Below are 931,695 nucleotides of genomic sequence, written 5' to 3' on the forward strand. Positions count from 1 at the left end.
GTACAGATAAAATATGTTTATTTTGCTCTTTTTTTCAGTATGTCACATATTCAAGTGATGTGCATCATGCACACTCTGTTCTCATTGGAGGCCAGAAGTAAAAATAAGAAATTGTATGTGTCACATCATAAACTCCTTAACCACATAAAAAGTGAGGTATGAGCTACTCTGTAGGTTGAGGTGTTAACTTTAGTCAGTTTCTTGCTCTTGCTCTTTGACAAATTCTGTTTAGCTCACACACGCACACACAAAAAAATCAATGCGTTTTCACATCAGTGACTTTATGAAGTTTGGGAATGTATTATCATATAGATTGACAGTTGCCCCACTGGTTCCACACCACAGCATGGACACTTACAAAGCCATCATTAATTTCTCACACTTGTACCCCGCAATGGCTTCCTCCATAATAAACACTCTGTCCTTCAGAACCAAATCAATAACCTTTTAGGTATGCCTCTCTGGAAGAGGAAGTAACGAGAATCTATACTTTGAGAAAGGAGGCCTCCAATTCCATTTTAGAGTTTAAGGATATGTAGCCACAGAAAGAATAGTTTCTTTGAATCCCATATATTTTGACTTCATTTTTTATGGTGAGATCTTGGGGGTCCAGAAATTTTTCACAGTGCTTATTTAAAATTGCCCTTAAAAAATTCCTATTGTGGTTTCGCTAAGCATAGGTAAAAAATCAAGACAGATCTCAAAAATTGGCACTGCTTTCTATAGCATAAAACATATATCCAGTCTTCAAACTCGTGTAATAAAAATCCCTGACTGCCAACAAGTCTTTGTACATGCTGCTGTGACAAAAATGACCTACTAGTAAGTAGTAACTTGAAAGTCCTGTCATACTGACCACATAGATGAATTTGTCTTTTTTTTCCCCCAGTGTAGATTCTTCAAGGTTCTCACTACTCACAGCTCTGCACCTTATACGTGCTGTACAGCCACCAAATTAATATTGTGTTGACTCAGATTTCTTTAAATAGATAAAACTCTTCAGTTCAGGTTATTTTATCGGGTTCTTTAACTTTCTCTTTAAGCTAAGGATGGCTTAGTTGGAGATGGCAGTGAGAGTTGCAAACAGCAAGCCTAACTTTTTGCAACTGTGAAATTTGATGACTTCTATAGAAAGGGCTTTCCCAGTGACTTTAAATTAGAATCATTCCTTTTTGGGGTAATAAATGTCCCACTTAAAATATGTCCTCTCTGAGGCCCTTTTTATCACCTGAGTTATGGAGAAAATGGGGCAGTCACTAATACACAAGAATAACTAATTGCCTTCTTTAAAATGCGGAATAGCACACACTGTAAAAAATCTGGTCTATGTGCTCCTGACTCCCTTAGGCAGTTTCTTCACCTTGGGGACTTAAAAATATCCTTGAGCTTTTTTTTTTTTTTTTTTTTCCTCCCAGCATAATTCTAGTTACAGTTATTTTATTGGAAATCCAGAAAGAAACAAATAAAAGACAAAACAAACAAACAAAAAACCCCACACTTTGCTATGGGATAGGGAGCCAGAAATTACAGAAAACTAAATCTGGCCTTGGGTGAAGCTTTGAGAAAAGTATCCTTCCCTTCCCCTGTTTGTTTCCACTCAAAGTAAATAAGACCAATGTTCATTTTTATCTGTTGTCAATTGGGAAATTTGTCATTCTCATAATGTACTTTGAGGTTGAACATATAAATGTTGGGTTAATTCCATTACATTTCACAAAATGCATTTATAAAGCAAGCTGACTCGTGGCACATAATGGATTTGTATAAAGTATATTTGTGGAACACAGATGCTATTAGATTGTGAGTCCTCTTGGAACAGGTCTGTAGTGTTCCTGTCTCCTCAGGAGAACTTGAGGACACCCAGGTATCTCTCCATGCTACTGGAGACGTGGGATGTGAACTCAGATGAGGTGATGGATTTTCCCTGGTACCAGGGACACATCCTTAGATCATTACCACCAGCCACATTGCATTCATTTGACCTAGGAGATGAGTTTCTTAAGTCTTCCTTCTTTCTCCTCAAAAAGCCACTCCTCAAAAATTCTGACATTAGAGTCCCCTATAAGTAAACACACCCAAGACTTGCCAGGGAGTTTCTGTTTCTTTCCCACTCTATTCCTCTGACGTAGTCTTAAATTTATTTTGTATTTAATAATTTACTCCTTTCTTCACCCCCACCCCACATGTAAAAATTAGAGAGAATTCGTGTAACATATAAAAACTTACTATAAGCACTAGGCAATGGGCGCTGAAAGCTCATAATTTCGCTCTTAACAAAAGCAAAAATGTTTAGAGTAAGAATGAAGAGGTAGCTACAAAAATTAAAGAGTAATATTTGCACTTTGGATGTTGCTATGCAGATGAATTCCTTTAGGCCAAACTTTATAGGAAAAAAACTTCCACAGAAGCTAAACAAAACGTCACCTCCAGTTCCTTCAAAACTAAACAACTACCAAACTTTCATCCATTTTGGATGACCGTTACTTCAAATTGTATTTCTAAACTTTATCTTTTTTCTTATACTTGCAAATTTGAAAGAGTAACATTTATAAAGAAGAATGTGAAATGTGTTATCATGGACAGAAAAAAGGTGAAGGACGTGAGAACAAAATGTCACAGGTGCTCAGTCTCTTTCTAAATGCAAGGATGATTTGATTTTAATAACACTGGTACAGGTCTCTAAAAGTCCACATACTAGAGGCTATAGGGACATCTTATCTTACAAAAAAATTATTCAGAGGACTCTTAAATGTATGATTATCACAATGTTAAAATATAGCTGATAATAATGTAATAGCAGAGGCAAAATTTAGGAATATCAGATTATCACATGACATGATACATAATGATGGAGTAAAAGGATTAGTATTTTGCAAATGCACCTCTACAGAATTTAGAGATTCAGGTGGTTGCAAATTAAGCAAAGCTTGTATAACTTAAAGTAGAACAGAGTACTTAAAGCCTTGTAAGAGTATGTACCTAATTTCCAAGACTGCACATTCCAGATTATAAACTTTAGTGGCATGGTTTTTCATTACTTACATATTTCTTTCTTTCCTATCTGTTAATGCTCAAGGACTATCAAGCAATGGCTCTATTCAATAAATATAATAAATAAAACAAATCATTAAGCTCTACTTTTGGCTAGGGCGGCCTGATTTTTGTATGTGTAATCTCCACATCTTTGGGGAGACATTAGGTTTGGTGGATAATAATTTGGTTTTAAAGTGCTGAATTTCTGTTGTCTATACTTTCACTTCAGTTAAAAGCAAAGGCAGTAACCGGGTCCAAAACACAATGTTTTTGTCAGTTCATGATTGGGAGCTTCTTTACTCAGAAGACTCTTAACTTGTTCACTTATTGTTTGGTCACTTTTTAGTTTTGTTGTTATTTGTCAAGGATCAGACTAAATTTAAAGTTGGAGGAGAGATGCAATAAGTATTAAGGGTATAAATAAAATGTGTTAAAGCTAAGGACGTTGATAATATGTATTTTATATAGACAACTGAATTAGGATGAATTGCTCAGAACCCAAAATCAAACTAAAAAGGATTTGAGAAATACATGTGAAAGATAATAAAACATTTCAATTCCCCATTCTGAAACTGGGACATGTGAGAGAACGGAGAAATTTTCAATTGATAAATAAAACAGAAACTTCAGATACATACCTGTTATGTCTATAGGCTTATACACAAAGGTAAAAATGTTACTGTTGCTTTAATGTTGAGCTTTATTCAATAGTCGCTGAAGGAACTGCCTGGAAAATTGTCCTTTCACCACACCATTTCCCTAAATTCAGTTTGAGGAACATTAAAGGAATCAAAGGTAGAAATAAGTGAGTCACATAATAGTCATGAACAGAGGTTAAGAACTGAAGTCCATGAGCCAAATCTAGCCCATGAGTTATTTTATTTGGTCAATGCAGTATTTACAACATTGTACATTACTCACCAACATTTTAATAATGGGAGATTTCATGTTAGACATTTTAATTTGGGGCTTCTCTTGCCAAATACAAGACCCAGTAAGCCTTGTGCGTGTTTCCCTCTGGAAACTATGGTTATGGCCATCACCGCAGTGTTCTGGATGAACCCGTGTCTCCTAGTTCACCTAGGCTCTCTGAAGGCTATTCTCACTTAAGGTCTACCTTAACCTCTGTAGGCACTTGAATTACCAACCTTGACCTCAGTACAAACTTCAGGGAAATCAGAGATCAAAAAATGGCAGAAAGAGAAGTTCCCATCATGGCACAGTGGTTAACGAATCTGACTAGGAACCATGAGTTTGCAGGTTCGATCACTGCCCTTGCTCCATGGGTTAAGGATCTGGCATTGCCATGAGCTGTGGTGTAGGTCGCAGACATGGCTTGGATCCCACGCTGCTGTGGCTCTGGCGTAGGCCGGCGGCTGCAGCTCCAATTAGACCTCTATCCTGGGAACCTCTGTATGCTGCGGGAGTGGCCATAGAAAAGGCAAAAAGACAAAAAAAAAGGCAGAAAGCTAGAAACTGGAAATTTTAGCTTAATTTTACATACATTGAGCAGAGTGATCTCCCTTCATTTTTGTAAGTTTGACTCATCTGTAAAATGGGTTTAATTTTGCTCTACCAAATTTCTAAATAGTTTCAAAGGGTTCTGATAAAATTAAATCAAGTGAAAATCAGTTTCATTTGAAAATTAATAAGGGAATTGTAGGAATTCCTGTCCTGGCTCTACAGAAACAAATCTGCTAGTATCCATGAGGACACAGGTTTGATCCCTGGCCTTGCTCAGTGGGTTGCGACTCCGGCTTTGCTGTGAGCTGTGGTATAGGTCACAGACTCAGCTTAGATCCGGCATTGTTATGGCTGTGGTGTAGGCTGGCAGCTACAGCTCTGATTTGACCCCTAACATAGGAACTGCTGTATCCCACTGGTGTGGCGCTAGTAATTGTATTTAGGGAATGGTAAGTAGGTAATATGCCATCTCTGTATTCTGAAGGAGATGCCCTAAAGTGTTGAACAAAGACATAATCTTTCATTTTAACAGATATATTTAAGCGATTTTAGTGTGAAACAATCTAGATGGACTTTTAGGAAACAAATGGAGGGAAAAACCTACTCTAAAAACTTTAGCTACTTCAGGAGTTCCTGCTATGGTGCAGCAGGTTAAGTTTCCAGCATTGTTTCTTTGGTGGCATGGGTTGATCCTCTGTCTGGCACAATAGCTTAAAGGATCCAGTGTGGCCACAGCTGTGGTGTTTGTTGCAGCTGTGGCTCTAATTTGATCCCTGGCCTGAGAACTTCCATGTGCTGCAGGTACAGCCAAACAAACAAACAAACAGACCCAAAACTTTAGCTACTTGAGGTGATTGAGGAAATCTCTGAGGAGGTTCAGTTTATATTAAGCCAGTGGTTTATGGAGTCTCTTACAACAAAGTGGAAGGCAAGAAAATAATGTTTAAAAGAGGAAAAGGCAGTGATATACGAGGACCTCTGCCACTCCAAGAGAGAAAGACTCGAAACCATGTTGAGTCATGTTGAATTGAGAACAAGTGAGTCAAATGATGCTCCACTGACCACAGAACGTTCCTCTACAAGTGGGTAAGCAGGATATACAAGTATTATTCAGGGATAGCTCTTAGTCACAATGCAATACACTCCCAGTTTTTTTTGTTTTGTTTTGTTTATATTCCAAGGATATACATGAAAGAAAGAGGATAATTGAAATATAAACATGTTTACTAATGAAAGGGACTGAAATATTTGAGCTGGTATTCTTTGGAACCTCCATTCATGGAGGCCTATACTGGCCTGGGGGGATAAAAAATATCGGCGCTACTGCAACATTATTATTGCTTTTGCATTAAATGTAAAAAGAGGGGGCAGGAATTTACATGGGCAGAGCTAGGCACAGAGGTTTGGAAATATTTCTTTATTCTTTTTCTTTATGCATTATCACACATTCGCGGATCCAAAGGGATCTTTGGATTTTTTTTTTAGAAAAAGAAAATTGGTATTTGGAAGTTAATGCACATTGGTTAAATACACATATTTAATACATGCACTTATATGATGCTGCTAAACTATATTGTGTTTTATTTAGTATTGACAAAAAGTAAGCTCAGTAATCACAGATGAGGAGACACTTAAACTGGGGAGTCCTTATTTTATTTCCTAGAAGATTAGTACACACATCATTATGCAATATAGTAACCCTTTTCAACCAATTTCTTTATCAGAACATTAACCCTTGCACCAGCACTGTGTGTATATGCGCTCACACACACACACACACACACACACACACACACACACACACTGCTCAGAAATTACTGAAGACTATCTTAACATTTTTACTATTTATTGATGAAAATGTTTTTTATTGTTTGAATACAAGTAAGGCTGAGCAGCTATCCATGGATTTATGGTCTATTTCTTATTTTATGACTTATGTCTCTTCTCCAGGTGAGAAGATGTTATTCTTCTCATTTTTTAGTTTGTATTAACTTTTTACTATGTCTTAAGTGATCCCAGAGTAAGTCCTATTGTACTTTGTTATTTGTACAGATGGTTTAAAATGTTCATTTACAGGTGTGAAAAATCATTTGGATACATTCTCAAAATCATGTGGCTTATTTTCTGTAGAACAGAAGTTAGAAATAAACACACACACACACACACACACACACATATAAAACACACACACATTTAACCCATCAGGCTTGAAAACTGGAAAACCATTTTAAATGGTTGCATTAACCAAAGAAGAAAAACTGGCTCTGAGTAGGGCAGGGGATTTTTTTCCGTATTGAATATTTCAACTGTTGTTCCGGATGCAGGACTTTATTTCAGATTGTTAATTTATAACAAACCAAGGATAGAATTGCATTCCACATGATGAAAGGAAATTCACATCTGCTAAGACAATCTGCAAGGCACCTTGAGGAGATAGAATCAAGTAAATGATGTATTAAATATTCTTAAAACTTCCTCCATCTATGCTGCCTTTGATTCAATGAGGATAGTAATCATAAACACAGTGGTATTCCAGCTATTGGTATTTTCACAAAATAGGTAGTTCTGCATGCAAGATAAATATCTCAGTACATAAAGAAATGTTCTGAAAATAATCATGGGGAAGCAATTACTGTTATAATAAGCATATGGCTCTGCTAATATAGAGTGTTCTTAATAATTGATGTTACAGGGGAAAAAATAGTAGAAAAAGGTCTATATTCTGGAGCATCCTGTTGTACATTCAGAATGGAAAAGACCCTAGTGAAATACAGAACAATTAGTCTGTCTTCCACTTCCGCCGATGCACATTTATGGCTACGAACAACAGGGCACGTTGGGAAGGCAGGAAGTGTACAAATCAACTTAATCTGTCCCTCTGTGGTATTTCAGGCCCTCCATAGTATAGTCCAATTTCATGTTTTTAGCCCTTGCTCCCATTTCTCCTCTAAATATATTTTCAGCTCCAACCCAACTGGACTACTTATTTTTTCCAGGCCAGACTCTTTCCTCCTGTGTCTTTTTGTCCTTCTCGCTTTGCTTTCACTGTTATCTCCAAACCTGCCCATGCATCATATTTCTGTCTGTGCATCATCAAAGAAATATTTAAGATGCTAAATCCTCTGTGAAACTATTTTGATCTCTTTAACTACATGCGATACACTCCTATTCCTTTGAATCCTTTAGCATTTCATGTATCTGTTTTGGAACTAAGGGGACATAGTGTAGATTTCATCAAGGTAGAGAATGAAATGATTTGAGATGCAATTTTATTTTCTTTTTTGGCCACCCCACAGCATATGGAGTTCCTGGGCAGGGGTCACATCTGAGCCACAGTTGTTACCTACCCGTGCAGGATCCTTAACCCGCTATGCCAGGCTGGGGATCAAACCCGTATCCCAGCACTCCAGAGACGTAACTGATACCATTGCACCACAGTGGGAACTCCGAGATGCATTTTGGAAATAGAATATATAGAACTTGATGCTAGTTTGAATGTAGGACTAATGGAAAAGAGCTATCAAGGGTTGCTGACTTTAGCCACTGAATGGATTCCTAGTTACAAAAATGGGGACTATTTAGAAAGGATAAGACTTAGGCACTGACCTAGAGTTATATTTTGGACATTGTTATGTAAAATAAGACATCCAAGTGGAAAGGTAATGTGGAGGGTTGTGTAATTATTAAGAATAAAACTTAGGAGTTCCCATTAAGGCTCAGTGGGTTATGAATATGACAGTGTCCATGAGGATAAGGGTTCGACTTCTGGCCTCACTCAGTGGGTTAAGGATCCAGCATTGCCAAAATCTGCGTCCTAGTTTTCAGATATGGCTCAGATCCGATGTTGCTGTCCCTGTGATGTAGGTCTCAGCTGCAGGTCCGATTCGACCCCTAGCCAGGGAATTTCCATATGCCACAAGTACGGCCTTAGAAAGGAAACACAAAAAACAAAACAAAACAAAACAAAAAAACACCACCAGAATGGAGACAATCATAGGGCTCACTCAGATGGCTGTGAATATTTACTTTACATAAAGTGTATATTTGTCCTCAATACATTATCTCTCTCTCTTTTTTGTAATTTTTTAGGGATACACCTGCAGCATATGAAATTTCCCAGGCTAGGGATCGAATTGGAGCTGCAGCTGCCAGCCTATGCCATAGCCACAGTAACATGGGATCCTAACCACTTCTGCAACCTACACCACAGCTCACGGCAATGCTGGATCCTTAACCCACTGAGCAAGGCCAGGGATTGAACCTGAATCCTCATGGATCCTATTTGGGTCCATTAACCACTGAGCCATGAAGGGAACTCCAATAAACATTATATCTTAAAAAAAAAATAAGGAAACTTAGAAGAGAGGTCTCAACCGAAAAACCTCAGTTCGAGAATCAACAGCATAACAGTGGTCTCTTGTGTGTATCGGTGAAAGAAGATGAACTCATACAAGGAGAAAGGCAGAGAGGAAAGAGTAAAGGGCCAGGAACAAACTGTGAGTAGCCCTGGTATGTTGGGTAGAGGAAAAGGAACACTCAGAAGAGACCAAAAACATACTGGCCTACAGATAGTGGTTCCACATTCATTCTTGTTTATGTGACTTTCATTAGGGCTTCTGATTGCTTCCCATTCTGATGTGGCTGCATAATCTCTCAATCTAAATGCTTTCTATTTATTTTCTCTCCATGATTCTGCTGTTTTTATCAAAGGAAGCAAAACTGGTTGAGTTATTCATTACATAGAAAGAGAAAAATATATTAGTTTGTATGTATTACTACAGTACTTAACTGTAAACTCTTACTACATTCAAAATATTTATCAGTCACCTATTATGTATTATTCTTACTTTGTATCAGTGAATAAGCTAGAAAAAGACACCTACCCTCTTGGAACTTAAATTATGCTTGGAGAGATGAACAATAAAAAATGAACATAGACAAAAAGGAAGGAAGGAAAGAAAGGGGAAGAAAGAAAAAATGAAAGAAAGAAAAGAAGGAAAGGGAAAGAAAGAAAGAAGGGCAGGAAGGAAGGGAAGGAGGGACAGAGGAAGGGAAGAAAAGTGGGGAAAGAGGGAAGAAAAATAGGAAGATAAAAGAAAGAAGGAAAGAGAAAACTGTGCCAGAAAGTGATAAATACTATGGAAAAAAAGAAAAGTAGGCAATAAAGGCAGTTGAGAGTATGTAGCTGTTGTTTTGCAGCATTAAATGGATGTGTGTCCAGGGTATGGGAGAAGGCTTCATTAAAAAGCTGACATTCTAAACAAACAAAACTTTAAAAAGGCAAGGAAATTAACTGTGAAAAGGAGTTGACCATGCAGATTTCTGGGGCTATGGCATCCTGGGCAGATGGAAGAGCAAATGCAAAGATTTTAATGCAGTGTTATTCCTGATGTATTCAAAGAAGTCAATGTGATTGCTGCAGAATGCAAATTGGGAATAAAAGGACATAAGGACAGAGAGGTAAAGGTGGAGCTAGATATTGTAGGGCATCATAGATAATTTAAAACTGTGGTCTTTATTCTGAGGGAGATGCATATCCACACAGAATTTCAAGCACAAAAGTGACATGATCTGACTTCCCATTTAAAAATTACACTTGGCCTATTATGTTTAGAGTAGAATGAAGGAGGCAATAGTTGGGAGAACAGCTAGAAGGCTATTGCAGGATCCAGGACAAGAGATGACAGTGTCCAGGGCCAATGAAGGTGGTGATACATGTCTGAATTTCAATATATTTTAAAGGTAGTGGTAGTAGTACTTCTATGTGTACTGGCCGAAAAGTGTGTGAAAAAAAGATGTCAAAGATGACTCCCAAATCCTTTTCCTAATTTCTAATCAGATTATGTGTACTTTGGCATTAAGTTGTAGGAGTTCTTTATGTGTTTTGAACATCACACCTTATCAGATATATGATTTACAAATATTATCTCTGATTCCATAGGTTGCCTTTTCATTCTGTGTTGATAGTTCCTTCGCTGTGCAGAGCTTTTTAGTTTGATGTAGTCCCATTGGTCAAGTTTTGCTTTGGTTGCCTGTGCTTTTGTTATCATATCCAAGAAATAATTGCTCAGAAAAATGTCATGATGTTCTCCCCCCCTACGTTTTTTATAGTTTTAGACATTATCTGTAAATATTTAATCCATTGGGGTGGGACTGAGTTTTATGTATGGTGCAAGATAAATGTTCAAATTCTTTTTTTTTTTTTTGGCATGTGAACATTCAGTTCACCTAACACTATTTGTTGAAGACACTATCCTTTCCTCGATGTGTATTTTTGTCAAACATCAGTTGATTGCATTTGCATGAGTTTATTTCTGGTCTCTCTGTTTTGTAGCATTGATCAATATGCTTGTCTTTATACAAGTACCATGTTCTTTTAATTGCTGTAGCTTTATAATATATTTTGAAATCAGGAAGTGTGATGCCTTTAGCTTTGCTCTAATTTTTTAAGAGTGCTCTATTTGATGCCCTTCCTGGTTCCACATGAATATTAGCATTTTTTCTCTATTTCTATAAAAAATTGTCATTAGGATTTTTGCATGGAATTGAATTGAATCTGTAGATTTCTTTGGGTAGTATAAACATTTTAACAATATTAGGTCGGTCCATGAACACAGACGTCTTGCCATTTATTTGTGTCTTGTTTTTCATTTTTTTATCAGAATTTTATAGTTTTCAGTAAACAAGTATTTTACCTCCTTGATTAAATTTATTCTTAGGAATTTTATTCTTTTTGATGCTATAAATCAGATTATTTTAATAATTTCCTTTTTAGATAGTTTGTTCTTAGTTTGTGGACATGCATCTGGTTTTTGTATGTTGATTTTGTGTCCTGCAACTTTAATGAATTCATTTTTTATTTTTAACTTTTTGGTAGAATTTTTAAGTTTTTTACATATAAGACCATGTTTTCTACAAAGAGATCATTTCACTTCTATCTTTTTGATATGGATACCTTTATTTCTTTTTCTTGCCTAATTGTTCTAGTTAGCACTTCCAGTACTAATAAGGAAGTGCAGATCAAAATCATGAGATATCATCTTGCCTCTGTTAAAATGACAATTATAAAAAAAAGATAAAAAGTGTTGGCATTGATGCAGAGAAACTGGGACTCTTGTGTACTGTCAGTGGGAATATAAACTGATGTAACCTCTATGGAAAATAGCATGAATTCTGCTCAAATAATTAAAAATGGTATTGCCATATGATATAGCAATCTTACTTTTGGCTATTTGTTCAAAACTTAAAGTTAGGTTTTCAAAAATAGGTATCTTGTGCATTATTCCCAACAGATTTACGTAGAAACAATCAAATGTCCATAAATGGATGAATGGGTAAAGAAATTATAGCATATACATACATGTAATATTATTCAGCCGTAAAAATTAAGGAAACCCTGCCATATGTGACCACATGAATAAATCTTGAGAACATAATATGTGAAATAAGCCATGCATAGAAGAACAAATACTTCATGATTTCACTTATATGAAGTATCTTAAGTAGTAAAACTCATGGAAGCAAAAAATAGAATGGTGGGAGTTCCTGTCCTGGCTCGGCAGTTAACGAACCCAACAAGCATCCATGAGGTCATGAGTTTGATCCCCGGCCTCACTCAGTGGTTTAAGGATCTGGTGTTGCCTTAAGCTGTGTAGGTAGCAGACATGGCTCAGGTTGTGCGTTGCTGTGGCTCTGGCATAGGCTGGTGGCCACAGCTCTGATTCGGGTCCCTAGCCTGGGAACCTAAAGAAACAAAAATCCAAAAAAAAAAAAAAGAATGGTGGTTGCCAAGAGCTGGGAGCATAGGGAAAATGAGGAGTTGCTGTTCAATGGGTATAAAATTTCATTTTCGCAAGATGACTAAGTTATTGTACTTAGCATCAACAGTAGTGTCCTGTATACTTAAAATTTTGTTAAGAAGGTATATCTCATGTTATCGAATATTACTACAATAAAAAAGAATGGAAAAGAAGAGAAAGGAAAAGTAAGAAGAAAAATATACCAAGACCTTTGTCTGAGCAACTGGAGGTATGACTTTTTTTCCCAACTGAATAGTAAATTCCATCAACTGAAACCAAAGTAGAACAAATTTTGGAATGGAAAATGGTGAAAGACTGAATGTGGTGGCCTTGATATAGGACAGGGTGAGGATGACTAAAGACACAAATAGAGCCAACAATTTCCATGAGCTTTGCCACAGCTCCAGGGAGGAGAGTCAAGAGAACTCTTTTTTTTAAATAAGAAGGAACTGTATATGTGTGCAATGGGTAAGAATGATCCAGTAAAGAGCAAAAGATCAATTGATGATGATAGATGGAAGAATAAGATCTCTTTCACAACCACAGAAGTATGGGAAGTTCATCTGTGATAAAGAGAAGGGGCAGATTATTGCAAGTGGGTAGATATGTGACAGAATTCTGTAGAGTTTCTCCACTGTTTCTGTTTTCTCAGTGATTGGGAACTTCTATCATCAACTGAGAGAGAGGATGGAGGGGGAGGTATTGTATTTTAAAGAGAGAAGAAAAGTGAGAAGTTACTAGTAGAAGGAAGACACTACCATTTACTATTTCATGGTCATGCGTGCACGTGTGTATGTGTTTGTCCACATTCTACCAATGTGTGCAGGCACAAGGTAGGTAGGTTTGATTTAACTAAGGCTGTGGTTCACCAAGCCGGTACTGAACACAATAAAGCAATAGAGGTGTAAGAGAGTACAACGAGTAATTGTAATAATTATAATGATTCACCATGAAAGTTAAGCTAAGTAAGCATAAGAATGAGAACATCATGGGGTTAGAGATGGTCATAAAATCAATTGATTGGAGGTGCAGATGGGTGTCAAAAGCCCTAATGGGGTCAGGTTCTGAAAGAGACTGACAGTGTCATGAAAGTAGGCATTGGTAATTAGAAAGTGGGTTGCATGAAACTGAGATTAAGGAAGCATTGTTGTTGTCAACAATGACAAGGTCTGACCATGGGCATGAGTAGCTGAAGCTGGAGAGAAGACAAGAATAGTGACAAGAGCAATTCAAATAAATGGAAGTGAAAGTGTTGGCAGGATCACCTATGTGTACACTGAAATAGCCACCACTGGAGAGAGGAGGAGCGCTGAGTGAGTGACAAAGAGCCAGGAGTTGAAATTATTTGTAAGGAGGAGGGACAATGGCAGGGGAGAGGTGTGATGTCAGTGAATGGGAGATAATGTCTTATAATCAGGTGGGACAATACTCAAAGCTGAATATTTTCAGAGCATAGACGGAGCATGGATTACCAGTGACAAGGAGCAAGGTGGCCCTCTTTCACATTTTCAGGCCCAATGACTTGAAGGCACAGGGAGGAAGTACTGCCACCACCACAATCCGGGAGAAGCAGAATCCTTAGGAAAAATAGGATTTCTATCAAAGCAAGAATGTGAAATGTGTGTTTGGAGATATGGTTGAGTTTTTTTCAGAGGTAAATTACACAATACAGATTTAAGATGGACAGTGAAGGCAAGCTTTGGGTATTCAGTGATAAGGAGGGATGGATCTCTGGAACCCTTGTGGAACTTAACTCCTGATGATGGTATTAGAATTAGTGGGGTGGGGGGTTAATTCCAGTGTGCAGGTTTGCTGTTGATCCTTGAAAAATGTCGTCAAACAATTTTTCTCATTTAAGGCAGTGATCAACTGGTGATACTGGAAAAGGCCTGGCATCATCCCTGAGTATAAAGCAATGATTGTTCTTGGATGTAGGGGCAGATCCTTTATAATATTTCCTATTCAGTATGACAAAGGAAGAACCATTTTCTAATGTGTGCTAAGGAATCTTGATGACTGAGACATCTTATTCATACATGTTTCTACATTGTCTAGCACATTGCCCCTCAGACTGAGTCACAAAACTGTGGTAGGAAGAATAGGAGAGAAGGCAAGAAAATGAAAGAAGGCAAGTGAAAGAAGTATAGAAAGGCAAACTCAACAGGATGCAAGATCAGAGTTTTTTGTTTTGTTTTGTTTTGTTTTGTTTTGTCTTTTCTCTTTTGTCTTTTGTCTGTTTAGGGCCGCACCCGTGACATATGGAAGTTCCCAGACTAGGGGTCTAATTGGAGCTATAGCTACCGGCCTATGTCACAGCCACAGCAACACCAGATCCGAGCTGCGTTAGCAACCTACACCACAGCTCATGGCAACACCGGATCCTTAACCCACTGAGCAAAGCCAGGGATCAAACCTGCAACTTCATGGTTCCTAGTTGGATTTGTTTCCACTGTGCCACAACGGGAACTCCAAGATCAGGGAATATTCAATGGGTAGAATTGCAATCCACTTTATAAAACAGAATATGGAACCCAGGAAAGATAGGCTTTTTTTGTTTAAGCATCTCACTTAGCTTCACTGTATGTGTGTCCATGGTTTACTGTGAAATGGGTGCTTCTCATTTTGAAAAGACAATAACTTAAAAAACCCAGAAGCTAGGACTACAGGACTTGGTATGAAGATGATTCCATTCCTTCTAAAAAATACATGTGTATTATATAATAGGGTGCAAAATAGTATTCTTGCTGAAATAGTAGTTTAAGGAAGAGGGATGACTGGATTTTGAAGGCACAGAAATGACAGCTTGATCTCAAATACTTTTTTTGCATTCCTGAAATGTGTGTCAAGAGGGGAAGTGCCAAAACACCAAGGATTCCTTAAGTGGACATAATTCTTTAAAAATATTGATGATTTCTGTCGCTATCTCCCTTAGGTAGACAATGCTGATATCCACGACTGTGACCTTAGTTCAGCCTTCCGTTTTGTTCTGTAAGAAGAAAATGTTGGCAGGATATATTAATGGCAGAGGCTAGAGCATTTAGAAGAAAAAGTCTGGAGGCTTGAATCCTTGCCCTAGCTTTGCCACTGTCTAGCCATTTGACTGAGGACAGCAGACCTGATTTCACTAGGTGTCAGTAAGTTGTTATATGAACACATTGGGGGCAGGGCAGCAGGACTGTTGAGTGCCTTGATCTTGGAGTCAAATAGATAGGGCTTTGAGTCCTCGCTCTGTCTCCTATCAGCCATAATTACCTCACCAATTTACCACTAGGTTCTCAAAACCCTTGTGTTTCCCTCTGTAAAATGGGGCTAATGCTTGTACCTCTCCTTTTTTCTTGTGACTATCAAATGAAATGAGGCATATCAAGCTGTTAGCTAAGTGTCTGGCACATGGTAAATACTCCATGCATAGTATTGATTATTTTTGCACTACTGTTTTAAAAATAATTTTCTTTGTTGCCATGTTTAATCAATTTAGACCGCTTTTAAAATGTATAGATTTATCGCACGCAAGTGATTCAACATTTCTGGTGCCACCTTCTGAACCCTTGGCTATCAGGTCTTTGGACAGAAGTGTAAATCCCCATTTTTCTATTGATCCTGCAGTAAAGGTGATGTGAATTAGATCATTTCCACTTAGAGTGGTCTGCCCTCCTTTCTGGGAACCTGTTCTAAGGGCGAGCTTTGCCTTCTATGTCAAAAAGGGATGTGAAAGATGATTTTTTTTTCTGTCTTAATTTTATTCTTCAAGGAAAGGGAGTTAAATATTAATTAAGGAGTTGAATCCAGTAAATACAGAGATGAACCCATCCCAGACTCACAGAGTTGGTGAAACAAGATGCTGGGAAGGGTTTGAAGCCAACACTGAGCCAGAATGAGCAGAGTGAGGAGCCGAGCAAGAGATGTGGAATGAGACCAAAATATGCAAAAGCAGCCCAATCACAGTCTGTAGTGTGGACGGCCTTCGAGTACAGAACACTGCAGGAGCACTCATTCTGAACACAAGCCATCCAACACTGAGTATCTCCTACATGCTAGGAACTGGAAACACGAAGATACATTTCACATCATCCTTGCCCTCAAGTAACACGTCCTAGAAGAGACCTAAATGGGGACTGGGGGTATAAGAGCACTGTAATTAAGCACTTTTCTTTGAAATGAGCTTGGCTGGATTTAAAGCTCAGTTCTGCCACTTCCTAGTCTGTGGGAGGCTCTCTCCGAGCCTGATTGTTTTCCATGGTAAAATGGAAGAACCCACCCATGGATTTGTTGTAAAGAGTAAATGAGTTGAATGTTGAAGTGGGCTAAATGCAATACTTGCTATCTAATATAGGCAGTAATACATATTACTATAGGCCGTCATATGTATTGTTACACAATGAGAAGTTTCACAGAGAAGGGACTATTTGAACTGGACTTTGAAGCTAGGAGAAGATTGCTCTAGGTAAATGACATCTGAAGAGCAGATGACATACGGGGCTGAGGATACAACAGAATCTAGAGCTGTGAACGCATTGTTGTAATTGGCTAATAAAAAATGATTTCATAATAGAGAAAAGAACAATCTCTCAGGAATGGAGGATAAACTGGAAGTGACCAAAGAGAAGACTGGAAAATTTACTCTGAGCCAACTTTTGGAAAGCTTAGAACTGCAAGGAAAATACTTGGTCTTTACCATATCCTCAAGTGGGGGCTGCTGGTTATTAACAAAGGGGTTCCTCAATTAGATTTGCATGTTAGAAAAATGGTTCTACATGTGGACCCTATATTGGGAGAAGGAGGGCATTGGCCAGAAAGAGAAATTAGATGGCTAAGAGTCCATAATGGTCCCATTTGAGGCAGTGGGAGTGATGGGAAGGAATGCAGAGGAAGGAGGTCTCAGAGATAACTTGAGATGCGTTCCAAGGAAAAGGAGGTTTTAGGAGTGATTCCAAGGACTATATCTAGGATGACTAGGTTAGAAGCAAGTCAGTGAATGAGATGGAAACAAGGAAGAGGGGAACATGTGGCACAGAAGCAAGTTCAGTGAAGCAAACATCAGATTCATTGCAGCAAAGAGCACAGCTTGTTCCTCAGTTGTTCATCACTGTTCTCATCATTCTTTGTGTTGCTGTTTCTCCAGAAACCTCAATAGGGTATACATAGGGGGAAAGAGAGCCAATTCTTTTTGTTTCATGGGTTCGGTACTTCCAGTTTGAAAAACATCCTCAGTCTACAGGTAGCCACCTTGTACCTATAATGGGTTTTCTTGGACTTATGAATAAAGATATTAAATAGGCACATGGAACTGTTTTAGTGAAAATAAGGCAGAGTGGGAACCTGGGGACAGAGGTTAGAAAACCGTCACCTGTAGGTTTTAAGCAGGGCTGCCTCTGGGGTAGGTTATCAGGGACGGGGGATGTATGGTGATAAAGAAGCTCAGGGTCCTAGAAATGCTGCTTTTTAGAGGAAAGGCCAAGAAAGAGGACTCAGCAAAGCTGATGGAGAAAGGATACTCAGAGAAAAGAGGGGTGAATCTGTCCTCCACCTGAAAGAAGAGATTGCCAAGGAGAGCAAGGTCAACAATGCCGAAGTGTTTAATTAGGATGAAGGATCAGGAGGAGCCTTTGGATTTGACATTGATAGCATTTGATGGAGCATTCTGAAGTGAGGCAGTTGCAGATGCTTGATTAAAATGGCTAATGGAGAGGAGGCTGGAAAGAAAATGAAAGCAGAGAGCAGGCATTGCATCCTGTACATCTGTAAAGACCTTGCATTTCCTATACTAATGTTTTATATACAGTAGATGATCTAACCGCACCTCTTGCTATATGTATTTTGCAGTGTTTGACTTAAAGGAGTGATGCTAACTGACAAGTTTCAGCATATTTTGTCCAAGATGACTTTGGTCTAAGGCAAAGATACTAAGAAAGAGAGGCAGATGCTTGAAATTACTCAAATTAGAACTCTAGGAAATATGTTTGGTAAGAATCATGGACAGTCAGTAGAGTCTCATAATTTATATAGCATTTGGAACATTATTATAAAACAAGAAGTCTTTAATTTTTTAAAAGGAGAAGGTATAAAATGTTCTGAATGAAAGGCTAAAATGCTTACATGAGAAATGCATCTTCTCTATAAGATTTATCAGTGAATTGTAATCAAAGCCACTGACCTATGTTCTGTAGTTATGTGGTTATTCAAATGTCGCACCAGTTTGGGGATGGTAAATAGGCTTCTGTGATCCATTCAAACTAAATCACATTTTTTTTTTTCTAAGAAGACCCTGACTTTCCAGCTTTCAGTGTGGGAGTGCACAGTGATATTTCAAATTTTGACCAATGGCATAACACCTACAGAGGACACAGTAGTTTTTGTTGTAGTTAGTAAAGTAGTTAATTTGTTTTAACTATTTTCAGTTGTAATGTTAGCTTCTTTTCATCGTTTCTCTAGTAATGGAAGAGAAACTGAGAGGTAGCAGAAAGAACTCTTTAGAGCCTCTCTTCCCCTTCCCTCTCCCACAAATGCAAAATTAATGGATCCTCCATCCTTTCTTTCTTTTTTTATTTCTTTCGCAGAATATGTCATTTTTAAAAGCTTTTTAGTAATCCCTTTAAAATAGCACAAGATTGGCAGCACAATTTTTTTTTTAAATAAAAGGAGTGGTTAAACTTAGGTTTTAGATTCAGATAGACCTGAGTAAGAACTCACCTCTCTCATTTGAAAGCTGGGTAGTTGGCCAATTTCTGAAGCTTTCTGAGACTCTCTTTTGTCATTGGTGAAATAACAAAAGAGAATATTCTAAAAGGTTGTTGTGGGGATTATATAAACTCATGCGTATTAGTGTTACAACTTCCTTAGTTCCATCCTCAAACAAGAGGTAAAATTTTAAACTTATATAAACACAGTCACCCCTGGAAAGTCCCTTAAACTGGCTCTGGAGTAGAGAATGCATGGTTTTTTGCTTGCAACCCTATACTGTGATAAGTTAGGTATAAAAGTTTAATGCTTATAGTAATACACAGAACATAACAGTGTGAATGTGTACCAAGCCTGGATATATTAAGTGCATGGAGGCATACATACTGTGTGTTAGGGGGAAAAGACATGCCTAATATATGAGCAGATTTATGTCTTTCTTGCTCTCACTGAAGCATGGATACTGCCTCTCTTTCTCTGACCCCTGCCATGAGGGAATTCTCCAGTGAACGTAAAGCCATACCACTGTAAGCCAAAGGGATGCCACAGTTCCCAGCACATAATAAACATTCACTAAATAGCCATTGCTAGTTTTAATGCCTTTTGTTCTCCTAATTGAAAGTAATTTTTTTTCAAAGAAAAGTTGGATTACAGAGTAAGAAGGGTCTAAAGAGCCGTCTTCTGAGCCAGCAATATCGAACCCTGAGACACACAGCTTTGCTGCCTAACCCACCCTTTGGTGACTGCACCCAGGTGATGCAATGATGTGATATGATTGGGCTCAATAAGATCTTTTGAGTTAATTATAGTCTCTCTCTGTAGTCCTCTGAGAGCCTGATAAAAGGAATATTTCCTTAAAGCTAATACATAGGAAAGTCTAAAACCTCCAAATTGTGCAGCTTTTGGTGGATTTGAGGTAAACCCTTTACAAGGGACAAGGGAGAATGGATTTAGTTATGGTTCTAGTTCCTTTACTCAAAGAAGATTTATCAGTTTAGACGTGTGTGTGTGTGCATGCACGCGTGGATATGTGGAGGATGTGTTTTTGTTTTGGTTAATAAACGAAATTACCTCAGAAGAAAATATCCCTAATAATGAGAGAAAAATACTACAATATTTTGTCACCACTCTTTCACAAAGATGCTTTTCGTGATGCTGATCTAAGCTGAAATGCCACCCTTGATTTTTGGTAGTAAAAATAAAGAAGAGTGTGAAGTAGCCTAAAGACATGAACATAAATCAGTGTTGTTCTTAGCTTACTTAGGCTGTGCTAATATAGTTGCCACGGGCAGGAAGTAATTCTACGCATGAAACTAGCTTTAAACTATTCATTTCTAGGTCGGAATCGCCCTTCTTGGGAGAAACGTAGAGTTTGTCTTTATGTTTTGAATGCATCATGGTAGATAGACACACACAAAATAAACTTTTATATATTTTTTTTTTTAATGCAACTGGAAGCTCCTCAAACTTTCCTTGAGTGCTCTGCTCTTGATTTCTCCAAGGAGTAAAATATACGTGGCAACTTCTTCAGAAAGATCATATTAAAGTTGAAGTATAAGGATTTTTAGATCAAAAGGATAATGATTTTTTAAAATCTTTACTATGTGATAAAGTATTCTGAAGGCATTATAAAGATGTACAAACTTCCACTAGGGAATTACCCAGAAAGTTGGTGGTGACTTTGAAATTAATCTAGACCTAATACAGACCTCCTCCCATCCTTGGCTAAGGTGGTTTCTAGGATGATACTGCTACTATTTTTTTAAGTCATTTTCTTATCATTGAAAGAGTTTTTTTTTTCTTTCTTTTTGTTTCAAGGGAAATGCACAAAAGCAACTGAACATATTAAAATGTGAAATGCAATGCCCTCACCAACAGTTTCCCTCTATGTAAAAATAATGGTTTCAGGGAGAATTGTGAAATTATTTGCCTCCTTTATTTACCTTTCATGAAGGAAGCGAGATCTAAATTTTAAACCAATTTAAATCTCAAAATATGCCATCTCTGCCTCTCCTCTTGTCTCTAGTCCAAGAGAAAGTCATTGAACTTGAAGATGCATGGAAGAGAGGGGTGGCAGAGAGAAGGGCATCACAGTTTTGGAGAGGCAGAAGGGGAGATGAAAGGCTTCTGGAGTGGGAGAATGTGCTGGTGCGTTTCCCAGGGAAAGTACTAATGATGGCGAGGTAGGATTATCCAAAATGACTGACTCTCCATCAGCATACGGGAAGATCACAAAGTCCTATCCTTAAGGGGAAATAGTATGATTGACTATCACTTGGGCCTCCAGTGAGGTGAGTTCAAGCTCTTGAAAATGATAAAGCTCTGGTATCACCCCTGCCAGACAGAGAAACTTTTGAAGGCAACCCTTTGAACCACTTTTGTCAGCAAAGCCCACAAGCAACTCCCTAGGAAGTCTGTTGCAATTGCTCTTGCAGGAAACTATATTTTTCTTCACCTTCTCCAGTGAGAGGGAAGCCAGTGCTACTGACCATTGAAATCTTGACCCACCCTCTCTATGGGTGCTGGTTCTCTCCATTCCCTTCTTGGTGCCCTCGAGAGATTGCTTATGCTTCTCCAAGTTTCTCCTGTGACTTATTTTTAGTAACAGCATTCTTGAGATATAATTCACAGAGCATACTTTCACCCATTTAAAGGATATGTGTTTTGATTGTGCTATGGTTCTGGTGTATTCTAGGAGTTGTGAAACCATTAGCACAATCAGTTTGAGAACATTGTATTCCCCAAAGAAACTCAGCAATTACTCCCATTCTCAGGTCCCATGAGCCACCAACCCTGTTGCACCAGCCCTGTGCAACCATCAGTCTGTCTTGTCCCTATAAATTTGCCTGTCCTGAACATTGTATCTAAATGGAATCATGAAATACCTAGTCTTTTTGATCAGCTAGTTTCACTTTGCGTCATGTTCTCAAAATTTGCTCGTGTTACAGAATGTATCAGTATACATTCCTTATTCTGTATAAATAATATTCCATTACATAGATACGCCCTATTCATTTATCCATTCATCAGTTGATCCACACTTGCCTTATTTCCACTTTGGGCTGCTCTCATGATTGCTGATCCTTGGCATCAAGTGTGATTTCTTTTTTATTTTTTTATTTTTTTTTATTTTTTGTATTTTTGCCATTTCTTGGACCGCTCCCGTGGCATATGGAGGTTCCCAGGCTAGGGGTCGAATCGGAGCTGTAGCTGCCAGCCTACGCCAGAGCCACAGAACGCGGGTTCCGAGCCATGTCTGTGACCTACACCACAGCTCACGGCAATGCCGGATCATTAACCCAGTGAGCAAGGGCAGGGATCGAACCCACAACCTCATGGTTCCTAGTCGGATTCGTTAACCACTGCGCCACGATGGGAACTCCCAATTGTAATTTCTGAACAGTGTGATGTAACAAGCACAGGCTTTGGGGTAACCTGCATTTAGGCTCAAACCCCAGTTCTGCTCTTGATTAGCTGTGGAACCATGATTGAGTTGTATAGCCTTGTATTCCTTTATTTCCTCCTTTGTACTATTAGGCATCCTATGTCATTCCTTTGGTTTGCTGTGAGGATTAAATAAGATAACCATTGAGTCATTTTCCATTTTGTGAATAGGTAGTCACCTAATATGATCCTTTCCATGGAGATCTTGAATATTTTATATAAAAGTAATCTGGGTAATGCCAGGCTATTACACTCTGTTTTAAATCAAGCAAGGGAAGACTTCAAAGACACTTCCTGGTACTGACGGCATGTTCTACAAAACACTCAGCCACCCTCCGTGTTCATCTTTTTCTAACTCAGCCTTACCCTGTAATTCCAGTAAGTAAACCCCACAAACCTTCATCTTTATCTATAGTACAATTAGCAAAAATCTAAATCAATGCTGACAGGAGTTCCCGTCGTGGCGCAGTGGTTAACGAATCTGACTAGGAACCATGAGGTTGTGGGTTCAATCCCTGGACTTGCTCAGTGGGTTAAGGATCCATTGATGCCGTGAGCTGTGGTGTAGGTTGCAGACATGGCTCGGATCCCGAGTTGCTGTGGCTTTGGCATAGGCCAGAGTCTACAGCTCCGATTGGATCCCTAGCCTGGGAACCTCCATATGCTGTGGGAAGCGGCCCTAGAAAAGGCAAAAAACTAACTAAATGAATAAATGCTGACAGCCTTCCCAAAAGGAGAACTAGCTGTAGTCTGTCTCACCATTTCATAGCCTTAACTGTTGAGGCACAAGTAATGTCATAGCTTCATTAAGTAATCCAGGATTTTAGAAACCCAGGAACTAAGTTTTTTTAAATCCTTAAACTTAAACTATTGCTGATCGTGTGCTGTTAAAACTTCCTCATTTGAGTTTCAGCCAGAAAAGAATTTGCAGGATACAAACAGGACCCTTTATAGAAGTCTGAGTTTCTTAAGTAATTGAGTCAAAGATAGTGGCTTACCAAGTCTTTAAGTAGAAACACCATACCGCAATAAAGGCGTCTAAATGAGGTTGCATAAAATGAATAGACTCGTTTAATTAAACTTACTTGTAGAGTTTGCTTAGAGTGTGTAGTAATTCACCTTGTCAGTTCTCATCCAGGGTGTTTAATGATGGGTTTGCTTTAGTTTCCGAATCAAAATCAGCTTCTCCCTCTTTACCGCCTGACATTAGGCAGCCCATGCAAATTGTATTATTCTCTGCATGAATATTCATAGAATTAAGTATTATCGATGGACTTAAAGAGCTCAATTATTTTTTGCAATTGCATGCTTAGTTGCATATGCTGAAGTAGAATTGATTGAATATTTCAGGGCCTGGTCAAATCCTTGAAATAGAAAATGTGAATGGGTAACAGCAGGAAACCACAATTCTTGCTTTATCAGTTGGATTTTTAAGACAATTACCATCAATATTATTCCTTGATTTATAGTTCACACAATGTCTTAGATTATAATGAGCACAATTTTTTCCTCACAGAACTCTGTGAACAAAAAGTATTTTACAGATGAAGAAACTGACTGTCATACAAGAAGAATGTCTTATCTAAGATCACATAGTAAATACTGAATCTAGACTCTTCTGACTTCGGGTTCTTTATTACATTTTCTGCATCCTATTCCCTTCCTGAAGAATGAATCCTTCCTATAGGTTTGAAAGTACCTACCTACTTTAAGTTTTTCTTTTAGCTCCTGTATATATCATGGTATTGTCAGTTTAATTGCCAGACTACTGAGCCACATTAGATACTTGGTAGTAGACAGAATGCAGCATTTCTTGATCCCAGGTAAATGTAATTCTTCATTAATCATTTAACAAAAAATTAAGGTGTTTGTTTACAATATTAATTCATCATTCAAGGAAAACACACACCAGCAATTCAGTTGATAAATACTGAATGCAAATAAGCAAGCAAAAGAAATGAGGGTAGGTTAATTCTATACGAATTTGAAATATACCATGCCCTTTTCCCTTGTTTCTAAGACATTCAGGGTCATCTTCTTTCCTAGGATTTTGTCGTTGTGTTGGAACACTACTTGCACAGCAGTGGTTGGTGGTAACTGGTTTGTGGAGATATAGGGTACTTGAAAGCAGTGGTCTCAAATTCAAAAGCCTATAGTCACCGGGTAGATAAAACAAATGAATGGGTGTATGGTGGCTAGAGATAGATGGGCATGTGTTTTGCAAGTGGTGGGAACTGCAAAGGGCCAGAAGATGTGTCAAGCTCAAAAAGAAATGTACCTTGCTTTGTTTGGTTGTTGTCACTTTGATATTAGCATCTAGTTTTTCCAAATCTTCTGGTTTTCCAAAAAAAAGATAGAAATCAATACTTTTTTTCAACATTGTGTAGGCAATGAAAATCATTTGTAGGACAAACAAAAACACAAGCTACAGATACTGGTCCACAGACCATTTATTTTCAACTTCCCCTGAAAGAGAACTTCCTCCTAGAAAAAAAGATTCATCCCCATTTAAAAATGAGATATTTAAAATGGAAAGAGGCATGAGTGTTTATATTGTGATCACTTCTGTATTCATAAATTCACACCAAAACTCATATTTTTGATGCATATTTTACCAAGCCTTCATATTTGTTTTCTAGAGAAACCCCTGCATCCTCTTAATTACATTGTGGCCTGTTGTGATGCGTTGTTGAACTTAAAGTCATCAAATCTACCAAATTTATCTTGAAAACTAATCTTACAGTTAAAAAAAAAAAGGAAACACAAAACACAATAGAGAAAATAAATTAGTCTTTACCAAAGTATAATATCTCAAGTTGTTTTAACTCTCAAAATCGTGGGAGATATTAGGAATTGGAGGTGTTAAGGAGTTGACCTGGAAAAAGAAATCCAATAAATATTGCTCTTTCTCAAGAATAAATCTCTATGTATATGTGTGACTTTTACTTTTTTTGTTTGGGTCTGAGTATGAACGAACTCAGAATCTTTTGACAAGGAGCTTTAGTAGAAGAGTATTCCTTACTTTGATTGTATTTCACGAGGAATGCCCCTACTTCTTGATAACATTTCTAAGGTGCCAGAGATTCAGGTGACAAATGACATTTTTATTCCTGACATGCTACTTTTTATTATATCATTGAGAATAAAGTTCAATAAATGACTTCTGATAATACTTTACTGCTGTCTTTATGAAAGATCGATTCCATTAAGTAGATACATTTCAGTTGCTATTACTTCAAGTGATGCCATAATGTACTTGAAATGCAGTCTTTAGTTAATAATAGCAAGCTTATTGAGTGTATTAGAGATGTGTGAAAGTACTTACTTTTGGGCCAGGTATCAGACAAGAAATAGTATTTTAGACTTGCATGCTTTCTGCTTTTTTTTCCCCCCAAATCTAATATATGTATAATGACAAACAAACATGTATGCAGTTGTTTTATAGGTAGTGCTGTCACTTAATGTAACGATGTAATCTCACTGACTGAATGAAACTTAGAAGACAACGTTTCTCCAAAGTCATTTGGGGAATATCTTAAGATATTAATTAATTATTGGTTATGCTATTCACAAAAATGAACTTAGGTCTACTTACATAGGAAAAACCATGTGAAAAGAATTAAGTAGTAAGAATAAATAATGAAACCCATTCTATTCTTTAAAAGATTTATTCTTATTTTAAGGGGTAATTAATGATTTTACATGGTGAAAAGAGACGTATACTAGTTAACACAGGAATTTGTTTCAGCTTTTAGTGCTCAAGAAAATGAGATAGAATGTTTAAATGGAACAAAGTGGAGAAACTTATAGAAAAGTTGCACAAGCAGAACGAGAAACTTCCATATCCTGAAGGGGCAATTTTAAAAGTAATTGTGAAATTTTAATAACATAGAAAAGTGTTCACCCATCTATTGTTAAGTTAATAAGCGGTCTAAAAATCGGCATGCACATTATAGAACCAATTAAGCTTAAAAAAAAAGATAAACTCACATAGAACGCAGAGGAGAAGCATATGCTCAAAAATATTAACAGTGGCATGCACACACAATAGGATTATGGATGGTTTTGTGTGTAACGTTGTTCTATTTTTCTGATTTGTTCAATAAGAAGAATATAATTCCTTTATACAGAGAAAACATTTTAAGTAAAGTTATATGCATATTGGTATATTAAATGTGCTTGTGCCATTTCTATTATTCAAGATTTTTTTTTAGCTTATTGATTATAAGGACATAGTGAGTTTATGAATGATCCTTGATGGAATTCCTAATACTTAATATTTCATGGCAGAATTTTCTTATAGTTTTGAAATCGCTCTGCTTTTCTTAGCTTTTTTAAGTTAGAAGATCAGGTCTCAGGGGAAGTATCAAAGAAGAACTTGAGTGAAGAGAAAGTAGAACCTGGTAATTAATATTAATTTTATTCCCCTATTTAAAAAGTTAAGTTCTCTGCTTTCATTATGATGTAACTAGATTATTTTAGCCTTATTTCTCTCTACCATCCAGAAAATAAAATTCCTACATTCTCGGCATGGAATGTGTGGAAATACTTGTGGACAGCATGAAATTCTTTCCATGGTGATACCAGCAACTATCTCCAAAATATAGTGTCAGATCTGGTTAATCAGTACAGTAAAATACACTAGAATTAGTCTTGATTAGGAAAATAGCAATCAAACCATTCAACTCTTTTCACTTGTTGGGACAGATGGCCTAACTTTATGAAGGCAAATATCCAAAAACAACAATCCACTGCCTTATCTTTCAAAATATGGTGCTCAGAATCATCTTGGAAAGGAGCTATTTAAGCCTAATAAGCCATATGCTCAATGAATTGATTTATTCCATTCACTAGAATAGACATAAAACTCTTCTTTGCGATGTCTTTGACATCTCTGCATTCTCGGCGACTCAATTAGAAAAACTAGCAAACCTTCCAAACAACAAGTAAGTTGTTACAGAGAATGCAGCTTTTGTATCGAAAAAGGCGGGGAGGGGGATTAATATTAATTAATGTAAGTGAACAGTCTGATTTGCCAAAGAGTCTCCCTATAGAGTTCACAGGGTGTTTGAAGATCAGATAAACTGACAGCTTCCTTAATATACATAATACAGGCCTAAAATTATTCCAGGAAGAAGCCCTGAGAGGAATGTAACTTTTCTGTCATTCTTATTTAAGTTAGAGGTTGACCATGGACTCAGAAGGAATTTATGATGTTTCTGAGTCCTTAAACAAGAGAGTTCATTAAATTTTTAATTTTATGTACTTTAAGGTACACTCAGTGCCTTGTATTTAGTGTTGTAAGGTATCTTCTCTTAAAGTAGGCAGCTCTATGTATGTATGCTTAAATGGAAACCGGACCTATAAACCTCCAGCCACATCTAAATGATTCAATATCTGAAACCCAATGTTGGAGAGGCATTCCTTCTTTTTAGGTATTGTGTTCCCCAGGAAAAAAAAAAAAAAAACGTTTAAAGTGTAAGTTCCATGAACAAAGGAACTTCTTTAGTCAATTCAGAGGAGCAGTGTTATGAGATGAAGGAGTATGAGCCTTGTAGCTGAGATGGATTCCAAACATGAGTCCATCATTTGCTACATGATGTTTGTTGGGCAAGTTCCTTAAACTCTGAACATAAGAGGGTAGAGGAGAGCATGATGATGCATGTAATCAAAACTAAAGTTTGGAAAATAAATTATACCTTATTTTTATATGTATAAATATATACCTACATAACTCTGGCTATTTTCTGATAACCTGGGAATTCGGTTTAAAATTGGTAGATCAATGATTAATTCCTTTGCCCTTAGAGTCACCCATTATTTGAGAAAATGTATCTTTGGCTCTTAATTGCATAACACAAGCAGAATTACTTATCTTTCTGGAGCATGTTGAGTCTTTAACTGAAAGAAATAGAGTATAGGTCTTGGAGACAAAACCAAGAACATGCCCTAAATTTTCAGTTTTTGAAAACAGTATTTGTTATCCCATTTGTGTGTGTGTGTGTGTGTGTGTGGTAATGAGAGGCAATCGGGTGACTTAGATTAAAATTTCTCCAAGGGATTCCAGGTGATTTGAAGTTTTTCAAAATTATAAAATAATCTAGAATTCATGAATGACTCTCAGTGTCTGCTAAATCATATTACCAAAACTCAGACTGTGTTGGAAAGTATAACCCTCAAAGCATCTGATACCATGAGGGTTAATTTTTTCATCTCTCAGTTATTAAGTGCTCTGTTTACTATATATATATATATATATATATATATATATATATATATATATAATATCATGTTGATGTCTAATTGCATCTGTTTTGACTAAATTACTGCTGACCAAACCACGTGTGTGTGTAGACAAGGACAAAACATAGAGACGTAAATGCCAGGAAAATATTTTCTACTTAAATGTGAGTATTTTCATTAAAACACCTTATCAGAGAGTTCCCACTATGGCACAGAGGGTTAAGAATCTAACAGCAGCAGCTTGCGTCACTGTGGAGGTATTGGTTTGCTCCCCAGCCTTGGTGCAGTGGTTTAAAGGATCTCGTGTAGGTCAAAGCTGCAGCTCAGATTCAATCCCAGGCCAGGGAACTTCCATATGCTGTGGGTGTGGCCATAAAAAAAAATTATAAGAAGGCTGATCATAATAGTTTTGTGGGTGCTTGGTTGGTACATAAATCTCTAGCCAACTTTGCAAATAAAATGTTCTTTTCTTCCTAAAAAAATACTTCACAGATTAATGAAAAGCAGCCCAATTTCTATCTTACAGTAATCTGTCAAGTATTTTTTTTTTTTTTTTTGCCCACAGATACATTTTCAGTAAGAGAAAGGAATTACTTAGTGACTTGTTATCAGCTATAATTGTGGGCGAGGTCTGACTTTTTTGTCCTGAGATTGTCTCTCATCATACTGGCAAGTAGTGACAGAAAATATGGAATACTTTGTAACTGTTTCTACCTGGAATCAGAAATCAGGGAAGTACTCTATCAGGGAAAATAGGAAGGTTGGGCAGTTTGTGCTTACCAATGGTTTGGAAAAAAATAGTGGCTGTTATATTTCTGCTAAATGCTGCTAAATCAAAATTGATATAACTTTTGGCCCAGCTTAGCATAATTCCCTTTGAAATGTTTTGTCACGTCTGTCAGTTTAGTCATAGTTTAAGATGTTGCATGTTTAACTTAGGAAGATGAGTGCAGAGTCTGAAAATATGTCATCAAAATGAAAAAAAAGTGACTTGAATTTGTGACAAAAATAGAGTAAAGGGACTAAATAGGCATTTCAGAGAACATGACTATTTGAGACCCTGCCAAGTGTTCATCTCTTGGAATAGAACTAAAGATTAAAAATTTATACTGGACTGATATATCTCTACTGTAACTGAGGAATATCATTTATGTAAAAGAAATTTTTATTATCATATCTAATTTTGTACAATTTGAGTATCTTTTTGAAAGAGGCTTTATCTGGGTTTTTAATTTTACTAGTTCTGATGATCATTATGAATTCAATTCTTTCAGTTTTCTACATAAATAAAAAGTTCTATTAGAATATTAATCTATTCTGGTATTACAACCCAATTTATTGTTTCAAGGAGGTAATGTTGGGCTCTAACATTATTTTTAATCTCTGAAGTAATATATAGGTCTCAGTCTGAGTAAAAGTATTTTTCAACTTTCTCTCTTTGTCTCAATGAGGCCACTCCTATTTAAAATTTGTTTTATTGAAGTATAGTTGATTTACATTATTATGTTAATTTCTGCTATATACCCAAATGATTCATTCATGTGTGTATGTGTGTGTGTGTGTGTGTGTGTGTGTGTGTGTGTATATATGAATGAAAGAATGAAATATATATTCTTTTCATGTTCTTTTCCATTGTGGTTTATTATAAGATATTGAATATATTTCCCTGTGCTGAAGAGTAGGACCTTGCTGTTTATTTTATGTGTGACAGTTTGCATCTGCTAATCTCAAACTCCCAGTTCATCCTGCCTCTACCCCGCTACCCCTTGGTAACTACAGATCTCTTCTCTATGTCTGTGAATCTATTTCTGTTTTATGAAGTTCCTTTGTGTCCTATATTAGATTCCACATGAAGTGACAGCATATGGTATTTGTCTTTCTCTGTCTACTTCATTTAGTATGATTATCTCTAGGTCCATCCATGTTGCTGCAAATTTCATTCTTTTTCCTGGTTGACTGATACTCCATTGTACATATGCACTATATCTTCTATATCCATTCATCTGCTGATGGATACTTAGGTTGCTTCCATTTCTTGGCTATTGTAAATAGTTCTGCTATGAGCATAGGGGTGCATGTATCTTTTCTAATTATAGTTTTGTCCAGACATAAGTGAAGCAACTCTGTTTTAGCCCAGGTGGAACCATGTTTGTCAGGGTCACTCATCACAGTGAGCACTATGAACTTGTAAGAGGTCAGGGCCCGTGACAGTGACTGTGCTCACATAAGAGACTGCCAGTTTGTAACACCTCACGGATGCATTATTATCCATGCCTGTGAGACTGGTTGCCATGAGTTGTCTCATTTGAATTTTCTGAACCGTGCCTTTAATGCTCACAGACCTCAGGTATTTATCTAAGCATATTGTAGGTTTACTTCCCTCAGATATCCAGTCATCCACCCGTTGCCTTCTGAGTAGAGCAGTAAAAACCCAGCCAGACCCTATGCCTTACATATGGAACCTGTGTGATTTACAGCCAGGCTGAGTATAAAATCATAAAACTTTCAGTACATGGTTAATATATAACCATCAAAATAACAGAGTGCAATTCTAAATTTATGAGGCTGAACTTAACACTGAATATCAAATAAGAATCACATTGATCTCTGTAGTGGATGACTTAAAAACACATTAGGTGGCATAACTGCAAGACAGTACATTGATTTAAGCATAAAATGCATAGCACTCAATACTTTACCACCTAACGTTTTCTCAATAATGAACAAAGCTGTTGTATATTGATGAAAGGAAAATTATTTGTTTTGTTATATTACAGTGCTCATGAAGATGCCTTGCATTTAGGCTAGGCAAACATGATTTGAATCACATTTAACAGAGGGTGACATTGGATGGACATTCTACTGAATTTACACTTGTTTCTCAAAATAGCTGTAAAGAAGCATGATCTTAATGACAGTTTTCTCACTTTTTTAACACAGAGGAAAGATTCAGACAATGTAGGTACTGACTTTGTAGAAACACATTTGGCTGTAAATTTTCTGATACTGATAAAAGCCATTCCACATGGAGTTTTAAGGTTGATATCTCTAAATGCATGAGTCTATCTTGTAAAATCATCATCTTCAGAAACTCTAAGAGAGTTTTTTAAAAGAGGAATAACTATATTATGATAAACATATGTTTTACAAAAACTTTTGGGAGTTCCCATTGTGAATCAGCAAGTTAAGAGCCCAACATAGGATCCATGAGAGTGCAAGGTCGATCCCCGGCCTTGCTCAGTGGGTTAAGGATCTATCTGGTGTTGTTGCAAGCTGCAGTGTAGGTTGCAGATGCAGCTCAGCTCAGATCTGGCCTTGCTGTGGCTGTGGTATAGGCCTGTAGCTGCAGTTCTGATTCGATCCCTAGCCTGAACTTCCATATGCTGCAGGTGTGGCCCTAAAAAGAAAGAAAGAAAAAAAACTTTTGCATTAGAAGACTCTTTAAAGATTTTGATCGTTTTAAGGAGAATGTGGAAATACTAATAGCTACAGGTGTCCAAGTAATGGATAAACTGGTTTTGTATGAGATGAAAAACAGTAAGTAACACTCAGCCAGAGATGTAAGGAGCCATTAGGATGGGCTAGGACCTGGATTAACTGGAGAATACATGCCACACTTCTCAGCTTCATCCAAATGTAATGTTTGGGTGGATAACTATGCTAGGTCTTGTGCTTTGCAAAAAAAGACAGAAGTACAGATTTGTACATGAAGTCTCTTAATTTTAAATCACTGAAAGTAAAATTAATTATAAAATAAGGGGTACAGGCAACAGTTAAGCCATCTTAAGTCAGTTTTCAGTACATAAACCACTGGTTGGTGGCCTCTTATTTTAGGGCTTTTGAAAACATCGCAACTTTCAGAGGAGCAAGAGTCATTCTTTCATTGGTGGGAGAAATCAATGGAAGGACCAGGTGTAGTCATAACTTACATGGGAAAGATCACCTTGATAAAACTTCAGTTAATACATAAACACTGTTGTATTATAAATTTTTATCAAGTGGTGGTAGCTTTGAGAAAAGTTTCCTTGCAGCCTGGTTCTCTTTCCTCATGAGTCTGTACCAGTAAAAATCATTGCCAAGACAAGTAGGTAGCGTTTATCTAATCCACATGTTAATTGTAAAGCAAATCTAGATGCAAAATTGGCTGGCAAACTTGCTACACTTGAACTTTTCTATGACTATTCCAAATCTAGGATAGATACGCAACTCCTTTCGGACAGCAAAGTGTGAAAAGGAGATTACGTTATTTTTTTTCCAAACAAGTGACCCCTCTAGCTTTTACTATACATTTGAATAAATTATATATGCACATTTGTGACATTTATTTTACCTTTGTATATCTTCTAATGTTATGTTTTCAGGCTATTTTTTTTCTTCATAATAAATTAACATTTTACTTACTCTTCATGACGTGCAAGACGGACTGTGATGTTAAAGAATAATGTTTTCTAATTATCATTGACATTTGCTGAGAAGATTAAAATTTAATAAAATTAATTGTCCATCCATGAATGGCTCACTTTGTAGTTAATCATAGAACTCTGATTTCTTCTACTCATAGGAAAACTTCTGTGTTCTTAGGTCTTAGTAATAACCAAAATGAACCCAGCACTTAGAAAGGTCCTTTTCCCCCCCTGTTGACATGGTTAATATATTTTAAGCAAAGAAAAAATGTATTGATTTTGAAGGAAAATTCTGTGGCCATAATTTTCCAACTGAAATATTGAGAGATAACCTCACCTCCCTTATTAGGTGACCTGGCTTCTGGAGGTTATGTTGGATGGCAAAGAATGCACCCTCCTCTCTAAGGTGCATCTCCAGTAATATAATTTGAAGTGCTAGGGCCCCTTGCATCCATTTCTGAATCTATTATTAGTTGATTAAATTAACTGGCTGGATCCGTACAGTGAGAAGAGACGCAGTAATGATATTATAGAATTAGTATGCTATGATGAATTGTCAGGAGAAGTAGCTGTGACAGCCCTGTGGCCATATGCACTTAGCCATGCAATTTATAGTCATTTGGAGAGCCAAGGACTTTTCAGTTTGGGTTAGGAAATTTGTTCCTCCTTTTGACATAGTTTGAGAGATATTTGTACAAGAATGGGGGAGGGGGGCGCTTAGTGGCAATCCAGGAAGGAATCAAGTTTCCGTTTTTAGACACTGGCATTTGGGTGATTTTCAGAGAATAAACCATAGTGGATGGATGCCTTTATTGTAACAGTGCCAATTCCTTTAAATAGATTTATATGATAGTGCAGTTTCTTTATAGGTGCAGAAGATATTGTTACTTTGGGTAAGATATGAGAACTGCAATCTGGTACCACAATTTCCCTGCTATGGAACATTGTAAATTCTCTTCTATGTATTTCATTTACAGTGAATCTGAAAACATTTCTTGATTGTTTTGATTTAAATACATTTGGGGGTCCTAATTGCAAGGAGTTTTTTAACAACTTAAAATGTAACATTATTTTTGTTTGTTTGTTTTGCAACTGTTTGCAAAATGACTGTCAGATGTCTCTAAAAGATATATCATGACAGTGTTGGCAATGCAGATACTTGCGCAACACTACCTTAGGCCAAGGTTATTGCAGGATTAGCACACTATTACAACTGTGAAGTTGCCTCAATACTATCCTTGTATGAGAATTATTTCCTGGCTGTGTTTGTTTTCCTTTTGTTTTAATGATTACTGAAAGCATATTCAGTAGATGGGTACTGACATTCTTATTCCAAACCAGATTCATGCAGAAAACTGCTGTCTTTTTCCTTTAGTTTATCATAGAAATTTGCCATGTGTAATTGATCCCTTTTATTTCCTAAGTGGGATTGTCAGCTGATAACCAAGTATGGATTTTTTTTTTTTTTGCTTTTCTTGATATAGTTATTGTTTCCATCAATTGCTAAATTGATTCGGCAATTTCAAAGCAAATCTAAAAGACAGTGTTGTCTCAGTATCTTACTGTATGTCACAACCCCTTCACCTTGTCCCTAATTTTTAATTACCCAGAATTACCAACATGGAAGAGCTGCTTGATGACTCTATCAGTTGGGTTATTTCACTTTGAAGGTAATAGGAGGGTACCTATTCATTCCTCCTTTGTGTCGCTGTCACCAGTGTTTTCCCAGCCCCATAAAGCCCTCATCTGGGAGCTATTTTCAACTTCTCACCCTCCACATCCAGTTTATCACCAACACTTGCTGATTCCTTCCCAGCGGAGCCTCTTAGTTCACCTCTTTTTTTCCATTTCTAGAGCCATCACAGTTTTCCCCTTTCATCATTCCATGCCTGGAGAACTGTGCCACTCTCCCACTTCATCTCCCTGCCACCTCTGCCCCCATGCCAGGAGAGCCTTATATATACACCACACTGCCAGATGGATCTCTTAAATATTGATTATATCCATTCATATTCCTCCCTGTGGCACTGGGCCTTTTTGCTTATTCTTATTTCAGTGTAAGGAACTTAGGCAATTTTTTTTTTCTTGCCTCTCTCTTCCCCTTTCCTTTGCACACGTAATTGGCTAATTGTATTTGTCATTTCTAATTTTTTTGAGCCAGGCACTGTGCTAAGTACTTCGTATATATTATCTAGTTTAAGCCTTACCCCATTCCCGTGAGATAAGTGGATGGTTCCCTTTTTTTATAATCAAGGAAACAGTGTCTCAGAAATGGGAAACAACTTGACCATCAATATGCAGCTATAAGAGGGAGAATCACAGTCCAAGGTGTGTCTGTCTGACTTTACAATGAGGCAGTCAGCCAGGGTGCAACACTGGCACCCTTGCTGGTGTGACTTGTGCTGTATCTTTGGGTGAATTTTCATTCCTTTTTTTAAAAAGATCTTTATATGGAGAGATTTCTAAAACACAGACACACAAGCGCACACACACACACACAGACACACACACACTAGATACCATATTTGTAAATATTGAGTCTCTTTTATTTCCTCCCTAATTCATGTTTTCTTTCAAAAGGCTTCCCCTCTTTGTTATGGCATGAAAGGTTGGGTTCTTGCTGGTTCTAGCAGGATTGAAAAAGCAAGGTTGTATGGACAAAGAGGAGTTGATACATTTCTAGAGTTTCCTTTTAACATATTAAAGGTAGACCTAGAGAACTTGTTCACAAAGAATCTCCTCTTCCATATTTGACATGAAACATGGCACTCGCTCTTCTATGATAGAAGCAGCAGGTGACATAAGGTAAATACAAGCCCATTTATGTTATTCCAAGGAATTGTAGAAAGACAATGGGGAACAAAGGAGGACAGGACAGCTGAGGGATTCTCAGCCTGAAACATTTGGGGCTTCCACTGGAGAAGAAAATGTGTTAAGTAGGTGTAGGGAAGTTCAAGGAAACAAGGTCTTCCATCAGGACTTGAGAGTAGAGGTCAGTTCTCAGAATGGTCTTCAGGTACTTCTCAGGTCTCATACAGCTTTAAGGTCCTCTGTAGCATGGATGGGACCCCAAAGTTCCAATATGTAATATTCTTTCTTTTTTTTTTTTGATAATTCGTATCCCTCTTTCCCTTTGAGCACAGACACTGACTCTGCTTTTCCTTTGATATTTCTGTATTTATTTTTACAGCATTAATTTTCATTGGATAATGTGTCACTTAATATTTGTACTTGTCCAGGTGCATCCTAGTCTCCCTCCCAATTAGATCACTCTGCTTTGTAAAGACATAGAGAGGCAAAACACTTTTCTTTCTTTCATACAAAAATTTGTACCCATAATCCCTAATGAAGGTGAACATCCAGCTCACTAATTGTGTCACTTTGTAAGGATGGATCTGTTGTTCTCTTTTATTTTAATGTTTCCATTTGCTAAGCCACAGATTTATTACGTTTTCTTCCCATTATGAGACTCGAGAGAAGGAACATTTCGCAAACAAACCTGTGACCATCCAGCCATATCTAGTATAATGAGCAGAGCATAAATACGGAAGAACCTGTGACCATTTGGAGGACACGGAGATTTGGCTACTTTCAGGATTTTATGTGATTAATGTTAGATTCAATCTATACTTTTTTATATTTTTTCTATTAAAATGTTAAGAGTGTATTTTCTGGAAGGAGGGAAATTTAATTATTCTTAGGGCTGGTCTTGTTTAGTTTTGAAAGATCAATAGTGGGGAAATAAAATTTGGTAAAAGCAATTGGTGATGAGGGTGATAAGTAAATCCTATAGTATCCTTTAGAATCAAGAATGAATGTAAATCAGAGTTCCCTGGTGGCCTAGTGTTGTCACTGATGTGGCTCGGGTCCCTGCTGTGGAGTGGATTCGATCCCTGGCTTGGGAATTTACACATGGCTCAGATGCAGCCAAAATAAAAATGAATGACTATAAATTAATGTCATATGTGTATTTATGAGTAAACAAACTTACATCTTTTTTTAAAGTTATGATTGCTTTAGGGTAGTTTAAAGTTTATCATTAAATAAAACAAAGCATTTGGGGGAAATTCAATATCTGAATAATGTAGATCACCATGTTAAACAAATCAAACTTAAAATCATATGTATATGTATATATACTTATGAGATATGTCTACATATGAAAGATTATATATGTATCTAGATACAAAAATAATCATTTAAATATGTTGATGGCTAGATATCTACAAAGATAAAATTTCATCAACATCACTTCTCATTTTGCTTAGTGCTCTGAAAAGCCCTGCTCAATCAGAATGCCTGAAACAAAGAGATGGCTTTGATTAAACTTACATCATATATTTCAGCACAGTCCCCTGCCTAATATCATGGAAACTGCATTCATTCAAAGGCCAGACAGACCAATGTTAGAATTCTTTATTTCCATATCACTTTCTCTGTTGGATGAATTATGTGACTTCTCCTTAGTAAACTTTGAATAAAAATTCCTGTTACAAGACTGGGAAGATCCAAGAAGGGAAAGCCTAAGTCTCACTGGGACTAAAATCAGGTTAAAAGACAAGTTGACGGTAAAGAGAGGAGATTCCTTCCAAGTTCCACCAACAGTGATTGTTCCAGGACTTTGCAGCAATAGATAATTTTTTTTTTAATGGAGAGAGTCAGAATTAAATTGAACTTTGAAGAAAAAAAATAGTATCAAAATGGTGGAAGAAAAGAGAGTAAAAGAAGAGGGTTTGTAAACAGTACAGGGTTTTACACTCTGCAAAGGGTGACCAGTCACCTAGCAAATAAAGGACACCAGAAGCAAGAGTATTTTGCAGCCTACAAAAACACATGTCTGTGAGACATAAACCATTAGTCATTGCTCTTTTGGAATGACATTTTGGGGTGTCAGATCCTCTGATTTGTCTAGAAAATCCAAGTTTTGAAAAACCTTCTGATTTTGGAATATGTTTGTTAAATTGTTAAAGCATATGGAACCAAATCAAAGAATTGTGTGGAGTCCTGGATGCTTATCTCTGCACTCTTCTGCAAGGCATGTCTCCCCTGTATTAAGTATGACACAAGCGTGGTAACTGTCTTTCTGCTCTTTTCAGCGGTGGAGCCCTAGAAGTTTTGTGACTTCACGTTCTATCAATCCTTCCTTCTTGCTCCTTCACAGCTGCGTAATCTTTGAACAAGCCAGGCCCACACCAACTTAGGAATTTTGCCCTGGCTGTTCTCCCTACCTCTAGTGGTCTTCTGCCAGATATTTTCCTGTCTAACCCTATCTCCTGCAATTTCAAACATCACCTTCTCAAAAGGCTATTAAGTATTATCGGCAGTCTCTTCCCACTTCTGCTTTAGATAGTCCTTGTCTTTATTTCCATAGACTGAAACCCTCCAAACTACTATATAATTTACTTACACATATCACTGATTTCACTTATTATCTGTCTCTCCCCCTGAAATGTTTCAGGGTGGAAGAAAAATTTTGTTTATTTGTTTACTGATAAACCTAGAGCTGAGCCTTTAGGTTGTATACACTCAAAACATTTGTTGCCAAACAAAATAAGTGAATGGGTCCATGAATTCATTAATGGTTTAAAGGCCATCATAGAAAGGGATAGAGGCATTCCTGCTGTGGCTCAGTTGGTTAAGAATCCAATTGCAGTGGCTCCGATTGCAGCAGAGGTCTAGATTTCATCCTGGGCCCAGCATAGTGGGTTAAAGGATCTGACGTTGCCGCAGCTGGGGCATAGGGCCCAGCTGCAGCTCAGATTCAATCTCTGGCCCTGGAGCATCCGTGTGCCTCAGGTGTGGCCATAAAAGCAAAAACAAAAACAAAGAGAAAAAGACAGATATACATTTTTTGAAGTTTTCAAGGTGAAACTAAATTTACCAGAGCAGAAAGGACCTTGATTCAAATTTAGGACTGACAAGCCCAGAGTAGTAAAAATTGGAAAAGGCTTGTGAAATTGTAAAAAGTATTTTGAGGACACAGTTAAACGGTAATAATGTTGATACTAAAACTTCAAGTATTCTGTAATTAACAAAAGTTGTATGGAAAAAAAAAAGTATTGTTGACATCTCAAAAGAAACAGTCTAATTTAAGCCACTGATCCATGCTATTCAGTGTTGTTTTTCTGACAATAGCAATAAAGATAATTATATTTGAGTGTTAATGATTGTTTTGCAAAATATTGTTCAGACAGAGTAGTCACTTAGACCAAAATTAGCATTTCTACTATATGCACATTAACCCTGCTCTCCGTCAGTCCGCTCACTGAAGTACCTATTTCAGCTCTGTCTAAGGAGAGGTCAGACTAGTCTTGGAGTGGCATCTTAGAGGGTGTCATCCTTGGGGTGTTTAAAGAGAGTCAACTCCATTCAACAGGTGGCTCCTCTTTGAACCTCTAGAAAGAGCTTCGTGGACACCTTAAGATAGTCAATGGGCAGTTTAATATGTTAATCCAGAGAACAGATTTTGGAGACCAAATGTCTGCATATAAAATGGCTCTTCCACCTTCAATCTCTCTGTAAACTTCTAGACAGTTCATTGCAAGATTGTTCCCTTATCCATAAGATAGATATAATAGGAAAATCTACCACTTGAGATTACTGTGAATAGTATGAGCTAATGCATATAAAATTCCTAAGCACACCTTCTCCAGCATCACAGGGTACTTTTGGTAGCATTCCTAGGAATATTATGTTTACCCTCCCCACTGATAGGATAGCCTTGTGGCTTTAATAATTAAACATCAAAAAGACAAAAAAAAAAAAAAAAAAAAGGAGTTCCTGTCGTGGCGCAGTGGTTAATGAATCCAACTAGGAACCATGAGGTTGCGGGTTCGGTCCGTGCCCTTGCTCAGTGGGTTAACCATCCGGCGTTGCCATGAGCTGTGGTGTAGGTTGCAGACGCGGCTCGGATCCCGCGTTGCTGTGGCTGTGGCGTAGGCCGGTGGCTACAGCTCCGATTCAACCCCTAGCCTGGGAACCTCCATATGCCGCGGGAGCGGCCCAAGAAATAGCAACAACAACAACAACAACAACAACAAAAAAAAAAAAAACCATCATATTTGTTTGCCATTTGTGAGAGTTGTGATGGTAGTTTGACAATTAGAACAGTTTTTCTTGTTCTGCTTGGAAGGAACCCAATATTCTAGCCCAAAGAAAAAATATATATGGCTAGCAATTTTACAATATTCGAAATAATTTAAACGTTCACAATATGCAATTCAAGACAGTAATTTCTCATTTTCCCCAATTAGCATCCCAGGAGGTCTATTTATTTAAGCAAATCAGCATATCCATGACTTTAGCTATGAGCCTTTAGGAATTTCAGGAGCCGAAAGCTAACAGGTAGAAAGATACCTATCTTCTCTTTCAAGGGGTTTTTCAGCTCTCTCCCCATCTCTCATATTGCAAAAGGGCTTTGCAGCAATATGTCATCATATGGCCTCTCTGTGTGTAGTGGAATGTTCTCTGTTGATTTTACATTTCCCTTCTCTGTAAGAAGACAACTCCAGATGAAGAGAAGAGGGAGTTACAAGGATGCTCACCACCACCGATAGCAATAGTCTATTCTGTGTCCATTTCTAGAAGAAAAAAATGTAGAGTGGAGTGACTAAAGGCCTTAATGTGAGATGCCCCCTTGAATCTTAATGCAGCCACGTGAATCCTGATGCCAGGAATGCAAGGAGCACACTGTCAGGGTACAGAAAATGAAGACCTCTCGGCTTTCAAGTTTAAATGCCTGCTCAGCAGGGAGTCTGGAGAGATTTGTTCAACTGAAATGAGCTTATAATCAGGCTTTCATCCAAAGATAAGGAAGGACAACACCCTGTAGTTTTATGATGCTCTCTTACCAGGAAAACACAAATAGATTTCTTTGTGTTGGTGCTGTCTTGATTCCTGCTCCTGTACAGAATATTTCAAACTGCAATTGTGAAAACTTTCCATTTTAGACCACTAAAAAGAAAAAGGCACATAGGGAACTACAGATATATATTTATATATGTGTATGTAGTTTACATAATATATATTATATATATATGTATATATATATACATATACACATATAGGTTTCTTGTGATTTGGAGAGTGTTCCTAACTTGAAGTCGTTTAACTAAAATGATTTTTTGCATGTTGGGGGGTCATGGAGACATTTGCTCATAGAAGTTAGCTAGCTTGAAAGACATAAATTAGCTGCTAATCAGTCCTTAATGAGAGCTTGATGGTGTGATATTTGAGTGCTTGTCTGTATGAACATACGATCAGACAAGCCACCTTTTGGACTTACCATTTGTAAGCTGGGATGATTTTGAGGTGGATATAATGCATGGCTAGATATTCTGATTCCGTCCACTGTGTGGTTAACAGGCTGTTGTTTATCACAAGGTTTTAGTGTTCTTAATGAACTGTTAACAAGCTGTCAATTATGATGTTTATGCAAATTAGGGAAAGAGACATTGAAGGATTGATGTACCTACAGCTAAGAATGCCTCCTTGAAATATCACAGTATTAATAATTCCTCTTTTAATAACTGTTCTTAAACATTTGCTCTCCACCACTGAACCCTTCCCAAGATGTACACAGTAGAAAAAGATAACCCACACCTCCTTTGGGGATGTGTAGGGAGAGCAGGGCAGATCTTTCTCTAGGAAGTATTTTGTTTCATGTAAGCAATCCCAGAATCATTTTTATTCATCCTTGGCCATGAGTGAAGTGCAGTTTTAAGTGTTCTGAAATTCATGAGTTACTATTTTATGCTTCTCCTGTGGGGCATATATTTCTCCCTTTCTTCTCACTGGAGACTATCCACGATGGCGAAAATATCACTTCCCCCACCCCTAATCCTGCACTAACATTAGCTGTCCCAAATCTTGTGTCTCTTTGTAGTAATCAAGATCGTCTCTTTAGAATAAATCACTTTTTTGGTTGTGAATTGTCAAACTAAAGATATCTCTTTCATAAATGTGCTTCTCTGCCTATATCCCAGAAGAAATGCATTGTGTTTGGCCAGTGGTAGTACACCCACTACTTCTGTCTCGCCTTTTTTTTTTTTTTTTTTTAATGCTCTGGAATTTGTGGACCTAAAACATGCCCATGCATCCTTCAAGGACCTATATAATTTTTATATTCCTCTCCAGTTTTTCTTGTCCCCTTTCCCAGGCAGAGGAAATCAGTCGAGTACCTTATACTACTGAAGTGTCTTCCACTTTCACCACCTCCCACCTACCCATCCCTCCCTCACACACAAAACGTGAGCTCCTCCGGAATCTGGCCTGCCTCATATTCATCTTCACGGATCACGTTTTTCAACATTGGAAAAGAGCCACCTCATGATGCTTTTGAAGAAATTCTGCTCAGACTTATGTTTTATAATAAAACCAGGTTATTAAATGGTTCCAATATTTATAAGTATAATAATTTTGCCGCAGCCTCATCACTTTTATTTTTAATTGTTATGATCAGAATTCTATCCAGATGGTTATTATGAGAGAGCAACCCTTTAAGAATACTTCACCTCACAGTACAATTAAACTAGACATCTTCTAAAAGCTCTTAATATTCCCCCCAGAAATGTGAAATTATATCTTGTTTTGTTTTGCGAAAGTCATGTTTTGATTATATGAAATTGGTATTTTATGTAAAAAAAAAAATCTTCTGTTCAGCTTTGAGCATAGAGACTTGTGCACTTGCTAGCATATCATTTATTCCAAAATTATTGAAAATATTATTCTTGAAGTTTTTTCTTTAACCTCATACACTCAGCCCTGGGAGTTATAATGTTTCATAAAGAAAGTATCATAATCTACAGAAAAAAAAAGAACATGCATTCCTATCTAGTTGAAATGATGGATTAAGCTGTTTTGTTATAAGTATATCAAAAATGCAATAAATATTTGCCAATGAAATGTAGTTATCATAAGGTTTTCTACAGTGCAATTTCATGTTAATGTCCAAAAGGAGTATGGATGGCTTTATATGTTTCATTATGGTACCTGCCCTGCAGTTTGAAAAATTTATTTTTAGTGTTGAAAATGTAAATTGGAGAGTCTCAAGTATCTATGAGTTATTTCTAAACACCACTTAACTCCTCCCAAGACAGATGAGGGCAGTATAAAACTGTAATTCTGATGACTGATAAAACAAGCTAGGTAATCAAAGGAAATAATCCAATCAACTGAAAGGAAAAAGTGAATCAATCTTTTGAGAACAAGGAGGGCCTGATGGAAGGAGCTGGGCTCTGGTGTCAATAAACATCTTGACCTGTTAGGGTCTTAGTATCTCCATCTATGCCTGGGGATGATGATGCTCAGGTCCTAGGATGACCTTGTAGATTAAATAGGTCAATGATAATAAGCAAGTAATACTCCCTCAGTGCTTACTCTGCCTGGCACTGAAGTAGGCACATGCATACTTCAATTTCTCTGTTTTCAGCTTTGCATAATGCATAGGTGGTTATGTTTTGATGTGTGTTCTTATTTTCTATACCTCTTAGGTATTTTTAGATTACCTCCCTGAGCATGAGTATACAATTTATATAGCAATAAGACAAAGTACATGGTATTCTCTCAGTCTTTTAATTCTATTACATAATAAGTATATGAACTTTCAGATATTAATTCAACTCTCTATGTCTTGGTTTCCTCAACTGAAAAATAGTGGCTGCTGCTACTGCAGATGATGACAAGTGCTTTGCAAGGCTGCTGTGAAGTTTAGCCAAGATCATCCCTGTGAAGTATGAGCACAGTGCCTGACCTTGTAGCAAGTGCCAGGTCACCTATCATTGTCAGGTGCACAGTCCCAACGTTATTATTACTGTTACTAATGTGATCTTAGAAACCCTGCTCTAGGGAAGAGGTCAGTAGAAGAAACTAGAATTTTTCATGACTAGTTATTTTTGCACATATCACATTCCTCATTTATTTTTCTTGCGTCAGAGGGGTTCTATGTCTTCGTTTTTTATGGAAGTATAGTTGATTTACAACATTGTGTTAATTTCAGGTGTACAGCAAAGTGATTCAGTTATACATACATACATATCTATTTTTTCAGGTTCCTTTCTCTTATAGGTTATTACAAAATGTTGAGTATAGTTCCCTGTGCTATTCAGTAGGTCCTTGTTAGTTATCTATTTTGTATACAGTATTGTGTATCTCTTAATCCCAAACTCCTAATTTATCCCCCCCTTCCCCTTTGGTAACCATAAGTTTATTTTCTATGTCCGTGAGTCTCTTTCTCTTTTGCAAATAAATTCATTTGTATCATTTTTTAGATTATACATAGAAGCACTATTATATGATATTTGTCTGCTTTACATCACTTAATATGATAATCTCTAGATCCATCCACGTTGCTACAAATGGCATTATATCATTCTTTTTTATGGCTGAGTAATATTCCATGGTATAAATATACCACATCTTCTTTACCCATTCATTTGTCAGTGGATATTTAGGTTGCTTCCATGTCTTGATTATTGTAAATACTGCTGCAGTGAACATTGGGGATACATGAATCTTTTAAAATTATAATTTTCTCTAGATATATGCCTAGGATTGGGATTGCTGGATCATATGGTAGCTCTAATTTAGTTTTTTAAGGAATCTCCATGCTGTTCTCCATAGTTGGCTACACCAATGTAGAAGGCTTCCCTTTTCTTCACATTCTCTGTAGCATTTATTATTTATTGATTTCTTTAATGATGGCCATTCTGACTGGTATGAAGTGATACATTGTTGCTTTGATTTTTATTTCTCTAATAATTAGCAATATTGAGCATCTTTTCATATGCCTTTTGTCCATCTTATGTCTGCTTTGGATCAATGTCTGTTTAGATCTTCTGCCTGTTTTTTGATTAGGTTGTTTGTTTTTTATTGAGTTGTATGAGCTGTTTGTATATTTTGAAGATTAATCCCTTGTGAGTTACATCATTTGCCAATATTTTCTCCTGTTGTATAGGTTTTTTTCATTTTGTTTATGGTTTCCTTTGCTGTGCAATTATTAGACACCCAATCTTGGAGCTCTACCATTCATGACAGGATAAGGAATATGGATGGCTTTACATGTTTTGTTTTGTTACCTGCTCTGCCATTTGAAAAATTTATTTTTAAGTGTTGAAAATGAAAATAGGAAAGTTCCAAGTATCTGTGAGTTATTTCTAAATGCAGAGGACAAATTCAGAGGACAAGGAAAATAGTCTAGAGTCACTAAGGGACAAGGCTGCCTCTTTCCCCCTTATCCCACTATCTTAAAACTTTAAAATGTTCTTTTAACCTGGGTGATAGTAGCTTTATCTTTGCTTCCTGCACCCTCACCAGTGCTATTTGGAATTAAAGGGCTTCAAAATAAGCTTAAGAACTAGAACTCCCTTTGTTCTAACCCTAGACACCAAGTCCCAGAGGAGTACACTGCAGTCAATCTCTCTTTGAAACACTAGTTAATCTACATTTGAAAAGTGTTTTTTAATCTACATCACTCAGATTTTCATGAGCTTCTACACTGTTATTCAATGTCGTATTTCCAACCACATGTTTGTAATGCCTCTTAACTATGCCCACATTCCCAAATCCTCCAGAAACCTCAGAGGTTCTAAATGCATCCTTCCCAGCTATCAATAGCATCATTTTTTCCTCTCTTGATCTCTTCCCACAAGTCAGACAAAGAAGTCATTTTTGCTTTCCTTGATGACTCATAATCAGCAATTCTGGCAGACAATTTATTAATCTAATTGTTGTTTATGGTAGCTACAAGATTTTCTCTCTTTTACACAGATGGGGAGAGGAGCCCATAGTTAACATTGTTTTAGGATGAACTTTAAACATTGTAGAATGACCATTATACGAGAAACATAACAGTCTTATGGAGGGAAAATGCAAATGTCCATCATGGGAAAATACCTACAAAACCAATTACCTGGTTTTTGGTACAGCCTAAGTTCCCACGATCCTCCACTTTCTTCATCTCCTTTGCCCAACATGTGTGTTTGACTACTCCGGCTACCAAATTTTAGGTTTTCATAATGAGCAATACCACAGTACAGCAATCCAGTCCTGTTCTTCTCTGTCCCTCTTAAGTTATCTCTCAAGTTGGCATTTTGTATCCGCATGAATGGAAGAGAACATCAGCCACTAATTTAAAAAAGCCATATTGCTGATGCCCTCTTTCCATTCTGTATACTTGTGGTCTGTCTGGCCAGCATAACTTTTTTGCAATGTGTTATTTTTGTCTGAAGAAGAACATATCGCATACAAACAAAATATTTTCCACAGGCTGTGATCTACAAAGAGATTACAGTGAATGTCCTATTCATGAACCCATTCTAGCCAAATATTACCTCTCTCTAGAATAAAGCTGATTTGGTTGCAAATCCACTTTGGCTGCTAACTTGCTTTGAGCGCACAACCTTGGGGAAATTATTTAAACCTCATCTAAATTCCTCATTTCTCCTAATCCTATAGTATTCGCTTCTGTATACATTGCCTGACTTCTAGTAAATGCTTAATAAATGTAGCTATTATTACCACTAGTCACAGTTATTGTTTAACTTGGTACTTTCCCAGAATTATTCAGGTAATAATGTAACTTTGAGATATATCTGCCTAGTTACTATGGCTATTAAAGGCTACAAGTCTGTCTATAAAATATATTTCTTCTAGAATCCTACTATTAGCCATGCTAATATTGGTACTCTCTAAGTGGTACTGTACCATTATGTTAAATAATGTGCCCTTCTATTCAAAATAAGATTACTTAAAAATAATCTTGTGGAGTTCCCATTGTGTCTCAGTGGGTTAAGAACCTGACTAGTATCCATGAAGATGAGGGTTCGATCCCTGGTCTCACTCAGTGTTGCTGCAAGGATCCAGTGTCGCTGCAAGCTGTGGTATAGGTTGCAGATGCGGCTCAGATCTGGTATGGCTGTGGCTGTGGTGTAGGCCAGCAGCTGCAGCTCCAATTTGACCCCTAGATTGCGAACTTCCATATGCCATAGGTGTGGCCCTAAAAAGAAAAAAAAATAATAATAATAATCTTGCAAATGCTTTATTAAATAATATCTAGATTTAAGCATTTTGATAATATTTTCATATCACAGCTACTTTTTTAACTTCTTTGGCATGCTTTGGATTCACTTTGTATTTTTTACTTTATTGGTTAACTGAATTGATTTGTCAGATCTATTAAAGCATGGGCAGTTCCAGACACACTTGGACTATGCTGACTTTTAGAGTTTGCTAGCCAATGTTCATTCAGGATTTAGGGACCTAGCAGCAAGTTGAATTCTAGGGGGGAAAAAGGGATTCTATAGACCTATTTTAATGCATAAATGATTATCTCAAAGGTCATCTTCACTACAAATATCTACATTGGTCTTATAAATGGCTTGTCTTTTTAACATCCTAGAATATAAGCCATAAGGTCAGACATGTTCATGTTGTAATTCCCCCACTGGAGCACTGTGAGAAACAGGAGAGTGGTGAGGGGACATCATTTGGTCAAGATGTGTTCGTGTGTCCAATTTTTATTTTCAAAAGTAAAAAGGAGTTCCCTGGTGGCTCAGTGGGTTAAGAACCTGGTATTGTCACTGCTGAGGCTCAGGTTACTGCTGTGGGGCAGGTTTGATCCCTGCCTGGGAATGTCTACATGCCACAGGCAAGGCCTTTTTTTTTATTTTAATATAAAATGAGAAGAAAATATAGAAAAAGATGAAAGGAAGAAGGGATGGAGGAAGGAGATAAAATAACACTCGGGTTTCAGTATCTGGTATTTGGCTCTATGTTTCTCTCCATATTCACTCATTGAGAATTTCTTCTGTGCTTTTTTTTCCCAGTTGCTATTAATTTTTACATGTCTTTTAATATCTTAATTTTTAGTAAATACTCTCTTCCTGCAGAAGACAAAATCATATAGAAATTGAGATAATGCTCTCTCCCTGAGATGATTTTTTAAAAAAGCAATTACTTCACTATTATGGTTACATGAGAACACTTAGTAGGAAATGGATCCCAGTTGTCTCTAAAGCAATAAGATGCCTTCGTTAACTCTCTGCTTGGTATAGGCACAACCAAATTTCAGTTCCCTATTTTTTTTTTTTTTTGCAAACGTTTGCAGGTTATTGAAATTCTTAAAGAATGTCATCGCCTCTATTTTTATAAATAACATTTTGGTTTTTAAATATGTTCATAATCAGTAGCACTCATTTGTTGAATACCTAAAATGTGCTGGGAGACCTGTGAGCCAGGGAGCAATTAAACTTCTTTTTTTATATCATCTGTGTTCACCCACAGTTGATTACTTAAAGAAGTTTCGAAATTGAGAAAATAGAATTTGAAATTTCGCATATGCCTTTGCAGAAGTGAAGAATGATTAATTTGCCTGGGCTACTTTTCCAGCGCTGTCATATGAAGGCTTGAATGATGTATATGAAGTATGTGATTTTATCTCAAATTGAGTAGCCTTGTTTTAATATAAAACCATGAACAATGGCAGGGGAAGCACTTTCTTTATCCCAGGTTACCCTTATAAATGATATCCACTGTGAATAATTGTTCAATCGAAGCTGAGATCAGTATGTAGAGACAAACACATTTCCTCTCTTTCTTAACAGTGATCTGAGCTTCAAACGAGGTAGTTCCATGATCTGTTCCTTTGGACTCTTGAATGCTCGTGGTAGTTCACTGATAATATGTTCCATCACTAATAAAAATAAAATTCCTATTCCTCAATAATGTCCTCTGGGTGTTAAACCCATCACTTTCTACATTCCCACAAAGTATTTATATACACATATAGTTTTTTCTCTCTTCTGGAAAATCTATAAATGGAATTTTTGAATGGAAATCCTATGATATAAATATCTTTGAAAGCTTTCTCATAGTTTTACCTGCTTTGCAATCAGCCGTTTTCTCCTTCAAAATCAATGCCTCTCATTAAGACTACTTCTGGCAGGGATAAGGGTCTAGCATCAGTTTGTAGAAAAATGGTCATGATTTTGCCTCTGGGTTTGTTTTAATTGTTCCTCTCCATGCAGTAAGCTTTGTGGCTTGAATAGCAGAGAATTCATTTGTAAGCTTGCCTCCTATGTTTCTCCAAAGATTGTCATGAGAACTAGATTAACCTGCCCATATTCCTTACTGAACAACTACTCTGTGCCAGGCCCCCCTAAAGGTAGGGCAGACATAGGTGTAAACAAGACAGCCCCGTGTTCCTGGAATTAATTCCAATGAGAAAAGCCTGACAGTGTATAACAACAAAAGTCACAAGTGAAAACTGCAGAATAGAAAATGCAATATGGTAATATGTGAGTTGAGCATCAGAGATCTTCCTTGGGGAGGTCATGGAAAACTTCTCAAAAGATACATTATTTGAGCCAAGAAGTGAATTATAAGGAGGAGGGCAGCTACGGGCAAACCTGGGGTAAAACCACATGCCCAAATATCTGGAGTGTTGGTGGAAGGAAAGGGAATCTTCCTAAAGCCTTATATGACTGAGCTGGGGGGGTATAAGATATGGGGGATGGGAGAAAAATCATGTAGGGCCATGATATATAAAGAATTTTGATTTTATTTTAAATGAAAGTGAAAGTATTAGAGGGCTTTTGGGGTGGGAGAGGCATGGTATAATTTACACATAAAAATAATAACAATGCATGCAGTAATCTACCAAGATTGAATCCTGGCTCTGTGACTTACCTCCCTAAGCCACAGTCTTGTTACCTATAAAATGGGCATCATTATGATCAGAGAGGAGCATTCTGTGTTCATCATCACTTCTACGGCAAAGATGAAAGAAAACAATCAACATCAACTGCTGTGTCCCCAGGAGGCATTTAGAGGATGGAGACACTCAAGAAAACACTCCAGTCTTTCTTATGGGTCCTCTTGGTTCTCCAGCCTGGGTTATTCATTAATTTATTTTGTGCTCTCTTCTTCTCTCTTAATATCTGAAATTTTTGACAATTTTCTCTGAGATTCCTGGCATTTGGACCTCTGGAGGTAGCAGGGGGTCTGGTTTACTGTCTGTTAATTTTAGCTGTTCTCTGCTGGAAGTGCCATCACAACTAGAATAACCAGGGAGAAGGGGAGGTGGTGCAGCCTCTTAAGTGGCCCCATGGGGCTGCCCTAGCAGTAAAAATCAAAACAAACAAACAGCATCCTAAAACAGGTTTGGGCTTTAGGAGATTTAAAAATGGACATTTCCCCATTAATAACATATCAGTTAAATGCTAATGTGACAGCTTTCAAAAAGTTTCTTTTAACAAAACTATTTTGAATCCTAAATCATTCATTTTGTATACACATGTCAGAGCCAAACACTAGCTGGTAATTCAGTCCACAATTTTCAAGGGTCCAGGTAAGAACAAATAGAAATAAGTATTATGCTGCTCTTTTGCATTTCCACTGTTTCTATACAAGCTAATTCATGGAACCCAAAAAGCTTAAGAATGGTCAATGATTCAAAATAGCTAGTTGAATGGCTAATTTAGAAACAGTCGCCAAGTAATTAAGAATATTTTGTCCTCTCTTTTACTTGATGAGTCCCAAACCTAGAACTCCACTCAAAGAAAGGAATTCAACATTTAAATAAAAAACAAATGAACCACAAATTTTTATTTTAGTCTAGCCATAATATTGCTATGAAATTTTCTTAGTAGGGGCATAACATTTAGACTGTAGGTCATTAAAACAATCACTGATTTCTTTTTACTGAACCATTATATACAGAAACAAATGATATACCCTATTTCATTGCTTTGTTAATATCACCCTGTGAAAAAGAAGGGTGTTTTCAGAAGAGAATTATGAAAGAGATAAGATTGGTTTCCCCATGTTTGACTTGATCGCAAAGAAGGCAGGAAAATGTTTTAGGAATGTTAAACCTGGAATGAAATTATATCTAACCGTTAGCAAAAATATGGATGGGGGAGGGGGGAAAAGTTAAAAACTTTTATGTAAAGAAAATGTACTTTACGAAATGAGATTATATCTACACCAAGTCAAGACTTTTGAGACAGCATTTAAAAGGAAGGAAATATAATTGTTTTGCATTCCATTATTGCATCTCTCTTCCCTCCTTGCCTCACTAGTGTTTTCGTCAAAACAGATTGCATTTAATCTTGAAATATATATATATAATATACATATATATATATATATATATCTACCTATACAGCTCTATGCCAGCACACAAACACACATTTATCAATTTACATGTTCACATACATGTGGATCATAACTTAGGAAGTATAAGATAAGCTTATTTTTCCTCCCATCTAGTATTTCTAAAGGAACATTCTCATGCAGAATGGCTGCAACTAATATTTTCACTACTACATCATAAGATTAAAAAGGAGTTTTAATTATGTATTTACAGTGAGAAGTGTTGCTGCTTTGCACTTCTTAATGCTTCTGGGTTATTTTATCATTGTCTGTTTCAATGCTTTCTGTAAACTGAAACTTTGAGTATATATCCATGAATATCTTCTGAAGAGATTTATCTTGAGAAGAGTAACAGCGAAGATAAAAGACAATATGTTAAATTCTAATGCAATAAAAACCTCCCCTGGAAATAAACTTTTACACCTGTTCAATTACCCACTTGCCACCATAGATTTTTATTATTTATTCCCAATTTGGAGAAGCACAGTGAGTGGTTTATACCCACAAAACAGCTCATCCAAAGCATGGACTTGCCATATTTACATCTGAATTACAAACATTTGAGTTTTGCAGCATGAAGCAACCAAAGATTGAAAAGCAGTGGTGTCTAATATTGCTCTAAATTATCATTTCCATAGATACAGCCTTTAACACTTCTTCTCTGTACTTAAAAAATAAAAACAAGTTAAGGTAATCCCACCGCATATTTTTCTTCTTCTTGTACACTTTGCTGTTACGGAGTGAATCAGTTTGGCTAAATGTATTCATTAGTGCCCAATTTGTTTCTCTTCATCTCTTTCAAGAAACCTTGCAAGCAGTTGGAACACTTATTTTATTTTGATTCCACAGTGGAAAATTGTATTCACATAAGTAAGCATATATCAAACAGCAATAAATCATTATTTCTTAGATGACCAATATCAGCAGGAATCTCATATACTTCTCTGCTGGAGTTTATTTCCAAATTCATTGAATAATTATTGGTGCTGCTTTTTATAAATGAAAAACATCTTTTCCTTTCTATTCTGGTTAACTTTTCAGTGCTACCTTTCCCCCTCATCTCCTCAACACTTCTGAGAAGTATTTGTAAAGGAGGAAGGAAAATGAAACTTTATATTCAGCAAGTGTCAAGGTGGTTAGATAGAATATAATCCTTGACAATCATTTGCTTACCCCTGAAATTTAAATTTGAAAAATTTTAATTTTTTATTAGAAGTCTTGGGACAAAGAGTGAATCTCGTGTCAGGCTGTCAATAAACAGAATAAATACAAATTAATGCCTTGATGTTTTAAGGCAAATCTGATAATTTAATAGACTGTTTAAAATATAGCACTTAGGTTATTAAATTTCTGTTTTCTTTTGCTCTGCCAAGAGAAAAACTACTTTGTTGTTTCACTTCTCAAAGGATTAATTGAAATTTGGTAATAAACACTGAGTAAATTTTAAACAATAGGCATAAGCATTTCGATATTTCTCCCTTCACAAAACTTATTAACAGCAAGTAACTCATATTCCTTGCCCCTAAAATGAATTTATAAGACATTGATTAGTTTCAAGTTAGTTTTACTACAGATTAAACTTTGTGACTGTGTGCCAGAAACTGTGTTAGTTACTTGGTTTAGAACTTAAATGAACATTTTAATGGCTACTGTGTGTAGTGTGTTATATTGGGCACTATTATAGGGCAAACAAGCAAAGTTTTAATTTCAGAATTTAGACTCAGGAAGGGTAATCGTGGCAGGTTGAGATTCTGACTAAATAATATTTATACTTTCTATTTCTATGTATGCTATTGCTCCTTCGAGAAATTTTTCTCTGTTTATGCTTTCAGTCGATGTGAATTTTTTGAGCTTCTAGTTAGAAGGTAAGTTGCAGCAATTTTAGCAATGATTTTGACTAAATTTATTTCATTCTTGAGTTAAGACATGAACTGTTTGTATTTTTCCAGCAATATATTTTCATGTATATTTTTAGTTATATCTAAAGTGAAAATATAATATGAACAGTAACATAATTCAAAAATAGTAAGATAAAGTCTAATAGTGTTATTGCCTTTTTATTGAAAAAATTTCTAATTTTTAAATTGATGTATTTGCAAAAAGTACAGTATAGTTCAAATGTATGAACCACCCAGAAATAACTCAAATACAGCTTCCTTAAAATTAAAACGAGGTCCACGTGACTAAAAAAAAAAAAACAATGTGATAACGTACTTTTGAATTATTCTGCTGTGGAATCCCTCTATTTCTTTGCCAAGGAAAAAGTTAATATGAATATGAGTTTTAATTAACACGATGGACAGTATACTTTTCAGATATTCTAAAATATCTTAATATAAACTGTTATTAAATAAAACATTTGAAATTATAATAATGCATTAAGATAATCAAATAGTTTAATAATACATGAAAACATTTTTAAACAAGGTATATTTTTCATTTATATTTTACTCTTAAGATACCAAAGCTAGGAGTTCTCATCATGGCCCAGCAGAAATGAATCTGACTAGTATCCATGAGGATGCAGGTTCAATCCCTGGCCTTGCTCAGTGAGTTAAGGATCTGGAGTTGTCATGAGCTGTGGTGTAGGTCACAGATGTGGATCGGATCCTGCATTGCTGTGGCTGTGGCATAGGCTGGCAGCTACAGCTCCAGTTTGACCCCTAGCCTGGGAACCTCTATATGCTGTGGGTGTGGCCCTACAAAGACAAAAAAAAAAAAAAGATACTCAAGTTAAATTTTTTCTACATAAGTATTTCATATTTAGATGTAATCTCAAATAATGAATTTATGTTCAATTATGGAACTTTTGAACCTCACACAACAATTTTTTAAAAAGATAAATCTGGAGTTTTTCTTTTGGCTCAGTGGGTTAAGCATGTGACATTGTCTCTGTGAGGATGTAAGTTCAAACCCTGGCCCAACTCAGTGGGTTAAGAATCCAGAGTTGCCTCAAGCTGCAGCATGATTTGCAGATGGGGCTCAGATCCAGTGTTGCTGTGGTCATGGGACAGGCCAGCAGCTGCAGCTCCAATTTGACCCCCATCCTGGGAACTTCCATATGCTGCAGGTGCAGTCATAAAAAGCAAAAGAAAAATTAAGAAACTTGCAACAAACATGAAATTTGCTACCCCTGATTTTTTTCTGTATGTAGTATAATAGTGACTATAGAAGTATTGATGGAACATTTAATTCATGATTTAATATTGATAAAAATCACTGAAATTTAGAATATGTTGCTATTTACTGGCAAAATCTACTCACACAAAGAGAATATTACATAGGTCAAATTCTGTGTCTTTCTGGGGAAAAAAAGAAAGTTATAGACAAGATTTAGATTAATTTGAGGATTGAACTGAATATGCTTCTTGACCCAACTACCTTCATGTCCCAAAATTAGCAAAGCAGCAGAAAGAACCACTTGGCTGGAAAGATCACATTTAGGAGTTGAATGTTAAGATGAGGGCCATGTGTATGAGTGTTGAGCCTAAATGAATCATCCATCTGTGTCTCACTTGTCTGTCATTTCAAACAATTTTCCATTAGGCAGTACTCATAGTATGTACTATGAGTTTATCATAGAGGGAAATAAAAGGATAGTATGATCAGAGAGGTTTGGAGAATGCTACATATTTAATATCTTTAATATATTAAAGTTCTCAGGGTTCTAACAGAGAAGATATCTGTTGATCACACTGTGTCCCCAAATACTATTTACCAATCATGACTTATTCATATTTTATGGACGAATATAGTGTATAAAATTCCTCCATATAAAATCGAGTCTAGGGAGTTCTTGTTCAGGGGTAATGAACCTGACTAGTATCCATGGGGATGCGGGTCTCATCCTTGGCCCTGCTCAGTGGGTTAAGGATCCAGCATTGCTGTGAGCTGCAGTGTAGGTCGCAGACACAGCTCTGATCTGGCATTGCTGTGGCTGTGGCATAGGCCAGCAGCTGAAGCTCTGATTCAGCTCCTAGCCTGGGAAGAACTTCTATATGCCATGGGTGCAGCCCTTCCAAAAAAAAAAAAAAAAGAGTTTACTGCTAACTACCTGATAATCTAGGCTACATTCAATGCTTTTACCCAACTTGAGTTTCATCAGGAAATCTGTACTCCAGCAGAATGAACTATGTTCTTTTCCCTCCATGCATCCCCAAGATGCAAACATTTTTAGTGATATCTGAGCATTGTGTATTATGCCAGATATTGTTAGGAGGAAGGCAACCAAATAAGGTTTTCTATATGTACCAGAGGTGCCAGCACTGAGTTTTTCAGAAAAAGCTGGGGGGATCAAGTTAGCTTTATGCAGATGGTAAGACATAAGTTATATCTCAATAAAATAACATACTTGATAACTTTTTAGAAAATGTGACCAGAAAGTCTAAAATCAAAGGAAGACTTAGAAAGGAGATGGTTTGCTTTATAGAAATACTCTGCCTGCTGTTGTGGCTGAGAAACAAGAATTTGTGTGGGTTGCTTTCTAAGACTCAATGATTCAACAACTCTTAAGGGCACTAAATCCAATGGTGCAAACATTTTGAAATGAATCCTGTCTCTGCTTATTGTGATTTTAGGAAACTTACTTAACCTTTCTAGGGCAGTTTCTTCCTCTGAAAACTGGAATAATAATATCAGTTTCCTAGAGTCCATGCATGAATGAATAATAAACTGTATATAAATATAGAAAAGATTGTCCTATGGTAAGTTCTCTATATGTGGAAATATTATTAAAAAATTACCCCCTCTTCATCCTTTTGCTATTCCTTCCTAGATTGTCACAAAGAACTCAATGCCATTTCATGAATATTCACCACTTTGAGAGCCATGAAGCATTCTTAACCACCTATATTTTTCTTCGAAAGAATAAGATTCTCAGTCATTACCAAGGCCACATTTTAAAGGATAGAATATTTTATCTATAATGTGTTATTGCCAATTCTAATTCAGTTATAGTATAAAGGTATTATTTAATTTAATTTATACCTTTGACCATCTCTTATGGCTGGAAAAATGTCGTTTTTTACATGGTAGTTCTAACCTTTTCCCAATTACCACAGTCTGATGTTTTCAGACATAATTTATTTGCAGTAAATAGATTTTATTTTTAAAATGTCTATCCAGCCCTTTCTATGTTATAGCCAGATCCTGTTTTAATGAGATCACTATAGATAACATGGTCATATTTTCATGTCTCTTAAATAATATATTGAGATCCTTCTACTTATAACAATTTAATGAAAACAAATGTTTTTTTGTTATTGAATAGAATTTCCATAATACAATGAGTTTCCTGAGATAAAAGCTTCAATGCTAAGTGAAATGTGGAATGAGGACAATGATCCTAATGGAGAGATGGCAGTGTTCATTTAGGGGGCCAACTGTAACTCACTGGAAATGGCTTCTGGATCCCTGAATGAAAAGGATGATTTGGGCTTAGGAACAAAGAGTACCATGGAGGCCATGAGTCTAGGAGCAGGATGTGGTGGATCTTGAGCATGTGTTCATTTTTCCTGTCCCAATCAAACAAAAATGTAATATCTAGAGTTACTGGGGAAATGTAAAAAGTGAAATACTAAGAATATTTTCCCTTCAGCACTGTAATGACTGTTCAAACCCCTGACAAGAAAAAAGTACTGTATGTAATATTAATCGTTGACAGACTTTCTCTCTTTTTCATCTTGTCTTCATTGTCTTTCCCGCTTCTCCCTTCTTCCCCTCCACCCCCACTTATTCTGCTTTTAGAGTCCCTTAACTTTCTTTTCTCCATCTCTTTCACTTTCCTTCCTTCTTTAAGCTTTATGAGCATCTACAATGCATATTATGGCAGGTGCCCAAGAGTCTGTGCCAGTTCTGACCAGTAGCATTATTTGGTTGTATCTAATTGGTCAATTATAATTAGTCCTAATCACATAGAGGATTTCAGGTAGCTTTTCCTGACTAGCCTATGGATGTTCCAAATTGCTGTTTGCTAATGCCCTCCCTCAACTGCCCAGCAAACTAATGACCCCAGATGCATCTACTTCCCACCCCACTCCTGAAGGCAATGGAGAGCTGGCTGCTTTGGAAATACTTGCATGCTCACCCAACCATATCACCTTTCCAGAACTGCTCTCCTTCATGGAGAGTTAATTGTCCTTTGGGTTTCCTAGGTATTAATCCAACATTTACTTGAATCTTAGCACTTTCCAAGCCCAGCCTAAAGGCAACTTTTGCCATAACGCTGACCATGTTCTAAAAAAGTAACATTTATAGTGAGGTTATTTTTTTGTTTGTTTGATGGTGGAGGGCAGGAGATAAGTAATGTTCTAAGAAAAGTTAGCATTAGCAACTGTTAAGTGTCCCTATAGTAGCCAAAACAATAATTGTCTGTTCTTTGCACTCAGTCAACTCTTCATTTTTCAAGTAAAATTGCTGTGTAGCTCTGTGGATATTTTTGAAACTCACTCATCAAAATAAGTATAAAATATATCATTGTATATCTTGTATACTATTTGCTTGCTCTTCCTTAAATATATTTTTTCAGCTATGTTTCTATCAACTGAACTCTATAAATACACTTTTATTAAATTCTAATGAGGAAAGCAAGTACAAATTGTTCCTCTAGGTCCATATATTTTGCTACATATGGCATTATTTTATTCTTTTTATGACTAAATAATACTCCATTGTGTGTGTGCGTGTGTGTGTATACATGTATATGTATGTCCTTTACTCATTCATCTATGGGTGGCTGTATATATTGCTTCCATGTCTTGACTATTGTAAATAGTGCTGCAGTGAACATTGGGGTACATGTGTTTTTTTGAATTATAGAGTCACCATATGCTTCTGCAATCCCATTTCTGGGCATATATCTGGTTATGTTTTTATTTAAATCTATACAATGAGTGAGTCAACTTTTCTAGTAAAAACAATAGTTAATTTCAATAGAACTTAAATATTTAGTGATTTGAGATCTTTGAGGCTTTTTTTAAAAATAGCATTATTTGCCTATGTTCTGGAATTATTAGTTGGGTAAAAAGAGAAATTACATAATATGGTCCAATTTCAGTGAGAGCACTCACCTCTAACCTTCTCAGTGCAAAGGGCCTGCTGTTTGTGTGAGCATCCCTGTTGAGTTTATATGGGCTGGCTATGAATACGTAGGAATCTAGCCGTAATTATTCCGATATCTTGATTTGGAATTGTGCAGCTTGCTTATATAGGAATGTGCTATGAAACATTACCCTTACGGAGCTAAAAATGAAGTTGCTGTGTATTCAGAACTTTGCAAATGCATAAAAGGTTCTACTGCTTGATGGCCTTTGAAAATTGGTCATTTGGGTCAAGAAGGAGATGATGATAAGATCTATAATTCTGTGAAAACTTTTCAAGTGACTAGACAGTTCAATAGCATGAGATTTTCTCCATTGATTCTATATTTTGAAATAATGAGACCCCAGAAATTGCACACCATGCAGCAAATGCTGGCTTCCACATAGACTTGGTGGTGCTGGTCTAGCAATGATCAGGATATCACCACCTGACTGTCAAATCTAGGCCTAAACTTCTTTTTGTAAATAAAGTTTTGTTGAGACAACTAAAAAAAAAGTCCACTTTTTAATGTGTTGTCTATGGCTGCTTACCCTAAAATGGCAGAGTGGAGAAGTTGCAACTGATGCAAAGCCTAAATTATTTTGCCACCTGGCCCTTTTCTAGAAAAGGCTTATTAACCTGGGGTCTACTAACCTGACGTCTGTATGTATAACCTGAAGTAGACTGTATTCTGAAAGCTTGAGAAATATTTTGTGAATAGATACAGGAATCCTGTGTTTTTATTATTTTGGAACATTTAAAGAAGTTCTAATAATTCTCTTCATGGATGGATTATAATGGTAGGAAATTTATAATGAAACTTTGTCACCAAATGCTTTTGTTTGTCCTAAAAACAGGTGAGGATTATAGTATAAGCACCTCTGAAAAACATCTTAACTGTTAGAAATACTAATTTAAATAATGTCTTTTGTTTCTGATTATTTTCTAATATATTACTGAAATAATATATTCTTTAACTTGAAAAAAGGGGCTTATTATACATAGTAACTCTCTAACTTTTAAAAGTTAAAAAAGACAGCTAAATTATGGTTTATGGATTTTTGTAGTGTTTAATTTAATGGTAAAAAAATCTGTCTTATGATTACTCAAAACATCTGTCATTTTATCCCAGCAAGCTAATTCATTAAGTTCAAAAAAGACTTACTTAAAATAGCATTCAATATTAGCATATTCTTTGGCAAATAAATGTTTAATAATTATATTTTATATTTCCTCAATTCATAGGAATTGGTATTATGGTGGTAGATAAATTAGATAGTCTCAGGAGATTTCACTAACGCAAAAAAAATACTGCCAGCCTCAGATTTTAAGAGCATAGTCATAAAGAAGAACCACAATCAAAGTCTTAAACATCTTATAAGATTAATTTTTTTTACATTTCCACACATCCAATGTCCAGTAGACTTATCTCAAAGTCACATGTATACACTCACACATGCACACACACACACACACCCACACACACTATTCTGAACTCTGTTACAGTAAAAAATTACATTAGTGACTTACACATGTAACAAATGAATAAGTTCTCAACCACGAAAAGTCAGACATTTGGGGACAATCAAGTTTCAATATAACACTAATGAAATGTCTGGAGAAAAATCAGAAACTACTGTTAGCAAATACCTAGAGTAAAAACAGAAGTTAGGGGAGTTCCCGTCGTGGCACAGTGGTTAACGAATCCGACTAGGAACCATGAGGTTGCGGGTTCGATCCCTGGCCTTGCTCAGTGGGTTAATGATCCAGCGTTGCCCTGAGCTGTGGTGTAGGTTGCAGACGCGGCTCGGATCCTGCGTTGCTGTGGCTCTGGCGTAGGCTGGCAGCTACAGCTCTGATTGGACCCCTAGCCTGGGAACCTCCATATGCCGCAGAAGCGGTCCAAGAAATGGCAAAAAGACAAAAAGCAAAAAAACCAAAACAAAACAAAAAACAGAAGTTATCACACCTCAAACAAATGCAAGTTAAAAGAGGAATCCCAGCTTGTACCACACATAGGGAAAGAACTCACCCAAAAGTAGGTTATTGGCCCTAGAAAAATGAAACCAGACTTCTCTTCCAGAAATTACAACCCTCCAATTTCCACCATGGCAGCAATTTTTTTTTAATAACGATTTTTATTTTTTCCATTATAGCTGATTTACAGTGTTCAGTCACACATACATGTATACATTCTCTTTTCTCACATTATCATGCTCCATCATAAGTGACCAGACATGTATAGCACTGTTGGCAGTAATTTTATTCAGAGAACACAGCAGTAAGAGTTTGTGCTGACCAGGAAATAGGAGAGGAACTCCATATCTTTTCTAATCTGTAGCCAAAATACCTGTGCTAGGTAAAATCTCAATGAATGTTTGCAAAAAATAAACATTTGCAAATAAATGTAATAACATTTATCTATTTATTTGTTTAGTCCTTTTAGGGCCTCACCTGCAGCATATGGAAGTTTCCAGGTTAGGGGTCGAATCAGAGCTGTAGCTGCCAGCCTACACCATAGCCATAGAAACTCCATATCCAAGCCCCATCTGCGACCTGCACCACAGCTCACAGCCATGCCAGATCCTTAACCCACTGTGTGAGTCCAGGGATCAAATCTGTATCCTCATGGATATTAGTTGGGTTCCTTACTGCTGAGCCACAATGAGAACTCCATAAGTGTAATGATATTTAAGCAAATGTTAAAATGCATTTTGACTGAAAATATCTTCCTAGAAAAGCAGCCACAAAAATAGTATTATATGGAGTTTTGTGTGGCACAGCAGTTAAGGATTTGGCGTTGTCACTGCAATGGCTTGGATCATGGCTGTAGCATGGGTTCAATCCCTGGCCCAGGTAATTTACACCTGCTCTGAGACTGGCCAAAAATTCAGTATTATCACACTCAGTGCATCCATCAAATTGTACATATTCCTCCTTATTGATATTCAAGTGATCACAGGCTCAATTTTTCTCCCGCTGTTTCCCCACTTTGAAAAAAATATGTATAATAAAATAATGACACCTACCTTATAGGGTTGGGTAGAGAATTAAGAGTTATTATACATAAAGCACTTAAAAAAATCCAAGTATGCAGTTCCGTCAACATTACCTGCTTATTTTAGTAGTAGTAGTAAGAGTAGAACTAATAATAGCAGTCAAAAGCATCTTTAGATGTCCCCACATTTCCCAGTTTAGAGTATAAATAATACCAATATTAACAAATGTACTGTCTAGAATCTTCATCATAAAAGACAGACATAAGCTGTTCATTTGTTTATTCATTCTAGAAACAGTAAGCAGGTTTGTCCTTCTTCTGGGAAGATATATTAGACATGAGCATATTGGCAAAGTTGTCTCTGCTCTCCATGAGTGTACATCCCAGGATGGGAAACAAATTAAAAGCAAATAATTTCAAAGCAATTCTACCCAAGACAGAGGTAAGACCTAGGACTAACTCAGTAGCAAATAGCTAAAAGCTGTTGTAAAGGGGAGTTTGTACCTCCACTCCATTTTATGCCCCCAGCAGCCCTGCAGGGTTGGTTTTATTCTCCCCATTTTGCACATAAAGACATTTGGGGAGAATGGTCACTAACCTAGAGTTGGACAGCCAGGGTGTGTTAAGGCGGAATTAACCATAGGTCTCCAGAGACCTGATTCCACGGTTTTCCAAAACCTCAGCCATGCTTCCCTGGATCAGGAGGCTGAGAGTATTGGCTGGGGCACTGCATACTCCGTGGTGTGGCTGCCCAAACCATCCCTCGTCTGGACACCACAAATGGAGCAGAAAGAAAAATGGAGAGAAGCCATTTCATTTTAGGACTCTTGACTGCAGTCTGTTCAGTCTGGCCTGGTTTCTTCTTGGTGCTTATGTCCATGCTAATCGCTGTGGCTAAATGGTGTCATCGTAAATAATGATGCTGCGGTGAAACGTTTAATCTTCCCTGGGGCTGGTGGACCTCTTCAGCTGTTGGTCTAGTGATAAGCTGAGCAAGGGGAGTGTAGCGTCTGGTTTTCGTGAAACCACTTGTGGACAATATTAATGAATGACTGATATTTAAATAAAAGTGATTTGAGTTGGAATGACAAAAAATGTAAACAATATGGATTCTGCTTTTCACCGAGTTATTTTTTTTTTCTCTTCCTCTTGGGCTTTAAAAATTGAGGGACCATCAAAAGGCCGTCTACTCCTTTTCTCATCTGTTGACTGAAAAAAATTCTGAATAGTCCTCATCAGCACTCCCTCCTGGTGCCCTACCTCTAAAGCCTGGAAGAGATCTGCAAACATAAATAGTGGCTCTTTGCCCCTATTCCTCTATTTGTTTGGCATCGATGAAACTGCTCTGTCTTCCAGTTTGGAAAGTTTATTATTTAAAACTCCATTCACACATCTCCTGGGCCAGAGTATGTTAATTTCTTATACGATTCTAAATAGATGACTTGGAACTGTTATTTCACTGTCTACCAGGAGTGTTTCATGAAGTCTGGAAACCTACTTTCACCTTCCTCTAATCACCTTTTGCCTAAATTATTACCCCTAACCATTTCTCAATGTTTTATTAGGACCATTTTCAAACATACAATAATGTAAAATGTATGCAGCAAATACCTAAACTTTTGGGGGTGTCGATACCCATTTAATGTCTAACTTTGGTAATCCAGCCAGCCTTTTAATTTTTTCACTCATCCCATCTCTCTCTCTCAGTCACACACACACACACACACACACACACACATACAGATACAGATGCTCACCAGAGAATTAACAAATGGACAAGAAAGGAGTTCCCATCGTGGATCAGTGGTTAGTGAACCTGACTAGTGTCCATGAGTACAGGGGTTCGATCCCTGGCCTCACTCAGTGGGTTAGGGATCTGGCATTGCAATGAGCTGTGGTGTAGGTCACTGATGCAGCTCGGATCCTGCATTGCTGTGGCTGTGGTAAAGGCTGGCAGCTATAGCTCCAGTTCAACCCCTAGTCTGGAAACCTCCATATGCCTCGGGTGCAGCCCCCAAAAAACAAAAAACAAAAAAAAAAAAAGAAGGACAAGAATCCATTGTTTAGGCTTTGAAACTTATTAGACCAGGTTTTAAAGCTTAACTACATTAGCCAAACCTCAAAACTTCTCTATTTCCTACTCTATGGAATGAGAAGGGCAAATTCTGTCCCAGCAATTATCATAGTTTAAATCAAGCAACCTGTTTGAAGAATTTGGCACAATCCCTGGCCCAGATACTTAATACATGGTAGGTGTTTTTAAATAATCACTACATGATTTGCACTTAGTTGTTAAAGTTGAAATTGCATTTCAACTACTGTTAAAGAGTGTTGAAACAGTTTGAACTTGAGTAACTATTTTTTTCTGGTTAATTTAACAAGCATCTCCCTTGAACATCGCTGAGCTACTGCTACATCCCAGATTTGAATGAGCATCTCTAACCCAGGGCTCAGCCAGTTAAGTTTTATTTCCAGTAAAGAGGACCAGGGAATACTTTTCAAACATGAGCAATAGTACCTGACCCTACCAGAATCAATGCAACTTCTTCCCTGTGGAAATTCTGGGCTTTCTCCCAAATGCTTCATTTGAAGGTGAATGCCTCATGCAAAATGCCACATATGCAACTCTCTCTCTACTAAACAGTTAATGCAGAAATACCAAAAGGATCCCCTGCCCATGCTGTCTTTCTTAATGAATTGTGACAAAGCACTAATTTCAGCACAATTGGCCCAGAGTCTCTCATTGTGACAGAGAAATCTCCACCAAGGAAAGCGGCAAGGGTACTCTGAGATTGTGGCGTGTCCAGGGCTGAGTTTGATTTATGAAATGAGACCTAGGAGCTTGGATTGAACAGATTGGCTTGCCAGAGACAGCTGTAGTGGAAGAGCTGCTGCCAGGTACGGGGAGTGGAAAGAGAGAAAAATGAACAGTGGGATAAAAATTCCTTTCCCAGTCCCCACTTATCAACATGAAACATCTGTTTCAGCTACTGTGGTTCCCAGTGGCAGTCAGAATTATTGATACGGCGAAATCGCTGCCTATATGCAGCACAATGGTAACCCTCGTCCCACAACCCCACCCCACCCCCAGCTGCATTGTAATAATTCATGACTTTACTAGTGCTACCAAGACACTGTGCACCACATGAGAGGGAAGAATGCCAGGGCAATTGTACAAATGGGGAGGGTGGGGGGGGATTTTCCCCAGGAGCAGTAAATTCCTGCCCACTCTTCTGTTTTATTGTGGATGAACACAGCGATTATACTGTTTGGAAAATAAGCAATAAGCTTCTGTCTGTCTCCAATTGTTTTTAATATTCTTTTTAATGGGAGAACATAGCTTTTATTTAAACTAAACATAATGAATGCACGTGAAGATTTGGATCGGTGTTTTTAAAAATCGTGCTCTCTCATATGTTGTGTAAGCACATGCTGCTATAAATAGGGAAACAAATATGCTTAGTTCAGCTTTTTGTGAGACAAAATTTGATTAGGGATGTGCAAAAGCGGATGCTGTCAGCCAACACATAGCACCAGGGAGCAATACCTACCATGTTAGAAGGAAAATTAAATGCATTGATTATCAAAGAAACTGATTTTGCAGAAACATAACAAGAAAGTTTACATGCCTGAATAAATAGAAACTAGAATGCCTTAATTTCAGCAATATCACTTTTTAATGCAATGTGGTAAACTTCCATGAGTTCCCATGGCAGCTGAAGAATAATTAGAAAATTTACTATGGAGAAGAGTAAGGAGGTAACTTAGAAAATTTACTAATCAAGTTCTTATGGTTCTTAGCCAGTTCTAAGTAACAGAAAAATGCAAAAAAGAAAACAAAAGCTAGAGCCTATCACTTGTGAAAATGTTTTACTTCCATGTATACTCTAATTGTCCTTAACCTGTAAAAGAATTTTATTTGTATTTTCTTATCTGATAAGGAATTTATGTTTTTTAAAGGTGATTTATGAAAAGAATGGGTGTGGGAAAATAACATTTTTTAAATTAATTTCCCAACTAAAATAGTAATGTGTCTAATTTGGATGCACAAGCTGAAGAATGTAGGCGGAGTGATGGCTCACTGCTTTTACTGGGGTACTTAGCACTGGTCCTTGGGATGAGGTAAAAATGGAGTTTAGAGTTGTAGACAACAATGGAGTGGTGCATTGGCAAATTAATAAGCAGATCCCGCCTGTCAGCCTGGGCACTGAGGAGGTTAACAGGCTCCAGGGCTGACAACTTGGTAATGAGGATTTATGGTGAGTGGGAGATGAAGGTGGGTGGATGTCCCAGGCTCCCACATGTGGTGGTTCAGGGCCCTCTGCAGACACAGTACCTCAGGAGGAGTGAAGGTTATCTGCTGGATTGTAGCATCAGCTAAGCTTGGCTACATTGTAGTGCACAGGACATTGAAGATAGGGGTGTGTGTGTGTGTGTGTGTGTGTGTGTGTGTGTGTGTGTGTGTGTTCTTTGATATTTCGGTCCTTTGTGATAGGTTGAACCATGTTTACATTAAGAAAAGAAATAAAATATTTCCTTTGTTTAGTGTAAGACATATTTGGATAGATAGATGGATGGATGGATGGATAGATAGATGGAGAGGAAAAACAGTTCATGTACCTTTCAGATGTCTTCATGTTCTGTCACCTGCCTACTTTCCTAATTTTAAATACTACACTTCCTTTCCTTCACTCTTTATAAAACTTGAATATATATAAAAGTTAATTTTACTTTCCTCAAAAATGCCTGCTCCCTTTTAGCTCAAGGTCCTTCACACTTGCTTTTCCCTATGACTGGAACACTGTTCCTGGCTTTTCACAAGGCTTTTTTTTATCACCATTAAGCAATCAACCCAAACATTACTTTCTCACCTTCCTCACCCCTCATCACAGGCAATCATATTTCTCTGCTTTTCTTCCTTTCCAGTTCATTATTTTCAAAATCTATCTTGTTTGCTTATCTGTTAATGACCTCTCCCCCTGCTAGAGTAAACATCCCAGGAGAGCAAAGATCTTTTCTCACTTTCTGTTATTTCTCTTGTGCCAGGAACTGTGCCTTTTATTTGGTGCACATGAATATTTCCTGAGTCTATGAGATGTGAAAGGAGGAAGTAAGGCTCTCAGAACCATAAGCTGTTCTTTGACTTCCTGTATGTTGTCCTTAGTTTCAGAGGTCTATGGATTGCTCTAAGTTGGTAATTCCTGTGAAGTAGTTAATGGTGGGATCTTTAGGAAAGAAAGGAAGTACTAGGAAGTACCAGTGGGGCAGCAAATGATACCAGCTCACAAGGGGAGCTTGGGTTAAAAATCAGAAAGTATGTTCTCTACTTTCCTCTCATTCACAGTCAGCATTAACTCAGTTTAGCTTTCACGACTTTCACTCTCTGCTAAATTAGATACCTTAATGGGTGGTATGACTTATTAGTCAAAAACTAAGGATGTTTCTCTGTGGGATATTACTATTAATATCACATCATATTTCACTGTTCTGACTCTTTAATGTGTTGATATCCGTTGTTAATGTAGTATTTTGCAAGAATATATGGTATTCAACTTCTTATTTTTAAAAATCACTATTTTAGAAAATTTTTATAACGACTGCCTTTTATATTACAAAATGAATTGTTAAAATGTTTCATAAAATGCATTTCCCTCTTCTATAGGAGATATCTATAAAATCATAAACAGGTACTTGGAGGCAAAAGTATTTATCACCACACACAAAATTCAGCCCAGTTGTGTTTTCCCTGAGGAGCCAAGTTCATGTCTCATTTCTCATATTTAAGGGATGGTATCTTAACCCCAAGCCTGCCAGAGGCCCCCCCGCAGGACTCAGCCATGAGGCCACTCTGGAGGAACCTGTAATGAGCCCCATGCACACACTACATGGTTTCAATTACAGCTTTATATCACTAGACAGCATGGTGCCAGGAAGGAACGATTGAAAACTAGGCAAAGGGTCTTTGTCTTTCTGATTCCGGTACCTGGGCCTCCTCTTGCAGGTTCTTCCTCTCCTTGTCATTATTAAGGTTTGTTTTATCTGTGCAAAGACCTGTATCTGAAGTTAGATAGGGATTCTGTGCTGAAATGAGAGAAATGGAAAAGAATAGCCCAGGTCCCTATACTAATCTTGTACTTTTTCCCTGTAATTTCCACACATGACTGAGGCTTGTAGGGTGATATTGTCTTTCTCAAGGGTGCTTTTGGGAGCAGTCACCAGCTAGCAAGTGTTTTTCCTAAGGCTGCAGTCATTGCAAGTTTCCTCAAAATATGGGGAGGGGAGGTGATGGCTTTTTCTATGACTTAAAAAGGATTATATCAGAGCATGAAGCATTAGCTACATAGTACTTAGAAGAGATGCAATAGTGACTTATGAAAAAAAAAATAAAGCTTGGGCTTAATAAACAATTGAATGGAATTGAAAACATTAGCTCAAGTCATTTGTATAGTTGCTTCTGGCTTCCAGGTAGGGAACACCTTCTTTTTTTTTTTTTTTTTCCAAAATGTCCTAAAGTGTTGACTCTATAAATATGCATTCATTGAAAGTTAGAGATTAACAAGGTCCTAGACTAGAAGGTTCTGTGGAAGGAAGGTGCTTTATGGCTCTCTTGTCTTTTCTCACTAGAGACTTATTCATGCCTAGGACATAGTAGGACTTCATGCTGTGTTTCTCAAATTTATGAGTAAATGAATGCTCAACCTAACCTCTTTGCTTATGGTTGTGGACAAAAACCCAGAGGAAAGATATAGGTAACCCAGGGGGACAGAGCCAGGTTGTGGCTAAAATGAAACCTGAACCCAGTTATGCTGTGGCTTTCCACTATATCAGGAACAACAGCCATGTGGTAAAAACGGACTCTTTGGGGATGGGAAAGGAGACTCAGGGATACACCTTATTCGCAATGGCTGCCCCCATCACGTTGAAGCCTGATGCATGGATCTATTAAGTTTAACATCCCTGTGCTGGTATGAAATCAAATTCACTATCAATAGCTTCAGACTCTTATTGTCAGAGACCAATATGGCTGCTGTGGAAATGCAAATGAATTTCTGTAGGTGAGGAAGAAACAGGCTTTCTGACAGCATGTCAGATTTCCAAGGAGGGAGGAAGAGAGATAGAGAGCCCAAGAAAAGTGGGGGGATAAATTGAAAACAGCCTAGAGAAGGCATTTCACAATATACTGTAACTGCTTTTGGAAACCAGTTCCTTATAGAACTGAGGAAAATAGAAGCTAGGAACAACAGGTTAAATCATTTTTTAAACAGAGTTTTAAAAGCTTTCCAGTTCATGTAGAGGCTCAAACATCCGCCTCTTAATGCATTTGTTTTCTTGAAATGGCCCACTCTTTATGTCTCAGAAAACCTATCTTCCACCTATAATTGAAGAAAGAAATGGTTAAGCATGCCTGGTCCCTCTTGTTGGGGGGGGAAAAAAAAAAGACACATCAATCTTTTTCCCTTGGTAAGGAAACATAGTATTCTGAATATCTCTGAATCTCATTATAAAAATAAAAGATCGGAAACTTCAGAATGGCTCTATCATTAACTGGTTGTGTGATTTTGGAATAATTTTATTGAACTTTCTGTACCTCAGTTTCTTCATTTCTAAGGGAAGTCATTAAATTAGAGGCCTACCAAGCTTCCTTTCATCTCTTTTATCCTCATGTAGTTCATAGGCCAGGGAAAGAACAAGCCCTAGAGTCCAAATCTACCATTAATTCAGGATCAAAGGAATGAATAATTGGGGGGGCCAGAGTCATGAACTGTAAATTGAGCCACAGCAAAAACATCAAACTCAGCTCAGGCATCCACTCGTGTCAGCCGTCAATTTTCCTTGCTGTTGAATTTGAAAGGGGCACGGATCTTTTGGTAGGAGCTCTGATTCATTTTGGAATATTCACTAGGTGAGTCATGCTCCAACCAATTTTTAACATATTTTCAGGTCGTTCTCCATCCCTGTCTGCAATGGCTTTAAGCTTTATAATTTGCCATTTCTTCACTGCTGAGGGACACAGGTAATCAATGAAAATGTGTATTTCAAGAATGCGCATGTCCCCCAGATGGTAGTTTATCAAAGTCACTTTGAATCGTTCCAATTGAATTTTCACTTCTTGTAAATCATCAATGTCTGTAATTGCATTACAGGGTCACAGGGGGTCACCAAAGAAGGTATATTAAAGGGATGGCAGAGGAGTAAGTGCAGTGCCCTTGAGTCATTCCTCAGTAATATGAGAACAGAAATTGTTCTTGGAAAACGGATGGGGGTGGAGACATTCTCTTTCCTTTCCAACAAGCATTCTACTCACTCTCAAACCTGAAGAGCTGTACTAGGCAGGATGTTTACTGTCTCAGAGGAGAGACACCGTAGGTCAAACCAGCATAAACATGAAAGGGAATTTGCTGGCTCATGTAATTAGGAAGATCATGGAGTGAATATGGATGGCTTCGAACATGACTAAATACCAGGGTTCAAAGAACAGTGACACTGGAAAACACACTCCCTCTCGTTCTCTCCTGCCACCGCACCTACCTGCTCCCCCAACAATGAATTCTTCTTTCTTCCGTGTTACCCTTGCTCTCAGGCCAGCTTGCCTTGGAATTTTGGCAGAGGTTAACATCAGATTTTACTCTTCCTTAGTTCCAGCAAAGGTCCTGGCCCTCTGTTTTGCCTGGTTTTGGGCCCTTGCATCCCTGAATTAGTATAATCATGATCATCCAAGTCGGGTGTCCATGTCCATGACAAAAATCAACAATGGAGCTCTCCCTCCCAAACGGTGTTGCCTAAAGTTGGAGAAAGGATGCTTCTTTAAAAAAAATAAGAATGCCATTACCAGGAACAAGACGGTGGGTAGAAGTATGCATACGTCAACTGCAGTTGTTTTCTCCTAGAAAATAGAAGTTGTTTTTGACCCACAGATGTGTGAGGTAAAACAATATATGATCATAAATTAACAGATCCCCTTCTAATCTTTCTAACTCACCTTTATCTATTCTTATATCTGTGTAATTTATCCAAGTGTGACATGGGTTCCTTAATGTTCAATTATTTCTTTTGAGAAACCAAAGAAATTCCCTGTTATACAGAGTTTCTTTTTCACTGTGTAAACACTGGAACAAAGGAATTTCTAAGTAGTCAAACTCAAAACATGCAATTCATCACTTGGGTTTTGTTCTGTGCTTTGAAATGAAAATATAGCTCTTCTTTGAAATAGGTATATAGTCTCAATCCAAACAAAATATCAAATTTCCTTAAAAAAAAGGCTGTATGTTGAAATATTTCATTTCTAGTGTCATAAACATGGCTTATCCTCTTGTTGCTGATATATGTGTGTATTTTTCAAATGTATCCCCTGGGAACATTAACATAAAACATTTCATTATCCATCTTCTTTTTATTTTTTTTCCAAGTGATGTCTCTGCCAGATATGGAATGCATGTAATTCACTGTTGCTTTTAATTTGTCAGTACATTAATTTTAGTTGATAAATAAGTTAACTGAATCTGCTGTCCTAGTTATCTTTGATAATTCAGGTTCATTTGGCTGTTGCTTTTAAAGACTGTGCTGTGCCTCCCCAAATCTCCTTGTGTTTATGTAGCTTTTAAGTTGTCATTGACCCAAGAGATTATTCAAGGGTGATTATAGTTTTCAAGCTTGTTTGTATGTGATCGCCGTGACCTTTTCTCAAAAGACATGATGCTACTCTTAGCTGCACCTTGACCTCTAACAGGCGCTTTTACAAATCAATTTCATAGATTCTTTATAAAATAATATAGAGTGTCTCTGGTAGCAAGATGATGAGAGGGCACCAATTTCTTGTCCTCGAGAGGTTAGAAAGAGCCACTGGATCATGAATTTTGAATTAATGTTGAGCAGTCTTATTAACTTTTTCTCACTGGCCATCCTTAAGAGGAACTACTGTGCCCTAAATTTTGGAGACAACTTCTTTAGTGTATGCCACATTGATCTCTAGGTGGGATGGAGCAGAGGAATTCATTCTTTGGTCGACCTCCCTGAAAAGTCAAGGGTGGCTGTATGGCATGTCTTTGGAGAGATGCCCCACAAGTCTGGTTACTTAGTTACAGTCTAGTCAAATGGGGACCTCAGACCCTTTGAGCATCCTGGAGAAAGAAAGGAGAGCTTAATTATTTGAATAGCTTACCAAATTTCACAGGTAGATAATGACCTTTGTGGTTTCTTCTATGCATTCACCACTATGGAATTTACGTATAGTAGGTGAATCAAATTAAATCTGACCTTTTTTTATTTTCCAATTCTATTATTTTTGGTAAGTGCATTTCATAGCGAATGTACTAATGAATACAAACACACACACATACACACAGAAGTACACACACAGAGATCTGTGTTTTTTATGTGTTATGCCTTTGTTCCAGAGGTCTTACTGTGTTGTTTAGTAAAAACATCATTTTTCAGACAAAATGTAGACTGGATAGAGGTAACGGGGCTTCAAAGTGTTTACGCGCTAGGATATTAATTTCCATTTCAGAGTATTCCTTTTTACACAAGATGGATGTTCTGCTTTCAATTTATTAGCTACATAAATGAGCTTATCTATTTCTAATTTTGACTTAATATAAAAAGCATCAAATTTTAGGTTTCATCCATCTAATTTTCATTTTGTATAATTATTTCTGGTAAGCTGATTTTAGTTTATGCCATCTGTTCATCAGGTTCAGGCAGATGATATTAAAGGTATATATTCACCAATATCTGGATATCTACCTTCATAAGTCATGCTGCATCTCTGTGAAACCTGGAGTAGATTCTGAGGCTGCTCTCTGAGCTAAACACAAGAGTGAGAATTCCTCTGCTGCTTCCAGTTGTATTTGGAAGCATATGGTTTCTTCTCACAGGCCTTTCTTACCTTAGGCCAAAATGTAAAAATTATTTTAATAACTACTTTCCTCCATAGCCTCAGAGCCATCTTGGAAAACTCTATCAGTTCGCTCCAAAGTGGTGGAGAAACAGAAAGCTTCAGTTACGTTATCAAGTGACTCTGCTACTAGCATACCAATCACTTTATATTTTTTTCTATTTTTAATATTTTATTGAAGTTTAGTGGATTTATAAGGTTGTGATAATTTCTGCTGTATACCAAAGTGGTTCAGTTATACATGTACACACATCTATTCATGTTCTCATTCTTTCCCACATAGATTATCACAGGATATTGGGTAGAATTCTCTGTGCAGGTTCTCAATGGCTAATTATTCCATATACCAGAGTTTGCATATGCCAGTCCCAAATCACCAGTCTGTCTCTCCCCACCACCTGTCTCCTTTGGTAACCAAAAGTTTTTCAAAGTCTGTAAATCTGTTTCTGTTCTGCAAATAAGTTCTGCAGAAAGTTCTGTTCTTCAAAAAAAAAAAGTTCTGTATTTTCTAGATTCCACGTGTAAGTGATACAATGTGATATTTGTCTTTCACTGTCTGACTAACTTCACTTAGTATGACTATTTGTAGGTCCATCTACGTTGCCACAAATATGCTACTGATTATTTTAAAAAGTAGGGGATGCTGCCACACAGGTGAAAACATGTGAGATTTAGATAATTCACGTTCATTTGCCTCCTATTTTAAAGGCTGTTCTTTGCCTCTCCAAACTTTACACACACTGGTTAAGTCCTTTTAGAAAGAACCCAGGCTTCATCAACTGGGTTAGGCAGATTGTAATTCTTTGTTTTTATAAGGTATCATCTTGCTGATTGTCTTAGACTTGGCAATAGCTCTATCTCTTCAGGTCACAGTGGTCAAAGTATCAGTCTTCTGCACTGATGCTTTGCTTTCCCAAGCTCTTAAATTATGATAAAATAAATATTATTTACTATGGTTAAAAAAAGCAAATAAGAAAATATTCTAACTTTCCTACTCATTTCAGAGTAATCAACCTTTTAGTTATAATTATGAGCAATTTCAAAATGTCAAGTTAAGAGAATTTCATTGCTTATCTCAAATATAATAAAGCTCACATCATATCTGAAAGAAGACATCACACCAGAGTTTTATTAGGGATAAAACAATAATAATAGTAAGAGGCACCACTTAATCATGTTTGTATTTGCCAGATACCTTCCTAAATATTGTGTTGTAGGCACACATGTAAGCTTCACAATGATTCTATGAACATGCTATTGTTATTATCCTCAATTTGCGGATGAGAAAAAGGAGTCAGGGAGTTTACATAACTGACCCAAAGTAGCACCCTGTGGATGGAAGGTGGAGCCAGAACTCAAAGGCAGACAATCTAGTTCCAGAATCTGTCCTCTGATCCACTATGAATTTCTGTCTCTCTAGCCATTAAAAATAAAGGATACCTTCAAGAAAATGAAAAGATAATCTACAGAATTGGACATATATTTTCAAATCATATATCTAATAATGATTTTTTAAATTCAAAAAGAATCAACTAACACGTTCAGTTTCAAATCATACTTTCATGTATTTATGTATTTATATATGCTTGTGTTTATTAATTATGGGGTACTCTATGCAACAATCTATCGCTCGTGTTACCTGTTTTTAATGTGCAGTTGAGTGTCATTAACATAGTCACCTGTTGTGCAGTCAGCATCCATCTTCAGAACTCTTTTCCTCTGTACCCACGGGGAAATTGTACCCATTCTACAATAACTCCCAATTCCCCTCTCTCCACAACCCCTGACAACTCTGGTTCTTCTTTCTCTTTCTATGAATTGACTAATTTAGGTGCCTCATATATTTGGAATTATACACTATTTTTCCTATTGGTGTATGGCTTAGTTCACCTAGCATAATTTCCTTGAAGTTCATCATGTTGTGGCACGTGCTAGAGTTCCCTTCCTTTTAACGTCTGAATAATATTCTATTGTATGTACGTACTCCATTTTGTTTATCTATTCCTCCTTTGATGGACACCTGGCTTTTTTCTACCTTCTTTCTGGCTATTGTACATAGTACTACTGTGAACATGGATATACAAATAACCAGTTTGAAACTCTGCTTTCAATTCTCCCTGACCCATACCTGCGACTGGAATTGCTGGATCAATTGGAAATCCTATTTTTAATTTTGTGAGGACACGCCATACCATTTTCCAGGTGGTTGCATCATTTTATTTTCCCACCAATAGTGAACAAGGGTCCTAATGTATCCACATGCTTTTCAACACTTGTTGTTTTCTGTTGTTGTTATTGTTGTTTTTAATAGTACCCATCCTAATGGCTACAAGTTAGCAAACTTTCTGCGTTGATCAGTCACATAAACTGGTGTACATGCATAACCAATGTCACTCAAAAGTGAATTTACTAAGTATTCTTACTTCTTGTTTGTGGTTTTCAAACTTCATAGGCCCCCACATCACTCTGCATATCTGTTTGTGAAGACATATTTATTCAAACATTATATGTACATATGTGCATATTATACTTGTTATATAAATATATAGATACATTAGACTTTATATGTATTAAACTTCGATATCTTTCTTGGAAAACAAGACAAACATATTTAAGCATAGAGCTTCTCTCCCATTTCTGAAGTGTGGAATTTTCAATTTGGAAGGAATCATTGTCTCTTGTCAAATTGAGGGAACTAAAGTCTAAAGAGGTTAAGTGACTGGTCCCAAGTTGCAAATTGAGTTAGAGTCTGATCCACCCTGGAATTCACATCTCAAAGCTCTCTCAATCCAGAACCAAATCCAACCTCTGTAAGATGTCATCCAAGGTCTGTCAGATAATATGTACACTATCTTACCATGATCAATGATATATAGTATCATGCATTATATTATAGATATTAATAAGATATTTTCAGTTTAAAATCATTTCTGTATCCCATATGGTGTTCAGATATAAGCCATCTTTCACCATTTTTGCAGATGTACCATTTCCTGTAGGTTTGCTTTTTTTTAAGATTTTTGAATTGAGATGCATATTCAATATTAAAACTCTGAAAGGTTCTTTTAAAATTTCATTTGCACTCAAGATGCTGAGTGTGAAAGACATAAGTTCATCTCTGTGTAACTCTCCATTGTTCTTAACCTAGAGATGATGACCCTGACATGTCACTGATATTTTTAGAACTAATGGTAAAGTGCCTTTTTTTCCTTCTGCTGAAGACACCACAGACAGCCACAGTTCATTGGGCTGGAGAGTTTCAACTGTATAACTAAAAATAAATGCCTCTGTAAAACACTAACAAAGACAATGTCAATTTCCCTAAACCACCAAAACCAAAACAAAACAAAACAAAAAACATGTTTTAAGAAAAATCTACTGAATTTTAGTTGGGTAAAATGTTTATTTTCCTCCTGACTGGGTTTTTAGGGGAATTCCTTTTATTTTAATACCTTTTGTTTTAAAATCCATCATTTCAGAATTGTGTGATTTGTGCAACTCAAGGTTTTGAGATAAAACTTTAGTTTATTATTCAGTGGTGATGAAATTGTAAACTCTGCTTTTGTTTCAACTCACAAATAAGCAAATTTAATAAGTTAGCACAATATGCCTTTTGGTAGGAAGAAAACCTAGACTAAGTGGAGTGTTTTGCCACTACCACCTGACCTTCCCTCCAGGCTCACAGCACTATTTTAAGCATTATTTTGTCCCTATTTCCTTTTCATTATTTTATTTTTGGTGGGGAGATTATAGAATTTTTTAGTTCATATTCAGATTTTTTTAAGCTATTAAGACTTTAGAAGTTCAGAATATCTTGTTTAATGTTCTTTTTTAGGGATGCTTGGAGTTTTTTTAAGGGATACCATTGTTCTTTTCCCATATTTGGAAGAGAATAAAAGAAATATGTGGACTCTTTCCTTTAGAGAAGCCGCATTTTAAGAAGCCTCCTTTCTTGAGGTCCATGCATTAAATAGCCTCAAGAAACAGTCTGCTTCTTGGGTATTCTTCTAGTATTTAACCCCCTAGCGCATTTAAGGAGTCACAGAAATGCCTACTGAAATGCACTTTCATCAGGGAGTGGTGCCATATCATGATACTGATGTATTGGTTACTTTCCAGCAAGCTCAGACTTTCTTATACATTTTATTTAATATTTATAACAGATATTATACTGCCCTGAACTCTGATTATTCAGCATCATATGTACCTAGATGGTCATTCAATATTTATTGAATAAATATTTTATAAAGATATGTGGTACTTCTATCACATGTGCCTTACTTATATCTCAAACACAGCTACCAAAATCAGAAGCCAAGGCTTTATACCACAGAAAGAAGTATTTGGTATGAAGCATAAGAAATGTAGCTCTACTCTAAGGTATAAATTAATTCTATTATTTCTGATAGTATGATTCTAATTTATGAATTGTATTTGGTTTACTTGTTTCAACTAGAAGTTAATATTCTTAGTAATTTCAGATACTTATTGCCTATTGATCGGATAGTGTTTTACAGTATACTCGAAATGAATTTAAGCTTAACAGATGTGAGTGATTAATGGCCTGTGAAAAGCATAATAGCTGTAAGTTAGAGATAGAAATAAGCTACAGAGCCCCAAAGCAGTGAATCCTCAACCAATAGATATGACAGTCAACATTCAGAGCCAATCGGTTGGTTGATTTCACACCCAGGAATATACACACATGCACAGATACATACACACATGTGCACCCCTTCCTTGGATTGTCTTCAGATGAGTGTGGTTCATAAGGTATTGAATAATGAGTGTAGTGAACTCCTTAATCCCCTTTGAACCAAATGTATAAAACCATAAGATCCTAGTTTTTCATGGAAACCAAGAAAGGGGCACAAGGAAAAGTATAAGAACAGTTCATATTTTCTAGTTTAGTTTCTACAGATCATGGATTCTAAGGCTCAGAACAATGATTTTATAGTTCTCTCCTTCTCAGTATTACTGTCACGACTGTAAGCATAACCATGCATGCATGCCTGCTGATGATAACAGCCAACACTCATTGATCATGTGCTGTGTGCCAGGCACCTTGATAAGCCCTTCACATGGGTAATCTTATTTAAGCATCCTATAAGTCATGTAAAATGCATCTCTTTTCTTTATCCCCATTTTATTCATGAGGAAAACCTTGCTCACAGAATAGGAGAAAGTAGCCCAATGTCATCAAAATGGCAAAGGGCAGAATCAGAATTCTGACCCAAAGTTATTATTTCAGTCTGGACCATCTTGGCCCACTGTTAATTGGCTAGTAGTTGCCCAGAGGACAGTGTTTTCTCCAGGGCAACTGTATTGAGCTTAAAGGCAAGTGAATATCTTTTTGGTAATATATGAATATTTTGGGATCTTAAAAAATATTTAGTTTTATATATGATATATTAGTCTCATTTCAGCTCCTTAGTTGTTTGGTTCCTTTCTCAATTATTAGAAGATCAAAGATCTGTGTTTCATATAAGGAAGCATTCAAAGGATGAATATGGAATGTTTACAGTTGTGGTAAGGAGATGGGTAGGCACGTGGAAGCTCTGACTTTGGATCTCACTGAAATTTCAAATAGAAAGGAAGAAGATGCCTGTGCACAAAATCCCAGGGAGTTGCCCCAACGCACTGTTGGATGAGGAGGGAGCAGAACTCCTCCTGGGTAACTTAAGGACAACCATTTACCTTCACTGTATGTGATTTCATTGCTGAGTCTGAGTAGTGTTTTTATCTGGGAAGACCTGCTGCTTATCAGGAAGGAGTGAAGAGTTTAAGCTATGAAGGGAAAAGTGTCTTAGCGGGCATATCATTTTCTTTTTTTCCCCTCTGATTAAGAGAATCCAGCAGAAACAGAAACAGACTCACAACGTGGAGAACAGACTTGTGGTTCCCAAGGGTCGGGGGGTAGAGAGGGGTAGACTGGAAATTTGGTTTAGGAGATGTAAACTATTATTACATACAGAATGGATAAACAATATGGTCCTACAGTATAGCACAGGGAACCATATTCGATATTCCTGAGATAAACCATAATGGAAAAGAACATAAAAAAGAATATAGACACATAGATATATAGATATATAGAGATATGAATCACTTTGCTGTACAGTAGAAATTAATACAACATTGTAAATTAATACATACAATCAATACAATCAATACATTGATCGTAAATCAGTACTTTAATACAATTTTTAAAAAGGGAGAGAATACTGCAGGGTTAAGCAGGTAAACTCTAATGCTCTCTACAACCTCGTTTTACTGAAGAGTTTATCTTTGACAAGTATGGAGCCTCTTTCTATATATGAGTAATAAAGAAGTTAACATCTGTTGCAATCTCATCATCTATCTGGATACACAGTTTTTATAGCAGTTAGAGGGAAAACCAAGTAAAACCCTTTAGTGATGAATTGTCAGTGTGAGCCTGTATCATGAATACCATATTAGGTATTTTTTTATGTTTCCTGTTATCCAGTATTATTGATAGAAGACTTTGAACTGAACTCATTTTCATTATAACGTTAGGGTGAAGAGTCATAAATATGCCTACCTTAGAGTAGGAGACCAAATCGTTTGTAAACTGGCTCCACAGAAATGGAAGACAGACCCTGTTCCTTCACAACAGCTCTGACTGTATTAACTTATAGGATATTATGGTCAATCACCCTTGTAGGAAAAGATTGGATACCATTTCAGCTTTCAAATCCCTTTTATTAGTATTAGCAAGAGACTCATTTCTTTCCAAGAAAATTCTCTGGAAAAAAAAGTGCATCAGTGTGCATTTACTGTAAATGTCCTGAACTATTCAAATTTAATTCAGATAACCAGCATGCATAGTACACATAGTTGAGTCTACCTTATGATCCATCACACCCATATCCACAAAGTGTCTCACATTTGCCATGTTATATTGATTTAGTTATCATAGGAAATACCCTAAAGCCCAGATCTCCCCAAATATTTCATAGCTCTCCTATTTGGATGTTTCCACATTACTAGAGGTGCTTAAGTTGCAGGCGATGTCCAGAGCAATTTCTTTCTGGTGGCAGTTGTCAGTGCAACAGATGTTAGACGCTAACTCATAGCCAGTACGCTGGCTTGGTAAATGGGTATATATCTTCCTCTTTAAGGATTCTAACATGGCCCTTTTCATGTAGTCAGGTGGCAGAAATAGTGTGAGAAGCTCTTCAAGGGGAATGTAACTCATTTTGTTCAATTAAAAGTTATCATCAGCTTATATTTTCTCTTGAAACATTTTCTGTCCTCTTGTTAGATGAGGAAGAGAGATGGTGGAAGGGAGAATCAGGAACAGAGCTCTTACTTTGCTCCAAACAGTTGCTCCACAATCTGCATGGTTTTACTTGAACTTCACAACCACCCTGTGAAGGTGTTACTATTCTGGTGAGGATCAGCATGGCTGAGGAACATGCCCAAGGTCACAGAGCTACTGAATGACAAAGCTGGGTTTTATCAGTATCTGCTTTAATCCAAAGCCTCTGTCTGTCCAGGGAACATGGCTAAATAAACATACTGAGTCTGAATGTAATTGACATAAATGTGATCATCCTTAAGAAAGAAAAGACCTCATGATGACTGATTTCACATCTAAACCATAGTCTGACGATATTTTCTCTTCTTTAGACTGTAAGACCATTAAATATCCCTGAGGAGGAGGTAAAACTGGGTTTTACCAACATGGTTCCCTCTTTCAATTGTCCTGAAAGGTCCCTAAAGATGGTTTGACATTTCCATGTTCAGAGACAGCTGAACTCCTCCTCCTATTCTTCTAACTCCCCTGTAGCCATTGTCCTGTGTGATCCAAGAACACTACTTTCAACCTCCTGTCATCACAAGACAGCCTCACGGCTCCAAGTTGAGTTGGCTTTTAGAGAGGCACAGAAAAACCAATCATCACACCCATATCTGGACTTACAGTTCCACAATATCTGATATCCATAGCAGAAAAGAATATATTGGATTAATGGAGCTCCCAAAACCTACCATGTCTCAATATATACAATGTAACACATTTTTCCTGTGCTTTTGTCTTGAGGATTCTCATTCAGGTGATGGTAATAGTCCTTGACATCTTGCATTGTGATAACATTTTTCAAGGAATCAGTCCACAAATGATGACTAAATATATCTTTACTCTTCCTGTTAGGTAAAAATAAATAAATGTTTCTGGAAGTTTTTATTTGCAAATGTTTTGTCTTCTGGTTTTCCAAAAGAAATATTGTTTTCAATGGAAAATATGAAAGCCTATCCTTGAACTTTCTCTTGCAGGATGGTAAAAATGACTTATTTGTGTTTTGGCCAAATTTTGACTTATTTGTCACTAATACGTTTTCTTTGAGCTGAGCCCCCCATCTACTTCGGTTGTGTGCCTGGAGGCCTCAGCTGAACAGGGATCCAAGTAAAGTATTTTGAACTTAGGCCTTTTGCTGATTATATTCATGTGGTTTGAATGCAATCACAGGATGAACCAGAGGTTGCCCAGCCAGTTCTGAGGAAATGAATCCTAATTTTGGGTTCAGCAACTTCATCTTTAAAGCACATGCTCACTCCAGGTAAAATAACATTTACAAAAAGAAAGGAACATAAGCCATTCTTATTCTTCTCTAAGGTGGGAGGAAAGAGTGCCCTTATACCTTTTCAGAGGAGTCTTCGGAGACTATTTTGAATATTCCTCCTTCTAAAGAGAACCCTTCCTAAGCATCATGGAACCTGGAGAAAGTATGTGTCCCTTTCATAGCTGTTACCATAAAAATAAAGCTGCAATTATGAGGAAGATAAGAAATTCTTTTATAAAATGCCGTGATAGTGAATCAGCTAAAATAAAATTTTATGTGGTAAGTTATTCTACTGGACTTGTGTGATTTATGTATATGCAGAAATTTTCATACAATATAGCATTCAGGTTGATTAAATATTTGGTAAAGTTTATATTTATGGGTACTTTGAAGTAATAAAGTTCATAAGAACTTTGATCAGAAATAGAACTGATCAGAATCTGGCATCTATTCTATTCAAATTTCATTACAGGAATTTTTCTGGAAGAATGGTTCACCAGGAGTATAAACAGGGCTTATAGGAGTTCTCAAATTTTCAGAAATAGTGATACTCTACTTTACAATATTAGAATATCTATGTGTGCTCTTCTCAGAAGTTTAGCATTGATTTCTAAAATATAAGAAATCAAGGAAAGGGAGAAAAATAAAATTCAATGTGCTCAGAAACTGTCCACTTTGAAAATCTACATGTAATAAGTAGGTTCTCTACAATCCATTTATATACATGCATTTTTAGTTTTATTTTATTAGAGTATAGTTGATTTACAATGTTGTAACAGTTTCACATGTACAGCAAAGTGTATCGGTCACACATATAAATATATCTATTCTATTTCCCCATGTAGGTTATTTCAAACCATTGAGTAGATTTTCCCGTGCTCTACAGTATGTTCTGGTTAATCATCTGTTTTATGCAGTGGTATGTATGTTAGTGCTACCCTCCCAATTCTTCTTTTCCCCCAAATAGTTTCACCTATAGTAATCATAAGATTGATTTTGAAATCTGTGAGTTTGGTAATATTTTTAAATAAGTTATTGTGTAACATTTTTATGAGATTCCACATATAATTTGATGCCATAAGAAATTTGACTTTCTTTGTCTGACTTACTTCACTCAGTCTGATAATCACTAGGTCCATCCCTGTTGCTGCAGATAGCATTATTTCATTCTTTTTATGGCTAATTAATATTCCATTCTGTATAGACACCACATCTTCTTTATCTATTCCTCCGTTGATGAACATTTAGGTTGCTTCCATGTCTTGGATATTGTAAATAGTGCTGCACTCAATGTAGGTGCATTTATCTTTTCAAATTAGAGTATTCTCTGGATATATGCCCTAGAGTGGAATTGCTGGATCATATGGTAGTTCTGAATTTAGATTTTTAAGGAACTTCCATACTGTCTTCCATAGTGACTGTGCTAATTTACATTCCCACCAACAGACCATGTATGTATATTTCTGGTAGCTAGAATAGTTTGCCTATGATGATATCATCATTATTATTATTACTTTTGTAAATCTTAGAAGTAGGAAGCCCAAGATCTACAGTGCTCAGAAAACAATCAAGCAAAGGTGTGTTCAATCCTATCCTCCTAAAATATGTAGCAACTCTTTGTGATGGAATCAAGCATCATATACAGATATTTACTGTTCTAATCACTTTTTCACTTAGGCAGTTTATTAAAATCTGTACAGTGAATCACTGATTGTTGAATAAAATGTGTGTTGTATGCATTCCTATCTTTCCTTTGAAGTATTCAAACAACTCAACTGTCTTAAAGTTTAATATGCACAGGAAGAGCAAGCAAATATTCTTTTTAAAATTGTGACACTTCTGTGATAGAAAACATTTCTATTATACTCAGTTGACTAGTCTACCTTTGCCATATTCAGAAATGATGCCGCTTGTAAACATCCCTGTCCTCCCAAATGAGACATAATTAAATATGCTTTAATTCTTTCTCTTTTCCTGTATTAAAATGAGAAGTGCCTTTAGATTTGCATAGAATCTTTAAACACTACCCTATCAAATTATTCCATCAGACATGACCAGAAGTGTTTAATCTTGACAGAAGATAAAAAGTAAAAGTTTGTATGTGTGTGTATTTAATCTAAAGTTAGGTTGATAGGAAGATCATCAAATCAGGGATTAGTCCTAGCACTGCATCAAAATGCACATTTTATGTCTGTGTAATTAGGTTTTAATAAACATGTTTGTTTGTTACTTAAAAACATATTTTTCAACGCAGAAATGGTATCTTGTAAACTACAGTAAAAAGATTCTTGCAAGACTATTTGTTTTTTAATTACAGTCTGATTATGATAAGCATTTGTTATTTTCCCAAGTAAAGATTAATGTTATAAATCAGTTTTCTAAATTTGAGCCTTAAATGCAATATGTTTGACATAACTCTGAATGTTTGTTATAGTAAAGTCTGGCTTTTCTGGCATTTTCTAAAGTATTTGCTGTTGTGTGTAACCTTTTAATTGGGGCCACCATTTTGAAAGGGCTTGCATGGTTTATGATGCTAGTGTTAAGCTTAATGAGTCATTAGTTATTAACAAATTACTTATGTGATTATTTTTCTGATTGCCAGTTATATTTTTATTTCATTCTTAGCCCTTTACATTTTTAACCATAATCAATTTTTTATTGGAAACTGAAAACTTAAACTATTTTAGCAAAAATACGTCATCAAGATTTTTTTTGTTTCTTAGCCATACATGTAATAAAAGAAACTATATAGAATAGAAACTCCATAAGGGAGCAGTTACAACTGGCATTTTATGTTTATTTTCCTAAACAAGAAATTCCTTATTTTTTATTTCAGAAAAACTACAAATGAGTTTTCTTTTATGATAATCTTAGAAATTTACCATATTTTCAATATTCATTATCTTCCTTTATCCTTCTGTGTACACACCTGTAATATTTTCCAAAAATGACTCAGTTTAAATGAATGATCTTTATAAGTTTAATAAAGTCCTGTTATACTCATGATAAAATGATCAATGAGTCCCAAATAGTCTACTATAAAAGCTTATTTGTGTAAATCATTTGTGAATACAAAGCTTTCTGCATGGACTGGAACCGAATGGGCATCCAAATTTTCTGCAATAGTGAAGCTTTAATAAGCCAGTTATAGAAGGTTTTGCTGTAATAGATGGTGACCTACACGGAAATCAAGTTAGCATACCTTAAGTCGAGAAATTATATTTATCTATATTGACAAATATAATTGCTTATTTTATGTGACCGTGGTGCAATTATAGATCAACATTGTTCTTACAAATATGTCAGTAGAGCCTTTGAAATTCCAGTAGAATTCTTATATGCCATGTTACGGGCATTCAAAAATTAAGAGCAATATTCACAGTGCTTATTTTCTGCTTGGGGTTGGGTTGGGATAGTTCTTTTCCTCAAAATCTATTTGCAGTTAATTTGGCCTTGTCTTTAGTTTTGCATTTCAGCTTAGCAAGATTCTTTTCCAATTGCAGGACTCAAAGTTAACATCGCATAATATTTTCTAATCTGATTAGGATGTGGGTCTAAGAATGATGGTACATTCCATGCAGAGGAAGTTAGAGGAATTGCCTTCATTCAGTAATCTTATAGGAACCAGTCCATGCCTTGGTATCTTATTATCGAGTATCACATGACCAATCATGGAGGCTCAATAAAGCAACACATGGTAATTATAACCATTTACAATCAGGTAGAAAGGAGTCCTGCAGTAAAATTCAGAAACTATTCATTCTTTTAAAATTACCGATAGAGACCCAGGGAAGGAGGTCTACCTTCTGGAAAGGGGTTAGCAGTTTGGTTGTAGAAATGTGATGGAAGGGCAACCAATGGATGGTCAAGGAATCTGTATTCTTTTCCTGCTGTATCATTAGAAATCTGAAGGATTCTGGGCTGGTCCTTTAGAATTTTTATACCTTATTTTTTTGAGAAAGATTTAAAAAAAATCTGAATCTAGACTATAGCAAGCACATGGTCTATATATGATGATTCTGCTATTGACATAGCCTTGTTTCCTAACTACAAATTGGTGATAGTTACATTGCTACATTATGCAGATTAAGGCAGACTGCCATACTTGTGAGTTAGACTTCTAAGTACAGTCAGAGTTTATTGTCACTTTGGGTGTTAGCCAGCATCCTTTCCCATTAAGTAGGGTTTTATGAATGCTTATAAAGAAGGAATGGATTTTTAGCTCTTTTTGAAATAGGTAGATAGATAGATTGATAACATGGTAGTGGAAACAAAGAAATTAATTACTATAGTAAAAAATCTCTAAGAATGAAAGTAACATAAGGTGCATTACTGTAAGAATTTGAGTTCAATCAGCTACACTGAAGCAGTAATCTCCAATTTAAAAAATTTAGGTTTGAAGTGTACAGAATATTAAATTTGATAAGATAATTACAATTTTATGATTTCAAAATGGTTGCCACCTCTTAGAAGTATCAAATAATTACCAAATACATTCAACAGAGCTCCATGAGTGCCTCCTATGACATTCCCACAGCTCTTGTTAGACAGGCAGGTGTGTGATGATAGACACACGAGTGTGGTACCTATAACAGTGAAAAAGTCAGGAGAGGTTTTATGTTAAAAATCTAGAGGAGGAAGAAAAGTAATCTCCAATTCACAGCCTGCAGTATAGTGGAAAAAGAACTAGATTAAGTGTCAAGAGGCTGTGGATTGAGTCTCAGCACTGTGATATAAGGAAAATCATTTTCTTTTTCTGAGCCTCAGTTTCAGAGAATCTTTTCCTCAACATGCAACTCCATCCCCAGTAAAGCAGACTGGAGACCCTGTTTGCTCACCTATCTTTTGCTCTTCAGACCTTATGTGGTTTCTGGAAGTTGATGGTAATCCTGCAAAATTAAGTGTTGAGGTCTTTTATTTCACTATTCTCCTTTTTTCTTTTTCTTTTTCTTTTTTTCTTTCTTTTTTTTTGTGGCTTATGGAAGTTCCAAGTCTAGGGGTTGTATTAGAGCTGCAGCTGCCAACCTACACTACAGCTCACAGCAACACCAAATCCTTAATCCACTGAGCGAGGCCAGGGATTGAACCCACATATTCATGGATACTAGTGAGGCTCATTATTGCTGAGCTACAACAGGAACCCCTATTCTCCCTTTAATGTTCAGAAGGCTTCCTGAATTTTCTTTTTTACTGAAGACAGCCACTGGAGAAATTCTTAATCCAATTCTCTGTGGCCCTCAGTTGGGCACATGGTCCTTTAAGGGGACAGTTGTAAAGGAGAGACTTAAAGGAAACATCTCAAAAGGTAAATCCCTATAGGGTTTTCACCAAGTTGACTCCCTTTTATACCTCAGATTGGAAATTATAGACAATGTTCTAAGTGCAAAGCAAAATACTCTGTGATGCCTCCTCTTACAAGCCTGTTATTTCTCATGCTGAAGTTGTTTAATCTTGTTTTGACAGTGGACAGAACACAAGAATTTGTTGGGCTTTTATTTCCAATTAGAAATTGTCTTGAATAAAAAATTTTCATTACTCTTCATCATGCCTAAAATGGACTGGTTTACTTGACTGAGGCTGTTATGTTATCAGCTTAAGAGCAGAAATGGTCTTGCCTTGGTTGCTCTAGAGTGATGGTCAATGAAGTTGGTGATGATGACGGGGAAGTGATGGCTTCCACCCTCCCTGTCATAACTGCGATGTTCCATTTATCTTTCTATAAAGGCATTATCTGAAGAAAAATTAAAAGTTAAAAAAAACCTCCATGCTAAAGAGACAGTTTAATTGGTTCTGCTATTTTTGGAAACTAGAAGATAAATGCTACATGTGAAGTTAATAAACTGTAATTGGAATTTTCTTAAGAGCATTCCTTCATTCCACATGGAACCATCCACTGTAGGAAGCAATAGGACCTGACTGGGATTCAGGAACATGTAAGCCCCCTTCCCAAGAACAACCAGGACTTTCTCCATGACCTTGAGGAATTTAATAATTTCACTGTGTTCCCACAGGACAATAAACAAATTGGGGTGGGAATTGAATAGCTAAAAACAAACACACTAATAATAACACTATCATAACACTATCATATAGTGTTATCATTTGCCATTTTCCCACCTCTGTGTAGTACTTTCTCTGAAAAAGTCACCCTTAATATCTTTATAATTTATATTGAGCTGTCTACCTACATAAACTTATTGTGACTGATAACTGCCCTTTAGATTTTGCATATCATTCACATTTGACTCTTCTCTCTCCCAGAGCTATTTGACAAATATGTATAATCATTCTCATTGTGCTATCGTTGAACAATATGGGTTTGAACTGTACAGGTCCACTTATATGTGGATCTTTTTCTCACCTTTTTATTTTTCTATAAATACCTATTCCTTATGATTTTCTCAATAGCATTTTCTTTTCTCTAGCTTACTTTATTGTTTTAATAATACAGTATATAATACATATAACATAAAAATATGTTCATTGAATACTGCAGTTATCATTAAGGCTTCTGGTCAACAGTAGACCATTAGTAGTTAAGGACCAGGGGGTTCAAACATGATAAGCAGATTTTCACCTCTCTCCCCCACATTGTTCTAGGGTCAAATTTAACCTCTAGGCTTAAGAGATTCATTCCTCTCCACATTCATCTATGTGGTACAGTCCTTGAGCCACAGGAAATATTTTATGAACAGCAGGATAGGGAAAGATAACGCACTTTGCCATGGACCTGGTTTCATTTCCAATACTCATACTTACTAACTTTGCAAACATGAGCAAGTCCTCACAGTCTTGATGCTCATATTCCCATGTGTAAGATTACTTTTTACTAATAGAGTTTGGAGGGGATTAGAAATCTCATCTAGCCTGAATATAAGGTGATCTCAAGGAAGAAACTGTCCCGTTAGCCAAATGATGAAATTTCAAAATTGCGAATGTTTTTGACCAAGTCAGTTATAAAAACTTTTAGGGGTAGGTTAAATAGTCATGTTTTGAATTTACTAATTTAGTTATACAAAATTTTAACTGTGTTGTATGTTTGTTCAAACTATAACACAATATCCAGGAGATAATTTTAATTTTACATTCATATTCAATATCTGTCTTTGTTAACTGATTCAGGTTTGGGAGCTTTTATCTTCATTTTATTCTGAAGGTTCTGGGACATAGCTGTTCACTAATTCATGCATGGAGTCACCTTTATCCCAAATCACAAGAATCTATTACAACTCTTAGTTTTTTCCTTCATTTCATAGGCAGATGTTCATCTCTATGGTAAATGGTGACTATATTGTTTTTAAAATTGATAGATCAAAGAGTGACACAACTGTATAAATCTACATTATTCTTTGTTTCTCTTTTTTCACTTATTCCAGTGTAGACTGTGGACTTCCAAAAGTTTCCAAGCCTAATATTTGAGATGGTTCCAGGGTAATGTAATCCTAAGCCTATTATGTTGTGAAAATAATGTAATTGGTAGATTATATCAAAAAATTTGGAGCACAAATATATGTACTCCCTACTTTCCGAGGGATATTTCTTTTGATAGTTACTTACCTTAAACAGGTAAATGTGCAAGTTGTTTAATGCAGGTAACATAACTTATCTTTAAACATATTAAGTAAATTACTAGACTGTTTAAAAATTAAATACATATAAGACTATTGCTTATACTTAGAATAACATTACTCAAAATTTTACACTTTTAAAAATTTTGACCCAAAGAGATTTTATGTACATTTTATCTGTCAATTTACTGTATTAAAAATCAAAACTGAGAAATGTTTAAAATTTATTATTTAATTTTAAAAATTGCACTAATAAATGAATCACATATTAACATAAAGATTATGTTTTATGAAAAATATTCCAAAAAATTTAGTAAGAATGTATTTATTCTTTCTAAATATCTTCCAGCCTGACATAGCTGGGTTCATTGTTTTGGTTGAAACATATGAAGTAAACCTGGCCTCTCGTTGATATTTAGATAGCAATTAAGGACTTTTTTTATTAACCTTTTCAGTTAATTATAGATATTTTTATTTAAGTCTATACAAATACGTAAGCAAGTCACTTCAACAAGACACAAGTCAACAAGTGACGGTGTCTTAAAGATTATTTACAGTGTGGAATTTCTTTGAAACCATAATAATAATTTCTGTACTCTATGAAGTTAAAATCCATTGGCCTTTGTTAACCTTGGAACAGACCTTTTTTTCTTATGCAATAACTTGTAACACCATGTTTTGGTCATTTGGAAAGTATTGGTTCACTGAAATATGCAGATCTTCCACATATTGGCATATTTCATTAGAAAATGTCAAAAAAAAATCACATTTGTAAATATCACCATCAATCTCATCAGGAAAGTCTTGAAGTATTAGAAAGCTGAGTATTAAAAATCTCATGGTGGTGGATTCATGTTTTGCACAAAATTAATTTTTGCTTGAAGTCTTGAATTTTATCATTGGCAACAGATACCATTATAGTTGATTTCCTTAAAGTGACTAAGTTACCTCATTCATTTTTTAGAAACCATCTGTTAAATATTCAAGTCTGATAACCATAGATTATCTCTCAGTAATTATGTAATAATGTCCAATAAAAAAGTTAATAGGGCAGCTCATAACTCAGTCACACAAATACTTTTCATAAGACAACTATTGAATATTGGTTTGCAACAGAAAATGCTTCATGGTAAACTTACCATCTCATCACATTGACTACTTTAAAATATACTCAAAGATCAATATTTAATAAAATTAATAATTTTTACTGCTTTATCTGGGGCATTGTTGAGTTAAGCTAGTATTTTTCCCCTGCAATAAATGGTGATAAAAAAATAGAGTAATTGCTACCACTACCACAGCATGGTGCCACTGCCTTGATTTATGCTAAGGGACCAGCAGTTTTATACTCTGTTGCGTTTGTGCTATCAGTGAGAAAGACAACAATGTGTAAATGTTATTATAAAAATAGTTTTGACCTTGGGGGCCTTTAGGGGTCTCATGCTGCCCTGGGAAAACCACTGACAAAGAAACTAAATAAATGGCATTTGTTTATAATAATATTAATAGCTGACATCTGTGGTTTACGTGCACTTTGACATCATTCCATTGTTAAATGTTGATATCTACAAAGTAATTTTGATGACCTAGTCATCTTCTTGTTCTCATTCTGTAATCCTGTTCAGCCACTAATTTTCTCAAAGTGGTTTCTATACTGGGCCTTCATGTCAAGAGCATTTATTTGTGAGGTTCTGTTAGGCTTACTGGTAAGATTTTTTTAAAAAATACCATCATGCTCCCCACCCCAAATGGATTAGATAGATAGATGGAGAGGAAGGGGAAGTTAAGGAAGGAAGAAAGAGAGGCAATAGGGAGAAAAGAAAGAAGGAAGGAACCCAGGCAGTAAGGAAGAAACAAAAGAAGGAAGATGCAGAAGAAGAACTGAGATGAGTGCCTGACTAGGTTGAAAGTGAAGTTTGGTCAGGGAAGGTCTTTGAATTCACTGCTCAATACACTAGCTACTTTATTTTTATAATGATTTTTATATTTTCCATTATCAGTAGCTACTTTTAATCGTTTTGATGGATTAAACCTGGGTGTCATGTATTATCCTATTAAATCTATTACTTTGTGCACCCCAAACTGGAAAACCAATATAAAGTTGCAACATAATGTTCATGGTATATTTTTGGAAGAACAAAGCAAAGAAACATCAACGGCTATTTTTAAAACACATATAGTATCATACTTTGGGGGAAAAAAATTCTAAATGAAAACATGGCTTGTAAGCACTGTCCCTGCTTCTTTGTCTTCTTTTGCATTCATTCATTTCTACATAGAAGAATGTAGCTCTGGTTAAATTCATTGTACTATCACCTGCCAACATCTGCATGTTTTAATGAGACCCAAAATGTAGGAAGCTGTATAGACTCTGGACACTGCTCATTCTGGGTTTTCCCCCATCCTTGTGGATTGCACATTGTTTCCATTCATTAGCATGTGATAACTGAAAATGGGTTTCCTATCACCCTCCACCAGCCCCAGATGGCTTGACATTTCCAGAGTTCAGATGAAATACTCATAACCTTTCTGTGTTTACTCTATATCATGCCTATTCTAATGATATCCATTCAATCAGTCAGAGAATGGCGTGGCTGCTACTTAAAAGAGCACAGAGCCAATCCTGCATCTAATTACAAAGAAGTAAAGCTATTCAAGATATTAGAAGTACACTTTAAAAAAAATTTACCTTCCTTTCTCACTTTTATGATATGAGTTCTCATTTTTATTTTTTGGTTCACTCTAATCTCAAACCTCTCACTCTCTCGCTGTCTGTCTTTCCCTCTTCCCTACCACCTGTGTTCATTGAGCACCTGCTATGAGTCAGATGCCATGCTAATTGCTTTGTTGTTATTATTTTATTTTATCTTCAAAGTATAGCAAAATAAGCATGATTACTGATAACTGCTTTGTGTGTGAGCATATATAGGTTAATTTGTATATGTATGTGTATGTAATAAGATGCACATACACTGGTACATGTGTATGTGTGTGTGTATCAAATGAACATGATACTGCCACGATCTGTATGTTGCTAAATCTCATGTAGTAGATATAAATTAAGACAAATTTAATGTGATGGAGTAAGCTGTCTGAGGACACACAGCTAGTAAATTACATCTTGTATCAAACCCAGGTTCATCTAGACCCCTGAGTTATCATGAGTTCTCTCTTAGACGAAAATATTTGGAAATAAGAACTGTTATGTTTCATTCTACTCAACCCCTATACTATTCAATTAAATCAGTTACCAAATAGGAAACAATTTTGTCATGTTGTATTTCTCTGGACAGAATTAAAATATAAAAGTATTAGATTTTTGATTCTTCTATCCTGAATTATATAATAACAAAATTGTATGAGAAACCATCTGAAACAGGAGTTCCCGTTGTGGCTCAGTCGGTTACAAACCCAACTAGTATCCATTAGGATGTGGGTTCAATCCCTGCCTCACTCTGTAGGTTAAGGATCCGGCATTTCCATGAGCTGTGGTGTAGGTCGCAGATGCGGCTCAGATCCTGTATTGATGTGGCTGTGGAGGTGGCTGTAGGCCATCAGCTGCAGCTCTGATTCAACCCCTAGTCTGGGAACTTCCATGTGCCACCGCTGTAGCCCTAGAAAGCCAAAAAATAAAAATAAAATAAGATTTGGCCTTTGAGAAAGAGTTAAAGGACTAACTCATTGGTTTCTAGATAATTTTGATGTAAATAGGTCATAGATTACTTTTTAGAAACAACATCAAAGATATGGTCAAAACAGGTAAATTTCAATCATGAAGAAATAAATTAGGGTTAAAAATATCATAACACAGGAAAAAATCTGAAAAGAAGCCGATTACAGTATCCTAAAGGCAAAATAGTCTCTTTACCTGAACATAATTTTTTTGTTTTCATTTTTCAGTGTTTCTTTAGCACTTTGGGTTTATTGATGTCATGAAATTTATCACTGCATTGTGGCAGCCGATTTATCTGCATTTCCTTTAGACTATGGATTTTTTTGAGGCTACCACTACAAGTTCAATTTTTAAAGTATCCCTTACCAGAATTAGATCCCTATAAAGTCTGTTGCAATGAATAAATTAAAGGACTATTAACAGCTCAAAAGGAAAAATGGAATCATGTGCCCAGGGAGTGGGTCAACACATTTTTAATTGGTATATAATTGTACATAACATTATATTGCTTTCAGGTGTACAACATAATGATTCAATATTTATGTGTATTGAAAGATAATCACCACAATAAGTCTAGTTAACATCTATCACCATTCATAGTTACAGAAGCTTTGTGAAGAGAACATGTAAGATCTGCTATCTTAGCAACTTTCAAATATGATTAACTATAGTCAGCATGCTGTACATTACACCCCATGACTTATTTATTTTACAACTGGAATTTTGGATCTTTTGACCCCTTCACCCATTTTTCCCATCCCTTGCTCCTTGCCTCTGGCAACCAATAATCTGATCTCTGTTTCTATGAATTAGGGAGTTGTTCTTTCTCTCTTTTTCATTTTTTTTTAAGATTTCATATGTACGTGGGATTAAATGGTATATGTCTGACTTATTTCACTCAACATAATGCCTTCAAAGTCCATCCATGTTGTCGGAAGTTTTTAAGACGTTATTCCTTCACTATGGCTAAATATTATCCCATTGTATACATATACTATATTTTCTTTATCCATTCGTCCATCAATTTTGACACCTTTTAATGCATACATGGTTGGGCAGGTGATTAAAATACAGATATATAGACATACTGTAGAGGTTGAATTGGTAGGTCTGGGATAGGTCTAGGAATCTGATTTTTTTTTTTTTAAGTACCTCAGACACATCAGACTACACTTCAAGGAACATGATTACCTTAAACAATTCAGAACTGATTGAGAAAGGTCCTGATTTGTGATTGACTCCCAAATTTCCTTTCTCTGCTTTGCACATTTAAATCTGAGCTCTGAATAGATAAGCTTCATATGGAATGCTTAATCCAATGGTCACTAGTCACTGTGCCTTCTTTTCCATCCAAACTTGAGGCTTTCCCTGGTTACCTTCCTTAACTAACTGCTCACATTACCTTTTCTCCAACTTTGAGTAAAAGACATTCCCATGACATGAGTTATACAAATAGCTGCCTGGAATAAGCATTGATTACTTTTTATGATGTTTTTATATAAGAATGTACACCTTGGTATATACAAACTATTGCGTTTGGAGTGGATAAGCAATGAAATCCTTCTGTAAAGCACAGGGAACTATATCCAGCCACTTGTGATAGAACATGATGGAGGATAATGTGAGAAAAAGAACGTGTGATATTTATATTGATATATATAAAACTGGGTCACTTTGCCGCACAGCAAAATTGACAGAACAATATAAATCAGCTATAATAAAAAAATGTTTTAAAGAATTACACCTTTTTACTAGGTGCAAAATTACTGCTCAAAGTATCATCCCTTTGTTGAAAAGAAAGTGTAGAGGATAAGTGAGTAGAAAAGGCAGATTATGTTATGTCAGTTATTAAAGAGGAAAATCTAAAAATGTTACGCTTTGTAGATGGAAACCATACAGTGTTTGCCTGGAACGACTTCTAAAGCTCTAATTTTCCAAATCTGGTCCTGTTAGAAACACCTAGGACTCAAGAGTCTGCAATTAACCGGGGGACCAGGAGTTCCCGCTGTGGCACAATGGAAATGAATCCGACTAGGAACCATGAGGTTGGGGGTTTGATCCCTGGGCTCGCTCAGTGGGTTAAGGATCTGGAGTTGCCCTGAGCTGTGGTGTAGGTCACAGACATGGCTTGTATCTGACATTGCTGAGGCTCTGGCGTAGATGGGCAGCTACAAGCTCTGGTTAGACCCCTAGCCTGGGAACCTCCATATGCCACAGGTGCGGCCCTAAAAGGACGAAAAGACAAAAAATGGGGGGGGGCAGATGATCCTGACTTAGATGTTTCATGAGGAACTTTGCACTAAAGGTATGGTAGAAGCAGATAGCTAATGGGTTTTAACACACTTTTCATCTCTAAGCCTCCATCAAATATTTTCCTGCTCGAAACTGAGACCAACCCTTCTGGGCATCTTTTGTATTCTGCTAAGGTATCAAGTAGCCAGTCAGAGAAGAAAGAGCATATGAATATTAAGATAGGGGTAAAGAACTTTAATAGACTTGCCAGCTTTATTTTTAAGATTCTAAGTATTTAATGCTATTTCATAAAAGGCTAAGATGATGGGTCTGTTGAGCATAGTTCCTGACAATGTAGAATTCCCATAAAAAACATCCAGAGGTCTGGAAGCTGTAACATTGAGTTTAGCTATCAGAACCTTGATTTTCTTTCTGATGATAATCATTTCCTTCAGAATGTGTCTTGAATGGTTGCTGCTATCTCGTTCTGTAGTTTTTTGCTCACAGGAGAATTAATTCATAGATATACTGGAGACATCATTTTACATAAAGGTATTTTAATTTTTTAGGAAGGATATATTATATTCAGTGCTCTCAAAGGCAGTTGTTGGATGTAGTGTATAAGACAGGCATGTCTACTTCCAGGGTAGCAATCGGTAACTATAACCCACAAACCCAATATGGCCTACTGCCTATGATTGCATGGTCCGTTAGCTAGAAGTAGGTGTATCTTCTTTTTTTGAACATTTTATTTTGAAGAAATCTTGCTTTTTAGTTTGTAACAGTTTAAAATTCAAAAGCAGCCTATTTGGTAACACCTGAAAATTATTTGAAATTCACACGTTAGGTGCGCTATAAAGCAAGTGTTATTGGCACACAGCTGAACTCATTTGTGTATGTATGTGGTTGTTTTCATACCACAAAAGGCACAGGTTCTGTACTTACAGCAGAGGCCATATGTGGCGCCCACTGCTTGACGTGCTGTAAATTGCAGTGAAGCAGTCACAACTCGACAGTGTTTCAAGTGCCCCATGTGTCACCTATCTGTGTGAAAAGCCATTTTCAAAGATAACATACAAACCCTTATTATAGCTAAGCATTAACCAATGAACATGTGCTGTAAATTTTGGTGACAGAGAATGCTAAATTTGAACCCCAGGTAAGAAAATAAGATCACACAGCCTTTTATTAGTATTATAAAAGTATGTATTCTATTAAAAGTAAGTATTCTATTTTGAATTTTGTCAAAAGATATGAAGACATCTGTTTTCTTTCTTGTTAGTTATCGGAGTAGTACTCTCAATTTTGCTGCTTGGTCTGCAGGTCTAAAATATGTACTATCTCATTCTTTACAGGAAAAGGCTACTGATCCCTGTTATTTGCCACTGAATGCTCAAAAATTGAGGTGTTTATTTCAGTTAAGGAAAATGTCTCATTGTGCCAGAATTATCGCTCAAAAATATGATTTTTCTAGATTATGTAAGCTGTATATGTTACTGATATAAAATTTGAAAAAGGCGATAAGGTATAAGTGAAACCCCCTCTTAGTTTTTACCATCTGGATATGAATTAATCCTGCCAACAGTTCAAAGTATTTCCCTTTATACATTTTTTCAAATACTTTTATATGTTTGAAAACTTGCTACAAAAGCTATACTTGGTATTACTTACAGATTTAAGAGGAGTAATTTCCCAAGCAAATCTTTGTAAATGCTATTTTTATGATTTCATATTATTCATTTATTTGGCAGGGCCATAATCTGAGCTCTCCTTTAGTAAGCTAATTAAGATTTTTTTTAATTTTGACATTTTTTCTATTTTTAATGCTATAATAACCTTATGGTGGATACTTTAGTTACTCAAACTTTAGATTTTTTTCAGAATTCTTTTAAAACTGAAATACAGTTTACTTACAATACAGTGTTAGTTTCAAGTATACTGCATAGGGGTTCAGTTTTTTTTCTGATTATATTCCATTATAGGTTACTATAAGATATTTAATATATTCCCTGTGCTGCACAGTAAATCTTCGTGCTTATATATATTTATGTACAGTAGTTTGTATTTGTTAATCCCATCCTCCTAATTTGTCCCTCCTCCCGAATCTCTCCCTTTTGGTAACCCACAAATGTGTTTCTATGTCTGAGTCTGTTTATGTTTTGTTTATAGATGCATTTTTATTATTTTTTAGCTTCTAATATCAGTGATATCATGTAGTATTTTTCTTTCTCAGTCTGACTTGTTTCCCTAAGCATAATATTCTCTAGATCCATCCATGTTGCTGCAAATGGCAATATTTCATGCTTTGTTATGACTGAATGATATTCTATTGTATATATACACCACATATTCTTTTCTTTTTCCCACTGTACAGCATGGGGACCAAGTTACACATCTATACATACTTTTTCCTCCCATTGTAGTGTTGCAGTGTAAGTATCTAGACATAGTTCTCAATGCTACACAGCAGAATCTCATTGTAAATCCATTCCAAGAGCAATAGATTGCATCCATTAACCCCAAGCTCCTGATCCCTCCCACTCCCTCCCTCTCTCCCTGGGCAGCCACAAGTATATTCTCCAAGTCCATGATTTTCTTTTCTGAGGAAACATTCATTTGTCCTGTATATTAGATTCCAATCATAAGTGATATCATATGGTATTTGTCTTTCTCTTTCCAACTTATTTCATTCAGCATGAGAGTCTCTAGTTCCATCCATGTTGCCACAAATGGCATTATGTTGTTCTTTTTATGGCTGAGTAGTATTCCATTGTGTATATATACCACATCTTCCTAATCCAGTCATCTATCGATGGACATTTGGGTTGTTTCCATGTCTTGGATATTGTGAATAGTGCAGCAATGAACATGCGGGTGCATGTGTCTTTTTTAAGGAAAGTTTTGTCTGGATATGTGCCCAAGAGTGGGGTTGCTGGGTCATATGGTAGTTCTATATATAGATTTCCAAGATACCCCTATACTGTTCTCCATAGTGGCTGTACCAGTTTACATTCCCACCAACAGTACAGGAGGGTTCCCTTTTCTCCACACCCCCTCCAGCACTTGTTATTTGTGGACTTATTAATGATGGCCATTCTTACTGGTGTGAGGTACACCACATATTCTTAAGCCAATCATCTGTTGATGGTCACTTGGGTTGTTTCCAAGTCTTGGCCGCTGTATGTGATACTGCCATGAATACTGAGTTTTGAAGTACATATATCTTTTCAAATTAGTTTTCCTTTTTTCTGGAGTGGGGTTGTTGGATCATATGGGAGCTCAGGTTTTATTTTTTTAAGTGACTCTCATACTGTTTTCTACAGTGGCAGCACCAATTTACATTCTCATCAATGGTGTAGGAGGGTTCCCTTTATTCCACATCCTTTCCAGCATTTGAAAGATTTTTTGATGATAGCCTTTCTGAGCACTGTCAGGTGATAACTTATTGTAATTTTAATTTGCGTTTCTCTACTAATTAGCAATGTTAAGCATCTTTTCATGTGTTGGTTTCCCATCTGTATGTCTTCTTTGGAAAATAATGTCTATTACCAGAATTTTAAAAAGTGATACACTAGCTTCATTTATTTTACATAAAATCCAACTGAAGCATTTAGATAACACACCCTAATTTTTATAAACACATCCTTAGGGTAAGTCAAGCTACCTGCTAGTGGCTTGATAAAACAAATTTTGCTTTATCCTGTTATACCTAAGAGTAAAATAATAGTTAAGATAAACAATAGTTAAGACAAATAATAGTTAATTGAGTTCCCATTGTGTCTCATTGGTTACAAACTCAACTAGTATCCATGAAGATATGGGTTTGATCTCTGGCCTTGTTCAGTGGGTTGAGGATCTGGTGTTGCCATGAGCTGTGGTGTAGTTCGCAAATGCGGTTCAGATCCAATGTTGCAGTGGCTGTGGCGTAAGCCAGCAGCAGCTACAGTTCGATTCAAGCCCCTAGCCTGGGGAGTGGCTCCTAAAAACCAAAAAAAATATAGGCTTTAGAGCTAGCCAGACACCTTTAAACCCCAACTAGGTGGCCTAAGTAAAGTAATCAAGCTCTGGAAATTGGAAATAAGAATATATTTATCCCATAGGTACTGTCTTCCTGGTTAAAGTAAAGAAGGCGATATACATGAAGTTCTTAGATCAGTGTCTGGCAACCAGTAGGAATGCAATACATGTGAGCTGCAATATAATAAGATATATCAGTCCTCTTCTCTCACTTAAATTGAGAGATACACATCTGACTTTAAGGAAAAAAAAAATCTTTCTTCTACTCTGTTAAATACAGCCTCTTCCCTTTTTTCACACTGTTAAGCTTTCAAAAGCTATAGTAATACCACTAACTGGCCAGTCACTCCACCTCTGTTGAATTCTCCTTTGCCTCACCCTCATGGATGGTTGAGAGGATTAAATTAGATAATACATGTGCAACACTTAGCCCAGGCCCCTATGCAGTGAGCCCACCCATGCTTTATCACATAGGCCAATCATAACACATTTGGAGTCTACAGTTAGACAAAAGATGCCTCCTTGCTGCCCAGGGGCCTTCCAGAAACTTTACTAATTCCTCTCGCTGGAGAGAGGAATCACAGGGTTTTACTAGAGTAATGGTAGCCTCTGCTACATAATCAGATGAGTGGGCTTTGCAGACATGCTGATTTCATTAAGTGTGTGTGAGTTTAAGGAAGTAAAAAATGAATATAAATGGGTCAAATGGAAGACATTTACATTTGAGGCCAACAGCTGTTTTGTGGCTCCTCTTGGCTTCTGACATCAGGTTCCTTCTAATAAAATATTAAATGTTAATAAAAGAAATGTTAAACAAAACCACTATTAGTTTTGGTTAAGTTCCTTTCACAATTCTGTGTAATTCAAACAAGCTGGTGGGCACATTCATTCCCCCCCCCGCCACCGCCCCGCTCAAATTGAAGTGGTTACAAACAAATAACCTCTCTCTCAATCTTTAATCTCTCTGAAATTTATTCTTCCAGAATATTAGCTCACCTTATTTTTATAAGCAAAAAATAAAGTTCATTATAATTTGTTAATCTAACCCTGCTGCCAAGCTGGCTGTTCTATTTAACAATAAATTGAATACAAAAGCTCCCCAAGGCAGGAAGATAGAGTACCAGGCTCTGAAAGTTTGGCAGTTTAATTGACGTTTCCTAGTAGCTTCAGGCGGAAGTTAATTTCAACACTGGTTATATACATGTACTTTTGTTGTTGTATTGGTTAGTGCATGTGTCCATACATATACAAATATCCGTCTTGAGGGTTACACTACAAATAATTTAAGTGTGATTTTGTTTGTTTATTTTATATATATTCTTGCCTGTATCATACAAAATTTCATGTTAGAAATGTGAAGGAAAAACTAATCTTTAATAATTTTTCACAATGGTAGTCTTTTGAGTGAAGACTGCTAGAAAACAGAGAAGTTTTACATCCTGTTTGGTTTGTATTGCGTGCCTTAAAATTCATAGGTCAAAGTCCTTACCCTCGTTATCTCAGAATGTGACCTTATTTGGAGGTACGCTCCTTAAAAAGTAAACAAGTTAAAACGAGGTTATTTGGATAGGGCTGAAGCCAAAATGACTGGTGTCCTTATAAAAAGAGGGGACTTGGACACAGAGGTATGTCAGAAGGAAGAAGATGCGAAGAGGTGCAGGGAGAGAATGACCAATTCTTAGCCAAGAAGGGAGGCCTGGAACAGACCCTTCCCTCAGCCCTCAGAACAAATGGACTCTGTCAGCATGTTGAATTTGGACTTCTAGCCTCCAGAACCATTAAATAATAAACCTCTGTTGTAGTGTGATGTGCTTTGTTACTATAGCCAGCAGATTAGTAACACCTTAAAGAAAGTACAATACCTTGTTACGATAATCTACGTGAAAACACACTAAAAGAAGTAAGACAAAAGAGTTTGATTGTTTACATGTATCAAGGAACATTGGTTAAAAAAAAAAAGTGTAATGCGCTTGAAATTTGTTTTCAATCATCTCATGACACAGAGGCTCAAGGATCCCAATCTATCATTAACTTCCATGAGAAAGTCTTATCCCTCGCAAAAATGTTTAAAGTGGGAGATGTGAAAGGTAACTATGCATGTGTTGAATGGACCACCTTTTCTTTAAAGAAAGAGCAAAACATCTCTCAGACACACTGAATCACATGGCATGCATTCCTTTGCTTATATTATAGTTTTTAAAAAACCCAAAACCTACTACCTGTGCTCTGTGTGAGTACAGTGATTCTGGAGGCTGGGATTCATAATTTTACTTTAGGCAGTTTAAGTCTCTTTCAAACTTCCCCCCCTCAGGGTTGAGGTCTTCATCCAGCTGGTGGCCCTATTAGGGAGTCAACTAGAGGATTATGAGGCTTTATAAGTCCTAATGCTGTTGGGGCTGGTAATTCATGAGTAGTCGATGCAGAAGCCACAGGGAAAAAGCTCAGAGCACCAGGAGAACTAAAGACAGGAAGGCAAGAGTCTCTTTGAGCCTCCAGATTAATCTTCCCAGGAAGAAGCAGAGACACTAATGCTTGAGAAACATAAAAACAGACTACAAAAAGCGGGAAGGGAAAAAACCACATTATAGCTTTTACTTATTTTGTTGGACTTTTATTTCCAAATCACACAATTGTCTGAGATGATTTAATGCACAATTACATAAAAAATGAAATTAACATGTTTTTAAAAGCATAAAAGCAACTGCTAAATAAAGCCATAACATTTTTCTCTGCACTACCAAGATAATGAAGCATATTTTTCATCTCTAACTGTGCTTCTGTGTCATGAGGATGGAATTTGGGGCAGGAGGGGGGCAGGGAAATAGACTTTCGTTACTGAGAGGCTGTCTTGCAGCTCCCTGGGAAGTGGCTTTTGTCACTTCCAGAGTGTAGTGGCTTGAAGAACAAAACAGTAAGACTTGTGAAGAATGGTGTCACTATGACACCAAAGGCCTCAATCCTGGAGCAACTTACGGGGGAAAAGCAGAGCAAACCCAGGGTTGGGGAGGGTACACATCATGTATCTTTCTACCTGTTGGGCTGTGAAATGCTAGCTCTTGATTTAAGATGCTGCTTTCCTTTTGATGTACGTAGAACCATCTTAAAAATCATATATACCTATGTACCTGTGCATATGTGAAGCTTGATGGAAGTCTTTCTCTCCATGTGTGTACACATATCAGTTTTATATACAATACCTACTTGTAAACACACAGTTACATTAAAACTGTCTCTAGTGTCCAGCTGAAGTGCCTCCCCCACCGCTATGCTTTGTAGGGTATGCTTGAGATTTCTGAGGGCAAAAATGAAAGTATATCTTATTTTCAAAATGCTTTTTATAGCAAATGTGGTATCATTTAATGATAAATGAAAAATAATGGTTAGACTCAAAGGCTGAGTAACATAACATGCAAGAGTATCTACCACCATCCAGAACTGTGCCTGTGTTCAGGATAGACGTGAACTCATAGGACTTTGCTTCTGCTCTCAAGGAGCCCACAATCTATCTGATACTTTTGTGTCTTTATTCCATCCCTTCAGTAATATCTAACACAGGTTGCTAGTGCATGGATATGCTTTCAGAGAGTACACCACTAAAGAGAGGAATATAATTTAATGCTTTTTCCCCCCTCTTTCACTCAATCTCTGGGTGGCATTTGTTTGAGGAGCTGGTACAAATTGGAGATGACAACACATCAGGCAAGATGAGCCTTAATCAAAGGGCCAAATCAATGCCTGGTGTACACTTTTTTATATTTTCCATGATTTAAAATAGAGGGGGAAAACAACCAAAGAGTCATTGTCCTTCACATCTATGAATAAATTAATGAAGTTTTTCATAAAAGTTCAGGAGAAATATGTAAATAGCAAGAGATGGTTTTACTGTCTCGATGGAGGAGCAGAATAATAGTAGTTGATTGGACTTCTGATGGAGTGATCCGAAGGCATCTCCTCTTACACAGAGTAATCAATGAAATTTTACATCTAGTGCAAACATTGACAACTTCAGGTTAACCATGAGAGCTATCAAACTCTGGGCCAAATGTCACAACATCTCTTCCAATAAAATAGGTTTCCTTGCTGGTGTTTCCTAGGCTATGATGGAGGCTTTATCCAAATGCAGTAGTTAGCATCAACTCGTGTACAATAATTTTCTTGGTATTTTCTAAATGGTGTGTGTTTATATTATAGTTGATTGTAGACACTGAAAAGAAGAGTGGGGAGGTTTTCAGGGACACCTTCTTTGATGATTCAGACAATAATCTAGTCCAGTTCCATTTACCTTTGGTTTGAGGTCTGGATATTTTTGTCAGTTAACAAGTTCTCTGTAAGAATCATGGTTCTTCAGACTAATATCTGGATATGTGCAAACCTGTGAGAAAAGAATGTACCAAAGGAAACCAAAGAACTTGACCCAGAACTAGGCAGACTTGTGTGTATCTGTGAGAGTGTGCGCATGTGTGTTTGTGCGTTTGTAGTCATGAGTGCATGTGCTTATGTGTGTATGTTTGCATATAAATGTGTATTGCATGCATGCATGTTATTGTGAGCCTCGTATGCATGCACATGACTGTGGGTGTTTGTACATGCGTTTTGCCTGCATGTGTGTGTGGTGTGTATGTGTGATTATGTCTGTGAGCTCTGTGTTGAGGAGTGTGCTTTGATGCTTTTTCAACTTTCATGAATTTTCTTTCATTTATTCTTCTGATTAACTGTCTTAGTCCTTTCAGGCTGCTATCACAAAATACCACAGGTGCCTTATGAGCAACAGAAATGTGTTGCATACAGTTCTGAAGTCTTGAAGTCTGAGATCAGAGTGGCAGCAGGATTGAATGAGGGCCTCCCCTGGATTATAGACTTGTGTCCTCAAACGGTGGAAGGGGCCAGGGAGCTTTTTGGAGCCTCTTTTATAGGCACTAATCCCCCTAAAGAGAGTTCTATCCTCATGACTTAAGCACCCACCAAAGACCCCACCCCCGAGTACCATCTCCTTTGAAGATTAGGATTTCAGCATGTGAATTTTAGAGGGACACAAACATTCAGATCATAGCATTAACTAATGGAAGTTTTACCCTTACAGAGCTATTCTAGACTTTCATCTAGTTAAGTACCAAATAAAGAACTATTGCTACGAAATGGTGGACAAAATTGTTTTTCTGGAAAACTCTGAGTGAAATAGCTCACCAGAGTCTGGGTTACTTATGCTGTGTTCTTAGCTATTTCCCTCTCCATCTATTGCAACAATATGCAAACTCTAAAGACATGTCCAATGCGTTCTCACAAATTATTAACGTAGGCTTTTCTGGTCTTAAAATTTATAATTTGTAAAATTACTCTGAAAACATTTTGGATTATTTGAGAAAATGGAGATTACATGAAACCTCACAGAATTCACAAACAGTTGAATAGATAAATAGAACTGCACCCATACCAACATGACTTGAGGGATAGATCCCGTCCTTTTTTCCTGCTCTACAATGTCACTTCAGAAATTTTTCTCTCTCTTCTTTCATTATAAATTATCTCGTTCTTGGATCTTAACTGTAAATATAAAATATTCCTTTACATAGCATGTTTTTTTTTTAAATTTATTCTTTTTTTGCTTTTTATGTCTGTACCCACTGCATATGGAAGTTCCCAGGCTAGCAGTCAAATTGGAGTTACAGCTGCCAGCCACAGCCACAGCCACAACAACATCAGATCAGAGCCACATCTGTGACCTATACCACAGCTCACAGCAACACCAGATCCTTAACCCACTGAGCAAGGCCAGGGATCGAACGCACATCCTCATGGATCCCAGTTGGGTTCATTAACTGCTGAGCCACAAAGGAACTCCCTCAAATCTATTCTTGATACCACTCCCTCTGCTCTAGCAATGGCCCTGATTCTTTCCATCTCTTAATAGGAAAATGCCTGGAAATCACTGTCTACACTCCTTATTCTTGCTTCACTCTCAAAACACATTAATGATCTTGCTAAATATAATTATCCTTTCTCAGTCTCATCACACTGGACCTGTAAGTATTATTTGACCAACCCCCCAAAAAAACCCTCTCCCTTCCCCTTAAAATATTCTGTTCCCTTGGCCTCCAGACTGGTTTTGCTCCAAATTCATTAACTGCTTTTTCTGAGTCTCCTTTGCTTTGCTTTTTCTCTAAAAAGAACAAGTGTTTGTTTTCTCTGACCTCTTAGTTTTGGAGTTTACCCTGACTCACTCACTGCTCACTGGAACTTTCTTTTCCCTATCTCCGCTGCTTTGATGACTTTAACCAGCCTTGTGTCTCTATTTTTATGAGATCCAACTTTACATGAGATTTTCCCTGAACTCCATGCTTAAATATTCCACTGCTTACATAATATTTGTACTTGAAAGTCTCATAAATATTCCACACTTGACATATTCAAAATTGAATTCCTGGTCTGACCTTCTGACTGGCCCTCTCTGCAGCCTTCGCCATCTCAGTCCGTGGTAACTTCATCCTACTACTTTCTCAGGTCACCATCATGAAAAGAGGTTTTGATTCATGTCACCCCCATCCCATATCCAATTCTCACAGTTATTGTAATTTAGAAATATCTCCAGACTCTAACCATTGCTAACCACTTCCACTGCCATTCATCACTCTGGCCTCAGCCACCATCATTACTCCTCTGGATTACTGCACCAGTCTGCTTTCACTCTCTTGCCTCCTTCAATCTCTGTTCTCAAAAATGGCAGCCACAATAGTCCCTTTAAAATATAAATCAAACCCTATCCTCCTTCATTTCAAATCCCTGCAGAGCCTCTTCATGTCACTCAATAGAAAGTCTACCTTCTTACAATCATGTATAATGCAGTCTACCTTCTGCTGAACTTTTACTGCTCTTTCCAGTTTTTTTATGTTCCAGTACACTGGACTCGTTATAGGTCCTAGAAATCTTTAGGTGTGCCCTTACTTCCAAGCCTGGGTACTTTTTAGTATCTCTTTCTCAATTTACTCCTCCCCTAGAAAGCCACAGATTTCTCTCCCTCACTGCCTTCAGGCCTTTGCTCAAATATCCCTTTATCAGACGTCTTTCCTGATCCACCAGTTGAAAATTCCAACACTGCCTTTCCGATTTCCCAAAATCCCTATTTCTCAATCTCCTTTGTTCTTCTCTAGAAGCTGACAACTTTCTAACATATTATTCCATAATACTTGCTTAGAGTTCTCATTGGACTCCAGATCCAATGTTCAATTTTTTTGTATTTGTTATACTTTTAAAAAATTATTATTGAGCATGGTTGACTGACAATGTTGTATTAGTTTCAGGTGTACAGAAAAGTGAGTCAGTTATACATATCTCCATTCTTTTTCCCATATAGGTTATTACAAATCTTTGAGTAGATTCCCCTTTGCCATTATATGCTCCAAGAAGGCAAGAATTTTTGTGCATTTTGTGCAGTATCTTCCATGCCAACTACAACACGTGCTTGTATTCTGAGAAGAATATGTTTTATTCTTCTCAGAAATTAATAATCAAACAATTGACATTATAATACATACCTGACATGTTGGCATACTTTTTCCACACACAATATACTCAAGAAAGCTCCCATTTTGCTAGGTATTTTTACCTACTACACTATGATTTGTTTCCTGTCCAATAATCTTCCCTTGTATTAATGATCCCTCACTTATTGGATTCCTATTGCTGGATATGTACATAGCTTAAATTTTTAACTAATATAAAGACTATTACCTACAAAATGTCCATCTCAATGATTATTTACACATCCTTCAGACTATTTCCTAAGAATTATTTTTCTGGGAAAGGTAATTTGGACCAAAGTGTATGCTGATTTTATGGATTTAGATAGATGTTACCAAATTAACCTCCAGAAAGTTGGCGTTCATTCACTCAGCTGTCATAGGTTATAAGGATACTCTTTTCCCAATACATCGAGCCACAATTTTTATACTGCTATTAAAAAAATCTTGCAAAATGTATATAAAATTTTAATTAACTTTTTATTTTGAAAGAATTTCATATTGATAAATGTTGCAAAGATAGTAGAGTCTTCCCTGATGTTGACATTTTACATAATCTTTGTACATTTGACAAAACTAAGAAATTAATGTCAGTATATTACTATTAACTCACCCCGCCTGTTAATGTTTTGACTCTTTTTGCCAGATTGAATTCCACCCTCCCCACTTGTCATTTGTGTGTCTTCTTTCACAAAATGTAATTGTATATCATTTGCCAGTTTTTTAAAACTGTATAGTATATTTTTGATGAAGTAACATTATCTGTTTTAGCTATGGTAGACTAAGCTCTATTGAAAGCAATAATAATTTGTACCCGCATGTCTCAAAATGTCTATCATACAATCAGTAATTTCTCCAAAATTGGTAGATGTTTTGTGACAAAAGATTTGTATCATCCTAAATATTGGGAAAACATTAACACATGATATAGTGCAAGCATGGCTTTTTAACCAAGGTTAATTAACTTAGAGCTATTTCTTGATTTATAAGTTAATGATTTATTAGCTAAATATCTGCTGCAAGTGACAAAAGCTCTAACTCAACTCACTTAAACACAAAGGTGATGAACTGTATGCTGTAATGAGAAGAACCGGGGTAAGGGAGCTAGATTTAGGAATCCCATGTCGTCAGTAGGAAATGGTATCTCTAAATTTTAAGTCCTGATTGACTTCATTTGTCCCGACCTGCAAGATGGTAAGAAGGATTCCAGCAAAAATTTCATGGATCACTCATTTATTCCTGAAACAATCACAGTGACACAAGCTGTGCTGAATGGCTTTTTCCAGGGCCAAGTGTCCACTCCTAGAAATAGTTAGAATCTCATGTACTGAGGTGGAAAGAAAGTATATCCTTGAATTAAAACTATGAGCTGTTTACTGGAGTGAATATGAATGCCATGGAGTTAAACAATAAATGTCTGCTATTATTAGATTTCACACACAATCATTAAGAAGTCCACTTTAATTTCAGATGAGACCGTACAGTATCCCAAAACTGTCATGAGCATTGTTTTCAATTACTTGTGAAATAAGTAGGATAAACCTTTAAAAAAAAAAAAAAAAAAAAAACCTCCATTTTACCTAAGGGGAAACTCAGCTCAATGATACATAGTTAGCAGTGCTAAAAGCCAGCTCTTATTCCTTATTCATGGATCATCCTTTCCATCTGTAACTGCATCACTTAGAACCATTACTCGCAACCACACTGAAAATTTAACACTCGACGTCAGTTTTTACGGTGGTCTGCCAGCAACTATGCCTGTTATTAATGGCTTTTGTTCAAATGTTCTAATGACCCTCTATCCATGCCACATGTCACAAACACATTTGAAAAATTTTGAGGCTTTCACCAAAAGGCTGTCAGCTGTTACCCCAATGATCTACTGCTTAGATCTCCCACTGTGAATCTCCTAGTCATTCTTTTGTTTTGCTGTATACCTACACTGTTGTCAAGGATACACAGCTCTCCACTCTCTTTCCTGAACAGTCCACACGGTGTTCTATTAAAAGTCCCAATTAAACTTGTACAGCCATTCACCTGTACATTCATCTCTTTACTCTCTTGCCCACCTACACTCAGCTAACTGCCTGATCTAAAAAATATCAAAGGGTCAGGAGTCATCTAGAGAGTGACCAAAATGCCTGGGATCTTTGAGCAGCATATAATAGCTATGGCAGTGTTATCTCAAGTAATTGCTGCCCTAACAAAGCAGAATAAAACCGTATTGAAAAGATGTAAATAAAGAGAGTGAGAGAGCAAGAGGATTATGGAAAATTTTTCAATTTGATGGCTATTGAATTATTAGTGTTTGAAAGACTGAAATTGTGTTTTCACTGTAAAACTATTGCTTGAGGTAGAGAAAGAGAGAAGTTGATAGCAGAGAACTCTTTAATTTATATCATCATATAACTCTAGAAAGCCTTAAAATTCAAACTGCACTATATATTTTGTACATGTCTATTTACATGCAGTTAATTTTTAGTTGATGAGGCAGTTTAGAGTAGTGGTTAAGAGCAGAGGTTTTAGAAAGAGAAAGTGGGAAATTATTATTATTATTATTATTATTAATGATTATTATCATCATCATTTCTACTTACTGCTTGAATGTCCTTGAAAAGTGCATAACCCTATTGAAGACTCAGTTTCATGATCTAGAAAATTAAATTACTAAAATTACTAAAAATAGCACCCACATCATGATGCCTTACAAGGATGCAACAAGATAATGCATGTAGTGCATTGACTGTAACCTTTCCACAGAGTAAGAGAGAATCAATGTATGTTAGCTTTCGTTCAATAATGCATGGCGTTATTAAGAAGGTTGTGAGCAAATTATTCATTTTATTTTACATTTAGGCTTTTTCAATTTTATAAAATTTATATGACTCTTTTTAATAATTTGTACCTAGCTTTACATATTTCCCAGTAAACTATGCCTGGTACCATGCAGAGGTAAAAAGCAGTCCAAAACTTGAAGATGCATAGTCTCTGGGAGAGAAGGCTCAGTGAGGACATGGTGCTGGCCATCATGAGGAAGAATTTACACTTATCCTATGTGGTCACAGGGGAAAGATATAGATGTATGAATGGAATGTTCAGGAAGTCAGCTTTTGGTTTATTGTAATGTAACTTTGACTCCCTCTAAAATTCAAAGTTAATCTGCAATGCTAAGGTCAGCTCCTTTTCTCAAGAGATTTCTGGCCAAAGGCTAGATAAAATCTTAGCCAGGAAATCAGAGAAAAGATGTCTTTGTGGAATAGGGAATCAGCATGGGTTAGGTGAGGTGATTAATGGGAGCCCCTCCTTCTGTGGAAGTCTACAATTCTGATTTTTAAATGAAAGTCGGATATTTTTGTTTTTGATAAATGCATATTCATTGAAACATTCATTAACGAAAACTTTATTGATAAAATAAGAACTGTCATGGAGCCTTGTTTATTAAAAATGTACTGTGTGGTATCTAAAATGCCTGCATTGAAGTTCCTATTGTGGCTCAGAAAAAACAAACCCAGCTGGGATCTATGAGGATGCAGGTTTCAATTCTCCTGGCTTAAGGATGCTGTGTTGCCATGAGCTGTAGCGTAGGTCACAGACACGGCTCAGATCTGGTGTTGTTGAGGCTGTGACATACATAAGACTGAAGCTGCAGTTCCAATTTAACCCTTAGTCCAGGAACTTCCATATGTCATGGGCACAGCCTTAAAAATCAAAAAAAAAAAAATTTAATTAAAAAAATAAAATACCTCTGTTAAATCCTGGCATTGATTCTGTTGGGCAAATGACTCGACTTCTCTGAAGCCTTTACTCATATGAAAATTTATATACTAATTTACTTGTATGACAATTGAAGTGGTACTAGTTTCTACCTAAAAGAATTCAAATAAAATAAAATATAGCAGGTAATAACCTTAGCACAATTCCTGGCACCTGTTGCATACTCAATAAATATTTTCTAGTATTATTATTAATATTGAATAAATTAGAAAAGACTTATGTATGCAGGATCAAAGATGAATTCCCTGCTATCTTAACTTTTGAGAATTTTGTCAGTGAGAAAGACTTGAACAAATATTTATTTATCTATTTATTTTTTTATTTTTTTAGAGTTAGCGTTTTATTTTTTTTATTTTATTAATTTTTTATTGTTGTTTCCCCAATACAAATTTTCTCTGCTGTACAGCGTCATGCCCCAATTACCACATACATTGTATGCATTCTTTTTTCTCCCATTACATGCTTCATCCTAAGTGACTAGACATAGAAATATTTAGAATCCAATGGAGTAAATAATATGTGGATATGTTTTTGTTGGAATTCACTCATTTATTCGGAGTGTATATGTCTGTTATCTGTTAGCAGGAAAGAAAAGGTCCCTGACATCATGTAGTTGGTGTGCTGTTATAGTAGAAGAAGAATGTTAAACAAACAGACCATGTAGAATAAGGAGATAGACATAGAGAATGACATAGGGATGGCAGGTGTGGTCAGGACCCACCTGCCTGAGGAGGCAACAGGTTCTGTTACTTGAGTGATGGAAAGGAGTTTAGAAGGAGGAAAAATGACTTCTAGATGGAATCATTAGGTAACCTTTATGGCGAAAAATGATGTTAGACTTCATTCTTAAAGGATGATTAGCATTTCATGATCTATTCATTAGTTGATTCACTCAACTAGTACTTCATGTGTATGTGAGACTCACTCTAATTGATACTGGAAATTCAAGAGAATATTCTCTCATGGGGCATAAGATGGAGAATAGGCAGCTGAAGAGAGCAACAGCAGTACCAAAGGTAAGAAAACACACCTCTTGCAGATAATGTAACAATTCTTGGTGGGAGAAGAGGCTAGAAAATAAACTAATCTAACGTTTTAAATGTTTATTTGTAATTGAAGTATAGTTGATTTACAAGGTTGTGTTCAAGTGTATAGCACGGTGATTCTGTTATACACACACACACATTATTTTCCATTTTAATTTATTACAAAATAGCGAGCATAGTTCCCTGTGCTATACAGTAGGTCCTTGTTGGTTATCTATTTTATATACAGTCATGTATATAAGTTAATACCAGCCTCCTCATTTATCCCTCCCCTCCACCTTTCCCCTTTAGTAACCATAGGTTTGTTTACTATGTCTCTAGGTCTATTTCTGTTCTGTAAATAAGTTCATGTGTATCATTTTTTTTTTTCAGATTTCACACATAAGCAGTATCATGTGATGTTTGTCTTTCTGGATGCAGAACTTGATTCTTTATATAATACCACGTATTTAAAGTCTTTTGAACAAGAAAATAATCTGATCAAATGTTTGAAAAACCAATTCAGGGACAGTTAGGAAACTAAAAATACTTACATGTGATATTATATGATTTCTTGCTCATTCACTCATTCAGCAAGTATTCACCCTATGTGCCTATTGAGAGCAAAAGGATTAATAGAAGTTTTCCCTACTAGGAGAATTATAGATACAAACAAGTATGAAACAGACATGTTTGAGGCCAGTACATGAAGAGGATATAATATCAAGTGAAGTGAAGGTTTAAAGAAATAACTATCAGGAGTTCCCGTTGTGGCTCAGTGGTTAACGAACCTGACTAGGAACCATGAGGTTGCGAGTTCCATCCCTGGCCTTGCTCAGTGGGTTAACGATCCGGCGTTGCCGTGAGCTGTGGTGTAGGTTGCAGACGCGGCTCGGATCCCGCGCGTTGCTGTGGCTCTGGAGTAGGCCGGTGGCTACAGCTCTGATTGGACCCCTAGCCTGGGAACCTCCATATGCCTTGGGAGTGACCCAAGAAATGGCAAAAAGACAAAAAAAAAAGAAAAGAAAAAAAAAGAAATAACTATCAATGTGTTTTATCTATTCTTTGTTGGAAAAAATAGAAGATTCTTTTAAAAATCCAATTATGCCTTTTTTCTAACTGTCTACCTTAGTCTGTTATGAGTCAGATTTAAAGTTGGACTGAACAGATGACCCTAGATAAAAAAGCTAGGATAAGAAAAACCTAATATATTCAACCAACTGCAATAATTCCTGTTTTTAAGATTTCATTTAGACTATTATGAATAATTTTAATATACAGTCTCTGAAATTTATGAACTGTAGTTAGATGACATTTTCAATCCACAAAGGCAAATGAATTTATTTAGATGGTATATAATCTTTCTAATAGTGGAACATTTTCATATGAAGTTTTTTTTATTTTAATAATTTAAAATGAATACCACACATTTGTTGAGAAGGCCTCGAGGTCAGATTTTCCAAACATCACCCTCAGTTTTGTAAGTTAATATAAACTTACGGTTAAATAAACTGGTAAGTAATCATGCTGCTTTCCTTTTAAAATCACACAGTAATGTAAAGTTTCCTCTATAAAAGTAAATTTTCGCATAATTGATAGTAGACATCCAGAATTGACATACATATGGAGACAAAGCCTGTGGAAGGAAAATGGGGATTGTGCAAGGATGCTTCCTCACTCTACAATAGCAACCTTCTTTTAAGGTAATCTCTGATTATAGAATCGCAAGGTCAGAACAAAAGTGACTAGGAGTGTTTTATGACCCAGCCTCCCTGGCCACAAATGAATAGAGCAGGAATGAGTACAACCCAAGCTGAGATTAGAGGATTCCAGCAGATTTTCTTCTGGAAATATGGATAATGGGAGGTGGGGGGAAAAAAAAGCATGTTAAGAAATGTCCCAGATAACTGTTGGCAATTCTCTGGAGCAGTGCCTTGGTTTCTGCCCTTCCTGGGCCTAATTGTTCATCTCTTATGTGGATACTTTCAGGTGTCCATCCAGCATTCTTGCAAAAAGTCCCTGTCTTGTTCAGGATAGCATAAATTCGTTGTTTTGTTTTGTTTTGTTTTGTTTTAATTAGTAACCTAAAAACAAAACAACAAAAGGACTTAATCTTTCCAGTTCTTTTACAATTTAAATCAAATAGTATTTTGAATTTTGAATGTTAGCCTAAGCAAAGATTTTAAAATGGGACTTTATCAAATTTAAAAGCTTTTGCACAGTAAAACAAACCATAAATAAAATAAAAAGACAACCTGCAGAATGAGAGAAACTATTTGCAAATGATGTAACTGACAAGGGGTTAATTTCCAAGCTATACAAAAGATCATACAACTTAATTTCAAAAACAAGCCAACCCAATCCAAAAATTGGCAGACTTTCTCCAAAGAAGACATACATATGCCCAAGAGGCACATGAAAATATGCTCAACATTGTTAATTATTACAGAAATGCAAATCAAAACCACAATGAGGGATCACCTCACACTAGTTGGAATGGCCATCATCAAAAGTCTACAAATAATAAATGCTAGAGAGGGTGTGAAGGAAAGGGAACCCTCCCATACTATTGGGAGGAATGTAAATTGATGCACCAACTCTGGAGAACAGTGTGGATGTTCCTTAATACACTAAAAATGGAGCCACTACATGATCCAGCAATCCCACTGCAGGGTATATATCCAGAAAAGATGAAAACTCTCATATTCCAAAAGATACATGCACTCCAGTGTTCATAGCAGCACTATTTGCAATAGCCAAGATACGGAAACAACCCAAGTGCCCATCAACAGACAAGTGACTTAAGATATAGTATATGTATACAATGGAATATCATTCATCCTTTTTTTTCCATTTTTATAATGATTTTTATTTTTTCCATTAAAGCTGATTTACAGTGTTCTGTCAATTTTCTACTGCACAGCAAGGTGACCTAGTTGCTCATACATGTATACATTCTTTTTTCTCACATTATCATGCTCCATCACAAGTAACCATAGTTCCCAGTGCTTATCCAGGATCCCATTGCTAATCCATTCCAAAGACAATAGTTTGCATCTATTAACCCCAAATTCCAAGTCCCTCCCACTCACTCCACCTCTGTAGTATATATGCATAATGGAATACTACTTAGCCATAAAAAAGAACAAAACAATGCTCTTTGTAGCAACATGGATGGAATTAGAGACTCTCATACTAAGTGAGGTAAGTCAGAAAGAGAAAGACAAATACCACATGATTTCACTTTTTTAATAAAATAATGAAATAATGGCATTTTCGACAAGTATGGACCTAAAGAATATGCTTAGTGAAGTAAGTCAGAGAAAGACAAATACTATGATATCACTAATATGTAGAATCTAAAAAATAATATAGTTAATGAAACTACATATAAAACAATCTTCATACAAAGGAATCTACATACAAAACAGAAACAGACTTATAGAGAAAACAAATTTCTGGTTACCAAAGGGGAGAGGAGGGGAGAGAGACAAATTTGAAGTATGAGGTTAACAAATAGAAACTGCTGTACATAAAATAGATAAGCAACAAAGATTTACTATATAGCACAGAGAATTATGTTTGATATCTGATATATAGTCTGCAAAAAAAAAAAAAATCAGTATGCCATGTACCTGAAAGTAACACAATATTTAAATCAACTGTATTTTAAATTGTAAATAGATAAAGCTAGCTAACATAGAGTTAGCATGAAGTGTTTTTCCAGTTCAAGAAATAATAAGCCAGTAATTGAAAACTGCTTCTTGGGACCTCAAGGCCAAGGTTCATTTTTCAATGGTTTTAAAATTTTACAAAGTATTATATAGGACCTCTCATACTTTCCCCTACCATGTGACAACCCAGAGTAAAGAGAATTCCTCGGGAACTTCAGCCTTGCCACAAACATAGATGCTCTTGAACTCTAAATCAGTTGGAATGGATTTTAAAACAGAGCTAGGACAGGTCCTTTTAGAAATTAAGTTAGGGCAGACAATAGTACTTCCAGGGTAACAGTGATGTGATTCATTTCAGCCTGTTGCTTGAAATATTCACAAATCTCCCCTTCCTCGTTTAGTTCTCTGAACTCTTCAAGGGTATGTTTATCAGCAGCAGAGAGAAATGCCTGGTAGCTTGAGAAGATTGCCCTGTCTCTTTGTATTACTTCTTTCAACTCTGATGTTTACTTCAATTTTTAAAATGACACTGAGGGGATCTGTAGGTTCAGATGGATTTGGGTAAGCCGAACCAATGTCACTGAGACCAAAACCCTTCCCAAAGGACAGTGATCAGTTACTAATCACTTCCTCTTTGTCCCTTATACGTCTTCCTTTTTCTATTGTTGTGGATCCTTTTCTTTAGTAATGCACATTAAGAATTAATGGCCACAACGTGACTTTAAAAGAGTTATCCACTTTTTATTTTGTGAGCAGGTATAATTCAAGAAGAGTGTCCTGCAGAAATGTCCATTACAATGCACCTTCCTGACAGAATTCAATTGAGAAATGCTATTACTGTTTATTAATTGCTTGGGCTGCACTGTCATGGTTTATGATGTTAGCACAGACCCTCGATTGAGTTACATTCTTGTATTCAATTAGAGACTGTGTGTTTTTGTACATGTTAACACTGTAGAACCACAGATGCTAGCCATCTGTAGGTTTGATTTTTTTTTTCTCTCAGTCCTCAAAAATGAAGCAATTTAAATCAGTCCTCCTAAAGAAGCTTACAAAGTAAAATAGGCACATAAGCACATCGGTTGCAGATTTAAAAACAAGGGCAGTGTAAAATTTAAATGTGAAAGACTCTATCAAAAGTATTTGCATAACTACCCAATGTTCTATGATAACCTATATGGGAGAAGAATCTGAAAAAGAATGGATGTGTATATATGTATAGCTGAATCACTTTGTTGCACAGCAGAAATTATCACAACATTGTCAATCAGCTATACTTCAATAAAACTTTAAAAAAAATGAAAAAAAAAGTATGGGAATAGTTAAAATCCTGCAGCAATTTAATCCATGCAACGGGTCATTTACAGCTGAAGAGGAGTAAAGGCTGGTTTCTTCTGTTAAAACTTTGTCCTCTGACTAAAGGGAGGACGAAGTCGTGCTATTATAAGATCAGTGACCAAGGAGGATGATACAATCAAAGGGGATAAAACTTTTCCAGATGAGGAGAGATGCATGAGTGACAAACCAGTCCTCCCAAGACATTTAGGACAGAAAGAATCTTCTTCTTTCTCTCCTGGTGCCTAATGAGCTATTGATACTTCCCTATATAGAATGATAGCTCCCATTAGAGACCACAGTGAACAGAAGTACAGGAAAGATACCTGGCTTGCAGCAGGGTCTAATTCCTCAGACTCTTTTTGTGAATTATTCCAAATAGCTATTCTCCTACAAAATAGACCCTTGCTAAGATACCTCAGCAACACATTATCTTAGCAGGACCATCATTTACCTTTGAAAATTCCACATATACCATGGTCAATTTTGTCACTTAATGTCAACATGGATTGAAGATTTCCTGCTTTTGCACAATCATGACCTCCTCTTTGAAAACATGAGGCGTGCACCCCATTGCTCTGGACAAATTCCAGGTTAGGTAATTACATTCTGTTACCTAAAGACCCCCCATCGTTTCAATTAGAAAAATCGTTTTGCCTTGCTCTTCTACCTGTGGTGTTGTATAAGAGTAGGTGCTGTACTGCTAAACAGCAAATTTGTCTCACCCTGAAATGAGCTGCTTTTTATCATGATCTTTAATTAATATTTATTGGGTACCCACAGGGTGAGTGGCTTGGGACAGGGTAACTTGGTAATTAAGTGTTCCCGAGTGCCCATTGTCTCCTTTGAGAATGAATATGGATGACCTGAGTTTGAATAGTCTATTCATTATCAGAGAAACAGCATCCATCCTTGTGATAGGGCGCTACCTTGCTCTCTTCTGGTATCTGTCCATCTGGTATACCTCTAATCAAAAATATCCTTCAGATCATTGGATCCTGATAGCCTCAGAATTAAGTCAAGAAGCTCTTTGTGAGGGTTGACCAGAGAGTGTGAGCTGGCCTTTCATATCTGACCAATTACAGATTACAAATCTCTTCTCTTCTAGGGGGCGGGGAAAGGGCGAGTTTGTTGTCCTAATGAGCAGCATGCTTTTCAAGCTGAACATGACCTCCGTGTGTCTAGGATTACATTGTCATCTGTACCATCTGCTATTCTTTTTTGTTGTTATCTAGCTCTGTTCACGGGATGCAGAGGCCCTTGAAACTCTTAGAAAGCACCAGGTTTGGTGCTTTTTTTCACTATTTCTCCAGACACTGTCTTGATTTGCAGCCTGATTTTAGGTCTGTCTATTGAGTAACTTTACTTCAGTGATCAAACTTTTGCCGTATTTTGACCACTTTGCTCACATTTTGGAGATTTCAGGTGTTGTAGCTTAACTTCTAAAGGGGCACAGCTTTGCCATCAGAAGTAAGAATTTCAGGGATTATATTTTTCAACTAAAGAGGGTTCATTCTTATACTTGAGACATCAACCCTCTGATCTAAACATTTTGTACTACACAGCTGCATGCTTGTTCACTCTGATGCAGGTGCTGGGGAGGAGTGGAGAGGAAGCAAAGGATGCTGACTGAAAGCTTCCAGTCTAGCACTAAGTAGACATCCTACAACAGAGGGCATCATAGAGATCCTGGGTGTTCTCTCAAGGATGATGGCAAAACATGAATTAAGAAAAACTACACTTCTTATGTCTTACTTCTTAAAGCTTTATTCCAAATCTGAAACTGTCCCATCATCTTCTCTCTTTAATTTTAGGAGAGGGTGACCTGTATGGGAGTGTCATTAATGAGACAAAGAAAATACTGTTTGGGGATTATTTTAAAATGTACAATCATTTATATTTTATTACAAAATCCAAGGTAGAGATCTTCAGGTCCAATGGTTGTAAAAAAAAAAAATAATAATTAAGCTTAAAAAAATAAAACTGGGCCTAATGCAAAAAAAAAAAAAAATCTGTAGTGTATTAAAATATACCGTAGCTACCAAAATACGACGACTTCGGTCTATGTACTTTCTCCCATAGTTCAGCCAGTCCTCTTTTCTTGCCTGCCTTCATCCTGTTGCCTCTTTCTGGCCACCTCTGCTGTGCCTCCTGGAACTTTTTCTAATGCAAACAATTGTCCTGTATCCTTAACATTGTTCTAGGGTTTCCCTTCACTGTCCCACCATCAGATGGTTTTCACCATAGGCCCTTTGCCAGGTATCAGCAAGTGACATAGGCAACTCTGGGAAAAGAAGCAAAAGAGAGATTTAGTGGGAGAGAGTGGGAGCTGGGAATTGCTGGGCAGGCTAAAGATCCATTGCTAGAAATGGATTGGGGGTGGGGGAAATGTTTGCAAAAAAAAGTCCTGTTGAGATGCATTCTGAAATATTTATAGATAACATAATGCACTTTCTAGAATCCACTTCAGATTTTTCCATTGTAGGGTGTGGGTAGACAGGGCTATCAAGGAAGCAAGAGTCATCCTGTGTTGATGAGTTTTGTAGCTGGATGATGAGTATGTGAGAGTTGATTTGCTGTTCTCTTTACTTCAGGGCCTGTTTGAAATTTCTGTGAAAAAAAAAATCAAAACTGAAAGGTCATATTTAAGGCTGTTGCTCTTGGGAGCTTCCCAATGACTTTGAACTAATGGAGATATGTATCGTGATTCTTGAACAGGTCTAAGACATCCTCTAAAGAAGGAACACTTAGTTTGTAGTATTTGCCCTGATTTGATCCAGTCGAGATGTGTGTGTGTGTGTGTGTGTGTGTATGAATGAATGCATGTTCTTTGAAATGAGTGTTTATGTGTGTCTGGGAGGTATATGTGTGTTTGTGTAAGTATGTAAGTGTGTTCTCTGAGGTGTATGTGTTGGGGAGGGTATGCAAGTGTGTGTATTCTATGAGATCTGTGTGTGTAGGTAGGTATATGAATGTCTGCATTCAGTGAGTTGTGTGTGTGTGTTCATATGTGTGTATTCTATAACTAAGGTGTGTGGGTGTGTGGGTGGTGGTGTGAAGTCTGGCAATATGTGAGGCCTAAGAAAAGAAGTGACAGAGCCAAAGTGCCTTGTCCTCTGTAGCAGGTCTGTCTCATATATTTAGTTGGCAACCATTATTTTAATAATCACTTCATACTTGAGGTTTCTGTCCAGTGAATAAAAACCCAAGATATAAGTGGCCTTTCCCCAATGGAGGATGTTTTATTATTATGAAGTTTGGGTTTACATGCTGTCAGTCAGGGCAATATAACATAAAAAAGTAATCTGAAATGTGGTTTGTTGTCAGTAAATTTTCTATATTATGTTTATTTATTTCATTTTATTTTTATTTTATTATTTATTTATTTTTTTTTTGCTCTTTAGGGCCACACCCACTGCATATGGAGTTTTCCAGGCTAAGGGTCCAATCAGAGCTACAGCTGCCAGCCTACACTACAGTCACAGCAACTCAGGATCCGAGCTATGTCTGCAACCTACATGAGAGCTCATGGCAACACAAGATCCTTAACCCACTGCACAAAGCCAGGGATCAAACCTGCAGCCTCATGATTCCTAGTCAGATTTGTTTCTGCTGCTCCATGATGGGAACTCCTGTTTATTTATTTATTTTTTTAATACTTTATTTTTATGTTTTTTACAGAATAAAATACATACATTTACATTCACACAGATTATTATACAGAATAAAATTATTATTATTACAGAATAAAATACATACAGTTACATTCACACAGATTATTATATCATGGATCTTAAGAAACAGATTAAGCAACTCCCTCTGGAGAGGTGGAATGGAAAATATGCTGAGACAAATAGGAAATTTATTCTATACTTTATCCCATTTTGTATGGCTTTCATCCTTATTATTTAGTATTATCTATTACATTTCAATTTTTCTTTAACAATTAGCATTATATTAAAATTGTTATATTATGCAACTAAAATTTATAAAGAAGAAAGATTATATACCATTAAATATTTTATATAGCATAATAAAAAGAATAACTTAACTGGTAAGAACAACAAAAATAATATACCCTCTGAAAATAAGTAAAATATAAAATGCATAAATTGGTTAAAAAACAGTGTAACTATATAAGTATGTCCTCACAATTTGTTACATCTTATTGATTCTTCAATATAGGCATTACACCATTCTAGGCGATGTGATAAACAAGACATTATAGACCTTACATTGTACCATGGAGAGAAATAGTTATTAATAATACAATTGTAGAACTGTATTATTTAATTGTACAGTAGCATTGTTTAATTATAATTATCATAAATTCTTTGATGGAGAGGAAATCAGAATCAGATGTAAGAAAACTTCAGCATTCCAAGAATGATGTCAAATGACCCCCTTCATGGTGGATTATGCACTTATTTGCTATGAGATATATTTCTTCTCCAAAGATTCCTTGTTTGTGTATCAATTATAGATTTTTGGTTTGCAGTTATTCTGAAGTTTTGATATGAGTCTACATGTATATGAGATTGTTTTAAGTTGCTGTCTTAATTGCAAGTTCACCTCCAGTGTCCTGCATTTGTACCCACCTCTTCTCATGATTTCTGATTTTGGTGGTACAATTGTGCATGGATGATTTTGTATCTTTACTGTATATATACCTTTACTGGTGAGCCTTGTCATTGGTGGAATTTTTGTTTCCTGTTGCTGTGTTTTGTTTTCTGCCTAGAGAAGTTCCTTTAGTATTTGTCATAAGGCTGGTTTAGTGTTGCTGAATTCTCTCAACTCTTGCTTATCTGTGAAGGTTTTGATTTCTCCTTCAAATATGAATGAGAGCCTTGCTGGGTAAAGTAATCTTGGTTGGAGATTTTTTCCTTTCATCACGTTAAGTATGTCATGCCACTCCCTTCTGGCCCGCAGAGTTTCTGCTGAAAAATCTGCCAATAACCTTATTGGGGTTCCCTTGTATGTTATTTGTTTCTTTTCCCTAGCTGCTTTCAAGATTTTCTTTGTCTTTAATTTTGGCCAGTTTGATTATTATGTGTCTCGCTGTATTCCTCCTTGGGTTTATTTTATATGGTACTCGCTGTGCTTCCTGGATTTGAGTGAGTGGTTCCTTCCCCATGTTAGGGAAGTTTTTGGCTATTATCTCTTGGAATATTTTTTATGTCTCCTTCTCTCTCTCTTCTCCTTCTGGCACCCCTATAATACGGATGTTGGTGCGTTTAATATTGTCCCAGTGTTCCCTGAGACTCTCTTCATTTGTTTTCAATCTTTTATCTCTTTTCTCTTCTGTATCTGTAATTTCCACTAATCTGTCCTCCACCTCGCTTATTTGTTCTTCTGCCTCCTGTATTCTGCTGTTAGCTGCTTCTAGTGAATATTTTATTTCAGTTATTTTATTTTGCATCTCTTCTTGTTTAAGTTTTATATCTTGTATCTCTTTGCTCAGTGTTTCCAGTAAGTTATCCATCTTTGCCTCCAGTTTATTTCCAATGTCTTGCATCATCTTCAGCATCAACAGTCTAAAGTCTTTTTCCTGGAGGCTGAGAATCTCCTCATGGCTTAGCTGATTCTCTGGGGTTTTGCCTTTCTCCTTCATCTGAGTTATAGTTCTCTATCTTTTCATTTTTATAGGTTTTTGGTGTGGTGACCTTTTTATAAATAGAATTGTAGCCTCTCTTACTTCTGGTGTCTGCCCCCTTGTGGCTGAAGTGAGTATGGGGGCTTGCTGTAGGCTTCCTGATGGGAGGGGCTGATGCCTGCCCACTAGTAGGTGGAGCTGATTCTAATCCCTCTGGTGGATGGGGCTTAGTCTCTGGATGGGATTAGAGGCAGCTGTGTGCCTGAGGGGTCTTTAGGTAACCTGTTTACTGAGGGGCGGGGCTGTGATCCCACTGGGCCTTCTCAGTTCTGACTGATGGGTGGGGCCAGATTTTCCCAAAATGGCCACTTCCAGAGAAAGACAGATGCTGAATATTCCTGAGAGCTTTGCCTTCAATGTCCTTCCCTCACAACAAGCCACGTTCACCCCTGTTTTCCCAGGATGTCCTCCAAGAACTGCAGTCAGGTTTGACCCAGATTCCTATGGAGACCTCGCTCTGCCCTGGGACCCAGTGCATGTGAAAGTCCATGTGTGCCTTTTAAGAATGGGGTCTCCATTTCCCCCAGTCCTGTGGAGCTCCTGCACACAAGCCCCACTGGCCTTCAAGGCCAGATGCTTCAGGGGCTCTTTCTCCCAGTGCCAGGTCCCCGCACATGAGGGTTTGATGTGGGGCTCAGAACTCTCACTCCTGTAGGTGAGTCTCTCTGAACCAGTTAGTTTTCAGTCTGTGGAGCTTCCCATCTGGGAGGTATGGGGTTGTTTATATGGCGAAATCGCCCCTCCTACCTCTTGATGTGGCCTCCTCTTTTTCTTCTGGTGTAGGATATCTTTTTTAAGGTTTCCAATCCATTTGGGTGGAGATTGCTCAGTCTTTAGTTGTAAATTTTGTTGTTTTTAGGAGAGAATTTGAGCTCCAGTCCTTCCACTCTGCCATCTTCTCCTGTTTATTTTTTTATATATATAAATAAGTAAAAAGAAAGGGTTAGGCATGAAGGTGACCTGGATGGCTAGGAAAGAGGAAAGAGAAAACCATGAGCAGTTAAGACTGCCTGATTAGGGAATTGCAGGTAAAATGATTGCTTATTTTTGTCTCCATCCCTGGGCTAAAGTCCCAATTCCAGGGAGGCAGTGTCTGTTAGAACTGGCTTGCTGTCTTTGTGAGAATGTGGGTTCAATCCCTGGCCTCATTCAGTGGGTTAAAGATCTGGCATTGCCTGAGCTGTGGTGTAGGTTGAAAATGTGGCTTGGATCCCATGTTGCTGTAACTGTGGTGTAGGCCAGCAGCTGTAGCTCACATTTGACCCCCAGCCTGGGAACATCCATACATCACAGGTGTAGCCATAAAAATATAATAAGAAAATAAAACAATATAAGATGAGTGGAAGATTCTAGGAGAAAATAGAATCCTCTAGGGGGAAGGGGCAAGGTGTGATGAAATGAAATGAATATTTGACTAACTAGTACCAACACCTTGGAGTCCAGGGGAAAGGGGCAGTTCCTCAAAAGGAAGGCAGAGAATTCTTTGACAGAAGGAAAAAAAAAATACTGGTTAGCCTCAAATAATAAATGTCCTCCTTAGTTTTTTCCATGACTCACAACTTATTCTTTTGTTCTACAGCTTTAAAATCTTCAGTAACTTGCTATTATACTCCTTTAGTATGATATCTGAGTGTGGACTTTTATAAACAGCCCCAGTCTACCTTTTATTTTTCTCTCTGGCCATCTTAGTCCACACCCAGGCTATAAATACTAGTCAGGCAAATCATATATCTTTTCAACATGCTATTTTGTATCATTTCCAGAAGACTTGAGTCAAACCTCTTAACCAACCATCTTTTTTCTCTTTGTATGACCAATTCTGATTCATCCCTCTTGATCCAAATTGCATGGCCTGTGTTCCATAGCTTAGTTGGGAGTCTCTACAGGCTGGACACTACAGCGTCTCCATCATGTGGATAGTCTCCCTTCTTCAGCCAGAGAGTCAGCTCCTTGAGGGCAGGGACAGTGTTCTTCACCTTTGCATATCTTCTGTACCTGGCTACTGGCACCAGGTGACCTATACCAAGTGATCACACGTCACGGATTTTCAGTGAGCACCTCATGCTCTGGCTACTGGTTCATGACAATCCTGGGCTTTGTATGAATGCATTCCCAGAGCTGTCCTAATCTATACCTTTTTAGTGGTCTATGGTTAAGCTTCAGTATATTCTCATATTTCATTTGACCCTCTTTACTGACTAGCCCATCCCCTTTCCCCCAGTCCTTCTTCCATCTCCTTTCTCTTCTCAGCCCTCCTCCAGTTTTCACATTAGCCACTCTAAAGTGTCCAACAAGCGTGGGAGCTCTTAAGTTGCCAAGAACTGGGTTGAATCAATATGAGGATTTATTAACTCAATTGCTCCCTCTTCTTTATTGAGAAAGGTTTGGGAATGTGTGCAGCTGGGTTCAACCACACTCCCTAACTGAGTTTGGTTTTGGGTGGCAGTCATTAGAAATAAATATTTCTTGAACTAATCAATTAATTATCACAGCAGAAATACTTGGGGGAAAGGAAGGGTAAGTGAAATAGAAACATGTCAAGAGAAAGCTTGGGTGGTGTTATTATTTGTGTAACTGTCACTTCTAAAAAGGAATTATTTTTCCCAACTTGACATTTGACCAAGATAGTGGGGTACTTGGAATCAAAAATAAAAAGTAAAAAAAAGTACTAGGTCATGTTGCTTGCTCTAGATATTTTTGGCATGGATAAGATGTACTAGGAATATTTCATTTTTGGCATGAACTCTGACCACTTTTCACTTGTAAATGACCAGCATGCATATATTTACTCAAGACAGGGTAGAGTTTGTGATAACAAATGGTATTGTGATACACTGTGGCCATATTAAGGATTCAATAGACTTATTTGACCTGAGTGTATCTACAGCCTCTGGTGGTAGAACTTGAGTGACCTATTTCTTCTTTTTTGTTTAAGAATCAGGACTATAATCAGTGAAATTATGAATCAGGAGCTAATAGGATGAATAGATGCAAGAAAACAGCATGCACCAATTTAATGAAAGAAAAATGTGTTATATGCTCAAGATACAAATAAAATGCGACTTTCAGATTACAGTTTTGCAATCTATTTATTTGCTTCATTTTCTTTAACTGCTGTTTCCCTCGCTACAACTTTTAATATTCATTGGACACACAATACAGAAAAGCTTGGCTGTTTTCAAATCTTTGTTGAGATTCTTTCACTGTATTTTCCTATTGCACTGTCTATAATGGAGTATTTACTTATTATAGGACATTACATTTTGCATAGTTAAGTTATTTCTCTTCTTTTCAAGATGTTTAAGAGTATCAGCCTAGAAAAGCATGCTGATTCAATGCTGATTGTAGTCAAAAATCACTGAATCCTTCCTGGGATCCGTTATTTTACAAAGGGTGGTTCTTGAGTAATTGCATTAGCTTCAGTTGGGGATTCGCACTAAAAATGCACATACCTGAGTCATTTCTAAGACTCAGTGCATCAAAATGTGTGTTATGAACCAAGATCCAGGTTTTTCAAAACCTTCTAGAAGAGTCTGTTCATACCAGATTTTGAAGACTGCTGGTTTAAGTAGCAAAGGTAGCACATAATTTACCTAAGAAGTAAGAAGTAGGGTTGTTTTTTTTTTGTTTCGTTTTTTTTTTTTTTTTTTTTTTGTCTTTTTGCCTTTTCTAGGGCCGCACCCGCGGCATATGGAGGTTCTCAGGCAAGGGGTCTAATTGGACCTATAGCTGCCTGCTTATGCCAGAGCCACAGCAACACAGGATCTGAGACAGGTCTGCAACCTATACCACAACTCAAGTCAACGCCGGATCCTTAACCCACTGAGCAAGGCCAGGGATCGTACCCTCAACCTCATCGTTCCTAGTCAGGTTCATTAACAACTGACCCACAATAGGAACTCCAAGAAGCAGGCTTTTAAAACCACTCGGCCTCCTAATATTTCTATATGAATTATATTTTTTTGTTTTGTTCATTATACTGCTCTGTAAACTCAAAAGCTTTTGCATAGCAAAGAAACCATAAAGAAAAGACAATTGATAGAATGGGATAAAATATTTGCAAATGATGAAGCCAACAAGGGCTTAATCTCCAAAATATACAAACAACTCATACAACTCAACAACAAATACAACAAAAAATAACCAAATCAAAAAATGGATGGAAGACCTAAATAGATATTTCTCCAATGAAGACATACAGATTCACAGAGAACAGACTTGTGGTTACAAGGTGGAGGAGGGAGGAAGTGGGATGGACTTGGAGATTGGGATTAGTAGAAACAAACTCTTACATTTAGAATGGATAGGCAATGAAGTCCTTCTCTACAGCGCAAAAAACTGTAGCCAGTCTCTTGGGATAGAACATGATGGAAGATAATATAAAAAAAGAAATGTATATATATATGTATGACTGGGTCATTTTCCTGTATGGCATAAATTGGCATAACATTATAAATCAACTGTAATAAAAAATCTTCACCTTTTAAAATTTTAAGTCAATCCAAGCAAGTGTTTCCTCTCTAATTTTGGAGGTTTTGTTTTAGACTCATGGTCAAAACCAGGTCTTATCATATAGTTGGTCCCCAAACCTGTTTAGTCCTCATTTGTTTCAGCTATGCTGTTTTGCTTTTCAAAGCTATTCTGTGTCTTCTATTTCCTGCACCAATCAAGTGTCCAGCTGTCTGATCACTGGGGAGTAGTGAGCAACCCACCAAGTCAATGTGTATCCTTTCCACTCCCTGAATCTTCCCTCACAAGTTGATTACTTATATTTTTTGTGTAAGATATTTAAGGCTCTGATCTTAATTTATTCTTCTAGGCAGGGACTGTAGCTAATTGCAGCTTAAAAATAAATTTGGATGTTTATATATTATTATCATTTACTAATCAAAGTAATACATTTTACTTGGGAAATTTGGCAATAAACTAAATGATCAAGCGCTAACTCAGTACCACACAATGTAAAACCATTACTATTATTATAGTTTTAAAACTATTGAAAGCTCATAATGTAAACCTATTAAGAGCATAATGGTTTTCACCTTCCTTTTTTCTTACTTAACAAATCCAATGCTTAACCTAGACAATGCTGTTGTGGACGTTCAGTCTTTATGGAGGAGGAAGGTAAAAAAATGGTGATGGGAGTACAGAAGGAGAGAGAGGAAAAGGAAAAGATGAGGGTGATGACAGCAATTTGAAAGGTAATCCAATTTGAAAGTTTTTCGGTGTTTGGAAATAAAGTAACTTGAATAACTCTATAAGAGATTATCTGAAGCACCAGAATGTCGCTGTCAAAAGCCAGGTATCTCTGAGGTATGACAACAACTTCACCTTAGAGTGAAGGATGGCTCATTGCCAGTGAGGTCAATTGCATGATTTTGTTTAATGATTGGGTTTATTTTGCTTTTCCTGCGCAAATTTAATTTGGGAACATCTTCACAGAACTTAACTTTTGCAAGCCTAATAGGGAGCAGATACAGTTTCAGTCAAATAGAGGCAATACTTGGGATCTTCTAATTAAAATTGTTAAAGTACAGACTATTCCTATTCTCTTATTAGGGTTATATTAGGCTACTGGTATTACTCATTATTTCTAAATAAAGTGAAATGTGGACCCCCATGCATGAAGATATTTATTACTTATTGATATTTAAAGGTTGTTAAATTAATCTTATTTAAATTACTCCTACTGCCAACCACTGTTACAATAATTTATTATATAATATTACTTGAGGGTTTTCTTTACTTTAATATAAAACTTGCGAAAGCAATATATTGCCTGTAGATTTTTCCTACAGTTCATTGTAACTGTGACTAATTCATCACAGCTGTTTAGACATGCAAAATCTATAATACTTCACAATGTTGATTTTCTGTTTCTGTTTTCTAAGACTAGAGCTTGATTTGAAACCATATAATGAAAAATTACATGCATCTCACTGGAAGAAATATTGCTTTAACCACTTGGAGGTAGGAAGACTAGAAAGAGCCCTGTGACTCTGTAAAGGAGGATTGTGTACACGGAAGTCTGATAATTTCACTAAACTTTGCTATGCCTCTCCAGAGTGTTGAGATTAGACTTGCCTTTAGTAGTTTAGTTTTGATCCAGAATTAATGTCTAATGCTACTGTGTTCTCTTTTCTATTATTGGCAAGCCTCTCTTAGGTGGCTCAGAATTTCTTCCAAAATATAATTCCTCATGGAATATCTACAGATCCATTGCTCTCTTTTTGAGTTATCATGCCTCCTCCTTCTCCTTTCCTTCCTTCCTCCTCTTTCCTTTTTCTTAAAGAACCCTATACCTACTTTTAGTTTAAAAACATTACACTGCTTTTAGTTACCCTCATTCACAGAAGCTGGGCAGAGGCAAAAATGGAAGGGGTGGTCTTTATCTTTCCACCCCTTAGCAGATCTTATAATGGGTAAAAGTGGAAAATAAATCAAGGGTAAATTGAGGCTTTGAATTTATTGGTGGGGATAAAGCATACATATCTATTAACATGGATGATTGAATGCTGCCTCATATCACTGTGTTTGATATTCAAACTGATGCTATCATTTTCTTAGTGATGATTGAAAGCTGCTTTGGTATTATTATGTTTGATATTCAAACTGATGTTATCATTTTCTTGGTTTGCATGTAGACAAGAATGATGAATTATTAGTTATATCAAATCTTTAACATGTGTAAATTAGTCAAATGCAAAATATGTTTGTAAAATCCATGGCTATGATTCTCCTGTTAGTATTATTTGTGAAACTTCACACAGAGCAGAAGAATATGTAACGGTCTTAACTGCTACTTTGTTATTCTGAGTTTAAATATATAAAGTATGGAGACCCTAGAAAAACGTGCTATGTATATGGATACCAGGAAAAGGATTGCTCTGTCAACCAAACTCTTTGTTTTTATATAAAAACTAAGGGAAATAGGAGGGGAGTTGGAAAATGCAGGTAAACTTATTCTTTAAAATTGTCAGTTTGTATAGAGTCTGGATATTTTATAAAGTATATAAGAAATAGCAGTGGTACAAACTAGATGGCCGTTCATTCATTCTTTCAAAAAAATACTAAGAAATATGGTAAAGCACTAATAGAAATAGGCTTTGTTTTCATAGAGTTAAGAGAGGCAGACGTGAGCTGAAAAACCATAGGAGATGTGTAATCACTACTTGTGATTGGTTCTATGAGAGGAAATTAAGGGGTGATGAGAAAATAGTAAGGGAAGTAGAATCTTTATGACCTTGGACAAGGGAAATCTGTTTTAAGGAATTGATATTTAAGCTCAGGATTAGAATGTTAGTAGGAATTGACTAAGGGACCAGTGCTAAGAAAAGCATTTCAGATAGAAATATCAGCATGGCAGTCATCTGCTGTGATGTGAGTGCCTTAAAAGAGTGCTCCCTCTGTATATGTATCACAGGCTCTATCGTTTCACATGGACCCCAGCAAAATTTTATAGAATCCGTGTAGTAATGAAATATTATAAAGAACAATGAGAGATATATGCAAGTAATTTCATGCAATTGCACTTATTCTTTCTACCTATTTACAAACCTCTACACGATTCTTCTAAGAAGGTTCTTTGAATAACTCAGAGAGAACCACATTAACTACAGCCAACTTTGTGAAAGTTAAAGTCCAGACTGGAATGAAAAATAAGAAACCACATGTCAGTACTCTTCAGAAGAGAAAAATAATTTGGTATCTTAATACTACAAATAAACTGATGTCTAAAGTTGTATTTAAAGTTGTTTTTAGTAAATAAGACTCAGCAATGGAGTCAGATTTGCTGGCATAGAGATCACTTGGTATAATGATACTTAAAGGTTGCTTGACTTCTGGTCCATTTCCTAACACCCAATCCCATTATTAGGGTAAGAGAGTGAAAAAAAGAAGGGAAGCTCTTTAAAAGTATCAGCTTATCAGTTTAACTTTATTGAATTCTTGCTCGATTGTTAGTTGCAGAACATGAGTGATCGTTTTTACTGTCATTCATAATTGGCACATAGAAGTATTTTGCTGGATAGTATTTGAAGATATTTCAAGGCATGAGTTTCCAGCTTTGAAAATTATCCATCTTCTTGAGTTTACTTTTTTTAGCTTACTTTTCAAATATGCCTAAATTAAATAAATCCAAATTATTTTGTTTGTGAAGGTTCTATCTTCACTCACATAATTAGCCATCAGACTTAAGCAACTTTTCTAGTGTAAAATGTCAGTTAATTATTAATACATATTATTAAAGCAAAACAAGTTGCTGGAAGCATTTTTTGAATTTGTAATTGGATTTCTGCTTGTTGTTCTTAAATATAAGAACTCAACTATCAGTTTATTTAATGGTAAACTAATTGTAATTGTGTTAAGTATGCTGTGCTTTCTTGATAAATAGAACAGCATCTATCAGGAAATTAAAAGAGAAAAATTAATTCAATCATTGTAAAACTATATTACTCCCAAGTAATTTTAGTTATTTAATTTTTCAGAGTAAGTTTCTCATTGGCTGTGGGATATAGTATCAACTTTCCTTGTCATCCCTCATTAAAAATAGGATCTCTCATTTTTTGATAGTACTTTTTCAATATCAAAGGTATAGTGTGTTTAATAGAACATTAAAAATTAAATATAGTCCAATAATGATACCTAAGAAATTTATGGCAAAGTATGCATCTTTTATATAGAATCCCCAATCTCTATTAAAAATTAGCACATAGATTACAACATTGATCTCAGAAATACGTGTCACCACCACATATCTTCAATTTCAGATAAATACAGGCATACCATCCCTAGTCTGGACCAAGTGACATCATGCAAATGGTGGCATTAGTGTCCGGAGGAATAATGGCTTCCCCTTCAACCCTGTCAAGGAATATCAGGTTGCTCGGTGCTAAATTTTGTTGCAGAGCCCATGAAAACTAAAAGAAAAATAAAACAAGTACGAGGTTGCTGTGGATGGTTAAGTAACGTGATTTCACCAATAAATAATAATTATCATAGGAGTGAGTATGAAATCCGATTTTTTTATGAAATCCATAAAGAAGGTTCTTTTCTCTGTGGATTTTGTTTTTCTTTCTATGATAAAATTAGAACTTGTCACTTCACTATGGAGATCTGACAGTTAAATAATAGTTTGCAAATGATTAGTGGAATGAGAAATTACTGCCCATAGAAAGAGCTCCGTGACTCAGCAGATAAGGATACGCAGCTCCGGTTTACCAAGGAAACCCCACCGAACACGCAGGAGAGTGATGGCTGAGGTGATGTTTTCTGTGGAGGTGTTCCTGCCAGTTTGTTAAACCTCCCTCAATTATCAGAATAATTTTCACTTGGAACTTAAAACCAGCTGGCCCAAACCTATTTCACTTGACGCATTTTCAGCTTTGAAGGGGGGAGAATTACATTAAGTGGCTCCTTGAACCCTTTCCCTCCTCCGATTCTGTATTTCCAGCTATTTTGCTAGGACAGCTCCAAGTACAAAGAAAGGACAGTAGGGGTGGTGATTTTAATTATCCGTGTAAATTAAACTATGTGCTACAGTCCTGTGATTGAAACTCATTACTCTAACTTTATTGTTTAGTTATGAGTGTAAACCTCAGCTCAAGTAAATTATAAACCAGAATCTGATGGCTCCACAAAGTCACAGAATTTGAAGGAAAAAAAAAAGCCCACCGTCAGGACAAGAGTTTGTCAGCTGTCTTTTATAGGTTATCTTGCCAAACATCCCGCAATGAGGCATGCCCTGAAGAACAGTTATCCTTTTTTTTTTTTAACCATATACTGTGCAATAGAAATATGTCGATGTGAGAAGCCATTTATTACAAATTAAAAAACAAAGTTATGGTAGATACTTCTTCATATTTGTTCAATTTTACCAAACGAAGTGTGGTTTCATAACTCTCGCTTTCAAAATTATGTATGTGTCAGAAGCTCAAACTCAGTTTTTCCCCTAATACCTGACATATCTTTTAATATTTTAGGGTGTGCTGTTCCTCATTGTGACAAAGAAAGGTCATTCTTCTTGTCCATATTTTTCTACCTCTGGGTGTTATTCGTATCTGTCAGATTGTGTCAACTCCGTTGACTGTAGACTAATTGTCCTTAAATTAAATATATTAAAATTTCTAATTGTGATGAGAAGCAATGCTGTATTTCCCCTTGAGCCATTGTTGAATCAGTTTCCTCACATGGGAGATTTATTTAGAGATAGTTTTACTTCACTTAGAATAATTGAGGACATTCAGAATGCCAAAGTTATTGGATTAACATGAAAAGTTGTATATCCTCTGCAGATTTATTTCAAGTACAAATTTTAAGGTAGATGTCTTTACTTGACACTTAATTAACATGTCTACTTTTGGTCAATTCCTGCTTTGATATTTCTTATCTCAATTGTGATATATTTTGATTTGTAACAGTTACCCACTATAGTATCTAACAATTTGGAATGTAATGGGTAATTAAAGTTCTTTGATTTTTCTGGAAGAAGTTATTACTCTTAGTGATACCCGTAATAAGAATGAAAGTTTATCGAGCACATAACATGTGCCAGGAACCATGAAAGTACCTCACAAACACTGCCTCACATACTTTTAACCATAACACTTATATGAAGATATTATTTATAATCATATTCTAGGCCTAGAGATGCTGAGTAACCCAACGTAGGTTAAAAGCTATAAAGGATTAGGTCCAGGATTGGACCCATGTCTGTTTGACTCCTAAGTCCATACGGCAGAGATAAAATAGAATGATGAAACAATGATCACACTTACACCTAAAATATAAATGAGAGTAACTAAAGAATGAAATTTTAACTCTCATATCTGTCTACCTTTCCACTGTCAACATATTTTTCACTAAATTATTTTTGTTTTTTTTTTCCCCCAGCTTTATTGAGATACAGTTGACACAGAACGCTATGTAAGTTTAAGGTGTCTTGATTTAAAACACATATATATGGGTATATATATTATATATATATGATGGAATACTACTCAGCCATAAAAAAGAATGACGTAATGCCATTTGCAGCAACATGGATGGAACTAGAGACTCTCATACTGAGTGAAATGAATCAGAAAGACAAAGACAAATACCATATGATATCACTTATAACTGGAACTAATATACAGCATAAATGAACATCTCCACAGAAAAGAAAATCATGGACTTGGAGAATAGACTTGTGGCTGCCTGACGGGAGAGGGAGGGAGTGGGAGAGATCGGGAGCTTGGGGTTATCAGATACAACTTAGAATAGATTTCCAAGGAGATCCTGCTGAGTAGGAACTATGTCTAGATACTCATATTGCAACAGAACAAAGGGTGGGGAAAAAAAATGTATAAATGTAAGAGTAACCTGATCCCCATGCTGTACAGTGGGAAAAAAAAAAGAATAATAATAAAAAAAAAACATATATTACAGAATGATCACCACTGGAGTATTAGCTAATGCCTGCCATATATCCCCTAATTAACGCTTGCTTTTTTGTGGTGAGAACATTTAATACTTTCTTAGGAAGCTTCAAGTATATGATACAGCATTGTTAACTCTAGTACCATGCTGTACATTAGATCCTTAGAATTTATGCATCTTATAACTGTACTTTTGTACTCTTTGACCAACATCTCCGTGTTTCCCTCACCTCCTAGCCCCTAGGAACCACCATTCTACTCTCTATTTCTATGAGTTCAGATTTTTTAGATTTCAGATAAAAGTGATATCGTATAGTATTTGTCTTTCTAAGTCTGACTCACTTCACTTAACAAAATGCCCTCAAGGAGGTCTACCCATGTTGCCACAAAGAGCTGGATGTACTTTTTTCTCATGAGTGATTAATATTCTAATATTCTATGTATATATCACACCACATCTTCATCCATTCAAAAGATGGTTAGTATGTCAAGTAAATATGTATCCAGAGCCTAGCACAGTATTCAGCATAAATATGCTCTATATTTAAGTATTTCTTTGATTTAACTTAACTGATATTTATTTTTTCAACTTTACTAAAGTATGAAATGCATTTTCTCAGTTTGGTATGTAGCTATATTAATACATAAATAATTTATCCTCAAGTTTTCAAGTTAATAGTGAATTTATTTTTCTTGTGTATTCTAAATGCAACAGTATACTTGCTAACATCTTCTCTAAAGCAATTTTCATGTGCCCACTAATGTGAATTTCCATAAATAATATCCATAACCAGGCCTGTGGCACCTTGTGATGCATATAGTGAATTTCTAAGTTATATCAAAGAAAACTATCGATAATTTGCAGTGTTCACCTTATTCCCTTTGAAAATACCATTGCTCTAGGAAGAGCTCCTTGTATGAAAAGAGAAACAGATATAAAGGATCAGCATTTCATGTTTCACATTATAAATATTTCTTAATAATCATTTTCCCAAACTGTAAGTATGGGAAAAAGTCAATGCCTGTTTATTTTTTAATTTTTAAAAAATTTTTTTGTCTTTTTAGAGCTGCACCTGCGGCGTATGGAGGTTCCCAGGCTAAGGGTCAAATCGGGGCTACAGCTGCTGGCCTACACCACAGCCACAGTAATGCAGGATCTGAGCAATGTCTGCAACCTACACCACAGCTCACAGCAATGTCAGATCCCCAACCCACTGAGCGAGGCCAGGGATCAAACCCCCAACCTCATGGTTACTAGTTGGGTTTGTTAACCACTGAGCCATAACGAGAACTCCCAATGCCTGTTTAAAAGAGAGGGGAGCAGGGGGAGAGAGAGAGAGAAAAAGAGAGGGAGAGAGATGAAAAGAAAAATTGTTTAAAAGTAAAAGAAAAAAATGTTGACAATTTGGTATAGTTTCGTTTTTTTGTTCTTGTTTCTTTTTGACTGGGGAACTCCACCTGTGATTATATCTACATTACTTGAATTGTAATTGCGATATGATCAGTGCATTTCACATACATATATAATCCCCTGTCTCATTATGTTTCTAAATACAGATATAAATCATTGTCTTTCTTCATTTCTCATTTTAAGGTGAAATGGATTCCAAGTAAAGTGCTCAGTGGGACAAAATTAAAAAGAGAGAGAGAGAGAATTCGAGTTGGGGAGCCAGGCAACATCGTGTTTGAACACGACATTAACCTCTTCTTTGCTGCCATTCCTACTTTCTTCTACATTTTGTTTTAGGCCATGCATTCCACAGATACTTACTGAATATCTTCTATGGATGACATGCTGTGATAAAGGATTAATATAAATTCCAAGATAAATAAAAATAACACTGTATCCTAAACTAATCCACAATCTCGTAGAGAAGAGATAAAACATACCCAAAGATAATGTTGACTGACCTCCAAGTTGGAGAGATAAAAGACTGTGGGCATTCAGAACAAAAAGAGATTGTCCTTGATTTTACAGAGGTCTAGAGGATAAGAAAAAATTTCAGTCGGAAAGTAAAATGTGAGCTGGCCTTGAGGAAAGATAGGATTCAACTACTGCTTAGAGTCAGACGGAGCTGCCAGGAAGAGTTGCACACTGGTTTTATCCTTCTCCTGCTCTAGAATAAAAATAGTGTCCTTCTAACCACCTTCAAGTACTGTTCAACTTCATGCTTCTTTGGTACCAATTCTCACAGTAGATATGGAATCTGCATGCCTTTGTCATAGAAGACTTGCCATAAAGGCAGTCTTAAGGATTTCGCCATTAACTAAGTTTGGAGCAGAGAGGAATTTACTTCTCTTTGTTAAATTTTCATTTCCTCTTCCGTGGATAAGAGAAATGGACTAGAACTGGGATTGCAAGTACCAACTCCAATCCATTGCTTGTGACTGCCTCCTATGTCCAGTAGGTTCTGTTGTGAACAGTAGCAGGCCAAGCCTGAACAAAGTTGAAAGAGTTTGGTAATCAATAAATTATGTCTTTCATTGGTTGAGAATGAAGGTGTGATGTTACACTTGCCGCATATTTCTAGCCACACGCTTAATCAGTGCAACCAAGGAGACATCCTACATTTGGGGGTTACTAAATACCAAGGCATGCCTTTATTTTCAACTTTATCCATGAAGAGTGGAATTTGAGGTAGGACTTCTCAATTTGTAGAGACACCCTTAGAAAGTCATGATCAGCCTTTATAGGCTGTGTACCTGGATTTTAAAGCAAAACTGAAAAACTGAGCATTTTAGTCATGTGATGTTCCATCTTAGAGGCTAAGCAGGCAGGCAACCTCAAAATTGCCCTGGAGGTGGACTGGGATGCTCTAGACTTGAAAGTAATTGACTCTTAATTACATTTGATCATAAATAAATTCAAAAGATATCTTGAAGATATCAAAAGACCTCTTAGGGCCTGGATTATCTAGATAACACGAGGAATGACACGAAGATATATGGAGAGAACTTGATGCATACAATTGTGTGTTTCAATGATAAGATATCTCTGATATAGATGGGGCTGTATTTGCTAGTTGCTAAAATAACTTGGCACAGCCTACACCACTATTTTGGTAATCCTGAACCTTCCGTAAATTATGAGTCTCAACATTGTTCATTTAAAACAGTTCATGTGAAATGAATGTCCTCACACTGAATGCTAAGGCACATGATGGTGCCTAATTAGCATGATCTTGATCTTATTTTATACAGATTACAATCCATACACTTCCAGGGATCCACTGGAATCATTGGCTGTAATGAGTTTATTTTTACTTCTTTTGTTTATTATTATTATCACTTTATTATTATTGCTTTTTAGGGCAAATGGAAGTTCCCTGCCTAGGGGTCAAATTGGAGCCACAGCAATGTGGGATCCAAGCTGTGTCTGCGGCCTACACCACAGCAATGCCAGCAATGCCAGATCCTTAACCACTGAGCAAGGGCCAGGGATCAAACCCGAATATTCATGGATACTTGTCAGGCTCATTATTGCTGAGCCACAATGGAAACTTTTGGCCTTATTGGATTTATAGCTGGGGCCTTTATCAGTTCCTATAAGTAAGCAGAAAGTAAGAGCACTTCTTGTATCTGTTTGTTTTCCTTTTGCTGATCTTTCCTTGGCAGTATATTTAGCCTCCTAAATATACCTCTTAGGTTTAGAAGAGGGCTGAGATTTATTGCAGAATTATTTTTTAAAATATAGTTTATCCATTGCCCTCCAGTGACACAAATGTCAGAATTACCTACAGAACTCCAGGAAAAGCAATTTAATGCTTCCTGTGTCTGAGTCTTTGCAGTGTCTATTTTTATGAAGTAGTTTTCTTGTGTTTTTTCCCCCTTTTATAATTTTAAAATGGATAAGTTGCAGTATCGTATCTTATGTTGAAGCAAGGATGATAAGAGCCATTGCAGAGCACTTCTAGTTGTCAGAGCCCTTAAATTATAATTGATTAGTACACGAATAAAGAAGTGATAGGGGATTGTATTTTGAAAGAAAATGGGAATAGGTGTAACTGGTTTGAAGATATGATTTTATTGTGGAAGAGTTGAAACACAAAGGTTTCCCCAAAGTCTCATTTTTCATAGACATGAGATAAAATCTGTAACTCTCATTCCACTGGGGTTTAAGCCATTTGATGGCTTTAATTTAATTGGCTAGAAAGCAAGGAATAATGGTTTACTTTGAGGTCTCTTTTATCTTCCTTAGTAACATGTCACTTATGTGACCCATGGACGCTGTGAGGGTTTTCAAAAGACCTCTTTTAGGTATGTCTGTACTTCTTTGGGCACTAAGATATGTTTTAGTTGGAGATGGGTAGGGACAATAAAATATAGAATATCATTTTAATAATAGAGTAAAACTCAGTGAAGGGAATATAAACAGAAAATATAAGCTGAAACTGTGGTGATGAGGGAAGCCTGCTTCCTGCAAGTGAAAATGCTCAGATTTAGAGCCGACAGAGGAATGCTGCCTGAGCCTGTCTGCTAAGAAACACTATTAACTATGTAGATCTTCTGTGAAACCTCATTGTAGTGATGCTGCTAAATGTTTGTTTTGGCATGTCCGGCTCTATCTTTGGTATCATATCATTCTCAAAATCCACCGGCATGGCCACTTTAGAGCAGGTGAACTTGACTGGAGGAACTGAACACACGTTTTTCATCTGCTCTAATGAAGTGTACTTATTCTTAGCCAGGGGGTAGTCAATCATGTTCTGTGATGCCTCCAGATCCATTCAGCAGAAGCTTTCCTGTTTCTCAAAATATCTCACCCTAGACTTTCAGGAGCCACTTCTGTGATAGGAAAAGCAGTTTAGCCTTCACTGACATCCTATTGTTAGTTCAGCTCTGGAGTTGGCCGACAGTCATCATCCTGCTGACTAAGGCTCTGTTCTCCTGGATCTCACTGTGGTCAAATTGATGCCTTAGCTCTCTGGGAAGGAAGAGTGAAATGGCATCTGAGTATTGTCTGCTCCTTAATCAACTGTTCTCTTAGCTGCTTCTTTAAATATACCTGTTCTTTAGGCTACAGTGCTACCTATTTAAGAGCGTGTCATGTTACCTATTTAAGAGCATGAAGATGGGGTACTTCAACTCAGTGGCCCTATTACCTTGCCTAGAACATTTCAGCTTACTGAATCTCAATATTCCAATGTATTCATTCCAAAAACTCTCACTTATTGTCAGTCCAAGTTTAGTATGTATTATTCAAAGTACTCAAGATATGTATCCATCATTAGATGAATGGATTAAGATGCAGTACATATATATACAATGGAATACTACTCAGCCATAAAAAAGAATGAAAGAATGTTGTTTGCAGCAACATGGATGCAACTAGAGCTTCTCATACTAAGTGAAGTAAGTCAGAAAGAGAAAGACAAATACCATATGATATCACTTACTTGTGGAATCTAAAATATGGCACAGATGAGCCTATCTGCAAAACAGAAACAGGCTCAGAGACATAGAGAACAGACTTGTGGTTGCCAAGGGGAAGAGGGTAGGGAGTGAGATGGTCTGGGAATTTGAGGCTGGTAGATGCAAACTATTACATTTATATTAGATAAGCAATGAGGTCCTATTGTATAGCACAGGGAACTATATCCTGTCTCTCAGGAGGGGCCATGATGGAAGATAATATAAGAAATGGAATGTATATATATGTACAACAGGGTCACTTTGCTGTACAGCATACATTGGCACAACACTGTAAATCAACTATACTTTAATAAAAAAAATAAAGTACTGATTGTACAAACATATCATCCCTACCTTACCCTCAAAGAAGCATCATCTATAGAGAAGATAGAACAGTGAGTAGTCTGTTAGGACCATGGTCCCATCAACTTCCTGCCAGAATTGTCAGGCAAATGAGGTGATAAATGGATCAGTGCTTCTTTTCCCCCAATTTTATTGAGAAATAATTGGCATACATCACTGTGTGAGTTGAAGGTGCATTATGGTTTTATTTACATATATTATGATTGCAGCAGTAGCTTTAGTTACAATCCATCATCTCAAATTTACAACAAAAGGAAAAGAAAAAATTTATCCTTGTAATGAGAACTCTTAATATCTAGTCTCTTAACTACTTTCCTCTAAATCATACAGCAGTGTTAACTATGATCAGTGCTTCTTAAGACATCTACTGCCTTGTGAATTTCAGAAAGTGGCCATGATGGTAGCAGAAGTAGAAGCTCTGCTCAGGAACCATGTTCTCACCCGAGAAACACGTAACAACGTCTTAAGGGTTTGATATTTGGTTAGAAATACTAGGATTTCCTTAAAATAACAAATAATGGGAATAGTCATAAAATAAGAAGTGGCAAATAATTGTCAAAAAATAAATACTGGAGATACCCAGAGGAACAAGAAATCTCGTTGGAAGGTAGAGGAAGGGCAGGGCCTGAATGACTGACAGGTAGAATCTATATAGATGAAAAACCAGGGAAAGTGTCTTCCCTACATAGGGTATAATGTGTGCAGAACTGGAAATGGAAGAAAGTCCTATGAGATGGTAAGGAAAACTCTCTGATCCAGTACTTCTTAAAGGTAAATATTGGCGTGAGAGTTGTAAAGTTCTATAAAGCTCTGGTTCACATGGCACATAGTTCCTTTTTCATCTGATAGACAAAAGGTCAATGGCAAAGTGTATTTAAAGCATGGCACTTAAACCAGTCATATTTACTTCAGACTTTGTGTACCTAAGTAGAGTTGGCAAAGTTACCATTTTTTTGACTGTCTGTAAATGTAGACTACAGGTAAATAGAAGTGTGAATCTCTGTAGCACAAATTGTAGGAAAGTATCATTCTGTATAACACAGCCTATCTCATAAGTTAAATTCAGCATTGTTTTATTCATAGATATTGTATGATTTTAAAATCAGGACATGTAGTTTAGAAACATTTGTAGATTGCCTTTTCAGGTAGCTTTAATATTTTCTCAGACCTCTATATCATACATAGATTTTGAGTTCTCTTATTCATGCACACAAAAGTTGAGGGAGTATTTCCATTGGCCATGAAGCCAGCTACCATGCTGAGTGCTGGGGATCCCGAGGGAGAAATCTGCAAAAGCTTGTCTTGAAAGATCCTAATGTCCTTTGAAGGAGACAGATAAGTAAAACATAGGACAATTTTTATTTACTCTATAAATATGTGGAACAAGCTTATTTCCAGTTTCCTTGTTAATTATGTTTATTTTGCCAAAGGAAATTTCATTCATGTGAAAGTTCTGTCCTTTGGATGAACTCTCTAATAATCTTTGTTCTGAAGTAGCTAAGATACTAGCTGAAGGACACAATTTTTTTTCAGAAATTTCTCTTGGTGATGATTACATCCGAGTGCCAGAAAATGTATTAAAATACTAATATTTATATCTAAACTATTGATATAAATTACATAAAACCATCTCTAAAATGGAAATGTGGGAGGGATATTTAAGAAAACCAAATATAATCTAGGAGATGAAACTAGATAAATACATAGTTATTAATTAAAGATATCATATAACTTAACAGTTAGTGTTTGCTTCCCACCATTTTAAGAGTATGAAGATATGAATTCTGGGTCCTTCTTCTAAAATTCCATCAAACCCCTAAAACTCCAAGTGCCCTAGACATTTTAATGAAAAACAAAAGAGAGAAAAGTTAGGTTTCACAAAAGATCTCTAAATAGAAACCTAATTAAAGAAAACAGTAATTATTGTTTGAGTCCATAATCATGAGCCTTTTCCATCTTCAGTGGCACCTCTGCATCTAGTAAGAGCTATGGCTTTCGCTTCCGGTGTTGACTCATAATGTGATGATTAAGATACTCTCTTGGTATATTTGTGGGTATACAGAGAAATGGATGTCCTTTCAAATTATACCCACCTTCCCCTTAGGCTAATGCTATATTAAATTTCATTGAAATGCTAAGGTCCCTCCCTATAATGATTTTCCTCATCCTGCTTACTTGTTGATTATTAATGAATTCTTCCTGAGTTGTGTTCTTGCTATTTTGTCTTTAAAACTACTTTCAGGGTTTTAGCATCATATCCAAGAGGCCAGTCAGAGTTCTGTGCTTGCAGCTTCATTAAAATTCTGTCCTACACATCATCTGACTCACACTTTATAATCTATCAGAACACCTGTTTTCTTTACAATGGCCACGAGGCAGCTCAAAACACTGTGGTATTTAGCATTTAATAATGAGCACAAGATATGTATTTTTGACACTTTAAATTTTCTTTAGAAAAGTGCATGGAAAAAAGCCAAGTTTGAATGAATTATCTAAACTTTTCCAATTTCATAACGTGAATTTTAACCAACTTAAAAAAAATGTATCAGAAAGTGCCTTCTCTCTTTGTCAGTGGGCATTACGTTGGCTAACCAGGAAAGGATGTAGAGGGAAATAACTTTAAAATGTCACTGCATAAACTAATAGTGATATAGAAAGTATTTTAAGAAGGGTCTGTGCATTATTACTTTCCCTATTTACATACCAGTCTCACAGACACTTCATTGTAATTCTCACTCTGAGAAGAATCTGAGAAGCTTAATGTCATTGTTAATATCTAGATATGTTTATAATTTGGTGACTCAAGTATGTGATGGGGTATGTCTGTGTCTGTATGCATATACATATATGCATATGCACACACATTTACATAAACATACATCACTTTTGAATATATATGTATATATACAAAAGAAAATATATAAAAGAATATACATGTATATGTACATTCTTCTAAGTTCAGGCATTTAGCATGTTATTGTTAAATGGTCCTCAGTATAATTGTACCTATTTAAAATCCTTCAAGGGAGGGGTAGGGAGATAATGGATGGTCTCAGAAGAGTGAAAGTCTGTCACTATATTATGTAAATGAAGAAATGTCTCCTAGTGCTTATGAACTGCTATAGTTTTAAGCACTAATAGAGGACATACTGCAAGTTGATTATTGTAATCCTACAGCGTTATCTCATCAGTGAGCGGATTAAGGGAGCTCTCTCTGCTGAGGGGTCTGAATAAGCATTTTCATTTACTCCCTGCTGAGTCATTGACAAATGGAGGTTTTTATCTAGGAACTTTTAAATGCATATACAGTAAACAAACCTATAGTTTCTTGCATAACTTGAGTTCCTTACTGGATCTCTGCTCTTTTGGAAAGGATGATGCCATATAACCTAGCATAGTAGTCAGCCGATTTCTGTCATGTCTCCCAAAGAAAATATCGCATACAGGTGTTGGTAGAGGGTAGGAGGGAGAGAGAGAGAGACAGAACTGGGTCTGCCCTATGAAAAAATATTCAATAGTCTAAGTTCATTTCTCCTCTCTCTCTATCCCTTGATTCAAATCCAGACACTCAGTAATGATACTTATTTTCTGTCCAATGACCCTGCTCTAGGGGCCAAGAAAGCTAACCTCCAAAACTTGGATATTCTTCCACCTTGACCAAAATCAAAACTTGTCTCTTATATCTCCTCCTCATGATCCTAAGCCACCATTAACTATTCAACTTGATTATAAGGTTGAAGAAAATACTTTAACTAAAAATAGGTTATGATTTAATGTTAGATTCAATCACACAAAATTGTCATTTTTGTAGAACAAAATAGTTGCATGTTGGTCATTTCCTATAGCTCGGTTTGAAATTTCCAGATAATGTATGTAGGTTAACCAGGGGTTTTAATGAGTAGGACAGGGATAAATAACATCTGACATTCATGTGAGTATTGAACACAATACTGCATATGTGTTCCCAGCACTTGTCATATTCTATCATTTAATCCTCTAATAATGTGATTACCATCATGAAAATTAAGACTCAGTCATCAATCCAGGGTCGCCTAGTGACAGACAGTAGAAGGACCAGATCAGAACTAAATGAAAATTTTAGGACTTTAAATCCCGTGTTCATTTTATGTTGTCTCCAAAATAATCCACATGATTGAATTGATTATTGATCCCCTGGTTCACATGGGACTAGTGGTGGAAACCACTGGGAAGGTGGGAAAAGAGGATTCTTACACCTTGAGAATCACAAGTTATTGTTATTGTTATTTTTATTGCGATGTCCAGGCTGTCTGTGTTTAGATTCAGATTTGGGGAAGAGAAGTCATATGACCTTTCATGATGGCTTATTTCTTATAAGGTTTATGCAACAGTGATTGGGTAAGGAATGTGGAAATATCCAAGCTTTACTTAGTACACACCCTTTCTTCTTTCAGTGCAGGGTTCAAATCCATAACGGTTTCCCCTTCACTGTAAGCCACTTGATTTTCCCTGCTCTGACAGGGAACAGCCATGTATTTAATTACATTGTGCCCTGTGTGGTTCTCCCAGGGCTTCTATGCTTTAATATTATCTCCTTATCCAGTTTAGAACTTTTTCCCAGGCAGAAACACTGCCTTAATTTTATTTCACATTTTCTACAGAGTTTGTCCCAGGACTGAGCATATAACAGGTCACTGAATACATGCTGACTCATTGATCAATTAAGGTCCTTGATTCTAAGTTTCACTCCCAGATCTACCACTGATCCCTTTATAAAGCAGAAATACCAAGGGTATTAAGCATTAACATCAGAAATTCTTTCTAAGACAGTCAGTCATTCAACCAGGAACACCATTGTCTATGCCAAAATAAAACCTTTTATTGAATAAGGATTATAGGAGGATAATACACGTTTATTACATGCTGGAGCCCACTGTTCAATAATTAAAATTGTTACATTACTTTCAAGAGAAGGGAAAAATTCAAGTTCAAACTTCACTGTTTTATCTCATCTATATTTAAATAAACATGGAATTATGGGTCACTAAGAAAAGACAGTGAAGATTCTAAAAACGTAACCAATTCATCTAGATGTCAAAACTGTTTGAATTTATTATGTCTTAGAAATGGATTTTTGACCTATAATTCAAAATCAAAGGCAATTGTCTTTTAAAACACATACACAATTATATACACACAATCGGTTTGGACTTAGGGACTCTAAGAAATAGGTCACATTAAATCTTAAGTTAATGTTAGTTTTAACTTTAATATGATAGTTACAAGATGCATCATTTAAGATGTGTTAAATGAGTACTTTAAGGCACCTAAAAGGACATAGAAAATATTATAAAACTGAATAATCACACTGCAAAATGCTGAACATTAGAACCTTGAATCACCATTTGTGAGCGTAGACTAAATGGAGCCTGAACATTTAATTGAAGTTAAAATTCGAGTTAATGATACAGATATTTAATCAACCAATGCCTTAAAATACACAGCAAGGAGTAGTTGGGGAAGTGCACATTTGAGCTTTGAAGTATTTCGGTAATCTCTATAGCCAGTATGCATGTGTGTTGGATTAGGTCTTATTGTGAAATGCATATCAAGATGCCTATACTTTAGATGCCCATATAACATCAAACAAAGTGGTTATGAAACAGCAGGATCTCTGCAGGGAGCAAAGAGATATCTCAAATAGTATATAATCAAACCTAGAAAATGGTATAACGTCATCAGATGAATGGTTAGGTTTACATAATGTTTTCAGTTCATCTTTCTCTTGCTTACCAGAAAAAGACTCGTTCATGTTCCTTCAGTAAGGCATGGGGAGGTGGGGTTTAGTATGAGAGTAAAAACATTGAAAGTTGGCCCATTATGTTTATGGAAGATGAAAAATGAGAGCTATTCTGGCCATGGGTTGAATTTTCTATTTGGATGGTTCTAGACACAAAAAGAGTTCAAGGACTTCTGCAGACAAGAGTTCATGGTTCACCATTTTAGGACTCTGTCCATGGTATTCGTGGATTAGCTTCTGAGTGTATATCTCCTCTACTCTGTGCTATGATCTACTATTTTTCTGTACATCATGGCATTGCTTACTGACTATTCCTGCTTCCACATACCTCTGCCTCCATAGGGCCTATTATGGCCTGTCTGATTTATCTCCCCATTTCAACTTTTACATCCAGCTCTAATTCTTACTTAATTCTTTCTTGGTATGAACTCAAACTCCTAAAAAAAAAAAAATCTCAGCTCAAGTTCTTTGTTTAATTTTTAGTGCTAGATCAGATTTGCCACAGCTGCCTACAAGTCAGGGCTCACCTCTAGTTAATTAGCCAAGATTGGTGAGATGGAAGTGATATAAAGGTCAAATGGCCAATAACACAGTGCTGTGGAGTTGCCCATTCTAGGGGCACTATGGTTGTGGTTGTTATTGCAGAGGATGTATATACATCATGTGTCATAATTGATAGGTCTCAGATATATATAGCATCCTGGCTATTTATAGCCGGAAACAAAGTTTGTCAAAAATAACTTCTAGTATCTCAGATTAAGCAAAATCCATCACTTGAGCCAAAGAAAAAATTAAGTATATTACTACTCAAATATACGATTTTTCTGGAGAAAGGATCAGTTGGGTTTATTTCTAACATTTTTGCTTGTTAGAAGAGAGATTATACATAAAGCTTAAATTTTAAATATCCATTAACTTGAATAAACAGGCTGTGGCATGGTTAGAATTAGACATGGTGGAAGCCACTGAATTTATTTAGGAATTCTGCAGAAGCATTCATCGTATATGGTTTAGATTGGGCATTAGTGAGTCAAGCTTATCACTGTGTATGGTAGATTCTTGGCACAACTATGTATTGACATGGCATTTTAATATGTCTCCTGACTGGTTGCAGAAATCCTTATTATTTCACAAATTAGTTCCAGCAATGCAGACTCCATGTGTTTTAGGGAGTTCTGGGATTGGCATTAAAGAAAATGTTGCCATTGTGTTGAAGTGTGAAATTTATGCAGAATAGAGTCCAAATGTGACTTGGCCACCTGAGGAATAGAAAGGTGTAAAAGTTGGGTAATGTAACACTGTATCAGTCAGTTCTTGCCTTATTGGGGCATCTGTGAGTGCTCTAAAAAATTACCTTTAGAAAAAATTTAATTAAAATATTCTACTCTCTTTTTTTGTGTATACCAAAAAAGAACATTGGTATAAGGTGTTAATTTATAGAATCCTTTGAGTGTTGAACTATCTATTTTAATGCTCAGTTTGTGTAGCAAAATCATGTCTTTCAGGTTTTCTTGAGACCTTTCAAATCTTTCTAATAAATTGATACATGACTTTTGCCCTTCTTTTTAGAAAGTTATCAGTTGAGTTGCTCCTGTACCATTTATTTTAACATCCCTATTCTTTAATGTATTAAATACTTCTTATATCATGACAAGACCTTTTTATGGTTAAACATGATGTGACTTAAACGTTCCGGATAAATTAGTTTGCTTAGAAAAAGTCCCATTTGGGCATGGCCTTAAAACATTTCCTTTGATAGACTGAGGGCATGTCTACACTTACTTCTGAACAAAAGTGGCATTCTATTAAGCTAAATGGATCTCATAGTCAACCTTTTATCAATGATCAAAAGCTAAGAGTTAGGACTTAAAAGAGCTAGGTCGTGAAAGGGGGCTGGGATGTGAAATGACCAATGAACCAAGAGTGAGGAGGTCTGAGCCAAACTCTGTCCTAATTATCTGTGCGACCTTGGGTATCTCACTTTCTCTCGGGGTCTAGTTTTCCCATTTGTAAAATGAGGCTTGTGGAGTACTCAGCCTCTAAGGATCATTTGCCTATATTATACATTTCATACCTAAAAGGAAATACATTCATCCTGGCATTTTGTAAAGTGAGAATATAAAATATATAAATCTATCTAAAAGCCGTAACGCTTATGTTAAGATAACAAGTGTCCAGGCAGAGAACAAAAATGAGTGACTCTCCACTAGATCAATTCAAAGGGATAATTCCTGGATTTGGAGAAATGCCATGCCCTGGGAAACAGGAGTTATAACTACTATGTCCTACTTGGTCTATTTTACCCCCTACTCCCCCCCCCAAAAAAAAAAATCTCTGTTCTAATAAAAATATCCTAAGATGCATGGGCACTATGTGCTAAGGCTCCTTAACAAAATGACAGCCCAGGTTGTATAAAACAACAGAAGTCAATTTCCTCACAGTTCTGAAGGCCAGAGGTCCAAACCAGGGTATCCACTGGGCTGCACTCTTCCTGAGTTTCTATTGCAGGATCTGTTCCTCACCCCTTTCAGCTGCTGGAGGCTGTCAGTATCCCTTGTCTTGCAGTTACATCCCCCTCTGCTCCCTCTTCACATCACCTTCTCGGGGTGTGTGTGTGTGTGTGTGTGTGTGTGTGTGTGTGTGTGTGTGTGTCTTATTCTCTCATATGAGGATACAGGTGAGGGCATTGAGGATCCAACCAAATAACCCAAGATTATTTCTTCTGTCAAGATCATGATTCATCACATCTTTGCCTATACAGCAGTATTCACTCTTTTACTGTGTAAGACAATGCTTATAGGTTCTGGGAATTAGGACACGAACATATAAATATGGGGGCCACCGTTAAGCCCACTCTAGGTTGGACCTCAGATCACTTGCGAGCGTGGGTCTCACTACTGTGAAGGCACCATGCAGTGCTGGATGATTGTCTTACAGAGGAGCACAGGCTCAGTGTTGCCAGAATTTCTAATTCAAAAGGGAAAACAAGAAACCTTGATTTGTGTCTCTGCATTTGTGAGGGAAATCCTCTGGTATTTGATGAGGGAGATAGAGAGAGATACCATGTTCCAAACAAAGCCCACGCATGGGCCACATTCATGGCAAGGGTTGCCAGAATAAAATTTCCTTCGAGAGAATGATTTGTATCCATATTCATTAACTCAACAAATATTTATTTAGCACCTAATAGAATAATATTTATTTTAGATTGACCAGGGGAGATCTTGCCGCTCTGAGAAAATAACTCCTCTCATGGCTTTTCTGAGGAAAACGATATAGCATTCACTCTATATTTCCTTTTTAGAGATGCTACCTATGCCTCTGTGGACTTCATTGAGATCAGCTGGGTTTCATGACCCTGGGATGACGTGAAGATCCAAATTCAAAATGTGAAATGCGATCTGATCCTTGAGTACCTGGGAGATCATAGTGCCTCTGCCTTGCCTAGTAGCTCACATTTACTAGGTAGTCATCTTGGCCATCTTGATTATGATTCTTTATTGAGAACAACAGCAAAGCCACTCACATTTCATACAGCTCCTCATCCCTACTTCATCAGCATTGCTGAATTAGGCCAACATGTAGAGTATCAAGTCCTTCAATTGCACTCATCATTGGCTCAACATATTTCAACCGCATATTTCTTTAAGAAAAAGGAGAAGGTTCTTGCAAGCATCTGAACCTCAGTAGTTCTGAGAGCTAGCCTGAGTTCATTAACCTCAGTTTTCTTATTTAGAAAATAGAGTAGATCTTACAGTTCTCTTTACAAAAAAAGAAAAAAATGTAATTTGTGAGGTGAGGGATGTTAACTAAACTTATTGTGGTAATCAATTCATTCACAATGGATACATATCAAATCATTGTGTTACACACCTTAAACTTATACAATACTATATGTCAGTTACATCTTAATAAAACTGGAAGAAAAAAAAGAAAATAGTAATACTTCCCTCCCTAGGTTGTTTTGGGAATTAAATAGGTTACTGTATGTGAAATATTTAGAAGAATACTTGGCATTTAGGGAACATGTAATAGACATTAGTTATGACTATTTTTTCAGTGTTATCTTTATTGTTACCAAATATTGGTAAATACCCTCACGTTATTATTCTCTCCCCCTTTTCCATTGCAGTGCTTCTGAAAATATGACATGTGTGTGATTCTCCTGGGGATCATGTTACAATGCAGATTCTGATTCAGTAGGTCTGAACAGGGTCTAATTCTGCTTTTTTAACAACCTTCTGTGTGAGGCTGGTGCTGCCTATCCAAAGATGGCCCTTTAAGTAGCCTCTGAAACTACCTCCACACTATAATAATCTGGAAAGTGTGAAGAAAATACCAACACACACACAGACCAATTAAATCAAAATCACAGGCGGAGAGTTCCCACTGTGGCGCAGTGGAAATGAGTGTGACTAGGAACCTTGAGGTTGTGGGTTTGATCCTTGGCCTCGCTCATTAGGGTAAAGATCCGGTGTTGCTATGAGCTGTGGTGTAGGTTGCAGATGCGGCTCAGATCTGGCATTGCTGTAGCTGTGGTGTAGTCTGGCAGCTACAGCTCCGATTGGACCCCTAGCCTGGGAACCTCCAGCCCTGATAAGACAAAAAGACACACACACACAAAAAAAATCACAGGCAGGAATGCAGACGATTAGTATTTTTAACAGCTCCCTGCATGTCTTAGTTTAGGATGCTTTAACAAAATACCATGAACAGAAATTTCTCAGAGTTCTAGAGACTGGAAATCTGAGGTCAGGGTGCCAGCATGGTCAGGTTCTGGTGAGAACTTTCCAGTAGTTGCAGACTGCTGACTTCTTATATTCTCACATGGGGAAAAAGGGTGAGCTAGTTCTTTGTCTTTTCAGGGCACTAATCCCATATACAAAGACTCCACCCACATGACCTAATTACATGCCTAATTCCCCATCTCCAAATATCATATTAGGATTAGGGTTTCAACATCTGAATTTTAGGACATGAGCATTCACTCCTCAAGGGACTCTAATATACAACCAGAGTCAAGAACTACTCTCTTACAATATAACAATGTCCATATGCTCCCAAATAATAGGGTAAAAAACAAACACACACACACAAAAAATCAGCCCTTTCTGTTATGAATTAAATCTTCACCCCACCTGGAAGAAGCTAGCAGCATTAACAATAACACATTTGAAGTGGTGCCCATGGCAAGTCTTGTAGGTATCTTGTGGGAAACACAATATTTGGTTATTTCCCAACCTGGTACTTTAACAAGAATCATCCCTTGTTTGTGTTTGTTAATCAGCTTGATGAGCAGTTTCCATGTTCATCTTCCCAAACTGTGTTGGCCAGTTTCCAAATCAAGTGCATAAATTACACACTGCCCTCTCTTCAAGCTGCTCACCACCCTTCAGCATATCAGGAAGGATTTCCTTTGAAGGTGCAAATCTGTGCAAGTGCATTGCTTAGACTCATACTTTGTGGGAGTTGGTGTCATGTGACACTGCAATGTGTCACAATATTATGATGCTGGGATGACATACCAAGGAGTAATATTTTGACCGATATCTAAATATCAGTCTATTTTTTTTTTGTAGGTCTGATTTTCCTTATATAAGGGTATTTCCTTGAGGAGTTATTTATAGGTCTTGAGCCTACAAAGTATCAACCTAAGCACTCTATTCCAAGAACCAAGGAATAACATATGGCTCAACTCTACTGGGATCTGTTATCAAAAAGAATACATGAGTGTGCTGGCATTTCCTTAACAAAAGACTCAGTAAAATGAGACTTCAAGAAGAGGGACATTTCTGTAGGGTTAACTCCTCTATGTAAATGACACCCTGAGTATCATTGAAGTTCCATCAACCTGGGACCTAAAGGACAGATTTTAAATTTTCTCCCATTTCTATGTGCAATCATGGCAGATTCTCCATGAGCATCTCTTTCTAGACTGAGATCCTTCTAAATTCTCAGGTCAGGAACTTTACTGTGCAAACCTTGAACCTAAAATTTCTAGTAAGTTGTAGTTCTTTTTAAGAAATGTCACCATGCTGTACAGTAGAAAATTGACAGAACACTGTAAACCAGCTATAATGGAAAAAAATAAAAGTCATTATATAAAAAAATAAAAAATAAAAAACATAGGCAATAAAAATAGCTGTTAAACCTAAGAAAAGTGTAAGGGAAAATAGAGAAGCACAGAGTGAAAACTGCTTAAGTTCCTAGCAAACGTTTTCAAGTAGTTATGTGACTTAATGAACACAATTTTAAAATATAGTTTGTATTATCTTTATTACTGGTATTATTATTGTATATTTCAAGGGATGTTTATTTATTATCTCCTAGTTATTAGGGCATGATATTGGGGAGTGACTGTATCTTTCTACGTATTCATTACTATTGATTTACTTGTAAATAGCCAACCCACCTAATTAAAGAAGAAAGACCTGTCCTAGGAAGGGAGAAATATATTCATGGCCCTCAAAACAAGAAGAAAACATCAACAGTATCTAATATTTGCACAGCAACTTCTTGTGCCTTCCTGAACCAAAAAAATTTGCAAGAATCCAGAGTTTCTAAAATTCCCAAGTAGATAGGTAAGGATGTATGTGTGTTTGGAACAAGGAGATAATAGAGCATAATCTCTGAAAAAAAAATCCAAGATATGACTGCATATAGTCAATTATCAGTGTCAGAAACGATCTATATATTGCCTCCATCTACATAAGAAGTATTACGCACACATATACACATATGCATCTAGAAAAGATGGATGGAATATTCTACAAGAGATTGCTATCAGTGGGATAGTGGCAATGCATGGTTCTGTATTTTTAAATTTTTCATAACAAGCCTATATTACTGCTTAGATAATCAGAAAACAATAATAATAACTGCTAAATGCTTTGAAAATGCAGTTTATGTTTTTCTTCTTTTGGCTTCTTTGCACTTTGTGATTTTTTCCTAGTCAACATTGATTGTTTAATAGTTTTGGTTTTTTATTTTTTATTTTTGTTTTTTTAGGGCCACACCCACGGCTCATGGAAGTTCCTGGACTAGAGATCTGATTGGAGCTGTAGCTGCCACCGTACTTACACCACAGCCACTGCAATGCCAGGTCTGAGCCACATATGTGACCTACACCACAGCTCACGGCAATGCTGGATCCTTAAGCTACTGAGCCAGGCCAGGGATCAAATTTGCATATTCATGGATCCTAGTTGGGTTTGTTACCCCTGAGCCAAAACCAGGAATTCCTATTTTAAAGTTCTTTTATTTAAAAAAAAAGTTATTTTATAAATACCAACATTTTTTAAAAACCCATAAATTTCTCTGGATCTCTAGCCCTCAGAAGTTAGGGCCCTTCTTTCTTTCTTTTCTTTTTTTTTTGTCTTTTTAGAGCCACACTGGCATATGGAGGTTCCCAGGCTAGGGGTCGAATCAGAGCTGTAGCCGCTGTGCTGGCCTACACCACAGCCACAGCAACACCGGATCCTTAATCCACTGAGAGAGTCCAGTAGGGACCGAACCTGCGACTTCATGGACGCTAGTCAGATTCGTTTCCACTTAGCCACGATGTCGGGAATTCCCTAGGGTCCTTCTTTCTTATACGTCTTCATTGACTAGTTGGTTGGTCTGTGCCCTCTACCATGGATAATGCCTTCTCTATAAGCATACATTTGGAGCCTTTGTTTTCTAGAATAAAATTGCAGTCAGTGTCTGTGGAAATCTGTTCCTGAAATTTTCTCAGATTTGTCAAGTAGAAACCATGGAATTTGCTAAAATAAGTATGCAAATACATCCGAGGACATATTCTCTACTCCTATACGACCCACTAGACCTCTGAAAAGCATTGTCTTGGGCCCTGTGGATTCAAGGGCAATCACTTCCCTGTACCCTGGCATTAAGAATGAGCTTTCAGGGAATTAAGGGCCTTTGATTGAGAGTTCCCCACTCTGCTCACCACACACCCTACTCATCCACCCCCAGTCCTCCTCCCCCATATCTTAGGTGGAAGGAGAAAATTGTTCTTTACAGAGAAAGACAGATCAAATTTTGGATTCCTAGATAGAAAAAAAAAATAATTCCTGATTTTAAATGTTTTTAAATTATACTTGATTTTAGAGTTCCTATTGTGGCTCGGTGGGTTAAGAACTCAACTAGTATCTGTGAGGATGCAAGTTTGATCCCTGGCCTTGCTCCGTGGCATAAGGATCCTGCATTGCCAAAAGCTGAGGCACAGATCGTGGATGTGGCTTGGATCAACCCCTAGCCTGGGAAATTCTGTATGACATGGGCATGGCCCTAAAAAGACAAACATAAATAGAGTCTAGTTGACTTACAATGTTGTACCAATTTCTGTCGGATATAATTCGCTATGCTATACAGTAGGACCTCATTGCCCATCTATTCTAAATAGAGTAGTTTACATCTCCTAACCCAAAACTTAAAGTCCATCCCACTCCCTCCTCCTCCCCCTTGGCAACCATAAGTCTGCTCTTTATGTCTGTGAGTCTGTTTCTGTTCTCTAAATAGGTTCATTTGTGCCATATTTTCGATTCCACATATGATATCATATGGTATTTGTCTTTTTATTTTTGACTTCTCCTAATATGAGAATCTCTAGTTGCATCCATGTTGCTACAAAGGGCACTATTTTGTTCTTTTTTTTATGGCTGAGTACTGATTTTAACTCTTTTGATGCAAAAGGGATATACCTGAAATAGTACATAGGTCTTCATGCACAGGTAAGCCCAAAGGATCATATTTAGTAGCCCCAAAAATGAAACAAAAAAACCCAGTGCTTCCTCCAAAAAAATTCAGCAGACCCTTATGATTATATGAACAGGATATCAGATATTTAGATAGCTGGAATTTCATGGTATAAGTGTTTTTCCTTTTTCATGTGGGTATATGGCCTCTTCTCAAATCCATCATTTTATTTTTCATGCTTTCTATTTCCTGATCTCCCTATATCTATGCCATTCCCTCTGTCTAAATTATTTTATCCCTTGTCCCACTCAGTGAACTAATGCAAATATCTCAAAAATAGGAGAAAATGGCCCCTTTTCTCTTGGAACCTTCTCTGACTGACTCCCAGGGTGGAAATCACTGGTAATAAAGGATTACCTGTGATCCTGTAATATGATCTGCATACTTCTTTTATACTTATTTTTCACTGAATTAATTATGTGTGCCTTGTGAATTACAGATTCAGTATTCTGTGAAAGCAAAACCATGAATCCATGTACTTCAACTCCAGCACACACTAGGCACTCAGTATGTGCTCACTGAATAAAAGTTTAGTAAGATAACATAGCATGAGGGGTTTCTTGCACTGATGAGAAAAAAATAAAATTTATCTTCAGTATGCAAAATGGATGATTTTGTGCTAGCGAAATGGTTGCATCATGACACCTCTTCTGAAACCTCCAGAGAAATCCCATCCTTTCTGGGAGGGAAACAAAAAAGAATGGAAAAGAGTTTGATCTCAAGTCCATTAAATACTTTTTAATAAGCCCATGCAAGGTATTCAGCATTTGCTTTGATAGCTATATAAAATCAGTCTTCTGACAAATTTCATATTGCCTCTTTTTTATTTAGATAAACTTCAATAATTAAAGTGTCCAGTGAAAGTCTGACAATTTGGAGGGCTGTGAATTAGGAAGCAATCTTGAATGATGCAATGTGACAGTGGTGTGCAATAATTGGAAATTCATCTCAGATAAGAAAGGGCATTGCTTTCCAATGCGCCCAGTTCATTTGGAAGTTAAAACGGACTAAAGATTTCTTGGACTAGACATGTGTGGTGTTTGGTTGAGTATCTTGCACCTTGCTGACAGTTAGAAGAGAGTGTTGAAGAAAAAGAATGATGTGGAGACTAAAGCATGGGTGCTCTATTCAGAATCCCAGTTCTGTACCTTATTTATTGTGTTAACTTAGCTAAATTTCTTACTCTGAGTCTCAATCATTTTTATCCTTAACATCAAGCTATAGTAATACCTCCTTTAGCAGTTTGTTGAAAGGATCCAATGAAACCATGCATGCAAAAGTTTTACCATAGTATCTGACACATACTATGTGACCTGGGACTCAAATCCCTATCTGTCTGTCTAGGTGTCAAAATGTAGAAATTTACTTAACTTTTCAGAATGTCATTTTTGAATCTATCATACCCTGTATGGTTCTTAGAAATGCCCAGCATTCGTGGCTGCTCAATTTCTCATGAATTAAAAGAATCTCTGTTGAGCCCATTGCAATGAATCGCTGTAAGTTCTTCACACCTGTGTCTCTCCCTCGTGTGTTTGTAGAAGCATCTTAGCCCAATTTGGCTGTCCTTTGCCACTAGCAACTGTCGTGAGGCTTTTCCAAACTCTGCACTGTACATTCCCATATGGTTTTTATTTCATTTTCGTATATAAGTATTATGGGAGTGGTTGATGTAGAAGGATTAAAATAGGGGAAATATTTCTCTCTCTAATAGTCTGCTTTAAATCTATTTCCAATAACAGTAAATAATCAGTAAGAAAATCTTGGCTTGACTTGCCTCATTTCATCCAGAGAACTTTCTTCTCTTCTTCACGTGAGATTATGTAGAGTAGATGTTGGTGAGTAAGTGAATAAATGAAGTACCCCCTTTTTTTTGAGGGCCATACCTGTGACATATGGGATTTCCCAGGCTAGGAGTTGAATTGGAGCTTCCAGCCTACTTACACCACAACCACAGCAACACAGGATCCAAGCCACATCTGTGACCTATATCACAGCTCACAGCAGTGCCAGATATTTAACCCACTGAGTGAGGCCGGGGATAGAACCCACATCCTTGTGGATACTAGTTGGCTCATTACCACTGAGCCATAACAGAAACTCTCATGAAGTATCCTTTTTTTTTTTTTTTTTTTTTCAGTTTTATGTCAGACTCAGGTGGTGGGAAATCCAATCAGTCAGCAATAGTTTCTGTTTAATCACTGTCCCTTTGCCTTCTGAGTCAGATTCTTGGTCCCGTTGCAGACCAATGACTCTTCAGTCCCTGTTCTAGTTTTCACCTTTCTAAATAGGGAAACTGAGACATGATCTACAGGGGTTTCTTTAAGCCTTTGAATAAGTTGTAGTCCTGTGATTTTAAGTAATGTTGCTGCAGGTAGAATCCATTCCCCCATTTCTTGGTTTGGGACCATCTTTTCTTCATTACATCTTAATGTGTTCCCTTCTGCACTTAGAGAACCTTCATGAGTACCCACCACATATTTGAGACCTGAAGCATCTGGACTAAGCACAGAGGCAGAGCTGGAATGAAGGGCAGTTTTGTTTGTATGTTTGTTTGTTTTTAGGGCTACACGCGCTGCATATGGAAGTTCCCAGGCTAGGAGTCAAATCAGAGCTGAAGCTGCTGGCCTCCACCACAGCCACAGCAATGCTGGATCTGAGACACATCTGTGACCTACACAGCAGCTTTCGGCAATGCTGGATCTTTAACCCACTGAGTGAGGCCAGGAATTGAACCCATATCCTCGTGGACCCTATGTGGGGTTCTTAACCCACTGAGGGAGGTTTTGAGAGGAAACACCTCTAAAACCTTGAACACAGTGAATTTACACATAAAATCATAGAAGGAATTGATTGGGTCCTGTCAATTAGTTGAGAAACAAGTGGCTTTCTGGGTTAGCTTGTAAAATCACAAAATAAGTCACTGATTTAAAGTTAAAATTTCCAAATTCTGTGATGTATTCTCTTAGCCTTTTTAAGTCCTCAATTGTCTGTTGTGATGAGAGAAAGTATAGGTGATAGAGGTTGCTGCCTTTCCAGGGCCCAGCATTCATGGTCCCCTGGACACTTCATGCCAACACATTTGAAGCTGACGAGTAGACTAGACAAGAAAGGAAAGGTTTCTCTTCCAACAGTAAGTGAATTGGGGATGCACTATTACGGCCAGTTTGGTATAGACCTTACCTATTACCAAGAATCATCTTTTATGCTCCTTGACCATTTTTGTGAGAATAGGCCTTGGTATTTAAGTTGAATATGTCTTAAAGCAGTGTCCCTTGAAATGTGATCTGCAGAACTCACAGCGAACTACAGACAAGATATATAGAGAAACTGAGACTAGGAGGATCTTTTAGAGCAATTTGACATCACCAGGATATCCATTCTTTTTATTATTATGTCATTGTTGTTGTTGTATGTCTCTGGAACAGATTGGAAACTTTTTAAAAAATCAGGTTTTAATTGGGAAACTTAAAAAAAAATCCCTTGTTACATGGAACAATTAAAAATGAGTAAAAGAATAACAAATAAAACTGAAAAGGGCTGCCCAAGAGTTTGCACGTGAAAATCGGTAGGTGTGAGCAGCACCCTTCATATAGTTCTGACTGTCCTGTTACTCCCTGAGCTTAAGACTTGACTTCCAAGATGCCTTTTAATCCTGAGGAGCCCTGCACAGTGGGTGCTCTTAAGGCCCTGCTTTTTGGCTCCAAGTAGATCCTCTCCCCAAATGGCAGTTATCAGAAGAAAGCCTTGATTTCAGTTTTCACTCTCCTTGCATCGATCGCGTTGTCAAAATGGGCTTGTGATCCGTGAACAGAGTTCCCTCCAAATCCTGCGAGCACAGAGCCATCCCTTGCCTCGCTCAAGTGTCCCATTCAGGTGGCAGCCAGCGCACCACGGTGCGGTTTAGGAAATTGACAAATTTATAGCCCTGTCGCCGGCTGGCTTTTCCGTGGGGAAGTGTGGCTTTTCTTCCAGCGATCGGACTTAGATGTCTGTTTGCTGTTTGTCTCAAATGTGAGCACTGCTGGTGATGCACGTCACAAATGGAAGTAATATCATTTGAAGTAGTCCCGCTAGAAGCCCAGGAGCAATCTAACTGCATTAACTCCTCCGTCTGAGTGGAGAAGGCTGAAGAGGGTGCATGGCTCTCGACTGAGCTGAAGGGAAGAAAACAGAGCCACGCTACACGGGTCCATGATGGCCAGGAGCATGGGAGCCTAAAGAGGTTTCACTTACTGCCTTCAAATAAATGACACCAGAGAAAGATAGGACATCTAATATTCTGTTTACAGATCTTGTTCAACATTGGAAATAGCCACGACAGTGGCTTCCTTTCTTTTTGAGGGGTTGCTAATGGTATGTTCCCCCTCCTGCCTCTTGGAGCTGTGAATGGCAGCTGCCTTATCCCCAAAAATCCCCTGTATGCATTTCACTGGTGATTTTAAAGCATGGGGCAAAAAAGTATAAGCTTCCTTTATATTATTTTCAAAGACCAGAATTTTTTTAATTAGAAGATAAACTAAGACTTAGAGCCCCCTTTTTTACTTTATTATAGTAAATAATGACCCAAAAGTTATCTTGTAATTAGCATTAGATTTCAACATTCTTCTCCCCATACTTGAACTTTAGAAAACCTTATCACCTAGCACTGCCTTTTCACATCTTCTTCGATGCTGTGAGTCAGGTGGCATTTCCTAGGTATAGTGGGGAGCAAAGTATCTCTCTCAACATCATGTGTTTCTTCAGCATGCCTTTGCTTATAATTTTCTTCCAACACAGTTATTAAGCTTCCTTGAGTGGTGAGCATGGTTTCGTTCAATCTCACAGACGCATTAGGAGATTAGGAGCTAATATTTTTCCCATTTGTAGGTGAGGAAACTGAATGTTTTAAAACATAAGTCACCATGATCATTGTTCTTTGTCACTGTCAGACATTTAAAGTTTTATTACTTAGGAAAGACACATGAAAAGTTTTGTTAAAAAAATAAAATTGAAATATATGTGTGTATATATTTCCCTAAAAAGTATGGTAAATAATCTAATCCACATGATACAATGAAGGTAAGATATGTGGACTATGGTCCCCAATTTTCACAAAATATTCATTCAGTGGGAAGATAAATATGTACCCAGTAAATGAATGTTTAAACTAGAATATGATATGAGATAAGCTCAGGGATCTTCCTCCTAAACTTCAAGTTCCATAGCTTCTGATTAGGATGATCAAGGAAAGCTTCCTGAAGGAGGTAGCATATCAGGAGAAACTTGAAAGATCTTTATTGTTCGAGATGGAAAAGTGGAAGCTTCCAGGAGAGAGAACAAGGAAGCAGAAAATTGGAAATATTCAGAGAAGATATGGCTTGGGTGAAAACTATCCTTGAAGGGACTTACACAAGTAAAGTGAAGTAGTGGATTGGGGTCAGAAAATGGACAACCTGAAAAACAAAGCAGTACACTTGAAAAGGTTCCTGACTTTACAGGTACCATGTTCATAGTGATTTTAAGAAGATTTTTCTCTGGCTTGAGTTCAGTGAATTGTGGTAGAAGCTTAGGAGAGATAGTGCAGGCAGAGAAACTGGCCAGGTAACCATGGCCTGTGTACATCATATAGGTGAAATGGCATGGAGTGGAATGCATTAGAGATGGAAGCACAATACATATGGGGTTAAAAATCACCAAAATTTGACAGCATAGCTTAGGAGTCATACATGTGATTCTTTTTTTTTTTTGTCTTTTTTTTTAGGGCCGCACCCATGGCCCAAAGAGATTCTTAGGCTAGGAGTTGAATCGGAGCTGTAGCCATCAGCCTACACCAGGGCCACAGCAACATGGGATCCCAGCTGTGTCTGTGATCTACACTACAGCACACAGTAAAGCCAGATCCTTAACCCACTGAGCAAAGCCAGGGATCGAACCTGCGTCCTCATGGATGCTAGTCAGGTTCATTAACCACTAAGCCATGACAGGAACTCCACACATGTTATTCTTAATGTTGCCAAAACTCAGCCTCTGTCTATTGGTACCAAATAGAAACATAGAGATAGAGTTTGGGTGAAGGAGGAAAGATAGTTTTTATTGCTTTGCCAGGCAAAAGAGGCCACAGCAGGCTAATGCCTCAATACTGTGCCCTCCATTGGGAAGAATCACAGGGAGTTTTATAGTAAAAAAGGAGAAAAACAGCTTTTCAGATAGGAATCAGGATTGGGGCAAACATGCATTCTTCTTTCTTTGGGGGAGTCTTAGCCTTCAAAGCTGAGATGTTGGCATAGTCATGGTGGCGGTCTTCTGGGTTATTGCCCAGAATAACAGTACTTGTGAAAAGGGCATATTGATCAGAGATTAGAACAAACTAGGAAAGTTCCTGAAAAACATCATTTAACCCACAGGCAATTGTGCTCAGGGCCCCTAATCTTTAGCTTACAGGTGAGGGTGCTTATGGTGCAATTAAGCTAGGGAGAAACACAAGCTGTTCAATTTTAAAGTATGCATTTCTAAAGGAAGCATAGGGAATATAACTTTTAGGTGTGTAAGATGCCTGCATCATTATGTGTATCCCTTGAGAGGGAACCAGGATCCTGCCCCAAGGCTATCCTATAGTTTCTTGACTGTTCCTCCCTTGATTTGCATTCCCTTCCTTCCCTGATCAGCAACTGTCTGAACCTGCCCCTTGGAACTCAGGGAAGGCCATGGTTCCTGAATGAGGCCCATTTCCTAAAAACAAGACGGGGAACACAGAAAGACTTTTGTGTCCAGGAGCCCCACAGGGCCCTGCTCTGTTGCATTAACTATGTTCAAAATCTGCTATGTCACTCGCCAGATTTGTGGTCTTAGACAAGCTACTGAACCTCTCAGAGGATCAGGGAGAAACTGGTTTGGTGTTTAAGCCAAATTGAGTCACTGAGTGTGTCCATAAGAAAGGACAGACACATCTGTATCATGACATAGTGTCAGACTAGCATAACAACTCAGAGCTTAAATAACCCAAGTTGCCACCCTACCAGTAGTATCACAATGTTTACAAAAACAATATAGTTGTTTACCAAAGCTCAAATGAGGATACCGTGGACATCACATAGATCTGATTTCTCAGGGCCTAAGAATACTCTTGGGGGACTATGGTGGAGGACTTCAGTGGATAAAGAAAGAAAAATAAAATAGGCATTCCAGGTGAGGGTGCAGGTGTGAGCAAGGCTTGGAGACAAGAATATAATGAACAAGAAAACCACTTTAAGGGAATGCAAGAAGATAAAGCTCCAGAGGGAAGTTGTGGACCAGATTAAAAATGCCTTTGAATTTGCAGATTTAGTAGATAAAAAAACAGGATGCCTGGTTCAATCTGAATTTCACATAAAAAACAAGTAATTCTTTTAGCATAGTATGATCCAAGCAAAATTGTTGTTTATGTGAAACTCAGTCGAACCAGGTATCCTGTATTTTATTTGGCAGCCCTAAGTTGAAAACCATGGAAAGGAAGTTGGACTTAATTTTCAGTAAAAACCGTTTGAAGGGTATTTGAGCAATGAAGTGACACAATGGGACATTTTTTAGATGATTAATTTGGTGTACAGGATAGAAGAGGGGAGACAGAATGAGGTGGATGACTGTGGACAGACTTGAAACAGCACAAAGGAGCTGCTGAGATTTCCTCTTCTGCCCATCATCTCTCAATCCGTGTTTCTATGCTGCCCTGTCACTACTAGCCTTTCTTATTCCTGATGTCATATATACATTTCCAGAAAACCTGAAGGCCTCAACAAGAATCCTTTGAACCCAGCATTTTCCACATCTTAAAGTTTCTCTTAATGTGATTCCTTTTGTCCTCATTTTGATCAATTTAGAAACATGTTGTTAACCGGTTGTTCCAGGTTAAGTGAAATCACTACTTCCCTGAGATGAAATAGTTGTGTATTTTCTTTTCTAGCAAAGACAAAGAGCTTTAAAAATCAAAGTTCAGGTAACATTCCCATCTCCCTTTTTGCTTGTACTAGTGCCTTCTGGGTGATCCTTTCAGAGGGTTCCACTGAAGGACCCAAAAGCACAACTGAAGTCATTGACCAATTGATCGTTTGGGGACTCCCTACTCATGTGACACTAGCCTTCTGGTGGCTCAAGCCAATGGGTAGAGTTCCTCAGGCTCCCCTTTTTGGCCCGCTTCTACATTCAACCTCCAGGAGTTGTTAGGAGTATCAGGAGCTAGGGGAATTGTGGTCTGAGAAACAAGTAGAAGCCTAGCAGAGGTGGCCATAGTAACCAATCTTAGAGGAAACCCAAACCTTTCTTGAAGAACAGCCAAAGTCATAAGTGAACAAAGAGCACCCAAAATGTACCAAAAAAGAGTGCTCACTGAAGATTAATATGAAAATTAAAGCTTAAGAATGAGAAGCAAGATATCAGAGAGGCTTATAAGCTCAACCTGCTTGTAGTTGTGCAGGAAGTTTGGCAAGAGGGGAAATGGGATAGAAATCTAGATCCTAATTCCCCTGCCAAGCAGTTTGCTCTGGCACAGTCTGCATCCGTCATGAGGTGACACCTTTTTCTTATTAGCATATAGGTGCCTTTGGGCTACTGATGGAACTTAACAGAATAAAGTTTGAATCCTGGTTAGTTGTCAGACCATGTGCTGTGATATTTGTACATCCTGAACCTAAATCTCTTTATCTGTAAAGTGGGATGATAATAGTGTTTACCTAGGCTCATTTTGAAGGTTAATAGGATTGATATTAAGCTAAAAAAATGCTTGTCACAATGACTAGAACATAGCTGCAAATAAATAAAAACGACTGTCACACACACACACAAACATAAACCAGCAATACAATTATCTCTACAAAGCTATTTAGGAGTCACATAAAAAGCCTTGAAGGCAGATTTAATTTTCCTTCTTAAAGATCACTCATGGCAAAAATTTTTCTAAGATGGGCAAATAATAAATATTTAAGGCTTGTGGGCCATAATGTCTCTGTCATATATGCTTCTACTTCTTTTTAAATGACTCCTTAAAAATGGAAAAACTGGAGTTCCCATCGTGGCACTCCCACTAGATACCATGAAGTTGTGGGTTTTGATTCCTAGCCTCACTCAGTGAGGCTGGCATTGCTGTGAGCTGTGGTATAGGTTGCAGACGTGGCTTGAATCCTGCATTGCTGTTGCTGTGGCTGTGGCATAGGCCGGCAGCTGTAGCTCCAATTCAACCCCTAGCCTGGGAACCCCTGTATGCCATGGGTGTAGCCCTAAAAAGAAAGAAAGAAATATATAGATAGATAAATAAATAGAAATGGAAAAACCATTCTTAACTTATGAGCCATACAAAAATAGGCTTCAGACTAGATTTGTCTCATGGGCTCTAATTTGATGACTCCTAGTAATAATGAATGCAAAAAGAACAGATGTCTATGAGTTTGGAAATTTGGGGTACCTATGATTTTAGCATGGAGTCAGACAATAGGTAGGTAGAATTCATCATTCATTGCCCTAAGATCTCAGCCAGCCTCTATAGTTGGTGAGAAGGTAGACTCTAGATTGTCTATTTGGCTCAAAACCAGATGCCCAGCCCCAACACAAAGGTCAACATACTGTATATGTTCAGTAAATACTTTTGCGGAAATGCAATGAAATGATTTAAAGGTCTTTTTGAGCTGGATTTCTACATGTATAAATTGCAAGAACACTGTTGTCAGGAACAAAGGAAACACTGTATAAAATGTGTGTATTAACAGTGCCAGTCACATAATGACGATAATCTCATTGTCATTATATTCCAGTGTCACCTTTGTCAACATGCACTTAGCTATCATTTCAAATTATTGAATCAGTAGGCAGTAGTTGATATGAAAGAAAAATTAAAAGTTCTAAGAAAGGATTGACTAAAAGTGGAGAAACACTGGCTTCCTCCAGAAGAGTATATTTATCTCAGAATGATGATAGTTTCTTTTTCTTGAAAAACCAAACAAAATAAGACCTTGAGAAGCAGCCACTGCTTTCTACCCTTGATGCTGAGTGTGAACACGTCTAAGCCTTTCCTAGCTGCCATACCTTTTTCCGTGTCCATCTTCCTAAGCATATTGTAAAGATTAAAGTCACAGGTGATCCTTGGGGAAAGGTGCTGTTACAAACCAGGTGGGTATCATTAGCATGGAATGAGGAAGAAGATTACAATTGATAGACTTTACTAAGGAATGAGGTACACATGGACATCACACATTTCACACTGTAATATACCTCTTTGATTTGCAGAGAAATAAGTGCCAATAAGCAAGCTCTGCTATCTGGGCTAAAACACAAGCAGTCAGAGGAAGGGAACTCTTCAAATGTTGCAAGATATAGGATACTGCAAAATTATGGGAAGTTCTCTTGAGGAGGCAGTACTTAAGTCCAAACCCATCAGTCTATATCTCAGTTGCCTCATCAGTAAATTGGGACAATTGGACCTACCTAGCTTGTGGCAGAGATTTTTTTGCAGATTACTTCCAGATGAATATCCATGAATCTGTGATGAGCCTTTAAGACACTGAAAAGCATAGGTCAATGAAAACCAAACTTCAGATCACATGTATAGTTGGGAAGGCGATTTTAAATAATTGAGACATTTATCTTCTATTTTTGAAATGAGGTTCAGAATTCTGCTGGAATTACAGTCTCATCAGGTACTTTGAACTTGCTACAATTTAAATAGGTGCAATTTGAGCAAAGTACAGAACACCGTTCATTTCCCAAGTTCAGCCAGTCTGCCTGCTGGATTGACTGGTGATGTCTTGATTGGGTATGATTCCCCTTGACTTATTTCTCTGTTGTTGGTAATTAAAAGCTGTCTGGTTTTATTCTCATTTAATGATAAGTGAAGGGGTAATGTGTGCCAGACTTTTCCCATCCGCTTGTTGTTTGCAACAGTGCAGAACCTTGGGATCATCATGAATTTTAAGCTGAAGATCCTGGTAACTGAGTGTCAGAGCAGCGTATATTGGTGTTTTGCATCTGGGAGCTGATAAACAATCTCAGAGCCAATTGGAAAACAATCCCCAGTGTAAATGGATAAATTGGCATGGATGACCTTATCCTCTCATCCCAGCTTTGAAAAACAGACCACTTCTGTGTGTAGATAGAAAATACCACCTATCAACTGCAGTTTCCACGGTTCTCTGGGACTAGTTCAAGTCACTTTACACGGGAGGACAAGTCATATTGAAGAAGCAGAAGACAAAATGATAGTTAGCCTCTTTCTGGTCTCAGTCTGTTTTGTTCTGGTTCTTGAAGCTTTCCCTTCATTATGGTTTTAATCATCTCGATCAGCATTATTATAATCACAAAATGTCAGCCTAAGAAAATGATAATCTCATCGTCATTATGTTTCAATGTCACCTTTGTCAACTTGTGCTTAGCTATCATTTCAAATTACTGTATCGATGCTGTAATTAGATATAATTTGTGATATGACCAGCATTCACAGGTGAGTGATTTTTCAAAAAATCCCACACCAATGGAAATAGTTTATTATTATATGTCTTTTCTTTCAGAAACAAATATGTTTAATGTGGACTCTCCCTTAAAAAATATTTCATATCAAACTGTAACATTTTATGAATACAAAATGAATTAATATTTATGATTTGAATATTATAGCCTGTGTGTGAGAGCTTGAAGTATTGCAACCTCTATCCCACTATTTATAGTTTTGTTTTTTTTTTAACTAAGGGACGGCATATTGGGGTGTTTTAAGACTGTCCTCATGCATACAATTAATGAAATTCAAATGTCTCTCTTTTACTAGTTGAATTTCTTATTGAAATTGGCCATTCTGTAATGATTTCTATTATTTCATTACAAAGAATCATAAGTTTAAGACCATTTCCATTCTATTAAGTTCTCTTTTAAACCAAGATAAGATTAATTTGTAAGAGAGAAAGAAAAGTGATAATTTGGAGAAAGGTTTTCTACCTCCCCTTATGGGAAGAAGTCTAGGCTTAAAAGTAGGACTGGTTGATCGAGCATAAAAGTGATTCATGAAATATGACATCTCTTTAACATTGAGGAAAAAAAAATGCTTTCCTTCATTGAGTGCTTTCTTCCATATGCAAAATATTGACACATCCCTATTATATCAAACAAAAGCCTTCGTTCAGAGAGATAATTTTATAGAGCAGCTGGTATCATGTGATCTTATTAATATTTATGAAATATGATAATAATATGGAAAAAGGGGGAACTGGAATACAGCCCTATCTTTCTAGACCCTATTCATTTCAGCTTCAAAATGTTTTTTCATTTCACACATCAGACGCTAATTAGCAAATATCTAATTAGTGTTAGAAGATTAATCGCTCTTGGGAGTTGTTGAGGCTTTGAGCTTTCATGCATGCAAAAACAGTGCCACTTTAGGTGCATTTGTTAAGGTACAGTAACTTTAAATGATACAACTTTTATTTTTCTTTGAAAAAAATAAGTTACAGCAGCAAAGTAAATTTAGGATCTAGTAAAAGGAGATCGAGGAATATACAATTGGAAACATAAAAATGACACCATTGAGATTCACATATTCAATCCAATCTCCAAATATTAGCTAGAAACTTTCTGTTTTAGGCACCATGTGGAGGCCCTTTGAAACTCAGAGAACAAAAAAATGATGCCTCGGACCTCTGGATGCTTAGTAAATTAAAGGAGGGTCTTGCAAACTGAGGCCCCAGAGCCAAATTCAGCCAGCGTTTTTGTATGACTCCAAACTGAGAATGGTTTTTACATTTTTAAATGGTTGGGGAAAAAAAGAACCAAGACTGATATTTCGTGACACATGAAAATTAAATGAAATTCAAATTTCACTGTCCATAATTTTTTTTTTTATTGGAACACAGCCATGCTTATTCGTTTATGTACTGTCTATGGCTGTTTTCGCCTACCATGGCAGAGTGGAGTAGTTGCAACAGAGACCATATGGCTCTCAGAGCCTAAAATATTTACTCTCTGGCCCTTTACAGGAAAAAAAAAAAAAAAAAAAAAAAAAACCTTTGCCCATCCCTGAATTAAAATTGAAGGATCTTGATATAGTAGAGCTGTTTGGGGAGTCAGTAGCCTGATATCACTTCCATAATGTGCTCGCTGTGTGACTTTGGGTAGGTGATTTAACATTTCTAGACCTCGGCTGATAATATAGGAATTATTAAATCTCTTCATAAATCTATGAAAACTGAGGCTTTTAAGAATGAAATATAACTGCTTACAGTACTCACTTGGTACTTGACACATGGAAGATAATGAGTAAATGTTATCCCCCTGGACTCCAACCCTTTCTAGATAAAAGAACAAAGTTTCTTCTCCTTCTTGCCTTCCTTAAAAAGTTTTCTAAGTGGAAGAGTGGATGCCCAGAACTGGGAGCAGTATTAATTCTTCATCCAGTTCATGAATTTAATGGAAAAAGGGACATATACTAAACTAAAATGATCTTACTAGAGATGTCTGCTGCTAATTTTATGGTACTTTGTCTTCATCTTGTCCCCAAGCGCCCTTAAATATCGATTCTTCTAATAATATCTGATATGGAGTCCCTGTTGTGGATCAGCAGGTTAAGAGTGTCCGTCAGGATGCAGGTTCGATCTCTGGCCTCAATGCTGGGTTAAGGATCCAGCATTGCCACAAGCTGTGGCACAGGTTGCAGATGTGGCTTGGATCCAGCATTGCTGTGGCTGTGGGGTAAGCTGGCAGCTGCAGCTCCGATTCCACCCCTAGCCTGCGAACTTCCATATCCCACAGGTGTGACCCTATGGAAAAAAAAAAAAAAAAAAACTGAAGGAAGTTGCCAAGAAAAATTTACTGTTGATATAAGTTCCAGTAATGTTGCTCTTATTTTTTTACTCATAAAAATCTCTGTTTATACCAAATTCCTGTTTACAATTCATAGCTGTCAGATCTTTCATTTAAGTACACACATATTAAATTTATTGACTGTATCCTGCAGAGTTAATGATGGGTAACTCATTAAATGCCACAGGGAGCCTGTCTTTTACAAGGAAACTTTGTGGGGTTTTTTCCCTTAGGGTGAGGTGGGGTTATTTTTTGAGGGGGAGGGGTAAACTGAAAAAATTTTTAATTATTCTTTAAGCTAAAAAATTCTGTGTTTCAAAGCAGCAGGAATTTTAATTGACGTATACATACTCACACACAGACAGCCATCAAATTCAGTGATATAAATAGTAAGATTGGCTTCTAGAGTCAATATATCTGCATTGAAATTTGGCTATAATTCAGATTGCTTTACATGTTATAAAGAAACAAGACTACAAACTACAGAAAGCATTTAAAATAAGGTTTAAACTGAGGATATAATGGCCTCCATTTTATCTCTCTGAGGGTTTTCCCTGAAACAAGTTGTATTAGGAAAATATTTTGAAATAATATTGATTTTAGGTGACTGACACAGAAGTCGATAATTTGAAGAATGGGATCACAATCGCATGTAGCTGTAATACAATCCAGTGCTGTGAAATACAAACAGGAAGTACTTTTATGGCTGCAGTAGTTGGAGGAGAACAGAAAGCTGGTGTCCTGGAATAGCTCCACTGTACTTATTGGTCGCTGTGTACTAGATGCACCCACTCAGTCTGGAAATACTCTGGGCAGTGGGCAAGCTGTAGTTAAGGGGGTGGCAGCAGGTGGGTGGAGGTGGGGTGAGATGACCTAGCTGCAAACAAGGAGAATCTGCTGCCAGTAGATGAGGTGAGGCAGAAGCCCTTGCAATAACCCACCGGGAGGATTTTTCCTAACATATTTAAAAAACCAAATTGAGAAGAAAAAAGGCAAGTGATTATAACTATAAGTAAAGAACCTTCACAAAAAAAGGTTCTTCATATTGAAGAGAAGATGTTCCGAACCAGGCAGGTGGTATAACACATGTTTCAAGAGCCTCTGTATATGTGAACCGTACCGAGATTTATAAACATTGTCTGGCCCCTGGGAGGGTACCATCATGTCTTTCCTTGGTGTCTTTGAATCTATAAACCACCTGAATAAGAACCACCAGGAATGAAATTAGTTATTAAAAAATACAGGTTACTAGGTCCTCTCCTAGTCTGCTTCCATCTGAATCTCCATGGGGCCAACAATGAATGTGTGAGCTTCTCAAGAGACTCTTAAGTACCTTAAAGTTTGAGGAAAATATCTCTAGGTGATTGTCAAATAGGAAAAAGGACTAGTTATTTGTTTTGCATATGTTTTGCATTCTCTTTACCTATCCTGACATCCATAAAACCATCTCTCATATAGAGTTTGTGTTTTTCCCTAAACAAGAACTTTGCTTTTGCCTACCATTCTCTGGTTTCTTCCTATAAACCGCAAATGGCTTTTGCAATGAAAATTTGAAAGAGTATACAAAGCTAATAATGAGTTAGAAGTCAGCCACACAAGAAGCCACAATAACATGGAGTCATAGTTTTTCTTACTATGTACCAAACCACCCTGAAACTCAGGAGCTTGTAGGTCACCTGAGTAAGTCTTCTGCTGGACTTACCCTGGGTCAATCATATGACCACAGCCATCTCAGGGTTTAACTGGAGGCTGATTCATCGGGGACAGTGATTCTCAAGGTGTGGTCCTTGGACCAGTACCATCAGCATCACTTGGGAAGTTCCCAGACACCATCCCAGAGCTACTGAACCAAAAACTAAGAGTGGGACCCAGCAATCTGTCTTAGTAAGTCCTCCAGGTGATTCCAATGCACACTTTAGAACTCTGGTTCAGGGAGCATTAGATGGGAGAGTTCATCTCTATTTCAAGCGGTTTCATCCTCCTATAGGCTAGCCTGGGCTTCCTCAGATGGTGACATCACCTTCCAGTAGGGTAAAGCCAGATGTTGAAAGGCCTCTTGTGGCCTCAGTCCAGAAGCTGTGCTTTGGTTAAACTGGTTAATTGTATCAGTTGAAGCAAATCACAAGGCCAGCACAAATTCAAGGGGAAGCAAAGTGTACTCCACTTTCTGTTGAGAGAAATGGCAAAGTCACATAGCAAAGAGGCACAGATATGAGTTCCCTGGTGGCTCAGCAGATTAAGGATCTGTCTTGTCACTGCTGTGGCTCTGGTTATTCTGGTTCAATCCTTGGTCCAGAAACTTCTGTATGCCATGGGCATGGCCAAAAAAAAGAAGAAGAAGAAGAAAAAATAAATAAAGAGTCACAGATGGAGAAATGGGAATAATTGTTTTGGCTATCTTTGCAAACAATCTACCACACTAAGTAATAAAATAATAGATCTAAATCCCTTTTTCTCACAAGATTCCCCCACATTATCCTCAAGAATTTTCCTCTTTTCCACAAAATACAGTGCTGATTCTATAAGTTTCACAGGGCAGCCGTCTTCCCTGGAACTTTTCAGGACATGTTTAAGTCTTGTGTAATAAGACTTTGGGCTTTAGAATATGCATACCTGTCTATCTATAGGTATGGTTATATGTAGCTATATCAGTGCATTCATTCATTTATTTGTTCATTCATCATGCATTCTTTCCTTCGACAAGTGTGTAGTGAGTGTCTACTGGGAGACTTGGGAACCAGAAATAGTCATTAATAATGCAACAGGTTTTTTGCCCTGACCTCATGGAGCTGATATTCAAGAGGGAGACATAAAATTTTTAAATAATAATAAACATATTGCATAAAATACAATTTCAGACATTAAAATGTGTTAGGAAGAAATATATGTACAGTTGGGGGAGGATTATTGTTTGTTAAAATAGCTCTAAGCATTTTTTGAAAATGTACTTTATAAAGGTTTGTTCATAATATAGCAACATCCAAAGATTTAGTCCACCATTACCAACAGTGATATAATCATTGCTCACTGACCCTTTTCCAGTTATTGGAAATATTCTCTAATTAATGCTACTCAATTTCAATAATAAAGTTTATTGCAACTGTTTTTATACCATGTGTATAAAGAACATGGGTTTTGGATTCTAAGAAACCTGGTTGAAACTGAGACTTGGCAGTACGGTTAGTTACTTTCTCTGAGTTGAGTAAATATCTTCATTAAATGAAGATAATGATGCCTAGTTCTTAGGCTCTCCTAAAGCTTATATGTGATGGCCTATGTAACACTGCCAGCCACATGTTTTGTGGCAGATAAATGCTTACTGTGTACTCTTACTTGTTTATTTTCTTTATAATTGCATTCAAGCAGGTTTGCTCTTTAACAGTCTTTTAAAATAGCCACTTGAAGGAGTTCACACTGTGGCACAGTGGATACAAACTTGACTAGAATCCACGAGGATGCAGGTTCGATCCCTGACCTCGCTTAGCAGTTTTTCCATGATCTGTGGTGTAGGTTGTAGACACGGCTCAGATCCCACATCAATGAGGCTGTGGCTGTGGCGTAGGCTGGCAACTGTAGCTCTGATTCAACCCCTAGCCTGGGAACTTCCATATGTCACAGGTGTGGCCCTAAAAATTTTAAATAAAATGGTTTCTTGAAAAAAAAATAGTCTTATGAGGACAGGTCAATCAAATATCTCCCTCTCTTAACGATTGCTCAAACATCTATGCACAATGGAAGTCTAACAGTGAAGGCACCATCTTGCTGGGTAGACATATATTTTAATTTAACCAGATAGAGAAAACAATCATAGTTAATTTTTACATCTTCAAAAATGTATGACTTCCCAATAGTGCATTATATGTATATTAAACACACTGAAAGAACAAAGATTCATGAACAGTAAAATCTTATTCATGCTTTCACATACTATTTATAGTTTTCTACTTCTATGGATGCATCCAAAGTGAATCATAAAAAAAAAACTTTTAAATAATACCTTGCCTTAGGATTGCATTTTATCGTCTTGATTTGGTCATAATGATCTTGATTATATCTGGTACCCAGACTGCAGGACAAGATGCTATTTTACACCCTCCAAGAGTAAACTAGAACAATGCTTATAGACCTGATGACAGCAATAACATTGGTAGGGAAAACCTTGCTTCTGTCATTTCGGATGTATCTCCAAGTGTAATATTTATTTTGCAAATGATAACATTATTAGGAAAAAGTTATATATTTACCACATATGAAGCAACCCACTCAATGTTCAGTGCAATCCCATGAGTTAGGAAATGTCAGCAGCACTTTACAGATAGGGAATATAAGACCCTGGGAAAGTAAATAACTTACCTAAATACATAGGTCAGAAAGTGGGGAAGCAGAGATCTGAATTCCATTGTTTTTACTCTAGCCTCTAGATGATTTATATCATGACATGTAGACTGCCTGATGGAGAATATATTGGGCTAAGTGTTTTGTGTCTTTTGTTGTAGAGCTAGATGTGGAAAATCCTCCTTTTTCTTAGGCTAAGGGTCTAATCAGAGCTACAGCTGCCGGTCTATGCCACAGCCACAGCAATGTCAGATGCAAGCCAAGTCTATGATCTACTCCACAGCTCACGGCAATGCCAGATCCTTAACCCACTGAGCGAGGCCAGGGATCAAACCCACAACCTCATGGTTCCTAGTCAGATTCATTTCCACCGTGCCACAATGGGAACTCCTTTTTTTTTTTTTTTTTTTTTTTCAGTATCAGCAGCTAGTGTCTGACTTGTAAAATATCTCCCCATTGAGTGAATCATTGCCTTCTGGAATTATCCCCTACCAATACCATGATCTGCCCAGAAAACTTTCAGTGTGAATGTCATACAGCTGAGGTTTCAATCCCTGACCTGAAAGAAAACCCTTATTCATAACATGGACCCTGGTGCTCTGATTGGTCAGACCTCCCCTCTGTACCTAAGCTGCTGAACTGGATATTGAAGTGACAGAAGGTAATTATCCTTGGAGATATAAGCCTAAATTAGGAAGGAACAGGCAGGGTTGATTGTGAATGTGGGTGCCTACATTTGAGAGACTCATGCTTTGGGTGTCCCTCAGAAGGATGTTGGCAGGGACTCTGGTTAAAAAGGGAAGGGACACTCACTCCTTAAGGCAGAAATAATGATAACTAAGCATCAGAGCTTCTGTGGTCCCTTGACTTTCTGCCACACTCAAAGACTGAACTAATCTCTCTGTCACCTTCACTGTGCTGATATACAGCTGAACACCCTTAGGCCGTATTTCTATCCCCTTCCCTATAAGTGACACCTCAATCATCATGCTGGCCTCCTCTCCTGGGTAATCTGGGTACGAAGGGCCCGCTTATCTTGCCTTCAAAGGGGCAGTTGCATTGACTGCACTTGATACATTCCTAACATGACAATTTAAAGTATTGGGTCTTTCTATTGGGACTTGAACTTGAGGTCCACTTATTTTGATAGACTAGCATCTATCTAGCAGTAGGTTTTAAATTGGGGTACTAGCTCTTCAGGATCCATTAGGAACAGTGGCACATGAAGGAAAAAAATGATTTTGACCATATAGATGCTTCTCGACCACATTTAGTTTTTGGAAATATTGTGTAATTTATATGTTAGATTTTTTCATCTTATTTTCATAATGATTCATGCCAAAATCCAGAAACTATGTTGGCTGTCAATGTGGAACCACCCAGTAAATAGTGGAGCTGCCAGGGACTTTAGAATTTATATAATGTAACCTTTTTACAGATGTGTAAAATGAGGCTTAGGTAGGTCACATGCCTAGCCCAAGGTCACATGTCTCCAAAATATTCTCTAAGACCCAGAGATATAGAAATATCCACTAAACTTGCTTGCTTTACATTCCTAATTACTTCTGTTTCTCCGTTTTATCATATTTTAACATATTCTTCAGTCCTTCTCAGTAAAGGGACAAGAGGAAAGGGGGGAACAAGGATGGGAGGAAGAATATATTGGCATATGTTAAGATAACTTGCACCAAATCCAAAACTCACACTTAATTCCTCAGGGTACTTTCCCAAAACCAATCCCAGAATTTCACCCTAAGTATTTATAAAACAGGTTCAAGGAATGAGGACTCCGGTCGTTCATGGATTCCAGATTTTCATTCCCAGACTTATCACTCCCTGGGATGAGAGGTTTGAGAGAATAACTACATTTGTAAAATGACTAGAATAATTTCAGCCACCTCAGGGATTCCGTGACTGTTTAATACCATAAAGGACTCAGATAGTCAGATGAAAGGTGCTTTAGAAGGCAGACATGATTACTGGATTAGAATTTCAGAGAGTAAGAAAGGAATCTTTTGTGTTGACAGGTTTTTTCTTATTCTTTTTTTACAGTGGTTAAAAAAATTTTTTTCCTTACCGATTTCTTCAATTTCAGATCATGTCCTTGACTTGGTACAGCTCTCATGAGGAGGAATGTGTGTTGGTAGAAACTGCCTAGCTCTCGTTTGGATTTTTTTTTTTTTCAAAGTGCATTTTAGCCTCTTTGAATTCACAGGACTAATTTTCCTCATTTCCCATGGTTGTGATGTTTATAAAGGAAAATAGAATTACCTGGGGACAGTGTTCTGTAACTCAATATTTATTACATGTCACAGAGGTGCGCATGCACACACACACACACACACACACTCACTCACACACACTCACACATCCCTGTATTGAATTGTTTGGAGACCAGACCAATTTTGTTTCATTCTCCAAAGGTTGCCATCATATCATTAATCTCTCTCAGCCCTTAAAGATGGCCCTTTGCCATATTCTGTCAGAAAACAAGACATAGACCATTTACTTTAAATACCTAAAAATAAAAATGCTGAATCAAATGGTTACACACACACACACACACACACAGGAGCTAATGTATTTTGCAACTATTGGAAATCTCTGTGCATTGTGGGTGGGGAGGAGCAATAGAATTTGCAGTTTATTGAGAGTGAAATGTTTTATTACATTAGTTGTAAAATGCTCTTTGCTATTAAAATAAGTAGTGCTAATTAATAATCCTGCAGAATTGTAAAACAGCCTTTGAATGGCAAGAATAGATTATTAATCCTTTGTAGCAGAAATTCTGCTTTTCCTTTCTCTCTCTCCCTTCTTTCCTACAGTCCTTCTTCCTTTCCAGAAATATCTATCATAAGGGGAATGGTTCTAGCGTCTGTGTTTATAGTGGTATTTCAATTCAGCCAATTATGATAATCCTATGGCTTCTTCCAAGGAATAAATATCAACATATCTTTATTGTGAAAAGATTAAAGATAACAACAATCCAAAATCTAGAAGCTTTGTGTTTTCTCACATAGAAGGACATTTCCTCATGAACCATGATATGAGTCATATCTAGTACAATTAAACGTTTCAAAGCTTATGAAAATATCTGTGTCCTGAAAAGAGAGTGCATAGGCACCAAAATGAAAATTACAAATCCAAATTGATCAAGTTTAATCAAATGTCTACCCAATACTGAGCCTACCATTGTGTCTGTCAACCAGCATACTACTACCCAAGTCAGTTTTTATGCAGTTATATATACATTAGATATTTATCTAAAAATAACTCAACTATTAGATTTCTGTATGGGCTTGATATGGAGGGGCGAGGCTTTTTGCAGAGAAACAATCTGGGAACCATATGGTCCTAAAGTGTCCCTTTGCAGATGACTTTCCAGACAACTTTATGATAATGCCAAATGAGATTTGATGTGTTTGTATGATGTATGAACTCGTTACCAGTTACACGATTGAGGTTATTGTATTGTACACGGTAACTTTGTGATGTGTTAGCTGTTTTTGCAGCCTGAATTCATTTCCTCCTGCTTCCTCTCTCAACTAAAAAGTTGCTGTGAGCTGACTTTTGTTCCATTCTACCTCGGTGCATTCATGGACTCCTCCTTCCAAACTATTGCCAGGTGTTAGCATCTTCCCTGAGTAATTTCAGGCATTTTCCTTTGAATGAAAATGGCTCACTTGGAAGGTTGTGAAAGGCATATCCATGTGGAATTGAGAGGATTTTGTGTTGCGATGTGGTGGGAAGGCTTGCCAGAAATTGCCCGTTTCAGGCTGATGATGCAAAACTAGACATCTGTTAAATTAACATCTACCTAACGTTTTGCCTTCAGTCAAATGCATTTTTTTAAAAAAATTAAATCTCTCCCACTCTCTCTCGCTTTCTTTTTTTTTTCCACTGTCAAAACAATCTGTCACAAGATATTTAATTTCTGTGTAATGGGTTACTTAAAGAAACCAGCATATGGTGCAGTGAAAGTACCTAGCTATGAGTTTCAGGCATCAGTGCATACTGCTGTTTTGCTCTCCTCCTGGACCAGATTGTGCCCAGCGTAGATTTTATTATGGTGTGGGATTCCCTTGGCTTCGATTTACATTATTGGCAGGGTCTCTCACAACTCTTGCCTTTTAGGATTGAAATATTATTATCAATGTTTTTGTTCCGCCACGGAGTCAGAAATGACTTTCTATTTTGGTTAAGAGGTGGTCAATTTCTGGCAGTTTCAGGGAAAGAGAAAGGGTAACCTCATTATACACAGTGCTTTACACACCCCTGCTTGTGTCCAAGCACCAAGCTGATCTGTAGCCTGGCATTGTGCTCTAGAGTGGCTGATCTTTGACACAGTGACAGCAATTGGAACACCATGCTGAACTAGTACATCCCTGATGGTCTGAGTAATTTCTGCACGATGATAAGCCCTAATCCAATGGAGCAGCCCTGTTTGGGGGGAAGAAGATTTTAAAGTCACTGCCACCATGGAGAGCAAACATTAAACAATTTACAGATTATCTAGATATAGCAAATCTTTCTTTGTGGAATTATAAATATAAACACTATCTAAATAAACATATAAAATAGAAATTTTAAGATTATTTGACACTTCTGTCTCTCCCCCACCCTTCTCATTTTTCTCTCTTACCAAGGACAAATCATCCATTTAAGTGCTTATATAAACCTGCTACATAGTGTACTTTCTTTGAGGGCCAGAATGATCATTGCTATGAAGTTTGAAAGGTCCCAACTTGCTCTTTATTTGGACAGATAACAGCCACCTGTGGGGTGAGTTTAAAAATGAGGGCTTTAGAGGAGGGGTTGACCTCTAGACCACTGATGATGGAATAGGAAGATGGGGTTTACATCCTTCAGGCAGAGACAGAAGGTACTAGCTCCTTGACAAATGCTCTCTAATTGTTTATTTATTGATCAACTATATTGGGAGTTTTCTGGGGGAGAAAATGTGTGATATAATACCTGCTATTTGGTCTATTACCTATTAATCAACATTTTCCAGAGACTACCCTAAAAAGTATCCTTGGGTCACCATCAGTGCAAAGCTATCATAAATGAATGTTCTAGGCAAGGTGGCAAAATCCTTGGTCTACTTGTATCAAATAGCTTGGGCTAGCTCTATTCTTAGTCAGAACTCACTGAAATTCTAAATTTCAGACAGCACATATATACCAAGGTCTGCATTAGACCGAATCAAGGGGATTCAGTGTTTCTTTTCAGTTCATCAGGAAATTTCAGTGGTCACCTTTAGCCTTATTTTTGGAAGTTCCAAGTCTTTTGCATGATTTTTATTTTCTCTGAGGCCTCTCATATCAGCCTCTGATTTTGAAGCACTAGTTAGACAACTGCCATATTTAGTGAAAGTGGAATGCCACTGAGATGAGTAACCAAAAAATGTGTCCTTATCCCTTTATACCCCACAAAATAAGGGGTCCATGGTAACATCATATAGAACCCATAGGCATCACAGCCTGTCATGCCCATTAGTATTGGAGGAGCTTGCTACTTAGGGCGTGCAAGAAGATTGGCACATTCCATAAATATTTGTTTCATATAAGACTGAGATTTCTTCCCTTGCTGTCTTCAGGGAGATCAAAAGTGATAGGAAAATAGGAGAATTACATCCTTTAACATCCTAACAGCACAGTTTCTTGTGGTATCAAGGTATTCATTCATTTGACAAACATTTAGTAAATACCTACTAATTGCCAAGCACTATGATAGGTGCTCATGTGCAATGGGAAGTGAATAATAAGTGAATAAATGAGTGAATGAATAAATAGAGAATTCCTGCTCCATGGAACAGAATTATAATTTAGTAGAGAAAGAAGACATTATTCAAATTGGCAACAAACAAACTATAATTACAAACTAAGGAAAAATACTTTGAAGGACAGAGATGTGATTTTAGAAAACATATATTAAGGCCAGTGGGCCACACTTGAAGGAATCAAAGATTTCGCTGAAGAAGTGTCATGAGTGAAACACTAAAGGATGGAGAGTGAGCTAGGTGACAAGCAGAGAAGGCCATTTCAGACACACAAAACAGTGTATGACTGGCCCAGTGATGGCTGGGAGCCCATGGTCCCCAAGATCTGACAGCAGGCTGCTGTGGCAGGAACTCAGGGCTTAGTATATGAACTAAGAGTAGTATGAACTGGTCTGGTGGGGCACCCAAGAACCAAAACATCAGATGCTATATCAGTAAATTGATCCTGATTTTTTCAAAAGCAAACTCTGAACAGAAACCTGCATGGAAAAGTATGAAAGCACTTTGAGGTCATTGACCCTCACGTAGCATCCCAGACCTATGACTAGTTGTGGGCTGAGCAATGAGAGAAGGAGATGTGAACTAGAGCCAGGGGTAAGGAAACCTTTAAGAAATGTCTCAGGAATCATGAACGTTATATAGAATGAAGAAAAGGTTGGGGATGGGGATTGGAATAGGCTTTCAGGATCAGCATGCCTTCTGCATAACTGAACAGTGCCTGACTAATTTCCCTTTCTAATGAGACCCAGCATAAAACCCATCCATTTAGGCTATTCAGCTCTTAGGTAAATGTACCAAGCTGTTGGGGTAGCAGGGAAAGAGGGGTTGACATTGATGGATGGAGTTAAATACCAGAGCCCCCCTGCTTCATGCAGACTTTTCTAAAGCAGCATTGTGACAGCAAGGCTTGGAAGATTCCAGGTGGGCAGGGCAGGCTGGACAGAGCCCATGTGTCTCCCTCAGAGGAGAAGGAGGGGGGCTAGGTGGGGGTCTCCTTCTGTCAGAATGGGAGGATCCTGTTCAGGTCTGGCAACAGCATGGCACACCGTGGGATGCATTCCCCAAATGGGGCTTAGCGGGACATATGGGCTTTCCTCTGACACAGTTTCTTTCCTTTTTTTTGTCCAGAATTACCACCAGAAGAATATCCATTTCTTCCTTTGCCTCTGTGGTTCAGCTCTCCAACCTTCTGGACAATAAATTGTTATTTATCTTGGTTCTAAAACAAGGATGACATTGCTCCTGACCTGCCTTTAAAAACGGTTAAATGGAAGTAAGGAAGGTCACCATGCCTTGACTCGATAGCTGGATGTATTATACTCTCAATATAAAAGATGTTAACCAAGCCAGACTCTTTGGAAGGACTTGAGCATATGTGTTTTTAAAAGAAGCGGTGATTATTTTCCATTAGTTTTCTGACAGTTGTTCTGGTCAGATGCTTAGATTCAGTGACCTCACTCTACAGTGTTCATCATTTAAATGAATCCAGTGGCAAAGGGGAGTGTGGGTTACAGTATGGTTACCAGGACAGACGTAGCATGGACAGGTACACTCAGAGCCATGGATACTTAGCTGGAGACAAAGGCCACTTAGAAGGCCTTTAATTCTTATAACAAGCCTAGGACATGTGTGCTGTTATATTTTCCATTTTACAGGTAAGAAAACCAAGGCACAGAAAGTAATCTGCCTAAGGTCACTAAGCTCATGAATATAGGGAGCTTGGGATTCAGATCCAGGGAGCCTGGTTCCAGAGCCTGTATTCCTAACCATTATCTATATCAGCAAGAAATGGACTGGTCTGAGAATGTGGCAGAGATGAGAAACTCAAGAACAGCTGTTTATTTTCAAAGGAACTTCTTTTTATCTGCTCCTCCTTCTCCTCTTCAACTTGTTCCAACTTTTCAGAGGCAACAGATGCTTGTGGAGGGGGGAGGCGGTGAGGAACAAAGCAAAGCAAATCTCTATAAATTATTGTTTTTTATTTTCAGGATTAAAACTACAAATTTCCCTTCACTCATCTTCCTGCAAACTATAGTGTAGCCACTAAATTAAACACTCCTCTTTCTTCCTTAGCATATATATACATAGGCATGCATTCACACACACACACACACACACACACACACACACACACACACACACACACCATCCTAGTGGAACTTGAAAAGGTTCTTAACTTTCTCAGATTCACATAATCTGGGGCTGGCTATGGCAGTCAAATATGTGAACAGCTCTCTGGAAGGTCCCCACAATTAGGCTTTAAAAATGGTTTTGACAATTGAATTTTTTTAAAAAAAAGCCACCTCAGAAATACCGATCAACAGAATCTTTGTGTTTAAAATTTGAAGCACGTTATTATTCCCAAATGTTCTCTTTCTCTCTCCCTTTTGCCTCTTTACAAATTGTATTTTTAAAATTCACTTTCAATATTATATTTAATTCAGACTTGGTTGGGTATCTGATGGCTGTCAAACTTGGAAAAACATCTTCCTTATAAGTTAGTGTCTTCTCTGCCCTGACTTGCTTTTGGAACAACATGTGGAGTCATTTTCCACTTCCTGCTTGGAGAGTCAGCCTTCCTCCCACAGGGAGATGGAAATTGCTAGCTTATATCACCTCTAGGGATAGAGGGGCAAAGAGTATTTTAAGTCAGTTGACATATTCTTTCCCAGCATCTCCAAGAGACAACTCCTCCATTTTGCTACTAAGAGGAATAAATCCATCCTTGACGTGTGTTTGGTCTCGGCAACTCTTGCCATCAGCAAGCACAGACCATTCCAATCTGACTGTTGGTTATAGCAACTAAATTTCAGGCCCGCTGGAGTGTACAAAGACACACAGCATCTTCTGAATAGGAGCATGGACCAGCCTTTTCAAATTCCTTAAGGGGAAAAAGAAACTTCAAGGGCATGTTTGCAAAAAAGAAGACAGAGGAGAAAGGAATCTTGCTATTCGCATTTTAACTTGCTGAATTAGTTCTGAAAGCCTATGTTTGGGGAACCCCTAATGGCTAAACTTACACAAGCAGAAGGAAAATAAAATGCCCTTATTAAATTTCCTAGGAACATGTCTCAAATGTTCCCTTTCTCCTGTCTCCAAGTCTCAGACTTTGAGTCATTTTGCCTTTCTCATCTGTTTCCAACTCAGTTGAGTTACAGCCAATCAGATATGAGGAAAATTAGATTTTAATGGAATATTTGATTTTCGTTGCTTAATTGATTTAATTGCAAGTTTCTATTTCAGACTGGTGGAAATGCAAAGATTTTCAGTCAAATGGAGAAAAGCTCCCATTTTTCTGTGTTCAACAATGACAAACTTAATAATTCAATGTTAGCCTGGATTCTAAACCTTTAGAGGCAGGAAATACTGGTATCTTTCTGAATTGTTATTCTTCATCCGTACTTCAGTTTCTCTTTCATGTAGACATAGCTCATATCAAGATCCCGTGTTTACCCTCGCTTGTTCTGTTTGTGTTGATGTTGATGTTTGTGTATGAATTTTTGTTTGTCAGGGGAATAATACATCTGTATCTATATACGCTTACCTCTGTATTGTTTACGAGGGACATTAAACGCCACAAAATATTTATTTTACTACTGGTAAGGAGAAGGACAGTCAAGAGCGTTAGCCCGTTCTCAACAGGCCATAGTGGGTCAATGGGCTTTTCTGGGTTCTTTTAGACCAACAATGACAAGTGAAGTCTAGTCTGTGTCAATGCCTATGATGTGTACTGGCTCCCTAGGGCACTGGGGTAAAGAAAAACGCTGGAAAAATTACAGGGGTCGATAACCAATGGCAGTGCAAAATGAGCCCCTCACCATGGTCCTCTCTGTTTGAGGCAGTCAGGTTGACCACAGCCTGCCTCCCTCAGTGCCTATCCACAGACTACCTCCCTGCCTCCCTCAGTGCCTAAGCACAGCACCGCACCACCACTCCTCAAGTCCCTAAACCCCTCATCATACCAATTCTAGCAGGATCCATATCGCTTTATTTGACAGGTTAAGTTTGTATCTTTTAAAAATCTCTTTTAGTTTTGGAAAAAGCTAAGATTTTTCTAAACATTTTGAGAAAAGGGTATGTGTATACATCACCCCCTGGTTTATGAATATCTAATTATGGATGATCCATATTTGAATTTCCTATCACATACCTTGTATACTTGTCAGTCGATTCAGAGTATTATTTTTCATAGGAACAAAATAGTAGCCTCTTGGATGCTATCTAATTTTTTCATCATCGTTATCATCATTATCACCACAGTGCCTGTTTTTGTGGAGACTTCCTTTTCTCTAGAGGGAAGAAAGCAGAAAGGCTAAGAGCAAGAACTTTAGTGAGAGATTACCTGTGTTCAAATTCTGGTTCTGCCACTTGCAGAATTTCTGGAATTTCAGGCAAGTGACTTCACCTCTCTGGCATTTATTTTTCTCATCTGGAAAATGGGAATAATAGGGGGGCCTGGCTCACCCTATTATTATATATGAATTCAGGGAGGTAATTGATTTAAACTGTGCGTAGATGTGCCAAGCATACAGTTAGTGCTTAATAAATGCTATGACCTTGTGTGTGCCAGATGCTAGATTCAGACATTTACATGGTTTATTTATTTAGTACACGTATATTCATCTGGGTGTGATTTCCCCTCCAGAGAACATTAGGCAATGGCTATGGGCACACTGGATTGCCAAGACCATCGTTGCTGAAGATGAGGCTTAGTTAAAACTTTGAAAAGTGAGATTATCTAAAGCAAACAGATTGAGTAACTATCAGATCCATCAATAGTTGACGGTGGAACACATATGACTCCTGAACGGGAAATACTTTGTCTCAGGTGATCCTTGAGGACAGAGGTGGCAGGGAGTTTCTCTCTGTATCCTGGGGGTGGCCCATAGCAGGGGCTGAGGACATCTGTGCTGAAAGAATGGACCTACCTTCTCAACCTCGCTCCATCAGTACAATGCAGCTTGAATGGCAGCATACCTGTAGCCTCAGAGGTACACAACCCCTTCCCATTTTGTAACAGAATAGAAGTCTACAGTAATTGGGTGATCCTGGTTCTCAGCCTTTAAGCCTTTGCTTTAACCCGGTCTGTCCTGACAACTTAGTGAATCCTTCCTCTACAGTGTTCCCGTGCACATGGATGGGGAATTAGCTGCAAGTGTTCCAAGAGTTCAGTGACTCGAAGGTCATCCCTTTTACGGTGACCTAGAGTCAAACCCATCTGTGGCCAAATAATCTGTGATTGGCAGCCATCACTGGGGTCCAGGAGAAGATGTCACAACCACTAGGTGAGATCACTTCCCAAGCCATTTCTTTGTGGGTGTTTTTTCCAGTCCATTTTGTCTCTCTGAACATACCCAAATAAATGGCAAGCTAGTTTGCAATTCCTTATAAACGTAATTTTAACTGTGACTTTCACTGAATTAAACCAAAAAAAAAAACAAAACTGTTTTTGACCTCCTACACAGATGAGTTTTCCATTGTTATATAAATTCGTGGCCAGTTGCAGTTCCGTAGTTATTCAAGTCCCATGGTCTGGTGGGGGGGGGGGGGGAATGACAATATTTCTCATGTAGCCGACAGCAGATTATGTTGAAGAGAGAAGCATTGGAAGTACAGAATCAGCCATAAGAATGTAATCTGTTTGCAGAAACAAGTTGTGTTCAATGGGTAGGTGTTTTCGTGCTTCAAATTACTATTTGTCCTTTGCAATAGCAGATGTTCAGCTGTGGATGTGGGCAGTCAGCATGAGTAGGCGCAGCACGGATGCTCCGAGTGAAGGGCTGAGAGACAAGCCTGGCTCTCAGGACCAAGGCAATCCCACCCCCTCCTCCTACCCCTTCCACCTAGTGCTGATGAATTCTTGGCATCTCAGATACACACTGTTGGGTCTCACTTTACAAATGCATGGAAGCTACATTCCCTAGCAATACAGAGCCTCCTGCAAAATTACCTCCAGACCAGCAGCAACACCACCCAGGAGCTGATTAGCAAAACAGAATCCCAGGCCCCAAGCTACACTTACTCAGGATCAGAACCTGCATTTGACTAAGTCCTCAGGTAATTCTTCTGCACATTGAGGCCTGAAAAGCACTGTTCCAGAGCACTCTGACCTCTGACCTCAGTGGTCCTAAGTAGATGTTTATTTTATTTATGTAGCATACTTTCTGTTTTGTGTATGTTACTTGAAGGCAAACATAGCCTTACTTTTTTAGATTTCTTTAGTTTGTAGGTGCATTTACTGAACATAGGGGTGCTTAATCAACTCCCAAATTTAATTTAGATATTCCGATCATAAGGTCAAGAAGAGGAGGCAAGCCAGAAAGGGAAAAGAGGTTTACTACACTGCACTTCCGGATTGAGGTATACCTAACTCTTCTACCAATGGGTCTTGGGCAAATAATTTAAACTCCTCTAAGCCTCAGTTTCCCTAACTGTAAAATTGCAGCTCACAATAACTACTTCATAAGTTTGTGTTAAGGATCAAATGAGATCAAACATGTAATTTGCATAGTGCTAACTGGTTCATCCTCGTGCATTCTCCTTAAATGTTAGCTACTATTATTTTAATTATCATTTAAACCAGTAAAGTCTATACCTATAATAAGCCCTAAAAGAAATCCCCCACACACTTTTTCAGTTAACCTCGTGGTTCTTAACTGGGGTTGATTTTGCTCTCCTGGGATGGATGGCAGTGTCTGAAGACATTTGATTGGCGTGAATGGGGGAAGGTGCGATTGACATCCAGTTGGGAGAGTTCAGGGGATGCTGCTAAATGTCCTGCCATGCACAAGACAGCCCCTCACAGCAAAGCATGATCAGGACCCCATGTTAACCGTGGCAATGCTGAGAAAGCCATCTGTTACCCATCGAGGGACTGAGGAAAGCAAAGCCAGCGTTTTTCTTGAGGATTTAGGTACCTCGGTCTATTTAGTCGCTCAGATATTAACGTTGAGCCCCCTTGTCAGAATTCATCCAGGAGGAGCCTCATCATTTCCTTTGGAACAGAACCACACACAGGAAAACCTGATGCAGCCTGATTAACCTATTAAAGCACATTTCATTCTTTAATATCGAAGAAAGCTCGGTTCTTTGAAATGTAAAACATAGTAAGTGAAAGAAAATCACACTCTCACTTCCCCCAGGAGCACAAGGTCATTGTATAAATAACACTGGTTCCCCTATTAATTTTATTCCATTTAGGAATATGCAGGAGTCCAAAGTTGTCAGGGAAAGAGAAGGGACAGAAGAAGGCTAGATTCCTGGTGTCCATGACTGAGCTCAGGCAAGAGAGCTGTGGTCCACAGTCCAAAGGAGATGCTGGAAACAGAGCAAAATGAATGTCCTTCCAGCTGGTAGAAGGATCAAGCTGGAAACTCTCCTCTCGTTTCCTTAAGGAATCAGAAATGCTGCAAGAGAATATACTAATTTCCCAGGTATCACTGCAAAAAATACGGGTGAGGAGGCGAGTGTGAGGTTTTATTCCTGCTGTGAACAGATTAAGCAGACACCAATTTACACCTCATTGTTAAAAGTAACTTTTTTTTTCCACAAGTGAGATCACATTTACATCTTTTGTAATTAAGCTAAAGGAATTTTTTTTTAAATGACATTTCCCCTGCCACCCATCATGAAGTAAATATTTTATGTTAAGTGGGATCAAATGCTGAAATAAATACAGGAGAACCTCTCTCTCTCTCTCTCTCTCTCTCTCTCTCTCTCTCTCTCACACACACACACACACACACACACACACACACACAATGGAAGAAAGTCCTAACACCACCTTCTGCCTCATCTACTGCTGGTGGGGTAAGAGCTCTCCCCGTTGGTGTTTTGGTTTTAGAAAAGGCCAGGAATGAGATGGCGGGTGGGCTGGAAGGGGGACTTGCTATTCCGTAGAGCTGTACAGTGCCAGCTTCCCAGAAAGCAGGAGGCATGGCAGTGACAAGAATATGCTCCCTGATATTTCAGGGGCCACTGTCCACCAGCAGAAACACAGGCTACAATAGCATCAACCACATATTTACTGACTCCCTTGCTTTTCAGCAATTTCCCCTTTTAGGAAAATTGAACCCAGAGAGCCCTATATTAAGAGCTCCAAAAGACCAACATCCTTTATTTCCTACATAGGAGAATCCAGTTGGGCAAAGAGACATTTTTCCCCCTAACAATAGAGTTTGCATGGCCATTATCAACAATACAATTCCTGAGCCAGATAATAAATAATTGCAGAGCAACAGGGAAAACGAGGTGTGCGCGAGGAGGAAAATTGATGGTTTCAGAGGAGATTTGCACAAAGATGGAGTCAGGGAGGTGAAATCAAGTCATCCCAGGTCTCGTCCATGCAGTACTAACTAAAGTGAATTATGGGGTTGCACACCTGTGCCACAAGTTGGAGGCCGCACAGCCAGCCCAGGCTATGCCTTTGGAAGATGGCCTTTTTCACAGTGTTCGAATGAAGTCTCTGACTGGTGCTCGGCCAACTTTCTGATTGGTCACATCAGGTGCTAGCTTTTGAAGGAAACGGTAGCAAGCCTGGTAATATATGTGCTTATGGAGTGTAAATGCCAACACACCATGCCCCTGAGCATGTGCCAAGGTCCTGGAGGTCCTGTAACAGGTGTTCTTTGGTGTGCATCCTCAACCCTGACAGTAAAGTGGAAAGGCAAAACTTGAGGTATCTTTCTCTTACATCTAGGCATCTAGGCTTTTCCTACCACAGATACAAGCACGTAACAAATTTGTCTTCAAAAAAAAAAAAAGACCCATTTTACCCTGTGGATGCATTCCTTTTTGGTTGTTCCAGTTGTTCCATTTAAGCAGAACTGAAGAGAGTCCTTTTCTTCCCTCCTTAGCCTTGCCAGGGTGGCTATTCCAGGGCCCAATTCTTTCTTTTGATTGCAGTTTTTACTACCTGCCTGCTGAAGAGACTTACTGATAAAATACTTCCTTCCCAAAGAGCCCTCTTGAGGAGTTCCCTTGTGGCATAGCAGATTAAGCAGCAGCTTAGGTTGCTGCTGTGGCTCCAGTTTGATCCCTTGCCTTGTCTCTTTTCCTTGACTGCAAGACTACTTCTGTGCTCTGTCAAGTGATGGTAATGGCCCAAAAATCTTTGTAAGTTGCATCAATTGTGTGCCCTTATAGACGTGGTCACTCTCGTCATTATCATTCAATGTAGAATCCAGTTGGGACACGTTTGGAAAACCCAGGAGGATTCATTTTGTAATTTAGCAGATAGTTATTAAATCTATCTCATAGACCGGGCATGTTTCCAGGTGTTAGGAATCAAACAGTAAGCCAAAAGACCACCTCCCCACACACACACACCCTCTAGGAGTTTACATTCTGGTAAAGCCATTAGACAGTGACCAAAATAAGCAGACTCCAGTGACTTAGATGTGGTTCCTGCATTGGAGAAAGAACAAAAAGAGAGGATGGAGAATTTAAGGTGAGAGAATGATGCATTTTTTATTAAGATCTGGTATCACGGCGGGGGGGGGATGCTGTTACAGGAAACTATTAAATGAGATGAGAAAGGAGTTAGCATTGTGGATCAGGGGAAATGAATATGACTAGTAACCTTGAGGACACAGGTTCAATTCCTGTCTTCACTCAGTGGGTTAAGGATCCAGCATTGCCATGAGCTGTGGTATAGGTCACATATGCAGCTTGGATCTGACAGAGCTGTGGCTGTGGCTGTGGCATAGGCCAGTGACTACAGCTCTGATTCAACCCCTAACCTGGGAACCTCCATATGCTGTGGGTGCAGCCCTAAAAAAAAAAAAAGAAAGAAAGAAAGAAATTAGGTGAGAAAGTAATCCTTGCTCAAAAAGAAGAACATTCTAGGCAGAGGTGTGTATAGCTGCCAGGAAGAGAAAGAAGGATCAATTAGTAGAATTGGAGATCTGATAAGCTTCGGGGAGGACAAAGCCTGTCCAGTGTTTAGAACATTGGATAGGCTTTGGTTTAACTCTGTAGGAGAAAAGGAGTTCTTGGAGGGTGTTGAGCATTGGAGTGAGAGTATCTGGCTTGTATTATGAAAAGGATAAGTCTGATTGAAGGATTGAGAATAATAAGGAGGAGCCTATATCAGTTACCTATAGCTAGATAACAAGCTACACCACAACTTGGTGGCTTGAAGTCAGAATTGATTTCTCACATTTCTGTGTGTTTGTTGGTCAGTTCTTCTGCTGGGCTTGCTCACACTTATTTACACAGTGCACCCAGCTGGTGGATCAAGGGGTAGGTGAATTCCAGGAAATGGTTGGGCCTCTCTCTCTCTCTTCATATGATCTTTCATCCTCCGGGGGCCCAGAGAAGGCTTTTGTCTATGGAAGTGGCACCCTTCCAACAGGCCAGCCACAAATCACATGACCTTATATTTGTATGCCGTTACTTACTAAGCCTTCACTTTTACGGTGCTTGCTTTTGTCCCATTGGCCAAAGCAGGGCATGAGACCAATCCCAGAGTCAGTGTGGGAGAGGACTCCATGAGAATATGTACACAGGAAGGTCAGATATATTGGAAGTCGTTATTGTTGCAGTCTGATGCAGGAGCCAAAAGTGGAAATGATGGAGAGAAATTAGGAGGCTCTGCAATAATCCAGAAAAAAAAAAAAAAAGATGGGTTGCACCAGAGTAATGACAATGGAAGTTTTAAGAAGTGCCTAGATTCTGAGTATAGGTTGAAGGGTGACCTTATTTTTACTCTCCTAAGTCCCTAGGGTAAGTCTATTAAAGTCCTTGGGATTGGTGATAGTCTTATTATGCATGAAATGATATCATAATAAAGTAAATGAGGTCAGTGAAAGGTTTCTCTGATTGCCAATAATTATTCAATGAGTTTACCGAACAATTGTAAACTTCATAATTCACTTAGTGCTGTGACTGTACATGGTACCCTGTCAATATCATCATCAGCTAATATTTATTAAGCATCCTCTGAGTACATGGTATTGCACTCACAGCAACAGAGGTGAGCTGCATTAATTCTTTCAGCCAATGCAGAATTATTGAGTGGTTGATTGCCTCACTCTATTAATTGGTGCCCCAGCAGCCTCAAGGAAAGCACTCAGCTTCTAGAATACAATTTCTTATTCCCTCGGAGTCGATTTGGCTTTGGTAAAATCTGACTGTATAGGAAAATAGACGGTTCTCTACCTTTATGAATACACTAATGTTTTTGTGTTCATCTTATTATCACAAACAGGGAGATGTTAGTCCCATTTAGTGGATGGAGAAGTGGAGGCAGATAGTGGTTAGGCAATCTGGCCAATGCCACATACGGAGATGATGGCAGATCTGAAATTGAAATACAGTAGCTTTTTCTATTGCACTACACTGCCTCTCAGTGGTACATGGGATTCCCATTTCTCTCTCACACTAATGCACAGTCATGAAAACTCCACCAAAAAGATTTAACTGGCTTCTCTGCTCTTCAAGGGAGTGTTTGACACATTGTTCTTTGACATCTGCACAGCCTAATCACTGGAAAAGTGGTTTGTTTGTTTATATTGTATTTTTTTTAAGCCCCTTATTACAGGGGATTTGTTAGCTGTTAAAATCACCACTTTTTTGTGTTAGTTAAATTCTCATCAGAAAGATTTGATTTCAGAGTGCATCGAGATATTTGTGAACCAGAACGTGAAATAAATGATTTAATTGAGATCCCTATTTTCATTTTGTTCTAGAAACAGTGATTCAGTGATGATGGTCTTGACTGATCATCCTTTTTGAGGGGGTTTCACCTTTTTTAAATGAGAGAATTAAACTTGGAGTTAAGACAGACTATGAGTGGAAGGGGGCAGTTTAAATGCAAAATTTATTTATAAATCTTGAAAGTAGCACCGTTAAATGCCATGCATCCTGATGCACTTGAGTGTGTACCCTCTAGAATGTCTGTTTGTTGTAATTCCATCACATTACATATTTTAGTGCATATCTCTTCGTAGCAGCTTCTAGAGCTTTTCAGATATTCAGCATCAGAAATTGCACTGTTTTATCCTGGATTTTACAAATAGCAACCAGATTACTGTAAAACAGAACTATCTGATAAGTAAGGTTGTGAATTGCTTTTGTGATTGTCATAGGTAAGAGTATTGAAGAAACTGGCAAACAGTGCAGTACACTGGTTACTGTAAAAAATAAAACCTGTCGCAATGAATGCATTTTTCTGATGAATACGTTCAAGACTGTGATCATTGTGCAACTTCTGGTTGGATGCTTTCAAATGTTCCGTATTGAAAAACATCAGTAACAAGCACCAAATAGTCCACCAAAGTCTGTATTCAACTCAATGGAGAGGAACGTAAATTCTTAAGAGTTTCACCGTGGCCAACTCTATTCAGTCCACCATGGGAAGCAGAGAATTGAGGTCCTCTCTTGATTTGCTTTCCATTTTTACTTTAGGATTAGGTGGCCCACTATTTTTGTTTTCACTTAAGGGGGTGTTCAAATCACTATGCAAAATAGAAACAGAAAAGAGGCAAGATTGGCTTCTCTGCAGCAGACAAAGATCAAAATGGCAGAACACGGTAATTAATGTAAGCAATTTTATAAGCAAAATAATTTGTTTTCATTGGCTAAATAAGATCTGATATAATTAGAATATTTGATAAACTAATTTCACAAAACTATTTATATCACCAACCTTTAATCGCCTTAAAGACTTATTGCAATATGGAAATGGACCTGAATGATCTCATCTTAACACTAAGAAGAATACATCAAGGTTTGGTTTTGTTTTTCCCTGAGACTTCAGAGGTTATATCCTTTTATAATTTCAGAGATTTTTTTTCTTATTGAAAACCAGTACTCTAAACCAGATAATTCCAATAGCTTGAATCTCTAGTGAATCCATACAGAACTGTGATGAGGATAAAAACCTTTCTTGAGAAATCTCCTTGTGTCCAAGGAGTAAGGCTTATAAGGTGAAGTATCTTCCACAATGTTCATTCCTGTCCTATCCCCCCTGATCCAGGAAAAACTAACCTCCTAAAATAAGTAAGTGGATAACTGGGCCTAAAATTACCCATAGACAAGACCCTATGGAACAGAGGAACCATTTCTCTAAAGATTAGTTGCCAACAGGTCAACATAATGTGACTTCCAACTAATGTATAAATGATTGGGGAAAAATAATCATCTTCCAGAAGGCAGTTTCTAATTATTCCTACCCCAAGAATCTCAATTTGTTAGGATGAGTTAATTTCAACACTAGCAGAAACACTGGCTGACTCTGAGCATATGCTCAAAAATATATAAACTTAGGTAAATAAAGGAGTGGTCTTTCATCCTACCAAGGGGTGGATAAGCTACCCTCAAATTCTGTGTACTTTTGCCACTAGGCTAGCAGTATTCTAACAACAGTGTGCTAAAGGCCAAGGGCTGTACTATAAGCTTTTACACATAATTTCTAAATATCAAATCAACATGTTATAAACACACACATATACATACACAGCTATATATTATACACATACACACATATACAAACTATTACAAGTTAGGACTCAAAGGAATAACAACATATGTTATACATAAAGAAGTAAGGGCACCTAGTTCCTACAACCTTCAGGAAACTTAAAATCTGTGTGATGAAGAAGCATAACACAGAGATACTAGAAGAATAACAGTCCACTAACAGTAAGAGATATCCAAAGTCAGGACCAGATTCATTTGGAAAATTATACGTAATAAAATGTTTCAGGTAATGGGTGCTTTGAAATTGGAGAGAGGAGCATTTACTGTGAGCTAATATAATCTGGAAAGGATTCTCTGAGGATGAGGAAATGCAGTGAACAAAGAGTAGCATACATGTAAGAAAGCAAACTCCATGGGAAATAACATGTGGAGGTGGCAGAGTACAAAATGTATTTGGACATATATAAACTAGTCATGTGAGGATAGGAAAAAAATCACTAGAAATAGGCAAAATAGGTTTAGGCAGAATTGAGAAATGACCCCATTTATGCATTCCCTTATACAATGTGTATGTACTGAAAAGCCACTGTAAGTTAAGCACTGCTCTAGGTACCAGGAATACAGCCGTGAATAACAACATGTCTTGACTTCAAGTTTATGCAAATATCAAAAGAATGATACACGGAGTTCCCGTTGCGGCTCAGCAGGTTACAAACCTGACTAGTATCCATGAGGGTGTGTGTTTGATCCCTGGCTTCTCTCAGCAGGTTAAGGATCTGGCGTTCCATTGAGCTGCAATGTAGGTTGTAGATGAGACTTAGATCCCGCATTGCTGTGCCTGTGGAATAGGCCAGCAGCTGCAGCTCTGACTCAACCCTTAACCTGTGAACTTACATATGCCCTAGATGAGGCCCTAAACAAAAAAATAATAATAATAATAACAGTACAAGACAAAAGGTTTTTGATAACATCATTTATCCTGTGTTGGGGGCACAGGGCAATTATCTTCTTAGTTCTATTGCTTTTCACTTGTGTACCAACAGGCAGAGACCATAGTCTATATATATTTGAAAGAAAAGTAATCATTCAACTTGTTGAAAATTCAATAGCATTGTTTATCACATATACATTAAAAAACATAATATTGGTGGCCTATTTAAAATCATTCCAGATTGTTTTAGTACCACATAGACTTATAGCCAGAAAAGAAATGAATGAGAATATAATTACTGCATTTATTTTAAAAGAAAGAATTGAAGGTGATGGAATGCCATGGGTATTTGAATGGTTATTTCTGCTTTCTGTGTAAACTTAAATGGATATGTTCAGCTAATAACCTCCACTTTTCCATGCATGGAATGGGTAGCCTGAGGGCCCTATCTTCAAGCAGAGTATAAATGCCGAGGATGAAGAACCAAATCAAATCGATAAGTATCACTTTCCTACAGCTTTTTTTTGCAGAGAATGTCATTCTTGTCTATCTCCTTGCCTCATTCATATGTACTGTTTCTCTTTTATATTATCATGTATAATTATGATGTTTTTCATAGGAAGGATGATGAAGCCATTTCCTCAAAAACCAGTGTCACTGATTTAAATACAGTTAAAAACTTGAATCCCCATAAGCACAGATGATCAAGCATTTGCCAAGTAGGCAGGCTACTTTGTTTAAAGATTGATGAAAGATACTAAAGCTGCAAAGACATTTTAAACATGAATATTGCTCTTGTTTAGCCTATAATGTAATAAGAAAAATAGGGCACAAACCTGAAAACCCAAACGATAATAGACCAGGATGATATATACTAAGGGGCAAATGATTGGCATGGATAAAGATAATTAGAAGATAGGAAGACAAGTGTTTATATTCTGGCTGTCATTTGTTCTTTGTGAAATGTTGGGTAAGTTCATTTTACTAAACCTCAGTCTCATCTTCTATAAAATTGTTCTAATAGCCATTTGGTGGGTTGTCCTGAGGGTTAGAAATTAAAGGCAATGATAATCCCTGTCATTTTAAAAGCACTCGTATTATGACTGACTACTCTTTATTGTGTAGGTGCTAGCTGTATACTAGCTATTGTGCTAATCACTTTATATTTAAGGCATAATGAATTCAAGTCATCACAATATTTCACAGCTGAAGAGAGTGAAGTTGAAAGAGGAAAGGGATTTGACCGATGTCCCTTCTTTAGAAAGCAAATTTCAGGTCAGGATTTAGACCTAGGAACAACTCCAAAGCCAAGCTCCTTATTAGTATACATTCCACCTTCCCTTCACCATTTGAGAAGCTACAAATGAGTGATTAAAATCATTTCATTGCTATAAACTTAAGGAAGATCCAGAAAGTCTTTGTGAAGGACAAGTAACTGGTGTTAGATAAAGAGACAGAAATTAAATGTGTCCTGATGAAGAAGACTAGCACATTCAAAAGAGAAGGAGGAACAGGGTCTGGAAGGGATGTGCCTGTTCAGGCGGGGAAAGGCGGGCAGGGAGCTCCAGTAAGGAGGTTACGAAATGAGGGTTTACATGGAAATGTTGGTGTCAAATGGTAGAAGTGATTGAGGAAAAAAAATTTGCCCATCAAAGTGATTTTTAGTAGTTCTCTAAAAAAAATTGTGAATCTTTGATGATTTTTTTCTTATAAAAACAAATATGTGTTTAGAATGAGAAAAGAAATCTCAATTACACATGTTAAAAGACTGATAATAATTGCAAATATAACAATTGCTAGGAAAGTAACATGATCTTTTTATGATCTGCTTGAAACCCCTTTCTTTTTCCTACATTTTTTTCTACATGCTCTGTTTCTTCAGATGATAATGTTTTTCCTATCATTTTTTTGAACTCTTGATGATTTTTCAAGCTGAAACATAAGGTAATGAAATAAAACAGATTTTCAATTGACCAATCAATAACTATTGGGGCTGGATGTCATTCACAGTGGCATTTAAGAAAGTTATTCTGGCTTGTGAAGGATGGATTGGAGAAGAAAAGAAAACCTCTTAAAATGGTTGTTTTCAACAGCTGTGTCATGACAGTTGGGCAATGTGACAACCACTAACAAGGCACTAATAGTAAAGTATTGGTTTGCCAAAGATTAGCTTCTTTATCCATTAGAGCAGATTCAAGGTCATTCCTCGAATCGTGTCACTCTCCTTCACTTCGATTCCAAGCGCTTTATTGAGAGGAGGAAAAGCAGTGGTGTTACGACAGACCCTAGGACTGTCCTTAGAGAAGTGGATGGGAAGTGGGTAGTGCATTTTGTGCCTCTTCCTGTGTTCCAGGACAGAAAAGCAAGGAGAGATGCTGCATTAGAGGACTACTGCAATAGTCCAGGCAAAAGTGTCCAGAATGGAGAAGGTAGTAGAAGTCTGGAAATGAAACAATAACTTGAAAAGATATGAGAGGTGGTATTGGGTAGTTATTGATAATGGATGAGGGAGAAAGGACTTAAGGAACCCTGTAGGCCTCCATGATTTGTACACTTTACACAGGTGAGGGAATTGGGAGAAACAGCCTGTTTCATTCGATTCATGAGTTCAGTTATAGAACTTTTTGAGTTCTATCCAGGTGGAAAGACCCAGAGGGCAGGTTGAATAACTAGAGCTTACAAGGAAGGTCAGAGTGGAAATAAGGCTTTGTGAGTCATCTATTTTGAATGGAGAAAATATTGTCTATTTTAGCTATTGAAAAAACCTCTTGGGTGAATTTCCTTATAGGAGTTAACATGTATGAAACACTTGCTATGTGCCAGGAACAGAACTTGTTATTTATTCCTAATGACAGCCTCACGAGGGAGGTAATGTTATTCTATCCATTTTGAGATGAAGAAAGAGCCACAGAGAGGCAAAATAACTTGGTCAGGATCACACAGCAAGCAGGTGGTGGAGCTGGGATTTCATCCCAGGCTGCCTGCTTCCAAAATCTGAGCACTTAACCACCATCTAGCTACTCCAAAGTATAAGCACGTGGGCAGAAAGCTCTCCTACAGAGAAAGAAGACTTGTAAGAGTCACATTCTAGAAAGAAATATTACCTTGATTTAGGCCATCTTGGGCACCCCAGTAGAGTCAGATGGTCCCCCTCAGAGTATCTTAAGAATAAGTCATGAAAGGAATCGTATATATATGTGTTATATATATATATGTACATATATACATATATATCTCCAACTGCAAACATTGCCCACTCAAACTCCCCACCTCCTCACTAAGGAAGTGGCAAAAATAAGCAACGATACTGATAGCCATTTATAACTTTAAAAACAAAATCTCTTTTTGTCGCCTTGATTTCTTTTTATCTTTCCTTGACTCTGTTTTGCTGATCCTGTTCCATAAGGTTCAGGCCCCTTCCCTGCTTTTACTGTGCTGAAACAATTATATTCTTATAACAGGGTCTTTATTTTTATTGGCAGAAAATTCTCAGTCTACTTACTCCCCGGTATAGTTAATTTTAATGATAGGACCGGTATCAATGATGCCATTTAAAGGAGGCAGTTCCAATATACTCTTTGAAATGTCTATAGAGAATTCCGGATTTACCAGGGCACCACTCCCCCAGCTACTCGCCAGCCCTGCAGGTCCCTTTCCCTTCTACATCTGAGCATACTCTGTTCTCTGGCCAGCTGCCTTCTGTTCAGCCTCTGTGTGTTCTCCATTCTCGGTTCTGCCTTAATGAGAAATAGGGCTTCATCTTGGTCACCTGGGGAAGGATGGAGGCAGGTTTTTACGTCTTTATTTGGGTCCAAGCTAAAAACATATCCTATTAGCTAACCATGAAGTCAATGGCCCTTCAAGTTTAACAAGACCAGGCAGTCCCTCTTTGGATACGGTGGAGGAAGAAGGTCTCACTCCTGGCCAGTTCTCCTTCTGTATCTGGTGGTTTACACAGTAAGTCCAAAATATCAGAGGCTTAGGGTCCAGGACTATATTGTTGGGATCCACTGTAGTTAAAGTGAAATGATTGAGATGATTTGTTTTATTTTTTTTTCCAAAAATAATAAACTTTTATAAGTAGGACACATGGGACTCATTTTCCATTATTAGTATTGCTGCATTTCAAAAAGATGGCCAGTCAAGAGCCTGAATATCTCCTCTTCCTGCTGGCTTATGACTGCCTTAGCTCAGGTTACCACAGAAAGCAGGTACTTATTTTCACCAATAACTTAACTTATACCAAATACTTGACCTTGGAATAAGCAATTTACATCCTTACAAAAGAGGTCGCTTGGGGGATTTAACTGTGTAATCTTAGCCCCCATGTGGCAGGAGATGAGTAGAAATAGAACAAAGCTGGTGAAACACCATTTGAAACCATTTGAATTAGGAAATCATTTCTTTTGGACTCTGTTTTAAAAATGGAACCTACTTTAAAATGGTACAGGAAGGCAGAAGGATGCTGTAAAATCCTGTAGAAATAGTGACTCCAAAACTCTGTTCCAGGACTCAAGAAAGCAAGCCTGTTGTCACATTTGGAGGGAAACCAGAAAGAATTGAGGTTTTCACTTTCCTAATAGCTCTTTTCCAACACCTTTCCTTCAAACATTTTGCCCTGCCTTTTATTTCATCTTTCTTAATAAAACTGATGGAGAGAAACCACCTTTCCAACTTTCACCAGGAAACATAGGTTTTGCAAGTGCTAATATTTTGGTGTAGTCTCTTCCTTTTGAAGACAATTATCAAGACGAAGCATTTGTTTCTTCTTTTGTTTACCCGTGGCAGTTTGTCAGCAGTTATGATAAGTAGAGTTCCATCTGCCAGTAAAACTACGTTGCAAATTGCCGTAGAAATTAGCAGCTTTCATTTTTGCCTACATAAATAAATATGCGAAATAAATTGCACATAAATGCATCCTAAAAAAAATCACAGGTACACGGCACAGTTAAATGCCAATCAGACAAAACCAGAGACACATGGCGATTATCTCAGTTTTCAAACCTGGAAGATACACGAATGTGTTTCTAAATGAGAGAGGCAGTGTATCATGCTTGCTGAGATAAAAACAGAAGCTGCCAGACACTGCACTGTGGCTTTATTCTCAGAATCCTTTGCCTGAAAACCGTTCTATCTTTTCCCCATGTTCTCTCTTCCCTCTCTCTCTCTCCATCTCTCTCTCCATCTCTCTCTCCCTCTCTCCCCGGCGCTCATTGTTCTCTCTCTCCTCTTGCCTTTGATGCACATACGTTGTCACATTCCATTGACTCTTCCCTCTTCTCTGTTCTTACACTCAAGCCTAGCGGTGCTTTCGCCAGGCAGCGGCAGCCTCTCCTGCGAGTTTTAGTCATGTGTGCAGCTCAGTTTGATCGAGCGTTCCTTTTCTGCCTTTTCACTCTTACAAAAGATTAAAAGGTGGCGTCACATTGCTCCCCTGTTCCTTCCCGCAGGAGGGACTTAAAAGGGACAACAAAAACTAATCACTTTCAATAAGCATTTTCTTGCTGGGGAAAAGAAAAGAAAAAAAGAAAGAAAGGAAAGAAAGAAAATAAAAGAAAGGGGGGAAAGAGGCGGGGGTGGATTTAGCGGTGTAATTTGAGACCGGTGGTGAGGATTGGGACGAGCTAGTGGAGATGCTGCACGCTGGTAACAAGGGAAGGAAGCCTTCAGCTGAGACAGGTAAGAGCGCCCATCGCAGGGTTTGACCGAGTGTCTTAGTTAAATCTCTGTTTTCACCGTTTTGTAATTGAGAAAGGCATCCGCAGCAGAAGCCGATTTTTCAGTCGGCTTCCTTTTGTTTAACATAGAAAGTACCTGTATTAATTTTGATGAATTAGAGCATGGTGGAAATTCAATTGAAAATAGATTTGTATAGTAAATGCATTTATACTGAATGATTTCTCCTCCGTTTTATTTCAGGGGAGAGAGAGGAGAAAGATGATTTTGATCAGAATAGCACTTTGCATTACGTGAAATTCTAAACAGCTAACGGGGGAAAAAATAATAATTCAATTGATCTCGTTTTTGAACTCCAGGACTTAAACCCTGGGAGAGAGCTGAGATTTGAAATTTTTCCTCTAACTGAACTTCTGATGCGTTATAATAATTTTTCAATGGAGGTTTCAGCAAGGGTAGAGTTTATTTAAGTCTAGCTGCTGGGCTGTGTTTGGCTTGAGTCTTGTGGGTGAAGCGCTGCTTCTATCTATCTCCTTAACCTGTGTCAGACTGATGTTTCATAAATAGAGATTAAGTGTTGTCCCAAATGAAATATGAAGTTAAAACATGAGGTTAAGACATGTGTTAGAAAAGGACCCAGTAAATAATTAGGATAACTGAATTATGACAGTTTGAAATGGGAGTTAACTCTGGAGGTGCTGTTTGAGCAGCCTTCCTGGATTTTAAGCGGCTCAATAATGAAGGGGACTAATTATCAACCTCAAGTATAAACTTTGCATTAGGACCCTAAATATAGAATGCATTGGGACTTCCACTGTAGGTGGCTTTGAGGAATCTGTCCCTTTTGTGCACTATGAATGAGAGTTGTGGGTTATATTTGATGATATTTCTCCTTTAAAGAGCTTTGGGATGGAGCTGAAAGGCTCCCACCTATTTTTACATTGAACCAACACAAAATGCAATACCCTGGAGTCTCCCACTCCAGATTTGTATTGCTGCTGCTGCTGTTTTAAAGTTTTGATAATTTGTTTTTAACCTCAGTCTTTGTTGATTTTATGTTCATTGCCTCTGCTGTTAAAATTTATTGCTGTCATGAATGAACTGAGATTTGAGAATGCAAAAAAAATCAAATTAGCCAGAGTTTTTATTTAAGGATAATGCCAAATCATATCCCAGTTTTTACCTAGGATGTTACCTAAAATATTTGAATTAACGTGTAGATAATTTTCTGAGCATTGGGAAAATCTGCATATTAAAAGTACAAAATTCTCTTCAAAGAATGCTTCTCTGGAATGAGACATAGAAAGGTGACTTCCACAAGGTTTGGTCCTAGAAGAATTACTCTCCTGTGGCATGGTTGAGTTTGGCAACCATGAATGAGAAGATGTTTTATATATTTATTTGGCGATAAGATTATTTTCTTCCCAAGTTTCCAAACAACTTGCCCCTCAGTTCCTTACTCAGCGTGTCTCCTGTTTGCCAGACCATCTAATGGCATCTTGTGGGTGCAGCCTGTGAATCCAATTTTATGAGGACATCAGGAGCTGCGCTGAATGTTGGGGAGTGGAGACCAAACAGACTCTGGGTCTCATCACACTTCATCTTCTAGAGATAATCTCCAACAGAAGTTCTCTGGGAAGCCCCTCATACAGGTGTGGGGAAACTTAATTTTTCCATCTTGCTTAAAAGAGTGGGGAAAAATGTGGCCAAGGGGAAAAAGAAACTGCCGTTGAATGTTTGATGTAATCTTGCCAGTGGTAGCATAGTGAGTTTTTAAAATCACATCGCATGTAGTTTTCTTTTTCTTCAACTTGGGAAACTTTGCAGAATCTCGCAATAGCTCCGCTCAAATGCAATCCATTGTCTCTTCATAGTTTTCTCCCATAAAACCTTTTCTTTGACACTCTCTTCGCCTAAACTATTGAGTGTTTTATGCTGCTGCTGCTAATGATTATTTCTTAAATAAGTGACATGTGTGGAGAAGATGAGCCAGGAGAAATATGTGGTATGCATTATAAATGCATTTTAATTTTATTTATGAAAATGACTTCTTCGTGGTGAGGAGATGATAAATTTGATGTTGTAGCTTGGCTGTTCGTATCACTGAACCACTGTCCTTCTCCTGGAGAACTAAGTGGAACTGAAGAAGGCAGAAATAAATCAGTTGTAGATGGGATGGTAGTTCAGGGTGCACTTTTTAAGCAGATGGTAACCAAAATGATTCTTACTCAAACTATCTGATTTATATAAATAGCATTGTTCTGACTTTTCCAGTAGATGTTGCTGGAGAGCAAAGAAAAGATCATTTTTTATAGGAAAAAAAGAAATGCAATAGACTTAGAAAATCCAACGAGCAAGATCCTTCTCCCCAAACTCCGCTGATAGCATTTTGCATAATTTGCTAATTAATGAATTATATTGAATCATTACCTTTTATGAGGTTCTATAGAAAGCTATTAAAAAAGTTGAGTTAGATTCTTAAATTATGAGATTGTTCTCTTTAGTCCCTATATATAATGTCTGTTTGCTGTTTTCCATTTTTAAAAAATCAAGTTAACTGCACATTACTATTCAGAACATTTCATCCCTGAACGCTAAAACCCTTTAACATGCAAATATGATGTCAGAGGAAGAACTGAAATAGAATACCCCGAGAAGAGTAATGATCAAACGCATTATAAAAATATGCACCGGTTGCCAACATGTAATGAAATATTAAGAAATTAAAAGCATGCAACCTCTAAAGTAATAGAATTTCATTGCTCTGAGACTGTTTTCCCACTGAATATTAAGTGCTTAATAGATCTCTCCGTGAAAAAACAATTGAAAACCTACATGGTTTGTCACTGAAGTTCTTTTAATATGTGATTTTGAAAAATTAGCCCAACAGAATTTTCCTCAGACTAGGAAATATAATCAACATTGGCTGTGAAGTGCCAGATTTCCAAAGCAAAAGCCACAAGGCTTGCTAGAGAACCTGGGAAGGCAGAGAGCAAACATCAGCACTAGGAGCTGAGGGGGCCCACGCTGAAACTACTCTGCTAGTAATCACTCTGATAAAATGACAGAGACATCCCAGAGGATGCTAGGACCCAGACACAAACTGATGCAATTACCGGCAACCAATTACTTCTATCTATGGGAATATTTATTTTTGTAAATGATCAATTAATCACTTTCAATTGTGAAAGAAAAGTATATATAATTTCTCCAATGCAGAGGGGGCCTCCGATATTACAAAACACATTCGGATAGGACAAGTGTACAACCTATGTGGTAGAACAGTGCTTCTTACCTTAAACTGTTCAAGCTCTTTTCTGGTGAATTTTTTCTTTTGCATTGAAACCCTTCTTTGTCAGTTTTCATTCCTGAGGTGTGAAATGCTCCATAGGATGTTTTGATTTAATACTCATTCATTTCTCTTTTCTGGGAGGAAAAAAGCTTATATTTACAAGACATGAGTGTCATCTACTCCTATTTTGTAATTAGCACTGTAAATCCGCTGGGGTAAGGTTGTTTCAAAAAAAAATTTATGCTTTGATTCAAATACGTATTTTGTGTTTGACCCTTAATGTTTTTTTTTTTTTCTTTCTGTGGTTAATAAGAAAAGCTATGATTTGGCAGGAGAATTTGGTTTCTTTTTCTGGTTGATTTGCTCTTTGCTTTTGGGGTTCTCTTTTTCATGAAAGCTGTCAAGCACTGACTATACTCAAAGACCTCTGAGTTAAATGTGCCAAATGGTTACCTCTTATAGCAAAAAAAAAAAAAGAGTCTGTCCTCTCAGTGAGAACCTTAGAAAGATGGAAGATGTCAACCAGACCTGGAGAATTACTTAGTGGGTTAACATGTGCTGGTTAGTCTGGACTCTTTCCTTGGGAGAGCAAAGAAGGAAAAGTCACTGCAGATTGAAGGGGATGCTAAGGATAGTAGCCTTTGAATTAGGAGTGAAATGTGAAAGCAGAATAATCCTGATGAAGAAAACCAGAGGAGTCATATGGAAAGTTATGCCAAAATAAATGACCAATGACAGTACAATTGAGAGGCTTAAATGGCAGATGTTCAATAGCCTCTGGAAAGGTGTGATCTGGCAGCTTTGATAGGTGTTTTCTTCGTATGGGAATGGGGAAGGAGAGAAAGGTCCATGCTATGCCCTCACCCATAGTGATGCTGAAATGCCTATATACAGTCCATGTGCTCTCCCATTAAATTGTGGCCTGAAGGAGCTATTGTCACCAGGGCATATTGCTTTACCTTTTAGGGATGTAATTGAAAAAAAAAATGAGAACCCTGGTTTTGAGGCTGGAAGCCAGTGAATAATCTGTTGCCTGAGCCTAGACCTAGGGAAGGAGAGTGACTAGAAGAAACACCTTCCTATTGTAATTATTGCAGTTTCTTATACATACTGTAGATGTCATGGCCTCATTAGGCAGGGATTTTGTGTATACACATTTGTTTTCCTAAGAAAAACCTTCACCATTCATCAGAGATGAGTTCTGTAGTTTAGAAGGGGTGGTATTCTCTGCATATTATTTGGATATCCCCATTTAGTATTAGGCTCATCTCCAGTTTTCTGGGATTGATTGGAATGGGGTTTTATGATCTTTAAGATTTCATCTCCCGGAAAAGGTATATACTTTGTTTGTTGGAATTAACTGGCTCCCTGAATTGTCTCAACTAACCTTGAACTCGGAGATGCCTAGAGTATTTGACAGGCAAGTCTGGTTGTGAATATTCTGCTAACCATTTAATGGGGGTTTATATGTTAACATATAATATGTTTTCTTGTATCCAATAGACTTTGTAATTAGAAGGAGCAAAAATAATTATTAGCACAATTAAGTAAGTAGATTGCTACCCTTTTCCTCAGAAATTGATTTAACCGGTCCATTCAGATGGGCAGGGTGACCAACATCACCTCGGAACCAAGCTGCAGATGAGTGTTTTGCCTTGTCTCCAACCACTTTAATCTAATTTGTTCCATTTACTTTTCTAAGCTTTTCATCTTCCCACCATTTTAATACCATCAGAGATGGGGGCTGTCCATGACATTCAAACTTGACATTATCAAACACAAAAGGCATCACTCATACACTTGACTGCATTACAAAGCAAGGGAAAAAAATAGATCCCAAAGGCTTAGAAATTATTGTTTCATACCCTGAATGTAGGAGGATATTTTTTTTTCTGTTTCCTTCAGTCTGCCTCATTTGACTATTTTGCTTCTGTGTGTTTTCAGAGAGTTCTGAAAACCCTGGAAAAAATGAGCATTCACAACTTCGTAACATATAAATCCTTAAGTTTATTGGAGGGATGTGTATTAATATGATGGAAATTTACAACTCTATTATTATCTGTTATTTGCTAGACACCAGCCACTTCCTGATGCAGTACCAAAATTGAACCTTGCACGGGAGCTGTCTTTTCCCTGTTGCTCTCAGCTCATCTAACTTTCAGACAGCTGTGGCCAAATTTTTTCCTGACTTACACATCTGTGGTCACTGCAGTAACTCCATTATGGCTGGGTAGAATAGAGAGCTATTGAATCCATAGCAGCCCTGTGTTTGTTTACCTATTAAATGTGTGTGTGTGTGTGTGTGTGTGTGTGTGTGTTGGGATGGGGGAAAGATTCTTAAAGCTAGTCTAAGTGTCTTTGTTCCTACCTTTCCTTACTATCCTGAACATTCTATTCAAAGACAATTTACCCCCCTATGTAAGACAACATTTGTGAGCTGAACAAATAGTGTTATCAGATTGTGGTGAATTGCTCTGGTAGTATTACACCATGCATAGAGATCGGGTGTGCTGTAAAGCTCTGTAAAACAACCAGCTACATGGTATCCTACAGGTTTAATATACTTCTGTAGCCTTGTACTTGGGAAGGATTTCTGTAATTGGAGACAATCTAGCAAGAACTTTTTAAGCTATTGGAGGCCGAAATACTTTTTTTTTTAAGAAATGTGACTTTACAGGCTTGAAACTGAGTGGATTACAAATTTCTTTTAACTGGGCAGAATCATAATTGCATATATAGTACAGTCCTGATTATCCAGGGTTTGAATTTCCGGCATAGGGATTATCCAGATTTCTTCTCTTACTCTCCTGTCTTCTCTCTAACTACCTGACATGAATCATTTCTTTAATCACTGGCACCTCTGCTAATGTACAGAAAGGCATATATGAGCAGCAAAATCCAAACCTGTGAGTTTTCCTTCAGAAGAGCTAATTAAGTAAAAAGTCTAAGTGGCAAGGTTTTTGAAACTATTTTTTAAAAACTGGCTAAATTTCCATTTGGGGGTGCTTCTCTTCCTATTTACAAATGATGCTTTACTATAGATGTTAATATGCCAGTATTTTATCCACACATTTAAGAGACAAAAAGTAATGATGCCAAGTAGTTAATTTCACTGTTCTAACTTCTATCATTCCCCTCCTCTATCTCCCCCTAACTTTGAATTAACTGGTTGCATATTGTGCCTGGTTGAAATTTTATGAGGCCACTTGGATCAAGCAAGGTCCTTGTCCAGGTTATCAGGGCTCTGATAAGCACATTCCTTGAGTATTCAGTACAAAGGTGGATTATTGGTGCCCAAACTGAACTTAATTTCCAAAACCAGTCCAATATTCATTTCATCAGCAGTGACTGCCAGTCAATCCTTGATAAATTATTTACATTTAAGATTTGACCCCCAGAGGTCGTCAAAGTCCTGAATGACTTCAGAGACTTTAAAAAAATCTTAGAGGATTTATGTTGAAATGGTGAAAAAGTTAGCCGTGGTAGCTGCTTTTCCAGTGAGGCTCTGATGACAGAATAGACCTGGATGTGGCCAGCCACCTTCCAGGCTTGTGGAACAAGGTACAGGATCCCATCTACTAGAAATTGCTGCAGAATCAGAATTTGATTTCTTCTCCTTTTCTTGCACATTAGTTGGGGCTTTGGACGTTTTCAAAATCTTGTGGCCGTATCTGCCACGTTGTAACAATGTCTCTTCAAATAATGCATTCTCATATGATCCTTGTTTGATAAACATGTCTATAAATAATTGGTTGCATTTGGAGGTGCTGAATCAAACTTCCTAAGATGTTTGTATTTCTAAATTTATTATGTAATGTAATATAACTGATGAGATATATCATATGTAGTATTGTTGACACATTTACTAAAGGGCAAAAACTATGACAAAATACTGAAAATGCTTTCTTATCACTAGATTAAAATTGAGTTTATTAGAAAGAAATTTACCTGAAGTTTTTAAATATTGAGGTGTAATTGATGGCATAGTATAATAACCAATAGTTTTCATTCCATACATACTCTAAATGAAAATTTAAACAGTAATATAGTACACAGAACTGAAAATGGAAAACTAGGTGACTATTAGAAAAACCATTGCCAAATCTAATCATGAGTTGTATATATGTAGGAAATGCCTCATCATTTATGTGTGTATATACATTTACATTCATGTATATACACATGCTTATATTATTATTATGCATATTACTCTAAATATGTATGTGCATGTTTCTATCTATATCTCTATCTTTGCATCTATATCTGTATTGATATCTGAATCTATATCATTATTCATAGGGAGAGAGAATGGGCACATTCCTAGTAAGGTAGAGGATGGCTATATTCCTGGTAAGATACTGTGTTTCCTTCCACCTGACATTGTTAATTTCTCATAACCTGACATGCAGTGTGCTAGGTACCAGTATGCCAAGATGAACCCGTCATAACTCTTAAGGAATTCATGATCTAGTCCCCAAATTAGAAATTATTTTATGCCGAATGTTTCCCTCAGGGTATATTTAACAGTTGAAAACACTGAGAAAAAATGCTCAAGGATTACAAAGCCGGTGGAGCCCTCAGTAGGTAGCTCTAAACTTGACAGGCTTTGCCTAGTTGGGAGGAAAATTGGAAAGAAACACGGTAAGCATGATTTCGAGGAAGATCCTCGTGTAAAGTGATCTGGTCTAACTAAAAATAAATCTGGCTTTATGGAAAAGCCAGGCCAGTGTGAATGAATTCTCTGTTACCTCTCACTGCTGGCAAGTCACAGACCAAAGATAGGATCCGTTTGTCTGGCATTCACTTTGCTATGCATTCCATGCAAGCGAAGAAAGCACCATTGGTATGTTTAGTCATGTGAGCTGTTAGTTGAAAATATATGTCAACAACGCGTGCCCATTTTTCTAAATTGAAATGGGCTTATGCAGTTAGGATTCTTTTCTTCTCAATCTATGTGGAGTTTACGAGGTATGTATTTCATGTGTTTCTAATCACATATCATATGTGATTTATATACACACGCATATAGTCTCTAGAGGTCAGTAGAATGTAAGAAATGGGCAAACATTCACATCTAGATGAGCCCTAGAGATTCTGGAGACCATTTTTCAAATGATAAAATGATGATAGTCGACTAATGACATTATGAACTAAAATCATTAATCAGTGTTAACAAAAAAGTCATGTCATTCTTGTTCCTGAAATGAATTTAATCTATTTATTTTAAGCAAATTTCAGATAGATGAACATGGCAAGAACCTTGACAGAAATCCAAGCTGTAATTACTTTATTATGGTTTATTATAAGACTGTGATTCTCCTGAATATTTTTTATTTTTTGAAGATATTTTTAATGTTAGCAGAACAAAATGGTAAATTGTTTTTAAACACTTGACTGTTACATCCAAAACACTATTTCTATTTTAGCTGCCAAGTCAGTTTCTTCAAATCTTAGAAATGAATGATTCGATGATTTATACATTGCAATTCTGTTTGTTCTCATGAATTAAATATTCCTGATGTTGGTAGATATATTAAAAAATTGTGATTTATTTTATATATAAAGCTAAGGGATTCCCACTGTGGCACAGCAGGTTAAGGATCCAGCATTGTCTCTGTAGGGGTGTGGATTTGATCCACAGCCACACCATGAGTTAAAGATCCAGTATTGCCGCAGCTGTGGTGTAGGTCACAACAGTGGCTCAGATTTGATCCCTAACCCAGGAACTTCCACACACCATTGACATGGCAAAAGAAAAAAAAATAGCTAAAATTGTTGACAGTTCAGCAAATTGCTCTTGAGTTTACCATGCTGATCAAGTTTTTCTCTAGAGAAGTCATACAAACAAGTATAGAAATTAATGGCATACATCTATGAACTATTTGACAGTGGAGTTGCCAGCACCTCTTACACACCATCCTATGCAAGAGAAAGCAGTGCAGCAGGGTCCGAAGTTTCATCTGAATTTGAGAAGGAGTGGTCATCATGTAATTTGAGGTTGCATGCCATGGCTTAGAACTTAATGTGTCTTGCACAGGTGAAGATCACTTATACATGGAGTTAAGTTATCAATAACCTCTCCCCATACATATCCCCTGACACCATAATGGATTGCATTCTTAGCTCAGTTCCATGATATACCCTAAACCATGGGCTACAAACACAAATGCTGAGAGGGGAGTGGTCAGAAATAAGACAATAGGAGGTGATGAGGGATAGTAAAGAGGCATTCCAATTTTACACACACACACATACCACACACATACACACACACTCACTCACATTCACACCAACTGTATTGCCTGAACAAAACAAAATGGAAACCTATAAGCATTTGCAGAGAAATATCACATGAAGTACATAATAGAGCTTTAGGCTTAGAGGGGTTTCAGTCGTTACTAAGATATTCCCAACAGATACTTGATAAATATTGATAGAGCACTTCCAGTAGATAATAGAGGGCTTACTTGGCTGCCAAAGTATTAAATGAGGATGATACAGTATATTTCCTATCCTCAAGGAGCTTACAGTGTAACTGGATGCAGGCATCATCTCCCTTGCTTGGTGCTCCACATCTGCTCCCTGGAGCTTCTGCAGCCTCTGTTCTATCTCTACAGAATTCCTTTCAGCCCTTCCAGCTTTTATAATTGTGCCTTTGCAAATGTTTATCCTTCTTGTCTTCTCCTAACCTGCCAGGTTTCCCCAGATTAACTCTTATTCATCTTTTAGGTCTCAATTTAAATGTTGATTCCTCCTAGAAATTTTCCTGGACTATGTCTCCCAAAGACTCAATTAGGAGCTCTGACTCTGTGACTATAACAAGGTATTTACCTTATTGTAACATTGTTCTCTATTTCTACATAATCTTTTAAGGCCAATGAAGGCAGGAATCATGTGGTCTAGCTTATCTACTGCTGTTTGGTGAAGCCTTCTCAAATATCTGGCAACATAAAGTGCAACGTAAAGTTTCTTTAACCAGTAACTCAAATAAATGTTTAAATATATAAATAATCACAATGCGTTGAAAAAAAGAAGTTACCACATCTTCAGGAAATTGGGAAGGAATGACATCCTTGTTTCGTTCACGTCTTATTCAGTGATGGTTTAAAGGACCCCAAGTGTTACCTTTCTTCTCCCTCTCCTTATCTAACTTGAAATAGATCTAGGTCTGTAAGTACCAGAACAGAACCAGTTGGAGGGGGGTGTACACTTTAGATCTGTGGTCTTCTCTAATCGTGTTACTTATCAGGGACAGAAGACTTTTTCCGGTGGAACTGTGCAAGCAGTGTCTCCCTCTCCTCATGCTAATGATTATATTGGTTTAAAATATGGAACCTTGGCTATTGGGACTACTTAAAAGGACCACAGACTCTGAGTAATGTCACTGTGAACATGGATTTGGTGCTTATTCAATGAGACACTTTACTAGTAACTGGAGATCAGAAATGATGATGCATAATAAATAAATACTGATTTATTTTTAGTTGAGTCTAGGGGCCTCACTTTATGTGAGGATTGTCTTCTGCCAGATCATTCTTCTTTGTCTGCTATCTTTTCCCACTCCTCTTAATTGTTTCCATAAGGTCTGTGAGTTCTGTCATTTGGTAAAATGGAGCACTCCTTGGTTTCTTGTAAATGAAAAGTCCTAACAGGTGCCGATCTTCCTTTTCACACCCAAGACTTATGTTTGCACCCCAAACAGTTGATTTCACAGATTTCCACTCTATCCTTCTCCATAGATGGACATATTTAAATGTCCGAGTAGTTTCTAGTGTCAGAGCACCCCCATTCACTTCTATTTGCTTTTAAATTGGTTAAAAAATAGTTAAGACTGGATTTGGGATTAAAGAGTAGACAACTTTAATCTTTCATGATTTTAGGTCAGCAGATTTCCAGGTATTACTACCTTTTAATTTGTAAATGCATGATGAGTGTGGTGAGATATATGAGGAATATGGTAGAAAGAGCACTCAGGTATTGTGTCTTCTTATTATGATTACTTTAAGCCTCCTTCTGCCTCTTTTATCTAGCCCTGTGCTCACTGTCATTTATTTTTATTGTTGTCTAAAGGAGGGAGTGAATATTTTCTAAAAAGTATAAAATGAGATTATCTCCATATATTTATATGATTAAGGCAGCTTTGGAACTATATTATTCTTCAGGAAGAATAATGGAAGTTTTAGGAAGAACTAAAGCATGTGTGATGCAGCATGGTGGTTGACGGGGGAGCTGGCTATTATTCTACAGTTCAGTAGTATTTGTTATCTATTTTCAGGGATTTATTTTTTAGTATTGTATCAGGGAAGTTAAAAAGAGGAGCATGTGGAGATTAATAATAAATCCTTTTCTTCATCTCTGCTGAAAATTTAAGAACTCATCAATCAAAACATTTTCCTAAAAGTGCACTGTCTTTCTATATTACGCAGAAGCATAAACAAACTTATAGCCATCCTAGAAGTTCTTTAGATAACAACTTAATATAAATGTTAAATGATAAAATAGTTATTTTAAATTATACTAATAAATAGTAAAAGGCTAGTCAGTTTACTGTGTCCCTGACAATATAAATATTAAATGATTTGAATTCACTACCGTAACTTCTGCTTTAGTTTTATACATTTACCGTCATACCTGAATTTTCACTTCCATAGGGATAACGTCAAGATGTCCATTTCTGCCTCACTTCCCATTTCTTCTCCAAAGTGTCCAATTAAATTCATTCAGAATATCTTTTGTAGAAACTCTTAATACCAAAAATTTATATTTTTCTAAAATAAGAAAAGACAAAAGACAAAAAAAAAAAAAAGCAGCGTTCCTATCGTGGCACAGCAGAAAGGAATCTGACTAGGAACCATGAGGTTGCAGGTTTGGTCCCTGGCCTCGCTCAGTGGGTTAAGGATGCCATGAGCTGTGGTGTAGGTTGCAGATGTGCCTTGAATCCAGCATTGCTGTGGCTCTGGTGTGGGCCGGCAGCAACAGCTCAGATTAGACCCCTAGCCTGGGAACCTCCATATGCCGTGGGTGCTGCACTAAAAAAACAGAAGACAAAAAAAAGAAAGAAAGAAAAAAAGAAAAGAACATTTTTAGAAAAAAAAAGTAATCTTTGAAACATGGAACTTACTTTACGTGAGAAAATATATTCCGTTTGTTAAGAATAATCCCTACCTCATAATAATCACAGTGCCCCTTATTTCCACAACATTCTGGAATGAGAAATAATCAATACTGGAGTAAAAAACATATGTATTTCCATTTAGTTAGATGATTTAACTTCACGAAAACGTATGCAGTTATAAAAAAAATAGACCTTTGACTTTTAACTTGGGTTTATTTTGCAATTTTGAAAGTGCTTGTGGATTTGTTAATGTTCAATTGGTAATTGTTGATCTCTGTGGAGGGTGCAGCTTCTTCAGTCTGAGCTTATTACAGTGTAAAATATGGATTGCCTTTACCCTAATGGCCTCTGAATCCTATTACCATCCCATTAGAGAGTGTGGGATTTTAGTAATTCTGTTGTTGTTTCCAGTGGGCAGTGCATATAATGGGGAAGGGCAGGGGTTAATGCAATTCATCTCTTTTAATACTTGTAACTCTGAGTCCCTTATCGCTCACTGTGGTTTCATTGGGGGCTTTTTCCCCCCTTTCTTTCTGTTATCTTTAAGGTCCAATATATTTCTATATGCCTTTCCGAACCAGAAGAATTTGGAGAAGGGAGTTTTTGGTGATTAGTAGGTTTGAATAGAATTGTAACTATTAGTTTTTTGTAACCTGAAGATAAATAAATAAGGTGGCGTGTCAGCTTGTGTGAAACAGGCTGCTGCTCAGAAAGGTTTTCAGTGACTGTCATTGTGCCAAGAATAGTATTGAAATGGCTCTTCAATCAAGATCATTTATAAGGCCTTTTGGAAGGAGAAGCATGAGACAAGCGGGTCGGATCAATGCCCGCTAGTGTTCTGGGTATAATGTTTCCATGTGTTGGTGGAGACAGCTGTGTCCTGGGTCCTAAGCAGTGCTAGAGAGGGGAATTGGGAAAGATTTCAAAGTGACAGAAATTAGCTTCCTCTAAAGAGAAGTTTGCAAGCAATGGTTAATTCCCCATATATCAGCCATGCTCAGTAGATGTACATGTCTGATTATGTACACCAGATTTTATTCATGAAATTTGTTTTTAGCTAATACAGGGTTTTTTTCGGAATAAATACGAACATCAGATTACTTCTCAGTATGTCAAAACAAATTAGTTTCCCACAGTGATGCCCTGAAAGGTATAACTATTTTTCCCTTTTTATATGTCAGAAAGCGTTACTGGGGCTGGGAAATTCCCACTTTTTCCCCCCCTTAGCCAGCAACCCTGGCAGTTTGCAAAGGTCTGGTTTAATGCAGAAGCATGGTCACCTAGAGCTTCAGCACCCCCCTCTGCTGCCATTAATGAGAATCGCATGCTGAGATCCAAAGAGGCATCTGAGCTCAGAAAAAGGCAGGGAATGGCAGGAGGTGATCAAACCATTTCAATCTGTTGAAAGTGAGTGATATTCCCAGGGCTTATTGTTCACCTTCTCAGAGAATTAAGTTTCCATATGTTTCATCATAAATGGAATGAGTGCCCAACATAATTGCAACATGACAATGTCTGCTGGATGATGCAGTAGAAAACTGGTGTTGGGAGGTTATTTCTTCTTGTCCTCATGTTCTAAATATCTTGGTTGCCTACCTGGTTAGAGCTAATTGCCTAAGCCTGGTGGTGATGTTTTGAAAGTGACGCCTCGGTATAGAGTAGTTTGAATATTGATGCATTGAATTGCATCTTAATCTGAGATATCACTTATATTTCTAGACAGATAGTATTATTTCTTTCCATCAATTGGGTGTGTTGAGTGAAATTTATTTTAGAAGGTAATTATGTAGCTACAGGTATAGTTTTCATTCCAATGAATTGATATGAATAAGCATTGTTAAAAGATATTATTTGCTTTTGATACTGAGTTATGGATTGACGCTTCAAAACACTTTTGTTCCCACAGTCACACAGGAGGCTCAAACAAACAAAAATGAAAATTTTTAAAAATCTACTGTGTCTTCCAATGTAATAGTTTTTTTTTTTAAAGCATATGTACCTGAGAGCATTTGCAGAAAATTATTAATCCCCTGGAAGAGACATACAGCACCTATGTAGAATTGCTTACATTTTTTGTAAAGTGTGGGGGATCCGGCTATCCAACAATTGGATTGTGGGTTTTTTTGTGTTTCATTTATGTCTGGATCCCATTTAATTCATCTCGTCTCTTTGTTCTTGAAACTTTCCTTCAGATCTGCTGATCTGCCGAGGAACATAAAAATCAGATGACACGAATGTTTCTCTCCATGAGAGAATGATGTATCATCTTTCCTATCTTCATAAAGCCACAAACTTTGCAGTTGTCTCTCTCAGTGGTCCCTTAATGCACAATATACACATTTTTTTAGCATTTGTTGAATATCAGCAAATCAGTAATGAAATTTGACTCTTTGTTAAGACTATGTAGTTTGATTCTTAAAAAACAAAAAAACTAGTATCAGGATTCAAAAATAAATGTGAATTATTGTGAGGAAGACACAGGAATTCACCTTTGACTTTTATACCATATTCCATCCTATGTTTTCTTGGGTACACACTACACACTCTCCAGCAACTTTATGATAGCAATAGAAATTAGCTTATTTATTCAAACAGATATTTTTTAACTATATAAAAAAAAGTAGAATGGTCCATGAATGAAATTCAGGAAACTCAGAAAAAACAAACATAATAAAAATTACCCACACTCGCACCCAAATCTAATTTTTAACCTGCTTAAACAAATGGATATTTTAAGAATCAGGATTTTGTTTTATATATTCATTGTTATACCACGGGACTTCTCTCATGTATTAAATAGCACTCAAAAATGTTTTGTTAATATTCTACCAAAGTATGCCTTAAAAATATCATGATTTTTAAAGTCACTTTTATTTATTTTGTGATTATAAAAGTCTAAGTTTGTGTTTATTATAAAATAATTTGGAAACATATACAAATGAAAGTAAAATCATTTTGAAGTGCCACTATAAAAAGATGAATACTGATAATAGTTTGGTATGTCGTTTTAATCATTTTGCATGTGTGATAATAATTATTTTAAAATTTGTTATTTATTTCTAAAGATTACACATTCATTTCTTAATTTATTCACTTCCATTGAATTTTCTGCTTGATTTCATTTTTCTTAAAACAAAGTCAAATTTCTTCCTTTATAACTATCTTTAATATTTTTTAGGGTATAGTAAACTGCTTGTCATAGTCATTGCTAATATTTTATCCCAGTATATTTTTGTTTGGTTTTTCTCACATGAAGATATTTAAAATCTTTCATGTAGTAAAGTTTTCTATTAACTATCTTGACTTTGTTCTCATCTTTACAAGAATTCCCATTATAAGGTCCATATGTACTATTTTCTCCTAGTAATTGAAAAAAAAATCATGATAATAACATTAAACTTTTTAATCCATTTAGAAGTTTATGTATATGTCAGATAAAGATATATTTCCACCTCAGAGTTAATCTGTTATTAGAATTTTCACCTGTAGCCTGTATTAATTTCTTGTGCAGTAGGGTCTATTTCAGGGCCTTCTGCTCTGTAAGATACAGACACATGTGTGGGTATGTGTGTATTTATATACTTTTAAAATATATAAGTATATTTATATATATTATATATATGTATAAGCACTGTTACTCTGTTTTGTTATACTAAATTTATAGTAGTGGAGAAAAGCTCTCTTCCTTGTTTTTTAATGTCTTTCTAATTATTATTTATTTTTTATAAATCAGATAGAATTATGATATTAAAATTTTAGCATACATTTATATACATTAAGTTCAGTTTGATTACATTTTCAACCTGATTAATTCAAGTGTATGCATGTATGTAACAGCAGGGAAATGTTAACTATTTACAACAATTTTTTTCTTTTTAATTTGAGGCTCTTATAAACGGTAGTTACTTTTTTCCCTTTTTTTCTCTGACAAAATGTTCCAGCCTTTTGAATTATATGGGTTTGGTGTTTTGACCTATTACCGTCTCATTTATCTTAATCAGGCAATTTGTTTTTCACAATTTTAATAAAAAATTCTTATGCATTTGCATACAATGATTCAAGAAATTTTCCCCCATATTACTTTCTATTCTTCTTAGAAAATAACATAACATCTGTAAAAAGTGTTCATTATATTAGTGCCAAATTACGTTTTCTGAACCATAACTGCACAAAATAAAATACTGATTTAACATAGTAGGTCTGTATCCATTTGTGTGCTAGCATTAAATGTATTAAGCAGTCTTACTCTTCTAGCTTCCCCAGGGTAGAATTTTCTAAGATACAATCCATAGAAAATCAGTCCAGTACCAAACCACAAAGAATGTGTTCCTTAGTGGAATAAGTTTGAGAAATAATTCATCTAATAGCCTTTTCTTGGCACTACATAGTAACTATTATCATATTAAAAGCTCTGACAAGTTCTATAATTATAACTCTAATTTGTTTGAATCCAGCCTCTCCCAGATGTAATCAACACCATAAACACTTGCTACTTTTTTGGAGGTCTGGGTGATTATTTGGTATGATGGTTTGTGCTTTGTTGTGGGATAAATGGAATACTTATCACTCAACCAGTAAACATATTGAGTATTCAAATTGTCCAAGCATTATTCCAATCAATTTCAGTTTCTAGTGAGTTTTGTTTTTTTTCAGATGTAGAATGAAAGATATTTCTACTTGGATCTTTAGAGGCTTTGGAGGCAGGTGTCAAAACATTTCACTCAGTGGCCATTTTCTTAATGATTAATAGTGTGGTTGCAGTAGGCAGTATTTTTATACCATCATCACCCATGGTGGCTCTATGCTCCTTTGCAAGTAAATTTTACTTTTTGCAGATCAATGTTTTTCCATAAAGTGGGGACAGTGTCATTGCAGGAGATTATGAGTAGCAGCGATGATGCATATAAAGTCCTTAATACAATTTCTATAGAGAGAAACTGTTAGTGCAAGTCAATGTGCCAGATGCACAGTGAAGCTGAACTGAGATGTTGGAGTTTGGAACAGAGAAATGTTTATTGCATGGCCATGCAAGGATACAGGTGGCTCATGCCCCCCAAATATTCCAAACTCCCCAAACCAAATTCCACAGCATTTTTAAAGGCAAGGTGAAGGAGGGGTGTGGTTGGTTGTTGCAGACTTCTTGGTGCAGAAATCTTTTGTTGTTGTAGCTGTCCAAAGATGTCAGGTCCTGATGTTGCAGTAAACCTCCAATTAGATATGTATTATCCTTCAGAGAGGGGCTAAAGCACAAGATATGGGAAAAGGGCCTGCCCTGGGAAGGCCCCATAGTGTCCTGCTCAGTTACAGAACCACTTATAAAATTATAATTGGCATTACTCTTAATAATCATTTATAAGAAATATTAATAGGACATAGTCCCTGCTCTCAAACACCCTAACAGTTGGTGCAATAAGAAGTAACAATTTCATAATGCTTTGCAATTGACATGTATTTTAATGGTACACTGTTGAGAGGGTGAGTATGCAAATAAATAAAGCAAAGGACAAGAAAATGCTGTGAGGGAGCTGAAATCAAGTGATAGAGGGGTCCTCAGGGATCAGTTCTTCCAGGCTACAGTCTATGCCAATCTAGAATGAGAAGAAGCACTCATGCCTCCTACAGGAAGATTTTACCCAGCTTGGATATCCAAGGCTGTCACACAGTTTGATGGAACTGAACCAAAATCCCATCACAGTTCGCTTCCTTATCTCCAAGTGCTGGCTGAGTTGGGCTCCTTCTCTGGTAACTGTTTTCTGGAATATGGTCCCAGAATTGCTAGTGCTCTTGTGTTGGGTTGACATTTCAATGGGTAAGCATCCTGCCATTTTTCCTGGAGCACCATTTTATCCTCCTGGAAGTGAAGCCCCAGCTCAGCAAGAACAAGGTGGAAATGTAGGTACACTCCTTTATTACTTTAAGTCTAGACTACTATAATTCTCCATTCGTGGATCTTCTAAACTGTGTTATTTATAGGATGCAACTTAAGAGTAGAAGGCGGCCCAGATCTTTCCTGGCATTTTGTCGCATCAGCACATTTAGAAACTATCAGTTCGGTCCTTATATCAGCTACCCATAAAATTTTATGTTGATTGTGAAGTTATTTTACTCACACAAATGGTGCCTCAGAGATGTGGTTTCATGCTGCCTGTCTCATGGATTTTCCTTTTATCAAACCCTGATTGCTTCTAAAGACTTAAACATTTGGAAGTTTTTGATATATTTTCCGGAGCTTGGGGTGAGTATATTCAAAATTACTTTGGCCAATTTCAGCTTTTATTGTATTTTTAAAGATAAATTCTTTATTACTTCAAAAAATATATATTGTTTGTAGATTTTTTTAAATTTACCTTTTTTGTGTTTTTTCTGTCATAATTATAATATTCAACATTATGGAGAAAATACAGGTATTTTTCTATACATCTGCTACAAAATGAGATCTATATTACATTATTTAGTAAGATACTTTTTAGATTGGTATTATTGTGGTATTTTATTTTTAAAACTATTTTAATAACCATAATTTTTCATCTTATAAAATGTGTGATCTCTTTCATTTAGAAATTATTCCTTGATAAATATTTATCATGTTCACTCTATGATCCTGCCCTAGTTTTTGAAGTAATACAGTAACAGATAAAACAGATATAGCCCATGTCTGTAGAAATAACCCTCTATTGATGGAGATTAGATCTTCTTTCATTTTAGAGCTATAAAAAAGATGATTTGGGGGGTTTAATTGAATCACTCAGGAATGTTTGATCTGTCCCTTTCTGTCCCTTCATGCAAGTGATTTTAAGAAGGGGTTAGCCTTGGAAAAGCTTTCCATGTTCTGCCATCTTTTGTAGAAATTCTTCTAGTCACAGACCCCCTAACTTGATCATCTTCTTATGGATGTAAATTCTGCCTTTCTGTTTGGGCTCTTAGAAATAAGATTTTTTTTGGAACCGTATTTGGGTTTATAAGCCCTAGGCTCTTTGCCAAATCCCATTTGGCCATAAGCCTTGCCCAAAACCGTGGGTCTCTGGTCAGTGTTCATTGCTTCAAGCTTCTGTCTATCTGAGAAGTTGAGAATTAAGAGTTAGATTAACATTGTAAATGCTTATCTCTCATCTTCACTCTAAGATTTGTGAATTTTCCTTTAGAGGATAACATGCACATTGTATTCCTTGAGTCTCTCCACTCAATTCAGAGGAATGCTCCTAAAATTGGAAAGAATGTCCCCAGTCACAGCTATTTCTTTTAACTTTTGGAAATAAACCACCATTGGACCTCTCTGCCTTACTGGTCCCTAGCATTTCTAGAAAGAGTCCTTGTATAGCAAGAATGCTTACTACTTTCTTTTCCTTCACCTCAGCAAAATATCCAGGTTCTCATATCATGTAGGTGGCACCAGGTGACAACCACATATAGATTTCAAGATGACCAGGGGATCTTTCATTGCTGAAATATGGCTTTAATTTTGTATATCTAGATTTTCATGTACACTCCTTAAGTCGCATATTCCCTGCCTGACAGAAAGGAATATTGCATAAAACAATTTTAAAATATGCAGTATTTAAGAAGAACTTAAATTCTTTAAATCTGCTGGTAGATTAGAAATCTGGCTTGGTGTATCCACTGCTAAAATTAAACTGTATTAAGATCGTATCATACAATGCCAGGTGCCAACTTTCTGTTTCCTCTGTCTTTAGCCAGCTAGTATAGAAGTTGTATTTCTCATTGATAGATAACATGAGACTCTGCAACTAAATGCAGCATGTGAAATGCGAATTTGAGAAAGCCCATGATTTTTTATTTTAATCTTTAAAATATATAATCTATAAAATTATAATGCTAAATCTAACTGACATGAGAGTATGGTAACTGAATATGGTTCTAGAAACCTGAGTTGTTATAAAATGTCTCTCTCTTCTAGATATTAGAAATCAGGAACTATCAAGATAATAATCAATTTAGAAATACCGTTTGCATCCAGCTATCCTTCTACACAGATATGTAGTTTGCATGTGTTGTCCTAATGTAAAAGACGATGTTTTCATTAATTAAAAATATCATTCTTAAAGCCTAGACAAGGCATCAAATGCTCTTCAAGAAATTGTGATTTTGTGGCATGCTTCAGTATTTATTTTTATAGAGTCAAAGACTCAGATAGTGGAGAGACAGAGAATTGTGTACTTGAGTCTGCTTTCACGTGGAAAGAACTAACAACTTCAAGCAGTGCTTGTCTGTCTTGGATCATATGTTGATAGATGACTAAAAAGAAGATCTGATCGGTTCCCTTATGTCACACTATTTTTGATACACCAAAGTCCTTGCCATTTTACTTACAAATACAGATTAGGAAGTGAAAGACTGATTGGCTCTGGCAGTTTGAAATGCATTATGTTTGTTCTGACCCCAGCTCAAATGAAAATAGAATGCTTCCAAACCGCGGAATGATCCTAAAACCGAAATTACTCATTTGAAACTGCCAGGACCGATCAGTGCAAAATCAAGAAGCTCTTTTTGAGTCCTTCATTTGGAGAACATCAATTTCAAGGATTTGAGATAATCATCTCACCTTATTATCAGATAAATCTTCCTTTACATGGGCTTCTACTGTCCCTAAGGGAGCCGACCACTTCTTCAAAAGAAGGGAAAACAAGGCAAGGTACCAGTAGACTAAGTGATCAAAAGAAAAATTAGTAAAATTAATCAAAAGACTTTAAGCAATAAAATTGTTTTGGTTCCTCACTTAGAATCGCAGAAACTCTAAGGCACCAAGAAATAGGTAGCCCAAAGCTGACTTTCGGAACATGGAGAAACTGAGGCCCTGAGAATGGAAATGACTCGGGCAGTAAATGAGGACTAGGGAGTTGATGAAAACTGACTCTGGCCTTTGTCCCTGATCAAGATTTAGGACATGAAATCCAACATCAACACCATTCACCGTAAATAGACCCATTCTGAAACAAAAGGTTAATTTTCAAACCAATTACTTTCTCAAAAAACACTAGCCCTCAAGCGGTCGTGAAATATTTCTTGTATGGCTGTTCTCATTAAGGAGAATAAACAGAGAACCGTTTGGATTTCTTCGGTTGTTTAGTATTCCTTTAGCAATTTCAGACTATCTGTGTCTGAGGAAGGAAGCCTCTTATATTGAAACATGACATATACACTAACTGCTGGTTTTGACATTGAACTTCAGAGCTAGGATTGGTAGGAGTGTTTGCACTTAATGTTTGTAATGTACAAATAGATCTTTGTTTAAATCCTCAGCAAGAACAGCCTTGTGTAAACCTTGATCTGCCATCTCTCCCCTCACTGCCCTCCCTCCAAAAAATAAAGGAGGAAAAACTCCATTGCAGTGACTAAGCATGGGGATTATCAGAAAGACGGAATGACTATTTGGTTTACGTGTAATTTCAGTGTGTAAATGTCTACATCTACCTAAGCCATTAACAGAAGGCAAAACCTTCTAACCCTATTGAGGTTTCCCTTTTTGATTTGAATTCTCCTTTGAATTCCCTTTGAATATTACCTGTCCAGTGACCCCTAGTTGTCCTCTAGTGCAATGGCAAGTTGTATGCCAGAGGGCTCAATAACTACTGAGGATGATGGATGAATAGCAGCACTACTTCAGTGCTAATTATATGCCAGATAGTCTTCTATCATCATTTCAATTAAACCTAAATGACAAAAATAAGTAGTATTCCTATTTTCTAGATGAGAAAACTGAGGCACCACAGCACAGGTCGTTTCTGTGGTGTCCCATAGCTAGGAAGCAGGAAGCTTGGCTTTGACTCTGCCATACCCCTGTTTGCCCCCTTGTACTGGGTGTCCTCCAAAGACACCCCTAGGGATCCTTGATTCCAAGAATTTCTTGGGCCGATTCATATTGATTTCATTATTCTGTCAGTGAATTTTGTGTGTTAATCATAGGCAAAACAAATATTCAGGAACATGGAGAAATCTGTCTTCTTCCATCAGCACTTCCATGTTGCATTTGAAGGAAAGGGACCAAGGTTTTCTCAACTTCAGAGAACATGAAACAGTGCTAGAACCAGTGCCCCCTAAATATATGAAGAGGCCAATTCAGATCACTGCTCTTCTAAATCTACCCTTTTAAGGGAAAAAGACATGGGCTTATTTTGTTCTCTACTTTTCAGCCACTGCCCTCTTGGAGTTATGATGGTTTCTTCTGTTCGAAGTAGTGAGACTGGGACAAGTGCTGCCAGGACATCAGATGCACATGTAAAATGTCCCTTGGAATGTCCTAGGAATGGTTCACTTAAACAGAACAGATACAACAGACATTTGATACTGTAGAGGAGGGGAAGCAGGTTGAGAGGACAGTGGAGACTGTTAGAAATAATAGTATTATATTACTACTAATGTGTACATACCATTATGTTATTACTTTAAAAATGCTGTGGTGTTACTTTTAAGATTATACATAGTAGTGTATTTTGGCATTTCTATATTATGTACAAATCTCTCCCACCTTACCACATTTTTTTCATAATTACACACACACACACACACACACACACACACACACATACACACACTGCTTCCACCCTGCTGTGTACTTAATACTCTGTACTCTCCACCCCTAGTTCTCCAGTGCCTGGCATATTCTAAGTAGATGGGAAATGTTGACTGAAAGAATGAATGAACAAACCTGTGAATGACAGGAGGCAACGAGATTACACCCACATTGCATGAGTTTAGATGCATTAACCCCCCTTGCAGTCAGAGAGACTATTTCATGAGAGATCAGTGAAGCATGAAGGAGTGAAGTAGAACTGGCACGTGGACATCATATGTGGGCTACTGTCTGTTAACTTTCCATTTTTACTTTACATACCAGGAGAGCAGATTGATATTGCATTTTAATTGTCTATATTAGAGGAAGGCATATGGTTACAACATTTTCCTATTTACCTTCTGTAACATGAAATTTGTCATTTTATTCCCAAAATAAAGGATTGAAGGGAGAGCGCCTGTTTTTTGCACCAGTTCAATTTTCTCCCATGTGAAAGTCTCCTGAGATGTGTAAGGAGTCAATGCCAAGATGATGCTGGCACCATATTCTTATTGCCATGGTGATCTCCAGCTCTCCTGAAATCTCAAGGGAGGCTATGGGATTTTAAAAGCAACTTGAATTTTGGTAATTAAAAAAGCTGGAAGGCATCATCTTTCTACATTTTGCCAGCTTGGGTAAATATGGATACAAATGATGTCTAGAGAGGAAAGAGATTATTTCACTTCATTAGGTGGGTAACCCCATGTTAGAAGATGAAAAGCATCATGGAAGGAATGTGCGGGGTATTAATGGCCATACAGAACCCTACGATGAATCTTGTCATGTTCTCGGCACAACCTTCCTATAAACGGCTCTTCTCTTTCTTAGAGTCGCGAGCATTTTAACATAGAGTCGAAGGTATGATTGTCAGAGTATTTTAAGGTTGGAGGCACTGTGTAATATATGTAAATGTTGGCAGTTATCAAAGTAAAGGGGGAAAAAGTGATTCTCTTAAACTGGAAATTAAGTTCGACAAGCATAATTCAGACTCTAGGTTAATCACACCCTCCCCCCATCAGGAAAGTTCTTACATTAGGAGTTCTTTTGAACTTCATTTGAGCAACTGCGCTCTCCTAGAAAAGCCTCAAAGATTAAAGGGTTTTGTTTCACTTCAGAAGACATTTGAAATTTTCTTAGGCATTCCTTTTGAGCTAGAAAATGAACACTTGGAATAATGAACACAGAAGCCAACATTAAAGGGCAAAACATATATAGGGGAGAAACTAGGGCTGGTGGAAGGAAAATGACTTCTTGTATCTTTGGGTATAACTTTGTGTTTAGCAAGAAGGGGAAAGTAATAGGTGGTTAAATGTAGGGCTTGGGGGTCTTTTTGTGTGTGTTATCCTATTAGTGCAGGGAATCCTCAAAGGCAAAGAAAGAGAAAGAGTGGGACAATGCTCTTTAATTAGGAACCTTACACAAATGCAGATTCCCATTTGCAGATGGGCATTTTAATGGATTTTTACAAAACCACCTATACCTAATGCTTCACTGTTAAAAATAAACCCTCTTAACTCTCAAGTGCTACCTCTTCCACATAATTAAAGTCTGATTATATCTGAACATTATCTATCTGCAACTTGAAATTAAGCATCTTCTATGGATCTGTTCGATTCCATTAGGGAAAATACTGGGAGCAAGATGTTTTTGTGGCCCCCATGGCAAAACTTAGAGACCCCCTTTCTTTGTCTGAAATCCCTCTGGGGAAGAGCAGTTACTGTTTCCTCCTCCTATACTTCTTGAAGGCCATTTTTAGCTGTTATGACCTGAAACAGAAATAGCCAGTTGGTTGTGTCAGGCTTTGTTTGTTTGTTGATTGCTTGTGTTTTGTGTTTTGCCAAGAGATTTGGTGATTTTTTTAAAATTGTTCTCTGTTTTTGGATTAGCGAAATGTCCTTATGATAGCTGACAGATGACTTGCTGAGCATAAAAGCTCAGTGAGGTGATTGAGAATAGCATTAAAAGCGTCATTATTTTGTTTTCATTTACAGATACATGGAATCCAGGCAAGAAAAGTCCTCCCAAGGCTATTATATTGCACAAATATGTTAATGTTCAGTCTGAGCTAATAACTTTTTCCTTCTATGGTATGTTCCTGTATTTAGTGTTTTAATCTATGCCTTTAACCAGATATGGAGTTTTTGGTAATAATATGTTCTTTCTCTCTAGTGATATGTTCTTGAACTTAAAGATGGAGATTGATTTGGGCAACAAGTTAGAAAGTTTTTTGTTGTTGCTAGAACAAGTATTAAATGTTGTGTGCTTGCCTTTTTTATGTAAGATTTTTTTCCCTTAATTTTTAAGCACTGTTCTAAAAAATGTCTATACGATTTAAAAGTGAATTTCAACATCCCCCACTGGGTTGTAGTTTTTCTTTTCCTGAAAATAGATCCACAAATGTCATAAATTAGTCTGCAGATTTTACCTTATTATGCTTCCTCCTTCAAAAAATATGCAGGAAAGTGATTATATGTGGTGCTCAACTCAAGGCTGATGAGTTGGTTGTAATTATCAAGGCAGACATAATGAGATGAAAACAACTCTTTCTCGAGGGCCTCCGAGGAGTTTTCAGTCACTATCATAACCCTGTCACGCTGGGTTAACTGTTTTCTGCCCAAGTAGATGTCAACACAATTAATTTCACAGTTTCCTCAGCTGATTTGGTTAGGGTTCATTTGCTCATCTAGGCAAGAAGATCCCCATATGTTTAGGGTGGAATTGATTTCTGAGTTCGTCCTAGGCAGATAATGACAAAATAGACACTTCTCTGTATTTTTATGTACATTTTCTCCCTTTTTTTGTCTTTAGACATATATTTGCTGTGATTATTTGCCATTGCCATTTGACATGTATTCCATCATTCAGTCACTCAACAAATATTTAATCAGGTGCCAGCTATGTGCAAGGCCTTTCACCAAGCTGTGAGGTTACAGGGAGAGCAAAGCAGAAAAGCCCTTGTGAAGCTGGCAGTCTGTCCGCAGAAAAGACATTATTTAAACAATTGTACTAATATATCTAATTAACAGAAAAATGTGAAAAACAGCTAAATAATTCACCTGGTCCTTGTAACACCTTCTTTACCCCTGATATAATAACGGTTTGCCGTGGAAGAATTTGTGAAATGATGGAAATATTCTACATCTGTGTTTTCCAGTACATAGGCACTAGCTGTATTTAACTTATTAAGAACTTGAAATGTGGATAGTGTGACTGAGGAATAGAATTTTTATCTTCTTTAATTTTAATTAATTTTCACTTAGATATAAACAGCCACGTGTCTACTGACTGCCATTTCAGACAATGCTCATCTAAATTGTACCCTATTATTCCATGCATCTACCTTTACACTTGAGAATGGCACTTGCTACAGCATAAAAACCAGACAAGGTGAGTAAGAATTTGATTCATCACTTACTCCATGAGTTATAAGCAACACTTAACAAAGACCAAGAGAATCCATGAGGGAATGACTCTGTTTTTGCATATTTGATAAGAAATGATGAAATCATGTCCTTGATCTTAGTGCATGAGTAGATTACAAATTCGTCTTTAATTTATGTCTTGAATCTTGTACCTGGTGAGGATATTTTCCCAAGTCCCAATTTTATTCGTTATTCTGACTCTATGAATCCCTGAGATTGTATATTAATTTAGTTGATTAATATGATTTATTATCATAAATCTTCCCCTTTAGCTTATGCTGCCACTTAGTTAAAAACTGCAAATGTATTTTCTGCCAGTGTTCTATTCAACATCGTTCCACGGCAACCAATTTCTTATGCTCATTTCCCAGGGTGTCTGTGTTTCTTAATGATGGGAATTGAGAGAAAAGGAACAGGGGCAGAGGCATGGAGAAGGATGCAAAGAGGAAGAGGGAAGAGAAAGAAAGGAATGGGGAAAGAAAGGGGTACCAAAGGATTAAAACAACCCAGGGAAGGTAGCCTTTGTTGCCAGGGAATGTGGGAATCCTTTGGCTGTGCATACAGCTATGATCATTAAAGTTGCCATCACACACTCCTTTCCTCTGGCATTTGTGTTACTCTCCAGATTCCTTGTCGCTGCAGTTTTGTAGTATTGAGAATAATCAACTGTCTTTGGACTCACATTCCTCAGCTGTGTCTTGTTTGTTTCTCATTCTATTTCTCGCCAAAGAAGGTAAAATGAGCCAAACAATTTTCTGCTCCTTCTTTCCAATTGATATCCAAGACCTTTTAACTCACCGCCTCATCTGAAACCCCCTGCTGGCCATCTGTAAGATGTGTGTGTGTGTCACCTCTCCACTTGCAGTTCATGCCTTCATATTGCCACACCATCTGTATTTTATTGATGAGGGAAAAGCAAAGAAAAAATATTTCTCTATCAATTTCTACTGAAGATTGAGTGTTCTGGGTCATGGTTTGGGTCAAGTAAGCTTGGGGGGTGGTGAGGAAGAGTATATGTTGTTTAGACTGTTTTAGACTATTTGCTCAAGTCCGTTGGAGAGGAAAATATACCTTATGAATACATTTATACGCCTATAAATTCATATATTCTTTCAGTTAATATGAATTGAATGCATACTTTGCACTTGTTTTCCTAGATTCTGATGCTACAAGGAAAGAAAGAACAAGACAGACAAGGAAACTTTGATAAATGGAACTTATATTGTGTCAGGTAGGGGGGCCAGGAAAGAGAAAGAAAGTAAATAACATAAACAAGGGACAAAAGAAAACTTAGCAATAAAGGCTGTAAAATGTATAAATGCAGAAAAAATATAATAGTAACTGGTCATGAAGAGGCTCCCTTAAGGAGGATGCTCATGGAAGTCCTCATAGAATCAGAGACATTCACAGAGTTCTTTGCTGGCACAGTGGGTTAAGGATTCGGTGTCATCACTGCTGTGGCTGGGGTCACCGCTCTGGGTGGGTTAGATACCTGGCCTAGAACTTCCACATGCCATGAGTGTGACTTAAAAACAACAACAACAAAAAAAATCTGGGACATTTGAATTGAGGCTTGGATGATAGAGGAAGTCTGCTGTGGAAATAGCTGTGGTAGGGCTTTCCACGGAACACCAAGGCCAAAGATCCTGAGATAGGAATGACTCAGATGTTTCAGATTCCCAGATGTAGAATGCAAAAATCCAGCAGGCTGAAGCTACACAAAGAAGAGGAAGAGGGTGTGAAGAGAAGGTTGTAGAAACTTGTGTCACTAGATGCTCAAGTACCTGGACTATAATTTTGCCTGTGTTATGGGTTAGTAATTAATTAAGAGATGATACAGTTTCTTAAATCCTTCAGATGGTATAAGTTAATATTCTTTCAGGTTTTGTGATTGAAAGTTAAACCGGAGGTATTCCCTTGACTTGTTTAATGTAGGGAGGACATTTCTGTTGGCTTTTAGATGTAACGGATCATTTCTCGGCAGTAAGAAAAAAAGCCTGGGTTAAGAAATACCTACAGGATACTTAAGAGTATTCTTTAAGACCATAGAATAGATTTGATAAATAGTAATGAAGGAGATGAGTTTATATAGTTGTCTCCTACTCATCAATGTGGGAAAGGTGGAAGGTTCTGTATCTTCAAGTCTTGCTGAAGACAGAGCACTTGCAAATAAGAGCTAGCAGCAGGAAGGGAGCATCGCAGGGAAACATGAACAAAAAATTATATAGAAGTGGTATATTTTCCATTAAGTACCTCCTTTCATTGATCTGCAGTTTTATGTCAAATGTATTTTTAAGTGTGTTTCAGGTGCAAGGTAAGAATCGCCCTATATTCATAACTCAGAGTCCTGATTAGGATGAAATCAAATAATACTAACCTTTTTTCCAGCGTTCTTAAAACAATGTATTTGGAAAGACTAAAAATTGTCAATGATAGTAAAGGAAAAAGACCAGGAGTTCCCATCGTGGCACAGTGCAGATGAATCCTACTAGGAACCAAGAGCTTGTGGGTTTGATCCCTGGCCTCGCTCAGTGGGTTAAGAATCCCACGTTGCCGTGAGCTGTGGTGTAGGTCGCAGATGTGGCTCGGATCTGGCATTGCTGTGGCTTTGGCGCAGGCTGGTCACTACAGCTCCGATTGGACCCCTAGCCTGGGAACCTCCAAATGCCACAGGTGCACCCCTAAAAAGACAAAAAAAGAAAGAAAGAAGGAAGGAAGGAAGGAAGGAAGGAAGGAAGGAAGGAAGGAAGGAAGGAAGGAAGGAAGGAAAGAAAGAAAGAAAGAAAGAAAGAAAGAAAGAAAGAAAGAAAGAAAGAAGGAAAGAAAGAAAGAAAGAAAGAAAGGGGAAACATGAGAGCAGGACCAGTCTATCCTGTGTATTATTAAAATAACATATGGAACGTAGTAGATGCTCAAGAAATATTTGTCTAGACGGTAGGATGTAGAGGTTGGAAATGAGTACCTCCCTGACAATGTAAACAACAGCAGGTAAAGTAGCTTAGGCCTTTTAACCTTGAAACTCAGATGGGATAGTAATTAGTGAATTAGCAGTTTATTGACAAAATAGGCCAGTGGGTGCTTTTGTTTTTGTTTTTTGTCTCCTCCTGTGTATTACAAATTGATATTGAAGATCAGTGTCATTTTCCATCACCATTAGGAGGCTTTGTTTTAAGTGGTTTAGTCATTGTTAAATCTTTTGGGGGTCACTTTCCTGTGATCTAGTATCTAACTGACCTAGCTAGGTCTAGCAAAAGTCTCCATGTCTGTATGTACATTCTTATGTTGGATTTGAGTTTCTATAAGGCTTATCACTCGAATATTCTCTATCATTTTTCCTGACTGCTGGGTATGTTCCTGAACCTGAGGCATCAGGACAAGATGCTTCACTGTCTTCAAACTGTTTTTGATGGGTGCTTACATGACCCAGATCCTTTGGCTGATGCCAAGGCTCATAACGACCTTAGAACCAAGCTTGTAGTAATTTGTAGATTTTTAGGGGAAAAAAAATGCACAACTTTGAAGAGGTGTGAAGTGATGAAGGGACAATGAATGAAGTCTGTAGCTGATGCAGAGAGAGAGGGAATAATTAATTCTCCTTGGACAGATTCAAAAAGATTTCATAGAGCTGAACCTTAAAAAGTACCAAGGAAGCAAATGTGAAGATGATATTCCAGGCAGAGGGAAGCGGTTTGATCAAAGACTTGGAGGCGTGCTATAAGGTGTGTTTCTTGACCTGCAATTAATGACAAGGTCATCCCTTGTCAGTTCAGTGAGAGATGAAATCAAAGACGTTGTCCAGGCCAGATTGTGCATATGTTCCTAAAGTTACTGAGCGCTTTCTATTTTATGCTGTAGTCCAGGGGGAAATCATTAAAGAATTTTTTAAATAGGAGAATGTAACGATTCTATGCTCATTTTTATTTTTTAAAGATCATTTTGTTAAATAGGCATGTAAAAACAGCAGTATTCAATTTTTAAGTTATCTTTTTAAAACTATTAATTCATTACTCAATATTGAGAATCTACTATGAATCAGCTTTTGTCTATATGATAGCTATATGAACAATGAATAAATATTCACAGTAGGTACCATGTGACTCTCAAAGGCAATGATTAAAATAAGTTACATTATCCAAAAAGGACTAGTGAATAAGTATTCCCCCCAAAGCGCTCCCTTTAAATATAGCCTCCTGTCTCCACTGAGAAGTCTTCCCCTGAGGTTACTGTCTCTGAGTATAATTAGGCCACCTGCATGTGTGCTTGAGGGTTATGTGTTGAACAAGTCTTTCTCTTCATTGGAAAGAATGGATATCACATGGTCAATGTCTGTATCAGCTCTAGCGGGAACTCAGTGTTGAACGTCTATATAAACTTTTGGTGTAACCATATCCTCTTCCTGTAAATGCACCTGTTCAGGCACAGGGCACACTGGCCATATTTTCCTCACATTTCTCATCGATTGTGAGCACTTTATTTCCGAGTTAAAAGTCCAAAGGTCCTTATCATCTCACATCTTGGTTCTTAACCAGGCCTGCACATCAGTATCAACAGAGGAACTTTTCAAAATTATGCATAGCTGAGTGCCAGCTAAGAGGTCAGACTCTCTCATCTCAGAATAGGGGCAGGACCCTGAAGAGTTTTTGGTGTTAAAAGCTCCCCCAATGGAGTCTTATGCATTCACCTACTTGAAAACCACCCATTCTAATCAGATACCCTAGGGCATAGATTGTTAGAATTAGAACTGGAAGTCTCATCCTCTGAGGCTTAGCCCAGAGCTCTTCCCATTATTACACCTCTTCCTGTGTCCATCCAGCTCTGAACGTTGAGCCAAGACACCTCTGTTTGCTTTGCTTTCCTCTCACTCTAAGTATGTAAGGCAGCTGGTGCTGCTGTAACAAAACACCATAGTCTGTGTAGTTTAAACAACAGATATTTCTGGAGGCTGGAGGTCTGAGATCAGGGCACCAGCACAGTCAGGTTCTAGTGAGGGCTCTCTTCCTTGGTTGACAGACAGCTACCTTCTCACTGTGTCCTCACCCCATGCAGGAGAAGGTGGAGGGAAGGAGAGGAAAAGAGAAGAGGAGACAGAGAGGAAGGAGAGAGAAAGCTCTCTGGTCTCTTCTTTCAAGGGCACCAATACCATCATGAAGACTGCACCCTCATGACCTCATCCAAACCTATTTACCTCCCAAAGGCCCCACTTACTAATATCATTACATTGGGGGTTATGGTTTTATCATATAAATTTTGCAGAAACACAAACATTCAGTCCATCCCACTAAAGAGAGTGGTTCTCAACCCTGGCTTCACATTTGAGTCATGAGGGGTCCTTTAAGAAAATCTTTGCACTCTGGTCCCAGCCCATGAGATTCAGATTTAGTACGTTTGCTAGGCCTCACTCTTCACCCTGCTGGTGATACAACCTTGGTTTTCTTATTCGAAAAATGGGAATGCTATGACTAGCTCTGCTGAAAATGACATGAGATTCCAGATATCAGAAGGGTTGGTTATCTCTAAAGTTTTGTAAAAATAATGTTAAGAATTAACTGTCAGTCTTCAAGGAAGGGCATCACATACAATCAGTATTTTATTTTATTTTATTTTATTTTATTTTATTTTATTTTATTTTATTATTTTTATTTTTTTGTCTTTTTGCCTTTTCTTGAGCTGCTCCCATGGCATATGGAGGTTCCAGGCTAGGGGTCTAATCGGAGCTGTAGCCACTACCCTACACCAGAGCCACAGCAGCACAGGATCCGAGCTGTGTCTGCAACCCATACCACAGCTCACGGCAATGCCAGATCCTTAACCCACTGAGCAAGGCCAGGGATTGAACCCGCAAACTCATGGTTCCTAGTCGGATTCGTTAACCACTGCACCACAATGGGAACTCCGACAATCAGTATTTTAAGTTTTGTACAGCAGAGCTTTGAAGGCCTAGAGTTTCTTCTAGCCCTGAACTCGAATGGCTGCTGTTCTGATGAGATCAGGAAAGCCATTCCACAAGAAGGCATAGCTCAGGGATCACCAGGTCCAATGCCCACTGGGCCAGGACAGATCATGTAAATGAAGAGGGAGCAAGAGCCAACAATGAAGAAATTCATCCAGGGCTCTGAGCCACTTTTGATAGAGAACTAATAGAGAGAAGTGTCTCCTTGCTATTAGAAAAGTAAACTGCAAACCCGGTGACCAAGGGCAGCTGGCATGTGAGTCTTAAGGCTAGAGAAGCTGAAGAGTGGATGCCATCTGAAGGGGGCAGCTGTTTGTACTCAGCCCAGCACTGCCAGATCATCCCGTTTCTTCCCCAGAGAATCCAAGTGTATGTTCTTAGGTAAAAGCTCCCACTGTTTATATGCTTGTGACTAATTAAACACAACACACCACAACACAGACACACACACACACACACACACACACACACACAGAGGAAGCATTTCACAGGCTAATGTTGCCTGGTATAAACTGTTTGCAATCTGAATTTTGCCTGTGTGCCTTATTTGGCCTGCATATCACCAGTTGATGACCATTCCTCTGGGTTTATGATACTCTATCCCTTCTATCTGCTAAATCACTGTTTTTTCCATATATTGTTCCGCCACAAACAAAATGCATCACTGTGTTGGCACCCAGTCGGCACTCTCTGGCATGGATCCCTGTTTCCTTTCACTCCATTTTCTGGCAGTCATTTCTATGGATTATATCCCTTCATGTTTTATTTACTGAGCTCGATGATACTGTGCTAGATGATGATGCTACAAAATTCAAGACATAATCCCTGCCCTCCGTTGCTTCCAGTCTGGTCTAGGACACATGCCCAGGGCAGTGACGGAGGCCTGAAAGAATATGACACGAATAGGAAACAAAGACATCCAATCCAGCCTCCCCTGGAGAATCTATTGTTTCTAGTTCTTTTTAGGAATAACAGAAAACATATTCCCTTTGCTTTTACCTATTTTTTCTTTCTCTTATTTTTGTTAAATTTGGCCAAAGCATTGAGCCCACTGTGTGAAGACCACATTGGACCTTTGCGAGTTTTGTTTTGTTTTGTTTTGTTTTGAGGCTAAGGAGACATGATGCTCAGAAGGTCAGGGTATAAAACTAGGAGTCATAGCACCCAATGTAACACTAAGAACTAAAACTGTCAACATTGTATTTGAAATGCAAGTGAGGCAATAACTGTATTCAGCCAGGGAAAAAGACATCTGAATGCTTTTGGTTTGCATGGGCTCCTGGCTTTTCTGTCTGCAACCTGGGCTGTTGCCCCTCAGCGATGGCAAGTGGCTCACCCGGGGGACCATCTCTTGTTGCAGACTTCCCCCCAGGGGAGTGTCTCCCCAACCCTGAGATGGCTATCTGTTAATAGAAGGAAAAACAAGTTGTGAAAGTAGGCCATGCGCATCACCAGTACACATGAACATTTCACTGGCGAGAGCCAGCCCTCCTTTCCCTGCCAAAGTGACCTTGGTTGGCGCAAAGATGACAGAGTGCTTCCCTGCCCGGCGCTGACAGCATTGCTATCACAGCACGTTTGACAAATCGTTCACATTAAATCGGGGGGCACTTTCGGCAGCGCCGACGTCCCCTCTCCATCACTCCTGATTACCACACAAACGTCAACCGTGGCACCAAGCACATTTGTCAGAGGGAGTAAAAAGCAGTTGTTAGTAAGAGCGCTACCTGTCATACTAATGGACTAGAGCTTGTTGCTTTGTGTCTTGCTGGGGCCTACAGATTTGCAAAAAAAAACAAAACATAATTTTTTTGGAGGGTTGTCCAGTGTTTCCTGAAAAGGCTTTTGTGCTTTGGTGGAGAGAGGTATTGAAAGCTTGTCGGATGGGACCCCCACATGTCCTCTCTTGGAAGAGAAATAGATTCTCCTTTTTTCTTTTAAGTGATGTTCCTCTTTAGTGACTGCTCTCATGGCTTTGTTTGTGGACAAATAGACAATAGCAAGTTTTTCAGTTGAGAAAATCTATACCCTATACACTTTAATTAGTAAAGCACAACATCAAAAAAATGAATGGAACTGTTCTTTGTTATTGAGTGAACGTCCCACCTGTGTCTTTAAATTTTAGGAAATCATTTGAAGGAGGTGGAGGATGAATTTGTTTCTTCCAATCATTTTGTCCTTAATTGTGCAGGTGCCATTCTTTGCAGAATGCCTCATGTGTGACTCATACACTTTTTTCCTAGTCCAGATGTAACGACCTTTCCAAGTTAGGCCAGCCGTGTACTATCTTATTTTATTTTACTCCCATTTTAGAGATGACCCAAAACTGAGGGTCAGAAATGTTTTTGCCCAAGATTACACAGGTAGGATATCATGTCCTGTTCATGCTTGTTGACTCTAGTTCACGATATCATTACTATTTGAATACCTGACAGGGAACATGCAATTTGTTGAAATGATTCTCTGTGTCACAATGACTGTATCATAATTTCATTTCCATGTCATTCTTCTCTTTTCCCCAAGTCTTCTTTTAGCAGTCAGTTTGAATTTTACTTCTGTTTTTCTTCCTTGTCTAAGGATGCAAAAAAAATGTATTTAGAATATCTTTTTTTAGAAAATTGGGGAAAGTGAACAGAAAGTAACAGACTGGGTTAGAAACTTTTATCTCACTGTACTTTATAAGATAGAATCAACTACTCTAAATTATAGTTTGAGAGAATGAACCGTTGTTGAAACAAATAAGAAACAAATAGATTGTTGTGTTAGTATCTGAGAACCAGTGCTATACTGTGCTATTCTATCCATCATAGGCCAATGAGTGGCTTTCTTTGGCTTCTTGTGGATTCTGTCTTCTAAGTGCTATAACAGACTGGAGTGATGAGCGTGAGACAGACGGGCTAAGTTGAATAAAATAGCACTTGTTAAGTGTTTGATTCCTTTCTTGTTTTATTCCCAAGTCTTAGATTAGTGTTTCTAGATGTTCCTGCTGGTTCCTTTCCTTTGGATAGCTTAGTTACTATCAATGTCCTTTTCATAGGAAAAGATGTGATTTTTTTTTATTACTCAATGAATTTATTACATTTATAGTTGTACAATGATCATCACAATCCAATTTTATGGGATTTCTATCCCACAATCCCAGCACATCTCCCCACCCCCCAAACTGTCTCCTTTGGAAACCATAAGTTGGAAAATATGTGATCTTTAATGAGCTCTTTTTTGAAACCTTCTCAGATCCCTGAACTGGGAAATCTCAATGTATTAAACACACTCTGGTTCATAAGACAATCCCTCATAAATCTGTTCAGTCAAATTCCATCACATATTTCCTATGTGCCTATCCCTGGACTAAGCTCTGGGAATATTGAAAGGAATATGGGTCTCCCACTGGTTTAATGTGAATTATATTATGAGAAGAAATGGTCGTCTGCTAACCTTCTGCTGGTCCCCAGGGCTTTGCATTACCTGGTCCCAATCATTCTCTCACTCTTGTTCTCAGTGGATTGTTATTACTATGTACCTCTCTCTTTTTAGATCATAGTGGCGGTTAGCACATCAAGATCAATCTTCCTCATTTGTCTTCATTAGCCAGTTTCCTTTCACACTGCAATATATAAAATAGGTCAAAAGGAGCATTCATGGTTGAAATAGGGGTATAGGGTCCCCTTTGTCTGGAATCCTGGAACATTAAGTCCTGCTGGCAGAAGATAGGGAAAGCCTTGGTCCTGGGCTGCATCAGGTGGTGCCATGGAAGAAGATTGCCTTCATCTCAGAGTACCACCCCGCCCCCCTTCTGCATGTGTCTAGCTGAGCAACAGTGTTGCATTGGGCTGTCCAGGCCAGGAGGGTTTTGTCAAGAAACTAGGTGGGGAAAGTCTAGTTTAATGATATTCAATATATACGATTGAATGATAACAATTTACATTTTATATCATGTTCCAGATGCCCTGAAGCAATTTCAGACACAATTACCTCAATGGATCAATTATAATTCCACCCAGTGAATTTGTCCCAGTGTTTATTGTATTTTTACAAATAAAGTATCAAGTCAGAGTGTCATGTCCAAGGTCAGAATCATCAAGTTATCACTGAAGCCAAACCTGGGCACAAGTTCTCAAAGAATTTAGCCTCTGTAGAATCCCACACACACAGCTCCCAGCAGCACCATGCCTTCCTAAACAGAGCTGTCTTCATCATCCACTGTTCTCCGCTGCTGCTGCTGCCTCCATCGCTAAGCCTGGACAGGAACATATGCACATTTCTACCTGTACCAGAGTTTTATCAATACACACATTTCCCTGGAAATGAATACCTATCCCCCCGAAAGATAGGTAGAAGATGGCATTTATTTAATTTTAATAAGATGCCTTGCCTTATTTCCTTTACATCTAGATATACTGTGCTTTTTTTTTTTTCCCTAAGCTAGGGAATATGGCCCTGTGTTAATTTCCATGGCTACACACCCAGTCATCCAACGCTGGTTTAGCGGCATATGATATATTCAATACATTTTAAACACTGCTGCATTTAAAAATAACTTTAAAAGGTTGTAAATGTCAAATTGAGATTTGAAATATGTCAGATAGCTGTCATTTTTACACCCTTCATTAATTTCAATTGGACTCAGTGAATTGTATTTGACAAACTGTTATCGTACATTGACGACAAGCATGCTACATTTATGTAGCACAGCCCTGACGTACGGAATGTTTTGAGGAGAACTTGAATATGTGACTTCTCTGTGACCTCCTATATGACATGAGACCATCAAATGACAAGTGTGGCAGCATTCAACTCTAAGGTTTTCCAAATGGTGGCATTTGGGAAAGCTTCAAGAGGTTTGTTCGGAATAGAAATATCCACTGGAGAGTTTCCAGTAACAAAAATAGACACATTGGCTCTAGGTACAAAATGACAAAATTTGGACTGCTGCTAAGGTAAAGGGGTCATGAATCAAAAACTCCATTGGGTAGATCTGAGCAGGTGGAGACATGCATGGAGGAGTCAGTTCTGATTATAAAAATAATGTCACGATTAAAATGAATAGCAACTATCAACAATTGAGTGCTACATAAAGAGTGTGATACAAAAAGCATAGTGCTTAAAATCCCAGGCTCTGGCATTCCCACTGTGGCTTAGTGAGTTAAGAACCAGACATAGTCTCCATGAGGATGCAGGTTCAATCCCTGGCCTCCATCAGTGGGTTAAAGATCCCACATTGATGCAAGCTGAGACATAGGTCACAGATGTGGCTCAGAATGGGTGTTGCTGTGGCTGTGGCATAGGCCTGCAACTACAGGTCCAATTCAACCCCTAGCCCAGCAACTTCCTCATACCACAGGTGAGGCCCTAAAAAGAAAAAAAAAAAATCCGTCTTTGATGTATCAGACTAAATGTTCAAAAGCTGGCTCTACAACTTACTGTGTGACTTTGGACAAGTCACTTGACATCTAGATGCCTAAATTTGCTAATTTGTAAAATCAGAATAATTATAGGACTAACCTCACAAAGTAACAGTGAGGATCATCTGAATTCAGTGAAGGCTGGCTATTGTTATGATACAGCAGGACTCTGTGAGGTACTTGGCAGTGGTCATTTAATTCAGATGTCGTGGGTATCACCGCTCATTTACAAATGAAGAAACAGACATCGGAGGAGCTTATGATGTAGCTCAGCTACAGCTCTAAATTTAACCCTTGGTTCAGAGTTACCTACCTGGGCAGGGGCAGAGACAGGGAGTCGGAAAACTGACAACATTTTCTTAGGTCAGTTTGTTCACCTGTAAAAGGTAGTAATTGAACTTGAAGGTCTCACCAGCATCAACCATTAGTGGACGCCATGACTCCAGGAGCCAACCCACTGTCACCCACTGAGAAAAATAAGCTCCATAACTCCAAGCACCTGGACACAGAAAACCAAGTTTACACCCCTCCAGGACTGGGCAGTTGGTGTTATAAATATATGCATCTTCAGATTTGCTCCCTTTCCTCTCTCAAAAAGAAAATAAGCTGGGCTTTTGTGGACCTGTGAGGGTTAGTGTCATATTTTTAACACAGCATTAAAGACAGTGTCAATAAGGAAATAACCTACTAAGTATGCTTTTGCAATGCAACTGTGGAAGAAATTTTACCTAGAAAGGGCTGATTTTCAACCGTGTATTTCTCTGAATAAAGAAAATTGTTATTTTTTATTATTTTCTTTTTCTTTATCCTAGCTTTAGCACAGAAAAAAAAAATTGAAAACCAACCAATCATATATTAGATTTTTAAAATTTTAGGAATCTTTTGAGATGGTTGAGTCCACAGTTCTCAGTTTCCCACTTCATCTGAATGTATTTGTGCTTATCTGGACAGGTAAATGACAGGATCGGAGTGGGCTGGGAGGCCATACTGCTGCTTTCAGCATATTAGCAATGTAATATCTGACTTTTATGAAAAAGTTCGTAGTTTTTGAATATCATTAACTAATTCAAAAAACGTGTAAACACAGAGCTCCCACTGTGACTTAGGAGGTTGAGAGCATGACATAGTGTCTGTGAAGATGTGGGTTTGATCCCTGGCCTTACTCAGGGGTCAAGGATGTGGCATTGCAGCAAGCTACAGCAAAAGTCATAGATGTGGCTCGGATCCAGTTGCTATAGCTGTAGCATAGGTCTCAGCTACGGCTCTAATTCAACCAATAGCCCTGGGAATTTCCATTTTGCCATAGGAGTGGCTCTTAAAAAAGAAAAAAAAAGTGTAAACACCATGGTGGGATAAAGAGTACCCGTCTGCAGGCCATTTTCACCCATAGTGAGCCATTGTATTACTTTGGATTTAATTTGATCCACACATTTTGCATATCCAGAAACCTTCACCAGAGAGAAGGTTAAGGTCTCCTTTTGACGTCTTTAAGATCATGCCGGGAAGTGGTAGAGATATAGGGCAGGAACCCAGGCCCCCACAGTTCTCAGCCTCGGTTAGTTTCAACACATTACTCCACCTCTTTTACTTGTCAGAAGGCAAGAGTGAAGTGGCGTGGTCTGTTAACTCACGCAAGGGAGGAAATGTTAGTTTGCATTTCTTTTTAGGACGTGGAAGACACATTGAGATTGGATTCATAGGATTCGTTTCGTAACGTTCATAGGATTCCCTTGCAGGTTGAATTCATAGGATTAGATTTGAGGATTCTGGAAAGGAAGAATTTCCAGCCTATGGTTTTCTGACTGCATGAGGAAGAGAGAAACATAGCAAAATCATCAAGGGCCTGTGCTCCAGTCTGAGAGATCTGATCAGTGGGAATGACCAAGGAGCATGGGGAAGGCTGGGAAAATTGACACAGGTCACTTGCAGGTTCATGCAAACCACATCCCACAAGTGGTCAGTTTCTTAAATCTTACCTGTCCCTCATCCTCCTTTCTCCTTTCATTTTCCCTTGGAATAAGCAGAAAGTCCTCAAAAGTATGTGAGAAGTCCATCTCGTTTGTCTGTGTGCTTCCTCATCACTGATGGCTCTGGCTGGAAGCAAATGCTGCCTTTATCTCGCTGTGGGGGTTCAGCATCCTTCATATTAGTTATTTTATGTAAACAAGGAAACTAAGAGTGAGAACTGCATGGCGCTTCCACCGATAGTCATAAACATTCTAAACAACTTTATCTTGTTTTGGAACAAAACAAACATTTTTGTCACCTAATAAGGATGTTTATTGTAACAATATTTCTATACTGGACTTCCCTGTTACTGTGAAAAATATGCATGGGGTGAATATTTTTTTGCCCTGTATGTTTAGACGTGTCTGTTCATTTCTAGGATTCTTCCTTAAGGATGAGAGGACAGTAAATAAGTATTGTCAGGTAACCAGACCCTTATCAAGTCTCACTGTTCGGGAAATTGACTGCTGGTACCTTTCAAGTTGAGGTGTTATTGTTGGTTAGCTGTTGTTTGCTTTGTTTTGTTTTGAACAAAGTCATAAGCAAGTTGTAGATCCTTGACCCTGGGATTGAGACCCCTTGACTCATTCGGTTTCTACTGTCAGTCACCATTTCTTGTCATTTTGCTCTACAGAACCAAACAAAAAGTGATAGTTCTTCGGTTGGGTTATAACTTCAGAATGTAGTAGATTTTCCAGTTGGCATTTTATAGATTTGGATGGTGGTGAGAAGAGGGACTCAGACTTGTGACATGGCAGATTTTTTTTTTTTTTAATCTTTAGTGTCACTGAGTAACAGTTAGGCTATCTTCATGATAATTAAGGGAGATAGCAAACAGTTCATTTTCTCCCAGAGTTGCTCATCACTTAAGAACAAAAAGAAAGGCAAGCAAAACTCCCCAATTAGACTAAACCTTCATCCCCTTCATAGTTCTTATGCAGGTGGTGGGAGTAGAGACCTTTCATTTTTTTTCTCCATTACTCCTTTTTCTACTTTCAATTAAAAAAAAAAAAAGAGAGAAAACAACTTTTTTTTTTTTTCCCTTGGAAGTATTTGAACAAAAGGCCATTAGAAAGAATCTTAGATTCTTTCCAGATTTAAAGGCTCATCTAAAGATAACCAGTGTAATCAGCTGAGCTTGCAAAGAATACACCATCATAAAATCATTTAATTAAATTCCATTAATGCTGTTTGTTTTGGTGCCCATTTGGATATTAATAACACCGTTGCTGTTTTCAATGCCAAAGGTTTACCACTTAATTATTATCTTTGCTTATTGGAGATGTTAGCATCAATTTGCCGGGTTCCATAATCACACACTGGGTGTTGCTTCATCAGCTATAACACACTTTCCAGAACTAGAAGTGCCACAGTCTGTGCCTGATCTGAAGATGAAGCCGTGGAAATCAAATGAAAACATTTGTTAACTTGTAAAAATGAAACACGAAAAAGAAGAACAGTTATTCCGACTGTGAGTAAATTTGATGGGGTGTGAACTGATCACTTTACTGCACTCTGTTTATAGCATCCTTGCCATTTTCTGAAATGGCAGCCCGATGCTTTTCATTGTCTTAATTAGATTAAGAATGGATTAGAGGAGCCAAATCTATTATTAAAAAGGCAATTCTGCTGTGTTCCTGAAAACCCCCTTTTGGTTTTTAATTTCTTAAATTCCACGGATGCAAAATAGCAAATGCCTTACTTGTAATTATGAGCATGTATGCAGTCATTTAAGAGGCTGGAAGGGTATTAGGAAAACCAGATCTTTGGGATTTTTTTGAAAGTATTTCTGAATGAATAAGAGAAGGAAGAAAGAAAGGAAGGGAGGGGGGGTGGGGGGGAGGGCTACTGTTATTCTCCCTATGATGGAAACATGGAGAAACCACACGTTGTTTCCTTCTTCTTTGGATGTGCTCAGACCCAGAAGGGACAATGCGTGACTCTGCAAGCTATAATTTCTCCAGGTATGTCTGTGTTTTCAGTTACTTCCACTCCTAAAATACTTGAGAAAGCAGGTTTCTCATGCCTCTAACTTACATTGAGCATTTCTTCTGTGGGAAACCTTCCGGGATGATTGTCTGGTTTCAAATCTTGTGTTATCTACCTCTCCTCCTTGTGTCTACCTAAATGCAACTTTCAATTTAAAATTTTCTATAGAATCTGTTATAAATATTACACAAGTATTGCTTTGAATTTCAGTTGGAACAGAGCTGCTGTGCTGGAAACTACAGTGTTTCATTTTGTTTTTTCAATAGGCACATTAGTTTTAATTTATTGTTGGGGTTCCTCCTCTAAACTGCGTCACCTTGGGATGCTATATTTTTACAAATTTTCTATTTTAAAATTATCGTGTAGTCATGTGATCAAATTTCATAGTCTCTCATGCACGCGTGCGCGCACACACACATGCACACACACAGGAATGAATGTAGAAGTGGTAAAATTTGAATATGATCAGTGATTTACTTAATGATACTGTGCCAGTGTCAGTTTTCTGGTTTTAATAATGTACTATGGTGATGTAAGATTTCACTGGAAATCAAGGTACTATAGTAAAATTTCATTGGAAAAAGCCAAGTGAAGCCTACACAGGAACTATTCTCAGTATTACTTTTGCAACTCCAGTGGGTCTTTATTTTAAAATAAAAGTTTTAAAAATGTGATGTATACCTTTAGTCCATTAACTACTGAACTGCTCCCAGCAAATATTGATTCCCACTTGGTCTGTATTAAATTAAGTTTATTCTCATAACCAGCACTGAGATACCACTAGCCTTATTCTACTTCTTGCTACATTGCCTGTATTCCTACCCACTAAACCCCCACACCCCTTAGAATAAGGGTCCATATCTGTATATTCTTTTTAGCCTCAGAGCCTAGCACTGGCCCTAGAGCTTTGGATATCCTGTTCTCGGAATTTTTTTTTTTTTTTTTGCTTTGCTTTTTAGAGTCACACCTGGAAGTTTCTGGGTTCCCAGGCTAGGGGTCAAATTGGAGCTGCAGCTTCTGGCCTACACCATAGCCACTTCAACACCAGATCTGAGCTGGGTCAGCAACCTACACCAGAGCTCACAGCAATGCCGGATCCTTAACCCACTGCATCCTTATGGATACTAGTTGGGTTCATTTCTGCTGAGCCACAATGGGAATTCCTGTTCTTGGGACATTCAATTGTTCTATATTCCTATATGAAGATAAGACATAAAAGGAGGAGTTCCCATAGTAGCTCAGCAGGTTAAAAACCTGACTAGTATCCATGAGGGATGGAGTTTAATCACTGGCCTCACTCAGTGGGTTAAGGATCTTGGTGTTGCTGTGAGCTGTGGTGTAGTTTGAAGACATGGCTTGGATCCTGAGTTGCTGTGGCTGTGGCATAGGCCTCAGCTGAAGCTCTGATTGAGTCCCCAGCCTGGGAACTTCCGTATAGCACAGGTGCTGCCCTAAAAATAAAAATAAAATGTATAAAAGAAGAATAACTCATAGAGGAATGTAAGTTAGAAAGAGAAATGCAAATACCATATGATATCATTTATATCTGGAATCTAATATACAGCACAAAGGAACCTTTCTCCAGAAAAGAAAATCATGGACTTGGAAAATAGACTTGTGGTTGCCAAGGGGGAGGGGGAGGGAGTGGGATGGACTGGGAGCTTGGGGTTATAGATGCAGACTATTGCCTTTGGAATGGATTAGCAATGAGATCCTGCTGTGTAGCACTGGGAACTATGTCTAGTCACTTATGATGGAACACGTAATGTGAGAAAATAGAATGTGTACATGTAAGTGTAACTGGCTCACCATGCTGTACAGTAGTAAAATAAATAAATAAAAGGGAGAAGAATGGTTAAATGAATAAAGAATATCTACATCTACACAACACCTGCCACACAGTACACATTCTGTACATATTCTCAATGAAGGAATTAATTAATTAATTATGTTCACATGTGAATTTTGTACCTTAGCAAGACAAGACTCAATTCCTGCCGAGCCATCTGTTCTTCTGAGTACTCTGTGACAGACTCAGATTCTGAGATCGCTCATTAATTGTCATTGCTTCAGTGAGGTGCTATATTTGGGACTGGAGGTCTTGACGTGATACCTAATCTAGGAGGACTTTTGACAAAATTCATCACTAATTATCTGTCTCTCAAATGGGAATCAGTGCCATCCGCAACATACGATGGTGATAATGGTTATCATTTATCGAGTGATTAATATTCTAAGCATTTTACATGCATTCTCTCACTTTAATTTCACTCCATTACTGGCTTAGAATTTAGTAAAATAACTTGTCCAGGGTCACCCATAATTGACTTGTGAGTGGCTGAACCGTGACTTGAACTCAGGAAATCTGCCTTCAGAGGAGCTTATACGGTCTCCCTTTCATAACCTGTGCCCTTGTGCTCTTAAATGGTGAGTGGTTACATATTTGAATCATCTGAGGACCTCTTCCTGGATCCGTTCCCAGATGCACTTATTTAATTTACCTCTGTGGGCATTTTGTTAAAGTTTCGTGGTGGTTCTAATGCACCACCATGGTGAGCATCACTTCTTTAGCTACACATCAGAACTTAATACCTGACAAGTGGAAACCACTTATTCTACACATAAGTTCGTTTTGTTGGGCGTAACTATTGAAAAGCAGGTAGGTCCAGCCACCTACCTTTGGAGAGATGAAGCTGGGAGTCTACCTTCTTGACAACAAATCTCCCACCTTTTGTTAGCAATCGGCTTTTCGTATTCTCAGCTATAGTATTTGCATTTCTACCACTGACCATCTGCCACTGATGTTCATTTTACATCATTTTCCAGTATCAAGGTGTCTATTCCCACCCCCCCCCCAACACACACACACAAAAAGGGAACAGAGATTCTATACCAGGAATCCTAAAAATTCACCTGTTTGGAGGAGCTGGGCAGATCAGGCAATTGAGTGAAGAAAGCAAGTCTTGGAGTAGTGAGTATCTCATTTTTAAAAAACAGAAGTGGTTATCACTGGGCAAACTGGGTAATATACATCCCATTTCTAGGGAGTACTTACTGCTTTCATCTTACAAGACAGCTTCACAGAAATCCTGCTCCGTGCTGTGGATCTCCCAGTTTCTTAGGAAACTCAGGAAATCTAATTTTTTTGTTTGTTTTGTTTTCTACTGCAAAGTTACTTGGCAACTAGTTCCATTTGGGTTTTTTGATTGTTTGCTTTGATGTTTTTGTCTTTTATTCTTTTTATTGACAATATTATATAGTTCCATTTGTTTGTTTCAACACTGTACAGGTCAATATTATGTCAGCGGTAAGAACGCCAAAGTACTTATGTGTAGCTCAAAGCAAGCAGCTGCCTTTTTCTGCTACCTTTTTGCATTTGGAAATCAATACTTTATTTTTCCTCACTAACCACCAAGTGCACTGAGTTTTAATCTTTGTCAGAAATTGGCATTCTGACTGTAAACAAGCCACAGAATTTTGTGGACCGTTTCTTCATCTATGAAACTGAACCTAGAGAAGGGCATGGTAGAATTATAGAGGGCATTCTAGGAACGGGCTCTGAAGAAAGGCTAACATAGGTGAGACCCTCTTGCTACTACTCACCAGCTCCATGATTTTAAATGAGTTGTTTACCCTTCAGGGTCTGCGTTTCCTCATCTGTAAAATGGCCGCATAAGATATTGTCTCTCAGGGTTGTCCTGAGAGCCAAATTAAATTCTGTGTATAAAGAGCTTGGCAGTTAATCATGAGCCCTAGTAATAATGAAAGATATAGTTAATGAGTATTAATGTTTTTAACAGCGAATTCAGGCAACCTATTGTCCAGGTCTCATTGCTCTGGGTGGCCTTGAGCATTGGGTAAAGCTTCTTGCCGCTCCATTGCCACCTCTTCCATTGACAATGCAGGGCCTTTCCCTATTATCCCTATTTTTCAAAAACTAGCAAGACTGATGACTTCATGGTGATGGACAGAAATGCAAATTTCCACACCCTTAACATGGACCCTACTGATCTGGAGATTATGCTTATAGAACCAGAGGAAATCTCTTTGGGAAGATTAGAAGCCACATGTGATTCATAATAAATATACGTATGTATTTTAAGAGCAGGGTTGTGTTAAATGTGAAGAGTCAATAAATGCCTGTTAACCTTCTCAGAGGTCAACGGTCGGCCGGGTGGCTGGTTATGCAGGATAGCCTGAGCAGCTGTAGCCTAATTCAGACCTGCTCTGAGATCTGATGATGGTTCGTGCAATTAGGAGATTGTCTCTGTAATAATGGTAATCAGTTTAAACCAAGCGGACAGGGCACAGCTGTGGGGAGCACTTGGAGAGAGAAATCGGAACAATTCATACATTCCTGAGGAGCATGTCTCAAGTTTTCCCTTTTCAGTAGAAGTCTGAGGTATCTTTCAAATCCCTCTTGATCATAATTTACTGAAAAAGCGTGTTTTAAATAAGTGTGTGACTCTTGGACCAAAGACTATTTATAGCCCATTTTTTAAAAAAAATTCATTGTGAAAAAGTTGGGATTGTGCATCTTCCTTCTTAATAATGCTGTTGTGACTTTAAATCTCTAGCTCAAACCATATGTGATACAGCTTTGTTGTTTTGGCTTTTATTTTTCTTTCTGAGTTCAAATTATACTTTAGAAAAGCTGTGTCTTTTGAGGACATATTATTTTAGCTTTGCCTCACTTGAAATGTTGATATTTGTAAATGAGAGAGCAACCACTCCAGACTTAGAATTCTCATCTCCTCTTCCAGTTCTTAAGAGAAGTAATCTTGAGAGAAGAAATGTTTGTATTCATCTTTGATTTTGAAAACTTGGAGCTCTGGTCTACCTCCATCTCCTTGGTTGTTTTCCTATCTTCCCCAACCCCCATTTTCCCTGACCTTTATGAAATAGAAAATAGTTCTTTGGCTTATCCTCATATAGAAGAATGTCTCAATTCACAACTGGCTCTGAATAATTAATAATAATAATAACGATGATGATAATAATGGTGTGAGAATATTTTGCACTCATGATTGCTTTTGATTTCCAGCTTCCTTAAACATCCTTTTTTTTTTCTTTTTCTTTTTTTTTTTTGCTAATCTTTGCATCAACACTCAAAAGTAAGAAGAGACAGGATGGAAAAAGACTTGGGACATTCGTTTGTTTTTTTCATTTACTCATTCATTCAGCAAATATTTAATATGTAACTCTATGTGCTAGACATTGTCCTAGGATTGAAGTCTACAATGTGGAAGAGAAAAACAAGGCCTAATGCACTTTTCTGGCAGGACCAGGCACTAACTACATAAATGAATGAATGATATCATTTCAGATAATAGTCCCTGCTGTGAAGAAAATAAAACAGAATGATGCCTTTGGAGGGTGTCAACTATTGTTGCTTTAGATTGGCTTGTCAGAGAAAGCTGTACAGGGTTGGTGACCTTTGAGTATGATACGTAACTTAGAGGATCAGTGGTGAAATCTGGGGAATGGATGTCAGATTCAAAGATCTTAAGGTGACAAAACCATAGAGTAGGGAGGAGGGTGGTAGAAATGGGAAAAAGTACATAGCGGTCAGGTCATTTTGGACCTTTTACACCATGGTGAGGGTAGTAATTCAGAACCATTGCTTCACTGCCTGCCATCTTTCTAAGGGAATAAGAACTTCCCCAGTGTTCTTCCCACGAAGGGTATAGAAATGTAGCAAGGTCATACAAACACAGGTAGAGTCGTATCATTGTCACTACTATGAGCTGTGAGATCATGGACTAAAGGCTGTACCTCATTCATTTTTATATGCCTGGACACCTAGCATAGCAAATATGTTCCATAAACTGAGATGGAGTATTGTCAAAGTGTGGTCATAACCTACCTGCATCAAAGTCATCTGGGATAGAGAGTGGGGAGGGAGGGTTATTTAAAATGAAGGTTCCAAGGCCTCACTGTAAACTTGTGACTTCAGACTTTCTGGAAGTAGAACTTCCACTCTGCATGTTCAAGCTCCTCGAACAATTCTTATGCATAGGAAATTGGATCTCTGACCTCCTTTTCATTTCTCTCAAGAAGTCCCTACTATAAGAGTCTCAAAGGCAAAAATATTTAAGCCAATATGTGTGTATATTCATGAAAGATTCCTGCTGATGCCTGCATGTGTTTACACTATTTTATGTACTGGATCTTAATAAGATTACATAAGTGTGTCAATTTTTAACATACTTAGGATTTATCTTTATTAATTCAAGCAAAGTGAGTGAAATCAGGAAATTAATTCTATTCTGACTTTTGTTCTATTCCATTTACTTGATTTTATTATCAAAAAGTAAACTCCAGCTTGGCAGAGGAGGACATATGCCAAGGAGCAAACCCTTTGGGCAGCACAGGCAAACAAACCTCTGAAATACAAGTGCTCAGTTCTGAAAACTCTGCAGAAACGCAGAGAGATACAAAAGACTGCCATGCGTTAAAAACACATATGGCCTTAATGAACTAGCGTTTAAAAGAAGAATTGGATAAAGTGATAAAACCATGACTTGAGATTCAGAATAAGCTTCCATGTTTGGCAAGTTCTACTCAAATATTGATGAAGATTTGGCTCCTCTCTTCCCCTACTCAGTGTTTTAACAAGATATCAAAGAAAAATATTCTGCATTAAGATTAAGCCCTACCACACCGTTCAAGTAGGTATTGTTCCTGCTCCAAGTACATTGTGTTTTTGAAAACCCCTCAAACCCCGCATATATGACAGTTGCTTAAAGTAGTATTTCAGAGGATGAAAGTGACAGATCTTCAGCTGGGAGGAGGGATATGGGTTTAAAGCTATTTTTGCTCTGTGTGTATTCTAATCCAAACCGTGAAAAAGGAGGCCAGAGGCTAAAAATTCTTTCATTTCATCTTTAGGTTTTTGTTTTGTTTGCCTCTTTATAATAGTCCCCTCTTTCATTGTCTTGTCAAACTGCATATGTTACCATCCATTTCCTCTGGTGGCTACCTGATTCCTAACAAAATATTCATTTGTTTGCACTGTGGCAGAGCAAACAAAAAGGCAGATTTTTTTGAAAAAAAAATATTTTAAAATCTTGTCCAAAAGTATTCTTAAAATAAGAAAAAATGACGCTATAAGACACTGCGTATGATGGCAGGAAGGTAAGATTTGCTTTAGGGCTTCTAGCCCAAGTTATAGGGCTGCTGTTTCTTGTTCTAGAGCCAACTGCTTTGAACACAGATTATTTGATAAAGTCCCTTCATTCTCCCCTCAAGAAATGGAGACCATATTTATTTTTATTTTACTTTCTAATATAGAGTTCGACTTATTTTTGTTGTCCTATTTTAGTCAATGACATAATTTCTACCAAAAATCACTAGGAAGAATTGAATCTCCTTTTCCCACCTTGTCTGGCTTTTCTTTATCATTTCAAAAAAACACAGGAGAATTTTTTAAATTTTTTATCTATTTTCCAGATTCCCTCCCAGCACCTCTAGCCAACTGAGCTAGTGCAATTTTAATTTCCCCTTTAACCCTACATTTGCCTCCAAACCTTACATTATTACAGTCTGGCAGTCCTCAGGCTACACCATAGCCAACAGGATATTGTTTGGCCAATGAAGTGATTTTTTTAACTGAATTTGAATGCCTTCTGATAAGAACACTCCCCACCACCCATAATTGCCACATATCTAGGTGCTACCCTCATTGGACTCAGAAGGAATCCTGGCAAGACAAGTTCTGGTGCTGATCTGTTACATTTTCCTACTTCTGTAACTGCTAAGTTTTCAGGTAATGTGTCGGTGTGTATGTGTTGGCTCTGCTAGTATGTGTTGATGGTGTGTGTATTGGTTGCTCATGTATGAAATGGGTATAGGTGCTACATGTCTGTTGCACTTGCTTTGGTTGTATGTGTTAGCGTATGTGTGTTTATGTGTATATTCCATTGGGTGGGGATATTAGCAGAGCAGCTGGTTATTTTATTTCTTTCTTATCCCACCCCCTTAGTAGCCAAATAAATTCTATCTCCTTTATTAATTATGTAAAAGTTAGGAGGTTTTCATATTTTATTTGCCAATATTTACCATACAGTTTATGCGCTACTTCTTATCCTCCCCAAAGACAAAATCCTGATATAAAAATTTACTCATCTGTTCCAAGCCTCAGATATTTGAGTGTGAGTTAAAAGTTCAGGATTCAGAAACTTCTTTTTAATGAGTTTATAGCATTTTTTAACCAAGGACCTCATAACAAGAATATTTATTAGGAATGACAAAATATATTCTGAAATCTCATTACCACACACTTAGCAGAAGTTTATATGCAAATACATAACATTATATAGAAAGCTATAAACAAGGTGCCTCCTGCATTAACACCCATCTTATTTCACCAAGGAACTGTTCACCCTCTTAACTATTTGCTGATTTTCAGCTTCCATTTCTTGTGGCCTCATTTAGCAAATAACTACCTCAAATCATGGCTGTTTTACCCAAAACAGAGAATTTACATTATCTTTTTTTTATATACATCTTTGTGTGTGTGTGTGTCTTTTTAGGGCCAAACCCATGGTGTATGGAAGTTCCCAGGCTAGGGGTCAAATCAGAGCTGTAGCTGCCAACCTATATACCATGGCCACAACAACAGCCAGATCCGAGATGTGTCAGTAACCCATACTGCAGCTCACAGCAACACTGGGTCCTTAACCTACTGAGTGAGGCCAGGTATTGAACCCTCATCATCATGGATACTAGTCAGGTTTGTTACCACTGAGCCACAAGGGAACTCCATCACAATTCCTTTTTGCAGTGGGTGCAGGTTCAGACCTTCGGCACTCATCCTCACTGCCTGTGTTCTCCTAGCACCACCACTCTTCCTAATTTGCTCATTGAAAAATGTTTGCAAAGCCATAGCTAAGATGATTTGGCCCAGTGACAACTGCAGTTGACTGTTACTACCAATAAGTTTAATTCCTTGTGCTATGATGTGGCTTTGTAAAATACAAGAATTATTTCCCAAATTTCAGGTTTATCTTTTGGTCCATGCTTACCCTAACTCTTTTAGTACTATGTACCACATCACTGAAACCATTCCCAATTGTACTATTTAACCATTACTTATCCAGTTTTTTTAGGAACTATACGTACAACAGAGCTTATGTATTACGAAATATTTACTGATGTGTGTGAGAATGGTCATTTGTATGTGTTTGTGTATTTCAGATAAGGAACAAATAAATGTAGAGGTAAAAAAAAAACAAAGGAAGTTATACAAGGAAAGTTATATAAGGAAAGTCTATTGCCGTATATAAGAAATTACCCCCAAAGTTAGTGGCTTAAAAGAATAATAAATGTTTAATAGTCACAGTTTTTGTGGATCAGAAATTTGAAAGTGAATTAATTAGGCATCTCTGCCTCATGATCTCTCATGGAGTTGCACTAAAGATGTGTGGCCCCAGCTACAGCATCTGAAGACTTTACTGGGGCTTTATCTGTTTCTTATGTTCACAAGGCTAGCACTTTGGCACTGGCTATGGATAGGAGGCCCAATTTCTCTTCTGCTGGGCTTCCTACCTGGGTTTCTTGAATGTCCTCATGACATGACAGCTTGCTTCCCCCAAAGCGGGAGATTCAAAAGGAAGGAAGAAGCAATCTCTTTTATGGCCCAGTCTTGGGATCCACTATTATATCTGCTATATTCTGTTCATGAGAAGAACATAAACCCTGGCCCACATTCAAGGGAGAGAGATTAGGCTCTATCTTTGGAAGGAAGAAGCATGAAAGAATTTATGAACTTATTTTAAAACTACCCCAGGATACTCCTATAATTTTTAAAGTTTACACTATCCTATATTCTACCAATTGGGGTAGATTATCAGTATTTTGCCAGTCATAAAATGTGATCAGAAAACCACTGTGGGCGACAAGGCTCTTCTAGGTACACAGAGTGTTTTCAGGTTGGACAATATTGTGGTGGTTTTTCCTGCTGTGTGTTTCTGTCATGGCTTCCCAGAGTGCTTGATATATTCAATAAAATTTAGACCACTTATTGACATCGTATATAAAACAATCCCAGACTTCCCTACTTATTTGGCTAAGTGGCTATTTTTTTTAATAGAAAACAGTAACATGACTAGGTCAGTGGTTTATAAACATAGGTTTTGCATCTGACTCACCCGAAGCTTTTTATAAATAAAGATTCCTGGCCACTAGCCCATATCTACTAATTAACAAACTATGGGGAGTGGAGCCCTGAGAGTTATTATTTTTAAAGCTCTAGGTGGTTCTGACCTAGCCAGTTAGAAGTGTTTGGGAACTACCATCATACTTAAGCAAATGTAAAATCACCAACTAAATCACCAAATCTAAAATCACCAACTAGAGTCACTTGAAAAGGACAGCATTCAAAAACATGGGAAATCACTGATACTCAGGACAACCTTATTTTGCTTTCAGAAAAGCCTCCCTCTGGGTTTCTATACACTTGCCACAAACCAGCCTTCTGACTGACTATAACTATCTGGTTCTGTAGCTGTGTCCCTCCAGGCAGAAACATGAGGGGGTCTTCCCAGCGGTAAGGGCACTGGCCCAGAAATGCATTGTTCATGCTTCCCAAGACAATGACTCTCTTTCTGATTAGAGTTGTCCTCCTTTTACCCAAAGGCTTTCCATGCAACCAAGGGAGCATAACAATGACATGAGGGCTTGGAAAGGAAATGTCTTCATTGATTTTTATTTCATGAATTGGTGCCTCCATAAAAATGGCACAAGCTTGTTTTACAGTGTCAATTTGTGGACTTGAGAGGAGGACTGTTAAAACCCATTCATTTTCCCAAAGTTTCAACCACTCTAATGAATTAATCCATAGATAATGGATTGAATTCAGTGCAATTACCCCAGTAAGTAAGGCTTGTTAAAAAGAGATAAGGTAACGCACTAAAGAAAACAACAATTTCAGCAATTAGGTGGACTTCATCTGGGCACTGATAATTCTGTATATGAGTTTCCTTTGAAAAAGAGACTGTTGGGCCCCATTATCAATGTAGAAACTAGATGCTTGAATTCACCTGTTGATATTTCACTGCAAAAAAAAAGGATACTTCTGACAACTACTTACCCAACAAACTTAAGATCCCCAAGATGAATGGTTGATGTATCCCAGAAAATCTTGATAAATATAAAGCTTTGATTCCTCAAGGCAGGAAGTTTCTAGTCTAGTTTTCCTTACATTTCTAACACTGGATTATTTTACCTTCCCTCGTGGTGCTATGCCTGGCATGCTCTTTCTTCTTGCTCATGATCTGGCATTTCTCCTCCTATGATGTGTTCTACTTCCTGAAAATATACTCGGGGTTCCAGTCAACACCTCCTTGTTTCTAAGACATTATTCTCTTCCTCATACACATTGATCCCCCAACCTCTGAGCTCCTATGACAGTGGGAAGCAGTGGAGCACAGGATAAGGTGGCATAGAGAATGTAGGCTTGAGAGTGAGATGGCCTGGGTTTCATTTCTGCATCTATCCCTCACTAATCAATTGTATGGCCTTAAACAAATAACCTCTCTGGCCTGAGTTTCATCTATAAACTGAGGTAATAAGGCCTGCTTTTTAGGAAAGTGATGGGGATTAATTAAAGAAAGCCTTTAGCACAGTGTTATTATTGCTAATATTCTATAATTGACCATATACTCTTTTCCCTTGTATTACTCATTGAATTTTTTGCCATGTGTTGCTTGTAATGTGTTCCAGCTATATTGTCAGCCACCTAAAGGAGTCTCTGGTTCTTGGATCTTCACAGTTGAATATAGCATAGAGCTCTGTATAAAGTACTTATGATGGGTAATTATCATAATTTATTAAACACTTACTGTAAGTGAAGTACTCTGCTATATTAGCCCTCAGACAATCTATGAAGTAAATCCTATTGTCATACCATTTTCTACATTAGAAAATTTGGGCTTAGAGATCCACAGTCATAGGGCATCAAAATGGTAGAACAAGATGTTGAATCAGATCAATGGTTTAATGTTAAAATTTTTCACTTCTAGGAAAATGAGACAGGAAGAGAGAAAAGAGAGACCTAGACTTAAATCCTGTTTACCACTTTCTAGATATATGACCTTGGAGGAATTTCATACTCTTTATTAGCTTCAATCTCTTCATCTGAAATATGGGAATGTTAAAGTATCTCCTAGGTTTCTTATAACAATTAAATGAAATAACACATGTTAAAGTTCCTGGAATGTTCTTCAGTATCTAAAAATATTAACTTTAATATTTAATCATTATACCCTTACAATCCATCCACTGAAATCTGATGCACATGCCATGTTGGTGTGCATTTTTCAATTGATTGCTATCACACCATAGCCTCTCTGGACCAAAATAGTTTCATCATAAAAAAACCCAAGACCGAGCAAGTACATGAACTGACTTCACACTAGAACATAAACCAGGATGGTGTTTTCAGACGCTGAGCAGTTTCAAGGCTTACTGATGGGGTGATAATAACATTCCATGCTCACCTTTGCAGTGTCCAGTAAACACACACGTCTGGTTTTCTCATTGTTATATAGAAAGTCAGTTACATTAAGGCAACAAAACTCTCTGGGATTTGGGGAAATTATTGCACTTCTGGTGCCTTATGACACCACCCAGGGAGTGTTATAATCACCCAGAAATGCATGGCTTGTTATATCTTGTTGTGATTCAGTTTCTATGTTAAAATTTTTAAAAGATGAAAAAGGAATGGAACCTTGCTATGGGAAATTCAAGTCCATTCCTCAGGGTGACTTATAGGGTCCAGGGGACATGTAGAGATTTCAGTGATCAGTGGTCTTGAAAAAGATCTCAGATTTAGGAGTTCCCATCATGGCTCAGTGGTTAACAAATCTGACTAGGAACCATGAGGTTGCAGGTTCCATCCCTGGCCTTGCTCAGTGGGTGAAGGATCTGGCATTGTGGTGAGCTGTGGTGTAGGTCACAGATGCGGCTCAGATCCCGTGTTCAACGCAACAGCAGCATTACTGTGGCTTTGGCATAGGCCGGCAGCTACAGCTACAGCTCTGTTTAGGCCTGGGAACCTCCATATGCCATGGAAGCGGCCCTAGAAAAGACAAAAAAAAATCGCAGATGTAAACCTCACACTTCCCCCAAACGTTTATTACTTAAAACATAGTCACCTTTTCTAGTCTATTGAAAGGCAAACGTGAATAATATTCTAGGAAATCTGTTCTAGGAGTGTCACTACTCAGAGGGGAAATTAGCAAGGCAAAAATACATGGAGCTGTCTCTGTGAGTAGCTTTTCTCTATTTTGAAAAGCCAAGCCGAGGGTAGGGAATTACATTCTGGTGCCAAATGAATGAAGAAGATAGATCTTTTTTATTTTTAGTTTTGATCCACCTAGGAGAGTGCTCCCAAGCATCCTTCTGTAATCCCAACAGGGTTTTGGTTCACTAGCAGAGATTACTCCTCTTTCATAGTGTTTGTTGTCTCTAATTAATCCATGTGCTCTTTTAATAGTTATCCATGGAATGCTTACCACGTGCCAGAAACAATTGCAGCTCTTTGGGCTATAACACAGAGGAGATCCCTGCCCTCTTGTTGACTGCCTTTTGGTTGGGATAGATGGTCAGCTGCCTTGGAAGGAAATTAACACAGTAACTTCAGCGAGTGCTTTGGGCCATGAAGGAAGTCCAGTGGAAGAGTAGGATGGCATGAAATAGGCTCCTTCTAGAGGGTGGTCAGGGCAGACCTCACTGAGAGTATGACATTTGTGCTAAGGCTTGAACAATGAGAAGTTACCAGCTATGGAAAGATTTTGTAGTGTCCCACACAGAGGAAACAGCTACAGCAAAAGTCCTAAGATAGAACCCAGCTGGGTGTGTCCAGAGATAGAAAGAAGAAGGATATGGCTGAAGTACAGCGAGCACAGGGGGTTGGGGATAGAAGATGTTATGGGTAGCAGCCAGACTCCGTATGGTCTTCTAAGTCCTGCCATGGAGTCTGACAGAATATAACCACTACCCCTCCAATGGGGAATCTTTGAAGGCAGAAATGAGCTAACTTTTATTGAGCATTTACCATTTTTCTACTATTGTTCCAAGCACTTAACTCTATTTAACTCTCAACAGCTAACTTGCGAAGTGTATATTCTACTGCCCGTTTTAAAATGGGACAAGTACAAGGCAGAAAGGTGAAATGATTGCCCAAGGCTAGTAATTAAGATCTAGAAACTGAACTCAAGTCTGTCTGACTCCCCAGCCCATGTAGTTCCACCCTGTTTCTGTGCCCTAGCTAATTGCTAGATCGATGGTACATCTATTTCTTCAAAAGACATGGGTACCAATTAGGTAACAGCTTGCATGAGGATTCACATTTTGAAAAAGAGGAAGCCAGTGTTGGGAGCAAAGAAAGACATTTCTAATGGCAAAGTTTAAAATAAAGATGGGAGAACTTTTTTTTTTTTTTTTTAATTCTACAAAAGACTAAAGGGCTTCCAGGCATGGCTTTTATTTTCTTTTCTATCATTTCTACATTGCACCTACCTTCAAGTTCTGATGAATTTACCTTATAAATATCTATCTCCTCTGCTCTTACTGGGCAGAACTGCTGCTCCATCTAAGTCACCATCAGCTCTTATCTGGATGCTCATTGGAGCACCTGTTGCTCTCCCTAAATCCACAGAGCCCTGCCAATTATTTCTCTACCTTGCAATCAGATCAATCATTTAAAAACAGAAATTAGATCTTTGTACTTGTAACTTCTTAAATCATTCAGGAGGACCTTCCAGTCATCACTAGAATAGAGACCAAATTTCTTAACGTGGACTAGAGAGCCTGGCCTCGCACTCCTCAAAAGACTCACCTTGGTTGCCCAGAGGACCTTCTTGCTTCTGGTTGTCATTTATGTTTTTCCAGATGAGGTCAGGATGCCTGTCATATACTCTTTGGTCTCCTGTTTCATAACCCATATGGTATATTATAAGTATACCACCCGATTATCATCTATCTGCTCCTCTTTTTAGATATGGGCACTTTGGGGTCATGAGGGGAATCAGTTTTGCTCATATCAGATCCTCAGGACACCTACCCTGATGCCTGGTATATAGAATACATTCAGCAAACACCTGTTGAGCCTGTTAGTATGTTCCCTGCTAGAGAAATGACTGTAAATGAGCCTGACCCTGCCATCTCACTTCTTCAGTGATAAAGTGGGGCTTTAAGCAGCACCTGTGGATGTTGCCTTACCTATCCTCTCAGCTGCCACGAGGGGGGCCCTCTCAAAAAAGCTCTAGAAGCTCCCTATCAAGGAGAGTGAAGTGAAATGAAATGTCTTTGCTCTGTACACACAATACCAGTCCCACTGATCATGACAGCATCTGTGAGACAGGGCATCCTGGATCCAAATATATCAGGTAACTCCACAAGAAAGAGGAAGCTCTTAGAGGAAATCATACCATATTCTTTGTGAATAAATTGGCCTATTATGAAATATGTGAATACATATCAATGGAATCAAATGCCAAAGTGACACTGAAGCAGAGAATCAATAAATCTACTCAACACTACATGTGGGAGCAGCTTTTTGATACATATTTGTAAGGCAGCCACCCAGCAGAGCCATATTTAAACCTACCCAGTTGAGAGAAATAAATCAATTATAAGTCCTGAAATGATGAAGCTTTTTGCCCTTTAAGACTTTACTATGGACTCAGCATAGGTACTGGTATCTACACACACGTGTGTGTAGGGTCAAATGTCCAGCATACTACCCAGCACAAAGTAGGCACTATAAAAATCTAACTATTTTTATTCTACATATTTAAAAAAATACTCCATGAAGGGAGATACCCTACTCTCGATCCCGTTGACAAAAAGTAAACACAAGTTAATATGGCTTGACAAACATCTTATTGCTTTTAAGCATGATTTCTCTCCCATTACCCTGTACCATTTTCTGACATTAAATTGACAGTTTATACATTGCAAGTAGAGAGTGAGTAGAAGGCAAAATTGAGGATGTCGGCAGGGTTTCTAGGTTGTGTAATAAAAGTTTTCAGTGAAAGAGCACCTCCAGGAGGAAGTCGAAGTTGAATTTTGGATATTTGAAATTTGAGGTTTTGGTGATACACATGTGAAGATGTCTCAGGCAGTGGCTTGAGTTAGATGTTTGAGATGGATCCAGTGGCATTTAGTAAACACTCAAAAATAAAAAAGATGATAATGCAGAAACTCAGTATGCTGTCTAAATCATTTGAGGGTATAGGTTTATCAGAGGTGTCCTCTCTTCTCAACGAGTTTACACACCTGGTAGGTTGACCAGATATATTTGTCAACACACATTCCAAAAGTTTAGAGGAGATCCCCTGATGGCCCAGCAGTTAAGAATTTGGTGTTGTCACTGCTGTGGCTCAGTTTTGATCCCAGGCCTGGGAAGTTCTGCATGCTAAAAGCACAGCCAAAAAAAAGTTTTGAGAAAGAAAAATGCTTAGGACTAGAACTGTTGGCAAAACCTTCCAGAAAAAAAAAAAAAAAAAAGTTAGGATTTGAATTGGCCCTTGAAAAATGAGTGGAGTTTGGAGAGGAAAGTTCTTAGAAGACATTCAGGGATAATTGGAGCAAATCAGTCAAAATACTCTTGAAAACACATGGCAAATGCTGGATCCAATCCAAGCACATTTACTGCACAACATCAGGTAGAGTTTCATTTGAAGCTCTCCAAGTGTTAGCTTAAGGGATCTTTTTAAAGCAGAACTGAATTGGTGGTGCCAATCAACCTAAACAGTGTGTGGTTTTGCTTGGCTCCTGGAAATATAATTTTTGCAAATTAGCTATACTCCTCCTCTCCCCCTCCTCCTCTTCTCCCTCCTCTGCTTCTTTCCTTCCCTCCATCTTTGCACAAATATTAATTAATAATCTTGTATGGCTCCTGTATTGTACCTATATCCTCCTATAGGTACAATCCTTCAACAGAGAGGTTTGATTAATCAATGGAAATCCATCCCTGGAAACATACTTCAAAGAACATAGTAGATCATTTTGTGGTCCTGATGTGAAAGGCAGTATTTTTTATTACCAACAACAATTTTGCTTTGGTTCATTGATTCAGTCCCAAGAGCGAAATTTCCTCCAGTTATAAGGAATGGTTAGGCTTTTCCTGAGCAACTGGTTTGTTTCTATATTATGAACACCATGGGTGCTGTAACTGTTTGGGCTTCCTCTTTGAGTTGGTTGCTCAAAAACTTGGGCTTAGAAACACATTTTGGCTCTCATGTCCTGAATCACTAATGCCAAGGTTGGGACTTGGGATTCAAAATGCTCAACAAGTAATTTCAACAATCCAAGAAGTTTGAAAAGCTTGGATTTTGTTTCTGTTCCATATAGCCGCAGGAAGCATATCCAGATTCCTGCTACAAGCACGGCATTCTGCCATTATTTGGCATAGACTTTGAAAATAACTTAAATGTCAAAATCCCACAAAGTTAGAGAAAATGTTTAGAAAGTTAGAAATTCTCTTTTTGGGGTCCTCTTTGGTGCATTATATTAGGGCTATTATTCATTTGATCATTTCTCATTTTACAACGGACAGAAGAAACTTCATAAATGTCTGAGGAATTTAGCTGATTTTTTTTTTAAAGGGAGACATGGAAAAGTTAAATAACTCGATCAAGGTCATCTGACTTCTTAGCCCCAGAATCGCCTCTCAAGCTAGCACCCAGATCTTTTGATTCATAGTCCAATGTTCACCCTGTAGGCTCAGCTTCATAAAGGAAATTGATGGCTCTGTAAATAAAGTACTTCCTCCATGCACTTAACTTTAAATAATCCCACCTGAATCCCCTCTGTTCCCCAGCTTACTCAGCCAGGGAGGAACTATTAAACAAACCTCCAGTATATTGAAAGCCTCCCCAAAGTGTTCATTTGTCCTTGAAAACGATTTTCTTCCTCTTTTTTTTTCCTTTTTTTTTTTTCTTGGCTGCAATCAAAGTGATGAGGACCAAGAAGAGATTTCTATGAAATTAGCTAAAGGATTTAGGCATTGATTTTAGACGATGGGTCCATGGTTAAGTTTTTGGCAAAGCGAATATTACAGGATAGTGACATGTTGAAGTCCCAGGTGGGAAATCCTGTCTTTTGAGATATTGTCATTGCCTTTATGTAGAGCAGTGTTTCTGGGGTGTGGTACAAGAAGGAGCTGTTGAAATTCTTTTCCTTTATTTCATATATCACATCCTCGAAAATGTGTGCATTTAATAATGCAAATACAGCTTATGTAGTAAAGTATATATGTGCATATATATATTTATATATGTGTATGTGTAATGTACATATATACTATATATGTATATTTATGGCCACACCTATAGCATATGGAAGTTCCCAGGCCACGGATTGAATCCCAGATGCAGCTGTGACCTGCACCTCAGCTGTGGCAATGCTGGATCCTTTAACCCACTGCACTGGACCCACTGGACCGGGGATGGAATCTGCATCTTCATAGTGACCAGAGCTGCTGCAGTTGGATTTTTAATCACTGTACATAGAGGGAACTCCAAGAAGTATATATTTTATAAATAAGTATATGTATAGTATTTAAACCTTTTTTTAAAAAATGATATGAACACATGAGTTTCTTATAATAGCTTTCAGACCAGTGACAGAGCTCTGAAAACTAATTTTTCTGGACTTTGCTTGTGGCACAGTGGGTTAAAGAGCTGATGCTGAAACTGCAGCACCTTAGGTCATTTCTATAGCATGGATTTGATCCCTCGCCCAGGAACTTCCACATGCTGTAAGGCTCAGCCAAAAAAAAAAAAAAAAGTACCATGAAAACTAATTTTTCTATTGTTTCTATCCAAGCCACTGAGAGAAACAAATCAACACACCCTTCCTCCCTGCCTTTCTTTCTCTTTCCTTCTTTCTGTGTTTCTTCCTTTTTGCTTTCCTTATCTACTTTTTCTTTTTCCCGTAAGAAAAAGAAAAATATATACCTGTATTCTCAGTAGAGCAAGTCACCATTCACACAGGATGCTCAAATAATTTTAGCCGTTCTCCAAAGTCAATAGTTCTGACAGCACTTTGTCACAAAAAGATTTTCTGAAATATCAGAGAATTTCCTTAGGTATAAGAATTCTGACTGTTATTAAATTATCAACGCAGCATTTTTGGAGGGTGATCACACACAACTTTAAATACATGGCAAGAAATATATGAGGAAGAAGTTTTAGTTTTTCTTTAAGCAATTATTTTAATGTATATATTTCAGCCTATATATTTTAAAAAACTTACTTATTAAAAAAATATTTAACTCACCTTCTCACAAGAAGATTTCCACATATTTAAAAGCCCCTTTTCTTTAAAGAAATAAATAAATCTTTTAGATGATTATGGAAAATTCTAAGTATACAATAATTAGATTTAAGAGGATTCTCTTGGAGACGCAATTTAAAAATTCTAAATGCATGATACACACTTCTGTGAAAAGCATAATAATCACCTATACAATTAGCTAAATGATTCTCTTGAGTTCAAGAATATAAATTGGTGAGTGGCTATCTGCATTAATCAGATAATTTCCATGTTTTACTTTGGTTTGTAGACTTTTAAAAATATTGCTTTGTGGATTTTATCTTAAATAATAACTCATTGAAATGGAAGGAAAAAGTTGATTTAATCCATGCTTCAGTGGCTTATTCTTTGTCTGATTTTTGAGGGATTTAGCACCATGCCTCAGGGAAACATGGAGCAGAGGGAAAAACCCACCCAGAAGCTTCTCAGATTAGTTTGTTCATTCATTTCATTCATTCACTTAATTGAATGTTTCTTCAGCATCACAGCCATGTGTGTTATGGACTCATGCATTAATGTGGTTGCTGATTTATAGAGCATCAACCTAAAATGATAGACTGACATTTGACGTAAGAGAAGAACAATAAGTATATCATTCCAGATTTGTTATTACTTGTAATTTATTTTTATAATATTTTATTGCATATGGTAAGAAGATCACCACTTCTTGAACTATGCTGATATACTATAGTGGACACTTTAGATTTATTCTAATGATTTCACCTGCCCTGCAAGGTTGGCATTATGGCACAGCATAGGAGTTGAAAGATTGAAATCTGAAGTCTCATTGACTAGGGCCCAAGTATGAGGCAGCTTTCTTTACATCTGAGTGATGTAGAATGAATTGAGTTCTCATTGCCTCTGTTTCTCATGTACAAAATGAAGAAAACAAAATGTCATTGAGCTATCATAAAGATTAAATTAGATAATACATATATAGAACTTAGAACAATATAAGTGTTAACTATCACTATGATTGTTGCTGTTTGTGTTTTAATCTATGAGAAATAATATATTAGTATTAAAAACAGACTTTATTTCCATACTGATTTTTGCCTGGGATAGAGTGAGGCAAGACTTTTCATGGGAAGAGAGGCTGACTTGGTCCTTGTAGGTTGTGTGGGATTTCAATTCACATTAGGAAGTGCATGCCAGGAAGAAGGAACGAAATGAATATGGGTATGGATGTATAATAGTCCAATGTAAGTCTGAAGAGAAATCAGTAGTTTGGGAGCCTGGGATGCAAGATATATTACAATAAGGATAAAAAGACCAGGTTATAGGTGATTTTTAATACAGTGATTTGGTCTATATTGGCAGAATGTGTGTGTGTGTGCAGGCCCATGCATGCACAAAGGAAAATTCATCGATTGTGAAAACACTTGGTTCTCAAGTTATTGTTTTCTTCTTAAATTGTCCTCATTAGATGATTTTAGCACTTACCAAAAGCTGATCTGAAAAGGAGGCCTGGAAAAAAAGAAAACCACTTAAATACAAAGAATCATTTTCTTTATGCTCAGTTGCACTCTAAGTCCAGACAGCAGCCATCAGTTAAATAGACCAAAAATTAGACTGAGACCAAAATTGTGAGCCCAGACACAGTATTAATTTTCTGATTGATGATGAGTAAGAAGAAGTCATTGGGTAAAACTTCAGCTGTATTTCAGGGACCCTGTACATTTCTTCTAATTTATAAAGTATAATAAATGAATCTGCAAGAAAGAAGGACTCGTTGTCAGCTACGAGACTGAGTGTGAAGGATGAAGCACTCCTGTCTTCACCTAATGTCAGTTGATCTATTAAATTAACAAGCATATATATAATTTAAAGATCAGTTTAGCCAAGAATTGCTTTCAGATGAATACATCAGGCATCAAACCTGTTTTTCTGAGATGGTTTGTAATTGGAATACATATTACATGCAACTTCTCATCACAGGGCTCGAGCAGTTTCAATCAGGAGGTTTTGCTCTTTCTGGGAAGTGTGTGAAAATCAAAAATGAGCAGGTCCACTTCATTATGTATAATAAGGAGATCGGTAGTTACTATGTAAGTAATCTCTGAAAAGAATTGCTAGAAAATACTCCTTGCTCGCATCACTGGCACTGGGCTAACACTTCCCTCCTAAAAATCTTTTCAGCATGAAAGTTTTGGAATTAAGTTCCTAATAAACTTCGAAAGTCCAACAGCTGTGAGTAATTATGATACAAGCATATCAATCCATGTGCAAACAGATTTATTCAGTAAGCTCCAATCCTCTTGCTAACCCTTCACTGAAATAATTAAGCACACTCTAATGAGTTTGTTAGCAATTTCCATATGATTTTCCCCCTAATTATTATTTGAGTTGCCCGTGTTTATAATACTTAGTAATATCCTTAAAGTATCAGTGGTGAAGGCACAATTTTGGCTGGTGTATTAATTTGTATGTTCTGATTCGTATGCTAACTAAACTAGGGGAAAACATTGATTTAAAGGTCAAAAAATTTTAAAGGATTTTTATATGTATGTATGCTCACTTTTATACATTTTATTCAATAATCATAGAACAGGTGAGTCATTTTAGCCTAAATTAGCTCATGCCTTGCTCTGCTAAAAGACCTCCAAGTTCTTATGGTGGCCTTTAATACTCAAAAAATAAAATAATAAATATAAAATAAAAGAATGTGTGGCATACAGAAAGGAAAAGAAGGTCAAAATTATACTTATTGCTCTTTGCTGTACAGCAGAAATCAGCATATCGTAAAGCAACTATACTTCAATAAAATAAATTTTTAAAAAGACAATTAGGTCTTTTAAATTAAAAACAAAAAAAGATATTTATTGGACCTAACTGGCCTAGATAGCATTTGATGACATCAAATAGAGTTGGACTGCAGCAGTTAGGTGCACCTCTTAGAAAATTAAAAGAGCTAGGTAAATGCTGGTGGTATTATTACCTTATAATACAAGAACATTTTATGATCATTTTACCTTGATGTTTTTAATGGAAACACCCCCCTAATGAAATTTTCAGTAAGTATCAGTCAGATGAAAAAAGGAAAAAAAAAAAAAAAGATTGTACATTGGTCTTAAATGATCCAGCTCTAGATACCCTTTCCAACTTCGTCTCTTACCATTTACTTACTTCCTGGCTCCAGAATACTGACCCTCTTCCTACTTCTCACAAAAGTCAAGCTAATTTGTATTTCAGGGTCTTTTGCATTTAGTACAGCCCTGCCTGGTATATGCTTTCCCTGTCACTTTATGTAGCTGGCTCCCTTTTTTTTCATCCAAAGGTCCACTAAGGTATAACTTCTTCGGGAAGGACCTTGACTCTTAGCTACAGTGGTGCTTTCATGAGACAGTCATTCTCTTCCACTTTATCCACGTTTATTTTATCTTTAAACATCAGCACTATTCTAAATGAGCTAGTTTGTGCATCGAGAATGTCTTTCACTCATCTATCTTAAGGGCCTAAAACAGTGCCTAGTGCCTGGTATATTATTAAAAAATACTTTTTCAATCATGGACTTGGAGAAGAGACTTGTGGCTGCCTGATGGGAGGGGGAGGGAGTGGGAGGGATCGGGAGCTTGGGCTTATCAGACACAACTTAGAATAGATTTACAAGGAGATCCTGCTGAATAGCATTGAGAACTTTGTCTAGATACTCATGTTGCAACAGAAGAAAGGCTGGGGGAAAAATGTAATTGTAATGTATACATGTAAGGATAACCTGACCCCCTTGCTGTACAGTGGGAAAATAAAAAAAAAAATACTTTTTCATTGAACAATTAGATGAATGAATGAGCTGACACAAGAAGGAACATCAGCTATCTGTTCTACCCCTCATTCCATAGATGAGTAAACTAAAGTCTGTTTGCATCCAAGATTTTACAACCTATCAGAGCAGACCTAGGAAATTAGGTATCAAGTTTCCTAATTGCTGGCCCAATGTACTGTTGTTTTGCCACTTGCTTTTCTTTTGATCTCTCTGGTTGTGTCTGTTGAAACATATATTCACACACATAATATGTATATTGGTAAAATTTAAGGATTTAAGATTTTGATCAAAATAACACCAATTTCAGTTCTTTACACCTGTATGGACAAGTCACTCAATTACCCAGGGCTAAGATTAGCTCAACTATAGTACAGTTATATATTAGCCATGCCCAATCAATAAAGTGATTATAAGAACCAAGTAATAAAAAATTGCAAAATTACTTGGTAAATGGAAAAATATAGTTTGAAATGCTAATAATCAAGACTTGGGTGCCATTTAGTGAAGTAGTATAAAGCAGAACTTAATTCTTGGTATGTCTACTTTGGAATAGGTTCGAATACTGAAATTCCATCAAAAAGATAAAATGTATTCTTCCCCTATAGAGGAAAACAAAAGAAATAAAAGAAATCATTTATCTAGATGCAGCTTTCTTCTCTCTTTTAAGTAAGTGGTTCTCAAAAATGGTTCCCCAAATAAGTGTATCAAGATTATTTGAAAACTTGTCCAAAATACTATAAAATTCCTGGCAGATACCATGGGAGTCAGCCAAACTATCTGTGTTCTAACAAGCTCTCCAGGGAATACTGGTGTACAGTTAATTTGAGAACTTTTGTTGTGATTTAATTCAGTAAATCTGATGATAAATTTCAGAATTATCAAGTCTTGACTATGTTAGTACATATGTTCACAGAAGTTTGTTGTGGGGACTTCTCTTGTGACGCAGTGGGTTAAGGATCTGGCACTGCCACTGCAGCGGATTGAGACACTCTTCTGGTGAGAGTTTGATCCCCAGTCCAGGAGGAACTACCACAATCACAAGTGCAACCAAAAAAAAAAAAAAAAAAAAAACCAAAAGGAAGAAGAGGAAGAAGCTGTTCATGTGAAACCTAAAAGTCAATCAGATTTGCATCAAAGCCTGTCACCTACTTATTTCTATTACAGCAGACTCACAGAACCAAATAAACTATGGAGGGTAGTTTCCCATAATGAGATAAGAGACCAATAAGTTATCACCTACATAACATGGCTGATGGCAGAAGGAGGTCATTATAATTACAGCAACACCCCTACCAATTAGGCAGTTCATTGAGAAGGTAAGGAATTCATCAGACTGATTCAGAAAATGTTTTGGGTTTTTTTTAAAGATGGTCCCTTTCTTTTCCTCCCAGAAATCTTGATATTTCTCTCAAACAGTGCCTTTGGAGTGGACAAGGGAGCAATAGACACCCATATAACAGTTTACTAAATATTAGGAAAATAGTAAAAGTTACCAAGCACCAGAGTCAATTTTAATCATGAAACAAATAGGCTATTAGAGTGAAATCTGTCTATTTCACTTAGTAACTTGGTGAACCTGGGCTAGTTCTCTAACTTTCTCTGAGCTTCAGCTTCCTTGTCAGTGAAAAAGGGAGGGTAGAATCAGCTTCAGAAAGTTGTTACAAGGACTCAATAAAATAATATAGAGAGAGGACGTCACCCACCAAGCCTGGCACAAAAGGAGCTCTTTTCATCACTGGCTGCCCTTCTGCCTGCTTTCTTTGGTAAAAAGCAACAAATGAGTCTTTTTCAGACTCCACACTTTTTTCTTTTTGTCTGCACCCTAGATTTCCAAAATGTCAGGTATTGAGGATATGCAGAGACAGTGATTGTGAGAAGAGAGACACAATCTCAAAATATAGCAGCTTAAGTGTCAGTATAGATGTTACTTTAAAAATGAGCTCCTTTCTGCTGAGGCAACTGTACACAGTTGACTGAAAGACTTAAGTAGCTTTCTCAGAGATGCATTAGACATGCCAAAAGACTCCTTTTTCATTCCCATTCTCCATGCTGTCTATACCCAAGCATATACAGATATGTCTTTCTATGCACACAAATTCTTGCACACCAAATTGAGTCTACTGTGAGTTTATTTTACCTATGGAATATAAAGCTCTTCTTTCTTATAATCCCTGTGAAGTTCATTACAAGGATCATAGTAGGGCTTCATGTCAAAAGATTGAGATGAAAATAAAAAATCACGATATATGACTACGAAAAGGATTGGACACACAGCATTGTTGAATGGAGGAGATGCAGTGCTTAGAAAAATTGGGGGAACTCAAAAAAGGATTCAAGGACTAATCTTCTTGATATCATCACTTAATATGATACATGATAAGTTTGTGTATATTAGGCATGTTATGGATGTAGTCTGGGAGAAAAAGGCAGAATGTGAAGGATAATGTCTTCTATGGAGTAGAAATGTTGAAACCTCCCTCTACAAATAAACCATGGCACTCTATGCCAGATCTGGCAATGCCGTGATGTCTGGTGCATAAGCTTAAGCCGTCAGGGTTCTCACAGAAGATGGCCCCATGTATCACTGCAAAGTGATATGTCACTCTTTGATGATACCAAGGTAAAAAGTTCATCAAACAACCTACCCTGCAGTTAGTTTCAAATAATCTGAGTTAACTACAGCTACCAGTTTTTTAATAGCTTCCTTGAGGTATATTTTATATATCATAAAATTTTTGTACTCAAATGTACAGTCCAATGATTTTTTTTTTTTGTAGTAACTTTTACCGAGATACCATCATCACAAATGAATTTTAGGATATTTTCGCTCCCACTCCTAGTAAGATCCCTCATACTCATTTACCCATTTAAAATTAATCCCCACTTTCATGCCCAGCCCCAGGTGACCACTCATCCACTTTTTATCTCTATATATTTGCCTTTTCTGTCAATAGAATCATACAATATACACTCTCTTTTTTGTGTCACTTGACATCATCTTTTTGAGGTTCATCCATGATCCAGCCTATGTTAGTAATTCATTCATTTCTATTGCTGGATAATATCCCAACCACTTCTGTTAAACCTTTTCGAAGGCTTGTCTTTATTTATTTATATGTATACAGAAGCTGGAGGGAAGATGCATTTCCGATAAAGAGCAAGGTAGATCCAGATTCAGAGTGGAGTTTTATTCTCTAGATCTCATGCAGTGTGGCTGATGATACTTTCTCATTTATTTGTTCATCTTGTAAAGAAAATACCATGTCAAGTATTGCACTTAAAAATAATTTCACAACAGACTATTCAAACCCAGAATGGCAAAAATATAACAGCAATTTCTGGCAAACCGTGTTTGAAAAAAAAAAAAGTGTCAGGCATTCATTCGGAGAATGCTGTGATGCAAATATGTGTTAAGTAATGTAATGGAGTTAAAAATTATCATAGTATTAAGATGAGTCATAGGAATCTGAGAATAAGTAGAGATTCACTACTTTTAATATTTGAAAGTAAATTAATTCCGTATCTCATAGTTTCGTTGATTTCATTTTCTTTCATATTCTAATGTCGTGTCAGAGAGATTGCTGCAATATTTACATATTGTCTTTGCTGCATGCAATATAGTTACCCTCTCAAATTATCCACCTGGATCCATTTAATTTCATAATGGGTTTCTTTGGAAGCTGAGTTGTGGTACGTCATAAATGTTCAGGGAAAGCATGCCACTGTGGACTCAGAAATTATATAAAAGAGCTTCCAGTACACATGCTAAATAAAAATGGGTCATATAAAGTTTATTAACCAAACAAATTAAACCAGCTTGGTAATGGGTGTTTCACATGAAATTCCTGGAGCAGCTTAAATGGGCTTTGCAACCTGAGGTTTGAGCTCATGTTTCTTTCTCACACCACATTTGGCTTTTCGACTTTTCCCAGTGTTTCTTCAAAGAGGGTCAAAGACTGTCTTCCTTTCTCTGGGGTGGGAGAGGGCTTTTACAGCATAGTGTGGATTTCAAGATTCAAGCAATTCCAGAAGCTTGTAAAAAGGGTCATTAGGTGGGTTTGTGGTACCCAAAAAATAACAAATAAAGGTTGAGTTATATGCTCAAGAAAGGGAAACTACTGTTTTGTATTTGTACTGTACATGTTGGAAAGAGTCAATAAGATAAATGCCTTATGATGTAGCTTCTATCATTATTTCATTTGGCAAATGAATAAACTGAGGCCCAAAGAGGTAAAGAAACTTGTTCAAATTCACTAAGCTAACAAGCATAATCACTTTATGCTAAACTGTTTCTCAAACTGGTAGTCAGAAGACTTGTCTCTCCCACCCCTGCTGAGTCCTCAACTACATTCACAAATCAAAGAACTTCTAAGGTCTCAGTTTATTAATCTAAAGAATGAAAAGTTCATTCTGCGCCAGCACGCTTTTCTTGAGCAGAATCATGTTTTCATTGTCCTCATCCCTTAAAATGACAGGCTCATGGCTGGCTTAAGGGAGGAGTCAGTGTAAATTGCTCTTTGGGATGGAAAGAGATACCAGCCGAGAGGAAAAAGCCATGTCTGAACATGGAGGAAGGAGGGAAGAAAGATGGTGCTGAGGAGAGCAATGCAAGGAACTAGGGCTACTGTAGTTGCCACAGGATGTCATAACCAGCACCAATTAAATGAAGCTGGTAAATCCTCCAGAAAAGTCCCCTCAATCTCGGAAGCTTCTGTGACCGTCTTCACAGGAAAAACTGGTGTGTTCTTTTTCTTTTGTCAGGGACATGTAATTTAGAAAGAGGAGATAATTTTTTAGGTAAACATGAACGATTAGGAGGAAATACACAATGGGGCTTTCAAACAACGCTTTCAGAAGCCCTTCAGTGGAGGTTATCCAGTAAATAAGTTTCACAGTATGTTATCAATGTTAGTTTAGAGAAATAAAGGTCAAAAAGTTAAACTTCAATAACTTTATCTTTTCACAAAGGTTATTCCTGAAGTAGCTATATGTAAAAAGAAAAACAAAACAAAACAAAAAGAATATATATTACTACAACCAAAAAATCCTTTCTTTTATTCATTCCAAGTGATGGGTTTCACTGTGTTGCTATTTTTTTCTGCAATAGGTTCATGTTATTATCCTTGGGTATTATTTTCTGATGGTGACAGCATAGTGGGTCATTATTGAAGAGTTGACTTATTTCTAGAAGATGTTATTAAATGTTGTGTTGTGTGTTTATTTCTGTTAAAGTGCCAAAAGAAAGAGAAAATGCGGAAATACCAGGGACAGTTTGAGAAAACCAAGCTGGACCTTAGAAAATAAGACAGTTTGGTATTAAAACTTTTAGCTGTGGCAACTTCTCTTTCTTTAAGGGTTACCCTGCTCCACTTCAGTTATACGAGAGATAGGAGACATAAACTAAAGTGTATACTGAAGTGAAACAGATGCTAGAAATGAATGAACCAGATTGATTGATGATAGAGACATGGGAGCATTGAAAACACTCACTATTTCCCCTCACGCTGTGATAAGACTATAATAGCTCAAGTGCAAATTTAAAAAGTAGCAGACATTCAACCCCAGTGTCAAGGCATATAATTGAGAGTGAAAAGACATTGGCAAGTAGATGACTTATGAAGGACCCTAACCTTAACCCTAACCCTAACCCTACGTGGAAGGTTAATTTAGCTGTAATTCAACTCAAGCCAAGTGCTCCTTCCATATTTTTTTTTGTCTTTTGTCCTTTTAGGGCCACACAGATGGCAGGCATATGGAGGTCCCCAGACTAGGGGTCTAATCAGAGCTGTAGCTGCTGGCCTATGCCAGAGCTAAAGCAATGCCAGATCTGAGCCGTGTCTGCAACCTACACCACAGCTCACGGCAATGCTGGATCCTTAACCCACTGAGCGAGGGCAGTGATCAAACCCACAACCGCATGATTCCTAGTCAGATTTGTTTCTGCTGCACCACAACGGGAACTCCTCCTTCCATATTTTTGAAAATTGCGGTCGAAATTCACAGAAAGATCAGGGTTGCCTGTAGCTGAGGTGAAAGAATGGAGTTATTGAAAAGCCCTTTAATTCTTGGATAGGATTTAGCTATATAAGAACATTTCTTAACTTTATTTAAGTCTTGTAAGGAATGTGGAGCTCTCAAAGGGTTCCAAGTGTTGGGGTGTGATAATATATATATATATATAAAAAGGGGGATGTTGGCAAATTAATCCAACAGTGTGATCTTCAATGGTTTGAAACAGGAAAACAATCTGAGATGTTACAATCTACAGAACAATCATGAGGACTGGGATGGACAAGTAGCATTGGAAACTACCAGACTGAAGGGAAACTGGTAAACCTGATGGATCTAGGATGAAGTTTAATGTCCAAACGGGTACAGTTGTTGACAGAGACTCTCAAGAAAGGTTTAGACTCTGCTGACAACACAGCACCATAAGGAAAGGAGCATGTTTGGAAGGGAAGATGCTGAGATGCTGAATTGTTTCACATGGGTAGGCATGTCTGAGGACAGAAGCAGAAAATAGAAATGCCCATCTGCCCCGAAGATGCCCCATGGTCTGATTCCCTTCTGTGGGAAGTACCAGTAGATTCCATTTTGGACCTTAGACCTAAAATACTTGTAGAAGCCTTCCCAATTTAGAAACTTGACCCCTCTCCTCACTTCTCTCATTTTTCTCTTATATTCCATCCTAAGGTACGTTTTGACCGCAAGTCACCATGAAGTTTTGTTTCAAAGAGTCCTGGGAGGCACAAAATATGTAAATTTCAGATGCCGTATGAAAATGCCTTAGTAAGTATGTTACAGAGAATGGCCCATTCTCACAGAGACCAGCCAGCTCTGGCAGGCTTGTGTCCAGCACCTAGCTTAGACCAAGTATTGAAAGCCAGTAGGAAATACTCTTTCCTTTCATATTATAAAAGTACACCTACACACCGTATTTAAACAAATGTAATAATTAGGAATTCTGCTATTTAATTCTGTGCAGAAAGAAAAGATGTAGCACTTGTTGATCATATATTGTGTCTTTACCATGGTGACCCTGTCTTGGGATCTGTCCCAGCGATGGAGACAATAAGACTGAATATTAGAAACCTAGACCATCCGAGAAAATCTGGACCATATGGCCACGTACCTGTATCTTCCTCGTTTTCTCCTAACAGAGCTTGAAAACTTCAGAAAGTTATCTGGAAGTCTGTTTGATGTTGGTCTCTAGTGAGAAGCAAGGCGACTGTTCACTTACTGCGATCGGATGGATATCTGTCTGGGAAGGAGAGTGAAGGGTGGAAGGGCTGCTGGGGGACCCCTCACCACAGGCTTTGATCTTCCTTGACTACTCCTGGGATCGCTCACCTTTTGATGTTGGGAATCAGTTAATTACTAGCCGAAAGTGGTTGGAGGGACTAGGAAACAGTTTGAAGGCTCTATCCTCAAACTGCCTGTACTTTGATCTGAGGAACTTTAGGGCAACTTTCCAGGGCATCTCAGGCAAATGAAAGGGCTCCGTCCGCAGCCCCTCCCTAGCAGTGGCCCCGATCTGTATCCTCTTGTTCTGCCACAGTATCATCCTGATTTAGCAGACTCTCCTCCTTCAGAGCCTTTGTGGTTTCACTGATAGGAAAACAATGACTTTTAGGAGCTGATTGTTAAGCATCTTTCATACTGCAGAGAGCATACAACTTGATAATTTCCTCCTGAGATCCTTTTTTTTATTAGAGTTGTGTTGTGTCAATTTCTGCTGCATAACATAGTGACCCCGTCATACACATATATACATTCTCTTTCTCATACTGTCTATCCTCCTTAGATTTTAATTTGAAACCCCCACCTCTATTTTTGTGTGTAACACTTGGTCAACATCACCTTGAGTCTCTCCCGAAACACAATCTCGATTTGTCAGACAGTATATTAAATTAATGGGTTTTAGAGTCAAATTTCCTGCCCTTTCCTTTGTTGATGCAAGTTAACATCCTCCAAGTTGACCTGAAAGGCTGAGAAATGCTCTGGGGTTTGACGGGCAGGTGGTGGCAGAGAAGGCAGCTTTCCTTTCTCTTCCAAACAAGGCAACACAAGCTGGCACCTTGCCTAGTAATCCAATTCTCCTAATGAACACGTCTCCCCAGTCTGAGGCCCTCGCATTGTGACCATGCCACGGGGCTGACAAAGAGATAATTTTCAGTGCTTAGGAAAAAAAAATGAGGAAACCTTCTGAGAGTGTGTTTTGTTCTTATGTCAGGGCCCATTATGGCATTTTCATTTTAATTGCATCCGAAACCCATTTAAAGAGGTGGACTGTTGCCTTGGAAAACACAGACAGGAGTGATCTGGATGTGTTTTAGAGGAGCCTGTTAGTTTCTCAGACTCTCATCCTCATACCTCAAGGGTGCTAACATTGTATTAAGTATCTAAGCATATGTAATATATTCGATCCTCTTGTATACAAATCCTTTGTCCTTACTTAAGTCATAGATTCATATCAAAGTATCTCAGGCAGCAGTATTCAAAGATAAAATATGCATTCCTATGGATGGGCATTTTCTAGTTTTTCAAATGGAAATTAAGCCACATAGATAAACCATGCATACATGGAAACTCTGGAATCACTCATTTAGAAGAATGTTTAAAGAATAGTATTTTTTTAATTTGTTTTTTCTTTATTCCCATCCCCATCATGAGAAATGGCCCATACTTCAAAGACTTTTAGGACTCCCTGACCTTCTGTGAGTAATAATGAAAGCCCCCAGGGCCAGAGAAATGAAGCCACAGGGTCTTTTTCCATAAAATAAATTGTGTTCCCTAGGTCAATATCTCTACCCTTCTGTTAGAAGCAGGTCTCCCAACTGACGGAATTTCCACATTGCTTTGACTTTCCCACTGTGGTCCCTTCTTCATTTAGCAGGCGTCGTCCCACATGCATAATTGGGAATTAATTTTCTAATTAGGTTCTTCACATTTATGAAGTTGTTTGATGGGGTGTCTGTTCTTATAACATGGCCTAAAGGCTAAAGTAGAGGTAATAATTCTTTTTTCTGGCTTTGCCCCTAATTTAGCTAAGGTTCCTAGGAAATATATTTAACTTTTATAGATCCCGGTAACACATCTTTAATGCTGATCTACCTTTGAAATGTTGTTAGGAGCAAGCTAACCGAGGCTGTAAGATTCATTACAATACAGTTGGTTTTATTTGTATTAACTGCTCAAACGAAATGAAGCTATTTCTGCAACGTGAAGGGTATTTAGAAAGCCAAGAGCAACAATTATAGAAAGTGAAACCAGATGATTCCGGGAGGCAAAATAGCACTGAATTGATACTTGGATCACATATGAATTCTCTGTGATTTTCAGCAATGGTTCCACAGGTAGAGAAATTGACAGTCTATGGTTAAACTGCTCTCTGACCCATGAAGGCAAGCGAGTATAAATAAAACCATCAAAATAGTATTTTTGCTTGCTAACCATTAGACTTGGAAATAAAAAAGAAATTCTGGTATTACAATTTTTTCATATAGCCAAGATCACATTACTTATTATTATGGGTACAACATAGCATGCTTATGAGAACAAGGGGCATCAACATTGTATACTGACAAAAGGGTAGCCCCATGTCATAGGAAATCAATGTCATTAACCCTGCTTGAATTTTGACTCAAAAAAAACCCAGATACTTTTCAGCATCCTCCAATTAAGAACCACCTCTTACATAATTACCTTTGTGTGGCATTATCTTCATTTGTGTTTGCACTTTCATTTATATGTCAGGGCCCACCAAAACAAAAGTGTAAGGATGGATATATGATGATAAATGATAAGTGAGACCAACATGAGAAAAAATATTTTTCTTACTCTGTGTCTCTTTCACTCTTTATCATCTGAGTTACCTTTGAGGTTCCTGTGTCTCCTGAACTCATGACCTTCTACTATACAAGTTCCTTCTTAACAGCTACATCCTGTAACTCTCAAGATCCAGTTAAGTTTCATCATGATAGAAAGAAACCACATGGGAATGGAAAAATTGCTCTACCCAATGGGACTCAGGAGGCCTGGTCACTGTGCCCACTTCTGATTCTTTGTGTCTGCTGTGATCTCAGACAAATTATCTAAGCAATTTGTTCCAATATAGGTCAAACAAACAAAACCTTTCTGTTCCAAATTTTCTTAACTTCCAAATTTTTATCGACCACATGTGTTACCCAAGAAATCTTGGTAGGTCCTACATTTTGCAGAATTTTCCTGAACGTACCAGGTGCAAGGATAGCATAGCGGTTAAGACTAGAGGATGCAGGCATTGCATTTGAGTGTCATCACTTCCTCTTCTCCCTAGCTACTCAATTATTTCAGCCTCAACTCTGCAGCTGCCACATGGACTAAAGATCCTATTTCCCTAATCTTTGCCTCTTCCCCTGCTGTCTCTTCCTTTTCCTTTCACTGCTAAAGGATAGAGTTTTGTTCTGATTTGTTTTGTTTTAAAGGTCTACAAAAAGGACTGGAAGGAGGATCTTGATCAGCTGGTCTAGATTCAGAGTGAGTAATCAAGGACTGTGGATCTATCTATCTTTGGGATTAGCGATTGCCTGTTATAATTCCACTCTCTATGTAACACCCAAAGTCTTCTTTATAAAATTTACACAAAAACCCATCTTCCCTTTGTTTAAATAATCACTGTATTTAGAATAAAATCCAAACTGTACCATATTTAATAATTTTTGACTTGGGACCCCTTCCTTCCTTTCTCTTCCTCTTCACTACTTATATCTTCTTCCACAACTTTAGCCTTCTCCTCCTCATCTTCCTCCTTCAGGAGATAGAGGTCTCTAGCCTCAGATTTGTGCTAAATTCATATTTGCATTTCTAGCAGCTCGTTGAATTTATCCGCCTAGAATGCTGGTCAGCATGTCTCAGTTGTCATTCATCATATCCTTTCCCAAACCACAGACGCTGTGGCTTCTGACTTCTTTAATGGCATCGCTGTTGTGACAGGCAACCAGATTCACAATCTCATTCCTTTTGATTTCCCTCCATCTCTCTTTCCCTTTAATTGCTTACCAATTTTTCTATTTATACTGTTATTTGTACTTCCCCTTTCCTATTGCCATCATTATCATTTAAAGAGGTCATTAGGAATACGGAAATAATATTTTGGGGCCTGAAATAGTGAAATAACCTCCCAACAGGTCATCCACATTCTTCCTTTTTTTCTTTTACTTCAGGTTATAAAACTATAAGATCATTTTTTGGAGTACAGCTCTGAGCATTTGATGTCTGTGCTCCCAAAGATTTTTGAGCCGTATAATCAAGTCTAAATTCTTTAGTCCACCCTTCAAAGTCCTATACAATATAACACTGATTACTTTTCTGGACTGGTTTTCTGCTTTTCATTCTTTATTCTACTCATTCATCCCTTAGTTTTTTCAACAAACATTGATTGACGACAAAAATATTCAAGATCCCAGAAAAACAGCAATACAAATGTGAAACTTTCAATCTAAAGGAAAACACACACATACATTCACAAAGTAGTATAACAGAAACAAGGAATATGATAAAAAATAAAATAACAGGGAAGTAACTCTATATATTTAAGTAACAAATATATCTTGCATTTGACATAATTTGAATAATTTACTAATTCTGAATACTGCCTAGTATTTTCTTTTTTTTCTTTGCTTTCGTTCCCTCTTCTCAAAATATTCTTGTCTCTTAATATCTGATCCCTATTTAAAGGCAGATTTACTGAAGCTTGATTTTTTTGCCTCCCCAATGTTACTTTCTCTGGTTCCGCCCCTTCTAAACCCTTAATCCAGCCCTTGTTCCAGAGGTGGGTCATGTGACATAGGGCTTAGCCAATCAGCTGAGTTACATTTCTCTGTTTATAGGGATTGGTTCTGAAGTATCATGTGGCTCAAGCTAGGCAAACAGCTAATCTGAGGGCTTTTGAAAAAAACCGCTGGGAAGCAGTCTTCATTTATTCCTGCTCTATTTGAAACTAAGATGGAAAGTCTAGTTACCAGAGTTATCTTGTTTATTGGAGGATGTAGTCAACCTGGAAGGAGATAGGGAAAAATAAACCAATTCTTGCTATGATCTTAAGAGCACCCCAAATCAAACAACACCACACCCTTGGAATTGCTAGTTACATAAACCAATCGTTTTCCCTCTTGCTTAAGTGAGAGTTGTATTTTCTAGGAGAGAAAACTGTGCTGTCAACCAGTCTCAAACACTCCTTCCACTGAACATACTGGTGTTCCCAATTCAATTCAATGTCTTTCTATCATCAATCATTTTGTATCTCAGCTATGGTACATAGTTTATTCAGCCTACTTTAGAGTCTTTTGTGAACTTATCTTATCCTCTACCAGATTCGAATGGAAGAGCTCTTGATTAGTCTGGCAAACAAGGCCTGAACTAAGTCCTGGCAAGTGAGATGCCTTGGGTACAACATATAAGGAAGCACTCACACTCAGGTGCTAACTCTGTACACCCCTGATGGGAGAGAGTAAGCGCCTCTTTAAATTTTGCTCCCTGTGCACCTCACATGCTTCATCGTAGTTCTGACTCTGCTAATAGAGTAAGTTTTAGGAAAATTCAAAGGAGTTCTACATTTTGCATGATATTGGGAATTATCCATCATCTTATTTCAGCATTATACTTACTTAACATGAATGATTGCCTGATCTATTTTTTTTAACATTTACCTCTTTATCTGAAGTAATTCATCAATATACAGTGTTTATGTTTGTTGGTGACATGACCTGAAAAACTTGAAATAATATTTCCCAAGCAAGGAGGTGAAGTGATACTCTACTAAGTGACACATTCAGAAGTAACATGGACTAGAGGATTGGATTTTCACTCATTTACTTATATTTTCATAGTTCAATGTCTGTTGTGGAGCCAGAATTACACAACTCATTATCTAGGTCAATCTAGTGAGCCATCTTGTCAGCACAGATGTGCTGCTTTTACACTAGAATTCTCAGTGGTAAAGTTGCTTCCAAGCTGGCACCTATTATTAATAAAGGTGCTAAATAAATAAGTTAGAGAAACAATTAAATCAATGAAGCCCATGCAATAACCACGAAAAGCTATGAACAGTTTCATTCTTATTTTATAAGAAATTTTATTAGGTTTTTTTTCAATGATAGGAGATCAATAGCCTCTTTGTGTTTGTGCCAGTGTTGCTTCAGTGGTGGTAAGCAACAGAAACTGACTCCAAACAAGGTAAATGTTTCAGAGAGGCAGCATGTCAGATCAAACAAAGAAACAGGTTCTAAAGAAAAGCATTGGAATGGCCTGGAAGCAAGATAGCTGCAGAGAACTCCATAATAAGAGCATATATCTATAGTCTCATCAAGACACAAATAGCATAAATCAATACCAACATTTTCCTCACATGATTCTACTGAATGTTTATCTTTGTATTATTTTACTCAGGACTGATCCTTAAGACAGTCAACTCATTTCCTGATTGTAAGTGTACATCTGCCCTTCAACCAAGAGAAAACAAGGTATTCTGAAAAGTTCTACCAATGATGTACACAAACAGCAGATGGCCATTACTTTGGTACCGTTAGAATCTGAAAACCCTCCCTGTCCTGCCTAACACATATTCTGGGCAAATTGCCAATCTGTGTTTAACATGAGCAAAATCACTTTATCGTGATATTTTACGGTAGCAGTCATATCACATTTTCTCAGATTTCAGAACACACAAAGCTGTATCCATAGGCACATGGGTGCACTTGGTACCAAAAAAAAAATTTGGTGTTGCCGTATTTTAGTTCAACTCTTTGTCTACTTAAAGCAGATGCTGTCATCTATTACCAAACAAATTGGACTAATCCATTTGTGAGCTGTGTTTGAAATGTTTTTGCCAATAGATATAGAGAGTGAGAATGTCCAAGACACAGCTTTCTTTTTAAACACCAAATTCTGTCCTGGACTAGCCCTTCTTCCCCCAGAGGACCCTTAGAAAATGTGTGCACAATCCGATGATGTGGGATGGAGCGTATAAAAGATTCTTTTGTGTGGGTTTATTAGGGCTAAGTAGCCTGGAACTAATACATGCTGAAAGTCTTGCTTTCCTACTTTTCTGGAATTACAAACCTGATCTTACTCACAAATTCAAGGCAAGGCCAATGCAGGTTTTGTCCTTCTCATAGGATAAGAAAGGCAAAGCCAAGAAAGCATAGGATTTGGTCCCAGTGTCTAGAGTTCAGCTGCCCCAGCCTATCCAATTTAAGCCTAGGCAGTGATCCAGAGCGTCCCCCAAGATAGCTGCAACTAGGTCCCACCTATAAAGAAGTCCCACCTGATTCTCAGGCTTGTGACCTGTGCCGTTGTCAGAAGAACGTCATACTCTTGTTTAACATAGGGCATTCCTTTCTTGAGGTTGTTAATAAGTTGAATAAAAGGTTTGTATTTTCATGTTGCACTGGGCCTTGCATGTAATGCAACTGAGACTGAGAAAAACAGAAACAAAGGAAGCCAGAATAGCTTACAAGTGGAAATACCTAGGGCACAAGGTGTGGCCACTTTTAGTCTCTGAACAAATGTCGTCTCTTGATGCTCTAGCCAGGTACAAAGTGCTAGAATTTGGGTAATCCATACTTCACACACTTTCTTCTTAGGAAGGGCAGCAAAGATAGGGGGCAGGTGAAAATGATGGAGAAGAACCATAGCCTGCCTACCACTAGAAGGCAGGGCTCACCCCACAATCTTTAGAACTAGACTTAGACATGTTGATTTATCCAAGACTTTTCTGAAACAGAAAATATTGTGATAGGTAGGGCGTGAGAGAAATGGATAAAGGGGGGGGTCAAAATATACAAACTTCCAGATATAAATAAATAATTACTGGGATATGATATATAACATAGCGACTCTTGCTAATAATGCTATAGTGTATATCTGAACATTGCTAAAAGAGTAGGTTTTTTTTGGTTTCGGTTTTGGGTTTTGTTTTTGTTTTTGTTTTGTTTTTTTGCCTTTTTAGGGCGGCACCAGTGGCATATGGAGGTTCCCAGGCTAGAGGTCTAATCAGAGCTACAGTTGCCAGCCTATGCCACAGCCACAGCAATGCTAGATCTGAGCTGCATCTGCAACCTACATCACAGCTCACAGCAACACCAGATCCTTGACCCACCGAGTGAGGTCAGGGATCAAACCCACAACCTCATGGTTCCTTGTAGGATTTGTTTCTGCTGTGCCATGATGGGAACTCCTAAAAGAGTAGATTTTAAAAGTCTTCATCAACAAGAAAAAATATTTGTAACTATGTGTGGTGATGGATATTAACTAGATTTATTGTAATACTCTTTTCCCAGTATACAAATATATTCAATCACATTGTACACCTGAAACTAATATATTGTTCCATGTCAATTATGTCTCAAATATATGTGTGTGTATTTGAAATTGGTTGTTCTCTAGGGGTGAGTATTAACTCCTTGGATGAATTGGCTTTGCTGTTTTTATAAAATATACTATACTTTGTTTTTAATTTATTCAACCTTTTGTTATAGGAAGCCTGCAGGGCACTTGGCTATGTTCAAGAGAAAATAGAGCATTCTATCAGTCATTGAAGGCTGACTTAGAATATAATTAAGTAGAGAATGCTGCATCTCAGAGTAGTGTTCTTTTAAAGTCGGATATTGGAATATGTTATTCATCTGCTTAAAATCCCACAATCATTTCTCATCATAGAAAGTTGAATAAAAATTAAATTCCCAAAGAAAGTCTACTCATATTTAAATCTCAGTATACATATCACTTGCTATGAGAGGCCTTCCTTGTCTTTCCAAATCAAATCAGGACTCTGCGTGCTCTCTCTTGGGGCATCTGTTATTTAACATGAGAGCATTTTTCATAATTTTTCATTGTAGATTTTGTGTACTTCGTTATCTGATGTTTCTCTCCTGTATTAAATTATAAGCTTCTCAAGGGAAACAACCATACTTCTCTTACTCTCCAGTATATGCCAGGTACTTAGCATAGTTCATAAGCACATAGCAAATGTCCCATAAATACAAATTAAATCTTTTTTAAAGCATCAAAGTACATACTCTGTTTTCAAGTCGCATCAAGTGCAGAGACCCTGAGACATGAACACATGAGGAACGTTCGAGGACCAGAAAGAAGGACTAGTATGCCTGGGATGCAGCGACCAAAGGCTTAGGGGAAAGAGGAGAGAAACAATATTTATGAGGGACCTAGGAACCATGTCTAGTAAGGGTCTTGTGGGCTAGAGTAGGAAATTAAATGTGATGGGAAATGTTGGAAAGTTTTAAGCTGTTGAGGTATGTACTGAAGATGACATATCTATTATAACACCACAGTATTGTGGGACGTCAGTTTAGTCTGAAGCACAAAACAATAAAATATCATCCAGAGGATGGATGGGCAAACATTCTTATAAAGAGCTAGATAGTAAATATTCTAAACCTCACAGACTATCCAATCTCTGTCACAACTACTCAACCATCTCACTGTAGTGTGAAAGGAGCCATAGACACTACTTTAAAAAATAAAAAAGAAAGAAGCGTGTTAATGGATTCCAGCCAATTTATTTAGAAAAATAAGCAGAAGTCAGACTTAGCCCATTGGCCTTAGTTTTCCAATCCCTGATCTAGCAGAACATGAGCACATATGCATGTCCATCCCGTGAGATGCATATTAAAAATGCAAATTCTTGTGCCTCCTCCAAACACATTGAACCAAAATGTCTAGGTTTGAAGTCTGAAAGTCTCCATCTAACAAGTTGTCCTAGAGAATTTTGTGCATGATTAAGAACCACTGGTCCAGAAACCCAGTCCATTCCCCATGGACCATTTCTAGAGTACTGAAACATGTCACTGATCGTCTTACACACAGTGCTTTCTAAGAGCAATACACACAGTGCTTTCTAAGAGTGGAAGGACTCACATTTGGGATGCTCTGCATTCAGTTTAGGGCAAGAGGCAGGTTGTGAGGACTGCCCAATACATCGGCATGGTGCATTTCAGGAGACTGCCTGGCAAGCTATACTGTTAGCAGCAAGGCAGAAAGCTCTGTGTAGATAAGGCTGAGATCAGCCCTCCCTTCCACATTCCCCAGTTTTAATTATTGATACTAAAAATACATCTCCCTTAATTGTTTTGTGAAAATAAGTTAAATAAAGAATAAAACTGTTCCATACATGCACAGGCAAACATTGCACTCTTTTCACATAAACACTGGGATGATTCCTCGGAGTGTTCCTTTTCAAATGTGGTTGCAAAATAACACCCACAGAATGTATTTCCAACCACGAAATACTGTGACAGTAAGCAGACAGAGCAAGAGAGCCTGTTATGCTTTATAGATTGCAACGATTATATTGTGGGAGCAGTTGATGCATTTGCTGGTGTTCATTCTATTTCACATTTGCATTTAAATTCCTGTGGAACAAAGATAAGATAAAGAGGGGAAACAAATGATGCTTATTTGTTGTTGTATTGAACTCCTATTATAAGTGTTGGTTTAAAAGAGGGTGAAGCTTTGCAAGGAAGCATTCCACGTGTATTTTACAAAACATCAGATACACATTCAATCATCAACTAGAAATATGCAGGAAAACATATCCCTGGGGCTTTAATAAAATCATAAATCAATAAGGAATAACCCAAAGTGTGGTTGACTACAAGGAGAAAATGAAATCCTCAGTACACTCTTCGACACATTTATCCGCATTTTATTGATACATAAGAAATGTAGAACTGCATTTGAGTTTTGAAACAGTATCCTTTTTATTTCAGACATGCTTTTAAAGCTTTGCTTAATATTCCTATTTCCTCTTTCAAATAATCTGTGCATCCACAGCATGATCCTTTGATGAATTTATGCAGATCAGTTCTACATCCAGGGTAAATCTTTCTGCTCTTTTAAGCTCCCTATTTTGTTGGGATCCAAGGGGGAAAAAAAGCTTTTTGTAGAGTTTAGTTGTACATTCCAGGAAGTGGATGTTGGCTTTCTCTATCTGTGCAAGAAACACACCTGCCTCCCCATATGATGTGTTTGCCATAATGAAACCTAGCAGAATGAGAAAATGCCACCTCTTTCTTCTAAGTCACCAAGTGACATACCAGTGCTCTGCTGATTTAAACTATTATTTTAAACATCACACTCATTTCTATAAATACACCTGGAATCAGATAACAATCAATAATTTGATGGAAACAGTTAATTTTATGGTACACCTGAACTGATGACAAAATTTTCTCTGGCTTTACTCTGCTTTGCAATGCATTTCTCAAAGCAAATGACATTACTCCAACTCTTTTCCGGATGTTGGCAGTGAGGGTCTGGAAGGGCTCCTCAAAAGTGGGGTCTGAAGTAAACTCTTAATGAGAAATAATCAACAAAAATTAATTTGTCAAGTAACAATTATGACTAAGAACCACTGCTTCGCTTAGCTCCCTTCTTGAATATTTAAAGGCATATTGGCATATTAAAGGCTCTGAGAAGGCCAGCAGGAAAGACATGTATGGAAGTCAGTTTGTCCCACACATTTTGCTCAGAGAAACCTTTTTTTTTTTCTTTAATCTGGCATTGGAACATGTATTCCTGGGAATGCACATACCAAAAACCTGGTCTAAGTAGTAATTATAATTAGCAGGAAATACATTCTCCTGGGTTTTTTTACACTTTTTAAAACCCCAATAAAGGCTTTTCATATAAACATAAATATATATGAATATATATGGCATATTTATCTATTTTTTACTCATTCAGCAAATAATTGAGGAATTTTGGGTTCCAGGAACTGTTAGGTGCTGGAAACACATCAGTTAAAAAGCACATTATATGGGGAAAGAATCTGAAAGAGAATGGTTGTGTGCACATGTGTAACTGAATCACTTTGTTGTACATCAGAAATTATCACAACTTTATAAATCAATTATATTTCAATAAAACTTTAAAAATAGAAAAAACTTTAATTTTGTTCTCAAAATATATAATTTAGTTTCTAATATAAATCACAAGTAATATTAAAATCTAGATATTGCAAGACATCAAATATGTACTATTTTAGAATCTTAATGCAAGCTGTCAAAAGAAGTGCAAAATAATAGGTATTTATTTCCTCACATATCATTAGGGTATCTTGAACTGAGCAGGTACCTTATTTAATGTTGTGACTCATCCTGAAACACTGGCAATGATGCATTTGAATAACTCACAGTTATGAGATTTAGAATCAGAAGCAAAGAAATTCAGAGGCATTAATTTCAGCCTCTTGTGTTAGCTGAATTTCTATTATCTAAATCAGTCCCTTCAAATATTTTGAAAATCAAATCATAAACACAATTTTATAAGCTGCCTTTCTTAGGATGTGAATTTAAAATAACACAAACTTGGCCCATTTTTTCAAATGGAAGGCAAGTTGGGTTAGAAAATCTATTTTTAGAAATAGTAAACTTTTTTTTTTTTGGCTTTTTGGCTTTTCTAGGGCTGCTCCTGTGGCATACAGAGGTTCCTAGGCTAGGGGTCTAATAAGAGCTATAGCCGCAGGCCTATGCCAGAGCCACAGCAACAGGGATCTGAGCTGCGTCTGCAACCTACACCACAGCTCACAGCAACGCCGGATCCTTAACCCACTGAGCAAGGCCAGGAATCAAACCCACAACCTCATGGTTCTTAGTTGGATTCGTTAACCACTGAGCCATGACAGGAACTCCAAAGAAATAGTAAACATATTTAAATTTTGTAGCACTTTCAAGCCATAGATTTAAATAATAGCTCATGGAAAAATGTAATTCAGATTCTCATTCTTGTGTAGCTGGTGTCACTTCAGCCATGTCACTGGAGCTGAAAGGACTGCCAAGTTAATTTGGTCAAGTGGTTTTCACAATCTATATATCTTATTAATGTTGATTTTCATTTGCTGGTAGGAGACCCAGTTCAAAGTTCCTTCAGTAAATAACAACAATGTTAATGAAATGAATAATTAAAGACCCCCAAATTGTCTAGGAGATGTCTCACTTCACCTCAGCATGTGCAAAGGTCTTAGTTGCTTCAGGCTTGATGTGGTTCAAGGATATAGACCATGTCACCGGGACCTTGTATGCGTTTTTCTCTTCTTCAGGTTTGGCATGGATCTCAAATGTGACTCTCTACCTGCTGGTTCCCAGCAGCTGCATGCTCACAAAATTCCTACAACTAGAAAACCCAAACATGGAGTTCTTGTTGTGGCACAACAGAAATGAATCCAACTTGTAACCATGAGGTTGCGTGTTTGATCCCTGGCCTTGCTCAGTGGGTCAGGGACCTGGCCCTGTGAGCTGTGGTGTAGGTCACAGACGTAGCTCAGATCCCGAATTGCTCTGGCTGCGGTGTAGGACAGCAGCTATAGCTCTGATTCAACTCCTAGCCTGGGAACTTCCATATGCCCCAGGAGTGGCCCTAAGAAAAAAGAAAAAAAAAAAAACATGAAGAGTAACCTCTTTCTTTATAATTCTCAGCATTGACTCTTTTTAGACTGTCCTGACTCATATACTTATGCTGCAACCAGAGGGATGAAAAGAATAGCATGAACTGCTTGACCATCTGTTGTTATCGGAGTGGACACAGACCAATAATGAACGATATATAGTGGGGGAAGTGAGGTTTTCCCAAAAGGAATTGAGGTATAGCTACCAAAACAAGGGGAAATGGATGCATTGCAGGCAAAATCAATAGGTGCCCATTATGTTGTATTCAAGTGTATAGAAACATGAGGTATAAAATAAACAAAAACAGGAAATTTCTCATTAGATGGTCCTGGGCAGTGGCGGGGCAGAGGGACCCAGGGACTTGCTCATTCAGCCACACCTCAGGGCTCTTGAGGAAAGCTAACCACCTCTCCTGATTTTTCTGGGATGATCCTTATGTATGTCTGTCATCCGTGGTAATTATTAATAGCACCACTTTTACTTTCAGAAGAGTTCTGGTTCACTTAATAAAATTTGGGTTGCTAGAACTTAGGGAATCTCTGAGATCTATTCTTGTCCATCATACACAATTATAAAGTTCTGGACCAAGGCATTCATTTCGATAAATATTTCCATGTTTCACCTGAATACTATGAAGATCTTGAAACATTTTATTGCTAATCATCCTCTCTCATTTTACTTCTTTCCCGTTCAAAATTCAACTTTACTGTTATCTTTTATACAACTGATGTTTGTATAGAGTTACTTATCTTTAACAAATTCTATGTTATTATTGCTTCTTGAATCTCAATCTTTCTTCTGAGATAAATTTTCATCTTCCTGAATTATTCCTTTGGAACCTTTCTACTCGAAGTGTGGTTCACAGACCAGCATGATCAACATCATGTGAGAGCTTGTTGGAAAATGCACAATCTAGATCCCACTGAAGCAGATTCTGTCGTTTAATAAGATCCCCAGGTAATGTGTATGTACATTAATGTTGGAGAAACCTTATTTTAAGACAAAGTTTGGGCTGGATGCATTAGAATCTCCTAAGTGGCTTAAAAGCCTAAGTATTTATATATGTAGCTAAAGATGGAGATATGTAGATGCCAGACTCTTCCTCAGACCAACTAAATTACTATCACTGGGCATAGGGTCACTACTCTAGAAGTTCATTTATTCAGAATCGATTGGTAACAAATTCTCGTTTCCTGTTCATGTGAAAAATATTTACTATTCCTATGGAATAATAGTTTAATCAGTTGTGCAATGCTAGGTGGACATTTATTTTCCCTCAGTGATTTAAAGATTAAAAAGATTTTCACTCTTTTCTGGCTTTAATTGTTGTTGCTGGAAAATTTGTTGAGAATAGTTTTTCCTTTGTAGGCAATCTGAATTTTTAACTTCTCATTTTCATCTTCGGTATTGTGCAGTTTTACTGCCTTATGGCTGGGTGTATATTACTTACTTATTATCACATTTAAAGTTGATTGTGTTTTCTTAATCTAAGGATTCAGGGTTTTTTTAATAACTTTTGAAAAATTCTTAGCCATATTATTATCCCACATTCTATTCATTCCTTTTTGTTTTCTGGAAAGTAAGTTAGACTCATGCAAAGCATTTTAGTTTTATCTTCCTATATGTTTCTTATTCTCTCATATTTTAATCTTCTTTTCACTCCCTCCAGCTTTCTGGATAATTTCTTTGTATCTTCCAATCTCATATGTGACTAATATACATTGGTTTTATTTCAAAACTTTAATTTTTTCACTGCTTTAATTTCTGTCTAGAATACTGCACGTCCGGTAGTTCTTTTTATAAGATAGTCTTTCTTCAATAGTGCTTTGCTCCTTGCTCATTATTTCAATTATTTTTTAAAAAATTAAACATTGTTGGAGTTCCCGTCGTGGCACAGTGGTTAACAAGTCCAACTGGAAACCACAGGTTTGTGGGTTCTATCCCTGGCCTCACTCAGTGGGTTGAGAATCTGGCGTTGCCCTGAACTGTGGTGTAGGTTGCAGACACGGCTCAGATCCTGCGTTGCTGTGGCTCTGGCATAGGCCAGTGGCTATGGCTCCGATTAGACCCCTAGCCTGGGAATCGCCATATGCCATGGGAGTGGCCCTAGAAAAGTCAAAAAGACAATAAAATAAAATAAAATAAAATAAAATAAAATAAAATAAAATAAAATAAAATAAAATAAAATAAAATAAAATAAAAAACATTGTTATGTTACAATATGCATCTCATAATTCCAGTATCTACAGGTTTTTTTTTTTCTGTTGTTTCTGCTGATGATTACTGCTCATGGATACCTGTTTTCTTGTTTGTTTTGCAATTTTATTTTTTTTAATTTTCTATTATACTTGATTCACAATGTTCTGACAATTTCTGCTGTTCAGCAAAGTGACCCAGTCATATACACACACACACACACACACACACATATATATATACGTATGTACATTCTCACATTCTTTTTTGTGTGCGTGTGTGCTTTTTAGGGCTACATGTGCAGCATATGGAAGCTAGGGGTTAAATCGGAGCTTCAGCTGCTGGCCTGCACCACAGCCACAGCAACATGGGATCTGAGATGCATATGCAACCTATAATGCACCTCAAAGCAATACGGGATCTCCAGCCCACAAAGTGAGGCCAGGGACACTAGTCGGATTCGTTTCCGCTGTGCCATGATGGGAACTCTTACACATTCTTTTTTTTACATTATCCTCCATCATGTTCCATCACAAGTGTCTAGATATATTCCCTGTGCTATACAGCAGGATCTCATTGTTTATCCTTTCGAAATGCAATAATTTGCATCTACTAACCCCAATCTTCCAGTCTATCCTACTCCCTCCCCCTCTGACTTGGTAACCACAAGTCTCTTCTCCAAGTCCATGTGTTTGTTTTTGTTTTGTTTTTTTCTGTAGATAGGTTCATTTGTGCCATATATTAGATTCCAGATATAAGTAATATATGGTATTTGTCTTTCTGACTTACTTCACTTAGTATGAGAGTCTCTAGTTCCATCTATGTTGCTGCAAATGGCATTCTTTTGTTCTTTTTTATAGCCAAGTATTATTCCATTTTGTATGTATACCATATCTTAATCCGTTCATCTGTTGATGGACATTTTGGTTGTTACCATGTCTTGGCTATTGTGAATAGTGCTGCAATGAACACAGGGGCGCATGTATCTTTTTCAATGAAAGTTTTGTTTGGATATATGCCCAGGAGTGGGATTGCTGAGTATACGGTTGTTCTAAATTTAGTTTTCAGAGGTACCTCCATATTGTTTTGGTTGTACCAATTTACATTCTCAGCAACAGTGAAGTGAAGGGGAGTTCCCTTTTCTTCACACCCTCTTCGGTATTTGTTATTTGTTGACTTGTTAATGATGACCGGTGTTAGGTGGTCTCTCTCGTAGTTTTGGTTTGCATTTCTCTAACAATTATTGGTGTTGAGCACTTTTTTCATGTGCCTGTTGGCCATCTATATATCTTCTTTGAAGAAATGTCTATTCAGGTCTTTTGCCCATTTTTCAATTGTGTTGTTGGGGTTTTTTGCTGTTGAGTTATATAAGTTGCTATATATTTTAGAGATTAAGCCCTTGGAAGTTGCATTGTTTACAAGTATTTTCTCCCATTCCATAGAATGTCTTTTTGTTTTTTTATGGTTTTCTTTGCTGTGCAAAAGCTTGTAAGTTTGATTAGATCCCATTGGTTTGTTTTTATTTCTGTTGCCTTGGGAGACTGACCTAAGAAAACGTTTGTATGGTTGATGTCAGGGAATGTTTTGCTTATGTTCTCTTTTAGGAGTTTTATGGTGTCTTGTCTTATGTTTAAGTCTTCAAGCCATTTTGAGTTTATTTTTGTGCATGGTGAGAGGGTGTGTTCTAGTTTCATTGATTTACGTGCAGCTGTTGTTTTGCAGTTTTAGGGAGTGAGATTCTGTTGTCTGGAATTTAACTGTGGATATTTTGTGATGCTTGAGTTGAGGGAGCATTCCATCTTTGTAGAGAAATATGTGTTGGCTTCTACCACGTTCTATAAAATATAACTAAGTCAAAACTACTTTGATTTCTTATCCTAGGGTTTCCTGATATATGCTGGTTATGTAAATTTTGAATTCCAAATTCGCTTGAGGGCAGGCCTGTGGTGATAAATTTTTCAGAAGGCACTTTTTTTTCCATCTAGAATTCAGCATTAGATAAACACATTCCCCAGTCTGTCTCTTTGTTGACTGATGAATTGGTGAATTTTTTTTTGTTCCATCCTTTCTTTGAGGGGAGTACCCCAGCTTCTAGTCATTCATGCTGTTAATAAGTAAAGTGAGGCTCAGTGTTTGACTGGCTCAGGGTCACACAGCCCCTGGGAGGTAGAGATGAAAAGAAGACCCAAAACTTCTCATAGACCAGTCGTTTTCTCTCCAACAAAACATGCTGCAAAAATAGTAATGCCTTCTTCTAATAAGAATGGCTTCACCTTTGCCTCCAGTTGGACAAGGAACAGTAAGATTCAGTTATTCCTCATGGTTAAGTTTGATGAATTGTAGAAATAGGTTACTTAGATATATTTTAAGCATCATCAGAACATAAAAGAGTCATAGAGGATAAGAATTATCATCCACACTCTTCAGTATTTTGTCTTTTATAGTAGCACCAAGGGACATTGATGTGCCGTGATGAGGGTCACCCTTCATGATATTGTCCTCAAAGGGGGCATCCCTAACTGAGAAGATCTATCATCCAAGAATTTCTCTAAACCCTTCTTGAACACCCACCATATTTTTGCTTTGTACAACCTTAAGGCATGGCTTTACATGGAATTGATCTGAGTCAGGACGTGGGCTAAATAACCTGGAGGTCCTTTGAAAATATGATTTTAAGTATCATAAATCTTGTTGTGTAAGTAGACTTTGCAAGTGGAAAGCATATAGTAGAGAGATGTGAAACAAGGGCTCTGAGGACAAACAGACTAGGTTCAAATACAGGCTTTATCCTTGTGCCCTAGCTATGTGTCCTTGGGCAAAATCTTTCACTCTTCTGAACCTCTGTTTCCTCTCCTGGAAATGGGCAATGATTTTACGATTATTATAAGGTTATTGTTAAAAAAAAAGAATGAGATAATGCATGTAAAATGACACAGCACAACACTTACAGTAAACAGTAGAATAAACTCTTTTTAGTAGGGCCATTGTTGATATTTTTATTCTGCTAGTGAAGGAATAGCTTCAGCATGGTTACCAGCATCACACAGTAAAGTGTACATGGCCCCATTTCACGTATTTTAAAACATTTGGATGGTGAGGGGCAGAACAGATTGTGAGAAGGATAAAGCTAACACTTATACCTTCATACTTTAGATTTGAATGATTTCCAGGGTTTACCAAATAAATCACTGACCTTTCAGAAAACAATCATTAAAATGTCTTTACACATGCTACTGTGGTGGTTCTGTATTTTGAAAAAGAGAGAGAGGTACTAACCAAGTAAATAAGGTCATTTGTGGTTCCATTCTGCTTTTTATCATAATATAAATGAACTCTGGTATTTGGTCGTTGGGTTCCCTCAATTATCTTATTTTATTTTTGCCAAAAAAACGCAACAAAAGTCTGTGACATGTAATAGTGCTAATGCTAATAAAATTGAATGGTTTTCCCTGGAAAGTGGCCTCTCCACTCTTTCTTAAATGTCTCGGTTTGCCCCGACATTTACTTTGCACTAGTAACAACACTCAATTTCCATTGACATTATCTTCCAAATACAATCAGATCAAAAATTGCCAACATCATTCTCATCCCTCTCCTGCAAGCAGATAATACAGGACAGGGTCTGGCTGATAACTTTCGCTTCAGTAACCTCTGATTCCACTACTTGAAATGCTCTGTGTGGTTTTTCCCTTCAACCAGAGTCAGAGGTATTCGTGTAAAACAGGTGATTCCCATCAGCAAGGATGCACAATGTGGCATTTGTCTTTAATTGGACTTCCCTCCTGCTGGGTGCAGAGACTCTGTGAATCAGTAGGTCCCTGAGGGTGACTTGTACCAACTGGAGCCTGCACCAGCAGGGACTTTCCCAGGAACATGTTCGTCATTCGCCCCAGGGGCTTGTGCTCAAATCTGTAGGTTGGAAGGAATGGCAGTGAAATTTCGAAGAAATGGTTGTGAGCATTTAGGATGTTCTAACTCAGTTCACAGAATTGTTGACTGTGTTTGTGACACTTTCAACTCCAAACTAAATCCACTCAGCATTGCTCACAGAAATCAGAAATTGTTCTTCAACTGAGTGGCCTTTAGCAGATGATATAAGCTCTCTGAGTCTCAGTCACCTCATCTGTAAAGTGGGAATAAATGTGAATGTTTTTAAACTAAAGCATAGTTGATTTACAATGTTTCTTCAATTTCTGTTGTGCAGCAAAGTGACCTAGTCACACAGAGTTCCCTGTACTGTACAGTACGGCCCCATTGTCCATCTATTCCAAATACAACAGTTTGCATCCCAAAAGCCCAAAGTGCCTATCCATCCCACTCCCTTCCCCCTCTCCTGTTAACCACAATTCTCCTCTCCCTGTCAGTGATCTGTTTTTGTTTTGTAGATAGTTATAAAGAATGATTTGAGAGTTCAATGTGATATTTCAAGTATAGCACTTGAAGGTCCTGCCAGATTTTATGTATATATATATATATATACACACACATAATATTTCTACTATTAGTGGTATATTAAGCTATGCTACTTTTTTTCATAAATGACCTGAGAGCTCCACTCCTCAGTTTTATCTGGAAAGCAGAGGGCACTTACAGATATCATTTTAAATTTAATTCAAATTCACCTTGTGCTTGATATGCCCAGATATTTGAGGGGGTAAAAAAAAAGCACATTGAATTATCTGGATAATTTCTCAACTGGAGTCAGAACGCATTTCATATGTTGAGTTTTCTTTTATATGCTTAGGTTAACCAACCATCCAGGTTTACCTAAGACTGAAGGAGTTTCTGGGATGCGACACTTAGAGTATAAAAACCAGGACAACCCTGAGCAAACTGGATGAGTCCTTCATCTTACACATTATAGCTCCTAGTAAACACAGTAAGGCACTCAAAGCTGATGAGCTTTTTTAACTGGTACATAGGTCTTGTGTAAATCTTAAAAACCCTCCAGTGGAGAAGGTGCTGAGGAAAGGGAAAAGGGAGATGTCCTTAGAGCTGCTTTTCAGCTTCAGAAACAAGTCAGTGCAAAACTAAAACTGTATTAAAATAAAAAGCCTTCGAGTGTGGAGGCAGATGGTTTCTGGATTGGTTTAGTAGTTCAACAGTGTCTTTGAGGACAGGAGGACTTTGGGACCGGCCTTGGCCATGTTAGCCCTTAGAGTCCCTTTTGGCTTCATCTTCAAGCATCTCACTCACCCTTTAAAGAAGGGGAAAAGTCTCTCCTTTTATTCTTATCAGAGAGTACAGTCATTCTCTGAACCTGACTCACACTCTTTTCCATCACGTTTCCTTACACGGAGCTGGGTTATCTCCCACCCGCCCGTCAAGCAAGGGTATGGAATTAACAGACAAATCGACAAAGCAGAGTTCTTCCTCTGGGCTGAGGGAGGGGTGAACCTTTGCTGAGCACCTCTTAGCATGAACAGAAATAGCATTTGGTTAGGAGAAAAGGAGGGAGATTGGAGAAACAACTAATGGCTAAGGAATAAGCAAACTACAGTATCAACAAGAGGCAGGGAAGAGGGGGCAGCGGTCTGCCTCTTTAAAACCATCTCCCGTTCTGTAGTCATTTATCCCACTATTGTGAGTGCTTCCAGCTGTTGATTTCCCAGGTACCTGAGTATAATCAGAGTACAGCAGATGGACCACCACCTATTGGTTGGTGTAGGTCCTAAAGTCCAGGGAATTCATATGAAACTTCCTCATATCTCAGTCTCTCTGTCTCCACCACTTAGGGTGTGGCCAGCAGCCTTCTAAACTGGAAGAGAATTCTAACCAAAGAAAATAGTGAGGAAATCTCCACTCTGAAGTTTATTTCTTGCCTGCAAATCAAATAAGGTATTGATCTTTCATCTCAAGAGAAAGTCTTTCATTGGAACTTTGATGCCCCAATTCTCATAACAAAGTCCCCAGCAAAGAAAATGTGATCCAGTTCTCTCACCTTTGAAAAATCTTTCTCAACTCCCTGAGTCCCTCCCTCGATGTGAGCTGAATGATTATATGTTTCCCTGCTTCCAGGGGCTGCTTTATTTATTTAAGGATGAGGGCTTAAGGTCATTGAAGCAAATCTTCCCCAGCTCTACCAAGGCCCAAGGGCTTTAGTGTCAGTGACCAAAGCTTTATTTATCAGAGACCCGCCTTGTGCTATCACGGTTTGTTAGCCCATTTATACCCCTTGTATCTCTTATGAGGGTGTTGTAAGTGTTCATTAGCCCAGAAGTGTGGCATTTATTTTATTTTAGAAATGATCCACAAATGTTACACGTTGTTCCTCCTTAGGTCATCCCCCACTTGCATTAATACTGCTTCTAGCATCATCTATGGGCTATAAAGGAGAAGAGGCTCTCTTGCACATATCTTAGGAAAAAAAAAGATGCCAGTGTAGAACGAGGTTTAAATTTTTTTTTTCTTTTTGCTTTTAGATGATTTTTTTCTGGCTTTTTTTTTTTTTTTTTTTTTTGGTCTTTGTCATTTTAGGGCCACCCCCACGGCATGTGGAGGTTCCCAGGCTAGGGGTCAAATTGGAGCTGTAGCCACCAGCCTACAGCACAGCCACAGCAACATCAGATCCAAGCGGCATCTGAGACCTACACCACAGCTCACGCAATGCCGGATCCTCAACCCACTGAGTGAGGCCAGGGAGTGAACCTGCATCATCATGGATACTAGTCAGGTTTGTTAACCACTGAGACATGGTGGTAAATCCTAGATGATTTTTTTTTAATTTACCTTTTAGATGATCCTTAAAACCTTTCTTAGAGACCATGAGTGAGAATAATCTGTAAAACTGATCATGAATGAGAATTATCTGGAAAACCAACTTCTAAAAGTAAAGGCCTAATGTATGTAATATTTGATAGGACTTAATAAATCAGCAGTAATATGGCCCTGCTTTTTAAGTGAGCATGCACTTACCATAGCCAAAGCCTGTTCCTTCCACTTGCAATTTCAAAACTCAATTTAATGGAAAAATAGTAAAAGTATATCAAGGAATGCACAGGAAATCCAATTTGATTTTGGTGGGATTCTACCTGCCGTGTTCCAGCATTTTTGGGAATGATATGGTGCATGGCTCTATACATCTGTAGCTGTTTTTGGTCTCTATTTATACTCAGATGCACAGTGGATGATCTGTTTAGATGTGGACAAAGAATTATCTACTGTAAAGTTATCTGTTTATATGTCCTGGGGAGAGTCCTGGATAAGATATAAGACATTAGGAGTTCCCATCATGGCTCAGCAGAAACAAATCTGAGTAGTATCCATGAGGACATGGGTTCGGTCCCTGGCCTCTCTCCATGGGTTAAGGATCTGGCTGTGGTGTAGGTCACAGACACGGTTCGTATCTGATGCTGCTGTGGCTGTGATGTAGGCCACCGGATAAACCTCCAAGTTGACCCCTAACCTGGGAACCTCCATATGCTGCAGGTGTGGCCCTGAAAAGACAAAAAAAAAAAGTAGGGAGACATTAGAAAACTTTCATTTAATTGTTATAGTGAATATAGCTCTCAGCCTAAAGAAATATGTGATCATCTCTTGCCTGAGACAAACAACACATAAAGAAGTGACACATCAGATGGATTGGTTCTATCCCCTGAAGACAGTAAGGTGGAGGAAGCCTAGAGAAAATGAAAGACACAAATTCCTATTAGATAGCACAAAGGATTGGTTTAAACAAAGCTTTGAATATCCCATTGTGAATATTCTATAGGGCAATTTTATTTTTTCTGATAAGCCACCTTCAGCTGCTCCATCTCATTCCTTTAAACCACAGTCATGCATCACACCTATTGAGCCTTTTCACCTCTGACTGCAAATTGGAGGAAAGTCAGCTTCATATGGGTTGTACCTTGTTGGGGATAGAGGGAAGGGTGGCAGATGGGGGAATGAGCACCTATAATTAAGCATAATGATTTAAAATATAGCTTTCAAAAGATGAACATTCTTAGACAAACCAGTGATTGTAGGTCATGGGCTGTGCTTTCCTTGCTAATAATTGTAAAATCCATTGCTGTCCCCTTTGAGTTTTTTTTTAATAAAAGACTATTAAAACTGAATAAAAGCTTAATAAGTAGATTAGTTAGAACAATAGTCCTCATGAGAATGTTTTGATTCTGAGTATAGCTGCTAAAGATAACCCTAAATGCAATCAGGTTTAGCTCCCTGCATGTATGAAAGGAAGGTATTACCCTCTGAGATTTTGCCAACAGATGACATTATTTTTAAGTGTCTCTTTCTACATTTAAATTAGTCTTTCCTCTGGGCACTGGCAACAAAACCTTTGTTAAGACTCACCAGAGAAACAGAGCTCTGAATAAATGCTCAGTGGAAAATTATTTTTGAGAATTTGGTTTCAGATGTTTCACATCAAAAAGATGGTTGGTGGTGCATCCAAGAGGGATTGCTTTGTGATCCTCCTCTGTCCTCTTTGTGATTTTAAGGATCAAAACTCCCAAGGTGGCCAGAGATAAGGACAAAGGGAGCAGTGCAATTTTACTAAACATATAGTCATTGTAAAGGGCAATGCGATCCAATGTCAACGGTCGTGTGTCCACATTCTGTTCTCTGTGTTTCATGTTATTAATTGCATTCCCTCTGGCCAGATGTGTTCATATTCCCCCCGCTTCCCAATTGTTCTCTTATACTAACAGTCCTATAAAACTCATTCATAGATTTGATCATTCAAATTGTCATGGCTGTTACTACTGAGGTAAGTTCATCGGTATTGATATTCTTTATTACCTCCTGTAACATGCACATTCCTAGGGAGACTGCCTACCAGTTTCCATCTCTACCCTTCCACTTCTTCCTTGCAAGGTCTTTCTATCATATTTTCCTATGTCAGACTCCTCGACACATGCTTTTTTCCATAGCTTTTTGGGCAACTCTATCATGTTCCTAAGAAGCCCTCAGGTGGTCCCTTTCGCCATCCTTCACTGCCCGGTTTCCTTTCCTGTTCTTCCCTACTTCTTTGTTGCCTTTCAAACCACTGCATTTACTCAGAACTTTAGTCTCTATCTAGATGGGAGATCCTGTAAAACCTAGCACTGTCTCAAGTTTATAAATTTATGAAATCTGTTACAAAACTAAATAATGGGACTCTTTCATCTGTCTGTTCACAGTCATTGGATGACAGTGTATGTGGAATCTTGTAAGAGTGTTACTTTTCTTCCACCTTCAAATTAACTCTTTAGCCTCACAGTTATCAAAGTATAGGGAGTATAAATGTGAGATGTCACCAATGTTGTCTCACGTACACATGCCCCACCCCACAACTGTGTGGTAGTGCCTAGTAGATATTTGCTTTGTAAAGACAATGCAAATTAAAATGAAATTTATTTTGAGACCATTTTATTATTTCATAATAACTTTGGAATAATTGGAGATGCATTTGAGAACCCACCAGCCAAAGAGTAAGCTCGTGTTTATTCAACATCATCATAAAACTGGTTAGGAACTGCTCATTCTATTATTTTACAAAGAAGGAATTTTTTTTTTTTTTGAAGAACCAACTTCTGGTTTTATTTTTTTTTTTTCCCACTGTACAGCAAGGGGGTCAGGTTATCCTTACATGTATACATTACAATTACATTTTTCCCCCAGCCTTTCTTCTGTTGCAACATGAGTATCTAGACAAAGTTCTCAATGCTACTCAGCAGGATCTCCTTGTAAATCTATTCTAAGTTGTGTCTGATAAGCCCAAGCTCCCGATCCCTCCCACTCCCTCCCCCTCCCATCAGGCAGCCACAAGTCTCTTCTCCAAGTCCATGATTTTCTTTTGTAAGGAGATGTTCATTTGTGCTGGATATTAGATTCCAGTTATGAGTGATATCATATGGTATTTGTCTTTGTCTTTCTGGCTCATTTCACTCAGTATGAGATTCTCTAGCTCCATCCATGTTGCTGCAAATGGCATTATGTCATTCTTTTTTATGGCTGAGTAGTATTCCATTGTGTATATATACCACCTCTGCTGAATCCAATCCTCTGTCGATGGACATTTGAGTTGTTTCCATGTCTTGGCTATTGTGAATAGTGCTGCAGTGAACATGCGGGTGCACGTGTCTCTTTTAAGTAGAGTTTTGTCCGGATGGATGCCCAAGAGTGGGATTGCGGGGTCATATGGAAGTTCTATGTATAGATTTCTAAGGTATCTCCAAACTGTTCTCCATAGTGGCTGTACCAGTTGACATTCCCACCAACAGTGCAGGAGGGTTCCCTTTTCTCCACACCCCCTCCAGCTCTTGTTATTTGTGGATTTATTAATGATGGCCATTCTGACTGGTGTGAGGTGATATCTCATGGTAGTTTTGATTTGCATTTCTCTTATAACCAGCGATGTTGAGCATTTTTTCATGTGTTTGTTGGCCATCTGTATATCTTCTTTGGAGAAATGTCTATTCAGGTCTTTTGCCCATTTTTCCATTGATTGATTGGCTTTTTTGCTGTTGGGTTATATAAGTTGTTTATATATTCTAGAGATTAAGCCCTTGTCGGTTGCATCATTTGAAACTATTTTCTCCCATTCTGAAAGTTGTCTTTTTGTTTTCTTTTGGGTTTCCTTTGCTGTGCAAAAGCTTTTCAGTTTGATGAGGTCCCATGGGTTTATTTTTGCTCTAATTTCAATTGCTTTGGGAGACTGACCTGAGAAAATATTCCTGATGTTGATGTCAGAGAGTGTTTTGCCTATGTTTTCTTCTAGGAGTTTGATGGTGTCCTGTCGTATATTTAAGTCTTTCAGCCATTTGGAGTTTATTTTTGTGCATGGTGTGAGGGTGTGTTCTCGTTTCATTGCTTTGCATGCAGCTGTCCAGGTTTCCCAGCAATGCTTGCTGAATAGACTTTCTTTTTCCCATTTGATGTTCTTGCCTCCCTTGTCAAAGATTAATTGACCATAGGTGTCAGGGTTTATTTCCGGGTTCTCTATTCTGTTCCATTGGTCTGTCTGTCTGTTTTGATACCAGTACCACACTGTTTTGATGACTGTGGCTTTGTAGTATTTCTTGAAGTCTGGGAGAGTTATGCCTCCTGCTTGGTTTTTGTTTCTCAGGATTGCTTTGGCGATTCTGGGTCTTTTGTGGTTCCATATAAATGTTTGGATTGTTTGTTCTAGTTCTGTGAAAAATGTCATGGGTAATTGGATAGGGATTGCATTGAGTCTGTAGATTGCTTTGGGTAGTATGGCCATTTTTACAATATTGATTTTCCCAATCCAGGAACATGGAATATCTTTCCATTTCTTTACATCTTCTTTGATTTCTTTGAAAGAAGGAATTTTTATAATCCAATTTCTTAACACTTTTTTCAAGTGCACTAAAGTCAGAATCATCTGGAGAACCTTACAGACTGGATCCCATCTCAAGCCTCCTCCTCAGCAGCTTGGGTGACATCCCAGCTGGAATATATTGCTTAAGTCTCACAAATAATTCTGACATTGAATTGGGTTTAAGAGCCATGGCTCTGTTCTATTTCCTGTTGAGATTTTATGTATTGTCTTCATGAATCCCATCCACATCTATTACATTTATAAATACCCATGCATCATCATATGTTAATTCCTTTAGAAAATCTATAATACACACACACACACACACACACACACACACACACACACATCATATCTATAGCTATAGATACACATACCAGGCAATGTCACAGACATAATGGCCACAAATACTTTCCAAAATAATTATTCACAATTCCTGAGCCATCCACTCTGCTTGTGGAGATTATGCACGCCTATCTCTGAGATATAAACATGGGTTAAGGGTCATGGTAGTTCTGCTTTATTGAGCTCACTCTGTGTGCAGTGTGCTGGGATCAGTGTTTCTCATGTATTATCTCATCAACCCTCCCAACAAGCCTGGGAAACTAGTGCTTGCATTTCTGTTCTCATGCAATATATACACTCTTGTTACATGAGAAATCATGCACTGGAAAAAATAAGGTGATTTACAGTAAATCTGATTGGGGAAGACTGTTTAAAGCCTATACAACTTGGTAACCAGAGCATCAACAAAACAATTATAACCCTAAAAAATAAAACACTAGCCAAATATTATTAAATTTCTAATGTGTGTGTGTAGGTGGGTATATATATTTGCCTTCAAGTAAAGGTAAAATAATTAAAGAGAATGAAAGCTTAAGACTGCTGAGCTCTGGAAATAAGAGCAAAATATACAAACATCAGGGAGAACCATATGATGTGCATCTAAGATAGAAGACAGCCAAACTGAGCAAAAATAAGAATGTGGAGGGAGTGGAAGTCATGGGGGGAGAGAGGGAGCACTACAGCATTAATGTCTGACTTGCTGCATTTGACCATGTCTTCATTCCTAGGAATACTGTCATTCCCAGCATAAAACCTGTTGGGGAAAAGCATGCATCAACCAGTGGAACTCTAAATTGCACTGGCATTATTTCCTTGTTTGCCAAGTCCCTATCAGCTTATGTATACCAACTGCTTATGTACACAAACTCCTGTTGTAAAAGAATATACTGTTCTGTAGTCAGCCACATCCTTCAGATGAGGACATTTTAATCTGTGGGCACAGGCGTTCTTGGAGAGTTGGAGTTTTCCCACATACCCTTCTCTTCCCTGCCCTGTATTTCTAGCACTGAGGACATGTAGAGGAAGCACTCATCTAAGTAGGGGTGTGGTCTTTAGCAAAAATTGGGATGTACAGGATTTGCTATCCACTAGGCAGTTAGGTAGTCATTGAAAGAGATGGCTTATTTTTAATAATGATTTTTATTTTTTCCATTATAGCTGATTTACAGTGTTCTGTCAATTTACTGCTGCACAACAAGGTGACCTACTCACACACACACACACACACACACGTACACACACACACACATATATATATATATACACACATATTCTTTTTTCTCACATTTAATACCATTATCATGTTATAAGAAGGTTCTTTCCCTTATTCTAAGAGAATAAGAATTCTTTCTCTTACCTCTACCGAGCCTTTTCAATTTTTCATGTATTGCCACATTGTTTACCTTATTTGATGTTCACTGTGGCTCAGTTTAAACTGTTAGGGGAGGTGTCACTAACTCCATGTTGAAAATGAAATGACCAAAGCTCAGAGAAGCATGCTATAAATTAGGAGGAGCCAAATCTATGCTTGGCTTTTTCCCCTCAACCCTGATTCCAACATCTTGTGGTACTCCACTGCTGAGAAACAGAGACAGACATTTTACATTCTAATTAATAAAGCCCATGGCACTCTTCCCACAGGAATAGTGTCGTGACTTAGTGTTGTTGCAATGACTTATTATTACTAGAGATCAAGATCATCAGCTTTACGGGGACTCTGTCCTTGGACCTACTCGGCTTCAGACAACATGGATTGGTGGTGTTTTGGAGTATGAGCTTTGACTTTAGGCTGATTTGGGTTCATATTCTACTCTCTTTCGTCTTTCTTCTTTTTTTTTTTTTTTTTTGCTTTTTATGACCACACCTAAGGCATGTGGAAGTTCCCAGGCTAGGGGTCAAATTGGAGCTGCCGCCACCGGCCTACCCCACAACACAGCAATGCAGGATCTGAGCTGAGTCTGCGACCTACACATCAGCTCATGGCAATGCTGAGTGAGGCCAGGGATCAAACCCACATCCTCATGGATACTAGTCTGTCTGATTTCCACTGAGCCACAAAGGGAACTCCTAATTCTACTTTCTTAATAATCTGGTTACTTAACTTTTTTGGCCTCTAGTTTCCTGATGTATAAAATTGGGACAATAACTTTGCCCAGAGAAGGATGTTATAAAGAACAAATATAATATTCATGTTAAATCTATAGCATAGAGGCAGAGTTAGTGTTCAATTAATAGCACCTATTATTGTTATTAGAATGTTCTTTTAGGAAAAGAGATTATAAAATCCAAATAGCACAATTACAAGAACTTAACATGAAAACCCACTCATAAGTTAGAAAACACCTTTATGTGTATATGTATAAGTTATCAAACCAAAATATCTGCCAAAATATGTAAAGTAAAATATTGGTTCTATACACTGCATTTTCCAGGAGTCAACTGTATGCATCTGTGAAAGTCACTTGCGTGTTTATATCATCTATCACTTATAAACTCTCTAGTAGAAAATAAAAGAATTAAGGAAGTAAAATCAGTGACAATAATATAACTACCAACATTCATTTTTCTGATTCACTTTGCATCAAACTATCTGAAGTAGCCACACTATAAAGTGTTTTCCTCAATGTTATAACCTAGAGAAAAGAAAAAACAATATGGTAAAAAATTGACTATGACTATATCAACCAGAAGGATCAACATAACTCCTATTGAACTTCAATGTTAGAATCTGAATTTCTCAGTATAAACATTAAGTTCATAGTACTTACATAGCTTTTTATTTGTTTGTTAAAATGGATTTAGGGGTTAGATTAAAACAGAGGTTACTCAAGAAGACACATGTTTTCCAGGTATTAAATTCCAAAATACATTTTTATGTCCAGTTTTTTTTTTTTTACTCAAAGATATGAATTGATGTCACAGGCAATGTTCTCAATGGCTCTTGTGGATAACCAAGACTCAGTGGGTTTTGCATCCACATCTTATAATATCCTTTGATAAAAGCCAAAGGCATACCAATAGAACCTCATCCAGCATACTTTCATTCCTGCTGACATAAAACTATGTCAGCCTTCTGGTGATCTGATTTCAAGTACTAGAGAGGTGAATAGATCATGTGTTCCACAAACAAGCTTTCTGACCCATCATTTCCCTTAGCCAGGCTTTCAGTGAAAGCTTGGAATCAGATTGTCAAGTAGCAGTGCTCTCTGAAAAAGGCTTGGCATGGTAACATTGTCCATTAGTTATTAAGAACAGATCTGCATGGTCTGAGGATCAAACCAGGAGCTAATATCTTTGATTCCTAAAGGCAAGGTTATCTTCAGAGATATGAAAACAGGTGTATACACAAGCATCTATTTCTTTCAGAAAAGAGCTTTGGACAAACCAGCGCCCCAAGTATACAAAAATAAGAATAGTGGTGTGACAAATAGTTTGGACAGAAATGCTTCACTGAGGAAAGTTCCTGAAAAATAAGCTAAACATTAAACAGAACAAAGAGAAAAATATGTGATAATTTGCCTATTATCATCTAATGAAAGGAGTCGTGCTGGTTTTTGAAGAGATACCAACGCCCCAACTCCCCAGCTCCAACACATAGAATTCTAAAGGATATTACACAATGTCTGTGAGACATAGTATAAAGAGCATTAAGCAGTTATGTCTGTTAGGACCTGTACCTGTGCTACCAATGTGTAGATGCCATTTATCATACAACTATTTCTGTATCTATACCCATGGGTAGGACTCAATAATAAATTTTACTTCATTGTTTAATATCTTATGTGTTTGGGGTGAGGAGAAACATCTACATTTTTTTTAATTTTATTAAAGTATAGTTGATTTACAGTGTTGTGTTAATTTCTGTTGTACAGCAAAGTGCTTCAGTTTTATATATATATTCTTTTTCATATCTTTTACAGTTTATCACCTGATATTGAATATAGTTCCCTGGGCTATGCAGTAGGACCTTGTTGTTTATTCATCCTATATATAATAGTTCTCCTCTGCTAATACCAATCTCCCAATCTTTCCCTCCACCACTCCTCCTACCCCTTGGCCACCACAAGTCTGTTTGCTATATCATTGAATCTGTTTCCATTTTGTTGTGTTTTTTTTTGTAGGTATGTTGATTTGTATCATATTTGTGTGATATACAACATATAAATGATATCATATGGTATTTGTCTTTTTTTTTTGTCTTTTTGCTTTTTCTAGGGCCACACCCATGGCATATGGAGGTTCCCAGGCTAGGAGTCGAATCAGAGCTGTAGCCGCCAGCCTACACCAGGGCTACAGCAATGCGGGATCCGAGCTGCGTCTGTGACCTACACCACAGCACACGACAACGCCGGATCCTCAACCCACTGAGCAAGGCCAGGGATCGAACCCAAAACCTCATGGTTCCTAGTCAGATTCGTTAACCAGTGAGCCACAACAGGAACTCCTGTCTTTCTCTTTCTGACTTACCTCACTTAGTATGATAATCTCTAGTTACATCTGTATTTCTAAATACCACATCTCTACTCATTCATCTTTCAGTGGACATTTAGGTTGTTTCCATGTCTTGGCTATTGTGAATAGTGCTGCTATGAACTTAAGAGGTGCATGAATCTTTTCAAATTAGTTTGTCTGGATATATACCCAGGAGTTGGATCGCTGGATCACTTGGAAACGATTTTTAGTTTTTTTGAGGAAACTCCATACTGTTTTCCATAATGGCTGCCCCAATGTATGAGAAATGTCTGCTTTTTATTTTTCAGTATTGTTTCTGTGCTTTGCAATGTGTGTATATTGCTTTCATAATGATAAAAATGAGGTTATTCTGATTTTAAATAAAATATTGTTCCCATTAGCAGTTTTATTTGGCTTCCATGCCAAGACAAATTTGTTTACTACTGTTTGAGGGGGATGGTAGGTCTCATGATTGCCATTGGGGAAGCTCTCTGAGACATAGCTTCTCTCTTCCAAGCCTCTGATATTTTTTCCTTCACCTAAGATGTATTGAACATCCACTACATACACTGTATTTCTGGTACTTCAGATTGGTAGGGAGAATGCGACAGGCGGGCTTCCATGTTTAGCATAAAGGATGCTTGGGGGAGGGTGCATTAGAAGATAATGTTAAATCATCAAAAAAAATTCCAAATCACAGTTCTAATACTGACCTCTAGGTTGGTGGCCTCAGAAAAGGGGTAAAGTTGAGAGACCCCAGTTGAATCTGCAGCTTCTATTAAAATCGAACCCTAAAGACACCTTCCTGCAAACACCTTATTTTTTTGTGAGTGTAGAACAATTCATATTATATACACCCTTCTACTGACCTGTCTCTTTGAACCCTGCAGGCACTTGACAACTGATGAATAAAATAATATTGTGTGCTCTTGGGGCTATTGCAGACCCTTTTGTGTCTATAAAAGCTCTCATTTTTTCCAACATATGGGAGAGGATACAACATGGAGAGAGGCTATGTAGTATAACTGAAAAAGCATGATCTAAACCCCAGGGGCACTAATGACATTGCATCCACAGAGCCAAGTTAGAATGTTCTGTAATGATGTCATTAGACTCCTGAAAAGCTAACTTATTGCTGACGAGAATTTCTCTATTACATTCTTTTTAAAAGAGGAATAAACTGCAGGGTGTGTGGCTCAGTGTGGGTATTGACATTGAATGTCTGTGCCTCCAGTCACTCCGCTAAAGCCATTTGACCTTCCTGCGTGCAGTTTAGTCAACTCAGCTGCCCTTTTGATGGAGACAAATGAATTTCCAGGATTATGCAGGTCAGGTCACCTGGGGTCAAAAAACTGATTATTCAGTCATGCCATCACCTTTGTTCTACCTTGGCATCTTTGAACATTTATTCTTTAGATCCTCACCTTTGATTTCATGTCCCCAAATGTTTATTCCTGTGAAAGTACATATGCAACTCAAATACAGAGATCCTCAGCTGATGTCTATAACATTTAAAACCATTCCCAGGGAGACAGGTACCCAAAATGGACAGTCCAAAATACTTATTTGAAAGGCAGAATTGCGATAGTGCAGAAAAAAAGAGAAGAGCAATTTGAGACCAAGTTTCTCCTGTTTATTAGCCATGTGCCAAAAAGAAAGTTTTGTCATCTCTGTATGTATCAATTTCCTGGCCTGGAAAGTGGGGGCATTAATAAAGTTTCCTTCTTGGGGTGGATCAAGTGAAATAAACATGTGAAACACCTAGTAAGTGCTCAAGAATGGTAGTAGCATTGGTGAATGTGGGTGTAGGAGTAACTGTACCTGAGATTTTACCAGAGGAGCATCAGATTAACAGTAATGGAATCTTCCCAAACCTAGAATTTAGATTGTGTTTGTGTACTAGCGGGTCACATTGTCGGCACTGAAGCTTTTATAAATGCCTCCCTATCAAAACACCACAATCTTTGTGTTGTTGGGCTCTGTTTAAGTTGGAGACCCAAACAGCTCCAAAGCTGCATTTCCCACATTTGCATTCTCTATCTCACTGGCTCACAAAAACAAATGCAAGAAAGTTAATCTTCAGCTTAGAACTCCCATTCTGTCAAACTGATATGCTGTCCAATGAATGGCGGGTGGGGGGAGAAACACATCACCCTGGCAATATGTAAGCACTCTGAAAATATCAAGTAAGCCCAATGCCAATATGATATAATGAGGTTTGTTTGTTTGTGTGTTTTTTTAATCTATGTTGTGGTATAACAAGATTGGCATGGTTTATTAATGGCCTGTGCTTCTTTTGAATTGGGAAGATAAAGTATCTTGCTTCCTGTTGTTTGGTGTGACACACAAAGACTTTTGCATACCTGCTGATATTTAAATAAATCTGAGGATGTAGAACTTGACAGTCAGTTGCTACATGAGGTTCACAAACAGAGAGACAGGAAGCTAATGTTCTGACCACCATGGTCCTATCTTTCCATTAACGAAATTTGGCTTTCTAAAATCATGTATGTTCCCAGTGCGTCTTTGTACCATGTGGTTGATCTGCTCCCTGGAGTGCCAGGCCTGAATGTTCCACCACATGCCATTGCTATGTCTAAGTGTCATCAGCATCGCCCAATTTTAATTGTGGCATTCCTGGAGTCATTGGAATTCATGTTTATAACATCTTAGGACATTTTCTTGATCACATAGTTTAAGAACTTTATGAGAGAGACCCTTGCCTTCCACAAACAGTTGTTAAGGAGTTAAGAATCCCAGTTCTGCCACTTAGAATTTGGTGATTTTGCTTCAGAGACCATATTTCTTCCAGTGTGATGGGGAAAATAGTAGTACCTAGTGCAAAGGGAGCAAATGAGATCTAGCACATGTTCAACATTTGATAAACAGTGGCAGTTGTTAAGTCAGAGAGTTGCATTCTCATAGCGTATAAGACAAATATTGTTATACCCAGATAATACTTTTACAGGAAACTTTTCGTCCTTCTGTATTTCCTGATCATCTCAGTAGTGGTACACTTCTTAGGTCACCGGGGTAATACAGAAATGTCATAGATAAGTCTGGCTTTCAAAACCTTTATAGTATTTACTGACCCATGGTATTTGACAACATGGAATAGGCAATATGAAGTCTCAACCACATTCAAGGAGCTAGTTTTGAAAAAAATCCTATCATTCAAGTCTTCTGTCTTTGCAACAACTCATGGCTATTTGCATATCACTTTTATTCTAGGTGTGATCAATTTTTCCATAATATGGACATTATAGGAATCATCTATTCTATGAATCTTTGCTTATACTTTTCTCATCTTTACTATCTTCAGTCCAAACTTCAGCCTTTTTCTTTTTAATCCAGATTTTTTTCTTTGAAATTAAGCATCTTTATCTAGACTCTGCTCTACCTATTCTCTTCTACCCAGTCTAAATAACTGCTCTATAAATCATCCATCAGATATTTAAAAAAAATAATCAGACATGGTTCCTGGTTTATTTTGGAATATGCACCCTAGGAAAAAAAAGAAAAACTCAGCACAGCTATACTTTATACTTATTTCTAGTGCCTGATACTCAAGGGTACCTTGAGAAATGAATAAATGAACTTGAGAATGTATACAGAGCAATATGACAAGTGTAAAATTATTCTCTCCTACACTGAGTACATAATTTGTGTCTGCCCAGAAGGAGAGTGCTCATGGTTGAGGGGTGTTAGTCAGGGAAGGCTTCCTGAAAAATGGTAAATTGTTCAGTCAGAAGCTAAAAAGGGAGTTTGGGGATGACCATTTTTATGCAGTGACTGCTACCTGAAGCTTTCTTCTGCATCCATATCCCATAATTATTTTCAATAATCCATTGCATCCTTTGTTAAAACAATGCTTCGTGGAACTAAACATATAAGTCCCTCTCTCCTGAAATGCCCTTGAGAAAGTTGAGATTATACTAGGCCTTTATTGTGAATCTAATGCTTTTTTGTCATCAAGAAAAAGTCAAACTAATTAAACTATGTGAGAACAGAGCACCTGAAAATGACCTCTTAGAGTCAGCTGATGTCTGCAGGTAATTCTCTCAACTAAATGTATGCATGTTGTACAGTGAGGGCGCTAGGCGGTCAGTGGCCTTTCCCTCTGCTCCCTATTCAGATTTTCCCATCTGCCTTTCACACGTGGAGGACAAAATAATGTCACCAAACCTCTTTTTCAGCTCCTGGAGTAACTATTCTAGAGAACTTTCAGCATTGTTTAACAATATTCCAGAGTGTTCCCAATGATGGCAAGAAAAAAAAGAACATGAAATGATTCCCTAAACAGTTTAATTGTATATAATAAGTACACTTTTATTTAAAATTTACAGTTTTACAAAAAAAAATGGCATTTACTTTGGCTATGTAATTGAGGCTTTCAACTCATTGTATCACATAGATCTTTATGAACATTTGCAAAATACCATTTCTTATGACTTAGCGCAGGAATAAGAAGAGAAACTGCTTTCTTTTTTGCGTTTATAAGACATTATTACTTGTGTGACTCATAGTATTTTTCTGTTTTTGGTGATTGGTAAGTAAATCATTCCTAGAATTTTACTCCTCTCCACCAAAATCTATAGATATTTGTGGAATATACTCTGGTTACTAGTCTTATCCCTCTTTTCTTAATGTTTTCCAGCTCTTATTCACCACCCACAATGTATCGATTTTTTTAAATTTCTCTTTTCAATACAAAACTCTATAGGAAAATTTGAATTTTTTTGGACCACATACTTATCAAACTATGGTTTAAAATATAATCATTTTTTAAATACAATAAACCTATTTATTGATAATATCAGAGATTTTTAAGATAAATTTAAATAGTATATGATTGAAATGATTAATCTCTCCTCCACAAAGCTACTGTATTGTTTATATGTGGAAGAAGTGGAAATTGTCTGCATGTTCATCAATAAGCAAATGATTGCATAAATTGATATGTTAATTCAATAAAATAATATGTGCCTATTAAAATAATGACATATAACAATATTTTTAAATATGGAATACATACTAAGTGAAATAAATCAGACGGAGAAAGATAAATACCATATGATCACCTATGTGTGGAATCTAAAATATGACACAAATGAACCTATCTACGAAACAGAAACAGACTGACAGATATAGAGAACAGACTTATGGTTGCCAAGAGAGGGGATATGGAAGAAGGATAGACTGAGAAGTTGGGGTTAGTAGATGCAGGCTCTTACATATGGAGGCAATAAACAACAAAGTCCTACTGCACAGCATAGGGAACCATACTCAATATCCTGAGAAAAGTCCTAATGGAAAAGAATATAAAAGAATGCATATATGTATAACTGAGTCACTTTGCTGTACAGAATTAACACAATTCTGTGTCATTATAAGTCAACTATACCTTGATTAAAAAAAATAAATAAAATATTGGAATAGTATTTGTGGTAAATTATAAAACAAAAATTGGCAGATTATGAGAGATCCCTAGTTGCTCAGCAGGTTAAGGATCTGACATTGTCGCTGCTGTGGCACAGGTTTGATCTCTAGGGCCCCAAAATATCTGCAAGCTGAAAGTGCTGCCAAAAAAAGAAAAAGGGTGGCAGGTTATAATGGAGTCTATCTAGGGCTGTTCTTATTAGGTAAAAGAATAGATTCTTAATATACATATGTAACACACATATTAAAGATTAGAAATATATTAAATAAAATTATGACTGTCCCCAAACAGTGACATTACAGCTGAGTTTTCTATTTCTTTGTCTTTTTTGTGTGTTTTCTAAGTGCCCTACAAAGAACGTGTGTTATATTTCTAATCAGGGAAAAGTATTTGCTTTAAAAAGCCAGATACAAACCAGGTATTATTATCATATACAGCAGGTAAGTCCTGTCTCTCAAAATAAGCCATAAGAAAGGATTCCTATGCACTCAATGCAAGGCCTTTTTCACCTCGATGGCAATGGTATAATGTCTAGAGATTGGTAAAACACATCTAAAAATCAGATTCTACCTGCAAAGTCATTCTTTCTTTCCTCTGAGTTCTCACAGCAGTCTGTGTTCCTGTTACAGCATTTACCACTTTGAAGTCCACTTCTCTGTTTATTAGTCTTCAGTTCCACACCCAAGTACCCATTAGTCTGCATCTCATTTGCAGAAAAAGATGTTTCATATTTTCAGGCATTCCATAAATGTGGAATGAGTGAGAGTGTGAGTGACAGAGTGGGAGAGAAAAAGAAACCCTTGCTGCCAATCAGATCAGAATAACAGCAGACAAGACACCTCTCACAGCCAATTTTCTTGGCTGATTTTGTCTGTAGAACTGCCTCACATCTGTATTTCCTTTACCTACCTAGCTTCTGCTTCAATGTTGAATATTGTATTTTCCCTCAAAGAGTGTCAATAAAGATTTTATTTTTTTTTCAATTACTGTTGCAGGGAATGTTTCCCTTTAGGAAAACTAAAATTTAATCACTTTTCTTCGGCAAAGTTGACGATTTCTTTATTCTCACCATGATGACTGTAGTCAATCAGTAGTAAGTTGGAAACCAAGCTAAACATAAAGTGGTTAAAAGGAACCCAAAACACAAATGCACCCTCTTGAACACCTAATCACATTATGAAGCTCTAAGCATGAGTTATGAGGTAGCTGTGGCTGGCTGGGTTTTGATGAGGTACCTATAATTTCATATCAGCTGCCACAGCACTATTTCCAATAGCCTTTCTGACTTCTAACTTTAAAATAAGATTTACCCTGTTATCATCTACTTATGCAGGCTTCAAGATCTACCTAGGAAAAAGTAGTATTAATAATATGTTAAACTGTGTTGCCATAAGATACTTATTTTTTCACATTGATACAGTGAAATTCAAGTGATAAAATAGGTAATTCATTAGATTTCAAAGCTCTGGTTGTTAAAAGCATTTCTCAATTCAGGAATCCTGGCATGAATTCATATGTTATCAGCAAGTGTTATAGATTGTACCTCTTTTGAAAATATAGGCATTATTTTTATCCAGTTTAGATTAGGAATAATTAGACTCATTTCAAGTAAAGGGTTTATATGACCATGATTAATTTCAATATATTATATTCATAATTCAACTTTTAACAAGTTTTCTATGTTGGTGCTGAATGCAAGTTTCTATTTCGGAAAGGGTAATTTAACAGGGAAACTTTAGAAATGAATTTCTTAGGCTGCTTTGCTAAAATGTGTTATTAGACATCAATACTCTCCGACATTATAAACAGTATAGATTTTTAATCAAGATCAATATTTTGCAGGGAGAATTTGATTACACTGATGAAGAATCTAAAGTGTAGTCTCTATCTCCACAAGCAGAAAAAGAAAAGCCAAACCTTTGGGCACTGGTCCCCTGGGATCGGCTGGGCTCTCTTCCGGAATGAATAGCATTTATGGCTTATGTTTCATCATGCTAACAGCTCTTTTTTAAGTCAACTCTTTTCATTGGCCAAGATACTCTTTATTTTGAAGGGAACACAGATTTTATAAACACCTGGTTCACTATCAGAAGTCTGTCTCTGCAATGCCTTTGTCTTTTCCTTGTCATTCTGCAAGACACAGGCTTTAAAGAAAGTACTCTCTTGGCCCTGGTGGACTCGCCTTCTCAGTGCTCCCATAGGCTTTACTGACTGATTACTTAAATAATCACTCCATTCCTTCAACCCATGCTGAACCCATTTTATGCTGGGTACAGTACTTGGCTCTGGGGATGGTGATAAAGAAAGAAATGATCCCTGCCTTAATATAGACTCAGAAAAAAAAAAAGCATGAATAGGGACTTTAAATATATTTTATATATTTTATTAAATATAATATATATTTAATGTGTATAATATATATATGACTCTGATAGGTCAAAAAGAAAGCTCCCTGGGAAAGTAATCTGAAGGATAAGTACAAATTCAGCAAAAGAGATGAGAGAGAGGTTTCCAGGCAGAGAGGGATTATAAAGCTTTGGGGCAAATGAGGAGTAGTAGTTGAAAGAACTAAGTCATGGGAAAGAGAGAGAAGGGTAAAAATGAAGTGGGGGTACTTAGAGGGTGAGATACTGGAAAGACCTCATTTCCAATTAGGTTGTTAAGGACAGAGACATATGCTGAGCATGTATTTATGCAGAGTGGCATGGGGAGATCTACCGTTTAAAAAGCCCAATGTGCGGAAAGCAGGAGGACAGGCAGAAGCTGGTTGGTGGCCCAGGCAGGTGGGAGAGAGTGGAGATTTTGCATCTGGACAGATGCTAGGAAAGCTTTGGAGCTGGACATGGCAGGACTTTGAGATCAAAGCATGTATCTAACATACGCCATCGTCATTCTGAATTACAAAAACTTATTTTGCTCTATACCCTGTAAAACTAGGAGTCTTTTACAATAATTTTTTTATAAATCTAAAACCTGATTCACTGCCTGACACATTTTAGGTGCCTGGTACATGTTCAGGAATAAAGATCACTTAATTCTATTTTGCAAACCGTGAATGAATCATACAGAGGTTAGGTATGTATAGGTATATACTTCAATACCCTACTGCTGTTGAAACACCTGGCATCTTTTCAATGTATTGGATGTTTGTTAGCATAGTTTCCTGTACAAATGGAATATAATAACAGCAATTATACATATTTATCTCATAGTAGTTATCATAATCAGTATTATATTTGGTTGACTATGTATTGACTGTATCCTCCAGTAGCTCTGTGATAGGCAGGAACATATCTATCTTCCTCACCACGCATCAGCCATTGCAAAGTCAGGAAAATAAACATAGCCTTGGCTGCCATTTTTATGTTACTTTGTCTTAGTTGCTCAAATGAAAGATGGTTCCTATGATATCCGACTTCCTGGTTGTGCAAATATCATTAACCTCTTAAAAAAACACTGTTCATGCAAAATAGAATAATGTCCATGATGTTTATCTTTAAAAACTACAGTGTGTTGTTAAAGAAACATATGGTTGACCATAATGGAGTCCCCAAAGCTGCCGATAATTGGGTTTATGTGAGGGAATAAACAGAGGCAGCATTAGAAATAACACTGGCATTTTCTCCATGTCCCAAATAGAACGGTTTCCTGAGATAGGGCAAACCATATTTGTCAGCCCTGAAATTGATGTTCCTATGAACGGGGCACATGACATTATAATGAAACTCTCAAAAGCATGTAAAGAGGTTTGGAAGGAGAAAAAAAATGTTCCAAAGTGTGAAAATAATTTATGGAATCATAATAATACTAATTTCAATAATCAATCTAAGAGTGACCTGCCAGCCTCACTCTCTACCACACTGTACTCTTATTTATGATGATTCTAATGTAACTGAAAGTATTTTCAAATTAAAAATGCATGTACTATTTGGATAAAAGAAATGCCTCTTGGTTGGCCTAGTGGCCATTGTGCGTTGCCTGTGGCTTCTCGAGCTTTTGAAAGGACAAAGCCCACACTCCATGTGGATGTGCCAATGAGACAAATCAGAAGGTCTACTCTAACAGTTGACAAGGGGACCACTAGTGCCAGCTCATCTTCGGCAGTCATAATTTAGTATCCTGACCAACATTCAGGTTTATTATAAGGAGATCAAGCATTAAATACACACCCAAACGTCTCGATAATAATCTCTATACCCAGTGGATTCTTCTCCATGAGACTGATGGCCTCAGTCTTGGCACCCTTTCCCAGTAGGTTGATGGTCTTTCCAAGTAATGCCGCCTAGCCCTTCATTCTCATGCAGGTCAGCATCAGAGTAGCTTTTGTCTAGGCAGTGGCACAGAGCAGGAGGTTTTGGCATTCAGGAAACTCTCAGTTCATTCCCTGTGCCTTCAGCATTAAAGATGCACCACTCTACATCTGCCTGGACAAGAACAAGGGCATGTGTGGATATTTCCTCCATGGCGCAAATAATTAAGGAAGTTGGGAGAATGAGCCTGCAGTAAATGAAGCGATCTTGTACCCTCAGACAGAGCTTGGGTAATACTTAAGGAAGGCTCTTGTCAAGGTAGAAAACAAGGGAAGAATTTAGTTAAAATATTTTATTGTAGGAATAAAGCATGCTATATGCCACTTGTTGTAAGTGCATTATTTCCTTCCATTGCTAAAAGTCCTTTTCCCATTAATAAGATTAGTAATAGTTGTAACCGTCTTTATTGAGTACCTATGATACTAAATCACCTCCACATACATTGTCTCAGTTAGTTCATGAAAGTTCTGTTAATAAATATCTAGGTTTCATTAACATCAGCAGAACATTATGGATAAGAGTAATGGTGACTTGTAGATAGAAAGCCATTAACCTAAGAATACATGGCTTGTAAGTGGAGCGGCCAAAATAGAACCCACACAGGAACTTATGAAATCTAAATCCTCAACTCTCAACTGGTCCTCAGTGCTGTCTGGGTGGTTCCCATTACAGGATCACATTTTAGAAACAAACTCTTAGAACTTCACGTGGAATTTTTAGTCATCAATCCTTAAGCCTTCCTTCATTACTGCCAAACTTTGCAGCTTCAGAAACCAACTTGAAAAGAGAATTGTGCAATGTCTGTAACATTGAATACAGAAAATTATATTTTTGAAAAGTGATTCAAATGTATAGTTTAATGAGGAAAAATGAAACCATCTGTGAAGATTAAAACTTATCTCTTCTTTTTATTGCCACATACCCTATCTCCACCATGCCATAGTGAAAGCTGTCACCTGCTTTCTTACTCTCTGTATATGTAATTCTGGGTTTTTAGGTTCCATCTTGAACCAATCAATCAATCAAGCAAGCAAGCAGTAGTCTCTCTCCCTCTCCCTTCTTTTCCCCTCTCTTTAGTTTATTCTCCTTAGGGAATCCCCGAGATGATCTTTATTGGGGGGAAATTCATCTTCAATATCTCAGTGGTTTCACTGCTGTACCAGTAATTCTTTTCCAGAGAATTCTCACTCTTTCCTTACACTTATGAGCTTCTACCTGGCTCCAGTGCTTACATGCTTTCAAGTACTGTGAAAACATCTAAGTCTTTTTAAGTTGAAATATTCATAATAGTTTAATTCTAAATACCATCAAGAGAATGATGTGGATAGGACAATTCATGATAGATAGGTAATCCATGATGATATACAGTCTGTGGTAGGTGATAAAAAGTTAAGCTGTGTCCCTGTTGCTAACTACAGGATGCATTTACGTTCCAAAAACGGTGCAAGTGTATAAAGGTGTTGGAACAATAAGGCTGGATAGGAGTGTCCATAAGATTTTTCAAGAGTGCTGTCATTGGCTACCAGCTTACAGAATCAGATAGGTATCCATTTGTGGAACGAGTTTACCTGAATTCAAATCTAGCACGGCCACCCGTAGAAGCATTACCTTGAGCAAGTCACATGCCATCTTCTAATTTCAACTTCCTAATATGGAAAATAAGAGTAATAAATGTATTTTTCTAATCTGGATGATTCAAAGATCAAATAAAACAATGTACTAAAGCACCTAGAAAAGTGCCTGACATATAATAAGACTTGGAATTTATTGATTGTTTAATATTAATTTGCCAAGGTCTATTTACTCATCCTGTAGCAAAGGAAATCTTTGTGAAGACTTTTTTTTTAATTGAAGTATAGTTGACTTACAATATTATATTAGTTTCAGGTATACAACATGGTGATTCTATATTTTTATGGATCACACACTATACAAATTTATGATAAAATTATTGGCTATACTCCCTGTGCTTAATATTAACATCCCTGGGACTAACTTACTTTATAACCGGTAGTTTGTACCTCTTAATCCCCTTCACGTTTTCACCTCTCCCTCTGACACCTGTCCCCTCTGGTGACCACTACTTTGTTCTATGTATCTGTGAGTTTGTTTCTGTTTTGTTACACTTGCTAATTTGTTTTTTAGTTTCTATATGTAAGGGAAAATATATAGTATTTGCCTTTCTCTGACTCATTTTACTTAGCATAATATTCTCTAAGTTCATCCATGTTGTCACAAATGGCAAAATTTCATCCTTTTTTATGGCTGAGTAATATCCCATTATCATACACACCACATCTCCTTTATCCATTCACCTACCAATGGACATAGATTTAAGTTGCTTCCATATCTTGACTATTGTAATAATGCTGCAATGAACATGAAGGTGTAGATATTTGAGTTAGTGTTTTCATTTTCTTTTAAATAAATACCCAGAAAAGAAATTTCTTGATCATATGGTAGTTCTATTTTAAGTTTTTTGAGGAAGCGCCATACTGTTTTCCATAGCAGCTGTACCAGTTCGCACTCCCACCAACAGTACATAGGGGTTCCCTTTTCTCCACATCCTTGCCAGCATTTGTGAGCTGTTTTCTTTTTGATAATAGCCATTCTAACAAGTGTAAGGTTATACCTCATTGTGGGTTTTGTTTGCTTTTCCCTGATGATTAGTGATGACACTGAGTACATGCATTTGAGAAGGATAAGAAGCCCAGCTCCCTCTTAAATGCTTAAGCAATACAGATTCATGCTTTAATGACCAAAAAGCTAGTTTTATGTAGAGCCTATGACTTTTCTTATGAGCCTATGACTTCTTCTTATGTTTTAGATTAAAGATGGAAAAGTCTGCTCTGTTGGGTGAATAATGATTCATATCTTTAACTTAAGTGTTTAAAGGAGATATAGCACACTTGTTAAGATTTATTTCCTCACAGACATCTATTCCACAGCCCAAAGGTTGTGTATGTGCATGGAGAGCCTATTTGCTCCAGGTAGTGTCTGCACAGCAGTCACTTTGATTGAGTGAGGGCTTTAAAAATGGAAACATGTTTACAGAGTAGAAAGTCAGGGAGGTCTCAGCATCAGTAGGGCCTGATGAGTTTCTATGGTAACCTCACTGAATATCACAAGGGCCAATCTCATGGAATGAGATGGCATTTAGAGATATGTTTTGGAATTTTCTTAATAGTCAACCTAACTATTGAGATTAAAAATAACAGTATATATACATCACTGTAGCTTTGCTGGGATGCTGAGGCCAATAAAGGAGCTGGTGCCTTAGATAATAAAGGGTACAAAATGTCTGGAAGTGAAGCTTCTGACCTCTTGGTACATGGTAGATCCCTCAGAGTAAAATCTCCACTTCTCCTAGTTCCCGTTATGGCTCCATGGGTTCAAAAACCAGTACAGTGTGCATGAGGATGCAGGTTCAATCCCTGGCCTTGCTCAATGGGTTAAGGACCTGGTGTTGCTACAAGATGTGGCCCAGATCCAGTATTGCTGTGGCGTCAGCTCCAGTTGGATTCCTAGCCCAGGAACTTCCACATGCTGCAGGTGCAGCTGTTGAAAGAAAAAAAAAGAAAAAAAGAAAGGAAGGAAGGAAGGAAGGAAGGAAGGAAGAAAGTGGGAAGGAAGGAAGAAAGAAATAAAGAAAGAAAGGAGAAAAGAAAAGAAAGAAAAAGAAAAATTCCACTTCCCAGTTGCCAAGCCCCTGTTGAAGTCCTGGGGCAAATATGCAAAGCCATAGTTCAGAGTAGTCCCAGTCTAATTGTCAGAATCCTACCTGTTGAAAATCTCCTGCCACATGTCTTAAGACACATTGCCAGACTATGTAGTTAGCAAAAAAAAAAAAAAAAAAAAAAAGATATCTAGGACAGGAGGGAAGTTATATCTTTTGCTTTAATTTTATCACATGGCATTTTGCTGTTAAACTTTAGTGATATGTTCTCTGATCATCTCAGAGAAAATTGACTCAGGTGTACTACATGTAAGGTACCAGGAAACAAAGTTTGATTTCTTTCAATCCATTATTTTGTATCAAAATGGCACCCATGTAACATTTTACTTTTTTTACAGATTTAGAGCATATAGGTATCTTTTTTCTATATATTTATTCAGTATAATTGTCAGAGCATTTTTTAGATTATGCATATGCAAAAAGATTACAGAGATCACTCTTTTCTGAAGAAAAATATGGCTCAATTATCATCACAAATGAGGGGAGGGTGAAATGGAAGAATTGGATAAGGGAGTACATTTATTCCCCAACTAAGGTATGAGAGAAAAACTCTCTGTGTCCATGGCATTTTTACTTTGTTCCCATCATCCCTGTGACTGATAATGTGATTTTGTTCATGTACCATTTAGAATGAGCGTTCACAGATGTTTTAGTTAAGGTATTTTAAAATAAATTCTAAATGATCAAGGTCCTTTGAGTTCAAGACTGAAAAAAAAAATTAAGCCACTTTATCCAGCTGATTATACACTATTTATAGAAACAGAATTTGGTAGGGCAGAAACACGCAAGAGTTCTTCTACCTCTCCCTCTCTCTCTCTTCCCTTCATTTTTTTTCAGACTGTACATTTTTGTATGTACGAGAAAAGATGAGGATAAACAAATAAGGCAAGAAAAAAGGCCACTTGAAAATCATTTACTATCTTAGCATTTAGCAAGAATCATTGTCAACATTGTGAGAAATAGACATCTAGGGCTTTCTCTATAGCTATATATAATAAAAAATTTAAACAAGAGTAGTAATATTTATATAGGATATCGTGCCAGGCATTTTTAAAATGATTTCCATTTAATCCTCCAAAGAGTCCCATGAACTAGGTATGCTGTTATCATCACCCCTGATGCATGGAGAAACTGGGGTAGGGACAGGACAAGTGATAGTGACATCAGCAAGGTTAGAAAGGTAGGGTTTGCTGTCAGCCAGCCTGGCTCAGGATGACCTTTTCCTAACCACTCTTGTCAGTTATGCATATTTTGAAGCAAAATGGCATTGTATTTTTTTATTGCTTTATAATTTTTTCACAACATATTGTAGACTTTCCCCAATATTGTGATGTATTCTTCTAGGGCACCTTTTTTTCCTGATTTTCCTTGTAAATCCTTCTAAAAGGGCAGGCAGGAATGCCTTTAAACTGACTGTCACACTGCAGAAGGTTGTTTAATTGAGGAAATTCTGTCTTCATCCTCAAAACCCTAGCGTTCCAACTAACTCATGTACCAACTTTATTTGAAAAACAAAACAGATTGCATGTTGCAAGACAGAGCTGCTGGCAAAATACTCCATCGTGTCAGATTTATACAAACCCATCTCCTGTGTATTGCACCATGTCCTAGAAAACTGAAAACCATGAAAACAAGTGCTCATATTTTAAGGAACTCAATGACAGCTGATAAAATATTGCATTTTCTGTAGCGGTTTTTACATAAAGCTTCCACCTTAAAGAAATGGATTTGATGGGACTAGGTGGTAATTTTTTAACACAAGCAGTGACAAAATAAACACCATCTGTTAGTATTGACTTATTCCACAGCATTCTCATGCTGGGTGATTTTATTTCACTTTTTTCAGAAATGGTTAATGGCACATCTGGTAGTCAGTGAAGGTACACTTTGGGTGATTAAATGTGGTCATAAGTTTACACAAAATGCTAACAGAATATTTTTTTTCTTTTCTGTTATAACCAGTGGGACATGTCTGTGTCCCCAGCTAGTTACTCATTTTAAACCATGTGCAAAATTATCTGTTTGGCACTAGTTGAGATGTTGGAACAATGTTGGGTTATTTTGGGGTACTCTGGGAAGCGTATACCAAGACAGGATTAGATATGCAAGAGATGTATTGGGGGAAAACACCTGGTGATTAAAGCAGAGGTACAGAGAAGATGGGGAGAGGTTTCAGCTGACAATGTGAGCCTGACACCAGTGACAGGAGAGTGGGAAGGAAAGATGATTGGGTAAAAGAACCTTAGGCTGCAGCTAGTTCTAAAAGGTGTCAGCCAGAACAATGGAGGGTCCAGGAACCAAATTTGTCTATCACAGTTTTCCAACCCTCTAGAAGCATGGGATTGAATTATTTGGTCCACCCTGCCTGGTCACTGGCTGAGAACATCCTATGGGAAGCCGACCTTGGCACAGATACATTGGTGACTGCAAAGGGGACAGCAGCCATGGCTCTCCACCAACTCTGTCCCCATACTGAGGGCTGCGTGTACATGGTCACAACAAACATCTACAAAGGCAATGACAGAGAGAGAGATAAGGTGACCACTGCTCTTGATTTACCTCTGTGTCTTTTTTAAAAGGAAAATAGAATATTTCAAATGATCTCTTCTCTCCTCATTTCTTCATTGATCTCCAGCAGAGGCTTAGGATAATTGGGAAAGTAGTCCTGTTTTGATTAAATTCTACCAGCTGAGGGGAAGGAAGAGTGCTTAACACAGTTCTTACCTCTTCATCTGCTCTTAAAAAGAAAAGAAAACAAAACAAAACAAAACTTTGAGGGGCTCTACTGTAGCTAGTAATTTTGCTTTTGGTGGAAAGTGTTCCTGGGGTTCACCATGTGAAGGACCCCTCCTCCTATTTGAAATGAAAAAATCTGGGACTGGGAGAGGTGGAATACAGGAAAGAACACATGTTTTCCAGCCATTGAAAGTGCAAAACACACTTTGAGGGGCCAAAGGAAAAAATGAATGACGCAATATATGACCATTGCCCCTGGGCCAGGCCTGTCTATTGTCTTCTTCCTTTATTTTTACAACCTTTCTTGGTAAGTAGGGTTATATTTTTGTTTGTATTGTCGAGTTTGTTTTTTGGGGGTTTTTTATTGGGTTTTTTTTTTGGGGGGGGAGGCGGCTGCACCCACAACATACAGAAGTTTCCAAGCCAGGGATTGAACCCACGCCACAGCAGTGACCCAAGCCACTGCAATGACAAAGCCAAACCCTTAAAGCATGAGTCACATGAAAATTCCTGTTTCTTTGTTTTTAACAGAAGAGGGAAATGCAGTGCAGAAAGATCTGGTCCCTTTTCATTAGCACGTGACTAGAAAGTACAGATAGGGGTTTAAACCTGCTCATTCTCTATTTTTCCTGAATTCGTGTACAAAATAGATTTGCCAAAGAGTGTCTCAATTCCACCAGTCACTTTACTTGTGTGCGAGGACTTCTAATATTTGTACAGATATCTTTCTTTACATTCTGAAAAGGGCACTGAACAGAAAGACCTGCATTCTATTACTGTTTCTGCTATGAAATAGTTGTGTGGCTGTGAATTAGTTAAGTTCTTTGGGCCCGAGTTTTTTCCTCCGTAGAGATAGGAGATTGGATTAGATAGAATTTACCAAACTTCAGCCATTTTCCATCACCAGGATTTTTGTCTCACCTGTAACACCACCTATGATTTATTTTCTTGATATCAATGAACTTATTTACACAACAGAAACAGACTCACAGACATAGAAAACAAACTAATGGTTACTGAAGGGGAAAAGGCAGGGATAAATTAGGACTTTAGGATTAACAGATACACACTACTACATATAAAATAGATGACCAACAAGGACTGAATGTATAGCAGAGGGAAATATACTCAATATCTTGTAATAACCTATAATGGAAAAAATCCGAAAAGGAATAAATATATACATATAACTGAATCACTGCCTCTGCCATACACCTGAAACTAACGCAATATTCTAAATCAACTCTACTTCAAATAAAAACAAAACAATCCCCACTTTTAACGTAAATGCATTTAAAATGAAAGCACTACATCATTGTTTACAATGGGACATCAGTATACGTAGAATTTTATATATGTGTATAATTTTTTATTGTATTTATTTTATGTACATCACATATACATACAAATATGTGTATATATTTGTATATAATGTAAAGGGTACGTAAGGAATGCAACCTGTTAAAGAAATGCTAGCAACCAACTGAAACTTTCTCCTTAATTGACGTAATCAGAAAGTTCGATAGAAATTTGAAAAAAAGGGAGTTCCCGTCGTGGCACAGTGGTTAACGAATCCCACTAGGAACCATAAGGTTGCGGGTTCGGTCCCTGCCCTTGCTCAGTGGGTTAATGATCCGGCATTGCCGTGAGCTGTGGTGTAGGTTGCAGACACGGCTGGGATCCCTCGTTGCTGTGGCTCTGGCGTAGGCTGGCGGCTACAGCTCCGATTAGACCCCTAGCCTGGAACCTCCATATGCCGAGGGAGCGGCCCAAGAAATAGCAAAAAGACAAAAAAAAAAATAAATTTGAAAAAAAGAAGCATTTCTACGGAGAATGTTTAGACATCCATTGCCCCACCTGATACCATTTTGTGGGTGGCCAGGGTCCCACACCTTAAGATGCACTGGAAAAAATGATTTGTAATAACCACTCAGTCTCACGGCCTTGGAATTTCCATTCCCCACCTTCATCTACCTTTGGCCTCGTTTCTCTTGATCTTTTCAATTGCAAAACTTGTGAGACTTATTCATACTCTGCAGTGATACTGTTTCTACATCTTGGCTCACAAGTGGGAAAATAAAAATGACTTAGGAAAAATAAGAGCAATTCCTTCTTGTTCTTCTGGAAAGGCTTAAGAGAAGGAGGTACACGGAGCTGGATAGGCAAGTTAAAGCATGAGGCAAGGCACACTGTGTCTTCCACCTGCTGCCATTTTACCCGGTGAAGGTTAGGCTAAAGTCAGTAGTGTGTGAATGGCCATGGAGCTGAGTACATGGACTGAGGGTTTTCTGTTACATCTCACATCTCCAATCCTATTGTGCTGCTGCAATTCCCAATCACCTCAACCAAAATTTAATCCTTTACTCCATTTTATTATATGATATTTTAGAAAGAGCCTGAGCATTACAATCAAAAGAACAGAGTTCAAACCCCAACTCTCCTCCACGTCAGGGTGTAGAGGCAATGGCTCCTAGAGAGTGGAAGAAATAGGGGCTCTCCAGGGGGAATATCTAGGGAGATGCTGCAGGAGGAGCCCCACAGGCAGAGGAAGGAGAGGCAGATAGCATCCCAGCCCTCGTATCCAATCGGAATCACCATCCTCTCCACAGATATGTGCTGGGCCATGAAGTATCTGTCCTGACTTGTGAACTGCAGTGGGGCTGAAATCCAAAACTATGTAGTTAATGTCTAAGCTACTCTTCTAGCATCATTTGGGAGAGGAAGATACCTCTTTCCTCATCCTCTGCTTTCCTACCCAACTATCCACCTCTCTGGGGTCCTATCTTCATCCCCATAATACCAGGACTTAACATTCTCTTGTTTATGCATAAGGTCTACTTCCTTACTGCTGTTCTCCCCTCAATCATTTACAAACTCCCTAGCACAGGTTTTTGTCTATCCTGTTCACAACTTGTTTTCAGAATCTAGAATTGTGCTCAGCACAGAGTTTTAGGTCAATAAATATTTACTGAAGAATTGAATGAATTGGCCTGAGCCAAATGCCCTTGCTCACTCTAACTTACTGACTTAGCTCCTGAATGTGGCTCTGCATTCCCATCACCTGGGGCTTTATTGGAAACACTGTTTCTAGATCATCACCCCTGGATGGTCTGATTCAGTTTGTCTTGGATGAAGCTTAGGAATCCGTATTTTTAAAAAAAAATTTGGCGTATAATTGTTTACAAGGTTGTATTAGTTTCAAGTATGCAGTAAAGTGAATAAGTTCTACATATATGCATATCCATTCTTTTTGTCCACATAGATTATTTTGGAACCTTAAGTAGACCTCCCTGTGATGCACTGTAGGTCCTTATTAGTTATCTATTTTATATACAGTAGTGTGAATGTGTTACTCCTCTCCTACCAACTTATCCCTTCCCACCCCATGATTTCCTCTTTGGTAACCATAAGTTTGATTTTGAAATCTGTGAGTTTGAAGGACTCTGTATTTTTAAGCAGCCTCTCGGGTGATGGGACACAGCTGGTGCCTGGACTGATAGGTGGGAATTACTCCTTTAAGGAATTTTACTGAAGACAGAACAGCATTTTCAGCACATGAAGGCACAGTTTCCTCTATTGAAAGAAATTGATGATGTATTTATGATTTGTAAAATGTATATATACCCCAAAGGATTATCTACTTTGTGTATATGCTCTGGCAGAACCAATTGTATTTATTCATACCCTCTTTGCAATATGGTAGGGAGACCAGCTGTCCAGTCAGGTGCCTCTTCCCCTAAAAAAAGATCTATTAGGTTAACAAATAACACGGTGGACTGCTGAGAAATGGTCCAAATGGCCTTCAGGCTTTCTTCTGGAATGACATCAATACACTGTAGCATTGTGGCAGATGGACTATAGTGTTGCATACACGTTTGTGCTGGGAATGAGGCCATTTCAAATTCTTCCATTGGTCCCCTGAAGGGCTGCCTGCTTGGCTTGCATGTATCCAGTTGGCAGAATGGAGTAGAAATTGAAAGCCCAAGCTTTAGAGTCCGACAGCCCTGGGTCTGAAGCACAGAATGGCCACTGATTAAACTGTGAGATGGGGCATTTTTACATAGCCTTTGTGAGCCTCGGATCTTTCATCTGTAATTAGGGATAATATTGTCCAACTCATAGGTTTGTGACAATGAGTCCAGTATGCTTGGCATTTTGTATATATGGTGCTTAATAAATGCAAATATCATAACCTCTGGGAAGATTAACTCAGGCCATTCCATTGCCAGAAATCGCCCTACCAGGTCTCCAAAGTCTAAGAAATCTTGTGCCCAGTGATCCAGAAAGGGACCAGCCCAAAGTGGTTTAACTGGGTGTGGAAGAAGTGATAATAATGGAACCATAACTGTTAAAGAAAAAAAAATCCCTCCTAAATTTCATTTGACACTTGCTATATGAATTTAGGACTTCAATAAATGGATTTTTAAATAGTTACATAATTTTCATCAAAGATGGATTAGGTTCCTGGAGCGGGGGGTTGTGGGGGAAGTCTGGCTTGATTCAATTTGGGCTTGATTCAGATAACTGAAAAATTAATTTCCTAAGGAATAGTCTCAATGGGTAAGCCAAAGAGTTGTTACTGGAAGACCAGGTAACTATTACATGGCAGCATCTGGTGCTGCTCCCCCTCACTATCATCCACCTTTTAAGAAATTTCTAGGCCAAAAAAAAAAAAGGTTGACTAATGCAAGAGTTATTAAGAATGAGTTGAAGGAGTTCTCAGTGTGGCACAGTGGAAATGAATCTGACTAGTATCCATGAGGATGTGGGTTTGATTGGGGACCTGGTGTTACTGTGAGCTATAGTGTGGGCTGCAGACACATCTCAAATCCCACATTACTGTGGCTGTGGCGTGAGCTGACAGCTGTAGCTCAGATTCGACCCCTAGCCTGGGAACTTCCATATGCCATGGGTGCAGCCCTAAAAAATGAATAAATAAATACATAAAAAGAATGAGTTGGAATGAAGGGACTTAGGGTTGATGATAGAAGAGGTATAGCTCAGGTGATTCTGTGCCCAGTAGCAAAACCAATATACAGATAGAATTTAATTATAAGTTGACTTATATCTCAGGGTTTCCTGATTAGCATGTCCAAGATGCTGCTGTGGTGCTTTCTTTGCCATATAGGAAGGCTAGTTATCTATTGGAATATCCCTTAAGGGAGTTCCAGTTCCCCAAAGATTTAGCTTAAGGGTGGAACTCAAGGAATCCAGCACAATCCTTCCTTTCAGTTTTTAAAAATGACTCCAGTCATGGAAACAGAACAGACTAATTGGTTGAATGAACTTTTTACAATTCCATTTATTTATGATTTTTAGATAGGCACCATAAACCTCAAGGTGTGATTTTAGCATTATCAAGAGATCCACAAAAATTATCAGCCTTGTAAAGGGATACCTCCCAAGTTTCCTGCATCACCCTACCTCCCATGCACTTGGCCAGTGCAATTTTTCATCTCAAATGAACCCACTTAACAATCTTGTGGGCATCTGGGCAGTGGGAGATCAGTGATTCTCAGCTGTGACTGCGTATTGGCATCACCTGTGTATTCTCACATACCTCCGATTCTAGTTAATTGGTTGAGGGCGTGGCCTGAGAACCAGGCTTTTAAAAGCCCCTCCCCCTTCACGTGATTCTCAAGCACAGTCCAGGTACAGAACCACGAAGAGAGAGGAGTTGGAGTGTCCCTTTCCCCAGGACTCAAGGTAACTCAGCTATATTTTCTATGACTGATTTTGACAAATTAGTGGCAAATTGTGCCCCTGGCTGCTTTTCCATGGCAATTAACACAGTCTTGTGTTCATGGGAGATGCCTTCATGAAGAACCTTTTCCCTGTGTCACTGCTTTACCTTAGTTCCTTAGCTTGCTGTGCTTCAAATGAACTGAGTGGTTGGGGTTTTGGTGCAAGTGGAACTTGCAGTCTTATCTTTCCATCCCCACACTTTTGAGAATTGGGTTCCTTCTCAATCTCCAGGTGTGTATGAATAGTTCTCTTTAGTTGTGATGAGTGCATTAAGTGAAACTAAGTATGACGCTCCTGGAAACCTGAGCACGTAATCCCCTTGTTTGTTGGAATGCATTTTAATGTTTACATGGACAAAAAAAATTATCATCATATGTAGACAAATTGCCCATTCTTTTCACGCAGGAGCAACAGTTAATTCTGTTGATTTTCCTAGTCAGGCTACATCTGAGAGCCAGAAATTTGGATATATTAGTATACATTATAAACATGTATATATATAAACAGTAAAATAATCCATCTACTGTTGCTTTTAAGATTATTATTTCCCAAAGAGAAACACACTTTTCTGAAGCTTTGTTGCTTTTTTGTGGGACTCAAAACCCCAGTTTTTAGCTGTGCTCATTCACAAACCAGAATTTTCCAGTGTGGGAGCTACTTAAGTCACAGGTGGTAACAAGATGATTTTATAGCACCTGATGAGGCATTAATCATTTTGCATCACATAGGAGAGGTAGACAAACTTTTATGTAAATAGCCAGAGAGTAGATATCTTAGGCTTTGCTGGCTCTAAGTTCCGTGGCTACAAATTAATTCAGCCATTTTGGCCAATAAACAGCTGTAGACAATCCATAAATGATAGGTGAGGCTCTAAATAAACCTTGTTTTATGGATGCTGAGATTTTAACATTGTATAATTTTACATGCCTTAAAATATTGTTCTTTTGATTCTTTTCCACCATTTAGAAATATAAAAAATCATTTTTAGCTTGGTGTTTATACAGAAATAATCACTGGGCACGTTTGCTAACTCCTGCCATAAGGGAAGCCTCTCTTTGATGATTGACTTTAATGTTTCTCTAAAATCTGTAAATTTCACTTTTTAACAGAGAAGTTTCACATCTTATCTCCTTTTCAGACAGGAACATTTTGCCTGAATTTAACCACATTGTGTTGAATCCCTTAAATTTTATTTTAAAAAATCCCTTCTATTCGTGTCTAGTTAAGTGGCTTTTCCGTTTAGAGCAGTGATTTTTAAAATGGCATAGAAAAATACGAAGTAAAGAGTCTGGGTGATATGTGGATTGGCAGTGATCACGAGACATGTATTGAAGGATTAGGACTTGGGAAAATGCTAGTAGGTTTGATGATCTGTCACTGTTTTCTTCTTCGAAGGAATACCTGTGTTTCTGAAAACAAACCAGAAAGCCTTATTATGTTTCACCATCGTTCATGATGTTAAAAAAAAAAGAAAAAAAAAAGAAAGTCCTGATGAAACAAAGACATCCAGCATCCACCTATTTATATCAGAGGCATCTGAGGGGTGAAAACCAAAGTAAAATAAGATTAAAGCTTGAGGTGGCTCTTGAAAAACTTGAACTATGTGGAGGAAGAGTCACCGGGTTGCCTCCCTGGAAATATCCATGGAGGAGTATGATACAGTCTCATGCAGTTCCTGACCACACCTGTTTAATGCTCTCCCTGTCCTTACTATACAACCAGGAGCCCACTGACTCATCTTCCTCCAAAATGATGATCCACTCTGCTTTGTGTGCAAGTACCCAGTATATGTTTCAACAGAAACAGGAAAAAGATGGCGATAGGATTAGGAGGTCCTCTTTCAAGAGAGGGCAGACCAAATTTTCTAAGCAGAAATGACCAATGGCTCTGTGATTCCAAATGTTTCCATTAATGCAAAGGCCCTGCTTATACCTGGTACTGCATTCTCTCAGTGCATCCGCTGCAAAGGGCCTATATTGCCTCCTTCTGCAGCAGCTCTGAGCTCTCCCCTTGCTTTCCACCTCCTTGCCTTCCCTTCTCACAGCAGCCAGTAAGATCTTAAGGAAATCAGCTGTGGCTGTTCTGCTTAAACCCCTTGGGAGGCTCATTACTGCACTGGAGACAACCACCATCTAAGGCAGCCTTCCAACCAGATCCAGCACCGTTCCATCCTTGCCATTCTGGGGCCTCAGTTCATATTCCCACCTCCATTCCCCCCACCACCCACCGCACCTGACCTTCCTTCAGTGCTTCGCCCTTGCTCTGTTCTTGCCTGCCTTGGGACCTGAGGCAGAGATGCCCATGTTTCTTCAGCCCTGGCACAGTTGACATTTGGGCCAGGCAGTGCTTGGTGAATGGGAGGCAACCCATGCATTGCAAGAGAGTTAGCAGCTCTCCCACTTAGATGCCAGGAGCATCATCTCCCCACAGTTGAACAAAGATGCCTCTGGCTGGCACCAAACGTCTCACTGCTAGAGAAACACTGCTCTAGTGGAGACAGTGTCCATGTCTCTTTTAGAGCTCAACCTGCATTTACTTCTACAGCCTCCTTCACCCCACTCGTAAAAACAGTTCCTCTGCTAGGGTTCAATCCCTGTCCCCCTCTCAGTGAGTTAAGGATCCAGTATTGCCATGAGCTGTGGTGTAGGTCACAGACGTGACTCGGATCTGGTGTTGCTGCAGCACATGCCAGCAACTGGAGCTCCAGAATGACCCCCTAGCTGGGAAATTCCATATGCCCTGGTTATGGCCCTTAAAACAACAAAGCAATCCAAAAAAAAAAAAAGTTTCCTCTGATTTGAACTTTCATTCTGTGCTTCACTTTTCCTTACTTGTGCCTGTAGTCATGGAATTATTACAGGTTTATTAGTTTAATGTCAGTTCACTGGAGTGTAAACTCCTTGAAGGCATGCTCATTTGTTTACTGCATTATTCCCAGCACTTACCACAGTACCTGGCACATTGTAGTATATTAACAAACTTTGAATGGATAAAACCCAAGTTTCCTCCCTTAATTCTCTGTGCCTAGCACTGTGTTCACATGAGCACCATCCCCAGCTACTATGGTTGGGGTGACTTAACACAGAAAAAAGGAAATTTTCAGGAGCTCGTAATAACCCAACAAAGTATCCCTTTAAATGATTAGATTGCTCTCATATTTAGGGTATAAACAAATGCTCTGGTATTTGCCTTTATTATTGACAAGAAAATACAGCTAACTCCAAGTGCCGTAGAAGGAAATTTCTCCTTTTTCTCATCGTATGAGCTGATCTGTGTCCAGATCGGATTAACCTGAAAAAGCAGCGTCTCCATGCAGTAATTTGAGCTGCATTAAAAAACCCTTCTTTTCCTTAATAGTCCTTTTACCAGTACCCCCCCCCAGACTTTTTTTTTTTTTTTGAAGTACAGTTAATTTAAAATACTGTGTTTAGTTCTGCTGTACAGCAAAGTGATTCTGTTACACACACATATATGATCTTCTTTATATTGTTTTCCATTATGATCTCAGGATATTGAACATAATTTTCTGTGCTATACAATAGGACCTTGTTTTTATTTTTTGTCTGTTCCGTATGTAATCATCTGCATCTACTAACCCCACTTTTCAGTCCACCCACCTCCCATCTCTCCCCCTTGGCAACCAGAATTCTGTTCTCTGTCTGTGAGTCTGTTTGTGTTTTGTGGATACGTTCATTTGGGTCCTATTTTCGATTCCACATAGAGGTGATATCATGTGGCATTTGCCTTCCTCTTTCTGATTTCACTTAGTATGAAAATCTCTAGTTGCATCTATGTTGCAACTGGCAAATGTCATTATTTTTAATGGCTGAATAGTATTTCATTGTATATATATTTAGTATATCTTTACACATTTGTCTGTGGATGAACATTTAGGTTGTTTGCATGTCTTGGCTATTGTGAATATTGCAGCTATGAACATTGGGGTGCATGTATCTTTTTGAAGTACAGTTTTGTTCGAAGAGATGCACAGGAGTGGGACTGCTGGATCATGTGGTAGTTCTATTTTTAGTTTTTTGAGGCACCTCCATACTGTTTTCTATAGTGGCTGGCCAACTTATATTCCCACCAACAGTGTAGGAGGTTTCCCTTTTCCCCACATTGGGGTTTTGTTGTTATTTTTGCTTTTACCTTTGGAGTTACCTCTCAAGTCATAGTACTACATTTTTTTTTCTGTAAGATAATGGCTTCTGGTTACCTCCTTGTTTATGTGTCTCCTGCCAAGCCCAGGTTGCCACACACTATGCTTTACTGTTCAGAGTAACTTGGCATTTCCCAACCAGACCATCTTATCTGTCTTTCCACCAGGCTTTGGCTACACTGTTTCCTATAAGAGAACATTCTGAACCTGTACTTTGTTCTCAAAACAATCCCTTAATTCCCAGGAGGTATCTGACATCTTTCCTACCTACCTATCCAGACCCCTATCTCAATGCCACTGCTATTAACACACCACACTGAAGCTGCCTGTCATTGCCTGCCTTACCCCCAACATTGCTTGGAAATGCATAGTGGGAGAAACAGAAAAGTGTTCCCGTAAATATGTTCTATAGGAGTTAATGAAGTATATTTTAAAACACGAACTCCCTGAAATTGGAAAACCAATTCCATTGTTAGCTAATTATAAAAGTCCATGTTTGGTTAGGGGTAATGAAAATAAATATATATGGCTATTAGCAAAGAGAGGCCTAAGTTTCAAAATAGAGATGGCAAATAAATCTAGTCCTTCCAATCAAAACTTTGAAGGCTTGAGAGGGTCAGCAGTCTGGAATGCTGTGCTGAGCAGAGTCCTGATGCTTCCTTCAAGAAGAATAAAAAGAATACTTTGACCCATCAGCCAAATGTTACGAACATTGAGTGGGGATGGCACATGTATAACATCCAAACTCTAAAGAGGTAAATCAAAAGTAAAAGTCTAACAAAAATTCTTCCTCTTTGACCTAGTGTTGAAATCAGAGGGTTTGGTACTTGAAGAGACCTCATTAGACATCCTCGAATCTAACCACCTTATTTTATAGATAAAGCAGCTAAGGTTCACAGAATCAGTATGTTGAGCAAGTCCCCACAATAGCAAAGATAGAACTAGAACAATGCCCTGCTGATTATCTTTCTAAGAATTCTGAGCCATGCTGAGTTCATGGGGCAACATTCCCTTGACATGGCTTGCAGTCGAAGAGGCTTCTGGATCTAATACCTCTTCCCCAGTGGCTGAGAGATGCAGACCAGCAGCTAGTAATAATGTAGCAATGATTTGTTGAGTATCTGGCTATGAACCAGGCTTTGGCTAAACACTTTGCTAGGCGGTATCTTCCTCACCCACCCCAGCAATGCTCTGTGATAGAAATTATCATTATCCCCAGTATGCAATGGAGAAAACTGAGATAGGAATGATTATTCACTAACTTGGAAAAATCACACAGCTAAAAATGGGGAGGGTTGTACTTTGATCCAGTCTCCTCCAAACTCACTTCTACCCATGTCTTAACACATCAGGGGTTGGGGGAAAATTTTTAATTGCACTTTTGAAAACACCTTGAGTTTTTCAGAGCTCTTCATAGGCATGACATATCATAGAAACAGAATGAAATTGGCAAAGACCAAAGATATAAAGAGTACTGGACTCAAGGAATTCTACCATATCTCATGTTCCCTTGATAGAGAAATCAGATGGAACATGGACTATACTATTTTCTCTTTTAAAAATGGGGATGTGGGAGTTCCTGTCACGGCCCAGTGGTTAATGAATCCGATTAGGAACCATGAGGTTGCGGGTTCGATCCCTGGGTTTGCTCAGTGGGTTAAGGATCTGGCGTTGCCGTGAGCTGTGATGTAGGTTTCAGATGTGGCTTGGATCCCGCGTTGATATGGCTCTGGTGTAGGCCAGCAGCTACAGCTCCGATTAGACCCATAGCCTGGGAACCTCATATGCCAAGGGAGCAGCCCTAGAAAAAGGAAAAAGACTATATATATATATATGGATGTGACACTAGGGCCAGAGATAATCTATGTTAAGATAAAAGTCATGAAAGGAGCTCTCATCCCCCAGGGACTGATGGCATGCTAGGGACTGGGCTAAGTGTGTTATATACAGAAATGACATGAATCCCCATGATGCTTGGAGCAGGCTGGCCTGTTCGGGATGTGCACTGCAACACTCCAGAAAGCATCCATTATTCATCAAAATTATGATACACCTGGTGACTTTGAGTGTCATCTCTGTCTCTGGGGTGGTTAATATTATCCCACTTGTTGAGAGGGCAGAGTTCTAGGGTTTGGTTCAGGCATTATGTGACTAAGACGGGGCTGAGCTGGAATTTGAACCTGGAGCATCCTTCAAAGCCCTTGCTCCTCCCTGTGCTTAATGCACCAATATGCCTGTAAGCATCCTCCCACAAGGCAGAGAAGGAAGCTGATGAAATCAGCATGGCCAAGCTTGCCTGGATCATATGAAATGGGAAGCACAAAGCCAGCCTTTAACGACTTGATACTATTAGCAGTAGATTGTGGATATCACAATTCAAACCATGTTTTCAAAGCAAAATAAACAGATGCTATTTGAATATGTATTGATTCTATATTCAGTACCATTATCCTGCTTTTTAGCATAGCATGCACTGGAAAAATAAAATCGCTGTTTAGAAATAATACTTGTTCAGCACCAGGACACACAGTCTCTACCTTAAGAAAAAAAAAGGTAGTAAGTTTTTGGGGAACTCCAGCGAAAACAATATGTGAATTAATTTCAGTTTCAAGAGAACAGCAGGAATTATTAAGGTAAAAATATTTATGTTACTGTGATGGAACTGCCACATTTTATCAGTGTGACCAGTAGCACTCTCTAAACAACAGCTGCTAAAGAAATGTACACGAGAAATGTGGCAGTTCTGTGGAAAATGGAATTTTTGTATTCTAGCTATTAGATTTTTTCTTCCCCAATCATTACCTTCTCCTGACTCTTGCAAGATGTGGGGTTTTTGGATAAGTTGTAAATTCATGGTTAAATGAGGCACCCTTTGACTGGGCGAAAGCTGTGTAAACATGAAGTTACGAATATTCTGCATTGGTTTGAAGGGTGGGACCATAAAACACCGGCATTATCATAATGATGGTATTTTTTTTGTAATAGCAGTTTCAAATGACTCTGCGTGAAATTAGCATAAGATCGAAATTACTCCACTCTGTGCAGTTTCTGTAGTTTCAGTAAGAGGGAAAAGTAACATGGATTCATTGCCATGTACACTATGCGAGATCTTTGGCTTTAGAGACAGGCTCAGTTGGATTTGGTCTTCACTAACTGTGTGAGATCTTGGGCAAGTCACTTCAGCGCTGGTTCTGTGTCCTCCTTTGGAAACCAGGAAAGCTAAGCGTTGACTATTCACGGCAAGAAGGGTTCACTGAATCAGTATGTGCATGCAGTGTTCAGCAAAGTGCCTGATTCCTAGTGGTAGCCTGAATGGTAGCTTTTCTTATGACACTATTATACTCTCAGCTCTGCACTGGGGAAGGATCTGCCTGCATTGCTGTATAAATATTTTCTTATTTAAATGGTAGTTGATAACTTGTCATTTGACCTTTCCTTACAGTTATTTATGTATGTGTTGTAATACACTTGAACTTTACTAAAAGTGAAATCTACTTCTTTCAAGGTTACTGCCTAGCAGTCCCTTTTAGAGCTGCTTTGCTTTGGCAGGTAATGATCTGTCCTTGCTCTCATCACACCACAGGGCTTATTCACTGTAAGGAAGCTGCACAACATTTTGAGCACTACAACAGTTACCGAAAGCTGTAAAGTGCGTTGTCTGTCTTTGAAGAGATCTGGGGGAGGATTATTGACATCTTTTATGCAGAAGAGGAATCATCCTGAAATACCGAGGAAAGGCTTAACATACATATGGTAACTGATAGGACATGCTGATTTAACTGTTTAATGAGTACTTCCTGTTAACTCTGCCCACCCATTCTTCCATTGCACAGTGAAATAGACAACATCTGAAATTCCGCATAAGGGTGACCAAATCCTATAAACAAGGAAATGAAGGAGAGGATCACTAGGGTTTCATTATAGTATCTTTCCTTGCCTCTCAGGTCCTTCCAAGTCAACTCCTGAACATCTGAGTCCATATCCACCTCGCCAACATACTTGTTTGTACATTGATGTTCTGGTTTGGATTTTGCGTCTCCCCATGGCGCCATGTCCTTCATTGAATTTCACTTTGCTTTAATCAAGAAAGGCCTGGTTTTGCCACAGTGTGAATCCTTTCAGTAGTAAATGTTTTATCAAGAACTGTTGTTTTTATTTTCTGAAAAAGTCTTTATTTGTATGCCCTTTCTCTCTCTCGCTCTTGCTCTTCGCTGTTGCACATATGCACAGCACAAATACAGGTGGACAAACCAGCACCCATACAAACCTCTTGGGCTTCCTTCCCATAGTGTCCTCCCATGCCTCACAATTGCCTGGGATACAATTATTCCAGAGACTTCCAATGCAAAGCCATGTATCATATATGCTAAGGAACCCCCTGCAGTTCCCCAGCATATAAATGGACACATTAAATGGATGCATTAAATCCTGATATAAGCAACAAATGCATTGGGTGTGATTCTTACCTGCTCAACAAAAAGGAATCATGCAATCACTCTATATCATTTAGAAACCATGTGTCACCTTGAGTTTGCAGAAACACCTGAGGAAGTCCCCCCCTTGCTGTCCCGATGGTCCTGTGCTTTCAGGGCATCAGAAGGTGAAAAGTGATTGAAGACTTAAACTTACTTTTTTTAATAGCAAATATTTAAAGGGAAAACTTTTCCCTGACCTAATGCTTTTAGCCAGTAGGGTTATCATGTTCCTATTACATATGAGTAGAACTTGGCTGAACTCATACTAGGTGAACATTTAACACCAATACAAAGCCAGCTAATAGACAAATCAATATTTCAATGAAACAGATTAATAAGATACTGACTTACTATGACCCAAAACTGTAGAATAATTGGTGGATATCTGGGTGCCCCCCCTTTTTTCCTTTTCCCCTCATTGGGTGTTCTGGATGGAATTTGGCATTAAATCCTTTATTTATGACTGCCTTTGGCTCTCTCTGTCTACCTCTACCATTTGTCTGTCTCTATAGTCATTTGCTTCTGAATTTAAGGCATGAAAGAGAATGAGGGGCAAGGCTTAGCATTTGCTGGCAGTGGTGGGGAAGGGAAGTGTGGATTTTGCTAATACTCAATTAGAATTAATTTATCCTGTTCAGGTTCACCAAGTGCATCCTCTGCTCTAATGCTTAACAATGACTTAGACTCATAATGCAAAGAAGTATTATTAAAAATACATCAAGGAGTTCCCCACTCTGGCACAATGGGTTAATGATTCAGCTTGTCTCTGTGGCATTGCTCTTCAGTCCCCAGCCCAGCTGTGGCTTAGGTCACAAGTGCAGCTCAGACTTGATCCCTGGCCCAGGAACTTCCATATACCATGGGGGTGGCCAAAAAAAGCAAAAACAAACAGAAATACTGAAATTAACAGCATGAATTGCACCTAAAAAAAAATTTCTATATGCAACCCAGTGCCTGCACCCTGCCTAGGGTCCTAGGCAGTCAAACTATTTCATTAGGCTTTGATGAGGTCTGAACCAGACTGAAGCTGTGTGTGAGCATCAGGAAACTATTTCTCCTCAGAAGACTCTATGCTCTTATAAAAGTCTTTAAATAGCTCTGATTAGTAGAGAACTCCTGTCAAGTAGGGAAATGACATTCAGAGACACATAGAAAGTCAAAATATTAGTTACAGTTTACCAAAGTGAAAAAGAATGGGTGATAGTGGTTTTCTGGTCCGTCTCTTTCTTTGCACAAAGAATATGACCAGAATTTTCTTTCTGTCCTGATGTATTTTTAACTCAAGGATGTTGAGATACAGTCTGGGGTTGGAAAGACAAATTTTATCTCAAATTCTGATTCCTGTTGATTCAGAATTTGTAGCTGCCTAAGGTGTTGATTTGAGAGGGTTGTGATGTCATGATATCTGGGTTCAGTTAAAAAATTTTTAGAAGTGTTGCCATAAATGAAGAGTACTTTCTGCCACAAGGTGGGGAGTTGGGCAGGGAGGATGGGAAGAAAGATATACTGTATGATAGAGATGTACTCGCTATATACAAATAACTGAATCTAAATAATATTGTGTGTACTTTTAAAGGTCATTGCAGGGGTGAAATTGTACATTATAGATGACAGATACTGGCTAATTGTTTATCAATCTTTTCCTCTCAAACAAAACTGAAGTTTCAGTCTCTGTTGAAGTTAGGTGTGTCCATATATGAGTTCTAGAGAAATAGAATATATGTGTAGAAATGGCATCGTTTCCAAACACAAAAGGTAAATCCTTGCACACAGGGTTTTCCATCCTATTTGTGTGCACTGGCAGAAGGAATGGAGAGAACTTGGGTCAGAAAACCTAGAAGGGTGTGTGGAAATGAGAAGGGGCCTGAATCCCTTAATGGCTGCGTGGATCAGAAGCCTCCCCCAGGCCCTGGCTTTTGCCTGCCAACCTTCATTGACCTACACTGGACAAGAAACACATGGATCACATCATCAAGGTTGGTTGCCTACACTGAATCATACTGTATTATGGCAAAACTTGTGATAAAACGTGAAGCACACCAGAAGTCTAGATTAGAACTATAAGAGGGAAAAGTACATGATTTCCCTTTCTAAGCACATTATATGTTTTCACATCTGCTGAGAAGACTTCTCAGAGAATTCTTTCTCTTCCATGAGATAGACAGGTTGAGTGCTTCCCTTCTTCATAAATCAGGCTTATGCTGTCAACTGTCTGTCTGGCTCAGTCCTCCTCGATGGTGACAGTGACATTTGAATCCGGGGCAGCCACCAAAACCACATAGGGGCTCAGGGTTGAGCACAAAGTGTGAGTTTTAATCTGAGCCTTGAAGAGAAGAGCAGCCATATAAAGAGCCCAGGACAGGGTCCCCCTCTCCCATCCCCACCCCCCAGCACATACCTGCTCAACGGAGTCACTTTCCTGCTTTGGAGTTCCCATCTCTGCCGCCTTGGGCTCACTGTGTGGCCTCCTCTAATCCCCAGGTGATTTGATCTTCTCCTCTCATTTTCTCCCCAGCACTTTCCTATTTAGGTTTTATAGAATTTATTTTTCCTTTCCTAAGTGTAATTTTCTGTATCTATCTTATTTGAATTTCATTTCATGTAATCCCTCCAGTGCATCCAGGCCATTTTGGATTCTAAACGTGTTGTTTCATTCCTGACAGCTGGGTATTCATTGTAGACTACAAATATATACTTAACTGTGATGTCCACACACTTATAAATAGAAAAGTAAAACCAGAGTGAAAGTTAGAAGAGGCAGTAACTGTCCACGAGCCTAGTCCAATGAGTACTAACTTGCTCTTGCAATAAGCAGCTAGAACAAAGGGAAAAATGACTTAGATTGCTTGCCTCTGGACCCACCCCCAATCTCTAAGGAGATCTTTGTTTCTGAATATCTTACTCACTTTCCTCTCTACAGACCCACTTCCCTTGCTCCATTGGTAGATCACAGGGCAGGACATGGCTGCCAACACTCCAAGGTCTTGTACCCTCCTCTGTTCAAGAAATTGGCTACCTTAGTAGTTCAGAATATTAAAGGATGAGAGAGTGAGAGAAATAAAGGGAGAGAGAGAGAGGCTCCTCTTGGTCCAACTTGGTCAGGCTTTCACATCTGATCCAATAAACTCTAGCAAAGAGAGTGAAGGGATGGAGTAAGAATAAGGTGATGGCATCCCAAACCTGTGGATAAATTAAGGAGAAACATTCTGTATCACGCACTATCCCCAAAAGATCTCCCTACAGTGGTCAAAGTGAATGGTAAAGGGACATAAAGAAATAAAAGAAAAATGAGAGAAATTTAACTTCTTTTGAAACTGAAATTCAAAAAAGCCTGTGGGGAATTCCCGTTGTGGCTCAGTGGGTTAGGAAACTGACTGGTATCCATGAGAATGTGGGTTCAATCCCTGGCCTCACTCAGTGGGTTAAGGATCTGGCATTCCTATGAGCTGTGGTGTAGGTCACTGACATGGCTTTGATCTGGTGTTGCTCTGGCTGTGGTATAGGCCAGCAGCTATAGTTCCAATTCGACCCCTAGTCTGGGAACTTTGACATGCTGCAGGGGCAGCCCTAAAACAGCCAAAAAAATTTTAAAAGGCTCTGTATATGCACGTATTTATATAATAAGTGACATGCAACACACTTAGTGAATACATAGTATTTACATGCACTATGCCAGGCACTGGAGTAGCCTGTGTTCCCAGGGAGGTTTCAGTCTCATGGGAAAAACAGACACAAATGAAGAAATGTTAAACTCCTATGTGTGACAGTCCTAGAGCCCAGGGGACAATGATTAATCCAGAAAAGAAGAATGTCAGGAAGTCTTTGTGGAGGAGGAGATGCCTAAGATGGCTCTGAAAGGTGGAATCAGAAGTGGACTGACGAAGGATGGGTGAGCAGGCCAGGATGGGTGAGCAGGCCAGCATGGGTGGAGGCCTGACCATGAGAAACAGTGCAGTGTGCTCTGGGAAGGGTAGCCCAGATTTACTAAAGCATGAGGAGGTAAAGAGAGAAAAGCAATAGAGAGGAAGCAAAGGGCAGGTTTTTAAGAGCCTTATTGGTCACATTAATAAATCCAGACATTAACCTAAGGACCCTGGGGAACCTTGGAAGTAAAAGAGCAGAGGCATGACACCACCAAATTTGGATCTCACACAGATCCCCTGGCAGATAAGTGGAAAATGGATTTGAGGGGAAGACAATCAGGGAGCCAGGGAGATTGGTTAAGTAACTATTTCAGTAACGTGGGGGAAAGATGGGGATGTCAGCCACAGCAGAGCAGCATGGATATTCATGAATTTGACAGAGAGCCATTAACATTTCTTTTGTGCATGTACTATACTAGATATCTTCTGTGGACCATCTTATTCAATCCCCAGAAACCTATGATACTGTCTGATACTATGATATTGCAGGTGAGAAAGTTGAGGCTCAGACTCCTGGCCAAAGGTCTCCTAGCCAATTAGTGGCAAAGGCAATATTTAAATCCAGGTCACTCTGACAACAACCTTTGGTCATTACCCACCATCCTAATGGTAATAGTGGTGAAAAGCAGGGCGACAGATCAGAAACCTGTAGGAGCTATTATTATTCTGATTAGGCGATTTCACAGGTTGGGGAATAAAGGGGAGCAACACACCCAGGATAACTATGATGTTTTGAGCCTGGACATCTGCAGTTCTGGGTGCAGGAGGACTGAATTTTATCCAAGTTCGAAAAGGGCCTTTGATGTTCATTTCAGTTGGACTGTTTCACCTGGAAACTAGTATTTTGTTAATATCACCCTCTCCAGACCCTGGCCCTTACATCTTCTGTGGCTTGTCAGCCTCACCATCCCTCCTGGCCTGGGCTCCTTGGCCAGTGTTTCCAGCTCTCTGCTTTACTATTCTTGCAGTCCCTTTGTCCCCTGACCTTGCACTATGCCTACCTCATTGGTTGCTTTCCCTGGATCACACTGACTGTCCATTTATGCTATACCACCTCTTGGAAAGCCATGCAGTGATACCTGCAAAACCCAGCTAGATCCAATGCTTTCACTCACCTCCATCCTTTCCCTTGCCCCCCTCAACCTTCCCCTTCTATTCTACACAAAGCCCCTCCTCTTAGACCCTATCCAGATGCCTGCTCTTGGGAATCAAGGTCATGCCAGTCAAGGTCAATCAGCTCAACTGTCGCACCTCCACGTGCCTTTCTGTCTTCACCCATTCCCCTCTCTCCACTCCTACCTCAGAGAAAGAGGAGGTTTCTCTCTTCTTGCCACCAGCAGAGCCCTGATCTATCAATTGTGTGTGCAAACCTTTTTTTTTTTTGGGGGGGGGGGTGGGGGTTAAGGCCATACTTGCGGCATATGGAGATTCCCAGGCCAGGGGTTCATTCAGAGCTGCAGCTGCCAGCCTACACCACAGCCACAGCAACGCGGGATCTGAGCCGCATCTGCAACCTACACCACAGCTCACGGCAACACCACATCCTTAACCCACAAAGCGAGGCCATGGATCAAACCGCAACCTCATGGTTCCTAGATGGATTCGTTTCCACTGCACCATGACGGGAACTCCACAAACCATTTTTAATACATTTTTGAAAATGAGTGCATGGTGCAAATTCAGGTAAAATTATTTTTTATTTTTTTTTTATGGCTGCATCTGGAGCATATGAAAGTTCCCAGGCTAGGGGTCAAGTCAGAGCTGCAGTTGAGTTTTACGCCACAGGAACACCAACACCAGATCCCAGCCTCATGTATGACCTACACTGCAGCTTGTGGCAACACCACATCCTTAACCCACTGAGCAAGGTCAGGGATCAAACTTGCATCCTCACAGAGAGGTTCTTAACTTGCTGAGCCAAAATGGGAACTCCTATTTTTAAATTTTTATCCTCTGAATTAAAAAAAAAATTGTCATTGTTAGCAGAGTTTTCATGATCCCGCAATAAACTATGAGAAGGTCTAAATTTCCCTTATCCTACCTTGGGTCAGGATGAAGTAGGTTAAGCTCTGATCAACTAGTTTTAATTAGCCCCCGAATGATGCTTCACTTTGATTACAAAGCTTCAGCCAGTGAATTACTGGGGGAAAAAAAATAAGTAGAACCAGTAAAGAAAGGCAAAAGTCATTAATACCTCAAAAACTAGGTCTTCTACTATAAGATGCCACCAATTGTAGCAGATTTAAAAAAAATGACTTGGGGGGAAGTTAAATGCACAAATGCAAATTGAATCCTGATTTCAGAAATGTGAATATGAAAATGGGAAGAAAAATGGATTTTAGAAATAAGACAAGACTGTAGGTTTTTTATTCAATCCTTGGAGCTAAGTCTAATTTGGGCAGTTAGGAAATTCTTAGGCCACAGTGCCCTCTGTGAAGAGTTTTGCCTTATTTTTTGTATTACAGGAAAGTAAAGTCTGAGGCCCAGAACAGCCACTTCCCTCTTAGGTTAGGAATGGTTTTTGTGATGCCTTGGCCAGATGATCTTCAAAACATAAACACAGCTTCAGAAAAGACTGAAGCACCACGAGGAAAGAAAAGCTCATAATTTAGGAGGCTTTTTTGAGTATGGAATAAAACATGAATCTAGACATAAGCAAATGAGAACACATTTTTCAGTTGTTCTACCCCAGTAGGAGTTTAGTGGAGAAAACAATTTATTTGCTCTAAAATGACAGAATATTTCTCAGCAAACACCCATATGTGTTAGCGTGTGCATGTTTCCCTTATTAAATGATAAAATCACTCCAGCTCTGGATTTTAGTGTCTTCCTGCTGGAAGCGTTTGCTTGCACAAATTAAGCCCCAGACTCAAACTGGACAAAACTATTTTGCTATCTGATAGGTTCATGGTTTGTGTTGCTCTGGGTCTGCGTGCGTGTGTGTGTGTGTGTGTGTGTGTATATTAAGAAAAGCATACAGCAGTGCTTGGCATGTTCCGTGGATGTGCTGCTCCTAATCTGTGTTTATTAGAATGTGTTGAATTCCCAGAGCCTCTGCCATGTTTTCTATCTCTCTATGGAGATGTTGTTTTTGCTCTCTTCTAAAATATAACACTGGCAAGAGGTGCCAAATCAACAACCTAGAAGTCAGGAAGCTCCTTTTTACTATGAAGCTGTAGTACTCCCTTTGGGTTTCTGTGCCAGAGCTGGCTGGGAGAGCTCTAGTTTCAGCTTCCTATTTAATTTGGCTTGTACTCTCTTCCTGGTGAATCATTGTACTAGTTTGCACATAGGGCGATCTCTTGGACCAAGCACATACAAACACGGGCACACACACGTGCACTCATGTGCCAATGCACATAAGCACACACTTGCACTCACATGCATGCATATCGTGCACTATGTTCGCATGCATGCGTGTGCATGCATGCAACATCTACCTATGCATGCACATCCATATGCACACATATGTCTGAGTGTAGTACACATGTATGCACACCCCTGATATGCATGAACATACATTCACACACAGATCACATGCGCTTTTCCTCTTAAACGCTCCCACTTGAACTTTTTCCTTTTTTTTCTTTTTTTTTCTTTTTACATTTCCCATTTTCCCCTCAACCTCCTCAATATTGAGTCTCTTTTGAAGATATCGGATAGTTCATCACTGTGAAGAATATGATATTTCTACTGACAAGGCCTGGATCTCTGTCTTTACCAGATCATTGAACAGTCCTGGGCACCAGGTAGGGAAGTATTCATAACCCACCTGAGTAGAAAAGACATGAAATCATTGCAGCTTAACCCTGAAGAAGCGTGGGTCACCTTGGCCTTGTCTTCTGACTCGGGCTGTCTGTGTTGTAATAATTGAGGGACATGGAATTGAGCTTCCGCCGCCTCCTTCTCTAGGCCCAGGGCATCCTCACACATAAAGCTTGACTTGTGTTTTCTACATTTTCTCCCAAATATTTCTTTATGAGGGATCTTGGTTTTCATGTTCCAGCATTTCCCCCAGGGCTCCAGAGTTTGTGTCAGACTGAAGAGAGAGGTTTTTAAAGTGTTCTCCTGCGGGGGCAGGAAGGGGCAGGGGTCAGGGATGGTTTCCTCACTCTCTGTAGATCTTTGCTCTGATCTTCTGCTTTTGTTTCATGCATTGAGAAAGGGCATGGCCAGGTCCAACCTCTACTAAGTCGCAGTGGAAAAGAATGGAAACAAGAGGAGGAGGAGGATTGTGTCTCTTAGTTGAACAGCCCAAGTTCATGGACTCCTACCTTTCTTGTTGTGGGTAGACTTGGGCTTCCCAGGCCTCTGCGCTCAGGATGGTGTGATGTGTCAGCTTTCAAGCTAGACCCCTGCCAGGGAGGCTCCCAAACCACAGACAAAATAAGAGGAACTGGTTTCATGACAAAACTGGACAAACAAAGTGAACAAACTGATTAGGGCTGTTTATCAGCCAAACAGAGGAAACTTCTACCAGCTCAAATCCTATGAGAGTCTTGCAATATTTTCCCATTCTTTTGCCTACCACCCTGAACCCAGATTCTGTCCCCAAAGTCATGTCACTGGGGCTATTTCTGCAGCTCAGCACTGTCGCTTTTGTCCCCAAAGTTAGTGGGATTTGAAACACGGCATAGTGGGGACTGCCAAGGTTAGCTTAGAAAGGTCCAAACTCTTGATATATGTATAACTACCTAAACACTTTGTACCCCTGTTGATGACTGCTAAGCAACATACCCTGTATTGTTAATAGAGCAGTGAGTGCCTACTTCATAATAATTTTTGTGTTAGGCTCTCAGGATGTGAAGGGAACAGAACATAGCCCCTGAACTTAGAGATCATGGTCTTGGAAGAGATGGGAAGTTTATATTATAGGGGATCTGTAGTGTATAATAAATGGGCAAGTGTTGAGGCTAGAGAAAAGGTATCAGGAAGGAAGGTGACTTAGCAGAGTGGGATCAAGAAGATACATTTGAAATTATATCTTAGAGAAAGAAGAGGGTTAGTCAAATGAATTTACCTGGAATGGCAGGTGCATGCAGAGGTGTGTGTGTGTGTGTGTGTGTGTGTGTATACTCTTTTATATATATATATACACTCTTATGTGTGTATATGTATATGTACATAATATATGTCATAATATGTATTTCTAATATATAATACATAATATATAACCAACTCTTTCTTCAGGGATCTTCTACAAAGTCTGCATCTGGAGGTGGGTAGTGTGTGCTACTTGCAGAAGCCCTGGTAGAGAGGGGGTGGCTAGAAAGGCCATGACTAACCCATTTTATCCAAAAGGAACCATTGAAGGATTTAAAGCACTAGAATTAAAATCGTTTCATTGCTTCAACTTCTAGGATGTTTTGGGCTTTATGGCTATGAACACACATTTTCGACAGAATCATCCCAAGACCGATGAATTTTTATTGAGAAAATATTTCCTAGGAGTAATGAGATTAAAGCAGCTTGATTTCCCAATCAATTTCATACACCTCTCCATACAGAACCCATCCATCCAGGGTGAATGATGGGGTCATATCTTCTTTGGAATCAAAATGACAGAGAAGAAAATTCAAAGCAGCAAAGGAAAAACAAGAGTGAGTTTAAAACCTGCCTCTTGAGGGGGGGGTGGTTTCATTGCGTAGAGTCTATGCGCACTATTGAATGCAAAATATTTTCTTGCCACATTTCAGTATTTGTTAGGAACACATGGAGTCCCCTTCAATCTAAGGATTCGTTACTTTAGACAGCTTCTACTCTTGGGGAATTGTTCTAGTTTTCTTATTCTCTCTAAAGCAACTGAAAATGTTTCAAATGGAACTTTGAAGAAGGGGGACCGTAGAAGTCTAGCAACTGGGCACCCTTTGCTTGTTGCCATCACAAACAAAGGAGGGGGAGCTCGAGGGGAAGGTAAGATCTCTCCGGCCATTACTCACATCAAGTGGCAGCTGCCAGAGTGTGCTGGGAGCCTGAGGCTCTGCCAGGCCATTGACGAACACGGTCCCCTGTTCATCCCACATCAGCCTAGACACAGGCACCTGGAGAGGTCTTTTGTTGTAGGAACAGTGACTGCTGTTGTGAAGGCTTGAAAACAAGTCCCTTGAGGGTTGATGATGACTAGTAAACTGTATTCTGAGGGATCCCGAGGTGTCTCTTTAACAGTCATGCCTTCTCCAGCAATCTGCTAGTCTGTCGAGTGCAGCTTTCATCTCCTCGGAACACCACCCAGTTCTCGTTGTCATGTCGTGTCTGTGAAATGTGCATCTGTCTCCGGTGCCTTTCATCTGTGCGTCGATTACCAGGATTCAAGTGTTCATCAGCAATGGGTTCATGTCAGTTGGAATTAACAGCAGTCTCACTCATTGGCTTTTATTGTTAATATTTACATAATTTCCAGATTGTGGCCTTTGGGTAAGGAGACCGCAGGAATGCGAAATGAGCCAAGGTTGAGAAGCTCAGAAAGTTGCTTCTTTCTTTAAAAAAAAAAAAAGTGTGGTATTTATGTTTTCAATAAATGAAATGAGTGGCTTCCAGGAAAATTGACAAAAATAAACTAGAAGGTTTGGCTTTAGGTAAGTCTTAGCAATCCACATCAATGCTAAGCAGTCGTGTTTGGGAACTAGGTCCACTCACCTTTTGGTGAAGCCATGCCTGTGCCTAAAATATAGAAATCAGAGGGACAAAAATCAGTTTTAAGTCTTTCTTTGTTACCTTTATTTTCAAGTTGGTCAAATTTACATAAAGCTATCTTTACTCAACCATTATATATTTTTCTAAAATGACCAAAACCCCACTCACATGCTTTCTTTGATTTTTATTTTCAACTCAGTATTTTGAGTGCCTTATCCTTGGCTGTAAAGTGATCCTTCCTACCTCCTCAGTTTTGAAGTCTCGAAGCAAGATGGTTTAGAAATAAATGGAACATATTCTCAGATATTCTAAAATTACCCAAGAGTTGTATTTGAATGACTTCGTTGGCACACTCTTGATGCACAGACTTCTTTGCCTCCTTGAATGCTTATTAATTTTCACTAGAATGCTATAGTTTTTACATCATCTGTGTCTTTTGAGATTTCATTAAAGCTTAAAATATAAAGATGCGTTCCTGTTTCTTGAGAAAGCAGTATTTCCCCTTTCTGGTGTAAAGGACCACGTTCTTCGAAATCAGCGCTCAGTGATAGACCTGCGCCTTTGGGTTCACCTCCCTGAGTCTTGGTTTTTACATCTGCAAAATAGGGGTGAAAATAAACAAAGCCTGTAGTCTCTCCAGCACAGGAACTCTATTTCCTCGCAGGTGCTCCCCCAAAGCAGACTTTGAGAATAAGCAGAACTTTGCACTAAAAAACCAGTGTCATTTGAGTTGGATATACAGTGGCAAATACATCTGGCAAATACCTTGACCTTTTAAGGTTTTAGCCCTGCTCATTTGCAAGGGAGTTTTAATTTAAAATAGGTGACTTCTAAAGTTTTTGCTAATCTGAAATTCTGAATATCTATCATCCAAATATGAATTTGATTTTAGTGATTTCCTAAATCCATGAGACACAGCTACCTTCAAATAACAAGGGAAACCTCAACTCTCTTTGCAGAGTCAGGCAGAGAAAACCATCATCTAGTTTGTTCATTGTGTGTATATAATACATATAAAACATATCCCCATAATTGCCTCTATCCCCCTTTCTGTTGGTGTGGAACTGACCCAGCTCTGAGAACCTCCACTGAAGCTATTCTGTGTGAAAAGAACGTTGCCAGGCTTATTGTCTGACAAATTGGGTCCTGTTCCTGGGCCAGTCACAGAGGAGCTGGTGACCTGGGCAAGTTGCAGCTTCTCTGAGGCTCAGTGTCTGCATCTCTGAAAAAGGTAATCACCTCTGTCCTTTTTGCCTTGCCAGAGACAATGTATGTTAAAGCGTTTAGAAAACCTCCTGCGAGGAACAAATTCAGATGAAACATCGGTAGTATGGAAAAACACAGAGCCTATATAACCCTCTGGGACCGAAAGGGGCCGGAGTCAAATATGTAATTTAAAGACAGGTTGAGTGGGGTTTGGTATCGAAATTATTTTATCCATTGTGTGGTAGAAAGAATATGGGTTTTGAAGTCATACCATAGATCAGGATCCACACAAATAGAAACCAATTTCCAAACACAACAAGGTAGATTTCAGGTAAGAAAGTCTAGTTTGAATTAATGGTTTAGTTGAATTTTTTTTTTTTTTCTGCTTCAAAATTTACCAGTTTTGAGACCTTTGTCATTTCACTTAACCTTGCTGAGTTAGCTTCAACTTCCACATCTACCCAAAGGTGATACTAACAATAGTTTTTCAGCTTTTTGGATGTGAATTAGACACACGTAAAAATAGGTAGAGCACGAAGAAAAACCCCGGAGACACACATGCCCCAAAGAAATACTGGGGATTGTTTCGAGCTTTTACATTTTTCAAGCAGACAACTAAACCAGAACTCAGTCTATGTGTTATTGATGCATTTTTTAAATTTCTAGTGTATATAAAAAAGGAAGGATGAAAAGACTACTACCCAAAAAAGAAAGGATGGATAGGGAATGTAATTAAGACGGAAGAGGTGAAAGTAATTATTTGTCTGAGAGGGGATCCCTTTCCTAATAAAACAAACATTGCCTTTCAAGGAGAAGCTTCAGCTGAAAAGACTTCTTGAAATGGCTTGACCTACATGCTTGTGAGGATCCCTCTGGACCAAGTTCTCTTCTTGGGTCAGTTACTGTGGACTCAATGCCTTAACACAAAGGACCAGATAGAGAGGAAAGATAGCTCTTGGATGACCAGTATTGAGATTTTTAGGGCAACACTAAGATGTAAGGAAAATTCCTATGTGTTTGAGCTCAGAGGGTCCTGGAGAGCAGAAGTAGTCCTGGAGCAGCTTGAATTGGGTTTCCACAGGGAAAGAATGTGTATCTGAAGAGGTGAAAGGTAAAATGAATGTTTGATGAGCTGAAAATGAGTATAGAATGACAGACAACCAGCAGCATAAGCCCTGGATGATGGCTCTGCATAAGGCTAATAACAAGAAGGAAGTAAAATCTAAGTAACCAGAATAGGTATAATAAAGTACACAAAAGACAGTCTTCCTAGAGGCTGACAAATCACCTAGAACAATGATTCCCAACCAGGGGGCAATTGTGCCCCCCTTAAGGGCTTTGGCATTGTCTGCAGACATTTTTGTTGCACAGAACTGGGAGGTGGAGTACTACTTGCATTTAGTGGATAAAATCCAGAGATGCAGCCAAATATCCCTAAAGCACAAGATAGCCCCCTGGTCCCAACAAAGAATTACCCAGCCTAAGATGTCAAGAGTACCCAGGTTGAGAAACCCAGCTCTAAAAAGGCATTTTCTCAATTCCATTCCATGAGTGTGCCACATGGTAATGATATATGAGGCACGGCAGGTGAGGGAGGGAAGAGGGAAGGAGTGGTTTGGGAAGTAGAAGTTCCCATAAATGTGGGGCATTCTGTGACCTACAAATGTAAATAGGTTTCTTTACTTATATGTGAGTGGTTAATAACAAGAGGGGGAGAAAAAAGAAAGCACTGCCCAAAGCAATTTTCCTAGAAATAACTTTGTAAGTTATACATGTTCCACAGAACACAGCATAGGAAACGGTAACCTAGCATTTCATGTTAATTACTGTTTGGTAGGATATGCCATGGCATCTTCTTGAAAAAAAGTAGGCTTAATCGACCTTCAAGTGTTTAAACACACACACACATGTGTGCATACAAAACTTAGTCACGCATTTGAACAAAAGTGTGGGGGCACAGAAGATTTCATCTTGATGAAGAATACATCAGCTTGATGCTTGGGGCAGTGAGAAAACTAAAAAATGTTCTTGTTCATGGTTCCTTCATACCATCTCTAGCAGGCGTTGAATGTCTCATCATTGTGCCACAATGCTAATACAGCCATTTCCCCTGTAGGCACTCAATCCGTTTGTTGAACTGAATTTATTGTTGATACTTAAGTGATTCTCCCCCCCTCCCCGTGATAAGTGAGTAGTTTACAGCAGATGCTCACATCGGATGGCTTTGTTTGTAAAAGGATTCTGTTCACTTGCGTTTTTTTCACTCTGAAATATTGCATTTATTTATTTCAGTGCATCTTCCTAGAAGATGTATTCAAATGAGAGCCCAAATAATGTATACTCCCTGGTTGAATGCAAGGACATCATTTAAATCGAGGTGTTGGGTTGACATCAGAGCTTTTGAGGGAAAGTAGAAGCCCAGCGGAAGAAGGAGACAATTTATGATGGTTTGTGTATTTTACAGAAGCTTTAAATTCCCTTGGTTACACAAATGTAATATGCATTACTCCGAAGAGGATATGGAAGGAGCTTTGTGCAGGCAAGGAAGTTGGGTGTGTGCTGTGTTGGAATGAAATCAGCAGTAATCTGTTACAAATGGCAGTTTATTAGGAAATAGGCATGTGTACTTAGCATAATAAATCCCCTCATTCTAGTAGCCCAATTACTTAATTTTCTAGGAGAAAACTTCTATCTCATCTCTCCTTTGATCCTACTTACTATAGTATTAAGGGATTAAAAGCCTTAGGACCTTTTGTCCTTCAGTCATTCATTAGCTTGATGTTAGACCTAATCCCCATTTCCATTTGCAGAGAAGTCAGTTAATATAATCAGCTATCATTATTTCACAGGTTTAAAAAAAAGTAATACATCACTTGAAAAGAATGTGGAAAAATTTTTCAGTGGTTTGAGTGGTTCAGTTTCCTAGCAAATACAACTAAAAACCTTAATATTAGTTTTGTGTATCACTATCATCACAGATTGCCACAAAGAGTCACATAAATAACACAGATGTATTATTTTATGGTTCTGCTGGTCAGAAGTCCAACACGACTTCCACTGGGATAAATCCCAGTGTGGGCAGAGTTGTGTTTCTGAAGGTTCCAGAGGAGAATGTGTCCCTTGCTTTCTCTAGCTTCTGAAGGCTGCCCCTTTGTCTTCAAAGATTACCCACACAGCTTCTCTCTGAGCCTGCTTTCATTGTCTTATTTTCCTCTGACTAGGGTCAAGAAAGTTTCTCCATTTATAGAGATCCATGGATTAGACCAAAATAATCCAGGATAATCTCCCCATCTCAAGGTCCTTAATCTTAATCACTGGTGCAAAGTCCCCTTTGCCATGTAAGGTAACAAATTCACAAACTCTAGGGATTAAGACGTGGAGTGGACATCTTTGCGAGTTCATTATCCTACCTATCATGTCTATGTCCTTGTTTCCGACATGATTAGAGAGCAATTCCAAATGATTGCCAAAAATCAGAAAAGCATATTTCAAAGTGTTTTGATAGCATTAGTTGTTACTTTTGCAGCTTTAAATTAACTGGACCTGAAATCCTCATCTCCATTTTTTTCCCCCATTCATGGTTTAGAAATAAAGCTCCTGCAGATGCTAAGGAGGATTTGTCCCAGGACTAGCAGTAAGTAGCAGACATTGGTGGAACAGCTCTCCTGTCCATTTCCAGATGTGAAGACCCACGTGTCACCCTTTTAGCCTGTGTGCCTTGCTCAGCAAAGCTCAACTGTGTCACTTCTGCCTTCCCTCAGGTGCTGATTCGTATATGTAGACGATTACCGGTGCCAGCAAGCATGTGGCTATGGCTGGCTGCATGATTAGCTGTTACTATTTGGTAAAAGGAATCATTTGAACCCCATCAGGATACCCATCAGAGATAAGCTGATCTTTGAGCAGATGAAACCGGGCTCTCTAATGTGTAGGATTCTGTGGCTAGAATAAAGAATTACTCATTTTCCATGAAAGCTGTGGAAAATGGACCCTTGCTCATTTATGACTCCTTGTTAATGACTAAAAAGGAGGAGAAGGGTTATAGCTGAAAGAGTTGAAAAATCTTCAACCTTTTATTAAAGTTCTTAAAAATGTTTCTACATTGACTTTAGATCTTTTTCCTAAATTCCGGAAGATACATGTCTTTAGTATGACTAGTCATGGAGAAACGAGGCAATTTGTTGGTAGTGAAAGTGTGATGAGGCAGCCAACTACAGAACCCTCTTTGGAACTAGAATGATGGTATTAGATTTCTTTATCCCTGAAGGACTTGTACACTGTAATCACTGCATCTGTCTTTTAAATACACATGAGGTTGTGTGTTCAGTAATTATAACTCTATTGGCACGCTTTTTAAAAATTAAGGCTTTTTTTTTGGTCAGTGCTTAGAAACCACACTTTTCTGTCCTACTGTTGGCTGATGCTAACTAAGCGAAGAAAAAACAAAACAAAACAACAACAACAAAAAAATAGAAGGTGAGCCTCTGGGGAAGGCACATGGCTCCTCTTATAAAAAGTTTCTTGTATCTGTGGCTTTCCTTATGTTTAGAATGAGAACCAGACGCTTGGCCTGATTTTTGGACCCTGCACCCTCACCTCATGCCTCTGTCTCCCTTTCAACTCTTCTGTGGTCATGTAGGTAGGGCTCCTTTCTGTTTCTGAAAAACGCCAAGTTCTCCCGTTTCTAGATCGTTGCACTTGAGGCTCCTGCCTGTAAGGCTGGCTGTCCTTCCATGCCTTCATCTGTACATGTGTTCTCAGTATAGCCGCTAGAGGGCGCTTGATACAGTCTGATCTGTCACTGCTTTGCTCCCAGTCTTCTAATGGCCTCTAACCTCACTGGAGTCCTTACAGGGACCTCAAAAGCGCTACACAGTCTGGCCTCAGTTACCTCTTTGACACTTTCTTCTGCCCACTTCCCCTCATTCTCACACTCAGATTTCCTCACATCTCTCTAATCCGCTGGATATTCCATTTCGAGACCTCTCGCTTCACTGTCCCTGATAGAATGGTCTTCCCCTAAATGTCTGCAAGGCCTCCTCCCTCCCTTCCCTCATTACTGCTATACTTTCAGGTTCTAGAACAAGCATTCAGTAGGTGCTCAATAAATGTCTGCTGAAAGCAAGTGTTACTAGTTCATGGAACCTCTTTATAGCCCTGTTTATAGTCCTCCATATATTCTGTAATTCGTCACCCTCTATATTTCTTTCAGAGCCCTTATCCTGCATATTTGCTGGTTTTCTGTATCCTTTACTAAGACGTCAGCTCCTAGGAACAGGGACCATGGTTAACTGCTTCATTGCTATGACCTTAGCACTTAGTGCCATCAGGTGATTGGGGCTCAATACATATTTGTTGAATAAATCTGAACAAAAACAAGCCTTCATTGACTAAATTTAGATGTACACCCCACTGGGCAGGAACTTGAATATAATGTAGATGGTGTCCAGACGGGCTGAAATTTCAGTGTTCCCCCTGACTGAGGTATAAAGATACATACTCCACTGCCTTTCCCATTCTGAGCAATTGATCAGAAGTTAGTTTCCTGAGTACTTTGTAATTTACCCAGGATAATTGCGGCAGTGAAACCAGAGATTGGTTGCTTTTTTTTTTTTTTTTGTCCTTGCTTTATACATTTCATGGTGTCTTGTATTGGGAAATACTGTACAAATACCACTGTTTATGTAGCACACTTACTAGCTCCAGTATGATGCTCCTTCCTCTCTAGCAACCGCCTTGTCATTGGCTTTGGAAAATACATTCTAAGGGCAAAATATTGGTCTTTCCATTTACTTGCTCTGTGATTTTGGGCAAGTTTCTTAACCTCTCTGAATCTCCTCATGTATAAAATCAGATTTTTAAAAAATCTGTGAGGCTTGCATTTCCTTTTTGAATATTTCATTGAGCATCTGCTATGGTCTGAGCATCAGCTAGACACTAAGGGAAGAGTAATGTATTAGACAAGTAAGATGCCTGTCTTCATGTAGCTTTCTATCTATTGTGGGTGACAACACAGTAAAGTAAGAAAGAGACAACTAAGGTAGTAAGATATTTTCAATGAGGGATGTTTTCAAAAAAATAAACCCAGAGTGACAGAATAGAGAAAGGAGGTAGATGTGGGAAAAAGAAAGACACTACTTAAGGTGGGGTTGTCAGAGAAGACTTTTCTTTATGCTGAGGTCCAAATGCAAAGGTCCCAGGAAATAAAGTTCCAGGTAGGGATAACAGTCCTTTTGGTGGCCAGGAGCTAGGTGGTTTAGGGACCGGAAAGATGGCTGTTGTGGCTGCAGTAGCAGTGAGCCTGGTACTAAATGAGTTTAGCGAAGTTACAAGAATAGCTCCTGAAGGGAACAGCATGGCAAAGTGTTCTGGAGGAATCATCTCACCCCTGCTTCTGGCCTTGAGTGATTTGTCAATAAATTCAAAATTTCTCCTTTTTCAAGTTTAAATTTTCCAAGTAGAAGGACTGTATTTATTCTCCAATATAATAAAGGGCATGAACAAAGGTATATTCAAGTAATTTGTTGTGCTTGTGTGAATTTGCATTATTATCAAATAATGATTTTAATTAAAGGCACAGAAAATTGATTCTTATTAAAATTTGATAACTTTTTAATCCAAATGTGAGCAAGTGTTTTCCCCTGGATTAATGCAAGCATAGTTCCTATAACATGGTAGAAAATGAATCATGCTATCTTAAAAGAGTTATTTGGGTTTGGATACTTTCAAGAAAAGTCTGCATTGATAAAATTCCTAATATATATTATACATATTAGAAATATGTGTATATATGTGTGTGTGTTTATATTTCCTGAAAGCCTATGTGAATAAACAAAAGGATCTGAAGGTCTTTGGAAATGTTTAAAAAATAAGTATTTTAATTAACTGGCATATTTGTTTATTCTCTCAACAAATACTCAGTGTTAGTGACTATGTATTATGCCTCATTCTAAATGCTTATTAATTAGGCCCAAGTTTTGTGGATTTTACAGGCTAAATACCTCTAGTGTACATATAATTGTTTTATCCCCACAAATACCACTGTCTGTCAGATGCCCACCCTCCCTCACTGTATTTCTGCAGCAGCTTCCTAATGAGGGCTTCTCAAATGCAAATCTGCACTTTTGCTCCCTAATTTCAAATCATCCTTGGCTTCCCAGTGCCCTGAGTGGGAAGTTTAATTCATCTCCCAAGGGCTGCATCACATGTCCATCCCAATTCCATGTCTAGTGGAGTGCCCTGCGGATGCCCAGCCACCTCTATCTGACTCAGTTATTATGCTCCATTGTCATTGCTGCCTGTTCAGCCCCTAACTAGATGGCTAGCTGATGGGGCAGGTGTTACAACTGTGAGGTTCCTCTTTAAATCCCCAGTGTGGGGCACCCTGCTTAGCACAACGCAAAAACTCACAAAGTGTTTCTTTAATTTAGAAGTTGCCTTTAAATCGAGGTAGTAGATAAACTCTTCACTTCTTGAAGTCTAGTTTCATGATCTACAATCCAAAAATCTAGTTCAATCATACCAGTATTCATAAATAATAATAGCAGAGGGACTTTTTATTTCCCTTCTTTTTTTTCCCACTTCCCTTTTTTTTCCTCCCTGTTCTTAATAGAACCATTCAAAACACTGGCAATCCATGTCAGGACTGTGCCTTTCATTCCAGGGGCCATGCTAATGACAGTGGATGCCTCTAACCATCCTAAATTCCCCTAGCTTTCAATTTTGTCCTATAGAATTGATTGCTTTGAATTCCTATTGTTAGTAATTAATTGAAAGAATAAGTCTTCATGATAGGTTAATAAATATGTTTTATTGAAGAAATCCCAGCAGTGCAAATGCAAAACTTGTGTGTTTTAAATTTTAAATGCTTGACAAAATGAAGCCTCCAATTCCACCCAAAGTAAAACTTGCAGAATCAGTAATGACTCCATTAATTTTTGACATTGTTTTTTGCAGATCTTGTTAAGTTCCCACAGGCATCTGCTGAGTCCCACCTAAATCAAAGACTACTTGATATATCTGTAACTGATCAACTGGGGTGAAGAAGTGGAAAGATTCTCAATTCTGTGTGTTCTGTTTATTATATAAGTTTCAGGAGGACAGTGCTATAATTTGACACCTGTATACTGCAAAATTGTCACCACCACAAGTCCAGTTGGCATCTATCACCAGAAAGTTGACCCCTTTTATCCATTTCATGTACCCCCAACTCCCTGCCCTTATGATAGCCATTAGTTTGATATCTGTGTCAATGAGTTTGTTTTTATTTCTTTAGATTTTTTAGATTTCACATAAAAGTAAAATCATGTGGTATTTCTCTTTGTGCTCCTGACTTATTTCACTTAGCATAATTTCTCTCAGATCCATCCATATTGTCTGAAATGACAGAATTTCATTTTTTATGGTTGAAAAGTATCCCATGCATTCATGGAATAATCTATGCATTCTATGCATTCATCCATTGATGGGCACTTAAGTTGTTTCCATATGTTGGAAATACTGCTACAATGAGCACAGTGGTTTGTGTATCTTTTCTAATTAGTGTTTTGAAGCTCTTTGGATGCATACCAGGAAGCAGAATACCTGGGTCAAATGGTAGTTCTATTCTTAACTTTTTGAGGAAACTCCATACCGTTTTTCATGGCAGCTGCAGAGATTTACATTCCCAACGCAGTGTACAAGGGTTCTGTGTCCCCACATCCTTGCCAGCACTTGTTATTCCTTGTCTTTTTAATAATAACCATTCTACGCATACCAGGTGATACCACATTATGGTTTTGATTTGCATTACCTTGATATTTTGTGATACTGTTTATCTTTTCATGTGTCTGTAGACCATCTGTATGTTATCTCTGGGAAATGTCGGTACAGATTCTCCTCCTGTTTATTCAGGTTGTTTCTTTTTTAATTTGATTTAGTTACATGAGTTCTTTGTATATTTTTGATACTATTTAATTATTGGATATATGATTTGAAAACATATTCTCCCACTAAGTAGGCTGCCTTTTTGTTTTGATGATGGTTTCCTTTACTGTGCAGAAACTTTAGTTTGATGCACCTATTTGTTTGTTTTTGCTTTTGTTTCCCTTGCCTTTAGAGTCAGACCCACAAAACCATTGTTAAAATTGATATGAGTGAGGTTTCCCCCTGTGTTTTTGTCTTAGAAATCCTGTGATTTCAAGTCTTAAATTCAAGGCTTTATCCATTTTTAAATGGTATAAGGTAGTAGTCTGGTTTGGTTGTTTTGCATGTTGCTGACCAATTTTTCCAGCATCATTGATTTAAGATGCTATCTTTTCTCCATTGTATGTTTTCTTCTTCAGTCATAAGTCAACTGCTTGTATATGTGTAGGTTTATTTCTGGTCTCTCAATTCTGTTCCATTGACCTTTGTGTCTGTTTTTGCACCCATATCATATGGTTTGGATTACTCTAAGCTTTGCAGTATAGTTTGCAGTCAAGGAGCATGATACCTCCAGCTTTGTTCTTATTTCTCAAGATCGTTTTGGCTATCCAGGGTATTTTGTGGTTCCATACAAATTTTTGAATAATTCATTCTAGTTCTGTGAAACATGCCATTGGAATTTTGATAGGGGTTGCTTTTAATCTGTAGACTGCTTTGGGTACACTGGATATTTTAACAATATCAATTCTTCCATTCTATGATCACGGAACATCTTCTGTTTTATTTGTGTGTTCTCCAGTTGCTTTCGCTTTTCATTTATATTTTTCAATGTTTAATTTTCATCTCCCTGGTTAAATTTGTTCATAGGTTTTTTTTTTTCTTTTTAATGTGATTGTAAATAGGATTTTTTTTCTTAATTTCTGTAATGGTTGTCTATTAATGTATAAAAACACCACATGTTTCTGTATATTTGATTTTTGTATCCTGTGACTTTACTGAATTTATTAGTTCTAATGGTTTTGCAGTGGGGTCTTTGGGGCTTTCTATATTTAGCATCATGTCACCTGCAAATAGTGATAATTTTACCTCTTCCTTTCCAGTTTGAATGCCTTTATGTCTTTTACTTGCCTAATTTCTATTTCAAGGGCTTCCAAAACTTTCATGAATGAAAATAACAAGAGTGGGCATACTTAACTTATTCCTCATCTTAAAGGAAAAGCCTTCAGCTTTTCACCATTGAATATGATATTACCTGTGGACTTGTCATATATAGCCTTTATTACTTGAGGTATGTACCCTCTATACCCACTTTGTTGAGAGTTTTTATTGTCAACAATGTTGAATTTTGTCAAATGCTTTGTCTGCATCTATTGAAATAATTGTATGGTTTTTATCCTTTATTTTGTTAATGTGATGTATCATGCTGATTGATTTGCATAAATTGAATCATCCTTGGATCTCTGGAATAAATCCCACTTGATGTTGGTGTATGATGCTTTTAATGTATTGTTGGATTCAGTTTGCTAATAGTTTGTTGAGAATTTTTGCATCTGTGTTCACCAAGGATATTGACCTCTCATTTTCTTTTTTTTGTGGGGTTTTTGTCTGGTTTTGTTATCAGGCAGGGTAATACTGGCTACATAAAATCTGTATGGAAGGTTTTCCTCCACTTCAATTTTTTGGAAGAGTTTGAGAATAATATGCATTAAATCATTGAATATTTTGTCCAGTTCTCCAGTGAAGCTGTCTGATGCTGGGTTTGCTTTGTTGGGAGATTTTTTTTTTTTTTACTCACCCAGTCTCCTCACTAGTAATCCTTCTATTGGATTTTCCATTTCTTTGTGATTCAGTCTTTGAAGATTATATACTCCCAGGAATTTATGCATTTCTTCCAGGTTGTCCAATTTTTTGGTGCATAATTGTTCATGGTAGTCTTCAGAATCCTTTGTATTTCAGTGGTGTCAGTTGTAATTTCTCCTCGTTTATTTCAGATTTAATTTGCATCTTCCCTCTTTTTAGTTAAGCTAAAGATTTTATCTTTTAAAAGAACCAGCTCTTAGTTCCATTGGTGTTTTCCGTTGTAGTCTATTTTATTTTTTCTGATGTGATTTTTATATTTCCTTCCTTCTACTAATTTTGGGCTTTGTGTGTTCTTCTTTTTCTAGTTTCTTTAAGTGTAAAGTTTTTTTTTTTTTAATTTGGGATTTTTCTTGTTTAAGGTAGTGCTATATTGCTGTGAACTTCCCTATTAAAATCTGCATCTCATAGATTTTTAAATATCATATTTCCCTTTTCATTTGTTTCCATGAATTTTTGATATCTCCTTTGATTTCTTCCATGACTCATTGGTTGTTTAGCAGCATGTTATTTTCATGGGTTTTTTTCTTATGATTTTTTAGTTTCACACCATTGTGGTAAAACAAGATGCTTGATATGATTTCAATCTTCCTGAATTTGCTGAGACTTTTTAAAAAGTATAGTTGATTTACAATGCTGTGCCAATTTCTTCTGTACATCAAAGTGACCCAGCATATATATACACACACACATACATATATATATATATATATATATACATACATGCATACATACATGTGCATTCTTTTACTTACATTATCTTCCATCATGGTCTATTCCAAGATATTGGATATAAGTGAGCTATAAGTAGGATCTGATTGCTTATCCATTCTAATGCAATAGTTTGCATCTACTAACCCTAGACTCCCATCCATCCCATTCCCTCACCCTTCTCCCTTAGCAACCACAAGTCTGTTCTCTACGTGTTGAGACTTTTTTTTTTCGTCTAACATTTAATCTAACCTGGAAAATGTTCTCTGTGCACTTGAGAAGAATGTGTGAATTGTGAATCACCACAGCTGGGGTCTGATTTTTTGCTTTGGCAAGACTGCATTTCTGCCTCTCCTCCTTGTCTCAATGCTGTCCTTTTACCCTTTGTTGTGGAAGTTCTGTTTGTCCAGTTTTCAGGTCACTTTCCAAAGGAATTACTCCTTGTGTAATTGTAGATTCATTGTGTTTATAGGAGGAGGTGAGTTCAGTATCGTCCTACGCTACCATCTAGAACCTTCAAGCCTCTCAACTGTTGTATAGACACTTCTTCATATCCATCCTGATTCCCTATCTTTTCAACATCACTGGACAAAATTTAAGATTCATCAACCATTTCATGAACATATTTTGTGCTAAGAATGATGCTGTGTGTTCACTTCTCTTTGGAAACTTGCTGTTAGGCCGTGGGCATGTCACTTACCTTATCTGGGCTTTATTTTTAGACTGTGTTAACATACTGGCTCCAGATAACATGCCAGGTACTAGCTTGAAATTTAGCTTACTTGAAAAGGAAGAGGTTGAATTGACTAGGTTGAACCAGGGAACCAGTCTGTAATGGAGCCTTTTGTACCTATTGTTCATATTTCTAAAATTCCTTTTCTCCAACCCAATTTATTCTTTACCCCCCCCCCCTTTTCTTTTTTTTTGCAAGATTTACCACAAAGGGGCTGAGAAAGATAAAATCAAACTGCCTCTCCCTCCCTCCATTATTTCAGTCAAGGAATTTTAGCCCAGCCTGCACACAAGCATTAGATGAGTTTTCCTGACTTTAAATGGAGTGGCTGAGGGAGAGTGTGGTTCATTCTGTGTCTCATCTACAGCCTAGATGCCTGGAACCCTATTGGTCTTCCCACCACCCACCCCTTCCCCCAACAAAAATGAGCCCCTTGGGCGGTGTAGGTAGGAACCCGAGGTCTCTGGGGAATGCTCAGCCCCTAGCATTGAGGAGAAGGTCCAAAGAAAATCTGTGCAGCCAAGGCCAGATTAATCATATGCCCCTTCCAGGGTGTGGTCAGGAAGAGATGCTGGTCATGGTCAAATGTGGGCATACTCATCTAGGAAGCAAATGTGGGAGTTCTAGCAGTGGGTTAAGAATCCACCTGCAGTGGCTCGGGTCACTGCAGAGACTCAGGTTCAATCCTTGGCCCAATGCAGTGGTTTTAAAGGATCCAGCCTTGCCACAGCTATGGCATAGGTCACAGCTGTAGCTCAGATTCAATCCCTGGTCTGGGAATTTCTGTATGACCTAGGTGCAGCCATTTAAAAAAAAAGAAAGCGGCTAATGCTTGTCATTTCCATAAATATCTAAATGTGGCAGCATCTTTTCAGTAATAACCCTACTTTGTTCTATTTAATTCGTGTTACCTTTCCCTTGTATACTGACATCCTTCTCAATGCTTCATATTCCCCTCACTGCACTCTCTGAAGAGCAGCACTGAAAACCTAGGCACCTTCTCCACCTCTAAGTAGCCTCTTAATATGGCTAAAATAGATCCCCTTCTCTCCTTTCCTCTCTGCTATTGACTCCTTGTCTAGATGGTAGACTTCCAAGCCCTTAATGCTCTAATTTCACTTACTTATAAAATGTAAAGAGCTATGATTATTAACTTTTTATCAGGGAGCTAAAGTTTAGTTTTTGCATGTGAATAGGTCACTGTTCTTCCTGCGTTACAAACTGCTTTTTAAAGCTCTTGTGTTCTATTAAAATAACAATATCAAATTATGTAAATGTGTTAATTGCTTTATTGAAATTAATACCCTTATTTAGCAAGTTAAACCTTGCAAAATGGCCATTTTTATTAAAAATTATGGAAGTGTGCTGGCTGTTTAAAGGCTAATGTAATTGGATGAACCCAACAACTGGGAAATGTCAATTAACAGGAGATTGTTAAATAATATTGTCTAAACAATCAATTTTCTCTTGTAGCTTAGAAAATGGTCCTGGTAAAGTAATAATGACTGTCCAAGGCCTGGGTGGGGGGGTTGGTATATGAGTATTTTTTTCTGCCCTGGTTTTGAATCTATTGGATTTTTTTTGGGGGGGGGGGATTGTCAAAAGTAGGTTTTGTTTAGTAAGAGAAATTTAAATGGAACAGTTTGTAGGAAATGATATTCAGAATATTTCTCCTCTGTGAAGGTCATTTTCTGGCTGCCAGTAAACAACCACATGGCATTTCTGCCACTATGCTGTGGATACGTGTAGAAATATTTGGAGATTTCTTTATTTTTTTTCTTTTTGAGATGGTTTTCCTTTTAGAAAAAAATGATTTTGAGATTATAAATACATCTCTCTGCTCTCGAGAGAAAGAAGCATTGCATTCCATTGGGAAGATACCAAGTATTCTTATTATGGGGCTTAATTTCTTAGCTTTTCCACCATTTAAAATAACCCGCCCCCCAAGCAACAACCTTAAAATCCAGCCTCTTCTCAATAGCCTTCAATTGGAACTGCTAGTAACTCTATTCCTGCAGTGTAAATGTTCTCATTGGAGCATGCTAAAGAAACCTATTTATGAAAATATCTTGTGGTTTCCAAATAGTTGTAGGGAAGGGACTTTTTGGCCACTTATGTAATTTACAGAATTGAGGTCAACTGAGGATGTTGGGAGGGTTTTGACTGAGGCCGTGAAGACAAAGGTATGAATAATACTCCAGTGCTCTCAGCTCATTTCTTACTGCGTGTTTGTGAGTCATTGGCTTTGAAAACCAGAAAAGAGCCTCACATTTCAGAGTTTCTCTGTAAACACCTGTTCTTACTGTCATCCAGCATTTGAAAGTAATCATTGTAGGTGATAGATCATGGAGAATGTCTAGGGCTTTTGATGATAACTAGATGATAGTGTTTCTTAATTATATGATAGGACATAGCTGTCCTCTCAACCTGTCACCCCATTTGCCCATCATTCTGGACCCAAGCTATCCAGAGGGTATTCATCTATTTACATTTTCTTTGTTCACATGGGAGTCTTTTGGGGGTTGTTCCTTGGACATCCATGATTAATACTAAAAGTATTGCTTTTAGCAATCCAATCGTTGTGAACAAAAGCTTTTTTATTACTAGAACCAAAAATGAATGAAATAAACTCTTATCTTAACAGGCTAAACTTGTGTTTCCCTCCAGAGGGATTTACCCAACTAGCTATTAGGTTAACCCTCCCCTCTCCTAAATTTATGCAACATGGACTACAGGATAAGAAGCATATCAATATACTTAGATTCCTAAGTTTCAACAGAATACTTCTCACAGCAAAATTGCCTGCTCAGTTGTAAGACCATCCATACACTGTTGAAATATGGTCCCTCTGATTTCTGTATGGATGCAAGGATTTTTTTGATAGAAACTTCCTGAGCTCCAATGTGTGAGGACAGTGTGAAGCTGCCTGTTTCACTGTTGAAAGATGCAAATAATCTTTCACTTTGGATATTAAAACATCACATGAAAACCCTATACAGGTTGACTAAAATGGGTTTTTTACCCTCTGGACATTTTTCTTTGGCCAGTTCTAAGGATAAGATTTCACCTTTTAGCTGTATCAGTTGCTTTGTTCAACGTGGAAGGTGTTTGCCTCTGTTAGAGTTCGATGCATTCCATGGAGCTGAAATTTACTGGTACCTGCTGAGTGAGATTTTTCTGGTCTGTGCTCTGAGAACATCTTTTATCAGGTGCATGATCATTTATCCAGCTTTTGGAGGTCTAAACCAGGTTATTCTTTGATCTTTATCTTATCTGAACTTCCTAATGGTTGAAACAGGTCACAATAGGGTGAATCTCAGCCCTCCAGATGTTCAGGGAAAATGTCATCTTGTTAGTAGCTTCATTTTCTTCATAACACAAATAATTTTTATTGAACCTATTTTATCATTTGAAAATACATATTTTGCTTCTGCCTTCCTGTTATGTGTTTCATATAATTGAATCTCTTTTTTATGGACTCTGGGAGATTGCTAAAGCATCAGTTGCTCAGAACTTTTTTGAGATATTTTAGGCTATTTGCTAGTCTCCTAAACGCGGCTAGACTGCTGCATTTTGATGAGGTTTTATGTCTTTTTTTTTTCTTCTTATAATGTTGCTATCTCATTTGTTGCTTTCATGCTGTTACCTTGTCACAGTGCCTGGCAAGTACTAGGTGCTCATTAAATATTGGTTAAGCAACTTAATGTTGCTTATCTCTTCTACTGTATCATTTCTGGTTTCACTATCTCCTCCTTTTTCTAACTACCAACTTCTTTTTTGTTCATGTTTTGGCAATTTGATAGCCATACATGATAACATTACCTGCTAATCAAGATTGAGAAGTATAGGAATGAGGGCTTTACTTGGTTAAGGAATACAAAGTCAGCAAAGGCTTGGATTTTGTGGCATCTATTTTGACTGCTGAGAAGTCACTTTTAAAACTTGCTTCCTACCTTGAAACTAAGTTCTGGATCCACAAAATTGTAAGATAGTTGAATTCCAAATAGGGGAGGTATTTTCTATTTAGTTTTCCTCTGATGGATACTCTTCCAGCATCAAGGGGAATGGCCAGAAGCAGGATATAAAAAAATCACTAGGCCATTACTGTATTTGTGCTGATTTTAATGAGATTTCTCTTAGATTTTTTTTTTAAGCTGTCAAGAGAGAAATGTGTCCCTTGTGAATATAACGTCCATTATGTAAAACTAAAGTGCATTTGAGGGTTTGGAAAGTGTAAAATTTACACTTAGGGCCCTGTTATTCAGTGTGATAGATTTAAGATCAATTATGGAGGGAAAAAAAGAACTGAATGCATTATTGTTTTCAAGAAAATTTAAAAGATGCTAAGACCTTTTTTTTTTCTTGCTGCCAAATGGTTGACAGTTTGCTTTTGTGAATTTCAGTTGAGCTTTTAGAGTTTGTTGGTCAGACCCACTTCTGCCACTTGCTTATTGTGTCCTGGCTGAAGTGTGAGGAGGACAAGAAAATTTCTCATTAGTGACATGTAGTGACACTTCCTGTTATTGTACATGGATGATTTTCTGACAGAGATAGATGACATGGTTCGAGTTTCCAAGAAAATGTTATTCCATCATTGAATGGAGAAGCTCTGAACCAATCTTTTCGATTTACAAACAGGCTGTAGATGTGCCAAATATGACAAACTGATACTGAAATCTGGAGCCTTGAAATGGAAGATGCTTCCTTGTTCATTTCCGGCTGTATAAGGTTGCAGGTAACTGGACGCATTAATAACGTCAACTTTTCACTTTTCATTAAAGAGTGACGTGTATGATACCCGGTCCATAGTGAAAACTCTCCATTTTTTTTTTGACACTGGAGTCTTATTTTTCCATCAGGAAATACTTATTCTGGAGTAAAAAGGGAAAAAATAATTTCCCTTTTTCCTCTGACCCCATCCTTTCCTCAATTTGAGTCTTCAGATTGGCTTGCTGGTGTCAGAAAGGCATGTTCCCACCCAGTGGTAGACATTTGTCGCTTATGCCCCTCACTCTTGGCAGTAGTCAGATTTCATCACCCCCTTGCCAACAGCACCTGGTATCTGTTGGGGGATGCAGGAGAGGAAGCCAAGATTAGACTAAGCCTCCCAGTTGATTCTGTCCTTCTATTGACCTAAGCTGGGCCAACCAGAAGGCCTCTCGGGACTCTTAATGAGACCCCTGAGATGAAGCAGCTCAGAGTGAGTCTGTGGGGTATAAAGATGTGAAGACCGAAACTTCTGTAGCCAGTTTTAGCTGCTAAGAGGGAGACCAACCGAAAAATAAAGTGGGCCCTCAAAAAAGGGGAGAGCTGAAAGAATCTCAAAGAAATGTAAGCCGAGTTCTGAACCTTTGAATTAAACCCTCTCTGAAGCTTGTCCTATTTCTAGACTCTTTTCTAAATTCTTTTCCTTTAGGATTCAAGATCATTGAGTTTTTCATTGCATCGAGGTTTTTGGCATTCAAAAGACACTGGGGAAGCTCCTCAAATCAGCCATTTTTGAGTTTGATCACCTGATGTAAAACTGCAAGCCATACAAATGTAGTAGAAGATCAAGGAACTCAATGTGTTTAGTTCTGATGGAAAGTCCAGTCAGTCCTCTTCTTGTAAATGATTAATAACAGGCTGTGGGGGCATGTTGAGGGTGGTGTATAGCATTTGATAATAGGATTTTCATGGCATGAACATTCTTACCATGGCAAATTAAAAGCGACCAATGTAATACTGGATGTGGAATTAGGAAGAGATCCTAACAATTGGACCCCATGGGTCCATGACAATCAGCTACCTATATTCCAAGCATCTATTTTACACAGGAGAAAAACTGGGATCCAAAGGAGATAAGAGACTTTCCTGAAATCACACAGATAGGAAAGTCCTGAGCCAGAATGCCTGTCCCCTGACTTCTAGTGTCATTTTTCACAAGCTGGTGATCTGTCTTATGTATGTTTGCACATGTAACTACTGATATAAACACATGTTTCTTTTAAAGAGAAAGCCCTATGATTCTTGGCTTGATACCAGAAAACTGTCCGTATTTTCACAAGGCCAGTATTTCATTCTTCACTGCCCAATCAATCAATAAGAATCTCAGTGTAGCAGCAGCTACCCCATTTTGACAATGTATATGCCAGCCATTCCATATATATGGTTTCCACAAAGCAAGGAAGGACTCATCCTAGCATTTTATACGTGAATAAATTAACATTCAGAGAGGCAGATGCTTGTCCAAGGTTGCATCTCATGTGTGATCAGGAGAGGTTCAACAACTGAACCCCAGGTTCATCTCATTTTAAACAACAGTTAGACTACCCCAAACTTGGTGTTGTCCTGCAGAGAGATGATATTTGCACTATGTGCTAATGGGCTTTTGGAAACACTTGTCAGGAATTAGAATACCAAACAAAAATACAGATGCCCTCTTTGCTGAAAAGGGTGTTGAACAGTATCCATGGCCCTGTGGGGTTCTGATCATAGTTCTTATTTTTCCTATCACCTAATCTGTCATGTCATATTTGAGATTCAATAGCACTAACTTTTGAGGACTCACAGGAGAGGATCCATGACTTGCCTTGAAGACCCACTGTAAAATGGTGTGAGAAATAGTCCTTCCCTTCTAGCAATAAATGGGAGCAGTCAATAAAATCTAAAAAGCAAGCAAAAAGATTGCATACTATAAATAGTAATAATTATGGTTAATAAAAGTTAGATTGGTCAAAGAAAAGAATGTTCAATTTCATCTTTCTTGTGCTAGGTACCACTCCTGTGATTTTTTAGTGTGTTCTGCCTGCATTATTCAGAGTGACTCTGCAGCTTTCAATAATGTGGTCTGAATTATTTAAGTGGGATGATTAGCATAATCTGTACTGCACCCTTAAGAATACAGGGGCAATTAAACACTGAGCTTGACCTACTGCCCTCTTTTGTAGGGCAGAGAAGATCCACACAGCAGAAGTGATTGCAAAAATCAATTCTGCTCATTCTCCCTCTCTGCCTCCCTTCTACCTTCCCTCCCTCCAACTGTCTTTCTCCATAATGCACACACCGAATTTTTATCCTGAAAAACTGGTAGGAAACTCTCACTTTGATTTAATATAGGTGGCCTTGGACTATCTCAGTGAAAATTGAATATGCTAGTTCAACAGGCTCTTCAAGTATCCATACATCTGGATGTTGAGTGTGGTATAGACCAATTAGCCAGTTATATCCATTGTGCATCTAGCTCTCTTTGGAGTCTTAGAGAGACAACAAACATTTATAAAGAAAAAGAATAAAAACAGAGAATACAATATGCTTTGACATTCCACTGTGATCATTCTGTGGTATGTCAGGGAGCCATATCAATATGTCAGAAGATTACAGTCTAACTTGCGATAATATATATCTTTAGCATATTATTATTATGTTATTTCATTATAATATATAACAAATCATACCCACCACTTCCCATGTTGGAGTCTCAAAATTTACAGGTGAACAAAACTACACAGAGAGGTGCTCAAGGTCATTCCTGTATTTCAAAAAGCCAAAATGGAAAGGAGTACCCTTCTTAATACAGGCTAGCTAAAAGGTCAAGTTTCTTTTAATTAGAAAATCAATACTAAATAGATGAACTTTGGTAAATAAAATCTTTTCATCAGTACAAATGCTTAGCATATTAAAAAAAAAAAAAAGGAAGATTGGATTTGCTATGAAAACCATGGACCAAGAAAGTTCCAAGAGCAATCTATATCAATTCGTAAGTTATTCATTGGGCACCTAAATAAGTGCCATGCGGGGGTTAAGATCTAGCAGCACTCGTGGTGCTTATAATCTAGCAGAAAAGGAAAGAAAAAAATGAGTTTTTTTAAATTTGATGAATGTTACCAAAGAAATTTAGAAATAGCTGCTCCTGCTTCTAACCAAAGGAATTTGAACACAAAAGAGCCATCTGCCTATAGTCCATGATTTTAAAGGAGCCAAGAATGCAAGCTATATATAGATATGTAGATGTCAAAATATCTATTTTGTTATATCAGTTTACAAATGCTGCATCACTCATTTCTTGGGGTTTAGGTATTTAAGGGCTCAGTAAAAGATGTTGTCTTCTCAGAGAAAATGTAAAGCTGCTAGAAAAACCTTAAAAATCCTGTCCTGATAAATGTGTTGGATTAGCAGCTGGTCACCTAGGACCTCTGCTGAATCGGGGTCCAGGACAGAAAGAGTGGAAGTGCCGCAGGAAGGAATTAGGAGAGAGGAAAGGGACCCTGAAACTTCCAGGTGAGGTCACCCCGGAGAGAACTCAGGAATGCTGTTGAAACATCAAGGCCTTAGGCTGAAAGAAATGCCAAAAGGAAACGGAAGACCCTAAGGAGGGGGATGAAGCAGCCCTTCTGTGGAGTGCCAATGAGGAAGCCCTCCTTCCCCAGCCATAGGGAGCTGGGCCGGTTAAACATCAGGTCCACATGGCTGCAGGGCCGCGCCGGGCTCCCTACTGAATGGTGTGGAAAACACACCTGAGTGTCTGAGATTTGCCCAAGGCATAGACACCATCCCTGTCACACCTGGGATTCTAATTCTGCTCTTTTTGCCTTCCAGAAAGACAGCTGCTGTCGCTCCTGCTCATGTCCTAGTTTTAAGTTCATTAGTTCACCTCTGGGTACTTAGCTAGTGTTAAGAGCCAGTCTGTCAGAGCATTTTAAATGGACGAGCCTAGCATTTTAAATGGATGAGCCTAAAGTGATGTTCCTCTTGACGCCGAGCACATCCACTGAGCCCCTGCAAAGGTTCTGCAGTTCCTGCAGAGAGAAGCAGCTCACCAACAAGTTTCCCTGGGAGGTGGACCCTCTCTCTCCTCTGATTCGAATATGCCTGTCACAGAGCCCTGGAGGCTACTGAGCAGTGCCTGCTCCAAAGAGCCAAGGCCCCAGCCCACAAGTCCGGAGTCTGTCTCCCGGCAGAGGCTTAACTGTTGGGCTGCTGCTTTGGAAGTGCATGCTGGTAGCTCCTCAGAAGAGAGAACCCAGCCAGGAAGCTTCTGGTTGCAGGTGGAAGTATTTCATGTGTTTTGTGGTGGTCTAGTCTTGTGGGGCATGTTGCCCTTGCGGGTCCAGCATCTTGCTAGGGAGTCCAGACACATGGGCGGAGGGAGCCAGATGATGCATGGAGCCTCCAGGTCATCAAGAGCTGTGCAGTCATAGCTGCATGAATTCAGGGATCTTTCTGGGCTCTCGAGCCAGCCCTGCCCCTGCAAAAGAACAGCTGCAGCATTTAGTGGGGAACTAAGGAAATCATCCCTGCCCTGTCTGGGTTCTTCCTGTTACCTGAGGACCCAAGCAAGATGTTAAGACGAAATGAGACACCCACTGAAAAATGAACAGGTCTGCCTCTGATCTTTAAGATGCTTTTCCAGACAGTGTTGTGAGGGTTCCAGGCTGATCCATATCCTTCTGAGGGCAAAGGGAAGCCAGGTGCAGACCCAGTGGTCCTGGCTGCTGTGGTTCATCAACTCTTCCATTCTGAACGCCTGACTCCAGTTTGCCTCCTCGTCCTTGTTCTGTTACTCGGAGGATTTTGTGCTTGTTTTTCTATGTTCGCTGAGCACCAGCAGGAGCCACAGGTTTCCTGGCTCTCCAGCCAGTGCTTATGTAGCAGCGGGTTCATAACTCAGAAGACAGGTTGCTGTACGTGATCACTTAATATCCAGCAGTGCAATGGCATGGTGGAAGTTTCAGGCAGTGTGACATTTTGATTGTTCTCAGAATAAGAAAGTAGCACTAGAGGCAGTAAGAACACAGTTATGTGTTGGAGGGATGCTTACAGTGTGTCAGACCTGCTTTCTCATACTTTTGATACCCTCTCAGTTCCTAGGAGAGGGACTTCTGGTGCTTGGTGATTTGCTTTTAGAAGATGTATTGTGACTCTAAGTCGTTATCAGTAACCTTGTTTATGGGCTGTCTTTCCCCCTTGCAAGACTGGAATTCCCATAAAGGCAAGACAAAACATGGATTATTCACCATTCCAGCCCTGATGTCTTCAACGGCCGTGGTATAAAGCAAGGACTCCTTAAGTATCCATGAAAGGGATTGTATTAGTTCAGTAGGGCTGCTGTAATGGACTATCACAGACTGGGTGCCTTGGGCAATGGAAAATAATTTCTCTCAGTTCTGGAGCTTGGAAGTCCAAGATCAAGGTCTTGGCAGGTTTAGTTTCTCCCAATGCCTCTCTCCTTGGCTTGCAAATACTGCTTTCCTCCTGTGTCCTCACATGGTCTTTTCTTCTGTATATCCCTGGTATGTCTGTGTGTGATTTCCCCTGTTCTTATAAGGACACCTGTAAGACAGGTTGAGGGCCCACCTTAATGGTCTCATTTTAACTTAATCACCTCCGAAAAGGCCTTCTTTCCAATTGCAGTCATATTCTGTGGCACTAGGGGTTAGGGCTTCAACATAGAAATTTGGAAGAGGGGGGACACACTTCAGATAGTAAGGATGAATGCTATAAACAGAGTGAGGTATTTCACAGGAAATTGGTTCATATATAGTGGAGAAATTTGAAGACATAACTATTACATTAAAATGGATTAAGGTAATCCTTGTGGCTATATACTCTTCCTCATATGGTCTCTCGGGTAGGAAAAGAAAGAGTGGTGTTAGAGCCAGCAAGCCAGAGATGGTGTCCTAGCTGGGGCTGGGCATAGGTTAGCTCTGTCATTTGGAGCACCTCTATTTTGGGGCCTCCATTCTTTAAGCTACAAAGTGAAGGGTGTGGCGTCATTGAGTCACTCTGTGATTCTGTGAAAAAGAGACCAGAATGGAAATACTCCTTCTGGCTCTGCTGTCTCTGACCAATGACCTTGAGTAATTCTCTCTTTCTCAAAGGCTTAGGGAGAGAAAGTAGGGATCCACAGTCTCCCCTGTCATTTCCATAGTGTGATACCAGTTCTGTGCATGTCGAAGATCTGACAAGGTAAAAGTCTTTACCCCAGGGTGCTTCCTAAATAGCCACTTTTAAACAACTTCCTAAATAGGAAAGGACTGGCCAGTGCTCCAGATTTCTAGCTCATGGACTGGGAGTGACTCTTTCATCTACACCTGCCTTGGTGATGGCTGATTTGGGGAATATGTTGGTTGAGGCCATAAGAAAGACAGATGTATTTTCACAAAGATAGTAGCCAAAGCTTAGCACCCTCTCCCACTGGGAATAGATCCCCCTCCCCCACTCAGAATAGATCACTGATGAAAGTCCAGAGAGGACCTGTCTAGACCCCATTTGACTAATGTTTGCTATTATTTCCCCCTTCTACATACTTCGTTGAGACATTATCTTGAGCAGTGAAGTGACAGAGTCAAAACATGAGGAATTGTTTCCATTCTCTCCAATGTATTCTTCCAGCAAAGGGAAATAAGTAATCTTTGGTAACCCTCTCTGTCCCCCTAGTCTCTGGAAAATGGTCATTGCTCTATGTGAAAACTTGCAAAGATGCTGCTAGAATCAAATTCCTAGGATGATGCACAGACTCAGAAGTTTCCACAAAGTTGGATCAGAGAGGCATGCTGGTCTAGAAGTCAGTTGGCTTGCTCACTGCTCTGTGAAAGCAGGATGGTAGCTGCCTTGGTTTGGATGTGCTTTTGTCCCTCCCATTTTGATTCACCACCCCTTTGCCCAAGAAACCTCCTTTCTGAATCAGCAGTGATTTTCTAAATCCGTGTCTTTGACTTTCCAGCCAGTACCTTCTCTTCGTTTATTCAGACACATAGGGTTACAGAGACAATAAAGCAGAAACTTGTACAAATACTTGTGATCTCAGAAATTCAAGGCTGTTTACATTTCAGCAGAAGACAGCAGGTACTGAAATACCCTGAGTGGAACTTGGGAAACCTCGCACACCCATACCTGCTAAGATGCTTCCCCCTGTCTGCTTTTGGATTGTGCAGTCAATTGACATTGTGTTGACTCTACTTCCCTTCAATCTCCCTTTCTATATAACTTCAATTCTCCTTCTGCCAAGATTTCCCATTTCTATTCCCAGTGGCTTTATGCCTCAGCTCAGCCAATCTTTGAGAAACAATGCCATGCATCTCTCTCATTTCTTTTCTATCCCATGTCCTACTTGATCCCTATCTTACCTGTGCAAACACAATTGGGATACTGCCAAGATAAGAACCACCCTTTAGCCTTAGTTATTGGGCCTAGAGACTCATGAAAGGCACCTGATAGAGTTCAACCAGATGTTCCTACTCTGTGCTTTATTCTGAAAGATTAAGGATCAGGACAGTCTTCGCTTTCTGTTACTGAGAAAAGGCATCCCTACCCTGTTTCTTAATTCCTTCTCAGTGATCTCTGTATCCATTGCTCCTCCTTTGACTTCATCAGCCCCCACTACCCCTTTCACTTCCTGGGCTCCAACCACACCAGCCTTCTCTAGACCCTCTGGCTATGCCAAGCTCATGCCCATCCAAAAACCTGGGCCCTTATTTCCTCTTTCTGGCACATTCCTACCCTATAGCTGTACTGCATCTTATCAAATTTAGTCTTGTGGCTCAAACCCGAGAAGTTCACTCTGAGAGCCATTGTTACCTCCTTGAAGAAACTTTCCCTGACCACCCTGCTTGAAGTGATTTCCCCATTTCACCCGTCACTGTCCTTTCCATTGTGATATTCCACTGTCTTCTTAACATCCTCAAACTTCTTACTATCAAAAGCAAGCTCCACAAGGGTTGGAACTTTGCATCGTCGCCCATGTTTTCTCCAGCATCTTTAACATACTTATGTTAAGGAAGGATAGATTAGGAAAATAAAATGATCTTCAAAAGGGAGGCAGTGGAAAAGTCGCCTTGTTGGTTCAGGCTCTAGCACTAAGTTTGTAGTTCAGGAGGAGTTTCCAATCATGGATGGTCTCTGAGAAGTCGCCACATTGCAACCAACCTGCTTCAACCATCACCTCTCGCCCCAGAATACTCATGAGGATGTCTGCCTCCTGATCTGGGGTGTATGCCATCTTTCCTCATTTCTAGATTCTACTATCACCTCTGAGTCAACATGTTAACACGGTTATCATGACTTGTGGCTCATGATACTAGGGAGCCAGTCTTCCTTCTCAGCTCCCCTGCCAGTGGCACTGCCCATCTTCTCTTTCCTCAGGAAGAAAACAGCCAGCCCTCACAAACTTCTCACGATCTGTAGTTGCTTATGCTCACTGTATCTAAGAGGAGTTATGTGACTGACTATAAACTTCAACCACTATGTATTCATTCAGCACCTATTGTTATTCCTAGAAACTGTGCTAAGCCTATAAATACATGGGGCCCTTTTCCCTGTGGAACTTAGAGTCACCCTTTATCTCTTTTAATTGGATGAAAGAACAATGAATGAGCATCTCTCTAAGAGTCCTCATCTCAAGCCCCCTTTTCTTCCACATAATCTTCTAACCATTTTCACACATTGTTACCAAACGAATCATCTTAAGCAGCAATGAATTCTTCTATCTTCTCTTCAGGAAACTAAACTAACTCCACTTTGGGCCCAGAGTTTTCTTATGCTGAGTTTTGGAAAGTTTTTATCATCTGACCATCACTCTAATTTATTCCCACGTTTCTCCAATAATTCCCTCTCTCCCAGCCAAGCCATTTGCTTCACTGTCCCTTTAACCTTCACTTTAGTACCTGCCGTAGAATTTAGATGTGGATGTCACCTTAAATGTTATTTAGCCCAACCCTTGCACAGTATCAAAAAGAAAAGATTGAAGTTCATGGGCTTCTTGTCAGAAAGCTAGTCCTAGAAATACTACTTTCTGAGTTTTAAGGCTCTTTACCCAATATACTTTGACTTTGCTTGTTAGGTGTGTGTCCACAGGGTTGGTATTTAGCAGCTAGTGTCAGAGCCCGGTGAAATTTCTCAAATCATATGAAGGCTAAGAGGGAGGTTTCCTTGAGTGAACTGGGAACGAAGAGCCTGGTAAATAAAGGGAGAAGAAAGAAGTGAGCCGAAGGGATGCATCTTTGCAGACCTGAATACAGTTCGCCTTCGTTATCCTTAGATTCTTCATCTGTCCATTCAAGGAACCGTGGATTGTGTACTTTGTTTGCCATCTGATGTTGGTCGCATCTGTGGATGCAAAACCTGCAGATACAATGGGCCAACTATGGGATTTGAACATCCAGGGATTTTGGTACCACAATGAGTCCTGGAACCAGGACCCAATGGATACATAGGAAGAACTGCATCTGTGTTCTCTGCTCATCTGCATTTGTCATCTTGGGGTCATCAGAATAGGATACCCATTCTGAGATACCAAAATCTTCAGCAGTCCAAATCCTTGAACTCTTCTCAAGGCTAAAACATACACACACACACAGTTGAGGCTTCTGTCTTTTAGCATAAAACCTGGGAGTCACTAACTGGGGAATAGCAGAGGCCAGAGTTTAAAAGACCAATAATTATTGACTTATGGTGCCTCAGTGGTAGTTCCAATATGCCAGATAAAGCAGAATGTCTCCCCACATGAAACTGGATCAAAAAGCTTTAAAGCTGCTGGGTCCCTACCATTTATGGAATAAAACACAGGGGACCTGGATCCTCAGAAGGAGGGGTGATCTGAACACATTCACTGTCTGGGCAAGACCTCATTTATAAAAAGACAAAAACAAAAAAACAAAAAAAACAAGGCACCATCCTCCTAATGCACTGCATTGTAAAAAGCCCATGCTTCATAAAGTAAGTTGTATGTGTTAGGTAACTATTTGAGGTGACAAAAAGGCTAGCAAAAAATAAAAATAAAAACAAAGAAGGAAAGGGAAGCTGGCTTTTCTTTTTCTTTTCCATGTTTGAAAACCTCCCCATTAAAAGAACGCAATATGCAACTGCAAACATGGATCAGCCTCATTAGGAAGAAAGAAAATTGTTTGAAATAAACCTCAAAGGGAAAGAAAAAAGCTGTCATTTTCTTTAAGGACACTATTATGTTCTTATTGACAAGACAAAAGAGTAATAAAGTTAAATTAGAGCAACTAGAAGCTGGATAAGTTTGGTTGGAGGGAAATAGAACAACCTTTGCTATGTAAAAAAAGAGCAGATCTTTTAATCAGCCTCTGCTGAGGCAGTGATGACTGACCTTACCCCTCATTGAGAGCTTTCTTGAGTCTGTTCCAGGAGCAAAAATCTTACCTCATTGATACAATCCAGGAATTTCAAAACTCAAAGGGAGCTTGAATAATCATGATGTTGGAGGACCTTATTTTATAATTGGAGGACCTGGTGTCTAAAGCAGTTAAGTGACCTGCCCATGTTCACGCAGCTTTTGAATTTCAAGGTTAAAAGCTAGACATCAGTAGGAACTGAAACTGATTTTCTCCAGATAGAGAATCTCTTTCTTAAGTCTGATCAGGAAAGCATCATGCTAAAAAAGGAATTCATGGCAGTTTATTCTGAAATCAATCCAGAAGCATATCCAGGGATTCTGAGTATATCTGTTAAATTCAGATGAAATGAAGGTTCCTGAGGTTCTTTTCCCTACCTGGACTAGGCATCGAGCAGAAGAGGAGGGGTAGAGAGATGCCCCATCCTTCCTCACCACCATGCCATGATGCCAGTCGGCACCTTGTACCCCCACGCTCTCCTTGTGGGAGCAGAAGCAGTGCCTCTCTGGCCTGCTGTGAGAAGAATGAAGCAAGGGGTGAGTTATGGAACTCTCCAGACACCTTGGGAAGTGACAGGCTCTCCTTTGTAATATATAGTAGGAGTTCAGAAAGAGAAAAATGCAATAATTTCTTAAGTACTTTGGGCCATTTTCCTCTCTTGCTTCCCTCCCCGAGAAGTCTGGACACGTTTTTATTTGGAAAGGTGCATTGTGACATTTTATATCATTCCCTCCACCTATTAATAGCTCTGGCTGCCCCAGGTGTTCATTTTCAAGACTCCCTCAGAGAAGGAGGACTTCTGGCAGCCTCTCTGCAGCTGACAGCTTCGGGGAAATGGCAGGTTTTTAATTGATGTATTGTGGGCACCGTGCTTTCTCTATCTCTCTCTTTGGGGAAAAAAAATGTGATGGGTTTAGTATTCTCTTAGGACCTATAGATTTTAATATGTCAATTATTCCTCTTTTATTGGAATGTATATGTTTGCGACTGACTGATGGTCTTTGGGTACCTTTGTGTCTGTGTGACACCAGGCACCCATGTCAGCATCCCTTGCCTCTCTTTGAACACCTTTCCAGACAGGTAACAGCCAGCAGCCTCTGTATAGATTCTCATCAGTACAGCAAGTCACACAAACGCTTCTTAAATTAGCTGCCTGCCATTAGTTAATAATTGTGAGATGAAGTTGGAAAGGATGGCTAGAAAGTAGAAATAGTACCAAAAAAATTTTTTTTATTTTATTGGAGTGTAGTTGACTTACTATGTTGTGTTAATTTCAGATGGACAGCAAAGTGAATAGGAAATACCAAAGTATCTCATATCAAAATAGTCACGGCAGCAGCCACTGAGGGGGGCAGCGTCCCCAGGCCAGCAGTTCCATGGATGTTGACTCCAGGAGCCACCCACTGTGATTCTGGCTTGTTGCAGGTTCTGTGAAGGAATCAGGATATCTCCCAAGATTCTCAGAGACTGCTGGCTCTGCCATCACTTTGCGCAGGAAGGCAACAGCCTTTATGTTAACTTCTGTGTTGAGCTCCATTTGAGACCCTTTTCCCGATAGGAAGTACAATTTTTTACTTTCTCAGCTTCCTTCAACATTCTTATAGCCCCCTGACCCCCAAAAAAAGCTTCATTGGGGTATAATTTACATATCATAAAATTTACCCATTATAAGGATGCAGTTCTAGGCATTTCACAAATCACATTCATGGAGTTGTACAACCATCACATACTCTACCTTTAGAACACTTCCGTCATCCAGAAAATCCCTACTGTTCATATGCTGTGATCTGCATTCCCACTCTCAGCCCTCCATCAGTACTAACCTACTTTTTATCTCCAAAACTATACCTTTTCTGGACATTTCTTACCAATGAAATTGTATAACATGGAGCATATTTTTGAAGTTCAATCCTGTTGTAGCATATACTAGGAGCTCGTTCCTTTTTATGTGCCCCCACCCCCCCAAAAAAAATCTAAAATCCATGTGTTGAATCCCTGCTCCCCAATGTGACAGCAATGGGAGGTGAGGACTTTGGGAGGTAATTATGTTCAGATGAGGTTATGAAGGTAGAGTCCCCATGATGGGGTTAGTGCCCTTATAAGGGGATGAAGAGACCAGAACTCAGCTCTCTCTTCCCCCTGTAAGGCCACAGTGGGAAGGTGACCCTGTATAACGCATGTGATGGGTTCACCAGGACCCAACCCTGCTGGCACCCTGTCTCAGACTTCCAGTCTCTAGAATTGTGAGAAATAAAAGTCTTTTGTTGAAGCTACCCAGTCTTGGGTACTCGTTGGAGCAGCCTGAGCTGATGAAAATGGTGGATATTAAATAAATAGGTACATCATGGAAACCGTGGGAAGAACCATGGAGGAAGAGTATGTCAGGAGGAGGTGTCTTTCAGGGGCAGAAGACAGGGGACTTATGCTCAGCTTTGCCTTAAAACAAAACAAAAGAACCAAGGGGAAAAAAAAAAAAAGACACCTTTTAAGGCAATGTATGGAGGAAAAATTAACAGGGAGTAAGTGATATATCCCAGTGACTTAGAATATGGGCCTGGCAGGATAAATGGAGAAAAATACACACATTTAAAACCTCAAAGCCCTTCCTTCTGTGTCTTTTTAAAATATTTTGCAAATCTTCCATAAAGAGTCACAATTTCTCTATCAAGCCTGGGTAACCTAATATATCAATTCTCCGTTTTCCCTGCCCAGGTTGGTGATAACATATCTTCCATTAACCTATGCCGAAAGAGCCATTTCTTTTCTAAAAATCTATTTATGTTCCCCTATAACTTTCTTAAAGATATGCCTCTGGGCTGTAATACCTCAAGCTTATACTCAGCTGAAATGTGAATACTTTTGCCAAATTTCAGTAACAACAGTTGAGCCTTTTCTGAGTCATTTGATCATAAGAATGTCTTCCCTTTGGGGAAAGAAAAATAGCATCTCTTTCATTTGAAGGGATTTGCTTCTTGGTTGCTTGCTATGGATTTGGTCTTGAACGTCAACAGTATCCTATGACCTTTATTTTTAATTATTTCATGAATTAGAAAACCAACAGGTGATCCTAGTTCTGAAGTTTCTTTGAATGATGTGTATGTCCCTGTTCTTTGTGTTTTATCATCTTCAGTGACACACTGCATTTTATTTCAGCTCCTCTTCTCTGTACCTTGTCAGTGTTGTTCACAGTCTCTTATGAAGCTTCTCTGGCTAATTGTTTTTACTTTCCAGTTGTCAGAAACTTTTAGTTATGTGATCATTGCTAGGGTAAAAGTCTAGTTTTACCTTTATAACTTCCACATCCCATAGAATGTTCTTTGTGAAAATGCACTCCCTATACTACTTCCTACTATTGAATGAGTTTTCTGTTATTCTTCCATTTGCCTTGTTCATTAATAGAAAATTTTTCTCATTGGTCCATGTTTCTTTTTAAATTCTCTTTTCTGGTAAGTAGAGTTCATAGTATCCTCTCTACTTTATACTTAAATTATTTTATGTTCTGCATTGAGAAACTTTGGTAATTCCACTAAGTTTCACTGATTCCTACTTAAGATGTTGAAGTGTAAAGACATTTCAGTCTGTAAAAGCTGATGGTTTTTCATTAAAATAAGGACAGTTCACATTTTTATATGTATCTTCATTTTTTTCATTTTTATAATTTTAATGTGTTATAATTTATACATACATAATTTTAAATTTTTTATTGGGGTATAGTTGACTTGCAACGTTGTATCAGTTTTGGGGATATAGCAAAGTGAATCAGTCATATCATATATATGTGTGTGTGTGTGTGTGTATATATATATATAATCTCCATTCTTTTTTCCTATACAGGTTACTACAAACTATTGAGTAGACTGACCTTTTTAAAATGAATCAAAGATAATGATATTGATTTCCTTACATGTCTGTTGAAACTGAGGTTTACTTTTACTGTAACAGTAGAGCAACTGAGGCAAAGTGAAAAAAAAATGTTATTTAGCGCAAGGGATATACAAAGCATTATACCCAAAACTGACAGGAATGGGTGATAAATAGACATGATTCCTATCTTTCAGAGACTTACACTTTACTAGGTTTAGGCAAAAGGAACATGCAGATATGCATAATTAGATGAACAGAAGGAAATAAAAGTTCAAGAGTTACCGTACAGCACAACATTGTAAATCAACTACACCCTAATTTTAAAAAAGAGCTTAAGGGGAGGAGAGAGGTTGATGAAGGCTGAGTGGTCCTAAGAAGTCAGTGCTGAATCCTAAACCCACATCCTCCAGGTCAGCCTGAGAGGGGGGAAGAAGCACAGATCAGCCAGTGATGACATGTTTTAGCCTTTGATACCTATTTTTGAATGTGTGTCTTTGCTTTTTACCCCAAATCTCTAAGACTGTGTTTATTAGATGCCTGAGGAGATCATCCCCCCTTTTTGAAGGAGAAACTCTGGGGACACAGTTGGGATCTGGAACTGGCCCCATGCCTACCTGCATTGCCCATTCTGATATCATCATCATCATTTCCCTTTGGCTTTGATTGAGTGTAGCAGTAAGTAGACTTTGTCAAAAGTCATAGAGATGCTTTTCCTTAAGTGAAAAGGCATAAGGGAGTTACTTCTAGGATGGATTGAGAAAAGTTATCAACCTCCCTGTATAACTCCAAGGGAGAAAAGACCAAGCCAATTTACAGGTAGATGTAAATGATAAACTGGCTGTAAAGCTCCTAGCAGAGAAACTGGCACAGATAAGGTGCTCAATGAACATAATTTCTCCATCCCTTTTCCGTCGCTCCTACCGCAGAATGACTTAGCCCTGTGCGCCCATGTGTTTCAGCTGGTGTTCCTATAAACATGCTTAGAGCTTCAAAGACTCCAAGGACATCTGTGGGTCATGGGGTCCGATTCTCAGAGCAACAGCTTTCTCCTTGACTCCTGGGGCTCTGAGTGATCCTAGATGAGAGCACGTGCCTTGCCCTCCGGCAATGGTCCTCCTCTTTTGACTACAGCGTTCTCTGAAGTTGTAAGCTGATTATCAGGAGATGAGGCTCAGTGTGCTATGTTGGTAGCAGCCCAACATTTTCTGCTGGGGTGATTGATAGATCATAGAGGCAGTTAATCAATGATGGGCAGCTGGAACTTGGAGACCACACTACACTTGGATCCTTTCTCTAGACCTCTGGGAGTCTTTTTGAATATTAAATTCATTAACCAGCCTGGGGCTTTTTTTTTTTCCCTTAGGAAAAATGATGTGGGTGGCTGATTAAGCATTACGGTAGATTCTAACTTTCACCCCCTCCAGATATATGTCTGTGCTGCTATTTTATTTCCAGAAAGGAGATAGAATTCTCCTTCTATTAGAGGCTCTTCAGAAGGTGGTATGGCTCTTTAGAAGGTTTCTGAGAACTTAGGACTTAACATTTTCTGATGTGATTTTGTCATATCCCACCAGTGGGTCAGGAAATATGCTTTGGGAAGGTCTTAGAAAAAAATTATAGGATAAAATGACAGCATGTAACTTCAGGGGGACTTGACTTGAATATGATATCAGGAAAGACCTCCCAAAAGAAGTGAGTTGATTAATAGCACATAATCAGAGGTAGGGCTTGGGGAAAGGAGGAGGGATCTTCTCTGTGGACTGGGAGGAAAAATAGTGTGTTCCAAGAAATGAAAGGACAAGGTTACTGGGGCAGAGAGAGCGAGCAGGAGAGAGGAGTGAAACAGATGCTAGAAAGCAGGCAAGGACTAGATCCAGCAAGGGCTCCTGGACCATCTTAAAGGAGTATGGACTCCATCCTTGGGGATAATGGGAAGCCAGCAGAGGATTTTCGAGAAGATGTAATGATCAGATTTGTTTTTAAAAGATCATTTTGATTGTCATGTGGATAAAGGATGAGAGGGAGGAGCAAGCGTAATAAAAGAACCAACAGGAGGCGGTCACACCGTGTAAGATGCAGTGATGGCCGAGAGCAGCATGATAGTTTGCCCTTTTGCTTTGGAGGTTTAGAGGCTAATAAGGGAATGGACACATGTACACAAACTGTTAGTGTGCATTATGGAATATGTCAGAGGAATTAAGCAAAATAAAGTGACTTTGGGGAAAAGCCACTTGAATAGAAAGTCAGGGAAATTGCTTCTTACATGTTGAGCAGCATTCAAGGAATCCTGTGACCCTGAGGTTGGTTTCTTTTATTTTTTGCTTGTTTGTTGTTGTTTTGCTTGTAGTTACAACTGCTTCTAGGATAAGAAATTGCTTGAAAAGCAGCATTCCCATGTGTTGGCTGTTTTCAAAGCTACAACACGCATACATATCGTATATTCAGTTTCCGATGATCTTGGTCAGACCGTAGAAAGCAGGTGTTAATTTCCTTTTAGAAAGGAGCTAAGTGAACTTCCCATTCCTTGTTCTAGGTCATCTGTCAGTCAGTATAGTCAGGAAGCATTTAGAGAGACAAATGTTCTGTTTGTAAAGGACACACTGCTGCTATGTCAACAATGTGGACACCAGAGCCCGTGCAAATGACTGTGAAAATGATATCTTTATCCTGGTGAAACTGAAATAGATTGCCATGAGGAGGACCTTACAATGCTCTCCTACGGGTCTTGAAACCTGCTTCTGAAACCCACTCTCCTTATCATTCATCTTGCCCCACACCTGCATCCAGCTCGCTTTAGATGGGGATAGCCAGTTAGGTGTGCTGATTTGCCGTGATGGAAAAGCTGCCAAGCTCCCTTAGGGAATCTCTTTGGAAAAGATGTGGGCTGGGTTACACTGGACTCATGAGAGAGAACATTTTCAGTGGATCATGTAGAGAGGGATCAGGGAAGTTCTCACCCATGATTTCATGTTGGCTCAACTTTCCATTCCACCCATATGCGAGTCTGGGTAAGTCAGCTTTCGAGTTTCTTTGGAAAAATAAGATGGTTAGGCTACTTGGTCATCCAGCTTGTTTGTAGCCTTAATTCTAGATATAGATTTCCATCCAGGAGAGCTGCGAACTAATTTTTCAGAAGGCCCTTTAGCCCTAGGATAATTGCGAATGTTTAGTTATGGGAGGCTGTACGCAGGAGAGTGCGTCACTGTGTGTAGCCTTCATACTGCTGTCAGAGAAAAAAAAAGAGAGAGCGGGAAAGGATTCCTTTAGTCCTCTAAGTATCTGAAAAACACATTTGGGGCAAGAGGATGCAAGGATGTTTGAGTATGAATTTTAACTGTGCCTGCTGCTTTCCAAGATCGAAGAAATGTCACATCTGGGCTAAGAAAGGCAAGAGGCCTCCCAGAGTTTGCATTCTTAGATCACCTCCAGAAAAGTCGGTTCTATTTACTATGATGCAATTGAAAAATGCTGACAAATCTGAACCAAAGTAACGTGATAAAGATGAAGAAAAATCTGGGAGAAAATTGCCATAAAAGGAAAAGCTGTTAAACATTGGGAAGGCTTGCTCTTGAAGACTTAGGATACATTACAGCTGTCTCGGATATTGTGTGGAACTGTCAGGGGAAGAGAAATGAGACTTATCCTGGCTCTGCCTTTCCTATTAGGCCTGGGGTAAATCGATTGAAATTTCAGGGAGCTTAATTTGCACTCAGTGTGGAGAAGAAATTTCTGACAACAGTATCTAACCAAGAACGGAATGGGACCTAGTTTCCCTTGTGTGGGGGAGTAATCAGCAAGGAACTCATGTAATTAATACTGATCATAAGAGGCAGTGATCCAGATATTTTTGCACATAAGAACTCAATCCTCCTAACAACTCTTCGAGGTAGCTTCTGTTATCATTCCCTCAGTACAGATGGAGAAACTGAGGCACTGTATGGTTAAGCCATGTGTCTAGGGTCACACGATGAGTAGGCGACAAAGCTGGGATTTGAACCACTGCAATCTGATTGTAGAGTCCATGGGCTTACCCGTGCTGCAGTACTGCCTGTAAGTGGGCATCACTTAGAGAATTTGTGCATGGGATTTCTGCCTTGAGTGTTTGAAGAGTATCTCACCAAGAAAGGAATGGCACCTAGTTTCGAGTTATGGTACATTCGAGGAGAGGGGGTTGCATAACGCAGTCAGAGGTGCCTTCCTACGAGGGCACCCAGAGACCTTAGATTGAGCCTTCTTCATGCCCAGTTGCTCTTTCTGCTGTAGGCTTGCATGGCCATCCACTTGCCTTTCCCAGGCCACCTGGAGTTTGGCTTTATTGTGTCTTGGTAGAATTTCCTTAGCCATCTTGACATCATCCACTTCAGCTATTCCATGCCATTCCTTAAAAAAATCAAATCAAATCAAAAATATATCCAAAAACACTGTGAGGGATAAACAGCTCTGCTTTCTGAGGATACGGGCTACAACCTGACCTTCCTTCCAGAACAGCTGGGTACCTGTGTGTCCTCTTCTCCACCATTGCACCTTACGTGACCGTCTGAGAGATCTCTCACCTTATTTAATCGCACTTTGACTGTTAGGAAACACAAGGAATGGCAAGTGCTTTCTGATACAGAAAGAGAGAATTCCTTTCGGACAGTGGTAAGATCTAACTAAAGGGAACTGACCAAGGAGAGCTGACCCGGTTTCGCATCCAGGTGCTTTAAAATAATTTGACAACAGGTAGTTAAAATGTAAGTATGCCATGCTGTCAATCACAGTCCATCCTTCTGGAGTTTAAGGCTTGTTTTACTTGAGGGAAGATGATATTTGAGCATTTTATGGCATCCATCAACAGGAGTGTGCACATGGTTTCAAATAAGGATTTCCAGCCTTCTGAAACCAATTACTTCTGCCTAAGTAGAAATGCCAAAGCAGAGAGGTGTCGGCGACTAAGAGAATAATTTCTAAATAATAATAAATACATCTAGCGATGCCTTGAAACAACAGAAATCATGCGTACACACACACACACATGCACAAACCTTTTTAAGAGGTATTTTTAAAAAGTATGTGTCAAGCAATGTTAACCCAGAGAGATGCAGAAATGTCAGACACATTACATGGGCAGGACTTGCCGTTGGCATTTGGCTGCCAGCGGGGGAGGCGTCCTCCAGCAACTAATTCCTCAGGAACCTCATGCTGAGTCTGTCTACAGGGAAGGGAGAAAAAAGGGAGGAGGGAGAGAGCAGATATTGCCCATTATGTTTTTCCTTCACAGCTGGAGAAGGCCTCAGCTGTGTGGGGCTGGGATGGCTGGTGATTTTCAGTAGTTCAAGGGGACTGCAAAAGGAAGGGTAGCCCCATTCGCAGCTTAGGCCAATGGTGAGCCAGGCTCTCCTGGTCCTCAGCGTAGCTAGCACACTTGAACTCAAGCCAGACCACCTCTTAGGGAGACGCGTGAGCCTCCCCTCAGCCCGTGAGCCTTCTCCACAGGAAGGTTGTGATGGAGTCTCTGGGTAGGGATAACGCAGGTGCATGCCCACGGGGCTTGGCAAGGACATTTCCTGTTCAACAGAGTAGTTGGAGCATTGAGTGGAACCCTTCAGTGGGTGTCAAGGGAATGATGGGGGGCTTGGGGGTGAAATGCTTTTTCCCACAGCTCTCTTAGAGTGGCCGTGGATTCTTGTCAGTGTGGGTAACTTCTAATTCTCATCAGGCTGCAATTTTTTTCTACTGCCTTCATGAGGGCTGCCAGGTACGGCCTCAGAAAAATGTTCTGTGAAAATAGGTGAGATTTATAACTGTAAACATCTGTGAAGTCATGCATCTATGTCTATTGCAGAAATATTCTTTCAAGTTCCTTTCTCTACATGTGTCGGATTTCTTCACCCTCCAGAGAACTATTTATGTTAGTTCTCTGTGCATGGATGAGCTTTACCCTTGATTGTAACTCTATGTTAAGACTTTTTTTTAAATAGGCAAAAAGGAAGGGAGGGGAAATAATTCATTCAATTAACTGAACTTTTCTTCAAAACATGGATTATTTTTTGGGTCCGTATCTGATATTTTGTACACCCAACATATTTTTAAGAAATCATGGTGCATTCTGTTGTGGGTGCTGCGTTTGTTAATACATCTTGAGGTGTCCTGTTTGCCTTCAAAGGGTGCACTTCTGTCACAACAATTTAAGATGAGCGATAATCATCCCTTGAAATTTTAAGCAATTTATGTTTTACAGAGTTCTTTTGCTTTTTTATGGAATTGATCTCATTTTATCATTACATCACCTTGGTGTGGTATGTATGACTATCTTTATTAGCTCCATTTTATAAATGAGGAAACTAAGAGCAGAAGACTCATCCAAGGTCAAACACCTAGTAAGCAGATGTATTGGTCTTTCAATGCACAACCCTTAGCCCACTTCTTACTCTTCAGGCCACAGGAAAGACAGTTGTGAAGTAGAACCAGCTCAGTCTGAGCATGCACCACATCCCTTTCCTGGCACACACATGCATAAACATTTTAACACACAGGTGCGCATACATGCCCACACCTGCACACACTTTGCTCCCTAGGTGTTGGGGCCCTGAGATGTTGTGAATTTCCTCTCACTGATAAAGGGTTAATATTCCCCATCACAAGTCCAAGGAAAACCAAAGGCTGATTCTGTAATAGTTGTCCTTCCACTGACAGGTGTTTGAGTAGAGGGAAGAGGGGAAAGCCAGAAAAATGCCAGCATCCTTCACATCATCACACATCAGGTCCCTCAGACTTTGTGAACAAGCAAACCGGGTCCCCAGCAGCTGGAGAGGGAAGATGGCCCTCACACAGCTCCGGTTTTGGGTCTGTTCAGACAAGCTTAGTGCTCTGTCAGGAAGTGGGCAGCCAGAGACCTTGAGCGCTAAGAACAACTAAGTATCTCGGAAAACTTGATAGGCAACTTGGTTGAGCCTCAGAGGATCCAGGCGGATATGATCTCCTGCTCTCAGTCCCACTCCCTCCTTTTCCCAGTCAAGGCCAGGACTCCCCAGCATCCTCATTCAGGCCCAGGAGCCTGTGTGCCCTGGTTCTTGGAATGGGCCTTGAACTGTCAGGACATAGGCCTCCCTGAAAGGGCTTACCAAGTATGTTTGGCAGTACCTCCTCAGCTGTCTTTCCCTCTGCTTCCAAAACAGAGCAAGGAGTTTTGAGTTACCTGACATCCTTTGTCAGGATAATTTCATATTCTCCAGCTGCCTTCTTCGATCATTGAACAATACCCCAGTTACCTTCTAGAACAGACAGATGCCCTCCCACCCCAGCCACCCATGTCTGCCTTGCTGCTTCCATCAACATGTACGTGCAGAAGGGATGCCAAACATTGCCAGCATCAGCCTGGCCAGGGTTGGCTTTTATACTTTCTTTTGTGAAGTTATTCTGACAATCTCTTGAGACATGGGTGGAGGGTGGATTCATAAAATCTTAAAATGTCAGAGCTGGAAGGCAGCATAAATTGCATGTGGTCCAATTGTCTCATTATAATGATGAAGAAATCAAGCCCCAGAGAGGTTGAGATGTGTCCCAGTTTATCACGATAATGACTGTGTTCCATATTTTCCCTTTGTCCTTCATGTGCCCTTCAGTCTTGCAAGACCTTGCTCTTTCTCCTGCAAGCTGACCGCATAGGCTGCATCAGTAGGCACCCTTGTCCTTGGGCTGCTAACCGTTTACTCAGTGAGTGGAGATCAGAGAAAGGAGAAAAGGAAGCTTCTTTGTCATGGGGCCACTGGTTCTTGTGCCTGAGACATCAGCCCTCTCCATCCAGTCTTCTCTTTCTGGTTCTTCTCATCACTCCCTCTCCTTGCCCCTTGATGGCCAGCAATGCAGACAGCTTTCCTTTTTGGCCAGCCTGAGAATATTGCACCAATCCTTTCTGTTTTCCTTAAACTCCAACCACAACTTTTCAACTAGTCCACTTGATAAGCTCCCCTCACATGACCCAGTTTGGGTGTCCTGTGTATGACCTTGACTGACATTATATAACAGTCAAAGTTAACTACAGGAGTCCCCGTCATGGCACAGTGGCAATGAATCTGAGTAGTATCCATGAGGATGCAGGTTCAATCCCTGGCTTAGCTCAGTGGGTCAGGGATCCAGCATTACCGTGAGCTGTGGTGTAGGGTGCAGACTTGGCTCAGATCCTGCATTGCTGTGGCTGTGGTGTAGGGCGGCAGCTGTAGCTCTGTTTCAGCCCCTAGTCTGGGAACTTCCACATGCCAGGGATTTGGCCCTAAAAAGCAAATAAAATAAATAAATTTAAAACTACAACCCAGATGGTTCTATCTCCTGACCCCTACTCTGCTAGTCCTCACACCATACTTCTTTCATTATGCAAAAAAAAAAAAAAAAAAAAAATTAGTGGTTAAAAGCATGGGTTCAAATCCTAGTTCTACCACTTACTGGCTATTTCTTAACTAGCAAGTTGCTTAACCTTTCTGGTGTCTCAGTAGCCTCTTTCATAAAAGGCCATTATGGTGGAGTTCCCATTGCAGCTCAGTGGAATCAAATCTGACTAGCATCCGTGAGGATGCAGGTTCTATCCCTGGCCTTTCTCAGTGGGTTAAGGATCCGGGATTGCCGTGAGCTGTAGTGTAGGTCACAGACTCAGCTTGGACCCCGAGGTTGCTGTGGCTGTAGCATTGGCCAGCAGCTGCAGCTCGGATTAGACCCCTAGCCTGGGAACCTCCATATGCCATGGTTCAGCCCTCAAAAGACAAAAGACAAAAAAAATAAAATAAAATAAAAAAATAAAAGGCTGTGGTGAGTTTTAAAGAATAGCAGTGCATTCAGAGGACTTAGTACACATATGCATTCAATATTAAATGTTTGTAAGTGCCCAGCACATGGTAAGTGTTCCATAAATGTTAGCCTTCACTAATGTTTGCTCTCTGTTAGAACTCTCATTCTGTGCATGGAAACATTTATTAGGACTCTAATTCTGTAAGTGGAAAATGTGCATATTTTCCCAAGCCTTGCACGGTGTCATAAAATTTCATGAGGATAAAGTCATCAGCTCCCAGGAATGCTGAAGAGTGATGGGGAAGTGGGGAGGGGCTGAGGAGGGGTGGTGTGGGTCATGGGGCTGTGAAGACAGATGGAACAGGAGGGCAGACGGCAGCATCCTGGACAAGCCTGGATGTGCCCTGAAGCTGTGCTCTGCCTGGAGGGACAGGAATCAGCTTCCTTCCAGCAGGGTTGGGCGTCACTTCCCGGCTGGCAGGCCTGAGGGGAGATTGTGGAATCTGTTGCTTGAGAGAGACTGTCATGAGCCTGGAGGTTCCTGCAAGGATAAGATGCAAGGGCTAGTTTCCCAAGATTTCGATGAGCTCTCACCTGGAGACAGGATTTCTTTTGTTTCAGAATATGAAATAAAGCATTGGGTTCTTCAAAAAAAAAAATAGATTTTGTTTTTCAGACGTTTATTCTTCCTTTGGAATTTTTGATGACTATTCAGAAATGGGAAATGGGGAGTTCCGTTGTGGCTCAGTGGTTAACAAATCTGACGAGGAACAACGAGGTTGTGGGTTTGATCCCTGGCCTCACTCAGTGGGTTAAGGATCTGGCATTGCTGTGAGCTGAGGTGTAGGTCGCAGACACGGCTCGGATCCTACGTTGCTGTGGCTCTGGCGTAGGCAGGCCACTACAGCTCCGATTGGAGCCTGGGAACCTCCATATGCCATGGGTGGGGCCCTAGAAAAACAAAAAGACAAAAAAAAAAGAAAAGAAGAAGACAGGGGAAATGGGTTATATTTGAGTATGGTCGTCCTGGAGAACAGTTGGGGTATTTGGAGAGAGGGTCTGGAGCATCCTAAGCTACCTATTCCTCCCCAGTTAAAAGTCTGTGTGGTGCATTTAATCCTCATGGCTTTACTCTTTGTCTCCCCAAAGGTGTGCTAAGTCGTGGCTCCCCTTCCTTACCTCCAGTGGCTTTTCTCCTATCACTAAATAGGAAACTGGGACACACCTCTGGAAGAGAAAGAAATCATCATCCCATCTTTGGTTGCCCAGGGACAGCTGCCCCTCCTACTTCCCCATCACTTTTCATCACTCTTGTGGGTGGCCGAGGGAAGCCAGGAGGAAGTCCATGCTGAACCATCTCTGGGAGTCAGGCTCTGGTCCTCACATCCTTCTGCAGCAGCCAGGCTCCTCCCCCTTGTCCCCCCTTCTCTTTTACTAGGATTTTGATTTCTGGTCCAGAAGGTGGCGAACCATGGAGCTGACAGTTAGTGTTGAGGTTGCCCTAAACCTAAAGGTTAATATTTCACGTGAAAAGTAGTCACTAGTCAATACTCAGCAGTGTGTTCCCCTTGCAGCTGGCGGCTGTTGCTTTGTGCACACCACATGTCTGCATTCCCGCCCAGCAGTGGACCCATTGAACGCCTCTGCAGCACCATGTCCAAGACTGCCTGTCACTAAGTTAGCGCGTGAACACATTCTCCTTTCCCAACTTCCTGCTGTACCTCTTTGCAGTCATTTTTTAAAATGAATATTCTCAGCAAATCCTCTCCTGAAGATTCTGTTTAAAAGTAAATCACCTTCTGTCCCACCCAACCCCCTCAATTCCCTGTACTTTCTTATGTTTTATTTTTCTTTCATTCTTTTTTCTTTTTCTTCATTCATAGCACTTTTGAGTCTCTAACACACTGTGTAATTATTTATTGTGTTATGGTTTCTTTGCCTCTACCCACTAATACGTAAGCTCCACCAAGGCAGATTTGATCTATTTTTTTTTCTTTCAAAAATGTATCCTTTGGGTCCAGAATGGTGCCTGGAACACGGTAGGCCCTCAGCCAATATTTTGCAGAATGAATGAATAAACAAATGTCCCAAAGAGGCCACTCCAAGAAATCCCTCTTCTCTAGAAAAAGGCCCAATGTTATGTTTCTCTGCCTTGAGGAATAAGAACTGCTATTAGGAAAAATCTTTCAAAGAATCATAGTCTATGAAAATATCAGTATCAATGCAAAAGAGAAGTTTGTCTTTCTAAATAATAAATGTTTTAGCTTTTGACTATGAATGAATTGAAAGCCCAAGATTAAAATCTCCAAGTAGCATGCAACCCCACAAAATGTTCTGCACACCTCAGTTTGAGGCCCTGTGGCCTAATGTGAAGAATCAGAAGCCACCCAAGGGCCCTCTGTGGAAACTGGCCTCACTTGGTTTCCTACTTGGATTCCTGAGCTTCCCAACAGCTGTTCTGAGCTCGCAGGCCCTTGACATTCCTCCTCCCACCACAGAGGCTTCCGATGGGCCAGAGATGAAGAGAGTGCCAGAAGGGCTGTATCTAGCAATATCGCTGATGGGGAAAGTTTCATCAGCTTTTGAATCATCAGTATGCTCACACCCCTGAGCTGGGTGCTGCGGGAATCAGCTCCATGGCTGGAAAGAATTCAGCAGATGCAGAAGTGCCACCTGACTTGGGGCTAGGCTGAGGAACACAGAGTTCTTGATTCTCAGATGGCTTTTTGGAAGGGAGTCAAAGCGACTGATTTTCCATCTCTCTCACAGAAACACACACAGTGTGCACGTGTGCACACACAAATCTAAGGTAGTCTACAAGCGAGTTAAGAAGCAGACTAGCTCTTTGGGAGGAAAAGAAATGCCCTCCTGCCTCGCTCTGGAACATTGTGGGAGAACTGAGCCATGTGGGGTGATCTGTTGGTCACCTGCAGAACACATTAGAGAGAGCTTCTTTATCAGGGAAAAGAAATCCCATTAAATACCAACATGAATGCATAATGTTTGCGATGGCCAATTGTTTTCCCAGAGCTGCTTCCCTCCCCTTCTTGTCTTCATGCCTTTATTTTGCCTAGACAAGACCCTGTGGGATGTAAGTGGGTGCCTCAGTGGGCAGAGCTCAGGTTGTCAATGGGCCAAGGGTAAAGTTAGGGATGAAAAACCAATTTTAGATACTCTCCTTGTATTGATCTCCATTTATCAGAAAGGCTTTTGATGTGCTGGTTCCCTTCTGTGCTTAGGCAAAGGCTTTTACAGATTTACTGCCACAACGTCTTCAATCTGTTCTAAAGTAGTATCAGCATTCAGGGTGCTGTTCCCCTTTCTTTGACCCAGTTTTAAAAACATCCAACCGAAGATGCTTCATTAAGTTTATGTAGAGGTTGCCAAGCCATCAGAATTCCTCCTACAGTTGTTACCAGAAGAATTACTATAAGGCCTATCTATCTTACCCTCCAAAAGCTGCTGTCTTTTGCTGTAAAGAATGACAGCCATGCAGGAAATTCTTTACCAAAATCCAATTGAGCTGTCAGAGGGTTTTACTTTTGGTTTTGTTTTTGTTTTTCCCTTCTCTGTATTCCTTTTCCATTACCACTGATTATCTAGTTTATCGAGTCCACATTCACACTTTCTCTTTGGTCAGCCTTGTTCCTGCAGAGCAATTCCAGAAACCAGAACCATGGCCCTAATGACTCCACTGTTACATATTTTCACTCAAAGTTGCAGAAGAATGTATTCCAACTTTCTTGTGAAAGCAGCCCTTGTGAGGCTCACAGCTTAGAGGAAAAATATGGCCTAAGCACATTTGAATGCTGTAAAAGCTCTTTTAAAAAGTGCTTCTTAAGGTAGATTGGTTTGTGTTCCCTCCTGTCTGCTGTGGTCATTTTCTCTCTCAACTACACAGGCCATAGAAAGCATAACTTTTACCAACAGCTTTTCCCAGCTCATGAGTCAATGTCATTCTGTTCTTTGCATTAGATTCTTTATGCTGAGAGTTTGAAATGGCAGCCTCGAGCTCACCAAGTGATCAGCAAATGTCAAGTGTCCCCAAGCACAGAAACCAGCTGAGATACTGAGACACTGCAGCCTGAATGGGAATTGTATTGTCATTAAATTTCTGGTGGGATGAGGAATAGAGGGAAGGGGGGAAAGAAGATGCCTGGCACAGACACAAGCACATTATCTTCCATTGCTCAGCCTCTTTCAATAATCAATGTCATGCGAACACTGAATTTGGGGGCAGTTTGCTAATTGCATTACCAGCTTTGCCGTGAATAAATGGTAACGGGCAGGGCAGTGGGTACTTCTTAACTTTCTGTGAATTTGTTTTAATACCTGGAATGTTTCTCTCACGTTGGCTGAACTTCCCCTCACTTTAAATTGTCTATTTACTTTAATTAAGCCTTCCCCCGCTCTCCAACTTGTTGAGTTTGATAAGCCTTCATTTACAGAGAGCTTCTTTTCCCCTTTTCTTTCTTTTTGTCTTTACTTTAACCCTCTTATGTTTGCCTGATGAGGAAGCCAAGGAACAACTGAGAAGCAATATATCACTAATTCAGGCTTTCTGGGGGGTGGGGAAGGTGATTTAATCCATGAAAGTCAGAATTTCCAAGCCATTCCTTCTTTTGTCTCTTGATTTTGGCTTCTTAATATAAGCATCTTTAGATAGGGTCTGAAGGACAGGGAGATGCTGGGAAATTCTCAACTTCCCATTCCAGCTGTGGCAAAAAGCAAAAAAATTCATCATGGGGAGGGGACAGTAAATTGGAGAGACTGTTGAAGTTTCCTGTGACTTCTTGTACTCTGATTGAAGCTCCGAGCTGCTATCTGCTTTTTTATGTCTCTGTCCAGATTTTACCTCTCCTGTGAAATTTTCAGTGAACCCCCCCCCCGCCCCCTGCCATGCCACCCACAGTTAAGTAAGGCTCCTCTTTCCTGTTCTCATGGTACCATCTGTTTTTTTTCTTTCCCCCATCATTGTGCTCCTTATATTCTATTTAAATTAATTTAGCAATTTAATTGAAATTGTCTCGATTGTCAGCTCTCCAAGGAGTGAGATGCCGTCTAACTCATAGTTAGATCCCACCTGGCAAATCGTAGCTTCCCAAGAAACAGACCTCTGTTGAATGTGAGGCATAAGCTCTGTGATCAGGAAGCCAGGGAGAGTTCATTCTTGCCCCTGTGTTTCAGACAGGGCAGCCAGTCTGTGGTATCACGTGTGGCAAATTCACCTTGCTTTTTAGACCTACATAGAGCACCTTTTTAGGCAGAACAGAGGTGCTGGGAGACTCTGGGCCATGAAGAGTGCCACTGCTCCAGTCTATCACCCTCATGCAGAGAAGATCAGGGCCAAAATGCATATTGATGAGCTCTGGATGAATGTACCTTCTCTACCTACCCACGGGGAGCTCTTCCAGGGTCTGCCCTCCACCAGCTACACTTCCCTGCTCTGATGGATGGAGCTGACTGGGCAAATTGCTATGCTGATGAACAGCTCAGCAACCTGAACAAATGTTCCAGGGAGATCTCCCGGGATAAGCCACATTTTAGAGAAGGCTTCATCTACAGCCTGGGGTGAACCTTTTAGCCCTGAGTTAGTAGAGTTGGGTGAGGTAAGGAATATGAAAGGACTAGTTAACAGGCTCACTTTTTAGCTATACCAGCACCTGTTCTTGGGCTGGGGAAAAGCCTTATTGCATTTTTTTTTTCTCTCTCTGCTCAGAAAGTTATTCAAATTGAGACCTAGAGGTCTGGGTGTCACCAAGCTCATTGAAAGAGGGAAACCAAGAAGCTGAACTGAAAGCACTTAAAGGAAGGATGCATTACCTTAAAATATGCAGATGGAAAACTGACATTATTGTCAGTGTCAGAAGTCACCTTTCTGAGTAAACATTCACCTCTGGGCAAATGCGGGGATGTGTTTCTTGCCATTTACAAATGACAGAGTATGCAAATGCAGGGAGTGGTGCCCCAGAATGCGGAGTTGTCTTCTTTCATCTATCCATAATGAGGAACATGCAGGAATCTGTCAAAAATGCGTCCTGGGCTTGATTTGTGCCTTCTGAATAGAAGGGATTTCAGTGTTAAATCTGCCAGTTGGTTTTGTGCCTAAGTATTACATCAGTCTTTTGTATGATCTTGCATCCTGTGTAAAATGCAATATTTGGGCCTAATGGGCAGGATTAGCCAGAGCTGGGAAGCTATAAATGAAAGTTTCTTGTTTCTAGAGAGCAAGTTAGAGCTTTTATATTATCTGCAGTGGAGCTCGGTGAATTTAAATGCATCTCTTGGGCTTTGGTAATATTCGTGTTAATGTCAAAATTGATCCCATTGTTATTGAGATGTGTGGTTTTTTTCAGGCCTAAGACTCCTAGTGCCTGTTGCCAGGGCTGATGAATATCTGGCTGTGATAGGTTCCTTCCAACCTTTTCCCAGAACTAAATGAGGTTATCATTGGTGCCTGCTACCAAGTTAGGTCTGTCGGTCTGCACATCTCTATAATTCAGTCATAGGCTTAAATGATATTTATCAAGTACCTACTGTGTGCCAGGCACTCAGCTTGACTCTGGGGATGTTAACAGTGAACAACAAGATCTGGACTCTTTTCCCATGATATCCCCACCTAGAAACAGAAAAACAAGAAAATAAACACATAAGCAAAAACGATAATTGCTCACTGACAACAGTGCTCTGTGGGAAAAGAGCACGAAGAGAGGAGAAGGAATTATGGGGAGGGAAACCACTGTTGAGGATAAGATGATATTTAAGTGCACAGAAAGGATAAGACCAAGCCAGCCTTGAAGATGAAGGGGAAAAGACTTTCAACTCAAAAGAATAGTATGTGCAAAGACCCCAAATGGGAGAAGAGCCTGGCATGGTTGAAGAATTAAATGGAGATGAGCATCTCTAGTGCAAAGCAAGAAGGTGATGTGGGATGAGATGGAATGAAAGGGGCTTCTGCAGAGAATAGATCATACAAGGCCTTGTAGCCATGGAAGGAGTTTACTGTTTTATCCAAAGTGCAGTTAGGAACCATGGAGGGGTGTTTCTTAGTTCAGTTTATATTTTTAAAAACTATATTTTCACACCTATCAAAATGGTTATTTTATTTTAAAGCAGTAAGGGTGATGAGAAATTGGGACCCTTATCCGTATCTGATAGGAATGTAAAATGGTATAGTAATTGTACAAAACCGTGTGGCAGTGCCTCGACATATTAAATTTAGAATTACCGTAGGATCCAGGGATTCCACGTCTGAGTATATTCCTAAAAGAATTGAAAGCAAGAACTCAGGCAGGTATCTGTACACTCATGTTTATAGCAGCATTATTCCCAATAACCAAAAGGTGGAAATAAACCATTTGTCAATAGACAGATGAAAGGACAAGCAAAATGTAATGTATTCACACAGTGGAATGGTATTCAGCCTTAAAAAAAGGAAATTCTGACACATGCCTCAACGTGATGAACCTTAAAGGCATTATACTAAGAGAAATAAACCAGATACAGAAAGTAAATATTGTGTGATCCTACTTACAGGGGCCCCTAAAGTAGTAAGATTCATAGATATAGAAAGCATAGTGGTGGTTGCAGGAGACTAGAGGAAAAAAGGGCATGAAGAGCTATTATTTAATGAGTATGGAATTTCCATTTGGGAAGATGTAAAAGTTCTGGAGATGAATGGTGGTGATGGTTTCATAAGAATGTGAATGTACTTACTGCCACTGACTTGTACACTTAAAAATTGTTAAGATGGTAAATTTTATGGTTTGCACATTTTACCATAATTTTTAAACGTTTTAAAAAACCTACTGTACTTGCTGCTAGATAGAAAGGAGGCGAGAGAACAGTGTGAAAGACAGATTATTGTTCCAGTCCAGCATTAAGACAGTGGTGGTCTAGTGGCAACAGAGATGCAAAGGATCTGTGGATCTGAGACGTGCGTGAAAGGGGAGAAGCTGTAGGACTGATGAATGGATAACAGCACAGTTCTCTCTAATGCGAACTCTGATGCACTTGAAGCCTTTAGACCACACTTATGGAGGGTAAAGACTGGCAAAATCCCTTTGACTGGCAGATGTGTTTAAGCTTGCCGTCTTGGTGCATGACAGGAAAGCTTTATTTTTAAACTCTTCAGTGGTCTTGGATGGAGTATGGGAGCTATTGCTGTTGACATGTGAATATTTGCATGCCCTGTCACACAGCAGTCGTATGCTCTGTGTGAACATGGCTTGTCTTGTGATTTGCCGTGATTGCTACCATGTGGCTGGAGTTGTGTATTCTCCTTCCTTATTAGTAATGCATGTCTTCCATTAGCATATGCAACTAACTACTCCCTTTCCCCTGTGTAGTGTTGACATTCATTGTAATGATTTATTATCCAGGCTAAATAACCCTCGATATGAAACAACAAACATGCCTGTGTTTGTGTTTTCCATTTGTTTTGTTTTCTCTTTTTTGCTTCCGCATAAGTAGATAGTTCTTTATGTGATAATTACATGTACAGAAACAAACAATCAGAAAGCCCACTAGAAAGGTTAAGAATGTAGGTAAGGTTTATTTTTGTAAATACTGAAAACTTACCCAATTTTAGTAGCATCCCACTAAGCAACTTGGTATTTAAAAATAATGGATTATTAAGAAAATGTTTGTTATGAGTAAACACTCCATATAAAATGTAATGATCTATGAAAGGGCCACTTGGGCTTCCCATGGAGCCTCTGAAGCCCCGAGGAATCTTGTTTTATTTGTTGAGGCTGTTTCCAGAATGGTCTACCACGAGGTTATAAAATGGTGAGAGTGTTGGCTGGACCATCACTCAGCAGTTAGACTGCCTGAGTCGTGTCCCAGCCACTGACTGGCTGTATGACCTTAGATGACGTACCAAAGCTCCCTGACCCTTCAGTGTAATTTTCTATAAAATAGGGAGAGTAGTCAAACCCATCTCAAGAGGTCCTTCTGATGATTAAATAAGATAATAAATACAAAGCCTTTGGAAACGTGCCTACCTTAGAATAAGTACTCATTAAACATCAGCTGTTATTATTATCAGGGAACTGCAAACTATATGCCCATGAGAAAGACATTATATATAAAAATGTGTATGAGACATAAGTAAAAAGAAATAGATACATAGAGTTTACTATTTGTGTGACTTTGTATATGTGTCATGAAATTAATGTGGAAAGTGCTTTACAGTTTATGGAGTGTATGGTGTCTATGATGAAGACTTGGCAGGATGTACTCTGTACAACAAAGATTGGAAATCTTGGTCCATAACTAGTTTGATGTTATTTCAAAAGCCACCTCCTCACCCACTCGGATTATTCTGTTTCTTCATAAATTTATATTGCCCATTTTAATCACTATGACTTCTCTTCACATCATTCCGGACATTGGAGACTGTTCACTGGCTAACGGTAATTGCAATAACTTAACATTATAGAAAACAAATTATTTTGTATTTCATCCATCTTAAGTTATCTTACCTGGCTAACTGCGGCGGTTCTGTTTCCTAAAGAAAAAGAATCACTAATTTTTGGTTGAGCTGCAGCTTAAAAACCTAAGCAGGTTCTTGCCACAGGCTTTTCCCCAATAGAAGATTATTATTGATGTTTTGTAAGTATCATATTCCATTCAAAGGTAAAAGGCTGCTTCCACTTGCAGTTTTTCTACTGATTTTTTTTTCTACACTCTGTCTGCAAGTCAACACTCCTGGGCTCAATTAAAATATGTATTTAGCCACTGGATTTGCAGAGAGATGATCAAACCTGAATACTAATACCTGGGCTGTTGCCTATCAATAGTAGGATGAGGCACATTGAGTGATGGCTTTCAAGACAATGGCCAGTGAAACCAGGATGTGTGGCACTGATTACGGTTCAGGACACATGTACAGTTGGGTTTTGCTCAGTTTTGCAGCAAACACAAGAGTGTTGCTCATTAAAATCCCATTTCGATTGAGATTATGTCCAATTCCAATCATACAAATGATAGGAAATTCACAGCCACCAAAACTATGGCACTTTCTACCTTCCCAGTGCCTACCTTCCCATAGGGCAGAGGTTAGTTTTTACCAATCTCTGCTTTGAAGACCTAACACATAGCATCATGGTAGCAACTAGCATTTGTGGAGTTCTCACTATGTGTAAAGCCCTTGGTCCTAGCAGAGATTGGAATGATGACCCAAGGCAGGCATCTCCCCTGCTTTCTGGAGCTTCTATTCTACGGATGAAGGATGTGATGTAGTCTCTGGAATCACTGAGAAGATGGCAACTGGGCAGACCCATGAAGGTTTAATGACGGGGGATGAGTATCTCAGGAAAGCAAACCAAGGTGCCTATAGCCATGTGGCAAGTGAGGGTTTTGCGGGGTGGGGGTGGGAGGGGGGCTGGAAGAAAAACTAGGTGGCTGGAGCCAGGGAAAACAAAGTCTGGAATAAATCTGGAGAAGAGGTGAGAACCAGTACCCCTAGACCATGTTGGGAGTTGTGGCTTCACTTCTTAGACCAGCCATAGTACAATAGTCGGTATTATTGATACTATTTTCCCAATGATTGGGCAAATTAAAGTTGAGAGTGGTGAGATAACGTCCTTTCTCAGCTGGAGAGTGGCACGTGGATGATATAAACCATAGCCTAACCTTATAACCATGGTATTATAGCTCCTCTGTAAGATGCTTCCCAAACATTTTCATGGAATTTTAACTCACAATGTCATCATCCCTTGTCAATGCGTATTTCTATAGAATCTTTTACTTAAGTCTGCCTTTGGTTTTGTTGGCATCAAAAAAACAAAACAGGAGTTCCTATTGTGGCTCAGTGGGTTAAGAATCTGACTAGTGTCCATGAGGATTCCGGTTCAATCCCTGGCCTAGCTCAGTGGGTTAAGGATCTGGCATTGCTGCAACTTGCGATATAGGTTGAAAATACCACTCAGATCGGCATTGCTGTGGCTGTGGCATAGGCCGGGGGCTGCAGCTCCCATTTGACCCCTAGGCTGGGAACTTTCACCCTAAAAATTAAAATAAATAAAATAAAATGTGCCTAGGCACTAACACAGGGAAGTCAATGAGAGGGAGAGAAAAGCTCATGGTTTCTCAGTTGTAGAAATGTGAGGCACATGCCAGGCAGGGCCACACAGGGAAGACCCAGGGTCAGGAAGTAGAAGCAAGGGGAAGGTGTAGGCCTAGGCTGCAACTCCGGTTCAAGCCCCAGCCTGGGAACTTCCTTATGCTCTGGGTGTGGCCCTAAAAAGAAAAAAACACAAAATAAACCAAAACAAAACAAAGCTAATTGCTGGCAGACTAAACAGGGTACACAGATGACCTTCTGTATAGCCCCTGTTATCTTTACACTAAATCTTAGGTGTCCAAACCTCAGGGGAAGGCTAATAAATTAGGGTTTGAATGCTGTTGGTGTCCACGGGCAGCACCATGGCTGAGAGAGGATGGTACAGCACAGCTTTCTTAGCTGGGGCCAAGTTGTGAAGTCCAAAATAGGAGTTTAGAGAGAGCAAAGTTAGTGTTATATTTTAAAATGGCTACAATGTATTTAAAGAATGAAAACCATCCTCTGAGCTTCCATACAAAGAGGATAAAAGAAAAGGGAAGGGGAGGGACAGGAAGGAGAGAGAAGGGGGAATGAGGGGAGAGGAGGAGAGGGAGGGAAGGGGAGGGGAGAAGAGAATCATTGCTACCTTAAAAGTCAGCTTCAGTCCTTCAGCCATTCTTTGTCTCTGTCTCTCCCCTTCTCTGCTTCTCCACCCTACCCTCAACTTTTCTCTGAAATAAACACTTGATAGATGAGCCCACCACTAAGGAAAATGCTCTCTTTTATGTGCACAAGCTTGGTAATTGCTGCAGAAAGATGCTGAGGGGCTCCTAATATTCATATATATCAGATTAGTTTTGAATCCTACCTCAGTGGAGGATGTTGGCGTAGCCCAATTCATGACCTTGTCTGTGTGGGCACTTCTTTTTCCCCCATCTTACATCCTTTCTTTTGGCTTCAGTGGGTGCTCTCAACAAAGCTTTCCCAGTATCTCTGAGAACAAGTCAATTCCCAGACCAGAAAAAGAAAAAGGAGCAGACTGAAATGTTTGAAGAGTGGGTTCTTGCTTTTGTTTTATGCTTTCTTGGTAACAGTGGAAACAGCCCTGAGGCTCTCTACGCGAGGCTACGAAATTTTTGTTGGGCAGTTAACATCTCAATTCCTAGACAACTGTCTCCTGACCAATCCGCTCTGAGCTTTGAACATATGGCTGTGTCTGATGGCTCTGCTGATTTCACCAGGGAGTTTTGTAAGATCTCTATTTGAGGGAGCAGCCACTCCACAGATGAGTGATACACTCCTGGAATTAATTATTGCTTGCCAAGTCTGAGGATTGATTCATTCTAAGCCCAGAACCAAAAGCTCATCTTAAAGCGAAAATATTTTTTGATGATCTAGCTCCCTTCACAGACCCTCTAACCCAGTGCCATTTGTACTTGGCTGTTAATGGTTGACTTTGAACTCCTGAGTTTGAATTTCACTTTCTAATCATAAATGTATGATGATAGTGGGGGCCATCCATTCCTGGGGCCTGATAATTAAGAACGATCTTACCTTGTAACTTCAGGCTTCCTCTTTTCTCTGAGGGCTGCGTTTCTTCCTGAAATGAAAGTGGCATTTCAGCCATCTGGCATAGGCCGTTGTCAATAAAGGAATCTGATTACATTCCACCCATGTTATTCTGCATGAGTAATAAGCTTGGTCTTTGAAATAAATAAATATGTGCTCCCTGGAATATAGGAGCGGCCGCTGAGTCTCTGAGCTTACCTAAAATGAATACTGCTTGAACAAACAACAGAGCAAAAAGAAAAAAATCAAGTAATTGCTGGAATTTAATGGGAGAAAAATAGCATGGATTACCAGTGGTAGCTGCCTGTCGGTCTTGGAAATCTACCTAAAGGCATGTCAGCTGTATAAGGTTTTCTCCTGACCAGTGTCTGTCAGGCCATCTCACTTAGGGCTTGATTAGCTTTTTTTTTTTTTTTTTTTTTTTTTTTTAGGCAGCAGGGCTCTCTACTCTTTTGGACATTATCCCAGCAGGCATTCTCCTAGGTTTCCCCAGGGAAAAGGAACAGGCTGACTTCTCTCATTTTGTGTTAGGACTTTGAAGTCTGACGTTTTCAATTACCTCCCAGACCAGGTATTCTCTCTGAATAAAACACCAAGTATCAGACCCACTTTTCCACAGCTCCTAATATAAAAAGTGCCCTGTTAATAATCATATAGATTGCCACCATGCCAGGTTTCAGCACCTCCAGTCGCCAGGCTAGCATGTTAAATAGTGTCAGTATCGTCTGAACCGGAAGAATGAATAAAACTAGCATCCATTCTCTATATGTTTAACCTCTTTGAAACTATTGACAGGTCTTTTATTTTGGAAGTATATTTTACAGGGAAGAAGACTTCCTAAATATGATTTAATTCTTTTCTTCCCTCCAGAGAAATAGGATTTAAAACTTTGTGCTTGTACCCTCCAGAAATGGCTCAACCAAACAGAATCAAAATATCACAGCAGTGAAAAAAAAGATGCTGTATTGTTTCAGAGTCCAGATCTGTCTCTTGTGATAAAGAGATTTAAATCCTCCCTATTCACAGAGTACGAGCCAATCTGAGCCATGGAATGCATTGAAATGATAGAAAGCTTTCAAGTTGAGCATTTTTTGTGTGTGCTCCATGGTTGGAAATTCTGTTGGAAAAATATGGTTAGACTATTTTGACAATTTTTAACCTGCTTAAATTGGATTTTTTAAAGTGCACAAATTGATGTTCTGCCTACTTGGAGAATGTTTGAAAGATACCAAGACTTCAAAGAAAAACAGTGAGAGTAAATCAGATGCAAACATCCCTGTATCCATCCTAGCAAAATTAGTTTAGGATTTCCTAGGGCAATGCTAAATTAGAATGATGCTCAGGCATCAGGGCAAGTACCACTGGTAATCATCTCCTTTTTATTATTGGGGGGTGGGGGAGCTAAGAAAAGGAAAGCTATTTTTACATCTTGTGGGAAACACTAAAGGACAGCAACTTCATGGACATTTTTGAAGGATGCCATTGAGAAGTCTTAGTGTCCCTGCTACTGTCATGAAGAATTGTGTCAATTTCTGGCCCATTGGACTTGGGGGTGTCAGGTGGCCTCTTTTACCCTCCCTATTCTTCCCTGCCCTCCTATTTGTTCATCAGATGTCTTCTTTTTCTTACCGCATGGTAAATTGGGTCTCAAAAACAGCAACATGTTTTAGACACGATATCAGCTCCAGAAGCTGAAAGCATTTTTTTTAAATGAAGCCAGAGAGATGGAGTGATCTGCTTGATAATAAAGCTTAGCTTTAATGCCAGCTCCATGCTGTTACAGCATATTACTAAACAGCAAGAAATGTGGCACAGATGTTGTGGCGGCCATATTTTACACCATCCAAAAGGTCATGTCGCTTGTTATTACATTCAGAATCAATATTAAGTGAGCGTTCCAAATTTCAGCTGTCAGTTGAATTTATTGCTGCAAACCAAAGCTGAAGGGTTCTCGACTGTGATTCAAGCAAGCTAACAAATTAACTAATATAAGGGCATGCCTAGAAGAAGCAGGTGACCCACATGCCAGCAGCAAAAGCTGAGTTCTTACATAGCTGTGAGAAAGGGCTGCCCCAGTTGCCAATCACAAGCAATTGCCATCTCAATATTTTCCAAAGGAAAAAAAAAAAAAAAAGGAAGGAAGGTAGGTAGATTCTCAGGTGGATAAGGTATTCTGAGGGCAGCTTTTTTAGGTAAAGCATGATATATATTCATATCTGTCAGGCAATATTCAGGATAATTAGCATATCTTGGAGATGACTTGCATCACTAAATTTGCCCAAAGTAATAGTCACCTAACTGTTCCACAGTCATCTTTAAACCTAGACATGGAAACACTAAATCAAGTGCAACTTACGCTATATTCTTCATCTTGACATTTGGTGTGTCAAGATCTACATCAGGGACAATCTTTCTTAGCTGCAGTCATTTTGTACTTTTTTCTAGAGCTACCTAATACATGGACATCCATTTAATTAGGACATGGACACCCCAGCTGCTTAATACGGATTATTAAAGGGAATTGGGGAATTCCAAGTTACTGAGAAGGAACTGTATGTAATATTCAATCATAGTCTCAAGAGGGGTATACAGTCTCATAAATACCCTACCAATATCTTCTGCACAGAATGGTGGGTGAGAAAGTAGAGGACTGTTGGCAGGAGTTGGCAAGCCTGTGAGTCCATAAACCCATGATTTTCTCTGAAGGTATTTCTAAAACCTATGCTCAACACTGTGTATGTCCATGTTATAGTCACTCCAGTGTATCTGCTGAGAGAATGAATGTTGCCCAGTTAGCAAGTGGTCCAGAGGATGTGCTGGGGCTTCTGCAGGATGTGAGATCTCACAAGGCCACCTCACCAGGAGAAGTGAGCAGGAGGAAACCAGGTTCTCTGCCCCCTTGGCAGATGGCATTTCTCTCCTGAGAATTTCCAACTCCTGTTGGAAAATCTCCTGAGATTGTGAATGCTTTGGTAAGCCTCCAAAGTGCTGGTAACTAAGAACTAGATTTAACCAAGGTCCTCAGATCCTGTCTTGACAGAAATGGTATTCACTTTTGGATATTTTCTCTTATCCTGTCTTCCGTTACAAATGCAGGTAATGATTTTTAATTGACTTTACTAGGAGTGTTTAGGAAAAAAAAACTGCAATTCTAGTAAATAAGTACTTGAGTCAAGGACTATTCATTATTCAAGATTCAATAAACATTTTTTGAGTACCTACTCTGGGATAAAAAGATGAACAAGACATGGTTCTTATTCTCAGGGACTGGAAGAGAAACAGTTGTATTCAAGTAAATAGAATGGGCAGTATGTTGTTTCAATTGTGTTACCTTTTGACCCAGCAGGTTTATTTCTAGGAATTTATCCAAAGAAACAGTATGCAAAAATATGTTTAAATGGATATTAGTTGTGTCATGGTAGCTGGCAACTAAGTAGATGGTCAATGACTATTGAATAAATATTACTATAAACCACTCCTAAGAGCAGAAATGGAACATTCTAAAGTCAGCAAAGAGAATTAGCTAAAGATGACATCCACAAACTAAAAGATTTTGGAGGAATTTAAAATTTTGTGAAGAATGCTTAATAGCATGGAAAATTTTTTCTCAATTTACTGTCGATTGGAAGTGATTACAAAGAAATTTGTGTAGTATGATTTTGATTTTGTGAAAAAGAAAAAATGCAGAAGAGAAGCATTCATATGCTATATGAACAAGCCAGATGATTGATGGGTTAACTAAACAGTAAGTCAAGGAATCATAAAAATCAATCCATATATATTTAAATACTTTTTCCAACTTAAGACATAGAAAAGTGGTGTTGTTTTTTTTCCACTGATCCTAAATTACACTGGTCTTAAGGAGCAGGGCTAAGGTGTGAAATTGTTGCTTGTATAAACTACTCCCATTATGCAGTCTGTATGATTTCCTATTCCAGTTCTTTAAAATCAAGCCAGAAATCAAATGGCCTGCTAAGAACCCTGAATCCTTCTAGATGTTTACACGTTCTCCATCAGTTTTTAACAGTTGTATCCATACCTAATTTGACAGTATTGTTTGCAGTAATTTGCATGCATTGAGTTTTTTCAAAGCACTGAACTTAAGAAAATGCTTTATGTTTACACTATTTTATTGGTTCTTGCTATATTTAACTGAATTGTGAAATTAGATTAAAATACAACTAGCATAAATAGGTTTGGGAACAAAAACAATTGGCAGTAGCAGAAGGGAGAAGGTTATTAGCAGCCTACAACTTGCATGCTGTGAATATGCTTGTATGCTTTGCAGAGGGGACACAGAGTATGGGCTAATCCAGCAAACAACTCAGATGAAAGTCGATTAAGGGAGTTTCAGGTTGAGTGCATCGTTAGTCAGAAGGTGAAAGAGAATGACCAAAAGAAGAGAAACCACAATATTAATAGTGCCTATCTCTATAAGTGGAAATCATGATACATTTGTTTTTTTTTTCTTCTTTTTCTGTATTATTCAAACACTTTGCAGTGAAGAAGTATACTTTTATTAGCAGACAAGTAGCTCATTCAGTTTTTAAATAAACATTAAAGATAAAAGATGAAGCGTGCTTAGGACTGTGCTGTGTGATGCAATCAGTGTTTGATGGTGATATGACAGATTTGTTCAAAGACTGTCCTTGTGCTTGGACTCCCTAGCTTTGAATCTCACATCTGCCACATTTTTATATGTATATCATTGGGAAAGCTCACTTTAAGCCCTTTCTAGTGCCCAATATCTTAACTTCAAGGTAGAGGTAGTAGTAATAGCATCCAACAGCCAAGTTGTCATGAGGATCAGATAAAGTATATTGAGATCCATGAAAACTGCACGATGCAAAGTGCTTAAATATTAGCCAGGCCTCGTTTTATTATTGTTTATCTTATATCATTTCTAAATTGTGAGCCTTGCCTATCATTCACAGAAAAAACACACATAAACAAATGAATACATGAGAGCATATATGTGTTTGTCTTGATGGTGTGGGATAGAGGTCAGCAAGCTATACCCCATGGCCAAAGTCTAACCAATCACCTATTTTTATACATAAAGTTTTCTTGGAACACAGCCACACCACTCATTTATTCATTTTCTATGACCATGTCCATGCTGCAACACTCCGAGTGGCTATGGTGAAGACAGCATGGACAGCAAAGGTGAAAATATTTCCTACCTAGTTTTTTATAGATGTGCACCCACCCAGCTGTAGGAACTTCATCAAGGTAGCATCCTTATAGGTTGGAGTAAAAAGAAAAGGTTTTGTGAGCTAGGAGGAAGTAGATGAAATGGGATACTCAAATGGGTGTCCATATCATCTGTGTAAGCAATCTGCTGAAGCCAATTAAAAAATCTAGGAAAATGCATTCCAAAAATAGGGAGCTCCCATCCTGGCTCAGTGGTTAACGAATCCGACTAGGAACCATGAGGTTGTGGGTTCGATCCCTGGCCTTGCTCAGTGGGTTAGGGATCCGGCGTTGCCCTGAGCTGTGGTGTAGGTCACAGATGTGGCTCGGATCCCGCGTTGCTGTGGCTCTGGCGTCAGCCAGCAGCTACAGCTCCGATTGGACTCCTAGTCTGGGAACCTCCATATGCCATGAGGGTGGCCCTAGAAAAGGCAAAAAGACTAAATAAATAAATAAATAAATGGTAGGCAAAGTGAAGATCTTTGTCCACGTGTTTAGGTCCAGTGTTTTGGCCAGGGGGCCAATGAACAGGAGGAACATTCATGTAACAGGGCTTAAAGGAGATTTTTCTGAGGCTGGTGTATGTGCAGAGACTGAAGAAGGTAAACCCAACTGTAACTGAAGCATAAATAGGTACCTTCTAGAGGAACATGGTGCTGAGAAAAGGGGGTCTCAGCGAGAGTAGTAGTGGGAGGGAAGGGAAAATCAAGTTTCACATAGTTCTTTAATCCTTTTAAGAACCATTTCCTATATTCTTACAAAGAAAACACCATGGGTTTCTTCTCTGGAAACAAGCTTAGTAGCACATAGTCAGCAGCAAAGTTTATCAACATCAGCAAACGAGCAGTCTTTTCTACAAAAGGAATTAAAATAATAATTCCAAAATGGGATGCTTCATCTGGATAAAAACCCAGATCAGGCTCACCTTGTCTTTCTTTAAAAGTCATGCATGCATGTATGTGTAGGCTGCACAAGCTTTCATTTGGGGAAACAACATTAAAACGATCTTTTCCCTTCAGAATTCTTTCCATGACGGCAAGATCTGGGTGCTTACCTTGCCAGTTATCAACGTCTGATCTGACTTGCACTCAACTTAGCCCTTGGCTAATGGTGTCAATGGCATTAACGCATATCAGGCTGTCACCCAGAGCTGAGGGTATCTTTAGAGTCCTTTATTGTGGTACAGAACATCATAGTGGTAATGAGGTGGAAGAAAAAAAAATTCCATCCTAAACGTAAAGTGAAAAGAAAAGCATCCAGTATGCAGTCTTTGAAACACCAAGTAGACAGGCAGGGGTAGACAATGACATTGCCTGCTGGGTAGGAGGATTTTTGTACTGCATCTTTGAGGCCCTCTGTTAATTATTAAAGCCTCCAATGACAAAAGATCTTTAGCAACTCAGAACCAAGAAAGAGCCCAACAGCAGAGATATTAGAGGAAGTACTCACTGCCCTACCAAGAACTAGAATTCAGTAGGATGGGGCAGGAGTATTGGACATGGTCCTCAGTAGCCTAGAGTATATATTGTGAGATCCAAGTGCACTTTCATCACATGAAAAAATGCACAAGATTGTAGGAGTAAGCTGCAGACTCTTGAAAAAATGAGAATATACTACTTCCTGCTGTCCTATACATCTTGATTTCACTAGAATCTGCTCTTCCTTTGTAGTCTGGGTGCCAGTAGGCTTAGAACAACATAAACTAGGGCAGAAGTCTGAATAACTGAGTTCTAAGTCGACGTAAGAGTCAATGGCCCTTCTCTTGATGTTGGACTCAGGTTTTATTTATTCTATTTATAAATAAATAAATTCTGTTTAGAAATAAATAACTGATTTATTCAGTAACCAGAGTAAATGTGGCTCTGAAATGCTTTATAAGCCCTGGCATTACGAAGATCTCCTACAATTGCTGGGCATGAAATCTGTGCTGTTTCTAGCACAGCTTTGTAGAAGGCTACATCCATCTGCAAGAGGGGCGGTAGAAGAGGAGGGGAGGAAGGAAGGAAGCATAGCCATCTTTATACTTTACCATGAAAGGTTGTGAGCCATCCTTCAGTGTTCTAGAGAGCCCAGGGCCAAGCTCCAGGAAGACATGTGACAAATCTCAAATATCCCAAATGTATGATGAGGTAGAATTTTGCAAAACATGGAACAAGTACAAATGGTGATACTCTAACCTTGAGTGACTCAAATCATACAGCCAGCAAAGTGTGTGCTATTTTCACTCTTTTCCTTTTTATTATGTCAAGGGATAATCTCCATTTGATAAAGGCATGTCTTATTTCATAATACAGTTAGTCCTTATTATTCATGAATTTCGTATTAATGAATTTGGATACTCACTAAAATTTATTGTTAACCCCCAAAACCCAAACTTGTGGCATTTTCACAGTCATTCCTGGACATGTGCAGAGCAGTAAAAAGTTTGAATGGCCCTTTGCACTTTCCCAGCTGAGGCTGAAAAGGAGACATCCTGCCTTCTTGTTTCTATTGTCCTAATGTTAAAAAGTATCATTTCAACAGTCTGTTTAGTGCCACGTTTTTAAAATTTTGTTGTTTGGTTCCTTGGTAATTCTGCTATTTAAAATGATCCCTGAGCACAGTGCTGAAGTTCTGTTTAGTGATCCTGAGCACAGAAGGCTGTGATGTGCCTTACAGAGAAAATGCATGTGTGAAATAAGCTTTGTGCAGGTGTGAATTAGAGTGCCGCTGGCCATGCGTTCAATGTTAATGAAGCAACAGTATCTATTAAATAAAATGTTTTTAAGCAGAAACATGGAACAATGCTATATATTGATCAGTTAGTGAAAATGTTGTGACCAGAGATTCATAGGAACATAACCCTTTATTTCCCCTAGGCAAAAAGTTCAGTATTCCCTAATTCATTGTCCATGGTGACCTTGCTAAGCATAACTATCACAAATAACGAGGATTATTCTCACAATTATCTTACAGTAGCATTTGTAAGAATTTGTAAACACTTGTGTTTCAACTTCCTTGTTTTTAATATTTTATATTGTCTTTGCTGTTAGTTTTGATTTATGCCATAAATAGTGTTGTAAAGTTTCCTAGTATTCTAAAATAATGAATCAAAGCTTTTTTCCCCCAGGTACATTTATTTAAGTGCTATAACTGATTTAATTGAAATAAAAAATTCTAAGTCAGTGGTTCCATATACTAGAAATATAGTAGTAAAAAGAAACACAAAATAACATGTGAAGGAGGTAGGCAAAAAAATAATAAGTTCATGGAAGCCTGGAATGGGAGAAAGCATTTCTTCTTCATCTTTCTTACTTACTGCCTCCTTAGAGTCTAGTTCTATAGCCATGAGACATTTAATAGAGGTGCTATGACTTAGTTCAAAGGAGTGCAAAGAGTAAATGAGAGGACTGGGCTTCGTACACATCCATTCCAGATTCAAGATACAAGCCTTCGCTATTAAGACAATTTATAAAGATCATGGATTGGGAGTTTTCTATGTTGGTTCCAGGTTTCCTGATAATTAATAGCAAACCTTTGAGTTACTGTTAATAACCTAGCTCACTAGACTTGGCCTTCAAAATATGAAATGGCCAATGACCTTTGCTTGATAGGAACACCCTTGGAAAGGGAAAATGCTCCCGCCCCACCTCAGTAAGGTTGCGATTCATTTCCAGGTTCATTGAGATCATTTCCAAGTTCAGCTCTTTGCAGCACACCATTCTTCAACCTGCTTTTTACAATAAATGCAAGAGAAAGGAGATTTTTGGCACTTGAAGCAATAGATGTAAAAACAAAAAAAGTACAAGAGAGCAGTCAAACTGAAATGAGAGCAATTAAAGAGACAAAAAGTCCCCCTAGCTGCCTTTTGGGTACTTTTTTGATCTTTTCACCAAGGAATTAGTAGCTTTTAATTTTCCCCACCTTAGCTTAAAATACTGCTGGTGGAAAAGAAATGAACCTTTTTGGGGGAAGGCTGTTTTAGATTAAAAATCCAATGTAGGTGAGTCAATCAAGCAGCCATCAGATTTCATGAATATCAGGTCTGCCTGCATAGCTCAGTGGCCAGGCTTATTCTGGACAAGTCTCCAGAATCAAAGCAGTGGCTCTTTTCACCTTATTTCTAATCACTAGATGCATGTCCCCACTTGGCTTGACTTTTGCTTTTTGTTTTTAATGATCAGCTGATCAATTTCCTGTTTCTGACATTTAAATGTGGGGGAGGGGAGGGTTGCTTAATTTTCACACACAGTGAAAGGACATTTCAAAATTGGGTGTAATCTCAGGTTCTGTTCTCTCCTTGGACGATGAAACATTTTCTGTGCTTTTGCTTCTGTTTTGTTTTTGTTTTCTTTTTTTCTTCATTCCCCCAGGATAGTTCGGTTAAACAGCACAAACTCAGTTCAAGAAGTCCAAGAGAATGGGTCATATTAGTCTGGGAGATGATGAGGGCCAGGCAGGCGCTAGGCAGGGCAAGACTGAGGCATGTTTGTGGATGACCAGTGACAGACCCACATGGCACTAGCAGCAACTTTCACTACTGGGAACCAAAGTACATCATTTCAGAAGGAAGGGTTTCTGAACCCCCGTTTAACAAGCCCTTCACAGCTCCAGTTCCAATCCCCAGGAAACTCATTAACACAGTTAGATGCCACGGCTGTGTGTGCTTAAGGCAGAGAGGGAGTGTGGCCACTCTTGTGCTCCACCAATGCCAAAGCAGCTCCTCCATTCATTAGCCCAACCTCTTCCTCTGCACTGACCTCGTAGAGATGCTCTCAGCCTTCTGAGAACTCGTATGGGACCAATTCCAAAGCACCAGGATGTTTCCAACATTGTAGAAGTGTCAACCGACACATGAAGGGTGCTTTGCCTGCCAACAAATTTCTTGGTTTTTCTATACAGATTCTAGTAAGGCCTTGGTCAAGCTTATGGGTAGAGTCCTATACCTGACATATGATGAGTATCAGTGTGGCTGAAGGAGGAGGGATGGGGTCTGGGATTAACTGAATAAACCATAGGATACAACCAAATGGCCTGTGCATTGATAGCACCGTGAAGATTTTTGCGACCAACTTCAGGGTGAGTTAAATAGAGAACAGTGGGCAGGACCTCAGCAGTATCATAGTTGCAACAGTAATTATAAGTGCTACAGTCCTTGTCTAATTAAAATGGACTCTATCACTTATTAACTTTAAGCTTTTGGGCAAAAATGCTGAAAGTCAGTTTCCTCGTCTGTAAAATGTGGTGGGGGGATAATAATGACCTGGAAGGTTGCATTTTGGTTTAGAGGTTTTATTCTGGGAAAGAGAGAAGTAAAACAATGTGTGTGGATGTGACTCCCACCTGGCCTAGCCCATAGACTGCATATGGTAAAAGCTCAATGCTTGCTGCTTCCTCTCTCTCCTTCTCCTCCTCTTCCCTCCCTTTTCCCCTCTTCGACTTCTCTTCTGTGGATAGATCATTTAAAGCAGGAATAGTGGCTTTATAGAAATCATTCATCCTTCCCTTTTAGGCTAAGTCATTTATTAAAGTCACATAAACTTAAAGGGTGACCATATATATAGTTATCAACCAAAGGATGGCCTAGTTCCTGTCTGCCGGGAGTTTACATTCCTAGTATTTTCTGCTCACCAGCTTTTAACCTTATGTGATTTGTGGATGCCAGAGAAACAGAAAACTATGTTTTGCTCTGAGCCAGTCAGTAACGATGAGGTTCCACACATTTGCATTTGTCATTGTAATTCTTTTGTTCCAAAAAGAGGTGAAAAGAAGGTTAACAGGGATGTCGTGCATTGGAAGGAAATATCAAAATGTGTACCCATCTCTCTGTAGAACATCACCCAAAATCGAGAGCTTGTGTTATTTGGGTTTTAATCCAAGGTAGGGAATCTAAAATACCAAAGACAAAATGATTTGTGACTCCTACTCAATTTATTCAACTCCAAAGTATTTCAATAAATCTAGGAATTCATCTATATCCTGTAAAATTAAGGTTTTTCATTTTGAAGGAAATAGTGCCAAGTTGATAAAGTCTTCTGAATTATTCTCTCTAAATATACTTAATCTTCATTAATGCAGCCCTGCGTGGTATTTTGAGCCAATCTGAACTAACAGAAAAAAATTTTTACATATCTAATCTTAAAATACTTTCTTTTCTCCCCCCCCCCCCCACACTATACAGTCTGTATAGAGATTTTATGTACATACAGCATTTTTTCCTCCTGATCTCCTATCCCAGCCCACCCTCATTTCTGGATATTATATGTCATTTAATGTGGTCAGATTTTTTTTTAATTTCTTTGGTTTTCTTCAGTGTCATGGGATGACAAGTCAACTGTCTATTAATATGTATTTCATTGGTGAAGTCATTTAAGGGACTGTCTGCCTTTGCTTTTTTTTTTTTCTGTGCTGATGTAGCTAATGAAACCATATGCATTTCAATGCCCAGTCTCCTCAGATTCAGATATATAGAGTAGCTAACACACAATTGATTTCCCACCCTACAGGAAAGGGAGAAGCAGTAGAGAAGTCAGATGGATTGATCGCTAAGATACAGGCCCTGTGGGACACTTCGATATCATCTATGTCTTGAATGCATGAACAATCCTCTCATCAATAAGAAAATCCTCAGGAGAGTAACTTCATAGGGTCCAGAGAATTTTAAGTAGGCAGGTGTGCTAGCCCACGGTCGGCTTTACTTGAGTAGGCCCTGCCATAATAAAGTGGCAAATTTACAAATTCAGACTTTAGAAATGGGCAAATCCGAGGTAGAAACATTGAATGATGGTGCTGAAGTGCCCTAAGAGAGCATTAGTCCAGGGATTGCAAACTCAAATGTCTACAAGTACCAAGTAAGTGGGTATAAGACAGTAAGTGCTCAATGAATACTTTAGAAGACAAAGTAAGTAGGCAGGTGTTATGCCAGGAGGTAAGGTAACAAGCTGGACACACAGAGCATACTCATGGTTCACCTGTCCCAACAGCCTGCGTTTATGACCCCTGATTAGTCTCACACCTCATTTTACAAAATGGAAAATTTAGAACATGAGAAGTAATACCCCTTACCATGTGTGTATGTGTGTGTGTGTATAAGACTATTCTCTTATATTGTTTTTGTCCCTGATGCCACTACCACACCCCAGTCTTAAAGTTCAATGTCCAGTTTGGGAAACCAACCTCTCAAGCCTTAAGTACCAAGCTGCTGTCTATAGCTTACATATTCAGATTTTCTCCTTGACAAAGGACAGCTATAGAGTATCAACCAGCTTCAGTAAAAATTAAAGGGGAGTTCACGGCTGTGCACAAGAACAGAGAAGTTCCAGCTAAAACCATGGCTAGATCTAGATGTTCTAATCAGCTCATGAAATCATACTCCATCTCTTGGCTCTTTTTATTTTTTTCTCGTAGGCCTTATTTTTAGGAAGGCTTCCCTTTATAATGACAAGATTAGTTCCAGTATGTCTAGGTCTAGGTTTATATATCTATCTATATGACAACGGAACAAAGTTATAGTATAGCTTCTCTTTCTTAATGGCCATACATAAAAAAATCCTAGGCTTGTGCCTCAGTGGAATAATTTGGGGTCATGTGCCCCTCCCTCAACCAATCAGTATAGCCAGGAGAAAGGAATAAATGATTGATTGGCTAGCAGTTAGAGTCTCCCCAGTGAACTTCATGGTTTGGAAATGAAAATATTGAGACACTTGTCTCAAAAGCAGGCAGTGGGAAATAGGCACAAACAATAGGTAGTCATCATGCTTCCCCTTCCCACTCTGTTCAGAGCTTGTCTCTTCTACCCAGGAGCCTTAGCATGGGGCTTAGGTGGTTGGAGGCTGAAGGACAATGTCTTAGAGCTTCCTGAACTTATCAGGGAGCATTACAATTCCCAATGACTCAAAAGCAAAAGGTTAACCCCTTCTTGCTCTCTTTCTATTTTCTCCAGTCTTTTTTTAATACACATTCTTTTGTTATATTTTTTAAATCAAAGTGTAGTTGATGGATAATGATGTGTTAATTTTGCTGTACAGCAAAGTGATTCAGTTACATGTACTCTTTTTTATGTTCTTTTCCATTATGGTTTATCATAGGACATTGAATATAGTTCTTTGTGCTATCCAGGAGGATCTTGCATGTTTATCCCTTCCATGTATAATGGCTCACATTCGCTAACCCCAACCTCCTATTCCATCGCCCACCCCCAATTCCCTCCCCCTTGGCGACCACAGATCTGTTCTCCTTGTCTGGGAGTCTAACATACATTCCTAAGCACTTACTAAGTAGCAGGTACTTTGTTAGATATTTTCTCACCTTTTTCTATATTTTATTCATACAGTAGTCTCACAACGCACAGAGATGATTATCCCCAGAGGCCAAATAGGGAACATAAGCTAGTCAAGGTTCTCATTTATGTTCCAGGGAGCCCTGAGGTCTAAGCCCTGTCTCAACCAGGGCAGTTCTTTTGGTTCTCTTGTTGGTCTTACATTTTTAAGTTTTGTGTACTAATCTTTTTAAGGCAGTGGTGCTCAAATTTTCTCCCCAAGTATTACTTAGCCAGCAACGAAGTGATTTTCTTTTCAGTGTACATACAAGTACAAATGACAGAACTCCAACTTCCACTTTAACCCCCCCCAAAAAAAGGAAACATATTAATTGCAATGATAGAAAAGTTCAGGAAGAGATGTTTCTGGGGGTACAACATCCTGGATGTCTTCTGTTCAAGATGAGTTCCATTCTTAGCTTCCATGTGAAAGCAGGATGGTTGTCTCTCATGCATCCCTTTCTCACTTTATTTAGAGACTGCCACTTCCCCAGGCAGCTTCAGGCATTCGTCCTATATTCTAGCAATCTCAGTGGAGAAAAGCCTTTTATTTTCTGATAGAGTCTTAATAGAGATGCTTCTCATGGAATCTTATTATAGCTGCCAGACCTTGCTTACCTTGCTGCCTCTTCCAAAGGAATACCATGATTTGATTGACCTTGGTGGAGTCAGGTGACCACTGTGCACTTGGGAATAGAGACAATCCTTGCAAACCACATGGGTTGAAGTGTGGAAGAGATGGCCCCTAAAGGGAAACCAGAGGACTCTTCATGGAAGGTGGTAGGTGAGAAAGTCCATCAGCCCTCCAGTCAAGCTGGAGTCATAGCATAGACCTTTCATTTCAAATGAAAACTCTTTCCATTGTATATTGTTGCCTCTCTTTCATCCTTGATAGAGGTCTTTGAAAGTAGTAGCTTTTAGATTAACTTTTTGTTGAATTCTTTTTACTTTCCCATGGAAATTATGGGAATATAAATAATGGATGGTGAATACGTGGTCCATGGAGGTCACTATTTTGTTATTGTTCTTATTTTACCACAATGTTTGAGAAAATACCTTTACAATAGACATCAGGTAATGGATTCAGATCCTGGCCATTATCGAGTATGTGTGATCTTGAGCCAATGCTTTCCTCCAGAATCCTCCTTCAAAGGATTTTTGTGAGGATGAATTGAAAGAAAGTGATATATAAAAAAGAGTCTTAGCACAGTGACCCTAGCTCATGGGAAGTATTGCTTTTCTCTTTTTCAAGTGATTTTTACCGCCAAGGATCCTTTAAATGAGAAATGCCTTAGAACGTGTGAACTATAAATTAATTTACAGTAAAAGAATCTGTAAAAATAATTCCTAGATTGAATGTATTTCATCAAGAAAAAGACACCTGATTTACAACTCATTATTATGATGAAAGTGTTACTAGTAATTTTTAGCAGCATATACAAGTGACAGTGCAATACCAAACAAGATCTTAAGAATATAGGGCATATTTAGGTCTTCTAAGAATCAAAATGGTTTATCACAAAATGGATTTTTAACAACACTTTGCTTATAGGTCATGATGCTAGCTATGGTAACAGAAAAGTCTGTATTTCCCCTAGAGGATTACTTAGCAGAAAAATATGTATCTCACTCCCATCAAGGACCAGTGGCCAAGGATCCAGCATTTCCCATAATTATACAGGAGCCCGAATTTTTTCTAGTTGTTGGTTCTGCCTTGCTTTTGATGATCAGCCTCCTCTGCATACAGCAATAGGAAAAGTATGACTTTCTTGATTACTGACCCATTTCTTCCAATCCCTTTCCGCTCAATCGTGATGTGGCCCTACCAAGATGCAGATGAAGCTGGGGAAGGGAATCTGGCACCAACCCTTCACAATGGAATGGGAGACAAAACCAAAACCTCCATGGGCCAGCTGCAAAAGCTTTGCTACTGTAGATCCCATTGTGATCCTGTGAGCATTTAGAGGAGAATGCTACATCACATCAATCCTGGCCTCCTTCTTGCCCAGCATTGTACCTAAATATTTCCTAGCTGAATAAAGGAATTCCTGAAACAAACTGACCAATAGTTAAGATCGACCTCAAGAAGAATTCCTAGGCAAATAGCTGAAATCTGAAATCCATATTTTCCTTTTCCCAATCTCTGTCAACCTTGTAGGTTTGGAGATAAAAGAAGGATCCTTGAAACCTTAATAGCATCTGACTGGGGTATTGCTAAGTGAGAGCTACCCAGAGCAGGAAGCCAGACCAATTATAGGCCAAAGGCTTTGTCACCCTCTCCCCAGATCCTGTCCTTGGCACAAAGCAAAGCCCACTTCATCCCTTGGTTTGCAGAAGCAGAGCCAGAAGTAGCCCTGAGCAGGTAGAAGGAGCAGTTTACAGTGTTTACCCTCTGGCCAGCCCTGCCAGTTTTGGCTGTCCCTGGGCCACAGGTTTGTCATCTTTCAGGTCACTTGGGCATTTTATTAATGATTATTAGCCCTTTTGTTAACAGTTACTTTAGAGTTCACATAAACTAACTTGGATTTTCTTTGTTCCTGTTTGATTGTGTTGTTTAGATTCTGGCTGGCTACCTTTAATAAACCAACTTGGTGCTTTTATTTGTGGTCATGAACAACAATTTGCTTTGGTTCATCTTCTAAGGCCATTTGGAGAAGTGCTTAAGAATATGCTCTCTGCAGTCAGACTGCCTTAGTTCAATCTCAGCTCAGCTACTACCAGTGAGGTAAAATAGGGCTTTAATAATATTTCCTATGCTAGAAGGTTATTGCATTTTTTAAAAAGTACTTAGCGCAGTGCCTGAGACATAATATGTATTTAATAAATGTTAGCCAGCATTATTTGTATTGCAATTATCCAGGTATCCATACTTGAATATTTTTGAAAGGGGGCTAGATCCTATTATAGTTTACTGATAAAAGAAAGAACATCACGAAAGTTGAGTTTCTCATTGCCTGGTTTCTTGATTTAACCTCTACCTCAGCTCTTTGAATGTATTTTTTTTTTTTGTTAATAACAGACAAAATAAAAAGTAGGCTTTTTTTTTTTTTAAAGATATGATGAAGCCATGCCCTGGCTTTGATTCCTGTGAGAGCCTCCATTCATTGTCAGAGCGATTTCTCTGCATGGCTTGATGGCAGAATATGGTCTGTTTCTAAGACTGTTTAAAGCAGGGCACAAAAGAAATCACACTGGCGGGGTCCACAGCTGGCAAAACGGGAGAGCCTAAGCGGGTGAAAGAAGCTGTTAATACAGACCACAAAATTTTTCAGCTAAAAAAAGGAACATGCCCACTGAAAGTCTGAAAGCAAAAAGTTTTATTTGGGTAAAGCGATGTTCAACTCTGCATGATTCCTACTTAGAAAATGCTCACGCTTGCCTTCTCCAACTGCCGGAACATCATTTTTTAACACATAGGAACCAAAATAGGGAGAAGAATAATGGACTTTCAGATAGTGGATGTCCCAAAGCAAAGCTAGAAGCATGAGTGCTGAAGTCCTTGGACCTTGCAGAGTATAAAAGAAGGGGTTCCTGTAGCCCCTCTACCACAAAGACACCCCTCCTCTGTTGTTGACCATCCTTGTCGGCATTGGTATTAGGGAGACCTATTCCAACAGAGGGAAGATGTGGGTGAATGGGCGGTACTCAGTTTCCAAGTCACCTTTCACCACTTCTTTCTCCAGCCTCCTCATCAGATCTCTGCAAAGAACTTTGCCTGAATCCCCCAGGTCATAATGCATCCCTCCAGCAAACACTATCTCAAGACAGAACTTCTCTGCCAAATGCTTTCTGTATTGAGAATGTTTCTCCATCACTGGCAGAGCAGCCATTCAGTAGCTGCATTGATTCTTTCCTTTTTTTTTTTGTAATCCAGTAAAAAATGTATCTTGGTCTTCATTTTTCACTGCAACCCCTAGAATGACTCAAAATCTCATGGCCAGTCACATCTCTGCTAAAGGTTTCTATTTCTCTGTATCTATACCTTAACTGCCCACAGGGATGTATTTGGCTTAGGATGTAAACCCCAAGTGTATAAATAGAGAGTTTGTGGAATATCCCTTAATTTCATCTGGCAGAGCCTATGTCTTTCATAAGAGCTCTCCAGTGATATTTTAACCGTCATATTTCAATTTTTTGCTTTTTATTTCTCCTCACTACACTGCATGTCCCTTAAAACATGGACTGTATCATACACATGCACATATGCATATACTTTTGTATATCTGTATATTTTATACAAAATGTAATACATGTATAACCTACATATGGAAATATGGAAACATTACACAGAATATAGTAAAGTCTTGGTAAATATGTATTGAATAAACAAGGATAATGATTGCATAGCACATGAAAATAATTGGAACACCAAGTATGATCAAGAATTCCCAAATTCTGCAGTTAGGAATCACAAGGCAAGTTCTTATCTTGATTTCAGCCCTCTCTTACCCTTTAAGGGCACAGACCTATTTTGTGTGACCCACACAGTGATTAAGAATAAGTTTTTAATCAGGAGTTCCATGGTGGCTCAGGAGGGTAAGGATCCAGGGTTGTCACTACCGTGGCTCCAGTTACTGCTATGATCCAAATTTGATCCCTGGTTCTGGAACTTCCCACATGCCATGGGCGTGGGCACAGCCAAAAAAAACAAAAAACAAAAGAAGAACAAGAGGAAGAAAATTTATATATAGCAAGCAAGGATTTAAAACAAAACAAACATCTAGATTTTCAGTTGCTTTTGAAATATTAGACAGAGTGATCTCTGAGCCACACCACACGACATCATTCATGAGCAAAGATGGAACATGTACTTTTCAGGAGGCCATAGTCCCTAGCTCCCCATATTGTCTTCCCAACAGTAAGGATCAGTGTCACTTGCATTTGTCATCAAGGTTGAAGTGTTGTTTTTCTTATGGTAAAGAAGAGAGTGAACTTATTATCCCCATGCTGCTATCAAAAGCAGATACATGGAAGACAGATCAAGAGGGCTGCAGTTTCTTAGAGCCAGCTTCTCTTGTTTTAGAGATTTCAGTGGGTACTCTAGACCCTGTCTTAAGCAAATCATAACAGCCCAGAGCCTTCCTTGTGTGTTCTCCTCATCTTAGTTTTTCTTCGGGGATAAAAATACAGTAACTGTTTGTGATATCAGAACCAACCCGGGATCAAGGGTCAGCTGTTGACTTCTGGCTGAAAGGTTATAATGCATGTGCTGGGGACAACTTGGGCGTGAAGGCAGAGCCTGTTGGCACACACCGGAAGAATATTCCTTCTCCTTCAACCAGTCTTCCTGGTGGGGTTTGTGACACAGGTGCAGAGAGGTGTTTAGACCGCATCCCCGCCTGAAGCACTCTTCAGTGGTCCTCCTGTGGCCCCAGAGACTTAAAGATGACAAGTTCTGTCTCTCTGGCCGATCTGCAGTTGTTCTTAGGGAGCCACAAAGAGCAGTTGTCCACATCCTTAAATGTAAAGATTTCTTCCAGAGGTAGTGTTACCCTCAGTAGAGCGTAATGGCTCTCTGGGAATGGTTATCAGAGGTCAGGTAAATCTGCCTGGTAGTTGGTGCTAACTTTTTTTTTTTTTTTTTAATGTGACTCATTTTTACCCCTGGGAGATACTGTTCTGTTAACAGGCATTTACATGATAATATCGATGTCAGCATTTATAACGTTGGGAAAAGAGTTTTGCTGTAAACCCAGTAACGCTTTCACAGTTTTGCAGGCGTCTTCTCCTCTGAGGTTTCTGTCCCTGATTGAGTTTTCCACTTTGCTGTCCTCTTGCTTCTGTGAGTCCCACTGCACTGAAAGTATGCAGGGGAAGAAAAGGTTTTCTTGGTATACCCACACTTCCTGGATTCTCCAGGATGAGCAGCAAATGCTTGTTCCTACCAACTTTTAGAAAGGGCTGAAAGGGTCTCTGCTTGCTGTGAAAGCCTCAGGAGATTTTTGCCCTTCATAGAAGGAAATCATGGCCTGAAATGAAACATTCCCACCTTCCTTTCTGAGGTGGTGTAGTGCAACCTGGACTTGGAAATCAAGAGGACACCAGCTTACACCCCTTCCTAATATAGGATCTCGGGCTCATGACATAGTCTCTGAGACTCTTTTTTCTCATCTGTAAAGTGAGGGTTAAAATAACAGCTTCGTGGGATGATTTTTGAGGATTATAGGACAGAATGACTACCATCATTATATAACCATATGTAGTAGATGACCATATGTGAATGATTAATATCTATTATTATTTTTCAACTTCTCTTTTTAGCCATTCTTTTTTTTTTTCTTTTTTCTCCTCTTTGGTAAAAACATTTCTAAAATTTTATCTCTCAAATTGCAATTTATTCTTAAGAACCATCAAGAAGTGGGCAAACACAACCAATTAAGGTGCAAAGTATTTATAAGACTGCCGCTTAACCAACATTCTGTTACTCTTTGGTTTCACTTCTGTATCCACCTCTCTGCTCGCTTGGAGAAAAATATTAGAAAAATGTTAATAAGCCCTAAATTTGAGATGTAAGAATAGAAAAATGATAGACAGTGAGGAATATCGCTTAGGGCTCCTCTCCCCAACAATTATCCCTGAATATTAAAATTCTATTTCTATGCACCTATTTAATTGAGGAATATATTACAGTAGATATATCAGCCACTAGTCCACTCAGAACCCAGATAAAATCTAAAGCTGCCTCTACAAACATGCATTAAACCAATGCTACAGGTGGCACACGTTTGCCAAATAAAACAGTTGTTTGAGCAAAATAAACATTTTCTTTGGGCATGACAAATGACACGTTTCTTTGGAAACTGTTTGCTTCTTCTGGTAAACCTCAAAGGGAACTACGGTGCTTTGGTCCTAGGGGAAAAAATCTTGGATATTAGGAGGGTCAAGGCATCAGTAATTCCTTTAGTAGGAAAATAGGGGAAAAAATTATATTTGGAATGAGTTTGTTAAAACACAATTTTACTTCATGCTTGGTTAGAAATTAATCAGTGAGTGTTTGTTCATTCCTTCTATGTCCTGGATACTAAGGTTGATATGGGTAAATACAGTAAGAGTCAAATGAGTGGGGGAAAGTAAGCTCTGGAAGAGCTGGAATGGAAGAGAAGTAGGCAACTACCCTGCAGATGGGTTTCCCAGTAAAGGCAAGTAGGGGATAAATCCGTGGCAGAAAGCTGGAAACACCAGGGAAAAGAAAAAGGTGGGAGGGACCTGGGAGAAAAGTCGGTGGGGAGCAGAGACAGTGAGGATAATAAAAGGCAAGCATGCAATGTGGGGGTCCTCATTTGGCTCCTGGAGTTGAATTACCCCGAAAGCCCCAGTGTTAATGTCTCATTTTGACAAACCGTGGCGATGTAAGATGCTGACACAGGGGACTGGGTAAAAGGACATATGAGAACTGATTTGAGTATCTTTGCAACTTTTCTCTAAATCTACAAGTTTCCAAAATAAAAGTTTATTTTAAAAATCAAGAGTAAGGAGTTCCCGTTATTTAGTAGGTTAAGAACCCCACATAGTGTCTGTGAGGATGCAGGTTTGATTCCTGTTCTCGCTCAGTAGGTTAAGGATCTGACATTGCTGTGATTATGGTGTAGGAGGGGCAGTTCCTCTAGCCCAGGAACTTCCATATGTTGCAGGTGTGGCCATAAAAATAAAAATAAAAAAAAATCAAGAGTGAGAAATACAGAGTTGAACAAAGTATTGGGTTGACCTGGAGTTTGGGTAGGCAAATGAAAATATAACATAGATGGGAAGGAAGTTCAGGCCATCTGGGAAAGGGACTTGAATGCTGGGCTGGGAAACCTTCCCCCTCGTAGAGAAGTGTTTTATTTTTGTTTTTCTTTTTTATTACTCAAATGAATTTATCACATCTGTAGTTGTATAATGATCATAACAATCTGATTTCACAGGATTTCCATCCACAGCTCAAGCACATCCCCCCACCCCCCAAACCATCTCCTCCAGAGACCATAAGTTTTTCAATGTCTGTGAGTCAGCATCTGTTCTGCAAAGAAGTTCATTGTGTCCTTTTTTCAGATTCCACATGTCAGTGAAAGCATTGGATGTTGGTGTCTCATTGTATGGCTGATTTCACTTAGCATGATAGTTTCTAGGTCCATCCATGTTGCTAAAAATGCTGGTATTTTGTTCTTTTTGATGGCTGAGTAATATTCCATTGTGTATATGTACCACCTCTTCTGGATCCACTCCTCTGTTGATGGACATTTAGGTTGTTTCCATGTCTTGGCTATTGTAAATAGTGCTGCAATGAACATTGGAGTACACGTGTCTTTGCGAGTCGTGGTTTTCTCTGGATAGATGCCCAGGAGTGGGATTGCTGGATCAAATGGTAGTTCTATGTTTAGTTTTCTGAGGAATCTCCATACTGCTTTCCACAGTGGTTGCACCAATTTACAATCCCACCAACAGTGTACTAGGGTTCCTTTTTCTCCACACCTTCTCCAGCACTTATTGTTTGTAGACTTTTTGATGCTGGCCATTCTGACTGGTATAAGGTGGTACCTCATCGTGGTTTTGATTTGCATTTCTCTAATAATGAGTGACACTTAACATCTTTTCATGTGTTTCTCGGCCATCTGTATGTCTTCTTTGGAGAATTGTCTGTTTAGATCTTCTGCCCATTTTTAGATGGGGTTGTTTGTTTTTTTGGTATGGAGCTGCAGTATTTTTGCTTTTCTGTTTTAAGCAAAGTACTAATCAAAATGAAATACAGTTTGGGGATGATTTAATCTGATAGAGGTGTGCAGGAAAAACTCTTAGGCAAGAGAGATGGGTGCAGATGGGCAAGTGAGAAAGCTCTTTGGAGGGAGCCATTTGGGGAGAAGATACTATTTTATGCTTGTATTTTCCCCTGACAGCTGAAGGAGGAAAGGTTGGCAGTTAGGAGGGTCAAGTCCTCAATAATTCCTTTACTAGGAATATGGGGGTGTGGTGGGGGATTAAATTTCCAGTAAGTACTTTCTGAGCCTTAGAGAAAGTAGTGATGGTGGTACATAAAGTCAGATCTCTAACTTCCAAAGTTTTAAGGTTTATGAATGGATCTTAGAAGTTAAGGGAGAAACCCACATGGAGTTGTACTCTGTTCCGCAAGGGGGTGACTCAGAAAACCGTCATCTAAGGACCTCCCTTTGGCAGAAATCCTCAGTGAGGAGGGACAAGGAGGTTGAAAAGCCTTGAAGACACAACTTGAGAGTGAGGAGATTGAGCTAAGAGAAGGGCCATGAGGCTATAAGGCCCCCAGAACACAAGGAGAAAATTTCAAGGAAATGGGCTCAGAGAGTATGGTTAAATGTAGCAAAAGCCAGCAAGGTAAATGGGAGCCATACACACAGTACTAGGGAGGTAACACATGACTATCAAGAGAACAGAGTCACTAAAATGATGAAGATAAAAGTCACATTTTCACAAAATGGAGAAGAAATTGAGACACAGTGCATATCTCATTCATAAAAGAAATTCCTGAGAAATAGAGAAAGATGTCATGACAAGACTTCTGTATGATCCATCATGCAGTTTGTTGTTGTTTTTATTTTATTATTATTTTTAAAGACAAGGGAGATGAGTTTTGTGAAAGAAGAGGAAGAAGGGGTAGGAAAGAATAGAGATGCTGGAGAAAGGAACAGAAAGGTAACAGGGTCCCTTGGAGCTAAAAATAGATAGAAACAGGACATCAGAGGAGCTGGTTTTATCTCAACCAACCCCCCGCCTCGCAATTTCTCTTCTGGATCGAGGATAGCCTGCTAATTCCTCCGTGATACCTATATACTTGCCCCCCCCCGCCCCCATCTACTTTTCACAATTCAACTATGATCTTAGGTGGTACTGTCCCCCTCTGAAACCCTTTGCAGCATTGTTCTTTGGGTAAAGATAAAAATCCTGCCAGCCTCTCCAGCTGTGTATGATACCATCCACACTCCTTGCGCTTTGCTTCCAACCGCAATGGCTTGCTTTCCATTTCTGCAAAGCAATGTGGTTTCTTACTCCTAAGTTTTTGGATGAGCAGGCACACTCCCAAGATCCTGTGGGTTTGGTTCAGGCCCACCACCACCAAGTGAACATCACAATAAAGTGAGTCTCATGAATTTTTTGGTTTCCCAGTGCACATAAAAATTGCATTCACACCATACTGTAGCCTATGAAGTGTGCAGCAGCATCACGTCTAAAGAACATGCATGCTTTAATGAAAAAATATTTTCTTGCTGGAAAGTGCTAACCATCATGAACCTTCAGAGAGTCCTAAGTACCATCAAAGTGTTGCTGAAATCTTGGCGGCCTCTGTTCACTGATGCCAAATAGAAACACAGAGATGGAAGAAACAGAAAACATAGCTTTAATTGCCAAACAAAGAGGGAACACAGCAGGTGAGTGCCTTAGGGATGGTGCCCACCTTGGAGGGGGTAGTGAGGAGTCTTACAGTGTTCAAGGAGCAGGGCGTGATCAGCTTGTGGATGTTTTCCTGATGGGTGCATAGTGAGGTAATGGGGAGTTGTTGTCATCAACCTTCTGGTTCCAACCAGTCTGGGGTCTAAGTGCTCGGAGGCAGCATACAGTTAACTTTTTCCACTCAGTGGAGGCTTCAGTACCTGCAAACAGTTCCAATGACATGACTCAGAATATTTTCTGGAGTCCTTGAGGAAGAACTAAAGGTCCTTGACTTTGTTGCATGGTTAAACTATTATTATTTTGTCTTGCTTGACTCTTTCATGACTCTTTCATTTTTGTCTGTATTTTCTCACTTCTCTGATTAAATTGACGCTTTGATTAAAGTTTTTCTGTAGACAAAAAGGCAGGTGGAGAACATGCATGGGGGTCCCTCTGGGAAAGTCCTCATGGGGTCCTGCTTGAGCTTTTGTAAAGCTCGCTGATGACAGTTCACCTTAACAAATAAACAGCAATGAGAAATGTCAAAATATGTTGAGAATTACCAGAATGTGACCCAGAGACAGGAAGTGAGCAAATGCTGTTGGAAATATGGTACCGATAGACCTGCTTCACACAGGGTTGCCTCAGAGCTTCAACTGGTAAAAAGTGTAGAGTCTACAAGGTGCACCTAAGTGACATACGGTCACATGAGGCCTATCTGTCCTGCCTTCTCTTTCTGGCCCTCCCCTTCTGTCTTCATCCACTCATTCTACACCTCTTAGCTCACCTAAATGATGCCTTGCACAATCTCCCTCAGTTCCTTCTCCTATTTTTATTCCCTTGCATCATCTTTTTTTCTTTTAGGGTGGCACCTATGGCATGTGGAAGTGTCTGGCTAGGGGTCGAATCCGAGCTGCAACTGCTGGCCTATGCCACAGCAAGGGCAACACAGGATCCAAGCTTTATCTGCACCCTACACCGCAGCATGCAGCAATGCTGGATCCTTGACCCACTAAGCAAGGCCAGGGATCGAATCTTCATCCTCACAAAGACAGTATCAGGTCCTTAACCCACTGAGCCACAACAAGAACTCCTTTTTTGAAGCTTTAACACAGTTCATGTGGCTTGTGTGTGTTCTCATGTGTGTGCACATATGTGCGGGCACACAAATACATGTATGCACACAGAATTGTTTGATAAACACATGTCTCCACTACATAGTTAGAAGCAGCTCAAGGATTTGGGGGTGCCATATTGTCACCTTTCATTCTCCCGGTCCAGAATTATAGCCACAACATAGAAGCTATATCTCTTGGAAGTTGCTATGAAGATGAGTTGTCCATGTTCGAGTGTTTTTTGGGAATTTTAGAATTCCCCTCTCTAGCTGTCTGTCAAGGTCCTGACACTTGATTTAGCCATATCCTCCCCAGGGGTCAGTTTTTTTATCTTAGTCCTTGTTCATTTGTACCATCAATATGGCCTTTGCCAGCAAGATATCACAAGTCTACTGCCTATGGGAGCCAAACCAGGACCCACTCTCCAGTTTGTCACAAGCACCTATTTATGCCACTCAGAGAAGTTACTCGTGGTAAGAAGTGGAATCTCTACTTGTGAGTCTCAGCCTGACGTCGACAGTTGTTTGACCATTTTGCTGGGATGAGTTCTTTGCAATGGTTGGCATGTGGAAATATATCTTAGCAATGGTTTGCATGTGGAAATATGTTCTCATATCCACTGAGACTTGAGCCAGTCAGCCCAAAGCTCTCCAATGAGATGTCTTGGCATGGGGGAGGTATCACTTGACTCCTGCAATCCCAACTTCGTTTTTCTTGGGACCTGCCATTCAAAGCTTCCTTGCGTTAACTGGGACTCCTTCTCAATGGCATTCCCCTTAGTGAGCAGAAATATTTGCCCCCTTTAACCAAACAGTGCTTAGAAGCAAGTGGCATTGAGGGGATTTCTTGTTTAGCAGTGTTTGTGTCACATTACCTGTTGTGGACTAATTTGAAGCTGCAAGATAGTTCATTTTTTCCCTGGGATCTGCACCTGCAAGCATTGGTGGCAGAGAGGCTGGTAGCCGCATTAGTGTGGCTTTTTGTATCTCCATCATGATGTAAGAGGATGGTGGGGAAATATAAGCCCCATTAATGGATAAGCATTTTCTGAGGAAGGAGAAAATGCCTTTCCTATGGTGTGGTTGGGATTGCGACCTGTCATTTCAGATCCGAAGGTGGGGTATGTTTCACATGTTATAATTAATTCTCTCATTGCCTCGGAGACCACTGATTGCTGGCCACTGTCTAAGAAATGAAGTGAGGCTAAGTGTCAAAAGTGAGTACTGTGTCAGAAAGGAGAGAGGAATCTTGTAAGTGACTGACAGTTATGGTGGGGGGAAATGTCTGTGATAATTTAGGGGAAAAACATGAATCCCATGCCATGTGTTTCTGACCCCACAACAGTTGCCTGTGCCTGAATTGGATTGTTCTGATCCATGGATGGTTCTGGCCCCATTTTAATAATAAGGGTAATGATGACAATAAATGTTTAGGAAGTGGTTATTAAATTCCAGGAACTACGCAGAATTCTTCCAATGATTTCTTCCACTTACTCTTCCTGACAGCTCTATTTACGGATGAAAGAACAGATGTTTGGAAAGATTCCATGAAGTGCCTTAGTTTATTCCGCTAAAAATGGGAGAACTGGGACTCAGACCCAGGCAGGCTGACTCCAGGGTCAGAGCTTCAGCAGCACGAACCCCCTAGAGGTTAACTCTAGGGTCATTTGCACCTCAGTCAAGACCTCTTGCTCCTGTGTCCCCTGTCAGTCGGTCAGCCTTGTGTAAATTAAAGATTGTGGGTAAGTCCCAGCAAGGAAGCCACTGACAGCCACCCTGTCTGTCCCTATACTGATCAGTCCACCTCCACCGTGCAGGGGTGGGGGGGCTCTGGTGGTTGAGGACACAGTCTGAATCTGTTTATAAGAGGAAACAGGGCGAGAACGTCAAACTGCGCAGCATGGTACCGGCACTGAACACCCCCTGTTAGCACAGAGGCAGGCGGGGGCCAGCATGGATCAAGGCCATGGGCACATGTGTGGGAAACTCTTCCTGGCCGGTGGCCTTGACTGACATGGGGACTGCTCTCCAAGAGGAGCAAGACAGGGCAGGGCAGTGGTATTCATAAGATCACAGCCACCGCTCTTGTGCCTAGGGCCAGTCCCGCTTCAAAGTGAAACTTCCCAGGAAAACTAAATAGAGGAGAGAAAAGCCAAACAGAACAAATTCCCATTTAGTCAGCTTTTACTGTCCTCGGAGGCACTGTGTTTATGCTAGATCTTAATTATGCTGCTTGTCAAAGACACACTAAACTCCACTGTGGTTGAGGGAGCTATTTTATCTTTTTATCTTTACAGTCAGCAAAGGACTTGGTATGCTGAACCCTACCCTCGACAAGATGCAAACCTGGAATAAAAGGACCTTTCTCCCTTTCCTTCCCAGCTGTCCACACCTCTGTGCCACTTTCTGTGAACACCTAACAAGGAGGCTTTGGTGGTGGTGTGAGCAGGCAGAGCCTGGGTGGCCTTGAGCAAAACTGTGACATCCAAGGGAGCTTCACGGGCCTCCCGTGTTCAACCCCTAGGTCTCCCAGACCCCAAGCCCCATGCCTCTGTGCTCCAAGCCTTCTTCCACAGTACCCATAGCTTAGACTTTGGGAAGGTAGTTCCCTGTACTCTTCCAGCAGCCTCAGTATGAGGAGCACGCCTTTAGCAAATGGAAGATGCTGGCACTGGGGCACTTGGGGTAATATCAGGGCATGACTTGAGATTGCATAGCCCTGGGCGTTCAAGGACTGAATCACACAATAAGAAGAATCCCTTTTCAACTCTCTGAATCCTTCAGATTACATCCAGGAGAGCATCTCTGGTGTTTTGATCATCTGGCTTTGATTTCATTACATCTGTTTTTACCTTGCCTTTGTATTTAGGGCAGATGATGCTTGTTTAACATTTCTCGCAGTGATGTCTACTTTCCAACGACCACATTCAGTCAGGGGAAAGAAATAGATTTACTTAAAGAAAACTTAAGTCGGTTGCAGCACATTTGATAAAGCAGAGGCTGGGAGGGGTACAGGCAGGACTGTTCTGAGGAAAGCTTTATTCAAGAAGCCCTGAGTCATGCTTCACATGAACTTGGCCTGTAAACAGACATGCATGTTTCCAGGGAGTCTTGAAAATTGTGGCTGATCCTTAACTGAGTGGTGAATAGACCCTACAAGATTTTCAGGCTCCTCAAGACAGGAGCAAGAAGGAAATACTTGGCGGCAGGTATCTCCATAAATCTTAGAATACTGTCATCTGTGGTGATGGTGGTTTATAGGACTTAGAAGAGATTTCCGCTTTGCTTTTCTGTATTAAAATTCACATACCTGGGCCCCAGCCCCAGGGATTCTATTTCAGTGGGTCTGGGGTGGAGCCGAGGAAGGTGCGTTTTGAGAACTACCCCAGATCACCATTGAGTACTCCCAATGGAGAATCTCCACTGATAGAATTTGGATCGCATTAGGACCCAGGGCTGTATGCAGGCTCAGTGGTAACAAACCTGACTAGTTAGCATCCATGAGGACACAGGTTTGATCTCTGGCCCCGTGCAGTGAGTTAAGGATCCCAAGTTGCTGTGAGCTGCAGTGTAGGTTTGGGACATGACTTGGATCCTGTGTTGCTGTGTTGTAGGCCAGCAGCAGTGGCTGCGGCTCTGATTTGATCCCTGGCCTAGGAACTTCAACATGTCATACCTGCGGGCCTTGGAAAAAAAAAAAAAAAAAGAAAGGCAATGTGTGTGATTTCACCATGTAAGTATCAAGCCTTCCAGTGTAAAAAGCCCGTGTCAATTTAAGAGAAGGAACCAGCATTACAGCTTGTAATTATAAATGTCAAGAATAAATTTCTAGGAGTTCCTGTTGTGACTCAGTGGGTTAAGAACCCAACATGGTATCCATGAGGATATGGGTTCGATCCCTGGTCTTGCTCAGTTGGGTTAAGGATCTGTTGTTGCTGTGAGCTGCAATGTAGGTCGCAGATTCGGCTTGGATCTGGCGTTGCTATGGCGTAGGATGGCAGCCGCAGCTCTGATTGGACCTCTGGCCTCAGAACTTCCACATGCCACAGGCATGGCCCTTAAAAAAAAAAAGAAAAAAAGAAATAAATTAAATTTGTAATTCACGCAGCCCTACGTTACCAAACAGCTAAGTGGCTTGTCAAACCCATTGGCCTTTCTTGACCTCAGGAACCTTTTCTGGAAAACTAGAATGATGATATTTACCTACATGGGAAGAACGCATCTGGCTGCATAATTCTTAATGGACCTTAATGGTCCACTCCATCTGCACAACGAGCACAGATTCCCTTAAAAACTCACCCTCACCGAGTGCCATGGAGGTCACATAAGAACTTTCTCGGCTCCTGTTTGAGGCAAGTCTGGAGTCAGGTTTTCTTTCACACGTCAGAAGAGCAGCCCTCCAGTAGGAGCTCAACAGACCTCCTCCTCCTCAAGCCTGATGAAGCTGGGTACATTCTGGTTTCTGCAAACAGTGGGCTTTGTCAAGGAACCCCCAAACCCAGAGCATGCTCTGATTTTGTTTCTAATCCCTGACGAGATTCAGCTAACTTGCCTGAGCCTGGCTTTCACAGAGTTCCCTTTCAGCACAGGCATTGCAGAGCCAGCTCAAGCCTGCCATACCCAAAGCCTTGTGAAAATATTTTCAACAGTTAACAAGCAGAGCCTGCAGTTAGAATATGCTCATTAGGCTGCATGTTAGTTTTCAAGTCTTGCCGCTCACATAAACTGCAACTTGATTTCCACTGAATTTCAGTTCCACTGGGCAGCAGCGCAGGAATGCTGGCAGCACCATAGGCTTGGCCAAGGGCTACCATCTTCCTGTGTGTTATCCATGAGACCATGCTGACTGTAAAATCACATGCCTACCCTATTTGTGTCTCCTGTCACTCTTTGTCCGGGGGGCCCTTCAATTACCAAAGAGGCTTCCTTGATTCCCTAGTGTATGGATTCCTTCAGGAACCCAATTAATTTTAGATGACACTGTGAAAGTTATACCCGGTAGTCCCTGTAGATCAGTAGGCTGATTTCTTGAGTTTATTAGATCTTCCTTTGTTGTAGACCTTATTTCTGTGTGTCTCCAAACGTCTGCCTTAAAAAATAATGCTCTAATTCTATGATCAGATTTCAAATAAAGGCCTTCAGCTAAGTATAGCACTTTTTTTTCCCCCTCTATATTTGGAAAGCCTCGCATTTGTGGAAAAATAGCCTCTGTCTCCAGGGTCAAAGTGCACCAGTGCTATGGTGACTGAGAATATTTGGGCAGTTGAATGTTTTGTCAAGAAATGATTCTGGCTGCTGAGGGAATCATTTATTTATATTCCTTTTTTATTTTTCTTGGTGTTTGGTTATGAAGAACTGTGGATTCATTCCCCAGTCAGTAAGTTTGAGCCTGGAATGTGCCTGGCAGGGTGTTAAACTTGAGACTACAATGATAAATACCACCTGTTTCATTCCATGATGGAGCTGATAGTTTCAAGGAATGCCAGTCTCCTCAACAGACAAAGATAGTAGTGCAAGATGAGTGACATCAATAGAGCTACAAGTGGAAGGCGACAGGATGGAGAGAAGGGAACAAAAACTAACGATTCGATGGATTATGAGGTCCTGCGTTGGGGAAAACCTTGGAAGAGTCGAAATTGAGATGGAAAGACAGAGAACCAGAAATCCGGGGAAGCAAATGAGGCAGGTTGGAATCAAACATTGCTTGGGGTGGGGGTGGGGATTATCTCCTGAGAGAAGATTCTGAATACAGCCCATATTTAAGATCTGTATGCATAGACTGGTAGGGAGTAGGATGCATGAGCACATTGACCTAGTTACAGAGCTGGATGGGGCTGCATGATAAGGAAATACAAAGTTGGGATAAAAAAATAGTTGGGATAATGAAGTTGGAGATAAAAAATAATTAAGTGTGGGCTCCTTTATCGTTCAAGACTCTTAAGACTTCAATGAAGAGAGTGGTCAAGACGAATCACATCTTACACACTTAGCCAGTTCTTCGTACTTTTCATGACCCTTCCGTGACTCATCCATGATAATATCTTTCCCTATGAATTATTAAGAGCATTAAACAACATGGTGATGTGGAACAGCCTCCTGGGACTTGAGGATGCCCAACAACTTACCTTGATCACTTTCATTATATCTCTCCAGTTCCTCAAAATGTGCGGCCATGAGGTAGAAATACGTTGAACTTTAGACTCGGAAGGTGTGTCTTTCTCCTTTAGGAGTCTCAAAATATCTGTTGAAGGATGCCCAAGATGTTCCTTACACTTAAGATAATTATCTAGTTATACATACTCTGGACAGTGTACACCTTGTCTAAAGCATCTGATGGGAGGCTGCTTTATGGCATCTTCTGATCCTTTACATGGGTTCTTCCTGATTCGCATTAAAGTGATCAAGCACTTGTGCTGGCTTGAGCGATTATAAATGCATGTAGTGCAACTAATGTTGCCCAGATCAGGTTCATTGCTGTCAACCTTTGTTCTTTCACTGAGACTAACCATTCTTTCCTTGGAGGCCAGACAAGAACTTGCATGAGTCCTAGAAATGATGGCATATTAACCCTGCCTATTCAAAGAAAATCAAATGAGCGCTTGCAGTAACAGTTGCTAAGTGCAGGCATCTACGAGTGGAGACTTCAGTGCAGGCAAATGTCAATACCTGATATTAGGAGGCAGTAGGGAGAGCCTCAGGCATAGACAAGCCAAGTGGCAAATCAATAATTGCTAAAAATTGCTACTTTCATTTTATCAAATTGTCTACCTCTTACCCAGTAAACATCAGATCTGCCTGCTTGGACCAGATTTCTCTTCTGTGGTCATGTACAAAGAAAGAACTAAAGAATGTCCCATTGGTCCCAGGGCCTGTGGTCTGGCACATAACATGCCACCAATCGAGGAGGAATCGAACCCTAAGCATATCCATCCCTATCTCTCTGCCTCACACCTCTGAACAGAAGAAGATTGGAGAGCAGATTTTGATTAATGGATGATGTAACGAGTGTTAGGATATCTTAAAGGAGTGAACCAGGGAGAAGCACCTTCAACAAAGACAATAAGGAACCAGTGGCAGGTTTGGCATTCCTCACTTTTCTGATTTCCAGGAGTAGCTCTGCTTTCTGTGCTGGGATCAGATTATGAGTCAGGGAGCCCCAGACCTGTAGGGTTCCTGTGGTACTCCAAATTTCCCATCGCTAGGACATGGATCTGATACTTTAGCACTTGTAGACCATTAACATTATTGTTTAAAACAAAGAAATAAATACTTAGAATTCAGTGTTTAAATGCGCCCTTTCTTTTTTATCATTTATTTATTTTTTTTTCCTACTGTACAGCATGGTGACCCAGTTACACTTACATGTACACATTCTTTTTTTTCACATTACATGTTCCATCACAGGTGACTAGATGGAGTTCTCAGTGCTACACAGCAGGATCCCATTGCTAATCCATTCCAAAGGCAACTTTCTGCAACTGTTTACTGCAAGCTCCCAATCCCTTCCACTCCCTCCCCTTCCCCCTTGGCAACCACAAGTCTGTTCTTCAAGTCCATGATTTTCTTTTCTGTGGAAAGTTTCCTTTGTGCCATATATTAGATTTCAGATATGTGATATCATATGGTATTTGTCTTTCTCTTTTTGATTTGCTTCACTCAGGATGAGAGTCTCTAGTTCCATCCATGTTGCTGCAAATGGCATTATTTTGTTCTTTTTTATGGCTGTCATATTCCATTGTGTATACATACCACATCTTCCTAATCCAATCATCTATCAATGGACATTTGGGTTGATTCCATGTCTTGGCTATTGTGAATAGGGCTTCAATGAACATGTGGGTGCATATGTCCTTCTTAAAGAGAGTTTTGTCTGGATATATGCCCAAGAGTGGGGTTTCTGGGTCATATGGTAGTTCTATATATAGTTATCTATGATACCTCCATACTGTTCTCCATAGTGGTTGTACCAGCTTACATTCCCACCAACAGTGCAAGAGGGTTCCCTTTTCTCCACACTGCCTCCAGCATTTGTTATTTGTGGACTTATTAATTGATGGTCATTCTGACTGGTGTGAGGTGGTACCTCATGGTAGTTTTGATTTGCATTTCTCTAACATTTCGTGATGTTGAGCATTGTTTCAAATGCTTGTTGGCCATTTGTATATCTTGCTTGGAGAAATGTCTATTCAGGTCTTTTGCCCATTTTTCAACTGGGTTGTTGGCTTTTTTGTTCTTGAGTTGTATAAGTTGTCTGTATATTTTAGAGATTAGGCCCTTGAAATAAAAGCAGAAATAAACCAATGGGACCTAATCAAACTGACACGCTTTTGCACAGCAAAGGAAACCAAAAGGAAAACAAAAAGACAACCTACAGAATGGGAGAAAAGATGCACCCTTTCTTTTTTAATTTTGGAAAAAAATTTATTATAGTTGATTTACAATGTGCCAGTTTCTCCTATATAACAAAGTGACCCAGTCATACATATATATATACATTGCTTTTCTTTTTTTTATTGTTATCATTTATCTGTGTATATACATATTTTTTTCTACTGTACAGCATGGTGACCCAGTTACACTTACATGTATACATTCTTTTTTCTCACATTACGTGTTCCATCATAAGTGACTGGACAGAGTTCCCAGTGCTATCCCAGCAGGATCCCATTGCTAATCCATTCTGAAGGCTACATTCTGCAATTATTTACCCCAAGCTCCCAGTCCCTTCCACTCCCTCTCCTTCCCCCTTGGCAATCACAAGTCTGTTCTCCAAGTCCATGATTTTCTTTTCTGTGGAAAGGTTCCTTTGTGCTATATATTAGATTCCAGATAATAAGTGATATCATATGGTATTTGTCTTTCTCTTTTTGATTTGCTTCACTCAGGATGAGAGTCTCTAGTTCCATCCATGTTGCTGCAAATGGCATTATCCTGCACTATTGGTGGGAATGTAAGCTGGTACAACCACTATGGAGAACAGTATGGAGGTATCTTAGAAAACTATACATAGAACTACCATGTGACCCAGCAGTCTTTGTATTATCTCCCAGTATGATCAATCCCAAGATATTGGATGTAGTTTCCTATAAGTGACCCTTTCTTCCTTCTTTCCTTTCTTTTTCTTTCTTTATTTTTAGTTGTCATGTCTCTTTGTGGAGGTATAATTTATAAACCAAAAAATTCACCCATTGTAAGTATACAATTTAATGATTTTTAGTAAATTTATACAGTGATGCCATCATCCCCAAAATTCACTTGTAACATACTTCTATTGTATCAGAAATTTCCTTCATGCCAATTTATTTTTAATTAGCATACAATGCTCCTCCAAAATTGGCTGATTGCTAATGTTCTTTCATTTGAAAACCATAGAAGCATGTTTTGTAATATCTTATTCTAAAAATACATTTAAATTTATTTCTCTAGCTTCTATTACACTGTTATCATATAATTGCTATGGCATGAGAGGAAATGGGGGTATGATTTTGACAGAGGTGAAACCCCACTTGCAGAGCTGTCCCAGTTCATCAACTTTGACATCCACACTGAGATCTGAAAAAGGACAGCTTGTGGATGGCAGGAAGAAGAACCCTCTTCTTGAGTTACATGACTTATACTGAAGTTCTTAAGAATTTTGTTGCCAATAAATTGGAGTAATGACAGTATTAATTTCTGCTCCCTGTCAACCATGTATTCGGTTTCCTTCTCTTCACATACGTTATCTCATTTAGGCCTCACCCTGGGCTCTCTCCCTTTATAAAGACTGGAAAACTGAGTTTCAGAGATGCAATGCATTTTGTCCAAGTCCCTCCAGAGTAGATGGCAAAGCTAGGCATGACAACTCAGGTCCATCTTGCTGTCCCACTCGTCCTTAAAGAATATACATCATTCCATCTCTAGACAAATGCTTCAAGGCGCAGCAACCCAGAGGCTGTCCAATTGTCAGAGGTCCACTTCCACAGCTGGGAAATAAAGTTGAAAACACGTGGCCTTGAGGGGGAAAAGGTATACCAACAGGATACTTCACGGCCACTTGAAAATTATGTGAGTAAAAGAATGATTTAAGGGGAGAATTCTTATGGCTGTGGAAGTTCTAAGACTTTGTCCTTTGAGCAGTGCAGTGTTTGAGGCTCTCAGTGAGGAGGTGAAGCCGTGTATGGACAAGCCTGCCTGACTCATCCTCGGTGACGCTCCATCTGGGAATGAACTTCACAAGGCTGTGGTAATGCTTGGGGAGGCATCATGATTCGGGCAGCTTGAATAAACTCGGAATAGGTCCTGAGGATATAGCAACTTGGAGGGTGTAAGAGGGACATCGTCTAAAGTAACCTCTCCCCCAGCTAACCCCTTGCTGCACCAATTTGACATGTAGCATACAAACAATGCTTTGTGTTAGTTGTTTGCATGTATGTATTTTATCATCTCTCCCTGTTCTCAAACTTGCTTAAACACAACTGAAGGAGCCACTTACTAAGAGAATAGATTTTTGGTCCCCTGAGAAATCTTTCATCCAAGCATCCTGAGTAAAGGGCTCAGATACCTATATATTTATAAGGCTTTTTCATGATCCTTGGAATGAACCATGTTTGGGATTTGCTGTGCTTGAAAACTGTTAGTCCAGAAAGGTATTTTGTTTTCTAGAATCTAGCAGAGCTCTTGACACAGAGTAAAGTTGAACAGATATTTGTTGACTGCAGGAAGGAAGGAATGAATATTACAAGTTCCTTGGGGTCCGTGATGATGTAACTCCCCTCCCACAGTGTTAGTAAATACTGGTCAAGAACTGTTGACGGATTGATCAGCTTTAAATTGATGGATTTTTTTCCTTCTGCCTTTTCTCAGCACTGGGAAAATGGCCACAGATTTGTTTAAAGTCTTGTGTTTTGGAGAATCTGATGCACCTGGGAGGTGGTGGGTATAACGGCCAGGAGCTGATTTGGAATCATTTTAGGACTTTGCCTTATCCTAGAAACCCAAGGAGAAAACCAGTTCCCACGTTTTGCAAGTTTATTTTGCTGTAGTACAGTGAGTAATTGTCCTGAGGGGACTAGATGGCATCAGAGAGTATTAATCTTAGATTTTCATTTCCTGTAAAATAACTTTCCACTTATTACATTCAGTGCGAATACTTTGGGTTTCAGGAAATATGCATATTTTATCACAGACCGTCCGCAGTGTGCTTCCAGATGTATCTGAAACTCAGGAGTTCAGAGGGGCAGGTTCAGGCAGTGCTTATTCCACTGAGTAAGCCCAGAGATGCCAAACACAGTGGAGAGAGGACTGAGGGTAGATTTTGGATCAAGTCACCTCGAGTCAGCACGCCGTTGTCTAATTTTAGGGTTATTGTGCTTTAAAATTTTTTTCAGTGGGAAAATATTAAAAATCAAAAAGACTGTAGTAATAATAATTAATGGGCCAACATTCATCAAGCCCCTAAGTTCCAGATATTATACTAAGCTCTGTCACACATCATGCTATTTAATTGATTCTTTACAAAAACCTAATGAAGTAATGTAGCGAATTACAAATGAGTATCTCGATGAAGATTGGGCTTAAGGAAAAAAAAAGAATTTTTGCTCATAGAACTGGAAAGGAATCCAGGGGTAACTCCAGGCAAGTTAGATTTTAGGGGCTCAAATGATACCATAGGACCCTCATCTTGCCTGCTGGCATTTTCCATGATGATAAAATGAGTACCAGCAAGTCCAGCTTTTGTCCTAGGAAGATCAATTATCAGAGAAGAGTCTCTTCCTGCAGATACAGGAACATACACAAGACCACCTTCATGTCTGACATTGACTGCAAAATTTGGGTGTCCCCCACACCACCTTCAGTTTTGATAATTTGCTAAAAGGACTCACAGAACTCACTGACGACTATTCTCATAGTTACGGTTTATGACATAAAAGGATACATATTTGAAGTTCCTGTCATGGCTCAATGGTAATGAACCTGATTAGTATCCATTAGGATGTGGGTTTGATCCCTGGCCTCTCTCAGTGGGTTAAGGATCCATTGTTGCCAGAAGTTACAGCTCCACTTTGACTCCTGGCCTGGGAACTTCCATATGCCACAGGTGTGACCCTAAAAAGTTTTTTTTTAAAAAAAGGACACATAGTCTATTAAAACAAAGGAAGACACCCATGGAACACAGTCCAGGGAAATTCCAAAAACCAAGCCTCCAGTCCTATTCCCCCAGTACGGTCATGGGCAACACTCACTCTTCCAGGTAACAGAGTGTGACAATGTACTTTTGGAGTAATACCAACCAGGGACCTTCCCCGGGAACTTGGTGTTCAGAGTTCTTATGGGGCTCAGTCACAGAGACATGATTGACCACCCATGTGCTGACCCTCAGTCCTCAGTCTCTCTGGAGGTCAAGCTGAGGTCAAGCCCCCCACCATAAATCACATTGTTGGACTACCCAGTGTGGTCACCTTCAGGTATACAAAGATTCTCATCAGGTCAAACGTTGCAAGGGCTTTAAGATCACCCCCCAGGAACCAAGGACCAAGGCCAGACCTCTTTTGAGTAAGGTTAACTCTTTGCTACACAATTCTCTCAACTGTTCCATTAACAGTCCTGACCTCCCCTGGGGTTCTGGGCACATCCCTGAACCAGTTGCTCTGTTATAGAGGTGAAATAGACTAATGGGCTTGGTCCAGGGATAGGGCCTGTCCACTTGACCACCACATAAACCAAGAGCAAGGAGTGGGGGTTGTTCAAGAAAATTGGACATGATCAAGCTCTTTTCAGTAGTAAATAAGAGGATGGAAGTCCGTGATAACTCATGAAAAGACGCCACAGTATAAATAAAACACCAAATTTCTTTCGATTTCATGAGATGCCATTGGAAAGTCATGGGAAAATGAAATAAAGGTGACTTAATATAGAGTTTTTTAAAGACACAGGTCCTCTTAAAATATGACTTGTGATTGAAGGAGGAACAGAACAATAAGTTGGAGAAGAGGCTCCACCCTCCACGTGGGCTCTTTGATGCAAATTTCATCAGGAATGAGTTGTCTATCTCATTTCCCTTGAGCAACATGAAAACCACTTTGAGCTGTGGTTCCCAGGCTTGCCATGTATCACAATTACCTGAGAAGATTTTAAAGTCTGAGCACCCAGGTCACACCCCACAGCAGTGAAATTGGAGTGGCCAAGGGAGGGATCCAGGCATCCATGTTTTAGAAAGATCCCTGGGAGATCCCAGGTTAAAGCCATTTGGAAACAATCCTCATAGATTATTAAAGCAACACAACACCACTGCTCTGAACACTGGTTTCCATTATGGTCAAATTGACTTGCTTAAGTGAATACCACACAACTACTAGTCAAAGGAATTGCTCTTGAGAATCAGCAGGTGCAAAACCTGAGCCAGAGAGACATGGGCTCAAACTTGGCTTTTGTATTTAGTAGGTGTTGGATCTTGAGCAAATGTCTTAGCCTCCAGCTTCAATTACCTCATCTGTGAAGCAGCTAGTAACTTCTCCCCCCGTCGAACTTCTGAAAGAAAATACAGAGAAGATATGGAGAAAGTACCTGACACAGCAAATATCAATTCCTTTTCTTATATCATTGCATTTATTTTTAAGAGAGGTCAAATAGGACTCCCATGTTTTGTTTTGTTTGCCTCTACTTTTCAGATGTCATTGCTTTGTGTTTGTTGGGTTATTTTATTTTTAGCATATGTAGGATTTTAAAAAATTATATCTCAGTCAATGATGCAAAAGTTAGAATTTTTTATCATTAAATCTAATTTTTCCTTAAGTTTGAGAGTCCCTTGAGAAAATGGCCCATTCATTATCCAAGCAAGATGTGTTAAGTATCTGTGGCAAAATTTCAGCACTCCTAAAATGCACTCACTTGCAAAATACTACCTTATGTGGGAATAAGAAGAAACTTTTGCCAGTTAAACTATGACACACCATGAGCTGCAAGAAGAATTCCTACTTCATAAATGTTCAAATAAGCAAGGAAATGTATATCAGAGAGTCTGTGAAATGTGGTATCCTCCACGATGTTAGCCATTAGGATACAGACCTGTACATGGTACCAGTTCAGTCACTGGAGGCCAGAAAGGTCCAAGTCCCACAGAGATCTTCATCCTTTCTCCTTGAAGGACCAACTCCATGTACAACAGGAGAAAGTGCTTGCCTCTTCGGATCATTAACTATCATCAACTGATCACCATTTCACCTCTGAGATATACAGTGACCTGTTAAAATGGTCCCCATTTTTAAATCACTTTTCTCCATTAAAAATCAGGAGGTTTTTAATGACTGAATGTCATCCCACCCAGGGATGGCATAGTGATAGTGGCTCATTATTTCAGCAGATCATATAGGCCATGATCCAGGAAGACAGCAGGTGGGAAATGAGACGGAGTTCAGTGTGATGAGCACATGATCTTTCTTCCTCAAACCTCTCCAGTCAGCTGAAGATTTGGCGCTATCATCCCAAATGGGTCAAAATAGAAGCTTGGAAAACATCTTCTGAAGAGAGCCCTTTGCTCTATTCTATATATTCTTAATACATTCTTAATATGCCCCCATTTCTCTCTCCTTGTATTAAAGCCCGCTTGCCCAGGAATGTGCCCACATTTACTAGATTTTGGGGGGGGGGGTATCTGGCTAAATATGTCCCCAAGTGAACATATTTATGTCCAGTGAGATAAGAGGTTTGGATCAATTTTGAGGACAGGTGGAATATCACTGATTCTAACTGATCTCGTTGAGATGCAATCTTTGTATTTAGTTTGGAAAATTAATTTTTTTGGTGACAGAAAAAAAAAATCCAGATAAAAAGTAGACAAAAGTAATAGCCACTTCAAATCCAAATGAGAATCCAGCTAATAGAATCTTGGTGTGCCATGCTGGGGCCCTGCTCCAGTCAACAGAGCTTTTCTTTTGAAGGTAAGCAATTTAGAGAATGAATCTGCTCTGCTGTCTAATAGGAGGATAGGTGCCAAAGTTAGATCTTTAAGGAAATAATCTTATTAGTCCCTCTTATTAAGGAAGCCTCTGCAGTGTGTAGACTTTGAACCTGCCTGATAAAAAGTAGGTCTTGTCAAACAGCTCACAGCTCCTAGTGAAAAGGTTGAACTTTGTTGGTTTAGATCATCCAATCCAAATGCAAACATGTTTCTGAGCTTCTGTTTGCCGACTTGGAGAGAAAAAAAAGACTTCCTCATTTTCCCTGTCTCTGACACTAATAGCATTCCAAGGGGATGGCAGCTCCCACGGAAATTACTAAATCACTGTGTTAATGGCACAGGCAGAAAGGCAAAAGTTTCCTGCGTAACCTGAAATTTAAAGCCTCCCCGTTGTCATTGTTTGGGTCCTTTTATTTTTTTCACTCTTCATTTTTTTCTCTCTTAGCGGATCCCAGTCTTGCAGTCTCTTCCATTAGATGCCTGAGCTGATCCCGTCTGCAAGTTGTAAGGCTGAAATTTTGACAGCTTTGTCATTTTCATAGCTGTGAGGGTTGATGTGGAGTTTATAGGATTACTGCTGTCCAGGAATACTTCACTACATAACCAAGCAGAAGGTCAAGAAAAAGAGAGAAGGGGGAAGAAAAAAAAAAAAAAACTCTAATTAAATCAGGAAGGGCTGAGTTGTGCCATAAAACACAGGCACAACTTCAGGCAGGGCCTTATGTTTGTATCCAAGAGCAACAATTGGCCCCGGTCAGGGGCTGCACTTGTCACAACGGACAACAACAAAATTGCCATTAAAGTGAGCGATTTCTTAAAGAACTGGCTTCCTTCTTTGCTGCCACCCTGCTATTAAGGGCCTTCTCAATTGAGCTTAAGGAAAGGCGCTGGAACTCAGAGCTTGATTAGCGTAATGGAGAGAGTAGAGCGAGCTCTTGACTCGCATCTGCTGCTTTTGCTCCTCAGATGTGTGGTTTCTGGGCTCTGGCTTGGTATGTACTGAAGCCAGACAGGGATGCCCAGATAGAATTAAAGGGACGTATGAGCCCTTTCTCTACGGAACAGAGTTGCTTAGGGCCTGACTCCAAGTTTTTGCATGATGGGTCCCTGCAGTCAGCAACTAAGCACCCTCGAGAATTCCCAGGCACCCACACTCTTCCGATCCATTTTAGCTCACACTTTGCTGAGATAGCACATCATATCTGAGACCTACTATGTGCCAGCTGTTGGCAAGACATTAGTGCTTCAACAAGGTCATAGGCCGAGCTTTATGTCTAACAGAGGGGCAGGGGAGCAAAAACTGTAAATATGAGGTGGTTTGATGCAGTGATGAGGCAGTGCTAACAGTTTTTTTAAAAATATGATTGAGTATCTACTATATGCCAGTCACTGTTCAGAGTGCTTTATAAGGAACAGGTCACTGTATATAAATATTAGACTGTCATGCCAGGAGCACAAGGGGTGTGAAAAATTCCTCCAAAGAGGGGTTTGAATGGGTTTTGAAGGAAGTACTGGAATTGTCTCCTACGTTGAACAACTAGAAGATGGTATGAAAAACCTTGTAGGAGTTCCCACTGTGGCTCAGTGGGCTGCAAACCTGACTAGTATCCATGAGGATGTGGGTTAGATCCCTGGCCCTACTCAGTGGGTTAAGGATCCAGCACTGCTGTGAACTGCAGTGTAGGTCGCAGATGCGGCTTGGATCCGGCGTGGCTGTGGCTGGCAGCTGCAGGTCCGATTCAACCCCTACCCTGGGAACTTACATATGCTACAGGTGTGGCCCTAAAAAGAAAAAGAAGAAGAAGAAAAACCTTGCTAAATGGAGAACACCTCATATAGAGAGACTTAATGTGTGATGTAAGATGAAATCATCCAGGAGGCATAGTATTCCTGCTGCACAGAGAGCAAGAGGCAGGTGGCATAGAAGGAGCTGTGGGTCATGGAGTGGAATGATGCTTTTGTCCTATGGGCAATAGAGCCACTGGGGAATTTTTAAGTATGGATGATGTTCCTATTTCCATTTAGACTTGCTCCTGTCCCTGTTGAATTCAGTGCTGGGCAAGTTAGCCCTGAAGCCCTCCTTTGACAAAACCTAACCCCGCCCCCCAGCTCCCGAGGGTGGCCCCTACCCTGACAAAGGTGCCTGGTAGAGTTCTGCAGGATCAGATATCCTAACTTCCAATTTGTTAACCAGTCATGGAAAGAATAGAGATTTTTAGTTTTTATTTACTGGTGGAAGCTGCCCATGGGAATATCATGTTCCCACATCGAGTCTAATGGCCTAGGATTTCTCAGAAAGCATCACCTGCTTAAAGTGGCCACCTGAGTGAATCCCACTAAGTGCCCACCTGCGTCTGTGGATGAGAGGCTCTGGGGCAGTTGGCTGGAGCAGCCGTGAACTCCTAGCTGCCTTTTCCACCAGGCTTGTGTGTAAAGGCCTCAGCGTCTCATACTTACAGATCAGGAAAACCATCTTGCTGAGCGATGCCTATCTCTGACGGCCCAGTCACATCACTAAGGGTCAAGTCAAATAAGAAAGGCAGCAGCAGGGGAGAGGGATGTAGATGAAGCAGTAATATGTTAATGAGCCACAACAAGGCATCCAGGATGGCACCCGGACTGGTGATGGTGTCCCCAAGACTTGGTGTCCCCAAGCAAAGGTAGGCCACAGGGGATGAGATGATAAGATAATATATCAAGCCAGAAAGTTAGTCTTCTTCCTTAACCATTTTGCTTCAGGTTGAACTCTCCATGCTTCTGTGAGGCAGCTCCTGGAAAGGCAAAGATTCACATCCCACCCTGGAAAGCGTCAGAGTTTCTTGGGGACCCTTGCTATGGCTAGTGGCGTTTGATCCTTCATGAGCAGGACCTGGGCTGCTCCATTCTGAGCAGGGCTGCATGTGTCCCAGTCAGTGAGGGTGGAGTTGATGTTGTAAGACTGTCTAAACCTCTGAAACGTGTCCAGAAGCGAAAGGAAACCAGTCAGGCCAATCCAGGTTAATGAACGGAGGCCTTCAGCTATTACATCACTGCCTGGGTGTCTGGTGGTTTTTTTTTGTTTTTTTGTTTTTTGTTTTTTGTTTCAGAGCCACAGGTGTGGCATATGGAAGATCTCAGGTTAGGGGTCAAATAGGAGCTGCAGCTCCTGGCCTACACCACAGCCACAGAACACCAGAAGATCCAAGCCACATCCATGACCTACTACCACAGCTCACGGCAATGCCGGATACTTAACCCACTGAGCAGAGCCAGGGATCGAACCTGCATCCTCATGGATCCTAGTTGTGTTCCTTACCACTGAGCCACAACGGGAACTCCTGTTCAGGGTTCTGAAAGAGGGTAGATTTACTAGAGAGGTTACCAATCTCACACACACACACACACACACACACACGGAACCGAGCTAAGCCCTAGGAACCACTATGCTATGGTGAGAAGGGCAGCAGAATGTTGAAAAAGCAGGGAGATTACAGGCTTGTTGAAAACTTGGCTGTTGCCTCTGAGCTTACAAGTAGGGCCGCATCTTCTCTCTCTCTTTGTTCCCCCCTACGGTGCCATGGACCAAAACAAACCTTCCACGGACAAAAAGCCAACCAGGAATTGAAGTGCCCCCTTCATGGCTCAGTCCACAGCCCAGGCAGGAGGAGTTCCATGCACTCCCTCCCTCACTGCATCCCCCGTGGCACAGAGTTTTCGAGAGCAGAGTTCTGGCCTGCTTGGTCATCTCAGGCCTGCGGAGCCTTCCTCAGTCCTAACCACGCTTCCGCTTTCTAAATTGAGATGGTGATGAATTTTTAAATTCTTGAACTTGTGCTGTAATAATCCTTCTGCCATCCTACACATTATGATGCAGGAAGGCAACAGATGTGTTTTCTTATGATTCTAGGAACATGAAATATGGATGGGAGGAGGGATCGTGGACGGGGTAGCGAGGTTTGCTTACGGTAAAGGTAGCCGTTCTCATCCTGGCTTCTCATTTTCCACCTTTCTCTTCTGACACTTAGGACAGGAAGAAAGCCCCAAACCTGTGGTTCTCCAGGCTAGTTCAAGGAAAGCTCTTAAAAAGCTGTGCAGTGAAATCTGTCTAAGAAGGTCTTTATCAGTCTCCAGGGACCAATCGCTAATGTGGCTAATACACATTTGATCTATACAGATGATTTTTCCTTTGTCCCCCAGGGAACCTCCACAAACACTTTGGATTTACATGGTGCCAAGCCCAAGCAGCCTGTCGGAAAATAAATAGCATCTTAACACCTTCAAGCATCAGGCCTCAGGATGAAAAGTAGCATGTGGGCTCTTCTCTGAGTTTTCTATCTGGGCTCTAGGACATAATCAAAACTTCATTTTTAGAGCATTTCTTTTCCTGGTGACATTTCACTCTGAGGCACTGCATTCTGAAGAGGAAAAGGCACAAAGTAAAGGTTCGGCTGGTTCAGAAAAAAAAGAAAAGAGAGTTTCATCTAGGACAGTATTTCCAAACAGATGTCTGAGTGCCATGTGGGTGCCAGTGTGTGTGGTACAAATATACAAGATGTCCTTAAGAGGCATGGAGATGATTTTTTTTTTAATTTTGGTATTTCTTTATGTATTGTAATACCTATTAGAAATTATATACACACAGACAAGCATGCAGGTGTATGTAGTAATATATCATGAGCACTTCTAAGCCGTGATTTCACAGATATTATTAGCTAAGATGAAGGCTCAAATTAGAGTCATTAAGTCAATTTAAAGAAAAATATGAAGGAAATGGAATAAAGGAAGGGTGGATGGAATGACAGCTGTAGCAGCTACAGGGAAGGACTAGTCCAGAACGTAGCAAGAAAATGACTAACATCTGAGAAACGCTGATCTAGGAAAATGCCCCACCTACTGAATTAGGAGGAGAGCCGGGACCAGCCCTGAACTTCCCCAGCCAGTAGTGATGCGTGGGAATCTGTGAACTCACACCCCCGGGCAGAGACAGAGACCACACCAATGGCCTGTGGCTCCATGGGATTTGAATCGCAATTCCTGGTTGTCTAACGTCCTGTCTGCCTTGTGGTTTTAAGCAGAAAACCACATATTCATGGTGCCTCCATTCCAGCAAGTCTGATCAAGCTTCTTCCCAATGAAAGGATATAAGACAGGATATTGCCAGCGCCTCAGGAGACACACCTTTCAGAGACAGAGTCCTCCAACCAAGTTGGCTCTGCCCTGGATTCTCAAGAGCTAGAGGAGAATTGATAACTTCTCTAGGATGTATTCATGTCCATGATGGGAAGATGAGGATGACAGTGAGTCTTTAGTGTTTGCCAGGCCCAGCACATCAGGTCTCACCTTCAGAAAAGCAAGGCGAACCAGGCGCCATTGCTTTCCGGGTGCATCTCTATAGACACTAAACTTAGGACATACACTGCTCAGAGACTCCAAGGCCAGTTCTGTCTGAGCAAGAGGTTGGACATGAGAGGACTCTCTCCAGCTGTGAACACATTAAGAATGACTGCTCCTATAACTCTGGTCCCATCCACAATGGGCATTTATTTGAACATCCTACAAAGGTTTCCTTAGAATAGTGCTCAGATTTCAGCTTCCTCCCTGGCAACAGGAAATCACAGAATGAGAAAACTTTGACCGTGATCTTTTTTTCAGGTCTGGCAAAGGGTGGAGAAGTAGGAGGCTAGTTGATGTGGTAGGAAGCTAATGAAGATAAAATAATAAATCCATATAAATGAGAGGAATTTCTGGGCCAGGGTTCACTTCCCAGCTCCATCACCAGCCCTGATGACATTAGGAAAATCCCTTATCCTCCTTGATCTTCTTTTTCCCTCACGTATATTACGAGGGATTTGGACTAAATGACCATGTAAGTTCCATTAAAACCCTTTCAATCCATATTAGGATAAGTAATTTATCTTGATTTTTGCCTTTCATGTAGAACAGCTCAGAAGGAGAGAACTGGGTTGGAGGATTGTTGTTAAAACACAAGGAAAACCTCACCTTCACTGCTGACACTTGATCTAAAAGAACAACAGAGCCACACTGTCCTGAAGGATCCTGGGAAGGGTTGTATAGGATATTGCGTTGCGGGGGGAAGGAAGAGCGAATGGAAGGCATGACATATGAGGCAACGTGGGCTACATTCTACCCCATCCCTATACCCTCTCTTGGGGCCACTGTACCAGAACCCCTGCGGCCTCCTGGCCCAGCCATAACTTGGAATGTTGTAGAGTCAACCAGTTTTTTGCATAAGCTTCTGTACACAAGGAAAATGCCAGGAGTCCTCTTCCTCAAGAACTTACCTTAATGGAGTTCCCATTGTGGCGCAGTGGTTAATGAATCCGACTAGAGACCATGAGGTTTCAGGTTCGATCCCTGGCCTCGCTCAGTGGATTAAGGATCCAGCGTTGCCGTTAGCTGTGGTGTGGGTTGCAGACGCAGCGGCTCAGATCTGGCATTGCTGTGGCTGTGGCATAGGCTGCAGCTACAGCTTTGATTTGACCCCTAGCCTGGGAAGCTCCCTATGCTGTAGGTACGGCCTTAGAAAAGGCAGAAAGACCAAAAAAAAAAAAAAAAAAAAGAACTTACCTTAAGGAGATAGATACAAGGACTGTTTCTCTTTTGCTTCATTGAAAATATTATTCAGATGAGGATTATACCACTTCTGAATCTTCTCTGCTACTTTAAGTATGAAGCCACCTGTTTAAAGGCTAGCCTTAAACAATTGTTCTGCCCGGTGGAAATAGGATGTCGGTGCCCCAGGCTGTCCATTGTGTTCTTCCAGAAGCAAAGGCAGTTTCTGAGTTCTCCTGCCAACAAGACACACCTAGGTCTCTTAAGAGGTCTCAGCAATACAAATTTAGGGATAGGCATCATTAGTAATTGAGTTTGAGCTTCCCTATGGTGGGGGAGAAACCCTAGAATTTAAAGAGTACCAAGAGTGCCTCCACATTATTTGCATGGAAAAGCCTATATCAAAAATGCTAGCATTCTAACCCCACACACTGTAAAAGTACAAATGGCCCAGTAGTGAAGGATACCCTCAGATGAATATACCTGGTGAGAGGAGACATGTCCAACTTTATGCCACCTGATTTACTATGTAGCACGGAAGGAAAAAAGAGAAATGTTAACTTAATGAAGCAAAGTCATGACTTGTATTAGAAAGTGATTAGCTGTGATCTGTGCCGTGAAGAAAGCAGGGCCATGTTAAAACTTGATTTAGCTGATGTGTTTCAGGAGGACTCATAATTCATGTTTCAACGGGAGAAATAGCTTCAGTGCATGATGCAACTTACAGCATTTTTTGTTGAGGTGGTTTGACAAGAAGCAAAAGATGGAGTTGTTTTGAAACTGGAATGGAGGAGAGGATCTTAACAGTGTCCAGGCAATCCAGCTCTTCATAGGGATGTAGTCACAGCACATTTGGGTATTTCTTAGTAGTGAAATGTTATAGAATGTATTTCTTCAGAAGATTTAGAATTTTGACAGTCCTTGTTGATATAAGCAAGAAGTGTGGTTAATACTTCAAACAACAGCATATTAAGACCTCCTGTATTTGTATATATGAAAGAGGATACAGTTATTTATGAACTAGATCATTAGAAAATATATATGGACAAATTCCGTATTTTTCAAAGATGCTGATAACCTGTATATGTTTTCATCCAATGAAAGTGCAGCTTTGATAAAATATGAAGAGTTTGAGGTATTGCCTTTCTCATTCAAAAGATTTAAAAACCTTGATCAAAACCCTTAGATAATGCTTTAAAAAACGACAACAACTGTGGAACCTCACTTGTGGAGAAACTTTAAAATTTAAAGTAATCACTTTCTGGAAAAAAATAAGTTTGTCTTTGAAGTGTGAGTCCTGTACAGACAGTATTAAAGCAGAAAGACTGGATTGAGTAGAACCAATGTATTGGCCAGCGAAATAAGAAGCCTGTCTGTGAGTTCCATTGGTTTTACCTTTGGCCTTTGGGATAGGGGTTGGGAGTAGAAGCAGCATTTGACAGGATGTTGGACCTGTGGGTTCCAGCTGTGCTGTGCTGGTCAACGTGAAATTGAATGAGGTGCTTAAGCTCTTTAGCCCTCTTTGCCTTTTTTCATAAAATACTAGCTTTGGATTAGGTTTTCAACCTTTGTTCTTTGTAGCTTAGGAAAGAAGATGGGGTGTGGATAAGTGGATGGAGGGTTCTAGAAGATAGGACTTCAGGCCACTTTTTTCTTTCATCTCAGATAGGCCAGCCCTGTTTTGGGTGTCAATGTTCCGAAGTAGTTTATATTTATAGTGTAGTCAACAGAAAGTTATTCAGTTGATTTTTAATGTGCTAGAAATCCCTTTTTTAAAAAAAAAAATATGTGTTTCACAATCCTTCCCTTAATCCTCTCAGTTTTTATACTCTCTTTAGTTTTTATTGACATCTCTGTCATGGGGCAACTCATCTGAGTAAGTTTATTGAGGGAAACAATAGCAATAACTACAGGACTTTGCACACAGATTGTCAATAATGATCTGATTGTTCAGGGAGCACTTAGAGACGGGCTCAGGCATCTGTGAACCAGTCAGGGTCAGTTTTGTGCCACTGAACCAATAAGCTTTTGAAAATGTTTAACAGCCAAGATTTACTGTGAGCTCACAAGGCTCTGGGCACTGGGTTAAGCCCTTGACTTTGCTGAGTGAATCCCCAAAATCCTAGAAGTAAGTCCCATTATCCATAGTTTCCAGATGAGAAGACAGAGGCTCAGGGAGAGTGAGTAGATCGTCAGAGGCACCACCCTGGTAGACCCTCCCTCAGGCCTCGTCTGCGTGGCAGCTCTGGAGGGCAGCAAGAGAGTCTCCAAGGCCTCTATGCCAAGATTTTTAGCTTGAGGTCAACCTCTAAGTTGATGATGCCTTCGTGACTAGAAGAACGGTATTCCTGAATAATCTTTCTCCCAAGGACTCATCTCTGGGCTTGTCACTGTTCTTAGTGGTTTAGAAGCCCTTTCCAAGAAAACTTAACAGTGCGGGCTGGATTCCTTAGTGGAGAGGATGCAAGAAGTCACTGCTGGCTAAGAGCACGATTGTGCACACAGGGGCCCATAGCCTCCTTAGGGGCCGGTGGACTGGATGACCCACCCAACGTTCTGGGTCTAGGGAGCCAATCCTCCCAACTGAAATCATCCACCAGAGCAACTTGTATCTGTTTTTCATTCATCAGACCTTTGAATGCCTGGCTTATATATCATCTTTCAGTATATGAATGCACACGCACATGTTCTGTGTGTGTGTTCTATTTTTGCTACTTTTTATCGGTCTGTGGCCGAGGAAATCTCTGCTTCTTGGTGCCTGGGCACACATTCCCCATTGCTTTGCTCCCGTGTGCCTCAGAGACTGGATTTGCCCCCTCCGGGCTCTGCTCCACTGACCTACACGCTGTTCTCTCTCAGGATTTCCATCTCATACGCCAATTTTCCACCCAAGATACCTGCGTGGGGATGGATTAAGTCATTGGAAGTGACAGTCACTTAAAAAAAAAAAAAAAAAACTGGCAGCACAAAGGCGCACACGTTCAAAGGAAGCCTTTGGAGAGAGGCAGGTTGCTCCCTTCCACGTGTGTCCCTGGATGAGATGATCAGCTTTTCCGCCGCCGACTCCTTGTCTACATAAACTGACCTCACTGTGAGGTCCTGCCAGAGGCAGTTTCACTAAGCGGTGCCTGGGGCTTTCACAAAGTGAAGTCACCTCTGCCTGCCAAGCAGGGACTTTCTAGCTAGACACGGGGGACGTTCACAGCCTTACTCACTACTCCTGCAGAGAAAGACGTTCCCGCCATCATCCTTCCTCTGCTGGGTCAGTGGGCAGGGCCCCGTGCCCAGGGCGGAGAGGCCCAGCTCAGAACACATCGCCGGGCTGTTGACAAGATGGGAAACGGCGGGCTGCAACTTAGAGAGTTACTCGTTTTGCTGGAGAGGAGACTTGGGGACAGAGTCATTGCTTTCCTTGGCTTAACCCATGGTCATCCCTTCTAGTGCTGTGACTTGAATGGGGCGCCGAGGAGCATTTGTTGGGGGAGCGTGACTGTTCTTGCTCCAGCTCGGAAGGGTAGTCGTGTTGCCAAATGCTCCTTCCTTCCCTTAACGGCCCATTCTAAATCAGTCTTCCATGAATTCATCCAAATGTTTTTTGTAAGTGCCTCTACTTTGCTGCTTTTATGTCAGTACCCCCAACCCCAGGAGGCCCCTTGCAGGGTGTTCCTCAAACTTGATCTGAACCTTCTACCTAAAGCGTCTTTCTGCCCCCTCCAGGGAAAGTGTCCTCTTCCCTCAGCTCCTTGGCCCATCGTGGCCGCATTTCGCTGCTCTCGGTTTCTAACAGATGAGTTGCGACATGCTTCCAAGTGCTTTTGTTTCCTCCGAAAGAGGTTGTATCTGGGAAGGAGGTGGGGGGTGAAAAATATATGTGGGAACAGTTTAATGGTATCCATGAGGATTCTTAGTAATCAGGATGCCAGTGTGTGTTTTCCAGAGCCTAGAGCTGACATAAATAATGTAGCATACCTCGCTCTGTGCAGGCTTGCTGAGGAATGCTGATGGAGAAAGAGCCAAACTGGGATCTGAAGCTCCCGGCTCCCGGCACAGCCTTTAAAATCCTTTTTATTGAGTAGTAGTTTGGAAACTGCAGGCAGGGCCTTGGCGGACTGTCTACACCAGGAGAAGCCGACCGAGGAGAAACTTGGGAAGAAGCTGCCTCACTTGGTTTTTGGAAAACGAGAAGCTGGTACAGCCTACATGGCTCCCGCTAACGATTGGTTAATTTCAAGCCTGTCTTCCTAATCCCAGAAGGACTGGGACAGCTCTGTCAAGGCCCTGAAAGCCTGGTAAGTGTGCAGCTGTTGTTAACAAGATATGACTGGCCCCTCAAACATAGTTAAAAGCATCTTGCTAGCCTTTTAGAGCCTCTTGCCTTAATGGTAAGAGCCAAATGAGCTTTGCGGGATGGCTAACCCCAAATGAAGTCCTGCAGCTTAAGCTCATTTAAAGGCGAAGTAGACACTAGAGAGAGCCAAAGGGACCACAAACGCCACATTTCATTTGCAGGAAGGAAACAAATGTGTCTTTAGGTGGAATTTTTTACAGGAGGTCTGCCAAGCCAAATATCCAATTGAAGCCTCTTCCAAATTTTGATTTAAAATGTAACTTAAGCATTGTCTTGGCCACAAATTACCAGAGAAAGGAAAAGATGCGGTGGGGGGTGGGGGCGGCGGGGGGTGGCGATGGAGTAGATGGATGTTAGAAATAATTCTCTGTTGTTGAGAGACAGGTTCTGGGCATTCAGTAAGAAAGACAGCTATTCCTTGCTTATACTCTGCTGGTTTAGAGAAGGACCTCAGGGAACATTCGTTGTTTTTTGTTTTGTTTTTCCTTTTGATTAAGGCATTTGTGGTCTAGAAAAGAAGATTAAAGCAAGATCCGTTTCATTTATTTAGCTTGCCTCACAGACATGAAACTTCAGAATGGTAAGTGTCAAGTATATTCCTACCTGTTGGGGAACTAGCTGGGAGTAGGGTTCTCAAGTAGGAAATCAGACCAAATCAGGGCTGTTGGACATTTTGGAGCCAGTGGTAGGAGCTGGTGTTGTCGACAAAGAAAAAGTGTGGATGTCAAGCTGGGGTGGACTGGAAGGGTCTATGCAACTTGCCCTTTAAGAGATGATTCTTTCTGCTGTTGCTGGTTTGACAATCACGGAACCTTTTTAAGAGGATTAAGCTATAAACCCACTGAAATTGACAAGAAAAATGTAAAACTGTTCAGACACTTTGATCACGGGACGCGAGTAATTTTTTCTCTTTTGAGTTGCTACGTAGTCGGTGGGTTTTTTCCCCTCCATTTAAAAAGCATCATCCCAACTGTGTTTTATAAGATAGCATTTGGACATTTTGTCTGTGGTACGATCCTGGGGGTGGAATACTAAGAACTTGGGAAGTGGCTTTGAACCATCTGATTGAAATGGTAGAAAGCAACAAGGTTTCTGGTTTGTGCCTCATGTCATCCTCTCCCTACGGTGCTTTGTTTACCTGCTGCTTTAAGGGTTTCGGGAAATCTTTTACTCGGTAGTCACCAGAGCTCTGCATATCCCTCTTTGCTTATGCACATACATTCCAAAATCAGAGTTGTTGTTTTATCTTGTTTTCCTTGTCGATTTCTATCATCGAAGAAAAGGACACTTGGTGAGCTATTGATATTTCTTTAGTTTGAGATTTCTTTAGTCTACAGGATCTGTTTTAACGGTTTTCTAGCAAGCCTTCCATTCTTTGGGCAATCGCATGCCCATCTGTGAAATGGGCTTAAGGTCTCATGAAAGGGTAATACCTCTGCCCTCGGGGAGCCTCGCAGTCATGGTGGTAAATATTTGAAAGGAAAAAATTTGTAACAGCGAATCAGCTAAGGGTCTGTCTGCAGGCTGTCCTCCACAGGCCTGAGTTTAGAAATGTTGTAGGCACCCCCAAGCACTGTGTTGCTTGTTGGTTTTTATTTATAAATGCATTAGGAGAAAGTGCATTTTAACTGCAGAGAGAAATACAATTCCTCTAATAAACAAAACTTAGTTTTTATGACCTAGGAAGTGACCTGAAGGAATGCGAGGGATTGATAAAAGGCCACGGTTCTCGGGTGCAAAGTCACGGCTTCATGTTTAATTTAACAAAACATTAAACATTTCATGTTTAATTTAATGAAACATTAGAGCACCAGGATTTGTCACCTTCATGACAGAATGTCGGGGCTGTGGGATAGTTCCAGAATATATGTTCTTTCTGCAGAATTCACATGTGACACTGGAAATGTTTCACCTCCAAAGACCTATACTTTGTTCTAGGGATCTTTTTTCCCTCTGATAAAAGAAGAAGTAAAAAATGCAAGGAAAACAACAAAAACACCACCACATTAGGCATGCACTACTAGCCTAGCTAATTTTAGGGGGACTATTAGCAGGCGTTTAGGCAAATCTATTAACATTTAGCATCAGCACAAATGCAATTGCATTTCTACTTTTTTGTGCTTCTGATAAAATAAGCACAAGGATATTCAGGAGGAGGAAAGAATGGATGTTGGAACCATTTGTTACCTAGTAAACATTTTATTTAACCCATTTGGAAATTTTTAATGAACTGTTTAAGACAGTGGGTGAGATATTTGGAAAAAATCGAAGGAAATATATTTATTTAATAAAGAGTATTACCAATGAGAGAGAGGAGTACTTTGTACTGCATTACACGACAGTTCATTTTTTTCTTTTTCTTAGTGTGGTTAGAGGTTGATAGTGCTACTTTGCCTTTGGCTTGCAATGGAAATATTCCCTTTTTTTCTCCTTTTCGTATTTCAAAGTGCCAGACTATAGACATGTTCTACCTCTCCATCCATATTTTGCAGATTGGTAGGGCTCTGTTTTCATCTGATGCATTAAATGTTTAGCTCCTTTGGCTAGAAAATAAGAATTTATGTTTGAACCAAGAAGGCAATTTCCAGTTCATAAAATATGCGTGTGTATATATTTATACACACATGCATACACATGTACACACACACCAGACAGGCATATAAAAGACCCCACCCCCAAACTCTTCCTCCATTCATTTGAATTATGCACCACTTCTGGGGTGCTGTTATGTATGCACGACCAGCGCAGACTTACGCAAGCACTGTGTTTGGTTTTGTGATGGTGGTAGCATGAATACCTCTCCACGTTATTAGATCCTCAGCCTGAATGTGTGGCTTCCCCACGCGCCTTGAAGTGGCTGAGACCAGATGCTTCCAAGAGAGATGTCACATTAATGCAGTTGAGAGCACCATATGGCAAGAGAAAAATCATTGTGACAGTGACTGACCTGAAGAACAAGTAGCTTTTTTAACCTTTAAAAAAAGTGTTTTAAACTCACCCTAAGGAGAAGCAGACACTGTCTTCGGTTGATTTTTTTTTTTTTAAACTCTCCTGTAGGTTGCATTCTGGAATGGGGGTGCCAAGCAGTGGGGCCTGGACTGCTAGAGAGCAGTTTTTTGGTGGAGAGGGGAAGCCTCCCAGGGCCATGACAGCAGAGACGGTCTGCACTTACTCCCCACCCTGGCCCCAGACCCACCTCCAGGCCAGAGGGCTGTGAGCCAGCAGGGTGGGATCGGCTTGCCTCGGCCTGCCTGGATGGCACCCCCTGGCCTCTGCCCCAAGCCAAGGAGGGCCCAGCTAGGTTCAGCCCAGTGTGCCGTGCCTAGAGGCCAGAGGTGCTCCCAGCTGCCCTGTCACACCACTCGTTGCCCCTCTGACCACCATCCTAGCCCCCAGGTGGTTTTCTTCCTTCCCAAAGGCCTCGGTTGAGGCCCATCTCTGGGCTGGTGCTCTGACAGGTACTGGGAAGTAAAGCAAATGAGACGTGGTCCCCAGCTTGAGGAAGCTCCTAGTTCATGGAAGGGCTGCCACCACAAATGCAGAAAACATAGTCTTTCATGCTGAGGAAGGTAAACTTTGCATGGCCGCAGGCACCAGGAGGGTGCAGAGGAGAGAGCAGCCTCAGGAGGAAAGGCTTTGCGGAGGCTGTTGATAGAGGAGCCTGGAAGGTTCCCCTGGAAAAACGTGGGCAGGGCCTTCTGGGCCCCCCAAATGGCTGACAGTCCCTCATCTGCCAGCTTCAGGTGCTCAGTGCAGGCAGGCTGGTACACGGGGCACGAGGAAGGCAAAAGACCGGACTTAGAGAGATGGGCAGAGCTCCCACAGTGAAGGGCTTTCCATACCACCCCGTCTGGTCTACCACCTCGGAAGTCCAGAGCAGCCAGGCCTTTGGTGACAGGAAGCACAGCGAAGGCCGGGCATGTCAAACAACAGGGCAGGGGGTTATGTGAGAGCTCCAGAGCTTTCTGGTTTCCACGTCGAATTCAACTTTAAAACAGTTGCTCTGGCTGCCACGGTGTGGACCAAACGCTTAGATGTGAAGGTCCCAGATGGAGCCTGGGGGCTTCGAGCTGGCAGCCTCTGCGCAGGGACAGCAGGATGTCTGTGAAGGGATTTCTTCCCACGGCGAAAATCCGACTGGCTTGAAATCTGAAAAGATTTTGTAGAGAACTTTGACAATAAACAGTGTGTTTTGACAGTCTCAAAGTCTGTGATTTTCAAGTGCCCTCACGTGAAAATCCAATGTGGGAGTTCTACATACAGATGTTGATGTTTACATATGGATTTATATGTATTTATGTGACAGTGGGTGTGTTTGGATTCCCTCATGTGGTCAAAGCTTCTGGAGGTGGAATCAGAAATGCAGCTTGAGATCCTGACTCCACCGATACACAATTAGGCTGTCACAGCTAAGGAGGGCCTTTTTGCCTAACCCATGTTGTATGCGGTTGGTGAGGGGCTGGTGGGGAGTGGTTCCTTTGGTTTGTAATCTCTTAATCTTCTCATCAGCAATTTCACTTTCTATACTGTGGTCACAGCAGTGGTTCCCCCGCTTCTGTTAGAAAGCCCCTGTCTTTTGAGAAGCTGCCCCATCTTGGGATGGTGGCCAGGAGTCTGTGGCCCATCTCCTTGACCTTGACTCTCTGCTACCACTTGACTGGAATCTGGCCCCAGGCCCACAAGGGCTGATGGTGCTACACTGAGGTCTGTCAGCCTCATGTCCCAGGAGAGACTGGTCAGAAAGATGCCATTTATCATCCCTCGGACTCTGCCTCCCAAATTGTCAGAGCTTCCCTTTGCCTTGAGAGCCAGGCTGATAGTGAAGCACCCGGACCTGGGCCCTGCCCGTTTGGTTGACTTTGAGTAAGGGTGCTGGCCCTTGGCGTTTCTTGACGTGGCTGAGCTCTCAGTGCCCTAATTGATCTATCTGAAGAGCAGGCACTGATATGTCCCAACTCCATGGGAGTAACATTAATAATGATTTTTTTTCCACACTGTGGCTCAAACCCTAGTTCCAACAAACCAGCCACAACTCCTGTGCTTGCCCCATCCCCTGAACTCCTGCTCACATTTACTTCCTGATGCCTGTCTCGCCCCACCCTGTGCCTGAAGTCCGTGGGCTTTGACACCCTGTGTCTCCTCCTTTTCACTCCACCCTGATCCACTTGTAGAACTCGGCCCCCTTCCTTCAGTGCTTGTAGAAAAAAGAATCACAGACTGCAAATAAGCAGGCAGACAACATCATCCACTCAAGACCTCTGTGTGGAGCAGACTGTACTCAGAGTCTGGGGAAAAGGAAGAGTTTTATATGCCAGCAATAAAAAAAAGAACTTTAAATAGAATAATTGACACCCTCCTTCTCAAGCAGTCCCTACATCTCAAGCAAGCACTGTCAGTAAAGATCTGTCCACTTGGGGCTTCAGCTGCCTGCCAAGCTCCCTGCTGCATCTCCACGCCTCCTACCCCCTACCCCCACCCCCCAGAAAACTGGCCAGAAATCCCAGTGTTTCTCCCACTGTCCTTATGCAGAATAGGTCAGTGCTCTGCTCCTCTGCCCCTGAGCCAGTGCCTTTCTCAGTCTATTCCAGGCTTTAGCCTTTCCCCCTCTCCCAACAGACTCTGCCAGAGAAAGGCAGTAGTATGGAGATTTAGTTCCCTACAGATATGAATATTATCATTTCCCATCTCCAACCTCCAAGCCACCAAAAAGGGAAAGTTGTTATGTTTTTGGTTTAAATTAGAATTTTTCTATCACAAAATACAGCTGCTATGTATTTCATTATGCTTTTCAATGTTCTTCCCTGTGGATGACTGATAGATTGATGGATGGATTGATCCATCAATTATAGCGGCTATGTGGCCGAAGGGTAAGAGCACAGATGCCAGTGCTCTGCCACTTACAAGCTGTGTGACCCTGAGCCACGTAAAGGTCTCCGAGCTTCAGGTAAATGAAGGGTAATCAGGGTACCTCTCTGATGCCTCTTAGGTGATTCAATGAGATATTGCCTCAGAAGCTGGCACATGCAATGGTTAATTCCTTTGTCTCTGCTCATTTTCCTTATTTCATTTTGATCTCAGTCTCATGATAGGAGTGTTCCTTGTATTTCCAAAGAAAGAAGAATAATTTCACTTGAACTTGGCGGGCTGCTGGGATCCTGGCAGAACTCACCTTAGCCCACCAGATGGAAACTAGCGCAGTTAGTGACCTCCCTCCATTCAAGACAAAAGGGGGCAGTCCTGCTTCCTCCTCCAAGCAGTCTTTCAGGTTAGTGTCTGTTCCTCTGCAGGGAAGGTCCTCCTTACTACTGTTTTAACCAGACACCAAACAAACCCAAAGTGGTTCTGAATGAATGGCATTGGCAGAATTTTTTTTCCCCTAGTGGAATATTACTAGAACCCCAAACACTCAAAATTATCTCATTTATCTTCAGTGACAGAGAATCCAACTGTTCACCCTTGGTTTGAGTCTTCAGAGGGCGGGGCTGGCGGAGGAGGGGTGGCCAAGGACAATTATGACAACAAAATTTTAATCAACAGTTTCAGTGACAATATTGAATTAAAAAGTTACTCGCTACTAGTTAGAGCACAGCTTAGCTCGGATGCGGGCAAATCAGTCATTCTGTGGTGATTAACATCTATTCAGAACAGAGGATGTATTATGGGTACTAAATTATCATAGGAATTAATGTAGTCTTTTTAAAAGGCTTAAAATATGTTAATAAATACAGTATTCCAGCACCTGCAGCTCAAGAAACTAAAGTCATTAAAGATGGATATAATTATATTTATTATTGCAGGGATCTAGGTGGGGGGAGAAACAGTTTAATGAGCATGAATGAAACAGGGGTCCTTTATTTAAAACATCTGAAGAAACTGTTCCCTGTGAGGAGTTATTTCATAGAATCACTGAATAAGAGACTCTATAAAAGGTAAATTAGAGACAATAATTTCTAAGTTTTGGGCCATGAACTTCAGAGTTCCACTGGGACACTGTAAAGCTCTCCTCTGCTCCCTTCCCATTGAACTTGACACAGGATTCAACATCCACCACCATGTCTGCCACTCCCCAAGCTTCAGTTTCTTCCACCTTCCCATTTATGCTTCAGCCACGCCCTGCTCGCAGTTTCTCAGACACACCCAGCTCTTGCCCACCACAAGGCCCTAGCACATGCTTTTACCTTGGTGTGATATTTAGTTTGCAATACTTTATTAGTACATTGCAAGGCTTTGTCCTAAAGAAATTTTCATTACTAGTTAATTTAATCCTCAGAGCAGGCTAATGGACTAATTCTGTTATCTTCCCATTTTACAGTCAGGGAAATGAGTCAGAGAGAAGTCAAAAGCCTTGCCCTAGGTGCAGCTGACTTGAGGTCTTCTCTTTGCCACAAAGTTCTGCTGCTTCTTTGTAGGGTCAGCTACTACCATCCCTGAGATCTCAGCTCTTGTGCTGTCCCTGACAACTTTATCCAAAGTCACCCTCCCCTGGGATCCAGTTAATCATTCACAGCGCATAGCAGCAAGATTTAAAACAGTTACGCTCATGTGTATTTCCAGTTATTTTCATTCTCTGGAAGCATCCTGGCTATGAAGACAGCAACTGTTTTTGTTTTGTTGCTCTATCCCCAGCCCTATTCAACAAATACTGAATTAAATATTGTTTAATGGGGCCTTGAATTCCTACATTCACCATTTAAATAAATGGTGAATAAATGACATTCGTTGTCTGTCTGTCCAGATAGATTGACCAATAGGTTAAAAAATTTTTTTTTCAAATTTTCAAAAGGTAATTTTCTTTTTGTGATTAAGTATTTTTTTAGTGGATAGAAATGGCAGCCTGGTATAACCATTTCTGTATAAAATCTGGGTCTTTATACAGAAAAGATTGGGGTTGATGATGGAAAATAATTCCTATTAGGTAAGGAATCAGAGAGGCTGAGAGAAGAAGTCACTTGCTTAAGGTAGGGAAGCAGTTAGGAAAGGGTCCAAGAATAAGCCCTAATACTCTTAACTCAGGGTCCAGAATTGTTTGCCCATATGCCTTGCTTGCCCAGTCCCTAGGCTGATGGCATCAAGAGAGACCCATCAGAAACAGAGGCACCTTTAGGACTGACTTTGACTGTTACTGAGAACATTGTGCCTGGCAGGTCGGGGATGGTAGATTGAAGCTCTCTTATTTCCTTAAATCTTAGGGGGTGTTGGAGGTGAAAATTAACTTTCTGCCTATCCTCATGGTGGAATGCATTTGAAATGCTATTTCCTGTTATGAAGTAGGAGAGGAAAAATAAACAAACACACACGCCGTGTGGAATTACAAATGGATATCCCAGTGCTACACATCATGCTGAGAGGAAGACACCAGCCTTGGAGAGATTGTCTCAGTTCTCTGGTTTGCTAGCTTGGTGGGGAACATAAGCTGACTCCTAAAATCTCCAACACCATGATTTTTTAAAAATAATTTAGAAACCACAGATCACATGGAGAATGTGATTAAACTTTTGGGAGATATGCCCAGAGAAAAGGAATATGGACAAACATGAAGCATTTTGCAGATTATTTCAGGGAGCTTGTGGACGTATTTTTGTCCATTTCATGGATCCTGAGAGGCTCATAGGTTCCAGGGCTTTAAGAAGCCCTGGTGGCACAAAGTACATAGTAGTATTAGCTAACTATAATAGTGAATATTTATTAAGCTTTATTACATATCAGATGCCTAGCTAATTCCTCCTATATATATGATTTATATGTAATTTATATAAACATATATAATGTATATATAAATACATGTGTTTTGTATATACAATTATGTTTTATATATACATTATATATTATGTATATATTATGTATGGATTTTTTTCACCTAATTTTCAGGTACCACAATTATTCTCATTTTGCAGATGAGGAAGCAGAGGCTCAGAAAAGCTAAAAAAGCCAGAAAGTATTTGGAACCTGGATTAGAATCCAGATGATGTGATGTCATAGCTGCATAAAGGCGGGCATAGAATGTTTGCATGTAATGCAGTGGTAAATCCCATGGTAGAAAATAAAGGCTAAGCAGGACACCTTCAGGGCATCCGTGAAAGCTACAAAGGGCTAGAGACTCCACCGTCCAGGTCTTTCATTTCGTCGTGGAGAGGTGATCAGAATGGTTTCAGGATATCTCCTCTTTCCAAGAACTGCCCTCCATCCTGCTATATACCGGGAGGCTGGAGTTCCAAGGAGCTTGATATCCTTAAACCGCTGGGTTGGAACTGGCAGTTCTTATGGTCCTCTTAGAGCCCATATTTAGATAACTTTGAATTTGAAAATGTTTGTCGTCAAAGGGGCAGGTGGGTCCTACCTGAATGTGAAACCATCTTAGGAATACTCAGAACCAACTGGCTTGTCAGCACACCTTATAAGAGGCTCTTAGTATGAGGTGTATTCAATTATTTCTTGCTTTCCTCAGGAGAATAAACAGTGAACCCATTGAACGTTGCTCAAGAATGTTCCTTTGACCATTTTTTTTCCTACTTTCTTTTTTAAAGAAAGCAAAACCCTTTTATTTAGACATGGGTCTCATTTACCACGTTAGAGCTAATAACGTCAATGAATTTGTATACTTCTAAATGTTTCCTTCTCATTCCTTGGGCTTTATCTAGCTAGTTTGTCTCATAATTAATGTCCCATGCACCTGCTTTGATCTAGGCCCCTGGCTGGGCACTGAGAATAAAGAAGTGAATCAGACACTGACTCTGGCCTCAAGGAGCTTACAGGCTACTAGGAGAGTAGACCACATAAACAAATCAGTGTAATGTGTTGTGGTGCATGGTATATAGTATGGAGGTAGCAGAGGGAGTGGTGGGCTCGTATTCAGAATTTTATGGCTGGCTGCCAGGACAGACTTAGAGAGCAGCTAAGAGAACTATATTCCCTAGAACAAAGATTCTTAAACTTGAGTAGACATCAGAATCCCCCAAAGGGCTTGTTAAGGCACAGATTGATGGGCCCCAGACGGAGATTCTAGTCCAGTGTATCTTTAGCTGGTCCCCAAATTCGCATTCCTAGCAAGTTCTCAGACGACGGTGATGCTGCTGATCCAGGAAACACACTTTGAGAACCACTTTCTCTAGCCCTTCCAGAAGACAGATACAGAAAATACTTATTATTGTTTCCAGATTTTTATCCCATCAATTAAAAATATTTTATCCTCTCATATCAAGTCCAAACTTGTACTGCTCACTATACAACAGGCCAAGAAATCAAGAGATGAGTTGTGCATGAAATAATGACTTTATTCCAAAAACCAACAGACCAAGAAAATGGTGGACTAGTATCCCAAAGAATCTTCTAACCAGAGTTATAGCTCAGGCTCTTTTATACTAGAAGGGAAGGGGGTGAGTTCATTGTTGCAAACTTTTTGGTGCCCAAATTCTTTGTTCTTGCAGCTTGCCACCTAGCTCATAATATTCCTATGAAGTTCCAACAAGACAAAAGCTATTCTCTGTTCTGCAACTTTTTATCTCTGTATGAATGGAAAAGTGTTATGCCTTTAAAGGTCAGAGCCTTGAGAATGGGCTATGATATACATCAGGCTATAGGCAACATTAACTTGTAGCAAAAGCAATAGAACTCAGAGGTTAAAGTCAAAGAAACAGATCCAATATGGAGTCAAATTCATTCTGCTCTATTACACTCTCTGTGTTCAGAATTTCCTTGAGTATGTGTGGTTCTCCTTTTAAAGTAGAGCTCTGTAATGTTCTGTAGCTTTTTTGTTAAGTATCTGACTTTGACCTCTCATAGGTAAAAATGGCAGGATACTAAGAAAAATGATAGGCCACTTATAAGCATCATGAACTGGATAAATTCTTATGGATGTAAGGATGTGACTGTGAGTTTCTTCTGAAACAAGGGCCAGCACTGATTCTCACAAAATGCTGTGAGCGGACAATTAAGTCAACAAGGAAGTCAAATATGAGATCTACTACTGCACATCCTCAGGTCATCTCAGCTCCCATAGAGCCTACATCATATTCCCAGAGGAGAGAAAGAAAGAGGCAGGTGAACAGGGGCCACCCGAGAAAGCCTAACACAGTGGTGGTACTGCAGCCTTTTCATAAACAGAGTCACGTTCGGGGCCAAATGCAATGGAAAATATGAACTCATGTCAGAAAACAATACCCAGTTCCTAGATTAATGATTTTTTTTCTCTTTTCCTTTATTCTTTTGGTCCATTTTGCACAGGAAATAAGAACCTTGTAGACGGAAAGAGCATCATTTGTCAATCCTTTTGCAGCAATTTTCCTAACAGTTCTTTCAGCTCTAAATGCTTTTAAGCATCTGTCAGTATCATATAATAGCCTTAATGGGAGGGGAAAACAACAACAACAACAGTAACAACTATTTGCTGCATAAGAATGAATTAGCGGCTCTCTCCTTCCTGGACCACAGTGAAAATGATGGTCTGTCCATATGTGGGTTTCCACATGCAGCTGTGCTGTCATTGTTTGCATGTAGACCTTAAGTTGTCTGTAATTTTTATGTGTGTAGGAATGATGCCAATTGAGAGAGAGAATGGACAAAAAAATATTTAGAATCTCAGAGATGAGACAAGTCAATAAACAGCTTGATTACTAATTCATTCAGGAACAAAAATAATGGCTTTCTAAACTGAAACGACCAAATCCAATAACTAACTGTTTGTCAGGGCAGTAATAATGGTATTTGTATCTCTTTTAATTGGCTTTAACCTTTCCCTTCATGTGTGCAGTATTAAAAAATTAAAGAGGAAAGTATTTAGAGGCATAGATTTACGACACTGCGTGGATTACATGCTTTTAATGAGGTCAGGACAATAAACCATTTGAGCAGAACCTGCTGCCCAATGATGAATTACTCCCTTTTACAATAGATCGACGACAGCAAGTGTATGGGCACACACGCATGCTCACAGTCTTGTCTGCAGACCAAGGGATGCTCAGCTCTGCTGTGGAGCTAGCATAGGATGTTTCCAGCTACAGGGAGGTTTAAGAGATTTTCAAAATACAGAGCTCCAATGTATCAGGTGCAAAAGTGAACGTTGCAGAATAAAATGCACAGTGTTTATGTAAGAGATTGATTCATGTATGTCTGTGCACGGGTATATGTGGATGGATGGGAAGGAAGAGAAAGGAAAGGATGGAGAAAAGGAGGGAAAGAAGGAGAGAGGACAGGAGCAGGGAGGTTGGAAGGAAAAGAAAGATAATTTGGAAGGGAGCACACAGTAGTGGACCAGAGGGGGCTTGGACTGCATTGTAGAGCTGATTGTGTGACAACCATTCCCAATTCCATCACATTCTTAGCTTAAAATTACATGTTGTGAAAATATTTACTCCACAGAAATAAGCAAATGCTATTATAAATCAGAGCTTTTTTCCTGGAAAGCCAATTATTAAGCCTTTATCAGCACATCACTGGACATACGACAAAACATTCAAATTGGTTTTATCTAGAAAGTGGGTTTGCTAGGAGAAGGTGGGGTGAATGCAGCAAAAATATTGATATTGAGAAACTGGCATTTTTTTCTTTATACATCTCTTTATTCAACTTTCATTAAGCATCTATTACCTTTATAATATTAAAATTCCTTTTAAAATTGGTTTATAAATATCATTGAGACTTTTGTTTTAAAGTATAGACATAGAATTAATCACCTTTGCTTAGCAAAACATTTGTACAGGGAAATTCAGATAAGTGATAGAATCAAATAGTGAAAGGACCTAAGGCCTAGCCAGAAGCATGTCCTTTGGTGGTAAAAACCCTCAATCTTCCAAATCAAGCGGAATATAGAAACACACAAAAGTGTGAATGCAGATCTGTCTGGAAGTGTGGAGTGTTTGCAGTCAGATCCCATCCCACTACAAATTCTGGTGACAAAAGCTGCATGATGTATGTGCAAAGCTCATCTCCTCATGTTGACCGATTGAGCCACATCTTACCATGGTCATTGTCTAATCAGCAGCCTTGAGTTGGTAGTGTGAAACATGGCTAATGAAGAGAAAACACTGCACTCCAAAAATGGAGCTGCAGCCTCCCCTGCACATGTGACGTCCGTGGGGACCAGTCAGTCCATCACCAAATGAAAAAATGGTGACACTTCTTGTTGCCACTTTGAGAGGCTGAGATCTCTTATCGGCCTCAGTGAGGTGCAGAGTAAAGAAGGCTTGGCGTTTTCCCCTCCTTTCCAAATCCCTGTCATTCTTCTCAGTTCTGTGTCCAGGATAGCCACCAATTCCAGGTGATAGCCTGCTAATGACCCAATTGCTCTTACTTCCTAGGGCTCTTAAAAATCAAGATACCACATCTAGAAACCCATACCCAAACCAGTCAAGTACTTCTGAAAAAATTCAAAATTTTGTATATTTAGCTGATGTCATGTTCTTAAATAGCCCTGAGATTGTTTACTGGTCACCATAGTGGAGAACATCATTTCCATGAAAGAAAGAAACGCATGGCAGTCATATCTTGAGATGTCATCAACTGTGCATCGTGTCTGTACCATGTTAACAAAGAGATGGTGTGTTGGAGGGGAATGTATGTAGACACAGGATCAAGAAAGATCCGGCTCCGACGCCAGCACTGCCATTTATTCGGTGTCACTTACACGGGTGGACCCTCTTTGAGCACTCGCTGCCCTCATCTGTTACCTGGGGATATAAAAATGCCCACTTCATAGAAGGATGGTGAAAATGGAATAAGGTCATGCCTATCAAGTGCCTAGCTCAGAGCATCCTCAAGCTTCTTTTTAGGGATGTTTCTGGAAACAGTGCTGAACTGTGACTCATCAGAGTGAGATTTTTGTTGCATGGGGGCAGTGAGAGCTTCTTCTTGCCTTGCTTCAGTCACCCTGTTGGATGCCGACCTGCAGTTTGAGATTTGATGTTGTAGCAAAGTGTCTCTGATTGGGAAAGAAAATTGAGAATACAGCTCTCCTTCCTTTAGCATGATCCATAACAGGAGACAAAAGAGGCATTATCAGTTGGATATTCAGCAAGAGAAAAACCTATTCCTCTAATCCTTTATTTAAGAGTTATTTTCTGCGCTTCCCCTACCCCTTTCTCCTTGTCTCTTGTCTTTTGTTAGCCCTTTTTGATTTTCTCTGAAGCACCAGAAATAAAGCTCAGCTCAGAACCAACTGGTCAGGGTCCTTGAATCACATCCAATGTGTAGTGCAATTTATACAGCAAACGGCATTGCCTGAGAATAGAATTGTAAGGACATGCATGAGTGCTGACTGTATTCCTAGGGATGATGGAAGCTGCATGTGAATATAAAAATCAAAAAATCAAAAACCTTGGGAGAAAAATAAACATGACAGAAGCACAAGATAATGTTTTTATGTTTTTTACTATTAATTGACTGAAAATATCAATACAGCATATTCCTTGGACAATCTCCCCAGACTCCCCCCTCTTTTTAATGGGATCTGGAAAGTGGTTGGGAGGAAGAATACTCACTGAATTGATAAAACAACGGTTACCCCTGGGAAGTGCAAGTAGAGGGCTAGAAATGGTTTTATTTTTGTATTTGAAACGTGTTCATCACTGTTCGATTTGATTGGGAACCAGCCCGTACTACATCTTTTCATTAAGAACGTACCTTTTTAAAAACTGATGAGGAAGAAAGAGTGACTTTCTACACAAGAGAGCTGCGTTGTTTTTAAGTAAGTTTTATTAACAAGTGACAATTACTTTTTATGATACATTTAAGATAGTGAATTATGAATGACTGAAAATCCCCTCCAGCCTAATTGGGAACCATTATGTCTGGTAATTGCCACTGATTTCTGCAAACAGTCATTTTTCTCTGGCCTATTAACATAATTTGAATATTTAATTGCCCTTCATAATTGTCTATTGGAGCTAACAGTCCTATTCACCAAAGGGTTCCAGACCAGGCCTCACCCCCAGAGAACTCACACTGCAAACTTGAAGGCCACTCGAGGACACTATTAGGATGTGGAGGATTATCAAAGTGAGGTGGCAGCCATGGTGACAAATGTGACATCTTTTTAAAGACCCACCCAGCTGCAGGCTGATATATTTTCAGACTTCTGCATCATTGAGTGTGTCGACAAAAAAAAAAAACTTTCCTACCTATTTAACAGTTTTAACCAGGACTTTATCTATTGCACTTTAAGAAGCATGAACATTCTAAAAGAAGGGAAGAACATGTCCTGCCTATATCCTATGGAATTTGTGGTATAATTAACTCTGAGACATCAGAAAGGAGCATAACTCCCAGTAAAATTACATACCTATCTTAATATGTATATAATAATATACGTATTAAAGACAAGGCCCTGTATGTTCATTTTTTTAAGCTGACTAAATTTAGAAGAGTACAAAGAGAAAAACACAAAGAAGAAAATTAATTACAATCCTGCTGATGGTATAGAATGTATTTTTGTATAATATATATATAATATGCTTATATATAATATTGTCTATAATGTATCCTCTCACATGTTAATATTCTTCTAAGATATTATTTTTAAAGACATATGGTTCAGCATATGGATTCTGTATTGGTTACTGAAGCATTCCACTCGCGTTGGATATTTAGCTTCTCAGTTTTGCCATTACAAAAAAAAATGTATTTTGTATACCTGTCTGATCATTACCTCAAGAAAATAACCTAGAAGTTGAATATACCCTTGAATCACCCTCCAAAAAGTTGCATTTTGATATACACATTCCCATCAGTATGTAAGAATGTTGAAGTTCCATACTTTCCCCAGCATTAGACATTAGCATTTATTAAAATACTGGTCCAGTGGCTAAGTTTAAAAAAATTTAGCATCCTGTCATTTTTTAAAGTTGCATTTACTGGATCAGTAGTGACATCAAACATCTTTTTCATCTAATTATTGTGTGCATGGATGTGCATTTGTGAACTCCGTGTTTACCACCCCTCACCCTGGCCATTTTTCAGTTAAGGTGTACATCTTTTTCTTATTGACACAGTCAAGATTTTAAATTCTTAATGCTTTATTAAATCTCTGGAGATAGTGCTGCCTCAAAACCACTAGGTAGTCAACACACTACTAGTTTGGGAGCTAGCTGAAGCAGGGTGGGGTTTTTCTGCTGCTGTCATGTTCTTATGTATTTGCAATAGATAGGAAGGTACAACATATGAAGCTGTAGGGAAAATTGTCCCTGTTGGTCCCCTCGGGGAAGGGGGTCCCAGGGAAGTCCTTGGGGAACCTACACCTAGTTTAGTATTGAGGGAAATAGGAAACGCCCACCGGAAACATAGACTTGAACTGTCAATCTAAAATACGAAGTCACAGGGATCTCTCCCTGCACAAGTCTATAGGATCCAACGTAAAGCAATGCCTAATCATTATATCTTACCAAGAATCTGTAGCTTAATGGTACATGAGGAGCCACAAAACAATCAATTCCAGTGTGACTCTCTTTTGACTGGGCTCAAATCTCTTTCCAACGTGGGGAGCTCTAGGGTCCACTGAAGCACCTGTAACCAAGGGTTCCAGCTGAGATCTTTATGAGATTCGCTCCAGGCAGCCCATTTGCTGGTGTGAGGGCAAGTCCAAAGCTGAGATGTCTGTCCTCACTAGAAAACTGTCAGTGCTATTGGTATGAATGTGTTCCAAGTGGTCATGATTCTTTATAACTTTTCAGATGAGTTCAACCGGGACATCAAAAAAGGGTGCTAAACGAATTCCTACATGGAAGTTTCCAGGGCTCAGTGTCCACTGATGACTCTGAGGCAGACATTTGTTATAAAAATAGCAACCATTAGTGATCAGTCCTGACTGGGTCAGTGCTTTCAAATTGAAACTAACAGCCTGATTACTCTCACTTCTCTCACATCCCCCAAGAAACTCCAGCAATAGCCCGGTTTTTCCTGCAATTCTCATCTTAGCCTGTTCCTTGCATACTTTGTTTCAAACTTGCTTTCTGGGAGGAGGCACTGGAAGATATCCTTCCTTCATCATCTAGATGGAGAGAAATAGCCTGTAATGTTCAAGGTAATGTTTGCAAACTGGGGTTTCAAGCACTGACTTGGGCTTTCATTTTAAAGTTTAAAGAATATACAAGGACATTTTTGAGAAAGTGTGCTTTCTCTGGATGAAATTTATAGACACTTGATGGCTGAGAATTCAAGACCTAGAGTCAGAAACTGGTTTGAACTCTGGATTTGCTACTTTCAAGCTTAAAGATGTTGTTGAGGGTATCGGGAAATGGGTTATTGTCAGAATTAAATGACACAGGTAGAGCGTGCACTGTTGATAAGGGTTTCTGAGCACAGGAAGGCCTCAGACATTGCGAGTGTGGTGCTAGACTCTCTCAATAAGGCAAATATCAAGATAAAATGAGGCATTTGATTTTTTGCTTTCCCAGTGTACTGCAAAGATATTGTTTACCATGTAGTCATACATCGGCTACATTGTGTGTAATGGCATTATGTCTTAAAAAGCAATGTATATACCTTAATTTTAAAATACTTTAATACCAAGCTGCAAGCCATCATCTGAGCCTTCGGCAAGTTGTGATCTTTTTTAGCTGGTGGGAAGTTTGAAATATTGCACAAAGCACCAAAATGTGACCCAAAAATGAAATGAGCAAATGCTGCTGGGAAAGTGCCACCAGTAAACTAGCTCAATACAGGGTTACCACCAGCCTTCCATTTATACAAAACACAATGTCTGTGAAGGGCAATAAAGTGAGGTATGCCTTCATTATTGTTCAATTATTGTATTCAATGATCACAACATCTGAGGGGGGGAGGGGGGCGTGTTCCCATGTTTCCTCCACTTCTCAGCAACATCTAGCTTCCCAGCAGATTCCAGCAGGCACAGTCCTGCTTTTATGTGGAAATGGAAAGAAAAATATGGGATGACTTCAAAGATGCCAAGCGAATCTCTGCCCCGAAGCCAATGGTTTATTCAGCTCATTCAACTAACAAATAATTTCACTGGTGATTTATTGTTTTCCTCAGTGAAATTTTCCTTTATACATCCATAATTAAAAAGGGTGCAGAGCAGTAAATCGGTGGCCCTGTCATAAAACATTTGTTAGCATCGAAAACTAAGACATCAGAGCCTTTAGGGAAGAAAAATGAAGGGGTTAGATAGAACTTGAGATACGGAATTTTTTTTTACCAACTTTTATTTTAGCAATGAAAGGTTGTGTGTGTTGTATACGTGCATGTGAGCACATGTGTATCTGAAGAATTGAGAGCAAAATGTAAATGTGACACCATGTCTTCCAATATGATGGCTTCATTTCCACTGATATTGAAAATATTCCCCTTATTAGCAGTGATTATGTGCAATGTCCAGTTTCTTTCAGAGAAAGAATACTACCCCCCCACCCCCACAGTGGCAAGAAAACCTTCCAAGTAAATCCAACTGCTCCCTTGCCCATAAGGACGTACTAAATGGAGCAGTAGGAAAGCATTTGAATCTCAGGGTCTGATTGCAGAGAAAGAAAAGTTTCACTTCTTTTCTGAAGAGAGTTCAGAGTGGAAAAAGCAGAGTTTGGACCCTGACTTTTATGCCAAGCTAACAACTATCTTTGGATTTCTACTGTATAGTGGACTCATGAGTCTATAATGATACTTTTGCAAATATCATGGGAGAGAAATAATGGGAGGAATGAAAGGAAAACGGATGTATTCCTCCCCTACAGTTTCTGCTGTAACTGAATGTTGCTCTTTAGCCAATCCTCCACATGTGACAGTGAACTGGATATAAACTATGCATGTTCAATGCATCCTGAAGCAACTTACTTCTTCCCTCCTTCCTCTCTCCACCTACACGTTAACTGTATAGAAGCCTTATTAAGTAAATCAGCCTTATCAAGTCCCCAAGAAGGGCCTAGTCTCATGAGAGCATAGCGTTCTTCTGAAGGAGACAGGGTTACAACAGATACAATCATGAGGAAGAAAACACCAGAATAGAGAAACCACAGTAACCATACCATGTGCCGTTAAGGCCAAGCTCGAGATAAGATTTTTGGCATCCCGGTACAGATCACAAGTGAAGTAATGTCAAAAAAAAAGAGAACGTTTGGTCTATCAGACTATGTCAGACTGGTTTGAACACGTCCGCCCAGGGAACTGACAAGCTTTCCCAACCTCCATTTGAGGGGTAATTGTGCCAGTGACTCAATGCTGAGAGAAGCTCTCCTCTCACTTTTCTTCCTACAAAAGAGACAATTTGTTGGAGCAACCATGCGCCACCTACTCAAAGCTGGCCGTTCATGTAAAGAACAGTTAACTTTTATTTAAAAAGTGTCATCCTTGTTTTTGTAACTTTTGAGGTGATTTAAAACTACAGAAAAAGTCAGTAGAAATACTCCAACACCTTATACCAGATTGACCAGTCGTGTGTGTTTGCCCCTTTTGTCAATTGTTTTATCATCCTCTCCCTTTTTCACCTCTTTCTTCCCCTCCCTCTCTTCCCCCCTTTTCTCACAAGCATGTCATTTTTTTCTGAACAAATGAAGATGCTGCCGCATTCAGCCAGTTTACCCCTGAAAGCTTCAGTGTGTATATCCCAAGGACAAAGACATGCTCTTCTGTAATCACAGTACAAATTAATTTTTAAAAATTAGCATCGATAGAAGATAATCTAATCCATAGTGCATATTCCCATATCATCAGTTGTCTCAATAATGCCCTTTTTTAGCTCCTGTTTCCCAGTCCAGTATTCATTTGAGGATCACAAGCTGCATTTTGTTTTCTGGTCTTTTCAGTCTCCTTTAATCTGAAAGGCAAAGAATTTGGTCTTTGTCTTTTTTGATTGGGACATTTTAAAGTTTTTATTGAAGCTTACACACATACACGCACATACATATACACATATATGTAAAACTATGTGTGTATATGTATATATACGTATACATACATGTATATATACTCTAGCGTCCGATGGATTTTCCACAGATGGAACACATGCATGTTAGTGGCTCCAGAGCAAGAAATGGACCATAAACACAGCACCCAGGAGTCCTCCACAGCAGTTAACTTTTATTGTACCTGTTGATTAGCCAAAGGAAGCATGAATTCTTTTTGACAAAATTCAACTCTTTGGTCCTAGAATATCTCCTGATGATGTCTCCATGTTGTACTGCTCTCACAGTGGCCCAGACAGCTTGCTGCCCTCTTGGACCAGGAAGGGGCGGGGCATTGCTGTCCTCTGTCCAAATAAACCCAAGTGTTTGGTTTAATGAAGTTAGACAGGGGAATGATACTGTTTACATCCGAAGATCAGAACTCCTCAAGCTGTCTCTGGTGATGGATCCTCTTGTGCTCCAATTCTTCAGGTACCTTTTAAATAGGGTCCTTCTGCACTTGACTATGGGCATTTTGCACCACCTGGGACTTCGCAGGCAAGGTTGACCTCACCCAAACTGGTCTACAACCCGTTCCTGCTGATCGAGTGCATCAGTGCCCAACTACTATGAAAGTTTCTGACCATGTGCTCTCAACTTCTATATTTCTCTCCTGGCACACTGACTGGATGGGTTCACAGCCAACATTTTGAGCCAGCACTGGGATAGGGCAGTCAGCTGTGTTCAGTCAGATTTCAGCTGGTTTACATGCTCATGGAACATTTCTAATTCATCAGCCTGTTTTTTAGGCTACCATTAAATGCCTCCTACACAGTACTAATCTCCATTCGTACCAATACTTTGATTGGGGGAATGATTTTATCGAACCAAACTTGGGTCTGCTTGTCCCCGTGCTGTAAATCTACTGACACCTGGTTGTGATGAGGGAAGGTGCCGTGTTTATTGCAGGGCACCAAGCAAGGAGTCCAGGGCAGCTAGTGCCCAAAAGGCTTAAGAGCCCTGACGGATTTCAGGGAAGGGTTTATAAAGACAGAATGAGGGAGGGGGTTGTGGAGTACGTGATCAGCTAGCTCATGAACATTCTTCTGATTGGTGGGGGGTGAGGTAATTGAGAGTCAGCATCATCTAGCTTCCGGTCCAACCTGTCTGCAGTCTATGTGCTTGTGGGTGGAATACAGTTAATGCCTTCCACCTGGTGGGGTTTCAGTTACTGTAAAACAGATCAAAGGACATGGCTTAGAATATCATCTATAGTCCTTGAGGAAAAACTAAAAGTCTTGACTTTATTTAATAGCCAAAGTATTATTATTTTGTCTTGCTTGACCATATTTCTTTCTTTCTGCATTTTCTTAGTTTTCTGATTAAGTTTACTCTTTGCTTACAGTTTTTCTACAGAGAAAAGGCTGACAGCAGACATGGGTAGGGGTCTACTCATAGGGTCATGCTAGGTTACAAATTAATTAGTATCTAATACTCTGACCCTACTCTAGGCTCCATGAAACAGAGACCCCCTTGGTTTTGTTCCCAGTCATGTCCTCAGAGGTGCCTGGTATGTACTACACATTCAATTAATAACTGTCAAGCAGAAGAGTAAGTACATTAATAATGCTTTCTGACAAACCATGAGACCAAATAAGACTGTAGGCCACCCTGAGGGATGTTTAGCCCAATGAACCTGCATTTGGCATAAAAGAATACAGGACGTTTTGTTTGTTCTAGATTTAAATGAGAGAAATCACATTTGTGAAAATGCCTAGACTGGGACTTCCATGTATATAGTAGGCACTTAAAAAGCATCCACTTTGAATTAATCATTTCAAGAGCTGTAGCACTACTTTAGCAGGGAAGCTGCATGTTACTATTTTCAGGGAATTCTATATTTGTCCAATTGTATTACTTTCTTTAAGAGTCACATTCAGCCAGGCCTCATTTCAGTGTGTATTCTTAACATTCACAGGGGTGGAAATGAAAAGTTCTATTTTACTAAACAACCAGAGCCTGATTTACACCCCCCCCCCGAAAAAAAGATTGTAGACAGTTTTCAGGGGAAAGAAGGGTTTGAAAACCAAACCTATGAATGGATTGTTTTCAAGAACTTTGATAGACTCAGCGGCTTCCTCTCCTTCACTTTTTTCCTTCCATGTGTATCATAATATTAATAATAATGTAGTAATAATAAGGTTGATATTTCGCTCAGTAACAATAGGAACTATCACCAAGATGTCCTAAAACTATAGGATCTAGTCTCTGAGTCAAACACATAAAATTGCTGACTTTGCATTATCAAGTTCGGATGATCTGGGATATGTCTGTGCTGTGTGGCCCCACCTCTATTAGGGCTGACCAGTGGCGGTAAAATAATCAGGAGTGCTCCTTCATGGGGTGATTTCTCTATTGGCTGGGTGAATCTTGAGTAGCAAAGAAATATATCTGAAATACACATTTCCTCAGGACTTTCTCCGCATAGTTTTCTCAGTTGCTAGGTAGACAGCAATGACTTGTAACTCCAGGGTGGCATTTTAGGAAAACCAGTAGGGGGAAAAAAAAAAAGTCGTATAAATGTAAATGTAAAAGATACAGCTCATTCTGTCTTTGAAATTGTTGGTGTGAAAAGAGCTCAACAGTGTTTTATTTAAACAAGGTCGGCTCCGACCTTGATTGACTTGTAGTAAATTGCCTGGTACAAGAGGCAAAAGGAAGTGGAGAGAAAAATGGCAATCAGCACCAAATGTTTCACGTGTTGATTGACAAGCACCAGAGATGTGCTAGAGTAAGATAAATTGGCCAACAGGGCCCATCTTGACAGCTCCTGAGATGGGAAAATTGTTCTTGTTAATTTGCTGCGGGAACCTTGTCATTTATGGAATGTGCACGTGAGTGTCTCCTAATTGTATAAACAAAGTTCAGATTCCTATGCAGCCTCATGCTGTTCTTGACTTTGGCAATTTTTTGGTCTGAATCACCAGTATGCATTTGTAAATGGCCTTCAAATCCGGGTATGGGGAGAAAAAGGGAAGCAGTATACCTGCTTCAAACTGGCATCTTCCACTGAAATTACATGGCAGATGTTTCCTACTTAACAATGGGTTTGAAACTAACTCATGTGCAGAAGCTCCCCTTCCATCCACATTCCATGATTCTCTTCTGACATGATGGATCTAATTGGCTTTATCTCACTTCAGGCTGGAATTTGAGGGGTTTAGATTGGTAAGTTTTTATTTTAGAGATTTGGATATGGCCAAAAGAAATCCTTAGTTTTTTTCCTACCTTCACCCCTTGAGTATTTATTTCTCTTTTAGTCATCTCCTAGTTTCATTTTTCTAGTACTTTCTCTCCTCTCTCTCTCCCTTCCATTGTGCTGAATTAGTGAATATCTGTCATTTCTCAGCCCCCTCCTTACAAATCTTTCTATGAAATGAACTATAATTTGCACCAAGTAGTGGGCAGGCTGCCAGAGAGAGCCATCCAGAAGTTATCTCTCAGTCTTGTTTGCCATTTTTTTTTTTGCAAATGAGGTAAAATTTTATTTGCACTTTAAGGATATAATTTAAATTAAGCTGTTGTAGAAATTTCTTTTTATTTTTTTTTCATGTAGAAATCCTCCCTATCATTACTTTCCCCTCTCTGAATTGACAGGAGTGATATTTATTTTTATTTAAAAGGGCTGTGTGAAAAATAAAACATAAGAAATAAAATAAATGAAATATACTGAAATATAAATGAATCTTTGAAATAATTGGGTATTATTTTATTGAATTCATCAGAGATCTGTTCTTAATCACCCACCTTCACTGATACCACAGTTCAGAACACTATATCACTTTCCCACTGTCTCAGAGAAAGCCAGACTCAAAAATATCAAGGATTCTCATATTACTTTTTGCAGACTCATTCAGTAGTAAGGCAGTCTGGTTTTAGGCAGGTCACATAGATGTTTGAAGCAGCCTGCCTTGCTAGATGGGTCATGAGAGTTGCTTCAGAATGTTAAATAGTAAATGCATAATAATAAACTGACCATAGATCTTACCCTTGAATTAAAAAGTAATTCTGGAGAAAACTGGAGAATGTATAACCCACTGAAAACATCAATGTGATGCCCGCAGACAGGCAGGCAGACAGACATTGTGTTCTACAGGCTATCATGATGCAGAGTTTATGATTTTCGACATAAACTTAGCACCTTTAACCTTTTCCAAAATGCTCCCTCGACCTCATTTTTGTCTTCAAAGTAACCCTTCAAGCCAGGGACTTGGGAAACAATTTGACTTAACTTTTGAGAAGACAAGGGACACCCTGGACAGCTCATCCTGGCTGTTCTTCCCATGGTCATTCTACTTGTGACTTTCTCCCCACCTAGGTATCATCCAAGACTTCCTTCCAGCCTCATTCTTTCACCCCCTTCTTCTTAACAGTATCTATCTCCCAAACCATCTTCCGTCTGTCAATATCCTCAACCCTGTCTTTCCCATGGAGAGTTCACTGCCCTTGTTCTGGGTCCCTGGGCCATCTTAAAGAAGAGCAGTTGCCCCGTTGAAAATAGCCACTTTTATTGGAGTTCCTGAGTGGTTCAGAGGTTAAGGATCTGTCATTACCATGGAAGTGGCTTGGGTTGCTGCTGTGGTGCAGGTTTTATCCCTGACCTGAGTATTTCCATATGCCATGGATGCTACCAAAAAACAGTAGATAGCCACCTATTTCACTTCTGTGTTCCTCACAAAATGTGAATTTCTCTAGGGTACAGGCCATGTCTCCTTTCACATTTTGTTTCTCCTGTCTAACACAGTTTCTGCCACATGGTCAGCCCTCCATGAAGACTGGCTGAATGAATGTGAAATGTTAGCATATACCTGCGACAGCTCAGTGACCTAGAAAACCAAAGGGTTTGATCAGGCACCCCTGCTCTGAGGTTTTCTCTCCATCTGCATGCATCGATCCACAGGGCCTGACCGGCAAATCATTGGACTTAGAAATTATCTTGAGTCAGAAATGAGAGGCAAAGGGAAACTTACCTATCAGCAGCACGTAGATTGCTAGAAAATGTTCACCCCCAGGTCACCTAGAAGGGCTTAGGAGTCTTTTTTAGAATGTGTAGGTGTTGCTTACGTGACACTAAGAACCTTTGGAAAGGTCGAGGAAAGATGAAGCCACAGAGAAAACTGCTATAAATAAGGCTGAAAACATCAATGCTAGGGTATTTTGGGTCTCTTTTATTAACAAATTAATAGCCCAGGACATGCTTATGAACCACATTCCCAAGGCTAAGTTTCACCAGGGACCAATTTATTGAAGAGAAAGCCTCTTCAGATTGTCCCTAAGTGGCAGCTTTTGCTCCATATAAACGAACTTGATTTTTCCCTTCTTCTACAGGATTAACTTTCCAAATTGTGCATTATCTTGAGGACAGTAAGGACATGGTATCAGAGAATCTTGCTTTTGGACTGAACCTCGGAGCTTCTTTTACTCCATTTTATCCACATGTGGATATCCTCTCTGATATCAGTATTAAGGGCCATTTAACATCTGCTTGGATGCCTCCATCCACAGTGAACTCACTCCCAAACAAGAACATGCTTTTCACTTGTACATTAGTCAGTTCATTAGGAAACACATCCTATTTAGCTAGACTTTTTTTTCTTATGCCCCATTTTTTTGGCCTCTTTTCTGTCCTCTGTAAATAAACAGTATCAATGTCAGCCTCCTTCTATAGGACTGGACAACATGGACTGGGTTGAATCTGCCCGTGTGCACACTAGACCCTGCCCGATGCTCTAAGATGAGCATCTTAGTTTCCTTAACTTTGCCCTGAGTTGAGTTTACTCCCCATAGGTATTCTGCCATTTTCTCATAAGCATCTTCCAGTCTACAGGGTCATCTTGAAATGTTACTCTATCTGAAGGGTGTTCTGACTCTCTTAGACTAGAACTTGAAGTATGGTTTCTCTTGATCAGAGCCTTGACTTCTATTAGTGGTTTGTTTGTAAAAAACACATCAATCAATGTCTTATAGTAGAGCTTCTCTTTTATATGTGCTTCTGTTGAATCATATTTTCCCATCTAGTATTTGTATAGTTTTTTCCTTTTTTCTTTTATTCTCAATGTACAACTTTAGGTTTACCCTCAGAGATTTCAGCTTGGGTGATTCAGGTATGTTTAGATCTTCATTCTCATGTCCCAAATATAAGCTTTTAATGCTCGCACTGTGTTCCCTACATATATGCTAAGGCCACTATATGTATCCCCTTGTTCAATTTTTCGGTGAACACACTGGGCCTGTCCAACAATAGAGCCTTGTGGCTTATCACCAAGAACAGGCAGAGAGAGAGACTTTGGGTCAGAGCAAACAGCTGACTAGGCCATGAGTGCTAGATGGGTCAAGTGAGTTGCTTCAGAATGTTAAATAGTAAGTGCATAATAATAAATGACCATATATCTTACCCTCAGATTAAAAACTCAGATTCCCAAAAGACCATCTAGGCAATATGAATGAATGAAATCATCAGGGGAAAGTAAGAGCAAACGGTGAGACCTTTGGTAAAGAGTGCATATTTCAATAAAAGGCATTAAAATAAAATTTTTTAAAAAGACGTGGTTTGGGTCCAAAAAAATAGTTGTCTATATGCCAAATGAGACCAGTGAGCTGCCACTGGGCAGGCTCTGCTTTAGAGAGCAGCATTAGAACCAAGGAATGGAGCCATGTATTTCTCCCACACAGACAGCAATCCCCAGCTCTTGAAGATTTCCCCTTATAATGACTGCTAAAAAGCCAGTGCTTCCAGCATTTTCCCTTCTTGGGTAGTTAAGATGTTGATTGGCTAACTGGTGACTTTTTGCCAGAACTGACAGTATCAGCATTATTTCTGTTTATCATTTATTTGATAGCTCCCAGAATACTTGGTTTCCTGGTGGAAGAATTTGGGGGCAGAGATATCTTTCACACTTGCACCCCACCCCAGCACCCCACTTTGGGTGGTCCTGGTACTGGACAAGATAGACCATGTAGAACAGGCCTCCTTTAAAGCCACTGTATACATTCTGTTAGCTTCCTATCATGAATCTAACACATTACCACAGATTTAGTGGCTGGAGATAATGTAGATTCATTAGCTTTTAGTTCTGGAGGTGAGAAGTCCAAAAGCAGACTGAGTGGACTAAAATCATGGTGTCAGCTGGGAACATTCCTTCTGAAAGCTCCAGGGAAGAATCTGTTAACTTGCCTTTCCCACTTCAAGAGGCTGCCTGCATTCCATGGTTCCTGGCCTCTTCCTCATATCACTCCTCCCTTTGCCTCTGTGGTCACCTCTCCTCCTTGAACTTTGACCCTCTTGCATCTCTGTCATCTCCCTCTTATCACCTTGAATTGAGAGTCTAAACTTAATCACATTTGCAAATTCCCTTTTCCAGGCAAGGTAGCATCTTCTCTGGTTCCAGGGATTAAGATTTGGAAGATGTTGGGGACCATATTGCGTTCACCATATATGCTATAACTGAGTTACCATGTATGGCCACGGGTCCAGCATGACAGAGAAAGAACTCAACTCTGTCATCTTCATTTTCTCATCAGCTCTGTGAGACTCTAGCAGGGAGAGAATCATTGAGGATGGGGGGTTCTACTCAGATTTAGGGGACTGTCCCAGTCTCTATGCTGTGCCAGGTCCTGTGATGGAGAGAGAGAATGGAGCTCCTCCCCTGAGCTCAAAATTTGAAACAAGAAAAGTCTCTCCTCCTCCCACATTTAACCCAGAGAGGATGGAGCCTTGCTTCTGAAAGGACGCAAAGCTGTGAATACAATCCAGGAAAATCCTGGGAAATAATTTCTGGGGGCTATTCCAAAAGGTAGGGGCTGCAAAGGTAAGATGTGCATGGTCATTTAAGAGAAACTCCTTTTGGAAGCCACTGGGCTGTAAAGAGATAACAAGAAAACTGGACCTTCAACTCATCGATAAAGGCTGGCTTCGTGTGTCTAGCCCACTTCTGCCCCTGCCCCTGCCCATTAGCTTGCAAGGAGTAGCTATGTGGTGCTGGACTCAGAGATTTGTGGGACATGGATGAGGTTTAGCATTAAAAATGCTAAATAATTACAACTCTGAATTTTCTCATCTTCATTTAGGAAAGTGTGATCTTTCCCACCTAATACTTTCACTCTTAGCATGCATGAATCGCTAATTGTTACCCAAATTCCTGGAAGTTAGTTCCTCTGTGGAACCCAGCAGCCAAGAGCAAAGCCTTAAAGCCTATATAGGAATTAATGAGTTAACCCTCGTGGAGTTTTCCATCTCCCAACTTGGATATTATGTTGAGTGGAATAAGTGGAAGATTAACAAGCGAAAGAAGGAGTTGTTGATAAGTGTGATCATCTGCTAAGTAAGGGGAGGGCGGATAAACTGTGAGGTAGAGATAGTTTCATCTTAGTTTGTCCTGGAACTCACAAATTCTGAGTCCTAGTATGAAGTTCTTTGTCTTATATGAGAAGACACTCAATTCTCATTGTATAGTCACTGATTTTTGTAAAAAAAGAATTATATAGAAGCGTGTGTGTGTGTACACACATGCACATCCAGATTTATCCTAGTTACTAAAGATACTAAGCAAGGATTTTTATAGTGTCACACACTACAAAAATATTTGGTAAGGTCAGAAAACCTGTTAGCTATTTCTCTTCTAGAGATTATTCATCTTCTTGTTTTAGGACCTGAAAAGTTTCCCTACAAGGCATCTGATTTTGCCCTTGAATGGAACAATACCAGAGCTCAAGGGTAGACTATAAGGAATAAAAAAAAGTTCTGGGGCTTAAGCTTTGATGGGGGCCATGTCTGACTTTGTGGGAAGCAGCGGCAGCAAAAAGAGAGTCTTCAGGTCAAGACTTGCTTGGGCCTTTCTGCTGGGGATTCCTGCAGCTCCCTTCTTTGGGAAGGAGGTGGGAAAGAAGCAAAGGAAATAGCAGTGCTGTGCTCCTCTCTTCTCTTTTCCTTTCTCCCATGAAAGAAATTGAAATCAAGGAGTTACTGTAGAAATTACTTTGTTAAGAGTTGCATCGGTTGATATTCTCTTAATTGACCCTATGATTTTTTTAAAAAAAATAAAGAGGATAGTAACGTAGGCTATTTATCTCCTAATACTACTTGTCTACATTACACACAGAATTTCCCCCACTCCATAATTCTCATCTCCCCATTACCGTATCCTTGATATTCTTAATGGAGAACCAGCAGCCAAGGATGCTTGAAATGGTATTTAAATTATTGGAGAAAGACTTCTAATGAAGCTGTTGGGAAATACCTATAGCTACATTAAAATTGTAGGTAGCTGATTTGCTTTTCAGCTTTTGTAAGGTTTTGCACCTTTAAACCACTCAAGTCAAAGGTAGAACTAATAAAAGCACAGTTGAACTTAATATATGATGTCAGGATTTACAGTAACAAATTATTGTTTTTCAGCTATGAAGATATCATTAAGCATATGCCAAGCAATCAGGGCATGACGGTAATAGGTTCATGAAGGAAAGGCTTTTTCTAATCGTATTCAGTGGTGTTTTTCCCAAGACAGCAACAGCTTTTATAAAATGATGGTTATATCTCCTCATTATAGAATCTAATCTCCCCAAAAGCCATTCAGCAGCTGCAAAACGCTAGCATCTTTTAGTTGTAAATTGTTTTTTTATTATTTATTCCTATTTAACTAAAGAAGAAACGGCCATCAGATGATTTAACAAGACGAGAATTTAGCGGTTTTAACATTTGACAGCCTCCAATTGTTAGCCCAAGCATTGATCTCTTACATCTGGACTTAATGGTAATCGGTGTTTTTTTTTCTGTTTTTTGTTTTTCTTTCATGCCTCTACTATATAGGCTGAGGCTGAGTCTTCCAGAAAGCAAACTTGCATGATCGGCTCTTTTATCCCTCTCTTTAGCATGGGATTTGAAGTTATGTGTACTCCTAGTAGAATTTATGAAATTGCAGAATTAGACGAAAAGGAGTCCATGTGCCCTGCCGTAAGTCACATTTTGATAGGAGGCGTCATTTGGAGCTGAATTTGTTACTCACAAAGTGATAGAGGAAAGTCGGAAGATGGAAACCTCTGTTTGAGCGATGGGCATTGTGATTTAGTGGTGCACATCCCGTTGCAAATGACGCTCCACAGTGGGAGCGCTGGAGAAAGTGATCACGCTCTGTTTGAGACTGTGCCATGGAATTTAAAAATAAAATGGGACTAATGAGTTTTCGCATCACTCCATTGGTAGAACTCTCAGGGGACGACCAGCCAATTTAAATAAATAAGATTCCATAACCCTATGGGAGATTACCGGGGTGAGACATTCATTTCAATCGAGGCTCCTTTTTGAGAAGAGGAAATTTTCGCTCTTAACATACTTTGAAGTAGATGGTACCAGCGTGATTTTGTGGCAACGTTTCCTTTGTTGCTATTTCAAGGGAAATATTTGCCTTTCTTTGCAGAACTTGGCATATTTTCCTGGAAAGGTTTAAGCAGTTTCTCCACCATTAATACTGCATGCCTGTCTAGAGTGGCGGGTCACTCCAAACCAATTAAGCAACCGTTTCACACCACAATCCCACTTTGCTTTTTACTTATTCTGTGCGGCCTAAAGTTGTATACTTGTGGCCAATTGCTACCCAACCTTGAGATTTTCAACTTTGTAGATGGAAAAAAAATTTCATCTTCCAGTTTTGTGATAACTCAGCTACAGCAAAATTCAAATAAGACTTTAAAAACTGATGGCACTTTACATAAATAGCCACTTCCCTGCATTTGAATCTATATTTCCACGTATTCAGTAATTGTACCCTTAATGCTGTTTACCATTTCATTTGTATTATTTATATATCGACCAAAGGGAATGAGCACTAAAAAATAATTTCACATCACCTACCTTCCATTTCTTTTTATTTTAAAAGCCCTGAAGATATAGTTCTCCTATAAATAATAATAAAAAGGCACTATATTAATATTTCACAAAGATTCCCATCTGCTCATGCACACACACAAGTACATATTCTCTAATATATATACATACCCCTCCCTACAAATTAACTGTGCCTGAGGCTTGCAAGAAAATCAGGTCAAGCTAAAGGAGAAATTGGAGAACGGGACCAAAATTAATATACTCCTCTGTACCACATGTGAATGTGAGTTTGCAGAGGGAAAACGGCTTATTTTCTGGACCCTTCCTGTCCCTGTACGTGTTTGAGAAATGTTCACGCTGAGGCATGTATTGCATCACTTTGCCTGGACGAAGGTGAAAGTTCAACTCTCTCCCCTTAGATTTTTTATGAGACTTTCTTAAAAGGCTAAAAGGTGGGTGTCTACCTTGTGAGTTCTGTTCTGTTCCAGAACATCTAAAAGCCTTTTTTGTACCCCTTTCTTCCTAGGAGATATTTGTTGGTAAAACTGTGAATAAAATAATCATTTGCCTACGTGTACAAGGAGGATTTTCTAGGCAACACTTAGCATCATTTTCAAACATTTAGAATAGCTTTCAACCCAGTTATATCTTTCATCTTAGGCCATGTGCTATAAAGCATTACCTTCAGAATGTCTCCAGGTTCTGATCTTTGTCACAGTCCAAGCCCCAATAATCTCTGACCCGGATTATTACAGCACCTTCGAACGGGTCTCCCCACCTAAGCCCTTGCCTTTCTTAGCTCTGCTTTCAACACAGCAGACAAAGTGACCTTGCTAAACTGTACATCTGACAAGTCCCTCCTCCCTCAGAAGTCTCTAGCGGCTCAGAGTGAAAGCCAAAGTCCTCACAGAGGCTTGTAAGCACCCCCCCCCCTTCCCTGCCTCTCATTACATTCCAGGCTCCCTGATCAGCTTGCTCTCCCTGAATACACCAAGCATGCAGCCAGCTCAGAGCCTGTGTCCTTACTGTTTCTGGGTCCAGAAGGCTCTTCCCACCCAGGTATCAGCACAACCCTCTCTCTCTGCCTCCAGATCCCTATTCAGATGTTATCGTAACTGGGAGGCTTTCCCTGATAACCTTGAATGATGCAGCACCACCTCTTGAGCCCCACCCCACCTCTCTCTCTTCCTCTTCCCTCCCTTTCCCTGTAGCCTATGTGTACATGTATACATATATGTATGTGTTTGTATATGTGTGCCTGTAAACATATTATTTTATTGTTTTTTAATTGCTATGACTTTTGCTATTCTTTGTTGGTTTTCCTCTCTCCTCACCGGTATATAAGCTCCAAGAAGGCAAAGATTTGGGTTTTTCACTTCATAGCCCCAGCTCATATTACAGTGCCAACATGGATTAGATACTCAAAGAATGTATGTTGAGTACATGGAAGAAAGGAAATGGAGGAAAGGAAAGAGGGAGGGAAGGAAGGGAGTGAGGAAAGGAAGTAAGGAGGGAAGGGGGTGAGGAAGAGAAAAGAGGTCAGAATAGAGAAGGAGAGAGAGAATGGAGAAAAGGAGGGAGAGAGAGTCCATGAATCTCTTTGTTTGATTGGCTGGTCTGGGGACTCTGGTGGGAATTCCCTGCTAGTCCTTTTATCTGCCACACAATCATTTATCTCAATTTCTCTTATACTGGATAGAAACTATTTCAGTTTAAGTATAAATAGGCCAACTCTTGGCTTAAACAAAGTGACTTGTTTATTGGGATCATGGGGAAAAAATAGGTGGGAGTAAGGAGCCCAGCATCCCAGTTTCTGCCGGCCATTGATCAGCTGGCCCCTCCCACACCTACTCTGCCAAATGAGTTCCAGCAAATGCATCCTTACCTCCCAGGTGCACATTAATCACAGTTTATCCTGTGCTTTGAGATCCACAGATAAAAGCACTCATAAAAGGAAGAAGTGTTATTACTTTGCAAATGGTTACAGGCTCTCGTTTGGCTCTGGAAACTGATTAAGCAGGAATGTTGAATCACAAGACGAAGGTTGGCCAAATATTACACTTGTTATAATTAACTTGAGCTTGAACTTCAACACAGCGACATGTTGCCTTTAAATAAAGAGAAGTCCTCTAAGGATGTGTTGGATCTATATGGGTCTCAGTTTTCAGCTGGGAAGTACAACTTTTTAGATATGCAGAAGGCAGAAGATAAATGTGTCTCTGACTTCTGGTGGAACAGGGAGACACTCCGGACAGACTGCTTATTTTTGAGACATCTTCTACATGATCTTCTGTCCTCTTCTTCCCCAAGGAACAGTGAAAAGAACACTAACAAGATAATGGGGATTTGGAGCTAGAGCTGAATTTAAAGGGCCTGTAGGAGTTCCTGCTGTGACACAGTGGGTTAAGAATCTGATTACTGTGGCTTGGGTTACTGCAGAGGTGCGGGTTTGATGAGTGTCATTGGGTTAAAGGTTTTGGCATTGAGGCTCATATTCAGTCCCTGGCCCAGGAACTTCCACGTGCCATGGGTGTAGCCGAAAAAAAATTTTAAATAAAGGACCTATAATCCCTCCTCTCGCTGAACTCAGCAACAACCTCTGTGGCCTTGCTGACCAGGGCAGATCAGGATGGCTTAAATAACCTCTGTGATGGAGAGTTTATCACCTGCAAGGTCAGCAATTGTTGTTAGAAAGCTCTTTGCCTGTTTCTCCATTTGGCCAAATAGTAATATCAGACACTTTCCATGAGCAAGTGCTTTGTGAAATGCTTTGGGAAATGGAAAGACTAAAGACAACAACATTAATGGTACAGATTCAACAACCACCTAGAGCAATGTGAGCAATGCTCTAGCCTAGAAGACAGCCCGAAACATAATAGTAACTCCATAAATATGTGTTGAATAAATGGAAGAGTAGATTATGCTCTAGGAAGAATGATAAAGTACATGCCTAAGGAACCATAATACTAAGTAAAATCTAAATAAAGGAGAGGGAAAAATAAATACAGTAGGTATTGAGCTAAATTTGCCTCCTTTAACTTTTGTCATTTCTAGAACTGACATCTGAACTAATTCATAAAAGTTCACTTCTTCTTCCATGGATCATGGCTCAATTATTTCAGGATTGCTACATTTTCCCTTACCTGCTTTCCAGGCTAATGATTTCTAAACACCTCTCAGGCTGAGTTTCCTTCCTTGGGCAAATCCAGTTTCTCAATGAGGCTCTTAAGATAATGTCAGCATAGAATGGAATGGACCAGCCTGTCCGGATGTGGTCACACCAGCGAAACGTACAGCGAGACTTTTTTTCCTGTGCATCTCATGCTATTCAAACTATTCGGTCACGGGACCCTTCTTTCCCGGGATACATATTTATATTCTAAGAAAACCCAGTTTTACAAAGAACATAGCTGAGAAAATAAGAGTGTAGAATTATGTGTTAGGTTTCATTTCAGGAAGCAGGTAAGTGCCTGTTTTACACATTTTGCAGTAGAGTTGCAAAATCATAGCCCACTAACATGATTTGCTATGAAACTCGATTTCCTTCATTGTAACTTGAACTTTGATTTTTATATCTATCCTTCAACTTGAATATTACTAAGAGTAGTGTAATTTAGTGGACAGAACCTTGGACTCAGGTCATCAGTTCACTGTTGAAAGTGGCTAATGCCACTTTCTCTCTCTGAACCACAATTTTGTCATCAGCAAAATGAAATGGTTAGTCCAGATACTATCTGTTTCCATGTGGAGCTAGCATTCAGTGGTCCTAAGCCATAGCTTTCTTTGACTTTATCCATATCATTCTATGAATTTTACTCATCTCAGGAAGGGAACAAGAGATAATTCAATACCCATTCTAAATAGAGGCATAGTAAAGAAGTTGAGCAGTGAGTCAGCTTTGCCACTGCTTCTGAGACTCAGCTAACAGCAGAACTACATCAGTTTTGAAACAAACTTGAACTATTACCCATGACTGCCTTTGTTCTTCTCCTGTACAACATGGCAAGTTTTTGGAAGAGAAGAAAAAGCCTGAGAATTTTTGTTTATGTTAAGTGATACTGACACTTCAGTCATAGCACTTCCACTGCAGTGGGGTTGCCCACACAAACCTGTTGGTTCATGCCCCACCTTGCACAACATTGCATCACCTGACATGCAGACTCCTCAGCCACTTAAGTGTTTCTGCTTTTCAGTTGGGTTGGCAGTGGTTTCTTTCTTGGCAACTGTGATTACTTGAAAATAATGTCAAAACAAGTCATTTGCCTTTTTCACCCCCTGACAATCAGTAGCTATGCCTATTCTCGAGTCTCTGCTCTCATCTCTCTTTAATTACTCTCTTCCTCCTCTCTATTCTCCATCGATTCCCTTGCCTAACTTGAAACTCCCCCAAGAAATTGGACAGATGCATCTCAGGGCTGGGAGGAAAGAAGCAACAATTTGCTAGTGCTTGGTGAGGTTTCAGAACCACGGAGAGCAATAGCTGGTGGAGCTGTAAAATTCCTTTGAGTCAGCCTTTGCCTGCGGTTTTGAGGCCTCAGCTGGAACCCCACAGGTGGCGGGCAAATATGAGAAAACTCTCAAAGAAGGCTTGCAGTAAGAACACTGCTCCCCAGAGCTTAGGAGCCAAACCTTATACCATCACATACAAAGAACAGATTGCATCTGGGCTCGGCCATTGTCCTAATGTCAGCTCACTTGGCATTTACCTTCTTTTCCCGGGCTGACCTCTCATGATGGGGGTAGGCTCTGGGGGCATTGTTCTAACTGGGCAAACGCTACAGCCATTGTGTCAGCATGAGAGCGCTGCCGGTTCCTTTCCAGCCCAACACTGTAATTTTATCAACTCTGGCTCAGAAAAACCTATATTTATAATGCTAATTAGGAGAGTACACATTTAATTTGAGTGGAAGACTGTTTGTATCTCGCTGAGTCTGATAGCGCAGGGCTCAAGCGACAGCAGTCAGAGGCAAAGCAGGCCTTTCTCCTTTCTCCAAGTATTTGAAACAGGACTGAGTCTTGCCAAACAATTTCTCTGTTGGATTAAAAAGAGCGAGCGAGGGAGAGTGCTGAATATGCTGGAGCTCGGAAAACTTTGCGTTTATCTTCCGTCTGCATAATATATTTCTCTGTGCACTGAGAAAACATGCCTCTTATGTTATCTAATTGTTTCCTGACACATTTAGCAACATTTCACACTCTTTAAAGTGACATTAACATTGCTGACAGTGGAGGTGCTTTCATTAGATGGGCTTTGAATTGTAGCCAAGATGCACGGCAGGTCTTCAAACAGGCTTGTAAGAGGCGAGAAAGGCATTATTGATGAAAATAGAGACTTGGCCAGCAGTGCCCTGTGGGTGCGTATTAATTTTGCTGACTCCAGTCAGTTTAAGAATGTGTTTGTGTGTGCATGAGTACACGCACCCATGCAGGACTTCTCACGAGCTGAACCAAGACACCTTCGTTGTCTGGCAGGTCACTAGGCTGCCTGGGTATTGTGGGAAATTTGAAACCTCTCCCCTTTCATATCTTCACAACTGCAAAAGAGCAAAGTGCCATGGTATTTCAGACACAAATCAGTTGCTTGGCACCCAGTCCTGAGGTTGAGTGGCATGTGTGGCTGGGGTATGTGGTCGATGTGATTATCATGCTCCCAGGTGTAGAATTAATTCTCCACTTTCTCCCTGTTAATGTTTCCTCCTGCATCTCTAAGGCCATTTTCCTCCAGTCTTTAGCTATCTGCATGGAGGCATAGTTTCCCTTGGAGGGTATTTTAAATGAGCCTTCAGAGAACAGGACCCTGCCGTGCCTGAAAAGAGCATGTGAAGTTTCATTCTGACCTTCTTGGAAAAAGAAAGTCAGGCTCAGATTAGACAGGGAAGGTGCAAGTCAGGTTGTGAATTTCTGCTCGGACGCAACCTCACCTGTGATCTTGACCCAATTATTGATCTCCCTGCTTGTTATGTGGGTAGATGATATTTAGAAATTGTGGAATTTCAGAGCTGAAGGAGAGCTCCCTACAGATTGTTTTGTCACCCCCACACTGCTGCGCTTTCTAATCTGCCTTCTTGGCTTATCCTAGATGGAATTAGTTACTCTTCTCTCTTTTTCTCACTAATGTTGCAGTAGTTCTTTGTGGTCCTATGATACTTAATCATAGAGATATGAGTTAGTATCTCGGTTTTGCACGTTACTTACTGTGTGATCTTGGTCAAATCATTTGATCTCTATACACTTCAGTTTTTTCATCTGTAAAATGGGGATAATATTAGTATCTTCCAGGTAGTATTGTTGGAAAGAATGTGAACCATAAAATATGCTAGGCATGCTGGTAACATTGTGAATGCTCAAAAGATGTTAATGAGTCTCCTCCACTGGAATATAGGTTCACTTGTGGCTGAGATGACATCATCACATGTTTTACAAGTACTAGTTGCTGCCATGTGATGGTGCAGTAACATTGCATGCATTGATCTAGGCCTAGTGAGGTTAAGCAGTTTGCTTTAAATCACACAACTTGTGGGAGTTCCTGTTGTGACTCAACAATAATGAACCTGATAGTATCCACGAAGATCCGGGTTCTATCCCTGGCCTTGCTCAATGGATTAAGGATCCAGCATTGCCGTGAGCTGTGGCATAGGTCACAGACACAGCTCTGATCCCATGATGCTGTGGCTGTGGCGTAGGCTGGCAGCTACAGCTCCAATTCAACCTTAGCCTGGGAAATTCCATATGCCACACATGTGAACCTAAAAAGCATCAGATAGATAGATAGACAGATAGATAGACAGACAGACAGACAGATAGATATCAATCTCACAACTCCTGAGCTCTGAGGTAGCCCCAGTAGGGAACCCTGGCCTTCTGACTCTACTACTAGTAGGGATTTTTTTTAAGTACAAGGCAATGACATTGAAACAGCTGTTCAGGGAAGGAATGAACTAATGTGTATGACATTCATGGTCTCCTAGGCAACTAGACCAGTACTAGTCTAGTTTACATTTGCCATTCTAGTTTCCAAATGTGTCAAAGAATGTATTCTTTGAAGGGAAACTTTTCAGCTTTTCTATCAGTTATTGGTAGTTAGATACCCAAGCTATCTAATCTTTATCAAGGATCTTTCAAGGAGAAATGGGTGGGGTAGTGTGAGCGTGGGCAGCATAGAGATGAAATAGTCCATTCAGTTGCCCCCTAGAGCTCATGTTTTTATCTTTGCTGTTCCTAGGGCACAGAACAAAGTATAGACTTATGTTGGGAACTTTTTGCTGTCTGCAGAGAAAGACTTTGAAAAAGAACGTTTAAAATAATGAGAACAAAAACAATTACCATGGGAAGAGCACTTTACCATTTGCATTGTACTTTCACATATGCTATAATTTAATGATCAAAAGGGAACTAGGATGTGTGTCTCATCCCCTTCTAATAGATGATAATATTTACTCTTCAGAAGATTTATATAAATGACTCATTCGATGCTTATAATCTGTGAAATATTTTTATATACATTTTGCTTATCAAATACTTGAGAAAATTTAGGTGACTTGCTTATATTTACCCAGCAGATGAGTGGCAGAACCAAGTTAACCTTCATTCTGATTCCAATGCCAGTAATATTATAACATCAGTGATGGTATAAACATTGTCATTGCAATGGTTAATTATATTTCATGGTCATTCCCTATGCAGTGTGGTATGAGCACTAAAGCCAGCATGCCTGGACGCAAATTCTTCCAGCCAAACGGCCTATCCCTCTTGATTCAGTTTCCTCTCCTTTGAAATGGGGATAATATCACCCACCTGAAAGGGTTGTTATAAATTAAAGACAACAATACATGTAAAGAGTTGGAAATAATGCCCAATACATTAAGTACAATAAATCTGAGCAATTGGCAATATTGCTATTTCCATGAACCCAAGGGGTGAACATAAAAGTAAGGTGGATTCCCACATGTTATGCAAGATGTTTTCCAAGAAAGCCCTTAGAAAATTGAGTTTTGGCATGGGCATTCCAAAACTTTAAGTTTCTTTAAGTCTTTCTCTAACAGGTTTTTCCCCCAATTAAAATCTTTTGAGTATTGGGTAGGTTCCAGGAGGGCAAGGAAACAGTCCAGTGTATCCTCTGTATGTTACTTCAGAGAGATGACACCTCAGGGCCTGCATTTAGTGCTTTCATCGTGAGTCCTTGGATAGTGTTGGGTCAGACCTTCCAAGCAGTTCCCCAGGGTAGGAAGCTTTTATAATTATAAGGGGAGCACACCTTACACAGGGATTAGGTTCTGGGGTTAGCAGCTGAGCCAAAAAATCTGGTCACACCATCAGCCTGGAAAATTCTTAGAAAGATGCCACCTTGAAAGCTGACGTGGTATTTCCTAATCAGTTTTTCCTCCAAGGTTATCACAGATGAAAATGTCTTTATTTGAGTACCAGATGAAATATAACTTAGTAGTCTAGCCACTTGAGAAAAAAAAATGATGCATTTAAAATCAGAATCAAGGAGTTCCCATCATGGCTTAGCAGTTAACGAACCCAGCTAGGATCCATAAGGATGCAGGTTCGATCCCTGGCCTTGTTCAGTGGGTTAAGGATCTGGCGTTGCCATGAGCTGTGTGTAGGTTGAAGACAGGGCTCAGATCCCAAGTTGCTGTAGCTGTGATGCAGGATGGCAGGTGTAGCTCCCATTTAGCCCCTAGCCTGGGAACCTCCATATGCCATGAGTGAGGCCCTAAGAAGCAAAAAAAAAAAAATCTGAATCAATGCTTCTCAGCAAAATATTTGCACAATGAGAGGCACCAAATCCAACAGCCTCTGCACTCATCAGTGAAGTCAATGCCATATGCATTTGATAGATATCCAATAAATATTTGTGGAGTGAATTGTTATAATTAACCAAGTTCGCTGCTTTTTACTGTCTACAGGTTCTGGCTGGGTACTAGGATGCAAAGATACATAATCCATAGTCATTCATAGTTTCACAAATGAGCCAGACCTTTAGAAAAATAAATGTGTTAATATATTACAAATATAATGGTATAAGTATGTCCTGGGTACCAGTGGATGGGGTGATCAAGAAAGACTAAAAAGAAGATGATGCTTGAGGTGAGTCTTTCAGAAGGTTTTCAGAAGGTGGAGACCATCAAGAAGAGTACACCTTCCACACAGGGAGGCCTGGGAGAGGAAGATAGATATTCAGTCATCCAGTTGCTTGCATGTGGTTAGATTATAGGGAATGAGGGGGTCTGGCAAGAGATAATTCCATGTGACAGTGTGAACTGTATTATATAGGCATTGGGGACTCTTGAGAGAGTTGAGAGAAGCAGGACAAGAACAAATCCGTGTATTTAGAAATACAGGAGTTCTCATTGTGGCTCAGCAGGTTAAGAACCTGATGTTGTCTCTGTGAGGATGTGGGTTCAATCTTTGGCCTCGCTCATTGGGTTGAGGATCTGGTGTTGCCACAAGCTGCAGCATAGGCTGCAGTTTCAGCTCGAATCTGGTGTTGCTATGCCTGTGGCGTAGACCTAAGCTGCAGCTCTGATTTAACCCCTAGCCTGGGAACATCCATGTGCCGCAGGTGTGGCCATTAAAAAAAAAAAAAAAAAGTTTAGTTTGGAGGAGCGAAGGATACAAGTTACTGGGAAACAAGAACCATAGAACCATAGCCTAGACTGGGTTGTCCAATATGGTGGTTACTGGCCACATGTGGCTCTCTAAAATGGAATTAATTTAGAATCACTTCCTCATCTGCACTAGTCAACATAGCAAGTGTTCAGTAGCCAGGTATATTAAATATTGTTGACCTAGAACATGCCCATCAGCACAGATAATTCATCCAGACAACACTGATCTAGACAACGACCCATCACCAAAATAATAATGCTCTCTCACTTTACAGGAGCTGGGTGATGTTGTTAAGGTGCATGTGTCAAGGAACTAGGAATATCTGGTCAGAATCCCTTTGAGGATTCATTAACTTTTTAACAAGAGTTGTATCCCCTCAACTGAAATATACTTGTGTCCTTAAAAGAGGATGGTGTACAGATCCACGGGGTTTCACCTCATGAATACGAAAGGGCTGGCATTTTAAAAATTATAGAAATCATGTTACTTGGAAAATAAGCTCTACCCTCCCTCTAGAGCCTGATCTATGCTTGACACCTTCCAAAGTGCAGTGCTGCCAGGAAGATGTGATATATAAACAGGCAAGTTGTTAGATCTAGGAATGACACTCAGAGGCATGGAGCCCCAAACTGTGAAGACAGTTCGTGCTTGAGCTCCTGAAAGAGGCCTTTTAACTGGGGCAAGTCCAACAGCCTGCTACTCTTCCGATAAATTATAGATAGTAACCTGTGCAAAATCGGGATAGTTTTGCCAGGGCCATCTGAAAACGATTTGTTTTCGAGAAAATGCTTAACTGGGCTTTAGTGAGTTCAGTGAAGTGTGAGTGAAGAGGGCAATTAGGTTTTCTGCTGTAAAAATGAGAACTTTAAACAGGGTGATAGGGAATAGTGCAAACCTGGTTAGGCTGAGTAGTGCTTTGTTGAGAAGACCTAAGAGGGCCTTGTGAAAATTCCTCAGGTGAGATTCAGTAACCTACACTCCAGTGGGAACATTCTCCCCTGAATCTCTCGTGCCTACAAAAGCAGCCCAATTCTCTCTTGACAAATAGGTCTCTCCCACCTTGGGAAAAAGGCAGCCTATAACATCCCACAGTGACAAGTCAGATTTGCTTGAAGGAACTTTTCCGCCTCTTATAACTCAGATTCCCCAAGTGTGATTTAAGCTGATTTGCTTGAAGTTTTCTCGAGTGAGGGGGGAGAGCTGATGGAATCTTTTTTTTTTTTTTTTTTGCTTCTAATATCTACCCAATTCTTATCAATTGGGAAATTTTTTAAAAGAGCTACTTAAAATGAACCATGTAACATAAAGGATATTAAACTAAAGGCGTCGCCCATCGCTGACACAGGGTTTTAAACCTCAGACATTTATGGCTGGAAATTCTTTGTCGTAGGGGACAATCCTGTGCAATGCAGGATTTTAAACAGTGTCTCTGGTCTCTACCCACTAAAGACCAGTAACATCTTCTGCCCCTCCACACTGACTCCACCAAATTGTGACAACCACGATGTCTCCAGACACTGCCAAATGTCCCCTGAGTAGTAAAACTGCCTCTTGTAAAGAATGTCTGATCTATCCTAACATTAGCACTTTATATGAACAGCCTGCTACAGAGAATATAAATATATACTATGACCTTGTATGTGTATGGGGGGAGGCAGATATAGATGCATACCTGTATTTAATTTTAACGTGCTATATTCATTGAGATCACTTTGTATTCTACAGTTATGATTGAAACAATGTCTCTGTTCTTTTTAAAAAATTAGTATGCAGGTGAAGTAATTGAATCCTGAGTGAGTCTCTCACCCTTCCCCAAGATCAATGTATTGTAAGCCCAGTCCAGCAAGAAGGTGATCTGAGTTCCTCTGGAATGCCAAGGATAGAAGGCGGCTGTGGTGCATGCTTGATTGCAAATAAGCAGACAGCCACTTGCCTGTGTCTCTTCTCCACTCTTTGATGCCCACAATATTCTTATAAATAGACCCGATACCTTGTATCACAAATCATTTCTCTGGGAGCCCACATGTTCAATTTCTCATGGTTTAGTAAGAAAGGAGTGTTTTCTTACAGAACATAAAGGTTTTATAATTCAGAAGATCTTCTGCCCTGAAATCTATTCTAGGTCTTCCCCTAAATGACTGTATGGCCCTGGCCAAGTCATTTTCTCACTTTTGCTTGGTAATCAGTTTTAGGCAGGATGCTCTTGGTTCTGAGTGACAAAAACCAACTCAAGCTGGCTTAAAGGAAAAACAAAGAGTGTTGGGTGGAGAATGAATTGGTTTATGTATCCTGTGCAATGTATCCTGTGCGAGAAGTTTAGCAATAATAGCATGTTAGGCCTGGCTGAATCCAGGTACCCCAACAATGTCATCTGACTATCTCCCCCTGAATCTCACACCTCTGCTTTCCTCCCTGTAGCCTCCTTTCTTAGGAAGCCTCTCCCCTTGAGTGGCAAGATGGCTGCATTGTTCCAGAGTTACCATCTCCCAGACACACCACCAAGAGGAAAGAATGATAGACCCCCATCACACACAGCACTGCCCATGCACACAGTAGGTGCTCGTGAACCCACTGGAACCAATCAGCTGCAAGAATCATTAGGTTCCTCTGGTCTACCACACATACTGTGTGTCAAACACAGCCTTACATACATTATATCCCGTCTTTACAACAACATGTGAAGTCAGTCTAAATCAGTATTAGTATCATCAGAGAGGCCCAGAGATCTTAGTTGCTTAAACTCACACAGAAAGTGGCAAAGCTCAGTAGCCTGGCTCCAAAGTCTGTGCCTTCTCCATTCCCCACTTGGGCTTTGGGGCATAGATAAGAGCAGGTTGGCTGAGAAACTAAGGATGGATTGGACAGGACAGAGACAGGAATCCTGAAGCCAGGAAGGCAGAAATAACATTTGCAAAAGACCATTGGATGGTCACCTCCATCGGAGTCCATAGTTTCATTTGGGCCAAATGAGAATGACAGGAGTTGCATGATGAAGCCAATTCATAGGTGAATTTGAGAGTAAGCCATCTTCTGGTTTAAGAAGAGCCCTTTGTAGCTTTAACAAAACATAAACGTAGGTTCAGATCTTGGATGTGTTATGAACATCCCTGAGTCCCCAGGCAGTGTCATTGTGGTAATTGTGGAGGGTATGGGAAAAATCCCCCAGCCTGGTACTTAGCATATAAAATAGGCCAAAGATGTGCAGTAGCTTCATCCACATTCCTTCAGTTGGATGTAGGGAGTCTGGCTAGAGCTGTTGTCAGGGTACCTTGTATCATATGCGGTGGCAGCCATGGCTGTCATGCCTCAGTACCTCACTGAGCCCAGCATACCTTGAAGAGGAATGTCCCATCACACGGCCCTCTGCAAATTCCATGTGCAGGGCGAGGGAGAACTGGAAAGATCTGATGCACCTTCCTTAATGACGTTGTTGTGGAACTCCAGAGAAAGGAGCAGATTCTTCCTACTTTCCTCAATTATTCATCACTTACAAACAAAAGGAAGGCCAAATCTCAGGCACCAAAATTATTTCTATTTACACACATATTCACTTACCTCCATCAAAAATAGGGGATTCATAAACCCAAAATATTTGAGGAAAGTGGATAATAGAGTTCGACGTCTGAATCAACAGCAAGCATTGGGAAATATCATTAGGACAAATGCTTAAATTCTCTAACCAACTGTTTTGCCATTGTTCACACAGTCCTTTTGCCATACTCAGTTTTAGCACAAAAGCCATATTTTTTATTAAGTCCTTGAACTTACAGAGCCACAGAGGATTTCCTGTTTTTTTTTTTTTTTTTTTTTTTTTGACTTAATGCTTGCTTTCTTTACAAATCTTTCATTGTGTGAGTGATTTCTGTGGCTCCTTCCAGGGGGAGCCTTGTTTCTGTCCTTGGTTAATTACCTTCCCTTGGATGGTTTTGATGGTGCTTTCCAGAATAGAGCAATGAGTTTGGGGTTCACACCTTGGTCATTTTTAAGCAACCAGTCTTCTCTAAGGTGGGAAAGAGTAGAAGGAACCCTGCAAGGCTTGGGTCAAAATGCCTGGCTTCAAATCCTAGCTGGTTCTGCTGCTTGTGAACAGTACAGTGTCAAGGAAAGTTAGTCCATCTCAGCCTCAGTTTCTTCACTTATAAATGGGGATGATAATAGGACATCATTCATAGTAAAGTTGTGAAGGTTTATTTTATTTTATTTTTTTATTTTTTGCTTTTTAAGGCCTCACCGAATGCATAGGGAGGTTCCCAGGCTAGGAGTCGAATCAGAGCTACAGCTGCCTGCCTACACCACAGCAACACTGGATCCAAGCTGCGCCTGTGACCTACATCACAGCAATGCAGAATCCTTAACCCCCTGAGTAGGGCCAGAGGTCAAACCCTGCTGCACCACAATGGGAACTCCGAAAGTTGCGAATGTTAAAAGAGAAAAGTGCATGTGAAATACTTAGCTTCGTTCTTAGCACAAAGCAAAATCATGTGTATAATTGATAATGAGGTCATTTAACTTACTATTTTATATGTAATTCCCCCTAATGCTATTTGTTTGTTTTGACTATCTCCCAGCTGTCTGTCTGCTCCACCAAATATCCTGACACCCTGTCACTACATAGATCAATTATGCGATGTCTACACAGAACATTTTAATATCAGCGTGCCATTAATCTTTTGAATGAAAAAGGAACTGGTTTTAAGTGAATTGGGGGAATTGATCTGCAACATGCCCTCTATCATAAATTAGTGAATATATTAACACCAGTTGGGCAGAGCGGTAATTTCATGGATGATATTTACTGCTTTGGGGATGGAGAGGAGATTGTAGCCCTTTAATCTTGGGTGGGAGAACTAAATCTGGATCCAAATCAGGTTAAGAAGAAAAATAGAGCTGTAATTGAAACAATGGGAGTTAAAGCAATGTGACTTCAACCACAGACGGTGTAGATTAAAGTTTTCAGGTACAGCTGAAGCAGATGATGAATGAAGGCCTGGAGCATGGATGGCAAACACACTTTATGCATCTGCTACCTTTCCCTTATTCCTTGTCCTTGATTTTTCTGATCAATGATACCACATTTCCCATTGAACCCAAGGGGTCCTTAGAATCTGTCTTAACACAGCATTCCAAACAGCCACTACCAGCCTATCAGAGTTAGCATGTTTTGTCTGGCTATAGGTCTTTCAACCAGAAAAATTTTATGGGTTGACAAAACCTTATTAATTTGGAAAGAAATAGATTAGCAAAATTTGAATTAGGTCATGGGGAATCCAATCACAGATTTTTATTTAGACTTTGATTTATATGGGGATCTTGGAAAACACACACACATACACACCCACATTTATATAAGACCATATGAGTTTAATGAATGACATATTGCTGCCTTTGCTTGTTTCCTCTTGATTTTTTTTTAACAGATTGATTGATTAAGCGTATTTTTCTGGATGTTTGCTGGGGACTCAGTATCTTCTCAAAATGAAAGTTCAAAAATAGTTCAAGATTCAAGGGGCCGCCACTGTGCATAAAGTAGGAACCGTCTCAGTACTTAGCTCTTGGTTACATGCCCATCACACACTAAGTATTCTAGTAAGAAATCATGGTCTGTAAAGTGAGCCTGTATAAGTTCCAGCTTTCTCCCCTGTACTTTGGAACCTGTTTGTGTCTGTACAGATGGTCTCTGTCAGTTGTAATAGTCATGGGGAAAAATGTAGCCTAAGTGAACAAAATTAGCAAATGACAGAGCAAATAGAAAACAGCATACAATTTGATTAAGGGCAGATCTAGGAACTGGAGAAATTGCCCAAGTAGGTACAAGCTAGAGAGATTAAGCAGCTTCCAAAGCATGGATTTTAGGGGGGCAGGGAAATAACAGGAATTAGACAATTCTGTGACATATATTCCAATGCACTGGAATAACCCCAGTGCTTTCACTGTGTTAGGATGGCTCTTCCATTGTCTGTATTTGTATAAATTAAAAAGCAATTCTGTCTGTACTGTATGAAATGAATTCATGCTGAACAAAATTTCAAAAAGTTCATGTAAAGAATGATTTCACAGCAACTATCCTATCAGGCTCCTGGAAAATTGCGCCTGAACTTCAGTTCCACCTCAGTCACTCAAAGGAATTTAAAAATTGGCTCCCAGCCATCCTTTTTCTTCAACATGCAGTTTCAGATATGCTTCAATAATACAAACTTTAAAGCCCTTTGATTGTGAGTTAAAATCTGTTCCTGCCAGAGCCTCACTGCTAAGTGGATGTCAATGCCAACTTCACAGTGCCCTGGTCAGGACACCTCTGCACCCAAGAGCCTTGAAGGAGGGGGAGGGTAACATTGCTATGAGGGAGCCACTTTGAACTTCGTAACACAATTATGAGAAAAGCTTTGAACTCTGCCAGATGATAGCTGCTGTAAACGGTTATTCAAAGAAATGTTTCCTAGTTGAAATCTTGAGAGTGCCTTGGGATTGGGAGATGGAGAACTGCAATATAACTTCCTGTCAGTCACCTCCTCTCCTGGTCTGTCACCTTCTTTGTCACCATTCAGGTTGGGCAAACACACGCAAACTGATAAGAGTGTGGATTTTGGAGGAGACAAACCTGGCCCCTGTCACTTGCCAGGTGTGCACTCTCACTTCACTGTGCCTCAGTTTACTCATCTACAAAATGGGAATCATAATAATTTGAACCTCATAGGATTGTTTTCAGAGTTAGACGAGATAACATATGCACAGTGACTGGCACTGTGAGTGTAGATAGCCATTGCACAAAAAACATGGGCAGTTAAAATAGTGATAATGATGATAATATTGTCTTTAGAGGAAAGCTTGTGGGAGAAGGTATTGATTAAATGTGAGGAAACTCTAATGTAGTCAGTCTACCAATGCCAGAGCATCTGGCAAAAATATTGTACCTTATGTGGCTCCCAAACACTTAAGAATGAATTGAACTTTTCAACTCAAACTTCATTCATCCATTGACCTGTTTCAGGGAGGATTCTTCTTCGAATGTGTTACTGGACAGGAGCCCCTAACAGTTAAGCTTTAAGGGCCACCTTATTTCCTGTCTCTTTCTGCTGCTCTCACCCTCACAAAGGGTAACAGGCTAGTGGTTTGATGCCTCCTTGCTATTGTTCCTTGTGTTTCCTCTCACTGGGAATCCCTTTCCTCTTGTGGAAGATTGCCTGGGTGTCCCCTTTCCTGGGAATCCTGGTGACGCTCCACCTCTACCTCCGCCTGGCCAGGCTGAAGCAAGCATCCCTTTTCTGGGCTCCCCAGAACCATGCCCTTATGTGCTACCACCCTATCCCTTATCATGTGGTTTGGAAATTACCGGTTTTACTGTCTGCCTCTCCCACTAGACTGGAAGCTCAGAGGGCAAGGGATAATGGCTTGCTTATGTATGTATCGTCAGAATCTGGCAGAATGCATTTAGGAGGCACTCATACATTATAATGATTCAAAATGATCTTGCAATAACATTTAATGCAAAAAAAGGAATTCCCTGGTGGCTCAGTGAGTTAAGGACTCTGCATTGTCACTGCTGTGGCTCAGGTTTGATCCCTGGCATGGGAACTTCCACATGCCACAGGTGTGGCCAAAAAAGATCAAACCAAACCAAAACAGACCCAAAAAAAATTCAATGCCCTGAGGAACTGACCAGGTAACACAATTATAAAAACGATGACAAAAATAAACATCCTTTTAAGATGTCCAAAAATGTCTCCAGGTATGTAGTACACCGAAAAGCAGGAAAATAGAAACTAACCTGATTCTTGAGTTTGCTTTCTTAACACCTTACTGTTTGCTCCACACCCCCAGATTTAGAGCATATCCTCTGGGCTGCTTCTCATTTTTCTGAGCTTCCCGGATGAATAAACCAGCAGGCAAGCAATTGTGAGGCACCCAAGGGGTAACGCTGAATCAGGTGACCGTCCACATGGTGGTTATCTTCACTTGGCCATTCGGCTGCCGGGAGCTCCCTGGCATGGGAAAGGAGTGGCTTCAGGAGCCTTCTGTGTGGGAGGAAAGCTTCTCCTCCCAAGGCCAGCACCAGGGCACTGCCCAGCTCCTGCCAGGCTGTCTGTTCCTCCCAAGTTCCTGGTGTGGCTTGCCTTTGTGGGAATTCTCCCCTGGTGCCATGGTATCCCCTCCAAAAAAAAAACCCTGCCTGGTTGGAGAGAGTGGTAGCATTGGCCAGTTCTTTGAGACGCAAACATTTTGCCCTGTTTGCTTCCCCTCATTTTTTATTTATTTACTTATTTATTTATTTATTTGTCTCTTTAGGGCCACACCTTCGGCATATGGAAGTTCCCAGGCTAGGGGTCTAATCGGAGATACAGCTGCTGGCCTACGCCACAGCACTGGCAATGCCAGATCTGAGCCAAGTCTGTGACCTTCACCACAGCTCACAGAAACACCGGATTTAACCCACTGAACCCACTGAGCGAGGCCAGGGTTGAACCTGCAACCTCATGGTTCCTAGTCAGATTCGTTTCTGCTGCGTCACGATGGGAACGCCATGCCTCCCCTCATTCTTTTCCCCAAACTTAACTAATTTTGTTTCATGCTACCTTATTGATCTGTTCATTCATTCAACAGGTGCAATTTGTTAGGAAGAGATTGAGAATACAGGGGTGAATAAAATAAATAGGCATGTCCACCTTCAGATAGTAATAAGGGCTGTAAAGAAATGTGAACAAGCTAGTAGGATAGAGCCGATGGGGGGGACAGTTTTCAAGAAGGCACACAGGGAGGTCTTGAATGAAGAGAAGAAGCAGGCTTGTGAATATCAGCGAGGTGGCAAGTGAAGGACATTATTCTATAAGGAGGGAACAGGAAGTGTAAAGATTGAAGACGATGTGATGTGTTCCAGCAACAGAGATAAAGATGGCCACATCCACTGGAGAATAAGGGGCAAGTGGAGAAGTGGTGAGAAATGCTGCCCTAGCCAAGCTGGGAGAGGCACCTAGAGCCAGAGTAGCCAAGACATGCAGAGCATCTTAAGGAGTTTGGCTATCTTCCTACAGGCAGTGGGAGGCCTTGGAGGATGCCAGTTGGGAAAGTCATATGACCTATTTCTGTCATTAAAGTAGCATTCTGGCTGCTGTAGAGAAAGGAGGGGGGCAAAGGAGGAAGGTGGGTGTGTGGCAAGAGTGGAAATAGGGGGAATGGCAAGGAGAGATCGTCCAGTGAGAGATGATGGGAACTTCGATCAGGACAAGCGCAGGAGAGATGAAAGGAAGCGGATGTTTTCCTGATTCCATTTCAGCTGTGTAGATGGATATTTCCGCTCATGCCCTTTTTCTGAAATATGCAGCTAAATGTATAAACTTGAACATTTGGAGAAACATCAAACCACTTGAAAAAATGCACCTGAAGCATTTCTTTCTTTCTTTCTTTTCGGCTATTTGTATTGTGAAGTGGTTTCAATGTGACTTTCTCTGGATGCTCTCATGGACACTCATTGCTGACCTTTGACCCCTCTGTCCTCTTTCCCAGGTCGTCCCATTCCACCTACATCCTCGTCTAGCCTCCTCCCATCTGCTCAGCTGCCTAGCTCCCATAATCCTCCACCAGTTAGCTGCCAGATGCCATTGCTAGACAGCAACACCTCCCATCAAATCATGGACACCAACCCCGATGAGGAGTTCTCTCCCAATTCCTACCTGCTCAGAGCATGCTCAGGGCCCCAGCAAGCCTCCAGCAGTGGTAAGGAAACTGTCGTGTCTGAGTGCATGTGTGTGACATTCTGGAGTCTTCTGCAGAATGGCAGCTCTAAAATGAGGGCTGGGGAGGAGGTGGTGTGGGGGAGCTTCGCAGTGAAGTGTGTCGTTGAGCAGCATTGCGGTCCCAAGGTGTGTTTGTGGAAGGTCACAGTCGCTGAGTAGGTTTTGCTTCTCTGAACAAGGTTTGGGCCTCCATTCGTGGCAGGCATTTGCCTGCTGCTGCACGTGAGAATGTGCAGGTCTCAAAGGTGAAGTGCAGAGAATGATGAATTTTGTATTACAGCAATTCTGCTCCTAGTCAAGTGACCCCGGACACCGTTGAGTGCCCAATTTGTGCACCTCTCAGATGTCTTGGTTTTGGGGGGGGTTTTTGATCGTTGGGTTCTGACTTTTTCTTCCTTGCTCATTTAGATGATCTTGTGCTTAAAATGTGTCCCCTTGACTCGAATGCTGAATGTCTTGCAAAGTGGCGGGGCAGGAGGGGGGAGACATTTCCTCTAACCCTCAACTTGTCCCACTCCCCTTGGATTTAATGAGCTGACCGAGTGGTACCGTGATAAATATGGCCTCCAAATCCTCGGTTTTCACTGTGGTTTTTACAGTCACAGAGCAGAGGGACTGGTTACAGTTTTCTATCCCATTTCAGAAGATTTTGTGGCACCTGCCTCAGCTCCAAGATCCCTAAATCTTAGGTGGACGTGTCCCAGGCTTATTTTGATTTCTGCTGCCGATGACATGTTCACCAGGCACATGATTGGGCCACATCTAGGGTTAAGTACCCAGGGCCCAAGGAGACACATTTGCAGAAATTAATTGCTCCCGACCCGGAGGCTTTGGGGTTATCTTTAGAGTTGGCCACTTAGGGTGTTCATTAGCCTATCCCATTGAAAAGAGTCCAGAGTATTCCATGCCAAGAGTGTTCCTTGATTGAGACTGTGTTCTGGCTCCATCCTGGAGTGTCTGCCACCAAAGGCCTCAACCTCTGCAATTAGAGAGGACCTCCTAAATGCATTCAAGATGATTTATTCAGGAGATGGAATGATGGACTGCTACTTCTGATGGCCCATACCCTTCTTCAAAGCCAGGCCCAATGTATTTAGTAAACTCATATTCTTTTTCAAAAAAAAATTACCTAATCAAATCTCTCATCAAATGAGCAATCCATTGTTGATATTATGAAGGCCTTTAATCTACCATAAATCTTTATTAGAACTCATCAGAGCTTCTAGTTTGAGAGAAATGTGATTACGGCACTCCTAAAATGACATTACATCATTGGGGTGATTGGTTTATCATTTGGAGAAGAGACATCAATCATAACTAGCATAACCACACAGTAAATGAATTCAACCTTTCTACCGCGGAACAATGACACTGTAATTGCTCAAAATCAGGCTTAAAATGAAATCGGAAAATGCTCTTTCTTCAAACATGATGTTAACTTAATGGAATATATTATGAAAAATCATGTTTGAGGAAATTCTATATAATTAAAAATATGTGGAAATATATTTCCTTTTTTCTTTCATCGGAACCTGATTTTAGCTGCAGAACCCTTTTTCTCTTTTTGCTGCAGAGATTATGTTGCATTTAATTGAACTATCTTCACTTATGTTTTGCTGCTTTTTATTTCATACTATGTAATCGTGATGAATATTGTATTATAAAGGACAAGAGGCTTTTGAAATGAGGTGCACCTGCTGATAGCTTTTTAAAAACAGATGATTATTAGCAAGAAAATGAGCTTTTAAAAACTATATCCTTTTATGCATATATGTATACCCAAGCCAAGGTGATTTCCACAAGAGGGTCAGTTCGTATAGCAAGGCTATCTAGAATATTTTCTTAGTGATAACGCTGTGAGTGATTTCTTTTCTTTCAGATGTTGTATCACATTGTAAGTTGTTGATAAGGCATTTTTGTTGATTTTCTGCCTAATCAAGACCTCATTTTGGTGGACACAACAGATGTGTGTGTTCAGAATCAAACTTATCCATTTTTCATCACTCACACCAATTTGTTCAGCTCACTTAGGATTGATAGTGATTTAAGCATCGGTAACAGGGGAAAATACCACAGAAAATTTGAGGGGCCATTTTCATCCCACACAAGAGCTATGCTGATAGGATTTCTTCATCTGAGGGGGAAAGCCCCCATGTGTAGTATCCTTGTTTTCAGCAGGGTTGTTTATCTGAGAACCAGTTAAAACTCTGGCCAACCAGCAGTCAGTCAAAATTCTTGACTCTGGCTTAGGGCTAAAGTGAGAGTAAATCAAGTTGCAATAAGTTCCAATATGTGTGTGCTCGTGTGTGTGTGTGTGTGCGTGTGTGCACATGCATGTGCGTGTGGTGGAATGGATTTGGGGTCCAGGGCAAATCGGGGATTCTATCAAGATCTGAATGCAGTTGCCATGAATTTAAATTTGACATAAAGGATTGAAAATAGAGTTTGACACAGAAGATGCAAAGTGCAGAGCTATGCCTGAGTATTCTGAATTGAGTTTGATGAAAGGGGCTGGATTTTTTCTGTAGATATTGAGGCACAAACAAAGCAACTATGAGATTGGTTATGTTATGTCTAGCTGGTTAATAACACAGAATTTTTTAGGTTGGTCTCATGGCAATAACCTTGTGCTTTGAAGATCTGGTCCCAGTTTGGTCTCTGTCTCTTTCTTAGGTGAGATAAAACCGCTTCTGACACATTCAGCCCATGCATGACAGTAAAAAATTATTTCCTTCTGTCTTATTGTTGCTATTGTGACTTGACATTAGTGAAGCTCATCATTACAAGAGGAGGTGCACTCATTTCCTGCCCAAAGACCCTCTGTTCTAAAGAGACAAACTGGACATAAACTACACAACTAAAACGTTTTTGACAACATGAAGACCTCCTAAAAGCAACAACAAAACTTTACCGTTATGGCTCCACTGTCATTATTTTCTATGACTGTAGTGCATTTTTTAGTGGACGGTACTAAAACCTTGGCACTTTTGCAGCCAAATTGCTCTGACCTTCAATCTATGCCAATCGTGCAGATACCCAGGTACAGCTAGTGAGAGGCTGAGAAGAGTAGCATTTCCCTTCCATTCAAGCATTTTCTTCCAGGTAGCTGAGCTCCGGCAAGTGACTCATCCTGTGTTCTGACCTTCTGCCAGGGTGGGTCAGCTCCAGAGACATTTCTTCTATAGAGGAGCATAATTTCAAATCCTATGAAATAACTCATCTGGAAAAAAAAATCTGGATTCCCAACCGCAGCATAATGGAGGCTCCTACAGGTGGACGAATAAGACTACCTTCCAAATCGGAATGGGGTTTGAACTTTGCTATCAGCATATGAGACAGAAAATTCCCCAGGCAGCCACATCATAATCTAAACACATTGGCTTACCTCCTCTACTCTAAAAGGCTGAGTTTCTGTTTTCTTGAAAGTCTAAATAAAGGTGCCTGGAATACTCATTAGTAACATCAAAGAGTACAGAAGCAATGTAACCAGTATGCCTCTGCCAGGACCCCTTTCCATCAGTCCTACATGGCAAAGGAGCTGTCCCTGCTAGAGAGTCTTGGTTTTTAATTAAGCACATTGAAGGTACCCAGTCCTTTTTTTAAAAAAAGCAATGTGTTGAATGTGTTGGTTAATTCTAAAAAACGTAGTACTTTAAAACCAGCAAGCTTCAGGCTCCCTAGAGTGATTCAAGAATTCAGTGGCCTAATTTAATAATGTTCTTATTTATCTGGCATTGAAAAGCAAATACCATTCACTCATTCATTCATTCAGTCATTCACCCATCCATCCATTTATTCCTTTTCTTACCTTTTTCCTATAATTTGTGACAGCTTATAGCAATTTAAAAGAAAACCTAGAAGGCTATAATTAGATGACACAATAAGGATAAAGGAAAAATCTAGGGGGGAGAAGCATACATATAGGTTCATATATATAAAACCCTGTTCTATTATTTAAGATTGAAAATGTGTTTCAAAGCATCCTAGAAACCAAAGCAAAAAGAGAAAGAACAAGATGCACAACCTCTGTGAGATTAAAAACAAATCGACTGACTGCTTCGGGGAAATGCTGTGAATCCCTATCGTGAGGACAGAAAGAGATTTCTTCGTAAAGGAGATCACAGGTGTATTCCAGATGACCAGTTCTCTGCTGCATGCCATGATATGCTAAATAATATCCTGTCAAAGTTTCTTATAACTTCCCCCCACACAAACCATAAAGTATTTTCAGTGGGGAAAAAAAAATTCTACGAATGTTCAAAAATCGTACAAGTCCAAGGGCAAAACTTGACATGATCCATAGATAAACCTTAGTTCTAGAAAGGACCATAGAAACTGTATGTCCCATAGACAATAAACCTGAAATATCATTGCTCGTAACTAATGTTTACGGGAATTAGCCAACTTTGGGGGTGATAGTCGCTACCCAGAACCTGAAATGCAGATGTTCCTTGTTATAAATGTGTCATGACAGCCATTGAGAGGTTAGAAATGAAGACTAGAGCACTTCCCCAGGACAGCTTCACTCATTTGGCCCCTCCCACCATCCACAGGGCTGGATTTTGGATGAGGAGGAAGCAGGATGCCCAGAATTTTTTTTAAGTAAATGAGATGTCTTCCTCTTATATATTTTAGGTTTGGGGAAGAATTTTTTCCTCTAATATGTTATAAATGTTCTTGCCTCTTTAAACAGATTATGCCCACTGTAATTTAATTTAGTTTAGGATTTCCTGAATAGCTCACAGCAATTCTTATGCACATTGATTCTTGGACCATACTGATAATACGAACTCATTTTCTTTTCAAAGTCATTGTACATTGTGTGAGGCTGTTTATCCCATCTCTCCTAAGGTACCGCATTTTAACTTGAGTCTGTTCTTCCTAGGCTGTTCACTTCATTATGCGGAAACCTCCACTGTACGATTCCCGATGTCAGCTCCATAGTAGATGCTTAATAAGTATTTATTAAATAAATGAATTAATTAATGCCTTCAGTAACTGTTAAATGTAATGCTTTTCATCAAGTATGAATGAAAAACATGGATAATGATGGGGAAGGAAGGCAGATTAGACCATCCCAGCTCAGGGGAATATAATTATTTTTCAACTCATACTCAATGTACTTATTTGTTTTGTTTGGTTTGGTCTGTCTTTAGAACTTTGTAGTTCATCTTTAAATGACCAGATCTTGAAAAATATTTTTTATATGTATTGTGACAAGCAGTGGCAGAGGCAAAGTAAAGGACCTGGTGGGAGCCCCGGCTGGGAGCCTCCCCTGTCTGGGAGAGATTTCATTCTTCACTCTTGATGGGGGGGTCAGGGAATTGAGGTCAAACGTTCCCTTTCCCAATTTGAATTTGTTTTGTGCCTGAGCCGCTTGGCTCCCAGTTATTCCCCATCAACTTGGATGTCAGATGTTCAGAGCTACCTGTAACACCCCTCTGGTGCCAGGCAGAGGTTTGGCTGCCTCTCGTCCAGAGGGATTCCTGGCACACCAACCGCTGGGACAAGTCCTAGATATCGTCTCAAGGCTGGGGAGGGCTGGCTTGCCCTAAATGCAGAGCCACATGGGTTTGGCTCTCAGCCTGAGATCCTCTCCCTCCATACCAGCTCTTATGCTAAGTGCTTTATATACCTTCCTTCATTTACTTGCATTTAACCCCCTCCACATCCCAGAGCAGCAAAGGTTACCATCATAACCATTCTATTGATGAGAAAACCATGTCAGGAATAAGTTGAGTAACTCACCCAAAGTCACAGATCTGGGAAATGAAGGAGTTAGGTTTCAAATCTGAGCTGCCTAATTCCAGGCAATTTTCTCCCCACCCCTCCATTAAGTATTAGCCTCTGAAATACTTTTGTGGCTTATTGCGAGAAACAGAAGACAATGAAAAGATTGCATTAAGGGGCATAAGTCATACTTTTTTTAAAGGTTGGGAAAAAACTGACAGAGCATCACCAAGTACTCTTCACCTTCACTGTTTGGCAAACACATCCCCGACTCTTTCCCTGAAGATTCTGGTTAAAGTTCAGGAGGAGCTTGGAACGGTCCCTTCTCTCCTCCCTTCAGATGATTCTTTTGGCTTGGCAAGCTCTGGCAGCATGAATGTATGGGAAAGCTCTACAGTTGAACCTGAAGAACTTAGGTTCTCTATGCTCTGTCCCTGACTCACAGCGTGATCATTAATAAGCAATATTGTGCCTCAGTTTCCCTACCCATCAAGGTCAGGCATTGGCCAGAAAGGTCTCTAAACTCCCCCTTCCTGCTGTAATATTCCATGGGTATAAGTTCCTTGCCTCTAGCTGGACCAGACTATCCCCACACTTACAGCCTCCTACCTTGTCTTCCTACAAGACCCCCCGCCCCTGTCCCAGGCTGTTGCTAAAGACCTATGTGGCCATGCAAAGGAGCTCCTTGCAGATGCCCTGCAGAAGTGAGGAGCATGGTTTGGTGGCTTAGGACACTTGACTGAACATGTTGACATCCATCCCAGCAAGCAGGAAAAGCATAGCACCTGTGCCACTGACCTGGGCTCCCAGAGAGCCTCGGCCTGGCTTGCTCCTGGAGACTGGAAATTGATGGTTCTCAGGGGCTCTTTTGCCACTGCTAAAGAAAGATTGGACCCTTTCCTTTTTTCATTTGTACCTTCTTATAATGCATACACACACACACACATAGAGAGAGAGAAGTAGTTTGTAGGCTCAGCAATTTCTAGCCCGACTAGGGTTGGGACCGCTCTTCTGTACCACAGTGCAAATGAGCACACAGGCAAGATGGACAGGTAATTCCTTCAGAGATGCGCAGCATGGAAGTGACATACGGCACCGAAATGCTCCTTCTCAGCAAATAACCTTGCTATTGACAAAATTCCCAAGGTCGATAAGCATTGTGTACATTCTTCCTCTCCAGCTCTGTCCCTGGCTTCATGGTACATACAAGATGTCCTGGGAGCTATATATGACATCTTAACAGTTTCCTGCCCTAACGTTTTTTACCCAGAGCTTCAGCTTCTCCCAATTTTTCTTAAAGACTGTATTTAATTCTAACCAGATTCTTGAATGGTATTAAATAGCTATTTTAAAATGTAGTCCCAGTCTCTGGATAGAGTTGTCTCAATGCGCTACTGAATGAAAATAATAGATTTCTTTTACCAATTGGCAGTATCAACAAAAGCTATAACCCCGGCCCTGGTGAAGGTCTTAGCCCCCCACCCCAAAAAAAAATGAAAATTAAGAAAAACTGTGTTCTGAAGAGTGTGGGATCTGAAGTCTATAGTACTTGGATCTAAGTCATAGCTTAGCCACTTTCTAACACTCATCACAAACGACTCACTTCATCTATGCCTTGGCTTTTTTTTTAATCTGTAAAACAATAATAAAAGTCTACAACTCCTAAAGTTGGCATGAATATTAAAGGATATTTTGATGCATCTAAATATCTTGGATGTAGATGCAACAGAGATCAGGTTTGATCTTATTTTTTACTTTAGAAAATGCATTGTGGTAAAATACACATAACATGAATGTACCATTTTTATCTTTTTTTTTTCTCTTTTTTTGGCTGCCCTATGGCATATGGAATTCCTGGGCCAGGGATCAGATCCAAGCTGCAGCTGCGACCTAAGCCACAGCTGTGGCAACTCCAGATCCTTAACACACTGTGCTGGTGGGGATCAGACCTGCATCCCAGTGCTCCCAAGATGCCACAGATCCTGTTGCATCACAGCAACATGTGACTTGTTTTATTGCAATGCTTGCTTCATTGTGGTGTTCTGGAACCAAATCCATGGCTCCTTTACCATTTTTTAAATGAACCATTCTATGGCATGAAGCACATTCACATTGCTGTGCAGCTGTCACGACCACCCATCCCCCAAACAGTTTCATCTTCTACAGTAGAAACTCTCTACCCATTAAACACTCACTCACCATCCCACCCAAACCCCTGGCAACAACCCTTTTATTTTCTGTCTCTATGAATCTGACTATTCTAGGTATTTCCTATAAGTGGAATCACACAACGTTTGTCTTTTTGTGACTGGCTTATTTCGCTTAATGTCTTCAAGATTTATCCATGTTGTGCTATGTGTCAGAATTTCTTCCCTTTTTAAGGGTAATGCTAATTTGTATCTATATACCACATTTTATGAATTAATTCTTCAGTCACTGAACACTTGGGTTGTTTCCACCTTTTGGCTATTGTGGCTAATGCTACTATGAACATTGGTGCACAAATATCTCTTCAGTGTGCAAATATCTGTTAGAGTGCCTGCTCTGACTTCTTTTGGATGTGTACCCAGAAGTGGAATCACTGAATCATGTAGTAATTCTACGCTTAATCTTTTGAGGACTTGCCATAGCTTTTTCTGCAGTGGCTACACCATTTTACATCACCACCAGCAATGCAACAAGGGTTACAATTTCTCTATATCTTATTAAGACTTGTTATTCTCTGTGCGTTTTTTTTTTTGTATTAGCCATCATAATGCATGTGAAGTGGTTTTGATGCGCATTTACCTAATGATTAGTGATGTTGAGCATCTTTTCACGTACTTATTGGCCCCATTTGTCTATCTTCTTTGGAGAAATGTTTATTCAGGTTCTTTGCCCACTTTTTAATCAGATTGTCTGTTGTGTTGTTGTTGTTGAGTCGTAGGAGTTCTTTATATACATGCATATCCCATTTTATTGTGCCTTGATTTTATTGCGCTTCACAGATATTATGTCTTTTTTACAAATAGGTTTGTGGCAACCCCAAATCAACCAAGTCTTTTGATGCCACTTTCCACCAGGATTTCCTCACTCCTTGACTCTGTGTCATGTTTTTAAATTCTTGCAATATTTCAGTTTTTCATTATTATTTTACTTGATATAATGATCCCTGATCACGGATCTTGATATTATGACTCGCTGAAGGCTCAGAGGATAGCTAAAAGTTAGCATCTTTTAGCAAGGAAGTATTTTTTTTTCTTTGTCTTTTTGCATTTTCTAGGGCCGCTCCTGCAGCATATGGAGGTTCCCAGGCTAGGGGTCTAATCTGAGCTGTAGCCACCAGCCTACGCCAGAGCCACAGCAATGCAGGATCTGAGTCGCATCTGCAACCTACACCACAGCTCACGGCAACGCCAGATCCTTAACCCACTGAGCAAGGCCAGGGATCGAACCCACAACCTCATGGTTCCTAGTTGGATTCATTAACCACTGAGCCATGATGGGAACTCCAAGGAAGTATTTTTTAATTAGGTATTTACATTTTTTTTAGACATAAGGCTATTGCACATTTAATAGATTATAGCATAGTGTTATCATTAACTTTCAATGGATAAACAAAAAAAAATCCATGTGACTTGCTTTATTGCAATGCTTGCTTCATTGTGGTATTCTGGAACCAAATCCACAATATCTCTGAGGCCTGTCCATACTCTTGATATCAATTACTTACTAGAAATATGATTTGCAAATATTTTCTCACATTTTGGAGGTTGCTTTTTCACTCTCTTGAATGTCCTTTGATAGGCAATCGTTCTTAATTTTGACGTTGTCCCACTTACCTATTTTTATCCTTTGGTTGCCTGTGCTTTGAGTGTCATGCAACAAACACTTTTAAGGGTTTATTCTGTGATAGCCATTGTGCTAATGGTTTTTATAGATGGCAGCTCATTTCATCCTTTTACCAATGAGAACAAGAAAATCACCCCTGGATGCTGGGAACTGGCCCGATGCTAACATCTAGGACTGGGTGCTGCAAGGAGCTAACCTGACATCCCCAGCTAGGTCATGATGTTCTTTCCTTGAACCTAAACAATCTACTGAACACCAACATTCATCAAGGCCACTCTGTTGCTAGGATAAAGTGAAGTAAGATGAAAGCAAGACCACTTCATAATCTCACCTAAACAAGGACAGAAACAAGATCACTATCCCAAATACAAAAGCACAGAACACTCCCCTCTCCAGGCTTAAGTGAGTGACTGTTTTTGTTTTCTTTAACCAAGTGTAGTGTTAGCCTGTTCTAGTCTGCCCTTCCTACAGGTAAAATATATTGAGATACCCCATTGTAGGATTATCCACACTGTCAGCACCAAATGTAAAGTGAATTTGTTTCTTTGGGCCATCCCTAAAATCACTGAACACAGCCCTTTCTAATACCCACCTGCCTGCCAAGCACCCCATGGCACCCCACTGTGTATTTTCTCCCTCCTTGGCAGTGAGTTAGTAAATCCAACTTTGTTTGACCATATTGTGTTCCTAATGGTGTTTTGGCTGGAGGGCATTGAGATCATTATGCTGTGGGTTGGTCTGATCATCCCGTTTTACAGATGCGAATATTGTGACACAGAGAGGTTAAGTACTGGCTCAAGGGTACACAGGGAATAAGCAATACAATAGGAACAAAGAAATCAAGTCTCTAGCATGATAAATATATGGAAATTTCAGTAAACTTTTTAAAGACAACTCCAAAAATATATATATTCAAGAAATTAAAAATAGTTATAATGTACTACATGGCTCAGCTCTTAAACACTGAATAGTGATCTAAGCAATCATTATATTAGAAGAATGGGGAGATGAAAAGTACATATGCGCATGGAGCAGGTAGAAGAAAAAGCCTAGATCTGTATTTCTCTAGTGAGAAGTTATTAGGTAATGCCTAAAATTGAAAATGCAAGAAATAGCAGCAGAACATGTTATTTATAGACCTGGAGATAAATACCGAAATAATCAGCTGAAAAAAAAAAAGGTACATGTGGTTGCCTCTGGGAAAGAAAAAAATTGGTGGTGATGGAGAAGAATTGCTATTTTCAAAGCAAACCTTGCAGAACTCTTCAATTCTTTAAACTATGTGCATTTTTTTTCTTCTGACAAAAAGAAAACAATGTATATAAAGTACAAGAGATCAGTCATGCAAAACACTTAATACATTGTAAGAACCCCCCAAATTGTAGCTTTTTAATATTAGCAGAGGTATTTTCATACCACAAATGTGTATTAATGAGAGGCTGTGTCTTTGGAGTGACACCAGGTGATGTGAACTTAAATGGTTGGGCACCCGAGCATTTTCACCCAATCTGTAGATACGTCTGTATCTGCTGCTGTTGATTAGGGAGCCCTGCAGAGTTGCTAGGGTTTTAGAGCTTGATCCCACCCCAGCCCCCAGCCTTGCAGAAAAGTCCCAGGCTTCAGATGGCATGAGACATAGAAGATACCCTCATTACTCTTCCTCCTGATTACTAAACCAGTATCCCTCGATGCAAAGGTCCCACCATTTCCCCAAAGCTGCCCCAACCCACTCAGCCCAACTCCAGACAGAGTCAGAATTGCACAAATCTTAAAGTCAGCCTTATTCAATTTAGCACCTCATTACATTCTGATTTATAATATTCTCTTGGTATTTCATGCATGTAAGTCACTTGTGTCAATATTAAATTGGCACCACTTCACGACAAGGGTCGTTTCTTTGGTCTTTTTGTATCATTTAGCACTTGGTACAGGTTGAGATGACTAAGACATCCTTGTTGATCCAGCTTCAAAAGGGAAGTGGTAGACTAGGGAACCATAAGGGTGGCTGCATCCCCAGTTCAGCCTTCCGACTTGGGGTAGTGGACTGAAGATCATTGTAATGTTGTTAGATCCAAGACCATCTTTAATTGTGGGTATGAGCTTGGTCATGGTTAGAAAGAACAAAAAAGGCAGCCTGGGGCATGTGAGAAAAGTTGCATGTTTGCCCAATCTATTGTCTTCCTTATCTATGAAATATTTCTTTCTTCATTCTTTTTAATAGCTTCCCTTTCCTGAGTTGAGAATGCTTTTGAGATAGTTGCTTCGAATGATAAGTTTTTGGTGGGACCGTGATAACCTGGAGAGCTAGCCTGCCTTTTGCATCTGTATCAGTTTCCTAGGGCTACCATGAAAAGGTACCATAGACTGAGTAGTTTAATACAATGGAGATATATTCTCTCAGAGTTCTAGAGGCTAGCAGTCCAAAATCAAGGTATTGGTTAGTCCGTACTCCTTTCAAAGATTCTAGGGAATCTTACTCATTGTGTCTCCTCACTTCTCGTGGTTGCTGGAAATCCTTGGCATTCCTTGTTGGTAGGAGCATTACTCGATCCCTGTCTGCATCTTCTTGGGGCCATCTTCTCCCTGTATGTGTCTCTGGGCCCCCAAATCTCTCTCTCTCTCTCTTTATAAAGAAATGAATGATTAAACTTAGAGGTCACCCTTACCCAATATAACCTCGTTTTCACTACATCTACAAAGACCCTATTTCCCAATAAGGTCATTTTCACAGGTACCAGGGGTTAATATTTTCAGCATATCTTTTGGAGGGATACAATTCACCCACAGCGGAACACAAATTGGAATGGAACTATTAGATATTCGGTGAGAGTTGAGCTCAATGCCTTCTGTCTTCTTTCTGTGAAGTTTGAAAGAGCATCACCCTTCTTACCTCCCTCCACTGTATTCTAGATCCCATCTGGTTACACTTTCTCCCTATATCAAGGGTCCTCTCTGGAGGATGTTTGCGAACAGGATTTAAATATGTGCGAAATTACTCCTCTCCTTGAAAAATTCCCTGAAAGAGTTGCCTGCCCTCTCTTTCTACTTTCTCACTTCCCACATACTCTGCAAACTATTGCTTTTGCTTACTTGGGGACTGCTTTACTGCATTCACAAATAACCCCCTCTTTGCGAAATTTAATAAACACTTCTTGCCACAGCTTCCATTTCCATTCTTTACTGCTCCTTCCTCTTTAAAATGTTCTTTCTTTTGGCATCTATTGTTGCACATTCTTTTTCATTCTCATTCCTATGTTTCTGGCCACTGGTATCTTCATATGGATGCCTCCTTCTCTGTTTATACCTTAAATGTCAGGGTGTCTATAAGCCCAGGCCCCCTTTCCTTTATTCTTTATGCACTCTCCCTTGGGTGATCATTAGCACTCATAACTAAAATTACTATGAGTTTATGACCCTCTAACCCAGTATACCTAAGTGTCCCCTGGATATTTTCACAAGGATGTCCAATAGGCATTTCAAATGCAACAGTTCTGACATGCATCTCAAAAAATTCAGCCCATTTAATTCCAAACATATTCTTTGCACCTGATTCATCTCTGGAATTCCTCATCTCAGTGCATGCCCCATCCTCCAGTAAGTGGCTCAACCCAGAAACCTAGAAACCATCTTTCCCATTACTCAGTTCTATGTAGAACAAATTGCCAAATCCTATCAAATTTGACTCTTAAATATTTTTATATCGCTGCTACCACTACCCTCACTCAAATTACTATTATCTTTGGCCTGGAGATCTAATTGGTTCTAATTGATTCTTCCTTTTGTAGTCTCTGTTATCCAATTCTTTCCCACAATTCAATTAGCAGAGTTTTCATAAGATGTGTATCTGAACAAGTCTCTCTGCTGCATAAAACTCTTTGTTGGAATGCCCTTATCCCCAAGACAGAGCCTGTACCTTTTGGCATATCAGAAAGGGCTACAGTGTATATCACTAACCCTGTCTTTCACCATTCACCCCACTCCATACATAGTTCCTGGATATGGCATACTCGTGCTAAAGAGTATTTGCACATAGTGTTTTTTCCTCTAGGAAGCCTTCTGGTCTACCTGATCTGGGTTATATGCCACCTCTAGTATTGAGCTCACCATCTGACTGCACTCAACATTGGATTTAAGATCTTTGAAGAAAAGAACCATGTTTTTCTGTGTCCCATTTTATTACTTTGAGCATTTAGCTAGCACAGTGTTTGGCACAGAGCAGATGCTCAATCAATACTAGGTGAATGAGCAGATAAATAGGAATGAAGTCAAAGGATGGAGGAAAGATGTGCAGAGGGTATTTTCAATTTCCAAAATTGGTCTAAGAAAGTAAGGCAGACCCTGGCTCATGGTCTGTTTTCTTCATCCCATTGTAGAGGAGGTAAAGGATCAAGAAGGCCTTTCTGATGGACGGAATAGTGCAGTGTGGGTGGTTAAAAAGCCAAAAAGCAAACATAGACCACCACTACAGTTAACACTTCAACTCTACAATCTGAATTAACTAGTAAAGTATAGAAAAAGTATTTTGTGGGTTGCTTTAAAGTTGCAGCACCAGCCTTTCCCCTGATTCCTCCGAGGCCCTCAGCCTTCTCTTTTGTCATTTTCTATCACATCTTTTGTTTTATGATTTCTGTTGCTTATTATCTTTATTCCTCTCTGGTACATGTAAAAATCCAAAGATTTGAAGGCATTTTTGATACCGAAGCATTTAGGCAGTTATCACTTAAATTAATGTTTTTCTGCCAGAGTTGTATTTTAGTGGAAAATAATAATTGTTTCTAAGACAGGATCTTGGAGTTGAACCAATTCTATCAGTGAACACTCAACCATGGGAAGCTAACAATAAAGGCAATGATCAATCGTCCTTTTTCCTTCCCTCTTCTACTCCAAAGGCCGACTTTGCATCCCTTCACTTAAAAGAAAGAAAAGAAAAAAAAACTAATGGTGTAGCATATTTTAACACCTCAGCAGAACTGTCAGTGCCTCTTTGCAGAAAGACCCCTAATGTATCTTTATCACATTTTCCCATCCTTCACCCTCACTCAAGATTTACAAAGATGCATGTGTGCAAATTATGACCTTACAAACCCCTTCTTTTCAGTTGTATTGATGTCCAGCCATGGACTGAAGGGTGGGGACAGGGCTCCTTTGTGCCAGCTCCCCAAATAATTCCACAATGCTTTAGGTGGCATTCACACTTGAATGGAATCGCATTTCAATCTGTTCCATCTGATTGGATACTGTGTTTTCTTCCTGTCTGTGGTAATGGAACACTCTTTCCAAGTTCCCAAGGTTATTTTCATCTCAATGACCTTTTCCATCTCCCTGGGGTGCCCCGCCACCACCCACCCCATTCCCACTCTGCGTGCTTAAGACACTGCTTTACATGTTACCCTTTCTATAGTAACTGTTTGTCTCTGATAACATTTCTGTCAGTGATTCTGTTGCTACAGTAAAGGAGCAGTGATCTTTATAAGCTTCTGACCCAGCCCCTATTTCTTTGTGGGTTCTTTTGTTCTTCTCTCTTGGGTCAAGCAATTTGCTTTAAACAGTGAGAAGAAATAGCATGGCACACCACCTATTTAAATATTCGGATGCTGGTTTTCTGTTTCTCTTGCTAACCTGTGGCCTTCTCTTGAAGAAGGGAAACTGGTTAGCATGTAAGAGACCAAAAGTGGGTTGTGAAAAATAACTCACAGGGAGGGGAAAGCCTCATTACTCTGGGCAGACTTGGCCTTTCCTGCCTTTCTTTATTGATCTCAAATTGCTGAAAGTGTTCAGAAGATGAAAAGAATATGTGAAACAAAAAAAAAAGAAAAAGAAAATCATGGAGAAGAGTCCTCCTTCTTCTTGAGACAGTGGAGAACCAGAGAATCAGAATCTGAGTCCTAATTCTGTGAGAACTGACTGTGTCGCCTGAGTGGTCACTTTCCCTCTTGCATCCTCTGGTTTTTCTTATGTAGTTTTTGGAAAACTGGGGCCAAATGTTTCTAAAGGCCTCTTCCAACTTTCAAATGTCATAATTCTAGGAAAATAATAGGAACTAGGCATAATACATTTAGTCCACTTCTAACGAGGTCTTGAGTTGTCAAGTCCGTAATCCCATTAAAAGCACAGAACAATTTTCCTTCCCAAAGACAGGAAACTAAGACTGTTGCCTCTTTCTCAACTGATGATGATAGTGGTGGTGGTTGTGATGATAATAACATGATGATTATATTACATAATAATCATCACTTATGTTTATATAGCATACATGTACATTCTCTCAGAGGTTGCAAATTCTGGCCCTTGGAAACAAGAGCTTGCAAACTCATGTGATTTGTCCTTGCCCTAGTATTTTTTAAATGTTTTTATTTTGATGACAACATTGAAAAACAGTGTATTTTATATAAACATTCATAATACTGTCTTTCTCAACATTACGACACCTAGCATTCCCCACCTGTACTATGTCATGGCCACAAATATATGGACTCAAGTAAAAGCTACCCAGGGATTTCCTGCTGTGGCTTAGCAGGTAACTAAGCTGACTAGTATTCATGAGGATGCGGGTTCCATCCCTGGCCTCGCTTAGTGGGTTGAAGATCCGGCATTGTCATGAGCTGTGGTATAGGTTACAGATGAGGGTCAGATCCTGTGTTGCTATGGCTATGGTATAGGCTGGCACCTGCCCTCTCTTCCAACCCCTAGCCTGGGGACTTGTACATGCAGCAGGTACAGCCCTAAAAAAAAAAAAAAGTAGAAGCTGCCCATTTTAGATAGGGTAGGCATTTTCCATTTGCTCCTTTATGTAATTAGCCTGGCCTCTGTAGGCATTTGAACCTGTGGTCCTAGTTACCTGGCTTATGTGCAGTGGTGATTGGTGATGATGATGGGGGTGATGATATTGATGGTGATGGTAGTGCCACCATTGTCGTTGATAACGATCTCCCTGTGAATACACCAGTTTTGCCTTTAGGAAGCACTATCTTGTGCATTATCCACTTAAAGTGCCCATTACTACCAGGGCATGAATAGAATATAAAAAGTATCATTATCCTGACTTAGCAGATAAGACATGTGAGGGTCAGAAAACTCAAGGGACTTACCAATGGATAGTATTTAGTCTCTAATGGTCCCAAACTTCCCATGACCAAAGTCTGTTTTGTAGGCTGTCTGCATATTCCCATGTGTTAAGGCATAGTTTGGTGTCTCGTTTTTTTATTTGAAAATACATAGCTATGTGTGTGTTTCAAACTATTGAATTGTTTGAACACACTGAACTGATAGAATTTTTTTAAGTTTATTTTTTATTATTATTTCCCCCAGCATACTTTTTTCTTTTTTCCACTGTACAGCATGGAGACCCAGTCACACATACATGTATACATAATTTTTTCTCCCATTGTCGTGCTGCGTTGTAAGTATCTAGACATAGTTCTCAGTGCTACACAGCAGGATCTCATTGTTAATCCATTACAAAAGCAATAGTTTGCATCTGTTAACCCCAAGCTCCCAATCCCTCCCAATTCCCCCCCCCCCCCCCCCCCCCCCCCGGCAACCACAAGTCTTTCATCTTAGGTCTAGACCACTTCCCAAATATGCTTTTACCTCCATGACTGATTTTCCCTTAATTTATCCTAAGCTCCAAGAACCTTTTTCAGCTACATTTCCACTACCATCTTCCTGTACTTTCAGTGATGAGTTGAATTTATTTACCGAGTCAGATTATCACCGCTCACAGACAAATTCTTTGGTTCCTTGGCATGATTGGGTGGATTTATCAACAGGTATATACAGTTAAGAGGAAGGAAAATTTATGTGGGTCATGAAATGGTTAGGTGACTTTTAGGGAGCCTGGACCAAATATCTTAATGACATAACTGAGTTTTGTGCTGAACTGAGAAGGTCACTGCCAAGGCAGCTAGATGGTGAAGAATTCAAACTCAAGAGTTTTATTGTGGTTGTTATTTTGGATATGGGAGGATACAGAGTGGAATCTTGCCGCACCTCTGGTTCCAGTGTTATATTCCACAGCCATGGACTATTAGCACATTTGAATTCAGTCCCCACAGTATGTCCATGGTGTCAACAAGCTGGGCATTGCTTGGTTTGAAGAGCCATTAGCACACCAGAGCCAGCTCCCCTGTCTTCCTTCTGGCATTCTCTCGGAAGTCGATGAGCTCCATGGCTCTGAGACACTGCCAGCCCTCACTTGCCCATGTCTTCCTAGCAACATAAGATCAGATCCCTTTTTCAAAATAACCCAGAGGCTTCTAGGGTTTCAGTTCATTCTAGCCTGTTTCGGAAGAGGTCCAACTTTTACAAAAGAGAAACTTCCTATGCTGAGTATGCGATTTCCACGTCATTGTATTTTCTTATAAGATCCTTTAGGAAAAATAAACAAATAGGCTGTATTCTGGATTGCGAGATGACCCTGATGGTAAGCACACGATGGACTTAATTATGGCACTTCATGGGTGGAAATCGGAAATGCTGCTTTAAAATTAAGAGATCCTAGAGTGAGAATGAATAGAGAAGTGAAGATGTTGACTCCATGCCAAAAATCTCCATGCGATCTTTCAGGCCCAACTGTAGGCAACTATGAAGGCTTTACCTGGCAGGCTTCACAGGAGAAAGTTCTCACACCAGGCATGGTACACAGACCGTACATTATACTTTTCTGAAGGGAGCTGCGGTCAAGGACTCAGGACCCCTGTGCCAGCCATGCTCATACACATAACCTGCATCCCCAGCCCAGACACTTCCATTCAGAGGCCTCCTTATCAGGGAGGCCTAAAACCCTTGGGTCCACTCTGACTCAGTTCTTTTCTGGGTCTAGCCCTTTCCCCTCTCCTTCTCGTCCCCCTTCTCCCCCAACCCACCCCAGGTCCACATGATGGCAGGAGTCTTTTGTTCAGAGGTCTTTGGCAGTGACATGATCCCCTTCCATGTGTGCTACTTCACCCACCCCCACTCGCCTGGTGCCATTTTATGGAAGGAAAATGGAACACTGGGGAACTGGTGCCCACTTTCGTCTCTAACATACACTCTCTCAGTAATCAAGCCTTGATTGTTCTGCTACTTTAAATGTCCACATTAATCATAAAGTCCTAATTTCAGAAATATTAAGTGTGAAAAAGCATTTCCCAGAATGGAGGAAATACAGCACATACATTAGTAGAAGCCAATCATATTTCTTTATAAAGGAATGGAAGATAGATGCCTGGCTCATACTTATGTCCAGAGTCACATGGTTTGAATAACCTTGGATCCAATTAGGTTGATCTAAGAAGTATCCCTGTGTTGCAGTGCAACCAAGCTTCAAGGGGGCCTCTACACAGCAGTGGTTGTCCCTTTCCGAGATGAAGGATGAGTAGTGTAGCCCTGCTCTATTTTCTGGGTACAGAATCAAAGCAGAGATTACATGCAAACTGCTTTCCATGGGAGAGTGTGTGTCACCCACAGTTCATTGTGCAGCTACTTGAGGATGGAGGTGATTTCGTTTTCCAAACGTATTATGTTTCAGGAGTCAAGGCTAGAAAAGGCACTCGAGAAATATTTCCTCGATAGGGGAAAAGGTGGAAGCCTATGCCCTTACTTTGCCTCCATCAAAGTTGTGAAAAAATCCTCTCACAGGAACTCCAGCATCTATGCCTTATTCCCCTTTCCATTTGGACTGTTGCTACCTTGGGCAAGTTCTTTAATTAACTTCTCTGCTTTAGTTTCACCATTAATAACCCAGGGATAATTATACCTCAAAATCATGTGTGGAAAAAAAAATGTCTGTCCTTTACACAGTGAGAAGCAGGTAGGTAAGTTGTCATTATTATTAATAGTAATGATGCCCCATGTGGACAGTGGAGTCAACACTCTCCCCCACAGAATTCAGAACTTGCCTCCAGTCTTCTTCATTAAACCTGACATTAACTCTGAGATTAGGTAAGCAGAGGTAGAGTGTCCCCTGTTTGCTGAGCTTCTTCATTTCTTGCTGCCTTGTTTCTCTTCATCAACACCTCCTGACAATATTTGAGCTTGAGCTACTCAAAACTCACTATCATGATCACAAGAAAAATTCAGAATGGAACAGTAACTCAATAGCTACTCAGACCCAAGAGTTGGCAGATTGTAAAAACTTCACATACCTCAGGTACAGAGTTTATACCTGCATTTCCATGGCCCTCCTCCCTCTAGAATCGGTCAGAGCAGTTCAAGGTTGAATGATAGATGTGAGAAAAGCAATTTTAGAGAAGCTGAGTGTATGCTTTAACTTCCTACATGGTAGTAGAAAATTCCACTCATAAAACAACTAGGCTTGCTGATCAAGACCCCTGCTGTGTCCAATTAAACTTCTTTAAAAAGGAACAAACTCTTTAACTTTGTGGGTTTCTGGGGGCTGTTTATCTTTTCCTTTCGGCTTATCACAACTCTTAAATTACCTTAGCATATGCTTCGTTGCTGGTATTTTTCTTCTTTTCCTTTGCCACAGGAAACAGAAGAAGTTTTTTATAAGAGGCATTTCAAGAAAGTGTTAGGGGGGAAGAAACATTGGTTAATGAAATCAAGGAGGAAGAAATTTCCAAGGGCTTTTAAAACTATGTAGTAAGACAGTCATTCAAGTACAGGATCAACCCCTAAGCAAGATTGGGTCTAATGGGTGACAGACGAACTGAGTTTGATGTGTCAGCTCTGAATTCTTATTACCCTAGTTTCTGTATGCCACACAAATTCAGGATCCAAACAATTCTGCTTAGTATGCTTTTGAATATGGTGAAATAATAGATTTTATATAGTAAGTAATCAAAGTTTTGCAGTGTTTCTTTCCATTCAAAGATTTAGTCCTGGTTTGCATGTTAACTTCCTGAAAAAAATACAGCAAGTTAGTTCAATGCAGCCAGCATAATCATGTATACTTCTCCCAGGTCTCTTTCACACTATAAGTACTTTATTAGATAATGTCTTCCTCGAGAGGGGAAGCTTTCTCTTATCTTTATATCTTTGTTACCTGTAAAGCACAGTGCCTGGCATGTCAGAGGCCAGAGATGACTACTGGATGGATGAATGGAGGGATGGACAGATGGATGGATGAATAGATGGATGGAAGGATAGATGGATGGATGACGGATGGATGGATGAATAGATGGTTGGATGGATGATGAGTGGATAGGTAGGTGAATAGACGGATGGATAGATGGATGGATGGATGAGTGAGTGAATGTGGGGGTGGGTGAATGGATGGGTGAATGGAGAGAAAACTTGACTTTCTTGATCTTATAATTTTCTGGTTTCACAAGTGAAGATATAGAATATAGGGCAAGATTCTCATGTCTGAAAATCAGACCATGGGAGAATACTGAGTAAAACATATTTTCATTGCCCTTAGAATAAAATCTAGACCACTTATTATGGCTAACCCTATATCTCCCCATAGCTGACCTTTCATTCACGTAGCTCAAATATCATCTCCTCAGACAAGCCTTCCCTGTTTCTGTATCCTCAATGACCAGGAGAGTGTCTGGCATTTACTATGTACTCAATAAATATCTGTTGAGCGATTGCCAAATAATAATTCATATATTCAATCTGATACTGTCAGAAAATCCTTGAGGTCATCCAATATGATACTGTCAGAAAATATTCAATATTCTGTGATACTGTCCGAAAATTCTTTAGAAAAATTCTAGGCTTTTCCCCAAACTCCAGTTAAAAAGCAAACAATCTAAAAGGCAAATCCACAATGGAAAGGTTCCTTTGGTTTTGTACTTCTAAATAGCAGCATGCAAAGGGGTTGCCTCCTCTCCACCACTCCCCAAAAAAAGGAAGGAAGGAAAGGAAGAGGGGAGGGAAGGAAGAGAAGGAGAGAGAGAGGGAGAGAAAGGAAGAAAGGAAAGAAAACCTTGAAAAGACTGGATCAAAGTTTGGAGAAGAAAAAAAGTTGTAAAGCTTCTCAAAGTTTTTAATATGCTTATGCAAACTGCGACTCTCCAGCAGAAGCATAGATGTCTCGTTTCGAAAGAAAATTTGACCAGCAGCATCATCCCTCCTCCTCTTCCTCCTTGTCCTGAATATTTGAGGCACTGCTTTGGGCCTATATTTTGGGAAATAGAAAGTTAAGAACCAACATGTGCAGAACATTTATTGTTGTCCCAGGCATGGTACCAGGCATTTTAAGTTTGTTGCTTGCTCTGGTCCCTTGGCCCTTTATGGATGAAGAAAATTAGCCTCATAGAATTGAGCAGATTTGACTAAAACCACATGACCATCGACTCAAGCACAGCAGCCAGGATTGGAACCATTTCTGCTTGTTTCCAGTGGCCTCAATCCTCTCACTACAACATACTTCTCAAAATATTGTTTCATTAAAGCAGATGTTCTTGCTAGCAAAACCCTAGTATCACCTCACGAGCTTATAAGATAAAGATTTCTAGGCCCCGGAGTTCCCGTCGTGGCTCAGTGGTTAACAAATCCGACTAGGAACCATGAGGTTGCGGGTTCGGTCCCTGCCCTTGCTCAGCAGGTTAATGATCCGGCGTTGCCGTGAGATGTGGTGTAGGTTGCAGACGTGGCTCGGATCCTGTGTTGCTGTGGCTCTGGTGTAGGCTGGCGGCCACAGCTCCGATTAGACCCCCAGCCTGGGAACCTCCATATGCCGCAGGAGCGGCCCAAGAAATAGCAAAAAGACAAAAAAAAAAAAAGATTTCTAGGCCCCTCTACCAGCATTTTTAATTCAGTGGGTCCAGAGTTGGACCTAAACATTTGTATTTCTAACAGGTTCCCAGGTAGGATTGATACTGCTGGTCTGGGGCCCACATTTTGAGGACTCCTGGCTTGAACAATCTGTACCACTGTCCTAAGTTTCTTTGTAACAATGTTCTTAGAGGCTTGATAAGCTAAAGACACTTTCAGGTAGTTTTTATGCCTTCAAATGACTCAAGTTCATTGCAATTCCACAAGTGTGTCTTGAGTGTCTACTGTCATAGATGCATTAGGTAATATGCAGAGGTGAGAGAGATAACTAACACCTAGTACACCGCCTTAGGGAGCCCCTTGTTTACTTTGTGGCAGCATGGGGTGAGGAGAGGCACTAAGGAGAGCAGAGATAAACTGATGACTGTGATGCAGCAGGTTGGACGTGCTGAGTCATGTGGACACAGTACTAGAACAGCCCAACCAGGCCCTCCCCACCTGGGCTGGAGCTGGGATGGGGGCAGGTGGCCCTGCAGAGGTGGCACCTGACTGTCTCCTAAATCCTGATTAGTAGTCAGCTGGGAGGGGCAGGTGGGATTCTAGGAAAAGCCAAGAGCACGTGCAAAGGCATGGGGAGAGAAAGGAACTTGGTGCCTTTGGGGAAGCCTCGGAACATTGCCGATGCCAAGACTAGCATGTGGATGTATCTAGATTCAGGCCGAGGGGGGGATTGACAGAAAAGGAGGGTGGGATCTGGTTATGAAGGGCCTGGTCTCCAAATCATGGAAAATGAATAAAAGTCAAAGAATTAAGAAAGCTCATAATGGGGCTCCGCAGGTTAAGAACCTGACTAGAGTCCGTGAGGATGCAGGTGTGATACCTTGCCTCGCGCAGTGGGATAAAGATCTGGGGTTGCCACAAACTGCAATGCAGATGGCAGATGCAGCTCGGATCTGGCGTTGCTCTGGCAGTGGTTGGTGTAGGCTGGAACCTGCAGCTCCGATTGGACCCCTATCCTGGGAACATCCATTTGCTGCAGGTTCAGCCCCAAAAAGAAAAAAAGAAAGAAAGCTCATAATGGAAGTAGTGGCTTCTGACCAGAATATATGATATCTGCTACTTATTCAGACGCATGTTATTTCGTTAATTCTTTTTGTGCCTGTGCTGGATGTGGGAGCAATACCAAGAAGGCTCCAAGTCTGAATCCGTCCTTTAGGAAGAGAGAGAACACATAGACAACCCCAAATCCAATGGGAAGGTGAAAATGCGCCCAGATTGAAAGGCATAGAGACATAAAATGAAAAGTTCTGGAGCCACATGGAGGGAAAGAGGTTGCTCACAGGGAGCGTCACAGAAGCCATGTGTGTGATGACTCTCGTAAAAGTCAGAGCAGGAAGCCAAGTGGGTTCCCGCCATCAACATCTCAAGCCCTCCATGGATGTTTTTACAAACAGCTCTCGATTCCCCTCTGAGAGTCTAGGGAGGAAGATGTGAAAGGCAAACTCCAAAGGCTTTTAGAAAGAGGTTGCTTTTAGAATCATGCCTGCATTTTCCTCCTCTCTGAACATCCCGAGAAGAGCTTGCATGTGTGTGTTTCCCCAGCCTGATGAAAGGATGGATGTGGCAGCCTGTAAATAATTGCTGCTGGAATCGTTATCACCTCCCAAATGAGCCTCACTCGGTTGGTCCGCGATGGCAGTTAGGCTCATCATCATGCTCTAAAGAACGTGAGGCCGAGGCCCTGCTCATTCTTCTCCTGCTTCCTGATTAATCCATGCTTCTCAAATATGAGTAAGGACTGACTGATGAGCTGCTTTAGTTTAGCTTTGTAGGATTTTTTTCCCCCAATTTAGCAAGCAATGAGGACCCGCGCTATTTCTACTCTTTCATTTGGCTCTTAAGTCTCATTTGTGCCATTAGCTGAACTGGTACAGCTCATGGTAACTTTTTTTTTCCTCCTACTCAGAATTCAGAGACTCATTCTTCTCTTATAATTATAAAGTGCTCACAGTCAAGACAGCTCTGGTAAACTTTGCTTTTCAGCACAAGAACAATATTAGCTGAAGTGCTGGTTGTAATACAGATGCTTAGAAAAGCAGGGGAGTGAAAAATCGAGTCTTAAAAAGATGTATAAACCCCATTTCAGATTATACTCATCACCTTCTTTTCTTCCTATAAACTCTCAAGAATTCTGATAGGAAAGCCGTTTACGGTGATCCCTGTCAGGAGATGTTGAATATAGATTTATATGCCTGCGAGGCCAGAATTACACTTAAAATCTAAATGAAATGAAAAAGGAGAAACCACATTCTTCTCAGTAATGGGATATTGCTGCTCTAGTCTTGTGGGTACCCATAATCTAGGCTGCATTTGTGAGTGCTGCCTTGGGCGAGTCCAAAGTTCCTTATTTTGGAAGCAGTATAAATAGATAAATAGGTATGTAGATAGACACATAGATACTTAGATATAGGTTGATGGTTAAGAAGGTAGATAGACATAGGTAGGATGATGATTAGAGAGAAAAACAGACAACTAACTTATAAGCCTAGAAAATTCCATAGGAGTTTGAGTTGGAAAAGCACACAGGAGTCATCCATACCATAGTATTTATTTTTAATCTGTCAGGCAGCTGGCACCATCCTAAATATCGGAAGTGGGGTCAGAATATTAAGGCAAGCCCTTTCATCGTGAGCAACATGGTTGCCGAGATGAGGGATGTATGGACCGAAAACGTCCCTTCTTCCCACCTCTCGCTCATCTGGGTCACCTTCCAGGAGCCCTTTGCTGAGGATTACTTAGGACTTTGCCATCTACCCAGACTTAAAAAGGCCTGGTTTTCCTCTCACCTTTAGAGGCCTCCAGTAAAGAAATTATTCAGTGTCACGGATCTCAAAGTTTGTTTGCCCCAGACCAGCAGCATCAGCAACTCCTGGAGACTTGCTAGAAATGCAGATCCTTAGCTCCCCCTTCTTTCCTTCCCCAGACCTATGGAATCAGAAGCTCTAGGGGTGAAGCCCAGCAATCTTAGTTTTCCCAGCTTCCCAGGGGGTTCTCACTCAAGCACTGGTCCAATAGCTTGGTGTTGGGGTTGGCAGCCTTGGTCACACTTAGGAATCACCTTGGGGGTAAAACAATGTCAATGCCTGAGTGACAACCCAGAGGTTTTTATGTGATAGGACCAGTGAAGAGCCTGGGCTCCAGGGTGTTTAAAAGCTCCCCAGATGCTCTTTCGGAAGGGCTCCCATGGAAGCAGGTGTAAAAGAATCCGTAGGGGGGAGAGACTAGAAATGTTCAGACCTAGCTGGTTATGACAAAGCACACTGGGCTCTCAGAACTAAGAAGGAATTTATGTTAGGCTATGTCCTTGAGTGGTGGGAGATGCTGAGACTTTGGCTAGAAAGAAGCTATAGAACCTGCTGGTTGGGTCAATGTGGAGGAATAAGAAAGAAGGAAAAATCAAAGGCAGATTCCAGTACTTAAGCATGGCCAGGAAAATAGGAAGATCACTCTCAGCAAAGAATGGTTGCAGTTCAGAGGGAAGAAGATCTTTAATGGGAGAGAGAAGCCGAATTTGACTCTGATAAGTTGTGGGTTGGCCAGATGGTGAAACCTAACAGGCAGCTGAAAGTTAGGGTCTGGAATTCAGGGAGGAGTGACGGGAGGGGAGGGGAGAACAGAAGGGAAGAGAAAAGAGGAATGAATGGGAAAAGAAACCATGAGAAATACTGGGAACATAAAGGGGGATTTGCAGTCATCTGCACAGGGGTGTTCTTTGAAGCCATGGAGAGAAGGTCATTGCTGAGAGAGAAGGGTATGCTCAGAGGAGGAAATAGCCTCCAAAATGGGGCAGCAGGGGGATAGAAAGAAAAGAAGATAGCAAAAGGAGCAAGAGTTTGGAGAAGAGCCACCTTAATGTAGCATCCCGGGCATTGATAGCAGGAATCGTTGTTGCCAATAGTGGCAAATGCTAGAGACCAGCAAGGAGGGTGAGATACTTCGAGTAAGAAAGCTTGCAAAATCATAATAATTGTCATAAGGATAATGACTCCTGCTTACAATCCATTTATGAGCCAGGCTCTTGGCCAAGGGCTCTATGTTAACTCAACAACAGCCCTTGAAGTATTAGGGTTCCCCATTTTGCAGATGAAGAAACTGAGACACAGATGGTAAGTACCTTGCATAAGATGACACAGCAAAAAGCAGTGGCGCCCCAGGGAGAACTTAGGAGCAGTATGCCTGCAGACCTCTGGTCTCTGGCCTCACTATGGAAACCAGCATGCACCATTCAGAGGCTGATCCTTTGTGGGGGTGGAAGAACCTTCCAGAAGTCTCTGTCCAGGTGGATGAAAACATCTCCCAACAAGAATTCTCCACAGAAAGCAGATTCTTGGTGCTGAGAAAATGTCCCTGGGCAAATGTGCAAGCACCCATCAGGGTGGAGGGAAAGCCGGCACTCGATTCTGACAAAAAGTTGACATTTGAACAAAGAGACTTAAATAAAAGAGAGTACATTAAATTAATTTGAAAGGTCTTGTTTAAATCCACTCACGCAAAGGCGTTCTCAATTAAAGCTTTTCTTCTCCCCTTGGCTTGCCTCCCTGAGTTTCGTTAGCGCTGCGGCTCAGAGCACGTTGAGAGCGATGCCGGGGAAAGTTCTTTTCACACCTGAAACAGTGAGACCTCAAGCGCTTTCTTACGGGATCTTTCTGCCTGTGCCCTCAAACCCACTCAAAAAAAGAAGGGAGTGGGGAGAAGGAATGATATCCTCCTCTGGAAACATCACACAGAGGCAAATGTTTCACTGGGGTGCGTTAGGAAGCCCTTAGATGTCAGGCACCCGGAGAGATATGAAACAGCATCGGTACTTCCTTAGCAATTTTACAAAAATCATCAAAGTGCTTTACATACACGGAACCGCCGGCACATGGGCAGGGGAGGAATTATTATCCATGTATCATGAAGGTGGAAATGGCGGCGCTGAGAGGTTAAATTATATTCCCAGCAGGCAGGGTAAGAAACTTTCCCAGGCCTGCCCTGAGAATATCTTTATTTGTATGTGTTTCCTAATTGGGGCTGCGCTGATGAGCCACAGTTAAGAAGTTGGGAATTGGGGTAACGATGTATCTACAAGAGGTTCTCAGAAGTCATTTCCCATGTTTAGAAGTGAAATTTGGCTGTGAGAATTAATTGCAAATGAGCCCAGATAGAGGAGGCTGACACAGATTCCTTTTTTTTTTTTTTTTTTTTTTGAAGTCAAAGGATTGGAGGATGGGCCCTGTTTTCAAACTGTTAATTTTCTTGTTAATCATGGGGTTGGTTAATAACTACCTGGTTACACCGGGGGAGGAGAGAGATTGTCTGAAATAGGTCATGCCTTCCGTCAGCCTGGCATGTCCTGTCTTGATGGAAGGCTCAAGAAGCACAAAGACTCAGTGGTGGGAGGGACAGGGGAGGCGGGGGATGATAGCCAGTAGTGACCAGCTCTTCGGGGATCAGAGGACAGCAGGGCCCACCCAGGGGACTCTCCTCTTGGGGACTACAGTTCCAGACAGATTCATGGGGAGCCCCTGGGAAACAGGAGGGTAAAAATGGCTTTACATGTCATTTTTGAAATGTACGTTCCTTTTGATTCCTTACAGTTCTTTTCCATTAGTAACGTGAATAGTGTGCTCTGCTTTTCTGTGTTCTATGAACGTAGGAGACAAGATTTAAGACAGTTTAAAATACCCCAAATCACACATGCCCAGACATTGTCACTGTTAACTTTTTGCTGTATAGCTCTTTTGTGTCTCTCTCTTTATGTACACGAAATACTGTATAAGATCGATGAGAGCAAGGATTTTGTCTTCATTGTTCATAGCTGCATTAGAAGCACCTAGAACTATTCTTGAGCACATAATACTCAAAAAATATCTATTGATGTAGGATGGAAAGAAAAATCCATTATATTTGTTATATATATATTTATTATACACGTAATTATATGTAATTTCATATTCATGCAGGGTTTTTTTGCATTTTTTATTAAAGTATAGTTGATTTACAGTGTTGTGCCAATTTCTGCTGTACAGCAAAGTGACCCAGTCATACATGAATATATACATTCCCTTTCTTATATTATCTTCCATTATGGTCCATCCCAAGAGATTGGATGTAGTTCCCTTTGCTGTAGGACCTCATTGCTTATCCAATCTAAATGTAATAGATGGCGTCTGTGAACTGCAAACTCCCAGTCCATCTCACTCCCTCCCCCTCCCTCTCCCCTCCCCCTTGGCAGCCACAAGTTTGTTCCCTATGCCTGTGTGTTTGTTTCTGTTTTGTAGATAGGCTCATTTGTGCATATTTTAGATTGCACATGTAAGTGATATCATAACATTGTCATGCCATTTTTAAATCCCAATCAGAGATACCACTCCACATAAGCCCTCTTTCACATGTCAACAATAGGTATCATGAGGCAGCATGCAAGGACTCTAGGCTCTGGCATCCCATGGCCTGAGTTGGAATTTGCACTCCAGCACCTACTAGCAGGGTGACCTTAGGCAGTGTCTTAATCTCTTTAGGTCTCATTTTCGTAATCTATATTACTTTCTATATTACTTGTGTAATCTATATTACTTTTGGAGTGATGGTAATACCCATCTCAGCGCACCCTTGTGAGAGGAAATAAATTGGTTCAAAAATGAGCCTAGCACCTTGACTTGCCAGCTCATAACTGCTCATAAATACTAGTTCTTCATCTTATTGGGTCTTATTCATTGTTTTTCCAGAGCACCATATCCATGTGTTTCCATCGGGCTGACGTATCATGATCTGTTTAAACTTACACCCTTTCATCTGGCATTCTCGGTCGTTCCATTTTTTTGTTGTTATTCTTTAAAAATACCACTGCAAAGATCATCCTTATATAAAAATTGCTTTACACATCTACAATTGTTTCCTTAGGATAAAATTGTAGAAGTGGAAATAGAAGATCATAGGCAATAGATCTTTTTATAACTCGCTATAACATATCGCCAATGAAATGTTGTAGCGCCGTAGGAACCACCAACAGTGTGCAGGCGAGGCTGTTTCTACCTGTCATGCAGTATTGTTTCAAAAAACACATCCCCTTCCATTTCTTCAGGCCATCTTGAGTCAGGCCAAGGAGTTGCTCTGCCAACAAGCAACAGATTTTTCAGAGCAGGTTCTGGGCGTCCCTGCACGTGAGGGGGCAGTGGCAAGGGGTGGCAGGTAGGCATGGATCTGTTGGAAGACGCTGCGTGGGTATCAGAGGTGAACTCACCTGTCACCTTCAATAAATCTAAGTGCTGGGCGCAAAGTGCTGAAAGCACTGCACTCCGGGTGTGGACCAGAGCTGCCATCTCCACGACTGCTTCTGTTGCTGGTGTACTTGGTCGCCTCGTCATTTTAATTATCTTGTCTCAAGATGCTAGATTCAAGGCCATGGCAGCCTCCTTGCCCACCCCCACCCCCCGCTTCTGCCTCTGTGACGCAGATAATATAATTCACTTTCTGAGGCCGCCCCAGCCTAAGAGGATTAATCCTGCCTATGGAATTGCGTCCTCAAGAGGAAAACTGATAAGGTGGTTGTAAAACTCCTTGGAGAAATGGAATGAGTTGTATAAATAAAGCATTCTGGCAGCCGCCTCATGGAGAATGAGACCCGGTGTCACTTAAATGTTTTGGAGCTCTCTGTATCTTATGAAGGGGAACCTGTTTTCATATTGCGAAGCTTCAGCTCCGCCTGGAAAGTGATCGCATGTGACAGTTTGCTTTTGTACTCCCCCAGTTTATATGAAAGGAGCGAGGCACTTAGGTTGGCTGTATTTGTTTCGAACAGGAAAACAAATCTGGCATTTTTACATATTATTCTGTACTCCTGGGAAAAATCGCTTTGGCAGCCTAAGGGAAATGCAGTTCAAACTAAAGCAATTCCCATGAATGTTTTGATGTATTGTAAACCCACCATTTGACTGGCTGGTGCTTCCATTCAGTGATAGCCATTGCACATCTCACCCAGGCTAGCACTTTTTTAAGTGCTGTGAGCCTAACAGAACCCACAAAAGGTGTGGCCCCTGACTTCATGAAGCTTCTATGCTAAAGAGGAACTTAAAATCTTGGAGTCATAAAAATAAAATGATTACCAATGTGACAGAAATAAATACACCAGAGGCTGAGATTTAAAAAAAAAAGAAGAAGAAGAAGAAGACACATACCTAGATAGAATGGAGAAAGAAGACATTTGACGAAGTGACTTTTTAACTGAAAAGTAAAATTGAGGTTGCCATGTAACAAGAGCTGAATGGCTGGGGCTTGGAGAGGGGCAGCAGGAGGGCTTTTTTCCAGGCACAGGGAGCAGTAAGGAAAAGGCTCCAAGTCAGGAAAGCTCTTGGTTCTGTTGAGGAGCTCCAAGAAAATGTGTGTGACTAGCATGTGACCAGCTCAGGGAAGAGAAGCCTAAGAGGAGATGGAAGAATACGTGGAAATCAGCCCAACAGCATCTGCAGCCTCTGCAAGCTTAATAAATAGACAGCATCCAGGCCCCACCCTAGACCTTCTGAATCAGAACAGGCATTTCACTTGACTAGATCCTCAGATGGTTCATAGACCTGCTCATAAAAGTTTGAGAAGAGCTGATACAAGCAATTTAAGTAAGAGGTTCATGTTTTGTTGGAATTGCAATAGGAAATTTTGGTATATTCAAAGCAGGGTGTGGCATGCTTGAACAAAACTCTTTAAAGACCGTGCTGGCCAAATAGAGAAGGACTGGAGAGCCATGAAATAGGAACAGGAGGACTTGTTAGGGGCCAGTTGTAGTAGCTCATGTGAGAGGTGAATTCAGCCAAGACGAGATCACAGAGAAACTGCACGCGTCGTTACGTGCCTGGGAAGCTGTTCTGCTGTCCTGAGAACCTGGACAAGCAGAGAAAAATATGTCCATCTCTGCCCCCAAGGCAGGACAGTAAGACATTTGTTTCCCCTAAAGCAGATGCTTTGCCTTAGACTGTCAGAAAGGCAGTCTTATCCAAGGGGCTCGATAAACCACAGTGGTCCTTCTTTCCAAAGTGTCACCATATTGTTAACCACCATCTGCCACCCCCACACCCTTCCTGGGCAGCAGTGCCCGCATCACCTGGATTCTCTCTCTCTCTTGGGTTCCTTATTGGTGCAAAAGGGATTAAAGAGCACAGTACTTTCCTTAGTAAATTGGTATGTGCGTTAATTGAGAAAATGCATTTCAGTTACTTAGCAAAGTAACTTAATAAAGGCTCTATAAACAAGAGATTATTAGTATCAGTAATATTATTTCACCAATACGTATTGCACATCTACCACAGGCTGGATATGGAGCAAGGGCCTGGAGCCCAAGTGGGGAGTGGTGGCCAGTCCCTCCCACAGAGATTACAGGCTACTTGGGAAAACAGGTGAAGAAGGGGATTAAATCTAACTGTGGGGTCATTTCTAATTATTTTTTTCCCATTTCCCACTTTTGCCTCTGTCTTCTACTCTGAAAAATCAGAACTTAAAAGGATCCCAATGGAAGGGATTCTCTTATGGCTCAGTGGGTTAAGGATCTGGCATCGCTGCAGTAGCTTGGGTCCTTGCTGTGGCTCAAGTTCAATGCCTAGCCCAGGAACTTAACACATGCCACTGGTGCTGGGGGGAAAACAAAAGTGGAGCAGGGGAGGCCTAGTGTAGAAAACATCTTACCTGTGTGTTTTTTGGATCATAGGTAAGTCAACTTTAACTGTAGATAGAGTGATCCACGGAACCAGTTTGCCAGGGACTGTCCTGGTGTTGGCACCGAAAGTGCTTCATCCCAAATACCCCCATTGCTCGGTTGACAACCCTGATCATAGGGGTGGAGGCTAAGAGTAAGGGGAGAGGCTCTCAATTTGATGGCCACAGACTAGATATAAAGTCTTAGGCAACTCTTAAAGCTTCAGTTTCTCTATCTGTATAACTGAATATTAATGCCTGGCCTGTATCTCTCAGGACAGAGGTGTAGAATGAAACTGAACAGCATTTCATACCAAATATGATCAGGGATCTTGAGTCCATAAATGATCTTATGGTCGATATTATTATGATTAAGGTGACGTATATGAGGACATTAGAGGTAAAAGGACAGAGATAAATCCCCAAATCCAAACTTAACTGTTTTCTAGAAACCCTATGTTGGTCTCTACTGTGTGCTTTCAGATAGTTAGAAACCACAGGTAGAAACACATTGATAAAAAATTCAACTTTCAGAGTTTCCTGGTGGCTTAGCAGTCAAGGATTTGGCATTGTCACAGCTGGGGCTCAGGTTCATCCCTGGCCAGAGAAATTCTGTGTGCTGGGGGCATGGCCAAAAAAAAAAAAAAAATCAACTTCCAATCTCATCTTTTTTTTTTTTTTTTTGATGGATAGGGGAAAAGGGAGCTATTTAAAAGGTCTTTGAGATACATCAAGTTACCAGGAATGACTCTTCATTGGGATGAGAGGTTAGACCTGTTGAATGAATTAAAATGAGCCATCATGAATGATGAGTATGAGAAGCTGAATTCATACCAGCTCCTAGCAGCAGTGTACTGTCTGTAGCCGGGCCAAGGCTGAGATTTTTTCAATGAGAGCATCTGGCTTAAAAACTCCACAGGAGGGGGTTAGGGGTGGAGGAAGAAAATGCAAGAAATCCCTATGAGACCTTTTTAAATTTAGCACTCAAGACACTAATATAAGAAAATACCAGTGTGTGGATGAGAAAAACGAGGGAGTCTTTACAAATAGGAGAATTCAGGATATCTGTGTTTGAGAAATTCTTTTGGACAAAAGTGGAGAAAATGACATTATCTGTAATTAGAAATAATAATGTGTAATTGGTTCATTTGCCATATTTCTACAGTTCTGATTTAGTTGAACAATGTGATCATTATGCCACCAGTTTTCAATAGAGGTGTCACAATGAAAAATAATTGCAATATTCCACAATATTAACTGCACCCTAATTGCAAAAGTTTTGAAATATAATTACCATGAAAGCTAATGCGACAGGGAACATTAAGCATAATTAGTGTTTTTTTTTTTTTAAAGGAAAAACTGTTAGGAGCTTGTTATTGTCTAGTAAGGTAGCTTCAAATTAGCTGGCTGTAGAGCACTTTCATCTAGCTTTTCTATAATTTTCATTATTAGCACAGACTGTAATAAATTTATTTGACATAGCTCACACCTGCCAACCCTGCAGGAGAGAACTTCTAATGTGCGCCAGCCCCAAGATTTCCCACTGAACCTGTCAGAGCTTCCTACAAGGAGGCAGCCAGGAGTGAGGTTATTTTAAAAAAAAATAATGAAATAAAATAAAACCCTTCAATTGCACATTACACAGTTCAGATTTAACACTTAAGCTGTGTTTTAAGTAATTTCCATCGAAAGCCAATGCTCTAGGAATGCAATTAAGAACCTCTTGTGGGCGGTGCTAAACAATCAAATCAGGGACCATTTCAAAGGACTCCCGAGGCGAAGGCCCACTCTCCAGAGACTGGCGGACTCGGCTGGGAGCCGACAATTAGCCTGTGCACCTGTTTGCCCAAGTGCAGCCCCTGATTTTCTGAGAAAAGCATCACTCCCCACCCACCCCAAACGCAGTAGCCACTATCAAACCCTCAATTTCTCCTTTGACAAAAGTACTCAAGGTCAGCATTTGGGGATAATCGTCGACACCCCCTACCCACCCTGGCCTCAGTCTGTCTGTAATGAGGCTGTAGAGTCGAGATATTGACTCCACATGGACCACCGTATTGGGGAGGAGAGTACCCAGCATGCAGTGGGGCACACGACTGCAGGGGGAGCCATTCATTGCACTGTTTTCTCTGTAAAGTTGTGCTTTAGGGGTGTCCAAAGTGAATAGTGCCCCCTGTGTCTCCTTATTTCTCTTTGCAGGCTCTCCACTGATAGACTGCATTACATTCCTTTGATTAAGAAAGAGAGAACAGAAAGCCAGGGAAAGGAGAGAGAGAGACTGGGGGAACAGAAATTTTGAGAGCTGCCAGAGAATTGAATTAAATAGGCCCTCTATCCTAGATGGCGCCACAGATGAAATCAAAAATGAAGGAGGTGTATCAATTTAAGAGAGTATAAATGTAAATTATCATGCTCCATATCCATTCATCTCCATTTTAAGAACTCACAGACCCTAGTTTGCAAAATAACTGCACTAAGAATTGAACTTATCGCTTCATTTATTGTCATTCTTGACACCAAACTCAGTAATCGAAAAGGATACAGGAGTTCCTGTCATGACTCAGTGGTTAACGAATCCAACTAGGAACCATGAGCTTGTGGGTTTGATCCCTGGCCTCGCTCCATGGGTTAAGGATCTGGCGTTGCCATGAGCTGTGGTATAGGTCGCAGATGCGGCTTGGATTTGGCATTGCTGTGGCTCTGCTGTAGGCCGGCAGGTACAGCTCTGATTAGACCCCTAGCCTGGGAACCTCCATGTGCCACAGGAGCAGCTCAAGAAAAGGCAAAAAGACAAAAACAAAACAAAACAAAACAAAACAAAAAACTATCATGGAAAAGAGTCTCAGGTGCAGTCCTAGAAAAAGACAAAAAGACAAAAAAAAAAGATAAAAGTGGGCAGGTTTTATTCTTTTTTTTTTTTTTCTGGTCAAGATGGTCCTGCATGTTTTAGTTTGTTGAAATAATCCTAAAAATGAAAATATACATGATTGTGAATTATTGTAGCATATGTATAGACCCAAGAATTCAGAAAGAGGTATTATTCCTTCTTCTCCCCTGCAAGCCCCAACGTAGAGATAAAAGCATCACTAATTTTGTATCAATCGCCATCCAACCAATTTTTAACTATGATGCTTCCCTCACTTAAAGAAATAGGATAGAACTGATGACATTAAAGTTTTTAGGAAAACATGCAGTTCTCTGTTGCCTATAGACACCATGTCATGGAGTTCCCTGGTGGCTCAGTGGGTTAAGGATCCAGCGTTTTCCCTGCGGCAGCTTGGGTCACTGCTGTGGCATAGATTCAATTCCTGGTCCAGGAACTTCTCCACACTGCGGGTGTGGCCAAAAAAACACTGCATCTTATAGAAGGATAAACATAAGAGAGCAAGTTATTTGTCCATATGTCTCTGTTTACTTGTTTATAAAATAAGGACATATCATTTGACGATCCTTTAGATCCTTCTGGTGCTGAAATTCTGTCTCTAAGTTAAAGTTCGTTTTTGACCAGAGCATTTCCTCTGATTGCCTGTGTAAACATTTCCAGCCAGTTCTTGGTCCTCAGCCTCACTCTGTTCTAGGCTTTCTGTTGTTAGAACCACACGTACTGTTAGCAACAGATGAGCTTAAAAGTGTTGTCTGAGGATTATTCGCAGAGCTGCTCAGCTGGCTGGAAACCCTTTGAGGAGAAAGTTGGTAGTCACAGTTTTTTCCTTTTTTTTCCTTCCTCTTTCCTCCTCCTCTCCTTCCTTCCTTCACCCCGTCCCTCTCTCCCTCCCTTCCCAACACAGTCCTCAGTGTATAGGTTCTCAACAAATATTCCCTGACACAAGAAAAAAGAAAGGCCAGCCTTGGCAGTTCTCCAGGCAGAGTGTGTCATTTGCTTGGAGAGAAAGGTACCATGGATCAGAGTTAATCTTTAGGTCTACAAAGCATGGATATCTTAGGAGCGTCCCTGAGTTCAGCATCTGAGGCCCATAATCTGCTGAATACAGTGCCTTTCAACTTATGGAAAGGGGTCATATATTTTAGTGGTTATGCATGACTTAAATAATGTTTAATGCTTATTACGATTCCTCAGCATGACATTTCTGCTGAGTTTTATATTTTCGTTTTCTTTTCTCTTTTTTTTTTTTTTTAAAGCAAAAATGGAACCAGTTTTATTCCAAGGCAGGGAGTTTGCTTTTCTAAAAGGAAAAGAGAAAACAAACCAGACATTCATAGCATACTTTTTAAAAAATCTTGGATGGCACACAGAAGTTTTCTTGACTTTATACTGTCAGAGTCTGCAGTTGGACTTTGGAAAGGGTTAATGAACTGAATGTCTGATCATGGCCTTACCTTAAAAATATTAAGTATATTCCCTTTGTCCTGCTGCATAATGTAATCACTTGTGTTTAATCTCCTTTCTTTAGGGAATGAAGGATTATCAAAAGTATTGTTGCGTTGTCACCGGAAAATTACTCTTAAAAAGATGTACTTTTTCAGTACTGAGCTATTGCTGTTCATTTATAATTGTATAGTCATTAACTCTTATTTGTTAGTACTCTATAGTGAAAAGTTGTCTTAGAGCCTTAGTGATGAACCTGCATTTAACAATCAGTCATCAAACCTGCATTGGCAAAGATTAGAAAATTAATTTTAAGTTAAAAATGTAAATAGTTGAGATTTGAACACGAAGATTAGAATGTTGCATTATCACCCAAAATGGCTAAACTTTATCGTCTAACTTCTAGAAATGAAGTTTTGAACAAATAGTGTTCTTTTATAGAGAAAAACCAGTAAATTTAGGATAGCACATTATGAGTAGAAGCAGTATTTCTTGTGGTTAAGGAAAACTAAGTCTTCTGAAGTTTGCACCTGGCTTTGCAACTGTAGGCTGTTTTTCTAGCACAGACAACATTTGTACAGAATGTAAGACTTTGGGTGTATATAGATATATTTTGAAGGACAGATGGGGCTTATTATTGTATAATTATTGACCAAGAATTTATCTTCCAGGACTCTCACGGATTTGATTTTGACTTGTCTGTCTGGCTCATTGTGATGTGTAGCTTAATTTATCTTTCTGTAATAGCAGTGCAATGAAAATTTTCTGGTTTGGGAATTATATTCATTTTGGCAGAAACTAAGTATACATGCTTGTACTTCTCATTCTTACACCCAGGGCAGACATCACTAATCGATCACAGTGCTCTTTCCTGCTGGGAACAGATGCAGCCTGCCAATACTTCTCAACAGTCCTCTAAGCAGCCACTGCTAATCAATCAGATTGGCATAGTTAATGAAATGCACTTACCATTCAGGACAATAATCACATAAAATAGCAATCTCATAAATGGGATTCCCTGGGGTAGCCAGGATGCCAAAACCTATTATAATTGCCTCTTCAAAATGTGTATTTATTTCCTTTCTCCCTCCATTACAAATAAAAAAGAATAAAGGCATGCAAAGTAGGTTCTGTTTGGGAGAGAAACTTCTAACATCTTTGCATTTCTCCAAAGTAGTTCCAAGATCTAAACTGTTCTTATGCAAAAGAAGAACTATCACTGAAGTCCACTGACTTATAGCTCAGCCCACATCCATTTCCTCCAAAAACAAGGGGAAAGAAAACAGCCTTTATAGTTTAATTTCACTATTATTAAATCACTCTTCTATGGGCAGATAGTTCTAAACGCTTAGCATCCTTTGTCTTGAATATTGATACTAAATCGTGTCCTTCTACAGAATGAAATATTCTGAATCTTGAAGGAGTTATATTTATAGAAGAATAATTTATCCTAAGTTACATTAAAATAAGTAAATCCATGGCAGCACAGTTAAATTCATAAGAGCAAGAACCTATCATTACTCTTAGATTCTCTTTGGATCTCTGCTAAATTGAGGACTATGCAATTTGTGAATACATATTTTTTGGTTAAACAAACCCTAGGAAAAAAGCATGTTTATGCATCAAAAACCTGTTATTAAGAGCTCAAAATATAAACTTCTTATTAGAAGATTGGAATTTTTATTCCAACTGCAACAGTCTCTAGAATTGAGTAGGGTTTTTTTTTTTTTACTTCCTTTTGTGATGAGAGACAATCATATCTTGCTTTACTTAATATGAAGACACTGCCTGTGGTTTTAATTGTTCACGTAGAATGGAGCTGTTTCCCAGGAATGGCAGTGCATGCTAACATTGGGCAGTGAGATGATGAACCCAGATGAGATGGATAAATAATCTGTTGAACACCTATTCTGTGTTGGGCATCAGAACTGCAACTCACATAGCCATGGTTGGTCCTAGGAACACTAACAAGAGCACCCATGATGGGGTCCAGGAAGCCATGGGCATCAGCTCCAATAGTCACTCATGCGGTCAATACCGATGGATGTTTTCTTTGCACCAGCCAGTGAATTTCCCTCCAGGTCCACTCTCAGACCACAGAGAAATGTACAACCAGGGGTGGTAGCTTATAACCCATGAATGTTTCATTTCAAGTTTCTCTGCAATGAAGTTCTTTGGGGCCAGTGACCCTGCCCCTCTGGTTCACTTTTGGATCCTTGGCATCTAGCACAAAGTAAATACTTAATAGACACTTGTTGGCTGAAGGAATTATACCAAGGGAACAGGAAGAGGCAGTGAATGGAAACGTGGGATTTTGCACATTCCTTTTGCAGGCAGTGAGTTCCCCAAGAATGGGCACAGTTCTGCTGTCTCTGTTTTCTGGGATCTTGATCTCTCATGGGCATGCAAAAAATATTTCAGAATGACTTCATAGGTATCCAAGGAATAGATTAGAGGTAAGTCAGGTGTTAAGATGTGAAGCAAAGGAAGGACCAGAGCGTATGGTTACTTGAGACCACTGATTTTGAAAATAGAAATCCAAGATACCTTTTCCTTCTCTCAAGAGCAAGTGGAGAGTTGGAGGTGATTTACTCTGTGGACACCTTGTGTTCATCATTATTCCTTGGGTGAGCCACTGGTACACCTTGGGCAGAGGCAGAGAAGGGAGAGGGCATTCCCAGTGGAGCAGGACATAGCAAGGGAGGTTCCAGCAGGCATGACTTCATGAGCAAGGGGGTATCTCTTAGAAGGCCTAGTTGTTCCTTAACATCATTGCATCTCAGCAAAGCTCTCGGCAACCTCAGCAAGGTGAAGTAGCCTGGCAGTGATGCGGGGAACCATACGTGAGCTCACTAAAGCTCACTGGCTGACTGGCTAGCAGAGTTCTTTAACTCTGCATCCTCCTGCTTCTTTCCCTTGCACCACCTGGATCCTCAACTATGTTCTAATGGCTAAATCCATCCTCCTTGCACGGGATTTCAGTGTGTTAACTCCATGCCAAAGATCAGTGGGTTTATAAACTTTGATAAAGCTGTGGAAGCAGCACATACTATTACCCACTGAATTTTCATATCAAGCAGGAAGAATAAGTTTCAGTGGTGTTACAAAGCATATTTATTTATGCAGACGCTCTTTTTATCCTTTTCTCGACAGGATATTGGCACCACAGTTGAAGCGGGCGGGGGGGGGGGGTAGGGGAGGGAGAAAGCAACATGTTCCCATTTCTCAGTATCCTTTCTGCCAACTTTGAATTGAGACTGACTTCAAGATCTGAATATCTTCAGTACAGATCTATTGCTGGTTTGTGATGGAGAAATTAAAACAATAGAAGTCTTAAAGTGAGAGAGACAACAACTGGCAGTGCAAGTGCCCTTCCTGGACATACTGACAGGCAGAGAGGAGAGAGGGGTTACATCTCCTTCTGCCATTTGGTCAGGCCATCCCATCTCTAGGAGGCCCGTCGTCTCCAGTGACTTCTCAATCCCACCCAGCTCCCATGTCTGTCCACTTGTGGTCAAGGCTCCACTGCTGACCAGCTGTGTAACTTAGGTCAAGTTATTGCATCTCAGTTCCCTCTGATTCCTCCTCAGTAAAGTGGAAATGAGAGCAGAGCCTGTCCGAGGGTTGTTGCAAGGATTAAAAGAGCTAGAGCTCCTGTTGTGGCTCAGTAGCTTAACGACCAACTAATATCCCTGAGGATGTGGGTCCAGTCGCTGCCCTTGCTCAGTGGGTTAAGGATCTGGCATTGCCATGAGCTGTGGTGTAGATTGTGGATGCGGCTTGGATCTGCTAGTGCTGTGACTAAGGCATAGGCCAGCAGCTGGAGCTGCAATTCAACCCCTAGCCTGGGAATTTCTATATGCCACAAGTGTGGTCCTAAAAAGAAAGAAAACAGACTAGAAGAGATCATGTAAATGAAGGGCTAAGAATGGTGCCTGCATCTGGTGAGAAATCAATAACATTAGCAGCTATTGTTCTTATTACTACTCACATTGTTATACGTGTGCCTGAAATTGAAGGGACAAAAAGGCGGGAAGGGGAGAAAACGAGAGGTAGGTCACCGTCATTGAGTTTTCCCATTTCCTCTTGTTGTCATACTTGGCCTGAGGGCTGCTTGCACAGGTTCCGTGAAACCCCCTGGATTAGTTCTCTATGGCTGCTGTAATAAATCACCACAATTTGGTGGCTTAATACAACACAAATGGATTATCTTACGATTCTAGAAGTCAGAAGTTTGAAACAAATTGATTTTGGCTAAAAATCACAGTCTCATTGGGGCTGCATTCCTTCTGGAGGCTGGAAGGGACATCTCTTTCGTTGCTTCTTTCCAGTATCCAGAGACTCTGCCCACATTTCCCTGGCCCTTGGAACCTTCCTCCATCTTCCAAAACCAAAAGTGTCAGGCCAACTCTCTTACTTCGCCATCTCTCTGATTCTCTGTCTCCTGCTACCCTCTTCTACTTATAAAGACCAGCATGATGACATCGGGCCCACCTAGATCATCCAGGACAATCTCCCCATCTCAAAGTCACTTGATTAACAAATTTCATTTCATCGGCAGCCTTCATCTCCAGTTAGCTCATTTCTCCTTATCAGTTTTCTTGATCTGCCATAATAAAATCTAAGCACTGGTGGCTTAAAACAACAGAGACTTATTGTCTCGTAGCTTGGGAGCCTTGAAGTCTGAAACCAAGGTGGTGTTAGGACCATGCTCTCTCTGAACCTGTAGGGGAATCTTTCCCAGCCTCTTCCTAGTTTCTGGCGGTTTGCTGGCCATCTTCAGCTGCATCACTTCAGTCACTGACTTCACATCACATAGTGTGCTCCCTAGGTGAATGTTTTCTTAGGAGGATGTGAGTCATGTTGGGTTAGGAGCCCACCCTGCTCCTATGTGACCTCACCTCTTAACTAGTTATATCTGCAGTGCCCCTATTATCACATGAAATCACACTCAAGGTTGGAGGTTAGGACTTCAACATATTTTGGAGGGGAACACATAGGTCAACTTGTAACATTGTGTAACCTCCTATATTCCCAGGTTCAGAGGATGAGGAGGTGGATAAGGACATCTTGAGGGGTCATCGTTGCACCTGCCACCAGCTCCCCACCCCTTCAATTCACTCTCATTCCTGACTGGGGTGAGAAGACAGCAACTCAGAGTGAGAGGGAAGGAGAAACTTGTTGATGTCCAGCCTCAGGGTGCTACCTTCTGAATGTCCATTCATGTGAGAAGAGGGCACTCTTACATTGCACGTGAAGGACAGCTACCACAGCATTCTTGAACGGGATTTCAGTCCCAGCAGTAGAGAAGGGAGTTGGAGAGAGAGGAGAAATTAAATCCCTGACAACATATGGTCAGATCTCATCCCAAGCGAGCTTTCATTTAAGGTGTCTGGATCCGTTCTTGGAAGTGTCTTTTCCCCCTCCTGTTCGGTGAAGTTTGCTCCATATTGGATTTCTCTTCCCCTCTCCACCCCCACCAAGCACCAGCTCCCTTCTGCTGGCATCAGCCTCCGTTACTCCACTGATATTCCTAGTGTGTGGCTAGGTCTCACTTTCCCAGTAAAGTCTTGTGTTCCCCTGTAACGATGTGCCAGTTATCCCCTTCCTCCTCTTTCAACAACATAAATTAAAGGCATCCACCAAAAGAACAGAACGCCTTCAACCCTCATGACACCCCTGCTAGAAAAAAAAAAAACCCATGTCCCAGCAAGAAAGACTCTCTGTCTTCTATTTCTTTTTCTGTAGGGAAACATAATCAGGATATTGTTTTATAAAAAGATGGCATCTCCTTAATTTGGAGAGTATTAGTTGCATCACAACATGAATGGTATCAAAACAAATGTCCCTGTGAACTGTGGGAGGAGGAAGGTAGGTTCAGATTCACGATTTCGGCTGCCATTGTCTCTGCCTGGCCTTGGGCAAATTCCTTGGACTCCTTCCTTGTTTAGAAAGGGAGGCTCAAGAAGGACCTCATTTGGAGGTTTGCGATGAGAATTAGAGAAGCCAGTCACAGGTATGGAGCATTTGCCCTGTGCTGGGCACCACACTCAGCCCTTTTCATGGATTCTCACATGAGGAATACCACTTCCAGAGTCTGATACATAATAAACAGTTGCTATTTTTTGTTACTCCGTGGGTTTTTTGGGGGTTTTTTTTTTGTTTGTTTGTTTTTTCCTTTCAATCCACCACAGGAAGCAAGATATTCTTCCTGTCCTTTATGTTCAGGGTTGAAGCTGCTCAGAATCTGTTGAAAGAGCCCCGGGTTTCTCCCGGGGTTTGTTTCCGACTTTATCCTACCATATTTTTGTTCAGCAAGTCGGAGCCAAAGGACCCGGTTGGTGAAAAATTTAAATCAGATCGGTGAGAGTCAGCAATCTTCATCTGCCCCGCTGTTCGGCTCCGCACCTTTGCCACCAGGTCAGAGAAATCATCAGTCCCGGGGAGCAACTACAAAGCTGTTTCCAGAGCCAATTTCCTGCTGAACTGTGTGCTACACTCTTAGCAACATTCCAAAAATTATACTCATTTCAAAGCCAGCTTTGATCTGGACCCCCTCCCTTCCCTCTCCCCCAGCCTTTGCCTGAAAGCACATCTCCAGGACTAGAGGTTCACCTTGAAAGGCTGAGATGCCCGTGTGCAGAGCTGGGCTCTTCCTGAGAGGGAGGGAGGCCCCGGAACACAAAGAGGAAAAAAAGGAGAAAGTCCGTGGGAGGCCTCACTTACTCTCAGTGGTCCGCTGCCCTTGACTCGGCAGCTCACTTCCTTCTCTGGGTGAGGAATACCACTGGCCCAGGCTTTGCCAACCACAGAACAGCCAGGCAGCGGCTCTGATTTCAGCATCGTCCACCTCGCCTTCTTTTGCTGTTGTTACTTAAACCAGGAGCTGGTCTGAGAGCAGAGATGTGCAGGGAAGGGATGAGGAGGGGGCCAGGGAAGAAATGCTTTTCCAACGGGGAGATGGCGGGGCCCTTCGAATGGAGGAAGGGCCGCCTCTGATGCACCCCCAGCATCAGGCTCACCTGACACTTCTGTGGAAGGAGGAATTCTCAAAGGAGCTTTGTTTTTCTCCTCCCCCTCTCCTCCCCTTCTCTCACTTCTCAGCTATGATGGGGAAACTGAGGAAGAGGAAGAGACTTGCTCCCCAGACCAGTTGCCTGTGAAATCCTGGGTGATTTGCAAATCCCAGTTCTAGCCCAAGACAACATCCCTTCTGCAGGCAAGCAAAGCAGAAGGGCCCACTTGATGGACATAATCTATCCACTGATGAGAGTTTGCAGTCTCTGGGGCTTGTGGGGATGTAGTACATAAACCCAGTAGGTATGGAGCATTATCGTCCTGTGTGAATTGGGAATCTCAGCGTGGCCCTAGGTAGAGAATTTTTTTCTTTTTTAATAATAATTACCAAATTGAAGGACTTTTTTTCCACATCGGATAAAGGAGTAGGAAGAAGAGTGTTGTGATAACAGGCTGGGTAGGGGGCCAGCCCTGCCATCTGCCTGCTGGTGACCTTGAGAAACTCACCTGTCTAAATCTTATGTCCCTTAGCCATAAAATGGGGACTTGGTCTTAAGGATAAATGGTACAAATCTGATGCAAAGTGCTTCAACCAGTGCCTGACAAAGTTGGTGCTCCACGAAGTTCATAGTCCAGGAGGGTGGCAGACAAGAGAAGCCTTCTCTACAAAGTGAAAGGTCTCAGTCTTGTCTGCCTTCTTGTGTCTAGCACATGGCTTTGAATTTTATAGAGAATCAATATGCATTGATTAGATCGGGTTGACTTTAAAGATGAGCGGTATTTTCAACATGTTGAAGAAAGTCGTCTTATGACGTATTATTTTGTAAAGTGAAGAAGGTCTTGGTAACCACCCCAGTATTACCCTATTGTTGTAACTACTTTGATTAATGTTGTTATTATTATTACCTACAGAAGGCAACAATAACAGCAGCTACTGTTTATTACGATATGGCATTTAGCATAGTCCTTAGCACAAAGTTAGCACTCGGTGAAGGTTAAATAATTATGAAACGACCAGAGCCTGCCTTCCAAAATGCTGGGTTCTGTATGAATTTTTGGCATTGCATCTGTGCGGTGAAGGATTTGTTTGTGTTTCTCTTTTATTAACACATAACAGTTACATGGAGTGAATAGAAATAGTTACCACTAATCCTCAAAAAGAGACAATGAGATGGGGGTTGAGCAAGCACAGAACATTTCCAGAGAATGTGGCCGATTCCCCCGGCCCCACTGCATCAGGCCGACCATCATGGTCATTCATAACCACCTTGACACTTGAAGTCAGTCAGGTGTGAGATGCTGCCCTGGTCTGGGAGGCTGGGGGGGGACACGTTCCCACCCGCACACCTCCCCCTCAGCTCTGCCTGCCGCATTAGCAAGCTGCCGCGATTACATTAGATGGAGACACAGCTGAGCCCGCGGTTTGAATTTTTGTCACCATAAAGGCAAGGCTAGAAATGACACTAGAGTAATTAGGAATGAATTTTCAGATCTTGACTTCTCCAGCATGCTGCCGGGGAGGGAGGCGGGAGCGGGTGGCAGTGTTTTGGAAACTGAGATGGTGACCTTGCAAGTTGCCCTCACTCTGAATCCTTCCATCAGAGAGCCCAGTGAGCACTTGGCCAGAACCTCCTGTTAGGCTGTGACAACCAGAGTGGGGTGTGTGTGTGTGTAGCCTGTAGGCACTTAGAAGGAAAAGGAGCAGAAGAATGAAACCAATATGGGAGGCAAAGTTACCACGGGGACAGAATGTTCTTCGGAGCAGCTTGAAATGAGCATAATTTGGGAGAATTTCTGCAATGGCGAGTTAATTCATAATTGGGTTTGCTGAGCAATCAACAATGTGTTGCTTGTATTTTCATATGCTGGGAGCATATGACTCCGCGTGCGCGCGCATGTGTGTTCTAACGCTCCAGTACTTTGATACTTCACTAATGTGCAATCTCTATTTCTTGCTTTTGTCTGGGGGCCTCTCATATTACATTTAGATTGTATCCTTTATCATCCCAAATTGACATTTATGCTTTTACTTCTATTGTTTCCCTAGCTTCTCCCTGGTATGGATCAACAATTTGTTTTAATCTGTGTCACTTCTCTTATCTCCCTCGACACAGAGGAGCAGTCATTTTGCACCGCCATCCGCCTACAAAGGCTGTGTTATCAAGAGTGTGGTGGGGTCCTTTGCCCTCTCCCCCCTGTCTAAAATGCTGGCCGATGTTAATTTCTTTTCCAGTTAGTTTATAAGAATGCAGAAACCGCTGAATGCAGCTTGACTGGTTTTGATGAAAGTAATGGAATGCTAGTGCCTATGAATAAATAAATCTGATTTACATAAAGGACTATTGTGGGGGTGGAAAGGAAGCTGGTGAATGCAAGCAAATTATAGTTTAAGGACACATTATTCCTTGGCTTTGATTCTAAGTGAGGGAGAAGAGCTCAGGTTTCCTTGGATTCCCAGAGGGGGAGGCAGGGGGTGATGCCTTGGCCTGAGAGAAAAATACTTCCTGAGAGCAGTGTTGGTCTGGAACTTCAGGGGCTTGCATTTTGTTTGGGAAGAAGCTCTGTTTCTCTCTCTCCCATTCTGATATCCCCTTGCAGAGAGAATAGCAAGCTGGGAAGAATGTATGAGACGTAAACTGAAAAATGTTGGCTTGTACATCAGAATGCCCTGGCGATAGATCCAGCAAAGGCTCTCAGAGGCAGAGGGGGATCACAAACATTTCTGTTTTGAGTTTATTTGTATTTTCTAAATTCCCGCAAGATTGCAGGGACTCAAAATGGAATTATTCAAGGCACTCTGATTTTCAGACAAGATGAGGCAAATAGGAAGTAACACTCTGCCCTCTGAGTGTGCTGATCCCAGCTGACGCTGAGCCGTGAAGGTGGGAGCACTTTCTCCTTTTGCAACATGGAGGAAGTAAGAGCCACAACATCAGGGTGCCTGTGTCTCTGAGTGCCCAGGGTTGTTCTGGGATGTGTCCATCCATCAGGAAAGGTGCTGGGAGGAGGATATTAGCAATTCCACTTGACACTTAGACTGAAGAAGCAGGAGTGCTACGTGTTAGAAGTGACTCTATTGGTGGCTTCCAATAAATGAATGAATATTAAACACCAAAGTTCAATCACTCAAAATATACTTGTTAGGGGTCAAGTATTACTGAGAAGCTGGGGCTCCAGTTATGAATGAAGCAGGGTCCCAGCCTTTGGAGCATATACATTTTCACACCTAGCCCTTGGCTAATTCTAAACTCAAGGAGATAAATACTGGTGGGAGATCTTGAAACTTGTATACGAAGATTTAAGTAAATAAAATTCCCAGAAAAGGAACAGTTTCCTTTGCGTTTCATATCACTCATGACATGATGGCATCCATAATGGCTAAGAAAACAACCCACTCCCCCACAAAAAAGCCCAGCATGCAAGTTAGGAGTTAAGCAAAAATCATCAACACTGTAAGGGGAAATAAACTACCTGACTTATTTTGCTCATTCCAGGGTCCTCTTGTCTATAAATGTATTTGAAATTAGGTTATTATCTGCTATCACCCATGTTTATCTCCCAAGTTCTTCTTAATCATTTCTCAGGTCCTGATGATGTATTGATAGGCCAGAGATTAAATATGAAATTACTACAAATCTCAAGCACCCCAAGATTTATGGCCCAGAGCTGAGGCCTTGTATCAAATCACCCATCTAAGAAAATATACGATTTCACCATAATATTAAAAATTACTGGCAGCGTCTTCATCTTATCCGACTGGTGTTGTCCTGATGATAAGCCACCGTAAGCAGAGAGAGAAATTGTGTGATAAATTATGGAACAGACATTGAAAAATATATTTATTACATTTGGATGTGCAAGGATTTCACTCGCTGGGTACGAAATAAATAGAATTTATTTTTTAATGCCCACTTCAGTTCTAGGTATTTTAGAGTCTCACAGGACTGGGTGATCTTCAGTTGACACCATTCACAGAAGTTAAATATGTAGCTGGGGAAACAAAGGGTGTAAGGACGGTGAAGCTATTGACTCGAAGAGAAAGTGCTTCCAGGTCAACATGAATGACATGCACTGACAATCAGAAGTGGTTACGATCTGCATTTCATTCTCTCCGTCCAGAATTGTGTAGCGTCTGGATCCTGGTTCCTTAAGGATGGTAGACAGATCGGCACACTGGCAATCCCCAGGAGCTTGTGAAGAACACAGCCTCCCTGAACTAGAGTCTGGATCTTGAATTAGATCCCCCAGGCGATTCCTATGTGCATTACTGATTGAGAAATTTAGGGCTAGAGGCAAATCAGGCTATCATAGACATAAAGCCTGAAAGGAGGAGGGGAGCTCTTCGTGTGTCTCGAAAGTTTGTTAAATGACCTTGAAACATGCCCCAAATAATAATAATAATAATAGCAATACTAATAAGCCAAAGTAACAAAATAATAAAAATAGGAGTTAACATAAATTCAGTATTCACTATGAATAAGACATCAGGCTGGGAGTTTCCGTGGTGGCTCAGCGGGTTACGAGCCCTCCCTAGTATCCATGAGGATGCGAGTTCGATCCTGGGCCTCTCTCAGTAGATTAGGATCCAGTGTTGCCTGAGCTGTGGTTTGGGCTCATATCTGGTGTTGCTGTGGCTGTGGTGTAGGCCGGCAGCTGCAGCGCTGATTCAACCCCTAGCCTCGGAACTTCCATACGCTTCAGGTGTGGCCCTAAAAAGAAAGAAAAAAAAAAAAAAGGAAAAGACATCAGGCAAAGATGTTACATACTTGACTCACATAGTCTTCATAAGGATAACCCTGGGAGGAGGGTAGTGGTGTCCCTACTTTGCAAATGAGGAAATGAATCCGGAGATGATTAGATAACTTTCCCCTGGTCTCAAAGCTTGTGAGTACCAGTACCAGGAGGGTCACCCATAACAACTCTGGTAAAGTCCTGTTAGTTAGAATGGCGAGTGGACAGAGGCGTCCGTGTTGGAGGGAGATAAAAGGATGTGGAGAAGGAAGCATGTCACGAAATGGAACTGTCTTTATAGGGAAGGAGAAAAGGAAGATGAGCAAATGGCCTTTTAGTTTCTAAGAAAACATGTCTCACTCTGAGTTCCCCAGCTAGAAACCTGCCGTCCTTCTTGATTCTTCCTTTTCCCTGATGATCCATGTCCAGTTGACTGTTTCTGTCACTTCCTGTTTTAGTGTCTCTTAATTGTTTTCCTGGCTCTTGAAATTCACTCTGCTCTCTGTTCATTGTCTGTTGTGGGTGTGGAGAAACACTCCCGATAGTAACCCCAACTCCAGCCTCTGCCTTTACTGCCAGGTAATCCCTGTCTTCCTAAAACCCAGTCCAACCACATTCTTCCCCTTCCCGGCTCTATGCCAGCTACTGAGACATAAGGGCAAAGAAAACATGAGTTTTGCCCTCAAGGAAGTGACAAGGTCAAGGAAAGCCCTCACACTCTACCTGGTCTGATTGTCCAATCTCATTTCCCTCTCTCCATACCTGCAGGCAACATCCCAGCCACCTCAGCTTCTCACCAGTCACACATTTTCCACCTCCCAGGACACTCTTTCCATCTCAACTATTTGATGGATTCAACCCATCCTTCAATAGCCAGTTCAGCTGTGAAGTCTCTTCCTTCACCTTACCCAAGCAGAAGGACTTGCTCCCTTTACTTAGTCCACTTTTAGATTGGTTAGCATTTTGCTTATTTGTTTATTGTCCCTTCTAAGTCATAATTTGTATTTCTACCATGTCCTAGGAAGAAAAAAAGAATAGGGTTTAAGACACTGTAGACGTGTTTCCCCAATGCCCGCCTCCTATACTCTGACCAAAGCTGCATAAAGAGGGAGTGGAATATTTTCAGGCTTTGATTTGTGATGTGAGGATGCCTCTTGCTTTCCCAGCCACCTGTATTCCAACAGCTTTGTTTGCATCTGAATCGAAATAGGATTAACTGATATGTAAACAGTTTAAATTATCTATATTATCTCAGAACCTCGCCAGTTGGAAAGACAACTTGGGTGACCTTCAAACCAGAATTATGGCCCCATGGACGATGTCCTCAGAATCAGTCCGTTTGAGGACATTTAGGGTCCTAGGAATGTTTCAGGCTGCGTATTAGATGACTTCTGCAGATTTTAGCTTGTTGATTTCTCCTAGGAGCCCTATAGCATAAGCGTTGTATCTTCCATTTTACAGACCGAGGTGTGACTATAAAGCAGAAAGATATCGGAATAAAAAATGCACGAGAGTCTCTCTGACTGCCTTACTGTCCTGCCTACTGTGCGAAGACACCCCTGTCTTTAGACTTCTGACCACTGTGTGTGCTGACAGTGTACAAGTCCTGAGTCTTATTTTTGTTTTCTTGTCTCTTAAAGACACCCCAGCGAGGAGAAGACACTTCGTGTTAGCTCAGGGATATGATCTTAGCATCTCTCTATATCCCAACTTTGGTCGCATATTTGTCTTTATACATATTTCGTATGGGTGGTCAGAGTCAGGTGCAGTTCTTGGCTCTAGGGTCCAGTTAGCTGAACATAGACGACAGGTGAGGTACTTTGCTGACTCCCGTGTCGGTGCCATGGGGACCAACTCTGATCCATTTCTGCCCATGGGCGCTTGCCAGGAACCATGCAGGCAAGTCATAGGATGCTCATTGATGGGCCAAACATTGTTTTTTTCTCAAAAGGAGCATGCAGAGTAGGCAAGGATGTCCAACTGGCTGGTCTGACCTGTCAGCCAAGTTTTCTCTCTCTTGGCAAGAGCATAAAAGTGGCAAAATATTTAGTGTTCATGACACAGGTTAACACTCCTTTCAACTCAGGGTAACCAAAGCGTGGATAAAGGGTTCACCAGCACTTAAAAGGACTCTGCTAAATGCCTAAGTCAGGATCACATGAGACTTACACCCCAGGACTGTCTGTCTCAGTGAAGTTGAAGAACTGGCTGCATTAGAAGCATCTGGAAGGGTTGAGATTGCATGTCTTATCTGATATTGCCAGCTAGATGCTAAAGCTGGGGCTTTAACTGAAATCCAACTCAAACTCTGATCCAAACATTGGATTGCAAGATATGTCTCAAGACTCTCTTTCAGTCATGTCTTTGGGTGGCAGGCAATACAACTTAGTTATCCTTTTGCTCCTGCCAGGATGGCTAAAATTAAAAAGACTGATTACACCAGTACTGGCTGTGATATAGAGTACTTCAGGTGGTGGTGGAGGTTGTAAACGCATATTATCACTTTAGAAAATGGTTTGGCATTTTTTTATACAGTTGAACATGTACCTAGCAATCCTAACCAGAAGTCTTAACCCCAAAGAAATAAACATGTATGTCCCAAAGTAAGATTGTTTTGCCAGAGTGTTAGTTGCAGCTTTGGTTCTCGGTAACCAGAAACTGGAAACAAACCAAATGTCCACCCACAAATTAAAGGGTAAGCAAACTCTGGCATCATCACACAATGGAGTGGTATTTAGGGATACAATGTGGTGTGCTACTGAGATGAACAATGGCATGGATAAATCTCTAAAACATTATGCCCAGGAGTTCCCATTGTGTCTCAGCGGTTAACGAACCCAACTAGTGTCCATGAGGAGGCAGGTTCAGCAGCCTTGCTCAGTGGGTTAAGGATCTGGCGTTGCCATGAGCTGTGGTGTAGATCGCAGACTCAGCTCAGATCCCGAGTTGCTGTGGCTGTGGCATAGGCCGGCAGCTACAGTTCCAATTCAACCCTGAGCCTGGGAACCTCCATTCGCTGTGAGTGCGGCCCTAAAAAGACCAAAAATCAAATCAAATAAAAAAATAAAATATTATGCCCATAGTTCCTGTTGTGGCTTATGGCTCAGTGTGTTAAGAACCTGACTAGTAACCATGAGGATGTGGGTTCAATCCCTGGCCTCGCCCAGTGGGTTAACGATCCCACGTTGCCTCAAGTTGCAGAGTAGGTTGCAGATGCGGCTCAGATATGACATTGCTGTGGCTGTGGCTCCGATTTGACCCCTCGCCTGGGAACCTCTATACACCATGTGTGCAGCCCTAAAAAGACAAAGTAAAAAAATTAAAAAATAAAACATTGTGCCGAGCAAAAGAAGTCAGATACAAAACAGTACGTACTTATCACTCCCTCTTCAAAACACGGAAAACTAGTTTATGGTGATGGAAATCATGAGCATGACTTAGAGGGCTTGGGGGATTGACTGTAAAAGGGCACAAGGGAGCTTTCTGGGGTGAGGGAAACAGTCTGCATCTTGAGAGAGCCGATCATTCCATGGGTGCATTTCTGTATCAAAATTTTTGAAATTGCATGCTTTAAGATTGGTATGTGTAAAGTTCATCTCAGTTTTTGAAAAGGCGGGTGGAAAAGAAGTGGGTGTGGCTCTAAAAAAGCGTGAGGCGGGATCCTTTTGGTGATGGAATTCTTGTGTATCTTGACTGTGTCAATGTCAACATCTTAGTTGTGGTACTGCTGCTACTGTTTTACGGATGTTAGAATCAGGGGAAATGGATAAAGGGTACCTGGTATTTCTCTGCATTATTCTTACAACTGCTGGTGAATCTATAATTACCTCAACTTTAAAAGGTTTAATTAAAACAAAACAACAAACATTTGGTATTAACAGCTTGGGATTTGAGTTTTTGTCTTCTTGCAAGTAACCTGCTGTGTTTGTGTGTGTGTGTGTGCAGTTTTTATGGGAAAAAGAGAAGGAAAACAGGGAAATTCAGTATTTTTTAACTTATTTGGATTTTTGTTTTGCTTTCCCTGTTTTTATTTTGATTTTCATTTTGTCTTCTCATGATTAAATACCCACTGTTTCAATGGGGCTCACTTCATCCATCTACGGTCAAACTCTTTGCATCACTCCCTACTTGTTGCCAATGCCTTATCATTCCAAAGTTGCCATGGACTACAAAGGAACCCCTTTCCTGAACATCCCATTATTCTACTGACACCATGGAGCAAATAGGGCCTATGAGGCATCTAAGCTGCCGAGTGGGGGAGATATCAGCCATATGTGATTTTGCATGTTTTCTGGGTAATGCAGTACTGTTAACGTGGTCCCCTGGATGCAGTGGGTTTATATCACTCCCTTGGGGCCCTTAAGAGCATAAATCAATTCTGGGGTTTTTGGGGGGGTTTTTTGGTTTTTTCAATCCATACAGAGGGCTTCCTCGTGTGTGCTGTACATAGAGGGGGAGGGCAGGATGCCTCCTCGTGCAAATGGTTTGCATTTGAGGAAAGCAAGCAATGCATACAATATCAGAACCTAGGTTTGGGGGCGTTTTACTTCTGGGAAGGCTGCTCTGGCTTGGACAGAACTAAGAAGGAAGGGATTCATCAGCTGGAATAAGGCTGCCTGCCTTGGCTTGCCTAAGGGTGCAGAATGCCATCCTTGAGTTTCCATTGCAGACTGTCTCCTGGCACCTGCCCACACCACTCTGAATCACAGCTAGCCTCGTAGATTCTGCCTTAGTCAAATATCAGCTATAGTAAGGCTGATATTCTGAGTTACAAATGATTATCAAAGTGTACTTTAGGAAGGCTAACTGGTTTGTTTTTGGTTTGGGTTTTCTATTTTTTGTCAAGGCTATCACCAGCACCATTGGTCACATTGGGATAATAATATCACAATTATGATATCACTATTATCACAATATTCCCGGTGATGTCCAGGAGGTCGGTTAATAGGGTTTCTCCCATTTGTGAAAGGAAAATCAATTAATCACACCGAAACCACCTCCTCCACCTTCATCCTTTTCTTCCTGCTGTTTTTCCTCTTCTTTCTCCCCCTGCTTGTCTTCCCTATCCTCCTCCTTCTTAGGGGAGGGGTGTAGTAAGAATCTGAGACAAGTACAGAAAATTATCACTGTCTTTTCTCATTTCTTCTACTAGCAATTTCTTCCCTTCTCTAAAATTCCCATCTCAATCTCATTACATCAGAACTGACCAGGTCCATTTCCCAGGCCCTCTGGACCTGATCCTTCGTAAGACACTGAGTGATAATTAGATTAATTGGAGAACATGAACGTTTTATGAAGGCATTTGTTTCCTCTAAGCCCATAAAGGATATTCCTAGTGTAATCCTAAGCACCATAGTAGAGCTGTGAGAGAGAGTTTTAGGCTGATAGCTAGAGTTTTCATGTTCCCAAAGTTACATCTGCTGAGAAGAGAAGCACACTTAATTATTCATTGATAACTGGAGATGGGGTGATATGCCTGTATCTTCCAGGGCACCTGAGAGACACCCAAGCGTGTGTGTGAAGAATGCGCAAGGAAGGACAAGGTCATTCCTAGACTTTCCTAGGATCATTTGAGAAGAAGCCTGTGAGAGGGTGTTAGAGCCTGCTTCACTTGCCCATGAAATTGCTCTAGTTTAGAAAATTCTGAGTCCATGCAAAAGCTTATGTGTTGCTGTGCTATTATCATAAGAAGACAATGTCAGAAGACCCAGCCCACTCTCCTTTCTTACCACTTCTCAAGCTACGTCGAAGTTGTCTGTCTCTCCTACTGGACTATAAACTCCTTCAGGGTCAGGGCTCAGTCTTAGGCATCCCTCAAGCTCAGGCCCAGAGACGAAGTAGATGCTCACTTAATGGCAACTGAACTTCTTAAGCATGAGTTCTGGCTCGTTTCCAGGGAAGATGGCCCAGAGAGTGGGTTGTGGAGGAAATTGGGGTCTGGGCCTCAAGGAGCTTGAGTGATGCTCTTCGGTGATCTGCTTTCTGATCCCTTGGAATCCTTAATCCAGAGAGTGGATTCTAACCCAGGTCTTCCACGGGCCGTAAGCTAGAATAGAGACTGATAAAAGTGGTGGAGGAAGATATATGGAGCTCTCCTCGATGGCTCCATATATCTTCCGAGCTTGCAGGGCTCGGTTTTCCTGCAAGATAAGAGTGCCGTCCCTTAGATAGGAGCACACGTGAACAGTTCAGCTCTGCCTCTCTGCCTTCTGTCCTCTTCATGCACCAGTTCTCAAGACAACACTGTTATCCTGCCAGAAAATACAGCCCAGAGCATTACAGATGTCTGGTACAAGCAGAACCCATATTAATGGTTATTGCTTAAAGAAGAGGCATGCTCGGATCTCTTTACTGTGCTCTGGGGAAATAGCAATTCTTACTTTCTTCCAGAGAAAACCAGAGACATAAAAAGATCAATTGGGTCTAACCTATCTCAGATAGAGGCAGATTTTTCTGAGGTAACTTCAATTGCAGGTTTGACATGATCTGAAACATACCCACAATTACAGTTAATTTTTATCTGGGCGCTAATGGATATTTAGACATAATATTTTCAATTTGTTTTAAGAACAAATACATTAGTGACATTTTATGAAGAATTGATGAAGTGAAATGATATATATGTATTTTTTTGGCATGTACATCAGATTTATTCCAAAAATCCTGATTTTCTATAGTCTGTTGACAACTGACTTGAGGTTAACTGAATTTTTTTTTTAAATGATCAGCCAATTTCTACAGTGAGTAGATCATTCCTAGAGCAGAAAGAGATTTTTGGGAAAGAAAGCATGATTTCTTTTTAAGGATCCTTTCATTGAACCAAACTGGAAATTCATTAAATTATATTTTAAATGGCCAGAAAAAGTTAATTTTTGTTCTTGCGGAAAATGGCCAGTTTAAAACACTTACTGAGAGGTCATAAACCGTTTAGTTCTGTAAGGCTTACAACTTTGTCAATGCCAGCCTTAGCTGGGAGGGGTTTTTTCCCTTTTCTGCAAAAAGCAAAAGATCCCAAAATGTAGCACAATCTGACCAGGCTTTACCTTATATGCTCTGGAAATAAAATAGAACATTTTACCATTTGAAAAACATTGCCGTTTGTAATCAGCCCAGATTCCCTGCTAGAAAGACTGTCAACAACAACAGAAACTTTTAAATTGCTTACCTTTGATGAAAATGAAAATGTTATCCATGAAACATCTCTAAGAAAATAAGTCCGGGCCTGATTTTCGCTATGCAAACAGCTATATACAATATCTCCCTGAATCAGCTTTTTCTCATCTCAAATGGGGCTATTGTACTCTATTATGATGTCAGAGATTGAACCTGGGCACGAATGCACCTGTGATAATTAAGATCATATCAGGTTTGGAAAACTTTACTCTTAACGGAAGATGAAAGTTTCCTGATGATGCAAATGCAATGCTTGTGAACTGGGCCACATAATGGTCATAGAAGTATAGGATGAACTTGACATTCCTTACTGCAGAAATATGCTGGTAACACCAGAAGGATGAGCACCCCAATCCCATAAGCCCATTTAAAAAAAAAAAAAAAAAACCCACGAAGCGTCTTTTGGAACAGGCAGGTGGCGTATCATATGTTCCCGGGGCGGAGAATGAGCTTCTTGCTTTTTAAAAGTAATTGATTTTATGGTGAAACGTGTCAAGAGCACTGGTTTTCAAAATGATTCTGTTCATGAGTGTTGGGAAATAATACATACTGCTAATTGCTTCAGAAATAGCTGGATTCTTTAACTTTGGCTTTGACTGTGGTTGGAAGGAAGAGCCTGTGCCTTTCTGCCTTTTCCCCTCTCACAGATTAATAGCTGTTTTGAAACTGTGTCTCCTTTTGCTGTTCCAGAGATGAAATCTGGATCCTTCCACTTTTGGTGTAGGGCATCAGCTACAGTGTTTTTTAGTTCAAACTCTATGAGTGTGCTAAAGATAGCAGTGTGACATTTCTGTTTCAATGAAGCCCAAATAGTAGGCAAGATATAACACACCAGAGAAGAAAAAAGATGTGTTTGCTGATTTTTCCCGTCGTCCGTACTGAGCTGCCTAGGTGAACAGTTGTGAGTAGGGAGGCTGATTACAGGTGGGGGAGGGATACGGGAGTGTTAACTTCAGTGAGGTGTAATTTATTGGATGCTTAGCAGTGCATGCCTTGCTGTAATTCCATATTCGAATATCTCAATCCTGTATGGATTGATTGAAGGTAATGTGGTACTAAGAAAGGAAACTCGTTTCTTTATGTTTGATTATTTTTTTTCTCGGTTATTTCTCTGAAACACTAATGCGACTGTCTGACTGAGAGTCCGTATTTGCTCTTAGTATCAGCCCAGTGGAATGAGCTAAAACCATAGTCTGTGGTCAAAGCTAATTGAACCTACCAATTATGCCTATGTGCTTCATCATTCATTCATTTGAACAAATATAATATACCTGTAATAAATATATATACATGTGTGCGCAAGACTTAAGGAGACCTTGATGAATTTATGAGGTGGCTCATGTACCTCCTCCTCCAGGAAGCCTTCCCTCACCATCCAGGCCAAAAGTCAGCAAGTTTTTTCTGTAAATGTCCAAATTGCGGGTATTTTAGGCTTCACTTTGTGAGTCACATATGGTCTCTATTGCATATTCTTCTCCTTTTTTTTTTTTTTTTTAACTACTCTTCAAAAATGTACAAAGCATTCTTAGCTCGGGGGCTGAAAATGGTCCATGTGCCATCGTTTGCCAGTGCCAAGACCAAGCCAGGTGTCCCTTGTTTCTTCACCCAGAGCAGCCTCTGCGTCATATTGAAAAGAGCTCAACTCACAAGTCTCAGAAAGAAGGTTCTTATCTCGGCAGCCCTGGCCTAAGCATTGGCAAGTGTTCCTTTTCCAAATATACAGTGATCGCCTCCTTCCAGTTCTCAATTCCAGCTGGGAAAAAAAGATCCTGTACAGAAACCAGTTAAGTAACAATTCGGAACACAGCGAGTGCTCTCGACAGGCCCTTGGCAACTTGAGCTTTCTGGAATAGAACCCCACGTTGGGAAATGAGTTTTCTAAATGCCCTCTTAAGTTCTCACAATAGCTTTAAGAAAGCCCTTGCCCTGTACGTCATTAGGCCTTCATCCTGGGTCTTGTTTGTTCTTCCTTCGCGTGCGACTTTTAACAAACTCAGTCATTTTTAAAAATGAATAAATAAGAACTTAAAAGCTGGACAGCAGGAATGCAGAGGTGTGTGGGATGGTGCCGAGCAGAGCAATAGGCCCAGAAGCAACCCCGAGATTGACACCTTGACAGCCTGACCTCCAGGAAGGAGACAGAATAAATCAGAAGGAGATATGGAGCAGTCTGACTGCCTGGTACAATTATGTGTGCTCTTAATAGATTTTCACTCATCAATTAAGTGTCGAATTACGCTCATTATAATCTCTTTAAAAATGCAGCCAAATTTAGCTTCCAATTTCAAATTATTATATCTGTACCATACAGTTCAGAGAAAAATACCTGAGCACTTGCAGTTAGTTTTGGTTTTCTGTAAATGTCCTCCCTGTTGATGAGTAATGTGTGACGAAAGGCACCTCCATGCCCCAGGACCACCTAACAAGAAGAGCAAGGGCTTTAGAGTCCGATGGCCTGGGCTGGTTCTTCCTTTCTAGCTGTGCCACTCTGAGGCAAGTTGCTTAACCTCTCTAAGCCTCAGTCTCCTGATCCATATAATGGGCACCTTCCCTTAGGGTCACCGTCAGGACTAAGTAAGATTATCTTATTATCCGGTGTTAAGTAAGTACAGCGCTCACCATTACTTGTTATTCTGTGTTGGGTAAACAAAGTTCTCAATACAAGGGCTGGCATACAGTGAGGGCTCAAAAAAAATAGCTACCAGTGCTATAATTATTGTCATCAGTATTGTTTATGATTGAGTGTGCAAATGAACATGATACAAGTGTACGAGGAGACCACGTAAAAGCGTAATGTAGGGGAAACAATGGAGAGGACACCTTCTGGATGGTGCTGGTTGATCTAGAATGATTGAACTAATTCTAGAAAATCAGACTAAACTGGGACTGATTCCCCCAGAACGCTCTTTACTCCTGAAATACTTTCTTTGGATAGGTTGAGAAAGGCTGTTTTCTAGGACAGTAAAATCCACCCATGAATTTTCACAGCAGATCCTACTCTAAATTCCCAAACATCCAGCGCCCTGTCACCTTACTTGTTCGTTCCTCACCAAAGGCAGAGGGGGGGAGCGTGGAAGTGAAGTGGAACCATAGCGTTTTGCTTCACTCAGAAAACCAGGACCCTCCCCTCCCCACCCCCCCCACCCCCAAAAGAAGAGAGAAAGATTCAAATTATCTCTCCTGAAATTTTCTTGCAAACTGTTTTGGCTTCAAACCACACTTCACTGTATTCCCCAAATGGAACCCAGTGGGGGTGCAGACACGCCACACTAGTTGTGACCTTTAAAAGCAAGGACCTGAAAAGGGTTGCTTCCTTCTGGAAAAACAAGTCCTGATGACAAGTCTAGTCACTGATGTAACACAGAGAAAGGGCTGCTGCAGAGGAAGAAATTGGGACAAGGGAGTTTGGCTGGAGCAATGAGAAAGAGCCTTTGGGTATTAACCAGACTGGCAGTGTGATCCCCTGGAGGAAAGGCAAAGATAGCTCCTGCCTTTCTGACTCGGGTCTCACACATCCCTGCACCTACCTGCCCTTCTGCAAGGCTCGGCTCCTTCAGACGGTCTTCACGCGTGGGTCCCTTGGCTCCAGCCTATCCAGTGACAGCTTTCCAGGGCCTGGTACTTGTGTCCTCAGCTCTGCCGTCGGCTATTGCGATAAGAGGAGCCCTAGCTGATTGCGCGGTCAGCAGCACTGCCCTTGAATCATCCAGGTAGGCAGAATGGTGGTTTCTTATTTGACTTTCCCTGAGACTAGAAGCAAAGGAGAAGGATAGGATATAACAGTAGATGGCATTTTAGCTGTGCCCTCGTAAGAATGCATGGGAAAGATCAGAACCCCTGCAGGACAAGGGCAGAGCCGGGAAAAAACGTGTACCAAGAAGGGAAGAGCAGTAAGACGCAAACTGCTCTACCAACTGAGCTGGAAACAGAGAAGCAAACAAGAGCAGTTAGCACGATAGGGTGCCCTGTTATTCATCAGTGCCCCTCGTACCCTGGTTGGAATTTTCACTTTGCGCTCTCTGCTCTCGTCTCCTTTCTGGGACCAGCCCTTGCAAGCCACAGCCCCTGCCGCAAGGGCAGGTGGTTCTCCTTTCTGCTGGTATCCCAGCCCCATCAGTTAGGCACCTCCTGGGCTCTGAAGGACAGGACCGATGTGGGTCACAGGTGCTGGAGCTGTGCTAATTACACCACACCTGTTTCCCCAGGTTCAGCCGTTGCTGTTGGCAACCTTGATATCCCTTTTCATTCATCCCATTTACCAGCAAGGAGCTATTGCTCTTTCCCAACCCCATCGTATAACAGAGCCTGGACCTGGGATTCAGTCCCTCCAAGGGGATAAGGACAGTAAGGAGTGGCAGGCTCGTGGAAAAGTAGCATTTGTAGGTGGTACCTGGAGCTCAGGAAAGAGAGGAGTCTCCATTCCACCTGCAGGGGAAGAGAGCGGTTAGGAAGGGATTTCAGGAGGATGTGACACATACAAGACAAGAAGGCGTTTCCCATTTCAGACTTCACAGCGCAGGGACCAGAACAAGCCAAGTCAGCACAGAGGGCCACAGGGACTGCCAGACCTGTATCCGCCGCTGGCATTCCCTCCATTCCTGAAGGTGTTTTTCCGATAAATCCATGGTATCATGCAGAACTGTGCCCTCACAGTACACAAAACAGGTAGGATTTTCTCCATTTCTCCCAGCTCATGTTCTGTTGAGCATCTGACGTGCAGTTGAGCTGTAAGCCCCCTTCCAGTTTCTTTCTAAATACTTTACAACTTTTTCTCTTGTATTGGATGACACTTTGGGGCTCTCGGAGTCAATCCCTTCTACTATGGGAAATTTCATAAGGCCAACAGAAGTTTCTCTTGCTGGGTAGCAATTTCCATTCATGAAAAATTGCCTTGTGTGCAGTCAGGAAGTATAGCAGGTTGTGAAGCTCTGTAATTTGTTTCCCATCAACTAATAATCTTATTGTGATGAATAATGCAGTACTGTTAATGTTTCTACAAGGTTATGGATTGTGCTGAGTGTCAGTAGAGGAGCTGATGGCGTCATGCCGCAAAGCCATCCTTTCTTCCTCTTCACGGTATAGTTTCTTAAACAGCTTGCAGGAGATACAGGAGCTTCAGCAAACAATATTCTAATGAATTCAGATACAAAAACTATTAGCAACACGCCGACAGGATTTTGACACAGATGTTGACTCCATTTGGGGTTTTTTTTTTTTCCGGTGAGCTTATTTAATTTTTAAGGATGTGATAGGTTGAAGATAGATTTTCAAGTTCGGGGGTTAATTTGCTCCCGTGTTTTTTGGAGAAGAGCCTCAATTCTCTACCTGAAATGGCTCCTGATCTGATGTAAGTTTTCCCCCATCAGCTTCAAATCATTCTGGCCTTCTCTTAGCATTCATCGAGGTGCTTCATTTTGTTTTATTTTACTTTTAAAAATGAGCATGCGGAGTTCCCGTCGTGGTGCAGTGGTTAACGAATCCGACTAGGAACCATGAGGTTGCGGGTTCGGTCCCTGCCCTTGCTCAGTGGGTTGACGATCCGGCGTTGCCGTGAGCTGTGGTGTAGGTTGCAGACGCGGCTGGGATCCCGCGTTGCTGTGGCTCTGGCGTAGGCCGTGGCTACAGCTCCAATTCAACCCCTGGCCTGGGAACCTCCATATGCCGCAGGAGCGGCCCAAGAAATGGCAACAACAACAACAACAACAAAAGACAAAAGACAAAAAAAAAATGAGCATGCCTCTCCTGTGTAGTACTCTACAGATTTTAAACACAGGCAGAGATGTGCGTAACCACGATCGCCTCAAAAACCATGGGAGTTCCCATCGTGGCGCAGTGGTTAACGCATCCGACTAGGAACCATGAGGTTGCAGGTTCGATCCCTGCCCTTGCTCCATGGCGTTGCCATGAGCTGTGGTGTAGGTTGCAGGCACAGCTCGGATCCCACATTGCTGTGGCTCTGGTGTAGGCCAGTGGCTACAGTTCCAATTCGAACCCTAGCCTGGGAACCTCCATATGCCATGGGAGCGGCCCTGGAAAAGGCAAAAAGACAAAAAAAAAAAACAAAAACTCCCTTGTGCCAGTCTCGCAGAGTCACACCATCCACCAGTCCCAAACCCTGGCAGTCACGGATCTGATCTCAGGCACTGAGGTTTTGGTTTTGGGCTTTGGTTTTTTGAGAATGTCCTGTGAACGGCGTCATCTAGCCGTATGTGACCTTTTGAAACTGACTTTTTCATTCAGTGGGTTGCCTTTGAAATTGATCCCAGTTGTTGTATCCGTAGCTGATCCCTTCTGCTGCTGCATACTATTCCCTTGGACCCCATTTCGTTTATCTACTCACTTGTTTGAGGACATGTGAGTTGTTTGCGGTTTTTGGTGATTATGAACAGAGCTGCTATAAAACTTTCATGGTTTGGGGGTAAACATAAAGTTTCACTTCTCTAAGGTGAATAACTAGGATTGGTGTGGTAAGTATAGCATCACGGGAAACTGGCCAACTGTTTTCTAGGGTGGCTGTCCCATTTTGTATCCTCACCAGCAACATAGAAGAGTTCCCATCGTGTTATTTTGGCTAGCTTTCACATCCATCTAAAGTGTGTCCTAGCAGGGCTCCCTGGTAGCCTAATGGTTAATTAAGGCTCCGACCTTGACACTGCAGCAGTTCAGTTTCAATCCCTGGCCGAGGAGCTTCTACATGTCACAAGCACAGCCAAAAAAAAAAAAAAAAAAAAAAAGTATGTCCTAGCATAATATTCTCTTTGGTCATGGGCTGCTTCTAGCTAATTTCATAGGTCATTTATTTTTTTTAGTTCCCTAATGAAACGGTCCTTAAAATTTTCTGTCTTTTGAATGTTAAAGTTACCTTTTTTTTTTTGTTTAATGCAGCCTAAAGTGGATTTTCCTGCTTTGCTCAGTTCTTCTTATGGTTTCTTCTTTGAGTCAGAGTGCATGTCTTTTAATTAGGAAAACATATAAATGACTTGTCCCTATGTTGCTTGTGGAATGAGAGCTGTGAGCTCAGGGTACCTGTAGCTGTGCAGGCAGATATGGACTGGACAATCGGAGTAAACCCAAGTAGTGAAACCTCTTCTTATCCTGTACTTCCGTGTTCACTTCATGAATCCAGAAGCCCCAGTCCACTTCATGTGTGCAGAGAGTACCCCAAAGGCCATATATGTCCTACTGATGTGATTCAGAATCCAGAGCAGGGAGTTCTTTTGTGGTATATCAGATTAAGGATCTGGCATTGTCATTGCAGCAGCTTGGGTCACTGCTGTGAGTGCGGCCAAAGAAAGAAAGAAAGAAACTAAAAAGAAAAGAAACCAGGGCAGGAATTCTGAGCCTGAACCTTGCTAAGAAAGCAATATTGCACTTGTATTCTATGTGCATAATTGAAGACTCCAATTCACCATGCTCTATTATCTAGAATTAAACATAAAAGACAGTTGATAAATACCACATTCAGTTGAAAACACAAATGAATCAAAATGTTATAGTTTCTCTCCACAGGTAATAATTAACATTCTTGTGCATTTCTCTGGGTGTCACGGAGCATCCCTTAAATGATATGCTCATGAAAAACCTTGTACAGTGAGACATGAATGTATATAGGCCTTAGGAGATAATTCTGTGAGCTGCAGTGTAGGTCGTAGATGTGGCTCGGACCTGGCATTGCTGTGGCTGTGGTTTAGGCCACCGGCTACAGCTCCAATTCAACCAGTAGCCTGGGAGCTTCCATATGCTGCGGGTGTTGCCCTAAAAAGACAAACAACAACAACAACATGAAAAAGGAAGCATTTTGATAGTTAACAACCATAAGGGGGGGAAAAAGAGTTCAGTGGGATCTTTGTGGACCAACAAAAAGTTCAACATGGATTTTGCCTGTCTTTCTTCCCTAGCGGCCAGAGAGACTCTGTAACCTAAATAATCCATCAGACCCAGGGTAGATCCTCAATAATCAATTGCCAGATGAATAAGCACATGAGCAAATGAAGATGTGAATGAAAGAATGAACAAATGATGGAAAATGATTTGCCCTAAGCTTAGCTCATGGGTCACTTTTCTGGCATGAGAAGTTTAATTGGAGAGAAGGCAAAAGGAATTTTGTGGAGAGAACTGTCACTTCTTTGGATTTCTCTCAGAGAAAATGAAAGGCTTTTTAACAAGTGACAACTTGCATATGACTTTGCTGGGCACTGTACAAAGAGACTCCCATAGAATGAAAACTTTTTCCAATTTCATGCCATGTATAAGTTAGAGAGATTTAGCAAGATTTAATGCACTAAGAGTTCATTATGGGTCAGTGGGTTAAGAACCCAACACGGTGTCCATGAGGATGCGGGTTCCATCCCTGGCTTCACTCAGTGGGTTAAGGATCTGGCATTGCCACAAGCTATGGCATAGGTCGCAGATATGGCTCAGATCCGATGTTGCCATGGCTGTGGCATAAGTCCACAGTTGCAGCTCTGATTCAACTCCAAGCCCAGGAACTTCCATATGCCACAACTGTGGCCATTAAAAAAAAAAAAAAAAAAAGGTGGAGGGGGTGGATTTAATGCACTAAATACACCAAGTGGAGTGGTTTCATCCACAGCATGCCAGTGTTAGCCCCAATATTACCCCTAAAACAGAGCAACCATAAAATATCTTGGACTTGTCATCATACATTAAGGAAGCTGTTGGATTTCATCTGATCCAGTCCAAAAAGCCTCCATGAAGGAGGAGGAGATCCATCTACCTTGCTTTTGGTGTACAAACCCTCTGTAGCATCACCCCTTCTCTCTGTCACATTCATTTGCTTTTTGTATCACCAGCTACAGAGATGAATTGAGATTTGTGCCACCAAGGTGAGTTCAGTGGCCTGTAGCAGGGATTCTGTGATACAATACATTCACGATGGAGAAGCGAACATGTTCCAGGGGCCTGGAGAGCCACAAGAGATCCTGTTAGTCAGAGTTTGGATGTGAAGTGTGTCTATTCCCACTTGGGGTGTGTCAGAGGCCTCTGCCATCATGGGTTCCATGGGGACTTCTGCTTGTAAGGCATTTGTTGTCATGTTTGGGTTGCTGCAGAAGAGAAAAAATTGCTATGGTTTGCGTGAGATAGAGCTGTGTTTGGGTAAGGAAGCCGGCGATAATTTTTTTTCCAGAACTTTGATCAAGTTCAAGCTTTTGTGATTTGTATTCAGTGATAGCAAACAACAGCCCCTTTGAAAGACTTCCATTTCCATTAGAATTTGGACTTTCTTTCTGACCCCTTTGTTCTTGCCTTACTTCTCAAAGTGTCATTCATTCATTCATTCGGCAATCCTTTATTGTCTCTGCTAAGTGTTCCAGGAGCCAGGGATTTGGTAGAGAATAAAAACAGCATCCTTGCCTTCAAAGAGCTTACTTTCCAGTGAAGAAAGACAGTTTATTAAACTATGATGTTAAGTGCTTTAGACAAAAAGAAGGCAATGTAAAAATTGGATATGTGTATATGTGTAACTGGATCACTTTGTTGTATAGCAGAAATTATCACAACATCGTAAATCAACTATAATTCAATAAAACTTTTTTTTTCCAAAAAGAAAGCAGTGTAAGGAGGATATGACTGCTGAGATTTTCTAGGAAGTCATGTCTTAAATGGTGACACTCACTTGAGACCCCCACACACCTAAGGAATGAGCCACTCCACTCTCTGTGCCCCCAGGCCAAGCACATGGCACGTGCAAGGGGCCTGAGGCAGAAGCCTGCTTGACTCAGTTTCAGCCCAGGCAGAGGCCAGGGAGGACAAAGTCCAGCCTTATTGACTTCAGTGTTCTCTTTAAGAACCAAGCTGGAAGCCAAATGGTAGAGACAAACGGAGGCTGATCATCTGGCCAAATCCAACACACATCCCAGATTTTAAAATGTCTTTGTTCTTGCTTGGGGGTATGTTTGTTCCCGCAGACATTGGAATGGCTCCCTCCCTCTTTCCTTCAGGTCTCTGATCAAATATCATCTTATTGAGAAGCCTTCCCAGACCAGACTATGAAAGTGTCAGATAAGCAGTGTTAGAAATGGAAATTATTTTCTCCACCAAATCTGATTACTTCATGCGAGAGCGATGACTTGCTCTCTACGTTATGGAATTAAAAATGATCCCATTTGAGATGATAAACACTAGGAAGTCTCAGTAACCCAAGAAGCCCTGAGAAACAAATTGCTAATTCAGGACTTACACCATCTAAACGTGATGAATAACTCGGGGCCTCCATGGGTTCACTGGTGAACAGCAGTGATAGAGCAACCCTCTCGGCTCAGAGACGAGCCTGAACAGAAGAATCTTAAAAGTCTGCAGCTTCCACAGGCTCTTCATGTGAAATAAGGGCTGATACTAAACAGGAACACCAGAGTTTAAGAAAAGCTAAGCTTTCCTGAGGCTGATCTGCACAGGGAATAAGAGAATGTATAAAAAGTGAAAAGCAGAGAATCTGACTGCCATGGCCTGGCTCACTGTGGACGTGCAGGTCCGGTCCCCAGCCCAGCACAGTGGGTTAAAGATCCGGCATGTGGCAGCTTCAGTGAAGGTTGGCTGCACATTCAATCCCTGGCCTGGGTATGTCCATGTGCCATGGGTGCAGCCATTTTAAAAAAAATAAAAAATAAAAGGCCCTTTGAAGGGCCTACTGCCTGATGGGTTGATGGGTTTATTTAAACATATTTAAGTTACAAAAGGTGAAAATTAGGAGCATGGATTATTTCAGTATGTTTTAAGACCTAGAGCTACTGTAACTCATGAGTAAGGAAAAGAATCGATTTTTCTTATTTTTTTTTAGTTGAAGCATAGTTGATTTACAATGTTGTGTTAGTTTCAGGTGTACAGCAAAGTGATTCAACTAGATAGGTAGGTAGGTAGATAGATGTCTTTTTCTGATTCTGTTCCATTATGGTTAGTTACAAGATATTGAATATAGCTCCCGTACAACTATACAACAGGCCCTTGTTGTTTATCTGTTTTATGTATGGTGATTTGTGTCTGTTAATCCCAAACTCCTACCTGATCCCTGCCATCTCTTTCCCCTTTGTTCCTATGTCTGTGAATCTATTTCTGTTTCATAAATAAATTCATTTGCATCACCTTTTTGGAGAAGGGTCCCTTCATCTTTCGTTTTTCCTAGTGTATTTTTTAAAATTAAAGGTATAGTTGATATATGCTCTTGTGCCAATTTCTACTGTACAGCAAAGTGAACCAGTCATGTATATATATGCGTGTGCATGTATGTGTATATATGTGTGTGTGTGTATATACTACACACACATTTCTTTTCTTATATTATCTTCCATCATGGTCTATCCCAAGAGATTGGATATAGTTCTCTGTGCTATACAGTAGGAAGGGGTCCCCTATTCTTTTCCATTTTTTTTTCGTCTTTTTTTTTAGGGCCACACCCAAGACCTATGGAGGTTCCCTGGCTAGGAGTCAGATTAGAGGTGCAGCCACTGGCCTACACCACAGCCACAGCAATGCCAGATCTGAGCCGCATCTGCAACCTACACCACAGCTCACGGCAATGCTGGATCCTTAACCCACTGAGTGAGACCAGGGATTGAACCCATGTCCTCATGGATGCTAGCCGGGTTCATTACCCCTGAGCCACAACGGCAATTCCGAGGGGTCCCTTATTCTTAATGGCGCTATTTATGTCAAAAATATCTGGCAACAGGAAGTTTTGAGAGTTATTGAAATGATCTTGGAATCACAGGATCTATTTCACTCCTCTCTCCACCATCTTTAAAAAGAATTTCCCTAATTAGGCAGAAATAAAGCAATACTGACATTTCCTAAGTACCTCCTATTTCTGATGCGTTTTCTAAGCACTTTAACTTTGCTACCTCATGTGGTTCTCTTTACCAAGGAGGGTGGTTATTAAGCACCTTTTATGGATGGGGAAACAGAGGCACAGACAGGATACTACTTCATAACTCTGGTTGTTCAACTCCAGAAGTTAACCAGGCTAAACTGGGCATATTAATATTGAAAAGACTGTGAAAAAGCCCTGGGAATGGCCTGATGAACTGTGGCTAGAAAGGAAGGTTTTTTCTAAGGGGGGCAAAGCGGGCGATGGCGACTCTACTGTCATTGTCACCTCTTCCCCCGCAAAGCTGAGATCTGTAGCGCACACTTGCCTCTCCTTGGTCCCAGTGTTTTCTGAAAGTTGTTTGCATCCTGGGGCTCTTGGGTAGGGGACAGGAGTGGATTTTCTCATCTTTCCCTGCTCGGCATTGGGTATTCCTGTTTATCGTCCTTAATAGAAGGGTCATGAGCACTGTCTGACCCGTTTTAACTAGGAGATGAAAAGCAACTCCAAGACAATTTTGAGAGAAAATACTAAGTAATTATAAAGAAAATCCAAAGGGCACTTTCTCTGATAGTTCATGAACTATGTAATCCTTCAAGAAGCTCTCTGATTGTTTCTCTGGGATAATTACTGTGTGTGTGTGTGTGTGTTTTGAAGACAGAGTATCCTGAAAACATCTCCAGCAGTGTATCCCGTACATCCCACTACATCAGCTGTCACTTGACATGAAACCAGATGCAGTTCAAGGTCTGACATTCAGCTGACTTCTGTTTATATAGTATGGAGAAACTTTTGTTCCCTTGCCCTATAAGGCGCGTACCATGAGAGATTTGGGGAAAAGGTCACCCAGATAGTAAATAATTCTGCTGAGCTTTGAAGTGAAAATGCTTTTGGAACCTTTATCCTGTCCTTGCCATTTAACTGGTATGCTTCAGTCATTCTTGCTTTTAATGAAAGGTGTAGATCAGAGCTTGCCCCCATCATTCTGTTGGTCCGAGGCTCAATCTGAAATCAAAATCATATTTTATCTTTGTTTTGATCCTCTTCCTATGTTCAGGGGAAAGAATTGTGACCGTCTCAAAGAAAAAAAAAATAATGAAACACATCCCAAGGGAAACCTAGTTAAACACCTAAAGAATGACATCTTGATGGAAGAAAATTCCACTGTCATTTTTATTTTTCAAAAAAAAAAAAATAGCCTAGCCTTTGAAAAAAAAATTATCTTTCATGGGTGGGGAAATATCCAAATTATGCCCAGCCTATTTTACAATAAGACCTTGAAAAGCTATGCGATGAGCTGGAATGAGAAGAGTTTAAATTTTTGATGCAATTCTCTGCTTGGGAAAGTGATAATGCAGCTCCAATAAGAGAGAGAGTATTTTCTGCTACAGCGCAACAATCAACATAACGTCTGGGCGTATTAATAATTTCACTCCTAAACTTCTCGACAGGGAGAGCATGGGTCTTAATAGCATTGTCAAGATCCTTAGGGCAATTGAAAAACCCGAAATCATTACTTTCTACTGATAGGCTTTTCTTTCCCAGAGGATGGCAAAATACCTAGGGTAATGTAGATTTATTGAAATGCTCAGATAGGCACTGCTCAGATGTAACTTTGCAATAAAATCTTCTCTTTAGAACAGTTTCTCTCAAATATTTCAAGTGGCTTTTTTTTTTTTTTTTTGTCTTCATCACTTGGAAAGTAGCTAATGGAGTTGACATTGATCTCAAGTGATACTTTCCTGGTGATTTAGGAAGGCAAGGAGTAAGTATAGGGGTTTGGGGAAATGATGTGGCATCTATGATTAAAGGCCCTTTCTGGCCCATCAGAGATGGGAACTTGCCCTTTCATGGCAAGACGGTCCCAAACCTACAAGCGCTATTAAGCTCGTAATTCAAGGGTAGCTGCTGGTTTGGCACCCGATTCCAAAGTTCCCTCCCTCTGACTTCCTCCCCGCCACCCCCAGAGTCCCTGCCTGTGTGTGGCTGGGTTGTAACTGAGCAGAAATGGCTCTCTGCTGTGATTATAGCCACGGCTGAAGCACTGGAACAAATTCTAGGATCCCCCTTGGACCCTCAAGTATACAATTGGCTCTCAAACGGTTATCACCTAACAGTCTCCTCCTGAAAAATAGCAACAGCAGCGAGGTCCCAGCCAAAAAGCTCCTTATGAAGGACCGGCTTCAGGTTGTCAGGGAAAGATATTTTTAAGTGGTATGAAGTGCGCCTCATCTGAGATCTAACTTTGATTTTTTCCAATGGGGCTGTGCAACAGACAGACCTCGTGGTTATGAAGAAGAGAGGGTATCACTATTTACATGAAATGGCCAGAATAGGGAAATTCACAGAAACAGAAAGTGGATCAATAGGAGGGATTGGAGATCCACTGATAATGGGTATGGGGTTTCCTTGGAGGGTTAGTTTGTGAAGAGGGTAGGGGAGAAATGTTCTCCAGTTAGATGGTAGCGATGGTTACGCATCTCAGCGAATATACTTTTTGTTTGTTAGTTTGTTTTTATGGCTGCACCCACAGCATAAGGAGGTGCCCAGGCTAGGAGTCGAATCAGAGCTACGACTCCCAGCCTACACCACAGCCACAGCAATGCAGGATTCAAGCCACATGTGCCATCTACACCACAGCTCCCCGCAACACCAGATCCTTACCCCACTAACAAGGCCGGGGATCAAACCTGCATCCTCATGGATACTAGGTGGGTTCGTTAAGCACTGAGCCATGACAGGAACTCCATATAATTTAAAAATTCTAAAATGTACACTTTAAAGGGCCAAATTTTATTATAGATTAGCACAGTGTTTATTCATAAAAATTAAAAGAGGAGGTCAGGCAGAGCCAGGAAAGAACCAATAAAAACAGGGGATTAAAGTCACCTTTCTCCTATGTTGGGCTCTGTCCCTATTAAAGGATCCTCTGAGGGCAACAAGAATTTGAGAATTAACTAGAATGCTCACAGAACAGAGGCAGAAATCTATTCTGATCCCTCCCAACAAAACCCTCCAGGGATGTGAGTTGTTAATTCAGTGGTTTGTTCCTTCATTCTGTACTATTTCTGTGCCTAGTACTGTAGCCTTGTGCTGGGGGTATAAAAACAAGGAGCTGACAGTCTAGCGGGGAACACAGGTGAGTCCCAAAGTACCACAAAACCTTGTGTTGACGGAGTTGTCATCGTGGCTCAACCACTAACGAACCCGACTAGTATCCATGAGGACTCGGGTTCCATCCCTGGCCTCGCTCAGTGGGTTAAGGATCCGACGTTGCCATAAGCTGTGGTGTAGGTCACAGACGCGGCTCAGATATCACATTGCTGTAGCTGTGGTGTAGACGGGGCGCTACATCTCCACTTTGACACCTAGCTTGGGAACCTCCATATGCCGCAGGGGTGGCCCTAGAAAGACAAAAAGACAAGAAAACAACCTCGTTCTGACAGTTATGAAAGAGATGTACCCCCAAGCCCACTGGAATGCCATCCAGATGCAATACAGTTAGATACCAAATGTGCAAATGTACAGGGGGACACTTAGATTGCTTAACCTCCTTGCCCTCAATTTTCTCATCTTTAAAATGGAGAACTATATTGACCCTGAAGGTTTTTGCAAGTTTTAAGTAAGGTGAACTATAGAGCGTGCTTATCACGCAGCTGGTGCTTATTAAATGGGAGCGCTCGTTCTCAGATGTGCTAAGATGTCCTTCTCAGCCCGAGTGATTTATGAATGTAGCTTGTAGAGTGGACAAAACTTCGGTTTCTGAGCGGGCAACGGACGGTTCCTCGGGACTGCAGTCTCCTGCTCCTGCTCTGTGATGTTGATGTGTATCACTGGGAACTCACTTGGAAGGTTTTTTCTCTGAATCACACATTTTGTTTAAGCAAGAGAATGACACATCATTCCCTAGAAGTGGGCTCTGGTCAGGCTTTCCTTCTCTGGGGCTCTGGTCAGGCTGAATGGGGCCCTTCCATCAAGGACAGACAGCCCCCCCGGATCCAGGATTGTGTGTGACCCCGGCCCATAGGCACTGGACACAGCCGTATCTGATCCCCCACTGGCAGATGAGAAATAGGATGTAACTTGGTCAGCTCCTTCAACCTTCCTTCTTTTTTCTCCTCCATTCTGAAATGCAGAGAAAGGCACCACTGTAGCTTGCTACAAGAGCCACCAGACCCAAGAAATACTGCAGATCAGTCCACCAGCCTGCAAAGCTAGCAATACCATACGTGGCTCAGTAGTAAAAAAAAAAAAAAATATATGAGTCTGTTCTTGAGGAGACAAATCATTTAATAGAAGTTAAAGACAGGAAAGGAGAGAATAAGCTGAATGTCCAGTGTCTGGTACTTGGAGACAAATAAGTAAGCCTGTCTCCAAACGATGGAGGAAGCTGAATCTGGACCAGCTCCACTCCCTCACCCCCAGGCTGTTGGCAAAGTACCTGCAGTCAGAGCTGGCAGGACGAGCTAGGACCGGTGTGCCCTTGTTTTTGCCTCCACCATACGTAATTGCTGCTCATCCCTCCTGCCCCTGCTTACGGGAGCCTGAGATGCTGCAGGAGGAGAAGGTTTGCAGACGGCCTTTGGGGGGGAGGCGCAGAAGAGAGATTGTGCTGCCGTTTGGCTGTTCTGGCCTATTTCTCCTGATTCAAGCAGCACTGCAAGGGGCAGAGCTTTGAGGTGGGTGGTTCCCTCCACTTTCTCACAAGATTCGGTTCTGCGATTCAAGCAAATGTGCAAAGAAACACATGGAGCTAGTTTTCCTTTGTGTTTGCCAGGGTGAGCGCACACTGGGGCAGGGTCCTCGCCTCCTCCCTGTGTGTGTGCACTCTGGGGACTCCTGCTCCTTTGCTTGGGACAGCATGGGGAAGAGACCCTGCCATCACATATCAGCTCTACCGTTTACCCAGCTTCGTGACCAAGGGGGCATTGCTTAACCCCTCTGGGCCTCACCTGCAGGATCTGTAAAATGGGGACAATAGGAGAACCGATCCCACGGGAGTGAGTGGGAACACATGGAAGTCCTTGAAGTGCAGCACTTTACTCAAGATCAGACACACAGGAAGAGCTTAATGCATAGCATCTATTGTCCATATTATAATTTTATTGTCATTAGCATTAATTATTTTGTTCATGGAAGTGGGACAGTTCTGAATCCTATGTTCCACTTCTGCAGGCTCTTAGAGGGTGCTATTGAAACCACCTGTGTTAATGCCTGTGCCATGTCACTTAGTCACTGTCCCTCTGCAGACAGAGTCCAAAGGTGACGGGGATCAGTGGTTGGTGACTTTGCCTTCATTTGTTGATTCGCTACCTCCATCTGAAAGCTGGCCCCTCAAAGAGCTCAGAACACTGGAGTACTCCAGGAGATACTCACTGCTTTCCCTAGAGCAAGGGTTGCTGTTGCTGTTATTACCATTACTGTTGTTATTAATTTTAACACAAAATAAAATGTAATCATATGTATTGACAGCTTACTGTGTGTCAAGGATTGTGCTCAACTCCCTATCGGTATTCTCATTTGATTCTCCAAAAAACCATATGAAAGAAGTAAAATTACTATACCCATTTTACTCTTTATAGAGAAAGAGACTCAGAAAAAAATATGTAACTTTCTAGTGGTCATGGCCAATCACCAGCCTGGCCATCTGCAATAGCCTCTGCTCTCCTTAGTTCTAACCAGAGGCTGTGATTCTTGGAACTCCTCACCTCCGATTCCCTCTGGCTCCCATTCAAGGTCAAATTTGGACAGGGTGTCCCAGTACCAGTTTTCATCACCCAGAAACTCCAGAGCCTCTGTCAACACCATCCCCACTTCAAGCATCTTCAAATTGCTGTCAAGACATAACCTGCCCCAAAGATGAGTTTCAGAAGGCAGAGAGTTTGTGGTTAATTCATTATCTTGGGGTCTGCAGGGTTGAAACTTTTAAAGGCCAACCACTGGCATGCCATCTCCAAGAATGAGTGAGTTATGAGCAGCTAGACAGGCCTTTACTTTTATTTTTTTCTTCCACATATTTTATCATCAATTTAAATCACCTGGAATAATTGCTGCGGGTAAGGCAAGCCTCTATGACTTCTTCCCTACTCTCCCGCCATCATCAACACCCCGCTTGGCAAGGGTAGACCCAGCCTTAATGCCTCCCAAGCTGTTTATTTAGGAAGAGTGGAACAACAATGGCCAATTATTGTGAATTTACTTGCAAAGGAAATTCTTCCTTTAGACATTCTGAAAACTGTGGATGTTGCTGGTTTCCACATGCTGTTTGAGCCCCATGAGTCTAGTCAACACAAGAGTGGATAGTCCACAATTTTGTAGTCCCCACACAACTTTGTTAGAATTGGTATTATTTCCCCACAAAGAAGCACTGCTTTAGGATTCTACAGTCAACCAGTTAGCACTTCGGAAGGACAGAATACATAGGCAGCATCCCTGTCACGGTCAAAATTGCTAGTAACTGTCCCACCACAAATTTCGAAACTCAGAAGCATAGAACAGGAATTCCTATTGTGGTTCAGCAGCTTAAGAACCCAACATAGTGTCTGTGAGGATGCTTGTCTCAGTCACCGGGTTAAGGGTCTGGTGTTGCTGCAAGCTATGGCATAAGTTGCAGATGCAGCTTGGATCCAGTGTTGCTGTAGCTGTGGCGTAGGCCAGTAGCAGTAGCTCTGATTTGACCAGCAGCCCAGGAACTTCTGTATGCCTCAGGTGCAGCCCTAAAAAGAAAAAGAAAAAGAAAGAAGAAGAAGCATAGACCATTCAGGAAGTAAACAAATCCACACAAGCAAACAGAACATGTGAAGGCACTTATTCAAGCTCTTCATTTTTAAATATTCAGGATACAAATTCTGCATAAATTATCTTTGCTACAAGTCCCACCTGTCCTGCCCTAGCTTTTAACAAAGAACCAATATATAGCTCCTCCTTCCAAGAACCAAAAGCCACACAGTACCTGAAAACAAATTCCAGATTCTCGACTCAAGATAAATCAGATACAACATCAGGAGCACAGCCATTTTAATGGCAGTTGCCTTTTTTTTTTTTTTTTTTGCGAATAGCCTACTTATTAGGTTGATACCATATAAGCGTTTATGTCATGTAGTTATTCGTGGCTCAATTACATTGTTATGTGAGTTCCCATTTATGTAATAGAAGAGCCATTAATAATAGGCACATAAATTAATCGCCATAAATGCATAGAACGCAGAGTGGACGTGAAGGTTCGTTCATCAAGCTGAGTTACTCATTTTTGTTTCACCATAGATTGGAGGCAACAGTTGCCTTGGAGGACGGCTTTCTCGTGTAATTTAGCTTCTTGGAAAGCAGCAAGGCATGTGGTTGGCCATTGTCTGCGTTTTTGAAATAGAAAACCATCACATCCAGCAAGCACACTGAATGACTGTAAGAAAACCTAATAAACAGAAAAGGTGCTTGAGATCGTTAGCCATAGCAGAGGTGTTGTTTTATTGGAGATTTGGTACCCACTCAGAATGCTAAGGAACCCTGGGTTAAGCCAGCAGTCAAAAATGTAAGTGCCTATCAGCTGGTAACATAAATGCATGCATCCGGCCAGATTAAGATAATAGGGGTTGTTAAGGTAGATGGCAAAAAATAAATACAGAAATAATTAAATTTTTTAAAGAACACACCTGGTGGCATTCACCTCTATCCACACTTGTGGCCATGAGGGTATACAGACTCCGTATCTTCAATTTGTTTTTGTTTTCAAAAGGAGTCAAAAGTCTAGGACACTTGGAGTTCTCTTTGTGGCTCAGTGGTTAAGGAACCTGACTAGGATCCATGAGGATGCAGGTTTGATCTGGCCTTGCTCAGTGGGTTAAGTATCCGGTGTTGCTGTGAGCTGTGGTGTAGGTCACAGATGCAGCTTGGATCTGGCATAGCTGTAGCTGTGGCTGTCAGCTGTAGCTGCAATTCGACCCCTAGCCTAGGAACTTCCATTTGCCTCGGGTTCGGCCCTGAAAAGAAAAAAAAAAAAAGTCTGGAACACTGTACACAATCTTGACTTTAAATATTGGGTAATATTCAGCTTGGGAGCTGCTGATTTGTGACTCTTGCCCTAGAGACTCTATCTCTGGGAGTGTTCCCTTGACTCAAATCTGGGCTCCTTGAGAGTTGCAGTTACCTCTTTATCCATCCCTTCATTCCCAAGAGAACCCAGAAATGTTCCATATACATGATCTGAAGGAACTTACCAGCCAATCAGGTAGTGTGGTTAGCAATTTACATTCACCCTTCTTCTTTAACTTTCACAGCCACCTTAGGAGTAGTGTCTGCTATTTGCATCATTTGGCAGATGGGCATGCTGGCAGTTAGAGAAATGAAATCTCAGGCCCAGGTTCTCACAACTTGAACGTGTGCAGACCCAATTCTAGAACCCAGTTCTCTAGATTTATCTCCTAACTGCTGGCTTAGTGCCCCCTATTCCCCACCCACATGCTTCCTAGAGCTCTGCATATACCCCAGCAGGAGCTTCAACCCCTCCGTGTTGTAATTGTCTTTTCCTTCTAGCTCCTGTATCTAGTTGGAAAGTTTGAGTTTTCCATAGATAAGTAAATGAGCAAAGAGAATCAGCCTCACAGTGGAAATGAGCAACAGGAGAAGGAGAACAACTTTGGATACTGAGGCTGCAGAATAGTTGGTGCTGTTGCCACCGGGGGTAATTTGATATATGCACAGTGAAAGAGCTTTTTGCTTTGTGGGAGGGCTGGGTCCAGGGGGAGCTAAGTTTCCATTCATCCTCCCCTGCCCTTCTTTGTCAACACCCCCCGCCCCAGCCCCAGCCACCCATGAAACACTAGGCCTTCTTTTTAGAAGAAACAGAGAGTTTGAAATCTCTTCCAAGTAACCGGAAGACTCGCCCTCCGTTTTTTGGGGAACAAACTTCACAGCACCCAGGTGGGTGTTTCCATTCACCCTGGCCCCTGCCCCCCACCAAAGACGTTTCAGCAGAAAGACAACCACAGGAATTCCACCCACACGGAACACAGATGGACACAAAAGGGCCACACAGGCTGACACAGGCTGGAGTAGGCAGAGAAATCTCAGCTCAGGGTGAAGAGGCAGGAAGCAGGGGGGGGGGGTCCCAGGATCTCATTTAGTGAATTAAGTCCTTCACTCGGCCTCTTTGTACTTTGGGAGTGTGTGTGGTCTGGGGAGCTGGAGGGTAGGGGTCAGGGGCCAAGGGAAATGAAAAGTTAGGGCTGGGGGGCTGGGGAGGGTGGGGTCTCCCTTGTTCACTGACTCATCTCGCCTTCTGCCTTCCCGAGGCAAGTCTCATAATTACCTACCTAATGGAGAATAATGACACCACTTGGATGGGAGTGGAGAGGGGGAGAAAGAAAGGCATGAATTCATTAACCTTGTGTGAGGGGCTTGGATAGCATCTCTGAAGGATCATTATTACATCATTTCACCCCCTTTTCTCACCTCTCTCCACTAATATGAGACAGACAAATGCTAAGTAACTATATAATAATACATTACAAGACAGACAACAATACCAGAAAATATAATAGCCCACTACAGCAATGAAACTCCCTCAAAGATATATTTAAAATGTCACTGGTGCAGCATGTAAAATAGGAATTATAGGTTCACTTGGAGGAGGTGATTTGAAAGCTGTACAACTGTACAGTGGCATTTCTCACTGGGTTTTAGTTTTAGTTATCACTAAAACTAAAAAAAAAAAAAAAAAATTATTCAAGTAATTTCGGCCTAGAGACACACACTTCGAGGAAGTACTTCCTCTGTATTTTTCTGTGCTGTTTCTGATGGTCATGATGCTCTCCAAACCTAGTATCTTCTTGACATGTTGTCTTTCTTTCCGAACCTTCCTGCAAGCTTCCTAGGAGCCACGGAATGTCGATTACACCTTTTGAAGATGTAGCCCGGCCACATAAGGAGACAAGTAGTTGAAATTTGTGTCAAATTGCTTGTTTAAATGACTTGAGCCAACTTCTTCAAGCCAGGACAGCAGGGGCTGAGGATTTTAAAAGTTGGCAGGGGCCAAAATGACAAGGCTCGGCAGTCACCTGGTGAGCTGCCAACCCCAACTGGAGGCTTCAAAAAATAAACTTGCTCAAAGGACACAAATTAAAAGTCATGTTTCAGCAGCCATTAAAGCCAAATTATAGGCTTACGTGGCGTGGTGAACTACTTTCATTTTCATTATGCTTAAAATATTTCATTTTGTAGATTGAGAATGGGTTGCTAGGAAAACCATGTGTGGAATTGTCATCTGTGGTCATATTTGCAAGGGAATACGTACAGGGAAGTAGGTTCCCTTTGTGTGTTTCTTCCTGCAAGGACAGAGGATTTCAAGGTCAGAAAACAGGATGCAATTTGGAGTAAGGGTCACGGTTTGAAAACATTCACCCTGACCTTCTCCAGAGACCGGGTCCTCAGGGTTCATCTCTCAGAGGACAGATGTTATTGACCCAGTGATCTGAGCTGGCTCACAGGTGTGTTTTGTTGACTCTCATTAAAATAAATATACATATATACATGTGCATACATATGTGTATATATAAACATATATATACATATCAGTATATGAACATATACACACAAACACAAATTCTTTTAGTTATTTGTCAACATTTTTAAAAAACAGGAAATTTTATCTACAAGTCCAGCTTGTCAGCTTTTCTAGAAGAATTTAGAGATCAGTTTTTTGTTTTTTGTGGGGTTTTTTTTGTCTTTTTGCCATTTCTTGGGCTGCTCTCACAGCACATGGAGGTTCCCAGGCTAGGGGTCAAATCAGAGCTGTAGCCACCGGCCTACGCCAGAGCCACAGCAACCTGGGATCCGAGCCACGTCTGAGATCTGCATCACAGCTCACGGCAACGCTGGATCCTTAACCCACTGAGCAAGGGCAGGGACCGAACCCACAACCTCATGATTCCTAGTCGGATTCGTTAACCACTGCACCACGACGGGAACTCCGAAAATTAGCTGTCTTGAGCCCTAATCCCTGCGTGACCCTGTGAGCCTGGATCTGAGTAAGGGTTTCTTTCCACCCAGTCCAGTTCACCCCAGTCCACAACTGGCGGCTTCACTTTCTTGCCCAGCCCCAGCAGGCATTTAAATTTGCTGCTCCCTGACTTAGATTGTGCCATATTCTTAAACCTTTAGAAAGAGGACATGTTTTAAAAGAATTCATTCACTGTATTTGTTTATCAGGAAATGGGCTAGGGACTTGTTTCATATATCATGTTCAGTGAATATCATATCTTTCATTGCAGAATTAATGTTTCAAATAATTCCACTGGTTAGCCCTCACTAGTCTGCTTTTGCTAACCCAGTTCCTCATTCTTCATTTGATGCCTATGGATAAAGGCACATCAGTGCGTAGTATTTATTAGTGAGTGGTGCAGGGATGCTTGACGCTGTCTGATCGGCATCTCTGGTTTGTGACTTTCCATTCCGCAATTGTCAATATCGAGGCTTTGGTTCCAGGCTCTCCTCCGCAGGTTTGCAGAGTGTCCTCGGCCGTGTTCTGCAGCCCCTAACAGCCGTTTCTCCTTTCTCTTTTCTCAGGCCCTCCAAACCACCACAGCCAGTCGACACTGAGGCCCCCTCTGCCACCCCCGCACAACCACACGCTCTCCCATCACCACTCGTCCGCCAACTCCCTCAACAGGAACTCCCTGACCAATCGGCGGAGTCAGATCCACGCCCCAGCTCCGGCACCCAATGACCTGGCCACCACGCCGGAGTCCGTCCAGCTTCAGGACAGCTGGGTGCTAAACAGCAACGTGCCCCTGGAGACCCGGTAAGTCTCACCCAGGATCACGCCCAGCTCCCCCCTGCCTTACCTGCGCCGAGCCGCTGGGCGCTGGGGGCCCTACTCGGGGAGAAAATCCCACTGACATTATGGGACAAGTTTACCAAGTTTGTGCTGTTCCCGTGGTAATTTGACAATCCTGCCAACCCCCTCCACCCACCCTCAGGTTGATAGGTATTTCTTTGTTCACAAGTGTCTCCTTCTAATGCTTGTTTACTTTCTTGGACAGCTCCTGTGTACCCAACTAATAGAATTAGCATAACATATTTTTACTCAAAGGCTCATGGGAAACATGCTTATAAGGGTATATTGACTGAAAGCTGCTGATAAATTATGCATTTGGCCTTTCTTGCAGTAATAAATGAAGACTCATTTGAAATTAAGTGTTTGGGGAGACCTTGAGAAACAATCCCTGATTCCAGACTGACAGAGTATAATTTTAATTTATATTTCATCCAACATGCAGTCTCACTTTAATCCCTCCTGTACACACTAACAGCTTGATGCCTGAGGGGCAAACAGCATTGTAAAAAACAAACAAACAAGAAAAAAAAACGGGGGCAGCACTTATGTTGGGAGGGAAGAGTTTCAAAGGGATCTCCAAGTCTGGCTTTGTTTCGTTTTGCCTTTGCTCGTGTCCTTTCCTCACCTTTGCTTCTGGTCTTCCAAAGCCATGCCTGCCTTCGTGACCTAAAGGAAACGGCACTGATCACAGCGTGGCGGGATCTGGATTAGCCAGATATTGGAACAGCCTTGCCGTTCCAGCCTCAGATGCTTTCCTGGTGTATGTGATTCAGTTGTTACTATTTCCTTGCCCAGAAAGAACCATGGAGCCTAAACAGAGAAGGGGGCTAATGCATACGGAACCTTCAAAAAGGTCTTATGTAATTTAGGTTTAAAGAAAGACAGAAATAGCCTGTAACCTTTCTGGCAGTGGCCAGTGAATTTTCAGCCCGCAGCTGATAACAATTATGCAAACTGTAGCATTTGATGTTGTTTCTTATCTATAATAGTTTTATTAGTAAGATCTTGAGCGTGATTAAGTTCTGCACCATTGTCGCTGCAGTCACTCCAAACTTGTAAGATGTTTTATTTTCTAACGACTACAGGTGATTTGTAACCCTGCCAGCAATCTTAATCTCTAAGTCTTAAAATAGGCAATAGAAACTATATGCATGTGTTATATGCAATAGATATACTTTAAAACATTTACGCTGATACGGTAACCCACTCATAAGTAGCTTTGCTGGAAGGGCTCCAGGCTAAAAGCTGACTGGTCTGCCAGGCTTAACTCAGGCTGTTTTCATAGTTTGCGATCGTCTTCAAGGCTGGGTAAGACTTTGTTTTTTTTCTTAAATTAATGAATTGCCATAGAGTTTATTGGGCACCAATCAGCCTATTTTCACACCAAGAGACCCTCGTTTGAAAAGTAGTTTCTAGACATAAAGGCTATACGGAGTGGGATGGATGAAGGGGGAGGAGAAAGGGAAGGAGAAATGTAGTAGATACATATGCCAGGGAATGCCAAGTTGGTGTGCCCAACCCACAGTGAGGCCAAATAAACCCAAACATTGGAGTTTGAAGCAGAGAAAGGTTTATTGCAGGCCCATGCAAGCAGACAGATGGCTCATGCCCCCCACCCCCACCAAATCCTGAACTCCCAGAGGGGTTTCAGCAGAGCATTTTTAAAAGCCAGGTAAGGGAGGGGGTCACAGGCTGTGTAATTAGCTCGGGCACAGTGCTCTGACTGGCTGATGGTGAGGCAGCAAGGCAGTGTCACAGGGGTTAACATGACCAATCCTGAGGGTTTGGGGGCTACGTGCTCATGGCCATCAGATAGCTAATTCCTTTTACTTGGTGGAGGGGTTCACATCTGGAAAACAACTCAAGAAATGTGCACCAGAGAGTATTATCTCGGTACTTCAGAGAGGAGCTAAAACAGGATCTAGGGGAATGGCTTGCCCCAGGAAGACCTCCATAGGGTCCTGCTCAGTTGCAGACACTAAAGAAAAAGAAGAAGGAAAAGGAAAGAAAAGGACCACCATCACCATTACCAACCAGGTTTTGTTTTGGGGGGATTGTGTTTGGTTGGTTTTTGTTTTTGTTTTTTTGTTTTTTGTTTTTTGTCTCTTTAGATCTGCACCCAAGGGATATGGAAGGTCCCAGGCTAGGGGTCAAATCAGAGCTGTAGCTGCTGGCCTGTACCACAGCCACAACAATACCAGATCTGAGTCATGTCTGTAAGGTATACCACAGCTTATGGTAACACTGGATCCTTCACTCACTGAATGAAGCCAGGGAATGAACCTGCATCCTCATGGATACTCATCAGATTCGTTTCCGCTGAGCCACAATGGGAACTCTCATCAACCAGTTTTTATCATGCCCTTTGTGTCTGCCAGTGTTAGTGGTTTAGATGCTCTATCTCATTCAAGCCTAGAAGCAACCCAATAAGGTATGAATGAAGGAATCATTATCACCACTTTAAAGATTCTGAGGCTGGACTTCAGAAGCCAAGCAACATGTGAGATGGATGGTAAATGATGTGCCATATTATATGCTAGTGGTTCCTACACGTAAAATACGGTGGTGAGATGTCTAACGGAGGAACTAATCACATACCTCCATTTATTGCTCTAATTGTTCCATCTTCAGGGAAATACCCCTCAGAGTTTCTATTCCTCACCAAGAGGTGATGAGCACACATACACTGCTTATGTATCTCCTTATCTCCATCTCCCAGTTTCTGCGGTAATCAATTGACAGTAAAATGTTCCCTTCAAAGGATCTGGAGGAGAGAACCAGCAAAGCCAAGCATATCACCTTCCTGTTTTCCTGGACTTCTCCCAGAATGTGCTTTCTGATCCATAGGGTCCTTCTGCCGATGATTCTGATACTCGGCATTGCTCCTGGAATTGAGTTTCACAATGAGGCTCTCAGGGGAAGCAAGGTTGGAGAGTAAATAAGATGACCTAGCAGAAGGAAAAAGCAAGTGAGAATGGTATCTGGACGTTCTTTTTTTTTTTTTTTTTTTTTTTTTGCCATTTCTTGGGCCACTCCCTTGGCATACGGAGGTTCCCAGGCTAGGGGTCTAATTGGAGCTGTAGCCACCGGCCTACACCAGAGCCACAGCAACGTGGGATCCGAGCCCCATCTGCAACCTATACCACAGCTCATGGCACCACCAGATCCTTAACCCACTGGGCAAGGCCAGGGATCAAACCCGAAACCTCATGGTTCCTAGTCGGATTCGTTAATCACTTAGCCACGATGGGAACTCCCTGGATCTTCTTTGATCAGTACATTCAAAGACCAAGAATTAGAGAACGTAAGACCCTTAGGATGAGGCTATTGCTAAAAGTCAAACACAGGTATCTGAAATTCCATTCATAGACCTGAATACATATAATTGGGATGTGCGACTGACCTCATCTATGAAAACTTAAGCTGAAATTAATAGAATTGTTAAACTTTCTGTTTCTCTTTTAAATATTATTTAGTCAGTCTCTTACTAGCAAATAGTTACCAAATCCCTTAAAAATACTAAGCATTATGTTAAGTACTGGGGCGATTATGATTAAAACTTGGATCCTGCCCTTTGAACTCAGACAATCTAAAAGAAGGAGGTAAGCACATAAATAAAAAGCACAGTGTTTACAATGGAAGTTTATAAGTTTTGGCGGTTGTACAGTTGAAATAGGGATTAACTTTCCCAGGATGGTCAGGAAATGTTTCCTAGCTGAGAGACTGTGCTGGGTTTAGAAGGATAAATAAGAGTTTACCAAGTAGATAAGTGGGAAAAAAAAAATAGCAAAGATTATCGCATCATTTGTTTGCATTTTTTGGTGGATTTTCATATAGCCTTGGAAACTATAGAACTGAAAGATCTCACTAAAATGCTGAAATATTGTGAGTTGAATGGTGTCATTTTCTTACTGACAAGAGAAAACGGAGGAGGAGAAATGGGGACTTACTTTAGGGGCATGATATTGTAATAGGATTCCCATTTGTGTCTTTCGTACCAAATAAGAATTGATTAACCACATCCAAGAGAGAGAACCACTGAGGGAAAGACATTCTGAAGGCTGGTCATGATGTAGTCATCAGTTTCGAAGATGCAATGGGAATTTATAAACAGCCTCACCATCTCTCCTCTTGTTAATACAGACTTCTGGGCTTGACGGAAGAATTTCATAACTCTAGGAGGTGATGAGCAGGCATTCTGCCACCCCCAGAGACTCCAAGCCAAATCCGTTGTGTTTCTTTAGACCAGTAAGGAACAAGCCCTTACTCCCCCTGTATGGCTTTTTATGTTCCCATCCATCTTAATGAGGCATGTTAGATCTTCCCTGGACTGTGCTTTTTCCATTTTTGTTCTCTGACAAGTAGAATTCAAGGTGCTAGTTAAGGAAGCATAGCCAGAGAAATAGGACTCTTTGAATTTGGAGTTTAACACGAGACCAAAAAAAGCTCATAAGGAAAGTTCTGTATCATTGTTACTCATATAAATAACAATGCATATAAATTTGTCCTACCTGAAGCCATCAGTTCAGGTGTAAACCATAGTGTGATCCACGAAAAACCAAACATAGGGCAGAGGAACTAATTTCAAATAATCTATACTGTTCCTTAACATACATGTAACAGAATCACTCTTCACCCACCATCTTTCTCTCAGCCCACTCCCGGAAGGTCTTAGAACAAGGACCTTATGAATTCTTGGTTGATACCACCTATCTCCTCCCCCTCTCCCTTGAGCAACAAGGTCAGGAATCTTCCTGGCCTGCTGCTTCTTTGGGAATTTCTGACGTCAGCATCTCTTGTCTAAAACAGTAGAAAGTAGCTCAATGGCAGAAGCTAACTCTCCTTCTTTAAGCATTTTGCTGAAGCAAGCTACTTTCTTGGACTCTATCTCAGTAGCAGGTCACTAAAGAGAATCCCTAAGCAGGACAAAACTTCCCTCTGAGTTTGCTTTTGCCCTGAAATACAAGAAGCCCTAATTTTAGCCGTTAAGATCCCCAGACTACAAACAAGTTTGCAAGTTGCTTTTAGACATGGTCATCCAGGTGTTCCCGTTGTGGTTCAGGCATCCCTGAGATTCGGGTTCAATCCCTGGCCTTGCTCAGTAGGTTACAGATGCAGCTTGGAGCTGTCACTGTGGTGTAGCCTGGCAGCTGCAGCTCTGATTCGACCCCTAGCCAAGGAACTTCCATATGCCATGGGTGCGGCCCTAAAAAGAAAAAAAAAAAAAAAAGGTCATCCATTACTCATTCAAGAAATCTCTCTGAGACCCAGCCATGTGCCAGGTCCTGAGGATTCAATAGTGAAGAAGGAAAGCAAAGTCCTTATCCTTCTGGAGATTCCAGGTGGAGGAGGACAGAATGTGAACAAAAGATGAGGCATATGCCTCTACAGTGACAAAGGCAGGAAGTGCCGTGTGAGGCACAGAGAAGCCTGACTCATGAGAAATTGGCATTTAAGCTGAGCCCCAAGGATGAGGAGGTGTTAATTAGACTTAAAGAATATTTTAGGTGGCAAAAACCAGGACCCACTGGGGAAAGAAATGCTAAGATGCCAGGAAGAGAAAGCAAACTAGAAAGGCTGGCAAGGGCAGGACAGTGCAAGGGTTGGGGCTGCTATGAAGGTTATTGGACTCTAACCCAAGAACAGCGAAAAGTCACTGAAGCATTTTAAACAGGAGAGTACAATAATAACGTAAATAGTTTTGTTCTGTTTTTAATTATGGTAGTTGCCATATGGTCAATAGGTGGGGCTTGGAGGAAAAAGTGTCGCAGAGCTAAAAGTTGCGTTTGGAGAGTCCTGTCATGGTTAAGATGGAAAATGGGGTGATTACCAGTAGGGTCCCCAGAGCTGCAGTATCCAGAGCTGTCTGCCTTTCTCCTACCAATCTGGCAAGGAGGTGAACACTCAAGAGATGTGGGCTGCAGTATGAAGGTAAAATCAGTACAAATTAATGATTGCTAGAAGACCAAGACGTGGCTTAGGTAGGTGTGAGCATGATAACCAAATTTTTGACTTGAAAGGTTGAATTTAGAAAACAAGTTCAGATTTCCACGTGTTAAATCTCCGGGGCAATAAGAGAATTAAGAGAAGCTGTTATGGCCAGACTTATTTTGAGTCTCAAATAATAAATGTAACACTGAAGCACATCCATTTACAAATAATAGCATATTTAGTGTATCCAAAGGTCTCAGCAATCAATTTTTCTCTTAAAAAGATTTCTCCTGAAGTTTTGTTCAATTTAGCAGTTATTCTACATGAGTGCACTGTTGTGTGAATACCGACTTTAACAGATACTTTTTGCTTGATGCTTAATGTTACTTGCGTGTTCCCATTGAACCCTTTAACCCTTCTGTTAAGTACATGTCATTATCCCTGTGTTAAATAAACAGAAACGGAGGCTTGGGAAGATGAAGTTACCCACACATCTCCAAATAAGTTAGTGGCAGACCTGGAATTGAACCCTGGGTCTACCAGACTCCACCTGCCATGCTTTTCACCACCACAGGATAGTGCCTTTGGGACTAGCAGAACACAAGAAAACAAAACGATGCTTAATACCCAATTAAAATTTCCACCACGTCAACGGTGAAGTTAATGCAGTATAAGTGACATGAGGCAAGAAATGATCTGTGAGATGAATTCCAGGCTCTCTCTGAAGGTAGACTTAGTCACTGACCAAATCCTAAAGCAGGCAAGATGTAAGGGTCTCTTGCCTGCAGTTCTACGGGATTAGCAGCCACCCAGGATGGTCAGTCTGAAGCCTTAGAAGCTTCATGGTGGGGACAGCATAAGGTACGTGTGAGCTGCGTTTCAGAGGTTTAATGCTCTGCGGGTCATAACAGTGAAAACAAATTGATGCTGCAGAAATGAGAAGCACTGCTACATTTTTAGCGCTGTGATTTGCAGAAGGTTTCTCTTTCAAACAGGGCTTTGCCAGACTGGTACAAGAAAGCCACACAGCCACCGGTATGGTGGCTGGCCGTTTGGTCATACATAGTTTGAGTAGGAGCACTCAGGAAGTTGTGATAAACACCCAGGAAGTGCTCTGAGAAAGACAGACTCACAGACTTAGAGATCAGACTTGTGGTTGCTGCAGGGGATTGGGGGTGGGGGTGGGGAGGGGGATAGACAGGGGGTTCAGGGTTAGTAGACGCAAACTATTACATTTAGAATGGATAAGCAGTGAGGTCCTACAGCCGGTACAGGGAACTCTATCCAGTCTCTTGAGCCAGAACATGACAGAAGATAGTATGAGAAAAAGAACACACACACACACACACACACTAGGTCTGTACAGCAGAAATTGGCACAACACTGCAAATCAACTATACTTTAATTTTTAAAATTTATTAAAAAAAATGGAGCATGTTGGGCTTGAGAAATGGCATCTAAGGAATCTAATTTGGGTATCAGAATTTCAGAAAACAGACATTTTGTCAAGACCAAGTAATCTTAGCCTCACTTAAACGCTTTTTTTAAAAAAATTTTATTGAGGTATAATTGATTTACAATATGGTGTTGGAGTTCCCGTCGTGGCTCAGTGGTTAATGAATCCGGCTAGGAACCATGAGGTTACCGGTTCGATCCCTGGCCTTGCTCAGTGGGTTATGGATCCGGCATTGCTGTGAGCTGTGGTGTAGGTCGCAGATGCCGCTCAGATCCCACGTGGCTGTGGCTCTGGCATAGGCCGGTGGCTACAGCTCTGACTCGACCCCTAGCCTTGGAACCTCCATATGCCACAAGTGCGGCCCTGGAAAAAAGACAAAAAAAGACAAAATATATATATATATATGGTGTTAATTTCTGCTGTACAGAGAAGTGATATCCATCCATATATATATACACATTTTTTATTCTTTTCCATTATAGTCTATCACAGGATATTGACTGTAGTTCCCTGTGCTACACAGTAGGACCTTGTTCTGAATGCTCTATTGGTAGTGTGTATTTGGGAATCAAGATGCAAAACCTTTAGTAAATAAGGTTTTCATGGAGAAGCAACGAGTTTGTTGAAATATCCCCACCATGTTGAAACCAAAGACTCTTCTCAACTTGTTCTCAGATTGATTTTTCTACCTAAGGATTATTTTTCTGACAGAATCACTGACAAGCTTGATCTTGAGAATATTAAGCCAAGGCAACTCGTTTGCTTTTTTTTTCCGCCCTCTTTTTTTTTTTTTTTAACATTTTTGAGTGAGGTTTAAAACTAGAATTCATTGTGGGTGAACCAAATCCATTCCACCACTTTTCAAATCAATAGGCAGCTTGATTTCTCCATATTGCACAACATTAAGCTCCCTCTAAATTCTCATCAGAGGCAACATGGAAATTAATGAGACCTTTAGGTTAGCTTTTCAAGCTCAGCCTTAGTTTATAGCTCTACCTTGCCTTTTTGACACCATGATCCCGCCTGGCCACCAGCAGCATTTCACGTTGCAGTGCACTTTAATTTTGTAGTTTTCTTAGTCTTCCTTGGAAACTGGCAGCTTATTAATCTCAATAACTGAACTGCTCAATAGGCAAGCTCTCCAATGAGAAACCAGACTGTGTCTTTTTTTTTTTTTTTTCTTGGCATATAGAGACAAGGGGTTGGTTGTTGGATAGAAGCGGGGGGGGGGGGAAATGGGGTACACAGATGAGTGGTTGAGAAAAAGCCAGTAAGGAGGGGCACCCCATATCCCACTTCACTTTCTGACAGTTGGCAGGAAAATAAAGAGAACCTAGCCTAATCCACTGCTCTGCAATTTATGGCTTGCGGTGTTAAACACACTCAAACCCATTAATAAGAAAATAAATAAAGTGCTGTGGCTCGTGTGCAAATTACAAGGTGCATTAAGAAAGAAACAAGCATTGCGTCTTATTTAAGACCACTCCAGTCTGCTCTTGGCATAGTCAGCAAACTTGGAAGCCTCCTTGAAGGTAGAGATATACAAGGAGGGGCTGTCCTTTTTAAATTTCTCTCCTGCTGTAAGATTAAAGCAAAGTTTATTAAAGCTTTGGGGACTTGAGCTCCTTACTTGCAGGTTACCACAGGGAAGCCTCTGGGTAGAAGGAACTTTTTTTTAAAAAGGCATCCCTCTGTAGCCTGGACCTTGGGGACCCAATTACAGATTGAGGCCACCTTGTGGTCATGCCTTGGAAGCGCATGACTCTGCCCTGAGTCTATAAATGTCGACTCCGAGGTGAAGTTCACAGTTGAAAAAAGCCAAATATTCCCATCTCTGTCTGTGCTCTCTCACCCATTCAGCTAATATCAACCATGGTTCCCTTGGGGCATTTCCTGAAGCCTTCCCAGAGGATATTTTATCTGGCTCAGACAGGGAGAGACTTGATGAAGCCCAAGGCTTTTCTAATTCTGGCTCCCCAATGATCTTTTCCTTGTCACACAAGCCAGATAAGGTGTCTGTGATTCTCCCAGGCAGGGGAAGGAGGCTCTGTAACTTTTCTGAATCTTCCTTTAATTCATTAGTCTCGGCCTCGCCCGCCTTTGTGAGTGGAGGTCGTATGTCCCTAGCACCAGTCTGTCACAAGGCACTTAGCCAATTTGCTCACCTGAGGCTGCATCCTTTAGCTGATAGGAGAGTTTAAGAAACTTGAAGCAACTTTTTTTCTCTAGTAGTTTTTTTTCCCCCTTCAGAACCCATCTCAACAATCCCAGGCTATTTCCCCAAGTCTTGTTTGCAAGCAGTTCACTCTCAGAAGTCACAACAGTGTTAACCTCGGAGGATCACCACACACAATCCCTTGCAGCATCATTTCTTGCTCAGAGTAACTGTTAGAGGAACCAGCAGACGCCTTCCAATTTCTGTCAGCTGTGTTTGGTGTTTGAACTGTGCCTGCCTTCTATCTCAAGAGAGAAGAGTAGCATTTCTTTTTTATTTGTGAGATTGTTCTGAAACTCTTTGTTCCAGCTTCATTTGGGCTGGAGCATTCCTAAATCCACTTGTCAGCAATTAGTCCTGTGACGATGTAACACGCCAACAAGAGGACAATTAAAGGCTGATTTTTTTGGTAATTATTTGAAGGAATGGATTCCTGGGAAGAAGGTGGCAAATGTTGTTCTTCTTGCATTGGTACATGCTTAGATTAGAATTTTATTTTATTTTAATTCATCTTATTTTATTTCATTTGTCTTTTTAGGGCCACACCCAAGGCATATGGAAGTTCCCAGGCTAGGGGTTGGGTCGGAGCTATTGCTTCCAGTCTACGCCACAGCCACAGCCGTGGCAGATCTAAGCCACGTCTGCAACCCACACCACAGCTCACAGCAACACAGGATCCTTAACCCACTGAGCAAGGCCAGGAATCAAACCCACGTCCTCATGGTTACTAGTTGGGTTCCTTCGTCACGGGCCATGATAGGAACCCCTAGATTAGAATTTTAAATGGAAGGCTTCATCTTGGTGACTCTTTCATCTCTTATCAACCCAGATCTCCCCTTGGCACTTTGAAATGGGATAAGAAGGCATAAGGTGATGTGAGCCTCATGTGAGCATTTGGTGGGGCCCTGGGGAGCTCAGCCCACCTACATCCTTACCCTGGCCAATTCAGTGAAATGAGGGGATAAATGTACCAGCCCTCTGGAAATGAGCAGTGCTGTGTACTTGTGGGGGTTTATGAGCATCTGGTACCAGGATAGGGCTCTTCTCCCTTACTGTGCTGGTGTCCTCTGGCCGCGGGCTGAAGGCAGAGGATCGCAGCCATCATCTTCTCCAGCTCCTAAACCTCAGAATCCACGTGAGGAGAAACTGTAGCCATATTGAAAATTTCCCCACCTCCTGTTAAGGATGGAACACGCTTTTTGGCTTTGCTTTTAGGCATCGTCCCCTTTTAAATGCCTGCTTTGTGCTTGGTACCGTGTTAGGTACTTCGTTATCTGCTTTGAAGCCCTCTAGGATAGACAGTATTGTCTCTTTCTGCGTGTCAGGAAGATGAAACTTGAGGAGAGGAGGGTCTGGGACAGAATCTAGATTCTGGCAGAACTGGATTCAAGGACTTAACTTCAGGCATTAGGTAGCGCGCTCTCTCTCTTTCTCTCGCTCTCATTGTCACTCTCAGTTTTCCAGCAGCATCCTTAAGCAGTCCTCCTTTTGTGAGATCTTTGTGGGAATGACAGGCTCTTTTCTCATAGCTTAGAAACAAACCAAAAAAGGATTTCGTCTTCCTGATATCCCAGAAAAACTCTCTTGGTGGAGTTTCAGGAACCTGTTGACTTTAAAAATATGCACGACCTAAAAGTTGAGAGTTAAGTTTTATTTGGGGGCAAAATGAGGACTATAAGGCTGGGAGACAGTATTTCAGAGAGGTCTGAAAAACCGCTCCAAAGAGGTAGGGAGGGATGTCCACATATATGTGATTTTGGTGAAGGGGGAGGTGCATGCAACCAAGCACACATTTCGCAGAAGGTCGGCTGCTCGTCTCGAGAAGGTTACTGCTCATCACAAGGAGCATATATTACCAGGAAGGTGATTAGTGCTTTTCTGGTTATGAGGAGACGTGAGAATTGGGCCCATAAAAGTCTTCTCCTGAAAATATCTACCCACCTGAAGACCTGTTCTGCCAGGTTTTCCGGAGCACAGTGTCTCACTCCTGATCTCCACCGGAGTTCCTTTCAGGGCATGTGGAGCGTCAGTAGCTGCAACGGCTCATGATTCCATCTGTGTAAAGGCAGATGGCACGTGCCAGTCTCCAGTTCACAAACCCAACTACAATCCCATGCCCACAACAAACCCAATCCCCGGGCCTGGAGCACAGACCATTTTGAAATGCTAGGCCTGGATCATGTGTCCACATGGAAGCTGATACCAGGAAGAAGGGCTTGGCCACAACCATACACCGTGGTGTTAGGAGCTGGCAGGGGGGGGAAATGCAGGTCAAGTTCAATGCTAGTTTTGCCCCAGCCAAGCTGCCTTTCTCATATTGCCTAGTTACAGTGATTTTCTCCTCTGGGCACACAGTCCTGGTCAGGGAAGTTCTGGGCATCGGATTACTTCACTTGCCTGGGCACAGAAGGGTGTTTACTGCTGATTCCATTATGAAGTAGAAAGCATCCCCCTCTGATTCATCACCTTGCCTGGCTCACTTCTTAAATGTCCCACGACTTTACCTTTGAGTTTACTGTGGCCACTTAATGCATTTTAACTTTTATTAGTCTCCTGATGTCTCTTTTCAGCTATCATCTTATTTCCTGCAAAAGTGCTTGGATTCCACATTTCCTAATTAAAACATGCTCATTTATTGTCTTACTAACCAGTGCTCTTTATGAGGGCTCATGATGAGAAAGTTAACTCAAAACAACTCAGTGCATTTCTCATCTCCTGAAAATGGCTGGAGAAGCAGTTTTACCTTTATCAAGTTGACGTCCTTGGGAGACTTGGGGGGGGGGTTGCTTTTTAATAAAACAATGAATAGTCTACGGCCATACCACCCTGAACATGCCTGATCTCATCTAATAAAACAATGAATGGGAAGCATTTAATCCTGTGCTCCAAGCTTCTCTTCTCATCATTATAAAAATGCATTTTATCCTCTTCGTGGTGAAAATCTTAGCTAGGGCATTTTGTATGGGTCAGTCTGTGCTATAATGGACCTTATTATAGGTAACATTGGACTAGTTCCAAAGTTAATTAGACAAAAATTTTTATCCTCCGGGCATTCCATGATAGCCTAGCAGTTAAGGATCCACTGTTGTTGCTGCAGTGGCTCAGGTCACTCCTGTGGCTCAGGTTCGATCTCGTGCCTGGAAACTTCCATGTGCCATGGGTGTGGCAAAAAAGAAAAAAAGGAGTTCCCATCGTGGTGCAGTGGTTAACAACTCCGACTAGGAACCATGAGGTTTCGGGTTTGGTCCCTGGCCTTGCTCGGTGGGTTAAGGATCTGGCGTTGCTGTGAGCTGTGGTGTAGGTTGCAGACGCGGCTCGGATCCCGCGTTGCTGTGGCTCTGGCGGCTACAGCTCCAATTCGACCCCTAGCCTGGGAACCTCCATATGCCGAGGGAGCTGCCTAAGAAATGGCAAAAAGACAAAAAAAAAAAAAAGAAGAAGAAGAAGAAAGAAAGAAAGAAAGAAAAAATTTTGTCTTAAAAGTCACCATGTCTTCATGTCAGTAACTATGCCTGTTGCTGTTTACACTTGTGTGATTTAATCTGACGTTGCTAGCTGTAGAAAAGCTCACTGTAGTAGGGGGAATGGTGGCACACATTTAAACCCCACTAGATTTTCAGCATAACAGTGTGTGGTGTGTGGCACTGGGGTGGGTGTGAGAACCCCCTGGAAAGGGCACATTCCGTAGGTGTCTGGGGGTACTTTGTTTTCTGAGTGTTCGCCCTCACTGGCTTTGTCTGGAACTATGACAGCTGTGTTCGGATGGGCTCCTCCTCATGTCCTGCCTATCATGTGCATCTTCAAATTCACAACACCTTCATTTTGGGGAAAAGAAGAGTCGAATTTTCTACAGAGCTAAAGCTGAAGGGCTTTATGAGGTTGCGGGGGGAGGGAGGGAAAGGGGAGGAGAGAAAAGGAAAGGGGAAAGGGAAGAGAAAGGTCTGGAGATGAGGATAGAGGAATAAACACCTGCCATCCTCTGGAAGGTTGGCCCCTTGGTTCTCGCCACTGCAGCAGAAGGCAGACTAGGAGAAGGAATCAAGGTCAACACAATTACGGAAGAGCAGGGGGAATCATTTGGCAGCACCATGGCAGGATGATGAGACCGGAACCCATGTTAAGCTCGTGTATTCAGCCCAACATCTATTTTACAGGTGAGGAAGGTGAGGCCACATGACTGGTCAGCCCCTCACACTGAGGGTCCAGTCAGGGGTGCAGGCAGGCTCTGGCTGGACTGTCCCTCAGCTCACCTCACTGTTTCCTGCATGATGACCAGGAGACTCTGTTGCCTATTCACCCCACACAGAATCTTTATCTCCATTTCCTTCTGTAAAAGGAGTGGTCCAGGATTTCAGACAAAGAATGCGAGCACATATGGCAACAGATTTGGAATTTCCAGTTATTTTATGACAAAAATGTACTCATTCTCTTGGTAGAAACACTCAACTATTAGAAAGTTAAAAAGCACCAAGTATATTCCCTGGCCCCTCCATTCCTATTTTCAAGGGACGCTCATTTGAAAGTTTGTTAGTTTAGGCTTCCAGAAATGTCTCTGAGTATCCGAGCAAACTTTTTTTAAGTTTAAATGGAATTGCATTATACCTACCATTTTGCCACTTCCTCTTTTAACGTCAAGATAAACTGTAGAAAGCAGTTCAGGTTCATGTAAACCTACCTCATTCTTTTTTAAAATCTGTGTAATATTCCATAACACCATAATTTATTTAACCAGTCCCTTCTTGATGGACATCTAGATTGCTTTCAGGTTTCTGCTGTTACAAACAAGACTGTAATGAAAAGTCCTCTGTGTGTGGTGTGTGTGTGTATCTTTGCATACTTACATGATTATATCCAAAAGTTAAATTCCTGGAAGTAAAATTGCTAGGTCAAAGTGTACATATAATGTGCATTTTGAATTTGAATAGATTGTGCCAAATTATGTCTGTCTCAATTCCAATGTTACAGTCTCTCTCTATTCCTACTTTAAGGGCCTGAATTTGTTATATGGGTTTAAAATAAGAGCCCTAAAGTTTATAGTGTTGGATTTTAGACATACAATTGAAAGGATTTTCTTTGTCAGGGAATAATGCACTAAACAATGCTTGAATACTCTAGAAACTCAGCTCCCCTTCTTTTTTTTTTTTTTTTTTTTGTCTTTTTGCTATTTCTTGGGCCGCTCCCGCGCATATGGAGGTTTCCAGGCTAGGGGTCGAATCGGAGCTGTAGCCACTGGCCTACGCCAGAGCCATAGCAACACGGGATCCGAGCCGCGTCTGCAACCCACACCACAGCTCACGGCAACGCCGGATCATCAACCCACTGAGCAAGGGCAGGGACCGAACCCGCAACCTCATGGTTCCTAGTCGGATTCATTAACCACTGCGCCACGACGGGAACTCCCAGCTCCTCTTCTTACATGTCCAGTGAAATGAGAAAGGAGTATAGCTCTGGGGAAAATCACTCACTTTCCTTGGTTCCAACTGTACGGCCTTTTAGCTTAATTCCCAGACTCTACTGCCACGTGGCCAACACCATTCAAGACTAACCGTTGCTGCCTTTTGTCTTCTCATTGATACTTTGGCAGTGTTTACATTTGCTGCTTTCCCCATCTACCCTGCTTCTGTCTACCTGATGGCAGTATTATAAGAATGTCTGAGGAGTGGGAATGTAAATTAGTACAACCACTATGGAAAACAGTATGGAGATTCCTCAGAAAACTAAATATAAGAGTTCCCCTTGTGGCTCAGTAGTAACAAACCCAACTGGTATCCATTGAGGATGTTGGTTTGATCCCTGGCCTCACTCAGAGGATTAAGGATCCAGTGCCACTGTGAGCTGTGGTCTGGGTCTCAGACATGGCTCAGATCCTGCCTGCATTGCTATGGCTGTGGCCAGCAGCTGCAGCTCCAATTCAGTCCCTAGCTTGGTAACTTCCATATGCCACATGTGCGGCCCTAAAAAGCAAAAAAAAAGGGGGAAGTAAGGGAGAAAACTAAATACAGAACTACCATATGATCCAGCAGTTCCACTCCTGAGCATATATCCGGACAAAACTACAATTCAAAAAGATACACGCACCCATAGTTCATAGCAGCACTACTTACAATAGCCAAGACACAGAAACAACCTAAATGTCCATTGACAGATGTATAGATTAAGAAGATGTGGAACATATATACAATGGAATAGTACTTGGTCATAAAAAAGAACAAAATAATGCCATTTGCAGAAACATGGATGCAACCTAAAATTCTCATTCTGAGTGAGGTAAGTCAGAAAGAGAAAGACAAGTAACATATGGTATCACTTATATGTGAAATCTAAAATATGGCACAAATTAACCTATCTACAGAATAGAAACAAACTCACAGACATAGATAACAGACTCATGGTTGTCAAGGGTGGGGAGGAGGGTATGGGATGGACTGGGAGTTTGAGGTTGGTATTTGCAAACTATTACATTTAGAATGGCTGGGCCTACTGTACAGCACAGGGAACTATGTCCAATTTCTTGGGAAAGACTGTGATGGAAGATAGTATGAGAAAAAAATCTATATATACATGTGTGTATATGACTTGGTGACTTGGCCATACAGTAGAAATTGGCACAACATTGTAAATCAACTATATTTTTAAAAAGAAAGAATAAAGAATGAGGTGACTTAGTTAAGTTTCTGAGTCCCCAAGAGAGACACCGAGTACACCAATATTCCTGTTCTATTACAGGAGAGCATGATGATCAAGGGCTTGGAAATCCCACACAAAAGACAGTCTCTTTTTGAAAGGAGCATGTGAGGGCTCTGTCAATAAAAGACCCTCAGGCCAAACTTACATAGTTTCTTTATCTGATTTTATGCTAAGCAAGGATTTTTGTATTTCCCACCTCCCATTGGCAATCACATTACCAGCTGTGTTCATAGGACTTCAGCTTAACTCAGCCAGTGTTTTTGGAGGTCCTGCTATGGCTGAGCACCATGCAAGGTGCTGAGGGTGATGGGGGAAGAAGACATGGTGGCCCTTATCCCCTGGGAATGATGGCCTTGTGGTAGAAAGACAGCTGAATAGATAATTTACATCAATCTACGAAGTTGTATGGGGAGGCAAGTTTGGGGCCCTCTGGGGGAACATGGTGTAGGGGGAGCCAGGAAAGTGTGAGCTCTGGCAGTGGTGTCTTGAGTCCCATTCGGGTGGGAGCATGAGAGTTTCCCCATCAAAAGGGCCTTCCAGGCAGCAACCAAGGGATAAGAAAAAACTAGAAAAGCAAGAGTACACGAGTGTTCTGGATCAACCAGGCTGGGACCAAAGAGACCATGCAGAAGACGCCCCAGGACCCATGGCTCCTTCTAAGCTCAGTCAAGCACCCTGTGGTTGATTCTGTGTGGGAAGCAGAGCCTGAGGAGGGATTTGCACAAAGATGTGCCGTGGCCACATTTGCAGTGAGGAGGGAGAAAGACTTTGATGCATATGCCAGAAAGACAAGAACTAAAAGTTTAGGAGTTCCCATTGTGGTGCAGCAGAACCGAATCTGACTAGAATCCATGAGGTTGCAGGTTCAGTCCCTGGCCTCGCTCAGTGGGTTAAGGATCCAGCATTGCTGTGAGCTCTAGTGTAGGTCATAAGATGAAGCTTGGATCCCACGTTGCTGTGGCTGTGGTGTAGGCCAGCAGCTGAAGCTCTGATTCAACCCCAAGTCTGGGAATTTCCATATGCTGCAGACGCAGCCCTAAAAAAAGGCAAAAAAAAAAAAAACCCAAAAAGTTCTCAGTCATTAACCTGAGGATCCCATAAGGAAGAAAGGACAGGGGATGAAAAGACAAGAAATACCTACTTCAGTAGACAGTCTCTGGGCATCATTGGTAATTATCTCCAGGACAGTGAAAGCCAACATTTGTTGAGTGAGGGTCTGCTGGATGTCAGGTATGTGCTGAGCCCCCTCATTTAATCCACATATTTTTACCATTTTTCATCCCAGGAAACTGAGGTTCAATATCAACTCAGTTGCCCAAGGCTATGCAGGTTACAGGTGGGGGCGACTAGACTCTGAACCCCACATGCTGCCCACAGTCTACCCATGAACTACTGCAGCCCCCTAGAATAAGTAAGCGCTGTCCCAGCCTGCCCCCACCCTGACCATCCTCCTCCCTCCTGGTCCCCGCCCTTCCCTTCCAGGCCTCTTCCCCTCCCAGAGAGGCAGACAAGGCTTTTTTTTTTTTCTCATGCAGCCCCTTCACCTCTTGTGAAGCCCAGCCTCAGAGCCAGACAGGACCCAGGTTCAAGTCCAAGCCTCAGAGAGTCTGCAAGGCAGCCTCCCCTCACCAGACTCTCCTTGAGGTTTTGTTTAATTCTGCCACTTGCAAAGAACATGCCTGAAGGCGGGCACCTGCCTTTTAGTCTAACATGCCACCTCCCCATCAGGCAGCTTTCAATTTCCCAGGCCTCAGCCTGTCCGTCTGCATCTTTGTCAAGACTTCCAAGATGGCAGTGACAAGCTTTTCGGGTATGTAAGGCAAACATGCATGACAGTTTTCCTTGACACTTGCATTTTTAAAAAGCCTTGCCTGGGGCCCTAGGAAACCCAGCATTTATGAAACCAGAAGCCTTTCAAGGAAGCCAAGCTTTCAGAGCTTGTTTCTCTGGGACTTGTTTTGTGACAGGGACGCTGCAGGATCTGCCGGAGAGGATATTAAGTGCCATGGCGATATTTACGTGTTGATGCTAAATGATGGTTGCCTTTTATAATGGCTTTTTTTTTTTTTTCCGGACAACTGAAATGTATGGATCTGTTCTGCGCATTGTCAGTGGGTATGTGGCTGGCCTACAAACACACTTAAATGGCACACTTCTGCAAAGCATTAATTTCTAAGTGTCCAACAGATATATGTAGGCAGGCGGACGTGTCACAGGGGTTGCTATAAAGCTTAATTAATATCCCTGAAGATCTCTTATATCACTTTCTAAAGAGTGCTAAATAAGAAGAAAATACTGCACCTATGGATACCATACATGTAAAGAAATGTGGGTACATATCCTGATAGACCTGCTGATATTTGCATACACCTTAAAGGGTCTGACGTACATTCAAATGGGAAAATAAATCATATTCCATAACTCTTCTATTTGAGGGTTGAAAAAAATAGGGGGAAACAGAGCCCAAACTTAAATACCGGAAATCTCTACACACTGTTGATGTGAAAAAAGCAAATCTGTAACACACAAAAATGCCTGGCAGTTTTCTTTCTCCTCTGGCTGCCCCTCTGTCTAAGATTGCTTTGATGACTTAGGAATTGTTGTTAGCCAGGCAAGAACTTAGATAAATCACTTTTGTCTTTTCTAGGCCTTGAAGAAATGCCATAAAATACTCAATCTGTCCCTTCTAAATTTTTTTTCAGATTGTTGATTGTTAGTGCAAAGAAATGTACCTGAATTTTGTATGTTGATTTTATATCCTGAAACTTTATTGTATTCATTAATTATTTCCATCTCTTTTTTTTTTTTGGTGGCATCTTTAGGGTTCCTTTTAATTTTTATGATACAGCTATACCTGCCTTCCCTTCTTTCTCTCCTTCCTTTGTCCCTTCTCCCCCACCCCCACTCTGTGACTAGGTCTTAAGAACCTACAAAAATCTAGGAAATAACCATTATTGGGGTCTTTTTGTTTATTTCTGGGCTTTCATGAACTCATTTGGAAACTCATCAGAACTTTATTTCTTAGAGGTGTACCCCGTGGAACACCAGTTTTAAGACTGGGAAGATGGGTGAGTTAAGATATGTGTGATCAAATAAGTAAACAGGATGAAAAGTATTTTATAGAGGGTGCTGAGATATTTAGAATACTTAAGATGCTAAGGGCTTGTGAAGGTACCTAGTAATCTGCCTTTTTTTTTTTTTCCTTTGCATTTTAGGGCCATACAGCATAGGGACGTTCCCAGGCTAGGGGTCAAATCAGAGCTGTAGATGCCAGCCACAGCCACAGCTCCAGTAACCAAGCCACGTCTGTGACCTACACTACAGCCATGGCAACGCCGGATCCCTGACCCACTGAGCAAGGTCAGGGATCGCACCCATATCCTCATGGATACTAGTCAGATTCACTTTTGCTGTACCACAACAGGAACTCCATAATCTCCTTAATTTTATTGGCTCCAGTGTTTCCCAAATATTATGGAACACTTTGTTTAGCTGAAGCTAGTAATATATAAATGCATTTGGTAATTTAAAGAACACACTTGAAGTTTTTTATTTCAGACCCTCTCTGATCTCATGACTCAAATAGGAAGCATAGGATTTCTTCAAACCTTTGCTAGGGAAGTATTTTGCAGTTTTGCTTTCTAAGGTGAAACATAATTTCTCTCTCAACCTAAACTTTGGAAATTCATCCATACCCAGACTTATTTATCAGGTTCTGCCATAGTTGGGCCACGGGAATAAGTACTGCTTATAATACAGTGCTCAGAATATGTGCTAACAATAAAGCCTTTTTTTAAGTAAAAACATCAGGAATAGCATAGCTTTCCTAGAATATAAACCTACCCACCCCTCACTATCACCTCTTTCCTGAAATGAGAGACATTTTGTAAAATAGGAAGTGTTACTACTCTTTATGCAACCACTATTACCTGGATCTTTGGTGATGCTTCTTGTTCTTATAATTTATTCAAAGTTGTCAAAAACAAGCTCACAACAGCGGTGGAGTGCAAGGAGCCTGGCAACATGTTTGGGGCCAACCAAAATGTCACCTTGCTGAGGAGTTCATGGTAGATCATCACTCTCTGTTTACAGAAAACAGCTAAATATTTCCCAGGAAGTTAAACATAGTGACCATATGACCCAGCAGTGGCATTCCTGGGTATGCCCTCCAAAGAACTGGAAACCAGTACTTAAATAAATACTTGGATGAAAATGTCCAGATCAGCCCTATTCACAATGGCCAAAAGATGGAGATGACCCAGTGCCTACGAATGAATAGACAAAATGTGGTACCTATAAAGCCCGCCTTCCATATCTGTGCCTTTCTTATCATGGATTCAGTGAACCATGGATCAAAAATATTTGGGAAAAAATTTTTCAAAAAATTCCAAAAAACAAAACTGGAATTCACTTCACACTTGCAACTATTCACATAGCATTTATATATTGGGCTAGGTTATATAAGTAATCTAGAAGTAATTTAAAGGAGGGTATACAAGATTATATGCAAATACTCTGCTATTTCATATAAGGGACTTGAGCATCCACAAGTGGGGTCCTGGAACCAGTCTCCAGCAGGTTCTGACACTGATACCAATATATAATAGAATAGTATTCAGCCACAAAAAGGAATGAAGTATTGATAAATGCTACAGTGGAGATGACCTCGCAAACATTATGCTAAGAAGATAAGCCAGACACAAAATATCCCATACTGTATTATTCCGTATCATACATTAAATATCCAGAATAGGGAAATCCATAGAGATGGAAATCATATGAGTGGTTCCCAGGACACATTGGTCAGAGAATGGGGAGTGGGAGCTTCTGCTTAATGGGGGCAGCGTTTTCTTTGGGGGTGATGAAAATGTTTGGAACAAATAAAAGTGGTGGAACATTGTGAATGCACTAAAGTGCCACAGAATTGTGTACCTTAAAATGGGGGTTAATTTTATGTTATGTGAATTTCACCTCATAGAAAAAAGATTTCATTTGTGGAAAACAGCTACAGGATCAATGTGGCTGCCTTGGTCTAAAAGGTCTACTCAAGGAAGGGACAAAATAGTCTGGACAACCCTATTTTTACGTCAGTCTTTTCCAAGAAGGATGCTAGGGGGGAAAGAATGTCTGTTCCTAAAACATACTTTGAAATGGTTAACTTTGAAGGCACTACACAAAATACGAGGCCATGTGGTTTGATCGATACTGGTAAATGGATCCAGGCGTGTGACATGTTAGCATCTGGAAGGTCGTCCACATGATCCCCGTAGAGCATCATGGTCAATACAACTCATCAGGCTTTCTGGAGATCACTGAAACACCAAAGATAAGCAAAGAAGGAAGGTGTATCAGGCAGGACTCCTTTCTTATCGATGTGGGGGAGGGAGAAAAGGAAAGAAATGGATTCTTCTCTGGGTTGGAGAGGATAAACAGGATTTTTCAGAGATGAAAACCATTCTCATCATATTCTCTTAAAAGTGACTTAGAAAAGAAAAGACACCATGAAATCTTCATGTTTGCAGAGATACCAAACCTATGAAGATAAACTGCTCTGTGTGTAGGTGGGCAGAGAAGTGACAGATAAGGAGCAAGTACATTTCCCCCAAATTCTTCCAGGAATTTTATCTCTGAGTTCCCGGTTACAAACCAGGAACTGGCCCTGAGATTAGGGTCAACTGATGCCTGAATATATGCATCTATGTGGTTCGCCGTGGAAAGGGAGAAAGAGAAGGCTGCAAAATGCACAGAATCACAAGGTAGTGTCCTAAGAATCAAACCCCGCCCCCCGCATGCATTACTCCACTACTTTCCAAAATCATTGTGCATTCCCAATGGAAATAATTGATGTGGTTATGGCTAATGTACCTCAAGAAGGACCTGTTGAGGAGGATTCCAGCTTGAAAGAGCAAGATAATGAGAAGGCTCTCATGAAACATGCTAAAAGGTGAAAGTTTCTCAAAGGAGTTAAAATAACCATGTGTGAAATAATGAGTCCATGGTCTTATTCCCCAAAACCTTGAAAACCAGGGCCACAGAGCATCCCTTGAAGGGACCTTACAGGATAAATAAATAGAAGTATTGCCTCTGAGAGCAGGGAGGAGACTTAAATCCATCCCTTCCTATGAGCAGTAGAAGATAAACTTTTCAGCATCTCAAATGGCTCATGCCTTTATTGACTTGCTAAAAATTGAGCACCAAACATCTTTTGGCACCCTTCCAGGGACTGGGGATACAATGGTGAGGAAGACTTCATCTGGGCCCTCAAGGAAGGTACATGCTGTTGGGGAAGCAGACAGTAAGGTAGGAAATGAAGAAGATAGTTCCTCAATAGGATTACTGCCGAGTGGAGGGAGGGGGCTGTATCTCCCCACTGCTGCCATGATCACACTTCCCCACAACCAGTCATTGGAGGTGGCTGATCCTTGGGCAAGTTGGGAAAATAAAGTGACAGGCTGGAAAGGGATGATCGAGGAAAGCTTTCTGAGAAAGTGAGCTTGGAAAGGAGACTCAAAAGACTTCAGAAGGGGAAGCCATGCAGAGATGAGTTAATATTTTGGACCAAGGGAAACACAAGGTGAATACATGAGCCGGGGAGATGAAAACCTTTCAGAGACCACAGAAAGCATGGCATAGCCTCAGGAGCAGTCAGTGGAGGCTGGTAAGAGGTGAGATGGACCATAACAAGGTGCCTCATCAGCCACAGTGAGGAGCTGAATTACTTCTAAGTATAAAGGAAGGGGGCTATTTTAAGTAGGAGTGTAATACAATTTGATTTGAGTTTATGGCTAATGATTGGCTCCTGAGTAGAGGATGGACATAAAGGCCAAAGTGGAAAGAGGGAGACCTGCTTGGAGGCTGCTGGATGCAGTAGACCAGGCACAAGGTGATAGACAGGTCTGAGTGGCAGGAAGAGGACGGCCATGTATTGGAGGCAGAGAGGAAATTGACTGAGGATGGGTCATGTGTGAGGGAAGGACAGGGACGCTAATGAAGCCTGGTGAGATGGAGAGCATGGCACCCATGTAGATGCCACCCTCTAGGAATGGAACACATATGCCCCTCCCAACAGAACTCTGCCATGTCCCTCTGTGAGACTGAACTTCAGCTGCAGAGAGCCACTGCTCCCAAGGTTTCACTGCTAGGGACAGCCCATAGCTACTGACTGGTCCAGGTGAGGTTGTTAAAGCTCAAACCCTGCAGCCATCAATGGCACCATTCTGCAGAACCATCCTGGCTCCAGTGGTCCCCATAGGATTGACCATGGGCCTTTTGCAACAGCATCACAGTTCAGTTTCTCCATCTGACCAGCCTGCTTTGGTCACTTCCTCACTAGTAGTGCTCCCAAGAGCACTTTGTAATAAACTTCCTGCATGCAGATTTTTTTTTCTCAGAGTCTGCGTCATGGGGATGGCACTTGCCCAACTGATGGGTAATGGCTTCTTTAACCAGTATAGGGGAAGCCTGAGAGAGAAGGATAGTTTGGAGTGAAAAATCAAGAGTCATGTTTGAGGAGTTCCTGTTGTGGTTCAGTGCTAACAAACCTGACTAGTACCCATGAGGATATGGGTTTGATTCCTGGCCTTGCTCAGTGGGTTAAGGATCTGGCATTGCCATGAGTTGTGGTGTAGGCTGCAGATGTGGCTTGGATCTGGTGTTGCTGTGGCTGTGGTGTAGACCGGCAGCTGCAGCTCTGATTCGACCCCTAGCCTGGGAATTTCTGTATGCCGCATGTGCAGCCCTAAGGGGGAAAAAAAAGAGTTGTGTTTGGTCTTATTCATCTTAAGATGTCTAGTTATGTTCCAAATGTGAATAGAGTCATAGGGTTAGCAAGAATATTCTGGGAAAAAACCCAAAACACTGAAGGTAGAGGGCAGAGAAGACAGCCAAGCCTTTTTATCACAAGGGGCTGGACTGAGTTCCCCATGAGTCTCACCCACAATAGTTATTTTGAATTTAATTGCCCCTAAATTTAATGCTCTTAAATCTGCTTCCTTTGTTCAAAGAGAAGACAAAGGATTTGGCCTAAAATCCAGATTTCCATGCCTTCAAAACCATGTGTAAAGTAGTCCTCCATCAGGCCTACCTCTTCCTCCACTTCTCACCCTACAGTGATCCATACTGTTCTTTATGCACATCCTCAAAAACTGGCTCTTTCCCACCTCAAGGCCTTTCCTCTGCCTGCCTAAAATGCTCTTTTCACCCCTCTTTTCTTGGTTACTCCTTTTTGATCATCATCTCCCCAGAGAGGAGTGTCCACCCTAATGGAGCCCCACATTTTTCTTAGATCCTTGTTTCCTTCATGGTACTTCTCACAATTTGCAATTATTTCATGTATTTGTGGGTTTATTCAGACTTGAGTTCTGTTTATTGGGTCCACCTCTCCAATTAGAAATTCCACATGAGGATAAGGACTTAATTCACCACTGTACCTATACGCCCAACAAATACTGGCTGACTCATGATATCATATTTTAGATACTGTCTTCTTTCCACAAATGAGGGGAAATAGAACATATACATGGACTGAGCACTTCCTGTGAGCCAGCTTCTGTGCTCACAGATTATATTCTCTTTTTCAGCCTTTAGCAATTTTGTAATGTAGGTATTGTTATTTATCCATCTTTTTAGAGGAGGCATCTTAGGCTTAGCAAGATTGGCTTTCCCAATATCACGTAGTTTCCGGTGAAGCTGAGATTTGAATCCAGACGGACCTCGCTCCAAAGCCTGTACGTTTTCCCACTAAACTGTAATTTGTGTGTTCCTTCAGCAGACATTTGTGGGCACCAACTATGAAAAAGAGAAAAAATACTAGGAAGCGAAAGATACAGGGCCTACATTTTAGAAGCTTGCAGTTAGGCTGGAGAGACAAGGCAAATACACGAGACAAATGTCATAGCATGAAGCAGAATATAATAAAGGGACATACCCTAAGGTTCCTTACAGCTGGAGAATGCTTTGACTCTCTGAATGGTGCAGTCAGTAAACACAATGGGAAAATCATTCTCCAGGATTGTATCTGATAGCGTGTTTTCTTTCTTCATCCACTTCTGGAAGTGGGTGAACCCAAATGCAGGTGTATTTCCAATGGCTGTCTCTACATTCCCACATTAGTGGGTAGGGTGGATTCAAGGTCAAGTTGAAAGTCAAAGTCAGAAATTTTTGGTTTTTTTCCTCTACTATATCAAGACTCTTACCAATTAACTTGAAAAAAAGTCAACAAGTTAACAACTTCCGGGGGGGAAAAAAAGACTCCTCATCTCATCCCAAAGACTCTGAAATGGTTTTACTCACAAAACACCATGCTTCTTTAGTGACCTCCTGAGACCCTGCCTGTCACACTGAATGGTATATTATTTCATGGGGGGGAAAAAAAGAAGTTTTACCATAAAAAATGCTGTTATATCACAGTGTGACATTATTTAAATATCAAGCTTCTATTTAGAAAACGGAAGGCAATAAATTGAGTTGCTAATTATTCCAGCTGTGAGTATTTTGGGTATGACTGCAAATTTTGAAGAGGGCGAAATAGAGGATTTTCCTGTTGTTCATGGCATATGCAAATGTAGTAACGGTCCCCTATGATCTCAAAGGTTCAGGGATCAGAAACTTTGAAAGCCTATTTCTCCTTGAATCAAAATTAGTTTGAGTTTAAGCTTAGGGAATCATGATATGAAATGGGCTTTTCATTAGACTAATTGGGTTATTGGCTGCGTCTTCAAATGTGGGCAGTAGCAATTTTTTAAAACATGTCTAAAGTTTTATTTTTAAAGCCACAGTTCACTTCTTAGCTCAAGCATACTTTCCCAACTGGAAGAAGAGCAAAAGTACATTAGTAACTCCATCCTTTCCTTTCCTAATAAAATTATTTTGAGGGGACGGGGTTGCTGACAATGGCTCTAGTAACTGTGCTAATTAGCAACTAGAAAATTCATTTATTCAGCAGCTATTTTAAAGGAGCTGGGGGAGTTGTCATCATGGCTCAGCAGATTAAGAACCAGACTAGTATCCATGAGGACGTGGGTCCATTCCTGGCATCGCTCAGTGGGTTAAGGGTCCTGCATTGCCACAAACTGCGCTATAGGTCACAGATGCAGCTCAGATCTGATGTTGCTGCGGCTGTGGCATAGGCTGGCAACTGCAGCTCCAATTCGACCCCTAGCCTGGGAACTTTCATATGCTAGAGGTGCAGCCCTAAAAAGAAAAAAATAAATGAGCTGGGCCCTTGGTTAGGTCAAGGAGATGGAATAAATGGTAAAAGATACACGATTCCCACCCTCGAGCCACTAAGGACTCCATGTATTGATCATTCACTGAACATCAAGCTCACTGTCAAGGCTTTCACATGAATGAACTCACCCAATCCCCCTAACAATCCCATAAAATAAGTACAGCCCATCTCTCACTTTACAGGTGAGGGCATGGAGCCCTGGATAGGTTAAGAAACCTGCCCAGTGCCAGGATCCAAACCCTGGTTGCCCTAGTTTAGAATATGTAGGCTCAATACTGCCTCCTTGGTGTGATACTATTGGTTTAAAAAACAACAAAATTAATAATCAAAAAATGTTTACATGTAGGGAAAAATCTGACTCTAAACACCAGACGTTTCCCAATCTCTCTCTCTTTCAGAGTCCAGGAGACTTTTGCTTTCTACTTTTTTTTAATTCATAGAATTGATTTTCCTTTTATAAAGTGTACCTCTTACATTTGCGAACAGGAAAATACAGGCTTAGTTTTGCTTAAAAGGATGCTTAGTTTTGCTCTTTATCTAGTGGCTGAACAGTACGGTAGCTGCACCATCTTTCTCATTACGTCATGCTTTTTCCATCTCATCCTGGCAGCTTCTATCTTTTTCTCTTTTCTCTTTCTCCCCATGCTTCACATTTCTCTTTCCCCCATCTCTCTCAGAAACCCACCATCCATGTCTTCCCTCCTTCACCACCATTACTTCTCTGATTGGAGAGCATAATAGTAGTGCCAGCAAGGGTGGTGGTTATTTAACCTCTCTCCAGCTAAATGTTTTATTATAACTCCTGAAAACCTAATTACAGTAACTTTACATGCTACAGTACCCTTTATGGGCTGCCTCTTTATTAAACTTGCTCCTTCAGAGACAATAAACCTGGTGCTTCAAAGGGCATGGCCAGCGCCATTGAAATGGGATGGGATCTCACATTTTCTAGCAAACACCTGATCTCCCTTCCTGATGGCCACGCCCCCACACCCAGTATTTCTGCTTCTCTCCTTTCTCTGGCTTTTTATCAAGTTTCAGCAACTGCTTGTCTGATATTCAAAATCTTTTAGGGATTAATGGACTGTGCATCAATATATTCATCCGCTACTCTGAATACCTAGGAGTTTATTTTCTGGGGAGGTCAATTTTCTCGGTAGAACAACAGTCCACAGCTGGTTTCCCTGATAACCGGGGCTGCATTTTTCGCACACAGTGCTACCTGACATTCAAGACATTCACTCAGGTTCAAGGGGAACGTTGGCTGCATTTGATTTCATGAGCAAAACCAGCGGCCACCCTGTTTGCCATTAGTCATCCTAGTTAGCTGTGTGGTGCTCTGTAATGATGGAGAGAGAGCGAGGAAAGAGTATAATGTTACTTATATGTGGAATCTAAAATATGGCACAAATGATCCTATCTGCAAAACAGAAATAGATCATGGGCACAGAGAGCAGACTTGTATTTGCCTGGGGCAGGTGGAGCAGGAAGAAGGGGATGGACAGCAATTTGGGGTTGGTGGATGTGAAATTACTACATTTAGAACAGGTGGGTGATGGGGTCCTACTGTACAGCACAGGGAACTGTGTAAAGTCTCTTGGGCTAGAACATGATGGAAAATAGTATTAAAAAAGAATAGCTGTGTCACTTCACTGTACAGCGTAAATTGGAGGAACATTGTAAAAATGTTAATAGAAATTGTAATAATATTAATAAAAAATTTAATAAGAAAAAACCTTGACCTCTGGAGTTATGGCAGTACAACTATTGATATAATCTATTTCTTTTTCCAAGTCTGCTGAGATTTCCCCCTGCAAGCAAAGCTAAACCAACAGAAAATAGGGAGACCACCTCTTAGGATCCCACTAGTTGCAAGCTACCAAAAAAAAAAAATGGTCCTTGGTATTAAGAGATTTTCTGTATTTGTTTGTTTCTTTCTTTGGTAGGTTTTGAGGTTAATGAGTGAGTTTATTTGAGACTGACTCAGAAAAGATGAGAAATCTTTTGTTGGAGCCTCAAGTAGTTTAGCCAGCCCCTGCCTCTCAAAGCATCTGCTCTAGATTAGTCAAGCTCCTTCTGTATCAGAAGAACAAAATAAAACTTCACAGTATTTTGAATTGATGGGGTCCTTCTTGCATGGATGCTATGCATGAGTTTCTTGTTTGTTAGACTTCTTTTAAAATCTTCCATGCTTGTTTCATCAGAGGAAATGTATGCCCTTAATTCTCTAAGCCAATTTGAAGCAAAAGCCTGGTTGGCCAAGATTCTGCCTCAAATGCTTGCCTTTGCTGTCATGTAAAGTGCACAGGGGAATAGCTGTGAGGTTTGTTCTCTCTCTCTCTCTCTCTCTCTCTCAGTTTCTATTAGTTTTTCACAAGAGGGGAGGTGGTGACATGTACTCAAAAGATTGATGGTTTAGGGTGAAGTGCTGATCACTTTATTCTAAGAACTCACAGGGACCAAGGGGACAGAACAGAGGACAGAGAGGGACCATCCTTCTTTAGCCTTACTATCCCTTCAACAGTCAGCCTCTGAGCCCCTCCTCACCTGTGCCAGGCAGGATGCTGGGTGCTGGCCCTGAAGCCTTGATAACTCCCATGGCCACAAAGGAAAGAAGTATGCAAGCTCTTATTTTTTTTGTATGCCATCAAGAACTGGTTTTCTCTCTCCCCTTGAGTGTTAGCAAACTCCAAGGACAGCACTTCGGGCACCCCTCATTTGCCTTTCCTTTCTGGGGCACAAGTGGCCAATTCTGAGAGCAATCGAGTTGTGCTTGAAAAATGTCAAGTGCCTTTGGAAGCTACACATTTCTGCTGATGCCTGGAATCCTGAGCCGAGCTGCTCCATGGCCGACCACTGGGAAGAAGTTCAGTTGGGCCATCACAAATGATTCATTAGAGCATGGTGGGCAGGCCCCTAACAGGGAAAAGCTGTCTGAATAGCCCACTGAGGAAAAATCTAGAAAAATTCTCTAAGGCTTCTGGGTCTTCCTGTCAACCCATCTGGCCAGACCATTACCTTGTGAGTCTTGCTTCATTGTGTATATCTCTTTTCCTGCCAAATGTGACAGGGATCCTTGGGTGAGTCAGAGCCTGCATTTTTTTCAACTTGTTATTATGAAAATTTTCAAACAGTGAGAAAAGTTGGAAGAATAGTGCAACATAAGAATAACTGCCTAGGTTCAACAACTATCATTTTGCCACATTTACCTTTATAAGTACAGAAAGAGAGATCTTTCTGCTGAGTCATTTGAAAATAAGCTGTAGACTTCATGCTACTTCACCCCTAAAGACATCAGCAATCCAAACTTGAATTTTAAAAAATACACCTATTAACCATCTAGCATGTTCTGGGTAAGTCACTCCCATTTGAAAGTTGCAAAAATGGTTAGGGTAGAATTCCGTAAACTTGAACATACATTACAGTCATTTAGGGAACCGCTTCTTCTTCCTTCTCCTCCTCCTCCTCTTCTTTTTCTCCTTCTCCTCCTAACAACTGCACCTGTGGCATATGGGAGTTCTCAGGCTAGGGGTCAAATAGGAGCTGCAGCTGCAGCCTATGCCACAGCCACAGAAACACCAGATCCTTAACCCACTGAGCAAGGGACCAAAAATCAAACCTACATCTTCACAGAAATGTCAGGTCCTTAACCTTCTGAGCCACAACAGGAACTCCAGAATCACTTACATTCTCAGACTCCAGACTTTGGCCTGAATGCAGCCCGGAAATCTATACTTTTCAAACAGAGCCTTCAAGTGATCCTAAAGGGAACATAATCTAAAGATTGCTTCCTTAGCATCTTTTTTTTTAATTTGCTGAATTACTCTTTTAAATATTCATGTATACTGACAATGAAATATTAGAAAAGGAATATAAAAATACAATGCTGTTTTAAATTGCACCCAAAAAAATTAAATACCTAGGAATAAACCTGACCAAGGAGGTGAAAGGCTTATATGCTGAGAACTATAAAACATTAATCAAGGAAATTAAAGAGGATTGAAAGAAATGGAAAGATATTCCATGTTCATAGGTTGGAAGAATTAACATCATAAAAATGGCTGTACTATCCAAAGCAGTCTACAGATTCAATGCAATCCCTATCAAATTACCCATGACGTTTTTCACAGAACTAGAACAAACAATCCAAAAATTTATATTGAAACCATAAGAGACCCAGAATTGCCAAAGCAATCCTGAGAAACAAAAACCAAGCATGAGGCATAACTCTTTCAGACTTGAAGCAATATTACAAAGCTACAGTCATCAGGACAGTGTGGTAGTGATGCCAAAATGGACATACAGACCAATGGAACAGAATAGAGAACCCAGAAATAAACCCAGACACTTATGATCAATAAATCTTCAACAAAAGATGCAAGAATATAAAATGGGAAAAAGACAGTCTTTTCAGCAAATGGTGCTAGTAAAACTGGACAGCTGCACATAAATCATTGAAACTGGAACACACCCTCACACCATGCACAAAAATAAACTCTAAGTGGCTTAAAAACTTAAATGTAAGACAGGACACCATAAAACTCCTAGAAGAGAACATAGGCGAAACATTCTCTGACATCAGCCTTACAAATATTTTCTCAGGTCAGTATCCCAAGGCAACAGAAATAAAAGCAAAAATAAACCAATGGGACCTAATCAAACTGACAAGCTTTTGCACAGTAAAGGAAACCATAAAAAAAAAAAGACAATCTATGGAATGGGAGAAAATAGTTTCAAACAATGCAACTGACAAGAGCTTAATCTCTATACAAACAACTTATACAACCCAACAGCAAAATAAACCAACAACCCAATTGAAAAATAGGCAAAAGACCTGAATAGACATTTCTCCAGAGAAGATATACAGATGGCCAACAAGCACATGAAAAAATGCTCAACATCACTAGTTGTAGAGAAATGCAAACAAAACTACTCTGAGGTACCACCTCACCCCAGTCAGAATGGCCATCATTAACAAGTCAACAAATAACAAATGCTGGAGGGGTGTGAAGAAAAGGGGACCCTCCTACACTGTTGGTAGAAATGTCAATTGGTACAACCACTATGGAAAACAGTATGGAAGTACCTCAGAAAACTAAATATAGAACTATCATATGACCCAGCAATCCCACTCTTGGGCATATATCCGGACAAAACTTACCTCGAAAAAGATACATGCACCCATATGTTCATTGCAACACCATTCACAATAGCGAAGACATGGAAACAACCTAAATGTCCATCAACAGATGAATGGATTAAGAAGATGTGGTGTATATATATACACAATGGAGTACCAGTCTGCCATAAGAAAGAACCTATAATGCCATTTGCAGCAACATGGATGGAACTAGAGACTCTCATAGTAAGTGAAGTAAGTCAGAACGAGAAAGACAAATACCATATGATATCACTTTTGAAATCTAATATATGGCACAAATGAACCTTTCCACAGGAAAGAAATGCACAGTCTTGGAGAACAAACTTGTGATTGCCAAGGAGGAGGGGGAGGGAGTGGGATGGACTGGGAGTTTGGGGTTAGTAGATGCAAACTCTTGTACTTTTAGTGGATAACCAATCAAGTCCTGCCATATAGCGCAGGGACATGATGGAGGATAATGGAGTCATAAATGTATGACTGGGTCACTTTGCTGTCCAGTAGAAATTGACAGAACACTGTAAATTAACTATAATGGAAAAAATAAAAATTATATACACTTAAAAAAATGATTCAAATGTAACCTTATTGTGTAAGGAGTCTACATATCTTTGGTACTCTTTTTTCATCATTTTAAGTGCCAAAAACTAGAAATAAGGGATGTGAGTTTCATTTAACAATGATCATTACAAACACCACTATGTCAATGAGCAGCCTGGGAGATGTATATCCTGAAAAATTAAATACAGTGCTGAAAAGTATACAGATTGTTTTTTGTTTTCCTAAGGCAGAATCTGGCCTTATATGTATAAATATAGACACTTGCTTATATGAACTATGCAAACTTATAAGTCTGTTTGGAAGGTAAGAGCCAACATGGCAGAAGGAATTCTAATTTCAAAAATTTTTAAATTCACACTATTGTCATTTTAGCATTTGGCCTTGAGAAGGTTGTAGGTAATTCACTCAACAAAGCTTTGTTGAATGTCCTCTCTGTGCCAGGCTTTATTCTAGATGTTAGGATACAGGGACAAACACATCAGACAAAATACCTGATTATTTTGAACTTCATAAAAATTCAGTTCTAACGATGGAGGCAGGCAATAAATAATGTACAAATGGGTATATCCTGAAGAAAAATAAAAAAGTTATTACAGGATAGAGAGTCACAGAGAAAGAAGTGAAGGGTTCAGGGAAGATCTCTCTGGGAAAGTGACGCTGGAGCAGAATGTTGAGTAACGTGAGCCAACCACAGATGTTTCCAGGCAGAGGGAATGGCAAGTGCTAAGGCCCGGAGGCAGGAATGTTTTGGATGTAATATGATGAGTACTAGCAAAAGGACAGTGTAATTCGTGAGGTGGAGAGGATAAAGTGCTGGAAGATACCACTGTAGAGGTGGCCAGAGAGCAGATATGCAGGGGACTGTAGGCCAGGAGGACCTCTGGTTTTAGTCTAAGTGTTACTGCAAAGATACCACCAATCCCATTGTACTACATTGGGAACTCCTTTCTTTCTTCCATTCTTTTTTTTTTTTTTTTGTCTTTTTACTGCTGTACCCATGGCGTATGGAAGTTCCTGGTCTAGGGATTAAATCAGAGCTGCAGCCGCTGGCCTACACCACAGCCACAGCAACACCAAATCCGAGTTTTGTCTGCAGCCTACACTGCAGTTCATGGCAATGCTGGATCCTTTAAACCACTGAGCGAGGCCAGGTATTGAACCAGCATACTCACAGATACTAGTCAGATTCTTAACCTGCTGAGCCACAATGGGAACTCTGCTTCTTTTCTTTTCTTTCTTTCTTTTCTCTTTCTCTCTTTCTTTCTTTCTTTCTTTCAGGGAGCAAGGAATGGTGATGACATGGGACATAGTCTGACTTCCTTTTTTAGAAGGAAGTGTGAAAAATAGATTGGATTGTCAAGGGAACAATTGTAGCAATCCCATATGTAAGAAAAAATAATCATTTTCTTCTTTTCTTTCTTCTAATTGAGTGCATTAAAAATAACATTAAAGTCAGTTTCATCTTTTTAATCTTCATTTTGTGATTTCTCTCATGTTGCTAAACATTCCTGTTTCCATGTTATTAATTCTGTCCATAAATATGATTGATGTTGAGACACTGATGTTTCGATTCTGGAAATACCAAGAGTAATTCTCACCAGTATCAAGTGTAAAGGATTTTTACAATTTAATTCGAGACAGACACATTAAACATATTTACATAACACAATATAAAATTACATAATATAGTGTTATATATCTATAGAGATATTGTATATAATATATATATATATGTGTTTGTAGATATAGATATACATAAAAAACAAACAAGTGTATGAATAGCTGCTTGAGTGCACACAGTGTTGGGCGAGGAGGGGGAGAATGTTGGAGTAGGTTTCCCAGGTAGGTGGTTGGAAGGTGAGTAGGAGTTAGCTGGGACAGGGTGGCTGGGTAGGAACAGAAAAAGCCATTCCAGAGAGCATTACACATCATCCACAGAAGCTTACTGGCATGAACAGACTGGTTAAGAAACGCTGCGTCTTTTGGTGTGGCGGAAGTGCAGAGTTCATGAAAGCCAGAAGCATAAGGTTGGAGGGGAAGATTAAAAAGGTTGAGCACTGGTCCCATATTGAGATTTGGCTTTCCTGTAGGTACTGGTGAGTCCACAGGGATTCATAAGTGAGGGCATGAGGGAATTTGTGGTTTGGGAAGAAAACTGGCAGAGGAATGAAGAAGAGAGTTAATGGGAGACGTTTTCAGAAAGAAAATGGCTGGGAACTTTAACCCATTGTGTGGGAGAAGGCTGGGGAGAGGAGGAGGTGAAAATGACCATCCTGTCCTAGAAGACAGGAAATCACAGGAGGTCAGGAGGAGTGTGATTAGAGAGGGGAAGAAAGAGTCTCTGTTTGGCTGGAGCTTGTTCACGACAGTTGTAGGACGTGGATGGAGAGATGCCCATACACAATTGGACTGTGAGCCTCAGGAAGAAGCTTGAGCTAGACATGGAGATCTGGGACCCCAAGCCCCATCCGTGATACCTAAAGCCGTGGGAATGGCTGAGATCTCTGTTGGGGTGAAAATTGATGTTTCCATATTTGTGAATCCTCATTAGTGATGGCCTACTATGTCTTTATATCCTTTTGTTTAGGTTTGATTTCCTATTTTCACTGCCCACTCTTGGGGAATTGTTCAAGAAGTAAATTTGAAGTAGTTGTAAATCAAATCCCAGAGTTTTCCCACCACCCTGGCTTTCTGATATGCATATATTCTGGTTTAATTATAAGGCAGTGGACTATGATTTTGTGATTTGAAGAACTCTTCAGGTGTTTGCTCGTCATTTGTCAAGCTTTAAATTAAAAGTCATGTTTCGGGCTCCTTATGTTCTCCGAAGAATTAAGAATAAAAGCTATTTGTACAGCATGGAGCTCTTACTACGAGACACATCCTTGGATAAGGGCTTGTCCTGCATGACTGCATGAAATCTCACAACAGCCTGTGGTATGATAGGAGATATCAGTGCTTTTATAACCCAGTTTTACAAATGAAGAGATATCGATTCTCAAGAGCAGCGTCAGATAACTTCCATGAGCTTCCTTGGCCAGGAATGGCACTGCCCGGACACCGAACCCTGGGAATCTTGCTCCGAAATGCTGCTTTTAAACACAGTGCCTACTTCCTCCTCTTCCAGAAGACTTTTAATATGGAGCATTCAAAGGGAGCTATTGGACAAGGAATGCAAACCTTATTTATAGAATCAAACCTCTTGGCTGTATTCAGACCATTGAACATACTTATAGTACAAATAAAGTTTAAGTATCAATTGTTTATTTTGATGTGAGCTGTGCTAAATTATTCCCTAATCAGTTACTCATTTGCTGACATGATTGTCGGTCATATCAGACTCCTTTGATCTTTGTCAAGGATTAAAATACTTTCAAAGTTTTACCTGGAAGCAGCCAAGATACAAATACTTGTAAGCACAGCCATCTTGCCTCAGAATCCGGCTGGGAGAGCCTGCCAACTGCCAAACCCAGGGCCATGTGGTGTAGTCAGTCCAATTAGAGCTTTTAAAGTCAGGCAGACTGGAGTTTAAGCCCCACTGATCTCACATGCCACCTCTGGGTTTCCATTTTCTCATTTGTGAAACTGAGGTCATAATAGTATTCACTTCATAGGGTCGATGTGAGATTTGGTTGCAAGTAAAACATTTCCCATTATAACTGACACTTAGTATATGGTCCATAAATATAATTGCACCTACTGAATCCTTGAAGAGAAAGTAAATAGCTGTATAACATTTTAAAATCTTAGAATTGAGGAGTTCCCGTTGTGGCTCAGTGGAAATGAACCTGACTAGTATCCATGAGGACTCAGATTCAATCCCTGGCCTCCCTCAGTGGGTTAAGGATCCAGCGTTGCCATGAGCTTTGGTATAGGTCTAAGATGTGACTCGGATCTGGTGTTGGGGTGGCTGTGGCATGGGCCAGCGGCTGCAGATCCGATTCGGTCCCTGGCCTGGGAACCTCCCTATGCCACAAGTACAGCCCTAAAAAGACAAAAATATATATATATATATATCTTAGAGTTGAAGCTGGGTAAATTCTCAAAACGAAGGGGGAACTCTATTCATTCGTTCAGGTCATCCCTCCATGCTGAACTTGTGTTAGGTATTGGGAATATAAAAATGAACAAGGTACGAGATAAGACACAGTTGCCACCTTCTGCTGCTCAGACTCTAGACTCTACTTAACCCATGGTTTGAAAAGCACTCTATGTTTTCTGGATGACATTTCATCATTTCGTGCCATGGCCCCTTTGAAGTCTCATAAATGGCACACATAAGAGGGAGAAAAGCCTGTCATGGGAGAATTGGTGGTCTTTGAAGTGTCCTTAGAGTCTCTTGACTGCTGAGGAAGGGTTATCTTAGATGTCAACAGCACAGCCCATTACCTTCTTGTTACAGCATAGTTCTAGACCCCAGGCATCTTGTCCAGTTGGCAGGCAAAGACGTTTCCAAAGAAAGAACCATGATGATCTAGAAAACAAACTTGTGGTTGCCAAAGAGAAAAGGGGAGGGGAGGGGAACATTAGGAATTTGAGATTAACAGACACACAATACTATATATAAAATAGATAAATAATAAGACCTGCTGTATGGAAGAGAGCACCGCACTCAAATCTTGTAACTACCTATAATGGAAAACAATCCGAGGAAGAATGTGTATGTGTGTGTTTATACACTTAAAACGGATTCATTTTTCTGTGTACCTGAAACGAGCACAATATTGTAAATCAGCCATACTTCAATTTTTAAAAGTGCCCCCCAAAACCCCCACAATCACATGACCTAGAGAGACAGTCTCAGAACAGGAAGCAAGATGAAGGGGAGAGAACAGCCCAGAAAAAAGACTCAAGAGCAACAGTCTAGGCTAACACTTAAGAGCACAGACTTTAGCGTAAGACAGAGCTCAGCATTTAAATCCTTGCACAGTTACTTGAGTTTGCCAAGCCTGATCTCTCATATTTTAAGTAGGGATATTATGATATTTAGTGTGAAAGTAGTTGTGACAATGTATTTCAAGTGCCTTTTTTATGTTTTTTTTTTTTGCTTTTCTTCATTTTTATTAATCATAGTTGATTTCCAATGTTGTGCCAATTTCTGCAGTATAGCAAAGTGACCCAGTGGTACATACATATGCATTTTTTTTTTTGTCTTTTGTCTTTTTAGGGCAACACCCACGGCATATGGAGATTCCCAGGCTAGGGGTCTAATCAGAGCTACAGCTGCCGGCCTACGCCAGAGCCACAGCAACACCAGATCCAAGCTGTGTATGTGACCTACACCACAGCTCACAGTAATGCCGGATCCTTAACCCACTGAGCAAGGCCAGGGATCGAACCCGCAACCTCATGGTTCCTAGTCAGATTCGTTTCCACTGTGCCACGATGGGAACTCCTACATATGCATTCTTTTTCTCATTTAAGTTACAGGGTTCTAATACATGATAGGGCTCAGCATCATCTTCACCATCATCCTGGTCGTCATCTCCAAGTGACCAATGGTAGCTCACTTTCCATGATTTGTGCTGAACACCTTGCAAGATTGCTGTGGAAGATGAAATCCAGATGTGTATGTGAAAACAAGACATGGTGTTAGCTTATGGAATTCATTTATATCACCATCAAATGTAATGTTCTCCCCTTTGCCCACCACAGGCTGGGGTAGTTACTTAGGACTATACTAGTGCTGTATAAAGCAGAGTGGGCAGAAGAAAAAAACAGCAGTTGGCTGGTCCTCTGTGGCCACTGTGTCAATCCTGACTCTGTCCCTTTCCCTGGCAGGCACTTCCTCTTTAAGACGTCCTCGGGAAGCACGCCCCTGTTCAGCAGCTCCTCTCCGGGCTACCCTTTGACCTCAGGAACGGTTTACACACCACCACCCCGCCTGCTACCCCGGAATACCTTCTCCAGGAAGGCCTTCAAGCTGAAGAAGCCCTCCAAATACTGCAGCTGGAAATGTGCCGCCTTGTCCGCCATTGCCGCGGCCCTGCTCTTGGCCATCCTGCTGGCGTACTTCATAGGTAAGTCAGGGCAGCTGCCAGCAGGTGGCAGGGGGGCGGGTCATTGACTTATGACTGTAGAGGGCCTCTGTGGTTTGGACCATTGGCTGGTTGGCTCCTGAAAGATGTAAAAGTGAGTGATGGATAGCGGTGATTTTTTTCCCTCCTCAAATCCATTTAAATCTGATGACTTCTCCTTCACGATTCTAAATGACATTTATCAGGAGTGAAATTAAGCCTCTTTACTATAGTCTTTCTTGGAGATGAGCTGAAAATTGTCATTCCCACCTACCCATCCCTCATTCCTCAAGCGGCCTTCTGATCTCCTTCCTCTTGGATGCAAACCCAAGTCTCTGCTCTGAAATTAACACAGTGTTGGCTGACTTCAGCCAAAAACCAAAGAGAAGAGGACTAGTGATCAGCATGCCTAGAGTATTGCGATTTGAAGGAAAGCCGGAGTAGCTGGTTGGTTGTTAGAGCTGGGAACAGACACAAGGTTGTGAGGCAGGATCACCCAACCTGATCTTCCTAGGGAATCGAGTCACCCAGACCCAGGGCCACTTGCCCATGTCCCCTCCTTCCCCTCCGTCCCTTTAGCCCCAGCTCTCCTCTCATGTGCTACCCAGTTGGAGTCAGGTTGCCCTCCTGCACCCACTGTGATTCTGGGTGGGAGCTCTGGGTATAAGCTAGGGTAGCAGATGGGTGCCGTTGCTGGGGCATATTTCTTCACATGCCAGGGATATTGGTTTGCACCTGTGAGTTGTGGCCTTGGGACTGTGTGAAACAGCAGATGCCAAGAGTTCAGGGGCAAGGTGCCCCATGCAATTCAGTATCCTGGACTGGATGCAAAACATGCTCACAGCTCCTAGGCCCAACCATGAGCACCCCTGGCCCTGATGCCTTGTCACCTGAGTTTGCCAATGGCAGATCTCCTGGCCCAGGCAGAGGCCACGGTGATGTTGTTCAAGTTTATTTGAAACACTTGATGGTGCTGGCTTGGTTTCAGAGATGCTGCGACAGGCCTCCCCAGGTTGGCTGGGCCATATTGCCAGGCAAACCTATAAAACACCAGACTCTAAAAAAGAGACCAACTCTAAATCAGTTCTCAATACTTATGCCAAAACCTTCCTATTTAGGAAAAGGGAGAAAAACAAAAAAGCAACCCTGATTCTTCAGCTTTTGCCCTTTCTCCCAAAATAAGCCCTCCATTCTCTTGCAACAGTGGGGGTTCCCACACGTCTTTCAACTCAGACAGCCAGCAAGGTGCCTGCCAAGGAATAAACCAGGCCAGGGCTTCCGAGATCATTGTACCCAAGCTTGCCTAATGGCAGAGGAGGGTAACTGTGCTCCCTAGAGATCTGGGGCCCTGTGCAAGGCAAATGACTTTGAGCCAAGCACTGATGTGAGGTTTGCACTCTCTCCTATAATGTCGCTCTGCTCATTTTAATATGGAAAAATAAGTTTTTGCAGTCCTGACCTGTTGCATCTCTTGGGGATGCCCTCTAGAAGTGAGAAAAATGACTCTCCAGGGAAAGGTGCCATATTTACCTGGGGCTTTGCCAAAACCTTTGTGCTCTAAACCCCAGCTCTACATGTGGGCTGAGGTCAGATACACATGTACCCCCTAATGTAAAGTCAGGTATGCTTCTCACTTAGCTCTTGATGAAGGATGGAGTAATGGATTGACTGAAGGAGAAAGAAGGGCAGCTCTTGCACCCTCAATCACTTGAGTAGAATCCTTTGTGTCCTTAGATGTAGTTTTCCGTGCTTCCCCAGGTAACTGTTGGGGTTGGGTGGGGTGCAGGGTTTGAGGGAGGCAAATTGAATATGCCTTTGAGGTCTTTGCATGATTTGTCTTTGTTTCAGATACCTCAAAAAGGGCCCATGAGCTCACTTCTCAGGCTTAATGTTCTGCTAGGCTGGTGGGCACAAGAAACCCAGATATAGACACTAAGTTGCTGCCTGCCTCTGCCAATACCATCCGCCGTGAACCTTCTCCTCCACTCACAGGGAGAGATAGATGGCTCACACCTGATTTATTGAGCTTGATAGTTAAAATATAATAGCTTTCTGTAGGGCAATCATATAAATGGGGAACCGTATAGCAAGAGTTTAATGTTTTAATCGGGTGTGTAACTTGTAAATGATGGATTAGGAAACATATTTATCCATCTGGAGGCTACTGAGGGCTGAACCAGAGCATCTTAGGATGGTTTATTAGTTTATAATCCATCATTTCCTATTATGTATGCTTTAGGTAAGATTACGCTCCGACCCTGGAGTATTGAAGGATAGTTGATGACTCAAAATGAGTGATATGAGGGGCCCATTCACCCAGCAGTAGCGACGATGCATGTCAAGCACTAGGGCTGCTCTCAGTTACTCTCCAGAGGCAATGTCAAGTCTGCAAGCATGGCGAGGGGTCAGGATCGGAGTCCCGACCTTGATCCCGGCAATCCCTTTCTCCTTAGCCTTGACAAAGCAGTTTTCCCTCTGAGTCTTGGTTTCCCCAAGTCAAACCTGGGAGTATGATGGGTATTTACATTCAGAAACTCCAAAGTATGGTGAGGATTAATTAATGTGTGTAAATCACTTTGAAGATGAAAAGCAGCATATTATTAATTATGGAGATGCAGGGGCATAAACCGTGCATTGAAAACACAGAGAACAGAGTTGTCGGGAGCAGTGTGTGCTGGTGCCTACCTAGAAAACCAGTCGTCAGGAAGGGCAGAAGGACAACGTCAAAAATGAAACCCTCCTGTGAAGGAGGCTGAAGTTTTTAAGACCTGAGCCCCCTCTGGCTCACACATGACTCTGTGTTCTGCTAGAACATGACAGGTCCTGAAACCGATGCATCAGCCCCAGGACATTTCTGGCCAGGCACTGGGTTCAGGCCTGCTGGGGGAACTGTGACAAATAGGCCAGATTATCTTCTTTGCGTGTTGAAACTCATCAAGGGAAGTCTTTCCAGAAATGAGCAATCTGGAATGGCTCAGCCCCAGGACAAGCCCTTCCATAGATCCAGCCTGTGGGTGAGTGTAAATCTGAGCCACACCAGCCCTCATGCAGAATAGAAGACACGAGCCTGGACCAATCCAGTTCTTGCTCACACAGCTGGAGTCAGAGATCTTTTAGGATATACTTTTCCATCAGATTCTCCCGATGCCAAGTTCTCCCAGTGTACAAAACCCCCTGAAAAAAAAAAAGACTCTGAAAAACTTCATGGACCACTGGGGGACCATTTCATGCGTTACTCAGCCCCTGGCCCAAGTGGTTCCTAGGGAAGGCTGGTTTAGGAGAATCTGGCTGTGAAACACAAGACAGCTTCATTTTTAGGAAGGTGTCCACGATCCCTGGGCAGCTCAAGCACTTTCATTGCCTGCCACACCAGAAATCCCTCTGGATCCCTAAGTTTCCTAATCACATAACCATCCTAGAGTTTCTCGTCTGATTTATGCCAACTCTACTGTGTTTTTATCCTTAGAGCAAACCTACAGAAGCTGGTTCAAGCCTTCCATTTGCTTAGAACTGTAAGCTTTCCCATTTAAAGCCCTTTTGTGTAATTATCAAATTTGAACCCCAGCCCCCAACATTCGCTCTAGCTGAAAAGGAGATTGGTGTGTTACAGGCATTTGACAAGCATTGATGCTGAGGCTCAGAGAGTCACAAGCCACATGGCTAGTTAGTTGCCGGGCCAAGAGTAGGCAGTCGGTTGAGGGCTCTCTCCTGAAGATCACAGTCAGCCCTATCTTCCAAATGCCACGTGAAACCCAAGTGGTCCTTTTTGTAGCAGCAGTTCACCTTCCTACATCTGTCCTTAGTAGCAGTGAAGAGTCATTTCCTCCCCTCCTCCCTGAATCATCTTCAAACATAGAGGACAGAAGCTATCTCTCCCCCTCGGCTTCTTAGCCTGTCCTCATGGTTCTTTTTCCCAAATATCTTTTGATATGGAGGTCAGCAAACTTTTTCTGTTAAGAGCCAGAAAGTGGGTATTTTTGATTTTTCAGGTCCATCATGACATCTCAGCTCCACCGCTGTAGTTCAGGAGCAGCCCCAGACAGTGTGTAAACAAATGGACACGGCTTTGTTTCAAGAGACTTTAATTATGGACGCTGACATTGGAATTTTATGTACTTTCCGCATGTCATGAAACATGATACTTTTGATTTTTTTTTTTTCCAACCACTTAAAACATAAGACTGTTTCACAGCTCCCTGTGTGGTGGCCACAGTTTGCCAACTCTCCTGTCGGATTGTATTACTGTTCTTTTCCAAGAATGCCTTTTCAGAGCATTTCCACCTTTACAAAAAAACAAACAAGCAAATGCACAAACAAAAAAAAACCTTAATGCTGTCAAACTGGCTAAGAGTCCACCCATATGTCCACAGTAAATGGATCAGGTGCTTGCCTACTATCCCATTTCGTGAATAATTACATCCGATTTTCTGACACAAACCGGAAGTAAAAAAAAGCCAGCCACTTTTCTCTTTAGTTAAAATCTTTCTATGAGATAAAAATGTCCATCCCAATTGATGGCTTCAAACATCTTTTAACACCCTAAGATGAATGGAGCAGGCTGCCCTGGCCATTTTGCCACATACTTGTTCTCAGTCTTCAGTTACCCTAGGTTTTTCTGCAAAACCATTGCCTGTGGGGTTTACTTTATTTTTTTTTAATAAGGTATAGTTAATTTACAGTGCTAAGTCAATTTCTGCTACATAGCATAGCAAGACAGTTATACATATATAAAAATTCTTTTTCTCATATTATCTTCCATTGTGGTCTATCCCAAGAGACGGGATATAGTTCCCTGTGCTACACGGTAGGGCCTCGTTGCTTATCCATTCTAAATGTTTTGCATCTACCATTGCCTGTTCCTAAAGGTGACTCAGTGTCTTTGTGAAGATTTTCCAACAGGTCCTAACAGTGCTGCGTCATTGAATGACATCGGGGCTTTCTTGTCTGAGGTTAGCATTGGCTACGTCTAGTTTCCTTCAAAGGCACCAGCATTCTCGAAAGGGCTACCCCCACCTCCAGGAAGAAAGGGGCTTGTCATGTGTGAGGTTGCTGTTCAAATCCAGATAATCCTCAAAATTCTATGATGGGAGTCAACACGCTGTGTTCAGCGTGACACAGGACTCAGACCATCGCCCTGTGTTAAAAAAAACACGAGTAAGAGTCTCCTGTCAAAAAGGCTTCACGTGATTGGGAAAGGAAGGGGGGCAGAGAGAAAGATAAGAGCGTTTATGTCATCCTAAGTTAGTTTTGAGCTCTTCAGATCCCTGCCAAACTATAATACACATATATGTATTAGAAAGTCACCTTGTCTCTTTTCACTACGGTAATTCCTGCCAAATATGAAATACTATGTTTTAAGTAAGCCGTTCACTGCTCTGTCTTCTGCCACTCTCACTTTGATCTGGGAAGAACGCAGGCCATCAACATGTCAGGATGTTAAAAGTGTGGTAATTTGGGGCGCTTTCAGTTTCTTTTGAAAACAATGAGAGATTATTTTCTATGGAAACTAAAAGCCTCCACTGTGTTTAAAGTTGCTCCACTTGGAAATTGATGTGTTGAGACTCATGCTGATGAATCTGCGTCCTAGGCTGCTATTTGGTGTATTCCCACCTCGCTGCATAGAGCAGGTTTGAGGGGAAGTGTAAAGAAAATGACAGAAAATGATGAGAAGAGTACATTTCACCTGACATCCTTTAGGGGGACACAGCCAACAAAAAACGCCAGCTTTCTTTTTGCAAACTTGCTGCTCTTAGACTTTTCAGAGAGATACTAAACCTTCTCCTCCTGTATGAATTCCAAATTATGTATTTACCTCCCATTATCTAAAGGGCAAAATGCTAATGATGATGTCTGAACAATCCAGCAAATGACATTTCCACCCAACTCCCCAGCCCCAGATGGTCAAACCTCATAGTTAACCACGCAGAGAAAAAGAGAACTGCCCGCAAGTAAGCCAGGGGACCCAGTTCTCTTACCGGGTCCGACGTTAGTTAGTAACAGACTTTTTATCTAATAGATATGCTAATGTGCTCTTAACCGGATAATAAAGTCCTGTCAGCATTTCCACACCGTGATGAGTCTTTGGCAGTGGGACTGCCATTTCCTAATTGTATACCTGATTTCAGAGGGTCTGTCGACTTAGGGAAAGTAAATTAAGTCATTAGCTAGGTCTCCATCACTCAGCAGTCATGTGGCAATATTTGTATTTCGTGTTTGACATTCAGAAAAGAATGAGTTCCTCTGCTAAGCGGAGGAAGGAGGCGTTTTTACTTTGCCCCCCAAGACCCCTGTTAGAAATCAAAGTAGTCAGGGGCAGGGATAGGCAGGGAGGGGTAAATTAGAAGCATGAGATTAACAGATACACATGATTATATGTAAAATAGATTAAACAACAAGGAACTAGTGTATAGCACAGGGAACTATATTCAATGTTTTGTAATACCTATAATGGAAAGGAATTTGAAGGAGAATGTGTGTCCTGTGTGTATACAAAGAAGCAGCTTCATACCGGAAAGCACGTACCTGGCTTCCAATTCTGGTAGATGTATCACTTGGCTATATACGTGAAACTAACACAATATTGTAAGTCAACTATACTTCAGGAAAAAGGAAGGAAGGAAAGAAAGAAGAAGAAAGGGGGAGGGAAAGAGAAAGAGGAAGGAAGGAAAGGAGGGAGGGAGGAAAGAGAAAGGAAGGGAGGAAGACAGAAAGGGAGGAAGAAAAATTAGCAGTTGGGAACTAACAGGTATACACAACTATGTATAAGGTAGATAAATAATAAGGACGTACTGATATAGCACAGGGAACTGTATTCAGTCTCTTATAACCTATAATGGAAAAGAATCTGGAAAAGAATGGAGATAGATACGTACTTCATACATACATCGATATGCATATATATAAAACTGACTCACTTCATTATGCATCTGAACTAACCTAACTAACTGAACCAACTAACTAGTGTTGTAAATCAACAATACTTCAATAAATAAAAAAGAAATCAAGGTAGCTGGCAGATACAGGGCTTTCTGCCCTCATGGGCAGACTTGATCAATGAGAATGAGGAAGCAACTTTCGGGGTTGACTTAACAGAGCATCTTAATGTAAAACCAGGGAGGAGGGGCCTCAGCCCCAGGTTCTCAAGAACCACAGTAAGGAAATGGTGTTGGGTGGATGAGGATGGCGTGTCCACCACCTGTCTGTCCCTTGGCAGCTCTTTCCTGGACCTTCTCGGGACCAGTTCTTTCTCTGGCAGTCATCGGTCCACAGGCAGTAACCACATGCTATGGCAGGATTGCCTCTCACTCCGTTTGTCTGGATCACTTAGGATGGTCACCAAAACCACACATCCCTTGTTCCTACATCTTTCATGTATTCGTGTATATTTGTACTTGCTCCCTGATTTAAGATTCTAGGCCCCAGTTTGATTACACTGTAAATAATTATTTCATTCTACATTTTACCTGTAACACAATTGCCCTGCCTTGGTAATGACAAAAGGAACAGCTTCATAATGGAAAAGAAGCAGCTTCGTAATGGGAAGCACATATCTGGGCTTTGGTGTCAGAGACCTGAGTTCCAATTCTGATGTATATACTTAAAAGCTATCTGACTGTGGGCGTGCTGTTTATCTCCATGCACCCGAGTTTCCCATCCAAATAATCCATACTTGGTAAAGATGCTTCAAGTATTCATTGACATGGTAATGCATGCAACTTTTCTTCAAATCCAATATGTCATGCTATGTGAGAAGTGTCATTGATGTATGCACCCCTGAGGAGAGAAACGATTATCAGTTAACCTATGACATGATTTCTTAGCATTTATACTTTTTATTTTGTATTTTTAGAAAGAGGTAGACACAGACCACCTGGATTGATATATGACCATGTGCATAGACAGGTTCACAGTCACATCTGCAGGCCAGTGTGCTGCCTGGCCAGCCTCAGTTGTAAGAAAACACTAATTTTGAAGAAACATTCTGATTTCAGAGATGTGAAAATGTAAAAAAAAAAATTTTGAATATTAGAACTGGCGAAATATGGTGGTACCTGGAACACAGCAGAAGCTCAGCCTAAATGGAGTTACCGTGATTCTGTTGGTGACTATACCCCTAGAATAGGCCCAGTAAGAAGCATAAACCAGGTCCCTGGGTAACAGTGCCTTGCACCTCATAGGCAGTCAATCAGTAATGTTTAACTAGTGAATGCTGATTAGGATTAGGGTTGAGCTGAGCCGTGTGTGGAAGGCATTTGTCAGGAACCCAGAATCCCGGATTTCTAGTTTCACTTGTTCCCCATGTAAAGAGAAGTTGCTGGTTCCCTGATAGTGTAATTGCCTTTGTTCCCAAATGGGTTTCCAAGTTAGAAAGGCTTTAGGCAAAGGAACAGTTAAGAGGGCTCTGTAAGCTCCACTTTGAAGCCCTCTGGCGGGAATCTGTGGTGCCCTGAAATGGAGAGAGCGAGTTGAGTGAAACTGGGAAGTGTTTGTGTCTGGCACACAGCCACCACTGGGCCCCCCCCATTACAAAAGTGTAGCAGAATTCAGGTGGAGTTCAAGGTGAAGCAGCAAATAATGGCATAAATCTGAAAGTCTGCCGGCTGCTTCTCCGTAAATGAGGATGTGCTAAGAAATGAAAGCAATTGCTACAAGGCACCAAGTAGAGAAAGGAACTATTATATGGTGAATTAGGTCTGTGTACACAAGCCATACAGAATCCTTTGTGCTCTGCAGTGCCTTGCTTGGCTGTGTAGCCTCATAATGACAGAAACTTGACCCCAGAGCAAACTTTTAAAGCATTCATATTTCCCTGAAGGTCACCTTAAACCAGACTTCTTGTGTCCTTCATGGAAAAGTCCTTTACAGAAAATTCCTATTTTGGTGGTAAAGACTAGGCGCTCAGAATTTTTGCCTGAGCCCGTTTCTCATCAAATAAATCTTTTATTAAATTGATGTCTCATAATAAGATCTTCTGCATTAGGAGAGCAAATGGTCCATCGCCTGTATTAACATATTTAATATTACCATAAAAAAGAGGATAATGCATTGCACATTCCACTAATTTCATTTTTTTATCTTATCAACTTCTATCCTTAAATAAATACATATATATCAGAATGTTTCAGAAAATAGCACTAAGCTGCATGCTGTTAAGAGCTTTGTGGAAGAAAATATTATCCTCCACTCTTGCAAAGAGAAAAGAATTTAGAAGACATGTAATAGGTATCATCTTTAAAAGCTTTTTCTTTTTTTTTTTTTTTCAAAAAACCAGAGCAGTGGATGAAAATGGAAGATCAGCTTTGCCTCCAACCTTGACATTTCTTTCATCATGACTCTCAGCACAGCGGTTAGGGAAGGCCCTTCCCTCGGGATGGGTTTTCAGCAGAGTTAGGTCATTTGTGGGGAGATTTGTGCAAACATGTGCAGCACTCCCCGTAGGGATTCAGATCTCTGTCAAAGAAAGGCATATTGCCTTGCCTTGCCCTCCGTAGTCATGGTGCAGTTCTGTCAGTTTTCTCACTAACATTACACCGTGAAAATTTTAGAGGCACATTGATGACGTTTAGATTAGACTTGGTCATATTCCACAGGGGAACAGAAGTGGCAGTGTGTTGCATGCTTTCTGACCTCTAGGCCACGATAAACCAAATGACGCCTCTCGAGGAATTTCAGTGTGCCTTTCAATGAGGTGCATTTTTGAAGGTGGCTTTTCACACTACCATTTGCACCTGATTTTACAAACATAGACTTCTAGAGTACTAGCAAAAGTAGAGTGCATGTGTTTCAACTTTCTTTTAATAAGATGATTCGTAGACTTTCTGAATCTCAGGAGAGTTTTGGGGAAAGACTTTGTTGTCATGAAGAAAAACTTTTCAAACTTTATTAATGTGTTGTATCAATTTTATATTAACTTAAAATTTATCAGATTTATTACATTAATTTTTTTAATGTCTTTCCATTGGGCAAGAAATTGTATTTAGGTGAGTTACTATCTGGTCTCATTATATGCTGGAATCTGCCGACCAGCCTCGGAATCTAGGGCATTTTTACTTGAAATTTTTCACTAGACCTAGTCTCATAAGCAACCCCATACAATAGTACAGTTAATAGGAAAGCTTAGAGCCTGGGTAAGTTATGTTTTGCACAAACAACCCATGCCATGATGTTAATCCCATACTTACAACAGTGATGGAAACATCTGAGTTTCATTTTTCCCAGATCCAACAGGGAACAGAAGCTTTTAGACTAAAAACGCTTTTTACTAACTCATCGGTATGAATCAGTGGTTGGCCATCCTTTTTTTCCCCCTAAAAATGTGGAGTGGTCTAACCATTTTACAATACGAAACTGAGGAGATTTGTGTCTATTTTTATTCAGTTTGTTTTTGTCAAATGACAGCATTATCTCCTTCTGAATTTACTTTAACAACTGCGAAGCTTCCAAATGAAAAAGCTTCTACTTCTTGGGACCACAGCAGTGAACAGTCAAAGAAAGAATATATACGAAAAAGAATGGGAGGAAATTGAGACAGGAAGTAAGCACAAGGTACAAAAATTGCGAACAATATAATTAGAAATGGCAACTAGCAATGCAAACTATGAAATGCCATATTTCAGGCAGGATAAAACATGGCACAATAAGAAGACGCAAGTATGGTAAACAAATGACACACTGCATACCAAATTACACATAATCTTTCACACACTTTCTTGAACCAATATCCAGGCAAGGCAGTGCAATAAAGAGCAATCCTTGAGAATTGCTTGGAAGGTGCTGTTTCACCATCTCATCTCACATCATTCAACTTTTGGTTCCCTCATGAGCTGCTCAGGTAAATAACAGTAGACAGCGCGACATTTATCCAAATCAACTAGAAAGCTACCATGACAAAGGAAATGGAATTTATAGACATGGCAGGTTTTGCCTAATAGATGATAGTAATGTGTTTTAATCTGTCATCAGTCTATATTTCAAACACCATGTACCAAAGGGGACCTCTCAAAATACCTTCTCCTACAAAATCGTCTCTCACTAAGGTTGGTTTAGCCGCTGTTGTGTCTCATTGTTTATATCCATGACATTCTGCTACCATCTTTGCAACAGCAAATGATGTAAGAGATGGAAAGGATGAATGTGGGTGTTGGCTCCCAGGAGAGCATTGAAAGTTGGGGGTTAGAAATCACTTTTGTCTTCAGAGTGTTGTCTTTGAAGTGACCCTTGAAGCTGGAGGGCAAGTATATTTGTTTTTAATCAAGTGAGGGCATTCTCCAAAGTCTTCCTTTCAAACGTGATCAAAAATTGACAGAGGAAGGAGAACTATTTTATATCAGATCTTTCATCTGCTGTATTTTGCCAAGCTTCTTGATGTTAAAAAAAAAAAAATCCAGGAGAGACTATTGGAGGTTAACCTTTACAATTTTAGCTCCCAATCCAATTCCGTGGATTTATGAATTTCCAGTATTTAGGAAAGTTTCCTGATTCCTAATCAGGCAGGACTTGGTCTAGGACAGGACGTGGATATGCCCAGACTGACAGCCACTCACTACTTGCCTGGCAGGTGTCCTGTCTAGTGGTGTAGGGGCAGGGAGTGGGGCAGTGAGAGAGAAGAGATGGGAGGGGGTCGACTCTCCTGGTTGGCATGTATGTAAATGATGCCCGTGCAACGCCATGCCCCAGATCCCATACAAAATGTTCTGGACAGCAGCACTTTTTATTCTACCTACATTTTAATGAAATGTTCTGCCATGTGCATTTGGTCCAACTCTAAGGAAACCAGCTTCCAATCCTGCTTCCCAAAGGTCTGCTCTTTCATATTGTTTGCATTTGCACGAATGGTCTCTGTGTCTTTCCCCTCCTCTCCATACATTCCACCTTCAAGTATCCTTGGGGCAAATCCAAAGTTAGCTTGCTCTGTCAAGTTTAATTTTTTAAAGGAATATACATACATTACCAGTTAATTTCGTTTTAGGCCTTTCGAAAATTTCCAAGTCTGCCCACCCCCACCCCCACCCCCACCTTGGTTCATTAGGTGGAGGTCATTGGGTGAGAGTGTTGCCTAGGGACTCGGGGCTGGGGCCCCTCCTGGGAGGAAATGTCTCTATTTCTATTGTAGCGATATGGATGCTAATTGCATGGTATTTTATTCTTTTCTTGTCAAAACTGACAGGATTGGAGCCTTTTGCAAAGGTCACCTGACCCAGCAGTGCTAGCCTATCCTTATCGTACTGAAATACTGATGGCTTATTTTAATGTCAGAGGCAAATGGGAGAGTGGACCCGAAATATCTGTGACTAAATTTATCTCAGAGGAAGAAAAAGAATTGTCTGTCATGTTTGTATGACTAAGGGATTTATTAAATGAGCCAGGTACCCCACCCAGGGAGAATGCTGTCAAAACATGAAGATGAAGAAAAGAAAACAGATCACAGGAAAGCCCGAACTCTTCTCCTAATTGCATGTCTGAGTACCCTTGCTAATGTTGCCCATGCCCTACGTGAGTTTTCTTCAGCACACACTCCTGCTGCCTCACCCCTCACTAAAAACTTTCCTGCTTCCCCATCTCCCACAGCATCACCAAAGAAAACAACAAAACAAACAAACAGAAACCTGGCTAATTGGAATTCCCACTGTGGTACAGTGGATTAAGAATTCAACTGCAGTGGCTCAGGTCACTGCAGAGGCTTGGGTTCGATCCCTGGCCCGGGGAACTTCCATATGCCACAGATGAGGCCATTAAAAAAATTAAAATAAAAATGTAAACCCTGGCTAATTGAGGGAGTTCCCATCGTGACTCAGTGGTTCCAAACCTGACTAGCATCCATGAGGATGCAGGTTCGATACCTGGCTTCACTCATTGGGTTAAGGATTCAGCATTGCCATGAGCTGTGGTGTAGGTCACAGATGTGGCTTGGATCTGACATTGCTGTGGCTGTGGTGTAGGTTGGCAGCTACAGCTCTGATTCAACCCCTAGCCTGGGAACTTCCATATGCTGCAGGTGTGGCCCTAAAATAAAAGAAAAAAAAAACTGGCTAATTGAGAAGATACCCAGAGTGGATTGAATGGGCTTTTGGCTTGTCACACCCTTCAGAATTCATTTACCAGGTCAGATATATCACAAGGGGTTTTCTTCCAAGGCTTGGCTGATCTGGAATCTCTCTGAAAATGTAAAGATTCCAGACATGAAAAGTAACTCAGTATGAATTGCTGAGAAATGGAAAGGATTCTTTATCTTGTGCAAATGTTACCAAGTTTCGGCTGATTTTTCTTCACATGCAAAAGTCAGGTGCAGACCCTAATGGCAAAAGATATAAAGAACATTACAAAGGGGGAAAAACTAATTACTCCAAGAAAAAGCAAACATGCACAGGAGAGGGGGAAAAAAAAATGTGTGTGTGTATATATATATATATATATATATATATATATATATATATATATATATATGGGGAGGCATTCCTTCGAGTAACTGTAGTATAAATAGCATATATATCATTTCCTGGGAACATAAAGGGTTCAGGAGGCCCAAGGAATAGCTAGAGAGAATTACAGTGTTCACTGGCTTCCATAGAACAAGAAAGAATCACATGCTCACCACTGGCCGAGTGAATAAACGGAAGCTCAAGCTTCATGGTCTGTTCAGAAAATCCTCTGCCTTCGATTAAGCCAGTTCTTATTTTTCCACTGGATGATGAGGCTGTCGTTTTAGCCCATCTGTTCCCAGCCTTGTCCCCAGCATCCTAAGAGACTACATCCATTTATCTTTGAAAGCCAAGGAAAGAGCCTGATGTGGGAGGGGGGACATACAGCCTGATGGCCCAGGGCAGATTACCAAAATGCTGAGTTGGGGAACCCAGGAAACCCCTGCCCTGAACCCTACGATGGTAGTGGGGTCCTGAGGTTACAGCACACCCGGGTTACCCTGATGTCTAGACTGCCGATTTTCCACCTATGCATGGAGGTTCTCTGCGTAGCAAAGAATTTTGATTGGGGAGCATTAATGCCTTCGAAATCGCATCGAGAGTAACACTGATATGCTTTCACCGTAGCCTTGGAATCCTAAAATAAATAAGAGAAAAATTGTGATTTAAAATATAATTCCAAATACTAACTGAGCCCCGCTGGCTCGATGAGTAATAAGCTTCAATAAATGTGTGACAGGCACAAGGCTCTTCAGTATGAAGAGTAGTGAGGCCTCAGAAATAGAAATAGGTTTTTCATTACATGAGGGATTATGTTCAGCCTGACTCTGGAGCCCGTTCCCGGGGCCACAGCTGCGTCTCCTGCCCGCAGTCGTATTAACTGGTAACTGTAAGACAGGCACGTACAACCCGAAACAGCGATTTGTTTTAGGGAAGGGAAAAAGGTCGCTTTCTCCCACTTTGGGCAGGATTACCATTGTTTACTACACACTTGCCCTTGAACTTCTCTCCATCAGTGCTAATGAGCTACAATTTGAGTCCAGTCCCACCTGGGTGCTGCTAAACTCTGTCAGGAAGCCTGCCATGGAGACCAGGGCATGGTTTGGGGTTGTGGTTGCTGCTCTTTCATTTTTACCCTCATAGGCTCACCAACCCATGCCAGTGTGTTTGTTTGGAAGGCCGTGAAAAGTTCTTTTGTTTCTTTTTGGGCAACCTTGACGAATCATCTGAGTTTTTCCTGATCTAGGAACCCAAAAGTCAGCAGGCCCAGTCCGGGCCTCTCTTCTTCTCAGGACAGGGATGGGTCGTCGTCAAAAGACTGATTTGAGCAGGTCCTGCCTCTTGATGGCTAAGGAGACCGTGGGGCGGGGGGGGCGGGGCAGGGGGTAGTGTCTTCAAAAATGAGTTGCAGTGGGGATTTGAGAGGTGTGGGGACTCGGATTTAGAAGGATGCTCATGACAGAGATAATGAATTATCAGTTTGGGATAAGTTTTCTTTCTTGTGGCTGCCCTGCAGCATATGGAGTTCCCAGGCCAGGGATTAGATCTGAGCCATGGTTGCAGCCTACTTTGCAGCAGCAGCAATACAGGATCCTTAACCCCTCTGTGCTGGGCTGGGGATAGAACCTGTATCCTGGCGCTCCAGAGATGCCATTGATCCCATTGCACCACGGCAGAAACTCAAGAATAGATTTTCTTTTTCATGCGATATCAACCCAGAATTTCCTGCTTCTGTTCTTTCTTGACCCAAATAATGACTCACTGAAACTTTATATTTCCAGGATCATTGTTCACCTGGGCCAGGAAACCTGATATGTGGTTGTAACAGTTCCTCGTGTTAAGAGCTAGCTGGCCTTAGGGCAGTCCAGAGAAGAAAACCTGGAGCTTGTTTTAGGAAGCTGAGTTCCAGTCACAGCCTTTGCTGACTGAGTGCCTTGTGGGAAGTGGATTCAATGCCCAAAGTCTCCTTTTTTTTCAACTCTAAGGAGCAGCTAATATTAGTTATAATGATGATGGTACCTTTTTTCGTAATCTCTCTTTGTGTATTTATTGTTATAGGGTAAACACTGAATAACCCCTTCTTCAGCAAACAGATTATCTCACAATTAACCAGAAAGTTAGTAGCAGACAAAGAATTAAAACCTCACTGCTGGAGTTTCCATTGTGGCTCAGCAGTAACAAACCTGACAAGTAACCATGAGGAGTCAGGTTCAATCCCTGGCCTTGCTCAGTGGATTAAGGATTCCAGTGTTGCCATGAGCTGCAGTGTAGATCACAGACGTGGCTCAGATCTGGCATGACTGTGGCTGTGGTGTAGGCCTACAGCTATAGGTCCAATTCAACCCCTAACCTGGGAACTTTTTAGGGTCATGAGTGTGGCCCTAAAAAGACAAAAACAAAAAAAGAAACAAAAAAAAAATCATTACCCACACACCCTCAATAAAAAACAAGTCCCACTGCATAGCACAGAGAAACAGACTCAATGTCTTACAACTTCACTGTCTTTTTTGGTAAAGTTTAAAGTCAATGCTGGTATTTTTTATTATTATTGTTCCTTGGGCATTCATGCAAGAGAACACACACACAGATGCGGCATTGCAATGTGGGGATTGAACTGTTTGAAGTTTAAAGAAAAGGGAAACCCACAAGGGCAAGAGGAGTTGAGGATGACGGGGTGGAGAAGGTTCTAGTCTGACTCACTCCTGGGAGGATGGAGAGAAATGAATTAGGAGTGGGCAGAGCAGTGTTCCAGGCAGAAGAACTCAATAGCAGAGAAGGCAAGGGGCAAACATGAATAGGGCAGGTAAAAGGCAGTCAGGGAAAGGCACCTGCAGAAAAGCCGTGGAAAAGAGTAGGTGAGGTAGAGCAGGACCTGATGATGGATGGCCTGGAAATCTGGCAGGAGGTTTAATTTGATTAATTTGGCAATAGAGAGGCACTTTAAGTTCATAAGCAGGAGTATAATATGATAAAATTATGACATGATATCATGTCAATTACCTCGTAGATGCTCCATAAATATTTATTTGCTAATTGATTGAGGATTCCAGTAGATTGGGAAGTAAGGTAGGAACCAGAGGTCCTGGCGATAATGGATGGGTATGGGGGCCCGTGAGGGCCCAGGTTAGAGGAGGAGCCGTGGAGATAGGGGAACAGAGGGAATCCGTGAGCAGTGTCTCCCAAAGAGGAAAAAGATAGATGTGTGGTAGAATGTGTAGTGTGTGAACTGTGGAGTTCAGGACAGAAATATCTAGTAAGCCTTTCAGGTCGCTAACCTGGATCCCTGGAAGCCTCTTGTCACGAGTGGGGAAACTAAAAAATTAGAAAGTGACCCACCATTGTAAAATCATCACTCACTTTTCTAAAAGTTGGCCATGACATTTTTTTATTGGTATGTAATTCTACCAGGTCTGGCACGAAGCCATTCTTTCCTAATGCACTGAGTACATCTCTGTGCGGTTTCTTTTTCTTATGAGAGGGGCCTTTGATCCAATAAAACCCATCAAGACCCCTTTGGAGGCATTCACTTTGGATTTTGCAGGAAAGTCTGTGGGGGAAAAAAAAAGAGCAGAATCAGGTTAAAACTAAACTCTGACAGGCTAGAAAAATGCCTCCATAACATAGCGCTCATATGTAGTGCCCATCTCGTGAACCCCAAAGAGGTGTCAGGGTTTATGTTGGCAAAAAGAACACCCATTTATGTACAGGAAAACATGCTCCAGGACTTGAAGGCACTTGCCTGACAAATGCAGAGCGTGGTCCCGGGAGTCTGTGCCATTGCCCTTTTTGATTTGGGGCAGTGAAGCTTACAAATGCAAATCTTCAAAGAAACCACTTGCCTTTTGATCAGCTGGTTCGAGGCAGGTTTGAAATTATGATAAATCTGCTGCATATTCACTGTGTGGGCCCCGTTTAAACTCTAGTACAGCTGCCTGTGTCTCAGCAAATGAGGCTGACTCACTGAACCCAGGCTGAAGGGCGAGATGGATGAAGTCGGTTATGGGTTTACAGATCCGGGCAGAGGGGGCCAGACCTCAGGGAATGAGCCTTTGTGCACCCCCCCCTCCGCCCCCACCCCTGTCCCCTCTCTGCACTACACTGAAGTCTCGATTTATTTTCTGTGTTTTAACATTTGACTGTAAGTGCATGAAATGCCCTCTCAGATGCTAGGTGCCCAAAGCAAAGCATAAAACAGCATGATTACCTGGGGAATTTTAGAATTAGCTTCCAAACTAACCGAGATAATTTAGGCCCCCAAAGGCACTTTAGTTTCTCTTATCTGGACTGAGTGTGTGGATGATCCTAAATTTAGTAGATAATGATGGCTGTGTGCTTTCCTTATCTCCTCCTTCTCACTTCTCCTGGTCTCTTTTCTGCCAGAGGCGAGCAGGACAGAAGGCTTGGCCATGAAGCCAGACATGCCATTTCTGTCCTGTGGTTGACTGTGTGTCGTGGTGCTGGTTGGTCTTTAGGGAGTCTAAAATCTGTAACCATCTCCAGGCTGGGTCAGGTGAAGAATGACATCAGATCCTTGCCTTTTCCACTTCATCCCACAAGAGACACAACCTCATGACACCCACCCCTGAAGCCTGTGCGGTCTCTCTGCAGCCTCCCCAAGCCGCCATCAGAGAAGGGCCTGGGATAGAGTGTCATGTCTTGTGGGATAATTAATGGCGGTATGCCTGACCCCATCATCGATGCAGACTGTTATTTTAAACGCCACCTCAATTTTGTCAACTTCTCAGCTGGGTTAGAATAATCGCAGGACAACAGCACCGGTGTCTCAGAGCATTGCTATTGTTGCTATTGTTGGCAACACGCTGAAATCCTCTTTAAAATATACAGGAACCTGCTCTGGGGATTCCACCACTGGACGAAGTTTTCAAGTGGAGTTTGGAAGGGAGTGAATAGGCTCTTAAACGTGGGTAATAATTGTGAGAGAACATCTTACACTATTCTTGCAAACCAACTTGTCAGGTCTCGAGTGTATAATGAAATAATGTGTGGGAATATTTTCATGCGGAGCAGCCTTTTGCTTATGTTTTACCCTCTTCAGCGCTCCACGGTATGTACAAGAGTTGTTTAGAACAGTGTTTTAACATCTCAAGGCCAAGGGCTCCCAAAGAGATCCTGAGAGAAGCATAAAGGAGTAGCAGCTCGAAGACGGCATTTTTGTAAGGAAACGATGTGAAGGATGAGGAGGCGGTTCGTGGGGAAGAACCCCTTAAAATCATCAGGATCAGCAGAGAATGCAAGCAAAATACAAACACTCCTATTCTGCAGCTACACTGATTAGCAGATCTGTCGCAGTCTCTCTGCATGTAAGCCGAGCCCAGGGCTTGGCAGATGGTGCTCTTTCATCTTCAGGTTGAGGGTGTAACTGGAAACCTGGGCTGAGGCTCATTTCTCAGGCTCTACTTCCTTTCCTTAACTGCTCTCCCTTGGTCCTTTGGGCTGGAATAGCTACCTTGTGTGATCAGGATGAATTGGAACCCATCAGGTCTTTTTACAGAATATCAGATATTTCACCCATGAAGCTGACTTGATTTGAAGAAGTCCTTGGCACACATTGCTGGAATAATCTAAATACTGTCACTCCCTGTTCTGCAATCTGCCTGGAGTAATAACTGTTTGCCTCAACCTTTGCTTATTAAGGAGGTGATCTGGGCTCAGAGATGTACAAAAGTATTTCCTTGCCTTGCTTGCTGTTTTGTGCACAATGTGGGATTGTTGCTTTGGGCACTACTTGTAGATCTGACCCAGTACAGTTCACCTAGCGAGACTCTTCTGCATAACAGGACTCCCTTGCTTTTGCTCTAAGTCAGTTCACACGACTCCACCCCAGAAACATTTGGCAATGTCTGCAGACTCCTTTGGTTTTTCACAGCTGGGGGATGTTACTGGTCTATAGCGGGTAGAGATCACAGATACTGCTGAATATCCTGTAATACATAGGGCTAGCCTCTTCAGTGAGGAGTCATCCAACCCAAAATGTCAGCAGCATCAGGATGGAGAAATTTGGCTCTCATTGACTTGTAATCATGTTTGTCGGTGTATTTCTTCCTTCTTTCACCAGAACCAAAATAAGAGCTCAGATCCATTGTTGCCCTTGTGTGGGTCATCTTTCACTCTGTATTGCTTATTCCTCCCGTGCTGTTTTTCACACTCAAGAGTCCTGTATTCCCTTCACTAAAGCAAGCTGTAGTGCTATATTCTGAGAAGCTGTTTGACTGAAATGATCAACTTTGTGCGTTGAAAAGAGGGTTCACCTACAGAGGTAGAATGGCAGGTACCCTTGAATATACATCTTTCCCAAAGTATCATGAGTTCTTTTTTTCTCCCCCAAAGAGACAATGAAGTCAACCATTTTTTCAGGACCTACGATTGAGTAGGAACTTCACATTCAGGGTCTTATCTAATCTTCACAATGGCTCTGGTTTCCTGTTTCTAATTAAGGAAAGAGGTTCAGAGAGGTAAAGGAACTTGCTTATGGTCATGCCCTAGTCAGTGGTTGGGATCTGGAATTAAGACATATTTGACTCCAATGTCCATGTTCTTACCAGCATGTGAACTGCCATCAACTTATAAATGTGTGCTTGGTGACTTTGACTTTATGTGTCTCCATCCTCTGAGAAGTCCTTGCAACTACCCTGAATCACAGCACTTCCAAGAAAGGAGAAAATCACGTCCCTCTGATCATGTAAAGACTGGTCAGCCGCATCTTAGCCTGGTACTGAGAGTTGAAAGATGGCCCATTCCTTCGCCAGTTCTCCTTGGCAGGGAAGGTGCAAAGACTGGAGGCAGGCAGAAGGACTTGGGAAATGAAATACACTTCAAAACTCTATAAGTAAGGAGGGAAGCCCAAAGTGGTGGTCAGAATGGATGGTCAGTCAAGGCAGCATTTCAGTTAGGGAGGAACTCAACTGCAAGTCGCCAAAAACAACCATACAAACCTTCATGGTGGCTTAAAAAATACAAGGCTCTCTTTTTCTCACAGAGGCAGCTGAATATCCAAGGTTGGCAGGAACTGGCATTGTTTATGCTGCTCAGGGAAACCATCCAGGATGTGAGCTCTTGCTTTTTCTCCATTTTGCCGCTCCCAGAACTTTAGTGTATTTTCCCTTGGCATTGCTGTCTCATTGTTGCAATATGGCTGATGTGGCTCCAGCTATCATATCCACCTTCAAGGGGGGGAACAAATAGGAAGAGAAGAATTCAAGTCTCGGCCACTTTTATCAAGAAAAGTCTAAGCCCACTCCCTCACTGCACACACACATACAGACACACACACACACACACACATATGCCTCAGCAGAATTTTACTTATAATACTTTATTTGTCAGAATTGTGTCACTCTTGCTTTAAAGGAGGCTAGGAAAGCATTTCCAGACTCTCTTATTGGAGGTAATAGGAGAAAAGAAGGTTGGAATTGTCTGAGAAATCCAAAAAACATCATCCATGTCTTGTAAGAGTGATTTTTATGCTCTAAAGCTATTTCAGTCTTTCTGGAAATAGATGCAGCAGCTACTTCTAAGAAATCTCTTTTTCGTACGTGTCCAGTGTGGCACTCTGAAAGAGGGTGTGTTCATTTGCTAAAGTTGCCGTACCGAAGCACCGTGAAATAAATGGCTTGCAGCAAACGTTTATTGTCTCCGGGTTCTGGAGGCTAGAAGTCAAAGATCAAAGTGTCAGCAGCGCCCTGCTCCCTCTGAAGGCACTAAGAAGGATCTGTTCCAGGCCCCCCCTCCCAGCTTCTGGTGGTTCCTTGGTTTGTGGCAACACAACTCCGGTCTTCACAAGATGTTCTTCCTATAGGCGTATCTGTCTCTGTAGCCAAATGTTTCCCTTTTTTAAGGACACTGGTCATATGGGAAGAGGGCCAACCCTCATGAGCTCATCTGACTCATCTGCAAAGAAACTTACTTCCAAATAAGGTCACATTCACAGGCCCTGGAGGTTAGGACTTGAACGTCTTTTGAGGAGAGGGAGGAATACAGCTCAACCTATAACACAGGGTTTTTTCTGAATCATTCAGAGTATCTTGATAGCAATGATGACTGCTAATATTTTTGAGCATTTACCATGTGCCCAAGGACTCATATAAATTTTCTCATTTAATGTGTTTTATCACAACGTGAGATCAAAACTGTCATCATTTCTGTCTTACAGAAGAAGAAACTGAAGCAAAGAAAATACTGGATAACTCCCCCAAAATCACATAATTAGTACATAATAGGGCCAGGTCTTAGCCCCATGCAGTATGACCTCTGAGTCCTTCCACTTACCTATCATCTAGACTGGCTTCACCACAACCATCTTCTCTGCTATGACAGGTCTCCTGTTCTTAAATGCCAAATAAGGGTAGACAGGTTCATTGCCAAATAAGGGTAGACAGGTTCATTGCCAAATAAGGGTAGACAGGTTGGTTTCCTTAAAGCTTAAAAAAGTTTTGCTTTTTTCCTCAAAAGCTTTCTTTGCTGCCTCAAAAACACTAATAAAACACTTCATTCTGCACTGGGTGTAATGGTTTCCTCCTATTCAAATGCAGAGCCGTCTGCAAAGTATTTTATTTCATCATCCATTGAAGTTTATTTAAAATATGAAATCACTCTTAATGGAATGTTGAGATGAAAGGTTTCCCAAATGGATACCAAACAACTTGTATCAAAACACAGATGTGCCACCTTTGAGGGCAAAACCAAGGCAATGGATTCTCTGTCCCTGCCCATCACTCCAGCCCAGTCTTGGGGTGATGGTGGCTCTGCTCTGACAACCCCAGGAAGAAGAGAAGGTTTGGGAAGCAGCTTAATGAAATGGTTCTGCGGGTGGCCAGGCAGTCCCGGACGTGGAAGTGCTCCTTCCATGCTGCTCTTCTCTGCCATCAGGAGCGTGGCCTCGGTCAATATGAACTTGTACATGAAAGGACTGTACAGCCATTGCTTTGGCTACACAGCCCCGTAACTGTGTCTTGCCGTAAAACTGCCTCACAGTCCCTTACAACCATCCAGTGCTTTGCTGTCATCCTCCTTCTGCAACAGGACCGCTAGTGGAAAAGAAATTTGCATCCTCTCAGTCTTCATCCCTCTGAAGACTGAGAGGGAAATGTGGCTTTTTAAAGGCAGTTGCACAGTTTCTTAGTTCTTCCTGATTAGGGCCAGATAAGGCAGGATAGGAAAGTGAAAAGAAAAGCACATGACGCCTTGTGTCTACGTGGCCCCTTGAGATCCTACATGGTCGGCAGCAGGCATTACGATCTTCACGTTACAGCTACAGACATGGGCTCAGGGAGGGAAAGAAGTTGTCCAAGGCACACAGTTAGTCCGTAGCCACTCTGGGCTGGTACCCAGGTGGTTGAACTCTAAATACCATGTGCCTTCCATCAGAAGCTTCAGCCTTGCTGCAGAGAATTGTCATAAACAGCTTCTGATTTGAGCTGACAGGAGCTTCCAGAATCAAAAAGGGGAAGACTTCCACCTAGAGGGCCAAGGCGCCAATTATAGGCTCTGGACTTCTAGGAGGAGTCTGTTTAGTTGGGGAGATGAGGGCACTTGAGGGGACATCTCGTGGCTGGATTTCTTCAGTTTCGTGTTTGTCCACATCATTCATTCTCTGAGTTGGCAAACAACTGTAAGGAAGTTTCAACCCTTTTTCTCCCCCTTATTCCCAAGGATAAAAGCTACGCTCTTTCAAATCAGAAGGGAAGGAATAATTGTAGCAGCTAACATTTAGTGAGCACTCAGGATGCTCAGGTTGAGGGCTTTGCTTGAACCACTCATTGACTTCTCTACATTCTTAGTAGTAGTGGTTAGAAGAACTGTCCCCATTCAACAGATGGGGAGCTGAGTCTTAGAAAGTTTCAGTACCTTGTTCAAGGTTGCACAACTGAGAAGCAGCATGAACTAATCAAGAGGACCATATTCTATGACTTGCTCTGTTATTAATTTGAAGCGCAAGAGTGGACAAGCATTTATCCTCCAAAATCCTCAGTTTCCTCAGCAGAACAATCACAGCATTTATGAAGCACTTACTCTATGCAAGTCATGGGGCTTTGCCTCCATCATCTCAGTTCATCCTCACCACAAGCCTAATAGGTTGTAATATTTTTACCTCCGTTCATGGATGAGGAAACTGAGGATGAGAGATGCTACGTAACATCTAACATTAAATAACTTGTCCAGGGTCACACAGCCAGGAGCTGCTGGAGTAGAGCATCTGGGCACTTTAACCATAAAGCTCTATGGCCAGGGGTAATCCCCAAGGTCTTTTAATTCCAAATTGTTTTCAATTCATTATTTGCAACCTGGTATAAATTTTTCCTAGGAGTTCCCCCTGTGGCTCAGTGGACCAAGAACCCTGTATAGTGTCCGTGATGATGCAGGTTTGGTCCCTGGCCTTGCTCAGGTGGTTAAGGATCTGGCGTTGCCATGAGCCATGGTGTAGATCGCAGATGCAGCTTGGATCTGGTGTAGCTGTGGCTGAGGTGTAGGCTGGTGGGTGCAGCTCCAATTCCACCCCTAGCCCGAGAACTTCCGTATGCCACGGGTGCAGCCATAAAATGAAAATTAACTTTTCTTCCCAAGTGTTGCAGTTCTGCAGTGAGGTCCTATAACATTTCGGGGAGCATGCATTATCTTCATTTTATTCCCACCTTACAGATGCAGAACGGAGGTGCTAAGCAAATAACTTGCTTAAACTGAAAGGGTCAGTGAAGGAGAGGAGGGCCTTCAAAGTTAGGCCTACCAAATTCTGGTGTCCCCGTTAACATAGGTTTTGTGGAGCTGTGACACTCAAAGGCCATGTTTCCCGCCTCTTGACTTTGACCTCACATGAGTCATGAAGTCATGATCCCTAACATCCTCTCTGTGGGAGCTGAAGAAGGCAGTTTTCTTGGTGACTAACAGCAGACACTCTGCAATCCGAAGAGGGCTGAACTCCCCACTCTTCTACTTAGAAGCTGTCTGATTTTTGAGCAAGTTACATAACCCCTCTGAGACAGTTTTGTCACCTCTAAGCTAGTAATGATGTACCTACCTCCAAGGGCTGCTGCAAAGATTAAATTAGATGTTGGATGCCCAGCTTTTTGTACTGTGCTTGGTATAAAGTAAGTGCTCAATAGTTGCTCAGAGGGATTGAAGTGGACCTCACAGAGTCACCAGACTGAGCCAGCCTAGACTAAGACCCAGCTTTGCACAGGGCTTCGGTCCCAGCAGGCACCCTGCCTGTGGTTCTTACTACGTGAATTGATCTTTTAGCGGCCTCTTCTCCTGCCCCTTAGGATGTTTTCAACCCTTTCTTCTGACCCAGCTAGAGGGCCTCTCATTTCATTAAAGGAAAAGGAAGAAGAGAGAATTCAAGATTAACTTTAGAAATGGGACGGAGGTGGAAAGAATGTGTGTTTGGATCTGCTCAGAACTGGGTTCAAATTCGAACATCATTTAAATCGCCCAGAGCTCCAGATTATCACTCTAAAATGAGGATAATCCTGCCCACCTTGCAGAATGCTCACTAGAGCTAAACAAGAGAATGGTTGTGAAGTGCCCTGACGTGTAATAAGAAAATGGTTGTCATTTTCAGATTGTCCAACACATTTGCATGGGGCAATTCGTGGTGGCACATCGAGAAGTGATTTGGGGTCTCCAAATGTCCTTTGCTCATTTTAGTTGGCGTTGTCCTTATTCTGAACTTTCCCCACTCTGGCTGTTGCTGGTTGTCCTTAATCTGAACTTTCCCCACTCTGGCTGTTGCTGGTAGGGAAGTGTATAGGGGATTGGAATGTGACAAGCAGACCCCTTTTGAATAATAGATGTAGCTATTTAATTTTAATGAGTAGAAAAAGATGGACAACCAGGAAACTCGGTTGCCTAACAGGATATTCAAAAGCATTCAGCCCAGAGCTGGAGCTCTGAGCCATCAGTGGGTTCACCTTTTTAAGAAATCAAGGGCTTTTTTGGCATAATTCTGATTATTTTTTCAGTTGTGACCATTTAAGAAAGGGGCTTCATATGCCAGTAGCTTAAAGTAGAGGATGGCTTGAAAGGGCTTCATGACATTCTTGCCGTTGGTTGTCAGTGTTGGTTGAATATTCAGGGCCTCTCTTGTTGCTTTCTTCTTGGTATATTAGCCTTCCTCCCCATTCTCTCTCCACTTGTCCTTTCTCATCTCTCTCTTCTCTTACCCCTTGTTTGCTAACCCTAACTCTCCCTCTGTTGGGCGATGGAAGATCTGTCTTTATTTAGCTTAAACTTTCTCTTCTGCCATATGGTGACATTAACTGCCCATCAGCATCTTGGAATTTGTTGGAGCATTCATAGAAGATAGTCCATGTTTAATGTTTTTAAAATTATACTTACTATAGAAATGCAAGAATTACCAGTCTTTCTGTCTTTTCCTTTCTCCCTTTTCCTCTTCTGCTCCCAACATTAAGTCTGATTTCTTCTCTCTCTCTCAATTTATCCAGCTCACATAATTTGCCTTTTCATTTTGTGAATAGAGATAATTTGTGAATAGAAATTACTTCCAAATGTTTCAAAAATATTTTCTAAGCATTTGCTTTAACACAGTCTTGAGAGCTTCCCCCCTTTCTTTTTCTTTTTTCTTTTCTTTTTTTTTTTTCATGAGGAAATAAGTGTTTCCAGGGAAATAGAGCCTAAAGTTAAAAAGGATTAGATTGCCCTCTGTTCTTGGGTCTCTTTTATTGATGATAACTGGGTCTCTAATGGCTTGAATAACTACATATATGGACTTGCTGACCCCAGGGTAGGGGAGGAAGAAGGCAGTTCTATTCAGACCCCTGCCCTAGAAGTCCCAGGAAGAAATAAGATAAGAGGGAGGGGGAAGAAGGAAGCAACTAAGTTCAGAAACTAGGGCTGGTCTGGGAGTTCCTATTGTGGCTCAGCAGGTTAAGGACCCGACATTGTTTCTGTGAGGATGAGGGTTTGACCTCCAGCCTCATTCAGTGGATTAAGAATTCAACATTGCCACAAGTTGTGGCATCGGTTGCAGATGCAGCTCAGATCTGGTGTTGCTTTGGCTGTGGCATAGGCTTCAGCTGCAGCTCTGATTCAGCCCCTAGCCCAGGAATTTCCATATACTGGAGGTATGGCTATAAAAAGAAAAAAAAAAAGAAAGGGGAAGGGTGGGAGGGAGGGAGGAAGGAAAGAAGGAAAAGAGGGGGGGGGGAGGGAAGAAAGAGAAAGGGAAACACTAGAGCTAGTCTACCAGCTAGACTAGCTGAGAACTTTTTAGGTAGGAGAATCCCTACATAGATATTTTAATATTAAGGTTCATTCTCAAGTTCCAGTTGATTCCAGGGTACCTCCTGGGAGCTGACTTTGTCCTTCATCCATTCATTCAGCAAACATTTACTGAATCCTTTCTTCTAAGTTCTGAGAACTTGGTGATGCAAAAATGGGTGACCAAGATCCCTCCCCTCCAGCAGATCCCCGTCACACACAGAGGGAAAACAGATGTGTAACCCATCACTCAAAACAAGATTAAGGAGGCCATAGCTGTGCTCCATAGGAAGTAAGTGGGGGGGAGGGAAAGGACAGCTTTAGCTGAAGGTATTAGGGAGTACTTTGGTGTGGAGGTGATATCTGACTTCTAGCTGTAAAGGCGCATAGGAGTTTGGTGGGAGATGAGGTGGGAGAGGAACATTTGAGGAACTAAGAACACCAGGTGCAGTGATCCATGCCTGGGAAGTCATGGTGTTTCAGGGAACTACATACAGTTCACTCTGCAGCCAACAGTGTCCAGGGAGCTGCGGGAATAATGGGGTTGGGACTGGAGAAAAGCACCAAAGAGCCTTTCACACCACACAAACATTGTGTTTGGATTTGATTCTTCAGTGATGCAAAACCAGCCGGGAATTCTGAGTAGAGGAGGGCACGGGACAGTCTGGCACCCTATGCAGGAGGAAATGAATGGGTCAAGACTGGTGGCAGTAAGACCAGAGGAGGCTGTTCCCAAAACCCAGAGAGCAGAGAAGGTGAACAGAACAAGCACGGAAGTGGAGCGGGCTAGAGGAGAGTGTATCTCAGAGACACTTGGAGGTTGAATGGCCAGGTTGCGTCATTGACTGAATCCCATGGGAAGAGAAAGGAGATACCAGACATGACTCCATCAAGTTGATCAGACTTGTGCCTCTCTGGAGCAGAGAAACCTGGAGCCAGCCTCTGCAAACAGGGAAGCTAAGAGAAGTTTTCCTCTTTCTGTAATTCACAGTGGAAGCCCTATCAATTATACGTGTTACATGGTACATGTCGGCTAGGCAGGACAGTGCTGGGGGCTCTAGAACAAAGAATGTCCTTCCTCAATTATTTTCACAGATGTGATTTTTTAAAAAGTTAGAAGATGGTAGTATTGGATTTTAGTAAACTTTCTGATCATGTCACTGAATGATGTTTTAAGGATAATCGGTGTTAGGGAAAACAGAAGACTTAAAAAGCACCTACTACTTTTCACTTGAAATGACATGTCTCCCCTGCCTGGTGACTTAATTGCCTAACAGTAAGGAACAGTCAAGGTACAGATAACCTGAGCTGGGCTTCCAAGAGGGGCATGGAGTTCTGCTCCTGTGACAGTTATATGCTGGCTTCTCTCAGGGTTAGGATACATACTGGGCTTCAGGGCTGGACTTAGGGTAGATTCAGGGGATGAGATTGCTAGGATTAACTATCAGCAGTAGATTTGGGAGATAATGTTGAGGATATAGGTAGGCTTACCGGTCTAGTTCATTTAGACCTCACCCACCCAAATACACACCCATCACAGAGTTGGGGCTACGAGGTGATCCCCAAGACATCTTTAATGGCTTTGGGGCATCTCCCCATTCTCCAGCGATGAGTGAGAGAGGATTCTCAGAAAGCCTTCTCTTTACAAGGCTAAGTCACAAACCCAGATTCTTAAAGGAAAGGTCTCAGCGTAGCTATTGCCTGATTCCTGTTCCCCATCCTTCTGCTGGAGGTTCATTTGTATGTCTTGCTCTTTCTTTTTATTTATTCATTTTTTGTGGCCTGCTCTGCTTCTACAAGACATATCAATCATGATATGCTTGGCTCCACCTGGTTCTCAGTGTTGCGTTTATGGGGTTTTGACATCATCGTTTTGTTTTGCTTTCTTGGACAAGGACTGCCTGCCCCCTGACAGCCCCTTGATTTTTGGCAGCTTGAGGGGCAGATCCTGAAAACTATTGCCACTTGCACCTGGGGGTGTGTCCTTCAGCAATTTGTGGTTGGGTAGGATGGGGCTTCCACCAGCTGGCTTCCCAAGCTGAAATGTTGGCTTTGGTGAACTTCAAAAGTTGCTAAGATACCGTGTGTGTTTGGACACCATCCAGGCTGTTTCCCTGCAGGCTCACAGCTTTGACAGAATAGTTCCTGTCCCTGATATTGTTAGATAGGTGACATGCCAAACCAAAGTTAGCACCGTTCGAAGACATTTCTTTGAGTGCGGTTTCCTTGGTTCTCCTATTCATCTGCTGTGCTGGAAGAAAAAAGTCAAATCAAAAAAAAAAAAAAAAAAAAGCTCTATTAAATAGATGTGCCAACTAACGAGGGAAAAGAAAAGTTTCTACAACTTTTATATGCTCAGAATTGTCTCACAAGCACATTTCTGTTCCTTTCCTCTATTTAAAAATTGATAACCTGGAAAATAAAGTCGAGAAAGGTTGGAAACGGTTTGTGGCACAAAAGTGGCACCTACTGGTAAGCCTTGGCTGAAATTTGAAGTTTAGATTTGTGCATATGACCTTGACCAAAGTTACATCCTCCTCAGAAGGCTTCCTAATGATTTTCTATGTCTGGAAGGGCAAACCCTCTTTAGATGTATAAATATTAAAAAGCACTTCTTAGGCATGAGGGCACTGGTTTCAGGGCTACAGGATGACTTTTTCAGCTTGTAATTAAAAACATCTACTGGATAACTAACCAGCAGCACTGTTTGCTCAAAGGAGCAAATGATTTAAAATTTACTGGGTCACACACGAAAGGGGAGTGACCTGTGGGTAACTGCTGTTCCCTTGGTTCCTAGAAACATCTTCCCAGCTCCCCCGCCGTCTTCCAGCTATTGGGTCCTTGACATCCACAGCTTTATTTTACTTCTGTCTTTGGGCTTTTGGCTTTATCCTGATGCTATTTATTTCATGTTTTGATTTCTGTGTCTTTACTCTGTGTTTGAATCTATAGAGCTAGTCCTTACAGGAAAGTCATGGCTCCCTCATTTTTGGCATATGCTTGAGGGTCAAAAGAGTTACCCCTACACCAATTGACTTAAGCAGGCAAAACAATCCCTTTTGAAGAATTATAAACATTTATCAAAAAACCAAAATGTCTACTACATATTTGATTTTTTTTCTTTTTCTTTTTCCTTTTTTGCTTTTTAGGGTTGCACCTGCGACATAAGGAAGTTTCCAGGCTAAGGGTCAAATCAGGGCTGTGTTTCCTGCCTTAACCCACTGAATAAGGCCAGGGATTGAACCCGAATCCTCATGGATACTAGTTGGGTGTGAGACCAGCTGAGCCACAGCAGGAATTCCCCATATATTTGTATTTTTTCAGCTTCTTTTCCATTATGGTTTATCACAGGATATTGAATATAGTTCCCAGTGCTGTACAGCAGGAACTTATTGTTTATCCATCCTGTATATAGTAGTTTGCCTCTGCTAGATTTCCTGGGTTTTATTCATCTTTGTGATACCCCATCACGAAGCAGGGAGATCAAACAGCTCTAGTCTTAGGGGGAAGGGAAAATGGTCTTCTCTTAAAATCGTTGGTAGAAGAAACAGCCATTCCAAACGGACAGGGATGAAGCAGGGTCTTCCAGCCTCGATGAAGACGGAATACCATCCGCAGTTACCATGTCCTCCTTCACAGGCAAAAGCAAGAGCATTTGTTCAAGGGCAAATTATAGTGTTTGTCTACATCTGCAAACAATTTAATTAAACCCGCCTATGTGTCTGATGGCCCTGGATCTGTGGCAGAGTATTTGGGAAGTCCAGCCACTCTCCAAACAACTGGAGTGTTGTGATTTTATTGTTTTTCCAACACCCTGTCCATTCGCCCTTGAGGCATCCCCTCCTCCTGGACCCCAGCCACAACTGAGGCAGGCTCCGCAGCACTGCCGGGGCAGGCCAGCGAGGGGAGCCGCATCTTGCCAGAGCCAGCCTTGCTCCGTGAGTCAGCTGGCAGGGAGCCGGCGGCGGGCTGGGTTGCCAGAAAGAGTTCTCTGGCAGCCGTGGCACTCATCTTCCCATCACACTCGGGCTTTGCTAGTCTGAGGCCTGGAAATCATCGCGGCTTACCCAGCTGGATGGGTGGAATGCTGCAGCTGTACCATCAGGCTGGCTTATTTTTTTATTGAATTTTGAATATCCAATTTCAAAGCAATTCAAATGAATTTGCCCAAGGCCTCGGATCAGTGTGGCTGCCGACACTCTCTGCAGTAGGGTTTCGAAGTTCATATTTCTAAACAAAGGCAAGATTACAGAAGCTTTCCTTGTCAGGACCAGCGCCTCTGAAGAACCCTCTCGATCAACTCTATTAGGTCACATGGTGACAGTGGCGCAAGCTGGCATGCTAGTCCGGGCCCCTCACTCTTCAGGCCCTGGTGGCCAAGCAAACTTCTTCCACTGATGAAAGAACAGGGGAATGGAGCGATAAGGGGAGGTTAACAGGATGCAGAAGGATCCAGAATGTGGAGGTTGGCACAGGCATTGTTGCTCCCAGGGTGCAAGTTGGAGGGACAAGAGGCACAAAAGGGTGGCATTAAGCAGGCAGAGCAGGTGCAGGTGACCCCAAAGCCCTGACCCTAGAGGGAGAAAACCATTCAGGACATGGGGACAACTCTAAACTTATTCTGTAACAGTCGCTCCCCCACTGCTCATCAAGAATGGAAATACAAACAAAGAGTCACTATACCAGCTTTGGAGGGCTGACTTGATGATGGGAACCCTTTATCTCATGGAATCTTTGCATCAGCTCCAAAAATCTGTCTTCCCTCTCCCCTCCTCCCCACCTCTTTCATTCTAATCCAGCTACACCCATGCCCTGAAGGCATTTGTTTCAAAGACACCACGTAACCCACATGGTAGAAGGCTGCAGAGTGGAGAAAAAGTGGGCCTCCTGAGAAAAAGCTCAACCCGGCAACTCAAGGCTGAGGGTGGTTAGACAGATCAAAATATAACCCGCTCTGATTTTCTTTCGGCAGAGGCCTTGGGAGACATCCCAGCAATGCCAAGTAGGGTTCGGCATTCACGGAAAGCTTTTTTTAAGAAGCCTTGGGACAAAACCTATTCAACAACTATTGAGGTTCCCAATCTGTCAACTCCAACCCCCCCGGGGTTAAAACATTATCTTCAAAGCAAAGGGCAAATCAGGATGTGGTGACTCTGAGAGTAACACCAGACAGGCGGCTTCACAGGATTGGGGAACCTGTCTGCTCTCCCTCAACCCTGCACCCCAGCCCAGAATGGCCAGGCCATTAGCAGGATTTGACAAATATTCAGGAGTTATTTGTGGAATGAACGAACTAATGAATGAATAAACAAAGATTGTCTCTGTCTTACATTCCCCCTAGGGTGTAAAATGGGTTTTAGAGTCAGCAAGACTCCTAATCTAGCCCTTTGATTGTTAGGTAGCATTGGACAAACATCATTTCTAAGCTTCAGTTTTCCCATCTATAATATGGTTTGAAAAAAGGACACAAGGTATAAGGTGCTACTGTAGATTAGCTGAGAAAATGGACAGAAAGGGCCTGGCACCATTTAGAAGGGGCGAGCTCAACTCCTTTTCCATTGATTCACCTGGACAGATCACAACTCTTTTGTACCTGATCACTTGCATTCCTTTTGCCTTATTCTTTGGAATCTGCCTTTAAAAGGGGAGGAAAAAGGCGTTCTCGTTGTGGCTCAGTGGAAATGAACTCGACTAGTATCTATGAGGATATGGGTTCCATCCCTGGCCTTGCTCAGTGGGTTAAGGATCTGGCGTTGCCAAGAGCTATGGTGTAGGTCACGGATGCAGCTCAGATCCCGCACTGCTGTGGCTGTGGCAGGAATTTCTATATGCCACAGGTGGGGCCCTAAAAAAGCAAAAAAAAAAAAAAAAGTATATATATATATATATATATATATATATACACACACACACACAGAGATATATATATATATGTGTATATATGTATAACTGAGTCACTTTGCTGAACAGCAGAGACGGACACAACATCGTAAATCAACTACTTCAATAAAATTTTTAAAAAACTAGGAAATGTCTCTGTGTCTCTTAGACATACATACGTGCAGGGGGAGAGAAATGTGTATACACACATATATACACAGATACATGTATGTTTATATGCATTTATATACATATATTTACAAGGATGGACATTCTGACCTATGAAAAAGATCATGTAAGTGTGTGTCTTGTAACCCTCAAGTTACATAATAATATGATGGGCCCTATTATTATTTTCCATAATAGGGCCCATCATACCCGGCGCATGAGTCCAGGCTCTTTGTGGGAACTGGTGTGTATGGGAACCGCCTTGAGTCAGATTCCAGGAGAAACAAATCCCTTAACCTTCTGATTGTTGTCCGTGCCACCCTTGGTACCATACCTAAAGAGAGGTAATTGGAGCACCCGCTCGCAGGGACATTGTGAACAGCCCACTTCATTGGCCTGCATTATATATCGCCAACCACTCAAGGGCCAGCCGTGAAATTTAATTTGGAGTTTTACAGACACATTCTGAATCCGAAATCTCAATAATAACTTTCCCTTTGCTCAGCCTTTTAACTGTGAAATTCAGTTGGGGAGTTTCGGAGCAGCAGGTAATGTCACAGCACTCCGGAGGGATTTTGCCAGAATTCTACTAAAGTGCTTGCAAGTGTCATTTCCATATTTAACTAATTTCAGTTTTTAATTAGCTCCATGTGAAAAATGAGAGTTCACGCTGAGCTCCTCTGTCAGCACAGACGCTTGTTTCCTTTCTAGGATCTCAGGACAATTAAGAAAAAAATCGTTGATGCTACAGTAAGTGTGATCATGCATAGGACTCTCAAGCCCTCACATTGTTCACTGACAGGGAGGAAGTGGCACTGCCAGGCCTGCTCGCCAGACTGGGAAAGAACAGTTGGAGCAGGGTGTTAGATGCAGATCTGCAGATCCCAGAATCTGAATGGTTTCTTAGCCACACAAAGTATCTTCTTGTCCCTGAATTCTCTAAGATGACCTGCAATTGGCTTTTGAAAGCCCACTGTATGAAGTAAGTAATTACAAAAGTGCCCTTCCTCTGGGGAAAGAGGTTTCCTTGATGTCATCTGTATGCCAAACCCTTGCATCCAGGTACCTCGTAGTTCATTCCATTTTAGATTCTTAAGGCCCTTGGCGTATGAAAGTAACTTCCTTGTGATTAAGTTTCAGAATGCAGTACAGACATGGAAATTTGTTAATCCTACATTCAAAGTGTAAATTTCCCACTTGGGACTAATATGCAAATGAAAAACTACCTACTCTCCAAAAAAAAAGGTATTGAGAAGTTCTGCTTTGCATAAACTGAAAAATATTTGATGTGATCAGATTTCTGAAACAATTTCGAGAAAGCCAAACTAATGCGGGCCCTGCATCTCATTTGCATAGCATCCATGCTAATGGCATTATTTGTTTAAAAGAGAAGATTCATTAAAAGTTTTGAAAATGATTATAGTGGAAATGTGTTTGACACTTGTCTGTAGTGGCCACTCTTGGAAACTGGTTTGGTTGGAAAGTTGAATCCTTCTTCTGGTTTGTTTTCCACGTGTTTAATATTGAGTCCTTGTTCATCGTTGACATTGGGTGTTAGCAAATGATGCCATCATGAGAACACTAGGTAACTCCTTCGGGCTATTTCAGTTAGATATCTCCAATTGAAAATTGGAGTCCAGAGTTCTTTCATGGCTCAGTGGTTAATGAACCTGACTAGGATCCATGAGGACGTGGGTTCGATCCCTGGCCTCGCTCAGTGGGTTAAGGATCTGGCATTGCTGTGAGCTGTGGTGTAGGTTGCAGACGCAGCTTGGATCTGGCGTTGTTGTGGTTGTAACATAGGCCGGTGGCTACACCTCTGATTAGACCCCTAGCCTGGGAAGCTCCATATTTCATGGATGCAGCCCTAGAAAAGACGAAGAAAAAGATAATTGAAATCCAAGTGACAAAAGGAAGCCTCCATTTTGGGGGTCTATAGGGCTTGATTGGGGAGCAGAGTAGAATAGCATTTTCTTCAGCGTTCTCTTGTCTACTGACTATGTAAGAGTTTCAAAGAGGAAACACAAGGCTGTGGATCACATAGGCTGCCCATTTGTCATGAATCAGGGAAGTATCTTGTGGGGTGAAGAGAAATTCCACCATTCGAAATCTCGTTGGTATAAATCTTACGAGAAAAGGTGGAGAGAAGTTTTTAAACACGAAGAGACCACCTAGAAGTTCTTTAAAACAACTGCCATGGTGAGTAGTGTTGACCAGCCATGAAGGCTTCATTCGTGCATGAGTCTTGGGGATGGGATTTGATCTCCAGTCTGAGCTCAGAGGGTATAATTCTCCTGTTCCAGGGCCGTGATGTGGGCTCACTGCTGCTGGGAGTGTGGATCATGACTGGAGAGAAGCACCACTTCTAATTTTGTGTGGTCCCTTCATTTGTCTGGAGGTGATCATGGTTTGGATCTTGTATATGTCTTTGCCCTTCTCAAGGTGTGGTATCACGTGGGCATCACCTGGGTCTCCAGGGGGCATAGGCAGCTGCCTTTAGCTTGTCACCAGAAGCTTGTTCTCCTTGAGGAGGTTTGGCCCACAGTTCCTGTGAAGGTTGCAGTCTCCTCTAACATGCAAAGAGCAGGCGTGCCCATTGTGGCTCAGCAGGTTAACAACCTGACTAGCATCCATGAGGATGTGGGTTCGATCCCTGGCCTCGCTCAAGTGGGTTAAGGATCTGGCATTGCCACAAGCTGCAGCACAGGTCTCAAATGCAGCTGGCATCTGGCATTGCTGTGGTTGTGGCGTAGGCCTTTACTGCAGCTCTGATTTGACCCCTAGCCTGAGAACATCCGTATGCTGCATGTGTGGCCCTAAAAGAAAAAAAAAAATTTAATAAAGTAAAATGCAAAGAGCAGGCATCATCGGTATCCACCTAAACATGTCTCCACTGACCTGGGGATTAGCAGTTAGCAGTCACACAACAGGCCATTCACGTAAAAGAATTCTGGGAATGACACAGACTCTGCGTGAGCCATGGAGGGTGTGGAAGGCCATAGACTTGAGTCAGAGGGAGGGTTCTGGGAGAGACAGTGCTTTTGAAGACTTTTATTTGAATTCTGGACCTGACAGCGAAGGGTGAAAACCACGGTTTTGTCACAAGACACTTTAATCTTCCTAGTCATGCATTTATTTATTAATTTATAAAACACGTATTTTCTGGTACAAAGTAAGAGAACCATTTCCAGAATCCAGACTGCTCAGCATCAAATCCCAGAGGTGTTTTTTTGTTTGTTTGTTTGTTTGTTTGTTTGTTTGTTTTTTGGCTGTGCCTACAGCAGGTGAAAGTTCCCAGGGATCGAAGCTGCACCACAGCTATAACCAGAACCCCAGCAGTGATGATACCAGATCCTTAACCCACTGAGCCATGAGGGAACTCCCCAGGGCTTTTTTTTTTTTTAATTTACTAGCTACACAAGCATAGGCAGAGTACTTAACATCCCTGTAAAGTTTCCTTCCTATAAAATGGGCACAATAATCATACTTGTCTCCTAGGGGTTTGGGAAAGATTAAATGAGATAGTTCTTGACTCCCCCTTAGCATAGTGCTCGGTGAAGGAAGCAGCTGTAAAGACCATTTTGTACTGTGTTGGGTTGCAGGTATATCACAGTAAACCAGACATACCTAGTCCCTGCCCTTCTAAGATACACAGCAGCAAACCCAGAAAGAACAAGTGAAGACAAATCACTCAGCAACCATTCAGAGTCAAGTTCTTCCAAGTTCTCTGTGAAATAAGGATATCACGTTAGGAATATGGGATGGGAAAAAATAAACTCATCCTGGAGTTCCCGTCGTGGCACAGTGGTTAACGAATCCGACTAGGAACCATGAGGTTGCGGGTTCGGTCCCTGCCCTTGCTCAGTGGGTTAATGATCCGGTGTTGCCGTGAGCTGTGGTGTAGGTTGCAGACGCGGCTCGGATTCCGCGTTGCTGTGGCTCTGGCGTAGGCCGGTGGCTACAGCTCCGATTCATCCCCTAGCCTGGGAACCTCCATATGCCGCGGGAGCGGCCCAAGAAATAGCAACAACAACAACAACAACAACAAAAATAAATAAAAAAATAAACTCATCCTCTAAAGCCACCTATTAAAATGACCGTCCTGTGGACACAGTGGTCCCATGTGCAAATGTGCTTCAACATTTCCCAGAAAAACTGTGGCGAACCAAGTACCCCCACCCAGTGAGACCTGGCTCCTGACCACAGTATGAAACACAGGGCTGCATGGAAAGAATGTTGAAGGTCAAGTCTGAGATCACTGGCACTTCATTAAGGAGTCTGTTCTCAGCGTATAGGGCTTTCCCAGCAAAAGAAATACAGTCTTGCCCTGATATCAGACACACTGCCCAGAGACCCTTAGACCAGCTTTTTTGCTTCACTCACACTCTCAGTTAATTTACCCAGAATTTTTCATTGCTCCTGTGAACAGATGGGAGAACACACAGAAAAGGTTATTCAGCTCGAAATCCTGCCTGGGCTGACTTTGCCCCTGGACTGGCTTTGGGTAACCTAAATCCGAGCCCAGTACCTCACCCCACAGCTGGAGTTCTTTCTTAAATACTTGGTACTGAAAAGTCACTCCTTATCACCAGAACAAGAAAGTGTTGTCTGAAGGAAAATCAAGTGGAACTGTTCGGTTTTCCTACATGAGGAAACATAATTGAACTTCAGCTTTGGGCTGCTCTGTTTTGTGTTAAATATTCTAACAGAGAATAAATCTCTGTAAAAGTTGTGCTTGTCGTTCCGCTTCTGTTTCTGGTTTTATTGTTTTCCTCGGCGTGCAATGTTTTAGTAACAACTGTTTGTTCTCGCTGTCTGCGAAGTTCAGCACACAGGTACTATAGCAGATTTATGCGGTAGTAAGAAGACATCACCTATTACTTTGTGTAATAAACTCCCTTCCAGAAGGAAGAGAAAAAATGGCTACGCCTTGACTGCAGAGCGAGCTTGGTAAATATTTACAGGAATCAACACTGTTGGCAGAAATGGAACTCGCAGAGATCTCTAGGTTCCAGATTTTCCACTGAGATGAGAGAGGAGCAGACCTTATTAACGGGATGTTGCGTGAGCCTTCTAGAAGGAGGGCCCGATCCCCCAGCCCAGGGGACAGGCTGGGACCAGCTAGGTAGCCTCATGTTGACTCTCTCACCATCACACGTCTCTGGGGAGCTTTGCCAAGAGTACCATCACAATTGGATTGTGGTTGAATTTTCTGAGAAACCCTCTAAGGTCCCCCTTGGGAACCAGTATAGTTGATAAAAAGTGGCGTCCATATGCTTGACACACCAGCCAGCCAGGCAGTTTTGACACTTTGTGGAAAATGCAGATGCTTGATACAGATCCTCATCTGGGCAGAGAGCCATCCCAACACAGCTGGGCACCCCTGGGCACGATTGGTGCTCTGCTCCACTGAGAACTCTGTACCTCTTCAGGGGTTTCAACAAGCTGTGGTGGACACAGATCAAGGAGCCTGATTGGCTCACACCAGTTCCCTTGGTGACAGGGTTGCCAGATTCAATGTCAAATTCCAGTTAAGTCTGAGTTTCAGATAAATAAAGAATGCTTTTAGTAGAGTATGTCCTCAGTACTGAGTGGGAAATTCAAATGTCACTAGCATCCTTTATGTTCAGTTGCTCAGTGTGACAGTTTGACTTGGTGGCCAGGTCTATACTCAACCCCTCTTTTGTCTTGTCCTCAGGACAAGTGCACAGCCTTATCTTATCCTCAAGGCCAAAGGAACAGACCCAAGGAAGGGCAGGTGACAGAGATCTTGTCTAGGGCGTTTCAAGGTGAAACTGGAAAAAATGAAGCTCTTTTCTCTGGTGGCCCAGCAGGTTGGGAATATAAGTCTGGCATTTTTTTTTTTTTTTGGCTGTACCCTCAGAGTGCAGAAGTTCCCTGACCAGGGACCAAACCCATACCACAGCAATAACCAGAGCCATAGCAGTGACGCCACCAGAGAACTCCAAGTCTCAAAATTCTTTGTGGCTGTGGTCCACCCTTTGTGGAGAAAGCCCACTGACAGAGCATAAAGGCAGGATTCTGCAGGCTGGCTACTCCTCCACTTTCATGAGCTGTCTTAACCACCTTCCCCAAATCCCCCTATTCTGCTGAAGCCAGGTCAAGCTCAGCCCTCACAGCCCTAGGCTAATGCGTTTCTATCATCTCAAACTCATGGGTTCAGCATCCTGGACTAAAGAAATAAAGAATTTGCCCCGAGAATGCTTCCAGCCAGATGTTTCCAATCGAATGCCTCTGCCACAACCACCCCCGTGGATGATCTGGCTTTGGGCAGCTCTGTGCCCGGTGCGGGGAGGAGATGTAGTCATTGTGCTGAACAGGGCACAGATCCCCCAAGACCACCTGCCCTTGGTTTGCATGTCCATGGTCGGGGCTGACCAGAGAGGGGAGACCCCTCCCTTGATGTCACCTCAAACCCACTCCCTGAACTGTCTTCTCTCTAAAAATATCTCCCCAGCCATAACTAGCCCAAGGGCTAAAATTTCCACCCTCGGAGTTGATATGTTTGATTTAATTTAGTAATCTCCCCTAGAATTGCAGATCCCTTCATGGTAGAAAATGTGAAGTTTTTGTGGGGAGAGCGGTGCAAAAATTCATGTGTTCTGTTACAGTAGACTTTTTAAAAATTCTAGGAAGTGGCTGTTTGGAAAGCAGAGCTCTGAGAGAGTTGGATGGGAGTCCAGGAAAGTTCCAGTGTAATGGGGAAGGATTCATACAAGTGCTATAGCTGAGTCTGGAGGTGGCAGCGAGGCTGTGATCACTGGTTCTCCCAGTCCAGCAGATGCTGGAAGGGGAGGAGACAGGCTGGGGAGGAAGTTCACCTACTTCCCTCTTTTGCTTTGGCTCAGGTCTGGGTCTGCCATTGCTTCCATCTCTCCATCCTGGCCTGAGACTCTCTTCTCCGTATTGCATCTCCCCAGCTGCTTGTGACATTCTGCCCACAGGAGCGGAGACCTAGCACACCTGGCGGGAGGTGTCTGGGCTCCTAGCGACCCCACCTTTGTAGAAATAGGCAAGAGGAGCTTGTTTCCGCCCTTCATATTCTCCTTTACTAATTGCTGTCGGCCTCACTTCAGACAGTGCCAGGGGCTCTCAAACTTGAATCTTCGTCAGAATCACATAAAGGGTTTGTTCATCCACAGGTACCTGAGCCCCACCCCTGCCTGCGTTTCTGACTTATAGATCTGGAATGAGGCCCAATCCTTTGCATTTCTAACAAGTTCTCAGAGGATGCTGATTCTGCTGGCCTGGGAGCCACAGCCTGAAATCACTGGCCTGGGCAGGCAGCTTTTGGAAGGCAGCACGTCCTCAGTCACTGGTCTCCTCCAGAGCCTCACTCAGCACCAGGCACAGAGCCGACAGGGAGGAAATGCTCATGAACTGAGCTTTCCAGCACTTACACACACCTCATCACATGAGCGCGCTGAGTTTGTAGCTCTCAGGTTAAACGCAGAAAATATTGCTATTGAATATATTTTTGAGGCAAAGATATCTTCCAAATATGAACCTAGGAAGGGGCTTCAAGGTGGAACTCTGGGTGGAAAGAGGGAGGTGGGAGGGCTTGTCTTGAAGCTATGCTTGCATAGGAAACAAGGTGGTTTTACTTGGATCGTGTGTTTGCTGTAGCTTTGGAGAAGGTTGATGGAAGTCATTTAGAATCCCCTCACCCACCTCCCTTCCCAGCCGGCTGCGCCTCCCGACCACTGCTTAGTGCTGCCAGGGGTACCATACATACATGACATCCATGGGTCAGGTCAGCCGATCTGACACTCCTCTTGAAGGCATCTCTCCCAAAGGATGGCTTCAGAGTCGGTGCACTAAGGTAGAGGCAACTGAGATCAGGGATCTGTGCTTCTCAAGAACAGTGCATGGCCCCTCCAGCAAGGTATGTGATGCTTCTGGGTTGGACTCTGTCACCTCTTCTGGAAAACGAGTCCAGAGGCGATGATCCCTAAGTATTTTCCCATGTCAGATTCTGAGCTGTTACTTCAGAAGACGGGCCATCTCCAGTTGAGCAAGGACTGTTTGCTTGCGATCTCACTATTTGGAATCTGAAAAATACTTGTCTCCAGACAAAGTTATTTCTGGCCGGTCAGCACAATAGCTTATTTGAGACTGTGACTCTGTGTCAAGCCGAGCTCAGTGCTTTGCTTGCTTTATTTCATTTAATGTGGCAATCTGCCCTGGCAGGTAGGAAGTTTTATGCTCCCATTTTATAGGTGAGGAAACTGAGGGTCCGAGAAGTAAAAAAACAAAACTCTCCCAAAGTGTCTCAGATACTAAGGGCCCAGGGGACCTGGATTTAAAGCCAAGTCTTCCTGGCTCCAGAGTTATTCAAACACCATGTTCTACTGTCTCCACAAAAATATGTTTTATCCACAGTGCTCCTGAAGGGTAGAATCTAGCCTTTAGGCAAAAGGCAGCATTCTTTTCTCCCCCCCCCTTTTTTTTAATTTTTTTTTTCTTTTTAGGACCAAACCCATGGCACATGGAAGCTCCCAGGCTAGGGGTCGAATCAGAGCTGCAGCTACTGGCCTACTCCACAGCCACAGCAACACAGGATCCAAGCCACATCTGCAACCTATACCACAGTTCACAGCAATGCCGGGTCCCAAACCCACTGAGCAATGCATCCTTGTGGATACTAGTGGGGTTCGTTACCACAGAGCCATGACAGGAATTCCCTTTTTTTTTTTTTCTTTTCTTTTGTTTGGCATTTTTGTAAGAAGCAGAATGCATTACAGTTACTTGTTCTGAGCCAAAGTCCCTAAGTTCAAAGCCCAGCTCAATTACTAGTTGGGGAATGACCAGCTAACTATCTTTCTCCCCTAGAGTTTCTTCAGCTATAAGTGGGTTTTATAATCGTATTATCTGTCTCTGGAGCTGTTGTATTAAGTGATTAATATATTTAAGTTGAACCACAGACTATTACTGATATTCTAACATATTCGATCTACAAAACATTTCACATCTAAATATTTAAAAGTTCTTAGAACACTGTCTAGCACACAGTCACTGCTCTCTTAGTGTTGACTATTATTCTTGTTGAAAATTGCATTGAAGGTTTGCAGTATCTGGGATACAGGAGGTGTGCCCTGATTGCTGGTGAATTTCTGAATTAAGCAAAAAACTAGGAGGCCCAGGAGCACATTTGTGGTGGTCTGGGCTGTGGATGTGTGCCTGGGCAGAAGCAGGTGGTGTGAATCAGCACTCTTGGGTTCCAGCAGATTCTAGACTCTCTTGACATCATCCTGGCATGAGGTGGGAGGCTTGCAGTGGCCAGGACTGACCCCATGGATGCAGCCTTCCTGAAGCAGTCCTACTCCTCTGGCCCTGAAGAAGTAGAGAAAAACCCTCAAGGAGGAGGGAGTGGGAGGTCAGGTCTTGCAGTTTGTTCATGTTTTGCTGCTATCCCGCTAGAAATAATGAGAAAAGACAGGCACGGTCAGCCTGCCTTCAAGCCCGTTCTTCTACTGCTGGTGTTTTTTCTTTCTTAGTCCACTGTCGAGGTGAGGGAAAAACACAGAAATCACAGTGGGTCTTTGGGAACAAAAAGACAAATGTTCGAAGTTAGAAGCCGTCTAGCAGGGGGAAATGTTTCCCCAAGTGTAGGAGGCAGACCAAGGGTAGCCCTCACAGTGGAGCCATGTGGGCAGGTTTCTGAGTAGCTCTGGGTTTATTTTCATGTATCACAAAGGCTTATAACTAATACATCAAGCTTTTTATTTTACAGATATTATTTGGGGATGAGGCTAAATGGATGAAAGTCTTTAAAGGGGAGGGGTGATTTTAAAACGTAGTAAGGAAATAATAACACGAGTGGAGGAAAAATCATGAACATGGTCCATGAGGACTGAGGTTAGGGAAACATCGGCAGCAGGGTTGAGACACATCTGCACATTTCCGGCTCTGGCCCTTAATAGCTCTGTGAGAGTGGGCGAGTTACAGAATCTCCATAAGCCTCAGTTTTCTCATCTGTAAAGTGGAAACCATAGTCGCTGCCTCAAACATGACTTTGATGGGGAGCTGTGTGTTCACATGAGAAACACCTTAAAAGAAGGTGGTAATTGAGAGGCTGGTACCAAATCAGGATCCACTCGATACTTATTATTGCTATTGCCATTATTATTCTGTAAGAGCTACACTGTAAGACCTCAATTAAGTGCATTGTTTAAACACAGGATGTCAAACCATTCTCTTATTCAATAAATACTTTTTGGACACTAGTGGGTTGTCAACCGGATTGTGGGGGCGAATTGAACAGAAGGTGTATAAAGACTCACTCTCCCCCCTCAAGGTGCTCTTTGCTCAACATTTGAGGGGGCAATCAGGGGGAGGTAGGAGGACCAGCAAATAAGTTATTGCCATGTAAAACCATAGACGCTGTGAGAAGTGTGGGTACAAAATGTTCTGGAAGCAGAGAAGAGGGAATTGGCCTAAAATAACCCCATTAAAGCCACCGTGGTCTCGAACTGCTCTGTCCAATAGCCACATGTGAACCTGAGTTTTCACTGTATTTCACTGTACTTAATTTAAACTTAAACACTGAAGGAATAGCAAATGTTTCTGTTTAACAGACTTTCATTGTTGGGGCAGGCCCACATTTCACTTTAACTATTCAGAATTTAGCATCTGAATTGAGATATGCTCTAGGTTTAAAATACAAGCCAGATTTGGAAGACATAGCAAAAAATAATTTTTATATTGATTACCTATTGAAGTGATAATATTCTGGATAGAGTGGGTTGACGGCATATTACTAAATTTATTTTGACCTATTTAATGTGGTTACTAGAACATTTTAACTTACATACGTGGCTCGGGTTATATTTCTCTTGGACCAGAAGCAGAATGCAAATGACATTTATATTAGAGAACTCTAAAAGTTCAGAGGAGAGACCTGACTCTGGTTACTTGGACGATTCTTTCTGACCCATCTGGAGCGAAGCTTAGAGGATCTGAGGGCACCAGACAGGGGACTGTTCCTGGGGCTGCAGAAGGACAGAGCTATCTCTGAGATTTAGTGGGAAACTTGATAGAGTTGTCGGATTTTACATTTAAAAAAAAAAAATCTGGCCACCCTTAACCTTGGGCATGTAGTATAATGACAATGTCTCCTCTTCATTTGTACAATAGGGATAATAACGTATCTCCCACAGGCGTGTCCTACATTAAATTAAAAATTAGAAGTGCCCACTGTGGCTCAGCAGGTTAAGAATCTGACTAGTATCCATGAGAATGCTGGTTCAATCCCTGGCCTTGCTCAGTGGGTTAAGGATCCGGCATTGCCTCAAGTTGCGGTGTAGGTTGCAGATACAGCTTGGATCCAGCATTGCTGTGGCTGTGGTGTAGGCCAACAGCTGCAATTCTGATTCAACCACTAGCCTGGGAACTTTTATATGCCACAAGTGTGGTCCTAAAAAGAAAAGAAAAATGAAAGATTAAACGAAATCAGATTAAACAGGTATATAACATTTTAGAAATTTCATCCTATGAGACCCAAGTAATGGAAACAGGTGGGTGAACTTTTTAAATGTGTTCACCCTTCCTGAGGTCCAAACATGCAAATCAGGGAACATCTCCTGGGCTGGGATTAGAGGAGACACCACTCCCCACGTGGAGGTGAACTGAGTTACACCTGGATTGGGATCTTTCATCACATCCTGGGGCGGGGGGTGGGGGGAGGAGCACCAACCGAAGGGAGGACAGAGGTTGATTACGAACCATGTTGAATGTCTTTCTGATGTCATTGCAATGCTTTATATCAGCCAAAAATGCCACAGCAGTTACAATGCTGCTACCTGTTGAGAGAAATGTGTACCTTCAGTGGGAATTGAGTGTCACATAAAACCACTGAAATTAGCTCTAATTGTCAAAAACTCAAAATAAGCAAATTTTGTCACTTATCTAATTGCAGATAAAAATACAGTTCTTTTCTGATGGCTACAGGTGGTTCACATTCCAAAAAGAAAGTATTCTCTTTTTTTTTTTTTTTTTTTGCCAGATTATCGAGAATTTCTCCCAGTAAAAAAGTTGACCGTGTTGATATTCAGCCTAGTAGAGAGCCAAGAGTACCGTATTTCTGGGATGTCATTTCCCATGCTATGATCAGGCCATGGGAGAGAGAACTAATTTTTTTAACATGATGTTTCTTTCCATATGAATCGAGTTGAAAATGTTTCAGGTTAGGCATATATGAAATCCACTTAACTAAAAACCTTTTAAGAGAAAGATCAAGCCCAATTTGCTCATATGAGATTTTTTATTCCTGAGTTAAAAAAAAAAAATCCTTGCGCGAACCATGTCAAAAATTAAAAATTGAAAAGAACACTGGCAGCCTCCCCATGTGCCTAATTTGGCTTTGCTGAACAAATGACCAAATTGAAATGAGAATTACATACAGGATTTGTTCAACATCCTTATTTCTCCAACTAATTTCTCACTCCTGAAAAATTACCAAGTTCACATGCAGGAAGGAACATATCTGTATTGACCACAGCATCCTCAGATCAGGTAAAATGGAGATTTTAGATTCTAGGTGTGAATGAACTTCTGCAATGGAAGTAATCTGTCACAGAAACCCTGATCTAATGAATTTAGGATCAGAAAGAACTATTATGCCCCTTTTGTTGACTAATTTATTAATAGGTTATTTTTGTCCATGCCCTACTTTGGAAATAATAGTCATAAAAATCTTAGACAAGTGAGAGAAGATTTTTCTGCAGTGCCTTCATTGTCTCTTATTTAAGGCATTGCATTTGCCCATAGGCTTTTCTGTCTTTAAGGAGAAGGCAGAGACAGTAGAGAGGGTACCAGACAAAGAGTCAAGAGGATGCGCCAAAAGCCTGAAGAAAGTAAGGAAGCTGGTGTCATGAGAACCAGCAAAGATCTGGAGCAGATGACCTTTGAGCCCATCTTGTTTGTGGCTCTGCCATTCTAATGTGGTACAGAAAAGGAAACCACAAAGGTGTCTCTCATAGGGGCTAATGGGCAAAGAATATCTAGATGACTATACATCCCCCATTTCATTGTATTGAGGTTGAGCTGACAGTTGTCCTGCTGTGAGCTGGGTGGTGCAGTACTCAAGGTCATAGGTGTATAGATGTCATGGAGCTCAAGTTCAAATCACTCTTCTCCCATGGACCAACTCTGTGTTACTTTAGCTCCTGAGCCCAAATTTCCTCATCTGCAAAATGGGAGGATATTATACACCCTCCATAAAATCGATGCCTGGAACACAGTAAGGGCTTAATGAAAGTTAGTCATGATTACCATTGTTGTAACAACAAAATGACCAAGACCCAGCAGGGAGGGAGACACTTTTTTGAGTGCCTCCTGTATTTTTGATATTCCCAAGTTCCTGCTTTATACTGACAACACCCTACAAGGTTGGTTTGATCACCACTCTCCCATAGAGATAAATGGCTGAGAGTGTGTGCTTGATTCCACAACCCACTACCCCAGCTACAAGCCCTGTCAGTTTGGGCAAAATTCTCAACAACCTCTCTGCCTCAATTTTTTTCATCTATACAATGGGAATGATAACAGTACCCACCTTTGGGTTTATTTTAAAGAGTAAATAAAGTAATGTACAATGAGTGTTCGGTAGAGAGTTGGCCACTGAGTCAGTACTTTATAAAAATGTTAGCTTTTATTGTAGCTAAGGAAGGCAAAGCTCAGAGAGGTGGATTCATTGCCACAAGGTCATCAGCTTCTGAGTAGGAGTGTGGGATATGAACCCTGATAGGGACCCAGAACAGGGAGATAGCTCCTCCTTTACCCTATCCCTAAAGTCCCTTCCCCCCCCCCAGCTTGGATGCCAGAGCCAGGCTGCCTGGCTGTGGCCTCTGGGGTTCTGTCATAAGGCTCACTGGGAGCTGTTTGCCAGGGGCTGCCCAGGACTCAGGAAGGGGAGTGAGTTCAGACCCTCCTCCCCTCATTTGCTGCAGCTGAGGGAATGGAGTATGGCTGGTGCCCTAATTGCCACCTAGTGGACAACCCCCCTTCCGGCTCCCTCTTGCAAAAGGCTGTTTTTCACTAGAGAGTTCTCCCTCTTTGTTCCAGTACACACTGCACATCTACCGATCGATATGACATCTTATCCTCTAAAACATTCATAATGTCTGCTTCCTAGGATTTCGGTGGCCACATGCCGCGCACAGCCTGTGTCGCCTTCCCTCTGTAGTTGGTGGTCTTGTGGACCAGCCCCCTCTTTAACAGGACTGCTGGTTGCTGTTCTTTAAAGAAAGACAAATATTGTTTGGGTTGTCAACACTGAATGACAAGCTTCGGGGGAGTGGGGGAAGAAAGATGCATTTAGGAGTGTGTGTATAGATTGTGGGAATGTATTTTGCTATCACAAAAGCTCTTAAAATCCAAGACCATGATTTATTTGCAGAATGAAACCTGCCGATATTATCATTCTCTAAAGGTATTTTGATCACATGGGTCCTTTCTTGGAGAAAGAAAGGCTTTTATTTTAGTTCTTTCCTGGGAAAAATAGCAGCAGGAACAGAGTAGTCTGGGGTGGGAAATGATGCTCTGTGCGATGAATGGCTCCAGGTGTGTATTTATCGGCCCGAGGATGAGCTGGCTCAGTGGACAATGGAATGCCTGGCCAGCATTGCCCATCCTCCAGTGTGCATTCCTGGAGACTCTGCACCAGAAACAGAAAATGTCTGTGAGCGTGTTTGTCTGTCTCGCGTATCGATCTGCCTGGTGATGCTGGGAGCCAGGGGGCCTTGTTAGAGGTCACCTGAGCACATCAGACGCTACACACCCACAGTGTCAACAGTTGCCACCTGCAGTGCACCCGCCACAACAGCAGGTGCAAGGGGATGACACCAGCTTGGGGGCCCCATTCACCCTGAAGCAGCAAGGAGCCCCATTTGTTTCCTCCAAACACAGGAATTGATTAATCTCATACCACTTCCCACTCGCTGTCCCATCCTGAGCCTGTCACGAGAATAGATTAATGTGCTGGCCCTCCATGTGGATTCTCCATGTCTTGAGAACACAGTGCTCTCTGACAAGGTGACAGAACTGCCTCATGCACCTGTCACCTTGTCCTCATGGCAGACATGTAGGAGGGGCCAGAAAGCCTCCCTGCTTTTGTGAGAGACTAGAATTAGAAAGGCTCAGACAAAATTCATGCTGAGGACTGTTTTAGCACCATGGCTGGAAGATGTGAGAGTGCAGGTAGGGGGGTAAATATGGGTGCATTTCTCCCAGGCCCTTCTAATTCCCCATGGTCCTGGCCAGGACTCTAGTGTCTCATCTACAACTCATCCTCATCATAATTTTGGTCCATAGGCTTTATAACTATTTTGGAAGCTGCAGGCCAGAAGTTGGATGCAGGCGAGTAAGTTCTCATAGCATCCTTGGGAGATAGGTACTCAAATCCCATTACTAGTAAAGGGATTTGTGGGCGTAACTTCCCTGCAGTGCTTTGAAAATTCATTCCATTCAGTGTACTGCAATACAGTGGGGTGAAAATAAAAGAAATCACTTCACCAAGGCAGTTGGAAAGGGATTTTTTTTAACTCCTTTAAGATTTAAATTTTTAAAATTCCTTGAAGACTTAAGGCATTTCCGAGAATGTTATCCCTCATGGTTTTGTTTGCATCTCCTCTTTTGGGCAGAAGGTCATTTTGGCACTGACAGCCTTCCTAAAAAGGATGCTATTAATACCTTACAGTCCCCTCCCTCCGCCCGCCCCTGCCCCTTTAAGGAAGATCACTGTACTCAGCTGCATCCCTGATGGATGAGAAGCAAACTTGCCAGAGAGAAAGTCACCAAACATATTGATTGTTAGCCAGCTGGACTGTAAATTGAAGTTGCCAGATTTTTTTTTTTTTCTCTATTGACAATGGTGATTCCTTTAAGTTAAATAGCAAACTGGTTGTTATATTTATAGAGGACTAATGACTGCTTACAAAGGGAGGCACGTCTGTTCCTGAGTCTTGACAATACTTAGGAAGCGGTTCTGTAGCCCACCCACCTTGTTCAGCCTTGGCTAAGTCGTGGTTCATTTAAAGAACTGGCAGGATATTGGATATAGCTCCCTGTGCTGTACAGTAGTTATGCTGCGAGCCACACGGGAAGCTCTCCTGTGCTGCACAGTAGAACCTCATTGCTTATCCATCTTAAATGTAATACTTTATTTTTTTTTTTAAATGCACAACTTAAGAAAAAAAAGAAAAAGAACTGGCAGGGCCTGGTGGCCACCAGTGAGGACTTGGGGTGAGCCACTCCTGCAAGAACATGGTGGTTGATTCTGCAGGTACACAGGTCTACGTCTGAATCCCAGATTTTCTGGGTACTGGCTGTGTGATCTTGGACAAGTCATTTAACCTCCATAGGCCTCAGTTTCCTTATCTAGACAATGTATATATTACCATCACACCAGGTGAGAATGAAAATAAAGGCGTTTTTATCCTCTTTAGAATCCCCCATTGTGATCTCATCTCACCCAAATACAAGGCAGGATCCCTGAAGGGCACCTACTCCCCACTAGAGGCCTTCCCCAGCACCCCACACTCTCCTTCACTCAAACCTGGAATGTTCTTCTCCAGATGTCAGCACGAATTTCTTCCTTACTTTCTTCAGGCTTTTGCTCAAATGTTACCTGTCATAGGCATCGTCTTTGATCAGTTTGCATTAAACAAAAATACTTGCAATTCCTCAGCCTCCACACCCTAGCATTCCTAGCCCTGTGGTCTACTTTTCACTTACAGGTTCAGTTTCTGTGTTTACCACTAGAACGGAAGATCCATGAGAGCACAGAGCTTGTCTTATTAACGGCTTTATTCGTGGTGTCTAAGACACGCCGAACACACTGTAGGCACTCAGTGAATATCTGCTGAATGATGAATGATAAATAAATGATGCAAATAATGTAATCAGCCCAATGCCTAGCACAGTGACACAATGAATGCCATCAACCCCATCACAGAATAGGCTCTTTTGCATGCATTAATTTTCACTACTGCTTGCAAGAGTGCCTTTGCAGATTGCCTGTGCAAGTTCAGGGTTGGCACCGGTGCATGTGAGCTCTCATTATTCCCCTGTGGCTGTTTCTCTCCTCTGGGCACGGGCCCTTTCAGAATTGGCTACAGTTCCCACAAGACCTCTGGCATTGGTAATTGAGACAAGGATGGGGAGAGCAAGCCCTGACCCTTCCCATCATCCTGCCTGGTCTCTGAAGGAGCTTTGCCATCATCTCTAAGGCCCTTGTGAATCTGATCGCAGGTTGAGCCACAAGACCCGGCAGGCTTGACTCCCTCCTCCACTCCCTAAGCTCTGCTTGGCCTGAAGTTTTCCATTTTCAAAGGGAAAGCCCAGTCTCTCCCTCCGGTTATATATCGACAAGCCTGATCTTTAAAGATACCCCTGTTGCTGGGGGCCTGCTCAGCAAACACAGAACACCAGTGGCCCCCATGTTTGCCCTCTTTGACAAGCAGGGGCTGAGCAGCTCTCTGGGAAGCAATGCTGACATATTGATTGGCCCTCTTGTCAAGTTGATCCTCTGCCAGCCGGCGAACATGGAAGGTTCTAAGTGGCACCCAGCAGGGCCCACATATACCCTAATTACTATTTCAGACAATCCCTGTTCCAAGCTGCCACTTTTCAAGGGCTACAAGCTCCTGTCCTGATGATTGCTGGGGAATTCTGTTACCTGCAACCAACCCCTCTCTCTTTCCTTGCTTTGGTTCCCCCTGAGTGTTTCTATCAGAGCCCATCTGGCACAAAAACAGCCAGCTTCAGTAAGAAACTCTCATCCTGGAAGTTCCAGTTGTGGCATAGGGGAAATAAGCCTGACTAGATCCATGAGGATGCAGGTTCGATCCCTGGCTTCAATCAATAGGTTAAGGATCTGGCATTACATTGAGCTGTGGTGTAGGTCACAGATGTGGCTTGGATCCCGTGTTGCTGTGTCTCTGGGGTAGGCCAGTGGCTACAGCTCCGATTTATCCCTAGCCTGGGAACTTCTATATGCCACAGGTGTGGCCTATAAAAAAAAAAAAAAAAAGAAGAAGAAGAAGAAAAGAAACTATCACCCTAAGTCCAGGTAGGTCTACTTATTATTCTGCTGAAGTCTGGGATCTGTGGTCTGTCCTTGATTCATTCTTAGCACTCAATGAACATTTCCTTCAGTTAGCCAGAGGGATATTACCTGAGTGTGGCTGTCTATTGTGTTTTTATTTTGTTTTGTTTTGTTTTGTTTTGTTTTGTTTTGTTTTAGGGCCCTACCTGCAGCATAGGGAAGTTCCCAGGCTCGGGGTCAAATCAGAGCTGTAGCTGCCAACCTGTGCCACAGCTAGGGGTCAAATCAGAGCTGTAGCTGCCAACCTGAGCCACTTCTGTGCCTACACCACAGCTCATGGCAGCCCCAGATTCTTAAGCCACTGAGTGGGGCCGGGGATCAACCTGTGTCCTCATGGATACCAGTCAGGTTCGTTACCGCTAAGCCACAATAGGAACTCCTGTGTATTTTTGTGTTTTTGGTGGCTGGTTTCCCAGCTGCTACCTGCACCATGTGAACTTGTACTTGGAGCCTCTCCCCGTTCCGTCCCTTCTGACCCTGGAGCCCCATTGTTCCAGCCAAAGGTCTCTCTGGAGCAGAGTCTGTAACATCATGATAAATGGTACATTTTCACTGTCGGTAGTGGGTGAGTGACATTAGGGAAAGGGTCTCCCAAACTCATTTCACTTCTGACCCTCACATGGTGTGAACAGGACCTTTGGGGATGAGCTACCGGAACACTTGTGGGACTTGGGAGAGGGGACCACCCACTGCATCCTGATGTCCTTGGGGAAAAATTGATGAGGCCAGTGTTCACCCAAAATCTTGAGATGAAGAAGCAGTAACTCTGGCTGCTCTAAGGCATCTCAGCTATTTAAGACTGATTCTGAGAGCAGATCACAATTAGATACATGTTTAAATAATCGGAGATAACATTTAAAGAGCTATATGTTCTTGTTCATGGAGAAAAATATAGTGGCCCTAAATATGTACTAAAACTCTTCCTGGCTGGGTTTTAGAAAAGATTCTGACCCTATAAGTAAATAACTTTAATGAATGCACAGACACCTAGTGTATAAACATGGATTTTCTCACTTGAGCATATACTTGAATGTATCAGTCAGGAGCAGCTCTAGCATGCTGCTGTAACAAAGATCTCCAGACTCTCAGTGGCTTACAACAGTAACAGCTCCTTTCTCTACTCGTTCTGTATTTGTCACCGATGGGCCATGGCTCTGGGCCATGCTGTCTTCACTCCAGACGCAGGCTGACCGTATGGCAGAGGGAAAAATGCATGCAGTCTGTGTGGTGCATTCAACAAGGTGAGGAACTGTGACCCTCCTCAGGAAAGGGGTACTGATTACAGAAAGTGGTCATTCATCAACCACCCGGAGATTATGGTGAGTTGCAAGAATGAGGCCAGGTTTGCCAAGATCATATTACAAACCAGAATTTGTAACTGTGAAATATGAAGCAAACCACTTCCCACTATAATCCTCCTCAGATTCCAAAATTCTCCTGTGACCCAACTTCACACCCAACAGCTTCCTCATCTGTGCAATGGGCATGATGACAGCACTCATCTCCAGTGTAAGCTGTGAGCCTTAAGATAGTATGTCTAGAATGTCTGCAAATGTCCAGTGCAGGCCATAGAGGGGTCAAGGACTGGCAGCAAGTATAATATCCTGATCATCAAATAGCTTCCCTTTGTAGACCTGTCCATATTGTTGCCAGCCCAGTTTCATTCCATCCTTTACACTTCTGTATTATGTATTTTTTGTTTTGATTGATTGATTGATTTGGCTGTACCCAAGGTAGATGGAAGTTCCCGGGCCAGAGGTCAAATCCTCACCACAGCTGCAACCTGCACCACAGCTGCAGCAGCACCAGATCCTTAACCCGCTGCACCACATGGGAACTTCCTATATTTTTTATTTATAAGAGTATTATGTCCTACAACCCAAGCCCTGAAATCTACTCCCGTGTGTCATTACCAATTCTCACAAACACTTGTGGAGCGCTTTCTGCATTCAAGACTTTCTGCTAAATCTTCAGGGGGTGTCAGATGCTTACCTCCCTGTGGCCCTAAGCAGCCCTTATCCTACCTGTAACGGGAAACCTTTACAAAAGGTACAGGGAGGGATTGAATGAAAGACTGATTTCTCAGCCCCCTCCATCAAGCAAATCAGAAGAATAAAAAAGAGTTCTCATTAGTCAGGAAACTCATTTACTTCACAGCTCCCCTGGGTCTTTCTCCTAAGGACACTTTAGTCCATCCCCACAGGCCAGAAAGCTATTCTCATTTTTCTACTCAAGTAAGAGAGAAGGAATAGCTGACCAAGAAAAAAAAGTGCAAACAAAAGCCTATTTCAGACTCCCTACCACTGCCCCCCCCCCACAAAAAAAAGAGAGAAGGTGGTTATACCCCCAATATAGTTCTCACTTATTTACTTAACGTTCAATTCACCAACAGAAAATATGCCCAAACTTGAGTTTCATTTTGCAACTTGCAGCGCGGCGCTTCTGCTGAGGGGGCAGAGTTGACGCACCGAATGCAGATTGGGCTTGTCCCCCTTCCCCATCCCCATCTCACTTTCTTATTTTTCTTTTCGCTTCTGGGAATTGTCTGCGAAGTTCCTTGGATGCTCTAACCCGAACCCTTCTCACTCCATCTGTGGATTTCTGGTTTTCAGAATATTTTTTAAAATAAAAAGATGCTATGGAACCCAAGACAAAAAGCGAGGGGTGCAGGCATCTTTGCCAACAGAGGCCGCAGTTTCGAGGGTGCCCTCTGTACGTGCAGTAAGATTGGGATGTTGCTTGCTTGCTGCTCTCCCAGGGCTGAATGAATGTTCTATACCTTGGAACAATAAGATTGAGCACTAGGAGAGGGGAGCAGTTTTGACGGGAGTTTTCATATGGATGGGGCCCTTCAGAGGTTATCATCGTAGCCGGGTGGACCCACCCCTTCCTTCTCTAGATGTGGAGATCGAAGCTTTGTTACGCCTGGGCCTGAGCTGTACCTGCAATGTCTGTTTGTGTCTCTTTTAACCCACAGAGACCCTCTTGGAAAGAACTGCAGCTGAGAGCTGGCTTCAGGCAAGCCCCGATAACCCAGTAGTAACTTAAAAAAAAAAAAAATCATTTAAAAATAGCTAATTCCTTGGCTCCCCTCACCTGGTAATTACAAATCAGAAACTATCGTACTCTTGAAGCTGCCACGATTAGTTCTCATTTCCTGACCTCTGTACAGTGAAAATATGTCATTATTTGAGGCAGTAGAATCCCATCTCTTCAAGTAAGTGACCTACATAGAACAGATAAACTGCAGGAGAAAATTAGGTGTTACCTTGATGGAAAGTGTATGGTAAATGTCACTTATTCCTATTAGCATGTATCAGCTCCAAGAGTTGCAGCAATGGGCCTTGCGCTTCAGAGTAATGCAGAGAAAGAAAACCCGGTTCCAAGGTGGGGACGTGTGTGAGGAAAAAGTACACCCAGAGGACCCCTTGCCACTTTCATCAGCGGCCATCAATCCAAGCTGTAAGGTCTGCAGATAGGTTTTTAACCTTAATAGAACGCAGCCTGACTTTAAGTGGCGGTAAGCACACAGAATTAATTGCTGGGTGAACCATTTCCTAAGCATTGTTAATTGCGTTTCCTGTGGTTAATTGTTTCTCCCATCCCCACATCATACTCAGAACCTTTCCCTGTCAACAGCCCCTACCCTCCTGCAGCGCTGGAAACAAACGTAGCAACCACATCAACCTGTGTCCGGTTGAAATGCCAGACAGCCACAGGATGGGTATTGTCTGGATGAGAAATATGCAAGGGAAGGAACGCCTTCTTTTTTCACAAATGAAGCCTTTCTTAGATATGGGCTTTGAGAGAATGCAGATGGGTGGGATTTGCCTTTCAGTCCACACTGCAAAAAACAACTCACTAAGAGTCACCAGACATAGGGGGATATTGAGTTTGCTCAACTAATTGGGATGTGGGGAGCTGTCACCGACAGAGTCCCAGGAAGGACCGGACGTTTGTGTCTGGAGGTGTGAGGCGTGCAAGGAAGTAAAGCAAGACTTTGGCAGGCAGGCATGCTTGTTTGCTTAGCTGAGAGGGGACAGTGCTTCAAAACTTTGTCTCATTTGGCACTGTGGGGAAGGGTGGGGATGGGTGGAGAGGGGGTGGGAGAGGGGAAGAGAGAAGGAGTCATCACTGTACCAGTTCCAGAAAGGGGCTCCATTCCACTGCTACCGCCATGCTTTTTCCACCATAGGCTGAAAGGTATCCGCTTATCAGAGAGAGGGCTGGAACGGAAAAACAACTTTCAGATCTGAAATAGGGAGGTAGAGTTTACCACGGGCCAACACAATTGCAGATACGGGGGCTGCACTGGTATTTCAGTGCAGGTGTAGTCTCGCCTGAACCAGACCAGCAGGGTGGTCCTCTCTGAATAGCCTCAATTTGCAACGGATTTACATTTTGAGCAGTTTGGAGAAAACTATCCTTGTCAGTGTCCCTGAACCACCAGTCTATAAATAGCTGTGTCCAGAGCTGGGAAAGGCTGGGCATGATGGAAAGCACCCTTCCCAGTAATTGCATTTTCTTCTTCGTGGTGGCAACATTGGGAAGGTTTAGGTTGTTTTCTCCTCCCGTCTCTGCCCACCACCAGGGATCCTGTACCCACCAAGAGGCGCTGAACAGCAGCACTGGGAGAGGAGGCCCAGCTACCTAGATCTGCTTGCTTTCTGTATTTAGCTAATCCCTGCAGCCTGGGGCAAGCCATTTTTGAACTGCAGCTTCCTTAAAAGGCAGTGGCTTGGAAGAGGCACCTGGCCCTCCCCCTTGACATTTGCATTGCTGAATTATCTATTCATATTATCATTACTTTGTCTCTCCTGCAGCAATGCATCTGCTCGGACTCAATTGGCAACTCCAGCCGGCAGATGGACACACCTTTAACAATGGGATAAGGACCGGCTTACCAGGAAACGATGATGTGGCAACAATGCCATCTGGAGGCAAAGGTGAGGTTACAGCTCCTGCTTTTGCCCTCTCCAGGTCACAGGAAAATTCCCAGCTCCCGCCTACTGGTTCAGGTTTTCTAATCCCACTCTTGGAAGGTATGCACAAAGGATAAAAAGAGGGAGAAAGCATTGCCTTTCCCAGGTGCCCCCGTTCCAAGCTGTCTGCTGTTCCTGTCTCTGAACTGCGTTTGGCTGGGACCCTTGGGAGCTGGTGCAGTGCCCCCTCAGAGCCATGTGCATACCTACGCTCTCCGCAGTGACTGGCATGGTCTGGGGTGACGTGAAAGAATCTCAGGGTCTGGGCAGAAGCAGCAGCAAGAGCAACAGCTGGAGAAAGTCCTGCCTGATGGAGAAAGCTGAGAGCAGCAGGCGGCACCTGCCACTAGACTAGAGCCCTCTCCAGAGAGGAGAGACGTACCCCCGCCCCACCCCCCAGGAAGCTCTGCCAGGCAAGGCATGAAAGAGAAAGACCCGGAGCTGTTCTGCTTCGGGGAAGAAGAGAAAGGCGTTTTGACAGCTTGGGAACAAAGCTTCTTTTTGCAGAACAGTGCAGGGGACAATAAAAAATGTTTATTGAAGCTATCAGGCAATGGTACTTTCCTTTCCAAAGGAAAAAAAAAATAAACAATGAGGTGCTAATAAGGTGCTAAGAAGGAAGAGGAAAAAAAACAGAACCATGAGGAAGTGGGGACAGGGCATTTAAAAGACAACAACAACCAGTGGCACCGTCAAGTGGGCTGGTATGTGGGGTGGAGGAGTGTGCTTGATTCAGGATGGAGATTGAGAATGGGAGAGATGATTAGGAAGGGTTGCTATGAAGAGAATTTTTCACTCTGCCTCTGAGCACACTGGGCGGTTCAATACCCCACAGGGATATTTCTATGATAGAAAGAGAAACATTTATTAAGCACCTATTGTGTGCCAGGTTTAATATTGTGTACCTTCAGTAACTGCAAAGGGAGAAAAATTATCTTGGAGAAACTCAAGCTCAGGATGTTTTAGAAACTAACCCCAAATCAAACAAGTGGGCAGGTACAAATTTGAACTCCGATCTGTGCCTTGTGCATCTTTGGGCAAGCTGTTGCGGTTTTCCTAAATCAGGCCATTTCCACAGCAAAGAGTCGAGAGTCGTCTTCGCTTAGAGGTGTACATTAGTCATCCCTGAGATGCTAATGTTGCTTAAATTATTCTCTCCAGAGCCATCCTAATGCTTCAAGTGTGACTTTTTCCATCTTATGATCCAGTCTTTAAGAGTCGCTCTCCTCATCTATCCTAATCCTAACACTAAATTACCTGTAAGTAAGCATGAAGAAGTTTTATCTGAGGATGAAATTATATGCGGTCCATTATCAGGTGACTCAAACTAGACCTGAAAATGAAAAGTACATTTTGCCTTAACTGACCCCAAAGCCAGGCGCCAGCTCTCTTAGCCTCAGATTTGCAGTCTGATCACCTCTAGGACTCAACACCAGCCGTCAGCGTAACTTGAGTTGCCTTTACTACCATGGTTCTCAGCGGGGGTACCTGGCAGTGACCGAAGCCTTTGGTGATTGTCACATTTTAAAGAGGTACAACTGGCACTTAGTAGGTAGAAGCTGAATGGCAGCTTCACATCCTACAAGGCACAGAGGGTCCCCTGCAATGAAGAAATACCCCATCTAAAATGTCCACGGTACTGCCCTTTGAGAAACACTGCTTTAAGGGGCTCTGTTCTGTGATGCACAAATGTCCTTTAATCTCCAGATCAGCACCCCATGCTTTGAAAAGAACGCAGAAGACACATTTGAAAGTGAATATGCATTTTTTTTTTTTGCACAGGGATATATTTTATGTCTATATACACACTGAGGTTATTCACAAGCACCTTTTAAATAGTGTTCCTCCCAAAAGGAAATCACTGATTAGGAATAACTTCCATAAATCAAGGTCAGCTGCTCCTCCCCCTTGTCATTAAGGTTCACTTCCAACCCCTACCAGCAGAGAAGAGTCCCTGAAGAGAACATGTCCTAACTAAGAGTGTGGTGTCTCTGTATCAGCGAAGAAACATTTTCCGTGGCATCTTTGGAAAGACAGGAATTTTCCCCTTCACATGCAACATACTTTTGAAAATGTTGCGGGAGTCCTATAATGGCACACACACAAGAGAATATTTTCCAAAACGAGTTCTGAGACAGAAAAGGGGTGGCCAAATCATTGTCCAGTGCATTTTGTCAGGAGGACGCTTGGGAGAAAAGTCTGAGCATTTAACATTGCTTAAAGTTGGAATAAAACGCAGAACACCTTCTCTCAACACCAAAGCAGTAGTCTTTCTGTCACTGAAGACCACAGATCTCTTCTTAAGGGGCTGTGAAGTTGGGTTTGAAAAATAACCTTGAGAAAGTTTCGTTTTCACACACCTGCCTAACTTGTTTGGAAAGAAAGTGACCATAGTTTTGAACCTCTTTACACAGTGACCCACCTTCTTCCCACTCCCAAGTTTTATACATTTAGATAACCTGAATCAATTCCAATCGACGACTTTTCCAGTGTTTCAAAGAGACAATCAAGATATATTGGCAATAAGTTAATTAAATAACACCCCCTCCATTTTTTGTGTGCTGTACGATAATCCTTCACTCTGATAATGTTTTAATCAAGATACACCACGCATTGCCAGGGAGGTTAATCTTATTAAGCAATTACTGAGTAAGTATCCAGCAGACGCAAATTAAAATGTAAGCAAAACACAGGCATGCGAGTCCCATCTAAGATGGCACATCAATAGAGATTGCATTACCTGGTCTTTAGGAGTGTTTACATTGCTCAGATTTGGAAAGGAGTCTAATAGACAGGCCAGCTACACGCTCTGATATGTTAGTGGAAACAAAGCACTTGATTAATTAGTTGGGAGAATGTATGTTCTTTGGGCTTTGTCTCCCCTTTTTCATTTGTCGTTCACGGTTTATTTTTTCCTCCATCCTCTCTTTCAATGAATCCTTAATGTGGTTGATTCAGATGTAGGATTTCACATCAAGAAAAGGGAGCCCACAGACTGCCAGGATCACTCACCATCTGAAGTGTATTTCTATGTTAAAAGGAATGAACTCATACATCTTCATTACAAGAGCACGGAGCACTTTTTCTATAGATCTGGGATTAGAGGAGCCTCCAGAATGAAGATTCGATACAATGTTCTGACCTGGTCAGATAACATAAGGGAATCCAGTTTGATTGGCTAGACCCAGAGGCAAAGTCTACAAGAACTTTTAAAGGGCACACCATATGTAGCCAATTTGTGCCCTGATCTCAAGGAAAGAGAAACTCCCCTGTGGAATTCTATGGATCATTCTCAAAACCTAGCACTCGTTTGATATTCAAGGTGTCCTCTGGATCTGCGGTCAGCACACTACATCTTGTGGATCAAATCTGGCCAGCCATCTGTTTTTGCAAAGAAAGTTGTATTGGAGCACGGTCACCTCATTCATTGTACATGACTGCTTTGGGGCTAGTCCAGTGGAGTTGAGTAGGTTCCAGCTGAGACTAGATGCCCCCCAGTGTCTAAAATATTGACTGCCTGGCCCTTTACAGGAAAAGTTGGATGACTGCACTAAAACATGCACAGACCCATTTCTCCTTTCTTTGGACTTACCTGTACCACAGGAGACTAGGGAGAAAGACCCAACTCCCAATATATCAGTTTTTCCTCCTTGACCAAGAGTTGGGTATAATATATTCTTGATAACTTTGCATTGATAGGTGCTCCGTAATATAGGGCTCCAGGGTTGGTCTGGCCTGATACAAACACCAGCTCTATCACTTAGCAGCTGTGTGCATATAAGCAGGTCATTTGTGCCCCCTCCCCTCAGCCTCTGATTCATCATCTGTAAAATGGTACCCCCTCATAAGCTTGCTGTCCAGCACAACAGAGGTGATGGTTATAGAACATGGTGTGTGGTATCAGGCACTTAATAAAAGATCCATGAATATTCGCTGTTGTTCCTGACATCATCATAACATCTCCCAGTCGGTCCATTTAACAAGCCTCCACGGGCTGCCACTTCTTATGAGGCACTGTATTTTCCACAGGTGAAAGCTGCCTTCAGAATGTCAAGGTAGACAATCCCGCCACTTCATCTTTCTCCTTTACCTTCTGAGAATTAGGACAAACCCAAGTGGAGACTTTTTCCCAACGATGTACTTGATGAGGTCGGTGGGAGGCAGGACTTCCCATCCAAAGGGCCAGCATGCAAAAGCAAGCTGGGCCAGCTCCTCACAGCATTATTTGTCTCACTGCAGCTTGAGTTCCATCACTGCCAGCCTGTCTGTTTTAAGCCCCACCATTCTCGGTTTATAACTCAGCTGTAAACATTTATTTGTGCCTGGAGCACATTTTTTTTTCCCTACCCTTTGAAAAAAAAAAAATCAGAATTTCCAGATGGTATGCAAGTTGGAAAAAAATGGCAAAGACTGTTATTCTGTTTAGAAACATGTTTTTCTACACTTGCCCTTTCAGCAAAAACTTCATAATGATTTTTACTAGTTGGCTTAATGTATGGTAGTAGGAGCCAGATTAGCAGGGAGGTTGGTAATTCTTCCTCTGGCTCCCGTCAGCCTCTCAATGAATGTAGCCCAGGGTTTCAAAATGATCACATCCTGACATGGGGCTTTTGCAAAGTCGGTGAAGTTCCCAGAAGGACAAGGGGCCATTATGTTTGAACCAGTCATTACAATACTGTACATCTAGTGGCAAATACGCCAACAGCCTACATACCAATGCAACAACTCCCCTCATTTTGGAAGCCATGCTATTCTACCATCATTACAGATGGGTTCCATGGAAATGCTCCACACGGTGGATTTCAGTTTCTGATCGCCACCCACACCCCATCCTAAGTTGCATACGTTCCATTTTACATGGCATCATTGTGGCTTGACATGGCTATTCATAATGAGATCCCATCTCCATCCTCGCTGCATTTGCCTTGGCCCACTTCTTTCAGAGACACCTCACACCCATAGCTTGGCCTCTGCTATGTGCTTGGGTACTCATCTCTTTGTACCTCTAGCACTTAGCCCAGGGTCTGAGATGCAGTCAGCATAATAGTTATGTGGGTTTCAGAATTGGTCAGACTTGGCTTCGGATCCCAGAGCCACCACTTAAGAGCTATATGACCTTGGGAGTTCCCTGGTGGCTCCATGGGTTAAGGATTCGGTGTTTCCACTGCCGTGGCCCATGTTCGATTCCTGGACCAGGAACTTCTGCATGCTGCAGATATGGCCAAAAAATGTGGGGGGAGGGGGCAGGGATGTGTGACTTTAAGCAAGTCACTGTACTTCTGTGGTCCTCTTGTCTGAAAAACAGCAAAAAATCATAACAGAATCAGATTACCTGGTGAGTAGTAAGCACTCAATAAACTTAAGCTGCTGTAGATGCTACTAATACACTGAACTACATATTAATACAGAAGCATGTTCTCCTGACCTGTCAGGTGTATAAATGTCTGTTAACACTCTGAGTGGCAAAGAGTTGGCCATTTTTATCTAAGATGACAAAATTGAGGCTTCAAGAAATGTAAAGGCCACATGTCGTTCCTAATGCTGAAGGATTTCATAAAAATTGTTGCTGCCGTGGGATGTTGTGAATACCCTCACAGGAGCAGTGGACACTCGGGATGGAAGTCTATTCCCAAAGAACAGCCAGCCAGCAACAGCATGAAGGCTGCTGGGCTGCTGCTGACTCAGAGGAGCTCTGGCGAATCCGACATCCTTAGGAGAATCTTTTCGTTTATCTCTTAGTTAAACAGAACCTGCAGATGGTTGTCCTGATTCCCAAATAAATGGAAACGAGGTGTAATGACTGAAGCAATATTCTGAATTCAGCTTTATTTGCAATAGATAAAAATATGTGAGGCAGAATAATCTGCAAGGCAAATTTATGCCAAGGTGCCTCCAGAGTTCCGTTGAAGTTTAGGAAGTATTAATATGAGGCTTCATTTCCCTGGTATGACTCTGAGTCCATTCCCTTTATCACTTGTTTGGGGAATAGTCTTGCTGTTTCCATAAATGAATTATGGCAACATTTTCTGAAATGATTAGCTTCTAATATGGCTATGGAAGGCTGTCGTTTTGCTCAACATCCATCTTATTTAACGGGTTGGAATTTTAGGTCCATGTTTCTGAAGTAGGCAATCGCTTCACATTTCCATGAGCAATCTTCCGTGGAGTTATAGAGGCAGACTATCCTGTAAAATTGATCATTAGAGTGTTGCCTCTAAAATCCCAGAAATCTCATCTTTAAGCTGGAGATGAACCAGCCAGAACCAATGTGTCTTAAGCCTCTGCTTCTTAGGGCAAAATGGGCATCTAGCTGTGCAGCTCATAGATAGAAAAAAGTTTGATATTGAAGCTGCAGCTTTGGGAGATGGAGGCTAGACTCTATCCTGCTTGCTGGGACAACACGCTCAGTCATTACCTAGAGCCCAAGGGTGGTGGCCAGACTCTCACAGAATGATTACAGAATGGCTGTTTAACTCCTCTGTTCTTGATGCTGCCAGTTAAAGCGCAAACCATGTCCTTGGCACTGTGTTTACAGGCTGCCTGGATAATAGGTCATGGATAATGGCAATATGACCTACACCCCAGCTTGGATGCTGACCACTGATTACCTAGCACTACAGTCGATGTTTGATAACTAATTGTTGTATGAAAATATAAGCTAATGACCCACCTCACATTGCCTGGGACACTCGTGAATCATTGTTACCTCAATACATGGCCGCTTTTTAGTTGCCCACCTGGGAAGCAGCTAGAGCCCACATCTCAACACCTGGCATTTGGAGCAAATAAACTTGACTTTGGAGTTCCCGCTGTGGCTCCATGGGCTAAGATCCCAACTAGTATCTATGAGGATGCAGGTTTGATCCCTGGCCTCACTCAGTGGGTTAAGGATCCGGCATTGCCGCAGCTGCAGTAGAGCTCACAGATGCACCTTGGATCTGGTGTTGCTATGGCTGTGGCCTAGGCCAGTAGCTGCAGCTCTGAATGGAACCCCCTAGCCTGGGAACTTCCATATGCCACGGTTATGGCCCTAAAAAACAAAACTTGACTTTGCTTTTCTATAGCACTTCAATTCATGTGATAGGTAGTTAACCCCCAGGGCTGCAGACATATTGGCCACTCATTGTATATTGCTTTCAGCAGCTCTGGAAAATGCCTGTCTCATGAAGGCCCATGCCAGCCTTAAGCCCTCTGTAGTTAATTGCGCCTGTACTAGGCAGCTTATATCTTAAACTAGACCATCACAAATTTATCCTCCGAGTCTGGGATAAATAATTGCAGCTGTTTTGAGATAGCACAACAACAAGATAGAAGAATGTAGAAGTGCCTACAAGGTGAGTAAGGCATACGTTACCCTTGTTAGTCCTCAGAAGCAAACCCATTATGCAGAGGTATAGACAGACTCAGAGAGAGGGAGTGATTACCCGGAAGGCACACAGCTAGTTGTCAGAGCGGGGATTCAGCTCCACAGACAGCATCACCTCCTGAGATCTCAGAACTTCTTAGGCTGAGGGCACCCATCTTGGAAGTTAAGGTAAAATCACTTTGTTTCCTTCTTTCATTTCTCTTGATGGTATTCTCTTAGGGATTTGCCATGTTTGCAGTCCTAGAACAGCTGGTATGGCTCCAGGAGCCCAAGTTCAAGTCCTTGTTTGTGAGACTGAGAGCCTGCTTCAGGCCGCTGGCCTCTTTGACCGTCAAGAGTAGCACAGACCTTCACTTCTTGACACCAGCCCAGGGATTTGACTTCCAGGGACAGAGTCACTGAGGTGGTTCTCCATCCAGCTACAGCAGTTTGCAGAGGCCACCTTTGCCCTTTATCTCTTTGGAAGCAATATTTGCCTTTTTTTTTCTTTTTCAAATTGCAAAGATTGTGCACACTCATTTTAAATATATTTTTGAGTATGTAGAAAAAGTATTTTCTTTGTAACTTTTGTTACAAAATCTTTTGTAACAATTGGCAACTTTGAATAAGACCTATAAATTAGATGTAGCATTGTATCAAGGTTAATTTTCTGGTTTTGGTCACTCTGCTGTGGTTCTGAAAAAGAATGGCCTTCTTTTTAGGAGAAATACAGGGAAGTATTTAGAGGTGAAGGAGCAATCTGTTTGTAACTTAATTCTCAATGTTTCAGAAAAAAATTATTTAATATATAGAGAGAGGAAGAGAGCAAGTGTGTATAATAGTTATGAAATCTGGGTGAAGGATATGTAGGAATCTTTGTGCCATTTTTTGACATTTTTCTGTGAATCCAAAATTATTTCAGAATGGAAATTATATATATGAAAGTATATATATTATATATATAGGGAAAAGTAGAACCCTCTCTTTACAAAAATATAATTCCGTTGCATATCTAGAAAGTTTCATTTGAAAGTCATCACTAGTTTATTAAAAGTAACTTTACCTTGGGAGTTCCCTGGTGGCTTAGTGAGTGAAGGATCTGGCGTTGTCACTGCTGTGAGGCAGGTTCAGTCTCTGGCCCGTGAACTTATGCATGCCCTGGCTGCAGCCAAAAAAAAAAAAGTGATGTCACCTTAACTTTCTAATAACCCCTCCGCCTTCAGTCACCACTCACAGGTATTGGTAGCACAAACCCAAAGATGACCCTCCTGGCAAGCTCTGTAGACCACAGTAGTCTAGGGCAGAATGCCCCTTAAGACATCTTTGGGTCCAAACCACTCTTACGTAGATCAGGAGAGTGAGACCTGGAAAGGTGACCTGCCTGAAACTAGCCAGCTGCTTAGAAGCAAGGATGGGAGTTCAACAGAATAGTTCATTTATAAGCCTGTTCTTTCTGCAAAATGTTCAGAGTCATAAACCATCAGGATTTGGACCCTTAACTAACACAAGGACCTATCTGCTAGACTCCAGCTGCCCTGAGTTGTATTTTGTTTATAACATTTTATACAAAAGATAAAAGCTGACTTGTGACTTTTCCAAAGGATTCATAAGGAAGTTTTCTTTAGATAATAAATTTCTCCATCGAGCTCTCAAAAGGGGATTAAAAAAGAAAAGTCCTTTTACGTGCAGCGTTTCATAGTAAGTCTTCCTTAACTCTCTCATTTCACCCAGTAGTCACACAGATTGTGTTACAATACCCCATCAGATGGGGAGGTAAAGTTTGATTCAGTTTAACATGCATTTATTGATTACCCATGAATTGCCAGGTGCAAACCATGGAGAACACAGAGATGAATTTACAGCCCTGCCTGACCTCAGGGAGCACAGTGTCTAAGAGAGACAGGGAAGCGAGCAAAATCAACATGGTACCTAACAGTGGTGCTGCAGTAGAGTTATGTGTAAATGCTATGGAAACTGAGAGCAAGAAACTATTTATCTAGGAGGAGGCAGGGTGTAAAGGACAAAGAGCTTCCATATAAAGGTACAATTGACTGGATCTTAATTTCAGTGTTACTCAATAAAGTAGGTTTATCATTAAAGTAAGCTAATCAGTAAAATAACCAAACTGGCTTCTAGAAGGTCCCACCAAAGATGAGCAGTGGAAACAGATCCCAACTCCCAATTTTAAGCTTGTTCCTGTAGTCCAGTCTATTCCCAAAGAATTAGACTCCCCTCTCTCTATAGAAGGATGGCTGGCTGGCTGGCTGGACGGATGGATGAATGGATGGATGGATAGATAAGTATGTATATACATATATGCACCTATGCATATATATAAATTATACATACATATCACATATTCACACAATCTATTTCTTTTTGAAAATCATTTACTGTGAAAAGACAGCCAGATGCTTTCCCTTATAGTTTTTAATTTTATTTAATTCAGTGCAAATATCATTTATCTTACAAGTACTCTGTGCCAGGCACTGTATTAAGGCCCTCTTTGTGTACTTCCATTTGTCACCCCCACCCTGTGAGATAGTTTCTGTCATTGTTTGCATTTTAACAAAAAGATAATGAAGGCCCAGAGAGGTTAAGCAAATTGCTGAAGATCACACAGCACAGGGAAGAACCAGAGTCAGGATTTGAATCCAGTTCTGTTTGGCTGCAAAACCTGTGCTTCAGCCCTCAGGCACACTGCTTCCTTTGGTAGATGGGACGTGAAGGAGGGGAGCATCTGAACCCCCCGGGGGCGGGGGGGAATGTGACTACTGAGAAGGTGGCCTTACCGACTGGTGGTAGATACCAATTTACTGATGTCTGTGTCCTAAAGATGGGGTTTAATAAAAAAAGGGAATCCCACTACTCTAAGAACCAAACCCTTGAGACTCTGTCTGTATCACTCCAGAGCAGCCGCTCTCTGGAAACTGGCTTCCTCTGCCACGTCTGGTGTCCTCATTTGGTTTGACATTATCAAAATCCATTTAAGTTTCAACAGCAGATTAGCAGGCTCGTGGGTGCTGATTTCCTGATTCTTTTTCATATCCTGTCATTAACCCACCAACCCCCGAAAGCCCAACAGACATGAACGAAAGCCCATTTTAATAAGTTTAAAGATGAATAATTTCTTTAAAGTTCTTTTTTATTTTTAATGCATGTCTTTAACTTGTTGCCACACCGTGATTGCTGGGGTTACTTTTGGTCTCTATCAGAGGATCCTAAATTCTTCCCCAAGGTTCCCCCCCCCATCTCTTCCTTACTGCATCCTTTTTATGACATCCTTTCCTCCAAAAGGCCTTAATTTGGGAGGAGGGGAGCCTGTCCAAAGCAGCATTTTTAAGTACAAATTAGTTCTTAATTTGTAACAATCAGAGCTTCTGTTCAACTGGTGATAACAGGTGGTTCCCCCTGGACATATCATTATTTCAGTAAAATAAACACTCTATTTAGGCTTAGAGCCTTACTTATAATGATAATCATGATGGCTAATTTTTATTTAATGCTTATTTTGTGCCAAAAATTACTCTAGGAGCTTTGCATGGAGTAACTCATTAAATTCTCAACAGCCTTAATGAAATAAATAATAATAGTGTCCCAATTATACAGATGGAGGAACTGAGACACAGAGAATGGTTACACTTAGCAAGTACCAAAGCTGGGATTTGAACCAGAGCAGAGTTTCAGTTCTTAGGTGCTATGCAGTGGTCCTCTCCTACAGGAAAATATCTCATGCCCATTAGACAACATAAAAATGTTCGAGGAACAAACCATCTAGCCCCCATCTGAAGAGCTAAACCACATAAGGCTTACCAGTTTCTTTTCTTCTGAACAATGTTTTGTGTTGGGAGCATCCAGACTTCCCCTAGGACCCATTCCCCATTTTAGAAGACAAGGACTTCTTCTTAAGGCCCAAACCAGGGTGTTTTCTACTTTACTTTAAGCCCCTGTTATTGTCATATTTGATCCACTATTGAGCTAAATAAAGGGGGAGGGGAAGAACTTTACCCTCTCAAGTCACTCTGTGGTTTTCTTTTATAATTTAGATAAGGAAAACCTTTAGGGATCCAAGAATGTCACCTCTCCATTTTATGGGTGGAGAAACTGGCACCAGGGTCATCGATGAGTCTTGATGCAGTAGCCAGATAGGAACAGAGCCAGGTGGACTATGTCAGAAAGTGTCACTGACTTTTATCATGCCAGTCCTGAGCAATCTTCTGACCACTCCTGACCAGCCAAAGCTTTTGCAGTGGGTTGTGGCCAAATACGCTTAAATATATCCAAGAGTCTGTCTTACAGGATGCAGGAAGAAACTTGGTTTTCATACTTTGCCCAAAAGGCTGAAGAAGTTTTCAGATCTGCAAAGCCACCAAAGTGATCCGCTGAAAAGTGAAAATACCCTCAAAACCAAAATGTCTTGGATTCTGTCTAGTATTTGGTTTTAACTAGTTTAGAAGTTCTGGAGATGATAGGAGATGGTAATTCTATATTTTCTTTCAAGTTCAGAATCCATTTGAAGGAATCACCAGTGAACTATGTAAAACTAGCTTCCCACAAGGTTTTATTCCCATTTCAAAGAGAAGAATAATGAGGCTCTGAGAGATCAATTAACTTGCTTTTCTTGGGCAAGTACAAGTTAACTCCCACCTTTTTCTTAATTCTGTATTCCTAAGGGAAACCACCCTCAAAAGTATTGGAGACACTGGCTGGTTCGTTGTTATTAAAAAATCCTCTTTTAAAATAGGAATTACTGGAACTCCTGTTATTAAAGTTCTGAAGGATGCTGAGTGTAGACAACCGATGGTTTCTATATAAGCAATTTCAAATAATGCAACAGAAATGCACCAGTGTCACCATGAGAGGAGTATGGTTTCCACGTGGTTCTCAAGCCCCTCCCTCTAGCAAGGAAGGGGTTGCACCCCATATGCGGTCAGCCTCAGAGCAAGTTAGCATTTTCTGTTGAGTTATTTTATTTACTTTGGACTGATTTTTGTTCACTTCTACCTTTTTTTTAATTTATGAGAATGTCAGAGTATATTGGATTTGTTTGTGGCTGGAAAGAATAATTAAAGGATGCAAGAATTAAACTTGGTGCCAAGTTAATATCACTCTTCCCTCCCCTGCTGATCACTTTGCATCCCAATCACATTTGGGCTTATTGGAAGCTTTACGTGTACTTACCAGACTCCAGCTCTTATGACAGTTGCTCAAAAAAGAGCAATCACAGAAGTTTTAGAAAGCATTGTGCCAGTATTTCAGATGCCCTAGGGTATGAGTTTATAGGTTTGTTATTTAAAACCTAAATGTTTGGGGAGTTCCCATTGTGGCTTAGTGGGTTATGAACCCAGCTAGTATCCATGAGGATGCTGGTTTGATCCCTGGCCTCACTCGGTGGGTTAAGGATCCGAGGTTGCCTCGAGCTATGGCATAGGTCGCAGGATCGGCTTGGATCCCTCATTTCCATGGCTGTAGCATAGACTGGCAGCTGCAGCTCCGATTCCACCCCTAGCCTGGGAGCTTCCAAACGCCACATGTGCTGCCCTAAAAAAGAAAGAAAAATCAATCAATCAATCAATCTAAACCTTTAAGCTCTGCCTTGAAGAGACATTTGCCACAAGTTTCATTTTCATATTTGTTTTAAATTCTGAGATATAATCAAAGAGGAATGTAGAGCCGGCTAATGTAGACAAGTGTCATGGGACTTGATGTTGATTCCTGTCTTCCAGTGCCCTGGTCCTTGAAGAACAGTAGCATAGACAGTGGCGAAGCAGAAGTGGGTCGGCGGGTGACCCAAGAAGTCCCACCAGGCGTGTTTTGGAGATCACAGATTCACATCAGTCAACCCCAGTTCTTAAAGTTCAACATCTCCCTTGGGAAGGACGCTCTGTTCGGTGTCTACATAAGAAGAGGACTTCCACCATCTCATGCCCAGGTATGACCATGCTTGATATAGCCAAGGCTTTTTTTTAAAATACTGCTTTATACCCATTAGGATGGCTGTAAATAAAGGATGGATAATAGCAAATGTTGGCAGAGATGTGGGAAAATTGGAACCCTCATACATGGTTTGTGGGAATGTAAAATGGAGCAGCCACTGTGGAAAAGAGGTCAGTAGTTCTTCAAAAAAGTTAAAGAATTATAGTATGATTCAGCAATTCTGCTACCAGGTGTATTCCTACAGAGAACTGAAAATTTTATTTCTCATTAAAAAATATGCACAAATATTTGTTGCAGCATTATTCATAGCAGCCCAAAAGCAGAAACAACCCAAATGTCTGTCAACTGATAAACAGAGAAACAAAATATGACCTATCCATACAATGGAATATTATTCAAACATAAAAGGGAAGGAAATATTGTTCTGTGCTATAACATGGATGCATCTTGAAAATATTATGCCAAGTCAAAGAAGCCAGGTATGAAAGGCCATATATTGTATGAGTCCATATATAGTATAAAGAATAGGCAAATCCATAGAAACAAAAAGATTAGTGATTTCCAGGGGTAAGAGAGGAGGGCATTAGAACTGACTGCTAATAAGTATGGAGTTTCTTTTGGGGGTGATACAGATGCTCTGAAATTAGATAGCTGTGTTGGTTGCACAATAGTGAATGTACTAAAAATGACCAGCTTATGAAATGGTCATACATGTTATGTGAATTGTTTCTCAAAAAAAATAAATAAATAAAATGGTTACATCTCTATCTGTTGAATTCAGCTTTACTTGACCTTAAGGTTAATCCTTGGGTACTTTTTTGTTCAGGGATCCTGGTTATTGGATTAATTTGTTAAAACATCACTGGGAGACATCCCACTCTGTATGAAAAGAGTGATATAACATTAACCTAAATTTAGCAACCATTTTTCCGTGGCTTCCCTGTTCTTCCCTGTACTCAGTTCCTTGAGAGCTTGGCAAACTGTAGAAGTGAAATTGCTCCTGGTGTTGGGAATGAAAATTGGATTGTAGTATAGATTTCATTGTTTTTCTTCTCATCCCTCCTTTAACTTTTCCTGGTAGAGATCTCATTATATATACCACCTGGGATAAATTAACCCTCATCTAGCTTGGTGTTCTTTTCCAATAAGAACTGTATATCCTAAGGAAAACCAAGCAGTGTTTTCCCGCCTCATTTGCTTTCAAATCCAGCAAGTATGTAAAGAAGTACATTAGGAAAATACACCAGTGGAGGGAAAAACAGCCTTAACCACTCATTATATCCAGTCGAAGCTGACTTTTTTAAATGTGTTGGAAAGGTATTCATCCGGAAAATTCAATTGTAAGAATTTAAAGCTTTAAACCCATTGGCAAATGCAAAGCAGTTAGGCCACCATTTCTTTGTCTTTGGTTCACAGCAGACATGGCTAATTGATGACTGCACTTTTTTCCTCCCTAAAGTTGGTGCACTGTTACCTCCAAGAGAACCCTCAAGGCAGCCACCACCAATTGACCAGTGTTGACTCTCGAGATGAAATTTATTTGCAGTCCCATCTTTACAGCCTGAAACGATCAATATAAGGGACTAGGAGGACTATTGCTTTTTTAAGCAGAAAGGACTGTGTAGCTTTTTATTACCAGACACAGTCCATGCTTGAGGGACCAATATGTAAAGTGGTAATCAATCAGTCCTCCATCCGTCCATCCAGAGGAACATTTATTGGTCTAGGCACTGATTATCCAGAGATGTGTTAACACACCTCCTGACCAAGCAGAACTCCTGCTACGAAAGTCACATCTCCTCTTCAAAGAGATTCCCATCAAGAGAAAGAGAGGGATTCCGTTAAGAGGAGTCCCAGAGGTGGTTCTGTAACTTCTGCAGGCAGCAGGGTGCTGGTCTGGAAAGTTATGCGAATTGTTAGGTGGTCTCCCTGACCTTCAGGTTCCACTGTTCCCATTGGAGTATGATGAAAGATTGACAGCAGTGAAACCTTCTTATTGGCATTATTTGAGTAAGTGGGAACATGCCTCTGGGCATAGCTGAGTGTGACTTTCTGTCCTTCGGACGCTAGGAGCTTTGCTGGGAAGAAACGTTCCTTTTTGACCCTGTTCCAAAGCACCGTTATGCCTCTTGGCCCTGAGCATCCGAATCACAGCAAAGCCAACAATCATGGCAAGTCCAGGAAGTAGCTCTCTGAAGCTGAGTGATAGTGGCAGCAGGCAGAAAGATACTCTACCCAGTCTCCCTGCTTTTCAGACATTCAGGACTCAAACCCTCAATGACAGTGCCTTTCCTTCTTTTGTGGCTGTGCAACACTGTCCACCTCCTGCCAAGCTGGTGATTGTTCTAGTGATCGTCTTCTCAAAATAGCTCCACTCCGGGACAGCCCCCTCACATTTCACCGGAAGGGGAATGAATAGGCGTGGGCTGAGGTGCACCTTGGACTGCAGTCCAGCTGCCAGTCCAGGAATTTAGTGTGTTGTCAGAGGGTCAGGTAGGCAAGACACCATGCAGATGCTTAGAAATGCATACAACAGGTACAAAACAGGGGCGCTTCCTAAAAAAGGAAAGAGAGGGGGAAACGACTCCCTACACATTCACACGTTTGTCCGCTGTCATTACGGGCATTCATGTCCATTTGATGAGCTACATTTCCTGGAGGAGATGGTGCTTAGCTCCTCACAGGGGTAGATGACTAAGTCTGTCTGAAACCATTATAGAATTTCTCATTCCTATTGGCATATCCTATCAAGGAACATAAGTTCTATGGGGATTGGCAGACTGGCCAAGGTGACTCATTTGAGCTAAAAGGAGAGAAGGAGAAAGAAGTGGCGGGGAGGGGAGGGATATGAAATTCTGTTGGCCGCGTTGCATGAAATGGCTATGCTTAAATTTTATTGAGTATCATTTTTGACCATGTGCCTACAAGGTTTAGTATCCCTCTCCAAGGATATTAAATACAGAGGCGAATCCTTTGTTACCTGTTTAAATTTCCCCAGGATCAGAGTCTGTCCCAGTTGCCTTTTTGAAAGTGGCTTGCTATAGAGGTACAGAGGCAGCGTGGCATAGGGGATAAAGTCCTGGAATTAGAGAGGATGGGCGCCCTGTGACATATTAACCAGGTGGCCTTGGACATGTGCCTTAGCCTCGCTTTCCTTGTCTACCTTTCCTTGATCACATTACCACCACAACAGAGGTGGTGCTGCATCCAGCGCTGCAGGGCAATGGGAGATCCTAAAAGAGGGATGGTGTGGCATAACAAAACACACAAGACTCTTTTACACCTAGAAAGTAGGGGACCAGGGGGCACTCTGTTCCGCAGAACAAAGGCGCCTAGGCTTTAGCCCTCGTGACTTTTGTTGGGGAAGTAGGTAGGTTAATGAGCAAAATCAGGTGCAGGTAATAATAGATCTATCTCTTAGTGGTTGTACTTTTGCACGTGCGCCAAATTTGTTTACTGCAAAGTTCAGCGGTTTCAGTGGTCTCCAACAAGGTAGGATGGGAAAACTCTGTGCAAACAGAAGCACAATATAAAGCTATGGTGTGTGAATGTTTTGTTGTACTTAGAAATCCTGCATGGCCTTAGCAAATACTGTCTATCCATAAGCAATTAGGTAAATATAGGTTTTTAAAGTGAAATTAATTTTCTAGTTTTATTTTCTTATCAAAGGACAAATTTTTTTTCATTACAGAAAGGTTTTTTGTTTGTTTGTTTGTTTATTTTTAGTTTGTAGGGCCTCACCTGAGGCACATGGAGGTTCCCAGGCTAGGGGTCAAATCGGAGCTACAGCTGCCGGCCTACACCACAGCCACAGCAACGCGGGATCTGAGCCATGTCTGAGACCTACACCACAGCTCACAGCAATGCTGGATCCTTAACCCTCTGATCGAGGCCAGGGATCAGACCTGCAACTTCATGGTTCCTAGTCAGATTCATTTCCTCTGCGCCACGACAGAAACTCCCCCTTTACAGAAAATTGTTAAAAGTGCAGAAAAGCAAAAAGAAGTAGAAACACCCATAATTGGAAGCAGTCACCTTTTGCTAAATATTTATATAGCGTTTTTGCTATAATGAAACATATCAGTTGCAGTTGAAAATAAACCAACAAACCACAACAACCTCAGCATTTGAGTGGCTTAAAAGAACAGGGGCTGTTTGTTTACTCTCTGTGTCAGTGGTTCTCAACCAGGGGCAATTCTGCCCCTACTCTGAAGACATTTAAATATTTTGGGTTGTTCCCCTGGGAAAGAGGTTGCCACTGGCAGGTGGTAACAGAGGAGGTACTACTAAACACACACAGAAGGACCCTCCTCCTCAAAAGAGAATTAACCATCCCAAATGGCAAAAGTGCTGAGGTTAGAAAACCCTACTTCACATGTACATTTCAAGTAACATTGGACTTGCTCACTGTCAGCCTCATTCCAGGGCACAGACCTATGGAACCTCGTGTCGGGCACTGTTGGGAACATAGCAAGTACCCCATCATGAAGGAAAGTAGAAGATGGTGAACCATGCCCCAATCCCCAGAGACTTTGCTTGAAAGTGTCAAATATCATTTAAGCCTTTCTCATATGGACCAAAGCAAGTCACATCCTAACTTTGTGGAGCAGGAAGAACAGTCCTGTGATGTTACTGGGTCATGGGACAGCAGATAGACCAAGGAAAGACCCTCATGACTTACAGTAAAATGTTAGGATCCTGGCTAGTCTTTGAGCACATCCTTAATTCTTTTCCTGAAAGTAACCCTTAAGAACTTCATACGAATTGCTGAGTTGTCCTTCTGTAAGTTGATACCAGTTATCCTCCCAACATGCTACCCCCCAGCAACAGTGTATAAGTGCCCATTTTATTTACTTGAACTCTTGTATGAACTGGTATTATCACTGTTTAATCCTTGTCTGTTTGAATGGGAGATGTTCTATCATCTTTTATATGCAGCATTTTGTACTCAATATCACTTCTTATTAGAGAAATGCAAATCAAAACTACCATGAGGTACCACTTCACACCAGTCAGAATAGCCATCATTAACAAGTCTACAAATAACAAGTGCTAGAGAGAGTGTGGAGAAAGGGGAGCCCTCCTACACTGTTGGTGGGAATGTAAATTGGTACAACCACTGTGGAATACAGTACAGAGATTCCTCAGAAAACTAAAAATAGAATTACCATATTATCCAATCCCACTCATGGGCATATATCCAGACAAAACTGTAATTCAAAAAGATACATGCAGGAGTTCCCGTCATGGCTCAGTGGAAATGAATCCAACTAGTATCCATGAAGATGCGAGTTCAATCCCTGGCCTCACTTGGTGGGTCAGGGATCTGGCGTTGCCATGAGCTGTGGTATAGACCGAAGATGCAGCTCGGATCCAGTATTGCTGTGACTGTGGCATAGGGCAGCAGCTGTGGTGTGGGCTGGCAGCAGTAGCTCTGATTCGACGCCTAACTTGGGAACTTCTGTATGCCATGGGTATGGCCTTAAAAAGCAAAACAAAACAAAACATACATGCACCTACATGTCATAGCAGCACTATTCACAGTAGCCACGACATGCACACAACCTAAATGTCCATCATCAACAGATGAATGGATTAAGAAGATGTGGTACATATATACAATGAATACTACTTGGCCATAAAAAAGAATGAAATAATGCTATTTGCAGCAACATGGATGGACCTAGAGATTCTCATACTAAGTGAAGTGAGAAAGAGAAAGACAGATACCATATGATATCACTTATATGTGGAATCTAAAATATGAAACACATGACCCTATCTACAGAACAGAAACAGACTCACAGGCAGAGAGAACAGACTTGTGGTTGCCAAGGGGAAGTGGAGACTGATTGGGATGGACTGGGAATTTGGGGTAGTAGATGCAAGCTATTACATTTAGAATGGATAAGCAATGAAGTCCTACTGTATAGCGCAAGGAACTCATCCAGTCTCTTGGGATAGACCATATGGAAGATAATATAAGAAAGGGAATGTATATTATTCCCTTTGCTGGGATCATTGATGGTCCACCTCACATGCTTTACCCATTCCCAACATTGCATTGGGTCACTTTGCTGTACAGCAGAAATTGGCACAATGTTGTAAATCAACTGTAATAAAAAATTAAAAAAATAAATACAGCATTTTAATACCTTGCATTGAATTTTTTAAGACCTAGGGAGAAAAGAGAGAGAGAGTCCATCTAAGCCATTCTCACCCCATCAACTCAAATTCGAGACTGGTATGTGTAAGGAAGCCTAGTCCATCTTGCCAAGTATTTGAAATTCTACAAACTGTGTCAGGTTTGCTTGACCCCAGTTCTAGAAAGAAAACAGATGAGACTTAAAAATCATCATTATCTGACCTGGCTTCAGTGCTAGGGATCAAAGGAAATCTCCAAAGCTCTTGATACAAATGAGAATGTTGGGTGGTTAAGGCAGTGAGCAAGTTTGCTTGACAGTTCATCACTGATTGGTACTGATATGTCAAGCCAAGTAAAATCCTGTGTGAGCACAAGTCAATAATTGGCAAATTAGGTACATGATTAACCCGAGACAACACGATGCGGTTAGCGCTGGGGAGCCCTGCCAGGACTTCACCTTCTCGACAGTCCTGTTTAGCAAATATTAAAAATGCCTGTTTTATCGCTCAGTCTGATGGAGCCATGAGTCTGGTCACTTCCAGAGGCAACTTGCAAGTGGGGGGTGGGTTTACAGCTCCAGCGAGTTGACTAGAGGGAGGTAGGAGGGATTAAATGACACTAAGATAGAAGCAGATGCTCTCCACCCACGTGCTTTACCCTGAGAGGTGACTATGGGATGGGAAGCACAACTATCCACTCATTAAATACACTGAACAACAGAAGGGAGATATTTAAGAGACCACTAATAGCCCCATGATCAGACCAAATAAATGCAAATATGGCAGATCAGCCAAATGAGGATCAAGATCACATGATCTAAGCAAACATTCCTATTTGTCCTCATCAGCAGAATGACCCTGCATAACATTTTTTAAAACCAAATTTATGGATGGCAATGAGTGATGTTCATGTTTGCCAGCTCAGGTTATTGCTTTCCAGTTCAGAGCCTCATTTGAAAATACAGAGAAATGGATTAAGAAGCTGTGGTACATATATGCAATGGGATACTACTCAGCCATAAAAAGGACAAAATAATGCCATTTGCAGCAACATGGATGCAAATAGAGATTCTTATACTAAGTGAAGTCAGTCGGAAAGAGAAATAAAATACCATGTGATAGCACTTATATGTAGAACCTAAAATATTTGCACAAGTGAACCTATCTGCAAAACAGAAACAGACTCACAGCCATAGAGAACAGACTTGTGTTTGCCAAGGAGGAGAGTAGAGGGAGTGGGATGGATGGGGAGTTTGGGGTTGATAGATGTGGACTTTGACATTTAGAATGGATAAGCAATGAGGTCCCACTCTATAGCATAGGAAACTATGTCCATTCTTTTGGGTTAGAACTTGATGGAAGACAACATGGGGGAGGGGAGAAGAATGCATATCTATGTATGACTGGGTCACTTTGCTGTACACCAGAAATTGAAAGAACATTGAAAGTCAACTATACTCTAATAAAAAAAAATTTAAGAGGAGAAACCCCCTCTCTCCTTGGCCCCTTCTCTCTTGTTCAAGCAAGTCAACTGCACACCATTTCCATTAGATATGGAACTAACTGGATCCCTGGGACACCTACCTGTTCTGAGCACCCTGGTTCTGTCACTGTGCTCCATCCAGTGCCTATTACCCAGACAAAGAGGCTGTCTTTGGACCCCACTCCTCCTGTGGAGCTGTGTTTTGGTATTTTAATGGGGCGGGAATACCTGATTTTGACAGATAGCTTGCTTAGCCAATCAGGTAGCATTTTACTTTCATTTTGAAGGGAGGAATATTTTAGAAGGCATGGTTTTCAGACCCACCCTTCCCAAAAGAACTTGAGCCATGGAGAAAGATTTTGTGAAGTCAAGAGAACTTTGGTTTCTTCTAGATTGCACTGAAAGTGCTTTTGTAAAGGTCTTTCTCTGGAGATTCCTTGTTATTATCCAGTGGCTTCCTAACAGGAATGGAAACTGCCATTAAAATCAGTGGGTACCCTCCTGAGCAGCCAACTAGCAAGAGAGATCTCAGGAGATACTCGAATTTTACAAAGGACCTTGTATTGAGGTGGTTGCGTGGGGAGAGCACATTGAATGTTTTTCAAGAAGGGCAATAATTGAGTACCTAAAACTCAGGGAGAAAGATAGAAACAGACAAAGCAGGGCAGCATCAAATCACATATTTTGACTGAGCAGAGTCTCAGAGGTGCTGTATCTCAAGAGTTTGCAGATTTTCTAGGCAAAGACCTTCATCTTCAAGTGAAATCTTGTGTAAAACCCCATATATTAGACAGATCAACATGACAGTTTTATTAGCATAGGCATGGCTTATAATTCAAATCCATATTTACTATTTAACATTTTATTCTCTGTATACATGTTTATTATATGTGCGTGTATCTGTTTGTACACATATATATGTCCGCATGTGTAGCTATTTATGTACCTAGAGACAGAGACACAGAGAAACTCATGATGTTGGTCACCTCTAGGAACAGGTAAGGTAACAGGACTAAGAATTAGGTTTAATAAGGACTTGTTAAGGAGTTCCCTGGTGGCTCAGTGGCTTAACAGTCTGGCATTGTCACTGCTGTGGCTTGGGTCACAGCTGTGGCTCAGGTTTGATCCCTGACCTGGGAACTTCCACATGCCATAGGCATGCCCCCCCAAAAAAAAAGAGAAAAAAAAAAGCACTTGTTTCAAATTTTTTAAAAAGTATTTGTTTTTATCCACAATAAAACATTAAGGGTAAGGCAAGCCACTCCCCATCTCCAGTGTACAAGCAGGCAGTGCACAAAAAGACTGAAAGTGTACATGACACAATGTTAACATTTATTCATTTAAATGGTTGCAATATGGGTAATTTGTCACCATATTCTTTATACTTTTCTTAATTTTAGTAATCTTTCTCTCTTTAAGAAAAGTGAGTCTGTGACAAGTTTGAGTCTATTTTGAGTAAAACAAGCATTAAGAGGTTATAGATGATGACTCCAATCTTATATCACTCTCAGGATTCAATTTATTTATGTACTTTTTTTGTTTGCACAGTTTTGAGAAAAATCACAATGAATATGTAATAGTTGCAAAGAGCAACTGTATTTTCTTTAATCATTTCCCTTACAGGTGCTGGCTAGTCTTCAATTAAACTGATCCACAAGCTCGAAAGAGGAGTGATAGGAAATAATCATTTCAAGGTTAAATTGCTTAAAATAGCTAACTATTCACATCCCTTGCCTTAGATACAGAAATAGATAGGTTGCATCCCAAACTTAAAATAAGCTGTGAAACTGTTTTAAAAAAAAAAAAAAAGCACCATTCTGGAACATGCTACATGTTCTTTTTTTATTGAAGTATAGTTGCTGTATAATAATTAAGTTACAGGCATACAGTACAGTGATTCACAGATTTTAAAGGTTACATTCCTTTTATAGTTACAATAAAGTATTGGCTATATTCCCCATGGTATACAATATATCTTAGTAGCTTATTTTATACTTAATAGTTTATACCTCTTACTTCCCTATTTCTATATTGCCCCACCCCCCTTCCCTCTCCCCACTGGTAACCAGTAGTTTGTTCTCTATGTCTGTGAATCTGCTTCTTTTTTGTTTTATTCACTAGGTTGTGTGAATAAATGATATCATACAGTATTCATCTTTGTCTTCACTTAGCATTACACCCTCCAAGTCCATCCATGGTGCTGCAGATGGCAAAATTTCATTTTTTTTTGAAGGATGTTTTATGTACAATATTGTGTTAGTTTCAGGTGTAAAGCAAAATATTCTTTTTCAGATTATTTTCCCTTATAGATTATGACAAAATATTGATTATAGTTCCCTGTGCTATATAGTAGGTCCTTGTGGTTATCTCTTTTATATGCAGTAATGTATACCTATATCTATCTATCGATAGATAGATAGATAGATAGATAGATAGATAGATAGATAGATAGATAGATCGATCGATCTTAAAATCCTAATTTATCCCTTCCACTGCCTTTCCCACTTGGTAACCATAAATTTTTTGTCCGTCTTTGGGTCTCTTTCCACTTTGCGTAAATTCATTTGTTTCATTTTAATACTTTTTTAGATTCCACATGTAAGCAATATCATGTGATACTTGTCTTTGTCTGTCTTACTTTGCTCATTATGATAATCTCTAGGTCCATTCCTGTTGCTGCCAATGGCATTATTTCATTCTTTTTATGGCTTCGTAATATTCCATTTTGTATATATACACCACATCTTCTTTATCCATTCATCTATTGATGGACACCTTAGTTGCTTCCATATCTTTTGCAGTTGTCAATACTGCTGCTCTGAAAATTGGGATGCAGCTACGTGTTCATTTGAAATTGCACCCCTGGTTTAGCATCCTGACACAATTTGTACCTCTGCTGAGCCTGGCATTTGGTTGAACAGGACCCACCAGTGCAGTTGCTTATGCTACTTTATCTGAACAGACACACATCAGATGAATTCAAAGAAAGCCCAGTGAGTGCAGATCTTTAAGCTTCTTAATAAGTGATGGAGTAACAGAAGTTCAACTCTATATTCATTGATATTAGAAAAAGCTTTATTTCAAGACCATCATAAAAGTTAATGGCTTTTAGTATGTTCGTTGAAGCCCCTCTCAGTAAGGATACAAAAGTTGGGAAGTAAAACTTGTTATAAGACAAAAATAACCATCAATCATCTGATCTCTTACGAAAATGTTCTTGACTCAGAGCTCCCTCCTCATTTAATACTAGTTATCATAATAATACTCAACATTATTTGAGGGCTACACTGTACCAAGGACCATTTCATATGAATCATTTTATCCTCATAACAGCTCTGTAAGGTAGGCACTATTAGGAGCAGCCCCATTTTGCACATGAAAGAACTGAGCCAGAGTCAGAGTCACAAAGCTGTATGCACTGGACACAGCAGGCAGGTACCTCTTTTTTCTACTCTCTGTGAGCAGCCATTTCCAGGAGCATCTGCACTACAGTGTACACATGATGGTTGACAGAGTAAAAATACAACTAAAGCCCAAGACAAGAGTTTCACTAAGTCAATGCAAGTAATGCTAAAGATCTGTTTCTGAGTGCTGGGGAGAAGGGGGAGCGTGGGCAGATGCAGATCTGGCCGAGGTAGCACAGCTCAATGCTGTGGCAGAGGGAAGAGACAGGGAAAGTGACAAGATCAGCACTTCCAAGAGGGTGGTTATAATAATGTAAAGAGAGGTCCTGGAAAATATGATGAAGACATCCAACATGTTTACCGAAATGTCCCTTTTGATTGTGTTGGGCCAATCAAGCTGCAGTGATGCTGCGTTGTTCTCGAGTTATTTCATCAATTCTAAAATGCACATAGTGTTCATCTTTTGACAACTCTGAAAACAGGATGCATTTCGTAATCAATGAAGCAGAGAGCCTGAAATATTTGGTGTCACATGTCTGTGCACATATGAGAGCTTAATGTTCACTCTAGCCATTAGAGTTAGTTGCGAATATAACCTGAATATTCCTAAATATGAGCTAAAACATACTGTCATAATTAGTTTTATTTTTCATGGTCAACTCCTGATCATTTGTTTTCCCATTTGTTAAGGGCATCCATGTTAAGTGGCCTTTTATGCATTCCAAATATCCTCAGATAACCAGATCCTATTGTATATGTCAAGTCAGTGTAGGTATTTAAGTCTAATTTTAAAAATATATAAATACCGAAATAAAAATAAAGTTTAAATAAGCATTCTGTGGAATACCTATGCAGCTGTTCCAGATGAGTATGGACATAAGGATGTGAACCAGTCCTGAGTGACTGATCTTGAATTTCAAGCTCCAGTATTTCCAAGCTGTATGACCTTGGGCAAGTCCCTCAGCCTCTCCGTGCCTTGGTTACTTCATCTATCAGATGGAGAAAATAATATTACAATTCATAGCATTGTTGTGAGATGTAAATGAGATCATCTTTATAAAGCACTTAGAACTGTGGCGACACACACAAAAAAATGGCATGAACTATTATCATGCTTTTCAAAGCATCCGTACGGCAAACCCCACCAGCCCCCAGATAAACTAAATAAATGTCAGTCGTTTTATTAAAAGATACATTTTATTTGTGGTTTTCTCATTATAAAAGCAATATATGAGGATGATAGGCGAAACAAAAAAACATTAACATTTTTAGTATCTTTTCTGTTCACATATAGTACTCATTTTTACAAATATAAGATCATACATACCACACATAGCGTTTTACCCTGATTCTTTGCATAATGATAGGTAGGGAGCATCTTTCTAAATCTGAATATTCTTCCAGAAGCTCATTTTAAATACCTCAAAAATAGTTCCTTCTATAGATTAAAATTTTTTAATCAAGCTCCCTTTTTAAATATTACAGTCATTCTACAGTAAACATCCTTGCCAGAATATGTTCACTTAGTCTTTAATAATTTTATTATTATGAATCCTTTTATTTTAAAGTTTTATTAAAGTATAGTTGATTTACAAGGTTGAGATCATTTCTGCTGAACAACAAAATGAGCCAGTTATATATGTACACATTCTCTTTCAGATTCTTTTCCCACATAAATTATCACAAAATATTGGGTAGAGGTCCCCATGCTATACAGCAGGTCCCCGTTAACCAATCGGTGCATATACCTCAGTGTGCATATGCCAGTCCCAAACCCCCAGTCTATCCCTCCCCACCCCCACCTGTCCCCTTGGCTTATGATGAATTCTTAAGAGTGGAATTGCTAGCATAAAGGAGTTATAATGGATCCAACTTTTTTCCGAGATTTTTATTTTTTCTCTTATAGTTGATTTACAATGTTCTGTCCATTTCTGCTGTACAGTAAAGTGTTACAACTTTTGTAACAATAACAATAGCTGTAAGAGGAGCTGACATTGACCAAATGCTTACTATAAGCTCAGCTGGACTCACAGTGACCCTCAGGGGTAGGACATTTTACTGTCCCCATCTTAGGGCTTAGAGACTCGGAGAGCTGAAGTAACTTCACAAGGTCACAGCACTGCCTGCTGAAAGGTCCAGGCCCAGCCTTGAGCAGAGCTGCTGTGCCCATGATTCTGGTCCTCTGTAGTGCTTGAGAAGTCATTTGGTACCTGGACACGTTCCCAGTTTACTCCCTCTCCTCACTGATATATTTGATTTATTTTCACAAGCAGACCACATAAGACCCTCCTATTGATCCTGGGAGGGCAAGGAGCCAAATGTGACATTTTTGATAAACCACTGGCTAAGGACAATTAGATGGGAATGTGCAGTAAATAAGAAGTCACATCAGCAAGGCACTGAGAAGTAAAACCTCCATTCTTCTGACCTGGTGGTAGCACTCAGGCCCAACCTGGAAGAGCCTTAAGATGTGTCTCAGTTTCAAGGAACCTGATCCCTACACTGCGACGTCCTTGGTCTTCAGAGCAGTACCTTCCACCTTTCTCCTGGGTTGGCTCAAAAAGGCACCATGATGAGGGCATAACCTTATGGGAAGATGAGATGTGAAAATCAATCCATCCATACACTCAGCAGATATTCACTGAATGTCTTTTCTGAGGATGCAGATGAAAGGCACTGAAAAAGATGGGGACCTGACAAGTTAAGGAGCAATGGCAGAGTCCTCTTGGGAGGGCTGTGAGATAAGTACTGTGGGGAAGATGAGAACTGATATTCCGGGGATTCCAGAATCAACGAGGCTCTGGGTTTGAATCTTATCTCGGCTCTGTGCTAGCTGGAGGTTTGTGGACTTTCTAGATTCAGTCTCACCATCCGTAAAATGAGGGCTCTCCTTCCTTGGGTTGTGGTGAGAATAAATGAGATAATGCCTAGGAAATAGTAAGCACCCCATGGAGCTCAATCAATCAAGTGGACTGGTCTACAACCTTTACGGCTCTCTCACAGGTAGCCTAGCAACCAGGGGTCTTTACAGGGAGAATGGCAAGTCCTCTGGCAGAAATCAGTGCTGGTATGCAAACTGAGTTGTCCCTGGTTCTCCTTAAGACTCTAATCCGGATTGCAAAGATCAGGGTCTTCCAACCTGCTCAAATGATTCCTATCTCATCTCAATCCCTTTATCAGTATATGAGGTGGCAGGGGATCAAGGTGCCCCTCCTGGGACCCAGGGCACAGCACACCTAGCCGTGTCCAGCCCAAGCCCAGCTCTCCACGCTCTGGCAGAGGGGTAGACAGCATGCATCCTACTGGCAGGCTTCTCTTGTACCTTCTTTCAAGTCACTGTCATGCATCACTTATGGAGTTTGTTCCTGTCCCTTATATTTTAAACTAATTAAATGTTAGCTATTATTATTCCTAAAAAGTTGAGTACAGGGGTTTTGAAGAACAGAAAAACAGGCCACCGATTCTAACCTGTGCAGGATTTTAGGGCAGCTTCCTAAAGGAAATGCTACTCGAATTGACTTTTTTTTTTCTTCTGTTTTTAAAAATGTTATTGATGTGTATTTGACTTATGGTGCTGTGGTAATTTCTGCTATACAGCAAAGTGAATCCATTATACATATACACATATCCATCCTTTATCAGATTCTTTTCCTATATAGATGATCACAGACTATTGAGTAGAGTTCCCTGTGCTGCACAGCAGCTCCCAGTTGGCCAGTCATTCCCTATACCACAGTGTGCATATGCCAGTCTCAAACCTCCAGTCCATCCCCGCCCCCCCACCGCACCTGTCCCCTTTGGTAACCATAAGCTTGTTTTCCAAGTCTGTGAGTCTGTCTCTGTTTTGTAAATGAGTTTATTTGTATCATTTTTTTTTTTTTTTTTAGTTTCCATCTGTAAGTCGTATCATGTGATATTCATGTCTCTCTGACTGGCTTCACTTATTTATGAGAGCGGAACTGACTCTCAGAAGGCAGGTTAGCCAGGTAAAGAGAGAGGAGAGAGGGGAAGGCGATCCCAAGCCCAGAGCGGTAAAGCTCTCCCTCGGTGTGTGGGCTGCCTCGAAGCTGCACAAAACGACCGACCTCTTCTTTGAAACGGTTTTTCTTTCACTGTCACTCACCCACGAGGACATAGCTTTTCCTTTCAGAACCGGTTCTTACAAGGCCAGGAGTGAGCAAGGCGCGTGGCCCCTCTGGAGGTTTAGTGGCTGTGACCCTGGGTGGAGTTGTCACAGATTTACATTCGTGTACACAGCCCCAGCTAGGAATCCATGTTAAATCAAAGGAGAAATGCTCAGACAGCACAAAGCTATGAATTACCCTTGTAACTGGGAACACACGCTTTTAAGTCCTGAGGGGAAGTCTTGAAAATAGGAGGTCAAGACTTCTGGCTTTCACGTGTTACTCCTGAATCTCAAAAATTTTGTGCGAGCGAGTTCCCGTTGTGGCTCAGCAGTAACGAGCCCAACTAGTATCCATGAGCATGTGGGTTTGATCCCTGTCCTCGATCAGTGGGTTAAGGATGCGGTGTGGCCATGAGCTGTGGTGTAGGTTGCAGATGAGACTCGGGATCTGGCGTGGCTATGGCTGTGAGTATAGACCGACAGCTATAGCTCTGATTTGACCCTTGGCCTGGGAACTTCCATATGCCACACACACAGCCTAAAAAGCAAGAAGAAGAAAAAAAATTTGTGTGAGAGGGTTAACAGTCTCCCGAGGTGACCCTGTCTTCGGATAAATACATCATTCTGCCAGAGGCAGCTGACCCCTTAGACTCCGGCAACATTTATTGAGTGTCTATGATGTGCTGTGCGTCAGGAGGCTGTGGCCGTGGACAGGAAAGAGCTGGCCCACGTGTGGCCAGAGGGCACTGTCATTAAGCCCTTCTAACAATCCCCTGGAAGGGCCACCTACCAGGAAAGGCCCTGTCCCTGCCTTGCCCTGGTCTGGCCTTGTGGCTTATGCTTTATCCCTGTTTCTCGTTGGGACTCCCCCTCTGAAACACCTCTGAGAAGGTGGGAAGCTGGGATCTCACCGCAGTAGTTATGAGAATGCTAACTTATTCTTTGCAGTAACAACGGATCCTTTCCCATTCATTTTTCATCCCCCCTACATCACCCCATCCCATTCCAGACATTCAAACCAGAACTCCTTTGAAACATGAAAAACCACACTTTTAGGCTGAGTAAGGAGGCTGGGAGAAGGGGGAGAGGGGTTGGCAGAACCCATAATCTGCATATCTTCAACCAGCAAACCCCCAAAGACCCTACCAAGCCCAGAGGCCATCAGAGGAACCAGACACATGGTAAACACCCATGGTGAGAAGCACTCTTCTTCTCACAAAAGAGGGTGTGGTCTCATCTTCTATAACCCTTCCTCAGAGCGTTCATCTCTGCCAACTTTCCATTGGCCTGCCATTGCCCTGAAGGGAAAGTCTGAAGCTGTTCTAGAAGGCCAGCTCTCTGAGGGCAAAGACTCTTGGGCACCCTGCTGTGTCTCCGGCGCTGACAGCAGTGCTGGTCCACAGTGGGTCCACCCTCCCCGTGGCCTGCCACTCCCCTCTACAGACCGCTGACCAGCAGTCTCTCCCTCACTCGCTCAGCTGTACTGCCCTGGCCCACCTGCCATCCCCTAGTCCCACCAGGCTCCCTCTGCCTCATAGCTTTTGCACACACCATTCCCTCTTTCCGGAATGTTCCTTCCTAACCTTGGTCAGGCCTCTCTCCAAACACCATACCTTCTGTGAGCCCTTTCCTGACAGGGGATCTAAAACTGGATATCCCTTTATACTCTATCCCTGTACTCTGCTTTCTTTGGCTTAACTTAATTTAGCTATAATTTACCAGCCAGCGGACGCATACATTTTGTGTCTACAGTTTGATTCCTCCAATGGGAGAACCATATATAGTGACTGTGACCACCCCTCAGAGGTCCCCTGGGCCCCCTGCCGGCCTCGTCCCAGTCCCCCTCCCACCCCGACCCCCTCACCTCGAGGCTCTACTTTCTGTCACTAGGAAGACTTGTCTTTCCTAGGGTTTCATAGACAGGCCATCCTGTGCTCCTGGTGTCTGGCCTCTCACTCGGCATAATGTCAGTGAAATTATGGTGACATTTTAATTTCTATTGTAATGTGGTTGTATGTATCCGCGGCTCATTCCTCGTACTACTGAGCAGACTCTGGTTGTACAGATATGCTGTCATCAGCTTGTCCATTCCCTTGTGGATGGGCATTTGGGTTGTCTTTGGTTTGCTCTGTTTTATTCACAGCCCTCATGCTTCCCTGAGGGTCTTCTCCCTCGTGGCCACGTCAGTTACTGGAGGGCAGGACCTTTGTCCATATGAGTCACTGTTGTATCCCCAGGGCCAGAGCAGGGCCAGGCACAGAGTAGGTGTTCTATGTTTGTTGATTGACAAATAGGTATACATTCATCCCCTTGTCATACGAGCCCCAAGTAAGACCCAGGCTTGCCATCTGTGCCTCAGATCTTTCTTTCCCATGAACCCAATCTAGAGGCCTTTGGGCTTTTCCAGGAAAGCCAGAGGTTGGCTGGGGCTCCCTGCTTGGTGCTAAGTGTGTCTGCACCCTGTCTTCCAGCCCACAGTTTCTGAGTCCCGGTGGCTTGTCCCTCTTGTATCTTTTGACCGCCCCTCTCCTGCCCTGTGATGTCCAGCGATGGTGCCTGCACTCTCTGAACTGGTTGCCACGGGAAATTTGGTCACATCCAGCCTCCTAACACTTCCCCTTAGTTGTTTCTCTTTATGTTTTGGATTTGGATTGGGGGAGGGAGTCACAGGAGGGACCCACGTTGTGGCCCTGGTTGTTCCTGACATCTTGCCACTCTCTCCTCCCCTCTCTTGACCTCTCTCTAGCTTCCTCCCTGTTTCCAATAACAACAACAACAAAGCCATCCTTTGTCTCTTCCAGAAAAGCCCTACCTGCACACAAGTTCTTGGGTTTCTTGCTTTCTGCTCTCAGCAGTTTGTTAAAGATATTTTTCCCCCAATGCAATTAGTAAAATTGCTCTGGCTCATGACAGATGGGCTTGGTTACCCTGAATCCCAGCCCCCCAGTCTTTGTCTTACCAACACAGCCTCACGAGAAGGAAGAGATTCTCTCGGCCAAAGACGTGGAAAGCAAGTTGAATCCTGAGTGAAATTCTATTTACAGTCCTACAGACCACTTTAGGAGCCCCGTTCTGTCATCAGCATAGATTCTCCTTCCCAGGGACAGGAGAATAACACTTTGATCTCCCCACAGTGGGCTTGACCCAATGCCAGGTTCTGGCTGCCTGCTCAGCCTGGCACACTGAGTGGCCTGGGATGCGGATTCAGGACCTGCTCACTTAACAATTCAAGCAAGTTATGTCACCTCGCTGGGCCTCAGTGTCCTCATATGGAAAGTGGGAAAAATGATTTGTATTCAGTAGGGCTATTATAAGCATTAAATGAGATAGTACATGCCAATCACTTAGAGAAGTGCCCAGCCACGTTAAATGTTACCTCTCATACCATCTGAGAAGTTAGCAAACAAATATCAGGAGAATTGCATAGGCCTTACTACAGTTTCCTAAGAATTTGCCCAAAAGAGGTTATGTCCTTTGGGCCATTACGTCACCAACTCCACTGGGCTGGTGGTGCACATGTCCCTCTGGGTACTATGTCCTTTGGGCCTGAAAGTTTTCATTCATTCAGTCAAGATCTTTGCTGAGTACCTGCTATGCACCAGGCACTGCTCTAGGCACTAGGGATACTGTGTGAGGGTAAAACAGACACTCTTTTTCTTTCCTGGACTCAAAGCTGGTTAACATTTATTTGTCTGTTTTTTATCAAGGCAAAGTTGATTTACAATATTATATAAGTTTCAGGTGTACAAACATGTGAAGTGATTCACAGTTTTTAAAGGTTATGTTGCATTTATGGATATTATAATGCCTTCCAGTCTTAAGAAAGTTGAGTCCAAGAGTAGTGAGAAGACCTCTAAATTAGTACATAAATCACAAGGTTTTTTCAAAGAGTGATGAGTTTTTGCTCAGGACAGAAAAGGAGAAGGCATAGCAGCGTTTTATAATGGGTAGTTAGGAATGCCCTTTCAAGGTCGTGATGGTTAGGCAGGTGTGAAGGACAGGAAGTAGGCAGCTATAAGATCAGGAGGGGGAGCAGGTGGGGCAGAGGGGAGAGCTCATGCAAAGGCCCTGAGGCTGGCATGACCCTGGCATGTTCCAGGAACAGAGAGAAGAGCAGCCTGTCTGGACTACAGGGAGAGAGAAGTCTGGAGTTGGGCAAGAGGAGATATGGGCCAGGTACGACCAGCACCCATCAAAGCCATCCAGACCTTTCTTGGCATCATTTTTCATCTTTTCCGGTAGGACATCTCCCTGTCCTCAGGTACCCACCCCCATGCCTGCTGGATTCTGCCTTCCTCCCATTTCTCTGCTCACTGGCATCTTTAGGAAACTTACAAACCAGGCCAACCACCAGGTATGCTGGCAGCTCCAGCCAGGTTCGTGGAAAACTTCAGGTGACCTCCCACAGTTAAGACTCATGCACATTCAAGTTCAAGTCCTTGCTTGGCCACCAACCACAGTCAACAGCCCTGGGTATGTTACTTAACCTCTCTAGCAGCCTTTGTTCTCTCCTGAGAAATGGGGATGAGGATGAAATGAAATAACACATATCAGCTTTCGATATTATGCCTGGCATATAGCAAGTGCCTAGAGAAACAAATAAGTATTTATTTGTGACGATTACATGTTCCACTGCTGCAAGAGGTTGTATGATGGAAGAATCAGGAATTGCACCTGCGGGAGTTCCCGTCATGGCACAGTGGTTAACGAATCCGACTAGGAACCATGAGGTTGAGGGTTCGATCCCTGGCCTTGCTCAGTGGGTTAAGGATCTGGCGTTGCCGTGAGCTGTGGTGTAGGTCACAGATGAAGCTCGGCTCCTGCATTGCTGTGGCTCTGGCATAGGCCGGTGGCTATAGCTCCAATTAGAACCTTGCCTGGGAACCTCCATATGCTGTGGGAGCGGCTCAAGAAAAGGCAAAAAGACAAAAAAAAAAAAAGGAATTGCACCCGTGCAGAAGTCATCTCCACACCCCTGTCCACTCCTTACCTTAAGGAACAGTCTTTGAGCGGTGTGATCCTCACTTGTGGAGCCCAGCTCTGTGATTGTTACAGTCCACAAATGCAGGTGCTGTTTCCTGCCCGGAAGCTCAGGGGCTCATTCTCATAGCTGGTGGACACATGGCCTCGTAGTGCCCACACAGGGCCAGTCAGCGTCTAGTGAAGGGACTTGGACACTGCAAGTGGAAACTGAAAAAGACCAGTGGGGCCACGTGGAGGCAAGGCAGTCCCCAGAGCACAGCCCACTGCTCACATCCTTACTTCCTGGAGCGTTCAATGCTTTGAAGTAGAGAAAAAAGGTTGTGCGGAGCTTTCATGAAGAATCAGCCACACGCACTTTGCCACGGGCCTGGCTGGAGGCAGAAAGAGATGGGCAGGCCCCCAGGAGTGACCCCACCTCTGGCAGCCATCACTGGCTGCCACCAGAGATTCCGCGGTTGTGTGGCTCCAAGTGGCCCGTACTCACACACACTGCTCCCCTGCAATCCTGTCAACTGCCAAGCACACCCTGCCATCTGAGGCAGAAACATCAGATATCCAGAGGCTGGGACGCAGCCAGCGCAGAGCCGGGGGCGGCAGGCCCTCCGTGGGAAATGCCAGCACTCACTGCTTCTCCCGTCCACATGGGCCCTCAGCAAGCAGACAGTCCAAATAACAATAAAGTTATCCCCCCACCTTTTCCCAGGTTCTGGACCCAGTAATAACATCTTCCTGAAGGGCAATGAGTCTGTAACCTTGCACTCTTTGGCAGGTGTGCATTGGCGTGGTTTCCAGAAGCAGCTCTCAGCTGCATGCTCCTTGCCTGCGGACACTTTCCCTTCTGGGAAAGTGACAGGTCCCGCTCAATGGCACAGCCCCCTCTGTTCTCTCCTCCAGCTCCTCTGGAAACCCGCTCAGTTATCTTAATTACCATTCTTCCTCTGTCTCTGCCAAGAAGTGGGAGAGATTGATAACTGGATCCATCCAATATTTGCTGTGGTTTATTTCTTTGTCTCTGGAGTACTCGTCAACGTTGTATTTTCATGGTACTTTGGGGTATGACTGATGACTCAAAGGCACAGCCCTCACACTGCGTGCCAACATGGGTTGTTCTTCAAAGGCCAAAGTAAAAGAAGGGTGGTGGCGGGAGAGGATGTTTGTTTGAGGTTACTGCATGGTCACCCTTTGCGTGGCCATATTGCCAGGTCTAGAAAGACTGGCTGCCTTAGGAGACAGACTTGCTCCTGCAGGCACACATATTCCCTGGTCGGGACTGGGTCACATGCCTCCTAATCCTCTTCCTGGGCTTCTGTAGATCTCTTAGAAAAAACGTGCTATGAAGAAACCTTCTTAGTCAACTGAGCACAGCACGGTCCCCTGAGCAGCCCTGTATCCAGGATGGATTGAGATGGGGTCCTGGCACTGAGGAAACAGATGTCCCTGGTCCTAAGCCTGAGTTATCAGTCCCCAGTGCTGGGGCCTGAGAAAGCAACTCTGGCCAGAGCCTAAGTTTTTGGAAGATGGCTTCCTTCTCATGTTAGCCAGGCTGCCAAGCAGGCTGGCCAGACCGCTGTCTAGGATTCCTAGAGAGCAGAGGCTTTCTAGAACCAGATGGCTTCCACGCAAAGCAGCTTCTTCCTGCACTCCTGCTCTCCCTGCCCTGGAAAGCAGTCTCTGCATTTGGCTGGCCTGATCCACCTGGTATTTCAAGCCTCCAACCCTCCTGAAGTGAGAGCAGCCATGGATGAAGCTACGTGATGCTGCTTGTAATACGTTAACCTATGAGGAGGGTGACTGCAGGGTCCAAACCAGAGTACTTTCAAGAGCGAAAGGAGGAACAGGAGGTGTAAACTAGGACACCCCTCAGCAAACCGGCATAAATAAATGCCCTACATGTAATAGGCGGACTTTGAGCCAACAAAAGATGTTGCCTTTCCTTCTCTACCATTGCCCCCCCTGAAATGGAAAATATACTGGAACTTAACAGTCTTGGGGTGGGAACCAGAGAGGAAGTGAAGCATGAGATCAAGAAATCTCGAAGGCTATGCTGAAATAACAAATAAGCCTCAACAGTTCAGTGGCTTGGTTTTTTATTTTTTTTTCCTGTGTGCACCATTGTGTTTCAGCTTCTGTACACTGTAGCACGCTCACCACCAAAAGTTTCATTTCCAGAGTTCCCATGGTGGCTCAGGGGGTTAGGGACCTGAGTGTCTCCGTGAGGATTTGGGTTCGATCCCTGGCCTTGCTCACTGGGTTAAGGATCCAGCGTTGCTGCAAGCAGTGGCATAGGTCACAGATGCAGCTCGGATCTGGCATGGCCGTGGCTGTGGCTGTGGCTTAAGCTGGCAGCTGCAGTTCACCCTCTAGCCTGGGAACTTCCATATGCTGCAGGTGCTGCCATGAAAAGAAAAGAAAAAAGGAAGTTTGGCCTCCATCTGTCACCCTACAGTTGACCCCCTTTACTCATTTTGTCCTCCTCTCCCCACCAATCCCGTTTCCCCTCTGGTAACCAGTACTCTCTTCTCTGTGTCAGTGGCCTAATTTAGTGTTTCTTGCTTGCTCATGTCAGCCTTTCAGGCTTCTCTCCACACACTAATCTAGGACCCAGGCCATTCCTATCCTGCGGCTCCATCATCTGGGGCTCCAAGTGTTCTCTGGTTCTCTCCAGAGGCAGGTAGGTGAGGAGAGAGAGCAAGTAGGGGATGGCACCTAACGTTGCCTGGCAGGCTCTAGAAGTGAAGTGCACCCCACAGCTTGTGGCCCCTTGACAGGACACCATCACTTGTTCCCACACAAGGGCAAGGAAGCTGGAAAGGGGCACGACTCAATATGGACCATGACCAGCCCTCTCTACTGCAGTGACTACTAAGAAACAGTGGCAAAGGAGAAGGGAAGGAAGACAAGACAGGAGTTGCCTTTGTGGCTCAGCAGTTAATGAACCAGGCTAGGATCCATGAGGATGCGGGTTCGATTCCTGGCCTCGCTCAGTGAGTTAAGGATCTGGCATTGCCATGAGCTGTGATGTAGGTCACAGATGCGGCTTGGATCTGTGGCTGTGGTGTAGGCCGGCAGCTGTAGCTTCCACTTGACCCCTAGCCTGGGAACTTTCATATGCCACAGATGCAGCCCTACAAAGCCAAAAAAAAAAAAGAGAGAGAGAGAGAGAAGACAAGAGAATGAGCAAAAAAAGTCCAGAGGAAGAAAGCATGCATTGAACATTATCCCACTGAGAACTGGAAAGGTGAAGTCGTAGTGGCCACCTAAAGTCAGCTCTCAAACCTTGATGATGTGGGTGAATGTGCAGATACCTTGGGCCATAGCGTCCCATCGTATGCGCATCCTGCTAGATGGTGCATGGCTGAGGCTTGCTGCCTGTAATTCTGCCCCTTCCTCTCCTGGTCAAGAAAACACGTGACAAGAGAAGGCACGTGATTATTTTTGGAAACAAAAGCTTGAGAACATTCTGGCTTAGTTTCCTTTCAATGGAACTCACAGATTCTGTATTTTATGCATTTGATATTTAACACATTTTTTGTCTTTTTTTTTTTTTTTTTTTTTTTTTAGAGCTGCACCCACAGCATATGGAAGTTCCCAGGCTAGGAGCCACAGCTGCAGGCCTACACCACAGCCACAACAATACCAGATCCGAGCCCCATCTGAGATCTACACCACAGCTCACAGCAACACTGGATCCTTAACCCACTGAGCAAGGCCAGGGGTCAAACCCATGTCCTCATGGATACTGGTCAGATTTGTTACCGCTGAGCCACAATAGGAACTCCACAAATATTTATTGATCAAACTCTGCTCAAAATGAATTAGATAGAACAGTGGATTATAATCACGATAGCAGATATTTTTAAGGCATGCTTACCATATACAAAAGTATGTACTATTCTAAGCCCTTGGCAGGGTTATGGTTTGACTCATTTAATCCTTATAGCAGGGTTTTGATGTATTATGATTCTGCCTTGATATCTTTATTATGCCCATTTTAAAGATAAGGAGACTGTGGCCCAGAGAAGTGAAATAGTTTTTGCAAGTGTCATCGCAAGTAAGCGGCAGGGCTCGGATATTAATCTAGGCAACCTAGCTCTGAAGTCATCACACTTAATCCCTCCACCATGCAGGCGAAACCCCTGCCCTTCTGGAGTTGCTGTTCTTCTGAGTAGAATGATAATGAACATAAAAACAAGTTAGATCATTTTAGAGGGTGAGAAGTGCTTTGAAGAAAATAAAGCACAATGAAGAGATGCAGAATTGGGACACATCAGACCCTGTTTCCCATCCCACGCATGTGTCCCAGGGCCCCTGGCTCTTCCTTAAGTGAAAAGTACCCTCCTTGCTTCCGTGGAGAGACTCTGAGGAACCAGCCAAGAGACATGTCCCCTCTCTCCTATGACAAATGCCTTTTTCCAGAGTAATTTGATTGGTTAGACAGCGAGCCTGTCCGCTGGTCCGGAGCCATTTCTGTGCCCCTGGGCTGGTCAGCCAGTTCAGCAAGACATGACTGATGCCCAAATTAATCATGAGCAATGGCCCCCCATAGGTAATCCCCTTCCCCCAACTTTCCCTCATGGGGGTCATAACCTGGACCCCAGATGAAGTATATCCTTCTCACGTGGGCACCAGGGAAGTTACACTCATTTCTCTGGCTGACAGCAATTTGTAGATGGGGGTCTGGGTAGCTGGACTTTGATGAGGTTGCTAAGGAACAGATGCTTTGGTTACCAAGGTCCCTGAAAGCAGCATCAGTTTGTCATATCACTTCAAATCGTTTATTTTATCCCATAAAGACAGCTGCGACCAATGAGCTCTGGGGTAGAGGGAAGCTAAATACCAACATTTGTTTCCTGAAAGATTGTGGAAATTTCCACTTCCTATGCAATGACCCTTTCCAGCCCCCTCTATGTGAAAACTAGAACCACGTGCTTCTCCTCTGCGATCCTTACAATTTGCAAGTAAGTGACTCACAGTTACGAGGTACTTAATAAAATGATTATTAGCTTCCTAGGTGCTGCCCTAAGCATTATCTCATGTCATCCTTCTAACATCCCTGAAAGGTGCATGCTATTATTCCCTAGTATGCAAACCAGGAAGAGGATAAAAGATTTGCCTAACTTCAAACGGTAGCAAATGGCAGAGTCAGAATTCAAACCCAGGTCTGTCTGACAGCAAAGCCTTTGTACCTAAGATTATAGACTCTTTTGTTTTTCAATGATCACCTTTTAGATGGGAAAAACTGGCAATTCTGCTGATGGGGAAGTCACATTAGTAGATTCCTGGAGTTTTATTCTGTGGAGTTCATGAAAGGGGTTACGGTTGATGTCAGTAACCTATAAAAACCTTTTTATGGTGGGGAAGGTGGTGAAAGAGAGCTTAATCCCACAGTGATGTTTTTTATCTGCTGAAGACCTACACTTCGAACGTTCTCTGGAAGTCTCAGTGCCAATGACTTTCCTGTGCAATGATTTAGAAAAGAGTTCACAAGATCAGTCACGTCTACTGGGGTCTTATTGATTTTCTTGTCGACAAGTAAGACATGAGGGTGCCCTCTTTGCCTTTGCCTTCATCCTCTCTGTCCAGCCCATGGTTAAGCCCTGTCTGCTCCCCCCTAGAAATGTTACTGCAAAGTTGTTTCCTTTTCCATCAACGTCCAAATCAAGATCCCGGCACCTCACGCTTGGGTTTCTGCAGTTGCATCCTAACTGGTCTTCCTGCTTCTTTTCATTCCCTCCTCTAGAGCAATTCTGAGGCTTTCTGCAGATGAATGCCTCAAAACATTCCTCCCATTGTGGCAGTCCCTGCTCAGGGATCTTCTATGGCTCCCACTTGCCACATGATTCCACCATTCCCTAGGAAAGGCTCCCTTGGATCACACTTGCTCTCCCATTCCCCACCCCATTCCCAATAGCCTTTACCCACCACTCTGTCTCCCACCGATTGCTTCTGGTTCTGAGCCTGGTTTCCACTGAAAGAGTTTCATATTTAATTGCTGGTTGTTGGGAGGTCAGGCATTGTGAGGGCATGGGCATTGTACCCGAACACATCTAGGTCTAAATTTTTGCGTGTCCACCTAGTCAACTGTGTGACTTTTGATCTGTTGCTTGACTTCTCTGAGCCTCAGTTTTCTCATCTGTAAAATAAAATACAGATATTACCTATCTTACAGGGGTTTTGCAAGAATGAAATGATGATGATAGTGGTGATGATGATGATGTATTTTGTGTTTGCTCGGTGCCAGGCACTGTTATAAATATGATCTTATTTCTCACAACTACCTATTACATAGGTACTATTATTTTTGGTTTTGTCAAGGGGAAAACTGAAGTAAGGACAGGTGAAGCTAGTACATATCAGATTCCCTTCCAGGTAGTCTGGCTCTTAAGCCCTCTTTCTTAACAGCTATGCTATATCACCTTCCCTTAGTGAATAATCAGTCAGTGGTATCTGGTAAAATAGCTCCATACTTCTTACCTGAAATTCTTGGGAAGCCAGATGCATTCTGGAATTCAGAATTTGGGGAGTTATAAAGAAAGTTATACTTGGCATATATTGTATATTATATAACACCCCACTGGGGACTGGAGCAAAACCTTTCTCTCTCTCTCTCTCTCTCTCTCTCTCTCTCTCTCTCTCTCCTCTCTCTCTCTCTCTCTCTCTCTCTCTCTCTGTCTCTCTGTCTGTCTCTCTCTGTCTCTCTCTCTCTCACCACATACACAAAGAAGGAAAAAACATAAAAGCAGAAAAGAGATCGTGACCTGTAGTCATAAAACTAAGCAATAAGCATAATAAATGGTGACTTATTACAACTTTTGTGACTCCTGTTTTACATAAAATAAAATGAGCTTATGGTAAACTATACTCAGAAGTATCTCGGACTGTGATGATTGTTGTACAACTATAAATGTAATAAAACTCATTGAGTAATTTTAAAAAAAGAAGCTATATCCCTCCTCAGCTATGGCCCATGAGTACATGGAGGCTGAGATGAGTTAAATGATCTCTGAAGTTCTCTCCAATCTGGATACTACATGTTTCTTTAGAAAAGATGTATATTTTATGTGTCTTGTATTGTTTTTGTTTATGAAGAATTTGTTTATTAAACTTGAATAAACTCTTAGCCCTTTAAAAAAAAAAAAGAAGAAGAAGAGTTATCTCTCAGTTAAGTAAGGTATGGTAGGGAAAGCTGCTGGTCACAGGACCAGGTCTGTACCCTGTGTCACACGCGCTCTTCTTTTCCTAGTATGACTTCATGGAGCGTCTGGATGGGAAGGAGAAGTGGAGCGTGGTCGAGTCGCCCAGGGAACGCCGGAGCATACAGACCCTGGTTCAAAACGAAGCCGTGTTTGTCCAGTACCTGGACGTGGGCCTGTGGCACCTGGCCTTCTACAATGATGGCAAAGACAAAGAAATGGTTTCCTTCAACACTGTAGTCTTGGGTAGGTACGGGCTCTCTGAGGTGATAGGTCGTGAAGGGAAGGATGGAAGGGACTGGCTTCTCTGATCAAGTCACATCATCCAAGGTGGTTCAACTGTGTAGGGACCAATCAGCATCCTTAATTTGGGCCTCAGAGTATCATCCTCCTAAAACTAACTCTGATTAAAACACGCATGCTTATCATGCATCATGGATGATCCACTATGAGTCCCAAGGATTGAGTTGTGGTGAAGATCTTGGGTGCAGCCATCTGGCTTAAGCCCTGGCCACACAACAAAGGCAAATCATGGACTTTTGCAAGCCTCAGTTTCCTCATGGTAAAATAGAACTAATTAGGACCTACCTCACAGGACTACTGTGAGAATTAAATAAAGTACATGAATAAATCCCTAAAAATGTAGTAGAGCCAGTCAAGACCATTCATGTCAGGTCAGAATTTCTCTTAAAAGTCAAGGAAATTAAAACTTTAAAAAAAAAACTTTAAAAATAAAGCAGGAAAAAGATATAAACATAAGAAATAAATCATATTTTTGTTCCCAAGTAGGTAAATCTCAAAAAGCTTTAATCAAGCATTTGTTGTTTGGGACATGTTTTAGCACTACTTTTTAGTAGCTATTGGGGGAAAAGCTAATTTTATCCAAAATTTCCCTTTTAGATATGCATACAGACCCCTTAGAGGGCCATTGGTTGAGAATATTTCATGCGGTTTTTCTCAAGTAAACCCTAAGAAGTTTAACCATCATGTCACCTATAAATATTTTCACTACATTTATTTTGTCATTAGGTTCTCATCTTTCTTACTACTGATAATAACTGATCCTGAGTAGAACCTCTCTAAATCAGGGCAGATTGTTAGACCCATTTCGCAGAGGAATAAACTGAGCTTCAGGAAACTGAGTCCCTCAGGGTCCCAGGTTGTGGAAACAGTGGACACGACATGGGCTTCTGGGCCTTATTGATCGCTTTTCTACACCAGATTGTCCCAACAGCATTTAGTTATGGATCTCAAGGTCCACTAGAGAAACCTAGATGAGATGGTTGATCCAGAATTAAATACTGTCTTTTCTTTCCCACATTCTAAGTGGGAGAGTTACACATCACCCTGAACTACATTTGCATGGTGTATGGAGAGGTGCTGACCTTGTCCCTGAAGCAAGGGATGATATGACGTCATGCATGGGACGCGTCTGGAAATGAGTTGGCAGTCACTTATGAGAGCTGATGATTTTTTAAGGGCACACCTGATACAGTTGTATTCCTGTTGACTGCATGTTGAGAACATTTCTAACGGTTTCATGGATTTCTCTGAGGTGTTCCCTGATTCTTGAAAGAACTCTATAAGCCAACCCGAAATTCAGGTGGCAGCCACCACTTAAGAATGACACAAAATCAGGTAGGATTTAGTACTTACCATTGCATTGAAGTTAATGTTTATTCCCACTGCTAAGAAAGGATTGGCCCTAATAGGGCTAGCTACTTGCTGTAAAGCAGTGTTTGGCATGCCAGTTCTCATGGGCTGTGTCTGGCCCACTGCCTGTTTTTATAAATAAAGTTTTATTGGACCATAGCCACGTTCATCTGTTGACACATTGTCTGTGGCAGCTATAACAAAGTTGAGTGATTACAACAGAGACAGTTTGGCTCATAAAGCCTAAATATTTTCTTTTTTTTTTCCTTTTTTTTTTCTTCCTTTTTTCTTTTTTCTTTTTTTTTATTTTTGTCTCATAGGGCCGCACAGGCAGCATATGGAGGTTCCCAGGCTAGGGATTGAATCAGAGCTATAGCCACTGGACTACACCAGAGCCACAGCAATGCAGGATCTGATCTGTGTGTGTGACCTACAGCTCAGCTCCCAGCAATGCCAGATCTTAACCCACTGAGCGAGGCCAGGGATCAAACCCACATCCTCATGGATGCTAATCAGGTTCGCTAACCATTGAGCCACAACAGGAACTCCAGCCTAAATATTTTCTACCTGTCACTTGACAAAACAAGTTTGCCAGCCTCTGCTCCACACTAATGGCATAAATTTTGTATCATGAAAGTCACTGGAGAGGTCTTGCACAGTAAGGGAAAATTTCCACGATCAGGCTATTTAACAACGGGGGGGGGGGGGGGGTGGAGTAAAGGGATAAAAACTACATCACAAAGCAACTGGCAAAATATTTGGAGCTAGTTTGAGATACTGAGATTAAAAAAAAACAACCTTTCATTTAAGAATATGATGAGAAATGATATTCTTTTCATTGCCTTGTGTTTCAACATGATGAGAAATGATATCCTTTTTGTCGCCTTGTATTTTTTAACCTCAAAGCCTTGACACACATAATAGGATACCCCACACACAGCAGCTGGCTTAGCTGGAGTCTACAAAGACTGGGTGGAATGGTTACCAACAAAAACTATAACAACTGCACAACCATAGAGGGGTGACCATGTGCCAGCCCCTGGACAGGCCCTTCGGGAAAGTGGCTCAGCCAACTCACAGAGTGACCACAGGAGGTCAGTACAGCCAGTGTTCTATTTTCCAGCTGAGGAAGCCCAAACTCAGAGAAATCAAACAACTTGGCCAAGGCCACACACAGCTAGCAAGACGTGGAGTCAAGATTCAAACTCTCCAAGAGCCTGTGCTCTTAACCACTGGATTGCTTTGGGTTCCAGCCCGTTAAATCCCCGTCCACACCACAAGCTGTCTGGGGTCATGTTATCTAAGGATGGCTCTGCCCTCCCACATGGACACAGACTGTGGTAGTGAAACACCCTCTCCCCAAGCCATTACCCCCACTCACCTGTCAGAGCTGGGAGCAGCAGTTCTCCTCAGAGGATTTCCCTTGTCTGGACTGGAGTTCAGGGAAAGTCAAAGGTAATCGGTTGGGCAGACATCGTGATAGAGCAATGATAGTAGTTGGCCTGAAATGTAGGGAAAAGAACAGTGTTTTATGTGGTTCAGAGATTCTCCCACACACATCTATTATCAGAGAGTTCTCCATCAAGAGCAGCCAGGAGTGCCAAAAGCCCCTGTGATATGAAACAGAAGGAAAGATGTGAGACGGGTGTCAACCAGCTATCACGCTAAATATACCTTTGACTCAGGGAAGTCTTTTGATGTGTTTTGGAGAGAAGCAGCCTGCTTTCAGAAATGAGTTTCATCTCAGGGGACAGCAGAGGAGCAATCTCGAGGCATGGCACAGACTTCTAGGAGGCTGACCTCCGCCTGGGTAAAAATCCCATTTCCTGGCCTCACGCTCGTTGTCTGCCATTGTTTCCTGTTGAAGAAAACTTCAACCAGGTCGACAAAAAGGAAAGCTGATAGGATTTCAAGCATAATGTTTAATTGAGTTTTGGAAAAGGGAGACGGAGAGGGATGGACCCCTTTTATGGTTCAGCAGTATCACATGATTATTTCTTCCCTCCGAAACTGTAGAAATGCTTCGAAGACCTGGGGGAAGTTGAATGAAAAATACTCTTCATTGCAGTTTTTGCTTATTTTGGATTCTCGTACCCTCCTAGATGCCTGAACACACGCACACATGCATGTAACCACACACACACACACACACACACACACTTCAGCAAGTAGTTACCAAGGACCTACTGTGTGCCAAGCATTGAAAATGAGCATTACAGCTGATCCACAACAGTGGAGTTCCCATTGTGACTCAGCTGCAATGAACCCGACTGGGATCCATGAGGATGCGAGTTCAATCCCTGCCCTCTTTCATTGGGCTAAGGATCCAGTGTTGCTGCAAGCTACAGTGTAGGTCCCAGGTGCCACTCGGATCTCTGTTGCTGTGGCTGTGGCATAGGCCGGCAGCTGCAGCTCCAATTAGACCCCTAGCCTGGGAACGTCTGTATGCTGTAGGTGCGGCATTAAAAAAAAAAAAAAGAATAAACCTTGGTGAACAGTTCAGATTTGGTCTCTTCCTCATGGAGCTTGGTGAGAGAAGACAGGTAAAGGAGCAATTATAGGAATTAGGAAACATAGAGGAAAAGGTAGAAAACCCAGGTTGAGGGAAGTAGAGAAGGAAGATGCCTAGAAGCTAAATGCTTTCTGAACAGAGACTTAAGGAGAAATACCTCAGCTAAAGGGCAGGGAGACCTTACAGCCCAACACAGAGCCTCTGCAAAGACCTCCGTGCCTTTCCACTGGGACTGGGGCACCAAAGAGCTTCCTCTCTTGGCTGTTCTCTGCCTGAGCAGGTTTGAGAACATGGGGCTTTGACCTCAGCGATGTCACTTCCCACCAAACCACCCCTAGACCCAGATGTTCAGTGGGAATCAAGCACTACCTTGCTGTCAGAGTGTCTTCTGAAAATGCAAGCTGGATGATGCCATTTCTGCATTTATTTTTATCTGTTCCCATTGGTCCCAGAATAAAATCCAATTCATCCACCTGGCCTCCAGAGCCCTGGATGACCCGGGTTCCCTCCAAACTCATTTTTTGGTTATTCTCTTCCTTTGTGCTACCCTCCAGCCATGCGAGATCCAATTCTGTTCTCTTCCACCTCAGGGCCTTTGCATAAGCTCTTCCTCCTGCCTGGAATGCTCTCCTCCTAGCTTTTCACTTGGCAGTCCCAACTCCCACTCATACGTCACCTGCATAGAACAGAGGGGCCTCCCTGACCATCCCTTCTAAGGAGCTTCTTCCTCTTACTCGCTATCACTGTATCCTGCTCTCTTCCAACCATGTATCACGATTTTTATTTTAAGTGATTTTTATTTTAAGTTTATTTTAAGGGAGGGGGGCTGGATTCTCTGTGGCAGTGAACATTCTGTGGGGGCAGGGACTGTGTCTCTCTTAGCTGTCATTGTATTCACTGGTGCCTTAGAGGGTGCCTTGCACAGAACAGGTGCTCAATTAATAGCAGAAACCGTATGTTTGGAGTTGCTGCTGTGACACAGTAGGTTAAGAATCCCACTGCAGTGGCTCAGGTAGCTGCAGAGGTGTGGATTTGATCCCTGGCCAGGCATACTGGGTTAAAGGATCCAGCATTGCTGCAGCTGCAGCTTGGATTCTATCCCTGGCTTAGGAACTTCCATATGCCACAGGTGCAATCATAAAATTCATTCATTCATTCATTAAAATGATCATAATCAATTAAAATAAAATTGTTTTAATAATAAAAATAATCAATTTTCAAGTAAATAATTATTTTAAAAATAATTAATTTAAAATAATAACAATAAAGTAAACCAGATGTCAAGCACCATGACAGGTCTGAGATCGCTCCCTAATTGTAAGCTAACACAGTAGCCAGCCACAGTCCCATAGATATTATCAGAAAGGGAGACACTCCTGGGTCAGAAACAGAAGACTTTATTCCTCAGAGCATTGTAATATCCAGATTATCAGCACATGTGCCAATTTTCCAAGCCCTGGTTCTCAAGAGGGCAACACAAACAGAGCCAGGTGATGCCTGCACATGCACTGGGTTGCATTACAGGAACGAAACCCTGAGTTGACTGCACCTGAGTCCCCAACTGGGCGGGGAGCTTACTAGTTCTTTTCTCCAGAGGGAGACATTATCTTTATTATACTGGACAGTAACTCAACCTGCCCTTTGCTCTGGAGACAGACACCATCTCTGTCTCCTGAGGCTGTTTATGGACAGCCTTTGAAAAGGTAGTCTAAAGCTGAAGCAGTCAGACACATGCCTCTGCTCATAAGACATTCAGAAACACAAGAGACCTGTGGTGAATTGTCTCCTAACATCATACGAAATTGCTGATGTTTTTTGACCCGCACGAACAGCTCCTTCATATGACTCTGCCTCATGCTTTTGAAAGGAAGGAAGGACAGATAAATGAAACGAATTGATAGCCACTTGGATGCTTCTCAGCCCATCTTTATAAGAGCCAGCCTCCAGAGTGCCTGTCGTGGCGCAGCGGAAATGAATCTGACTAGTATCCCTAAGGATGCTGGTTCGATTCCTGGCCTCACTCAGTGAGTTAAGGATCCAGCATTTCGGTGAACTGTGGTGTGGGTCGCAGATGTGGCTCAGATTCCACGTTGCTGTGGCTGTGGTGTAGGCTGGCACCTGCAGCTCCCATTTGACCCCTAGCCTGGGAACTTCCATATGCCGTGGATACGGCCCTAGAAAGCAAAAAAAAAAAAAAAAAAAAGAGCCAGCCTCAAGGAGTTGAGCCTGAAGTGTTCATTCATTGTTAGACACTAAAAAAATTGTGGCTTGATACTGATTTTGGAAAAGCAGATACACTGAGTTCTCCTCCTACCAGAAACCAGCCACAGCCTGGTTTTGGAAGAAGAGAGCTGAGAAGTGAAACACCGTGGAAAGAAGGCACTAAGGCATGGTTTATTTTTTTCAGGCCAGAGTGGGAATAAACGGGAAATTCAGTTTAAGGGAAAACTTTCCTTACCAGTCGCAAGTGACTCCATTAGGGACAATTAGACTTCACAGTCTTTCATACACATCACCAAGCCAGTGTCCCTAACTCCCCAAGGACTGTGTCATGTCATCTTAGGGGCACAGTGGCTTTTCATCATCTTGGTAATTTAGAACCTGAAAGTCTAAATGTGTTTATTTGAATGTAAGGCAAAATGAGGATGATAATAATCATCATTTTAAAAGAATATGTCTATTTCTGTGCAGACCCAAATCAACATGAAAAAGTTCCAAAATGATCCCTTTGAAGGCATTACTTGAGAGTACGCATAGTGAGGTAAATCATGAAATAAGATAGCTGTGCAGGTTACAACAAGGGTGAACTAATTGATTTTCATGAAAAATAAGATCTGCAAAAAGCTAGGCATAAAAGGACTTTGGTGTCACCCCAAACCTACTGCTTAATGGATCCCCAAATTATGCCAAAATTGATCAAGCTTACATGTTTAGACTTTTCCTTCCTTAATACAGGGGATTTTTTTACTTTGCAAATCTGAGACCAGGAGCCACCACTGTCATTTGGAGAATCACTGTCTATAGCTGAGGCTAAAAACTGATACCCCACATCTCAGACCAAACCTCAGATTGATAGGATGATATTGGGGGCAGGGTTGGGGCCTCCAGTGTTTAAAAACTTGCCAGCATTTAAACATGGGTCATTTCCATTTTAAATCCAGATAAGTAGTTTCTTTTGGAAAAGCAAAAATTGCAGCAATATGAGCTCCATGTTCCTGCCTGGGCTAATCACATGGAGAGCAGTGGTTATAGCCATGCATTGGCCATGTTGCCCTAGTCCCCACCCCTCCCTATTCTCCTGCTTTACTTAACTTCTTCCTACCAGTTGTCTGTAGACATCTGAGGCTACCATCACTGCTCATGAAACACAGTGGGTGACTGACTATTAAATGGCTTCACCAGCAGGCAGAGGAAAAGATAATTGCTCACTTTTTCTCTTTTTCAGATTCAGTGCAAGACTGTCCACGTAATTGCCATGGGAATGGCGAATGTGTGTCCGGGCTGTGCCACTGCTTCCCAGGATTTCTAGGAGCAGACTGCGCTAAAGGTATTTGCTACCACTCCCCTGCTGTGATTAGAAAACAGAAAATGGGCTTCTCAGAAAGGGTAGAAGAGGGGGCAACCAAAGTAGCCTCCCCAGCAAATTCCACTGAGATAGCTTATAAGCCCATGCCTATTAGAAGTCCTTGCCCTTTGGCAGAAGTAGGGTTTGATATATGACAATTGGCTGATAGACCTGGGCAGTTATCCTTGGCATTGAGGTGTGCTGAGAAGAAAGATTTGCTAAAAATGAGATGGTTGGATTTCCTGTAAAAGCAGAAGTGAATTACCATCACTCCTTTCTTATAATCATTAACTTCTGTGTAATGGAAGATTAAGCATCTCAGGGTTAGTAAATTTCATTCATTCTGGCCAGCTCTGCTCTTAATCTAGGAAGTGCTATTTATCTTGGTGGAATCGGTTTTAAATTGTATTATTAATTTATCTACACTGCTTTGCACAGAGTGACTGGGGCCCTGGGATTCTTGGGGGAAAGATAACATAAGAAAGAAAATGACTCTGGCAAGAACAGGGGACTTAGGGGCTGTAAACCTAGCTAGCAAGAGACCTTGACCATGACCTTCAGGTCTAGTGGAGAGCAGAGTTTCTCACATTTTTTAGACATGGTATACACACATGTGCATGCACAGCAGTATATGATCTAAATAGACAGAGCCATAAAATTGGAAAAAAAAAAAAAAAAAAGATTTGGAGTTCCCGTCATGGCGCAGCAGCAATGAATCCGACTAGGAACCATGAGGTCGTGGTTTCAATTCTTGGCCTTGCCTAGTGGATTAAGGATCTGGCATTGCCATGAGCTGTAGTGTAGGTCTCAGACGTGGCTCGGCTCTTGCGTTGCTGTGGCTGTGGTGAAGGCCAGCAACTGTAGCTCCAATGCTACCCCTAGCCTGGGATCTCCATCCTACTTCGTGTTTCTTTTCTATTCTGTCCTTTCATTTAAAAAAAAAAAAAAGGAAAGGAGCTCCCTGGTGGTCTAGTGGGTAGGATTTGGTGCTTTGACTGCTGCAGCCTGGACCCTGGTCTGAGAATTAAGATACCACATGAAGTCACTGCATGTTGCGGGGGGGGGGGGGGGGGAAGGAAAGGAAATACACTGACACTCCATCCACCAGTAGGTCTGAAAACAAAGTGATGAAGAGGTTACTAGTGCTTGCTCAGGAGTCAGACATCCCTGGGTTCCAAGCCCAAGGTCCACCATTCAGGATGTCTGTGACCTTGAGCAAGTGATCTAGCATTTCTGAATCTCGATCTCCTCCTCTGCAAAAGCGATTCCTTCCCAAACTCATTGTAAGGATAGAATGAGAGACCACACACAAAGCTTTTAGCAGAACACACCGTAAGCCTCAGAGGGTTTATTTTTACCATCATTTATTTACATAGAGTATGTTTACTTATATGTTCGTAAAGTATTTTCACAATTTTATGTGCTCTTCACTAAAAAATACCATCCCACCCTGACATTCTGAGAGAGAGGCCGTCATCCAAAAAGCCACTCTGTACATGCTAAAGAGTCCCACTCCTTTCCCCCACCCTTGCCGCAATTGCCTGGGAAAATCGTATTTCAGATATTCACAGTATTTCAAAGATTTGTAATTCGCATCCTTCTGAAGCCTGACTGATGAGAGAATAGGACTGTTTTGCGCCCGACGTTCTGGATTTGATCGCACCTGTGTGAGACTAATTCCTAAATGACACCACCTACGTTCCTATCCTGGGCCACATTATACTTCACACTCCGGTTGAAAGGTTTGGTAAACCTGCCAGATACAAAAGGAAAAGAGAGCACAAGGCCCCCCGCCCATTCTCTGGGCTGCTTTTCACCCTAGCCCACTCTGCCCAGTGGCATGTGGACACGTTTCCCAGTAGACAGCGGAGCCCAGAGCCTCTACCAGCCAGCCCTTTACTCAGGTTCTGAGGGGCCGTGCTGGAGGCAGGTGGATGACACAGTGTATCACAGTGCTGAGTGCTTTTCCTAGCGGAAGGCTTTAAAGGAGGGAAAACCTCAGTAGCCTTTGAATGGCTTTCCTTGCGTAATCTAATTTTCGTAGGAGTGAAGGCATTAATGAAAGGAAGGACAGAATAGTCCTTTTATCCATGGCTGCAAATGGGTTGAACCCTCAGCTGCATGGCCTTTGAGCTGTAAATGTATATTAACACTGACACACATCGATGTATTATTAATCCTAAAAATCATGTGTGCTCCAGCTGCACATCCAGGGACTGGCCTTTCAGCCCTAAGTACTCCAGCCATTTAAGAACGCTGCGCTCTCAATCCATTTGCAGATGGGTGTCCATTCTGCATTATGGATCTGTAATGGGGTGTGCATTTAGCCGTTTAAAAGGCCTCTCGGTATGTTTTGCATTCACCACCTGTACCGTGGCTGGGTGCACACTCCAAGTGTGCATTAGCCATGGTGTATAATTGATCCTCGCGAAAAAAATATCGAGTGGCTGTTAAGAGTAGTTACTCCTGCATACTCAGAAGCTGTTCCTGAAATCGGCCTTTGAACTTGTTGTGTATTTTAATTCAGCTGTCGATGCCTACAGGGGACAAAATTGAAGCGTTTAAAGAATCAAATTGCTTTCTCCTTGTTCCCCCATCTATTCTTGGCAAAGTTGGCTAAAGAATGCATTTAGATGCAAACTATTACTTTTGGAATGGATAAGCAATGAAGTCTTGCTGTACAGCACAAGGAACTCTATCCGGTCTCTTGAGATAGACCATCCGGAAGACAGCATGAGAAAAAGAATGTATATTTATGTATGACTGGGTCACTATGCTGTACAGCAGAAATTGACACAACATTGTAAATCAACTATACTCTTAAAAAAAAAAAAAAAAAAACACAGAATGCCAGGAGTAAGCGTCTCCCTCTTTGCCCTAAAGATGTTTCTTCCTTAGTATTTTTGAAATGAGCACAGTTTCAGCTCCTTCATTAGCAGCAGCAGTGTTGGGAAACAGGCTAACTCCTCATTTCCCAGACTTCTCTCTTTCATGTACCACCTTTGTGATTTTTTTGCCAAATTCATGAGCCATCAGTATTTTTATTTACTTATATTTTTTAAGGTACCCATTAGGTTTACAGAGATAAGTTGATTTTCAAAAGAACAATGTCACAACCAAAAGTTACAAAAGAGCAAACTGGAATCAGTAAACAGGAAATGTTAGTGATGCTTTTTAACCATATTGAGAAAGGAATCTTTTCACTGCCCTGAGCCTTCAGGCCAAGGCGGCTTCTCACACATTCATTTCATATCAAGGATCCCAAAGTGGCCTGAGCACGCATGAGCCAGCTTGGCTCCTAGAAAAATGCAAGCCTTGAACATCTCATCTCCTAAGTAGAGGCTCCGGAAAATTACAAACTTCACTACCTCCACCTGTGTGATCAAGAAACCATCTGAAAAGTAGACACACAGATTTAACTCTACCTGCTTCAAATGAGTAAACCTAAGGGTTAGCACCTGGTTTACTTACTTGCGCCGTGTTCAGCCTCCACATCAGATAGTTTTCTTTGTAAGAATAATAGTTACTAAATATTGAAGCTGTACCAGGCATTGTGTAAAGTACCTAATATACATGCTATCTTATCTGTTCTCCTGTCAACACTGTGAGATAAATCCTATTTTAACCACCCCCTCAATGTTTTAAGCTTTTAGGATTGAGACCCTTTTAGTCTTGCAGACAAGTTGCCTAAAGAATACATAGAGTTCCCAGAGTTCACCGTAGCTTCGCCGAATTTCAACATTTTAAATTACTTTTAAATTTGATAATTTAAAGTTCAATTATCAAAACCAGGGAATTAGCATTGATCAGTGCTATTGACTGATTTAGAGACGTGTTTCTGGTCCAGATCCCACATTATGTTTAGTTGTCGTGTCGCCTTAGTCCCCTCCAATCTGCAAGGGCTCCTCACTCTTTCTTTGTCTTTCATGACCTTGACTGTCTTGAAGAGTACTGGTCAGGTATTTTTCAGCCTGTCCCTCAGTGTGGGTTTATCTGATGTTTTCTCTTAGATTAAGGGTATGAATTTTTCACAAGATGCTGTGCCCTCCTCAGTGAATCCTATCAGAGATGCATTTCTGATCTATAATAAGAAAAAGATTAAGGAGTTCCAGCTGTCGTGCAGTGGGTTAAGAATCCAACTGCAGTGGCTCCGGTCACTGCAGAGGCTCTGGTTCAATTCCAGCCCAGGAACTTCCATATGCCACAGGTGTAGCCATAAAAGGGAGGGAGAAAGAAGGAAGGAAGGACGGATGGACAAAGGAAGGAAAGAAGGGGAAAAGATTAAAATGTAGGGTTGTGGGTGTGAGGGTGTGTGTACCCCTTCCTCCCCCTCAAGGCATAAGGCAGAGATGCTTGGAAGGCTGTCTCCCATTGGTCCTGCACAGTCTGTCGGTGACGATGACAAATTGCCACTTATGAACAACTTTGGAGCCCAGGGAAGCTCCTACGTGTTTAGCAGGGAGTGACCTGGAGCGGACAGGGTAAGGGAGTGATACTAGCGAGTGCAGAGAGGAGCGACAGCTGGTCCCTTGGGCCCTTGCTTCTCTGAACAGTGATGCCATCTCCTGGCTCTGGCGCACGGTCACATCCCTTCTTTCTCGATAAAAGCCCTTAGGAGGGTCCAAGCGAGGTCCTCCCTCATCACAGACTCACTGCATGCACCTCTGTTCCTTCCCCAACAGTACACCCAGGCTGCCTCGGGCCTGCCAGTTCCTACCCCTGCTGGCAGCCGGCAGACTCAGGCCCTCCTGCCAGGGGGAAAATTTGCCACGTTAGCAAGCGAGATTCCCATCACATCCAAGCGGCCGGGTGTGTGTCCAAGTGACAGAAATCTGGATTTCCTCTCCTGACCTCACGCTGCACCCTCAGATGCACAGTGCAGCTGGCAGCTCCTCGTCTCCTGGAGGAAGCTGCCAGTCTGCATCGGGCATCTGAAGACATCCTCCTCACCATGAATGGAGGAATCAGCACAAATTTGCAGTCATTCCACAGCCCCCTCTGAACTGGGGACTCAGAAGTCAAAACGGAGCTGACCCTCACCCTGAAAGGATGCCTAAGTGTCCAACAGCTTTTTCCAAGTCGGTTGAGGGGAGTGAACTTTTTTCTGCATCCAGAACATATTTATTGTATGCCTGCTATGAGCTAGAAATACAGTGAGGGGCAAAGAATGCCAGGACCTGCCTTCTGAGAGCTTCAGGTCTGATGGATCCACATGATAAGCCAGTGGGAAAGTATGTGTAAGGCCAAAGCACTACATTGTGGACTCTGAATGCTACAGACATTCTTAAAGAGAAGAGAAGGCAAGTTTATGAAGCAGTTAAGTATGGATCTATGAAAATAGCCAATTTCATCAGGTAATGTGGAGAAAATTCCATGGAGAAAGAGTCTAGGAAAGGAACTACACTGAGCAGTACCTTACGGTATCATTGATTGCCTAATGCAGAAAGCAACCTGTTCAGATTCAGAGCTTGAGGAAAGATGGCATTTCTTTGCCAATAACTTGTACCTTTTCCCCTCAGCTGCCTCTCCTGTCCAGCTAGAATTGTGCTTTTTATTTAGCTATTGTTTAGTTGATGTCTTTTGCTATTATTACTAATCCCCTTGCATGACTTTCTCATCACTCTGCTTTTATGCCATTTGTTGTGGGCTAGATACTTTTTAACTCTGATTCCTTTTTCTTTCATTTACTTTTATTTGAAGGACTGTCATTGACTTAAGATGCTTCCTTGCGTTGTATGTAAAGCAGTATTGCCTTTCAGAAGCTATCCAAGGCTTCCGATTATTTTGTTTTGACACTAGATTCTCAGATGTGTATTTGGCATTGAGCTTCAGGCTGCAACCGGCAGCAAACGTTAACACACCAGAGCCTTGCTTGTTAGGTAATGCTTGTTTAATAGCGATTGGAAATGACAATGCCTGCCGCTGAACAGCTGTCAGGGGAGGCCCAGAAAGGCCACAACTACAGGAATATGGTCTTCTCTTTAGAGTTTGGTCTCTGCTCCTACCCAGTTTCTGTGGAGCCTTGACAAAAGAGAATGGGGATCTTGCCATTTTTCTTCTGTATCCTGGCAAATGGACCCACTACCCAGTCCCTCTTGGCCAGGTTTTAGCACTAAAGTCAAATCATTGTTATCATCATCATTGCTGACATTCATTCAGTTCTTACTATGTGCCAGCCATTACACTGAGCAACTACATGGTTATCTCATTTAATAGTTAATCATCTTATTTTAATTTATTTTTTGAAGAAAGGTCCTTTTACTTATTTTTTAAATAAATTTTATTAGGGTTGACTGAGGAAGTTGCATTGGTTTCAGGTGTACAGCAAAGTAAATCAGTTATACGTATTCGTATAGCCATTCCTCTTCAGATTCTTTTCCCGTGTAGGTCACTATACAGAATTAAGTAGACTTCCCTGTGCTATACAGTAGGTCCTTGTTACCTATTTTATATATAGTAGTGTGTATATGTCAATCACAAACCCCTAATTTATCTCTCCCACCCCCCATTTCCCCTTCGGCAACCATAAATTTGGTTTCAAAATCTTTGAATATGTTATCTGTTTTGTAAGTTCTTTTGTATCATTTTTGTTAGATTCCACATATTAGTGATTTCATATGATATTAGGCTTTCCCTGACTTATTTCTCCTAGTATGATAATCTCCAGGTCCATCCCTATTGCTGCAAATGGCACCATTTCATTCTTTTTTATGGCTGAGTAATATTCCATTGCATATATGTATCACATCTTCTTTCTCCAGTTCTCTGTTGATAGACAGTTAGGTAGTTTCCAAGTCATAATTGTAAATAATGCTTCAATGTACATTGGGGTGCTTGTATATTTTTGAATTATGGTTTTCTTGGGATATATGCCTAGGGGTAGGATTACTGGATTATATGATAGTTCTGTATTTAGTTTTGAAGAAACCCCCATACTGTTCTCCATAGTGGTTGTACCAGTTTACATTCCCACCAATAGTGTAGGAGGGTTCCCTTTTCTCCACCTCATTTCAAGCTTCTATTCTTTGGAGATTTTTTTGGTGATGGCCATTCTGACTGGTATGAGGTAGTAGTTTTGATTTGCATTTCTCTAATAATTAGCCATGTTGAGCATCTTGTGTGTGTGTGTGTGTGTTTGTTTGTTTGCTTTGGCCATCTGTGTCTTCTTGTGGAGAAATTTCTATTTGTATCTTCTGCCCATTTTTTATTGGATTGTTTGTTCTTTTGATATTGAGCTGCAGAAGATGTTTGCATATTTTGGGGAATTAATACCTTGTCAGTCACTTCATTTTCAAAGATTTTTATCTCATGTGGGTTGTCTTTTCGTTTTGTTTTCAGTTTCCTTTGCTGTGCGAAAGCTTTCAAGTTTAATTAAATCCCATTTGTTTATTTTCATTTTTATTTCCATTATTCTAGGAGGTGGATCTAAAAAGTATTGCTGTGATTTATGTCAGAAAGTCTTCTGTCTATGGTTTCCTCTAAGAGTTTTATAGTATCTGGTCTTTTGTTTAGGTCTTTAGTCCATTTTGAGTTTATTTTTGTTCATGGTGTTAGAGAGTATTCTAAGTTCATTATTTTATATGTAGCTGTCCAGTTTTCCCAGCACCAATTATTGAAGAGGCTGTCTTTTCTCCATTGTATATTCTTGCCTCCTTTGTTACAGATTAGTTGACCATAGGTGTGTTTATTTCTAGCTTTATTTCTAGCTTTCTATCCTGTTCCACTGATCTTTATTTCTGTTTTCTAGCTTTATTTCTAGCTTTCTATCCTGTTCCACTGATCTTTATTTCTGTTTTCGTATCAGTGCTATACTGTTTTGATGACTGTAGCTTTGTAGTAAAGTCTGAAGTCAGGGAGCCTGATTCCACCAGCTGTGTTTTTCTTTTTTCAAGCTTTCAGGGCTATTCAGGGTCTTTTGTGTATCCACACAAATTTTTAAATTTTTTTTCTAGTTTTGTGGAAAATGCTATTGATAATTTGATAAGGATTGCTTTGAATCTATAGATAACCTTGGGTAGTATAGTCATTTTGACAATGTTTATTTTTTTCAGTACAACAACGTGGTATTTCTTTCCATCTGTTTGTATCATCTTCAGTTTCCTTCATCAGTGTCTTAGACTTTTCAGTGTACAGGTCTTTTGTCTCTTTAGCTGGGTTTATTACTAGGTATTTTATTCTCTTTGATGCGATGTTAAATGAGATTATTTCCTTAATTTCTCTTTCTAATCTTTCATTGTTGGTATATAGGGATGCAGGAGATTTCTGTGTATTAATTTTGTATCCTGCAACCTTACAAAATTCATTGATGCTCTCTAATAGTTTTCTGATAGTATCATTAGGATTCTCTGTGTAGTATCATGTTGTCTGCAAATAATGACAGTTTTACTTCTTTTCCAATTTAGATTCCTTTTATTTCTTTTTCTTCTCTAATTGCTGTGGCTAGGACTTCCAGAACTATATCAAATAACAGTGGTAAGAGTGAATATCCTTGTCTTGTTCCTGATCTTAGCAGGAAAGCTTTCAGCTTTTCACCATTGAGAATAATGTTAGCTGTGGGCTTGTCAATATGTGGCCTTAATTACCTTGAGTAGAGCCCTTTACACCCACTTTCTGGAGAGTTTATCAAAAATGGGTGTTGAAGTCATCCTATTTTATAGATTACTCTTACCTCCTTTTATAGATGAGGGAAAATGAGGCACAGAAAAATTAAGCAACAGGCTCAAGAGCACTCAGTAAGTGGTATTGATAGGATTCAAACCAAGTGATTTGGCCTGGACTCTTAATGCTAGACCAACCATGGGACTGATTAACTTCCAAAGATGTGAAGTGTAAGGAAGGTGGTCTTTGCAAGCAGTTTGCATGGTGGTTGCACACTAGGATTTGGGTTTGAATCCAAGAAACCTTCAGGAAAGGAAACCAGGGTTTACGAGGTAGAGAGTAGAAAAGCAGGCATTTGAAACAAAGTCCGTTTGACTTCAGAGCCTGTTGCTCTGAACCACTCTCCTTGCAGCCACCAGCTAGGATATTCCATCAGCGCCCTCATCCCATCCTTTGTCAACACCTATTTCATCGACCTTCAACACACTGTGCTCCAGTTTTCCTATCTTCACAGCCACTGCCCTGTTCACTTGGCCACCAGATTCTTCCTGGTCATATTCCTTCTACTCACCACCTCCAGCATTCCCCCTGAGCTCTTAGGAGCATGACACTGCTCTCCTCATACACCTTCAGTGTCTCCCACTTGCCATCCACAATTGCTATTAAACTTTGGTTTAAAGATACTTATTTGGGGAAGTTGTTATAAATGCCTATTGCCAGGCTCTTCCCCCAGGACAGCCATTTCTGAATCAGTAGCACTAGTGCATAGCTCAGGCATGTGCATTTTTAATTATCCCCCCATAGGGCTCTTATGCAGTTGGTCAGGGACCATATTCTGAGAATAAAGAACATACTTCTTTCAGGGTCTTACGTGATCTAAGCTCCTTAGATCCATCTCCCCCTAAGTCCCATATATCATATATCCCAGCTACTTGTCCCTCATAAACATGATGGCCCTGCTTCTTCCTCTCTGCTCATGCCATTATCTTGGCCATTATCTGTCCTCATCCATCCTAACCTTTCCTATCAAACTGCTGCCAATCCTTGAGGACCAAGCTCTGAGGTCACCACCTCCCTGATGCAGCCCCAGAGAGGACCCTGAGTCACACAGGACTTGGTGACACCTTGACAGTGGCCCTCCATGCTATGCCATATTCTAGCTGTATGGTTCCATCAGTTTCTCCTGCCTGATCACATGCTTCCCGCAGTTTCCTTTGTGCCTCTGTGCACCTTGTTTGATACTCAGGAGGAGTAGGTGCTCTCTAAATGTCTAGTGGCTTGAATTTAGGGGTCAGGGATCATACAAATGAAGATATTGCTGGAAAATGTGCAAGACAAAGTGAATGCTAGAAAACAAGATTCCAGTTGTCAGATTAAGCATGCAGGGATAAGTCAGCCAACATAGAGATACAAACTGTAATGAAGGAAGAGAGAGGGCAACTGAGGGAGAGAAAACAGGAGGAAGGAACAAGAGTTTACAGAAAAGAAGTAACATTCATTCTGCAGTTTACCTGCATTACATCAGAAGGGCACACGTAGCAATGAAGAGTGGAAGGTGCAGAGCTGGAATTGGCTAGGTTGGAATAGGTGCTCCTCTGTTAACTGTGCCCATTTTAGAAAAGTACTTCACCTTTCTGAGCCTTCTTTTTCTCATCCATAAAATTGGGGCAATAGCAATACCACCTGTTGGATTGCCAGGAGGACTAAAAAGCAAATACATGTAAAGCATATAGAACCATATTTGGCATGTATTAAGTGCTCCATAAATATGACCCAGCATTAGTCTTCACAAGCCTTTGAAATCATTATTATCCCTATTTTACAGTAGAAATATAGACTTAGAGAAAGTAAGCTGCTTGCTCAAGGTCACACTGCAGGCTAAATTTTGAGGCCATGTCTGGCGAACTTTGAAGCTTGTGGCCCTAACTTGGTCTTCCTAACTTAGCGGGAAGACCCCCTGAATGGGGGGGGGGGGCAGTGACCACTCACTCTCACTGCCCCCCACAGACAGCTCAGCTGTCTGACTCTCCTGGCTGGCTTTGCCACCGAACCTGCTCCCTCCACCCCCGCAACCTGTTTCCCATCCATTCTGTTGCTCCCCTCAGTGGACATCTGTGCTCAAGAGAGGAACGGCAAGCCACCTCATCCCACCAGTGGTATGGGGCCCTCCCCAACACCCCAGAAAAGCTCTCCTCAGAGCATCCTTGGCAAAGAAGCTGCTTTCCCTCTCACAGAAGGACTCATTTCTCTTCATGAAAGATGATCCGTCTGCCTGTCCTTCCTGCAATAACCACGGGCATCCCTTCAGACCCTCCATTGTCCCACCCATCTCCCTCTGCCAGCCCAGCTCCCCCCATAACCCTCTTCAAGGCAGATGAGAGGAGCCACAGCTATTCCCCACAGGAGCCACTCCACAGTCCATTGCAGTGCGAGGCTGAGATTCCCCTTCTCTGCCCTTTGACCTGAGAATTTTCAGGAAGTCCTTGGCAGTGAGGACCCCAGAGGTGGGGCTTAAAGCCATGCACTTGACTCATGCTTTGCAGAGAGGATCCCCACTCAGCAAAGTCACCTTTGAGAAAATAGTGTAGGAATCTCTGTACACAATTGAACACGAAGTGCCTGCCAGGCACGGTGCAAAGGATTTCCTAGGAATGATCTTGTTTTATCTTCACGTCATGCATCGTTATCATCCCCAGTTCACACCTAAGGAAACTGAGGCTCAGTAAAGTGAGGGTACTCGACAGGTATGACTTTGAAACCTACTCATCAGAATCATCTGTTAACATACAGCTTGCTGGATTACCCCGAGAGCATCTGATCCTATAGGTCTGGGGCACTTGCGTCACTTTAGGGAGCGTGTTAAAAATCCAAACCCTCAGGCTCCATGCCAGACCCTCTGAAACAGAATCCCATTCTAACAGGAGCCCCAGGTGGCTCGGGTGCACATCCAGGTCCAAGTCTGGATGACATTACCCTTGGACTCTGCTCAGACTGCCTGGAGACAACAGAAATAACACTTTGACCTTCCTTCTCCCCAGTTTGCCAAGCAGGTGTAGAGGACACCTGCCTCACCAGGTTGGAAGCTGCCGTGCCCTGTATTTGGTGCCCTCGTGTGAGTTCATGCCTCAAAAACATGGCTGCTCCCACTGTTTGTCATGCTTATTGCATATCCAAACACAAATCACTTTGCAGGACCTACCTCAGTCAGCCCTCCCCCAAATCAAATTGCTTCTGAGACTAAAAACTTTTTTCTCTACTAGGTAAGTTGTAGAGTAGTCTTAGTCTTAACCCGGGGGAACTTGCTGTAGGTGTGATGCATACAGAGTTGGTAAAGTACTCTGGTTTTAGAGAAAAAAAAAAAAAAAAAAACTTCCCTCTTAAATAAACTGGGAGTTCCCATCATGGGTCAGTGGAAACAAATCTGATTGGCATCCATGAGGAGACAGGTTCGATCCCTGGCCTGGGATCAGTGGGTTAAGGATGTGGCGTTGCCATGAGTTGTGGTGTAGGTCGCAGAGGCAGCTCAAATCAGGTGTTGCTGTGGCTGTGGTGTACGCAGCAGCCTCAGCTCAGATTTGACCCCTAGCCTGGGAACCTCCATATGGTGTGGGAATGGCCCTAAAAAGGAAATGAGAGAGAGAGAGAGAGAGAGAGAGAGAGAGAGAGAGAGAGAGAAAGAGAGAGAGAAAGAGAAAGAAAGAGAAGGTTGTCTGGCATGGGTGATGGGAAAGAGAGTGTTTCCCCCATCTCTCATCTCTTTATGATGTGATGCTTTGAACAATTTTCTCCTAATATAAATAATGTGGATCAAGTCATATCTATGGGTTACTTACTACGTGTCAGGCACTGTACAGAGCACTTCACAGCCATTATCTCATTTCATCCTCTTAAAAACTTTGTGGGTTAGGGAATCCAGAATTCTTGTCCCACTTCAAAGATAAAGAAATTGGGGCGTTCCCTGGTGAGGTCTAGTAGTGTTTAAGACTCGGTGCCTTCACCACTACAGCCAGGTTTGGTCCGGAGTCTAAGAACTGAGATCCCACATCAAGCCAAAGAATTTGAGGCTGAAAATAAAGTATCCACAGTCACACAGCTGGTGAAAGCAAAGGGAAATTCAGGCTAACACATAAGCCTACACTGCCTGGTGCCTCTCCTACCTCTCTGCTTGCTCTGGAGACAGCAGTGAATAAACAGGCCTTCCTCTGGGGCTTGTGGCTAATGGGACACCAATAATTTGCAAGCTCATCTCAATGCTTGAATCACAGTAAGAAGGAAAAGCTACTTTGGTGTGGACTTGAGCTGCAAAAAAAAGCTTACTCTGTACTTTGAAAATGTGAAATATTCATTGTGTAATTGATGCTGTTCAGTCACACATACACATACCAAAAAAACTTGGACTTTTTAAGAACAGCTTAAGCACTTATCGATTGAGAACTTTTATAACTCAAAATGGAGGCATCCTCATATCTCTACAGGTATTTTAAATGAATTGAATTAATCATAGGCTTAAAAGTCTCTTGTGATCTTCGTTAACTTCCCTGGGTTTAATTAAAACATCTGTGCACTTTTAATTTATCGATTCATCCAACTCATATGTCATGTTTTTAACACACCCCAGCATGCTCTGCATCATTTTTAACCCGATTTCCACTTAACTAAAGCAATTAAATTCACCCCGGATTAATTAAAGCATCCATACTTTCGTGCTTAAGTCAGCGTGTGCTTCTTTCCCCACATGGCTCCTGAATGTCAGAGATCTGACACACCTGATAAGTTTTTCGTCCTTCTGGAAATTCTTCCCTGAACCGCTTCCTTGCTTATTAATGTGCCATTTGACAGATCAGGATTGAGGAAGCGGGTGCCCCTGAATTTTGGCCCTCTGCGCTGGAGACGCCCCCATCTGTCCGAGGCATCCTTCTCTTTCCTCTCTTCACGGGGATCCTGCTAGATCCAGTCCTTGACTGAGACCAATGGGAGAATCTAGGTGCTCCAGGCAGGAAGGTTGGGGGCCGGGGGAGGCTTCGGGTCAGAGGCCATCATCATGATCAGCATGGCGAGTGATCTTTGAAATTGTAATTTCATAATTGCTGCTTGGTTCTGCTTTCCAGCCTCCTTGCTCTTCCTACAAAAATTGTCCTTTCTCGTCCTGCCCATTTAACAGGGAGGGAAAACAAAGGCGTCGAGGTCAACAGGCTTCTGGGTTGGGCACAGTGAGCCAGGGAGCTATTCAAAGAGGCATGAATGTTCCCCACAAAAGCTAATTTGGATTTCTGCCCCCACCCACCATGACAAAGCCTGTCTCCCCTCAGCCATGGCTGCATTGGGGTTAGTAGGGTTTTAGATGGGGTTTTTTTCCCCCACTCTGTAAGTTAAAGGTTATTTCTCATTTTTTTATCTATAATAAAAAATTGTTATAGATAATTGAATTGCTAAGGAATCTAGCAATCTTTTCATTCTTTTATTAGCAGTTTGTGTATATATGTCCTTTGCCAAGGTTTTCATTCCTTTGTCTTTTTATTGATTTTTAAGAGTTCTTTGTGCATATCAGATATCAAGATTTACTCTGTAAAACATGTTACAAATATTTTTTCCCAGTGCTGCCAATCCCCTGATTTTGTTTAACGTGTTCTTTGTCATACAGAAGATTTAAATTTTAGTGATCAAATCCAATCTTCTTTTCTGTCTTGGTTTCTGGAATTTGTCTTTTTACATATCCTACTCCCAAGAAAATAAAATGAGTCTTCAATATTTTTTTTAACACTTTTGTAGCTTTTTTTCCTATTTGATTATTTAATCTGTCTCAGATTTATTTCTGAGTAGAATGAGCAGCAGAGGTCAGACTTCATTGTCTGCCAGATATGTTGCTAATTGCAAGGACCTAGCAAGAAGCAAAACTTGCCTTTCCTGACTTCTGCTCAGCACCAAGCCAAGTCCACAGTCTGAAGAGACAACAGGACACCAGTTTTGGTTTCAAGGACACTGATATTTGTTTGCATCACTTTCATGACCCAAATATTAAAATATCCTCACTTGCTTCAGTAAACTCTAGGCATCTTTATTTCTCCATCCCTTTTTCCTACCACCTAGCCCAGCTATTAGCACATATTAGGTTGTTCATAAGTGCTCATTGACTAACTGGGATATGAGGCCAACCAACTGTTAGTACTACTTGGACAGTTTACCCAGAGTACTAGGTTTAAGTACCCTCAACTCTCTTTTCCAGAGGGGTTTTCAATCAGATTTCAAATCATTTTTAAAAGACACATTATTTCTTTTTTTTGTTTTTGGTTTTATTTTAATTTTATTGAAGTATAGTTGATTTATAATGTGTTAATTTCTGCTATACATTAAAGTGATATATATATATTCTTTTTTGTATTATTTTCCATTATGGTTTATCATAGGCTATTGAATATAATTCCCTGTGCTATACAATAAGACCTTGTTATATGAGGGAAAAAAATGTTTATTTATGTATGACTAGGTTACTTTGCCATATAGCTGAAATTGACACAACTTTGTAAATCAACTTTCTTAATAAAAAAAAATTTTAAGGCTTTGTTATTTACCCATCTTATATATAATAGTTGGCATTTGCTAATCCCAAATCCACCCCTTCCTGACCCTCATTCCTGCTTAGCAACCACAAGTTTGTTCTCTCTGTGAGTCTGTTTCTGACTCACAGAGAGAACAGATATATCATCTGTGTTATATTTTAGATTCCACCATATAAGTGATATTACATGGTATTTGTCTTTCTCTTTCTGATTTATTTCACTTAGTATGATAATATCTAAGTCTATCCATGTAGCTGCAAATGGCATTATTTAATTCTTTTCATGGCTAATATTCCATCGTATGTATGCACCACATTTTCTTGATCCATTCCTCTGTTGATGGACATTTAGGTCATTTTCATGTCTTAGCTATTGTGAGTAGTGCTGCTCTGAACATAGGGGTGCATTATCTTTCCAAATTATAGTTTTGCCCAGGAGTGGAATTGCTAGGTCTGTTTTTAAAGAGATATATTGTAAGTTTCTCCACACATCTAGCCCAGCCCACAGATGACTTGTCAAGATGCAGGCATTTTTACTGTGTCTGTTGTGGATCTGACCGGGCCTCTTCAACTCCTTCTACCTTCTCTCCAGGCAGTCTCTGTATGGCAAATTCCAAGTAGGTGAAACTTGTGTTACTTAAAACAGCACAGTAGTGCCCGTTGTGGCTCAATGGTAACAAACCCAACTAGTATCCGTGAGGATGCTGGCCTCACTTAGTGGGTTAAGGATCCAGCATTGCCATGAGCTGTAGTGCAGGTTGCAGGCAAGTCTCAGATCCTGCGTTGCTGCGGCAGTGGCTGGCAGCTGTAGCTCCAATTCGACTCCTCACCTGGGAACTTCCATATACTGTAAGTGCAGCCCTAAAAAGCCAAAAAAAAAACAAACAGCAGACATGGGTGGCTTGTCCTATTACTTCCCAGTGAGTAAATAACACTAACAATTCATTTCATCCCTTACAGAGCACTTTGGGGGGAGAAAAAAAAAAAGCTGCATCTTGATCATTAAAATGAGCTTTACACCATTTAGGTAAATCTAAATTGTGTCATTTTTTTGTCATCAGCCTGTAAACTTGTCAGTCGTTAGTGGCAGCAGTAATTTACTTTTCTTCGGCACAAGTCTTAAAGCTTCCATTTACCAGATTTAGTAAAACGGGAAGAATCACTTTGTGCAAACATTTTAATTAGTTTTAAATAGAAGCTTGAATGTGCTTTGCTCTGCTACTGTAAGGATTTAGGAAGAGGAGAGACATGGTCATAAAACTTTCCACATGTGATTTTGGAACAACCTCCCACCCACAACAGAGAAGACTAGGGGGAGAAAAGGATGATGTCTTAGCATATGGAAGTTCCTGGGCCAGGGATTGAATCTGAGCCACAGCTTCAACCTATGCCACAGCTGCAGCAACACTGAATCCCTTTTTTTTTTTTTTTTTTTGGCTTTATGGCCACGCCCATGACATATGGAGGTTCCCAGGCTAGGGGTCAAATCAGAGCTGTAGCCACTGGCCTACGTCACAGCCACAGCACAGATCCAAGTCACACCAGCGACCTACCCCACAGCTCACACCAACACCAGATGGATCTTTAACCCGCTGAGTAAGGCCAGGGATCAAACCTTCATCCTCATGGATACTAGTGAGATTCATTTCTGCTGAGTCATGACAGGCGCTCCATCGCTGGATAGTTTTTAATCCACTGGGCTGGGCTTGGGGTCAAACTCCCACCTCTGCAATGACCAGAGCCACTGCAGGTGGATTCTTAAGGCAGTGCACCCCAGCAGGAACTCCGATGATGTGAGCATTATCTGATGCTCTTGTGGTGGGGGTGGGGGTGGGGGGTGTGCATTTGGGACCTCCTGCATTTTTACTTTTATTAACCCTTGAAGTCAGTTGGGAGATTCAGTTCGGAATTTCACAAAGGAACATCTGTTCATTACAAAGCAGGTGTCAACTACTGTTCTGAGCCCTCAAACATGTTATCACACTCAGGGTTCCCATCAGCTCTGAGAGTCAGTTTTTTGATGAGGAAAGTGGGTCTCAGAGAAGTACAGTAATCTTGTCAAAAGTCCACAGCTGGGGAGTGCCTGTTATGGCTCAGCGTAGTATCCATGAGAACACAGGTTCAATCCCTGGCCTCACGCTCAGTGGGTTAAGGATCTGGCATTGCCATGAACTGTGGTGTAGGTCGCAGATGTGATTTGCATCCCAAGTTGCTATGGCTATGGCACAGGCCATCAGCTCCAGCTCCAATTCAACCCCTCACCTGGGAACTTCCATGTGCTGCGAGTGTGGCCCTAAAAAAAAAAAAAGACCGAAAAATAAATTTAAAAAGCCCACAGCTGATAATGGGTTAGGATTTGAACCTGGGTCTTTCTAGCATCAAAACCCTTGTTCTCTCTGTTCCATGTTACTTCCAGGCAGGTGGAGTCCAAATTTTTTGTCCTATGAACCTCTTGTTTAAAAAAATCATGTATATTTAGTGATAGCAAAACCGTAAGAAAAGTTACTCTCAAATGAGAACCAGGCTGAGCCTTACATACTATGATGCTCTGGGTTGAGTTATGTCTGAGAATGAGTCAGTTACCCGGAGGAAAGGGGTTCTCCACGCAGGTCAGCCCAGTGACCACTGGAGGGCGCTTATCTGGCATTCGCACTCTGCCTCCTGACAAATGGGTTCCTAGAGAGTTTCACTCTTCTTTAATCTGCCTCCTGCTTTTTTATGTGACATCAGCCAAGCCTGTCGAGTGCCCTGCTTTCCGGAGAACATCACAGTGTTTTGCATTTTTTTATCACACTCCTGGTGAGCTTGCAGCAAACATATTGAAGGAAGGCTGCATTTAGAATGTGGAGAACTCTCTGACCTGACTATTCTCCATTTTTTTCCCTGAGTAATTTAAGTAGGTCACATTTTAAATTTGATTTCCCAGGCACCTAGTTTTAAATAAAATCCATTCTTACCTTCTAGACGATCCTTTTTTTTTTTTTAACCGATCGGAGTTTATGCAGGAGACAAACAATTTCAGTATGAATAAAGAAAATAATCCTGTGTTTTATAGTTAATAATGGCAATAATTCTTTGCTCCTGACTTTTTACCCTCTTCCACCTTTTGCATAGAGGTTGGGTACAGTGTGAGCCCAGTTGTGATGATTCAATGTCGCTTCCTCTGCCATCCAGGACAGGTCCAACATATAACAAGTCAGGAACAGCCCTCGGAAGTGCATCTCACTAGATGTAGGTTGCCAGGCATCTCGCTGTATTCCTGTTTCAGTGTTCAAAGGTGGAAGTGGGATGAGAAAAGATGCTGATTCTAGTCTTCCAACCAGGAGATATTTTCAGCGTCACCTAGCTCAGGAATGGCATGCGAGTTTTCTCTTGCCCACCAACTCTGTCTGCTCCCAAGTGCCAGCCGGGGCACTGCATAGAAGGTCTTCAGGCTCTTTCTAGGCTCAAGAGGACAAGATGCCACGATCTACCCCTGCAGAGGTGCAGGAAGGGGGAAAAACAGCTCACGTTATCTCAATCGCCATCCCTGACCTGGAGCTTAGCGTGAGTCTTCATAAGTAACTGACATGGAACCAAGTTCTTTTGTCCTGGAAACCCTCTCAAGAGTTTAAGAAAGCCCATCATTTCTTATATTCATTCAAATTTGCACAGTCTCTAAGGTAAATCCTGGGCACCCTGGGTTCAAAACTCTTTCCTCTACCCTCTCTCAGCCCACCAGCATGGATAGCAGCTCTGTAGATCTCTCTGCTCGAGTCTCTTGGAAATAGAAGGCATGCTCCCTACATCTAGAGAGAGTTTGTCTACATCTAACATGTGGCTTTGATGTTCTCCCTTTTGAACTCATTCTACTGATAGATCCATGGGAGAAGAATTCTGCTGGAATGGTGTGTGCCTCCAGGCTTTTTTCGACTGTTTTATTATAAAGCATTGGGAGGGGTTAGCCTCTCAATCATATGACACTTGTTGAGATGTTTTTGTTTCAGATCAATTACAATGAATATGCACCTTCCCAGAAAAAGACAGTGCATGTACAACCTCAGGACCCATCTAGAAATTGTTCTTGCCACATCTTTCATCAATAGCCATTTAGTGCTTTCCACACCCCACCACGTGGGAGTCCCCGAGTTTCAGCAACATAACAAAAATATTTATTCAATCAAGCCAGCATTGACAAGTGCAGCACTGGAAGGAAATTGACAGTGATAACCATGGTCTTGTCCTTGAGTAGTTTACAAAATAGCCTTGGGAAATTAGACACTCAGAGGAGGAGAATTAATTACTATCAACACTCAATAGAACATGGCAACAAAAGGGGATTGATAAGGTGCATAGGGCCACTACTAGGGAGTGATCTGATTAGATGTGTAATCGTCTCATGGGATGGGGAGACCAGTTGGGTATAGGTACACATATGCCTGTAGAATTCTTGGACCCCATGCCTTCCATGTCACATGTAAACCAGGAATTACAACACCACGGAAGGTCTCTGAATGCCACTCCGTACCCTGGAATTGTGTGCTCCTTTTAGGCGCACGCTAGAAGACAGGTTGGGGAATCTAGGTTTTTACACATTGATCTTGAAGTGAAAAGTCCAGGGCCTGATAATGACCACTACAATTCTACTCTTGATGACCTCCAGAAGGGAAGAATTGGCATGATTGAGGCCAGACTGGTGAGAACTGTTGGTAATTCATTCCAGACAATTCCCACTGATTGTCAGCCTTCTTACTCCCAGCAGATACAAGAGGAGCCCAGCTGACAGGAGTGGCTAGAGATTTCTTGTCTTGTCTTTTTTTTTTTTTTTTTCAAAGACCAGGCATATTTCCTCTTTATGCTTTATCACGCATTTACACTTTGGGATAGGCATAGTTATTTCTTTGTGGTCTAGGAAACTGACAACATAGAGCAACTGTGGCCCATCCCCTGCTTTTTTTAATGAACATAAACTTATCAGCAATGGGAGTCAACTAATCTGAAGGCAAAATATTCAGCAAAATGGCTTCAGATCCCCACTACCAACAACAACCACCACATGCATGTCCGTGTAGCTCCATTAATGGCACAACTTAGAGTCAAGGCAGCCTGGTTTCCAGTGGGGCTCCCCTCCTTGTAAGCTTTGTGATTTCGGCAAAATAATCTCAACAGTCTGCCCTCAGCTGTACAGTGGGATCCTGGTTGTAGCCCCTACTTCTTAAGGTGATTGTATGGTTAAGTAATACATTGCACGTAAAGCATCCTACAGGGTGCCCAGCATTCAGTTGGTGGTTACTGCTGTTCTGAGGAGCATCTCTGTTGTCATGGCTATTGTGACTTTGAAAATAACTATGCACTTGCAGAGCCAGGGTCCCCGGCCTAGAACACTGAAGGAAAGCTGAAATGCCCAGCAGACTCGGCCTCCTTAGACTGACATGGCCCTCCATGACCTGGTGCTCTGTCTTTGCTTTTTGCAGCCGCCTGCCCTGTCCTCTGCAGTGGGAATGGACAGTACTCCAAAGGGACATGCCAGTGCTACAGCGGCTGGAAAGGCGCAGAGTGTGACGTACCCTTGAATCAGTGCATTGATCCTTCCTGCGGGGGCCACGGCTCCTGCATCGATGGCAACTGTGTCTGCTCTGCGGGCTACAAGGGCGAGCACTGTGAGGAAGGTAAGGAAGGGGAAAGCCAGGGATGAGTGGGCGGGCGGGGCCGCCATTGAGGCAAAAGGCATTTGCAGGCCTGGACCTTTGTGGATGGGCCTAGTCCTGGGCTTCATATTGTGCAAAGAAAACTCCAATATTTTGCACTTCAGACCCCTGACTTTGATGGACTTCTTTCTTGCAGAAAACAGAAGGCTTGCCAGTGGTTCTGCAAGGCACATTTTTATTTTCCTTTATTTTAATTAGCTCCTTTTCTCTTTCTCCTTTGTTTGTCTGTTTTCTCTTTCCCTCCACTTCCCTACCTCCCCTTCCTGCTCTTCCTTTTCCTTTGAATTCCTTCCCCCTCCTCATCCTCCTCTTTTTTCTGCTTTATTCGAAGTCTTCTGGGTTGGGAATTACACTCTCCAGAAAATAAGACAAGTTCCTTAAAGACCCTTCCTTCCCCAAAGCCATTTTTTTTAACTCTTCCTGGTAATCACAGACCTGATATGTCTGTGTAAAAATCTCTGCAAAAATTAATATCAATAGAAGACAGTCAGGTTGGAAAGGCCGTAGGTACCCAGGTCACTTAGAGAAACTATGTAGGGCGAATTCTCCAGGTTACCTACAGTTACACAGGACTGGAGGCGAATGGGTGTGCAGCACGAGGGCTGGGATTTGATGTGTCCTGAAGAGCTCTCTCTGGCATGCTTTGAAGTGGCCTCTGGCACACGTGGAGGATATCAGGGGATGCAGTCAACAGAATCTAATCTGATGAAACAGATCAGAGATAAGGCTTGGTGATCAGAAGAGGGGGGTGCTGGGGGAGGAGGTGCAGGAATACAGGCAAAGAGCACCTCTCCAGAGGTGTTCAGAAGCCAGCTCTAACTAGTCCTAGTTACTCTGGGTAGTGCTGTCAGAAGTTATTTGGCACTGAGGTGTTTGGACCTACAAGGCCAGGGAACTCAGCAGAGCCTATCAGCCTTCTTCTTCTGCCCTCTTAGAACATGGCTTATAGTTGCCCATCTGTTGCTTCTCCCTTATGAAGAATCAGCGACACTTTGTAGAAAGTAAAAAACCTAGGTCCTTCCCTTCCCTCACCTGTCTTCCAGCTGAGCGACTTTCCTCTGAGTCCATCTCCCAGTGAAACGTCTCCATGTGCCTCAGCTCTTTCCCCTCCTTTGCTCCCAGTGGAAAAAGAAGTGCCAGAGTTCCCGTTGTGGCTCAGCAGGTTAAGGACCTGACATTGTCTCCTTGAGGATGCAAGTTCAATCCCTGGCCTTCCTTAGTGGGTTAGGGATCCAGCATTGCCACAAGCCGTGACCGTCAAGGTCACAGAGGCAGCATGGATCTGGTGTTGCTGTGGCTGTGGTGTAGGTCTGCCACTGTAGCTCCGATTCAACCCCTGGCCATAAAAAGGAAACAAAGAAGAAGAAAAACTGTCAACTCACCAAACAAAGGGAAGAAGTGAAAGCCATTGTCTCCCCCGAGCGACACAGCTTGAGATGACCGCCCAGGATGGAATTATGCTGTTGGACATCAGATGCTCATGTTCTTCCTCACCTTCTCATAGACACACTGATAAGAATGAACCTCAGATACTCTGAGGTTCTCAGAGGCAAAGGGATCTGTTTGTGATGACAGTGGCTCACCCTTAGATAACCATACACAAAGCTCCCCTTGGGAAATCTTGTATTTCATAGTTTTTTAAGAACTATTTCTACAAAGACTCGGCTTCTAGGGCAGATTTTTACAGCAGTGATAGTGCCCTGAATGGAGCCCAGAAGTAGGACTCTGGACCATTACTCACTCAACTCTCTCTCTGTTTTTTCTCCTATAATAAAAGGTAGCCTCCCTCCATCTGTCCACATCATAAAACCAAACTGGGAGTTAGGATGGTAGAAGCACTGATTTAATAACCCCGTTGGAAAAGTTAAGGTTCCTAATGATAAATAGATTGCAGGAGGCAACTCTGCCTTCACTGAAAACACGGGAGAGGCCAATAATAGGACGAGAGAAGTTAAAACGACCTTTTGCCTATATATTATTTGGCAAGAGGAAAGTGACAGAGACATGACATTGGCCATCTTAGCATTGTTTTCTGTCCAGTAAAGATTGTGCCTATCTGTATGGGTGGACTTTCAAGGAATTTCTCAACTTTCTTTCTCTCCCAGCTGGTCTTATTTAAATGTTCAGAATGAACTAGCTGTCCAACAAAACAAGGAAGTCACGCGGATCATTATGAAAGGGTGAAAGCACCCTATTGATTTCTGCTACCCAAAAAGTATGAACCGAGATGATTCATACTCTGTTTTCAAAATAGGAAATGGAATCAGAAAGTCTGGATCAGCACTTTTCCTTCCATTTAGCACTTTTTTTTTCTGATATTCATCATAGTCATAACGTTCAAACAATTTACCTGAAATGGCCATGGCAACGAAATCAATAGTTGCCATCCTTCATTTTTGCTGCATAAACATTGCTGTACTATTAACAGATTTGCACAAGAAAATGAAAGGACTGATTCGTGAGGTTTTACTCAATGATGTCTGGGGGACTGGGAAGGTGACGAGGGAAGAATTGACACATTAGTTTAAGTCAGCCATGTTTTCATGTCAGTTTCATGGTTGAGTCATTTTTCAATGACATTTAACTTCATAAATGTAATTCATGGTTCTTCAGGGGTTTATAGTACATATTGTTTGTAAAACTCCTTGACCTCCTTTTTTATCCTTAGGGATAAAAATTGCATTCACGACCCTTTTTTGTCAAACCTACAGAGGGCCCAAGACTAAATGAGTTCTAATGATTTCAGCTGCCAGGGGGGCTAGTGTTGTAAGGCACATGGTACTTAGCTGGTAAAGGCCACTGTCCCCCTTTTAAGTATAACACTGTTTCTATTTATAAAGCTTCGTAAAATGCCATTGTCCCTCCTGCCTGCTGAAGACTCTAAGGATGTGGCCACAAGGCCATCTTATGAAATTGGAACCAAATTTAAAATTCATGGTGAAACTACCCCCCTTAAAGTCTGAATTTAGTTATTCTATCAGCTGCAGTAATTATATAGCACAAAGGGCGTATTTACTAGTTTCAGTGACCAGAAAAAGGGTTATCTCATATTTCTAGATACAATAAATGGTTCTTTTGATGACATTCCACTCCTGGGCTAATAAATCTCAGTGAATTTTCCTCTTTCCTTCGTACTGTAATTCAGGATAGAGAAGAGCATGCCAATTTATCTGAAAGAAAAGTGCCATTTTCTTTCCCTCTCTCTCTCTTTCTTTTGTTACATTATTTTTTACTTCATCCTTTTAAGAAAAATATCATAATATAGTTTCTTAGATTTTTTGAAAGCTCCTGGCTGTTGGCACCTCACCAAACATTTTAAGCGCCTAATTACAGATGGAGAGTGATGTTTAAGGCACATACCACAGAAGGAATTTTTTTTTTTTGTCTTTTTTCCTTCCCTAGGGCTGCTCCCAGCGGTGGCATATGGAGGTACCCAGGCTAGGGGTCGAATCAGAGCTGTAGCCGCCAGCCTACACCAGAGCCACAGCAACGCGGAATCCGAGCCACGTCTGCAAACTACACCACAGCTCATGGCAACGCCGGATCCTTAACCCACTGAGCAAGGCCAGGGATCGAACCCGCAACCTCATGGTTCCTAGTCGGATTCGTTAACCACTGAGCCATGACAGGAACTCCACCACACAAGGTATTTTTGAGTATATTTTAACATTGCTATATTCGAAATGGAGACAGAGTAGAGAACTAGAACTCTCGGGTTTTCTTCTATAAGTAGAATATGAACAATGTTGATTCTGAATGAATGATTTTGTGCTTTGAAGATTCCAAATTGCACAGCATTCTTCCCCAAACCAAGACATTGTTAGCACCCCTTTCTCCTTGTTAGTCCTTCACACTGGAAATTTGTCTCATTGACAACAAATACTCATAGCAAAGTCTGCTGTTCACCCTCACAGCAATTGCGTAAAGAGCACCTACTCTATTCCTTGACTGTGCGAGGCGGGAGATGTTAAAGGCATTGCACAGGCTCTTCATGGATGTCTTCCATGTATTGGAACCTTTCAGTTCATGTATATCCAGGTGTACTCTATCCTTCTGAAGGGAGCAAGTTTGAAAGGATCAGAAAGGGTTCATGTCATCAGGAGTAAGAGTGCTCAAGACAATGAATTCAGTATTTTCGGGCTTTTTTAAAATTTATTTTTTTATTAAGGTATATTTGATTTACAGTGAATTCAATACTAGAGTGATAGTAACCAGAGCAAGTAACATCACTGTAAACATCTCCAGCTAATAATAAATCATGGAAATGTACCTTTCCGAGAGAGTATTCCTGATTTAAAAAAAAAAAATCAGTGGCAACTTCTGTTTTCCTATGGTTCAAATCATTTTTAACTGATATCGGAAAATAACATCTGAGAAGATCCAAATGGAATCCTGAGAAACATCTCTTAACACTGAAAATTCTTATTTTTGCCACAAAAATATTTTTTGTTCTTTGGAAACTTCATGGAAAATTTCGTGGAATATTGTTATTTCAATTAAATCCTAATTTCTTGCATCTGATGTGCTCCAGAATGAAATAGTTTGTGGCATGGATAATCTAAATCATGTCATATTTAGAGCCAATGTACTATTGGTTTTAAAACACACCATTATTTTGTAGATGGTAAGAAAGGAAAAAAGATACTATGCTACAAAAATCTGGGACCCCAAGGGGTTACCATTTCCATGTCATGGTGAACTATTTAGAGGACAAAAATCTCATTTCAGTCTTGGCATTGGGAAAAAAAGAGAAATCAAAGTTTTCTCTGAGAACTTGAACTGCAAGATGGCACACATTCGTATGAGGGATTGAATCACACTATCAATGTGGTCCAAAATCCTCAAGAAAATGCTTTAAAGGGATCTCAAGCTGGCTATGCCCCCAGATGATGGCAGAAGCACATGCTTTAATATAGGCCAACAGACCTGCTCTCCAAGATGGTAAAATAAGGGAAATGTATGTCTTAGTCACAGAAGATGACAAGACCTCCCTATTGCTCTCATCCACAAGGCAACATCTGAGCCCTATGTGAGACCTCTGTTCACCACTCAAACCCCACCGTGTGCAGTGCCCTCTCCTCCAAATGCCACTCCATCATTTTCTAGGAATACCTAAGGAAGCTGGTCTTCCTCTAGAAGGCCCTGTTTATCTGTGCTTGGGCTGGATGGATGTCTGAGGTATAGGGTCATGTCCTCATACAAAAAGTTCTATCTTCAAGAACTGGCCTCTGCAGCTCACTCTTCTCCTCACTTTGAGTTGATTCTAGAGTAGTAATTTTCAGGTTACTGCTGGAGGTATATCCACTCTGATTCCTAAGATGGCCAAGCAGTGAGACCATGAAACTGGAAAGAACAATGATTGGGATCTGACCATTAATTTGTCTGATTGACGGGGGGCGGGGGGTGTCAGTGCCACAGCATCACCCATCCAGTCCACTCAAGATTATGTGTAGGAAGGTTACCCCGTGGGGATCATTTCCACACCCAACTTCACCTCTTCTATCCTGCACATTTACTAACTTCTTCCAGTAGATGTGTGCTCAGAGAATGAAAACTAATTTTAGACTGAGCCTAAGTGAAACTTAATTAGGAAAGTGACTCATGCCTGAGTTTCACTGGTTTTCTTTTTAATCTTTTGTTGCCTACTGAAGTCAAGTCTTAGTGAAGTTAGGACAAGCCTCTCTACTTTTCTTTCCAAGAGTGAAGGATGCTTGGGTTTGGCAAAACATGCAGAGACATCACCAGCATTCATGGCCCTGTCTTAAAAGCCCTGCTCTGGTCCAACTAAGGTACTAATGCTAATAAGTATGAGGTTCTCGAAGTCAGATGATACACCTCTATATTTGATTCCTCCTAATTCTGCTTGAGAAATCCCCTTTCTTCCCTTACATTCTTTTCAAGTTTGAGACTGGGTATTTTGACCAATTACAATGGCTGTTCTTCAAGGTGCCATGTCAGTGTTACCTGTGCTGCTCCATTTGCCTGCAAGTAGGTAGGAATTGGCCAAACACTGGTCTGCTCTGTATACTGGTATTTTGGGACCCTTCCCCCGTGAGTGATGGTTACTTTTCCTCTTTGTTTTGTTTTTTTTTTTTTTTTAGTCGATTGCTTGGATCCTACCTGCTCCAGCCATGGAGTCTGTGTAAATGGAGAATGCCTTTGCAGCCCTGGCTGGGGTGGTCTCAACTGTGAGCTGGCAAGGGTCCAGTGCCCGGACCAGTGCAGTGGGCACGGCACTTACCTCCCGGACACGGGCCTCTGCAGCTGTGATCCCAACTGGATGGGTCCCGACTGCTCCGTTGGTAAGCCAAGAGGTTTCATCCTCTCTTTCCTCAGCACTCATGCTCTGTGTTCCTTCTGTGAGCCCAAACAGATGGGAGTCTGCTCTTTCTACTTAGCTTGGGAGAGGGGGACTTTGGTCAGTGGCATAGCACCTCTCTTAATCTCGTCTCAGTCATGAAGTCTTTGATCCTTGAGAAACAAACAAAAAAGTACCACAAGGGTTCTTGTGCCTCTTGGTTTCATCACTACAAATGGATGAGGAGTCCAGAAGGGATGAGTCCAGTCCCCTTGCATTGTAGATTCTTCATGCACCCTCCCTAAAGGTACCAGAAAGCAGAACAGAACAATTCAGTCCCAGGCAAACTGAATGGAACATCCTGTAAAACAGAAGAGGGGTTCTCTTGGGGTGCTGGGTAAACATGTTATAAAGCTCTGCAGTATACCAGTGGCAGGAAAATAATGGAGTTGCACCATACACTTGATTGTCCTAAAATTAAGAGTACATGTCTTACCTCCCGAGTGCCCTTCAAATGGAATGGTTCATCAGTTCAAGCCAGTCCCCACCTTTCCGAGAACGGTCCTGTTCACACTGACAAGCACCTATCTAAGCAAGCCATCATCGTTCCGCCCCCTTCCTCTGGATAGTGAGACAGCTGTCAGATTGCCATGGCAATCAGGAAGGGAATGTATGTGAAGCTTTGCTACAAGGGGAAAGAAATGAATATTTCATTCCAAAAGAAAAAAAAGAAGAGTCAGTTAAAATGGGCTATTTTGGGTATCTTCTCAACCCACTCGCCTCTGGCTTCAAATTCTGTTGTTGATAGTCCAGGCCAAGCTCTGCAGAGGACAGGGGAAGGGAGAGTCTTAGCTCCAAGGCCCAGCTGTGCTACCAACATGTTGTGTGACTTGGAGTGAGTCACTGACCCTCCTGGTCTGGTTTCCCCTCCCCTGGCATGGGGAGCCATGCCCCAATCAGTAGTCTGTTGGAAGGATGAGTGTCTGGCACGTGCTTGTCCTCGAGTGAGAGGTCTGGAACACCAGAGAGTGCATATCTGTCTGTCTGTCTCCTCCCCAACCACAAAAGACTTTGAGCTCCTTTGAGAAAGAGGCTGTGTACATGCAGCACAATGACAGTGGTCGTAATGGCCACCAAGGTGCTGATCTGGGTGCAGCTGGGTCTGCAGGCATTGCGAGGATGGAGCTGCTGGGTCCCCAACCCACCGGCCTTTGGTCAGTTCAGGCTCTCAACAGGGAAAAAAAAAATCCCAGCTGGCTAGGGAGTCAGGATCCACAGGTAGCTTTTCAGGTGGGCACCTCCAGGGTCTCTATACCAAACCAGATGGCCAGCGTCTGACCTCTTCCTGGGAGAACAGTGGTTCTCACACTTTAGTGTGCCTCAGAAATACCCGGTTGACTTGTTACAAGAAATTTATAAGCCCCGCTCCCAGGACTTTGTAATCCTCAAGGACCAACCAAGGCACGAGAAGTTGCATTTCTACATAGTTCCCACATGATGGTGATGCAGATGATCCAGGGACTCCAGTGTGAGAACACTGCTCCAGAAACTACCTACCAATGAACTAGTACCTGGCCAGTGAAGAGACAGGCGGCCCAGGATGACATGGCTTCTGGGCCTTGGGCCTGCTCCAGGGACCTGGGCCATGTGTATGGTCTGGCCTCCAGTGGAGGGTTTCGCCAGCTGTGGTGTTGAGCTGTAATCATTGTTTTTCTTCCAGAAGTGTGCTCAGTAGACTGTGGCACTCACGGCGTCTGCATCGGGGGAGCCTGCCGCTGTGAAGAGGGCTGGACAGGCGCAGCTTGTGACCAGCGCGTGTGCCACCCCCGCTGCATTGAGCACGGGACCTGTAAAGATGGCAAATGTGAATGCCGAGAGGGCTGGAATGGTGAACACTGCACCATTGGTAGGCAAACGGCAGGCACCGAAACAGGCACATATTGCTTTATTTTCATAAATCGTAGATCTATAGTGATGGTCGTGCATTGCAACTGGCTGTTCCTTCAGGGACACGAGTGCTCGCCCACGTTCCTGCTGCCTCTCCAAATCTCCAAGGGCATAGGGAAGGGCAAAGCAAGGTCCTCATTGGAAAGGGCTTTCCCTTCTTTCCAGAATCCCAGATTGGGAGGAAAGGGACCGAATCAGATAAGAAAATCCATCCAAATTACAGACCTTGGGGAGGGAGAAATGCACATGCATGGGAAATTGTCAGGGCCTGGAGGTTTCAAGCACCCCAAATGACTGTCGTCTGCAAGGCACCCCTTTTTTGAATACTCTCCCAGCTGGCTAGATCACCAGATCCCTGCTTGTTGGCAACAGTCGAGCTCGCTTCTTTTAGACCAGGTTGGATGCAGACAGGACTCCCAGGTTTCCCGGGTAACCAGGTACCAGTGTAATAGCTTTGAGCATTCTCTTGCTAGCCCAAGGGAAGGCTTTGTCCTTGGGCTCCTGACCCTCCCCATCACCACTGCCATCAATAAGTATCTCCCTTCCTCTCGTCCCGTTTCATTCTCTCTATATATCAGCTTCATGACCAAGAATATTTTTAAAAGGTCATTTTCTTTGTTAAGAAGTAATAGTTCTCATGTTTCTTCAGTTTTGTTTTTGCTTTTGGCCATGATTGTGGTTTGGGGTGGAATAATACTGAATTGAAGGCATCCAGTTATCCCTTTAATTGAGGAGATGGCAGCCATTGTCCCCGGGGTTTCCACTTTCCTGGATGGTTGGGATTAGCATATCTTTTTTTTTTTTTTTTACATTTATTATTGAATGAAGTCAGGTTCAGAGTTGATTGCATGCCAAGCTGGCTGAATCCACTTGCCTGCAAGGAAACTCTCAGAGAAGTCTCCAACCAAACTACTGACTTAGCCTCTTAAAGTTTCATTTGATTCTACCCATGGGGTTAAGGGTCCTTCCCTCTGCCCTAGCCCTAAGATCCCAGCCACTTGGAGAGAGAGATGGGGTTAGGAGCTTGTCCGGGGCCAACGCATAAGATCAGATTCAGTTTCCCATGCTGTTCATTTGGGTGGTCAAGCAGAGATCAAGTGCTCTCTGCCTTAGATTTCCCCCAATTCCATCTGATTGGGCATCCGAGGAGCAGCGTGCCTATCCAGGCCACGATCATAGCACTGGGACCCTGCTGGGACAGTCTGTTGGCAGTGAATTGTTTTTGCAATCTCTCAATTATGCTCCAGATCCCCCCCGCCCTACTCCCACCCTGCAGCCGCTTTCAGCTTCAGTTCCCTGCAGAGTCGGGATAATTCAGAAAGCTTTCAGGGAAAGGATGCACACAGCCCAAGACCAGGACAGTTTGAAATCCTTACCCGTAGCTCCCACTATTCAGGGGTGCTCCTTCTGATATAGTTTTGCATGCCCAGGATGATTTAAATACAAACCCTCCCCCACCCTCATACCTCTATTGCCCATGGTCTCTCTCCGCAAAATCTTTAGGTAGAAAATCCCACATTCAGTTTTCACAGCCCTGCCTCATCTCCTCTTCACTTGCCCCTTCCCACATCGGCCAAGGGTCTAGTCTCCCATGGTGATGTCTGCTGACTGTCTCCCACCTGCAACCCTTCTCTGTTCTGGGAATAGCTTACGGAAGGGCAGCCCTGAAGGAATAAAGCAGAAATTGGAAAACTATGGGTAGGGGAACCAAATCTGGCCTGTTGCCTATGTTTTCTTTGGCGTATGAGCTAAGAAGGGTTGTTAACATTTTGTAAGGTTTGAAAGAAAAGCATTTCCTGACATGTGACAATTCGAGGGCATTCCAGGTTCAGGGTCCACTCAGCAGTGTTAATAGAGGGCAGCCACGCCCATTTGTTGCTGTGTTGTCAGCTTCCACACTGCACCTTGGCCTTGAGTAACTGCAGCATGGCCCACGAAGCCATTTGTTATCTGGTACAAAAAAAATACGGGAACAAACTGGCCAACCCTTGAATTGGGGAATTGCATGAGTCTCGGTTCAGAGAGACGTGAAAGGAGCAGAGGGTCAACATTCACTTGAGGAAAAGGACACCAGTTGTGACTTGAAGGACTTCAGGGGCCAAGAGAAAAGGAAAGGCCCAGATGTCACAGAGCCAGTAGAAAGAAATCAACTCTGGGGTGGAAGCATCTCTGGGACCTTTGAAAATGAAATAGGAAGATGGCAACTTGAGTCTTAGTAGAAAATGTGAGGTTGCGGCCAGCAGGAGAAATAGGAGATGATTCTTTCTTTCCCATCGGGTGAGATGAAACAGAGAAAGGTGTTTCTGCTCCTTGAAGTGTCTGGTCCAGGTTTCACATCTCCGTGAGCTAACATCCCTGAGTTCTTGAGAGACAGAGAAGGTGCACATTTTTGTGCCAGGAAAAGCTCCCCAACTTTAGCTAGTGCTGTCCCAGGAAGGTCTCTCCCTCAGAACTCTGCTCTCTCGTGATTTCGTGAGGTCCCACCATGTAAGTCGTAAAGAGCTTTGTCACCAAAGCCCATCCTTATGAGAAATTAGGGCTCTGTGGTTTTATTAGTAGGATTGGTGCCAGCTCCTCATAGTCATGTTCACTGAGCTTTGCTCAAAAAAAAGCCAAGTGGTGGGTGAGATTTGCCATTCAAAATGTAGAGGTGTTCGTACGCGCATAATTGCTCCTTTTGCTTTTCAACCTCTGCCCCCAGAGCTGTTTCATGGAGTTTTAGTCTTTTATTTTGAGCAGACACTCCTGTCAATTCATTTCAAGTAAATGCCGCAATTTACAAGCCCAGAATCACTCCTTTTCCTCGGGGATACCAGCAGCCAGAAAAGAAAGAGAGGCTCTCCGGTGCCTTTCAAGCAGAGCCTCAAATGCTATATTTTGCAAATAGAAAATAAGAAGGAAATGGCACCTAGTCTGCCCAAAAAAATGCCGTGGGAACTTAGGGTAAGGCAAATCAGTGAGTGCCTTGGGTTGGGCTTGGGTGGTCTGTGGCTTGTTTTCAAAAGGTCATGGAGAGGTTGTTTGCTTAGGGTCATTGCAAATAGCCAGCTGGACAATTCACATCAGTGCTTGTATATCACATTTCTTTTACGGAGGAAAGCAAGGAGATAGTCGTGGGGCCGGGGGAAGGGGTGAGGATAAAAGCATGGACTTCTAAAAGTCAATCAAATAGAATCACTAGAATCTATCCATGTTGGGTAAAATGCATTTCTGAAATTTTTCACCCAAGTTCTTTTAATATTTGGATACTTAATACATATTGCTGAAGATGTAAATATAAGGTATAACATTTCAATGTTAACTGGTAGAGCTAACTTATTAGTAGACTTGATTCTGTCAAGCAGTGATCTTACATGGATTCTACCAAGCAGTGATGTTATATTACCTCTTTCTAACAAGTTAAATATAAAGTATGGCTGGGAGTTCCCTGGTGGCCCAACAGGTTAAGGATCCAGCGTTGTCACTGCCGTGGTACGGGTACAATCCTTGGTCCTGGGAACGTGTACACGCTGCAGGCACAGCCAAAAAATTTAAAAATTAAAAAGAATAAATAAAGTGTGGCTAAAATCTAGAGAATGGCACAGAGAAATATCCACTGCATCCAGATCAACTTTAGTTCATGTGTATCTTTGGAATATATTAGCCTTATTTGAATAGGCTGCAGTTTACTCGTATGAATAAATCAGAAGGCACATTGTGTGGTTAGAATAGTTTTATTCTTTAAACATAATCCTAAAATGGGTTGTTGTTCCTATCACCCACCCCCACCCCTTATTAACAGCAGGGGTTTAGCTTTAGAAAGCCATGCAAAGGCTATGAGGCCAGAGCATAAAGCAACCATAGGATAGGTCAAAAAGCAACATAAACCATAGTCAACTCATATAATCATCTCTCATAAAGAAATAGATTCAGTATTAACATGTTTGGCCAGCAGAATAGTCAGGCAAAACCCAGGGAGACCCACGTTTTTAGGGCAGGAGATTACAAGGAGGAAAGTGAAATGCTAATTGAGGCTTGTTGTTATGACCTACTGAATGTCAGCTGACGGGTCATCCTGTCCAAATAATGCAAACTAACACATACACACACAGAATAAATCCACCACTGCTAGGCTCTGACCCTAGGTGAACTCTTTGATATCTGGGTAGTGAACTATGTCTCTAATGGTTATTCCAGGCTGTTCATTCTGTCCGTATGGACCTGACCTCTGGCTGCATTTCAGAATCACAAGGACTGGATGCCCAGGACTGCGTGGGGCTGAGGAGCTCACCTGTGTAGCACAAGTCAGAACAGTTTTCTTTTCCCTCTGTCGCACTGGGGCCCTTCTATTTTTCCTCTTTAATTGGTTAGGGAAAGAACTAGGTTCTTGTGATGTTAATAAGGAAAATGAATCTTTACCCAAGGTAAAACCAGCCGTGCGACAATCTGACGTGCTGATTAAGTGATTGTCATCAGGAGTAGACAGGGTCACGGTCCAAGAGGGAGAGAGCCTTGGAGCTACGGGGAGCAGGTGGGGAAGAAAGTGACTGTTGAAACGAGCCAACGGCAGGCTGAGTACAGCGGTGTCTGCGAGATGCTTCCAGCTTCATTCTAACTTACGAAACTTTTTTTTCCCTTGTCGCTCTTACCCTTCAACATTTGAGCTTTCATGACTCTACAATGAGATATCAAGTTGAGATAAAATTAGCCACTGTGGATCCGTCCTTCCCACCAGGTCTATGGAAGCAGCTAATTCTCCGATTGGTTCGTTAACCTATTCCTCGGGGAGCTCCTCCTGGAACCTATCCTGGGATCTCCAGCTTTTTTGAAGTGAAAACCTGAAGTGACCGTCTTTTGCTGTTTACGATTATGGACAGGCTTTTAGCAGCAAAGCAGGAAATGGTCCACTGCTGATTTTTTTTCCCCACACATTGGCCAAAATGTGAGACTTTTCACTGAGGTTCGGGAAACCACCACATGCCCGGAAGTTCTCTATGTGTCCAGGTCACCAGTCTGCCCAGGTTTCCCACCCAGGCTCAGAACAAGGACCTGGAGGTCCCTGTTATAGGGACCCATTTTCAGCTCACTGCAAAAAAAAATGAAATAAAATGAGAGGGGAGGAAATTTCCTTCTAATTAGTGAGATCCCCATTGCTGAAAGTGTTTGCCTTCTCAGCCTGGATGTTGAAGTGGGGCTTTCTGGAGAAGGTAGACTAGAAAGACGTGACCTTATGGCTGTAATTTAAATGGAAATGCTTTTTGGCATGGCTTCCTATGTGATTTAGTAATATAAGCCCATCCAAAAAGGAGCTCCCATCAAAAAAAAAAAAAAGAGAAAGAGGAGGAAGTCTTGATGTTTTAGTTCTGAGAGGAGACAGTGAGTTGGAGCATTCCTTATGTAACCACCTCCCTCAAGTTTGAGGGTCCCACTGATATACTAGTGTGTGGTCCCCAGGAAGAAGGCCAGACCCAAGTAGGAGAGAGCTTGATATGAGGTGTTAACTGACTTCATGAAAGCAAAGGACCAAAAATAGTTTAGAACTCTTGGAACAGAAACCTGCAGGTGAGAATTAGCCTGAAGAAGATTTCAGACACAGAAAGAAGGAAAACATCAAAAAGTAAGAGCTGTTGGAGTTCCCGTTGTGGCTCAGAGGTAACAAATCTGACTAGTATCCATGAGGACATGGATTTGATCCCTGGCCTCGCTCAGTGGGTTAAGGATTTGGCATTGCTGCAAGCTGCAGGGTAGGTCACAGAGGCAGCTCGGATCCAGTATTGCTGCGGCTGTAGTGTAGGCCAGCAGCTTCAGCTTCGATTCTATCCTTAGATTGGGAACTTCCGTATGCATGGGTGCAGCCCTAAAAACCAAAAAAAAAAAAGAAAAAAGAAAAAAAAAAGAGTAAGAACTACAGAGAAAATGGGATCCATCCCCTTGGTGTAGGGAGGGAGCACTTGGTCCCTTGAGCTTTTACAGAGAATCAACATTTCTTCCAAGACTGTGACTCCTGGATTCTATAGTATATACTCAGGACTTTACATTAAGGGAAAAGGGAAGGCGAAGAGAGCCCTAGAGCAATGAGTGCTGTTAGGTATTCACCATTGAATATCATGAGAGTGACATTCTGTCATCACTTTCTATCTGGTTCTTTGTGATGTCATGAAAAATAAATTGATGAAAGAGAGGAGATTCGTGTTCTAGGCTTGGCTGTGCCGCAGACATTCTAAGTGCCCTGGAGAAGTTACCCAACCCCCCTGGGCTCAGTTTCTTCCCGTGGCCAATGAGGGGGTTGGACCACATCATTGCTTTCTAGAGTGCGGTCCGCAAACATGAGGTGCTTTTTGTTCGTGTGCGGGTATATTTTATCGAATGGTTATACAGGGCCTTCAAAAAGAAGTCTTAGGAAAAACCATAACTAGCTCATCAAACCCATGATTATACCGGCATTATTGCTTAGGGATATGGCAAATGCAGTTAGTGATATTAGGCCTGAGTAAATTTGAAGAAAAATATTAAGTAAATAACTGTGCAGATATTGCAAATATCACGAATGCAATATGTAATTGACTGAATTTAGAACACACTTGGTGATCTCTAAGGACCTGTCCGTCTCCAGAAATTTATTACTTTTGATGCAAAATCATATGCCTCAAATGGAACAGTCCACTCCAGGACAATCAAATCTTTCTCTCTTCTGTAAGGTCAGGGAGGGTCTCCAGGTAGCTTCCCATAATATACACTTTACATTACAGTGATGGCTACAACTGCGTGTTGATTTAACTGGCGGCAGTTTGTTGAATTCTTGAAGTCAGTGATGCTTTTTTTGTTAGTTCAGTCTGATTATCCGCTCAGCTCAGCTCCAATTTATATCCGATTTACCTAGAGAATCCTTCTTTGCATTGAACAACTTCCCTACATAGTCTGAATAATCAGAATTCACTTTATCCATTTATATTTGTGTTTCTTGATTTTAAAGAAGAGAGAGAGATGGTGTGAAAGTAGAGGTCCACTGGACAGTATCCATTTCACGTGGATTCATGGCAGTGCAGGCATGATGATGAAGTGCTTAAGACACAGTCCTGAGAGTAGCTGATGTGGCTCAGTGGGTGAGAACCTGGCTAGCATCCATGAGGGTGCAGCTCCAATCCCTGGCCTCACCGGTAGGCTAAGGATCTGGTGTTGCCACAGACTGAGGCGAAGCTTGCAGATGCAGCTCGGTTCTGACATTGCTGTGGCTGCAGCTCTGATTGGACCCCTAGCCCAGGAACTTCCATATACCTCAGTTGTGGCCCTAAAAAGATAAAAAGAAAAAAAAAAAAGACTTAGTCCTTTGTGTCTGTCTACCCGAGAGCAAATCCTAGCAGATTTCCTAACCTCTATGTATCTGTTTCTTTACCTGCAAAATGAGAATACCAAGGATGACCTACCTCATTGAGTTACATGTAAAAAGCTTGGCATGGTGCCTCTTATAAAGTAAGAGCCAAATAAACGTGAGCTAACCTCTTCCTCATCCTCCTCCCCCATGATCGCCATCATTATGGTGAGAAGATAAAAGATAGAGACCAAGGGAGGATATCAAAATAAACTTCTCTTTAAGACATTTCTGCTACCTTCCATCTCCCTCTCACACATCTGCCTCTAAGCCATCAAGCAGTTAGCATCATGTCAAAAGTAACACCTTCCCTACTAGCCACTTGCCAAAAGAAGGGTTGTTCTATAACTTTCTGGCATCTGGATCTGGCTCTAATAGGGGAAAAAACCCATCTCTTACCTGGAACTGAACCTGCTAATTTTACCGAACAGCCCAATTGGACATGGAATCAAATGTCTGAATATCCTGATAGTAATACAACTGAGTTGTGAAATTGGGGTTTGCTGCTTTCAACCAAAGTGTCTCTAACTAAACCTCTTGGATGTATCCTGGGGGTAGGCAAGAGCTCTCTGAGAATTTATTTTTAATTCTGGGTTTCCTTTTTGCAGTAAGTACAGTTCAAAAGAAAAAAAACATTTCCTTTGAAGTATTAGTTTGAAATTCTGTTATTAGTTGAAGAGCATAAAACTTTAGTTCTTTAAGCCAGTATTTCTCCAAATAGGGACCACAGACATATTCTTGAGGCATTTGGTAGGAATCTGTTCTCCTTTAGGAAGAAATCTGGTGTTTCTCACATTTGAAGATGCTGCCAGGTCAGTGTTTCTTAGAACACCTTGTCCTAGTCTCGCCTTTTCTACTCCTTCTCATTTTTCATCACTCTGGGTTCTAAGGTGCTGTTTGCCCAGCTCTCTGCATCAAATAACCCAGGAGGCTCAACTTTGATACACCTGAGTAGCACACATGCTTTTTGGAGAATTAAGACTCTCACTGATGGTCTACCCCTGTTTGGCCTAATATACTTCAAAGTACCTGCGTTCCTCCCTTGCAGCAGTTTCTTGACTGCTTGGAGCATAACCCATGGGTGATATCTGGGGATTCTCTGCAATTCCTTGCCTCATCTCCTGGGTCATCAGAAGTCATACAGGGTATCTCATATGTTCACATAAGAAAAGGTTTTGCCTTCTCTCCCAAGTTGCCTGCCTAATGGGTTTCAATTTTAACACCAACCCACTTCTTTCATAGCACTCTATGTCCCAAACTCTTTTTATTTTTTAAATTAAAAAAAATGTATTGGAGGGGGTTCCCGTTGTGGCTCAGCAGTTAACAAGCCCTACTAGCATCCATGAGGATGTGAGTTCAATCCCTGGCCTTGCTCCATGGGTTAAGGATCTGCCATTGCTGTGGGCTGTGATGTAGGCAGGCAGCTGCAGCTCCGATTTGACCCCTAGCCTGGGAACTTCCATATGCCACAGGTGCAGCCCTAAAAACCAAAGAAAAAAAATTTGTTGGAATATAGTTGACTTACAATGTTGTGCTAGTTTCAGGTGTATAGCAAACTGAACCAGCTGTACATATACATATATCCATTCCTTTTCAGAGTATTTTCCCATGCATGTCACTACAGAGTATTGAGTAGATTTCCCTGTGCCCTCCTGTAGGTCCTTGTTACTCATCCAGTCCATATATGGTGGTGTGTGTATGTTGGTCTCCACCTTCCATTTTATCCTTCCCCCCAATGTTTCCCCTTTAGTAACCATAAGTTTGGCTTCAAAATCTTTGAGTCTGTTTCTGTTTTGTGAATAGGTTCTTTCATATCATTTTTACTAGATTCCACATATTAGTGATCTAATATGGTATTTGTCTTTGTCTTACTTCACTTAGTATGAGAGACGCTGGTTCCATCCATGTTGCTGCAAATGGCATTATTTTGTTCTCTTTATGGCTGAGTAATATTCCATTGTATATACGAACCACATCTTCTGTATCTAATCCTCTGTTGATAGACATTTAAGTAGCTTCCAAGTCTTTGTTATTGTAAATAGTGCTGCACTGTACATTGGGGTGTATGTATCTCTTTGAATTACGATTTTCTCTGGATAGATGCCCAGGGATGGAATTTCTGGATCATATGGTAGTTCTATATTTAGTTTTTGTAGGAATCTCTGTACTATTCTCCACAGTAGTTGCACCAATTCACATTCCCACCAACAGTGTAGTAGGATTCCCTTTTCTCTACCCCCTCTCCAGTATTTATTTTTTATAGACATTTTGATAATGGCCATTCTGACTTGCATGAGGAGATACCTCATTGTAGCTTTGATTTGCATTTCTCTAATAATTAGGGGTATTGAGCATCTTTTCATGTGCTTTGTGGTCATCTTTTTGTCTTCGGAGAAATATCTGCTTAGATCTTCTGACCATTGTTTGATTGGATGGTTTGCTTTTTTTAATCCATATAAAGCTGTGTGAGGTGTTTCACAAGCCGTTTTTAAAAGACTTTTTTTAAAGCTGTCTTTGGAAAATGGGGTACCAGCATTTTGAAAACCCACCAGTCAAAGTCAGGGATCAGACCACAGAGGCCACCATCATACCACTGATCATCTCTGAGCTTTTTCCTTCCTGAGTAATAAAGGAAGAAACCTTACCAAGTAGTGGGTAGGAAAATGTTAAGTATTTCATCATAAACATTCTCGGGATAATTAGAATGGATTAAATTACAAGAGAAAATGCATTTAGTTAATCTTTCCTCTAATTAAAAAAAAAATCCCTAGTTTTAAGTAAAGTGTTTGTTTTTAAAAACATATTTTCATTGTAATCAGGAAGGGGGAGGCCAGCTTGGCCCTCAACGATAGAAGGCAACATCTGCAAAGTACTTAAAAGCTGCCAGCCAGTGCTTTTTGGATGATGAAGCTCCTTAAGGAGCCTGCTTAGTCTTTTCCCATTGGTTTCACCAAGGGATTCTCCAAATGACCTCATCCTGTGGTACCTGGTGGCATTACCCCCTTTCTGTGTAGAGCGGGTTGACGATGTGGTGGACTCCTCTTGCAGGAAGATTAATTCAGGAGAGGTTTTATACTTTTCCAAGTAATCTAAAATAGTAGTCAAAATGAAACAGGTGACAGGTGACATGAGATAGGCATAAGATAGAACAGGGGCACAGTCTAGCCCTTCATGAGTTCTGTTCCCATACTGACAGAACCCACACTGCCCCTACAAGCCCTGCAAGCCCATCTCACACAAAAAGGAATCATTCACATCATTTCTCCAGTTTCATGGCTCATCCCAGCTGCAAAGCTCACTCTCACCCAAATATTTCTAGAAGTTTCCTGTGGCGCCTCACATGCTCATTTTTAGCCCATTCAGATTCTTCAAGCTTATTCCCCTCAATGAGGCCAGCTGCCTGCAAAATTCAGTTCAGGGGAACCCTCCAGTCCTTCCCCCACTGCCAGGGCCCATGCCAGGGGTATACCAGCCAACACCCCCAGTACCCACTCTACTGAAGCCCTGCTGTGTTCTCCCACAGAAGAGAATGCCACATTTCCCCACACTGGGGAGTTTTATCAACATGTTCCTTTGAGGAAGCAGCCCTTCATTCTTTGCCTATAGCCCCTGGCTCAGACCTCAAGATTTTGTCCCAGGGCTGAGCTAGAGAACAAACCACAGGATCCTTCCTATTTCCTCTCTCTCCCATCATCCTCAGACTCTTTCTTTAGATGCAGCAGTGATGGGGGATGTTCTTCAGACACAACCAGGCTCTGAATCCTAGTTTAGCTTCAGGATCCCCATCACCTATACAACCAGCTCTTAAGGGTTGCTTCCATTTTCGGTGCACTCAGCTACCAATAAAAGAGCCCCTGTGGTCTCCCACCTTTATAATAATTGTGTCCCAGGAGGGACAGAGGTGTTAGGGCTTCCCTGTCTCCTAGACTCCGGGTTCCCAGCAGTTTCTGGCATGGCTTTTTGAGGCCACTTCCTCTAATCATGCCTGACACCCAGCATCACGTGGCCTTAACTATACATCACAAACACTATATCCTGCCAGACCCCAGAGAAAGGAAGGGGTAACCAGTGCTCCAGAGACAGAAAGCCCCACTGAGTTGCTGTCTAGGAGGAATTAAAATTGCTAAGAATCCTGGGCCATGAATTTCAAGTTTAGCTGCAGCAGCACTTGGTCAAATTAGCAACAAAGTTGGTTAGAGCCTGGCGCCCAGAAGGGTCACCTATCTAAAGCTGTAGGCAGAGAGATGGGCTCTGATAAGTGTGAATTGCTTTTCTTTATTTTTAAAATTCTGCTCTAGGGTGTTCCCATCATGGATCAGTGGGTTACAAACCCAGCTAGTATCCATGAGGATGCACGTTCAATCCCTGGCCTCACTCAGTGGGTCAAAGATCTGTCATTGTTGTAAGCTGCAGTGTATGTCACAGATACAGCTCCAATTCATCCCCTAGACTGGGGACTTGCATATGCCACAGGGGTGACCCTAAAAAGAAAAATAAATAAATAAAATTCTGCTGTAACTTCAAGAGGGTTGTCCAGACAGCCTGCCTCCTTGTCTGGAAACAATGTCAGAGGCCCCGAAAGATTGTAAAATAACCACTTCATTAACACAGAGGAAACATCTGTACCTGAATTGATTCCAGTGCATGAGCAAGGTGTCAATCACAGGCACGCTGCTGCATCCAAGTCACACACTCTCCGATGACAGCAAACCCAAAGTGAAGGCTTGGCTTTGCAAGAGAACATCCTGGCAGTAGCCAGAGAGATTATTTCTCCATGTTAGGTGTGTGCGAGCCCAGGAAGCCCACATGCAGCTGCTGATAGCAATTCCTGTGAATAGGGAGAGAGATGGAAGATATTGGAGGTGGTGAGAGAGACTAGCTTTCCTATTAATCCAGGGAACGCAGGTAAATCGAGTCGGGTCCCTGAAGCATGTTGCTATCAACGTCTCACCATACTTTGAATATGAACTGATTTAACTTTTTATTTCCATTTAATGGGGCCCAGAAAGATCTGTATCTGTTCCCTGACAGACCTGCTCTCTGGGGGTCTGCTACAGGCAGTGCTATCATATCATAGGAAACCCTGGTGCCGAAAACAGTCTACTCAGAATTAAACAGCTTGGAGCACGTAATGCACACCAAGACCTACTCCAGACCCTCAAGAGCGCCCACATTCTGTCTATAGAATGTAACCTCTTCCTCTCTGCTGTTAACACTCCTTGTTGATGCTTGACTCTTGTAGTTTCCGTGCATTCACAAGGTGAGGCTGGTTCAAAGAAATGTGAAAGGGTGTAAGGATTAAATGCCTGAGATTTGGAATCAAATAGGCTAGGCCTCAAATCTAGCCTCCATCCACGGCAAGGTGGGTGACCTTTGGGAATGTCTGTATCTTCAGTAAGTCTGCGTGTTTCTCATCTGTAAACTGGGAATTAGTAATACCTATGTCCTCCTATTGTGAGGACTTCACCTACAGGTGAAGCATTTAACACAGTGCTTGATATTCTGTATGTGAGCTTATAAATCATTAATACCACATCTTTGTGCCTTTGCTGTAGCGTCCCCAGTGTGTCTTCACAGAGTGAGCCATTAAGAACGTGGTAGCGTTAATATAGAATGATGGGCGGAAAGGAGCCCAGAAGCCAGAAAGAGAGGCTGGGGTGCTAGACCTCATGTGTTAAGCCAGATATCTGGGCCCCTACTCCTATTTCACTCTTGCAGGAGAAGCTCTCTGGGACACCTAAATTTCGAGCCTTTAAGGAGGGAAAAGACAGGGAGTGAGTATAAAACAAGGAGGGAGATAGAAATGACCCAATGCGGAGTTCCCATTGTGGCTTAAGAACTTAGTGGGTTAAGAACTTAGTGTCCGTGAGGACACGGGTTCAATCCCTGGCCTTGCTCAGTGGGTTAAGGATCCAGCATTGCCTTGAGCTGCGGCGTAGGTTGCACACGTGGCTCAGGTCTGGCATTGCTGTGGCTTGTGGCTATAATGCAGCTCCAATTTGACCCCTAGCCTGGGAACTTCCATATGCTGCAGGTGCGGCCCTAAAGAGGAAGAAAAAAAAAAGGAGAAAAGAAAAGAAATGGCCCAGTGCCATGTGGCCACCAGCTACAGGAACACGGGTGTTAGAAACGTGAACAAGAGAGCCACATGGGTGTCACTACATGCTACATCTGGGGTCTACACTCCCTCTCTCTGGGTCTAGCTCAGCAGTGGCAGCTACATTCAGTCATTCATCATGAAACATTTATGGAGCGCCTACTGCATACTGAGCCCCCTTTCCTCCTCCACGTGAGTCCCTGGGGCAGCAGGGGTGAGAGAGAAGTGACTCTCAGAGGGGCAGGCAACAGCCTGTGTGCAGAACTCTAGACCTCCACTGCCTTTTTGGTTGCAGGAAACTGACTTTTTCTAACGCAAGACACCCTGTCTGGTGTTTCTGCCAATAGCTCTTGGCTTGTTTTTCAGCCCTAGTCCCTTGGTCACAGCTTCCCGAGGAGATCAATGTAAGGATAGCTGCCTTCAACTTCAAATGGTAGTTGAAATTCATTTGTAACACAATGTAATTACATAAAAGGAAGCAGTCAGGTATCAAACTGAGTGGATACACACCAAAGAGTGCCTCATAAGTGTTAATATCTTCAACGGAAGACATTTAGTTAAACCGAATGAAGATGGCAACTCATTAAAATTTGATTTTCCCTCCTATCCTTTTTTATCTTTTAATCCTCTGTATATGGCGCAACTCGTTCCGTTAAATAACACTCATTAATTAAATCTCGTCTTCCCCTAGCTATGTCTATATTTTTATTTATTAGGAAAACCTTCGGATGCTTATAATTTAATTTAGTTGGATTAGTGCTTGGACGTCTCTAAGTAAGAAAACGGTGAGGTTTGCAGGTGGAATGACTGGCTAGGAGAGGGAGGGGGAGAAACCACATTTTCTGTTCCCCTCAGCAGGAGCTGGGAGGCAGGCCTTTCCTCTCTTGGGGAGTTGGCCTAGATTTGGATAATGAGGGCAGTGTGCATTCAGTATCTTTGTTGACTATGGGAAGGGCAGGGAGGGCGAGATCTCTGGAAGGAGTTGCAAACTCAAGCACCCCGATGTGGATGAGGCAAGACCAGTGTAAGTGACCAACCAGCATTAAGTAGGGTGTCACCCAGTAGGGAGTGGTCACCATCTGGGAAGTGAAGCCCTCATCGGCAGAGGGCAGACATGACCCACCAATGGCTAAATGTTTACCATGTAGAAATGCAAGCCTAGCTTTGCCACATTTTCGAATCCTTCAATAGATGCCAGAGATCTGGACTGGGACATAGACTCTCCCAAGGATTAAACATGGGCAAGCAATTCGCAATTTATGGGAATGTTGCACAAGCCATTCAAACAAGACTAGAGGCCAAATGGAGCCCCCATCTGTGGCCACTGACACCTCCAGGGCGAGACGAGTACTAAACTAGGAAGTACCATCTGCCTGGATTGAGACTGGGACCGCTTTGGCTACTTTTCTTTGATGCCCCAGCTCTCCTGGTGACTGGTTTAAGCTGACGGGGGTCTCATTACCGTGATATCATGTTGGTATTTTGCACTTACATGGTCAGCTTTCTCCAAGGAGCTCAAAAGACTTTGTGTTGCCTCAGTCAACCTCACAACAAGCCTGTGAGGCTGACAGGAGGCCTTTGCCCCCAAATGCATAATGAGCAGCCTCGGAAAGGATTTGACACAAGGCAGCTAGGTCGACTCACCGGGTTAAAGCCATGGTCTACGCAGTTGGCAAACACAACATTCAAGAAGCTCAGGCAGGGTTTCCATCGCTGCCTCCTCTGCTGCCCTTTTAGGCTTATTTTCCTTGCATCTGCTCCCAGTTGATGGCTCAGCCCCAGATCCCAACCACATAGGCCAACCAAGCCAGTAACGAATCCTTGTCGTGCGTGTGAGTGTGTACACGTCTGTGTGTGCATGCATGTGTGTGTGCCCATCTGACTTCTCCGCAGGCCCAGCATGGTACATCCGCACCCATTACAACACGTCTCTGCATCGCTCCATGGTCTAATGCCATGCTTTGAACTGCTGCTTCTGCAAATGCTCAAGACCTAGAAACTCCAAAGCAGTATCTTCAGGATGCTGGATACCTGTCTTTTACAGACAGTGCCTAAATCATTCATCCTGCTTGAAATCCCTGTGTCCCTTTCTCTCCCTCGGTCTGATAGAATTACAATGGCAGCGGAGAAGTCCTTCGCTTATAGAGCTGGCACACGTACCCTCTCTTTGGCCACCATAGCTTAAGAGGAATGGCCATGTAAAATAGGGACAGGGGCTGGAGCAGTTCAGCAAAGGGCCAGGACAAAGATCTTCTCTGAGTTGCCTTGGGGAGAACAGCCAAGAAGGTCACACTGGCCAGGGGTGACTGGCCTCTGTCACTCCATCATTTCCCCTCTATGACTGGGTTCCAGAGTTTTTCTCCACAATCCCTCTGGCCGGCCCCTCCCCTTGGCTTCATGGGAATATGCACAGTCTGTCCTGCTCTACTCAGGGCAATTCCTTGGGCTTTGCAGGCATGACCCAGAGAGAAGACTCCAGTACACCTGTTGATCATTATCCCAGGACAGCAAAGCACAAGTACCCTGCGTTTTCTAGATTGTCTTGCTCTTCCTTCCAAATTTGTCTCCGATCAGGCTACTGATTCCTGGGAACAGTTCCCAGCATGATATTCTACTACAGTCATTCATATTCTCTGCATGCGAGCATGCCATAAACATCCTTCAGAGGCAGATGCAAAACCAGAGCAACACCTGGCCATTTTAAAATGCATGTGTTGGGGAGATAACTAGACTTATTGACATTGGAACTGCAAAGGCTGACATGCCCACCAGCTTCCCATCTGATCCTGCAAATCAGGACAGTCTTCTTTAGAGTTAAAGGTAACTGCCTTTTCCAGGGATGAAAACCTTAAAGATCCTGCAGAAAAGCATCAGAAATCCCTCCTCCAACTAGTCTGAACCATCATTGATTCAGCCTCTTGACTCAGCCGTAATGTTTTGCTCATCCCAGTAAATCAAAATCAATATTGGCTATGTTTAAAGTATGTAGATTAAAAGAACGATTTCTTTACATGCCTGAGCACAGCTGAATATGTAAAGAAATGGCTTTTTTGCTGCCTTGGGAGAAATCAACTTTTGCTTTCCACGTGGCTATTCAGAATGGACGCGTTCAAAGGTCAGCCAAGGCTGCTCTTTATCTTCATTCATTACGCCTCTCAAAGTATCATACAGACAAATCATCATTTGTATTTTCTGAACACACACACATACACTTGGGGAAGTGAAAGAGACACCATGTTGGGGACATCTCTGTCGTAAAAGCCATGGTGTGACATTGCAGAAATTCAAAAAAGTCAGGGTGGCCACTGGCATCTTCAGTGCTGCCAACTCCTGAAAAGACCGAAGTGCCCCATGGTACAGTGTGTAGGATTCCAGAGCAGGCGATCCTCCTGGTAGGTCTGCCCGCAAATTCAAACCCACCTGGCCGAACTGGCTTTCAGGTTCCATTGACTCCTGAAAGCAAACAGTGACGTTCACGGAGGCTCAAGAGGCCAGATGCACCAGGCAGCAGGGAATTCAGCCACTGGAGTTCCTTTTTTGTTTGTTTGGGTTTGGGGTTTGTTTTTCTAGGGCCATACCTGCGGCGGATGGAAGTTCCCAGGCCAGGGGTCCAATCGGGGCTATGGCTGTCAGACTGCACCACAGCCACAGCAATGGGGGATCCGAGCCTCATCTGGACCTACACGACAGCTCACAGCAACACCAGATCCTTAACCCCCTGAGCAAGGCCAGGGATTAAACTCGTATCTGCATGAATGCCAGCCAGGTTTGTTACCACTGAGCCACGACAGGAACCCTGAGCCACTGGAATTTCTGCTCTCAGACCTGCTCAGTTTTAGAAGAAGCCGAAGTGAAACTCCAGGTTGAGTTAAATACCTGTCTGGACCAACAGGTCACTTTAAATGCATCTAACTGTTCTCAGCTTACTGGTCAGCTTTACCTTGACGTGTAAATTTCTGCCTCCATTACCAGTGAAATGGGGTTACACTGACTAATGCAACGTTAAAATATTTTTCTCAGCAGTAAAAGCCATCGATGGCAGTGTGATAAAAATCCTGTCCTGTCTTTTAGGAGGCATTAAAATGTTACTGATACTGATCACAGTAAGGTAAAAAAGCCACAAGCCATGGCTTTGAGAAGGAGGGAGAGTCCCTGAAGACAGCATGAGGCTGACACAGAAGGAAAGGAGTTAATGCCGACTGGGAATGGCTTCAGAAGCTAGAAGTGCACATGGCTGGGGATTTCGCTTTTCATGTGTTTTTCCTCACCGGCTGTGACTCCAACCCCTTTCTATTAAAACTGTGACAGTGGCTCCCATGAAAGATGATCTCTGGTAGGGCCAATTCCTTTGGTTTTGCCAACCCTGGCAGCCAGCAACAAAAGAACAGTCCAGAAAGAACCTACGTGATCCCGTGCCTTGAGCAGGAATCCAGCAGGTGCTCAGTGAGTGCTGGCTGGCTTGAGCTTCCCTGAGCATGACCCTCTCAGCCATTTCAGGGAGAGAAAAAGAGAAGCCACCTCAGATCTGAGGGAAAGAGCTGGGAAGGAAAGAAGAGTGAGAAGCCACCATTCCTTAGCGTCAAAGATACTGCATTTCTTAGCTGCCAAAACAGCCCGTTTGTTACAAAGTCGAGAGCTGGATTCCAAGGAGGAAGAGCAGAGGGAGAAACCAAAAGTGTGTCAGTGCAGGGTTCCTTCTGAGTTTGGGAGAATGAGAGCCTGTGATCTGGTGCATACATGCGAAATGGGGCAGGGTCACCCTCAGCAGAGTGAACGATGACTCCTTGGTCCTTGGGAGGGTGTGGAAGAATCTAAGTCTTTACGTATAAAATACAGATATATGTTTCTACCTATGCAATAAATAAACAAATATGTCGAGTATATCTTTGGCATTAAATTTTCGTAATGGGGAGAGGAATTAGGAGGGAAAAGTTCTAAAAGAGTTTATAGGGAAGGAGACAGTAACCAAAGACTTGGGAGGAGTTCCTACTGTGGTGTGGTAGGTTAAGAATCTGACTGCAGAGGTAGCTGCAGATGCACAGGTCCGATGCCCAGCCTGGCACAGCGGATTAATAGTCTGGCCTAGATTGCAGCTGCTGTGCACATTCAATTCCTAGCCCTGGAACTTCCATATGCCATGGGCGTGGCCATTAAAAAAAAGAAGAAGAAGAATTGAGAAATAGTCATCTGGTAGAAGAGACGATGGATTGATTCGTTTCTAGAACTTCCATCAAAGTGGCCTCAAGTATCTTTCCTGAAGGCACACGGTGGCTTAAGGAAGCTTTCTTCCAATTCATGCTCAGTCTTTATCACTGCTGCCCACTTCCGCTAGATCAGTTTGGACCAAGATGACAAGGCGGGCCAAGTAATTGACTTTGTATATGTTCTGAATTTATGAATTGACTGAATTCCCGTTTCAGGTAATAAAAGCCAATATTTACTTAGTCCTGTCCATACAACTTGCCAGCCCCAGTGCTACATTCTTAACCCAACTTCTCTCATCTGGTCCTCACATCAGTTTTGAGAGGTGGGAACTGTTGCCATCAGCATTGTGCAGGTGAGAAAACTGGCTCAGAGAGGTTAAACCATCAGTGTAAGTCTTAACAGGCAGTGACAGGGGAGGTGAGTTCTAAAGCCAGGTTTACTTGACAGAGACCAGGTGTGACCATTACACTATTTTGATCCAGGTAATTGCAACAAGAGGGTTACTTTAGAGGCCAGCAAGGAAATCCGATTATATATGGGCACCAGGAAGCCAACCTCACCTCCTGGTAAAGTCACCATCTGCAGAAGCATCTCTTCGGTGACAGAGGGTGACCCCGCGTTAGCATGCTTTGGGGTTCTCTGCTTTACAAGCACTCCCAGGCAAAGAATGCCCTAACTTATCTCAGATCCCAAGAATGACTTCTTGCTCCTCAGCATAGACATAATTGGCCAACTTCCCTAAATTTAAGTTGACTTTCTATCAGAGTTCACATTTCCTCCAACTTTTCATTAAATTAATTATTCAAAACAATTCAGAGTTAGCGTTCTCACAGCAACTGTAACTCTGCCATGACTATATTAAGGCGTAAATTGAACAGCATGTTTTGCAATAAAGTTAATTTTATATTCACCAGAGAACTGAGTTATAGTTGCTGTGGGAACCATCATTTCGAATCTCTTGACTTTGGTGCATTTAAATTCTCAGCCACTACGTTGCACACCGTAGCATATTTTGCATGGATGCTAAATTTGCTTCACACCCTGGCCTGGCTACCCTGAACATGGAAGTCTCGTCAGGGACTAGCATGGCAGCCTTCTAGTTTTCCCAACCTTCTTATTTAGCCTGGTACCTATGACACTTCGAGAGAAATCACCCAGAACCCAAAATGGTTCCCGTTTTATCCTTAAAATGTGTTTTGGAGAGGTGACTTTTCTTCGAAGCACAGTCAGTGAGAGGTACCACATCTCAGGCAGGCGATGCCATTGCATTTGTGTGGAGCCAGGATTCTCATCCAAGAGTATTTTTGGCTCTGCGCTGTATTATTCAGTACACAGAGGGTGACCTCTGAAAGCTCCAAGTCCTTGCATGTGCCATTAATCAGGCAGGCATGCACAGCCATACATCAGAACTTATTGGAGCTCCAGAGAAGCTAAACAACATTTCCCAGAGCCCCATAAAACCCAAGCATCCCTAAATCAAGATGCATTGCAGGGCCTCTCTAAAAGGTACATACAGCAGCACTGGAATAGAACTCAGGCTGAATCCTGGTAGCAGAGAATGGGTAACATGTGCCAGAGTAAAGACAGAGGCTTGTTTAGGAGGACTAGCAGAGGGAGATGAAGCTCTGAGATGGTTCGAGACGTGAGCATTCCGTCTACAAGGATGATCAATTTTTGTTGCTTTATTGGGAAAATCAGTCATGCTTTCTGCCCTCTGGGGCTGACTCTGCCGCAATTTGGGAGTATGTGTGGCAGCTCTGCAGGTTAGCAGCTGAGTAGCAGCTCCCATTCACCGTTCAATTATCCATTTAGCTAAAATGTGACTTAGCAGAAACATACTGCTATTTTGCATGTTGAAAGTGAATTTGAAAGGAGTGGGTTTTTTGTTTCTCTGTAAATGAGAGGATTTCCAGGAGAAAGCTCTCACCTTCCTAAGTCTTCATTATGCAAAACGGAAGACTAGCACCTAACAATTCCCAGGTTGTGAGAATCTGAGCCCCATTCTCTATGCTCAGAAAACAATTTTCCTTATTCCTCATGTTGTGCTACACGTAAATGCACCTTCCAATTGAGGTTTCTTGCAAAATTTGTAGATAAAAATCCTGTCGTGACCATCAACCTAAAGTCTTTGACCTGCTAAAACATCTGTTAAGAAAAGGACTTAGAACACGCCCTGAAAATAGAGTTTCAAAACACAGGAAAAGTTCATGACAACTCGGGATTACCGGGGTCATAGGATGGGAAAGGGAGCATGAGGAAGGTGCTGGATTCATAGTAAGGGTGGGGGTGGGAGACGCCACCCAACCAGGAGAGAGAAAAAAGGTGAAGAAGCAGAGGGGAGATGGCAGTGTTTTTATTCTTTCTGTACTGTACTGGGCAGAAGGTAACATAAAATAAACATGGTTAATGTCCGAGGTCATTTGATGTGCAGTGTTTTGAGAGCAAGACTTCAGAGGATTTGGAGAGGTTGTTTTGGTAGGGAGGGCTTGATAGATCAATTTAAAAATATGCATATGGATGGAGTTCCCGTCGTGGCACAGCGGAAACAAATCTGACTAGGAACCATGAGGGTGTGGGTTCGATCCCTGGCCTCACTCAGTGGGTGAAGGATCCGGCATTGCCGTGAGCTGTGGTGTAGGTCACAGACGCGACTCAGATCCTGCGTTGCTGTGGCTGTGGCGTAGGCCAGCAGCTACAGTTCCGATTAGACCCCTTTCCCTGGGAACCTCCATGTGCCGTGGGTGCAGTCCTGAAAAGACCAAAAAAAATAAAAATAAAAAATACATATAGATAATGATGGGTGATGGATAGATAGATACATAGATAGATGATAGATGGACAGAGATGGCTGTTTCAGTGGTTTGAGCGCCAGAATTCAGATGCATCAAGCTGACCTATAGGGATAAACAGAATGCGAAGAGATTTAAAGTCCAGGATAATAATCTGTGAAGATGCTTAAGGATGATCCAAGGAGGCATTAATGCCAGAAAGAACTAGACAAAGCCGGCAGAATTCATGGAGCCAGTGGTCTGAAGTCAGGAAGTTGATTGGTTGTTAGACTGTCAGTTGTGACTCTAGGGACGGGGCGTGGGGACCCTGGGCTTCTCTGTCCTCCTCCACCCTTGCGGCCCTTCCCTTCACCTCTGCTTGTTGTCTTTTTAATAAGGAAAGGCCATGTGGAGAGGAGGGCAGAGTCATGGCAGAACCCAGCCTCCTCAGCCCCATTTGATGGCTAATTGCCAGCTGAGGAGTTTATTTGCATCATCAGATCACTTTTTCAGGGAAAGTGTATTTTATCCTCTGCTTTTGTATCCCCAAAAGTCTTTCCTTCTAGAGGGATGTGAGGAGAACCCTCAAGCCATAGAGAGTTAGCTGTGCCACATAGAGCCACTGGAGCAGGACACCCCTGTACCCTGCCTGAGCCGGGCATGGCTTCCTTACACGGCTTCCCAAAACTGTCCCTAAGGCCTCCTCCTGGCCAGCCACCCAACGTCTGTCCTTACCCCATCCCTGTGTGTTCTCCTTGCTCTAAGGGATCCTTTAAAACTTCAAGTCAAGATCAGGCCACTCCTCTGCTCAAAATATCCCAGTAGCTCTTTTCCCTCCAAATAAAGCCACTGTCCTCAGAGCAAACTGCAAGGCTCTGTATGATCTGGCCCTGCCCCATTGCCCTGTTTCCTCTTTGTCTCCTTGTTCAATCTGCTGCAGACACACTAGCCACTTTGCTGTCCCTCCAACACCCAAGTACTCTCTGCCTCAGGGCCTTTGCACCTACGGTTTCTTCTGCCTGGATTACTGCCCCCCTCCCCCAACAACAGCATGACTCCCTCCCTCCCCACAGGTTTTTCACCCAAGGTCACCTCATGGGTGAGGCCATCCCTGACTACCCCCTATAGAACAGCTATCCTCATCACCTGCCACCCCCATCGCCATCCCCCTTCCTATTTTATCACCCCCCCCCCCCACAATCACACTGATCTGACATGCCATATTCACTTCTTAGATGTTTACTAAGGCTCTCCCCCTAATGGAATGTAAGATCTTTAAGAACAAGACTTTGTCTCTTTTGTTTACCACTGTATGCTCCAAGTCTGGAAAGTACCTGGCATTTGGTAGATACCCAGTAAATATTTACTAAATGAATGAAAGAATAAACTCCTGAATTTATCCTAGAAGTTAGCATATGATAACAACTCCAGAAATGCTGGATGTTGGATTGGGATTTCTCCCTTAGAAGTCCTTTCACTCCTTGATTCTCACCCTCTGGACTCATCAAGGACCAGGGATGGAGCAGGAGGCCAAGGGCACCACTCTTGACTGGGGACCACCAAGCCACTCAGGATGTCACAAGGTGGCCTCAGCTGGCAGGACCCTCACAGTGCACTGTCTCCTTCTCAGCCTCAGAAACTCCACCTTGGCCGTGTGACCAGAGGAGGGGGTCATACTCCAGGCTGACTCCTTCACACGACCCCAAACCACCTATGAACCCCAAATAGCCATTCATTAATCCACAGCGAGGAAAACCCACATCTCCTCCTCAGGGGATGTTCTCCCTCAGGGGAAATCTCCACAGGAAATGAGGGTAAAACCAGGAGCTCATCTGGGAAGCAAGGAGCCAGAGCAAGGATGGTGCTATTCCGAGGCCACCCTCTCCCTATAGAACCCTACCTGGTTAGAGGAAAGCCAAGCACGTGGGCTCAGATTTGGACGGGCCTGGGTTCAAACCCTCAAGCTGCCATTTTCAGTAATTATGACCCTGGGCAAGTTCATTAACCTCTCCGAGCATCAGATTTTTCAACCACAAGTGATGACGATAATATGTCCCTTATGGGGTCCTTGAAAAGACCCAGTGAAACAGTGAGGATATAAAAGTGCTGAGCTCCGGGTTCACCCAAGTAGGTGAACTTCCTCATTCCCCTCAATCAAGCAGGACACACTCACTCGCGGTTGAATTGACCTTGACTCTCTCTTGCCCCACAGGCTCCCCTTCCACACCCCAGGCAGACCACCTCTCTCTGTTAATAGGCTTTTCTGAGCCTGAATGAGATTTCTCAACCCTGGGATCCTTGCCAGTTTCACCCCACATGCTTCTTGTATTTTAAGGGGGATTCTGTAGCTAACATGTCACATCCATGACGTGCCGATCTGACACATGGAAAACACTCAGGAAATCACCCCACTTTTCTCATTTCTATTTCAGTCTTGGGAGGGCACCTTCCTGGGGATCTTTGCTACACCGACTCTACTGATCCTGGTACGAATTGATCCCTCCCTCTCCATCACCCATTCAAGTGCAAATCAAAGGCTTTCCTAAGCCTCCCAAGACCCTTTTGCTACTGTTTGAGGCACTTTTAACAACTGAAATAATAGTTACCATTCTGGGACATTTATTATGTGCATTTACGCATAGTTGACACATCGTGTGTATTTGTGTGTATTAACACACATTAACACTCATGCTGTATGCATGATGTGTATTCTCTCTTTTAAACCCCACCAACCCTCTAAGATAGGTGCTTGTATTGGCCTACTCTCATCGATGAAGAAACTAAGAAATAAAGAGCTTATGATTTTTGCCAGGATTGTGCAGCCAAGGGATAAAGCTGAGATAGGAACTCAGGCAGCCTGGATTCAGAGCCCATGGCCTTTACTGCCACATGGTATCTGGGCTGACCTGGTACTTTGGCCCAAAGAAGCAGCAGATACTGCTGTGGGGGGCCAACATCTTTAAACAAGTAACCCAGGAGAAAAATCTGTGCCCTCTCCCTTGCCCTTAGGGGGCCTTTGCCTCCATGACCACCCGTGACCAGAGCCCCGTCCTCACTCCCTGTCCTCGATGAGGACAGGTATCCTGGGTTGCATGGGACCGAGGGGTTTCCTAGGTCTCAGGACTTTCAGGGCGAATACCCGGACAGTCCTGAGCCAGTGGGGACAAGTGGCCACCCTAGCTGAGATCAGCGACTCTGGAGCCCCTCTGACACCTGACGTTAAATCCTGGTTCTACCCCTAACCAACTCTGTGATTTTAGCCAAGTGACTTCTCTGTGCCTCCATTTCCTCACCTGTAAAACGGGAATAATAGCAACGCCTGCACCATAGAACTGTTGTGACAATTAAATAAGCTAAGGCAAAAAATAAATAAAATCTTCTTAAAGATCAAATATGCTAATGCAAGAGAGATACAAGAAAGAGTGCCAGGCCCACAGAAGTATCTCTATGAGAGTTTGCTCTTATTTGTCCTTATATTAAAAGCTTCCTAAAAATCTGTGGTTACAGTCCTGGGGCAGATTCTTTGCCTAGCACTTTTCACATCTATAAGAACCAAGCATTTAGTGATTTCCTTACATTCTCAAGTTGTGCTGCAAACAGCCACAACAAAAGACTGTATGTGGCAATTTATCATTGGCCTGATTTTACACCAGTTAAAAGAGAGCCGTCAGCCCTGCAGTAAGTAACAAGTCCGTGCCCACAGGCCTCCTAGGTGTTATTTGTATTTTTATGACCCTCCTGTGGCTATACGGATGCTCAGTGGGTGTAGAAATTGGATGGTTAAAAATAACAAATAAGAAATCAAAGTCGTGCCTTTGTCCCTATTTCCATACTGGGTAGGTACCACATTCATTATTTGCCGGACAGCTATGGGAATAAGCAGCACAAGCTACAACAACTTGATTATCCTCCAAGAACCAAATTAAACCATTGGGCTTTCTTATTATTGTCATCCTTGCCTTTAAGAAACTCTTGCCCCCCTCTTAATCTACCAACATGCCTCTCTTGTACTTCGCCGGTGCCCTTTTCTGTCTCTTTCGGTCAGAAGGGACCAGCTTCTGGCAAGTTGAAAAGCACGGACCTACTCCAGCTCTCCGCCACAGCTGCTGGCATCAGCATGGTTTTTAGATCCTGCTCTGGAACCCACTGTTTCTTTTGCCCATCCAGGGGCTTCGGGTGTGGCCTGCAGGAAGCTTTTCCCTTTACCTGGCAGCTGAATCAAGGGCACAGTGAAGCAACAGAAGCACCACATGGTTTATTTATGCATTCATTCAACAAACATTTTTAATGCCAGGCGCTAGGAAAACAGTCTGTACAGCAGAGTCAGAGTCTTTGCACTTGGGAGGCTTGGAGGCTCTGGGGAAGATGGGGTTTGACTCCCCGGGCTCTTAACCTCAGCTGCACATAGGAATCATTTGGTGTGTGGGGGGTGGGCTCAAGAATTAAAAATACTGATGCATGAATCTCATCCTCAAGAGATTCTGATTTAATTGGGGTGCAGCCTAGCATCAGGATTTTTAAGGGCTCCCAAGTGATTCTGCACTAAACAAAGGATAAATCAGAATAATGGCAAGGGCTTTGGAAAAGTCAGAGGTGCTATGACATCACGTAATGGGGGCGGAACCATGACTGCAGGTCAGAAAGCTTTTCCTGCATGTACACCAGCTAAGCGGCGTGAAGGGAGCAGGATTTAGGGAGAGGGATCTGCCAAAGCTCAAAAGGAAGAGGATCCAGGCCATATTCTAGAACAGAGCAAGGCAGTGTGGCTGAAGGTCAGGGAGCAGAGCCTCAAGTGACAGGAGGTGAGGAGGGGGGAAATGGGTGGGTTAGATCATGCATAGCCTTGGAGGCCTTTCCAAGGAGTCAGGACTTTATCCTGAAGCAGCCATCAGAACCTGCTGGAGGGCTTGTTAAAAATGCAGACTGCCCACCCCCCAGAGGTCCTGAATCGTGGGTCTGGGCTGGAATCTGAGAACGTGCATTTCTAACAAGTTCCCAGGTAATGTCGCTGCTGATGGTGCCAGGACCACAGCTTGAGAAGCATGGCTGTGACTTAAAGCAATGGTGAGCAGGTTTCAGCATGGCCACAGTGGGAGTGTGCCTTAGCAACCTACTGATACTCGCCCATCACTGCCAACCACGTCTTCCTTGGACTGGGTAAGGTGGGATGAAGAAAGGCGCTGTTCCAGGGGAAGAAAGCAGCCTCCCCTCACCCAGGAAAGCACAGGCTTATGTCAGTCCCCAGTGCTCCTGGGTGATAATGACTCAGTCCTGACTCACTAAGGAATTGACATGGGATTTCCCTCCCAAGAAGAGCTCTTCCCAATGACTGCTGCCTAAACTCTCAGTTTCCTCCCCTCATGATCTTCCACTTTTTTAAAAAATTGTATAACAAGAGCCTGAAGGAACAAAACATTTATTTAAAAAAAAAAAAAAAAAAAAAAGGAGAAGATGCCCGGAGTTCCCGTCGTGGCCCAATGGTTAACAAGTCCGACTAGAAACCATGAGGTTTCGGGTTTGATCCCTGGCCTTGCTCAGTGGGTTAAGGATCCAGCATTGCCCTGAGCTATGGTGTAGGTTGCAGACAAGGATCGGATCCCGCGTGGCTGTGGCTCTGGTGTAGGCTGGCGGCTGCAGCTCCGATTGGACCTCTAGCCTGGGAACCTCCATATGCCCTGGAAGCCGCTGTAGAAAAGGCAAAAAGACAAAAAAAAAAAAGATGCCTATTTTTTTCTGAGGCCAAGCCTGAGCCTGCTACTTTCCTTTTCCCGGGCAGACAGAAATGATGCTGATCAGTGAGAATCCAGGTGCATCCAGGAAGCATGCAGCATTGACACCTGGATCCAAATTTATACCACCTCATGGTAGCTCTGCTGTTTCTGTTGCTGCTGGGGTGGAGGGGCATGATTTCTGCCTTTCTGAGCAAAAGGTGCAGTGGACCATAGAAAGCATCATTGCCTTCCCAGCCCTCCCACACAAAGAGCCTGCATACTCACCCCTACACAAACCCTTAAAGACATATGCACACCGTTGAAATGAAGAGGAGCATCTACCTCTGTGTTTTCTGTATCTTCTCTAATAAAGCAGAGGCAGCTGTTCAAGCTCAGGGTCATGGTCGAGCATCCCTGAAAATGTGTGTCTGGAAACAGAGTCTCTACCCCGTTCCCTCCCGCTCATGCAGATGAGCAAGTGGACAAGCCTCACTGTTTTCGGGAGACCAGCATGCATCTTGGCAGTCAGTCTTCTAAAATTAGTTGGGCGTTTTCCCCCAGAGTGTCTAGGGCCACTCCCGTGGCATATGGAGGTTCCCAGGCTACGGGTCCAATCGGAGCTGCAGCCGCCAGCCTACACCAGAGCCACAGCCACACAGGATCCGAGCCTTGTCTGCAACTTACGCCACAGCTCACGGCAACGCCCGATCCCCAACCCACTGAGCAAGGCCAGGGATCGAACCTGCAACCTCATGGTTCCTAGTCAGATTCGTTAACCACTGCACCACAACGGGAACTCCCTTTTTTTTTTTTTTCTTTGTCTTTTTTGTCTTTTTGCCTTTTCTAGGGCCACTCCCGCAGCATGTGGAGGTTCCCAGGCTAGGGGTCGAATCGGAGCTGTAGCCACCAGCCTGCTCCAGGGCCACGGCAATGTGGGATCCGAGCCCCATCTGTGACCTACACCACAGCCCACAGCAACGCCAGATCGTTAACCCACTAAGCAAGGCCAGGGATAGAACACATAACCCCATGGCTCCTGGTCAGACTCGTTAACCACTGCGCCACGATGGGAACTCCAAGAAACGGCCTGCACTTTAAACTATGCCCTAAAGAAAAGACCTGCTGCTAATTATGATATTTGTAATATCAACAGTTAGGTCAACACAAGCTCTAAGTGTTACTCTCTACTGAGCATTTACAAGGTGCCAAGTTCTATGCTTCAATCTTTGCCTTTATCATTTCATTTAACTCCTCTGACACCAGTATAAAGTATTACCATCATCCCTGCGAAGTCATTCATTCAGCAAACATTGATTGCCTGTCTCTTATGTCCCAGCTATTATTCTAGACACTGAGGATACCTCTGTGAACAAAAGAGGCAAAAATCCTAGCCTTTGTGCAGATGGCCTTCTATTAGGTAGGACAATAAATGAGATTCATTAGCAAGATAGATTGCTTTACAAATGGGGGTGAAAGGTGAGTCTCCCAGCTCAAGGTCACACAGGCAACAAGAGGCAGATCTAGGTTTTAATCTCAGAGCTCCCTGACTCCAAACCAGGTTCAGGTTTTTCCCCTTGATTTGCAAAAGGCTTCCAGGGGTTTAGTCCAGGCTGCCGTAGCTCTCTTAATGGTCTCTTGAGCCAAGCAGGACGTCTCCCTTCTCTGGCTTTCCTTGTCATCTGTCTGCATTTACATGCAGCCGGTTTGGTGTTTTCACTTGCATTCCCATCTGGGTGTTGTCCTCTCTGCTTTTCTAAGGTGTGCCCAATATTGAATGTTAAAATCCTACTTCTCTTTCCATATCCCTTCTCTAGTATTAGCCACTTATTTCTACCTCGAAATTGCTGCACATGGCAGAACATTTCTTGATGCTTTTTCAGAAAAGCCTTTTATGGTAATTATAGCTTTCTTCAAGTACATTTATGCTCCCCTTTTTACTGTACTGTAGACATTATTTTGCTCATGCCTAATTTTTGTTAAGTCAAAAAGCCTGCCTGCCTGGTAACTGTGCCGATGGATTTTTTTTTTTTTTTCAGTATTTGTAATTCTATATGTCGAAAAGCCTTGGCAACTATTCCATTTCCAGTCTGCCAAAGGCATCAGAGATGCTGATATCAGTAAGAAGTCATTCATTCATCCCTCCCCTGACTGCATGTTGCGTATTGGCAATCCAAGAGCAAATAAGGCAGACATGGTCTCTGCCCTGGCAGGTTTGCATCATAGCAGAAATGCCCAGAGCGGTCAGGTGGTTGTACACTGCTCACTTCTGTGAGCCCCATTCAGATGGTAGTGATGATGTGCACGTTTATTACAAGGGTTTTCCCGAAGGTGACAACGAAGTGTCTCTAGGAAGGGCTGCTACAAGGGCTAGCAAGCATCAAGGAGATGCCAGGCAGTTGTGGCTCAGTGGGGCGGATAGGATGGGAGGAGGTGGGCTAAGGTAAGGTAGAATAAGGCATCATGGGAGGTATAGCTAGCCTCGACTTGGGAGCTTTGGGAAGGCTCACTGGAGATGACTCGGGTAAAAGATGGGTTTAAGTTAGGCAGACAGGGAAAGCTGGAATGGTTTCAGTCTGAACAAAGCCTAAAGTGATAGTGAGATAGGTTGACATGATGACAAGCCGTTCATATATGATATAGAAGCCAGGTTAGGGACTTCTGACATTACCCCCAAGGTCCATGGGAAGCTATAGAAGTGTTTTCAGCCGTGTCCAGAACAGAGAGAATTGGATGATGGTGCAAAACGGGAGGCAGGGAGGCCAGTTAGGTGGCTTTGACCAGAATCTAAGTCAAGGATGAGGATGACTTGGGTTAATGTAGTAGCAGTAGAGAAGGTAGGTAGGTAGTAACACAGATTCTAGAGAAATTTAGGAGGAAGGTCAGGTAGCTTTTCTTATAGTTAAGAGGAAAAGTAGGCAAGACTTGGTTGTTGAGATGAGAGAGGTGGAAGGAGGGAGAGGGTAATTAACAGTATGCCAGCTTTTTCCATTTTAAACAGTGGGGTATGTGGAGATGACATTTATTGATCGAGAAGTCCAAGTTTGGGAGGGGAAAGATGAAGAAACTGAATTTTTTTGCGTTTGAGGTTCTCGTGAGTGAACCGATGAAGATGCTCAGATACACGTTGGAGTCCAAGTCCAGAGTTCAGAGGACTAGATTTGAAGCTTCAGGAATCCTCTGAAAATATCAGTGTGATTGGGTTTTGTTTTGTTTTTACATCCTAATTTAAATTTCTGCCTCAGCTCTAATTTTTGTTAAGGCAAAAAGCCTGCCTACCTGGCAACTGTGCCAATGAATATTTTTTCTAGTGGTTGGAATTCGATGTGTAGAAAAGTCTTAGAAAGTCTTCCGTTTCCACTCTGCCAAAAGCATTGGAAGTAAGATAGGACCAGCCCAAGATTTCACTGACGCCCTTAAAATTCCTCCTTGGGAAGAAGACTTGGATCTTTGAGAAAGAGGTCCCACTAACTTCTCATAACTCTCAGAAGCATCTATAGATGAGGACCAGCCTGAAAAGATCTAGCACCCCCTGATTTTGGCCATTCGTTTAAGCCCCTACTGTGTGCCTGACATTAGACCAGGCTTTGAGGCCCAACGGAAGCAAGGAAGTCTCAGATCTCATGCAGCTTTAGGTCAAGGGCAGGTTTCTCGACCTTGGCATTACTGCATTTGGGGCTGTGTCGTTCTTTGTGGTGGGGACTGTCCCATGCACTGTAAAGTGTTGAACATCTGACCCACCAGATGTCAGTAGCATCCTCCTCAAGATGTGATAAACAGAAGTATCTCCAGACATTGCCAAATGTTCTCTGGGGGACAAAATTGCCTCCATGGAAAATCACTGGTCCAAGGTCATGATAGAAGCTTAAGTCTCCAACAGTCAGCTCTCCAACTGCACAGAGAACCAAACAGCTGTGCCGGTGGCTCAGAGAAAGGCAGGAAGAAGGAAGCAGTGGTGCTAGGCAGCCTGAAATCCAGAAGACTCCATGCAGGAGACCTCCTGGATCCCCAAGTCTGAGCCCATAAGCCCAGTTCAACCCCAGTTATAGATTCCTCTCCAGAGAAAAGCCACCACCTGATACCCATTTGCCCTCCAGACTAATTACTTCCTACGTTTTGTTTTCCCTTAAGCAGAAGCTGGCTTTGCACTTTACAAACACAACGAAGCTCCTCCTCAGAAGGCCACCAGCCGAATGAACTTGTGCTGGGGGGAAGCTTGGGGTTGCCTAGCAACGCCACGCACTTACCAAGGCTGCTTTCTTCCTCTTCAAGCTAAAAAGCAAAGTCCTGTCCATTAATTCCCAGCTGCCCCCAAACTTCTCAGAGATTTGCCAGCTTCCCACTGTTCGTGTTTTCATCTTCCTCAGAGGATGTGGAGAAAACCCGCTACTGTGGTCTGTTTATCTCGCTTCAGTTGGTTGGAGGAGGGAGGGAAATGGAGAGAGAAAGAGAAGGGGGGGGGTGTAAGAGCCTCATTCAGTCTAGGAGCATACATATTTTGAGTGTATATCTCCGACTGACACGCCAGTGTTCTTTGCAAATTTGAATTTTATGTAGTGGACGTGGGTTTCCTGCACAATGAGGCTTCTGTCGAGACTTTGGGCATGATTTTAGTCAGCCTGGAGACCTCTAAGTAACTAAATAACAAAGCGCAAATAATAGACACCATGCAAGGCGAACGCTGGTAGGTCTGTCATGTAGCGTATTCTCTGTGATCCATTCCCCCAAACTCGACTGGCAGAAATTGTAAAGCTGGGGGTGGCTGGAGGTTGAAGATACTCTCTTTTCCTTGAGAATCTGTGAAATGTCCCTTGAGCTTTTCCTACTGAGTTGCATTTTGTTCCTACAGAATTATTTGTGGCATTTCTCCGACACTGGGGGAAAGGCACGGGTATTCCAGGCAGGGCTAAGGCCACCTCCTTGGTAAGGAAAGGGATAGAAATGTGACCCTTGGCTTTGTAATGTGACCCTTGAGACCCCTGCAAGTCTTTTTGAAGGTATGCAAACATTGAGCCTTTGTTTGCATCCTAGATTTTTGTGCTGGGCTCTGCAGCCCAAGAAAACAGATTCCCAGGTAACTATCTCCTTGTTTCTCCTCTCCAGACAGCTCAGCTTCCTTACAGAGACTTCTGCACATTGAACTTCTCTGTGGCTTACCTAGTTCTCCCAGTTCCTAATGCATATCACATTCTGGACGGGATGAGAGGGAACAAGCATTGAGTGAAACTCCTTAAGGAAATAAATTTCGGAGTTCCCGTTGTGGCTCAGTGGTTAGCGAATCCGACTAGGAACCATGAGGTTGCGGGTTTGATCCCTGGCCTTGCTCAGTGGGTTAAGGATCCAGCGTTGCCATGAGCTATGGCGTAAGTTGCAGACAAGGCTCAGATCTGGCGTTGCTGTGGCTGTGGTGTAGGCCAGCGGCTACAGCTCCCATTGGACCCCATAGCCTGGGAACCTCCATATGCTGTGGGAGCAGCCCTAGAAAAGGCAAAAAGACAAAAAAAAAAAAAGAAGAAGAAAATGAAGAAGAAGAAGTAAATTTCAACTCAATTTCAAACCCTCCAGACCTTTCTTCTTAGGAGGAGTCTTTTAAATTCCCACCTCTGCCACATGCACAAATTAGGTTTATTGGCATCCTTGGGGGCCTGACTCGAGAGAAGCGTGGAAGGCTGTGGGGCCATGGGCTCCGGAATGCTGGAGAGAGAAGAAGGGAGAGATGCATACTTTTGATGCAGAAGATTAGGGCCAGAAAGGTTTCAAATCAGTGGCCTCTATCATTACAAAGCGCTTCATCCCCCTGCCATGGCCTGATCCACCCTGCACTTTGTGTGGTTTAAAAATAGATACAGAAAGAGATGGAGATGGTAGCAGACGTCAAGACAGAATTAGAGAGAGAGAGATTGAGGAAGGTTAAATTCATGGTCATCCGGAATATATTTAAAAGTAGTAAGAAAACATGCCAGGTTGCATAACTCTGTAAATTTACTGGAAGTCATTGTGCTGTACCCTTAAAACAGGTGAATTGTATGGTATGTAAATTGTGCCTCAATAAAGCTGTTCAAGGAAAGAAAAGTGAAAACATCTCTAGGCATTCTTGCCAGCAAGTAGGTTTTGTGGGCGTGGCCACCTCCTACCAGTTCTCTGCTTCACTCTAAGTCTTCTAAAGGGCAACAGAGGCTCTGCCAGGGAGACCCCCTACCCCCCACCCCCATCTCTCAGTAGTGCCCTCAGGCTCTCAGTTTTTCCCTCCGGGCTGTCTTTTCCCCCAAGCTCAGGTCAGGAGAGTCGCAGCTGCAGTCTGGGTCCTGAAGCAATTAGGGAATGAGGTAGGCATCTGATTACACACACACACACACACACACACACTTACACCAAAAAAAGAAAAGAAAACCAAAATAAAATAAGAATGACTTGAACCCCACCACCATTCTCCACTCCCCAAACCCCCACACATAAGCATTCCACATTCTTTTCCTGATTCATGGCACTCAGAACCTACTCCTTCCACAGCCTCCAGATCCCGCAGTATTTTTAAATCATGCCATAAATAGGTTGAGTGATGAGCAGCCAACGTTTTCAAGTGCCCCTTAAAACTGAATACTACAAAAATATGAAGATAGCCCAGCAGGACCGTCCAGTCCTTGGTCATAAGAAGCTTGTGCTAATCATATGTACATTTATCTTTAAAATTCTGAAAGATGGAGGGCACTCTGCCTCCATCCTGGGTTGAGAGGGAATTTTTTTCTCTTCTGCAGAAGGCACTTCTAAAAAAAGAAAGCAAAGATTTTTCTTGAGGTAGCATCCATCCTGAGCCACAGGGCTGGAAATAACAGCCCAGCTAGGATTGCCTTGTAAGCTCAGGGCTAGTTTAGTTTTCCGGAATGCTCCCCACTTTGGAAAGGTTGCCTCAGACCCCTTCGCACAGGTCAGTGGCATTGGGGATCCTCTGCATCTGGGACCTTGCTACGTCTTGCAACCGCATGCGTCGCCTGCTTCCCTGACTCTTCCCAAGGCAGGTACGGGCCCCACCTGAGGCTGGCCCAGCGGCTGCCCTGTGGCCTTGCTCCCCCTTTTGCATGGCTCCCCTGCTGCCCCAGCGCGGCCTCACGTTCGTCTTTCTCATCCTCTCCATTTCTCCAACCAGATGGCTGCCCCGATTTGTGCAACGGCAACGGGAGATGCACACTGGGTCAGAACAGCTGGCAGTGTGTCTGCCAGACCGGCTGGAGAGGGCCCGGATGCAACGTTGCCATGGAAACCTCCTGCGCGGATAACAAGGATAATGAGGGAGGTGAGCAAGCGTCTTCTCATTCCCAGTCCAGAGCATTGTGTATGGACTGTCTTCGTGAGTCCTTTTCCCTGAAAGACCTCCCCTCTGCTATTGTCAGACGTTGTTGTAACATTTCCATTGAAGCACACACAGTGGAGAACGGGCATCCTCAGGCCAACGGGGGCTCCTAGAGATGGGGGCTGGAGGCGCTGGGGTTGGATGTTGACTTTAGGTTCTCAGGTACACATCACCCTAGAACAGTGGCCAGGCCCCGGCTTTGCCTTTGGGTGACCATTCCCGAGAGCCCCGTGGGGCCGGGAGTTACAGATAAATCTCTGCTGCTGATGACAGTATGTGGTTACCCTGAGCTAAGACGTTGTAAGCAGTGTGTCCTTTCATCCTTGCAGCTCCTGGAGATGTTACTTTACAGACGAGGAAACCGAGGCTGAGGGAGCAATGAAGTAACTTTTTAAAGATAACTCAGTCTCCCATAGGAAAATTCTGGCCCACAGCCAGCTCTGCATCCAAAGTCCATGGTCTAACCAGCGGTTGGCAAACCACAGCCTTCAGGCCACATGTCCGTTTTCGTACTGGCCTGCGTGCCCAAAATGGTTTTTACATTTTTAATGGCTGGGGGATCTAAAGGAGAAGACTATTTTCATGACACACAAAAACCATGTGGAATTCAGACTTCATTGCCCGCGGGTAAAGTTGTATTGGAACATGGCCTATTCATGTAAGCTTTGTCCAGAGCTGCTTTCACCCTCACAGACAGTGGTGGTTAGTTAGACAGAGGCCACGCGGCTGAGGCAAAGCCTTAAAAAGATGGATTGCTCTCTGATCCCTTATAGGAAGTGTTTGCCAACCTCTGTTCTAAACCCCTAAGCTGAATTTTCCTGTGTTATTCCCCGGCGGAGTGCTAAGTGGGGTTGCAATAGCATGTGGACCATCTGATTTCCCAAGAACACAGCGTCATGGTCCCCTCACATGGGTGCACGTGTATGATCCACTGCCACCAAGATCACTAACTGGTCAGAACTCCCTTGAGGCAGAAGCTGTTCGGTGTGTGAGAAGGCGTGAGTCTCATTGCTTAACAAAAATGCGTATCGGTTCATATGTGCTAATTCCTGAGCTCTGGGACTGTCAGTCCCTGCCCTCCTGGCCCCAAGGGGTCGGCTTCAGTGGCATCTAGAGTAAGGTACAAGCCATTCTGGTGAAGGTGGGAAGTATCAGATACACTATTTTTATTTTTCTTCATCCTACTCATGGACGTTTTGCAATTTCCATAACCCGTTATTGCAGCTGTAGCAAGTGTGTAATTTGTACATAAACAGATGTGCACACCCTGACAGGGCTACATCAGTCCAAAAAAGCTGGTAGACTTGACGCCATTTACAGACCTCCCATTCATTCATTTACCTTCCTGAAGCAAAGCCAGAATAGAAGCCACTTTAAGTCATTTTTGAGTGAAGTAAGGCATAACTCCATAATACATATTTTTCCCCCCAGAGAGATGGTCAGAATCGTACTACTTTTCCTGGGAAGGTTCACTGTTTTTGTTTCTGGTCCCTGGTGATTTCACCCAAGTGGTGGCTTACAGATCTGATCCTTCCTTTGCCAGAAAGGAGCTGCTGTCCTGGCTTCCTTCCCTGTCGCTGGTGTCAGCAGCTGAAAGCTTAGCAGATAGCTAAAGCATTGCACCCAGGGGAGGGGGACTCAGTTTCCCTGGCCCCCCCCCAGAGAAAGCCAAATTCCTGAAGTGGTGGGGCTGGAGCAGGTACACAGCGAGTCCCCAGGCTGAGGCCTGCCCAAGGGGCATAGCTCAGGGTCCCTCCTGGTGGGCAGAGGCAAGGGGCATCAGAAAGGCAGGGCACAGAAGCAAATGAGGCAGCAATCATGCTAAAGACAATAATGGCCTTGTTATGGGAACTGCTAAAGCAGCCTCCCAAGGAAGCAATTAACCACCAAGAGAAAAAGGGAGAGGGGGCCTCTGTGTGGTGTTTATAAAAAGAAACTCCCAGGTAATTTTGAGTTGCTTAGGTCAGGTAAGAGGGGTAGGCATGGATTCACTCTCACCTGGCGTAAGCAGTTCACAATTAACTGGGTTCTTTTTTTGGAGGAGATTCCTCCGTGCAGAGTAGCCTTTTTATGGTTAATTACTTCCCTAGGAGGTGCGCTCAGCACTTTGCTGTTTATTGATAAATATTAAAGCTGTTCCTCATCAACTCCGGATCCAGTGCTGCCGCATGCTAATTATATCACTGTTTCATAGGGCTGGGGCTGGGGCTGGGGGTGGGCGTTCCGCCCCAGGCTCTGTCCTGCCTTGCCAGTTCTCAGGAAGAGCTGCGTGGGTGTCTACACGTGGCAGTGGCGGGGTCAGACGGAGGAGGTGCCCAGGCCTGGGGAGCAGCTGCAGTGAACACATTTGTTATAAGCCTCATGAATGGGGAAAATAATAGAGCGCTCTTCCAAAGCGAGCTGGAAGAGAGGCAAATCATTTTTTCATCTAGGAACATGCTCCTTTTTTTTTTTTAAATCTTCATTTAATAGATTTTTTATTTTAAACTGAGATAAATATAGATCTAGATGGTCGAAGCCTGTATCAGCCTTTTTTCCACCTGAGTTCCTCTATGAGAGAAAGACGCTCTGGTGCCTAGAGCTGCTCGTAGTTCCAAAGCTTCAGCTTACAGCAACCCCACCACCACCTCCGGAGGACACACAGACTCCTAAGCACTACCCCCATGTCTGATTCTGGAGGTCTGGGGTCCGAGGCAAGAATTTGAATCACTAGTAAATTTCCAGGGGATACTTTCAGAACCACTGACCTAAGACCTCCATTATACGGAATGAATTAATGCATCTCCCCGATGCATCTAGAATGGTACAAATTATCATCCTTGGAAAACTTGGGAAATTCTCCCCTCCAGTGTTTCCTGGATTCCATGGTGCTGAGATGAGAAACCTTGTTGGGAAACGTGGTCTTCAAATATGCCCCCAAAACAATGTATAGATTCCTACCTTCTCGCTCCCATCCCTTCCAAAGTCTCCCAACATCCCCAGCCATCTGACCACGCACTTAACCTCAGGGAGCCTTGACTGACCCCGAGGGGACAAGCTTCACCTGCCACGACCCCTAAGAAGTGGGAGAAATGGTTCAGACAGATGTGCCAGCGAGCAGACTGTCTCTTTTAATAGTGAGAGATCTTTACTTGAACTGCTCACCCCAATTTGAAAATAAGAAGAGACTCAAAGAAATATTTTTGCTTACCGAAGACAAATACCAGCTCATTAAAGTCGGAGGATACACACAACATGCCCGTCGAGTGACAGGCGGGTAATATTTAATTATCACCACCAAGACAGAGGTGTGAGATTCCGTTCATCACAGCCAGGGGCAGGAGAAAGGGTGTGGATTTCCTCTCAACGTGGGGGCGTCGAGGTGGGGAGGCAGTGGTGGACCGGCTGGCCTGGAAAGACAGCCCTTACTCCTCTCCTATACCCCTTTATCACTCCAAACGTGGAATCAGGAGCCCCAGCCTGCTGTCTGCGGAAAGCCCGGCTCCCATCATGACAAGCCAGCCTGGAAGCCTGTCTGATGGAATCCTGTCCTGTCAGATGCCAGGTTCACTTGGCAGGCAGAAGCCAGGACGGGGAGGGGAGAGCCTTCTCGAAGCCGAGCTTGTCCACAAGCCACCATGCCCCACGTCCTTCCTGACCACACTAAGGATGTGTCTTTGTTTCCCTCCTGTGATGCTGCTTCATCACAGGTCTGAGGATTAGGGGCTTTGCTCCTTCACCTGTCACCTCCCTGATTTCTGAATAGGTGACACCGTACTGTCATAGGGTTAAAAGCCCGGGCCAGGCAGCAGAGGGATGGCCAGTCTCTGGATCCAAGTCGGTATACCCCCAGACTGTCAGTTTCCTTGTCTGTAAAACAAGCCAGGTAGTGCCACCTCCGTTAGCAGGTGTGACGTCTCCGTGAGAAAACGTGGGTTATAGGTCTTACAAGGTGCCTGGCTCCTAGGACACCCTCTGTGTTGACCCCTGTGAATGTCATTAGCGTTGATGATGTTGTTTTTGTCTAGAATGAGTCCTGAATCCACAGAGGTGGAGCCTAATCCATCATTTTCCCACAGTTCATCACCACTGAGGTTCTAACCAGGGCTCGTCAGATTTCAGCGTTGCATGACTGCGCCGGAGAACTGGTTTCAAATTTAGATTTGTGGGTCCCCGCCTTGGAGATGGTGATTTGTTAAGTCAGAGATGGCATCTCAGAATCTGAATTTTTACCAAGCACCCCAGAGGATTCTGACGCAAGTGGTCTACAGACCACATTTTGGGGAAAATATATGTAAATAATGGTTTCCCCTACATGGGCTGACCCAGTCCAGTGGTGCCTGTTTCCTAAACACCTAGCCCTCGCGTTTCCAGAATACACGAAGAGTGACGTGAAGAGAGGGGAATTTTATTTCAAGAGGTATGTAATTAGAAAAGCAAAAACACATGTTCACGTTTAGTTTCGGAGTGAATAACTGAACTGGGTTTTCAGAAGCGATCACCAGTGTTCGTTTCGAAATTTTAAAAGCCTTTAAATTCTCCATCGTCAGGCTGTGACTCCATCCATCTATCCATCCATCAGCTATTCATTCTTGGTTTAACAAACATTTGTGGACAGTTTACTAAATGTCAGACACTGAAAATAGGCCTTTGGGAATATGAAGATGAACACGACACGTGTGCACAAAGAGCTCCCGTCCATCCGAAGAGACAGATGTTTAGCCGTGGCAGCATTATTCCTGCAGTCCAACATGTGAGGCAGACGGCGTGAAAGACCTTCCTTCATCAGGAGCTTAGAGAAGGGATATCGCGGACCATGGGCGCGGACCGCTAGATAGAAAAGCAAGCCCATCACAGCACTGAGCCCAGGGTCTTCAGCCTGTTTCCTTGCTCCCCTCAAACCCACAGGCCAGTGTGATCAGAACCCCTAGGAGGGGCCCCTCCATCCACCAGCAGCACTGACATTTCTCTCCCTAAATGAAGGACTTCAGTCAGGCTCCTGTTCAGAATAGTATTCCCCAGCCCACCTCCATGTGTGAAGCTTGGTTCCTTGTCTCTGCCTTGGGTTAAGAGGTGTGGATGCTGGCCTGAGCTCAAGGCTTTACAGCCAGGTCTAAATGGGGAGAAATAACGCTGGAGTGTGACCCAAGTTCTTGGAACAGACAAATCCCACCCCTCACCTGCTGCCTCCTCCCCTTCTCTCCCCATCCCATACCACCCAGACTGATCTGCCATGATTCAGGGATGCTTATTCTGGCATTTATCTCAATTGTTAATTAATAACTCACCTTGTCGGTGCATTTAGCAGAGCCAAGCCTGGGACCTCAGGGATTCTGGGAGAGCTCTGGTTTACAAGTCCAAATAGTTTTGTTTCTTCCTCCAGTGAGAGAGAAAGCTTGGGGAACCCATTGTAAATGCCGTGAGGAGTGTGTGCAAATTATGTTTATGGATCGTTTGGGTGGGGGGCAGCTTCAGTGCACAACACTGCTCTATTAATTGGGTTGGATAAGGATTCCCCTTGCAGTCCAAAGACCTTGTGACAAATGTAACTGTAGCCAGAAACAATTAGAGAGGAAAGCAATATATTTGATGCTTAGAAGGCAAACTTGGCCTAGAGGCCACTCCAGCTGGCCAGCCACTGGAGCCCTCTTTTTAGGGAAGGAAGTAGAACTAGCCCCAACGCAACTCCTAGAGGACCATGTGGCAACAGGGGTCTGAAATTATTCTGGATCTTCCAGTTGAGATAAGATCTTTGGAGTTCCCCTTGTGGCTCAGCGGGTTAAGAACCCAGCTAGTCTCCATGAGGCTGCAGATTCAATCCCTGGCCTTGCTCAGTGGGTTAAGGATCCAGCGTTGCTACAAGCTGCAGTGTAGGTCACCGATGCGGCTCAGATCCTGCATTGCTGTGGCAGTGGCAGTGACAGGAAGCTGTAGCTCCAATTCGCCCCCTAGCCTGGAACTCCCATATGCCACAGATACAGCCCGCAAAAAAGCAAAGAAAGAAAGCGGGGGGGGGGGGGGGGAGAAAAGATCTTTGGCTTTCTGGGCACATTTGACTAGAGAATCTTCTATTTAGGAAACTGAGAGTTGGGGGGTCCATTTTCTGTTTTTCTATTGAGGTTGAAAAAAAAAGATGGAATCCATTCTCCACGGCCTATAAAACATATAATCAGTAAGATTTCAAGAGCCCTGAGCTGGGCTTTGTAGACACCTGGATAACAGGAATAGGAAGCCACCAAGGGCTCTCTGCTGCTGCTTCTGGCCCTGTTCTCTGTGTCTCCACCCAGCAGCCAGAGGGATTGTTTTAAATTGTAAATCGGATGATGCCATGCCCTCAAAGGGCTTCTCCTGTAGTTAGAATCAAAGTCAAAAGTTTGGACTTGGGGGAGTTCCCATCGTGGTGCAATGGTTGACGAATCCGACTAGGAACCATGAGGTTGCGGGTTCGGTCCCTGCCCTTGCTCAGTGGGTTAACGATCCGGCGTTGCTGTGAGCTGTGGTGTAGGTTGCAGATGCGGCTCGGATCCCGCGTTGCTGTGGCTCTGGCATAGGCCGGTGGCTACAGCTCCAACTGGACCCCTAGCCTGGGAACCTCCATATGCCGCGAGAGCGGTCCAAGAAATAGCAAAAAAAAAAAAAAAAAGTTTGGACTTGGCCTGGAGGGCCTACTCTAATGGTCCCTTCCTTCTCTCTCATCATCCTGGTGGCCTCTCTAGCAGCCCTCTGGCCCGCCTTCTAGGCCTTCCACAGGCTAAGCTTGGTCCCCTTCAGAGCCTTTGCTGGTCCAGGGCCAGCAGCCAGTGCTCTGCCCTGGGCAGTTTGCATGACTGGCCTCTTCTGCTCCTTCTTAGGTTTCAGCTCAATGGCCCTAAAGAGGCCTCCTGACCTGGAAGGTTCCCCTGGGTCTCTCTCCCAACACCCTCTGGTGTTAGCTTCACAGCAAATATCACACCCCTGAATCGCCCCGTCTTTCTTCTGTGTTATCTCTGGCTGCTCACCAGAAATGCAAGGCCTACACGTCTATCTCATCATTGTTTTTCTGCTTCCCAGATGAGGAAACCAAAGTTCCAGAAGGTCATATTCAAAACGGGCCTTTCAGCACACCACTATGACAGAGCGGTTTTCTGCCGTAGAGCCAGCATCTTTTTTCTTCTAAAACTCTGACACGGTTTAGAAGCTCGTCCTGAGAAAGGTTCAGACACGTGTAGAAGGCGTGTTGTTGCAAAAAGGTCTCAGGAAACACCGCCTCAAAGATAAAATGTTCCCCCTAGAAAACCCGTTCACAGTAAATTTATTTGGCCGTGGAACTGGCGGAAGAAAATAAAAAGGTTGAAACTTCATGTGTTCACCTAACCTAGCACCTCAGGCTTCTCTAATCAAATCTTTAGCAGTGCAAATGGCCATGAAGTGTCTCTTGAAGGATTATGTTTTTCCCCTGATTAGATGACAGATCAAATACGTGTCATAAAATTGTAATTAAAATACATAATCTACAAAAAAAAAAGGAGTTCCCATCGTGGTGCAGTGGTTAACGAATCCGCCTAGGAACCATGAGCTTGAGGGTTCGATCCCTGCCCTTGCTCAGTGGGTTAAGGACCCGGCGTTGCTGTGAGCTGTGGTGTAGGTTGCAGACGCGGCTCGGATCCTGCGTTGCTGTGGCTCTGGCTGGCGTAGGCCGGTGGCTACAGCTCCGATTGGACCCCTAGCCTGGGAACCTCCATATGCCATGGGAGTGGCCCTAGGAAAAAAAAAAAAATGTTACCAATTTAAATCCCTGAAGACTTATTTTAGGGAATTTGAGGATCAAAACATAGATTGAACCGACGGCAGAGAGGTAGTAGCATTTGTATCATTCTGTCAGCGTCCTGTCTTTTTGCCTTGACTGGAGAAACTGCCTCGATGGCAGAAATTACCCTCTTGGTTTCTGTGACCAGCATTTGAAGGAAGATTCAAGGGCCCCGATGCCATGATCAGCCCTGTTGCTCCTGCATCGCTCCCCTCATTCGAGACCCGTGGTTCCCTATCAGGGGCAGCTTTGCTCTGCCGGGCACATTGGCAATGTCTGCAGATGGGTTTTTTTGTTTGTTTTGTTTTGTTTTGTTTTGTTTTGTTTTTTTGAGTCACAGCAGAGAGGAGGGGTGGGGCACTATAGCCATCATTGCAGGATGCTAAACATCCTGCAATGCCCAGGGCAGCCCCACGACAAGGCATGGCCAGTCCCAAATGTCAGTAACACCAGGGCTGACAAATCTCACGCAGACACTAACATTCCCCAGGAACAGATCTGAGAGGCTGGGCGGTGCCGGACACAGGGCGTGTCCTCTGGCTGCAAGTCAGAGGGTGCGATGGCAAAGGCCTGATGCACTGAGCACTTACCAGAGGCCAAGCCTGTGCTCAGATGTTACCACGCTGCCCAAATAAATCACGGCAATTGCGCACGAGAGCCCTCAGAGCCTCTTGCTATCCTTTGCATAGAAGCAGAAACTGAGGGCCGGAGACGTGAAGTGGCTCACCCAGGTCCCCCCGCTGAAACATAACCAAGCCAGGATTCAGAACGCAGGTCAAGAGCCCTCCTTCCAGGCCCCTCGCAGCCCCTGAGTCTCATGTCCAGGATCAGAGCAGGGCCGATCAGACGTGCTTCACGCCCTCAGCCCCTCAGCAGCACGCGTTCCTGCAGCACTCTGAAAAACAGCATTGGCATTGGCTTTTTTCCCCTCCTCTGATTTTGGATTTGGATTTGGAGTGCATTTTTGCTGCAGAGTGCTGCTGCCCTGGAACGCCGGGGGCCAACGGGGGAAAGTGGAGCAGTTGGATTTTAAATAGCTAGGCGTTCTCGGCAGCACAGGGAGAGCGGCTGCCCAAGGCCTGTGCTCGTTTCTTTGACTTCCCATCTTCTCAGCCAAGAGCTCTGGGGGATTGGAGAGGCGCCAGAATTAAGCGGCCAAATGTGAATCTAAAGAAAACCGTGCAGGGTCCCCCAAAGCTCAGTGCCCCGTGCTTCCATCCCTCCCCATGAACCGCAAAATCCAAGCCTTTTCCAGGGAATCCCCTCCCTTTTCAATCATCAAGGTCTATCATCATTGATGCTGTCGATAGTATAGTATCTGTAGTATCACATATACTATCCAGAGGTAGGTCCGCACACGGGGGGAAGCTATGTCTTTCAGTTATGGGATCATAGAGTCTGGGAATGTCAGATGGAAAAAGGCTCAAGTATATAGTCCCAGCAGCTACAAAGCCCAGAGAGGGAAAGTAACTTCTTCAAGACAACCCAGCAAGGCAGGGCAAATAAGAGCCTGATTTCCTGGCTCTAAATTCAATACATGCTTCCCCCCAAATGGACCTAGTCACCCTCCAGAGAATGGGTACCTGGTTTAAGCAAAGTTGTGTCTGAGACCCAGGACTTATAGACTAGGATGAGTGGAGGAGCCTGTATATCTGAGAGTCAGTGCCACCTTTAATTTTGCACCTAGGTGAGCCTCACTTGCTGCACCCCAGTCCCCACCCTGTGCGGACCCCTTGTCATTGATGGTGATGATGGCAAACACTTCGCCCCAAGCAAGCCACACTCTTGGACAGAACCCTCCCCAAATCATTTATTCGTTCAACAAATAGACATGGAGCTTCTACTCTGTGTGAGTGAATGAGACTCAGGGGTGCACAGAGAATCCAAGGTCTAGTGTGGGGGAGGCACAGTCACTACAAAGCCGTACCCTAAGGGCCCATGATAGAAGTAAGGCCAGGGGGTGATGGCAGCCCTGCAGGGGAACATCGAAGGCTCCCAGATCCCGGAAAGCTTGCATTTTGAAAGCTACTCAGGAATTGGCTCTTGAGGCAGTGGCAACTTGATTGGCACGTGAACCCTGGGGACACCTTCCCTGGCTCTATCCCATGCCACCTTTGTGCGAGCTGCCACACAGATCTGTGGACGCACCCTTGTCTGCCCCCTTCCAATCTCCACTCCTAAAAAGAGAGATAGGCATTTGGGCAGGGAAAATGGCAAGAGTGCAAGAGGCAGCAGGCACATCTGGGAACATCTGGGAAGTCTGAGGGTGTAGAGGAGGGAGGCTGGGGAACCGTGTCTGAACAGACAGAGACAGGGCTTAGTGTGCCACGCTGGCCAGAGCGCACTTTACCCCAAGTGTTCACCCTGCCACCCTCCACTTAGCATCTCGGTCCCCAAAATTGCAGCCACACCTCTTCCATCAGGCAGAAGGATGATGATGTATCTGCTGGAATCCTTCCTGAACACACATGCTCATAGCAGGGAAGAAAGAGGGGCCTGGCCTTATGTTTCCTTGGTGCCTATCGGGATAGAAGAGATGGTGGTGGGGTGAGAAAGAGGCTTTGGGGTCACAGAGCATTGATTCACCTCTCGGCTCCTACGCCAGTCCATAGTATGGGCAGAAGCAAGTCGTTCTTGCTCTCTGAGCCTCCGTTTTGTCCTCAACAAAGTGGGGCTAACGATGCCTCCTATTTTATGGGATACTGTGAGGCTTAGACGAGTTTGTGGGCATAAAACACTTAACACAACGTTTCTCATAGGTCAGCAGTCCTCTGAGTCCCTGGAAGGCATAAAGCACAGGTCAGAGGGGGCCTCACCCCCCAGAGTTTCTCATTTGATACAGCTAGTAGAGGGCCCACTGATGTGCATTTCTAGCAAGCCCCCAGGTGATGGTGACACTTTGAGAACCACTGTCTTGACACAATATGTGTCCTTTTGAGGGGAGCTCAAGTGACTGCAGAGACTGATGTCTCCAGGTGTAGGGCCCTGGGCTGCTCGATGGGGGGACAAGCCAAGATGCTCTGGCTCTTGAGGCAGTGGCAACTTGATTGAGATATGAACCCTGGGGACACCTTCCCTGGCTCTGTTCCACACCACCTTTGTGCTAGCTGCCGCACAGATTTGTGTCTGGCCCCTTCCAATCTCTACTCCTAATTACTCAGGCCCTGGTTTCTTAATAGCTTCACACCTCCACCCATGGGCTGACTCTTGTTCTTGCAGCTTCCAGTCTATCCCACGCAGAGCCATCACAAGAAGCTTTTTCAAAGTCAGGTCGCATCACGCCCCTCCTCATATTTTCCCAGGGCATCACATCTGCCACAGGATGGCATCCAGGTGCGATGCTGGCTTTTCTTTGCATAAGCAGGCCCCTACTTCCACTCTCGTCTCTTCTTTCTTTTCCGCTCCCTCATCTGGCCTATCATCCACCATCTAGTTCTTCCTCTAGCTCACAAAATACATCCCAACTCTGGGCATGTGCACCTGCTGTTCCTCCTGCCAGGAAAGCTCTTCCTGCAGATGTTGCCATGACTCATTTCCTCATTTCCTTTAAGCTTCTACCCAAGCATCACTTCCTCAGAGCCACCGTCCCTGACTCCCCTCCATCACTCTCCAACTCTTTGCCCTGCTTTACTTCTCTTCAAAACACTATCACTCTCACAAAGCCTCTCATACAGTTATTTGTTGATTGTTTCCCTTCCAGACTCGAGGCTCACAGCTCCAGGGTCCCTGTCTGTCTTGGTCAATTCATTAGTAAGTGAATTGCAGAATGAAAGCTTTAATGAGAGGCATCTAGGCTGGGACGCAGTTGTCATTTATTCGCTAGATTCCTTTCAGATGAATCAATTTCGTTTCGGGGATTAAAACAACACATGCCTACAAGGACACCCAAGTCCCTGTATGTCCCTGACACCATTTTATTAATGCAAAGAAAATCCAGAGGTGAGATACATTATTTCTTTCACTCAGACGTGAGCACGTGGTGATGCTGCCCTTCAGCCCTGCTGTTGACTTTGCCCACCCTGTGTATCGGCTTCCTGTGGGCTGACAGCCGTAGGTAGGCAAGCTCCACCATCTCCTCCAAGACAAGAAGAAAGGCGGGGGCTGCCAGGGGTCCCTGCTGAGGGGGCCCTCACCTCTACACTACGTCTTGCCTGGCGAGGCGTGGAATAGCGAGGAAGGTGGAGTAAGCTGATGGTTACGGTCCGCTAAGCGCTTCTGCATAAGGTTGCGTGAATCTTTCACGACAGCCCCACTATGCTGATGTGATTATTATTTCCGTTTCACTGATGAGGAAGCTGAGGCTCTTGAGCTTCCGAGAGGTAGAGTAACCAGCCCAAAGCCACACCGCCAAGGTGGGGCAGACCTCCCGGTCCTATGATAACAGGCAGTACCATCCTGGCTCCTAGGAGCTACGACGCAGTAGAGGGCATGTGAAGATTAAACAAGAAAAGCTCTACGGGGTGTTAAGCACAGTGCCTGGAGCGTGCTACTGGCCATGTTTGGGAATTAGTCCTTCTAATTTCCCTAATTTAGCAGGAAGCCTGTCTGACAGCTGAGTCTGGTCCCTTCTCCCCTTCGGCAGGCTGGGGGTATTTCTTTATTCTCTACACGGTTATCATGCCCCCTTGCTAATCCTCGCAGCTCTAGGGCCAGTCTTCCCACCTCTCCCAAGAGACAGGGTCTCTCCTCAGGCGGAAAGTAATGGTTCCAGCTTGTTGCTCAGAGGTGTCGGTGGTGACAGCCCCGTTTCTTTCTGAGGGGCCCAGCAGGTCACCGTCTGGCACCCCACCAGGCCGCCGCCCCCTGCCGGGCCTGGGCTCCCCGGCCATCGGCTGGCTTCTGTCTGACCTGTCAGTGGGCTCTTTGCAATGGTGGTTGATGAGGGCAGCAGGCATGGGCGGGGGTGGGGACAGACCGGGCGAGGAGAAGCCAGAAACAGCGGAGTGAGGGCGAGCATTTGGGGAAATCAGAGGCTGGGATCAGAGGCCCCTGCTCTCTGTTGCCACTGTTTTTTTAAAAAAGGCAAAGGGGGAAAGACAGCTGTGGGCAGGATAGGAATCCCTCAGGTATTAAAAACACAGCCCTGGGCTAACAGGGGTGAGACTGTGCTGGAGAGGCCTGTCAGGGATGTCCAAGGTGGGAACATTCTGATCAAGTGAGATTATTATTCTTACAGGCTCTGTCGGGTGAGGAGAGGCAGCAGGGCATGGGGGAGGGGAAGAAGGGAGGTCGGGGGGGGGGGGGGTAAGAGAGAAAGACAGAGAGAAAGGGCAACTGGAAATGAAGCTGTTTTCTGAAGCCTCGACATTTCCGTCCCCAAGCCCTGCAGCATTCGTGGGGTACCTTGATGTGGCTGTGGTCACCCGCAGCCACCTATGAAGAACCGAGGGTGGAAACCCAGAGTGTAGGCTTTGGAGGTGGACAACCTAGGGGTGAATGCTCCTCCATCCTTTGCTTGCTGTGTGATTGTGGGCGAGTCCCTTAACCTCTCTGAGCCTTGGTTTCTTCATCTACAAAATGGAGATCAGAGAAAAACCTCAAAGGGTTTTCAGGAGCATTACTGGACGATGCTCGATGAGGTTGCATGGTGCAGGCTGGGGGAGCACAGAGGAACTGAAGCCGCTGGCAGGGGGACAGCCCTGTGGTGGTCCACCCACGTCAGAAGTGGGAGCTGGGTAAAGTGGGGAGCTGGGGTGGAGAGTGGCAAAACCATTCTGTGTCCTGGTTTTCCAAAACATGAACCACCCTTCAACGAGTATTTAAGTTGTCCCACTTCTGTTTGCCTGAAAGCGAAGAGCTTGGCACAGGCACTAAGCATGTCATCGTGGCAGGTACACCAGCTTCTGTGTGTCGGCCCTTCAGGATGTTTCATGGTAACAGACCTATCGTGGCAGCTTCCTGTAGCATTGACTTTGGAGTACAGCAAACTGAATTCAAAACGCACCCCCACATGTAGAAGCTGCATGGTCTTCAGCGAGTTATTTAAACTGTCTCTACGTCTCCAGTTCTTCATCCATAAACAGCAATGCTAATGATGCCTGGAGTTCTGGTGGTGATTTAATGAGGGGATGCGTGGAAACCACTTAGCACAGTGCCTGGCACTTAGTAAGCTTTGCGTAACTGCCAGCTCTTCACTCTCATTAGCCGTGGTTGCCATTAAGACTTCATGATCCAGCCGACCCCCGGGATGCTATCCCCTAGCACAGGGTCCCTGTGCTGAAATGCACTGGGTTTGGGAGGCTCCAGGAGCCCAAGGACAGAGGCTCTGAGCTGAGGTGCTAATGGTGATAATGTGGTTTGTATCAGGCCTGATCACCCAATAGCCTGCATTTTATTAAAAGCTCAGTCAAGCATGGGGCTGCTGCTTGTGACTGTTAAGTAGATAAAGGTTTAGCTGGTCCTTCATAGGACAGAACCCCCAAACCTAGAGCCCTATGTTCTTATGAAGTGCTTCCCAACTAGTAAGGCGCTAGACTGTTACAGGGAAATGCTCCATGATCAGGAATACTGCATGTCCCACTGCAAGAGTAGGGATGCCTAATATATATTCAGTCTTCAAAGGCTCTGAGAACCCCTGCTGTGATGAAACGAGTTTAACTTTGTTTAACCACATCTCCTCAACTGTATTTGATCCCAGACCCTCCTGTCCCAAGCTCTATTTCTGTTTCAGGAAACCCCTATTAATATCCCCCAGGAGTCATCGTTTGGAAAAGTTGCTTTAGTCCCTGAGAGTCACTTATACTGCCGTGAATATTTGAAAGACGTGTTCAGTAATTCAGAGCAGGGGGTCTTGAGCTTTAGTGAGGGTTTGATTGTGAGCGTTTTGGGGTTTTGTCCACTTGTTTCATTTTTGATTAAGAGCCATTCAAGGGAGTTCCTGTTGTGGCACAGTGGAAGCAAACCCAACTAATATCCATGAGGATGCAGGTTCAATCCCCGGCCTCGCTCAGTGGGTTAAGGATCCAGCATTGCCATGAGCAGTGGTGTAGGTCACAGATGTGGCTCAGATCCCAGTTGCTGTGGCTGTGGTGTAGGCCGGCAGCTATAGCTCCAATTCGACCCCTAGCCTGGGAACTTCCATATGCTTTGAGTGAGGCCCTAAAAAGCGCCCCCCCCCCCAAAAAAGACATTCAAAAAGCCACACACACACTCGAAGTTCATTGTCGTAAAATTTCTACCATCCCTTACCCATACCCTCATGCATGTGGGGTTGACCAGATGCCCCAGTAGATTCAAGGTAAAGCCAGAGTCATATTTAAGAGAGATCGTACCTAGATCGCATCTCTGCCTTCAGGAGTAGCGTTTGAGTTTTCCTACGAAGCCATGCTTTCTTTCCCACATCCATCCTGAAGACCAGGAAAGCCAGCAAGGCAGCTCTCAGGGAGGGCTCTACTCTGCCAGATCGCTAGTTGGGCATGATCGATCTTCCATTGCTAAGTTATAAGAAAAGCTGGAAGGTGCTTTGGGGCAAGGATCCCAGGCCTTGAAACTCAGAGACCGACAAAAAGAGTTGACAGGAAGCAAGAGGAAAACTTCCAATAGACCTTCCATAAGGAGAGAAAATAGAATTTTACTCCTTGCAATATTTAAGAATGGCGGGTGCTCCGTGGGGGGAGTGTGGAGATGCCTGCGGAACAACGGTGCATCAGGCAGCCAGGGTATTAATGGCAGCTGAAACTTTCCAAATGAGCACCCTGTCAGCCAATCTATTGCTTTAAAAGGTTGGCAATGCGGGAGACCTAACAGAGGCAATGAAGAACTAATCTCATATTGCCAGGTTAAATCAAGTCAGCCTTGCCCGTTCCTTTCACTTCTTAGTTACATCAAGCCAGAATACTTTCAATTATCCCTCACTTCCAACTTGTCAGCAGGCATTGGGTAAAATGCAAATAGAACAGTGCCCTTCCCTGGTGGAGAGCAGGAAGCATCAGGAATAGCCTCCATTTACTGAGTTCTTCCTTGTGTTACATGCAGCACCTTCATCTTCGCATTTCACGTGCACCATCTTGTAACATCCCCATGCTCTTTGGTGAAGGAGGTGCTATTAAGTCCATTTGATAGCTGGGAACACTGAGTCACGGGAGATCAGTCACTTGCCAAGGTTATGTAGCTAATGAGTGATAGAACAGGTTTTAAAACCAGACTCTAAAGCCTGTATTATTTTGTGTTTGTCTGAGCCCAGTGCTACCCAGGGCGAATGGTTCCCTGAGCTTTGGCGTGCCTGCCTTAAATTTTTCTGAGTGCTGTTCCAGTGGCAGGGTCTGGCCCAGATTAGCAGCACGACTAAGGAGCACCCTTACCTGGAGTAGGACCCACATGAGCCCTGGGCCCTGTTTCTCCCTTTAAAGGTGGTCTCTGACCCTCTACCTCTCCTCACCTCCACCCCCATGCATGTAGGGTTGACCGGATACCCTAAGGAAATGTTTGGCAATTTGCATCTCTGAACTGTCTCAGGGTCCAGTGCCCAACCTCAATTCCAGAGGGCAGATCAGCAAGTCTTTTGCTCCTGCTGGCTGAAAGGAGGGTTTCTTTTCCAAGATTGTGTACAATCAGGCTGCCAGAATAGTGCTGATTCGGGTAACTCAAATTGTTTATGTAGATAGGGGCCCTACACACTTTAGGCTCGGTCCTGCAAGAGCTCACCTTAAAACTCCCAAGGCAAAACGAATCCTGTGATCTCCGTATTTCCTTTTACTCAAGAACCCCCCCCCCCCCCTTTAGGTCTCTGGCTAAAATTCAAGAGCCTTTGCCAGCCAGCAGAGTGAAGGGTGCTCTCCAGCGCCCCCTGTCCCTTCTTCACCTCCATCACAGAGAGCATGCACTGCAGGCCCCTTCCTTACGTTGCCCTAACTTGTTGCCTCCTGCCTTCTCTCCACTGCATCATTAATTTCCCCCTCCTCATTATTAACTGATCTCAGAAATGGCCCTTGGATTTATTGGGTTCACCTCCTGGATTCCCTGGATGTTTCTTGGGGAAAATGAGAACTTAGCTAGTACCTCACTCAACAAACCTATATGATGCCAAGAAGACGCCAAAAGAAGGAAAGAGGTGGAAAGGATTCAGAGGCACTTAGTAGGTGACCAGGTGCTCACCACCGTTCTAAGCTCCTTCCAAGGACCATCTTATTGAATCCCCCCAGTGCTCCTGTGTGGTATCGTTACATCATCAGCACCAAGCTCTCTTCGTGAATGAGGAAGACAGAGCACAGAGAGGTTGATGATCCTGCCGAAAGCGAGTCTGTTAGCAAATATATCAAGTGCACAATGTTCCACATGCACCTGGGTAGTTCCTTGGTGGTCTCGTGGTTAGGACTTGGCGCTTTCACTGCTGCCGCCTGGGTTCAGTCCCTCATCGGGGAGCTGAGTCCCCACATCAAGCAACTGAGCGATGCTGCCAAAAACAAATAAATAAAAGGTAATTGATTTTAAAAAAAAAATTAAATGTGCAGCTTGATGAATTTTTATAGATATATTCACCTAAGGATCCGAGTGAAGAAGATGAAGATCTAGAAAATTCCCCTGTATTCTTTCCCAGCCAATGCCTCCCCATGGTGAGGACTACAATTTCTCACGTTCTCCCATAATCCATTAACATTGCCTGTTCTTGGACATCCTATAAATGAAGCAGTGTGTACTCCTCAGAGCCCAAGTTTAAACCAGTCCACTCCCCAGCCTCCTGGCGCACTGAGTAGGGAACGTCGATTTGGTGGTTGGTGGTCCCTCTCCTCCACCCATGTTCTGGAAGGAGTGGGGCTCATTCTTCAAAGCTGAGTTGCTGCCCAGGCCCCAACCTGGTGCTGCGTGCAGATGTGCAGATGCCAGCCAAGCTACCCATGGTACTGGAAGTCAGGTGTGGGCTTCAACCTGTGCCACCCTGTCACAAAATAAAACTGAAAAAAATTAAACTTGGATCCTCCTCTGAAGCATTTAACACCCAAGAGAGCTGGAGAGTTCGTGCAGGTGGCAGCGGTGAATCCCTTGCCTACCGAGCTGCAGGGAACAAAAGGCACCAAAAACTGACCCAAATGCTCCCATCCAGATTCTCTCAAAGTGACCCAATTTATAAAGATCAAAAGGGAAATAAAGGAAACAAACCTCTTCTCATTCCTAGAGCCTTCCCTTCCCTATAGGAGTGATGCCCGGACCCAGGCAGCCTTCCCTAGACAGAAAAGACGTGCAAGCTTCAGCCAACTTGGAAACATCCAGGCATTTACTGCGGCTTCTCTGTAGCCTCTCCACTTACCCGTGGCCCCCATCCCTTGAGCCATAACATCACTAGTAATTGTTCAGTTTAAGCCTTGAGGTTAAATCTCTTGACTGCTTAGGAGTTCCTTAAAAAGTCTTGCAAGGATTCTCTTGTGGCGCAGCATGTTAAGATCTGGCTCAGGTCGCTGCTATGGCACAGGTTCAATCCCTGGCCCAGAAACTTCCACATGCTGCAAGCACAGGAAAAAAAAAAAAAAAAAAAAAAGGTCTTGCAGAAGAAACTAGGCAAGGGCCATAAACAGCTGACACAAAGCTGCAGCCCACCCAGAAGTGCCACCTTGTGCCGACAGTAAATAGCTGAAAGGGGGTTTGAGTCTCACAGGTAAATAAGTGTGGTCCTTGGCCACCTGTGTTGCAGGGGATGAATTCCCAAGCATCTTGTTTCTCACATTGATTCCTTTTTCAGATGTTCATTTCAACCAGCCAAGTTCTTCCCTAGCTATAGAAGCAGACAGGCCTTCGAAAGTAATTAAATCTCATGGCTGCCCACACTTTCCTGGCTTGATGGGTGTCCACTGCCCTGTCTTCAGGTTCCCTTTGGGAAGGAAACACATCTCCTCTTTCTGAGAGTGAAGACAAGGGGTGATTATCTCATTGGGTGCCTTTTCCTGCTTTGTCTCCAAAGCTGCTGCTTAGCCTCTTGGATAACTTAGCTTCTCTGAGCCTCAGTTTCCAACTCTATAGGATGGGTGATATTGTGATAGTGGGAATAATACACAGGTCACTGAGTCCTGGCTCCACCAGGCACTATTGCAAGTGTTGTGTATGTAACAACTGCTTTAATCCTCCTATTTTGTACAGAAGGAGACTGAGGCACACAGAGCAGTTAATTCCCCAAGGTCAGCAGATCGGTAGTGGCTGATTTGAAGTTCAAACCCAGACACCCTGATCCAGAGTCTGCAGCTTAAGGGCTATATTATTCTGCTTTGTAGGGTTGCCATGAAGATTTAAATCAAGAATAGATATAAACCCATGGAGTTCCCATTGTGACTCAGCAGGTTAAGAACCTGACACAGTCTCCGTGAGGATGCAGTTTCGATCCCTGGCCTTGCTCAGTGGTTAAGGATCCAGCGTTGCCACAAGATGTGGTGTAGGTTGCAGATGCAGCTCAGATCCAGTGTTGTCTGTGGCACAGGCTAGCAGCTGCAGCTCCAAATTGACCCCAAGCCCAGAAACGTCCATATGCTTCAGGTGTAGCTGTAAAAAAGGAAAAAAAGAATATAAATATATATATATACAATCTATAGCATTTATTATTACTGTCAGTTATTATTAACTTAACACTAACTGAAAACATAGCATTCTTGCCAAATGCACCTTACCAATAAATGAAACTAATAAGAGAACATTCATTTCCTTTTCTTTTTTGTTGTCTTTTTAGAGCTATACCCGTGACCTATGGAAATCCCAGGCTAGGGATCCAATTGGAGCTGTAGCTGCAGGCCTACCACACAGCCACAGAAACACCAGATCCATGCTGCATTTGCAGCCTACAGGGGTCAAATCAGAGCTGCAACCCTGGATCCTTAATCCACCGAGCGAGGCTAGGGATTGAACCCACGTCCTCATGGTTTTACTAGTCGAATTCATTACCGCTGAGCCACAATGGGAACTCCTCATTTCATTTATTTGTATGTCCAGTTTTTATAAATTGAAAAAGTAGAAAACTTCAGGAGGTTTCTGGTTATGGTCATACCTGCCGTTCATTGAACACACACTACATGCCAGACTGATGTTGCGTGTCTCCCCTCCCCGTCACAGAATCCTATGATATATACACCGTTATTACTCAGCTTTAAAGGCAAAGAAATTGAGTTTCAGCAAGGTTGATCATCTTTCTCAGTGCACACAGCCAGGGACTAGAGGATTCCACAGGCTCGTACCTCTAATGCTGGGTCGGCTTTGAGCTTCTTATCTTAGGAATTCCCATCCCAACGCTTCAGTTTAGGGTTCACCTGCTTTCTGTTTCATGTTGCCAAAACTGTTACTCAAGAGTCCCTCTGATTGTCTTTATCAAAAGCAATGTCAACGAATGCCTCACCTGCTGTTTCCAGAAAGTTTCCCCACGTCCATCCTTCTCTGAAATGGCCGTTACAATTATCCTAGCACGTATTGTGTGAAAGAGGGCCAGAGCAGTGATTCAGCAAGCATTCGGACAGAAAGCACCTAGGTAATACTCCCTGGCCCCCTCTCACAGTGTGAAGTAAATGAGGATGTTTATTAAGCAGAGCCAGGACACCACTAGGAGGCAACCAGGAAGGCCTGGGTCACTTTTCCCATAACCGCTGAGTCAGAAGGAGGCCCTTTTTCGAAGATGCTGCAGACTTCTCTCACCAGGGAAAAAGCCAAGCAGACAAACAAATAAGTAGGCGTATAAAGGGAAAAAAAAATAAATCGTCCGGTGTCATAGGGGGACTGTGCCGCTCTCGTGCCCCTGTTGCATGGAGATATTGGCAGCCTCTCAGGTCCTGAACTGGCAATTCAGAACAGTTTGATTGCCTGCTTGATTGTTTGCGAGATAACTGCAAGATTGTCAGTGACAGGGTAATTTACTGAAGATTGCCATGTCAGGCTCCATGCGAGGGGCTTGCTGGCATAAAGATGCGATGCTCATGACTGACAGGCCACTAGGAGATTGGAGTGCCAATTTCAAGTTCACAGTGTCGTCTGCAAGTGCTCAGCAGCAGCAGCCCATAATCACGAAACATGATGAGGTCATTACAGGCGTAACGTATGCTCGCACTTAATAACGGACGGCACCCCCACGTGCACCAGCTCTGAAGCAGGTCCATGTAAATACGTAGGCGGACCTCATCCACATCCTTCTTGTTTCTCTCTTCTTTTTGGCATTTTCCATCTGCTCTTGCGGCTGTGTGGTGTGGCCCTCGAGTAAAAAGCCCAGAGTCAACCAAACAGTGGGGAAATTTGAGGTCCGTGCTTTGGAAGCGGTCGCAGGCCCAGAACAAGCGGCAGCCCAGAGGGGGTTGGGAGAGGAAAATGTTCAGTGCCTGATAGGAAAACCTGTCTTAAGTGGTTATTGGAGCCCAGTAGGAGGCCCTCAAGCTGGTTCTATGGAGTGAGTGTTAAAGGGTTGGCGGGGGCGGGGGTGAGGAGGGGGCCCATCCGTGGCTTCGGGAGGGAAAGGCCACCAGAGATGGATGGAACTCCTAATGGGAAGAGGCCGGTGGCCTTAAAGAAATCTCTAGTGCTAATAACAGTGGGTTTCTTCTCACCTGAGAAGTTTCTGTCGTGGCTGAATGAAGCCCTGCCAGCATAGCTCAGCAGGGGATTTTTAAATCCAGAGCAGGCATCTCGTGGTAGATTCCTCCTGCCTGGTGAAGGTGGTCCTGGAAGGTGATGGTAAAGGCCACCTATGCTTCTTTTTTTTTCCTATTTTTCTTATCCTGCCAAGGGCCCTGGGAGCCACTGGATGATCTGAACGAGGATCTGAAGCAGCGCTTCATCATCACGCCGCTGCTAGGATACGATTCCCCAGCGCCGTTTCTTGGGTCTGAGATTTGCAGGGCTCTGGGAGGTACCTGATTCAGATGCTCAGACCCTTGACTTCGAACGTCTTTAAATTTAAAGGCTGCATGCCTGCTCACCCTCCTGTGTCTGCATTTCCAAGAAATTTTGTAAATCTAAATGCGTTACGAGGCACCCAAGCAACATTTGCCCATGTGGAAAATGAGAGGCTAGTTTTCGTAATTTAAAACCGAGCAGAACACGCGACCTCCTAATTTGTTTGTTTGCTACAAAGAAAGTAATGCATTAAAATCATTGTACATTAATTGCTAAATTACAGTGGAACTTTGGTGAAATTACATATTTCAGTTTCATTAGCGGAACCAAGCGAAAGGGGTAATGCCAAAAAATTACATTGAAGTAAATTTAAAGCACACAGCCGGGCCTCTGATTCAGCGTTCCAGCTCAAGTGTTTGTCAAGTCACAGCCCAGGGTTTGAGTGCATGTTTCTGTGATGCTAATTATGGCCCCAAATTGCCTCCCTCTCAAATCAAGGAGGTGTAAGCAAGTTACTTTCCAAGCTCCTCCAGTGTGTGTTCAATTCCCAGCAGAGTGAATACGGATTGGCTGACGAACCCATTCTAATAGGAATTCCGGGGAGCAAAGGCTCCCCTAAACATTCCCATCCTCAGACCTAACAGACATGTGAGGGATGGGAAACAGTCAATTATTCCTTCAACAAACATTTGTGGAGTGCCCGGTTCCACGGTTGGCATTACGTGAGGCATGAATATAAACATGAATAAGACACTCTTCTTTTTAAAGAGCTTCTTTTCCAGACAGGAAAGCAAGCATACAGAGATAATCAATTCTAGTACAAGGAAGTTAGCATTATTAACAACAGCTTCTAAAATTTCTTGCGCATTAGAAACATCTGAGAATCATGTTTAAAATGCAGATTCCAGGAGCTGCTCCTGGAAGCTCTTCCTGGGGAGGTCTGGGGTAGGCCCCTGATTTTCCCCACCAAAATTTGGATGCTGAACCATTCTCCGTGAATCTCTGATTCGGGAATGCACAGAACAGGACAGAGGCATCATCAGGAGAGCTTCCTGGAGGAGGCCACACCTAGTCTGGGTCTTAAAGGATGTGTCATCTCTGTTTTCTTCAGTATGCCCTCACCTTCTTAAGGACAGACACCATCATTCTTTGTTCCCTGCCTTATTTCCAGAACATGGGTGGCATGCGAATATTTGTTGAAGGGTAGGTGAACGAATAAGAATCAGTTCAGGAAAGGGATGGAGGGGCAGGAATCTAGGCCAATCAATCAGGATGTTCAAGGTCCTGCAGGTGTATTGCAAAGAAGCCACAGAAGCCATTGAGTGGACTGAGGGCTTAGTTTCTGGGTGCTCAGGCCAAAGCCATTTCTCCACATTTCCTGGAAAATGTCAAATTCATCAGTCTTGGTTCTCCAGCTAGTCAGCAGTTCTCTCCCTGGCTTAGAGGGAGTAGAGATGGAATGCTTTTCTCCATTAAAGCAAGATTTAAGGGACCCCATGCATTTTGCTTACTTGTATACCCATGAGCTCGGGCCCCTGAGATCTGGTGACGGGTAATTGCTTGCGCTATGTTGTTTAAGAGCAAAGTGTTTGTTTTTGTGGCCAACCACTCAAGTAATACTTTGTCACGATAGAAAACGTAGAAATTCCCAAAAAGTACTAGAAAGAAAAAAAGAGGGACACACGAATCTACTACCTGAGGATAACCATTCGTTAACATTTTCAGCTGTTTCCTTTCAGTCTTTCACTTCCTAAGTGTGGAATTATACTAGGCTTGTGTGAAACCTGCCAATTCAGGACTTGGGGAGGGTTGAGGCTGCTCAGGATAAAGGTGTGAGCGTCTCCACGCAGCCTCTTGCCATGAAATCTGACGACCCTGACTCCACCCCTGCCCTTCCAGATGGCCTGGTGGACTGTCTGGACCCTGACTGCTGCCTGCAGTCAGCCTGTCAGAACAGCCTGCTCTGCAGGGGGTCCCGGGACCCCCTGGACATCATTCAGCAAGGCCAGACAGACTCGCCTGCAGTGAAGTCCTTCTACGACCGCATCAAGCTCCTAGCCGGCAAAGACAGCACCCACATCATTCCTGGAGACAACCCCTTCAACAGCAGGTAGGCACTTTTCTGTCCCTGCAGATGGCTCAGGTCGATGCATCCCTTCCTGTCCAAGCTCCTGGTTTTCTTGTGGGTTTGGTTGCCCTGGAAACTACCCGTGGGAGCAGCCCCCTGCTCCCAGTTCACAGAAGGCTCTTTACTCTCTGTGGTCAAGCTTCAGCATAGAGTCCTGGTCCCTCCATAGGACTTGGCCACCTGCATCCCAGAGCCTGTTGGAAGACGCCTGTTGATTGCCTGGTTTCTAGATCCATTTTATGATCTATTATTTTATGACATTATTGTTGTTTTAAATTTCCATTTAGAATACTTCTGCTTGTGGCTTTGGTTTGAGCATCACTGAAATATTTCATTCAATAGAGGGGTTTTTTTGGCTGTGCCTGCAGCATGCAGAAGTTCCAGGACCAGGGATCAAACCCGTACCACAGCAGCAACCCAATGCTGCATTGACAATGCTGGATTCTTAACCCACGGCCTTACAAGAGAACTCTGCCAAAAGAGTGTTTTTAAAAAAGCTTATAAACTTGATAACATAACTTATCATTTGTGGAATCTTAGAATCCAGATGATGCCAGTTGCTAGACTTTATTGAGCACCTCTGACGAACTAGAACCTTGATGTAGATTGTAGATCATCTCCAATCCGTAGAGCCACCCACACATCAATTGCGTCTACTAATTGCCTGCTTCGTGCTAGGCGTGGTGCCAGTGTGTTTCCTCTCTCCTTCCAAAACGGTGAGGGGTTCTTAGCATTTACATTCGCTCTCAGTTGCTAATTTGAGGCTTATGGATATGCTAGGGGAAAATTCTGAGTTTATTTTGTCCTCAGCTTGGCCCCTCCCTTCCCTCCAGGACAAAATTGAATTGTCCTGGAGTGAATTGCCCTGGAGAAGGAAGCAAGGGGAAGAGTTGGCTCTGAGATCCTCCCCAGCCCCTTCTGTCTCCTAGACACTGTTTCTGATTCTGAGGATGGAAGGAAGACTGGGAGGGCAGGGGACTTTTGCAGGCGGGCCCACCCATCTCTGATCTCACTCTGGGTCAGTCTGGGTCCAGATAACGTTTGTGTCTGCAGATATAAGGAGGCCAGGCATGATCTTCTTGGGGGTGCACCACCCTATCTTCTACTCCTTCCCACAGAGAAATAAGAACTACTGGTTGGGAGCCTCTAGGAGCCAGGAATTTGTTCTGGCTTCTTACCCTTTTGACAGCCCTCATACCTTCCTTCCTTAGGTTTCTTCATCCTCACTTAGGTCTGGGCAGACCCAGACGCAACTCAGGAAATACGCTGCTCAAGCAGACTTCCAGCTGGTGAAGGAAATATCAGGCTTCACTTCTTAGAGGAGACCCTGACTTTATAAGTGATGGTCTTGGGCCCCCCCTTCATTAGACTCTGGGGAAGAGGCATCATCAGGCCATAGCTGAGACTCTCCTCCTTCCTGGAGAGCCTGGCAAGGGTGGGATAGGGAGTTGGTGGGGAATGGTACAGCCAATTAATTCTCCAGCCCCTTAGAACTCTCTGGGAAGCTGTGCAGCCCCAACTTCTGGCAGCTCTTTGACTACGAGACCTCGTTCTTAACGAGGTCACCTTGGACCAGCAACTCTAGCCTCTGTCTGTCCAGCTTTTCTAAAAATAAAATAGAAAAGAAAAAAAATAATAATCTCAGCCCTTATCTAGTTCAGCCCTAACACCCTCTGGCTGTGTCACATTAGGCAAGTTATTTGACCTCCTAGATGTTATTTTATTGATTGGGGAAATCAGATTAATATGTGTAGATTCTATTACACACAGTAATATTCTTTTAATACAAGTAACCCTCCAAAAAATTAAAGAAACCACAGGTCTTTGATCTAAAAAAGTATTTTCTCTGCTTATTAAGTTCTGGGACAGGCATTCTGTAGATATGTTTCCTTTTAATTAGGAACATAATTCCCATTGCTGGAGATTCATGACTGGCCCTTGGACCAGTCCATAAGCATTTCAGTGAGGCTTGCCAACAGTTGGCTTATACTGTAAATGCTCAAAGGTTTGTTGCTCTGTTTCAATTGGCCCCCTATTAACGTTTCATTATTTCTACCCTAAATCCAGTAATTTCCTTATATTCTCCTCTTCATACTCCTTCTTCACCTGTGCCTTAAAAATCAATCGTCTCCTCTCCCGTTGTTAACTTCTTCCCCAAGGCACCCTGAGCCAGAGCCAAGACGTAAGAGAACAGGCAGGGACTCCAGAATATTTGGTAGAGTATAATAATCCCCAGAGAAAGCTTCTTTGAAGCTCTGAAGGTAGCCATCAACAGCGCCACCCAGATGAGCCCACATTCCAGCACGTGGGTGTGGATCTATGATGCAGAAATACGCATTGTTACCCCCAAGACGTAGGTCAAAGTTCACCAGGCATGCGAATTTCAGGGCACTTCCTCTGACAAATAATGAAGGACAAAGCCAGGAGTGAGAAAGAACTTAATGCAAGATGTCGACAAAGGCGTGTCCCCTAGATAATGGCTTACAAAAATAACTAAAATGCCTTGACTCCACCACTATAATTTATAGAGCAGATCTCACTATCTAGATAATGTGATAATTGTTACACATCAATAATCATAAATAGAAATGAACTGGTAACATGTCTTAGCTGAATCTTTTCTGCAAACCGTCTGCCTAGAAACGCTAGGAAGCCGGCAGCAATGAAAAATTAGAAAAAGAGAGGGTGGAAATCATAGGTGACCCAGCTCTTTTCAGTCCAATGGCCCTCTGCAAAGTCTTACACAAAAGGAATGATTTAAAAGAGATAACAGTTAGGAAGTTCCCATCATGGCTCAGAGGTAACCAACCCAACTAGTATCCATGAGGTTGTGGGTTTGATCCCTGGCCTCAGTGTGCTAAGGATCCAGCATTCCTGTGAGCTGTGATGTAGGCTGCAGGTGCAGCTCGGATCTGGTATTGCTGTGGCTATGGTGTAGGCTGACAGCTACAGCACAGATTTGACCCCTAGCTTAGGAACTTCCACAGGCCATAGGTGCAGCCCTAAAAAGATCGAAAAAAAGAGAGAGAGAGAAAGAAATAACAGGAGTTCCCAGGTAGCCTAGAGGTGAAAGATCTAGCTTTGTCACAGCTGTGGCTCGGTTCGATCCCTCGCCCAGGAATTTCTGCATGCTGCAGGCACAGCCAAAAAAAAAAAAAAAAAAAGACTCAACATAAAAGAAATAACAGTTGTACGAAAAAGGGTGGGGGGAACTCCCCTGTGAGATGTACTCCCAATTTTGTTTTCTCATTGCAAGCAGTTTGTCCCTTGTGGTCCTCAACACACATCATTGATTTTAACATAATGTCTACCAAGGCCTGCCTGAAATCTTAGTCTGAGCTAAGATAAGGAAACAGAATTGAACAAAGGAATTATTTTCATAAATTAGTTTTCTGCTTTCAAAAGACTCTAGCATGGTGGTTGGAACCAGCTAAAAATGGAATTCATTTGTTAGGCAGCCGGTAGCAGACAATTAGAGCTGTCAGTGGAACAGTCTACACCCTCTGGAGATTGGAGGGTCGGAGTTGAAGAGTTAGGGGTATTGCTTCTAAAAACAGAGGTGCTTGGAGAGAGCATCCCTCCAGTTTGGGGGTCACCTGGGATGGCAGAAGGGAGTGCATGCCAAAATCTGAGCAGACGTGGCCAAGATTTTGGCACAGAACTGGTCAGCTTTATTACCTAGTTCACAAATTGGGAGTGCATCCAGGAATCTGGATGCCTGAGAACCTCTTGCATCTGCCAAATTGCCCAGTGGCTTGACAGCCAACAATACAGCTGCAGACCTGCCTGGTAGGCTGGAGGCTCCGTGTAAAAATGGGACTTCTCATTGGCCCATTTCTCTGTGACATCAAGAGAATTCAGGTGAAAGGAGGCATATGCATTCTCTCCGCATAGATCTTGAGTGGAATATTGTGGCACCTCTGTTGTTTTATGGGATTTCCCAGAAGGAGCTGGTTGAGTCCTGGCATCTTTGGAAAAGTTCTAATTACTGTTATCTGGAGAGAGGGGAGTTTTACTCTCCCAGTGGAAAAAAATTGGGAGGGATTTCAGCCACCTCTCTCTCCCCTGCCACGAATCATGAAAGCAGGAATTTGATATAAGAGAAATATATAGTTCCACGAAATCCAGGCTCCAATAGGGGCCTACCAGGAAAAAAAAAAAAAAAAAAACTCTCTAATATTTTCTTTTCCTCAGGCTGTCATGGATTATGAGAAATTTTGCTCTTAAAAGACAACAAAAAAACAATGTATGTATATGTCCCAGCCTCATAAAAAAAAAAAAAAAAAAATCTCTGAGTGCTCCCCACCCCCACTCCCTCTGACATCCCAGCCTGGGGGAGAAAAGTAACATTGCCTTCCTGCAAAGCCAAAAAAGGAAATGAGTAGCCAGATGGGGAAGCTCTCACCCGAGGATAATATTCTCTGTGCCAGGCTAAGGCACAAACATGAGTGATGAGGAGCAGCCGGAAGCTTGGGCCAAGCAAAAGTCAAGCGATGTCAGGAAACAGAGTGAAGCCAAGGGCAGAGGGGATGTGCCGGGGGACCCCATGGCCAAAGGACCGCAGAGGCTGCCCGTGGACGTCACCCCAGCCTGCTCCTCGGGGGAATCAAGCCTTGAGGCCTCCCTCTTGCCCACGTCTCTCTGTGAGGTGTGATGGTGTAAAGCCAGAAGTACATGTTGGAAAGTCTTCTCCTTGCCTGGGGGCCAAGACGAGGATGGGGGTGGGGACGCTGGCAATGGGAAGGGGAACTGTCTCCCCCACCTCCCCTTCTCTCCTGTGTGTGGCTCAAAAGCTTGTGTTTCTTTTCCTCTCAGCTTGGTTTCTCTCATCCGAGGCCAAGTAGTAACTACAGATGGGACTCCCCTGATTGGTGTGAACGTGTCTTTTGTCAAGTATCCAAAATACGGCTACACCATCACCCGCCAAGATGGCACGTAAGTAGCTTTGTGGGGCTCCACTTCCTTAGGACTGAGGGCGCAGACAGAGGGACAGATGGTGCTGTGGGCTGGGAACCACATGGTTCCCCCTCATGGACCTGGGGGAGACCCACCAGGCCAGACTTCTAGAGAGAATTCCACCCCCCCACCCCAGGGATATTTTTTGCCTTTTGGTATGGTCTCAAAAATGGAAAATAAGAGAACAGCCAACCTATCCATGGCTGCCAACAGCCACGCTTTTTCCATGGCAGGTAAATGCTTTCGTGTGTGTTGCGGGGGGGGGGGGTTGGAGGGGGTAGATTCTAGAAAGAAGGGAAAGTAGCTCTTGGAACCTCAGGCCTAGTTTAAATCAAATGCAGTGCAGGGTGACAAGGATCCACATGACACAGTGTCCTGTGGTGAACCCCTTCTGCTTTCATCTGTGGCTTTAGGAGTTGTGTTGTTTTTGCTCCTGTTTTGAGGGGGTGGGATGTAATCAGAGAAGTCTAATTAAATACATTTAGCCGTCACCCTGCTGTGTAAAGGAGGCAACCTTTCCCTATTATGTTCTGATTGGAAACACACACCCGTGCAGCCCCCACCAAGATGAAAGCTCTGTCATTTCCTTAATCCGTTGGTCATGGAGTTGAAATTTAAAGAAAAAGATAAAAAGAAGGAAAGAAGTCTCCAAGAAGGAGAAAATACCTACCCATCCTGGGCTTAAAACACACACACACACACACACACACTCGTGTTCTATTCCAAATGAAAGAGGAAACTCGCTGTACATCTAATGCAACACTGTTTCTATAAAACTGGAGTCTGGAAAATCATAAACAAATCATGAACTGTGATGCTTGCCTTTCTGTGGTGAAGAATCGGGCCTTATTTCCTAATGTCCTAAGGTAGCTTTGAGGGTAGTTTCAAAGATTACTAACTCAGAGTAGCCCTGTCTTCCTACTTTCTTTCTTTTTCTTTTCTTTTTTTTTTTTTTTTTTTTTTGGTCTTTTCTAGGGCCGCACCTGCAGCATATAGAGGTTCCCAGACTAGGGGTCTAATTGGAGCTGTAGCCACCGGCCTACAACACAGTCACAGCAACGCCAGATCCGAGCCACGTCTGCAACCTACACCACAGCTCATGGCAATGCCGGATCCTTAACCCACTGAGCAAGGCCAGGGATGGAACCTGCAACCTCATGGTTCCTAGTCAGATTCGTTAACCACTGAGCCATGACAGGAACTCCTGTCTTCCTACTTTCATCTCTGAAACCAAATGTTCTCAGTAGTCACTAGGTTTCTGGTGTCTCAGGCTTCCATTTCCTTAGACAAACCTAATTAGCGCACTAGGACTGCGAACGTCAATCTTCAGAGCTACCTTGGCGCTTGTTCTTGCTTAGAAGCCAGTGTTCTCACCCTGTAAGTCCCGCAAGGGCACCAGAGGATGTTTCTGCATCCTTGGTCTGCTGTCTCTCCCTACTCCACGGGACCCCCGCCCTCTCTGCCGCTTCCTAATTATCACCCAAATCCACCTCCCAGAGCATCTCTGCAGCCTCCTGGGTTGGTGATTCCTTACCTTGCTCAGGGTCACAAAGCCCTGGAAGTAACAGGGTGTGTTTGGAAATGCTCCGAGGAGCCCCACAATCTGGATTGTCGTGTGTGCCACAGACAGGGATGGTTGGATTTGGTCCTACGCACAGGAAGAAGGTTCTGTACCCTGTACAAAACCATCCCCAGCAGTGCCCCCAAATAAAAATACAAACAAATGAATAACCTCTTCTACCATGTTTGCTCATTTTACGTCTATTGAAAAACAGCAAAGGGCTACCAAAATTGAATGAAGCCAATGAGTCCATATATTTTCATTGAGTTTTTACTGTCATCCAGGAACTCTGCTAGTTGCTGGGGATTCTGAAGTGTGTGCAAGAGAACATCACTGCCCGGGGATCCTGGTGGAGGAGAAAAGCTTAAACTTGAGAAACTTCTCTCCCTTAACATCCTTTTCCATTAATTTGGGGAAAAAACACTACCTTTACTAGTAATGGACATCCAGCCTGCTCTTGAGGAACAAACAGGAATATAACTTAAGAATAATTTGTCTCTAGGAGCCATGAGGTTGCAGGTTTGATCCCTGGCCTCGCTCAGTGGGTTAAGGATCCAGCGTTCCTGGGAGCTGTGGTGTAGGTCACAGACACGGCTCGGATCCTGCATTGCTGTGGCTGTGGTGTAGACCAGCACCTGCAGCTCTGATTCGACCCCCTAGCCTGGGAACTTCCATATGCCACAGGTGCAGGCCTAAAAAGAAAAAAGAAAAAAAAAATGTGTCAGAAATGGTGAGAAACGTTTCATCCAAATGCCAAATAAATTTGTGTTCTGGAAAAAAATATCAGAAAGATGGCAAACTTCTAGGTATAACAGAAGTCCTGGGGTGTACGTACACCGTGGTGACTCTAGTCGGAAATATCACATTCTATATTTGAAAGTTGCTAAGATAGGTCTTAAAAGTATTCATCCCAAGGAAAAAAAAAATTGTAACCCTGTGTGGTAAAGAATGGACTTAGGATGGTGATCATTTCATGATATACCCAAAGGTAAATCATTATGGTATACAGCTGAAGCTAATATAATCTCAGAAAATATATATCTTTTTTAACAAGTTAAGGTTCTGTGAACAAAAAAAAAAAAATCAGAAACAGCACAAGCTGATGAAAAGAAAATGTTCACGACCCCCTCTGTGTCCTAGCATCGAATATTTATATAACCGCACTATTTAGTGAACACGTCTATTAGCCTAGCATGACGCTAAATGCTTTCCACCAGGGCTGGGGAAACATTTTCAGCTAAGGGCCGAAATGTATACGTTTTAGGCTTTGCCTGCCACGTGGTTCCTGTGACATCTACTCAGCTCTGCCTCTGCAGGGCAGGAGCAGCTGGAGAGGATAATGGGTGTGGCTGGTATTCCAATAAAACTCTACCAAAACAGGTGGTGGGCCACCCTTAGCTCACAGGCTTCCACGGCTGCCCCCCCCTCCCCGCCCCCGCCCCCGCTCTGAGTTCCTCATGATATTTCATTCTCTCAGCCACGCTGTGAAGCTGGCTTAATTATTCCCATTTCACAGATGAAGAAACTAGAGCTCAGAGAGGGTTAGTAACTTGCCCACAGTCACAGAGCTAGTAAGTGGTAGCGTCTGGGTGTCAACGCAGCCCGCCTGCCAACCAAGCCCTCATTCTCCTGCCTGCTCAGCCCCTCCCTGGCCAGAGACTACCTGGTCTGCAGGTGAGGTCACCCTTCTCAGGGCAGCCACTTCCTCCCTCTCCAGGTTTGACCTGATTGCCAATGGCGGCGCCTCCTTGACCCTGCACTTCGAGCGAGCCCCGTTCATGAGCCAGGAGCGCACCGTGTGGCTGCCATGGAATAGCTTTTACGCCATGGACACCCTGGTGATGAAAACGGAGGAGAACTCCATCCCCAGCTGTGACCTCAGCGGCTTTGTCCGGCCGGATCCAATCATCATCTCCTCCCCGCTGTCCACCTTCTTCAGCGCTGCCCCGGGGCAGAATCCCATCGTGCCTGAGACCCAGGTAGGAGCAGCGGGTCCTGGTGGGGGAGGACTCTAAATCCTGCCCCGATTCACACTGGCTGGCCAGCTTTCCTCCCACCATATCCCTCTCCCTGCTTGAGCCAGAAACTAACCTTTAAGGGGGAGGGACCAACAAGTGAGAAGACAGCAGAGCACATCATCACTGGAGAGAAAACTGAATCTCTCCTGGACATTCCAGATGTTTTCCGATAGTCGTTCAAGACTTTGGCAGTCACTGGAGCTTTTAATAGAATAAAAACAATATACATATGTGCAACCCACCTGCAAATTGCTTTTTATTCCTGTTAGTCACAGAGATACATGATAAGAGGCGCTTTAATGATCTACATCGGCGTTACGACAGAGGGCATATTACATTATTGCCTCCCTGTTGCTTTATACCAATTGTCAGTGGAAGTTGCAGGTTCATATAATTACAGCCTCTTGCGGCCTCCTTGCATGCAACTAGCAATAAAGCCTGCTGTTCTTATTTACATCTTTTGCCAGCAGCGTGGTTTTAAAAAGAAACACAACAGTGACCAAGAATAATTATTAATCCAAAAATCATAACCTCAGCCCCTTCGCTCGGGAGTGTAAGGTAACGTTTTGGTGGTGGTTTTATTTCCTCTCTCTCAGCGGTGGGACGTGAAGCTTGCGCCCCACCCAGGGTGGAATGCTTTGGTGAGGGTGGTCGCAGACAGGCAGCTCCGGGTTGCAGAGAGCCCAGCTGCCAGGGTGCGTTGGATGCCATGGAGCCACCTGGCCTTTCCTCTCTAGGTGCTTCATGAAGAAATTGAGCTCCCTGGTTCCAACGTGAAGCTTCGCTACCTGAGCTCCAGGACGGCAGGCTACAAGTCGCTGCTGAAGATCACCATGACCCAGTCCACGGTGCCCCTGAACCTCATCAAGGTGCATCTGATGGTGGCTGTCGAGGGGCACCTCTTCCAGAAGTCATTCCAGGCCTCTCCCAACCTGGCCTATACCTTCATCTGGGACAAGACGGACGCCTACGGCCAAAGGGTCTACGGACTTTCTGATGCTGTTGGTATGTTTCAATTTCAACCTGCCCGATCCTTGGATTTAGGCCTGCTTTAAACTGGACCAGCATTTTTTTTGAGTTCCTAGGATGTGACACACACTGTTCTACTCGATAGGGGTGCAGTGGTCCATCAGAGAGACAGACAGTCCTCTTCCGTGGACCTTCTATTCTAGGCGGGGTTGAGATGACAAACACAGACTGGACAAGAAAATATCAAGCAGTGATAAGTGCTAATATGAAAATAAAAATGGGTGATGTGTCCTGGGGAGGAGGGGTGGCCCCGGCGGGTGGGTGTTGAGGGAAAGCTCCTCAGCAGGTGATGTTTATGTAGACACTGGAATGAGAAAGAGCTGTGCGAAAATCAGAAAAAGAGCGTTCTTTTCCTGGCAGGAAAAAAAGAAAGGGACGTGATGTGTGACATGTTTTTGAAGGACAAAGACTGGCCGGTGCAGCTGGAATGTGGTGGACGGGGAGGATATTTGAGACAGGGGAGAGAGGTGGCAGGGGCTGGATCATGTTCCAGGGAGGACACCTGCAGATGACACAGAATACACCCGGAGAGCCAGGAAATGAAGCTGGGGGCAGGTGGTCCAACCCCCACAGGCTTTGCCTGCGAGAGAATCACATGACTCCCCACTTAAGGAAAGACCATCGTAAGAGAAGGGTCCTGTGGTTATCAGTCTTGGAAGAGTTGTGAGCTGTGGACTAATATCAACCTGCCCAGGGTATTCCTACTTGTAGAAGGCTGTCTGGGATTAATTTAAATCCAGAATCTGGTATTGTCTTCACCAGTGGGCTCATCGTGGTTTTCACAACTGCACTAAGTTCCCAAAATAAGAAACCAGCAAACTCAGAAATGTTTCCTGTAATTGGCAGCGGGTGTTTCAGCAGACGCTCCCTTGGTGCAGAACGTGCTGCTACAGCCTTTGTCTTGGGTAACATCTCAGGGACCCTGTTGAACAGGCACTCCCGTCCTCCCCACTGAGCCGATGGGACAGGAAGGAGAGGACAGGTTGCCTGAGGTCACACATGGAGCAGGTTACCCAGGCTTGGGATATGGCCCTAGTGGTCTGCTGCATCAGTGAGTGGAGTTAATAGCATAATAAAGATAGTAATAAATTATTGGAATAACTAGTGCACTTAATATTAACAGCAGCTAATCAGAAAATAGGTATCAGACTTTAGCCAATATCAAAATGATAGCCAACCTCAAAAAAGGAGACCGATGGGGAGTTCCCAGTGAGATGCAGTGGGTTAAGAACCTGACTAAAGTGGCTCAGGCCGCTGGGAGGTGCGGGTTCCTCTCTGGCCTGGTGCAATGAGTTAAGGATCTGGCATTGCCACAGCTGCAGCGTAGGTCGCAGCTGCAGCTTGGATTCAGTCCCTGGCCCAGGAATTTCCATATACTGCAGGTGTGACTATTTAAAAAAAAAAAAAAGAAAATTTAAGTAGACTAATGGAGTTCCTGGTGGCCTACCACTTGAGGATCTGGCATTGTTATTGCTCTGGCTTGGGTCACTGCTGTGACACAGGCTCAGTCTCTGGCCTGGGAATTTTGTCATGCTGTGGGTGTGACCAAAAGAAGAGTATAACAACCATATCATTATCACAACCGAGAAACACAATAATTTCTTAATATCACATAGCCAATTATTGTTCAATATTTTCAGTTTTCTGTGTTGCCTTATAACTGTCAGAAGATAGTAGTATTTTACTTGTTTGAATCAGAATCCAAACAAGATTCACCTTTTGCAACTGGTTGATTTCTTCTCGTTTTTTGTTGTTATATACATTTCAGGTGCCAGTGTTATAACTGGACATCTTGTACACTGCACAGTGATCCCTACCGCAAATGTAGTTGCTATTCATCGTCACATGGTTGACCCCCTTCACCTGTTTCACCCTCCCATCAACCCCCTTCCCCTCTGGTAACTACTAATCTCATCCCTGTGTCTGTGAGTTTGTTTTGGTTTTATTTTGTTTGTTCAATTTTTTGACATTCCTCATATGAGTGAAATCATTTGGAATTTTATCTTTCTACTTCTGACTTATGTTATCTAGCATAATACCTTCAAGGTCCATCCATGTCACAAGTGGCAGGATTTCATGCTTTTTATGGCCAAGTGGTAGTATTTCTTTATCCATTCATCCATCAGTGGACACTTAGGTCGATTCCATATCTTGGCTATTGTAAAAAATACTGCAGTGAACATAGAGGTGCATATATCTTTTTGAATTCATGTTTTGTTGTTCTCTGGATAAATACCAAGAAGGGCGTAGCTATGGTGTCTTAAATTTTTTTAAGCTATGGTTTTCCTTTGCATCTCTACTCATTTTTGCCCAGTTTTATTGAGAAATAATTGGCATACATCACCGTATAAGTTTATGACATGCAGCATGATAGTTCGATTTGCTTATATTGTGAAATGATTAGCGCAAGAGACTCAGCTAGCATCTATCTTCTCATAAAGATAAAATTTAAAAAAGAAAGAACAAAGGAAAAAATTCTTTTTGTGTAAAGAAGTCATAGGATTTATTCTCTCAACAACTTTCCTGTTATCACACAGCAGTGTTAACTACATGCTGTACGTTACACCCCTCGTACTTATTTACCTCAAATCTGGAAGTTTGTACCTTTTGAACACTTTCATCCAGCTTCCCCCCCTCCCCACTTTCTGGCTCTGATAACCACAAGTCTGATATACTTTTCTAGGCATTTGTTTTGTTTTTAGGTTCCACATATAAGTGAGATCATTCAGTGTTTGTCTTTCTCTCTCTGACTTTTCTCACCTCATGTAATGCCTTCAAGTTCCATCCTTGTTGCAAATGGTAAGATTTCCCCTTTTTATGGCTCAGTAATATTCCACTGTGTGTGTGTGTGTGTGTGTGTGTGTGTGTGTGTGTGTGATTATTCATTCATCCATCTGTGGACACATATTGTTTCCATTTCTTGATTATGCTGTTATGAACATGGAGGTGCAAATATCTCTTTGACATGGCATGTTTATTTCTTCAGATATATTCTCAAAAGTGGAATTGCTGGATCATATGGTACTTTTATTTTTTTATTTTAAATGACTTTTATTTTTTCCATTATAGCTGGTTTAAAGTGTTCTGTCACTTTTCTACTGTACAGCAAGGTAACCCAGTCATACATACATATATACATTCTTTTTCTCACATTATCCTCCATCATGTTCCATCATAAGAGACTAGATATAGTTCCCAGTGCTATAAAGCAGGATTTCATTGCTTATCCATTCCAAATGCAGTAATTTGCATCTATGAACCCCAGACTCCCAGTCCATCCCACTCCCTCTCCCTTCCCCTTGGCAACCTCAAGTCTGTTCTCCATGTCCATGATTTTTTTCCTGTGGAAAGATTCATTTGTGCCGTATAGTAGATTCCAGATATAAATGATATCATATGGTATTTGTCTTTCTCTTTCTGACTTATTTCACTTAGTATGAGAGTCTCTGGTTCCATCCATGTTGCTGCAAATGGCATTATTTTTTCTTCTTTTAATGGCTGAGTCGTATTCCATTGTGTATATATACCACATCTTTTTAATCCGTTCATCTGTCGATGGACATTTAGGTTGTTTGCATGTCCTGGCTATTGTGAATAGGTACTTTTATTTTTACCCTTTTTTTTTTTTTTTTTTTTTTTGCAGACACTCTTGTGGCATGTGAAAGTTCCCAGGCTAGGGGTCCAGTTAGAGCTGCAGCTGCTGGCCTATATCACAGCCATAGTAATGCCAGATCCAAGCTGCATCTGTGATTTAAACTGCAGCTCACAGCAACGCCAGATCCTTAACCCACAGAGCAAGGCCAGAGATCAAACCTTCATCCTCATGGATCCTAGTTGGAATCTTAACCCACTGAGCCACAATGGGAACTCCCTATTTTTAACTTTTTGAGGAGCCTCCGTACTATTTTCCAACCCCATCAACATTGCACAAGGGTTTTGTTTTCTCAGCGTCCTCACCATCATTTGTTATCTCCTGTCTTTTTGATGATGGCCATTCTAACAGGCATGTGGTTTTAATTTGTATTTCCCTAATGATTAGCAATGTTTGGCATTTTTTCACGTACCTGTTAGCTTTTGTATATCTTCTTTAAATAAATGTCTATACAGATCCTTTGCCCATTTTGTTATATTTTAAATTTTTTATTGAATTATTATTGATTTCCAATGTTGTGATCATTTCTGCTTTACATCAAAGTGATTTGGTTATACATATACACAATTTTATGTGGGTTATTTGTGGGTTTTTTGCTTTTGAATTGTTTGAGCTCTTTATGTATTTTGGATATTAACTCCTTATCAGATCTATGGTTTGCAAACATTTTTCCCATTATGTAGGTTGGTTTTTTATTTTTATGGTTTCTTTTGCTGTGCAGAATCTTTTTAGTTTAATGTGGTCCCACTTGCTTATTTTTTTTTTTATTTTGTTACTTGTGCTTTAAGTATCATAGCCAAAAAAGTCATTACTAAGACCCATGTCAAGGAGCTTTATTCCTGTTTTCTTAATAGGAATTTCATGGTTTCAGGTCTTACATTTACGTGTTTAATCTATTTTGTGGTAATTTTTTATAAGTGGTATAAGCTATAGGTCCAGTTTCATTCTTATTCATGTGAGTATGCAATTATCCTGGCACCATTTATTGAAAAGACTGTTCCTCCATTGAGTATTCTTGGCTTTTTTGTCAAACATTTGTTGACCATATATGTTTGGGTTTATTTCTGGGCTCTCAGTTCTGTTTCACTGGTCTATTTGTCTGTTTTTATGTCAGTACCATACTGTTTTGATGATTGCAGCTTAATAGTATAGCTTGAAACCAGGAATGTGATACCTTCTGCTTTGTTCTTCATTCTCAGGGTTTCTTTGGGTCTTTTGTCATTCTATATAAATTTTAAGACTTTTTTTTCTACTTTTGTAAAAAAAAATGCCATTGGAATCTTAATAAGGATTGCACTGAGTTTATAGATGGCATTTGGCAGTATTGACATTTTAGCAATTTTAATTCTTCCAAACCAGTGAACACCAGATACTTTCCACTTATTTATCTCCTTTGATTTCTTTCAATGTCTTGTGGTTTTCATAGTAATCTTTCACCTCCTAAATATTTTTGATGCTATTATAAATGGGATTTATTTATTTATTTCTTATTCAGAAAACTCATTGTTAGTGTATTAAACTGCTACTGATTTTTGTATGCTAATTTTGTACCCTACAGCTTTATTGAATTTATTGATTAGGTCTAAGAGTTTTTTGTTGAGTCTTTGGGATTTTTATATATATAAAATTATGCCATCTGCATGTAAAGATAATTTTACTCCTTCCTTTCAAATTTTTTTTTATCGTTTTGTCTTTTCTAGGGCCACACCTGCAGCATATGGAGGTTCCCAGGCTAGGGGTCTAATTGGAGCTGTAGCCACCAGCCTACACCACAGCCACAGCAACAAAAGATCTGAGCCGCATCAGTGACCTACACCACAGCTCATGGCAGTGCCAGATCCTTAACACACTGAGCAAGGCCAGGGATGGAACCTGCAACCTCATGGTTTCCTAGTCGGATTCGTTAACCACTGAGTGAGCCATGATGGGAACTCCTCAAGTTTTGATATATCTTTTTTCCTGAGTGCTTCAACTAGGACTTCTAATACATGTTGAATAGGAGTGGTGAGAGTGGGCACTCCTGTTTCATTGCTGATCTTGGAGGAAAAGCTTTGTCTTTTGCTATTGAGTGTGATGTTAGCTGTGGGCTGTTATTTTGGCTTTTATTTTGTTGAGTTGGGTTTTTTTCCTATGCCTATGTTGTAAAGAGTTTTTACCATGAATGGATGTTGAATTTTGTCAAATGCTTTTTCTGCATCTCTAATTTTTTTCATATTATTACTTAGATGTATTATTGATTTGCATATGTTGAATCATCTTTGGATCCTGGGGATAAATCCTATTGGATAATGGTGTATGTATCATTTTAATGTGCTGCTGAATTCACTTTGCTAATATTTTATTGAGAATTTTTGCATCTATATTAATTAGGGAATATTGCTCTATAGTTTTCCTAACTGATAGTGTCCTTTTCTGGTTTTGGTATCAAGGTAATACTGGCTTTGTAAAATGAGTTTGGGGAAGTATTCACTCCTCTTTGATTTTTTTGGAAGAGTTTGAGAAGGATTGGTATTGATTCTTCTTAAAATGTTTGGGAAAATTCACCAGTGAAGCCATCTGGTCCTGAACTATTTTTCTCTGGGAAATTTTTGATTGAGTATTCCAACTCTTTACCAGGAATTGGTCTGCTCAGATTTTCAGTTTCTTCCTGATGCAGTCTTGTTAAGTTGTATGGCTTTAAGAATTTTTCCATTTCTTCTAGATTTTTCAGGTTTTTCATGTATAATTATTCAGAGGAGCCTCTTTTGATCCTTTGTATTTCTATAGTATAAAGTGTAATGTATCCTTCTTCATTCATAATGTTGTTCGTTTGGATTCTCTAATTTCCCTAGTTAGTCTAATTAAGGGTTTGTCAGTTTTGTTGATCTTTTCAAAAAACCAACTCTTAGTTTAGTTCATCTTTTCTATTGTTTTTCTCTTTCTCTTCTATTCACTTATGCTCTAATCTTTATTTTTTCCTTTATTCGGCTAACTTTGGACTCAATTTGTTCCTCTTTTGCTAGTTCCTTAAGACATGGAATTAGATTGTTTATTTGAGACCTTTCTTGCTTCTTAATGTAGGTGCTTATTGCTATGAACTTCCCTTGTAGAAGTGCTTTTGATATATCCCAGAAGTTCTGGTATTTGTGTTTCCTTTTTTTTTTTTTTGGTCTTTTTAGGTCTGCATGTGCAGCATATGTAAGTTCCCAGGCTAGGGGTCAAATTGGAGCTATAGCTGCCAGCCTATACCACAGCCTCAGCAACACCAGATCCAAGCCATGTCTGTGACCTATACCACAGCTCACAGCAACACTGGATCTTTAACCCACTGAGCGAGGCCAGGGGTCAAACTCACATCCTCATGGCTACAGGTTGGGTTCATTACCGCTGAGCCATGAAGGGAACTCCCTGTGTATCCATTTTCTAATTAAAGTATAGTTGACTTACAATGTTGTGCCAATTTCTGCTGCATAGCATAGTGACCCAGTCATACATATATATACATTCCCTTTCTTATATTGTCTCCCATCATGGTCTTGCCCAAGGGACCAGATATAGTTCCCTGTGCTGTATGTGTATGGTAGGACCTCATTGCTCACCCATTCTAAATGTAATAGTTTGCATCTACTAAACCCAAACTCCCAGTCCATTCCATTTGTGTTTCCAATTTAATTTGTCTCTTTTTATTTCACCTTTAATTTCTTCTTTGATCTATTTATTATTCAGGAGATTTTTTTAATTTCCGTATATTTTTTAATTTTCCAGTTTTCTTCTTGTTACTGATTTCCAGTCTCTTGACCTTGTGGTCAGAGAAGACACTTGATAGGATTTTAAGCTTCCTGAATTTGCTGACTTGTTTTGTGGCCTAACATGTGTTCTATCCTAGAAAATGTTCCATGTACACTTGAAGAATGTGTATTCTTCTGTTGTTGTGTAGAACATTCTGTGTATGTTTGTTACATTTAGTCTACAGTGTTGTTCAAATCTGTTATTTCCCTTTATGATTTTTTAGTGGATGATCTATCCATATTTGAGTGTGGGATATTAAAGTCCACAGCTTTATTGTATACTCTTTATCTCTCCTTTCAGCTCTATTAGTTTGTGCTTTATATATTTAGGTGCCCCAATGTTGGACACACAAATATTTATAATTGTTATAACTTCTCTCTGTATCAACCACTTTACCATTATATAATAACCTTCTTTGTCTATTTCTAATGTTTTTCACTTAAAGTCTCTTTTGACTGATATAAATATAGCTACCTCTGTGCTTTGGAGGAAGGGGGTGGTTACCATTTGCTTGAAAGCTTGAAATGTCTTTTTCCATCCCTTCATTCTCAGTCATTATGGGTCCTTAAGGCTATGGTGAGTCTCTGTAGGCATTATATCATTGGATCTTGTTTGTTTTATTCTTTTGGCTGTTGCATGTCTTTTTATTGGAGAATTTAATCTGTTTACATTTTTCGTGCTTTTTATTTTTTTAAGGATTTTTATTTTTTCCATTATAGCTGGTTTATGGTGTTCTGTCAATTTCTTCTGTACAGCAAAGTGACCCATATATATATATATATGTATACACACACACACACACACACACACACACACACACACCCCACACACACACACATTCATAGACTTGGAGAATCTGTTTACATTTAAATTGATTATTGATAGGTAGGAACTTAGTATGGTCATTTTGTTCTTTATTTTGCCTTTTTGTAATCTGCTGTTCCTGCTTTCTTTTTTGCTGTCTTTGGTACTAGTTATTTTGACTTCTTTATCATGTTCTTTTGTATAATTACCACAGATTTTTTCCTTGTGGTTACTGTGTATCCAAGTAAGATTCACCTTGTACAGCTGGCTGATTTCTCTTCAGTTACTTTAAGCTATGGTTTTCCCTTCCATTTCTAGCTCTCTTTTTAGGTTTTATGGAAAAAACTATATGGTTTAAGAAATTATGGAGCATTTTTCCATAGTCTTGTTTGTTTTCATATTGTGCACCTGTAGCTGTTTAACATAATCCTCTGTTCTGTATCTCCTATAAGTTGATAGTTGGAACTTGAGGCTTTTTAAGTTAAGCTTTGATTTTTTTATCTATGCAAACTTTTTTGAGGTAAAAGTAACATATAACAAGTATAAATATGATTTGACTTTAGTATATATTGCCACATGATGACTACCATAGGTCAAGTGAACATCTCTCATGTACATAGTTACACCGTTTTTTCTTGTGCTGAGAACCTTTAAGATATACTATTTTAGCAATGTTCAAATGTACAATACATTTGAACAGTATTATTAACTATAGTCCCCATGCTGTCCATTATGTGCCCATGACTTACTTATTTTTTAACTGAAATTTTGTACCTTTTGACTTCCTGCACCTGTTTGGTCCACCCTCCATCCCCTGCCCCTAGCAACCACCAGTCTGTTTTCTGTAATGAGCTTGGTTTGTTGTCGCTGTTTGTTTTTGTTTTATAGATCTACATATAGGCGAGATTATACACTATTTCCCTTTCTTTGTCTGACTTATTTCATTTAACATAATGCCCTCAAGTTCCATTCATGTTGTCAAAAATGACAGGATTTCACTCTTTTTTATGGCTGAACAATATTCCATTCATTGTATTCCATGTCTTTTTTTTAATCCATTCTTCTGTTGATAGACATGTTCATTATTTCTCTATCTTGGCTCTTAAACATAATACTGTAGGGAGTTCCTGTCATGGCTCAGTGGTTAAGAACCCGACCTGTATCCATGAGGATGTGGGTTTGAGCCCTGGCCTTGCTCAGTGGGTTATGGATCCAGCATTGCCATAAGCTGTGGTGTAGGTCACAGATGTGGCTCAGATGCTGCATTGCTGTGGCTGCAGCATTGGCCAGCAGGTACAGACTGATTCAACCCCTAGCCTGGGAACCTCCATATGCTGCAGTTGCGGCCCTAAAAAGACAAAAAGACAAAAAATAATAATAATGCTGTAATGAACATAGGGGTGGGTAATATCTTTTCAAGTTAATGTTTTTGTCTTCTCCAGATAGATACCAAGAAGTGGAACTGCTGGCTCATATGCTAATTCTGTTTTTAATTTTTTGAGAAAGCTCCATATTGTTTTCCATCATAGCTGTACTGATTTACATTCCCACCACAGTGCACAAGAGTTCCTTTCCTCGACAACCTCCCCAGCATTTGTTATTTGTGTTCCTTTTGATGATAGCCATCTGTTCCATTTGATGATAGCCATTCCTTTTGATGATAGGTATGAGGTGATATCTCATTATAGGTTTGAATTGCATTCCCCTGAAGATTAGTGATCTTTTCATGTATTATTGGCCTTATGTATGCCTTCTGTGGATTTATGTCTATTCAGTTCCTTTGCCCATTACTTGAGTTCTTTGGTTTTGGGCTCTCAAGTGGTATGAGTTCTTCATAAACTGTGGACATTAACCCTTTATGAGACAGGTGGTTTGCAAATGTTTTCTCATATTCAGTAGGTTATTTTTCATTTTGTGAATGGTTTCCTTTGCTATGAAGAATCTTTTTAATTTGATGTAGTCCAACTTGTTGCTTTTTGTTTCTGTTGCCTTCACTTGGTTGTCACATTCAAAAAATCTTTGCCACGACTAATGCCTGTTTGCTTTTAGGAGTTTTACAGATTCAGGTCTTACGGTTTTATGTTCAAGTTTTAATTCATTTGAATTCATTTTTGTGAGTGGTATCAAACGGTTCGGTTTCTTTTTGTGCATGTGGCTGTCCAATTTTCCCAACACCATTTTATGGAAGAAAGTGTCCTTTCACCCATTCCTTGCCTGTAACAATGTCTGTATCCTGGTTGTGATGTACAAAAGTTTTGTGAGATGTTATCATTGAGAAAAACCGGGTAAAGGGCTTGTGGGATCTTTCTGTATTATTTCATACAACTGCATGTGAATCTATAATTTTCTCAAAATTAAAAGTTTAAAGAGAAAAAAAAAAGAAGCTGTCCTTTTCCCATTGCATATACTTGGCTCCTTTGTCATAAATTAACTGAGTGTGCATGCTTATATTTATTTCTTGGCTCTCTATTTCTGTTCCATTGTTCTTTGTGTCTTTTTTTATGTCAAGCCTATAATGCTTTGATTACTATAGTTTTGTAATATAGTTTGAAATCTGGGAGCATGATGCCTTCTGGCATTTTTCTTCTTCTCAAGATTGCTTTGACTGTTCAGGTTTTGTGGTTCCATGAAGATTCAAGGAGTGTTAGTTCTAATTTTGTGAAAAATGCCATTGGAATTTTGATAAGGGTCATATTGAATCTATAGATTGTTTTAGGTACTATGGACATTTTAGCAATATCTTCCCACTCATGAGCACGGAGTATCTTTCTATTTATTTGTGTCTTCTCCAGTTTCTTTTATCAGTTTCTTGTAGTTTTCAGTATGTAGGTCTTTCACATCCTTGGTTAAATTTATTTCCAGATATTTTATTCTTTGATTTTTTTTAAGCAAGATATCTTGACAGGTGGTGCTATCTCCTTCCATCAGGAGACACCTAATGTCAGCTTGAATATTCTTCTGTGATTTGAGCAGCACTGATGCTCATTGCCTAGATTCATTAGGTCATGAGGGACTGCAAAATGATATTTTAATTCTGTCCTTGCTTCTTTATTATTTATTAGCTAGGATACTTTTATATAGAGATACTTTCTCAGTAACTCCTGGCTTATTTGAGGTATAGTTCAAATAAGAAAGAATAAATGCTTGATTATTTCCCTTTATTTACCAGTTTTCACCATAATGAGTTGGCTCTCTAGCATCCTCTACTGGTGATACATCAGTGTTTTGGGGTTTTTTTTTTAATTTATTATTTTTTTGAATATAGTTGATTTACAATGGTGTGTTAATTTCTTCTGAACAGCAAAGTAATTGAGTTACATATATGTGTGATACATATTTTATATATACAATATATATATTCTTTTTTAATATTCTTTTTCAATGATGGTTTATCAAGGATATTGAATATAGTTCCCTGTGCTATACAGTAGGACCTGGTTGTTTCTCTATCCTATATACAGTAGTTTGCCTCTGCTAGTCTCAAATTCCCAAACCACCTCATCTTCCCCCTGGAAGTCACAGGGCTGTTCTCTGGCTGACTCTGTTTCTGTTTTGTAGGTAGATTCATTTGTATTATATTTTAGATTCCATATATAAATGATAGCATATGATATTTGTCTTTGTCTTTCTGACCGACTTCACTTAGTATGAAAATCCCTGGTTGCATCTGTGTTGCTGCAGAAGACATTATTTCATTCTTTTTATGGTTGAGTAGTAGTCTATTGTATGCATGTGCCCCATCTTCTTTATCCACTCATCCATCAATGAATATTTAGGTTGTTTCCATGTCTTGACTACTGTGAATAGTGCTGCAGTGTACATGGGTATGCATGTATCTTTTTGAATTATAGTTTTGGCTGGTTATATGTCCAGGAGTGTGATGGCTGGATCATATGGCAATTCTGTTTTTAGTTTTCTGGGGAACCTCCATACTGTTCTCCACAGTGACGGTACTTACATTCCCACTAAGAGTGTAGGAGGGTTCCCTTTTCTCCATACCCTCTCCAGCATTTGTTATTTGTAGGCTTTTGGATGATGGCCATTCTGACTGGTGTGAGGTGGTATCACATTGTAATTTTGGCAAATCAGTGTTTTTAAATACAGTTATGAACTCAGAGAATGAAATACCTCTAATATATCTGTTGAATTTATTATCTTCCCTAATAGTCAAATTGTCCTGTTTTGGGTCAGTGAAAGCCTCTTCAAACTGATTCCCAAATTCTTTTAACATGGTCCTAGTAGATTTTATTTCCCTCCTTGCTCTCTGGTTTGATAAAGTGGCGTAGTCCCGTATTGTTCATTTCTTGCTCCAGCCATTTCTTCAAGGAGCCCTGATTCCTTTTAATGAGAAATCATATTTCAAGGCCACAAACCAGGCACTAGCAATTCTCTTTGCTACTGAGCTGGTCATTGTTTCTTGGAATTTTCAGGGAACAAGCTAAAAAATATGTGGAATTTTTTTCAAGATAAAATGTATCTTTTGTTCATCTCGACACTCCTATATCTCAAGATTTAAAAGAAGCTGCAGAGAATCCCCAAAGGTGACACACATAGTTAAGAATTTAATGTAGTAGGAACAGCAATAATAACAATGCCTCATATTTTTAAAGCAGCATTCCAATTAAAAATGTATGGCATCTCAGCGTTCTGTCTCATCTATCTTTATGACACCTCTCTGAGAAATTGAGGCTACCCTTGCTCTGTTTTACACTTGGGAAAGATGGAACCACGAGGAAGTGTGAGCTGGAACGGAATTGGGACTAACGTCCTTCATCTCCTTCCCCACTTTCCTATTTGTTCATGTGGCAAATGCAGGATTTTTATAGTTTTTGGATTCTGTTCCCCCACCAAATTGCCACATAATTGGCAGGCTGTGTCCCCGTGCCTGCCTCACTTGGAACTCTCTGGAATCCTCAGTGAATGTACAAAGTGCCTTAACTAACACAAGCTGCTGCCTCCAGAATCTCTTTATAAATGAGCCACAGAACTTTGAGAGGTCTTTCTTCTAGCGAGTGAAAATAAATAACACAAAATATCGCAAGTGCATGCCGTGAACAGCAGGCTGAGGGGAACGGTCTCCCGTCCATTTCTCAAGGAAGCGCTGTGCTCGGTGCTTAAATGATTCATCCCTTCCCTCCCCATCAGAGGGGTCATTTTTGAAAGCCAGCTGTTCATTGCAAAGGTCTTTCCATCCCCACAGAGTACTCCTGTGTAAAGTTTCAAGGTTGAGTTCAGCTTGAAATTTGAATTTAATATTGTATGGAATCACAAGGAGAAAAGCAATCAGCCCGCCTGCTTGAGTGAGTTCTTTGAACTGAATCTGTATTACCGCAAGCACAAGTTTCTCGTTCCCGCTGGAAGGCTCTGGAGTAATCAAGTAAACTCTCTTGTCTCTCGCTCTGCCCCACCCCCTTCTATTTCTCAGTGTCTGTCGGGTTTGAATATGAGACCTGCCCCAGCCTAATCCTGTGGGAGAAAAGGACAGCTCTCCTCCAGGGATTTGAGCTGGACCCTTCCAATCTCGGTGGCTGGTCCCTGGACAAGCATCACATCCTCAATGTTAAAAGTGGTATGTGAGCCCATTTCCTTCCTCAAATACAGCCTAGCCTCTCCTCTGGAACCTTCCCTCCAGCCTTGACATTTCAGGGGTAGCCCCCTCCCCTTCCCACAGCTATTTTTCATCCAATGCCCTGAACACTCTTAGGTTTTCTTCCACCTTCTCCTAATTTTAAATGTCAGAGAAGGTTGAGCTGGTTTTCCCAGACCATCCACCTTAGCGTACCTCACAATTCTTCTTCAATTATTTCAACAAATGTTATTTTACCCAATACCATGACCTTGGCGTTTACCCATCCCATTACAGTGCTCTCAGCCCCATGAAGAAATTGGGGGGCTCCCCAAGGTCGACCTTTCCTACTGTTTCTCTTCTGTCACTTTCCCACACCCTCAGTAAGTCAACCGAAGTGTCCTCTCCAGAGGGCTGCAATAACTACCCCCATTTCCTGCCCCCAGGAATCCTACACAAGGGCACTGGGGAGAACCAGTTCCTGACCCAGCAGCCCGCCATCATCACCAGCATCATGGGCAACGGCCGCCGCCGGAGCATTTCCTGTCCCAGCTGCAACGGCCTTGCAGAAGGCAACAAGCTTCTGGCCCCGGTAGCTCTGGCCGTTGGCATCGATGGCAGCCTCTTCGTGGGTGATTTCAATTACATCCGGCGCATCTTTCCCTCTCGAAACGTGACCAGCATCTTGGAGTTACGGTAAGTGGCCACAAGGAAAACCTCCTTTGGCTGTATTGCACCCTTTGCTACAAAACTTCCTTGGGTAAACGGTGGCCGCATTGCGGGGGGCAGGGGGGTGCTCTCCAGAGAATACATATTCAGTGGGATGGACTGAGGCTTGACACCTAGGCTTGGAGTCCAATAAGGCTTGCTCTGTGAATCTATAAAACACTACCTGTATTTAGTATCGTCGTTAACACCTGCCTTACAAGAAAGGCAGAAGCCTTGCATCATGGTGCTGGGGCTAAGAGCCGATAGCTGTAGCCCATGACACCTCCACATGTGGATCTGATACACACCAAACCAAGAAAGAACCACAATTTCTCACTGAGGGTCCACTTCACTAGTTTCTAAAGTAGCGCTTCTTGGAGTTCCCGTCGTGGCGCAGTGGTTAACGAATCCGACTAGGAACCATGAGGTTGCGGGTTCGGTCCCTGCCCTTGTTCAATGGGTTAACGATCCGGCGTTGCCGTGAGCTGTGGTGTAGGTTGCAGACGCAGCTCGGATCCCGCGTTGCTGTGGCTGTGGTGTAGGCCGGTGGCTACAGCTCCGATTCAACCCCTAGTCTGGGAACCTCCATATGCCGTGGGAGCGGCCCAAGAAATGGCAACAACAACAACAACAATAACAACAACAACAGCAACAACAACAAAAAAATTAAAAAATAAAATAAAGTAGCACTTCTTAAAAATACACATTCCTGGAGCCCACTGCCAGAGGCACTGGCGCAATAAGTCTAGAGAAGGGCCAAGGTGTCTTTTCTCTCTGACTCACTTTGTAGAAGATTCTGCTCCACATCAAAGTTTAAGATCCATTAACCTTCATTTATGAATTCAGACATTTCTACTGAGCACCTGTACATGCTAGTTCTCTGTGAATTTTCTGGATCTTTGCACATTTGCTAGGATATGACTTCGAATTACCGCCCCAGGCCTTGCTAGGTTAACTTTCGGCCACCTCTAGTATACTCTTCCTAGCCATTGTTTGCTGCTAAGTCTGAAGTTCAGGTCTCTGTGCTGGACAAAAGCTCTCAGGAACTCTCTTTTCAAGAATCTCAAGCCTAGGAGTTCCCACTGTGGCTAAGTGGTAATGAACCCGACTAGTATTCATGAGGATGCAGGTTTGCTCCCTGGCCTTCCTCAGTGGGTTAAGGATCCAGTGTTGCCATGAGCTGTGGTGTAGGCACAAATGTGGCTCAGATCCCACGTGGCTGTGGCTGTGGCATAGGCCAGCAGCTACAGCTCTGATTCAGACCCTCGCCTGGGAACTTCCATACGCCACGGGTGCGGCCAAAAAAAAAAAAAAAAAAAATCGCAAAACTAGAGAGGGATCTTTAAGTAGAGGAAGAAATGCAATCTATCAACAAGGGAGAAATTTTATTTAACAACTATTTGGCACATATATACCATGTGTGGGACTGTCTGATGAGGGAGAAAAAAAAAAATCTTGGGGCCAAGCTAAGCCCTCGCTGTTGTGCTGGTGGTCTGACTGGGAACTTCATACTAAATCATGTGGACAAATAAAAAGGTTCTTTTCAAGTAGCATTAAATGCTGTATGGAACTGTGGTGCTGCGGAGAAGGGATGAGGAAGGTACATGAGGTAAAGTGGTCAGAGGAACCTCTCATACTGGGCGACATTCGAGAGGGGACCTGAATGACGAGGTCAGCCACATAAAGAACTGGGGGGGAGTTCCCGTCGTGGCACAGTGGTTAACGAATCCAACTAGGAACCATGAGGTTGGGGGTTCAATCCCTGGCCTCGCTCGGTGGGTTAAGGATCCGGCGTTGCCGTGAGCTGTGCTGTAGGTCGCAGATGCAGCCTGGATCTGGTGGTGGTGTGGCTGTGGTGTAGGCTGGCGGCTACAGCTCGGATTAGACCCCTAGCCTGGGAACCTCCATATGGTGCGGGAGCGGCCCTAGAAAAGGCAAAAAGACAAAAAAAAAAAAAAAACTGGGGGAAAGTATTCCAGGCGGAGAGAAGTTGTGCCAAATCCCTAATATCAGGCACAGCCTGGTTATTCCGGGGACTGGTAGAAGTCCAGCATGGCTGGAGGGGGCTGAGCTAGGAGAATATGTCTTAGAGGAGGGCAGAGAGGTAGGTAAGGGGGCCAGTGCTTCAGCGCCTTCGCGACCATGGTGACACATGTGAATCATATTTTCAGAGCCATGTGCAGCCATTGGAGGTTGAAGTAGGACATGATTTGCTTTGCGTTTTTTGAGATGTTTCTGGCTCTTGGAGGAAGAATGGTCTGTCAGGGTGCAAGAGTGGAGGCAGAAAAACCCAGAGGGAGGCTATAGCAATTGTCCAGGATTTGGGTGATGGTGGCGTGGAATAGGGTGGTAGCAGGAAAAATGGGGAGCTTCTAATTGGGATATATTTTCAGGGTAGATTTAATAGGAAATGTTGATAGGACGTAGAAAAAAAAATACAGAGAGAGAAGAATCAAAAGTGATACTAGGATTCTGACCTGAGCCGCTGAGTGTGAGGTGGTGTTTTCTGAAGCAGCTGCAGCTGGGAGTTCCCATTGTAGCACAGAGGAAACAAATCCGACTAGTATCCATGAGGATGCAGGTTTGATCCCTGGCCTTGCTCAGTGGGTTAAGGATCCAGTGTTGCCGTGAGCTGTGGTGTAGGTCACAGACATGGTTCAGATCCTGTATTGCTCTGGCTGTGGTGTAGACCACCAGCTATAGCTCCAATTCCAGCCCCTAACCTGGGAACTTCTATATGCTGCAAGTGCAGCCCTAAAAAACAAACAAACAAAAAAAAGTATCCATGAGGCAGCTGCAGCTACCACATCAAAGACTTAGAAGCCACGGGTCGCACCTGCATCACATGTCTCTGAGGCTCCTTCTAGAGAGAGATCAGTGTCTGACCACCAGCCAGGGCTGCTGAGTGCTCTGGGGAGCTGAGACTACCAGGCACTGAGAGGGGTAAAAGGAGAGAAGTTCCCATTTTGGCTCAGCAGGTTAAGAACCCAACTATTATCCATGAGGATGTGGGTTCAATCCCTGGCCTTGCTCAGTGGGTTAAGGATCCAGCGCTGGGGATGAGGTCTGGGGAGCTGGTCGCAGGTCGAAGGTGAGGCTCAGACCCGATGTTGCTGTTGCTGTGGTGTAGGCCAGCAGCTGCAGCTCTGATTTGACCCCTAGCCTGAGAACTTCTATGTGCCATGGTACGGCTGTAAAAAGAAAAAATAGAGAAGAAAACCCAACTCCATCCTCAAGAAGGTGGCAGCCTCAGGAGTCCAGTAGGCATTTACTGAGCATCAGAGTGAGCCAAGCCTGGGCTGGGCTCTGTGGGTCCAGAAGGGGATGGCACCCAGGCTCCAAGAGCACCCATTCGAGGGTGAGAGGGGGACACCTGGGCAAGTAAAGACAGTTCAAACCGCATGTTCAAGAAGAGCCCACAACCAGCATCAGGGAAACACAGAGCAGGAGGCCATGGGGTAGAGTAATAACCAAAACATAAATGGTGAGAGGAAGAAGGAGGCCAAATGGAAGAGGCTGGATGATCCTCGGGCTGTCAAATTGACAGCCTCCCCAATTGGGTCCCCTTCCCACGATATTTATTTCCTTCTTATCCTAGGAGAGCATCTTCTTCATAGGCATCGTGGGGGCAGTGAAGGGCCATGAAAGGAGGCAGGAAAGGGGTGGAGCCAGCACTGCGATGTTTTTCCACGAGGGCTGTGCGTTTTCATCCAGCCTTTGTAACCCTCCACACCTGGCCCTTGCTCCTTTGGTTCTGCTCAGCATTTACCTGCCACATCCTGACCTGCAAACCTTGACTCGTGCTGCTCACTGCTCACAATACATTCTCGACCTCATCTCCCTCACTGGGTCCGCCTCAAAGGCTGAGCTTGAGGCCCCCTCTTCCAGGAAGCCTGGTATTCCCAGCAGAAATAATTGCCACCCTCTCCTGGTCCCCTTAACTTGAAATTTCCACCAAGGCGACCCCATTGACTGCCTTGTCTTTCAGCTATTTCTGCAAGGCTTTAAGGCCCCAAGGTGTGAACCTCTGTAGAGCAGGTGTCTTCGACAGCTTGGCCCCTGGATGCCCAGAGCAGTGTCTGGCCCATACCAGGGACTTGGGACACAGTGCTCCAGTGAACTAGTTGCTCAAGTGAGCTCAAGTTTGGCTGGAGTCTTCTGTCCCCAATTCCAGGTCTCCCAAATTGCAGGGGCCACAGCATCAATGGTCCAAGCTCAGGGCCCACTCAGAGTGAGCCACACCACACCCACAGGGTGACACTGGGGACAGCTAGAGGGACTGTAGCTGTCAATTTCCCTTGACAGCTGGGTGATTTTTTTTTTCCCCCTGCTTTAACCACCTTTGGACTTGCTCTTGCTTTCATCAGCCAGGTATCCAGACGATTAGAAGTTAAGCTTTAACAAGAACACAGGTTTGATTCTTCTTTTCTTCCCACTCCATACCTGAAAACAAAGGGCTGTCAATCCCCTCTCTTCAAAAGAGTAACCAGCGAAGGGAGGGGGCGGGGGAAGAGACCTGTCGTGCTTCTGTCTCTTCTCCATTGTGAGCTGGCAGCTCAATGATTCAATTTCGGGAGTCGCTGCCCATCCCTCTCTCACCCACCCCAGAGCTGAGCCTCTGAATCCGAATTTTATTTAAATGTTCACTCTCCTTCTTCATTGCTTTTTCCTTTGCCCCATCCCAAACATGTAGGAAAAACATGTAGATGCTTGAAAAACATCTGATGCTAGAAAAAGCGTTCTTCCTAGGTAAAATGGTGATCACTTGTCTGCTCCAATTCCACTGGCCTTCAAGACATTTTCAACACCCACATCCCCCCAAAGCCCGAGACCCCACCTCTAGGAGCCCGTTTCCCTTCTTATAACTATCACCCTGTTCAGGTGGTCCTTGGAAAACCCAAGCCTTGTGCAGTCAATCTGTCAGTCACATCTTAGGGTGAAGTTCTGCCAGAGAAAAATGTTTCCTTTCTCCCCCATTTGAGGATATCTCAGGACCTAGTAGGAGGCAGTCAGTGATAACGGATGGGACAGTGTCCCTCTACCTTTTCCTAACTTGGCCATTTTAATAAGCATTAAGACTCTCACACTTTCCTTCATGCCTGAAATTCTTATTTATTTTTTCATTTTACATACATAAAATTATATTATGATGTGAACTGTGCTTTTTTCCCAGCTGAAACACTTCTCCACGCTGAGATTCTGATGGTGCTGTTAGGTTGGGCCAGTGGCATCTTTGCATCAGGAGGAGATGTTTAGGGGAAGGATGTGTGAGTGCAAGAGAGGGAAGCGCTACAAGAAAGTGGGAGCCTGGGAAGGCAGGCATGGGCAGCAGAAGTTGGCAGTAAGCATCACCAGGGATAAGCTTTGCTTGAGAGTTCAGCAAGGACAGAGCCTGCCTGATGTCAGTGTAGAAAGTTAGGGAGGCGTATATGGTGCTAGTCAGAGAGGAAATGCTTTCTCTCTGTGGTCCGAGTAGAAACATGGGAGTCAGGGAACAAAATATAACTCAGCACCTACCCAGAATAACAGTAACAAGGGAATTCCTATAAAATGTTGGACAGTTCTTGGCCCAGTTTTCTACGCGCTGTTACCGAGGACAAATCCAAGTTTCACAGGGCCTGAATTTTATGCAATTTTTGAATAAAACTGACTGCTATTTAGGATAAGAAATCAAAACAAAATGCGGATTTTGCAAAGTTGACAATTAGTGCAAACATCACAAAATCCAGACAGATAACCTAAAATTTGATATTCATTAACTACTGTTACACTTCCATGATACATGACTTCTCCGTGGGCATTCTGCTTTCTGTTATGATGCTCAGAGGGTCAGCATAATAGGAAAGGAGCCTTCCTGAAAGCCACTCCTATACCAGAATGGCCAGCCATCAACTAAAAGATGGTGGAAGGACTAGGTATGAGCCCCATAAGCACATCCCCCTAAACTAAATGTACCCCAACTCACTTCTCTTGAGTTAGGACTAAAACAAAGAAAAACTATGGCCACTCCAAGTCCACCCTATTCCATGCACAGAGGGATAGAGCTAGAATGGGAACAGACAACAGTCTCAACTGATTGCAACTTGATGCCTGGACAGAACATGAGGGAGTGGAACTCATCCAAGGCAGGATCTGCCATCGCTAAAGGAGACAGCCCATTCCTTCCTTCCTTCACTCAAGAACCCATTTCTCCCCAGGGCTCTCTATTAAAAAACAGTCGTATGGAGATGTGTCCGCCTTGCCCACATCTACTTAATAACTTCCATTCACAGTGAAGTGAAAAAGACAAGCACACACATACAAATCACAAGACAGCCTGTGGAGAGCATCCCAAAACAGGAGGGGAATGCTTAGAGAGGCCCTAAAGCATTGACACGCCACAATGTGAAGAGCTAATCCATCTCAATTCTTTTTTTTTTTTTTTGGCAGTTTTCTTTACTTATTATAGTTGATTTACAGTGTCGTGCCAATTTCTGCTGTACAGCAAAGTGACCCAGTCATACATGAATATATACATTCCCTTTCTTCTATTATCTTCCATCATGGTCTATCCCAAGAGACTGGACATAGTTCCCTGTGCTGTACAGTGGGACCTCATTGCATATCCATTCTAAATGTGATAGTTTGCATCTACTAAGCCCACACTCCCAGTCCATCCCACTCCCTCCCCATGGGCAACCACGAGTCTGTTCTCTTTGTCTGTGAGTCTGTTTCTGTTTTGTAGATAGGTTCACTTGTGCTGTATTTTAGGCTCCACATATAAGTGACATCATATGGTAGTTGAACCTGAAATACCTCTTTTTCCTCAAAGGGTATGCCAAAAGGGTTGGAGTTATTGAGGCCATGGACACAAAGCCTGGGCTTGTCCCTTGTAAGTCGGGTGCCTATTCTCATGTACATAGGCTGACTTTATGGTACCATTTGGGTTTGTTGCCTGCTCAGCACCCACTCTGCTAATGGCCCTGGGCTGGAAAAGTGGTGACCTCAACCTTTCTCCAAAGCGTATATCCATCCAATCATTCAGACTCTGCACGCTCAGCTGACCTGGTCCCCCTTGCCCACTCCTTCCCCCAGCATAGATATTATATTAATCAACTTAAAGCAGATGTTCTTAGCAGAGAAGTAGGTCAGGTCTGCAGACCCAAATCCTAACCAGTCTTAGCACAAAATCTTGACTAAAAAAATGTGGAATTGATATTGCAATAATTAAGAGCCAAATATGACTACCACTGGTGGCAGATAACATTTCACTTTCATTAAGCAATGTAAAATAGATGCGAGAATTCCCGGCTGCCACCTCGACACACCAGGCTTTGCAGAATGAATCTTAAATTGCACTATGTCAGTCAGAGCTCAACAGTTATCAGCATCATTTAATTAACTTTTTTTTTTTTGCAAAAACTAACACGTTGGAATAAAATATAAAAATGTAATCCCTGTGCAAACCCACCACTAATGATGGCCCCCGGCAGAGGCCTGAGCTGCATCCAAGCAGGAATAGTGGCCTTATATCCCCTGAAGGCCTCCTCCCTTTGCTACGGGGGAAAGAGGGGTCAGGGGTTCTTTCCACATTGGCCTAGAAACCCCAGGAATGGGGAGTGGCTCTCTATTTAAGGCCCTGGCATCTTTCCTCTTCTCCTTAGTGTTGCTAAGGTTCAGCCACTCTCCTGCTGAAACTGACATGTTTTTGTTCTTTAAAAAAAAAAAAAAAAAAAAAGACAGAAAGTCCTGTTGTGGCTCAGTCACTTAAGAAGCTAACATAGTGTCTCTGAGGATGTGGATTCAATCCCTGGTCTCACTCAGTGGGTTAAGGATCCATCACTGCCACAAGCAGTGGTATAGATCGCAGTATGGCTTGGATCTGGCATTGCTGTGGCCAGCAGCTACAGCTCCAACTAAACCCCTAGCCTGTGAACTTCCATATGCCACAGGTGCAGCCCTTAAAAAAAGAAAAAAAAAAGAAAAAAAAGACAGCAAAACTGGTTTTCCAAAAAAGAATGTTCATTGGAGACTTTGGCTCTAATTATGCAAGGACAATATCAGCTGTGAGTTTAATCTACAGGTATTTTTAGAAGAAAGAACACATCCTTGAGGGCCCACACATGTGGGTGACATGGGGAGAGAGAGAAGTCATGGAGCAGGGCTGGGAAATGGTTCAGACTCTCAGGGTTCAACAGTGTTGGGCACGTGGAGCTGGCTGTGAGCAGTGGCTCTCTCGCAGGTGGTACAGACTCTTTTATACACCAATGGCAAGTAGGTGGCTCAGGTATCACCAGGCTCCCTCCCACACCCAGGGCAGATGTTACAAATGAGTCACAGCACTCTTTACAGCTGAGCTTGGACTTGGCTTCAGAATCCTTCTCCTCCCATCCTCCCGGCAGCCATTCCCAATCGGTAGGTGTTGGCATTCAGGAAATAACCTAGGAGTTCCCAGCTGTGGCTCAGCAGGCTAAGAACTACTCATCATATCCATGGGGATGGGGGTTCAACCCCTGGCCTCCCTCAGTGGGTTAAGGATCCATCACTGCCATGAACTGTGGTGTAGGTTGCACAGGCAGCTCAGATCTGATGTTGCTGTGACTATGGCATAGGCCTGCAGCTGCAGCTCTGATTTGACCCTAGCCTGGGAACTTCCACAGGTGCAGCCATTAAAAAAAGAAAGAAAAAGGAAAAAAAAAAGAGAGAGAGAGAGGTAACCTATGTGACATCTCTTCATTAGCCTGGTTCACCAGTAGCTACCTGTGTCACGTGATGCCACATGGCTGGTCAGAAAATTCAAGCATTCTTGTCTAGATTTTCCAGTGGCCAGCAGGAGTCCAAGATCAAGGGCGCTTCTCAAATAATTGAGCCAGAAACTGTCAGCTAGAAGGGAAACAAAAGAAACAGACCGCCTTTGGGGGGGGGGGGGCTTTATACAAGAAAAGAAAATGTTATGTTTGCTTTATCATCAATTCTTCAGCTAACTGTTTGTTCTTTTTCCTTCTGTTTTCTTTCTATAAAGAAATAAAGAGTTTAAACATAGGTAAGATGAAGAACTCTTCCCTGTATAATTTGATATGGTTCGTTTGCTTCCTTGTGTTTGCTTTTTGTTTTGTGCTTTCTTGTGTAATGTTGTATATTTTTATGTACCAAATATAGTAACTTTTTTATGTGCTAATTGTGTGTTGTGGATATGATAAGCTTTAGCAATTATGAAATGCAGTCAAAAAGGAACCAAATAAGCTGACAGTAATTAGAATTTCCGGAAGATGCAAGTGCAAGATAATGAACCCTCAGCGAACTTTTATCCCAACTGCTCAGTGTGGTCCATAATTGGGCTAAACAGTTGAGGCAAACTTCTGGCTTTTGTAAATGCTGGACTGGGTTCACAAAAGCTTTAATGAACTGGAAACGGGTCAAAAACTCATTTTCGACTCATTAATGATTTTCTTCCCCTGGATACTTGGTCAGTTTTACAAAAAAATACAAGTTAATCGCCAATCTGCTGGTCAGAATGAATCCAACAGTCAGCTGTTTGGGAATTTTCATGGAGTTCAATCACTCTTAAGTAGCATGAAGGGTGTGGACCAAGTACTTTTTGTCTAAATAGGCATTGTTATTCACCTGCTCTGAGCTTTTCATTTAAAACCACATTGGCATCATGCACCTGTATAGTATATCCCACACATAAATGTACATTTTGCTCTAGGGAGCTTCCAGTTACCAAGGGAGGAAAACTCCAGATTGCACTAAAATAGAAGAAGAGAGACCTTATTTTTATTTGGGAGAGGAGAAAAAAACAAAACAGTGCATTTTAATACTCGCGGGAATCCTTCTCCTCACTCCTTGAAATGAAATGTTGGCAGAGGCTTCTTCTGCATGATGCTTGGTCAAAATCAGACAGAAAGGAAAGTTGTACAGGATCATCCAAGCCAGTGGGAAAGCCATGCACAGGAGTCCTCTGCCCCCTCCTTCCCACCCAACCCCAACTGGCGGGCTGTAAACACCCTGATCTGGCCAAATAGTTTAAAAAGCAGCCATGCCTTGGAAGGACACCCCACTTCAAACTTACATACTCCATTTGACCTTGGCCATGGCTCCAGATGTGGAAGCATGGATGTCCATCTACCTGACCACCACTGTAACAATCTGGATTGCAATGAGTGTGGGGCCATGGGGAAGGCTGGACTCCCAGCAAGAACTGACCCCACACACTCTCAGCTGTCTGCTCTTCTGGCAGAGATTTAGAAAAGCCTCCTTGAACTGGGCTCCCTAGAAAGTCCAGACTTAATTATCTTGCTCATAGATAGACACAGATGTGCAGCGCCCTGATCCTCTGATGCTCCCACCAGCTCCTGCATGTTCAGTAACAAAGCACAGCATCTAGTTTAAAAAAATGGCATGTGTTTTCCTCTTTCTGCCCTAATTTGTTTTGCGTGTGTGACTAGTCTCTAAAGACTTAATAGCCCAAAAAAGGAGGAGGAGGAGGAAGGGAAAGGAACCCAGGTAGCCTACTCTTCCAAATTCATTATCTGGGCTTGCATTTTAGAAAGACCTAGTTCCATTGTGTGTCTTAATAGCAACCTGAGGAGAAGCTGGAATTAAAGATGGTCTCGATGCACAATTTGTTCCTAAAAATAGCTTCCTAGTTCTTTTCTTCCTTAAATCGGGGAAGAACCCAAATGGTGGTGTTTTAGTCAGTCATTTAATAGCTTATGTCTACAGGACAGAGGCATCCAGCACTCCCATCACCCTCACCTTCCCTTCACCTTCCCCAGCCCCTCTCTTCTCATAATTCCCAACTACAGTTTTAGGGGGAACGAAGCCTGTGATTATTTTAGGCACAAGGCACAAAACCTAGTCTCCCCCACTAGGACAGAGAGGCACCAGCTGCCTGCATCCTAGTGATGCTGATAACCAGGGTGGGAACAGCAGGAGCACCTGTTCTGGCTGCAACTCCCATCCAGCGGCAGACACTGCAAAGGGATGAACATGTAGGGTTTGAACCCAAAGGGACATGAGTAAGGATCAGATATGACTTCTTCATGGCCCCAATACAGAATCAAGGACCCAGCAGGGCCGAAAGACTTCCCAAAGGTCACCAGCTAAGTCTGAGTTGAGGTTCGAGTCTCCTGTGTCTCAGTCATGGGCCGAGTGTACAGACCTCACCCATCCTAGTCCATGGGACATAGGACAGCCAGACACATGGCAAATAGAGGGTTCCAGGTTTCTAAGGTGTGACACCTTCCTAATCCTTTCCCCCCACACATGGAGGTATTTTTCTCACAGTGTGACTTAGGGTCCTGGCAGATCTGGGGCTACGCCTGGGAACCTCACTATTAATCTAAGGTTTGAAAACTACAGCTCCAGTAAGAGAGAGTCTAGATATGGGATCAGTAAGACATCACGTGTCTTCACACAAGATGTCAACTTTGTTCACATCCACCCCAAGGGATAGTGGGAAGATCTGAGGCTGAGGACTGGACGGTGGCTCCGGGAAGCGGCCCATTATGAAGTTAGGAAAGCTCCAGGTTGCCCCAGTATTCATGATCTGGTACCTTGGCGGCAGTAAGGAAGCCTAGACTAAAGAGTGTATGTTGTCCTATGTGAGTGTTCTCAGTACCACCAGAGAGCCTCGTAAACCCACGGGGGGGAAGGAAGGAGCCTAGCGCCCACAAAACACAACCACAGAAGCAGGATGGGAGTGGGGCCTTTGCACTGGCCCAGTGAAAGCCTGATGGACAGCCGTGAATTCTCTGATAATGTGAGGCGCTAAAGTCCAGTTAGAAGTAACAAAGAGCCATGAGCTGTTAGAACACTAACTGGTTCTGTGAGATTCTTTCCAGTTCACTAAAGTGGAAAGATGCCAGAGGTGGTTAGCGTCTTGCTGGGAGGTTTGGCATCTCTTTGATCTAGGAGGCCAGCTGCACAGCCCCTGCTCACTCCTCTCTGTGCTGCTTCTCCTAAAGCAACAACCCGGCACACAAGTACTATTTGGCGGTGGACCCCGTGTCCGGCTCACTCTACGTGTCTGACACCAACAGCCGACGCATCTACCGGGTCAAGTCCCTGAGTGGAGCCAAGGACCTGGCTGGGAATTCGGAAGTCGTGGCGGGGACGGGAGAGCAATGCCTGCCCTTCGACGAAGCCCGTTGTGGGGATGGAGGGAAGGCTGTGGACGCAACCCTGATGAGCCCTCGAGGTAAAGGCAGCCCTGGAAGAAAGCCCTACCCCAGGGGGAACTTGATGCACACCTGGCTGCCCTGTTGGGACTGAACTAAACCTAGGCAGTTAAATTATTTTAGTCTTTCCTAAAATAATTTAACTCTAATAGATGGCTTTGGGGGGGGGGTTAAGTATGTATTTATTGGAAGTAAACTTCATCCCCCACATAAGCTACAAATGGAAAGTGGGGTGGATTGCTCCTGGAGATGGCTGACTGCAGCCAGTCACAGAGTCAGAAGGAATGTTCACTCCGTGAGCCAGAGTGCCAGCTGTGTGGGCTGGAGACAGAGCGGAGCCCAGTTGGGGCAAAGGGGCCTCCAACCACTCCCAGCTGTTCCTCTTAGATAACAGTGTCTATAAAGTCAAAAGCACAGTACCTGACATTTTGCAAATGCCCAATAGTATCAATTAAGAATGGCTATAATTTCCAAGGGTTTGAGATTGGGGGCCGGGGGTGGTTCATGGACCCAAAGGATGTCTGTTTGAAAAGGTCTAAAGATAACTTCAAGTTAAGGACCAGTCAGTCAGAGGTCCGATTCTTGTTAGCATTTTTAGCCACCCTGAAAGCACATGGCAGCATGGATTAAGCATGGGGGGGCCTTGGGCTTGGACACTGGGGTGAAAATGCAAAATAAATAGAAGCTGCTGTCTGCTTCTTAGCGGGGAAGTGCAAGGACCAGTGTTCTCCCAGAGTACTGATGTGCAGAGTGGAGCCAAGGGTTAATTGGGAATACTTCTTGGAGGGTTTATTTTGAATTGGGAGTTTGCGACTGCAGCAAGCATTGTTTCTCAACCTCATTGTTATAATCCGTCTCGAAGGGTATTCAGGTAATTTACTACCAATAATTTTTCAAGTGGAGAGTTTGAGAAATAACTTCTTTTCTAAAAAGAACAGATGCACTTGGTCGTACAGCAGAAATTATCACAACATTTTAAATCAACTGTACTTCAATAAACCTTTAAAAAAATAAAATACAAAGAACAGATGCAAAACTAGCTCCCTATTCATTCACTGGCAGCCCAAGGTTCATCCTTTAGTTGTGTGCTGAGACAGCCAGTGCCCCAGGAATCAGGCAGATCTTAGCACAGCGCCCATGAGAAAGGGTATCCCTTTAAAAGTTCGAGAGCCACCACTCTGAATGTGCTCATCCAGGCGGTGAGGCCCCTGATCCAAGAAGATAATGCCCCAGCAGGGCATCCCCACCTCCACCCCGGCCCCACCAGCCCTGCTCCTGGCCAAGAACCACACTCCCGCGGTTTGCCTTGCTCAGGTATTGCTGTAGACAAGAATGGGCTCATGTACTTTGTCGACGCCACCATGATCCGCAAGGTCGACCAGAATGGAATCATCTCCACCTTGCTGGGCTCCAACGACCTCACCGCCGTCCGGCCCCTGAGCTGTGACTCCAGCATGGACGTGGCCCAGGTGGGACTGTCTTATTTCTCATCACTACGTGCCATCCCTGGTTGCTGGCCTGGAGCGCTCACCTGTGGCCCGTTTGGGTTGGAAGTGGGGCAGGGGGTGGGGGTCGATACTGAGACAGCTCCCAGGTTTGTTTGCAGAGGCTTGGGGCAAACTAGACAGCACGCTGGAGGCGGGCCGTGTCCCCCCTCCAGAAAGGAAAGAGAACTAGGGGAAAAGAGAAAGGGAGAGGGAAATTCTGCTCAGAAAAGTGGAGCTGGTGACACACTCCAGCCGGGGCAGATTATAGGGTAGGAGTTGCTGTGTAATTACCTCCCTTCTCCATCATTATTGCAGGTTTGAGAGTGTACTGTACAGTATTACACGTCAATCAGAACTTCCCTGTTAATCTAAAATGATTGCATCCTCACTATATAAACCTTTACTCTGTGCAGTGGGAACTGAGCACAGCCCACTACCGTATTCCCCCAAGTGAGAGTCTTTTAGACTGGGCTCTTATGTTGGCAGAGAACAGAGGCTCACTCAGATGTCCAATGGGAGCAACTGGACATTAATATAAGGGTCCTCAAACAACCCGAGTCTGTGTTTACTCTTCCTATAAGGGCCTTTTCAACCCTCTCATCAATTTGAGCTCAAATTCCTCAACTGACAAGTCGTTACTGAGATTTTCATTTCATATTTGGCAGAGAAGAAATCTCTTTGGTCCGGTACATTTTTTTTTCTTTTTTGGCCACCCTGCAGCATGTGGCATTCCCAGGCCAGGGATTAGATCCAAGCCATAGGTGCGACCTACACAATGCAGGTGGCAATGCAGGATCCTTTAACCCACTGTGGCAGGCTGGGGATTGAACCTGGTGCTGTGGAGACGCCACTGATCCCATTGCACCATAGCAACAACTCCCATCCAGTTCATTTTTTTTTTTCTAGCAAACACTCCAGGTGTAGTTTGCTGGCCACCCTGTGCATTTGGCTGCTCTTGGGTCAGGGACTCCTACTAAACTGTGTGTCTGCCTCTTGGGAATTAGACAAAGGTGCCTCCTCTTAAGGAGCATCACCTCCTCAGGCCCAGGGCTTGGTGGGCAGAGCGTGGGCTGTGTCACCCTAGCCCTTTGTGTTGTGGACTACCTGTCCAGCTGTATGTGATGTCTCTGACCCTTGTCCCATCACCTGGGGCTACGAAGAGCATCATGGGTCGAACTGGTGACCTCCTGTAGCCACAGCAGATGATAGAGCAGGAAAGAGCTGCTGTGTAGTGTTCTTCTCCCTCGAGCACACCCAGCAGGGGCAGTGAGCAGCTGGTTGCATGATGGGCGCTTCTTGGACAGCGTGTTAGGTAGAAAAGTCAGTCTGTTCTCCCCACGTCGAGCGTGGTAGAGGCTCTTCTGTAACGTGATGCCGTATCACCCACAGGTCCGCCTGGAGTGGCCAACAGACCTTGCCGTCAACCCCATGGACAATTCCCTGTACGTTCTTGAGAACAACGTCATCCTTCGCATCACTGAGAACCACCAAGTCAGCATCATTGCCGGACGCCCCATGCACTGCCAGGTACCTGGCATTGATTACTCACTCAGCAAACTCGCTATTCACTCTGCTCTGGAGTCAGCCAGCGCCATTGCCATCTCTCACACTGGGGTCCTCTACATCACCGAGACGGATGAGAAGAAGATTAACCGTCTACGCCAGGTAACAACCAATGGGGAGATCTGCCTTTTGGCGGGGGCAGCCTCTGACTGCGACTGCAAAAACGACGTCAATTGCAACTGCTACTCAGGAGATGATGCCTATGCGACAGATGCCATCTTGAATTCCCCGTCATCCTTAGCCGTGGCGCCAGATGGTACCATCTACATCGCAGACCTTGGAAATATTCGGATCCGGGCGGTCAGCAAGAACAAGCCTGTTCTGAATGCTTTCAACCAGTACGAGGCTGCATCGCCCGGAGAACAGGAGCTGTATGTCTTCAACGCCGATGGCATCCACCAGTACACTGTGAGCCTGGTGACAGGGGAGTACTTGTACAATTTCACCTACAGTGCTGACAATGACGTCACGGAATTGATTGACAATAACGGAAACTCCCTGAAAATCCGGCGGGACAGCAGCGGCACGCCCCGCCACCTGCTCATGCCTGACAACCAGATCATCACTCTCACAGTGGGCACCAATGGAGGTCTCAAGGTCGTGTCCACGCAGAACTTGGAGCTCGGCCTCATGACCTACGATGGGAACACTGGCCTCCTGGCCACCAAGAGTGACGAAACAGGATGGACCACTTTCTACGAGTAAGTGGGTTTATATGAAGTCATTCCCAAGAGCACTCACCCTACCCTAGCCAGCATCACACTGGCCGTCCGTGTAGCTTTTAGAGTGGCTTAGTCGTATTGTCATCCTGACTTTCACGTCTGCTTCATGTCCCAGCATATTCCTGTCCCCTCCCTGACTCCCAAATGATTTGCACTCTCGGGTGTCTCATTCTGAACATCTTCCCTCCAAGAGTTGGGAATTCCCATTGCCAGCTTGTTGTTCCAATTTCAGAATATTGGACACGCACAGCGCCTGAGAGATCAAGTGTTGATTAACGTCGCTGATTATTCATGTTTGCCATGGGTGCGGAAATTAGAAACTAAAAGGCAGGATCCTGGTGGGGCTCCTGTAATTTGCCGATAGGTCCAACAGCACACTTGATTGCCCCGACAGGCAGATAAACTCTGAATTTCCTCTTTCGCAGAAGTAGATCAATACAGATAATGTGCTAGGTATATTAAAAGATGTGAGAGCTGGTCATATTTCCCCTAACAATTATCTCATACTTGATAGTCCTGCTGTTTGTTTTACCAAAAGCTGTTTTCCCTCGCTCCTGTAGGCAGTTCTTGGTCAAACTGCCTGCTGCGGTGGGTATTAACCAGTAGGATGCTGGTGAGGAAATTGCTATGGTATGATTCCTCCACTCACTGGCTGAGACAGGAGTGGAATTTACAAGTATCTGGCTTTGCTGGACAGTGAAGGATCTGGTTAAGCACTATGTATTTGTAGTTGTTGCTTGCTTTCTATCTTGGCGTTGCTGCTGTAGCTGAGAATTTACTAAGATGGGGAGATGTTGTCACAGAAGGAAAGGGACAGGGGAGAGAAAACAGAAGACCTCATTGCTGATCAGTCTTAAATTCAGCAACGTTCCCTTCCTGTTGGCATGCCAAGGGACTTGGGAGAATGTGAAAGGGAGCTGTTGCCACCTGCTGGAAGTTATCTGCATTGCAGAATGGGCTTTCCTTGGCCCTGGTGCCGTCTTCCTTCTCCGAGCAAAGCTGTCTTTCTCAGACTTCTGAAGCACGCGAACATCTCTGAGGGCACTGGAACTGATCACACTTAACCAGCCAGTGACCCTGGCCCTGAAAGCATCATCTGCGTGCCATCTTTAGAGCTCACACCAAGTTAGGTTAAAGCAACACTGTAAGCCAAACACCTCCTGGATTCTCATCTTCCCTTCTTGCCCTGAAGGGCCAGCACATGTCAGAGAGAATGTGTGCCACTCTCAGGAGGCCTTCCTTAGGAAGCTGCAGGGACCAAGTTGAGGCTGACATGCATCCTTAGATGGGAACTCTAACGGGGAGCATATTTTCCCAAAGGGGGCCCTACTTTAATGAAAACATGCTCATGATTTTTTTTTTTCCTAATGTTTGTTCAGAAGTTACATGGAAGCATTTTTTTTTTCTCTCTCTTCATTCAAAGAGCTGCTCTTCTTTTCCCCTGTCGTGTTTGTAGAGATCATAAAATCTCCATGTCAGGGGTCAGTGCATATGGTTTTCTTGGCCTCCCAGAAAAGATGGTAACTGTTTTGTTTTGCGGTGTTTTTTACATAGGGTTCAGCAAAGTGGTCATTCAAAAAGCAGAAACGGACAGAACATTGTAAATCAAGTATAATTAAAAAAATAAAAAAAAATAAAAAATAAAAATCAGACCCCAACTCCACTTCCTGGTGGGACTGCATAGCCTTAGCGAAAACTTTGGAGAAAGGAGTTAGCAAAGCCATGAATGAAACCGCACAGGGGCCTTGAGGCTGGCAGAAAACAATCTGTTAATCCTCACCGCTTAGCACTATCGGACCTACTAGACTTTTGAAATCTCAGTATGTTCTGGCCTCTCCATCTAGCTTGTGCCCATCATGAGGTCAAGGGTTTTCATCCATTTTGTTCCCAGCTGTGTCCCCTGCACCTTGAACAGTGCCTGGCACATAATAAGAACTCAGTGACTCCCTGTTGAATGAATAAGTCAAAGGCAGCTTCCAGCCCAACCCAAGACAAAGCAGGACTGGTTCTCCTGGGTGGCCTTGAGGTCCAGTTACTAGAACGCATAGCTCCTTGCAAGTATGTGCAGACTAATTTGCAAAGAGGCTTGAATCTGAAGATACTCCGTGGGTATCCAAAGCTGAATCTTCTTTCAAGGTTAAAGAAAATCTGCTTTTTTTCCCTGTGGACCCTAAGATTCAGGTCTCCATACCAGGCCTCTGTCCCCTGAAAGTGGAATCTCCAGTTGCTGCTATTTCTCTTATTAAGGAAGCACGGCCACTTATGCATGGTAGGTGTCCAGGCAGTTCAGGGGGGTTGGAATCAACGCACTGCCCGGGTCCCAGAGAATAAACTCCTCACAGAGTCCCTCCTTGGCAGCGAGAGTTGGGGGCACTGTGTGGGTTGTCCACTAAGCACCCCATATCAAAACACCTAGAGGTGTTGTCTTAGTTATGGAGGGTAAGTTAACATATAACATTATCTTCATCTCAGAGGTGCCACATGATTTGGTATTTACATAAGGTGTGAAATGATTGCCCCATTAAGTCTAGTTAACATCTGGCCCCATATAGGTACCAAAAATTTTATGACAACTTTCAGGTGCTACTCTCTTAGCAACTTTCAAACATGTAATACCGTATTAACTACAGTTATCATGCTGAACGTTACATCCCGTGACTGATTTGTGTTACAATGGAAAGTCTGTACCATTGACTTTGAACCTCTCCACTCACCCCTCACCTTTGGCAACCACCAGTCAATTCTCTGTATCTGGTTTTCTTGTGTGTGTTTGGGGAATTTTTTTGTTGATGAGATCCACATAGAGGTGAGATTAGAGGGTATTTGTCTTTCTCTGTCTGACTTATTTCACTTCTCTTAGTGCCCTCAAAATCCATTGATGTTGTCACAGATGGCAAGATTTCATGCTTTGTATGGCTGAATAATATCCCTTTAAATATATATGCACCATTTTTGTCCATTTATTTGTTGATGAAACACATTGGTGTGTATCTTGGCTGCTGTAAATAATACTACAATGAACATATATAGGTGCATATATCTTCAAGTAAGTGTTTTCATTTTATTATTAGAGTTGATTTACAATGTTCTGTCAATGTCTGCTGTACAGCAAAGTGACCCAGTCACATACATACATATATATACATTATTTTTGTCGCATTATCCTCCATCATGTTCCCTCACAAGTGACTAGATACAGTTCCCTGTCGTATATGGCAGAGTCTCTTTGCTTATCCACTCCAAATGCAATAGTTTGCATCTCGAACCCCACACATCCCACTCCCACCCCCTCGGCAACCACAAGTCTGTTCTCCGTGTCTAAGAGTTTGCTTCCTTTCTATAGATAGGTTCATTTGTGCCATGTATTAGAGTCCAGATATAAGTGATACATTTGATATGTGTCTTTCTCTTTGTGACTGACTTCACTTAGTATGAGAGTCTCTAGTTCCATGCATGTTGCTGCAAATGACTGTTTTCATTTTGTTTAGATAAATACCCAGAAGCAGAAATGCTGGCTCATATGACCATTGTTTTTAATTTTTTAAGGTACCTCCGTACTGTTTTCTCTACTGGATGCACGGATTCACATTCTCCGTAACAGTCTACAAAGGTTCCCTTTTCTCCACATCCCTGCCAACACTGTTAGGGCTTTTTTTTTTTAATAAAAGCCATTCTAACTAGTGTAAGGCACTATCTTAATATGGTTTTGATTTGCATCTCCTTGATGATTAGTAATGTTGAAGTTCCTGTTGTGGCTCAGCAGTAACAAACCCAACTAGTAACCATGAGGGTACGGGTTCGATCCCTGGCCTCGCTCAGTGGGTTTAGTATCCGGCATTGCTGTGAGCTGTGGTGTAGGTCACAGAGGCAGCTTGGATCTGGCATTGCTGTGGCTGGGGTGTGGGCTGGTAGCTGCAGCTCTAATTTAACCCCTAGCCCAGGAACTTACATATGCCACACATGCAGCCCTTAAAAAATTTTTTTAAAAAAAAGTAATGTTGAGCATATTTTCATGTACCTGTTGGCCATCTGTCTATTTTCTTTGGGAAAATGTCTATACAGATCCTCTGCTCATTTTTTAATCAAACTGTGTGATTTACTCTTGCATTGTATGAGTTCTGAATGTAGCCTGGCTCTTTGTCCTGCCTCAGAATATGATTTACAAATATTTTCTTCCATTTAGTAGATTGCCTTATTTTGTTGATGGTTTCCTTAGCTGTGCAAAAGCTTTTTAGTTTGATGTCATCCCAGTTGTTGGTTTGTGCTTTTTATTGCCTTTGCTTTTGTGTCAAATGCACTGCATAGGTAGGTAGGTAGGTAGGTAGGTAGGTAGATAGAATGAATCACCAAGACAAATGTCACGGAATTTTGTAGTTTCGGTCAAGTTTTTAATACATTTAACTTTGTGACTGGTATAAAAGTGTTTCATTCTTCTGCATGTGGCGGTCCAGCTTTCCCAACACCACTTATTGAGGAGACTGTTCTTTCCCCCATTGTGTACTCCTGGCCCCTTTGTCATAAACTGACAGTATATGTGTAGGTCTCTTTCTGAGTTCTCGATTCTGCTCCACTGGTCCCTGTATCCAGGGCCACATTGTTGGAAATTAGGAAGTGTGATGCCTCCAGTTCTTTGTCAAGATTGCTTCGGCTGATTACTTTGGCTGTTTGGGTATCTGTGGTTCCACACAAATTTTAGGAGTATTTGTTCTACTTCTGTGAAGAATGCCACTGAAATTTTCACCGGGATTGCATTGAACCTATAGATTGCTTTAGATAGTATGGACATTTAATTGATATTAATCCTTCCGGAATTCCTGTTGTAGCTTAGTGGGTTAAGGACCCAAAGTTGTGTGAGGATGCGGATTCAATCCCTGACCTCACTCAGTGAGTTAAGGATACAGTGTTGCCACAAGCTGTGGCCTAGATGGCACACAGATCCTCTGTTGCTGTGGCTGTGATGTAGGCCTGCAGCTGCAGCTTCAATTCAACGCCTAGCCCAGGAACTTCCATATGCCACAGGTGCAGCTGTGAAGAGAAAAAAATTTTTTAATATTAATTCTTCCAATCCATGAGCATGTAATATCTTTTTTGTTGTCTTTGATTTTTTTCAGTAATATCTCACAGTTTTCAGTGTATGGGTATTTCATTCTTTTTGATGCAATTGTGAATATCTTTTTACAGTTTTCTTTCTGGTAGTTATTAGTGTATAGAGACACAGCAGATTTTGTATATTGATTTTGTATCCTGTAACTGTACTGATTTTACTAGTTGTGACAGCTTTCTGGTGATGTTTTAGGGTTTTCTACATATAATATGATGTCTTTTTTTCCTAACCTCATTGTTCTGGACAAGACTTCCCATACTATATTGAAGAAAATGGCATCCTTTGTCTTGTTCTAGATCTTGGAGGAAAACGTTCAGCTTTTCACCACTGCATGCGATATTAGGTGTGGGCTTGTCATATATGGCCTTCATTATGTTATGATATGTTCCTTCTTTACCTACTTTGTTGAGGGTTTTTCTCATAAATGGACAGTGAATATTGTCGAATGTTTTTCTGCATCCACTGATCGTGTGGTTTGTAGCCTTCATTTTGTTAATGTGGTGTCACATTGATTTGCAGATGCGACCCATTCTTGCATTCCCTGGAATAAATCCCACTTGATCATGGTATGTGAGCCTTTTAATGAACTGGTGAATTTAGTTTGCTAATATTTTGTTGAGGATTCTTGCATTTATGTTTGTTTAGAGATATTGGCTTGTAATTTTCCTGTGGTGTCCTTGTCTGGTATCAGAGTTATGCTTGTCTTGTAAAATGACTGTAGGGTGTTCTTTCCTCTATTTTTGGGGTGAGTTTGAGAAGTACTGGTATTAATACATCTTTTAATGTTTAGTAGAATTTACCTGTGAACCTGAGTCATCCTGGACCTTTGTTTGGTGGGAGGTTTTTTATTAATAGTAAGGCGAGTGAATCAGTAATTGGTCTGTTCGAACCTTATTCATTAGTCAGTCCTGTTAAGCTTTATGTTTCTAGAAATGTACCCACTTCGTCTAGGTTGTCCATTTGTTGGAGTATAAGCAGTCATAGTAACCTCTTATCTTTTATATTTCTGTAGTACCAGTTGTGATTTCTTCTCTTTTGTTGCAGATTTTGTAAGTCCAGCTAAAGGTTTTTCAATTCAAAGAACCAGCTCTTGAATGCCTTGAATCTTTGCTGTTGTTTTATTCTTCCTTTCCTTCTAATTTTTGGATTTAGTCTCCTTTTTAAATACGTTTTGTTTCTGGTTATAAAACAGGAAAGTAAGGCATACTGGTTACAAATCATTCCTAAAATATAGAAGCATACAAAAACATGAAGAAAAACCACCCTTAATGTCAGGTGCCTATGTTTTCAGAGAATTTCTTCTACTTACACCCATTTTTTCACCCTAAGTATACTATCAGGGGAATGTATTTTTCTACATGCTACAATGTAGAAATTTTTCATGTCAATAATGAGAAATCCATGTCATCAATTTGGATGGCTTCATATATTTCTACTCTATGGAAAAACTCATCAGTTATTTCATGAATCCCTGATCAGTGAACATCTAGGTTATTCTAGTTTGTTGTTTAGACTTAACATATTTATAGCCCTACTTAAGAGGCAGTTTATTTAATAGATAGGAACACATACGGGAGTCCCTTTGCCTTGCAGGGCCCAAGTCTCATCTGAGAGAGCTTATTCTACATTCTGACTTTGAGAAAAATCTGTTTCTTTTTCCTTGAGGGTAAGGGGGTCCAGGCTTTCTGAATAGAAGGCATCTTCCAGGGTAGGGAACTGCTTTACTTAGAGGAACAGCAAGGCCTTTTGCTAAAATGGGTAGAAAAAAGAAAACTCCTCTTTGAGAAAAGTATAAAGATGACACATACAGAAAGAAGGAGGGAGGGCCTACTTGCGGGCAAATTTCTGGCCACAGAGCTTGCTCACCAGGGTACCTAGACTTGGGTGTGGTAGCCCATGGAGGTCACATGAGTCACTGGAAAAACTTCATGAGGCTCTTGAGTCATGGTCGGCTTGCGTCTGCCAGACCAGAGAGATGGTTATAGGCAACCAGGCCGCCTGTGCTTGACCCATGGCATGTAGGGGGCATTTGGTCCAGGCTGAGGGTCCAGAGGACAAGCCGGATGCAGCTGTGTGAGTGTGGAAGAGCACGGGTGGTCTCAAATGGCAGGTGTTGATGTGATTTGATTGATCAACCAAGGGGGATGGTTCGTTCAGCAGAGAAAGGATATAAGCAACCTGATCATTTTTAGGAAGGTGAATTGGGTGGCTTTGTGAAACACGTAGGATAAAAAAACATAAAGCTGTTCTCACTACCTTGCAAAGTACACGCTGCCTGAGGTGAAATGTTTTCACTGAGTATGTTTTCAGGTATAGCGGTGGGTGGTGAAAAAGCACCCAGGGAGGGTTGGAGGGCTGATGATTGTGACAAGATGCCTCAGTGCTCCCCCACTTGGCCATCCCCCAGTCCGGTATTTTTCCTGGTTCCATGAGTCTGCCCCTTGTGTGGTTGGGAAAGCCTTCAGTCCTGGCAACTGTGCTTCTAACCCGTGTTTCTGTTCTCCAGCTATGACCACGAGGGCCGCCTAACCAATGTGACACGCCCCACTGGGGTGGTGACCAGTCTGCACCGGGAAATGGAGAAATCCATCACCATTGACATTGAGAACTCCAACCGTGATGACGATGTCACAGTCATCACCAACCTGTCTTCGGTGGAAGCCTCCTACACAGTGGTACAAGGTAAGCCCCTCAGCCAAGCCCAGAGGTGTGAGCTACCAAGCCTAGGAGGGCCTCCAGAGACCTTGCAGCCCTCATCTTGCTGTTTTAGTCCACAACAAACTAACTCTACAAGAGGTCAGTCTTAGAGAAAACCAGATGCAGGAGAATGTCATCTATACCAAACCAAATGTCAAGTTATTTGGAAGTATACACATTTACCTGAAAATGTCAGTTTTCACACACACCCCCCACCTCACCCTCTGCCTCCACCTCTCCATCACCAGCACTCCCTGCCAAACCAGCACAACTGGTTACCTTCTCAAAGGCTGTTTTACTCTCTTGAACTCACCTTGGTTTTGTTGGGGAGGTGGTTCTTTAGTCCCATTCTGCATCTCTTTTCCAAGCATCTGTGTGATGAGTTGGTTGTCCTATAATCACAGAGCCCTTAGCAAACTCATGCCCAGACTAGGTTCTCAAAGGCTTCTGACTACCCCATGGTTACTGTTGCTGTTTGACATGACAGTCCAGGACAAGCAAGAAGAAGAATTGTGCAGGTGACGTTTTCCTTGTAAAGAAGATGCCGTGTCAGTGGGCTAGCCTATTGTCTGAGGAAAAAAAGTGTCCTCTGGGGAGATAAAGGGTGACATTTCTGGACTGTGATTCTGTGCCAGAGCCCATTTCCATGACTCTGTTTCTGCTCTGCCCGATGTAGATTTTAATGATGTAGGTTTTCTGCATGATGGCTGCAGTTGTGGGAGTGACAGGTGCACACTTGCTTGCAACTCCAAAAGCCAGCATCTCAGAGGCCAGCCCAGCTGGACTCCTCTGCCCAAATCAGGAACCGATAGATCTAGAAAAGGAGTCGCTGACTCACATTTCCTTCCTGGAACTTTTTGATAAAGGAAAAGGTCAGAAGTCTGATTGACCAGTGTAGATTCCATCTGGGAAGATTAACACATGTTATCAGCACCCACTGGCTCCGTCTACCTCGTACTAGTGGAGTCTCTTCAGATTTCTCTTGAGTGGAGGTGGCATCAGCGGTGGAGTCAGCTGCAAATGCATGAGGGGCAGAAAGGTTGCTTTTTCTCTTGATTTTCTTGAAGAATCCTGGACTTGATTTGCAGTGGATCTGACCTGGGGTCAGATGGGGTAGACCATCAACCTCAGGCTAGAGAGTAGGCAAAAGGAAAAACATTTTTAAGTAGTTCTCTTTTTTTTTTTTTCCCAGTTTCAGCTAAAACATATATGTTAAAGATCAGGGGTTTGATTGACACAAATTGTGTAGGCACTAGACATCTTTAAATGTTTAAATGTACTATGAATAGTCTTCAGTGAGTAAAAGAAAAATATCACAGCATAATTATTTCTGGAGTGCCACATATTAATAATGTTTTTCTTTCCACGGATCAGTAGCATCTCTGCTACTCACCTTAACATTGTACATGTGCTAATTGAAGGCAGCCTTAGACTGACAGCTGCAAAGTACCATGGAAACCTATAAAAATAGAGGTTCTGTTCTCTCCTGACTAACAGAGTGGATAATTTATTTTCCTCTCCCCACCCCCACTTCCATTTCTCCAGATCAAGTGCGGAACAGCTACCAGCTCTGCAATAACGGTACCCTGCGGGTGATGTATGCCAATGGGATGGGGGTCAGCTTCCACAGCGAGCCGCACGTCCTGGCTGGCACCATCACCCCCACCATTGGGCGCTGCAACATCTCCCTGCCCATGGAGAATGGCCTCAACTCCATTGAGTGGCGCCTCAGAAAGGAACAGATTAAAGGCAAAGTCACCATCTTTGGCAGGAAGCTCCGGGTAAGTAGTTCCACCCAGCTTGTCACCACAGAGTGGCGGAGGGCACACACTTTCCACCAGTGCCCAGGACACCTCCCAGTTCCCGAGCTTCCACTGCGCCTTCCTTCCCTGAAAGAGACATCTGAGCCGAATCCCTCTGGGCCTCATCCCTCAGGGAAACTGGTCTCCGTTTCCTAGGCCTGGAAACGGGGGGGATCTAACTTCAGCTCTAACTGCAGGTCGCTTTGGCCATGTTTTCACCATCTTCTCGCCTCCATGTTCCCTGTTCGGCTGACTCAACACACGAATTGGTGCCTGGGCACACTCTGTGCGGGGTGATTTGCTCAATCCGGGAAGCATGGAAGTTTTACAATGTGCTCTTTACATAAACCCAGGATAATCCGATGGGTTAAAGGGGAAGAGAGAGGAACATCTTAGGGCTTGAAGGGAAAACACAGGTGGAGTTCTCACCCAGCCTGAGAGGAAGTAACAGACAGACCCAAGCAGGAAGTTCTAACCAACCCTAGCTTACCCAGACCACATAACTTACAAGTTATATTTTTAAAGTCAGGATATCACAGTGACTGAGGACTCGTACGATGCAAGCCCTATGTTAAATGGTTTACTTGTATTCCCTTACCTTCAACAGCCGGGTGGGGATGGGTATTATTAGCTCCACTTTTCAGATGAGGGAACACAGGCTCTTGGAAGCTAAATAACCTGCTCAAGGGCACAATGCCCAGAAAATGGCAAAGCCATGACTCAGCCCCAGTTCATCTTTCTGTCTGGCTCACGGGCCGGGATTCTTAAGCAGCTCCTAGATGAGACCGACAGTCATCCAGATAATCGGGTCCTGCTGTGTGCAGTGAAGCGGCAGTATGAGAGGGACAGGTCCTCCCATCATACTAACTCTTGCCCCAGGGGAGAATCCCAGGGCTCTTGGTCCTCATCAGAGTCAGCCCCTACTTCCTGAACCAGGAGCCAGGTGTTGCGTTACGCACCGGAGCAACATGGCACACCTCACGAAATCCCTGCCCTCCTGCAGGTTGTGGTCCGGTGGGAGGACAAGGAGCAATAGGAGCAGCAGATAAGTCAACTACTAGGAGTTCCCACTGTGGCTCAGCAGGTTAAGAACCTGACATCACATCCATGAGGATGCAGGTTCGACCCCAGGCCTCGCTCAGTGGGTTAAGGATCCAGCATTGCCACAGACTGTGGCATGGTTTACAGATGTGGCTCAGAGCCAGTGTTGCCATAGCTGTTGTGTAGGCCAGCAGCTGCAGCTCCTGTTTGACCCCTAGCCTGGCCACTTCCATATACCACAGGCACAGCCTTAAAAAAGAAAACAAAAGTCAATAAATAATTGCAGACGGAGATACCCACTAGGAAGACAGTAAATAATGCAGTACGGCACCATCAAACAAATGGGGCTTTGGAATTCCTGAGATTAAGAGGCTCACCGTACACAAAACTTGGGTCATTACTTGTGCCGTATTATTGGATCGAAATCCAACCAGCCCAGGTGACCTCCCTGCAGCGCTGGGCCACTCCATATTAAGATTCTGCTTTTGTCTCGTTGGAGTTTAAGTCTCCACATTAGGTTATCAGCAGTCTCCCATGTTTTTCGTCCTCTGCTGGTATCTGCAAAGTTGCAAGCCGCAGTATCTTCCTGAAGACAAAAATGAAATGAGATTAGCAGCTAAATCCTTAATGACTGGATTTTCGGGGCTGTATAATTGATTTTTGATACACTGCACTGTAGAAGTTGATTATAAGTAGTAGCCGTGCCTTTTCTCCAATAAATCAGTTATGCATTTTTGACTAAGTTTCCAAAATAAAGATAAATGTGCCCCTAACATAAAATGGCTATAATCCCAACGCTGAAATATTAAAAATTGTCCTAATGCTACTTGCGGTAATTAGCAGACGGTAGGTGCCCAAGTCTTAAAACTGAATTTCTGCCAGGGTTAGATTTGCTGGCATCGTGTTTATGCAAATCGAAACACAGCTTTATCTATCAACACCTCAACATTTAATTGTCTGGTGTTAGTTCCTGTAACAATAATCACATATCCATTTAGCTCTCTTAAATGAAAATCACTATGAGATTATAACAGGTTGAGTGGACTGAAAATGTAATTTGAAAATGAGGGAGAAAGCCTGGAATTTATTTGCATCTCATTTATTTTAATTCAATTCATAAATTGTTTAGTGAATGAAATAAAAGCAACTCCTGGAAATTGCCAGGGAGCCGTCAGGGGAAGGTGGAGGGTCACGTGTGACGAGCACTGTCACGGAGGCCAGGAGCACAAGGGGGGCGGGGGGCGTCACTCCATCAGTCCGAAGAGGGTGGGCTGGGATCGGTTAACAAGTGTGAACAAATAAACCCAGGAATGAGGGCCTTCATGAGCCCAGCTAGACACAGCAGGGCTCCGCCATCCCTCCCAGCGAGCCCACGGTGGGGGGACTTCAACTTACCTGCAAGGAAGCCCAGGAGATGTTGGCTCTCTGGGCGCCTCAGAAGCCAATGAACATGAAAGATTTGGTGACCACATAGCAGGGCCTCTGCCATCCCAGTTGGGGCCGAGGGTTGCTTCACAGAAGAGGTAGACTCACTTCTACGGGGCAGTCGGAATTAGGCAGGCAAAGCGGTCAGCAAGGGGCAGTCAGACAGAGCATGTCACCTGGGAAAAGGCACGGAGCCCCACCCCCACCCCCCAAAAAAACAAAACAAAACAGGGGATGGTTTTTCAGAAAACTCACTCAGTGTTGCCGGAGGCGAGGGCGCGTCATACTGCAAGAAAGAGCCACTTGGTCAGGGGCAGCAGGAGGAAGGGAATCGTTTGCTAGGGCGGCATTTATCCTGAGGACAATGGGGGGCTGTTCCAGGGTTTGATGTGCAGAGCCCTGGGTTGGGATTTGTCGCGTTAGAAAGACCGCTCAGGCTTCCTCGGGTGTCCAGGAAGATAGATCAGAAGGGGACAGGACCGGAGGAGAAGGGTAAGCCACACAAAAAAAACCGCAGTCACCAGCAGAGAAGACAGAGGGAGATCTGAGAGCTACTTACACACAATTAAGAGGATTTGGCAACTTATGGGGTTGCTGTGTCATGCTCACCTTTTAAGAGGCCCTTTCTGTGATCATAGGGACTGGGAAGCCGAGGCTTGCCGGGCTGGCCTGCTGGACTCTGTGAAGGAGAGAAGCTAGAAACTGACTGATACAGTGACGCACCCCGCCCCGCTTGTGCTCCTAGCCTCAGTGATAGCGCACGTCACATGTGACCCTCCACCTTCCCTCTCTACCTTCCCCCAACAGCTCCATCCCCATGGTGTCCGTGAGGATGCAGGTTCGATCCCTGATCTTGTTCAGTGGGTTAAGGATCCGGCGTTGCCACAAGCTGCAGTGTAGGTCGCAGACATGGCTCGAACCTGGTGTGGCTGTGGCTGTGGCCGGCAGCTGCAGCTCCAGTTGGACCCCCTAGCCTGGGAATTTCCATATGCTGCAGGTGTGGCCCTAAAAACGAAAGAAAATAAATAAGCAAGCAAGGAAGACTCCAGGCTGATACCAGGTCAGCTTAGGGAACCCAGGGGCAAGAAGGAGGAACCTCTTACAGAATTAAAAACTCAGATCCCTTAGAAGAACTCTGAATGGCCTGGCACAGTTGGCATGGCATTCCCATCCCTGGGCCGGTCACTGGTCAGGGAGGTGGTGGCTCTGTGACTGGCTGAGCCGCATGTGGACACACGTATCTTGTGATGGACATCTCAGTAAAACCTCCTAGAAGGGGAAATCTCAGAGAAAAGGGGTGTTCCACCCAAAGAAGGAAGAGATGGTTAAAATACACACACACACACACACACACACACACACACACACACACACACACACTTGTCATCCTCCGGCCCCGAGGACCTGCTGGTGCATTAATGCCCCCTCCCCTCCAGCAAGGCTTTGTTCTAGACTTGAAAGAACTGAAACCAACTCCTCCTGTTACGATTTAAAACTTCGGCTCTTTCCTAAAATGGGTTTAGTGCACAATTCTCTCTGATAAAGAAGACATATAACCACCCTCTGGGAGATCGCCTCCTGATGATGATTTACATAGAGATTGCAAAAGCAAGAAACATCTACAGGTGTAGGTAGCAGAACAAAAGAATTGCCTCCAAGGTAATCTTCCATCATGATATTGGTATTAGTGTTATTAGAATTCCAAGAAGAAGTGGGAGTTCATAATTTTGTTTTGGTTTCCATATAATTAATATGACATTGCAATTACACGTTGGCTTGCATTACGTTTACTTTTTGGCAAATGACAGTGACACAGGAACAAAGTGGGAGGCAGACGCGCCTGTGTGCCTGGGAACATACGCACGTGAAATCAATTCTGCGTGGAGCCAACTCAGGCAGGTCTGTTAACATATGTGCTCATCACAGAAGCCTGAATCGTAGCAGCCCTCCCACCCCCACAGTGCATTCATTCTGCACCAACGAAGATTTTATTTTTGAAACACCTATTAAGTTCCTGGCACTGTAGTAGGCACCGAGAGTATATCAGCAAACAGACAAGACAACTGTGATCAGTGCTTGTGTAGACAGACCTTGCTAAAAATTGAGTATTAGCTTAAATGGCAGCTCAGTGGAAGGGTTTGCCTCTGGAACTATATTCCGCAGTGCATCCCCCGCCCCAAACATTGCTTTTGGATGACTTGCTCTTCTGCCTGGTGGGATGGGAACGTGGAAAGACCTTCATGGAGCTTATGCTGCAGCAAGAGGGAAAACAGGTAATACTCCAATGAACTACAAATAATATAAAGAAATGGTGATGGAGCTAGGAAGGAAAAAAACCATGATTGAGATCCCAAGGAATGTCTGATTCAGGATAAGCCCACTCTAAGAAAAATGACATTTGGGCTGAGGACTGAATGAAGAAGAGGAATTTTCCAGAAATGGAACAGGAGGAAAGCCTTCTGTCTTAGGGTAGCAGCATGTGCAAAGGTCCTGAGCCAGACGAGACCATTGCCAGGATTCTGAGCAGAAGGCTAGCCTTTGTGGCTGCAGCCCACTAGCTGAGGAGTGGTAAGGTCAAGGGACTGGGGCCGCCTCGGTGTTGGTAAGGATCTTAGAAATATATAGGTCCTCTCCAGATGCTCCTATTGTGGACTACAAAGGGGCATTCGCCTGCAGGCTAGACTGACTTCCTTTCTTCTAGAGGTTAGGAGACATGTGACATGCTTGACTTCCAGAAGTTCAGGTTGAAGGATGACAAGCCCGTTCAGGTTGTCTGGGCTGAGCCTCCTAATCAGACACCTCTCCTCTCTGCCACATCCCTACCCATGGACCACCTGCCTCCACCAGAATACCCCACAGCACAGAACCACAGTTCTCTGCCTGGGCAGGGCTTTTGCTGACCACGCCACCTGGAATGCTCTCCCTGCCTCATCTCCGGCCCTCACCTGTGAAGTCTCACTCATACTTTGGGCCCCACAGAGACAGCACTTCCTCTAGGAAACTGTCCTTGTGGCCCAGTTCTGCTTCCTTATCACATGATCACATTGATGTTTTTCATTGTTCGTTCACACGTCTTTATCCTCCTCTGACCTGTAAGGTCTTGAGAGCAGAAGCCCTAACTGGCCTGCTCTATTTTTTGTGGGGGGGGGGGGGGGGCGGGGGGGCTATGCCCATGACATGCAGAAGTTCCTGAGCCAGGGATCGAATCCACAGCACAGCAGTGACAATACCGGCTGCTTAACCCACCAAGCCACCAGGGAACTCCTGCCCTGCTCCATTTTAAGTATTGCTAACATTGGAGTTCCTGTCATGGCTCAGTGGTTGACGAATCCAACTAGGAACCATGAGGTTGCCTTGCTCAGTGGGTTAAGCATCCCACGTTGCTGTGGCTGTGGTGTAGGCCGGCGGCTACAGCTCCGATTAGACCCCTATCCTGGGAACCTCCATATGCCTCAGCTGTGGCCCTAGAAAAGGCAAAAAGACAAAAAGTATTGCTCATATGAACAAGCACGTGGTAGATGCTCAGTTAATGCTGGTTGAATGAATGTGATTTTAAATTGACATCATGAAAATCCACTCCCTGCAATATCTATTAATTCCACATCTGGAGGGTTCTCCTAGAATGACCCTAATTGCATTTTAGAATGAAGGAAGCCTGGGAATTTCCCGGTTGCCTAGCAGTTAAGCACTCGATGTTGTCACTGCTGTGGCTCACATTCGATCCCTGGCCCAGGAACTACTGCATGCCATGCGTACAGCCAAAAAAAAAAAAAGCCTTTCAGATATTTGAAGGTCACAAAGGTCCTGCTCATGTTTCCTCATCTCCTTTTTTCATGTTACAGCCTTAGATCATCAGAGCTGCCCGCATGCTTATCCTTCGTCTAATTCAACATCTTTGTTCATAACTGTTGGTTGAGCACCAAGCACCTCACAAGTATTAGAGATACTAAGAAAAACAAGTGAGGTCTCTACCTGCCAGAGCTCACTGGCCATTCCAGATAAGAAGACCGAGGCATGACCAGTGATGGTTCTGCTTTGTAATAACAAGGCTAATCAGTGTCAAAACTGCAACTCAGATTCTACCTTTCCACCTCCTGCCATCCACAACAGCAAGTCATCCAAAAATAATGTTTGCTTGGGGAATACATTATTTAATGTGTTTGCAGAGGCTTACCCTCCTAATTATGCATTATTTAAGCTAATATTAAATTTATAGCAAGTTGTTCTGTCTGCTCCAACACTGATCCCAACGTAGCATGGAGTCTTGTTGGATGGGCGCTGGGGAGAGCTGCTTTTTAAATCCCCGAGTGCTGACCCAGAAAGGAAATGAAGATGTCATCTAGGCCACGCTTCTCCTCTGGGTGAGGGAATAAATTCAACTCTCCAAGGCAGGGGGTTCTGCTTTCCAACATTGCCAGACATAGATAATCTCTTCCCCTCCCTCACTACTCTTTTCTGGGTTTCCCAAACTGGAAGTGGGATGGGCAAGGGGTTCTGCTGTAAGTCTAACTAAAATCTCTCCTGCTGCGCTGCAATGCCATTTTCTTGGAGGGGATCCAACTCAGTGTTAATTTCCTCCTCTGAGTTTCTCAGTTCACCAGCTCCCAACATGGCCCCTCAAGCAAAGTTAGAGTCACTGGTTACAGGCCCAGCAGGGCCATTCTGATGACAGCGTTGCCTTTTCCCCGGGTTTTTTACGAGCCTCCTTGTGACAAACGTGTGCTCGGTGAGATCAAAACATTCTGGAGGGAGATTCCACAGGGGCAACTGCTTCCCCAAGTCTGCCCTCTGCAAAAATAAAAACCATGCTAAATAGCAGAGTTTTATTAACTGGGAAAGCCAGGCTGAGGAAAATGCCCGATAATTAAAAATAATGGCTTCCTTACAAACACAAAATTGTATTAATTTAAAAATTGGTTTCTCTATCACTGAATACCTACTGAGCTGGCTAGGAAGGGAATTGTGCTGATCCTGGCAGTGAAAATAATTCAAAGTAACTTTTATGTTCTCCAGGAAGCCTCAAGGTTAATTTAAATATTGTTAGATGGGTAATTTAATTCGGAATAAGCGAACAGTGTGGCTAAACTAAAGCTCCTGCACACTCTAAGGTTGGGGGCAGGTGCCCACAAAGAGCCAAGCACGCCCGTTGGAACCACCAAGATTTCAAACCCCACAGCCGAGGAACCTCCATTTTAATAAAGGCACCCTCAGAATTAAAGATATTTGATTAGCTTCTATGGCTGGACTGAAGTCCTTCACTCTGCTTCCAGTGACTTTATCATATGTAATTATTAGAAGCATTGGCATTTTTATAGAAATTACACATTTCAGAAATGAACTCAGTGATGCCATCAAGATGGGAACACAGGTCATTCCTGACTTTGCTCCGCCCGCATAAGCACAACTACTAACAACGATTCACAAACAAGGTACCACTGAGAGCATCCTAGAAGACAAGCTGAAGCGCCCTCACCCCATACTACAGAGATTAAGACAGATGCAGCAGCAGGATAAGAGCAGCTACGCACCGACTGTGCTGACTCTCCCCCAGGCCCTCGAGGCACCACCAGTGGGAAAAGAACTCATGAGGGACATCCGATATCCCCCAGTACTGTGAGTCACTATGTAAGAGCTGCCACTCCTGTCTCGCTGCACATGGACTGCAGGGGAATCTGCAGGGCGCAACCACTGGGGGTCAGTAGTGGAGAAAGGAAGAGGGGCTTTCAATGACCAGCACTCAGATTTTGGCAGAGCCAGTTCCTACCTAGAGCGCCCAAGTAGGTAATCCCAACCAGCAGCTTTGCTCAGCTGCAGAACCAGGTCAGTCTGACCAGAGAACTCAGCAGCGTGCAAGTCAAGGTCTCAGAACATGGAGTTTTGCCAGCCCTGGTGCCCAGTCTTCCCAAGTCCCCCTCCAAGGTATGGGTGCCGAGTTGTAACCCAGCAACACTCACGCCAGGATATGGCAGGCAGAGCTGATTGCCCCAGAGCAAAGTCAGGAACAGGTATGGAGGGTTCCCCTGATATGCCCAGACAGGGAAAGTTCATTCTCAGCCCCACTGCTGCTGAGTGTAGCTCTTAGCCCATCTTCACCAGAAATTCTATTCAGAAAATTTGGGAGAGGCCTGAAGTAGACCCTCCCACCCCACCCAGGCAGGGGAGCAGATCATACGCCTACTGGCTCCCCACCCAGACTGGCGGGAACACACATAGGTACTATAAAGCACAGCGTGCTGGAGCAGAGAGGTGGGCAGGTAGAGCTGATAGCCTGCAGGGCAAAGCTAGTGGCCCTGTTCAGCCAGGGAACTTGGCATAAGAGTCAGTTTGATCAAGACCACACAGAAATAACTTTACAAACCTTGGAGCTAGTTCTCCCACTGTACCCAAGCAGGGAAACTAATCTGTGGTCCCACTCATTGCTGACTACAGGCTTCAGCCCACCCAACCAAGAAACCTACCCAGAGCATGTGGACAGTTACATAGCCTGTCCAACTGCGGCATCTGAACAGAGAGCACAACCCAGAGCTTTTCCCATCTGCAGAACAAAACACACAGCCCTGTCTGGGCAGGGAATTCATTATACACCCTTCCCACATTCAAGTCCCAAAACAACAAGCCATGCAAGCCCTGGATCCCATTCTGCTGCCCCACCAGGACAGGGAAGCTACATCCTGCTGAGTGAAGAGCCCAGTCCTGATGGTCTGATACGCCTGACCAGAGAGCCCAGGCAACTGTAGAGCCTATCCTATAGCCTCACTTAGGCAGGGAGCCAAGCCAACAATCCTATTCAACTATTCTCAGTCAGCGGCACAATCGCCCACCCCTGTCCTCAGGCAGTTGTCTCACTCAAAAATAGACCCTTAGAGTAAGCCCAACCTGTTCAAGGACATTGTTAGCAGACACATGCAAAAACCACAGAAGCTAACTGGTGATGAATTGTTTTTACCAAAGCAAACCTGTAAAATCTAGAAGAGAGACAACTTATTCAAAAAACACCAATACCAGTGTAAGAAATGAAGGATCATGAAAAATCAGGGAAATATGACACCACCAAAGGAAATTAACAGAGCTGCAGTAGCTGACCTTACTTAAACGAAGATCTGTGAACTGTCAGCCAAAGAATTCAGAATAGTCCTTTAAAGAAATTTAGTGAACTATGAAAATCGACTTCTTAAGAACTTTAGTGAACTGCAAGAAGAGACAGACAAAATTAGGAAAATAATTCATGAACACAGAAAGAAGGTGAACGAAAACAGAAACCATGAAAAAAATCTAGAGCTGAAAAATACAACAACTAAAGAATTCAATACAAAGCAGACTCAATACAGAAGAAAAAATTAGCAACCTAGAAGACAGTTGAAATTATCCAATCAGAGGAGCAAGAAAGAAAAAAACTGAAAAACAGTGATGAAAGACTTTGTACTTATGAGACACAACCCCACCCCACACACACACAAAAAAAAGAATATTTACATTATGAGAATTATGAAAGAAAGAGATAAAGGAACAGAAAGTATATTTAAAGCAATAATGGCTGAAACATTCCCTAACCAAAAATGAGAAGTGGACATCTATATCCAAGGAGCCCCAAAGAACCCAAATAGATTGAACACAAATGGGGCTACACTTAGACATATTGCTATTAAAATTGTCAAAAGTCAAAGATAAAGAAACTTAAGAGCAACAGGACAAAAGAGAGACATTACTTACAAGGGAACCCAGATGAGAATATCAGCAGGTTTCTAAACAGAAATTTTTCAGGCCAGACATAATGGGATGATTTATTCAAAATATTGAAAGGAAAAAAAAAACTGTAAACCAAGAATTCTGTACCCAGAAAATCTGTCCTTCAGGAATGAAGAAAGGATAAAGGCTTATGAATAAACAAAAAACAAAGGCATTCACCATCATCAAACCTGCCCTACCAAAAATGGTAAAGGGAGTTCTTTGAGTGGACGTAAAAGAATACTAATTAACAACATCATAAAACAGAAGAAAATTCACTATGGTGAACATATAGTCAAAGTGAGATTATGTAATATGGTAAAGGTGGTGCATAATTCACTTACAACTCTAGTTATAAGTTAAAAAACAAACATAATAAAATTAACCATAACTATTAAAATCAATTAAACATATGTAAATTGTAGAGTTCCCACTGTGGCTCAGTGGTAATGAATGTGACTAGTATCCATGAGGATGCAGGTTTAATCCCTAGCCTTGATAAGTGGGTTAAGGATCCAGGGTTGCCATGAGCTGTGGTGTAGGTCACAGACATGGCTTGGATTCCAAGTTGCTGTGGTGTAGGCCAGCTCCGATTCAACCCCTAGCCTGGGAACTTCCATATGCCACAGGAGCTGCCACAAAAAGCAAAAAACAAAACAAAAATATGTACATTGTAACATCAGTACCTAAAATATGAGAAGCAAAAGTGTAAATTTCAGCAATTAAAATTAAGTTGTTAAATCAGTTTAAAATAGATTGTTTTAATTTTAAGGTAATTTATGTAAGCCTCATGGTAACTACAAGGGACAAACCTGCAGTAATTACACAAAAGAACATGATGAAGAAGTCAAAGGACAATGGTACCAAAAGACATCAAAACACAAAAAAAGAATAATGCATCTATTTTTGAAAGCCAGAAAACTATGAACAAAATAGCAATAGTAAGTCCTTACCTATCAATAATTTTGTTAAATGTAAATATTAAACCCTCTGATTAAGAGACAAAGAATGGCTGAATAGATTTTAAAAAAAGATCAAACAAAATACTGCCTTATATAAGACTCACTTTAGCCTTAAAGACATGTATAGACTGAGAGTCAAAGGATGGAAAAAAGATATTTCAAGCAAATAGTAATCCCCCAAAAAGCAGGGGTAGCTATACGTCTATCAAACAAAAGAGACTTTAAACTAAAAAAGGTTAAAAGAAACAAAGAAAGTCATTATATACTGATGAAAAGGTCACTCCATTAAGAAGATATAATAATTATAAATATTTATACACCCAACACCTAAAGCATCTAAATATGCAAAACAAAAACAATGCTAAAAGGAGAAATAAAGAGCAATACAATAATAGTTGGGACATTTAATATCCCATTCTCAATGATAGATCATTCAGACACAGAACCAACACAGAAAGAACAGATTTGGAATTCCCTAGTGGCTCAGTGTGTTAAAGGATCAGGCATTGTCACTGCTGTGGCTTGGGTCTCTGCTGTGGTGTGGGTTCAATCCTCAGCCCCGAAACTTCTGCATGCCGTGAGTGCAAGAAGAAAAAAAAACCTCTAAAAATTTTTAAAAATAAAAACAAACAAAAAAGAAACAGATTTGAACAACACTACAGACAAAATAGACCTAACAGACATATGAGAACATATGCTATCTGACAACACCAGAATACACATTCTTCAAGTGCACATGGAACATTTTCTAAGATAAGCCATATGTTGGGCCACCAAACAAGTCTTAGCAAATTCAAGAGGATTAAAATCATAGCAGTCCTCTTCTCTAACCAGTGGTATGAAACTAGAAGTCAGTAACAGGAGGAAAACTGGAAAATTTCCAAATACGTGGAAATTTTAGAACACTCTCCTGAAAAACTGATGGATCAAAAACTAAAGAGAAAAATTAAAAGGTATCTTGAGATGAATGAAAATGGAAATTAACATATCAAACTTGATGGGACTCAGCAAAAGCAGTTCTAAGAGGGAAGTTCATAATAACAAATACCTACACTAAGAAGCAAGAAAGATCCCAAAGAAACAACCTAACTCTATGCTTTAAGGAGCTAGAAAAAGATGAACAAACTGAGCCCAAGGTTATCAGAAGGAAAGAAATAATAAAGAGCAGAAATAAATAAAGAACAGGAAAACAATATATAATATAAAACAACCTCACAGTTGGTTCTTTGAAAAGATCAAACGAATTGACAAATCCTTAGTTACACCAACCAAGAAAAAAATAGAAGGGACCCAAATTTAAAAATTATGAATGAAGAAGGATATATTAGAACATATACTAGAGAAGCATAAAGGATCATAAGAGGTTCCTCTGAATGACTGTATGCCAACAAACTGAACAACCTAGAAGAAATGGAAAAATTCTTAAAGGCATACAACTTAAGAAAGAGAAAATCGGAGTTCCCGTCGTGGCGCAGTGGTTGACGAATCCGACTAGGAACCATGAGGTTGCGGGTTCGGTCCCTGCCCTTGCTCAGTGGGTTAACGATCCGGCGTTGCCGTGAGCTGTGGTGTAGGTTGCAGACGCGGCTCGGATCCCGCGTTGCTGTGGCTCTGGCGTAGGCCGGTGGCTACAGCTCCGATTCAACCCCTAGCCTGGGAACCTCCATATGCCGCGGGAGCGGCCCAAAGAAATAGCAAAAAAAAAAAGACAAAAAAAAGTAAAAGAAAATCTGAATAGACCAATTAATTACTAGCAAGGAGACAGACTCAGTAATCAAAAATCTCCCAGTGAAGAAAAGCCCAGGACTGGATGGCTTCACTGGTGAATTTTCCCAAACATTTTAAGTAGAATTAAATTTTAATTAATTCTGATTCTAAATTCTAAATTCTAAATCAAAGAGGAGGGAACACTCCTCCAAGCTCATTTTCACAAAGGCCAGCATTGCCCTGATACCAAAACCAGAGAAGGATACTACCAGAAAAGAAAATTAATCAGGGATATCCCTGATTAATATAGATGCAAATATTATCAATAAAATACTAGCAAACCAAATTCATAAGCACATTAGCAGGACCATTCACCATGATCCCAAGAATTTATCCCTGGGAAGCAAGGATGGTTCAAAATATACAAAATAATCAATGTGATATACCACATTAATAGAATAAAGGAAAAATCATATGTCATATCAATATATGCAGAAAAGAATTTGACAAAATTCAACATCTATAATAACTCTTAGCAAATTCAGTATAGATAGAACATAACTCAACATGATAAAGGCCATATAAAACAAATCCATAGCTAAATCAGACTCAATGGTAGAACATTGAAAGCTTTTCTCCCTAAGATCAGGATCAAGACAAGGGTACCCACTCTCACCATACCTATCCAACATAGTATTGAAATGTCTAGCCAGAGCAGTCAGGCAAGAAAAATAACATAGTAGTGAAATGTCTAGCCAGAGCAGTCAGGCAAGAAAAATAAAAGGTATCGGAATCGGAAAAGAAGAAGTAAAATTGTCTCTATTTGCAAATGACATGATTTTATACATAGAAAAATCCTAAATACTGTACAAAAATAACTGTGAGATCTAATCAACAAGTTTGATAAAGGTGCAGGAACAAAGTTAACACACAAAATTAATCCAAAAAGGAATGGATATATGTATATGCATAACTGATTTACTTTGCTATACACCTGAAACTAACATAATTTTGTAAGTCAATGATATTCCAAAAAAAAACTTCTTTTAAACTTTGGTTAAGGTCCAGTGTTGTCAGTGCAATGGCTTGGGGCATTTCTGTGGCCCCGGAACTTCCACATGTCGCAGGTATGGCCAAAAAAAAAAAAAAAGGGGCAAAGGACCTGAATACACATTTTTCTAAAGAAGACATACAGACGGCCAACAGTTACATGAAAAGATGCTCAATATTACTAATCACTAGGGAAGTGAAAATCAAAAACACAATGAGATATCCTCTCACCCCTGTTAGAACAGCCATCTTCAAAGGACAAGAGATAACAAATGTGGCAAGGATGTAGAGAAAAGGTAAATCTGGTGCACCTATTGGTAAGGTTGTAAATTAGTACAGCCACCATAGAAAACACTATGGAAGGTCCTCAAAAAATTACAAATAGAACTACTGTGTGATCCAGCAGTTCTACTTCTGGGAATATATCTGAAGGGGAGAAAAAAAACCATGTCAAAGAGATACCTGTTTCCCCATGTTTGCTGCAGCATTATTTATAACAGCCAAGATATGGAAATATCCTGAGTATCTATTAACAGTGAATGGATAAGAAGGTTTTTTGGGGGGGAGGAAGGGGGGTGTTAGTTAATAACGGAATATTGTTCAGCCATAAAAATGAAAAAAATCTGCCATATGCAATAGCATGGATGAACCTTGAGGGCACTGTGCTAAGTGAAATAAATCAAAAAGAAAAACACCAATATTGTATGATCTCACTTATAGGTGGAACCTGTAAAACAAATGAAAAATCCCAAAACTCATAGTAAAAGAGAATGGATTTGTGGTTACCACAGGCAGAGGTGGGGCAGTTAGAATTGGAGGAAGGTGATCAAAATGTACAAACTTCCAGTTATAAGATAATTAAGTCCTAGAGATATAATGCACACAATGACCTAACACTGCTGTATGATTTTTGTGAAAATTACTAAACGAAGAAAGGTGCTCCATAATGACAAAGGGGTAAATATTTACCCCAACATAGAAGCAACTAAATATATAAAGCAAATATTAACAGACGTAAAGGGAGAAATAGACAGGAATACGATAATAGTAAGAGACTTAATACCCCACTTATATCAATGTATAGATTATCCAGACAGAAAATCGATAAGGAAACATTGGCCTTAAATGACTGATAAAGACCAGATAAATTTAATAGATATAAACAGAACATTCCATCCAAAGACAACAGAATATACATTGTCCTCAAGTACACATTGAACATTCCCCAGGACAGATCATATATTAGGCCACAAACAAGTCTCAACAAATGTATAAGACTGAGATCATATGAAGCATCTTTTATGATCATAATGGTATGAAACTAGAAATCAGTTATAAGAAGAAAACTAGAAAATTCAGAAGTATGTAGAGGTTAAACAACATTCTATGGATCAATGAGTAAAAGAAATCAAAAGAGAAATTAAAAAATACTTGACAAATGAAGAAAGAAAAACAACATACCAAAACTTAAGGGATGCAGAAAAAGTATTTCCAAGAGGAAAGTTCATAGAAATAAATGTCTACCTGAAGAAACAACAACTACCACAGAAATAAAAAGCTCATAAGAGATTACTATTAACAAATATACACCAACAAATGGGACAACATGGAAGAAGTGGATAAATTTCCAGAAATATACAACTTACAAAGACTGAATCATAAATAATAGAACATCTGAATAAACCAGTTACTAGCAAGGATATTGAATCAGTAGTCAAAAATCATCTACCATGCCTACTGCCAGCTCTAATCTGAAAAATTAAATCAAGTAATATCACAGTAGAAAAAAAAAGAGAAAGAATGAAAATCACATGTTCAAAAGAAAAAGGGCATTCTTTGGCATTCTCCTTGCTTGGAGGACTTGTATTTAAAACCCAACTCCATAAAAACAAAGATGGCAAGAAAGTCCTAGAAGATTTTAGCTATTTGCTATATATAGCAGGATTGTCAAAAATACCAAATAAAATACTAAATTGTTTCATAAGTTAAAAAAAAAAAAAAGCCTCCCACCAAACAAAAGTCCAGGATCCCAAGGCTTTGCCTATGAATTCTAGTTATCATTCAAAGAAGAATTGATACCAACCCTTCTCAAGTTCTCTCAAAAATGAAAAGGGGAGAATGCTTCCAAACTCATTTAACAAGAACAGCATTATGCCGATACCAAAACCAGACAAGGACACCACAAGAAATAAAATTATGGGTCAATATCCCGATGGACACAGATATAAAAATCCTCAACAAAATTATTAGCAAACCAAATTCAACAATACATTAAAAAATCATAAATATGATCAAGTGACATTTATTCCAAGGATAGAAGGATGGTTCAGTATCAATAAATCAATGTGATACACTACATTAACAAAATAAAGAATAAAAAATCATATGATCATCTCAATAGATACTGAAAAAAACTGTCAAAATTCAACATCCATTTATGATTAAAAAAAAAACTCTCAACAAAGTGAGTATAGAGGGAACATGCCTCAACATAATAAAGGCCATATATAAATAAGCCAACACTTAACATCACACTAATGGTGAAAAAATGAAAGCTCTTCCTCTAAGATCAGGAATAAGACAAGTAAACCCCTCTTGCCACTTTTATTCAACATAGCATTGCAAGTCCTGGCCACTGCAATTAAGCATGAAAAATAAAAAGGCATATCCAAATGGGAAAGGAAGAAGTAAAATTGTTACTATTTGCAGAAGCCATGATATTATAATATAAAACAAGACTTTACCAAAAAAAAACTGTTAAAATAACAAATTCAGTAAAGTTGCAGGATACGAACGAAATCAATATACAGCAGTCTGTTGCATTTCTATCCACTAATAACAAACTATCAGAGAAATTAAAAGTGCAATCCCACTTGCAATTGTATTAAAACAAACAAAATACCCAGGAATAAATTTATCCAAGGTGGTAAAGCACCTATACATTGAAAACTTGAAAAGTGTTAAAGACATTCATGAGAGAAATTGAAGATGACACAAATAAATGGGAAGATGTTCTGTGTTCATGGATTGGGTATTAATATTGATAAAACTTCCATGCTACCCAAACCAATTTAAATATACAGTGCAATCCCTAATAAAATTCCAGTGGCATTTTTCACAGAAATAGAGCAGACAATCCTAAAATTTGCATGGAACCACAGATACCCAAATAGGCAAAGAAGTCTTAAGAAAGAAGAACAAAGCTGGAGGTATCATGATCCCTGATTGCAAACTCTATTGTAAAGCTATAGTAGTCAAAATGATTTAGTATTGGAATAAAAATAGTCACATAGACAAATGAAAGAGATTCAAGAGCCCAAAAATAAACCCACATATATATCGTCAATTAATTTATAACAAAGCCAAGAATATAAAATGGAGAAAGGATATTCTCTTCCAAATGGGGATGGGAAATTTGACAGTTACACACAAAAGAATGTAACTGGACCACTATCTTACACCACTCACAAAAAGCAACTCGAATGGATTAACAACTTGAATGTGGGAATTCCCACTGTGGCTCAGCAGGTTACAAACCCAACTAGTATCCATGAGAATGTGGTTTCAATCCCTTGCCTCATTCAGTGGGTTAAGGATCTGGCATTGAATGAGCTGTGGAGTAGGTTGCAGACATAGCTTAGATCCTGCATTGCTGTGGCTGTGGTTAGGTGGGCAGCTGCAGCTCCAATTCGACCTGTAGCCTGGGAACTGCCATGTGCCACAGGTGCAGCCCTAAAAAAATAAAAATAAAAACTTGAATGTAAGATCTGAAACCATAAAACTCCAAGAAAAAAATGTAGACTTCTTGACATTGGTCTTGACAATGATTTTTTTTTCTTGCTATCCATGTCATACAGGAGTTCCCCAACCAGGGATGAAACTCATGCCAGAGCAGTGACCCCAGCCACAGCAGTGGCAACACCAGATCCTTAACCCACTGATCCACCAGGGAACTCCATGAAGATGATTTTTTTTTTTGCATTTGATGCAAAAGCAATAGAAGTAAACACCAACAGGTGGGACTACATCAAATTAAAAAGCTTACACAAGCAAACTATCAACAAAATGAAAAGGGAGCCTTTTCATTATAACCTTTTCTTAGTGAATACAAATCATATATCTGATAAAAGCTTAATATCCAAAATATAAAAAGAACTTGTACAGCTCAATAGCAAAAAAAAAAATTTTTAAACCAATTCAACTAGGAGCTAGAAGAATCAGGCTGCCTAACTTAAGACTATACTACAAAGCTACAGTCATCACAACAGTATGGTGCTGGCTCAAGGACAGGGATATAGATCAATGCAGCAGGATAAAGAGCCCACAGATGGGCCCATGTACCTATGGTCTACTAATCTATGACAAAGAAGGCAAGAATTTTCAATGGAGAAAAGACAGTCTCTTCAATGAGTGGTGCTAGGATGACTGGACAGCTACATGTAAAAGAATGAAATCAGAACATTTTCTGACACCATGCACAAAAATAAACTTCAAATGGTTTAAAGACCTAAATTTAAGGTGAGAGACTATAAAAAGAGGAAAACATAGGCAGAACATTCTCTGATATAAACCGCAGAAATATCTTTTCAGATCCACCTCCTGGAGTAATGAAAATAAAAACAAAAATAAAAAAATTGGACCTAATTGAACTTAAAAGTTTCTGCATAGGAAAGGAAATCATAAACAAAATGAAGACAACTGACAGAATGGGAGAAAATCTTTGCAAACAAAGCGACTGACAAGGGATTAATCTCCAAAATATACAAACAACTCATGCAGCTCAATAGAAAAAAAGAACAACCCAATTAACAAATATACAGAAGATCTGAAGAGACATTTCTCCAAAGAAGACAGACAGGTGGCCAAAAAGATGAGAAGATGCTCATCACTAATTATTAGAGAAATACAAATCAAAACTATGATGAGTACTACCTTACACCAGAATGGTCATCATCAAAGAGTCTACCAACAATAAATGCTAGAAAAGGTGTGGAGAAAAGGGACCCTCTTACAGTGTTGGTAGGAATTACGTTGGTACAGCCACTATGGAAAACAAGCAAACTATCAACAAAATGAAAGGAGGTTCCTCAAAAAACGAAAAACAGGACTACCATATGATCCAGCAATCCCACTCCTGGACATCTATCCAGAGAAAACCATAATCCAAAAAACTACATGCATCCCATTGTTCATTATGGCACTATTTACAATAGCCAAGACATGGAAGCAACTTAAATGCCCATTGACAGAGGAATGGGTAAAGAAGATGTGGTACATATACACAGCAGAATAGTACTCAGCCATAAAAAAAGAATGCCATTTGCAGCAACTTGGATGGACCTATAAACTATCATACTAAGTGAAGTAAGTCAGAGAAAGACAAACATCATATATCACTTATATGTGGAAAATGGGGGGTTGGGGGATACAAATGAACATATTTGCAGAATATAAACAGACTCACAGACTTTGAAAACAAAATTGTCCAAAGGGGACAGGTAGGGGAAAGGAATGTGTTCAGGGTTTGGGACTGGCAATATGCACGCTGTGGTATATGGAATGACTGGCCAACAGGGATGTGCTATGTAGCATAGGGAACTCTATCCAATATTCTGTGATAATCTATATGGGGAAAGAATTTGAAAAAGAATGGATGTGGGTATATCCATAACTGAGTTACTTTGTTGTACAACAGAAATTACCACAACATTGTAAATCAACTATACTTCAGTACAGCTTGAAAAAAATGAAAAAAAAAATTTCAACTAAGAGTTCCCTGGTGGCTCGGGGGGTTAAATATCCAGCACTGTCACTGTTGTGGCTTTGGCAATTGCTGTGGCACAGGTTCAGTCCCTGGCCCTGGAACTTCCACATGCCTTGGGTGTGGCAAAAATTTAAAGTTTTTTTAAAAATTTCAAACCCAATTTAACTAAAAAATAGTATCTGTATAGGCATTCTTCCAAAGACGACAGATGGTCAACAGATACATGAAAAAGTTCCCCAACATCATTGATCACTAGGGATATACTATTAGAATGTCTGTCATCAAAAAGACCAATAGCAAGTGTTGGGGAGGATGTGGTGAAAAGGGAACCCCTGTGCACTGTTGGTAGGAATGTAAACTGAACTGATGCAATCACTATGGAAAACAGTATGAAGTTTTCTCAAAAACTAAAACTCCCATATAAGCCAGCAGTTCCACTTCTAGGTATTTATATGAGGAAAATGAAAACACTAACTCAAAAAGACATGCATCCCAGTATTCACTGCAGCATTATTTACAATAGCCAAAACATGACAGCAACCTAAGTGTCCACCAGTCCATGAATGGATAAAGAAGATGTGGTGTATATATGCAATGCGATAGTATTCTGTTACAAAAAAGAATGAAATCTTGCCATTTGTGATATGGATGAAACTTAAGGGGCATTATGCTAAATGAAGTAAGTCCGACAAAGACAAGTACTGTACGATCTCGCTTATATGTTGAATCTCTAAAAAAATAAAAATAAAAAAAAACCAATATCATAGTTACTGAGATTGGTCATTGACAGAGGTGAGGTGTCAAAGGTGGGCAAAATGGGTAAAGGGAGTCAAAATGTATAAACTTCTAGTTACAAATAAATAAGTCAGTAATGGATTTGTAAGGTACAGAGCAGCATGTACAGTTAATACTGTATTGCATATTTGGCAGTTGCTAAGAGTAAATCTTAAAACTTCTCATCACAAGAAAAAAAATTCTACAAAAATTTTGCAAAAAAATCATCAGTACGGTGACTGATGTTAACTAGACTTGCTGTGGTGATCATTTCACAACACATGTAAGTCAGATCACTATGCTGTACACTTTAAACTTACACAATGATGTATGTCAATTATCCAGTAAAACTAGAGGGGGTGGGTTAGTTAGCTCAAATCAGCACTATAACTAAATCCCATTTCCAGGGACATGATGAACTGGGGAATAAAATCCCACCCTAAATTATCAGTGGTTAATGATTAGCACCTATTACTTCTTTATGGTGGGTACACCTGGACCAAGAGTCAGAGGCCTGGTTGGCTTTACATAATAACGGCAAACCCAAATGGTAGCAGTCGGAGGTTGGGGACCCCTCCTCTGTGCATACCCACTACTCAGTTCTTTCTGCATGCTTAGCACTGTCACATACTAATACGGTTGTTTTCATAATGGTCATGATGTATATGATTTATATGTTAGTATCACCCATGAATACATGTTATAGCACAATAAATACATATATCCATATACATACATCCACACGTAGTTATATTATGGTTATATACATGGTTTGCCTATTGCTATCTCCCAGGTCATTGAATATAGAGAGGGCCTTATATCATACACTAAGTGTACTTTAACCAATACTACATGTCAGAATCACCCAGCCCCTATTCCCTGGGGGCTGATTCGGCAGCTGTGGAGTCAGCTCAGCAGCAGTGATCATGAGAGCATCCAGGAGGGTTAGAATGGCATGTCTGATGGAGAGCCACTGGTCAGAGGTGGGCAGCACAGTCGAGGGGCAGAGATGGTGAGCTCCAGCTTGGGATCCTGGCTGCAGTACTTGCTCTTTGTGTAAGCTTGAGCAGGGCACTTAAACCCATCTGTGCCTTGCATTTAACAGGGGATAATAGCGCTTGCCTGGGAGTGTTGTTATGAGGATTAAATAAGATAAAACACGGGCAGTGCTGAGAACACACTAAGCCCATCATAAGTTCTCGGGACATGTTGCTTTGTTGGCGTTGTTCATCCCTGCATCCCAGAGCAGGCACCATGCCTGACATTAGCAGAGATTTAATGTTCAATAAATAATGAATGCACCAGGGACTGTATGATATTAGCAAAGAGAAGCCAAAGGGAAAAGGGTAAGGAGAGAGGGTAGTGAAGAGTCACCCACAGTTGGCTCAGAAAGCCCTGGAAGTCCTTCCTCATTGTTGCCACATTATTCATTCTGCCTAATAAAATGTTGGTGAGATCTTGAAATTCTTAAACACACAATTAAGAACCGTGGTGGCCTTCTCTCATCCCAGAGGAAACAAGCCAGTGTGTCCAAACTTGTCTCCAGGGGAAGTGATCTTTCTGATGCCAGCTTGTGGGTTACTCTGGATGTGGTGACTCTAATCTGCAATCAACATCTTCAGTCATTCTGACAACACCCACTACTGGACCTATTGAAAATATCCTACCACACTCACTCTTTGCCTTTGTGACTGTTCTTCCCAGTTGCTGCAAGTTTGATAGCATGAATCTTCTGCATGAAGTTGTATCTCCTAACCCTAAGAACTCACCACCTTTATTCTCCCTTCCATGCTTTAGTCTTCTTTTTTCTCAGTGTTTTATCTCAAATGTTCTGTCCCCTCTCTGAGAGAATGCCATGAAAACAGCCATGGTTTGGGGAATCACGAAGTCCTGGGATCAGGTCCGACCTCTGCCACTTCTCTAGCTATGTGGCCTCTTCGAGCTCAACTGTGCATATATAAAATAATTTCTACCCATGCTGTGAGAATTAAACTAGGAACAGGTATGTAAAGTACCTAGCACAGTACCTTTCAAAGCATCAGAGGCTTTTATCAGTTGAGATTGGTTTCAACTGCTAGTAACAGGTTAGAAATAAAAGAAGCTTGTACAAGATATAGGCTTATTATTTTTTGGACATGAAAGGAGTCTAGAGGTAAGCAAGCCATGGCTGGTACAGATGACCTACGTGTCTTGAATACACCTAAGTCAAAAGGGATTTAGACTCTTTCTCTGGAGGATCCATTATCTTTGAGGTTAACATCCTCGAAGTCACCCCACATTCATAAAGTGAACCCTGGAACACCAGTGGTCACATCGACATTCCATCTCAGAAAAGGAGTAAAGTGGGAAGAACAAAAGGGTGCCTACTTCTTAGCTAAGTCAGCTTTCTTCAAGGTCCCAGAAGACCCAGCCAACAACTAGTACTTAAATTACCTTAGCCTCCGGTCTCCAAAGGAAGCTGTGAAATGTAGTTCTTTACCTGCGTACAGTGCTGCTCCCCAGCATCACAGGTGTCTGCCATATTAGAATTATTCCTTATCTCCCCCAAAGCTGTGATACAGAGCCCTCAAGGGCTGTAGCAATGCTTTAGAGGCTCTTCAACCTTTGATACATCTCAGGGTGCTCAACACATATACCACACGACAAACAGTAAATCTGGTTGTTTGACAGGTCAAAATCCGAAGACTTAAGTTCCAAACCATCCCTACTCCCTCATTGTTGTGTGCCCTTGAGCAAGTATCTAACCTCTGGTGGAGGCTCAGATTCCTCATTTGTGAGCATCAGCTCAGACAGTGGATGCAGGCTGCCTAACACAATGCCTATATATATTAGCTCTCAGCATGTTAAAAGAACGGTTAAGATTGTTGTCATCGGGAGTTCCCGTCGTGGCGCAGTGGTTAACGAGTCCGACTAGGAACCATGAGGCTGTGGGTTCGATCCCTGGCCTTGCTCAGTGGGTTAAGGATCCGGCGTTGCCGTGAGCTGTGGTGTAGTTTACAGACGTGGCTCGGATCCCGCGTTGCTGTGGCTCTGGCGTCGGCTGGCAGCTACAGCTCCAATTCGACCCCTAGCCTGGGAACCTCAGCCCCAGAAATGCCAAAAAGACAAAAAAAAAAAAAGATTGTTGTCATCATCACCAGCCTCACTATTGTTAAGTGCTATTGAATTATGAAGGTAAGGTGAGGAGCTACCAGATCTCTCTCCCATCTCTTCCTTCTGCCTGTTTGCATCCTCCCTTGGCTTCAGCAGTCACCCTAGGGATGTCTGGATTTGCAGGCAATTACCTTGAAAGAGCCAGGGCTGAGTCAGCTCACTTCCAGCCATCCACTCAGGACTAGCTGAATCTCTAGAGGCCCTCTCCTTAACCCCTACCCAGAGTCTAGTCTCTAAGATCGGCCTTCTGGGACAGGCCCTCGCCTCTGATCAGATCAACTTCCAAATAAATCTTAAATTATATCTGTATGTGTTCCATTTCTCCTTTCAAATCTAAGTAAATCAGTTCTTACTTTTGCTGGAATCCCCCAGCCCTGCTGAGACCGACTCGCTGATGTCTCGCATCCTTGACGGTGGCAAGATTTTTCTCCAGATGGGAAAGTCCAGGACTTCGCCTAGAAATGAGGCTTTATATTCCCACATCTTTGTAAAATATGGATCTTTAAGACCTTCCCCTCACCTTCCTAGGAACCTTTCCCTTGAGGTTTCAGAAGAAATCAATCTTGGCACCTGCTCTTAAAGATCATTAGCTACTCATTTGCTGGTGATGTGCCCCAACCCCACAAAAAAAAAAAAATCATTCTAAGTGTAAAAATATGCAAATTCTCTTGCTTCCCAGAGTGGCCAGGCAGGACAGTCAGAACCCCAGGGTCCAGGGCTATTATGTGTGGCTATGTAATTTGCGCACTGCCCAATTTTCACCATTCTCACTGTCTATAATGGTGATGGCACGACTGTGACTGTGCAGTGCACAGCCTGTATAACTGCTCATGGCAGCCACACCCAGACAGTCATCTCTGACCATAAGCAGCCTCATTTCTGTCTTCTGGTGCATCCTACAAAGATTACCATTTTCATTTTTTTAGGCCACACCCATGGCATGCAGAAGTTTCTGGCCCAGGGATGGAACCTGAGCCACAGCTGTGACACCATCACCCAGAGCCTTAACCACTAGGCCACCAGGAAACTCCAAAGATTACCATTTTCTATGTGTACTATGATGTCAAGGCATTGAGAAAGCACTTCTCAAAATAACCTCAAGGTTGTTCTTCCTCCAGCGCAGACACACACCCCAGCCACGGCCGCCTGCCGTATCCTCGCTAGCAGCCTGAGCTAACATGCCCCCATGACGTCATTCACAACAGGCCCACTGTGTTTCTCTAGGTGCATGGAAGAAACCTCTTGTCCATCGACTACGACCGCAATATCCGGACAGAGAAGATCTACGATGATCACCGCAAGTTCACCCTGAGGATCATTTACGACCAGGTGGGCCGCCCCTTCCTCTGGCTCCCCAGCAGTGGCCTGGCAGCCGTCAACGTGTCTTACTTCTTCAATGGGCGCCTGGCCGGCCTGCAGCGCGGGGCCATGAGCGAGAGGACGGACATCGACAAGCAAGGCCGGATCGTGTCCCGCATGTTTGCAGATGGGAAAGTGTGGAGCTACTCGTACCTTGACAAGGTGGGTGACGTGAGCCCTCGCTCTGCCAGAGCGCATGGCTCTCTCTCTCTCTCTCTCTCCCTCTTACTTTCTCTCAATCACGCTGCTCTTTTTAGGCTGACCTGATTCACTTCGCCCTGAGACATCGTAACATCTTTGACTCCACAAGGGCTCCCTGCACATGCCTACCCTCTGAGAGGGAGGAAATCTGAGGGAAAATGTTATCCATAGCCCAGCACTATTACCATTAAAATCAGAAAAAAAAAAAAAGACAGATTGTCTGATTTTATTCCACCCCCCCCAAAAAAAAAAAAAAAAAACTACGCTACTGAAGTGGACAGATGCATGCACTGGCAGCACAACTAATCGTTCCTTATGAATTGGAAATGCGGTGATTCATTTCTGCCTTGCCCAAAATTAAGCCATCAGGGTAGAGAATTCTGCCTAAACCTCCAGCCCACAGAGCAACGCCCTCCTACTTGGCCTATTGGCCAAACCAGCCGACAGATTCTCGCTACAGAATTCCCTGTGTCTGCAAGCACCAGACCAGATTCAGGTTTCCATGTGGGCCAAGGTCAGGTTGGAGCAGCAGTAAAAAAGAGGTCCCTTCAGGGGACGTTTTTGGGGGATGTTTATTATTATCTGAGCCCTCATGGTCACACAACTCAGTCACACAGGAACAGAGCAGTACAGCCACAGCAAAGGCCCTGGACCCATTCCCCTCACCCAGAGCCATCAGGGGCCAAGAATGACCAAAGGCCATCCAGGTCCTTGGAGGCTGGTGCCCTCAGCTCCCCTGCTTGAGGATGCTGTAAACCTGCTCTAGCACATGGTACAGGCCCTGGTCCTTGGATGTCCTGCTGGCCAGGGAAATCTTGAGCTTGTTGAGGTAGGTGTGCTCCTGGTGCCAGGGATCCTGGAACCTGACAAGATCAGGGGCGCCCTTGCAGAACTCCACCTGCAGCATCACCTCATGAAGGACGTCATTAGTCAGGAAATTGTCCTGGACGTAGACCATTTCCACATCCGTGGGGATGCCATAGTCACTGGGCCTGCAGTAACTTCCAGGAGCAGCATCACCCAGAAGGGTGAGATCTTGGAGTAAGGGGAGCAGAGCAGGGTGAGGCAGGGTTGGAAGCTGCTGCTGGAGCCCTGGAGCTACAGCTGGTAGGTAGTCCATCTGCATGTGGATGTCCTGCAGCGACAGGACATAAAGGCTTCCCTGGCCATCTAGTCATTAGACAGGAACTTGCTCAGCCTGGGCCTCTCACCTGGTCTCACTTCACACAAGTCCACTTCCATCTCTTCCTTTCTCGCCTCCTCATGACAGTGGTCACTTGCAGACAGAGCTGTCACCTCCACTCTAAGAGAAGGGCTGCTGTCCTTTTGGTTCCTCCTGAATGCGGTTCTCCTAACACCAGGCAATATTAGAACAGTTGCCCAGGAGAGGCAAGAAGCTCCCCATTGCTTCAAGTTGGAGGCCATCTTCCCCCAAAGCATCAATAATTCTGTGTTATGTAACCTTTTCCGTAGCTTCTCAATGGAGGATGTGCTTTCTCTTTAGGTTTAATCAGGGGTGCCCAAAACATAGTATTTTGTGTCACATCTGTCCCCTGCTGGGCCAGCTACAGTCATTTCTCACCAATCTCACAATTTCTTGTTACAGAGCCTGGAGGCAAACTCGGTGCTTCTCACACCTCAGGCCTTCAAAACCCTGTAAAATATGGTGTAAGCAACATCACATCACCGGGGAGCTTGTTCCAAAGACAGATTCTCAGGCCACCTTCCCCACCCTCCCTCATCAAACTACTGAATCTGAATCTGCCTTTGAACAAGACCCCTGGGTCTTTTGCCTGCACACGCAAATTTGGGAAACTGTTCCGTGTAGCCACCATGGTCTGAAGAGTAGCATGCCCAATGAAATTATTTTCCCCGTAACTTCGGGTCTAAACGTCCCCATTCGTCATGGCTCTTGCATTGGCATTAGAGGAACTGCAGTAACTTCCATCTATTTGTGTGCTTTGTCCCAAATGGCCAACTCATGTTTTCCCTTCCCCTTTCCTTCCTCCAGTCCATGGTCCTCCTGCTTCAGAGTCAGCGTCAGTACATATTCGAGTATGACTCCTCAGAACGTCTCCATGCCGTCACCATGCCCAGCGTTGCCCGGCATAGCATGTCCACCCACACCTCCATTGGCTACATCCGCAACACTTACAACCCGCCTGAGAGCAATGCTTCGGTCATCTTTGACTACAGCGATGATGGCCGCATCCTGAAGACATCCTTTTTGGGCACGGGGCGCCAGGTATTCTACAAGTACGGGAAGCTCTCCAAGCTGTCAGAGATTGTCTACGACAGCACTGCCATCACTTTCGGGTACGATGAGACCACCGGGGTCTTAAAAATGGTCAACCTCCAAAGCGGGGGCTTCTCCTGCACCATCCGGTACCGGAAGATTGGCCCACTCGTAGACAAGCAGATCTACCGGTTCTCCGAGGAAGGCATGGTCAATGCCAGGTTTGAATACACCTATCATGACAACAGCTTTCGGATCGCAAGCATCAAGCCTGTCATAAGTGAGACTCCCCTTCCCGTGGACCTCTACCGCTATGACGAGATTTCCGGCAAAGTGGAGCACTTTGGCAAGTTTGGAGTCATCTATTATGATATCAACCAGATCATCACCACTGCCGTGATGACCCTCAGCAAACACTTTGACACCCACGGGCGGATCAAGGAAGTCCAGTATGAGATGTTCCGGTCCCTCATGTACTGGATGACGGTGCAGTATGACAGCATGGGCAGGGTGATCAAGAGGGAGCTGAAACTGGGGCCCTATGCCAACACCACTAAGTACACCTACGACTATGATGGGGATGGGCAGCTCCAGAGTGTGGCCGTCAATGACCGCCCAACCTGGCGCTACAGCTACGACCTCAATGGGAACCTCCACTTGCTGAACCCAGGGAACAGTGTGCGCCTCATGCCCCTGCGTTATGACCTCCGGGATCGGATAACCAGACTGGGCGACGTGCAGTACAAAATTGACGATGATGGCTATCTGTGCCAGCGCGGTGCTGACATCTTTGAGTACAACTCCAAGGGCCTGCTAACGAGAGCCTACAACAAGGCCAGTGGGTGGAGTGTCCAGTACCGCTATGATGGCGTGGGGCGGCGGGCTTCCTACAAGACCAACCTGGGCCACCATCTGCAGTATTTCTACTCCGACCTCCACAACCCAACTCGCATCACCCACGTCTACAATCACTCCAACTCGGAAATAACCTCACTCTACTACGACCTTCAAGGTCACCTCTTTGCCATGGAGAGCAGTAGTGGGGAGGAGTACTACGTTGCCTCGGATAACACAGGGACTCCCCTGGCCGTGTTCAGCATCAACGGTCTCATGATCAAACAGTTGCAGTACACCGCCTATGGGGAGATTTACTACGACTCCAACCCTGACTTTCAGATGGTCATTGGCTTCCATGGGGGACTCTACGATCCCCTGACCAAGCTCGTCCATTTCACTCAGCGTGACTACGACGTGCTGGCAGGACGATGGACCTCTCCGGACTATACCATGTGGAAAAACGTGGGCAAGGAGCCAGCCCCCTTTAACCTGTATATGTTCAAGAGCAACAATCCTCTCAGCAATGAGCTGGACTTGAAGAACTACGTGACAGGTGAGGACTTTGCCCCTTCACTTGGGCACTGGCTCCCCAAGGGGTGGTTGTCCTAGTAGACTGTTGGGAACTTCAAAAGAAGGTCCTATATGTCTGATGTTAGGAGACTCCCGGAGGGATGTGTACTCTGGCACTGCAAGATCTAGAGCAGTCAAGTGACAGCAGCACAAAGCAGTCTTGTCAATTTGAAGAGGTCTTAACCATTTTCAAGTCCATTCAGGTAAAGTAAGAGCCCTTCCTACCCTAGAAGAGAGAAGTAGCCTTATGAAGGGGGAAAGAATGGGATCTGATCTCAGAAATACCTGGTTCAGATTCTCTCTTTATATGCCAAAGGGCCTTGGGCCAGTTGTCCAGTATTTCTAAGCTGTAGTTTCTGTCTCTGCCAAAAGGCACTAACAAAATCATCTCACACAGTGACCGTAAGAAGTAAATGAACTGGAGTTCCCACTGTGACTCAGTGAGTTAAGAACCTGACTAGTATCCATGAGGATGTAGGTTCAATTCCTGCCCTTGCTCAGTGGGTTAAGGATCCGGCGTTGCTTGAGCTATGGTGTAGATCATAGACATGGCTTGGCTCTGGCATTGCTGTAGCTGTAGTGCAGGCCAGCAGCTGCAGCTCCAATTTGAGCCCCAGCCTGGGAACTTCCATATGCCACAAGTGTGGCCCTTAAAAAAAAAAAAAGTCAATGAACTTGTGGAGGTCAAGTGTAGTGCCTGCCATTTAAAGGATGTTCACAAAAGGGTTTCTGCTCATGTTTTAACATCACCATTACTAGTGAAAGGATGAATTAGCAGAGCTACTGAGATGACTAAGACCCAGTTCCCGACCTCAACAACCAGACTGGTGAAATACAAACACAAGTCCCCAATGATAATGCAAAGCAGAATTAGGTCTGGGCTACCACATAGGTGTTTATTCACTTATTTACTGAACAAGCATTTATAGGGTGCCAGCATGCTACATTTAGTGATACAGTGATAAACAAGGCCAACACTCCTTTCTCAAAGGAGCATGTGAATATGTGTGTGTGTGTCGCATGTGCATAGGTGACTTCAGATTGAAATTTTTGATGTCGTACAGGAGGGCCCATGTCAAACTGGGCCTGAAGGATGAAGGGTTGGTTGGCAGAAATGAGCTCAAGGCTGAAGAAGGACTATAAGCAAAATTCAAAAGAACATAGGAAGCTTGGAGAGGGGTGGGGAATAGAGGGTTCAAGAAGGACAAATAAGCTACTTCCTCATGATAAGTAAGAAATTAGTCAAAGGTCCCTATCCATCCATCTCTCTCCATCCATTCACCTGTTCACAAATATTTTCATCTAAAATATAAGTACTGGAGATGCAGAGGAGAGCAATGTAAAGTCCCTATCCTTAGGAAAATAAGCAAGGAAGGATGGGAGGGAGGGAGGGAAGGTGGATGGGTAGGTGGATGGACAGATGGGTAGATAGAAGGAATGAAAGAGATCAGCTTTCAGCAAGGAATTCAGGGCCGTCTCATCTGTTACTTGCATTGTAGAGGAGCAACAATGGGGCCCCCAATTCCAAGGCCCCCCAAGTTTCAGAAAACTCACAGCTCTTGACCGTGGGACAGGAAAGCATCACATCCAAAGGGTCCCTACCCTCAAGTGGCCAGGGACCACTTATTCAGCCCCAAGATAGGAAAGGAAGTCACAGCTCCCTAAAGCACCATGCTGCCCTCAATGCTGCATGCTGCAGAAAGAAGGAGATGACCTTTAAGATCAACTTGTGGCCATGCCAGGCCTCATGGACCAGATCCAGAGCCTTTGAAGTTGAACCCAGCATCCCCCTACAACCAAAGCAGCCGGTAACTTTCAAGCGCGGGAATTACGGCCAACCTATTTCCCTCCTGTTCTCCCCACTGTGCCTCATCAAGGCCATGCTATTCTGCCAGCGCTTGCTCTGTTCCCCATGACTTAGCAGGATTTGTGCCCCCCCCACTTCCTCCAGTTTGGTGCAGTTCCAAAGTAAAGGGCCTCTCAGGAAAAAAACACACCCATATGTATATACTTTCAGATAATGATAAGGGCTCTGAAGATAAATGGAACAGGTAAGGGGTGAGACAGAGAGTGATGGGAAGTGTCTCTTGTATTTAGAGGTCTTTCAGAGGAGGTGGCATTGGAGCAGAGGACATTAGGAAGTGTGGGAGGGAAAGGAAGAGTATTCCAGAAGAAGCAAATGATGGAAGTGGTGAGACAGCCTGTGCCTATCTTAGCCGCAGAAGGCAGCCTCCACCCCCCAAGAAGGTGCTTCTCAGAGCCCTGCTTGGCACTGGATGCCTTAAGAGACAAATAAAAAGAAAACCCTCAAGGTGGGCTGAGCAGACACCCACAGCTGCCAAGATCCAAACAAAACCATTCATAGAGCAGAGTCAGCCCCCCTGACCTCCCTGTGCTACTCTCCTAGTTCTCCTGAAAAAAAAAAAAAAATTAGCAGAGTTTTCTGAATAGCAAGATGGGGTTTCCTCATCGCAGGGCTTCATGGAGACTCAGTAAATGGGAATGAAATCAAATTGAACCAAGTCCAACTAAATTGAATCCAGAAAATATAAGCATCTAAAATAAAAGGTAATAAAAGGTGATGCTGAGAAGTTGTGTGCAGAGAGCTGATGTCTGTGACCAAAATTAAGTGAAGTGGGGCTGGGTGGAGGGAGCCAGGCAGGCATAAGCCCACGCCTGCTGCCGGCTCAAAATGAGAGGACCTCAGGAGAGTGACTCCCAGCAGAGAACACCACCCGTGTTGGCTGATCTGTAAACCCCATCTATGTGAGGCTCAATCTGCATCTTAGGAGATGAGCACAGGGGTTGAATTAGCCATTTACTCTTTAAGCGGAAGAGGTAATGAAGACATCAATGGCAGGAAGGCAAGGAACAGAATCTTCTCTCTCTGGGACTCAGAATCCTTACTGTTCCAGAAACAGAGCTCTGTGAATGCCAGAGTCAGCTTCTGAGGCTAGAGGAGGCTATTTGCTCCCCCACAATGCTGGCACAAAGGAGAGCAACCTCAGAGCTCCCGTTGTGGCTCAGCAGTAACGAACGTGATTAGTATCCATGAGGACGGGGGTTCAATCCCTGACCTCGCTCAGTGGGTTAAGGATCCGGTGTTGCAGGTCTCAGACCCAGCTCAGATCCTGAGTTGCGGTAGCTGTGGCATAGGCTGGAGGCTGCACCTCCAGTTTGACCCCTAGCCTGGGAACTTCCATATGCTATGGTTGTAGCCCTTAAAAAGAGAGAGAGAGAGAGCGAGCAGCTTAGAATACCTGTTAGGAGCTCAAAGGGGTGGGAAATGGGTCATGTTGGAAGACAGGTGTAGCTGCCAGGAGGAAGTGAGGGAGGGCAGGAAGTTATTCCTTTCCCAGACAAAAATAAATAAATAAAAGACGGACTTGAGAGACAGACCCTCTTCCCAGCAAGCCGCACTGCCCTGGGCTCTTCCCATGTTAGCGTCTTGGGAAACTCCTCGTTCCTGGGCAAGCCAAGACCTGTGCTCGGGCCCAAGCCTGACCTGTCCTCAGCATTATTCCTTCTGATGTTAGAACCTGCGTACGTCTCCAGACACCAATCCCGGCCTGGCAATGCACTAGCTGTGTGACTTGGGCAAGATGTCTTAACCTTTCTGAGCCTCCGTTTCTTCATTGGCAGCACTGTGCTGATCCCAGCCCTCACCCTTAAGGCTGTGCAAAGTAAATGCATCATGACGGGTAAAAGCACCTGGCCCCCTGCCAAGGCTGATGCCCGGTAGGAAGGCATTGGTTGTTCATAATTGGCCATGGACCTGGCCATGGGGAGTTTGTGAGGAAGCAGGGAGGATTCCCCCTTTGCCTAATTATCTGGGTTTCCAGGGGTCTCCAGCTCCACCCTGAAACAGATCCCAACTCTCCTCCCTGGGGCACGGGCACATCAGAAACCCCAGACTTGGAATTACGCAAACCTCCTCGATATCGCCCCCGAGAATTCAGGTTGGCTCCCCACCCTTCTCCCTGGCAGGTCTCTGGCCTTATAAACCCCCAGGCACACATGAGTGTGAAGCCAATTTTGTGGAGGAGGGAGGCACAACCTCCTCCTGGCTTTACCCTCGTTTCTATCTTAACACCTAGGCTGCTAGCTGACAGCGTTTATTAGAGAGCCTCCTCTAGTATTCGGGTCCTTCCGCTGCACGAATATGGAGTCTAAAAAGGCTGGTGTAAAAGAGCCCCTTTGGCGGGATCAAGCGTACCAGTGGTCAAATCTGCATCCACATAGCAAAATGTAGTGCGAGGAGGGGCACTGACGAGCTATCAGGAGGGACCCCCTTCATCAGCTCCCTCTCAACAGATTATTTAGGGAGCCTGTTGCCAGATAACACCAGGGGTGTGATGCTAGCAGGAGGAGGGGGTGTTTGTGTGACGCTCGATGTGCCTTCTGCAGAGCGGTAGAGACAAGCACCTTGAATAAACATTGCAGAGCAGGTTCAGACTCAGAAACCAAGCTATGTTAGGAACTGAAAAACAGGAGTTCCCGCTGTGGCTCAGCAGGTTAAGAACCCGACTAGTTCTTCGCTAGCTGCAGTGTAGGTTGCAGACATGGCTCAGATCTGGCGTTGCTGTGGCCGTGGTGTAAGCAGGGATCTGCAGCTCCGATTCGACCCCTAGCCTGGAAACTTCCATATGCTGCAGGGGCGGCCCTAAAAAGAAAAATAAGAGAGAGAAAGAAACTGAGAACCAGCATGTAGATGACATGAGTTATTACGGTTCCTGGGAGCAGCCATTAAAATATCTGGTCCCAAAGGCAGGGGCTTCTTTACATCATCTGCCGGGGTACCAGGGAGGGACCGCTGCAGGGAAGAGATCAGGTTGGGGGGAGTCTCCTGAAGACAAGGACCCCTCTTGCCTTTCCTGGGATTTCCTCCATATCCCTGGTGAAAGATGGGCTGATTTTACATGTTGTACAGATGAGGGTATTAAATAACATGGAGACACAGATGGAGAAAGTTAGTCTCTTCTTTTTTTTTTTTTTTTTTTTTTTTTTTTGTTGTCTTTTTGCTATTTCTTTGGGCTGCTCCCTCGGCATATGGAGGTTCCCAGGCTAGGGGTCGAATCAGAGCTGCAGCCGCCGGCCTACGCCAGAGCCACAGCAACGCGGGATCCGAGCCACGTCTGCAACCTACACCACAGCTCACGGCAACGCCAGATCCTTAACCCACTGAGCAAGGCCAGGGACCGAACCCGCAACCTCATGGTTCCTAGTCGGATTCGTTAACCACTGCGCCACGTCGGGAACTCCAAGTTAGTCTCTTTTCAGTGCTCTTTTTATTCTTCCGACTTGGCAGGGGAGAAAACCTCCACTTGGCGCTGTATGTATTTAATACCTCATTAACACTTCTAATCTCCCTTTTTAATGGCGAGAGCGGGTCTAAGACTCCCTCAGTAGCAGGTAACAAAATCATGCTCCAATTTAATTGCATGGCTTTGTTTTAATTTTACAATTGTTTTCCGTTTGCATCAAGTGAGTCTGCTTCTTCACTGCTTGTAGTGACATAAAGTGTCTTTTTTAACACGGATTTGCTTAAAAAGGCACAGACATGTTAAATTAGATAGTAAATACGAGCACAGGTGATAGCTGGCTATGACAAAACCAGCAGGACAGGTGGTTGTGACGGGTGACTACGAATAACCAAAGTCCGGAAATCCACGCCGCACAGCCCTCAGCACCTATTTTGCAGAGAGATGCTGCGTGAATGTATGATCGTTGCTGGACTAAAGCCAGACTTTTCTCTGCTCGATGCTGACACACTTTTTAAGGCAATTTCAAACCTATATTCTTAAGTGATTTTTTTATTGAACTGTGGTTGACTTACAATATTATGTTAGTTTTAGTGATTCAATATTTTTACAGAATACACACCAAAGTTATTACAATACTATTGACTATATCCCCTGTGTTGTACATTACATCCCTGTGATCTATTTTATAACCAGAGTTGTACCTCTTAATCCCCTTCCCCTATTTAGCCCATCCCCTACTCTCCTCCCCTCTGGCAACCACCTGTTTGTTCTCTATATCTTTGAGTCTGTTTCTGTTTTATTATGTTTGTTCATTTATTGGGGTTTTTTTCCCAAAAGTTTACTATAACCTTTTATTTTAGCAATATAGCCCTTTTGCTGTTTATTTGGTTTTCTTGGCTGTGCCCACAGCTTGTAGAAATTCCAGGCCAGGAATCGAACCTGAGCCACAGCAGTGACAATGCCGAAACCCTTAAGCACTAGGCCACCAGGGAACTCCTGTTTTATTTTTTAGATTCCACATTTAAATGAAAACATACTGGGAGTTCCCGTCGTGGCTCAGTGGTTAATGAATCCGACTGGGAACCATGAGGTTGTAGGTTCAATCCCTGGCCTCGCTCAGTAGGTTGAGGATCCAGCGTTGCCATGAGCTGTGTTGTAGGTTGCAGATGCGGCTTGGATCTGGCATTGCTGTGGCTGTGGCATAGGCTGGCGGCTACAGCTCCGATTCGACCCCTAGCCTAGGAATCTCCATATGCCATGGGTGTGGCCCTAGAAAAGACAAAAAAAAAGTGAAAACATATGGTGTTTGTCTTTCTCTGACTTATTTAGCATTATACCCTCCAGGTCCATCCATGTTGTCACATATGACAAGATTTCATTCTTCTCTATAGCTGAGTAATGTTCCATTATATAGAATGTATATCATATATGCATAATATATAATGTGTATCTCACACGCATCTTCTTTATCTATTCACCTGTCCGTGAACACTTAGGTTCCATATCTTGGCTATTGCAAATAGTGCTGCGATGCGCAATGGATGTATGTATCTTTTTAAATGAGTGTTTTCCTTGGATAAATACCCAGGAGTGAAACTGCTGGATCCTATAGTAATTTTGTTTTTAACTTCTGAGGACCCTCGATGCTATTTTCCATAGTGGCTGCACCAATTTCCATTCCCATCAGCAGTGCCTGAGTGTTCCCTTTTCTCTACATCCTCGCCAACACAGCGTGTCTTGTTTTTTGGATGAGAGCGTCTGACACGTATGAGGTGGGGTCTTACAGTGGTTTTGATGGCATTTCTCGGGATGATTACTGATGTTAAATGACTCTTCAGTGGGCTCTCACTCACATCTGTAGATGCCAAGTCATTCAACAAACTAGTCTGTGCCCACGGCTGATGATTACATGTGGACCCCAGAGTCCCCCTCACCAGAGAGCTCTTCTGGGCCTGTACGCTCAGTACAAAAGTCAACATTACATCCCTCACAGCCCTCCCAGGGTGGGAGGTGGGGAGACCCTCCTCAGCCCCTTCAGAAGGATGTCCTCAGGCCGCTACAGACAGCTCCTCCGTCACACATACAACTCAGAGTACCTTTGACACAGGTGTTCAGAGTTTGTTCACTCATCCATTCCACAGATACTTATTGAGCATGTATTTTTGTGCCAGGCCTGGGGCGACATCAGTAAATAAAACGGATTTTTTTTTTTTTTGTATTTTTGCCATTTCTTGGGCCGCTCCCACGGCATATGGAGGTTCCCAGGCTAGGGTTCCAATCGGAGCTGTGGCTGCCGGCCTACACCTGGGCCACAGCAACTCAGGATCCAAGCTGCGTCTGCAACCTACACCACAGCTCACGGCAACGCCAGATCCTTAACCCACTGAGCAAGGTCAGGGATCGAACCCGCAACCTCATGGTTCCTAGTCGGATTCGTTAACCACTGAGCCATGACAGGAACTCCCAAAACAGATTTTTTAGCTCCCTGTCCTGGTGGAGCTGACATTCTCAGTGAGGGAGAGAGACAATAAGTATAATAACTACCCAAGTGAGACAACATGTCAGAGTGTGGTTACATTTCAGGGGTGGGAGGGTGAATGGGGGGAGGGGACTTGGGATCTGAGGGTGGATACTGGCAGGTGAGGTTGCCCTTACGGAAAAGGCAGCATCTGAGCAAAACTTGTAAAAGGGAAAAGAAGGAGAGGGCCAGAAGATGCCTTCAGGGTAGCACACTCCAGGCAGGGAGGTTGCTGGTGCCAATGCCCGGAGATGAGTGTGCATCTGGCATGTTCAAGAAATAGCACAGAAGCTGGAGCCGAGAGAGCAGGAGACAACGAGGTCAGAGAGATCATGGGCACGGGTCCCTACAGACCATTAGCAGAACTTTGACTTTTCCACTAAGAGAAACAAAGGGTTCCCAGAGTGTTCTGAGCAGAGGAATGGAAGGGGCTGTTCCATGATTAAAGGCTCATTCCAGCCGCTGACAAGAGATATGGAGCACAGAGGTGAAAGCAGGGAGGCCAGGTAGGAGTCGAGGCAAGAGGTGATGGGCCTCGGGGGAGGTGGCTGAAGTGGCGAGAAGCAGATACAGACTTGGGTCTTTTTTTTTTTTTTTTTGGCTTTTTAGGGCCAGAACTGTGGCATAGTAAAGTTCCCAGGCTAAGGGTCAAATTGGAACTGCAGTTGCCCACTTATACCACAGCCAAAGGAATGCCAGATCCAAGCCATGCCTGTGAACTACACCACAGCTCATGGCAATGCTGGATCCTTAACCCACTGAGTGGGACCAGGGATCGAACCTGCATCCTCATGGATCCTAGTCGGGTTCATTACTGCTGAACCACAATGGGAACTCCAACTCTGGTCTGTTTTAAAAGTTAAAGAATTTAACCATATGACCCAGCAGCTCCACACCTAGATGTGTACACAAGAGAACTGAAAACAGGTTTTCAAACATAAATGTCTATGATCATCAAAAAAGTCTACAAACATAAATGCTGGGTGTGGAGGAAAGGGAAACCTTCTATACTGTTAGCGGGAATGGAATCTGGTGCAGCCACTATAGAAAACACTATAAGGAACCTCCATGTAGTTTATGGATATTCCTTAAATTAAACATAGAATTACCATACGATCCAGTAATCCCACACCCGGGCGTGTAGCTGGAAAAGAAAAAAACTCAAATCAGAAAGATACATGCACCAGAATGTTCACAGCAGCACTATTTACAATATCCTGAACATGGAAACAACCTAAATATCCATTAACAGATGAATGGATAAAGACGATGGGGTACAGAGGCAGGATCAAGATGGTAGAGGAGTCAGATATGGTGCTTGCCTTCTCCCACAAACACAGCAAAGAAAACCATCTACATGTAGAACAATTTGCACAGAACACCTACTGAATGCGGGGAGAAGACCTTAAACCTCCAAAAAGGGCAAGAAACCCTCCACATAACTGGGTAGAGCAAAAGGAGAAAAAAAAAACAGAGAGAGAGAAAGGAATCAGGATGGGACTAGCACTTCCGAGAGGGAGCTGTGAAAGAGGAAAGGAACGCACACCCTGGGAAGGCACCTGACAGGGAGATCAGCTGAGACAGAGGGACCTCAAAGCCTCAGAGAAAAGTACAGAAGCAGCTGAACTGAGGGGGGCACATCAGAGAGCCAGAACGGCCATTGGTATCACTTCCCAGGACACCACAGCCTGAGAGGCTTGGAAGGGGACTGGGCACTAAGATTCAGGCTCTGGAAGTCAATTCCAAGGAGAGGACTAGGATTGGCTGTGTGAAGACAGCCTGAGGGGCTAAGGAGCAGAGCGCCACAGCTGAGGGAACCCAGGAGAAGGTCTGGGCCTGCAGGAGAATTAAGGAGCCATTGCTGGGGAGGGAAAGAGGAGGGGCAGACTGCCATAGGAATATCTTTCTCTGCTCAAGTGCAGACCTTCAGAGGCTGGGGCTACAGGCAGTGAGGCACTCGTGTGCAGGCTATGAGTGACAGGCCCCTCCTGCACAGACTACAGGTGGCAGTGCCTTCTGCTAGGGCTAAGCACAAGAGGGTGCCTCTCACATGGTCTACAGGCAGCAAGGGTAAACAACTGCAGTCATCTCAGACTCCAGAGGGGGTCCATGAACAGGCACCACCTGTAGCCCCAGTCACCTCAGAGGTCAGCACAGAGGAGGGCACTGCAACCAAGCACCACCTGCTGTGGCTCTCACTCCCCTGGAGTGAGAGTATTTGCTCTGCTACTGCCACTGCCAAATACTCCAGGCACCACCTACACTTGCCTGAGGGTCACTGTCACTTCCCAGAACCCTGAAACTAGGAGCAGCCTATGCCACCTTCCCACAGGTCCTTGCCACTGTCAAGGGCCCAGCAATCAGGCACTGGCTACTAGCCCTGCCCATTGCTGCCATCTCCCTGAAAGCACGCAAAGCACCCTATCAAGTGGATAACAGCCTGAACACACGGAGGAAAGAGACAGCAAGCATCCAAACCAACAGCAGCCCTCATACCAAAAATAAATAGTAATAAGCCCTCAAAAAATACCCAGGGGCATTCTCGCATATAAATAGCCCTCCAAGACTATAGTAGTTGCTTTCTCTAAACTCACAGAATATGAAAAATATCAACAAAATAAAGAAGCTCAGAAACCATTCCCAGCTAAGAGAACACAAGAATTCCCCTGAAGGAGCAAACAATGAAACAGACCTCTGCAGTCTAATAGAAACCAAGTTCAAAAAGGAGACAGTGAAAACACTAAAGGAATAAAGAGTGAATAAGAAGGAATTAAGAGCTGATATGAACAGTAATGCAAATTACTTTAGAAAGGAACTAGAAAATATAAGGAGTCAAGAAAAAGTAGAAAATGCATTTGCAAAGATGAAAGCTGAGTTATAGGCACTGAAGAGCAGAATGAATAATGCAGCGGAACAAATCAGTGACTTGGAAGCTAGAATAATGGAAATCACCCAGTCAGGATAGCAGACAGAAAACCAAATGAAAAAGCATGAGAGCAATACAAGAAATCTATGGGATAATATAAAGCAGGCAAACCTACATGTAATAGGGATTCCAGGAGAAGGGGATTGAAAATATATTTGAAAAAATTATGGCTGAAAATTTTCCAAATCTAAAAGAAACAAGATACAGGAAGCACAGAGGGTCCCAAACAAGTTGAATGCAAACAGGCCCACACCAAGGCATATTATAATAAAAATGGTAGGAGTTCCCACTGTGGCATAGTGGAAATGAATCCAACTAGGAACCATGAGGTTGCGGGTTCGATCCCTGGCCTCACTGAGTGGGTTAGGGATCTGGCATTGCCATGAGCTATGGCGTAGGTCGAAGATGCAACTCAGATCCTGCATTGTTGTGGCTGTGGCGAAGGCTGGCAGCTTTAGCTCCGATTCAACCCCTAGCCTGAGAATTTCCATATGCCACAGACACAGCCCTAAAAAAAAATAAAAATAAAATAAAATAAAATTTTCAAAAGTTAAAGAGAGGATTCTAAAGGCAGCAAGAGAAAAACAAAGAGTTATAAGGCTTTAGGCCAATTTCTCAACAGAAACACTACAGGCCAGAAGAGAGTGACAAGATATACTCAAAGTCCTAAAAGAGAAAAATTTGCAGCCTAGATACTCCACCCAGCAAGAAAATCATTGAAAACAGAAGGAGAAATAAAGAATTTCTCCAACAAGCAAAAACTAAGAGAATGCAAAAATACTAAACCCATTCTAAAAGAAATACTGAAAGGGCTCCTCTAAATAAAAAAGAAGTAAGAAGAAATAGGGTGGAGGAAATCACAATTGGAAAGTAATCACTTAAATAAGCAAGTATACAGATCTAAAAGAAAAAAAAAACCTATTGTAAAAACAATGATAAATACAAAGAACAGCAAAACGATAAACATGAAGATGTTTTAAAAGGACATCAAAATCATAAAATGCGGGGAAGGAAAGTAAGAAAATCTAGACTCTTCTTTATTACAATGTGCTTGAGCCTATATGACTATAAGGCTAAAGCAAGCAGATATAGGAAGGGGTTAACACATTTGAAAAACAGGGCAACCACAAATCAAAACTAAACAATACATTCACAAAAACTAAAAAGAAGAGAAGACAAGCATAAAATAAAAGGAAATCATCCAACCAAAAAAAGAAAGGAACAAAGGAGAAATACAGAATCAACTGGAAAGCAAGGTTTAAAATGGCATAAATACATATTTATCAATAATTACTTTAAATGTCAATGGACTGAATGCTCTAATCAAAAGACACAGAGTGGCAGATCAGATAAAAAAGCAAAAACCCATAATCTTCTGTCTATAAGAGACTCACCTTAGGACAAAGGACACATATAGATTGAAAGTGAGGGGATGGGAAAAGATATTTCATGCCAATGGACAAGACAGAACAGCAGGAGTTGCAATACTCATATCAGACAAAATGGGCTTTAAAATGAAGGCCATAAAGAAAGACAAAGAAGGACACCATTTAATGGTAAAAGGATCCATTCAAGAAGAGGATACTACAATCATCAATATCTATGCGCCTACTATAGGAGCTCCCAGATACCTACAGCAAATACTAACAGACATAAAAGGAGAAATTGATGGGAATACAATCATAGTAGGAGACTTTTAACACCCCACTCACATCAATGGACAGATCCTCTAGACAGAAAATTAATAAGGCAATGGAGATCCTAAATTACAAAATAGAAAAGTTAGACTTAATTGACATTTTCAGGACATTATATCCAAAAAAAAAATCAGAATATGCACTCTTCTCAAGTGCTCATGGAACATTCTCGAGGATTGATCACATACTGGGGCACAAAGCTAACCTCACACATTTAAGAGTATAGAAATTATTTCAAGTATCTTCTCTGACCACAAGGCCATGAAACTAGAAATCAACCACAGGAAAAGAAATGAGAAAAAACTGACTACATGGAGACTAAACAACATGCAACTAAAAAACCAGTGGGTCAATGAGGAAATCAACAAGGAAATTTAAAAATACCTCAAGACAAATGATAATGAAGACACAACCATTCAAAATCTATGGGATGCTGCAAAAGCACTGCTTAGAGGGAAATTCATAGAAGTACAGGCTTTCCTCAAAAAAGAAGAAAAATCTCGAATTGACAACTTAACCCACCACCTAAATGAATTAGAAAAAGAATAATAAACAAAACGTAAAGTCAGCAGAAGGGAAGAAATCATAAAGATTGGAGAGGAACTCAATAAATACAGATTCAAAAAAATAGAAAAAAAATCAATAAAATCAAGAGCTGAGTCTTTGAAAAGGTAAACAAAATTGACAAACCTCTGGCCAGACTCACCGAGAGAGTACAGAAAAAACCCCAAATAAACAAAATAAGGAAAAGAGAAACCACAACAGATACTGCAGAAATACAAAAAAAAAAAACAACATAAGATATTGTATGAACAATTGTACACCAAGAAATTTGACAACCTAGAAGAAATGGATAACTTTCTAGAGACTTACAGCCTGCCAAAACTGAATCAAGAAGAAAGAGATCAACTGAACAGACTGATCACTAGAAATGAAATTGAGTATGTAATAAAAACACTCCCTACAAACAGAAAGTCCAGGGCCATATGGCTTCATAGGCAAGTTCTACCAAACATACAAAGAGAAACTTATACCTATCCTTCTTAAACTTTTCCAAAAGACTGAAGGAGAAGGAACACTCCCAAAGACATTCTATGATGCCACCATCACCCTAACACCAAAACCAGACAAAGATAACACCAAAAAAGAAAAGTATAGGCCAGTATCTTTGATGAATATAGACACAAAAATTCTCAACAAAATTTTAGCCAACTGAATCCAACAACATATAAAGAACATCATACACCACGACCGAGTGGGATTCATCCCAGGTTCACAAGGATGGTTCAGCATACACAAATCAATGTTATATACCACATTAGCAAAAGGAAAGTCAAAAACTACATGATCATCTCAACAGATGCAGAAAAGCATTTGACAAAGTACAACATCCATTCATGATAAAAAAAAAAAAAACTCTTACCAAAGTGGGTATAGAGGGAACATAACATAATAAAAAGCCATTTACGACAAACCCATAGCAAATATAATACTCAGTGGAGAAAAGCCTTCCCATTAAAATCTGAAACAAGACAATGATGCCTACTTTCACCACTTTGTTCAACATACTATTAGAAGTCCTAGCCACAGCAGTCAGACAAACAAAAGAAATAAAAGCTATCCAAATTGGAAGAGAAGAGGGAGAATTATCACTGTATGCAGATGACATCATACTATATATAGGAAACCCCAAGGACTCCACACAAAAGCTACTCAACTGATCAATGAATTCAGCAAAGTGGAAGGATATAAGATTAACATTCAGAAATCCAGTCATATTTCTGTATACTAACAATGAAATATTAGAAAGATATATAAAAATACAGTACCTTTTAAAATCACACCCCCAAAAATTAAATACCTAGGAATAAACCTGACCAAGGAGATGAAAGACTCATTTGCTGAGAACTATAAAACATTAATCGAGGAAATTAAAGAGGATTCAAAGAAATGGAAAGATATTCCATGTTCCCGAACTGAAAGAATTAATATCACTAATGGCCATACCATACAAAACAATCTACTGATTCAGTGCAATCCCTATCAAATTACCCATGACATTTTTCACAGAACTATTACAAACAATCCAAAAATTTATATGGAACCATACAAGACCCAGAATTGCCAAAACAATCCTGAGGAACAAAAAACCAAGCAGGAGGCATAACTCTACCAGACTTCAGACAATACCACAAAGCTACAGTAATCAAGATGGTGTGGTACTGGTACCAAAACAGACATACAGACCAATGGAAAAGAACAGAGAACCCAGAAATAAACCCAGACACCTGTGGTCAATTAATCTTCAACAAAGGAGGCAAGAATACAAAATGGGAAAAAGTCTCTTCACCATGTGGTACTGGGAAATCTGGACAGCTGCATGTAAATCAATCAAACTGGAACACATCTTCACACCAGGCACAAAAATAAATTCAAAATGGCTTAAGACTTAAACCTAAGACAGGACACCATCAAACTCCTAGAAGAGAACATAAGCAAAGCATTCTCTGACATCAACCATACAAATATTTTCTTAGGTCAGTTTCCCAAAGCAATAGAAATAAAAACAAAAATAAACCAATGAGACTTAATCAAACTTAACAAACTTTTGCACAGCAAAGGAAACCCATTAAAAAAACAAAAAGACAACCTACAGAATGGTGGAAAGTGGTTTCAAATGATTCAGCTGACAAGGGCTTAATCTCCAAAATACACAAACAATTCATACAACTCAACAGCAAAAAAAAAAAAAAACAAGGAAAAATGGGCAGAGACCTGAATAGACATTTCTCCAAAGAAGACATGATGATGGCCAACAGGCACATGAAAAAATGCTCAACATCACTATAAGAGAAATGCAAATCAAAAGTGCTATGAGGTACCACTTCACACCTGTCAGAATGGCCATCATTAGTTAAGTCCACAAATAACATCTGCTGGAGAGGGTATGAAGGGAGCCCTCCTACACTGTTGGTGGAAATCTAAGTTGGTACAACCACTATGGAAAACAGTATGGAGGTACCTCAGAAAACTAAATATAGAACTATCATATGACCCAGCAATCCCATGCCTGGGCATATATCCAGACAAAAGTTTCATAGAAAAAGATGCATGCACCCGTATGTTCACTGCAGCACTATTCACAATAGCCAAGACATGGAAACAACCTAAATGTCCATCAATAGATGAACAGATTAAGATGTATATATACACAATGAAATACTACTCAGCCATAAAAAGAAAAAATTCATGCCATTTGCAGCAACATGGATGGAAATAGAGACTCTCATACTAATTGAAAAAGAAAAAGACAAATATCAAATGATATCACTTTTATCTGGAATCTAATATATGGCACAAATGAACCTATCTACTACAAAGAAACAAACTTATGGACATGTAGAACTGACTTGGGTTGCCCAGGGGAAGGGGGAGGGAGTGGGATGGGCTGGGAGTTTGGGGTTAGTACGTGCAAACTATTGCATTTGGAGTGGAAAAGCAATGAGATCCTGCTGTATAGCACAGGGAACTATATCTAACCACCTTGATGGGAACATGATGGAGGATAATGTAAAAAAAAAAAGAGTGTGTGTACATATATGTATGTATGTATAACTATGTCACTTTGCTGTACAGCAGAAATTGACAAAACACTGTAAATCAACCATAATAAATAATTTTTAACTTAAAAGTTAAAAAACTAAAAAAGACATGGTACATATATAGAATGGGATATTACACAACCATAAAAAGAATGAAATGTCACTTGCAGCAACATGAATAGACCTAGAGATTATCATACTAAGATCAGAGAAAGACAGATATCATAATGCTATCACATATATGTACAATCTAAAAAAAAATGATAGCACTTATTTACAAAACAGAAATAGACCCCAATGTTAAATTCAAACTTATGGTTACCAAAGAGGAAAGGGGGAAGGAAGGATAAATTAGGAGTCTGGGGTTAACAGATACACACTACTATATATAAAATAGATAAATAACAAGGACCTATTGTATAGCACAGAGAACTGTATTCAGTATCTTGTAATAACCTATAAGGGAAAATAATCTGAAAAGACTATTTTATATATTATATTATATATATGTATCTATGTATGTATGTATATATAATATATACATCTGAACAAGTTTGCTATACACCTGAAACTAACACTACATTGTAAATCAACTACAACTTTTACTGCTATCCTAATAGTAAAATCTCATGATGAATTAAAAAGACATATTTGTACATGAATGTTCATAATAGCATTATCCATAATAGTTTTTCAAAAGTGTAACCAATTCAAATATCCATTAACTGATGAATAAACAAAATGTGTTATATCCAAACAGTATTATTCAACCATAAAAATGAATGAAGTACTGACACAGGCTATAACATGGATGAACCTTGAAAACATTATGCTAAATCAAAGAAGCCAGCCACAAAAGGCCACATATTGTATGATTTCATTTATATGAAATGTCCAGAATAGGCAAATCCAGAGACAGAAAACAGTGGTGGTTGTCAGGAAGTGAAGAAAAAGAAGAATGCAGCATGACTGCTAACAGGTATGAGGTTTCTTTGGGCTGAGGAACACGATCTGGAATTTGATAGAAGTGATGGTTGTACAACATTGTGAAGGTGCTGGAAGCTATTAAATTGTGCATTTTAAAGTGTTTAAAATGGTGAAACTTATTCACTGATGGATTAGACATGGAGAGAGAACAAAAGAGACCAAGAACGGTAGCAGGAAGAATGGAGCTGCTGTTACCTGGGATGGAGAAGACTATAGTGGGACAGGTGTAGAGAGGAAGAAGAGAAGTTTGGTTTTGGAGAGAAGACTGAAGTGTAATTAGATACACCAGCTTGAAGGTGAGGGAGGGGTCCTGCATGGAGTTAGCAACTCTGGAGTGGGCATCAGCATGTACATGACATTGAGGGCCTTGAGTCTGGAGAGGATCGCCATGTTTGGAGGAGTTGATAGACTGGAGAAGTCGTTCGCAGACGGAGCCTAGGACATCCCAGCATTCAGATCAGGGAGGTGAGGGGGAACCAGAGAGGGACAAGGAGTGGCCACGAAGGTAGGACAAGGACAACGAGAGAATGTATCGTGCAGAAAACCAAGACGGAGAGATGCAGGAGCGTTCTGCTAATCGGACACTTCCGACAGGTCCAATAAGACTACCACAGTCAACACCGGACTCAGCAACAAGGAGATCATTTATGACCTTGACAAGAGTTGTGTTAATGAGCATTTGGGAGCAAAGCCTGATTCAAAGGAGAATGGGAAACAGTGAGTCTAGAAAATTATTTTGAGTTTGAGGAGTTCTTGTAAAGGGGGTAAAACCCAGGTGGTGGCTAAGTTGAGAAGCAGAGATAAGAGAGGAATTTTGGTTTTTGGCCTCATCCACAGCATGTAGGAGTTCCCAGCCCAGGGATCGAACACGAGCCACAGCAGTGACATCAGATCCTTAACTCTGAAGGCTATCAGGGAACTCTAGGGAGGAATTTTTTAGGTTGGGCATGTCATAGTATGTTTGTATGCTGATGGGGTTGATCCATTGGAAGGAGGAGTAAATTGATGGAGAGAATGAGTTGCCAGAGTAATGACCCTGATGGGCCAAAGTGAATGTGAACTGGTGCACAAGTGGACGGTTGATTCCAACAGATTCCAACAACTCATCTAGAGGAACAGGAAGAAGGCAGGAATAAGGGTGCAGATGCTGGTAGGCTGGCAAATATGATGCGAGTTTAGGGAAAAGCATCAATTCTCTCAGGAGAAGAGGAAATAAAGCCAGTTGCAAGAGTGATGAAGGGGAAGAAGCTGTGGGAGGTTTTAAGAGAGACGAGATGAAAAATCACCCAGGAGATTGGAAGAAAGACCGAATGCAGGAAGCAGGTATAGTCAGACTGCCAGGCAGCAGGGAGGTGCAATTGGGGTGCATGGGCAGGAATTTCAAGTCACACCAGCCAGCATGGTTATGTTCATTTCTGCTGCCCAGGGACCAACATGGACTAGGCAGAGCCTTTGGTGATTTAACCAAAATTGTGATTTCAACCAGGCAAGTGTGATGAACTGAGAAAGGGGCTAGGAACTGAGAACATATACACGGGAATGATTCTGGAGTTCCTGTTGTGGCTCAGTGGTTAACGAACCCAACTAGTATCCATGGGGATGCGGGTTCACTCAGTGGGTTAAGGATCCCGCATTGCTGCAAGCTGCAGCGTAGGTGGCAGATGCGGCCCGGATCTGATGTTGCTGAGGTGTAGGCCGGTGGCTTTGACACCGATTTGACCCCTAGCCGGGGAACTTCCATATGCCACGGGTGTGGCCCTAAAAAGACTTTTTTAAAAGGGAGTAAAGTGGAGGAGTTCCCGCTGTGGTGTAGAGAGTGATCTACATGAAACTGAGATAATAGGGAGATCAGAATTATTGATGGTAGCAAGGTCCAGAGGATGAGCAGGAGAGTTAGTGGGAAAAGACAGATCATCAAAAAAACTAAGAGGCCAGGATGCTGGAAGCATCAACAGCTTGTGTAATGAAATCACTAAGGAGGAATTCAGGAACAGAGGTGGTGAGAATGACAATGGAGCGGACTCAATCCTGACCCCTAGCAGGGAGGGGCAATCTAACTCTGAGCACTCAGGGCTCTCTGCTGACCTCTCTTTGATGAGGAGACACTTAGGAAAAGGGTCTCGGGAGCCAGAAGATTCTGTGCATTCCTTACACTCAAGGAACCCCCTGTCCCTAATGAACCAGCCTCAGCACAGCAATCCCCACCCAGAGGTCCTTCACGGTGTTCATTGTCACATCCACATCTAGCAGATCACTGTATCTCTGGCTTCTAAGCACACTGATTGGCAAGTATTATGGGAGCATCTATTACAGGCCAATGAAGGAACTCATATTTATTGAGCAACCTATGGGCCAGACACTATAATAAGCCCTTTACACGGGTTTTCTCCTTCAATCCTCACAACAACCCATTGCGATTATAATCATGGTCCCAGTTCACATCTGAAGAAACTGAGGCTGAGAGAGGGGCAAGAACTTGCACACCCCTCCCGTGGAAAAAAAAAACAAAGAGAGAGAGAGAGGCAAAGGAGTTCCCGTGGGGGCTCAGTGGTTAGCCAACCTGACTAGTATCCACGAGGATGCTAATTTGATCCCTGGCCTCACTCAGTGGGTTAAGGATCCGGCATTGCCGTGAGCTGTGGTGTAGGTCTCAGGTGAGGCTCAGATCCCACATTGCTGTAGCTGTGGTGTTGGCTGGCAGCTACAGCTCCAATTGGACCCTTGGCCTGGGAACCTCCATATGCCACAGGTGTGGCCCTAAAAAGACAAAAAAAAAAAAAAGAACTTGCCCAAAGTCACACAGCAAGGGCATCTGAAAGTACATCCATCTTACCCCAGCACTACCCTAAGGCACCACATGGGGGTATCAACTGACCGCGTCTGTTATGACACCTACTCCCTAGAACCCATTTAAAGCAGCTCTGGGTCCTGACCGGGAGCCTTTCCCAGGCTCTTGCCTCCCTCTCCTGTTGGACTCCACCCTCCCCTTTTATCTTGTTCTGTCTCCAAGATCCTCTGTGGCCTTCTGTCCATCATGATTTCAGAAATCTTTATTTTTGTTTCCACCCTAGATGTGAAAAGCTGGCTTGTGATGTTTGGATTTCAGCTTAGCAACATAATTCCTGGCTTCCCAAGAGCCAAAATGTATTTCGTACCTCCACCCTATGAACTGTCAGAGAGTCAAGCAAGTGAGAGTGGACAGGTAAGCAGAGCTTCCTGCCAGGAACCCGAATGACTGTCATCGTCCCCTCTGGCAAACAGAACCTCGTGGGATCCGAGGGCACATCGGGAGCGGAGGAAAACATCAAAGCTGGGTATAAAAGGGGCCTGAAGTTGGTGGTTTTGCAGGATAGCCCGTGAATGGCAGTGCTGCTGTCACCTGTCCCACACAGCACGTATTTCTTCCCAGCCTCAATGATTACCTTAATTGTAGCATCATTATCTGTTCAGTATATACCCCTGAGTCACTCCTTGATTAACAGCAGCCCAGAGAAATCTAGCCGCAACCTACCATCTGTACTGCCTATAAGATCATAACCCTTTTGGCTTTTATGGGATGTCATAAAATGGTGGTTTGCAGTTTCTGTCCCATTAAAGAACATTTTTATGCCTCACATAAAACCTCAGTGTTTTATGGCCCAAATGTACACAGACTGAGTTTTTTTGGCACATCATTTGTGCTCGGGTCTTCCTCAGTGATGACCAAGGGGTGGTCAGTTTCAATGTGGGTGCAGCTGAGACCTCGGCCGCAATCGGATGGGAGGGCTGGGCATCCGCTGCTACAGAACCCGTGCTTGGCACGATAACAGTCTGCAGGGCCTCAGCTGCTCTGAATAATTGTCCAGACTGTGTAACTAGAGAGACGAGGAGGAGCTGCTGGGTAATTGAGAACGGCTTTCTCGCAGTTCTGCCCCTTGGGGACCACTCAGTGGATGAATAGCCATCATTTCGCTCATTTATCTAAGTGCCGTTACCTCCCAGCCACAGCCTCTTCCATTATTGCAGCCTGTCCCCCAACCACCGATTGAGATGAGTTATAATTTGTGAGTGGAGAACTCAAGGCCAAGAGGATAATGGGGATTTCGTCCCTCTGCAGACTCAGGGCTGGGATCCAAAGCAAATGGCTCAAAATGCCCAGGGAAATTCCCTCCGGCCCATGAAGCCGACCTCTCTTAGTCTGGCGCTTCTCAGACAGGAACAGGCACACCAGCCACCTCCGGTGTCTTGGTTAAGATGCAGCATCTGACCCTTGAGGTCAACAGTGGGGCCTGAGATTCTGCTATTCTAACAGGGTGGGTGCTGGCGAATCCTCTGCTGCTAGCCACACTTTGAGTCACAAAGTCCTAACCCAAAGAAGTTAGTATCTAAGAGAAACGTACGTTGCAGTGGCGAGGTTCAGAGCTGCTCAGACACACACCCTGCCCTGCAGATCAGGATATTCCTGGGCCCAAAGTGTGTAAGGCAGCTGCGCAACCATCAGTGGGCAGAGTGACTCTCTCTTCTGCGATCACGAAGAGATGTAGCAAGCGGTAGGCTGGAGGAAGATGCCGGCAAGCGCTGCACCACCTTCTTTGAGTTCGTGGCACCGTTCCCAGGAGGAAAGCCCTGGAAACCAGCCCACCTGTCCTAGTTCTGAATAGTAGGACCAGTTTAGCTCCCATCAGAACAGACACGAGACTCATGCTTGTAGGAATCCAAGCCCTCCTGTCTCTGACCCTTTGCCACTGAGCTACCCAGCCGTCCTTCTCAGCTTCCTGTTTTCTTATGCCCACAGCTCATTACCGGTGTCCAGCAGACCACCGAGAGGCACAACCAGGCCTTTCTGGCTCTTGAAGGGCAGGTCATTTCTAAAAAGCTCCACGCCAGCATCCGGGAGAAAGCAGGCCACTGGTTTGCCACCACGACGCCCATCATCGGCAAAGGCATCATGTTCGCCATCAAAGAGGGGCGAGTGACCACCGGCGTGTCCAGCATCGCCAGCGAGGACAGCCGCAAGGTGGCGTCCGTGCTGAACAACGCCTACTACCTGGACAAGATGCACTATAGCATCGAGGGCAAGGACACCCACTACTTTGTGAAGATCGGCTCCGCCGACGGTGACCTGCTCACGCTGGGCACCACCATTGGCCGCAAGGTGCTGGAGAACGGGGTGAACGTGACCGTGTCGCAGCCCACGCTGCTGGTCAACGGCAGGACTCGAAGGTTCACCAACATCGAGTTCCAGTACTCCACGCTGCTGCTCAGCATCCGCTACGGCCTCACCCCCGACAGCCTGGACGAAGAGAAGGCCCGCGTCCTGGACCAGGCCAGGCAGAGGGCCCTGGGCACTGCCTGGGCCAAGGAGCAGCAGAAAGCCAGGGACGGCAGAGAGGGCAGCCGCCTGTGGACCGAGGGCGAGAAGCAGCAGCTCCTGAGCACGGGGCGCGTGCAAGGCTACGAGGGCTACTACGTGCTCCCCGTGGAGCAGTACCCGGAGCTTGCAGACAGTAGCAGCAACATCCAGTTCTTAAGACAGAATGAGATGGGAAAGAGGTAACAACATCATCTGCTGCCATTCCTCGTCTGGATGGCTCGGCGGGAGTAACTGTTATCTCCTCTCCTAAGGAGATGAAGACCTAACAGGGGCACTACGGCCGGGCTGCTTTAGGAGACCAAGTGGCAAGAAAGCTCACATTTTTTGAGTTCAAATGCTACTGTCCATGCCAGAAGTCCCACCTCCTGAAGTAGACTCAAGCCTGGCTGCAAATTCCTGAGGAAAACCAGACAAACGAATGAACCAACACCCAACCACGTTCCAAGTTCCCCTACAATATGACCCACTTGTTCGGGGTCTACACAGCAAAGAGACGGAAAGAGACGCAACGTGTCCAAAAGGAACAAGAGAACACACACATACACACACACACACACACACACACACACGAAGAAAAAAAAAACAAAAAACACAAAAAAACCAACACACCGACCTGAAAACAAAACAAAACAAAACAAAAAAAGACCAGAGACGTGAAGAGGAGAAGGCTCCTGTTCTATTACCTCACTCATTCACACGTGAGCGACGCACAGACATCTGTGAGGGCCAGCATCCCAGAACCAGCTGAGCACCACCACTCAGACTGCTTGTTGGACCAATACTACAGACGTTTTCGTTTAAACCAATACAGGTGCATTTAAACCACGACTTTGGGGGCGATTTGTGTGTAGCGACGGGGGAGGGGGGGAAATCAAAGTGAAAGAGTGAGCACTGGAAATACTTTTTAAAGGGGAAAAAAAAAAAAACCTATGAAAACACAAGGGGGAAAAAAAAAAGGAAATTAATATGGAAAATCCAAGCGAAAGAAGACCGTTCAGCACTTAATCCTCAGGTCCCCACTTAGTCCGGCCTGAGCTAATTTATTTGAGCGCAGAGTGTAAGATGTAATTCTGATGGTGGCTATACTCACTCCAGATAAATTTCATACTCTTTTGTCTTTGCAGATTCCATTGTGGACAGTAATACGCAGTTACAGGGTGTAGTCTGTTTAGATTCCGTAGTTCGTGGGTATCAGTTGCAGTAGAGGTGTGGCATCGTGACACTCTTTTGCTAACGGGCACCACTTCCGATCACCCTGTACATACATAAGCCTCAAGGCACAATCACTGTTTGAGATTTAAAACTATTAGTGTGTTTGTTTGGTCCAGAAACTGAGACAATCACATGACAGTCACCACGAGGAGAGAAACGAAAAAATTTTAAAAACCCACAAAAACACAAAAAAAAGTTAAAAAACAAAAACAAACAAAAAAAAAGGTCTAATAAGAACTTTGGTACAGGAACTTTTTTGTAATATACATGTATGAATTGTTCATCGAGTTTTTATATTAATTTTAATTTGCTGCTAAGCAAAGACTAGGGACAGGCAAAGATAATTTATGGCAAAGTGTTTAAATTGTTTATACATAAATAAAGTCTCTAAAACTCCTGTGGACACTGATCTTCTGTGGAAATGCTTTGAGGTGAGGGCAAGGTCAAAGTTTCCTGGAGAGGAGTTCCCGTTGCCGCTCAGCAGTTAACAAGCCTATTAGCCGCGTGGAGGCGGATTTGATCCCTGGCCTCACTCAGGGGGTTAAGGATCTGGCCATGAGCTGTGGTGTAGGTCACAGACACGGCTTGGATCCCAAAGTGCTGTAGCTGTGGTGTAGGCTGGCAGCTGTAGCTCCAATTCAACCCCTAATATGGAACTTTCCATATGACCCACATGCAGCCCTAAAAAAGCAAAAAAAAAAAAAAAAGTTTCCTGGACAAAAGGGGAGCTGTCAAGACGCTCAGGTGAGATGGAATCTTGACGTTTCAAAGGACCTCTTGTAAGCATTGATCGTTCCCCAAGTGCCCTAAATTCTAGCGTGCTCTCTGCCTACATCTGCAGCCCCCACTCTGCATGGAGCAGAGGGAGAGTGGGCCTGAGGTCTTCTGGCTCCCTCCAGCCCTCCTGGGATCGCCAGGCTTCTCCTAGCTACTACATTTCAGTTCTAGAAGAGGCTTGCATAAAACTGAAGGTGAACACTGTTGCCACACTAGGAGACACACACATTTGTGTGGCTGTGTGTGTGCGTGCATATGTGTGTGTCTGTTTTCTTCCAGACTAGATCATTTCACCTTAAAACTTGCACACGCAGGACAATCACAGTAAGAAGAGCACTTATGATTTGGATAAACTTTTCCCCACCAACTCTAACAGAGTAAAAATATGACCAATGATATCTCGTATTTAGGGATGCTCACTACATGCCAAGAACGGTGCGCAGTGCTTGACACACAATGTTTTCATGTAATCCTCGCCTTTCATTCATTCAGCATCCTTTTGAGAGACTGCCCTGTGTCAGGTCCTGGGCTAAGTTGTGGGGATAAAGGAGGTAACTAGTCATAAACAGGGGCCTTCGTCTCATGAAACGTACAGTCAAGGATGCAGACAGACAACAGTCAAATGGTTACACTAAGACATATGTGAGACCAGGGTGTTCAGTGCCAAGGAAAGGCTCACAAAAATATGGAACCACGGAGTTGGGGATGTGACCTAGACTGAGAAGGTAAAAGAAGTTCACTGAGCTCTGAAAGTTAAGGAGTTAACCAGGTGAAGAGAATGAAATGCAACCCAGACCAGGAAACAGTATATGCAAAGGCACTGTGGTCACATACGCTGGAAAACAGAAGAGGTTGGCAAGTTTCAGAAAATGAGCTGATTAAAGACTGGATTTTTTTTTCTTTTTTTTTTTTTTTTTTTTTTTTTGGCTGCACCCATGGCATGCAGAAGTTCCCAGGGCCAGGAATTGAACCTGCACCACAGCAGTGACAATGCCAGATCCTTAACCTGCTGAACCACAAGGGAATTCCATAAAGACTGGATTTTTTTTTAAATTAGAAATGAGAGGGAATCCGTTTTAATTTCTTAACAAGTGCTCTGGATACCATGCAGCGAACAGGTAGGGAGCTGATGTGGTCAACTGTGTGAGTTGATGAGGCTGGTGGCCAAAAGAGAAATGGAAGTGTATCTCATGGATGGATTTCAAGGACAAGCTCCTGGTATCATTCACTTTGCAGGTGGAGAAACTGAGGCCACTTGTCACCCAGCCGGGAAGTGGTAGAATGATTCAAGCTGGGCTGTGGTCAATTTCAAAACCTCCCACAAGGTCTGGGTGGCACATCACCCCAGGACCCTGCAAGTGCTCTGAATCACTGCTGCCTCCGGTCCTCCAGCCTGACCGGACTGGCCTTCCAGGGGGAGGGAGGCAGGGAGAGAGGCCAGGCTAGCCTTCTGTACACCCTGTACTGGACCTGGAGGGCCCCGGTAGCAGAGCAAGCAATCAGGAGAACCTAAATACTCCAAAGAACATCCTTCGCAGAAGCCTGTGTGAACACCCCTGTTTTCTGGAGGAGGTTGGGGCCATACCCCTTCAGGAGGGCAGAAAGCAGACACAGCTCTCAGGTGCTTTGGTTCAGCAGCCTTGTTTAACTCGATGGGGTCAGGGCCCCTTGGATATGTGCTCACAGATCAATGTCCCCCTGGAATCCTGACCTAGTGAGAGCCAAATGGGAACTAACTACTGTGTCCTATGTCCCCCTGGGGCAGGTGCAGCCAGTGCCACCAACCAACCCAGGTAGAAAGTGGCTCTCAGGCAAGAAGGCAGAGAGATGCTTGCCCAGCCCAGAGCTTTTGCTGACTCAGCCTATCCGGTGGCAGGGAGGCCCAAAGGGGCGGCGGAGTACACGGGGACTCACGTGTCACCAGCATTTCCCTTGAATGTGAAACTCTCTTTACACCAACCTTCTTTGAATGATCCGTAAGGAGCCTGTGACACTCAGGCCAGCCCAGCCCTCCACCACACCCACACCCGCCTCAAACGATGGGAGACAGAGACCGTCTTGGGTTAAAACACACAAACAAAAAGTCCTCTCTTGCCTTTCCTCGAGCCGGTGCTAGAATGACCAGGATGAAATGTTTGACCTCTCCCGTAAAGAGTTGCACAATGATAGACGATTCTGGAAAGGCCTTTTAGGGGATGAGATTGTGCACCCTGGCGACAGCTTGACAGCAACAATCCTAACTCAACTGCTCACCAAACAGGACTTGCGAAGTTTCCATGCATAGTTAGGGTAAATGGCATTCGCTGGTTTAAGAGATAAACCCAACCTAAGTTAACACGGAACGAGCTGACTCCTCACTCACACAGCAGTCAGCAAGGGAACAGCTCTGCTCCAGCACAGGGCCCCAGGCTCCTGGCATCTTGTGACTCTGCCTTCTTCTAGGTCCTCAGCATCTTGGAAGCCCTCTCCCTTCAACTGGTTGATGGATAAGGAGCGCCAAGATCACACGTGTAACTATTTTATTTTTAAAGGACCATGCCGCAGTTAATACAATCACGTCCACTCACATTCCCTGGGGAGGAGGGAGGGATCCATGAACCCACCTCCTGCAAAAGAGACTCGAATATGTAGCCTGCTATAAGTCTAGGAAGAGAAGCCAGGATACCGTGGAGTCCCAGCCACATACCCCATCACCTATGAGCCTCAGTTTCCTCACCCGTGAAAAACTGCTAACAAGAGGGCTGCTAGGACAATTAAAGATATTGCATGTTATCACCAACGCATGACAAACCCCCACCCAATGTGGGTCTGTTTTTTGGGTTTTTTCCTTTTTTTGGCCACCCCGCGGCATATGCAAGTTCCCAGGCCAGGGGTCGAATCCAAGCTGGAGTTGCAACCTACACCACAGCTATGGCAATGCCAGTTCCTTAACCCACTGTGCCCAGCCAGGAATCCACCCCTTGTCCCTGCCGCTGCAGAGACCCCACCAATCTCACTGTGCCACAGGGGAAATTCCTGGTTCTATTTATTTATTTATTTTTAGGGTTTTTAGGGCTGCACCCACAGCATATGGACGTTCCCAGGCTAGGGGTCTAATCAGAGCTGCTGCTGCCCGCCTACACCACAGCACACTGCAACGCCGGATCCTTAACCCACTGAGCAAGGCCAGGGATCGAACTCCCGTCCTCATGGATACTAGTCAGCTTCCTTACCAGAGCCACAATGGGAACTCCCAGTTTTGTTATTTTCCAGTCTATGCTCCAAGGCCCCATTTTCTAAGCGTACAACTTAAAGCATGAACCATGCAATCGGTGAGGGAGGATGGGAACGACCTTCCCTCAAATCCCGCTCCGGGAGGCCCCTCCCCTCTCCCGGCCCAGGAACAGGTACCTTGGTGGGAGAGCGCTGCTCTCGGCCTCAAGGGATTTTCGGAAAGGGTGACATCCTTCTGAAGGTCAGAAATCTCAGCAACGTGAAGCCTGGCTATCTAAGAAGGCCGTTGAGTCCTCCATCAGCAGTCCCAGTGACCAAACACAGCGTTGTCCCGGACAACTTCCGAAGCTGGGAACACTCGGAGAAATAAAGCATGGTCCAAAACCTCAGTCGAAAACAAGAGAACTATCAGGCGATCCGTAGGAGGGCACGGCGGGCTCCGCACCCGCGCAGAAGTGATGCACAAAACTGTCAAGGCGGGGCAGAGGACCACCAGTTCTGTCCGCCAGTCTGAGAGCATCTTCTCACAGGGACGAGAACAAGGGGAGAGAAGGCGAGAGGGCTGCCTGGATGGAGGTGAGCAGAAATCCGCAAGCAAGATGGGGCAGGGGGAGGTGCTCAGAAACGCTGGAGCAAGGGCTGCGCACTTGCGGAGTTTTCTGGACGCACCCAGGACCTCCAGGGCCCGGGCCAATTAAATCAGGATCTCGAGGGGGCGTGGCCTGGCAGGGGGAGGTTGCAAAGCCCCACCCCCAGGTGATTTGAATGTGCAGCCCGGGCTGAGAAGCACTGATTGGAGCCTAACAAGAGGCACATGGCCTGAGACTTCGATGTCAGTGAGGGAGAAAGGAAAACGAGGCTAAGAAGGTGGGCGTCCTCCTGCACCCCGCGGGTGTACCTGGGGAGAAATATGACTAGGCACTCCTTTGGTGAACAAAGTGGAGAGAGCAGAGGAGCAGAAGAACAGAGCCTGGGAGATGGTGACAGCCACATGGAGCAGCCTGGAAGAGGACAGAGGGAGAGCTCCCGCAGGAGCAGGTTGAGGAGTGAGGACGAGGTTCTGTAACTCCCGCAGGGTTGAGGACAGTGTCCACACAGGGTAGAACACAGGGAGGATACAGCCCCAGAACCTCCGGGGGGTGGGGGTTCGTCTCTGCAGGGGAAGTGTCGGTTTACACCAACAGCCCCTCTCCCCACCCCCACACTGGTAAAAGGACCAAAACCTCAGGAGAAGAGCTTAAGGAGACGTCATAGCTCAGCTCACCTTCCAGAATCCCCCGAAAGGGACTTTGCAGAAAAGTTCCGGTCCACTAGTGCCCACAGCCAAGCCCCACTTTCCACCCTTAGGCAGCTGGGGAACCTGAAGTCCCCACCCCTGCGATGCCGGAGCTGGCCCTCTGACTGTGGAGAAGCCTTCCAGAAGCAAGTCTGCACCAGCGGAAGTCTCTCTTCGGAGACCAACTTCACCTGTTCCCAAAGCCCTGCCTTTCCAGGTCATAGCCAGCTTCCTTCTGCTAAATGGTGGGCTTGCTCTTTGGCCACAAGGTGGCAGCCTTTCCCACAAAATCTTCCTGAGTTGGGCCTGGGCACCGGAGGCGGGTTTAATGAAAATGTGAGGCAGCTAAAGACAGAATCCCTGGCCCAGGGGAGAGTCGATTCCAGGAAGCAAGATTCCAAAAATCCTCCCTGGGAATAGCCAGACTGGATTCTGAGCCCAGCTCCACGATGTGCTCCCTGGGTAGATTTCCACGTAAACCTTCCCCTTCCTGAGCCCCCTTTTTTCCCCCTTTATAAAATAGGAATCAGAATACTTTATAGCATTGTTTGAAAAGACAAACAGAAATAATACATGCAAAGTGCTTGGCAAGTCCAAAATTGGATTTGAAATTTTTTCTTTTTTTTTTTTTTAAACTCCAAAGACCGTAAACCCAAAAATGTTCTACCTCTTTTCCCTTAACAGTATCTTACCATTTAAAGTCCAACTGCTCCCCTTTCTAGCTAAGTCTGGGCTCTTCACCTAACCTCTGAAGCCTGTTTCCTCCCCTGTGAAATGGTTATCATGATCCCATCTCACAGGGTTGCTGTAACAAGCACCCAGTCCAGTGCCTGGGGGTGGCTGTTGTTTTCAGCCTGGAGGACTGAGCAGGGAGGAGGAGGAGCCCGTCCCAGGATTAGCTGGACCTGGTCCCAGTCCAGAACCTCGACCTTTCAAGGAGCAAAGGGCTTGACCACCTGCTCCATTCTCCCCCACATCAACTACAGAAAGCAGTAGTTACAGAGCTCCCACTGTGGTGCAATGGGATTGGCGGCATCTTGGCAGCACTGGGACATGGGTTCTATCCCCAGCGCGGCACAGTGGGTTAAGGATCTGGCATTGCCACAGCTAAGTCTTAGGTCTCAAATGTGGTTGAGGTCTGATCCCTGGCCCGGGAGCTCTATATGCCACAGGGGCGGCCAAAAGTGGAAAAAAAAAAGGGGGGGTAGCACATCAGTCTCATAAAGCATAGACGTTTGCTCAGCCATCAAGCCCTGGGCCAGGAGGAGAGAAGTAATAACGCCTTTACCCCATAGCAACATTCTACGCAGGACCGTCCTGCCAGAGACTGAAACAGGAGTACCTTGCTGGGTTCCCTTTCTTGGCTTCTCCGTTCTGAGGGTAATGGAGGTGGGAGGTGGCCCCTGGGCACCTGGCCAGCTCCAAAGCCCTCACCAGGGTTCCAGGGTCCCCAGGCCTGAGCAGGACAGATCAGTCTCCTCTTGCCCCACCCCACCCACCTTTAAGGCTTCCATGAGGAAGGCTTCCATGAGAAAGGCTTCCATGAGGAAGCCACTTTCACAAAACATTCTCCGCGCCCCCGCCCACCCTTTCTCCTTAACAATTGTGCCTCTGTCCTTTCCAATGGCTCTCCTCCCTGGTCCCCTTGGCCCCCAAAACCCAATTCCAGGAGTTCCCATTGTGGCTCAGTAACGAACCCAACTAGTAGCCATGAAGAAGTGGGTTCGATCCCTGGCCTCCCTCAGTGGATTAAGTATCCGGCATTACCATGAGCTGTGATGTAGGTCACAGACGAGGCTCAGATCCCTCATGGCAGGCTGGCAGCTGCAGCGCCGATTCAACACCTAGCCTGGGTACTTCCATATGCCACAGGTGCAGCACCCACCCCTGCAAAAAAAAAAAAACAACAACAATTCCAGTGGCTGTGAAAGCTATCAAACCCTTTCACGCCCAACTTTTTTTTTTTTTTCCTGAAACCTGCAGCATATGGAAATTCCCAGGCTAGCATTCGAATTGGATCTGCAGCAGCCAGCCTTCGCCAGAGCCACAGCAACAAGGGATCTGAGCCACGTCTGCGGCCCACACCACATCTCTCGGACAATGCTGGATCCCTTTTTTTTTTTGCCATTTCTTGGGCCGCTCCGGTAGCACATGGAGGTTCCCAGGCTAGGGGTCCAATCGGAGCTGTAGTCGCCGGCCTACGCCACAGCCACAGCAACGCGGGATCCGAGCCGCATCTGCAACCCACACCACAGCTCACAGCAACGCCAGATCGTTAACCCGCTGAACAAGGGCAGGGACCGAACCCGAAACCTCATGGTTCCTCGTCGAATTCGTTAACCACTGCGCCACGACAGGAACTCCCAATGCTGGATCCTTAACCCACTGCGTGGGGCCAGGGATCCAACCCTTGTCCTCATGAATACTAGTGGGGTTCATTACTGCTGAGCCACAACAGGAACTCCCTCTTTCACCCAAATTAACTGATTGTATTTGCATTTCACATCCACTCAGTGAGACAAGATGATCAGGAGCAGATGAGAAACCGAGGCTTAGGGAAGTCACGCAATACCACAGCCCCTTCCTAGAGGAGGGTCTTTCCCCTCCTCTTCTCAGTCTGTCTCATCATTTCCATTGCCAGGCCCTCCTTAGTCAACCTCTTATCTTAGCATTATCTCAGACAAATACCTGTGGATTGTATTCTGCCCCATGGACTATACATCAATGGCGTGAAAATCTATCATGTAGGAAGCTGGAGGGGAGAGGAGGAGATGAGAAGAGGAACCCAGACTAACTCTGCCCCCCCTGACCCCCCCCCACCCCCCCCCGGCAGCTTCAATCTATTGATCAGGACGCTTTTGATAGCAAGTGACAGAACCCCCATGCGAAGCAGAAACTGGAAAGTCCAAAGGCATGACAGACTTCAGACATGGCTGGATCCAGGACTCAGAGCATGTTTTTGCTCTGCCTCCAGTTCTGCTCCCCTTGAGATGTGGCCTTATTCCCAAAAAGGCTTTCTCCCCATGTAGGAATGATGAGGGCCAGTGGCCCTAAGCCTACATCCTTGCAGCACCCACGGAAACAACAGAGAGAGTTCCCTCTGTGGTGCAACGGGATCAGAGGTGTCTTGGGAGCCACTGGGACGCCAGTTCAATCGCCGGCCCAGCACAGTGGGTTGGGGATCTTGCATTGTCAGAGCTGCCGCTTAGGTCAGGACTGTGGCTCTGATCTGATCCCTGGCCCTGGAGCTCCCTATGCTGCGGGGTGGCCAAAAATGACCCCCATCCAAAAAAAAAAAGGAAGAGAAACAGCAGAGAGGTGTTCCCGTCGTGGCGCAGTGGTTAACGAATCCGACTAGGAACCATGAGGTTGAGGGTTCGATCCCTGGCCTTGCTCAGTGGGTTAAGGATCCGGCGTTACCATGAGCTGTGGTGTAGGTCGCAGACAGCTCAGATCCCTCGTTGCTGTGGCTCTGGTGTAGGCAGGTGGCTACAGCTCCGATTCGACCCCGAGCCTGGGAACCTCCATATGCCGCAGGAACGGCCCAAGAAATGGTAAAAAGACAAAAAAAAAAGAAAAGAAAAGAAACAGCAGAGAGACCCTCCCTCTAACTCACAGATGACCTCAAATTGGCCCAAATCCCATCAGAGCTTGGAGGCCATAAAAGAGAAGGAAAGTGTTGTCCCCCCAGGGAAGAGAAAAGCCTAGACAAAACCATGTCGGCTGCTGATATAACCACTGAAATCATGCATTTGTCTGTCATCCAAGAGTGCCTGCACATCTTAGGTGCTCAGCTGACAAAGCCAGGTAGTGGGGACAGAGGGATGAATACACACAGCCATCCATCCGGGAGCCGTCTCGGGGGGACACCAACCAGCAAGTCAATAATAGCAGTACAACCTGGGAGTGCTGGGCAAAGAACAGTGCAGGGCATAATGGGAATACAGTCAGGGTTGCGGGGGGCGGGGAGCAGTGAATTCAGCTCTGATGGGGATTTGGAAGAAAGGACACCAATACACAAATAGTGCGCCGTGCACACACAGTGCATTGGGAAGAACTAGGGTGAGCCGTAATGGCCAAAAAGGTACCCAGCCCATCAAGTCTCCCTGCCAAGCTTTTCGACCTGCCCCCTGCCCTCGACCTGGGGCCCTTTCCCTTCCTCTAGGAAGGCAGGAAGCCTCTTCCCAACACAAGCCTGGAGAACCTGTCCTGGGCAGAACGGAGGTGGGGGGGGGGGGTGACGCTGGATGTCCTCTGTTCCTCCATTCTGGATCCTACACCCTCCCCTCCCCTCACCCCCACTCCACACAGGGAACAGAACCTCCCCTCAGTGTCCCCCATGTGCTGTTAGTGAAGCTTGTTCTGCCCATCGGACCAGCCTCGAGGGCAAGAATTCTCCTTCTGGGCACCAGTGGACATTTGGGTTCAGGCGGCTCTGCTCCGAGCCTGTCCTGTGCATGGTAGGATGTTTAGCTGCATCCCTGGCCTTGATGCATGAGATGCCAGGAGTGCCCCCTGCCGAGTCATGACAACCCCCGTTGTCTCCAGACATGGCCAACTGTCCTCTGGGGAGGGGAACTGGCCCTGGGTTGAGACCTGCTGCTCTGTGCCTTCCCCTCACCCCCTCACCCCCTCCTCCCTCCTCTGCCCTTCTGAAGCAGGAAGCCTCTGTCCTCTGGGTAGGGGAGCTCCTTCCTCCTAAGCAGACATTTATCAGCACCTGCCCCTGTTCATCCAAGGGAGGAACCCCTTTTCTCCCTGCCAGGGACGCTGGATCCAAAAGCTGGGTCTCTGCCCAAAGTCTCCTCTCCCAGGCTCCACACCCCAGGAGCTACCACGCAGTAGCTGAGTTCAAGCGCCAAGTGTGGAGGAAAGAATTGATTACTCTCCACGCCCTCCCCTCCCAGGTCCTTCTTCTGCTCCCCCAGACCCCCCACCTAAGGAGCTGATCCCTTAGAAGGAGGCAGTGACAGGAGCACTGCCGATGAACAAGCTGCAGGTCTTTGTTTTTTGTTTTTTCGCTTTTTAGGGCCACATCCTTGGCGTGTGGAAGTTCCCAGGCTAGGGGTCGAATTGGAGCTACAGCTGCTGGCCTATGCCACAGTCACAGCAACTCGGGAGCTGGGCCACATCTGCTACCTAGATCACAGCTCATAGCACTGCCAGATCATGAACCCACTGAGTAAGGCCGGGGATTGAACTTGCATCCTCAGGGACATTATATTAGTTGGGTTCTTAACCTGCTGAGCCAGAACAGGAACTCCTGCAGGTCCGTCTGTGAGCACTGCAGCTCTGAGGATGCTTACCAGTGGGAAGCGTCAGAGCCATGCACACGAGACAGTGACACATGGAGAGAAGGCTGGGACCTCTCGAGGGCCTTCCTTAGGGACCTGGACAGGATGCTAGGACCCGAGATGACAAGGTGACATTTTCTTTCCTCCCTCTACCCTGTCCCTGTGCCAGGGGGTCACATGGCCCCTTGAAAAGGAGCATCTTGATGGTGATTCGAAGGCACCCTAACAATGCTGTCTGGGCAGAGCTGGGCATGCAGATGTGGAATCCGTGGCATTTCTAGAGAGAATATGAGTTGAGGTCAACCCGTACCCAACCTGCAAGGCTTTAAGGGTGGCGGCATAGAGGAAGTGATTTTCTTCTCAGGGGCACAAGTCTGCCAGGCTCTTTTCCTCTCTTATTATGGGAACTTGCACTAGTTGGGTGTGTCTTCACATGCAGCCCTAGAGGTGTGCCCAGCATCCCGATGCTAGTGACATCACAGCGAGGAGAAAGGACAGACCAGGGAAAGTCACATCCTACGGAGTCAGCCGGGCATGCACCGCAGACTGTATGGAGGGCTGGGGCTTCAGGCACAGGGTCTGCCCCAGGTGCTGTGTCCCTTGTGTGTGTGTGTGTGTGTGTGTGTGTGTGTGTGTGTGTGTGTGTGTGTGTGTATAGAATTGCAATGCACGTTGTGTGCTTGCCCCGGTGCAGGAGAGCAGGTGGTATACGCCCAGGTGAAGCATGGTTCCTGCACCCAGGCAGGACTCCCAGGGCAGCTACTTGAAGGAAGAGCACGTGGCGGGGAGCGTATGCATGGGGGTGTAACACACTCAAGCAGATGGGAAGGACTGCCTGCAGGTGCAAGACACAGGGCGCGAAGGAAGGTGTCACACAGAGCATGCGGCGCGGTGACATGCGCCATGGGGGGAGCACACAGGGTGTGACTTGTGGAAATGTGGGAACAATGGAACATGCAGGGCAAGGCCGTGCGAAGGAGCAGGGGCACCCCCGAGGCAACAAGCGCTGCCTGGAGGTGTTTGTGTTTATTTCCACCACACACTCGCTGTCTGCCTGCACGCAGGCGAGACGGGAAGCTCCCAGTAGAGTCACCCTCAGCGCAGAACTTTCTCCTTCCTCCTTTGACCTTGTAGGATGGGACATTTGACATCTCTACACCCAAGAGGACACAGGGTGAAGTGGTTTTCAGCACAAGCTTTGGAATCGGGGGTTTGAGTGTGAACCCTGCTCTCCCAAGTACCTGCTACAAGCCTTGAACAAATCTGAAACCTCCCTGCGACCCGGCTTCCTCATCAATAACATGGGGAGAAATCATACCACATACCTCCCGTGGTGGTCCTGAGAATTCCCTGAGATCCAGGGACAAAGCACTTACAGAGAGGGCCCAGCCCTCCAGGTCAGCGCTTGCTTAAGTTAGATACAAAACACATCACTCAGTACCATCAGAAATGCCCACAGGCCAGAGAACCAGGGCTCCGTACGGCGCCGCCACCACCCTGGAGGCCCCTTTCCCCCTCTTTGCCACCTCCCCCCACCCCCCGCCCGGCCCCCAAGCCCTTGTGTTATTTCCTGCGGGAAGCCTGGCAAAAGGGAGGAGCTGAGAACCAGCCCATAAAGGAATGTGTTTCCCATTTGGAGGCACATCTTGTGGATGAAAAAGCCATGGAGGACACAGGATGGAGACCAAGCCAAAGCCACTCGACCCCCAAGCAGGCTCGCCCTTCCCTACCAGCTTCAGGCCTCAACCCGGGGCCTCGGGGCCTTAGCCCCAGCCCCTTGCCTCTGCGCCTCCCTTCAGAGATGTGCTGGAACCCACTCCCCAGACCTATGCAAGGCTCTTCCCAACCCCGTGTTCAAACATCACACTGGCCGTTTGCATGAGCCATAGTGAGGCCGGCTACACCATGAACATTGACCAATTTCCACGAGACTGGGGCGGGGCTGGGGTGGGGGCGTACAGAAGGAAATGCAACTGTCATAGAGCCATGAGGGTAGTTCCCGTCATGGCGCAGTGGTTAACGAATCCAACTAGGAACCATGAGGATGCAGGTTCGATCCCTGGCCTTGCTCAGTGGGTGAAGGATCCGGTGTTGACGTGAGCTGTGGTGTAGGTTGCAGATGCGGCTCGGATCCCATGTTGCTGTGGCTCTTGTGTAGGCCAGTGGCTACAGCTCCGATTAGACCCCTAGCCTGGGAACTTCCATGTGCCGAGGGAGCAGCCCAAGAAATGGCAAAAAAAGACAAAAAAAAAAGCTATGAGGAAGAGGAAGGGGAGAGACGGGGCGTCCAAGGGCAAAAGGCTTTCTCTGCTGACTTTAGGATACGGCCTCTTAGACACTCAAGGTCAAGAACTCAGGCCTGGCGCCATTCTAAAATCAGTGAGCGATTAATTAATACTAATCGCTGTGCTAGAAGCAACAAGGGAACATTTTCCGCAAACGTTAAGTGTGGTGCATTCAGCCAGGTGACAGTATTACTATTGGAAGTGTGGTGTGAACCACCCCCTGTAGCGTGAACAGGTCCCTGCCTTCAGCTCCCGGGCAGTGATTGTCCCCTAGGCCGGCAATGCTGCCTACGGACACTTCATAAGCCCCCTCTCCGCGGGGAGCTGCCTGGTGCCAGGTCAAGCCCCACCCAGGAGAAGCCCAAATCCAGTGACCCGTCCACACATGGTTGAGGGCAGGCGGGGGTGGGGGGGAGGCCCAGCAGCTCGCACCTGGGTGAGCATCTTCGCTAAAGAGCTATCCCAGCTCAAGAGCGCCCAACGGGGACTGGCTGAGACCGTTGTAGCAACTACATCACAGCCCAGCTTCTCCCTCCGCCTAATCCTGCAGCCCTCGCTCCCTCCCAGGTACCACTCCTGACACGCTGAGAAACATCCTGCCCTCAGATCACCAGCCCAAAATCTTTGCCCCAGAGAACTCAACCTATGACACTCCCCGCCTGTCTCCCTTTAAGGAGACCACTGCCCAGAAGAGCTAAGGCCCAACCCCACGTGGGTGTCTGCAGTGGGGACGGGTGTGTGGCAGCTGGAAATGCCAGGGACCTGCAGAGCCAATTCGGGTGCTTCCTTGGAAGAAGTGCTTCATGGTGTCTTTTGCTGGAAGAGAGGGGTTAGGCAATACTTGGTGGGGGGCGGGGAGAAGTATAATGAAGTGTCTGTGTGTGTGTCTGTGTGTCTGTGTGTCTGTGTGTCTGTGTGTGTGTGTGTGTGTGTGTGTGTGGTGTGTGAGAGGGGTGGGGAGAGAGAGAGAGCGCGCTGCTGTTTGTTTTCCAAACTGGCACCTCTTTTGAAGGGCAGGGCAAGGGGAGGGGAGACCAAAGAATGCCACCTGCTTGCTGGGTTTAGCAACACCCAGGACCTTTGCGGTAATAGCCACTTGCTCTGCTGACTACAGAGATCTGAGCATGCAGAAACACATGCCCTCTCTACCTCCAGGCACAAAATGCACACTGCCCCGAACACACGGCCCACATTCCAGGTCCTGGCTCTTGAGTGGAGATGGGACGAACTCAGCCCAGCTCACCTTTAGTGCAAGAGGTGAAGCTGAAGAATCAGGCTCTGGGATCAGCTCCTGGTCACAGGTAAATCCTAGCCTCTGGCACAAGTCAGGCCCTCACCTCCGCATAACCCATCACAGGGCACAGAGCCCGTGTATTTGTTCCCCAGAGACTCGCTGGACCCATGGGTCGCCCTCTTTCTGGCTCAGGAGCTCCCTTTGTGCTGTGAGCACCCCCCAGCTCACTCTTCCCCCAAGGATGCTGTGCAGATGGAGAGCTTCCCCACCACCTGGAACTAGGGGCTTCCTGGCCTCCCTGCCGACAGGAGGGCTCTGCGGAACACACTCTGGGCTGTGGACTGTGTCCATGCGGGTGGTTCCAAGTGGAGGCAGAATTTGCCTCCCACCTCCCCCCGGAATTCTCCCGCCCAATCCAGGCTCTGATAGCACATGGATGAACCTTGCCCCTGTTGGCAGCGACCATGTTACTTGTTAACTTGCTGATTGGAATGAGTTTCTCTTCCAAGGTGCTGGAGCTGAGCTGAGAACCCGGAGGAGCAGAATTTCTGAGTCCTCGTACCCTTACGGTAACAGAAATACCATCCATGGTTTAGTTTCATCTAGAATTTTACCAAGCCCTCAGAGGCGCCATCGTACATGCAGGTGGAATCTTCTGTATGCCCAGGGGTGGGAAGTGGTTATGCTACACCAGCTGCTCTGCTGCCTGGAGTTTAGTGTCAGGCAGACCCGGGTCTGAATCCCCAAGGTTACTTACATTTTGAGGCTGGAGGTGAGAAGTGCCAGCTCAGTGCCTGGTCCGGGGTAGGTGCTCAATCCACAGCCACTATCAGTACTCTTATCACCTCATTGCCGTCCCCCAGAGAAGCCCCTGTTTATAAGCCCCCCGGGAGCTGTATGTAGGGCAGACCCATTATCCGCTTGCTTTCCTGCCATCCTCCGGCCCAGGGCCCATGTCAGAGAGCTGGCCCATCTCCGAAGGCCCCTTCTGCTGCCTTAAGGGCTAACAAATGTGACGGCTGCCTCTTCTGGGCAGGACCTTATGTTTGATTAACATGAGATGAAAACTTAAAACACCAGGGGACTAAGGCCAGAAAAGGCCCACCAGGCCATTCCCTGGTGGCTCAGTGGGTTAAGGATCCAGCATTGCCACTACTGTGGCTCAGGTTACTGTTATGGTAAGGGTTCTATCCTTGACCTGGGAACTTCCACATGCTATGGGCACAGCCAAAAAAAAAAAAAAAAAAAAAGGACAAAGAAAAAGGCCCACGAATCCCTGTTAATTCCATGCAGGTGTGTCTTCAGCCTTCCAGGCACTTCCAGTCCTTGAGCTGAATCAATATGGGGTGATTCATGTGGGATAGACGTTCAAGGGGCTGAATGCCATGCCACCTGCAGCTGAGCCCTTAAAGGGACATCCGGAAAGCTGTCAAGGGGAAGACGAGTCGGAGGTCTCCAACCTCCTTCTTCTGAATCAGGCCAGACATGGGGACTGACGGTCCCTCCAAACCCAGATTCCTGTCCCTTATTTGGAATATGGTGGGCACGTTTCTCCCCTATCTTTATTTATTTTCCTTTCCAAAGGCTTTTACAATAAAAATGTTAAAGCTCCGTGATGCATTTGGAGCTCAGGCTCCGCAGGAGAGACATGACTATGTGCTGGGCTTTGGGATTATAAAGCTGCTCGAAGCCCAAGAGCAGAAGTTCCTAGAGAGGAAGTTAACAGGTCATCTAGAGCAATTCAACGCACATGGTTAGGCAACCCGGTAGCAGCTGCTGCTGCAGTTCAGCCAACATTTATTGAAGTGTATTCATGCGAAGTGAGGTGAGAGTTGAATAAAACAGAAAATAAATACAGTACCTTTGCGAAACTGATTTAAAAGTTTTAAACTTAAAACCGTATTGTTTTTAAGCAGCATTGCCACATTTGCCTTCCCTTCATCCCTCCCTCTCTCCAAAATGCTCAAACTGAACCATCAGAAGTATGTCGTAGACATCATGACACGTCACCCCTAAATGGCTCAGCTTACATCTCCTAGGAGCAAGGATTATTCTCCTGCAGTAGCTCCAACACCGCAATTACTCCTGGGACAGGAACACCGACAAGACCGTATTTTCTAAAATGCACTCCAGGAGTTCCCGCTGTGGTGCAGTAGGTTAAGATTAAGAACCTCGCTGCAGCGGCTTGGGTCCCTAGGCCACGAAGGTTTGATCCCCAGCCGAGTGCCGTGGGTTAAAGGATTCGGTGTTGCAGCCGCTGAGGTGCCGGTCATGGTCACAGCTGTATCTTGGCTTCCATCCCTGGCCAGGGAACTTCCATAGGCTGTGAGAGCAGCCATAAAAAATAAAATAAATAAAATAAGATAATAAAATAAAATAAAAATACATTCTACATTCCCGTTTACTCAAGTGTCCCAAGAATGTTCTTTGTCGCTTGCTCTTTGTTAAGCAGTCAAGAATGCACTCATGGATCTCGCATTACATTTGGCTTCTTCCTAATGTTTTGATAGATGTTGACTCTGTAAAGAAAGGGATGGTGCTCTCAAATAAAGATGGAGAAAGAACTTTTTGAGTCAAACGAAAAAGACAAATCTTTCCATAAGGACCCTTGGATGCTGCATAATTCTCCGTCCTACCCACAGATGGGCGAATTGTTTCTTAGAGGAGCATATGGACTCCTCGTTATTCCAACAGCTTAATGCCATCTGCTCGCGCCAAGGAGGAAAAGTGATTAAAAGGTGGTGTCAGGAAGTCTCAGGCCCTGATCGGGGTTTAGCCCATGTTCTCTGACACAAGCCCACACCATTCTGGGCAGAGCTTGATCTAGGCACGGCAGATGTGGGCAAGATGAAAAACCACCCTGCCCTCGGAGGGTTTAGGGTCTAGTTGGGGAAGGGAAATCAAGCATGAGAGAGAGGAGGGAATCCAAAGGTAGGAAAATGCAGGGATGAGGCTGGACGGCTAACGGATAAAGTACAGGGAGGGGCCTTGGGGTGGGGATGGCGGGGGAGGAGGTTCCACTTAAGCTGCAAGCTGGAGAGGGAGAACTGGCCGGCGGAAGGCAGCAGAGGAAGATCCTTCCTGGGAGAAACAGCCTGTGTGCGTGCCCAGAGGTGAGAAGAACTGACCTTGGACAAGACACGTACACAAGCTCACTTGTGCATTGTGAGGGGAGGAGGCGGGAAACTGAGCCGGCAGGCCCTACATGGGGCCTTACAGCACAGGGTAACGAGCTCGGACCTCAGCCTAAGCCCAGTGACATGCCATCAAGGGGTAGAACGTGACCAGATGTCCTGCCGTGGTGTCTGGAATGATGGGGCAAGTGGGCAGCAGAAGCCCAGGTTGAAGCTGGAAGTACAAGAAACAGGCCATGAGAGGCTGTCTCTAAGGCAGGGGAAGTGAAGATGGAGAGAGGGGAATAGAAATACATATTCTGTAAAATTTTTTGTATATATATTTTATGGCTGTACTCATGGCTTATATAAGTTCCCAGGCTAGGGGTCGAATCAGAGCTACACCTGGGGCCTATGCCATGGCCACAGCAATACAGGATCCGAGCCACATCTGTGACCTATGCCTCAACTGGTGGCAACGCTGGATCCTTAACCCACTGAGCAAGGCAAGGGATCGAACCTGCATTCTCACAGAGACAATGTGGACTTCTTAACTGGCGGAGCCGAACAGGAACTTCAGACATATTTTGTATTGTTTTAAACTATTTTAAAAACTCAAAAGTAAATCTACAATATTTTTCTGGTTTCAGTATACCAACATAATTCAGTTTAACATATGTAAATTTTATATATAGTCTTTTTTAAGTTCTTTTCCCATGTAGGTTATTACGGAATGTTGGGTAGAGTTCCCTGTGCTATACGATAGGGCTTTTTTGATTATCTATTTCATCTATAGTCGTGGGTCTCTGTTAATCCTATAGGCCTAATTTATCCCCCCCTTCCACTTTGGTAACCATAAGTTCATTTTCTATGTCTGCGAGTCTATTTCAGTTTTGTAAATAAGTTCATTGTTATCATTTTTTTTAGATTCCACATATAAATGATATGATTTCGTCTTTCTCTGACTTCACTTAGTGTGATGATCTCTAGGTCCATCCATGTTGCTGCAAACGTCATTATTTCATTCTTTCTTTCTTTCTTTCTTTCTTTTTTGGTCTTTTTGCCTTTTCTTGGGCCGCTCCCACGGCATATGGAGGTTCCCAGGCTAGGGGTCGAATCAGAGCCGTAGCCACCGGCCTGCGCCAGAGCCACAGCAATGCGGGATCTGAGCCGCATCTGCGGCCTACACCACAGCTCACAGCAACGAGCAAGGGCAGGGATCAAACCCGCAACCTCATGGTTCCTAGTCGGATTCGTTAACCACTGCACCATGATGGGAATATGAGTAATATTTCATCATATATATGTACCATACTTTCTTTATCCATTCTTCAGTCAATAGACATTTAGGTTGCTTCCAGATCTTGGCTATTGTAAACAGTGCTGCAACACTGGGGTGTGAACAGTGCTCAATACTGGGGTGCATGTATCTTTTTTTTTTTTTTTTTGCTATTTCTTGGGCCGCTTCCATGGCATATGGACCACAGCTCATGGCAACGCCAGATCCTTAACCCACTGAGCAAGGCTAGGGATCAAACCCGCAACCTCATGGTTCCTAGTCGGATTCCTAGTCGGATTCGTTAACCACTGCACCATGATGGGAACTCCCCTATTTCATTCTTTTTTAAGCTGAGTAATATTTCATCATATACATGTACCATATATATGTACCATACTTTCTTTATCCATTCTTCAGTCAATAGACATTTAGGTTGCTTCCAGATCTTGGCTATTGTAAACAGTGCTGCAACACTGGGGTGTGAACAGTGCTCAATACTGGGGTGCATGTATCTTTTTTTTTTTTTTGCTATTTCTTGGGCCGCTTCCATGGCATATGGAGATTCCCAGGCTAGGGGTCTAATCAGAGCCGTAGCCACCGGCCTACGCCAGAGCCACAGCAACGTGGGATCCGAGCCACGTCTGCAACCTACACCACAGCTCACGGCAACGCCGGATCGTTAACCCACTGAGCAAGGGCAGGGACCGCAACCTCATGGTTCCTAGTCGGATTCGTTAACCACTGCGCCATGTCGGGAACTCCCATGTATCTTTTTGAATTAGAGTTTTCTGTAGATATATGCCCAGGAATGGGATTGCTGGATCATATGGTACCTCAATATTTAGTTTTTTAAGGAACCTCCATATTGTTCTCCATCATAGCTACACCAATTTACATTCCCAGCAACAGTGCAGGAGGGGTCCCTTTTCTCCACACCCTCTCCAGCATTTGTTACTTGTAGACTTTTTAATGATGGCCATTCCAACTGGTGGGAGGTGATAACAGACACATATTTAGAAGATAGGATCCAATGCTCTTGTAGATAGAAATGCACATAGGTAGTAAAGAAAAGTAAGAAATCTAGGATGGGGAGTTCCCGTCGTGGCGCAGTGGTTAACGAATCCGACTAGGAACCATGAGGTTGCGGGTTCGGTCCCTGCCCTTGCTCAGTGGGTTAACGATCCGGCGTTGCCGTGAGCTGTGGTGCAGGTTGCAGACGCGGCTCGGATCCCGTGTTGCTGTGGCTGTGGCGCAGGCCAGCAGCTACAGCTCCGATTTGACCCCTAGCCTGGGAACCTCCATATGCCGCGGGAGCGGCCCAAGAAATAGTAAAAAGACAAAAAAAAAAAAAAAAAGAAATCTAGGATGGGGCCTGATCTGTAGTTTAAATGATGTTTTAAAACAGGGATGGATAAGTTAAAACCCAAGGGCTGGAGGCCTGTTTTGGAAATAAAGTTTCATTGGCATACAGACACCCAGTTTTTTTTACATGTCATTCAGGGCTACTTTCAGCCACAGCTGAGGAGGTGAGTTGTTTTGACAGAGACGGATTACATGGCCTGCAAAACCAAAAATATTTGTCTGGTTCTTGATAGAAAAAGTTTACCAACCCCTGTTTTATAAAGCTTGTATCCTGGAGATGCATCAGGAAGAAAAAAGACATTTTAGTCAAATCAGTTTGGGCAATTCTATATTCTATATTGTTTTCTTGGCTACTCACCATGGATGAGAGAGCTCTGAGAAGTCCCAGAGTAAAGAAATCTCTTTATGGATGTCCCGCCATGGCACAGTGGGTTAAGAATCAGACTGCAGTAGCTCGGGTTGCTGGGAAGGTGTAGGTTTGATCCCTGGCCCAGTGCAATAGGTTAAAAGATCCAGCATTACCACAGCTGAGGCTCAGGTCACAGCTGCAGCTTGGATTCAATCCCTGGCCCAGGAACTTCCATATGCTGCAAGTATGGCCTTTAAAAAAAGAAAAGAAATAACTTTATTAAAGGCAACATTTCTCCCAATGTATTTGCTCTCAGACGATTTTTTTTGTTTGACCCCGAGGAAGGCACCTGTGGACATTTGCCTTAGAAAGATGAAGAGGTAGGAGTTCCCGTCGTGGCGCAGTGGTTAACGAATCCAACTAGGAACCATGAGGTTGCAGGTTCGGTCCCTGCCCTTGCTCAGTGGGTTAACCATCCAGCGTTGCTGTGAGCTGTGGTGTAGGTCGCAGACGCGGCTGGGATCCCGCGTTGCTGTGGCTCTGGCGTAGGCCGGTGGCTACAGCTCCGATTAGACCCCTAGCCTGGGAACCTCCGTATGCCGTGGGAGCGGCCCAAAGAAATAGCAAAAAAAAAAAAAAAAAAGAAAGAGAGATGAAGAGGTAAACTGGAACAGTAAAGATTGGAGTTCCCATTGTGGCTCAGCAGAAATGAATCTGACTAGTATCCATGAGGATGCAGGTTCAATCCCTGGTCTTGCTCAGTGGGTTAAGGATCCAGCGTTGCCCTGAGCTGTGGTGTAGGTTGCAGATGTGGCTCCGATCTGGCTTTGCTACGGCTGTGGTATAGGCCAGCAGCTGCAGCTGTGACTCGACCCCTAGCCTGGGAACCTCCCTACGCCGTGAATGCAGCCCTAAAAAGCCACACACACACACACACACACACACACACACACACACAAAGAATTGATGAGAGTACCCTATCGTGATATGAGATAAGACACCATTAAAATGACAAGAGTCTAACAAAAGTTTCTGGGCTAGGGCTAGGAAGAGACAAAAGAGCAGAATGAGACAAAAGGAACGCAGAATCCTCAGTTTAATATCAGATAAATGTAAGGGACATGAGTGGAGATAGAGAGGCAAAGGGCAGAGGAGGAACAGGAGAGAAGCTGGCTTAAGGAAAAGTGAATTTCAGCTTAGACACACTGAGTTTTGCTGGCTCAGATTAAGCAATAAACTTCTACTTCCAGGAAGACAGAGTAGACATACTTCTTCCTATTCTTCCCACTAAGCATAACTAAAAACTTTGGACATTATATATAAAACAAACATAAGATTCTGAAAGGGCAGAAAGGAAGGCAGATGGCTAGGGACCTCAGGATCTGATGGATGGCATGGTGGTGAGTTCTCTGTGTTTTCTTTTTGCCTCACATATCCCAGAGTGAGTGCTGGAGAAACCAAAATGCAGAAATAGCAATGGTCCATACAAAAAAAAAAAAAAATCTTCAACAAAAGCCTGCTCTCTTTAGCCAAGATCTAGGAAAGGAATAGACTAGCAAACAAACAAACCAAAAACCAAAAAACCTTTTAGACAATAACCACTCTACTCTAGCTAATACCACGTGTGTGTGTGTGTGTGTGTGAGACTATGGCCACACTTCTACCCACACAAGCAAAAGCTGAGGAGGGACCCTAGACTTCCAGCCTCAGAGGCTTGGCTGAGGTGCTCCCCTGGGGTGGTGTCAGAGAAGGCCAGTGAGTAGTGGGGGCCCCTCCTAGAGTCAACAAGGTCAAGTGGGTACTTGGACTTTAAATTCCATCTGGCAGTAATGAGGTACACACCTCCATTCCCCTGCTGGAATGATATCATTGCAAACCAGCTAAAACTGGTTTACAGAAGATCCAGTCTCAGAACATATAAAAATATCCAGGGTTCAGTCAAATCATTCATCATACCAAGAGCCAGGAAGATCTTTAACTGAATGAAAAAAAAGGCAGTCAACAGATGCCCCCCAACAACAACAAAAGAGATTTAGAATTATCTGACAAATATTTTAAAGCAGGCCTGATAAAAATGCTTCAATGACCATTTAACAACACATTGACAAAAATGAAGAAACAGAAAGCCTCCATATGGAAACAGAAAATCTCAGCAAATAAATAAATGACATAAAGGAGAACCAAGTAGAAATGTCTGAACTGAAAAAAACATAACCACTGAAAGGAAAAGCTCAGTGGAAGGGTTCAAGAGCAAAAGGGAGGAGACAGAGGAAAGAATCAGTGAGCGAGAAGAAAGAACAATAGCCATGACCTAATTAGAACAGCAGAGAGAAAATAGATTGGAAAAAAAAAAAAAAAAATGAGCAGAGCCCCAGGGACCTGAGGGACTGTAAAGAAAGATGGAAGTCTCAGAAGGAGAGGAGAGAGAGGGTGAACTGAAAAGGACTCAGAAATAATGGCCGAAAACATCCCAATTTTGACAGGACTCATCAAACTACAGAAACTGTAGATTCAAGAAGCTGCATGAATCCCAAAGAAGATAACCCTGCCCCCCCAAGTCCACATCAAGATATATAACTTAACTTTCTTCAAACTAAAATCCAAACTTTATTAAGCTGCCTTGGATAGTCAGAGGCTTCTGCCACTGAGGAACAGGGGCTGGGCAGCAGGGACTTCGATTGAGTCTGGATCACAGTGTCAATGACGCTGCAGGAAGCCACTCAACTGTGGTCAGAGAACCTGGCAAGATTTTAGGGTGACCACCTCCTAGTTTGGATCCCTCCACAAAAACCACCTCCTATGGTTAACCGTGGGATGGAAACAGAGTTCGCTGGACATGTTGAACGGAACAAATTGTTGGGTTCTTTCTACCTGCTGCTCCCTTAGCCCAGAATGCATGTCATTTGCCTGCTCACACTGCTGGCCACTTGAGGTTTCTCTGTAAATGTCACTTCCTCAGAAAGGCCTTCTCCTCTGGGCATATCTAAAGTAGATTTTCTACCAATCTACCCCTCCCCTGCCCCCTGCCTACAGTATTTTGTCAAAGCATGCTGTTTTCTTGCTATCAACGCCAACATGAAATTATCTATTTGTTGACCTGTAGATTATATATCTTCCCTACTAAACTGCACTCCCTGTGAAACCAGAAACCACCCTGGTCTGGAGTGCTTGATCCATTGCCTGGTACACGATTGACAGACAAGAGCCTTGTTGAATAAACGAAAGGGAGCTGAGAAGGGAAGGAACCCACCTTTAAAAGAAGCCCCTGTGGGAGTTCCCATCGTGGCACAGCGGAAACGACTCCCACTAGGAACCATGAGGTTGTGGGTTCGGTCCCTGGCCTTGCTCAGTGGGTTAAAGAGCTGGTGTCGCCGTGAGCTGTGGTGTAGGTTGCAGACGTGGCTTGGATCCCACGTTGCTGTGGCTGTGGTGTAGGCTGGCATCTGTAGCTCCAACTGGACACCTAGCCTGGGAACCTCCATATGCCGTGGGTGTAGCCCCTAAAAAGAAAAAAAAAAAAAAAAGAGGAGTTCCCGTCGTAGCTCAGTGGTTAACGAATCCAACTAGGAACCATGAGTTGCAGGTTCCATCCCTGGCCTTGCTCAGTGGGTTAAGGATCCGGCGTTGCCCTGAGCTGTGGTGTAGGTTGCAGACGCGGCTCGGATCCTGCGTTGCTGTGGCTCTGGCGTAGGCCAGCGTCTACAGCTCCGATTAGACCCCCCTAGTCTGGGAACCTCCATCTGCCCCAGAAGTGGCCCAAGAAATGGCAAAAAAAAGAAAAGAAAAAAAAGAAAGATGTCACTTTATGTCACCACATTTAGCTGTCACAGGTCGATAGCGAGGTGGGTATTGTTGTTCTCATTGCACAGATGAGGAAACTGAGGCTCAGAGAGGTGCCATCTCATACCCAAAGTCACATACAACAAGAGGCAGAGACAAGTTTCACACTCAGACTATTTTTTTCCTGCCCATGTATTTTCCATTACTCCACCCAGCCACCCTGCGAAGGCAAGTTACCTGAGTTTAAGCTCCAATCCTACATCCTTCTTGCTAGCCTCTTGTAAAGTTCATTCAGTTTGCTCATCTAAAATTCTGAGAATAGGAGTTCCCGTCGTGGCGCAGTGGTTAATGAATCCGACTAGGAACCATGAGGTTGCGGGTTCCGTCCCTGCCCTTGCTCAGTGGGTTAACCATCCGGCGTTGCCGTGAGCTGTGGTGTAGGTTGCAGACGCGGCTGGGATCCCGCGTTGCTGTGGCTCTGGCGTAGGCCGGTGGCTACAGCTCCGATTGGACCCCTAGCCTGGGAACCTCCATATGCCGAGGGAGCAGCCCAAGAAATAGCAAAAAAAAAAGACTAAAAAATAAAAAATAAAAAAAAAAATAAAATTCTGAGAATGGGAGTTCCCGCGAGGCGCAGCGTAAACGAATCCAACTAGGAACCATGAGGTTTTGGGTTCAATCCCTGGCCTTGCTCAGTGAGTTAAGGATCCGGTGTTGCGTGTGCCGTGGTATAGGTCACAGATTCGGCTCGGATCTCAGTTGCTGTGGCGTAGGCCGGCAGTTGTAGCTCCGAAAGGACCCCTATCCTGGGAACCTCCATATGCCGCGGGTGTGGCCAAAAAAAAAAAAAAGTAGAATTCTGAGAAGGAGGCATCAAACTGCAAACAGTGGACAGGTAAGCAGCACTTCATTCCTCCCGTCTCTAAGGAGTTAGGATGGAGTTTAATTTAAGCGCTGGGTACCATGGTGATGCCAGCTCTATAAATACCCGGGAGAGGCTTCTTTCAGCCAACCCACCGGTTTACCGAGCTTGCCCCCCGCCCCCACCCCTGCTTCCCACCAGCGCTCCT

At 41.6% G+C, this 931,695-nt stretch overlaps 1 protein-coding gene across 1 annotated transcript; it reads left to right on the forward strand.

The window, feature by feature from the left end:
• The first annotated feature begins 379,127 nt into the window (after nucleotides 1-379,127).
• Nucleotides 379,128-907,066, forward strand: LOC125129111 (teneurin-2). The gene is made up of 27 exons (XM_047783492.1): nucleotides 379,128-379,474; nucleotides 495,977-496,186; nucleotides 574,785-575,019; nucleotides 613,073-613,311; nucleotides 668,958-669,080; nucleotides 682,188-682,393; nucleotides 709,782-709,977; nucleotides 717,342-717,443; nucleotides 738,069-738,263; nucleotides 744,404-744,604; nucleotides 746,321-746,533; nucleotides 780,818-780,964; nucleotides 804,474-804,684; nucleotides 809,518-809,637; nucleotides 812,937-813,198; nucleotides 813,975-814,242; nucleotides 827,916-828,059; nucleotides 828,503-828,752; nucleotides 840,713-840,945; nucleotides 842,240-842,394; nucleotides 843,802-844,676; nucleotides 852,308-852,483; nucleotides 854,044-854,279; nucleotides 879,126-879,422; nucleotides 881,473-883,087; nucleotides 903,170-903,300; nucleotides 904,873-907,066. The coding sequence occupies exons 1-27, from the start codon at nucleotides 379,462-379,464 to the stop codon at nucleotides 905,632-905,634; spliced, it is 7,815 nt and encodes a 2,604-aa protein (XP_047639448.1). The 5' UTR covers nucleotides 379,128-379,461; the 3' UTR covers nucleotides 905,635-907,066.
• The last annotated feature ends 24,629 nt before the right edge of the window (nucleotides 907,067-931,695 follow it).

This window comes from Phacochoerus africanus, chromosome 1, assembly GCF_016906955.1.
Source record: "Phacochoerus africanus isolate WHEZ1 chromosome 1, ROS_Pafr_v1, whole genome shotgun sequence".
Taxonomy (NCBI): domain Eukaryota; kingdom Metazoa; phylum Chordata; class Mammalia; order Artiodactyla; family Suidae; genus Phacochoerus; species Phacochoerus africanus.

Excerpts from the sequence above, each read along its gene's own strand:
- LOC125129111 (XM_047783492.1), top strand. Across the intron at positions 814,243-827,915 it reads CGGACTTTCTGATGCTGTTG|TGTCTGTCGGGTTTGAATAT; the intron begins GTATGTTTCAAT and ends TCTATTTCTCAG. Across the intron at positions 842,395-843,801 it reads CCAGCATGGACGTGGCCCAG|GTCCGCCTGGAGTGGCCAAC; the intron begins GTGGGACTGTCT and ends TATCACCCACAG.